We start from the raw sequence: 1,149,023 nt of genomic DNA, 5'->3' as shown, positions 1-1,149,023 counted from the left end.
ACCTGGCTGTGTGAACCCTGTGGGGCTCCCGTCCCTTGGCAGGTGCCCCTTTGTTTCTCTAGAGGCTTTGTGCCTTGTCCAGCTCAGTGAGGAGACAGGGACATCTGGGTCACAGCTGCAGCCCAACAGGCTGGAGGCAGAAGTGAAACCCACACCGATGTCCTCAGTTCCCCATGCAGCACCAGGGCAGGCACCGGAGCCTGTGCAAGGCTGCTGGGGCTGGTGGCCAGGAAGACATCTGAGCAGACACAGAGATCCTCCTGGTGTCTAGGAGGACAGCAAGGACTCAACACCTTCCCTTGTCCCCTCGCCCTGCAGACTGCTGATGGTCCAGCTTTGCCTTGGTGTCAGCTTCAATTTGCAGGCTGTCACGCCTGACCCGTGAAGGGTGCAGCCACAACCCCACCAGCATCATCGACCCAACTCCATGGAATGTCCAAGCTGAAGAAGCAGCCCATTTGCCATAGACGTTCTTCATGGGAGAACCAGCACCAAACTGCCCTGTGAATTTATCTAGGTCAGCTCCTGGAGAGGGGTCCCTGATGGTGATTCAGCCAGCCAAAACTCTCTCCTTCCCTGTTCCTTGACTCCCAAGTGCCCCAAAAGTGATGAGGCATCCTGAGAAGCCCCTGCCCAGCCTCTCAGCTAGGCAAAGGGGACCCTGGTCCAGCCAACCCCGCAGGCATCCAGGACATTTACGGCATCTCTGCTCCTTTCTCACCAAGAGAAAGGATGGGTGTTGGGTGAGAAGTTCTCCGGGGACCTTTCAATTAGGCTGAGGAATGAAGGTTGCCCTTCCTGTTTTGGCGACCAACTGTTCTGAGCCCAAAGATGACTCCAGGCAAACTTTTCTCTCTGGCTGTTCCGTGGGCTGGGCTGTTTTTCCCAGAGGTGGCTGCATGTCACCTCAGCTGCCTTAATTTCTCTTGTGAAACACATGAACAGCAGCAACTCCCCAGCTGTGGCTCCTGCTCCTTTGGCTGGGAGCAACCAGCTCACACAGGCACGGCTCCTCCTGGGGAGGCAGAGGCTGGATCTATTAACTTGTTCCCACCCCTGAAAGCACTTGTCACACAGATGCCTCCGAAGCATTGCTGTTAGGCAGATTTTAAAGGATGGATGCCCCTTCCTGTGTTATTGTGTTGCTGTTCCTGCTCCCTGCATCCCGTGCTTCCCATGCCGAGCAGGACCAGCTGTGTCCCTGACTCCACCGGTCACCTCCAGCCAGGGGAGCAAGCCAGATCTCTCAGGCAGGGTCCAGCCTGAGAAAGACAAGCAAGGGGATTTATCCCAGCCGGGGCAGTTTGCTCCACCACAGCCAACTTTGACAAACACTCTGGCTTCGCAGTGGTGACCCCAAGTTCCAGAGATGTCCTGCTGCTGCCCTGGGATGCTGCGGGACTCGCGCAGCACTACAGAGGGGGTCAGCCCTCAGCATCCCATCCTGGCTTTACTGACCTGTCTCCCATCTCCCTCAGCAGCACGCAGGTTTGGAAGCATCCAAGTGTCGTTGGCCAGATTTTCTTATTTCTACCCGCTTTGAGCTCTTCGTCACCTCCCAGCTACTTCATTCATGCCTGCTGGTGTGGACTCACAGGAAGTCTGTGTGGGTGATGTACAAACTACCGGGGGAGGAGAGACAGAGGAGCTGGGTCAGGCAGAGAAGGGGCTTGTAATAGAAAACAGCAGCCCTAAAACCTCTTGGGCGTGGGTGGGGGGATCCCGAGCCAGTGCCGCCCCGGTGCCCCCCCGGCTGCCCAGCTCCTGGTCCCGCAGAGGCGCTGCCTGGGCTGCAGGCTCCTGGGCGCTGTAGTCCTTGGTGGGGATGCTGCTCACCCGCTGGCTCTGGAGGATCCAGCGTTTGGTGGCTGGGGGTCGTCTTAGGGAAAGAGTGCCCAGGCTGCAGCAGGCTGGAAATAACTTTTGATTTACATTAGCTCTCTTTTTTAATTGCTGTTTTTCAGGCAGCTGAACTGAATTGCTTTGCATTAGAAGTCCCCATTACATACCTCCGAGCTGTCTCTGTTCCCGTGGCTGACCCCCCTCAGAGCTGTGGAAGCAAGGAAAGCTGTCCTACAGACCTTTATCTCTGGGGACCTCAAAACACTTTGCGAATGGGAAATACAATGAGGTGACTTGGAGGAGGACATTTGGTGGGACAGTGGCAGCGCCCACGTCTGCATCCTCTACTGGATGTGGCAGAGGGGGTCTCCACACAGTGAGTCCGAGAAAACTGTTTCCTTCACGTGGCTGTGAAGCTCCTTGTGAGTCTCCAGCTCCCAGGGGAGGCTGGATTGCCTGCTCCTGGGTGCTCTGTAGCAGTTAGCAGGCTGCCTAGTTGAAGCTGTGGCTATAACCAGCAGCACTGATGCTTACAGAAATCCACAGTAAATCCATGGTCCTGCTAGTGTGGGTCACACAGCCGGTCCTGCAGCATTTGGAGGCTGCTGAATGATGGGTGATGAAAAACCCAAGCCATGTCTCTGAAATAAATGGTGATGTTCCTGGACACCAGAGCACAATTTTCTCAGCGCTCATGTCTTTACCTGAAACTTTTAGCCTGAGTCAGAGCTGAAGCCAGGGATGAGCCCCAGGGGAAAGCTGAATGTTGCCAGGCTGAATGGAGTTTAGTTGTATGGATGCAAGCCAGCTGGATGCCCTCAGGGCTGGAGAAGTGTCCTTGGCTCAGCTTAATTACTCATACAAACACAGCCACTTTGCCTAGCTATTTATCACTAGCACCTTTGCAGACATCAGCTCGGGTAGTACAGGTTAAAGTGTTTGGAGGACACACTCTCAGCCTTAAAAAAAAAATTAAAAAATTATGAAAATAATTGTACTTTAAATAGGAGTTCAGCCTGGGTTGGTCGTTGCATATTTTGTGCTCCCTGGAGTTACTTAGGATCTAAACGAATGTCTCCTGATGTCACTATTTAGATGAAATTAGTTTCCAACTGTTTCAAAGCATGACATGGGGGAACAGAAAAGAAGGGTGAGGATGTGCATCTGACGTAGGTTGCTTGTGAGCTTTTGTGGAGATTCAAAGTTTCCTCATCTCTAAAATTGGGCTGAAATACTGTAACTACTCTTTCTGTCTTTTACAGGAATTTAGTATTCTCAAGGGAAAAAGTTATATCCCAGTTTTGAAACCTTGGAAAACGACAGCTGCAGTTTTCCTTGATCTTTTGGGTGGCAAACTGTGCTCCCTGGGTCTCCCCTCGCCACCGTCCTGGCTTACAGGTGGCTTGTGAAATGACCACAGAAAGGAGTGACATTGACATCCTCTTTGATTCTATTTTCCCAGTTACAAAATAAAGAAGGACAAAACCCAGGAGAAAGTGGAAATTTCCAAGTTCTCTTTTAGTTTTGTTTTGTTTGGTGGTGGTTTTGTTTTGGTTTTTTTTAGCTAAGGAATCGAGGTGACACAGGCAGATTCAGCCCTTGCACACAGATGCAGGCAGAGGCTTACAGGTGCTTCTGAGAACAGTGTATCTGTGTGCCCAACAGCCCCTCTCCCCCTCCTGCTGCCCCCCCCTCCCCCCCGCCAGCCCCATGCACCCTGTGTCTGGGGGCAGTGAGGGCTGGCTGCTCCCCGAGGGGTGAGTGGCCATGGGGGACCCTGTGCTGCAGTCTCGCAGGGTCTGGACACAGCAGACAGAGGCACCAGCTGGGGCTGGTCAGGGCCATCAAGGCACCCTCAGGACCCTGATGCTCAGCCCAGGAAAACAAGGGCAGATGATGCTTTGAAGAGAGGAACAAGAGCCCAGGAAGGTGCAGAAACACCCACAGACTCATTCCTTCCTTACTCTGCCGCGTGCAGCAAATGGAGTCATCAGCTGCATCCCCCAATGAGGGGCTGTAATGTAGCCTGAAGTAACTGATAAAAAAATTAATACAAACAGGCAAAGCTGTAAGGAAAGTCTGATCTGGATCTAACACCTAAAGGCCAATGCTTTGAGCAGTGACTGTAATTAGTTTTCAGGAGCTGCTTAGCTTGTCATTTGCAAGTTCTGCATTTAGTTTCCCCTTTTAAGTCCTTTCTCCCCAAAGTGAGCTCAGATCGGTGCTGTTCCCAGCTTTCCTGCAGGGACTGCCTTTCTGCTCTGCAGATGAGTGAACTTCAGCACAGGGTACAATGATGGCTCGTTCTTGCATGACTTCAAAACCCTGTTATTCTCCTGGCAGAAGCTGTCCTCTGCATTCAGACCCTCACTGTTCAGTCTGTTTTGCTTGTTTCTTGGAGCTTTGTTCCTCGCATTCAAGGCAGGGACTGTGCTCTGGGTCAGCAGATGGAAGCAATGGCTCCAGGTGTGCCACGGCTACAGGCAGTTCAGCTTGATGACCTGGTCCCATGTGGTGCTATCTGGTTGCATCACTTTGGCCCTGGACGGGATGAGAGGCAGCTACGGTTGTGGTGATGAGTAAATACTGATTCCCCATGAAGGCTGCTGGTCGAAAGTGAACAGATAAAGTGTGTGTGGAAGTACGTGCTACTGACTGTCCTGTTGCTCACTCAGTTTTCACCCTGGTCTTTTTCCTCCCCTCACTCCCCATCTGTGGGGACACCAGGCTCCTTGCAGCCTAGGATTCTCAAATAAGTTCTCATGGGAACCATCATGTTCTCAAAAGGCAAGTAAACATCCCAGCGTACTTATGTCCAAGCAGATATTTCCTCTGGCCCCAAAGACCCTCTCATTCCCACCATACCAAGACATGCTGAGCACCAATCAGCTCCACACATCCCATCAAAACACATAATACACACTCTCGTGCAAGAGGTCCTCAACACAGCCTGTCTCCATCTCTCCAGACAGTCATGCCAAATGCTAGAGGGAGAACTGATGCTGAGATGATACACACAGATAGTCAATGAGTCATCAAGGTGATCAAAAAAAGTCCCACAGCTGAATTTCTCCTGAAAGCCACAGACACAATGTGTGTGGCTGGAAACGGGACAGTAATTGTCTCAAGACGAGCCCCACCTGACCCACTGCGCAAGACCAGAAGACTTCTTTTTAAGTCATCAGAGCTTGGATCTCTCTTCGTTAACATAACTTTTACTTTGATTTAACTCCACTAGTTTCAGGATGACCACACTGAATTTACTGTATAGACCTGAAAGCAAAATCAGAGCTTGTGGGCATCCTTCCCACTTGGCAACTGAGACTGCTCAGTGAAGGCTCACAGAAGTGGTTTTCTGCATAAAATTCATGCAGTGGAGAAGGGGGCAATTACTTGGATTTTAAGCATTTTACTATTATCTGGGAGCCCTTTTAATGGGTTTAGGAAGAAAAAGATGAAGGCTTTTTTGCAACTGAGGGCTGTGGGTTTGGCTTTGTTCAATCCCCAGATAAATCCGTTTTTTTCTCATGGCACTGGGATTATTCTATGGTCCTGATCCAAGCCCAACACAACCATCAGCAGCAGACACCATAGCTGGCAGCGCAAACTATTTGCAAAGCATCTCTTTGGAGGTGTCCTGGAGAAGGTCACAGTGTAATGTCCCAGGCAGATCTTGGTGGTACCCAAGGCAGACTCCTTTTGCGCTTCAAGCATTGTGCTCTCAAAGTGGGACACTGAGAGCAGAGTTGAGCTCATGGATGAAAACACCCATATTTAGGGCATTGCTTCAGTTCCTCACACCATGGTGTTGGATGTAATTTGTGACACCCTTCCTGGCCTCCAGTTGCTCATCTACAAAGGTCAAGGCATCCCAGAAAGTCTGTGTCCTTCTAGCCCTATGCAGAGACCTTAGGGGATTTCATGTGATGCCAATGTGTGGGTCACTGGCTGGAGTTCTGAGGTCAGTATGTGGAGCTCTGCACTCTTGAGCCAGTCAAGAAGGCTCTTCACCAACAACGTCCCTTTCATTACCACTGGTATGAATCCTGCTCTGGCATTGCCCACCTGCTGCATCATGGGCAGAATGTACTGCAGGTCTCTCAGTGACAGCTTATGAAAAAAAAAACCCTGAAAAAAACCCAACAGAAAAGAGGCTCACTTCATTTCATTTTTTCTTTAAATATTTACTTTATTGAGGAGATATCACAAACTATCAGCCGTGACTTTCCCCAGAGGCTGGGACACCCACACTGGCCATAGCCAGTGGTAGAAGATCCAGTGACATGTGGGAAAGGTCCTGACATTGGCTCATTGCCCTCCGCGTGTGCAGGGACACACCACAACTGGCAACCCTCCCACACCAGATCCTCTTGCTGGTAAAAATCTCTATGGCCTTACGCTAGGCTAATGAAAAGGAAATAAACGCCAGCCATCTGGGGATTATTTTCTCCTCACTGAGAGGGCTCTGCTGGACCTCTGCCCCTCAGCAAGCCTAAAAGAGGCTGGTTTGCTTTGCTAGCTTGGCTCAGCCATATTCTTCCCAAGGAACATAGTTTTCCAGTCCTACAGTGAAGCATCTACTCACCACACGGCCCAGATCCATTTTTCTAACAAAGATGTCCCTTAGGTGCCCCTAGAACATCTCAAGCTCTGTGCCTGCCTTTTCTGTCCCAGAAACAAACTTCTGCCAGGTCAGAGGGATCTGAGGGACAGCTTCATACCAACCAGTCTGGCTGTGGTCTACAGGTGAGGGGAAGGGGTAAGCTCCTTCAGAGGCTGTCACAGCTTGCCTGGCTGTTTGAAATCATGTCCTGGGCCTGACTATATCAAAGGCTGAGGGAATCTAAACGCCAAAATTACTCTGTGCTTTTGGGGCTTGGCAGCTGCACTCAGCATTGTGCTTGAGTCACCACAACAAAGCACCTCAACACAACGGTGTCCACGTAGCTGGTAAAGACAAAGCTCCAGAGCAGTTTGTCCTGTTCCTTTCCTTCTCTCCATGCCTCAGTTTCCCTGCCTAGAGAGGCAGCTGCTCCAGAGTATGCAGTGCAGACAACCAGCAGCGTTGCAGCAGGTAGTTGCCCAAAGTCATGCTGCATGACTTTCAGATGCCTCCAAGAGGATGCCACCTGCAACACGTCCCAGGAGAAGGAAGTGCTGTGTGCCTTGTGGGTGGGGAGGTATAGGGGAATGAAGCTGGGTTAATTATCATGGATAATATACAACTGTGGGCTGGGTTCAGGGGCGGTGGGTTGGCTGATGTAGATAAGGTGCAGCTGTGGCTGGTTCTGTTAAGGGGTTGGGAGCCAAAGAAGAGAGAGAAGCTGAGGAAGAGGCAAGAGAAGAGAGCAGGCCCTGGATGAGGTGAGACAAAGAGGAGGCAGCAGAGGGACTGGCATGAAGACTGTGTTGGTATGTGATGGTAAAAGACTTTGTTGCAGCTGGATAGTTTGGAGAGTGCAGCATCAGGGAGGGGGCTTCTTTTCCTGCACAAAACCAGAGAGGCAGAGCTACTAGTTCACCATGGAACGTTTTTCCACTTGCCTCTCAGACTCTAAACAGCAACACAATGAACTCTAATATGCATCTGTTCTGCAGTGCCCAGGTGGTCATGTAGCAGTGCTGTGGAGAAATACTGGGGTGTGGCTCAGGGGACTGTGGATTCCCTCCACATCTCCGCTTCGCCAGGGACTTTCAAGACACAAAGATCCACCTGAATAGGGAACACTCAAACAAAATCATCAGCAGTGAGCAATAAAGACTGCTGAATTATCCATGCTTTTGAGTGGCTGCACAATCTCCTTTACACCAGGGAGAAGAAGGGGAAAGATCCAAACAGGGAAATAGTTTCCAGTCCTCTAGTCCATAAAGTCTGAAGACTGTTTCATCTATTCCTGCTGCTTCGTTTGAATTCCCTAGATCATGCCCAATAAAGTCAACATCCTAGCAAAAGCTTCACAGTAACAAGTAGGGAAGCAGGTGGCTGATAACCAGCACCAGTGTCGCTTGAGCTGATGAAATCACTGATGCCTCTGGGACTTGTGGCAAAACCACCTGCTCATCATAGATGTAAAGCTCGGTGCTAAGAAAAGCCATTCTCATTTACATCCCCACAGCGGGGCTGTGGGGACACAAAGCAGAATACAATCTGCTGGCCTCTGAGTTTTTTTGGAAAAGCAGTCACTGATTTTGCGTGACTTATTTTTAGGGACCTGCCTTAAGCCTATCTGTGAGCCTGGTCTGAGGGATTCAAGGTGTGAAACTCTCATCTGGCTGGCAGCAGATTCTCCCAAATCTGTACCATCCACTTGGCTAGGGTCTATCAGGATCAAGGTGTGGATCAGAGCTACATGAGGCAGAAGAAGAGAGTTGGCCCTTGCTTTAAACCCTTGCCTGGATGGGAGAGGTTTCCTTCGGCTTTCTCAGAAACACAGTAATGTCATGAAAATAAATCCTGCCTGGTCCTCCTGGCTATATATTGCCCACACAAGACAATTTTGGCATCCTCAACTTTGGCAAGCTGTAGAGGCGCCAGCATACCATTACGAAGGATGCCAACTCTTACCCTCCATCTCCACATGCTCTGAGGGGGCTTGGCTCTCCATCCCCATCTCACAGCTGTGAGCAGGTGACACCCTGAGTGTCATACTCCAAAAACAGCAGCAGAGGACCAGTTTCCAGCAGTGCTCTGCCCCCTCCACCTCACTGTCCCCACGGGTTGACCTCCCCACCCCCAGATACTGCACACATAAGGCCGGTAGTTTCTCTCCATCCCTCCCCTTTCCCTAAGGATTTTGTCCCAGGAGCAGGCACCAGGCCTGCTCAGCTCTCCTCTTCGCTCTTTGTGGGGGCCGGAGATGTCTGCTCAGTGTGGTGGGGTCCACCACCAGTCCTTGTGGCCTCCCCCTGTTTCATGCAGGGAGCAGTTCCTTCCCGCGCATGGATTTTCTGGTGTCTCCTCAGATACTTCTTCAGCCGGTAGCGCTTCCCACAGACCCCACACTTATAGGCTCCACCTCGGGAATGGAGCAGCTGGTGTTTAATAAGATGCCGCTTCTGAGGGAAGCATTTCCCACACTTGGTGCACTTGCAAGGTCCCATGCGGACGTGGATTGTTTGGTGCCGGAAAAGGTTGGCCTTCTGGTTGAAGGTCTTCTCGCACTCCGGGCACTGGTAGGGCTCCTCCTTGGTGTGAATCCTCTGATGCCGAACCAGATTTGATCGCTGGGTGAAGCTCTTCCCACACTCAGTGCATTTGAAGGGCTCACTCATGTGGACTCGCTGGTGGCGGATCAGCTTGCGGTTCATGCGGAAGCTCTCCCCGCACTCACTGCACTTGTACGGCCCCTCACTCGTGTGAATCTTCTTGTGCCTGGTCAGGTTTGATTTCTGATTGAAACTCTTTCCGCACTCGGGACAGGGGAATATCCGTTCACCCTTGGGAGCTCCTTTTGCTGAGGGATCTTTCTTGGATATGGGTTTCTCACGGTTCTCCAGCATTCCCTCTTTGGTGTGCTGATAGCATTTCTTCTCCTTCCTCTTTAGGCTCTGGCTTTCCTGGTGGCTGGCCTCTACACCAGGTTCCTCTTTGATTTGGATCCTCTGGATAGCACAGAGGTTGCGTTTCTGCCCATAGTACATCCCAAACTCAGTGCTTTCCTGTGGTTCTTCCTTCACATGGAGCACCCGGGTACAGGCTACGGGGACTTCCCATTCACACTGCCCATCAGCATCCTCTTCCTTTGTAAGCTGTCTCCCCTGTAAAGCCGTCAGTGGGATCTTTGGATCAAAGAGCTTTCCATAGTCTGGGGTTTCTGGTGGCTCTTCCTTGATGTAAAGTTTCTGGCAGGCTATTGTAGTAATGTTTGCTGTGTCATCAGTGGGTGGGTCTGCTTCCTCCTTCCTCTGGATTTTCCAAGGAGGGCTTTTTGGGTTACACAGGTTTCTAGGTATGCCACACTCCTGGGCTACGTATCCTTCATGGGATATATTCTCCCACGAATTCTCCTCTGATCTGAAGGCAAAATCAGGCTCCTCTTTAATCTGGATGACCTGGAGAGACACACCATTTATGTGTCCCTCAAGCAGCTTTTGCTTAGTGTGGTTCCTCTGGTGCACGTTGAAATACCGCTTGGTACTCAAGCTCTTCCCACACTCTGTACAAATGAAAGGCCCCCCGCGGAGATGTATCTTCTGGTGGGCCAGCAGTGTGGCACTTTGCCCAAAGCACCTACTGCAGTCAGGGCACTTGAAGGGCTTCTCTCGCTTGTGGATCTCCTTGTGGGCAGTGAGGGTCCCCTTCTTCACAAAGCTCTTCCCACACTCGGTGCAGGCAAATGGCCTCTTCTCTGTGTGGGTACGCATGTGGATGTTGAAGTAGATTTTTGTGCTCAGGCTCTTGCCGCAGCGAGCACAGAGGTAGGGACCACCCTTGGTATGTGTCTTCTGGTGGGCGGCCAGGCATATCTCCAGGCGGAAGCAACGGCCACAGTCCCCACAGCAGAAGGGCCTCTCTCCTGTGTGGATGCTCTGGTGGGTTGTGAGGTGGCCCCGGGTGGTGAAGCGCCTTCCACACTCCCCGCAAGTGAAGAGCTCCTCCGCCGTGTGGATCCGCTGGTGTCTCTTCAGGTTTCCCTTCTTGCTGAAGGATTTGCCACATTCCTGACACGGGTGGGTCTTTAGCACCACGCGCTTAAACAAGTCCTTCATGGCAGCAGTGCCCTGCACCCAGTGGTGTCTGGTGGGGCTGCCAAGCAGCTGGCAGGTACAAAAAAGCCACAGTGTTATGGGGATGGACTAGCTGGGAGGATACAAAAACCATCAGGACATATACATCGAAGTGTACATTAATGGATGTACTTTATTCCCTGTAGGGGAAAGTGTGCTGCTGCTGTACACCAACTCTGGGCCAACGAGGAACGTGTGGTCTTCCTCTTTTTCTCCACCTCCTTCCACCTTAGCTTGCAGATACAGAATTTGCAACTCCATCTCTGATCCCCTGGAGAGGCTTTCCTGGCATTCCTGGAGGCTTGGATTGCCAGCTGAAAAAAAAAAGGGACATTTATTAGGTCATTATTTCTTTTCCACCTTCTGTGTTCGCTATGTAAATGCAACGGGTGGCACCTTGGCTGCTCCGTGGGGGACTGAGCCTGAGACCTTTGAAGCCACAGGCTCAGCTGGACTCCAACAGGGACAGCAGGGACAAGCGATGGGAGACATTTGTGATGCTCTCGCTGCTGTCATCACACAAAGGTTTTGGCTCTTACTATTGCTGCAGTAGTGATTTACCCTCAGAATAGTCCTCTGTCCTTTGACCAACAAGGTTTATAAGTAAATAAGTTAATTAACTAATGCACTTTGCAGTAATTGTTGTAATTAAACCCATTTTTATAAGTGACTGTGTAGCAAACAAAATCTCCCAAACCTAGAAGAAAACCAGACTTGGCACCACTTGCAAAACTGGAGCATTCTGCTTCGTATTGACAGTGCTCCGTGCACAGGGGAAGGCGGGTCAGTGGTGTCCTCGGTGGGCAGCTGGAGAAATGAGACACAGAAAGCTAAAGGAACTTTGTCCTCCTTGAGAGGGTTCACTTGGCAGCAGGTTCTGGGTCCTATGTATTTCCATTAGAAAAAAAAAATAATATCAGGGCCAACAGGGATGTGAGCAACACCTATCAAGACTGTGAATTGCAGCAGGGCAAAGAGCCAGAAGGACTGAGGGGAGGAGGACAGTGATGCTGGAGATGACTGTCAACAAGAGTATATGTGGCTGGGCAGGCTTCTACTGATGGTGCTGATGGCTGAAGGTGAGGCTGCCAGAATCCTCAGTTATGGGGCAGGCTGCCAGCGAGGACACCTGCCATCAGTGAAATTTGTCCCTGGGGGACTGCGCTGCCAAGAAGGCTGTGGCTGAGAAGATGAGTCCCTGGGGAGGCTGCCACTGAGGTGTAGGAGGCTGGGGTAGGGGGGATACCATGGATCAGGGGACAAGTAATGGGACATGTGAAGTGTAACCATCCAAGCACAGCTAGGATGCAGAGTTCACAGCTACATGCCCTTGGAGGAGGGAGGTCACAGTGGTAGAAAAAGTGGGCGGCTGTCTCAGATTTCAGAGGACAGTTATAAAAGGGAAATTTACTTCAGATTTAGTCACACCACTGGCGTTTCCCCTTCAGCTAACCCATCTAGATCCCCACTGATGCTGGTAAGAGTGACCACCGAAGCACAATGGTGCTCCTGTCCAAGCTGAATTCTCCATGCTGGCAGAGGAACCACAGGAAAACAAAAACAACAATACAAAAAACCCCCCTCAAAAAACCCCAACCAAAACCAACCCGCAAAGTTAAACTGAGCCAGGAGAAGCAAAACAAACCGGCTTGGAGCAGGAACTGGGTTTAGTGTTTGCTAGCGGAGACTCGGAGGGAGACCAGGGCTCCTCCCTAGGTGGGGGAGCAGCTGGACGACACCTACGACAGGTTTTAATTCAGCAGATAAAGCCTCAGCAGCAGCCAGGCTGGAAAGAGAATGCAACGGTGTATTTTTTTTGGAGGAAGGTCTTTAACCCCCCGAGCGGGTAGCAGATTTAGCCTCCTGCCACCAAGGTCCCTGCGGCGGGTCTGGCTGATGCCGTGGGGATGCTCTAAGCCCGCGGGCGCGGGGTCGCTGCGGGGACCACGGCCTCGCTCCTCGCTGGGGATGCTCACGCCGGTCCCTTAGAGGAAACATCTCACCGGCAGCAGTGTTTCAATTGCCTCTAAATTTTGGCAAAAAACCAACACATTCCTGAATTCAAATCAGGGTAAAAGAAGAAATTCCTGTCTACTTTCTTCCTTTTACTTTTTTTCTTCTTTTTTTTTTTTTTTTTTTTTTTTTTTTTTTTTTTTAATAGCCAGATCCTACAGATCCAAATCCTGCCTTTACCTCCAGCTCTGCAATCCCCCAGGCTCAGGGTTTGAATCAAGGGCAGAACCTGATCCCAGGGAGTTGATTCGTCTTTTATTGGGGCTACCCGGACAAATGAAGGGCGGTTGGCCAAAAGCATCTTACCTGAGCGGGCCATCACCCTCTGGCTGGCATTTCTGTCCTCCGGGGCAGCCTCAGTGGCACAACAGCGTGTGCCACTTGGCTGCAAGTTGTGTTGCAGCAGCAGCTGGGCTGACCTAAAGGAAGTCTGTGGCCAGTGCAGTGAGAGCTACCGGAGGAAGGGTGAAGCGAAACAAAGACAAAGAGCGAAGGTTGAAGGAGCAGAGGGAGGACAGGGGAGATGCTCTTGATTCGTCCCGCCGGGAGGGATTTTCACGCCGCTGCCAAGGTGTCAGCGGGAGAGGAGGGGATTTCTCCCTGGTGTGCCTTTCTTCTGCATCGCTGTGTCGGTGGGAAGCTGGAAGGGTCTCCAGCTCGCGCTGCCTTCTGGGAATTGTAGTTCTGCCCAGCAGCCCTGGTCCCCCACCCTGCGCTGGCAGCCGGTGGGTCAGGATGAGGCCATTCCTCTCCTGCCCCAGCTGAGAGCACTTGCTTTTTTTGTTGGGGGAAGAGAAAACATCCCGCAGTGCTGCAAGCATCCTTCTTCCCTCCCAGGCTGATTGTCTGGGACTTGCTCCGGGAAGTGTCAGAAGAGGAAAGATGCATCTCAGGGAGTATTTCTGTGTCCGTAACAGCTTGCAATCCCCCTGGGGAGAGGTGGGAACTGAGACTGGTCCCTAGTTACCAGCAAAAGATCCCTTTTAATGCTCAGGTAAAGCATGAAAGGACATGCAGATTTGACAAGGGTGGACGCTGAGGCATATGGACTTGATTTAACAGAGTGATCAGCACCAACTGGGAGAGGCTGAGCCTCAGCAGGACCTCACAGAAAGTGCCCAGACCTTCCTGGATCTGCACTGCATAATGAGGCTTAAAGACTCAGCAGGGAGCTCTAGCCCAGGATGCTGCGCCGGGAGGGTTTTAGGAGCATGTGCATGGTGAAAAGCTGCTTCAGCATGACTTTTCCCTGGGGCAGTGATTAGGGGCTGTCCGATTGCTTGGAGGTTGGACAATAGCACTCATTCCTGCATAAACCAGGACTTGCAATCCTATCCTTAATATGACACAAGGCTGCAAACATGCTATTCTCCTCCTTTTTCATTCAGGGAAACTGAGGCAGGAGACGGTGAAGTGCTTGGCTCAGATTGTACAAAGAAGTTCAAGGTTACAGGATCCCTGGAGTTCAGATCTAGTCTACACACACTGCATGTGCCTTGGATAAAGTCTGATGATGTATTTCCTACCTCAGTACAAACCAGTACTATGAGACAGCAGTACCAGCATGAAGCTGTGTCTACATTCCAGTTTGTATCTCAGTCCAGAGAAGGAAGAAATCATACAAATCTAACCATCTTTATACCAGAACATGCACAGCTAAAGATACACGAGCCTCATTCAGTTTGCCTTACTGAAGGTCTTCTGCTTTCATGCATGAAAATGCCACAGCAGGTCCCAGACAGACAGGAGGGACCATGGTGTTAGGCCACTATTAGACCCAGGTATGCTGAAGTGAGATTCCCCATGTGCAGAACTCCTTAGGCAACATGCCCCACCTCTCTCATCCTTCCTATTTGCACAATACCTTCCCACAAATCCTACCTACAACACTTTGGATGGTGCCAGTCAGCAGCTCCATTATCTGGCTCCGTCTTGGTGTGTGGAACCATGCAGGGAGAGAGGCTGAGACATGACATGGATGAGGGGCTCACCGGGAGCAGCTGAGGGAACCATTTGTGTGACTCCTTTGCTGCCAGAGACATCCAAAGGAAGGGGCCAGGACTGTGCCGTTTAGGCTGTGCCAGTGTCCTTTCACCCTTCCAGGCACAATTTACCTTATTCTAAGGTGGATGACTCTAGTAGGGCAGGTGACTTGTGCCCTCAGAGCTCCTGTTTCTCTCCATTGATGTCTGCATGTTCCCAGATGAGTCCCTTCCATTGCTCATCTTCTCCTTCAAACAAAGCAGATCTGCCTGCTGTCCCTGCTGGTTCATACAAAGCCCCAGAGTCCAAGATCAAGTACGTCTTGCTATGACCCTAAAGTTTTGCTCATGTGGTCAAAAATAGACTCAAAGCACCTCGTGCTCATCCCCAAAAGGATTCATCGACAAAGTTTTCAGGGCAGGGTTAAGCTATGTCCAAAAATGCCTCTTCCTAAGCACAATTGGGAAGTGGTGACCTCCTAGTCTGAGCAGTCTCTCCACTATCCTGGGGACACCCACTCTGGAAGTGAAGCTGTGCCATCAGCTGCAGTGACTCTGCCTCTGCAACGTACCACTAGATGCCAGTGGAAGCTCTTTCCCGCCTGCTTTCAGCTAGAAAATCCCACACATTTGACATTTTGATATGTTTTATTGTATTTTTTAAAAGATAATTCTTCACTTTTGATCTAATAAGGCGCCCATGCATTTGAGTAGTATGTATAAATATATGTATGAATGTGTGTTGTGTAACCTCTCTCTCTGTTTCTCTGTTTCTCAAATATATATATTTGCCTTTGTTGTTATTTAGAGGAGAATTTCCCCCCAGTGTCTCCCCAGACTAAGATATCACTCCAAGCTCCTTTCGTCATCCCCCTTCCCATCAAACACCCCAACTCCCCAAACCCGTCACCTGCTAAACTGTCTAACCACTGTGTCATGACTTGGTGTCCTGACATGGACAGTTGGTCCAAGAAACATACAGGTGCTGGCATGGCATGTCCAAGCCCTGTCCTGCTCTGGGAGTTGATTCCTCATATAAGGTCACCAAGAGGCAAGACACAGGTCCAGCTTATCCAGCCAAGGGAGTTATAACCTGGAGGAGCAGACCTGCACGGAGCTGGGGAGGGGATTACAGAGTAGAACTGAGTTAGTGCTGCAGTAGTGCTGGTAACCAGCTTGCATATGTTTGGTGTTTCGTGGGAAGGTGGAATGAATGAAACTCGTAACCACTGCAGTGCCAGGAAAGAAACCTTACATGGGGAAAGGGTAAAAATAAATAAAACTCACAATTCTGTACACTAGTAAGCTCTATGCTGCACTTCCCTGATGTAGAGGACTGAAATGATCTCACATTTTATCTTTCAGTGCCTGGAGTTCTGCACTGTGCAGAACATAATCTGGCCCGTGTTCCCCACTGATGTTTCTGCAAGGTCTAAGCCTTTGAGCAGCCTCCAGACTTTGCATACACCATTTTTTTCCCCTGGCTGGTCAAGGTCCAGGTAGATTGAACTAGCCCATGGGCACTCAGAGTGAACACAAAGCTCAGCAGCTACCCAGGCTGCAGGAGGGGTGTGTGTGTGTGTGTCCGTCCATCTGTCCGTCTGTCCGTCCACCCATCCTTCATGTCCTGGGCACAGCAGCCCTCTCATGGAAGAGGACCACCAGGGTTAGGAACATCTCCTTTGGGCAAGTTGTGCTTTGGTGCAGTGCTCTCCTCCAGAGCCTGGTGCACCTCTCGCTCTCTGAAGTGCCTGATGCTGGTTGCCATAGGAGACAAGATGTTAGAGTGGATGGAGTAAAGGTTTGATCCAGATTGGTGATTTCTGTGTTGCTTTTTCAGACAAATCCAACTCTTTTTTTTGTTTGACCAGCCAACTGTTTCCGACAAGGCTGCGTAGAAGAAGTGAGAACAAAATTTAAGCTGAGCTGTCATATGCTCCAGTGCCTGATTAATTATACAACGAAATAAAAATGGAATTTGGCAAAATAAAGGAGAAGGGTAAACGAAATCTTCGCTTTGCTTTGGAAGGAAATACTGCCTCAGGTTTTATTAAAAATGTCACAGTTAATCACATCAGGAGGCTTGAGGGTGCGTGGTGGCCTGTTGTGCTCGGTACACACAATGCAGGAGAGCTGGACAATGCGACACAGAGAGATAAGGGAGCAGGAAGCCCAGTTATTTGTTCAGGTGAGTCCGTGATTATTCCTGAGATTTGCAAACACGATAGGTGCCAGTGGAGGCTGAGAGCTCCTAGCTTCCTTGCTACACTATAGATTATTTTTTCTTTAATTCAGGAAACAACTCTTACAGTAAGGCAAATCGTGATGAAAAGAATAGAGCGTTTAAATGACAAGTAATTTTCTATGCTATTCCACCCCCCTTGCTTTCTTTAATTGCTTTTGACATCTGATTAGGAAGGAAAGCTTTTCCTTTTTCGGCCCACATCTCCTACAGCTTCATTGTGCAGCCCAAGCCCACGTTTTCTTGTACTGCTGCCATGAAAATAATTGCAGTGTCTGTGGCTGCTTCCAAATCCACCATACTCAACTGATAAGAGCTTTAAATGAAAAACTGGTTTAAGCACAAATGGGCCCAACACTGACTTCAAGCCTGGCTGGATCAGAGTGACCCATCTGCCTTTCTGCCCCACAAGCAATGGGCTTCTCATACATGAAGACTCAGTTGTTGTTTGGTTTTGTTTTCCTGGGGAGAGCTGCAGGCAGGGCTGGTGACTGCAGGACTTCTGTTGGGAGGGAAAAGGAAGGACTACAGCTGTAACACCCCCAAAACAGAAAGCCCTCTTTGCCCTGCTCACTCTGCCCCAAGTGCTGTCAGCATTGTGGGAGGGATCAAACATCTCCAGGTCTTCTGCATGGTGAGCAGGGAGCTGGGATGCTACAAGGACCTTGGGACCTAGCCCCTCACCAGTCACCCTTTCATGCCCTAAGTCCCACTCTCTTCCCCCTGGTTGCAACTGTCTTTCCTAAAATGACAACCCCATCGTAAGATAACCAAAAAAACCCCAGTAAAGGTCTAAGTGACATGCCCAAGGTTGAACAGCACATCGGTAGCAGGTCAGAGAAGCATCTCAGAAGCTGCTGCGAGGCAGCACAGCTCTGCTGCTTAACAGAGCAGCCTCCCCAGCTTAACAGAGCAGCTGTGTGCCTAACACAACAGCTCTACACAATGCCCTTCTCCTGGCCTTGTCCTTCTTCCACAGGCACCGCCACAGGTCCTCCCTGCCCATAACCATGTGCAATAAGGTTGTAGCTACTTGAGAGTGAGTGCTATGTGCCCTCTAATTCATTTCATTTTTCTTTATTCCCCACATGCCACTGAGAGGGAACCAAGCATTTATCCCTAGGACTGGTAGGTGTCTTGGAAGTCCAAATGATGAAAGGGGAGTCTGGACACGAGCCTGGCCTGTGCTGGTGCCTCAGTTTCCCTGCCTGGTGGGCAGTGTGGACAAACCCAGCTGTTGGGCATTGCTGAGAAGGCAAAGCCTTTGCTTTCAAATACTTGCAGCAGCTAGGCTCTCTGGTAGTCAGAAGAGCTTATATTCAGTGGAGGAACTTCAAGGGCATGATTCATCTGCTCTAATCTAGGCACCTGCCTTAGGCCAAGATGAATCCCATCCCAGCCCCCTGACTTGGTTTCTGCATGCTACCTAAGAAGCCTGGCTCAGGTACAGATGTGCACATACTGCCGTGTAAATCCTGCTGTGAGCTGCCTGCCTGAGGAACTGAACCCCAGCGTGCTGGCTCCTCTCTTCTCCCAACTCTTGCCCACTCCATGCCTCTCTGGGATTTGTCAGTGAAGACTAAAGGAAAGAGACAGGTGTGAATTCACCCATCAGGAGGCCAAGGAAGGTGCTATGCCTCCTCTGATCTGCCCATGTCACAAGATGTAGGGCTTGGGGGAACTCCCAGGCACCCTGCTGCATACAGCCCCCAGAGCTGTGAACAGCTGTGGGAAAGCTGTTACTAGATGTCTGACTAAATACCCTAGGCTGCCCTGCTGCGCTGATCTTTTTGTTTGCCTTCTAGAGTAGAGCCTATTTCTTTTCTCCTTGCATTGCTTCCTAGGTACATCCTAAGAGGGGAGCATCACCCAGTCCCCTGAACCAAGGGAAATAGTAATTCCATCCTGAAATGCTCAGTCAATGCTTAGAGGGTGGGCTTCCTTTGGCGTGGGGTAGATATTTCTTCTTCCAGCTGCACTTTGATTTCATATCTCTGATCCCCTCTACCACCCTCCTCAGACTCATTTACTCTCCTTCACTTGAGAAAGGATAGTTAGCATTTCTATATATAAAGTCTACAATACTTAATAAGGATAATAAAGTCATTTTTAGAGGATAGAAATACTCACAGGTTCGAAGTGTTTTTACCTACAGAGGACCAACTAGCTGGTGAAGAGGACAATCCAAGCAAGACCATTCATCATCTTTTGTGACTCCCTTAAAGGCCCAGACAGTACTTCACAAATTTATCTCTTTTAAATGGTGCAGAAGGCCAGTGGAGTTAAAATCTTAATTTTCATCCTTCAGAGGCTAACTGCTCTCATGCTTATGGTGTGCTTTTAGCCAACACAGCCAGAAAACTCTTCAGATTCAAGCCAAGCAGCCTTAAAAACCACACAGATCAAGAAATGGGGTCTGGTGGAGCTACAGCAGGACATGGAAGACAATGCTGTAAGAAAAAGGTCTGAGAGCCCTCCTGCTCAAGGCCATTTAACACCAACAACACTTATGCCACCTCCGTGAGACACCCAGAGCATTGTTTGTACTTCTGTGTCCCCAGTGCTCCGTTGTCACTGCTGGTTAGCCATCGTGAGAGACCCAGCAAGGAAGGCTCTTGACAGCTGTTTATCAATATTTAGCATCTTGCCCAGTAAGAAGCCCTGGTAAAGTGCCCACGTTTCCAGAGCTTGCAGCGTGAGCTTAAAGTAGTTACAAGGATTTGTTTGATGCCTGCTAGTAGGAGAAGAGATTTTTGACATTTGAGGGTTTGTTGTCTTGTTTTCTTACACTTCTTTTAGAGGTGAAGAAAATGAGTGACATCCTGGTTCTTGTATCCTACATGCTACTTCAAAGGAGAGGATGCTTTAAAGGTCAGAAAACAGGGCTGGGAATGAAAAAAACCCTGTTTCCTTGTTAGCCTCTCAGTCAGCGTGGGCTATGACAGGCTGTCAGGCAGCTCTTGCTCTGTGTAGCATTAGAAACACCTTCACTCACCTCTCATGCTCTCCCCATTCTCTTTGGAGCAAGCCAAATCCTTTAACTGAAGCAAAACCTTGAGCAGTCGCTGGATTTCAAAACTAACAAAATGCTGACATTCAACACAGATTCTTTGCAAGAGCAGAGTGGATGGGAAAACAACCAGAGTCTGTTTTTGCTCTTTAAATGTGTGATTTCCTTCCCTATGTAATTAATTTGAAGCTCTTGGAATCAGCTTGTTTGCAAGCATTAGAGTAGGGCAAGAGACTTGTTATCATCTAGCAACAGCAAGAGAAAGAAATGTGGCTTTTCGTACCCATCAGCAGTGTGAGGCCATACATCAGAAGCCATGTCCAACCAGCAGCTTGTGATAAGCAGAGTGCACCAAGGGTCACCACTAAGTCCCATACTGTCCAGCATGCTCATGATGCTCAGTTAAGAGGAGCAGGCTGCCCAGTGAGGTAGTGCAGTGTCCATGCCTGCAGATTTCCAAGACCCAGCTTGATAAAGCCCTGAGCAACCTGCTCTGCCCTCACAGCTGAGCCTGCTGTGAGCAGGAGGCTGGGCTGTAGATCTCCTAAGATCCCTTCCAGCATGAACTGTCTTGTGATCCTGAGATCCTATGACCTAGCTAACACAGAAGGGTGATTCTGCAGTGGTGCGTGGTCATCTCTGCATGATGGCAAGTATCAAGGATATTTCTTCCCCGTCACTGGAGAGAAGCCCTGTAAAGCAGTGGTGCATCTGAGCACATCATTGGTACCTGGCTCTGTGTCGCATCCCTGGGAATCTGGTATTGCTCTAGGCTGAGATGGGAATGCAGAGCAAGAGTTGTTTTTCTACCTCTTCCTTTCTTTCTTTAATAGGTCATTTGTAGATTTACTTTGTGTGTGTACATGTATAAAACCCTGGGGTGTCCATGGTGATATCAAATTTGTTCTGCAATAAAACTGACTGAAGTTCAACAGATAGTTTATTTTGGTACTTAAAGGGATTTCACAGAATCACAGGATGGCTGGGGTTGGAAGGGACCTCTAGATGTCATCTGGTCCACACCCCCATCAAGCAGGTCCATGACCATGTCCAGACGACTTTTGAATACCTCCAATTTCCACAATTTTAAGTAAAAAAAAAAAAATTGCTATTGAACTCTGAGTTCTCTGAGCTTTGAAAATGGTGATAATGGATGTTTTTCAGCCACTCTGTTCTGGGCTCTACAGAGGAATCCTCCCCCTAACTGATGCAAATGCTAATTGTGTGATAATAAGTCTCATTTAATGTGAACCTAAGCAGTCACCTCCTGCTCTGTGGACTGGGATGAGTTACCGGTTTGTGCTGCAGAACTGAAAACACGAGGGCTTTCAACACAAGCACAACGCTTTTGTTGGAAGCTAAATCCCCTGTTGTTTCTCCAGGGCTCCTTCTGTGCAGTGGGAAGCTGTCAGTCCCCTCTCCGCCTGTGTAGGCGAACTGCCATGATCATACAAACATGGGCTATGTCCCTGGAGAGCAAAGTGCTGTTAGCAAATCACTGGATGGCTCTTCTGATGAAAGGAATGGATGGTGCTTATTAACTGGATAAGCACCATAAAAGAAACCTTTGAAGTGCCAAAGCTTTGTTGTTCTGCTGTTGAAGTCAATGAGAACTTTAATACTGGCTCCTGCTGGAGTGCAGCTAGGCTCTTTCCATAGACCTGGAAGCATATACTTAGTCAAAAGGCAGACTATGAACTTCCAGTCCCCCCAGTCTGCTTAGGTCAGAGCTCTTCTGCCATGGTAACTTGTGTGGGTGTCTGTGCTGTGCTTCAGGCAGCCTCCATCAGTGCCTGCCCTGCAAAGTGCCAACCGCGTGCTGAGTCCTGCACCCAGCATGGTGCCAGATGCTGAACTGGTTTATGGGGCATCCTCCTTGGGTAGGAGTCTGCTCAGCCTCCAGACCCACAAATACAGATGTTTCTCTTCCTACCCAACCACGGACTAGTCCCTGGAGTCAGCACAGCACAAGCTGAACCTGCTTGTTGTTGTGCCACCTTTGCAACTCAAGTTGGTTCAGTACCCCCATCTCATCTGCTTGTACAGGACAGTAGCCCGGGAGGGTAAGATCATACTGTCATACCAACCTGCTGCTGCAAATGGAGGAACCCTCGGGCATCCCAGTGCTGCAGATCACTGGAGCCTGGGAAAACATCCCTGCATGCTTGCCCTCTTCTCAGTCTTGCTTTGGAGCTCTATAGGCAGTACTGTAGTGGTGTTACTGCAAACCACCACAGTCCTCAGTCAGCACCGAGTCCTCTTCGAAGCCCTTGCAGGGATGCCCCACTCTTGCTGCTCCCTGGCAGAGGGTTGGGAAGTGAAGGTCAGTGCCAGTATCTCCAGTTTCACCAGTGGGGAAATCAAGGCTCAGAGAATTTTTTCTCCATGTTACAAAGCACTAATGCACTGCTGGAAATTAAACTGCACTTTAAATTTCTTAAATTTTCTTAAAACTTAAAGTTTCCATCCACTTCCCTAGGTGTGTGTAGCAGGGAGGACAGGACACCTAGGCTATAGTGTTTTAATCCACTCTAACAATGACTTTAAAAGACATTTTATTATATATTCATTAATATAAATGTATGCACTTGTTATATTTTATGATATATATATTATATTGTTGTTAGTGACCAGTTCTTTCTGAAAAGCTAACTAGAAATCAGTCACTCCTCCTGGCTAGGAGCACCCCTCTCTTTTGTGTTACTTTGACATGATCCTGCACAAGAAGCAGTGCCACTTCATTTCTTTGGCCTCCAGATTTTTGCATGAAGATGGCTTTAAACAAATGAGCTTATCTTTAAATCTTTCTTGCATGAAATGAATTGGTCACATTATTCTGGTCTAACATCTGCTTTAAAATCTCCAGTGATGGAGAAGCTCCAGCCTCCCCAGTCAATAAATCCCAGTGTTTCTTTCAGGAGAGAGCAGAATGTGTCACACTCTTCCTGATGACAGCTCAGCCTGTCCACTGGAGAGGCTTCTTTCATAATCAACACTGTCCTTCTGATCCTACACTGTGGTTAGTCATGCAGTATAGCCCTTTTTCTGTTGTTGCTCCCGATGAATACAACCTCACCAGTCTCTACAGCATCTCCCAGTGTGTGATTTTATTTGTGAGTGGCTGGTACAATGACAGTGAGCAATGCTTTCCAGCTGGCTGCAGGGGTTTCAGGGGCTGGGCAATGAAAGTTAATTGCAAAGCAAACAGGCTGGCAATCAGGTGCTAGAGGCTTTGCTCAGTAACAAGCTCCTAAAGTTTCTCTTTTTGAGGGATGCTGGGTTGTGTCTATTTAGTAGAGTGTGTTCTAGCATACTTTTGCAAAGTGAAAACACGGTGTTCCTGAAACAGATGGGGCTGTTTATCTAACAACAATCCACAGAAGTGGTACAATCCCAGCCATGTGCTTATAGACTATTTCCAAGTTTTGCCTCAATGTTTCTCCTTGCTGCCTTAGCTCTTCCTTTCAGGTCTGCTGCATCTCACTGCTCAGCAGATCCTGATAACTTTGCTTATACTAAGCAGCACATTGGGATACAGACCATCTCAGCTAACTTCAGGCTTTTGGGGCAGTCCAGCTTTAAGTAGTCATTAGGATCCCTCTGTTGCCCATAAAAGGTGTAATGACTTACCCCACCCTAAGATGATGTGCTGGAGATAAGTGGGCTGAGATGTCTTCTAGAGCAGCCTTCTTCTCTCCTTTGACTACACAGGGACCCTAGACACCTGGCTTAGATACCTAGACCACTGAAGGGAGGTAAGGTGCAGTCCTAGCCTTGGTCTGCAAATGGTTTTGTTGATGTCTGTGTGGCTGGTGTGGAAATATGGTGTGGTCTTGACTCAGTGAGTTAAATGTAAAAGTCTAACATCTTCTGAGATGCTCTGCCTTAGAAGCTTCAAACTTTTGTTCCAGGGAAGCACAAGTCTCTAAAGGCTCTGTTTCATACCTCTCCCTGCTGTGGGTACCTTGAACACCTCAAGGCTGCACACCTCAAGGTTGCACAAAAAGCAATAGACATCTACATTTAGGCATCTAATTTGATGCTTCTTTGATATGAGTAAAAATGTATGTGTTGATCTGGTGTGCACATACAAAAATAGGCCAATTCTGCACAATCCAAATGTCCTCACAGATGGTTATTTTCACAGGGGCACCCAGGGGGCCTCTTTTCTCACTGGCGGAGGTGCAGGAGACAGCATCTTCCTGGGGAACCACTGGAGAGCCCAAGTGAGGATGTTGGTTCTGACAAGTTGTTTATTTTAGTAACTTGTAGACTTTGACCTCTTTTTGAGAAAAACATCAGTCAGGAGTGAAAAGACTTGTCAGGGTTTAGAGTTTCTCAGTATATTTTTATCAGTACATGGGAACTTGTTTTCTCCCCCCCCCCCCCCCCCCCAAAGCAAAGATGGCACCTGTGAAATCCGTCAGACTTGAGCTCATGTCAGCTGATCCTTAGAGATGCTGGTTGAATGAGCTGAAGTTTAAAAGCTTGAGTTAAACCTCTTCCTAAAATATTGGAATCTGTTAAAAAAAGACTAAAAGGTTATCCGTTATTTATATTTTTCTTTCAAAGAAACTTGAGATTCCCCATAATAGCATGATTTTGAGTGGTGTAGCGGTGGGTGAAACAGAATAACTGAGGTTCTCAGAAACATCAGAAGTGTTTAGTCACGCTGCAGAGAGGAATCAAGTGGTCAGGATAGTGAGAAAAATCAAGACTAGTAAAATAAAGCCAATATATAGGAAGCAACCATCCATCCTAACAAAGCATACAGATGATATAATCACTGTAGATTCCTTTGTCATCAGAAGAGAAAATAGTCATTTTCACATCATGATTCATCTGGCTTATTAAGGTTCATGTCTGAACTGTGCCTCAGGGCCCTCAGACCCAATTGGCTAGATCTCTGCTGACTTCAGGTGTGAAGGTGACTAACTCGGGTGGAGACAGCTGCTTGCCAGATATTTACTTTTGACTGAATATTCCTCCCTCTAGCTGCCCCAGCGCTGTGCATTAGGTATTTTGCAGAAAAGCCCCACAAGTCTCCGTTTCTGCATTTGCAGGTCGCATTTAACCATGTTTGCAACAACTGCCTCCTATTTCTTTATCTGACCCACAGTTACTGCGGGTGTGTGGGAGGGCAGCATGGTCTTGCCAGCCCCACTTCTCCTGCATTGCCTTGGGCTGCATTCGCGTGCTAACACTGTGCAACAAAAGCTAGGTCCCGTGGTAAGCAATGTTGCTCTAAGCTGACGGAGAAAAATGCTGATAATTAGTAGGGTAAAAATACAGGGAGGAGTGTGCAGTGCTAATCTTCTCAGAGGAGCGATTCTGGTTATCTGTGGTTGGTTGGTGATGACCAAGACATGTGAAGCTTTTTCCTATTTTTTTTTCCCCATCTGCTGGGAAGATGTGTGATCAACAAGGAGATTTTAGTAGCAGAAAGCCTTGTGAAACACATTTCCATGGTATTAAAAAAATAAATTAAGAAGCTCCCAAGTATGTGACATCTCAACTCTTGTGTTATTTCATTTCACCTGGCCCCATTTATATACCTAAGGTGCGCTCTCTGAAAGACATCCTCGTGCAGCTCTGTCCTCATTCCAAATGGCACGTGCCGGCCAGTTTGCATGGGAAATGACTGTTTGTTAAACCTTGTGGTTCATGATCCATGATCCAAAAAGGTGATGATCATAACTGACATGCTCAACATAACATGACCTATCGGGAACAATTACTTCCTCATTAGTGCTAGACAGCACGCACACTGACATTTTCTCTGATCCTATTGGGAACAGCAATTTATTTTCCCTAGAAGCTGATAAGACATCTGATAACCGATTCTGGAGCAAGCTGGCTCCTGAAACGGTGGCACAGCTGGGCAGGTGGCACAGCTGGCCCCCCCCCAGAGCCACAGCCAGAGCAAGATGATGCTGTATGATTCTCTGCCCTGGTGAGCCAAGCCTGGGCAGTCAGAGCTGACAGTGCAGTCAGTTTTGTTTATAGGCTGCCTGAGCTCACAGCCAACAGATCTTCAGAGGTTTCCCTAGAAACCTCCAAGGAAATTTCTTAGCACTAGTGACATCATTTCTGTGGAGAGGGGAGTTTTTAGGGAAAACATGCCAGACTCTTGTCTCCTCCCATCTTAAAGGCCAGACAGTGTGAGAGCTAATGCCTGTTCATGGAAAGCTTTGCCCATAGGAACTCCAGTTGAGGAGAGAAGCTTCTGGAAGACTCAGTCTTTGCCCTTGCACTGCGTATAGGAGACTAGATATTGGAGTCTCCGGCCATTGTCCAGCTTTAGGGTCTGTTGGGAGTCTCTGGGACCACCTCTGAAGCACCCTAGCCGTACCAGCCCTGTGTGACTGGTGCCAAGTAGGCAACGGTGGTGTGGTCCCCTTCTCAGAAGGGTCCTGCCATTGCCTGCCCCAAGGGCAGGTAGCATTGCTTCCTTGCAACTGTGTCTGTCTTTCAGAAGGGGTGAAGAGGAGCATGAAACAGCTGAATCCCTGTTCCTTGGTCCACTAAAGCACTGTTCTGCCCTGCCAGAGCCAGCCTCCTGGAAGGTGTTTGGATTTAGTTGTCCTGTGAGTGTCTGATGGGCATCTGAGAGGTGCTAAGAAAAGTAGTAGCTTAGTTCAAGGGGTAATCTGAAGTCCAGCAAGCCAGGAGATGACAGTGTCATAGCCAGCTCTATATTACGTGCTGCAGGGAAGAAGGTATTGCCAAGGTATTTTTTTTCATGGTCACCAGTGATGTGGGATGCTGGGTCCCAGTTGCTGGAGGGTGAGCAAGCAGTGGGATCAGGTACAGACAGTGTCTCATGGTAAATACAAACAGGATGCTCCGGATTCAGCAGCCTTGGCTCTGAATTATGCTCTGGTACTCTGCGCTCTTTGCTTTATTCAGGATTGCAGAGAAGAAAGTAATTTTATCTGCCTAGACAGCACAGTGTAGCCAGCAGGAATCCATTATTTTCTTTGCCGCTCATTAGGGATTAGCGTTAATTGACAGTCATTAGCTGAGAAGTGCCTCTAATCAGTTAGCTCTTTAGCAAGTTTTACACCCATCCATTCGAGAAATTAGTCATCCCGCCTGCCTTTACCATCACCCATGGCAGTTGCATAAACCAGAGAAAGACGTAACCTTCAACCCCTCTCTCCAAACAATCACAGGCACTGCATTATCCATCCTTTTCTCCTAGCCATCCATTGGACTGCATGGGCTCAGACTCAAGATTTTATGTAATGATTTAACAAAATCCCGCTCTAGAATTGTCCCCTTTGAATGCCTGAGAGCGATGCTCAAATTTAACAATTTAAGCTGCAAATTTAACACATGCATTTCTAATTAACATCAGGAAGTACCAGTATGACTTCCACAAACACCTGAAAAAATCCACATTCCAACTGTCCTTTGGAGAAAGCAGTTAAGCATCATGGCCTTGACATCAGCCAAGATGTGTAGCCTGCGATACACCATTTATTGGATTTTCATCAAAGTTCAAAAATTACCAGAGGAGGAGCTGAGTTCCCAAAATATGTAGTTATACCACGTCATACAGGAGTGGGGGGGAAGCATGGAAGGGAAAGCTTGGCTCTCACAAAACCTTGTGGGATTTTGGCATGATAATAAGACAGAAAACTCTTAATTTTGGTGGGTTTTGTCTGCAAGACCCCCAGACAGCGAAGACAACAGGAGCCAACGGACAGGTTGGGTAGGTGGCCAGGCTGTGTCTATCCCAGCAGTGATGTCTGCAGAGGGTCAATCGTTCCAGCTCACAAACGTACAGAAGGAGTTGAAAGAGCGAATGCATCTGAATTATGGGGAGATTTACTATTGTATGCAGGTTGTAAGACTCTCCAGTTAAAAGCATATGTGCTATTCTCCTCAGCAAACAGCCCAATTTATAATTAATATTAGAAGATGTTACTTAATGTGGTGATTTGTTAGGGATCTATTTCATTTGTGAAACAATTTTCTCTGATTCAGAGAAAAAAAGACATAGTAAGAATAGTTTTAGAACTAGCTTCTTAAAGGGAAAGTCGAGATAACACTCAGTTAGGAGGACAGCAGAACATTAAAATTTTCTCTGAAAGCAGCTGGTTAATATTTTACCTTTAAAAGACCATTCACATTTCAAGGGATGGATGACAGAATAAATTTTGGCAGGACTTAGGTGCTTAATTTAGAGGCAAGGGACAGTGTTTCAGACACGCTTTGCCTGTCGTTCCTGGTGAGCAGTGACTCCCGGACCAGCACAGGGGTCTTGAGACACCCTTCTCCATCTCACAGTGGTCCCTGGTGTTTCCTTATCTGTGGCCTCTATTCCTTTGCTCCCTTGGTATTACTGAGCACTGCGATGCTCAGGCTTTCTGCACAGAGAGCAGTGACCTTATTTATGCCTCTGAAACACTTTTTGTTGGTAGTGACCTCTCCAAATGGAGAAGGACCTCACAGCGTGTGCCCACCTTATCTGGCTAGGCCAGCATCTCTTGGGGGGGAGGGGGGGTATGGAGCTGCTTGCGGTAGGTGCCTAAATGAGATGTTGGGGTGGGGATGAAATATTTACAGAGCACACGTGTGAATGCCCTTTCAGCGCCTCCCCTCTGATGTTTATAGGACACTGTTCATTTCACCTGAATGTAGACAGAAAAAGACCACATGCCATACAAATGGCCACTTACCTCTGTGGTACTGCAAAGGAGAGACGAGGCAAGTCACTCAGTGCTCAGACACATACCACAAACATCCAAAATTAGATGAGTTTACTTTCTTTTGGTGTCTGACTCTGAAAAAGCCTGTTTCTGTGCTGGCCAGCTGCTCTCCCACACCAGGGGAGAGTAGCTATGGTGTTCCACCAAACACTGTAGAGCAGGGGCTTGGCACTGTGTGAGAAACCATTGGGTTTGTGGTGGATTTAACAGGAGGAAAACACTGAGTTTTTCTTTTTGGCAGGGTGCTGTTTCACAGGCTTTCTTCCATTTATCGTTACTACTTATTCTTCCATGAAACAACTGTGACAATAATAGCTGCCTGACAGTAGGAGGAAAAAATTGTTAGGATGAAAACAGAGGAAGCTTCTTTAAAAACATTGGTACATCATGTGATACATTTTTACATACAAATGAGATCCACTGCTGTATAATTAACCCAGATGTGGGATCTGTGGTTTTAGGCAAATGGAAGGTTTTGATGAAAAATGGAGATACCAATAAGTGGTAGAGATGAGGAACGGGAGTGGGATTACTTGGGGAAGGTTTCTGTATCATCTTTTGAGGAGTCTGTCTGCTCAGGTGACGTGTTAGACTTCTGTGCCTTTCTGTGTTTTTATTATTTGTTATAACATTTAAAGACTCCAGCTGTGGGCTGGGAGTACCACAGTGGGGGATGCAGACCTCATTGAGAGACCATTGCTCTCCTCCCAGGTGGCACAACTCACCTGGGAAGGGAGGGAAGCAAACAAACAGCCAAGGACCCACTAACATAATGTTGAAGGCCAGCAAGAGCCAGGAGGGGACCTCTAGCCTCTGGCTGATGTGCTCTTCTTCCCTCACACCTCCATGAGATGATGGGGAGCTCCAAATGCTTTCTAAAACATCCTGTTGAAACCTTCTTCCAGTACCTGGACCTGGTGCTGACATGCAGCTTACCTATGAGGCACCTCCTGCCTGCAGGAGCAGGATGGGTTGGAGGAAACCCCGGCTTGTGACTTAGGGGTCTTCTGAGCCAAGAAATACTGAGTCCTGGATAAAAGACATCAATGAACCCCTCCACTGGGAAGAGAAATCTCAGAAGGGTTTGCCTAAGTCATTCACAATGGCTGGGAAGGGGAAAAGAATATGCAGTTTTCACATAGCTAGAGACAATCACTTGTAAGTTTATAATTTCTGGCTTAGGCATTCAGAAGAAGATCTCTCTCACTCAAAAGCAGGCTAGATAATTAATGTTCTAGAAGAACCTGTTGTTCTCTGATGGCTGGGGCCTGGAGGTGTCTGACTCAGCTGAAGCTGTCTGTGCTCCACACATGGCAGCTTGTGGGAAAGATGAAGAAATTTCAGAGGCAAAATGCAATTTATTAATGAACTAGGCGTCCAAGTGCCCGTGTTTGTCCCTGGAGTCCAAGGGCTTGCTTCAGTCACCCTAATGAAGGAATTTGGTGCTGCTGGAGATTGCGAAGGCTGTCTGAAACCTTCATACGAGGCTGGCAGAGATGACACCTGCCCCTGGGAGATCTATGACCTGGATCAGCAGCTAGGCAGGATGCTCTAAGTCAACTCAAATGACACCTAAACCCTGTGTTTAGGGAGATGGTCCCGAGGCCTCCGTGGGCTAGGAAGGTGAGCCATGGATGATCGGTCCACTGCACTCAGGTGAGATGCATCCCTCTAAGGCAATGCTGGTTATCAGCCACTCTGTTACTTTACTCTGTAGGCAGCCACAGTTGTCAACTTAGGTCTTCCAGAAGAAGGTATTATAAATGCTCCAGTGTGCTGGAGGTCTGCTGTTCAGTCTTTGCTGTGCTGATTGACATAGCGGTCACCAAAAGTAAGCGTTAAAGGCAAAATTCACCAGGTTTCACACTCTCTTCTGCAGCGAGCAAGGGCAGAATGCCCCCCAGCATACCATTTCATCTGAAGAAATGGCACCTGAGTGTTTCTTCTTTCTCTCCCCAGCACCCTGCCTTTGGAATCGCACTGTCTTGTCAGGCTGCTCCTCTCCTGGGCTTCCAAGCAGCTGGTCATGTTGGAGGAGTGAAGTTTAATTGCTTTGACCTTGGCAAAAGTATAAATGCTCAGGAAGAAAGAGGGGTGGTGGTGGGAAGGAGCCATGTTTTTTGGTTGTTAATGTCATTTCATAACAGCTAAAATGAAGTGAGTAATATGATTACATTTAAAAAGAGATTTTTAAAAATAATCTTTCTCAATGTAAGCCTAAATGGATTTTTTTTTCCTTTTTTTTTCCACAGGTGGCATAGCAAAGAATCATTATTTTCCTCTGCACAAAAAGCCTTATTGTGCCAAATCCTGACTAGTGGAAAACATCTATTGTTCTATTTCATTGCAGGTATTATTTATGAATTTTTTTTTTATATAAAATATATAGATGAATTGAAAAGGTGTCAAGCTCCTAACTTAACTCTTTGCTGAAACAAAGGTCTTCCATGTCTCTGATAAAAGGGATGAACATTATCTTCTTGATGCAGACTGTTCACATGCATGGTGTGGATGGATTTTTTTGTTCTGTTGGTTTCCAGCCTGAGGTTTGCTTTCTCAAGCACTAATTTGGACTTCTGTGATAGCAGGGCATTTTCAAGAAAATACAACATTTGAATTACTTCTCATGGTTTAGCACTGCTGGGAATACACAAGGATTGCTTTTCATCTGCTGCTGTCCCCTGTAGCACTACATATACTTAATGGCAAACCTTTACTCTTGGTTGAAGTTCCTGTTGACAATGTCCTCAGGAGCTGGATTGTCAAAGAATAAAGTCCACTAAGTGCTGAGAAAGTTGTCCCATTAGCTATTTAATTTTCTAGTTCCTTAACTAACCAGCAATTCAGGGTCCGCTGTTTCCTTACATCCACTCCCAAAGCCTTCTCACTAGCTTCTTAAAATTACCCTTTGTGGGAAGACATTGATCTGCTCTAATCTGGCAAATGCAGAGTGCGTTGTGCCCTTGGGAGAGGTGAGCTACCCCTTCTCATGGAGCTGGACAATAACGCTGCAGGGTTGGTGTCCCCCAAGGCTGGGCTAGCAAATAACATGGGCTAGTGGCTGCTTTCTAGCTCTGGCACACACCCTCTGGCATGTTCCGATACTTGCACGTATCGTTAAACTTTTTTTTTTTCTCCTTTCCTGAAGAGGATGGCTGTGTCCAACTTACCTCCTGGGGATGTGTCCCACCTTGTGTGAACCTCCAAATGGTGTCTGGGAGTAGGGTGGGAAAGAGCAAGCTGACCTGACCTATGCCTGCTGTGAAGTTTGGGGAGGTAGAAGCTGAAGTTTGGGGGTGTTTTACCCAGACTTCATTCCTCTGATATGTTTCCAGCTGGTGCTGCTTCTCAGTAAAGACTCACATGAGTTATCTGTGGTTTGGTAGAGCTGACTGAGATTTACCCAGATGTGGTTGGCTATTTTTACAGAGAATATTTCTACTGAAATATGTCCATCTATAATATCACACTCTTGGCAGTTTACTTCAGCCTGTAATTTCCTTAAAATTGCCTTTCCACATAGATTTAATTGTGATAGCAGGAAGGGAATCCTGGAGCTGGCATGTCTTCTCTTCCCATCAGACCCAGGCAATTTTATCCTAAATAGTGACATTGTTAAGGTTCACCCTGCTTTTGGCATGGACAGCCTATGGAAAGCATTTTGAAGAGTAAGATGTGTGCCAGTGACATTGTACAAGATGACTCAGAGGAGTAAATGACTTAGCACAGAGCTGGAAAGTGCAATTGCCAAGCAAGGTGCCTGCCACCTCTGCCAGTGCCAGTAGTGGCACCCAGGGGTCCTTGGATTAGAATTTATTTGGCCTGTGCTGATATTTAGGTGTTCTGAGTGTATGTAATATAAAAAATTATATAATATTGCATGTTCAGAACATATGTCTATGCATATGTGGCACGTAAAAGCTAGAAAGCCAAACTGCCACTGACTAACCCATAAAGCAACCAGTAATGATGAACATTCCATCATATCCCTCCTCTTGGATGAGATACGCTACAGTGCGTGCAGGATCTGCTGCCTTCTGAGTCACCTGCCCTTTGGTGTCAGGCTCTGGCCCAGGCGGCTTCCCAGCAGCTCCAGTCCCCTGATCTCTGTGCTCCCAAGAGGTGAATAGTTTGTGCAAGGTGCATCCCTCACCTGCTGTGTTCTCCTTTTGGGCATGTCCTACCAATACAAGGAGGTGGATACCAGGCAAACCTCCTGCCACAGGAGCCAAGAAGTTTCCCTGTGAAGAGGGTGAAATTCTCTCCAGTTCTCTAAAGCTGTTCTGGAAATGTGGAAAGGTCAGCTCTGCAGGGAGTCGACCAGAAACTTTCCTAAGAGGTACTGATCCCAGCCCCAAAACCCTGATGGTGTGATTATCTGAGATGGCAGAGATAATTTTGCTATATTTTGATAATTTCTCTTTGCTGAGAGGCGGCGGTTCCACTCCTGACCCAAAACTTTTTTCCCCTGGAGAAGCTTTATATGCCCAAGCCTTGGGTCTTTATAATTTTCCCATCCCACCTCACTTACCCACCTGTTGCACCTTACCAGATCCTGCCTTGTGATCACTCTGCTCTGGGCTCTCCTTGTTCTGCTCTACTGCGTGATGCTGAGCACAGCACAGCTCTGACCCCAGCACCCTCTGAAGGCACAGCAGAAATAATCAAATGAGGGGCATCATTCGGAGCCCTCCCTTGTCCTGCGATGCTGTGGCTATGTGCGTTGTTCTCACATGCTTTCACACCTGAGATAAGCGCAGCGTAAAGGGGCAGATAAGCGAGCTTCATGCACCGTCACAGCTCTGAAAAATCATCAGGCAAACTAATGAACACATTGGGTTGTGTTGGGTTCAGTGGAATTGAAGCAATAAGCCTGAGAGGAAGCACAAATATATTTTTAATGCAGATATTGCTAATTACCATATAGAAATGAGTTCCATCCACTGGAGACTAACCCTTATCACTCTCTGTATCTGATTAAGATGAAGCCTGGTAGGTGGAAGTGGAACTGGGAGGTCTGACCCAGATAGCTGATAAGCTTGCTTTAGCCTAATTGCAGATGAAGTGATTAATTGAAGAATTACATTAGGGATTAAATTTCATCCTCGGACATTTGCTTGCCTGCCAAGGAGATGTCTCCAGGCCTTGTGCAGGCAGGCGAACATGGATTTTTTTTTCCCTGGGGCCTCCTGGGAGGGGAAATCTGTTGCGGTCTGGAAGATGGCAAAACAGCCCTGAAAACTTTGTCTTTCCAGAGGAGAAAAGAGAGACCAGCCAGGTCTGAATGAGCAAGCTGGGCTTTCAGGGCCATCACGGACTCAGCGCTTCCCAGGCTGATTTATCCTCCTTCATGGTTCTTTCTGCCTGGGTCTGAAGCTGGGGGCACAGGTGGTTTGGAGCAAAGGGTTGTGTCCATTTGCATGGATCTTAAAGTAATGAATGTAGAGTCTTCTCAGGGCTCTAAGCGGGGTCCCCTAGGGATCAATATTGGGCCCAACATTGTTCAATATCTTTGTAAGTGATCTGGATGATGGGATCAAGTGTACTCTGACGAAGTTTGCTGATGATACCAAACTGCCTGGGGAAGCGGAAACTTCAGAAGTGAGGCCCACTTTGCAGGAAGACCTGGATAGGCTGGAAGAGCGGGCTAACAAGAGCCTAAAGAAGTTTAGCAAAGACAAATGTAAGGTCTTGCATCTGGGAAAACTAATCCAGCAGTGCAGCACAGACTGGGACCTACCTGGCTGGGGAGCAGCTCTGTGGAAAGGGACCTGGGGGTCCTGATGGACAAGCTCAATATGAGTGAACAGTGTGCTGCTGTGGCAAAAATAGCCAACGGGATGCTGGGCTGCATCACCAAGGGCATCACCAGAAAAAGTCATCATCCCACTCTACTCGGTGCTTGTCAGGCCACACTTGGAATACTGTGTTCAGTTTTGGTTCCTGCTATAGAAAAAGGATGTGGACAGGCTGGAAAAGTCCAGAGAAGGGCCACAAAGATGATCAAAGGGTTGGGAAGCCTGCCAGGTGAGGAAGGGCTGATAGAACTGGGCTTGTTCAGCCTTAAGAAAAGAAGGCTTAGGGGAGAGCTTATCACTGTGTTCCAGTATTTAAAGGGTGGCTACAAAAATGGAGACTCCCTTTTTACAAGGAGTCACATTGAAAAGATGAGAGGAAATGGGTACAAGTTACTCCTGGGGAGATTCTAATTGGGCACAAGAGGAAAACTTTTCACGATGAGAACAATCAGCCATTGCAATAAGCTTCCCAGGGAAGTTGTAGATTCCCCAACACTGGATGCATTTGAACCAGATGATCCTTGAGGTCCCTTCCAACCTGGTGTTCTATGATATGTTTCCTGGGATAAGCTGCCCAGTTGTAGGCTTTTTTGGTTTTTCATCATTGTTCTGGGTATGTTTAAGCAGTTCAGCCTGGTGCAGAACTCTATAGACATTGCTTTAAAGACCCTGTAGGGAGGGATTTTTTTTTTGTCTTTTCTGCTTTGGTGGCTTCAAAGCTCATGGAAGATCCTTTAAGGCAACCATTCCAGCCAAGAGACTGTGGGAGAATTTACAGTGAAACAAAAAGTTCAGTCTAAAAATGTCTTCAGTCTAAACCTGTGGTATTTAATCTAGGTTTCAATGAACTTTCCCTAGGGTTTTAACTTCAAGCCTTAGATGCTGGAAGCTGTGAGTTTTCCAGCCCCATGCTGGTTTGCAGATAAGGGGTCAAGGGCCTTGGGGCCTCACAACCTCTAGATGACTGTGACCAATGAGCATGCCAGCTTCCTCTAACATCTATAGACACGGGCAATTCCAGGCCACCAGAAACCCCGATTACTTTTTTGTTTGTTTGTCTAAGGTTCTGTTGACTTCCTTCTGAGTCAACACTGACCCCAGATAAAAATAAACACGAAACATTTTTGCTTTCTCCCTGTCACTCCAGCACACTCACAGACATACATACTCCCTTCCCTGGCAAGCATCTTGAATTTCACATGAACTTGTAGAAAACAAGGAAGCTCTGTTTTTCTGCCAGATTTAGCAATTGGTTACAATCTGTGCGATTGCTCAAAATCATGTTCCGTTTTGGAGGTTGAACAGCAGGTTGAAGGCATCTGCTTCAGGAAGAAGCAGCCTATGTACCCAACAGCTTGTCTGCTTTCCCTAGATGCACCAGTTAGTTTAATAAAAGATATTGTTTCTACTTCTATCTCTTCTCTGGCCTATGAATGTTATTCATGACAGTCCTTCTGTGGTTCCCAGTGCTAATATTAGACAATGTTTGTCTATGAAGTACTAGCTGTCCCAGCAGAGGTTCAGCCTAGTTCAGGGACCCCCTTGCAGTATCTTAAGGCCAATCTAGGACCTGTGTGAAGTTTATTACCTGTACTAATAAGACATGCAAAGCCACAGCTTGCAGTCCAGGCAATGTCACTTACTTTTTAGCTCAGCACGTGTTGGAAAGTGTTTTTGGCCAGGGAGATTTGTGCCTTTATATTCTCACTGGCTGAAGAGTACCTGTGGTTCCTGCATTTGCACTAGGGATCAAAAAAAATACGGGGTGGACAGACATTTGGCTTCACCTCATGGATTTTGCTTAGGCTTTGTGCCTTGATCCCAAGAACCAGCTCTGAACCTGTTGCTGGAGCATGTTTCTGTGATGTAATGGATACAGGGGAAGGAAAAGCAGAGGCATGTGGGAGTGGAAGAGGGAGGACTTTTATACGATTTATTACCTGATATGGTAGCAAGATGGCAATGGCTTCAGGAAGGTACTTGGGGTCTGGTAAAGGGAAAATCCTTGGGGTTTCTTATAGACTCCAGTATTCTCAGCAATGCAGATAGGATGCTAAGAGGCTGCTCAGAAGCAGGGACACTGTGCAGGAACAACAGAGGCAGAGGGGCAATAGAGCAGATGGTGACACCCAGCTGTGCAGCTCAAGCAAGGGAAAGCAAAGTTACTGCCCTAAGTGACTGGGGCATGGGCAGCACAGATGGTGATGGAGACATTCTCCAGGGAAGCCATCACAGATGCACCAACTTCTGCCTCACCATAAGGATTTTGGGGTGGGATTATCTCACTGAAAGCTATGAGTCTCTTCTGCACAGCTGAATGACATGAGTTTCTTCCAGACACCAAGCAGGGAATTCTGGGGACAGCTTCTATCATTATAGGTGAGTGGGGTTTTGCCTTTCCCCTGGACACTTGGCATTTGGGAGAGGCTGGGGACCTGGGTGACAAACCAGTCATTTTCTAACATCCCATCTCAAGCCTAAGTATGTTTTTCCAGGATGAAAATACAGATGGACTTCTGCATTAAGCATCTTATTGTGCTGGCGTTGTGCTAAAATTCGAGATATATTTAGAGAATGGAAGGATGAATACAAAGACACTGCTGAGATTTCTGAGAATTACACTTGAGAGTGCTACCTCCAGGCTGCGGGATGTTGGTTTTTCAGTAGGTTACTCTGTTATCAGAGCAACTCCAACACACATATCTCCTTGGATTGCACTTCTTGAGGACATTTTATTGCTGTCTGTGGAGTCAGCACGGATCTCACACAACCAAGGACTGCCAGTGCAAGGATGTGCCCTCTAGGTCTTGTTCAGAAATGTGACAACACAGAGCATCTTGGATAGGAACCAGGTTTGCTAACGAGTCAGAAATGTGCTGGCAGCCACAGAGGTGAGACATACGGTCCCCCTTTCTCCTTGCCTTCTGCAGCATTGATAGGCTTCTCTGCATATTACGAAAGACTCGTTGCAATTACAATGAGTAATTGGTCAGAGATGGACTTATCAGCCTCCCTTCCTCTCCTGATGCCACTTTTTTATTCAAGGCACTCTGTGCTGAAAAGTCCAGGGAAGGACAGATACAGTTCTCAGTGGCATTTATTTTGTTGTGGTTACCCAGCAGTACTGCTGCTGGAACAGTGTGCTGGGTGAGAAAGCGATAGCCTAGCTGGAGATTCTCTCAGCTGTGTAGGTACGAGGTATCACTTTATTACCAACAGATATCAGGCCCTGGAGACTGGGAAGACAACTTAGAAATGTTGCTTCGATACTGCTGACTACTCAACTGATCATTTAGTTTTGTAAGGCAAGCTGAACTGTCAATACGCTGAAACAACCTAAAAAAAAAATAATGCTGAAAAGAGTTACGAATAACATAAGATTCTGTAAAGCAACGAGATATTTTTAAACATCCTTTCCTGAGGTGGTTTGACAATTTCAGTGGGGAAACTGGCTTCTGATCGGACAAGATGTGGGTGTAAGCTACTGCAGGGATGAAATAATACATTGCACAGCTTGTCAAATTCCCTGTTGATGCCTGCTTTGAGTCAGGATGGGGGGAGCATGGGGCTTAGTGTTTGGCTGGGCTTGCTTGCAGACACCTACTTGCACACTCTGTAATGCAATGAGAAAGAGCTGAAGGACTTTTTGGGGGCTGACAATCCACTGAGCAGCTTCGTGTCTCTTAAACGGAACGGTGGGAAATTACTCAGAGGGACATGGCGGCGCCTGTGTGCTCATTCTTGGGAAAGCTGCAGATAACTGATTTACAAGTGTGTTTTGACATTGCAGACTCCTTGGAGAGCTCCTCAGGAGGCCTTAGAGGATGTGAAGAAGGAAATAGTTCACTAGAAAGGGGAAAAGCTGGAGCCAGCTTGACCTGCAGGGGGCTCCTAGGTTAAGAGGAGGGATTGCAAATGCAGTGGGAGATGTCAGGGTTCAGGGGTCCTGGAGCAGGGGCAGCCAACATTGCAAACACGCTGGAAGTGGGTCAGGGATAACACATTGAGCTCGGGCAGAGGCAGGCTGTCCCTCCCCATAGCCAGCAGTAGCAGTTTCTAAGGCACACAGCAAATTTCTCACTGGTGCATGGTTAGTGATACTCCCTCAGGGAGGGAGTGCAGCAGATGGCTTATGCAGCTATGTGCTGAAAGGAGAACTGTCCTGGGAGCTGTGAAGTTTTTCCTTTGTTGCTTTCTTAGTGGTCTGGATCCTTGGGTCCCTTCAAGAGCTTTTCAAGGTGTTTTGAGAAGATGCCAACTAAGGTTATCCTTAAGGAGGCCTTGCAGCTGTCCTTTTGGACAGGCTAAAAGCGGATGTGTAGAATGGGTCGGGAACAGGAAGACCAGTGCCCATTTGAACTTGTTGGAAGAACTTCAGCTTCCATGCCTGCAAGCAAATGCAGAGAGAACAGAAGACTCCAATCCCCACCAGTCCACTGCAGCTGACAGCTGAGCACAGATCCTGCAGCTCGTAAAGTTCTGCAAATCCTGGAAGGATTTCAAACTCAGTGGTAGAATGGGAGTGGCTTCTCAAAGCTTTCATGGTGTGAACCGACCTTAGGTAGGACAGACCTTTTCTCAGCTTTGCATTTCCTAGCTTCTCATAGCAGGCTACTGTTTCCCAGAAGGCAGACGTGGAGGATCAGGAGGAGACAAAACTAGCATTCTGGAATGAAACCAGGCTGACCGTGGAATCCGTGATTGCCCTGCTTCGCTCTGGGGCCTTCACACTGACAATAAACAGCTCCTGGATGGCAAGGAGTCAAGAGTGTGACAAGTCAAGCTTGAGAAAGGGATGTTTACAGAGAATGTCCTACAGTCACTGAGGCATTTCTAGTGGGACGGAGGACTGTAGAGGAATGGCTGATTTCTGTAGGTGTCTGCAACTTGTGCATTGCATTTTGCGGTTTTCATTTGGTGCTTAACAGTTCAATGCAATCATTTTTGTCCTTTAACCTTGATTTCTTTTAGACACTCACCAGACTAATTTATGTTCCATTCTGATGTTTTAGTACTTGCTCCAGACAGTTAAATGGGTGATGTGTCATTTGTCAGCGGTATAAATCGAAGAGGAGCCAGTAAGCCTTTCCCTCTTAAACTTCTGCTCCCTTTTAGTAATTAAGCATCAAGAAAAAATCAGTAGTTTTTAGCCTTAATAGGTGACTTTTTAATTTCCCTGGTTTCTATGTGCTTTCCTTGGGGTGAGCTCCTGGACATCTCTGAGGAAGCCGAGTGTAAATATATGTGAATATCCCTGCAAGGGGAATCTTGACTCATCCTTCCCTTGTAGTTTCCAGGAACCATACATGTTCTTGCTGTGGTTTCACAGGCAGGCTAGCTAGTGTCCCAACCAAGGCTGTTCAAAGGACTAAATGACAAAATCACAGAATGGTCGGGGTTGGAAGGGACCTCTGGAGATCATCTAGTCCAACGCCCTGCTCAAGCAGGTTCTCCAGAGCAGGTTGCACAGAGCCATGTCCAGGCAGGTTTTGAATGTCTCCAGAGAAGGAGACCCCACAGCCTCTCTGGGCAGCCTGTGCCAGGGCTCCATCACCCTCACAATGAAGTTCTTCCTCATATTCAGATGGAACTTCTCATGTTGCAGGTTGTGCCTGTTGCCCCTTGTCCTGTCACTGGGCACCACTGAAAAGAGCCTGGTCCCATGCAGTGGGCACTCACCCCTAAGATACTTGTAGATGTTGATAAGATCCCCTCTCAGTCTCCTCTTCTCCAGGCTGAACAGGCCCAGCTCTCTCAGCCTTTCCTCATCAGGGAGATGCTCCAGTCCCTTCAACATCTTTGCAGCCTCTGCTGGACCCTGTCCAGTAGTTCCCTGTCTCTTTTGAACTGGGGAACCCAGCACTGGACACAGCACTCCAGAGGCAGAGCAGAGGAGGAGGATCCCCTCCCTCGACCTGCTGGCCACGCTCCTCCTAATGCCCCCCAGGATCCCAGTGGCCCCTTGGCCACGAGGACACACTGCTGGCTGGATCATGGTCATTCCTCCATAACCGCCATGCATGGTTCCTATTTCCTATACTGTTCCCATTCACACGGAAAGATAACAAAGAGTTACACAATGTATATTTATACATCAGAACAAGGTGTTAGAATAAGCAGGGTTTTTTCCGTGCTGTGTTGGAGCTAGTTGCAAGCTACTCAAATGTTACTTTACTTCAAAAATGCACTCACAGCTTGGGCAGTGATGGACCAGTGGGAGTGGGGAGTGAGTTTTGTGATTTTGTCAAGGTCCAGTTAGAATGTCTTGTTGAAACCAAAATGTTTCTGCTGGGATTGCCAAGGGCTTGCCCTGCAAACTGTAGGGCTGTTTGGTCTCAGGACTCATGTGCGTGTGAGTACATTGAGTTACATTCAGGCACAAAGCTAGTTCTGGGCTCCTGATTCCTCCTCCACAGGGAAGAAGTCATGGAAAATGCAAACATCAAGCATTGTGATGCTGCTGGTGTCAGAAGGTGCAATGCTACCACTATGCTGTAGATCTCCCGGTACTGGAGGTTGATGGCAAATAGCTTATTTCAGACATGTTGGCTCTGCTTCATCAGCTACTGGAGAAACAGTGCCTTCAACTGTGTTGAATAGGATTGTCAAAGCTGTTTATTTCTTATTTTTTTAAAAAATAAGTGAGTCAGGGAACAGTCTTAGAGGATGGAGGTGGAGGTGGTCTTATGTTTTGGGTTTACTTTTTTGTCTGAAACACAAAGATTAGGACAGTGTCTATCACAGAGCACAGGAATATGGATCCAAGAATAGACTTCCGTGTGACTATTCCCCTGTTTTTCCATCTGTAGATGGCTAGCAGACAGAAAGGTTGTTAAACACTGGAGTTAGGGAAATTTCTCTCACTTTGACTCAGCTAACAATTTCATATTAAAATCAGAATGGCAATTTGAACGTGGATCAAAGCATTATGACAGCTGCCAGCCTTTGATATACACTTTTTGTTGGAAAAAGTGGTGGAAGAAGCACAGCTTCTGTATTGGTGGATAATGGATTTTAAATTGCACATACTGTCACACCTAAAGAGGTTGGGATTTTTGCTGAAAACTATTGCTCTCTCTCTTTAGACCATAGTATGCTGATGCCCCAGGGAAAAAGGGGTCTTCAGGACCAGTTTCCTGGCTGCATTGAAGCCTGTTGAACTGAAAATATTTAACGAGACCTTGAACTGACAAAAAAGAAGCCTTCAGTACTATTTCCCTCCTTTACTATAGCCTGAAGTCAGCAAAGGATTCCAATACAAGCAAATCGCTGCTACTTACAGTTTCCTGGCATGCACTGCTTGTGTGTTACAGCTATACAGCTATAGATTAGGGCTGTGTTGTGGTGGTGGTTGCTGCTGTCATCGCAGATTTGCTCTCAGTAAGTGTCTTGGATCCTCAGCTGTGTGTGGAGGAGGTCTCATGCGAGCTGTGCACAACCACATAAAAAAGACAGATCGGGCATGATTTATCTGACAGCCCCAGTTAGATGGCTAAAGCTGGATCAGCCCCCCTTAGCTTCCTTTCGTGCCAATGGAGAGTAACAAACATTTACCGAGCCTAAAAATCTCAGATGGCTTTCTTAAGATGAGATAAGTCACGCTCTGGACTCCTGATGACGTTAACTAGCTCTCTGTTTACCACAGAAGGAGTATAAGGTGATTAACTAAAAGAGACTCTTCTACCCAAGGTAAGTGCCATGAGCTGGGTCCTGTGGATGCTCCGGCAGTATTTCATTGCCAAAGGTAACTGGTGTCCAGAGTGGTAGAAATGACTGACTTTCAGCAGAAGCAGGCTTTCCAGTTAAACCATTCAGGCAACATGTGATGATAAAAGAGCCTTGTTGCTGGTGCTTCAGTCAGCTATAGCTGTTCCACATGCGGTTGCAGAGCAGGCAGAGCGCCGCTGGCTGCTGGCTGTGGTTAGAGGGCTGAGCGTGGTGATCCAGCAGCAGGGTTCAGCTGGTGGATGGTAACCGTGTGCTCTTACTCTTAACCCACCTGACCTGCAAGTGAAAACCTCGTTTGACCAGGCTAACACTTCATGGGAAAGAGAGGGGAGGCCAGCAGTGACAGCTCTGCTGATTTGTGAGTGACCAGAGTGTAGGAAAGCTGTGGTCCCATTCTCTGCTCACCATGGTTTGGTCTGTCTTGTCCTCAGGACTTTCTTATCTCAGTGGTTTTGCGTTATTTTTTTGGTTATTTTTTTTCCTCCTTTTTTTTTTTTTTTCCCTCCTCCCCCTGCCTGGGTTGCTACCAGTTAGGACTTCCATGCTTTCTCCAGGTAATGAGCAATTTAGTGTCACCTTGCCTCTCCTACATACTTCTCACACAGACAAATAATTTCTCTTATAGAGAGCAGCGACCGGTAAGCGTAGTAGTTCCAGCGTAGCAGACACTCCTAAGTTGCTAACCCAGTTTTAAATTGCCTGGGCAAAAATACAGTAGCGTAAGTGGGGAAAAGTGACTCTGCAGAAGATCAGCGTTGCTCAATTTTGTATTTCAGTGTTTCCAGACCAAATGCCCTCCATCCTCACGGAATGCAGTTCTTTCCTAACTGGGATGGTCATGCTCTTCATGATGTATGCATTATCTCTGGTACTGGAGAAGAATCCTTTCAGCTAGGACGGGGTGGATCCAGTCATAGCCAGAGCAGTTCTGGCACCCTGGGTTGGATCTCTGGCATCTCCCAAAGGGATTCAAAGGGGTATTACAGTGGCTGTGCACAATATCTTGAGCAGGGTCTCTTGCACACATTTCTGCAGGGCCAGCTCAGCACAGTGTCTCCTAGGACTGGCGTCTCATGCAGGGTGCCTGCACAGTGCCTGTACACTGACCAGCTTCTCTGCCATGAAGCCACGATGGTGAGGGCAGTCTCACAACCACGTGTGAGAAGGGGGCTTCCATTGCCTTGGTGCAGGGAGGTCATCTGAAGTGGGCCTGGGTCATTCATGCTGCTGAGAGACTCCCTGAGGTTACAAGAGGGAAACTTCCATCACGTGGCTTGTGGTGCTGCTCATCTGTCCCCGTGCAGGGGAAAAGGGACTCACCCTAACGCAGGTGTTCCTGTTCTAAGTCAAGCCATGAGCCATAGCGCTGTTCTCCATTGCCTAGCCAGCGAAGGAGGGGGTAACTCTGATTAGGATTTGGAAGATGTAGCTTCAGTTTGTTTCCTTGTCACAGACTTCTTGCGTGGTTTGCAGTAAGTGACTGTGATATTCAAAGGTACTATGGTGCCTAATTCAGGCATAATTAGGTACCTGAAATGCTCTGAACCCTTCTGTTTCTCCATTTCATCTACAGCACGTAACAAATAGCACAACTCTGTTTCCTGGGAGAAACACGTTAAAGGTGGTGAGGTGCTTGGGGATGATGCTGATTTGTGACTCTAACAGATCTTGGCTCTACAGGGCTCACAGAAAGAGAAAAATGCCATGTGGAGGAGACTAAGAAGGCAGTACACTACACAGACCCGGGAGTCTTGATTCAGACATAGCATCTCCTGCTATTGAAGATGCCCTAGGGTGTCCCCCCTGGGTTATCTTAGCTGGCTGTTATCTATCATACCCCCTAGCTGCATGTGGAGGTCTCTGGTACTCTGGGGTATTTCAAAAGGCAATGGGTCCCCAGTTCCAGGCACATGAATTAAGCTCAGGATAAGACACAGTAATCTACAATACAGACGTCTCTGTGCATCTTTTACAGTCAGAGGAGATGGAGACAATGCATAGGATAGGATCTAGGCTGCAACTCATCCTAAAGCAGATGTCTAAACCAGGGCAGATCACATGTGTCTATAAGCATCTATTTCTGCTCAGAGCACTTGCAGGTAACCCCTTCTGCCGTGCACAGGACAACGGCTGCTGTGAGCCCTCGTTGCAGAAGACTCCTTCACAAAGATGTTATTCATACAAGCACCTTAGTCCTGCTGGGATCCAGGTACCAAGCCTACACTCTGATTTCTTGGATCTGGGTATTTTACCAAGTAGCTGGTGAGACTTCAAGTTTATTCATCAAAAAAGGATGTCTTCTCAGATCTCACCACAGAGATTGCTTCCCTCCAGCGAAACAGCAGTGATCTCGGTATCCTGGGATGGGGTAGGAAACACCTCTAAAATCTCAATATACTTTCTCTTCCATGACCTCTATTCCAGTGAAAGTCACTCTGAGATTAATCTGTCCAAGACATGACTATCAGCAAATTTTATTTCTACATTGTGAAACATTTTTTTTAAAGAGCCTTGAATACTGCCTATTTATAGACAAAATAATACCTTAAACACAAAGCAGTCTTTGCTGGTTTTACTCGATAATACATAACCTGCATGAATCAGGGATGAAATACAAGGTCACTTCTTTGTTCTGATTAACCTTTCTTCTTTAATTTGGCTTCACTCCACATGCTGTTGCTTCTTTCTTGAAAAAGAAAAAAAAAAATCTGCTTGAGTTGCTATGGTGCTCACTTGTGTTATGCTTTGTCTCCAAGTCCAGAAGAAGGTATTGTGCAGAGCGGAATTTCTGCAGTGGGACCATTTTGTGTTTAGTTTCAACAGTATTGCTGCACTGTTCAGAGCAGGATTACATGAGGGTAGTGTGTGACTTGGGTATCGCGATCATGCTTTGCACTGGCAAAGCTAGTGCCACCATCTCCATAGCTTCCCTATATCCATACACAAGTGTATGCTTGCACAGGTTGCCAGCTAGTCAGGCCACCAGGAAAATTTACATTTTCTTATGGTAAACTCTCTCTGTCCATCCCCTATACAGGATGCCTATGTGTGCTATGTTTCTTTGGTGCCTCAGGTAGGTGGATATGTAGACGTGTAGATAGGGAGGATGCACCTCATCAAAAAAGTACAATATTGTTTTGTATTATGGAAGCAGGGGGTTGAAATACAGAAAAAGGGCAGATCAAACATTATTTGTGTTAGATTTTATTCTAATCCCACATCTTCTTTAAATTAGGGCTAATTCCACAACTAAATTCACCTATGATTCACACCAGTATGATCTGGAAATAATTCTATGGGTGTTCAGGTAATATTTTGAGTGTACACTGATATAAATCAGAGCAGGATGATTGGTTGACTTTATAATGGAGTGAAACTCTACAAAAGAAGAGTGGAATATGACACTGACACTTGTCTCTAGCGGGAACTTCCAGCTTCCATTATAGTCTGTGCAGATCTGTGTCACTGTGAATAGTACCAAGAACAGCTGAAATGGACAGGCTTCGGTCACTGACCAGTACGTAGGCATCCCCTGCCATTTAAGACCCCCTAAAGTATTCCTTGTGGCTCTGGCTGCTTCCCTTCAAAGTCCACATAAAAATCTCACACCAGGAGTATGTCTCTGACGCTCTGAGGTATCTCTTATGGCAGGAGACAGCCATATTTTGGCAAGAAGAGACAGAGGGAACTGTGTATTTCTAGGAAAGAGCACTCCTGCTGTCAGCTTTTGTAAAAATTGAGTGAAAAAAACACAGTAAATAATGATGGGTTTGGGTATCTAGGATTTATTTTTGAGGGATTTTTTCAGGTAGATGTTGTTTTACTCCTACTCTTTCATTGAGGATAGTTTTTTTTAATGTTTTGTTTTCTGTGTACCTTTATCTGTGTAAAATTTCAGTAATACAGTTGGTAGCATAAAATAAATATTTCAGTGTTCAACTTTGCAAAATAAATTTGTAGTGACAGTCTGATTCAGGAGATGTTTTCCTCTAGAAGGCTAATGATATCATCAGTAGTTTTCTCCTCCCACTTATGCCACTCTGGATCAAAAGGAGCTCCATAAAAAACAATAGCTGTGATTCATCATTACATTACAGTAATGTAAAAGCAAAGTGATACACCAGTGAAGCAATCCCAGGGGACCTGAGCAGGTTCAGAATGTGGCATTTCTGCACTGAGCCATAAAGGGTGGATTCATCTCACTAGTCACTGAGACTCCCTTTATAGTAAACAGAGAAGTCGATGGTATAGTAAATGGAGTCGGCTATGCCTAGGGAAGGTGCCTGTGAAAGGATGGGCAAGTCATGGCCTCAGAGTGCCCACTCCTCCCCACTGCACTGAGCGATCAGCTCCAAGATAGATTTCTACAGCGCAAACATCCCGCATGAGCCAAGATGAATCCTTCTATCCAACACCTTTGCCTCCAGTATCTGTAGGATATGTGTCTTCATCATACCTGCAGTAACTGTTGCGAGTTTGTCATCCACAGGATGCAACCACATCCTAAAACAAAATTGTGCAAAAGTTACCGATTTTAATTTATTCTATCTATAAAGGAAAAAAAAAAAAAAAAAAAAAAAAAAAAGGAAGTCAAGGCACTAAGGCACTGGGCCCTTGGTGGGCACTAAGACTTTTTGCATGAAGACTGCAAGATCTGCAGCATTACTTCCAGGTTTCTCCCTGCCTTCCTGGGCTAGGAGAAGATGTCACTGTGCTTTGTTTAAGTGTTGTCCATTCACCTTGAAACTCACAACTCATCCTCAGAAAGCACAAGATATTTTCTGCCTGCCAAATCTTTACAAAAGCATTTTGAGAGACAGCAGCATTTGCTGGAGGAATATTTGAGGGTGGTTGAATGCAGGCGAACTTACCATACAGCCTTTGCTTTAGCTGAGATACAAGTACGGGTGCACTCCTCCCTGCTTGGACAGCCACCTAAATGCGCACACCCCAGAACAGGTCTTTCCACTGAAAACCAACCAACCAACCAACTAAATTTAAAAAAGACACGCATCCACACCAAGAAAACCCGAGCTGTTGTGGGATTGTTGACATTAAATCTTAAGGAGCCCAGCAACTTGGTGAGAGCAGAACACAGAGACTGAACTGAGTGAGGTTAGGGAAAGCCTGTTTTTTACATTATTTCAGCCCCAATACTAGTGTGCGTTAGTTGCCATTTCTTATCCCAGAACAATATTAAGAGATGAATATTTAAAGCATCTGATATGCAATGGGAAAGATGTTCCCACAAGGCCAAGAATGTTTGGTCATCCTCAGGAAAGCACTTGTTGCCATCTTCCACTCCATCCTTGCTTTCTTATTGCTGTCTGTGGAAAAAGAAGGAAGGTGGCAAGAAGAATCAAGGGCTCAGGAAAGATGAACTGAGGGCTCAGGAAAAAATGAATTGAGAGGAGTGTTATGGGTGCACATATTGCCCTAGACAGGGTTAGGACCACAGATGAGAGCATTTGTAGGAGCCACGTGCTCACCCCTATACAGCTCTGAGAGACCCCAGAGACAGTGCCCTGCCTCTGTGTAGAGACAGAGCAGATTGCTCAAGCATCCAGTGGTGTCTATAGGTGGAAACAGACCATCCTGGGTCAGATGGACCATTGTTTGACCCAACATGGCACTCACATTTTCTTGTCCTCTATTTACTTACAGCCATGGGGTCCTGTGACACTAGAAAATTATTTTAGTGTGTGCACGTACAAATGTACTGCGGTCACATCCCTGCTTCTGGCTTCCCAGACCCCTCCTGCTCCCTGAAGCCTTCCCCACAAAAAAATCTGAGAGCACCAAAGATGTGTTTCTGCTGCGGATTGTCCCCTGAAATAGCCACCTTTGCTATCAACTACCTAAGGATCATAAGAAATACCCATGTGTCTCGGGTTGAGTGAGTAATATAAATATATTTAAGGTTTTATTTCAGTGTTAACCAGATTCTTCTGACAAAAGCTTAAATTAAGAAACGGCTAAATCAGACAGTAACCATGGATTAAAAAGAACACCTTGAATTTTTTGATTAAACTATTGGTTTCTACAAAGTAACAAGTGATTGAAAGAAGAGCTGATTGTTGGAAGTCATTATTTTTGAAGATTCTCAAGGGATAAAAGCTATTAATAGCAAAAGATAATTTGTTATGACATTCCTGACATTGCCCATTTTTGCATGATTTTTTTTTCCTCTTGAAAATCATTCTTAGTTCAGAAGTCTGAATTAATATTCATTAAAAACGATAGTTTTAGAAGGCTAACATCAAAATGAAATTTCTGTTTCTAGTAAGATCATGAGCATTTTGCAAAATCTATGTTTTCTTCCACTTTTTTCTCCCTTTGAGGTGGTCCCAGTCAGGTTCATTTGCATAACGAAATAATGAAAGATTTCCTGTGAAGTCTTGATAGATGTGCTGCAGTCATGGGGAGTGAAAGGATTTTATTTTCTCCTTTCTCCCTACTGAAGTGGTTGGGAGTGAAAATCTATCCTATGTGCTACCATGAATGATTGTGCCATCAACCTGGTAAAGGCTTATGGCTTCCCAAGAGCCATAACAGAAAATAGCCAATGTCACCTTTGTGTTAGATATTTCTCTTAGGCTGGGTTTTCATGGGGTTTTATTGTAGAGCTCAGAGAATTATGAAATAAAATTTTATCCTGTGGCTCTTCAGTCTCAGAAAGGGTCAGATTGATTGTCTACCGAGGGCATGATGCTTGCCAGCCTTTAACCTAAAATCAAATGTAAAATTTGCCCTGGCTTGGTTTGTCTTGCTGCTGCTACAGACTATGGTTAGGAAAATAGTGGAATAAGCTCATGATCTGATAACCGAAACCAGTAAATACTTTCCTAAGGGTTATTTCCTAGTTGTTACTTGTTCAAGATGCAGCTTACACCAAATCTTGTTTGATATTCAGTACTGAAACTTGACAGCTCTGCCAGGAAGAACAAGAAGAAAATCGATGTGAAAGATGTTAGTCCAATTAATGCCTGTTTCATTACTAGTTATTATAGTCATAGTCAAGAATGAAGTTGAAAAGAAATAGTGAATGCGAAGCAAACATCACTCTGTCCTTGGACGTTGGTGGGCATTTCCCATACCAATAAGCCAGAATTTGTAGGTCTGATCTCATGAAAGTTTTCTTTTTTTCACTTCAGAGATTGAAATCTTTCTGTGTCATTGTGAGAGCTGTCCTTCCAGAATATGGACAGCTGAGGCATGGAGTCTCTGTATCAATCCCTTGCTCTGATCCTCTTCACCAAAGCAGACAAAGACATGTTTTAGGTCTGAAGAATGTTCTTGAAACCATGACTAGACAAAAACACAGCGGTGGAAAAGTATACTTACTGCCACCTGCCACTACCTACAAAACCTGGTGGTGAATCAATTATGTATAGATATATAATATGTTCCTGGTCGGAAGAGAAGGGGAAAAAATTCTGGAAAAAGCTGAGTGCTGAGACATGAGGCCCCTGGGTCTTTTCCATCTGATAGCTAGGCACTTGCTGAAAGCTCCTGACTGCATTATTATGAAATTAGACAAGTAGTTTCCAGCAAGATGGTATGGCCAAGAGTCAGTTAAATCCACCGATTTCTCCAAAAAGCTACAGATGAAAGGCACATATGTGAAAAAGGCAGAAGAGGATTTTTTAAGTTTTCTGTGTCTGACTCTGAAATGCCACTGTCTGTGCATTTACTAATTCACCTCAAACCTTGAATAATTCCTTTTCAATTTTCACCCAATTTTTCTTTACTTACAGTGAGTTTGTGCTGGAATTACATGAGCCCACAATGATTCTTGATCCAGGCTGTGTTTGAGTTAGCTAATAAACCTGTAAGAGAAAACTGCAGATAAGTCCTATGTTAGGCATAATGCGAAGCCCTGCTTTAATTACCTTCTTGTAGATGAAAGAGGCAGAGAAATTCATTGAAAACCCAAGTCAGATGGAGATTGCTGTGGCCAGTGTCTTGAGACAGCTGTGAGTTCTGCGCTGTAATGAGGCAAGCTGGCTTGAGCATCACCTCACAGGCTGGCAGTGTAAGGAGAGGCGGCAGCGGCAGAACAGAATAATTGCAAAGTAATGAAGGGATAGACAAGGGGCAGCTTGCTGTCTTCAGATGAGACCTGACTTCTACATTTTCTGCACAAGCAGAGCCTATTAGTTACTTATTTCTGCAGCCTGGACCCCACGGACTGTACAGACCAGAGTCTGCCCTAGCTAGCTCAAATGCAGCAGCCAGGCTGCAAGCATTTACATTCACGAAAGTCCCCCAGTTTATTTAGGGGGGGACTTGCTGCACTAGAGGTTTCTGTAACTTAGCTGAGATGAGCAATTTTATTTTTTCACTAAAGGAGCTAAGTGTTGAAATCTATTACCTGAGCACAAGGAAGATTCTAGCAGTATCCAAAACCATAGGTGGAGAGGTAGCAAATCTGCAAAACCTATTTTCTGCAACACATGGAAAAATGGCAAGTATTCATATGTAAAAGGTATTATGTGTGTACAGCCTCTATGCAAGTAAATAAGTATTATATTATATTCAAAGTGCTTGCAGCATGGTCTGGAATTTTAATTTAGAGAATGGGAGATAATGGACAAGAGGTCTGATGGGAAGATCGTTGCCTCCAAGTGGCAGTGAGTTGCTGTTCACTTTTTTCTTCACTCTGAACTGTAAATGAGGGATAGTAATGATGCCACTAATAAAATATTCCTTTCTGGCTCCTGAGACTGTCCTGCACATTGGAGAATGGATTTCAGGCTAATAACAGGTGACATGTAGGGAATGGGAAACCCAGGGAATGTATATTTCTAGGGGAATTGGAAATATCACAAAGCATATATCTAGGATTATAAATTGCACAGTGAGACACATAAGACTCCTTCCCCCCCCCCCCCCCCCCCCCGCCCCCCCCCCGAGAATGGTGGGATCTAGAACAAAGGCTCACCCATGAAGAAATGTCTGTGATGCCCTTGCTGATTTCTCCAAATCAGGCTTTATGCAAGCTCTGCCAGTTTCCCAGGCTGGGCAGATGAGAGCCATGTCCCACCTACATGCTGCTTGAATCCATGGGGTGACATAGCCTATGACAATGTGCGCTCGCAGCCCAGAAAGCCAACGGCATCCTGGGCTGCATCACAAGAAGTGTGGCCAGCAGGTCAAGGGGGGGAATTCTCTCCCTCTGCTCTGCTTCCGTGAGACCCCACCTGCAGTGCTGTGTCCACCTCTGGAGCCCCCAACATAAGAAGGACATAGATGTGTTGAAGCAGGTCCAGAGGAGGCCACAAAGGTGCTCAGAGGGCTGGAGCCCCTCTGCTGTGCAGACAGGCTGGGAGAGCTGGGGCTGTTCAGCTTGGAGAAGAGATGGTCCAGGGAGATGTTAGAGCAACTCCCAGTACCTAAAGGGGTTGACAAGAAAGCTGGAGAGGGGCTTTTTACAAGGACCTGTAGTGATAGGACAAGGGGGAATGGCTTTACACTGAAAGAGGGGAGGTTTAGATGAGATATTAGGAAGAAATTCTCTACTGTGAGGGTGTGAGGAGCTGGCACGGGCTGCCCGGAGCAGCTGTGGGTGCCCCAGCCCTGGCAGTGCCCAAGGCCAGGCTGGACGGGGCTGGGAGCAACCTGGTGTAGTGGCAGGTGTCCCGGCCCATGGCAGGTTTCCCTGACCATGGCAGGGGGCTGGAACTAGGCGATCTTTAAGGTCCTTCCACCATGAACCACTCTAGGATTCTATGATTCTATGACAGCTGGAGATGAGACCATTGGCTTCTCTCATCTCCATCTTCACAGGAGACACCACCTTCTAACTTGCCAACCAGGCATGTATCTGCTCCAGAGGTTATGACACATGCCGGCCTGAAAGCTGAGTCAGAAAAGACTCAAGGTTGCTTTTGATGAAGTTTTCTTCCTTCATCTCTCCAGCCAAAGCCAGTGGTTTTACAATGAAACCTGCAATGTAACTGTGGAATGTTTTCCTTGGTGTTATGTATGAGTGATAACCATTTTATAGTTTTTATTTTATAGAAAGCAAACAGCAAAAAATCCCCACGCTCAAGTCCTCAGCAGCCTCTGTCTCTGTCTAAAGAAACATGCATTATTTTCCATTCCTGAGAAGTAATTTGATGACAGTGAACACCAGACGGTTTTCTGTTATCCTTGCAATCACGCCTTAGGGCTGGGATCCCAGCACATGACACCTGCTTGTACCACAGGAACCGTAACAGCGAGCTCCTCTTTGCCCACCCCTTCATTACCTCACACTCATCGCTCTTCGCTGCTGTCTCCTCTCCTCACACCCCAGCCTGTGAGATGAAGCTCAAGCCAGCTTGTCTTGTTAGAGCACCCAGCCTACATCTGTCTTGCTTTGCAAGTGTGCTGGTCCCTGCTGGCTGCACTGTGCCCGTTCAGTCATCTCAGCAGAGAGAGACGTAACCTCGCAGGCTTTCTCTCTTCTCCTAGTACTGGCCCATGCTGTGATAAAGAACAAAATTAAAAAAAACAACAACCCATGGGAGACTAATGTAGGATAATGAGAGTATTTTGACTGCAAATGAAGAGCAGGAGGTATAGGAGAGGTTAAGCGAATGCAAAGTAGTTTTCTTTGGCTTGATATAAAATGATGATGCAATGTGGTACTTGTGACACTGAAGAGCCCCACACAAGTGATTGACTGATGGGTGTCTAGCACCTTTGGAGCCCTGCCTGGTTTGGTTTCTCACCCTGCCACCCCACGCGGATGGTTCAAGCACCCTAAGCCATCTCAGGTGGCACTTAGCAGGTATATTTAGACAAGTCAGTCAACCAAGTTCTGAGGTTTAGCTCAGGAGATACCTCTTTGTAACTCACTGGTGTCTGAGACAGCCTCCAAACTCCTCTCATAGCCAGTACGAAAACAGTACAGCCCACGGGAGCTGCTGGGGTCACCCAAAGGCAGACATCTGAGTGTGGACAGGATAAACACCTCTCTGGGCTGTATTCACTGCATGGGTGAGACCTCTGCTGCCCACCATGACGGTGAAGACACCAGCTCCTTGGACACGCCTGCATACTGACGCCTCAAGTTAGGTGTCCTTCTCAACGAGGTGCATCCTGATGGAGAGGTGTGAGCTTGACCTGACCTGGAGCGGGGCAGGAACCAGGGTGCTTGGTGCACTGCTCCTGCCACGGATTTGAGATATCGCCTTAGGCTGGGGCACAGGTGAGCCAGGAAGGCTGCTGTGCTGTCATACAACAAAAAGATCCTTGGGAAACTGCCACCCTTTTGAAAGCCCATTTTGAACCCCATGCAGCAAATGGCTTCTGTATAACATCTACACACATTCGGCATGATCTCTGCAGAATTTAAAGTGAGTTTTTCGTGTGATTCAGGATACAGATGTTAATCTGGCCCTGGTAAACAAAAGATTCTCATTTCAATATGGGCACAAATGGAATATGTATAGCATACTCGAGAGGTATACAGACACTGTCATGCCAACAAAATCATCTGTAAACAGTAAAATAACTGAATTGAGACAGTTTGATTATTTGGGTTGTTGATTCAGATAGGAACAACTAATAAATAACACCATTCAAAATGATGCTGATGAGTAATTGATAGGGAAAAGGATGTGATGCTTCCTTGCTGAAACAGGGACCAGGAGGTCCGATGTATTTGTTTTTTAATTGACTTTGACTGCACAGTCTTTTGGTTTTATGCTGCAGATGGGACTACTTGTAATCATTTCACAAGGAGCCTGTCCCATATGAATCATAAATGTCTTGTGGCTAGAAGCTAATATCATTTCAGAACATGTGGGAAGGGCTGATTTATTGAAGAAGTCATATGACGAGTTTCAGGTCTGCACAAGCTTGAGGCTTTCCTTTCAATCCTTAGGAACACAGCAAGTTGGAGTGGGTGGCAGATTGGATCTGTTTCATTTTACATCTCTGCCTTTATGAGTTCAGCAGGAGAGGGAACTACGTGCTTCCTAGAAGATTTATGATGTTGGCAACTTTGATAAAAGGTTTTTATGCAACTTTTTCTCTGTATTGCTTTGCAGGCAACTTCTCAATATTTGTCACTGCTGACCAAAGCAAAAATGCTTTGAAAAGCTGTGTACATCAAGTAGGGGAGAACAATGAGGATGAGCAAACAAGGTGAAAGTTAGCCTGGAGAACAGCACAAATGTGGAGACATATTTCTAGTTATGGATTTTTATCAGTAAGCATGTAAAACATGCAGAGTGAGTAACTAATAAAATGAGAAAATGCAAATCAGCAAAGCTGAAACAAAACCTTCAAGCAATCTAATTGATTACAGCATTGGAAGCTTGTGTTGTTGTTGTGTGCTACTTCTCCCATGCAATGCACTTTGCATGCACAGGACGGAGCTCAGGACCAGTGCAAGAGCATCACTTCCCTGCTCCAACCCCAGGACTGACTATTTTCCATGCAGACTCCTATGCCTTCAAACCATTTAGTCTTTGCAGCATGCTACCTAGACTGTTTCTACAGCCAGGCCTTGTTCTGGTCTCAACAAGCCTTTCCTCAGCTCAATGATCTCTCCCATCCTCTGGGCAGGTTGTTCACCAAATCATCTTGCCCAGTAGGTTGGTCCTTACTGCTCCAGCCTGTGAATTGACTGCTCCTTGGGAACTCTGCAAGTTCAATCACTATTTCTTTGCATATCCCTCTCTCTGGCACTCAGTTTCTTCACATCCCTTGTCCTGGTTTCAGCTGGGATGGAGCTAATTTTCTTCTTAGTAGCTAGTACAGTGCTGTGTTTTGGCTCTTATGTGAGAACAACGTTGATAACACATTGATGTTTTCAGTTGTTGCTGGGTAATGTTTATACTAAGTCAAGAACTTTTTGATTTCTCAGGCCTTGCCACCATGAAGGCTGGAGGGGCACAAGAATTTGGGAGGGGACACAGCCAGGTTGACCTGAACCAGCCAAAGAGGTATTCCACACCATAGGACCTCATGCTTAGTATATAAACTGGTTAGCTGGGACCTGGGAGTCGTTGCTTGGGGACTGGCTGGGCATCAGGCAGCGAGTGGTGAGCAGTTGTACTGTGCATCACCTGTTTTCCTTTCTCCCTTTTCCTTTGGATTTTATCCTTTTCCCCACCTTTCCATTATAACTGTTGTTATTATTATTACTGTTGTTATTGCTGTTATTATTGTTGTTGTTCTTACCTTTCTATTCTGTTTAAATTATTAAATTGTTCTTATCTCAACCCTCGAGTTTTACATTCCTTTCCGATTCTCCTCCCACCCCTCTGGGCAGGGACTAAGCAGGCAGCTGCATGGTACTTGGTTGGCAGCTGGGGTTAAAACACAACATCCCTGAAGAACATCCCGATGGCAGGATCACACCCAGCTGGGTTCACATTCTTTGCACTCCCGATAAAAGTTCATGCCCTTGCGATGGGCTCATTCCTGTGACCAGCTGGAGGAGGCATCTCAGAGCTGCAGTAGACTTGGCTGTCTCTGTTCTGGAACTAGACACATGAGAAATGAAGAGTACAATGCCAAGCAAGGATCAACAAATTAAGCATAAAGTTTCTGGAGAAATAGAAATGGAGGATACAGTGAGTGGGTGCTGAACTGGCTGGAATTCAGACTCCTGGCAGAACTGACGGCAGGATTATTAACACATACAGGAGCGTAAATTTATGCAGGTTTCTCCCAAGGACTCACCCATAATCTCAAGTCAAACTGAGGCGAAAAGCAGCCACCAAAACACATGGAAATAGCTTGCAGGTTAAAGCACCAAAGGGAATTAGGGTTGTGAGGCCTCTAAAGAAGAAAGAGGTTTTAGAGCAGTTAATGGAATGGGCAGCTGCTAAATGGACACACTGCATTTAGCCAGTCCTTCTAGTTCTCTGGACATTCCCTTGCCTTTGATAGTCGTATTTGCTTTCAGACTTCCAGTGAACACCAGTGTGATGTGGCCTGGGGAAGACATGCTCTTAGCAAGTTCCTCATTTTCTGAGGGGAGAAGTTCTTCAGATAACAGGTGACTGCAAAACCCAGGAGAAAATACCTTGAATGTTTTAAAGGGAAAGCATGCTACATACAGCCTGGCAGGACAAAGGAGGAGAAGAAAGGTTTTTAAAAAAGCTAAGTTACATTTTTTCTAAAGAAATTTACTTGTAAGACAAATTAAATTTTGCTTTATTGCATGTGACAAAGAGGGACTCAGGTGCCCAAAGCTCATTTACCTTTTCTAGTGGCATGAATGGATCTAATAAAAGATCCTGTCCTTAGTAGGAAGCTGTACAAGCCAGGAAAGCATCTTTATGCCAATATGTCCACATTTGATGCAGATTTAAGAGTTTGAAATAAGTCTGTGTTTTGTTACATGCTAGCTGGGTGTCATGGCACTCTCCCGACTATCAAGCTACAACAAGGTCTTTTACTATCTCATACCAGCATACTCTTCATACAGTCCCTCTGCTGCCTTCTCCTAGTCTCACCTCCTCCAGAGCGTGTGCTCTCTCTTCTCTTGCTTCTTCATCTCTCTCTTCTTCCTCAGCTGCTCTCTCTTCATTTGCTGCCCAACCCCTTAACAGAACCAGCCACAGCTGCACCTTATCAACATCGGCCAACCCACCACCCCTGAAGCCAACCCACAGTTGTATATTATCCATGCTAATTAACCCAGCTTCATTCCTCTACAGCTGGGCAAGTTGGAGGGGAAACATAGGAACCATGGTCACTGAAGTGATAGGGAATTTGCTTCATGGGTTGCCAGTCTTGCATAAGGAAAGCCATCGAGAAGTGTCCTGTTGGGAACTGGCAGTGTGTGGCAGTCAGATTGACCAGGACATGTGTTAAGCAGCTTTCATCTGTGGTGTCCAAGGGAGAAAAGAAGAACCAGTAAGTATTTCCCATTTTTACAAGCCCATCTTTACAAGGTGTTTGTGGTAGGACTAGAGTCTGTGGTCATTCAGAGAAGTAATCTCAGCCTCCTCTGCTAACTCACAAATGCCAAAGAAATTGGAAAAAACAGAAGGAAATTCCAGGTAGAATTTTCTGTGATCTGACGTAGGAGTTATTTTTAAAATCCCTTTTATTTTAAAATATTTGGTCAATTTTAAAATGAAAAAGATAATTTTTTAAAATGTGAAACACAGTCCTTGATCATCAGTAACAGCATTTTGAACAATGTTTTCCTTCGGTCAAAATTGTTGCCTCATTTAACCCAGTTTTGCAAATAGCTTCAGGTCCTGTGAAATTCCCTTCTGGGGATCCCTTTAGAATAGAGACATGAATTTGCTACTATTGGAAAAATGTCATGTTGTTCAGCTACCTAAACTGATCCGGTGATGGAATTGGATATATAAATGGTACCACTTGCACATATTCACCCCTGCAAAGTGGAAACTGTCTATCTGAAGAAAGAATGAAAAAAAAAAAAAAAAAGCCCACTCAAATTAAAAAGTGTAAGTGGAAAATAACAGATTTTTTTTCCTCTTTGTATTTTCATATACACCACCATCAAAGAAATCCGAAATGGCTTCAGGAAAAAGAGCAATGCTGTTCCTCCCACTTGCTCTTTTCCCAAGGTATATGATATTGGGTTCAAAAACTTGATCTGTGTCTTCAGTGGGTCAGATTTAGATTATCAAAACAGAAAAGTAACCGGTCGGTGGCTGTGATTAAGTCTTTTGCATCAATGAAGCCATGGATTTTTCTTCTGTGTGTGGGGACTTGGCACCAGTGGTAGCACTCAGAAGCTGGGCACTGCTGGCTGTCATGGCTGGTTTTGTCCGCCGGGACACAGATGTGTCCAGCCAAAGCCTGCTGAGGTCCAGGAGAACCTTCCCATCCAGTTCAAGGGGTATTTGCAGAAGACCTGTCAGACGTGTTTCAAAAACACATGTATACACTGAAAAATACATGAGCATCTCTAAGTGTATGCAGTCAGCTCCACCAGAAATCGATGGGAATTAAGTACTCTGCCTATATGGGAATGGTTGAAAATCCCATTAGTTTCCTGTGTGATTGCTTAGAACTCAATACACATTTGGCCAATAGCATGGAAAAACATACATTATTTTTGGATGACAGTGTGTTTGTTAGCCAGCCACCTCTCACAGGGGCTTGTTGTTAGCACAGTGTATACAACTCACACTGCTGATGCCTGTGCTAAATCACAGATGGGCAGTATCAACCCAGTATTGTACGCTAGGTTTCAGATGTGGATTGAACTGTACACACACTTTTCAGATAATTTTGGGTTTTTTTGTATTTTGGTTTTACACATTGACAAAAGAGCCCACACTCTGTTAGTTGCCAGATGCTATATGGACAGCCACTGCGATAACTCTCTACCCCAAAGGGCTTCCAGTCTAAGTGCTCAAACTAGACAAATGCAAGGAGAAACTAATACAAGCAGGTAAGGAGAGAAACTTCCTTGAAGTGACATGAGAAGTCTACAGGAGACCTGGGAATGGTGTGTAGCGGTCCTGTTCCCAATCCAGCATTTGATTTGATTGCCAAGTGTTTCTTGGTCTGTGAGTCACTCTTTAGCCATAAGACATCTTCTTAAGTAAGCAGAAGGATCAAGAAGCCATGAGTACTCATATACATACAACCAAGTTGAAGGCTAATAAAAACCATCACTAGATATTCAAAGTGATCTCCAGCTCCACTTGAGTGTTGTTATTGTGGCAAACCAGCACAGAATTATATTTCTGTTGGTTTGGGTTTCTTTTTTTTGGCTTTTTTTTTTCCCCAAAAAAGGTTACACAATCCTTTTAAAAGAAAGGATGTTCTAGACTTGATGAGTTATCTGAAATACCTGCACACAGGTACCTGCTTGGGGCTCTGAGCAACCTGATCTAGCTGAAGATGTCCCTGCACATTGCAGGGTGGTTGGACTAGATGACCTTTAAAGGTCCCTTCCAACATAAACCATTCCATGATTCTATGACTTACAGAATTGAGGCCAATCCACATCTGTTTGCTGGGCGCAGAGACTTGCAGGGATCCCTGAGATGGATGAAACCATGGCAATCACCAGACCTCACAAACAAGCAGCTGGACTGACTCTGTGGCCTGCATTACTTTGGTTGCATACTGCTCCTGAGTCAGCATACCTGTTGCCTCACCCTTGCACCAGGAAGAAGCAATCTGTTTCAGACGTCAGAGGTGATCAGTTAATGTGTCAGGACCTACCAGCTGACACGGCAGCTGATTGAACTGCTGAGCTGTATAGTCAGCAATCGGTGAGCATCCCTAAGGTCAACATGAATCAGCTACTAAATCACAGGCAAGGTAGCGGAAGGACATTCAGAATTGCTGCTGTCTAAATGTGCTTTCAGGCTGGATGTGGCTGGCCGGTATGGGATGACCCAAGTTAACCACTATTCCCTGCGCAGCCTGGATGAGGCAGCTCATTAGCCACCAGGCCAATGATCAACACGATATTGCTGGACCCCAAGGAACGCATGCCTGAAGAGTGCTGGTCCTGTTTCTTCTGACCTTGCCAACAACTTTATAATTTGTCATTTTTCTACCTCAGAGGACTGAATCACTTTGACATATGCCAATACCCAGAGTGCAATCAATTGGTTCAGCCTTTGACACGACCCCTTGCAGCCTGGAAGCACAGAGGAAAGACGTGTCAAAAGGGTCGGAGGGTTCGTTTCACAGCCTGTGGAGACTGCTGAACACAGATAGCCTTCATGGAAGCTGGCTTGCTCGTTAGCATCTGGGAAACTCATTAAACTTTTATGAGTTCTTTTTTAAAGCTTTGGCTTCTCATAGCTTAAGGTCACTATAGCAGTGCTCTATGGCAATGATAATAATCAAAAATATTTTCTTTCTGCTACACTAATTAGCAAGTGGAGAAACTTAAGAAACCAGTGTAGAATCCAACAGGACCATCCAGACAATACATGGTTTTGTTTTAACTACGTATTTTGCCATCACTCCACAATTTATAGGTATGCTATTTCTCTTCCAGAAGTTTCTCCTGAGGTGCTTGTTATCTTCCAGCTCTATGGCATTAAATGAGAAAGGGAATAAAGTGAATTAATCTATGAAAATGTGAAGAATTTACATGAAACCGTCACACTTATGAACCCTTCCACATAGGGAAATACTAGGTTTTGGGTGGCAAACTCAGAGAACCGCAACCCCAAAAGTACTTTGTTTCTCTTTACAGACTAAAAGGAAAGCCTTGTGGTGGCTGTCTGCAGAAGCAGGTACCACCACAGAAACAGTGAGGCTGCCCAAAGACCAGGGTGGTCAGAAGCTGGTTACAGACCTTCACAGCTCCTCTCTGCCCAGCCTCCTGCTCCACGCTGTCCTGACTGACTCAGCCCAGTACCAAAATACATTATCTACCCAAAAGCCATGCGCTTGAGCTCATCACCTTATCCCATTGCAGAGCACATTACCAACGGTGTGATATGTAGCCAAGGTGATGAGCACGGCTGGAAGTTGTACCTATGCACCATATACCATGGGTTCAGGGATGTGCCATTCCTGCCCCCCCGCCAGCTCAGAGCTCATGCCATGCAAACTCCTGTGCCCTTCAAAGTACCATGAACATACCCGTCTTTGTGCATGCTGCAGCCAAATGCTCAGTGTTGGAGATGGCAAAGTTGTCTTAACACTCTGGAAGGAAATATTTTTTCATGTCAAGAGGCAGTGACAGGAACAGCACCATTTGCCTCAATCAAAACCAACTGATGGCCCATCCCCAAAAGAACCTGCTGCAAGATTTCTTTATCTATTAAATGGAAAACACTTAGAAATTCACCCAAGGCTGGGTGTTAGTCAGGGCTAACATGTTCATAGCAGAAAAGGGATTAAGAAGGACTTGCTTCCACCACCTCCTTCCAGCAGGAAAGGAGATCTTATGGAGAGGTGTGGGACCTTCAATGAGCTGAACTTCTGTTCAGGTGTAAGGCTTTAAAAGGATGTCCAAAATCTTCTTTCTCATACTTGCTCATCTCAGAACGCTGCATTGAAAAGTTAAAAGGAAGTGACTTTATTTTGAGGACAAGCCTTGGCATAGTCTCTCCTTGGACTCCCCTGAGCTTTTTCCCACACTGAGAAGAGCTCTCCAGTGGACACTGGCTATTTACTGTGTTCATCCTTGTGACCCTCACCTCAAATTGGACCTCCATCTAACCACAGAGTCAGGTTCCCCTTCTCTCTCTCTGGTCCTTAAGCCATACTGACCTCTATGCCCTGGAGGCACATCCTCCCTTCCTCCCCGGTACAGGTGCTCTGGGTCTTGTGCCTCTCTCTTTTCCTTACCCTCCAACAGACTGATGCCAGGTTTGCCGGGTGACCGTTAAGAATGGCAAATCTTCACTGTGCCCTTTTCTTCTGCCATTTTAGCTTTGCAAACTGTGCTACTGTGGTCTGGTGGCCAGCACTGTCCCCACATGCACCACTGGAATAGTTGATACTGATACTTAATGTGTCAGATGCACTGGTGTCTCCTGGGGGTTGGAGCTCTGCTTGTAAGCAAAAGATGACAGAGGTGGCTATGAAAACATGCATTTAAAATGGAATTTGCCACCTGATACAAATCCCTATAGTGATTTCTCAGTATCATAGAATCAAAGAATCATTTAAGTCATCCAGCCAGGTTTTTACCCTGTGAAGCATAAGCCTGTCCAATCCATGAGCAGCCAGTTTCTCCAGGAGAATGCTGTGGGAAATGGTGTTGAAGGCTTTACTAAGGTCCAGGTAGACGACATCCACAGCCTTTCCCTCATCCACTAAGTGGGTTCCCTTGGCGTAGAAGGAGATCAGGCTAGTCAAGCAGGACCTGCCTTTCAGAAACACATGCTGCCTGGGCCTGATCACCTGGTTGTCCTCTACCTGCTGCATGATGGCACTCAAACCCAGTCCCTTAGCTGATATCCCCACAACCAAGGAACTGCAGTGCAGCGTTGCTGTCTGCCACAGAGAATGGTCAGGAGGAGGCAATGTGTTGTCTGCACAGCAAGCTGGGACTGGGGACTTATTGCAAAGGAGGAGGGTGAAAAGATTTCAAAAATGTCAGAAGTAAGCAATTAGTCCAGATCCAAAATAAGCTTACACTTGCTCTCAGCTGCCAGTTGGCACATGCATTATCTGCAACACTCAGCACTGCAAACATTTTCCTGGAAGAGCTTTTATGAGTTCTGTTTCAAGTACTTAAGTGTTCATGGATGTTCATTTCCATAATGATTCACTGAACACAAGCAGCCTTGTTTTCTTTCTACATATTATGCTATAAAACAAAAGTAACTTGACCAGTTTTCTTCTCAGACATACACACACAATCAGGCCTGTACGTACATGTGCATACACTGGTACATAAACACACACACATACACACACACAGAGGTCATCAATCCACCATATCCATAATCATTTTCCTGGCATAGCTGAGACATTTCCTGCTGATCCAGAAGCTACATGTGAATCATCCCAGATCTGTGCTGTGAATTATTATTTTGATGAAAGGCACATAGGGCTTTAATAGGTATCACAAAGTAAGGGAGATAGTTTTCTCTAAAGAGATGTCACTTTATTCATCTTTGCAGCCCTGTCAGGAGAAGGCAAAGGAAGAAGCTTCTTTTGAGGACAGGGGTCATGAGCATATTTCCAACACCCCTGAGGTACACCTGAAAAAAATACAGCAGCCAAAACTTGCTCATGTTCACTCTTTTCTAGTGTTAGTGGAATGACTGACAGTATTACTACTAGGATGATAGGATCAATCGGGTTGTAAGGGACCTCAGGAGGTCTCTGGTCCAAATCCCTCTGGTCCAAACTCACAGCAGGCTCAGCTATGATCACAGACCAAGTTGCTCAGGACTTTATTCAGTTGGGTCTTGAAAAAATCTCAGGAGATGGCGATTGCACACCCTCACTTGTCCCATTGTTTGACTGTCCTCCTGAGGAAAAACTTTCTCCTTATAGCTGATCTGGCCCTTTCTTTGTTGTTTCTTGTCCTCCTGCCATGCATCACTGTGAAAGGCCTGGGTCTGTCATGACAGTAACCCCCTTGTAGGTACTGGCATGCTGTTAGTTAGTCCACCTAAAGTTCCTTCTTCACCATGCTGAGGCAGCTCTTCTAGCCTCTCTGCACATGGCAGTTGCTCCAGATCTGAGCATCTTGTTGGCCTGTGTCTGACTTTGCTCTAGTTTATCAATGTCTTCTTGTACTGGGGGCCCCCAGAGTGGGCACAGCATCCAGATGCGGTCTAATGAGAGCAAAGTAGTTGGCAATAATCACTTCCCTCAAAACAGCCCAGACTGAGGTTAGCCATCCTTGCTGCCAGACCACATGGCTGGCTTGGGTTCATTTCAGCATCCACCAAGGTCCCTGGGTGCTTTTCCACACGGCTGCTCCTCAGCCAGTTGGTCTCCACCTTCATGAGAGGGCATGTGTGGCTAAGGGACTCCCCTTGGCTGTCCAAGACATCTATGGATCATCTCAGTAGCTCTGCTCACAGGTATCCTGAATAATCAGACCATTGAATCATTAAAAAAAGACAGCATAAAAACCTCACAGCCCCAGGGACCTTGGTGCACTGAGCAGTTCTCCAATGATTACAGAAGGAACTAGCTCCAGCTGAGACTGGTGAAGAACTATATAAAGTCAAGTGAGTTCCACTAGAATGGTCTTTGGAAGAATAGTATCCTGTGCCTGGATTGTACTTGTGCTCCATTTACAGGACAAGTCCCTGCTTCCAGTGACACTCACCCGAGTTATTTACATTGCCCCTGAGACTCCAGTTGTGGCTGAGAACTATATGGTGCTAGATGTCATGGAGACACACGACTAAGATGGTCCCTTTGCTACAATACTAGTGAAGCCCCTTGTCTGGCAAAGGGCAGGCTTCACAGCACAAGGATCATAGTGACTCACTCTGGCTAGGCACTCCAAGGGCAGCTGCAGCTATGCCCACATAGTTGTATTTTGTGTCTATTAAGAAAAAGAATATATCCCACTCCAGGGGAAAGAAGCCAGTCCGGTGAAAGTGTTACTGTGTTGTGCGTTGCACTTGTACTTCAGAGCTCGGTGTACGTCCACAGCAGTGAGAAAAACTCAGGATGAGTCCTAGCTCTTCAACCTCAGAAGGTGAAGGGCAGGTTGGTTTCACAGCTAACATGGGCTATACTGACTCCTAGTTATGGTACTGAGCAGGATCTTACTGCACCTACTAAAACCAAACGAAGGACACAGGCAGACAGGTGAGCTTAAGGGAGCAGTAAGTTGGTATTGATCAGCTGACAGATTGGGGGAAGAAGAAACAGCCTTCAAAACACTATTTCCATGGAGATTACTTTTCACTCCGTTTCTATGGCAGCTTTCATCAGAAGATCTTGATTGCCCTATGGTCTGCCCGGTCCTTGATGTGGAGAAGAGAAAGCAAAGGTAAGAATTGCCTCTTTATTGGGAACTGAAAAGGGATACTGAGAGGGCAAAAGTGAGCCCGACACCAATTCCACTGATACCAGTAAAAGTACCTCCAGAGACTGGAAATGTAAGCCTGAAAAACAGATTGGTGGTAGCCACCATGCAAATGCAGACAGCCCACATATCATGTGCCTCAGCTTGTGGCTCCAGAGGAACCAGAACATCAGATCCAAGTTGTCTATATTCCACTTCTTGTTGCTGACTGGGAGGGTTTGGTGCTCACTGAGAGGCTAGGCAGCCTACAAACCAGTCATAGGTTGTCTACAGGGTAGCCACGTGCAGGAAAGCTAAAGCACACTATATATAATGTGAAGAGCTTCAGACTGAGCCCCATGTATCCCATCTCAGATAGGAAACTCTCAGCTGGTGTAAATGACATTCCTTGCACCAGCTGCCACAAAGCAGTCACCCCCTAGGCCTTTGCCTGATATAACCTACAGTCTGCCTTTTTCCCTCAAATCCTGGCCTTTATGCCATGCACCACCCCCAAGATACGCTGTGTTTAGAGTTCCATACCTACCTATCTCCATCACTCTCCCCTGCTCTGTGCTCTCTGAGAAGACCAAAAAAAAAAAAGTCACCCTCAAAATATTTTTTTATTGCTCTTCCTGGGAAGGTCTGAAATCCTGCTCTTACAAGGCCCACAGTAGAATTTCAAGCTTGTTTCTCATCACAAGGCTTTAGAGAAAATGGGCCATGGCTGTCAGTACCTCAGGAATGACAGACTTCAGAAAGCTTCCACAGCAAAACAAGTAGAGGTATTGTATGTGTTAGCATAGCAATCACTTCAAAATTAACATAAGCAATATCCCATTAATGCTATATGTCCACCATGCAGCTTGAAACAGGGTCTAACGCTGGAAGGTCTGAAAATCTGCTTTGGACAAATACTAACCCGAAAAAGGATATTATTTTTTGTGAAATGAAAATACACACCTGGTAGCAACAACCTGCAATTTCTGACAGTACCTGATGCATTGCAAACCCCTTTTTCATCCCAAACTGGCCTAGAGACAGCAAACACAGAGGTACTCAATCCACACATTTCCAACCTGTAGGTATATCTGTCCCTTCAAACACAAAATTCCAGGAGACTGCGCATTGCTACTGTGACGCAATGGATAAAAGCACTGACACAGTCCTCTCCCATCAGAGGCTTTTGTCTCCCAGCTACCACAAAGATTGTTTGTATCACTTTGCAGAACCCAGGGCACTGACAGCAGTGAGTGGCATAGGCAGGCACATTTCCAGTCGTATTTGGATCTCTGTCACACTGGGATCTATCATGCTAGTTGGCACGCCACATGGAAGGCTATGTGTGAAGGCTCTTTCCTGCTCCTCCTCTTTGGCAGACACAATAGGTCTAACTAGATAGATATCTCCCTTCTCCCTCCTTCCTTCGTTATCTTATTGAGGCACATGAATCCAAAAGAGAGTTAAGAGGTGGAAAAATTACAAAATTTTAATTTGTTAATTTAATTTGCTATGCATTGCTAATTAGATCAAAGTTGAGTGTGCTCGAGCTGTTAGGACAGGATGCCTCCAAAAGCAGGGGATTAACATCAGTGTCTTCCAAGATATTTTCCAGCCCTATGTAGTTCTGAAAACTAGAGAAAGACCTATTTAAATCTGGAGATTTAAATCCAGCTTCTGCTTGGAAGTACTCTAAAACATGTGAATGAAAAATAAACATGCTAAAGTGGTAAGAACAAATTACTCCAGCACTGGTCAGATACAGGTGATGGAGAATATATTACACAACTTGCTTTTTTCTTTCTGCTGTTGCAAAGCCCAGTAGAGGGAAGGGGAGTGCAGAAGGATAAGGATCCAGTGTAACACCATGAGTTCAGAAGGGAGACAATTCACCTTGCATTTAGATGCCCTCTTGATCAGATTTTATCATTACGTTGTTCTTATTGGCTCATTATCAATCAGGATTCCTTTCCCTGATCTTAGATATAAAAACACTCAAGATAGGTGTCTTCTTCCTTTCCAGAGTAAAGAAAACAATGCCTGGTTTTACTGAAACCAACCCAGAGTAGTGTTTATTATTGAAAATATACAGTATTTTTGAACATCACATAAAAAGCCTAGTAGATACATCTGCTCTAGTTCAAAATGCTCAATAGATAATTGTGCAGCATGTAGCACTATCCTCATAATGCAAACAACCTCTTTTCATCATTATTTCTACAGTGCTTCCCTTTTATATTTTTTCAACCCAGAAAACATGTTTTGTGTTCTTAGCCATCCCAATCCTCTTAGCTGAAAAAACCCCAAAGACTTTCCAAAAGCTACTTACATTGTGTCGAAAGTGTGAGGCTAAGAGGAATAAGGATACTTTACAGAGCTATCTAGAGATATTGTTGTCCTTTCCAAAAATTTGTGTATGACCAGGGCATGGTTCTTGCAAGGCAATGTGCCCTGCATTAAACAGTCCAGCGATGCCATAGCCAACTCCCAGTCTATCAAAGGGAGAAATGGGGAAGGACAGATAAATCAGGATTTTTCACACCACCCTTCAGACGCTCTTTTTCTTGCTGCTACGTGTTCTCAAATGACAGTTTTGCAGAGAAGAAATTTTTACAAAGAAACAAGAAAGAGGTGGGCTATCTATACACCAAACTGTTGAAATCATTGGGAATCAATATACAAGGCAAGTTGGGAAGTATGTTAAAAATAGTCTTTGTTCACCACAATACAGAAGGGGAAAACAGAAAAACAAAACAAAAGAAAAGAAAGGAGAAAAAAATTGTTCCTGCCAGTGTGCTGTTTTAGACTTTGTATTGTAGTGAACTTCCACAAGACACAGTCAGCATTGAATCTCTTTCTTCTTTGAATCTGTTTTGCCACTGCCTACTCCAAGAGGCTTTTGCCTGGTTGCCTTTAAGCAGCATCATGAATATGGGAGATGAGAGTCCACAAAAACATGATGGTACTTCTTTGCGAAAGAGATCAGTGCAGAATAAAGCAACAAAGTCTGAAGAAAGGGGCCTGGGGAGAGTGAAGAAAGAAGAACCCTGAAGGCCACCAGGTAGTGCACGTGTTTTGCGGGGCATATCACACGGCTGCGGTCTGTTTGATGCTATGGAAGCTGATCCGTGTCGGAGAGGTGGGGATAGACATGGCGCGTGCCACACGCACTCGGAGGGAGTGATGGTCTTGCCAGCGATGCCATCTTTTCCTGGCAGCAGAACGGACCTGGTGAAAAGAAAAAAGAACACTTAGAATACTCGGGTATCTGTAGAGGGACACTAGACAGCACTCAGACAAATGATGATATGTGTCAAGCCACTGAAACATACAGGGCTTGATTCAGCTGCCTAAACATGAGCATCTAGTTCACTTGACATTGTTTTGGGTGCTGCACTCTGGGAAAAGCATGCCTCGGCTTGTGCAGCTGAGTCAAGCCCTCAAGATGAGCGCACCTGACAGAGGTCTTAGACCTATCACAGGAGCTATAGTTGCCCCTGCTTCCCTTGTATATGGAGAAACACAGATCATCTAACTAAGCATTGGTGTCTACTACAAAGACACACCTGACCTAATCCCTGGAAGCATCTTTCACAGGCACTGTTGAGTTGCTCTGCAGTCAACAGAAGGTCATCCTTAAGCAGATGCTTGCAAATAGGTCGGATGAATTTTGAACTTAAGGTGCATATTTTTTTGCATGGATCACAGAGTGATCCCAGGTACTGTAGCTCAGATATATGTGCATATAAGCAAGAGAAAGAGGTGACAGGAATCCTAGCCTCACACAGAATGGGAGGGAAGGGCTGAGATACTCCTAACGTAAAGTGAAACCAGTTCCTGCCAAATCACTGGCAGAGAAGTCTCCAAGTCAGAACCTGGAATGAAACATTAAGACCAATTTTTGGATACTCTTATTGATCTCTGCTTACCATAGAGATGAGGGCCATTCAGATCCCTAACCTAGGCGGCCAGGTAAATCTACAAAATTAGATTAGGTGAATCTGGGACCAGCTTCTTGGACAGCCAACAGGTAATTGTACTCACGGCACTCAGAAAAGTTGTTGATATTCTGCTGCCAACCTAAAATTCAGCCAGCTTTGTAAAAAGAGCATTTTTACATACAACCTCTATATGAAGCCAGGGCATCCTTTACCAGAAACACAACTGTTTAGAGGATGAGGTTATAAATAATATAATGTAGACACTACATCTCAGCCACTGACCCACAGCTCTCTTCCTGACCAAGAGAGAATCAGTAGCATGGGTAAAGGGTATGATTCATCTCCTCCGAAAGCAGATGTCCAAAGCAGGGTAGATACTGTGGTCAGATGAAAAATACCTAATTCCTTTCATCAGTTAGAAATGAGTCTGGGCAACCAGCTCTGTTTTAGATGTCTGGATTATAAATTTAGCTAAATTTAGACGATATTGATATCTTACCCTGAATGTTTTGCAGTCTTCATGTACTTATCTTCACTGCATCCCTCAAAAGTAAGGGAGTGCTTTTATCCTCATTTTGCTATCAGCAGGCTAAAGCTTGGGTATTAATAGCAGCGATGTTGTTGCAGAGTCGCCCTCAACATGGGCCAGCTACCATGGCAACTGTGCAAGGCCTGGGATGAGCTTGCACAGCCCATGTGAAACCCATGCTGACACAGCTTCTCAGCTATCAGCACCTGAGTGAGGTAGATCAAAGCCATCCTGGGTGTACCTATAGTCCCCACTGGGACTGCAGGGAAGATGGTGATGAAACAAATTGTCCAAAGCTACACAGCTACTGCTTTTCTTTTTCTTTTATAGCTTGTGGCTTGCCTTCAGGTGCAGTGTGAAGTCTACTCAAAACATGAGGAACACACACTCCCCAACCCCACTTCAGACCAGTTCCAACATGCTGTCTGATGGATGCTCAGAAGGGTTGGTGAGCTCTAATAGCAGAGGTATTTCCCACCCAAACCACACACTGTCAGTATTAGTTGTCCTAGATGAACAGGAATGATGGCCTGATAAGTTAAAACACAGTATCATAGAATCACTTAGGTTGGAAAAGACCTTTGAGATCATCAAGTCCAACTGTTAACCCACCACTGACAAGTCCATCACTAAACCATGTCGCTAAGCACTGCATCTACAGGCCTTTTAAATACCTCCAGGGATGATGATTCCACCACCTTCCTGGGCAGCCTGTTCCAATGCTTGACAACCCTTTTGGTAAAGAAATTTTTCCTAATATGCAATCTAAACCTCCTCTGGGGCAACCTGAAACCATTTCCTTTTGTTCTATTGCTTGTCATCTGGGAGAAGAGACCAACCCCCCCACCACCTTGATATAACCTCCTTTCAGGTAGTTGTAGAGAGCGGTAAGGTTCCCCTGGAGCCTCCTTTGCTCCAGGCTAAGCAATCCCCCCAGTTCTCTCAGCCGCTCCTCATAAGACTTGTGATCCAGACCTTTCACCAACCTTGTTGCCCATCTCTGGACACGCTCCAGCCCCTCTATGTCCTTCTTGCAGTGAGGGGTCCAAAACTGAACACAGCATTTGAGGTGCAGCCTCACCAGTGCCGAGCACAGGGGGACAATTACTGTCCCCATCCTGCTGGCCACACTGTTTCTGGTACAGGCCAGGATGCTGTTGGCCTTCTGGGCTACCTGGGCACACTGCTGGCTCATGTTCAGCTGGCCATCAGCCAGCTCCCCCAGCCCCTTCCCCGCCGGGCAGTGCCCAGCCCCCTGCCCCCAGCCCGCAGCTCCTGGGGCTAGTGTGACCCCCGGGCAGGGCCCGGCACGGGGCCGGGGTGACCCTCACACAGCTCGCTCGGCCCCTCGGCCCAGCCTGCCCAGACCCTGCAGAGCCCCCTGCCCCCCGGCAGGGCAGTGCTCCCACCCAGCGCGGTGCCATCTGCAAACTGACCGCGGGTGCCCTCGATCCCCCTGTCCAGGTCATCGATAAAGAGATTAAACGGGACTGGCCCCAGCACGGAGCGCTGGGGAACACCACTCGTGACTGGTGCCGGCTGGGTGGCACTCCAGTCACCACCGCTCTTTGGGGCCGGCCGTGCAGCCAGTTTGTTACCCTGTGAAGCATAAGCCTGTCCAACCAATGACCGGCCAGTTTCCCCAGGAGAATGCTGTGGGAAATGGTGTTAAAGGTTTTACTAAGGTCCAGGTATACAACATCCACAGCTTTCCCTCATCCACTGGGCACGTCATCTTGTTCTAGATGGAGATCAGGTTAGTCAAGCACGACCTGCCTTTCATAAACCCATTCTAGCTGGTCCTGAAACCCCAGTTGTCCTGCACATGCTGCGTGATGGTGCCAGGATGATCTGCTCCATAACCTTCTCTGGCACCGAGGTCAGGCAGACAGGTCTATAGTTTCCTGGATCCTTCTTGCTGGCCTTCTTGTAGATGGGTGCCACATTGGCTAACCACCAGTCTTCTGAGACCTTTCCAGTTTGCCAGAACTGTTGATAAATGAAGAAGAGTGGCTTGGCAAGCTCCTCTGCCAGCTGCCTCCTCTGAGGTGAGAGTTCATAGAAGGACATGTGAAGTGAGGATCTGCACGCCTTCGCTCAGATGATTTCAATCCTCCTATTTCTTGGTGGGCCTTCAGGGGCATAGACACATCCATAGTCTGTAGCGCTGTGCGTAGAAACTCTGTAGTGCTGTGGTCTGGCACCAAACAATCCCCTCTCAACCCCAGCTTTACACTCCATTTCAGGTTTGTATCAGCCTGGAAGAGTTTTGCAGTTTCCCTCTTTGGTGCCTCGTTAGGGGAATTCTGAACCTGGGACTGTGGCTTTTCAGTCAGAGCCCTCCTAGAAGGCACAGCTTGGGCAAATCGGACCCGAGGATCTTTCTTTCATTGTTCTCAACTATGTGGGATCTGTGCTGCTTGATCCACCATTCCAGACAAGTAGGTGCAGATGTTTATAGTAAGGTGAGTGCCACACTCAATTTCTTTCTTTTGATTTTGGATCAATTATTTGTTTCAATATAAAAAAATGGATTTTACACTTAATAGGGGTGGGACAGACCCTAGAAAAATAAAGGCTGTGAAGGAATAGGACTGCTTGCATGGAGAAGGGGAAGAGTGAACATCCAATGAAAGAAGAATTAAAATTAAAAGACAGCATTGCCAGGAGGAGCATGATCATCATGAATGAATTTGAGACAAAAATGAGAATAACATGATTAAACAACAGTGCAGGGGATTTCTGGAAGAGCCTCTCATTATGAAGTAGTAGGTACAACTTGCCTCTGCTAGTTTCAAGATGGCATTTGGTCAGTTTAAAAAATGAGTTATATGAGATAGCCAGAGTCAGGACGGGCTGACTCAGTCATACACTACAGTAGGAGCCAGCCTGGACCGCTGACTTTCACTGTCTTATCAAACTGACCTCAATGACTCACTGAACCCTCCTGCTGCAACACCAGAAACAGTGGAAAGACACATCATGGTGTTGTATTTTCCTGGATGCCCACTACTTGCAAATCTATCACGGTTCTACTTGGAGCAGCAAAGGGATACTTATTTCGGATTCTGGATGTAAGTAGGATATAAAATACATCCAAAGGGAAATACATGTCTCAGAGTACATACAAGGAGGGGATGCATATCACCTGACAGCTTGACACCTAGTATTGGACACTTATTTATGCTTTCAATATAGACAATAGAGAAAGAGAGACAATCTCCCTAAGGAGTGACTTAGATATGTGGAATGAATAAGCTCTTGCTCAACAAAATCAGCTTAGCTGAATATTGGGCACCTAAGGCAAATGGTGTAAGTAACATGTAAAGTGCCAGAGGGGTAACCACTGTCATGGGAAATTATCCTATGAAGAACATGGGACTTGACCTACAGGAGGATGTTGCTTCTGGAATGCTCATTTCTCCCCAGATGTCACCAAATGCTAAAATATTGTTAGAAGAAATTTCTCTCCTTTCTGCCAGAGTGAAATACACCCTTATGCAGGGAGTCTGGAATCAACTGAAGTCCTTCAAAGAGGTGAATTTCTTAATCTTTGGTGCAAAAGCAGAGAGCAAATCTCTGTGTAAAGCACAGTCTTTTTTATTTATATAAATATATATATTTATATAACGTCTATCACAGACGTTAATAGCAGCCTGGCAGTCCTGTGAGTTTATGTGTCACAGGTGCACCTGCAGCAGCATTTGAAAAGGGGAATCATCTGGTGGGCTTTTTGTGTTACTGATCAACTTGTGTGAACAGATACTTACTCAGCCAGTGAAGCCAGATTAGATTTATCATTTGTGCTTCAAACCAATCAAGTCAAAAAGAGTCACCTGGAGATAAAGATGGGAGTCTAAACAAGCAGTTGTTAAAATGGCTTTTATGATACTGTTTACAAGCTTTGAGAAAGAATAAAAAGTAGTAACAAAAATGCTGTCTTGTACAGCTGGAGCCATTCCTAATGGATTGGACACATGGAAGCAGATTCCGCACTTACAGAGGTGAGTGCAAAGCATTTCTTAATGACAGAATAATTCACTGCAATTAGGATGCAACCAGAGAACAAGAAGAAAAGGTTAAACTCAAATTTATCTCTTGGAATCAAACTCAGAAACAAAATGCTAGCTTAGCTTTAGGTCAGCAAATAGAAAAGAAAACCAGTTGCGATTGCTACAATAACATGTTAAAAAAGACACCCAAAAAGCTATTACACAGCCAAAGAGCAACAGAAAAAGATAAAGCAAAATAGCAACTTCTAACCTGGTTGTTAGTCACCATGAGAGCAACTACCTCCATCCATTAAGCATTTGTAGAGTCAGTACCATGTCCTAGAGCCAGTACCATGTCCTAGAGTCAGTATTGCACATCTATGACCTGAAATTAACCGCACTTGCCTGTAACAGCCCAAAGATATCATCAGCAGTTAAAGCTTAACAAAGAATCTTTGGAAAACAAATTATCAGCTATACCTCTCTGTAACTTTAGTTGCTGGAGATGACAAAATTTATCCATGCTGCTGAGCGGAGAGCTCAGTTCTCTGTGATGACCCTTGGTCTGTCTTTCTCTTGCAGTTACTCAGAATTACCCTTTTCAGCTCTTTGCACTTTGCGTGCTGTGAATAATCACAGTTCCTGAACAGGTGGTCAAATCAGATTTACCAACAGATTTGTGCCTAGAGAGTGTGGGCACTGCTCTCAGCTGGATTGCTTTAGAACAGTCAGGAGAAAGAATTCAGGTGATGGGATGGAAAGACATCAGTGGGCGTTAGTTTTTCTTTCCTGATTGGATCACCTGATGGAGGAGTTCTCAAACCTTCAGATCACATCTGAAAATCACATCTGATCATAAAAGTTGTTATAAACCTCTCCTCCTCCCCCTCCTCTGAACAAAACAAATGAGAGATGTAGACAAGGATGAAAACATGCAGAGAAGGTTTGCTTTTGATAAAACAGACACTAGTTTTGTATTGTTATTGTCTTATTAGCAAAGGAAGAAAGCTTAATGCATTTACACAGTGCTTAGAACAAAGGGGCCCACTCACCTGGGGCTTCTTGATGTAATACTAAAATATAATAGCAGTAATGTAGGTAAAAAAGAAGGGTCTGATAAGAAGAGTAAGATTAAATGAGCTGTGATGGCAATGGAAGCTGGAAGTAATATTATTGGGATGCCGCCATACTCTGTCCCAGAGAAAAACTCTTACGTGAAAGTGTTAACAAGTGAGGGGCAGAGGGATAACAGGTACTGAGTATAGAATCGTCAGGGTGTTCAGCAGTCTGTGACTACATAACCCTAATTAAGTTCTTGCTTTGCTAATAAGCAACTTTTTACTCCCAGAAAATCTAATCCAAAGGCAAATTAAAAAGGTTTATATAGATCTCAGTGGCCTTTGTAACAGACCTATTTTTGCTCTACAAAAATAGGTTTCAGTGACGAATTCATCAAGTTCCGCCTACACTTAAGCACCTTCGTGCCATGTTTCAGATCCTTGTGCTGCAGTTGGAGGTAACTGGAGAATAACTTTGGATTTTAAACATCTTTGGTTATTAATGGAGGTGCAAATTTTGGAAAAGTTGATGAAGAGTTATTCAGTCTTATTGTAAGCTACAGATGAGGAAGGGGAACTTTCAAGCAATGCCCAGATCAGCAAAAGGGAACTGGCTATGCAGACTTTAAATTTCAAGATAGTTGTCTCACTGTGTCTCACTCTGCAGTGTACTCCACTTCCATGAAGTTTCTGAAGCCCTGGCCTCTCTCTGTATCCAGCCATGAAGTTTCTGAAGCCCTGGCCTCTCTCTGTATCCAGCAGACATAGGAAAGGCCGTAATGTATTGGCAACAGTTCATCAAAAAGAGTCACCTAAAATAGGTCAGTTGAAATCTACCCTCATTTGGGGGAAGCACTGCTTATAAATGAAGTTGAGGGTGATCAGCTCAACTGCATATGTGTATGTATTAGATGTCTAATGTTAGGGGGATAAATACCATCCATTACATAAGAGAACTTAAACCACTGTAAGGTGATGCCTTACATGGTACCTTGAAAGTTTTCAAAAGAGTTAGGGTGTCCCCAAAGGGAGAAGGGACGGTAAATGCTGGATTTAATAGTAAATGCTGTGAAGAAGCTTATGGGTCAAGCCTCTCTAGATCCTTGGAAGGATTAAGTGGAGTCCTGAATGGAAGCAAAGAAACAGAACTGCCTAAGCACAGAGACCACTGGCCTGACAGACCCAGGCATCTGCAGATGAGGAACGCTAACACTCTCAGAGAGGTCGGAGTGAGTCCTTATCTATTTACTGTAAATAATGTACATTGCTGAGCAACTATATATATATGTCCTATAGCCACCTCTTACCCTGTTCGTATGGCTTTAAAAGGCTCCCGGTCCCTCAGGCCACAGACAGTCATGTTACCATTAGAGAAAAAAAGGAACCAAACATCTCTATAAAGAGGCCATTATCAGTGTTTAATCCTCCTAAAGTAGGGATGTACTCAAAACAATCTGCAAGGCTCAAACGAAATCAAAACAATGCTCAGATGGAACTCTTTTTTGTTTCTCTTTTTTTCCCCCCAAATAGCCTACATCACACCAGTATTTTATGTAACATTGCTAAGTTTATTTTTCTCCCTAAAATAATTAGCCTGCTTAACTGATCTGCAATTCATTTCTAGTTGGAGTCTTTGGCAGCAATTCCATACAACCTGGTAACAGACGGATAGTTTTGCAGCACCTGCCAGACTGGGATGTTGAAGTTTTATTTCTAAGATCACAACAGCGCAATTTTGTTATTGTATGTAATTGAGAAGTTAGACCAGTTCTGACTAATTATAAAGATTTTCCACACATTTTGGGGTGGAAGCAAATGCTGCTTCTTTCTTCTGGGCCACAAAGGACCAGGACTAACCACCAGAGAGGGGGGCTGTGAATGCCATCAGCCCACCTCAAGCTTCTGTGATTTTTTTGTGGAGTGCTCTGCAGTCCCGTTTACAACAGCAGTGTAGTGAAAAGGAAGATGGGATGGGGAAGGACCTTCAGAGCAGTTGCTACCTTTTCCCTGTGCCTGGACTTCTCATTTTTCTCTCTCTGGCGGGACCCCAGCCTGAAGAGCACCTACTGGAGTCACAGCAGTGAAGGTGACTACCAGAGTGCAGCTGGGTGTGGGAGGTGGGTACCGAGAGGAGACTGCAGTCCTGTAATGGACTGCTGCCTGGTGGTCCCAAAGGGAAGGCTTGATCTCTTCAGTTGAGACCATAGTGACCAGGCATCCTCTGGGGCATTGAGGAGTGGTGCTCATACACTGTTGGGCATTTTTGCTCATGTGCTGGTTTTGGCTGGGATAAGAGTTAATTTTCTTCACAGTAGCTGGTGTGGTGCTATGTTTTGGATTTGGGCTGGAAACAATGTTGATAACTGAGGGATGTTTTTGTTATTGCTGAGGCCTCACACAGAGCCGAGGGCTTCTCTGCTCCTCACTCCACCCCACCAGCGCTGGCTGGGGGGCACAAGGAGCTGGGAGGGGACATGGCCGGGACAGCTGCCCCCCACTGACCAAGGGGTCATACCATACCACGTCATGCTCAGCACATAAAGCTGGGGAAGAAGAAGAGGGGGACATTCACAGTGATGGCGTTTGTCTTCCCCAGTCCCCGTTACTGGTGCTGCAGCCCTGCGCACCTCCCTGCAATGGGAAGTGATGAATTAATTCCTTGTTTTGCTTTGCTTGCATGGCTTTTGCTTTACTTATTAAACAGTTTTTATCTCAACCCACGAGTTTTCTCAGTTTTGCTCTTCCAGTTCTCTCCCCCATCCCACTGTGGGGGAGTGAGCAAGTGGCTGCGTGGGGCTTAGGTGCTGGCTGGGGTTAAACCACGACAGTGCAGAAAGCAATCATTGTGGGCAGTGGAATTAAACTTTAGCCCTCTAGTCCACACCCATATTCATATTTATTCAGTGATTTGAAGGAACGCTTAATGCATGTCCTTTGGGTTCAGAATGATTAATGTGAAGTCTGCTTAGATTGATGGGCAGGTGGATGACTAACCATTTAGGTGGTGATTCATAGCTGGCAATTATAATGAATACCCTCCCAAGATGATCAGATCAAAGTAAGCCACTTTGAGCTTAATAGATTTTGAGAGACAGATGGTGCCTGGATAAAGGGTCAACACAAAAAAAATTAAACATATTTATCCTTGCCTTGCACCTTGTTGTGAGAATAAATTACAGTTCTGTCTAATGAAGTAACCTGTTCTGTTCCTCTCTGGTTAAGGTTTCTTTCTAAGTCAGCTAATTGCTTTGCATTTTAAATGTTAATTCCTAGGTGATTATTGATATTGACCAGATAATACTAGAATCTGAGGCCTGCTTGAGCTAAGAATTCATGCTCTGCAGGATGGTTTCAGACACAGGCCTTGCTAGTTATGTATCCCTCTAGGACATGGTTAGAAACGAAGGACAGCCACCTTATTATGGACATAGGATTAATGCATTATAGAATAATTAAGGTTGGAAGGGACCTTAGAAATCCTTTGGTCCAATGCCATGATGAAAGCAAGTCCAGTATAGAAATTTTATCCAGTTTTGAAATTATGTCAGGGCCTTATCCAGTCATTTTGAGTACATCCAATGGCAAAGACCTCAAAACACCTCTGCGCCTCTCCTTTAGTGCTTAAAAATCCTCACTATGATTTTTTTTCTCCATGTTTAATCTGGATTTCCCTTTTTTCCTTCATTCTGTTTGATAGTGGAGACTGCTTTTCTCTGCCTAGCCCTTCATCAGGCACCATCACTTTATAAAATCAGGTCATTCTCACACACAATCACCTTCATTCAGAAGCATCCTGTTATGGTACAGCTATGCTATTACCTCTCATTAGGGTTGATAAGGTTTTCAAGGATCACAGAACTCTCTGATGGATCAGCATCAGTGGTCATTAGAAATGACCTGAAGCACCCAATAACAAGGACAGGTGTTTTCTGGAGACAGGGATCTTTCCTCCATTATCCTGTTGTTCCCATCATGTCTTTGTTGAGGTAGCAGGAGTGGAGCCAACCCTATCAGTCAGGTTGTCATTCCTCTGGAGGTTTACCAGCGGCTCCTGGAAATATTTTATTTCCTTTTCTAGGAGATGCTGCAGCATCTCAGATCTGACCTCTCCCCCTCCAGACTCCAACAAGCAGCAGCCATAAAACCAAAGCTAATACAAGTGTACAGAAGGATATCTGGAATATGAAACACTGTAAATGCACTTTCTTTCTCTCTGAAATACTTTATTTTTTCTCAGGAGAAAACCACCACCAGCAAGGAGGTCTGACTGAGAAGGTAGATACCACACTACAAAGGGAAATGGAGGGAAGATCCATCTCCCTTTAAAGATGTTTTTTTTCTGGAATGAGTCAAAGAGAGAATAGAAGTGCTGGGAGTGCTGTACCCATCTGCCTGTGAGCAGAAGGTGCATACTAAAGAACCGAAAAATGACCCTGGAGACGAAAGTATGAAGAACGCGTAAGTGAGCTGTGAGCCTAGAGATCAACAACGAGTGTTTATAGTGTAGTGAGTGTCACTGCTGCCTTCTGTTGTCTTCCCTTGATGCTCTCCTATGAAAAGCCAAAGGTGACAACTGTCTTCATTGGCCTAATAACAGTGAGCCTCTTTTTGTACTGGAAGTTTAATGAATATTTTTCCTGGGTTTCATATCATGCAAACAATTATAAGGCTACTCTACATATGCCTAAAGACTACAGACTTCACTGAGCCTTTTTTCAGTTTCGGGCCTGGCTGTGACCTGGATGGGATAGTGATGTTTTTATCCAACATTCAGTTCTTCAGATCATTGTCAAAAAAATCCAAAGTACCACGTGAGATGAATCCCACACCAGATACCCTTTTGAAAGACAGGCTTTAATTAAACACATGCTATCAAGCCTGTTACTGGATTGAATTCATCAGCTTGTACTACAGAGGCTGAAGAGATGATTTAGTGGTTTCTATGAAAGGATGAGGTACCATGAAAGCATATCCCTGATTACACACTATTATCTTGTTGTAAGCAAACTGATCTAGGTAGAATAAATTTAATCAGCTAAAAAACCCTAAAGACTATTTAGTGGGCTGCAATACAAGTTGTCTAACAGGAGTTTTGTGGAAATGCATTCTCTTCAGCACAGTTTCAAACCATTTTATCTATCTTCATTCAAAAAAACCTCCATCTGAAATGTCTTTTTTTATTTTAATCCAGTGTTATATGAAATTGAATTCAGTCTTGTGATCTGTGAGTTGACAGAAAAAAATTTGAGGATCATCTTGATTTTTGCGGTCATTGAAAAAGAAGTTCACAACCTACATTCATTCTTTTAAGTGGCTTTAATGTAAATGCATACGTATTTTTCATTATGCCATTTTTCATAACATCTTAAATTGTCAGAAACCTCTCATCCTCAATTTTCTTGGAAGTCCAGAGATGATCTTCACTACTCAGATTAAATTAAATGTGCGTATTTTTGCCTTCTAGTGCTAGCAGATTTTCTGTGTCCAAAAAAATACAACTTTTTTTCCATAAAGTCTCTACACAAATTAATATGTCAAGTGCCAATGGCCTCTTATGCCCATACATGGTGTACACAGTCTGTTCAAAACAGCTTCAGAGCTGTTTGGAAGTAATAAAACCTAACAACCTGCCAACTTTGTATCTAAACGGCTGCTTCTCCTTAGGTTCACTGGAATAACCTGTGTATAATGTGTTGGCTTGGAAAGACATTCATATTCAATAACTGAAGGAAAATATCTTCAGTAGAGGGGCACAAATGATACACACTCTTTCAAGACCTGTCCCATCAGCTAAACTGTCACAGCATCCAATAATCCAAGACCTGTGTGAAACACTGTGTGCTGTGGAAATGAGGGAAAGGGAGAGGTTTGTGTTCCCAGGTTAAATATCCACTCCAAAGCATAAAGAAATAAACTCTTCCCATCTGAAATTCTTTCCATGGACTGTAATTTAATGGCTTCACTTTTCCCCTTCAGTGATCCCACTGCTGCACTGTCAGACCAAATCACTGCGGTATCAGGACCAAGACCTTTTTGTGGCGGTATCTTGTATCACCAAAGTGCCATCATCAGAGTGCTGGAGGCACTGCCTTCTCCACTAGAACATCAGATCTATTCAAGCAGCACAGCTGTGTAACAACTCTGATCCGGAGCAAAAGACCTCATAGGAAGAAAAACCCTAAGTCATAAGGACATGTTTGTTTAAATCAAGGGAGGCTATAAGAGGTTACAGAGAAAAAACTGTTCTGTTTCATTTGCTAAACTTCACAGATAGAACACTGACAAAAAGACAGAAACTGATAACTTTCAACTATGATCACAGAATAAAATCGTAGAATCATAGAATATCTGGAGTTGGTAGGGACCCATAAGCATCACTGAGTCCAACTCACTGCTCCCTTATGTGGGCAAACTCTCCTTAGGAACAGACTGTCACATTCTGAGTGTTTTTTAAGAAGCTGATTTTGATCTTTAAACCCAATTGTAGTTGTACAGAAGTTTTGAAGCTACACAGATGTTCAGATACTGTAGTAACTGGACTGACTGGTACAATATATAGCTGTCAGAAGTCATTGAATTTTCCCCTTTATTTCCAGGTCACAGGTTGGTTGTGACATATGGCTCCATTTCCCATGACTGTCACAACCCAGCCTTAAGTAAACTTTCTGCCATTTTCTCAAATTCCAGCAACTGGTATTAATGCTACTCTTGTACCCAAACACAGTAATTCTCACATCAAAGAGATTGAGAAATACTCTCTTAACAATTATCAAATCTCACTGCAACGTGTAAGTGCACTTCAACAACACAGGTAGTAAATCCACTGCAAAACTCCCTTTCCTCAAAAATGACTGGGATTAATTGTAGCTTCTTATTCTGAGAACATTAAATTCTAGAACAAAGGCTGCATCTAATTCCAGTCCTGACAGGGAAGGAATTTTGCATGGCTCCCTCAATGGTTAATGAGAACAATGTCATCTCTGTTCCTATAGGAGATCCTTTATTTCCTATTATTCTCCTTTTCCGAAAGTACTTCCAGCACTTCACCATGGTTTCTAGACACAAAACCCAAACGTGGTATCTGGCTGGCTTGTAAAAGCCAGAGCCAGCCAAGTGCTTCTTGCTAAGAAAACTCAGTACAATGACACACCAAGCCTTAGAAAAAACCCAAACCAGTAGTCTAACTAGATTAGCTAGGATTTTTTATGTGGCTGCATGGTGAGTAGAACATCTCTACAGCCATTTCTTCTCACTTGAAGGACCCACAAAGGTGTTTTCTCTGTCTTCCACTAAAAGCAGTAGCTATAGTCCCATAACAAATGGAAATACAAAAATCGTGAAGAGACAAGTCTGCCTTTAAGAAAAGCTGAAGTACTTCATTCTCCCAGACATGAAGCACTCGTTGAAGACCGTGTGAAGACCATGGTTTTTTTGGAAGGCTATCCGTATTTTTGAGCTCTGCTACAGACAGTTACTGGAAGCTTGTAAGTACCTAGTGGCATCTGTATCAAATATGAAATGGTAGAGATGCAGCTGAGATCACAGCATCATTAAAGCTTTAAATTAATGGCTTTTTTAGCCTTTTTGCTTGTCTCTTCATTCAGTGCAGGCCCGGCACTGTGTGGGATGAATAACCTACTAAAGCCTATTACATGCATTTAAAGAACACAACTCTGTCCTAACTGGAAACCCTGGATTACTTAAAACCTTCTGAGATAGCAAGTCATCACTCTATCACAGAGACAGGAATATCAGACTCACTGAAGAGATAATTCAACAAAGTTTCAGTGCTATTTATAAGGATTTCAAGCTACTGAAAGGCTACTACTGACAGGCTATTTTCCTCCTTTAGAGCAAAATCTGCTGTGGATCTCACTAAGACTGGTGGTACCTCCTGTGGATTGAGTGGCATTACCTTCATCACCACTTCTAGTAGGGATGTCCCTCTGAGAGCAACTGATGTCAGGAGAATCCAAATGATATTTCAGCACTACTGTACTTCTGAGGTGATGCTGTTTGCATGCACTAAAAAAACAGGCTTTGTCATAGCAAATAACTGCGAAAACAATGTACTGAAAATCTAACTGAGCAGAAAATCAGCCTGGCTTTCACTGCTTTGACATGGAGGGTTACAGTAAGAAAACACACTTTTGCTAAGCTTACAACCAAGGCCTTCATCTATGCCTCAGCTGGCAGCGTGGCCTGTACAGGTCTCTCACTTCACAGACAGGCAAAACACAGCATTATTGCAAGCTGTTGCAATGTGATGTGACGTAGCCTTCAGGATGTGATCTGGGAAACATAAACTCTTTTTAGAATGCTTGATGAGTATGTGAAGATCTGGGGAAGACAGACATTACCACAAGGGAGAGCTTTTACAATAGTATACTATAAGATGCAAATTTTTTTCCAGACAATATGATTACAAACCCAGAAAGCTCTGAAAATTTACTGAATTTGCTACTTGTTCCTAAGCTGTGTGAAGCTGGAACTAGAACAGAGCAGGAATCGTCACCCTTTAAAACTGTTATACTTCAAAAACATTCCCACAGTACATTAAGATTAGTCCAAAGTCTTGCACAGTTTTGAAATAGACAATGCTGCAATATTTGGGGGGGGTTAGACTTCTTTTATGCCTTAAAGAAGTAGTTAGGGGATTGCCATGGTTCAGCTAGCCAAGTGGAAGTTGTAAATATATGGCTACAGGGAAGATTTTGCTCATAAATTCAGCTATTTGTAGGTGTCTACATGTGAACAGAATGTCTAGGCATGCATAATAGTGGAGAGCTAGTCCACACTGTCAGTGAAGAGTAATGTTGTTCAGGTGAGCAAATAAAGATGTCTATTGTAGGCTAAGCTAATGAGAAGAAGATTGTATTGACTGGCTTGACTTAATGGCATAGAGAGCCAATTGAGAAGCCCCACCATATCCCACTTGGCTTCTCACTTTCCAGCCAGAGGGTGTGAATCTTATACAGGTCTTGTATAACATCTGGTGGATCCACGCGGATGCCTTAGATACTCTAGCTGATCAAGCGGCACTAATATCTATGTTTAGGGAAATGAATCAAGATCACCTACATCACCTGAGTTGGGTGGCTTAACCTTGATCTGACTCCCACAGAAACATCCATTCCAACTGTAATATTAGTGTGATATAGCTGGGAGAATCAGTTATGGAAATCATTCCAGATCTGCTAGTAGATCGTTATCAAGGCATAGAAGTACATGAGGTGAATCATCTTGCCTTTCAATGAGCTTGATTATGTCTGAACTCATTGAAGTTACAGGGTATGGGAAGTTGGGTCATGGCTTTGGACAAAGAACTTCAGACTGCTGTTAGTGAAGGGGATATTTCTTCCACTACAAGACAGCTGAAAGAATCCCAGAACAGCCAAAAGAGTGAAAGCCTGGTGTGAACAGCCAGCTGGTCCCAGCCTACGTGCACAAATGGAAGCGCATTAGGGTGATACAAACTCTTGACTGACTATGAAATTATGTGGCTGGGGTTCTAGCCCGTGATGTTCACTGTGACACCAGTGGGGAAAAAAAAAAACAAAAAAAAAAAGAAGGAAAAAAAAAACCCCACATAAAAAAAGCCTGCTGTCTACATGGGAGATTCTCCTGCATTAACAGTATAAACCTGCTGAATATGACAAGGAGTACTGGTGGGACACGCCAGACTTCTGGTACCTTTAACCTCATCAGATTTTGCAGCACAGTGGCTCAGAAAAACAAAGTGCGATCATGAGCGACTCAGATATATGGCAAGGTTTTGATGTAACTGTAGTCCCACAGTTAAACTGCCTGTACTTTTGGGGGGAGGTTTCACCTCCCTGTTTACTAAGAGGCAAATGGAGTAGTCAGAATTTATTGAAGTTGGAAAGAGAACCGAGAACACTCTGCTGCCAGTATATAAAAGTGGCATGTGCTTAATCTGAGAAAACAGGGTTGCTTCTTGTTAACATCACCTCAGAATTCTTGAGGAAGAGGGGAAATGAAGAAAACAAAACAAAATAATACTGGTGCTTCACTGGCCAAAGTATAGAAAATATCACAAAGCAGCTGAGTAAGAAGACATGCCCATTCATAGCCTACAATGAAATTAAGAAGCAGCACAAACAAAATGTATCCCAATACAGCAGGAATAATTAAGACATGGAATTAATTTTTACAGAGACACAATTGTTTTACTGGAAAAATACGACACACTTAAATGTAGGTAAATGAGACACTGGCAGTGTAAACAGGGGAAAAAAGATAAATCTCTCACACTGTGGGGTGTAAGTCAAACACTGAGGATATCAGTGAACCATTTCTTGCTTGAGTAGCAGTACCTAAAATTAATTATGAGGAACACCACCCTGTCCCCAACCCTCTCTTCTGAATGCAACAGGCATTGATCACTCCGATATCCACACAGAAAAAAACCACCTTGCTCAACTCAGCATGGCAATTATAAAAATGAGTCACCTGCAGCATAACCTTAACAACAGCCCAGCTCAGAAGTAATGCTCATATATGCACAGAAATCGTATTTGCAATGAATAAGAAACTTCAAAGAAGTCTTAATATGAAGAATAAATATTTTATAATCTAAGAAGACTACTTTTCCTCTGCCCTGACCTTCCAGGCTAGAACCTGAATTTGATAAATCTTTGTGAATAAAGGACATGGACAAAAAGGGCTGGGAAATTCAGATGCACACTACCAGAAACTTCTCCAAGAGCAACAGACTGATGGGACTATGACCCCATGTAAAAAAACCTCACGTTTAGCAGGCATTCAAGTAAGTTCCACCTCCCAAGAATGAATTACACTGACAGAAGGGGACACTACTTACCTCACCATTCAAGAAGCAGTAAAATACGGACACAAAGAAACCCTGGAAAGAATAGAAAGCAGTTAATTATTAGACATGTATTTTAAGATGCAGAATCAGGGACTGAGCTTTATCCTGGGATCATCCCAAGCAAAACTATAATATTGTTGAGATCATCCACTTCTAGTCAGATGAAATCTTTGCCCAAAAACTTCATGAGAAAATACTAAGTGACTTGCAGCTCACAGGTGAGACATGAGAGCTAGAATCTAGACAGCTGGCCACGGATAACGGGGCTTGCCACTTCAGCTATGCTAAAGCGTATCTACAGCTGCCAGCTGCCACCCCAGAATAGTACAGACCCCTCACAGGTGCTATGTCATGCCTGCCAGCTCTACGTGATGTCTCAGACACAGGGGATGTCAAACGGCCTTAGACGGTCTTGTGTGAGCAAGTGTATCATCAGGGTGCTTGCATTCTTCTGATCTGAATTGCTGTGTGGACTCTGCGGACAGCAGTGTCTAGACCCCTGTAATGACTGCAAAGATTGTAATGACTAAACTGGAAGCTCAGATGACAACATGATGACAGTTTCATCTCTACACCTGTGAGCAGAATCCTACCCATTTTACTTTAAGCAATGGGCTGTAATTATTGTCACCATAAAGGAGGGAATATCTGTGCTTTCTTTCTTACTTATGTCTTCGTAACGTGATAAAATAACCAGTGCAGCATTTTTTGAGACAGTGAGCATCAGCAGATATAAAATACAATTAATCTTAGAGAATGAAAAATGTGGATTAGTTCACTGATAAAGGCTAAAGTTCCTTTTTTCTCATAGATTGAAAGGGTAATTTTTCATTTTGGATATTCAGTTGTGGTTTCTGGTGGGATGCTCTGTGTTTCAAAGCTAAACATGCAATCAGTAAAAACAGTAATCAAAAGATCAAAACTTTTGTAATCCATAACCACAGAATTGGCTTGACAGAATGTGTGCTCTATATTTGTATTGATATCCTGGGTAACAGAGTGCTTGTTCCTCCACATATCAGAGGGAAAACATTAATGTCAAACCCAGTTCCACCCTAGTTCAAGAAGGTCTTTAAGCAGAGGTAAAGCTGCAGGACACACCTAAGCAGACTAAACACCATTCAGGGTCTTCAGCCAGTTTTGGTTTTGTACCAAATCCAGAAACCTGGGGCAATTACTTACTTTCCACTGCCTTTTACATCCTGGCAGAACTCCTGTTGAATTCAGGGGAGGGAGGAGACAGGGTATGAGTTCTCAGTTGGTATGGTCTCATGGCTGAGTGTATGCACCATTGCAGGAGTGAAAGGCTGGGCAATACAGCTTATGTCTCAATCAAGCAAGTCCAATAGGTAGGAGTTGTTTCCCTTTGTTTTAGCAACATCTAGTCTAAGTCTCGGAGGGCTCACTGTGTGCTCTGTGAAGAGAGAGGTACCTTGGGAGGGTGATTCATCATCCTCTCTCAGGCAGTTTAGGATAGAATTAAACATCATCTCTCTCCATAGACTTTAGATGGAGCCCAGGTGAGAAGCTGTAGCTATAGACTGAACATAGTACTGATGTTAAGGGAGATTAATCCCTCCACTACACGTCTGAGAGGAGATCTCCACTCCATATGACATACTTATATATCTATTATGCACGCGTGAACAAAGCTGAGCTATTTTCAACTAATATTTCTGTCATTGACTTCATTGCCGTAAGTTTCATGGCTGAAAAGCACTGATGATCCTTTCAGCAGTAGCTGATTCTAGCTGTAAACTTGTCTTACCTGAAAAGACTGCAGGAAGGAATTGAAATAGATGAAAACAATCTGGGAAATGTCATCTTCACCAGGGTTGACAAAGAAAAGCATGTAGGTGATGCCCAGCAAGGGCAGAAGAACTAACGTTGCCTTGACTGCCTTCCTGGGGACAAGAAACAGAAAACACAAGTGAACACACCAAAGAACAACTGTGTTATCTGAACCACTGTAGATTGACCCAAACCAAATAAATCACTTCGTCAGTGGAGAGAGGGATGAGTCTCAGAGCAATTGAAAGGGAAGTGAAGTACCTACATCAGCTAGAGAGGGAACTTAGATGCCTCCTTAAGACAGTTCAGCACCTGCACATGTCAAACAGGGTGAGAAGAAAACAAAAGGATGGCCTAAGAGTTGTCTCCTCAGGGCTGTCCAATACGTACAGTCAACTGGAGGAAGGAAGTATTTTAAGAAAGAAATTCACATCTGTCTAGTGTCTAACATAGCGAATGGAGTTAGGGAACACAAGTACTCCCTGCAGGTACTTCCATCTTTTGAGGCATGCTGCTAGAGCATTTGAGGGTAGCAGTGCGAGGTTATATTTGCACAATGGCCAAATAATTTGAGATTTTTCCCAGGAGGACATCCAAGTTTTAGACACTTCTCAGCCTGCCTGTACAGGAACAGTCCCAAGATTTGTGGCCAGCTTATTGTGTAACTCAGGATGGAGGCTCCTAGTGTCCTCATGCAATGAAGAACAAAAGCTTCTTAGTGCTGAGGAGAGGATATTTAGGAGGGAGCCCATGGGAACCCACATCAGAAAGGCTGGGTAGAATTTAGCAGAGGAGCACAGAAAGAGTGACAGCTGCAGGGGTGGGCTGTGAAGCCACAGGTGAGTTTGATAGTTCACACCCAGTACCTGACCACTTGGAGAAATGTGTTCTGGGAAAGCCTTTGCCTTTGAATCCTGCTTTTTGTCCCCACTTTGAATTCCAGGGGAAAAATGGGAACCTTTTTTATACCATTCCCTTTCTCTCTCTTATTCCTCCAGACAGTTTCTGTCCTATCAATGAGGCTTGCATTAGGCTGAAGTCTTGAGATTCTCTGCAGGTTTGGTGAGTGATTTCTTAATAGCTCAGGGTGATGTGATAAGTGCACAGTTTAGCTGCTGACCAGGGCAGGACTGCTGTGCCCCTGAGACCTGCTCCATGCCCATCTTTTGATTCTGCCTGGAGTGGAAATGCTTTCTTTCCCTCTGCAAAAAGTGCACACTCAGTTGCTTAGGGCTGTCTTATAAATAAACAAGCAGGTGGTGCACAATAAAGTGTTAAGTGATTATTAACAGAACTATTAGGGGCTAATCTTTATTATTGGTACTATAATAACGCCTTGGGATGTCAGCTGCAGAACAGCACCTCATTGTGCTAGATACCGTACAAACACAGAAGACTGTAATTTTGTTAAGCCTGTTTAAACCTTTGTGTAATGCCAAAACAGGTAGATAAAGACAGGTAGGTACACAGGCAGGGGAGCACAAAAACATTGCCAGCATCAGGGTAAAATGAGTGTCTTAACAAAGTAGCTGTCACATCATTTAACACTTGCTTAACTCAGTTTGGACTATTCAGCTTTAGAACAGCGAGGCTTGCCACAGGCTTTCCTGGAATTACAAGCTTTCCTATTTAGGCTGTGAAAAAGAGGGTTCCTTTTCAGAGCCTGCAGTGAGGATAAGATCACCATCCTCTGTTCAAGGATGGAGGCAGTTACTTTAGATTGCCTCAGAGTAGTATCTCTAGTGTTCCCTGCAAACTGTGGAAGGTATAAAAACCTACTGAGATTTGAATCAAGACCTTTTCATGCTAGTTTATAGTTTTATGGCACAAAGTTTGAGCACGAAAAAGGGGTATTTTCCCCATGCATTTCTCAGGAAATGTGCAGAGAAGAGCCTGAACAAGAAAATCAGACTACTGCATTAACTTCACATTTGTCCCCAAACCACAGACAGGAGTAAAGGAAGGAATTGGGCAAAACAACAAAACCATATTACTGCAACAAAACTGTTTTGTGAAACAGCCTTGACTCCAGAGTCAGGAGGAGGTTGATTTGAGGATGTCAAGATTCAAGCCTTAGCTTGATACACTGATATTTTATCTAGAAATTATTTAGAGAATTGTGACCAATCTTACTCCACAAAACCTGCATTTTTTCCCAGTGTAAGGACCTGTCTGTCCACGTATGCTCCAACCATTTTGCATGACACTGGTCAATGGTAAGAGAGGAAGGGCACTCAGCATCTCCTGATCTCTAAGAATTTGCTTTTAGGCTGTTTAGGTTGCTCTAAGTCCACAGTGCTGCCAGAAGGAGCCAGGCCACCTTCCTTCTGCTGTCCTGTGCTAAACGTTCCTGTCCTCTCCTTTCTGCCATGCTGGTCCTTGTGAGGTTGTACAACCGGGGAACTGATCTACCTGAGAACCCACCCCATATAAAGATGATGATTACTTGAGCATCAGTTCTGTGACACAACCCACTCAGTGGTTACACTGATGCTGGTGCCAGCTTAAGGGGCACAATCACCCTTCATTCCCATATTCTATACTTTAAAAAAAAAAATTAAACCTTACCGTAAATACCTGTATGCACACAGTAATAATCAGTAACAATACTGATATTGACTATAGATATGATATGATTGTTTTGGCCCAGACTCTGTTCTTCTTTTACTTCTGGCTCTGCTAGGATATTAATATGAACAAGGATCTTAATATACATACGCACATGATTTACTGAGAAGTCTTGATATTGTATTGTTCTGCACCTATGAAGCTAAAGACTGGAACAGAGAAGCAACCTAGTAGGGACTGAACAGTTTTTCACTAATTCTCCAGATTAGCTGAATGAATGGTCTAGTCATCATTGAAATAATTTATGATATATTAATATAATACAGATGGTTGTGTACGAATAGAAATTAATAAAATACCTATCCTCACTTGAAATCAAATCTTTCAGATTTCATTGGAAGGGGGAAATTTCACGTGTGTTGGAGCATACGCAAACCTGAAGGAGGTGAAGGGGCTGGTGGCAATGGCAGTGTGCACGTCTGTGCCTGTAAGCCTAGGCTGTGTCAGTTGTTTGGACATTGAAATGGAGAGGAGAGAAAAAATGCAGGCACACTTTTATGGATAGCCTGTAAAAATAAATACTGTGTACATAACCGTCTGAACTCAAGGGGCAAGGAAGACACTCTCAGAGATCAACAGTAGCATCTGGAAAGACAAAGATGGGACAAAGGCAGGGCAGGCAAGGCAGGTCTTTGTTAACACCAGAAAACAGCAAGAAGCACCAGCTGACTTACCTGTACTGTATTGTTTCTGAAGTGGTTGAAGCTCTCAGTTTTGTCATTAAAATCCTAACTATGTTAAATAGAAATACAAAATTTATCTGGAAAAGAAGGGAGAGGAAAAAATAAGACCAGTGAGTCGAATAATGGCTTAAAGGATGTAGTATGTTTTAAAAGGCACATTTTGCAGTTCCAACCTGATTGAAAACAGCCTCTTGGTTTTACCATTGATTGCAACAGACTCAGAAGTTTACTACAAATATCAGATTACACAGCAAATATGCAACTGCTATTAAAGTTTTCAAATGTTTTCAAACAGCAGTGAAAATGGAATACAAAATTAATGGTCCCAGCAAGGAACTTCTTTTTATTCCCTTTTACTCCTTGCCTGCGTGCCACAAGGAGCTAAGCGTGGGATTTGTTTGGCTGTTTGAATCTGTCAGTGGCTGAGCTCACCCTAGGCTCCCTGCACAGAGCATTTGGCAGCACTCAGCACTGTGCTGCCTTGCTAGGGCAGGAGTTTTGGACCATCCTCCCATCCCACAGCAGGCTGTGATGGTTGGGGAGGGCTCCCCAGACCCAAAGTATGAGGCTGCACTGCAGAGATCTGAATGTGAGTTTGTCACACGGGACTCCCTTTGTATTCAGTGGAGGCTACACATTACAGTCCACAAGAGGCATTTAAAACAGAGCAGATGAATCATACCTGAAAAAAACATTTTTTTTTGCACTGTCTTTAAAGGTGAGATGATGGATTTATCACTTCCCTTTATAATCTGCTGAGCTAGGTAATTATTATTTCTGCTACAATCTCACCACTGAGAATTAAGATTTGCTCTAATTACTGTTGTAGCATCTGCTAGTGAGTTTCTTATATAAGTGTAAACAGGAAAGAAAAACAACCCCAAACAACTGAAAAGGAGATTCTGATTTGTAGACTGTGATCAGCAGAAGGATTTGGCACCTAGAAGCAAGTTTTATGTTGTTTTCAACACATAAAGTAGGGTAGCTTACAACATACTGTTCTGTCTCAAAATTGTTGATGATCTACACTGTCACAACTACGGAACTGTTACCTCAGGGTGCTGGGGTCACAGCCTAGGCTTCTGAGAAATATTTATCTCACATGAGTTTCCAGAGTCCCAAGGCTCCTGGCATTTCGCGTTCTATGAATGGAACAATTTTGTGATAGACTTCCAACAATTTATGAACACTGCAGCAGAGCTGCAAATTTAAACGTGTTCTCAAAATATGCTCCTTTCTTTTCCATGCAATGTGGTATATTTTAATGATCTAATATCTTGGCATCCATCATATCATTCCCTGTGGTTACTGTAACTTTGTTTATAACAGATGGTGCAATAAGCACCTGAATAGACACTGGGAGACTGGCAACGTTGGAAATTGTGTACATTAAACACTTATTACGTGAGATATAAAAATGCTGCTCTAGGAGTTAACAAGTGACATTTTTTGAAATTGTTTCCTTAGCAGAGCAGGGCCTTTGGGACTATAAGAAATGAAACAGCACAGTTTGTATATTTGTTTGTGCTAGAGTTGTCTTTGTCATATTTAAGAGCTTGAAGTCAACCGGTTCTCACTTTATTTATCAGAGGCAAAACCAGCTTCATATCACTGGCTCAACTTAAATCTTAAACTCCTCACAGTGGTGACTGCACCATTCCTCAATACCAGAAAGAGGAATGTCCCGGCAGTCTCTGGCGAGGGGGAGGTGGGTGAGGGTGTCCTTCACCCACAGGGAGAAAAGTTTTGCCTCTGAAATTCTGCTACCAAATCTTGAGGTTCTTCATCAGCTCAGAGCCAGCTTTGGGTTACTTCTATTGAGGATGCAAAAAAGGCACCAGACCAAAACTTGCCACTTCTGCAATCGTCATGGAAGGTGCCAGATGGAATTACAGACTCTTAGGCAATGGCAAGTTCCAGATATAAGTAGGACTAATCACATAAGATTAACATGATGAACTGGAATGGAGAAAGCATTTCAAGTTTCATGAGTCCTACTCTGATGTGAAAGCAGGGAACTGGAAATTCAAGTCACCACAGGCTGCATTAGAAAAATTAGGGATTTTGATCCCTGAAATTAAATTGCAAAAGTGTGATTCATCAGTCCAGAAGGAGAATTGCTAGCTGAAAAGTTTGGGGTTACTTCACTAGAATACTCTTATCCTATATAAATAATTTTTTAATTCTCCCAGTCTTTTCCCTAAGCTCTCCCTACCCAAGGGCTGCAGAAAGAAAACAATGATAACATACAGAAAGGATGCAGCAATACTTCTCACGTAGATTTTCCTGTATGTTTGCACTGATCCCTGGTGACAACTGCTTTGCTCATCTGGTTGGCAGCAGTAATACTGACTCAGTCAAAGCTCACTGCGTACTGTGTGCCAGCAAAAGCTGAGCATCCCAAAGGTGGCCACATTCAGGGAGAGAATTCAACTACCCTTCAAGCACAGACACCAGCACAGCTAAGGGCTGTGGGTGGCACTGGTATATGTGACACAGGGCTGGTAAGGGACCACAGCTGCCTACAGCAGCAACAGGAAGGCAGATACACCGGTGCTTACTTGTAATAAGCTGCCCAGTTGTTATGTGCAAGCCTGCTAGGGACATTATTTCTATAACACTTTCTAGGAGAGAGGAACACTGAGGCCAGAAGAGGGTCAGTGGCCACTCACCCAGAGACCTATTCCTGGTTCTTGCATTGAATACATTGTGTATCCTTAGTTGTTGTAGTCTGAGCCCAACTCAGCCTCACATGAGGCACCAATTGCTGCAGCACAATCAAACTAGTAAACTGCAACAAGGCTTTACCATTGATCAGATTCTACTGTCTGTGCTGTATCACCTTCCTCCAAAGGTCACCCCAACACTGCCCCTCCCCCACCCAACCCCCACTCCTACCATCCTCAGGGCTATTTAATCACTTAGCAGGAAGGAGCTACACCTGCACATCATCCGTGTCAATCAACCCACTGTCACTGAGGCCAGGCCACAGCTGCATGTTATCAATGCTGATCAACCCACTGCCTTCATCCCTCTACACTTAGTCACTTGGGCAGTGTTCAAGCCTGTGGGCCTGACAACAGACACTAAAATCCACCTGAGGGTGCACTGGATAATCTCTAGTCTGCATTTCAGAGTGCCTGTCACCCTGCCTCTCCGTTAATGTTTGTAGTCATGTACTTGTCAACAAGGTGGAGGGTCTCGCAAAATTCTTACTGCTATACTGTTTTCCTTCTATCTTTCTCCCAAAGTTCTCATTTGCTGTGCAATCCTTCACATGCTGGAGAGGAGGCTTTAGGTCTTATGCCTGCAATAAAATGGAATAGTCTTGTAGACAGCCCCAATATAGATACCTATATCTACCCTTGAGCTAGTTACCACCAGCTCCTTTAATAATCACTGGAGAAAAAAGGCTACTTTTTTTTTTTTTACATTATAGTTCCTCCTGTCTACTTGAGATGTTAACTTCAGCATGAGATGACTCCCCATTCTGAAGTGCTTCTTTATGTGACTTGCATAGACAGACCTGTTGGGAGGGCTTATATTATCAGGCTGTATTACAGGATTGCATTTAGTCACCTAAACAATGACAGTCATTTTGATGCCATGGTGTATCCTGCTGGACTTTAAACTGCTGCTTCAGAACAGCATGGGCTTTCTAGAGGATCTGTATCATCTCTGACAGACTCATGTGGGGCTTTCATCTGAAAAAGTACTATTCACCTATGCTTAGGCAAAAAGATCCCTCCTCTGAGTTAGATTAAATAAGCCCTATCTTGATAGTATTAACGTTTCCTAATGAAACAATTGTGAATACCAAGTCACAGTGATTTTTCAAAAAGCATGAAGGAACAGAACTTCTATGGCTAATGGTTGGCTGCCTTAACCCATGTGCCACTTTGGTGCTATAGCAATAACTGTCATTTACAGAAAATCTGTCCCACTGCTCACCTAAGGCTCCAGAAACACTGATCCCAAATTCCACTTTACCTAACCGCAGAAACAAACTCAGACCTGGGAATTATATTTCCTATTCTGATCCTCATAAATGGCTGCTCTGTAAATAACAAACATGGATCCAAATTTCTCTGGATTCTTAGGGAGGGTCCCAAGTTTAAACTGGCCCAACTGCAGACCTGATGCTTATGCACACAATTACACTTTGCTAGCATTTAATAAATTAAAGTGTCCATCAAAGCCCTGGTAAGGGCTTGTCACCTAAGGAGAAAAGCAAAACCTGACACCCAGTCACCATCCGGTCTCCATGCGTACCCTGATGTGTAAAGAAAGAGTGTGAGGACAAATACCCCATGACACTGCCCAAGTACAGCATCCTAGCTTTCAGCAACAGGCAATGGAGGACTTTTTGAGACAGGCATTAGAGACTCATCTCCGTGCCTCACTGAGCTTTTCCTTCCTGAATGGGTCTAATCCATTAACTCAACTTCCTATTGGTTTCATCTTTACAACACCCAGTGTCAGTGAGTACTGCCCTTTAGCAGTTCATGAAGGAGAGGGAGGAAAATTTGAAAAGAAAATAAATTTGCCTGAAAAGCAAAGAGAAACCTGTTCCAAGAGAAGGTTGGAAGGAGGTTTCTTGGAGAAACCTCCAAGAGAAGGAGGGCAGAAAAAAGTAACATCCAAATTTGGTCTGTCTTTCCCGGCAAACCAGAGTCTTGCTTTTTCAAAAAGGCTGGTAAATGGGACAGGGGGAAGCAGAGCATCTTGGGCTGGCTGGAAGATACTGGAAAAACAAGTCATATATATCAGCCCAAGAGGCGGCGGTAGGGATGCAAGTCAGGAGAATTCTATGGCCTTTTTATGCATAAAGTAAGATCAGAAAAATCATTCATATCTCCTTCTGGCTTTCGAATCTATGAATAATGTATGCAGCTCTTTGGAGGCTTGGTTTTCCACTTTCTCACAGGGCTGCTTTCCACAGCTGTTGCTGCACCAGGACAAGACCGGAGCACAACCTTTGGCTTGTTGCATACAAAGCTCCTGTTACTGGCTTCATCCCACAGGCCCCTCCAGGAAAAAGAGTAACTAATTCTTCCCCATTCTAGATTAGTTACCTAAGTGAGAAAACTGAAGTGACTTGGCCTTTCCTGTAAAGCGATTCCATCACACGAGGATAAGAAGAATAAAAGCATAAGGAGCTGAGCTGAATTGACATAATTTCATTTTAGATTACTTCCAGGCAGCTGGTTATCCCAGGCTCTATTTATATTCAGTGGAGAGAAACAAGGACTTTTCAACATTGGTTCGTTTGACATATTTGAAATGAGTTTCAGGATAAATAGTGCTTGGACTTAACTGCCCACACAAATCATCCAGTGATTTTCAGATCACCCAGGGGTATCTCACCTGAGCTTCAACTGAATGAATGTGGCTGTATCTACCAGGGATCTGTGACATTATATTGTATGAAAGCTTAAAAAACACATTTTGGGGCACCAACACCAAGGGTTCCCTTTTGTCTCTATCAAGGTTTCTCTAGGAGAACTTTAAGACTTGAACAGGAAACCTTGCAAAGGCAGAGCTTAGCAAGCGAAAAATTCCAAGGCAAAAGATGCAAATGCGGTAACATCATAATATCTATTTCTGGGTTTGCCTACTAGAAACAAATTTCAGTGTGTTCAGTTTTAACGCATTCTTTTAAAAGAACACTCCTTCACTTCAGAAAGACATTTGGCTCAGTACAACCTTTTAGTAGCCCTCAAAGAGGTCTAAGCTGAAGATCAGCTCTCACTGCATAATGAGATAGATTTTTATTGTCCATTTGTCCACACTGGTCCTGATACCACAGCTCATAGGGATGATAGCCTGGGTTTGTTCAGGACAGAAGGCACAATCTGGGAATCAAAGAGGGAACAGGCTGCTGCACACAGCCTGCAAAAGCTGAAGTTTTTGAAATGAAAACGGAGCTATTTTCTCATCTGGAGAGAATTCAAACAGTTCTAGTGGCTACCAGATTGTTTCTGATTCACAATCAAAGCAAATGAAGCTTCTGGTGTTTATTCCTTATATATATGTAGTAGAGTTTCAATGGAAGAAAGTTCTTACTACTGCAAAGTGAGTTTTCCTAGAAAACTGCCTCTGTATCTAGCACAGTACACAATAATTTGTTAAGGACTTTCTCGTCATTATTGGAGCTCTGTGCCAACAAATCAATTTATCTCAGAACTTGACAGCTCTAACAAAATGCACACATCAGTTCCATACAGGGAGACTGATGAATGGACATTCAAGAGAAGTACAGATGACAGGCAGTGCATCCTTTTTATTTATCTTTAATCTCACTTGATACTTTTAATAATTTCTGTTTATAGATTTTTTCTGCTTCATAATGGAAAATAGAACTAAGGATTTTTCCTTGATACATGTTGATCGAGAAAATTAATCTAAAGGTGAGGTCTTGAAGACAGAATAAAACAGCTTACTTGTTAGTCTTTTATATATGATGAGAGTGCTGAGAATATCCTTATTGCTGGAATAAGGCCCTTTCCAACTGCAGATGGGAAAGAAGTAGCTTTCGTATCTTGCCAGGGCTTTGGAAGTTTAGTGTTTCCATCTCTAAATTGAGATGAAAATTCAGAGCCCCAAAATGGAGTTATAAGCCAGTGATTTAAAAGCATTTGGACCATCTGTTTTGGCACTGATCAGTTATAATCTGAACATACAAACCCAGAAGCTCTTTTGAACCAAAATAAACCTTTCAGTGAAAGATTTTGGTCACAAGAACTTTCTGTCATAAAACCCAAACTCCAATTGAGAGGAAATTTATCTCCCTCAGTGAGATGAAATAGCCAGAATATTCCCAGATGCACAAAAGAGGGAATGCTGACAAAGAAGTGAAAGTTTCTTTGCAGTTTTCCTTGAGTTCAGGAGTTTAAATGGGAAGTCATTAAGCTCTTACCCTTCTCTTTTGAGAGTTTAATGGGCAACTAGCATTTATTTTGCTCATTCCTGTTGGGCTTTCTATTTTATGCTTCACAGAAAGCTTGTAATTCTGTGATTCCTAGAATGTTTGCTTCTCTTCACTACCAGGAAACATAAATATTATTCTATTTAGACTTTGCATTTTTATGCAGTTTGGTATAAACAATCCCAAGATTAAATAACTCAAATTGGCATCAGAGCAGTCATTTTTGCTGGAGCATTATATACTGTCATCCTGACCTCAACTGAATAGTCTCCCAGTTTATTAGTGCCTTGTTTTAATTGTGCTATCCTACTGTCCTGACATGATACTCAGTCAGGGAATTTTATTACACAAGTTTCCCTTTCAAAAGTCACAGGCATGACAATGACTCCCTTTGGCATACAGGGAAGTGCTGGAAAATCAGGAATAATGAGATGTGATTAAGAAGAGCAAGGCATAATGTGGTGGATGGTCATGATCAGCAAGACTGTGTAAGAGACTTCCTAGAGCAGCAGTGAAAGACCAGCCCTCCCGGCAAGCAGAGCAGGACTATACACATCCTGAAGATTATACAGGATGGAGTCATGTTTTGGTGGGGAAGGGAGAGAGTGGTAAATGAGCAGACAGCTTCCTTAACTGGTGTCTGTGTTAAACATCAGCACACAGACCCTTGCCTTTGCCCACACTGTCACCTAAACCAAAGTTCAAACGCAACTCCAGTCCTAGCTGGGATCATGCCATTTCCTCACTAGAGCCCTGTATCACGCATGAACATGTTCACAGCCTCTTTTCCAATCTTATAAGCCCATCTGTGATCCTCTTAACACTTTGCTGGTTCTTCTGTCTCTCCTGAATCACCTTGTATTGAAAAAGCTTTGTTAAAAAACTGCAGGTCACTGCCCAGCCAAGTCAGCTACCATGGGGTCTGCAGTCACATGTGACCCAACAGAGCTCTTCTCCAACTATCTCACTTGACAAGCCAGGAACACTCTGAATGTTGCGACACCAGTAAACACATACACTTGCAAAAATAACAACGGCACGCAGGGAGTTCCTGCCTGGGCTGAGTGATAGCCCCTTGACAACGAACTAATCACACCAGCACACTGAAAATCACTGAGATGACACGACAGCCTAAACCATGGGCATACTACCGTGACTAGTCCACCTGGCAGCAATCCAGGCTGGGCAGGTTTAAGTTGCCTTGTGTTGACAGTACAAATCATAAGAGAAGACTCAAGAGAGAGTCTCCCTCCAAAGAGGAACCATCCAGCAACTCACTGATGAAATGTGATTTCCTATCTGGAAAGTACTCTGAATATGACTTGACAGAATGAATTTTGGACAAAGTTTTCTGGGCAACCGCTGCTGGTCACATGAGTTTCTTATTGGAATATCTCTGTGGAATATCTCACAAACTGAATTAGAAATGATAGAAAGAAAGAGACATTGTAGGAGTGTACACGGTATTGAACACCTTGTTTGACACTACTGAATCCACAGCTATAAAATGTAAACAAAAAGATAATAATAGCAATGATGGCAGAATTGGAGATAAATTCTGGATGGACCGTAATCAAATTAGCATATTATCTTTATCCTATGTGTAGCTATGACAGCACGCTTGCAAACCAGTGGAAATTATGATAAATGTTTTGTAAGAAATACTCAGGGATGTAAACAGTTTGCAGGTCATGAGCTACAACCTTGGTAGCAGTGGAAGAACTGGGAATCTGTAGAGAGAATTAGATTGAAACAGCACAATAGGAAAACTATTGGCTACCCTGTGGCCCAGGAAAAAAAAAAAAAAGCCAGTCATATAGGAAGGAGAAGGGAAAAGGAAAAAGATATATTAATAATAATAACAACAACAACCACCACCAATACTACTACTACTACTACTAGTTCTCAGTCTCTGAACAGAACAATGCAGAAGTGGAAGCATAAGTGTGAAGAGAGTCAGCACAGACTAACAAAATACGCAGAGAAGCAGTTATATCAGCAAGGAAGATGGTTGCACAGAACTAGGGAATGTTTTTCAGAAAAAACTAAAAATGAAATGCATACAGATTTATACATAGGTACAATGCTTCCAAATATAAAATGGCAAGTGAAAAAACCTTTATGACTTTTTTAAAAGATCAAAAGGAAGGAACTTTAGCAATGTGGACTGCAATATTTTGAGTGGAGCATTACTGTCAAGTGTACTAGTTTTGACTGAGATAGTTAATTTTCTTCCTAGTCGCTGGTACAGTGCTTTGGTTTTGGACTTAGTAGGAGAATAAAGTTGATAACACACTGATGTTTCAGTTGTCACTAAGCAGCACTTACTCTAAGTCAAGGGCTTTTCAGTTTCCCGTGCTCTGCCAGTGAGGAGGTGCACAAGAAGCTGGGAGGGAGCAGAGTCAGGACAACTGATCCAGGGGAGCCAAAGCATCAAGCAAAAGGAAGCGAAGATCAAGATTAAGATGCACTACAGATTTTATCTATTGGAATATATCAGAAAAGGATGGATTCTATAAATATTAAGTTGCTTAATAAACCTGTTTCCTCTACCTGCAATACTCCTAAAGGTATATTGGAAAAAGATGTCTGTAGCAGGATAGCAGAAAGATGGCTCTGCTCTTCAGAGGTGTAAATGCCTTTGTGGTGTTAGGATAATCATGGAAAAGCAGGCAGCAGCACATTTCAAGAAAAAAATATATGTGTGAACACTACAGTATTGTTACACTGATAAACTAGGACATGAGATGGGAAGAATTACTGAGTCAACTCCTATAGCTATTGTAAATAGTTGGATTGAAACATCCTTTGCACAAGTGGGCAATATCACATAAATTTTTACTATGCCCTCACTTTTATTGGAAAATAGTTAATGAAGCATACTTCGGTGAGTGCTAGAAGTCTTGTTAGCTTATGTCATTTATGACAATTTCCTTTTTGTCAATAACACTAATAAGCTTAAGTACCTCCACTCTCCTCTGTGATATAAAAAACACCATACCTTTCCACAGTATTGGCTTTGAAAAACTAAACAAACTCAAATATTTACTGAAACTCTCTTTACGACATGGTCTTCCAGAACATCAGCCAGTGACTGCTACATACAAGATATTGCTCTATCCCATAACCTGAAGCTGAGTTGGAGCTGGACAAATTCTTTGCAAGCACTGTAAAGAAAATAATTGATAGAAATAAGGTGTAAGGAGGAAGAATTACATGGTTTGTGAAGTCCTCTGAAAGTCAGCATGGGGACAAGAGAGATCCGGCAGTCCACTCAGGTTTCTCAAAGCAATTAAAATTTGTTTCTCTAAAGGCTCCTATAGAAATGTGGTTGTTAGAAGTTTGGAGGGAAGAGCATTATGATAGAAACACAAGAAAGAAAGGGTAGCAATATAGATTTATATAGTCTGTTTTCTCAATGGAGAGAGGCTACTGATAGATCTGTGCTGTTTTACAGAGACCTGAGTGATCTATAAAAGGGAATGAAGGGCAGGCTACAAGGTTTTTAGTTACACTTAGCTATTCAGGATAGCATAAATAAAGGCTGATTGCAAATTGCTGTACAGGGACTCACAAAACTAAGTGACCAGGCAATAAAATGGCACATGAAACCACATGATATAAAGGTAACACAATGTGGAAGTAAAGCAATCTTTGCATGAAGAGTTATGAGCTCTGGGTATTTTCATTTACAAAAGAAATGTTGGAATTACACCATCTGGCTCCCTGAAAACTTCACCTCAGTTCCCAGCGGTACTCAAGAAAGGAAACAAAAAATGTTTGGAATTTCCAAAGAAAAAGAAAATAAAACAGACCACAGGATGCTGCTACAAAAATCCATTTGTGTTGTCACACCTTGAGTACTGGGGCAAGCTTTGATCTTGCCATCACAAAAATGCTGTCATTAATGATTAGCACATCACAAAGACCACTTCAGTACATGTGGCAGCTGTCTCCTGAACAAAATTCTACAATGCAATAAGGACAAGCCCATCTTCTTAAGGGCACTTAACTCTTCTACAGCACTTGTCATCCAGGAATCTCAAAGCATTTTACGAAGGAAGGTAAGTATCATTAAGCCTGCTTTATAGTTGGGGAAACTGAGACCCAAAGCAGCAATCTAACTTGTTGAAAAGTGAATAGCTGATGAAGGCAGAGACAGAAAAATGAACTCCACCTCTTCCTATCAGCTCATATACCCACTTATACCAGCAGTTAATTGAATGTGGTGAATTATTTTCAGAGACCAAAAAAGCAGAGGTTAGAAAACTGTTCAGTTTTCAAGCACAAGAGAAAAAAAAAATCTATTAAAGCTGAATGGAAGGTTTGAGAAAACCTAAATATTTGATCTGCCTGTTCAAAAAACTGAAAATGTAATACATTTTAGCTCTGACAAATATTGCAGAGCAGTTCATATCTGGGGTCAATTCACAACAGTATTTATTGACAAAAAAAGCAGCCCAGTTAACTGCCTCCAGTGCCTATCTGCTGAGGTTCGTTCTCTGATCTTGCTGTGTTTTCATGGTTCACCGGTTCTTTGACAGAGATTACATTTAAAATTGCACATAAGAAAGGTATTTTTCTTAACAAAATCAGGCTGAAATTCAGTTCCCTGGCATGTATTTCCAACTCTTTGTCCTTTATTTACCTTCAGAGAGGGATGTATGATCAAAACTTGGTTATGCCAGTCTGAGGAAAGATACCAGAATTTTAAAAAACACTAATTTGAAAAATTAGTGAAATGTTGTGAATATACTTATTAGTAAATATACTTAGTGAAAATACTTAACACAGTGTGTTTTTCTAGTGCTATCAGAAACTGAATTTCAAAGCATCCAATATACTGAATGGTTAGATCTCTCCTGGGATATGTTGAAGTCAAAATCCATTCAGGAATGAAACAAAGGATGATTACCTACATTTTCTCCCTCACATTTTTGTCAATAAAAGTACAGGTTTCTCACCCAATATTCAGGATCAGCATTTATACCCGGTTTCCTTTGCCTCTGAAATTGCATCTGAAATTGTCTCTGAAATTGTTTCCCCATTTTCAGCCCAAGACAATGTTCAAGTTTCTTCGGAAGTAGGAAAGCAATCAAACAAATCTATTGCACTATTCAAGGTTTTTGTACCCTGAGATATAACAGAGAATGATATGGTTTAAAGATGGACTTGAGTATTGCTACTGTGACAAATGGACTTTATTTCTGGCCAGTCTTTATTTCTTAGTGAGGATTAGAATTCCTGCATGACGTGTTTCTTGGTGTTATACTACCTTGGGCTGCAGCAGTTAAATGCATGGAGGCAAGAAAATGCGACAAAAAAACCCGGCGGAAAGAATTTTTGACAGATGAAATTCTCCTCTCTTTTAAAAAGACTCAACATCTTTAGAAGCATGTTTGATCCCTCTGGAACTAAGAATATTTACCAACAAAAGCACTCTAATCATATCACCACTTGCTGGTATAATGATGCTTCTTGAATACGTAATGATGCTGCCTGTGTCTAACAGGTAACCAAAACTTTACACTGGGCACTTGGCTCTTAACTAAAGTGGGTGACACCAACTTTAACTGCCACAGCCTGAGTGCTCACATGTTGACATTTGATGGAATTTTTGGACTTTTAGTTTTTAGTGTGAACTCTCTTTTGGAAATAACATTAATTTCTCCTAGTAACATTCATGTCTCTAACTTTCCAGCAGTACACAGGGACAGTTCTCTCGCAGAATTGTCCTGAATGTGATTTCATAAAACATGAACTTCAGCTGAACATTTCAATTCTTTGTTAGTTGAAATCCAACTCATTAGCTGTGACTGAAGGAGGTCACAGGTTTGTATGGTTTTTTAATTCTTTGTATCTTCCATTTCTGGCGACCATTGTTCACTGGAGGGAAGAGCAGTACTTTGTCCCCACCTGTGTTAAGGCAGAGACATACTGATGTGCTGGGGTGTGTGTAACTTTTGACTGCATCCCCCTGGGTACTTGGCAGACGCCACACTTCAGTGCTCTTTACCCAGCATTTCCTCACATCACCCTCGAAAGGGTCAGCAACTCCAATAATAATAAGTGATGCTTGAGTCATTACTTACGATTTGATTTTCACATAAAGATCAAAAAATGAGGCTGACAGCTTGCTTTAACACACTGCAGAGTTGTGTATCTTAATTAGAAACACAAGACTCAACTGTCAGTTTAAAAGAAAAAAAGGGTGAGGCGGGGTGGGGGGTGGGGGGCAACACATTTTAGCTATCAGGAGTGTACTTAACAGGGCTTTTCAGGTTTGCCTTTTAGATTATATTTCCAGAGAGCTCTTTTCCTCACCCAGCAGTGCTTTCTGATGGGAGTAACCCCAAGGAGAAGTAAGGGCTTGCCCTTATGTTATTCCTCTAAATCATATCAGCTGCTTTCCACCCCACAGTGCAATTACTGTTGTTATCTCATTAGAGTTTTAATTAGAGCTCAAGTTCAGGCTAACGTAGAAAGGTTTAACACACAGTGTCAGTTCAGGGCAGTATAGTTATTGGCTCAGTTTAGAGGGGTCTCAAGGCTGCTCTAAATTAGAGGTAGATATAATGACGTGTATATAAAGAGCCAGCCTCCAACTGCACCCCCATTCTCTGTGCCTCTTTGGGGTCTTTAAATAGAAAGTGCTGTTCTGGGGAGAACAAAGCTGTTTTCGTGACTCTAAGCCACCTATGGTATCTGCCAGAGATGCTACGCAAGGATTTTCCACATCTTGTTGATTAAAGGTGTTATGGATTCACAGCCTTCTGGGCAATGATGTGAAAAGTAAATGCTCTGAGAATTGGAAACCTGCTACCTTGTGTTGTCTGTATAGGATTTGTTTGTGAGTTAAGTCTCTGTGTCCATGAGCCCATTTACTATGAGGCTCTGTGGTTTTGGGATGGCTCCCCTGCTGACACGCAGTTATATTGCGGGTATCATACCACTTGTATTTCTTGCCTTAGAACATAAATAAAAGATTTTTTTACATTTAAACATACTCCTACTATGTTTTTCTCTTTTCAGCTACGCACAATACAATTTGGTTGCTGCATCTTAACAATTAACCCAGAAATTAACTCTCCTGACTTCAGCTTAGGAAACATTCAGATGAGTAGCTGGCTTCCTATGCAACGGAGAAGCTTTTTTTAATGCTGAATCACATGAAAGGCACAGCACTGACAAGGTGAGACCACAAGACTTTTTAGCTTTGAAAAAGCTGGCAGTGGCTGCCTATTCTGGAGCACTTACACATTTCTTCATGGGTCCTGGAGTGGCATAAGGGACAGATATATTAAGTCTTGGTTCCCTAAGAGAGGGGACTCCACTGAGCCCTGTAGATTCTCTGTTTGGACATCTGCCTTCCTCCTAGTTGGCTTTTACCACAAAGGAATGGAACAAAAGAATCAGGTTTTTCAGTGTTGTCCTTTCTAATAGCACTGATCTTTTCTATCCATACCCAATATTTTCTGGGAAAAGATCACTGCGCTTTAGTTGAAGGTTTGAAATTGTTTATGAATGAGCTTCCTTCTTCCTCTGCCTACTGTTCATTGGCGCAGGAGACTGTGTTGGGTAAACAGATAAACAGCCTCTGACTGTAGGCGGCACTGAAAAGGAAACAACAGGAAAGCTGGCAAACACACAGCAATAGTAGGAGTGTAGAAGATGTAGATGACCCTACAAGCAGAGGCAATTCCCTACCATACTTACTTCATTTTTCTAATCAATGTGCATGATTGAATTGCCCTAGTTCTCAAGAACCTCAAGTGGATGATCAGATATGGTAAGGTACCTCCCGTTTTTAAACATTTTTTCTTCCCATATCTCAAAACATTGTACAAAGGGCAGGCAAACTGTGTTACAGAGGGAAGATAAAAGAATGGGCTAAGGTCAAGGAAACAGCCAAAACCAGATCACTGCACTTCTGACTTGCAGTATTAGCTACTGTGGCAACTTCAGAGAACAGCTGAAGATGTTTGACCTTGTTTGTGTCTTATTTTACATAAAAGTAGATGTGGAACATCACAGATGTCTATCAAATTATCCCTCAGTGGGAGATGGCAGTGTCCTTCCACCCACATACACGCTTACCAGAAGAACAAGAATCACTGGCCCTTGATATATGTAGTCGATATATTTTCCTGGCTCTTTTCCAAACCAGCATCTGTAAGAAATAAAACAAGTAAGAAAATCACTTATAATGGGGAATATACTTTTAGATTATAATATCAAGGACACCATAGAGAGATGTTCCCTTATTCCGTGAGTCGGTTAATCATACATGTAATCAGCAAGTGATTGAGTTTTCTGCTGCAAAGCCACCTTTTCTTTGGACACAGATCTGAGCTCCATTTTGCCCTCCCATTAGACCATTCATATTTCCACTACGTTTTTGGCTATTGCCCATGTAAATATTTCCAAGAAATGTGAGAATCTACTATAAGGAGGATGCAAAAATGCATCCTGCTGCATCTGAAAAACAGATGAAAGAAATATTTGATGTAAGGAAAAAAAATCTGTTATCTATTGCAGAGCCTGAAGACACTTAAACTCCATAAAGTAAAGGCTGTTACAGCAAATACGTCTCAAGTTGCATGGAAATGCTGTCTAAATACGGTACTGGATGAATAAGGAGTTCACCTCATTGGCTTTGAACCACGCTGGTGACCACCAAATCCAGCATACAGTACAGACATCACTTGAAGCTAGCAAATACCTGATCAAACATCACCAAAGGGAAAACAACTCAGGTTAAGTGAAACGACAGGTAAACTGAAGGGCCTCAAACTAGCAGGGAGCCCGGATGTGTCATGTGTCACTGAGTGCTGGCTTGACTTTCACTTCTGCTAATTACAAGTATTTTCTCCCTGTTGTGTTATACAATAGACTAAACCTGTGATTTCACAGAAACCCATATTGATGTTCATTTCATTCTCTTAACTGAGAGTAATAAATCAGTTATATTTATGTCAGTAAGTGAATCATAAACTGGGCTTAAGTCTGGACTCAATAATTTATACCATTACGTTTTCCTCGGTGTAGTTTTGGCCCAGGACAAACAATAGCCAACTCCAAAACTATTCCTGGGGAATAAATCTGGAGCTAGCATGAGCCAGAGGACATTCCCAGTAGTCTACAAACTGCAGCTACCTTGATTTCGAGGCCAAGAGGGTTTAATAATATGGATGTGAACTACTCCATGCTATTTGGAACCAGTCCCAGGAACGATTCCAGGCCCAGAAAATTTAATATTACAGATACAGCCACATGGTCTGGATCCTGGTTCCACCATGTGGAGACAACTTTGCGATCATAATGCCTAAAGGTTTAGTTCACTGGAGCTCCAGTTCCCTTAGGAAGTAGGTTTTGGAGTTCAAGGGTCTGAGAGTTTTCTTCCTTTTTGTTGATACCGTATAACAAGTCTACACAGCAAAAATTACGCAAAAGATAATCCTAGTGCCACTGGAGACATGGAGTCAGGTGCAGATTTGCAATTTTTCAAGCATGCAAGAATTAACACTTGTTACCTTAAAGGGGTTGCAGTCTGTAAGAAACAACTGCAGAAGTTCAAGGCAAATAAACTGAGATAAGGAAAGCTATGGTTTGGATGGAATTGTTTTGAATCATATAATGCCCCCAAAGCCTTTCTCCAAGATGTGTTGTTTGCTAAAACAGAAGGAGCTGTTTCTCCACTGCAAAATGCTCTTACTGAACTGACTGTTCAGAAATGCTGAGATATGCAGCAAGTATCTAGGATACAGTATCACACAATTGTTTGCCTTTTCTTGACTCGATTTCTACATCTTTTAAGTTCCAAATGAATGAGAGAGCTCTGAATATTTTATAAATATAAAACATGTCTGTTATTCCCTGGTGCACTGACTGCAGATTACTGTAAATAGATAATTTTGCAACTGATCTTCCAAAATCTGGTGATGATAGCAAGACTTGGAATAAGGTACTTCCTCCAGCTAAGTTATCATCCAAGAAGAATCCCCAGGGCAGCCTTAAATGCATTAAACTGATATTATTCTTTTTTGTTAGGGATATGGAAAGATATGAAGAAAAATGAATTACAAGATATGTCAAGGCAGGAAACACAACTCTCTAGAACTTGCAAAACCTACTTTCGAGAGGTTTTTGAAGGGCATTTTAGGAGAATTGTTATCTGTTGCCTGAAACTCAGAGAATCAAGAGGTATTAGAAGAGGAGTTTCTGGGAAGCTGGCTGTTCTAGCAGAGGAATCTAGCAAAGGGACTAATAAGAAGCAGACCGAGGCATGTGGCAGAACTTAGTGGGTTAGAAAAAGTCAGAAAAGAATTTGGAACAGAGCTGGTAAACCACAGAAGACGTGACAGGGCAAAGGCTGCTCATTGCTCTTTGGTATTTAAATATTGATTAACTGTAAGACCATACTGAAGAGCAAAATGCTAATATTTATTAACTGAAGCCCTGTATTAGACCAAGGTTGCATTGAGTGAAGCATCATGTGTATATACACCCTTTCACACAATTTGAGGAACCATGGTTGTGGCCAAAGGTAGACTTCTACAACACAGGCACCTATAGAGGAGCTTGATGCTCCAGATTCCTTCTGTAGTTAGTGGAGAAAAAGCAAGCAGCTTTTCTGGGATGGTGTTCATCTCATTAGGCTATGAAACACACCTGTTACATAGTAATTTAAACATTTCTAATACACCCATTAAATCAGATGAGTACCGGTGAGAGGCCAAGTATTTGCTAGTGACATTACATAAGTCTGCATTTCTCTACTGTATTTCATATTTACAGTCTAACTGTTCAAACTGGGTCCATAGCAGAAATATTGCAACGTTTCTGCCTGTCATCTTAACTCTTACTTTAAATCCAACATAAGCCATTATTTCTGCAATAAAATCAGCAATGGACTTTTTTTTTAAAACCAAAAAGAGAAACCTAAACCACTGAAAATTACTTGGTGCATCAGAATTTTAATTCCATCTGTGTGAAACAAAAGCCATTTTCTATTTTTTTTCACTTTTTTTTTTTTTTTTACCTCTGAAAAAATAAACAAATACCCCCTGAATATTGAAGAGGACAAATTAGGAAGACAGTTCTGATTATATTCAGATATGTAAACACACTTCTATTGAAAAGCACATTAATATTCTTCATAGTCCTCTGATAGTTCTTTATATAACAAAATCCACCACTGGTTTTATAGTAATTGTTAATTAGACCTTATTAATGTTATTCCCATTACCAACTGTCCATCAATAAAATTACTGCAATAATTCATAATCATTTGTGTGGGTTTTTTTATTGAGACTTAACAGCACATTTTTTCAGAGTTGTCAGATGTTGCTAAAGAACTGCTAAACCCCAGACAGGGTATTTGCCACAGTACCAATTATATTTGCCTTACTCTGCAGAACATGGTCTCTGTAAGTACAAATATGAAAAAAGTTATGAAGTTGACTGAAGCATTTTCTTAACATTCTTCCTGTTGTTATTCTGAGCTTTCAAAGTGTTATGAGCTACAAAACTTGAACACCAGTTCAACCTTCAAATAACTCAAGTTACAATTCAAATGCATACTTGGATGAAGAAGTCTGCTATTTTGTTGGGAATTTTGGCTTGTTCACTGGGATATGCAAACACTCTTGGAAGCTGCAGGAGAGCATGTCTTCTGCATGCGACCTGTTTACTAGGTCTGACCTCATGGGGGAATAGCACATGATTTTGCCAGTGCTCAAGATACACGGAGCTTTGCTGACTGGGGAGAGCAGCCTGTTTTCACAGAGTAGCTGAGGTTGGCAGGAACCTCTGGAGATTGTCTAGTCCACTCCCATGCTCAAAGCAGAGTCAGCAGAAGCAGGTTGCTCAGAGCTGTGCTCAGCTGGCTTTTGAGTAGCTCCAAAGATAAAAGACTTCACAACTTCCTTGGGCAACCTCTTCCAGTGTTCTACCACACTCACAACAAAAAGGCATTTTCTGATGTTCAGATGGAACTGTGCCACTGCCTCTTGTCCTGTCACTGGGCACCACTGAGAAGTGTCTGGCTCTGCCTTCTTCATATTCTCCTATAAGTTGTTTATAAACATTGATAAGATCCCCCTGACCCTTCTCTCCAGGCTAAACACTCCTAACCCTATCAGGTTCTCCTCATATGAGAGATGCTCCAGTATCCTGACTGCAATTATTTATCAAAGCCAGGGCTTAGTTTTTTCTCTTTTGTCTATAATTGCACATACAGAATTCAAATTAAAAGCATGGTTTCTATATCATCCTAGCACAGAGAAAGGATTTTGAAATGCCACTAAGTTTAAACTGTCCCAATGACTGATGGACTGGAGAGAAGAGATGATGAGTTAAATACACACATGTGCACATCTCACACACGTGTACCAGAGGTGCATTCCTACATGTGCTTCAGTTCAACCATTTAGCAGAATCTGCTCCTTTCCTCGACCCATGAGGCAGTGAGCAGGGGCGATCTGAGGTATCACGTGCTTTAATGCTTGAGAAAATGACTGAATATTTATGACAATTGACAGGCCCTCAACAAGTTATTAATCTCTTGTTTTGCTTTGGTTCATTTACTTTACTGAGTCTTCCCTGCCTATGACATTACTACAAATGTGAAAAGCAGATTTCATTTAATAGCCTTTGCCTTACAGCTTAATGCCCTTATTAGCTCTTCATTTACGAGTGCTCTGCCCATCTGCCTGGATGCACATGCTAAATGAAAGAAATGGCACTACTGAAGCATCCAGTCTTGATTTCTCAGAGTAAAGTACACGAACCTCAGCCCCACTGCTGACAATAAGCGAGCACAACACTGAGGCTCCAGGCCATTACTCCTCACCTTATGGTGCACAGAAGCCAAAAGGACTTTCTCAATGCACAATACCTTGGGAGCAGCTATGATATGCAGTGAAGATGTGTGCAAAGGTTTCACTCCAAGACAAACACCAGCATTAAAGACAGGAAGGTGAAAACATCCCAAGATACTACGTTTAATTGTCTGGGTCTGCCAAGAGTAACCTGGCACCTCTCTCATCAGTAAGCATGCGAGGCAAATGATGTACATGAGTTAGAGCATATGGGTTTGTCCACGACATGGGTTTAAAAGCACAAGCTCCATTTGAAAATCCACCCAAGGCAGGAAGCTTGAGCCTAGAAACTCAACAGGAACACCCTGGATATTCTGCATACCAATATAAGATAATTTTGTCTTTCTTGCCCTGCTGACTGTATTTTGTATCCTCCTTTCATTTGTTGTGCAGGATCTGGGCCAGTTACACCTTTGCTGGTGAAAGGTAGCACACATACCTAGACAAACATATCATGTCTTTTTTCATATCTGTGATACATCAAGATGAGATTCCTTCACGTTCCCTTCGCAGGTATACAATGACGGCGAAAGAAGGCACTGGCACAGACTTCTCCATCCAGACATCTTGTGTGCAGTGTGATCACAGATGTTGTGGCATGTTTCTGTCAGGGGTCCTACTTTCTATTATTACTTTTGGGAGTGATGTGCCATCTTCCAAAATTACGTGTTCAAACCTTGGTGTTGAACTCACTCACAACAGGAATGTTTAATGTGCATCATCATTATTAAAGCACATGGTTTTGCCTCTCCAGATTTCAAGGCTGAAGGTTTTTTTGGTTATTTTGTTTTGTGCTGTTTAAGCGGACTAGTTCCTTTGGCTCTAGTTCTAGTGCTGAAAGTCCTGCTTCAGCACAATGAGACAGCTGCTATGCTGCCATAGCTTGTGAAAGGTAAAAAATTCAAGGAACCTGACCATGAAGCAGACCCAGAGCGTTCTGATCCTTTACCCATCCAGAAACAAGGTCTGTGATCACAGAAATTAGGGAAATCTGGTGATATGAGGCTATCTGCCAGGCCAGACTGACTTGGACACTCAAGGAGCAGGTTCCAACTGAAGTTTTTCTGGCCATTTTGAGGCTGCAGTATGAGTTCTCCTGTACGATTACTGTAAGCAGGGATGGAATCGCACAAAACTTTTCCCTCAGTGAAGGGGTGTCTGTCTGATTGCCAGTATGTGTAATCCTGGGAGTTAGATTATCATCTTCAAAGCCAACATTTGCCCTGGTTTCAGGTGAGATAGAGTTAATTTTCTGCCTAGTAGCTGGTACAGTGGGTTTTGGATTTAGTATGAGAATAATGTTGATAACACATTGATATTTTAGTTGCTGCTGAGCTGTGCTTACTCTAAATCAAGGGCTTTTCAGTGTTCCGTGCTCTGCCAGTGAGCAGGGGCACAAGGAGATGGGAAGGAGCAGAGCCAGGAGAGCTGACCTGAAGTGGCCAGAGGGATATCCCATACCATAGAGGATCATGGCCAGTATATAAACTCAAGGGAGTTGGCCAGGGGGGAGATTGCTGCCTTGGGACTGGCTGGGTATTGGTCAGCAGGTGGTGAGCAATTGTATTGTGCATCATTTGGGATTTTTTCCCTTCCTTTTGGATTTTATTCCTCTCCCCTTTTCTCCCCTTTTCATTACAATTGTTATAGTTGTTATTGTAATTATCATATTAATATTATTACTGTTATTATTACTATTGTTATTATTATGTTTCAATTATTAAATTGTTCTTCTCTCAACTCTCAAGTTTTACCTTTTTCCCAATTTTTTCCTTCCCATCCCACTGCAGGGAGGGGAAAGTGAGTGAGTGACTGCGTGGTACTTAGTTGCCAGCTGAAGTTAAACCACAAAATTGTTAAAGCTACAGAAGACAGATTGGTCAAGGGTTCAAAAGTTTGTGTGGAGTAAAGGGGAACTCAGTAGTGCATAATGGAATTCTTCCCATGCCTAATTTATTTAAGTCTAATTCATCCAACCTACTTTGGACATCCTTCCAGATGCAATGAAATGCACCCAGCTACTGTTTTGACTAATCACCACTAATCATAAAAGACCACATATTGGTGCAAACACATACACCTACAAGGCAGACAATTTAATCAGATGTGCTATAGACAGACAAACACCATGGTCATATGAAAAACAGATTCATGGAGAAAGTATTTTTTTGAAGGCTAGGGAAGGGAGCTGTAACAGACAATAGACATTGATCCAAACACTGGTTGAAAACTACAAGCTGAGCTATATCTGATCAGTATTGAAGTTTGGGGGGAAAAGTCCCAAAGCACAGATGCCTCTTTATCTCCCATATTTTTCAATTTCATCCACTAACTGTTTCCAACTGGAAAAGCCAGAAACAGAAATACAAAATTTCCAGCCACAAGATTATTCTTGGCAGACTGTCAACTGAATTCTGCACACCCAGAAGGCTAAATCCTTAAGCACTCAAATGTAGCTTTTACCAAAGTCTTACTGAAGCAAAACTCCCATTGAAGGAGATTACCTTGACTAAATCACGTACAAAGCTATCAAATGAGAGCTTCAGGACTTGGACAAGGATTTTGGGAAAGGTATTTTCAGCAGTTGACCCAAGTAGTGTTCTGAAATCTCAGATGGTCTGAACTTGGAAGGAGGTGATTTGAACTTTCCTCTTTCCTATCAATCAGCCTCATTTCTAAATTACCAGTTCAGCCTGTAGGCATTTCTTAATTTATTTACAGAGCCACATAAACACAAATGTAAATGTCACTTACTGTTCATTTTCATAATATAGCTTGCCAATGGCCCAGGCAATGATGATTGGGCATGGAATACCTGCAGGAGCAAAAAATCAGGAGTTAATCTTGTATGCATGGATGGATGGATGGATGGATGCATGGATGATACGAAAGCAGATTCAGACTTGTGTAAGGAGAGTCTTCATTAGTTAACTGGAAGACCTTAAATACAAGCGGTCCTGTCTTGGTATCCTTGAAACACAACAATTGCTAACACCTCCTTATGTATACATAAAAAAGATCATCTCAACAAGAGAAAACACTAGAACCAGTCAGAAAAGTTACTAAAAATATTAAAAACCACACATATATACCTATATTTCTATATAAGTAATCAGAACAATTTTGGCTGACTTAAAGGCAATTTTGGTCCCTTTTCATTTTCCTGCAGCTGATATGGCAAAATCTTAGACAGTATTTGGAGGTAGGTGTTCAGTTTTTCATTTCTTAGGCTGCAAGAAGCTTTTACACTTATTGGGATCTTAGCATGAAGTACATTTTAAAACTTTTCAACAGCTTTTTTAGTTGAGTCTTCCCTATGAAATAGGATTATGAGACAGAATCTCTTGATATCTCACAATACCAGAATTCATTCACTTTTTGCCCTTTCTAAAAGATCCCGCTCCTCTTAATTTTATATATATCACTCTACTCCCTGCGCTGTGCAGTGCGCTCCATGTGTGCACATGAGTTCTCATCAACACCGTGCATTTGCTTCACAGGGCTTGCTTTCTCTGTTGTAGCCAGGAGGTGCTACAGTAGTGTTCCTTGTGGGTGCAGCTTCAGTGCAGTAGATGAGGTGTCTTTGTACACTTACTGTCCCAGCAGTGCCATATCCTCTGCCTTCCAATTCCATTGTTATACCAGGCTAATGGCCAGAGCCTTGCCCTCATGCTTGTTTTGTGTTAGCCCTTCAGAGTCTAGCTGGTTTGAAGGAGATTTGCTGGAGAAGGAAACTGGAAGTGAGGAAGGGTGAGTGGAGCTGGCCTTTTGATGCAGACCTCCAGGGGAAAACAGGAATTTTTTCACCCAGGCATTCCCCATGCAAAGACTGGATGGATGTCAAAACTGGAGGAGGAGAGTTTCCCCTCTCCAGTTCCACTTTACCTTTAATCTGTCACCTGAGGCAAAACCAAAGCACAGAACAAGCCTCTCCAGCTCCATACTTCATTCCAACCTCCGGGTTCACATCCCTCTGAAATCACTGCTATTCAAAGCTGAACGCATGCCCAAAGGCCCAGATTTAGTGACCTGCACTAGTATCTGCTTCTTTCCCACTGGAAGCAACATGACTTAAACCCTGACGTAGGAGTTAGCATGGTCTTGTATCTAACGCTGCCTTTTAACCTCTCATTTGTTGCTTCTTCTGTGGGAAATGGAGGCTTTAAAGAGATGAAGCAGCACAGAAAGAGGATCACAACACAGTAGGAATGGAACTGAATTGCTAAGTGGTCATCTTTAACCTCATCAAGAAGTATAGCATAGCTCTGATCTCCTTTTGCACCACCTCTGGTGGCTTTTGTGCCCTGCAAGTGCTTGTCTTGTCTTCCACTTTGTTCACCATCGACTCACAGGGTTTGGTGCGTTTGTTTCCCTCATGTTCTTGCTAGGCATCAACAGACAAAATGTAGCCATGTCCTTTCTCCTGGAGGAAAACATTTTATTTTTCCTTCTGGACAGGGATTTAAGAATGAGTCTGGTAAAAGACTGTGTACAGGAAAGCAAAGCAGGGCCAGAAAGCACACAAAAAGGTGACAGGAAAGGTATATTCAGTTCACACCACCCTTACATTAGTAATGGGAGACCCAGAGGGCTCTGAGAGAGGTAGGAAGGGAAAATACTAGGGACCAAATGAGTCAGGGGGTCTGTGTGAGAGAGAGAGCTGAGTGAGCCACTGATTTCCCAGTTTTGTGAGAGAATTGAAAAATGAAAAAAACTATTTGAATCAATTCCCCACATAAACATTTTATTTCTACTACAACTCCTATTTCCTCCCATTTGATTTTGAATTGAATGACATATTTTGTTTTCAAGGCTGTTTCTGCCTTCAGAACTGCAATTCAATTACTTCTGCTGAATTCTGAGAGGGAGAGGCATTTCAGAACAAAATGTCATTGTACTTTCAGAAAAGAAAATATTTGCGACTTTTTCCCACCTTTCTTCTTTCAACAAAAAGGAACTGCCAAATTCACTAGTTCTGTTTGACCTCAGTTTTTACATTCAAGTGAAGAAACTGCCCGCATGGGGCTTGTCTTGCTAAACTTCTGGCCACATTCAAAAAATGCATACGTTGGTTGGAAAGGACCTCTGAAGGTGCCCAGTCCAATCTCCTGCTCAAAGCAGAACTATCAACACTAGCCTACCTCAGGCAGGGCTTAGCCTTCCTGAATTTTCAATACCTCCAAGGTCAGAGATGCCACAGCTTCTAAGTTATCTGTTCCTGTATTGCGCTTCCTTTTGGTAAATTTTCTGTTTTCTTAATGACCAACTGGAACCTCTTAGTCTGCAATTTGTGGCCACTGTCCCTTCTTATAACATTGGCTATTGCCAAGAAGATTTTGGCTCCATCATCTTTGTAATTATCTTTCAAATAGACCCTTGGTACCTAACAGATCTCTCCTTAGCTTCCTCTTTGCCAGATTAAAACACATTTAGCTCCTTCAGCCTCACTTCACAGGTACTGTCCTCTAGATCCCTGATCATACTGACAGCTCTCCACTGGATAATACCTGTTTTTTGCACATCCCTTTTGAGTTAAGAGACCTCAAACTGACCACAATATTCCAAAGGCAGCCTTACCAAAGCTGAGTAGAAAGTATTAGAAACTTCCCTCAATCTTCTGGCCACATTCCTAGTGCAGCCCAGTGTCTTTTACCTTATTCATGAGGAGAAGGCACTGATGGCTTATAGTCAAGTCTGCATCCACTGCAAGCCCTACATCCTTTTCAGCAGGACGGCCACTCTGAAAGTTGGTTCCCAACCTGTACTGGTGGGCCAGCTTATGTTGATGCAGCTACAGGAAAGGAGCAGCTTTTGCTCTGGCCCAGGCTGACACAGAAGTGAGGTAACAGGGCATACAGTGAACTATTTTTCTGTCTCTGAGTAGCCACAAGAACAGTACAAAGATGACAAGTGACTCTTTGTTAAAGGCTTTTTTCTAGGAGCATATCACTCAGCCATCCAAAAGACAGCTGTAAAGCAGATAACTGGGCTTCTCTTCTAGTCAACTTTTCACTTAGAAGTGTCTCTTCAGACCGAGTGGCTCACAGGGCACGGACAGTGCCTTTGCTGTTTCATGCCATGCTGAGCAGCAGTGTATAAGGGGTGTGACCACAGCCTTGCTGATCAAAGTGAAAGGAATGTGGTATGAACTGCTGCATTCCCAAAATGCTGAACCTGGGAATTCTCTTTCTTTCCTTAGCACCGGGTGCCTGAGGTTCTAAATGAAGAAGATAAATCCAGCAATAACCTGTTAGCTTTATGTCATCGCCACAGTGGAGAACTAAGCCTGATCTCACGTTGTTCTGGCAAATTTAGGCTTGAATGAATGACAGATTTCACCACAGTGGGATTTTTACAAATTTATTCTTGCTTCTCTTGCCTTTATAACTGTGTAACACCATTTTAAACATACAAGTCACTTACACCATCCTATGAAGAGAAAGACCCATTTCCGCAGCTTATCTGTGGAATAAGTCATCACTATGGCGGTGTGTAAGTAGCAGCCTTCCACAAACATCCAGAAGAAGTTGGTCACCACAAAGTAATTGTAGACGGTGGTAATACATCGACACCAAGGCTGGAAAGCAAACATAAAATAATATTTTAAAATCATGGTGAGAACATTTACAAGAGTCTGTATGTTGTTATTCCCTTAAAAATCAATGATAGAATTCATTCATGGGGTGCAGACCTGTGCCTTGGAATCACAGTACCTTAGGTGCTGTCGGGAACTCACAGCTGTATCTGTGACATTCTGCTGAGGCTTGGCTTTGACCACACCGTGCAAGATCTCCCGTACCTAAGCATGCCTGGAAAGTTCATATGCCATAAGGCACACCCACACCAGCAGTCTGCAAGCAGGTTAAGAAATCGCCGTGTGGAAAGCAGACAAGAGGAGGCAGGCCATCTGACTACAGACGGTCCTTCAGAGAGGTACAGCCATAGCCTAGGATCATATCCAAAGATGATGTAAGAGCCTAAGCATATCTTAGGCAGTACAACCAACCTGCTGAGCCATTCAAAGAAAATATAAGATAGAAGGTAATGTCACACAGTCTTGCTTCATTTCCTCTGAAGGGAAGGAGCACCCTTCCTAACCTGACATTTAGCAAATATATATTTTACTTTCAAGATATGCTTTTATCAGCTACTTCATCCTTTTTATTCCTGCCATGAGTGTTTCAGTTTGTAAGTCATGTCACTACACACATCACCTCTGAATTTTGCTGTAACTTCAACAGGAATTTTTGGTCAGGCTCAATGTATCAGTAAAGACATCTTCTCCTAATAGCTGTGCAGTGAGTGCACAGCTGTGAAACACAAAATTAGTCATAGAGAGGCAGATGGTAACATCACATCAATAAATCACAAGTAACTGCTGATTGTAATTTCCACAGTGCTACACACAGAAATTGGGGAATAATTCTTTCTGACCAAAACAGGTATTCAGCATATTCCCTGAAGCATGGCATTAATTACCTCTGTTAGCTGGTACCCTTGATATCATTTTGGTCTTGGCATTCTCTAGCCTTTTAATTAACTCTACTAAAGTATTTGAAACTTTTGACCCTCAGTCACTTTTATTTCAGACTTCATATGCATGATGTATTGATGATCTCTAGGCAGTCAACACAGTAGCAGATACACTATCAAACTCAGCAAAATTCTGTGGACTAAGAATTTATTGGACAAGACTTTAGTAGTAGGACAAGTTAGTAGTAAGACTAGGTTTCCAAAGACTGTAAATCTCACATTTGATTTTTCAAAGGTAGGAGCATGAATTCAATCTTTCCCTGTGGCCTCAGTCTCATGTAAATTCTCTGATATAACATCCAGATTCTTGTTCCCCTTTCTCCCACAGCTGCAACACTTACACAGTTTTTGTCCTCTCCCCAGCTGCCCATTTTCAGAAGGATTGTAAAACATAATTATATCTGAGCCTGTTGTTCCTGTGTCAGAACTGAGTGGAATTTGCCAGTGGATTGGGTAGATACTGGGACAGATACAGACAAATACACATAGTAGTGGTGAGATCCCCCTCTGCATCATTTCCACAGGAAACCAGAATAAAATGAATTTTGAGCAATTTATTTTGGAATTATGGATTTATTATTATTGGTTAATAAAGCCAATTAGCAGAACTTATTAATTCATGTATTTTCATTTATATGACCAAGGATTCTTGATCCCCCCACACGTGTCCACCAATAGGCTCCAGATAACCAGCAATTCCCTTTCTTTCTTTATTAACATAAGCACTATAACTTCATGCAAAATATTTCCACATTGAGTCCTTGATGCTTCTGTAACTGCATTATTTAATCTTCACTGATCCGCACAGAAGAGATCCCATTTTTAGCTAGCACGAGTGATGTTGCTCCCGTTGCTTTTGGTGGTGTTATTTTGACTCTGCCTTATACCACAATAAGAACAACAGTTATCACTGAGCTTGTATAAAGCACCTTCCAAAAAGACTGCAGTGTTCTGCAGAGAAAAGATGTGTTAATGAAAACTGAGGCATGTGAGGATCTGTCCTTATATCTGCAGGTTAATATTTTCCTTAGCACTTTGTAGTCACACTTTAAGAGGCATTTGAGTGCCAGACTCTAACTGATTTTTTCCTAAATAACTGTAAAAATCTGTATTATGATTTGTAGTGTATTTATTTATATTTACTCATGAAAGTAAATCACAAAGCATAAAACTGTCAACAATAAAGCTCTTATACCACCATCTTCTGTACTCTGAAAATGTCAGAAACACAGACAAAGTAAACAATGAATTAATAGAAGCTACATCTTCTCAAAGGAGCATCTGATTGAATAATAATAATAAAGAGTTATGCACAGAGTCCTTCTTTCTCTAGGTACTAATGACTTTTCTGTTTTCCCAAAGTATGGGATTAAAGTTCAGATGTCAAACCTTACATTTGAAAAGTTAACCAAGGATAATGAGTGCCCAGCTAACATCAAAATGAGTGGATATCCAGGCTCCTGGGGTGGTTTTCAGTTTCTGCAGGACCAGTTCCTACATGAGTGGAGCCACATTGACTGACGCCAGCCATGGATCCAGCTCATAATCTGTAAACACTTTAGTCCACCTACTTTCCAAAGAGAGAGAGTACGAAGGATGGGTGTGAGCACATCCATTTGCATCCATGGTTTGGCACATATTTTCTTGATTATGGAGGTAAATGTCAGGGGACATCCCTAAAAGGAGAATACTCCACTATAAGAATATTACAAGGGAAAGAAAACAGTAAAAAAAGTGCCAAGGGACTATCAAAAAGGACTACCCAGAAAGGAAATGTAGAATATTTCCCCAAGAAAATAGAGAAAAATGCTTTTTCTTTTGGAGTGAATGCTTTCAATTCACTCTGAAATCCTCATATTACTGGGGCTGCTGGGTGACTAAACAGGGGGAGGCACTAGAGCACTTACATAGGGACTGATTCAACATCCTCACTCAGACAAGTATTTACAGTTGGGACTTACTTGAGTGAGCAAGAAATAACACGGAGCGTAAGACAAACGGGAGCATGGTGACATGCTGTATTTCTCAAGAGTGCTCAATGCCATGCAAGAAGATGCTTCTCGCCCCCTTCAGTCATCCCATTTTTTATTGTCTGGATCTGCCTGGTCCCCTGAACTGTCTCTGACTCTCGATCACCCATCAGAAAGCTGACTTTAGATAGCTAAGCCAGCAGGAAACTCCTCCTTGCTTTTTTCTTGGCTAAGTTATCCCTCCACCAGTTTAGTGAGTTCAGTCTCCAAGGTTTCGGTCCTCCCCAAGGGACCAAGAAGAGAAGGAGCTGGAATGAAGCATTTGGTTCCCTGCAGGAAAGAGCCATCCCTTTCAGGTGACAGGGAGTCACTGCTGGATGCAGCCCATATTGCAGAAATTCATCCTCAAGGCCAGCACAGCAAAGAAGAGGTTAGTAGAAAAATGGAATTTTGTAGAAAAACCCACAAAGATATCAACAAACAAAAATTGTGCTGTTTCAGGCCCTATTTCTTATTTTCTTGGGAGTCCCACTGACTATAGGCAGCAAGATGCTCACTGTCATCAGCCAAAGTAGCTGACTCAGAGCTTCAACAGACAAACCAATTATTTCTGTACCCTGTCATGGAGATGTTGCCCTCTGGAAGAATGCTTTCTCGACACAGGTGCACATCACTGCAAGATGCTCTGACAAAAACGTTCTAGAACCACCAAATTTAGTGTTTTGCACAATCCTGTGTCTGACAGTTTACAAATTTGGAAAGTATCTATGGCCAATGAAGATAGAAGCTTTGGGGCGGGATTTTTACTGTAAAAAAACCCTTGCGATATTCAATAATGAGGAAATCAATGAAAATTTAGCAAATTAAGCTCGTTTGCTTCATCTTTTTGAAATTACATGAAAGTCACTCTGAGGATGTGGACAGGTGTCCTTCGTATTATTTCTATCTGTTGAACCAATTCAGCATCCCTGACTGCTCCCAGATTACATGGCAGAAACATGCTACCTCCAAGCACTTACCTCATTGCTTTCATGTATGTTGTGATCTATCATTTGAAGCAGAAACCACATCACATTCCTCAGGATGAATGTGGTGATCAGGTTCCAGTGGATAATATTCCGCAGGCATCTGATACTCCTAAACAGGGAAATACATTCAAATCATCATATATAGTGAACATATACACATTAATGACTATATAAAATAAACAAGCTAATTCTGTTCACTTGCAAAACTTCTCCATTACCTCTCTTACACTCTGAAACAGGAGATTTGCCTGTCCAAAGGGTCAGCAATAACAGTCTATGAGGCTATCTGTAGCTTGTATTTACCAGCAAGCATATCTTGGTCTGGTCTCGTTCTCTGGCTCTCAGGGTAAATTGCACAGCCAAAACTTGGATTTTGCAGTGTAGTTACAACTACACAAATAAATGACATAAATACAAAACAGCAACAGGAGGACAGCAAAATCTGTGCTGCTTTTCCTTCCTATAGACCTTTCTTCCAGAAACCACAGCCAACTTTTGCAGAGCCATGTACAACAATTTGTCTTGATACCATGAGGAGCTCCCTTTGACAAGACTGAATTCAAGCAAGTGAAACAGGATCTCCTGGAAAGATTCAAATACTCAAATGGTCATTTCATCCTTGGTTATCATTTTTGGTCCCCTTCATCCCATCCTTAGAACAACTAGAACTGGTAAGCCCCTAAACAACCAGGCTGCACTGGAGTTTGTTGCATTGTTCACAGAAGGAGATTTGGTGACAAATATTTGCACTGGAGTTGCAAAACTGGAATAGTTTATATTTGGTTAGTCTCTTGAACAGGCTTACCTATGTGAAGTTCAAAGTTTTCCAACCCATTAATACAATAGGAGAGTATGGATTGCCTGATTTTCAGTCCTGGTCTGTACCAAGCTTTCTTAAGCAATGCAGCGCTGCATATCCTCCTTCACCAGAAAATATTTCTGTCTGGTTTTAGTCCTTCCCCAGCCTCCATTCAGATGCAATATAAAATATGAGCACAGTGTAAAATATGAGCTATAATAACTTGGGACACAGTGCCATAAAACAAAAAAGGGGACATCTTAAATGCTGCTTGCTGCTGAAAATGGCTTCAGGAGGCAGCCAGTGCACAATGCTGATGCCAGCAACCAAAGTATCACTGAAGCCAAAAAAAAAGTTACTCGTCACAGATTCAGTCATTTAAGACAAGATCATTTGTCTTCTCATTCTTTGTGAAACAGTAAAGGAAGGCAAGTGCCAAGTTACAGTTTTGCAGTTACAGGGCCTTCAATTACACGATCTTTTCAAACTGTAGAGTTACTGACATGAAATTAATTGCCTTTGAGAGCTCTAGCAACAAAACAGATCCAGCACACTTGCCACCTGAATGTATTCCTTGACAAAGAGAAGATAAACGAGTGAGGGAAAAAAAAATCCTTGCTGCATGCCTCCATTTAAATGTAGTTTAATCATCCTGTATGCTAGAACACCAGCTAAATCTGGCTGGAGGAAACCTTATTCCCACAAGATTTACAGCAGGATGTTGCAGTGGGTGCAGAGGCAAATAGGATCAAACAAATAGTTGTAGATTGTTTGGTTCAGTTCATAAAAACAGCTTTTCCCCTCAGTAGGATCCTAGTCATCAAATGCACATTCTCTTCTGTGTCTTGGAATATAAAGACAAACTCGGCATCTAGTGGCTGTATGATCTTTGCCCTCTTCACTGCTTCTTGGTTCATACTGTTTTGTCTTCTCTGCCTGTCAGTCTGAACCTAGCCATTGGCTTTTGTTTGGATTGAAGGATGCTTAGGACAGAGGTAAACTTTTAGTGCTGTCTGTTCAGGACTCAGAGCAAGAGGGTCTGGCCTCTGTTGGGAACTCCCAGGCTCTACAGATAATTATGATCAAAACTCTCCTAGTTTTCAAAAAGCCACATGTGCTGAGGGAAGATGTGTTTGTGGTGTAAAATTAAGTATAAATGTGGCCAGCAGCTGGAATTTACCAAAATGATGCCTGAAGCCTTGTCAAATAATGCTTTGGACATGAACCAGGGACAGTTGGCTCCCATGTCCCACTACCTTTAGCAAATGCCATACTTTGGGTATGAGCAGCCTGGTACCATGGCCTCATTCCATGTCTGGGACACTCTCTGTGTGGCATGGATGGTAAGTAGACGCTTTCACCTACTAAAAAGGCTTTACGTCTTTGGGGCTAACAGAGCAATGAAGAATTTGCTTTTACAGTTGCAGTCTCTCCCCCGTCACATTCCCCACCGCACTGCTGCCTTGGCACAGCAGCACAAACAGGCGAGGGGCAGGATTTGCTTTCGTGATGTCTGGGCCACTGCTCCGCTGGTGCTAATAGCAGTTAGGGTTTTAATGGCAACACCAGTATATTCAGACTGAGAAACACATGTCTGAAAGTGCCACCGAGTTTCTCAATGGCTCAGGCAGTGATGTGACCCCAGGCACAGAATGGTTTTAACCTTTCCCCTTTTTTTTCCCCTTTTATTTTAGTAGGAGTCCCACCTGGAGACTCAAAGTTTGTTTTTGTTTGTAGAGAGCCCAGAGCACACGGTTTCTGTTTGTTTCTATCTCCTAACTACTACTAGCACAGAAATCACAGTGGCAGTAATGCAATTCATAGCCAAGGGCAGGAAAAGCTTGAGAAATAACTGTGTCAGGTTCATAGCAGGGAGGTGGAAACAGCAGGGTTGATGTAGCATGTGGAGGCTGCAGGGCACAGCAGTGGAGGGCTGCAGCTAAGTCAATTGATGTAACAAGGGAAAGATTTCTTGCCAGCCACCTGAGAAAGCCGCTCTCATTTACAGGCACTGCTGGTGAATGTTATTATTGTAATTTAGTATGGATAAAGCATCTAGAGGGATACTGACTGAGATGAGGGTCCCCTCATTTCAAGCACTATTCACATGAGACTGTTCTGCTGGGCCCAGGAGCTTACCCTGTGCATAAGGTTTGCCTGTGTAGCCAGACTGGAGTCCACTGAGGTGGACAGTGAACGAAGGACATGTCCCAAACTGGGCAAAGCTAGTGGCTAATAGGACACCTGCAGTGCAGCTAATGTTTGGGGAAAGGACAAAGCCAACCTTGTTATACTCACTCATCTGAAAGCCTGAGGAAGAAACTCATAATTCCCATAGGGGTAATTTGTCCTGCACAGATCTTTTACTGGCTCTTGGTAGGTGGAAGCTAGCTTAAATTTATAAGCCTTAATTTAAATTTAAATATGCCTGTTATTCATGAAAATGACCTGTCCCTTTTTGAACACTTGTTAAACAGCCATAGCAGTCTTCTACAGCAATGAAATTCACAGTTTCCTTTCTCCTTTATTAATTATTGCCTTTGCTCTGTGGAGTGAAAAAGTGAGCAAGCCTGCTCTCCAGAAACAGCAGTAACTGCCCTCACAGGCAGCACTGAGAAGGAATTCACATCACATGGTAAATCGCAGGAGGTAGACAATGAAACACAGTGAGCTGTATTCTGAGTTAATTGAGCTTTCCTAGAGTCACAGTGATCGGCATGAGTGTATTCACTCACAACTCAGAAACTAAGAAATTTGGGGTTGTTCTTACCTCAGTAGGGAGCTCTCACAGTTTGGAGAGCGTAGCAGTGACACTAGGGAGATGTGCGCACAGACAACAGAGAGCTACTTTCTCAAGAAGGCAGTCACACAAGAGGGGAGAAATGGGAGGTGAGGGGTCTTTGTGCTGATCTGCTGCTTCAGACACAATTACAGCATTGCTAGGAAAAAACTGAGTTACAGAGCCATTTGAAGTCCCCTAGACTGAAAGATCAGATGACAGAAGGTTTCATATTCATCTTTGTGTCAGGTAACAGTGTTTATGCCATTTCTACTTGTTTTACAACCCTTGATGTGGATTGAAGGGTGCAAGTGTAGTCCAGTTTCCAAGAACAGCAGCACAAGTCACCATCCCAGAGAGCCTGAAGGCTGGTACCTCACAAGACATCAAGGGCTGAGGCTATGGGCTTCCATTAAAGAGCTTTTTCCAGTATTTGCTTCCTGCTCCGATCCTTTTCAGACAAAAAGTGTTGGTCAAGGCCTTGACTGGACTCTTCTACTAACTCTTCCCTGGTGCACGGGTCCAAGAATGGAAGGAATAAGTAAAGAGGTTGTAGTAATTTATTCAGAACAGACTTAAAACATTGATTCCACAACATAAAGGCATAAGAACTTGCAGATTTAGTCAGACCAACGAGTCAGGCTGTGACTTAGTTCCCAGTGGTGATCATTAAAAGACAGTTTGGCAAATGGTATGGGAAAAAGGGGAGGCAGGCTGTTGTTCTTTGCTCTTACCTCCTTGCTGCTGGCAGTCAGAAGTTTTAAGATATTCCTGATTCAGAAACCACATTTAATCACATTGAATCACCCTGTTGGTGGCCCCAGCTCCTCACAGGAGTCACTGAAATTCTTTTGTGGTTTATGTTCAGTGGGGTCAGGCCATGGCTTATTCTACTAACATAAAGAAATGAAGAGCTCATAAGCTGTTATTCATAGTAAAATACATTTGTCTGTCTTGGTTTCTCTTCTCTGCTTGCCTGTCCCCTCCTAAGGGCTGGATGAAGAGGCATTTCCTCACAACTGCATTCTCCTCTGTCCTTTGGGAGTTGCAGGGAGGAGGGATAGAAAGAGCCTGGAACTGGACAGCAGGTAGCTGCTAGTCCGGTGGGCTGCGGGAGCAAGCTGGGAGGTGCGGTTGGTAGTGCATCTCCAACATGTGCTTCCGAGTAGCACAGTTGATGCAGCAATTTTACTTCTGGCTGTGCCTGACAGCAGATTTCAGGCATGAAATATTCCCTGGAAATACAGCAAGTAGTGTCAGACAGGCACATGCAAGCGGTGTTTGTCACATTGAGCGAAGGAGCTGGCAGAAGGAAAACAATTTCCTTGAAAAGGAGAGAAAAGAAGGACTTACAGTTTCTGACTTGGAGGGAGAAAAGATACTGCCACTGGAAGCACCTTGGTTCTGCAAGTGAAAGGGTTTTTTGGCTCCTTATGATTTCTTAATCAGAGTGATTTGTTTGCTGTTGAGTGATCTCCAGACAACCACTCCTGACAAGGCAAGAGTTTTGTTGAAGGGATATAGAGGGGCTGTTGCACAGAAGTCCTGCTGCTGTGCCACTCCTGCTGCTGATTTGGGCAGGGGTGTCCTCATGGCAGGCAGGCAGGACCTTTTGCCAGGAGTCATTGTTCAGAATACAGCCGCTTGTCTCAAGGCTAATGATGTGAGGCTTTGGATAGAAGAGTGTAGAAAGCAACAGCATATTTTCACAGGATACTGAGTTATGAAGTACCTTGCTATATATTCATTTATATATTTAAATATCTATTTATTTATTATAGGGCTTGGGGGTACTGGTGGATGAAAAGCTGGACATGAGCTGGCAATGTGCGCTTGCAGCCCAGAAAGCCAACCATATTCTCAGCTGCATCACAAGAAGCGTGGCCAGCAGGTTGAGGGAGGGGATTCTCCCCCTCTACGTCATTCTCGTGAGACCCCACCTGCAGTGCTGTGTCCAGCTCTGGAGCCCCCAGCATAAGAAAGAAGGACATGAACCTGTTGGAGTGAGTCCAGAGGAGGCCACGAAGGTGATCAGTGGGCTGGAGCCCCTCTGTTGTGCAGGCAGGCTGGGAGAGCTGGGGCTGTTCAGCCCGGAGAAGACAAGGCTCAGGAAGATCTTATTGCAGCCTTTCAATACTTAAAGGGGGTTTAAAGATGGGGACAGACTTTTGAGCAGAACCATTGTGACAGGACAAGGGGTAATGGTTTTAAACTAAAGGAGAGTAGATTCAGACCAGATATAAGGAAGAAATATTTTACAATGAAGGTGGTGAGACACTGGCAGAGGTTGCCCAGAGAGGTGGTAGATGCCCCATCCCTGGAAACATTCAAGGCGAGGTTGGACGGGGCTCTGAGCAACCTGGTCTAGTTGAAGATGCTCCTGCTCATTGCTGGGGGGTTGGATTAGACAGCCTTTAAAGGTCCCTTCCAACCCAAACCATTCTCTGTTTGTCTGATTCTATATTTACAGGAATCTAGGGGCAATGGTACAGGAAAATATGTGTTCCAGTGAGTTGAGAGTTTTGGAGTATGTCGCTGGTTGTGCTGGCCAAAACCAGATAAGATGATCTGGGAGTTTATGCCTCCCACTCACTGCACACACAGAGACCCCCATAAAAGCATTAGCTCCAGCTCTGCAGCAGGGGGTTAGACACAAAGAAGCAATTAAGGTGAAAGCAAGCATACCTCTCTTTGGCCTTCCTAATGAGTAAATCAAAAGCCAGGTGTATGGTGGGAAATTACACATAATGACCTCTTTATCTGATTTGAGAACAGACCATGTTTCAAGCCCAAATGTCATTCCCTGACTGTATCGCACCACCAGCATCCTGAACTGCTTGGTGTACAGGGTGTCATAACTGGACTTCCACAGTTGGAACAACAGCAGCAAATGAAAAATAAATAAAAAGCAAAATTCCTCAGCTGTTGACTGCAGCTTGTGTCCGAGAGGGGCAGAAAGAGTTTCTGATTGTTGGTAAAGAAATGACACTCTGCTAATTATTTCCATCAGATGACCTTAACTGTATGGTTGAATACAGAAAGCAGAAAATTTGAAAAGCCATTCTTACAATTTGAGAAATGCTGAGATCTGAAAAGGCAGAAAAATCTTACCAACTGTTTCTGTACAGGTGGCCTCACTGAGTCAGAAATGGAGCTCTATAAAAGGGTTTCTAAAATAGCACTGGTAAAACTCAAAGTAGCCTTTCTGTCAATTTACATTTTTTATTCTCGCTCTATCCATACAGCAGTATTTTTCCCCTGGGATGTGCAGAGCTACTATCTTCTGATTCAAAGCATGAGACAAACAATTAACATTAACAATCATCATAATGTGCCAGCATGGTTGAAAGCTAGCTAAACTAGTTAAATCATCTGCATGGAAATAATTGCAAATGATAAGTTTATTAAAGAAGCTTGGGAACCTTCTATTAATTCATGTAGTATTCCATTAATAATGATGTTCAATTAGGACTGCTGTCCCAAAGTCTGTCTGAAAATAGTTGGCAGGAGAAATCTGAGCTCACTTTGCTGGAGCCCGTCCCATTCCATGACTGCTAAACAAGCAGGGAGGAGAATCACGGACAATACTGAAAAAAATATTTTGCCCCCTTTAGTCTTTTCCAGGACAGGCAAAGCCCATGGACAAGCCATAAATGGCATGGAGTGGGAAGAATACCTAACAGCAAGTTATTTCCCAGGCTCCGTGCCTATCATGGTTTACTTGCTCTTATCCACATGGAGGTGTCCCCTGAGGTCCTTATGTCTTCCCCTGTGTGCTCATGTTCAATCAGTGCATATATTCTGGTACTGCTCATGCTTACAGATGGGAAAAGCAGCTGGAGAGATTGGCAGGGAAAATGAGCTTCTTGGGGGCAGTTGCCTGGGGGAATATAAATATTCCCACAGGAAATGCAAGGGGCAGTTACACGGGAAGAACAAAAGTCTGGAAGAAAATAACAGCTTTATTACGAGGACAGGGGTGAAATGCTCAGGTGAAGATGAGAAGCAGCAGCTTCCATTACTGTTTAGGATGTGTATAGACCCTAAAAATAAACCCATTGTAGAACCATCTGTGCTTCATTAAGCGTTTTCCAAAGCTTCTTTCTCCTGCCTTCAAGCCAATTTTTAAGCACAGTATGCAGGGCACTGCCTGCTTTAGACATAAAGGCTTAAAGCACTGATGTTCCTAGGGTTGGAAGGGTGCAGCCAACACAACACAGAAGAGGACCACAGGCAGGACAGCCCCAGAGCAGGACCACTGTGCTCACTGTCCGTGTTTCTGCCCAGCACTGTCCGGCTGTGTAGCATGGTGAACAGGGCTCAAAAACGGCCCTCTGCAAACTACCCATGAGCACACTAACAATTGATATATATTTGTATGTGGATGGATGGCTATAGGACACTACATCAGCCTGTCCTAGTCAATGTACAAAGAGAAATATTGTCCCACAAGAGAACTTGTGGTTAAATACAGGCTAATTGAAACCCAGTCACTGGATACTCCAGTCTAAGAATGTGGCTCCTATCCCAGCTGTGCAATCAGGTCTTCCACGGGAGAAAATTTCTCAGTTACTTTCACAGGAATAACAAAGTCAGATACAGATGACTTCATTTAGTACAGCATGTGATCATGGTTTAGCTGGTTGAAAAAAGACTTGGAAATCTGCTCTAATTTGCTTTGCTAAATGGAGGTCAGATGTCAGTCATTTTTGAACCAAACAGGAACTGGGGCTATAAAGTATATTTTAGCAGAAGCTACCTTGCAGCTCAGGTTTTAGTACTTTAGTACCCCATAACAATCTAGCTTTAGAATAGCAGGGACACAGTACAGGCGCTACAGCCCTCTGGGGTTTATCTAAGACGTTGCCCTGTTGATGCAGGTTGCAGTTATCTGTCCAGAGTGTGGAACAGTGAATGTTTCCAGCAGAGTGACCATTGCAGCTGGACTGCACAAATCAAGAGGCAGGACTTCAGAAACCAGACACTGGGAGCTGGTAGTGGTTGATCTGGCTTACAGCTACTGCTCGGGAAATACAAGAGTGCACATTTTGTCCTCATTCATAATCCCCTAGTGGGATTATAAAAAAAAAACAACAACAAACCAACCCCCCCCAAAAAAAAAAACCAACCCAACCCTGAAGGAAAATTAATTTAAATGACCAGCTGGGGAATTCACAGGTTATGTTTTTTTGCTCTTAATACAATTATACAATTAGCAATGTTTACTAAATTATCTAACTTTGCAGATACTGTGTAGATAAACTAAAGAGCAAAGTTTGAGGCACTGAAGGTGCTGTTCATGCTCTCCTTGGCCTCATTTCCACCAAACATGGTGTAAAATATTTCATTATTTTCGAGTATTTGGCCAGGAATTCAGGAAAGACCATATAGGATCATTCACAGCCTGCTTCTTCCAAATATTCATTCCTGTGCTTGGTCCAAATTTGTTAGCCTTATCATGCTCACTGTGCGTGCAGAAATGTTTCCAGTTCAACCTGGGCATGTCCCCAAGGAAGCTGCTGTTTCCATAACACGCAGAGGCAGTCCACATGCTAGCAGGAGTGTACAAGCCCCATTTAGGGGCGACACAAATCAAGGATTTTCCACCTCTCTTGTGTTTTACTTGACAGAATAATGTGAAGCAGCAGTATTCATCTTTTCAATTAGACAGAAGAGAAGGTGGCTGGGTGCTGACCAACTACAGTGGAGTTAGCGAGGCATGTAGATTCCTTGGATGAAAACCATTTATAGTGAGTAACTCTAAACATTTAGGCTTGAAAAGATCTTCTCTGATACTCCTTCCCAGAGATGACTCAAGACTCCTGAGCATGATTCATATCTAAAATGTAAAGCCCAAACTTTGCTTTCTTCTTTCCTCTGAAATCTTGGAAAAGTTGCAAGTCTTGCTCCACTGTTCCCAAAACCATTCTGTCATCAAAAGGAGAACAGAGCACAGACGTGTTTTCGCTGATCACTCAATATACATCTAATATGGCACAGAGCAAGTTAGCATCCATCTCCAAAAATAATATCTCATGGCTAAGATCTTGGCAATGACTGAAATATACCACTAGGAACATACTTCAAGCACAGGATATGAAGTGGCCTCCTGATCCTCCAAACCTCAGGTCAAGAAAGCAATTGAGCAGAAATCCTTCATATATTCCTGAAACTCTAGTTTAACTCCAGGTTAAGTTTTTCCTCTATTACATTGCTCCTGGACCCACTGCTCTGTGGGTTGGAAATCATCCTCTAATATCCATGTAGAAATCTATCTGTAGAGTATCTATACCCATCTCTTCTTGCACTGACATTGCCCTTGATTGTAAGAAGCTCTTCAGTTTCTAATGTTTATCCAACAGTCATGTATTTATAGGCAGCAATAATAACTCCTTGCCAGCCTTCATATTTCTAGGCTACAATATCACTATTTCAGACACACCTTCTGAAAACTTCCACATTTTAAGAATATAGCCTGTGGGCACACTCTTAATTGCTGATATTATTCCAGGACTTCATGAGGACTCTGCTTTCCTCTGTGGTTTTAGCACTAGGTAGGGTCTATACAAAGAGCCTAAAGAACAAGTCATAGATGTGAGATGGGTGAGTAAAGGCAGTGGGAAGCAAAGACACCAGCCTAAGGATAATCAGTAGGAGATGTGTTTCTGTCCTTTACCTGAGTTTGCAAGAGGAGACACTTCACACGGTTTCAGGCAGTACAGGCACTTCAGATGTTTTATATTCAGAGAATACCACCTCATTGCATGTATGCTTATTTACAGAGCTACATCACTTTCCTTCCTGCCTTGCTTTGAGAACTTTACTATGAACTGTTACAGGGTGGGACAGAGTGCTGTCTCCAAACCTACAGCCATTGTCTCCACCGAACACATGCTCTGCAATTTTTTATGATTTACAATGAAGTTTAAAAAATACCATGTGTCTGAATCATTATTTAAGGCTCTGCTGTTCTAAATGACAGATGGAATAGACTTAACTAGGCTAGGTGGAAAGACAGGAGATGAAGGGGAAAATGGGGCACTGACATAAACTCATGAGTTCAGTTAGCTGGTGCCCTGTCCGGGAACTGGTTCTTTTTCCCGGACGACAGAAAGGCATGAATGGGAGGACTGTGCCTTACACGTGGAGTCTGCTTTTCTCTAGTCACATTAGATACCACATGACTTTTAAGTGCAAACCACTACTAATTGCCCAGATCACCTAACTACTTGATATATCCTCAGTATCTAGGCTCTGATAGGTGTCAGGTCACTTTGCTCTATGAAACCTGCTCTGTATGGATGCTCTATATTTCTTCTGACAAGTTTCTACAAATGGTTTAATCAAACTCTTCCATTATGACTAACAGAGACCTGCAGCAGCAGTCTCACCAACAGTGTGCCAGACTGCAGATGGACAGGCAGTTCAAAGGAGCTTGGAACAGGGGAGGATAAAGGAAAGTAGATCTTTCTCTCCTGAACCTGCAAGATGGCTAAAGGAAAAAAAAAGGAAAACAGAAGAAAAAAAAAAAAAGTTACTATGTTGTTTCAAGAAAAAAATGTTTCAGTCTTCTGGGGGAAAAGAAATGTGAGATTTAGGTAATCTGGCTGTAATCACGAGAATGAAAGGAGGCACTGCCTCAGGCCTATGAGAAAAAAACCCAGATGTTTTAAAGGGGAAATAGAAAGAGGTAAATTTGGAGGCAACAGGAAAGCGAAGTTTCCCTCAAAACCTTGATTTGCTTTCATTGCCACCACACCAAGTGACAAAAGATATTATGCCAATGCTTGTGGGTTTGGTTTTTTTAGAGCTGCCTTTACTGAGCCACCTGTGCAGAAAGACATGTCATTTTTAGTCTTCAGTCTATCTCCCTTTCAGCACCATCCTTTATTGGACTAAAACCTCAACAGGGACTTAGATGTTTCCCAGAAAAAATACCTGTCTTGCCATATTTCTTCTTTGGTCACTACTGCTCAAATAAAACATCTCCTGATTGAATCTAGTCAGGCCAATGCTGGCTGTTGCCAGCACATTGTTTAATAAAAAGTCAGGAGTGTCACAAGGGACTCTTATTCCACATCAGAAGCTGATATAACAGCACACTAACAAGGAAAAAGCCAGGACAAAGCAATTTGAGTTTCTGCTTTATCAGCAACAGTAAAGGAAAAATATGATTCAAAAGAAAAAAAGAAGTGTTTTAATCCTTCTGCCTTTTTTCTTCTTTTCTTTCCCTTCAGATTGAATGGTATTGCTGATAGCAGGATTCCTCCTATGGAAAATTTCTGCTTTACTAGTGTGAGAGTGTGATTATGTGGGATGATGAGAGGCATGTCAGCAGGAACTGCCTGTGTGCACCTGAGGGATGGATCAAACCTTCACTATTAATGAGAACATACAGACTGTGAGATTCACAGTAGTGCAGATATATTTAACAACGAATGCCCTGTGATGTGCCCTGAGCAAATCTCTCCAGATCCGGCACTGGAGATCAATACAGATCTACAGCACTTTTGTTTTATGTACAAATTCCTCATTTTTCCTTCTTAGCATAATTCTTTTTGTTAGTGTTAGTGTGCTTGTTTTGTTTTGCATTGTAAAGGCAGCACAACTGTCATACTTTTAAGACCATCTACATTCAGACCTTGAGGAACTATCCTTGACTTAGATCTTTAGGAGCTATCTCAAATAACTCATGGCTGTTCAGTCAGCATGACAACAAAAATCAAGCCCTCTCCCATAAGCTGGGCTTCGCTTTTTATTATTTAGGTGCTAAATGAAATGTTTACTGGCTTATTTTTCATTGCATACCCAAGAAAGGGTTGGTTGGTATGTGACAGAACTAGAGAAAACAAGGCTTCACAGTAAAAGGGAGTCCGTGGCTAAGTTCTCCTCCCTTTGCCATTGTATTGGGGTCTTCTGGCAGCACAAAGACAGATGGCAGATGATTTCACTGGTTGCTGCTACATCTGAGATTTCTGACCCTCAAAATGTCTTTTGGTTCCTTAGAGTTTAGGACAGTAGAACATTTCTACTGGTGTGGAGGGTGGGCTGTGAACAAAGGACACAGGGCTGCATAAGGAAACGAGGAAGACAGGAACTGGGGACAAGATGACATAGGATAGATTTGGATGAAAAGGTACTAGATCCGGTTCTTTCCCCTTCCCAATTCCACACAGCTGAGGACTAAGCTTCCCATCAATGCAGCAGGCTACCTGGGCTGGGGCAGCAATGGAAATGGTGAAGCTCATCTTCAAAAGCAGAACACCCATCTCACTAGTTGATCACCAAAGCAATACTCTTTGCCATGCCAACCAGATATTTAACCTGCTCTCAAAACCTCCAGTGTGAGACATCCCACAGACTTCCTAGGCGTTATGTTCCAACATAGCTGGTGTGCTCCAGTCTCTTCCTTCAGCTAAGACTGCCTTTGGGACTCCATCTGCACTGACAGAGTAAAGGAAAATTAAGCAGGTGAAGGGTGAGAGCATAAAAATATGGAGCAGTTGTAGAACTTGAGCCTTCATAGAGGTCTCCTCTATTCTCACCCTCAGTGGATACTCATGCAGTGAGGTATATGGGTGGAGTGGGGCAAGAATAAGGAACTGATAGATTTCTACTTTGGGCCAAGATGTGGGACTATCAGATCTAGCCTTCAGGGTCTTCTATTGTTTTTTTTAAGGCAGGAATTATCTAAATTCTCTCCTTTCTCCCAATTAGTAGATGCTTTATTCCATCCAGACTAAAACACGAAAAAAAGCGCCAGATAATAGGACTCAATTATCAGAACTGATTTGTTCTTGGGACACTTTGAAGAGGTAAGTGTGAAAAAGATGTGCATAACCCAGAATTTGTATAGGGGAAATCTGTAATGCACCATGAATCTGGACTGCCTTCACTGGAGCATCTTTAGAATTTTGGAAAAGTGAAGTAACTCTACAGACACTGAGGTAGCTCATGCTGTTTAATGCTGGCTGGACACTAGATATTTTTTGCATGGTACAGTGGGAATTTGAAAAGATGCTATCTTAATTCACAGCATGTACAGGGAAATACTTAACTGCTGCAGTCATTTTTAATGCTGAAGCTGACTGCAAAATTAAGATTTTAAAGTCAAAGTTTGGATACCAGAAGCACAATTTAAAAGAGATCAGATAGGCCGTCTCTGTGGATGAAGCTGGATACATTTATACCATATTATCTAATTATTTTTGCATTATTTACTTAAGGATTTATAAAAGATTCAGCGTCAAAGCAGGGAATATAGTTACAATGAATAATTTGCATTCTTTATTCCATGTAAATTATTTCAGGTCTCTAAGCACTAGGGAATTGACATTATATGCACTGTAAAAATGTTGAAATGGAAGTTTAAACTGATGCACCATAAATGTTCCCATTTAATGTTTTAAGCTTTTTTTCCTTCCCATTAGCATAGATTCTTCTGTTTATAGATGCTGGGGCGAAAGAAGATTCCTGTCGTTAATAAGAAAGACCCTCTTAGGAATGCTCAAGAGGAAGACTTAGCATAAAACTTTGTAGGGATGGTCCACTCTAGGAAAGCAATAATTCTTTCACTCAGGGCACTGTTAATCATCACTTTGCAATCCCGGGAGGGGGTCCTCTACCTGTTTCTCCTCTCCTACTATTGTAAGATTTTTCTCAAGGATTATCATTGCACAGCACTTAGTGCAGTCCATTCTAAGTTCAGGTGGAACACTCCTAGGAAAGACAGCACAAATAGTACAGAAATACTACTCAGATAATCCAACAAATAATACAGACATATCCAACCAGGCCACTCCTATTAAACTATATTCCTGGAACTCAGGCTGTTTACATACAATAGATATGATGATTGATGCACGTCTACCCATTACTTTCCACTAAGTTTCCTTCCCTGCTGTGCTTTCTCTTCTCCCTGTAGCCCGAATTCTTCTTCACAGACTTTCTTTCACTGACATATCCATTTGACCTGACAAACTCCCTTCTGTAGCACTGAACCAGGGAAGTGTTTCTATGCAGTTTCATTGATTTGCATTCATCATTTCATGGGCACTGGTGAAGGTAAAGCACCTCTAAAGATGCTTCTCTTGTTATCTAAGAAATCTTCCAAGTTCTTCAATGAAGAAAAATTGACACTGACCCAAAGCAAAATGGGAAAATTTCATTCTGTCTCCTTGGGTCCAGATCAGGGCATTACCTGTCAGGGAATGCAATATGCCTTATGTTATCACGCACTGCCTTACAAAAAGAGAAAACTTGCCCCCAGAACCTGCAACCTGAAACACTCAAATCCTGGTTTCCCTTAATGAAGCATTCTGTGCTCACTGAATTTTTCGCTGCATCAATAAATCATGTACAGTCCTCTTCCTGAATACAAATAGGCTTTTGTTCCTATGGACAGAAGCCACCAGACAGCTCATCCAATGCATGAGTCAATGAAACCACATACATGCTTGAGAGTGTAAAAGCCATGACCATTTTTCAAGACTGTACACAACCTGGACAGTGTTATTAGAGGGCTTGAGTAAACGGTAAGTGTCACACCCCCAACCAAGTTAGAAGCATGCAAACAGATTACTCACCTCAAGCACAAGAAAAGCATAAAGGCAACTATAAGGGCCCCTACTGATATACAGTGCCCCAGGTAGTTTATGATGAGAGCAATCTTGTAATGGAGCGCATACTTCCTCTGGAGGTAAAGAGATAACATGATTAAATCAGCATGACTCTCTAAGCACTGACATTAAAGAACAGTTAATCAGTTTAGGAAACAGTAATTACTTTTCTCGACTTAAAATGATGCAGTAGCCCCAGGGCTGATGCTTATGTATAAACCAAACATGCTGCCCAAGCACAGAAGTACAGGCTTGGTTTCACTTCACTTTGGGATTTGTCCACAGTTTCTTACAAATTTTAGCAAAAAAGTTATTTTTCCCCTCCCCCTTTTTTCCTGCAATTTCCTTGGGATTTCTTATTTCCATTATTATGCTATTTTAAAACTTCGTCATTTTATGGTGAGAAAGCTATCAAATCCACATCATTTCACAGTCTCAAAAGTTATAAAACATTACTTATTAGGAAACTGCATGGTCTTAATGAACCAGGTTATACTACTTTCCTACTCAAATGGTTTGGCTTTCATACAAAAATGAACCAGCTGTCAGTCAGAATAATAAGCCCTTTCCAGACAGGTAGATTTTTCTCTGAGGTACATTCCTTACAAGCTACGATCCTTATCTTTCAAATTGAGGGCAGAACCAGTACAGATTGGAAGACCTGGAATCGGGTGGTGTTCTTTCAGTTTTGAGAGTGTGACAAACCAGAGATCCTATTGTTTTTAGCAGCAATCCAAGTATGTGGTGAAACTTAATGTATTCATATCTATTTCCTAGGATGCTGGGGAGATTATGGTAGGTTCTTGATCCTATAAACAAAAAATTAAGTGCAAAAGTGCTCCCACATAAATCAGTGAATTTAGTGATGTGACCAAAATTTGACCTTGAAGTAACTGAAACATTCTTTATTGGTGGGCTGCTGCTGGCTTCAGAGAAAAGAGAAGCATCTCCTCATTTTGCCTGATGGATAGGAAGAATCTATTCATAATTACTATTATAGAATACTATTCAGATAAATACTCAGGCTGGTTAAAAATCAACAGATGTTTGTTTCTTAAAGAATACTCACCCACCCCACCCACCCTGAAAAAAAGATATTTATTTATTTGTTTTGGCATTTGTTTCTTTTCAGGTTAAGCAGATCTTTCCCTACTTTGGGATGTTGTCCTCCTTCAGAAGAACAAGACCTTTGAAAACTGACCACCTAAATTTCCTCCTTTGTGTTAAAAATATAAAAGTAAAATCCTACAAATGCCATCAGTTTTCTAAATTTGGTTGAACTTCCTTTCTTTTATTTTTTTCTAACAATTTCCCTTAACATTGTATTCCAGTCAAAGGAATTTGTCAGTGAATGAATGTTTGGATGAAGCTATAAGCAGCAGCTGTAGTCAATCTGTTCCATTGTTCTGTGGAGATAGCATCTTCCAGCACTTTGCCAGAAAGCAAGCAAGCCCTCTTGGAATCAGTTTTGTGATGAAACCTGCCTATATCTTCAGCACACGGAGTAATGTGCTGTTTCTGGAAAGAACTCAACCATGTAAGGTATTTTTAAGTCTATTATAAAATCCCCTGAAATAAACTTCCCCATGTGCAAGCCCATTTTCTGAACAGCCTTGAGGAGAAAAAAAAAAACCCAACAAACAAACCTACAAAATCTGAATTCCATAGTGAAGGTTATTTACTGTTGTCACAAAGACACCTAAAGGGGAAGAAAACACACTTGACCTGATGTACCTACCTGAAATGCATTGTACTGTTCAGCTAGTGCACTGGCAAACTGCCTTGCTTATTTATGTTCCCCGCTTAATTCACAGAATCACAGACTATCTCAAATTGGAAGGGACCTATAAGGACCATCAAGTCCAAGTCCCTACGTCTCGCAGGACAGCCTAAAGCTAAACCATATGACTATGAACGTCATCCAGAATTGCTCATGTAATGGTAGAAATCTGGAAGATGACAGTGCTTCTCCTAGGCCAAGGATCTTGCTTTTTTAATCTGACCCTTCAGCTCCCTCCTTTGGCTCCTAATCACTGTTCCAACTTCACTCAAGATTTAAGAAGGCATGGTTCAAAACATGAGAAAATTCAGAGGGAAAAAATATAATTAAGCTCCTCTTTGACACACTGATGCTGAAGAAAAAACAGTCACAACTTCTATTTTTCCTGTTGCTGACACTAGCAAGGTTTCCTGAAGGCAAATTCATATATCATAGAAACAAGAACTGCCTCGTTGCCTATGAAAAAATAAGCTGACAGGGTGGCAAGATCACTTTCCACCAGCCTACATGCAATCTGCATCCCTAGTAGAATTGGAGACAACACCTTCGGGGCTGAAAAACACGTGCCCAGAATCAGTCATGTGTTGGCCAAAGCTCAGTTCATGTAAAATGCTTGCATAACCCTTTTTTGTCTCACCCTCTTGAAGACATACATTTAAAATGGTAACAACCTTCTACTGTTATTCAATATTACTCTGCTTCCAGGATGATGTTTCACTTTGCTAAAATGCAGATTTAAATCCTATTTAGGCTTAGGAGAAGGATCATTATATTACAAAGGAGACAGAAAGGAAGATGGTCTGGACACTATTAGCCTTGCTTTCCAGACCACAGCAGGTCACATCACCTCCTGCATGCCGTACCTTATGCATGACAATCATGTTACATCAGGCAGTGCAGAGTTGTCTTCCAACAAGCTTCTACCAGGGAAGCTGAGGAAGCACAGCTTATGTCTTTACCTGCACCAGCTTTACAAATCTAAGGCACACTGGGATCCCTGCAACCAGATATCAGGCTAATGACAGAGTCATTCTCTCCCGAGGACTTTTTCCTTTCCTTTAGCTAGGACATGACTGCTAACCTGTCCAAACCAAACCAGCTAATGATTTGAACTAATAACTACCTAATGACAGCTCTCTTAGCTCTCCAGATGACAAGGATCTTTCTCCCTCTAACAGAACTTCTAACAGGACCTACAGTGCTCACAGCTCAGATTGCCCTGTGAGGCTCTACACTCCATTCCCAGTTCAGCCACTCTAGATTTCTCCCTGTTGCCAGGATGACCTCATCAGCAGTACAGTTGAAAGACACCATATCTCCTCTCCAAAGACTTTCAGAAGCAACTGGGAAGTATCTTTGTCATCCAAGATGCCTCTGAATTCACCGCGTTCCTGGTCGGGGACAGCTGGGAGCTGGGTAGCTGTGGCTAACGTGGCTGTGCTTCTAAAGCAGGATACACTAACTTAAGCCCAGCATGGTGCTAACTCAGCTACACAGCTTGAAGCCACCTCAAAACATTAGCAGAACCAAATGTATATCCAGCTGCCATAGGCCACATAGAGAAGACCAATGTTCCTAATTTATAGCTCTTCTTGGAGGTTGAGATTTATTATTTTTTTTGCTGCTTGAGACTCTCATTTGTTTTGTAACAGCACAGATTTGTGACAGGTGCAGCAAAGGTCCCTTTGACACAGGAGCTTGTAGGCTGAGTAGAAGCTTCCCATTGTTTGCACGTTATGCCATCAAACAGCCAGTTGGATCAAAATTATTTCTGTACCTGATTCCTGTGCCTGGAGAAGGAGCTAACTGGTTGCTCAGAGGATGGGATGCAGTCTGACGTTAGGATACCTACATCTGGGTTTCTACCTAACATCTGAACCAGTATCTGAAGCAAGGGCTCCAACCAGTTACAGAGGCAACTAGTGCCCCTTGAGATCCACTCGGGAGACTCTGTGCTTCCTAGTTGGTCCTGGTGACTGGCTTCCTGTTGCTGTGCTAAAGGACACAGGTATTGCAGAAGGCCTGTGTCACACCTGCCAGATGCACAGACATACACTGGGACATTTTAAACTACACTGTGTAACTACATGCAGGCAACTAGATCCCAGCCAAAGCGGGAATCTAGGAGAAAAGTAGTCCCAGAGCAGTTTTACCAACTACAGCCACAGGTCTTGACCACAAGTAAAGCAATGATAGTCCAGTGAATGTGTGTTACACGAGTTTATGCCCTCTAAGACTGACCCACAGCTGAAAACCCCTAAAATTTCCCTTGCGACGTTACTGACACTCTTATAAAGCATGTAGCACTGGGGTTGATCTTGAAAAGTCCTGTTCCTGTCCCATGCATCAATCACTGCATTTGAAGTCAAACCATGTAATTCTTTAGCACTCTGGCTGTGAGTGGCCAAGCTGGAAAGTAGTGTTGTTTTCTGTATTAACAATAAACACAAAACACAGGGCATACCTCCTGGCTGATGCTTAGCATCTGCTAGGATCAGCCATTAAATAACAATAGACCCACATGTATGCTTGCATCTTACCTTTAATCAAAATGGAGGATTAGGGAAATCCATGAGGATTATTCTTTTTTTCTTTTCTTTTTTTTTTTTTTTTTTTTTTTTTTTTTGAGATCATGAAGCAACCCAAGTATTCATCTGTAACACTGAGCATTATTAGAGATTTCAAAAATATTCTCAAATATTAATATTTGCAAAGCTTGTCACAAATCTTTAAAGATCTAATAAATGAGTTTTTAAGCTTCTGCAAACAAGGGTGGGGGAACATCTGCACTTTCATCTGTTTAAGGAACATGCTATTTAAGAGGTTTTAAGCTATCGCCATAGCTGCAAAGTTTTTAGAAGCAAAAACAGAGTAAAGGAAATAATCCTGTCCTCTAGTCACAACACTTCTCCAGCCTCTTCAAATAAAACTCCTCTGTATTTGCTTGTGCAGAGACAGCAACTGTTCAAGTCATGCAGACAAACACGTAGTGGCATTAAAATGCAGCAGCATTTTCCTGAGCTGGTACAGCAAACTGCTACTATCAGCCCCAGTTTCCCATGCCAGCTAAATCACACCAAAGATTTTGAGTCTTCACCTGGTTCTGTTCCCCATTCTCTAAACCAGCACTGGCTGCTATACACCCCATCTCTTGCTCATTTTTAAGAGGGTGGCTTCACAGAAGTGCAAATCCCTTTCAGTCGGAGCTGGTCTGCTGCCAAGGTCTGCTGTTCCCTCAGCCGCAGCCACACTTTCACCCCCTTTGCTTGCGCTGGCCCCAGCGCTCCTCCAACAGTGCAACAAAATAGTTTAGGGAACTGATTCATCCGAAAAATGACCTAGCAAAAATATAGTTTTTCATTTTAAGTGGGAAAGAAACATAAGGAGGGGCTGCACTGGGTTGGTCCCAACTTAGGTCAGCTTAAATCGCCATGGGAGCCTCTCCACTATGCTAGACCACCACAAACACGTATCAGACCCTCTGGATGGCAGTCATGTTATGGTGCACCTGTTTCTTACTTTCTAGAAGCCTCTAAAAAATGTAGGGGGGTGTGTGTGTGTGTGGTGGGGGAAGGTGGGCTAGTGCTCTAGCCAGTGAGTAAGAGCAGGCCTTCCTCAGCAGCTGGTATGTAGTTATCTGTTCTCTGATTCACTTGTCAAAGCCCACATTCAGCAGCTACATGGATCTCACAGGATGGATGCTGGGCCACAGCCAAAGCACATCATGACTGTTTTGGGTACAGCACTAGTCCAGACAGTTTCCGAGTACTAAATTTGGATGAGCTCTGCAAGCAGCCTTCAGCAGGTGAGAGCTTGTCTTCCTCCTCTCTCTTTGCAACTGGCATGGCACAACTCCAGTGACAGAATGAGTGGAATGAACCCCAAAACTTAAACAGGCCTGAGCTGCTGGGCTCCACCTTGGTTCTTAGAGGGGAAAGTCCCCCCAGCAGAGAGACAGCACAAAGTCTGTGTGTGCTTGTGTCCCACCATAGCGCTCAGAACAGGAGGAAGAGAAAGAGAACATGGCATGAAAGGCTTAAGGGTTTAAACCGTGTGAGGGTGAATGTCTACAATTGCCTCCAAGGAAAGTTTGACAAGAAAAGGACTTTGCATAATGACTTGCAGCCTTTCTGAAGGAGCTTAACCCTCTATGCTAATTTAATTATGTAAACTCCTCTATAATGCAAGACTGGCTCAATCTTTTAAAGACAGCTGGGACCTGACTCTGCTTTTATGTATTTTTCTGTTGCTGCCCTCTAACATATTTACTGAAGGTGAAATGACATTGGGATCTGGAAAAGCCAGTTGCTGATGAGAACGCAGAACTGATAGGTACAGGGTAGAATTAGCTGGTGAAAGCTTATTTTTCAGTGCCAAAGAAGCTTTTGGTCTTATTGTTATTATTACTAACATTTAATGTAGCATCTGTAGGCTTTGAACAAAGCTAGGAATGATCTGCATAAGCATACATCATCAGCAACGGAGTGCAATAAAGCATCCTTTTTAAAAAAACATATGATTAGGGGATATGGAGAGAAGGTAAGTGATTTGCCTGAATTCACAAGGACCATTTGTTGCAGAGACAGAAATGGAACCTGTCTCAGAAGTCCCAAATTAGTATGTTAACCTTAAACTTCACTTTGCATTCATGTACGCTGAGAAATGTCATTGAGAAGAATGCAGGGAAAAATACAAACCTTGTCATCCAGAATAGGCTCACACTGGGAGTAGTTTATCTTGGAAGCCCATGTCCCATTGCCCAGGCATTCTCTGTAGGCATTTCCTGGCATGGACCAAAAGAAAAGACAGCTGAACACTCTATGCTGGACTTTAAACATCCTAGCAATTTCACAGATTTCAGAAAAGGTTAAAAGAACAGATTCTTCACAAGGCAAATCAACTTATCCCACCTCTGTGATGACTAGAACAGCCTGTTGAGGAGAGAAGAGAAGAAATAAAGCACATAAACACATCTAAAGTATTTAAAGATACGATTGATAATGTTTTCTTACAGCATATTGGTTCAGAGGACGGCAAAGGTATGAGAACAATGTTGCAAGAGAAAGCTTAATATTAGTATAGCCATCTAAAAAGATGTTAAATGATGTATTAAAAAGCGGGCAGAAAGGTTTAGGTCTTTCGTGCTCCATCTAGGAGAACAGTATGTGTATGGTAAACTTATTGCTCTACTTCCCTCCCATTCATTCCACTGTAAACTAGGGGAAACATTCCCAGAGATACTGATTTTCTAGTCTACCTATGCAACAACTTTATTGGTAAAACTTTTTCAAGAACCTGAAGGAGCAAGATAACCACATCTCCCAACCCTGGGGCAGGCAGGCTGGGGAGGGCACACAAGAACGTCTCTGAAAAAGATTTCAGAAATGGGTACACCCAGGTTACGATGTGTTCACCCACTGTCTGTAAAAAAGAAACCACTTCTGATGTTTTTCCAAGGTGCCAGTTCTCCCAGAACATTAAGTGAAAATCATAGATTACTTTATAGAAGCAGAGAGATTTCATGTTCAATTGCAATGTCACCCTTAGGAGCTCTGCAGACTGTGTTAGTAACATTGGGGGTGAGGAGGGGAGTTCAGTTTCTGGCAAGCACTCCTCTTCATCCCAAGAACTCAGAGAGAAAATGATGCAGTTGTGCTGTACAAACTACCTTCCTCCACTCGTCAAAAGTACATCCAATCCCAAGCAACAGAGTTTTTTCCATGCTTATTTTGAACTGTGTCTTAGAAACAACAGAATTAAAATAAAACAGGAAATTCAGAAAGATGCCCAAAGGACACATACAGACAACTTCCTAATGAACTCATCACAATGTTCTTGCTGCCTTTTACCCAATTTCTTCTTGGGCCTTTGCCATGGTCATTTAGTGCTAGTTCAGCATCCAACCGTCATGAAAATATGTCACACAAAAGCATCATATTCAATATTTCTAAAAGTACTGTTGACAGTGGCCTTTGAAAAAGGTAAAAAGACTTCAGAAGGTGTTTGTTGTTACAGAGGAGGAAAATCCACATAGAAAGCAACAAGTAACAGTTCACCTAGATGCTCCAGATTATACCATAACCATACAGATCACTGAATTTCATCTTACTACTGTCTATTGGCACTTTTTCACTGTTCTGTTTTGGAGTGACAGGGCCAAACAAAATAAAATAAAACAACTGGTAACATTTGGATCAACTACAGAAACTTGTGCTAAGGATTAAGGACCTCAGTTTCCATTTCTGTCACTAGGTTACAGGCAAATTTGCACATTTCCCCCTCTTTCTTACTGGAAAATCAGGTATAGACTGCCAATTTCTGTGCACTGTTTTTGTGCAATTTTCCCTTGAAGGGCAAGCAGGTGATAAGACTTCTTTCATCACTGTTCTATTTATTATTATTCAATATCTCAAGCTAAATGTCTCTTGGGTCATCTATTACCCCCTTCCTCTGAGACCAGGTCTGAGTGGAATTCAGGTGGTTGGATCACGGTTATATCCCTAAAAGCCCTTGTGTTTGCCCCCCTCTTCAGCCAGCGCTGAGGCTCTCTGTGCAGAACAGTTGCTGATTTTGAGTCTGTGTAGCAAACATCTGACTCTCCAGACACTGAGTGGGAAACTGGTGCTTACTCAGATGTTGAATCCCACTTCAGGGATAGCTCATATGAAACCCTTGTTTTAGTCATTCTGGCTCATCCTTTCCCTCGCTGTGTATTTCCAGCTCAGGTGTAGAGAGCACAGACACAATCAACACAGTGAGACTCTTAGAATGTACAACTGGGGCTACAGAAGTACCTGAGAGGGAAAGGTGCATTTGAATTAAGTAGGTATTTATCCATGCAAAAGGAAAAAAGACTCTTCCTCTTCTGATTTCTCTCCAGATGAGAAATTGACAGAAAACAAAAATAGCTTGAAGTTGGGTGAAAGAGAGGGAAAGTATCAAAACTAGGGAAAGAAGACCCATTTCACCCCAAAACTCCCTTCAAGGATTTCTCTTAGCTGAAAAAGAAAGCTAGTATTAGGAGTGCTCCCCCATCCATGCTAATTTCTTCCTCTACTCTTCTCTTTGCTATTTCCATTTAGTACAGAAACAGAAGTAAAAGGTGTGTACATGACTTCCTGAAAATGACCTGGCAGGACTGCAGCAGGGCTGTGAAAAATCACAAACCACTTCTACTTTATCAGGCCACAATGCCTCTGTCCCCTGCACTACATCTTCCTTGCTCATTATAATAATCCTTTCAGAAGAATGTGTGCCTCATGTTTATTGTCCAAATGAAATATTAGAGAACAGATCACGGCCAGCAAAGCAAGGTCCAGCGTACCGAATGCCATTCGGTTCCACCCCAATTTTGATGTGTAACTGCTACACTTAGAATATGAGGAGCCATGAAATGTGCCTCTGAGCAATCTTTCAGTGCAAATTCAGGAATCCTGTAAATCACTCACATCAAAGCAGTTCTCTGAGAAACAGTGATCTGGGTTTATGAGCTGTCACCTCAGTTCTCTTACATGGTGAATATCTGAACAAGAGGAGAATAAAATCAAACTCTGAATTTCTCTAGTCCAGAATCTCCTCCAGTATCAGCCACTTCTCGGAAACAAAAGCAGCAAGTAGATCTGACTTCTGGGAACGTCTCATTCTAAACTCTTAGCAGTCATAAGTAATTTATATCCCAAAGCAAACATCTTTTTTCTTTCTTCCAAATGCTTTACAGCATTAGATCTAATAGCCACGTGGAAACAAGTTCCCATCATCCTGAATGTATTTTCATGTATCTATTTTAGTAATATAATACAGGTCTTTTACCTGGTGCTTTAAAGGAGAAATACCTGATTTAGCAAGGGAGGTAATACAAGAAAGTAAGAGCCTCACTGCAGGCACCTGGAAGAAGCAGCTCTTGTTCATGCACTGATGAACCCCCTGGCACATAGCGAGCCTAGCATTTCTTGAGGACATCGGATGAATTGCATATGCCCTGGACAGAAGCTCACTCCGTCCACAGCCAGTCACATCTGCCATGCGCTGAACTTCCAGCATGCGCTTGTACATCTCTGCACAGAAGGCCCTGGATAAAATAATCACAACTTCAAATAATCACCGTAGTCTTCTTCATAGCAGCAAGCAGCTGCTTCATTTCTACACTTCAGACTATGGCCTCTTCTTTGACTTTAAAATGTCGGTTTCCTGTTGTTGTAGATTTTTAGCAACATTTGTGGCACCTGATTGCTTCTGCTTAACCATCAGTCCAGGGGATAGGCAAGGAGGTAAAAGGGAACTCCCTGAACAGAAAGCAATATCTGGCAGGGCTGAGACTGTCCCTCAGGTCACTAGCTTCCAGAAAATGTATTTCAACCCCTCCAGGCCAGCCAGCATAACATATGCATTTTCATATTTCCTCTAAGGGCTGATTCAGTCATGCTGGTCATATCATATTGTATCAAAAAAGCCGATGACAGAAATGGCTGTATTCCCGGAGTCGAATGCAGCAGTTAGAGCCCCTCAGACAGCAGACTGCAATACCTTCCACTGCTGCTCCTGCTCTGTAGTGGTGGCTGCTGTTTTGACAGCCTAACGCCAAACCTTGATTCTACACACCAGCCAACATTTCAGCTCCATCCACAGGGACAGTAAAAGTACCAACATCTGCAGTTCTCATGGGCTCTAAGGTGATGTAAAATGGATCTCCACTTATGAAAAACTTTGTATCACGTCATAAAAAGGTAGGTAAAAGATCTGAGCATGACTATAACAAAGCATTGTCAGGAATAGAACAGTGAAACCCTCCCTGTTCCTTACAACCAGCCACCCACAGCATGACCAGGGACTCTTTGAAGCTATTGTAAAAGCAATGCCTGCTGAAGTGTCCTAGTGGACAAAACTGTTCCAGCCCACTTCATACAGTCTTTGTTAGCAATGTCTCACTGTTCACTCTTAGCTTAAATAGGCCCAAGGAGTCTCTTCAGTGAGCAGGGAACTATCACTGCGGATTTCACAGGGTCCTCAGAAGCGACCTGCTGTGGGAAGCATCCCAGAACAAGCAGTGTGGTGAGGATACTGCAGCTAGCCATACGGTGCCAAATCTCCCCGACTCCAGCTTTTGGGAAAGGTAAGCCCAGCTCAGTGTATTTTTTTATGGTACTTCTCTGAATAAAGTCAGGGAACAACCAAATAACTAAAGGAACGCCTCACTCGTGTATGTTTGTATATACATACACACACATATTACTATCTAGAACTTGATCTTTTCTTAGCTGAGTATAATCATTTAAGAGCAAGTGAGACATTCCAGATGGAGAGCAAAAGCTCCTTGGAGAGAGAAGAAAAATAGTGTTGCATTTATCCAAAACCTGGCATCTAACCAAAAACTGAGCATGATAATCACAACTCTGGTTTTGGGGCTAAAAAGATCTTTAAGGAACCCCAGCATATCTGTTATTTAAATAAAGAGAAGCTGGTCAACCCAGATTTCAGCAATCTATCTCCAAACAGCCCATACACCAAAAATAATGGATAAAGATATTGACCTGACATGGAAGGACACAAGAGAAGCTTACAGAGTTATTTGTTCATTTTGAAGGACTCCTCACACTCAGGTAGCTGGTGTTTCATAAGGGGGCACACATCCAAACTCTGTTTACAACTTTGCCCATAACCCTCTTCAACATCCCTACTACTCAGTACTGGGATCACAAGACTGGTTCTGGGAAAACTTGCATGGGATGCAGCAGTTTTTCACAAAAGCTCAGGGACCTTTATCCCAGAACAGTAGTGTGACTTTTAGCCATCTAAACTCATGCAAAACTAATTTCTTCTCACTATGTTACACTTTATTAACAACACTGCTACTGCTTCATCTAAAAAGACCTCAGTGCTGTGTCTAAACAGCAAATGGAGCAGCAACAGTCAATATTTGTCATCCCAGCTGTGATTTTTCTGCTACTTAGAAACCAATGGATTTGGATGACTGTGATAAGTCTTAGCATTCAGTGTAACCGACTGCTTCAAAACTGCAAGTGCTTACATGAAGATTATATTCAAAATACTGACAACCAATAACACTAGATGACAGAGGTATAAACAAATGCAAAGTAGCTACAAAAACTGCACTTTTGTAAAAAAAGCTGAATAATAGGTGGATTGAAAGCTTCTGAATGGCCAGGCCCAGAGGGCGGTGGTCAGTGGCACAAAGTCTAGTTGGAGGCCAGTGACTAGCAGTGCATCCCAAAGATCAATACTGGATCTGGTCCTGCTTAACACCTTTATTAACAATTTGGATGACGGGGAAGTGTGTACTTTCAAGGAAGTCTGCAAACAATACTGAACTGGGCAGAGCAGCTGATAATGCCAGAGGGTCATGCTGCCATCCAGAGGGACCTTGACAGGCTGAAGAAATGGACTGACAAGAACCTCGTGAAGTTCAGCAAGAGGAATTTCAAAGTCCTGCACATGAGAAAGAACAACACCATGCACTGGTATACGGTGGGGCCACCCAGCTGGAAAGAAGGCAGATGGTATCCAGGTCTGCATTAGGTAAAGCATTGCCAGCAGGTCAAGGGACGTGATCCTTCTCCTCTACTCAGTGCTGATGAAGCCACCTCTGGAGTACTGTGTCCGGATCTGAATATCAGGGAGCACTTTTCTATTGTGGGGGTGACTGAGCACTGGCACAGGTTGCCCAGGGAAGTTGTGGTGTCTCCCTCTTTGGAGATGTTTAAAAGCTGTCTGGACATGGTCCTGTGCAGTCAGCTCTAGCTGGCCTTGCTTGAGCAGGGGGGTTGGACCAGACAGTCTCCAGAGGTCCCTTCCAACCATAATCATCTTGTGATGCTGTGATTAACAGAACACTATTATCCCCTGGAACAACTTTAAAAACAGCTTAAGTTCCATGTTTTACATCAGTTTGAGAGGTAAAACGTTGACCGTAATTTCATTTCTAACAGCAGATGATGTTGCATTTCCGAATGGAATATGCAAAGAGGAGCATTTGATGAGTGACTTTTCTATTTATTTATTTTATTTTATTGACCCTGTTAAAGAACATATAGCCTTTTAGGTAGCGGTAACGCAATCTGTATAGATTAGCCTGGTGGCAGGCTTGTATTTAGTCAGTAGAAGTCCATTAAAAGCACAAAGCAAACAAGAGACAGAAGCACAGGGTAAACGTAAGTGGATGTAATTCCCAGCAGGAAGTTAACCACATCCTTCCAGTCATTACTGGGTGAAAGACAATTCCAGACGCTGTGTGCAAGCACTACTCTAATGGATCTTGTCCTTGACAACTGGAACTAAGCTGGTTTTGAAACATATTTTAATCATTTTGCTGTGTCTCATGTAGATGACTTTGCAAAAAGGTTTACATTTTTGGTCATCATTAAAATGGAAATCTGCCTTCTCAAACTATTTACGCCTTTTGTCCTGGATCCCACGCACACATAGTGGCCCTATAATCTTGAGACAAATTCATCTGGTACTGGAATGAAGGGAATAAATAGGCAAATGAATAAATAAAACACAGTCTGTGTAAGTTCTGAGCTCTGCACAGCTAAGGGTATCTGACTGCTTTGACAGCTTGCTGACCTGGTAGCTGTCAGCCAGGCTGAAATGAAGGGTCCATCAACCAGAAAACCAAGATCCCCCACTGAACAAACTCCCTGGAAAGTACAAAGAATTGGAAAGTGGAGTTAGCAGTGACTGTGGCAATCTTGGAGAATCACAGATGCAGCAAACGACTGAAAGAGCACAGTGGGTCATGTCCATCTCCCTACCAACAGGATTTGTTCAGTTCAGCTTAAAAAGTGTAAGCCGCAAGAACTTCTAGTAATTGCTTTGTAAATCTATTTCAGACAGTCTGTTAAATCTCTCCACCGGGAATTTTTTTGCTGATATCCTAAATCATCCCCTCCATCCATCCTTTTTAAGACAACTATTAAACTCTTTTTGCCTCTTCGCCCTCTGACCAAGTTGAGTAACTTGCCTTCCTTTTCAGGGCAGGTTAGGCCTGCATATTTACCACAGGCAGAGTTCAGTCTTGTAATTTTAGAATATCAACATGCAACGAGCCTTGTTCTGCACATCGTACCAGTCCCTTCCTACAACGGCTTCAGGACACAGCAGAGCCAGGCAATGGTCCCCCCAGCACCATTTTGCTAAGTTGGTTAATGGAAAGCAAGCACAAATAAGTGAGGGTTTTTTCCTTAGGTGTGCAATATTAAAGTAGGTTCTGTGAAATGCTGGCCTTTAAAATCAGAAGAGACAGTGGAGAAAACCTGTCTTGCCTCAGTCCCAGGCTTAAAGCTGGATGACATTTTCTGAACTGAATAAATAATTTTTGAAACACACAGTTTTGAGGCATCAAGAATAACTTGTTAAGTTTGGTAAAACTGGTTCAGATTTTACCACCCCAAAAGGAAAAAAAAAAAAAAAAAAAAAAAATTCAAACAACACAGGAGTAAAACAAAACAAAATACAATATTCCAGTGTTTAACATTATAGCTCATAAGTTACTCACAACATGGAGTACTTCAACTCTGGTCCTTCCACTGTTGGACTTCAAGAGCAACTTGAACCCAGTTCAATTGATTCCTTTCTTTCAGAATGTCCTAATCACTGGGATATTGCGAGATTTTCCCAGTGTTTCCTCCAAATAATTTTTAGGCATTTAATGTTCAAAATAAGACATTTTGCTTGGTATTAAGCAAAAATTTTTCTCTTGGGTACTTATCCACCATGATCCCCAGTAAATCCAACAGGAATTGCATGATATAAATTCCTTAGATTGGCTGCTGAGATTTCACAGGATTCATATCAAATGAGACAGAAAAAAAACCTTCATAAAGAATACATCACTTCATGTGTATACGATTCTTAGCCCTTTTTCAAAGTCTCAGAAAAAGAGCAAGCCTCTAAAAATAGGGGCTGAATCATGCAGCTATAAATTATTTATTCATGTGCCATCCTTCCCATTTGGTGGGTCTCCAGAATGTTGCAGCGACAAGCTACAGCCAGGTAGGATTCACAATGCACCAGTACACTGCTTGTATTTCTAGAAATTGTAAGTGACAGTGGTATAATTGTAACAGCAGTCAGGCATCCATGCAATTGAAAAGAAAAAATCTCTCTTCACATACTTTATTTGTGAATGAGGGATATTCAAACAAAAATAAGGAGAGGAAAGAACAGTTATCCAACAATGCTTATTACTTTGTATATCAGCCAACATCATCCTGAAAGCCAAGCTTTGTGCAAAGATAGATTCTTAGAGCTCATGGTTTGGTTGGGGTTTTTGTGACATTCATGTAGGGTTATAATGCATTTATAGGAGAGTCCTGGAAGGCAGACAAATAATACTTTAGGCAAGAAATGTTCCTTTAGAAAAATATTCCTTACCTCAGCTCTGTCTAGCTCACCAATTTGATGTTTCTTCAGGCTTTCAAGCATGTAACAAACTTTGCTCAGCTTTCTACTGTTTTCCTTGGCCAAGGAGTCCTAAAACACTTTATGAGAAGCTCAAGCAGTCCAATTACACTCATTTTCTGTATTGATTTCCTATCTGCTAAAAAGCTCAAGTGAATCACTCAGGTCATATAGCATGTCAAAAGGAAAGGCAGGAACATAACCTTTCCGAAGTTTAGAAGTCCTCCGGGCTTCTTCAGTTTAGAAAAACATTTCTCTGGATTTCTAGCCCAAGGCATAATCCATTAAGCATATTGATAAAGATTATAGTCTTGCCCACACCTCTGTGTCCAGTCTTACACAGACCATCTAATTTATGTACACAGCACTTCTGAATGTAACTTTCCTTAGACAAGCTGAAGCTATACACTACAGGAGTATAAAAGGACATCTGAGGTATACAGTTCTGTTTGTCTGTACCTCTTTCTCCATCTCTTATCTTTCACCTAAGTGCTGAAGTCCAAGAATTAATTTTATTAAATCTTTTCCAGGCAGCCTCTGGCTTCCTCCTAGACAGATCAGCTAGGAACCTACTTGGTGTTATGCCTGGCTCACTGCAAATACTGCTGAAATCTGGATCCCATATGCATCTCCTTCCTGGACCAGCCAGCTGTTCTCTTGCTTCTCATTTCTGAGATGGACCTCACTGCTGAGCTGTGGCTAGATTTTGGGCTATGCTTTCACCTTCTTAACAACAGCTGATTCCAGGACCCACAGCCTGGCCTCTGTGCCCCTACCTTTCTCCACACTCCTATGACTGACTTAAGTAGGTCCCAATCCACAGTTTCTGCTTCTGATGTATCTCCACTGTGCTCAGCAGGTCACCCTTGCCCTAGGCAGGGGCTGCCTGGCATCCAGCATTGCCAATTCAGCACCTTAAGAAAGATCCCAGACTCATTTGTTCAAAACTGTCAGAAAAATGGCTCTTTTTAACTTTCAATGAATTATTTGCTAATATAAAACTATACACAAAACTATATATTCTGTTTGACTTTCTAATCCCTTTCACGTCAACCCCACACAGTTTACCTCAGGAAATAAAACCACAAATTCTTGCAAGATTTTTCACTCTTTTAATTCTTCCAGGGTTATCAAAAACTATTCCATAACATGCATCTCTTTTAGAGTGAATATTCTGTTTTTTCACAGCTTTGTTTTCAATTGTTTCAGGATTGAGGTGTAGTCAGTAGCAGGAAATCCCCAGATGGCTGCCCTTTCCCAAAACGATTGCTCTTCAGAAGGATGATTGGGGAATTATCCTGGAAGCTGCTTTCTTTGTCACATGTCCTTACAGCTCCAGTTATAACCCTTCTATTAATCATTCAGAAAAGCAATGTTACTATTAATTTCTGTAATTATTATCTCTATTTACTATTAATTTCCTTAGGAAATTATTTCATGGCTTGTGATTAAGAAAACTCTTGTTCTGAAATGTCAGGACAGTGCTGATACAGAAACAGCTCAGGGAACACCAAGAAACATGGAGAGAGAAAGACAACTGGACTGGATCACGAGCATTGGACAAATGGTCAGTTAATCCCACTTTCATAAACATGCAAGTGCACAGTTTTTCCCTCATACCGATTGACATGACAAGAGTTTGGCCCATGTGTCAGAAGCACCAAAGAAAGGTAAAAAGGGAAATAATCCCTTCTTTTCAGTGTCTGTCAAAAAGTGCTGCAGCTCCTAAAATTAGAAGTATACTCTGTAATGGCTTGCAAAGTTAATAATTCTGAAACAAATGGAGGTTACTTTCCTCTGTATTGTGTTACTGTGCTGAACTTGAGATGAAGACGCAAGACGAGTCTGCAACCTCCCAAGGTTATTTGCATTTTGCAGCTAATTCCCTAAGACAGCACATACACAAATGTGAATGTACATAGAATCCAATGGTTTTCAACTCAGACCTGAATTTATTTTTAAGCAGAAAGAAAAAAGAGGGACATTATGAAGCAATTGGTATTGAACTATTCCTCAGGTTATAACCTTTTCCCTTCACCTGGTTTTCAGGACATTAAAAAAAAGGGGGGAGGGGAGCAAAAAACCCACAAACCTCTTCATTCTAGCTGAACAGAAACCAGAATTTCACTCCCAAAAAAACTGTTGGAAAACATAAGTCTAAATTCATGCTGTGCTTAACATTTCCATACACACCTATTCAAACTAATACTTGCTGAACAGCCAAGTATCACACACAAGAAAGATGAAACATTTGTCTGTCATTTCACATGCGCAGAGATTGCTTCTAGTTCAGCAAGCCCCAGAAACTTGGATTGCTGGAAACTAAAGCAGCACACGAGAGCAGTCTTTGGTCATGCTTGTCTTACTCTTATGTCCCTCTCTACAGATGAAACTGAGCTTAAGATATAGAAATTCTGATGTCATGATACAGATGCTTGTTAAAGAAAATGTATTTTGAATTAAGAAATTTAAAGTGCTGAAGCTGCTAAGTGGCAGAACCAGGCCTCATCCCTTGTATAGCCCTAATCCAAGACTGGCTTAACGCTTAGACAAGTTAATCAGTAGGAGAATAGAAAAACAATAGATGATCAATTGTATACACAAGTGCTCTCAGAAACACACGTCTTTTTAGAATAAAATAGTGTATGTGAATAGGAATTGCTTGTTCAAAGACTAAGTGTGCTTGAAGGATGGTGTGAGTTAAAGCAGGTACAAAGAAGATCATGATCCAAGGAGGAGCTTGGAACAGAGGCAGAGACTGGAACTGAAAAGATGAATCAGCTGGAAGTCAGGTGATGGATTTGCAGAACTGGCAAGACCAAACAAAACTTCTAAAAACTTCAGACATTGACTAATGATTTGCTAAGTGTATGTAAACTGTGCTCTACAACCCTTTGTTCTCTGCTACTCACTGAGGTGGTGGCCCAGCTCTGAGTTGTGATTACAGCAACCCTAGTGGTACCCATGGCTGCGTGAATTTTTCCTTTAACAATGCTCATATGTAACTGAAGGTTGTAATGTACATGCTGCTAGACAGACAGCTAGTACTACTGGAGATGGCCCATGGTGTCCATGGCATCCACTCAGTCCAGGCCACCCAAATAGTGCCAGGTTCTCAAGTTTAAGCAAGTGAATTGACCGCTAGTTATAGCAGCTAGCACAGTCTAGACAGATTCAGCTGTTCAGTGGCCATTCACTTTATGGAGCTGAGCTGCTCTTCCATTGACTACACGCCTATTGGTCAGTCACAAGTGGCGTTCCCCAGGGCTTAGTGCTGGGGCCAGTCCTGTTTAATACCTTTGTCAATGATGTGGACAAGGGGAATCGAGTACGCCCTCAGTAAGTTTGCAGATGACACAAAGTTGGGTGGGAGTGTTGATTTGCTTGAGGGTAGGAAGGCTCTGCAGAGGGATCTGGGCAGGCTGGGCTGATGGGCCAAGGCCAATTGTATGAGTTTCAACAAGTCTCAGTGCTGGGTCCTGCACCTGGGTCACAATAACCCCACACAATGCAACAGGCATGGGGAAGAGTGGCCGGAAAGCTGCCTGGCAGAAAAGGACCTGGGGGTGCTGGTCAGCACCCAGCTGAACATGAGCCAGCAGTGTGCCCAGGCGGCCAAGAAGGCCAATAGCATCCTGGCCTGTACCAGAAATGGTGTGGCCAGCAGGACCAGGGAAGTGATCATCCCCTTGTAATCGGTACTGGCGAGGTTGCACCTCAAACCCTGTGTTCAGTTTTGGGCCCCTCACTACAACAGACTGAGGTGCCGGAGCGTGTCCAGAGAAGGGCAACAGAGCTGGGGAAGGGGCTGGAGCACAAGGCTGATGAGGAGCCGCTGAGGGAACTGGGGTGGTTTAGCCTGGAGCAAAGGAGGCTCCAGGGAGACCCTATAGCTCTCTACAGCTGCCTGAAAGGAGGGTGTAGTGAGGTGGCAATCAGTCCCTTCTCCCAAGTAGCAAGTGATAGGACAAGAGGAAATGGTCTCAAGTTGCCCCAGGGAAGGTTTAGATTCGATATAAGGAAAATTTCTTCACTGAAAGTGTGGTGAAGCTTTGGAACAGGCTACTCAGGGAAGTGGTTGAGTCACCATCCCTGGGGGTATTTAAATGACACCTAGATGTGGCTTAAGGACAGTTTTTAGTGGTGGCCTTGGCAGTGTTAGATTAATGGTTGGACTCTTATGATCTTAAAGGTCTTTTCCAATCTAAGCAATTCTAGGATTCTATAATTCCATTGACAATAGGAGTGAACTTAATCACCTAAACCACATAAAAGCACCTTCATACAGACAACTAAATTTAGGTGTCTGGGCTAAACAAAATATTGGCCTAGATGGGCGTGTAATTTGATGTGGAACAATTACTCCTACGTAGTTTTAAAGAATTCACTCACTTGAGTCTGTACGATGCAATTGTTTTAAGAAACATAGGCAATCATCCAACTGGTGTTTGTATGGATCATGAACAAATTACTAGGATTTTTTATTATTTTATATATAATATAGGAATTAGTTGTTTTATATAATTACTATGGCCCAGAACATGTGGGAACTTCCACCTACATAGGTACCTAAGAAACACATGAGTGAGAAAGGTGTAGCCTAAGGAAAGGGTCTCACTTGTGGTTAGTCCTACAGATCATTAATTTTCCCATTGTTTTGAAGTGGTAGAGGGTTTCTGCAATGCACTAAAATTGGAGGAGGTAAGTCATTAACCAGGGCTGCAGCACAATTTGTTTCTCAGCCTGATAACTAGGAGAGCACAGAGCTATAAAACTCCCCGCCTAACCCCCTTCCGGAGGGCTGTCAGGGCACAGGCTGATAATGATGTTTGATCTTTATAGTAATTGCCTCTTAGTTGAAATTCAGAATTCAATTAGTCACTTGCCATAATTACTGAACACACAGAGAGATGGCAATGACAATGAGAGGTGTAACTGTACTTTATTACCTGTAGGAAAGCACTGTGGAATTGAGAAGCACTATGATCTGATTAACACAATAGTGGGAGAGAGGGGGAAGGAGCCTGAGGCTCGAGTTCTCCTAGGACAGATGACTGGAAGACAATTTGTACAGCCTGTTGAGGTAAATGAGTCCCTGTGTGCAGCTTCCCTCTGGTTTAATTTCTGCTGAGCTAAGTGGGAACATGGGGAGCAATGTTCTTCTCACAGAGCCTGGAATTTATTCAGGAAATTGGTGACCTTATGAAATGTGAGTTGCAATCACATAAGCAAAGTACAGCAGCTGTATGAATGGTTCATGATAGAGCATAGAGACAATATTCATTGGGAATCCCGACCTGGTCTCAGAGCTCTGCAAAAAACTAATGAGAAAGGTGGTTGAGAAAAAGAGGATGTGGTGGCTAGAGATGGCACTGGATTTCAAGATGTGCCCGCTCATGTGATATTTGGTAAGGTTCAAATACCTTTTGACATGGAATTCAGATGAAACCTCCAGTACAACAGCAGAGGCTGCAAGAGGAAAGCAGCACACAGGAGAGACAAGGGCTTTCAGAAAATAAAAGCAACCCAGGTACACACGGAAAGATAACACACACGACAGGGAATGAATGAGTCTTGCTAAAACATCACGAGGATCTACAAAACCCGATTATCACAGTCAGCACTAGGTTGTTGGTTTTTTTTTTTTCCTACCACAGTAATGTCCACCAGGAACCTGAATGGTTGTTCAGATTTACAGGCGGGTTTTTTTGTTGGCTGTTTTTTTCATGTCAAACTCTTGTCCAGATCATAGATCCAGCATTTTATAAGAATCACTGCCTTTTAGAAAATTACAGTCTTACAGGATGATTCAGACAAACCCTGTCACACTAGCATGCCTTAAGAAGTCTGGACAAAACCACAACATACACTACTGTCAGCTTATGCTGTGTTTGGTTGCCAGAAAGCACCATGTCTTCCTCAAGCCTAAACATCTAGCAGGGGAGTGCAGAGAAGAAACAGACTGTCTGCAAGACAAAAAAAAAGACTGCAAGCATAAGACAGATGACCATTGCCAAAGTCATGCCTGCCAGCTTTCATAACTAAACCTGATGCAAGAGCATCAAAATTCCAGATGCTTCTTGGCAGATATAAAGCCCATTTTGCCGAGCCACAATTCCTCTAAAAATACAACTTCAAAAAGGGGAGAAGAATGGGCAAGTTCTCACAATTTCTGTGAAGTCAACTTGATTCTTCTTAATACAAATTCACCCCTAATCATACTACTTTGTAGGATAAGCAAAATATTCAGCAACACCAAAAGCCTGAATTTTGATTGGGGAGATGACTGCTGATGTGACAGGTTATATATAGCTTCTTTAGGCCATCACAGATTAGGTTTGTTGGAGATCAGAAAGAAAAGTCCCTGCAGACACAGGGAAATACAATTATAATTCTAAATCCTAAAGTCCTATTACAGCTAATAATAGCATTTCTGTTGATTGCCTCCCTCTCTCTAAACACACTCCTCTTCCAACTGAGGAGCAGAATAAGGTTTATAAACAACTGCCTGAAAACACTTGACAGGAGAAAAGCAACACTCAGCTCAGATCTTCTTTCTTAAATGGTCACAAAGAGGAAGAGGAAACTTCCATTAAAGAAATTACCTTAAAGAGCACTGGGCTTGAGCTCCAGTCTTGCCTCCCTGTCTATTAGTTTTCCTCATTCTATCTTTGAAACTAGTGCTGAAAGTTTTTTATTGAATAAGTAACATAGACCGAGCACAGCACTGCTATGGACACTGTATCCAAAGATGGTTTATCTGGTGAGAAGGCCGGCAGGCATTAGCTAACTTTGTAGATATGCTATGTGCTACATTGCTAATGTATCTACTTGTTAGAGCCTGAATCTGAAAGTCCACCAACTGCTTGAACCACCCAGGGCTCCCCTTCCTACACTTTATGTTACTGCTTCCATTGCTGTAAACACTGCTGTATTTGCATGCTTTCACAAAATGTAGCATGAAATGTGAAACATGTACCGATCCTTTCCTCCAGGACAGCATGTGTCAAAACCTAAAGTGAGTTCAGAAACATGAGAGAAATAATATTTCATCTAATGTATGCTAGTATTGGACAGATACCAGGAAATTTGGTTTGCAAGTGATATCAAAAAGGAAGTGAAAAAGTATGAGATTAATTTTCAGAGTGAACTGTGAAGGACCGTATTGTTCTGTAACGGTTGCTTTCATGCACACATCACCTTATGAATCAGAAAAGGCAGATCAAAGATAGCATCTGGCACTCTGAGAGCAAGATGGAACTGTCTGCAGTGCTCCTTGGTCTCTGTTTCAGTCCAGCTTCCTAAGACATCTCCCAGCCCACACAGAAGTGACCTTTTTCCTTGCAAGAAACCCCCCTGTGCACAAGGAGCCGAGTGATCACATACTGGCCAGGAAGACCATGAATAGCCAGCAGAAGCTCAGGCAGGTGGAAAAGAGGCTGTTCCCCTGACATAACCTTATTAATACAACACATTGCTCATTTGGAAAACCTGCTGTTATGTGGGAAGGTGCTTTCTTATCACCTGATAATTATTGTCTCTTTGGGGGTTTGAAATGGCATGGGAGGGAGAAAAGGGATTTTAAAATCTCTTCTAATTTTATAACACATAATGGGTGCTGTCAGCACATGCTGTGACAGTCTAAGAAAAGCATTTTACCAGCTTCATTTCTTGGCTAAGCTCTCTGATAAGTCTTCAGAGCCTGAGCTCATTGCAACTAGAAACGATCAGCAGGCCATCTCTGATCCATTCTGCGTGGTTTGGGGTTCACCGTAGCCTGGCAGATACAGTATGGCAACGCACCTTTTTAACTGTAACACTTCATAAAGCCCGACCATTAAAAGGATCAGGATTTCAAACCAGGTCAAGAGCCATCCTTATAACGGTGTAGTGCATTCAATCCCCTGAATGCAAACTACCTATGGGTGGAAGCCTGCCTCGGGGAAAGACTATGGCTACTCTGTGGAGAAGATGTCCTCATATTTCTCTCCCAGCACCAGTCAAGGTAATAACAAAAGGCATCTGGGCAGCCTTTTAGTACCAAAAGACAACAGACACTCCATGGCAAGGGAAGTTTTGGGAACTTGTAGTAAACAGGGGTATGAATTTGCATACAGTGAGAATGGAAATTGTGCTCCCAAACCTGTGATGGAAGATAAGACACTCTAAACAGGCACTGATATGGGTCCTTGCTCACCACTGGAATTAGCTCAATCACCCAGCAGAAAAGAACGTGTAATAGGTAACACTATGCAAACTTCCCAGAGTCAGTTGTGCGTCACCTGCAGGTACTGAAGTGTCTAGTGAAGGTTGGTAATACTCTGTGTCCAACACTGGTAACACCAAAGGCAAAGAACACTATTCCCTTTGATTAATTCACCACACAGTTCCATGACTACAAGGAACTAGATAGAAATTGAAAACAAACACATTTCCTAAGCTTCTATGAGCTAAGGTTATGAAGAAACAGTATAATAAGAAGAAACTGGAGGTAGGGTGCAGGGTCCAAGCCAGACAGTGAGAAGACTGCAAAAAGCATAATTAAAAGATACAGTCACAGATCACAACTAATGACAAACACAGTGGTTCCAGGACTGAGTTGCCGTTAGCCTCCATCAAACACACACATGGAGCAAACCTGCATTCCCAAAGAAGGATGATCACAGCAAGCACACCAAGGGAAGGATGGCTTTTGCATAGGTGCTCCTTACGCTCATGTAAAAGCCAGGCTTAACCCTTTCATAACAGAAATGTAGATTAGGGAGTTTCACAGCTGAACCCTCATTTCACCTGCCGTAAGTTAGAAAGGGAGATTTGCTGCATAACACTTCTCAAATGAAACACAAGTGAGGAAAAGACAACTTTACCATCACACAGTTAAAACATCCTGGAATAGTTCCCATTAAAGATTTTTTTAAAGGAAATCATTACCAAGAACTTTTTTCATCTCAACTGTCTGGCCTTAATTATATCATGTAAAATGAGATCATTCGATGCACTACCCTTTAACTCTTCTCCTCCTAGAATAGAATCTAAATCTATATAAATAGAAGACTCTTTTTGTAATTACATATGAAGTGTTTAGGGTAAAATGTCTTTTCCTTTCCTGTGCACACCGATTTATCTTTGGATCAATCAATAGAAGGTTAGCAGACTTTCTAATGAGAGTGCAATGTTAACCAAAATTTGTTCTCATTATTTTTGAAACATGAAAGAGATACAATATACATCATGTAACAGTTTCTTCTGGTCATCATCTGTGAAATTCAGTTAATCGTTATAATTAGCTGTTACATGATCGTACATCCATAATATGATAGGAAGAAACGTTTAGCTTCAGGGAATTACTCAGGATTTAGTTCAGTCTAAGAGAAGAATATAGCTCATTATCTCTGTTTAAATAGATTTACAGTGCAGTACACATATACCAATTACTTCAAGGGCCTCTGTTACCTTAGTATTGAAAATAATTTATGAAAACTATTCACAGAGTGCCTCAGACTGCAGAGAATGCTACTTGATTGTATGTGACCATGGTCAGTTTACAAATCCTCCTTCAAATCTTTCTACGTTCTCCCTTTTTACCACTTACTTACACTTACAGGATTCTTCTATCCTGAAATATACTGTCGTTCATGATCTGTCAAAATAAACGATCTCAGAACTTAAACACTGATTTACAGATAATACATTTGTAGAAGGACTGTGTGAGCCACACAGTACACTAACACATCCTTAACTGTTGCAGATTTCTAAACATTTCTTCATTCTCTAACCAGATGAAACATCTGGATCAACAGAAGTGAGCAGTTCATGCAGTTACATGTCAGTGGTAGTTCCTGCAGTGACATTCAGAGTGCCTTTAGGAGAATCCTACTTAGTTAAAGGGGAAATAAATGCTAACAAGCAAGGGCTTCACCACCTGCCCTTTACCAACACCTTGTGAAACAGCAGCATAAAGAGACAACCTCCCTTGTTATAACTGTGAGGGAAGTATCTTCAAAAATGCTGCTGAAATACTGAAGACTGAAGTTTCTCAAGATCTGTTGAATGGAGAGCAGTATGCGAAGGAAAGCTTGTCAAGGGACTGTACCATGACACCTCCAGTCATCTGATGGCACCAGACTATCTGAAAACTGAAAGCCTCATCTTTGGAGCTAAGTCAGAGAAGGCAGAAACATACATAAAGTTTTCACAGCACTGTGGAACTTTAAGGACCATGTTAGAAAGCACATGATATCAGAAACTCCATGAAAGTTTAAAAATATTTGTGGGGAATGAAGATAATTACTACAGATCAGTGAGCTTGTTTCAATGAAGGAGGATCAACTTTGAAATCTTTTGAAGACAGACAACCAAGACAGAATTTCAGGTAAAAAACCCAAGTCATTTTAGTCTTGTGTCTCTATTTTGGGAAAGGATATGTTTTGCAGGCAGAGACAATTTCTCCATATGACATCACAAAGCTGTTAAGAGATAAAAATGTCTTTGAGTCAGCACACCAAACCCCGATTGTTTTCTGAGACTGAAAACCAGTTAGGGTATTGTGCTATGGACCACGTGTTGATTTAAAAACATTTACACATGGTTTAAAACACAGTCAGAGATCACTACTGAAACAGCTATTTGAGAATCATGACTGTAGGGAACATTTACAGAGAAGGGACGGGAACATAACCAAGGCGAACCGGGCAGTGGGATGGCAGTAGGGTACCCAAGCACTGACATCTCTGCCTCTTAGTCTTGGCTGGAGTAGGGCAGCAGAAACTGATGGTTCTGCTCTTACACCTTTGATGTCATTAGTACTAAACTGAGCTACACTAGGCACATCTGTAACAGTCAACAACTTAAATCACACCTCTGACAGCAGAGTAGACTTCTCCCTTTGCACAAGGGAAAATTTCTTCACCAAAGAAATAACTGATCTCCTTCCATATTCAAAGTTGGATGTACCACTAAAAATTAAGTCAACTTGGGTAGACTGTACAGAAATTTCAATCTGCAAAATCCATTCAAATACTCCAGTTTAGCTTTCTGGAAGCCTTTCCCTGGGACACCAGCCTGTGCTCTGTAGCATTCGGTCCCCATAACCATATTTCCAAGCTCTAGGAATTTTGATAAAATGTATCAGAATTAATTTTGCTGTATTTATTTTATATCCTCCTGTGGCGGGTTGACCTTAGTTGGCTGCCAGGTGTCCATCAGACCTCTTGCTCTGCCTCTCCTCATCAGGACATGAGGATAAAATAAGATGAAAAGCTTCTGGGTTGAAATGAAGACAGTTTAATTAAAAAAAGAGCTGAAACTGGCTCTGTCCAACATGGGGGCAGCCCCTGGCCTCTTCTCACATAAGCCACTTCTGCAGCCACTCTGCTATCAAAATCTTGCCATGTAAACCCAGTACACCTCCTCTCTTTCCACTCTCTCACTGTCTGGCATTCTAGAGCCTCCTAGTACTTGCCTGGGGCAGCACTTATTTTCCAGAGTTTGTTTAGAGCCTACCAACAAAAAAACCAAAAACAAAGATCTGGTCTTTAGGCATCACAACAATGCAAGCAAAAGGAAGATAACTATTACTATCAGTAATCATCAATGATCTGGTCCATACACGAAGAGGCAAACAAGAAACTACTGCTACAAGCACCACCATGACAACAAACCACAATATCACAACAAACAAACAAAATCTCTTGCCTGACCTTGCAAAAAAAAATGAAATAAATTCTTCTAAAACTGCAAAGTATAATTTACATTTGCATACATTTGTGAGATTCATTCAAGCATTCAGGACATTGCTAATACCGGAGTTGAAACATAATTATTAAAAAACATTTTGGGGGATATATTAGCACTTCCAAAAGAACATAGAAATTTATGGAGATAATTTTTCCTTTCAATGATATGACTCTTATTTAACTCTTTTATGCAAAGTTTCTCTTGCAAAGCTTCCTGCCAGGCCCTTGTAGTCAAAGGCAGGTTGATGTGAACTGTTATTACATAGCATTACTCCTTCATTACAAAATTATACGTTTTATGTACAGCAAAATTGCATAATCTGTGTAATTAGCTCATCTCACTTACTGCTGGCAATGCAAATATCTGTGAAGGTTGAACAGAGGGGAAAGTTGACATCCATTCATAAGGATCCCAACTGTAAACCAGACTAGCTATACTGTCTGCCTTGTCCCAGGGCACAGAAGGCTGAGATGACCATTACCTAGAGGCACCCAAGACACTGATTTATAGTAAATACCTGCTGTAAAATGCAGCAGACCAGAAGCCAACCTGTAAACAGATCAGTGCCTGTGAGCTGGGGCATGGGATGAACAGTTAGAGACAGCTTAACACTGAGAATAGAGAAGTTGAGGATGCTATGTCAGACCCACTGACGCATTAAAGCCCCACAATGCACAGTAAAAAACCTAATCCTTCCCCATTCCTAGATTTCCTTACTTTTCTCTTCTTTTCCCCCTTGTCCTGACAATAGCTTTGTTTCTTGTTCTTACTCAGTATGATTCTTCACTTTCTTTAACCTAGATTTAAGCTGCTTGTTTCACTACCACTTCATTTCAGATGCTTGTGGGCTGCCCAGACCCTAGTGACCCTCTCACACACCTTCACTACTCACAGACAAGTTGCAACTGCATTCAAGGGGCTGATATCAAACAGGAATTAAGCCTTCAGAGGATCAACACACAGCTACTTTAGATTTAGCATGAAAAGGCACTGCAGAGCCTTATCAAAGGCTTTCCCCCCCACCCCCCCCAACACATGGTCTTTCTCACTTTGTAGCCCGAGTGTATGAATTCCTCTTCATTTGTGCTACAATGTTGCATGATGTATTTGAAGTGTATTCCCCCCACCAAAAAACCCCAAAAAATAAATTTTGAAAAACTTAAAATCAGCTTATGGAAAATGAAGACAATCTCCACTGATAAAGCAGGACAGGATAGTTAATTTATCTTCACTGGATCGAGGAATGAGGCAAAATCAACTGGATGCAATATGTGAGAATAGGTTATGTATTGTACTGGCAAATGTAGCCTAGGAAACATCTCTGCATTGCAGAGAAGAGTACTAAATAGCTGAATAAATGTGATTTTGACAACTAAGCATTTCTTTTGGCACACAGAAAAATTGCAGGTGCTACAGACCAGCAGACCTGCACCAAGACAATAAGGAATGAAAATAAAGAGATACTGATGAGCTGTGAAAACATATGGTTAAACACAGAAATACATTGGTAACTGTAGTGATTAATTACACAGATTAAATATCCAAGCTCATGGATTTTTTGCAAGTCTGAAGATGTTAATTACAATAAGTTCAGTTTTCCCAGAACACACAAAGGGATGTTTTCCATTCAGTTCATATCTTCTTGTTGAAAATAGAAGATTTTTATTGCTGAGAGTCCTGGAGACAACGGTATTAAGACATTGAAATCCAGCTGCCTGCTTAGCACTTTGTACATCTGAAAGTCTTCATATGAAAACTCTTATAAAGGACTGCAAAACACAGATTCTGTCCTCAAAATTGTTCTGCTCAGCCCCAAAGAAATCAATGATACTGAGGAATAGAGGCGACATATTACCAGGGAACTCCTTGCATTCTAAACCAAAGAAACAGGAGAGAAGTTACAGAGTTGGAAGGCTTCAGAGTTCCTGATTTATTTGAGTTACTTTACAAAGGGCAAGGCTGAAGGACAGGAGACTGAAGCAGCTTGCCTGAGGTCAATTGCAGGGTATGAAATAGGCATTTACTGTCTGTTCTGACAGTTACAAGCTGCATTCAGCATGACACTACACTAGTCCTACCCCTTTCAAACTGGTACAACCACAAACACTGTCTCTTGACTGCAGAAGGGTACCAGAACAACCCCACAGTTAGTGATGTCCCAAACGGACCAATGCAAACTGTGGTCAGGTAAGTCTTTGCACTCATGTTGAAACCTGCTCTTTTAAGGAAGCATAGTCAGAACCAAAGTGGTTCTGTATTGTGAGGTTGTGGTCCTGTCACATGCCTGCCCACCAACTCAGGGGACAAGAAAGCCACAGGAGGGAAAAGAGCAAGAAATGATCAGGAAGGGAACTAGTCTATGAACATCTTCTCCCACAGAAGCATGGAAAGAGGGAAAGTACTTAGGCTAAATACTAAAAATCAAGCTGCACGTAACTTTTTCATTTACAAGACAGATACGTTGGCTCTGACATTTTCTTCTGTTGAGTTTTAATTTGCTCAGAGACTCTGGTGGCACTGCTGTTGGTAATTGCGTCTGTTACTCTAAGCTGCCTGCCTTGGATGCAGTACAGCATGTATCACCTGTTCTTTATACTTGGTATTTAACCAATTCCCTTCTCTCACCTGCTGTTCTTTGAGATCAGATCTCAAGAGTTTTGTTTGTTGTCTCACAGCTGGCAGCCAGCATGCACAGCACTCCAGTTCCTTACAAATGCTTTCTGCATGTCTCCTAACATTTGCCCCATCTACCCGTCAAGGTTCATGTAGGGCATTCTTTGACAGCACTAATATGTAGCCATTCCTCACCCGTGTTCTGTCATGCCATCTTCCCATCTAACCTCACAACACTTTGTCCTTAATTATCTAGAAGCTGGTGGCTGCTTCTCACCTCTGCACACCTGCCATGTTACACTGCCAGCGCTTACTCCTGCATAATGGCATTTCTACATTTTAAATCGCTTAACTAAAGTCTTCCGCAGGAACTCTCACCTCACTCATTCCTACAGCAACTCTTAACTCAAGTTCTTCTCCAGACACAAGGTCTCTGACCCTGTGCTCACTGTCACCTCAACCAGTAACCTCTCTTTCCATAGTCAAGGTACTTGGTTGACACTCTGCTCTTCCTCTATCCTTTTTTCTCCCTTATACTTCCATTCTTCCTGCAACATTTTGTAATTGCAGAGGAGAAATAAATTAGCAGTGGAAGCCAGTCACTCCCAGTGAGATGAAAAAAATCTTTTAACTCTGAGCACTGTTACGTGTATTTCGCAAAAGTGTCATTCAGATGTGGCAGGGCTCCTCATCAGACATTTACCTCATTACTTGGATGAAGCTCCAGGCTCGTTGGAGGGACATCCAAACCAAGTCACTGGTGCTCTCTTCTGACAGTTGAACAGAAGGTTTATTCCTCTTACCCCAAGGTAAGAGGAGAATGTGGATGCCAAAGTCAGAGTTCAAGTTTCCAGCAAGCAGTATGCAAGACCCAGATATTTGAACCTTCCAGCACTCAAACTGCTTAACTTCATCTCAAGAAAGCTATTTTTATCTGGTTCTTCTACCTTGAGCTCATAGCTTTTTTGAATGAGCCATCAATGAGTCATCCACGTTTCAGGATTAAATCAAAGCAATTAGCCCTGCCTTTTCCAGCTGATTTTCATTAAGGTAACATGGCAACTAGACAAAGGTCAGTGCCCTGTGAGTTTCACTCGATTCCCCTAAAGACAAGTGAAGGATGAGCTAAAACAAGTAAAATGGTGCACAAAAATTACACATGAATAAGTATATGAAATCAAAACGAGACCAAGACTACTCTCACTCTGTTGCACATCATGTAATACAAAATCTTCATATTCTCCTTATAGCTCAAGTGTACTAGAAATGAAAAAACACCACCACTAAATGTGATGTCACAGGCGTCCATGAAGAACAAAAGCCTGATGATAGAGACCACTGAAGGATTCATTTGAAATCTGCGTGGCTATTCATGGTACTTTCTGTGCCTAGTCAGGTTACTGTGGGGAATGGGAAAATGGGACTGGGGTTTTGATACAGAGCCTAGAAGAGGTAACACACTGAAGGCAAACAGGAGGCTTACAGTTACCTAACCAGTTGAAAAAGTGATGAAAAAATAACAACACAGATTCTCTCAAGGCCCTGTAACTGGAACAAGCATGGTGAGGTGTTCCACCTCTCCTTGTCCATGTGCTGATGTAATCATAGTAATGCAGTCATCGATCCACAGCTGAGATCTAACAGAGAATCAGTAAAATAGGGATCTCTAGGAAATGCTTTACACCCATTTGCTGAAAAATCCAACTATTATTTATCATACTTCTAGTTACAGGAGAGCATTTTACATACTCCCAAGACATTATAAACTGAAACACACTACTATGATGCCTGTGCTCTTCCAACACACTTGTGCCTCTCGTTCAGCTCAGAGACCCTTTTATTTCCCTCAGCATCCACTGAAGGAATAAAACAAAGTGCTTGTGTGTGAATAAAACTGCTATTATTGTTGCCGGAATTTATTTTACAGGAGAAATGTGCAGTGAATATAAGAGAAATGAAGGGGTTAAGAACAGGTTAGGATGAAAAACACAAGGCCAGGCTGAGAATGGGTTTGTCGGTGGATAAGGATGACTTAACTACAAGATAAGACCTCTGTGGTGATCTTTTATCTCTCCCCTGAGAAAGAATAAGAACAGAAGCAGAACTCAGTACTCATACTACTACAGCCTCCCTCCCTGGGACTGGGAAATGCAATGCACCATCATAGCTGCATCCCTGTCCTTTTTGGGACTTAGGCTTTGAAACAGAAAGCAGATCCAAATAGAACTTTGTCCTCTCATTTCTCAAACAAAACAAACCAAAAGCCATCTTATCTTAGTGCTATAAAGATTTGTTAGTCAGCTTTGGCACAGTGCTGCCAGCCGACAGGTGGAAATGTCCATTTTTAGAGACGCCTAACAAAAGGGAGACATTTGTTAAATATTGGCACAGTAATGGGACAAGTGAGTGAGTTTATACATGAGGTTTATGGGAAGTGGGAAATTCAGAAGATCAGATTAGATGGCTAAAATGAACCAAAAATGCATTTATGGGATCCTGGGTTTCTTTAGTACAAAGTATTGGCAAGGAAGAATGAAAGAAGTTCACTCTACAGAGGTCTTGTGAGCTGGTGGCACCGGTAGCTGGCTCAACACAGCCCCACACCACTCAGAGGACAAGTATACAACTGTGCAAATCCCTGCAGCTTCCCACCCAAGATGTCACTATCCACATCCTGAGGCAAGGAGCTCTCAGAACATAAGCCCTTGAAGAAAAGGCCTTCTTACATCAGGGGTCTCTCTCCACCCCCCCACCCCCCCCCCCCACCCCCCCCCCAGCTCCTGGGACAGAAGAAACTCTTACCCAGCATCCTACCCAGCAGCAACCTGCCAGGTGCTTTCTCTATGAAAGCCTAACACTCTCTCTGAAATGCCCCCTGCTTCGCATCAGCCCATCATTCCCTGCCTTTTACTCTATTGTCCTGAAAATAATAGGGTGTCCCCAGTTTATGATACCTAGAAAACCATTTCCAGCAACCAAACATCTACTGTTTGCACTGGTTTCCAAGCAGAGCTCAGAGGATTCAGTTGGTCAAGTGTATTAAGATCAGCACAGAAACTAAGATTCTTGAAAATACCCTCTGCTTCCGAAGTCTGCATTAGCTACTCTAGTTGAAAAACAGCAATCTCTGTAGCAAACAAACAAACAAACGTGGCAAGCCTGGAGATTCTGCAAGTAGTAATGACTACTCAACATGTACTTTGAAATACACAAATGCTGATGTTTCAGGGATTACTGGCATAATTCAGCAATAATTAAGCTAAAATTCTTAGCATAAAAGAATCACTAGGAATTCACATCTAAGTTTAGTTAAAAAGGTGAAGATGCACTAGCAAAGTAATTTCCTAACTTCCTTCTCTGTCTCATTTCAATAACACATTTTCTGTTTTCCAAACCTCCATTGGCTCCCTGGCTGACTCAAGATGGTAAGGAACTGCATTAATTCTTGTGTCACTGTATGGTCGGTGCTTTCCAACCCCCAGGGGTTTTGGATAATTCAACTGCATTGGGAAGGTGTCTTTCTTCTTCTGTTTTCCTAGGGAAAACTCTTCATGAGGTCTGGAGGGTTTTTTTCTGTTGTTTTTGTTTTTAAAAACTGAGTTTCTGTTCCTATCATTTGCTTCAATGTATTGCTTCTCACTGCACAAGTCTCATACAGAGCAGCATCTGGCCCTCTGTTATTCCTAGAATTGCAAAGAAGCCAGCATAAAGCAATCTGAGTTTTACTGATTTTATGAATTTGTCTGTCCCAAGACCTACCAATTACAGACACTATGAATAACATCTGAGGGGAATGAAACTGCACTGAAAAAGGAAAATTTCTACTAAAAATCTATTCCACTCCAATTTCCATGGGAAACCATATTTTTCATTGGCTTCTCAAGCTAATAAGAATGGCTATTCTAATCAGGATGTTAAGTTATAAGCAATATTGGGGTCCAAAACTGAGTAACAGATTCCCTTTCACTGGATGGCAGACCATGAGCAAAGACTTGTGTGACTTTCGGAGCCTGAGAACTTTACTTGGACGAGAACACATCATTGTTTTTCCAAGCCATAGAAATTGCAAAGATTCATCATTACATGAACTGCAAAGATGGTTCCATGTCACTGAAGAACAGAGAGGAAAATACAAAGAATCTAAATCCAGTCAACAGATTCACTGACCTGCAGAACACCCTTCCCATGAGCAACACGCAAGTTCAGCAGTCACTGCTGAGAAGGGTATCATCCCACTGTTAATATACCTATTTGTTAGTTTCGTTAAATGGGAGCACCTTGAGCATCTGCCAAGTACCTGAGGGTCAACAGGGAGAATCTAATAGGGGACAGCACTGAGGCAGGAGAGATGAGGTCGATGCAATAGGAAGCAGTACAGCAATGATCATGGTGTGTACAGCAAGGAGGAATCCCTGCATCATTCGAATGCAGTTTCTTGTTGACTGCTTAAGCTTCTTTGATAGACTCGCTTCACACCTGAATGGCTACATTACGTTTTGCATAGCTCCACGTCTTCTAACTTAACACATACCTGCCTGGGAACAAAGCTTAGCACTTCACTTTCTTTAGCCTTCCAGAGCAGCGCTGGTGAAACCACCAACAACCACCTACCTTCAGCCAGTGACCTGCTCTCATCAAATGCTCCACAAAGGCAGTGACAGCAGGGTTCCTTCCAGAACATCCTCCACCTCCTCTTCCTCTATGTCCTTGTCCCCAGTTCATTTCACTGAGTCTCTTTTACCACCCAGCAGGATGGGGAAGCTGCAGAGGCAGCACTGTCGGTACTTAGAGCAGGACAAAGGCCAGGACCACTACTGACATCAGTTTTCCTTTACCCCATCCATTATTTCCATACCCAAGCGACCCAGTGCAGATGCTTGTGGACACTTTACCTGCACTTTAAGTGACACCCTGTGGCTGAGAGGAGGAATTACGGGTGACCCTTCCTTCAGTGACACTCTCCCTAAGGTTTTCTGACAATAAACACAGAGGCTGAAAGCCAGTGAGTCGCTGGCAGTCTCAGGTGTTCAGCGACTGGAGAGAACAGCCTGCTTCCACCTTCCTTGACCTCGTCCTCCCACAGCTTGGCTGGATGGAAAATGGGCCATAAGGCAGAACAAAACAAGAAATTCCACATCCACAAGAGTGTCCACACTAGGTGTAGCTGGGTGGGATTTCCTCTCATTTTGACATTGTGAGATGAGGATTTCCTGCTTTGTCTCCCTTCGTAATGTATGTAATTCTTTTCCGTTCCCATATGTTCCTGAGCTATTCACTCTTCCACTCCTCCCCTGGCCCCTGAAGCACATGATTTTGCAAGCATCGTCTAATTCCTAACTTGTGAGAAGAAACTGAACCTCAATCCATCTGTTTGCCAGCTGGTAGTTGCTGTCAGCTTAGACAACAGCTCGCTATCTCATGCAAGTTGGAGAGGTGGATGGGGCAGCTTCCTTAGAGAGAGGGTCACAGAAGCTTCCAAGAATAATGTGGGCAATGCTGTGTTTGCTGACCCTCCTGAAAGCAACAAGGTTAAGAGCACTTTCAGAGACTCGTCACTGCTCTCCCTCTGTGACAAGCCACTTTCTCCAGCAATCCTGGGGATTTACCTGAAGGGTAAAGCAAAAGATTGGGCCTCTTGCTGCTGCTGTCAGCTCTGATTGACTCCGGCAGAGGATCAGATGGGCTTGGTGCAGAAAGGCAGCAGCTATTCCTGGCTCTGGGAAATGTGTAAACTCTGCTTCAAAAGTCAAGCCTAAACTTAAGAGACTCCCAATCAGATAAAATAAGATCATAGCAAAGCCACTTCATAACTTACTAGTGGAGAACAAAAATACTAATCAGTGTTTAACTGCTGGAGAAAAGGTCCCTGAACATGACTGAAGTAACATTAACAATCTTCTTATTTTACTACATGCAATTAACTTGTATTCTGTGCTCAATGAAGAAATCACATGTTTCACAGGATAATAGTAGCAGGAGCAAGAAAAGACACGTTCTTTTCATTCCTCATTTTAAATATTGTTTTCATCAATCTTCTTCCAAATGCAAAATCAGAGCCATCTCTTACTCCAAATTATGCTTCACAATGGAAAGAAAAAAAGAAGGAAAACTTGAGGGGGAAAAAAGTAAAGCTTCTCCCATCTGCGCACGCACTCAAATCAAGTGCCTCCCACTGCTGTATTTGTGGAAGAAGTCAGCCTAAACCAACGACAGGGAATGAATAAAGATGGTTGAAATCTTAATCTGGATACAGTGCTATTGGAGCCAGGCTGACCTAATCAACTGCAGATTTGGTCTCCTCAGAGAGAAGCTTTACAAGCTTAAAAATTATTTTTTATTTCCTCCCCCAGAATTCCAGTTCTGGCCTTCTTCCTCTGCCATGTTTGTTTAGTTCCTTATCTCTCTCCTTTCTTTAACTTCCATGTATTCCTGACTCCTTAGCTGAAAATACAATGTTGGTCACCCCAGGATAGCTAAAACATGAATTCTGTGAGATTGCAAACTTTTTTTTTTTTTTGTTACAGCCTTTTCCTAGCGAGTTCATACTTAAAGTTGGCTACAAAACATTTCTTCTTACCCCAGATTTCCTTCTGTCATTAAACAGTGCAGCAAGAGGTATGAGGTGGGAGTAGTTTTAGGGCTTCACAGTACTTTTCTGAGTCTGAAAATGCTCATGCATTGCCTACCGAAAACAGAAGGTTGTATATTTGATCTTGGAAACTCTTATTTCAGAAATGTCTTTTAAATATCTAGAGACCTTCAATCTAAATGGCAGCACATCAGCACTGCTTAGCACCTGCTGCCTTTCAGGCTGGGATACTTTCTCTCACCTTGTCCTTTTCCCCAGCCCACACCACAGCTGCATCTCCTCCCTGCATCCAGCTGTGCCTCCACTCATGCTTACAAGGCTGTGTTGATGGGTATTTTATTTCTGTCGCTCCAATAAAGACGAAAGGCCACAGGGCATAAAGGATCTCTGTCTCTTACAAAGGGATTTAGCTTTCAAAAATGCACCCTTTAGAATAACCAGAATAACTGACAAAGTAAATCATGTGAATGTGATCAACAAGTGCTCAAGACACTAAAATACACAAGCAAAAATGTTAATTGATCCTCTAGGCTAGCCACTTACACAAGTGCATATTCTCATAATTATCAGGACAGGTCTTACCCATATAGTATGAACACGACTCTGTGGCCAATGATTTCCAAGCAAGGCTCATGTTTTATATGCAAGCTGAATTCACCACTCCAGAAGAACTTTGAACAATAACTAATCAGAAAGAAAAGCAGCAGAGGTTAGATCTTGATGAAAGAATGGCTGTTTAACCTATGAAAATTAGCTTTTAAAAAAAAATAAATCATCTCTTTAACCCCTTTCAAAAAAAGGGGGATGCAAAACAGAAGAGCAATTAATTCACTTCTTCACCCTTCCTTCAGCACACAAAAGATTATTTGCCTCTGCTCAAGATGAGACCACAAAGAACTGCAGGAATTTTTCTTTCACTGCCGAGTAAGACATGTCAATAGGTACAAGTGTGATACTTGTGCCAATGGCTCTTTCTTCCATGTCCATCCGTGTGAACAACAGACCAGCTGCTAAGTCACCAACCCTTTCCAAATCATTCTCAACAAGGCAGCTGCTTATAGGGGCCATCAAGGAACAGACGGTGTTCACACCCTCAGAACAAGGAGTAGGCAAGGAGGGACCAAATCCCCACCAGTGTAAGACTAGCAGTACCTATCTGCCCATTTTCAGCAGCATACTCCCTGGAGAAGACAAAGGTGCTTTTTGCAGTTCTCAAAACAGTCATATGAAGTGCCTATCTTAGTCAAAGAACTTCCCTGTACTGAGAGAGAAAGAGAGGGGGGTTTGCAGAGAGAGACTTGGAGCTATAGAGACCTTTTATTCCTGTCAATCACAAAAGCAGTTTGAGCTCAGTCCCCAGGGGTGGGTCCAGCTCAGCTCAACAGACACCCAGGGATGAATTCAGGGGCTTAAACACAGGCATCAGATCATTCACCTTAGAGTATCTGCAACAGCTACGTAGCCTTGAGGATAAACCACAAACCTACACAAGACCTGGGTCCTCTGCAACAGGAACTAGACACCAGACAAAATACCCCTGGACATACCAAATGGCACTAACATATCTGCATGGTCTACTGAACTGATCTACACGTTTAGGCTGAGCTGAGTAACTCTCTAGGCTTCATCCCCTGTATCAATTAGAGCTCCATTAACTTGTATTACAGCTTAGATACTTAAATTAGCTGTTGATACCTACTTGGAAATACCTAGATTTGTGTGTCTTAATCTGAAAGACGGAAGCCTTTAAATGCTTCCACCTCCTGCCTGCAACCAGCACAAACCAAGCAGAGCAGCGACCGATGGACAGGTCTCACCATGGAATACCCCTCTGCTGCACCAGCTGTGTAGACAAACTCAAATCAGACAGCTAAGGCTCCAAGAGTCAACACTTACTGTCCATCAGATGAACATATAATTCTGGATATCCCCATTGCACAGCGCAGTTTGTAGGCAAAGGAAAGAGCTAAAGTAGATATACTTTAGCCTGTAACATGCTGTAAGCATTCACATGTACAACCATTTTTTTACAAGCAGGAAAATAAGTCTCATTACTTCCCATTTGCTGAATTAGTCAAGCTTCAGGAAATCCTAATAAGTGACTTACTCTGTTTTTTAAACAAGGATAAAAGCTTCACACTGTCAAAGCATAAACACATCTAGAGGGCAGCAATATTGTCATTTTTAGCTAAATATAGAACCTGAGCAGAGACAAGTGCACAGCCACACACTGCACCAACACATACATTCCGCTCCCACCCCCACGCCACCACCCCACACACCCCCACCACTTAAGAATAATACATATAGCTTTGCTGCAAAATTGCAAAGCTATAAGTGTATGGCATCATTTTGAGATCCTTGGTCAAAAAACATTTTGCTTATATTCACAAACCATACGGCAAGGTAACCAGATCTTAATTTGTCAGTGTGACTTTATTTCCCAAATAAAAAGGGAGGGAAAAAAATCACCAAAATAACCAAGTGTTACAGATGAAAAATACTCACAGACTGACAAACTTCGTTTTACAAATCCAGCTGAAACTTATCTGAGTCACTCAGCAGTTCCCAAGAGACACACAGGAACACACGCACAAAATCACCATGGGAATTTTTTGCAGCTAGAATGGAAATATTTTATGCAAACAGTTTATTCTATAGCAGCAAACAGGAGGGGGAATTTTTATGTAGTAGTTCCTGAGTTTTTTGACTCAAATACTCTTTCATTAAATTTTGCTGGCATATTGCAGGGTTTGATAGCATTCCCCATCTGAGCACTCAGGGATTCTGAGTTAGAACGAACATCAAAAAATGATCGTTGACAAGATGGATACCAAGCCAGGCAGTTCCATCCAAAGCATTTGATGAGCTGATCTGTGGAGCAATCTATATATCGCATTTTGTCTTGAATTCCATACACTACATGCACAGAGACTATAATAAGGCGCAGAAATAGCCCCATGACTACCAGAACTTGGGCAGTCTGGTTTGCCACGGATCAGTGTCTTGACTGAGTCTGGTTTAAGTTTTTCATACAGTTCGGGCACTTCCCAACCTGGATTTTCTAGTATCTGCAATGTAAAAGTTTTCGTTTCTGGGAAATGCTACTGGGTTCGTTCCCTCCAGCTGATGAATTACTTTTATGAAACTGGTAGGAACTTGGAATCTTTGAGAGCTTCATTTCTAAAAACAAAACACAAAAAAAAACCCAACTGAAATTGATGCAAAATTTCTATACACATTAGAATGGGAAATATAGCCGCAGCCATACAAAACCAAACTAAAGATATGCTATAGTTCCTAAAACATGGCAGCTTGCAAACACAGGAAGCATGACAGTATAATAAATAGCTGAGTTACGACCTAGAACTGGATAAGCCCTTATGGAAGAAGGACATTGCACAGTACTTTTTCTAAACTTGCCTGTTTTCACTCTCGAAACCAATTCAGTACAATGTTACACGCCATCATTTCTCACTTTGCCTCATCAAAATGCAAAACAAAACAGGACAAAACTACACGACATGTCCTAGGCAGAAATCTTACGTTGATCTAAGTCATCTCCTGATCAAAACTTCACTTTGCAGCTGTATTATTCACTTCTGAAATTTGCAAGATCTATTTCCCATTTTTTATCAGTTGTCTGTACTTATTTTATTATCTGCATGAGGTATACAGCCTAGGTTTTAAGCACATTGAGTCTTATTACAAATGGTCCTCCGGTCAGCCCACAAATGAACTTGGTGAAATGCAAGTAAAAGTAGTCAGACCGCAACAGTATTTGGCCTTCCCCAACTTTGAACATGTTCTGTGTGTACTAATTTCCACAACTTTCAAATCACAAAAGAGATCGCACCTCGGTATTTACATCTTACCCTGCTGTCCTACCGTTTTCCCAAGCCTTGATCACCAACTACTATCTCCCAAGAAGCTACTGATTTTACAAGTTGACTCAAATCTTGGTATATTCTTTCCAGTCCTTTTCTGCACCACAACTTGGAAGAGCTACACACATGGAGGCATATAAGATCAACTGAAAGCCACCTACAGTGGCTTCAGTGTACTTTGGTTCTCTATTGCAAGCTACATATGCTACCACATCTGGGTACCAGTATGCACTACCAATCAGTCCTGCAGACATATGTTTTCTTAATGTGTCTACTCACACTTTACGTTGAAAGGAGAAAAATGTTCATTTCCCTAGACTATGACAAAATAATGCTTCAGCATTCCAGTAATCTATTTTCATCAGTCTTTAGTTAGCATGCCATTGTTTTAAGAGCAATGAATGTAAGAAAATTTATTAGCACTGTAATACAAGCAGTAGCCACCATTGAGAAGGAGAGAAGCAGGGAAGAACTTTAAATCAGGTCATTGATGAACTACTGAAAGCACAAACAGAGTTTATAAAAATAAAATGGGGCATTCAAGGTTTTATTTCTTCTATATACAGGAAACACATTTAAATTCTCTCAAATGTGTTTACGATATAAATATGGAATCATTCATAATGCATTTCTTTCTTTCTTTTTATTTCTTTCCTTCCCTCTATCCTTTTAGAGAAACAAAAATGAGGCAATGGAAATACTGACATCCCTCACCGAAAAAAGGAAACAGGGGAAAAAGAAGCCATACTGCTTTGAGGTATCTTTTCCATGGCTGTTCCTTAAGGGTCCATTCTGATACACTTGCTCTTGTCTGAGCTGTCCTTAATTCCCAGAAATTTTCTTCTAACCTCAAATGAGACTGTAAAGGTAGTGGACTACCTGCAATAATCAAAGACAGCACAACCCAGCCCTCTGCATGTTCCTGCCTATTTCATTGCAGAGAGCACAGGTCAGAGAATATAGGGTTTGAGGATGATCTTGCAGTTGTCTGAGGTAATCTCCTTACTCTGCTCAAAGTCAAGGATGACAGAAGCTGGTCCCTAAGAACAAATCTGGAAGAGGGCTTTGTTTTGCATAGCAAACCCACAGAACTTTTGTCTAGTTATCTGACCCTTGACACCTAGAGCTGGGGAAAGAATAAACTCCCTTTCAACAAGTTAAAAAATAAGGCCTAAGATGACAGGGTCATTCTTTTACAGGACTTACTGAGAATGCTAGTCCCACAAAATTAGCACTACCTGAAAATTAGATTACTAACACCTGAGCAACAATTCAGAGTGAAACGCGGAATTAAATGTCACCATGGTCAAAAGCACACTGAGCAGTCTGAAAAAAATGAGTGACAAACAAGTGGGTACACATATTTGGAACTAATATGTTAAAACTTCTTAACGAAAGGTCCGAACAATATTAACAGATAAGGAAAAGGAAATGAGTGCCTGGGTCCGACAGCCTGAGTAATAAATTTTTAGTGAGTCATCATGATTGTTTACTTCTAAGACTAAAGCATCAGTTTCAAGAGATTTCTAAGGAGCCCCCATGCTCCCTCGTTTTGAATATTATTTGCCTCATAATATCCTCTACTGTTTCCCTTGCAGTAATGATGCAGCCACTCCAGCCTCATAAGCCAACCGCTGAAGTTACTAAACAGATTCCAGACCACAGCCTTCTGTTTGCTAGATACAACTTCCAACCCAGTTTGTCCCCCTGTTCACACAGACAGCTTCTGAAAGGGAGTGTCCTTTCAAAATACAGTTCTTAGGCATTAAGACTAAATACTTCACAAGCCAAAGGTTCTTTAATTCTCCTGGCTGAAGCACTGCTACAAATATATTCAGCTATACATATCTACACATGAACAAACACACAAAGCATGGTATACCAGCCTTAGATGGCAGAGGAAATTTTTGCCCTGATCTACCTAATACACTTAAGTAAAGAGGAATTGGTGTCCAAAAGTCTGTGCTTTTGAGAAATCTGCATCATTCCAGACAGGAATTTTGAATACAGGCTGGAATGTGGAGGAAATGTTGATTCCCAGGGAAACACTTTTTTACTTTTTTTTAAATGGAAAATATATTCTGGGTCTCCCCAGGCGCCTTCTCAACACCAGATCCGTGGGAGAGGGAAAGGAGTTTGTACTTACTTGTGGTGTTGTATTTGATCCCATTGAAGAACTCCGGGCAGGGTCTCTCTACTAGTTCCCCTGCAGAGGTTCTGGGCCAGCAGGTCCCGATCTGATCAGTGGTGGCATTGCAGTACGGACCTTTTGCATTAAAAAAGGAGACAGAAAGGGAAAAAGAAGCAGCTGAGAAAGCACAAAAGTGACACACCTTGTATCACAAAGTAAACGGAATCTTAGCACTTATAAAGCTTTTGCCAGCCTTGTGCTAAGTAATGTTTCCTACCATCAAAGCCCAGGAAAGGGATAGAGGAACTCTCTAAAAAAGCCTCTTGTAAACGATCCAGGAGGCTGCAGTTGACATCAAATTCTTCTAAGATGAACTGAGATATGGTCACATCCATTATTCCCCCCGGGACTGCTGGACTGGATCAGGCTCCTTCCCCCTTTTCTGGTTTTGGGGTGGTTTTTTTGTCCCCTCTCCTTTCTTCCTTTCTGGAAACCAACGCACATCAAGCTGCGGACACCCTGCAATCTCGTGTGTGTGTGTGTGTGTGTGTGAGCCTCTCCTCCGCCCAGCCTGCTGACAACTTGGCTGAGAGTCTGCGTCTGGCTGCGCGGTTCAATCCTGCGAGCTCCTCTCCGCTGTAAGACAGCCGCTGAGGGACCAATGGGATCGCGCTGAGCGCGGGGGAAGGGGCTCGCGTCTCCCAGCCAGCTCCCCCGGGCTAGCGGCGCTCCGTGCCGCCTCACGCTGCCAGGCTGGTGCGCTGCTCTCTCTCCATCCCTCTTCTCACTCTCTCCCTCTCTCTCTCTCTCTCACACGCGCACACGCTCACCGACACACACCGAGACGGGTTTATTGTTGGCTTCGGGGATGAGCACTTTTGCGAAAATAGTCACTGCAAATTAGAGCCAGGGAGAAAAAGAAAAGCCGCCAGATGAATGTAACTCCTCCAGCTTTTTGTGAAGCAAAGCCATTCCTGCCTTTACTGGGTGGAAGTGAGGATGAGCACAGATGCTTGGACAGGGAGAGAAAAGAAGGGACCCAGTTCAGTAGCTGCAGTACTGGATCCTAGGCATGCCTTGAGAAAGAAGAGAAATAATAAAAGCTGGGATGAGGGAGGTGGTCTGATAGAAGGGAGGCATCAGAACAAAGGAATATGGAGTCATGATCCCCAGGAGAGGCAAAGTGGGGAGAGTGAGAGAAGGGTTGGGAGCCTAGCCTGGGAGAAGCAAGGCACAGAGGCAACACATCTTTCAGCCACTCATGCAGATGGGATGGGGTGGACAGTAGAGTAGAGCAAGGCACAGAGAGCAGAGGAGAGCTTTTGAGCCAAGGATGGACCATTCAGGGGACAAGGAATAAAAGAAAAGCCACTCTCTCATCTTCCAATGGTAGGAGGGAGCAAGCATTTCAGAAAGGATGAGCACCCACACTGATCCAGGAAGCAAGAGGAAGAGGCTCTAAGCAAGGAGACCAGGATGTGGGGAGAGAGGGAAGAGTAAAGGGCTTGACAAGCTGAGGTCATTATGGAACAGGATAAGAAGGCTCTGGGGAAGGGGAAAGACGAGAAGAAGTTTGGAGGGACCTGCCCAGATGGTTGGTCAACTTCTGGGAAATCAAAGCTCATTACAATGGGAACTGGGTGAAGTTCTGCACTCTGCGACATGCTGGAGAGCAGCCCTTCTGACTTGCTACATCAGGATATAAGGAAATCTTCACAAAAAAGCATCAAAAACTTGTTAAGGAGGGTCACCTAGGATCAAGGACTCAGAAAGATCATAGGAAGCAAATAGAAAATTGACTTGTCAGGGAGAAAAGCAAGATAAGTGTATATGCTAGTAGTAGAGATGAATGCAGAAACAGAAGGTAAGGACAGTAAAGAAGTTTTGACAGAAAGAAAGGGATCCAGAAATGAACTGCTATTTACAGTCTCTGTTCACAGGTTTAGATTGGACACAATGCTTACACCAAGTTCAAAGCAGTGGTATAGGACTTCCTATGGCATCTATCTCCCATCCTGCAATGACCTGGATTTTCCCTTTACTCATATTTAAGAATGAAGGGCTTTATTCTTTACTCTCCAAGGACCAAAATAATCGTGTTATCCAAAGAAAGGAAAAAGAAAAAAAAAATCACTGGTTAAAACAGCAAATAAATTAACAACATGTACTGATGAAAGAACTAGATGCTCTTTTGCCATCTGGGAATCTGGAGATTTTTTAACATTTCAGATTGCAAGGGAGAGAGGGGAGGAGTGCTGTTGTGGTTTTGGGATGAATGTTTTTGTTTTAAATATGTACCACTCCACAAAAATAACAAGTGTCCTAACAGCAGCATGATATTCTGAGGCAAGAAACTCTGTTTCTCTCTCTGGAACCATGATCTCCTTTCCAAGTGAATGTTCCCAAAATCGCAACCCTTCTTGAGAAATCCGCATTTCAACAAATTGACCATTGTAAACACCACCATATCTCTTTTTCTCATGCATCTCTAATGCCAAAATACAGAAGAGAAAATTTCTTTAGCATTATTCACACAACATGACCACAACATCACGCTGGTTGTCTTTAAACAAGGCTTTGAGGAGAAAACCTAATTACTTGAACTTTCAAGTGAGGGGGATACAGGGTCCTCTAAATCTCTAAGCAATTCACAGACATCTAACCCTCAAAGTATCTTCAGCTCTACAGTTTAAGTTTCTTCACCTTTTCCTGACAGTGCAGTTGAGTTCAGAAAACTTATTTTTGTTCTTCAAGTACAGCCTTTCAGTGCTGTCTATGAGATCTTCTCAGAAGACAGCATTTGAAGTGCAGAACAGCATCACTGAGCCCCGTGGCCATTTCAATCAAGGAAGAACCGATCGGTGACTAGGGCACTTGTCCAGGATGCCTAGAAGATATTTTTTTTCTGTTTCTGCTGCCTCTCTGAAGGGTAAAAATCATACAGCCTGGCCAAAAGTCTTTATTTCTCACCTACTGTCTGCCTTGTGTTTTCTCACACTATTTCTGCAACACCTACCAAACTGGAATCAAAAACTTTGCTGGAGGCTTTGGGCACTAGAGTTTCCTGAATTTTCAGAGGTATGAATCACTTAATAAGGTAAAAAACAAAACAAAACAAAAACAGTTTCAAAAAATTAATTACTTTCAAATTCAGTAAACATTTCACATTCCTAAATGCTGCCCTGTATTGTCCAGCATAAACACTTGAAGATTTTTCAAATGGTTCAAATATTACAGAGTCAAGCACTAAGCTGGATTTCATTTCAAAACTCTTCTTTATTGTGGTTAACACCCAAAACAACAGCCCAGAATTAAACTAAATATTTTTTCAGGATTAAAAGAATGATTTTTTCATTTACATGAGAAAAGCTAGAACATCTTCAATTTAAACTGATACATCCCTCCATCTTTTTAGTTCAGCTAACTTCAGAAAATCAGAAGCAGTACATACCGCACAGAAAATGCTATTATATCCCATATATTTAACAACCGGGAAAAAAACCAAACCACTCCAAAAAATCAGAGGTGACGAACAAATTTGTCTAGGAATAAGTCTGAATGAAGAAAAGAATGATTTGTTGTTCTTCAGTCCACAAAGTAGCACCATTCTATAATAATCCCTTCCCAATTCTCCTGTAGATTCTTGATGAAAAACTACTTTTGCAAGTCTCTCTGGTACAATTAACTACTTAGTGAAAGTTTGCTTCTGGCTGGATCCAGTCACATCCTGACCATGTCACTTTGATTCATTTGATGTGACAACATTGCTCTGTATAAAAGAAGCAAATGCAAGTAAACGAAAGATTGACAGAAATATTGTAGCTGCTGACGCAGTACCCCTCCATGATGCATTTGATACAAATGGCTACCAGATCTTGCAAGCCTATCAGTAGCAGAGGTTTGCCTTAAAAATCACTGAGCAACCCAAGAAACCTAGCAATTGCATTTGGCAGGCAGAAAAAAACTTTGTCAACTTAAAAGTAGGCTTGTTCCTATGTGTTGGTATTCACTGATTTGTGTGGGGACATATGCAAGACATATGCACAACCAATCTGTATAAGAACATCTGAATATGCAAGGTTATGGAAGTGCACAAGACAGAAATAAACATGAAAACACATACACAGCTCAGTAAACCTCTTTTACTGAAGATATATTGGAAAGTGACCTACAGGTCTTCTAGTAAAGGGATGAGCCCTGCTCATAAATAAGATAGAGTATTCCCTGGTAATGGAAATCTTGCACCACTGTTACACAGCTGGTTTCTCAATCCCCAACCCAACCCACAGTTGGCAGAATTAGCCAGAGGGTAGCTTTTACTTTGCCCCACTAACAGTGACTAACAAGGATGACATTGTGCTGTTTAACCAGCAACACCAAAGCTCAGCTCTGTGCAGACTCAGGGAGCCAACATATGTGTTTGTGTGAGGTGGCAGTACCTTCAGAACCAGCTGACTGCCCCTTGTTCACGTCTGCTCAGACACTCAACCTCCAGAAAAACAAGAGACCACTATATATTTCAATACCCAAGATGGTTATTGGGGGTGGTGGTGGTGGGAAGTAAAAGGAAAAAAAGAAAACCAAGCACCAGTTGTCTCCTCATTTCCATTCCTCAGAGAAGGAAAAGCCCACTCTATCTCATCTAGCCTTCTTTTCCCACTACAGTGACAGACAGTCTTATCACCCAGGCTCCCTATCCATCGAAGTGAAGAGCTCATGCTTTCCAGGGACAACAGTCACTCATCTCTTCTGGTATAGAACACAATGTTTAGGACAAGAAATGCACATCATTAATCAAACCACCTGGTTACACCAATACCCTTCTTACTTCAGTTCCATTGGCTTCCAGAAATTCACCTCACCAATATGGAAGTATCACTTGGAGTCACGGTCTGAGTCCTGGCTCTTTAGGTCCCTTTTAACCCAAGTAAATGCACGTTCAGAGTCATCGTCTAATATTATCTGTCAACTCAGTCATGGATCTGTGTTTGCAGTGTGAGATAAACAAGACAGCTACATACCCAAATAACTGATTCAGAAGGGCGCTATGGTCTGCAGGCCAAGTACAATGCCATCTGCTTGAATCTCACTTCTGTCTGGCCCTTATGGAGTTAATTCAGGTTCATGTGAAATGCCATGAACACTTTGTGGTGTTCATCACATCCTCAGTGAGGTTAAGATTCTGGTAAATCTCAAAGAAAGGATTTCCTACCCTGGTTTTGAATGGCAGACAAAGGTGAAGGAGAAGGAGAAGCAGGCTAAAGAAAGATCTTTCTTATTTGCAGAAATGAAATCTTTCAATTCCTAGAGGACAATCAAGAGGCAGAATTAAGCTTGATGGCAGTAATACGTGGTCATCAACTAATTGCTCATACAGCCCAGCTGCTTTAGTTTGGAATTTAGTGTCTACCTCTGCATTTGTCTACCTCTAAATTTTTGTTAGCTTTAAATATGAGACAGGAAGGTTTCAAATGGTACAACAAGTTATTTCTCATCTCCTTTTCCTGTTTGAAAAATGCCTCCCAGTAATCCCTAATTATCACAATGACCTTTCAGCACCTGTTTACAAAGTTAGCAGGACTGTTCACCTAGGTAAGGAATGCAAGACCGTACACTTTAAGAATGATACTGATTTACCAGAATGGCTTCTGAACCATAAACCTGAAAGCCTTCCTTCACAACATGCACTGCGAAACGGATCTAACTGCACTTTCAGACGCTGTGACAACATGACCATTACCTGGTTAAATATTTGGCTTTTCTTCTCATGCCAGGTATGCTGGCTATGAATGTAAATGCAGTTTTCAGGGTGGGAATGGGACAGCCCCACACCATATGGAGCAAGACAATACAAGCAGCAAGAGACTGACAAGAGCTTAAAGATCTTCACAAGACAGTACATCTCTAGAACTACCATAGGAATGTCATATATGGCTGTCTTCTCTGCCATACCACACTACAGCTCGTCACAATGAATTACACTCTGCTACATGAGTAGACTGTTAGATAAAAACACTTCTCAAACTGAGTACTACAGTTCTAATCAAAATCTGGTCCTTACTGCATGTACTTGATGTTTACACAGAATGTGCAGAGTTGCAAACTGTTGTATGTGGAGAGGAGTATCAGGCATAGATAAATACAGATCTTTGTTTCAGTTGATTGAATAATTTGTTAGAAACAGGAGACATCCTTTATCTCTATAAATGAAGTATGACTGTAGTGTGCAAAGACAAAATTCAAAAATGCAGGTCTGTGGTGATGAATCTTTGCAGCTTCATTGATGTTAGAAAATATTTACTGTGGGTGTAAAAAGATTTAACAGCATAAATAATAAATGGCTTGTAGCTACACATTAATATATTTCTTTCAGCACATTAATACACTTGTCATTCTCTACAGCTATAAAATTTGTACAAGTGAATCATGTTACATGAAACAAATTATGAGACATTGCAGGGAGATCATAAGAACACGGAAAAGAACGAACCCTGACAAACTCATAAACTGCCAATGTTAATTTTTTTTGAGTGAGGTGTTTTGGATGAATGTGCAGAACACCATCTAACATATGAGAGAGAGCACTGAAACATTCATTCCATAACAACTGATTTTACACATGGTCAAATTCAGGGTCAGTGGTTTACAGGCATAGAACACCACAAAGGACCTAATTTTTATACATATTTTTTTATGCCTGGCAATTGCCTGGCCCTGTGTTTACAGCACAAACAAATAAAATAAAAAAATGGGGGTAGGTCACAACTGAACAAATTATGACCATGACGATGTGTCTCAGTCCCACTTTCTTTCTGTTACATACAAAGGAACCATTGCCAAATAAGATGTATAGAATCAGGTGTCTTGCCCTGCTCTCCTCCTTATGACACATTAGGCAACAATATTTCTTGTGGCTTAATTCAGAACATGTCAGTCAAGCTTTTGCTTTCCCTGCCTCTCACTCTGCTTTGCTGTGCTGGCTTTCAGTGTATGCTGGGAAGAGTAGTCATCCCATGTGGTTTTAAGCTGGGAGGAAGCACAGAAAGAAAATGTAGAGGGTAACAAAATGTTGAGAAGTCAATCCTCATTCCCTTTGAAAACACACAAATGCTCTGCATAATAAGTGACTTTGAAACATCATATAGCTCAGAAAGCAGAGAAGATAGATATAATGTAGGATCACGTTGCCCAGTATCCCATCTCTGACAATGACCAAAATCAGATGCTTCAGAAAATCACTTACCCCAACAACAAAACCACCCTGCTCCAAATTACCATGAGCTAATTACTAGGGCATTCTAAGGATGCAGTAAGAGAATTATTCTTTGTGTTATGGGTCTTGCTTTCATTGCTCATCATACAGCTTTGTAGCTACAGTACTGTAGCATAGTTTTAAACCATTCAACTCATAGCTGCTTGGTTTTTTGAGAGGCATCAGCAGTCTGCCTTTGAGACCCTGAGCTAGTGGCTTATGTACTCCTTTGGGCATCTTTGCCCAACCCAGATGTAAAATCTGGGACTTGTAACAGAATTAAATACTGCAGAGTCGCCAGCACTCAGATTCAGTTCGCTTTGACTCTCTGCTTTTCATGAGGTATCTAAGCCACCATTATAGCCAAGAAGGATCTATATTTTTATTTAACTGCCCTAAAGCACATGTCCAGCACCATCTGCGGTACTCTAGCATATATGAGATAGCCACATGAGGCTGGCAGATAAAAATAGGACCTAGGGAAGACCCATCCCTTCTGAAGCAGCAGCTGAAGGACAGACATTTTGTCCTCAAGCATCCCAGATATTCCGGGACACCTGTATCTAAGAAACCAAACAGAGCCTCAGACATCCATTGATTATAAGAGCCTATCAGATCTCACTTGAAGATATGCATGGGCACATAATCTTGAAGACTTAACCTGAATTCCAGTTAGCAGGACCATATCAGTGCATGCTGCTCTCTAAACCCCCACAAGTGCCTCACCATTATCAAACTCAACAAGAAGCAACAATAGCAAAATTTCTTATAAGCTTGGTCTTCTAGTATGTATCTCCACTCAGGGTACTGGATATCAGACTGATCAAAAACTGGACTGTTCACAAAAGGGAAGAAGCCCACCATCAACATGTCACTAGGGAGAGTCTTCCACTATTACTACTTAGGCTTTATCTATGTAATAGGTTTCTATTCCTTGCGTTACCTAACTTGAATCTTTCTAAATGTGGGAAACCTCCTAAAACACAAAGAAAGAGTAACACAAGTAGTAGCTTTGTAAAGCAAATGAAGTTTTCCTGACGTATTTTTCTCTTGGATGAACTGTCATGCTTTTAACATTCTCTCAGAAAGGAAACAAATTCTGGACATGTCACACCTCTTACAGCATCTCCATTGCGGGTATCTCCAGAGGTACTAATCAACCTAGGTTTTTTCTGCACCCAATGGAAAGAAATAGGAACTTTTGTAATGCAGTTCACCATCATAATCACCTATGTTAGGATGAGATTGATTTTGCCCTCAGCTCCATCCAATACCCTTAGTAGATCTCTGCTCTCTGAAAGAGGAACATATAACAACTTAGACTCATGTAAATGTCTGCATTTAGTCAAGTGAATCCCATTCCAGATGCCTAGAAAAAGGACAGAATTGTTTACTGAGCTCTCCCCTACTGGCTTGCAGCACCTTGTCTCCCTAGAGTGTTTGGCAACCGTAATCTCATTAATTTGGGCCTATTATTTCATGAGAGATCAAACAAATATATTTTAAATTAAACACATCAAGAATAAAGATAAGAATAAAAATGTCCTGTTATGATAGGACTATCACAATCCTAGCAACATAGAATTATGTTTAGAGATTCCATGTCCCAAATTTAATGTCATTATTTGCAAAAGGAAGCCAATACAATACAAACACTGTATAATAGATTTGCACCTCTCTGCTAGCTAGGTGATTATTATAAGGACTCCAGAACAGTCAGTAATCACCAGAGAAAAAGCCTGGAAATTAAATGGAAGAAATCATGAGTAGTTGTGCCAACTTCAAGAAGTGAGATGGTAGTTCCCAAGAGCATCACTCTGTTACAGGCAGTGAAGTAGTGTCCAGTCACACTAGACAGAAACTGGAATGATTAGGCATGAAAATGGATTATCATAATATTAGTAGGGCCATGATAACTGAGGAAAAATAATCTAACGATCCCCAGATTTGTGATTTGCAAAGCGTTTTTGAACTGTTACCATCTGAGATTGCAAGCCCAGAAGAACAGAATGGATGGAAGGACAGTACCTCACTAGCATTAGTCTGTGCCTGTGTTTGGAGTCAGTAACCCTTGCTATCTATGTAATTTTGGATACCTCCTAGGATAACAAATCCATCTACCTCCCTTCAGATCTCTTCCCTAGCTTGACTCACTACCCTTTGACCTTTATATTACAAGGACCAATATTTCTGATTCTGTACCATCAGGTACATCAGGTCTTGCATAGGTATAGGCTGGATATTTGAGAGGTCCATAGCAGCAAAGAGATTCATCTGACCTAATTACAACCATCTAAAATTTAGGTGTCTAGACTAAGCCATATATCCAGGCTTTCTAACAGTCTCCAGGGAAGTGGGCATTTTTCAGAGAAAGATGATTCATTTAATTTGGAGACAAATACCTTCTTCAAATTCCTAACTTAGATATTCTGCTTAGTAGGATGCAATTCAGTCCAAGACATGGTTAGATACATTTGTATTTTAGATAGATCTGTCTTCTGCAGACACATCACATATCTGAGGTGAATATTGGAGCTGTAGGTATATGTTAGGTATAAACTGAAGAGGACAAATCATGCAGTGCAGCCCAGTTTCAAAGCAGAAACAATAATGCCTACATTAAGCAATCTTTGCAAGATATATTATAATAACTACTGTTCATAGAGGTAGATTGATGGGGAAGAATTCTGCTGAAGGTAGAGAAACACCTCCATTTCATTGAGCCTTGTGCACCATGAATTATGTTGGGGAACTCTACTGTACACACACACACACACACACTCATGCTCACACACAGCAGTTTCTGAAAGAAGTAGTCAGTGTGATCATACTTACTTTTTGCACTCACTATGTAACAGGAAAAGGTTTTAAGTTCATTCAGGTCACACAGCTTAAAATCACATATAAGCTGACATTATAGTGGTAAACTATAAAATACTGGAAAACATGCATTAGGCTTATCATTAGTGTTGTTGGGTTTTTTTCTAAGCCTGTCCACCTCTGGGACTTACACTCTTTGGTGAAGGCTGTTTCCTTATTCAAAGTCAGTTTCATTGATGGGTTCTGGTGCTTAAACTTTGTTAATTTTAAACCCACACTTAACTTTCACTGACTTCAGAAATTGAGGAGTTTGAGTGACTTGATAAATAGAGGTAATTTGTGGAACTGGGACTTAAATGCTGCTTTGGTTGAAATACATACATTTGTTCAAATATTATGTTTTCCCTTGGATTTTATTGGTCTTCTATAAAGCTTACAGAATCTTGTTCTGAAACATACATTGTGAGCCACCTGTAAACTGACTGCATCCATTTTACGGCAGAGAACTTTGACAGTAAGAATAAACCTTGGAAAACAGTTTAAAGCCTTAAAACCAATGTTTTTCTGTTCTTATCGAGTGTTTAGATAGGGAGAGCTCAATCTATAACTGGTTCCATCAGCACTGGTTACAATGGATTTTTATAAAAGCCAAGGATCAGTCCTCAAGAATTCAATACAATAGAAAGACTGAATTACGCACCAAAATTAAAATATTTATTTCAGCATAGATGTAGAGTACATGTAACTGTCATCAAATAAAATAAAATAGCTGATATTATGATAGATATCTTAATAACAGGTGTAGTAAAAATTAATCCTGGGAAGTCTGGCACTTCCAATCTGCTTGACAGCACAGCTGGGTTCCTTTTCTGTGATGTGTTAATCTGTTTTGTATTTGGTAAGCTGCACATCTAACCCCAATGAACATTAAAGAAGGAGTTTTGTGAAAACATGTAACATTCTGATTAAACACTTTGTCATTCATATGCTCTCCAGTCAGTTGCAAACAGAAGATAACTTATTGCTAAGCAAGTGCTGCTTCTCTTACAGACAAACCAAATCTCCCCATTAACCTTTGAAAATCTCCCACCCATTCATGGTGTTGCTAACCGGCAGTTATCATAAGTAGATGTCAAACTCTGCAGATGCTGGGAAAAAAATATTCTTTTTCAGCACTTCTTCCCTTCCCCAGCTAATAAAATTATCAGAATCATCATTTAGAGCAATATTGCATGCAACAAGCACCTGGTCATCACAACGTTGCTTTTGGGGGCTATTTAATGAAGAAACAATTCTTTTTTTTTAATAGATTTTTCTGCAATTATTGCAGTCTGAATACTAAAAATTACTTCAGTGAGGAGCAAGTTCTCTTCATTTTCATTTCCTGTAAAGTTATTAACTACAAAACCTATTAGTTTATCCCCAAAGTATTTTCCCCTTCATGGAAATAGCCCTTCCTGGACAGGAGTGAGAAATGAATATATACTAAATACATACAATTTTGTTCAGGGATAGACAGGGAGTTTGTCAAGTGCTATGGAATTCTTCTGGATCTAAAGACCAATGTAAGCAGGGTATAACTCATCCCTAACAGGACTGGAAGTTACTACCTCTGAAATATGCAGCACAGATTTCCCCCCCTCATTTCTAGACTTGTTTGGCTCACTGCCAGAGCAATGCTGATTCCTTTTGCTTGGCCACTGGAGGGCTCTCCTAATTCTCTATTACTGCAAAAGAAGCATTTGATTGAGTTTAAAAACATTACAAAAGAAAACCTGTTTATAATTACCTGAATACAAAACCAATAACAAAAACAAACAAACAAACAAACAAACAAGAGAGTTCACTAGTTCATACAAAGATCTGCATGTGCACAAAGTGCATTTTACTGCTCCTTCTTTAACAGCAAAAATGTCACTACAATAAGAGATTAATCTCACTGAACAGAAAATTTCCTTTTACACACAAGATTATCAACTGCACAAGAGATTGTGGGTTTGAGATGGACAGCAAAGTCTGTCCTCATCACCCATTGCTCCCTGTACCACATGGTTTCACTCTGAAATCACTGCACAACTCAATCCATTTTCCAAATAAGTGCTTTCAGACCTCTGTCATCTGATTTCCAACTTACTTCCACACCTTGAGACCAATTTCCCTGGCTGGTTCAATTTGCTCTTGATGGAAACACTGATGGATCAATCATCCTTTTCAGAAAGAGGAAATAATGTAAGATTTTCCATTTCCCTGTGGGAAGGGGCACGCTATGTCCACACTGCTGTGAGTATTGCCAACTGAGAATTTCTGACAGTGGTTTTTTTTCCTGTTTTGTTTTTGATTTTGTTGTTTGCTTTTTTTTTTTTAATCAAAAGGACTGAGTTAGTTACAGCTAAATCACAGAACCATAGAATTATAGAATCATAGAATAATAAACTCTTGGAATGGTTTGGGTGGGAAGGAACCTTAGAGATCATCTAGTTCCAACCCCCCTGGCACAGGCAGGGACACCTTCCACTACACCAGGTTGTCCAAAGCCCCATCCAGCCTGGCCTTGGGCACTGCCAGGGCTGGGGCACCCACAGCTGCTCTGGGCAGCCTGTGCCGCACTTACAGTAAAGAATTTCTTCCTTATATCCAGTCCAAATCTACCTTCTTCAGTTTAAATTGCCTTGTGGAAACACAACAGTTTGTTATTTCTTTTCTTAGGGCAGCATTTCCAGTGCCAAAATAAGAGACAAATAGCTTTGACCACCCCAGAATAATCATTTGGGATGAACTTTCGCTTGCAATGAAGGAAAACCAGCTACAGAGCCCTGTTTCACTCAGTTTTGCCACATATCTTTTTCACTCACGGCTCAACCAAACTCCTGAATCAAAATCTCTTTTCCCTGATCCCACTAAAGTGAACTTTATTTACATGCAGAGAGCACAGCAGCTTTCACAGGTCTCACGGGAAGATGTCTGCCTCCAGAAGGACACCAGTTTGGTGAGTCCTCACCTTTCTGAGGAGTGGGAGATGAATCTGCTCAGATGAGACAGATGACAAAATATAATCTCTCAGCTGAATTTCATAGCCGCAGGACTACCCACTATTCACCCAAATACACCGTATGTGGCTTAAGTAAAAAAGACCAAATTTAGAAAGACTGGAGTCTGCTGTAGGCCCTGAGAGTTCAAAAAAGGATCAAACACCCTTCAGCCACCTCCTACAGTTTTGTCACCACCAGCTGGGGAAGGATGTGGATTTTGCCATTATCCTGGTATTGCTTCTCTGAGTTAGTTTCAATGTATTTAACTGCAGGTGTGATACAAGCCAGCCAGCCTATCACACATGGCAGAAAATATTTTCTTTTCCACAGAGAAGTAGCTTTGAATAAACAGTCCTGACTGTGACCATTTTATCCTAGATCCTTTGAGATACTCCAACACTGATAGAAAACCTACCTACAATCATGGACAAATCGATTTTCTTAGCCTCTGTGATTCTGCTTCTGTCTTTGAATATGAGATTAGCTTGAGTTGGGCTGGAACATCCTAGGGATCATTTAAATTACACTTTAATTATTTAGTCTGAATTGCATGGGAGTTTTCGTTTGCCAAGTGACAGAAAATGTAGACAGAAGAACAAAGGTGTAAAATCTGGACCAGGATTTTACATCAGTTTCCTAGACTTCTTTGAAATCTACAGTTTACTGAATACTATAAATGGTTGGGATCCTTAAATTTTAGATGTTGATTAGCTTGTCCTAAAGGCCTTTATGATACCATCGCTGTATTACAGTTAGTAATAATAGTTCTGTGCTTGGACCTGCTGTAGGTCATCCACAAACAGACTGGAAGCTCTGGGTGAGAACACTGACCATGTTGATGTGCAGTAGTCTCTGCCTGCAAGCAAACCACCTGGAGTCCCTTAACAGCCCATGGAAGAAACAGACACACCTTATTACAAAGTGTACATTTAAATCAGATGAATGTATAAATGCTACAGCACTAGCAATTGCCTATAAGAGGAGCCTGAGGTGTCTGACTTAATTACAGTTGTCTACACTATGTATATCTAATGTTAGATGAGCTGAATTCTTTTCCCACCTCTGATTATGAGCAATATACAGTCCTGTGATTTTAACGTTAAAATTCCAGTCTCCACTGAAATCAATAGCTGAGTGTTCCTTCACACCAAGAAAGCCATGGCTTCATTTGAAATAACTGATTATTTTATGGAAATGAAAGAAGGGCCCATTTTAACCTCTTCAGATAAAACCTAATAACCTTATGAGAAACTTCTGAGAATAAGAAGCATTTGTATTTTTTAGAAGAAAACACCACTCTTCAGAAGAATTATAGTAGTTTTTTATGGATTATGTTTCACAAAAATCTTTGCTGGAGGCAAAATCTGTAGAAAATATAAACCAAATAGTCCATAAAAGAATTGATAGATGGACATTTCTCAGGCCAGTTCCCCTGTGAGTTGCACGTGATTCGGATGGGATCATTTGTCTCAGTTTAACAGTCTATGGAGTAGCTGTCAGTGGCAGAGGAATGTCTAGGCTCCCCTAAAAGTCAACAGGGATCTAGTCAGTGCAGTCAGTAGACTCTATGAGATGATTTCTTTCACCATAAAGAAGATACTTAAATTGGGTCAGATAAATTGTCTTCTAAAAGTCTCTCTTTCTTACCAGTAAAGATAACGGCAACCTGGGCTGACCTGCTCACAGGGACATGTCTGTACTACAAATGTCTAAGCTTAGGGAAGGAATCCCATCTGTTAGGAATATAAAAGGAAAATCAGGTGTAGAGAAACTTTCCTGTAAAAGTAGTCTCAATTTATGGAAAGCTGAATGCTTCCACTGGGGCTTTGCTTTTGCTTTCATTTTTGCACGATTTTCCATTTTGCTCTTTATTATGGCTACATAGGAATTCCATTTCTAATCACAGTGTATTTAATGAATAAATAAGGTTCACCAACCAATAGCACCAACTAAGAGAAAAGTGAACAATGAATTGGAAATAATTCCTACAGTTTCACTTAGACCTAATTCAAACAGCACATGACTTTGGATTTTTGATGTCTAAAACTAGCCATCATTAAATCTGGTGCTTCCTGATGGACAGACCTTTGCAAACCAGACAACAGAACCAGCATCATTCCGAGAGATCAAGTGCACTTTTTCATTTTATTGGTACACGTAACTGTATCCTGCTCCCTAAAATAACTACCAGGGTCTTTGAAGTAGGAAGTCTTTATGCAGATAATTATCTATATTGCAAAAAAATCAGTGTTCTTCACAGGAATTTGCAGATACCAAACTAAAATAACTTAACCCAGCTGACAACTGCTCATTGCCATGTCTGGGCACTGGCAGAATGAAAAGGTGTCTTGAGTGGACCTGTAACATGCCTAGTACCTGTAGCACCGAGTTAAAGGCTCTACACCTTTCATCTGAGACTTTCTGTGATTTCCTTTAAGCCTAAGATTAATTGAATGTGGAAACAAAGCTGTCTCATGCTGCAAGACAGCCCAGTAAAACACACCATGGGAAAGCTGAAGCAATAGTTTCTTCTCCATACAGGGGTAAACCTGAGGCAGCTGGACCTATACCGAATGTTTCTGTGCTGTGAGCTAAATGGCCGTAACCGCACTTGCTGACTTCACAAATTGATGGTCAGTGATCCAGCATGTAGGTGGCCCTAACAAACTGATCAGCTAAACAACAGCACTAAACCAATCCATTTTACCCCGTTTTCTGGACCCAGTAGGAGTCAAACTGCTCAGGACTAAGAACTCAGCACTGCTGGAGAAAACGCCAGATTTGTACAAGGCACTCAAAAAATATTCAGCTGCTGCAAATTGCTGAGCTTGGGGAATTTTTGCCGAATAGATTTCACTTGCATAGAAAACAGATTTTCATTTTTCAGAGTTTACACTTCTACTGTTAATACATCCCATCAGTTTGGGACCGATGTAATTTTAAGAGCATTAGTTAAGAGTAGAAAATCTCATTGAAGCCCATGCTTTCCAAAATAAATACAAAGGGCGGGAAGGAGGCAAACAAGCAACTATAAATTCTTGCTGTTTAAAGGATAAAAACTCTTCCTTTCTGAGCATGTTCAGATCTGCACAGTGTTTATCCCAAGAGACATGCTGATCTGATTTAGCTTCTAGATACTATCATAATAAGAAAATGAATAATAACAATAACAATATGATTTATAACCACAAGACAGGCTTTGAGTTCTCATTTCTGAGATTAGAAGAGACCCAGAAAATGAGAATTCATTGGTGTCCTAAAAGCTTCCATTAATGGACTTAAACAGTAAAAATAAAGGAAAAGCTATTATTCTAGAATGCAGCTGGGAATCTACATCCACAGAATGTACACGGATTTGTACAGAGCAAGGTGTAGAAAATTAAGGTTTCCAAGACAGAGCTGGTACCTTTCCATTTATGTCCAGCAGAGGAATACAAATGCCTCCACGGATCAATTAATTTTGTCCTGTGATATGCTCATAATGGCAAGTATCCCTCTGGAAGTGCCTGTTTCTGAACACCTACTCACTGTACCACTGGTCAGTGAAGACTAGTGACTAGTTCAGAGGTAGACAGACACTTGGGTGAACTGTACCTACATGTTTTCAGCAAGACTCCAACCAGCCAGAAATAGACCCTGCATCTTTCCTGTCCTTGTTCACTTACATGCCTTCAGATATCACATGGCCTCCTCTCCCAGCTGCAGCAAACATAACCAGTCGTCCTTGTGTTTATGTGACTCAAATTGTCCTTTTCACTACTGATAAAAGAGCGATTTTGTAATGTTTTCAAAGAAGCCTACCTGCACTTTAACAACCATTTCAATTCTCAGAAGCCAAAAGTATGAATATCCCCTAACTTCGTGACCCCAGGAGGAAGTAAATGTTTCTGAACTACATAATTGACACTACAGTGCACTGATGATAAAAAATTGGTATCTTTTCAGCATTAGATTCCGTCATTATGAATCACTGAAAATGATCTTCAGTGGTACAGAAATTGTGGATAGATACCCAGAGCAATGGAAAAAAAAATGTCACATACAAAGTAGCAAGTGATAGGATGAGAGGAAATAGCCTCAAGTTGTGCCAGGGAAGTTTAGTTAGGATATTAGAAAAAATTTCTTCACCAAAAAGGTTGGTAAGCATTGGAAGAGGCTGCCCAGTGAAGTGGTGGAGTCACCACCCCTGGAGGTATGTAAAAGACCTGTAAATGTAGCACTTAGGGACCTGGTTTTGTGGTGGACTTGACAGTCCTGGGTTAACAGTCGGACTCGATGATCTTAATGGTCTTTTCCAATGTAAATGATCTGATGATTCTATGTTCATTCTTAGAACTGCATTTGCTGCTTTCCCTAACTGAACCCCATAGTTCTTCAGAACAGCATTTTCCTTGGATAATTACTATTCAGCTTATGAGAGAAGCACAAAAATATGCAGGCCAAAGGCTACAAAAAGAAAATGTTTATGATACCCTAATAACACTAGAATCAGTGTAAGCAGAGAAAACACTTGATTGTTCAAACAAGTGGGGTAGAATTAATTTCACCTAATTTCAGGCGTCCACAGTGAAGGTGAGTTTTATCCTAGTTATTTTACTGTGTGAATGTCTGAATTTACTCAGACAAGACTCTCCCTTTATTTTCTGATCGGGCACAACTTAAAGAAATTTATTTGAAGGAGATTTGTTTCATTATGGATTTAATATGGATTTTTTTTAATACATGTATTTTCCAAAATTTTTGGAAAAATTTTCTGGCAGTAGTTGCTGAAAATTAGACACATTCCTAAACTCCAAATCTGTATGATTTGGAGTTGAAAGGAATATTGAAGGAAAACATTCACCCTTTTCTAAATGGCATCAGGAGTCAGCTGGTTTCTCCTCTGGGATGTGTCTAGAACAGAACCGGTGAGCTCCAGAGGGAGTACCACTACCACCAATGCCCAATGGATGCCTGTAGATGAAGAGCCCATCAGACTCGCAGCTGAAGGTTATTTATCTTCACTCCATATATTTTATACTCTCACTGGACTCAGCTGTCAACAGATGAGTCAACTACTGAAAAATATATGTGGTCAATCATGATAAGATTAGCACAGACTAAGAAATCTCCATCTCTTCTGAGACAAAGGACCATCAGCTAGAATGAAAAGCAAACTGTCTTTTCTTAAATCACTTTCAGCATGTAAGAAAGGAGGAGAGGGAAGAAATGCCTTCTTAAAAATGGGCTGTGATAACAAGTACTTATCTGACAGTACTCTAAGTAAAGCATCCTGCTGCTTTTCCTCCAGGCTAATGTTCTTTTTTTTTTTTTTTTTTTTAACTAAAAATATTAGCCAGTAAAGTGAGATGTGTTTTATCTTTCCTGAAGGTTTTAATACACTTGAAAGTAGTTTCCAAAATATTTTCAAAATCTTATAATGTAAAAATCTTCCTAAAGGTAAAATTTGTTTTATTCTCACATAGACATCTACTAGCAATCAGAAGTATTAGGATTTTAACTGTTGCGGGTTTTTTTAAGTTTCCTTTTGGCTATGGGAAAATTTATATTATCATTGCTTTAAGAATTTGTGTTGGAAATTCCTAAACAGACAGGGATGGCAAATACTCTGTAATTATATTTAGTGTTTGGGAACCCCTCAGTATGCTAGGGGAACTGAAAGAAAAGGCACTGAATCTAGGTGTATATTCACATTGCTAGCTTTATGTTGCTTTTGTGCTACCACATGTTCTTTTTAATTGAGGTCATATTTAGAAATTAATTTACTAACAAGATCATGTTTAAGTGCTTGCTGACACTTTTGAAGAGTGTCTGTCGTTAAATACCCTGCCACACTAACAATTACTGGAAATATTGCTTTTCTAGATGTACCAAAACATTTCAGATTTCAACTGTGACCTTGACATGGCATCCAATAAACACAAATATAAGTTTTAAAAGCACTTTAAAAAAAAATCTTAGTTGGAATATCCCATGACAGTTGTTTCTTCACTAAGTCTTAAACCAATGATCTTGTGCAGAAATGGCAGCAGAAGAAAACCTTAACATCTTCCCAGTATCCATCCCAGTCCTGATCTTAAGAGCAAAGCCCAGCTCCGGATCCTGCTCTCTCTCACCTCCATCTCCCCCATCTTCATAACAGGCTTAGTAAGATGAATAAGGACTGGTGGTGACTTCTAGACACCTGCAACAAGGAAGAAGTATCTGTGGGTCCAAAGGGAGGACGGAGTGCGAGATAGGATGTCCTATATCTTAGGAGTCTGTGAAGGAGCAGGAAGAAGGAGAGTGAGTAGAGGAAAAGCCTAGAGAAGAGGGGAAAGATATACAATCTGTCTGTTCCCCAACTTTGCAGCCCTATGCAGTGAAATTTCCAAATTAGCACTGACTCTTTACCCTCTCTATCAGGAACCAGCTCAGCTGAATCTCTTCATTTGCAAGGAGCTGCAAATTTATTTCACAACAGGCAATCACAATCACACAATCTAGAGTAATAAAATAAAGTACAGCTATACAACACATGAAGCAGCTGAAAAGTCGTGAGGGACAAGGACTTCTACCTGCAAGTAGACACTGTCTCACAACTACTCGTGACTTTGAAAAATAAATAAAGAGGAAAGCACTGAGAAGAAGGAAGTGAAAAGTGAAAACACTGACTTGAAATTACCCAACATGATAATACAGCCTGGGAAAGGAAAACATTGCTTCCCTACACAAAGTCTTTGCAAACACTTAGCTAATGGGGCCACGTCTCCTCCACCCCCTGGTAACTCAGCTGGAGAATTACAAAACAGAACTATTATTTGCAAGGTGTAATGCCATCATGGGCCAAATGTCAAAAATATAACAACAGAAATCAAGAAATGTTTTACATTTGGCCTTGAAAATAGTAAAGCAAGCACAGGAGAATAAAAGCATGTGGAGGGTTATTCCACTACCTGAAGCCAGAGATGATGGCACTCCGAGTGGAGTCTGCTGGCAGCCACAGGCATACAAGAAACACTAATGAGAAGAGAGTGTTTGGCCCACACGGTTACCTATGAGAGAGCAGAACTGAGTCCCTGTTTGCACAGAGCACTTGGCCCAACAAGAAGTGAGTTACCAAGAACAGAGTGCTAAAGGTGAAGGAAACCACTGATTCAGACTGTATTGACATGGAGAAAAAAAAAAAAAATATATATATATATAAAAGATTAGGAACGTAGCACTTATGATTCTTATTAACAGACACTGAGAGATTCCAGGAAGAAAAGTGCTCTATATACCAAAGGCTGCCATGGTAACAAGGCTAGCAGTATTTTTGTCTGATCTTAAACTCTGTAATTGCATGTGCTGAGGTGTTTGACTACGTATCTCTCTGAGGTAAATCCTATAGCTGACCGCCTCTTAGGCTTCAGCCAGAGTATCATGAAACAGTCCGCTGGGGTCCTTCAGGACCAGAGTGGCTCAACAGCTTTCTTTAACCCAGGTCACTTGGCCTGTGTTTCAGTTTATTCCTCTCAGGGGTTTTTCATGTGTTTGAGTATTTCCAGCTACTGTTCAAAGCCAACTTGTAGATCAGATGAAGGCTGGACATGGTCGCTTCTGTAGTTGTTGGCTTGCCCACATCATTATTCTCCTCCATGACAGTCCTGACTACATTGACATTACTTATTTAAGCTAATATATTTATCCAGTAAACACACCAACAGCCATGACAATCCTGACTACATTGACATTACTTATTTTAGCTAATATATTTATACAGTAAACACACCAACAGCCATGACAATTCAGAGCATCCATTAGAAGCATTTATGTATCAGTCACGAGCTAGATACATGGAACAGGTAAAGAGGATAGGCATTTTTATTGTGCTGATCACATTACCCTTGCTATATACAACTATAAACCTTTTAGATACCATCAGGTATTTTGCAGGCTAATATGGCATAAAAGTGTTTCTACAGCATATAACATGCCAGCCACTGTCATTGTCATGCTAACATGTATATACCTGCTTTCTCTACATCAAAATATGCAAGTGCCCCATTTCATAAGGGAAGAGAGTAGCTATTAGAGCATGGGGCAGAGAGACAGGAATTTCAAATCTACTTCTAGCTAATGCTGTGGTCTTGGGCAACTTACCTCCCTTGTCCCTACTTGTGCTTCTAACAGGCATTGTGAACACCTCAGCCCTCCCTTCCTCAAATCATTACTTCTGTTCCCTGGAACTTCACACCAGCCACCAAAATCCATATTTAATCCCTTATTTTTTCATGGAATTTCACCTTCGGGCTTCCAAGATTTCTGAAGAAGATAAAGTTAAAATATCAACACATAAAAGCCCCAGCTAAAAGCAAAAGTGATTACATCAATCAATTAGAAAGTTTCCATGTTGCATGTGGGCTTGCAAGACTACCATGGAATATTTAAAACCTTTTCAATGCAAAAATGTCAGATGCTTACTTCTAATTGCTATGTTTTTAGTACCAAAAAGTACCAGTCAGGCTGCGGAGCGAGAATGTTTCAAGTTCTAATATTCCTCCAGTCACTTTGAATTCTTGGCAAATCATTAACTTTTCACTGTATATAAAACAGAGATAAAAATATCCAATCCCCAATTTCCATAGATTCTGTAAGAATGTCTTTCCTATTAATTTTTTAAATTTTAAACTATAGAAAGCTAACCAGAACAAAATATTCCTATTTCTTGTGACACTGGAAAAAAGAAGTAACCGGAAATGGTTGATTTACAATAACCTATAATAGCCAGGCCTCCTGAAATGACATAAAGAGTTAAAAAGTGCTCCAAAATCTGCAATGCAGATCAAAAATCAAGTATTCTTTCCTTGTTTCATCTGTGGATGATGGGACTGCAGAAAAACTAAGTAATAGATAGTGTGTAATGCTACATACATTTTCCAACTGTTTCCTCAAATAAAATTGACACATTTATTTCATTTTCTTGTGGATGTTGATTAAATTCTAATAATTATGATACAAAATAGAAGGCATAACATTTCTACTGTGTGTTTCCACTGATGCCCCTGAGCTCTCTGTCTCCTTGTGGAAAATTGTCTTATCCAGGTTAGGGAAACATTAGCCAAAAGTTTAATAACATATATAGCTGTATTAATTTTGATTGTAATCTGATTAAAAAATAATTGATTTTTTAAAAAGTACTTATAGAGGGTGAATTTCTGTATCACACCTCAGAGATCTGTATCCTAACTAGCATAAGAAGCTATTTTATAGCAGCCCAGAAAACTGTATCTTTTCTGCTAATAAGAGTTTTACATTTGGATCTGAGAAGACTTCATAAGAAATTAAGTAAAAGAAGAATAGTAATCAACCAGAACGACATGACAGAACACCAGCCTGGTCTGAGTGAACTGGGGAGTCTCTCCCAAGCAGAAATGACAGGCACTTTAGGTGGGAACAAGCATTTCCCCCCTCTGAAACTCAAGACTTTGAAAACTTCTAGGAGAAAGAGGGGGGTGGGGGTTGGGGGAAATTGGTGAGCATAAATCCTGCATGAATCATTAAGTTTATTTATCTATGAAGAAAATGGAGATTTGTGCAGTTTTAAATTAACTCAGACAAGAGAACAGGATATATTTTTCTTTGGAGATCACAGCAAAAAACAGCCATCATACTCCAAAATCCTAGAACTCAAAGGTTTCAGAGTTCACCCAATGGCTACTGGAAGAAGTAAAATTTCAGCATAACGACACTTCATTCTTAAAATAATCAGATATTCATATATATTTGTACATATATATGTATATATTTTATACATGTACATATATGTATATTAAAAACCCACAAAAAGTTGCTTAGATAAGAAGCCACCCATTTTAGCCAGAAACCTTGGGTTTAGCTTGCTAATACAAACTTCCAAGACCTGATGCCCACTGAAGTGTAGCTACACATTGAGGATTCATCTAAAGATTTCATACCCATGTTCAGTGATGAACTCATAAGCAGTCTTCTTGAGCAGATTAATAATGAAATTGCAACTATATCTCCCTTCTGATATTAACTCTTTCCCCTTTATTTACACAGAAGGGAGAAAGTAATAGTCTGCCACATACTGCTAAATTACCTCAGGGATATTTCCAAAGAAAGAGAAGGTTCTTAGGAGCATGATTAATTTCCTGTAGCTCTTGATATTGCAAACCAGACATCTGCAGCTCAGTGGACCTTAGGCTGCCTCTATACCCAAAAAATAGGTGTATTTAAAAATACCAGATTATCCCTATTGCTTCTGACTACAGGTGTACCTGCTACATCTTCGTGTCTCCAACAGTAGCCATAAGTGGATGCTTAGGGAAGAACACAGGAAGAGGAGACACATAAGCACTCTCCCAGCCTCCATATTCATCTCAGAGGATTTCCTGAACAAGACAAGGTTTCTTTGCTGTGGTAAACTTCTGTGCATTTAACAGTGTTAGCAGTCAAGGGATCAGCTTCTAAATTCTTGGAGGTATGTACTAGGGACATATGCACAAGACCAAGACGGAGTTTCAGGAGGGTGAAGACAGCACCATGCAATGTTACAATTCCCTACGGTGTTCTTTAGAGGGTTTTAGGGAGGACAAACAAATCCAGAGCTAGGCTAGCAGTGCTATTTAGAGTCATAAAATCCAATTCCTCTAATACATTAATGGAGTTGAGATATCACATGGCATTTACACCTTTAGGACTCTGTTTCTCGTTTGTCTCTTTCTCTTAGCTATGGGTATGTGCACTGAAATATTTGCATCCATAAACAATCTTTTTGCCTAACATGTTTACACACATGAGGAACATTACTCAGTGGAGTGTATCACGGTAGTGAATGAGCCTTCTCATACAAGTAAAGATATACACAGGGGGAAGTAATTGAACAGTTCAGGTCCTAGTGGCTTACATGAACTGTGTTAACATCTTCCATTTTCTTTTTCTTATGCAGCCAGCTTCCACCATTTGACAGTTTAACGAGTAAGATGAATGCCTGGATGAAAAAAAAAATCACATAGTTCTTATTTTGTAATGGAATAAGAAAGCTGAAGAATATAGACCTGGAGCTTTACAGGTCAGCTTTGCATTTTGACTTTACTGTTTAAGTATTTTTTCATGTATGGGACAAAACCCCCACACAATGCAACAGGCATGGGGAAGAGTGGCCGGAAAGCTGCCTGGCAGAAAAGGACCTGGGGGTGCTGGTCAGCACCCAGCTGAACATGAGCCAGCAGTGTGCCCAGGCGGCCAAGAAGGCCAATAGCATCCTGGCCTGTACCAGAAATGGTGTGGCCAGCAGGACCAGGGAAGTGATCATCCCCTTGTAATCGGTACTGGCGAGGTTGCACCTCAAACCCTGTGTTCAGTTTTGGGCCCCTCACTACAACAGACTGAGGTGCCGGAGCGTGTCCAGAGAAGGGCAACAGAGCTGGGGAAGGGGCTGGAGCACAAGGCTGATGAGGAGCCACTGAGGGAACTGGGGTGGTTTAGCCTGGAGCAAAGGAGGCTCCAGGGAGACCCTATAGCTCTCTACAGCTGCCTGAAAGGAGGGTGTAGTGAGGTGGCAATCAGTCCCTTCTCCCAAGTAGCAAGTGATAGGACAAGAGGAAATGGTCTCAAGTTGCCCCAGGGAAGGTTTAGATTCGACATAAGGAAAAATTTCTTCACTGAAAGTGCGGTGAAGCTTTGGAACAGGCTGCCCAGGGAAGTGGTTGAGTCACCGTCCCTGGAGGTATTTAAAAGATGTGTAGATGTGGTACTTAGGGATGTGGTCTAGTGACGGACTTGGCAGTGCTGGGACGACAGTTGGACTCGATGATCTTAAAGGTCTTTTCCAACCTAGGCAATTCTATGATTCTGTGATTATACAATAAGATGTTCCCACCTCAGGGTTGGAGGCCAGGGAAAATCAATTTAATGCATAACAGAGTTTATTCAGAAAAGGTCAACCAAGTGATGCAGTTGAGAGCTAAACAAGGAGGGATGAGTTGGCAGCTGCAATTTTACAGCAGGTGATTTATGCAAGTCGAACCTCCAGCCCATTGTCTGTGTTCACATTCTAACCCACAGTAGGCCACGACACCACCTGTAATTATGAAACATCCTACCACCTTCTCCTCAGACCATCCACTGGATTCTCAAACATCTTTGAGCACATCTTGCAACAAACGTACTAATAACAGATGGTAGAATTTCACACTCTTTATTTCAGTACATGCTAGTGAAGTAAGGCAGTGCTGGCAGGTGTGATTTTATTCACAAGGGTCTAAGTCACACAGAGTTTATGATTATACCTTCACAAAGGAATGGATGGAGCCCAGTCAAACCTTTGTCTATATGGTGAATCTGGCTCTCAGCGTGGCTCAGGGACACTCCTCCAAAAGAAGCATGGAGACACCCATTTTGTCGAAAGCAGGGAGACAAAGTCAAGACAACTACTGCATGTCAATGGGCACACCTAGAGGCTCATTCCTAAACAGGAGAGCCAACTCAGTCACGGGGTCATAACGTCTTGAGCATTTTACTGATATCAGAAACCACAAAAAGAAATATTTCCTATTCTAGCCCATCCCTCCCATTTCCTAATGATAGTTATCCTCCAGCAATACATGCTTTAGACATCCTCTTGAAACAGCCATCGTTCCAAATAGTGCAGTTTGTAGTATCACTATTGTTTTGTGGATTTATTTACTCTCCAGATTGGCCACAGTGTTATTTCACTGCTTGAAGGGCTCATCAACCCACAAACCTAGAGAAAAATGTTGATTTAAAGGACAGGAGGTGTTTTCATTTAAGACCAGATTCACTGACGTGATTTCATGTGAACAGAAAAGGCACTCCATCTGTTTAGTAGAACTTGACAAAATGAGAGGTTCTACAGAGTATATTTTTATCTGCTAAGTGTACAAAAAATGGTATCTAATTTAGAAACTACATTCAGCAAATGGTATTTATTGTACCAACTGTACAAATTCAAAGATTTAAGTATATTTTATGAAGTGTGGCGTTGTAACACTCATTACATATAGTCTGCTAAGAACCCATCGTGCAGATGTGAGAGATCCAGGACTGAGGTGTGCCACTCTTCTGAAATATGAAACAAAACTCAATGGCATGTTCCCACTGCAACATGTTTCTTTTTATGAGCTATGCCTGTCTTATTTGCATTCCTATAAAATTTTACACTGTTCAATTTTCCCTTTCCTTATTCTTTGCAGCATTCCAGGCTGGGAGCATGAACCACCATGGCAATGCCATCAGGTTGATCACTGCAAATGCTTCTAGTATGTAACAAGATCATGGAATCTGCCCTGACCTCATACCATCAGCAACCCTGTTGTCCAGTCCTCCCTCAGACCCACATACTCAACATTTTAGTGACTACAGACAGACACACTACAGATCTTCAGTTAGTTCAGAGCCGATGCCATTGAAAAACCGTTTTGATGAAGATTGTTACCTTCCTAATAATGTAAAGTCCAAGGAAAGTGATTACTGATGTCAGGGAAGTTGATATTTCATCCTAAATCATTAGCACCACTTACGGTGTAGTTGATCCCTCTTCTAAGCCAAGATTACTTTATTTGGTAGTTTTCTGAGGTTCTGCAAAATTACCTGTTCATGGAATCAGGGCACCAGAGCAACTTCTTACTGAAATATGTTTCGCATGCAGATTCACAACACATAGGCAGACCAGAAACAATAGCTAATCATGCGAGGGAAAAAAAACAAAAAACCAAATCATCACTCCCCTCAAAATCCCCAAAACTCTCTGGGTGGCTGTCATCACTATAACAGCTGAGCACTCCACAACCTTGTTTACACAGCTTAGAGATTTTTTGCTGTAAATTTTGGAAGAACTTGTCAGCCTCTGGACACCTAGGGTAAATGTGGGACTTGTAGATAGATTTATATATCTCAGCCATAAACAATTTACATAAAAACAAACAAACAAACAAAACCCCCAAAATTCCCAAATCACCCCCCCCCAAAAAAAAAAAAAATTATCATAAATATTTTCTTTGCTCAGGAGACATATGAAGTAGATGTGATGCTTAGGGACATGGTGTAGTGGTGGACTTGGCAGTATTACGTTAGTATTGGACTCAATGTTCTTAATGGTCTTTTCCAACCTAAATGACTTTATTATTCTAAATAATCCTCTCTAGTGGACCTCAGAACTTGTTGGACTGTCTACATAGTTTCTTTATACATGAAGAGTCCTTCTATATCCTCAGCTTGGAACTGCTGCAGACTTCTGAAATGCAACTTTTTAATTTATAAGGACCAGCGGCAGTAATACAAATTGTTTAACAACATACAACACGGCTAGCTTTATTTTGGGAAGTACAAGTAAGCAGTGCTACACTGCCTGGTATGTCATTTGAGGCAGCGGGAAAGTAAACCAACATCATCACCTCTATTTAAATAGCGTTATTGCAACATCTGAAAATAGGAAGCGCTAGGAAGATTGCTTGTGTCTAGCTCAAGCTTCGATCATGAAAATGCTGATGCTCAAAGTTAACTTTATGCCTGTGAGCAGTAACTGGATTGTATGGATGTGATGAAAGTAAATTCCTAAGTGCCCCACAAGCAGCTGTAGGAGCAGCATATGTAGCTTCAGCCAGCAGGCTGACGCCAAAAGAGTGCAAGGCATATGTTAAAATGAATAGCTCATCCAAGTATCATTATAAATGGAAGTGTTCATTGATGTGACCTGCTGGGAAAATCAGAAGGGATACAGTGAGAATTGCTGCCACGCCATTACTGTGGAGGGATATTCAGAGATGCAATGAGGCTAAATCTTCTGTTTCCAAGAAACAGAATAGTGCAATGTACAGAAATAAATAATGCCTGGAGCAGTTAGTGCCTCATCTTTGCAGTTCTGGATAGAAAGCAAGTTATCAGATAAGCTTGTCTGACAGGAAACTTTCATCTACTAAATGAACGATTGATTGAAATTGACCACTAAAAATTAACAACAGTCAGTCAAACAAAATCTACAGCCTGTGTGCACTCAGCAGCATGGGGAGCAAGCTAAAGTCTAGACTTTGTTTTAGTGGCCGAAGCATCTGTGATTAAATCACCTTGTCAGAGATTTTGTATATGCATTTCAGCTATAAATGTGAATTTAACTCCCATCTTGCAGACTACATGCGGTGTTCAATTTGCAGATATCTATGAAACACCTGGGTAGAAGTGCCTATATAGTGATGTCTAGATTGAGCTGAACATCTAGTTTAACTTATCTAGTTCATCTAGTGCAGTCATTGAAGATCTAAGGAAGGTTTCAGATGGCCACACATAGGCACCAAGTGCCACTAGTGCCCTAAGATATCCCTCTAGCCAGCATCAGCTATTCTAGAGGGCACAAGATTCTTGTAGATTATGTGTCATATCTGTCAGCCCTGCACATCTTGGTTACCTTAAAGCATCTTAAAGGGCACTGGGCACTGATGTGAGGGCAACTAAAACCTGTTCCACTGACAATAATTGGAGCTCAGACTTACATGTAAACACAAATACTCACATGTGTAATCTGTGAGATGAATCTCACCCTGTGAATCCATGAGGCCATGAAAGTAACAGTGCAATGGCTCTTAAGAGCAATTAGAATGACTTCTAATTTCAGCTATTAGCTTTTGCTCTGAACCCCCAGGTTCAGTCCCACCTGCCTGGTTCACAGAGATGACCTCCATACATGCATAAGCAGAAATGACCCAATCAATGAAGCATGTATTAATAGCAAATCAGGATGGTAGTATTATGACCAGCACACAAAGCCATACTGAAACACCTGCAACTGCAAGATGGTCACACCTGTCTGATCTGCAGAGATTCATTATCAGTAGAAGTCCCAATCAGATATTAAGAGTGAACCAAGGGAAAAATCTAACCTGGTAGTCAAGTTAACTCCTGTTTTCTAAGTCTTGAACTGAACAACTTAACAAGGAATACCTTTCCCACAGATAAACAGGCCATACACAGGATCACTACCCTTACAACAGGCATGGAGATTGCCTTGAGAAAAGGCCTGTATTGCTTCTAAGTTAGAAATGAACACAGGGCAAGTAATCTGGATGAAAAAGAAAGTCTTCTAGCCACAGACGGGAAAACCCCTTCCAGTAAAGTAGCACAGATAAATCATCCATAATCAAACCTGGAAAGGTCAGATTTTGTTTGATTAAAGCTCCAAGAAGCCAGGAATCATTTAAAAATGAAATTGTTCAAAGAATCTGCAAGGTCCATTATCTCACAATAGCCAAAAAACCCTGTTTAGAGACATTTGCTCTTGCACCACATACACACAGGTGGATCTGTATGAGGACAACATAAAAAAAAAAAATGGAAATTAAAAGGATTGTAATGAATGGTCAGCTTCAAGGTGACAGAAACACTGCACAAACATAGCACCAAGCCTTCAAAGTCTTTCTTGTCAAAATGATGGTGTGTAATTTTCTGAAAAATTAACTTAAGTTTTTAATATTTGAAAGGAAGGCTTACGTTCTTTTCCTTTGTGTGTGTGTATGTATGAGTATTACAAATTAAAGTTAAGATAAATGTAATCTATAAAAGAGTGATAAAAGCATTTCAGTGGTTCTCCAAAGAAATGTTTCAAATTTTCACTTCAACAAGAAATCCACAGTTTAGGATGCTAGTTTTCCCCAATTTACATTGTTTTGTCACCATTATACAAAAACACAAACACATCCATATAGTTTCCCCAAGACACCAGCACACGCACATATTTGCTTTGTACATATGTACTTTTCATAGCTGGAAAGAGAACCAGATCCATAATACTGAAGCACTGTTCAGAGGTCTGAAATAACCCTTACATACATTTTGTTTATTGTTTTTTTTTGTCATGGAGGGAAAACTTTTGCATCTTAATCTCATTAATTTAGGCTTGAATGACAAATATGCAGTAAACACACAGCTATCAGCTACTATCTTTCAATATACAATTAAAAACTAACCTGCAAAGACATGTGAGTACACATGCTCTCCCTCCCTCTCCTACATTCCTTTTATGGTTGTCTAGCACACTTGTGAACAGTTTCTTCTGAAAAGTGATAATAACTTATTCCACAGCAGCTGAGAATAAGGCTCTCTGTAGCTGGCTTACATGAGACCTCTAGGCAAGATGTCTTTAATAGCTCAACACTGATAGCCATATTAAGAATTTATCAGAAGTGTGACAGTGGCCAGAGAGGAAGTTTGATTCAAAATGGCATGAGATTTCATAAATCCTTCTCTTGAATGAACCTTGCTTTGCCCAGTTGTGACTGACCAAGAAACCCCTGCAATGGAAGAAAGCTCAGAGGAGTTCGGGCTGGTGGGCCTGTAAAGCTCAGGGAATAATGTAGGGCGTGACTGACCACAGCTATTGCAAAGAACCTGACTTTATTTCAATGCAAAGGGGATAGAGGGTGGATTTTGGTTTATATAAACACCTACCAACAGTTCAGTGGATAAACTGGTGGTGTAAGTGTTCCTCCTTGAGTTCTTCAAAAGAGTGTGAGTCTCTCCCTTAGTTAGCCAGACCAGCTGGGGTGTGTGTATATATGGCTCAGCCCAAAACAGAGTATAAAACCTAAAACTACTACCAAAATAATTTTGAAGAACGTAAAGGGCTTGAACTGGCTTCAACCTACATGTTCGTCCCCAGTGACTGGGGATACCCAGTGTCATGATGGTGAGCATATTACAGAGACCAGTAATGAGGATCATACTGATATTGTGATTGAACTGTGTATTGCAATTCCTATGTTTTCCTAAGTGTAACTTACATTTGTGTTGTCTTTTCAGCATATTTTGTACCACTCTTCTGAACCAGAACATCAAATATCTTCACATAAGTAAATTTGTCATTAAACACCATACCCTCCACACATGGAACATCTAAAAGAACCTGGTCAGAAGGTATTGGACTCTGACACCAACCAATGCCTGTCTAGGAGAAACAGCGTAAATTTATGTCAGATAAGGTGGATAAGATTTGGCATGGGGCCTACAAGATCTTGACAGGGGTAGAGTTACGTTTCTTCATAGTAGCTAGTATGGCGCTATGTCTTGGATTTGTGATGAAAACAGTGTTGATAATTCAGGGATGTTTTGGTTTTTGCCCAGCAGCCTCACACAGAGCCGAGGGCTTTTCTGCTCCTCACCCCACCCCACCAGCACATGGGCTGGGGGTGCACAAGGAGCTGGGAGGGGACACGTCTGGGACAGCTGGCCCCCACTGACCAAAGGGATATGCCATACCATACAACATCATACTCAGCATATAAAGCTGGGGAAGAAGGAGGAAGCAGGGGATGTTTGGACACTCCAAACATGGCGCTTATCCTGCTGAGTAACCGTTATGTGTGATGGAGCCCTGCTTTCCTAGAGATGGGGAGTGGTGAATTAATCCCTTATTTTGCTTTGTTTGTGCATGCAGCTTTTGCTTTACCTATTGAACAGTTTTCATCTCAACTCACAAGTTTTTTTACTTCTAGCCTTCTGATTCTTTCCCCCATCCTACTGGGGGGGAGTGAGTGAGTTGCTGTGTGGTGCTTAGCTGCCTACTGGGGTTATACCACAACAACGAGGTTCAACGAAGAATAAGAAGACTACTTTTCATACCTTCCCAGTTTTGTGCTATTGTAAGTGCTGGAGAAGCTTTTAGTATAAAACACTGTCTCAGCAACAGGGGAAACTAGGGCAACCACCAAATTATGTCAGGTTAGTTGGAGACTTGATGAGCATCTTTGAGGAGTTGTGCATTGAAATCCACCCCGGATACATTCCTCTCACACCAACCATATTCCTTGAACCAGAACCTCCCCAGAGACTTGAGAAAATAACATCAGTGTAGTATGAGTCAGAATGTAGAGGTGAAATCCTGCACCACTCAGAATCAGAAGGTTTACACCATTTCTGTGAGACAACAGTCTTTCACTGTGCTACACAGTGACCAGAATGAAGGCAAGGAACCAACTCCCACCTCAGGAGGGTCCAGTCACCAGGGAGAAGAAATAATTTTTCTTTTCAATGTATCTCAGGATTTCATAAAATAAAATGCATGACATCTAATCTACCTATCTCTCCTTTATTGGGTCGTCTGAATAGCCTTAAACATCATAAATGCAAATCACAACCTTCAAAGTGACTGAAGGGTAAGAAAGAGAAGGAAAACAGAGAATGTAATTCTTATGCAGATACAATCAGCACGGTAGCACTGGCCATCAACCTTCTGGTTTATTTTTTGGACAAAATTCCAGTTTTGAGGTTAATCACCTTTTGACAAGTCCTTAAAGACTGTGTGGCCAAACATGTCAACGGACCAAAAAGTGGGATCAAAAGATTTTCATGGAGACTAAAACTGAGTAGGATCAGATGTAAGCCAAGACTTGCAGTCTCTAGTGGAAACATATAAGATAGGAAAGTCAAAGGATGTGAAGAGAAGCCTGAGAAAACCCATGTATTGGTGTGAACTGAGGACCCATTTCCACTAAGTTCCTATAAAAATTCAAGCTATAATTCAGTGCATGTATCATACGGATATATGGGATTACAGTCATCTGGTCAGTCTGGATATTACTGTAATTCTAGCCAAACCATATCAGGAGATTACATCAGAAACATCTTCAGCTGAGTCACTGTAGAAAAATCCTGCCATTTCAACCAATTCCTCTTACATATGAAAGCGAAGTAATAATTAAATGAATTTCTTCTTCCAGTCCACATACAAACATGCATTCCCATCAAGGTCAAAAGCTGCACCCAAGCAATCATGAAGCTGTCAACCAGAGATTTTTCAAGGAAACAATGCCGAAAAGAGAGAGAGTTATATTGCCTTCCAACTCTGAAAAAGTATTGCTTGGTTGATATCACTTCAGACTGAATTTACAATGTCATTCACTCACCAATTCAGTGAAATTATACATACATGAAATTCTCAAAAGCATTTTATGCCATCTGTTTAAGATACTTAGTATGAACATATTTGAGGGGTGAATTTAGTAATTATAGGGGGAGGAAATTAACATATTGGACTAATTAACAGCATCTTCTGGAAAAGAGACGGGGAAGATAACCAATTACAGAACTTTAATGTTTACTGTTCTCCCAGCTATAAATAAAGATTGTTCAATATGTCTCCCCTTGGGTTTTTTTTTGTGGCTTTTTTCCCCTTCTAAAATATGATACCTAGACTGTGTCAAAGAATGTGAGCCAGAGAAAGGACTCAGACATTGCAGACTCTGTTGTGTTCTGGTTCTATACATCCATGCTGCTGAATGGACCACACCAATGTTTCAATGTCATACATCCTTATTGCTATGAGGGTTCAAAATGAAGGATGCACACAGCTCACATGATTTTAGACATCAAAAAACTAGAGTAGACTTAGTCGCAGGAGCTTTCTTGGATTCCTTTTAAGAAAAAATACTTTCTGCTCCATTTTAGATCCCTGTTTAGGATGAAATCATGCTTTGAACTTTAACTGTACCAACAGAAATTTACTGACTATGAAGAGGAGATGGCTATATTGCAGACCCTCATTTTTAATAAGAAGACTCATAGCTTAATAGTCCAGACTGTTTTGCAGATCCTGAAATTGTCACAGGAGAAAAAAGAACATGTAATGCTTAGAAGCACCAAGCTGATATTGGGAAAAGTCTATCAGCCCAAGCTAAGCAAAAAAGTGATTTTTTGTCCCTAGTATGTCTCAAAGTTCACTTCACGCTTATGCCTGAGACTGGACTTATGTCAGCTGGTCTGAACATGAAGCAGATCTGGGTTTTACTGCATATATAAGCCCATGCTCAAAGCAGAGTGCAGGTCCATAGCATTCTGAAGCATGCTGCAGTCACAAGCACCATGGGAAGGTATATTCTAGAAAAGGTGCATGTAGGATTGTCTCTATATAACAATCAAGTTTCATTAATTTCAGAGCAGTGCTTTACCTTTTTGATCCGTGACACCTCACAATGACAGTGCAATAGGAGAGAGGCTTCTGTGACTTCTCTCTTCCCTCTTCACATTAAAATGCTATTACAGCAGTTGCACTCAGCCTAAGAACATGCCCTATGTTCATGCATCATGTAAATAGCCCAGAAAATTATTTTTTTATCAATTTTAGAAGTAAATTGCCAAATTCTAAGACAGCCTGGTGTGAAATTAAGGTTTTTTGCAATAGAAACTCTGGACAAGGAAAAATAAATGATGAATTAATGGCAATTTTTACAATAATACTTTACAAAAATATTCAACAGGCAAAGAACACCTGAAAGATTCAAAATCATGGAAGCTTTCACAGAACTTCATCTATCTTTCCTTTGTTTCCAGCTACAGAATGGAATAGATGGCCATTAAAATTTATACAAGATATGCCACATGAGACAGTGAGGCTTCCTGGAACAAAATGGTGCAAGTTGCAGAGCTCAGGCTAGATTCATGACACAGGTCAACACACCCATTTATATGCAAATTGAGGCAGTTAGCGCAACACAGCTTTCAGACTTCAGTCTGATCAGCTTATCTAGATCAGCTTACCGTCCTTAAGGAATTGATAGTCAGAGTAAAACAAAACTGATCTGATAAATTATACAGAAAGGTGTTTTTTTTTCTTCCATGAGCCACATTTCCTTTGTCATTTCTTAGGGCTGAAGAGCTGGCTGAATGAGAACATTTACGTTATTACAAGACATTTTAAACTCCCACCTCCATGAAGATTTACCAGGGGGAAAGAGAAGTGAAGGGGAAAGAAACAAACTCACTTTTTCCCCCAGTAGCATCACTTATTGCAGCATACACACACCAGTCACGCTGCAGAGGAGTGGCTTGAGTGTGCTTCTCCCACTTCTGAAGCAAAGCTGGATCCAGTCTAACATCTCTTACAGTATCATTTTTGTGCTGGCATATTTTAGCTAAGATTCAAGGAAAAGAGTGCTTTGCCGTGCTTTCAAAAATGGGTGTGAGAAAGCAAAGGCGCCACATTCCCTGCACTCCTTCCTGCTGTCTGCCCTTAGCCTTTCAGAAAGACTGTGATATTCCTTTACTCCAGTGTCAGTGCCCCTGCCCTAACTGTCAGAAAAGCCTTCTGTCCTAGCCTGAAAAGTTAGAGTCAGGTTTTGGAGACTTGATGGTGGGACCAGGAAACAGAAATGGTAAAGTTTTGTGATTAAATGCATGCACTGTGTTCTGATTTGAAGAACTAGTGTTTTTCACAGTAAATACTCCAGTGATCCAGCTGAAATGATCCAAGGTTCATCCCCAGTTTATATGAGCTGTCAGTCTGGTCAGCACACGCCAGTTTCTGCAGTGATTATAACACAAGGGCTGGATTTTAATAGCACATCCACCTGTCTTCACCTACCCAGTCTGGATGTCTCATGCTGCGCTTGGAGAAATGCAGACAGCCTTTGGCAACCAGTCTGGACCAATCTGGATACAGACACTTTAACTGTACTAACCTTCAACTATTATATCAGTCAGTGAGTATAGCAAATTTAACAGATTAAATTATGAAAAAGGGCATTTATTATTAGTTCACCTGAAGTTCTTTCCAGGTGTGCAAAATTCAAAATTTTCTTTCCATGTCACACCACTGTACCAATGAAAACCCAAGACTGGAGGCACTATGTTTATCTCGGCAGGAAAGGTGCTTCTGGAATAAGGACACTTTGAAAACAGATCCTACAGTAACAAGAAGCAAACAAGAAATAGAGAAATAAATACCTGTGACATTGGTGCGGGCTGACAAAGCTTCACAGTATTTTTCCAGCAGAACAGACAAGGGCAGGTTCACAGAAGAATCACAGCGGAGAACTATCTAGATGAACAGACAGAAACAAAAACCAAACAGTAAAGCAGCAGCACAAAATAGATTTTCTCATTCATGAGTACAATAATCCCCAGCACTTTCATAGCCGTTCCCATTCATAATTGGTTGAGGTCCAGATGTCTTCTCATGACAGAGAAGATTTACGGTTATGTTTGCTTAGCTCCATGACATCAGGTGGCATTCATCTAATGAAATATAGGCATCTACAAATGAAACTCCTATTCTGGACCTCTTCTTGTGGGAGCTAGTCAACAACATTAACAAAGCTCAGGACACAATTTATCTCACCTAAAAGTAGATGCCAAAAATAAAGAAGATGAATCACATCCCATTAAACTTCATGTGTGGGATTTTTTCAACTAACTTTTTTTTTAATGGGAGTGCTAAAGATCCTTACACATTCACGAGAGATAGCAAATGGCAAAAGGCAATTCAGAAAGTTTGAGGAAAGTGCTTCCAATGACTGTATAGGGAAAGTAGGCATCCCTGTAAGGTGATCCTTGGCTCTTTTAGCCAGTAAATAAGACACGAGTTTTTGATTCTCAGAACTCAAGAGTGCCAAGCTCTCCACTGAGAGCAAATACTAGTGAGAAAGAGAGCAATAATATCAACATGGGCACTTCAAGAAATCTGCAGGTTCAGCACAGGACAGTAGTACACCCCCAAGTAAATGTTAGGAAAGGTGTATTTAGAGTTGAATCCAAGGAATATGTTTTCATTTTCAGACTCAAATATGAAATTACTGAAGTGCCAACTGCAGACAGAGGAGAGATGCCCACAGAACTGTACAACTTGGTGTACAGCCGAGTTGGGATACTGCTTGGAGCAAGAGAAGCTCTTGAAAAGCCTTTTATGAAAGGCAGAACTAAATGTGGGGAGAAAATTCAGGAGTGACACCTCAATGACAGAAACCTCAATTTTCAAACTATGAAATAAAATCTTTCTATTTCTGAGGGGATATAAAGCCATGCTAACACAAAATGCCTTTGCTTTTCTGTTTACGCAGAATGACTAAGGTAATACAGGCAGCTTTTACTCATAGAAGCAGACATATTCCTTGACTGCTGATGTTACATTTCAGTGCTTAAGATGTGTTAAGTGATTGTTAAGTGATTGACGAACTCTTTCTATGTCACTGAATTCCTTGTGCTTAATAAGAAGTGGAGTAAATGATCATGACAATAGAATTCATCAGCAATGAACTCTTATTTGTGCAATATCATTTCTCTCTATTTCTCACTTTGCTGTTGTTTTACAAAATAGGAAGTCTTGTAATACAAGGAAAGAGCCTTTCTCAGACTTAATTATTTTCAAATAAACACCATGAAGCTGCTGTTTTGCCTCCAGGGAGACTCAAACTCCTGCCTCCCATAGCAAAGCCTTCCAGGGTACTGACCATGCGTGGTCAGGTCAAGGAGCTAGAGAAAAGCAACGGCTCTGTTCTGCAGCCAGGGTAGATGCCGTCTTACAAGGTATAGAAGTCCAGCCAAGTCTGCCAGAGAGCAGACTCTGTAGTGGTCATGTCTCATGTCAGACCCAATCACGTGAGTTGACATAGAAATAGCATTTCTTCCCCTCGATCCCTCTGCTGCTCTGCTACCTCACAGGCCAAAGCACTGTCTCACTTCAAAGAAGTAACTTGAGACATCTCCATGTACTGTAAATACACTGCATGTTCAGCTGTCTGCTTCATAAGGTGATGGGAAAGAACAGACAGAGGTCAAGCTTAGCACAGCATGTGTAGGAACAAGAAAGGTTAAATGTCACATTTGGTTTAGGGTCAACCTAGGTTCGTTTGGCTAGAGAGGAAAGCGCCTTCCACATATTATGTTACTTTTGCTTTCATTTTCTCTCCATGAGCCACAGTGAACAGCTTTCTGATGTGTGATAATTTAAAAAATTGTATTTAAAGCAGACAAACCCAAAAAGTCTAAAAAACCCTCTTAAAAATAACTGCAAAAAAAGAAACATTTAAGTAATGTAGTGTCTTAAAGATAAATAATCGGGCTTATGACTGTGTATATATTTTGAAGCATTAGTTGAATTCTCTTAGGACAGTTACTATTCCATGACTTCTTCCCAAGAAATCAGTTCTATATTGTCTTGCACATTTACCTGAAACATGCACAGAAATATCTATCTTAATTTCTCTGAGCTACTGTGGACATTAATGAACAAACAAAAATAATGTACTCAGCCAGAAAGTAAGGTGAAAAGAAGTCCTTTACTTGCTAAAGCAGGAACACCAATTAATAGTCTGCAGGCCAGTTCTCACTCTTCAGAACAAAATATGCAGCCTTTGGTCAACTCCTGTTTGCATCTGAGAGGACTTTCAGGAAAGGAGTGGATGAATTGTTTTAGTGTGTTACTGTTTGTGTTGCTCTTGGTCATTTCGTTAGACCTTTCCCCCTGGCCATGGTCAAAGCTCTTCATTAATCCATGAAAGGTCTTCATCTCTGTCAGAGGGCATGCAACTATGACACACAGAGGAACTCACCATAAGATCACCTCTAGATATAGGAAGGGAAGATGAAAAGGGCAACAACCTAAGAGAAGTAACATATTGCTATGTTACATTGTTCGAAGTTGCAAGACACTAGCAGTGTCTGCTCCTCTGTAAATGGACGGGCTCTAATCTTAAAAACATTTATTTGTGCAGAAATTGTTCTTTGTCACATGAGTACTCTCATAAATTACTAACATGAAGTCATAAAAACACATATGCAACATTATATGATATATGTAACATACTTCAATGGATCCATGCGGAAAGCTCTGGGGATAAACATCTTACGGATCATAGTGTTGCCTCCTGTCCGTTCCTATCAGACTTTGTGGTTACTTCATGTAGTTTAGAGAGGACTTGTAACTTAATTTTAAAAATAATTAATATAGTATCCTGGTTTTAAAGATAATTATTGTGTTCCGCTAAGTAGTGAGATAGATAGATAAAATGAACACTGGTACTGCAATTCATCTGCATTGGAGGGTTTATTTTCTTCTCTCAAACATGTAAGAAATGGCTACAGTAATGTAAACAAGCCCCCAGAGCTGTGAACAGAACCCAAAACTGTCAATATAAGCAATTATCTGGAATACTACTGTTTTCTTTCTTTTACTGAGCAAGATGAAATGACCTTCCAACACCAAACAATTTTGTAATTATCATCCACAAAAGCTGTGCTCAGTCTACGGCTGACAAGAGAAGGATCCATCTCATGTCTCAATTGCCACATAAAAAAGAAGTCTCAGTCCAAACCAGCCACCTCTGCTCCTTACAAAGTCAAAGCACCTTCCCCCCCCTGAGCAGACATCTATGGTAATGGCATGGATTGTGTTAGGATGCTTATTCCCACTCTTCGTTTCTGTGAAGCAGCGCTGCTGTTAAGACTCACACTGCACCGCCTCCCAAGGGTTTCTGTAAAACATCTGGGAGCACTGAGGCCTTAAATTCTACGTTGTTTCAACATCAGCAGTGCAATGAAACTGCCTTCAGCACACAGAAAGCTGCTACTTATTAGTTTTGCCCTTGAACTAAAAAAACCCCACAAACCAAAAAAAAAACCCCAAAAATAAAAAACAACCCCAAACCAAACCAAAACCCCAAACCAAACCCAAACAAAAGCAAGAAAAAAGGAAATCCTTTATTTAATTTTTAGTTCTTCAAGCAGACAATGCAAATAAATTAATCTGAGAGATACTTCTAGCTCAAAAGTAACCTTATTAAGTTAAGCTCTCAAATCACACCATTTCTACAATAAGACTGAGTGTTCACCTGAACGTTTGGGATGGGCTTTCTCAAAGCAGTGATCCAATTACATGCAAAAACTGTCAGTTTGTGTCCACAGAAGCCCAGTTTAGAGAAATGCATGTAACTTCACCATGAGAATATAATTAGTGAAAGAACTTGATGCAGCAAAACCAAAGCAAATCCCACTCTTCCTTGAAAAAACCCATACTCTGTTTGAATACAGCTAGGGAGTTTCCAGGGCAGGTGGGCATCCAGCAAGTTTTACAGGGGTTCCTGCCATCATCAGTACTTGGGTGTGAAAACAAATGCTTTGGGAAAAAACACCAGGTATTCCATGGAATGCACTCATAACAAATGCCAGCATTCATCTGAGCCACTCTTTCTCTCTAATAAGAGATAGCAATATGTGGGAGAGGATTACGAGAGCCAGAATATTTGCTGACTACTAATCACCTGAAGGAATATGCACAACCAGGAGCGTGAAGAATGCTACTTAAGGAGGAAAACAGAGAACAGCCTAGGAGAGGAGGAGAAGGTAGTCTTTTCTGTGGCCAAGGTGGATTTATAGTCACTGTTGTGTGGTTACTTCATACACAAGATGTATGCAAAAGAGACACTTATTAAAGGACGGTGCTAAGAGGGCCAGCATGGTGGAAATACTTTGCTTTGCTTGTTGAAGAACCAAAAAGCTCAGTCCTCTGCTTCAAGGTATCTTTGGCCTTTCTCATCTCAGTAACTTAACTTTGCTAGTGCACTGGCATTTGGCAGTATACAACCGTTTGGCTCTGCTTCACCAGCAAAATAATGTCTATTTGTGATAGAAGGTCTAAATACAAGTTTTCACAGGAATCTGCAACCTGAAACCTGAGCCAGCTAAAGTTACAGTAAAAGGAAAGACTGCTAGCACAGTTCAAGAAAATTAGTCTCTTTTTCGAGTCATCCTTCAGCTCTTTCAACTCCCTGTCATTACCTGTCTCTAAATTAATCCAAGTAGCTAGATAAAATAGTGCTACTAACTAGTGAACCCCAAATGATCCAGGAGATACTGCTCTATGATCTTTGAGGCCCGCATGTTCTCTGCAGCTCTTCCAGGAAGTCTGGAGAAAGAGGATATAAGTCTGTGTGGAATGGTAAGTAGAACCTCAGTTCAAAAAATCAACTATACACATGCTCTGTTTTAAGTATGAAATTAAATTAGTCTTTATTCAGAAATAAAAAAAAAAAAAAAAAAACAAAAACAAACCTCAAGCATCTGCTACACTGAGCCCACCAGTGAACTTCACTGTTGTCTTTGAAACTTGGAGATCTGCCTTCATCAAGCATCTGCCTACGTGCCCTGCTGAATAAGGGTATATAGGAGAGGTTCTTCATCCACTGAAAACGATGCATGTGCTAAGTGCTTTTCTGAGTCATAGCATACAAAGCAAAACTGCTTAAGGCCACCCATGAGCTGGAATTGTCCAATCAAGTCTTCATGCCCTTTCAAAGCAACATGAGACATTAAAAAGGAGCAAAATAGCATTTGAAACACAGGTTGCAACTGTCTTCATATAAAATTGTTCAATGGAAATACTTCAATTTCACATCCTTGAATAGTTTTGTTCTTCATTCGTCATATATGTGGATATCATATTCAGAATCTGGAAAGGGAGAAAGCCCTTCGCAGCACTCCTGCCTGCATGTCTGCCCTTTTCCTAGGTCTTCACACCAAACTCATGACTAATTCTTCCTCACTCTTTACACACAATTCACATACCCTCAGCCCCCTCAGCAACTCCAATGTGATTCACCTCACCCACCTATTTCAGAAGGCATTGCTTTAGGCTCCCTAATAGTGGAAGAAGGAAACGCTATCAAAGAACAATCCATCACTTCTGCTTCAAACATGTACTTTAGGATGAGATGACTTGCTTGTTGGAGAAAAAACACACAGGGAAGCCAGAGTAGCTCAGGTTTAAAAGCCACATTTACCCAAACAAAAGCCAGTATCTCAGCTACTTCTCCCAGGAAAACTCCTACCTGCCTGAATAGTCTCTGCAAAGATCATTCACCCATTGTTATCACACTGACACTACACTTTAAGGTCTCCCTTCATAGGCTCTCCCAATTCTAGCTCATCAAATGTGAGCTCCTAATATTTGTTTTTCAAGTCTGTCAGCATGTTCCCACCTAAAAGAAGGTAAAATCTCCCTTTCTGGATCAAGACTTTAATTGGCTAGTGATATCTGCTCTCACTGTCCATGGAATGTCAACAATGACACCTCTATATCCTCCATAAAATGTTCCTTTGACCCAAGACTTCATGACAGTTCATTGCTGATGACCACTGTCACCTTACTGGCTCATTTTTAGTTCTCTCTCTCTCCATCCATTTCTTCTTCCTTAGACTTCTAAGTCTTGGGCTGCAGCCCACTGTTTGTATTCGAAAAGCACATATCACGGTGAAATTAAACTCCAGGACTGGAACAAGAGAAGGTCTAACAACAGTCTTTCACTACCTGAAGGGGAAAGCAAAGACAAGCAGTAGGCCTCATTCACAAGGTGCAGCATGGGAAAATCTCACAGAACATGAAGAAAAAACTATGTACCATGACAACAACTGAGCATTCGAAAAGAGGTTTAGGGATGTTGTGAAATTTCCATCTTTGCAAATTTTCACAACTGAACTGGGTGAGGCCCCGAGCAACATTATCTGGTTGTGGAATTAGCCCTGCTTTGGGAAGGAGACTGGATAAGAGACCTCTAGCAGTCCCTTCCAGCATAAATTATTTTTTCATTCCTTGATTTTAGGACATGCAGCCCCTATAGTAAAAAGAATAATAGAGAATAGTTACTCCCAAACTCTTTCTATTGGCAATGTGTAATTAACAGTTTACAGACTGTGTCTTGAACAATAATCAGCAACCTAGAGGCTTTGAGGTTTCTTTCACTCATGTTTCCAATGTTTTGGACTCTGCATAATCATAATTAAAATATTATGCTAAATCCTATGAAAAGGTATTTTAAAACTATTGTCATATTTAAAGATAGAATTGTCCTTTAACCTTTTTTTCCTGTCTAAAATTCCAAAATTTTGACAAGACTTGGAAATATTAATGTAAATACTTGTTTTGAGAAAGTAGGGGTTTTTTACAGCTAAGAAGGTCTCTCAAGTTCAAGATGGACTAAATAGCTGATCTCCCAGCAGTTAGGACATGTGGCAGGATGACTAAAGATCCTCACTCCATCTGATTTGGAGCTTGCCTAGTCAAAATCTTGTCATGTGCTCTGAGGCATCATTCTTGTCAGCCAGAGGGATAACCCTGGCCTTCCTCTGCATTGAAAGAGTCAATCAGTAACAGAAGAGGCAGCCTGGTCCCTGGGTGTCCTCGTCCCCAAAACAAGGAAACAGCATAAATCCTGTGCTCCTTTAAGTAGCCCTGGGGACTGGAACTGAGAAAGCAGAAAGGTTACACCTGTGATGGCCACACTACAAAGTACAGCCACTGGTGCTGGCTCGCAGGCCATCTCTCTGCTTCTGCTGGCATGGGCCTCCTGAAACCCAAGCTATGCCTGGGCTGTGGGAGTCTGCTACTGCCACTCAAAGGGAATTGATACTTTAGTCCATGCACCGAGATGCCTGCTCGCAGAGCCTGGCTGGCAGCCCCGCAGGCAACCTGTTCAGACTCATCAGCACACTTCCTTTTATTCACTTTTGCCTTCTTTCCTCCCTCCTTTCTACTGGAGAAGCCACCCCTGCTAGAGGACAGCACTCCCAAAACTAAGGCAGCGCAGAGGTAAGAGCACTCAGAAAGCCTCCTATGTCCCAGGAACCTGGGTAACAGCAACAGAAGTTATACCATAGCCCTCAGAGGCAAGTGGCTCCTTTCCAGTTCTCTGGCACTTCAGCTACTATTACCAGGGCAAGGGTTTAGCATTGCATTGAGGACAGCTAATGTATTTTAATCTCCATCTGCATTGCTTACTATTTACTTTCCCGGCATACACAACCCGGAGTGGATAGTTATTCAGCCTGGATTACGCAAAAGTTTATAGAGCTTTAATTAGTTTCACTTTCTTAATGCTCTGTTGAAGAAGTACTTTTCAGCTCTCGAAATACCAAATGGATTTTCTTTCTTATTTAGTGAAAACAAGCCACGTTTCTGTACAAACATATGCCGTTTAATTGATCATTCCCGGAGAAGGACAGCTTCCAAGTTCTCCACCCATTTAGCTCCACAATAGAGCTGTCAATCTGGGGAACAAGACGTGCACCACCAGGAGCAGCACTCCCAGCACCTGACTCTCCGCCTGGGCTCACTTGCACAGTGATGAGGTACTTGTGAGCCAGAGGTCAGGGCAGGGTGTTGAAACCCATCTCTGTGAACTGGCTTTCTCAGAACACCTCTGTTCCTGCCACAGCACTTCCCAAATGGCACAGCCTTTGTCAGGATCAGAACATCTGCTTGTGAGAGCCAATCCAAATGATCCCAGACCCAGAGAACTGATCGGTATTAGGAAAGCATGACAGAGAATTTTGCAGGAAGCATCTAACAATTGTCCCCACACCTGAACCCAGAAACTGGAAATAAAATGTATGAACATTTGGACATGATTGATGAAATTCAAGCAGCCCTTCATCTGAAGGACAGTACTTGTTAACTGACTGATCGCAGTGGTAAACAACTAGTTTCTATTTGTCTTCTCTTGTAACAAGGGCCACAGCAAAATTTATCCAACTCTTCAGAGTAAGAAATAAAACATATAAAGTTCTTTAGTCAACACTCACCAGCTCAAATAAAATATAGCTATTTTCAAAGCTATTAAGATTTTTTAAAAAGGATTTAGCAGTAAAAGAAATTAATTCTTTATAACAAAATAATTTGATAAAGCAAACCAGCAGGAGCTATTTAGTTGTCAATACTGGTTGTTATGAATAGAAAGATAAGGAGGCAAAGACAATGTTTATGCAGTGCTTTAATGCATATCATGTATCTACAGAAGGCAAGGAGGTGTCATGTAAATCGCTGGACAGCTCCAGCTTTACATCCAAGAACTAATGCTTGCACTTTAAGGAAGAACAGACTACCATTTGGGATTAAAACTAGTATAGGTTAAAAAAAAAAAAAAAAAAAAAAAAAAAAAAAAAAAAAAAAAAAAAAAAAAAAAAAAGGACATGTATATAATCAAAATTTGATCTACCAGTTTCAATTTATAAACACAGTGGAAAAGTAAATTCCTGCAGAATTGTCATTTACTGGATAAAATGTTAATCTAAAGTAAACCAGCTTTTCCATAAAGCAACCTTCTTGGGTTTGCAGTGCTGCAAACCTGAAAGTGACATAAACTGAAAAGATCAAAGTCAGCAGTGTGTGTGTAGCCTGTTTTTACCTCCCACATTTCCTCACCTTTCCCCCTCCCCCAAAAATAAAACCTGCAGAACTATTAAAAAAATCTAGAAATGTGCAAATGTTTGTTCTAATAGAGTATTTAAAAATATTTGGTTAACTAATATACAGGGCAAATAAAAATAAAAAGAAAACAGAAACACACTTCCTTTAAAAGTTGATGCTATCCACTAACTTGGCTTTTGTCATTGTGAATCTTTCGGATCATCACATCACCAGCAGGATCCCACAGTAATCTCTAACACAAAGAAAGCTGATCACTGAATTCGAAGCAATGAACAGTTTGCTTTAGAGGAAAATGCTTCCCTCAGGCACTCATTGAGAGCCCCGAGCAATGGTAGTACGGCATACTCCATCTAAACGAATAAATCACACAGTGCAAATACCTGTTTTAATTACTTAATCATTTATACTGTTAAATTTTTAGAATGGTTCCTTGCCACATTTTTGCCCCAAGCAATCTAGCAGTATCTCAGACAGTTCCCAGGAATGCTCTAGGAGTTAGGCTGCACCACGGACCATTCCCGATGGGCACTTTGCACACCATCTCCCCATTTTAGAAGCTGAAGGAGTTTAATAGTATGGGCACAAACCACTCTCTGGCATTTGGCCTGAAGGCTGAAGAGCTGTCCTAACAATCTTAAGGTACTAGTGGAGATAGAAACTAATCGACGGAAACTAAACAAGTATGCACCTTATAGCGCACGCTGCAATGAGATCCCTGCACCGTCTTCCTCCACCAGGTTCAGCAGAGGCGTGCGAGCGGCAGGGCAGGCACAACAACGCTCTGGTTTGCAGCATGAAAGCCACAGAGTTTATGGGACTTAATTTCTCCACTTTTGACAGCATAGCAATATGTAAGCAGATGCCTCATATGAACAAAAGCTAAAGGCTGCTTGCTTTCTAGCTAAGGGCAGCTATGAATACCACTGAAATGTTTCATGGCAAAGCTATCAGCCAGCCAACATCAGCCGTTCTTCTTTGCGTACAGCTACCTGCTTCAGACATTCAGTAATTACCACAATATGGCTACAGATCTAAACCTTGCCAAAATCCACCACCAGGAAAGGCTTCTCATGATGAGATGTTTATGCTGCATTAATTCACAGCAGGACTGAATTTTGGCAGTCTCAGTCCAGGAATATTATTTAACTTGTCACCACTGGCTGATACACTCAAACTGCTCTGGCTGTTTTAACAGCCTCGGGAGCACATATGAATTATGGCAAACTTTGCTTTTGTTTTTGATTAATATCCCCCCTCCTCCAAATTACGTGAACTCAGCAAGGACTCTATATCAAAATGTCAAAAGATTCATTTGCCTTTGTTTTATGATTTGTTTGGTTTTCACATTCAAATAAATGCATTTTCCAGTGTATCATATGTACAGAAACCCTTTAAGAACATAAATCTCAGAGCCTGCTGTGCAAGTCTTCACCCTTTTGCTGACCAGCCCTGTGAAATCTGACAAGTCATTTGCAACACCATTTTCATGTGACAGATGTAAATCTGTATTAGAAAGTTGCCTCATTTCATAAGTGTTGCAAACCTACAGTTCCCATAAAATACAATTGCTCAGCTACTGCAAAAACTTAAGCATCCTTAATCACATAAGGGTCTGCTCCCACAAGCAGCTATGTCTTTTCTCAAATCCACAAATGCGAATAGAGCTGTTGACTTCAAGTCAACTTTCAAGTGTTTTCAAGTTAAACAGGAACTTAAGAGCTTTGGATTTGAGCCAAAGTTTTAAAACATTGCTCTTAAGCTTCTGGGTGCAAAGTTTCCTCCAGATGTGAAGCAGAGATACAGACCTACGAGCAGCAGTCACGAATGAAAACACACCCCAAAAGAACAGTAAAAGCTCTGCTTTTGCTACCACTGGAGCAACAAGAGCTGTTCTATACACAAGGCTGAAGATCGTCTTCCAACACATTATTTCCACATACTGCACAGCCATACACACGACTATCAGACACAAGTATGCTGCATCCAAACAAGTTCCTCTGTGTAAGTGCACTCGGAATACACTCAAAGTACACATTTATCTCAGACTAAAGGCATTTTATGGAAACTTGACATTTTGATTCTTAATCTGCGCTACTTTTTTTTTCTCTTTTCCTTCTTTGAAGGCAGCTGTTTTCTTTTTAAAGCAGCAATGTAACTACCCAAATTTACAGAAATAATGCAAAGTTACAGAGGAACTAGAAAACTCTCCATAGATTACATCTACAGAGGAAGCACATGACATTTTTTGTTCATTGAAAAAGAATTAGTCTGGGCAGCTCTCGGTACCTGGGTACTTCTGATAACCTCACTGGCAAGAAGTCCCCCTCTAAACACAAACTGAAATATTTTTATAGGCCAAAGGAAACAAATAAGGGAAAACACCGCCTGGAAGAAGGACTAAGAAAAAAAGGTTAGGAAGAACTGGTTTGGGATTGAAAACAGCAAGTGTGTAGACCCATGCCACTGATCCCATGTGCACTGATACCTGACTGGGGAAAAAAGCCATTGGCGGAGTTGAGAAAATATTCTGTCTTCTAAGAAAGCTACTGCAAAGCTTTTTAGATTAAATTGTCACTTGCCTTTGGAGCCTGTTGCTTTTCCTGACCTGGCTTCCCTCTATCTTTGTAAATCGGGGGGGGGGGGTGGGGGGTGGAGGCAGAACATAAGGATATAGAACAGATTTTCTTTATCTAAGGAAATGTTAAAGATAGGGCAATTACACGACAGTCAAGAAGAATCACTGATCACTGCCACTTTTTTAATGCTGTGGAAACAGCCTTTACAAATTCTGTGCAAGATCAATGTACCTCATGCTTAATCTCTCACATCTGTTCTGCAGGTGTGACCTACCACACTTAAAACTATCACTTAAGCCATCAAAGTCAGTCTGACTTAGGAGTGTGGGCTGGGAAAGCTGTTTTAAGTCCAGTCTGGCACAGGCCAATCTTATCTCCACCTCATCGCAGCATCACACATGGGGAAGCTGGTGAGGAAGGACCCCGAGAAAAAGGCTCCTTCACGTTTCACTCAACAACAGAAACGCAGAGCAAACACCTGGATGGATGCACGGGCTGAGCGCTGCCCTTTGCCAGGGCTGTTTGCTGATCCCTGAGGTGAAAGAGCGACCGATGCCGAGCGCATGCTGTGAGGAGAGGCACCAGGACAAGGGGCTGGGGACAACGGGCACCAGCCAGGGCCACCCACTGCCCCACTGAATTGGGCTGTGGCAGAAGAACCCCTTCTTCTGGGGCAGGGAGGAAAACCCCAGTGGGGTCCCTCTGCTGGACCTTTCCTGGCAAGGAAAGGGGACAGGGAGGTGGCTATTTCACAGGGAAGGGGACACCAAGATGGGCCACGGTTCAGCCCAGGGGCTCTGAGGGGACCCAGAGGGGAGAGGGTGTTCCAGCAGCTGGAGTCAGGCGCGACCTTTGAGGGAGCGGGCAGCAGCCGCCGGGAGGGATCCCTCAGCGCCCGGGGGCGGGCAGGACCTGTGGGGGAGCCGGGATCGGCAGCCCGGACGGCGTCCCTCAGAGCCCGGGGACAGAAGCACCTGTGAGCAGGTAACGGTCTCCAGGCGGGGCCTCTCAGAGCCGGGGACCGACAGCAACTCCGAGCAGAAAGCCGTCTCCGGACGGGTCTCTCAGAGCCGGGGGCCCGAAGCACCTGTGAGGGAGCCGGTAACGGCTGCCCGGACGGGGTCCCTCAGCGCCCGTGCGCGGGCGGGACCTGTGAGGGAGCAGGTCTACCGGGACGGATCCCTCAGCGCCCGTGGGCGGGCGGGACCTGTGAGGGACGGGGCACAGCCCCTCGCTCCCTCGCAGCCCGAGCGGGTTCCCTGCGGTCGTGAGGTGTCCCCCGCCCTCCCTGCCTCCCTCCCTGCCTCCCTCCCTGCCTCCCTCCCTGCCTCCCTCCCTGCCTGCCCCCGCGCCACCCCTTCCCCGGCCTCGGCACTTACGGGCAGGAGCAGGAGCGCGGCGGCCGCTGCCGCCGGGAGGCTGCGCTGCGGCGCCCGCCCCGCCATGGGGCCGGCGGGGCTGGTGGGGGGGTCTCCCCGGGGCTGGCTCTTCCCGCTCAGCCGGAGCCTCGGCGCTGCCCCGGCGCTGGCATCTCCCCCCTGCTGCTGCCCTTGACCCCTGCCTGCCGCGAGGAGCCAGCCCCAGCGCCGCCGGCGCGTCCCAGGGCAAACCCCCGGGAGGGAGGGAGGGAGCCGGGCGGGGGAGCCAGCCCGCCCTCCGCCCAGGATGCCTCGGGGATGGAGGAGGCGGGGGGCGCCCCGGGAGAGCGCGACCCTCCAAGCCTCCAGGAGCAAGGGGACCTTCCTCCCCCCCTACGCTGAATGCAGGCGGGACTCCCCCCGTCCGCCAGGCACTGGGTGCAATGGGGACTGCACTGCCCACAATCCTCCAGAAGCAATGGGGTAACCCCCTCCCCAATCTACCAGTGCAATGGAGATCCCTCTCCCTAAGCACTGGATGCGACTGGGACTCTTTTCACACAAACCTCCAGAAATAACGGAGATCCTCCTCCACCCCCCACATGTCGGGGGTGTTACTGTCTCAAAGTTTCTGGGAACAAGAGGACTCCCCCTGCCCAGGCTCTAGGTGCAATGGGTACCCCTGCCCCAAATTAGGTGCAGAGCAGACACTCCCTGCAATCCCCCAGAAGCAGTAAGAATTCCTTCACCACCGTCCCCTCCTGCCAGGCATTAGGTGCAACGTTAAGTCCATTGCCCATAAACTTTCAGGAGCAACAGGTTTCCTCTACTGCCCAGGCACAAAGTGCATTGTGGACCCCCTCTAAGCCTTGAGAAGGAAGGGGGAATCCTCCCTGACATTGCAAGGTGAACCACCTGCCAATCCACCAGGAGTAAGGGGACACACACACACCCCTCAGTCCTAGATGCAATGTTATGAGGCGCAACGAGGACCTCTGCTTCCAAGATAATGAGGAACAAGTCTCCAGGCTTCCTGGGTACCCCAGGGCAAAACGGTTCTAGCCTGTTGGTCATCAAATTAACCAGCACACCTTCTCCAAAATCTCCAAGCCTGTGTGGCATCCCCTTTGCTCTTCTCCACCTGCAATGGGAAGCCCTTTCTTCCCCAGCACTAAGCCTTGTAAGACTTCCCAACAGCATGTCTAGCTGGGAATGTACATCCTCCTAGTCAAGCAACCCGAAAGCAGCCTGTGTGGCTGTTCCTTGTACACTTGGTCTCTGAAACAAGAGACATTTGTCCTACTCATCTCATCTATGGATACTTGTCAGGGTAGACCTCTATGCAAGCACAGGCAAAACAAGGTCACACCATATCTTCACGCCATATGCACACTGACACACTTGCCCAAGGGACTTCTGGCCTCTTCTCTATTGCCCTAGGTAGTTGTTGTTGCTAAGGGAATTGGAGTCTTACAGATGTGGATGCCCAGCTCTGTTGCAGCCCATAAGCTCCTGGGCATAACATAGACTAATTACTCCCTGTCTTCTGCATCCAGCTAGGCCTCTCCATACAATGGATGTGCTTGTGGTATTGTTCAGCTGTGGGCATGAGGCCAAACCCTGGTCTACCCAGTGCCAGCAATGAGCCTAATAAGATTTTTTTTCTCCTCTGCTTCATCCCATCTGCCCAGAAGACATCCAGCTGTGTTGTGAACCACAGTCAGTACCTGCCCACAGCTGCAGCTGGGACGGTCCCCAAAAGTCCAGCTGTGTCCTGAGGCACACAAGCCTCAGTCACAATTCTGGAGCAGGAGCAGACATGACCTACTCCTTCCCAGACCAGCTGATGGATTTCCATAGGGAGCAGTGTCATACACTTCCCGTCACCTCTGATGGGCAAAGCCAAAGGTCTCCTTTCAGGGAGGTGTTGCCTTTTCCTCCCTGAGATACTGCCTTTCCACCACCCTCCCTGTTTTTTTTTTTTAAATCAAAATTGATTGGCATAAAGGTCATGGTGGCACAGAGGAAAGAGTTCCAACAAAAATTGTAAAAGTTTATCAAGCCTTACTTAGCAGCAGAAGTAAATGGACATCTTTCTTTGGGGCCTTGCTGGATTAATTTGGGCTTTGTCATTTGCTCAGAAAGGCATAAAACAACAGTTTCCCACCTTGTCTAAAACACCTACAAGGAGGTTTAAATCCCTAGTCCCATGCGGGAGTCCCACTTAATACGGCGTGAATTTCACAGCAAGGAGATGGGCATTTATATACACTAGAAGACGTGGAATTCTCCTAACACACTGGCAAAAGTTTTCACAAAGCAGCATTATTTTCTCTTTTCCTCTGGTTACTCAACAGTTTGAATGCATTTAAATATTTAAGCTTGCCTAGTTTTTCCTCCCCTGTCAGTTGCACACCAACATTTGTTTCCTTTCATTATTAAAAGAAAACAAAACCATAACCCAAAGTTGCATGCTTCCAATTAATATGAATGCTTTCATGAAAAGGCAAAAGGAGGAATAAACCCAGCACAATTTTTTATTGCATTTAAACATCCACCTCCAGGACTGGAAACTTACACGCAACAGGATTATGTGAACCCATGAGAACTGGTAAAGGAAGCCTGAAGCTGCATGTGCACAGGCATAGGTCAGCTGCCTAAAACCAGAAAGGTTTTCCAGCATGCTGCTCCACGGCTTTCTGTTATGATTTATCTGTGTTTATTGTGCTGTCCAGAACCAGAGCCTTATAATGTTAAAAGCTGTATTGAAAAAGAACACAACAATCCCAAATTGTGACTATCTAAGGATTAAACAAATCATTCCCTCAGTCTCATTTCCAGGGTTTTTCCTCTTATAGCTGAGTACAAAGTCTAACTAAAGCTTTTCGTTGGCTGGGTTACTTATAAGGTCACTCCCCTTCAGATTGCCCTGGGTTCTTTAAGGGCTGAGCTTATGTTGCAGCTTTTTCTTTGGTCATGGTGGGTCTGGGGACTCTTCTCCCAGCCACCTCCTTTTATAAAACTTGTAAGATGTTCAACATACTTTGTGGCTTTATGGGTGAAATTGGTCAAAGATTTAAAATGGAGACAGAGAGACATACACAGACATAAATATACACACAGTCATGCATGTGGATATGGCATAATGAAACATAAGCCTTGTTCTTTTAGGAAACAGGCTTAAGACCCATGAGATCAATACACAGGGATTCAGGAATGCAGAAGAATGTGACAATACTGATCAGCTGGATGGAGCGAGTCTCCATATGGGACCATGGCATAGATCCAATTGTTCAGTTCTTGCCCAAATGACTTTCAGATACTGCTTGCAACCATGCCCTTACAAGGATGATTCCCCCTTGCTTGTTTAGTGGTGGGTTTTTTTCTTTTTAAAGCGCCTGAAAGGAGTTGGACATATCTTCAACTCTAAGCCTGCAAGTATTCCCACTGCTTTCAGTGGTGAAACTGTACAGAGAGCATCCTCACTGGAGGAAGGGCATGGCCACCTCTTGATGTAACATCTAACACAGTAAGGTCCTTGCCATGTTTGGACACCTGAATAATTTCTACTATACAACTAAGTAACTTGATAAAGAGATTTAATAATAGCCACAAACATCACACGAAACCTAAGTATCCAAAAGGTCGAATTGGACTGAATCAGGTGCCGACTTTGTCTCTCTGAACTACTGGATAGCCTGTCGGAGAGATGAGATGTCTTCAAGTTAAAGGGAACCAACAGAAAATACTAAATATGTCCCTTCAAGTGAGATCCAGATCCCTTTTCTATGGATGTGTTACGAGTAGAGCAATGGCAGGGATGACATCATTGGACTGCTCATCTGTGATGTGGGACACCAAGAGTCTTAAGCAACAGGTCAGTTTACTGGGGCTGAGCTCCAGTATGCATCTGTCCCATGAGTATCTTGAATAAGTACACTGTATGGGTTTGCCAGGGGTAAGTACGCCCTTTGAAGTTGAGCTTCAACTGAAAATCTCTGGGACCAAGAAGAGATGAGTATATGGTGGTCACAGACATACGGTTGGATGCAGGGTAGTGCTTGCACTTTTTGCTAGATGTTCAGTGGATCAAAATATCCAAAGAGCCCGGGTTCAGTTTCTTACCCTAGGCTCTCTCTATACTCAGTGCAAAATGCAGGTTTCGCTCTTATTGCCAGAAATTAAATGATGCAGGCTTTTGGGGAAGGTAAGCAGACTGAGTCTCCACTTGGGACCTCAGAATAGGTTTTAAGTCTCTTGTGCAAGATCTGAGTGGATCCGATTTTAAGTATGTATCAGATGTTTTATTTATCACCTAAGCTAATAAACCCCTTCCAGAGATGTTTGTGACAGCTCAGAACAGTTACAAACCTCTGAAAGTGTTGTACTGCCCTGTCCCCTTTTGAATGCATCAGTGTCAGCTCCGTTTCAAAGAGGCAGGTGAATTGATCTAGGTATGCTAGGTATGCCAGGTCTGAAAAAGGTCAGGCTGGGAAAAAGTATGGGAGAAGTCCCCCATACTTCTTGCAGTGTGAGTGAATGCCATGATGACATTTGAAACCAGAATAATGTCTGCAAGGGAGGAAAGTTAGCTGGAGGGTTCTTATTAATAATGAATGTAATGGTTTCCTGAAATAATGGTGGGTCAGTGTTGGTAACGAGCACAGCTCAAGATAACAGAAATCACTCTGACAAAGTAAAGGCACATAGTTTCTTCCTCTTCATTAAGCTAGTACTTGTAACTACACTTGAATGAGGAATGTAAGTAGGATGGAGGAGAAAATGGTGATATTTAAAGAAAGTTCCATTGTTTGAAATGGGTCCTAACAGTGATGTCTCTGGGGTGTAGTATAAACCTTGGGATTGTGGGGAGAGAAGGAAAATGAGGTGGAAGGATCATCCCTTAGGCATAAAATAGATTTTCTGGCTTTCTTTACCGTGGAACTTATATGGACACTGTATTCTCATGGAATAACAGAGGGCTTTTCCTTGCAACAGCTCAGTGTTTTGCACATCCTATTGCCAAGGCAATGTGGTCAGCTCATCGCTTCCCAAGAGCCCCACAAACCTAAGCTAGTACCAAGCCTATATGGTCTGGGTGAATTGTTCTGGTGGCTGCAGGCACTGCCAGATGCTCCTCTGTCTCTAGCCAGCTGGGGGACAGCCAAGCTGCCACATCAGGGGATGCCTGTTTGTGTGCCTTGCAGTGAGACTTTCAGGTGCCTTGCTCCAGCTGACAGGCAGGCTGCAAAGGACAACTGCCAGCCTGGACACCATTGCTCTGAGGGCATCTCAAAGTTCCTCGGCAAAGCAGTTTCAGAGACAAGTTCCTTGTCCAAATGAGCAGGGTGGAGCCTCCTCTCAGCCCAGGACCCTCCTGGAGGGAACGCAAAGGCAATACATCCCAGCAAGTTATTAAGATCAGGTATCCCACCCTGGGGAGAGGGGAGCAAGAAGATCTTGTCACAGACCACAACTGTCATTAAATCTGCACTGTTAACTAGCACTGTTCTGTCCTGTGGAAGGGACTTAGACATCAGTGCCTGGCAGACATCTCAGGCTAAAATCTGGGGGTATTGGCTGCAGGGTACCACTTTTTCCTTCAGCTTTCTCTAGGTGAAAATGTCCCCAGTTCAATGCACTCCCAGCTGGTTCACACCGTATGTGATGGGAAGGTAGTTGGACTTGTCAGGAAAAGGCTCAAAAAGTTATTAGACCATTATCTACTGCAGAAAGATGAACACAAGGACAAGGCAAACATGGAGTGATACTTCCATCATCCAGAGTTCTGAGGCACATACTTATTGATACTGCCGCCTTTGTATTTCATGTCTCAGGGTGTCTTCCTCTCATGGTTTCCTTGGTTATCCAAAAAATTATTCCTGTGCCTCACTGGAAGGATAAGCTGCTCCTTTTTGCACAGATAACATGAAGGAGGAGGAACTACTGACAACACAGATCCCAACTCAGGAAATCCTTAGTTGCACTTGCTTTGGCCCATCCATACTTATCTAAGCACTGAAACCTGTATAAATCTGTGCCAGGGTTGCAATTACTTCAGTGGGACTTTAAAATATGGTTAAATGTATTATCAGGAAATGTTTCCCTTTACAGTGGGGGAGGAGGAAAATGCGTCATGAGAGCAACTGCCTCATTTGGCTTCAGAACTCAAAGCCACACTGATACCCTTTGAGTAGATCTGACATTTGGTGGATCCTTGGTATGACTTCATTATTTCCAAATAACTTTCAAGTTACTTCTGTGGAACTAAATCTTGGTTATTCAAATAGCAGAAAGAAATATCCAATTTAGCCTCTCTCTTTCACTCTTTTATCAGAAATATATTCTGCATTTTGCATTTAGATTGCAGTGTCAACCTGTATTTTACCATACTGATGCCAAAAGGTATCTGGCACTAGACAAATTAAGATTGAGACCCCCACTTTCTGCATCTGACTTTAATCCATTGATTACACTTAAATCTGACTCATGTTTTTTCTCTAGTAGTGCTTTCTGCAGGATGTAGTTTTCAGTGCTGTGTCCTAAATTTTATGGTGGTTTTCCAACTTCACAGGCAATGCCTTCAAACAACGTTCACTCTCCAAGGGCTGATTTTTTTTTTTAATATCAGAAATCTTGAATAAAAATTATTAACACAGCTTGAGGGCCAACTCCCCAATCCTTTTAACTTGAAATAATTTTATAGGTAACTGTTAAGGCTTCAAATTGAAGAACTCTTATTACAATACTTTTGGGAACATAGTGTACAAATGAGAGACTCAGTGGTTTGCGAAGAGATTCTTATGACCCTTATTCCTCTCTTCCATTTGCCTTTCTCTTTGGATCTTTCTGACTCAACTGATCTGTCTAGATTTTTGCATTTTCTGTAAGATATGTGTTTGGCTCAAGAAACTTGTTAATCTAGCTTTCAATGTCACCTTTTATGCCATAGTAGCTTTCATTCTGAATGAAGTCCTGCAGTTTAAATGGGTTACTATGGACAAGTCTTCTCTTATGAACTGAGAAAATTAAATGTAGGTGTCTACATATTTTAATGCTGAGCTAGTATCATAGTCAGTGGAGATCTAGTGAACCAAATGAAACCTAGGAAGTACTTTTCTGTCTAATCGAGATACCTCTTTGGGGTTCATTCTCTGTGTTCCACTGGCTGTATGGAGTAGATCTCCTTCAACCAGAGTGAGGCATCTAGCTCACCTGGAGGCATCCAAATACAGTGTGTCTTAATAGTTGTACTGAATCATGTACTGCATGTCAGCCGAACCATGGTTTCACAGTTTACATATTCCCAGCCCATCACAAGGCTCAGGGAACCAGACAAGATAAGGTGTTTAGCCTCTGTGTGCTGCAGATTGAGCGTATGCACGTGGCAGGTGACTGCAGCCAGAACACGGTAATTCAATTAGGTCTTCACTGATTTCCTTACATTTCAGTCTGTTATTTCTGCCAATCTTCATCATTGCCTTTGAAAGCTTTCCTGCTGAAGTGCAGCTTCACCAAATTAAATTTTGAGAAGAACCTTCCCTTGAGCAGGCTGCTCTGAATTCTTTGAGGTTTCCATTATTTTAGTAGCTGAGCTGTCAGCAATTTCTGGCCCAAAACTGTCAAGTCACTTTAGGATTTCCTTATAGAGGGCTATCAGAGCACCACATCATGCAACAGTATGTCAGGAATTTCCATGGAAAAACTTTTTGCCAGTGCAAAGTTTGTTTTATTTCTTGCCATCATTTGACAGCACTGCTTTTTAGCTTTTGTAATGAAATATTTGAAAATCACTTCTTTTTTTCCTTTTCCCCAATAACTCTTTGCAAGCTTTCTGGGAGCTCACAGAACGGCAAACAAACAAACACGCAAAAAATGTTCATGTTTCTTCACATAATTGCCTGAGACTGTCAGCTTAGTGGAGAAGCCTCTAAAATTTGCCTCAACAGTTGGCAGGTAAATGAATCAGACGCAGTTTTGCAAATAATCGTTGTCAGTCACAGCAATAATACTCCAATTTTACACTTTGTAGCCATGTGGATTTTGGTGAACCAATACTGGAGGTACACACCAGAGAACCAGGCTTAGAGAGTGGAAGAATGTGTAAAATGAGGATTTTCTGCATCCATTTCCCTGGACTTCAGCTGCCAACATAATCTACCTCTTTTCATCTCTAGTCTGATAGTGCTGTGTCATTCCTGAAGAAAAGCATCTCTCTTTTCCCAGGAATAACTGCCTTCTATTTTGGATTGCGATTGCTGCATTTTTCCATTCTGGGTGCCTAAAGTTAGCCACTTGAACCCATATTGGGCATGAAAGCATATGCATTTGTGTATAAGTACCAGCTTTACTTCAGTAAGCTCAGTATCCATGCAAATTTTAAATTAGAATTAGCTATCCCTGTGAGTTAGGACTCTTGGATTGGACACATAGTTATAAAATTTATCCTGAAGTTACTGATTGTGACCATAGAGTTTGCTTTTGCCATGTTTGAATTGGTATTTAAATTGCTGCAAAAATTGCTGCTGAGAGCCAAAAAACAACTTATTTATCTTCTGTTAGGAAAGAGAAACAATGGACTTGCTCATAATATTTTTTTCCATTTTATTTTATGCCCTTCAGTCATCTCAGTTTTGCTAGTTACTAGAGTCAGCAGCAGTACAATACTTCATTTGGTAAACAATAGGTCCAGAAATTATGCTGATAAATAGAAATAAATGCAAGCAGACAGACTGCATACTAAGCAGAGGTTCCTGTTAATATTTCAGTCTCTAAGACATTCATAACATGTCCAGTATAAGACACTGAACTTTTAAGAAAGGATGTAGGAAATGAGGCATGGTTCCTAGGAAATATTCTGGCTCAACAAACTGGCATCATAGGTAGGGCTGGGCTGAATAAAAGTCATTATTTATAATGTATCTACAGATCTGATTTCTCCACTCTCCTTTTATAGTCAGTGGACATCAATCAATACAATCAGAGAAATTCAGCTTCACAACACCCAAAACTCAACGTCTACAGGCAGCAGTCAGTCCGTTGACTCCAATCCCAGTTCTGTCTGCTCCTTCCATTGACTGTCAGGAGCTGAGAGTAGTGAGTTCAGATGGGAACAGTTACACCATAGGTAACTGAAGTTAGATGAGATGAATCCTATCCAGTCTCTCATGAGAGAAGAAATTACACTGCAAGTTTTTTTTACTTGCCATATACTTAGCTGTTCTTCATTGCCACAGTATTATGACAGTTTACAGTCACTGAAGATCTGGTCCAACACACTTAAATCCTTACCGAGAGGCACCACCTTTAGGCATGAGAGCATTTGATTTCTGACACTCATCTTGTTCACAGCAATTAATTAGTGTCACCTTTGGCAATACTTCCCTATGATGAACATCTGTCTCCTAGAATCTGAATCAAAGCTGCATGTGTTGCCTTATTGTATAGGAGAGCTCCTACAGGCAAAAGAGCTGTAGGACCTTCTATAATTCATATTAATTTGCTCCTAAATATTGCAGCAATCAGCTACAGCAGTTTCAAACTTGATAGCTTTAGGTATGAAATTTTACAGAGTAATGCTTCATGCACTCAGTCAGTATCTAATTAAAATACATGCTGGCGGGCTTACTGTGGCTCAGCCAAGATTGCTTGTGTTCATTTCCTTTATCCCTTCTGACGATCAGTCATAATCCCTTTCCACAGGAGTTCTTTGCATCAGATGTCCTTAGCTCCAACAGCCTCCATTTCCACTAAGAGTCATTTTCGGGGGCTCACAACTTATTTCTCAAAGAAATAATGGCCTTACTGATGCTTCCTTAGATTAGGATGGTCCAACCTTTTCCAGGCTATCCATGATCCATATCCATGATATCATATGTAAGCACTGAAATCTCACACCAGATGAAGTTAGCAGTGGATCCTATGAAGTCCTCCAAGGGATAAGGCAGTTCACATTATCAGTAAAAAAAGATTTGGCTTTTGGAGTCCACACGCTTCATTACTAGTCTACTCTGATGTTTCCATGGACACTGCAGAAAAGGTGGCAAAGTGGGTGGACTCAGCCTCTAGATTACCAAGGGAAACATCTCATAAAAATGTAAAGGAGTTCCTGTAATATTCCAACACTTGATTCATCTTAGCAGAGATGAAGTTATCCAAGCACTTACAAAAATTTCCTTCCAGATATTTAAAGAAAAGAAATTATTTTTATACTGGTTGCTCACGACTCTGCATTTCTTAACCACCTTTTCATCCATATACTCTCTTAAATCTCTAATCCAGCCAGTACTGAGCTGCTGTCTCAGCTAAAAACTATCCTTTGCTCAGGAGTGTTTTTATTCTAGACAATTTGTAGGGAGAAACTGACCCACCCAAGCCTGTCTTCCTCTAGCATTCTCTACCACAGAGACTGCACTGTAAGAAAGACAGCGATCTCCTCAAAGTGGAGTACTGAGTTTTAACATGTTCCTATCAATCCTTTATCCATCCCATTTTTCAAAAAAAACTCCACCTTGCAGAATGTAATGTACCACACTACCTGGCAATGGAAGGGGAACCATGGCCTTGTTTATTCTAAGTGGAGGATTAAATGTATTCAGGTTTTGATCTTCCCACTGTAAACTATGGGTCAGGGTGAAGAACCAGTTCTACTGGCAAAACTTCATGAAAGGAAGATTTTTATTAGAAGTCATGCTGAAGTATCTGTGAAAGGAGCTAATTCTATTACTAATAGATGAAAGAATGAGTTCTGACAGCAGAAAAGGTGTGTATCATTTCATGCTTATTTATCAGATAATTGGTAATGAAGAATTTCTTTTTGCTCAGAAATTGAGTTCCCTGGGTATTGACTGTTTGTCAATAAATGCTGCATTACACATGGAGGTATGAAAAGGAAAGGAAAAGATTGTGCTAATGCAATTTACACTCTAATGAAAACAGAGGTAGAGAGATTGAGCTGAAGGCACCTGCAGTTGAAATGCTTAAGGGTGTGTAATTTCTGTCTTGTTTATCTTCTTTTTTTAGGTGGAAAGCAAGCAAGACACTCCTTTCTCAGATAAACTGATGAGAGCAATTGACTGAATCTTGAGCTTCGTCCCAGAAAAAACAAGTTTATTCTGTTAAAGACTGAAATTTTATGGATAAAATGGTTCAGCTTCTCTTTGACTTCAAGAACAGATACAGAAGTTGTTCGATGGACTTAAAGGCTTCATCCATTCTCATTTGAAATCTTTGAAACAGCTGGGTGAAGCATGTAAAGATGGACAGAATAATATTCCTGAAGCACCTGCAGCTGCCAGTAATACTGGCTGAATGGCAGATAGACCCCATAGGCCTTTCTTTCAATTGACATGAAAAAAATTCAGGATGCTGGTGAACCATACAGATCCAAATGTGTCCTGAAAACAATGGTTCCTGCATGATAGCCTGTGAATCAGTGATAGGTTATGATGATAAAATGCAGCTGCACTGCAAAATCACATCATCCTTACAAGACTTGAATTAAAATTCAGATATGAGTCCAGCTGTTCCACAAGAATTCTAGGGTTTGCAGTATTTCAAAAAAGTTAAAAATCTAGAAATTTCCCTATATGGAGGCAGAAAGCAAGCAGCAGTAATGGATGAAACCAACATTGTCTTGTACCATGTTAGCACACATCTTCTGATCCAAATTGGAAAGTCTCCAATGTATTCTACATTATTTAAGGAAAAGAGATTCAAAGAGTTCCTATCAGGGCTGCAGGAAACTAATCTATTTAAAAAATAAGCTTGGGGATTTTCCATACCTCACCGGACAAGTCCCTGAGCCTGACTTTGAAGTCAGCCCTGCTTTGAGCAGCAGTTAGACTAGACTTCTCCAGAGGTTTCTTCCAACCCATATTTTTTCTATGATTCTCTATGTTATTGCTGTTTATTTCACATGTAAAGAGAGAATTTTTCCTTTGGGAATAATTGTTGTAGAACTCCTGAGGGGACAAAAGGTGGAGTCTAGCTATCATCAGTAGATGTGGTCATTGTCAGGTTACGCTCTACCTGTGTGATTTACACCAGGAGCCAGATGCGGCATAGACTGGCTTCAGATCCTGCTATCTCCAATACCTTGTCTGGCTTCCCACACACCTCCCTGCCAAGGGTGGTACCAACCAAAGGGAATCAGGAGAAAGCTGAGTGAGTTGACAGTCTGATCTGGCTCATGTGGAGAAGATAAGCAGAGCTCACAGGACCCCAGAGTGAAACACAGACAAAAATACTTTTACTGAAAGAAAGGAAAAGGCATTTATAGCACAGGGAGTTTCCCACAGGTAATTCTTCACAAAGCACTGCCTATTTTAGAGGTTTTCTCCTCTTTTCTGGCATGGGACCATACCTGCTATCTAAATAACTCCTTCAGCAGAGGGAAACGAAAAAACAACTAATCCTTTGACCTCTCTATCCAGAGGAATTGCATTTGTCTACTTTATGCGGCAATCAGGATTAAAACAAAGACAGCAGGCTTTAGTCTAGTGAGCCCAGTGGGGAAGTCCTTTACAGAATAAGACTCTATTTCAGAAGCAAAGCCTAAAACCAAGAAAAGGCAACCTTAAGTACACCTGCCACCTACCTTGTTGATCTTTGCTGAGGTGGCAAGTGCAGCAGATGAACCATCTCAGCAGTACCTCTCTGCTGTGGTGCTGTCTTCAGAAGGGCTCATTTTTGACAGCATGTCTCCCCACTGACATCCAAGGGGACTCAGAACAATGTTTGGGAATGCCCGCTGTTCAGTAAAGGAGGCTCACCATGCTAAGCCTGTGATGGGTGACTGTCAGAATGCGAATGGTAGATTATCTCAAAATTGCCAAGCATTAGGATATAATACTCTGCATTCTCACACTATGCCAGTCTTTCTGTGTAGGAAGCTCATTGATTTTCAGCCTCCTCTAACCTCTCTCTTTCCATTCAGCAAGAATTACACTATGAGGCTTTCCAGGATGTGTAATTCCCAGAATAATCAGAAACTAAACAAGTATAAAATATCTTGATTCTTGAATTCAGAAAACAAAACAAAACACGAAATGGAGGAAAGACCACTTTGGTTTACTGGCTTGGGCAAGGGCATGAGAGGCAGGAATTCAAACCTCAGACATTGCACTGCTGTCTTCTTTGTTTTCTCTATCTGTAAAACTGGAAAGACCCAGCATGTTTTTGTGGTTACCATAAAATGAAGCATTAGTATGCAAATCATGGAGCATGTGGTATTTATATCAACAAGATATATTTTGATGCTTGCATGGCTGGCAGAAAGCTCCCCTCCACTGCATGGTGGGTGCACTGGTTATTGAGTTTCTTTACTTTGAGGGTGACAGAGCACTGGAACAGGCTGCCCAGAGAGGTTGTGGAGTCTCCCCTGGAGACATTCAAAACCTGCCTGCATGTGATTCTGTGCAACCTGCTCTAGGTGAACCTGCTTTAGCAGAGGGCTGGACTGGATGCTCTCCAGAGGTCCCTTCCAACCCCAACTATTCTGTGATTCTGTGAAATTAAGGCAACTTTTTGAGTCTCAACTACATAATAATTTAATGCTGAAAGCACAGGATGCTGGCTCCTACCTTCATCTGACCTGTGGACAATACTGTGAAACAGGAAGAGCCATTGGGGACAGCTTCTTGCTTTTCTCTTTCTTTCAGCCTCAGTTTTGAATTTGACATTTCCTGTGTTCTTATGGCCAATATGTTACAATAACCAGTATGAGTCAGGGCCACTGGCAAAAGGCTGCCAGGATTAATATAACCAAGTAATCCAATCTTAATGAGGTTTAAAAAGGAGCTTGACAGTAGTTCAAAAGCACTTATTAGATGTATGGCTTGTCTGTGATTACTGAAGCATGCAAAGAATGTTATTAATAGGTCTGCAGTGAGGTGAATAGGTCTGCAGTCTTGGGATTAATTTCATGTAGCAACAGGCAGCCGTGTTTTAAGTTAGTGGAAACTTCAATGGCAAACATGTTGATAAACTTTCCAAGAGCTTGAGGAAACACAGCAATGGAAAATGGATAAGGATAAATTTGTTGAGTAAACATTTGTATCTCACATTCATCCTTCAAGCACATCTGCTCCATTCACCTCAACTTCACAAACCTCCACAGGTAAACGCATACTCTCGTTCCAGAGCTGAAGTCTGAAACTATGTATCTGGCTTCCCAACTGTGAGAAGGTATAAATGATTATGAAAAAAAATTGACTGCTATGAATAGAAAATGCAGATGCCACTAACTCCTGGACAGGTCTGTGTGAGCACAGCAGTGACTCCCAGGTTAAAGGAGGAGTAACCTCCTTGAAATTGCAATGTAAAGGCATCTATAGGCTATATAGCTGCATTATGATAGCTGTGCCTACTCAAAACAAAGGACCACCTAGCTCCGTTTCATGGGCTAGGACTGTATGACTACCGTGAAAATGGCACAGGCATGTAGTACTGTCCTGGACTATTTACCCAGGCTGTGACAATTTTTATCCCAGCAATTTCCTAGGTCAGATGGTATGTCTTTGCATTTAAAAGCTATTAATCTATTAATAACTTTTTTAAAAACAACTTTTCTATAAATTTGTCTATTCCACATACATTCCATATTCATTTCTATATATACCTATTATTTTACACACATGTAAAGTCCTACCTTTACAACATGCTACGTCAAGGAATTTCACAGTTCATGCAGTGTGAAAAATAATTTTCTACCATTGTTTTTAAAATTCACACTTGGTAATTTTCTTTTACAACTCTTAGTTCTTGAAATGAAAGAAACAGTAAACAAACGTTCTTTGACCACCTCTCTGCAAGCTCCAAATCTTTCAGACACTGTGGTGCTTGCAATATTGTCCATTTTAAATTCACAGATTATTATTGTGAAATAAAGATAGGGTAACGTAGCAAATAACCACTTTTTTGTTGTTGTTTTGCCATCCACATTTCTAGTCCACTGGCTAACAATCTCTCCTGTCCTTCTCTGTTAGTTCAAGGTCTAAGATCAATAATTATAGTAGTCTCAGAATTGAGGACATAATGATTCCCAGGTTCACACATTTAAGCAAAAAGTTCAATGTCTAAAGACTGGTTGTCAGCACAAGCAATAGCACAAACAAGCAGTCATTTTGTAGAGGACAAAAAAAGTACACAAGTTGTTGTTTGTTGGTTGTTTTTTTTTTTTAAATAATGAAAAAATACAGACCTTTGTGAGAAGATCATCTGAAGCAGAAAAGAGATAATGTGCTATTGCTGGAGCAAGTCAGCTTTACTGAAATTATTCTGGTTTCATACTAGTGCCAGTGAGAATACAGATTCATAGTTTTAAAATGGTCTAGCTACTGAGACAGATCTTGCCATTGCTACATGCAAAAGGCAGTAATTTTCATCAGTCTCAGTGGAGATCTCTGCTTAAAAGCTGAGTCCCAGTCCTGCTCATTTGTTTTCAGGAAATAAATGCCTTTCAGTAAGTGTACTTTTCAGTAGCAGTAAATTCAGTCTACTGAGCTTCTGAACAGCTGTTTAAATCTGGAGATTTAAGAGATTAGTAGGGGAATGCTTATTAAGAGTCAAGACATTAAGTCTCAATTGTCTACAGTGGCTGTGTTCTTATGATGAAGAGGCATCAGGTCACCTGCTTCATTAAGACCTAGTATTTGTTTATGGGATTCATTAAGGCAGAACACAAAATTCAGTGATCTGTCTGCTTCCCACCCTGCCATGGAATTATTATAACTCTCTTCAGCATCCCACAAGTTATGCCTTTACATTAAGAACTGCAGATCATCTGAAACAACCCATCAGAAACATTCCTAAGGAATGTTTTCCCACTGGGAAATGTCAACCTGTCAAAAGAAAAATGTATCATGGAAATACATCAAGTCTGATAAAACACTGCATTGAAAAATCAGAACAGAATGCATCCACAGAAATATTCTCTTGTCAGTCTTTCAGGAGCAGCAGGGTTTGTTTTCCATCTTAAACCAGCTTTTTGTTTTACTTTATTTCCCTTAAAAGAAAGAGAGCAGAAATCATAATGAAATATTTTTAATGCCCCCAAACAAACAGCATTTGGTATTATTGTTGATTTTTTTTCATGGGGAAATTTGTTCCTCTGTTATCCATTTAAAATTGAATATTTTTTTTTTTTCATTTGTCAGAATTTCAAGTGAAAAAGAAAATCTATTTCCTCCTCCAGTTTTAAATTGAGCCATGTGTTTCTGGAAGATTTAATCAGAAGTGGAACGGTTAAAGTCCTGCGAGCATTATCAGATTGGGTAGAAACAGGTGCTATGAAGCTGTTGTAGGAGTATAGGGCCAGAAAGAAGGAGGAAAACATGGAAGAAGAAAAACTGTGTAAATGGGGATGACAATATTGCCTCCATAAACTGTGCCTTTGAGTTCACATCCCTCCAAATCAGTTTCCCACGTGGATTTTATTCATAAGCGCACCACTGTCTAATTGTCACAGGTTTCCATGTTTACTGTGCATCTCTGCCTGGCTCTGTAGTCTATTGAAGCCAGGAACTGCGTATGCTATGCTGAGTTCCCTGGACACAACAACTCTTTACCTGCTACTAAACAGCTGCAGTTAAGGTCAAAAATAAGACTGACTTAGAAGTAGAATGCTTGTAGTCAGGAACAGCATGGCATTGCCATGGCCAAAAATTCCAGATCTTTTCCTGCTCCCACTCAGGGAGCTGTTGAGGACTCAGTGTGCAGATGTGACAAGAGACTTATTTAAGGAAAGAGACAGACAAGTCACATTTTCCTTCCCCCTTAAATTTTGAGGAACATATAGAAGTATATTTTCCCTATAATTATACACTCCCAGAAAGAGAAGGGAAAATGTAGGAAACACAGAAACAGGCAATTAATAAGGAATACTGAAATATTTATTGAAATAGAAGGGCCAAATTCATAGCAGAAAAAAGTTATTAAGGGTTTTTAAATACAAAGACATACCGTCTGACTGTGGGAATCTGTCTGACTGCACAAAAATCTTCATAGACATGAACACCTTAACCTTAGCTGCTAACTGCTATCAGGGCTTACTCCAGTACAATAATCAGCATAAATGTAGATTGATTCTCACAATGAAGCAAGAAGTCACAACTAATTTCTGTGCAATGTGGTATATTTTGCTTCTACTGAGACTAATAGTTTGTTTTACCCATGGGTCTGCTGTTGTTGTCTCCTAAAGTAATGTGTGCTCTCCTTTCTGTGGGAAGCTCTGGATGACAGTCATGGGAACTCATTGTGTCGCAGGCCACGTCCCTCTCAAAATGGAGCTACGATGGGTCAACTAGAAAGGCTAATTTATCTGAGTGGAACATCCTAATAACACAACTATATTGTTTCTATGTCCAGAATTAGCTTGGTTGAGACTAGACTGAATATCGCAGCCTTGGAGGACATTGCAGAATGTAGATATTTTCCAGGAGGCATATCCATAATCTATCTGCTTTGGAGACAGATGCCTTCGGCTATCACAATAATATGTTATTGCTTTCCATATACGATCAAGAGCAACAGCGGCATTGTACAGATTTTCTGGCATTTCTCGTTCTTAGTTTCAAAATGTATTTAAGGCTACAGTGTTTTTTGGGTCAGTTATTTTGTTTGGTGGTGGTGAGAGAAAGTGTGGGAGAATTTCAAAATGGAAGTGATCTTCTCCAAGATTGAGGTGTTGAAATCTTTCCTGAAGAAAACCAGGAAATGGACCTGCTTGGACTTCTTGAGCAGATTGTCCCATAGACAGATATCAGTGGCACGCAGGAGTTTGTCCTAGGCTTTTACATACCTTGGTTTGAGAACCACTGGATTGACAGAGTCATGGTGATACAAATCATCATGTCCTGCACTAGCTGGTGTCCAGGTACCAATAAGCGAATCACTGTACCGTAGCCTGAAGGTGATAAACGCAGGGATTACTCAGGATTACTAGGAGAAAAAGACGGCAATCATCCGTAAGAATGAAGTATCACAACAAGGAAATTTGGATCATCTAAGACTGCGGAAAAAACTATGCTGGAATGCTTCATACCACCTTCATAAAAAAGTCTTGCTATGCTTTTCAGGGAGACAGTTTCTTGTTTGACTCTTTGGTTCCACCATTTCAGCAGCATCAAGTTGGATTTCCTGGACCTCAAGCTGCTTCCTGCCCTTCAGGCAACAGCAAACTGATCTTAAAGAGATCTTAAGGAGGGATTACCTAATTCAGTTACTCTCTTCTGCATATAGAAACCAGTATATTTCTCCTATGTAAACTAAATAGTACTCAATAATTTAAATTCGTGTTCAAAAGTGCCCTGCTTCTAACTGTGATGAAAAGTTTCCTTTGAAGCAGAGCTTCGTTTTAGGCTATGCTCCACCAGAAATCAATACAGACTCAGGAAAACGCTGATGTTAAATCTGATGTGAGATTCATCTGATCAGCTGTGGGTGTCTGAGCTTGTTGTCTCTGTTCTTTTTTTAATCAGTGGAAAGAAACAGGCTGTCAGGGTTCTGAGAGCACTAATGGGCCTTGTCCACCCTGACCACCCACTCCTGAGGCTTTTGTGCACACCCCTGCTGATGGGCTCCATTTAAGATCAGTCCTGGTCCTTCAGCCTTGGCCTGAGTTATGTTCTATGAATATTGGTCTTGTGGTCAGTCATAGCTGCCCTTGGACATGGATACCATTGATCTAGACTGACACACCACCTGACTTCATAGCTTGAACCACCTTGTCACCATGCACCTGCATGGCAATCACAGGGCTATGTCTGTCTCTGGTAATTATTGCTAGACCTGATCCTAACCTTGACTTCCCGGCTTACACTTGGACTTGTCTCATCAGCACTAACTTGTGTGATGATTTGGACTTTTGGCTAAGCCTTGGTGCCATCTCTGGGTTTGCCTCATTTTGGGGTCCTGTGAGGCAAGATCTCAGCCAGTGAGGTCCTAGCCTTACTGACTGGTGTATCACTCTTAGTTCCTGCACCTCAGGGAGCAGCTGGCCACTGTCGCTCCCTGACAAAGGCATTTTATAGCTCGTGCTGTTGCATGACAGCTGTCTACTACAACCTGAAACAGCACCAGCTCTTTACAAAGACTGCCAAAATCCCACAAGGTATGGAGCAAATTTTCATTACTTGAGATGTGGTTTAATGAGGAGCCATGCTGAACAGCTAATAGCACCAAAATCCTGAGATGACCAATCCCACTGCGGACAAAACCTCATCTCTGAGGAGAGAGAGAAAGAGACCTTTATAAATGAAGGAAACAAAATTTTCTTGTGCATCTGGATAGCAGTAAGAATAAAATTGTGGAACAGGTTGAAGAGAAGCATATATTCAAATGAGTAATTAGAACCTCCCTTGTGAAGTAATTATGCCTATATATTTAGAAGGGATACTGATAAGCTTTTGCTGTTTAAGCCAAGCGTTAATCTACCAGTAAGTTAAAATAGAAGTTCAATATGTAGCTATTCATGAACAGGTATTATTTTCCCCTCTCTTGCTTCAGCCAGGAGACATTAACTGAATGAACCCAGGCTGATCAGGTTTGGATATCCTTATATATTCAGCAAATGCAAGAAGTGAGTTTGACAGGGGACTGTAATTCCTTTCTTCCAATAAGCAGCTGTTTAGTTCTATAACAAGATGGATGGAGCTTGGATTGCTAAGCATTTATTGGAAGAAGAGCTTATGGTCTCTAACTTTATGGCTTTTTCCTTCAAAGGCTGAGCTGATGATGGAGCTGAAGAATGTTTGCTAAGTCAGCCTGAACCCTGATAATAGTATTTTCCAGACTAAATCCCAAAGCATTTAGAGTTTATGGTCAAAAAAGACATTCCTATCATCCTCCTGAAAGACAGTGGACCTGAGGAACTTTCAGGTGGTATTTTTGAAATGCAAAGTGGTAGAAATCGTCAGTAAAAGGGTTTACCTGTATTTGGTGCTTTTTTCTCACCCAACTGATTTAGTGATCTGGCTTGCAGCTTGGCTCACAAAGAGTTATAACAGCTCAATGAGGATGCAAGTCAACTGATGTAAAGATGGAAGTGAAAAGTGAGGGAGCATGAACCATCTTTGCTGCTACAGAAAATGCGATATGGAACCACGATTTCTGCTTAGATATAACTATCGTGCTTCTGAAATACTGGTCACAGTGAAGGTTGCTGGATACCCAGCAGGTAATGAATCAACTCCAAAAAAGAAAAGATAGGTTGTCTTTTTTTCCTCTTTCTTCCATTGTGCATCATAAATCAGGGTTTTCATTCACTGCTGAAGAGCTTTGGAAAAACTTATTCTTTTAAAAACAGAAAAACAACACCCCCCCAGCCAAACAAAAAACTCCACTGCCAAGTCTTAATTATTAGCGTTAGCTAGTCTTGACTGTAATTACTAAGTTATGATGAAAAGTTATCCAAGGGCTATTATTGTTAAAAACATCAAGATAAGGCATCACTGTGATTTAGTACACTCTCATCTGGCTTGTCGGGCAGTTTCTGGTAAGTCTGCAGATCCGAAGGGATTTTTAAAATCAGTTTTGTCAATGCTAAATCTTTAGAAATTGTAAGTTCTCCAAAAAGCAGTTTTTGAAGATGCTTATTTACAAGTCTTTCCCTGTATTTATAGGGATTATCTGGTTTCTTTGCATCAGGTGTTCAGTACTCTCTCCATAACCAGTCACAGCAGAAAAAATTTGGAGGGCTTTGTGGGTTTTCTTCGCTAAGTTCCTTTCCAATGGCATTTCTGCAGAAGCTGGAGAAATAAGTGAAGTGTGAACTAGTAGGATATTCACAGTGAAGGGTGTGAGTTGGCAGCACTGAATTGTGGAGTGGCATGAAATTAATATGCTCTTCCATATTGGCAGGTAGCACAGAGTTACCAAAGAATTTATGTAACAAACCATGAGTCACTGATGGCTTTCTGTAGGGAGAGCCACAAAGCTTATTTGATCAGATTTTCAGAGTTTGCAGTGGAAATCTAATAGCCATGAAAACTTGACAAGACTTGGGGACATTTTTCCATCCAGGATATTAATGCACTGACTTGATGTTGCTTGATGTCTCAGCGACCCTTTCTAGCCAGGTGTTCTGTGTCCACTCCACTGTCTCTCCATTTCAAACATTTACAAATATTTAATTTGTAATTAATTAGCACAATCTTTCTACTTACCCAGTTAACAGAACACACATGCATGCTGCTTGTTTCAAGCTGCCGCACTAAGTCACATGGTTCATAAGACAACTCTCCTTTAAAAATAGCAGGGTGCGTTTGGGAACACTGCCTGCCGGTCCCTGCCATAGGATCCTCGCCATTGCATTTCCCTATTGTGTCCATATCAGCCTTTTGACTCCGAAGGTGGAGCCAGACTTTCAAATTCTTCACTGAAATCCCAGCAGCTGCAGGACCCTCATCGGGACTGCTTTAGTCAATTTATTTTTAGAAAGACTGCTTTAAAGAGTCTAAGTCTGTCCTCCTTTGCCCAGAAGTAACTCGAGGTAAATTCTGCTAAGTAAAGGAAGATGAAGATACTAAACTATCCTGTGCAACTGCAGATCCAGACATCAGAATTCCTTTCCAGCTCAAGTCAAAGTCATGTTTTATCACTGTTGATTTTACACAGAGGATGTTTCACTGCTGTGGTGACAAGTAGGAGCACAAAATAAAACTAGGCAGACAAATTATACCCCATTGAAAATGAAGGTCACTTGGACAGAAAATTTGGGAAAAAGAGAAGGACTGGATTCCTTTAATCATGTGGGTGCTCGAAAGCAAGTTGCCTAACACATCAGGATAGTCTAAAACAATGATGGTGCGTAATGACCTCCAGGGAGTGCTAAACAAGGCTGTTGACTCAATAGAGTGTGCCATGGCAGGTAAGAAGCAGCTCTGTGCCACTCCTCTGGTGCCTTTTGTTTTGGGATACCTGTGGTCATGGTTTCAAAACTGCATTGCATCAGCACAATGGAGTCCGAGCGGGCATCTCTATTCATAAGTTAAATGCGTTCCCTGGCCCTGGGGAACCACCAGCATAGAACATGCCACATCTATTGTATTAAACAAAGGGCTCACAAGCCACGAGCCTGCTGGGAACAGATGCTGGCCTGTTAATTCCTGACCTGTCCAGGAGGTGCTTGCTGGCTCAGGCCTCAGCTGTGCTCCATTGACAGACCAGTATACTTCAGAAACTGTTCCTGGCATGCTTCATTTCTCAGCGCAGGAGAAAACTAAAGGGGGTAAGGATGCAGCACCGAAGGTCAGACCCTTTGCATTGGCTTCACCAAAACCAAAGTCATGTTTTTTTCATCTGAACATCAAAGAGCCCAAAGTCAAGGGACGAGCTGTCAGAGAAACTGAAGCAAAGCAAGGAGCAGTCAGGATGGTTCAGGCATGCAGGTCTGCCCCAGATGTTGCTTAAATTGCCTTACAAGCCAGACACTGTGCTGTGCTTGGGGTGGAAACCTTGATATACCTTGAAGTCAGTGGTTTTTTCCCCCTTGATATTTAATGCAACTCCTCAAAATAATCCAAAAGAAATATTCCTCTGTCTCTTCTTGCCTCATGAGATTCAGATGTCTGTCCCCCAGGATCCTCTGTGCTCTGAACCCTATTTCTGTGGCAGTACTTAACTACAGCCAGAAGTGCTTGAAACAAGAGAAGAAAGTGTTTGTGATGTGTTCTCTTCATTTCCTACCAGTCAGCAGCCGGTACCCACATCAGCATGGGATATTTGAATAATCTCAATGTCCCAACTCTTGTCCCAACCTTGGATATGTTCCTTTGTCACTAAATTATGCTGTCTACCAGAAGACTGATCTTTTTAGCTAAGTAATCTTCCCAGTCCTATGGATTAAAACCCATGTGATATCTTCCTAGTTTCTTTCATAGTTTCCTAACACTCCTTCAGCTCTAAATCAAGGCAGATTAAATCAGCATATTTGTTTATACTTGCTAAACCACAACTCTTACTGTCAGTTCTGAATGCTCAGTTTCAAAGTCTAATCAAGCCTGACATTTTCACAAGACACTTCACACAAGATTCTTGGAAAGGTGCTCCTCGATCCGGTGGCTTATTGAATTAATTGTCAGCAGTAATGCCATTGCTGTGCATAGATGGGAAAAGGAAAGCAAAAGAGCTCACTGACTTGGAATCGAGACAGTCCCCTGAGGATATTAATGTCACCAAGTCCATAAAGGGATTATATAGTTTAATAAAAATAGAAACAAAGTCAATGCCTTGTTTAAAAAGACAAAGAAGGTCAATCTTAACTTGATCAGGGCAATGCAGGGGAAGAGAGCACAAAGGGAATTGTAATACATTCATCAAGAATGAACAAATAACCTTAAATGAGTGATTTATTCTTCTCTTTCTGTTTGCAAATTGCCTTGGTCCATCAGTTTATTACTCCGTTCCCTTCCCCTCCTTCCCCCTCCCCCAAACGATCAAAACACTTCAAAAAGTAACTGAAGCTCTCTAGCCTGCTCACAAGCAGTTTATTGCCAGAATGCAATATATGACATGGAAAAATTAGCTTGTTTGGACAGGTTGTGGTAGGTTTCTGTGTCCCCCTTGGAAGAGGATGAGGCTTCAGATGAGTTATCCTTGTATTGCAAAGAGCCATGTTTACAAATCTGAAAGAAGCAATTAGCAGTAAATAGTCTCTTCTGGGTAATGAGCTTTTATGCTCCTAAGAACTAGACTTAATTGAAGAACAAGCAGTTGTTTTTTCCTCCAAGCCACTGGAGCCTGCTGAAGAGGGTGGAGGTTTTTCGTGTGATGTTTTAAGTCAGTTCTTGTGTGAGGTCTGCTGTCAGCTGTTTACGTGGCTAATACTAATCACAGGGTTTAGGTTTGGGTTTTTCTTTTTTGGTGGGATTGTTTTGCAATATTCATTAAAAATAAGCTGTTCCAGCCCTTCCTATAGTTACTAACACTGCCATGGGTATCAGTGGGGGAAAAAATAGACCTCTTCAGGCACCTATAGGTATCTCCTCTGTCTGCCACAGCACCGGGTTAGAAGGACCCAGAGATGTCAGCAGAGTGATGTGTCTATGGTGGCCTCCACACTTGCCCTAGCATCCAGAGGGTAACCAGCAACTACAGGGGGAACCCCATGAGGGCTGAGATGGGATGTGAAACAGCGTGACCACAAGCTGTCGACACCAGATGCGGGATTTTGCTCTGCTGTAGCCAATCCTTCTGCCGCACATTTTTTTGCGGAGGGTAAATAGTAGCTCACAGCACTCCCCTGAGCAGGTGCAGCTGCCCGACTGCTGTGGTTTTCCTTACATTCAGAAAGGCAGGAATGCTATGCAATTTACAGAGCTGGCAATTTTTGGCCTTGTTGGACAGGCCAGAGTGACTAGTAATCAAACCTAACCATTATTCAAGCAGTATTATTGCCAAATTTCCCTTCAGGGTACTGACAGTGATAATACTAAGAGCAGCAGCTATCTCATATGTAACTGCCTGTGGCAGTCTGATTCTGCTTCCTCCCAGAGAGCTTTTTTTATATTGTGCGTATGTGTTTATGAAACTAGGATGTTGTTTTCTATGTATTTTTGTATTTCTAAGAACTGGGACTGACTGGGAGAAGAGCTGTCATTTCTCTATTACTGCAAGCCTGTTCAGACACACACATAGCCACACAATGCTCTCTCCTGGGCAGTGCTACAGCTGTTCTTTTATTTCCAATAATTGTTTTATTGTTATTCAGCTAAAATCAAAACTGGGTGGTTGAAAACAAGCAGAAAACTAAAGAAGATAGTGTCTAGAGAATGGTGAATGGATTGTAGAAAAAAAGAATTATTATGCTAAAGTGCTCTTACATGGTATTGACTGATTAAAGACTAAATCTTATACTCAGCATCAGCACTCCTCTCTGATACAGGAGGCTGAGTGCAAGTCCCTGGTCTAAATCTGAAAGGAAAGAAATTTGAATTGCAACCCCAAAGCTTCTGGAATAGAGAGTGAACTATTGTTCCTTTAGTCAGACCCTTCCTTGACCAGACACTACAGTTGTGTCGAAATCATAGAATCAAAGAATGGAAAGTTGCAAGGGATCTTAAAGATCATCTAGTTCCAACCCCCCTGCCATAAGCAGGGCACCTTCCCCCAGCCCCGGTGGCTCCCAGCCCCGTCCAGCCTGGCCTTGGGCACTGCCAGGGCTGGGGCACCCACAGCTGCTCTGGGCAGCCTGTGCCGGCGCCTCGCCACACATCACAGTAAGGAATTCCTTCCTTACATCTAATTTAAATCTCCTCTCTTTCAATTTAAAGCCATTTCCCCTTGTTCTATCGCTACATGCGATAAAAAAATGCAGGTAAAAAGCCCCTCTCCAGCTTTCTTGTCTGCCCCTTTACATACTGGGAGGTGCTATAAGATCTCCCTGGACCATCTCTTCTCCACACTGAACAACCCCAGCTCTCTCAGCCTGTCCTCACAGGAGAGGTTCTCCAGCCCTCTGAGCATCTTTGTGGCCTCCTCTGAACGTGCTCCAACAGGTCCATGTCCTTCTTATGTTGGGTGCCCCAGAGCTGGATGCAGCACTGCAGGTTGTGTCTTGTGACAGCAGAGCAGAGGGGGAGGATCCCCTCGCTCAACCTGCTGGCCACGCTTCTTGTGATGCAGCCCCAGATTTGGCTGGCTTTCTGGGTTGCAAGCGCACATTCCTGGGTCATGTTGAGTTTCTCATCAACCAGCACTCCCAAGTCTTCTCAGGGCTGCTCTCAATCCATTCTCTGCCCAGACTGTATTTGTTCTTGGGATAGCCCTGACCCCCACGCAGGACCTTGCACTTGGCCTCGTTGAACTTCATGAGGTTGGCAGGGACCCACCTTTCAAGCTGTCAAGGTCCCTCTGGATGGCATCCCTGCCCTCCAGAGTGTCAATCACACTACACAAGTTTGTGTCATTGGCAGATTTGCTGAGGGTGCACTCAATCCCACTGTCCATGTTGCTGACAAAGACTTTAAACAGCGCTGGTCCTAGTATGGAACCCTGAAGAATGCCATTCATCACTAGCCTCCACCTGAACATCGGGCCATTGACCACAACTTTTTGAGTGTGACTATCCAGCCAAATACTATGCTCATTTCCCTAAAAAGCTGATACTTTTGCAGGGGAAAAAAAAATAAATTGCCAGGAATTTCTTGATCAAATCTTCTTAGGATCCCATTAGACTCTATCAGAGTAATGTCTTCTGTAGGCCCTTTCTTGATCTAATTTATTTGCTGGTGTTAGTTAATAAATGAGAAGGGCGCTGATATGATTTGGTTCCATATGTAAGCATTAGCAAAACTACAGCACAAACTAGAGTTCTGCAAATAGGTATGTGAATGTACTAGAAATTGCTTATTTCCTGCAGTCAAGAAGTAATTTACATACACAACCCATCACTCTCTCCTCACTGAACTTTCTACTGACAGTTTAACGAAACTTCTGGGACACAATGAAATCCAGGATGAAGACAGTAATATGTATTCATGAGGCTGCCAGTGTCTGGGATGGCACTACTGCAGGGAGGTATGTGATGTGATGCCAGGGTACTGGGCACTACCAAAGAACCCAAAGGCATTTATTCACCTGTAACAAAAATACACAAGAGGACAAATGAAAAAAATCTAATTGAAGAGAAGTTACAGTTCTTGGTCATCTAACTGTTGTGTACGCAGCCAATAGCCTATAGCATGAAAGGATATAATCTTGTACTTAAATCTGGGAGATCTTATGTTTATCCAATTGCATGGTTTCTGGCAGTGCTCAAAGGTAAGGATGCTTATAATTCCCTCTCGTAATGAAGTGCTGACATCTGAAAACAAGGCTTGCAGCAAAGCCCCCACATCAATACAGCTCAGCATCCTGCATACTCATTCTCCAGGTGCAGAGCTGCAGGAAGGGTCCACCTCACATGCTCCAACTCCTGCTAAGCAGGAGTGATTGTATGGAATTGTAGGTTCCCCGACCCTGTTTGTGGTGTTGTCTTCCCTCTTCATCATTTTAAAAAGTGGATGTGGGAGAGAGCTGGCTCAAATTCCACACCCACCCACAACAGTAGCATTTTCCTGCCTCAGTGTCAACAGCTGACAAGCCTAAATTGTGAAGTGCTTCAGGAATAGTGAAAAAGTTGAGACTGCTATGCTGGGAAAGCCTTTATTCCCCTGCAGGAATGATGTATAAGCCAAAGGTGACAATTCTTTTATTTCAGGGTGTGTATAGCTATGGATGCGACTGACCGTAATGTAAATCAAGGTTTTTAAGCAATACCAAAAATGCAGTAGATTTGTTAATATGAAGAATCTTTAAACAGCAGAGCAGACTGAGTATGTATACTTTTTATTTTTGGTCATTTAAACTACGAATATTTAAGAGATTTTCAGCAAATATTTGATCCTGGTTTTAAATAAACCTTGACTTATCCTGATACTTCTACCATGTTTGCTTTGTGCAACAGTGCAGAGAAAGAATGTATCTGTTAGGTCACATCTGTGAGTGATACTTGGTCTCTACTTTCTTTACAGGCATTCATCACATAGGTTTGAACACAGGGATTCAAAGTTCAGGATGTGCTGGGTAGATGCTGTGCGTTTTGCTTCTTTGCATAGGGAACAGAGCTATTAGAATTGCATTTCCTCAGGGGATAATTCTGTTTACAAATTTCAAATATGCTCTCTGCATATATGCTTGAGTACTAACCTAAATTGTTTTGTTCCCACAAGCACCGCAGATGGTTTTATCTTCCTCTTTGACACTGGACTGCCCAGTTAGCCCCTCCTTTTTCACAGCTACACTACATTACTTCACCACCTCCTTGCAGGAGCCAGTTACAGAAGCCAGAAATAGTTTATAACCTGGCATCTTCCCTAAGAGACAGAGTATAGAAAATATTTCATGCCAGTAATTCACTGTTCAGCTAGAGGTCAATCAAATTCCAATTTATCACACAAGGAAGAATTGCCACAAACTTCAGTGCAAGCTAGATTTCTGCTCCCCAGGCACTCCATGCTTCAAACAAGGCTTCATCACAGCTTTTTCCCTTGGTACACCAGTGCCACTATGGCCAATTGGACATTTAAAACAGCTTCACTTAGCAAAAATAACTAGAACTGGAGTGAAAAAAGAGTTGCCTGCTAGAAGGCATTGGGAGACTACTCACTGGTAGAAAGATCAGCAAGACCCTTCCGAAAATTTCAGTTTGCTAAGGGTACTAGGGCAGGCATAGAACAAATTTTGAAGAACTGACTTAAATCTCAGGTTTTTATAAGGTTCCTATCAGGCAATAGGATGGTCTAGGTAAGAAGGTCCTTCAAGTAGATACCAGAGAGAAGATAATATATTTTGGGTGTTAAAATTTATTCATCAACATTTATTACCAAAGAAACAGTTTAATGGAACACTGAATTGACCATGATCTTTCCTTGAGCAGAAGAGTGGAGAAAGCCTCAAATGTATTTTCTGCCCATGATGCAAAATTGTCCCTTGTCACAGCAGCCCTGCCAAGAAACCAGTGCTGCTGGACCAGGTATGGGCTGTTCCCATCAGGGAAGCCAGCCTGCACTCCATGCTGCTTTGCTTGGACTGCATGTATGGGATACGCTTTTGTGGAAGGCTGAAGAAAGTGAGCCAACTAGCCCATTTGCCCACTTCAGATGAATGGAGCTGTGGTACGTGGCCAATATGCCTGAGATTTGATGGTAGAGCACAGGCCCAGGGCTGGAAAGGAAGATGTCCTTCTGTAACAAGCATCAAAAGGACAAGTCTGGGTACTGTTGTCCTGGCTTCACCTTTTCCTTATTGTCAGACATCATTTTGTCTACATCCAGAAAATGGCAGGAAATCTTCAACAGCATCAGGACTAACACAAATTCCTGAAAAAAAATCTACAAATATTCTATAAATAATACTGATTTTTTTTACTGACAGACACTTCCAAGTTCTGACATTTAACTTGTTTTTCATTTATGAGATGTGTCCTCTGGGTACTGTTCAGTGCTGTTTTGTTCAATCAGAATGTCATGTAGCATCAAAGCAGCACCCCGAAAGATATGTCAATTATAATATATAGCTGTATTTATAAGACAAACTTAGAATGAACACTGGATAATGAAACCACTCAGATTGTGTACCTGGCCCTTGCTGGGGTATTAACTCCTTAGCACAGTCAGTGTACAGATGTGTTACCTCTTTTTTCCTCTTTCTTCCCAAGCCTGGATGCCAGACACACAATTAAGATGACTTAAAAAGTGATGGCGAGTGGGATTCACAGAGCCAGATATAGATGACCACAGTGCCACATATGAGCTTTTGCCTGGATCCTCTGTGTAGATAATAGGAAGGAATAAGTTCTTGCTGCGTGTTATTTGTCTTACCCTAAAAAAGACTGTTGAAGCATGACATGCACCCTAAAATTTCCCATTTCTCTGCATTGAAAAATGAAGCATCAGGTAACGGGTATCTACAACCTTGCCCATTTGAGCTGTGTGGTGATGGTCATGCTTGCAGCCTGTGGGAAGCAGGAAGTCATTTATTTTGGTGCACAGCTGTCAATGAAGGGAGTCTGGAATAATTTGTATTGCCTGCAACTTGTCCTGGGGTAAGAACAAGTGCACTGACAAGTCAGCTGGGTTTGATAAGTTATTAGGCCTTGGTAACTTGATTGCATTTTTAAGTCCCCAGTATAGTCATAAGAAAGGAATATGATCAAAGATGATGTGTTCTGTATTCTCTTCAGCAAGACTCACACCTTTATACAAGCTGTGTGGAGGGAAAGACAACAGAAGTACAGTGTCAGCCAGCAAGATAAAAGAACGCGTTTGCAGCTAGTTTTTCTTGTCCAAAACCACACAAACTGAAGAACACATTTGGCCTTTCTCCAGAAAAAAAAATTAATATCCCTCCCCAATAATTCATGACTAAGGAGATGCGTTAATGTGTTAACTGGAGATTAAAAATATTTGTAGCAACAGCTCAGTGGGCTGTAATGGTGCCATGTGAGATTTCATGAGCTGAGAGTTGGGCTCCATCACTGAAGTTGTTGCTTTTGCAGAAGGCATGTGGCAGGCAGTGAGGAATCTGTTAATGTCTCTGTTCTGTTCTCCAGGTTGCCAGGAAACTATGTTTGCAAGGTTTTCTGGGAGTTTCTTGCAAGAAATCTTGATGTGCTGAACACTGCTTTTCCAAGAATATCTTACCATGTATCATCTACAAACAAAAAGATAAGCAATAAACAAGAGGAGAAGAGATTTGGAGAAATTTGTAGAGTGTGAAGATGGAACTATGGCCAGAGACATTTATAGCATGGAGATCTGTTGCCTTAAGTCTCTCCTTGGCTGGAAAGAGGCTCCGGATGCCTCCAGCCGGACCTCCTGCTTGAAGCAGGACTGTCACAAGCACTAGATTAACTCAGATGCGGTTTTGCCTAGGTGAGTCTTGGATGGTGAGTCAAGGATGAAAATCTGACAACTCTAAGCAACCTATTTCACTGTTACACTTCCCTACTAATAGTAACGTCATACTCGGTGTCCACCATGAACTTCCCAAGCTGCAACTTGTTGTTGTTCACCTTCATTTTCTCCACTGCCAGTGCTGAGAAGAGTTAGACTCCCATACAGCCATATCTCACTTTCAGTGTCAGATCTCTCCTCCCTTTTTTTTTTTTTTTTTTCCCTGCCAGCCACAGTATCTCAAGTTCCTTCCATACTCTTCCATCAAGGATATCTGGCAGACTGTGATGCTACTGAAGAGGGTGATCCTGTGCTGAAAGTAAACCTACATATGGGGATAAAGCTAATGAATCTCATCACACACCCCACACTCCATCTCTAGGACTGGTGTTTAGCGAACTGCTGCATGTGAAGGGAAGAAAAGAGACATTTTTTAACGACCCTCTGAATGCTGGCATCCTTGCTGCAGTCACTTTTCACTTTTCTGCTAAATGTGAGGCTTGGCACAGAGAATACATTAAACAGAAAGAACTTCTGCATAAGTTTTAACATACATTAACACGATCTTCTCTTTCTGGTCAACCAGGTCTTCCACGTTTCAGCTCAATCTGGCCTTGGTGTTCCAATAAAAGGACCCATTTTTATTGCCAGACCATCTCACCTGCAGTGACCACAGACTTTAAGTGCATACTTCCCGGGCCTCACAGCCACTGACAGCAGGACTGGTAGATAGGTTTCACCTGAAACCCATAGCACTATTTAATCTGGCTCTGGTCAGTAAGTTTACAGAATGATTCCATGATCCAGATGTTCCTGCTCCTTCTTCCCAGGTGTCACTGAGCAGGATCTGCAAATGCCATTGCAGTGGTTTGTTTTACTCTGCTAGTCACAGCTGCCATCTGACCCCAGCATGAAGGTTAGAGGCTTGTTTGCCAGGTTAAACAGCAATGACATTCCATTTCCCTGACTGACCCTGACCTTGATGTTAATCAGCTCTGTGTACTCCTGCCACAGTTCCATATAAACGCTGACCTTTCTGTACACGTCTTGAATGGCATCAGTTTTGTGTTTGTGGAGGCCTTTCTCCCCGAAGACCCAAGTGTCACTTAGCTGCAAGCCAGGCTGCAGGACCTGCAGGTTTGCTGATCAGCTGGGGACTGCACCAACGCTCTCTGTCCCGTGTTGGTCAGGAACACCTTTGGCAGCTTGGCTGTAACTATTCCCAAAGAATCACAACACAATCGACCTGACAGTCACTGGGTTCCAACCACTGATGCCATTTAGCTGCTCTGGGTTCACACTGTCCTGGCTTTAGACGGAACTGCTTTCCACCAGCCACAGTCTGAACAGTGGTGCTAACAATGTGCCACCAGAGAGACATGGTCAGGGTGAAGCAGATCTTTCAAGGTGACTCTGTTGGACCTATTTGGAGTTTTCAATTTCTATCATGTCTTTATACACCCTGTTTGCTGAGATCAGTATTTCAAAGGTCTACCCCAGCCAAGCCCAGAAAATGGCATCATGTTTCTCTTCTTCTCCATGTGTGCTTGACAAGCCTCCACTGACAGCAGCTTGTACTGGAGTGACTTGTCAAGTCTGAGAGTTACAATTTTTTTCTCTGTCTCCTTTGAAGAAGGACCGATGATGAACAAACACATCTTTTCCTGCCTGCTTGCCAAGCCAGGACTAAGTTTTTCTGAGTGAGTTCTTGTGCCATGTCAAAGATATTTCTGCTTCTTTTGAGAGGTGACCTCTTGATGGATACCTTCCTTATCCTGTATACAGAATTTCTGAGCAAGCTTTAAAGCAGCTTTTAATACCGGATATATTTCTGAAGTAAGCATATCTTTTTAAATGCTGGCATCTACACATGGCTGAGATTATGGAGCGTGTAACATTACACTCAAAATGGAATAGACTTAATTGAATTATCCACACTCTTATAAAGCCACTTATCACCACAGGCTGTATGACATACAAACACAAGTGTATGACTTCTCAGAATTCCTCCTGCAACATGGAAAATGATTATCGTCTGTAGCTGCAGATGAAGAGATAGAAGACAGCCTTTTCTGAAGGGTCTAAGTGAGTTTCAGGATCCACTTAGAAAACTTCCTGTGATTTATCTGGGATATTAAAGGAAAAGATCTTAAAGCCACTGGCTTAGCCAACAGCTTATCCCAGACCTTCTATGTACGTCCAACAGCAGGTGCAGAGGTAACCCTTAGCTAAAGGGAGAGCTGCTAGGCAGCACGAGGCAGTGCTGGGGTAGGAACTGCTGCAGGGGGCCTCAAGATCACCATTAAATACATACCCAAATCCCTTGAAACGTCTGGGGTTTTCATGCAAATTGCAGAAAAGATCACCAGCTACTCAGGCAAAAAATTCCTGTTCCATTTTTAAAAGGCTTTATGAAAGCCTTGAGAGAAAAACCCAACAAGCTATTATTTTAGAATCACAGAATAATTTATGTTGGAAAAGACATCTAGACCTCTGTGAACTGGCTGCTCAGAGAAGTTATGGCAGGTTGCCCATGGCTTTGTCCAGTCAAGCTCTGAAAACTTGCAAGAAACTTGTTCCAACGTCTGTCCACATGACTGTGAAAAAACGTTTTCTGTTCCTATAATAATCTGACTTGAGGTAGTCAAATCCCTTTTTATGGGTAATTCTTGGAGCCATTCTAGGTAGAACAGGAGGTTTTAAACCCACACATCATTCCAGTACATATGGGCAAGGATTCTTTCTGATGCCTCAAAAAGTGTGTAAATACAACCATTGTTCACCCACCCATTATGATACCTCCCCCCGCCCCCCCCATTCAGAACACGCACCTAGGACAGAGATACGCATGTGTTAAAATACATGGTAATTTTAACCCAGTGTAAATCCATTTTGTCTTTCCTGTTTGTTTATGTTAATTTTCTGCCCATCAGCTCATGGATCGTTTTCCATGTTCCAGTGTGCCTTATTCAGAGCAGGAAATCAACCCCAGCTCTCCTGTCCTGGGATGTATGGTATGGCAGAGTCTCTGACAAGACTCCTTCATCCCTGCCATCCCTCCTCTGAAGACTGAGTTCACTCTGATGTATAATGTAACTACCACTGAAATGTCAATAATACTCACAAAACACAACATCTGCACAAATATATTCAGACAGATATGTCTTGCATCAACCTTTCCTTATTACTTAGTTCTCTTTCAGATGTTTGGTGTCCATTCTCCACTTTGCATCTTGTGTAGAAGCCTCTCTGCTATGCCTGATGTCACCACTGATCTCCAAGAGTCAAGATCCCTGTGCATACAGCCACGGGAGTGACCTGGTGCATTCCACAAAGGCTTTATTCTTGATCAAGAACCAGCTCTGCTCCAGACACCAGACGTAATCTGGTGCCTTTATGGCGTCTGCAGTACACGTACATCCTTGCTTCAAATTGTCTGAAGGATTTCACAGCCTATTTGTTCCTTCCCTTACAAAATAAAAAAGCTAAATAAACACTAGGGAATTCACTTACAGTTCACCTCCAGCCACTGAAATCCATATTAACAGGTCCAACAAAAGTTCAGCCTCTCATTAGGTATGACCAGACAAGACAATCTTCATATATCTTACATATAGCAGAAATAAAAATGGAAGATAAATAAATATTGAAGAAAACTGGTCTGCAACAAAGGAAGGAAACAGACCCAAAATATTCCTTACCATTACAGAGATTTACATGGATGGGCAGTGAAGAGCTGACTGCTAATGGTAAAATAAAAATAGTAAACCAAAATTCTCTAAACTTGGACTAGAGCAGTTATTGTTTGCTTCTGTGTAGTTCTCTGGGACAGGCTGAATTTCCTGAAAAGGAGACTGTTCAGTCCCTGAGAACAACCAGACCTTCCCAGGTAGTTCTGGGAGGGTTAACTGCTGTAGGCAGAAGGCAGTGAGAGCCCAGGAAGCCAGTTGCCTGCAGCTGGACCATGACTGGAAGAGCTGGGAGCAGACACACAGCCAGGTCGTGGCAATGTCAGGACTTTTTGCTGCAACCCAGAAATGCTGCCCGAGGAAGAGTATGAATGACAGATACCACCCCGAAGCATACAATGGAGTAAGAAAGAAGGTTTTTTCACTTTGTTTTATTGTCTCATCTCAGATCTTTGTTTTCTCTATTTAAAAGGATGCTTTTTCCAGTTTCTGTTTTATTATATAAATATTAAAAAAGGAGAACTCAAAATGTTTTTGCTGTTAGCATTTTGCTCTCTTTAGGGGAAAAGTGCAGGCAAGACTACCTAAAAATACAATGAAAATACATCAAAGAGAAAATAACCTCTTTTTTTTTAAGTGTTCTTAGTTTGGTCAAATGAGATGACAAAGCCAAACCCAATGTTTTTCTATACTATTTTTCTGCTAATGATATCTTAGTAAAAAAAAAATCTGTGGAAATAGTTTTAAATAATTCATTATTTGTTTTCTCTCTCATGTTCACCTTAGGTTATATTTGCAGTGGTGTCAGAGATGTCTTAGAAGAGAGTTATCTTAAAAACGTGGTAATTTGGGTCCTTGAAAGAGCCTTTCTGCAGTGAAGTGTTAGGTTGTTTTAGCTGCTTCTCAGCAGGTACAAATGCAAACAATATTCCTCAAATTTGAGCAGTGCCTGCCCATTTGGTGCCTCAGGTTTCTTTCAAGTTCTGGAGAATAACAAATCTATAAACTATTAAAAATAATTAAGTTGCCATTGAGCTTGACAAAACCCTGTTGTCTGAGAAATTCTGCATTGTGAAGATGACTTGGATATGTTATACAGGAGCTGGAATAACCCTTCAGCAAGACAACATGATCAAGTTCTAAATGGAAGTTTATGAGAGACCCATTCCCACTGGCTTAAGTACCAGACTTTTCTGAAAACTATGCTGGTGTTGTTCTCTCTGTACTTTTGCAACTGTAAATAACCTTTACTGAAAGCCACGTCAGGTGTGAGAGCTAGTATATCTCAGTCTCCAGATTCTACCCTGTTCTTGTAGGAATATCTCAACCAAGACTTCATTTCCTTGTACTTGTACCATGTGTACTGTACATTCCATCAACAAAAAATTATCTCTGTCTGCATGTGTTAGGCTCAGTTTCTGTCTCAGATGAGAGCACACCTACTATATTTTTGAGTCTCCTGGCGGAATCTCTACTCTTGTACATCCTCCTCTCAGCATTTACTCTGTTAAAATGAAGCCTAATGGGTCCGAAGGTAATTGGATTCCATGTGATGATCGTAACCACCTAGCTGAAGTCCCTGCTGTTCTACTTTGCAGGATTTATGTCCCTCTCTGCTTCTTATCACTTAATTTCATTTTAAGACAGGGACACCTGCCAGGAACAAGGAGGTGATATGCCATTAGATTCCCCAAATGCCCTCTGCTGATAAAATAGGTTACTTAGTAATTATTACCCTAGCTGAAATTTCCACAAAGCAAGCCACAGGGACATGCTAGTGTTTTTTTGTGTAGGTTTGATTTTTATTTTTTTTTGTTGTTGTTGTTTCCCCTCACCCCCCCAATTATACCAATATACTTGCAGAAACCTTCTTGACAAATAGGTTTTTCAATCCAGCAACTATTAAGTATTCAACACCACACTCAGGAGTGGGAAACAGAACCCACTCACAGAAACTACTTTCCGTCTGCACACTTTCACAGCAACATTTCTGTGCAAAGTGGGCTCTGTCTGCCTCAGCAAAAGCTAGGAAGGACAACTTCCCTGCTCATGAATAACATCTGGTTTAAGATCCATAGGTGGGAAAAGATGCTCAGAGACAGCTGTTGACTTTGGCATGGTTTGCTTGGAGCAATTAATGTTACACTTACCTGAGCCCTGCAGCCAACAACAGCCTACTTGACTCCAGCATCTGTATCCAGCTCAGGGCCTGGACCTGTTTGGACTGCACAGCATGTTACGAGTCAGTCCTGATTAACCATTTTTAGGGACAGGAATGGTCCTTGGGGGCTGTGGGAGAAAAATCAAGTACTTGCTCTAAGCAAGCAAAATGAAACAGTCTCTGTTTCCCCAAGACTGATGTACCAAGCAGCTACTTGCTAAGTTTTTCATTCTCCAGTGGACTGTCCCTTCTGCTGCAGGAGCAAAACCCATCGGTCTCTCCTAGACTACACAGATTTGCTCTCCATGAGCACCAGACAGTCTCTCAAAGAAAAACTTTGCCAAGTTCCATTCCCTGGCACACTGCACTGCTTTTCTCCAGACCTCCACACCTTGTAAAAACCAGCTGGTCAGTCACCTTTCATGCACAACAGAGTATTTCAGAGAATGTCTCCATTTAATCCCCAAAGTCAGGGCAACCTGATAACATAACGCACTGGTTTGACGCAGGGCTAGGGAGGAATCATCTGCCCTCGACAGATACTCTAGGAATGATCAAGAGGCACAAAGTGTTCTCTGGAGCTGAGCAATAAACAGAGACTGATGAAGACAAGAGAGTTAGCTGGAAGATTACGGTGTCTGTGTAACATAAATACTGCTGGGTGGAATACTTCCTCTCAGAGCAAATACAGGGCTGTGGGCATAAGTCTTTTCTGCTCCTCCCCTATGAGGACAGGAGGTTACTGGATGCTAAACACTCATACGCAATTTAATGCTGATAGGCACAGTGATGCTGCTTGCTTGAAAACCCAGGTCTTTTCATTGAACATGTGAGGTGACATCATTGCTTGCTGTACAGTGATTACTAGGGATATAAACCACTTTTCTCATTAAAGCTCAATTTGCAGGTATATTTATCTTCTGGCTTCTGACTCCAGAGTTTCGTTTCTCCTTTGAAGCACTGACACTGTCACCATGACAAACTAGGGAGCTGGGATCCTTTTGTTCTTGGTTTTGCTGCCTAATGAGAGATCATCTACAAAATGCACTTAACACTGAACATCAGTGAAAGAGGAATAGCCCTTTAAAATCTCAGATATTTGCTTGTGACTGAGAAGCACACTAATACCAATTAAACGAGTAGTATGAAAGAAGGAAGAAACCCCCCTGTTGTCGCTGTTTTGTATCTGCATCTCAACTGCGCTTTGCAGGCTTCAGGGATGTTTTCTTCTAGCAAGTAAGTTAAGAGACCAGGAAGCCTGGTCCTTTTTTAACTCTCCTCTGTATTCAAAAAGGCATCACCCACATACACAGCATTCCCCTCTACCACTGTCATGAGGCGAGAGCCCAGCCCAGAACTCACCATCTGCAACAGTTTGCTCAAATATTACCTGGCCCAAGCCCTTAAATACCTACCTGCAGTCTTTAAACAAAATCCTCTCAGACCTTTAAACCACAGCAGATACTTCCACCGCATTAAGAAACAAAATCCAAGGATAAAAGTGCATTATAGTGAAAAATTGCTTCCTGGATTCTGGCATTCCTTACCTCATTGCTATTCATACTTCAGGAGGGCTGAAGGGCTGTGATGAGGCACCGACGCCTTTCTCAAGAGCACTGCATTAAACTTTAGAAAGAGCCATCACATGCTTACAGTTCTGACAGAAGACAGGCAAGGCATAGAGCAAAGCAGGGATGAGGAAGCATTCCTAGTAAATAAGAGATTTCCTTCAGCTCCTGCACTGAGGACGGAAGTGTCTGAGTCTCTTAGGTTTCTAAAGGAGTTTTCCTCCAGCACCGCTGCTTCCCATGGACCTATGGCTCCCTCCTCATTCCAAGTGTTTTCATGTTTATCTGTAGGCAGGAGCAGATATTTATAAAGGGAAAGGAGAAGAAAAGAAATTATTTCTGGAGAGGTGTATACGTTCACACAGACTTTTGTAGACCAGCGTGAAAGAATTTTAACAGCACATACTGTGCATGTAGCTGGGGATCCAGAGCGCAGTGACAGATTATATGTTCTCATGAGGACTGAGCTCAAACTTCTCCACGAGTGCAGGACTGACTTAATTTTTTCCTAGTTGTGACACCAATTTGAAAATAACTGCATGAAACAACAGACATTTTTCAGGAAGGTTCTTATGTGTTCTGAGCTCTTAAAAATTTGGGATTTGCAGGCAGCTGATCTTGGTTTCAATTATACACGGGGGAAAAACCACTTTGAATCTGAGCCTTCACCATTACATGGTTTACCAGAGAACTGGGGCGAAGATCACAAAGGTTTGTGGCAGGGGAACAATTTATTCTACTCAGTTTGGGTTCTTGGAAGACAGCTGGGCCCATCACACTTATTAAGGCACCACTGGCAGATCAGATCTTTTTTAAACAGTTGAATGTTCCACGAAAATACACTGTTAGAAAAAACCCCAAACCTTCCTGAGAAGCTAGGTTGATTTACCAAGAATCTTACTTTTTTCAGAGGAAAACAGAGAGAAGGTGCTTTAAAACCGTGGAAATATCCTGCTCTAGCATTTTTTGAATGAAATGTTTTGCTGAATTTGGATTGGATTTATTTACATTCTCATGTATATAGTTTTTACCAAAACCAACTTATATCATTTCAAAGCACTCATCCACATTTCCATCGAGAAAACTGGAAAAAAATCTGTAAACTGCCACAATGTTGCTCAGTGACTGACACTTCTTTGTTTATTAAAGCAATGATTTAAATAGCTTCAGAAAATAGTACTTTATGAAGGAAGAAGAGAAAATGAGCAGATAAAATAAATTAAATGAAATATGTCCCCTCTTTCCAAATTATTGGGTCTGGCTGAGGTGGAGCTAACTCTCTCCATAGCAGCCCGTACAGCACGGTGCTTTGTGTTTGTAGCTAGGATGGTGCTGGTAGCCCACCAGTGTTTTGGCTATAGTAGGCAATGCTTGCACAGCGTCAGAGCTCTCTCACCACGCAGACCCCCGAAGGCCAGTAGGCTGGGAGTAGGCAACAGGCTGGGAGGGGACATAGCTGATCCAAACTGACCAAAAGGATGTCCCATACCATATGGCATCACGCTCAGCAATGCAAGCTAAGAGAAAGGAGGAGGGGACGCCATTCGTTATCAAGGTGTTTGTCTTCTGAAGCAATTGATACGCATACTGAGGATCTGCTTACCAGAAAGTGGCTAGGTACTACCTGATAATGGGAAGAAGAGAATAAATCTTTTTTCTTTTGCTTTGCTTCTGCATGCCCTCCTGTCTTTTTCTTTTTCTTTTTTTTTCTCTTTTATTTTCTCCTTTCATTAACTGCCTTTGTCTTGACCCATGAGTTTTTCGTCTAATTTTCTCCCTCCGTTCTACTGAGGAGGGGGAGTGAGAGAACAGCATGGTAGGCACCTAGCAGCTAGCCAAGGTCAACCCACCACACCAGAATACTTCTACCACAGTCTGCAAGCCTGCTTCTTGATTTCTAGATTGGAACAGATATCTGCTTCATCTCATCTGTTGCACCTTTATACTCATAATTTTCTGTATCAAGTTTTGGGCCTGTGTTATCCCTTACAGCTAGCAGGTAAGCTTCATCCAAAATATCATTTGATTCAACAATATCAGTGTTTTCACTCTCCAGACCTAGCAGGCACTCGTCTTCCTCAGAGATTTGTTCTCCCCTGAGAAGGCACCACAATTTCCAAGACCACATGCAGACTTTGCTGCCCAAGAGAGGCATCTTAGAGAGAAGCTCTTCTTTTCCATCTAGATCTTTTTGTACCCAGGGCTATAGGCTATGGCATTAGATTACTCATCACAAATACACATTGATGTTGCGGGTGTGCTCCAATTTAACAGATCATGAAAGTTATACAATTCCCTACATTTCATTATTGGACTTAAGAACAACATTAGACTTGTCACAAAACATAATAAAAGATAAATTGCCTAGGGAGTTATAATAATTTTGAATAATTTAGGTTGGAAAGGACCTCTGGAGGCCTCTAGTGCAAACTCCTGCTGAAAGCAGACTTAGGTTCAAAGTTAGGTCAGGTTGCCCAGAACATTATCTAGCTGAGTTTTTAATATCTCCAAGGACGGTGATTTTCATGTTTCAGGCCACATTAGTGATCATTTCCACTTGGCTCCCTTTCTCCCCAGCAGATGCCTGACAGTCCTGCCTTGCAAGCTGGGAATTTTTTAATGTCCTGTTTGAACCAGGCAATAGAAACATCGAGCGCTCAGGTTTAGACAAACCTTTGTCTCAGAACTGGAACATTGCACACACCCTGAATGCTATTGAACTTCTGTTACATGTTTTTCACCAAAGGCATCCACACCCTCAGCTAATGTAGGCTGTAAACACAAATAGCTGTCTAACCAGCCATGGCTTTCCTTGGGAAGCATTTCCATTTTCGTCCCTGTTTCCAAAGCAGGAATCAAGAAAGGAAGACACAACTGATCTACAGCAATTTACCAGATCTTACCCAGAACCTCGGATGACCCATCTAGCAATTTTGACTCTCAGGTTGCTGTCCCAATCTCCAGACAGCATTTTCCATATAAAAGATGCATTACCATCATAAATCAAATACAGTGAAGCGCTTAAAGAAATTCTCAAAACCTTTGTTGAATCAGAAATAACAATCTGAAACTATATGTGTAATAGTCTGCCTACACTGTTGTACTGAAGAAATGGATCCTGCCTCATTGTATGGAATTTGGACTTACCACCAGCCAGTTATGCTTCATTTAAGATAAGAAACTAAAAAGTATGTTAGAAAAACTCAGTAATGTACTGTGAAATAATAACTGGTTTGAATTTAAAAAAAAAGAAAAGAAAAGAAAAAACCACAGCAATATTAAATCCTTAATTTAGAAGACCCATACCCAGACAAAAAAAAGAGAATTAGCTTTCAGGAATGAAATCAGAGAGAGACAGCCAGATAAGTATCTGTCTGTCTAATTCCTACTTAAACTGTGCCTGCCTCCAAATCTCAAAACAATCCTTAAAAATTGCAAATGGATATTCAGAGTTCAGAAACAGTAATTTTACTTTTAGATGGATGGCTGTGGGGAGTTATTTCTAGTTTGTTGTTTATAACTTCCTTTGGATCAAACAAGCTGTGGCAGTTTTTGGAGAATCTGGTTAAGCCAACAACTAGGGAATAATCCAGTAATACCTGACGTCACTGGTGTGATATTTCTGAATGGACTGTCACTATGGGGTGGGGGCCAGCAGCAGAAGAAAGGCATTAGTTGTTAAGATAGTTCTAGAAAACTGAAAGATGATTGGGTTTAGCCTGAAAGGGGACTGTCGGGTGATGGCAATTGGAAAATGTGATAGTAGAGAAGAAAACTGGGAATAGAGCAGTCACTCTGGTACGTGAAACAGATTTCCAAGAGCAAGATGATGCCTATAGCCATACATATATACAATAGAGATCCTCCAGTAACTGTCCACCACTGCCCACCCAGTAGGTGGCCCTTGGATCTTCTCATCTCCTGTTGCCTCAGGCACAGACAAATAAGCAGACAGGTCTCTCAGCTGACCCCCAGACCTCATGGTCCCTCCAGTAGCTGGCTTGGACCCCTTTGTCCCTCCAGCACACAACTCACCTCCAGTATCTGGCCCAGACTTATGGCCACCCCTATACCTGGCTCCCAAGCCTCGTACCCCCTCCCCAGCTGGTCCTTGCACACCAACATGCATGCTCACACAACATGCACACTCTCTGGTCTCTCTGGTTGCTGGTACCACAGACACATGGGTTGTCCAGCCTGTGGTTTGACTCCAGTGACTCCAGACCCCCATGCACACATATGTACACAGAACAGGGAGCCCCTCACCCAGGGCAGTAGTTAGAAATGCAGTTTAATGAGGAGACAGGGCAGTCTGCACTGACCTGGAGCAGGGTTGGTCAGACAAGCATGGCCAGCAAACTGTTTACATGTGATCTGCTGCATTATCCCAGTATTTTATCCTGCTTGTTCCTCCCCAAACCAGCCAGATTCTACACTTTCCCCTCCCTTAACTCCTCTCCTAAACATCCCATAAAAAGCCTCTTGTCCTTACCAGCATGTGCGTGTGTGCATGCGTGTGCGTGTGTGCGTGTGTGTGTGTGTGTGTGTGTAGGGATGAGGCTCTCCTGGGGCATCCCTGGGAGTAGCAGGATGCAGGGATTGTTTCTTTGCATAGGTTTTTGGGGTCTGTCACCCACAATGTTTCTCTGTGCTCCTTTGTGTGCAGGGTAAAAGCCATTAATCACATAACCTAACAAGGTTCCTCAAAACTGACGGTCCCCTTATCTGCCTTCAGTTACTTAAAATGACAGTCCTGGATCTTTAGCTTTTGAGGCTTTTCAAAATCAGAATTTCTGTCTCTCCCTCCCATTTTACTGGTTGCCAGAGAAACACATTAAACCCAGTTTAATTCCACATGGAGACTTATATTCTTGAGAGATCTGTACTGCGGACTTCTCTGAATGAATGGCCTGAAAGCTGCTTCAAAAAACAAAAACAAACCTAAAGAAAACCCCAAATTACCAAACCCCTCAGACCTCCTGCTCTCAGAAACAATATATTTCTTTCCACATATTCTCCTTGGTCTGCAGACAAACACCACAGAGCTTTTAAATTCCTTCATGTTGTCCTCCATGCTTACAGAAAGTTTAATTTCTGACTGAGGCTTGAAATTACTTTTCAGCACATGCATATTTGTTGACTTGTCTTTTCCATGCATCAGAAATTCCCCTGGTCACCCCCTGCCCCAGCTGTCATTGTAGCAATTCCTTCTTAGGTTGCAACAGCCCCAAGCTTGCATCCCCCATGGCCCCAAATAACCACTTGTTCTTGCACGTGGTGTTGCCAGTGGGAAGAGGCTGGGAAACATATAATTAATGCAACTATCTCACTTCCCACATAGAAAGCCAAGATGGTGTTGTCGCTTCCTACAATCCTTTCTAAGAGACTCTGGGACTGTGGGAACAAGGAAATAAAGTGGCTGGCCAAGGCCACATTCAGAAGTGGCTGGGGGTGACCATGGCAGGGTACCTAAGCTGTGATGGTCAGACATAATCAAGGCCAGATTTCCAAGGAAATCCTTCATGTTTCCTTCCTGAAAGAATGTAGCTCTTGATATGATCTTGGAAAAAAAGACAACCTCCAGGATTTGGAGCCGAGTATAAGTTTTGGGTAAAATCACTTCCAATCAAGCTTTACTAGCTTTATTTTTTATTTTTATTTTTTACCCCTTCACCTACTGTCTAGCAACCTGGTGGCGTATTTTTAAAAGTTCTGCTAGTGTAGCTGGCTGTAACTTATGGCATTTCAAGAACAAAAGAGACCCAGCCACATAAGCATCCCTTTAGCTAAATCCTCGTTAGATGCTTTCTGCCCCTGAGCCTCAAAGCGATTCTAAAATAACCCAAGCAGGAATCAGTGGATCAGGGAACAAAAAACCAATTCTATTTTTAAATTGATAATTGAAATGAGACACCTCAGGTCGTTTGAAGTGGTTTGACAAGGTTTGGTATAAAACCCTTCCTCATGCTGCTTACCCACAGCTCTGTAGTCCCACCAGCTACCAGAGAGATGAACTTCAGGCAACACAGTGTAATCTCTGGGTTGCCTTTGTATCAAAGAGCTGGACTGTTCAGGGGAGTTATAAATAAAAATAAACTGACTGCTGGGATTTATGGTGATCCTGCTTAAGCTTTTAAACCTTTTCTCACCTGGTTCCTCCCAAATTCTTTGTCAAAAATTGGGACTCAGCACCTGCCACCAAAGACCAGCTATTTAGTGTAGCTGGAGGAAAGCTGCAGTGAGGCAGGGGGAGGGGAGGGGGAGGGTGCGTATCCCCTCTCTGTTAGCCTGCTTGCTGGTGGACAAGTACTGTGTCTATGTTAAACTGGAATGTCCCAACGGAGGCCCAGCTACCGAGGCTAACCAAGGGATAGAGCTGTCTCCCCCGACAGTCACCCACACTACCAGAATTTGCAGCAGGACAAAATGCTGACACAGCGTTCTGGTTTTGCTCTTTTCAAGACTGAAGTAAAAATAGCTACTTACTGCCCATCAAATACAGCCAAACCCAAATATCTCTGATTCCAGAGGATGCAAATAGCCCGGATTTACTGGGTTTGCATCACGTAGCCTGCAGATTCCCAGTGCCTTTGATTTGCCCTCCTTTCTGTACTTCTCCCCTTGTGCACTCTGCTGTTGGCCCTATGCTATGTTAATGCAAATATGATTTGAATTTATTACTTCTCAAAAGTACCAGACCAGCCTGACTCAGCACTGAAACCCTTCTGGGCCCAGTTCATGGCTCTGCTCCTGACTTGCTGTGCAGGCTTGGCAGTTCTCTCTGCTTTTCTGTGACACTTTTCCTTTCTGAGCTCCGATGGCTTTGGTGACAAACCCTGCCAGACAGGCATCATCTCTCACTGTTTCAGCAGCACATGGGACCATGACCCCTGAAAAGAAATTTGACCAGCTCCTGTAGTGCACAAAACAAATTTTCTACACCAGTGAGAGCTGGTGACTGGTAGCTTGAGGGTGCAAATGGTCTCCTCAGGTTGTAACTCAAGCCATTTTCTTCGAGTCATTTGTGTCTTTTGGAGAGAACATTAAACAGGTCAGGAAGTGAAAAGCCATTTTGGATTCCCATTGAGGAAAGAATTTGGAAGGGATAATGGGCCTTTTTCCTAACACTCCTTCAGAGGGAAATATGAGGGCGGTCCATTTTCCATGGGACCACAGATCCCTGAGATTAGGATTGTCAGGAGAGTCTGTAGATGTTATGTGATCACTGAATTTCTACTGTTACTAGCTCTTTTCTCTTTTGATGTTAGGGAAGTGACTCAATTGGGTTTGAAAGACCTTAGTTTGAAAGTGAAAGCTGACATGGTTCACAAGGAATGCCTCAGCCTCCCTCCCCCGCTCCCCATCCCCCCCCCCCCCCCCCAAGTCTGAAGTCTTTAGGTTTTGTTGGCTAGACCACTGAGTTTATGTAGAAACTGATTTTAGGTTCCGTAATACATGAGATCTCCTTCGATTAGTGACACAAGAAAGGATGAAGTCTGCATGAAATCATGAATCAGAGGAGTGTAATCTAGGAAACAGCAGTGCCTTTTTTACTATGGCTGCAGCAAAGCCAAAGATAAATCATAATGTACAAATAATAAGTCAATACAAAATTGCAGATCTCAGCAAGTACGCACATTTTTACAGCTTCATTGAGCTACAGATGGACACTAGCCTAAGGTGAGTTGCTCTTCTCCGTTAAAATACCACGTCTGTACTTTTTGTTCCTCTATTTTGCCTTCCTCTCTTTGTTTCAAAATCAAATTAGCATTTTCTTTAACATTCTTTGTTACATTCACCACTGCACATTCAAGATATATGGGATCACTGTGCCTTGAGTATGTGTCTGTGCATATAGATATATATTATTATGGTTGATTTGTATCTTTGAGCTTTATTACTTTGCAAGCATTAAAATCAGACGTACATTCCTCATTCCTTAATTTGCATGATTACTTGCATTCTTACATTTTTTATTAAAATTTACTTCCAGATCATAGAACATTAGCTAATCACCAAGTTTCTTGTACTTTATAAATCACCTCAACCTATAACTGGAGACGTGGCTTTTAAAATAGGCTTCAGCCTGAATACTGGTGAGCCTAATTAGCTAAGCTCCTGTGTTTGTTAAGAGGAACAGAATGATGAGGTTTTAAGTTTTCACCCATCCTAGGCAAAGGAAATTTTCCAAAACTCAAGATATCCCATGTGCCTGGACACAGGAAGGTTGGTGTGGCCATCAGGGCCACCCAGACAAGCTCTGTACAACACTTTGCAAGGCAACTCTCAAGGAAAGTCGGGGTCGGGCAGACCTGACCACGGTTATTCCAGAGAATGCTTTTTAGCAGTGGCACTGAGATTACCAAAGACAAAACCTTTCCTCTTCCCATAAGTGCATGTGAAGCCTGATCCTACGTACAGGTAAACTGTTTGCTGTGACTCTGGCAGGCTGAGCAAGCAATTTTTCAGGGATCTGCAAATGCCCTCCTGTAAAGAGCTGCTGGGGATTAATAGGTTTATTGTAAATCTTCCCTGCCTTCTCCTCCAGCAGTTAATAATCTTCTTTCACTATGGAAGGAAGCTTGACATTAGGGGGCTATAAAAGATTAATTTTAATTTTTAAAAGTAATCCACCGCTGATCTGGTGTGAGGCTGGCATATGCCTTATACTGTTGGTGTCGAAGTTACCATTTGGACCACTGCCCTGAAGCTCCCTCATATTTAGACTTGCTTTCACCCCTGTAATTTTTTAGCATGCCTGTTCTGTCTTGCAGTCTCAGGACACATGCTGACCTGAGAAGACAATGCAAGCAAGAAAACAGTCATTTAAGAGAATACCATATTCCAGAGCTTGCATGAAAGAACACCCTTCTGCAGAAATAATTTTGTGCTAAGCAGATGCAGTTTAGGAATATAGCCTTATAAGGGCTAACAGTTATTACTTGCACAGTTTAACAGCCGTGTTTGTCTTGACCCTATATTTTGCATTTAATCCACACAGTGCTGGGAATTTACAAAAAGAGTAAGAGAGGGGGAGAAATCCCTGTATGTGTTCACAGTTCATTATACATTCAAACTTCCTTTTAAAGTCTCTTTCACTGAATAATAAGTTGCCAAGCTTTCCCAGTGTTCCCTGTCTCTGAGGCCAGAGTACAGATTTTCCCAGTAATTATGTAAAAAAAAAAAAAGAAAAGAAAGAAATCATGCAACTTGAAAATACCAGAATGACCTTGGAAAAAAACTCAAAGGTCACCCAGGATGGTCTTCTTGTTGTCCTAGACTACATCCCAGCCTTGTTATCCCTAGCAGGAATAGCCCAGCCTCTTCCTGGTTATTTCTTAGGTAGATGGAGCTGAAGCAGCTAGTTATTTGGATTCAGCTCACAATAAACAGAATTTGCAGCCTCTAATGTGAGCATCAGGCCTCTGATTAGATCCTTTACTGTTCATCTTATCTAAGTGTCAAACAGAAATGTAGGCAACTCTTCTTTAGGGGCACAGTCACAGAGCAGTAAAAAAATAAAAAAAAGGGAGAGAAGAAAAAGAAAGAAAAGGGTTAGTTAGACTGGGCATATTCATTACACATCACCTGCTGTTTTTTATTTTTTGGTCATAGGGTTTTTGTCATTTGGTCAAAAAGCAGGTACAATGTGGTAAAATTAAGGCATAAATTACTGTCTGACTTTTTGGTGTTGGTTACTAATTTTATCAGACCACAGGCACCTGGTGTTACAGAGAACTTGCTTACAGAGGTGAGATGTCAATGCAACTCCAGCATCCCCAGCTGGGTTAGACAGGGTGGGTCTGGCTCTAGCACGGCTCTGAGTAGGGGGGGCTGCCCAGGGGGCTGCTTAAGAAGCACCTGCCACATGGATGGGCCCCCTCTCTGTTCCTGACCTACTCGCTTCCATCCACCCATTGCTGCCTTCACAGCTATGTCATATGCCCAATGCCAGCAGAACCCAAGAGCCTAAGCTGTTTTCCAGACAAATCACTAACATCGCGCGCTTCTGTGTCAGATGCAAGTGGCGGGCAGCTGTCTCAATCCAGGCGTAGCTGGCCTTGTTCCATGAGGAACATGCATCCAAGAGCCAGTTTTCAGGATTTCCACTTGCCCCATTCAGGCAGAGCAATAGAATCCTCCTCTGGTTCTGGGGCTCTACAACAGAGGAGGAGTTGAATTCATCTACAAACACCCAAAAAATTGCTCACATAATTTTAAAAAAGAAGTATTACTTTCTTTCCTGGGTGTTATTCAAGGCAGCAGGACTCTTTGCTCCAGCCACAGAAATGGACACATGGTGTTTTCACACAAAAGGGGTCACGTCCCTTAATGATCCCTAGCGATTTCAGTAGATCTTCATTGCCAGTCATGAGCTGTCAAATGTAAAATATAAATACTGGCCAGCATGAAACTGTTTTTACCCAGAAAGAAAGGAAATATATCTCAGTCGTGTCACTTCTTTCCTGTTGTGGAGTAGTGGAGAAGACCTGTACTAAAAATAGCCAAAATACCAAATTCAGAAATGAGAGAAAGGAACAATTCTCCATTTGATGAACACATAGCAGCAGGAGACCAGTTGCAACAGGATATATGCAGGCCAGGAATAAAAAAAGATTCAAGGAGGTAAAAATTGAACACGGACATCCTGGTACTATAGCTATTGCAGTCTTTTTTTAAGCTGATATAGCAAATTTGAGGCAAGGGGTACTGAAGATACGGGTAAATTGCCTGGCATCTGCTTACCCCAGGGCCACTTTTGGGCCCTACTCATAAAATAACTGGTGACAGTCTTTGATAGAGTCTTCTGGAGCTGGGGGGACCAGCTCACAGCCCAGCCTACTCAGTTCCCCCGTGTTCTCTTACCCGTAAGCGTGCAGCAGCCAAGGCAGAGCTTGCTCCCTCCCTCCCATGCCCTCACACAGCTGGGTAGAAGCAGAAAAGTCTTCACAAGTGCCCTGTATCTGAGTGGGCTCTCCGAATCCCACAGCAGTTCTGGGTTTATCTGCTAGGGCTGCAGCAGTGTCTAACTGAATCCTAAGGATTCCCTTGGATGCTAGAGTCATTTAGCGCACAGGATCGTATCTCAGCAAGAACCTGAAATTGCTCATTTAGGTTCACAATTAAACTGTCAGGCACAGAAGACGATTCAGAGGGAGGAAAATACAAACCTGCAAACCGTAGGCACCACCTCCTGGGCACCAGGAGCCTTGCAGAGCATCTTGTCAGAGCAGGAGATCCTGAGAGAGTATCTGGGGCAAGGCAGCGAACCTGTGGTGGCAGGAGGTGCTGAGTCTGACAGTGCCACAGCAGAAATCCCTACACCAGCCTGGAATTCATCAATAAGGCTTGGTGGTCCCTCTGCCCATCGTGCCCACTGTTGCATAGAGGTAGAGCACAAAACTCAAGGCAGAAGCTGTGTCAAACCACAAGCTAACAGACAGCAAAGCGAGCATCCACCATGCAGCAAGGCATAGCAGCATGACTCAGTACCCTCCTGTTTTTCCAGGCAAATTGCACACTAATATTCCACCTTCTCGGTTTCCCCCATCATTTCATTTTGAGCTTTTATGTATGACATCCTTCCTGATGATTGATTTGAGCTATTCTTCCTTTATCAAATTAAAGAAGACAGAAAATACAACAAGAATTAGCCATCGCTCTTTGTGGAAAGCTAAAAGAAACTTCCTCTTGAAACCTGTGAAAAATAAGTGTATTAAGTCGCTGAGATGGGGCATCCAGGCATAAGACGTGCTGATTGACAAAGGGTTTTGGTTTCTTTAGTATAACAAAGTACTTAAGTTTTTGAGCGTAGAATAGTCAAATATCACACAAAGGTCAGCAATGCTAAATTATTCTTTTGTTGTTTCCTTTCTTTTTGTAACTGATGCTTCTCAGGTAATGTCCTGGACATGTATTTTCAGCTACCCAGAGACACCGTTCTGTCAGGAGCTAAGGAACAAACAGAGATGGTCCAAGGCTGTCAAAGTCAATCAAATTGCACGGATGACTAAAATGCCCTTCACCAAAAAAATTCTGGAAGACCCACAACCCCTAAAATCAAACAGGATACGGGGTATTTGGTGAAGAGGGATTTCTCATCCCATTAAACAGGGCACTGTACATCAACAGGTGCAAAAATGTAAATTAAAGACTCAGGCAAACAAAGCCACAAATTGTCATCTATGGAGGAAGACCCTGAGCCACAGGAAGATGAATCGATGCATCTGTGTTCAGTGTTGGGCAGTCAGTGATTTATAAAAGCCAGCAGCACTATGGGCCGAGTCAAAGAGCCCCTGGTAAGGGCACTCTTCGAGGGAATCAGACTTTCCTCCATTCCTAACAGCAGGATGATAAGCACAGACAGCTCTTCCTTTTCCCAGCTTTTAGAGAGAACAGGTTAAAAATCAATATGGATGAGGCCACCATATTTTGGAGAGAAGGAGCAGGGCAGAGCTTATTTTAAAGAGGAAAACTTGTCCTCAAGGAGAAACAACAGTCCTTGGCTCTGTTTAACTTCCTGACAAGGCACAAGATGTAGTTTGACCGGGCACCCCAGCTGCAGCCAGGTGGGAAATGGTCCTTAGAGCTTCCCATGGCCAAGCTCATGGTAGCCTCTGGGATGGGTTTCTCTAATGACTGCAAGGAAACTCACATTTTTCATTTTGACAATCAATTTTCAAGCCTTGCAAAACCTTTCAAGGACCTAAAGGTGAAAGTTTTGAACGTTTCAACATTTTCTTACATCAGGGTTGTGAGGTGGAGGGGGACGAGGTGTTGCTATGTGGCAGGAGAACAACTCATGACCTTCATACTCATTTGACAGCACCAATTACATTTCCCCTTTGGAATAGTCCTATATTATACAGCAATTTTTTTTCAGAATACCTGGCTAATACATATCTTCTGGAAATCTTGTGAGTAAGTCTCATTTTTTAAAAGTCAGACAGGCATTTACAAATGTGAGTTCCACTGAATATCAAAAAGCTATGAGACTCCTGAACCACTTCAGCATACTTTAATGCTTAAGTTTAAAGCCATACTTTATGGCTTTAATTCTACCACTTACATTCTTGGAGTTACTTCTTACTCTGGGAGCATTCACAGCAAAACCCAGTTGTTACAGAGGAGGTGAAGAATTGCTCTGTATGGATAAATGCTACAGAATTGGGCTACATGTGTTCAGATTCATGTGCTTTTTTAAAAATATGAGTTGATTACCAACATCAAAGTATTACAATAATGATCAAGCATAGCAGGAAATATAAAACTCACAGCTTGAGTACAAAGAATTCATAAACAGCAAACTATGTACTACTAATATTATGACACTATTTGAACAGTGTAATACCAGAGTGAAAAATTATAGCGACTGCGTTTTGGCCCTCGTCATATACTGCTCAGTGCAAAAGGAAATGTCTCAGTAGGGGTTTGTGTGGTGAATTTCACTTCCCCCTGGGAGGGAAATCAAACCGCCATCCAATAACTCAATAAACTGTACTTCCAGAGAGATGTTCTAATAGAATAGATTGTTAATTTTTTAAAGTAAAAGGAACTTCAGCTGTAAGAAAACCATCTGTATTAGTTCTTATCTACTGATGAACTGGCTGTTTGCTTTGCTGTCACATTGCATCCCCAAGGCACTGAGTTGCCAATCAACAGCACTTAACACTTATCTAAATTTTAGCCTAAATCTGACTCAAGAAAAATAAATCAGATAACCAGTAATGATAAGCTGACAGGTAAGACCTAAGCAGAGCTAACAGTAACTCTGGAAAGACCTACATTTTCTAAGTTTAAGATTCAGGGAGTTGACTGAGGCTGTGGACAAGCATAAAGCAACCATAAAGGATGAGCTCCTCCTATAGGTACCATGAGCCATCTAACTTACTCATGCAGGTACTCATCCCCTCTGCAGCCATCTTACCCCCAGTGAGGAGTAAGCCAGGTGAGATGCCTTCAGAAGGTGCATCTGTCTTTCTCTGGCTGGCCACAGAGAGCCTAGGCAGGCAGATCAGGCCACGGTCCTGGAATTACAGGACATTAGTCCAGTTTATATCCACAATATCCTACTGTAAATTCCTAATTGTTTCTACTGTTGCAATTGTCAACCTTTTCCACTGATGCTATGGCCAGATCCTGTAGTGCCGTTCATACCATCCCAGGGCAACCTGACTGATTACATGGGGAACACTCTAATTTACACAGGGGTTTACACCCAGCTGGTGGGAGTATGGATGTTTCAGCTCAGGGCCTGAGCACAGAGAGAGAGGACTTTTTAAAATATTTTTTTTCCAACCAGCTGAAATGAAGAGGAAATGGACAGGAAGAAAGGATCATTTGAGCTCATTTAGAATAATTTTATTTGAACTGAAATTAAATGTTCCGTGAATTTAAAGGGATTAAAAATATTATTTTTAAGGTCAGTTTTCAATTCAAAACACCATCCTCAAAATGAAATAGCAAAATGTTTTGTTTAGGAAATCTGTGTGCAGCACTTTGCCGTTTATAGTTTTTTTCAACATTTTTCAAGCCAAAGGTATTTGCCAAATTTGGCCAAGAGCCAGAACTAGCTTTAGTCTTTCTAAACTTTTTTTTCTCCCAATAAATTTACTGCATAGTTTATTGAAATTTTGCAAGACCTAAAGTCACGGGTCTCTTTCCTGATGCTTGCAATAATTATAGTTTGTATACAGGGTTACAAAAGCACTAAAAGTTGTTTGTGAAAACAAATCAGCTATAAATTCACTGAAGCCAATGGCTTGGGATAAGTGAAAGAAAAAAACAAAATAGCTCTACATTAATCCTCAGCATTCACTGATGAATGTCAAGTTACAGTTTGCTGTATCTCAGTGTTTCCTCAGGTGGAAAGTGTGAGCAGACCTTTTTGTTCCTACCCTTTGTTTTCTTGAGGGCTATAAAATTGCAGTTTATCTCCAGAATAAACCTAACCTCAGAACAAAATAATTTCTTATTCACTTCTTTATACAAGGTATTAATACTTCTTACTTGCTGTCACCTTCAGCCTGCTGAGCAATCAACAATTACGTTTCCTTTTACACATTCAACAATATGTATCTATAATGACTGGCAGTAGCAAAGGTTGCTATCATTTGAATATTCCCCATAGAATTGGTTTTAAATATCATAATTCCATCTGCTTGCTGTCCTTTTTATGCATTGCAAAGGACCGTTTCTGCAGCTCACGGTGACATGCTGGAATCCAAGCAATGTCTTTCATGTTATTGATGAGAACAATCATAGAGTGGCAAAATATATTTCAATTCCTTTCTGGAACATTTTAATAAACACCAGTACAGGCAATAGGAAGAGGTTGCCCCAGTGTTTTCATAAAGGCATGAAAGGAAATAGAAATGGTGTCTAAATTAGATAATTGCCCATGGAGGTTTTCCTAATTAGTATCAGTGGTTTGTTCCGAATCAGCTAACGCAGTAATTGCTACAAAGTCTCTAAAGCCAAAGGGATTACTGATGGCTGAGCAACACAGAGATGACTTTAAAACCTCAGTGAGATTTGAGCCGTTCCTCCTTTCACTCAAATCAAATATTTCCAAGAAAGAAGAGTGCCCATTTAAAGTTCAGGGGGTGGGGAAGACACCGGGATGCCTGGATTAATGACATCCACCCATTCAGCTTCTCAGAGAGGACTGACTGCACGGACTGGCTCTCAGGACAAGATCTGACAGTGAACAGCATGTAATGGCATCACAGATGTCCTGATGCCAGCAAGTGAAAACAGACACGTTCAATCATTAAATACAAAATTGGTTCACAACTACAGAGTAATTAATAGTGCTGCCTGAAGTCACATTGTAATGGTTTTTCCTAACTGGGAAATGTGTTTTACAAAAACACGTTGTTCTCAGTGACACTTGCACTAATTATTTTTCAGGAAAAAAGTGCATCTCACTTTATTTTCTACTTCGTTCAGTACCACTTTTTTCCTACTTTGCTTCAAGGAAGACCCTCGGACATCCATCTCACACTTCCTCATGTGGGTTTGACCAACCAAAAGCATACAGGGCTTCCTCCAAACCATATGGGAAAAGTTTGTGCGTTTGCCTGAAAAGCACTGTGTATCCCTATTTTTCATGTCAGATGGAGCCGATTCTAAATTAAACTTCTGAAGCTTTCTGTTCTGAGAGAGAGGAGGAAGAAAGCTTGGCTGTGTCATCAGAGAGCAGCGCAGACAAATATAGCTGTCTGCTTTGGCCTTGGACGTGGTGAAGCTGTATTGAAATTCTCATGCTCCTACCCAAATGCTAACTGGGATGAAACCATGCCTACCTGCGGTGAGACCATGGTCTTGGGGGAGGCGCAATAAAAGAAGCAACGTGCTTTGCAGACAAGCCCTAGGTAAAGCATTAAAAAATTCATCAAAGCCATCTAGCAAAAGGTGTAATGCTGGAAACAGGCATTTTCTCTCTGAACCATGCAACTTTTCTATGGGTAATGACTTTCTCATACATTTGAAGCATGCGTGTAGAGTGATGCACCTGGCAGGTAAGGGCCTCGTTATGATCTATTAAGGTAACACATCAAGATAATAAAATGAAGCAAAAGAGCAACAGGATGAGTATCAAAATAAGAGCTCTTCCAAAGAGCTTTTCCACCTGAGTCACTGGCACATTACTTGGCACTTCAAATAGCGTCATTGCCATGGAGTCAGTAGTAGTGCCTTGAGGCTAACACAAGCATAGAACCAGGGGACAGAACAATTGGCTGGCACAAAGATGACTACATGAGGTCCTGTGGGTCAGCCAAGCCTCAGCCAAAATGATTTAAAAAGAGATGAAACCCTCAGTATTGTCTTCTTGTAACAACCAACAACCCTATATTCAGAAGCGCCTACCACTTTTAACTGTGGCTGCAATAAAATAAGACAGAGTAAGAAATTTAAAAGACATATTTTGCTCACAGAGTTGAAGTTGAATACATTTACACTTTCAAAATTAAACACTTCTCATTTCTCGCCTAAGTTTTAGCATGCTTTCTGTAGTGAATTTATGGCTGTGAGATTGCCTTAGCTAAGAATTACTGGGAATGAAAAGTAAAGCTTTCTATCCAGCTAGTGCCATCAATAATGTGTGCATGTACTCTCACATATACCCATGTGTGCTGTTGTCATTTTTGGACATGTTGAGACTTATGAAATGTAAAACGCAATCCCCAAATGCTGGCAATTCTCACTAAGAATAAAATTCAAGAGTGAAAAATGTATGTGAATGTCAAAGAACAGAAAGATCTTTATCAGGGAACACGTTCAGGAAACTTAAGTCATTCACCTCAGCCCACTTTAGGAACCGAGCGTCTTTGCTCATCTCACATCCTTACAAGTTGCCCATTTTTTCCTGGTAAGAGTGGAGAACACATACAATCACAAGACTTCTGTAAAGGAGAATTTCTAAAAGGCACCATAAAATAAGATTTTCCCAACATCTGTAGTATGCAGTAACTACCCACTAATCCATAATCCTTTTGGGGAGCTGAAGTGTTATCATGTATCTAATTATGCATGCTGCAAACATTCTGAATATAAATATTGTATAACTACAAATAACAGGTATATTAGAATGAAAGATAGATTTAGTGGGAGCGAAGATGCAGTATTCGTAGAAAGCTGGTTAACAAAAGCAGCTCAAAAGCTTCCTTGGGAGAAGGAAGTACAGAACAGAGAGAGACATTCAACTTACAAGTTGGCATCAGAGTCAATTCAAAGTATGGCTCTTCCACAGACATAATCTGGAACCTCAGACAAATATTTTCATTTCTATGTATGTAACATCTCGATCATTTTTTTAATCCAACTGCTGTCTGTCTAGACATCTATGAACACACTAGTTTTCAAACTGTGAAACACAGGGAGGGACCACTCCTATCTTCCAGCCCGTCTGTTTTGGACACACAAAAAAAATCTGCAAAAAAAGCATTTGGGGCCTCAGTTCCTGGTTAGGACTTCGATTTAAGTATCTGCAAGGCTGAGGTTTGAGGCTTCGGTCATCTAAGGCGCAATGTGGCTGTCATTTCATCAATATACACTTAGGATCCAGCTCCTGGCCAAGGACGCTACCAGAATATGAACAAACCAAAAAAGGAAGGGATTTGCCTCTTTTCTAGATTTCATCTGTCTTTGCTAATATGTAAGATCATTGTGTAAAGAGAACATGACTCATTCTGTAAAGGCTGGATTCTATGGGAAGCTCAGATGGGAAATACCCAGGATGGTATTGAAGGGGAAGACATTCTGGGCTAAATCAAAGTTACACATCTCAGCTGTTCTTGGCCAAATCACAGTGTCTGGCAGGAGAGATGCAATATAATCATTTTTGTCTCTTTAAACAGCAACTTCCAAAGTTCTTTTTACATGAGCTTTCAAATTTCCTTTGAGAAACAACCAAGAGCTGTTAACGTGATACATTTTCAGCAATTTTGGGGAAGGACAGCAATTAAGACAGACCAGTGTTATTGTAACATTTAACTACAAAGCCTAACAGAAACATAATCCCAGTCAGTCACCGTTTACTTTCAAATACATATAATTTCTAGTAAATACATATCTGTTTTCTTCGAAAGATCTATCTCCTGTATGTCCCATGCATAGCACCAGGTATTAGGCTGAACTTCAGGCTGAACGTTCAGTCTTTGGCTTCCTAAAGTTAAATGGATGAAGTAAAAAGTAAATATTTGAGTGGCCACTTAAGCCCATGGGTGCTTGAGGCACCCAGTCTTTCATATTGAGCAGAAGCTGGAGCATGGCAGCTTTTGCAGGTGGGAGAAAGTTAAATATCAAAACTAAAACAAATGTTTTAAGTGATGCTCATCCTCCCATCTCCTATTTTTCAGCCCTCCATTCTGAGTACAACCTCAGATACTCCAGCAACAGCCTCTCCTCACCTCCTCCTCAAATCCCTAATCCTACAATATCATGGATTCCCCGTCTAGCCGACATTTTTAATCATCCCTCTGAAATTGCTATAACAACTTTGCCTAGAATAGGAAGATGTTAAATGTTAGTATGTAATACTAGGTATCTTGTTCTCGATAGGTCAAGGTTTCCTGAAATAGCTGCACCCTCCCAGGAAAGCAAGCGATCGGTTAGGTAGCCATAAACAGGATCTCACACTCCAGCTCCAGCTCCTGGTCTGCGAGCTCTCTAAATCAATGATGTTTGCTAATCTGGCCATATCAATGTTTCATATGCCTAGGAGAAAGTACCACCTTTTCAGCCTCAAAGTAGCTTGACCCAGTTAAGTGGAACAATTCTAAAGAGGATTTCCATGTTTCTTTAAATTTGTTAGATTTTTTTTTTCCTGTATCTGGTCCAGTATTTTATGGGAGAGGGGCGGAATACTTGTTTATTACCAATTAAGAGTCCCATGTTAGTTTCTTCTTGTGAATTTTGAGCTATTCATATCTTGTATTTGCCTAGACACACTTTCCACTGTGCTGAATAAAACCTTTGAGAAGAATATGGCATGTTTTTTTTAAAAAAAAGTTATTTCAAAAGTATATATATACTCTGCAGATTCTTTTGTGAGCTGCTAATGTGTATTTAAATTGTACTTTTCATAATGGACTAGAACCTCTTGCGGCAGATAAATTGTGAACTGCTTCAGGTGTGAGACATCCTTTATATTTACCAATTTGAAGCACTACTATTTTAATTTCTTCAAAAGAAGAAAAATAGTTAGAAACACTCCAAACTAAAAATGAAAAGATTGTTTTACTACCAGACCCTCAAGGGCAGTATAAGAGATCCTAATACTATAGGTGACTGGAGGACAGGTTTGAGCTTTGGCACTTGGAGATTGCTTCCTCAATCAAAAAAAAAAAAAAAAACCCCACATAAAATAAAATTAATTCCTAGTTCATACTTAGGGATGAGTGGGCAGCAGGTCTGGTCCTGCACTGAGACCTCCTGAGCAGAGCCCCAGAGGAACAGCTAACACGAGCTCCAGGGTCAAGCACTGGGCAAGCGTTGGGCTTGAACCAAAAAAAGAAATGTTTACTAAAAACTGGGATAAGAGAGCACTCAGGGGCTGTGTGGGGCCTCAATCCTGAAACAGCTGGCAAAAGGAGGGCAGCACACCATAGAGCTGAGCCCAGCCCAGCAGCATCCTCTGCCACAATGCAATCATGGGGAGGAGAATGAAATACCCATGCTTTTTAAAGTATTGTCCAAAAGTCATGTTGTTGTGCCAGCAAACTTTCCAACCAGCCTTAGGCAAGTTGTAGAGGAAGATTTAGAGCCTTTTATTTATTATTATATAATATTTATATATATTTATATATATATAAATATATTTATATAAATTTAGCAGAGAGGTAACCTTTAATCATTTGAGTGGTGGTGATGGGGAACACTGGTGAGAAAGGCTTGCTTGGAAAGGCACCGGTTTCACACTGGTGTGTGTGAACAAATCTACATGTCCAATTAATTTAGCGCCAGCCCTGCCTGCATGCACAGTTCAGAATTTTTACCTGAGGTGAAAATAAATGATTCCACACTCCCTGTTTAACACTAATGCTCAATTTCTTGTGCTGCCAGTGTACTTGATTTGTAAGAACACAAGGTCAAAATGAAGGGTGTGGGTGTATTGCTCCAAGCAAGCATCAAACACTAATCTCCAGAGCATAAAAATGAGAAGCCTTGACAAAAGACATTGAATAGAAAGAAATTTCACTACTGTCGATATAAAACAAAGAAAATAATACCCAATTGAGGATCTACATATTTCTTACTTAAGAGGAAATTTTTTACTCTTAATAGTCCCCTTGAGCCCAACCTTAATTAACAAAATACTATGCAGGCAGATGTAGGTGGACAGCAAAAAGGACCTGGGTTCAATTGTCAGGTGTCACACAACCTTGGGGTCCCACCCTGAGCCATCTGGATGCTGGCTGACGTGCAGTTCCTACTTGCAAACAGTACCTCAAATGAACAAACCAACGCTGGACTGAGGGAAGGGAAGGCCAACAGGAAGACAAGCCTATAGTGACACCTACCAAGCACTTTCTGGTGTATAGTGGCACTTCTCTGAAGCCCTCCTCTCATATTTTGGTGAGGCAACTGCCAGCCCTCTGGCCACTGCCTTGCTCTTGTAGTAACAGCATTCCCAGTTGGCAAGTCCCCATCTCTGATCCAATCAATCCTGCTTCAGTGAAGATACAGCTGATAATAGCATGAGCTCGCCATGGTCGATACCATCGAGACCCTCTGCTCATTCTACTGTTTCCTGGCTTCTGGGCTAAAAATGCCACATAGAAAGAAGACACAGCTTGTGCTGCCTGGCGAGGACCATGTTTTTCAAGTCCTGTTTACCCTAAAGCAGCAAACTACAGCCTTAGCCAGGTTGTCCACAGCCTGATCGTGCTTCTGCTTAGTCAGTTCTCCAAACTTCTACATGTTGCTTTACTACATCTGTCTTTTGTGATTCAGCTTGTCTCCTTTTCTAAGAAGGAATGTTTCCCACCTATGATAAAACATAACCTGCAAACTGAGTATGTCTTGGGGTCTTCCCCTCAGGTCCTTCTCTCTCACAATTCAACACCCTCCTGCTTGGGATTCCCACCCACCTGCAGCTCTCTCTTCGGGTATGGTCTCACCGCTCAGGAGTACATTGTCCCACTGCGCTCTGGTTCAGGGATGCTGCACAGTGCAGCAGCGTGCTCTAACAACTCCCCTTCCCCTCTCTTACAACTATAGCTTCTCATCTATAGCTTCTCGGCATTGCAGAACTGACTTTCAATTACTGATCTAAATGCTCTTCATAATTTGCTGGCCTTTGCCAGCTCCTCCCTTAAAAAAAATCCTTGAAATCTTGTTTTCTGTCTCCTGAGAGCCACTTTCATGGTGCTTAACATGAAACCATCTTCCAGTCAGACCACATGGACTCTGCTACTTGTCAAAATCAATGAAGAGACTCCAAACCTGAAACTTTTTCCATTTTCCCCCAAAAAGTCCAGTAAAAGATAGCTTCTTTCCCTTGCTTACATCAGACTAGTCTGGCCAAACAGTGACATGTATAATCCAGGCAATGCTGTGGCTTTGAGGTCACCTGCAGAGGTGGCTGTCTGGGCGGAGAAACATTTGTAGGGTCCTTTTTAGTCTCCAACACAAGCCAGGATGGCTTCATTACACTCCTCCACCCACGAGGCTCTCCTGCCCTTTAGAAAATACTCCAGATGCCTTTTGTCTCTTGGATTAATCAGTTGTATTATTAAGGCATACTAGTCAATGATTTAGAAATGCACCAATTTCTTTTCAAGACCACCCCCAAAATGACCTTTACTTTTAATGTTTTATTGTATCATGTGCATTAGCAGCAAATTATTTCCCCTCAGCACACAACAGTCCTTCACTCTCTTAACTGTCCTTTATGCCTTCTTTTACCTCACTCTGGCATTGCAGACGGAAGTGCTGATACAAGACAGACTGACAAGCTGTCAGATTTTTAATTCATGCTTAACAGTGGTAAGTGGAGGCTGGAAGCATTATTTCCACAGGCTGAAAGAATGGAACAGCAATAAACTCTCCACCAGAAATGATCCAAAAAGGCATTGTTTTCAACCAAATATCAAGCCTGACCTTCAGCTTGGCAAACTGCACAAGCCTTTCCCCTCCAGCATCAGTTTCTCTGTATCACTTACCCAGGGACGTGTGTTCCACAGTGTTCGAAGTATCCTGACATCACTGTCGGGGGAGCCTGCCAAACCTCTGCCCACTGTCTTCTCAGAAACATGAGTAGTCCCAGGGTGTGAAGGAGCTGGTTTTGCCTCCTGGAATCTGCAGAATTCTTTTCCAAATGTTGCCACGCTGTTCTCCTGCTTTTCAAAGCAGATTTATCCCTCCAGCAGCCACATACCTCTCTGATGGGCAGATGTCCTGAGAATGAAAATCAAGAAGTGGTATGTGTGAAACTCAACTTCCTCCAGATTTGCAGCCTGTTTCTCTTACACCATCCCACCACAACCCACCATAATCCAGCCAGATGCCCCAGTCCTCCCCACCAGCCCCAAGGCTGCAAGCACTCTGATTAATTTGGAGTTACATGCATGAAAACCGGAAAGCCACAGTTGCTGAAAATTAAGTACAAAGCTGAGCTCTTCCTGCTTTTTTCTTAGTGACCATTAATTTGGGTTTCTCACCCTCAGCCAGGTGGTGATTTTCACAACACTTGAAAGAAATTATCTGTTAAACTCCACAATGCTCTCTCAAACTTGTTCTCTTTATATTAAAAAATTATTGGAAGTCCGACAGACATGTGGACAGATGGACATGAGGCTGTTTGCTTACAGACTCAGCTGAAATACCACTTTCCCTCTCACTTTCACATCCCCCAAATCTGTTGAATTGACCTGGGTTTAGATGATGACAAAGTCTGAAATGTCAACATAGTTCAACAAGTCTGAAGTGGAATGCAACCATTTCCAATACATTTCAGCTTGTGTGTTTGGCATTTTTCTGATCCATGCGTCAATGTGAAACCCTTTGCTACAGTAAAGAGAGGGAAGGTGCGGCGAATGAAGAGACGGGACGCAGCTTGATGCAAGCAAATGTCAATTTATTGTACAGAAGCACGAGGTTTTATACACTTTCAGAAGCTGCGCGTTTTAAACAGGTTGGCTCTTGAAGCTAAGCCTTGCATACTAGGCAATCCCCGATTGGTGGTTAACTGCCAGCAATTAACCGCAAGGTGTTACCTTTCCTTGGCGCCATCCGTCTCCCACTCCCCTGTGCTCTGCAAACATGCCTCATCATGTTAATTGTTGTCTAGACAAGCTCGAGCACATTCCCCTCAGCTAACTGATTGCCATGCATGGTTCTAGTTTGCAGACCGCTCCTGCATCTCCCCCTTCCTGTTGCACAAAAAGAACCTTTGAAACCGAACGAGTAAAAACAAGGTATAAGTAATAGAACAAATAAAAAACCAACTGAGACATATTATCAATGTCAAAATAACCCACTGTCTTTGTTCCGTACAATTTTACAATTTCCCCTTTTTGTTTTTGAACAGCTAGTAGCAGGTTTGCCATGTTCTGCAGGGCCCTTGCAAACATGACAGCAACCAAGGTAATAGGAAACAAAAATACTGCCAATTGATTGAATGAATGCCAAGAAAGACTGAAATTTTCTCAGATTTTGATAACATGTTGCTGCAATGGGGCGCCTAAAATCCACGCAGCACATACCATCAGAATCCTCACAGCCATGTCCTTGAACCAACAACAAAAAGCAGTGGCAATTTTGACTCACATTCTTAACTGCCTACCAAACAAGGTGATTTAACTCTTTAATGCTTTCCCTGCTGTTACTCTGGATAAGAGAAGAACTGCTGCGACACGTTCCCATCATAGCCTCCTACTACATTAACATCTACAGAAAGACAATTATCGACATTCAAAGTGTAAACAATATCATCTTCTTTTGGATTAACATTATACATAGGTGGAAGGGCACACCAAACAAGAACTGGTTCAGTCAAAAAGTTCGAAACATAGCATGCCTTCTCTGAACATACCTCTGGGGTCATTCCCTTCATTCCCTCTCTTTTTTATGCAAAGAGAAACACTTTACCATAACAGAGAAGCCCCTATTTACATCTCTGAGCCCGGACACAAACCGCAGCTGTATGCGCCACCAGGCTCAGGGCAGGAATCATTCATGCAGTTACATAGCTATATATCTCTACAAGCGTACAGACACCTATTAAACACTAGATAACCATGTTTATCTTTCCTATTCTCCTTCACAATACCTAGCTGTTCTCTCATCTCTTGTTAGGTCAAATATTCTCCAGTTTCCTCTCCTGTATATCTCTTCAGACATTCTCTATCCTCCCCTTTTTTGCTTAATTGCGAGGAGGCAAAGGGTGTGTGTAGCTGGGTGACCATGACCTGCTTTATGTTACAATCAAATAAACACTGAATACAGAAAAAAAAAGCATGGGAGACATAAGGCAAACATCAATAAGGTGGTTAAAGATAATTATAATAAATCCTGTAATACTTTTGAGTCATGGCCCAAAGTTTCCCAGCCGTGAGAAGAGACCAAAGGCATCCCGCCCCTGGCTCTGTTGCAGATCTTTGTTTTAAGGCTTTTGAGTTTTGTATACTTTTGTAAATTAATTCACAGTGGTCACTCAGATTCACGTAACACATCCTATCAAAGTCTTCACACTTGTGTCACTGTGCTAATAATAAAAATCAATAGCAACTCGGTTCTGTAGCAACATATGATGGACAGAATTGACATCTGTTAATAAACCAGAAAAAACAGTATTTGTAGTATTATTTTGTTTAGCAAGCTAGCAGCCTAATTTACTAAGCAAGTTAAAAGCGTGTACTATTCTTACAGAAGAGATTAGAGAAGCAAAAATCTGTTATGCTGCATTCCAGAACTCAGCCTGAGAATTACAGTCTGCTGTGAGTTCTGCGTTACAATCATTTGACACATGTTGGGGTTGCGATTGTGAAAGTTGCCCATTTACAATTTTCATTGGCATTATCACAGCTAGTTGTTTTAAAAGCAACCCTTGAGCTTCCTGATGTTCGACTTGTTGCAAAATATTCTGAAGCCAATCAATCAAGTTAGTATTAAAGTTAGTGACTCTCTAGGACCCTGCAAGACTGTGGCAAGACTCCGGCATCCCGACTGCCTTAATAGCCATTCCTTCATTTGCAAACAGTTGTCCCTGGGATACCTTGCCTGAGTCACAGAATCGGCACAACTAATTTTCTCCAGCCAACTGCTCATAGTTAACAGCAATTCCCCGATTAAGGTTTTCAATCAAGGCCACTATACATAGCTCACAAAAATCAGATAACCACATCATATACTGTATCAGTTAGTACCATACAAAGCAATAACTTCCAATCATGCAGTGTGAGCGTATAAGGCTCTGCCATCACTTCAAGAAGGAACATAGCAAATGTATTATGAATCCTCCCTTCCCGCACTGCTTTGCTTAACTCTTTAACAGCCTCGTATTGCACAGGCTGCCACTCTGCAGGTTGATTTGTCTGACAAAATACTGAACATGCCATAGCGACTCCCAAAACCCATCACTGAAGTGTTTCCCACTTGCATTCCTGTCACCAATCCCTCAGACCCCCTTTCACCCTCCCCAAAAATGCAATCAATGCATCAGGAGAGACAAGGGGGTGGGGGAAAGGTCTAGCTCCTTTTCCAGATCTATAGGACCTGGATCAAAAGGTTTATCAGTGTCAATAAAATTATTGTCCGAGTTGTCCTGTTCCCGTGCTTGGCCCTGTGTTGTGAGGGTCACTGCAATCAGTGACAGAAGCTTTGGGGGCAGAGGAGGTGTGGACAGAATCGCCATCACTGACGGTGTCTTGAGAAGAGTCGCGCTGTCGGTGGAATTTACAGCTTCCTCTGGTTTAGCACCGTTAGTAGAATTAGTCCACACTTGGCAAAGAGTAGTCAGAATTTGCCACCAAGATGCTAAATGCATTCCCGACACGGAGTTCCCCTCCGCGGCAGCATCATACAATTGGCTGCTGTATGAAAGAATGAAAGTGTGTACAAAGTCTCTAAAGTTTCTTGGCTGCTCACCTGTCTCGATGCATACAGGTGTTATCCTCGGGGTTTAGGTTGTCCGCCTGGTCCAGACAGCAAGTTCAGCCAAGCCGTCTCCTCCGGAACGCAGCCCTCTTCCACGAGCTGTCTTTTTTCCGTCCTTATTCTTCCAAGGCTTCGGAACACCACCATAGAGGTCACCATTAGAGGAAACTGAGGCACGGACTCCCTGATCTGACTAGAAGACCCTTCATGAGTCCATACACGTCTCTTTCTGGGGACGAAGCCTGATTCCCCATTACGGATTTCCCACAGCTCACCTCTCAGCTCCGGAGGGATTTCTGGCCGGCTCCTGCTTCCTTTCAGCAGATCATTCAAAGTTCTGTGGGATTCGCTGCATGTCGCTCAGATAGGCGATTCGAGAGCCCTTCACGTCAGATCCTTAAACGCATCACATCGGGGTCACCAATTTGCGGCGAATGAAGAGACGGGACGCAGCTTGATGCAAGCAAATGTCAATTTATTGTACAGAAGCACGAGGTTTTATACACTTTCAGAAGCTGCGCGTTTTAAACAGGTTGGCTCTTGAAGCTAAGCATTGCATACTAGGCCATCCCCGATTGGTGGTTAACTACCAGCAATTAACCGCAAGGTGTTACCTTTCCTTGGCGCCATCCGTCTCCCACTCCCCTGTGCTCTGCAAACATGCCTCATCATGTTAATTGTTGTCTAGACAAGCTCGAGCACATTCCCCTCAGCTAACTGATTGCCATGCATGGTCCTAGTTTGCAGACCGCTCCTGCAGGAAGGCAAATTCACTGAGCTAAAAAATGGAAGGGAAATGCCATGTGAACATTTAGATTGGACCCAGAGGACAGATTTCAAGTGATAAATAGCAGTAAGAAGCTTGGAGTGAAGAAACCTCCTTCACAGTTGGGCAAATGTATCAGGGATTCTCTTGATGTATTTGGCCCTGCCTCTGCATGTGGGGGTGGATGACGGAAGAGTGGTCACTGCCATCCCTATGTTTCACTGCCTCCAGATTTCAAATGCTGCTGCTAAGCTTCTCTTTCTTTCCTCAGTCTTGTGTTTCTATCATCATCTATCTTCTCTGTTAGGCTTTTCTCTGTTGCTGTATCTGTGTCATCCTTGGATAGCAAAACTCATGCCCTGTCCTCATTTTCATGCTTCTCTGTTGCATATTCTTAATCTGCTCAGATTGTTTTCTGCTGTGCCCTGATACTGGAAACAACCACTCCTCTTCCCCATAAAACACAGCTTCTCCTTTCGTGTGTTTTTCTCCATGTCTATTATCAAAAGATTGCTCACCTGGTGGGATAACCTCAGCCTGTCATTTAATCTCTCCTCTTCAGACCTGGCTGGACTGAAGTCTTTCCTCTTGTCATACACTACACAAATAATGTCTGTCTGCTGGGGATTGAAATGTTTCAGTTTTACCCTTGGTGCTGGGCTTGAAGGACACGCAACGTGACATTCAGTAGAACCTTCTGTATGACCTAGTCCAGCCGTCCTTAGCAATCCAGGAAATCAGAAGCATTAACATTCTCATGCAGAGCCTAAAGCATCTTTTGCCTTAAACATTGTGGGAAGCCATTGTTAAGTTTATGCCCCAAGTAAGAGGCTGCTTCTTGAAGTATAACATCTCTGATGTAATTAAAGTGATCATAGTGTGAACGTAATCACAGAAAGATTGTTCTCACTGAAGGAAAACTGGGAAAGTGTCTTCAGCCTCAGCAGAAGCAGGACCGAACTCTACCTGCACAGCAGTCAGCAGCAAATGTTAGCTCATGTCCTGCAAAAAAGACTCACTACTAAATCTTATATCACCTTCATTTGTGGACCACTGGAGTAACTGTATGTGGAAAATATGTCAAATCCAAGAGAAAAGAAGCCACGCTGTGAAATGGTCTCTGAACTGAGCACCAGTAATGTGCGTGCAGAAATGCAAGGCAAAGCAGAGATCGTCATGTTGCAGCCAGACTGGTCACTTCATTCTTGCCCTGGAGAAGTTAAGTCTGCACTGACCATCTTTGCCTTCAAACACTAGTTCAGAAAACACCCTTCCAAAGCCAGACAAATCCATAAAGTGTGTGCTATTCTGCCTCAGCCACTGGTTTGTACTACTTGGACCGAACAAAGAGGACTGATGCGGCTTCTCATTCCTACTTTGGTTTAGTTCTCAGTTTTCCCCATTTTAGCTCCGCTAAGCACTTTCAGCTGGGAAGAGCTAATGTTGCTACAGAAGTGCCTAACACCTAGGAGTGCCCGAGCTGCAATGGTAATTACTTCTTCTGGCATTGTTGTCTTGAATACAGCTTAGCTTTTTTTTTTTTTTTTTCTTTTTTCTCCCCCTGGTGTTTTATTGTATTCTGCGTACTGCTGCAATTACTGAGCTGTTCAGCCTTGAATGGTAGACTATTAGATTCAAATCCTACTTACAGATGATCTAAATCACAGGGTTTTAAAGCTGCAGTTTGTTCTTATGATTAAGTTGTCATCATAACTTGTAAGTCAGTTTGGTTTTGACTTTATGTAATTTGGTATAAGTAGTATGTGCAAGTGAGGACAGGCTGCCCACCTTTATATCAAAAGTAGTAGTTGTCGGTGCTAACTTAGATCTCTCAAACACTGGTTGGCAGAAAATACTATGGGAAAAGACCCTGTGAATTCAGTTTCCCTGTGTAACGGCCCAGTGGGATTTGTCTGGAAGAATAAGAAAGGAACTGGGTCTAACCATCCCTCATGCACAGAGTGACACTGCAAGGCAAACACCACGGGCAAGGAAGAAAGCCAGACAGAAAAGAGTTATGCAGACAGAAAAGAGTTATCTAAATAAAAAGATAATAAGCAAACAAAATATGATTCTGCAGAGACCAGACTGTATGTGCGGTTTTCAGGAAGACATGAATTGCTGTGCTCATTGCTGAGAGCTGCCAAATCCAGCAGCGTGGCACAGGCGAGGGCCGAGGCTTCATGTCCCAGGTCCAGCCAGTAGTGAGGCTGAACATGCATCCCCCACTGGTACACACACAAACACACGGATACTACATGTATATGTACATGTATATACACACAGCTGGTCACACAGGTCAGTGCAAGCAGCAAACAGCACTCACACAAACACCAAGAGCACCAGCGGTCTCACCTTGTTCCTCCTTTTTCTAATCAGGATAGAAATGTGTTAGTACAATACGTGTGCACAAATACATATATAACCCCAGTGCAATATATATATCTATATATCTATCTCCACAGATATATTTAGTTAGTGGAGTGCATACATAATGTGGATTCTTCCAGTAACTGGGCTTAGACACTGAGTCCATCCAGTGGTCCCTGGATCCCAGTCTCCCCTGTTGCTGGCACCTGGACCTCTGAGCCCTGGAAGTCTGCAGCCCCCCCGCCAGCTGCTGGTACTCAGACCTGTACAGCCACACACGCAAACAATCTCTCCAGTAGCCAGCTCAGACCTACAGTCCCTCCAGCAGCCAACTAGTGGTAGGCTCTGATGCCTCCAGTATCTGGCCCCTGGGCCATGGTCTCTCCCATACACAGCTCCTAGACCTCTTATCCTGCTCACCAGATAGTCTGGCTCCTTATCAGGCCTTTGCTTTTGTGGTGAGTAACTCTTGATCACATGACCTAACACTAAAGCTCTGCTGTGGCCCAACACAAAATGGTTTGGCTGTATGGCTTCCAGCCCACCGCCAGGAGAAGGCTGGTTAACTCAGGTTCAACACCAAGGTCCTGACTGTGTCTGCACTGTTCACTCCTGCTGCAACATGCTATGGAGTCCCAGAACATGCCTAGCTGCTCCTCAAGGAGACAGACATACATCAGCCTACAGTCTTTGAAGGAGAGCTCCTTTGCTTTGTCTTTACACAGGATTGGACAGTCTTGATCTGAACATGACTAATAAAGTGTTATGATTGTGACTATAAGATCACGCTCGTACTAGCATGTTGCCAAACCAGAAAGCTGCTTCTTTTTCTTTTCCTAGGACATCCTTCTCCTTTGAAACACGCTGATGGAAAAGTATCCCAAGGCAGCAATTTGTACAACATGGAAGCAGGAATTTTATCCTCAATCCTCCCAAAGCTGGCTGTCGGCATGCATGACTTTTTCTTTGCAATCAGTGCATGCCTCAGCTTTAGCAATGCCATGATGGAATGGGAGAATCAAAGAGGTTTTGATTCGTTCGTGTCCCCAAAACTTTACTATAGGGACAGGGCCTGCTTAGGCACCTGCTGATGGTTAGCTGTGCATGCTGCCGCATCCTGAGGCAATTAAATTAGGTGGGTTTTTGGCTAGTCCGTTGGTATGTCGAGCAGGTGGTAGGCAGCTGAGATCTAAGCCAGTGGAGTATGGTGTTGCTTCTGCTCGAGGTGGTAGGCTCAGCTTGGAATTGGTGCTTCCACCTGCCCAACAGCTGGCTGCACAGCTGGTGATGTCATCACCAGGACTGGCTTTGGAGACAGTGCGGGATAGAGTTGCCTACCTGGTTGTTTTGAAGGGCCAAATCTTTTTATGCAACCTTGAGTAAGTCCCATCAGTAATTTATGGATTTTTCTGCTGTCTTGCAAATTAGGCAGTTATTAATCCCTAGGAATGTCCTGAGGTAAGGTTGTTGTTGCTCTAAAAAGGTGAAGGGGAATGTTTGGCATTTATCTGGATGACACAACGTCACAGACACAGCGGACTCCCCAGGGGCACTGGAACAACTTTCTTGACATGAGTCTGAAAAGCCAGTACAAACCGTGCAGACACCAGCTATGTCACCAGTCTGCTGTCTGTCCTAGGCATACAACAAGACCATACTACTGCCACTCTTCATGCTGGCAGGGCTTTGAGCAGCTTGCAGGATGGAGACCCTGAATTTGCAGTCCTGCATATATTGCTGCAGACAGGCTCTGCAGAGCAGTGTTTATGCAACAAGACAGAGTGTCATTTGCCCACTATTTTCTTCCATGAAAGGGGAAGAAGAATTACCATAAGGGCCAGCAGCAAGGTACTGTATATATTCTCCAGGCACTTGTCAGTTGTAAGGTTGCCAGAAACACCTCCACTACTCCATCTGCCACTGACAGCATTTTAAGGATGCGGCTGTATCCCTTATCCCAAGAGGGATATCGGAGGGGAAATGGCCTCTGAGGTAGAAAGGTTTTAATAGCTGTGGCTTAAACAAGCACAGAATTTACAGCCAGCTCAGTATTTCATGCTTGGCTTTGTGCTTGAAAGCAGCCCACCCTGGTAGTGAATCTATTCCTTATTGCCTATTCCTGATTGACGTTCAGCAGAGTTCTTCGAATCAGCCTGTGCACTAGGTTTTTATTAATCCTCGATTTGCTTGCAGTACCAAATGCTGACAGTTCATTAAAAATAACTGGCCCATGGAGAGGACAGGGCATTTCAAAAAGCCATGAAGGTAACTTTTGTAATAAACCTGCAGCACAGGAGATGCAAATTTCTTGCCCAGACAGCACGTGTTTGTAAAGTCCCTACCACTGTGCTGTATTAAGAGTTCCTCAACATCTTCTGCATGTCTCATCTTGCAACATAACTTGGGAACAGTGAAAAAGTGCTTAAATTATGTGTCAGCAGTCCCACAGATGGTCTCTGTCAGACCACAAGCTGCCCGCAGTGTGTTTCCCTCTCACCTGCTACATGGCAGCGAGACAGCACTGATACAGCTATAAGGAGGCTCTTGTAATTCAGGGTAACATATGAGCTCAGCCTCCTCACTGAACACAGTACAGATGGAAAAGGTTGTACAGCAGTCCTGCTCAAAAGGGTGTTTCCAGCCTAAGGACAACATCCTAAACACAAATAACTCAATACAAATCTCCTGTGAGAAATACAAAGATTTTATAAAGTCAACGAAGAAAAAAGAAGTGGCATGCCAAGAAGAGTGGCCCAGCTCATGTAAAATATCTCCATCAAAGACCCAGGGACCCTCCTGTCACTGCTCAGTACATGTGGAAACAGTTTAGGTGCAAGCAGCAACAGGGTGAACAGGTCTAAGCCAGAGACTGAGGGATGTGAGCTACATTTCCAGCACATAGACAGGACACTGATCTGTCTGCTGGGGTTCCCAGACAAAAACCACCTCTCATGGTTGTGTCCATCCAGGTCATAACAACCCAGCAGAATGTTTTTTTTTCCAGTGTTTCCTCTTGCCACATGGTTTGCCGCCGGTCACAGCAAATATTATCCACTACCTGCCTACTTTAACACTTCCAGCCAGTCTGCAGAGGCTGAGCAAACCAGGGATGGCCAAAGTCAAGATATGCTGTGCATGGGTCAGGAACCCAGGACAGCACATTTGACTATGGCCCTGCTGCTGTCACAGCTCAACCCTTTCCCCTCTACAAATATAGGTCTCAATATGGCAATAATCAGGTTAACTGCACATCTTTTTTGCAATTCTTTTGATTTTAGAGGACTTGAGTGTGTGTCCCCACACCTGTTTCACTATGCCTCTTCCCCATGATAATGTCAGCTCTGGAGCCTCCCTATTCTCCGCTCATGCCAGGTCATGTATGATGAATAATGTACACTTTATATACAATAGACATGTGTGCAGATACATATATCAAAGCCTGATCACAAAGATGCCAAGATTTTTTGTGCAAGGGGAACTGAACCAATGTAAATTCAGAGCTTGCAGTCCAATCACTCCACAGGCTGGGGTCCTTAAATCACTAGATGTTTTTATATCAAGGATAAGTTAGGAAAAAACCCCAAAACACTGAGTGTGGATGGGAGAATGCAGAAGACACATGGGCTATAGGCACATAAGCTGAAAGGCAAAGCATGAGCCATGGGATATCTGGAGGGAAGCACAAAGCGGTGCTCAGAGCCCTAAACTCCAGGGTTTGAGCTCTGAGACACCACATCATCAATAAACCCAAGAGGGAAAGGGGCAAAGAGCTCCAGAAAGAGTGAGCAGAGCAGACAGATTGGGAAGAGAAAGGGTCTGTCTGGGTTTTGTGCAAAAGTAGGGGCTGAGTAAGGGATGACACACTGACTGCTAACTTCAGGGAAGCACACAAATCAATCTAGATCTGACTCTGGCATTAGCACCAGCCCTATACAAATGAGCAACGTCAGCATGCTGCTGAAAGCACAGCAGTCTATAGTATTTTATTCCTTGCCTTTTCCAACAGCCAGTCTTGCCTCTGGTTATAAATGCGTAAGACTCCAGGGACCAGGTAACACAGGCAAAATAAACTGTTCCAGTACTGAAATGCAGGTAGCAGTCATTGCTGTTTTCACCACTCTTTGGTGTTAAGTGGTCCCCAAGGAGCTCACGCTCCTTGCACGAGTCCCTCCAGTCCCACTGAAACAGGCAGCTCCTGGGAGGAAGAGCACCGGGGATTTCACAGACCTCAGCACACATGAAGCAGGGAATAAGCTGCCTTCGTGGGGAACAGTATGTCACAACAGTGCGATGTCAGTCTTGACAGTCATTTCTCTGCCCGCATCACTGGTGTGTGACATTCCAGGCCCCACCGCCGCTGCAATGGTGTGCTGGAAAGATTCATTTCTCTGCCTTGGCTCTGGCAGAGGGAGAAGGAAAAAGCCAGGAGGGAGGCGGGCACGCTGCAGATGTATGAGTGAGCTGGGACAGCAATTAGCTCTACTTTGACATCAACACCCCGCTGCTCAGTGGCAACACATTTTGCTGAGGTAATTTTCCATTGCCATGCAGATGCACACCCCATCCAAAGGCAGATCCACAGTCTAGTCTCCTTCAGAGCTTCTTGAATTTGCAATTATGGTGAACTTAAAATGACCTCAAGAAAACACCAGCGTCCTTAAGAATATAATCCAATCTAACCCGTTCAAAGTGATGCATCATGCTGTCTCCCTTTCTCACCTCTTAGACATGTGTGCACTCTCATAATTTCACTTTTATTACCTTTCCAAGAAAAGAAGTGCCTACTGAGAAGGCTGGACCTAAAACCAGCAAGCTACAGGAAAACCACATCGGCTGTGCTGTTGGCACCTGAAATAGATCTTATGTAATGGCATCCAGTTAAAAATGTGTATGTCTAGTCACACACGTCATATACACATTCACTGCACGGAACATGGCAGCTTGAGGTTACATCTGTATTTATAAAGCATTCAGAAAGCCTGTTCAGTTTTGGTTTTCTCCCAGTGGGAAGCTGCGTCCTTCTAGAAGTTGAGAAGATGCACATCAGCTCCAGATGTGGAAATCCGTTATATAACCTGGACATATAGGTTACCCTGCAATTCCGAAATAAGTAGTAGGGAACAGAATTGCAAACTAGACCCTGCATCACATGGTGTCATGGGTTTAATGAGGTAGATCCATCAGCGGATAACATGGTAGGCAAGGACTCCCAGGCTCAGAGTCCACTCCTAGCTCAGCTGGGTGCTCTGTACAATCCCCGATCCACACTGAAACCTATGAACGGCAACTGTCCTATGAGTGGGGTTTCTTGGAGTGGCTTGGGAACCATTGCACCTGCTCCATCAATTAATTTTTTTCTTCATTCAGATTTGGGGAGTAAAATTGAAGCTTTCTCTCCAAAATGAAACAGTGATTCTAACAAGATGTACCTTGTACAACTGCCATTGAAATGCACTTTATTGCACCACTTCCATCATGCTAAATCCCTAGTCTGTGTTTGGTATTTGATGTGTAAGACCTCAGACTCCTCTCCCCAGAACCCCTTCAAGCACCAAGGAAGGAATAGGAGTTCCCCCAACAAGCAGCTCAGAGCTGGCCCTGAATAAGCCACCTCCTGTTCCGCTTACTGCAGAGGCTGGTTACGGAGATGGACTTCCCAGACTACGTGATCAGCTGCCGCCTACCCATCACATGTTACTATCTCACACTGCCATATTCTCATCAGAATATCACACGTGGAGTTTAACAGTTCAGCTCTATTGCTGCAGCACATCTGAATTTAAAGGCAGATGTATTTTTTGCCAGAAAACTCTTTTTTGGAACAGGCATGTTCCAATTATTTTTTATTTCATCATATCTCACTGAGCTTTAGTATAATTGCCTTTTGGGACTGATACTTCACAAAGACATTTTTAAAGTAGATAAATCTGTTGCAGTTGGTTCTCAGACTGGAAGAAACAAGCAATTACTTCAAGTCAACTTGCGATTTGGACAACTTTAAAAATGAGTGATCTACAGATAAGACTTCTATTGTGAAGAACAGGATTTGTGAACTCGGAAGGTACTTACTGTTTCTTCCTTGAATTTATATATATATAGCTTTCAATGACATTTTTATGACTTGATATTTGCTGAAAGACACTCAACTGACACAGTTACATGTATTCCAAAGGGTCTTGTTAGAACTTACTCATTCTCTATGCAATTTTAATAATGTTATATCCATGGTATCTCTCTCCTATATACATGCAATTGGGATTAGTAACAGTATTTTCTGACATAAGCAAGTTCATAGGGGACTTTCTGTTGAAATCATACCTGCTTAATGGGATGGGCAGCAAGATACAGCTGACACAGAGATACTGGAAGCAACCAAACTTTTGAGAGAAGCTATCAATGTTGGATCCAGGGTAGGGTATCGGTTGTCTCCATCCCCTCCTAACAAGATGACTGCCCATGGCTGACCCCACAGCCATTCTCGGTGCTGTGAAATGGGAGTTCATCATGACAAGAAATTTTCTTGCAAAAACTCTGCTCATATTACACTAAATAGACAAACGCTGACAAAACAGGAGAGGGGAAAAAGCCCTGAGCACACACAACACACTTGTATCATCTCACTGAAGTATATTAATACTACAGGTTCCCTGTCTATAGTACAGGGAAGATGTAATGACATGCCCTCAAGCACTCAGGTCCAGTGTCAACCACAAGCAACTTCTTTCTGCACACAGACATGACAGAGCCACAGCTCTGAGTATGACCGACTTCTAGCAAATCTAACATTTAATGTATGAGTTTTTCAAGGAGACTATAGGGTCTATATAAAAACCTGTCTCTTCCTTGGGTGAAGACACAAGATATACCAACAGATAGAATCTAAGGTAGCTTCCACCAGTTCTCCAAGAGACAAAAAATTGCACTGACTCTTACTTTCTGTTGTAATGGTTTATATAAGGGCACTCGTTGGTGTAAGGGAGATGTAGCCACTACTGTTCATATTATTGGCAACTGTTTGAGACATCGCTGCGACTGAAATACAAGACTCTCAAGCTAAAATTCACCTTTGGGTAATCAAAATACTCCTCTGCTCCTGTCATACACCCGCGTGTTAAAATGGAAACAGTTGATGTGGAAATAGCTTGCACAGGGTCTGCTTCTCCCTGGACTGAGAATGGAAGAGGCATATGGGCACTCTGCCAGCTGTCCACGTGGGCAGGTGTCCCCTCCAGAGCTCTGCCCACATTACACACAAGCACTCTGCCTTTTTCTTCCACGATATATGGGAATCCATGCCAGATACCCAGGAGCAAGACTTAACACATCGCTCCTATGAGGTGGGATGGGGACAGCTGTCTGGGCTGTTGTGATCACCGCCACAGCCTGACACTTCACTGAAGTGCCAGGAGCAGGCGCATTACCCAAAACATTACTAATTTTACAGCCAATCAGTTTTTCAATATAATTCTTTCCTGCTGAACTGTAATTTATTTGTGATAACAACTACTTCATTTCACTGAATGGCTTTTTAATATCCCTAACTATAAAAAAAATAATAAAATTATACCACGTCACCCCTCATTGTCAGCTCAGCAGTGGATGATCCTAACTTGGGTTTAAGCCTCCAGGGCTTCAGTGTGGACATGTGATAATGACCAGCTGGTTTACCTGAACAATAGAGGTTTACTAGAATAAAGGAAGAGAATTACATTTCTGTATGCTTGCAGTTATCTGCAGGATTGAGGACTTCTTTGTCACAGCATCCATCACCGACAAGCACTAGAGAGCTGGAAATTAAGCATACAGTAATAATAATCACAGCCTAATGGCCCTCTGGCTGGGCTGAACATCTGTTTTGCTTTCAGCTCAGCTAGCGACAACTCTCTGCTCTTAAACAGAAATTAATCTGACTAAATATAGGCATCTCTAAGGGAGCAGTGCCTTTGAGCTAGTCCTCCTGGGCTTCCCAAACAGCAGTGTCTAGGGGCTTGTCATGGCTTTGCGTGTCCAGGGACTCTTGCTGCCTCCTCTGGCATTTTCCCAGGTCTCCCAGAGCTCCCCTTCAGTGAGGAAGCTCCTGCCCTGGCCCCAAGCAGCATAAGCAGGGGATTCCCTGGACTCCCATCCTGATCCAGATGTTGCAGTGATGTGACTGTGCTCTCTGGTGTCACTTGTGTGCCCGTGGGCAAATCTTTCTCGATATCAGAACCCATGCTGTGGTGGGATAAACCCAGAACAGGCAAATTATATCTGGAAACTGCAGGTAAGAGGACAAACCCCAAAGCCCTAGGAAGCCATGATCAGCCCTGCTGCAGCTAGCTGCTCTTGCCCTGACCAACCCATGTTGTAGATATTCTGCTCTTTCCCCGACCAACCCATCCCAGTTCCTCTCTCAAAATTTCTCTTTTTTCATTGCAGTCTCCATGTCAGGTAGATGATGTCCCAGAAGCAGACTTCCCTTGGTTCCTAGTCCCAGTCATGGAGAAAATGTCCACTTCTTCTCACCCACTCCCAGCTGACAGTGGAGTACTCATGTTTGAGGGACCTCAAGCCTGGGCTGGACCAGCCTCCCCAGCAGCCTTCTGTGTGATGAGATGGCTCACTCGATGGCTGATGGAAAATTGCAACGAGCATAAACACAGTGACATGGTCTCCCCTTGGCCACAAGCATAGCTCAACTTGAAGTAGATGCCTACATTGGGTCAGTTTAATATTGCTCTAAAGATTTCTTCTGAAAGAAGCCTAAGGAGATTGGTTTAGATGCCTAAGGTTACTTGGAACTTTTTTTTCCCAAAGGGACAGTGGTTTTCCTGCAGACCTCAACACCACAGAGAGCCCTTGGCTCGTGTCCGTGCTTGGTCAGCTCACAAGCACGTGCAGGTTGCTCACAAGGCTGGCGCGAGTCCTGCTTGTGGGGATCACTGCTCCTCTCTCTGGGAAAGGCTGGATGTGGGAACAAGCTCTCACCAAAACAAAACATCTAAACATCTGTTTTGCATGGGGCCAGGAGATTAAATGCAACAGCAATCCACCACAGCAAGTCTGGGCTCAATTTTGAATATTGTTAGTTAAATTGTTCAGCACACCAGGCCATTTCTTCTGGGAGCTTTTTGACTCAAATATACGCCATGAATAAAGACTGCAAAAAGTAAAAGAACGTTTACAATCAACTTATAAGTAGCAACTTCTTGAAGTAAACTTGTTGCCATTGTGAAAAATGTTTCATTATTTTCAGGAGAGTTTTTATACATTTTACCTTTTTGATTACACTGAAATGCCGTGCATGCAGGGTATGCCGAGACACATAATGAAGGCGAATAAAGGCTGTCAGGCAGGTTTCTAAAATGCAGACCCATTTAAAAATGTGATTACCTTTCAATATAGCACAATAAGATGAATACTTGAAGAGATTGAAGCAGGTCTAATGTACAAGCACTTCAGCAGAGCATTTGTGATCCGCATAATGGAGTCCTGCACACAACTTGTTTTCAAATTGGCCTAATCTCCGTCTCACGTTGTGGTCTAAAAAACCTGGCTGAAGGCTTGTATGTAAAGCACTGGCAACAGGTTGAGATTTATACTTTAATTGATATTCAGATTTATATTGAATACTATATAACCACTGCAGAATCATTAGATGTCTCTGCCAGGTGCAAGGTGATGGGCAAAATTAAAAAGAACATCAGCTGTAACTGGGACTTACCACCACATGGGCAGATTACACCCCAAATGCACAAGGTGCTCCTAAAGGACTGTTTACTAAAAAGCCTTCAATGTGCCACAAAGCCAGTGGCTGTTCCACCAGGGTGGCAGAAAAAGCGAAGAACAGCCTTGTGTAACCCTTGCTTGGCACATGTGTTGATGCTCCCGTGAGACCCCATGGCACATTAATGGAGGTCACAGCCTGAGAGGATGGAAGGTTTTGGCCATTAGGCTGAATTAACAAGTTGAGGTCCAACAATTTAGGAAGTTCAAGGACATCTGAAATGCTCCTCCAAGGAGGCAGAAGAAGACTGTAGTGGCAGTAGCCTCTGGATCTCTAGCACAAGCTGTCACAGAGGAGTCTGCAGAGAGGGAAGCAACAGCACCAGTACAACCCACCATAACCTGCATGGGTTTAAGAAGTGTAGGTAATAAAACCTTGTGCATTCACTTCCCCTCACTTTAGCAATTGTCTTCCATTGTTTTATACCTCAGATCAATTAAATTAACTCTTGGTCTTGGAGAAGCTGCTTTTGGGTTGCATCAGCATGTTGGCAAACAGGATCCCACAGCAGAAAAGTCCAACTGATGAGCTGCATAAGGCGACTACTGTGAGATGGATGGAGGTGGTTTCTGAGTGCAGATCTAGCAGTGTCTGGACTCCAGGGTTCCTCCCTAGAAGATGTGCAAAAAGTCATCAGACCGGTCTGTGAGAGAGTTTGCTCCTTGTGACAGTCACCTTCCCCCTGTCCCAGATTCTGACTGCTGGGTTAGGCTGGGACTCATGGTATCCCCTGCCATGACAGCCTCTGACGGATGGGAGGAAACTGGGGAAGGTAATGTAAATGGGACACAATAAAGGCAGTGTGAGGGTAGCTACAGCTACCATCTGATAATGATGGCCACTGTTGGAACACTTAGAGTCATTTTGGGTAGATGCATCACTAAAGTGAGGAAAATGGGATTTTCCTTAGGGAAACCCAAATGGATGTCTGCAAAAAAAGTAGATCTGAAGGGAGATGAAGGCAAGGGAAAACAAAAAGAGATCTCAGATTTGGTGATGCTAGAAGAGAACTGGAAATGTAGGTGGGAGCAGAACAGATGGTTACAAAACCCACCATGAACACAGATGTCTCAATACATGAAGACAGCACCGGTTCTCTGTCTGACTCTAATACCACGCTTCGTGCTAAGCACTCAGCTCCATGCATGGGGGGATGCCCGAGATGAGAGCACCAGAGAAAGTCAGAAACTCACATCACAGGCAAAAAAGACCTAAATATTTACAGCTTGGCTGTGCCACTGCTGCTGTTGAAGTATGACATTAGATTGGACACAGAAGGAGTTTTTAACCCAAAGGGGGGGGGGGGGGGGGGGAGGAATTAGTCTGAGGGTCTCAAGTCATAGAATAAAACTCAGAAAGGGAATTCAGTGCTGAATATCAACAAACACGGTACAGGACTTTATTGCAGCTGCAATGTTTAAACCTGATGGACAAGACTAAAATGAGTGGGAAGCCCCCAAGCTGCAGCTCCAAAACCAGGAAAGCAGAGACCCCTTTTGATGTCTGATGGAGCAAAGGTGAACTAGATGGATGGAATTAATGGTCAGGTCCAAAACTTGGGGTGTTTTGTGTGTATTGTGTGAAAAGCAATTCTGTTAAAAATGGAGAAAAGTTTGAATGATGGCAGATACAGCAACTGAGTCCTAACCACAGGCGGTGACTTCCTACATTGGAATGTCAAATTAAAGGCATGAGAGAGAAAAGGAAAAGAAAACCAAAAGATTTCAAACTGGAATTTGAAAAGGTACTGTGAGAACTGGGTGAAGGTATTGGGAGATACTCTGTGAGTTAAAAAGAAGGTCCCTGGAAGACAGGAGTATCACAAGAGTTGTGCCTAGGTGGTTTGAACAGAGCACCATCATGGTTCAGGCAGGAGGAGATGCCCATGTTGCTGTGTGAATGTAGGCAGACATAGAGCCTGTGCAGGTCCCTCAGGGTAGGATCTCATCTTCATTTATCACTGTGTCATTTGTTAAAGGAAGCGTCCAGTTTCCTAAAACACAGGAAAGACTCTGGCTAGGAGGTTTATTGGCACGATAAGCCCTGACCCTGTTTCTAGCTGTATCATTCTTGTGTGGGCATACCTATGGGCAAGACATAAGGCAAAGAAAAGTAGCCCTCCCCTGAGCTGGCTCCCCAAAGAGGTTATGAATACTATTTTCATGGGGACAGAGAAGTGCCTAACAACCCATGTGAGCTTGAGTTTGAAAATACTTTGGATGGCAACAAAGCAGCTGTCAGAAAAAAAATTATGCTTCTTAGACTATGAGGGGGGACCCAATTTGGACATAATTTCATTGTGAAACTGAACAACTTGGAGATGAGTGTGAGCAGAAGGTAGTGAGGACTCTGACTTCAGAGTCTTCTACCAGCCTGCAGGGAGGAGGAAAATTTTCTGCCTAGACTCAAATGCCAAAAAAGCCATTACAGAAAGGTGTAGGTAGAAGAGGAGCAGATGCCTATGGGCTATGTGCAACCAGCACAAACCTGAAGAGGATTTCTCCACAGTGGAGCAGTGAGCTAAGTAAAGGCATTGGGGAAGAAAGATGAGGGATGTTAGACAAAACTTCAACAGCTTGTTGACAAAAACTTACACAGCTTCTGCTAGAGAGGACCATGTACACTCAGGCGATCTCAGCCACTGCAGATCTACCCCAGGAAGCCCATTTCTTCTTCTAATGAGAAGGCTACTCTGTCTCACATGCTTTTTCCAGACACCCTCATTTGAGACACGCATACAATTAAACCATGGCCATGAACAAAAACATCTGCTTCAGTATTGCCCTTCATAGCAAAGCATTATGTGTAATTATAAATTAATTCTTTTCTTATCTATTCCTTTCTATAAAAAATAATTTACTTAACAGGAAGATTATAAGCTTCAATAGAGAACAGGTTGTTATTAGTCCTGATTCCTGTCTTTCCCTTATCTTCTCTTTACACAGCAGATGAAAATGGCTGAAAATTAACTTTGCAAGGCTTGTCTGGTCCTTCCCAGCCCAACAGATAGCCTTTTGTTTTGGTTCCAGGCATGAAGCCAGAGTATGAACATTTCTGAAGACTGTTTGGCTGAGAGAAGTCATGCTTCCAAGTGGCAACATTTTCAAAAAAAAGTTATGTTTTGTAAGAGCTTAAACCACATTTTCACTTGTGACCTACAAACATGAGTCTGGAACATCGATCACTAAATGTCCCAGGCCCCCAAAACCCAGTGTTCTCAGTAGGAGTCATTTCCCTTTGAAAGTACCAACATTTCAGGGCTTTTACCCACCAGCAAGATACTGCACATCAGCTGCTCTGTGGTAGCTGCTTATGTTCTTGGGCACGGCATCGGCTGGTAAACAGAAGGCAGGTTATCCCTTGGGAAAAGAGACATTAAAATTACCTCCTATTTACTACTACTACTTTCTGAAAGGTAAAAACAAACACACAGACAACTATGAGCAGCTGATGAAGTGCATTTACATAGGAGCCTTCAGGCTCCTAAGTGACAGTGTCATAATTAAAAACAAGAAGCTTGCTGTTCCTCAGAATTATTTATCCAAGGTTTAAATGCATTTATCATACTGATTTAGTGTGAATGGTCTTCAAATGCTTCACAAACACTAGTTGTTAACTGTGGACCAGATTAATTTCTGTGCTATGGCAATTTCTGCTGGGGAAACTTCCTCAGCAAACTTTGCCGCGTCACCTTTTGTTTCACTACTGTTTCTTTTTTGCCTGTTTGATGAAATTCAATCACATCTTTAAAAAATTGTAGGTGAGAAATGTGTGGCATGATTTGTTTGAGGAGACAAATACGTTCATTTAAATATTTGTGGTCAGTTTGAGGGTCCAGAGGTATAGTTCTGGGTCTGACAGAGAAAGAGAACAGACCTAAGACTTGGCTCATAATCTCAGGCCTGAGCAGAGAATTGTAAATCCTGGGCAGGTGACAAGCACCCAGGTGGTGTGACTACAGCATGGAAGTACAACATCACCAAGAAAAGGACACAGCCGTAGGATTTATCTCTGAGGACTTGGAGAAAAAGTATCAACTTCAAGGAGTTTTTTCAGTAGTTTGCCATTTTGATTATTCCTGGGTGGAAAATCCCCTGCTCTGGATTGAGCTGCCTTCAGCTAGAAATAGCTACTCAGTTTTTGTGGTGAGCAAAAGCTGGCTTCCTTCTCTTAGCTCACACCCCAGGAATGGTGTCTTTTGACTGCATGAGGCCAGTGGGCTTGGGTAATTCTTCAGGTTCCTTGGGAATAAATCACTGCTGAATCTCTGTGGTGATCTGTGCGCATTGTGACTTCTAGAGCTGTAGGCACAGACACTTGGACACAAGTTGGAGTCACCAATCAGCAAGAATTTGGATCTATCACTCCTTAAGACATTCAGTGAGTTGGGAAGGAGGAGGTAATTCACCTCTGTGGCCCAGGTCTTCCATGATGGGGTCTAAACATTATTGCTGCGCTGTGCACTCTGTCCCCTTTTGCCTTTATTTAGATGGCAGAATTTGGATTATGATATCACAAATTGCTCCTGCAGATGCGAGTAAGTCAGTCCCATCATACATATTAATTAAAATGCAGTAGTTCAGTGCTTCACATTCTTGTTTTAACTCCAGAAATATGAGGTAAAATGAGTTCCAACTTATTAACCTGTGGAGATGTTGGAAGGAACACATGTTTAGTAGGGAATGAGCTTGTATAATACAGTAGCAGAAGGCTCAGCAGCAGCCCTTCATCTTACTGCTAAGGATGCAAAGCCCTTGCATTGCACAACTGAGCACAAAGGCCCACTATGATTCAGTTGTTTTAGGTATTAACCTGCAGAGTCCTATGTAGCAGCATAATTCTGTTGCTTGACCAGCCACTTAGTGCCATCAGAGATTATGGGGTACCCTGCAACAGTGATTACAGAAGGGCTCAAGTCTCCTACAGGTCCTGTTTCACATCTGCTAGCTCAATGCAAATGTTTCAGATATCTCAAATATAAGGTGTCTTTTCAGATTTTCATCTAGAACCCTGGTGTAATGTCCATCAAAAACAATGACAGAAGGCTTTTGATTTCATTTCTGAAAAAAAATTTAACATACATGTTAAAGATGTGGGACACTCCGACACATTACTGATGTAAGCCTTGGAGGCAATAACAAGGAGACAGACCATGAGAACAGTGTGTACCGCCTTTCTCCAGAGAACAGGAAAAATCCAGATTCCCTTTTATACCTTTCTTGAATAGTTGGGATTTATTTTTATAAACTAAAACACAGCCTTTAAAAAGTTTCTCTGTTGTCATGCCAGTATTTGCAAAACAGAAATCAATTCTACACTAGGAATTGCAATTTTGGTCCTATTGGATGACAAAGACGTGTCCCTCTGTACACTTTCTTTCACATATCTGTCAGATATACTGGCTGAAAGATTAGCATTTTTTAATTTATTTTTTTTTTTTTCTTGCCTCAAATCAGAAGCACTGTGGGAGAAGCAAATGAAACTAACTTTTCAGAGCAGGGACAAGAAAAAGCCCAGAACATACCCATTCCTCTTCAAAACCACAGAGAAATGAGGCAAAGTGGAATATTTTGTTTGTTTGTTTGTTTTTACCTAAAAAGGGAAAGCCAGAGTGTCTCTGAGGTCCACTAAGGACTTCTATAAAGAGCAGATGAGAGCTGGAGTGTGGTGATGCAATGGAAGCTGGAAAGATTAGATCAGCAGCTGGTAGCACGCTAACACCTCTGGTGACAGGCAAGAAAAATACAAATCCGATTGCTCTGACCCTTGACTTTCTGAGAGACAACCAGGTGGTGTAACCCAGGGGACTTTCTGTTTTAACTAGAAAACTCAGAGACTTGCTCTTTTCTAGATTATCACAGTTAAATGCAGTGCTCCCAAGGCAGTACTCACAGGCATACTGGCTTTGTGATTCCTACTTGAGACAACTCTTGCCAGCTTGGGTAAAATTTTTTTTCCAAATCTCTGTGTGACTCCTGGTTTTATAGAGCTGAAGGGAAGTTGCTCCAGCTCCAGTTGTTTTGTGTTTTAGTTATCATTGGAGTTTATGACTGCAGAATATTTTCCTGTTTATTAGGTGCTTCTCCCGGAACGCAGTGTTTGGTGATGTATCACAGGCACAACACACCGCAACTGGTGATGTGGTATTTGTCCAGCGATGGAGAATTTTGAGTGGGCTGAATGGGGTCCCGCTGCGTCCCTTGATCCAAGCCAGCTCCAATCTTGGGAGGGGTAATTCTCTTTCCTGGAGTATGCAGAACTACAGCAATTTCTGTCAGAGCTGACCTCTATGATACTTCTTCTCAGATCTGAATTAAGTGCCCATTTGGTTGTTCCAGTCCTGGAAGACAGCTATCAGGGTGACAGCTGAACCACTTGCCATATAGTATTAAACTCTCTGATGTCAAATCAGAAGATTCAGCTTGCTTTTCCAACTCCATTGTGCAATCCACATCTTTAATGGTCTGTGTCACGAGCCTCTCATAGAAACATTTTGGCGTTACTTCCAGAATCCAATTAACTCAGCCCGGTCCTGGGGTACATTACCCATATGATCAAGGGATGTCTCTTCCCCAGCTGTACCTGGAGTTGACACTGACTGGCATCAGGATCTCCAGCTGATGGATGAAACTTGGCTGGGAGCAAGGCAGAACGATTCCCCCGTCACTTCCTCATGCTGGTGTACGTAAGCTGTAATTCTGGTGAGACCAGATTTTCCTTTCAAGAAAAGGGCATTGTTCTGAGCCAGTCCCACTGCACCTATTAATTTCTAAAAATTAGATGGCACTGAACTCCTTTTTCAAGCAACACTTTTCCAGCTATAACAGTGTACGCACAGCCTGTGCTGCTGAGTTGGGGTTTTTGACTCTTTAGTCGGCCTACCTAGGGGTTGAGTAATATGTCATTTTATATTTCCTGTGTTCAAATTCTGCTGGGGGTGGCAGGCAACCATTCTGTCTCACTGCTGGAATGGCTGGGAAGATTTTGAAGATTCTCAAGCACACTGGGGAGCCAGTTCACCTTGCACTACAGCAAAGAAATGGCAATTATCTCCAATTCAAGCTGTGAGCAGAGATGATAAATAAATGCAGAAAATGGAAAACATGCAAAAGACTCCTCATGGCAAACTCTTTTTTAAAAGTAGTAGATTGGTTAAAGAGTACCATCTTGCTTCAGTACTAAAGAGAGATTGCACAGCTTAGGGTTTGTCACTCCTTCGGGGCAAAAACCACCTCATAATCGGGATAATATAGCGTGTCACACAATGGGCTTCTGGTCTGTGAGTGCCATATGAAAAATGATTAACAAGTCACTTCCATGACCGAACCCAGCATGCCCCCTCCTCACACAGATGATGTGAAGGAATGGAAAAGACATATTGCCTTCTTATGGGATGGAAACCTGCCCAAGCACCACTGGGAAATGTCTGATCCTGATGCCATTTTACCGACCACAGCTTCAGAGGTGCAGGAGCAATCTGGGCTTTTCATAACTACCAATTCACCTACTGGAAAATGAGGGCATTACCTAAGCATAAGGACTTTTGTTCTGGTATAGCTAAACACAGCTCCTAGGATGGAGGTTGTTGGGTTTTTTCATGGTTTTTTTCCATTGCTGTAAGATACCAGCAACAGTCTGCCAGTGCAAAAATTCCCCAGAGTCCCTAAAGAGCAGAAGTCTGACAGTCTCATTTCTTGGCATAGTTGTGCTTCTGCTGGCAGCTCTGTTGGGACCATGCTCCATTCTGGGGTGAACTGGCTGCCACTGGCCCTTCAAACATGAGGGCAGAAGTAAAGGCCACAGCTCTAAAGAAGCTGACTGTGGTATTAATACTCCTTTAGGAGGAAATTAGAACTGTTATTAGCCTTGGAAATTAGATGTGCCTACAAGCATCCCCTAAGATTTTGAGGGCACGTATCCAGCACATCTGAGTGCTAGTATATAGCTAGGACATCAGAAACACATGGTCATACAAATAAATTGCAATGATGCCAACACAGTCTATGGAACATTTGCTGGGAGGTTTCGAACCTCTCTGTCCAGGTGTTGGCTACTTGGACGACATCTCTAGTAAGCAAAATTTAAATGGATGATATGGACAGACTCTGGACTCCATACACTGCAAACTTGACCTGTCTTTCATACACCAATATCTAATATAGAATTAAACCTACTGAAATGCAACATTTGCTCACTGTCCCCAGCAGCAGGTCTGAAAAATCAGCAGGGCTGACTACATTTTCATGGCCATTTGCCACGCAGGTGAGCTCAAAGAAATATCTCTTAGCCTCTACCTCTCTCATCATATACAGGTTAAACAGAATGGATTCTGTTAAACATACATGGAAAATTTATGCAAGGTCCCACAGACTAATTTTGATACAGGTGTTGCTGCATCTGCAGTCTCAAGGCATGCTCCGAGAGTAGCATGTAAGAGCAACAGATGAAAAATCAGGCTGACTTGGTGTCACAAGGCAACACAGGGAAAATGATTGCCTTAAAGCAGTGTGAAATCACGCTTCCCAAATTAAGTGTCGTACCCAGTGAAATCCACCATACATGGTGGGTCTGCAGCTCTCAAGGCCCATATAAACGATGACCTCTTGCCGCATTAAGATAGCTGGGTAATTCTGCTGCCCTCTTAATATATGCCAAGGGAAACTGAAAGTTAGGGATACATCACGCTTACCCTTTCTGTAATTGCTGATCAATAAATATTTTATCTCATAGAAGGGAAAAAAAAAACAAAACCAAAAACACTTAGGAGGAAATGTGTGGAATTCCCCTATTTTCACAAGTTAGAGCTCAGGCTTCTCACGTTCCTTGAAAGATTTCTGGATACTTACTTTGAACACACTCTCTTCATGAGCTTGGGTACAGAAAACAGAGGGGGATCAATTTGCAGGTATTTCTTATTTGACAGATGCAAAATTTCTTACACACCACCTCTGGGCAAGGTTCCCAGATAACATCAACCAGTCTAACTGGGTGCCATGAAAGGAAATTAAACCTCTTAATTCACTCTGTGCTCTGAAGCAGACGCCGGCAAAAAAAAATATACAGGTATGTACATTGCTTCATAGTTATTCTGATTTAGTATCTGTAGGTTCACGGTAATGGAGCAGTGAAGTGATCAGCTCTCAAATATGTAAATTTTTCATACACTGAAGAAATTTAGAAGCCTTTTGCTGAAGAGAGAAATTTAATCATGGGCTAATTCTTTCCAGCAGCTTGAGGACCAAGTGGAAAGAGTTCCCATTGGTAAGAAGTCATGAAAGTTCACCGGCATTAAAGGAGTCCACTGGCGGGACAGAGGATGTGGGTCCCCTATAAATAGTACAGGCCATAGGACTGAACTTGCCATTTCCTGCAGTGGAAAGAATTGCTCTTTCTCAACACACCACTGAGAACAGTTCAGCCCATTAACTTAATCAGAAGGGAAATTACAGGCAATATTAGGTCTAACATGAAATCCTGGCCCCATTCAAGTCAGTGGGAATTTTGCCACTAATTGCACAGCAATTTTACTCCATGCTTTTGTTAAAGAGATGCTGGGAAAGTGAAAAGCAGCGGAGAAACTTAGTGGAGTCTTGTTGAGCTTTATGTGAATTTAGCCTGAGTGAGAAGGATTTGGGGACTGCTCTCAAACCAGGAAGATGAGGTCCCACACCCCAGGGACTTCTTGGCCCTTCTGCTCAGGGATGCTCTGTCTCAACTAAACCTAATTCTGAATCCCCTTCTAAACAAGCAGATAGCAACAGGGACGGACAAATGATAAGACTGAATTCTTCAGTTCTTCCTGCAATCAAGCCCCTAGATATGTCTGGGCCAACAGCAGCCTCAACACACTCCTTTGTTCCCTGAAAAATAAAGCATTTGTTTTTATCTGCAAGAAAAACCTTCTTAGCACACAAGCAGGAGAGGGATTCACCCAAGTGTGGCTGTCCATCTTGGAAGGGGACGCCTCCTTTGTAAGAGTCCCACTCCTGTAATCCTAAAACAGATGCCTAAATCAGACCAAATTCTTCTTTCTCTCTGTAAGTTATAGAGGCATTTAGTGTAGCTGTGCATTTTGCAAATGACTGAAATCAAGTGTCATGAACCCCCACCAAGCACCCTCTTTGTGCTTGGCCTTGCGTAGGACTGTGAGAGCCACCGTCTTCACGGTGGGACATCACTCCCAGCCTGCCTGAGCCCACTGGGCTGCTTCCCACAAGAAAACCTCCCAGAAAACCTCTGCTCCGGCAGCTGCTCTGCTGGGCAGCGTAGATCCCCTTCCCTCTCCAACAGTGTCCCAAGAGCTGCCCCCTTGGCAGCATCAAACAGCCATCAGGAACAACAATTTACAAGCAGGAATTCGAGGTGGCTGTGGGATCTGATCTCTACCCAGCTTAAAACACAGGTACTTTAGGTGAGTCAGTTCCTTTTGCCAGAACATGGATAAAAGGCAGGCAGTATTTTGGAACCATACAAGGCTCATATCCAGCCCCAGTCAAGCAAATAATAGCTTCTGCTTTGAGATCTTCATGACCGCATGCCCTGTTACCTCCCCACCAGCAGATGATCAAGGAAGACTGAAAGAACAGGCAAACATATGGACAAATACTCTCCTTCATTTTGCAGCTTAAGGGTTTTCTGCATTAGGGATGTTGTCTTAAAATTGAATAGGCCTTGATGGATTTCATTTTTTCCCCCACCACATACTTTTCAGTCCCGTTTTGAATCTATGAATTTTTACCATCCATCATACCTTGCAGGAAAGGTGTTCCACAGCTGAAGTACACAGAGTGCACCACTCTGCAAAGAGACCTTGCTTAGCACTGCGCTAAGCAGCTCTGCACGGAATTAGTGCAGCATCTCAAGTCCAAGGAACTGCACAACCTTTTCAGTATGGTGTCCAGCCTAGGGCTGTCTGCAGGTAAGGATCCATGCTATGGCTACAGCTCATCCCAGTTAAAAAGGGTCCCTATCCAAAGAGTATCACCACAGAGCTGGAGCAAATACGCACCTCCAGGAGAGGCACAGATCTGTCTAAGCCATAGCTCACCCTTGGGAGTTGTTTTTCTTCTAAGGGTGAACTGGGTCCTACATATCTTAGGAAATCAAGAGCCCATGCAGCACTCCCTTGGCAGAAATTGGTCTCACTGGAGAAAGGAAAAGCTAAAAGGTCCCTAAGCCCTCTGCCTGCTCCTCACCATTCCTCCCAAGAGAAAGGAATGTCATACACTGGAATAGCCTTTGTTAATATTGACATCCAGGGAAAATGCTTCTAAATCCAAGTTATAGCTCCACTGATCAAACAGTCTTAATGTGTGGCAATTTCAGTAGTGCTCCGAGGGGCACAGAAAGTTCCACGCTGCCAGTGATGTCTCTAAGGAGACAGGGAACAAGACTTTTTTTGCAAACTGTGTTCTTGTAGCACAGTAGAAATGATGATTTTATTTTTACTTCCCTGCAGGGAAGCTCTGATCTAAATAAATTACAGGTGTACGTTAAAAGAAAGAACACCCCCTCCCCTCCTGCACCTACATAAAATTTGCTTAAAGAACAAATCTGCATAGAAATAGGAGATGCTCTCATGCCTGATAGATGGTCATGTAACAAGCTAATTGCATTACCAGGAAGAGAGAAAACATTTTTGGTCTCCTTTTTAAAGTAAATTATACCCTGTTAATACATGCTTTGCTGCCATAATAAGGCCAAAAATGAAATTACTCGTCCTGCATCAAAAACATCAAAGGTAAACATGCTAATTTCCTGTTGCATCTGTTCGATGCACCCAGTTATTCAAAGACCATTTCATGAGACTTCTTGAGTATCTCTTCACAGTGAGTCAGCAAGTGTAATCTCGCTTGAGATGACTGCTAGAAAGCAGAATTTTGGGGAATCTACTGAGCTCAGGAAAGTTTTCACGGGCTTCCTTATAGGCCTACCGCTGTTATTCCCTCCAAGCTTCAAAGCAAAGGTGCACCACAAAGACCATGAGAAGGTGCAGCCAGCCAAACTGCTCTGTGGCCTCTACACGCTGAGGATTACTAGAAGTCCTGGACAGTAAAGTAATTGAGTAGTTACAAATTTTAAAGATGCCTTACGTAACAAGTTGTATGCCCTGAATTTTTCTGTGTGCAGCCCAACAGCTTGAGGCTGAAGGGGAGCTTGGTGTGTGGAGCCCCTTGCAGCGGAAAAACCCAACAGAAGCTCTTCATGTACCTGCTGCATCTGGTGACCAAGGAGCGGTTCTGAGGCTATAAAGACCAATCCATTTCACCACTCTTTTAAGGCCAGTGAACAACAATTCTACAGACCCAAAAGCATACAGAGAGATGAGCCTCTGGGACATTTGAACATCAATGCTTGTCATCAGGCAATGCTACCGGAGAGAGTCAAGGTTGGATTGAAGGTATCTAGAGTGGCCAGAAGAAATTTGTGCAACAACAGGTAACGGGTCACGTCATCAATTTTAGTTCCCTTCTCATGGCAGCAGCATGGCAGCTCAAAAATACAAGCCAGACTTTAGGGATGTAAAACACAGCATAATAAAAATATCTTGGAGTTAAAAAATGAACTAAGGACTTTTGTGGAAGAGGCATAAGGTTGAAAAACTGGAGCTGACATCTTTATGGTTGCCCTGGTCTTTTCTCTTTCCAGAGGGAGAGCATGCAAAAGAGAAGCATCAAAGGTGGCTTCTGTGACTGAATTCATCTCTGGAAAACTGGGAAGGGTTTGAAGATATTTAACAAAATCACAACCTTTGCAAGCCACGACTCATTATCTGCAGTATTTGATCACAAAGATTGCAAAGGCCCACAAACAACAACAGTCCTACGCAACCAAAGTAAAACTAAATCAACCCTTAAGCAACCCAAAACGTATTTCTATGATACAGTAAAGGCCTTGGATGCTCACACTAGGGATAAATAAATAAATAAAAATTTAGATCTCCAGTCATTCTCTTCTGGCCCGCTTTGAATGTGCATTACTAACAGAGGGAGTGGGGCTGACAGAGGAGAAGGGAGAGGGAATAATTTTATAACCTGTTCTCAATTCTCTGAGCCACTCCACTACAGTGAAAAAATGGAATTGCTGGTGAAGTTAAATCAGAAACCATTTGGATAACCATGCTGTGTTGCTACGTGGCACCTCTTCATTATTATGGTCGCAGTGGTACATTAATTGTGATGGGTCACCAGGTAGCATTTTACTCCTTTCAGACACCTTCAATTGCATATTACTCCAGCATTTCCCAATCAATAGGAAATAGGATTACAAAATGCCTGGTTCCTTGCCCATGCAACATTTGATTTATTTTCAAATACATTGTCAAAGTAGGTAAGAAGCTATGCACAATGCAGTCCCAGAGCAGAAGTAAGGAGAAAATGTATTGCAAGGTCATTGCAAAATTGAAGGAGCAATTTCAGGTGCAGAAAGCAGTTATTTCAGTTTTTAGCTGCCCCTACGAGTTAATACTTGAAAACTATTATGGTTCCATGTGTTAGCATTTTTGCATGCAATGGCATGCTTTACTGATCTAGTTAATTAAGTTGAAACCAATAACATAATCGGAAATTAAGACAGAGTTATATCTCACATTCAATGGGCGTTACAGTCAGTAGCTCAGATTTGCCATATGCAGGAGGTGAAGCAGTTCTGAGCTACAGATACTGGCAGTGGACAATTTCTGGATCTTTTTACGTAGGTTGATTCATGATAGTGAAAAAATGAGGTTAATGGGAAGATACCACAAGGTCAAGGGCTGTGGATACAAAGAGGTCTTCTGTTATTTCTGATTTAGCATATTCCAACATAAAAAAAAAAAAAAAAATCCCCAGGGAACCATTGGCTGGATTGTAACATCACCTCACAGGGGACGCACATCTGTCCAGGTGTCCCACTTCATGCAGAGCACGCAGGGGTGGTGCAGCTCATTTCCTTCCCACTGAATCCTTCTGGCTGCATTTTATTGCTGTCCCTCCACCTGAAGCATTTGCAAATGCATGGTTTAGGAAGCTGCCTGCCCTAAGGCAGGTGAACCCATTTCACCCAGACATCAGGAAGCAATAAGGATGGTTATCTCCAAAGTGCCTTGTGACCTTGTGAGATGTGCACAGGAACATATTTCTTTCAGCAAAAAGACATAATCTCTCTAGAGAGAGGTGCTTTCATTAGCTGGGTTTACTCTGCTTGACACTCAAACTCAGCTAATAGCCCAGAAAAAGCAAGCAGAACATGGAGCTTTCAAGCTACAGGGACAGGTTTTCAGCTGGTATTTGACACTAAAAGCATGTAGGTAATAATCAAGCTGTGCTAATTTCCAGCAGCTAGAGATTTGACCTTAACAAGGTCTTTTTAGATCTTTGTTCTGTTTCTCATATGGACAGGACTTCTTACCTGATGGTGCACAAACTGCAATTAGGTTCTTGCTTAGAGCTGGTGGGAATTTGGACTGGACATGATTTAGGTCTTGTTTTCAGACTGCACAAAGCCACTTCAGAGCTTCAAGTCAGATAAAGACAGTTTGGAAAGATCCCAGCAGGCACCTATAGAAGTTCAGGGCTACATCTCATAAGCAACTTCAAGACTGGTTCACAGTCTTCCTCTGATGGACCCTGCAGCACTCTCCTTGGCACTGTAACTCTGTAGGCCTGGGGATATATTGCAATATATCCTTAAACCTGCAGTAATATACACGAAACAGAGCCCCTCTTCCTCAAGAGTACTTCTTACACTGGCTCACCTCACAGTATGAATCCCCACACTAGTCAGTGAAGAAGAAAGGTCAGTGTACTGATCAGTTGAAAACCCACTGGGTATCAGAGGTTGGTTTCCTATAGCAGCGCTACAGCTAGAGAAATTCAGTGTGGCCCTGTGGAGTGATGGGTCTTGGCTGCACAGTGACACAACTACAAGCAGAGGCAGAAGCGCTGCACCAGACACGGCCATGTGGTTTAGCTTGTCCTACTGTGACATGCGATGGGCTATAGGTTCAAACATTCTTCCCTCGGGAGGGATTTTGACCCAGTTCCTGCACTTCTGAAACCTGGGACGGCTCTGAGAATGGTCAGGAGCAGAGGTGTGAGCATCTGGAGGCAAGCCAGGGATGACCCTACCACCAGTACAGGTACAGAGCGATGCTGACAGCTGCTGAGCAGTTTTTGAATTTAACCCTTCATGGGGCTGCAACCAATTTCACTGGGAGCAAGTCACATAGCCTGCCTGCACACCCTGCAAGGGTCCCAGGCATGTAAATCACTTTGGAAATTGAGCCTAGAGTTTTACAAGTCAAAAGGGACATCACTGGTCCCAGTATCCCAAACTTGACAAGATCTGTCCATTAAAGTTGATCTGGGCTGTAGTGCCAGCCTGGGAAAAGTGCTGCAAGTAATAAAGATAATCACTTTTCCTACCTTATAACTTTGATGAATGTAGCCTCTTGCTTAAACAGACATAATTAAGAATGGTGTGAATGTTACCTTTGAGGAATGAGGTGATAACTCAGTGTGTTTAAATTGAAAGAGTCAGCACAGTAATGAGTCTGCATGCACATATGTATGTGTTAATCACGTTATCCACAGTGTCTGACTACGATGTGTGCTTTCTGAATTAGTTACGTGTTTCAGATTAACAACAGGATCCTTTACTCAATTACAGCAACAGTCCTGATGAGTTTGTTTTCATATTTATTAATTTTCCCATGATAGTGTGTTTTGGAGAGCACACATACATTTTTAATGAACTGAAATTGCTTTGTATCCGATAAGTGATTCTTTCCCCAGATGCTGATATTACATAGAATGAGATTCCATTCCCTGAATTAAATTCAGCCTCCCTCAGTGTTTTGCCACTGACCTGTTTCCATTATATGATCCTGACAAATTAAAAAAGACCCCTCCTCTCCGATTTTCACTCTCCAGATAAGAATTGCCATGGGAAAAGTATTTCTAAGAAAGAGGCTTGTTCATGCTGTACATAAAAGTTAGGCTGCTTTAATGCAAAGTGGATGGTAAAGCGCATTGGATTGCAGGGGGGACAGGTTTTCATTCCTTCCTCTGCCACTGACCCTCTGGGAAACCCTGGTCAAGTCACTTTAGAGGACATTTGTCTACCCTAAGTTTAGATTCTGGCCTAAATGTATTTCCCAGGTAATGGAAAGAGACAGCTGTCTCCAGAGAGTGATTCAGTTGATGTTAAAATGGGAGGGGGAGGAATTAATCACCCACTGGAAGAGTCTCTCTGCCTCTGAAAACAAATAAAAGAAACTAGCTGGGTGAGCTAGAATAGGTGGTTGAGCTACCATCTCACTTGCTCTTAACTTCAGGAGAATTACATATGAGTTACACAGTTATGAGCAAAAAACAGATTTGGTCAAGTTTTAACCAAGATATACCCTTATTCTGGGGTTTGGTTTGATTCTACTGATAATTTAATTAAAACAAACCTAAAAACAAACAAACACAAAAACCCTGCAGTGTAAACTTGCTCTCAAACATCTTTGTTTCCAGTCAGATCTAGTTACAGGCTATGAAAATAAATCTCATTGTTACAGGATGCATAAAGTAAAATTTGGCTGCACCAGCTCTGCCTAATTACAGCATGAACAAATTAAGCAAAACAAAGAGATGGGAGGGAAAAGACCTTTTCAAAACCATTTACAACTAACAAATGTGGCAAGAACTGAAAAAAATGTACAGCCCTATTCAACTCCCAGTTCAGCTGCCTAAATGTCTTAGCACCTATTGTAATCTCAGGCTCTGTGGGTGTATCCTGCCAAGTCTCTATAGCCTCTGCTGCTTCTCATTAATCCTGTACCATCTCTGGCAGCCACCCACAGATACCCACGTAGGGTAGTGCCACCAGATGCCTGTGTTCAGGCAACTGAATCCTGCCCTAGAGTCCCCTGGAGCTCATGGAAATCTGATCTTTGAGTTAAATGGGGGCTATTTAAGGACTATCTGAGCATTCTGGGATACTCAGATTTCTACAAACTTTTAGCAAGTTGCAAGTATCTGTGGGAACATAGTAAGTATTTTAAGCAGTAGAAGAAATTCACAGTGCCAAAGGGAAAGGGAAGCATCTGGGCCCTGCAGCAGATTGTGAAATTTTGCTCGGAGCTGAATTAAGCCTAGTATTGAGGTTGAAAGTTGTGCAGATCTCACAACGTTTTGGGCTGAAATGATGGAGATAGGTGTTGCAAAACTATCTCTAATTGACACTGATAAACTGTTACATCTCTCCCTAAACTCAAACACATATAGTTCAGTCCAGGTGGAATGCGCCAAATTAGGTCAAAGCTGTTAATTCCATGCATCTCCCTAGCACATTTAAGACACTGATCAACCTAAGCATAGATAAGCTTATCAGTACTAACAGAAGTTGGCTAGACTTCAGCATTTATCATATTCTCTACAGAGTGACTAATAAAGCCAAATTCCATTATGGGATTCAACTATGTTTATATTCACCAGGTAAACAGATTTTGCATGTAGGGCTTGTTGCAACATTCTAATTTTCATTCAAGCTATCATTAAAAAATATGAATGAGGTTGCTGAAAATTTAAATTTTCATCCTAAGAAAAACACTTTCAAATTTCTTTTCAGGCTGTAATGGTGCCACATATTTCACTCTGACAACATTGAATGTTATTGTTTTGATTTTGCTATTAGGGAGCAAGAAATGTCAATATGAGAGTCAAAGGAAAGCTGTTAATTTATTTTCAAAGTGCTCCATCAAATAGATGCATTTCTGCTGGATATCAAATTCCACTGAATCAACACGTTTAACTTCACAATACTGTGTCAGGTTTAAGACATATATATTATTGGGTAACAAGCCACCTTCATAACAGCAGGCACATTCATCATCACCCCTAGACATCACCCATTTATTGTGGGCTTGTAAACAGTTAGGGTGCCTCTACATTGGTGATTTAAATTGCAGCAGGCATTCTCTTAGGTGTCACTGCCTTGTTATCCACATTTAGAGCTGGGCAGCAAACATTTACACCTGACATGGGTAAAATTAAGTCCTTTTCTCTAAGCGGAACCAAGGCCAAAGTTGCATGGCATGGCACTGGGTAGAGCGGCCCTCTTGCAGTTACCGGTTTGTGGTACCTCCTTTAGGAGAAAACATGAGGTCTTCCTCCTAACAACCTTATTACAGAGAGGGGTGCACATTTCTGGAAAGACCATGCAGGAAGATGGCAATATACAGAGCCCACCTGTTAGCTGGCTGATGCCAGGTTCCCAAGAAGAAGCAATCAGTGCTATGCAAAATATCAAAAATTACTCTCTTTAAGACAGTGATGTTCATCATCTTGTAATGGGCAGAAACTGGGTTGCAGAAGCTGCCCATCTGCCCACCACTACCCTTCTTTTATCCAGCTGGCTGAATTTGTTGGATCAGAGGACATACCATGATGTGTACCTTGCCTTGACCTCTTTGTTTTGGACACAGGTTTGAGACAGCTCTGAAGCACCCGTGCCCACTGCCAGAACAGATGGCCATGACAAGATCTCTGTATCACAGACAACATAATTCCAAAATAATTTAGAATTCTGTGTTTATGTCAGTATCCATGGTAAATTCATAATTCCAACAAAACCAGATGTTGATTTCTTGACCCTTCTTTCCCACTGTAACACATTTGCATTCCTAAAACAGGTGACATGGTAGACAGAGAAGAAGGAAACTAGCCTCAAATACTACTGAAAACAGCACTTGCAAACATATTCCAACATTAACAACAGCAATTCCAGTTTTGATGGACCTCTAATTTCCAGTTCTGTTCAAGCTCCATCATTATGTATTTGTTGAGTGATTTAGTCCCTTGCAATACTTTTGGGATGGTACTCACCCACGTCTTTTTGTAATATATTTGGAGCTTCTCCATTACCAGAATCAACACAAGCCATTTTGTTCAAGCACTTTGATCTCCTGTTGGGTTTTACATTTATAAAATATGATTGTAATAAAATGACAGAAAGATACATGTGCAAAGCATATAACTTTGCAGAAGTCAGAAAGTCACAGGGATCCATATGTCTTCTTTCTATGCCTATACAAAGCATAGATTTCAGGCATAATGGGTGAGGGATTACACCAGTACTTATCTCTTTGTCAGATCAGTGGAATAATAAGAGGAAAAATAGCAAACAGGATCGAGTTTTATTGTGTTAATGCCAGAAAGCCATAGTGGGAGGATCAGGGTGCCTTCAGCCTCAGCTTGGATGTACTAATCCCTCAAGATGATGCATTTAAGAGCAAACCTGTTGTTTCTCTGGCATGCAACACACAATTAGTTATGTTTACCCAGATGGGAAATTTGCTTGCCATAGGTTCCTGAAAACAACCTGCCCTTTTACTCCCAAGTGTGTCTTGCAGGCAAATAACACTTGTACTTAAAGATTTGTCTTCATGAAACTCAAAAAAAGTCCTTGTCAGGCCAAAAGTACGAGGCTGACTTACTTCCTGCATGTTCTTTTTTTGGCAGGACACCAGCATTACACAGCTCTCTTGAAAATTAAGAATGCTATAAAACCAGGATGTTTGTTGTGAAGTTACAAGTGTCCCAGCTCAAGTAGTCTTTTCTTACTCCCCCCTGAAATACCCTCCATCCCAAAGGTGTGTTACACCATTGTTCAGACACTGAGATTTCTTAAAGTCTGTCTGATCTAACCCCTCCTGGGATTAATAGAAATACCACCCGATGGTGTATTAGACTCTCTCTCTCCATTAGCATTGCATCCATAGTTGAAAAACTTGCAGTCTCTCTTTTCAAGGACAACAGATGTCCTCCTGGTCCTGTACACATACCTCTCCTACAGTCTCAGTTCATCAAAATCTCTGGGTATAATGGTGACTTTGCATTTTACCTTATCATCCTTACAAGGTGCACTGTCAAGTGCAATGAGAAACTGAAACCAGCCAATGTGATTACATGCCGCTATTATCATACACAAGGATACTGTAAGTTATTAAATGCCACAGGAAAACATACAGTGAGTAAAAGCCACAGGGCAAGCCCTTGCAACGGACACACATGTGACAGCAAAATGCATCTCTTTCTCTTGGGAAGCTCAAAAGTGACCTACAGATTTCAGGACTGCACTTCCAAGAACTCACCTCTCCCAATTCTGCCTCAGCTATGAGGTATTAAAAATCACATTCCAATAACATCACTACTGCTGTTGAAAAGGCAAGAAACCAACTCAACAGTGCAAACGGAAAAGTATCTGAGAGAGAAAGACCTTTCAGAGCACGAACAAAACACCACACAGCCCCATCGCAGCACAGCCTAGGGAAAAAAATTAGCATTATAACAAACAACCATTAAACATCACTATAAAGAATGCTATAGGGCATTGTTTATCTCCTTTCTACATTCAGTGCACAGTTTTGGCACAGGTGCTAAGGAAAAGCAGAGCATCAATTTTGGTGTGTAGTAAGAGAGTGCAGGGAATGTGGGAGCAGAGGTACTGAGGTGTGCAAAAAATAATTCCAAGAACTGAATGCAATTCAGTTGGCTGTCACTGTTCAGATGCTTAAGTTTTCACCTGAGTATGCAGAGCTGCCTCACTCGCATCCTCCTTTTCCCCCTTTAAGTGGAAGGTGGTGCTGTGTGAATGGCCACTTGTATGACAGCTGGCCCAGAAACACTTGAGCAAGTTCAGACTGGTAAATTTAACATATGTTGACCACACAACTGCTAAAAGGCATTCCTGACCCCCAAGTGGTCCTTATTCAGTCCTTTTAAATCCCAATTTAAGGGGATTTTGAGCATCAGAATTAGAGAGAGGTGTTTGACCCATTTCCTCTTTGTTACCACTTCACTCCTAAAGATCTTACAGTGCAAATGAGGTTGCACTAACTCATATTTGGGCTCCGGTTGTTTTGACCGTAATGGAACTGCACTCACTGAAATCTACAGACCTGTTCAGCTCACTCTAAATTACGTCCTTAAATCTACTTGGCTGAACTGCTGTCTAGGCTTCATGGACTGCATTGACTAGACTTCCCTTAACCACAAAAGGAGCTCAGAGAGCCAGATGTCCAAATCTCAAACTGAGCCTCACCTACTACTCAAGTAGTACAGATCTGGAGCTCAGATTTGCTTTGGTCCCCAAGCAGAAAGACATATGCTGAAGAGCTGAACTAAGCAACTATTTCTCTAATGTTCATTGGGCTGTGGATACAGGCAATGATCCTGCATTGCTCATGGAGGCAGAGGGGAAGTGAGATGGATGGATTAGGTATCCCCAGCGTACATTTAACTCACCTGAGTTGTCCCAAATTCAATACAAAGAAAGGGTAAGATTTGCCTAATTATACCAACAGTCCCCATTTCCATCTTCCTAGGTCAAGATTTAAATCAGTTATACAAAAAGTACATGCATGTCTTCTTCTCATAAGCGTTTACACCTTGGTACAGCTCTACTCATTTCAGGTCCAGCTCTTTGCATATGCAGGACTGATGGCATCCAGAGATGCAGAACCTCCAGGATTAAAATGCAGCTCCATAAGACTTTAGGGCTGCAACTGCAAACACTGGCATGAGTGGTTCCATTCTCTTGTCCCCATCTAGGTGTTTTGTGCTATTTTTCATGCTCTACAGCATCTCTCCCAACTTCTAGAACAGGACAGACCTACCTAGCACATCTGTCAACCCAGGAGGAAAGTAATGAGTACCTAAGGCTCATTAAGTGGCATCAAATGCCTAAACAGTATCTAATAGCATGGAACAGCTCTAAGTCTCTGTCCAAAGTCTGTGGTAGGCACCTGTACCCTTTTCTAGCTCTGTCCCTCAGTGTTCATCTTAGGGAGTCTGTAATTGAGTTAGGAAGGAAAGTGAAATGCACTGCCGGCCCTAGCTATAAGGGTGTTCGCTCCTCATGGCAGTTAACAGCATCTGGGCACTTCAGTCCCTCCTTCCTACAGAGCCGCTGCCTTATTTCACAAGCTGTGCAGAAATGAGCCAGGGACCTCATCAAGAGGGGAAATGTGCTAAGCATGAGATGATCACTACAAAAGCAGGTTCCTTCAGAGGTAAATTCTCTCCCTGTGCCACATCCCCAAAACTAGACCCAACCATGGCACCCAGGTGACTGTCCTTGGTGATAACAGGAATGGGGGACCAGCAGAGGGTCCCTTGACAGACCTCTGTGATGGTGCAATTTGCATCATGCTGCTGTTCAAAATTGCCCTGAGACTGGTGTTTTCTCAGTTGCCTCACAAAAAATAACCATTTACACTATTGGGTAGGGGTTGATGGGAAATACAAAGGCTTGAATAGCAGATTTGTCACAGGGACCAGGGTATATGCTGGTCCGATTTGTCTGAATGGTGCCACACTTATCAATAATTAGCAAAAAAAGAAAAAGTACTTAGTGTCTTTCTTACAAGCATTCATGTTATTATTTGATTTCTTGGAAGTCTGTGAGGTTCTTGGCAGAAAAAAACAGGACAGCTTCAGGTTGTAACTTTTCTTGATATTCCTGGTCAGGTTGTAACTTTTCTTGATATTCCTGGGGGATGCAAGCGGAGTGACATATGAGTTGGCAACGTGTGCTGACAGCCCAGAAAGCCAACCGCATCCTGGGCTGCACCACAAGAAGCGTGGCCAAGGTCGAGGGAGGGGATTCTCCCCCTCTGCTCTGCTTTTGTGAGATCCAACCTGAAGTACTGTGTTCAGCTCTGAGCCTCCCAACATAACAAGGACATGGATGTGTTGGAGCGAGTCCAGAGGAGGACACAAAGATGCTCAGAGGCTGGAACCCCTCTTCTGTGCAGACAGGCTGGGAGAGCTGGGGCTGTTCAGCCTGGGGAGACCTTATAGCAGCCTTCCAGTGCCTAAAGGGGCCAACAAGAAAGATGGGGAGGGACTCTTTATCAGGAGCTGTAGTGATAGGATGAAAGCTAATGGTTTTTAACTGAAATTTGGATTAAAGATTTTCTTCCTTATCTCTACCATGAGGTTGGTGAGACACTGGAACAGGCTGCCCAGAGAAGCTGTGGATGTCCCATCCCTGGAAGTGTTCAAGGCCAGGGTGGATGGCGCTTTGAGCAACCTGATCTAGTGATGTCCCTGCCCATGGTACGGAGGTTGGAACTAGATGATCTTTAAGGTCCTTTCCAACCCAAACCATTCTATGATTCTCTGTCATCCTTCCCAGAGTTACTATGGACTCTGGGGCTTGAGCTGAACCCTGCCGCACTGCGATGGGGAAAGGCTCTGCTCCAGCAACCAGGCTGACTGGATCACAGCGCAGCAGTCCTGGAAGGGCCAGGAGCAGAACAAAGCCATCAGAGTCTGCTTGCTTTGCTCATGCAAAGTCAAGCCCTGTGCTTTTGTTGCAGCCTGCCAATCTCTAAAATTGGCTAGTGACGTGACAGAGCGCTGTGTGAGGAAGAGGACAAGGCTGCAGTCTTTGCCTGCGAGAGCTGAACTTCCTGGTGGTGTTCCCTCCGAGGTGGATCAGGCAAAGCACTGTTCAAAAACGCAGTACAAAACCAATTAAAGGGAAGAGTTCAAAACAATCAGTCCTTGAAGTACCTCGGCACCATGAGTGCTCTGACAGCTTCAAGCACTTGCAGTTGCAGCATCCAGAAGCCAGGAACAATCACAGATAAGATGCCTGAAGGTGGCTAACATTGCCTCAGCAGTGATCCTGCACAACACCTTGCTGCCTTCGCTTTAGCAAGCAATGGCAGTCTAGGTTTGATGGGGCCATCATAAAGCCTGGGTTTCACTGCAGATGCCCTGCTTTTCTTCCTGGACTTTTTAACTGAGTGGAATTTGAGGTTTTATTACACCTGTGGATTTACTGAGGCTGCTGTACATCCAGAAATGTTGGATTTATCTATACCAGGTGAGAATTAAGCCCAATACTTTCTGAAAAAGTTCAGACTTCCTACATTATACACAGTGACAACAGACCCATACATTGGCCTGCCTAGAAACACTCAAGCTAACAACAACCCAGTGGATTTAACATACCAGACTAGCAGTTAACTCCCGGATCTAATGCAGAATTTTCTGTCAGACCCTGTGAGACTTTACTTCATCTTTGTGTGTCCTGTATCCTGACAGATGTAACACCGTATCTGTTGCCTGAACCATGTGGAAATAGTTGTCAACTCTGTGTATTTTCTGGAATATAATTTTCTTGAACTGTTAAACATATTACTGTAGTGGATTAATAAGCAATAATATAAAATATTTACATTTCACTGCACCCCAGAGTTAAAAGCAGGAAGCCTGGAACATATAAGTTATATTCACCTGATTCTGGTGTTGCTTTGATTGCTGGTGTTCCTTTGATTTTTAGCACACAAAAAAAAATTACTGGAATTTCATTTAGAGATAAGCTTCCAAAAAGCCGTGTTAATAAGAATCATGAACTTTCTGTTGAGCTTAATTCCAGTTTCTTGCAAACCTGTTGAATGGTCCAGGATTGCTTCAAATTGGATGCAGATTTCTTACGAAAGGTCATGAACTTTGATAATACCTTTATAACCATCCCAGATTTAGAAAGATTTCTGGGGAAAATTAAGTGCCTAAAGGCTAAACTGCATCCTGTGTTAGAGCTCCCATGTTTGGGTCATATTTATAGAGTATAAATTAGCTTTGTCTGTTAGTAGCTCTCTGACCTTTAAGCCTTCAATGTAAAATCTTGTAGTTTTTGGCTTAAAGTAAATTAAAAAAACACAACCCAGGTAGTTAAAGGGATAAAATGATATAGCAGCAATGGCACACAGATGTTCTTATGTTCCTGGGAGGACTGTCCTTTGTAACCTTCAAGCTGTCGATTCTACTCAATCTCCAAAAACTGCATTATATTTAATACTAAAATGAGAGCTTGTAGTGACGGGCATCTTTGCCCATCTGTTTTTCCTCCGAAGTGCTCAGTATTTTAGGAAACAATAAAAATAACAAAGTGCTAAGAGCCAAGTTTTTTCAGGAGGGACTAGTTATTTTGGATTTGTTCTAGGAGAACTGGCCTCTTCCCAACAAGGTGAGCATAAAAGTCTGCCATGTGTTGGCTTATGACAATATACAGCCTTGCCTGTGAGTCTATAGAGTCAATAAAGCTGCTGGAACATACTGCAAAGAGCTTGGGGCCAAAGCTGTGCTTAATGCGCACCTCCTAAATGCTCCTCTTTGAAGTCCTGCGTTTGATGGTTCTCTAAAACTGCCTTTGGGCCTGATTCACTGAAATCACTCAAAGCTTTTTCCATTTCCTCCATCCTCTTTTTAAGCTGTAAACACATACCCCAGAATTTCCTTGGGGGATGGAGGGAATGATTTGGCCTTTTCTGAACTTTTACTGTCCTCTTACCTCCACACTTGAAGGTGCCTGTGACAGAGTTCCACTGCTAACTGAAGCTCTTGAGTGTTTCTGCTCCAGGTTGCAACCTTGAATACTCCCAGCTGTAGTCCTCTCTGGCTCCTCCTTAACCTCCTGATCCCCTACCCTCTCCATTTACCTTCTCTGCACCCAAGGTCCCACCCAAGGCTGTGGTATCACCTTACTGACTTCTTCCTAACCCTGGCTAAACTTGTCCTCTAAGCATCAAGAGGAGGAAAGCTCATGGAGAAGATGGAGGTGATGACAGGGCCTGTTTCTATATACTAACCTCTCAGGTATCCAAGCACAGCACCTGTGGGTAGCATCAGCTGGCTCCCTGGATGCCTCTAGGGAGCAACAGACATCATCAAGGATGCCCTGCTTACTGTCCTCCTGCAATTCTCTCCAAACCCATGTTTGAGCCTTTGACCCTCACATCCCTTCCCTTTCCCCTTTGGTTGTGCCCGTAATAACTTTTTTTTCTTCTGTCCCTTCTTCCCAGCACCAAAGTACTTGACAACTAGGTGTCCCCTGACAGGAGAATGACAAAAGAATAAAATTTAGCTCTTTCAGTGAGAGGGAAAGAGCAGCTGGTTCAGGTGAAGTGCAGTTCTTTGTGCAAGATTAATGTGTACCTAGTGATTTACTAAAGTGTAACCACTTTATTGGCGAATTAATTAAAACAGTGTGAAAATGATGGCTGAACAAGACATCCTTTCCTGTATCTGCCACCCTTCGGTGGTGACTGTAACCAGTTTAGTCTTCTGAAGGAAGGGAAGGCAAAAGGGAAGAGAAAAGGGAAGGGAAAAGGAAAGGGAAAAGTAAAAAGTAAAGTAATTAGGAAACTCTTAAAAAAAATTCTGAACTTCATTACAGGAAAATTGAAGATCCAGTCTCATCTTACTTCTTAACACCCCTCATACTTCCAAAAGCTATGTCATGTATCACGAGGCTTTTTTCAGGGTGTTATTTGAGACCAGAAAGATGTTTTAAAACAGGTATTCTTGGGTTTTTTTCTGATTAAGAGTGCCTTAGTGATCTCCCAGAGGAGATGCCATTGGAAATCCAGGACTAAAACACAAACACAGCCTAAAACCATGCAATTTCAATGCAGAGAAAATACTGGAGTGCCAGACAGAGTAGCAAACATGTGTGGGCAACCACTCTTTCCAAGAAAGAGTAACCAGATACATGAAATAGCTTTCAGTGGGACGTACCCCTCTGTTTCTTCTCCACAGGTTACTCGGGCCTTTCTCTGAACAAGCCCCTGTGGCAGTAAAGGGTTGTGTGCTAGGTCTCACCAACCATTCAAACACCTGGAACTTGTTGTAGCCAGTTGAACCTTCACATTGAGGTTCCAACAAACACTGTGGTACCTATTCCAGTGTAAAGGGAACTTGCTTTTTCCAGCACAAAAGAGCAGACACTTTAGGCTCTGTGACCTGAAGGGGGTTACATTGACAGCGGGAGTCATTCCCAGTTCAGCTTCAGGGGAGCAGAAGTGTGCCTGAGTGGATGAGTTCAAATATGTGATTTACCTACAGGAATTCAGGACTTAACCTCAGTACAAAAAGCCTTACCCAAACAAAGGTCACTGGTGTCACTGAAAAGACTGACCTGAACCTCAGCTGTCAGAGGTTATGCAAAAGACAGAGTGCTGCAGCACTAAAGGTTGATTATTCTCATTTCTGACATGTTCCCATCTTGTTGCTTCCATTAACACTACTTTCTCCCATCCTTTCCCCACTCTTTCCTGTCTTCTTTTAGCATAAAAATGAGTCTGCTAGACAATGCATTCACAAGTTAACGCAGCGCAACAGCCTGCGACTACATTAAGAGCAACTAACAGGAAGGTTTTATATCTAAGCTCTAGGGAAAGAGTAATGAAATAGAAGGATAGAGCTCAGCACTGCTGTGAAGCTGAGCAGCTTCAGCTATAAAAAGAATCCTTTTACACAGATATATAAAATAAAATACAGCCTGAAAGCTTCTCTGCTTTGAGAGAAGCATTAAGCAGCACATAAGCCCCGAGCTGATGAGAAAACACCTGGATTGGACGTGTACAGAAGAAAGGTGCTTAAAAGCTAGGTCTGCAGCGTACCTCCTAAAACCAGCCCCGCAGAGGATGCGTGCAGGCATGATGGAGCCAAGGTGGCTTTTCTGGGCAGGTGGGGTCCCAGGTCTGGCTCGCTCCACGTGGCCAGGTGCTTCACACATGGCTTTCCCCATGTGTAACTCTGGGATATCACAGGATGAAATGTGAATATATAACTGTTACCGCACTCCTCTAAGCAATTTTAATGAACTGTGGAAATGCTTTGTACAGGCTGCAGCTACAGCAGTGGTGACATTGCCCAAAACACCCATGTTGCCTCGGGATCCTGGGCCAGGACTTAAAGTAGGGCTCAAAGTGCAAAGGCTCTATAAGTGTGAATTCCAAAAAGGATTTGTCACCTATCACTTCTGAGCATTTGTTATTTCACTGCTACACTAGGTCAAAGCCCAGGCAACTTCTGGTAACAGCATTTCTCACAGAGAGTATCTGGTGTTTGTTTTGAGACATCAAGAGTTCAGTCCTTCATCTCCTTGGCTGCGATGATAATTCTGTCAAAAACAGGGGTCTTGTCTGAATTTTCCTTTGCTATCCAACACTGGTTCTTGCTGTGTTGCTGTTAGTTTAAATAGCTTCTTAACTACTTTGCCATCTCTTGTGAAGAACATGCTTCTGGGGTGCAATCAAGTCACCTCTCAATCATCTGTCTGACAAACTGAAGAGACCAAGCTCATTAAATCACTTATCAAAAGTGTCTTCCACAGCCCTCAAATCATTTTATGTGTTGCTTCTCCTCCCTGATTAGTTTATCCATGTCCTGACGCCAACAGATACCACTGTGAATTTGTCCATTGCTCCCAGTTAAGGTGACTTTTTTAACCAGCTGTTCCTCTCCCAACACCTAAAAGGTTGATCAGACACACACACACCCCCACACACACCCAAAACACACACAGAAATCCCAGTCTGTGACTGCCAGGGCAGACTGAACTGCTCAGAATTACACTTACAAGATCATCTTTGGAGTCAGTGTTTTCAAAACACTATAATCTATTCTTCAAGAATTACCTGCATTCCTAGAGGCAGCAAGTTGCATTTGTCTGCAATAAAAAGACCATTTACACAGGCCTAGCTGACAAGTAGTCAAAATTGCCCTCTCTAAATGTCTTCTCTTCATTATTATTTACAGGTGCTTCATCATTTTGACACCCACAAATTTTATCAGCTGTGATTGCATATTTACTTTTGGATCATTAATGACACTGTTGACTAGTGCTGGGCTTGGTGCCAATCTTGTAAAATGCCAGTAAAGCATCTCAAAAAGCCATTTCATTAGCTACAGGAATGCTGTTTGCCTTGTTCTTAATAACCTGGAAGTGTTTCTACAGATAAGAATACCTACTCTCATGAACTGATGAACATTGCTCATTAGTGTCCATACTATTGCTCAATACCAATTAAAAGCATTTGAAAGATGCTTTGGCATATTGGTGCACAAAGCTTCACAGTTTCCCTTGATCAAGTGTCTGACAAGACCTATGTTCAATAAAGCCATGCTGACAAACATTGTAATTGCATTGCCATCCTCTGTGTCTTCGCTAATCAAATCCTGTATCAGCTTTTCCATAATTCTGCCCAGGGCTGGAAATCCAATAAACTGGCATGTAGTTAACTGGATTACCCGATACTTAAACATCTAAAATTAGTTCCTTGCTGAATTCTCAAAAACACTATGACACATCCGATTGAATCCAGAAAAGATGAAATGCCTACACACTTCCAATTGTTCATGTTAATCCACTTTCAAAAATGCAATGTAGGGCTCCAGCACCAGGGCTCTTGCAGATTTTGCCACAGTGAAGCTGGTGAGACTGAAGAAAAGGTGCTCTCAGCTCCTCAGCCACTTAAGCATCTTAACACAAACCTAACTTTGTTTAGCTACCTATAGAGTTATACAGCCTGCTCATCTCCATAGTGACCAAAACACTGTACTCTAAGATTATGACTTTAGTAACTGCATTTGGAATGAATCTTTCATCTATAAATATCTCTGTTTAGCTCTGCATTAATCCCCACAGCTACTGACTTCACACTAAAGTTGCAAGCTCAAGCAAGCACAAATGTGTGAACTCATAATCATGAAGGAGATTTCAAGAAATATCTGAAGCTTAGCACTTGAATTTATGGATGAGTTAGCCTGCTTCTTCCACTGTGAACAGTTTTGTCTCACAGCTTTAGGGAGCTCTGCTCACAACTCAAAACTTAAACACCTCCCTCATGAGAGCAGAAACACTTCTTGGGAAAATAAAAGTATTTGTGACCTCCTTTCTCTGGGTTTGGGGTTTTGGTCTTTTTTTTTGGTCTTCTTTTTTTTTGTTTGTTTTTTGTTTAGTTTTGTTTAATTTTTGGTTTTACATAAAAAGTTTCAGATCTGTAGATAAGACCCAGATCTAGAGACAGTCAAAACCAGAGTTATACCACTAAAACTGAATTCTGCTCTCCTTAAATCCAGGGTTTGTGTTGTGTTCCTCTTTGGGTCTTGAACTCTACTATTTCATGGTCACTGCTGCCAAGGGTGTCATAGATTGTCATAGCCCCGAGTATTCATGACTCAAAACTTCAGCACTGCATATCTTCACAAGACATTCTCCCCAAAACCCACATGAAAACAAAGAGTGGCTAAAATCCAACCATAAGGCTTAAGAAAAAGCAGGGGAAAAAAGTTGTGGAATATATTGTTTCTAAACTCCCTAATTCAAATTGAAGCCAGTGGAGCTTTTAATGTGCCCACTGGCTAATTAGAGAGGGAAGTGCAAAAATCGGTAGATAACTTTTTCAGTAACTCTAAAGAAAAGGCAAACGGCACACACATCAGTGCAGTCACAGCAAGGATGAGAATCCAGGAAAGGTTCAGAGATTACATGCATTTTGGGTACTACACTCCTCTCGTGTCAAACACTAAGGAACACACTTGCTGCTACATAAACAGGCAAAACCAAAAGTCATCCTCACAGCTATCCTCCAGTCTAGACACAGACAGCCTGCCCACATCCAGCAGGAAAAGAAGCCAAATCCTTAGCTGAGCCAAGACAACACTGTACTGCGAGTCCTCAGTCAAGGTACTTCATGGTAGGGAGAAAGTATTTGAAACTCAATTTCTGATATCTATAAAATGTGAATAAAGAGACTTACAAATCTCAGAAGGTTAGGCAAGCTTTGTGCCATGCCCTGAAGACACTATCCTCTATTGTCTTAAAGCTTATTATACATAGGCTTTGATCCTGTTTTTAGCACCATTTCAGCTAGCAGCTATATGTCAAGCTACATAACTGTATAATTATATAGAGGAGGAAGAAGACACAAAAGCCTTTAGTAAAAGGAACAGACACTTCACATAAAGTTGTATTAGCTTGAGTGCAGTGAAACGTTAAGCCAAAAGAAAAGGCCTTCAGAAGTAGTAATGTGCCCCGGCAAAATCTGTGAGAAGTGTTGCACTCGGTGCATAAGTAGGACCACGAGAAAGCTGATACATGCTCTGAAGTGGAAATGGCTAGAAGGCACATAGGCATAACATGCTTTCCTTAGAGAAAGGGCTTCAGAAGAATCAAGGTCAGGGCATATAGTGACATCCCTAAAGATGAGAGATCAAGTTATTTCTTTGTATCAGTCCCTGTGGGTATGGACACAGTGTACCTTGGTCTGGGTTTTGCCTTCTGGGCAAATTGCTGGTTCTACAACCTGGCCCAGCCCAGTGACCTTCTCACAAAGGTGGTCTGGGAAAACCAGCAAGTCCTGGAGACAGCAAGTCCTAGAAAATAGCCTGCAGTTTAGAAAGCCAGATTAACATCTAGCTTCAAGGCCCAGCTGTTATGCTCTGAACCACTGTGACTATGAGCTATAGTTATGAACGCTGTAACTATAGCCAAAATGAGACATCCAGAAACACTACTTTGCCCAGGACAGATAGATAGTCCAGGTCCTTATTCTTGAGCCTGGAAAGAAAGTTCCACTATAGCTATATTATGACCCCATTTCTTCCAGTACATGTTGCTCCTCAACAGCTTCTACAGTCATTGTTACAATAAGCTATTCCACTAAAAAGAGCACTACAAAAGGCCATAATGGTGTGGAGAAATGGGAAAATAAGAGACTTCTAGGGAATAAACTTATAGGAAATAAAAGATGGAGGCATATTGCAAGAACAAGTCCAGATGAAAAACCCACAGAAAAGAGAGGGACAAGATGAAGTCAGGAAGTCAGAGGGGCTTAGGAGACCAGCTGAAGCCATGCCACAAGACTGACCACTGACATGTGTCAGCATTAAAAACCACTTTCTAGCACAAACAAAAAAAAGGGCATCTATTGGGTTTTGATCTGTTCCAAGCAGCAGGACACTTTTCATGTCAATGTTTCTTTCTATAATGGAAAAAAACTTCTGCTTAATGAGCAACACGCACCAACACCATGGACAGAGCCAGCTTCCCACCCCCTGCCAGACCCAGCTGGAATTAGAGCTCATGTCACTGGGAGCATATTTCAATACCAACACCGACACTCTCCTCACAACATCATTTACATCCCCATCCAGAGACTGTCGGCTTCCTCCTGCCAGCGGTAATTTTCGGATCCATCACCACCACCAACCACAGGCAAAATCCTCCCAACAGCTGACAGCTCATTTCAGTCCCTTCTGACAGATAGTTAATATCGGAGTAGCCATCAAATAAAAAATAGCACATAGCCCATTGATGACAACGCGATAATGCTGGCACGGGAGACAGTTCATGGCTGTCCTTCGAAGCTGTCCACTCCCACAAACCTTGCTCCTCCAGACAGACACCCTGCTTCAAAATATTGCCCAGGCATCTCGAATGCTGTCACCAACACCGCTGTTGCATCATGCGTATTTAGGATAGTTGAGCACCTCTTCCCCCTGTAGCAACAGCACGGTCTATTTTGTGTTTATTTCTGGCTCAAGTCTTTCCATTTGTTACATTTGGCTGTATTCCATGCACAGCTGAAGAGCCAAATAGCCAAGGGCAGAGGGCTGCTATTCCATCTTTGATAGATGGGAACTAAAGTTACTCTTGGCAGCTAACTTGAAGCTTCTATAAAGAAAAAAATGGGGCTCAGTCACAAAAGGGCCATGCTCTGCAGGCTCTGATAACAGGTTTAGTTAGGATTACCTGAGCCTGGTTTTAAATCAGCATGGGGAACATATTGTTTTCAGGATTATTTTGCTGAAGTGCATTTAGAAATGTCATGGTGTGTTTAAATAGATTATGGTAAGAGCAGCTACAGGCTCCATAAACAAACACACATACCCAAACAACAGAAAAAACAGACCCCCATTTGATCACTTAAATATCATCTCAAGTTTGCACCGTCAGGAACTAGAGAAACACACAAAATACAGTCAGTCTGATGTGAGAAGACAGTCTGATGAATTCAGAGATTTCAAATCTCTTGGAGTTTCTTAATTATGAGAGCTCTAATCCCTAAAATTGTTCAGTCTTTTCCCACCTTTATTATAAATTTTAGAAAAACAGCAAGCATTTATGGTACACATAATATTTACAAAATGAGGAACATAAAGTTTTGTAGAAGTGCACATGATATGGGAAATAGGTTATAATGTCACTCAGCTTTTATATGCAATCTTTTTATCAGGAAAGCTCAAAGAGAACTCTCAAGCAAACTGCATCATCTCTTGATTTACACAGGTAAGAAACTACAGCACAATTGCTTTGCACAGGATACCCCACTTTGTTCTTAGTAGAGCCATGAGCAGAATGGGTGATTGCAGAGTTAATTCTTCTGACTTAACCATCAACCAATGTTGTCTCTCACACACATACTGGCTACAAAAACTGTATCCCAGCCTTTGTCAACCCTGATTTGGCTCTTAGTTGATGGAAGTGAATGCAGCTACCTAAAACCCCAAGGAGCTGCATCTAGGTTTGTCAGCTGAAGATTGGGTCCACTATATTTCATATTAATGTATCCCTGGAATATACTATGTCTATTCAAAGTGTTTCTTAATCTTTTATTACTTCTACATCAAACACTGCAGAATGTGCTAGCTTTATACAATTTAGACATCTGAGAATACCATAACATTCCATTTTAATTCCTCTTTCTGATGGATAAGTATATAAAACCATTCCTAATCAGTTAGTCTGACTTTCAGAGACAATCTCTGAGTAAGTAAACTGTGACTAAAAGGAGCTCTGCAACACTAAGTGCCATAGATGGATCTGGCATGATCTAGGCTAATGACAGATGAATCCAGCTCCAGCCAAATCCATGGCAGCCTGTTTTCATGTTAGTAGTCAGCAAGAATGAAATCCCATTGGAATCTGGGGGTGTCTGAAACTGGATTTTTTTCAGTCTTGAAGCACAAAGCAGTGAAAACTCTAGAATACGGAAGTGATTTGGAAGCTGAGATCTACCCTCAGCCAAGTGTCTTTGATGATCTTTCTCTCACAAGCTCTAGGTCTAAACCTGATGTGTGGAGGTAGCAGGTCCTGAAACGAGTGTTAGGAACTTGCGTGAGGATGCAGTGTAGGTGTTGAGGGAAAATAACTGCATTTTTAGTCCTCTAGACACCTCCTTAGGTCTGAACTTCAGTTTTGATTATATAAATGTTGGAAATAGGTCAGTGACCCCAGCAGGTCCTTATGTGTTAGAAAGTCCTCGTGTGACCCCAAGAGTCCGAACCACACTGGAGCCCTTATAGGAACCTGTTTCCCCAGAGGTCAAGACTGTCTATAACTCAGGGGGTTTGTTTTACAAGTTACCTTCTACAACAGTATTCTAGTACATTGGCCCAGTGAGCTAGTCTAACACCTCCTCCACAGCTAGCCAGACAGAAGCACAGTCCTGAGGGAACAGGCACAGAAAAAAAAGGCTTATAATTGTAATTTCCTTTGTTCCTTTGCCTTGGGATCTTCCCAACAAGCATGTGGTCCCCATTACTACTGCATATGGTAAGTAATGCAATACTGAACGCATTTTTTTTGAAATTTTGAATTATTTTTTAAATAGTAGACCTTCTCCTCATTGCTTTGATTTCAGGAAGAAAATCACAAAATTAATTTCATTCTCCATTCACAACTCTGGATGAGGACAACCAACTTCTCTGTCCGAGCAATGGAACTAGTGAGCCTGCAGCCTCACACACCACCTGCAGATAAAGCCCCCAAGGTACAGAGCAGTCTTCCTAGATGGTGGGAAGACACAAAACCCCACCCCAGCTAAGGGAAGTGCACCATGATCTGCTGGCACCATGATCTCTTTAGCATTCTGACTTTTCTTCAGGTTGCTGCTGATCACTCAAGACTCTATGTTTAGTCAATGCACTGTGTAGCAAATAGCTGAAGGAAGCCTGTGCTTGATAACTCACGCCTGCAGGAGTTCTGCAGCTATTCTTTCCAGCTGGAAAAATCTAAATTGTTTCCAAACATTTTCCCTCCTGAAATGCCAGAACTGATATAAAGAGCTTACTTTGTCTGGCAAGCTTGGCTTTCTCAAATCTAGTTATTTCCCCTCTGCAGGTCTTCCCACTCCCTCTCACCCCCCACCCCCTGCTTTTGTAGCAGGACAAGAAAGCTTAACCCAGAAAGCAGATGCACGCTAGGCAAAGTGGGCTGTATGAACAGGCATGAGCTGTAGTTAAAGAACAGAGCGGTTTGTGTGCAGAGTATAAATGAACACAGTGACAGAGTTAAGTAATAATAAATAAATAAATGACTCTTCTCCTCCAGATGTTTTACAAGTGACCTTCCCTGTAACTGGAAGCAATTTCCCTCTATCTGCTAGTCCCTTTTCGTTTCTTATGCAGACATTATATCCAAATTTTCCGGATATATCATATATTTCACCAGCTGTCACAGGGCAGCAGCTGGATTTTGCTTTCAGCTGCACATGTGTGCGTGTTAGTTAAACAATGCACATCCAGAAAGATGCCAAAGTCATTAAGGAGAAACTGGACCCAGCACAGCATCAATTATTCCTTCTGAGATGTAGATGGACATTAATTTCACCTCACTTCAACTGCCTTTGAATTTGCATCTTAGAATACTGGCCAAAATTTGACAGGTATGCTGACAGCAAAATGATGTTCAGGTAAAATCTGGCTGCTTTCCAAGGCTGTGGAAAGTTATTATTCCTCTCCACGTGGCACTTGTGAGGACATATTTGCAACACTGTGTCTGGTTCGGAGTCTCCTGTACAAGCGAGATGTCGACAAAATTGAAGGGAGGCCAGTGGAGGATCATGAAGGTGATTTGAGGTCTACCAAGCCAGGGAATATGATGCATCAGGGGAGCCCGAGAGAGCTTGTTCAGCCTAGAGAAGGCTAGGGGGGATCTGATTTCTTCCAACTATCAAATAGGAGGCAACGGAGACGAGGAGCCAGGCTGTTGAGGAGTGCATAGCAGAAGGACAAGAAACAGCAGTTACAAGCTGAAGCAAGGGAAATTCCCACCTGAAAAATGAAAACTGTTTTCGCTATGGCAGTGGTGAAGCATGGGCACAGAGGATCTGAGAGACTGTACACTCTCAGAATGATTGAGGTTGGCAGAGACTTCTTAATATCTTCTAGACCCACCTGCCTTGCTTAAGCAGGGTTAGCGACAGCAGGTTGCCCAGGACCATGTCCAGCTGGGTTTTGAGTATTTCCGAGGATACAGACTCCACAACCTCTTGTGCCAACCTGTTTCAATGCTCAATCACATTGTTGACCAACATACATCCACTTGTTTTAATGTTCAACCTCACAGTCAAAACAGTTTTTTTATGCTCAGATGGAATTTCATGCGCTCCCATTTGTGCCCATTGCTTCTTGCTTTGTTAGTGGCCAACACTAATAAGAGCCTGACTGTCTTCTGTAGACTTTCCAATCAGTTAATTATAAACACTGATAAAAGCACCCCCCTGCCTTCTCCAGACTAAACACTCCCAGCTCTCTCAGCCTCTTCTCACATACCAGATGTTACAATGCCTTTATCAACCTGTGACCCTTTGCTGGATTTGGTCTTGTCTTGGTAAGTCTGTATCTTTCTTGTACTTGGAAGCCCAGAACTGGACACAGCACTCGAGATGTGGTCTCATCCATTGCAGGAGCGGGCTGGAAATTAGGACTGTGCGTGGCAATCAGTTAGCTGAGGGGAATGTGCTCGAGCTTGTGTATAGACACAACAATTAACGGGATGAGTCATGCTGAGAGAGCATAGGGGAGTGGGGGACGGATGGCGCCAAGGAAAGGTAACACCTTGCTGTTAATTGATGGTAGTTAACCACCAATCGGGGATGGCTTAGTATGCAATGCTTAGCTTCAAGAACCAATCTGTTTAAAACGCGCAGCTTCTGAAATTATATATAAACTCGTGTTTCTGTACAATAAGTTGACATTTGCTTTCATCAAGCTGCGTCTTGTCTCTCCATCGCAGCAATCCATGCTAAATAGAGAAGAAAGATCACCTCTCTCAACTTGCTGGCAATGGTCTTGCTAATACAGCCTAGGAAACTTGGTCGTCTTTGTTGTGAAGTCACATTGCTGGCTCTTATTGAATCCATCGTCCATCAGGACCTCCAAATCCTTCTCTGCAAAACTGCTTTTCAGGTGGTCATTCCCAGCACATACTGATGCATGGGGTTGTTCCTCCCCAGGTGCAAGCCTTTGCATTTGCCTTTGTTGAGCTTCGTAAGGATCCATCATTGGAGATTTTCAGAACTCCACTAAAACCTTGAGCAGCCTGGTCTGAGACAGAAGCTAGTACCTCTCAGAGCAATATTTGGGAACAAAGACTCTAGGGGGCAATTCCAACCTAAATAGTTTTGTGATTTTACAAATAATCATCACAGATGTTTCATGGCTCCAGCATACTGGGAAGCTCCAGCTTTATGAACATGAATCATTACATAAGACAGACCCCAGCTAAAACACACAAAATGCAGAGTTAGGGGGTTTCTCTACATTCATTCCTGGCAGCCACAGATCAAGAATTAGCTTATTTTCCCAAATTTCACTTGAGCAACTTCCCCATCATTATCCAGATTCTTAAATTTCCTTCCAACGTTTTTTATCAGTTCAAGTTCATGAACTCCAACTTCACATATGCTTTCAGCTGTGAGTGCACACTATTATTTTTTTAAAAGCAGAAATGGATGAGAGAAACATGCAAAGTAAAAGAACAATGCACAATAGACATCTGAGTTCCCATATCTGACATAAATGTTGCACTGCGAGGAATGACCGGAGGTGTATATGGGCTTAAATGTGTGCACATAATTAAAGTGAACGACTGGATATAGATTCAAGATGACCCCAAAACAGCAACAACCACAGCTATGACATGTAAATGCACTCAAATACTTATAAAAAGCAGGCTGGTTCCTTCCCCTATCAAAGAAGAAGCAGAAGCCAGGAGGATGACAAATCCCCAAAGTATAAGCAAGCTGAGCTGTTCCAGGCAGATGTCTATCAGTACTACTCAGTCCAAAAGAAAAAAAAAAAAAAAAGTATTTTGGAGACATTGCTAAATATCACCAGCCAGCCATCAGCACTGTACAATGGGATTGCTATGAAAGACTGTGACAAGTCTTAACCACAAGGAAGCTGAACTTCTGGTTTCTAATCATAAGCTGCTACTTTGGTACCTGCAGCTGACTGCTCTTAGGAGAATGGCCCAGGTATCCCACATCTGTCTGTCTGCTTCAGTACCAGTGCACTTCCCTAGGAACTCTGGTAAAACCAATCTGGTTTGGCTTTTTAATTATTGACTGTTTCCCTGCTTTTTTTTTTTTTTTTTTTTTTCTGGTAGGGAGTTAATTTTCCTCTGAGTAATTCTGAAATAGAGACAAAAAATTATACTGTGCCCACATGTGAACGTTAAAGCAATGCATGTGTTCATGGCCAGAGAATAAGCAATTTTGTTGCTATATATTCAGGTACCTACTTGGAAGAGCACAGGAATGAAATTCAGAGGAACACAGTATCATCAAGTATTCTTGCCACTAATGCAAAACTACACACATCTATTGAAGACAAAGTCAGTGCACTGATTCTTGTCCCAGTTTCTAGGTATTTAGCAGCTATTTAACCTTCCTTGTTGAGATGATGCTACTTGAAATTTGTGTTACTTCTTCTGTGGCTGTCCAGTACAGCTCTTGGTAAGAGGACTGATTTATGAGCATCAAGAGCACAGAGGTAACATCAGTCCTTCAAAGAGTGCTCCAACAAGTGCTATTAGAGCTCCTTAGACATTTCTATGCAATAAATAGCACATTTTCCCTAAGAGCCAAAGGTTTCTGATTTCTGTGCTCATTCAACAAAAACCTGAAGGTTTTTCACCCAAGCAGTACTGCACCCCCAAGTTACATGGCTTGGCAAAACATTTTCAAGCAAAAAATTTGCTCACAACTAAAACAGCTAATAAAAAGATATGGAAAAGGAATCACATCTGCCATGGCTGCTGTCTGAAGGTCCCTTCCAAAGTGCCTTGAAAAATTAAACATTTCCAGGGAAGGCTGTGATGATTCTTCATCATAGTAATTATTTCTATTAATTATATCAGCGTCAGGGGTCTCAGCAAGATGCTATGCTAGTTGCTCTAGCATCCTTTGAAGAACAATCTGGTGACAAAAGCTGGCAAGCTAAGTAGAACAGAGTCAAGGAGAGTGAGATAGGGTCAGGTATTCTTGTTTTATACTGGAAGAATCGAGGGGCAAAATGATTAAAGGCCTTTGACAAAGGGTCACAAAAAATCCTATCTTCAAGCTGAGAAGAGACTGCAGATGTCTTTGATCATTTTGGAGCACAGCTGCAGACTATTGACTCTTGATATCAATCTGGTAAAGGTTTTTAGAGTATTTTTGCTCAAGTCAGACAGAAATTTCCCTCTCATTTCCACACTACAGTCTGAAGCCTTCATATAATATGTGAAAGTGTCTGACAACAGGGCTTCAGCCACAACATACTAACTGCTCACCATCACAGTCACAGCAACATTATTACACCAGCCCTACTTACACACCAGCCACAGCCTCACCTAAAAGCCTTCTGCAGAAAGGAATGGCTACCCACCCACCAAGTGACCGTCTAAGTGTTTAGGAGGACTGGAGTAGCAAAGGAAGCGCTTCTAATCTATTTGGTAATAATCCTGCCAGTAAACGCAAACTGCAATAGAATTAGTACCAGTAATTCTGTCTTCTCTTTATAGTCATTGTTCTCTGGACAGCCTGAAATTTGATCTTCCAAATTTGACGATAAATTGGCCACCAATTCATCCTTTCAAGAATTACTGACTTTTTTCCCCCCATTTTTTTTCATTTAATACAACCTGGGATTTATCACATTTCACAGCTGCCAAATTTTACTGAAATTTGAATTATAACTACTTATTTACACAGAACCATATTAAATGACTCTTTTCTCCCTTATCAGGATGGTTTAAGCACCTATACTCAGTGCCTCTATAGGACAGTAATTAATTTGTCCCTTGATGCAAATCCAGTAATTCATTTTCTATATTTTTTACATGTACTCAAAAGTGACATACTAGCCCTATAGCAAATAAAGGTCCACATGGTATCAAGAGGACTGTGCTTGGCCAAGCATTAACATATCACTTGACCAAATCCTAACATAAACATAATTGAAGTGTTCTTTTGTTTTAAACTAATACCACAAGTAGTTCATATGCATTGTAACCCTCTCTACTCACATCAAATCAAGATACAAAATATGCAGGAAACATGTATTTCACGAACAGAAATGTCACACTTGGCGATGAAACAATTTATTGCTGGCAGCTAAAGAGTGTCAGTTCTCTCCCTGATGTCATTAAGTCTCCTCTGCTAATGCTGCCATAACTGAATCTTGAAGATGTGCTTTGCTTTACAAGAGTCATACCCTTGGTAACAGAGAGGCACGCTCTGGGCTTTTAAAAACTTTTGTTGTTTTTTTTTTAAAGAATTATACCCTAGTTTTGAGCCGCAAATCCCTCCCTTACTGAAGTACATTAGGAATAAATCACTAAAGTTAATGGGGTCAAACCAGTGACCAGGTGACAAGGCAACGGAAGAGCAGAAATGGTCAGTGTTATTTATACCGCAAAACTGTTATGAGCCTGTCCCTGGCCTGGAGTAGGCATGGGACATGATAGAAGGCATTTCCCCAAAAGTTTACATTTCAAGTGGGGGAGATGACATATAGATGAATGATAAAATGGAAACCCAGAGAGAGAACAAGCTAGACTGACCCAATATGACATCAGACACTTAACGAGGAACATCATCTTCTAAGCAACGTTGTGATGCACAGGGAATGATTTAGTGAACTTGGCAGTCCTGGGTTAATCGTTGGACTTGATCTTAAAGGTCTCTTCCAATCTAAATGATTGTATGAATCTATGCAGAGACACTAGCACCTCCTGAGGGATAGTGTATCCTTTTGCTGACCACACAGACCCAATTTAGGTCTCCAACTCAGGTGCCTCTCAACTTCCTCAGGCTTCTTAGGTGCCTTTCTCAACTACCAGGAAAATCAGGCCAAATAACTTCCCCATACACATAAAAAGAAGTCACTAGTGAAATGATAGCAACCTCAGCCCAGTGGACTGAAAACTGGAGTGCTAAACTCAAAGGGTTGTGATCAGTGGCACGAGGACCACGTGGAGGCCAGTCACTGGTGCTCTGTCCCAGGGGGTTCATACTGGGGCCAATACTGTTTAATCTGTTAGTTAGTGACTTGCATGTTGAGAGAGAGTACACCTGCAGCAGAGTCACCGACAATAAAGAACTAGGAGCAGCGACTGATAACACCAGATGGTTGGTTGTGCTGCCATTCAGAAGACCCTTCCCAGGCTGGAGAAATGGAGAGGGACAAGACTCAACTACAGCAGATGCAACGTCCTGCAGCTGGGGAGGAACAACTCCATGTACTGGGATGGGCTGGGGACTGACCAGCTAGAAAGCAGCTTTGCAGAAAATGCCCTGAGGATCCTGGGACACACCAACCTCAACATGTGCCAGCAATGTGCCCTTGCTGGAAAGAAGGCTACCAGCATGATGGGCTGCATTAGGAGAAGCATCACCAGCAGGTCAAAGGTTATCCTTCTGCCTTATTCCATATCACTGAGGGACACCTGGAGTGCTGTGTCCAGCTCTCCTGTGTTCCCCAGTGTCAACCCAGCTCCCACAGCTCTCCACTGACAGTTGCCCTGGGTAGTTTTTTAGTTATTTATACCTATAGTCAATTAGATTTTCACGAACACTCTCGTTCACTGTGGTGATGGGTTATGTTAAGAAGCCTATACCCAAAAAACACCTGCCTTAACCAAAAAGGCCTTTCTCCCTCAGAAAAGTGCATACGCTGGTGCGTGTAAATGGTATCGACAGAAAAACTTTACAGCTAAAGAAAATTGCTACAACTATGATGAAGCCAAATGTTTTGGAGCATTAAAAATAAAATTTCAGTATTTCATAAATTCCAAGGAAGAACAAACAAGAAACAAGTTTCTACGTTTATGACAAAATTGGTGGTAGTTATGCCTCACAAAAGAAATAATTGATAGGATGAAACGTTTTTACTCCAAGTCATTGCTTTGAGTGGAGTGCTTGAAAATGAGATCCATCAAGACAAAAAAGTAGAATCATTACACAGCAATAAAAGTGTACCTAAGTGGTTATTTACTATTAAAAACTACAATACTGATGGAAGAATGAAAAAAATCAAATTCAGAGTGAGAGGCTTGCTATACTCTACAACAGCATCCCACCTCCAAAGCTCCCTTTCTGAGTGCACAGGTTAACGTGCTGCTTTTTTGACATGTTAGTAGGCTGGGATATGCAACAGGTTTCTACAAGGAGAACATCACTGAACGGGGATGCCGAGCCCAAAAGGACAGCTACAAACTTCAAAACTCTCCAAGGTCAGTGTGGGAGACAACCACCTACAGCAGAGATCACCTGCCCTCTCCAAGGGCACAGCTAAGTCTTGGCACCATGTTCAGCATGTCACAGCCGTCCCAAGCATACCCTTGTGGTAAGTACACCCTAAAGAAGAGCACAACCCAGGGAGAAAACTACTGCAGCCACAAAACTTTCGAGGCCCCACACTCTCCCCATAACCGCTTGAGTGACAAGCGCAGTATGAAGATTGCTTATTTTGAACACAAGGCACATAGAGGCTGGCTGAGGTGACTGATTCTTCTCCCCCATTTCCCCTGCATATGAATGCATTCACACTCCAGTCAGTGTGAAAAACAACAAGCTTGCTCACCCTCGCACTGTCACTTGGGGTGAACAGTTATATTTCTGAAGCCTCCCGTGGCCTGCACAGCCTCCCAGAGACTCTGCGTGGTGCAGAACACTGATGGGTTCGAGGGAAATGGAGGCACACATCACCCAAGTGACAAAACCATCCTCAGCTTGGCTAGGACAAGAGCAGCAGGGAAGAGGGCAGAACAGAAAGAGACCAATGGACTGTATTTGATAGCCCGTGCTCCTCGCAGCTCCTTAACAGGGCTGAAGAGCATCTTTCCATATCCTGGCCAAGCTCCAGGGAAAGCAACAGTGCAGCACCCATTCCGCTCTGCTCCAGCAAGCTGCATGTCAGCAGAAACTTCATTTAATAGATTTTTCTTTCTGCACCTGCCTTCTTTCTGTTCCCACTGAAATGAAAAATCACAGGAAAGGAAAGGGAGTAAAATCCACAGTGCACCTTTCTCATGCAAGCCTGAGAACTGTTCCACCAGTGAAACCTAATCTTGCAATTTCTAGTCCTCTGTGCCATATCACAGTTTGAGTGATAAAGAAGTGCAGGTCAGGGAGACAGACTTTGTATTTAAGTTAGTGTATCTGAGGCTGGTCTGATTTCGCTTTTATTTATTCTTTTCAATTCACTTGCTTCCATCTCCTCCAGCTCTCATTGCAATCGCCATGCTCAGCTGTCAGCTCCATGGGGCAGGCAGTCCTGAGTCTAGGCAGTTTTCACACCAAAGAACACATCAAGAATGAGCACATGGTTCCTGAGGCAGCAACTGTTTTCTGTGTCAGGCCCTCCTGGAGCTTCTCACCAGGGCAGAGATTGGAAATTCTCTACCATCCCAGTCCCAATTATAAAAAAGCGGCAGACAGAGGAAGGTCAATTCTGATAACTGAGTCAGTCGACCAGAAAAATTAGCACCTCTTAGTGATTTAGCATCTCAGACCACTGATGTAATCCTTTCAAAATTCAATTACAGCTAATTAAAAGTAATTCTCTCCTCTGAGTTGATCACTTAAAGTTCCAAATTACAGTTAAATCGTGCTGTAACAATGACCATAAAAGCTAATGCTCTAAGGAAAGCTGCAATGTTTGCTATTGATGTAACATACCGTAATATACTTAGTTGGCAGCCCTCTGGCACACTGGTTTCACATAAAGCAAGACTAGATTACAGTCCTGAGTATCCTGATCTCCCTCCTTTTGTTTTACCTGCCACCCCCCCCCAGTTGACATCAGATTGCCTGGGAGAAGCAGTGCTTGAGAAACTGCTGTTGTGCTTCACACACAGCTTCACCTGGAATTACAGTATCTTGTTTGTAAAGAAGTGGTGTGCTGGCTTCCATCTACTTTTTAGTCTAGCACCAGCAAACAAATGAATACATTATTATTAGCACACACTTAATGCAAGGTCAAGTTCTGGTGACCCACTCCAGCATTTGGTCTGGATTAAAATGCTCTGTACAGTCAGTAATCTTCCTCTGACATCTGGGATGCATATAAAGCTGCTTGTTAGAATAATAAAAGTAAAAAGAGAGGTAGTAACTTTGAGCCATAGGCTTAATTCTGGAATGGGTTTTAAAAGCCAGGCATCACTCTTCCTTGCAGACCATTCAGCAGGATTATATCTCATTCAGGAGTTTGATGTTCCTGTTCTTCTATCACTTCACTGTAAAACAGGGGCTGGGGAAGCAGCTATAAGACACAAAGTACCTTCCCCTGCTTACTGCTCCATTGCACTAAGTGCTTAACTCCGGGGACTCTCTATTAGCAATTTCTTTATCATGTCATCTGGATAATAAACCATCTACTTACACCACTTTTATTGACAAGATCAACTATGGGATTTGCAGGAGCAGAATGAAGTTCCTGTTTTCTTTCAAACTGCCAAGGTCAACACAAGCCAGAACACCAGTCACAGCAAATATATTGCAGGAAGGACATGGTTCAGGTGGGAAAACATTTCTGGTGTTTTTACCCTCAACAAAGCAAGCCTTGCCAATGATTGACCCTATTACAGTATTTGAAAATGAACATTTCATCACACAAGCTTCAGAACAGAGGCTGGTGATCGTTTTCAGAGTGTATCACACCCTCCATATTCATCAGGGCACAGAAATGCACATAAAAAATACGATTTGCCTAGGAAAATTCATTGCTTTCTGACACATCACCTCTTGCAGGGACCAGAATATGCTACTTTGAAGAAAAACAGATTATCCGACTAGACCACCAATCCAGGAAAATAACACTTCCCAAAGGAAGAAATTTTCTCTGGCTCTTGCAGAGAACAGTTAAGCCATGTTGTATATGACACAATTATCCACATTTTTATTACCTTTTGTGTCTTAATTACTATTACAGTATGCTTGGCAAACTGTCACTCAACAGCTTACAATCACAGTCTTTGACTACATTATTTCATTCATTAGATTACACAAGCAGCCAAAGAAAGTTGCAACACAGATGCTGGTTTCTGTCCAGCTGCAGTCCTCCCAGCTCACACAGCTGGCTGTATGGGCAGCCCTAGCTACTCATTTTCAACGAACTGCCCTTCAATTAGCTGCACTGCATCTTTTTGGCACATTTCTACAACAGCTGAGAAACTGCAGGTATTAGTCCCTGGGTGGATGCTGCTTTATTAATTTTTATTATTATTATTTTTCTGTGTGTGTGTGTTTTGAGGATGGGAAGAGAACATTACTGCACAACCCCAACATGCTGTGTCTTCAGAGCAAACTTCATCCCCAAAGAGAAACAGTAGGAAGCCTTATTCAGTAGGGTTTTTATGTCTTCTGTCCAGGTTGCCCTGCTCCAAGCAAGGCTCAGCTCTGACCAAAGATTTTCAGTTATCAGGGCATTTGTAGCATCCCTCTCTCTCACAGGCTCTCTAGAAGCTAGAAATGGAGCTCATCTCCCACACCAGCATTGAGGGTAGCAATTGAAAAAAATTATTTTTTTTTTCACAATTCACAAAAAAAGTGGGCTAGGTCCTTGCCACTGATTTACATAGAACCCATAGGAATGCCAAGATCTCTTTCCTGCATCATGTTCCAAAACATGTAATCCTATTAAGGATATTCAGGATTAACAGATAGGAAATTAAAAAAACCAAAACCCAAACAAAAAAAACACCACCAAAGCATTAACAAAAAATTACCTTTCCCAAATTACATATAAGAAATTGCTGCATAAATTATAGACCAGACTAGATTAGGCTAGACTATATTTCAGTTGGAAGGGACCTACAACGATCATCTACTCCAACTGCCTGATCACTTCAGGGCTGACTGAGAACTAAAGCGTGTTATTCAGGCATTGTCCAAATGCCTTTTAAATGCTGGCAGGCTTGGGGCATTAGTCACCTCCCTAGAAAGCCTGTTTCAGTGTTCGACCACCTTCTCAGGAAATAAATGCTTCCTAATGTCCAGTCTAAACCTCCCCTGGTGCAGCTTTGAACCGTAAATTACTACTTTATCACTAAAGGAAACATAATTCTCTCAAACACCTGACAGTCTCTGGCACATATAGTCAGATGAGCTCTTCTCCTGGAAGGATATTCATTCATCCATCCTCCAATTATTGTCAGTTTATTATGGCGATGAAAAAGCAATGGAAAGACCATTGCAACATAAAAAGCACAAAAAATGAGCCCGAGCCAGAAATACTATGCTTCTGGAGTACAATGAAAGAGAAGATGGTACCTAGCTGCATCTTGCCTACAAAGTAGATATAAATATCTTATTGAGAGCCTTAGCAGGGGTGAGGTTAGAGAAGGAGACAGGACCAGAACTTTGCAACATATTAAGCTCACATGGCTAAACCTTTCATCAGGCTGGTTACATTACAAAATATTTTCATGTCTCAGAGGGCAATCTCAGCTAACACCTGATACGCAACCTAGGAAGCAGAAAGAAAGAAAAAATGCCCACACTTCGTCATAGTTTTTTACACCTCTCTACTGTCTTTATTCCAGAAACTGGTCACTTGATAGTATTACCTTTCCTCTTTTAGCACCATTCAACCAGGCAAAAGAAGGAAAGTGCAGAATAAAGCCTGCCAGTTATGCTGAGGCAATGTAGTTAGGGACAGATGAGACCGGGAAGTTCGCACAGCCCGTGGCTATGACACAGCTATCATATATATAGATGGTTCAAGGGCCTGCAGGACACAAGCATCCAAGCTCACCTACCTATGGGTAGTTCAGAAGGCAAGAAGCCAACAGAACAATTCACAGTTGTTGTCTGTTATTATCTGATTATTATATGTTGACATCTTTCAAAGGAGGTGAGCCCAGAACAATGGTCAGTGAACAGACTGACATCTCCAAATAGTTCACCCTGGTCCAGTAATGCTGGAGACAGACAGGTGGGATATCTGTTGCCATAAATACGTCATTGATTTTTATTTGATTATTTTCCATTGCTGGATGTAGCAACGTTCTTTCAGTGGACTACTTATCAGCAACCTACCAGTAAGATGAAGCAGCAAGCAGCACTCACTCACAACACTCCATTGAGGAAGCTATTGAAATTGGACTCCTATAAATGTTCTTTTGTAGTAATTATCTCATTAAAAAGTCTTTCTGTTCTGATGGACAGAGCTTTACTACCAGCACAGTGGCATGCATATGATGTTTCTATTTCGATTCACAACACTCCTTAATGGGTGTATCTAATTTTGGATGGAGGGGTCATTTAATTTTATATTGCACCTCAGAAAGAGCTGCTTCCTGCACTCCACCCATCTTCAAAGCATCACAGAAAGCTTCCTCCTTTCCTCCCATAAGATATTTCCATAGCAGAAAACCAAATCACAAAATTATTCCATTCTTTGTTCCAAACTGTGTTTTAAGTATGGAATAAATTCACTTTCAGTAAACATATGGGCTACCATCACTGTTCTGCTGACTGGGCTGTGAACTACAAGAGTTTAGACTCAGATTAATTTCTGAGATGCATTGTCAGAACAAAGATTCACTTTTAAATAGGGAAATTAAAAAAAATATTTCTTAGTAAATAGTTTGGGGGAAAAAAAATCTGCAATTACTGGTCTGTTTACATGTTACAGGTGATAGATTACAGACAATGATAATGGTAGTTCACCTTAAGAGTTTCCACAGGGACACAAAGCAGCTTTAATTAAAAGATGATATGAAAAATCACTTGTTGAGACACAAGTTTGTTAATAAAACAGTGATAAATTACATGGTGGATTTAATTGGAGAGAAGGCAGTCCAGCACACTTAATGCAGTTCTTTTATTTATTTCCACACAGAATATGCTTAAAGCATTTTAAGTATACCTCTGTTTAAATGATTTAGGGAAAGAGAAGCCTCAGCCTGTGATTCAGTAGAGGCATTCAGACAATATGGGGTGATTTAAAGGACTTAAAAGTAACACTGAGGAAGCACATCTGAAATATAGCAGCTATTTTAAAGGACTATCATTTTACCAGTAGCACAGAATATATACAAAGCAAGTCTTCTGTTTAACATTTGCACTGTAAGAGGTTTGAATACACCAAAAGGTGCTTTGGGTAGGTTTTTTTTTTTGTTGTTTGCTTTGGGTTTTTTTCCTTTGTTGCTACTTCTATATTTCTAAATGCACATAACCAGGGAGCAACCCCAGGCTCTCAGAGAACCTCCTGCCATTCACTTAAGGGGCATTTGACTCAACTGTGTGGTACTACTGAGGCTGACAGACAATTCCTGTTGTAGTGGGCATCTTTCCACCACTCGAAGTATTGATGGTGACAACGTAGCAGCTGACCAGATGTTTTTAAGATGTAAATTGGAAGAACCTGATACAAAGTTGGGAATGCAGAGCTTGCTGGGAGAGCACTGGAGGGCAGGAGGAGCTCAGGCTCATCTCTACTGATCATGGAAATACTGGAATTAATCAAACCCAAGCTTCACTCCAGAAGGGGCTCATTTTCTGACACCTATAAAGGGCCTGGGAATTAACACGGTCAATCACAGACCCTAGAAAAGCAGGGAGCCAGGTTAATTGACAGTGTAGACATGTCCTGTCCTAGTACAGCAGACTCTGGAGTGATCTGTTTTCCAAGAAAGTAAATTGGCCCATCAGGGGCAGAGTACCCTGCTGTCACTGGAATATTCTTGGTTTCTGAAAGATGTAAATACCTACTTTCTGCAAGTCAATCCTCCCAGGATAACTGGGCATCTAGGATCTGTCATTTTGTCATCCATGTTTTTCATATTAAATGCAATTTTTTCAGTTCATTTTGTTCTGAGACTGATACCCTAAAAATATTAATCAGAAAGTATGCAGTTGAATTAATGTGGGTAAATAAACCTTTACATGTTTGGGAAGGATTGTTTCTGTGCTTGATTTCTATTGCCATAGCAGTTTGCAGTGAGATGGCTGGTACTGAAAAAACACTTGTTCAGTAGAGGAACTGCAATAGTAAGAAGTATTAAAAGAGCAGCAATATCAGTATTTTAATGTCTAGACATACCAGCACCCTGTATCAGAGCAGTATCATGAAGACATATGAGTTAGTAAATTGGAATGGTTAGATCAAAGCTGTTAATTTCTGCTTGTCTCCATGCCTTTCCCCACAAAGAGGGGGCTCTGCCAACATTCCTCAGCTGTCCTCATCTTCCAGAGCCAGGACTGATCAGAGCTCAGGTTCTCTCACTTCCACAGTCTCTTGAAAACTGCAGGAGGAGTTAGATCTCCTACTTGGCGGCAACAGACAAAAGACCTGTATTAAGAGAGCTGCAGTAGGGGAAAAAACCCCTACCTACCATACGATTCTTTTATGGGAGGCTGTCGCTTTGAATTCACTGTTCATGTCGTATTTTTTGTTGTTTACCAGATACTGCAGACCTTAGTATATCAGAGTTTTGTCACTAAGTGCTACTAATCACTATTCCAACATAAAGACCATATCTTTGAATAAGACAGGAGATCAGTTGTTACTCTTACTTCTGCAACAAGCTTACATTCTTCCTTTAACCTTCAGTGGAATATCCTGTTTAATTGTTTGATCTGACCAAAGTTTGCCAAGTAAACTACAGTGATACCTAAGAAGCAGTAATTTCACTGAATTTCACTCCTCTTAATGAGGACAGTAAGCTTCAGCTGCTCAGTTGGTATGGTGAACCTGGCTACCGGGTCCTAGCTATTCTTCTAGTCTTCCATTATCAGTAAATGGAGAGATGGGCACCTCCAGGAGGTGACTTATTCCACCTATTTGAGATACCATCTATTTCAGAGTAGTACAAATTACTCACTAAATGCCACCTTCCTAATGCACTGGCAAGGCAACCTAGCTCAGCCACCCAGAAGTTCAGCACCTAGTTCAAAGTCAGATGATCCCTGCAAGAAGAAATCCATCCAGCTCCTTAAGTTATCATCTGATGTATGGTGGTGTCCTCAATCCTTTGCAGTCACTTTGCAGAGAAACTGCAGCACTAGCACAGTTACATGATCTTCTCTTCAGAGTAGAAGCTCTTAGTATAAAAGCCCTCTTATTCTGAAGGCACATTATTTGGTGCAGATTTAGGGGATGTGCAGAAGAGCCCATTATTAGTTTTCCCAGCATCTCCATTCTACAAACAACATGAAAAAGCGTTTCTGAATTGATTAAATACAATAAAATTATAACAGCACTGACTCAAAGCTAAAACCGCCTGGCTCCAGAATTCATTTTGATGTGTTGAAAGCAGTACTGAAGACAGTAAGAAATTTAGCTGGGTGCTATTCTAGCTTGGTGTCGTTGCAAAGGGAGAAAATGCCACATGTAGGGAGCAACTGGGACTTCTCACTTGTGCATCAGGTTTCCCAGGAAGGGCCAGAAAGGCTAAAACCTTGCCCTTTGATGTACAGCTGCCATTGTGACATTGTACAGTTGGGAGGAGAGACGATGGCAAGAGACAATTCTGTATTCCCGCCCCCAAATGGGCACTTCTAGAGTACCCTAGCACTTTAACGGTCCAAAAGCTCTCTGAGAGAGGACAAAGTGCCTTGGACTAGCTACAGCAGATCAAATTCATCTCAGGGTTGATACTGCTGGAATGAGTTTTCAATGACTGGAAGTGAAAAAAAAAAAAAAAAAAAAGTCTGACATGAATTGAACTCTGCTTGCTGACTGGTATGAAGGCTTCATCACGGCCTTTAAATGATTCCTCTGGATCCCCTTGCTTGTGCCCCCCCTGCAGTCACTCACTTCCCTCATTTCTTTCTCTATGTACCAAGGGGCCTCCTGTTTCATCCATCTCCAGCTCCTTTGTGCTAATCCCCAGGAACTGGCTTGGCCAGACGCTAAACTGGTTCTTCCCTAGTGACTGGCTGGACTTTAGACAGTGTATTTCCCAGCTGTTATTCAAACACATTCAGCAAGACTTTCCTTTTCAAGACATGATTTAGATCAAGTAATCTTTGTTTTCAGTAGTGCTGCATCATAAAATTAGGTAATTACTCTTACAAATCTGTCAGGGCTCTAAGTAATTAGATAATTTAGAACATTTAAACTAGAAGGCAGGAAAACTCCACATTCTCTTCTATGTGTGGCTTAGAGGAATTAGCCTGGGGGATACAGGCATGCCGATAGTCTATTCTATTGGGCGAGCTGGTCAGCAGTCAGAGATGTCCATGAGTGTACAGCCATCTTAAAACTGGTTTTTCCTTTGGCTGCATTCCTCTTCCTTTTCTATTCCATTTGCACCAAAAAAAGAAAGGTTCTTGCAAGGAATCAAATTTCTGCCTTCAGCTGTCTAGTGGAAAGTTAGAGGGAAGACAAAGCCAAATTATCCTCAGAGGTGCACAATGAAAAGACAAGAGGCAACGGACACAAACTGCAGCAACAGGAATTTTGGAAGGACATGAAGGAACAGCTTTTTTCAACATGAGACTGGTGCAGCACAGAGACAGGTGCCTGGAATCTCTGTCCTTGGGGATTTTCAGCACTCAGCTGATGAAAACCTCAAGCCACATGATCTGACTTTGAAGTGAATCCCTCAGGGCAGAGGCTGCACTACGGACCTCCAGAGATCCCTTCCAACCTACATGGTTCTATAATTCTATCAATCATGAGCACAAATCTATAATTCTGTATTTCAACAACCTTGGCATGTAGGGGCAAGGCTGACTCAAGCAAGATCACCTTGTTAAGCTGAAACCACATGAACAGGGTCTCTAGTGCTGGGATCATAGAGGCCCCTTCAACATCAAGCCATGTAACTGAGGTGAAGGTAATGTTGAATCAGAATTTATTGAAAACCTGAGTACAACAGTTACCCAGTGACATTTTAGGCTTAAAATCACTGTCCTCTTAAATTACTAGAAAGTGAGGAAGAATGACTAAAAAAACCTTTAAAACAAATTATGCATGCAAAAACGCTTCTCCTTACCCTCCCCCTTCTCCCCCCCCCCCCCCCCCCCCCCCAAGTGTTATATCACTCAGAGGACAACACCTGGGCTCAAATCTCACTGTGCACACAGCATCTGACATCACCATCACCGAGAGCTTGTCTTCAGCAGTGAAGCCTGCTGTTGCAGGAAGGCTGCTTTCTCTCCCAATCTATCACAGAAGTGCCATGCCTAGCTCCACACTAGCATCCACACATATTTCAAAATGTCCCTATTTTCACAAAGCAGATGTACTGTTTCCCAGCCAGTTCTACTTGAGAGAGTCCCTATACCTCCCTCCATCTGCTCCCCAGGCCTACACAGGCAACAAACTGTGCAACCTTGTAATGATGATCTTGGCTCTATGCCTCCACGAAAAAAAAAAGAAAAAAAGAAAAAAAAGGAAAAAAGTCCTCTGCTTCAGCTAGTTTTAGTATCTATAATTAGCTTCTACCAAAAAACATGAACATAAAAGCATAGATTTTTTTTATAATCTTTGAATGATGATCCTAAAGACAGCACAGGAATATTTCAGAGCCACAAATGTTTCAAAGCTACCTTATGGGTGTTTGTAATTTCTAACAAGCTTCTGATATTGAAGGCATGCTTTCAGTAAGAACAGAAACAGAATCATAAATGCTTGCTTGGACTGCTGGAAAGGCAGGATACAATTTCCATTGGAATTTTACCTTTCCTTTCCCCCAGTGAAAAACTCAAATGTTTCTCCAGAAGAGCAAATTCCAATACCTTTGATGGTTGGACAGACCTCAAGGTCTTCATTCAAATTAGATGAACATGTGAAGTAGGAACAGCCCTCAGGCATAAAACATTTTAAATCCAAATTTTAAATACCTCTGAATTTTGAAAGAGATTCAAGGTTCGGGAACTGTCTGTTACAGGAGGGAAGAACAAAACTGACATTGGAGTCAAAATACATGTTTGATATTATAGAAGATGAACACTCTTAACATCTGAAAGTTTTAATTGTAGGTTAACTGTAAATTACAGATTGTTTGAAGTGGAAAGTTTTAGCCTTTTTCTACAGAATCTCTATTAAAAATTATTTTTACTTCCCCTACATTCTCCTGAATTTTACTGCCTATTTTCAATTGCATGTTCTTGCTGTAATCAATTATTTAATCCCTACACCACTTTCTGATCCAATGCCACTTCTATGAAGGTTTTCACTAAACAATCTGTAACACAAACAAAACCTCCCCACACATCTGGATGAATGCTGAGGGAAGCAGAGGCTCCAACAATTAGACGCTATTGTTGAACTACATAACACTAATGAGGACAGTTTTTCAAAAAAAGAACAGCATTGTTAGATGAAAACAAATGGCCCATAAAAACAGAGCAATCAAAAGAACTGACATTCAAAGATATGTAAGCAGCAACTGTAACCTTATAGCCTCTTATCCATGCTGGAGTAAACAGATAATTGCTGATGCATAAACATAAGAAGGCCTTAGGTCTCAATAAACAAAAGGATTAAACTCTGAGAACATTCACAAACAGGAGAAAATGAAAAGTCCATAGACTCCTCTTGAGAGGCAACTATGCAGCATTGTGCTATGACCTCCTGCACTTACAGCCCAGTTCTGTGAAGCCTTTATCACTGAAAGCTAACGATCCACTAGGCTTTCTCCCTCCATCTGATTTAAAACATGGGGAAAGCAATGGGTAAAATGGTAACATCCCAACTAATCATCTCCTCTTGAGGCTCCCTTGTGCAGCAAAACCTGTGTGACACAGGCTGATGCACGTGAGATGTTAACTTACCTCCCTCAATCAAAACGCTTGCTATCCTGGACTTCACTAAACTCACTCAATTTCTGTGAATCTTCGTTTTTAAACCCTTTTATGCATGGAAAGATTTCCCCATCATCAGGTCTGTTCTTAATATGAGAATCCAATCAAAGTGACCTTGGTGCCATTCTATATAAAATAGATATACAATGCCACACCAAAGGGTGTCATTAAAAGTGTATTTGAGAACAGAAATAAGGTTTTGCCAGACCTGTCCACTGCAGATTTTCTTGCACCTGCCAGTGTGACCTGGAGAGATCTAGCCTAAAAACCATCATGATTTCATCCTGTTGCGACTCCAGCTTGCAGAATTACCTCCAAAACTTGGACTCTAAACTCTGTAGTAGGGTCTGGATCAGTTAACCTGAGTTCAGGAGCTTGCCATAACCCGGGGTTGTGGTGCAAATATACAGTACAGTTGTCTTGTATTTAAGGTAGCAATGCTGAGGACTGAATAAATGACCAAGACAGCAGCCACAGAAACCATATGACTTATTAACATATGCACATACACAGAAGTGTGTGCCTGCAAACCTACAGATAACTTCAGCCTTATTTTTCAATCCAAACATTAAGCGTTTGCAGTTCCTGTGTAGTTTCTGCAGATCTCATTTTTTCACGCAGTCTAGGTACAAAACCCAAACAAGTTTGTAAGCTGCTGGACTGGAAATGATTTAAATTACAGTGTAACAAATGCAACTAGGCTTGAATTCCTGCAGGACCTTGGGACAGACATCCTTTTACATTGTCTCTCAGCAAATACCCAGGCATTCCTTTTTTAGCAGAAATACTCATAAGAAATTAGTTTCAAGATCTCATGGGTGCATATTTGAGGCTCCAAAGACTATCTGTACACACACAAGTATGTTATTCATGCCAGAACTGCTCATCCAATCAAGGAACGGAAATGCTACTACTGTTTGTGGTTCATTTACCCAAATGCTCCCAAATACTGCAACGGAAATTTAGAATAGTTGGGACCACTACGACAGTAAAAATATTCAAAAAATGCATGACAAAAATTCTAACATTACACTAAAAATCCTGTGCTTCTCTCAGAAGGGGAAAAAAAAAGAAAAAAACTTATGCTAAATGGGTTCCAAAACACCTGGAACTGCTACTGGCCAAAAAAAAATCATATGTTTTTGGATAAGCAGTGGATAAGGATCTGTAAATAATATTTTCCTAATTAATTATTGAGAATATTATTTATGTTTTTTATTAAATTACATTTCAACTTCAATTAGGCAAAAAAATATATTGCTACAACATGGAGTAAAAGGCAGTATTTTGTTTAAAGTTTCTTTTTTTTATGGTTAGGAGAACATGAGGAGGCTCAGCTCCCCAAGCAAGCATCTGGAAAAAAACTAGAAACCATGAATCACGAGCTCACCCTAGTGTTTTAAAGTAAGACTGCAGTAAGGAACTAAAAAATCCTTCACGTTAGATTTAGCATCTTCATAAATCATTTCATTTGTCTAACTTTTCCACATTAAAGCCACATTACTTGCCTGAACTCTGATTTCTTTTGTTGGTATTTATCAAATGGTTACTGATCTGGATCCCCCATTTTACAACAAACTGAATATATTAAAATGTTTTGATGTAGATTTTTACATCAGTTAATCAATTAAGGCCAAAGCAGTAAATTCCTGTTTAGTTTGCAGACTACAAGCATTGCAGAATTTATTATGGAGAATCCCTAGTAAATTATTAGTGAAGATTTCACTCTGTATCTTCAGCATAAGACACAAGACGGGAAAGAGGAGAGGGGGAAAAAAGCAATAGCTAAAAATCTGAAGCATTTCATGTGGGATTTATAAGAAATTCCCAATTCATTCATGACCTGGTTTTCAGAAACTAGTCCATTTACATAAGTACAGTCTACATGCAGCTACACGCTGTCTTTCTAATTTTTCCTCCTTTTCCCTGCCTATTTTTAATTCCCAATAAAACAATACATTTCAAGCATACAGTTTGATGCCATTAATGATGACACACTCCAGGGAGGAGGGGAAAAAAAAAAAAAAAAAAAAGACACAGGTTTTTTGCAAAGCAATACCTATCAGCTGTTAATTGGCACAGCAACCCTTTTCAGTCTGCCTACAAACAGGAGGACAGAAAGTATCAGGAGGAGTGGGATGGCAGACACTTCAATTTCAACAGAAGCTTGCAGTAGGCTGCAAATTGTGGGAGAAAAGGAAAGGAAGGAGATGTAAAGCCTTTGAAAACTACAGTAGGAAAAGCTTTTCAAGGCCAGATGCAAAAACTTCTGCAGATTGCTCAGTACTGAGAAAAAACCCCCACAGCTAGCATGTTGTCCACAGCAGGTGAATTTCTTAATAGAAGCTGGCTGCACATTTTAGGGGAAGAAAAGAGTGTTTTGCAGCACGCAGAGCATTGTTCTCAGTCAGTTAGCCTGCAGAGTTGGGGGGGGGGGGGGGGGGGCGGCATTGTAAATTTGCTGAGCCAGAACTGTGCTCCAAAGACATGCCATTATTCATGCATTTTCCAGTAGAAAAAGGGACAATAGGATGACACCAAGAAGAAAACTGCTTGACCATCCCAATGTGTCACTGTAACTGTGTATAAAAGAAACAAAATAGCAATGATCTGGTATGAGATGAGGGTTCTCAATTCATACCAGAAGTCAAAAACCACTGCAAACACACAGCAGGTGCAAAAGCTTGAGATGGACTGACAAATTTGAGGGCAAAACTAAAGGAAGTGGAGCACTTCTGTTTATTCTTAACAGCTTTAAAGGTGTTTGAAAGGATGCTAAGGCAGTGCCTTCTGGCTGCTCCATCTTCTTAACTGCTTCTTAAAATCCTCCCCCAAAGAAACAACAAAAAAGGGATCTCAATCTATTTCTATTTCAATCAGAACAATTAGATTCTGCAAGAAGTTACTGCTTGAAGGTAAAGGTTTTAAAGACAAGATATGAAAGCAAGGCTAGTCTGGAAAGGAAGCCCTACCGAATCCATAAAAGCAAGCAAAATCTTGGAAAGAGTCAAGGCAACAATTTATTTTGTTGACAATGATATGCACAGAAAAATGAAACATCTCATCTATTCTTTTGATTCATACCCTTGTATTAAACATATGTTTTATCAGAAGGGGAAAAAATCCTAAAAGAAAAAGGATGTTTGAAAACTGACTTGACTGTCAGAGCATGTATTTTGTACCTGCAATTTTATTCTGCACTTTGTTTATTTCCCAGTCTATCTGCCAAAGCATTTTATTGTTCACTACTGGTTAATTATTTTCCTGACAACAGTGCCAATTTCTACTTAAATAACAGAATATACTCTTGATTTTCCACACAGTCATACAGCTGTTACTAGAAATCATTCTGAACCAGTGAAATCTTTCCTCAAAGTTTATCAGTTTTTCTGGATCTTTGAGATGCAGATCATTGCAGAAAAAAAATAATGTGAGCCACTGAACTTAAACTGCTTCTGTTAAGGTTGGCAAGTAGACTGGGCACTGCCTTGAGATTTAGTTAACTGAACAGACCATGAAAAACTACTGGACACAACTTGGAAACTCCTGCCCCTTAACTCCTGTCCAGAAATAGGTATCAAAAGCTTACTGCACTGCGTGAACTGCTAGGAGAGGTATCTGTTCTTTCTGAACACAGAGTAGCCCTATTCTGATTATTTGACTTTTGGGATGGTGGCAGGTGGACTCAGCAAAGGTAGAGCGGTCATTATCAAAGCATTTCCATGCAGGAAACTAGCAACAGTTCCTATGAAGGGTAGAGAGACCACTGAGAGACTTCCAAAGGGGTGGGAAAGATGCATTTACTGAGAGTGCAGCAGCCACCTAGATGAATATCCCCTCATACGGACCAGAGGAATTCCTATCTTTATATTTGTGATTTACATAGGCAAGAAAAATGGGCAACGTTTTTACATACTGCACTTTGTAATGGGCACTTGCAAACACTACACAAGAGCTTCTTCATACTTTCAGGATCCTAAGCAAGCCATCTAAGTCACCAGTCACCAGAGTATCAAGCCAATGGAGCTTGTTCCCATGGTAGTATGGGCTCAGAATTACTTCTATGCCCACACAACTGCTCCAGCAAACAAAGGATGCATATCATAACAAGGAGAAAAAAAAAAAAAAAAAAAAAAAAAAAAAAAAAAAAAAAAGTAAGTTTGGTTGAAGTACAGTCATCTAAAATAGACTGTAGTGAAGAGAGGTTGGTCGATAAGAAACGTCCATCCATGGCCTCTGTGTTCTCTGTCTTCTCCTGCTTTACAAATTGCAGGACAACAAAGTTCTGCAAGAACCTCAGCAGACATCAGGACAGTTAACTCATTAAGACAGGATGAAATAAAAAAGGGGAAAAGTTCAAGAAATTTAGGCTATCAGCAACTATGCAAGAGCTGCACAAAGAATGAGCAGAAAAGCCTACTGTTATCAGATGCTGCATGAATGCTACAAAACAGACCCCAAGTTGTATTGTTTCCATATTTCCAACAGAATAATGATGAACATTTGTTTATAACTATTATCCCAGTATTAAGACAAGACTAGTTTCTCTGACTCCTGCTGCTTAACATCTTGTATTAGCAAACAGTCCCAGAGATTTTGACTAAATTAGTTTTTAACTATTTAAAATGCAATATTCGCACAATTATGACAACCTGGTGTTGGGAAACTAATAGCACCATTGTACCCAAGATACACATCATTACACACAGGATATCCAGTACTCTCTTAAGAACAGGGCTGATGAAGAACAAAGCATCCATCACATTTCTAGATGAAATATTACAATATTAAAAATTACACAGCTGCTTACTTTCAAGGCCTCAGATGCAATTATAAAACTCAGTGGTGGAAAAGTACATATTGTTTGCTTTCATTAGTGTGCTTCTAAGAAATTTGTACCTTTGTTTTGTACTTCTTCTGTAACAGAAGGCTGTTCCCATTAATCCAGTACTCATTTTTCAGAGAAGCAAGACAAAAAGATAGATGAAGTTTCAGACTGAAACAATGCCATAACTCACACTTCATGAGTTATACAAGGGATTACATTACTGTATTTCAAACTGCGTCTGGCATCTCTGTGATTACTTGCTCTATGTTTGTAATTCTCAAATACGCAGAACTGCACAGACCTTTAGAGAAACAGCCAATGCTACCATGCAATACAGAATAAAGGCTTTTTTGAAGCATTTTCCTTTGTTCCCAGTCCCCCTTAGATTGACGAGGAGTAAGGAATGCTGAAAAAAAGCATGGTGCCATGCCTTTTATTTTTACAAAATGAAACAGCTTTTCAATCGCACATCAATAAAGTTCTTAAGAAAACACTAGCCAAACATTCCTCCTGAGTCCAGGGCTGGGACTGCAGCAACCTCAATAAAGCAGGTGTGCTCTGGTCAGATTACTGAATCCAGACCTGGTAGGAGGCCAAATGAAATGCTTGACATCTAATGACTGCCCCAATAGCAACAGACATCCCAAGGATCCAGGGAAAACAAGGTCCTTCAACAATGGGATGACAAATGCCAAGTAATCAACCTTGCAAAAGTAACAGAGCCAGGTGTATTCCAATATTGTTTAAATAATTATACATGTTTGTAGTGTAACAGCATGAAGATGTTATAAGAAGAGAGAAGCGTGGCAGAATCCTTGAGGTTAGGAGTCCCACAACCTAATTCCAGTTTAGCACTGGAACTGGACACTACTGATCCCCATAAGGGTAATGACAGTGATCATGAAATGCTGAACACAGAAACTGTACATTTTGGACTGGTAATAAGAGGAGTTAAAATACCAAAACACAGAATGGGTCAGCAATTTACCAGGATGATATGCAGAAACAAATCTCCTAGAAGAACCTGCATAGGAATGCACATAAGAGATGCTATTTTGGATTTAGATTCAAGTGGTGCTCGGGAACCAGTTCAAGTGGAATCACTGGAAGAGCTGTTCTTTAGCAGTGATCATAACACAATTAGGTTACTATAGAAAAGAGTGGGTGAGTGAAGAAAGCACTAGATAAAAAGTGTGAAGAAATGGAACAATGTAAAAACAAGGCTATTAGTCAAGAAAAAGATGAAAAGAACAGCCCCAAAAGCAGGAATAATCAAATCTACAATCAATCTAAAAACTGTACAGGATACTGGATTAGAAGCCCAGATAAAACATGGACCAAAAGGAAAAAAAGGAGGACCCTCCCCCCTCCCCCCCCCTTAATTCTTGCTTGGCTCAAGAGGGAGTTAAGAAGGCTGTCAGAAGGAAAAGGTCAGAATTTAAAGAAATGGAAAGCTTGTGCACATGCAGAGAACAGAAAACCCATACAACATGCCAGGTGAAATGTAAACAAGAAATTAAGATGGAAATTAATTCAAACAGCACCTTTCAATAGATACTCAACTTCATAGTAAAAAGTTCTTTAAAACCACTAAAAGCAGGAGGCAAGCTAAGAAATCAACAGGACTGCTTGATGAAGAAAGCATAATAGAAGCACTCGAGGGTAGAAAAAAAACACTCAGTGAATTTCTTGCACTGGTCTTGTCTGATGAAGGCCATGGGAAGATTCCCACATCTCGGACATTCTCTATAGTGAATCAGCTTCAACACACAAGTACTGGACCAAACCAATAATGCTACTGAAATACCCGAACGGGGCAGCATTCTTTCAAATGCGAATCTGCAGAACTGCTGGCAAAGGCCTGCTGCCCAGCCTTACAGCTGCTCTGCCAGAAGCCTGCAGCACTGCTGACACAGTTCCCATCCATAAGGGCTTCAGTAGGTACCTTAGAATTATGGGCTCATTAATGTCCTCCCTGGCAGTGACAGTTCAAAATAAAGATAAATTTTGAGCACACACACAAATACAACTCTGTTTGGAATGATTTGGTACAGATTCGCAATGAGAAATCCAGCCTGACTAGGCTGCTGGATTTGTATGGCTGTTATCAGTCAGTATTTGGGTAAAGGGAATCCCATGGACATGATATATTTGTATTTTCAACTAACTTCTCATTAATAAGCTATGTTGCCTCAGGGTTGGAAAGAAGATACCACACCCAGGACATGACCAAAGAGCATCCATGCCCAGAAACATGCTAATACCACCACCAGGTGATGAAGAAAGTGCAATACCTGCTTCCTAGAGCAACTACTCTGGGGACATTTAAAAGCCTTTCAAGTTCCCTTGTGCAATACTGTTTTTTTATATATATTTTAATACTTCTGCAGCTTATCAGCTGTAATTTCCTATATTCCTATTCACAGCAGCTCTAGAAGAGAATACAGTCAACACAAACTACTTTACTTTTAAATAAAATGTACAACTGCAGAACTGAAATGGAATTATTTCTAATGAATATCTGCATTAATGAGCCAAGCTCCAGCTAAACACACCATTTTTCTCAAAACCAAATTCTATAATTTGAAGTGGGTGTCATAGCCTTCAAGAGCTTAAGCACTGCTTTAAAAGAATCTGTCAATTATTTAATAGAAATCCTTTCCTAGTACAATGTTGCTGATCTATGTCTCACATCCAAGGTTAATTTAATGCTTAAAATGTAGCATTTCAAGTACTGTTGCATGAAATAATTTATCTTGGAAAAAATGTAGAGAACAAGGCAACACAATTATTCATGTGAATAAGAGAACATGAATCACAAAGGAGAGAAAATTGTATCTCTAAAATGCAGACATGCAAAGATCAATCCATTATACCAGGAGAAACAAAGCAAGGAGTTTTAAATTGTAGGGTAAAATTATAGCTACATACAGTACATTTTTCTTAAAAAAATACTAAGAATCTGGTTCACCATCTGGTCAAGTCAGTCAAGGCGCTACCATGCCACCCAGAAAATCTCTTTAAACTCACTCAGGTACATCTGTACTGTCAATACACACTCTTCCTTCCAAAGGTCTCAAACAATCAAGAACACACACGAGCACTTGGTAGTTCCACAGAGGAACCCACACAAAGGTTAGCCCCAAGGAAAAACCAAGGAGGGTAAGTACCAGGAACAGGACCTGCCTTTTCAGCAGAAAGAGGATCAGACACCTAAATTTTAATTTATCAGTGAGCCTAGATGATGATTAAAAAAAGAAAAAAGAATAAAACCCCCACAACCCTCAGACCTCCCATGAAGTCTCAAAGGCCAGCTTCATCCATTTTCCAAGGTCATTTCAGTAAGTGGCCAAGAATCAAACCACTGCTCTAGAGCAGGCTGGTATAGCTGCCCACATTGTTTGTGACCAGGACTCCAAATCATTTCAAAGCCCCTACCTTGGGGTTTGGCCCCTTAATGGGGAGAACCCCAGAGCCAGATGACAAGGCAAAGAACCAACTTCCTGTCCAGAGAGATTTGGTACTTCCCCTGGGCTTGGATCAGGGATGCCAAGGAGAGACTGCCAAGGCTCATCAAGCCCTTGGGCACTTGCTGCTCATTCACATGGGCAGCAATGATACAGTCAAGGGAGACCATGAGCATATCAAAACAAAAGATATTTTGATAATATGAATGATTAGAGCTCTGTGATAGACAGATTACAGGTTATAATGGAGGAATTCAGAAACACTGCAAAGGCATATGGAGATGGTGTTAGAAAAGCCAGAGCTCATCCACAGTTCATGCTTGTAGGACACTTCAAGAGCTAAAAAAGGAGCTGCTTCTCTCACATTAGTAATGAAAGGCTGACCAAAGAAAACAAGGGCCTGTTGCTCTACAATGCAGGTGACTTTATAATGGCAAAGAAACATAAGCTTAACCTAGACAACTTCTTCTTTGCCTCACTTGCCACTGACAAGGTCTCTCAGGCCTCTAAGATTCTCTCCAAGATGATGAACTACTGGCAGCAGATATGACTGAAGTCAAGGATTACCTGTGACAGCCTGACTTCACCAGTTCCATAGAACCAGATGGGCTTCACCCATGGGTGCTAAGAACTGACTGATATCATACCAAGGCTGCTCTCTGTCATCTCTGATAAGCTGTGGAGATCCAGGGAGGTCCTCAGCCATTGATGAAAGACAAACATAGCAGCTGTCCTAAAAAAAGAAGCCAAAAGTTCTACCCAGGGACCTGTGAGCTAGTCAGTTTTCCTTCTGTCAGTGTGGAAATGATGGAGTCCTCCTGGAACACAGGTCTGAGTGTGTGAAGGAGATGGTGGTTATTTGGAATAGTCTGTGGAAAAGGACATGGAGGTCTTGTTAGTCAGCAGTCTGCACACCAGCCAACAGTGTGCCATGGCAGAAAAAGCAGCTGACAGCATCCTGCACTGTATTAAAAGGAGCATGACCTGCTAATCAAGGAAAAATGACTGAGGGAAATTATTATCCCCCATGGCTCACTAGATAATATCTACATGATCTGTAGATGTGAAACATCACATACATTTTTGGGACCCCTGGTATGAGGGAGACATTGAACAACTGGATTCAGTTCAGCACAGGGTCACCAAGATGGTCAGGGGCTGGAGCACATGCCCTGTAAGAAGCAGCTGAGGAACAGGCCTTATTCAGTCTGGAGAAAAGCCGCAGGGTGGAAGAGATCTGTTAGGTTGTGTGAGAAAAAATTCATCTTCACAAACACAAAGAAGCACAGACAGTGGTAAATGGGAGAACCTGAATATTATCTTGCCCTGACTATTCTGAGATACAACAGGAGTCATCAGCTTTAAGGAGCACAGATGAACAACAGGTAAGTGAACCCCAATAACTCACCCAGAGAAAAAGAGCCCCTGCCACAGCTCCTCCTAGGGTTATCACAGGAGAGCCATCAATGACACAAGATGAAGCTCTCCTGTGCATCTTTTCAGACAGTGCAGGAAGAAAACCAGGATTGTTCAGAACTTACTGGGGACATGGAGGAATGAAAGCTTTATTTCTAACTACTGTCCTGGGCAAGTGTCTCTCTATTCTGCAGCTACGTGTGTACACAGAGGTCAGAGTCATCTGTTTCTCTCTTATGCTTTGAACTTTTTTTTTCCCCACACCTCTGACTGAGCTAAGGGCCAAAAAAAAAAAAAATAAAAAAAAAATACAGGCAACAGAAAACCCCAAAACAGTGGACCTAAATAATGCTTTGGCAACAAGGAGCTCAACCAGCTTTCTTGTTTAGCAACCCATATACCAGTGAAGTCCTTTCCTGTATAAATCAGTCACTCTCCAAAACTCTTATTTACAGAAATTTCTTCTGTTCACAAAACGTTTATGCATTTCATATTTAGAAAATCTTTACAGAACTTCACTTTCTCCTTTAACATATAATGAAATGTTCTGCACTTTCAGAAAAAAAACAAACCCCAAACACCCAGGAACACTGCCTAGCCAAATAAAGGTAATCTCAAAAAGCATCTAAATCATCAGGCTTAAGTGCAATTATGTTCTCCACAGCACAAAGCTGAGAACAATGGGAGTCAACAAATTGCAGCACATACACAATTTTGTGCAATTATACCAGCAATATATAACTTGTTCTAATTACTTTGCATTGATATCAGACTCTATTGTATTCAAAATTCTGTATCAAAAAGATGTCAGCTAACTCCAGGTGCCTTTTAAAAGCCAGATCTATTCTACTCCTTGTGCATTACTCAGGAAATATTCGTATTTACAGACACCGCAATGTTCAAAGAGTATTTTAAGAAGTCTTTCCAGACCTCCCATTTGCTGGATTGCTGGAACTGTCACTCACATTACTGACAGTATTTCCCTTAGCCCCTAACCAGAAGAATGTTTCTGGATCGCACATATTTAGTAGCTAGTGGTGCTGAACTAGTCAAATTAAACTACACACTGTGCTACCCCAGCTGCTATGTGAACAGGCTGTGAGCTCAAAGTGTCTACCATGACTGTCACCAACTGGGATCCTGAAGCTTGGACAGTGATACTTGTGGGGTTGATGACTAATTAGAAACAGAAGCCTATAAAGCAGCCCCAGTTACTGTTGATTAATAGACCCACACAGAGAGGAGTGCCATTTCCCCAGAGTGTGACCATTCAACAGCCCTTTGCTCAGACAGAGATGAAGGATACATGGGAAATTTGCAGTTAACAGCCTCAGAAATGCCTCTGCAGCAGCTGTGGAGATGCTGGAAAACCAGAGCAGATGGGATGCAGCTGCACTGGGGGAAAGGTCAGAGCACAGTTAAACCATTGGAAGCTGGTGCCCCATCTATGAGTTACACAGCATCCTGCTGCCAAACTGGGCTTGCTGCATTAGGGGCTGGCTGCTACTGACCCGGCAGCTGATTAGGAGAATCAAGTTTAAGGGACTATACAGATAAGGCAGCTGAGCACCCTTATGCCTCAACAGCATCGCATCTTGGCAGACCCTGTCACTGAATGCAACCAAAAATCATTCTGGAGACCTTGGAGAAAGGGAATCTCAAGGAGTGTAAATCTCAGCTCCAACAAGCTATGCAGTTAGTTAACACAGTCTGTAATCTACCATAACAGCTCTGCAGAAAATCAAACACCCCAGACTCAGGTAGGTCATATACTACCAGCCAGTCCCAGACATGCTTGGACCAAGAGCTGAGGCTGCATCTCTCCACCTGCAGCAGTAGAATTCCCTAAGGATGGAGACCCTACAATCTGAGGACCAAGATTTACCTACTGGGTGGAACCTGAAGGCAATGAAATCAGTACCTTTACATATAACAAATATGATGAAGTACCAATAAAGTTACATTGATACAGAAGGGAAACCACCAGTGGTGAAATGCCTACACTGTAATGAATTGACATTGCTTAGTAGCCACTCTGGTTTCACATGTAGCCTCAGAGTTGCTAGGCCCATTAGCCTAGGGATATATCCCATAACAGTGGTGCCTGTATGTTGCTTACTTTGCTGTACATTACTACTATAGCCCTTTGTTTGCATAAGTTACAGCAAATGGCTCAAACTGTTAGGATCTAGACAATCTAGTCTTCAGTATGCATCTGACAGGGGGGATGGAGTTTGCAATGTTGTAGGCTGTAAGCAGTGGGCCATAATAGTGACCTCTGGGGAAGGAGACCACAAACCACCCTGTGTCAGGCAAAATCACTTCCAGTCTACCCCAAGACAAATGAAACAACAGTGGAAAGACCCATGTGTGCCAAAACTTAATCAGATCAGAGTATCTGAGCTTAAATATATTTAACAAAACATCAGGAACTGTTTAGGGAACTCTCAAGGGGAAAGAACACAGCATGTCAGGTCAGGTATGTTATATATATATATCAGGTCAGGTATCTCCTATATATATATGAGAGAGTTCCAGCCTGTAGCCGACACCATGCTGGAGCAGGAACCACCACAGTTATTGCCTCAAACTCCCAGATTGCCCATCTATTCATCAGAGGGATTTTGATGACTCCATCAGCTGGTGAAAATAAGGGAATATAAAACAGTGAAATGGGAAGATGGAAGTGTTTATCTGTTTTATCCCCTGCACACACACCACACAACCAACCCACCCCCCCCAACCCACCCCCCCACCCCCCGACCCAGTACTCAAATCATGGTTCAAGAGTGGTGGACAACAAAGTAGCTCAAGTAAAACAGGGCAACTATAAACTGCTTCTCCTGCAATGCTGTTTCTGAAACTCAAGGAGCACTGGCCATGTAGTGCTCCAAATACTGTTATATGATCATACTGGACTGTAGAGCACATATGACACAAGATACTACACCGGTAACACTAGAGATGACTGAAGTTGGATTGCTGTTGCAGAGAAGCATCTTAGCATTATCGCTACTAACTCCCATAATCAGCATATGCAGTCATGGAGATCTAGAAGGCTGTGGCTACCGTGCTCCAGACTTGGCAATAAGTTTGGAGAAACACAGTAAAAACAGCATGGCCAATGCTTTTAAGTAATTGCTTTTCATTAATATAGTCTGGAGTATCTGTCTATAAATACTGCATTTTCCAGATAGATCTGCCATGCTTGGGAAATGTGGGACTGCACCCTTGCCGATGTCACCACCCCCAACCATGATGTGGTAACCCTTGACATCTCGCCCACCTTCCTCTGCAAAGCAGATCTGCTCTTGCTGTTCTCGGACACTGGAAAAATGGATATCATCAGCAGAGACTTCTGATTAAATGTTCTCCCAACAGTGCTCATGCTGAGCATGGTACACATTCCCAGCAGGTGCCCTCAAACTCACATTGCCGCTGATCAACAGGAACCCAAAAGGCAGAGTGAGGGCTTGACAGCCAGCGTCCCTTATCCCTCTGTCTGCATAGAAGTGATCCTGCCCAGATCACTTGAACATACAGGTTTTTGGAGTATGTTGTAACAAGGTTACTGGCAGAAAAACTATATAAAGCAATAAATATACTACATAGTAAAAAAAAATCCCCTTCCATGGGATTACACATTGAATTTTCTTAAGTTAATTTTCTACAGAAATAGCACATCCCCTTTCCCACTGCCTGACACAACCTTACTCAGCTGAGGAACCCCATGATCCCAGGGGTGCCTGCCTTGGGCTGCAGGGAAGTGGAGCATGCCATTGACACCTGATTTTGCAGCGGGGCTAGGTTAGGAGATTTGCCACATGCCAATGCAGCAAATGCTTTAGACCTCCACCGCTCTGTACTGCTCTGTTGGTAACTGCATGACAAGAGCTTTTCTCAGTGCTGCAATAGCGACCTACAGGAGCCAGAGGGCATTCCTGGCACTTTCAGCTCGGGAAAATTAACTTCTAAGAGCCATTACCTCTTTTAGAAGGAATCAGAGGTATCAAAAGCTGGCAATAGGCAAACGGTCCTGTACTTTTTGTAAACACGTAACAGCATCCGTTTTTTCTAAAAGAAACACTGTAAGAGATTCAGAAGTAAAAGCTCTGAAGACCTTAGCTTTGTCATTCTATATTACATTATCTTTGTAGTTCACTATCTGCACCTAGATTTTTTCCCCTCACATGCTAACCCAGACTCTTGATATAGCTTTCTCCACAGGCCTCATGTGGCTTCCCACTGCACGAGCACCTGCAGGACTTCCCTCTGCCATCTAGTACTCTCATCTGATAATACTGGTTTCCCACCCTTCTCCCCACAAAGAATTAGGGAGTTCTTCCTACTCTACAAAAGTAGGTCGACGTGGAATCAACTTGTGAGCATGTCCTGGTTTCAGATGTCAAGACATGTTCAGTATATAAGATGTGGGAAGAAGGAAGAGGTGGTGGTGTGTCACAGCACAAGCAAACAGCAAAAAGGCTTTACCATTGGCCAAACTCTACTGTCCATGCTGTTTCTCCATCCTCCAGAGGCCAGACCACACTCCTTACCTCAGCTACACTGAGGTTTTCCTTCATCCAGCATCCTCCTTCATCCATATCCTCTTTCTCTCTGCTTCATCCACCACGATGATGATGATGATGACAACAACCACCCCCTACAGCTGCACATCATCCATGTCAATCAACCCACTACCCTCAAAGCAGGGCCACAGCTGCATATTATCAGCATCAACCAATCCACTACCTTTATTCCCCTTCTGGGGAGATATTCACAGCGATGGCATTTGTTTTCCCCAGTAGCCATTAATGTGGGATGGAGCCTGGCTGTCCTGGGGATGGTTGAATGCCTGCCAGTAGGAAGTAGTGACTGAATTCTTTGTTTTGCTTTGCTTGCAGGTGTGGCTTTTGCTTTACTTGTTAAACTATCTTTCTCTCACCTCATGAGTTTTCTCACTTTTAAGCTTTGGATTCTCTCCTTCATCCTACCAGGGGGAAAGTGAGTGAGTGGCTGTGTGAAGCTTAGCTGCTGGCTGGCTGGGGTTAAACCACAACAGAGCAGAGATTCTTCCATTTTTGCAGACAACATTTAATTCTAAGTAGCTGAAAATACTGTGTGCAATGTCTTTAAATAGTGCTACAAACGCCACAGCCAGAGCTGTGCTGCAATCACTGAGCAGTCATCACATTACACTATCCCTGTTCCTTCAGGCATTTTGGTGATCAGTGTATTGGGTTTATGTTGCAGCAGAAGGGGGGAAAATGAATGCAGGGGTGGCCTCTGAGATCAGGGGCTGCCCCCATGCTGGACAGTGCTGGTTCCAAACAGCTCCGCAACGGGGTGACTGCAGGACGCTCTGAGCCTATCAGCAAAGCCAGCAGTGCCTCTGTGAAAGTGTATTTAAATAAGGGAAAAATGTGCTGCAGAATGTGAGGGGTAAGGAAAAAAAGCGTGAGAAACAACCCTCCAGACACCAAGGCCAGTGAAAAAGAAGGGGTAGGAGGTGCTCCTGGCACCCGAGCAGAGGTTCCTCTGCAGCCCATGGAGGAGACCACACCAGAACAGATACCCACAGTGAAGCCTACGGAGGACCTCATGCTGGAGCAAGGGCAAAGTGCAAAGATGAAGGAGCAGCAGAGAGAAGCTATTACGGACTGACTGCAATCCTCATTTATCATCCCCCATGTCACTCAGTAAAGAGACCTTAGAACTGCGTCAGGGAAGACTGAGTGAAGTTGAGCCTGAGGAGGAGGATTGTGTGTTGCAGTATTCAGAACTGACAGTTGTAACATTCTCAAGAGTGCCGTAAACATCCACCTTGCTCGAGCACACTATGTATTGAAAGGTACAGAGAGGTACGCTCTGCACAGGTGGGGTGGCACTTTTCTGTGCCTACAACCTAGCCTAGGAGTCACACAGGCCAAGAGGCAAAGCACCCGCACACTGAAGGCAAGGTCAATCGAAGGTGATTCTGGCAGGGGTCTGGAGACATCCCACACCCTGATACCATCTCCTGACTAATTTCAAGAACTTACCAGAAGGCTAATGCAGATGTGCATCGATACCCAAATGCCCACTTCAGGGAAGGAGCTGGGCAGCGACTGAGGATTTAAAAATGCTCCGCACATAGGCACATGTGTGTGCCCTCACCACCTGAAGACTACCTGCGATCCACAGAAGACTGCAGATCAAGACAAAGGGGTATCTGAGGGTGATGAGATCCTCTCCCTTCCTTCTTTCCTTCTCTATTTTCTTGTACAATAGATATAAGATTTAAAGTTTACAGATACCTATGTCTGAAGTTTGAGAATTCAAGTTTATCAATTACTTTGTTTTCTTATACCATATGTTTAAGAAGTTCACAAATCTCTATTTTTTGCCACGTATCAATTACAATAAGCAAATCAACCAGTAAGAGTCATTGCATTACACGAAGTCTCTGCATAACTGTAGTTATTCCTAGATGCCACATGGAGGTGTAAAAACAACCCTCCCCCCCTCCCATCAAGCAGGATGGGTCACGTTTAATATCAAATTTACTTCTCTGAAGATATTTCATGTTACATGGGATTTCTGATTTAGGAAAGTGATATAAAATATACCAACACCACAATACGACTGTAAGTTACACTTAGCAAAATTTAGCAATTGCAGTACGTAGTTCAATCACAATACAGTATGATCCCCATTACTGGTCTCTATAGTATGCTTATCGCTATGACACTGGGCATCCCTGGTAACTGGGAAGAAATACATGGGATGAAGAAAGGTCAAGTCTGTTGCTCTCAGAATGCTTTTACTGGTTGTTTAGTTTTTATATTCTGGTGGGGTAAGCCATGCATACAATCCCCACACACTGGCCTGGCTAACTGATGGGGACTGGCCTGGTTTTGGCTGGGATAATTTTCTCCTTAGTAGCTGGTTCAGTGCTTTATTTTTGATTTTGTATGAGATAATGTTGATAACACACTGACGTTTTAGTTGTTGCTAAGTAATGCTTATTCTAAATAAAGGACCTTTCCACTTCCCATGCTCTGCCAGTGAGGAGGTACATTAAGAGGCTGGCAGGAAGCAGAGCCAGGACAGCTGATCCAATTAGCTAAAGGGATATTCCATACCATAGAGTGTCATGTTCAGTATATAAACTGCGGGGAATTGGCTGGGGCCTGCCAATCGCTGCCTGGGGACTGGCTGGGCATCAGTCAGTGGGTGGTGAGCATCACTTGGTTTTTTTGGGTTTTTTTCCTTTGGGTTGTATTCCTCTTTCCTTCTCTCTCCTTTTCATTACAATTGTTGTTGTTAGTATTATTATCATTAATAATTCTGATTTGTTTCAATTATTAAATTGTTCTTATGTCAACCCACGAGACTTTAGCTTTTTCCCCCAACTCTCCTCCCCATCCCTCTGGGGAAAGGGTTGGGGGAGAAGGCAGTGAGTGAGCAGCTGCATGGTACTTAGCTGCTGTTTGGGGTTAAACCAGGACACACTCTTTTAATGAACTCAGGGAGAAATATTTACACCACCAGCTGATCTACTCAAGTGCTGACAGTCATTTACCTAAAACAAAGTCCACCCTCCCAGGTCCCTTCTGAAATAAAATCTGCTTTTTTGCATTGTTCACTAAGCTTCACAGGCACATCACCCTTGCTGTCTCCACTGGCTGTTCTTCCATTGTAGGGGTCCTGTGAGTCGTGTTCCACCCTCTGTCAGTCACAGAGCTGACATGCACATGTGGCAGAATAAAGGCTGGTATTTCAGCCGTACCAAGTAAAATTATAGAAAACCCAGCCAGTTTTTTCTTGCAGGTATACCATTTGTTACTTCTGGATGCAAAGTTAACTCATAAGTAAGCAAGACACCAGGTCTGAAGTTGCTAAAAATGGCTCACCTGACAGGATGGCTACAGGATTTCAAGAGAAGAGAAAAGAAGCAAAGAAAAGGGGACAGGAGAACTGTGCTGTATGCAAAGCAGCAGTCCAAATGCAGAGACCTGCTATGCAACAAGTGATGAGCCAGGCAAGAGCTTATGGGTCAGGACCAAAACAAGGGCCAAGAAAAGAGCTATTGCTGTGGGGATCTGACACAGTCTGCTCCATCGAGAGCGAAGGACTTCAGAGAACTGGAAAAAGATTCACCGTTACCAGGTCTTGCTTCTCATGCAGGATATCAAGCATCTCAGCATCTCCTGGGAGAGAAACGTGGCCTGACACAACCAACCCAAGAGACTTCTGGAGTGTGTTGACAATGTTTTGATGTTGTGCTGGATAGAGTAGCTGCTGAAGAGGGGTGCTCTGCTTGATCTGCTACGCATGCATATGTGAATATGGGTGAAGGTGAAATGCAAAGCCCTGCAATAAGAGGTGTTTCAAAGAACGTCTTCAGAATTTCTTAGTGATTAAGTATTCTTTATTGTCGGCGCCGGGCGTACGGGGGATCCTTCCACCAATCGTACACACCCAGAGGGGCAGGTTATCTTATATTTATATAATGAAACAATGAATATTCCATTAACGCCTATACATATTCATTACCTGAACCCGCCTACCCTCGCTTCATATGTTAATTAGCTTATCAGTCTTTCGTGCTTGCGCAGATTCTTCCAAAAATTGTGGGCCGGGGTCTTTAGAATGTGGGCAGTGGTCTATGGGAGGAAGGCTGTAGGTCTTCCTCATGGTGTACTTTTCACCTTTTGCTCATTATGTGATGTCTTGCACATTTGCAGTGTTCTTATCAGTCTGAGGTAATTTATGCCCTTGCTGGCCATCTGCTTTTCTTGCTTAATTATTTCTTTTACCCTTATCTGTCCTCTCCTGCTGAAGTGTTCCGCTAAAGTTTTAACACAGAAGGTCAGCAGATAGGCGGATGTCTAACAAAGGATAACAGAACAGACACCACAGGTAGATGAGTAACATGTGGCGGTACATGATATCTACAATTGTTACAGTGGCTAACAAACATAATGTTTATTCTTTAATTCTATTCTAAAGTTCGTTCACACTACATCACTTTGAAGCATATGCTTTAGTTATTCTAAACCTATGCAGTAGGTTTCCCTCCAGGTCTTGGCCCTTCTCTTTGCTTTCACTGCTGTGTTTCAAAAGGGATGAGTTGGCAGACTTGTAGAAATCTTTCCCAGGGTTTTTTACAATACCCCTTGTAGTTTTACTCAAAGACATCCAGCTGTCCCGTTATCTCCTTGGTAGGGCAACTTGCTTTGCAGATAAGGACGACAGCTCCCCTTGCAGAGATTTGCAACTTTCTTGTCCGAACAGTCTATATGATCTTTCAGACATTTTAACCCCTTTGTCGCTATACAATTACAAGCCTGTTTATGCATTACAATGAATATTGGTTTATGAATACAAACTTGACCATATTATTTACAGCTTGTTCACATCATTCCCCCCTTTTCTTGATACAAGCAAATTCTTTTGCTATTTTATTTTTCAAAAGTACAATAGAATAAGCATTTGAACAGAACACACACAAGTATTATTAAAACAGTCAACAAAACTATGGCAACTAACACCTGTTTTAACCATTGTACATTAGGTAACCAGGAAGTTAGAGTTGTCCAAACATTTCCAAAATCCCAAGACACATCATCCTCACTTACTTCATGTAATACCTTGGTTTGTTTCCATATTTCCTCTAAGTCAGTGGAAACTCTTCCACTTTGGTCCACGTATACGCAACAACTAGTATTTATAACTGTACATACTCCCCCTCGATCAGCTAACAGCAAATCCAAAGTTATTCTATTTTGTAACACCACTTGTAAGAGGCTAGATATTTCCTCTTGTTGGGCTTTCAGTGCATCAATTGTTATTGTTCTGTTTTCTAATTTCTCTACTCACTCTTAACCAAGGGACAAACCATCAAGCAAAACTATGGAATGCAGTAGGCCTCTCTATTATAGGATTTGTGTTTAAGTATCCTTGTGAGAACGAATCATGTACTGTCATATTAGGCACTACTGCTCCCAAGGTGCAGGTTCCCTTCCAATTTTTAGGTAAAACCTTTTGAGCTGTATCATTGCACAGCCAGTACCATCCTTTCCCTTCGGGCACTGGCCAAGCAGTAGAGCTAACAGACAGTGAAGTACCGATGTCTAAAGCGTTATTACAAAAGGACTGAGTTCCTACATACATTACGGGATTACAATCCACAATTCCCATTCTTTTAGGTGGATTACATCTCTGAACACACATATAGTATGACTCTTGCACCTTAGGACTATTTATCTCTAATTTTAAAATTTCATCATTTTCAATACTCCAAGAGGTATTTTCCTACAGTCTTTCCTAAGATTTATTCCTAGGTAATGGAAATCCAATCAATGATATACCCTTTCCTCCATATTCAGGCATATGTGTACATATCCAACAATCAGTTTTATTCAGAGCCTGAGATATGCCTTGTACCAGGGATAAATGTACATTCTTATTCCACAGAGTTAAGTACAAATTTGGCAAACATCCGACTATAATTATGACCTGAAGAATCGTAGTCCTGTGGGTCCTGCCGGAGTGACAGCCCATGATTTCTCAGGAGTTTTCTTTATTCTTGAATAGTGGATACAAGCGGCTCGTTCTTTTCTGTTCATCTTCGTCACTTCCTGAAGAGAAATACTGGATTCACGAGTGAAGAAGTCTGTTTTCACGTTACATGAAACTTTGCTGGACTGTTATTCTGCTATTCAATTTCTAGTTCATGTTTGTACTTTGCATCAAACACACAGTTTTCAAAATAACTCCAAAGAGTTGGGTAATTCGTATAATAATAACCTACAAAACCAAAACCTAAAAATAACACTTTTTCTTAACACATTCCTTTTTTTTTTTTTTTTTTTTTTTTTACATGCGTCACTATCATGGCTAGACTATAGGGATTTCGCATGCGCGGTCTTTCCAGATTTTTCCAACACATTCCGTGGGGCTTTAAAATCGCGCATGCTCAAAGGTATACACGGACCATTCGCGTGACAAACAATGGCTACTGCGCACCCAGATGAAGTCCCAAACCCATTTCCCGAGCTTACCACTCCGGTAAGTCTGTTAATGGTAACATTTATGGCACTATGGCCAAATGACAGGTCCCAGTTTTCAATGTAAGGTTTTCTCACCACCAGACCACCACGTCACCTTCCAGGGAAGAAGGGTCTAGAGTGGACATTTCCCCCTCCGAACATTCTGTAAGGTGAGTGTTCTCAAAACGTTTAACCTATACGGTTCATTAGAAAGAAGATCAAAAACTTTTTCTTCCTGTTGCTGTTTAGGCAGAGGGTGCGTTTTTCTGTTATCTCACGTCAAGAACTTATGGCGGAGGTGGAAAAGTATAAAACACGTTACCATATCCTCGTCTTTGCATTCCTGGCGCTTGTTTTTGTTGCTATTCTATTTTTTTTCTTACTCAGCCTACATTGTTATCTGAATTGTTAAGAGTCAATTGTTTCCAAATTCTTGTTGGCTATTAAAATGTTATTTTGTGTGTACATTTTGTCATACTACTTGCATTTGTTTAACGCCATCGGGTGAAACCATAATAGCAAATTGAACGTGTTGAATTAATCTTATAAAACATTTAACAGCACATGGCAAAAACAATAAGGTGGCTAATCCACATAACAAATAAAATAGGAATCGTTTTACCCAGGGGCTCCCGAGAAGCCAGGAAAACAAGTCAATATTCGTCTTTCCAAGTTCGGACGGGAACACGGGCTAACTTCCCTATCTCTGATGTGATTTGTTTAACTACCTCACCATTGTCATCAATTTTCAAACAACAATTGGAAACATTTACTTTACCACAAACACCTCCTTCTTCGGCTAGCAGGTAATCGAGAACCATCCTGTGTTGATAAATTGCATTTCACATAGCTGTTTGATTAGTAATAATTTTAGACGAATGATACGATTCAGATTGTTGATAGGTTCTCGAGCACCGTTAATGAGTTCATTAGGATTCCAAGTTGCAGGTCCATAATACTGTATGATACGTTGGGGTGTCCATTCATTTAATAAATATCGGTACCCCCAAATTCTTGGGAGTCTGGAAAAATCAACTTGCCACTGTTGCCCTGGCTAATTTTCAAACACATTTCACGTTGCTGAGTCACCTGTTTTATTACAGTATACAAGTTCTGCCCTATCAATTTCTGATTTAGACTTTTATATAAATTATCAGCTCCCCAATGCATCTTATTATGTTCTATTACGGCTGTGGTCCATATTAAATTGGATGGTACCACTATATGACCATCCCTCAAATAAGTCCACTTATTTATTTTATCATTCATATCCTGAATTACCTTTAAGTTTTCTTTAGAATAATTTGGCTCCTGATCTGTACTTACAGTTTGGATTTTTACCGTCTGGTATTAAGGATAATTCATGGTCGGTCAGGCGGTTTCCAATTTCTAAATCAGTGCCTCAATGGGCCATCTTATGTTCTTCCTTCCTGGACGACCCTCTTATAACAGAGGGGGCCATTCCTCACATCAAGGTCTGGCATGGCATATGTCCCCACCGCTCAACGCCTACTGGGTTGCAGCCAGCAGCAGAGCTCAAGATCCTTCTTGGTGGCAAACACCGAGGCCAACCCAGTCTTGCCCTTGATTGTGGTAGGAGGCACCTGACCAACCTTATTCCTTGTACTTCGTTGTCAATGCAGTTTCATCTGCACATCCCATAACAAGTCACAGTCATGGTAAAACACAGATTTACATTAGTAGAACTACTACAGAGTGTATTTTATTTTATTTTTTTATGCAATATCCCCCACAGCCTTGCTGACCAAGGGATATTGTTTTACCTGAATTAGGCAGGCCTCCCGTTTATCATTTTTACTGTAACAGGGAAAGCATTTTTCCTTTTACCTGGGATTTACTTCCAGATATACCAGTTAAAGATTTCTTTTACTTCAGAGAGGTCTTCTCTTCCACTTAAAGGTTTCAGGATATTTTCCTGGTGGCCAGCAGGTCCCACAACTGTAACAAATTCTTTTCACTGAAGTTTAACACCAAATAAGTTAGTTTTGTATTCACCTACTTTTCTACATTACAATTACCTAGTAACAAACAACTCGAACCTTTATCCAGTCCTATTCACAACCAACTTTTCCAACATCTAAATTTCCCATCAGAGATTCACCTTTACTCTCCTCAGACCCCCTGCCTGCCCTAGAGGGGCCGTTACCGGTCCTGTTGTGCTGCAAATGCTGCAGCAATTGGGCTGACATTGTCAGGTCCTTCTGCTCAATTGTCAGCAACAGCAACCCCCTCCTCCTCACCAGCAGAAGGATTGGAGCAGGAGATGCTCTTCCTGCTCTGCAGGTTACACAAGCCTGCCGCTGCTGCAGCAGCACTTCTGTTTTAACTCTTTCTTACCCTGAATGCAAATCTGCTACTTGTTGCTTTAAGTTTGTGTTATTACATATCAGCCTTTGCAGGCAAACAGCAAACACCCTGCCATGCGTCCAGCAGGACTCAGCCGCACCTTCGAGGGGGTACGGGGTTTGTACAAACTCACCCCAATACTTTAACACTTTCACAGGGTCTTTGACTCTCCACCCCCCCACCCCCCCCCACCCCCCCCCCCGGCTTCAGATCTTACATACATTATCACAAGTTTTTATCTTACAACATGTTTCATTCTGGTTGCTGCACAGAAAGAACCACAACCTCAGCGCTCTCTATTTTTATTTTTTTTTTACACAAATATTTCAACAAGAACTTCCTTAAAGCTATTAAACAGGTACACCAAAAACCTAAAATTTTAACCAGAGGACTAACGGTGCCCCAAAGAGAATGTGGATCAAGGCCTTGCTCATTAGCCTCTCCATTTTGTACCTCCGTAACACTAAAACCTTTAAGACCGCCATATAAGTATTACTCTGACAACTGTGTTTGCCTGTTTATCTTAGAAAATTTCAGTATTTCTTTACAATCCATTAAGCACAGGCATAATTACACACATTTATTTTAGGATACTTCTGTGCCTCCCACAATTTAAGCCTATAAGAAGACGCTGTTTAAGCATCATATTAACTCAGGTTAACCAGCAGCAGCTTCAGTATTCGAATGGAAAGCCACAGACGTGTTCACAGTCACCAAAAAAATATCCCTGCAAATAAATCTACAAATCAGTTACTGAACTTGGCTTTGTATTGTGGAGCTGAATTGGAGCAACGCCACTGTCAGCTGAAATTAAGCAAAGTGCTCCATCCCCCCCGCAGGCAGAGTAGAGCTAGTTTTGCATACAACGTGGACATCCTGTCCACAGCACAGGTGTTTAATCTTACAAATCTCCTTCTGCTGCATCACCCTACCTGCACAACACTGACACAGCCTCAGATCCTCATGTAAATATACTATAGTAATGCAATTTACATAAAGCAAGACACTGAGTACAGTTTTGTTTGGTTTTTTTTTTTTTTTTTTTATCCTTTTCTAGAGCCATAATCAAAGATCAGGTGGTGTTAATCCCACACTCCTCCTGTCACACAAACATATCAGCACACATTACTTCATCCCATTTTCCTTCTCTCCATACTGCAGCAAAGTATTTTCTTATTCACATTTCCACCAGCAGACCCTCCAATATCCCTCAAAACACATCCTAATGGGCTTTTTTTTAAAATCCCACCACTCTGTTTTCCTCCCATTTTTCCAGCTTACACTCACAGAACACACTTATCACTTACAGAATTACTACTTACAAAACGCAACACACAGGTATCTTTCTACAGCAACACCAAGAGCTCACTATTATTATTAAAAATATAGCCGAAATCACAGTAACAATTATCAAAGTCAAATTCCACATTCCATAAATCCGGTAACCAAAATAAGCAACACTGCAGCAAATAAGCTTTATAAGCAAACTTGCCAGATTCCAGATGGCAATTAAATGCCGGTAAAACCCAAACAGAACCAGAAGTATACTTAGGGTGTCAGCCACAGAAGTATACCTAAGTTTTCCAGACCAGACGTATACTTGAGAAACTAGTCCCCAAGCACACCCAGACGTATACTTGAGAAACTAGTTCCAAAGCACACCCAGACGTATACCCGAGAAACTAGTTCCCAAGCATACCCAGACGTATACCCGAGAAACTAGTTCCCAAGCATACCCAGACGTATACCTGAGAAACTAGTTCCCAAGCATACCCAGATGTATACCTGAGAAACTAGTTCCCAAGCATACCCAGATGTTACCCTGCGGAAATCAATTTTCTCGTCTTATGGGTAACCCCAGATTACCGGTAATACCAGAATACAGCAATAAAGAATACTATCACTTACATGAGATGGGATTCTTGTCTGCCTCCGCAGTGATCCGATGAGTTGGGGAGTCCCTCCGGAAAAATCCCGGGGGTACCCAAGGGAGTCCACTTCCCAGCGGGTCCTACGGTCAGGCAGAGAGCCGTCCCATCTGGGGTGCCAGATTGTTTCAAAGAACGTCTTCAGAATTTCTTAGTGATTAAGTATTCTTTATTGTCGGCACTGGGCGTACGGGGGGGGGGGGATCCTTCCACCAATCGTACACACCCAGAGGGGCAGGTTATCTTATATTTATATAATGAAACAATGAATATTCCATTAACACCTATACATATTCATTACCTGAACCCGCCTACCCTCGCTTCATATGTTAATTAGCTTATCAGTCTTTCGTGCTTGCGCAGATTCTTCCAAAAATTGTGGGCCGGGGTCTTTAGAATGTGGGCAGTGGTCTATGGGAGGAAGGCTGTAGGTCTTCCTCATGGTGTACTTTTCACCTTTTGCTCATTATGTGATGTCTTGCACATTTGCAGTGTTCTTATCAGTCTGAGGTAATTTATGCCCTTGCTGGCCATCTGCTTTTCTTGCTTAATTATTTCTTTTACCCTTATCTGTCCTCTCCTGCTGAAGTGTTCCGCTAAAGTTTTAACACAGAAGGTCAGCAGATAGGCGGATGTCTAACAAAGGATAACAGAACAGACACCACAGGTAGATGAGTAACATGTGGCGGTACATGATATCTACAATTGTTACAGTGGCTAACAAACATAATGTTTATTCTTTAATTCTATTCTAAAGTTCGTTCACACTACATCACTTTGAAGCATATGCTTTAGTTATTCTAAACCTATGCAGTAGGTTTCCCTCCAGGTCTTGGCCCTTCTCTTTGCTTTCACTGCTGTGTTTCAAAAGGGATGAGTTGGCAGACTTGTAGAAATCTTTCCCAGGGTTTTTTACAATACCCCTTGTAGTTTTACTCAAAGACATCCAGCTGTCCCGTTATCTCCTTGGTAGGGCAACTTGCTTTGCAGATAAGGACGACAGCTCCCCTTGCAGAGATTTGCAACTTTCTTGTCCGAACAGTCTATATGATCTTTCAGACATTTTAACCCCTTTGTCGCTATACAATTACAAGCCTGTTTATGCATTACAATGAATATTGGTTTATGAATACAAACTTGACCATATTATTTACAGCTTGTTCACATCATTCCCCCCTTTTCTTGATACAAGCAAATTCTTTTGCTATTTTATTTTTCAAAAGTACAATAGAATAAGCATTTGAACAGAACACACACAAGTATTATTAAAACAGTCAACAAAACTATGGCAACTAACACCTGTTTTAACCATTGTACATTAGGTAACCAGGAAGTTAGAGTTGTCCAAACATTTCCAAAATCCCAAGACACATCATCCTCACTTACTTCATGTAATACCTTGGTTTGTTTCCATATTTCCTCTAAGTCAGTGGAAACTCTTCCACTTTGGTCCACGTATACGCAACAACTAGTATTTATAACTGTACATACTCCCCCTCGATCAGCTAACAGCAAATCCAAAGTTATTCTATTTTGTAACACCACTTGTAAGAGGCTAGATATTTCCTCTTGTTGGGCTTTCAGTGCATCAATTGTTATTGTTCTGTTTTCTAATTTCTCTACTCACTCTTAACCAAGGGACAAACCATCAAGCAAAACTATGGAATGCAGTAGGCCTCTCTATTATAGGATTTGTGTTTAAGTATCCTTGTGAGAACGAATCATGTACTGTCATATTAGGCACTACTGCTCCCAAGGTGCAGGTTCCCTTCCAATTTTTAGGTAAAACCTTTTGAGCTGTATCATTGCACAGCCAGTACCATCCTTTCCCTTCGGGCACTGGCCAAGCAGTAGAGCTAACAGACAGTGAAGTACCGATGTCTAAAGCGTTATTACAAAAGGACTGAGTTCCTACATACATTACGGGATTACAATCCACAATTCCCATTCTTTTAGGTGGATTACATCTCTGAACACACATATAGTATGACTCTTGCACCTTAGGACTATTTATCTCTAATTTTAAAATTTCATCATTTTCAATACTCCAAGAGGTATTTTCCTACAGTCTTTCCTAAGATTTATTCCTAGGTAATGGAAATCCAATCAATGATATACCCTTTCCTCCATATTCAGGCATATGTGTACATATCCAACAATCAGTTTTATTCAGAGCCTGAGATATGCCTTGTACCAGGGATAAATGTACATTCTTATTCCACAGAGTTAAGTACAAATTTGGCAAACATCCGACTATAATTATGACCTGAAGAATCGTAGTCCTGTGGGTCCTGCCGGAGTGACAGCCCATGATTTCTCAGGAGTTTTCTTTATTCTTGAATAGTGGATACAAGCGGCTCGTTCTTTTCTGTTCATCTTCGTCACTTCCTGAAGAGAAATACTGGATTCACGAGTGAAGAAGTCTGTTTTCACGTTACATGAAACTTTGCTGGACTGTTATTCTGCTATTCAATTTCTAGTTCATGTTTGTACTTTGCATCAAACACACAGTTTTCAAAATAACTCCAAAGAGTTGGGTAATTCGTATAATAATAACCTACAAAACCAAAACCTAAAAATAACACTTTTTCTTAACACATTCCTTTTTTTTTTTTTTTTTTTTTTTTTACATGCGTCACTATCATGGCTAGACTATAGGGATTTCGCATGCGCGGTCTTTCCAGATTTTTCCAACACATTCCGTGGGGCTTTAAAATCGCGCATGCTCAAAGGTATACACGGACCATTCGCGTGACAAACAATGGCTACTGCGCACCCAGATGAAGTCCCAAACCCATTTCCCGAGCTTACCACTCCGGTAAGTCTGTTAATGGTAACATTTATGGCACTATGGCCAAATGACAGGTCCCAGTTTTCAATGTAAGGTTTTCTCACCACCAGACCACCACGTCACCTTCCAGGGAAGAAGGGTCTAGAGTGGACATTTCCCCCTCCGAACATTCTGTAAGGTGAGTGTTCTCAAAACGTTTAACCTATACGGTTCATTAGAAAGAAGATCAAAAACTTTTTCTTCCTGTTGCTGTTTAGGCAGAGGGTGCGTTTTTCTGTTATCTCACGTCAAGAACTTATGGCGGAGGTGGAAAAGTATAAAACACGTTACCATATCCTCGTCTTTGCATTCCTGGCGCTTGTTTTTGTTGCTATTCTATTTTTTTTCTTACTCAGCCTACATTGTTATCTGAATTGTTAAGAGTCAATTGTTTCCAAATTCTTGTTGGCTATTAAAATGTTATTTTGTGTGTACATTTTGTCATACTACTTGCATTTGTTTAACGCCATCGGGTGAAACCATAATAGCAAATTGAACGTGTTGAATTAATCTTATAAAACATTTAACAGCACATGGCAAAAACAATAAGGTGGCTAATCCACATAACAAATAAAATAGGAATCGTTTTACCCAGGGGCTCCCGAGAAGCCAGGAAAACAAGTCAATATTCGTCTTTCCAAGTTCGGACGGGAACACGGGCTAACTTCCCTATCTCTGATGTGATTTGTTTAACTACCTCACCATTGTCATCAATTTTCAAACAACAATTGGAAACATTTACTTTACCACAAACACCTCCTTCTTCGGCTAGCAGGTAATCGAGAACCATCCTGTGTTGATAAATTGCATTTCACATAGCTGTTTGATTAGTAATAATTTTAGACGAATGATACGATTCAGATTGTTGATAGGTTCTCGAGCACCGTTAATGAGTTCATTAGGATTCCAAGTTGCAGGTCCATAATACTGTATGATACGTTGGGGTGTCCATTCATTTAATAAATATCGGTACCCCCAAATTCTTGGGAGTCTGGAAAAATCAACTTGCCACTGTTGCCCTGGCTAATTTTCAAACACATTTCACGTTGCTGAGTCACCTGTTTTATTACAGTATACAAGTTCTGCCCTATCAATTTCTGATTTAGACTTTTATATAAATTATCAGCTCCCCAATGCATCTTATTATGTTCTATTACGGCTGTGGTCCATATTAAATTGGATGGTACCACTATATGACCATCCCTCAAATAAGTCCACTTATTTATTTTATCATTCATATCCTGAATTACCTTTAAGTTTTCTTTAGAATAATTTGGCTCCTGATCTGTACTTACAGTTTGGATTTTTACCGTCTGGTATTAAGGATAATTCATGGTCGGTCAGGCGGTTTCCAATTTCTAAATCAGTGCCTCAATGGGCCATCTTATGTTCTTCCTTCCTGGACGACCCTCTTATAACAGAGGGGGCCATTCCTCACATCAAGGTCTGGCATGGCATATGTCCCCACCGCTCAACGCCTACTGGGTTGCAGCCAGCAGCAGAGCTCAAGATCCTTCTTGGTGGCAAACACCGAGGCCAACCCAGTCTTGCCCTTGATTGTGGTAGGAGGCACCTGACCAACCTTATTCCTTGTACTTCGTTGTCAATGCAGTTTCATCTGCACATCCCATAACAAGTCACAGTCATGGTAAAACACAGATTTACATTAGTAGAACTACTACAGAGTGTATTTTATTTTATTTTTTTATGCAATATCCCCCACAGCCTTGCTGACCAAGGGATATTGTTTTACCTGAATTAGGCAGGCCTCCCGTTTATCATTTTTACTGTAACAGGGAAAGCATTTTTCCTTTTACCTGGGATTTACTTCCAGATATACCAGTTAAAGATTTCTTTTACTTCAGAGAGGTCTTCTCTTCCACTTAAAGGTTTCAGGATATTTTCCTGGTGGCCAGCAGGTCCCACAACTGTAACAAATTCTTTTCACTGAAGTTTAACACCAAATAAGTTAGTTTTGTATTCACCTACTTTTCTACATTACAATTACCTAGTAACAAACAACTCGAACCTTTATCCAGTCCTATTCACAACCAACTTTTCCAACATCTAAATTTCCCATCAGAGATTCACCTTTACTCTCCTCAGACCCCCTGCCTGCCCTAGAGGGGCCGTTACCGGTCCTGTTGTGCTGCAAATGCTGCAGCAATTGGGCTGACATTGTCAGGTCCTTCTGCTCAATTGTCAGCAACAGCAACCCCCTCCTCCTCACCAGCAGAAGGATTGGAGCAGGAGATGCTCTTCCTGCTCTGCAGGTTACACAAGCCTGCCGCTGCTGCAGCAGCACTTCTGTTTTAACTCTTTCTTACCCTGAATGCAAATCTGCTACTTGTTGCTTTAAGTTTGTGTTATTACATATCAGCCTTTGCAGGCAAACAGCAAACACCCTGCCATGCGTCCAGCAGGACTCAGCCGCACCTTCGAGGGGGTACGGGGTTTGTACAAACTCACCCCAATACTTTAACACTTTCACAGGGTCTTTGACTCTCCACCCCCCCACCCCCCCCCACCCCCCCCCCCGGCTTCAGATCTTACATACATTATCACAAGTTTTTATCTTACAACATGTTTCATTCTGGTTGCTGCACAGAAAGAACCACAACCTCAGCGCTCTCTATTTTTATTTTTTTTTTACACAAATATTTCAACAAGAACTTCCTTAAAGCTATTAAACAGGTACACCAAAAACCTAAAATTTTAACCAGAGGACTAACGGTGCCCCAAAGAGAATGTGGATCAAGGCCTTGCTCATTAGCCTCTCCATTTTGTACCTCCGTAACACTAAAACCTTTAAGACCGCCATATAAGTATTACTCTGACAACTGTGTTTGCCTGTTTATCTTAGAAAATTTCAGTATTTCTTTACAATCCATTAAGCACAGGCATAATTACACACATTTATTTTAGGATACTTCTGTGCCTCCCACAATTTAAGCCTATAAGAAGACGCTGTTTAAGCATCATATTAACTCAGGTTAACCAGCAGCAGCTTCAGTATTCGAATGGAAAGCCACAGACGTGTTCACAGTCACCAAAAAAATATCCCTGCAAATAAATCTACAAATCAGTTACTGAACTTGGCTTTGTATTGTGGAGCTGAATTGGAGCAACGCCACTGTCAGCTGAAATTAAGCAAAGTGCTCCATCCCCCCCGCAGGCAGAGTAGAGCTAGTTTTGCATACAACGTGGACATCCTGTCCACAGCACAGGTGTTTAATCTTACAAATCTCCTTCTGCTGCATCACCCTACCTGCACAACACTGACACAGCCTCAGATCCTCATGTAAATATACTATAGTAATGCAATTTACATAAAGCAAGACACTGAGTACAGTTTTGTTTGGTTTTTTTTTTTTTTTTTTTATCCTTTTCTAGAGCCATAATCAAAGATCAGGTGGTGTTAATCCCACACTCCTCCTGTCACACAAACATATCAGCACACATTACTTCATCCCATTTTCCTTCTCTCCATACTGCAGCAAAGTATTTTCTTATTCACATTTCCACCAGCAGACCCTCCAATATCCCTCAAAACACATCCTAATGGGCTTTTTTTTAAAATCCCACCACTCTGTTTTCCTCCCATTTTTCCAGCTTACACTCACAGAACACACTTATCACTTACAGAATTACTACTTACAAAACGCAACACACAGGTATCTTTCTACAGCAACACCAAGAGCTCACTATTATTATTAAAAATATAGCCGAAATCACAGTAACAATTATCAAAGTCAAATTCCACATTCCATAAATCCGGTAACCAAAATAAGCAACACTGCAGCAAATAAGCTTTATAAGCAAACTTGCCAGATTCCAGATGGCAATTAAATGCCGGTAAAACCCAAACAGAACCAGAAGTATACTTAGGGTGTCAGCCACAGAAGTATACCTAAGTTTTCCAGACCAGACGTATACTTGAGAAACTAGTCCCCAAGCACACCCAGACGTATACTTGAGAAACTAGTTCCAAAGCACACCCAGACGTATACCCGAGAAACTAGTTCCCAAGCATACCCAGACGTATACCCGAGAAACTAGTTCCCAAGCATACCCAGACGTATACCTGAGAAACTAGTTCCCAAGCATACCCAGATGTATACCTGAGAAACTAGTTCCCAAGCATACCCAGATGTTACCCTGCGGAAATCAATTTTCTCGTCTTATGGGTAACCCCAGATTACCGGTAATACCAGAATACAGCAATAAAGAATACTATCACTTACATGAGATGGGATTCTTGTCTGCCTCCGCAGTGATCCGATGAGTTGGGGAGTCCCTCCGGAAAAATCCCGGGGGTACCCAAGGGAGTCCACTTCCCAGCGGGTCCTACGGTCAGGCAGAGAGCCATCCCATCTGGGGTGCCAGATTGTTTCAAAGAACGTCTTCAGAATTTCTTAGTGATTAAGTATTCTTTATTGTCGGCACTGGGCGTACGGGGGGGGGGGGATCCTTCCACCAATCGTACACACCCAGAGGGGCAGGTTATCTTATATTTATATAATGAAACAATGAATATTCCATTAACACCTATACATATTCATTACCTGAACCCGCCTACCCTCGCTTCATATGTTAATTAGCTTATCAGTCTTTCGTGCTTGCGCAGATTCTTCCAAAAATTGTGGGCCGGGGTCTTTAGAATGTGGGCAGTGGTCTATGGGAGGAAGGCTGTAGGTCTTCCTCATGGTGTACTTTTCACCTTTTGCTCATTATGTGATGTCTTGCACATTTGCAGTGTTCTTATCAGTCTGAGGTAATTTATGCCCTTGCTGGCCATCTGCTTTTCTTGCTTAATTATTTCTTTTACCCTTATCTGTCCTCTCCTGCTGAAGTGTTCCGCTAAAGTTTTAACACAGAAGGTCAGCAGATAGGCGGATGTCTAACAAAGGATAACAGAACAGACACCACAGGTAGATGAGTAACATGTGGCGGTACATGATATCTACAATTGTTACAGTGGCTAACAAACATAATGTTTATTCTTTAATTCTATTCTAAAGTTCGTTCACACTACATCACTTTGAAGCATATGCTTTAGTTATTCTAAACCTATGCAGTAGGTTTCCCTCCAGGTCTTGGCCCTTCTCTTTGCTTTCACTGCTGTGTTTCAAAAGGGATGAGTTGGCAGACTTGTAGAAATCTTTCCCAGGGTTTTTTACAATACCCCTTGTAGTTTTACTCAAAGACATCCAGCTGTCCCGTTATCTCCTTGGTAGGGCAACTTGCTTTGCAGATAAGGACGACAGCTCCCCTTGCAGAGATTTGCAACTTTCTTGTCCGAACAGTCTATATGATCTTTCAGACATTTTAACCCCTTTGTCGCTATACAATTACAAGCCTGTTTATGCATTACAATGAATATTGGTTTATGAATACAAACTTGACCATATTATTTACAGCTTGTTCACATCATTCCCCCCTTTTCTTGATACAAGCAAATTCTTTTGCTATTTTATTTTTCAAAAGTACAATAGAATAAGCATTTGAACAGAACACACACAAGTATTATTAAAACAGTCAACAAAACTATGGCAACTAACACCTGTTTTAACCATTGTACATTAGGTAACCAGGAAGTTAGAGTTGTCCAAACATTTCCAAAATCCCAAGACACATCATCCTCACTTACTTCATGTAATACCTTGGTTTGTTTCCATATTTCCTCTAAGTCAGTGGAAACTCTTCCACTTTGGTCCACGTATACGCAACAACTAGTATTTATAACTGTACATACTCCCCCTCGATCAGCTAACAGCAAATCCAAAGTTATTCTATTTTGTAACACCACTTGTAAGAGGCTAGATATTTCCTCTTGTTGGGCTTTCAGTGCATCAATTGTTATTGTTCTGTTTTCTAATTTCTCTACTCACTCTTAACCAAGGGACAAACCATCAAGCAAAACTATGGAATGCAGTAGGCCTCTCTATTATAGGATTTGTGTTTAAGTATCCTTGTGAGAACGAATCATGTACTGTCATATTAGGCACTACTGCTCCCAAGGTGCAGGTTCCCTTCCAATTTTTAGGTAAAACCTTTTGAGCTGTATCATTGCACAGCCAGTACCATCCTTTCCCTTCGGGCACTGGCCAAGCAGTAGAGCTAACAGACAGTGAAGTACCGATGTCTAAAGCGTTATTACAAAAGGACTGAGTTCCTACATACATTACGGGATTACAATCCACAATTCCCATTCTTTTAGGTGGATTACATCTCTGAACACACATATAGTATGACTCTTGCACCTTAGGACTATTTATCTCTAATTTTAAAATTTCATCATTTTCAATACTCCAAGAGGTATTTTCCTACAGTCTTTCCTAAGATTTATTCCTAGGTAATGGAAATCCAATCAATGATATACCCTTTCCTCCATATTCAGGCATATGTGTACATATCCAACAATCAGTTTTATTCAGAGCCTGAGATATGCCTTGTACCAGGGATAAATGTACATTCTTATTCCACAGAGTTAAGTACAAATTTGGCAAACATCCGACTATAATTATGACCTGAAGAATCGTAGTCCTGTGGGTCCTGCCGGAGTGACAGCCCATGATTTCTCAGGAGTTTTCTTTATTCTTGAATAGTGGATACAAGCGGCTCGTTCTTTTCTGTTCATCTTCGTCACTTCCTGAAGAGAAATACTGGATTCACGAGTGAAGAAGTCTGTTTTCACGTTACATGAAACTTTGCTGGACTGTTATTCTGCTATTCAATTTCTAGTTCATGTTTGTACTTTGCATCAAACACACAGTTTTCAAAATAACTCCAAAGAGTTGGGTAATTCGTATAATAATAACCTACAAAACCAAAACCTAAAAATAACACTTTTTCTTAACACATTCCTTTTTTTTTTTTTTTTTTTTTTTTACATGCGTCACTATCATGGCTAGACTATAGGGATTTCGCATGCGCGGTCTTTCCAGATTTTTCCAACACATTCCGTGGGGCTTTAAAATCGCGCATGCTCAAAGGTATACACGGACCATTCGCGTGACAAACAATGGCTACTGCGCACCCAGATGAAGTCCCAAACCCATTTCCCGAGCTTACCACTCCGGTAAGTCTGTTAATGGTAACATTTATGGCACTATGGCCAAATGACAGGTCCCAGTTTTCAATGTAAGGTTTTCTCACCACCAGACCACCACGTCACCTTCCAGGGAAGAAGGGTCTAGAGTGGACATTTCCCCCTCCGAACATTCTGTAAGGTGAGTGTTCTCAAAACGTTTAACCTATACGGTTCATTAGAAAGAAGATCAAAAACTTTTTCTTCCTGTTGCTGTTTAGGCAGAGGGTGCGTTTTTCTGTTATCTCACGTCAAGAACTTATGGCGGAGGTGGAAAAGTATAAAACACGTTACCATATCCTCGTCTTTGCATTCCTGGCGCTTGTTTTTGTTGCTATTCTATTTTTTTTCTTACTCAGCCTACATTGTTATCTGAATTGTTAAGAGTCAATTGTTTCCAAATTCTTGTTGGCTATTAAAATGTTATTTTGTGTGTACATTTTGTCATACTACTTGCATTTGTTTAACGCCATCGGGTGAAACCATAATAGCAAATTGAACGTGTTGAATTAATCTTATAAAACATTTAACAGCACATGGCAAAAACAATAAGGTGGCTAATCCACATAACAAATAAAATAGGAATCGTTTTACCCAGGGGCTCCCGAGAAGCCAGGAAAACAAGTCAATATTCGTCTTTCCAAGTTCGGACGGGAACACGGGCTAACTTCCCTATCTCTGATGTGATTTGTTTAACTACCTCACCATTGTCATCAATTTTCAAACAACAATTGGAAACATTTACTTTACCACAAACACCTCCTTCTTCGGCTAGCAGGTAATCGAGAACCATCCTGTGTTGATAAATTGCATTTCACATAGCTGTTTGATTAGTAATAATTTTAGACGAATGATACGATTCAGATTGTTGATAGGTTCTCGAGCACCGTTAATGAGTTCATTAGGATTCCAAGTTGCAGGTCCATAATACTGTATGATACGTTGGGGTGTCCATTCATTTAATAAATATCGGTACCCCCAAATTCTTGGGAGTCTGGAAAAATCAACTTGCCACTGTTGCCCTGGCTAATTTTCAAACACATTTCACGTTGCTGAGTCACCTGTTTTATTACAGTATACAAGTTCTGCCCTATCAATTTCTGATTTAGACTTTTATATAAATTATCAGCTCCCCAATGCATCTTATTATGTTCTATTACGGCTGTGGTCCATATTAAATTGGATGGTACCACTATATGACCATCCCTCAAATAAGTCCACTTATTTATTTTATCATTCATATCCTGAATTACCTTTAAGTTTTCTTTAGAATAATTTGGCTCCTGATCTGTACTTACAGTTTGGATTTTTACCGTCTGGTATTAAGGATAATTCATGGTCGGTCAGGCGGTTTCCAATTTCTAAATCAGTGCCTCAATGGGCCATCTTATGTTCTTCCTTCCTGGACGACCCTCTTATAACAGAGGGGGCCATTCCTCACATCAAGGTCTGGCATGGCATATGTCCCCACCGCTCAACGCCTACTGGGTTGCAGCCAGCAGCAGAGCTCAAGATCCTTCTTGGTGGCAAACACCGAGGCCAACCCAGTCTTGCCCTTGATTGTGGTAGGAGGCACCTGACCAACCTTATTCCTTGTACTTCGTTGTCAATGCAGTTTCATCTGCACATCCCATAACAAGTCACAGTCATGGTAAAACACAGATTTACATTAGTAGAACTACTACAGAGTGTATTTTATTTTATTTTTTTATGCAATATCCCCCACAGCCTTGCTGACCAAGGGATATTGTTTTACCTGAATTAGGCAGGCCTCCCGTTTATCATTTTTACTGTAACAGGGAAAGCATTTTTCCTTTTACCTGGGATTTACTTCCAGATATACCAGTTAAAGATTTCTTTTACTTCAGAGAGGTCTTCTCTTCCACTTAAAGGTTTCAGGATATTTTCCTGGTGGCCAGCAGGTCCCACAACTGTAACAAATTCTTTTCACTGAAGTTTAACACCAAATAAGTTAGTTTTGTATTCACCTACTTTTCTACATTACAATTACCTAGTAACAAACAACTCGAACCTTTATCCAGTCCTATTCACAACCAACTTTTCCAACATCTAAATTTCCCATCAGAGATTCACCTTTACTCTCCTCAGACCCCCTGCCTGCCCTAGAGGGGCCGTTACCGGTCCTGTTGTGCTGCAAATGCTGCAGCAATTGGGCTGACATTGTCAGGTCCTTCTGCTCAATTGTCAGCAACAGCAACCCCCTCCTCCTCACCAGCAGAAGGATTGGAGCAGGAGATGCTCTTCCTGCTCTGCAGGTTACACAAGCCTGCCGCTGCTGCAGCAGCACTTCTGTTTTAACTCTTTCTTACCCTGAATGCAAATCTGCTACTTGTTGCTTTAAGTTTGTGTTATTACATATCAGCCTTTGCAGGCAAACAGCAAACACCCTGCCATGCGTCCAGCAGGACTCAGCCGCACCTTCGAGGGGGTACGGGGTTTGTACAAACTCACCCCAATACTTTAACACTTTCACAGGGTCTTTGACTCTCCACCCCCCCACCCCCCCCCACCCCCCCCCCCCCCGGCTTCAGATCTTACATACATTATCACAAGTTTTTATCTTACAACATGTTTCATTCTGGTTGCTGCACAGAAAGAACCACAACCTCAGCGCTCTCTATTTTTATTTTTTTTTTACACAAATATTTCAACAAGAACTTCCTTAAAGCTATTAAACAGGTACACCAAAAACCTAAAATTTTAACCAGAGGACTAACGGTGCCCCAAAGAGAATGTGGATCAAGGCCTTGCTCATTAGCCTCTCCATTTTGTACCTCCGTAACACTAAAACCTTTAAGACCGCCATATAAGTATTACTCTGACAACTGTGTTTGCCTATTTATCTTAGAAAATTTCAGTATTTCTTTACAATCCATTAAGCACAGGCATAATTACACACATTTATTTTAGGATACTTCTGTGCCTCCCACAATTTAAGCCTATAAGAAGACGCTGTTTAAGCATCATATTAACTCAGGTTAACCAGCAGCAGCTTCAGTATTCGAATGGAAAGCCACAGACGTGTTCACAGTCACCAAAAAAATATCCCTGCAAATAAATCTACAAATCAGTTACTGAACTTGGCTTTGTATTGTGGAGCTGAATTGGAGCAACGCCACTGTCAGCTGAAATTAAGCAAAGTGCTCCATCCCCCCCGCAGGCAGAGTAGAGCTAGTTTTGCATACAACGTGGAGATCCTGTCCACAGCACAGGTGTTTAATCTTACAAATCTCCTTCTGCTGCATCACCCTACCTGCACAACACTGACACAGCCTCAGATCCTCATGTAAATATACTATAGTAATGCAATTTACATAAAGCAAGACACTGAGTACAGTTTTGTTTGGTTTTTTTTTTTTTTTTTTATCCTTTTCTAGAGCCATAATCAAAGATCAGGTGGTGTTAATCCCACACTCCTCCTGTCACACAAACATATCAGCACACATTACTTCATCCCATTTTCCTTCTCTCCATACTGCAGCAAAGTATTTTCTTATTCACATTTCCACCAGCAGACCCTCCAATATCCCTCAAAACACATCCTAATGGGCTTTTTTTTTAAAATCCCACCACTCTGTTTTCCTCCCATTTTTCCAGCTTACACTCACAGAACACACTTATCACTTACAGAATTACTACTTACAAAACGCAACACACAGGTATCTTTCTACAGCAACACCAAGAGCTCACTATTATTATTAAAAATATAGCCGAAATCACAGTAACAATTATCAAAGTCAAATTCCACATTCCATAAATCCGGTAACCAAAATAAGCAACACTGCAGCAAATAAGCTTTATAAGCAAACTTGCCAGATTCCAGATGGCAATTAAATGCCGGTAAAACCCAAACAGAACCAGAAGTATACTTAGGGTGTCAGCCACAGAAGTATACCTAAGTTTTCCAGACCAGACGTATACTTGAGAAACTAGTCCCCAAGCACACCCAGACGTATACTTGAGAAACTAGTTCCAAAGCACACCCAGACGTATACCCGAGAAACTAGTTCCCAAGCATACCCAGACGTATACCCGAGAAACTAGTTCCCAAGCATACCCAGACGTATACCTGAGAAACTAGTTCCCAAGCATACCCAGATGTATACCTGAGAAACTAGTTCCCAAGCATACCCAGATGTTACCCTGCGGAAATCAATTTTCTCGTCTTATGGGTAACCCCAGATTACCGGTAATACCAGAATACAGCAATAAAGAATACTATCACTTACATGAGATGGGATTCTTGTCTGCCTCCGCAGTGATCCGATGAGTTGGGGAGTCCCTCCGGAAAAATCCCGGGGGTACCCAAGGGAGTCCACTTCCCAGCGGGTCCTACGGTCAGGCAGAGAGCCGTCCCATCTGGGGTGCCAGATTGTTTCAAAGAACGTCTTCAGAATTTCTTAGTGATTAAGTATTCTTTATTGTCGGCACTGGGCGTACGGGGGGGGGGGGGGGGGGATCCTTCCACCAATCGTACACACCCAGAGGGGCAGGTTATCTTATATTTATATAATGAAACAATGAATATTCCATTAACACCTATACATATTCATTACCTGAACCCGCCTACCCTCGCTTCATATGTTAATTAGCTTATCAGTCTTTCGCGCTTGCGCAGATTCTTCCAAAAATTGTGGGCCGGGGTCTTTAGAATGTGGGCAGTGGTCTATGGGAGGAAGGCTGTAGGTCTTCCTCATGGTGTACTTTTCACCTTTTGCTCATTATGTGATGTCTTGCACATTTGCAGTGTTCTTATCAGTCTGAGGTAATTTATGCCCTTGCTGGCCATCTGCTTTTCTTGCTTAATTATTTCTTTTACCCTTATCTGTCCTCTCCTGCTGAAGTGTTCCGCTAAAGTTTTAACACAGAAGGTCAGCAGATAGGCGGATGTCTAACAAAGGATAACAGAACAGACACCACAGGTAGATGAGTAACATGTGGCGGTACATGATATCTACAATTGTTACAGTGGCTAACAAACATAATGTTTATTCTTTAATTCTATTCTAAAGTTCGTTCACACTACATCACTTTGAAGCATATGCTTTAGTTATTCTAAACCTATGCAGTAGGTTTCCCTCCAGGTCTTGGCCCTTCTCTTTGCTTTCACTGCTGTGTTTCAAAAGGGATGAGTTGGCAGACTTGTAGAAATCTTTCCCAGGGTTTTTTACAATACCCCTTGTAGTTTTACTCAAAGACATCCAGCTGTCCCGTTATCTCCTTGGTAGGGCAACTTGCTTTGCAGATAAGGACGACAGCTCCCCTTGCAGAGATTTGCAACTTTCTTGTCCGAACAGTCTATATGATCTTTCAGACATTTTAACCCCTTTGTCGCTATACAATTACAAGCCTGTTTATGCATTACAATGAATATTGGTTTATGAATACAAACTTGACCATATTATTTACAGCTTATTCACATCATTGGTAATATACCCACTCAAAAACACAGCCTGTGACTTGGTTACGCAAGAAAGCAACTTTGCAGAAAAGGCTCTCGGAGAGCAGGTAGACAAGCTGAAATTTAGTCAGTAGGATACACTTGCAGTAAAGGCACCTAGCCACATACTGGAATGCACTAGTAAAAGCACAAATGCCCCTCTGTGAAGCACTCCTGAGGTCACACAGGGAATACTATGTTTTATTTTCCTTCCTCCACTGTTCAGTTTAAGACAGAGATGAAGTGGATCACATACAGCAAGGCACCAGTAAGGCAATTAAGGGGCTGAAGCACACAAGACACAAGAAGCAACTGAGAGGGCAGCATATGCTCAGCCTAAACATAAAAAGAACAGGTAAGGCTCTAGATGTTATATGCAGCTATTGAATGTTGGTTAAAACAAAGATAGAGCCAGACTTGCCTCAGAAGGCACAGTTAAAGGGGTGAGACAAAACAGTCAGTAACTGTAGCAAGTGAAATTTTAACTAGATAAGGAAAATAGCTTTCCCACCCAAGAGTGGTCAACTATTGGAAAAGGTTGCCCAGGCTGAGCAATCTCTATTCTGGGACAATACCTTTCAGTAGAGTACCCTTCTATATGACCTCTGCAACCTAAATCAGATCCCCAAGCCCAAAGTGTTATCCACCACAATCTCAATTTAGCATATTGTATTACTGGCCAACAGGTGTAGGCTGAAAGGAAAGACTTAATTGATGAGTGCTCCCACACTAGATGTTGCCAGTATGACAGATTAGGATTAATTTAGCAGCTGGATTGATTGTTTGTTTTACACCTGAGTGTAATTTTCCTAAAGAAACATACATAGTTAAAAGCTGCATTAGCACAGGAGTAATAGGTTGCAAATAACTATGTATGCCTCTTTAAAAAAAAATACATATATGTATCAGGAAACTGTCTCCTCTCAGATTTGAACATTCCTTTCTCTAATTTTATTTAAAACAATTACTGAGATGCTTGCCGTAGTGTTATACCACGAGCTCTTTCAATTTTAAGTCTATCATCGGCTTCCTTCCCAGGGGGTGGAGTTCTCTCTGCTTCCGATGACATGGTCTCCACAGCAACGTACCTCCAGCAACTGGACTGCACACAGCCCTGCCGCTGCCAGCCAGCCCGCCGCCGCCCCAGGACTGCAGGGGCTGAAAGCCGCGCCGAAGAGCTGCAATGCTGGCAGACTTGCTGCAATGCTGGCAGACTTGAGTGATTTGTTAGACGAAGTAAAGAATACGCCCCCTAAGCACACTTCGGGCTAAACATGGACAACTCCTTTGTGGAAGAAGTGGCTGCATCACTGGTGAGAGAATTTCTCAGTAGAAAGGTAACTTGTCTTGATTTTCTCCAGCTAGTACAAATGAGAATGACACATGAAAAATATTACGTACTAAAAATTGAGGAATGCTGGGAGGGGGGACTTATTCCTGCCTTAAAGCAGCTCGACTTTAACAGTAACAAGCCTGTCGGGTAAGTATCTGCACTACATTTCCCACAATGCCTTTTTATTGCGGAATATGGAAGCCAGCTTCCTCCCTGTTAGAGAAAGCCCGATTCTTACCCACACACGCCTGCAAAACCCAAGATTAAATCAAGTATCAGTTTCAGGGTTTCTTTCTCATCAATTCCCTGTCTTGCTATTGTCCTTGTGTTTACAAGAGGCATACAACACTTCCCAGGACAAATATATGTATAAAGTCAAAAGGTACCGGTTTTAGACAAACTGGTAACAGGGTTTTTTTGGTTTGGTTTTTTTTTTTTTTTTTTTTTTTTTTTTGGTTTGGTTTTTTTGTTGGGTTTTTTTTTTGGGGGGGATGTTTTTTTTTTTTTTCAGATTTCAGTCACAGTTTGGCAGGCAGCAGATTTATCTGGGGGGAAGGGGATAGGCAGAAGGGGAGCAAAAAGGCCATTGTACTTTTCACAAACTTAGTGTTATAAAGGAAACTTTGTACTGTACATAGGTGTGGGGAATGTGTGACTGAGCAGAAGAAAGGGCACCTTCACATTTCCAGGTGAAAGTACCTACCACCTTGTATTACATTTAATCCTAAGGAAATATTGCTGATGTCCAGCCCAGTCAGTGCCCCAGTGTCAGGAACGCATTAGCCTGTATCAGAAATTAAACAGCCACCGTTTTATTAAGTGCTACATAAACCTCCATTTCCTTCATCTGCTTTGCATCCAGTCTCCAAATGCACATTTTCAATGTTTGCAAACAAAGCTGAAACATTTGCCAACAATTTCAGATGAAGAATTCATTATTTGTCATTTACTACTAGAAGTATGAGGCTCAAGTCTCTCAGTTCAACTGACTGCAAAGATCTTTCAAATTAAAGACATTTACGTTTCTGAGTTAGATACCTTTAAAGGTAAAACTGGGGGGTGGCAGGGAGGGAAAAGAAAGGGAATGACCTGCTGGTAATGCTGGTAAAGGAGACCATGCAGCTTACAACAGGAACTTATACTTGAATTGCCACATCTGTTTCCTATGATACCCTCTGGAGTCAAAAGAAGGCACCACTAATAATCCTTCAAGCTTCTGGACAAGTGTTCCCCTGCTTCCCCCACATACTTACTATGTATCAGTGCCAACTGTGGTAACAGTCCTTTATTCACCACAACTTGTCCATAGCTCCCTAAATCTGAGCCAGACAACCCATTCACAGAAAAGGAAATCCTTTAACACTAACCCTTTCATGGAAGGAATCGGGACTTTTTCTATCAAAAAGGTGGTCTGGTGTTATACCACTTGAATTAGTTTGGGATCTGTCTCTGCCATTTCACAATAGATCAGTCTCTCCCTCCAGAAAGTGAGATGCCAATACATTTAGTTTCTGAAGTACCGATGTATGCTGACTACAGATTAAAAGTACCGGAGGAAGTTTGAAGACCCCAAATCAGATGATTGCATGGAGATCTGACTGATTTCCAACCAGAGACTGATCAGAATAACTTCAGCTCATGATAAAGGTTCTGAACCCACTGAGAGCTAGATGTTCAGACTTTGTAATTTCCCAAGTCAGAAGCACATTTATGAAAAGCTTTATCACATCTTCATTGAAAAAGCAAACACAGTATTTATGCAACTATTTGTACCAGAAGACCAGGTATTAGCAGGGGCCTTCCTGCAGACCAGTCACTCTTACGAGGCTATTTAGCAGCTGAAGTCACCTGCATAGAGATTTTTTCTTTTTTTTTTTTATTTATTTTTAATTATGATTTTCTTTTTATTCTTCATTCTTCCATGTTTGGTAATTTCCATCTCACAAACAATATAGCTACCTTAATTATTTTCAGATCTGTGGGTAATAATGCAAGATTGTACCATTTAAGTATAGGTTATAAGGGTTCACTTGTTACTAATTACTGCCATCCAGAAGTTTCACATTACATCCAACAAAGTCAAGAATAAAATACTCTGTAAACTGTACTGTCTCACGTACTCCAAAATCTGACAATTTTCCTTCTCAGGGTTTGAAGAAAACCATCACTACCATGGACCGAGAGCTTCCACGTTCTGCACTTAGCATCAGTAACAGGAATGAACTTCGAAATGTCCTACATCTGCACTCCTTGTACAAACAGAACAAGGTGAGCAAACAGATTATGTTCCCCAAAATGTGGTATCAGATATCATGAAACTAGGCCAACCAGATCAAGACTAGTGTATGTCCAAACTTCAGAGAACTCAAGCTTGTGTCTAGTGCAGCATTGCTGTGGGAACACTGACAGTTCTCTGAGGAATGGAGAGCTTAACATTTAGGTGAGACTGCAGCTTGTGGGATGAAGCTGAGAACTTGGTGGTTCATGAACCCTTGTTACAAGATGCAACCTCCAACAAACCAGGAGCAGTCACTTTAACACCATTATGGCTAGATTATTCAAGTTTGGAAGTACCCTTCAATGCCCATTTCAACTTAGAACATTGTATGTTGTAACATGGCAGGTAAAATTACACTTCTAGCACTTATTATTCTTTGAAATGTAATACAGACAGCAGTATTTGATGACAGGGACATTGATGGACAATTTCCATTTTCAGTTCACTCATGACTTAAGGCACCATGATGCTTTTGGTAAGCATCATGACACTATCCTGTAGTAAGTCAGTTCAAAAAAATCTGCCAGTGTAGTTGCATGACTATAGCAGACATTGTAACATTTTTTACATAAGCCCTAAACTTCTGTCTCATTTTTTTTTGTGTGTGTCTGTGTTTTGTTTGTTTGTTTGTTTGTTTGTTTGTTTTTTTTTAAATGACATTCTCATGTACACAGCACACATTTTCAAGAGCACTGTTGAGAAACAATATCGTAAGTGAGGTGGAGTGTTGTCCTGTACTTAGAGCTATCTCATGCACATGAACAGAGTTCTAGAGTCCATGCTTCACACCGAGTTGTCATAAAATAAACCATGGGTATTAAAAATACTTGCAGTTCATTCTATGTTTTTCTCAGCTTGACCAGGTAACATTAAAAACAGTGTATTCCAGCAGTTACCAAAATGTGCAGTGTTTAGCTGAAATCTCATATATTTTCGAGCCACTATGCAGCTTATCGGCTGTATGGTACCATCACGTTCCCAATCCTGCAGGGAGTACAGCAGAGCCTGGCCGCGGTGTCTCCACTCCGCTCCACCCTCCACTGCTCCTCTAGGACAGCAGGGTGTGTGGTTTAGGGAACTGTGGTGATGTAGATTCTGTGTATGCCAACTGTCCGAAAGCCGATAGCTGTATTTTACTCCCAAAAGCCTTCTATAATACTACACTTCTATTAGGACCCAGTTTTTCTCTAATTCCGCCCCTCTCAAAGTGATTTTCTCACAAATGGGGATAAGGAATGATTGTAACAGGTCATTCATGTATCATGCTTACTTCCTCTAATGCAGCAACACCTTTGAGCTCTTGACATTGTCCAACTGACATCTTCCAGTTATCTGGAAGGTTTGTACAGTTACAACTGGATACACCCAGAGGCAGCTAACTCTGTAACGTAGTTAATACGTTCCAACTACTGTATGGTGTGAAAACCACCCTATCTTAGGCTGCAGGTAAGACTGACAAAGAGTTTCAAAGTCATCAAGAACATTCATTTTTCTTTTTGGATAGGCAAAGGAGAACCCACTGAAAACACTTCTTGAAATAATTACTAATTACTTCCTTGAGCACCGTGGGACTTCCAGAAGCATTGGTTCAAGTTCCACTCTATCAACTCCTCAAAGTAAGAGCTCAACATCTCATCCACCCGACTACTTGGATGAAGATCATGTACGTGGGAGTGCCACTATACTCGATGAAAGCGGAACTCAAACCTACAGGTACAGTCTTACTTATTTTTGCTTCGTCTAATGACTTTTTTCTTTTAATTAAATAAGGGAAATGGTGTTAAAAGTTTTATCATTTATACCTTCAGCTATACTATCTTTTATTAATTATCCTAGTAACACAAAGCTTAAATTTCCAGATTGAACTCTCCTATGCAAACCACCCCTCAAAAATGCTTTTATGTTCCCTACCAATTACAAAGCTTGATAATCCAAATGACATTTTTCAGTCACTGAAGCAAACAGAAATCTGAGCTTGTATGCCTTGAAAATTGGAAAGACTCAAATTGAAGCATGTTGTAATGTGAAAAACTATAGGCATATTCATGCCTTACATAGTCAAAAGCAAGACCCATTATCTTAAATTCAGTATTGTTACAGTATAGGTTCAGTTATTTCCATCTTACAAAACACCTGAAACCAGCATGTAACTGAATCTTTCAATTACATTTATTATTGCCTCAAGGTGGAGGAACAGCCCTAACCGTGCTTCAACAGAGAGCTTTTACAATGGGCACGAAAGAGTAATTCACCATCGCAGCCTTGACTCTCGGGGAATAAATCCAATTTTATTCCTCATCCTACACACAGCATGCTCCAAGTAGCTATATCTGAGTGTCAGTACTTTGAAACCCCCAGAAAGTCCTTTCTTATAGGGTAAGAGAGACAAGATTTTGGAAGTTGATGCTAGCAGCTGAGAAGGAACATTTGAAAAGGAGGCAGTGCAAAGACTTAGTTGCTTCTTGTTCAGGTACAGGATCTTTTATCATGTTGTTAGTGATGTTCCCTCTCCCTGTCTGATCCTATTCCTCCTCACACTGCCTCAGAGCTTATACCTGCCTCACTTCCCTAAACCCTGAAGTTGTCCCATTCCCCCAGCGAACCTCCCCAGCACCTGCTGAGCTTTTTTTTTTTTTTTTTTCAACAGCAAAGCTTTCTCCTACAGAGGAATGCACTAACACCCCACAGCGACAGCTATCAGCGGACTCTCACAGCTATTCATTAAGCCCCGATACCCCCAACAAAATGGCGCCTCTCCCCTCAGCCCGCAGTACTTATAGCCCGCCAGGCGCACGCGCACTGGCAGTCAGCGCGTCCCGCCACGGCCCGCCGAGCTAGGGGGGGGCGGGGGGTGACGGCAAAGCGAGTGCTGGGCTGCTGGCCCGGAGCGGCCGTCATCGCGCAGGAAGTGCTGCGTTATGGGGCCGCTCTGCTTTTCGCTGGAGGGTACTCTATGGTTTTAATCCGTCACGGGCCGGAAAGACGTGTAGTGCGAATGAGTTGCACAGCCTCCATCACCACAGGTGTACCCGCACACACGTACACACTCACTATATACACATCTCTGCACACACACACGCGAGAAGAGTTAAAAGTAAAGCCCCACGTGCAGAAGCAACATGTGTGGGTGGTGGGAGGGAATGGGGATGGCACCAGTGCTATGACGAAGGGCCAGCATGGCACAGGTGTTGGCCCTCAAGGATTGAAGAATTTCTTCACTGAAAGGGTGGTCAAGCATTGGAACAGACTGCCCAGGGAGGTGGTAGGATCACAGTCCCTGGAGGTGTTTTAAAAACTGTAGGTGCAGTGCTTAGGGACATGGTGGCCTTTGCAGTGTGGGTTAACGGTTGGACTTGATGGTCTTAAAGGTCTTTTTCAACCTAAATGATTCATTGAGTCTAAGTGTTCCCCACCCCTGGCCAACAACAGGGTGGGGGCCAAAAATGTCCAAGTAAAGGAAAAGTGGAAAGCAAAAACCGAAATGCCCAACCCTTCATATGTATGAGCTTGGAAACATTACCCAGCCACACACTGAAAGCTGCCAGCTCTGAAGAGGGCAAAATCCTGTATTGACTTGCAGGCTTCCATCTAAATCCTGTGTGATTTTGTGTGTATTTTCTTCCCTTTGTGAGCACCCACCTCGCCGGCCGTGCCCTCCCGAGGCGGGGGAGGCCCAAGCTGGCTGGTGGCACAAGGGAGGAGAAACGGCCGAGCGGGTGTGCCAGGGGAACATGGCTTTTGGCGCCTGTCCTGATGCACATCAGTATTTGTAACTGATTTTTCTTTCAAAACCAGCCAAGTATCTGGCCCTTGGGCACAGGTAGGCGCTCCTAGGCAGGTAGCTGCATTTTTCCCTTGGATCAGGACCTGTCCCAGCCGTGCCGTGGGGCAGCATTTCTGTGACATGGCAGTGAGCAGAGGCTGCAAAGTTGCCGTAACAAGGATTGTCGCGTCGGCAAGTTGGTGGGTTGGCTCAACCACATCCTATTTCACCCCACAAAGTGAACCGGTGAGAGAAACACCATGGCAAAGCACAGCTCTGTGATCCTCCCAGCCATTTCCATCCCCTCCAGCAAGGAAAAGTCAGGCATTACCAGGTCAACCAGCCAGTGCCTGAAATTAGTTTTAATTTAAACTACCTGGATAATTTTTAACAATGCTTTCAGGAGTGGAGAGTTTAATTAGACAGGCACTTTGCACTGGTTCCTTGTTAAAGAGTCTTCAGCTTACCTTTTGAAGTGTTTTTGAATGTCTGTAACAGTTAAAACAGCGTGTAAGCTGTCATGCTGTGCTCTTTGGCACTGAGGGGTTACATGGTCCTAGGTCAGGAGTAACAGTCCTCAGAGTTTCTAATGTTCCCAGAGACTGATCATGCTCCCTTCAGTTTACATCTGCAGCGTGCCTTCACAACATGAGACATAACAGTTCAAAAAACAGTTTTTAACGGAACGTTTTTGTGGTACAACTCATGGAATTGCTTTACTATGAAAAAGGTTGAAGGAAAACATCCTAGAGTGAAAAACAAGTTAAAAGACAGTTATTGTAAAGAAAGCTAGCATTTTCACATTACACTAAATATAAATTTATCAGCTCACACAAAAGAGGTCTCAGTGAAGTGGGAACTACTCAATAAAAGAAATTTCATTTAACAGTGATCTAATATTATGCAGAGAGTGAAACAGATCCTGATGAAGAAAATCAGACTCATCATGGTTTCTTACGGGCTCAAATGATAACTTTTTTTTAGTAAGAAAATGATTTGTTAAAAGATATTCTAAAGAAAGAAATGCATATAGTGTTGTACAAATGGTGTCACAGACCCAGGTGAATCTCACTTGCTTTTCAGAAAAGTTTGTTTATAGTATCAAATATGTGTAGGAAAAGAGATGCAAATGGTGAACCGCACCTTGTGTTGCTACATGGAGGACCAGGCTGCAGAAATCGGAAAAGGTCAAATGAGAGCACTGTAGCAACCTATTATCAATGAAAAGCCCAAATATAAGAACAGCTTTCTTTTTGAACTAAAATAAGTGTTCTACATTTGAACAGTGAAAGGGGTCGGTAGGGTCAATCTAAATTATAACAGAGGATGTTAGCAAAAGCGTTAACACATTTTCAAACTACCAACCAAGCAGATGGAGAAGGAACAGGAACTGCTGGTGGTAGCTAAGGACCTGTCTGGGATGATATATATAGTTCGCTTTCTGTTATGATACGGTACCTGTCAAAATACGTAAGCATAATATTAAAGTGTTACACATATTATAACCAATAGTGATGCATAATAATGATATTGAAATAATGTCCTGAAGACATAGATATAGATGTTTAAGTGAAAAGTGATCGTATTTAAGTACCATTGCTAGATAATAACTTGACAGCAGTGCTTTAATTGGCCAGACAGATATTTTCCCTGATTTCTTTGTGCATTATTTTGCTATTTGAAGTTTTGCCTTTTTCTTCCTTGTAGATACGATGTTGAGAATCCACTTGATAAAATCCTTCCATCCAGAAAACATCAGCACAAAAGTGAAAAATGCCACACAGGGACAATACACAACATCCACTTACCCTCTGATGGGGATAAAAAGTTAAAAGATAGTCGAGAAGATTTAAAAGCAGCAACGATTTCTGAGGAGCTGAAATCCACAGTGAAGGAGAAGCCAAGGCCCAGATCTGGTCTCTTTGTCAGAGGAATGATGGCTGGACCAGTAGCAAGTTCACCAGAGGTGATTTCCAACACTTACAAAGTATTTGGCTTGGCCATGGATTTTATATCTAACCTTCTGTGATAAAGTTGTTTACAAGTAATATTAAACTGACTTCTGCATGCTAATCCATTAATTCTGCAATCTGAAAATATGTGGTAAGTTAGGGAAGAGGTTCTGCTTAACAAACTGTTTCAGATATAATCACTACATGCAACTACCCCCTGCATATTTCTGATCTTAGGTTACAGAATTTCTTTATAAATCATTTCTATTCTTGATGTCTCTTGAGAGATGGGATTTTCCATTTTCCTAGGAAAATTGTTTTTTTACTTTAGCAGTATCTATAGCTTTCAAAGTTTTCGTAGCTATGGGTATCTGTTTTACTGTTTTTTTTTTTTTTGGTTTTGTTTTTTTTTTTTTTTTCCCTAAAGCCCCACATTTAATCAGTAGCAGTTTGGAGTTGAAAATTACTTTCAGTTAGAAATATGTTTTTTAATTGGTCCAATCAGATCATATTCCATCCATAAGTTTTCAAACACAGTTCTGCAATCCTTGCCTCTTTTTTTTTCCACCTTCATGCTGCTTTTATATACCCAGGAATGTTCCCTGTGTAAAATAAGGCTTGTAATAATGAGAAAATGAAATATTTTAAACATATCATTTAGATAATACTGAAGAGAATGTGGAAGTTAAATGAATTACTTGGATTTTTCTAAATATCTCTGATTTGAAAATATAGACTAGGTACCTGTGGTGGGTGTTTCTTGTACAGTCTTTCCTGTAAAATGTCTTATATGATTTTGTTTCCTGACTTGGGTACAACCCCAAAATTAAGCTTTTAGGAGGTATTTCTTTGACGTTCTTGGGTAGAAGAAAGCAATTTTTAGCAGTATACAGCATCTTCAGTACTGTTCAAATTTTAAGTAAAAGTGCGTGTCTGTCTTATTACTGATTTTTAAAAAAACTGATTTACTATATAACCAATCACTAATAATAAATTGCCTAACTTTGCTTTTCATGTTTATTTAAAGATGCTCAAAGTTTAATCTAGGGTTTTAATGGCACTTATTTCTAGGATCTGCAAAAAAGGAGGCTTTCAAAACGATCCACTAGCATAAGCAGCACAGCACGGTTCAAGGGTGAAGAACATGTAGAAGATGACCCAAGTGTCCCAAGTACTGATTTTCAAGAAACCAAAGGATCTTCAACACAAGTAAATATGGAGTTTGCATCAAAGACTATATCAAGCTCATACACAAGTGCAGCCTCAGAAAAACTAAGACATATCCCCAAAGATACAGATGACTCTTTTGCCAGACTGCTGTCTGAAAGAGAGAGGACCAAGACAGAAGAAAGAAAACCGGTTCCAAGCTTTGGTACAGACAGCAGCGAAAAAAGCCTTAAAGTGAGTGCAGCTCACAGACATTCAGGGACTGGAAAGGAGAAAAGAGACAGATCCCTCAAGAAAAGTGAGAGTCGATTGTCAGGCCATAGGTAAGAATATTTATAAGAATATTATACTAAAATATTGAGGATATCTTATGGAGGACTAGGAGCGACTGAGATACACCTCCTGGTTTCATTGAGAGGAAGCAGCTGGAAGAGGTGAAGATACTGAAAGGCAGAGAAGTTGATTTAACTTACTATCTTTTGACATCCCAAACCACTCAAGACTCCTATCTTGGTCAGTGGAGAGACCCTAGAGGTGCTGGTTTCTCTTTTACTGCAAAAGGGAGCTAGTTAGTATTTCAGACTTAGACTGCTTGGACATCTAAGCAGTACAGGTGAACACCCACCTGTGGAGGTTATCTGCAGTTTTCCATGGAGACATTGCTTGCTCCTTAGGAAACAGTGTTGATTATATTTAAATATTGCAGTAGTACATCCAGAAAACCTCAGAGGATAATATTAAGGAGTACCAACCAAGTGCATACATATGTCCACATGGTTCAGTGCAGTGCTGTGTTGAGATATCCAAGCCATGCCCAAACAGGCTGGTTTAGCTACCAGCACAGTGCTGTACCACGTGGAGACACTGCGGGGTGTCTTTAAAGCAGAAGAGCCTGTGTCACTGCAGTATTTAGCCAAATTAACGTCCTCATGTACCATAATGCTGCAGCCACACAGTCTCAAAGTATTTTACTCAAAAGTTAGTTTAGGTTTGTTTTACTGTGCTGCATTGCTTCACATTGATATAAAAGGTTTAGAAAAGCCTGCTTCTGTTAGCTCCAAATATGTATTTTTGGCTTTTCTCTGTCTTATACTCTTCATTTTTTTTCCTGTGCAAAATTTGAGTGGGAGGCATGGGATTTTGTTTATTTGGGAGTTGTCAAAGCATTAGGGCCCAGACTGCCACATGTGAAAGCTAGCTTTGTAGTCGGGCTGTGACTTGATTTGGATTTGCAAATGCTTCAGGTTCAGTTACCCATCAGTTTAACCAGTATGGAATTCTGAACCACTGAGGGTGCTCTAGGTCTGAGGAGTGCAGAGCATCTCTTCCCTGTCTGTGCACGTATAAAGTCTGCATAATAAAACCTGCTGTCTCATTATCTAGCACCTCTCCTCAGCAGCTCTCAAACAACTTCAAGCAGGAGGTATCACTCTGCCCATACTATGGATGGGAAAACTGAAGCAAGCAGAGAGCAACCTGCATGCAACAGGCCACCGAGCATGTCAGCAGTAAAATAATGTATAGGGCTCAGGCACCCTGAGAGTTGGTCTTGTGCAATCTCCAGTGCTAGAGGTGAGCATGTGTTATAATGGGTAGAAATGTTTTCAAGTTTATATCACCTGCTGCTCCATAAACTAAGGCACATGCCACTTCTTTGATCACTACTCCTTTGAGGAGAACCTGAAGCAGGTAAAAGCAGTGGTTATGTGCCTTAGTTTATGGAGCAGCATTCCCTTCTGTGGGCTGTAAAGTAGTATTTCTGTTTTACTAAATATAACAGCAGCCAGGTTTGCTGCTATTTTTTAAGTGCTGAAAAGGCCCATTAATATGCTAAAACTACAACCTCAGATTTTAAAAAATTATTATTACTATTTTGTTTCCCTGTTTAATTACCTATAAACCTTGAGACACAGTATGTGGAGGGCCTGTTGAGATCATGAGGAAGCAGTGATGTATTAGATCTTTCCACACTTATGTTAGGGGTACTGGGAGCTAACAAACTGAGGATCTAATGGGGTTGCAGATGGGCCAGGAGTGGCACTCACTTCCTATCTGGAACCAAAAAGCAACTGAAAATAGCCACCAGCATTTAGTTAGCTAACTTCATTTATAAAAGATTATTGAGTAACAGACCAAAGTACTACAGTCTTATGTTTTAAAATCCGAAAGAGGTCAGTTCTCCATTATGTACTGTACTGGAAAGCTGAGCTATGTCAGGTAATGGCTGAACTCAGGCATTACATGTCCAGATGTTGCTGGACTGGAAGTGGTGCCTGCAGATCCACCTTTGATGTTCTGCTTCCAGAAGGATTTATTAAGTCTTGCATGTCTCTGTGTGAATGCAGAAAGCCAGATCCTAAGTCGCTGGGGAAGCAGAAGCAATGGAATCTGACTCCATTAAACTCTTGTTTCATATGACTTGAGAAGAATGTATACGGCAGTGCTTGACCCATCACTTAACCCTTTCCAGTTTCAGGGTGGTTTCTTACCTCATTTTCAGAATGCATTGAGGTACAGAACACAGCTTCAGTGGGCTTTTGACAGCTCTCCAACAAAGCTGAGAGGAGCAAGTGTATTCCTGGTATTTGATAATCCATGAATATATAGTACCTTATTTATGAGTGTCAGAGGCATATTGGACTGGATAAAATTCTTTGGGAAGGCACTGTCTGATCAGGAAATCTCTTGTACTAACTTCACTCGGCTGTAGTTGGACGTGCTGACACTTCCTAACCTTATGCAGTAATTGTGGAGTGGGCAGAAAAGGAGAAGCTGCTGAAAGGGGACTAGCACCTGTGTACCATTTTCTGCAACGTGCTGCAGTACTGTGCTCCTTTGCTGTAGTAAGTGGTTTGAAATAGTTTTGGTTTGGTTTTTTTTTTCCTTCAGAGGGCTGGTTTGGTTTCAGCAATAACTGAAGAGGGAGCTATTTCCTAAGCAAAGTACATGTAATCTGTTTCCAAAGCAAAACGGGGACATTCCTGCCAGACAGTTTGACTTAAGGCCAGTAGTAGAGCATTTGAATTCATGCTGAGCTCTGAGCTCCTGAAAACTCTCACTAAAATCAGCAGGACTGCTGATACTCCTGAAGTTAAGTGGAAGTAACAGAGAGTTGAAGTGAGACTCCAAATAAACATCAACCATTGCAATATGAGGCCTGGCTCTTGCAAGACTTCTGTATCCGTTTGGCCAAATCCTGCAGTGTTTGAAAGCCTTTCAGGATTTGGCCAGAGTGCTTGAGCATTTTGATGCATGAAAAATTACAATGTAGGAGTGGATATTTGTCCAGACCCTCCATTCTCTGTTACTGCTACCTAATGCCTCTGACATAAATGCTAAACTAAGTATTTAGATGAGCAGCTAAAAAATCTATATAGGATTAACCACAGCTGGCTCATCCACAGACACTGCAATTCAGTTTTTGTTTCCCATACAAAACTAAAGATATAAAAATCTTATTTTTCCTTCCATTTGCTGTAGTTTTTCATTCTGTTTTCTCATATGCAAAAAATGCTATTGTTGCATATAGGCTGCAGGCATCCATTGCTACATATGAGAAAAAAAAATGAAGCAAAATGATTGCCATGCTTCAAAAGACAAGCTGAATGTTATCGAATACATGCTTGCAAACTGAGCGGACAGAAATACCTAGCTATAAAAATATCCTGTGGTAATACAGATCCACAGTATTTTGACTCACGTGTTTTAATGAAAGAAATGATCGTGCTTTTTTTCCAACTGCACTTGGACTTGCTGAACTTCATGAGGTTGGCAGGGGCCACCTCTGAAGCCTGTCAGGGTCCCTCTGGATGGCATCCCTTCCCTCCAGCATGTTGACTGCACCACACAATTTGGTGTCATTGGCAAATTTGCTAAGGGTCCACTCAATCCCACTGTCCATGTCACCAATAAAGATGTTGAATACCACTGGTTCCATTACGGACCCCTGAGGAACACCACTCATCACTGGTCTCCACTTGGACATCAAGCCATTGACCACGACTCTTTGAGTGTGACCATCAGCCAATTCCTTATCCACTGAGTGGTCCATCCATTGAATGTATGTCTCTCCAGTTTAGAGACTTAATGTTGATCCCCTTGCAGACATATTGTCATTACATAATGAGTGCACTACATTCCTTTAATCACAGAAAGATAGAGGTGAAAAGCAATTTGTTCACCTGCATCTTCATTTACCGACATAGTACCTAGCATATGATGCCTGAATTCTTCCCCAGAAAAGGAAGAATAGTGGTTGCAAATAAGTAGAAAAAAGGGATTATTTTCTTCCTTGTATTACAAGGGGAACAGAAATTTTTGTTCTGTTGGGTCAGTGATAGCTCTCTATGTCCTGATTGTGTTGTTTTCCCTGTCACTAGGAGTTATTCCATAAAGAAAGTATAATATGCTCTAGAGTTTGCCTACCTACTCAGATGTCATTGTGAATGCAATCTATATTACTTTTTTGTTAAGAATTCCTTTATTGTTAATTAAACCAGAAAAAAGCAATATATAGGTAACAGCAAATCGTCATGTATCCTTAGCTATAAACAAACAGGAGCTAATTTCTTGATTCATAGAATCATAGAACACCAGGTTGGAAGAGACCACAAGGATCATCTGGTCCAATCTTTCTTGGTGAAAGTATGGTCTAGACAAGATGGCCCAGCACCCTGTCCAGCCAGATCTTGAAAGTGTCCAGTGCTGGGGAATCTGCAACTTCCCTGGGAAGATTATTGCAATGGCTGATTGTTCTCATCGTGAAAAAGTTTTCCTCTTGTGCCCAATCAGAATCTCCCCAGGTGTAACTTGTACCCACTACCCCTCATCTTTTCAATGTGACTCCTTGTAAAAAGGGAGTCTCCATCTTATTTGTAGCCAAATACTGGAACACAGTGATAAGCTCTCCCCTAAGCCTTCTTTTCTCAAGGCTGAACAAACCCCGTTGTCTCAGCCTTTCCTCACCTGGCAGGCTTCCCAGCCCTTTGATCATCTTTGTGGCCCTTCTCTGGAAGTTTCCAGCCTGTCCACATCCTTTTTCTATAGCAGGAACCAAAACTGAACACAGTATTCCAAGTGTGGCCTGACAAGTGCTGAGTAGAGTGGGATGATGACTTCTTTATCTCTGCTGGTGATGCCCTTGGTGATGCAGCCCAGCATCCCGTTGGCTATTTTTGCCACAGCAGCACACTGTTCACTCATATTGAGCTTGTCCACCAGGACCCCCAGGTCCCTTTCCACAGAGCTGCTCCCCAGCCAGGTAGGTCCCAGTCTGTGCTGCACTGCTGGATTATGTTTTGCCAGACACAAGACCTTGCATTTGTCTTTGCTGAACTTCAGGTCCTTGTTAGCCCGCGGTGCGGCATTGTGTTGTGGTTATTGTACTGTGTATATTGTGGTGTTGGTAATGGTAACTGGTCCTTGGAAGCTGTAGGTCCAGGAGGTTATTGTAAGGACAGTGTTTCAGTCTGAGTTTTAAACTTTTCTCGGGAGTTGGTTATCTGAGTTTTCCTATTCCATGACTTTAGATATAATGCTTCAGTGGCTGCAGTATATTTCTTCCTTTTTGCCTATATTCTGTAATAGTAGTACAGTCATGAATATATGAAGTAAATAAGGAAAAGTAAAAGTTTGCTTTGACAGAGAAATCATGCAGCAGAAGTAATTAACAGTGAATCAGTTTGTAATACTTCCCTATGTGACTTTATCATGCGAAGGTAGATTGTTGATGAGTTTCCTTGTTGTATAAGCTAATACAATGTATACAGCACTCCTATTATTTTACTGTAGAACTGTCCGTTTTAAGGAAAAGAATGATGTTTCTCCAAGACCATAGGGAGACAAACACAAAACCAAGTATTTGTATGTTGATACCAAATTGCACGCACACACACATCTATACAGAATTATATCAGTAATTCCTTCATGCTCTTTCGTAGCAATTTTATTTAACTTAAATTAAAAATCACATTTTTGTCTCAGTGCCACTTCAGTGGAGAATTTGAAACCCCATCCATCCTTCCATGTTATTTTGATGCTGCTGTTTATAGTTAATTCTCAAAGGAGTACTTCTTACTGTTCTTTTTGTTGAGTCCATGTTCCTCCCAGTAGCGTTAGTTGTGTGAGAGGCACAATCAAAATGTGGATGACTCACTACTTTCTGTTGTGGTTTTTTTTTTTTTTTTATTTTGAGATTTTCAAGGGAATAAAACATTATGTTTAAAAATACACAGTCAATATGAATGATCCAAGATTCCAACTAGAAAGTTGCTGTATCTATACTTACGATTATGTTAAAATGCTTCAAGTTCTGCAGGAATTTGGGAGACATGATGTTGAAGGAACATATTCAGGTCAAAGGTGCCAAACTATGAAAGACTTTCCTGAGTCTTTGTACCTGTGCAGAGCCTTGATTGACAGTGAGAAAAGGTTCTTTGCCACCTTTAATACCTTGAGGTGGGGTCAGCTCTCCTTTGAGCAGGGGGGTTGCACCAGATGACCTTGAGAGGTCCCTTCCAACCTCAACCATTCTGTGATTCTGCTTAATGCTGAATTCCCTACAAGAAGGAAGTATTCATCACTAAACTGAACACACAGAATGAAGAATGAGGGTCTGTAGTGGAATGGAATTAATGATCTTTAGGAAGTATAAAAAAATAAATAACTGTTAAAGTTGGTGCCTGACCTTGGATTAAAAGTTTTCTATTGCTTTTCTGGAAAAAACATGGTGAATATGAATAATGAGTTATTTGGGAAGGCTAAATGGTGTTAGAAGGTCAAGATTTCCCCATGTTTCGTGGCTTTAGCAAGCAAAATGGAGAAAGGCAAGCAAACCCACTTCACAGCAGTTGAGAAACTGTTCTTTTGTCTCAGCTACAGAGAAATACTACAGCTGTTGATACAGCCTCTGAAGTTGAAGTGCTCTCCTGATTTTCCATGCCCCTTAATTCTATCAATGCAAGGTGTGTTGCTGATGTGGAAACCCTCCAGTTCTCAGCCAAATGGTTTCTAAATGAGTAAATGTGAGCTGCCCAGCTGTGTTCTGACTGGGCAGTTCTGCAGTGTAGTGGAACCACATTATGCTGAGTTAGATGGGCAGATATTATCTGTAGACCTCAGTTTCACTTCTGGTAGTTAAGAAGAAGAACATATTGCAATGTTTGAACTGCTAATTTTCATGCATAATGTCAACACCCTCCCTTCCCCAATTTTAAGAAAAATAGCATAGAAACTAGAATCAGAGTAATGAAGGAAGAAAAAAGTGTAAAACTGGAATCAGAGACTAAAGGGAATAAAACAACTTAGCAATTGACTCGAAGTTAAGGATATCTTGCCAATTTCATAGAAACTGAAAGGGAATGGCTATCAGAAGGGCAAAAAGAAATTTGAGTATCTTTACATCAGAACAAAAATTTCCTTCTGCCATTAGCAAAAGGATACAGCAATAGATCCCATTGTCCAAAGGCAGAGATCTATAATACAGTTTCAGGAGTAAGGAAGATAATTGATTCTCCACTCATCCTTTGATTGTGAACAAGCAGCCTACTTATCCGGTTCTTCTAATTGCTTCTGCCATACCCTCCTTTGCCTTGCCATTAGTCTTGGCTGCAAACTGAATGTGAGCTAGTGGTTTCCTTTCAGAAGTCTGCCAGTACAGATGACTATTTCAGACAGTAGGGACAGTTTTATGACTGTGTAGTTTGGCTTCAGATGCCTTTTCCAACCAAAACCTAAGTATCTTTGATGCACTTCATCTCCACCACCAGGAAAGCAAGTGCCAGTGAGTTCAGAGCCAGGGTTTCTCTTACTGCCATTGCCTCTCAACTGAGTTCACCTTACATGAGGACTTTTCAGTGGTTCCCAAAATATCACTCGTTATTTGGTAATAAGCGTTTTTCTACCAGTGCTCTGCATTCAAACACAAATAGGGTAGGGTTAGTGAATTGTCATAGATACCAAGTTCCTTAGTGGAATATTACTCATATTTCATAGAATCTTAGAAATTACAGATGGAGAAGACCTTTTAAGGTCATTTGTTTCTATGACAGATTATTCATTACTATATATATCTATTTACTGTAATACTTTTTCCAGAGTTTTGTCCAGTCCAGTCTTAAATGACTCAAGTGACACCTCTCTCCTAAGAATATGTTCCAGTGTCTAGCAGTCTTTTGTTTTAGGATGGTTTCCCTTATATTCACCTTACATCAGCTTTTTTTCTGGTGTGTTATACATAGCTGAAGTTGATTTTTGACTGATCTTTGTGTTCCTTGCTACATGTTCGCCTCTTTTGAAATACTTACAAATATTTTTCATGTTCCTTTAGGCATTTTTTGTTTTGTTCAAAGCTTGTACTGTCTGCTTGTATTTTTATCTTTCCTGCTCTGAAATTTTGCTGTTGTTTTTCTGTTAGGTTTTGTTGATTTGTTTATATTACTTCCATGTATTTAAGGACTGCTCTAACTTTGTCACACTGTGACTCTCACTGATAAAGGGTAACAACAGTCACCTGCTCATAGCATGATTCTCAGCATTAGAAAATTACATTAGCACATTTGTCGCTGCAGTTTATCACAGGCATATGCCTTCTTACTTCCAGTTTCAAGCACACTGAATGCACAATTTCTTCTCAATGTTTTAGTGTGCTTTCCTCCAAAATGGCCTTTATACTATAATTATGAACTCAGTCTAATCTTCTGTGGTAAGGCAATATGTGTTCATAGAGCAAAGGTACCTGCCTTCAACTCCCTGCATTTCTGTGTAAGACTGACAAGGAGGGAATGGCTTGGCTTTGCTTTGCTTTCTGAACTACCTATGGCTTTCTTCATCCTGAATGGAGACCAGTACAGGTGAACCCATGGTGGTACTGAAAATTCCTGCCAGTTCCCTTTCATATGTTCCAACAAAAATTCCCTGAAAATTCACTTTTATGGAGCTGGGAGATCCTTAAAGGAAAACAAAATACTAATCTTCTCAAAAAAATCCTCAAAAAAAGGGTTTTTGTATTCTTTCAGATATCTGAGAATTTCACAATAGTATTTTGAAAGTGTTATGGTCCTTAAAGGGCAAATATTCACACTTTCTGTTATTAACAAGAATAAATGAGCTTATTTTCTATGTGAGGACCAAGCCTATATACCTGTCAGTTATACATGACTGAATGCCAAAAACTGCCAAGATCCTCTCACACATTTTTATCCTGGACACAAGCTGTGCTGATTTACGTTGGAACATTGGCAGAGAATGTTGGCTGTGAATTTCTCAGCAAGTCCAGTGCAGGATTTGACTTCATCAGCATAAGCAGAACACAAGCAATCCAGGAGATCTCTGGACTGCACTGATGATAGTTTCATGATACAGGTGATTGGGGAATATTTTCCTGTGGGAGTGGAAACAATGGAACAGGTTGCTTAGGGAAGCTTTGGTGACTCCATCCTTGGAGATACTCAAAACATGACTGGACATGGCCTTGAGCAACTTGCTCTACTTGAAGCTTCTCTGAGCAGAAGGTTGGACTAGGTGAGCTCCAGAGGTCCCTTCCGACCTCAGCTATTCTGTGATTCTGAACTCATGACAGAAATAAGAGAGCTGAAGGAGCTGACCTCTTAAATATGGGCTTTCACTGAAACAGGAAAATACAGTGCCTAATTATAGTTAATATATGAATGTCAGATTTCATAAAGAATACTAATCAACATTTTGGTTTTAATTGTATTTTTTAAATAAAATTGAATTTCCAACTCAAAGGAAAAATAGTTCCAGCAAAGTTATGTAATGTATATTATTTACCCAACAGATATGATCGGCTCCAGTCTTTTCTACTATGCATTTTGTTGTAAAAATAGGTTTTCTAGGAGTCATGAATTCTGTACTGTTTGCCCAGTGGGCTGTAATATTTCACTATTATATACAAAATCAATCTGTCACATGAGATTGCTTTGTCTAAAATAATATCTGGCATTTTAGTAAGTAATAAAGTTTTGATCCTGTGAGATGATGAACAGTTCCTAAAAGTACTCATCACCTTGATAGCGTGTTCTGCAAAATGTGGTCTGAGCTCAGATGGCCATATTGTTATAAACTGTTATAAACAGTCAGAAAACCCCAACTGATTCAGTATATGCCAGCATACTCATTCACATGCAGTATGCATGAGCAATGTCTGAGGAATTCATTAATTTTTTCCCACTGTGAGAGGAAGAGGACGTATGGGGCAATAGTGGCATTTCTAGGAAATAGTTTAGTCAGAGTGCAACATTTCAGATAAAAACAGAAAAGAATGCAGAGTTGGAGCAGCCTAATAGTAAATTACCTTTGCATGTTTCCTTCCATCTTTCTTTGTGATCTGTGTGTAGCATCAGGCGTTGTCCCCAAGCCACATGAAGAAGCACATGGCGTCATCTCAAGTGTTCGTCAATGCTTCGGTGTGGCTTTGTCGGCAGGAAGCACAGTAAGAATAGTGCAGTTGGCACCTTCCCTGAGAGACTAACCAAACCCTCCCGGAGTGTGCTTAGCGCCAGCCGGGGAATAAGTCTTTATTTGGCTCTTGCAATTGGCAATCAGAATGGCTGTCAAACAAAATGGGGTCACTGTTGGGCAACATGGATTTAACTAGCCCATATATAGAAAAAGAGAGAGAGAGAGATTGTAGGTGCCAAATCACTCAGTAGTGAAAACCTTCAAGTTACATAACACCTTTTATAACATAATGCTTGGGCTGGAAAAAAGAACCTAAAATAAAAGTAATAAACTATTGTGACTTTTTGTTTTGTGCCAATGGATTTATGGCATCAGAGCCTTCGACATAACATCTGTGTGTGCTGGCATTTGCCCTTTTAGTATTTTTCCAGCACTCTATAGGAAGAAGCACTTTGCAATTACTGGAAATGACAAATGGCTTCTGTATAATTTCTTTATTTTTGGAAAGGATGTAAAGTGGGAAGGGTCCAGCCCATTGCCTAAAATGCGTTCAGTCAGTTGAGAACTTGCCTTGTTCATGCAGACATAGAGGGAATCTAGATCTTCTCAAATGGAAAGCAAGAACAGACAATATACATCGTATATCACTGATAAAGCTTCACACCATTTCCTTTCACTGTGTCTACATATGAGCATCAAGGAAAGCATGGTAGGAAGCAGCATAAGAAATCACCTGCTCCTTAAAAACAATTAGTTGTTTGCAGGTAGTACAGGGAATTTTTGTTTCCTTATGTGTTACTCTCCCTAAGATTAGATTACTTTACCAGGCATTAAAATCTTCTCTGCAATATGGGTGCTCATCACTAGGCGGTTGTATGTATTTACCTTTTTTAATAATAAAATAAGAGAACTACACTACTCCTCAGTGTAAGCTTTTGTCTTCTTCCAATTTAACACTTGATATTAGCTTTCAGGAAGATAATTTATTTTGCTAAAGTCTGTCAAGTTACAGGGGGTTGGATTGTTAAAAATCTGAGGTTTCTGACAAGAAGTGTAAGGCCCTGAAAATTCCACATCCTTAAAAATAAATGGTCTAAAAGTTGATGGCCAAAACCAGGCAGAGTGGGTGCATATGCCTGAAAAACAGAATGGAGGGTTGTATTCACCTCCACTGATGTGAATTGATTGAGCGTTGAAGTCTGGGAACTCTTCTTAATGTTTTATACAGTGTCTCTTAACTGGTATCTTGTAAGCATCTATCTTTAGTGGAATTTTAGCCCTCAGTTTTAATTTACTGATACTTGTTTATTTTGCTGGCAACTGTTTTGAGTTGCTAAATGTAATGGTCAGTTCACACAAGTGGTTGGTACTGTGCTCCTTGAAAACTCCATGGTAGGAATGCTGCACAGAAAATTTTTTGATAAAGTACAGTATGAATATATGAGCTACACTTTTATTATAGTAGGTCTGGGTTTACAGCTGGAGATAAATATTTGTTTCTTGCCTGTGAGAGAGCATTCTATTCATGTGAGCCCAACTCATCATGCAGTTCAAACCATCTTGTAGCTCAACTCGTGATTATCATCATTATTTTTTCCATACACAAACCTTCTCAGCAAAGGTGTTTTTTTCTCCTGAATTGTCACTACAGTTAAAATGCAGCAGGACAGATGCAGATTTGTGTGTGAGCTTATTAGAAATGACTCTTTCAATGACAAAGTTTTTTTAATTTACCTTGTTCATGTCTGTCAATGAGCCATCTGTTCATGAATTATCTTTCATACTGCTAATGTGCCAATCAAATCAGGTGCAGGCCTTAACTAAAAAAGAAGTTTGGAGAAATTAAGTGTATGAGCTCTGTTGCCCTTACCAACCAGGCTTGCAAGCATGTCAGAATTTATATTAAATCTTCTTGACAAGGCCTTTTTCCTATGGAAATATATTACCTGCTATTCATTATGATTATTTCCTTTGCATCTTTACAATTGCTTTTAATAATTCTGTTGTTATAATTTTGCCCTAAAGCAGTGGCAAGCTGCATTGCATACAATGGCCTTGTTTACCCTTTTGCAGACATTAGCAGTCTAAATTTTCTTATCTACTCCCCAGATCTTACTGTACCAAGAATGACATATGTGTCTGTATATGGTGTAACAGCACAAGGCTGGAGGATTGCAACTTCTAGGCAACCTTCTGACACTATATTATGATGCAGAAAATATGTATGTCCTGTAGAAAAGCTGTTGTAATCAGGCAGTGAAAATAAGTTTTACCAACACAGTCATCTTAAAGCCAGTGATGGTCAGTGTTTATTTTTTAAGCTCCTTTGTTTATTTGACCTTTTGTGTATTGTAGTATAAATAGGAAATAGTGGAATGTGCATGCACTATTGTGCCAAGAAGTGATTTCTCTGCAAGTTCAGCTATTCTTCGTAAATTCAGTTTTCTGCAATGCGTGAAGATCAAATAGGACTGTTCAAATATTTAGAGAAAGTACTGTATACTATGTTTATAATGAAGCATATTTTCTTCCTGTCCCATTTTTCTGCCATGACGGATGACTTCCCCCTTCCTCAGTTTTCTAACTGTATGGTTTTATGTGTACAATAAATTTTCCTGAACAGTAACCATCTGCTGAAATGGAAATTGCAATAAATGTCCTGACAGCGTTTTGAGAAACACAAGTTACCCTTGAAGGAACATACACCTGCAAAAATACCCCACTTAACCGAAAAATACCCTACATCAATCTTTGATGTCCGTACTTTCCTCAGCTTGATGGGAATTCCTAGCCTTGAGAATTCAAAGCACTTTGCGTCCTGGGCTTGGTTCTTCCTGGAATGGGTGTAGAACCAAAATCTTCTAGACTTTACAGAAAGCAATGATGTTACAAACCCTGGTGCCACGTGAGCTATATATCAATTATACCACAATTGACTTGACTTTCTTTTACAGATTTTTTCAGATGAAACACTGCTGAGGAGAAGTGTTTGGGACAAAAATGAATCAAGGCTACTAATTTGATGTAGGGAGTGATCTATGTGCCTAAACAAAGGCGCATAGTGCTATTTGACACTCTAAGGTATCCAAGACATCTAATGAAGCTAGGAGATATGATACAGTACCTATAGGAGACCAAGCCCTGAAGCAGCAGTTGAGGCTGGATAGTATGCTGTAACCTGTAGTGCTGCATTCTTAAGTACTAAGAGCTCTGCTTTTTGCAAAACTAGATTGAATTGGATTGACCTGGGGAGAAACACATTATTCTGTAGGAAACAAGAAGCAATAGTGTACAATTTCAGGCAGAACAAAATTGTGGATTGTAGCTATGTTTAGGTGTAGTTGTGACATGAGTACCTGGCTAAAAAATATTTTATTGGCAAATATAGTGTCATTGCAACCCTTTCCCTGACCCGGAAAGATGAAAATACTAGCAGGTAGCTAGCAGAAAGAAATCTCCACTGAAATTCAGTATTAGAGAAAGCAAGAGGAAATCTGATTGTATTTTAGAATATACCACACTCAGCTATTTGAAACTCTATATCACATTTAAAGTACTGCCATATTCAGCAAGAGCTCAATACTATTTATGCCACTACACAGATTTGCTCTCAGCCAGCCCTTTTATATTGACCTGCTGGGCATCCTATTTATTTTTACCTCAAATCCCTACTAACAAAGTGATTCATTTCTATTTTATCTTTTTTAAATTGTGGCCATCCACATTTCATTGCATAAATCCTTTACCTTGTTTATAGAGAAAAAAATGTTTCTGTTCTTATAGTATCAAAGACTGCCAGTGAGAAAGGTGCCAAAATGCTTTTAAATGGGAAAAGTCCTGAATGTGATAGGTCTGTGTTCTGCTTTTGTTCATCTTTCACACACTGAAAAAGGAAATTAAGTTAGTGGAAAGTATGTGATATGACAGCAGTTGTTGCTATAATAATATCATGCATACAAAGAATATTGCTGAGGAAATTATTCCATACTATTTTTGAAAGAACTGTCAATGCAATACCTTTTTTCCAAAGCAAAGGCCAATGATGCAGTATTGCTCTTTTGAAAAAAAAAGAAAAAAAAGAAACCGAACCAAAAAAACCCCACAACCAAAATCCCCCATGTTTTTACAGTAGTTATTTGAAACTTTTCCTTGGTTCTGAATTCATTTTGGTATCAATTCAACAGGAAAAATAAACCCATCTAATCTCTGAAAATCTAACATTCTATTTAAGTTCTGACTTTTCAAACAAGTTTAAATGCTTAGTCCTTTTAGTAGTTGTTTATATGCATTTTCTACCTGTTATTTATTTAATATACAATTAAACCACAAGGGCAGTTGGACAACTGCTACCTATTAGTGCATTAAAAAAATTACCCTGGTAAAGGAAGCTAGTCTAACACCTAATCCCACTTATATTATTTGGATATTTCAAGTAGTTTAAGGACTAACTTATATCTCATCGTGATCCTGATCAGAGATGTAAATTTTATTTTAGGTCCAGATCCTTTGAACTCAGAGGCAGTCACATATCCATTAATTTCCTCACTTGAAATTCAGGGCAGTATAAAATATGCCCCTGTACATGAGCTTGCAGGACCTGACATATACTGAAATTACAGAAATTAAATGAAACTGATGTTGAAAGAAGACTGAAATTCTGAATTAATTGCAGCATACTGCCCTGTGCTGGCAGTTTTTACTGATGAGCTCTTGAAGTTCAGCTTTCTTCCACTGAAAAAGTTTTTTTGCTCTAACATCATTTATTTCCTTATTAAAAAAATGTTAGTGAGACTGAGCTTCTTTGTATGGAACATTTTAAAAGCTAAAGGTGAAAACCAATTAATATGGTTTTTAGCTATGTGCCTCTTTTATTATCTTTCTCTACTCACCTACACACCTTTCTGTGTGTGTGTATACATATATATACACACATAAAAATTATATGTTTGTGTGGGCACACTCAATATTTCTCTTTGTTTCTTTGAACAACTCTTCTCATTAGAAGTGAACATTTAGTCATTCATGTTTTGTTTAATTTTAATGTAGGAAGTCTCCAACATCCACTTGCTATAAAGAAGACCAGATAAAAGATGTCCTAGAATTAGGTAAGTTATGTCAAGCTTCAGTTTGGCTTTTGCCACTGTATTCTTCAGAGCAGCTGTAACCAAATGTGTATGAGTCGCTTCTTTGTAACTCTTCATTGATTCAGAATAATTGCATTTGATATTAACTTCTTAGGTAAGACTGTGTAAAGAAGTCATTAAGAAGTAATTAAACAAAGGCTGGCTCTTGTGTTTTTTATCTGTCTTTCCTGGCTAAAATTGTGTTTTCTTTTTTATAAAGACACACGAGAAGAAAGTGTTAATTGTCATATTGATGAACCCGTGTCACTGAGCCTGCTGGGGGAAGCAATTTTTTTAATCCAACACATTATATGATTTATTTTTTTTCAGTTGATGTTGAGGATGAAGGATCAACTGGAGAAGTTAGTAAGAACCCGGATCTTTCAACACTGTATATGCTTCAAGTAGTATCAAAGGCAATTGATATTTCTCTTGCAAAAGTAAGATGATAGTGGATACGAATAGATGTGTGAGAATGTTATTTTACTTCAAGTTAGCCAAAGCTGTGATGGAATGCTCTGTGTTGCATGTTTGTGTGGGATTTAACGTGCTCTATTCATTCCCGAGTATATTCCTTACTTAGTATTCAAGTGGAAAAGTAATATAGGGATGCCTGTCCAAAATTCAGAAAAATACCAGAAGGGCATGCCACTTGAAACACAGATAACAGCTTTAATTAATGAAGCTTGTATTATTTTATTAATGCCTCTAATGAGTTATTCACATGCTTATTCTCCAGTCCTTAAATTGACAGTGGTTCAGAACAAGTTTATTATTACCCTGTGTGTATCTGTCCCCATATCTATGTTTCTCCCTTGCTTATCGTCCTTATTTTAAGCGGAGATGGAACCATTAAATACCTTTAATATTTTCCATCCCATTCAAACAGAGGGAATAAAAAACAGAGAAAAGATGGCGAGTGTGCCTTCCAATTTCATTTCTAGATCAAAGAGCTCCGAGTAACAATACGAACACCAAGCAGTCTGTTCTTACTTACTCAGCTTTACTTTAGCATGAATGCAATTTCTTCAGTTTAGCTATTCCTGAGTAGTAGTGGTCTGCAGTTGTTCAGGGCCAAGATCTGAATTTGGCTTATGCTGATATGCAATCTGACATACGGTAGTCAAACTTTTGAGAAACATTTATCTTGTATCAGCAATTTTGACAGGCAAAACTGCCTTTTCTCAGTCCTGCATCCAGCAACAGTGCTTTTCTCTTCAATGTAACCATTAGTAGGCATTGCTCTTCTAGCTGTTACATTTAAGGCAACATTCTGTAATGCTTTCATGGGAAACTGTGCCCCAGACAATCTGCATAAACAGTTTCCGATGCTGAGCAGCACACGGCATTATGAGTTGAAGGAATATTGCAGGAAAAGGAAAAAATTGCTCCTTTTCATTTGGGTGTTGCTATTTACAGTATGTATAAAACAGAAAAGGGTGGGTATAGTGAGTTAGTCATTACCCTTCCACACTCCTCCTTTCTTTTCTACAAATTACTGTAAGAAAATGTACCCGTGTTTTGGATTTGTTTTTAAAATGAGAATTTTTTTTCTTTTTCTTTTTTTTTTTATTAGGAATTAAAAAATCTTTTGTTTGGCTCTAGTCTTTCTTGCTTCAGTGAAGAATGGAAAATACAGAGTTTTACATTTAATAATATACCACAGTTAAAATACGGCATTGTGCAAAAAAAGGTACTGTAAATTACTTCCTTAAAGTCATCTTTGCTTTTTACATTGAGTTTACAAAGGCTGTGTTTCAGCAGTAAAAAAAAAAAAAAGTCTTCTAAAGACTCTTCTCTTTCTTCAACTTCTCTGGTTATCTCTGGTTGATGTCAACTTGTCAATCTTATTAGAAGACTTGAGATGGGTGGAATATTTCTGAAAGAACTTAAAGTAGCTACAGAAAGTGTGTAAATGTGTGTGTGGCAGGGAGTTATTTGTAGGGAGGAAGACAAGCCATCTCAGCTGAAAGCTAGTGGTGGTAAAAGAATAAAAGCACATAAATCAAGGATGGAGTTTAAGAGAAAAAAGATATGTGGGCGCAATGTTTTATAAGCTTAAGGTGGAACTTGATCTGTCTCAAAATGAGGGGATGTAGCAAGAATTGCCTGCAGTGCCTGGGAAATCACAAGGAGATTTTTGCCTCTTAAAGACATGGGTGTCACATGATAAGGCTCATTTCTAAAATAAAAAGGGAACAAATTCCCCTGCAGTGTTACTGGGACTGGGGACTGGAACTGCTGGTGGGACCACCTCTTTTGCAGCCATGTTTCTATAATTGTGGACTGCAGCCATGAGATGCAAGCTCCTCCCTAAAACAAGGTTTTCATCAGTTCCTAGGCATCATCTACCAGATGGCCCTTTCTAAAATCCCCAGCAGGTCCCTGTGGTGACCAGCTCTGGTAAAACCACCATACCATGACCAGGGTCAGCCTGGAAAGCATGTTTCCAATCCATAGAAATTTTTGGTGCTAACAAAGGTCTCTTTGGTCTAGGGCATTGAGTGGGAGACTCACTCATCTGGTGTTTATCTTGTCAACCTTGCCTGAGCACCTGACTCTTACGGACTGAGACTGCAGTGCTTCAGACTGTCCTTCTACTTTGTATGCAGGATGCAGTTGGTCAGTGTGGTTTCTCAGCTGGTCAGTGCATAGACCCAGACCAGGGACCACACATAGGGCACAGGATATGTAGCTGACTCCAAAGTCAAACAGATCCATCGTAAAAATGCATCCTCCTCAGCTGCAGCTTAATGCTTTCGTCTCTGTGGCTCCATACATATGCTTCTGGGATATCCATGCATCAGGTCTCTTCTCTTAAGAGCAAAGATCTGAGGACTTCAGTAAAGACTAGGAAAGGAGCAGACTGCTCGTTACAAAACACTCATCAAGCTTCTGTGCTGATGCAGAAAATCTTTATCTGGCCTGAGAGAAGTAGACCGTTATGTACTATACAGAAGTGAGAGGAAGAGAAGCTTTGGGGCAAGGAAAATGGCTAACAAATTATGTCATTAAGATTTTTAATTAACTTACCTTGTCTAGTTAAATATTTCATTAGGCTGATTATCTCAGAAGAAAGCTGCCTATGTTTAAGCAAAACCTAGCAGGAAAAAATATATTAAATGTTAATTTAAACTCCAAAAGGAATCATGGCAGTAATGTTTACTGGTGCACAGTAAATTTTTGGTGTTTCCAGACCCTGCTGCTAGAGAAAGGATGTCTTGTCACTTTTAGCAACTCACTGGCCATTAGATTTCCTACTGCAAGTTCCACAACAGGAAGGGTAAACCAGAGTGTTTTGCTTAGATGCTTTTATTTCACATAGTTAATATATGCCTCCTCACTTCCAAAATTCATTTCAGCTGAACATTTGTTTGATTCTTTCCTACGTTAAGTTTCTGTGGTGCTATAAGAAGATATTCAAAGTGGTTCCTATAGTTTTTTTGACTGGGAGAATTTCCCTGGTGGACTGAAATAAACCTTGTTTTTTTTCCTTAATATGTTTCAGATTATTCACTCATTAGTTGTGTGTGTAATTCCAGAGAGGTAGCATGCATGTATTACAAATGAGAAAATGGAAGTTATCAGTATCTAAGCTATTTTCTGGCTACAGGACCTTTATTTTCCAGGTTGCATACTGTGCATAACTGCATGTGCCTGCAGGTCTCATCCCTTTAGACAATGCTATACTTGAGACAACTAGAGAATTAAACTGATAATCTTGATCACATTGCTATCAAATCTATCAAATGCAGCGCTGCTGGCTGCACTTTTAATTCTTCTCCAGGGTTTTGAGAAGAGTTTGACAGATCTTAAACTGATTCATCACAGCCTGGTTGTGATCTACAGAGGAAATCAGAGGTGCAGCTGTAGCATATGGCAGGAGTGTAATCTTGGGTTAATCTCATGCTATGGAGAGTAGCAACAGCATAGACTTTGTCATGGGTTAAAATCAGAAAACAGACTCTCCAGAAAACTTTCTTACCCTTATTGTTGTTTTTATTTTTTATTTTACCTGGCTAGACAAAGCTAGCACTGATACGTCGGCCAGTATGAGATGCTGGTTTAGGAGGGACCTGTGTTAAAGTAATGGACTTCCTAATGTTAAGAATGAGCCCATTTCTGAGAATGGCAGCATGTGCTGACAGACACATGGGAAAGCATCTGCGGGATTTAATATACTGAATCCTCTGTTAAGTTGCAGTAATTCCGAGTACTGACAATGTGACGTGTGGTATTGTGGTATCTGTGATAGTCCTGTGTCCTGCACAGCCTGCTCCGTTCATGCATAGGTGTTGCAGACAAATGATGGCTTTTCTGTGTCTCCTCAGAAAACTACTTGAGTAAATAATATGATATGAGCCATCTGGGAGAGAACTGAATGATAAAGGAGGGAGACTTGTGCTGGAGGAAGTTTTCTAGGCAACAAGAGGGCATACCTTTTACTTCTCAGGACAGCTTGTGCAGCTGTCTGGCATATAGTTAACCCATAGGAACAGGTCTTGGGCATGCCATATGGTGGGCTAGGTGGCAGGGAATAAGCAAGGAGAATGAAATACATTGCTACCCCTTCTCATAGTCTTTCAAAACAGCTATAAATCTATTTTCCATAAAGTTTAAAGTTAATATGGTATTTACTGGTATTGTGATTTTTTCCTAACATTAATAATTTGAAAGGTTCAAACTTCCTTTGTTTTCTTTCTCTTCGCCAGTGAGATAGCTGCCTTGTACAGAGGGCTAGACATAAAACTAAAATCTGTATTAAGTAATGTAAATGGGTTCTAGAAGGGAGGCATCATGCTCAGAGGAGGTAAAAGAGCAAGGCTTATTTTCACTCTTTGGAAAACAGTCAGATTTGATTTCTCTTTGGAAGTTAAAGTAGACTGTGGGTCAATAGGTCCACATAATTGCATAATTGCAGATCTGATTTTTAAAAACTTTCCTTTGATGCTATATGTCAATATGTCACGACAGATGTCTAGGCATTTTCAGGAAAAATAAGTGGAAAACACAATACCAACTAGTAACAATGATTTTCATTGGCTTGCAAAAAAACCCCATCAGCAAGAGGGTAGTACAAAGTCATGGATGGAAAGAGAGAGATGAAAGAATGACTTAAGCCTCAGTGGAAGCATATGGCTCGCAAAAGTTTTCATCAGCACCAAACAGTGCAAATTGTTTTGCTCATAGAGTGTCCCATTATTCCCCTCAGGGTGGCCCATGTGGAGTACTGGCTGCAGTTCAAGCTTGTGTCCTACAACAGCTTATCTTTGCAGACAGTAACAGGAATAAAGACGCTCGGTAAGTCAGCAGTTGACATCAGAAATATTTTCCATATAAAAGTAATTTTTTTTTTCTCTGCTGCAGCCACTCAGGAGCCTTTTGAGTTTGAACTTATTGAACTTCTCTTTGTGTCTGAGAAAGAAATAAAGCAGCATATGATTTGCTTGTATTTACTTCCCTTTCAACTGTAGGAATTTAAAGTTGGTGTTTTATTTGTATAATTACTTGCTTGTCATTAACCCAAGAATCTCTAAAAAAATTGAACAGCTTGAATTGAGGCCAATGAAAATTATTTAACTTTGAGATCCCATGGAGATATGATTTCAAATAAAATGTAATCAAGGTTTGAAAGACCATGAATTTCATGCAGTTTTTGACACTAAGAATCTCAGGGAGGGTGAAAAATTAAAGTAACATCTATAATTATTTTTTATTGCTACTGTCTTTGATCTTTCACGGTTAAACTCCTTAACAGAATTTTAATTTAAATTCTGTATGTACTTAATTTAAAAGAATATTACTAAGTATTGCTAGTGTCAAGGAAAATTACTTGCTATAATACTAATGTACTTGTTACTTTGCTAAAGGAACAGGGTTATTCAGTGAAATGCTAGAAAATAATGTCTAAAAAACTACTTTATCACCAGACTGCTTGTATTTGCCTTTTGTTTTCAATAAGAAATTAAATGCAATACAAAAGAAAAAATTCACAAAGTTTTCCTGTGTTTTATAGGTACAGTTTGTTGAATAGGGATAACAGTAGTTTACTGGTTTAAGCTGCTATCACCTTGTGTTATTTGTGGGTGATACACTGAACACAATTCAGCCAGAAGAAAAGATTTCATGCTGAGATTTTTCTTAAATTTCATTACCTTACAATGTAAACATGTTCATCGTGTACAAATTTGGCCTTAAATATACCCTTATCTGCTTGCAACTGTTTAGGAAAGGACGGTCTCTTTTGATTTGTCTTAGTTTTGTCTGTCTGGCAATTAATGTAAATTCGTTGTTTGGGCTATTTTAATCAATAATTGAAAGAATCGCGCACCTGTAGAACATCATTATTTGTCTTCAGCACCCAGGATGGGAGGTGACAGTTAATCAAAGGATTACCAAGTCCTAGGGGTAATCCAAGTCCACACAAGTGCACAGGTCCAGCAGTTCTAGCAGATAGGCAGTCCTAATGTGAGACACCTAGTAAGCCATTAGAAATGTTGAAAACCAGGCTTAGAGTCTGAACACAATACTGAAAGTTGTACCATTACTACTATTGCTGTGGCTAGTTATTATTGGCACTGATTGCTTGCGGACCCCAGAACAAGGGCCAAATAAGTTGCTATGAATTCATCACTTGAAAATTGCCTGTTCCTTGAAGTCACTTAAAAGCAATTAGCATGGGCTGATAAAGAGACAGGGTCAGTGATATAAGATATGTGCAGAGTGTAATGTCAAGTTAATTCTAAAATGTTACGCAGTTTAGGTTTTTTCTTCTTCAGTTCTTCAATATATCTCATTGTTAATTCATACCAAGAGCCTGCTGTACAAAGTACACTTTTTAAAAGTGCAAAAATTAGCTAGCAAAACTTTATTATTCTAATTCAGATGATAATGAGAGGCACATTAAAACTCTTGTCCACATAACAGAGAAAAGTCAGAAACTTCCATGCAAGAAAATCAGTACATATTTAGATTTTATGACCAGGAATCTCCACAGAACTCACTGAAGAATTATTTCTGGTTATGAAAACCAAGAATTTGTTTCAGCTTGGAGGACAGCCTTTGATCATCTGCTCCTTGGTCCCTTTGAGTCTCAGGTCATCCTTAGTGAAAATAGAGATGTTAAGCTTTTCTTCTTTCAACACAGTTCAATGATTGTAAATGATATAAAAATAATGTGGCACCCAAATAACAGGATTGAGGCCAGATTTTTTATACTATAAATGTCCGAACGCATGCCAGCTACAATGTATCCTGTTTACTTGGCAATATTTGCCTCTCCTATTTTTCCTTTCCTATTATCCACATGGTTTTAAAAGATTTTGTTTTATTCATGAGGTATAAACATATTTTTCTTATGATGTGTTTGCCATGGGCAGAAACTCTTAGTCAAGCAGAAAGAAAGGGAAATCTCAGAGCTTGAAATGAGAGGATTAATATTCCTTTCTAATTCTAACCTGAATTTTCAAATTATTAGGCACTTCACAGTAAGTGTTTGACTTCAGGCTTCTTCAACATTCAAGAAACAATTATCATGTCTCCTTCTTACTCTGCTACCTCTCTCAGAAACAAAAAATAGTTGCTATGCTTACCATAAATTTCTGAGTGCCTGTATTAGAACACAGGCAGAGATAAGAGAAAATTATGATTATATATTTTTTACTTGAAAACTCTTACCAATTATTTCCCATATCTCACATCCTTCAGAGAAGGAAATATTCTCTAAATGAACATTATGTTCAAGGCAGACATTGTACTTGAAAGTCTGTTTAATTTTTTGATGTTTGGTGTTTCTTGTTTAGTCTTTTGAATTATTAGATCTTTTACTGTAATGCTGGGAACAGGTTTTGACATCATCTCTCATACTGGTAACACTCTTAAGACTGATAATATCTGAATTTCAAAGACTGCCATTCTTGAAGCCACTAGAGAAAATTCCAGTTCTATACTTCCCAGGGGTATGGATCTGTTGTCCATTTCTTTAGGCTCATGAATGTTGGATTTTATTCTTAAATCTGCATTTTCCATTTTCTGACTTTTGGCCTCCTTGTCCTAATTTCTCTATTCATATCTTGGAAGTTAGAATAACAGGAGATATTAGAAGACTTCATAAAACACAGTTTGTAGGAAATGTGTTGACAGCATTGCTTCCATGTTTGGGATCAATAGACTACTGTAAACATTCCTTAGTTTTGCTCATCATTGCATAAGTTCCAAACCAAACATCTAAGTAAAAAAAAATATCCAGAAATAGTGGGGCTCCACAGACCAATATTGGGTCAATTACTGTAATGTTTTAGGTCACCACTTTGAGCATACCTTATTTAAAAAACGCAAACATAGTGTTGATTGCAGGTAGTACTTTAGATAGTTCAGTAGTAGGTAAGAACATGATGGTGTATATTTGTTGAAAAGAGTTAAGAAATAAAAACTTAGAAAGAAATTAAGTGTGAGGGCCTTTATAAACTAAAAAACATATTTAATATATAAAACAACCCTGTTACAGAATAGTGAAACAAGTTAATTACAGATTTAAAGTTTAATTAGCTTCTCTTGTCCATTATTTACCAATACATTATTGATTTCCTAAAGTATATTTACCTGTTTTATTTTGTCCAGCCATTTATAAATATGTATTCTGAAAGAGCATCCACTATTTCTTTTAGAAGATTAGTTTTCAGGGTATGCTTATAGATCTATGTATAATCAGTTCTTGTTGTTGATCATACCTTATTTACTATTCTCTTGATTTTGGTCCATTGGTCTTAATAATATTTTTGTTATAATCGTTCCTTATAAACTAGACACCATCTTTAGTATTAATCTCCTAGAAACAGAGATTTTGTATTTCATCTCTTAGATTCACCTGTATTACAAGGGTATTGTCATAGAACATATAGACATAGGCTAGCAAGCTTAAAATTTCATAGCTTAAATACTCATAACAGTCTAACCATCATTACAAGCAGCAAAAGCTCATTGAGATCCCCCAGACGCAACACACTGCTGTTAGCACTTGACCTAGGTGAATTAATTTCCCTTAAATTTCTCTTTTGCTTCTGTCTTCAGAAGAGACCTACCCACTGTGGCCAGTTTGTTTTATTAGCAAGCTAAAAAGGAAGTTGTTTTAGATACAACTCTATTCACCAGATCTGATCGTCTTCAGTAAGATCCAAGGTACCTTCTTAAATGCCTAAAATGAGATTTAAGGTGGTTCACCTCAAAGAATGGTTCCAGAAAGCCCATACATACTCTAGTGGCAACTTCAGTTGCATCGCCCTCTGTAGAGCTGTTTAGGTGCTGAACATCAGCGCCACATTCTCCTATCAACTTTTCAGCCCATTGCTGAGAAGTCTTCATACTGCGTGCACAGCGAGTGCTCTCATGGCATTTCATTCAGATGCTTTATTCTTAGAGAAAGGTCAAATTCAACTGTACCTTTATATTGGCATGTCTTCTCAGTAACAATAATAGCTCCCTGTTTAAATCAGGATTTTTTTGCTTTGGCCATCCAAGTTGTCTATTTCTTGACTACAGAAGGAACTGAGATACCTAAATGATCATTTTCTGAGGCAACTTGACAGAGCCTCATTATTAGGCACTACAACACCTATGTAGTCTTTAAAAAAAAAAAAAAAAGAAAAAAGCTTTGTTCTTTTGGCTGCAAACCTGCTATGAATTTGTGTATATTGTATTTGGGGCATTTTGCCCTCTGATGAGTGAGCTTCCCAATACACATTTTGGTATTTCTCTGTTTCCTGCATCTCCTGGACTGCAGTTGTCTTCAGCCTTCAGAAGTTCACAGGACCAAATGCCTTACCATGGCTATTGCAGACATACTGTGGCGTGCAGGAGGCAATGAAAAAGCAATCGTGGCACTGTAAGTAGGAGAAGCAGTTTTAGTTCTTGTACAATGCTCCTGTGCTTGTGCCTGTTATATATGTACATGGTTTACCAAATGAAAGTTTTGTAAGATGTATTTATGCAGGCTAAAATGGCTTAGGGAGAAATGCAAAATGTCATTCCTGCTGTCCCAGTAGCTGGGACAGGATAGTCAAATTCTTTGAAATTGCTGTGAAAGATACTGTAGATATCATTGAGGCTAGGGTTCCTCTAAAATCTTTACAACAGTTATTTTTCCAGACACAGCATTTTCCTCCAACAATTTTATATTGCAGGATATTTTGTTATGGCTGGGATTATTTTCCTTGTGCTGTAGCTGCCTATGTTACTTAGATTATACTATGCAGTTAGGCTGCTTGTACACAAGTCATCTAACTTTAAGATTGCTAGCTTTGGCTGTACTGGATCCTACATGATATTTTTAATCATGTAAAGTGAACCAGGTTTTGTGAGAATATGTCATATCTTTTATTAGATCAACTAAGATAGCTGAAAAATAACAGAGAAGCACATAAGTCCTTCTTCAAACCTGAGATAGAAGCAGCAAATTCAAAGACATTTCAAGTGATATTTTGCATATTTTACATCTATAAAATGCTTCCTTTGTGATGATATTGTAGATATGTTCTTCTGCTTGTTTTAAAGTCTTTTTAAAATATTCTTTTCCAATAAAAATGTTACTAACAGCTTAAAACTATATTTATCCTCTTTTGTATAGAGAAACTCGTAATTCATATTAAATTGACTGGGAGAGCACAGCACAGCTAAATTATGTGCTTCATTGATAAGTTTGTTTAATATGTAAAATGAACTTATTATACAAGAAGTCCTTTTTGAAAAAAGTAGTTAAAAATATTAATACAAAATCTTTGGCTCATCATTCAGTTCATATAACATGTTGATTTCTCTTCTCACTTTGTTCCTTTTAACATGAGCTTTGGTTTTGTCTGAGTATCTTCTTCAGGCCATCAGGAAGACAGCAGTTCATTCCCATAGGAAAATACAAGGCAGATGGAATCTTAGAAACTGTAAGGCTCTGTGTAACTCACAGTAACATTCTCCATATAGCCTCTTTCTAGCTATTCTCATTTTAGTACAATGAATCTGATTTCCATTGCTCTTTTAGTGTTATAACATCTTTTATGTCAAATTAGTTAGTTGTGATTCAAAACCCAATAGGAAATAACAAAATCCTGTAGCCTCTCTGGCTCTGAAGTGTCCCAGTATCTGTGGGCGATTGGTCTCTCTGAAGTCCTTTTTGTTCTGTCTACCTTTCAAGCTTATAAAGTGTGCCTTTTATTAATACGTGATAAAAGTGAACTGGGTCCTTTCAAGTTGACCAGCATGGCTGTGAGCATGTGAGCATTAAAAGGCAGTATTTTCTTCTTGTCTTACATAGAATGCTTTGCTTTTTTTTTTTTTTTTTTTTTTTTTTCCTTCAGAAGTTCCAAATGGCAAAGTGCTTTCCAGTTATGTCTTGTTTCCATCTGAAGATCTCAAGTAGTTTTGCAAACAGCGATGCCATAAGCCAGGCTTCAGTGGTTTGAGGAATTACTGGCCTCCTAAATGGAGGAACGGATGATCTTTTAAGAACCAGCCAGTTTTGGAAGAACTGGAAGTGAAAATCTGTATAAATAGGGTGAATGCAACAGAAGATCTTGGCTATAATATGCTCTTCCAAGAGACAGGATAGATTATTTAATTGATATGTTATCATAATTCTGATCTGCTGGCTATTTCAGAGTGCAATGAACACCATTGTGCTGCCTCTAATATTGCTTAATAAAGGTCATGTGGGCATAACCACAGAGAAAATGTGATGGAAAAGAATATAATCCAGACTGCTTGATCTTTCCACACACAGTATCCACAATACCATCGTTTCTGTCAAAATCTGAAGATGGAAAAATAGACAAAGAACGTTGAAATAAGGGCCTGGATCTGTGAACTTCATGTTAAATAAGAGTAGTCATGGCAGTATTCTCTTGAGTATGATCAGAAATGCTCTGATATATGCCTGCTATAGATGGCCCAGCACATACATAAAAACTCCTGAGCTACTTTCCATTCCATGTTTTCTAAAGCTGCAGTATTCCTGTGTTTGTTGTAGGAATTGTTTTTCATTGCATAAACAATGCTTAAAATTGACTCAACCTGTCTGTTTAATTAATTTAAAAACAAGAAGCAGTATTACAAAATTCAGAATATATGAAGTGCTGAGATACAATATTATACCAAGAAACAACAGTAATAGGTAGAGTTCATTAGATCTTTATTCTATTTTGTTAGTTCAAATCTTTCCAGTCAGATTTAAAGTTTTCACTACTTTAGCTCAGCTTTCAGGTTATAAAAATGCATTGCTATTGTTTCAGTTACTTTTTTTTCTTTTTGCATTTCTTCCCAGCTAATACTACATAGTGCCACAAGATACGAAGATTTGGTTGTATTTCTTCAGCAGAATATTCACCAGGTACTCTGTATAGAGAAGATAATAAACCTGTTATAGTTCAGCTGCCATCTTTCTGCATTTATCAGTCTCACGTGATAACATCTGAACATTGTTTCAAACACTATATGGGTATGTCTTGCTTTTTAAGAACCAGAGCAAGAAATTAAATTTTGGCATAAATGAGAACAATTCTGCTTTCTGTTTGATTTGCATTTCTTTAGAATTGGGCAAAAAATGTACGTAACAAAATAAAATGTGTCCTTTTCTTTTTCAGTTTGAAATTGGTCCCTGCGGGTGCATCCTTCTGACTGTGTCTGTCATCTTATCAAGATCTATCAATCTGTGAGTGTCTTTGTATCTGTGTTTCATAAACTGCAAAGCAAGCAAGCTGTACAAAGTGAGGAAATAACTGTGATGTAGTTAGCTCTCTGGCCTTTTAATCTATCTTGATGTTTACTCTGAAAAATATAGGGAAGTTATGCAGATTTACTCAATCTTGGCTTCATTGTATACACGCACACACACTTGTGTATATATATATATATTTATATTTGCTGTTAAAGTGGCAGTGATCAGCCCACCACATCTGATACAAATGACTCCATCTAAACATTAAGCAACATGTTTAAGGTAGTTGCCTATGCTCCCTGTCTTGACAGCTGAAAGCAAGACTCATTTAGAGAGTTATTTACGTCACATACTTTAGGTATCTGTCTTAGGTAAGCATGAATAACTTGTTTGTGGTGCCACAATCTCTCCATCAATGATGATAAAGAAAGGCTAGTATACAGTGGATTAGCAGCTCACTTTTAGGTGGCTATAAATAAGGTATGACATATCTGGTCTCAGTTTATTGGTTGGATAAATATACTGAGTTCTAACCAACAGGTAGTTGTTATAGCCACTTTTTAAAACTCATTGAGGCTTGCCCAAGCACATTTGCAGTTAATTGTGCTTTTATACAGATTAAATGTATTTCTGTGTTACTGTGAATATCGGAGTGGATCACAATATAAAAGCTTTCTTCATTTTTTCAAATTCCACTTCTGTAAAAATCTCCTAGCATTATCTGCAAGTGAAAAGAACTGTTCCCTGACAACTTGAAATAACAACTGACATGAAGAGAGCAGTTGTTCTTGAAAAAAGCATGGGTTTATGTAAGCTTTTATTTCTTACTTCACTACATTGTCTTGAAAATAAATAACAACTTGGTCCAAATTTGTGGTAAACCTTCAACTTCTCACCTACTGAGATTCCTACAAGCATTTACAGATTTTGTTTTTGGTTTTGTCATTTCTTCCTTCCTTCTACAGGCCATTGGCTTAACTCCACTTTTGCACTCTTAACACAAATGATGTGATAATTTTATAGCATAAGTAATTTATTCTCATTTTTCTGAGCTAGTTACCACAGAGAGGTCCAGATTAGTAAAGGTATTTGAACAAGTAATGGTATATTTTGCATTTGGTAGGATCATCAAAAGCACCAATGTTGCTAATTGCTATTGACTGCATTGCTTTACTTGCTATAAAATGGTAAACATTCTTTAATAATATAAGCAAGGAGCTTATTTTCCCCATCACCTCTCAGTTCTTAACAGATGGATTATGACAAGGCCAGTCAATCATCTGGGTTTGTATTTGGGGGAGCTAAGTGTCTATAGTGAGCATGAAAATTCCTTATGGTACCTATTTGCATTTTTAGGTATCTAAATATTTTTAGAGTTCTGGTCCACAGTGTCAAAATTGTTTATACAATGAATCAAGTAGGATTCATGACTTTCTCACAGAACTTCATTTTAAAGTACCTTTACTCTTCTAGCCTGGTACTGTGTAATACATTGCTTTGCTACCTATCCTTTGTTTATAAGAATCAGGAAATTTTCTCTGTCACTAGATACAGTGGAATGTGTTTTCAGACCTTTGCGTATTTTTTTTTAGAAGTGCAAACTGAATTTTGTTTATGTAGTTTTCAGTAATAAATTTTAATGGCTATGTCATAGTACTTCCCTTAGGGTATTGCAGATATCAAGACAAATAACTGACTGCTCATATCATCAAGAAACATGTACCATTTAGTGAGTGTTACAAGCATTGTAAGTAATTATTTACATAACGGGCATATTTCTGGATGAATAATTGAAGACAAATAAGAGTTGTTTTAGGTAATGGAATTTTCATCCAGTAAGAGATCTCCCTTGGATTTTTGTCACAGTATTTTAAAAGAAAATCAGTGGTTTGGTTGTTTTGTTTTGTTTTTTTTTAAAGAAAACTCCATGGAAGTTTCAATTATTCTGATTTTTGTGTGCATATTCTATTGAAACAGCTAGATTAATTGATTAATTAATTAAATAATTTTAGTGGAGAAGCTGACATATTTTAGTTTCTCAAATCACGTTGAAATGCTTCTGTTTGGGTCAGTTCTTCACCGTGTGCTCATAATGCTGACTCTCCCTCCTTGGTAAATATCTCTTCTATAAATAACTGGCATTTCCTGTAAGCAAGTTGAAGGCTGAGAATGGAATAACTTGAACCGTGGTTACCATAAAGATGCAGAGGTATGTCCAATGAAACCAAACCAGAGCATTTACATTTTGTACGACAAAGAGAAGACAGGTATTTTGATTAATGAATACTGAAATGTTTCTTTCAATCAAAAATATCTCTCCCAATGTTTTCTGTTCCATGAATAAGATCCACTGTTCATTAAAGCTTGCATGTTAGGATATGATTAGAAGAAAATAATAATACTTTATTTTATATGGAAGCATTAATTACAAGTTAAAAGGCAGATCACTGAATGTGGACTAAATGGTGAGGTTGTTTTATTGAAGGGTAAGTACCACTTTAGCAAGACCTGTGCAGTTCAACCAATCCAGAACTGATCTAGGAGTGACAGATAATGACACCACAAAGCTTACAGACTCCTTAGAGCAGTCCCATCTGCTTCCTGTCTCTGTAGAGATGCAAGATGGCTTGCAATTGTGACATGCCACGTAACTTGGGAATGAAAACTGCAGTGGTTAGTATGGTTAAGAATGATCAAGACCTGTTAGCACCTTCTTAAATCTGTGACTAAGTTTTAGCAGTTCAGAAAGATCTCATAGTGCCAGCAATGGAGTAATCTCATATGAATTTAACCTTCTAACAAGTATGCCAAGTCTCAGTCCTCCCAGCTCCCTCTGTAATCAATGAAGAGAGAAGCTTTTCCAAGAGTCATCCCATTCAAAAATAAGTGTCAAGAAAGGTGAAGAGAATTGCTGTGGACAGTGCCTATATTTTTTCTTTGATTTTGGAGGAAGAACTACTAGCTAAGACTCCTATTTTTTTAGGTGTTTACTGTTTTGAGGGTAAAGATCTACCTTACTTATCTTTATTTACTTTCTATGGAAATATGTACATCTAGGCTTTCTTTATGCCCCAAAAAAGGAAAAAAATGTCACTGTTGATTTGACTTATTTTGAATGACTAGCTTAGAAAGAGATAAAACGCCTCCTGAAATGCTTACTTATCTCCCCTACATAAAAAGAAAATCTAAATGACCTACTCATAGAGGCTTTACGCTGTAAACATCAAGTAGTGAAATGAATTCTGTCTTACAGTGACTGGTCAATAAAATGGGAGATGAAATTCGGTGTTAATGCAAAGCATTACACATGGTGAAACCACAGTCTGAACTATACTTACCTAGTGATGGATAGTCTTTTATAAAAAGGAGAGAAATTCTGTTACTACTAATAATAATTTAATTATCTGAACATATCAATTCAATTTTCTGTGATAGACAAAGAAGAAATTATGTGTTGGGAGTTACAGTGATAAGAAATGAGAACAGAATAAAAACATGGTAATACAGTTGTGTAATATATGATCTTCTCATGTTTTTATCTTGCATGTAGTCTTGTCTCGCAAGGTCAGTAAAGACACATTAGAACTAGAACACACTGGAAGACAAAACCAAAGCTTCTCTAGTGTGGACCAGCTTCTGCATGAGGACAGATAAAATCTTTCCTCTTTGGCATTGATGGATGTGATAAAAGTTTAGACATCTTTGATAGGATTGAACAAGGAGTGATTATACTTTATTTCTCAGAGTCCAAAAGCTTGGGCGCTGTCATGGAAATGCTCAGGCTTCAGTTTTAAAACAAACCATAGTACTTTTTTTCCACAGCATAAGTAACTTTCAGTACTAGAAGATGAGGGCAAAAGTATGAAGAGGTTCAGATAAATTTAGACAAATTACTGGAACACACATTCTTCAGTACCTTTAAATACACCTGTCTAGATGTAATCTCTATGTGCCCTGTTTTTGTGTTCTGCCTTGATGTTTGCTACTGCTGCTGCTGACTGGATGCTGGGATAGGCTGACTTTTGGTCTGGCTCCATAATTTTTACATTGTTACTGAATTTTCTTGTAAATGGAAATTCCAGATTTCAGCCAGGTCTATTGGGCAGTTGTTCTAAATCGCTGAGCATATAAATATTTCTATTTAGCACTGCTTTGTAGATTTTCATAATGAGTTTATCATACTCCATGCACTAATGATCATCACTGGTAGAACTGATAACAAATGGCCAAAGAGGAGTGAGAATTTTTGAGGAAGTTGCTGAGAACGTGTTGTTGCTTCCGGTACAGGAAGGAATGCTAGTCAGTAACAATTGTAACCTCTTAACAATTGTAAGCTGTTTTTTAATTTTTTTTACAACCAGTGAAAAATTAAAAAATAGTAAGCATATTGTACTAGCTCAGGGGACTAATCTTCCTGAATGTGCAAAATGTGTACTAAAATCTTCATGTTGTTAAAAGCTACAAAATAATTTTCATGGACCTGGGAGACACTGAGCGTAAAGGTGGGCTGTAAGCCCCAGTGTGGGCCTCACCATTGCATCCAAGACTGGCACATCACATGTAGGAAAGTTATGAATACTCAGGAGTGATTTATGCTGACCCCCATAACGGCAGCTTCAGTAAACCCAGGTTTAACTGAAGTTGCAACGTGTACTGGAACTGCAGTGCAAGTTTTCTCTGCTAGATGCTGCCTCATCACCTCTAACACTTGGCACCTTCCTCATTGTCCTTACGCATGCAAAACCATCGCTGCATTGGGATGTGGCTGATTCTGATCCACTCATTGAGAAGCCTTCGTTAAGTTTCAGCTTCTTACCAACCAGTCACACTGTTTTCATTGCCATATTTTTCTTGATCAGTGCAATAACTTTATTGCATAAACCCATCATTATTAGAACCTGCTATAGCAAAGAACATATTGAATGAGGAAATTCCTTAGGTCACATTCCTTTGTGGAAAAGCAGTTTATTGCCATTTTCAAACTACCTGGAGAAAATAAACACAGACTTGTGTTACTCATAAATTTGCTGACCAATAGAATCAAACCTCCAGTGTTTGCAATCTCTTTTGTCAGCTTAGGGATGTTATCATTTACTGATAGCAGATCACAAATGTAATTCTGCAGTCAGCATTGGTCATTTGGGTATGTTTTCAATTTTTTCTCTGAAGTGTTTTTGTGAGAATAAAGAAAACAATGGTTTTATCTGTGGAGGAAAAAAAGCAGAGTGATTTCTCAATTCAAGAGGAAGCTGTGTACTTCATTAAGGTTGGCCATTTATAAACCTAAGAAAATGCACAACACCGTTTTCCTTATTGTGATCCCACAACTCTAATAACTATCTTTCTGTAGTCTTTACTGCTCCAGAAATGTGTACACCCTGTTTCAAAATTCTTCGTGCTGTTTCCATTTCTGAGTTTGGGAGTTTTGATTGTTTGAGGGTTGGTTTGGTTTGGGTTTTTCTGCTTTTCTTTTCTTTTTTTTTTTTTCTTCTTTTTTTTTTTTCCCCCAAAAAAAGCCAATGCTGTACTATTAAATTATTAAATGTAATAAATCACATCTTGATTCCTTAGCAGTCAAGGACTTCTCAAAGCAAATAAGTCTGCCCTTAGTTATCTGCAATTTATCTAGTTTTCTGAAATCATCTGTCATTTAACAGATTTTTACTAAGGGGAATCATGTGATTAAAAATATGTTGTTCTTTTCCCTTGAGCGCTTATTCTTCATTCCTTTGCTACCATTTTACTGAATGAGGGAAGTTAAATTTCCTTCACCTGTCATTCTAATCCATCCTTGAAATGAACACACAAACATCAAATCATGTTAATCGCTATCTGGTAAACCTGTTCCATCTCAAAAAAAATCCTTCCCATAATAAATGAAGCTGAGCTGCACTTGACATATTATAGGACAGAGAAGTTTTTTCTTCTTTGAACTTCATGTGAGAGGAAAGCCTAATCAGAAGGGCTAACGAACCAGTGGCTACAATCCCTCTCTGGCTGTGCAGAGCATCTAGCCTCAGCATGTACAGAACTAGTATACCTTTGAATTAATAACTTGCTCATCTGAGGAATCTGATTTTTAAATGCTCTGAAGATTTTGGATGAACTATGCATTGTTATCATTATTATGGATGTATGCAAATACATCCATTTGTCAACTTGGTTTTACTCATGTAATTATTTGTCCAGTTTCAAGCCATATTCCAAGAATCTTCCTGCTTTAGTCCATTGGCAAACTATTTTATCGATTAAAAAAATTACTCAACACTTCTGTCCTTACTTGCCTGTGTAGAACAGCATTTCACAGTGAGACATACTGTCATGTACGTACTTTATATATTTATAGTACAGTGATATTTATGGGCTGTAATGAAGATCAGAAGCTCTCCTTGCCAAGGAGTAAGAAAGAGTAAAACCACATCCAGAGTCACCTCAGCATACCACTTACTACTCCCCAATCGCCCTGACCATATATGCCCCAATTTATGGGGCAAACAGATGTGTTCATCCTTATTTCACACAGGAGAAAGTTATCTCAGATTTGCTGCACGGTAAGAGCATGTATATATATAATTCCTATGGGTCATACTCTACCTGGCATCAAGATCAGTTGTTTGCCCCTAGCCACACAATTCCTGCTCTACAGAGTTTTCATAGAACAGGAGAGATGTGACAAATGGGAAGCAGAAGCCTGTAGGGATTTGTCAAAGAGCTTCCAGATGTGTATAATTTGTTGGGCATGTGCTATAAGCATGTGAGCACATTGGTTTTCTGTGGCCAGAATGAAGTGCCACAAATCAGAGAAGAAACCATAAACTGACTACTGAACCTTGACATCTCTGGCTATGCTGTTACCTGCCTTTCAGACATGATTTGCTGCTCCATTTTCATCTGGATTATTTCATATTGATGCAAGAACCAAAGAAGGTGCAGAATAAGCACTCTTAATTAACCATAAACATCATTATGATTAACAATTTTAAATAATCTCAGGTAACCTTATTAACATTATAAAATATTAGTGCAATGAAAACATATTTAAAGCCAAGCATTGGGAAGACTACCTTTACTCAATAAGACAAGTTTTTATAGAGTTCTGTAACCAAAAATAATCATCACTGTGGTAATCTGTATCAAGCCATTTTCTTCTGTATCTTTTCCTATATCCTTTCTGTATCCTTTTTGATATCTTTTACTGTGAAATAACCCTGATTCTGACGTATTACTTGACTTTGAAATCCTTCAGTCACTTAGGACACTGAAAAAGAAAGTGATGCTCTGTTGGCACATGAAATGCGGATGGAACAATGGGTCCTCCACCCTCAGTCCACTTTCCTTAACTGATACCTTTTCCTGTCTCAGATCCAATCTTTAATTTAGAGTTCCCCTAAAATGCACCTACTTTCCTCACGCTATTTGGCTCGTGAAGAAAGGCTTTCTGTAAAATGACCATTTGGCTTTTCCAATGGTAAAAGCAATTAGAACTTTACATAAAAGATCCAGTCACATGGGGAATACTCAGTTCTTGATGGAGATAGATTTTTCTGTGAGCCAGTTTTCTGGGAAAACTTTTTCAGAGGTAGTTCCCACCCCACTTGAGAATGCCTGGGAGACCAACAGCAAGGGGAAATTACGTGTGTGAGCAGTTTTCACTCTGTCTAGAATTATGTAATAAAAATACACATATTTTATGGCTTAGTCTTTTGGTGTTTGAAAAAGATAGGGAAGCAGCTATTTTTAAGGGGAAACAGCTGTCAATTACGTTACAGTGCTAAAAACAAGTAGCTTGACCTAACTGAAAAATCCATATTTGAGAGTCTCAGACCTCTCCAAGACCCATTTGTGACTTTACAACATGGAGGAAACATGAGATTAGATTTATCAAGAACAGTGGGAGGAGAGCAAATGGGAGAGTTTGTGTGGGATCCAGTCCTTGGTAGGGAAGAACTGAGTCCTTGTTTGTTTGGGTAAGTGAACTTCTGTGCTTCCTGCTTGATAGGTTGCATGCAATTCATAATCTTCAGGATCTTCCTTGTCTTTGAGGCTCTCATGTGTGAATTAGACAGAGGCCTGTCTAGCTGAAGTATTCTGTGGGCAAGAATTGCTTTCCACATTAATAAATATATTAATAAGTGTAGAACTTTAATGAAGGACAGATTTGCAGCTTCAGCTGCTAAGAGGTGATAAAGAAGGGAGTTTGCTTGGAAGAAGTTTATGTTTTTCCTTCAAAGAAAGACAAGACATGGGCAATAAGTGAGGCAGCCTTAGCAATATTTGAAGGTGGATGTGAGACCAAGATCTGATGCTATGAGATTTATATTCTTTCATAAATGGATATGCAGTGGCATATATTGATGTATGAAATGTCATCTTATAAAACTTGAGGAAGATGGGACTGAAGAACAAAAGAGTAAAGCTAGAAATTATGATAGAAGGGGATATTGAAGACAAGATACAGAAAGGGAGAGTAGGGTCTGACACAACACAAATATGTAGCATCTGTGAAATCAAATCTGAAGATAAGGAATCTATACAGATGAGGAATATGACCCAGGTGGAAACACAACCACAAAGGCAAAGAAGAGGAAAAGTTGAATTAGGTTTGAAGAAGTTTGCTGCACTGAAGAACAAGCAATAAGGTTTAGTGGTAAAGGAGACAAAAAAAAAAAAAAAAAAAAAAAAGAAACCAAATTCAGAAAAAAGGGAAGAATCAAGAAAACAAAGAGGTTTTTGTCCTGACTCTGACATATTGCTAGGTAAGGGAATGATATATTGGTACATGATGGGGGTGTGTTTGTGTGTGAAGACAAAAAACGTGGGATTTGAGCAAATAATAGAGAGAGACATGTGACTCTAGTCTCCCTGTTAAGAAAACTGAGGAAGCCTGTCACCAACATGGGTCCACAGAACAGAGTAGTGGACTGTATACTGGCTGATAGCAAATTTGGTGTGGAAATGCAACAGAAAGATTTCTTATGGCAACAGGGGAAAAAAATCCAGATACATCCCCCAACACATCCAGTTCCTTCTAGAACAGACAGAATAAATCATAAAATTGAGGAACATGCCCAAAGAGAAGGAACCTTATTAGCTCGTCCTCTGAAGAATTTTCTGATTTCTAAAGAAAGAGTGCGATAGAATGAAAACAGAGTGGTGCACAACAAATAGCTCTAGCACTAGCGGTCTGAGTCCTGGTGTTGGAAAATACAAAAATTATGTGATGCAGATGAGGTCAGACCCAGACCTTGACTCACAGAAATTTAAAGCTAAGCAATTTCCTTATTGTACCAATAAAACAATATCAGGAAAATATGTGAAGTTTCTGTGTAGAGTGGATGTGGCTGGTACTAACAATAAAGTAAAGAATGCTCCAAATCTAAATTAATATTCTGCCTTAAATTTCAGTAAGGAGGTCAAGATTTTCAGTGGTGCAAAGTCAGTGTGGGTAACTGGAATCCATGCATAGAAATTGAATTAAATTTGTAGGAGGTAAAACTGAACCTGAAAATGTGATGGCTACACAACATAAAGAAAAAAATAAACTAGGTATCTTTTTGCCTGTATCTTATTCCTAAACTTAGGTAAGATTTTCTGAGCTCTCTTTTGCTTTGTCAGACTTTATGAATGGACTTGATGCTGAAAGCTTACATACTTTGTCATATTAAACCACTTGCCCCATTAAAACATACAGTAACCTTGTGTCTGTGGTGCAGTAAGTCTGGAGAAGTTGGTGTTCTCCATCTCCAAATACTGAAATAGCTAGCACCTAAAATCAAAGATACAATGACAATAATGCTTAATACCTTTTCACAATACAGGTCACCATATAAATGTGTAACAGCAAACAATGCTTCCATTTAAGAAAGATGGAAAGGCAGACCAAGCAACTTGGCCTTTATCTCAGCAAGTTGAAAAGCTCTAGGCAAAATTCTGAACAAAATGTAACTAAATACAGAAATAAATGGAAAATGTCAGGGAATGCAGTCTGATTTTACAGAAGAAAACTTATACAAGACTGAACTGATATTCTACTTTGATAAAAGAGCTGACTTTTTAAAGTGGGAAATGAGATAGGTGAATTCTATCTGAACTTCAAGAAAGCACATGCAATTATTCTACTAAATGGAGAATTTTTAGTTAAACTGAAAAAAAATATTGGAATGAAATAAGTTAATGGAGAGGTAATAAAATGCTTTTGTATTTGATATTATGCCAAATGAGAAGTCATTTGCTAATGTGAAAATAAGAGATCTTTTAAGAATTGTAAAGGTGATAAAGGTGCTCAGAAGAGTTATTACTGTGGGGGAGGTTACTGATAGAGTTCCTCAATGATCAATCTGGGATTAAACTGAGGTTTTGTTCCTTACAGTAATGTTGGAAAAAGGGAGCAGTGTGCTCATGAAATGTACTGATGACTCCAAAGTTGAAAGGTACTGTCAATACATAGAACAAATTGTGTGGCACAAAAAGAGTTGGCTCAGCTTCATGAGGGAGGGTAATAAAAGAAAAATTTCTTTTAACTGCAGAATCGACAAGTTCATGCAAACAGAGACTACTCACTACTGTACTGTGGGGATTCATAAATTGTAAATGGCAGGATGAGCAGTTGAGAAAAGGAGTGGAGCACACAGTGACTTTGAGCCAGTGTAATAAAATAGCATTGAATCTACTCTTTAGGGTGTATCAGCATAAACAGTTTTAGGAGGTGAAGAAATATTAATAGATTGTGCAAGGCACTCGTGTGTCCTCATTGAAATACCATCTCAAATTGGGATCACCCTTAAAACTGGGAGAAGTGTAGGGAAAGGGAAGATGAGGGGAATGAGAAACTGTCTCATAAAAGAAAACCAAAAGTTTTTATCTTATCTAACCTCAAAGTCAAATTTTGAAAGGGAACATAACTATTTTCTGAAAAATGAGAGGGTAGCAGTTGTAAGTAAACAAGATGGACTGAGAAGAGTTATTTAAAAGAACAATGTTGGTACCAAATGAAAGTGTATCAGTACATTTAGCCTGTCATTCAATAAACCTAGTCAAAATGTGACCAGATTTCAGGTTCCTAAGCTACCACTGAGAAAAGTATGGAAAGCCAAGAAAGCATCTAAGAAATGTGGTTTTCTATGAAACAGAGTAACCGGGATGGCTGGATTTTACCTGCCAGATGCAGAGAACATGGTCTTCCTTTCCTCCTCTCTGCAGCTCTGCTTTATCCCAGTATGGGATGTGGCTGTATTCCACACCATGGCTAATATAAGCTCAGAGTATTTGTTCTGAGAAGTATTTGAGATGTGAATTTTGTCGCCCCTCAGTTCCATGAGACTGTCCATACAGGGTCCAAGGAAAGGTTCATCTAGCCTATTAGCCTGTCGTTGATAGTGGAAAGCTGCGGCTGCTGAAGGAAACTGCGTGAGAAATGGGGTGAATATGGAGCAATTATTCTGCTGTTATATTCTCCATATTTCCGATAATAATTCAGAGACTTCCTAAGCTGGCAGTTGTATCCGGACCATTAAGTTTATTAGCCCTTGATGGATCTATCCTCCATGATTTTTTCTAAAACCTTTTTGAACCCTTTAATTGTTTTGGCCTTTGCACATCCTGGGGCAATGAGTTCCCCAGCATAGTTATGTGCTTTGTCAAAGATTTTTTTCCCTTTGGTTTGCTTGAACCAGTTGCCCAGTAAGTCTACAGAGTGTTGCCTAGTTCTTGTTATGAAAAGTAGTGAGAACATGTTCCTTAATCATCTCCTGACCATTGAGAAGGTTTTGAACTTCTGTTGCAGTCCATTAGTTGTGTCCTGCAGTGAAATGGTTCTCATCTATCTAGTCTCTTCTCATAGGAGAGCTGCTCCATATCTTGACAGTAATTTCTTCTGGCCATCTGAACTTCCTCTGCTTCTACTGTCTAAATCCTCAAATTCTGTTACTGTTGAGCTAAAATCTATAACAAAGTGGCTATTTGAAACCGAGTGTTCATGCGTTGGTTTTAATTGACTTGTCCAATTGAGGAGTCTTTTTTTCCAGGCTGGCTACCCAGTGTTGTCATTTCTATAGCAACCTTATTTCTTAGTTGTATTCTAAAAAAAATATGCTCATCCTGTCTGCAGTGCCAGCGTATTTGTGAGTATGATTTATCTGTCCAGCCCCTTGTATATCACAATTAGATGGCAATGCCTAAGTCATGGAAGGTTCCCTTTACTTTATGTTAGTCAGATGGAGAAAAGGAGTTTTCCAGTATTTTCTTTTTCTACTCTGCAAATTATGCAAGGTCACATAAATTACCTTCAGAATGTACCAATTTCTCTCCATGTACAAAAATGTAAAGAAGACCAGAGTAATTAACTGATGTTTATGTGTCCATCTTTAGATATAGGAGAATTAGTGATATGAAGCCCATCTTTAAGTGATTGATTAGCTTTGTCATTTTCCCAGTCTTGTTTTTTTTCCCTTTCAGGAAATCAAAGCAGTTCACAAATGAACTCTCTTGATTTTAGGGACATAAAATATGTTTATTTAAAAAAACCTCCTAAGATGTGAAAGAATAAGTGTGGTAATACTACAAAATAGAGAACTAACAAAAACTTTCATATTTTTGCCAAATATCAGCCAGTGTACTGTCATACTGTGCGCTGTTCAGCTGTTTGATAAACATAAGGGCAATATGGTTAAGCAGATCTGGGTTTAGGATCTTTGCTTAATGTGTTGCAGTCAGGAAGACATATTGCATTCAACAAGAAAGATAATTTATTTTTTTAAAAAAGTAGTGGATTGAATGTGCCAATAGATTAATCATTTCTCACATCAGATCTATCCCTCAGAAATATAAATACTTCCTTTAGCATGTTAGCACCCTGTAGCAACAAAGCTGATGAATTAGATGTGCATGATTGCCTCAATACATTTAAGAACTTTGTGAAAATAGCAGGTACATGAAAAAAGTGATAAAGAATGAAGCCATTTCTTGCTTTCACTGCTTTGAATCCCAAGCAGCAGTCTTTTTTTGTCTTTTTTTTTTCTTCTCCCCAGAGGAGCCTTTCCCTTCTTTTTTGAACATTCATTTGAAATCTTTGCAGTGTGCCTGTATATATATAAAAAAATAATAAAAATGGAACATTTACACAATACGCCAGTCACCCATCCTGTCATTTTCCATATCCCCATTGTAATTATTTGAAATCCTTATGCTTGAAGATGATTTTTTCTCCCTCCCAACCCAAATTCTATTTTCAGAGTAGACTTGTAATTGTGTGTTTGTTAATATAGCTGTCTGTTGCCATGAACAAAGTGAGGTCACTTTTATTACAGCTTTGCCACATGGCTGAGGACTATAAAACATCTAGCACTTACTTGAATGCATGTTTTTTTTCGTTTATATTGTTTTATTTTGTTCTACTGTCAATCCAAATGATATCAAGGGTAAATAACTGACATGAACTAACTCATATTTTGATAGTCTGGAATTATTCCTAGTGTTACAGTTTGTATGTGACTTTTGTATTTAATATTCAATGCTCAGATGTTCTCTGTTTTAGACTTGGCAATAGTTTTCCTGGAAGTAAATTGAGATTTAAGGTGTATGAAGCATTTTAAAAATATCTTATTTATCTGACTAAATGTTATTTGCTAAGAAAAATTTAATCTGACTACAGATTATTATAGCATTGTATTGTATTATTGTAGTATCCAGTGCTCAAAATATTTATATTTATGCACTTCTAAAACTTCAGTAGAGCCCATACAGATCACTGTAATTTGTTTAATCAATGCACCATCACTGCTAAGGTTTATACTGCCATTACAGTTTCTTCTAACTCTGGTGGTTTTGTCTGTCTGTCTTAAACTCTTAGAATATTTTTTTAGAGTTTTCATGTCCCGGAATGGATGAGCAAATTGAAAACATGAGGCAGATTCCTAATCAGAACTGTCATGGCTACGCTGAAGTCAGCAAGTTATGTCGGTGTGGCTGTAACAATTCAGAGCAGTCGAAGGTTCAGCTAAGAACATCTATATATCTTCAGTGCTTTACATCCTTAATAAACACATTATTTACAACTCGAAACTAACAGTTTCAACAAGGCTGAAGATAAACAGAGAATCACCAACAGGAGCGTGGAGAGAATAGGAGATTTATAATACTAATGGTAATTTTTGGAAAAGCTATTTCAGGCATTCCAGCCCCAAAACCAGCAGCATTAGAAAACATGAAAAAATACATATAATTCACACCAGATGTATTTAGTTGATTTCTGTCATGACAGGATTTCTCCAGTTGCTATAAAGTAGATATTTTCTCTGAAGCCATCTTACACCTGTTTTGGTTTTGCCCCGTAATAACATTCCTTTTATGTGATAATAATGTGAGAAAAAAATATTTGGTTGCATGCTGAATAAAAAGACAGTGAAGACCCAGGATATAGGTGCCTTACCCTGATCATCCTGTTATGGAAAAAAAAATATTTAAATAGAAATATATTTTAAAAGAACAGCACAGAATTAATAAGCCATGTGGAGATAAGTTTTGCTATGTTATGTAGGTTTTGTGAGTGTATAAACTACATTCACATTTTGTCAAGGTACCAGAAAAGCTGGACTAAGCGATTCCAGATGAATGGAGAATTCAGCAGTTCAAGGGTTCCAGGGCAAAAACTGAAACAGCAAAAGGTGAAACTATGCCTAGCATTTAGGGAGTACGTTAATCTGGGTGTATTTGCTGCAGTCTCTCTCTCCTCTCAACAGGCTGCTTCTGCCTTAGCAGAAGTCACAGCTTCACTGGCTCCATAGAGAGTTCAAATTCCCTTCTCCTTGGTTTCAGCGCAGACGTAAGACACGTTACGCACATTACAACTGCTCATAAAAATCAAGCTGGGAGATCTTACAGAGTGATCTGAAATCTAGCAGATGACATTGTCAGCTTTTTGTGTATCAACTCAGGAAATAAATCCTTCTGAAGATTGCACTTAAGCATAATTGAACACATGCTTAATTTTAAATATTTGTCCAGGAGATTTTAAAAATCAGTATCTTACTTTCTGAGAATTTTTTTCCACAGATTTTACAGGATTACCAGGCGAGGCAAACACCACCAGTCTGCCAGCAGTTAACATCATCCTAGCTCACTCTGCAGTTAGAATTAGGTTTACTACCATGACACTGGAAAATACTGACAATATAACACAAGGAAGAAATATTTACTATTAATGCTGTTCTGTTTGGTGTCTTTTTACTGACTGTTTACTTTATAATTCTGTCGAAGCAGCATGCAGAGCACTGGGCTGTAAATTAAGGAGGGATTCAGTAGAGTCCAGGCCTTTAACTCATTGTCTGATGATGACCGGCATACTTAAAAAGTCTGCTGGCTTAAAATTAATGGGGTTTTCTGTTTTAAAGTGTTTTAAAAATTATAAATGGAAAATTCCATGCAGGGACAGGCTAGTATTAGCAGTAATGATTTATCCATTATGTCTATTTTGACATCTGATAGCCAAAACACCACAATGAACAGATGGTTCAGATTTGCCTGTCATCAAGGAATGTCTTCACAGCCTGGCAGAGAACAAAATGCATTGTTATCATTATCTGATATTTTTACAATGCATAGAGTGTACTTGCAAGTAAAAGCTGAACACTTTTCATTCTAACACAATAAATACACCTGCACAGAAACTGTTAAGTCTTTGGCAGGTATGAATAATAATCTTAAAACCATTTAGAATAGGTGTAAATCTCATAGCTATATGCCTGATGTTTGTTTCCTCATTAGCAAAAATGATTTGAAAGGCAGATGTTCTTGAAAATCTGAGCTACACCTCTAAACTCCCATATTGTTTGTACCTACAGATGAAATTAGAACTTCCTCCTATTGTCTTTGTCGTACGTCCCATCGTCCCTAACTGACGCATATTGTATAGTCTACTCATTTCAAACAAGGCTATAGCATTTTCAAGATGAAACTGTTTCTAAAACTAAAAAATGGCCAAAATCCAAAGATTATTATCGCCTCATCCAATGCTTGCAATGTTGCATGAGAGAATTTTCCATATTAGAGGCATACTTTCTGTGGTCTTTTCTTTGATTTCACACTAATAAGAGATGTTATTGTGGCATGTTATCATTGAGACTGACTTGTAAATGATCTTTAAATTAAATTCTTTTAAGAAGGGCATTGTGATTTAATGGCTATGACTTGATTGGAATGTTTTTAAGCATCATTATGGCTCAAGATCTTGTATATTATATATCACATTCTGATCTTGGCATTCAAAGAAATCTCATGAGAAAATAATTATGTAAAGTTTGGGATGAAGTCAGTGAATGTCCCAGCTTTTTACTTAAGGTATCAATTTTTTAACAGAGCATGTGTAGCAATATTGAAATTTCTAGCTAGCTCTACTCTAACCATGTAAATTCAACTCTTACTTTGTCATAAACAAAATATTTTCTTTTTTTTTTAAATAATCATGCTAATTGCCAGGAAACAGGAATACTTGGGTGTATGGAAATTTTACAAATCAAATAAGAGTGAGAAGGCCAGATGTATGTAGAATAACTAAGTTTTAATTGAGGATTGTTCAAGCATTCTCTCTACCTTTGTAATACCAAAATAAGGAAGTAGCCAAAACAATTGAGATTGACATATTTTATACTAAAGGGAAATTGCTTTTTTATGAACCATAGAATTAATCTGTGGAGTTTATTGCCATAGCTGTGTCAGAATATAGTACATTCTTTTTTCTCAAAACTAGATTAGACATTTATGTATGTACAAAATAATATTTGCAATTACATTTTATATGCAGGATAAAAATGATCACAGTTACAACCTTTCTTTTATAGGTTATCAAGCAATCACTAATTCAATAATTCCAAGAGTTATGGGAGAGGGAACTTAGTTCTTGGAGATCTTACTCCATAATTATCAATACTGCAATTTCATGGACTTTTCTCTTTGATGTTATAAAATAGAAGAAGGAGTCACACAGTGGTATTATAAATGTGTACACCTAGAGATTTGAGTATTTTCTTTTTTTTTTCTTCATTTCATGAACAATGTACAGATTATATGATCAGTTTGTGGTTATATTCCAAGTATTGATGATAGGAATAACAAATACATGCCTTTGTGAGAACAGCTTATCTAAGTCCTGGAATAAATTGCCCAGGTAGGTTGTAGAGCCTAACTCCTTAGAGATAATCAAAAACCATCTAGACAAGGTCCTGGGCAACTGGCTCTATATGGCCCTACGTCAGTGGAGGGTTGAACAGGGTCACCTCCAGAGGTCCCTTCCAACCACAACCTTCCTGTGATTCTGCAATTCTGTAAGACAAGTAGTCCAGCAGTTCTAATTTCTAAAGTTCTATCTAGCAGTAACAATGGCTTCTTTTCTCCTCTACAGCTATTTTCTTTAGTCTACTTCTAATAAACTTTTGCTTGTCACAGGTTTTGTTGATATAGACACTTTTTTTTTTCTGCCATGCAAAAAATCATCTTGAAAGGATTCTGAAATGTAGAACTATATGGTTGAGAATCAGTTTGGTGGTTTTTTCCCCAGGATTTAGACATGTTAAGTCTAATGAAAAGAAGCAATTGTATTTAATTTTAATTGTATTCTCCATTCCTTTTCAGGGTGCGCAATGATTTTGATGTGCTTACAAACCGTTTGATTGGCAGCCATGGCTACTGTACTCAGGTAAGTTAAGCATCTGGTCTTTGGGGTGTCATATGGCTCTGCATGCAGAGCTGTGAAGTGACCTTTGGGAAGAGATGGTATTTTTTATTTTAAGTTCCTTGTGCTTTTCCTTTTTCCCCATAATGCCAAGCACCTTCACCCTTTATTTTTCTTTCCATGTGTTTTCTTGTCTTAGCTTTCAGACCCTCTGCTTTTTTGCCTGATCTTATGGTCCACGTGTGTCTGTATCTGTGTATGCATGTTCTCATACTCTTCTCATCTGCTTCTTTTGAACTCCTTACTTGATCTTAGTGCTGGGATAGCGCTGAGACTGCAAATTCTGTTTCCTCCCTGCTGTTTCAGAAAGGTGGCTGAGGTTGCATGTCTGATCATACAGCTGCTCCATACACGGTTACTGCCCAGCTGACTGATCTGATGCTGACAGAAGCTAACTGGTACCTCAAACTGGAGACACTGACTTATAGGTGTGTCTCAAAGACATGGTGCTTGAAAATAAGCAGTCTGAATTGCTGTTTGACACTTAGGACCACAACTTCATGTAGTCTAAATTCCAGATTGTGTCCTGGGCCAAATGTGTCCCACTGGCTCTAGGCCTGTGGAGGCACCCACAGAGTTGGAAATACTTTGCCTTGGACACATAAGTGGAATATAGATCCCAAAATTCTGGGACATGGGTTCCCCCAAAGCTGTGACATGGACAATAGTGTAGTCTGAATCTGGTCCACAGATATTAAATGTATTTTATTAAATTGTATTTAATTTTAATTGTATTGCCATTTTGGCTGAAAAAGGCAAACTTCATGTTCTTCTCTTATATTGTGGTTACACAGTGATTTCTCAAGAAAGTGGTGGAACAGCACTGGTGGATTAGAAGTCCTAAAACCATCCGTGAAAACCTGTAAATTTTTGGGAGTCTTTCAGAAGAAACATAGGGCTTTAAATGTGTGTGGTATTTTTTAAAATCATACAAGTCCAAACTGGCAATACCAATGTTATTCATGTCTTTGGGCATGGGCATTTGGACTATTTTCTCTGGAAACTTCCTTCTTGTTATTTCCCCTCATGTTTCTTGACATATGTTATTTATTAATAGTTAGCTGGTTGATTGCTGTAGTGCACAGTCTGCTGCGAGATATTGTTACATGCTGATTCAACGTAGCTGGCCCTTGTGGGATCTTATGCTAAGCAAAATGTCTGGTGTCTCTGTTGCTTGAACATTACATGCACTCGCATGTGTACATGCACACACGCACCTCCTTTCACACATATTTAGCTTCTGACACACCCATACTCCTAGTTCAATTGGAGAAGAAATAATCAACAACCTGCTACAGTAAGTATACTAGTGATATGAACCAGATGTGATGCTATATGGGTGACTGTCTTACTGAATGAGATTAAATGCATCCAGAAAAAAAAATATTAACAAATCTTGTCCAACATGCAAAATACATCACTGAGCACATGCAGAAATATCAGATAGTACTGTACCGACTTTTAATTGACATAATTCATGTAGTTGTTTTCATTGTATAAAAAAAAGGAAAAAAATTATTTAATTTAAAAAAACCTCAATCTTAATATGAGAAGGTTGAGAGTTGGATGTAAGAGTAAATTGATTATCAGCAGTTTGCCTCTGGAAAGATGAACATTGAAAACTCTGCTAATATTTCCTCATTTTACTTTGGGAGTAGACTTTAACCAAAATATCTTGAAAAAAAATTATTAACAATCTTAATCCTAACCCTAAACTTAAACCCACCACATAAGTCAAGGTTCTGGTACATGTGTAACTTTATCAGTCCTGAATCAATCTTGTATTGATGTCTGGTAACGACAAGACGTTTAACTGCTGTTTGTTTTTGCTTTGGATTTTTTAAACATGTCACAAACAGGAATTGGTGAACTTGCTTTTGACTGGCAAAGCTGTGTCCAATGTTTTCAATGACGTGATAGAGCTGGACTCTGGAAATGGCAATATCACAATTTTGAAAGGTATCACAAGCCGCAGTGATATTGGTTTGCTGTCTCTCTTCGAGCACTATGATGTTTGTCAGGTATGCTTTCCATTCTTCTGATTTTAATTAAAAAGGACGCAAATTTAAAATTGGCTTGGGGCGAGTGTAGCAGCTTAGAAATTGTGGGCTTGATTCAGTAGCTCACTCAGAGGCATCTAGTGCTGGTTTAAATGCCCCAAGGCAGAGCATGGTCTCCCTTCCGGATGCAGGTTCTGTGTCACGACTGCCACCCCTTGGTAAATGACTTGGTTAGTCTACAGCATCTGAAATCTTACATGCCTGGGTGGTTTTCTAACGGATCTCCTGAAGTGGGAGTCATTTTACAGACTAACACACTTCTATTTAAGGGGCTATTGTATAGATCTGTATGCGTGAACTAGGACCTGCTCAGTGCAGTCTGTGGAGGTGAAAGCTGTTCAGCTGACTAAACATAATTATGTAGTCTAGGCTGAGCTGAACAAGTTCCCCTGACTGTATTCACTAGATCTCCACTTACTATAGTGGAGTTGAGACACCCAGCTCATACGTGGAAACCTATGTGTTAGTCATGTGTATGTAAGCAACTGAATCTGGAGTTGAAACTCACTCTAAGTATTTGGTTTTCCATGAGTTCCTGTGTGATGGGAAGCTAGACTGAATACTCCGTGCTGTAAGGGTGATCATATTGTATTAGCAGTAAAAAAAAAAACACCAATAGATAATTAAAATAGTTGTCAATATAATGGGACCATTCCCTTTAACATGTCTTTGAAAATAGTACTTTAACTGCAGTCATCACGAAAATTAAGAGATAGATTAAAAGTTTCGAAGAACATTTGTTTTATGTTAAACAGACAATCTTGTGTTTGACGCAAGGATGCATTTTGAGATTCTCTTGCTTGTGTTAGGTGCTGGATTAGATAATTGTAACAGTCCCATCTGGATTTGCAGTCAGTGCCTCTATAAAAATTAAAAATATAAAAGTGATGAGCAAAGAATTTGTTTGTACTGATGTAATATAAATGTGCGACTGAAAACAAAGCTTGATTTTAACTGTTACTCAGCTAAAGTCAGTTACATTTTCCTAGTACTGACAAATTATATTTTTTTGTTATTTTAATTAACACAATCCTTTACATTATTCACAAGATTATAATGAGGCTTAAATTCAGGCAAAACAGCATATCAGTGTATCCAAATCAGATTACTTCAGAACAAACTGGACTAAAAATAAATTAGCTTCTGTGTCTAGTTCAAGCTCCTTGCCCTTTTCATTAAACACTGTAACATTTAAAACCTAAAAAAAAAAAAATATTTTTAAAAAAAAAAAGGTTAGGCACCACTGTAGCATTTTTTCCATTTTCTAGTGAGGAAAATGACTTCTAAGTAGCAAAATGGTGAGGTCAGTGCAGGTAAGAGCTATTTCTTTCCCATCTGCCCTCTAAAAATAAAATAAAAGTTACCCAGCGAATCAGACACTGTCTTCCACTTGCTCTGCAAATTACATGGTGAAGGGGGGCTGTTTCTGCTACTGCTGTGCTCTTCACTGGGAGCTGGACTCATGACCAGTGATCTGTTTTCCAAGCCAGTGACTCTTAATCAGTTACAGAAACTCTAGTAGATGTAGTTTCCGTTTTCTCCAGTCTACACTAGTTAGGCATCTGATGCAAATTGTCTTGCTTTTTATTAAGAACATCTGCAAGCGCTCTCCATTTTGGTTTGTCTCAGCACACGCTGCAATGCCTGCCTTAGGACTAGGACGAAAGTCAGATTCTGGCCTCAAGTCTGCGGAGTCTCCACTGTGGCTTCAGGATGAGGGGCCAGATTCTGCTTTCGGTTAAAAAGACATAAGTTTAGAACAGTTTAGAAAAAAATAAATGTCACTGATAGTTTGCAGTAGTGGAACTGAGAATAGCATTTGGCTCTAACGCTTTCAAACTGACTCTTTCCTTCCTCTCAGTGTTTCAGTAAGTGGATTCAGCATCCAATTACATTGTGGCTATGAGGATGGTAACTGAAACCAGTCATGGAAAAGGACTGTCATTTTTGGTTGTTTGGGGTTTGGTGGGGGTTTTTTGTTGGTTTTTTGTTTTGTTTTCAGGAGTAAGAAAATCCTGAGCATGATATACGTATGGTGAATCATAGACATTAGAGATGGAAAACTCCCTTTGGGTCATATCCAGCCAATCTCTCAGAGGATAATTCAGGGCATTTTTATGTCCTCTTATATAGTAGGCTTTCTTTTAAAATCTGTGTCTGTGAAGTTCCTGCCTTTTTGTTCAGATAGCCATTTTTTAGGATCGTAGTGTGTATAACTGTGGTCTTACCTTTTTTCTCGGGTCTTTTTTTTTTTTTTTTTTTTCTCTCATGCTTTAAAACATGAGAAAGTGCAAATACAGATTTACAAATACAGGTACTTGTGAATGTGGAGATTTTAATATCTACTACACAGCTTGTGCTTTGGATATACTAATATTAAATCTGACTGTTCATTTACTTAGTTTCCTCTGATTATCATTTTTACTTGTAATCTAACCTGCCCCCTAAACAATTAATCCCCATCCGCTAGACATTTGCAAGCTGATGTAACAGTTCCTCCCTTTTTCATCAGTACATCCTGTCCAAAGCTTATTTTTACTGCTCTCTACTAGACTTCTTCCAACTTACCAACACATTTAGGAAGGATATGCAAGATTCCAGGCTAGATGCAGTAAATCTGCATGGAGAAAGATTTCTATACCATTTTATCTCCCTTATCTAATATATGGAATATTTGTATATAATTCACAATTTCCTTGCCATGTCTTCTGAGCTGAAAATATCATGAGGGCATGAGGATGGAATTAATCCTTTTGCCAAACTTCAGCAGTAGCAAAGCAAAACAAAATGATCAGTCGGTTTTTCTCCAGAGATTGCCTGAAGAATCCATCTGTTGCTGATCCATTAATCTCTTTCAGTGGATCATGCTGGATGTGTTATCTCTGCTGATTAGAAAAATGTGTGCTTCATGTAATTTGTCTGGAATTGTTAATGTCTAATCATCACTCTTAGTCCTAACGTATCACCAGACTCCGTATATTTTTGTAATGTAATTACTTGTTGCAAATTGTTTCACAGTGACAGATGGATTCATTCAATCTATTTCATATGTAAACATTTAGTTTTGTAATGAGATTCTGTATTTTATTGCAAAAAAACCTAAAAGCCCAATTCTGTTACTTTTTGGTAAGCAAGTTACACATCTTTGGATTTCTTTTCTTTGTGCTAAGCCCATATTTAAGCTATATTGATTCCATCTCATCTTACACATTTAACTAAGAAGCCTAACTTCAGATTTTAGGTTTCCTGGGATTTCTTTAGATCTCTTAAAGCAATAGGAACATTTTCAAAAGCTGGTCAGTCCACATACAATTGGTGCCAGCTTTCCTCTGTTTGCTGGGCTGCAGCACGCAGCAGTTCAGCAGTAGTGTCTTTTCTGCATCAGGGACAAGACCTCAGAGAAAGGGGTGAGGCACAGAAGTGGGCAAGGCCAAATACAGAAGTCATTAGTGAAAAAGTCCCTGCATTTGGGTCGGAGTCTTTGGCCTAAATGTCATGTTAAGATTGCAGGTGAAAAAACCTTGAGTGATAAAATGCTCTTTTAAAACTAATTGTGACATTAAAAGTAGAAACAGATGCTCATCATATTTATACCAGCTCATTTAAGAGACTAACAGCAAAAACAGGGAAAACTAATCTGCATTCTCATCTGAAAAATTTAAAATACACTACTACTAATGGTAATAATTATCATTATTATGATTAATAATGTTAACAATAATAATATCTAGCATTTGTGTGTCATTTCCTATGGATAGATTTGTGCTTTGCAAAAGAGGCAAGTATAATTTCCATTTTACAGGGCAGGAGTAACAGAGAAACAAATGTCAAAGTGCTTATCCCAGTAAGTTATCCACTAAGCTAGTGGCTGAATTGGGAGGAGAGTACAGGTCTTCTGAATCTCTCATTCTAAAGCTAGTATGGTATTGGCTGATGGAACTGGCTGTCCTTCTGAAATGCTTTTTGAAACCACTTTAGTAATGTGCTACTGTACATGAAGTGTTGGAAGTATTCAACGTTACTTGCCTCTTTTGAACCTTGACTCTGATTCCTCTTTGTCTTCAACTGATTCTCTCCTGCTTTTAACCTGTCCTGCTATAGCAGTTAAACCTCCTGTTAGCTGACCTTCCAAACTCACCCTACTCTGACTCTTGACAATGTCCAAGCCTGCTTGAGCTGTCAGCATTTCAAAAGACTGATGCTTTTTAGTTTTTGCATTTCTGAAAATGATGAGAGAATGTGGCATTGACAAAGATGTTATGCTCATTTTTGCTGTTTCTTTTCAAAAGGAGAAAGAAACATAAATAAACAATTTTTTTCATTAAAATTCCACAGATGGGAAATATTATCTTTGGTCCTTTTGATGAAACCAGCACACCCTGTGCTATAACAAGACCTACTTGAATTATTAAATTCAGCACACATGCTCTGTCTTCTGGCACCTCACCTGTTTATTTGTCCTGTGGAATGTCCTTCCTATAACCTTCTTTGCTGGGAAATATGTCTGCTAAACAGGCGCCTTTCTCAGTCAGATGGACTGGATTCAAGCCAGGTCATCGGTGGGGCTGTGGAGGGGGCGAGTTAGAAAGAGGTTTTTAGCCATCTTGTTTAAGAAACCAACAACAAAAATATACATGTGCAAAACAGAAACTGATGGTTAATTTTTCACTTATTTTTCAGTAATGGGTATACGGTAGATATTGTGCCCTGTAGATGCGTTCGGCAAGGGGCCCTGCTATTTCTCTAAGACATTTATGAGCGCCAATGTGGGCAAAACCATGTGATACATATAAGTTTGACTGAAACAAAGCTGACAAAGCATTGGCCATTTAAAAAGTCTGTTCTTCATTCCTCATTTTTACATCTTCCTTTCTAGCCTGGAACTGAAATTTTCCTTAATGAAGTCCTATTGTCCTCCTACTTATCCATGGACAGTTATTTTCCCGGAGGCCAGCCACTGTTACTGGGATATTGGCATTGATTTCTTGTCAATGTCCTTCCAAATAAAATAAAATAAAATCACAGAGTATTTATTTAAGACAGTAAGAATAACAAACCCCACATGTTTAAAAGAGTTCTGAATGTTTTGCATACAGACAAAACAGAAAATGATAAGTCAAATACTTTCCACATGTCTCTCTAGATTGTAAATAGCTGCATTTGGATCTGGATTTATCTCATCTACCTTTGGGTCCTTTATAGTCTGAAATTGCTTCAGGTAAGAGGCTAGCCAACTCCTTTTATAGCTGGTGAACAGGCACATCTAAATTTCTGACAATACCCATTTCTTCCTTGTTCAATTTTACAGATAGCCAAAGCCTAGGGGCCAACTGAGGTTAGAGGGCTTAGAAATAAATGCTGAAGAATTAAGTGGACTGAATCTTAACCTATCTTTGTCATTGCAATGAAGTAACTTACTGAAGTGAATTATAAACTCCTTCATGTGTATTAAAGGAATGGCAAAATACTGAAGCCTGAGTGAGGGTCTGAATCTCCCTCAGCATTTATTCACTTGATGGGACATACCAGAAAAGCAGCAGAATGGGACAAGGATAAAGAAAAGTTCCTGAGGCTACCTGGCACCCTGACATCTATTTCCCTTGCCACAACTGTTATGTTCTTTTGTGTTGTGGCAGAAAAAGAGAACTTTAGTCAAAAGCCAGTGCTTTCCAGGAGTCTTTGGTAGTCCTGGGATTGAACACATCACTTTCTATTCTTCTTCATTAATGTTGTCCTTTCTCCCCCCCAAATTCTTTATCAGAAAGATTTCCTCTTCTACAACGAAAAGGATTCAAAGCTGCAGAGAAATTATGTAGGGCTTGCACGTAGCAGTACTGGGTTTTACTACAATTTATAAATATCTAGCTAAAAACTCTTCAATTTCTGTCTAACCTGGCATACTCATGAAGTTATGCATACTCTGAACGTCAGATCTTGTGAACATTAGTTTTGTTTTTCTTAATCTGATAGAAAGCAAGTACATATCAATGGCAATAACATTTTCCTCACAATGTCCTTTCACTATATGCAAATGTAATAGCAGTGTGGCTGACCTGGTGTTCTAACACTGCTGGTCAAGTAAGTGAACTGAGTCAGTGGTGTTCTTGATCACCCAAGACCTTTTGCAAGGGTATCTGTTTTTACAGAATTGACACTTTGGTCTTAACACTGTTGGAACATCGTTTAATATTAATTCAGCAAAGGTCATTGTAATTTTGGGGAAAAAATGTTGACAGAAGAAATACGCTGTGGACTGTAACCATGAAAGCTTTGTCTAATTATCCTTTTGCCTATCAATTCTATTGCATTCAGTACAGCTAGCAATTACACAATTTGACAGAACGCAGACCTTTGTGGAATTGTGTGTGGGTCTCAGTACTGCACTGTATGATTACTTTGGAATATAAGCATCTATAACTATTGTATTCAGGCAAATAAATATAAAGCAAGAAATGACTGAATATTATCTCAATTTTTTTTTAAAAAAAAGTCCCACAAGCAAAGAAGTGAAATTATATTCAGTGATAACAACACTAGAGAAAAATACCATCACATTAGCCATATCCAGTGACCCTCCTTGGTTTTGATATCATCTTCTCTTCTTCTTTGAATCATAGCCACTGTGTAGGAGTGATAACCTCATGTTTGTTTCTGTTCAAGGTAAATTGTGTAATGGAGTCACAGAAACACATAATCTAGGTTATATTTCTTGTTTGTTTCTTTTGTTGTACACATGGCAAAAGATAGCCTGGTTCAATAAGCAAATAAAAACTGAATGGTGAAGTATCATACACTCATTCCAGCAGATATACTGGAATAATTCTCCAGTAATAAGTGTTTGTCTGTAGATAATTTCACCATTGTGTGAATACACATTAAAGTCAGATGTGGAAAAAGATAGTTCATAGTGTTGAAAATGAGCCCTTTAAAGGTGCTTGCTTTTGAGAAGTTGACATTTTCCAAAGATGAAAATTGTGTTCCTGAAAGTTATGAGCGTTCTTGCAGGATTTGTAAGGGAGAGGATTAGGGTTAGTGAAGTCTCCATAGGAACTGAAAACATACAGCACGAAAAGACACCTAATTCATTCCTCCCCTCCCACCGTTTTGTTGGGGGTTTTTTTGGTTTTTTTTTGGCTATACAGGATTCATGAGCATCTTTGAAAACAAATATTTTGAATAGTAATGCATTGCTACTCTTCAATGCATTATGATACTGCAAGCAGGAAAAAAAAAAGATTCTTTTTATGTTTTGCAAAGTAGAAATACAGCCATTGAGCCCTTAATAAAAATAATAATATTTAATAACATAGATTGAAGTCACATATTCCTGATTAGCCTTTGGAAGTCAGAGCCAGCATTACAGTCGTAGAGCTGCATACAACAGCTGGAAAGAAAAGCCCCATTCTCTGGCAAGCACTTGCTGGATGACACACACTCTGACTGAGTTTAAGGGGTTTCCTAAGGATTCTGTACACTGAGTATTCATGCGTGTTCTTCCCTGTCCTGCTTCAAGGCCCTGTTATATTCCAGGCCAGGAGTATCGTTCCCTATAATATTCCAGCCTGGCCATGCAATTGAAGAAGCACTTACCACTCACCAGATGGACCAGTTAAATGAGGGCATACTTTTAGTCCACTCAATAAATAATGCTTGAAGAGGCAGGCAAAGGAATCCTCACAATAAGAATTGTCCTTACTTTGTCAGTAGCATGGTTTCATATAATAAGTTGTAGGAAAAAATCTAGACATGTTTTGGGGAATGACATGGAAGAGGATAGTTCCTTATATGAAGTCTAGACAAAGTAACATGTTTGGGGAGAGGAAGAAATTTTCACCTTATGGATAAAACCCATTCCATGCTGCTTGACCTTAAAGCTGGAGTGTAGGAGTAACGTGAGGTATCTGGAGAGCCAGAAGTCCCTGGAAGGTTGATGGTAGTGGGACAGAGTGGCCAGTTTTGGGGAGAAGTAAACCTGCAGTCCTGCAGTGACCAGCCAACAGCTGGAACACAACTAGATGTTAAAGGCAGCAGCTAATCCTCAACTACTGTAACTGATGTAACTGAAGTGAAGACTTCTCCCTTTGTAGGGGAGATGAGGATTTGACCTGCAATGTTTTTGAGTTCTCCTTATTGTCTTAAAGTTCATGACCTTGTCTTCTTGTGCAAGCATTGTACTTGAAAACTGTACATATTTGGAAAATGTTCCTATGGACCTTACTCATCTGAAGGGTTTGTCCTGAGTTCAATAGGACTGTTCATGTGAGTAAGAGCTGGGGTGAATGTGCACTTTGAAGCAGTTCTGTATCTCTCTAATCTTGTTTTGTCAAATGTTGTTTGATGAAACTTAGAAGTTACTTCAGCAGACGTATGTAGGAAGACATATTTTTAGGAGAAGACTGGTTGTTCCTTTTAGGCTTTGATCTATCTGCATATTAAAATATGCATGTTTGTGAGAGTGAATCTTTTCATCCATATCCCTCTAATTTGCCATCTTTTGTTACATCTGTGTATTTCCCTTCTTGATAAGTCCTGTTATGAGTATTTTTGTAAACCTGTAAAAAAATGTCTTTACTTTTAAGCCAAGAGTTTACATAAAAAACAAAAGCTGTTGTATAAAAGGCTGTTTTAAATAGATATTAGCAAAGTAATGAGTCAGGGAACAGTTACTTAATTAGCTGGAGACTTGTTATCTAACATCAGAAGACATTCTTATTGGGAAAGAAAATTGATTTTGTGCTCATATAAAACTTCAGATATAAATTCTAAATCTCAATAATAAAAAACCACACACACTCCTTATCACTTAGGATGCTGTTTAGATTTTTAATTACAACAGCATATATGTTGGCTTCTGCCTTAGCAGTATATTCAATGACGTTTGCACCTGTGTGCTCAAGGTGAAGAACTGTAGAAGCTGTATCTGCAAATCTGTATCTAGAAAACATATAAGAATTATTCTTTTTAAAGTTCCAGTTTCCACTATCACCCACTGCTTATGCTGAAGCATAATTTAAATCCCATAGTGGTAAAGTTAAAGGTAGCAACAAGCAGAAATGGTTTCTGTAGATTGTATCACTTACCATATTACTGTGCAAACCTCTTCAAAACTACCTTAGCCTCTAAACTAGCAATGTGTCTTTGATCCATGTGTCTGTATTAAACAGATAGAAACTGATTTTGTATTTCTATGCAAATATATTTGCAGACTTGTGTGCCATTCCTTGTTTTGCATAGCCATAGTATACCAGCTACGCAACATCTGTTTAGCAAAGATACATAAAATCAGGGGTAAAATAAAGATGGTTATACACAGTGTCCTGCACAGTAGTGATTCTGTCTACTGTAATAGTAATAAACAGAGCTGTCGTCAGAAGCATTCCACTCAAAGCAAAAGTTTTATGTTATTTTTTAGTTTGTCTGAGCAATTTATTGATGATACAACCCCCAACAATACAATGAGGGGAAAACCAGCATTATTTGGAACTTAGAATACAGCTTTCAATGACAGGACTATAGCTAATAATACATATTTGTTGTAGCTGAATATTAAAATCCTAGCTAGAAAAAATAAGGTTTCTTTGCTACATTAAGCAATCTAATCACCATTTTTACTCTTATTTACTACTGAAGGGACTAATATCATTAACTGATACTGCAGCTTTACAGCAGCAGCATGCGATAGGGGTATGGTGTCTGTCTCAGAACACATTAGTATGAGGTGACAAAAATACTGTAAGATACTCACTGACTTCATGAGATGCAGGAAATTTCCATGACTCATTTTATGTCAGTATATATTAAGTTTGAAAAACATGGATAACAACCCCCCAAGCATTAAAGCATATTATATATATATCTGCCTTAAAACATGAATTCCATGAGAAATTATAAATATGAGCCTAAATATATATAAAACTAGCCTCAATCCTTTGCTGGACTTGAACCTTAAAGACTATGGTGTGACACATCAGAAAAAAATGTTTAAACTGATAAGTGGATACGTGTATGGATAAAAGCAATTACTCACAAATCCAAAGAATTGCTGCAGTATACCTCATTTTAAATAGCTGGTAGATTTAAGGATAATATTTTCAATTAATTATTTTCAGTTGAACAGAATAGAGCAGACTATTTCAGTTGCAAGGGATCTACAAAAATCATCTAGTCCAAGTGCCAGATCCATTCAGTGCTCACCAAAAGATAAAGCATGTTGTTAAAGGCATTTTCCAAATGCTTTTTAAATGCTAACAGGCTTGGGGCATTGACCACCTCTGCAGAAAGCCTGTTCCAGTGTTTGACAACCCTGTCAATAAAGAAATGCTTCCTGATGTCCAGTCTAAACCTCCCCTGGTGCAGCTTTGAAGTATTCCCATGCATCCTATGGCTCTCCTCGGGAAGCTGTAGAGAGTAATGAGGTTGCCCCTCAGCCTCCTTTTCTCCAAATGAGACAAGTCCAACATCCTTCTCATAGAATGTTCCCCCATTGATCCTAGATTAAAGCTCTTGAGTATTCCAGTTTAAAGCATCTTACGTATGAAAATACTTTATATTCAATTTCATACAGAATACTTATGGTATTTAGAAATAAGTATTCTGTCAAACTTTCAAAAGGAAGGCAAAGGCTTAGAAAAGACAACTGTTACAGAAATCATTGGGTTTTTTCAGATGAGAATATTTCATCTTTAAGAATAATGAATTGAAAGAAGTGCTTCTGTTATTGCTTCCTTCTAGTAGCTGAAAATATTTTACATACCTGGACTGTGAAGCTAGAAGAAGGAGCTAAACTGTATTTAATTTTTAATCCAGGAGAAGATTTTAGGCTCAGTTTAGCTGCCCACACAAGGTTGTTTTCATGTCATCTGAGATCCTATGAAATCTCTTGCCTGGCTTCCAGGTACTGTTGCATAAAAGCACGGTCTCCCATTGATCTCGTGTAGTGTTCCTGACCTAAACTCACTTTAGTTTTATAGCTGTTGCAAAGCTCAGGGTTTCTTTTGGTTCTGATCATCTGGGATATGATCTTTTTGATATAAAGATACTACAGCTGGGTTTCATTACCTGTCTATAACTCAAGGACAGATACTTGTTTTATATATTCCATGATTTACCAGAGCTATCCTGGTCTGCTTCACCAGAAGTACATAATAAGCCTTTATTAATATTTTCAGACTATAATAAATAGGTAATCTTCAACATCTCATGTTTTCCACAGAGAATTGTTTCTCCCCCTGCCCCCGGTGATGTTCTAATTTTTTATATCTTTCTTTTAGGTTGGTTGTTACTTGAAGACCCCTAAGTACCCAATTTGGTTGGTATGCAGTGAAAGCCACTTCAGTGTGCTTTTCTGTTTGGAAAAGGATTTACTAGGTGACTGGAAAACAGAGCAGAGATTTGATCTATATTATTATGATGGCTTGGCCAACCAGGATGAAGAAATACGGTTAACAGTTGGTATGTACAACTCAGTGACTCTGTTTCATCTCTGGTGGTGATATCATCACATCAAAAAGAATCATCCAAAAATACGGACAAAGATGGTTTCAGGCATTAAAGATCATTTGTATGTCTATTCCCTAGTTTCTGTGATTAGTTTTGGTGATTAATTGGAAATTAGATTTCGCAGGGGAATTTTGAGGATAAGCTCTTGAAAGGGTTAAGCGTGAGCATGTGCTACTTTATACAGACTAGTAAATCAGTGACACTGATTTCCAAGGAACAGATCGTGATCTGGCCTATTCATGCTCCCAGGACTATAAACCATATTTAACTATTCCCATTCTCCATCACTTCTTCTCACATCATTTCTACAGGCAGAAGGTGCAAGTCTCCTGTTCCTCAACCCTACATACCTGGACTAAAATGAGCAGAGAGGGTGAGGAAGCATGAAATCTTTGTCTCCAAACCCAGCTACTTCAGAAAACGGCAGTGATCTGCTAACAAAATCTAGTCTCGTAACTGCTTGTAAGCATACCTGGAAACACAAGCATGCAAAAGATCTTGCCAAATTATGCAGCTGTTTTTACAGCAGTTATCTATTTCTCCAACTGGAAGGCATTCAGATGAGAAGTTTTCTGATGCTTAGAAAGCTCCTACTTATTGCCATATTAAGATATTCTTGACCGCTAAATTCCTATTTGCTAATAATATTCTAATCTTTTGTTATCTTTCCTTCAATATGTTTCTACAATCTAATCAAATTCCTTCTCAATCTTAAGAAGCCACTCTATTGTCGTCCAGTCTTTAAAAATCAGCTGTCTGTATTCCTTGTTTGCATCTATATTCTGGCTCTTGGACAGGATGAGTTATACATGAGTGTTGTATGTTCTAATTGAGCCCATGTGGCAAAGCTGTTTGTATGGTGGGAGTGCTGGGCGCTTTGGCATCTCACAAGATTTGGTAATGAATTCAATAGTCTTTCTGCCTGTTATTTATCCTCTTGTTTTAATTAAAATCCCTGTCATTCTATTGTAGTGATCACATTATATACTATCTCAAAAAAATGTCTAACCTTTACAGGACTATAGTTGCCAACTATTCCCACATGGGCTGTCCCAGCTAAAAGATTCTTTGTAAGTGATACCGTTGATATAGTTCAGCATAGGAGCATAGGAGAGACTGAGACACAATTTTTCCTGTTATGTTGTGTCTTGTAACATACAGTCCAAAACAAGTGTCTTTCTCTGTCTTTTCATCATTAATAAATCAGGAACATTTGCAAAATCTATAGCTACCAAGCACTCTGAGATCCTTGGATGAGAAAGTGCTCAGAGTATGTATGAATTTTTCACTTTACTGTTCAACCTGTCACGGAATATCTGCATAATTCTCCTCAAAGCCTAAACAATGATAGGTAGATATCTTCTTCTTGTAGCTATAGCCTCTTCCAGCAGTGTGTCCTAGTAAATCTTTTGTTATCTGTGAAATACTGCAAAACGATGTAAATTGCAAATAATTTCATCATTCCAGGGAAATGCTGTCCCAGTTCTGGCTGTACAGTAGTAATCTTTTGTTAGGTCTGGAGAAAAACTGAAATAACATCCAAAAGGAAACTGATCATACATCTAAACCTTGCGTGCAGTACCAGATGGAAATATCAAAATGCCAAGTGTTACTGGTATTTCCATCGTGGAAATATCAACAAGCTATGATGGTTAGGCGTGTTACTTAGAGATATGACGTAAAGTCCTGGGTGCTGCACAGCCATATCTCACTGGTGCTGCATAGCAAAATTGTTTGCTTTTGACTAGCAGGAAAGTGAATTCCTTGAAATAGGAATCTTGTTTATAATCAGGAAAATCACAATCAGAGTCACATTTCAGGAAATCTTGACATTACGGTGGGCAAGAAAGGTGAAAAAAGCCAGAAAGTAAGAGTAGAATTACATTTTGGGGGTAATAACAATTGCTACTTTATATTGAGAATTTGCCCTGCTTCTCAAGCTCATAACCATTTGCCAAAATGTACACAAGAAATATGGAGTTCCTTCCTAAAAGCAGGCAATTCCTGCTGGTGAATTCAACATACTATCCTACACAGATAAAGTCTCTTTAATCCTTTCCATTGGGGCAGAAATTTCTGACAGACAAAGCAAGCAAACCAGTGTATCTAAATTAATAACCCTCTGCATTTTGCTCATCTTTTTTTTGTCAGATTTTTAGGGACTGGGTGGAGATTCCATGGTTTTTGTTATATGTCACAGAGAGTACTTGCATGAAAGAGTGCATTGCACAGTTCATAGAGATACCACTCATCCTTTCTAATATGTGCTATATTAACATTTACAATATGATGTCTCCAAGTGAACATTCAGGGAACTTTTGTACAATCTGTTTTAATAAATCCTTCTTATATCTCATTGGTGCATACCTTCAAGTCAGTACCCTGTTAAAGATGTTTTCAAAAAGCAGCTGAATAATTGCTAGGAAGAATGTAACTGAATTTCTCAGAATATTCTTCCAGAGTCATAGACACTATCCTCAGCCCCTTTGCAGATCCCACAGAAGGTAGCACTAGCAATGAAATTAGCAGAGGTTCAAACACTGGAGGCGGCTTCTAGGGAAGGGTGGTATGTTGATTACAGCTCTCTTCCAGAACAGTTTTATCGCAGTTAAGATGAGATTGTTCAATGTGCAAAAGTCTTCTGGAAAGGTGAGTAATACACCATGGCTTCTGGTGACTAATACATCCTAAGGTTGCCATTTAAATTATGAGCAGTATTTCTTCTCTCAGTGATTGTTCAGATTCCACTCTTTTGAATCCGTGCTCATCATATCTCCTGAATGGCAAGTTTGTCTGTAACTGCTGGCACTCAGATTCTCACTACAATTAGCTTAGAATTTAAGTGAAGATACAAGAGATCGTATCCATATCCTTCTTGCTGTTGGTGACTCCAAGATGGAAGAGCATAACTTCAATATCGCTTATGCCAAATGAGTTGTATAAAACACTTTAATGCACTTTGTTAATGAATTAACTTGGCTAAATGTTCCTTGCCTGCCCATGAAAGATACACCTTAGTGATACTTTTTTTCCTATTCCTTTGTATGAAAAGCCTCCATTCAAACCTCTGGGTTGGAAGAATTCAAGTCTAAAAATGACAAAATTCAGCAAGTTGGCAATGAAGGGGAAAGGCAGCCATCCCATATGCTGTCCTGCTACCAGTAGTATGGTCAGGACAGTGGCTGTTGCTTCTCACTCTGTGAGAAGACCCAGAACATCAGTATCAAGAATACCTAGAGGGGTCCAAATACTCTTGGAAGCTTCTAACAAACCATTATAAACTCTTCAGTATTAGGATAAAAGAGGCCCTTTGAAACTTAAAATATTCCGGTGTACCTCTAGGTTCCTGAGGATCTAGGAGAAAACTGCCAGTACTTTATGTACTTTTAAATACTGTCTTTTTCCTACTGCTGCAGCCCTTACAGCCATTCAGTTTTCTGCATGTTTTTGTACTGACAAGATCAAGAAGCAAGGGAGAGCCAGGTTCTCTCTATGACATGAGAAAGCCAGATATAACTGAGATTAGCAGCTGTGAATGTAAGAGCAATTGCCTCCCATCCTGTCTACATCAGTCTCACTGAAGCAGACCCATATCCTACACCCTGTCTTGGCATCGTTTGTTGCTTGCAACCTACCCATTGGCTGGATGACAGACAGAAAAGAAGAAAAAGAAAAAACCCTAGTCTGCTGCAGTTTAAAATGTTTCACTCCAAAACAGGAAACAGCTGAGCAGACTGACATCCAAGCTGGTTGCAGGATGTTTTCTCCCTGGGAAGTTCAGCGACTACTTTCACTGTTGACAGATCCAGTGTCTGAGACACTGACCTCTCTGTTTTCCCTGGAACAGTGCAATTGCCTCTCCGTCCCAAAGGAATGCTCGCAGCCTGTGGTAGCTCTCTTATAGCCAACACAACATTGTCTTCTCCCATCTCCGTGTTACTTGCTCAACAGTCAAGGGACAATCTTCTTTTCCAGGGTGAAAGAAAACCCAGTTTGGACTGGATTTGGAGTTTCCTATTCAAGTGTAAGACTACTGCCATCCTTAGTAGTTGAGTAATGAAAATTGCTTTCTTAGTAATTACAACATCAATTGCAAAATAAAAACCTCATGACAGCCCTCCATAATATTCTTTCATCTAATCCATGTTTTTTCCTGAAACCATCTCTATATTAATAACCTAACCTCGGTCAGGGCGTGAGTCTGAACACTGTTCATCCTTACTGTTAAGTAGTCAGTACAATTCTGGACAAATTTCTGGCCCAGAATAACTAACACTGGGCACAGTCTGGGGCTCATTCGCCACAGCATTTGCATTCAGACATGCCCTTTCAGCCTTTAGCCTGCCATCACACGACGAGGCAGCAGACTGATAGCTGAAAGAGTTCGAGAGATGACAAAGCAGTGAGTGCCACTGCCCACTCTAAGGTCAGCTATACAGTCCATGCTGTTTGCAAAGAGCCATGGCCGTGGGGTCTGCTCTGGGCATTCCTGGCCCTGTCTGGGGCCACTCTGTTCAGATAGTGTAAACGAGGGCATGAAATGGCATTCAAATGCCAGCAGGGCTCACCTTCCAGGGTGTATCCAAAGTAGATACGTGCCTATTGTGGGCTAAGAGGTTTATGGTATGAGTGGAAGTCCTTCACTTCCATGGGTGGAGTTTCTAGAAGCTACTGCAGTATTCTATATGAATAGAAAAATGATGCAGCCGCTAATAATGTCTAATATGTCTCTGCAGACACAACTCAGATGTGCGCTGAAGATAAAGAAAACGATCTTACTCCTCCGCTTGAGCACTGTATTAGGACAAAGTAAGTGAAACTACAGTTTTTCATACAGATATATTCAGTTTTTTGCATAAATAATACATGTAAGGCTGGAGTGCGGTAAAAAAATATTGCGGCAAGTAACCTTGCAAAATTACTGCTTAAAAATCAGAAAGAATCTGAATAGGCCAAGCTGTGATAATATGTAGTATACATTTAACTGTGTGTTATTGTAGTTAACGTCAAACTGGCTAAGATGTTCACTTCATTCTGAGAGGAAATCTTATTACATCACAAGAATTGACTGAGCCTAATTCAGTTTGAGATCACAACTTGATTTCAATAGATCTAAATTTAGATTCCCAAGGGTGATTGATTCCTCTTGTAGGGGTATAATGAGAAAAGGAGAAAATTTCTTCCAATTTAATCAGTCTTTTCTGAAAAATATAATTGCACTGGGTTACTTGGGTACCACTTTTGATGCGTGAAGCCCTGTGCTCAATGGTCTTAGCTTTCTCAAACTTTCCATGTGTCTATGGGCAGCACAGAGTTCCTCAAGATCACAAAACACTGTTTCTTGTGAAGTCATTCTTGACAGTTCTCAGGTCATATTCTCTGCTTAAATACAAGGCTAGTTCCTGTCATGTTAGGATTTTCATGGCCATTTTGAGGTCTATATGTTATTAAATGATGGACTTATAAGCAATTTATCCAAGTCATACTGAAGTTAACGAGAACATTTTCAGTTTAGTTAGACATTAAAGAAGCAAAATGAAGAAATTTAACTGGGTAGAAAAATCAGCTTTATATCAACTCCATCAGCATGACTTTGAAAGCTGCTATCTGAATATCTTTGGAGCAAGAAGTAAAAGCCTCATTGTCAAAGACCGTAACATTTGTTAAATCAGCAAGCCAAGCAGCTTCATATTTCTCTTGTAATTTCCCTCCTCTCCTTGCCACAGTTTATCCTGTAATAAAACAGAAAGAAAAAGAAAAAGAAAAAAAAAGACAATGGCTGCCAAACAGTGTGTTCATGTAGGGCTGCCATTATAAAGTTACAGAAAAGTAGAAGAGGCATCCTGTGACATGACAGCAGTGACATTAGTTGGGCTTCCTGCACATACAGATTGTATTGATTCCTTGGATCCAGTGACACATAAGCATGACTACAAACCAAAATAAATAATATATAGCCTCAGAAACCCACACGGTGGGGGTGAATAATGCATGCAACGACTTAAAGTTATCTTAGAACATCTTCCATTGCTGGCATTGTATCAAAGTTATACAGTTTTCACAATGGTGATGTTTGTTTATTTTAAATTCCCTGCTTTAATCTACTGGAGAAGTAAATTACCAGAAAATTCCAGTGTCAATTTATTTTGTTTGTACCATTCTCAGGACTGTCTGATTTACCCTGATCAGTCTGGCTCCTTGTTTTCAGTACTATCCATTTGCTTTGAGGGTATTTATTTTAGCATGGCCTTGCTGCTAAAGGTTTTTCATGTTATATTTTTCCTTTTTGTTCTAAGAACTTTTTCTTCCAATTATGAAGCAGCATATAAGGAAAAGTAAAAACAAACCAAACTAACCAATATTTTAACAAATTGGGAGATAAGAAAGAAATGTTTTCTATCATACAATTATGGAAAACACTCCTCAACTTAATTTTAAGTACAGCAAGCAAAGATCCATTACTTATTTTGACCAAGCATTCATGTTGAATCTTCTTATCAATGAACTTATTTTGATGATTTCTTATCAAAAAATGCAGGAAAATTTCTCAGGCAGTATCGATAATTTCCTAGTCTGAACAATCGAAACTGAGAAGACTTACTGTTGTTTCCAAATGTTTACTGGGGTTTTTCCTTCTCATTCACATGACCCAGTTCTGTTTTAATCCATGAAAAGCCTTAGCCATTGTTTACCCCAATACCTGAACACCATCATCCTGTAATGCATTGAGTTATATGCCTAACATCTGTCTACTGTTTGTTCTCTTATCCCTCCCAAAGGGAAAACTGCATATTTAATAGACTGTTTCTGTATTTAGTTTTTTTCATTGTTATTATTATTATCAGGGAAGGGTTGTTTTCCTTCTGCAGGAGGAGGAGGCTCATGTTTTTAGTTCTTATTCTATAAAATGTTAGATAAGCAAGATGTGAGTTTAAAACAGGTAACATTTCAGATGGCTGGCATGGCTAGTCACCCACAGGTATCACTTTAACCTGCCGGCTCCCAGCACAAGAGTCAGTACAAGTACATGCGCTTTTATTCTGGCTTTCAGCCCTAGACATCTGTAGAAGCAGTGAGATTCTGACCAAGGGATGTCTGGAATGTACATCCCTGGGTTGTTTGGGAGATGCCATGCAGACATCTTATCCCATTCTTCTATGAATATTCTTCTATCACAATCACGATCCTTGGCATCTCCCTGCACTGGCGGAAATAACATCTGTTAGCCCTGCCTGAGGGGAATAAACCTTTGATCTGATATTATAATCTGAATTCAGTGGTATATTTTCTTAACCCTCTAGCATCAGCTTTCCTCTGTGGTGGTGAGGCTGCATGATATATTAGTTTATCTGTTTGGCTTTGAAGTGACACATCCGGTGGAAATTTAGTGGATAAGAGGAGAGCATGGGCATTTCGTCCCAAATTGTTGGTGTCCTCTAAAACAATACCAAATTATTAATACAAGAGAGAGTCTCTAAATGTTATTCCAGACTGATCATTCTTCAGTGCCTGAACCAGTTCCTCTTGGGTTCCCATTAACTCCAGGACCCTTGTGTAAGGTTGTAGTTGAACCAGATGGGTCAAATGTAGTTTTCATTTTGCTAATCTGATAAATTATAACTGAATCAGCAGTTATTTTTTGAAATATGAAATATTTCAAATATGAAATTGAAATATGAAAAAAAAATTGAAATTTTTTGAAATAAATGAAAAATCAGCTTCCATTTGAATTACATTGTGGCAGGATAGTTTGAGGAAATGATCATGCTGCATTGCCTGGATGGTTTTCTTTTGGTCTGTAAATAAAAGACATGTTCAGCACCTGTGAGTGATGCTCCTCACTATTTGACACCTTTTCTTGTGAAGATTCAGTAAGTGAAAAAAGTTATGAACTTTTTTTAAAAAAAACAAACAAACTTTTTTTGCTCCATAGGAGCAAACATCCAAAGACTGCTTTTTGGTCTACAAATGGCTCAGCAGATATGGTTTGAAAATAAACAAAGACAGTAAGGCTTGTTATGAAAGTTACCCTGAGTCCTGCTTCAATATATCGTTTTCTGCTTAAGATCTTTAATTACCCTTATAAGATGGAAGGTGGTGCCTTGGAAAGGTTGTACACAAGATAAGGGATGATTTGATGCCATTACCTGAAAAATCCAATGGGGACAGAAAGTGTTGTTCTACTCCCCACTTACATTTGGTTCTTCTGGGGGTGGAAAACTGGCAGGGACAGTTCTCACCACAGGCAAATGCCAGACTAAGTCGAATATACCCAACTAGAACATATTCTGCTTTTAGCTTCAGATGTGGTGCATCACTGCTATGTATTCTTACCAAGTCCTGGGATGAGGACTTAGTCTGTCTGAATTTTTTTAATTTTTATTTTCTCAGCAAAATAAAAAAAAAAAAGGAAAGAAAAAATTCACAACAGCCCTCAGATGGTCACTTCCTTTGATACTTTGCAGTGAATACAGCATAAATTCAGCCTTTGGTTTAGTTTTACACTTAACTGATTTTAGTCAGGGAAGGGACTGAGCTGCCATACCCTTGCTGACACATTCTTTCTCCAGTGACAGAAAGAATGTGGCAGTCTGGCAACTCACTGTTGTCTCTCCCCCCCCCCCCCCCCCCCCCCAGTGTCTTACTACTGTTGCACATGTACTCTGAGACAGATTTTCAAAACAGATATAAATACTTGATGCTGGGAATGCACCAGTTTAGTTCTCAGAAGATGTAGCCCATGAACTTGCGAACATGAGAAATGCCACAGACAAGGGTGCAATTCATGCAGCGAATGACTGGCTGTACAGTAAGTTGACTCAGTTCAGCACAGTGAGGTCACTGGAGAGCATCACCCTGCTTTCACCAAGTCTTTGTTCAGATCTTTGTCTTCTGCCATGATTTGAAGACACATTTGGCAACAAATGCAGGACTGATAGCTTCTTTGTATTCAGTGTTGGTCACATTCCTGGAGTAGCAGCCAGTACAGAGACAAGAACTAAAAACGTGGGGCTTGTGCACACGTGTGTGGAACATTGTTCGCGGTATATATCTTTAGTGTTTTTCTAAAGAAGGCATGAGGGCAGAAAAAAAGCAAAGCCTCAGCATAGGAAAAGCAAAACATTGCCATTAAAATGAGCCAATACCTCAAAGAAATCAGTCAGTAGCAAAGATAGCTGCTAAATGAAATGATCTGGTCTCAGGGTCTGAGAGACACAGAGTTCCTAATCGGAAGCCTGCCTGTATAGGAGTGTGCAAATTGCCTAGTAACAGCTGAGACTGAGCATTCTGGTTATATAGGGTTAATTCTTGTACCCATCTTGGGGATTCCCTACGGTCTCTGCAACACATAAGTACTTGTTCTGAATCAGCTGCTGCTGGGGACTCTCTCTTGCCTAGAAGAGAGTAGAGGAAGGGTAAGGAGGCTGACCTCCAAACGTGGCACCTAAAATTAGGGAGCACAAGTACCTCACTTCTGTTATTTCCCTTTGAGAAGATGTGATTAATTATCCCAAATGAGTCCATCCTAATCTCTTTAAGGTTCATTGGATGGTTGAGGGGTGTTGGGTTGCCTCTCCAATGACCTGGTTAACTGATGGATGTGAAACGATTGCTTTCATTTCTAGGTGGCAAGGAGCTGTTATTGACTGGAATGGCACAGAACCGATCTTGTGACCGAGCTGACCTGCATTTTATTTGTAAAGACAAAAAGGAAATGACTGAATTAGCACATTCCTATTCCCACCAATACAGGAAATAGAACAAGAATTGTGAAGTTTACGATGAGGAAGAATGACATGGTTTACAGGCTGGAAGAGTTTCACCTCAATCACCTCATGCTTCAGATATTTTGCTTATAATATAAACAACACTTACGTAAATTCCTTGTCACTGCCTTTAACATACAGCTTCTGAGAGCAGACTGATTTTCCACCACCAAATCAAGGTTACAGATGAAGCAGTGAAGTCGTCAATGTCCCCTTGAGGTCTCTTTCTGGATCCACTCTGTATCCTGCAATTGTTTGAAAGCATCTGATGAAAGATGGTGAACAGATGATTTCTGTCACTGTACATGCCTTCTCTGTACTGACTATTCTTCCCCTACAAAACTCCAGTGCAAGTAAAAAATATCATCCAAGAAATACATATTCACTTCTTTACCTGATATTAGTAAGTCTTGTTTTGCACTAAACAGATTGGTAACCATATGGAATTTTCAGAGAGCCTGACCTAGATGAAGTTATTGCTGTGTCACAAAATTTACAGCAAGCATTGTGGTTTTGTGTTACCAGAATAATAACACTAGTATGTTCCTTATACTGGGTGCAATTGCTGTGTAACCGTGCCTCACACTGATGTTCATTTTCCTTTCTGGATGAGAGGTAGCTCTATCAGTATCTTTGCACTTATGCCATTGTAACTACTTACACACTAGGGTTTATTTACACCAAAATGATAGATCAGATCTGTGGTTTACTTCTTCATAATTTCAAGAAAGCAGAAAAGCTGTTAGGTTTAAAATTTAAATGATCCCTATCTGTGATAGATACTGATTTTCATGATGAAATAAAATATATGTACTGAAATAATGTACTGTGGAGATGTATCATGAAGTACTGAAACAGCAGTTTGTATTCTGAAATGAATTCTTTAACTGACATATTTTGGCAACACTTAACCAAAATTGGAACAAGTTACTGAAGGTTTGAAAAAATGCCTTTGAAAAAAGGCAGATAAATGGTGTTTCTAGAAGTATTCCTCTCTCTTGAGAGTGAATATTTCATGAAAGTTTAATAAAGAACTTTTACTTGCTGATATTTATCTTAACACCTTCTTCCTAGTCAGTATGCAAAATCCTCTGAGTCCTGATAAACTAGTTGCTCTTTCTAAAATCAGTTTCCAAGAAAAAAATCAGTGTCCTGTGGTGTGTAGTGTGGAGATACCAAAGTGGCTATGCAAATATAGATCTCTGGGAATTAGCATTTGAGCTAGATTTGTAAACCAACCTGAATTTAAGCCATAATGGAGTACCAGAAAGGTTTAGATAGTCTCTGATGAACATGTCTCCTCCCCCTTTGCTTCCCACATCAAACTATCTATATACAGTAAAGCACCTCAGAGTTTCAGTCATTTTAATTTTATTTAATTCAGTGTAATGTAATTTGTTTGGTTTACATCAGATAGGCAAACTTCTTTAAACTTTGTGAGATTCAGATCTCCCATTCAGCCTCTGAGGCACAGAATCTGAGCTCATTCCTGGCTCTACTACAGGAATGTTACATGGCTTTTGGCAAACCCTTGCACCTTTGTGTATCTAGGGATATGTTTGTACTGTCAGCTATAGGTGGACTCAACACTGCCTTTAGGATACACTTATCATCCATACTTCAGGCACTCCGGCTTCCCAGGAAGAGCTTGCCTCAGTGGGAGCTGCAGTGTTTCTGGGAGTGGGACATCCCAAACAGTCAAAGATCCCAGATACCAGACCCCAGACTTTGTTCCTCTTGACATTTCTATGAACTATAGTTGACACTTTGTTTCATGAAGCAGATACAGTTTGATTTTCCCACCTGCCTCACAGGGCATCTGTAACGTAAAATAAGATTTTTTACAGAATCATTTGGACAGAAAATAGTGTAGAGATGAAAAATGATGGAAGATTTTTGGAACCAAGTTTAACAAAAAATTCCTTTCTGGATTTTCCAGTCTAGTAAACCTACATCATTTACTCTAAAGCAGTGCTTTAAAGTATGACAGTTTGGAGATTGTAACTTCCACCCCCTGATAGAAGAGCAGCAGAGATAAGTGTTTATCTGGGGAAGGAGGGAGCTGCCTTGTGACAGGCCAGATTTCATCTGACTGAAGTATGGATGTTGACAGTGCAGATGTGCTCAGAGGAGCTGTTCTCTGTTCAGAGGAGGGGAGGTACCATGGTGTGATGTATCTTTAGGATGAGAAGAACTGTGCTCCAGATTGTGGGGTGATGAGTACAAAGAGAGACCAAGAGGACTACCTCAAGTGGATTTCACCCATGGGGATGCCAGGATTTTTCAGGGTATAAGAGTATAGATTAGTGATCAGGGCTAGGAAATAGATTGTATTTTATGGTTTATCTTGGAAGTTAAATGAAGATGAGGAGAGGCCCTGAAGTCTGACCCTTTTTCTGAAGATTTTTTTTGGCTGCAAATAACTTTGAGGCTCCGTCATCACTGGTTATGGAGAATATTTTTGTTCAAACTTAATTTCTATGACAGCAGAACCTCAGTGAGACAGATTTTTCTCACCTGTTATCTGTCATTTTGTCCACCTATCTTTGTTGTGCAAAGTCCACCTGTCATCTGTTTAAGATGAACTAACTGTACATTCACCTGTGCTCTTGCTCACAACAGCAGAAATAAAGCATTTGGACAACTTCACCAAGCCACCACCTGTATAGGGTATTTCCACCAAGCTGGAGCACTGAGAACCTCAGCATTGCTAAGCCCCTTCCACCATCCTTACTCCTGGAGCCTAAAAGCAGTACCTTCCTTCACCAGGGTTCAGTGCCAGTGTCCTTACTAGGTGAGAGAGGTGGCTTTTGAGATTTGCTAGGGCATCCTTCCGTAAGGAAGAAAAATGTTCCTGAAGAAACTAAAACATTAATTTAGATCTAGTTCTTCTCTAGAAAAATGCCAGAGCAATACCTCAATCCCTATCTGCATCAAGAAGAAGACTTGCATATTTTTATTCAATATAAAGTGCCAGAAGTTATTTCCCTTAAGACTTTACAGGACTTTTTGAGTCAATCAGACAGGGCAATGCAAAATGTTATATGGCAATGCAAAAACCTTTGCACAAATCTGTGTAGAATTATATCCTGTTCGAGCGGCATGCGTCTTTTTTTTTTTTTTTTTAAATTATGTTTTCCTCTTCATTGTTTCTTGTATTTTTTTTCATTGCTCAATGAATGTGACTTCCTGAAATGAACAAAACCGCAACCATTTGATAATTGAGCATTAAAAGACGCTGGTGACATTGGCACTTAGTCTGCATGATGTCTTAATTTCACTCTCTTTTCTTCTGTGGCATTAAAAAATATACCTTCTGCTGATAACTGATCCCTTAGCTAACAACAGACATGGCATGTTGTGTACGTAGATGAATATGTAAGTAGAGGAACTATTTTGGTAAGGTGTCGTACGTATCACCTTTGTACAAAATGTATATTTAACTTTGTCTTGTACAGAATGTCCCATACCAATAAAACATTTAAAGCAATGGTAATAGTAAAAGCCCAGATTTCCTTCTCATTTTTTTTAATAATTCATTTGCTAATGGGGTTTAATCTGGGAGACTAGATTATAAATGTTTCATGGGCCTCATCAAGTCATTGGAATAATAATGAGAATTTAGGCCACCTCTTTAGTGAGAGGAACCATGGCACAGTCGGAGTGGGATAAAGTTGCCCACGCTGACCTCAGTGGTGTTGCACCTAGGCAGCTGCAGATGCTTAAACCAACGAGTCTGAAGCTAGTTTAAAGCATGAGGTACTCTCTGACTCCATGTACACACGTCCGCCATGCTCTGTTTGAAACCCACCCAAATGGCAGTAAAAACTGCAAAGATCTCTGTTACTTGTCCTTGTTTAGTCTGATGAGAGTCGCATCACCCTGATCAAAACCAGAGCAGAAGCAGTCACGGTGCGGTTTTGTTGGGAGTCTGGGTGGGATGGGTGTGTGCCTACACTGAGTAGGTTTTTGGGGCATCCACAGGCCTACCGTAAGGCAGAAAAAGTGTTTTATTATTATAGCAGCAAACACTTGTGAAAAAGTTATCATTGTGGGTAAAATTCAGACTTAATCTGATGAACCTGCTGGTGTTTTTTTTTCCTATGTAACTGCCCTCACGCTGGTCAAATCTGGGAAAACTGAGATATGACTGACTATCATGAATGAATCTCTGCTGTCGCTATGTGCTTTGTTCCCAGATAAAGCAAAAATGCCAGCTTAAATCTGTTGTTTTCAAGCCTTCGCTTTTCTGAGGCAGATTTACTTCTGGTTTTATCCCAAACGTATCTAATGGGCTAATCTGAAATGACAGGAAATGGTCACTTCAGCAATCAGAGGAAAGCTGAAGAGCTTGGAAAAATGACACAGCCACCAGCCAAGTTCTGCAGGAGTGAAAAGTGGCTTAGGGGCTCGAAAGATCGCATTGCTGAAACAGGACCTAATCTTCTGGTGGTGGTTGGGAGCTCCATTAAATGGGGAGGACCTCAAATCACTGTGGTGTTTTTGAAAATGCAGGTACCAATTTTTTGAAGGTGTAAAATAGTTCTTTAAAGTGCCTACACAATTTAGGGTATGATTATAAAAACGTAATATGATAGAAAATACGGGTTTACATCATTTCAGTAACTATCATTTTCCTGTCCCGGGATAAGTTTACTATGGAAACTGCCCTGAATTATTTCCCACTGACCATACCTGCTACGTGGGCAGTTATTATTGAGGAGATGCTAAAAAGTTAACCCGCACCAAATTTTGTCCTGTAATAACTTGCCTCTTCAGTTCATATTTGTAGAAACATAAAACTGAAGAATCAAGCACCAAAGCCTTTATGACCGATGTGCATTATTTTATTTTTCTTTCATCAGTAAGTTCCTGTAGGAAACATAGAAGTTTCTTCATGGAAAGGAAATGATTGCTCCTGGATGTCCATACGATCCACAGCCGTCTGCTGCACAACCCAAGGAAAATTCTTCCCATTAAGAACACTTTATATACTAGCATTCTTCATTTATTTGTTTTCATTGGCTAAAAGATAATAAATCCAACTTTAGCTCTGAAATAAGGAAGCAGTTTCTCCTTAGCAGCTTTGTTTATAAAACTAGAGAAGGAAAAAGGGCATTTTCAATCAGGTATTTTATTTGTCATTTTAACCAGGGTGGGGAGGAATTGTTGTTACAGTGGAAAGCAATCTATTTTTGTGATGCCCCTCATTAGCAATAGTTTCTGACTGTATCAATTTGGAAATGAGCTCAGATTTTTAAAAGAAACCCCCCCTCAAGTATGCAAAATGACTTTTTTTTTCTAAGACAAATATTTATCAGTAGTCTAAGATTTCATGTTTCATCTGCTGTTGTGTGTTTGGTTTTTTTCTTTTGCTTGAAGGAATTATGCTAAACTGTAACAGATGACACTTCATGGAAGTTATGTTCAAAGGCACAACTCTTAGCTATTCATAAGAAAGATAGCATTGAGACGTTTGCAAGACCCTCAACCTAGAGCCTTATTTCTTTGATCTCTGGCTCTCAGCTTCAAGGTGAGTTTCAGCGAGTGTGTGGTTTCCATGGAGCTGTACACATTATAGGCTATTCACAGCATGCTTTTCATAGCACATCTGTGGTTTGCACAGATTAAAATGTCTTACAGGAACTCATGTATCTGGGTGCTTCAATTTTCAAGGGCCATTTGAGAAACCTGAGACCATTTATGAAAAAAATCAAATATAATGAGTTGGCTGTAGACAGATAGAGATGAGGTGGTCCTGTGCAAAGACTAGATTCAGATGCTTGGGGATAATAAATCTGAAAGCAGCAGTGTGACATGAATACGGCTCTGAAGCTGAACTTATGAACCCTCATTCTTTTATGGAGACTAATTGCCTGAGTTGCAACAAGGCTAATGGGTTCAGATGCAACACATTTCATTTTTGCAGCTGGTGCATGTGTTGCTTACTGAGAGATGTTTGTAACACAATCTGTTTACTTGATGTACCAATGCCTATGAAGGCACTGGACAGTAGTGAGCATCCACAATCTCTGACTAAAGGTCTTTCACATGTCTAATAAGTGGTCATCCAAAATCAAAACCTTCTAACATTGTCAACTAGCTTTGGCAACAGCAGTTCTGCTCAGGTGGCTTCCTGCTGTAGGAAGCTTGGTTTCTTCTGTGAATCTCAGGCAGGATCCATCTAATCTAGTCAGAGTTATCTATGGGGTAGGTATCGTGATGTAAACCAGTGACCCCCAGGACTATCTCCAAAAGCACTGGTGAGAAATAGGCACAATATGGGCATGAGCCACCTGACCTGTTTTAGATGCCTACTGAGCTGCAGTTTTCATTTCCCTGCCTGCTGCTGTCTGGATCTCTGCTGATTGTACTGTCGGGAGGCTAGGGTGACTGATTCGGGTGAATCCCACTCTGTGTGAATGATTAAACTAGAAGAGAAGAAAAATGTGTTTATAGATCCATATACTTGACAAAACAAGTGAATGAGATGATGGGTTAAGACATTCCTCCTGGCTCCCGCACCTTTCTTACCTCTGTCTTCCACTTCACAGCTTTTAGCTGTGAGACAGAGAAACGTCTCTTTGTGACAGAAATCACAGGGTTGAGCCACAGGAATTTGCCAGCATTTTGAGAAGGAGCTGCTGATACAGTTTGGTTACTCACGTGGACACACGGGAGGCATATCAGAGTTGAGACCTGGACGTGAGATATGTTGTATAACAGCACTAGGACTGTGTCACAAACCAAAATCCTGATAAAACACCCAAGATATCTGTACCTTGGGTGGGTGTTCTGCTTGTTTTCTTATCATTATCTTATCATTTGGCAAGGACTTCCAAAATAATCTAAGAAATATTCTGGGCATTTGTAAAAATACTCTGCACACTGGAATTCAGCAAATATTTATTAACTGACCAAACACTAGCAAAGAATGCGTAACCAAAAAAAGAATAAAACTGTTCAGCTCCTCTCCGTACAATACACAAAGAGTACGAGGTTAAAAGTTACATTCTGCAAACATACCTTTTGCTGAGATGTACTTGGTTTGCTAAGCACTGTGGATATGAGCCAAGGTCTCTAGACCTTGAATTCTCAATCCTTGCTGCAGGGAGAATGGAAAAATATAGCTTCTGGCTAAGGGAAGGGAGCAGTCCATGATCTCCACCTGTGCAGATCTGTGTGGCACAGTTCCTCTGAGGACGTACGGGTTTCTGCAAGGTTATTTCCACAGACAAGTTAAAACCCCAACTGAAGGTCACAGTTACTGAGTCGCCACACAGTCAGCTGTGTGTGTGACATGGGTCACGATGGTAGGGATTAAATCCTAAATGTGAAAAAGGCATCATCGTAAGTGGGGTGGAAGGTGCAGCAGTAAATAAATTTTAGTAACCCAAGTAAAAAGAAAAAATCCCCCTTAAACATTGGACATAGAAAAGGCTACAAATCATTTTACTCTAAAAGTGCAGGACATCACAAATCACTGATTTTTGTGTTACTGAGATTTTTTTCTTTGTGATGCAGTTTTAGGCCTACACTTCAGTTACTTTGTTGACCATAAATTCAGGAGAAAAACATACTGAGGGCCAAACTCATGCCATGTGCAAACCAGCTAAATACTGTTTTCAATATGCTCCATATTTTTAATCTCACGTGGAAAAAAAACATCTTGCAAGCCTTCACATTTTGGCTGAGAAAAAGGTTCACATTTTGTGTCTTCATGTCTTATTGCCTATGATACATCTCCGTATTCCTGTTTTTTAAGAGGCTGTGATACGTTGTTCATAGGATTTCAAATCTGCTGTCACATGTTGTTTGTGTTTGGTTAACAGAAGTAAAAGGGGAAAATATCACAATAGCAACTTGTGGCTGGTAAATGTCAGTCCTAGATGCTGTGACATATGAGTAATGCTTTGCAATGGCGTGTGAAGAAAGCCGGTCTTTTACGAGCACTTCAATACAAAACAGTTTTATTATGACTGACATCCTTCTCAGGGCTGAATTCCTATCATGCACAATATCCTTCCTGACTCGCTCTTGCTCAAGTCAGTTCTGTAAGAAAAGATCCAGTTTTATTCAAGTTGTGATTCCACTTTGCAAAGCTGATAAATGCAACGCACATGTTAGAATCTGCTCTGCCTTTTTGGTGTTATTTTTCAAGAGATTTCCATGTCAGTAGCAGATGAACATAATAGGTGAAAATCTGAAAATCAGGCGGTTTTTTATATATATATATATTATGAAACAGCTATGGATACGCAGCTGTTTAGTCATCTAAGAGAGAAAATAGGCATCTAATGTCTGCATGCCATATGCTTTGAGAAATAAATGTGTGTTTCAATAGCAGAGGGCACAGGAAGAGGAATTAGAATTAGAATTATTACATTTCTTTTAATTATTGGGTGGAATTTGTTAGGTTTTATGCAGGTGTTGAGGCACCCATGAATTTTTAAACAGAAGAATGAGATAAAAATGCAGAGAAGCATCCTGAAGAGTGAGAGACTAAAGGGCCATGAGGCCATGCTGGGAGCCGTTAAAAGTCTCCTCCGATTGCACTAGCCTAGACTTAAATTCTTCTGGCAACTTGTACTCTCCAAATAGGCATTGCTCCTGTGCATCCTCCTTTTGAGTTTTCTCTACTGCCAAGAACAATGACAGGCACTCCGTAACTTACGGTATAAAGACAGCATTCATTTTTACTCTATCCTTGCTCGTTTTGTCCTCTTGCCTATCATCTATACCTCACCTGTAACCAAACTTGGAAGCCTCTGTCTTTTGTGATTTCTGACAGCAAAATGTCAGCATGGTCTGAGAGGCGAAGGGTGATTTATGAGCTTTGCAGGATGCAGGGAACAGGTGACTTTTGCTTAAAGGAAAAATTACGTTCCTTGCTTAAAAAAATAATCAAGTACAAGTAAAGCCATAAGGAGAATATATGTTATCGACAATTGTTCCAGGAAGAGTTTCCTACAGAACAACAATTACAAGTCATTGTAAGTCTCTTGGGAACAGCAGTCAAAAACATCAGCAGTTAATTACTAGAACTTCCTAAATCAACCTTCTTTGGCATGACATGAAGTGAATGAAAGCAATAAAAGTAAGGAAGTGCATTGTGCTTTGTCCTGTCCAACTCCTGTTCGGACAAGCGTAGGTCACAAGCACAAATGTAACCAGGCATGAATTGTTGTTTTTTATTTTAATTCCTGGCCTTGGGTTAAATTAAATCAGCACACTGGAAAGGCCAAGGTGAAACGTAGGGCCATGTCTTCAGACTGCGTAAATCCTCTGACTTCAGTTGAGTTGTACACTGCCACACCTTCAGAATATAGTCCCTGCTCTAGTAAAGCATCGGAGTACGGAAAAAGTACACCCTACAGTGGCTGGTAAAATAGAGAGAAACCGAACAATCTGCTCTTGTTGGGGTCTTCAAAGTATTAGCTTTGGATAATGTATGTTGGGGTGCTTCCAGATTTTACTTTCATACATATATATAAAGTTTTATATATCTATAAAAATTGTATTTTATTCACAGCTGTGGGAGGTGGAGCTCGCTCTTTGCCTTGCCCTGATTGTGGTCGGTCCTGGGGGCGGCAGAAGGGTTGTGCAGACTCTGTGGCTGCTGGAATGAGTCTGGAAAGAAGAGGTTATACACCCTCAATTCTGTTGCCGGGTTTGGGAAAGGGAAAATATTTCCTATGTACCCTGCTTCAAAATCAATGGCTTTAAAACCCATCTGCAAAACCTTGACTGTCTGCTTGATAGAGCAGTTACTGTGTTTTTTCACCGAGATCTTCACTCTTGCCCTTATATTTCACAGTGGGATGAAGAAGGAGTTTCACCAGCTGATTTGGTGCGTTTTCCAGGGAAAGGGATTTCTGAGTAGGGATGTGAATGGTGCAGAGTTGCAGCCATCACACATCTTTGACTCAAAGTGAATGAGAAGGAAATCCCAGGTAAAGGCTAGTGTCTTAGGAGGGAAGGAGCTGAGGGGAAAGGCGCACAATAATGAATGAGACAAAAGTTGCATGTCAGGAAAAGTTTTATAGAATGTCAAAACCTTCCCAGATGTGGGTGAGAGAAGCTGGTGATGGATATAGGGTGGCTGAAAGGAAGAGACCGCAGTGAGGTGTTGGCCAGACAGGGTTCCTCAGACCTTGGGAGCTTAATGCAGCCTGGGCAGTGGGAAGCAGCAGAGCGTGTTTTGGGATCAGCAGGTGGGGAAATCATGCCAGGTGCCATGCAAGGGCTGGCCAGAAAAGCAATACGCTAGGCAGCAGGCAGGATGTGTCCCTCATCCGTTATCATACGCGCTTAAGAGCTAATCACCGCAAACACAAAGGCTTGTCAAGAGGCTGAGGAACTACAGTAGGTGGGGGAAGCCCAGTAACGTAATTAGTGCCAGGGGTGTTCTCTGAGCCAGCCACTCCTGGGGCTACCCAGGGAGGGTGGTCAGCCCATGGTCAGGGCTGAGATCCACCAAAATGGGTTGGTGTGGCCAAGGAAATGCTTCCCAGGTGGCCTTGAAAGCTGCAGGATTTACTGCCTTCACCGGAACAGGACTCAGTGGGATGCAAGGGAGGAGCATTTGAGGATTGTGTGAAACATGTTGTGGGATGTTTTCACAGGAATTGTGAGAGTGTGTGAGGCTTATTTTAGGATGTTTGGGGAAAGGACCAATCAATGTGGCTTGGGGAGGAGCAAGTGTGGGAAAACAGAGAGAGAAGGGGACAAAAGCAGTTGAACAGAGACAAACCAGGGCTGGCCATGCTCTTCGTTTCCTCAGCTCAGTCTGTCCTGTCTCCCTGTTAAACTCCATTTCCAAATATTTCCCTGGGCAAGGGGCTCCCTGTGCTGTGTGCGCGTGTGTGCATGGGGTCTGAGCGCCAGCAGCTGGAGAAGTGGCCGTGGCTCACAGGGCTTGTGTGTCTGTGGAGCCAGGACCTGAAGAGACCAGGGGGTGTGAGTGTTTCCCTACGGAACTGCAGTCCTCGGGGTGCATGCACGTGGGTATACCTAACTTGGTAGCGAACTTCAAACCAGCCTGGCTGGTGGCAAGGGTAAGAGGTCTGGGAGCCAGGCATGGGAGAGACCATGGCCCTGGGGCCAAATACTGGCAGAACCAGAGGGTTGGCGTGTTGGCTACTGGAGGGTCTGGAGGTCTGGAGCAGCTACTGGGGAGACTGTGAACCTGCTGGGAATCTGCATTGCGCCTCACAGCTGGCCGACCATGGGGACATGGAGCTGTGGGAGCCTCCCATCCACCGGGCTCTTGCATCCAGCTGCCTCTGACACCCACCGTCCTGACCTGTTGTCTCCTGTCGTTGTCTGCCTGATCCCCGCTGGATCTTGGTGCCTGTGGTGATCAGCTTGTGATCACAAGGTATCACATAAGCCACTAAGAAAGAAACCAAGCTTTTGGATACATGTCTTAAACTATTTAAAAAGGGAAATAAATTTGATGTTGATACTTTTAGGGGCTTTTAACAGCACCACTGGACAACAGCAACCCCCTGACACTTTTCTGTGCTTTGAATCTCTGGGATGGGAACTTGCTCCTCCATCAATAAAATTTCCTGGAAAGGGTTGTAGGACATAGTGTGTTGAGTCCAGCAACTTCAGGAAATCTCTAGTCCTTCAGTCCACTGTAGACATATATGAAAGTCATGTCACCAACTGCTTTTGGTCTGGGGAAGTTTCAAATTTCCCCCTCCGTGAAGTCAGCTCTCTGATTTCTTGCTTACTAAGCAATTCAGATGGTTTTTTTTCACCGTGTCTCTGAAGATCTGACTTCTGTGAAATGGACTAATAGGTTTCTGATTTAATATGTCCTAGCATCTTTTCTAAAATAAAGGTGAGCAAGTATGAAATGCCATACGAGTCTATTGTGCCTCACATCCAGTATTAATCACAAATCCAAAATTAAATGTCAGGTGCCTGAACTAGAATTGTATTATTGAATCTTAACTCCATGGCACCTCAGTGAAACTCTAACAAATACCAGGTTCTGCTTTGGTGTGCTTTTTAACGATATGTAATATGAAAAGACTCTCCTTACGAGAAAACATTCAAGGCCTAGATAGATTCAAGCAAAGAGAACTGATACGATGTTTAACTTTAGTCTGAGACCAAATTCAAAGTGAAGCCACTGCCCATGGTCTTGCAGTAAATGCAGATCTACTCTCTTCTGTTCTTCGTGTTCAGAAATATTTTATGCTTGGATGTGCTTACCTGCTGCTTACCAGTGCATGACCTTTATTTTCATCTGTGGTTTGTGCTTTTCAGTTTATTGCTAAGGATTTTGAAAATAAAGGACTTTTTTTTTTTTTGAACAAGCAAGCTAATAAACACATCTCGAACATGGTTTCTGAGGAAAGCTGTTATACTCATGGCCAGTTGTGCTGTATGAGTCTGCAAATCATACAAAGAATTCAAGTGTGAAAACAGAAAACAACTGAAGAAAGAAATCATGCAGGCAGGGGAAGCGATAGTTATCCAGAAGATTTTATCAGTTTCTGTGCCAAAATCATGGCTATCATGTTTCATGTAATCACTGCCACATTTAAAAACAAGTGTGCCTTCAGGTGACAGTAAAATAGCATTTCTTTTACGGCAGCACTAATCTGTTTTCTGTTGTATACCAAAACTGGAACAAAATGAGGGAAAGAGCTTTGCTTTTTCATCCCCCTATGAAAGATGAACGGGTACCTTGGGCTGTCAGTGTGTGTGTGAAGTGATGGGCTGGGCTGGAGCACTCCTAACACACCCATACCTGAATAACATAATTCTGTTAAATGCTTTTTTCCTCTTGAGGTGGAAACTGTCGTTTTTAATTTTATTCTTGTAATGTTATGTCTGAACTGTAGGGTCAGACCAGCAGATGTCTAGTGCCCTACCTTTTACAGCTACTTTAGGAAAATATACTTCTGAAATTGGAGCACAGCATACAAGAGGTATCGTGATACAGCTACAAGAGGTATCATGACTGAAGAGGATGCTTCCAGGGCCCCTCTGCTTGCAACTGTAATAGTATAGAGTATTTTTCCAGTCCCTCTGATTTCTATACATAGACCATAGCCAGTGGCATCTATGTGCAGACCGTAAATTGGTGGGGGGAAAAAAAAAAAATTATAAAATCAAGTGTAATTTTCTGGGCTTTTTCTCCATTCTCTGTCTGAGCTTGCAGGGGTTTAGCTGCTTGTTCCAGCATCAGGATCAGTGTCATTTACGCAAGAGAAGCCCTTTATGATCTCAGGCCTCAGCAAGCTATTTTCCAGCTGAGATTTTTGAGCAATTCCAGTGCAAGTGTAGGAAACGGCCTCTGGTGACTTTATTCTGCTTTCAGTGCCAGTGCCAGCATCTGCCAAAATGATTGCTGCTGTAACAAATAAATGAAGGCCATGCTGCAGTTGCCCTTTGTGTAAATTAGGAGTGAGAGCTGTGAATGCCCCTAACATTCTCCAGGGGCTGCACTATAAGCCTGCTCCTTTATCCAAAATGAACAGCATGTGGCATCCCCACTGAAGGTTGTGTGTGTGTTTCTGAATGCACCCGTGTTTTAAATGGCACTACAATTTATTACTAACTTGTTAATTATTGATTAAAAGGCCCAGTTTATTAATCTTGGGGAAGCAAGCAAGATTTATGGAGTGCCAATATAAAGATTTAAGTAGATAACTGCCAGCAGTTGTGCTAGGATAGTCACAGCACGCAAGAGTAATCATTTTGTTCATCAGACCCTCTGTACCTGAGAAGTTTAGGGAGGACCCATTCTTTTGATAATCCCTGAGCACAGCAAGTTACAAAGCAGAACGACTCTGAGCAAATTTCATTTAGTTAGAGCACTGGAGCTCTAAGCTGATGGTGACAAAAAGAATAAATCTCACAAATTTTTAAGCAGTTCCATACTACTGATCCAGGACGCCATTTAATATAAACAGATGAACAAATTGTGATGTTCTAATTGTTCTCACTCTGAAACTCACAGTAAATATGCAAAAGAAGAGTCAAGTCCATGTTGAATATTTCAGAAAATACTGCTATACATCAAAATAAAAAAGAGAAACTGAAAATGAATAACCAAAACTTCCTGGTTCCACTCCTGCAATTTAAAAATGAAAGAAAAACAATAATAACAACAGCAATACACATGATTGCAGTAAAGTGAAGGGAAATTCAGAGAGAAAGAACGTAACTCAAATCAGGGGCATCTGGAGTACCACTGCCCAATTATCTTAGGTTTATTTCTGTCTTGATATACTTATCTGATATTTGGGGAAATGCTTGTTGACTAAAGTCTATTTTTCCTTTCTTATTTCTTAACAACATGGAGTTTGAGAATAAAACTGACACCTTTGTACTCTTAACATGAAGGATCTCATTGCAAAATCAAAAATTTCCCACATGAATCTGAGCGGATATTTTAAAATTAGAAACAGAAAATTTCTATGAGAATTAGAGAACTTCTGACTTGACTTAAAATATTCTCAGTATTCATCAGTATCATGATGTCTTAAATACTTCCTGTAAATGTTGGCATAAGATGTGTAGAGTAATTCAGAGCAGAGCCTTACAGGCCTACACATTGCTAATACCCAGCTGATGAGGTTGACTGCACCTCCACCCACGGGCTTCTTTGAGAAATCAGCAGTTATGACAAGGAAGGAGGGAAACTAACTATGTTTAAAAGATCAGCATCCCATTAAAAGGCTTTTATGGTGAAATTCCATCCCTGTTGAAATCAAGATGATTTGGTTCTAATATGAATAGCATTTCACTTTAAAAGAAAATCAGCTTTGGGGTATATGGAACCAAATATAAGGCAATAATTGAGAATGGGTTCTTAATTTAGTAGCTTCCAAAGCATAAAATAAATAAAATAGTGCGTTAGCCGACTGAAGGCAGAGATCTGTGTTTCAGTCCCGTGGGCTGGGCTAGTTCAGCTGCATTCGGTTTTACAGCTGTGGTGCACTGTCAGTGCTGAGTTGAGGATGATATGTATGTCAGTGATGTATGGCTCCCCATCCACAAATGATCATATGGCTGCTTTCAGATGGATTAATCGGGTGAGCAGTTACATAGTCCTAGGCAAAATACAGCCTCAATTTAAACAGAAAAATTCTGTTCATTTGACGTAAAAAACCTACAGTCATTTGACTAATGAATAAGCTACAGTAAGATATTATTTTTATCAGTTCATTGGAGTGAAAACTTTTGCAACAGGGAATAAATTGCTACGGCCATACGGTTTTTACCAAAGAAGGAAAAATGTGGTGTCATCAGCCAGGTGAAAATAATCAGAACCTGACAAATGAAGAACTGCTTACGGAGAAAAAAACCTAAGAAACCTTGGAATTGAAGCAACCAAATCACTGATTCAACAGAAAATAGGATACGAAAAGCCCCAGTGCTGTTACCAAGTCAAATGTGCCGAAAAATTAGTCTGTGGCAGAGCAAATGGGATGTTTCCCCGCCCAAGGAGGCACGAGACCTTCGTTGCTGCCTAAGCACTCGCTTCACATCCCCTGGGAGGCGATCCACAGAGCGCACCGCATGCTCTCCTCTCCTTTTAGGGAAGCTGTGTGGAGTGGATAATCCTGGAGCCTTCTCATGCCAAGGAGCAAAAAGAATCATTACTCTCGATCTGCTATATTTAATCAGCCTCTCCCGAGGCTTATTCTGTAACAAGAACAGAAACCTGCCACACACCGTTCACTCTAATACTATAATCCCCAAGGCATCACAGCTCCCCACTTTTTAAAGACTTTTCTGGAAAAATAATGAAATTTCTAAATGTTTTTCACAATTTTAGAGCTGTCAAGGTAATGAGAGCTATAGGGACTGTTGTTGCAGTGACAGGACTCCCTTGCTTTCTACCTTCATGCTTAGCAACAAAGGACCAGATCAATACCATTTCCACTTAAACATCTAATTGAAACATTGAAGTTATAATATAGTTGCCTTACATTTCCAATAATACTCAGAAAGACGTTATTAAAAAAATAATAATTCAGATTTCATGTTCTTCTCTAATGACTGGGTCATGTAAGCAATAAGAGCTTGTCGCCAGACAACAGAGTCCAAATGATTGGCTTCATGCTTTGAATCCCAGCGTCCCAGGTTTTCCCCTACTACCCACCTAGGTGAGAAAAATATTTCTCTTAATATTTCACTTAATTCTCCCACCTACAGCAAATTGTGCCAGTGCTATCTGAACAATTTTCTTAAAGCATACTAATATTTGAGGGAATCCTGCAAGTTACATTGTAAGCGCTCAGTTGCATATGGTAAGGGAAAGCGTGTTTCTGCTGCATGACAAATACGAGAGAAGAGTCCAGGCCAGTGTTAAACCACCATCAAGAAAGAAAACCCCAAACCACCACCAAACCTGGACTTATGTTTGATGGTTTATTCCAAACTCAAATATCTCACGGAATGTGATCTGATTTTCAGAAGTGCTTTTCTTCCTGAACCTTTCCTTACTCATATGTACAAGCATCTCACTTGAAATAGATGATAATGAAAATATGGAACCCTGCTTTGTAATTTTGAAACATCAAGAGTTAGTAGGTAAATAATGGTTAAATTCATAATGGATACAAAAAATCTTCTGGAAACAGGGTACAGCCCAGGAGATGCCTTGTAATTATTCCCTTTCCATGCTTTTCTGCTGATATTATACAATAACCAATACTCAGTAAGCACAGCCTCAGTTGTACATCATAGTATCTGGCACAAATCATTCTTATCCCTTACTGGCTCCACAACACTATGGAAATGAAATAAAAATAATATTCTCCTTTCTCTTCTCGTAAATCTATGGTAACTTCTCATTCGGTTTTATTTTACATGTCGGGATAAAACATGAATGGGACTCTAGGGTACACGTAGTCCCAGGCAATGGTTTAGTTTTATTAAAATTATTTGCATCTATTAAGACACATCTGAAGCTTACTTGATTTTAATTTTCTTTTTCTTTCCAAAATCCCTGGCACTACACCAATTTGTTGTAATTTAGAGTTCTGACCCTTAAGACTCCTGTCAGCAAACTGAGGATGTAATTTGCCTGGGAGTTATTATAGCTCCAAAAAGACTGGGTTAGATTTAACCTGATATTGTTTGAATGAGTTTACAGTTGAATAGAAAACCAAAGGCAGAGCAATGGCTCATATTTTTTAATATAGACATCTGAGATTATTTTTTTTTAAATCAGCATAGATCGGTACTGTTGACACATCGGAGGGTTTTTTAGAGTATTTCATTTTTCATTTGCCTAACCAACTTGGTCACACTGGAAGATTTTTGCTCTATTTTTCTCACAGAGAGACTAGGTACTGCTGAAAATATTGATTTTTCAGTGGCAGCAGATCTTACAGGGATGCCTGAAGCTAAACAGAACTCTGCGGAGAACATCTGCCTATTCTCAACAGGTAAGTCTTGTCAAGGACTGAGGTTCAGCTCAGATGATGCCTCAGAAGTTCTTATTTGGGTCTGAAACTTAAACGTTCTGGAAATCAGCCTGGAACTTGCACGGTTTAAGAACAAAACAAAATTGTCTGGAAGTTACTCCTAAAGGTGATTAGCGTGTTCTGTGAATTTAAAATAGAACAAAGCTTGCTTAATTGTCCTGACTGGGTCTGAAATACCACGAATCCTACATCTTCCGCATAGTTCTGGCAGATAGTTGTTCTGTCCTAGCCAAATCTCAGTTGTACCAAAGAAAGAAAACATGTACGAGAAAACATTATTTCACAGAGTTAAGTCAATTTTTCACTTGTCAGGAAAGGTACAGATGAAAACTTTAGTGGGTTTTAATTTGTTCAAAACTAGTTCATTATGGAAAGGATAAAGAAAGGAAAGTCTCTTTTTCACTGGGACTAGATCTATACCCTGTGAATAAACCTTTGACAACGTTCCAGTTTATGTTAAGTGATTCAAATTCCACACTCCAATTCTGTACAATATTTGGCTTCCAGAGAGAGAGAGAGTGAAAGTGGGAGATACATTGACAGACAAACCACAGACTGTACATGTTGTGGTTTCTGTCAAAGGAGTTCGTGAAATTCCTGCTATCAAGACCATGTTACCTGTGTGTAATTGCAAGAATTTGCTGCTGAATGACTAAATTAAGAGTTTTGAAAATTTTGCCTGGGTTTGGGGAAGAGAACTCTTTTAGACAGATTAGAAATAATAATTAAAGAAAACAAAACGGCAAGAGTGGAGCAGATGGTAGATGAGATATGTAGCCCAACAGAACTCTAGCAAACAGTGTTACAAGGAAGCCTTCAGCCAGGCTGTCTCTGACAAAACGCTTTCCCAACTGTTCAGCAGCTATGGGCTTTTCTGCCAAGGCACATGAAATCGTTCACTGTAAATAAATGCCTTTATCTATTGGCAAAGCTATTGAGAATGTAGGTGGGGTTATGGCACTACATCCTACAAGTCAGAAGGGTCCAAGCCCCCATGAGAGGTGAGGCTGAGTTTGGGTGGATGCCCCTTCTTGTTCCTTGGCTAGCCCTCCATCTGCAAACCTACCACCTTGACCTCTCCTAGCCCTTTCCCCTTTGGAAGTCACCTCCAGCTACATCTCTCCTGTAACCTAATCTGCTTTTCTGGTTACATGCCTCACACTACATAACAACATTTCATCAAAACACAGTTCTAATTAACATGTTCTGGATTTGATCCCACCTTAGAGAAAAATTCCAGCTGATTCAAGTGGGAGGAGGATCAATCTTTGTTGTGTTCTTTTCCATTAAGAATGTATCAAGATCTTGTGAAGCATAACCAAATAAAGCAATTCTTCTCTGACAGTCTCTCTGTCTCTCACGAGCATTTAAGAGGCTGTTCAGTTCATTAAAAGCACCTTGGAAAATGTTGCTCTTGGAGACAATGAAAGGCGCAAACATGATTAGCTGCAGATGAGCAATTTCTTGTTAAAAATCAGGAAATTAGAATTAAGCCTTGGAAATCTCTTTTTTTTTTTTTTTTTTTTTTCTCTGTGGCACCAGCAGTTCCTTCTCATTGCACTTGGGAAGGATTATCTCAGTGATGTTGCTTTCACTGTTGCGTGTTTCAGATGCCAACAGACTGCACCGCAGCCAAGCCAAGCAACCCACACCTCCACCACCCTGTCAAGCCAGTCATGTTCTTTAACAGCATGCTGCCTTTGAGTCAGTATTTTCCTTCAGAAAGGTGCTCATAACTAGTGATTTGAATTAATAGAAGCCAAAACAAAATGTGAGTTGGAAAAAATACAGGCTTTTTTGTTTTATGGTAATACCGACAAGTCCCAATCAAACTTACGGACCTTTGCCTTAGGCATTGTACACTTCAGCTGGCTCTATGCACTTAAATTAAAGGTGACCAAGACTGGACCTGCAGTCTTGTATAGTGATCAGCTGTTGGCACCCTCCCTGAAACAGTTTTGCTCCATGTCGCTTTTTCCCAGTCAATGCTCAGAGATGGTTCAAGTAATAGCACAGGTCAGAGACTGTTCCCAGTAGGTGGTATGGGTGAGGCCATCCTTTTTTTCACATGGAAGAAAGTTTAGCCGTATGACCATGAAATGAATTACACCACTTGCCTTCAGGGCCAAGGAACAGGTCCTGGCCTGTTTGTCATATTTGTGTTGATGTATTCTTTTGCAATAAGAGAAAGGGCTTGCCCTTTAATACTTGTAATCTCAAAAGAAAAGAAAATCAAAAGGGAAAAAATCAAAGAAATATTATTTTCCAGATGGTGCAGAGAGATTAAAGATGTGTTTACTTAGTGCAACAAATCATTACGCAGACATCCTCAAGCTGGTGCTGATCGGTGGTTGATACATGTTCACCACAATAATGGACAGAATATCCCTGTTGGCCCATCAAACTTCAGAGGTTAGCTCATATTCCATATAACCCAAAGACCACTGAGAAAACAGTATATAAGAACAGCAAAAAGACAGCTGACGAGACATAAAAGGTTTTACTATAAGCCTTGTATTAAATCTGGAGTGTGACTATATTAGGTTTGGTTCCATGCAAAACCTCTGCTTCTACTGAGTAGCTGCCAGTGTCATTCTCTGATGGCATCTCCCTACCTCGAGCTACAAGTCTCTTCAGTTTTTGACAGAAGGATCATTAGACTGTAGCAGTACCTCAAGGTTCATTCATCACCTTCAGTTTTTATTGCTGTGAATTGTGAATTTCTTCACCCTTTTAGAGATTTGAAAGAGTTTGAATCTTGATAGAACTGGAACATGAACTGTTTAACATGACAGAGGACATCTCCTAGGCTTTCTGAAGGTTACACATTTATGCCATGTCATGCACTGGCCCAACACTTCTACAGAAGGATGCCTCCAGTCAAAGTATATGGAGGCATCCCAATCCAGCTTCCCTTCTGCGTGGGTGGATGAATTGGCTTCCAGCTTTCCAGGAGACACACAATGAAAATATGCTGTTGGCTTCATATGCTCAGGAAGCAAATCTCATCATCAACAGGACCAGTCTGCAGGGCTCACATGTTTTACTCTATCAATTAGAAACTTGGACCATGAGTTAAAAAGCAACAGGACCAACTGAGCTCCTCCATGAAAACCTCCAGCCTTGTTTTTTGCAGGGTTCGGTAGGTGTCTTTAGAGCTGAATGCAACTTCTCATTAATAAAATGATAATTTCAGCGAAGTTTATAGCTGTTTGTACACTGGCTCTAAACATCTTCATGTCAGTATTATTATGTTATGAGTGGAGACCTGAGACATAGAAAAACTACAGTGACTCTTGAGTTAGAGAGGAAGCCTAGGCTGGACCAGGAGTCCTGAGTGGAATGCACAAATGAAAGTCCATTGTGGTAACCACTGGACCATCCTTTGTCTAAAGAGGTTTATGACCTGGTCCTATAGGAGTTTTAATACAAACAATATGTTCTTCATTTTTGCCCCGTTGCCTTGACCACTGGTAATTTTTCCTAAAAACCTTCGGGCTGAAGACTTGTTCTGTATCTCGATTGTCCACCCAGCAGAATACTTGTGACTAAATTTATCTGCCTTTTAAGTTGTTTTTAAATGGCCTTTAGCGTGTGATGTTTCCTTATCTTGGACAAGAGAAAGGAAAAAGGAAGGAGTCTATTTCTGCCATCTCTTTCCTCCTGCAAGAAACCTCCCTCCCCCTTCCCTTCTCCCTGCCTTCCAAAGCTTTTGTTAATTTAAAATTAGCCCTTTGAGATGTTCTTGGGAAAGTCAGGCTCCACACTGTGAGCAAGTCCCTGTGGAGAGTGCTGTTGCAGTAAACATGGGGCAGAACCTCAGTGAGTCACCTGGCTGGCGTTCCCCCACTGCAGGAGGGCGAGCATCATAGGAAGCCCATAAAGAAACATGCCACCACCACCAGGGAATCCACATGGGATACTTCAGCAAAATCATTTCCCATCCTACCAGCAATTCACTGCAAGCGTCAGTCCAGATAGTAATTAGCGGGCACTAGGTGCCTGGCTCTGATCTCGCTGCCATTGTTTGACCAAAGGAAGGATTCAAAACAAGGCTTGGGGCCAAAAATAAGTTCTGAAATGCTTTTTTAATATTCAGGTTTTCTTGCTCCCCTGCTTTTTTGTTTTCTTTTTTATTATTATTATTATTTTATTTCCCTTAAAACTAATTTTTAGTGACACCCACTGGCCAAGGCTCAGTTGTACTAAATCCCTGGTAGCTCTGGTTGGCTTGTAGAGCAGGTGTGGGGGTGTTGGCTTGCAGTGCACCAGAACAGACTGTCTAGCTGCATGCAACACACATGCTATTGATGTAGCCACCCAGAAATGCTTAGAAGCACCTTTACTTCCAAAAATGCCTCTGTCTCAACCTGTCCCACAAAAGACATTGCAAGAGGGCTGCAACAGTCAAGCCATTCTTTGTCAGCCTTTTGATGGGAAAAAAAAAAAAAAAAAAGCAAGCATGTAGGATGTTTTATTCAAATCACCTGTCATGTTTTTTTCATGGAAGCTCTGTGAAACAGGAAGAAAGAAATTACAGAAAATAACCTTTCGTGGAATCTTTTTTATCTGTTTTGTTGAACTGCAGTGGAACACACAGATGGAGGGTTTTTTTTGCAGGAGGAGGATGACAAATGATAGCAGCCTGTTTCAGGGGCTTTGCTAGGTGGAAGGTGTATAGAAGATTCTGACATCTCTTTGAGGACAGAGGGAAAAGGCTATGCACCCTTGAACAGGGAGGACAAATATGTTTAAGTCAGGGGTGATATGCGGGCAGCTTGGAAGAAAAACTCCCCCATTTTCTTTCTTTTCCCACTTTTCACTAAACATAGATCAGACTTCAGATTTTAGGAATCCCAAACCTCAGCTTTCTAATGCTGCAGTCATGTAGACCTTCAGTGCTTGCTGTGAAACGCTGCTTGCTTACATCTTCTTCCAAACAGTTTCCTTACATTAATAAACCCCTGTTTGCAATGAGTAAGTGTGAATTTAGCTCTGAAGTCTTGCTGGGCACTGTAAACGAGACACATCTGGTGCCATGGCACGTAAGCGTAGCTTGTACCTTCAACCAAGCTAGCTCTCTTTCTGGAGTTGAAGCAGCCATGGTAGCACAGTTCTCAGCGCAGGGTAATTATTCTGCCAAGGGATTTTTTGGTCTGGTACGTCAGACACCAACACTATTGTGCTGGCATTCACTGCTCACAGCACACAAGGGATGGGAACAGGACATTGCTTTTATAGGCTGTAATAAATGCGTGGACTGTTTCTGAGCAAGTGGCCATTACTGCAACACTTGAAGGATACAGCTCATGGTGGTAATAGATATATGTTTTCTGCTCCCTTCCTGCTCTACCAAACAGAAAACTTTTCTTCAGCTCAGGTTGAATATTTTCTTGATGATTTAGAATTGTGTGGTTTGATGTCCTGGACACAGTTAGAGTTATCATGAAGTAAAAGAAACAAAAAAAATCAATGGTAGGTCTGATATTTCCTCCAGAATAGGACAATGGCACAGAACCAGAACATTTCATATTACATTTTCATCTTAGGTTTTCATAGACATTTTTTACATTTATGTTTTTAAAGCATCCATAAGTTCATTTTCAAAAAAATACCCCAAAACAAAAACAAAGCCAGATGTCACCTGTCAGAACTATGATAAAGAGCCTTTTCAAATCAAAGATTTTATCAACATGAATAAATAACAGTGCTCAGAAATAGAGCATATGTACACCACCAGGAAAATATTTTCTGATTTTTTTTTTTAGTTCCTTCATTTCTAAGGAATTTTGCATTAAAAAATGAATTTTTCAATTTAGCATTTCAGAACAGCTATCAAAGAAGAGAAATGGATAGAAAACCATGCCTGAAATAAAACAGTAATGAAGAAATTAAAGGCAGTGAATGCAGCAACCAAACAGGTGAATGAACATGAAGAAAACCAGAAGACTTCATAGACTGAGATCTTGCGGTGATGAAGATACTGATGTGTTACTCTTGCTTGGATTTGAGTGGCCTTTATAAACTTCTAACCAAGGACTCAAATTCAGGCAGAGTAAAGAAATGCAGAACCCAGCTGACTATGGCTGATTTACACCATATTTCCATTGTGATGACTAACAGTATGTGGACTTTTATCCAAAAGAAAAATTTAACTCTACCCTAAAATAATCCTCCTCCTTCCCGTATCTGGTGCAAAGAGAACAAGTAATATCTCGGTGTTTCTGTTGCCTCAAATGATTTTACATGGAAAAGCAGTTTGCAGTTATTACTCTGATGATCTTGATATTGTGTATGTTAAATGTAAAGACTATTTAGGAATTTTAAAGGGAAGTTTTCTCAGATTTCTAAAGATACGTTTTCCTGAGCACTGAAATTCAGTATCACTAGTTTTTGCTGTCAAGAACTGTACAGCCCTATGTAAGGCAACAGGGAATTCCCTTGATTCTATATTTGGAAATAAATAAATAAACAAGCGAAACATAGAACAACTCCCTCCTTTCACATTTTGCTTAGGGTTTCCATAACGTTTTCCTTTCGGGATGCCGAGGCCCCATAGAGACCAGTAGGTAATATTTTTTCCTTAGAAGCTGGATACTGGTCTCTCTCAGACTCATGACCTTGTACTGGGTAACTCAACGTGATGAATTTTGTGCTTTTGAGGTTCAAGACAAAACACAGACAGGTTGCTGTTGTTAAGTACATAAGAAAGATGAAGTTGTGAGCCATGATGGGATTCCCAATGGCATCACCAAATGTTACCAGTTCTTGGAGGCTTTTAAAGTTGCTGTTCGTAGTTGGTCTCTGGCCCTAGCTCATTGATCTCAATGTAAGCACCTTTCCCAGGTCACTCTCTGGCCTTTGACCAGACCATGCCTGGATATTTACAGCAATGTAGGCAGTCCCACTGAGCTCTCTGACACCTTGCTCAGTCCTGCCCTGCTGGTTTGTATCTCTTGGAAATCTTTCCAGGCTATGGGAGCAGTCAATGTGTGAGAGTTCAATGAACTGTAAGCCACCCACTGAGACTACCTTCATTATGCTCTGAAATGTATTCAGGACTTGTCTTTAACAACTTTATTTCAGTGTTTTTCTAAAGACAATAAAGAGTTGAACCAGCTTTTAGAGGATAACACCTTATCCAGCAATGTCCAGCACAGACTTAATTTTGAAGTTAAGCAAACACAGGTGCATGCTGGAAGCTGGTTGCAACGATGCATCATCTTGGTCTCCTTCCAGAAACACTTAGTTAAGAGGAACTCCGCGTTTTAGAGGCACCCAAGATATACCATCCCCATGCATGCCTCTGGTGTTATGTGTAACATGCTGTGAGCACACTGTTAAAGTGAACAAGCAGGTGACAACTCCATTCCCTGTCATGATTCCTCAGGATGCTTTGCTATACGTGAAGGAAGGGGTGGAGGGGTGGGGAAAAAAGAAAAAAACCCAGGGCATTCCTAGGAGCATCTTGAGGACTGCCGAAAAATCAGATGGGACATGAAATCAAGCCCTCTAGCTACAAACAATAGTTATTGCTTTCTGTTTGGAAAATCATTACAGATGTTCAACCAAATTGAAGAAACCTCAGCAACAGCTTGTGGAATGAAACCATGTATTCCATTATTGAAGCTTGTTTGGTTTTGGTTGTTTATTTTTTTTTATTTGAGTCCCAGAGAGCATTTTAAAATGCTTTAAATTGTTTACCTTGACTTAAGTCAAGATTAATTAAGTTTTCCTTGGCTGCAACTGGGCATGACCCAAAACTATGGGATGATCATGAAATAAAAGCTGCATGGTAGGTAAGTAGGCTGACTTTTCATATAACTAATAAATCCTGAGGCAGATCCCTCCAGATTGCAATATTTACTTGGAAATTATTAAAGGAAAGGGAATCTTTTGTTCTCTTGATGCTTTTAAGCTTTTCTTTGCAAAAAGATTTCTGAAAAGATGGTATAAAATGATATTGCCACATGAATTCCAGAGAAGGAGTTAGCAAGTTCAATAGTTGCAAGGATCTGTGGATTTTAAAGCTAAAAGAGACTGCTTTAATCATGTGGCTTGAATGCTTCCTAACACAGGCCAGCGTATCTAAGCCAGTAATTCCTGTGGTGAGTTTAATAACATCTGGTTGAGATAACCCAAGTGTTTCTTAACTGGGTTTCATAAGAGGCCTCTTCATCTCAGCCTTCAGGCCTTATCGGTATATGTTATTATATGAAATATTCCTGGTTTATCAATAGAATAACGGAAGGAATTTTCAAGGATGTCTCAGCGAGGAAAGCCCCTGCATTTCAGCATATAGACTGATCTCAGACTTGAGCATCGTGAAGAGCTCTAATGTATGTATATGAAAGGATGTCTCCTTAAGCATAGAATGAGGAGATGGATAACGAGGAAGATCTCCTCTCAAGCCTTTCAAACTTGCTCAAGGTACTAGTTTTCCATCCCTTGGAAAACCTAATGCGTGGTGAGACTATCAGCCTGGCTTGCAAAGGGGAACAGTTCATTCCGAGCTGTTCAACACGCTGCTCCCTCTGTTTGCTTCACGTTATCAGCACACTGGCTCAAAATTAATCACTTTGCAGGCAAGCAGGCTGGCTGTGGAGGTTTGCAGTGTTTTTTTCAGAGGGTGGGTTTGCTTTGGAGGCCAAGTAAAGAGTTGCCAAGCAGCTGCCAGAGCTGATGGATAGAAGGCAATTGCAGGAATGTCCAAAAATGTTTCATTGTTCTTTAGTTGTTTAAACAAATGGATACAGGATGAACTCCAGGTTGTGCTGGGTGTGGTCATTGGCCAAAAGGAGGGGAGACTGCAAATGTATGTGCTTTTTTAAAAGTAATTTTGTTATTATTTCCTGTGTTTCTGCATTACTGATTGTTGGAGAATCCCAAGAATATAATAACTTCACTTTTTTTGTTGTCGTTGTTGTTGAAAGAAATGATTCAATGCACTGGTGAGGCTGCACCTTGAATGCTGTGTACAGTTTTGGGCCACTCACTGCAAGAGGGATGCTGAGGGGCTGGAGCGTGTCCAGAGATGGGCAGGGGGCTGGGGAACCAGTCTGATGAGAAGAGGCTGAGGGAACTGGTGTGTGTGTGTGTGTGTGTGAGTCTGGAGAAGAGGAGGGTCAGGGGAGACACTGTCACTCTCTACAGCTACCTGACAGGGGCTGTAGGCAGGTGGGGTTGGTCTCTTCTCTCAAGCAACAGGACAAGGGGAAACAGCCCAAGTTTGTGCCAGCGGAGGTTTAGGTTGGATATTAGGGAAAATATCTTCACTGAAAGGGTGATGAGGCACTGGAACAGGCTGCCCAGGGAGGTGGTGGAATATCCATCCCTGGAAGTATTTAGAAGATGCATAGTGTGGCGCTTAGGGACATGGTTCAGTGATGGGCTTGGCAGCGCTGGGTGAATGGCTGGACTTGATGATCTCAAAGGTCTTTTCCAACCTAAATGATTCTGTGAATCTATATATGAAATTGAGACCTAGTGGGCATAAATGACTTTGCTCTGTCATAGTGATTGCTGAAAGTACTTCTGATACCACCCCAAAAAAAAAAAAAAAAAAAAAAAAAAAGAGAGAGAGAAAGAAAAAAAAGAGAGGTTTAGTTTATCACAAAACAGTAATAACATAGGTAGTGGTGCCTTTTTGGTGTCTTTTATATTTGAAGATTAAATGGGCCAACACATAAGGGCACACCATGTACTTTGGTTAGAAACCAGCATTTTCCATTCACAGCCTACGAGTTGAATAATTTCTGTATCGGACTGAATCCTGGAACAAATGTCCCTTCCAGTAGACTGACTGAACTGGAAAAGAAGTGGAAGGGGAAACTTGTAAACACAGAGTTTCTCACATACATAAACTGCACGTGAAACACAAGTATTGTATCCCTCCATTGTGCCCCAGGAATTTATTTATTTCACAAATATTCATTTACAGAATGAAGAAAAATAATGACAACCAAGGATCATTGGAGTGCCAGGTATTTAGACATTACAGCTATTACAAGAAAATGTTGTCAGCTTAGAAATTAGGCTTCTAAATATGCCTCGTAACCAGCTAGCTGGCTGTGCTGTTGAAACAAATGGTGCTGCACACCTGGAAAATCGGACAGTGTCCAAGTGCCTGAAAATGGGAATTGTGTCATGTTTTAGCTCTAAATAAATGGCAAAACATTCCTTTACCCCACTGAGGCAGCACCAGGCATTTAGGCAGATTAATTCAATGTTGGCAGCATTACTGGCAGATGAAGGGATAGCTTGCCTATAGAGTATTTGTTACTAGTGGTGATAGCTGGTACCGGTTGCTACAATTTTAGCTAGGCTGAGTATTACATAAAGAGGCCAGTGAGGTCCTATCTAAAGTGACTCATTCCCTGCTATCTTAAACGGTATTTGCAGACTTTCTCATGTGGTTCTGGTGTTGCTGAAAAGGAATGCAATGACTCCACAACCTTCAGTATGAAATATTGTTCTTCATTCTGACCTTTTGAGAAGGTTTTGGTTTTTAGGACGTTGGTTGGTTGGGTTTTTTTGGTTGGTTTTTTTTTTTGGTCTGGCTTATTCTGTGAGAAAAAAAAAAAGAGATTAAAAAATTCAGATAAGGAAACAGTGAGTTTGAAAAATGAGGTTCCCTGAAGTATTTGCTGTGTTAGAAACCAGAGTCCCTTCTTCACCTCACATTTTGTGCTTCTGGACCAGCTTGTTTTCTTGCATTGTCTTGTTGTGAAGATGTTTTGGTTACATTAAGCAGACACTGAAAAATCACCCAAATAAGGAAGAATCAAGTCTTGCCATGGGGAAAATGTTTCTCTGAGTGTCTTGCCTTTCTGTCATCACTTTTTGTAGAACAATGTGCATTCCTCAGTAGCCTGCATATAATACAGGGGAAGAGAATTTGTACTCCTTGAAGTCTGGGTTGGATATTTCTATTTTCTGTTGGTATTAGAACATGCTGCCAATGTTTCAAGTATTCCGTACAGCTATGTCACCTGGACCACCATTTTCTTGATGAAAACACACTCTTCCACCTCTGTGGCTAAGGACCTCAACTTTCCTGGATCCTTATGAAAGTTGATTGTAGCAGAGACTTTGTGGGGAGGGAGATATTCATGTCAGCTAATTTCAAGCATCAAAGTTTGACACAAAATTCAGTAGTTCAGGCTCCATGTACTTCTCCCTGTTCAAAGGAGGGGGATGAGTGCTTGGTGACAGCCTCTGGAGGTGCCTCTCTTTGCACTACCATCTAGGAGACAAATCACGTAATTATCATCCTTTTCCCATAATAATCAGTCCCTGGGGAACACAGTATACAGATTTGCAGCCCAGCAAAAGCAAATCCTGAGGAACAGATTTCGTTTTTGCAAAGATGGTAACTTCCCAGAGAGGACCATTTATCCTGCTGGCATTGGATTGGAGCCAGCCTGGCTGAATCAAGCATTTGATAGATTTGAAAGATGCTTTTGAACAGGTTTTCTGCTACATTACTGGAGCAGAGGGAATCAGTACAGTCTTATGGAGAATTTCTGACCTGAGGCAAGGGTGTTACCTCCTACAAGGGCTGAGTAAAGCAATGCCATACGTCCCTGTGTCTGGAATACATCCCTGTGGTTGATACACGAGGGATGGTTATTCGGGTTGTGACTAGCTTGTTTGCACTGTGAAACCTGGGTATTTTGTATAGAGTGAAAGAATGTTTAGTAAGCAAAATCTTTACTTCCTCTGGCCTGTGCTTAATGCAGCTGGGCCTGTGCCTATGATGATGTCCTAAGAGGCTCAAATATTTTTCCTTCTTTCTGACAAAAATATTTTGTCTCTCAAGTAACTCATCTGTCTTTAGTTATGCGGTAGGAGTGGCTTCCTTTGAGATTTATCCCCTCCACATCTGCCTCAGTGAGCGTTGCAGTCCCACCTGGCCAGGACACTTGTCCAACTTCCAGTGAAGCCAGCAGGATCCTTTTCATGGTCATCAGTGGGCAACTTTGATTAGCTTCTGAAGACCAAAAGACAAACATGAATAAAAATGCTAAGCTACCACCCCATTAACAACACAGAGTGAAGCATCAGGAAGGCATTTATTTCACATTAAGGATAAAACTGTCAGAGAAGTCAGAATCATTAAATCTGACAGGACATTAACAGCTAGAAATGATTTGGAGGAGGTTGTCAGGGAAATCCCAAGGCTGAAATATAAATTATGCTGAAATAGTTTCTATTCAGTGATAAGTTAATGCTTAGACATACAACATCTGTGCAGTTTTCTCAGAGTGATAAATCCTGAAGCGATTCCATATGAAATTACAGCTTTTTCTACTGAGCCATCTTTCATCTGATGACCGTCTCACTCTTGGAATGGTTTTAAATAAATGCACAGAAAAGAACAGAAACAACATAAATAATGGATTCATAGGCAAAACTGACAAGCAGTGGATACACAAGGTTGTTTGTTGGGCAAAGCCACTGCCCTTGGCTATCTGGTTGCAGCCTAGGGCCTGGAGATAGATGGGTTAACAGGGGCGCACTGGAAAGAAAGCTTGGAAAAAAAGAAAAATGCTTTTCCTCTGCCACAGTAATTCCAACTGTCTTCATTCTTGTTTTCTGAAATTTCCTCATAAAATTACTAAAGAATTAATGAACAATGTATTTGCTAATGACAGGGCACAGGTCTTTACAGCAAACCAGTATGGGTCGCATAGTCAGATGTTACATGGTATTATTCACATGATCCAGTTCCTTGCCAGAAGTTTTCTCTCCAGTGTACACTTGTTGGTTTTGGAAAAGCTCATGTTTAGTATCTCAAGAAATTATGCGCTCATCACTTCTCCAGAGGGGGCTATTATATACTAGGTCTTTTGGCAAGGTTTCCCCTCCACTTTGATAATTTTTCCTACATTTTCTCTTCTTAAGGGTAGACATATATATATTTGCACACACACATGTATATATACATTTTGCTAGTTCTGTTGCTGTGTTTGCTGGTGTTTTTTGTTGTTGTTTTTTTTTTTTTTTTTAAGTGCAGGTCTATGTTTTAGAGCACTATAAATAGACAATCCCCAAGATGGATAAATGCAATACTGTTTTCCAGTTTCTAAGTTTGAATAGTAGAAAGCTGGCAGCAAATAAATTCTTTGACATGATGGTGATAGCAGAAAAGGAGGTCTAAACCACCCTGAATGCTAATGACACAGTTTACTTCTCATGTATGTAATGCAGTTAGCAACTGGCATCATATTCCTCCCAGATTTCACTTCAATATAAATGTCAGAAATGTTGTCATGTCTGGGAATCTTAGATTAATGTACTTTCCTGTGTAATGATTTGCATGAAATACCAAAGGGCTAAAGATGCAATGAGGTTTAAATGTAAAGCAAAAATGTACTTGTTCTATGAGCAATGGAATAAATGAAGACTGGTTTGCACCAGTCATATTTGTGTTTATTTTCTCTCTCTTTTTATTTAGTTATTTTCCCCAATGAGTAGGTTTTGTGATGTCTGTGAAGGTAGTTAAAGTTTGCTAAGAGGACTTTTCTACTCAGCCATCTATTTTAATAAGTGTTTTAGAAATTTACCATCTGAGTTTTCCACCCTTCTTTTAAATGTGGTTGAAATCAGCCAAGGTCTTTTTCCATGAACAAACACTCATGTACAGAAAACTATACACATCCTCACATGGCATCAAAACCACTCAAAGAAGACATGAGTGAAATGGGCTTAAAAGCTCCATGTTGTCTGTCTGCAGGCACAGCATAGTGCACAGAGCTGAAAAACAAGATTAACTGAAAGAGTGGTTTCAAAGAGTAGTCTTATACAGCTTGTGATTAATCTTGTCTCATAGCAGTGGTGAAGGCCATGAAAAAACCCAAATGCGGTACGTGTCTCACAAGTAAATGTTCAAGCTTGTACATCTTCCAACATGCTCTGTTCTCTCGGTGGGTGTGCCCCTCACGCCTTGTTCGACAGAAGATATGCCCATATGGACTAATGTTGCTTATGATGACTTATCTGAGTGTCACCTTTATCCATGTTTATGCCGGTGCCCTTTGGTTTGGCACAGCTGGATGTGTGCCCCGTAAGCTACACCTACACCATTAAGGTGCAGATGGCCAGGAGAAGGACTCAATAACCTGCTCAGCTGTCCACACTGTGTCATTTTACAGCACAATCCCTAATTGTTTTTTGGTCTGGGATGAGCAGCACCTTCCCAGAAAGGTCCTGGGTATTCTTTGGGTGGGTAAGACAGACCAGGTTCACAACAGGTATGGATAAGGCCATCTGGGGAGCAGAAGGGCAGTGTAGGTTTTAGTTGGGTGGCTTTAAGGGTTTGGCCATATTTTTATATAGTCTCTAACCTCTGTTATTCACTGATGTGGATGTGGCGAATGAAGACCTTCAGGATACTGTGCTCCAGATAAATTCATAGGCTGAATACATGTTTGTGAATTAGAGAGGGGCATACTGAGAAAGGTTTAAAATTATGTGAAGGATTCAAATAAGTTCCTGATTGTGTTTTTTAACACATCATTAAGAGATGTAATACCCCAAAGCCCCGCATAGCATACAGCCTGGATAAAAAGAATTACTTTTATGAGTCCCTTATTAATATTCATAAATTTCTACAGCTTGCTTCTAGTAAGTCATCACAGCCCATACAGTAATAACCAGGACTAGGAAGACCTAAATTCAGTTTCTTGCTCTGCCATATTCTTTCCATCATTTCCATCTTTCCATCTGACTATTCACCTCTAGCTCCTTTTGTTCCTTGTTAGTGTAAATGTTCTGGATACTTTTCCCCCCCCTAGCTGTCTCAGCTTTACCAAGATTTAATCTCACTGCTGTTTTCCCGTTTCTTTTCGTGTCCTGTTTAGAGTAGGTCCTTCTTGAATTTGCTCTTTTTTGTGTTGGTTGCTTTTCCCAGATTAGTCTCCCCCATACCTACAACTGCATTTAAAGCTCCCATTTATTTTTGCATCACTGACTTTCCAGGCTGACATTTTTGCTCAGCAAACATTGACATTTCTGGCCAATAAGTGCTCCTCTAGAGGGGAGCAAAACTTTCTTGTCTTCATTTATAGTGTGGTTTTGGTACAGGAAATAACCCACTCCCTTGCTCCTGATCCAATTCATCCAGTGGTTTCAAAGAAAATAACAGACAATAATTTGAAAGGAATTATGGCAATTCTTGCCTGGTGTGCTTGAGAAATTTTGCAGTACCTTTCTTGCACTTTTCATAAAAACTCTGAAGGTTTCTGTCTGCAGAGAGATCAGCAGGTTGTTTTTGTTGCTAAGGTGAGATAGCAGTGTGTGGGAGGAAAAAGATTTTATTTGATTCAGTGCTGGGAGATGGGAGGACTTAATCTTGACTCCAATATCCTGCTTCTCTGCTCACTGAAGAATACTTACTCTAAGTTAACAGCTAAAAGTCTCTGAGAACAGCAAAGTTCTTGACAGCGTTGGTTAGCATCCAACGACAGTGCCCAGAGGTATATAAAAAATTATATTCTACATCTGAAAGCCAAAGGGAAAAAAGGTCTGAAGGCTGTAGTTGCAGAAGTAAGATTTGCATGCTATTGTTAAGTAATATAAACCACATGGAGATATTTTAACCAGGGGAGCATTAGTGGGTCATCACCTCCCACTTTACCCTTCCCAGTATCCTTAAACTGTGCAGGTCCCAAATCCAGCCGCTGGCTCCAACCAGCCAGGGTGAATCTGCTGCTGTGTCCCCCTGTCTCACACACAGGGAAGTAAATTGAATTCTTCATCTCAATAAGCAGTACAAGGACAGGCCTGATACAGGTCACCTAGTTTTCTTAGTTTGTGGCCATAAAAGACATTGGTGATAATTTAGTTCAACTGTCTAAAAACGTAGAGAAATATGTCTTTATTGTGCCAGCAAAGAAGGGCTTGTCTGGACCTTCTTATATTGCCCATAACATAACATGGAATACGAACAGTAGAAGGAAAAAATGAAGAAGGTGCTTCCTGGTAAGCATATTAACCAAGGAAATACATTTTTCTTCCCCAAGCATAATTTTATTTCACATGAAATGTAATCCAGACTGCATAAGGATGTTGTCAGGCTCTGCACATGATGCCAAAAGATGCCCCATATGGAAGCAATCTAGATTAGAAACCAGGATGGCTGCTTGAGTTCAGTTCTGGAATATTTGATAACCATAGGGCTTCCAGAAATTATAGACCGTTTGAATGGATATGTGAGAAGACAAGATGAACTTTAACAGAAATACGATTTAATTTGATTCAAAGCTCACCTTTATAAACTTCTTAAATCTTGCCAATTTAGAACACTGAAGTGTTTCTATGTCTATTTTAATTTGGTCATCCTGGCTTCAGAACAGGGAGTATAAGAACTTGACTAAAAGCAATGGCTGAGACAGGCTTTGGCTGTTCATTGTAACTACGTTGAGAGAAGATGAAGGAGAGAAAGAGAAGAATCGATTGAGGTAAAGCATGGCACAGGAATAGTGGGGATTATCTGAAAAGTAATATGTATATATTTTGACATTAGACTTTCCTAACCATGCTTCCACTGAAGCATGTGATACACCAGGAGGCTGCAGTGCCTTTCAGCAGGAGCTGGGCAGGCTGGACAGTTGGGCAGAGACAAAACTTATGAAGTTCAGCAAAGGCAAGTGCAGGGTCCTGCACCTGGGGAGGAACCACCCCATTCACCAGCACAGGCTGGGGCTGACCTACTGGGAGGCAGCTCTGTGGAGAAGGACCTGGGAGTGCTGGTGGACAGCAAATTGCCCATGGGCCAGCAGTGTGCCCTTGTGGCCAAGGGGGCAATGGTGCCCTGAGGCGCATTAGGAGGACTGTGGCCAGCAGGTCAAGTGAGGTAATCCTCCCCCTCTGCCCTGGTGAAACCATCTGGAGTGCTGTGTCCAGTGCTGGGCTCCCCAGTTCAAGATGGACAAGGAACTACTGGAGAGGGTCCAGCGGAGGCTACCAAGGTGATGATGGGACTGGAGCATCTCCCTGATGAGGAAAGGCTGAGAGAGCTGGGCCTGTTCATCCTGAAGAAGACTGTGAGGGGATCTTATCAACCTCTATAAGTATCTTAGGGGTGAGTGTCAAGAGGATGGTGCCAGGCCCAGCGACAGGACAAGGGGCAACAGGCACAACCTGCAACACAAGAAGTTCCATATGAATATGAGGAAGAACTTCACTGTGAAGGTGATGGAGCCCTGGCACAGGCTGTCTAGAGAGACTGTGGGGTCTCTGGAGACATTCAAAACCTGCCTGGACATGGCTCTGTGCAACCTGCTCTGGGAGAACCTGCTTTAGCAGGGCGTTGGATTAGATGATCTCCAGAGATCCCTTCCAACCCCGACCATTCTGTGGTTCTGTGAAGTTTGGGAACAGCATTGTAATGGGAGAAGCAGAAGAAGAGGAGAAAGAACTAACTGCTTGTAAGATGGAGCTTTATGTGTTTACTGAAGCAAGAATACAGTACTGGTTCTTTTTTAACAGTGGTGAATTTAATTTGATGGTGGAAGAGGTCATGCAGCTCACTTCCAAGAAACAGATGTTGCCAAACCCACGTGTCCTCTTTGTGCATGGGCTAGCTAAGATATTCTGAACGCCATTCACATCCAAGCAGAGGAAACACATGAGATGAAAATGTATCTCCATGTTTTTCTCTCATATTTGTGCTTCAGGGCTGAGATGGCTTAGGAGATTAGGGACAGGATATAGAAGATGTCAGCAAAGGACAGCTTTTGAAATCAGGCTGTAGTTCTCAGCAGCTGAAGAGACTGTTTTATGTGCAATAAAATTGTGTTGTTATCTCAGTCAAATTTATGGGGATGCATACCTAAGACTACTCTTTCATGGCACCATTTATCGCATTCAGCAATATCAGAGCCCTTTTTTTTTTTTTTTCTCAATCAGCTCATGAATTTGAAGTAGTCAAATCAAAACTGGAAGCAGGTTATAATTTATCCCATTTGAAAATCACACTGCTTGTCTCTGTACTAGGCACTACTGGCCGGTGCCAAGGATGATGGCTTTTAAGTCTAATTTAATTCAGCTGTCCTCTTAGGGTCTTTCTTTAATATGCCTAAGGGATTTCAAGCTGCATTAGACTTTGTTGGTTTTCAAGGTCAGAAAAGACTCTAAGGCCATTTATTCCTACCTTTTGTACTGCACAAACCCTTTGCTGTCATCATGGGAATTTTTCTAGTGCTTGCCAATTATATTTCTACTGTTTACTGGTAGGCTACTACTAGTATACTGCTAGTATACTACTACTGCCATATTAATCCAGAGAAGACAAAAGTCTAGAGTAGAGAAATTTTGTCTGCATTTTTCAGTGTGGAGACTGGCATTCGTTGGTTCTGAACACTGACCACAACAGGAAGATAAAGAATCTGGAAATAATATCTCATGCCCATCCCATCTCCTGTCTACCCATCTCCATCTAAGGCTCCACAGTGACTAACTTAGTTAATAAACCTAAGTGATGAATCAGCCAGGCATCAAGATGCTTGATCTTACTACCTGATATTCTTGTTGCATAACATTAAAGGAAAAAAATTCAGAAGGCCTTTGGCCAAGCCAATGGAAATGGAAAAACACGGCAGCCTGCTAGGAAAGATGAGAGATTATTGCAGTGCAGTATAGCATAGTGTCTCCCCTAGTATAGTTAGGAGCAAGCCTTTGGGGCAGGAACTGTATAATCACACCACCTCATCTCCTGTAGCAGTATGTTGTGGATGCAGGTGACTGAAATTGTCTGTGTTTGCACTACCAAACTCAGTGGGTCCAGGAGATAACCATTTACACCATTAAGTTGCTACTGTCAACTCTAGCATGTTGTGGCTGCCTTCCCAGACCTTCCTCTGGGAGAGGTAGGATAACAACTCTTCAGAAACACCAGGGAATGATTTCAACCTGCCAAACTTCTTGGCTGAAACACTGAAGCTGGATGAAACTCCACTGTTGCAGGCCCTATCCATAGTTGTGGGAATGGGATGCTGTAGCTCACTGGTTTCTCACCTGTGCTGGTGGAAGTCATGTAGCCAAATTTCTAATCACAACTGTCTTGGTTTCCCTGCTGAGTGTACAGAGAAATTTAGCCAATGTGGTTTTGGTCCATGTATGATTCTCTGGAACAGCACGTGCTGTTCAAGTGCTGTAGACACTTGTATAGACATTTGATTTTAGTGTGGCCCTACACCCTCATTGTTGCTTTTGAATATGGAGGAGAATGCAAGAAAGTAGGGAGCAGAAAGTTAAAAACATACTTTTGGTCATTGTGTAGGGTCATACTCAGTTGAACACTCACTACTACTGATGTATAGTACAGTCCTAATAATATGTTTCCTGGCAGCACTGAATGAAAATAGTAGAAAATAACAATAGATTACATATCATGATTTTCTTTTCATGTTGACAAATAGTATACTAAAAGCTGATCTGTATGACTATTAGCATGCATCAGTGCATGCCATCTGTCCCTTGGCACTGAGAACTCAACCAAGATCAATATCTGCATCATCTACCTCCGTGCTTTTTTTTTTTTTTTTTTTTTTTTTAAATTGCTTCAAGTGATTTTCTTAAGAACAATTTTCAGGCTTTAATTCTGCATACTGAATCAATGTATTTATAAATCCTAGAAAACATCATTTGAATAATTATTCATTTAAGCACACCTGTCTTGTCCATGTTGCTTAGGAAGCTCAAAATGTAAACCACATTTCTGAATGTTTTGCAGAAGAGGGTGAGCAGAGCAGCAAATGCTGAGCCCCTGGCTATTGGATCACCCGGGAAATACTCCAAGAGCTCTGTAGCCCCTATGTCCTTTACATCCCCAGACTTGCTTTTACCAGATATCCTTGACACAAGATAAGGACTGGTGCACTCCAGGATCCCATCCAGACGAGAGTTAGGAATGTGTCTCTGCCCGCCCCCCTCTTCTTTCCTTGGCTACACAAATTCCCAGTGGTTTGTCAAGCCATTTTTATTTTATTTTAAAGCACAAGGCTCAGTCAGTGACCACTGGAAGTTTTCCAAATACCAGTTAAACCCCAGCCTGAAATATGTTGGTTTTTCCTCCTTTGAAACTTTCAAAAAAATGCAAGAAATCTGCTTTCACTCTGTATCCTCAACAAGGCCATGTATCACTGATTAATTTCTGTTTCTCATTTTCTAGGACCTTTTTTCTGCCTCTTTTCTCATATTCTATTTCCATCCATTGTCACCATAAAGTTGCTATTGAAACTCTTTTGCTATAACTTAACTTTTTATGGGTACTTTGTAAGAAGTGCAGCAGGATCAAAGAGTGTTTTCCAACCTGTCTCGGTGTTTATAGTAATTTTAAAAAATGTTGTGGCCCCTGAAAATCAAAGTTTGTCTTCCTAAGCCCATCTTCTCATGACCCTACACAAAAGGAGTTCCACTGTGTTAGGAGACATAAAGCATAGGGTGGATGTGCCACATAGCAAGGGAAGCCTTAGTATATTATTTACATAGTGTGGTGTTGCCTTAAAGAGGGTTTATATGTTACTTAATCTCTCTGAATATAGGCTTTGCTGTAGACCATGGCCTGCTGCGGTCAGCGACAGAATAACTAACCATGAAATGGCAATTCATAGCATATGGGAAAATTGCGCTGGGATGGAGCCTCTTTGAGGAGCACTTTTAGACTTGAATCAAAGGCCCAGGGCCAGCGTATTCACACCACAGACAGGGTGAAGCTGACAATCACCTGGAAAAGAACCAGGCCTTGGAGTAAGTTGCTGTATAATAGCCTATTCATTAATGCTCTGCTTTTTAGAGAATTGATTACAGCATCACAAACACATTGCAAGAAAGGTACCTTTACAACTCCAGCTGCTTTTTCCGACAACAATGCTTTTTCTCTGTTATTCTTTCACGGTACACCACCATAGATAACTTCATTGTTTTCTTCTCTTGGATCATTTCCATTTATTGTACTGGGAAACTCTGTGCTAGCAAATAATATCGCCTAGGGGTCCCAACATACTATTCTTACATTCTATATGTTCTCAGTTTCAATTGCTTATTTACATTTGGGTAAACAGGTTCAAAATTGGACCCAGGTCAGTTAGCTTCACATTTTCAGGTGGTAAACGAAAAAATGCAGCTGGAAACTGTAAGTTCACCAAGTTTATATCTAGCCGATTATTTTATTCTAATTTTAACCTGTGGTAAGAAAAAAAAATATAGACTGGATATTTTGAGTTCACTGTGTTTTTGTTCTTGTGAATAACTGGCATATTACTTTGCCAAACGGCACTATAAATCCATGATGGAAAACGTTATGCAGAACCTCTCATTTCTCTTCAGAATAGATACAGCTCCTTACAGAAGTCAACACTTGATTTAGAACTGATGCAACACAGAATTTAGGCATTCAGACTTATGTTTGTCAATTAATGAAAGGTGCTAAGTGTGCAAGAAATGGCAACATCATAATCCTAGAATACAGATGGACAATCCACAGAAATACTTTTTTTTTTTAATGCTTAATATTTACATGTGACATATTGTGGCTGGAAAAAACTATTGTGAACTACATTATTCTACATGTAAAATATGTAAATGGAGAGAGACTGGAATGAATTCAGAGAAACAGCAAAGGCTATGAAAGAGCTAATATTTCTGGGGAAAAAAAAGTTTTATAAATAACCCAATCCAACAATGGTTCAGGGGCCTAAAAGCAATCCTAGAGTAATGGGAGGGTAAGTGCAACAAAGAAAAAAAGGACTTGGCACTATTAATGTCATGGAATATAACCAGGAATATGGCATAAAATGGAAGCAAAAGGTAATTTAAATGTAATGCAATAAACAACTTCATAACAGTGAGTTCTGTCAGGTACTGGAACAGTTTTCCAAGTAATAAATAGGTCTTCACAGTTAAAGAGATCTAAATTCAGGTTGGATAGAGAAGTATAAAAATATTTTGGTAAGCAAGTGTACAATCAATATGTTAACATTACAATTTAAAAACACTCCTAATGGTCTGAAGTGAATGCATTTACTTTATCAATGTTTGCATCTAGGTATCATTTTTTGAGAAGTATCTTGGAACAAGAAATAAACTGATCCTTTCAATATGACTCTTTCAGTTTCATATATAATCGTCCATAACATTTGGCTGTTGAACAAAACCTAGTATATGCCGATCACACTTTCCTTGGAAGGCCGCCAAACCTTCTGCTTCCAGAAAAAAAAAAAATAAATAAAAGCCCTCAAAAGTAATATCCAACAAATAGAGAAATATATGGTATTTTTTTCTACAGGTGTTTTTTCCAGCTGTTACTTGAAATTGTGCCATCTCAAGAAACATAATGGGATGCAGGCAGCATCCTATGAAGCAGGTTGTCTAGGAATATGTGCTGGGTTTTACCTCAGAGATGAAGACATTTATATTTAGGTGTACACATCTAGATGTCTACATGGAACTGGGTCCCATCTCCCACTGCAGTTTGTGGATGTCCAATCAATATAATCAGTGGAGTCTAGAGAATAATTAAACCGGTCAAATGTATGCATTTTCTACAATATAAGCTTCAAAAGTCCCTAAGGTCTATCGGTTTTACTAATTGATTCAGTTGCCTAAAGATAGAGTCTAGTGCCATTTGGAATGAATCAACGTGGAAATGGTGGCCAATACAGAGGATCTACCAATATCTCTGAATTTCTCTGATTCTCTGAAAAGGCAAGTAAAGAACAATAAACATGTTCTGAACATACATACAAATAATTTTTGGGTGTGAAAAACTTAACCTGGGAAAAAAAAATCTAAGGTGAGATCGCTTGAAAATGAAACAGATAGGGAGGTTTGTCCTCCCTACCTGCTTAGAGATTTGTATCAGCTTGTTAATACTGGATAAAAAGAAGATAAATATGTTCCATGAAAGCTTCTGAGATTGAAAACAAGCAGTTTGGTTCATATGATAGAAAAGCAGTGAGGCCAGGAATCAGAGGAGAAAGATGACATAGCAATAACTCCCAGTTAGGCAAAGGTGGATGAGAATTCAGGATGTGTAGTAGCCAGGTAAGGTTGTGTAAGTTAAGATCTGAAACAAAAGATACAAGATGGTAAGAGCCCAAATGAGATCTGCCTTTCTGTGGATGGACAGAAAGAGTAATTTCCAATAATATATTAATTGCAGCAAAGTGGGAAGGCTAATGGCATGACAGTCTTTCCCAATAACATGGAAACTTTGAAAATGATGAAACTTTACAGCTTATCTCTAGTTCCTCAAAGAGAGGTGAAGAGAAGAAGCCACACTGAGCAAGATGAAAATTCAGAGTGGACAGGTCTGTATGCCACCTGCACAGCGGTGGCAGCTGGAAAATAAGACTATGCAGAGTTAAGATGTAGAAGGGGAAACATGAGGTAAGTGGTGATGTGAGTCATTCTGACACATCATTAATTATGTTTCCAGCCCCGGAATGAGGTCGTGTCAGTCCTGTGTGTTTGTGAAGGTGGAAAGTGCTAGCACAAGCCTGTGTGTGTGTCAGAGAGGCTTCCGAGGGCAAGTAGGTGAGGCTGAAGTGATTCCTTACGGCTGAGTTACAGGTCATCCTCTCCTGGTAAGAGAAACAGTATTGGATGAATGTGCACTGAGTGTGATCTAAAGCCTGGGGTCCACCTCACCTCTAGTCCTCTGAAAATGAAGGGGCAGGTTCCTCTCTCGGGAGCAGCTGGTATTTCCAGGGAATGGTTTGCATCATCTCTTTTGTACGCTGTGCTGCGAGAGGGTGCGTTACCATCCGACCACGTTGATCTTTATCTATTGTCAATATAAGGAGCCCCACACAACTGTCATACACCTGGACACTGATTTTAAATTCCCACCCACCATTTAAGCTAGGAATCTCTTTACCATTGGGAAGCTGAGATATCCACATAGGGCTGGCAGATACAACAGAGAGACGGCACAAGGAGAGCCCTCATTTCTGCTGTGGCTGCCAGAGGACAGGCAAGAGACTGTAATCCATAAAATAGTGCCAGATACTGATGTTTAGACAGAAAAATTGCACCATGCCCTGGTCTGCTGACTGACTCCCCAGAGTCCACTGACTGTGCTATCTGGATTCATTGGGCAATATGAAGTTTCCATGCAATGTGTTCCTGATATAAACTTGTTAATCCATCATCATTTTTCTACCCCCACATCCACTTAAAATGGGATTACCTCACAGTGCCTAATGTAGAGGGGCTTTTTTGTTTTATTTTATAAAAATATTGAAATGATAGTTGGTTTTAATATTTGGCTTCACTCCTAACCTGAAGAGTTACCTAATTCTCAGAGATCACAACTGTGGGAAGTGGTCCTAAAGCATCAAAAGTCTTGCACAAGCTTCATGTCCTTTAACACATACACAACTGTAAAGAAGCATAAGGCAGACCAGAAAGTTTTCAAACCAGAATCAGTGTTAGAAATCTTTCAGGTTCCTTCTTTTCACCTCTGTAAACTGGATATACAAGTGCTCTTGGGTAAGACTTCCCCATCTGCTACTAATAGGAAACATATGTGCAGAAAATACACTGGAGAAGCCATTCAAGAACATGTTATTCCAGAAGAAACATTATTTATGCAATCCTGCCAAAGATATCAAGACTTTAGGTAGTTGGCAGTGTATGTGCTCTCTGGGCAATTCAGTACCCACCACTGTGCAAGCAAAAGTTCCTGTAAGTATGAAAGATCTTCATCATTTAGGACTCTGCATTATGTATTATTCTCCCCTTCTTTCATAGATTTTATGGTTAGAGTGAGCCACACTGAGCATTTATCCTGGAAAAGTCAATGCAAACAAACATTTAGAAGAGTGATGGTTTCAGCTGGGCCTCAAGTACATTGTGAGACCCTAAGCCCTCACCTCTCAAATGTCCTGATTCCCATCCTTGAGTGAAACCCATAACACTGGAATCACTGGAGAGTTTTGGAGTTTTATGAGCACAAGGAAGGACAGGAGTGTAAGCCCTGAACCCCAGCCATTCCTCACCTATTTTCCAGACCATGTGGGCACAGTACAGAGAGAAGTAATTTCACCAGCTGCTTGTTCTGCAAGTCTGGTTTGTGACTATAGATTTTGACATAAAGATTCATACTGAACATTTTGGAAACTTCTGTGTGACTCAAAATGTTTCTCTTCATGTTGATAATCCTGAAGGAACCAAAGAGTCCAGGTGTCCATGAACTGCTGGCCACATTGCCAAGAGTATGAAGGGGTGATGTGGAGTTTTTTTGATTTTCCCAATACTGCTGCACCTTGCAGGTAAGTGTGGAAGAGTCAAGAAATAAGGGGAGACTAGGGAACATACAAACATCAGGAACCTGAGAGCTGGAAAACCCAGAGTGTATCTTCAAAACCGAAAAGCAACAAATAAAATGTTTGAAGAGAACAGTCTGCAGGAACCTGCCACAGGTGAAGTTACTGAAATAGGTACAAAGTAGAGAACTGAGAAATTTTTTAGCTTAAACTCAGTAGACATCAGACAGAACTAAGAAGGCTTCCAGAACTGGGTAGGAAAGACAGATTATCCTTGTACCAAAATAATAAAGATTATATATTTAAAATATTTTCTAGATATATATTAAAAAATATAATAAAGACTAGACAGAATGTTGCTCAATGAGACAACAGTAGTACAGTTATTTGTTCCCCTGACAAGAAAATGAAGGACCCTACATCAAGAATAAGTAAGATCATGAGGTCAGCAGAAAAGACCCTTTTGGAAGTGATTTATTATGTCAGCCAATGACTCTGTATCATCCACTTTTCCAGAGATCTTCCAAGTTCTCAGGCTTCAGTAAAGCACCTAAGACAGAAAAAGCTAAAGATAATCTTGGTCCAACGCTATCTAATGCTTAGGAACCACCTCACTAGAATACAATATCTTTGTGCATTCAGTTTTCTGCCATCACCACAAAGGCAGATTAGTAAATAATCAATAGGACAGGAACAACTAAACATTCACTGTCCAATGAAATCTATTTTAATAATGTCAAACTGAGGGTAAAGTGTCTGGGACACAGGACTTCAGGTTCTGTGTGTGGGAGGGGAGAACTTTGACAGATGGCAAATGAAGCATCGATAGCTGTCTCAGTGTGAACTATTACAAAAAGAAAAGGCCAGTGCAATTTTTGGATGTACATGGAGAACATTCAGTAGAAGATGGGAACTGACCTTGCCTTTATAAACTACACCATTTAAAATATTTGTTAAATGATGTGTCCAGCTCTGGAGTACACATTTCAGAAGAGATATCTAAACAATGGAGAAAGTTCAAAGGAGAACTGCAAATGCAATCCAGGGCAGGAAAAGAAATCTTTAATTATGAAGCCTAAGAAGCTTAATTTTTTCAGCTTGTTGCAAGGAAGGCTAAGGCACAATGCCATCTGATGAAAACAACTCCATGTTCACAAACTTAAGCTGTCCTAATGGCTCTACCTGGAACTATCATCCCCTTCTCTCTGAGACAGCTGGAGAAACCTTGAAGCAGGTTTCATATGTGTCTCTCCGGTAGACGAAAACAGAGAAATAAAATAAAGACTAGCATGCTACCAACTTGAAGTATTTGAGTTCAACTATGTTTTGGGATAGGATAAGACACCAGAAATTTCTATCCAAATCTTACCTTATTGGATGTTCATGCTGTCCAGATGGCAGGAGATATTTTAAAGATAACCACCTACTTTAATTCTTTCTGTGTCCACAATACATCCCTAATATATCTTGATTTTTAGGAGTAGAAGACACTAAATGTAAACAAAATAATGTAAACTGCCAATCCTTTGGAAAACTTAGTATCTGAAATTTTATTGAAGACCATGCATTTAAGTGGTGTGAAGTTGTTCAATCTACATGTTTACTGCCCATCTCAGTCCCATTTCAGGCTCCTTACATTGCACAGATTGAGAGGAAGGAGGAGTGAGGGCTACATTTGGTATGACTATTATTTTAATTAACTTGCATCACAGTCTGTGCCAGTCCCAGTCCCTGTCACGGTGTGCCAGCTGGGCGAGGGGGAACTGCTCTTTGAAGCCATTGCAATTCCTTGTCTATAGAAGCCAAAATGATTGTAAGAATTTGGTGACCTCTGCAGGATTACAGAATGATGGAGGCTCAAACTGTGGTTGGTCTTATATCTATATGGCACTCAGAGGACTCTAGTCTGGAAGGCATGCTTGGTATTCCCAGAGGGCCAGTGTGCTTTTGATTTTGGAGCAGCTATTTAGCAAGACCTGCTGAGCTTCAGCTAATGTTTGCATCTCAATTTGTGCAACATTACCAGCCAAAACTGCTTGCATATGCAAGCAACAAAGTTCAGCTGTTCCTTTTTAATTTCCCTTGGCAGTCCCTCTTTCAGATAAACTGACATTTTTCCTTCCGCCATATTCAATCCAAACATAATTCTAATATGAAACACACAGTTGAGCCCAACTTCTCAAGGGCCATTTGCTTCACTATTAGCTTTCCCACCCTGGCTGTACGCTTCTGTGGCTCTGCAGTGGTGGATAGCCAAAGGCAACAGGATCACAACCTAATCCAGATCTGCAGCTGCTTTGCTAACAGAAACGCCACTGCTCTGTGACAGTGGCAGTTGTCCCTGACTTTTAAGTAGTCTAGATGTGCCTTAAGAAGCTTGGGAGGGTTGGAATTCCAGAACATTCAATAGAAAAACCTCTCATAACTACCGTTTATATTCATGCTGCTGACCCACTAGCCCAAGCTACGTGCTTACTCCAACCTGCCAAATTCTATTTGTGTCATCTTTCAGAACACAGAATATCATCCATCATCATTCTTCTTTTCCTCCCAGTCATGATGAGAAAATGAATTTATCACTGGGGCAGACTTAATTTATGGAACACTGTTCAGTTTCTGTTGCTCACCTGTGTTGCAAATGACCAGCTGAGCAGAGACACATCCTTCCAGGACACGCATCTTTCTCAGTGCAAATTCTGAAATCCTCGGTCATTATACATATTTCCATCCCAGATGGCTCCTTCTTCCACAGGCTGGAGCAGATTAGGGGGCATGGAGCTAAATGTTTGCCTCAGAAATCTCTTGGGAAGCTGAGAGTCAAACCCTGAGTAGTTCTGTTGGATGCCACCAGACTAGGGGGCTTCTCCCCTTTCTTTCAGGCCAACCAAAGGGACTCTGTAGGAGATTCCCATCTCCCCTCCTGCCCAGCAAAGGCAAAAAAGGAGATGCAGAACCACTGCATGTGAAGAAAATCAGCCTCCATCCAGTTTCATGATGGTTTGATCCAATGCTCATGCAAATCAACTTTCCTTTCTTACATCAATGAGAGATGAGTGTTGACACAACCTTCCTTTTCTCCTTGACCTGGAGCTAGTGGATCCACTATCCCACTTTATGGCAGAAATTTTGTTGGAGTGAGATTTGTTGTGTGAGGGAAAGGACTGCTATTTCAAAAGAACCAGACATGTGTCTGGCTTTCCCTGTTTCTTCCTTGTTTGGAAAGTCTTGGCCACTGAGTGTCATCCTTCCTCCCACTGTTCCACTCTCTCTGAAGACACACAGGTCTTCCTGCCATGTGACAAAGTGGGAATGCAGAGCAGGGATTAATCTCTAAAGCCTACAGACTCCTATAATTCAGTCAAAAGAGGTTCATTTAAGCCAGTTTCCCCATTAACAGGTATTAAGGTTTTCAATTTGCATGCCTGCCTCTGACTTGGTTTTACTTAGGTTTTGCCTTACAAGCCTTGTTTCTTGGAATCCCTTCTTTCCCTTAAAGCACCCTTGTGGCACGTGGCAATGTTTTTCTTTTTAATTCACTTCCTGGGAATTTAACAAGTCAGTGCAATATGTAGCTACAGGCTGTAATTAACAATTACAAAGATAACATTTGAACCAGTCACAGGTATTCCGATAGTCCCACTGGAAGAAAAAGCTTGGAAAACCGTGTGATATAAAAACACGCACACACACATGTTTTTACAGCAGAATATAAATACTTAGTCTGGAATTACTGAGAGCTCTGCAAACACTGTCTCTGTGTGTGTGTGCGTGTGTGTGTGTAATTATCCCAACCTTCACTGAATGAAGGGAATGAATGCACAAACGAAGGGTGTGGCCTAGCTCTCTGCCACATTAGCTGTAGTGGGCTCATCTCTGGCTGGCTTTTACCACCCATTACAGGAAAGTTTCTACCCAGCTAGCTGTGACACACCACCACACGGTGGGCACATTCATCATCTATTTCTGTCCAAGTCACTGCTTTGTGAGCGTGTTTGAGTCTCCTCTGAACACAGACCCTGCCCCCAGTTTACCTGTGGGATGGGGACTGTCCAGTGCAGGGATGGCACTAGACACAGGAGCTATGAAGGCCTACAGAAAGCTCATTCTAAGCCAGGATCTCTGTTCTATGTTGTGATGCAGCATCGATGAATCAGTGTGAACACACTCGGTGTCAAACAGTGAGGTGCTGGTGTGCCCTTACAGAGTACAAATCTGCCTGCACTTACCATTTGAGTCTTATTTCCTTATAACATCAGGAAGAGATGGAAAAACAGGAGGAAATATGATAGGGACCATTCATGACCGGTGAGATGAAAACAGACTCATACAACCACAAAACCGGGATATGACTTTTGGAAAGGCCAAACCTTTTAATGGTTCCTAGATCTCTGAAGGAAAGCTAGGACCAAATATAAGTTATAAACTTTTTTGTTGTTGTTTGATTGTTTTTTTTCTCCCTCCCCAGTTACGCATCTCAGACTACTTTTTCAGCAACTTAGCTCATTGAGTTCTGGCAAACTTTCTAGATTGACTCCATGCTTCCTCATATTGATGTTTTCCTACAGGGAAGGAAAATTATGGCCCCTATAAACATGTATACCACAAGTGTGAATTTATTTGGAATTACTACTGCAAAGAATAATTAATCTCTCCCAATCTGTTTTTATTTAATTGTATATTTTTACATTCAGATGGGATCTCAAGTTGTAAAGCTTGTAAGATGTTTGCAATGATCATTATCATGTAGGGAGAGAACGGAAAGTTACAGTATTTATTTCATTTTTAATTAATTGGCTGCAATGTTGATGTCTTTGCTGGTGTCCTCCATGTCCTTGTTTAGGGATAAAACAAGCCACAATGAAGGGCGACTCTCATGTGTAATGTTGGCTTCTAATGAACAGGATTTTCAAACCTGGAAAGAAAAAGAGGATCCGTTTGATAAAAATGAGAAAGAAAGAAAAGGACAAAATGCGTAAGAGAAAGGGAGATGTACTCAACCAGAGAAATGGCCACATAAGGACTCACATTGCAAACTGCTGGTGAACCCAAGGAAGACAAAGTGCTCAGAAAAAGGCTGAACTATGTTTACAGCAAATTACAGTTCCCATTGAAGCACAGGGATGAAACTGTGGCTTCAATGACACACAAATACCCATGGTTATTATTCCTGAATATTCAGAAATGGGAAAAGAGGTAGTACTTTCAATAAAAAGAGAGAAAAGGCAGTTGATAGGAGAGCTTTATCACCAAAGATGCTTTAGGTGTCACTGAAGATGGCTGTGTCAGTGAAAATAGAGAAGTAGTAGTGTGTGTGGTGCTGTGTTTTGGCCATGCTAAAGACAACCCCATCTTCACTCACTTGAGTATAAAGAAATGCTTGAGCTTAAGAATATGGAAAATTCCAGAGGTCAATGAAGTTTTGAGATCCTCACTGAGAACAAGATTAATTTCACCTAGCTTAAGCCATCTAGAAGTTGAGTACTGAGTTTAAGCGCATCATCTGAGGTCCCTCTATAGCTATTGGAGAAAGACAGACACTTTCTGAAGTTGATTCATGTCATCTTGATGTATGGCAGAGGAAAAGTAGATCTTCCTCAGGGTGAAGGTCATTGCATTTCCTTTAAACCCACCCTCCTGATGAAAAGTATCATTTAGAAAGTTCAGTATTTTCACATGCAGATCACAAGGGGATTTGCAGGATGCCAGATATGTGCTAAACAGCCATGTCCTCTTCTGCTATGGCTGTGCAAGACCAAATGCGACTGAATGCAATCAGTATGAGATTCAGTGTGAAAAAGGAGAAAACTTATCTAAAGGCCTTGCGGGTATGTTGCCTACATGTGCCTGTATACCTGGGCCCCACAGATCTTCAATCTGTAAAGTAACTGCTGAACAAGGTTCCTGAAGTTCAGCAGATTTACTGGTGTGTGTGCTGGTTAATCATGGCTAAATATAGTCTTTCCTGCTGAAATACAATCACCAGGAAACTGATTCAGTCTGTAATAGTTCATGCCTACAGGACTATTATTAATTCCCGGTTGTAACTTACGTTTTTGTTACAACCAGCATAGGCAATGTGACACATCTTCCTACTTCCCCAGTGCCAACCTGCTCTACATTTGTTCCTGGAGAAATATGGTAGGTCTTGCTAATAATTTGTGTCACAAACAAACAGAGTAGGTTTATGTATCAAAGTTTACTTTGAAGTGATGATCTGGTAAACATGGGCAATGGTGTCTCTGGTGTCATGCGTCCAAAGTGGATGCATAGAGAGATGCAGTGAGACAAGGGCTAAAAGTGCTTGTTCCTTTCCACTGACTGTAAGGGAAACAAGTGCAGCTAACATAAGGTGGCTCCCTGAAGTCAGATGAGATTAATGCCACTATTGCTAAGGATTTTCTTTTGTTTTAAGAGTTACATGTAGATGAATTGCAATAGATGTGTTATCTCTTGACCTTAGTCAAACTTTGGTTTTCTGTCCCTGTAAGCAAGTGAGGACGATACCACCCAGGATTATGAAACTACAGTAAGTGCATAGGTGTTGAAAAACTACACCTGAGAGGTAGTTACCAATGGTTCATTGTGAAAAATGAAGATGTTATTGAGATAGTGTCTCTGATAGGATCTTGTTCTGGTGTGTTATTTTCAATTATTTTATCTCTTGAGTGGTAGAGTAGTGAACAGGTGTTAAAGTTGCAAACATTGCTGAGTTACAAGGGGCAGCAGTACTCTGGAGGTGCAAGATTAGGCTTCATGATGAACCTTGTGAGTGTAAAACTGGTACTGAAGTACAAAAGAGGTTATCATGTAGAGAAAATTCACAATGTTATAATCATGCAAACACCAGACGAACTACATTTATATAGGTCCAGAAAACCAAGAGGAAACTTGTAAGAAAATGAGTTGATGAATCTAGAAAAAAAAAATCTTTACAAATCTCACACATTTTTGAGAGCAAGGGTATAAATTGTTTTCTAAGATGCATGTTGTTGGGCTTTAATTGCAGCAAGGGAGGTTTGGGAAGTTTGGATGTTAGGAAACCTTTCTGATGGTAAGTACTGGAATAGATCATCTAAAGGGGTACAAGAATCACCGTTCTTGAGGACGGTCTCCAAGACAACCTAGATAAACTGTTTTCAGGAGGATTACAAGTATAGTTGGGGATGCAGGAAAGACTAAGTAACCTCCCAAGATGATCTGTTTACTATGAAGTTCTGGCACAGCATTCTATGCGGCATACATGTGCTCTGCCTGTGCTTACTTTGTTTTATTGCTTTATTTCTTCAGCCTGTATTAAGATTTTTAAGCTACTTTGCTGCTGCAATGTGATCTCATAGATTTGACAAGGCCAGCTGACACTTCACAGGCTGTGTGATAAACCTGACAAAGTTCACCTCAGGGCTCTTTTCTGCTTGGGAAATAGGTCACAAGTTTCACCTCAAGGTCTCCCTTTTATTTTTATATCAGCCTAACATCCAGTGCCCTATAACACTTGGCAGTTAAAAGAAATTCACTATTACAAAGAAATCTCTGATGTTGAATCAGCACCTCGGACTGTGCCAAAGCCAAGCTGTGAGCCTGAGCAGCTGAGCCGTGGTGAAACAGCATTGCGCATAGAGCAGTGATGAAGTCTGGGTGACAAAACTCATGAAGATTACATAAAAAAAGCCTTCATCAAAACAAGCCAATAATCAGCATTGCTCCAGTGGAGCTCTGTAATTTATGACAGTAGAAGATTGGACCTGATTTCTCCTGCACATTAAAAAAACAACCAAACTGTGATCTATGCTGAAAACTTTCCTATAGCAATAACAATGGTTTATTCACCTCCTGTGCTTGCAATGAACCACCAAGGCTTTCATTAGCACAGTCACTGATGTGTCATGCCCAGTATTCCTGGCAGACTTGTTATTTTATGTAACACAATGTGCAGGGCAAAAAGGAAAAAAAAGAAAAAAAAAAATTGGTCAACCTCCCAGTGATGCACTGGGCACAGGAAACTCAAAAGGACAATTGTTGCTAAATATGTTCACTGAGGGAAAAAAATAAAAAAGGAATTTAACCCTCAGTGTGGTGACATTTTCTAGGATTGCCAGAGAAACCAACCATTTCACAAGACAACTGTGTTTAACTAACACATCTAGGAGAATCTTTGTTTGGGGAAAGACGTAAGATTTTCTCCCATTTTATGGTAAGGGATTCATACGTCCTTTCTCACAAAAATGGCTTGCTCCTAAAGTGTGTTGATATTTGTTTGGTTAACATCCATTGCTGCTAGAAGATGGACATTACTCGGTATATTAACGCTGCTGCAAGTTGCCTGCTTCTAAGCAGCGGAGTGTGTGGTTGCTCTCTCCAGCATAAGTCTGGGGAGAAGAAACGCCTATTTTTGAAGATGCCTTCAGACAAAGGTGATCCTGATGAAAGCTAACTTTTCTGTACCGTTTCCTCTAGCACTACATGCTGTGTGTCAGGAGAGCAGGCAGCAGGAAAAACTTCATGGTCCATAATTCTGCTTCCTTTGGAGAGATGTTGCTGCCGATGTGACCATACAAGAGAATCAGGGTGAAAGAAAAATCTGGTTCCTGATGCAGGCTGATTTAGTAGCTGTCTGGGAAATTCCCCTTTGTGTTCCAGTTGGAAGACAGTAATCTTTATTTTTTCATGTCCCAGAAGTGTTTAAAAAATGGTAGTAATAGTCCTTTCACTGGCATGGTTGGCAGCTGCACAGCTCTCATGGCCACAGAATTGGAATTTCCAGAGAAAGGTAAGTGCTGACTCTGGATCTAGGCAGCCTAAACAGTTGTGTCAATGGAGCCAATGGAGTGTAGATGTCTAAAACTGGGGGGGGGGCTGTGACCACATTCGGAAAATGCACCCACTGTGCATTCACTAGAACGCAAAGGACATCAGCTCAGTTGGAGTCATTTTCATAGTAGATACCAACAGTTAGGGGAGACAAATGCCACCCACATAGCTTTGTTGTGGTGAAAAATCATGCTGTACTAACACTTTTGTCACTGTATTATGTACGTTTTCAGGAGCTGTGGTAGTTTCTTTTGCTCTTGGAAGAGAGAACAACTTTGAATGAAATTTGAAGCAAACTCTCCAATGACATTCATGAGTGATTTTCTTTTTGGATGCCTACAATACTTTCTTCAAGAGAAAACATTTTTTTAATTATCTTGTCTATCTGGACTAATTTGGTTCTTGATGTAAATAGGTTTGCCTCTGCTGATACTGAACTTTATTCACTTAAATGTGCAACCAGAGATTTTGTGTCATCGTATACTCACTGACAAAATTTTCTCTTCTGTTGTCTAATTATGGCCTGAAAGGAAAGAATAAAAGAAAAAGGAAAATAAAGAGTAGAAACAGGAAAGTGCTGTAGTAAGAATGCTCACATCCATATATAGTGAAAATTAAAATAATATAAAAAAGGATATCAGTCAAAAGAGAATTATGATAACTTGGCGAATATGGAGGAACATACAGATATTTTTGTTCCTAAGAAAAGGAAAAACCTGGTCAGTCTTTAGAACCTGCTTTGATTTCACTAAGTAATGAAATATCCAAATGAAAATTAATCATGTGAACTTTATGCCTTTGAATCCTGCTCATTAGAGGGTGGCACACTGTCTCGGCTCCTGGCACAGCAGGTGATTCATGTGGCTGATAAATCACTGCTGATCCTCTCAGATGAGTTTCTGAGAATTCTGGTTCAGCTTCAGAAAGCAATTTGAGTCTCTGGCTCTGTAAGAGGACATTACAGGCTCCGAGTTGACCATGCAGGGAACAAAGTCAGCCAGGTAGCTAAGGAGGGAATTTTCAGCTGTCAGCATATGGAGCAAGTGGGAGCTTAGATGGGCTGATAGCAAATGCTGAAGAGGGGGCTGTGTCTGAATTATCCCATCTTTCCTGGATTTAGGAGCATTAAGTCAGGGATTCAGTCTAAACCCCCTCCCAGTTCTTGGACACCTTGCTCATGCTGTCAGGTGTCAGCTGTGCTCAGGCACTTCTCTTGGAGAAATATACCTAAGTGTCTTTACATTGACTCAGCTGCCACCTCGTACTTGGTACATTAGTGAAGTGGGATGAGTTCCCCTCCTGGTCAGAAGGTGGACTGAGCCCAGGAAATGTTTCCTGAATATTGGTGTAAATCTGTTTAATCAGTGGTTATTCTTCCAGGAAACCCTACCTCTGACCTCCAACTTTCCGTATGGACTGCACGGAATGGAGTACATAGGAAAACATTTTCATTCCAGCCAGCAGTGCTCAGTCCCTTCCGTTTCTGAGATGTTGGGGCAAGACTAGATGGATCCTTTAGCTCTTCCCTGCTTCATGGCTTTGCTCTTCTCCACAGTGTTGAGAGTCAGTGACACCCCAGAGGGGTGAAAGTTTATGGGCAGAATTGTCTCTCAGACTGTGAGTGATGTAGTTTTCCTAGCCATTGCTGCTTGCCTGCTAAAAGGTTTGGCTGACTGGGTCACAGGATAACTAATTCTTCTCAAGAGAATTATTGTATTGCTGAAGTTCCGCTGGTTCTTCCAATCATTTGGCCGCTGCTCTGACATACATTCCCTCCGCCCTTCAACTTTGACTGTTCCTTCACTGAAGTGGAAAATTCCCAGAGAAGTCAGGTTAGCCACGACCAAATTTGCAGTCGCTGACACTTGTTTCTTGTTCAAATAGTAGAGAGATCCTGAGCAATTTGACATGTGGGAGCACAGAACAAAGCCTACCACTTAAACAAGTACATTTGCTTTCTGCCTGAAATGTTAAGGGAGGATTGTGCTACAGCCCTTCCAAACCTGATTTGTTTCAGACAAAACCTGAGGTCGTCCTGGAATCTTGGCAATTTAATATCTAGTACTGTAAGCTTGAGTTTTCACTCAACTGTCTCTAGCGTAACTAAATTAGAGTTGCTGAGAGTACACTGGTTTAAATCACCCGTGAAGAATCATCCCTCAGCTACAAAGCTACTTTCCCCTTCTTGCTCCCCTCATATACATTCTTCATTGCCTGTCCTAAACAATTACATAAGGTTGGCAGGCATCTCTATTGGTAGGTAAATATTCCAGAAAAAAACCCAAACCCCACCTTCAAGTGTGATTTGGCACATAAGATAAAACCATACCTTGAAAAGCTGTCTGTCTGCCCAGGCCCCCGTTCCTCTGAGATGCAGGACACTGGATTTTGCCCTAGTTTGGTTCCTGCTGGTTTATGGTGATGGGGGTATACAGGTCTCTGATTATTTAGCCAAGTTCTGGGGTCTTTGCCATCAGCCCAAGCAAGATGGAGCTCATTTTGTGGGAAAGTGACATAACGAGTTGGGAACCAATTAGATCTGCATTGTGGTGGGCATTTCTGAAGAGGTTTGACTGACCTGTTGCTGTTCTAGTCACATCTTCTGTCTCCTCTTTTCTCATTACGCTTATACTGTTGATTTAATTTGTCCTCTCTGCCAAGTCCCTCTACTTTTGGTGCAGAATATTTGTTCTTTTGTTGCCATCTCCTTCTGTTTCCCCACTCGGTCACTCTTTTACACACAGGACAAGGCTGTCTCTGCTGTCTCTCTTTGCACAGCACTGAAGGCAGAGGGCCCCTGGGGATCATCATCATGGAAGCAATTAATAACAACACAGCAATGATGATCACAGTTTTGTTCACATCAGAGCATAGATGGGTAAGATGGGCTCCTAGCTCCACACATCTCTTCTAGCTGTGTATTTTCCCTGTTTGGGTGTAACAGTTTAGGTCTTTATTTCAGAAATTTTTTTGTTTCTTTTCTGGCTGAATGACAATTTTATTGAGTTATTGTGGCATCAAGTTCCAAAGCAGGAAATGAGAGATGAGTAATAGTTATGAAGGGACCAGTAGAGAGTCCCAGGATGAAAATCTAAGTGTTTTAACTGACTCCCAACTGAATCCCAGGTGATCAACCTGCTGATTTTAAGGCAAATTTAATTTGTGCGTTGTTCACATATGCCAGTGGTCAGACTAAAGGTCTTCCCTGCCTGGTACCCTGTCTCTGGAACAGGCCACTCAGGGATACCCAGAGGACACTGCAGAAATCAGCATTTTGCAATATTTCTGCAGCCTGTTTTCCTGGCTTCTAGAAGTTTTCCTTTGAGAGATTCCTTCTCACCTTATCGGTACTGGTACAGGGGTTGTTTGGTCACCCAGACCCTAACTGTAGCAAGAAGGGTGTAAAGAGGGGATGTCCTGTGGGCACAGCTGAATATCCAGGCAGCTCTCTCCCACAGGTGCTAGTCTGGGATGTGTGGAAACTCGTGTAAACTATTCATAGAGCTCTGCTTTCCCTGGTCCCCTGAAGGTATGTGATGTATGTCCTGTGTCTTGGGCATCTGCTTGATAGGACCAGAGAACTTGGTCACTGAAGTTCTTCAAATCTCAGAGACTGTTTGCGGCAAATAAAATTTTCACTGAACAGAATACAGCTAACATCAATTGTATCTTCTGTTAAAATCCCACCATGTACCATGTTTGGCAAAATTTGATTTTTGATTTGTCTGTCAAATGGTTGCTCACTGAAGTCCCATGGTAATTAGAAGGGTGAACAAATAATTTGTCCCCATTTCTTTGCTTTTTCCTTTTTTTCACTGGTACAGTTCTGTTGTGTAAGTGTATTATAAAACAGAAGGAAATAAAAATGGTTATATGGAAAATCAAGAACATCTGATGTCTAGAAAAAGTAAGAACTTAGGGATGACAGGCTGCAGACATCTGGATTTTTATTTAAATAGTCTTCAGCTTTGTATATGAATCATCTTTTGAAAGACGAATATATTTCAAAGATCCTTATTGACTGTCTAATAATATCCAGGTGTGTATTTGATTTTATCTTCATACTGACATATTGTCCTAATGAGAAAGCCTTGAAATAATTTAAGTACAATTTAGAAGTTGACACTAGTGCATTAAAGTAAGAGGGAGAAAGAAGAAGAGGCAGAGAAATAAGCTGATTTCAAACATCCATCTTTCAAGACTTGAGCCCGCAGAGTTAGTTTCTGAGTCTGGATCAGATTTTTGCATAGTTTGGAGTCGGAGCAGCCCCCCTGATTCACAGATGAAGGTACCACCAGCTGTTAAAGCAGGCAGAGATCTGATAACACAGGGTTAATCTGAGGAATGTATACAAGTCCTGCTGTGATAAAACCAGAGGCGGTTAGACCTTTTGCTCTGAAAGACACCCTGGCACTGTTGGGAGATTCATTTTGTCTGCAAAATCAGGCATGTAATTTCCCTTCTCCCTTGCTCTCCCCTTCTGTCCCGCCTGCAGCCAGTGCTGTGGCTCAGCGGCAGCCAGTCTCCCTGGTGACAACCAGGACAGCTGACCTTCGCAGGGTGGCCAGAGGGACATTTGCACTGCGGGACGTGGGCTAGGAAGCCCCCAGGTTGGGTTTTCTCCTCCTGGTCTGAAGGAGTACGGGAGAGCAAGCTGCGGAAACCCTGAAACACCTCTGTGCTTGAAAGAAAGTGATGCAATCCTGCACGTTAAAAAAAAAAAAAAAAACCACAACAAAAAAACAAAACCAAAAACAAACCAAACCAAAAGACCCCCCCCGAAATCATCTGTCCCTCAGGATCCAAATTGCATCTAGAAAGCCTCCCGCTAACTCGCAGTGTTATGTCAGTTGTACGCGGCGGGCACCGATTCAGACTGGTCCCCAGCGCTGACCAGTTAACAGCGGCTTGTGCGAGCCCGTGTGAATACGTGTTTGCCCGTCCAGCCGGCAGGCTTGGCATCAGGAACAAGTCCAAGCCTCCACCGACCCAGCAGAAGAGACATTACTACCTGTTTTCAAATGAAACAGCGGTACTGAAGTCTCTGGAGTGTGGATTTAGTTGTCAGGTTTATTTCCTACTTTCAGATGTTATCTGCCGCCGGTGAAGCTGAGCAGGAATAACTTCCCAGGCTGCACAGATAACTTTGCTTTTCGTTTCAGTCCAGCTCGAGACAGAAATCCTGTAAACGCTTTCATTCCAATCCGTGTGATGAATGATGATACAGGAGTTAAAGAAGTGAGGGTAAAATTCCTGAGGCACTCCTAAAGACTTTTCCAAGAAATTAAAAAAGCCTCTTAAAAACGGCAGCAGAGATCGAACGCTGTTAAGGGGGGGGGGGGGGGGGGGGGGAGGGGGAGGGGGAGGAAAAAAAAAGGAAGAAAAAAACTTTGGCAGGCATACAGTGTCTTACATCAATCTAGCAGTCAGCATCTATGTAGATGTTCTTTCCTCCTTTTGTGCAACACCCCTTCCCTCCTACAGACCACCCAAAGCCCTATAAATAATCCAAGGACTGTATTTTTTCTCCAGATTTCTTTTCAGACCTCAAAGGAAAAATATCAGGCAAAGGAAGGGAGAGAGGGAGAAGGGAAAGTGAGGAGGGGAGAGAGAGAAAGAGGAAAGATGGCTAGTGAATTCAAAAAGAAAGTGTTCTGGAGGGCAGTGGTGGCTGAGTTCCTTGCCATGAGCCTTTTTATTTTTATTAGCATTGGCTCAGCTCTGGGTTTTAACTTCCCAGTGGTGGGCAACAAAACATCCACAAGGTCTCAGGACAACGTGAAGGTTTCGTTGGCTTTTGGGTTATCCATCGCTACCATGGCACAGAGCGTGGGCCACATCAGCGGTGCACACCTGAACCCAGCTGTCACCCTGGGCCTCCTGCTGAGCTGCCAGATCAGCATCTTCAAGGCGCTCATGTACATCATTGCCCAGTGTCTCGGGGCAGTGGTGGCCACAGCTATTCTGTCTGGAGTCACCTCCTCTCTCCCAGACAATGCCCTGGGGCTCAACGCGGTAAGTAGAAACTTTTAATTCCTCCTTCCCTTTTTGTTTTGGAGTAGAAATGTAACACCTGTCATCTGCTAAAGATGTGTGCGTGGGGGGTGCAGTGGTGATGGTGACCTCAGGCAGCCAGTTGCTCGTTGTAGCAGGGGATCTGGTGCTGGCTGTGATCAGCATCGATCTTTGTCACAGAGATGGTCCTTCCTCCCCACCCCCTCCTCAGATCTTTAGGACATTATGGCCGTGATCACTTTTGCTCATGTTCAATTGTGTATATCCAAGTGGCTGAAAGGTGCCTTTTGACACCAATTTAGCATGAAAATCACTGGCAGTTGCATGACAGAGTCCCTTTTGTGGCTCTGAAGGTCTCAGGTAACAGACTGATGAATGTGCATATACCAATGTTGTTTTTTGCTTCTGTGAACGTGGGTCTTTTTCAATACCTAATTAATGGTTTGTGTAACCTGATGATGATTGCAATGAAAACCTATGAGAACAGTGAAAGAGCTGTAGCAAGAGAACCCCTGTCAGCACAGGTGTGAGCACTACCTGTTGCATTAGGCAGAGTGCTCAGACCCTGCCTGACACACAGTCCCAGCTGCACTTTTGGTGGGTTTCTCCTTTTGCTGTGAAAAATGGGTAAAACCCTGAATTCTCAGGTGTAGCCTGGAGAAAGATGTGAGGCAGCTACATTTAACAGGGGTCTAGTTTCAGCCCTCTCTCAGCCAGGTGCTCACAGCATGCTGCAAAAAATCTGCCTGGCCACCACTCCTCCTCCTCAAAATGTTGCTTTTACTGTTGTCATTGTACCAGAACAAGAAAAAAAAAAAAAGGATAGATACACTTTTAAACTTGAAATCATCCCACTGTCAGAGGCAGTGCTACAGGCACTGCAGTACACGGGGTACTATAAATGGAAATTGCCTTATACTCACTTATTTCACCTGATTCAGTGAAGAGCAAGTATTTCACATCTTTCCTATTGCCCCTTCCTTGCAGAATACTCCTGACTGCGGTTTGAGACTTGAGTAATTTGAAATCTTACGCCCATTTGAAGCCACAAGGATATTTGAGACATAAAAGCTGCAAATACAATGTCTTTTCAGAAATCATTTAGACAAAAGGGAAAGAAAGGATTAAAAAAATAAATTAATAAATAAAGCAATATTTGCATGCTGTGGCATTACAGTTAATTCAGAAAATGGGGTGGTTTTTGAAAACATGATAAAATCTGATATTAAGAAGGTGTTTCCTGAGCAGCTTAGCATCATCCATCCACCCTTGTGTCGCTCTGCGAGTTGGCTGCTTGCCTCCCTCAAGCCTGGTGCCTGCAGGTATTCCATCGTACCACTGTTTTGGAAATTTTGATCAGTTAATCCAAAACATTCTGGGGAAGAGGAGCAAAACATTTTATTAACTCCAGAAGTCTCTGACTGTCTGTGTGATACGTGATCTTTTCCTCTGAAACCACTGGCAGAGGGAACTGCTCAACCGCATGGGACGGGGTATCCGCCCCAGTGGTTTCCTCGAGAGGTCCAACTGCCATTAAACACGGGAGGTCTGGTTTCAGTAGCACTTGCATTTGGTCTTCCCCTTTTACGTGCCACAAAACGCTGACAGCTGTCTCCTTTCTCTACCCAAAAGCCCTGTAACTGGCCATTTGTAAAGGGGGTGTAGATGGTAAGCCCAAACTCTTCTCGCCTCTCAGTCAGTAAGTCTCCAAGCTGCAAAGATATAGTTCAGAGCTCTGCACAAGGGCATCCCAGAAGAGCAGAGCCTATGGGGACAGATGGAAAGGTCAGGATAGATCAGTGCACTCACTGATTGTAGTAAGCTTAGGAGACTACTTCATGAAGCTCAAAACCAGCATGTTAGGGAAGAAGCCTTTATTCTGCGTCCCTCCCACCCCTCCCACCCCCCACCCCCGCCAAGCACCTCTGGAATACAATCAAATGCATTGTTTCCAAGGCCATAAAATGCACTTTAGGCAAAACCAAATCATCTAAGTCTCCATCATACCAAATTTATAAATCTGGCAATGATTTCTGTGCATGAACTGATGGATAAAATAGTTCCTAAAAAATAGTTCCCTGGTTCCAGTGCTTGCCATTGTCAAACATTCAGAATTTTGGTTTTTTTAATTTTCTTTTTCACATTCAGTTATAAATGTTGTGGCTAGAGGAACTGTGGGAAGACCTCCCCTGGAGATGGGGACGGGGACGGCAGCAGTTCTTCTCCCTTGCAAGAAAGAACTAGAGAGGAAAGCAGAGCTATTCGTTTCCCACTGACAAGGTCGGACTGTGTGGGGAGAGGAGGGCTGAGGGGGAGTTGGGTCTGAGCCCCACATGGAGGAGAAGGGCAGAACGGCTGTCCTTCCTTCTGCAGGGTCCTTCTGCTTGGCCTGGAACCACAGCCCAGCATGGAGAGCACACCGCCTCCCTCAGCAAACAGATGATAAGGAGATGCCTCAGAGATTTGCTTTTATGTCATGCTCTTCAACCTGAGGACAAGGAAGGGAGGGACAGAGCTGGCATTCCTGCCAGCTGCTTTGTCTTCCTGCCCTTCCTGTGGAAAAGGAGGTGTAGATTCACTACTGGGAGAAAGAATAGAAAGGGAGTGCTGTTTGTTTGGCAAGGTTGGGAATAGGGCTGGGATGTGCCTGTGTCCCCTGTTCTGACCCTACCATGCTCGTGGAGGGGTGTTCTTTACAGGAAAAATGTGGGGTCAGTGGCCATCCAGTGTCCCCAGTGGATACTGGGTGGGATTGTGTGCCCGAACTTATATTTATCCTGCCCAGCTGTAGGTCCTGCACTGAGGGGCCAAGTGAGGAACCCATTTCCATAGGGTCCTCTCTAGTTCACAGAGAAGGAGAAACAAAGAGAGGTACTTTATATCTGTTGAGTTGTCCTCCAAAGACAGCCAGCTCTGAGGTTCCAGGCTTGGGAGCCTCTGTTAAGTATCCAGAATGAAGTGGGATCAATCTGTCCCTTTCTCATTGCCCAAAGGGAAAAAGGGAAAAAGGGGAACAGAAGCAAATGAAGCACAAAAAACCAACCACGGAAGGTGTAAGGTTTAAGAGAAGGAAGGGAGGATGGAAAAGCAGGATGCTCCTTTAACATGTTCAATAGTAAGGTCTGCCTTAAACTAGGACAAGCAAAACAGTCACATAGGAAGAGTTTGTTCCAAACTTTACTAAAGTCAATGGGAAGATTTTTAGTTATGTTGATTGTTTCCAAATAAGACATTCTAGGCAATATTCAGGGAGGTATTTAGATTACTGAATCTTTTAAAGACACTTAAACTCCCATATATTTTAGTAGTGATGTGGGTGCCAAAGTAAAATCTTCAAAAATTGGAAAAGCTGAAAGAGGACCATGGAGTGTGCTTGTTGTTCTAAAAATTTAAATATTTTTCTTAGAGTATCTTGTATCTTTTTTTTGGCAATTGGATTACTACATGTTACAAATTTCCATTAGGTAAAACTGTAAGAACAGAAAATACCTAATCCAAAATGCACTCATCTGCCAGCATAGTTGGCTATTGTCTAGTGAGGACAGATCTGTAGTTTGGATAATGGAAGAAACTATTCATCACAGTCAGTTAATGACCAACAAAGAGCTCAAGCAGGAAAGGCGGGTGAGAGGAGACTTCTGTTTCTGTACTGTAAGGTAACACAATATTTGTGGTTCAGCAATGATTATCTTGAGAACTTTTATCAAGCTTTTAAAAACATGCTAAGCAAAAAAAAAAACAACAAAAAAACCAAAAAAAACCCCAAAACTTAGCTCAGTTTCTTTTTTAATTTTTTTGTGAAAATTATCAGAGTTTGTGAAAAATGCAGGCACTGTTTTACAATTTCATAATTTCTGTATTTTGGCATACTGATTAGAGTGCCAGGAAATGTGCCCCCTAAGTCTTGGGGCTATAATTTGGAAAGTATTTGAAAACTCTGCCTTGAAGTTTATGATGAAAGATATTATTTTAAAAGTTATAAGTGGATCAAAAATTGTAGGCAAGAAAAACAGACCTGAAGGTAGTGTTGCTCGGGGTAGATAAAGAGAAAAGAAAACCAACCAAGAATAACAAATAGAAGGACTTAGTTTTAAAAAACACTCAGTGGACTGATAAATGTTGTTTGTGTAACTGAGGAACTTTCTGGAAAAGCCAGAATTGATCTGTGGGCAGTTGATTCAGAGGTCTGGAACGTTTTCTGAAGACAGGTGAGTAGTCATATAGATACTGCTCCCAGAGCACGAAAAGTCACTTGTTGCTGGAACACCCTTTGGCATTCCAGTGTCTCTGCCACCAGTGCCCAGCAGTGTCCCCAGAGCTGGATCAGCCGTGGCAGCAGAATTGGTGCACAAAGGGGTGCAATGCCCTTTGGTGATAAAACACACAGTGGCCAACTCCAAATCCTTTGTCAAAGACAGGGAGGAAGGACCTCTTTGCTGTCCTTGATTCTTCATACCAGGGCAGTATCTGCTATTTTGAGATACATTCCACCCTCATCAAAGTCACACTACAGAATGAGTCCCCTTTCCATAGGTAATCCCAATGAGCTGGATTGTGGTACAGCAGCAGCAGCAGAGCAGCTTTGAACCCCTCTGCTGGAGATGGCATTTTTCTGTGCTGTCTGTGTCCCCCAGCTTCAGCCTCATTCTGCTACTTGTGAAAGCTGAAGGTTGGACAATCTCTTGTCTGCAGATCCTTACCTTCCACAGATGTACCATCTCATCTCTAGGACATCAGTGGTGGTGATTTTTCTGCCAAGAAATTGCCAAGACAGAGACCTCTAGTGCAAACGTAAAATTGCTCCTGCACTGGGAGTTCCCTTTCATGAAGTTGTGGCCTGCCACACCTTTTAATGGCTTGTGTGGGTCAGGACTGATGTTTTTATCTTGATATACCTCACTGAATCTTTCCCATCCTTTAGAAAGTTGCTTCCAAGGGGATCATGGAGAGGAATCACCAAACTCCCCACATTTGGTCCAAACCAGTGCACCAGTGGTGGCCCTCTGACCATGGGCAGTGGGACTTGCATGGTTGGACTCGATGACTCAGTGTTTACCTTGTGATTTCCCTCTCTCATTGTGCCCTCGCCCTATGAGTCTGTTCTCCTCCAACCTCAAATTAAACAAAGTCAGGTTGACTTGGAAGCACTTCCAAAATAAACTGAGAGCTTGACAGTGTGAGTGGACAATTGAGTAAGTGATGCTGCTTTTCCTCTGAGTCAGTATGGAAAACTGCAGTTCCAGAGGTGCCGCTGGATGGATGAAACATGCAGCTGAGTTCCTGACCTCCAGCGCTTATTAAAAATCCCTGGATGCGTTTTCTCAATGCAGATTATATACTACGCCTTTCTCAAGTTTTGATACAGTGAGCTTCATTCTCCTTGTCCTTGTCTTCTGCCCTCCCTCTTTTCAGTTCAGCCTAGGCTTCTCCTGCCAGCCTTGCCTGTGCTGGCATCTGGGGGCTTAAGCACTTGAACTTCTACAAGGGAGCAGAAGTTGCTGCATTTTCAGAGTGAGCAAAAAGGTTCCTGTACATGAGATTAGTCTGGGATTTTATTTTCTTAACAAAGGGCGCCACAACAATAGTTCATTACTCAATTTCAGTTTTACAACAGCAGTCTTTTATGGCATGCCAGCATTGTACTGACTTGTACCAGGCTGGGCAGGTGGAACACAGGAAAGGCACCTGCTCAAAACTGGCCGTAGTCTTGGCTGCTTTCTAGTGTGTTCACACAATGACAGCAGAAACATTTGGGCTGAGATGTAAACCTGATGGTTATCACCCATCCTCCAGATTTTTTCAGGATAACAGGGGTTATAGCTTTAATCCTTAGATGTCACAAGTTATTTCATATTTCCATTTCTCCAAAGATTTGCTTAGTGTTGCTATAATAGTACAGCCATATCCTGAGCTTTTGTCAGAGAGCATGCAGGGATGCAACAGCATGGCTGTTTCTGGTACAGGACATAGTCCTTAGTGATCGTCCACCTGTGGGACAGTCCTCTGATGACAGAAGAGACTGGTCCAGAGCAGGTTTTGTGCCATAAACTGGGTCCATGTCCAGAGGATCCAAGGATGACAGGTTCATTGCTTGAAAAATGCTCTGCAAGCCTCAGATGAAAGGTCATCTTTATTTATTTCTACTTAGAAACTATAGAAATTTATGAAAGGGATGCACAGAGGGTTGTAAATAATGAGTTGCATTAGATATAAACCCACTATTAATTTGGTAGATTGGTTCTGTAATTCAAATGGAGTCATGCTGGGATTTTTTGAGAACAATTTTTTTTTCTGTGTTTGACCAGCTGCCAAACTAAGTAAGATTAACTATGAAATACAAGGAAACTGATCCTGCCACCACCCTTCTTGACTGGTGAATAAACAGTTAAAATGCTTTTCCTTTCCTTAGCATTCTATCTATTATGCCATGCATACACGGATATTTTGTGTGTATGTGTATACACACCTCCACACATACTCACATACCAGAGACAGATCAATAGATAGAAAGTTTCTTCAGATGAGGTAAACCCAAAGTTCATTTCATAATTTAAATTAACTAGAATTTTTTAAGAAAGTATCTGTTAGTGTATGTTGATTCTGAATCAAGATCTGACATGTCAAGAACCACAATCTGAGGACAAATGGAAATTTCCATAGCAAACATGAGAATGAATATCATGGAGCTCTTCTGGTTAAATTGATGCAATGGTAAAAACAACTTCTAAGTCATTGTATCAGGGCTCACATACTTCAGCAGATAATGTGAACCTTCAGGTGAGTTGAGAACAGCATCTCTTTAATCAGAGAATCCTAAAAAATGTTACTATCTTGTCTGTATATAGCTACCTTTAAGGGAAACATTTTTAAAGCAAGGATGCTAAACCACATCACAAGTACTAAAGGAAGAAAAAATCGCCCTTGAAAAATTTCCTGTTTGTCTCAAGAGGAAATTGCCTGTTTTCTTTAGAGCAGTAGTACATTTTTGCTTATTTGTCCATTCTTTAGCTTAATTGAGAGAATTCAATAACAGAGTGATCTTTACCTAGTATCACAACTGAAAATGTCAAAGAAATGTTCATTCTTAGAAAAATCTCCATTCGAGAGTTAGGGAAACCAGTCTAAACTATTGTGCTTGTGCTCAACTTCATAAATAGCAAACTATCTGTATGTTATGCCTCTGCATTTCTCAGTTTCTGTGCTTCCCTGTCTTTAAACTGTTGTCTCTATTACCAATGCGCAGAGGCACCCTTTCCACTGGGGCTGACAGGGTACCTGGCACAATAGGACATCATGGTCTGTGGCTGTGTTCCTCAGTACGTCCAGAATAATATAAATACCAGTGTCGTGGAGCAAGTGAATGTCTTCTGGAGGTTTTTCTGACCTGGCTGGGAGCAGTATTTGGTCCTGTGTATTTATTACTGTGCAACCTGATGGGAAAGTACTGATCTTTCTGGCACCCAGAGCCAAAGCTAGTGCTGGTGTTTAACTGCTGCAGCTCCACTGAAGTCAAAGAGATCTGAGGCTAAGTCACAACATTAACCTGTTAAATCAAATATACAGGGCCCGACAGGCATCCTGGAGGAAACTCTATAAACAGCAGGAGAGCAAAAACATGTCCTGAAATCTCTGCACAGGGTTTCTCTTTTGGCACCTGTGGAGCGGAAAGGAGCAAAGAAATCCTCTGTGTACTTTCCTGGTGGAGCCTCGTGCATCCTCACTCCAGGAACCGCTGAGAGGTACCACAGACAGCCAAATTTTTCCAGGCCCTTGACACTTAATTTGGTGCCAAGCGAAGTCAATGAATGCTTTCAAAGCAGAACTGTGGCACATGTTTCCTTACACATATATGCACAACTTCTCCTGAAGTTGATGATGGCTGTATTTGGACTGAGGAATGAATAAAGTCAGGTTTGGCCCCTTTTCCTTTTTTTGATACAACGTCTTGCTTGATGAACAAGGTGGAGAAATGAAGGAGCTGGAATTGTTCCCCTAATTCCTGAAATCCATTGCACATATTCAGAGCTGGTTTTTAATTCCATGGAAAAGCCAAATCTTCAGTGCACTGCACAAGACTGACTGTACGAACTACCTCAGTCTTGGGAAGCCTGAAAACTTCACAGGTTTGCTGGAGTGTTTGTCTAGAAGTATAAAGTGAATATCGCTTTGGTGCAACTGCCAACAGCCATACTGTGAGGTTTGTGCAAATCCAGCTAGTTATTCCAGGAACAACATAGAAAGGAAAATTCTATTAGGCTCAAAATTCAGATATGCCCAAAATTCTCCTTTGAAAAACCACCTCCTTCTGGGCTGACAATACAGGAGATCGTAAATAGCTCCATGGTATAAATGAGTGCTTCAAAAGTGTTACGGAAAATGAACTATTTGCTTGGGTTTTGCTGGGTAAAGAAAAGAAAAGAAAAAAAACCAAAACCCTCACCATTCCTCATCCTCTGAATAGAAGTTGTTTATTTCTCAGCAGCATGACTTATAAAAAAAAAATTCCCCAAAGCAATGTTCCCAGAGGCACATCAAAAAGTAAAAGCGTAAATGAAACAAATGCTCTATTTATGAAAGTGCTGTAAAGGAATTGACTTTTACTGTCTGTCACTGGCCTCACGTGTAAACTTTATGTGCTCTGGTTTAATATAAATGAAACCGTCCTTCTTCTCTTTATAGCATAGCAGGCTGCTGCCATGAAGAGCCCTGGCTAGTTTCTCATCAGCCTGAAGACAGGGTGGGAGAAGGGAGGTTAGGCTTGTTCCTGGAGGGTGTCTGCTGTCCAAAGAATGGAAAATATGAATTCTGCTTTGGGAATTGAATGAGTCCCCTTTAGAGCTCTTAAGGCTGTATTTATAGGAAGGATAATCTAGCAGAGGACAATATGTTTTGTCCCTAGGTTCTGCTGAATGCTTCTATTGTTGATTTAGGATACGATCCAAAGCTAATTATTTGCCTCATAAGCAGCTTCTTCTGAGTGCTGCTGTTGTATAATTTTAAGTGAAACTCTTTAGATCTTTGCCTGTCTCAGCTTACTAAAGATATTAGATTTCTGTACTCTCTGAATCCCTAACGCTCAAATATCAGGTATAGAAACATCCATTTCAGAGTGAGACTGGTCAATAGCAAGGAGAGAAGAGAATAACTGCAGTTATATATATATGGGGATAAAGTCTCTGAGTACATTTTGACTGTGAGTTAAAGGAAGAAACTTCCAGTGGAAGAAAGGTATATAATCAGGATGGAAATTATCAAGTTATTTTCAAGACAGAGTTGGAGCTGAATGCATGAGAAGAGTCAGAGAAAGTGACAGGCCAGGCAGTAGAAGATGGTTTTGAGGGAAACAGGGAGATTAATTTCTGAGATTACATTTGAAGAACATTGCATTAAAGAATTTGCCCAGCTAAACTTAAGTGATAGTTCATATAAAGCAGCATAATTAATAATTCCAGTGTGGGGATAAAGAAGAGAGCATGAACCACTTAAACTGATGTGAAGAGTTTTCCTTATTAAGAAAAATAAAGAAAATCAAAGGGAATTTTTAAGCTACAGGAAGAAAACACAGTAAGACAGAGAGAATTTCCTTGAATAAAATGTTAGAAGTCTTCCTTTAAGAAAACAGTCTGCTGTGGCTGAGCTAATCTAATAATTTGGAATGCTGAAAACAGCAGGCCTGGTGAATGTTGTTAGCTTTGTATTTGAATTCAACACAAGGAAAGAGTTCTGTCTGATATAAAGATATTATTTATTGCAGCAGAGGTCCTTAAAATGCTAGATTTTGTGTGGACAGGAAAACCTAGTTCTCCCAACATGAAGATTAAAACCACTTTATTAAAAGTTAATACATTTTTAGTCAGTCCACAACATGCTTTTTATTATGTGCTAGCCATGCTATTGCTGGGGCTTTGCAAAAGCTGCCCTCCCTAGGGGATGGCTGGGATATGCAAAGAAGTCTCAGCCATCAAGGATGTTGTATGTGTCACTAAATTGCTGTGGCTTAACTTACCTCTCCCAAAAAACACCAGACAGCATGGCACGCAGTGAAGTGTTTCATAAGAATGTAGAAAGTTGACATTCCCCTACTGAAAAATAGACTTTTACATTTCCAGAGGCCTCTCATTTTTCAGGAACAATGAGAAACTAATCCCTGTTATATGAAAGTAAGCTGGACCCTAGAGATACAATCCATGGCTAAGGTTTTGTTGGATGAGACGGAGCATAGCACCACGTGGTGAAACCACCTTGCATAACAAACTGTCTTATCCATATAACGGGAAACAGGTTTGAACTTGATATACTTTTACTCCTAATGAGAAAAATATGAAGCTGCTAGAGAAGTACACAACTGAGTTTACCTTGGGCCAGTTTAATTTCCTGTCCCCAGTTCTTGTCTGAAGGCAGGCAACTAATAAATATCCTGCTCTAAAAAAAAAAAAAAAAAAAAAAAAAAAAAGGAAAGAAAACATCCCATTAATTTGCCCAAATTATTGCTTGAAGCTGTGGAAGTCAGTCAGCTAAACATGGCTGTTAAGGGTACTTCTGAGAAATGGGTGTCCCTAGTTCCCATCTCCTGTCTGATGTTGTGGAGAAATGGAAGCAATGCGACCACTGCCCACTTCCCAAGACAAAAAAAAAAAAAAAAAAAAAAAAAAAAAAAGCAGGTGTTGGCTTCAGCTAGTTACTAGTCTTACAGTAATGACTAGATAATGCTTTTTCATGACGTTTGCCCTCGAGTTTAACACTCCTCATTTGACTGTATTACAAGTGTCTTGACTCACTCACCAATACAGATTCCATCTCTGCAGAGCCTTCCCAGTGACGGACCCACCGACCGTGGCTCCACTATCTGCACATGTCACCAGCTGTTTCTGGACATTAACTTGGCAAAACTCAAAGAGCAGCACTGAGGCAACTCTGTCCCCAACCTTCCCACAGGGAGAAGCTTTCCAAAAAAAAAAAGGTCTCTTAGGTAATTCAGCTTAGACGAGACCTCAGGAGGTCTCTAGCCCAATCTCTTGCTCAAAGCAGAGTCAGCACTGAATTCAAGCTAGGTCACAGGAGCGGCATTAGCATTATCAAATAAAGAAAAATTTTTAATGGGGAACCAGTATTGTACCTCATCCCATGTCCAGTAACGCAAATCAGAGGGCTTCAGCATGCCCTAAATGCTTCTTTAGGCTCCAACTGTCTGCAGCTCAAGAGCTTTCTGAATGAGATGTGGTTTCTATAAATTTACTGAATTCCAGTGGATTTTTCTTCTGCGAACTTGTTCAGATTTAATGGTGGACTTCAGCTCACAGGGTATACCTCACTTGGAGTGCCTGCAGGTAGGCTTCTGCTTCTCGTCGGGGTGCCACTGCAGCCAAGGCAGAATTATTCAGTGCGAGCTGATGCAGCCAAGATTCATTCAGCTGATCAGTTATATGTGTCTATATTTAACACCCAGGTCTTGCCAATGATGTCATCCACTTCTTGCTGTGTTTCTGGTGCTTCTCCTGTCAAAATAGTGACTTAGAGATGAAGTTTCATGGAACAATTCCTGTGAACAAAAATGGAGGATAAGTCTAGATAGGTTCCTGTGGTGTGGGAAACTGTTTGGGAGATTAATGTGGGCTTGTGTGTTTCATTTTAATCCCTCAGAGCATATTTGGCTCCTTAAAGCACCAAATCCACTCTTCAAGCTTCACAAGTCTATAGCATGAAAAGCTGAGGGAGTGGCTATGCTGTTCCCTGCCCTCTGACAGTTTTTCTGTTGCCTTGATGAGCATCACCTAAAATGCAGATCTTGTGAGAGTTACTGGACAGAGATGAGAATAGGTCAGGGATTTCTCAGCAAACACATCAAGGGCAAATGCAGTGTCAGCCCACACACACTGCCCACATCCCTTGTTGTGACCGTTGATGAGTAGTTGACCAAGGCAGGGGAGAAAGTCATTGCAGTGTGCATATGGGTTGCTGGAAAGGGACCTCTTCACCCCAACACTACAGCAGAGGTGACTGTGTCTTATGTTTCAAGGCATTATTCTATCTATTTGAGAACCAGAGATACGGTCACTTTAGATTCTGGATACTCCCAGTAGCAGAATGCTAGATATTAAGACCAGTGGTTAATTTTTGCCTTTATTTTAATGACAGCCTTTGCTAGTCAGGTCTCTGTAATGTATAGTACTACTTCCTACTAGGTTCAGAGTAAGATTTAGACAGCCCTGAAGCTTCTTAAGTCAGGTATTCTACAAAAATTCAAGCTTTCCTTAAAAAAACTGCATAGCGTATGGAAAATACAATGAAAAAAAACAATGAAACAGAAACTCATGTTGGTTATGCCTACCTCGTTCTGTCAAGAATTTAAAAAAGCAGATTCAAAAGGTGCAAAATGTTCCATATTGCATTGTTAGCTGAGTAACACTTGCAAATCCACTGTGACTAAGGATTATATAAGCAAATACACACACATACATATGTACATTTTAACTTGATACTTGGAAATGCACCTTCCTACTATCCATGTTATGCTTTGGGTGGGATATGGTTAGGGTGGTCAAGACTCGTACTCTTCCATGTGTTGCTGTACCCTGGATGGTCCAGGCTGCTGCCACAGTGACACTATAGCTGTGACAGGGAAGCAGGTAACAAATGTCTATGATTGTACACTTACACGCTGCAGATCCACAGACCACAGCAAAGCAGAACATCCAAGGTTTGCCTCGGTTTGCCTCATTTTGGAACATGGCCCAGAGTCCTTGCTTTCACAGTGGAATCTTACATCCCTGGCAGGCTGTGTAAAATTACATGCTAGAGGAAAGCAGAAGGTTTCCTATGATATTTCCAGGTTTTCTTTGATCCCACACAGACCATCAATAAGTGTTGATTAGGAGGGAGAATGACCTCAAGTCACGTCAGCCGTAGGATGTGTTTTCCTGGAGGGAAAGGAAGAATATGATTTCCTCCTCCCAAAGATAAGGGTTATCACAGGTTTTAAAAACACAATTTTGCTCTTATTGTCTTTTTTCTTTTATAGAAGCCCTTCAAACGAAGGGAAAGACTAATGGTAGGTCAGTGTTTAATAATTTGAAATGCCAAGGCTTTGTCAAATACTAACTTCAGTGCATCAGACCTCAGATCTAGACTCTCTGGGGCTTAACTGTTGCATTATGATTGAAGATCTTTTAGTTTCTTATCCACTTTTGGGCATCTGTATATCACTCATTTGCCAATACACCTGCCTTTATAAGTTTGACCATTTGCACTTCCAAATGTGAGATAGGATTGACCGGACAGTCTATAGTCCAGATTCTTAAAGAGCTACTTTTAGTACCAATGAGATGCATTTGTCACCTAATTTGTTGACAGCAACAAATCCCACTGACTCTGCAGCAAAAAAAAAAAAAAAAAAAAAAGTGATTATTTATAAAAGGGGATGACAAAAGTAACAGAATGGTAATTTAAGTCATATCAGGCATTCAGCATGATTGTCTGGATCACATAATTTTCACTGCCAGCTCATCTATATATATTTATGTCAGACTCATATTTCTCACTATTTAAGTCCTATTAACACTGAAGGTTTCATTGATGATATTAATTTATACTGTATGGATGCCAAAGGAAGCAAAATGCCCACAATTTCAACCAGAATTCACTTCTATCTGATGATAAACTGCTTCTAACTCAAAGTATATCAGTCTTGCATATTAAAGAACAAGACATAGAAATATATTATTAATGCTTCAGATTGGCAGGTCTAAGAAAACAATATAATTTCACTGGTTTTAATGTAGCTAATGAGATTTATGCTGGCTGAATATTCAGATGATTTTTTTTTTCAGTGCTTAGGAATTTGAAATTATGCTGCATTGTTACAGAGAAGAAACAAGACAAGTGAATAGCAAAGGTGGAAAGTGAAAGAGTTCAGCTAAACATCTGCACTTTTTAAAGTTATACAAATATTAGTTTTAGGGAAAATAGGGTGTAAAACTACAAAAGCAGATTTAAATTATGTTTTCCCATAGTTTCATTGTTGTGACAGTGTGACAGGTCACAATAACATTATGTTTTTGCCATGTATGACCCAGCAATTTTTAATGCAGTGGCTATGACAGATGGGGTACCCTACCGATAGCACTATTCTTGAGCAGAAGTTTTGCAGAGTTTGCTTCCTACTCTGAGTCATTCACATTCTCAGTTTCTCTGGCTTGTGTCCAAGCTCATATTTCAGCCTGTCTGTGCAATGTAGTTATTTCTGCTTAACATCAAGTTATTCAACTCAGATATAGGCTTCTCTTGTCTTAACTGACATACCACTGAATATAGCGATTACAAGCAGAATTCAAACCTTCTTATGTCATTGAATGGTTTAGCTCCATGTTTTTTTGTTAAGCACAAGTTTCTAACAGTACTCCTGAAACATAACAGCATTTCTATTGTATAATCTTCATTTATGTGAATTACTGTGGCTTCAATATGTTCTACAGCATTTACATAAATAAGAAGCTCCACTGATTTAATGATTAATAATACATTTGGAATATCTACATCTGCCAGTGTGAGTTTTTCTAGACAATTTGCTTTACTTCAGTAGGAAACCGAAATAATTCCCCCATCAGCCATGAATTTCTGTTCACTTTTTCTTTTTCTTCTTTTATCTTTTTCCCTGTTAAGCAAAAGCAACCCAAGGAGAGAAATGTCTGCTCAGGTCTGCATTCTCCTTTTGAGACAGTAGATCCTGCAAAACTTCGTCATACTGGTTGAAGTCAGGTAGGAGCATCAAGTGACATTTTCCTTCTTATCTCTGTGCAGCTTTCAGAGGGAATCAATGCAGGACAAGGACTAGGTATTGAAATCATTGCTACCTTCCAGCTGGTGTTGTGTGTCCTTGCCACCACAGACCGGAGAAGGAATGACGTCTCAGGATCAGCACCTTTGGCCATTGGTCTCTCCGTTGCCTTGGGACATCTTCTTGCTGTAAGTTTTAGCTCTCACAGTTGATAGCTGCAATGTCCCACCCCAGGATGGGCCAGTGAAGGCAGGAAGATGATGGGAAGATGATAGTTTTTTCCTTCTCCTTCCACTTCAGATACTGACCTTGTTTCTGCCACACGCATGGCCCTTCTTTCTTGAACTCTGTGGCTGTGGCACTAAGTGATGAGGTTGGAGGAGCCACTGCAGTAGGAACTGTTTCCCTGGTGGGAAAGGACAGGCACTTGGCAAAGAGTCTTCCCCCTTTTTTCTGAGGAAGAGTGGGTGGGATGAATGAAACTGTTGTGAGCATCCAAACCATACTGCCAGCTGTCACATACCCTCCTGTGTAATGAAACTGCCACACGTGCATCAGTGCCTCACCACTGGTTCTCTTTCCACCTTCTAGATTGATTACACCGGTTGTGGAATTAACCCAGCCAGATCTTTTGGCTCAGCGCTGATTGCCAACAACTTTGAAAATCACTGGGTAAGTTGAATCAGTTTGTTTAGCTTACAAGAGGCTATGCATATACACAATCTACAAAATCAGGAATATATAAACACATATCATTAGCACCAAGTCAGTGAGTTTCCATTTCCATTTCATTTAACAAAGAATAATCTCCTTTTATTTCCAATCAGCCTCTGGAGATCACAAAGTCCTCTAATTGAGTGTGTATATTCAAAGTAATACAGTCAATTATTTTTTTTTTATTTCCCTTAAATTTTATTTATTTCAAATATTTTAAATGTGAAAGCATCATACACAGAATCCTGTATTGAGTATTTATTGTTTAAACTGGGTTTGTAACGTGCTACTGCTTTATCTGGTAAAACCTAATTTAGGAAGGTTCTTAAGCAGGTCTATAAACTGAAATGGATCATCTAATATTTGGAAGCTAATAAAATATTAATCTTCTTAAAGCTAAGTGTCTGCTTATGTGCTTTCATGGATAAGTGCTCTGGAAACATTATAATTTTTAGATTATTCCCTGTGGTTAAATGTGTTTAACATGAGGAACTTCACAAAAATTAACATTTCACTAAAGCTCAATAAAGGCGGCTGTTATAAAAGCCCTAAACGACCATGTGTTTTTGAATATTTTAAATATAGCTTGTTCCAACACTACAACTCATGATTTCAACAGCCAGTTGTATAGACATCCATGGAAATTTAGTGGTAGTACAATGGATTGTGAAAATTTTGGATACAGATGCTATTTTAATCCAAAGAATAAAACACAAAAGGTGAACGCTGGGGAAATCTTGCTATTAATTAATGGCACTTAAATCTCACTGAAATACTTCTATTGGGTTACTAAGGTAATGTGACTAAGCTAGTAGCTACTATTTTCAGAATTTAATAAAATATTTTCCTTTGTACAGAGAGAAGGAGATAGAGGTAATAATTCATATTAAACCACCGACACTGCTGAAAAAAACAACCCAACATTTTTAGCCTCAGAAAGTCTTTGGCCATGCAAATCCCTCGAAATCAACTGTTATTTTTAATAAAAACAACCTGCCTAAAAAAATACTTTTATTACCTCTCCCTCCAAACTTTACTTACCTTAAGTGAGTAGACAGTACAATTACAGTACTCTCACTAGCTAAATAGCAGCTAGCAGCAAATTAGGCACCTGATTAGGTTCTCACTGAGTGTTACTTTCGAAGTACCAATCGCTGATAGTGGGAGAATGGAATCCAATGCCCTTGTTGCTTTTAGAATTTGTGCTCCCCTGCCAAATCTATCTGGAGAAACTGAGATGTTTTACCAGTGGATACCTGATTTTAAATATCAGAACTTGATAAGTCACTTGATAGTCACAGCTATTAATCTCTTGGGTCTATTGCCTATTCATGGTGAGACATTCCCAGTTTCTTGCCTTGCAGTTGAGTGAACATTCTGGTGATAGATTGTAATTTTAATGTTTGCATTGTAAATCTTGTGGTGAAAAATCCTCAGAGGACATTTTCAGAACAGCTTGAAATGGTGTAATACCTGAGGCATTAACTGGGCTTGGAACTGTGTTTCAGATCTTCTGGGTTGGCCCAATCATTGGAGGAGCAAGCGCTGCCCTGATTTATGACTTCGTCCTGGCTCCCAGAAGCAGTGACCTGACCGACCGCGTGAAGGTGTGGACCAGTGGCCAAGTAGAAGAGTATGATCTGGAAGGAGATGATATGAACTCCCGGGTTGAAATGAAGCCAAAATAAAGAAGGACAAGGGAAAAAAAAAAAAAAAGCAAAAAAAAAAAGCACATTGGTTTCCGAAGATTTTATCAGTGTTATAGACTCTTTGTAAACCAGCAAGCAGTACTTTGTTTTTTAATTCAATATGTTTTTCCATTTTTTGTCCCCAATCTTAATAACATTTTTATATCTGGGGTTTTTCAATTAAAAAGTCTTCAGACCAAGAAGTCATTAGACACTTTTGTGTGAGCTAAATAAATTGGGCTGAAAATTAACCCCTTTCTTACCACCACCAAATTTTCTGGTGTATTTAGCATGAGTGGTTCTCCCAGCACATCACTCAGTAATGATAAGTAGTCCAAATGACCAGTGTGTTTACTGAAAGAATAGATACTGGGGACAGAAAACCTTCTGTACCAATAACAGGGGCCTTATACTGGAAAAAGTATTTATACAAATATGTGAGGCTGGTATCCAATGCCAGCAGCGCATGTGAAAAACGATGTCAAACCATTGCCCGAATGCATCTTTGGAAGCAAACGCCACTAACAATGACTTGTTATGTAGACTCAGCCATGATTTTCTAAATGTTTGATAAACTCTGAGAAAGAGCACCAGAAAGGTTAAGCAGGGCAAGATCCTCCAGTCCCAGGACCCGTTTAGATTTTCCCGTGCTTCATTCTCCCTGAGCTTCCAGCTCATTGTGCTGGGAGAGAATGTATGACAAAAAATGTATAGATACGTTATTACCAGGAAGTAATAACTAGAGGTCAAATTGAAGAGTAGTAATAACAATGGCAAGAAGAACAACACAGTGCCAATACCTAAACAGGATCTGATTGTTCCTGTGACTACTCTGCTTTTGTTCATCTTATAAATTGAACCGTACGTTTTAAAGCAAACCAAGGGGGGGGGGGAAGGTTCCTTTCTTCCTGACCCCATTCTAATAGCCAGTGCTGTGACATTCAGGGACAATGAGTAGATATACACACAGTATATTTTCTAATGAGGGACAAATGCATAACTGTCTGTAAGTCCATTTTGGGGGTCATTGCTTTGTTTTTATATATATATATATATATATAAATGTTTATATATATGTTTTATACAGAAAGCCTAGTATACTGTTTTGTAAGAAAATAAGACAAATGGAAAGAATTGCAGCAGTGTTTAGCAAATAAATGACACTGGAAACGTAAAGAAAATTAACACTCTAAATGATGTGGAAGAATATTTTCTGTTTTCGTTTTTGTGTGTGTGCTACTTATGATTTCCTGAGTAACCCAAAGCATTAGCTGGTCTTACCTACTAACTATAGAATATAGTTAAAGCAGATACATGCTGATATACTTGTTCTGCACTAAACAGTTTTACATAAGAAATGAGGCCCAGAGGAACCTACACAAAAAGCTGTGCACTTTACCATTCAAACACCCCAGGGGTAATATGATGGATATCTCCCCTTGGAGAGACAGTGTGGACATGGAAGTTGAGAGAGGGCTGATATGGGAATCCGCATAGGTTGGATCATTTCATCAAGCTGAGCAGATGCACAATGAAAAAAAAAAAATATGGAAATTCACCAGCAAAATAAAACAGAATACATTTTATCTTTCTTGTCTACATTTGGTGTGCTATCACATGTATTGTCTATGTACATACAGCATGATTGAAATTTGGGGTGGTTTAAAAATAAAATCAGTTGTGCTAACACATGAAATGTTCATGATTCTTGATTTTTAATTTGCCTTGTAACACAATGCTATTTCATTTTCTATACCACTCTTCAGGTGCCCACCTGTAACACTGAGACCATTTCTGCTTTTCCACTCCTTTGATTTGATGCTAGTCTTTGAGGAAAGGGAGATTCTTCCTTCCTATGGCAGGGGAAGCAGGCCCTCACCCGGAAGAAAGCTCTATCTAAATTATACTTAGAAGTAAAGCAAGGTACCATAACCTTGTGCCCACTTTCCAGAATCTTTTCTCAACTTCATTTGTTGGTATCCTAGTGCATCCACTGACCCCAAATTAACCCTTTTTTTGCCTTGCAGAATCTATGGCCAGAACAGTTGCAGAATCACCCGCAGCATATAGGGTTTTTTTACAAGCTTGAGGTAACTTAACACATATAGTGATGGAGAAAATGTGAGATTCACAATTTGTTCCTTAGTCTATACCCTGTGAAGAGCAATAACTTGTCCTATTTTCTATGCCTCAAAGCCCAAAACTCTGAAGACAAGCAATACTGCCTTTCCATTTGGTGTGCAATAGGACTAGTCACGTTAGCTGCTCTAGCTGCTGCTTATGATCGCCATGATAATAAACAGATGAAAGATGCACAACAACTGTTTCACTGGAGAAATAAAAAAAAAGAACAGGTGAAAGTAAATTAAGTGCTATTTCTTAGTGTATTTATTCACAGTAATAATGTTTAAACAATTTAGAGTAAAGCTCTTGGAAATCAAGTGAAAATGTATTTCAACAGAATTCCAGGCTTAAACTCCTCTCTTCTTAAAGCAGGAAAAGATTAGTGGTGCATTTAAAGTGCTTTTGTAAGCACTTTACCGGAGATTATGAACTGAGATCAGCATTTTCTAAACAATTTAAGGCCATAGCTGTTAAGTTTCCCCACCCCTGGCACAAATGGTTTTGCTTTGTGCTAGACAAGCACACTTAAGAGTTATCATAATCTTATTAAAATATTTGGAAGATACCCAGCAAAGGAATTAAAAGCTGAAGCAGCAAGTATCGAAACCCAGTAACAAATGTCAAGTGGGCAAATGTATTTACATGTGATCACCCAGAAACTCAACAAAATCTCCCTGACACTGAGAGGAAGCCTGGAACGGTTATTTGAAACAGCTCCCATTATGTATGTAGTTTCTGACCTATGGAAAAACAGACCATGTCTGTGCCCTGGTGATTCCCAGGGACAAACCTCTGCATTTATCGTACATTCTAACATGAAAAGATGACAAAGGGTAGGTGCTTTCATAGATTAGCTAGTGACCACCTGCCATGGTCTCAGTAGCCACCCTGCTGGGTAGCCCACAGCGTACCAAATATCCACAGAGGGTGGCCACACAGGTGCTAGCAAATGAAAAAGCACAAGGGAATATTCCCAAGCACAGGGACACTGCTGCTAGTGCCTGTATGGGGCATCCCAAATAACGTTCTCCCAAATTTTTCCTGGGAAAAGTTGACCAATATAATGACCCACTTTGTTTTGTCTGAGGGCCAGTTGTTATCCCAGGGCAGACACACTCGTTCTGGTTTAGACAGCTGACAGTACCACCTGGTTTTTTGCACGCACCAGCACAAGAAGACTTGGAAGAAGCCTGACAAGGTGTTTTGAATTCATCCCTGGAGAAGCCCCTGTTATCCCATTGATTCTATAGACAATCTAAAGAGATATAGGTCCTAACTTTGGTCATCTATCTTTAGAAGTAAATACATGCTCTGCCTCCCCATTGTAACCGTGGCAATTTAATTTTAGGTTTCATTTTGCTCAACTCTACATAGATTTTTAACACGTGCAAGGAAAGAAAGGTGATTGAAACATAACATAATGACAGCCAATAAGCCAGGAAGCTTCCATTGTCTTTCCATATCCACCAGCTGCAGCAGTCACAATTCAGAGCTTAATGTTTTTAAAAATTAAAATAACACAATAATACCAATAAAGAGTTTCTCATAGTATTTCGGTGTTTTCCCTCCTTTTACCCAGCTGAACTTTGAACGTGCCAAGAGTCACACAATAAAATTATATTAAGAATATGACTGTTATGATTCCGCTGAAGCCTGGGCTCTAGTAAACATCTCTGTCAAGAATAGTTCTGTGTTTCATTTTACCCAAGCCTGATGTCCTTGAAAGTACCTTATTTTTTGTATATAAGTTGCCTGATATTACAGAAATTACACCAGAATTCCTTCTGGGGGACAAGTGCATCATTTTATAGACTTTCCAAAGCTGGGAAATCAAGCCTCTGTTTAAATAGGTTCATTGATAATAAGACATTGGTCATCTATGAGATCACATCGCTTTAGGTTCTTGAAATCATGTGCCACATAGAGCTATGAATGATGTTCCTGAGAAGGCACAACTCCTGTTGACTTCAAGATTCCCTTGTGCTGTTGGACAAATTCAATATGTTCAGATCTACAAAGGGAATTAACACACTAAATTCTGATTTGACAGTAGTGGGACTTTGCTTAAACAGCCTCAGGGGAATTTTATTCTTGCTGAAGCCACAGTCATCATCTGTTATTTATTTTGAGAAGGCAAAATTTGACTGCAACTATTTATCACCAGATAGAAACCAAATTTGCCTCTAGATTGGGTTATTTGTTGCTGTGAGTCTTTGCTTCTGAGTAAAATTTTCTACTGACCTGTGCTCCTGACCACTTCTATGTAAGTATGGATGTCTGCCCATGGCCATTCCTGTTCTTCTACACCCTGTCTAATCCCATAGTAAGAGATGGGCAGGTAACAGCAACTGGCAGAACGGGTTAGCTGCTTCAGCTGTAATAGTATTCAGATGTGGATGTCATCCCTATTGCCCACAATACTGTGATAAATTCCTGTATACTTCAACATTTGGTAAAGAGGTTGAGCACACACACACAAAAAAAACCAAAACCAAAAACAAAACAAAAAACCCAACAAAAAAAAACCCCAAACAAATCCAGGAGTGAAGAATGCATGGAGGGAAGTGACACATCACATACAAGGCAATAGATATATGGATTTCATTAACATTCAAAAGGATTCACTCCCTTTTCACCTTGCTTAAACTATATACCCTACTGCTCTTGAGCCACGGCTGTTTGAACAAAAGGTCTTCAACTTCTTCAAGCACTGTTACGAGATTTATAGATTTTGATAAAAAAGAACCTCAGAAACTCAATGCACTCGCCTTTTCATGATCTCCTGAACTTTGTGATCTGTTATACTCTAACATTTGCCATGAGCTGCCCTCATTGTGCCCTTTCCTGTTTTGTTTCTATTCTTGTATCAGAGTAAGAATTAAGAAGCTTGTGGAAAATGATCAATGCAGTGAAACTATTTGCCCATTTTTGTAGCATATCTAGAAAAGTCTTTCCTCTTTCTCTTCTTTTCATTTGTACTTCATCTTCATGGTCTTGAGCAGGACAAACAGTTAAAGGTGATCCCTCCATTTAACCTCTTCTCCCTTTAGCTTGTGGTCACTTCCCTTTTCTAAAGGGTGTATTCTTACTCCTAGAAAAACCCTGGAGGGACCGTCTATTAATTTTTTTTTTCTTTTGTGCCATTGAAAACAAACAAAACAATGTTCCCTGGAAGCATGGGAGCCAAATAGCAACTCTTGGCAAAAAAGCGGCAGTTCAGTGCAATTGCTGGAAACAGTCTTACTTTTTTTTTTTTTTTCCTGAAAAGTAAATTGAGCACTTGTCGGTAGCAACCTATTCAAGACAGATGTGACCACGAAAACGACAAGCCGCAGAACACTTTTAGTTTCCCTTGAACATCTCCATTTTTTTCTTGTTTCACCATTTCACATTATTACTTAATCAAGAAGAATCCAGCATGAATTAAAGGGGATAGGGGGAAATGATGGGCCTGCCCAATTTTATATCCTATCAGTGCTGTGTGGGAAGAGAGGTCACTTGTATGGTGACTGTATCTTCTGTCTTGAAGCCAGATCTGATTTCATCAAAAGTGTTTTAGCATTGCTTAAGGAATGAAAGAAGAGCTGGATTGTATTCCTATCTGGCTTTAAAGCGTGTTGCGTTGTCATGGTAGTGTAAAATGTTTTTTGAGATATGAGGGAGTGGACAGCAGCACTTTCATGTGTGCTATAAGAGATCTGATCTCAGCTCTGGCTGGTAATTAGCCAGGCATGGGAATGAATCTCAAACACTTATTTCAAACTGTGAGAGCCAGAAAGACCTATGATGTGCCTTTGGCACATTACCTTTGTGTCTAAGCAGCACTAACCTGGATGCTGCTGGTGGAGAAGCCTGGAAAGCCCTGCCAGCAGTGTGCAGTATGCAGGGAGGCTCTGGGTTTGTAGTCTTACTCCTTGTTAATCCATGTTTGTCCATTTCAGTTAATCATCAAAGTGTCCTTCAATGAATCTTTCTTTGTAGAGGTTATTGATAAAGGAGACATGAAGTGACAGACTGAGATTTATTTGCCACAGGTGGGTATTTTGGCTTTAGGGTAAATTTTGGGTTTGTTCTTGTCATTGCTGGTGCTGATAGATTTACATCTTTTGGCATTAGCTTCTGTCTATTGAATGCAGAGAAAATGCTTTATGAATCTAAATTCCCATTTCCATTACACATCTTGGTAAAAGACTGGAAGGAATGTGAAAGTTGTATTTCCTTACTGGGAAAAAAAAAAAAAAAAAAAAAAAAAAAGAAGAAGAAAACACCTGCTTTGTGATTGTCAAGAAAACTGTTGCCATATGCTGCTGGGGGTGTTAGTCAAAGATGACCATAGTGCATCGTGCTTGGAAGAAAAACTTTTTATTTAAACTATTCCTTAAAACAAAACAAAACAAACTCAAAACACACTACTCCAGATGTGACTTTTGTAGCCCTAATTTAGTCCCTTCTCCTTCACCAGGCTGACTAAGTATGCCAGAACTCAAGCTGGAACCACCTGCATCACAAGCAGCTTTCTAGACCCAGACAGCCCTTGAACCGCTGCACATCACCAGTGCATCGTTACCCAGGACTGCCCAGATGCTCCCTTCCTCCTAGAGGTCTACACTTGTTCTTTTAGACTGCATCTACACTAACAAGACCAATGCATGCTTTCATGCTGTCCTGCTACTGCCCAGGCTTTTAATTACTAGCAGGCGTAACTTGGCTCTGCTCTGTACAGTACAGTAGGGTGTGCCTAGGTTGTTCCAAACATGCAGTTTGGATGATGCCGCCTTGGACTGGGAGGAAGAGAATTTAGCTGTATCGTTGCAAATCACATTACTGCTTGCTCTCAGACCTAGCAGACAGGCACTGGACAATTTTATTTACTAATACAAATATATCCTGAAATAACTGAATATGTTTTGGTGACATTTTTAGGATGAAGTTACTTAGTCTCAGTTGTCACCTATTTCTGTTCAGTAGAAACATGGAAATGAGCTTTTAGAAAACTAAAATCAAACAAGGTGCATGACACCTTTGGCAAGTGTCTTAGTCCTCTTGATATGCACCAAGTGCAACCTGGAATGCCTGCTTTCAGAGAGATTAGAGAAATTTCTGATTTCTGAAATTATTTTTGACTTCTGGCTGAGCTTTGGCAGGAGTGAAGGTGTGGATCTGTTCAGAACTTGAGCTTTAGGCTCTGAGGGACCTTGAAGACAGCCTAGGCTCAGTGTAGACAAGTAAGTGATTTAGGCACTTCATATTTACATGTTTGTAGTCAGTTTATGTCCTCTTTAAAGTACTTTGGATTGTCAGATGCAGTCTTTTCACATGACTTTTCAAACACTTAGAGCTTCTATTGGGTCTGACCTTTTGTCAAAACATTTAGAGTGGTTAATTATTATGCTAGGGTTTTCACTGTGTGAACAATGACCTCTTTCTTTCCTTGAAGGATTGTTTGTCTGATTAGTTGGTTTTGTCCAATATTGTTAAGAAGCCTTGACTCTGGCTTCTTGATAAATAAAAGCTGTTTCCTGATCCCATTCAAACATTGAAATCATTGTTAAATTTTAATAATGGCCTAAGAAAAATTGTGGAGTTTACCAGTACACATTTATTCCAAATATAAATCAGCATAAATGGTTTAAATGGTGACTAGTCCTATGAGCTTAGTTTAGTAAATTCACTTGAATGTTTTGCATGCGTAAAGAAAATAGAATAGAAAAGGAAGAGCTGCAAGGTCTGCAGGTTTAATTAATTGGCAATGTATGGGATTTAGTGATATCTGCAGTATGGAAAGGAGTGGGCTCACACACCCTGTTGTGGTAGGTGCACTGTGCCAAGCTTGGTTCTCAGACTAGTGTATGACTTTCATGTGACTCAGTAAAAAGTGTGCATGTGTAGGTGTATAAACTTCTATGCATGTGGTCTTATATATGGAAAAGCATGTATATGGGCCAGACTTAGATAAAAATACTAATGAGCCTGGGTGGAACATACTTTTCCAACTCCTGTTATCCCAGACAAGATGTAACACAGTTCTTGGGTGAGTTTTGATGAAAACTCACATTAGAGTTATAGGCATGATTTGGACAGCTCTATTTCACTCCTTTGTTCCGGGGTTTCTTTTGTGTTTGGTTTTGTTGGTTTTTTTTAAAAATTTTTGTGGGGGCAGGAAACGTTACCTTTTCATACTGTATTCTGCAAATGTTTTAAATCAAATTATTATTTTTAATAATATTGAGATGCAGTGTAATTCTGATATTCCAGAGAAGATGTGCTTTGACTTGCAAGCCAAAGCATCTAAATTTAAGTGTTGGCAAGGTTGGAGTTCACATGAGAGGTTATTTTCTAGGCGCCTATCACTGCAGATCTACTGAATTCAGTTAGTAAAACATGAAAAGCTATTCAGATGACATAATTAGGGTTAGCTGAATAACTGGAAACTTCCTTGACAATATTGATGAGGCCTCGACTGACTCGGTTAGAGACCTGTCTCCCTTGTATATGCTGATACATACATACGCAAACAGAACATAAAGGCAGGACTAGTAATTTAGAATAAAATACTAAAAATATCATAAAAATTTCAAGAAAAATAAAAGCATTTTCAATACCTGACATTAATCTTTACACTTTTTGGTTTTGAACTTACAGCTCGGTTTAGCACCAAAAGGGCAAATTATGCATTATCAAAAATAAAATGTAATTCCTTGCCAGCATGAATGTCAGGGACCAGAGAAGATATTCAATGTAGCCCTGTCAAGAAAGCCTGTCTGGTGAGAAAGAAGGATTTTTACCTTCAAAGGAATCAACTGTGTCCCAATGACATCTAAATTTGGATAGAAATTATTTGCCTATACTGTAATAGAGATCCAGAAGACCACTAACATTTTAGTACATAGCTGTCTGATAAATCTGTCCCTTAGTCTCATGGAAGCAGTTTGACTGCAAAGATTTTCAAAAGCTCAGTCTTTCATGAGACATGGGACAGGACAGCCAAGGTAAATCTGGGCATTCCCTGGGAGTAATGCTCAGAGCCAAAACCCGCTTTAATGGAGATGTGAGTAGGAAGGGCAGTCTGTGGGCTGCGAGGCTATAGGAGAAACCGTGGACTTGGGTACATAAAGTAATGTTTCTAACAGCTGGGCAAGTGAACTTTCTGAGTAAATGAATTTCTCTGTTCCTGTCTATGGTCTTCAACATAAACCTCAAGCCAAGAGTTGTTTCTCTGAAGGTGATGCAGTTTCCATATTATTATTTTTTTTTTCACATCTTCCTTACCCAAATTCATCTGGTAGCTCGCTCAGCTGGCCTAAATGCTGCCTGATGGCTAAGTATTGAACAGCCAAGCCTTCCGGCCTCTCTGGAGCTGAGATTTCATAGGAATGGATCTTCCATTAAACATCCTTATTAGAACAAGATCAGTCCTGCCTCCTTTTCTGCTGCACTTCAATCCCTCAGGATCCCAGGGATGCTAACAGGGGGCCTTGCTGCTTTGTGCAGTTCTGTTTAAGGCAATCCCCAGAGGAGTGGTAGCTAAAGAAAACTGTCTGCAACCTGGGGTTTTAAAAATAGAAGCAGATGGCTGGAACGCTGCAGCCAGCTGGGCTGCAGTTAGCAAAAGCTCATGAAAGATTTTAAGGTCAGCCCTGCACTGTGGGAACGAACAGGCTGTGGTGTGTTTGAACTGGAGGCTGAAAAAAGAGCCACAGCGGGAACCGTTCTCTGATTCGTTTCAGACACTTTTAGGAAGGTTGTTCTGCTTTTTTCCCTTCAGCCAAGCAGACTGGAGACGCGACTGAGTTTGCTGCACTATGAAGAACTTCCCTGTCAAAATGCTGCATCCCTTTTGCATGTGTTTCTCCGCACCTCATAATATTTCCATACTTTTTTATTTCAGATCTTCTTCATTAACATTTACCCTAATATGATTTACCTTTCCTCTGCTTCATACTGGAGCATGTAATCAGACCAGTCCTATTTTTGCATAGATACCTAGCCCTGATGACGATGTATTTCATACCTTCGTCACTACCTTAACAGAAATTTCTTCTCCCAGCTCAGTACCATCTTTCCTCATTGACCTTCAGAGCAGATGTTCTTCACCCATCAGCACACCATACAATCAGGAACTGGGCTGCTCAGCTCCCATCCTTCTTGCAGAGCTTCTGGTACCTCCTGTATTTCAGGACATAGCATCTCCCTTGCACACTCTATATACTCTGGGCTTACTCCATCCTGCATCAAACACCCTTTAGGAATGAAACTATCTTCACCCTTCTGTTCCTATTTTTTTGACCCCAATCAAAATCTAAAACCAAATCTTAGATCATCACCGAGACCGGTAATTCCAGCATACTCCTACCTGGAGAGGCACTTAAGCATAGAGTTGGGTTTAAACCTGGACTGCTGAAAGGAGACATTTGTGAGAAGGGAAAATTAGAAGTCAAACACTGGTATAGAAACCAAAAGGAAGGATAAGGATAATTAGCTCTTCAGGAGACTTGGCCTGAAGTGCAGCCAGACTCCATGGAACAGCCTGGTTAGCACAGGCAGTTGTTGAACAACCTGACTTTGAGAGACATATACAGTATTTTCGTCCTTCTCCCAAGCTCTTTCCTATAATGTTTTATCATTTGCTGGATGCAATGCACACCCAGGTTCCTGACTCCAAGTTCTCACTAATCACCTCCACAAGGGATACAAGAAGTATTATCAGGGTCTGAGGAGACATGGGGAATGAAAGGTTGAACTCAACAGGGAAGGCAAGCAGCAGATGGAAAAGACAGTCTAAATCTGAATTCTGTTGAGATGTGAAAGAGCAGCACCTCAGACTAGCTGGTGTGTAAAGCAGCACAAATAGTTGTCTTGAATTCAGTCCGCTCCCCTTAGGCTAACTTATGCTTTGATACAAATAATGCACGCTGTCCTTTGAGGAACACCAGTTATTACCATATAAATGGAAGATGATTACACCTTATGTTTTCCCTTGCTTATTTCTTAGGAGCATGGTATAACCGTATGCTATAATATGGATATCTCAGTAAGAAAATTTCCTCCCTTCTTCCTGAAAACAAAACAAAACAAAACAAAATCTATCTAATTGAAAAGCTATCTAATTATTAAAAGTACAAAATGCAGGGGATATGGGTGAGAAGAGGTCACTAAGAGGAGGAAAGTAGCAGAGAAGCCACTTCAGAGGCAGGAGGCAAATAACCAAGAGCTTAAATTTATGCAGTTGATCTGTTGTTTCCTAAAGTGTTCCAGAGAACACATGATACATGGGAATATACATATCTACTGTCTGGGTTCTGCTTTGCTGTAGACTTTTTTTGACTATTCTATGCATTTATTTATCATGGATCAGCCTCCTCTCTCATCTTCTCTTCTAAAAAATCTAGTAGCATTCTGAGGTGTACAACTTTGACTGGGACCATAAATGATGGAGCCTTTCTTTTGTTTCTATTATGCTCTTTATCTTGATTTTCTTTATTTTTTCCTTTACCACAGAAAAAAGGCATTTTCCTTGAATATATGAGGTTTGAAAAAGATGGCCTAAAGCATTTTATATACCTGGTTCTCCTTCTTAGTTTTTATCTAGGACAATTCCATAGCACACTGTAGAAGTTATTAGCTGCCTCACAACTGGCTGAAAATATTTGGATATCCTGCTTTGTTTCTTGCTTTGATGCAGCCATCTCATTAGAAATTGAATTGCCTACAAAAATTAAGCTTATACACAAACAGGGATTTAGCACAAACTTAGCTACCTGAAGGCAAAGTGTACATTTTGTCCAGCAAGTGATAAACATTCAATGAAATTGCAGTGGTGAAGGACGTGCGAGTGATCCTTTTGATGATGGAGAACTGCAGAAGATGTGTGTTTCACAAGCACAAAGAGAAAACCACGTCCCACACCCCCAATCTGTCAGGGCAGGACTGTGAGCCTTTTGCAGATTGTTACCGATGCAATCTGTGAGCAGCAGAAAGGCACACCATACGGTGGGTACATTACTCAGTCTGTTGCTTGCTGGCGTTATGTCACTAGGGAACACACCTCCTCGTGTGAGCTAAAAGAGGAGCAGGAAAACCAGTATTTACTCCAGCAAATGTAATCTGCAAACATTTTCTCCTTGGATTAAGTCATTCCATGGCATTGTGAACATGGTATGGCTCTGTCAGATAGCTTAGAAACAGCCTTTGTCTGAAACAGGGCCAAAAGAAATGACGACGGCTAGACTAGGTTGGAGCTGTGACTGAAAGGTTGACAATAGTTGAGGTGGGAGAGGGAGGCTGGAAGAATGAGACCAACAGGGAAGTATTGCTGCCCCCACAGATAAGTCATTTGATGGAAAAGCTTTGCCAAGCAAAGGTTTACTGTACTGGAAAGTGCATTGTATTCAGACCTCACAGCTGCTGTGTGTCAGAGCCCTGTGAGACAATTGCTCTCCTGCATCATGGGGATTTATTACATCTAGTTCCTTTGGGTCCTTCTTGCAAAGCATCCTTTTTACTGTCTGGGAAAGGGAGATGAACAGAACATACTGTGATTCAGCAGAGGAAAAATGTGCTTTGAAGACGATCAAAAAGCAGCCTGAAGATACTGGGGGAGGGGGGATAAGATCAGTAAGGCTTGCCAAGGTAAATTGCCATGATGTTGGCCTCGGTGTGTTTGACACAGTGAAGTTTCTCCCAGGAGTCTTCTCTCCCCTCCCTGATTTTACCAAGGGCAAACACTAATTCTTAATCTCCCAGTGTGACAAAGACAGTCTTGGGATGGAGATTTCCCTTCTCCCTTTCCCAAGGCCGGCTCCGAAGAGGTGCAGAGACCCTTTGACGACTTGACAAACCGCTTTCAGCACCATCCAAGTGCATTTCTCGCTTAGCCCCTTCTCCCTCCGAGCGGGGAGGACAGCCAATCTACTTCTTTACAAAGTGGCTCTGTGTTGTCCCTTTGGCATCCGGAGACACAGCTTGTTACTAACCAGTGTGAAGGGCTCTGTTCTTTAAAATAAAATAGGTCCTGCAAACAAGCAGAATAAGGAGACAGTGAGGCACAAGTGACTTGCCAGGATGGGATGCCCAATGTGTTTTCTCCATCCCTGCACTGAAAAGCTTGGGAAGTGTGCCCTGCCTTTAATAAAAATAGCCAGCAAAGAAAAGAGCTGGGTAAGGAAGGGGTACCACCATGGCTGTGGTCAAATACAAGGAAAAATAATGATTTGGTAAATTTTATTTAATGATTTGGAACAACTCTTTTATATGGACTCAGTGCTGGTCTCTGAAAGGCTTCCGTTTCCTCACAGCCACTAAAAGTGGGGACTGGCGTTTCAAACTGGATCAAAGTGGGTTTTTACATTTCAAATAATCTGCAGGTTCCATATGTCTTCCAGAGATATTCTAGCATCCTCTGTCACCGTCGTCATAACTTGGTGCTTGAAATAGCATGCGGATGTGCGTGTGCGAGGGTGTGCGTGCATGTGTATATAGGAGTGTTTGCATGTGTACATATCTACAGATGTAATTTCCTAGCCAAGGTCTAGGGTGCAGAGTGCCAGCTTGGTGTTGAGCCAATATTGTTGTGTTCTGGGAAAATACACAACGAGAACTTGTATTTGAGTTATGATAAGGGTTCAATTTAATCGTAACAGAAGCCAAGTCATCCCAAATTAAAACTTAACGAAGACTGTGATAGCAATGAGGTTGCAGCATGTAGTTCTCAAAGAACATGAGCTAATGTCTAGAGAATGAGAGTGAAGGAATGGCCCTGGATTTTGCTTCTGGCCCAGTCACCAATTCCATTTCTGGCCTCAGACAAATCATGTTAGGTAATATTTGTTATCCTGGAGGAAAAGGAAGCAATGTCCAAGTAAGAGTTGGTTGAAAAAAAAACCAAACTAGAGGATGGTTGCAGAACTTCAGAGTACTTTAGTCTTAAAGCATAACATGCACCTAAATGTGGATGTAGAAGAAAAACAGCCAAGTTTGATCCTTCTTCCCTTGAGGTGAGATTTTCAAAGACATTGGACTAAATTAAAAACTCAAATTTCAACATTAATTTCTGGGAACTTTGCTCCTGTTTCACTCATATTTCTGAAAACCTTGCCTGTGATATGTCATTGCCTCAGTTTCCCTCCCTCTGACTTGGGAGAACTTCTATGCCAAAGCAGAGATATGTGTGTAGAAATTATTTATACAACCATTATGACACTAGCACTCTCTAAAAATTTTAATATTAAAACTAGAAAGTAACTTTATATTATCAGACAAAGGTGCTATGAAGTTTAATTACTGACTTGCAAATACTCTGAGATATAATTTTCAGATCATGTTTATTACTGTTATTTTATTGACATAATTACACAGGTTGAAGTTATAGCCAGTATTTCTAGCTTAATATCAGCCTCTGGTTTTGAAAGTTGAAATATGGTCCTTGTTGCACTGTAGTCCTGAGGGTGTTTTTAGTGTTATAAAAAGGTATGGCAAAATTCAGGGCAATACCTCAGCAAGATCTACATCATACAATGTAATGCATAACTCATTAAAAGGATACTCTGGTGTCCCACTTGATCTGAGATTTCTTCTTCCCTCTTCACATTGTACAGAACTTTTTATTGTTTTAATTTCAGTTATCCTATCTATATTTTTCTTTTTCATTACTCAAAAGCATTCTGTGTAGTGGCTGTAGACAAAAGACTGCAACATGTTAGTTGCTGAATGTTGTATCAACTCTTCTCTTGAGAGCTGTTATCAAGGAAGAAAAAAGAAGAAATGCTAAAATGTTGCTGTATGAAGTATGTAGTTGGTCTAATTTCCTTCTCTGAGCTGGAAGAATAGAAAAGAAATAGACACCAATAATCATATATTTGAGTATTTAAGATGCCTGACTGATAGCACTGTGATCAGGTACTTCTGCCCTATTTGAGGTTTTTGAAGATTTTTAAAATATGTCTCTTACTTTCATAATGTTACAAGTGCTTCAGAGCAGATGAATATACTACTTATGTTGTTTTGCTCTTTTAAATGCAGTCTTCAACTCACTCGTGTCCTTTTACAGCTGCGCTGGCACTGCTCTGATCTCATGGATGGCTTACAATAAACCATGTTGTATAACAGCTCACTCTCTTCCTTCATAGTTGTTCCTACTCACCCTCTCGAGAATTATTGCTCAAACTCTCATCTTTGGTCACGAGTCTGCCCTTTTGCCTGAGCCAAACAGAATGAACTTCTGACCTTTTCAAATGCCTAGAAGACAGATCCAGTAGTTAGGGACTTGTGCACAGACACGTTCTTGTGAAACTGGGAGGGCTGCAAACTTGTCACCCAACAACAGAAATTGCCCATGTATGCACTGTTAATGTGAGTAAGACGAACACATCAAGAGGTAAGTTGCCTTGTACTCATGGCTGGTGAGAACACATCTACCAGACTGGATCCTGACAAAAGTCAATGAGCACAAGAACTAGAGCTTGATATGACAACTGAAGTTTGAGAATATTTTGTGCTTGAAAACTATGGACTGCAGTTGATTAGTCCGTTTTCACAGAACACTATCAGGGTGTTCTGAGATATTCTCACTCAAGGATTAAGAAATGCCTTATGACAGAGCTGGGGGTCAGCAATATGGCCTAAGAGTAAATTTCCACCCTTTTCTATCAATGAAGTGATGTGAAAGCAAGAGGTATAGAGCTGAAAGGTCAGTTGTTGCTTTTGGGGTGGGTCGGGGGGGTGAGGGGGAAGAGATTCCAAAAGAGAGGGGGAAAAAAGAACATAAAACCCACCTGTTTATTCTATAGCAAGTGGAACATAGACTTAAAAAAACCCCAAGCAATACTAGTCACATAGTCTTTCAAAAAGGGTTTATACAAGGAGTATGGCCAATGCATACTATGGTAACAGCCAAAGATAAAAAATACTACTAATCTTTTAAAGAACCCAAAGTCAAAGAACCCAAACAACCCCCTCTAAGTTAAAAGTTATTGTATGTGTATTGCAGGGTGGAAGCAAACCAACACTAAAATCAAACCCCAAAGCCATCATCTAGAAGGTTGCCAAAATTTATATTGCACATTTTACCATCTGGAGACAACTTCTTTCTCTGCTGATACTCACTCAGACTTTCAGTAACACCATGTGAATGTGTGTGATCACAGGCAAGCAGCGATCTAATAAACATGATGAGATGCCAGCTGTCAACACTGGAGTCTACAGTTCTGCAGACACTCATTCCGGTTGAGACATTCAAGCATCTTGTGTCACACAAATCAAGCTGTTCCTGACACTTCATCCTCTTACCCTGATCCAAACTTCAGATCACATAGTCACTTTAGTGTGAAAATTGCACGTAGTTCATGTGTAGGGCCAAGGTGTCAGGGATGATTTCACTACTTGGAACTTCCCGGGAAATGAGGTATGCACAGTGTTGTTAACAGAAATGGTGAATCAGTCTGGAAAGCAGATTTCTGCTTTTTTCCTTACTATGCACCTAAGGGGGAAATGTGTGTTTCTTTTCCCTCGTCAGAGCAAAGTAGTACATCTCACTGTAACTGCCAACCATTCAGAATGCTGCTCGTTATTACATAATGAATGATGAATCTTAAATTACTGCAAGTTCACACTGATTACTGCTCCTCATTGCTATGTGTTATGCAATACACAGATAAATAAGGAAATTTTTGAGCCTTCTTGCTCATTCTCCAAGGTCATTCCAGAGGAGAATAGCTGTTGCTGCAAAATTCTGCCATCCCTATATCCTACTGCACCAGCTTCCCAGAAGTGGAATAGATTTATAAATGGTTTCCTGCTTCTGACAAGACTTCTTCGATAAGTTTACAACTCTGCTTTGTTTGCAGTTTATTTCTTCCTGTACAAGTCTCTGCTCCCACCCTGGTATGGAAGTGGTGTTTTGCTAGCATGTGGGTATCCTGACAGAGGGAGAGGGGAATGAAAGAGGGAAATCACTGCACTTCCCTTTTCTGATCAGGGAACAAACTGGAAGTTTGATGGCTTTTGTTATTTCAGAGGTGAATTGGTCATGCTGCCCATTCCCAGCACTACGGCTCAGTCATTCTCTACCCTTTCCTCTACAAAGCTCAAAACCCCACAAAATCAAGATAATGCCTGTGGGTTGACTTCCCGCAGGCTTTTGATCAGATAGGAGAAAATAATGGTAGAATCCCTTTCTTTACAACACTAGACAACTCATTGACCTGGAAATCCCATAGTTCTGCAAAAACTGATCATTTCAGTGAGCAGGAGGGACCAAGGAGCTGCAGAAAATCAACAGGCTCAAGTCAGCTGATGGCCACAGTGCTGCAGGTATGGCCAACTAATCTGCAGATGGCTGCAAACCTCAGATGTCTTAGGGAATGAAATGAGATAAATTTGAGACAAATTCTTGTAGGTGGAAGATAGAAGCTGATTGATTCTTTACAGGCAAGGTCTTCTCATCCATGCCTTGCCTGGAGAAGTTAAAATGCAATTCAAGTCCTTGCTGGCATAGCTACTGCAGAGAGCAGAACATTACAAGAAATAATAATAATAAAAAAACCCCTAACAACAGAGGCTGTATCTCACTTCCTCTTTTTCAAGCATATCTTTCTCTGCCAGCTTTTGAGACATTTCAGCTGCTACAGATTCAAGTTCACTGACCTTGCATGCCTACATTCATGTGCAGAGCACCTTGAACCCTTGCGTGAACTGCTCTGTGTCTGCTGGGCCAAGGTGTAGCTGCAGTTTGCATTCTGAAATAATGTGTAAAATTCTCCAGGTTGTTTCTTACTCTCTAGCCTACCTTTGGATGAAGCGTCATGGTCATTTTGGTCACGTTTAGGTCTTAATGGGAGAGAAGCCTTTGACATAGCATTGGCTTTTACATGGCATTCAAAACAGGTTTTTAAAATTCTAATATTTTTGTCATGATATGCTTATAAACACTGCAAGTTTGCTGTTAAGTAAGACAGAGGGACTAGAGGGAGCTCAGAGAAAGCTGCAAGAATGAAGAAGCTGGGCAAGTAAGGTCTCAGATAGAAACCTTAAAGAACTGGGTTGTGATTCCAGAGAGAAAGGGAGATTGGTGATTAACTGAGGATGGCTAAAAAAGAAGTTACATAAGAGACAAGCATCAGTTATTCCTTCTCATCATTATGGGCAGAAGAAATGGGTTTACAAGACAGCAGGGAGGAATTAGATCAAATATTAGGAAAAACTTCATAACTACCAGAAAAACTAAGCTGTGGAGCTGGTTGCCAGGGGAGGATGTGAATCACTATCAGTACCGATCTTTGTAGTTCAACAGCCATCTGTCACAGAATTAAATCCTCATTGCCGTGGTGTTAGATTAGGGTTAACATACTTAGTTGCCTCAGTTATTGTAGCTAGAGCGAGTCTTGCATAACTGGTATTCATAATTATGAATAATCCAAGAGAAACCTGCTCTTTTTCTGTTTGTTTGAAGGTTTTTTTTAATGTTTCCTGGGGGTTTTGTTTGTTTTTCTTTTAATGTCCTGTGTCCATGAGGGACCGTGTAATAGAACAACTTTTTTTCCCCTCCTATTTATACATTGTTGAAAGCCATCAAAATATGGCAAATATAATGGAGTAGGAGGAGAATATGCCTCATGGTAATTTCAGTAAACCTCCAAGATCTGTGTACCCCAGTACGCTAAGTAAGCTGATACTCCCTTGTAAGAAAAGAGGTGCAGATATGCCTTGTCAGTCTAAATGACAACAGAAAGAAATGTCATGGTGAGGTGTCCCTTCTCTATTTATCAGTGCTTACCATTCAGTATTATCCAAACTGTTACATTTCAGCACCACCTTAAAAGATGATAAAAAAGTGAGGATCTGTAAGGATGATATAGCAACGTGCTAAGAGATACTTCGAAAACATTCATCAGGTGTGGGAGAACTTTTTGAAGAAATTTTCTTACATGTGACAGTCCAATTCTATGAGAAAGACACAAGGCGCAAAACTTGTCCATGGGTAAATTTCTTGAACTAGTTTCACAAGTATCACTATTTGGACAGATATCTCTTCCTTTCTTCTCTGTTGCAAATGTGGATTATTTTTTTTCCCTTATTCAGGGCTTTAGTCCAGAAAGATACATATTTCTGAAAGGTACCAGAAGCTTTGTGGAGTAATCAAAAAGAACAAAGTTGACCAATTCTGATTTTTAAAGATGGTGCTAAAGAGTGGGAAAATAGAGAATTTGTAGGGAAAAAAAATATTTTCTTTACAGAGAAAACCCTTGAGTCTGTGTGAAGTCCTGGTTAAATGATGGAGCTAGACAGGTGTCAGACTCAGTATAACTAATAGACCATAGATATCCTGAACTCTCTGAGGAGGCTGGAATGGCTTTTTGTTTTATTGAGTTAATCTCAACTTTGGTCTTTCTACTAAGATCTGAAGACAGTTTCAGGATTTTAAATATGTAGTCTAAATTTAAAATAAAATCCTGAGCTTTCTAGAAAGACAGTTCAAACCTGTACTTGAAAATACATTGAATCTGATGGCTGGTTGGAAAGCAGCTAGGCAGAATTTATTCTCCCACAAAATCAGAAAATGTATCATAATTATCATGGTTTACCCATTTACATACTCATGTTTACTTTCATATGTATAAATGTCATGTTGTTTTCCTTCAAAAGTTATTATGCCAGTACCTCCCTAAGGTGAAAAAATTGTCTGAGCTGAGAACTATTTCTATAGTACTTAGGTTTGTAAGGAGAGATTGCTTCCATGTTATTATGTCATTTCCTCAAATAAGGCTCTATGTTGCAAGATGGGGTAGTTAATTATGGTTGCCTTTATTCTTCAGTCGTTCCTGAATTACCACGTTGTGTAATTACTCAGTTACTACTGTGTAATCAAAATAATAATATGTTTCTTACTTTTCTCATTACTACTGTAACCAATGCCACCAGAACCCCTACTTTTTGGTTCAGCATTTTACAGTGTTGAACCATCTGCAGAAAAACCACAGGCACAGGCTTATCCATGGGCCATGGGCCACCAGGAGTGAACACTTGACTTAACTCATTTTGTGCTGCTGCTCACACAGCGTGGTCAACATCATGACAACCACCTGGGTATCACTGACTTAACTATTTGACTGTGCTCAGGGATAGGTCTTCTTCCAGTTCAAGCTTGGAACTGTGTAAGTATGACAACTAATTTCTAAGTCTCTAGAGATTAAAATCTTGGAGCAAGCAGAATAGGTCATTGAACTCACACAAGTTTTGACCCTTTTTCCAGTGGTTAATAGCTTTCCACTTATTCCAGAAGCAGCATATTGTTAATCTTTTAAGTTGGTGTGGTGGGTTGACCTGGGCTGGATGCCAGATGCCCACCAAAGCCCCTGTGTCACAATTACAACAACAGAAATTCCTCATCATCATTCTACATTTCTCTCCCTAGCTATGTTCAGTCCATGTTTTCCTGTTACCTCTCCCAGTTACTATCCCTATCCCAAATTCCTCATGGCCAACACTGGGCACCAGAAGGGGCTGCAGTGGGTTGACCTTGGCTGGACACCAGGTGCTCACCAAGCTGACCTATCACTCCTCTCCTTGGCAGGAAAGGGCAAGAGAAAATAAGATGGAAAAAACTCAAGGGTCAAAATATAGGCAGTTTAATAAAGCAAAAGCAAAGGCTGCATGGAAGCAAAGGAAAATGGAAGATGTTGCTCTCTACTTCCCATCAGCAGGCACGGTCCAGCCACTTTCTGAGAAGCAGGGCTTCCGTACGTGTAGCAGTTACTCCAGAAGACAAACATAACAATAAATGCCCCCTCCCTTCTTCAATCTTTTATATCTGAGCAGATGCCATATGATATGGAATATCCCTTTGGTCAGTCTGGGTCAGCTGTCCTGGCTGTGTGTTCCCCCCCAGGATCTTGCCCACCCCCAGCCTACTGGTGAGGGGGGAGTGTTGGAGAGGCAGCCTGGATGCTGGGCCAGCTGCTCCACAGTAGCCAAACCCTGGTGTGTTGTCACCACCTTTCCAGACACCAATATAAAGCACAGCACCACGAGGGCTGCTGAGAGGAAAGTTAATTCCATCTCAGCCAGACCCAATACAGTTAAGAACAAGATCTAGACTGAGATCTGAACACCTTATTTTCAGCATCTAAATATTATGTATGCAGAGGAAGAAATTTCTGGGATAGGTGCTTAATTCACTTGTCCTAACATCATGCCCACTGACATTTGAGAAACCTCAGGGTACAGAGGACACCCGTGCTGATGGAGCTAGGGAACACCGGTACTATTCCTGACCAGCTGGAAGTTAAGTAGGATGAACCAGAACTTATCACATATCAATAGTCACATATGGTCCGGTACCAACATCCAAACTCACGTTAAAGTCCATGGAGACCTCTTCAATGTGTCAGGAGGCAATTTTCCATCAGGAAGAAAAAAAAAAAAAAAAAAAAAAAGGCGCTGCCAAAAGAGAGATATTCAGCTAACAAGCAAGAGTCCAATCACACTGCAGTTCATTGCAGATCATGAGACAGCAGAACTCTGTGCATTCACAATAAGATTTGTTAATGGGCAACACACAGAGTAAAACAGAACCATAGCATCATGCCTTTCCTAGCAGCCATGGTTAACTAAATCCCTTTTTGTATGCATAGTACTCAGGTTCTCCACCTGTCAAGGGGGTAAATATATAAGACCAAAAAAAAAGCCTCCCAGATGTTGGTATTTGGTCTGCTTTTTGTTCAGCTTCTCCCATGATTAGGCTGATCAGGGCTTTACTTATTGTCTCCACCTGTGGTCAACAATACAATCAAAAGAACAGTTCGTGACCTTCCCAAGGTAAAAATAGGCTATGCAATGGCTTGAAAGAAATAAACATAATTTTGCAAAAGAGTGGGTTATACTTTAGGTTATACATTTCAATGTGGCTTTAATTGCCCAAGCTTCTTCCTGGACAAGAGTAATAACTAACTTTAATAGCGATTAGTGTCGGCTAATGAAATAACTATCCACATGCTTAATGAAATGCAAATTTTTCTTCATCAGTGACTTTTGCTTAGTGTCTGATGAGGAAAGCAGCAGTTTATTAGAGCATAGTTAGGAAAATAATACCTTACTGCTAACATATATTTTCATTTCTTCAATGAAAATATAAAGGTAACTAATAACTGTTATTGCTGGGCTTTTTAGTTTATTAACATTCTGTTGCTGTATGTGATTATCTGTATTATATGTAATTGTACTAATAATTGTCTTATTCTTTATTAGGGTTTAGCATTCAATACCCAGGACATCTTTTGTTGCATGCTTTTCTGCCATTATTTGATATTAACATTAGACCAAAAAGCCTAATGTAATTGCATTTTTCCTAAATCTACCTCAAATCTATGGGAAATTGTCTTCTTATTTTCCATATTTTCTATTAATAATGTATATAAAGAATCAATAAACCACATACATTAACACAAAAATATCTTCGTCACAGTGTAAAATTATGTCTCCTCTACACGTTTCATGTTCATTGTTATTCTCACCATTAAAAGGGAGAACAGAGGCACAGATGTTTTTGATAGCCACCTGAGTCCACTGTGTAAGGGTTTAGGAGCAAGCTCAGTCAGTACATCAACCTGAGCATCCACAAGAATTATTTAGGTTGGAAAAGACCTTTGAGATCATCAGGTCCAACCATTCACCCAGCACTGCCAAGCCCACCACTAAACCATGTCCATAAGCACCGCATCTACACCTGTTTTTTGAACACTTCCAGGAATGGAGATTTCGCCGCCTCCCTGGGCAGCCTGTTCCAGTGCTTGACCACCTTTTCAGTGAAGAAGTTTTTCCTAACATCCAATCTAAACCTTGCCTGGTGGAACTTGAGGCTGTTTCTTCTTGTCCTGCTGCTTGTTATCTGGAGGAAGAGACCAACTCCCACCTGCCTACAACCTCCTTTCAGGCAGTTGCGGAGGGTGATAAGGTCCTCCCTAAGCCTCATTTACTCCAGACTAAGCAACCTCAGCTCCTTCAGCTGCTCCTCATAAGTCATGTTATCGTGGCTAAAATCAGAATTCCCCCAAGGACATCACCATCTTCTGTGTCCATGAGCAATATTGTGCCACTGAACCTTTCCAACCAATGTTCTCTTATCCACGTTCACTAAACCAGAGATTAGATGAATCCATATGAGAGAACAACTCTGGGAGAGGGAACAGTTAAGGACAGGATGCTGCTTTTCAGATTATTCTGTATCAAGTACCCATGGATTTGCTCCTTACCAAGAGCATAATTGAGATTCTTGTTCCCCCTGACTACCACTTTTTTGTGCCAGGAACTATTCCATTGATTTAGAAGAGTAGTACCATGTTTATACCTTATTCTTATTCCTCTCTTCAGTGAAGACAGGTTGTAATTTTACAAGGTTTGTAACATTTGCACAGTGAAGATCATACTGAAGTTCATTGCAAAGGCATGGGAGGTAGTGGCAGCTTTTAATCTGTTTTCTAGAAGAAAAATATAGGAAGAAAATTTGCTCTTTTCTGCCATTAGCTTTTGAACTTCTCAAAAAATAATAAAAGGGGGCAGGAAGTAGAAGAATTAAACCCATTGTTCTTCCCAGTGTGACCAGAAAATTAATTAGTGGTATGGAAAAGAAAATAGCACATTTTTATAAACTTTGCTTTTCCCCTCAAATTCTCATTTGTTTCAAAGGCCATTTACTTTGCCCACCCTTGAAGACAGCTCTGTTGGCAGTGCACTTCAAGGATCAATCTCCTGTGACTGCTGGAAATCCACCAAAGTACAGGGGAACAGGACTTGAAGAGACTTCAAGACATCAACTAATCCACTGTCCAGCCCCAAGGCAGTCTCAGTCATCACTCCCATGGATATTTGTCTGATCTTTTTCAGAAACCCTCCAAAGATGGAGAATCCACATTTTCTTCATTTGATTTATCAAAGGCTTTTCCAGTCTTAACTGCCAGAAAGATTTTCCCTGACATCCCATGGACAATTTCCCTCTAGCATCTTCAGCCAGAGTCTTTTTGTCCTCTCTGACATGGGAAAAATTATTCCTGACTCTTTTCCAAAGGTCTTTTTATAATATAAGACATGTCATGTACCCCCTTCACCTCTTCTGGCAAAACCATTGCTTTCCTTCTGACCATTCCCCTTACAGTGCTGTTTCCTGGCCTCTCCAAAGCCCCTCTGCTTTCCTTTAGAGTATTTCCAGCAGATCTAAAGCTTTCTTGAAAAACACTTCAAAAATAGTCTTCATCATAGACCAGTCAAATTGCTCTGGCAATTTGACTGCTTACCATCATGAAGTATTGCTTCAAGTAAGAAATAAGTAATACCTTTGTTTATACACCAAATAATTTTGCCTTTCTGCAGTACTGTAACATCACTGACATAATTTATCCACCTTGTTAACCACCTTGACCCTAAGATGCTTTCCTGAAGGCCTCCTCTTTAAACAGCAGCCTCATAGTTTGTATTTGTGTGCTTGAGTTTTTCCAGCCCAGTATTGCTTTTTGTAGCTGTTTCTGTTATACTATATCCTAAAATTATTAATGTAGGAAGTGGATTACATTCCTTCTCTGATGTAAGGCACTGGTGGAGTACGACTAGCAGATAATGACAGATGATGAATGTAAAGACCATTTTTAGATCTTGCAAGGTCTTGATGACCAACTGATTAAATGAGAACCCAAAGAGAGTGCTGTTTGGACCACACAGTAATCACATTTCTGTAGAGCTGGGAAAAGTAATCAATATATTTTGTGTTAGAAACTGATGTTCTATCTGGCTGAGACAACATTTCACTTAAAAGGGAAATAAAATTTCCTCAACTGAAAAGTTTCAGAACCCTTTATACTGCTTCCAGATGACAACTAGCCTTGGAAATGAGTGTTTGTTATATTCATCTACTGGTGTCAAGCCCAAATAACAGAAATGAAGAGAAACTGGTAAACAATTCAATATATTCATGGCCTGTACCAGAAATCTGGAAATTCTCTTCTGTTCTTCTGCAGAAATTATAAGATACATGGATATGCTTCAAAGCACATTTTTATTGGCTTTCTTATTTAAAATTAATTTTTATTTAAATTTAAATTAAATTTTTTGGTATTTTTTGTGATATGATGGACCACCAATAGTGAACATTAGACAATAGTTAACCAATGGACTGGTAAATCAAATGATCATTCAAAGCTGTTTCAGAGGAGAACAGTGTTCCTACCTTGAAATCCAAAATAAGCCTATTAAAGCTGAACAACGTGTTAATTTTCTAACATCATTAAAAGAAGATCCAAAGGTTCAGTTTATGTTTATGTTTTTTTCTATTATTTTAAAAAAAGTATTTTCATTTTATGTTCAACTGGGTTTTTGTTTGTTCTTTTGGTGTGGTTTGGGGGTGTTTGGTGGTGGGTTGGGTTTTTTTTGTTGTTATTGTTGTTTTTCTTTCCATTTTGCTTTTTCTCTGAAATAGAAAACCACCACCCTCCACAATTTCTGTTGGCCTATTAAAAGATACAGAATTGGTTTTTTCCAGCTCTGGGTGATTGTAGAAATGTCTGATACATAACTTCTATGAAATGTGTATCAATAAGGACTTTTGGTGACTAGGTGGCAGAATAAAAAAGTTCTTGTTACATTACTCTATGTATACTAACAGCCCTACTACTGAATTGCAGCCTCAGCTTCTAACAAGCAAATGGAAGGGAAGCCTTTTTACCTGTAAATAAGAAAATCAAGTCAAATATCACTGATTAAACCTTTGACCATACCAAAGTTGAAAGCAATAAGTGTGCATGAGAATCCACTTCAATCTATAGTTTTTCAGTAACATGCTGCCATTAAAAAAAAAAAAATGCTAAGCAACCCATTTCCATAATCTGTAGTGATTGCATGTATGGATTTATGTCTTCCTACTTCTCCATGCAAAAACTTTCGTTTTTTTTCCTCTTAAGCAAAGTTTTAAATACAGCACTCAAATGACAAGATGTGTGTCTGAAAACATCACCTGATGTTCCCTAGGTAGCCGCAAGACATGGTTTCAGGTTTGTTTCAGTGGCGCCTGCCCTCTCCTAAAACTGGCCCCGGCTCCTCTACCAGGGGCTGCCTTCTCCATTTCACTGACAGCATTTACGAGACACGGTGAGGTGGACTGGGAAACTGATTCTTCTGGGGGGGGGGGATGTTTATTTCTAGTCTGGATGAGCTCCCTGCTCCAGTTCCCTGCTATGCCCACAAATAGCTCTGGCAGGGAGTAGGCAGCCCAAAGAAAGTTGAAAGGGGAAAGGAAAGAAGTGCTGAAGCTAGCACTGTGGTCAAGTAACTGTGCCATAACCCTACTGCCAAGCTGGAAAATTTATCCCAGTGGAAAAAAAATCAATCAGGCACACTGGTGCAAAACCCTAGTATGCAAGTGCTTAAACAGATTCTATTTAATTTAATGTGATCAAGAGTTAATGCTCTATGTTTTGCGCTATGTTTAAACAGCTTTAATTAAAATCCGTCTGCTCGTTTCATACACGGTGTGAGTGAAATGATCACCCTTTTATACTGCTTTGCAAAGAAAAATTAATTCCACTACATAATTATGACTCTGCATATTTTTGATCTTCAATATTTAAATGCTAATTCAAGGCCCCATTTATAAAACTTTTTGAAGCTCTGGATTGTCTAAAGTTGCCCTGTTTCAAACATTCCCTTTTTCCTCAGAAACTAAACATTTATCTGTCACGTCTGCACAACAAAATTGCCTATTCTTGGAGCTGTGGTTAAACGACTTAGACCCAGCCTTCCTCCCCCCATCCCCTCCCACACCTTTCCTCTAAATTTCAATAGTTTTAAAGAATTATCATGGCAATAAAAGTCTCTGGTAGACAATGCTAGAGGCTGAAATTTCCCTTTATTCCACAGCAGGTTTGCCTTCAGTATTACAAACTCTATCATGGTGTGCTCGTGGGTCTGACCTTGGCAGACCACAGAAGCAGTCCTGACTCAGTTTTCCATTTTGACCCTGCTGATGGGATTAACAAGTTCAAGACAAAATGCTGACTCTAGCCCTTTTCTCAATGCTGAACACTAATACCTTTTTCTGGGCATGATCTTTGGGAAATATGAAGCTGTAGCAATGTCATCTCAGAAACCTTGACTTTTTAACTCAATTGTTTACTTTTAACTTTGGAAGCTCCACATGGTTTGGTTTTATTTATTCTTTATTTTAATATCACTATAATAAGTTATTGTTACTTTTTTAGGTAAATGGTAAAATTGTGAAATATTCATGTATAGTATTAAGGTTTCGTCCAGCTTTCCACCATCATTAGATATTGTTAATTGCCGTGGAAATGTTCTTCATAAATTTCAGATAATATTGTGCTGGTTACTGGTTTATACCATGGGTGCAATCTAGCCTTACTACCACCACCCGGCACCTTGTGCTCAAGGAGTCAGTGTCCAGCTGTGCACATTGGTGGGAGAGGGAATTTACTCTCACCTGTTGACATGTAAGTGCAGTGGCATGGTGGGGAAGGTAAAAGGAGATATGAAGCTGAGTCTTGCTTAAGGCAAATCAGGTGTATATGAGCCCTTGTATTCTCAAGGCTATGAAGAGAAGACAAAGGTGGTCTAAAAATAACTACACACTTGTTCTTATTGCCTGGGGAAATCCAACTACTCTGTTCAGTGAGGCCATCAAACTTTGATAGTTTATTTGGGTTTTATTCAGTTTATCATAACCTCCAGCAACCAAATTGGATTAACTAGGTCAAAACAATGCAATTTACCGCAGACATTTTCAAAAATGGTTTAAATAAAATAAAATAAATAGCCACATTTCAACTGTGCGAGATTAATCTCTGAGTAAACATCCTTGTAGCTGCAATAATGGAGGGGATCTTGCAGAAAGAGAGAAACTGGCAGAAAAACCCGAAGAGTTTTAAATAAGTTTGGGATGCTGTTCTGTGTGTAGGGAGAAGAGTGCAGAAACAGCGGTGGCAGGGCTGGGAGGAGGCAACAAGCTGTTGTGAAATCAGCCGGTTTCTTACAAACTACATGAGTTAGTAGCACAAGCTAAAACCGTTCCACAAAAAGCAGCAAAAGAATCCTTGAGAGAGTTGTGAAGATGTCAGACTTTCTCCTTTGGGGAGAGCATGTCTCCCCTGCTGCATATTCAATATCTCCCCTGCAGGACTGCAGTCCTAAAGGCAAGCTGCCAGCACTAGCAACCTGACAAAGGAGCTGCATGCAATAGGGAATGCATTGGTCATGGAAGTGATGAGTGGAGAGATGCAGTAATTACTGATCTATCAAATGTTTGTCTCTGCTCAGGAGAAGTGTGGGAAGGGGGCTTGCAGGGGTGGTGGTACTCAAAACTTGGGTACAACTGGTGGGAAGTGATAACTTTGTGCCTGTGGAATACTGATCCTTCAGATGTGCTTTTATGGTAAAACTAAGGAGCTCAAAGTTCTGTACGTTATTGAGAAAGCTTTTTTTAAATGGAAAAAAAAAAATCATTTTTAAGGGAAAATAAGGCCCATAAGATCATTACTTTCTTTTAGACATGTCCTTCTCCTTAACCACAAACAGCTGGAAATTTGCACAGAACAGCGACAGTAGGAAGGAACTCATTTTAATGGAATGTCTGTGCTACAGATCGGCAGAATTAGGCTGAAAATACAGAAAAGCCAGGTTTTCCAAAATGACCCACGGTCATCAGAATCCTTGCGTGGTGGATTTCAGCATGAGATCCCTCCGTACGAATGCTCACTCTCCCTGAAAAATGAAAGCCTTTTCAAATGTCTTACATAGGGGTCTGTGCTCTGGTACATTGAAAAGTGGTAAGTAAAGCCTTCTGTGGTTTTTATAGGCATGACTTCAACAACACTGAATAAAAACATATAATGGTTAAGATGTGGTGGCTGAAATGGAAAATTCTAATGTGCACACCAAAAGTTTACTCACAGGCAACATATTTTTCTAATATATGGACCAAAAAAGTGCATCTCCATGAAATGTGAGGTGTTGCTCATTTGAAACAGGACTGCTTATGATCCTTTTTCAAACACTGCTTGAAACGGCTGGAGGGTGCATGATTTGTAGAGCATTTGTAGGATAGCCTAAAGACTTTTAACTTCAATAGCACTGATACATTACAGGAAACCTGATGGATGCTCAGCCAAATATTTTTCTTTAATCTGGAATCTCTTTGAGAGGGAAAGGAGAGGGGATGTGTCTGAGTACAGTAACACAGCCTCTGCTGGCATGAGCTTGTGATGACAGCACCAGTCATTATGGTTTTATAAGATTTTTCAAGTAATATAAAAATATTAAGTATTTGTAAGGCAGCTGAAACTCCCTGTTGTAGTCTCACTATTGAAAGCACTTTGAGTACTGTAAATATTCAGGTTGTCTACCTCCTGAAACGGTAATAGGAGCTAATCAACAGAACACTGGTAAGGACTGAATACTGTTGCCAGCCATTATTTTGAAGGTATGTGGCATGGTGAATTAAGACTGTGTAGGTTCAAATTCTCTTATCAGCTTTTTTATAACTTTATGAACTGAAAAAGTAAATTTAATACTATGGGATGAAAATTTTCTATGCTATACTTCTGCAGGGAAATCTTTCAATTTTCAAGATTCAGTGGCTTCTGAAATGAGATTAGGGAAAATATCAGAATTTGCCCATGATAAATAGACTTATAAGTGTTGATTTGCAAGGTCTAGAGCTTCATCCTCTGAAAGCAGATGATGAAAATTGGCAGGAGGACAGCTCCAGTTTTATTTTAGACATCCCTGTGAAAGCTTGCCTGATTTAGGCAAGGTATAAGGCTTTGGGGGAAAATGAAATAAATCTTTATGCACACACTGAAAGGAAAGCTTGCCAATCTCAGCTCTCCAAAGACACCTTCTTGCATTGCACATATTCAGCTCTCTTGCAAGATTCAAGCTACAACCAAGCGCCCTGTAGACTTCATCCCCACAGATGTTTCCAAATGTAGTCAAGTTCTGCTTAAGTACAACTTTAGTTCCTCAAAGCTGTGGTGACCCTAGGAGCTGGAAGGCTCCTTTTCAAGGTCTCAGCATTCCCCTACCCAACCTGTGTAGATAAGCAGTAAGGTCATTTGAAATTAACTGCAGAAAGATGAGCATGGAAGAGAGACAAAGCTGTGTCAGAGGTGCAAACAGGGTTGTAGAATTGATCCTTGTGGGAAGATGGGAGCTGGGGTTACAAACTCATTTTGAGGAATGGCATGATATGAGAACAGAAGAGTGGAGAACAATTTTTTAAAGGTATTTCATGTCTTGTGTCTCTGATTTTGCAATGTTAACATCTGCTTAATGTTGTTATGGAATTTGAAGTCCTTCAAGATAGTATAAATTGATAGACAAGCTTTCATATCCAGACAGCATGGCTGGAGTTCAGCCAGCCTTACGACATCTAAACATTGCACATTTAGCTCTGAGTGAGGCTGGGTACTTCCAGAGTGGGATTCATCTGTCCTGTCTTAAACCTTAGGATGAGGGGAATAAACTGCGCGTACATATTTTTATACTTCTGACTAAAGAAGTTTTGTAGTTCAGATTCAGACACTGAACTTTCAGAAGTATTAAGATAATTGAGAAAAATCCCTTTTGAATTTTGCCTTAAAATCAATGTGCAACAGGTTCCCAGCAGAATTTGTGTTCACATGCCTGTGAGTATTTTTTGATCCTATATTTTAAAATATAGGATCACGGTCATTATATGCCATGAAAACACTCACACACAGATACCCAGAAGTCACACTATGAAATGTGTTTTATTAGAATAAATTGACACTAACATTAGCTGTCAGGAGATGGTTTCTCTTATGCCAGACGTATTGTTTTAATACAGGATTAGCATCATTTAGATGTGTTCATCCATACTAAAATAATTTTGCATAAGAAAGAAAAAAACAAGGGTCTTGCCAGGAGGTACATGATTCCCATAATCTTGGGATCAATCACTCAATTCATCCAGTCCAGTCTCTGAGCATGCAGCAAAGTCCAAAATGTAGAAAGCAGGTTACATACAGCTTAGAGAATTATTAATATTTATTTCCCACTTCTCTGCAGTGTTACGTCAATTCTGTGTAAAAAGATAAATGCTTCAAATCAGCAATGGACAGGAGGAAGGGAAGTCAAAAAGCAAGTGAAAGATACTAAGAAAGGCTAAAGAAGTGAAATTTTACTTGTTTTGAAACATGAACTCTAGTGCTTTATACCACTGTGCTCTCTACACCCTGAGTCTGGCACTGCTTGTAAGTAATTGCATGGAAAAAAGCTTTTACTTCTTTGTTTTTCGATATTTGTTCATTTTATTCTTGGAACAGATGGTCAGATACAGTTTTACTTTTTGCATGAGTCTCTCTTTATTTGCTTTGGATTCCAGTTAAACAAGGCAAGACGCTATGAAAAGTGTGAACAGCAGCAGAAGGGGCACACGTTGTAGGATCAATGCATTTCACTGTTTTCTTACTACACGCTCACTAAGGAGAAACAACATAACTGGCAGGACCCCCTTTTTTTGTGTGTGTAGGCTTTAGAAGACAGTGATGAAAAAACTGGAGAAGAGCTGTTACATCAGAGCAGCTGAGTTTTGATAGAGTTTTTTTTAAAATTTCAGATTATGCATTCTTATTAGTTACAGTTTTATCTGCCTTGTTGGTAGCATTGATGTTATTAAATATGTGAGCAGCTGAGGTGCTACAGGTAACAAATGAGTCAAACTAGCTGGGATGCTTATAGCAGAATTAGAAATATCCAAGTGCATTAAAAAGCCTAGAGGTCTCACTGATATTTTCCTTTGGACAAAGATTAGTAGATCACAATTCAGGATTGCACAGATGTCAGGAAAGGTCTGTGAAAAGTGAAGCAGACATATTTTCTTTGCTTTTAAGAGTAATTACATTTTCAGCATCTTCCATTTGTGATTCTTCTGCTATATCCTTTCCTCTTCCCTTGGAATCTCTTCTCTGAAGGAGCATTTCATGAGAGGTGCTACAGCAGCTGGGATTTTGTGGGTCAAGAGAAATAAAATAGTGTGAAATGAGAGAAAAAACTTTTTACTGATGTGAAGCTATGGTTTCCTTTGTATCATCTGTGTGACAAACTCCACTTCCCTGTAGGGGGAGTAGATAAATATGATTGCTCATAAGTAGAATATCAAGATCCAGTTTAAAATATCACTGAAGTTCTCTGTTAGAACATGTCCCATTTACCCTAAAGAAATAGCATTTTCTTCTATAAAGCTGGATTGGTATTGCACTTTCTAATATAAAGCTGGATTGGTTATAATACAATTATGCACTGATCAAAGCCAAGTTTATGTGTTAAGTGTATAATAAAAATCTCCTAGTGTCTATTGCATATTTTATTATAATAGAGGATAGGTAAACATTCTTATTTGAGTAGAAACTGGTGGAAGAACAGCTATCTGTTTTCATTGTTGGTAGTAGCTTGATACTGTGCTTTCCCTGGAAGAGTTTAGCTCAGCTTTTAGAGAGGTTTTAAATGCTTAAGAGGCTGACTCTCAGCTTCCATAAACTGAGATTTTTGTTTTCATTTCTTGTGGTACCTACTGTAATGTGAAAACAATTAAAATATTGATCCATTCTGATGTATATGAGAGAAAACAGGAAAAGCATCGTTCAAGCAGCAAATTTTGCATGGTTACAAAACCATGTAAAACCATGCAAAAAGAGAAGTTTACTTTCCTATGTGTGCATTTCACATCCCTTTTTAGAGACTCATCTGGAAGAGGGTTTCCTTTTGTTGTTGCTGTTTTATTGTTTTGTCAGATGAACAAGACTTGCAACAGAGGCCCTCCGACAAGGGTAAAGATTTGCTTGATTTCTGGTGGTTGTGTCAACCCACAGTTCCATTTAATACATTATCTGATGGATACGGCAACTGCAAATTCGTATTCTATTTGGAACATATCAGGGTTTATTTCATTTGTAGTTTAGCTTTCCTTATCAGCAAGAAGAGTTTTGTATAAAGTTATTCAGGAAGACAAGCTGAAATATTAGCTAAGGTCCTTTCAAAAGATTTTCTATTTTGCCTCCTGTTGCACAATTCCTATCATTTTTGCCCTTATAAAAAGAATATTGGGGAAATACCTGTTTCTTATTTTAACCACAAATGGGGTGCAAATATAACCACAAGGAAAACACTTTCTAAGTTACATTTGTTCTATAAGTGGTAGCCTGACTGGCAGAGCAGGACTTTGCCAGCCAGAGCCCATCCCACCATCACCAGTGAAGGGGCAGGGCAGCCTCAGGGGCATATCAGCCGGTCAGGATTGGGCCTGGTGAGGGGACTCAGGGTCAGACATAGCCCAGGGCCATGGGGACAAGGATGGGCTGAGGCCAGGCTGAGACATCAGCAGGGCCCATGGCTGGGCAGGGCAGGGCAGGGCAGTGGTGGAGCTTGCAGCCACCATCCTACAGCATTGTTAGGCCAGCAACTGAGCTCCTGGGTCCATGGGAAGAGTAGGGGGAGGCCTAGGGCAGGCTGAGCAGGACCACTAAGGCCCGTAAGGGCCCTGACAGCAACTCAGTCCAGACTTAAGTCATTATTCATTTATTTTGTCTCACAGTAGTGGTAGCACCACAAAGGTGTAGCTGACTTCCACATGTTGAAGTCCTTTTGAGTATATCTAGTGCCCAGTGAGTTTGCTGTCCAATTTGCTCTGCCTTAGTGAATTGTTATGGATGTTCTGGGAAGGCAAAGATGTTGGAAAATCAAGGCCCACTAACAGGTCCTGTGTTTGCCTATCAGTAACATCAAAGAGTACTTATCACTGAATCAGTTAAAAGACTGATCCAAAATTAATATCTTCAGGTTGGCATGGACTTGGGAAGATGCATTCCAAAATTGTCATCCATCTGTTCTTTTCTCCTTCCACTTCCTTTTTTTTTCAAATTCTGCTATCAGTCACCAAAATTCATCAGGCACATCCCATTTTTTTCTGAAAAGTTTCATGTGCAGATGCAGAATGTTTTCAAGCTGTGTGATTAGGAAGCATCTCCCTAAAAAAGCCTTACTGGGATACTGGTTCCCTCAAAAAATGGCAATCAAAAACTTGAAACTTCTCAGGTTTGGCAGGGAATTGAATCTAGGTTTGCTGCACTCCACATGAACATTTTAACTAATAGAGTCTCAAAAATGTGAGCAATTCAACTAGTGATAACACAGTTTTAAAAGGAGATATGTATGTACTGCTCAGCTTTGTGAAACAGTTGTAGCTACTCAGCAAAGTCTACGGAACAGGCACGCCTGCAGATCTCACCTGCTGTACATTAAGTGGTTCTCAGGGAAGTGGTGCTTTACATCTGTCTGTCTTCATGGATGTAAATGACCATGAAAAGTGCTAGAACCTCTGCTTCATGTCTCCTCTACTAATTACCAGAATTCAGAAAAAGAAACAAGCTGAGTTTGGATTCCTGTTTTGCCTCATCTACCCAACACAAGAAGCTGTCTGTCATCCACCATAATAGTAAACATTTTGTTGAAGACCCTAAAGTAAGATGGCAGTTAGCTAGACCTTCTAGTCCATTGAAAGAGGCATTTCTCCTGAGTGCAGCTTAGCTCCTAGGCAATCTGAATGGTCCTCTGGTAGTGGTATGCAAGGAAAAGACAAGAAGCAGTGAGTACAAAATGAAATACAGAAAATTCCATTTAAACACAAGAAACCACTTTTTATTGTGAGGGTAGCCCAACACTGGAAGAATCTGCCCAGAGAGGCTTTGGTGTTCCCATCCTTGCTGAAATCCAAAATCCAACTGGATGCAGCCCTGAGCAAACTACTCTACTTGACCCTGTGTTGAGCAGGGAAGTTGCATTAGATGATCCCCAGAGGTTCCTGCTAGACTCAATCATTCCATGATCTGTGATATGTGAGCTGCAGAGGGAGTTTCTGTAGGGACAATTCTAAGACCAGTGAATTACCAAAGTGGCAAACTAAAATATTTTATGGAGCTTCATTTCTTTAGGATCCCACAAACCAAAAACTCTTGTCTTATTATCAGCTTAGCTACAAGGCAAAATAGCTCTACTATAATGATGTGTGCACAAGCCTGCATAATGTCAGTAGCTGTACTCACTGGCATTCATCTAACCCAGAGCTGAAACCCAAATTCAGAGTAACCATGAATTTAACAGTGAGGGGAATGTGAGTAAATTGAGTCTAAACCATAGCTCATTCCATCCAAAAGTAAATATATAAAATAATTCAACTGATCCATGCACAAAAATGCTAGCTTCTCTCTGTTATCCTCATAAAAGGAATCTAAGAAGACTAGATCAGATAATGATGCCTCTGTAGATGCAGAGACCAAAGGGAACTGAATCACATTCACAGACTTTTATTCTTGTGCTAAAGAATGGCTCATACCTCTTTCGTGTTACTTGATGCTTCCAGAAGTGGGCAGAAGGGAAGAAGGTAGAAAATTATTAAACCAGTAAGTCTATAGATGGTTTCAGGGTAGTTTGGAACCTGATTCTACACCTTGGTTGGGAACAGTATTCAGAGCTGTTTGGAAAGTATAAGGGTCTGCTAGCTGTAGTCAAGTGTTCTATGGGGTTGAATATATCTAGAACACAGCCTAGGAGTGGAATCAATCTTTTTAGTTTATTTTAGCTGAGTTTTTGTCATAGCAGAACTTGCACTCAGTGTTTATTCAAGCAGTAACTACTGACTTGAATATAAACTGTAAGAGCACCTCTTAAGGTCAGGTCTTCTGGAAGGAATAGGTAATAACTGACATATGTGGCACTTGATCAGCCTCACCTTTTTATTTGAGATGCGTATGGTAAAGTGTTCTCATGAGTCTGGAGACATAGAAAGAAAAAGAAAAAAAAGATTTCCTGAACTGGTCAATAAGCCAAACAAGCTTTGTTCTTGCCATGAACAATGAGCTAAGAGAGTTTTCACAGGCAAAATCTAGTCATCTTTTTGCCAGGAGACATAATTTAGGACCATGCAAATGGGTACATTTCCTGCCTACTGAGGTTTTTCTGGACACAGTTCACCAAACCAATAGAATGTTGTGAAATAGTTTTTCAGTAAATGGGTTGACTGCTTTTTCTACTGACTAATAAAACTACGTTTTGCAACAGCTGCTGTCCATAATGGGTAGTGAGCTTTTCAGCATAGATTGCTTTCATTGTTCAGGGTGAGCATAAGGGGAGAAGAATATATGTTGGCATGAGACACCAAGTGAGCAAAGATGTTCAAGACAGATCCCAATTTTCTGTCGTCCTGCCTACCATCGCATATCTTAGTGAAGTGGAGCTGAGGGGCTCCCTAAACCACCTGTTTTTGCTGATCGGGGCTGACATCACTGAGACATCCTACACACCAGATCTCCACCTCCTGGGGCTAAGGCAATGGCTGGCCTCTGTTCCACCCATTCATAGCCATCTTCCTCTCACATATGCCAAACTTCAGTCAGCCTTGAGTACGGGGCCCTCCTTTTCACTGCTGCATTAATCTGATCCATAGCACTGCTGTCGGTCAGTATGGCAGGAAAACCACATCCTCCTAAAAGTGCTGTAAATGGGAAGCAGACTATCTCCTTGAAGCCATACATGTGGATACATGCCATTTTCCACTGCCAAGGTCCAAACCCAAGAAGAGCAAAGGCTGTGCAATTAAACCAGTGTTTTCCAGCAGCCTGAGAGCCTCAAGTTCTTAGTCAATATGCAGTTCAAATGCTCTGCAGACCAACATGAGATACGGACATTAACATGGAGGGGAAACACCAGCTTATTGGAATGGATACGATCTGCCCTCCAAATGAACCGAAAGCCAGCTATTTGTTTTCCAAATTCCCTGAATATTAATCTTCCCTGGGTGGAACACAAGTGATCCATATGCCAGCCACCTGTTCACCATGCAAGTCTCATCCTGAGTTAATTTTCTGTTGTGTGTATCTATGTCTTTATATCTATATTCACACATACAGAGCATACTGGCACCAGTGGCCAGTGTGTAGAGCCAAGATAAGAGTCTGTGATGATAACTGGCCTTCTGGGACTGGGGACAATAGTTGTGGTTGGACAAGGCACATATTGCTTTCTTCGTGAAAAATACATGTAGGTATTTCTGCACAGTGACTACATCCACAGAAGTCATGCTGCAGTCTTTGTCCTTCAGTGGCCAAGGTACTCTGGATGCCTTCTAATTCTTTTGCCGCGTCCATGTAAGCATAAGTCTAAATAAGGACTAAAGCAACTAAAAGGTTCCTGCTCTTAAAACACCAGGAGCCATTTTTTTTCCTTTACACCAGCATACCAAACAAACAAATGTTTTGGTGCAGAGTTGTGGGGTTTTTTTTCCAAAGAAAGGAGTTTTGCCTCCCACCCTGTGTAACGAAAGGCAGATGGCAGAAGAGAGAGAACAGATTTGTTCCTTTTGGAGCAAAAAGCACATTCAGAAGACAGCTTTGCAGTAATTGTATGTGGTTTCAAAAGATTTCTTTGGAGGTCGGCAGAGGCATCTCTGTGCTGAGGAGCAGGTGGGCTCTGCAGCATGGTCTGCAGTGCTGAGCCCTTCACTGTTAAGAGAATGAGCCTGTCCAAGTGCCCTCTGTCTCCCTGGGTCCAGATTTAGCAGGGACTAAAGTCAGGGTGCAAATGAGTCCTGCACTCAAACCCAGGCCATAGCAAAGAGGTCTTTCATTATGAACATAGCCAGACAAATCTCATAAGCTTTCCAGTACAGAGCTGTAGCTACCAGCTTTGGATAGCTATACTGCCTAACGATTTGTTCTGATGTAAAGTAACGCAGCTCAACTGCCTTTGACAGAGCTCAGCTGAGTTCGCCTGCCGAAAGCATTGCAGTTTCTGCAGAGGCAGTGGCACACTTTGACTCTTAAACCCTAAGATAATGTCCCAGGTTCTTAACACAGGTTTGTTAGTTCCAAAAGCAGGTCTGGACTTAATGGCTCATGAGATCCTACCCGACCCCTTCTTACTAATCAGATGAAACTCCTCCCCCTGCAGGTCTCTGGAAATGTCCACCCGGAATGTGATTTTATGACAGAGCTGAAGAAAAAGGAGGCTGAATGTCTGGATGACCCAGAAAAGCATGGAAATTTAACGCCAGCAGGTATCCATATGTGAGAGATGAAAGGAGTGAGAGAGAAGCAACACCCTACCAGAGTCAAGACACAGCCATGCTGCCAATGTGCATGTTTGAGTGTTTTACTTATTGTCCCAAATCTCTGTTCTCTGGTCGGCTCTTCTTTCATCTACTCCCAGTCCTTTAAGTTCTTATTTTCAACACCATTTTCACATTAAAATATGGATGGTCAATCTATCTGAGTGAATCCTTGTGTCCTTGTCCTATTTCTTCCCCTACTGGATGTTATCATGGCATCATGCTTGCTCTGTGAGGGTGTGTCGACCTTTAAAAATAGGCTAATCTGTTAACCAGTACTGTAATCTGGTCTTTCTTCCAGCATCACTCTCCCTCCTATTCCACAATACATTTTCATTTATTGAATTATGTCTGAAAACCTACCCCAGTCTAACACAGGGGGTATAACTAAAGCAGATTAAATAGTTCTCTGGAGGTGTTTATTTTTCACTATAGAATAAAAATTGTGGGTAAACTATTTTTATAAGATATGTAAGGGGTGGAGTGGCAAAGTTGAAAAAGGTTTGGCTTTTTTATTTTGCTCAATTATCATTATGCCTAAAAATATATTTCACTTTCTGTCTGAGGTTGCAAGGGAATGTGGGACAAATTACTGTGCTGGCCGGAGGCAGATGCTGGAGAGACTGTTGCCTTACCATGCCCAAATATCCTCTTTCACTTCATGAAGGAGCCAGGTGATGTACTATCCATCAGAGTTGTACTATTGTTGTGTTGCATGCCTGGCAAGCACATTTCTAAAAATGAGGGATGAAGACAGAACATTGCAAGTTCCTGCTCTCTAGTTGGATCAGAGTATTACTGCAAAGATTGCAATAGGATCTAAGGGAGCCTAGCAGTTCTTCTCATATTTTAAGCAATAATCATAACTGGATATGATCCTGTAGCCTGTGATGAGGTCCTGATCCAAAGAACACTGAAATCAATAGTGATTTCTATTGGTTTTCATAGGCTTTGGGATCAGCTTGTGCATTAGTTTTCTAAAGAACTCATGTGGTGCTTTCTATGTCAGAACTTAAGCATGGGGCTTGATGAGATTTGTGTTCTGATGAGCTTGGGATGAAAAAAAAGGCAAAGGAATGAATAAGGTGATCATTCTTTAAGACCAGGGTTGGAGATACAAAACAGAATTTTGTCATGGAATTAGCATATGTGTTGGGTCAAATGCAAGACTGTGCAAACTAATGTCTTTGTGCTGCTTACTTGCTGCGTGAGTATAGCTAGGAACGAACTGCAAGACCATAAGGAGGAAACGATCTTCCAGGAAAGATCTAGATTTGGCAGTTCCACAAGAAAAAAAGACATTGCAAAGCCCAACCTCTACCTCCCCCAACACATGCTAGTTATAAATGAGGGATAAGGAAAATCCCTTTCATCTGTGCAGATTCATTTCCTGCCCTGGGACTCTCTTACTTATCATTCATCTGACTCATAAATCTTTTTTTTATGGAAACATGCTATCCTCATAGAACAAACTGCTTATTCCAGCCTCTGATCTGCAAAGAGTGAGCCCCAAGGAAGGTGGGAGTGAGAAGGGAGTAGAACAGTGAGTGTTGAACAAGGCAGAAGTCTGATGGAGCAGTGCTTCCCAGTCTTCTTAAATGGAATTCCATCCCTGGAAGTGTCCAAGGCCAGGCTCGATGGGGCTTTGAGGAACTTGGTCTAGTGGAAGGTGTCCCCGGGAGGGTTGGAACTAGATGAGCTTTAAGGTCCTTTCCAACCCAAACCATTCTGTGATTCTGTGACTTCCTCATCTCTGGTATGATTTCTTCCTTTTTCCTTCCCACCTCTCCCACCGTCACCTCAGTTCTCTCACTTCTTCCCATTGTTTGTCTCCAGATAATGTAAAAAGTTTTGTATCCGACTACCTGAATGTACACATCCAAAATGTCCTCTCAGCTCTGTGAGATGCTAATGGAGATGATCCTCTCCTCCTGGTATAACCTTTGTACCAGCAAGAGGTCTTCTGGTTTTTATTTTCCGTGTTATGTGGCTCTTCATTAGAAAAAAATAAGTGCTTCTCTTTCAGCTGGGATAGTAAAAAGGAACTGCACAAGGAAAGGCTGGTCTGACCCATTCCCTCCCTACCATATTGCTTGTCCAGTAGAAGATGAGATTCCACTTGAAGAAGTAAGTTTAATTAAACAAATATGTGAGTGGCATGCTGACGTTATAGGATTCCTTTCTATTTCTGAAGACCACTGCAGAGGGCCACTCAGCTGAAGCTGAAATTTCTTACCAAGTAGGGAATACAATTCACTTTTATTCTAGTCACGTATTTTAGAGAATTAGTAAGTATGTTTTATTATTCAGGTGTAAAAGTGTAATAAAAATAGTCAGCTGCAAATTACATACAATCATACAGTTCTGTTGAACTAGCTCACAATATAACAGTTAGATATATATCACAAATTGTTCACAAAATATAACTTAAGACATTTCAATAATATCAGTCAGAGAGATAGTTTTGTGGCATCACAGCATCAGTACAGCAAATGTGCTGTTATAACACCGCTATTCCAAACTCAGCAATTTCTAAGGACAAGAGGGGTTTCTGGTTTCTTATCTTGCCTAGCACAAAATATCTAGTTCAACAAGGAACAAAAAAAGTTTCAAAATCTACATCTCTGTAATGCAGATCAGAATTTTATGTATACCTTCAGCTAGATTTGCACAGTTGGTGATATTTAGAGATTATATGTACAGGGAAAATAGAGTTCTTTATCTCTAACTGATAAGGATAGAAATTGTATAGATGTGCTTCTTATAACTCCTCGTCCAGAGAAAAGAAGCAAGCCAAAATTCTATATAATATTTTAATGAAAAATACTACAATCCTGAAGATTATTATGGTTACATAAAATCTCTTTTGTGTCCAGGTTTTGCTGTCCTTTTAGCTACTGCAAACAAAATTAGGAGTAACTCAGTGGAAAGACTCTGAAGAAATCCCCACTAAGTTTAAACTGATATAAAGGAGGTAGAAATCACTTTAAGTGATTAAAAATGAATTGTCTAGTCTAAGTCTAGATCTCTACCCTTCCTCTGTACAGGCTAACACTGCACTTTTGTCTTTATTTGTACAAGTCAGGTGAATACTATCCTTTTTTGTTCACTATAGAGAGAATGAAAATAACATTTATACCCTAGTTGATTAAGTCCATTCAACTTGCTGGAAAGAATTTAGTTTGTTTCATCATGGGGAGGTTTCTTTTGTCTTCCCATTACTTTTTTAGCTGACTATTCTCGCGCTGTTTAACTCAAACTTCCTTTACAACCTCTAAGCCACAGTACCTGCTGCTCTGTATAAATAAACAATTACACTGAAATGGAACTCTTTCTTTCCTTCTTTCATTGTTTCCTTACATTCCTGTTATAAAAACAATCTTAAATGAGTCTATGGATTCTTTTAGTAGTAACCCACATTCTACCTCAAGGTAAACTCCTCAGTTGTAGGTTTGTCCACTGAAGGATTTGATTATTTTCCGTGGTTTTCATCTCTGATTTGTAAGTGGAGGTTGCCAGCTACTGTCAGCCTGGCATGGCTTCGATAGGTTTCTTACGGAGTGGTGCCTTCCAGACTTAGGGTCTAGCTTTGGAGCTCTGAGGGACTTTTATGAGCTCCTGCTGGAATTGTCTATAGTCAGGTACGTGGGTAATCGGTGCAATTCACATTCATCCACCAGACAGGAAAGGCCACTCTCCATGGTTTTCATGTCATTTAACTTTGTCAGTCTCAAAAAATGATTGTGTAAGTCTAAGTTACTCATTACACAGTGGAGCTATATTAGTGCTTTGGTCAGGATCAGGTGTGAGGCTTGCAAGGAAATCTCTTGGTTATGCCCACTTACTGCATTTACACTGAGAGGTGCTCCCAGAAGGCATAATCTGGCTTCCTAGGGATGAAACTAACCTGCAAGGCAAATGCCAGGTTCACCTAGTGTGCTCTGACCATTAATAAAAGTTCAGCCCATGGGACTAGACTATGACTAGTCAGAAATGCACCCAGCATGGGTGTAGGGTCCTCAACACCAAAGGTTTTGCTCCACCCAATCAGCCCTATCAACCCGCACTTGTTAAGGCAGGTGTAGCGATAGATTCGTTTTTTTGCTGGCAGAAAGTGATATGGTCTCATCTAACAATGAGTTGAATTGTCTTCTGGGGGTGCTTGTTTCCCCTCATTAACTAGAAAAGAAACAGAATAAGAAGAAACAGGACTGTGTTAACAATTAAACAGTACAGTCCTGTGGCCATGTGCTGACACTGCTCCTTTTACTATAGACTTGGCTGCTCTTACCTTGGCAGCGAATTTTTAAGCACCTAAAATAAATTAAATAAATCCTACTCAGTGTCAGCTTTATATTGCCTTAAATTATACATAAGAATAAAAAAAAAAAGTATCTTTCCTTCCCCACAGTGAACTGTAGCAGCACAATGTATAGCTGCATAGATTTTAGGATATAGAAACATTGAAATGGAACCCAAGAGACAGACCACGTTATATTGAAGGGAAAGATTTGCAGCCTAGAGCTTATTCATTCTGTTTTCTGCTTCAATGTGTGATAGTTGAAGTCAGCTTACCCTTACTCAGAGATCATATCTGATAGAGGTGCCATTTAGATTGAAATGGTTTTGATTGACGTTCTGACTGAGTAACAATTAAGTTTAGCAGCAAGAAAAAAAGGGGAATAAAAATCAACCCCAGAAAAAAAACCAATCCTGCAACACAATAAAAATGGAAAGGAAGAATGGACGGCAAAACTGTAAGGAAGCAGAGCAAAGGAAAGTGGAGAAACATAAGGAAGGGCTGACAGAATTCTGTATTTATCATGCAGCTAGCTGCCAGCAGGATTGCCCTGCTGCTGCTGCAGAGAAAAAATGGTATAAAATACAGTGCTTATTAAAATGATAAGAGTTTTTAAAATGCTTTCATGGAAGACTGGCTTGGTTCTTTATGGTTTCATGAATGCACTTGAAACCATCCTGATCAATACGTTTCTTTATCAGGCTGGTCTGTATCCATGTAGCTATGGAATAGGTCTTCGCAAAAGAAGCATAGTGAGTGTTTTCAGTTGACTTTTGCTGTGGGATTAAAAGGGGAAAAAAAGGCAGGCGAGGATGTGAACAGATTGGAAGCACCAAACAAAGCAAAGCTTCCAGAATCAGTAAAACAGCTGTCATTTGGCTGCAAATTATGTGACAAATAATTCTATTCTTTTATAGAAATCCTATTTTTCTACTATAAAGATCATCTACACTGTAGGATACAGTGTATCAATCACCTCACTCATTATTGCTGTGACAGTTCTTATTGCATTCAGGTATGTAAAGTTATTGTCTAACCTTAATTTTTTCAACAGTTTTTAGTATCTTAGGCTGTATATGACAACATTAGAGATCACAAAGTAATATAGATAGAAATCCAGAAGAATAAAATTTCCAGCCATATGGGTTTAATAATATTAAACTGAGGCTAGAAATGAAAAGTAATCAGAGCAAGGCAGGCATAAGAAGAATCAGAACTGGGAAACAAATCCTGGCTGTCTATTGGCAACACTCAGCAACTCACTTTGATCCTAAATAACCAATAGATATATTTGCTTCTTTTAGCTGGAATGAAGATAATTTCTGATAAACGATGTGTGCTTGCCTTTCATGGGTTCAATGAATTTTATATTAATAAGAAGAATATACACAAAGAACTTGATTCTGAATCAATGTTCCTATGGCACTTTATATTTTACTATTGAAAAATTTACGACTAAAACATGTTTTGAAAGTTAGGCTCTGAATTTGGCTACACTTGGTAAGATTTCTTTCCTACTGAACTATGCAGCTATTAGGCATTTTCAGGTATAATTTAGAGTATCCAGAGTAAACCTGATTGTTTATTTTCTAATTTACTGTATATTTGATGTTTGCTACCACGTAAAATTTATTTTATTAATCTTTGTTTATTTCTTGTATTTCTGCAAGACAAAAAAGAATAGAGTTTTATTGTTATGCTGTGAGAATTGAGTTTCCCTGTGGAAAGTTTCTTGACCTCTCTTGGTTCCTACATCACGTCTGGAAATGAAGAGATATGTTTATTGACATCCACTCTGACCTCAGGAAAACAAACCAGCCCAAATAAAGGGAAAGAAAGAAACAATGGACATAAAGAGACTTAGCAATAGGGAGGAAAAAGTTGTAGTTAACAATGGGGTTGGCATTTGAGTTCAGGAATAAAATTCTGCACACCCTAAGTGAGCTTTAAGATTAGGTGACCCTGAGATTACTGGATCTGGATGGAATTCAGCTTTTAATGTAACTCTTTGTTTAATAGCTAAAATCTTCAGCTCCAATGACAACATAAAATTGAAGCTGTATAACTTTTCCAAAACCCTGTATTTAATAATGGTCAAAAATTAATGTGAATTAACTGAGAATTTAAAGTAGATGTACCAAATTGTTTTGAAGCTCTTATCTGCATTCATTTAATTCTTAAAAATAACTTTGGTAAACTAAGGAAGAGTTCTTTTGCTCTGTATAAGGCTGTCCACACAGGGGTTTAATGCAATTTAACTCACCAATGGCATATGGTATAGAAAATATTGCTAAGCAAACATTACCCTGATCATTAACAAAAATGTCCGGTTAGTCCAGGATATCTCCGCATGCTTGTTCTTAGGAGTGGTTTAGCCATAGCCAGGACTGTTTCAGTAGAATTCACTCCTCAAACACAAGTTTCTCTTCACCCAAAAATAATGCCAGCTGCCAAAATCCTGGCGTAGGTACCCCGAACACAAACTAAAACTGAGTTTCCTGAAATCTGGCAGACCAGAAACATCATCAGGGCACCACCTAACAAGGCAGGAGGCTAAGATGTAGTCTGTGGGTGGATCGCCTTGTATGAGGAAGGCTTCTGTCTCTGCCTCTCTGCAGAGAGAGCTCGCTGAACGAAAGCGTTCTTTCTATATGCACCTTCAAGTACCTCAGATGAAACAAGGGCTTATTGCATATTTTAACTACTGCCAGTGCAAGTCAGTTAACTACCTCAGAAGGACCTCTCTTCTTTTCTTCCAGGAGGCTTCGCTGCCCCAGAAATTATATCCACATACAGCTCTTTTTTACTTTTATCTTAAAAGCTATTGCCGTTTTCGTTAAGGATGCTGTCCTTTTCCAAGAGGAAGACATTGATCATTGCACCTTCTCTACAGTAAGCACACAAAAAGCAGGATACTGTGGTACTCGATGTTTTGCATACCATCTACATATCGTTTCATATTTTGTGGCTTTTTTTTACTCCTTTCTTTATTTCCCTTCTAACCTGGTAATAAAAATTATATATATTCTTTTATTCAGTATGTTTTACCTCCTTAAGTGTGTACTTCATGCACTTCTACTTTCTGATTGCAGCAGTTTGTGATCCTGTAGTACTCTAAATCAGATATAGACTTTGCCATAGAAAAAAAGTGTTATCATTATACTGTTACACTTCTGTAATCTGAAGCCTAAAATTGAAGATCTCTGACTACCTTATAACACAAGTTTTAAAAGATGTTTCTTCTGGAAATGTTGGATTTCATGCTTTGACTGGAAGCTCTGCATTGTAAACCACGAGACACACAAGGTACTAGGCAATCGGCTTTGATCCAGCCACAAATATTGGCATCATGGCAGTGGTTTTCAAACAGAGATTTATGGGATGGTTATTCTGCATTGCTTGTAGCTACACAAGAGTTTAGAACTGAGCATAAGTAGGAAAGTGGATCCTTGATCATTTGCCTAAGGGCTATAGAGCACTTGATTCTACTTGTATAAAGTACACTGAAGGCAATGCATTTGTGGGAGAAATCACATGCTTGGGAGACCAGGCTCTATTTCTAACATAGAGATATAAAGCAAAATACAGCGAAGATTCCAAGGTATCGTGGTGGAAGCCTTACTATTCAGAAAGCCATTTTACAATTGAAGCTCCCCTTTCAAACATGCGTGTAATTGTGAGATCTTGTTCTTTGTATATCTTAGCCACAATTACAGATGCCTACTACATCTGGAAATCAAACACATGTATCCACAAGTAATGCCTAAACTATGACTTTCTTGTTCCCTAGACGGAATGCAAGATCTCAGTTGTTTTCTGTCACTACTTCATGATGACCAATTTCATGTGGCTGCTAGTAGAGGCTCTTTACCTAAACTGTCTACTACTCTCATCCCTTTCTCATGGAAGAAGATATTTTTGGTGGCTTGTTCTCTTTGGCTGGGGTAAGTAAGGTTCTTACAGGAAATTAATAAAAGGGAAGATGTTAAACAAGGCTTTATCCATCCCATTAAAAATACTGGATGTGGAATCCAATCTGCTTAACTGAAGAGCCTAACTTGAGCATTACTTTGATTTTAGTTTTACATGCATACTAGTGAGGAGCAATGAAGGTTTTTTAAAAGTCCAGCATTAAAGTCACTACGAAATAAATGGAAAATTAGGTAAATTTGCCAACCCACAGAGAGAGATCCAGATCCAGTCCACTTAACCTTCTTTTTCCCATTGAAAACACAGATACTTTTAAGGAGTTACCACAAACACCAAAGTTAGATGCACCTTGCTCCTGTTTGTGCAGAGTATGAGAATGGGTCCATCTGGAGTCAAGCAGACATTTCTGTAGCCCTGGTATTGCTATTGCCCATGTTTTACATGGGGCAATTGTATGAATAAAGGACCTCTGTCTGCTACATAACGGTGCAAGCATGAGGCAGCAACATTCCCACACCTTTTGGTGGTAGTCTGCAATAAATGTAATTGTTCAGACCTTTGTGGTGACTTAGAAATCAGAAACTAAGTGACTACCCCCATAAAGTGGCTGTGTAAAGGGAAAACCGGAGGACTCCTGTACGGCAGGTGAATGCACATGCCCAGGGGAAGTTTTGGCATTCCATGCATGTTGTCACCCAAGGTTAAGGTAGCCCTGAAAATTAAGTAAACTGAATTACTTTTGGTGTTTTAGGGAGACTTCAGGTGCCTTTTTAGGAAGGTTTAAGGTAGACTGCATCACGTTCTGTGTTTTTAGATTGCTAATATTACCATTATTTTAAGATTTGGTAAATGTTATTCCCTAATATTTTGTCATGCAAAAAGCACCCTTAGTACTTTACACCTGGGTTTAATGTACTATTTGCATGCAGGTGCTAGCTTCGGGTGAGATCACACAGCAGAATTGTGGTCATGTTAGTAAGGGGCTGCAGGTTCAGACCTCTGTGGCAGAACTATATCATGTGCCAAGTAGCTTCTGTGTCCCTTTGTTTCTTCACAGCAGTGAACGGTCACCAAACAGTCAATGCTGTAACTTGTTGCGTTCTATCATGGGTATTAGGGGAGTTCTTTCAGGTTTATGCTGTGAGTTTGAAGTGATTCCTGTTCCGTGAACAGGCCATGAAAGGTAATTCCACTTCTGAAAATGAGTGATATGTATTATCACAGCAGAGTTTCAGTGGGCAAGATTTGGATTAATTGATGAATCTTGACAACCACAGTTTTTGTTTAAATGTCTGACAGGTTTTCCAACAGTTTTCACCCTTGTATGGATATTAGCAAAATTCTACTTTGAAGACACAGCGTAAGTCATTGTTTCCTGCATTATTTTATATTCTTGGGATATTTTTTTCATCGATTGTGGTGATTACATACACATCTTTTTCTAAACTACTGTTATTTCCTCAGATGCTGGGATATTAATCAAGGCTCTCCTTACTGGTGGCTAATCAAAGGACCTATTATAATTTCTGTTGGGGTAGGTATTTCTGAGTTTGCCGACACTAATTAGAAGAAAAAAGGCTTTTAAATTAAAATCTGGTTATTGTTTGCTGAATTACTCTTTGAAGTAAGGAAAAGGAATGGTATAATTTCTACTGTAAACTTGCTTATGTCCAATCTAAACTAAGAAGAGGTAGAAAACTGCCACCTTACCAAAAGCAAACATCCTTCAAACAACTTAAAAATTTCATAGAATTGTCAGTTTGGTTGAAATTAATAGCAAGTAAGTAGCTAAACCATCCTTATAATATTTAAAAACAAGGTTTTAGCCTAAGAGTCCAGAATCACCCAGAAATTTTAATAAAAACTTTCAAGGGCAATAGGTTTTTGTTTGTAGGTGATAACAATGATAATAGCTCTTGAACCTGACATTTATTGAATAAACTGATGGGCCTTAAATGGTTATCATGGATGATTACTCCCACATGCCATTAAACCCAAGCTGTGTTTGAGAAAGTGGATGAACTTAAGGGCACCTAGTAAAAGCTTCATTTGATTGGAGGACAAATGCATACAAATAATATGAAAACAGTGTGAATGAATAATCTCAGTTCTGGTCATAGTTCATCGTATTTCAATACAATATCACATTTCCTTTTACCTCCATTATTTTCCCCCTTACTAGTCTAGTGCTCACCTATCATCTACTTCTGAAGTTAAGAGATTTAAGGGGTGATGTGAAAAATCAGTGATGATTTTTCTGCTGGAATGTACTTAAGGCATCACTGATGGATAAAATGAGATTGGAGTTTCTGGTAAAATATGGATATTCTTAGGCAATATTAAGCATTCAGCTTCACCTAAAGAAGAGCTGGTGTGTAGAGACACATAAAAACGCACAGGGAGAAACCCTCTGATTGTGGAAAACTGAGCAGCTTCACAGGCTTTGGAAAAGCTGTGCCAAATTGCAACTGTAGAAAATTTGATTTGCAAGTTAGGGTGGACCCTAGCTAGCTTTGGAGCTGAGCTAATGCTCCTCAGTTCTCTCCAGAGTAAACAAAGAGAAATAATGCATTTTTGATTTATGATTCATTTGACTTATAATAGATGTCTACCTTTGGAGGAGATGACTCATGCCCAACTCCACCTGAGGCTCTACTGACTCTACTGGCTGGCTCCCCATTGACTACAAAGGGAGAACAGCTCAGATGAAAGCATCTCATTGTAGATACCTATATTTAGTCAGATTAATTCTACTAATGTCTAAAGATATTATCCAGAACTTAATGCAATAGTCATCTTAAAAGAGATTAAAAATTATATGAACTACAAAAAATGAAAAGAATTACACAATCTATTGATATAAATAGTTTGCTTTACAAATTCAAATTCTCAAGTTTTCATCTTCAGCTATTTCTTTAAGGAGTGCGATCTGTTTAGATGCTTGAATGCTGCCAACAGAAATTACATCAATAATTTTACAATTGTCTCATTGAAACTGCACAAATCACATAATAATTGAATTTTAAACCCAGATTTTTCATTGCAAAGTTCTACATTAGAACATAACCTTTTATTTTTTTCCACCCCCTCGAATATTGTGAACAGGTCAATTTTGTCCTATTTATCAACATCATCAGAATTTTGCTGAAAAAACTAGACCCTAGACAAATCAACTTCAATAACTCTTCTCAATACAGGTAGTGTATGACATAATAATAATAACTTATTTTTAAAAAAATAATAAAATCTTATATCATCTTTTCTAAACAGAGAAGCACTTGTCTGGTTTCAGAGGCAGGCTTGGTTTGACTGGCATTAAGTTTTAGAAATCCCCAACCTTATCCCATTCTCAAGGAAACTAGTCAAAGGAGGAGACTCAATTCAGCTAATCTTGGCCATCTAAACATGAGGTGTTCAGATCAGTTCAGATGTCTACCGTGCAATTACAGTCAGTGGGGAGACTAGGAAACAATTCATTGAATCCACATTCAATCTCTGATTTAGGGCAGAATAAATTACCCTCTATAGATGACTTTTCCTGTACATGGACAGTGAAGTGAACCTGAATATTACTTTCTTTGTAGCTAGTTACAAAAAAATGTCAAATTTTCAATGGCTCTGATGGGACAAAATATGTTCTACTCCTTTCTGTTTTCCTGAATTGTAATCTCATTCAGAAAGACAGAACAACGAAAGACCACAGAAAAGCTATGAATATGGTGTTGCCAATAAAGCAATAAGCATCAGAAATCTTCTTACAGCTAGTATCTCATTATGCTTTCTGACCAGCACTGTAGTCCCAAGAGATGTGACCTTTACATGTAGATGTTTAAATCCTTTTTTTTAACTTCTGTTCGTTACTGTGGCATACTGCATGCATTAGTCTTTACTCAGGGAACTATTACCTTACTTCTCATGTCCTGTGCTAGACGTCTCTCAAGGTCAACTCTACTTCTAATTCCGTTATTTGGAACCCATTATATGGTCTTCAACTTTCTCCCGGAATATACCAGCTTGGATGTTCGGCTTTACTTGGAGCTCTGCATTGGATCTTTTCAGGTAAAATGACCACGGAGGCTTCAGGTCCTTCTTTTCTAATTTAGTGTCCATGTGGCAACTAGTATTGTACAAAACATGACTGGATCCTGAAGCCAGTGTCTCTTTACAGAGTCCATGGTTCTTTGCTGAGTTACAGTATCTGAAGATGTGACCTACATCCTACTTGGCAGTAGGCTAGAGTGTACATTTGCAGATTCTGCAAATACAAAACTAGTAAAAAACAGTAGTACTACCACTAGTCTTCCAGATGCATGTGTAAATTGGATGGTGGGTCAAAGTCATGGAAAACCTTCTTTGCGACAAGTGGTAATCCACATACCTTCCCTGACCTCACTAAGAAGACCAAGCTGATTTGGGCTGATGTTTTTACATCAAATTACATAATAATTTTTATTATTATTTATTATTTACATCAAATTAGATAATAATAATACACATTTACATAAATTATCCAGGGGCAGTAGAAGCTGTAGTTCCAACCCCTTTGTTAATCCTTTGGCAAAGAATAAATTGATTAGTAAACATATAAACATCGAATAGTGCCTGGTGCTCGTCAGCCCCATACAAACTACTGCCCTGAGGAACATTACATCAGTTTCCCTCCTGGGTAAGCAAAATGTTTGGTGTACTTTGGATGCCCCCAGCTGCTCTGAATTGGCACACAGGGAGGGCATGGACAGCTTGAGGAGCTTGGTTCCAACTAGAATGCTCTTACATACCCTCCAGCTGAGTTATGAGCAAGACAGCACCCAGCTACCCTTTGCTTTCCTCCCTTTCCCTGCACTGCACCTCAGAGTCTACAGGAAGCAGCTGTGGACAATCCCACCAAACTTCACGAGGGAGCTTATCTCACTTCAAATGGTTGTGTGGCATCATTTGTCAGGGAGCATCACCAAAAATCCAGCGGTTGTGCTGGTCAGTCCTCTTAAGGATTTAATTCATTGTGTCAGTCCTGTCCAATAAACCTTGCACATCTTAGTCCTGACCTGCTGCACTTGGACCTGGCCTTCATTTAGTTAATCAACAATGTGAGGAATAAGTTAACTAAACAAAAGGGTGAGGTGTTTAGCTGGTGTCTGATCATATAGGTCCATTGACCTCCTAGGATTTTCCTAGCTTTATCTCAGTTCAGAACCTTAACAAAAGTATTCAGTAGGCCAAAACCTGATCTCATCTGATAGAGTGCAAAGATAGAGAAAGTGACTGGAAAGCTCTGTGAGCTCTGTACATGGATCTCCTCACAAAGTCTGTCTTTCCTCAATGATTTACACTGTGTAAAGAATTAGCTCACTGTCTGGCTACAGAATGGACCATATCTTTGTAAGCATCACGCAGGAGAAATTCAATTGCCATATAATCTATTCTTGTGAATTCATATTGCATTCCTGACTTTGGTGAAATGCCAACAACTAGTTGATTATCTGGCTGATCAGCTTTGTAGAAGATAGGTAATTTTTTTCCAATTTATAACAATCCTGCAATCTATAATGATATTAATTCACATACACAGTACCATTATGAAGTCAGATAGTGCAAATGGCTTTTTCAAACTGTGCTGACACTCCACACATACCTTTTTTTTTTTTTTTTGGTCTTTTTCAGGGGTTTCTTGTAGCAGTTCTTTACTGTTTCCTGAACCAAGAGGTAAGGAAACTATATCCTTTACAATATTGCTTCCACTGGCAGATATACAGTGTTAATAATAAGTTTCACACAAACAGATAATCAAATCTTTTAGTTTCTTAGGATTGTCTGTTAATATGGGAATCAACGAAGTTTAATGTAATTTCAATTATCTTAATGGGAATGAAGCCATCTAGTGGAGAAATGAACTTTTACTACTTTGCTATTCCATCTAGCATTTTTTATCCTTTGTGCACATTTGTTCTCTAGTGGGACTTGAAAAACCCATGCTAGGTCCAGACAGTGATGCAAAGACATCTTCATTTACTAAAAGTCTATGGTTAAATTAGAAATAATTTAAATGTATGCTGATTTCTCAATAGTGAAATATTATTTTGTAATATTTTCAATATGCTCATGAAGCTTCCCGGTATTTCTTCATGTTGATAAATTTGTTTTTCCATTTGAGACATATAAGTAAGGATTTTGATAGGACAGGAATCATTCCATTTAGCTTAGTATCCAGGTCCGTTTATATAGTCTAGAGTTTGTGATAAGAATGCATCTTAAATGACTTATATAGGAATCAATATTTTATACTCCGCATTTTAGAATGGGTTGAAACCCTGGAATTTCCCTCTCTTTTCTGACTGCAGGGCAGCTGGGACAGCTGTTTTAGAGTATGACTGGGATTCAGCTTCAGAGTACACTAAGAGTCTGCTGGTGTCTAACTGCAGCTCCTAAAAAGGGAGAGCCCTGATTCTTATGTACCACCCTCCAGGGCATTCCCCAGAGTGTCAAAGATGTGTTTAGGAGGTGAACCCTGCCCCTAATCATCACGGTCAGTGAAATATTCAAATTATGAAGTACAGTTGTCTGTGTTAGAGATAGCTGACCCACTCTAGACTCCCTGGGCTGTACTGACTAAATATCCATTTTCCAAGTTTAAATCCTAGGGCTGAATAGACTTTCAAACAGTATTTCATTTTCTACTTGTGCCACGATCCACATTGACTTAATTTATCAGAAATTTCTGAAATATTAAATAAATATCTTCGAATATATTAACATTTCATAACCTTTTGGTTGAGTTTATGGCTACGAACTGTCGATTGCTCTAATGATGCTTGTGATCAGTTAACACTCCTATTCACTAGTCTAAATTTTCTGATGGTAGACCGTAGTTTTACATTCAGCTTGACATCCCAGACACACAGCATTTCAATATAGAAATTTCCTTCCTGTTAAACATCTGGAAAGGCACATTTCTAGTAAGAATCAGATGTGGCTGGTTTGGACCCACTGTGTGTTTCTGTGAACATGCCAATGCATGGTACACACAGTTGTCAACCACAGAAAGTAAACGTCTTCTGAATGCTGATGGCTTTCCCCTCATCATCTTAAAGAGCAGAGCAGTATTATTTCTCAGCCACAAACTGGTGAATGTTGATCATGATTATTTTGCTGCACATTATAATTTTGTAGAATCAGATGGAAACAAGACAACATGCTTTAGCAACTGAGGAAGAGCAAGCAATGTGAAGCAAATGTGTTGAATTGTGTAGGCAACATCGGCGAGACCATTACTGGAATAAATTTTCAAAGGGATATTAAAAAAAAAAAAAAAAAGGAGAAGATATAAAAAAAAAAAAAGCTGAGAAAATGTTCTAATGGTGGAGAAAATATTTTACAGTGTTATAGTTAGAGACCTCAAGCTCTTTCATTTCTCAGAAGATAATATATATCAAGATGTAACTACTTTGAAGGGACAAAATTACTTAGTGTTGATAGACTTTTCAGTTCAGAAAAGGAAGGTGGACTGAGGACCATCAGGTAGAAATTGAAATCAGGTAAGTTAAAAATGAAGTGTGACTATTTCATTAATTAACTGTGTGACAGCTCTAATAATAAATTTTGATTGTTGGGCCCATAGGAACACAGGACTGGGTGGACTCACAGAAAGAATGTCCTTACTTCTTGAAAGAAAGAGTGGGGTTCCTTTACGCTTTTCAACATGGCAGGCCAGCTCTGAGCTAGCCACACTGGATGCTTCCATCAGTGCAAAGGGATGGGCATGCTGAGGCAGGGCAGATGAAACATTCTCTGGAGGATCTTACTTTTCTCTATCAGCTAGAAAGGGAGCCCAGAGGAACTAACTTGGACTGAGATTCTAAATGTTACCCTTCTCTAGCCACTATTTCTGTCTTTCCTCTTTCTCATCACTCTACTCCCAAGCAGTATTTCACCATAAATTAGCATTCTCCTTTCCTTTCGAGGTGCAAACGGAAATTGGCCGAAGGTGGCATGGTAAGAAATATGGACTTATGCCAGTGTGGAGAAGGACAAGATGGACTGTGCCATCTAGTTCTGGTGTAAAAATGACCACATCTGTGTGCTAAAGATGACCTCAGGATCTAGAGTAGTAACATATAAAAACCTGATTAGGAAAAAAACCCAAAAAACACAAAACACAACAAAAAAATAATAAAAAAAAAACCACCAAACATAATGGTTGCAGTTTATCCTGAGCAAATTGGAGGAAGATCCACTTCTACAGCAGTTCTGTCCACTGGACATCTTCTGCAGGAAAAGCATTAAAGCATTGCAGTAGCAAACAGACTGGCCTTCTAAATACAAAATAACCCTCTGACTGATATACTGTGCATCACAGCAAACAAAAATCACCTCTTCTTGGTTTGCTTCCCATATGCTTTCACTGATGAACCATATAGCATCACGTGCCTGGGGAGTGGACACCAGTAGTACTATTACAGGACACCACAGATGACCAGCTCTGGAAAGTGGAGTTCAGGCCTCGTGCAATGGGAGCTAGAGTCTATCCAGCTTGTTCAAGCTTTGTTCATTGTTTTGATTCAGTAGACAAACAATTAAGAAGCTAAATGTCTTACCGAACTGGAACACCATGACTAAGAAGTTCTATTATCTTTTTCGAAGCAAAAAGATTCAAAGTTCACAATAAACCCTGATATGCCTCATGTTCTGATGTTATTTCAGTAGCTACAGGTTAGCAAATTTCTCATAGCCAAGCAGCAGGAAGCAGAGGTGTTGGAAAGGACAATGCTCCAGAAGATAATCATTAAGGAATAACTGCTCTTTGCAAGCAAGTTTTTTTTTGGTTTTTTTTTTTTTTTTTTTTTTTGGGTGTTTTTTTTTTTTTAAAAAAAAAAACCAATAACGTTTTCCACAGAAAGAGAGACCTAGGAGACTGCTAGGAATACTCAAGTATTTTCTTGTGGGACTGTTTTTGCTTTCCAGTGTTGTAAAACATGCAGAAGCTTGAAAATAAACTTGCATTCCCAAGTTTTGTGTGAGGGGTTTTGTGTTTGGTTTTGTTGGTTTTGTGGTTTTTTTCCCCCCAATGGTTGTTGTCCTGTAGATTAATGGATTGATTAGCCTCTTTGATGGGAACATCAGAGCTTGGAAAGGAGTGGAAAAACCAAACTGTACCAAACAGTGAGGACTATTACACCGATTCACTTTCACCCTGCTCTTCTGGACACTTCAGTGTGCTGCCAAGTCCAATTAAACAACAGAAATTATAACAGAGGAAAGTGGGCTTGCCTTCTTTTTTCCTTTGCTGTATCCAGGTAATTAAAGCTAAGTCGAAGATGTGGAATGTTCTGTCATCTAGTTTTCATGCAAAAGCAGATGGCCAAGGAGGCGTCTTTCAATTAAAATAAAAGTGCTTTTCTCCTTGTTTTTCTTTTGTCTGTGAAAAAAAATACCTCAATAGCTGAAATCAGATTTAAGGGTGGGAGAAGAGTCTGAGGGAGCAGCAGGAGGAAGGTGTTTATTTCTATTTCTGCAGTGGCTCTTTGGAACACCTATCACAATGTGGTGCCCAAGATATTTTTTATGTTGGTTTCCTTCCTTTATCCAGAAGGATTCAGGGTGAGCTGGATGGAAGCACATGTTGAATGGCTGGTGATTTATTGAAAGTAAGAGACTAACAGACAGATGAGTTTATAGGGCTTTCAGTGTCATATAGCATCCGGCTAATGGGCAAAAAATGGCATAACCTGTAAGCGTGAGTGTCAAGGCAGTTGAATGCATCTTCTTTCCGGGAGATAGATGTTTTTCAGCCTCCAAAAGATCACAGTCTCTATCAGGTAGAACAGAGTCTGGGGTAACAGATCATCTAAGACATCTAAATTTTACCCATCTCCACCCATAAATACTTAGATAGAAAATTCCCTACAGCTGCTGCATTTCTGTTGTATAATTAACCATGAAGTGGCAAATTTACTCTGAAGGTCATCATGCTCTGTAACTGGAAGATTAAAAAAGAGGCAATAAAAATCAAATAAAATTCTTTCTTATGCTGGACCTGTGTCTGCCTCAGCTGATTTTTGAATGTGTGATGGGACTTTCTTACCTCCATGTCTTGAGCAGTGATATAACATGTCAAATAAGACTCTTGTTAAGTCTTGACTGTATCAAACGGATTATCTGGCTTGTAATTAAGTTCTGTGATTCTAAAATGGTGTTACCATGATGACTCTGACATTAAATGGACATGTAACAGACATGAAGGCACATGTATACATGGACTTCTCAGGGCCCTTGCTCTTTGTTTTATAGAAGCCTGCACTAAGGGCTTGGCCCCAGATCCATCTGTATGAAAAATACCAGCAGTCTGTCCAAATAATTACCATTGGCTTTGTGTCTTATATAACAGGGGCAATTATTTGGCTGGATTAAAGTATCTGTGGCATCCATCCTTACCTGAATAGGGGTAACAAATGCTAGGTCTTTGTCCTTTTCTAGTCATCTCAGCTTTTTCTAGCATGAACAGGGAGTATTTCATTCCTTCCTGAAATAAATAGCTACTATAGGGAGAATACTTTCCTGTGGAATAGCTGAAACTGGAAACAAGTGGCTGAAACCAGAAGACATGACTGTAACTATTTAATTACAACATTAATATCAGTTATGAGTGAGTTATGGCATGGTTATTAAGGTTACATTATCTTTTTAGCAAATTCAAACTTGAATATAAAGTGTTAAGCAGAATCTAAAAACTTAGGCAATTCAGCTTTTCAGGAAGGGAATTGCATTGAATTTAGATATATTTTATTGAGCATAATAGTAGCTTAGGAGCATGTGCACACTTATGGCGTGAGATTATGTTTCTGCAAGTCCTTGTCTGTCACATGCAAACTCTGATAAAACAAGTATGAAAAGCGTGAGTAGCAGAAACTCCTTAACCTTTGAAGAATAAATTTTGCTAAGTATGATTTACTTTCATTTGGAGTAGGGCCAGAGCAATGGAAAATTGACCTGAAGACAGAGAGGCATTCGCAGGGTGTGTAAATTGCTACAGAGTTTACACTGCAATGAGTAAAGACAGAAATAAAACAAAGCTCCCAGGTGTGACGGCTGAGCTGATCTCACCACAGGCTGCAGAATAAAAAAGATCAGCAGTTTTAGGTGCAACTGTCAGGTTTCTGCCAGCTTAGGTGCAAGTTAAGTCACTTAGACTTGGCTTTTATGTTTTATCACAATCAATTGTATGACATTCTTTAACTCTTCTTCTTCTACACTCAAAGACAGCTGCCAGATTCCTAAAAATAAGTAATATTTTTGACAGCACGGCATCGCTAAAGACCTCATCTTCCTTTTTTTTTTATATTTTTTTAAATAAAAATATCTCACTGTAGAGTATTTAATTAGTTTCTTCTACATTACACATTCAGGCAGTATTTTCTGTTAGGCTCTTATCCATAGTTTTGTTCTCAATTTTTTCTCTTTTCTGTCAGACAATCACCCTTTTTATCCTGTTTTTTTCTGTCTAGCTTAGTGCCTTACATTGCTTCCAAACACATTATAACTATTAATAACTTCAATGGCAATCAATAGCAATTTCTCCGATCCCCAATGACAATCAAAATCTCTCCTTACTAACATTATACATTTTATATTTTATATTGACAAAATGAAGTGGTACATCATATAATGACTAACAGTTAACATTTGTGGTTCTTCTGTGTTTATCTAACATCAAGGCAAGGTTATTATTATTGGCTTTACATCATGAAAAAATTTCAGATTTGAGTGAAGCAAGGGCAGCTTTTCAGTGTTTCGCTTTATTTGAATTATAATTTAGGCTGTATTCAGGTTGTAATACAGTGAACACTTGGTACCTCTGTCAAGGGTTGTCCTACAGTGATGATGACATTGACCTTACTGTAGGACACTGTAGGGAAGAGAAAACATACAGCTATTAGAAGTGGCCCAAAGTGTTCAGTGATCTTTAGACTGATTATTCTAATAAGAAATCTACTGGCAAAATCTGTTATCTAAACCAATTTGTACCTAATAGCCTTCCATGTATTAAGATCTCAGACCTTCTGTGTTGCCTGTACGTATCTGTTGGAAAATGGAGATGTCCCTGTATGTCTATAATAGATTGAGAACAAGCATGAAACATCTTTTAATTATAATGGTACTGTTCCCTGATGAACAAGGAGAGGTCTGGAAATTGAAACTGAGATCAGACATGCGTAATCCACATCAGCTTTGATTGCAAGAGAGACAATTAAATCTACACAATCTCTGTCTTGCTTGAATTGTACTCTCAGTTTATCAAATTAAGATATTGATATGGTATCCTTAAGGTGAATGTCTTGCAGTAATCCATAAAGAATAAGGCTTTTAATCAGATCTTGCCTACTGCAAAATACATCAGAATAATGGTGAAGTTTTTGGTTAGTGAAAATGATTTTCTAAGATACGATGAAAATCTTGTAACTAAAGAGCTTAAAAACAGAATTGTAGTTTCTATGAATATTTCATGATTTTTATGCTTGCAGAACACCAACGTTGTTTAGTCACAAATAAAAAAAAATCACGTTCATATTTCCTGACATAATATTAATTGACTGGAAATGCTCATTTCTACTATGTTTTTCTTCAAATGCTATCAAATTTTAGTATATATTAACCTTTTACAATACAAGAAAAGAAAGGTAAAAAATATTTGTAATATATGTAATTTTATGTATAAGATTTTCCTGTCATTTTGTATATGATTGAACAAAACTGCTATATCAAGTGGACAATAAATACCTTTCTTAAAGCAACAGGAGCACCTACAATAAATCCTTAATATTGCAGTCTACACACAAACGTCTGCAATAAATTCATGTTTCTTTATTTCTATTATTATGCTCACTTAACTTGACAGAACATTTTATCTGTACCAAAGTCAGCCATGTGCAGAGCTGTCTAGATGATGATGACATTCCTTGCTCCAAGCTGAGTTTATACAGTCCTTTCTTCTGGTCAATTCACTTCCAGATCGGAGGGCTATAGGTATCCATTTCCTTTTCCCAGGTTTGACTCGAGTCAGACCGATCTCTCACCACCTTTTGCATATTTAAAATATGAGAAAAAAGTATTTCTTTCTTGTAGCAGCTATCTGTTACAGCATAGATGGAAAACTGAGACAAGTTTCACCTTGATGTTTGATAGAGCAGTGGTAGGGAGGTAGGACGAAGCACCTTTTTCCCATTTTTCAATAACAATGGATGAAGCAGAAATGACTAAGCTGGATTCCTCGGGATCAGGACAAACAGCTAGAATGACAACATTACATTAGGAATGGAATTCACCTCTAGCTGTTGCAGCTTAACCAAGGTTAAGAAATGATGTGTGATTTAGTGCTTCCCTTGCTCTGCCCAAACACAAGCTTTATTTGAACAACTCAGACTGGTTTCTAGCCAGATAAAGTTCTTTGATCCAATGGACTATGTCTGCATGAGTGCTGATACCAGCACACAGGCAGTTGTAGGAACACCTTTTTTGGTAACAGCAATTATTTCTGATGATTTGAAGTGATTTTAGAGGCTAGAGAACTATCCACAGCCAACCCACACCGAGTGCATTAAGAGGTTAAGGATTTTGTCTCTCCTTATTGAACCAATAATAATGTGTAAAGCAGATCACTGAGTCCAGATCAGCTTGATGGGAAAAAGCACATGACATTCTGTTTATGTTGTGTAAACTGTGCTTTTGTATCCAGTGGGGTCTACAGAAACAAAGTAAAATTTCATAAGGGAACATGAAAGCTTGTTAGAGGAAAACAGTGTCAGTGTGCAGGTGAGAGTTTTTTTTCCCTGAAAAGTTCCCTCGCTCCCTGCACAACACTGAAAGCCTTGCCAGGCATGCAAAGTTCATGCGAGTTCAAGACAAGGTTGGAGAAAAGAATAGAAAATTTGGGAAATGCCAAGGCAGCAAGGAGTCTGGGAGGTTCTCGGGGAAGCAGAGCATACACCTGCCCTACACTTGCTCTCCTCCCTAGGTGTGAGTCCTGGCCACCATCAGTGACGAGGTGCAGGCCAGACCTGCTAATGTTCTGACCTGCTAGGAGGGCGAACAAACAGTGCTGGTCAGAGAGTTGTAAAGCCAACTTTCAATGAAAATATCTGCCACTTTTTCTGGCAAAAAAAGGTACAGTTGAGTTGCACAGTGCAGGTGCTAGAAAACAAGCTGGGGTGGGGGAATTAAAATACTGTATTATTACTCTGAAAACAGCTCAAATTTTCTTTAGTTAGGAATGAAAACCCTTGTGTGGCTTTCCACTGAGCAGAGAGAGGTGACACAAACTGTTTTGAAAAGGGTGGGCAAGACAACCTCAGCGTTCCTTGATCCCCTATTTTGTGTGGGCATGATGTGGTTCTGCCCTCACTTTCGTTGGTGTCTAAGCTACTCTAGTTTTGTATGACTTTTTCTCAAGCCATGAGGCTGTTTAACCTACAGGTTACAGGTTAGCTTTCTGTTATTCCCATGTGTACTATTAATATATTTATTTTAATTTAAAGACACATCACGGCTCCACTAGATGGCAGCCAGGACCTTCATAGACCTCAACCCACTGAAACCAGATTATGCTTCTGATGGATTCCCTTGACACATAGCAATTAAGATGTTCTATACAATGGATGAATTATTTCACCATCTTTCCATTGAGACTTTCAGCATTCAGTACAGCAAGAAGGGACTCCACTATGCATCCTACAGCCAGGACATGGCATCTTTCTTTCATAAAGGCACATGGAGGCCATGTGTTTATATGGGATGTCCCTTGGAAAAGCAAGCCCAAGGCACCCCTGAAGCCAGCCTGTCAAGGTTTGTATAGGTTGTGAGATTCTAAGTGTGAATTCACACACAGATGATGCTCATATTCATCCCTGAGCATGGTCTGCAGGCTCCCGGACCACCAAACCCAGCAGGAGAGCAGCGGGCAAGCTGCTTGCAAGGCCAGCGTTGACTAACAGCGAAGTGGAATATGTATCACTTCATTTTCACAGCCGCCCTGGTGGGAGCATCTGGGAGGAGAGGGGCTATCCCCTCCCATTTGGACAGATGATGGAGAAGCAGGCAGACTGCAAAGTTGACAAAGCAAAGGCTGAATCATTTGGATTTACTCATTAGTGCCTGGGAACCAGTGTTTAAGTGAAAACAACTCCTGCCAAAAGCAGGGCTCTCGGGCTATACCCCATCAGGCAGCAAACATTGATTTGCTGAAAAGCCTGCACCTCAGGCACAGGCAGAAGTATTGCTGGGGTTGTACAGAGCTCAATTTAGGCTTTAAAAAACACCTTGAGATGCCAAGGAAAATATGATGAATTAACAGCTGGCATGGGTTTAGTGCCACAGCTGCTTGGCTGTTCGCAGTTGTAGGAAACTTGTTTATGGGTGTCCCCATGGTGGCTTGGTCACTTGGTTGTGACAGTAGTGGATGCATTTGCAAAGTCAGCTCTAAATATTGTGTAAGGTTCCTTTTTCTAATATTGTGACAAAACCTTTGTAGTTCCCTATCTTAATTTTATTTTACTAGTGCATTTATGGTGTTTTAATAATTCATCATGGATTTTAGAGAGAAAACCTTGTAGGCTTGTAGCAACCTCTGTGAGGATCAGTTTGGGTAAAAGAGCTAGACCTGAAATGAGATGGATTCTGATTCTGGTAGGTGGTCGTATAACTGTAGGGTTCATTTAAAAAAATAATAATTTTTTTGAGTGTTTGTGGATAGGTAAAGGAGAAAGAATGAATAAAAAGAAAATTTAATGACTAGATGGATGTTAATAGAATTATTTTCTACATGGCACCATCGCAGATTACAAAGCCGTCACATTTTATGCAGGGGATTAAAAATACCATTCCATTTCTGACTGAAAACAGCTTTCTCACTTTCCTTCTGATAAAGAAAAGGCTGCAACAGTGAAGGTATTGGAAACATTAACTTACTATTCATGTCATAAAACAGGGCTAGATGGAATATTTTGAAAACATAAATGTTCTGTTGAAAAGGGAACATTTTTATAGATTTTACAGTCTCTGTAATGCTTCTGAAAAGTTGTTGCATCCTTTGATGAAAGTCCGCACCAGCTGTGGAAACCAACTCGACCTACTCACACAGTTAATTCTGCACAGATACTTCAGTATCTTTCTGAAATGGACTATATTAGTTCAAAGCATGGGGGGTTTTGTATCTTTGTTGATATAAAATTTACTCTAGTATCTTTGAGCAGGAAATGCAGAAAACTACCAGAAATAAAATCAGAATACCTTACGTATGGATGTAAGAAATATATCATGGGATTTCCTTTCGTTGACCATCTTTTATTTTCTTTTTTTCTTTCTTTCTTTTTTTTTCTTCTTGCTGAAGAGGTGTCTGCTGTAGAAGCTGTGTGTCTTACAGTCTTTGTAATAGAAGAATAAAGCTTTTACCATTAGAGAAGCAGTCCCAGTGGAATCATCTGGTCAGCAGCAAACAGATGGCATTCATCTAACATTATATCATTGTCTAAGAGGTAGGTGCCTAAATTCTCGTCAGGCGACCCAAGCTCCTTTATAGTCAGAGAGGAAGAGACAATTTTGAGAGGTGATTTACCTGATCTGTTTTACATACTCTGTATCGAAATTAATGGCCCTGCAGACTCCTCTCGCTAGCTGTCCATAGCTTATAAAGGAAGCCCACCTATATCAGCTGTAGATGTACTTTTAGCCTAATGATCCCTCCCCGCATGCTCTTCTGCATACAGACAGGCAGCTGAAACTTGTGAGAGTTGCCTGCACTCACTGTGCTGACACTGTACAAAATTACAGTGTTCAGGACCACTCTGGAAACTCCTCAAAGCTGGTTCTCATCAGGTGTGACCGGTTTTACTATTGTTTTAACCAGACAGCTGTTTTGTTTGGCATCCACGAGGTACCTCATGCTTTCACAAGCCCTTTTGCTGTCCTGCACTAGGACGTGTCAAGACCTTGCAGGATATTTCAGGGCTTGTATCCAGAAGCCCTGTGAGACCCACACCCAGAGACCTGTGTGGCTATGCAGACCCCTGGACACATGTTAATATATCTGCCCTAGTCCAATTTCTCTGGCTTTTCCAACAGATATGCCTGTGTGTGCTGGATCCATTGCTGCTCAAAAGTCATCACTTGTGGCAACTACATTTGCCACAGATCAGCAAATTTGCTACAGCCCAGCTCTCTGTAGTCTGCTCCTGGTGCTGGAGGTCTTCGGGCCGTGTTAAACATTAAGTTGTAGCCCAAACTCAGTGCAATTGTAGGCATATTAGCAGAGTAAATACACCCAATGCCTTTTTATACCCTGATTTCTCTCACTGAACAGTCCAGAAAACCCCAAATTTTTTGCAGTACTTAAGCAGGTGCTTACTTAATTTGCTGGGATGTGACATTTGCTCTGCTGTTTCTGGTATTTGCATGGGCATAGGACAAAATACACTAAAGCAACAGGGTGCAAGTGCTGTCTACCCTCATCCCTCAGCTTTTAATGCATCTGTTTTCCTCAGTGCCCTTTCAGAAGCTCAGTAACAAAAGGAAAGTAGCTTTTAACTACTGGTTGGATTCTCGGTCTGTCTCTGCTTTAAAAGCTTTGGGGAAAAAAATAGAGTGGCTTTTAATAAACCAGCAACTATTGAAACACCAGTCATTTTCTTTCCTCCCAGAGACACAGTGGAGAATATATTTTAATTTGATTAATACACAGCTCATATTTAAAATGTTAGGTTCTTTCTTGTTTCTCTATATTTTCCCCCTTTTTCTTTTCCCCCTACTTTCCTTTAGGAACTTGCATTTATCAGCTATTTGAAAATAATTCAGATGCTTTTAGCAGGAAGTGGTTACCTCTGTACCCAGCAAGTAAACTGCCAGAACATTGGTACCTCGACTTCTGATGTGTGGTGGAGAGAAACATTTGGTGAGTCATACAATGACATACTGAGACAAAAGGAATCTAAATTCCTTTGATTTTTCTGCTCTTTCACTTCACAGGTGATTGTTCAGTATTTGGTCAGGTACTACATTTATATTAGTACTTCACTTGTCTTTCTTTATAGCCACATATTTGAGCAATGAAATATTAAAGTTACAGAAAGAAAAATGAAGAATAATTCCATTATGGCTGTCTGGAACATTCTTTTTAATGATGTCTTGGTTGGCTTTGGAGGCCAGTATGTCTGTCAAAAAAATTCTCCCTCAAGGAAAAAAAGATGTTTTGCATAGATTATTGATTTTGAAGAAGGTTCTGATTGAAATGTTTGCTCTATCTGATAAAGCAAAAGGCAAGCCCAAATATCAGACCTGATCATTTCAATACAATTTAATTCCATGAAATAATTGTGAATGTTTAACTTTTGCATTTTCCTTCAGGTTCCAATGAGCCATTGGAATATACATTTGTTTAATACTGCTTTTGCTTATGACATGATGGCAATTCATAAAGGAGGCTGTTCATAAACTACTGAAACTATTTGAAAACATTGATCTACAGTGTAATATCAGGGAGAAGACTTTTGGAGAAATATTAAACTCCTGATTTCCTTTTCCTCAAGAGAAAAAATGGGGCTTTTTTTTTTTTAAACAGTATGTCAAAATATTATAGAACTCACATCAACACACATGGACACGCAAACATACAGACACAGACACACTTTCCAGAACCATCTTGCGTAGTACTTGTGCTGTTTTTCCCTAGAGATCTTCCCCCCCCCCCCCCATGTATTCCTACAGCTCCACCTCTTCCAAATTACTGTTCCCCTGAATGTCTGTTTACCTCAGCATTTATAAAATAGCTCCAGGATTTGTAACCACTGGAAATATCTCGGCAAAGAGATTGTAATCCAAGTCTGTGCCAGGGTGTGGCATCAGCAAGAGGGGATACAGGCAATGCTGGAATATAGTCTGATAACAAATTCTCATAAAAAAACGTGTCTCCTCCAACAGGCTTTTGAGATCTGGAGTGCTGAAAAGCTTTTTTGATGTGAAAAACAAGGCTTTTAGCAGCAAAATTGGACCAACACCAAGTAGCTGATTTCACATTGGGTAAACATGTGCAGTGGAAAAGGCAGCAGGGGAGTGCATGGCATTTGTGCTTGGTCTGTATTTACCCTGTAAGTGAAGGAGTTGCAGGAATTGACATGTGCCAGCTGAAAACAAAATGTGAGAGCCTATTGCTAGGGGTGTGTGCAATAGGGCAGCCCAAATAAGCAAACACACTGAGTAGTCACAGACTGCTTTTCTGTAAATGCTCAGCTGGAGAGCAGGTACCGGGCTTCCACAGCAGTAGAGCAAGAGGGATTTTGGCAGGGGAAGCACATGGGCTAAACTCAGCCGATGGGAAATAGTGCTGGTGAGGAGCTCCCTTCTTCATGGGGTGCTTATATCAAGTTGACTTCTGTCTGAGATATAAGTCAACAAAGCCTCTAGGAAAAAAAGTCCAAGTCTAAAGAGAACTGCCTTTGCATTTTTGGTACAGGTGCATCGGAAATCACACAAATGAAGCTCTAAGGTTCAGGTTTAAGCTTTGAGCCCATGTATGAAATATAAATGAGATCAAGCCTAAGAAGCAGGGTGCAAATTGACGACTTCTTGGTAAAAGTTAGCCTGATAAGGTAGCTGAAAAATACATGCTATTCCTCCTTTCGTAGGGGTGTGATGTTTAAAAGTTATCATCTAAGACCTCCTGACTCATGCATTCCTTTTTCTGATTCTCCTGTCAATATTTTGGCAAAACTAAACAAAAATGGATAAACTTTGATAACCTTAATAATAATTGTTCTGTTGTGTTTTGGTTTTTGTTTTTTTTTAATTGTCTTGGATCAGAAATAGCGTTCCATATTGTTGAGTTTCATCTGATCCAAACTAAGGTGTGTGCCACAGGCTTCCTATACAGTCACCAGGCTATACTGGCACCTCCAGGGGCTGGTTATTTTTTCCTGAATAGAGTATATATAAAACAGAGAGAACTGCACTGCAGATGTGGTATCACCCACCAGTAGCTTTAAGAGGGTTCTATGTCTAAATTAGGAGATTAATTTTTAGGTATCTAACTTTGTCTCTAAATTACAGCATATGAATCCCAATTCAAGAATCAAACTTGAATTCTGTCTCTACTGCATGTATTTGTAAGCATGCCATGCTATTTATCTTTTTTTTAAATTGAATTTCAGCTGGAAGCAGGCTGAATTTTTCTCCGTATCACATTGCTTTCCAAGAAACAAGGCATGTAGGATACCAAAAGTGAGAAGGAAATTTAAAGGAGAAACAGAATGAAAAGCAGCAGTGCTCTGCGAGACACTGCAGATGCAGAAGCTGAAAAAGATGGCAAGCGGGGCTACCCACAAAAGAAAACCAGAAAGGCCAGATCCTACATGTTAGACAGAAAGTCAGGGCCATAGCTCTGCAGCAGGTGAAGCAAAGTGAACTTGCTGAAGAGTGTCAAAGCTGGTTCGATTGCTGCTCTTGCTTGCTATGCTGCATTCCTCACAGTTCTCTGTAGTAGACACAGGAGACGCCCTTGGACACATTCAATGGGTGAAATGTTTTATTTATTCCCCTTGCTTCTCAGATGTTAGGGCTTTGAAGAGGAGAATCCTGCTGCTGTATGTTCTGATTTTTTCCAGAAAGCAAACTAAAAATACCAAATAGTTATGTGATATGGCCCTTAGAACTGTTTTTTTTCTATCTGCTTTTCTATTCAGTTCTGCTTGGTCAGTGTTCATAAAATGAAGTCTTACATAAAAAACAAAGTCACACAAAACCTTATCATCTGCTCTATTATTTCTTCAGGCGTTCAGTTTCAAAGAAGGACATGAAATAGTGTCAGATTTGCAGCTCTGTGGCTTCTGTTATGCTCTACACTGAACTTGCCTTGTGGCAAGCTTGTTTCATACCAGCTTTCATATTTATCTCAAGTACAAACTGTAGTGACCAACAGTCTAGCAATTTCCATGAGCAAATACATCGGGTTTCCATGGCAAGGTGTTGGCAGTGGGCTGCAGGGCAGTGTCTGTGAGAAGGTGCCAGAACCTTCCCCCGTGCCCGAGGAGCCGATGCCATCCGGCCCCCAGGCGGCCCAGGCCCAGCCCAGCCGCCACAGTGGCAGCGCCATGGGGAGAAGAGATTTCAGGGGGGAACCTGTGCGATTGCAGCCAGGGCAGCAGCGAGACTGTGTGGGAGCAGCGGCCCTGCAGCCCCCCAGGCCAGGGCAGGGGTAGGCAGGGACTCCCCCAGTGCTGCTGGGGCCAGGCTGCTGGCAGGGTTGGGGACCCCACGGGGACATCGCTGAGGCAAGTTGGGCTTGAGGGACGGCACTTATGGGGGGGACCCCCACAGGGGCAGAGCAGGGGGTGAGGAGCCCTGTCCCTGCAGAAGAAGGGGTGGCAGCGACAGCACGTGATGGACGGACCCCAGCCCCATTCCCCATCCCCAGTGCTGCTGGTGGGGAGCAGGGAGAGAGATGGGGAGCAAAGTTGAGCCCGGGAAGAAGAGAGGGGAGGGGGGGAAGTGTTTTCAAGATTTGGTTTCATTCCTCATTATCCAGCTGTGACTTGATGGGTAATGAATGAAACCAGTTTCCCCACACTGAGCCTGTTTTGCCCACGACAGCCATTGCTGAGGGATGTCCCTGCCCATACCCTGGCCCAGCAGCCTGGGGTGCAGTTCCTCTGCCCTGCCCAGCTGAGGAGGGCAGTGATGAGGCAGCTCTGGTTGGTGTCTGGCGGCCCACTACAACAATTCAAATACTTTTGGTAGGATTTACTTAATACTAGAGTTTTAAAGCTCCACTAATTAAACAAGGCTCCCAGGATATGTGATGGAAAGCAGAAGGCATCTTTCAGAGAGCAGTAGTCACAACCTGAGGTGCACTGTCCTGAAATTAAATAAACTGTTGGCACCTCTCTCTCTAAATCCATGAAGGCAGCCAAGAGGACACCTCTATCAGACTGAGACAGCAGCCTTTCAATATTATATTAAAGCAGACAAATTCTGTTCTGTGTTCTAGAGCTGCAGAGACTTTTCTTTTTATTATTATTAATAATATGTTGTTATTAACACTTATATCTAGCTTCACAAAAGAGAGATGGGAGTGGTACCATCTAAACCTAACCTTGTAAAAACCAGCTATATTCAATAGTTGACAAATGCTTACTGCTGTTTGAGGTGTCCTGAAATACCTTGTACACTTACATGTTGCTGACAAATATAATGTAGGAGCTGCATGAGACCTATGACCTCCTGACAAAAACAGCAAGTGGAAGAGGGAGCTAATCAGGTGGTGTCTTTAAGGTGACGTTCAGTTGCCCATAACCACCTGTTATGATGAACACTATATGAGATGTTCATCATATGAGTTACTTTAGGGTTTCCAGAACAGTTATATGGAACTGACAGACAGGATCCAGGTCAGACAACTGACATCTTAAAACAGATCTAAAAAAAGTCTTTACTTCTACAGGCAGCTGACTTAAGCATTTACAACTGACATATGCCTTAGACACATATTTAAGTGCCTGTATTTAAAGCTAAATCCCACCACTAAGAGTAGGAACATTAATATCAAGGACTTGATCCAATTGTTCATACACAGGACTTCTGTGTTGTTTGAGATGCCTTGGATTGCTCAAAGTGACGGATATGTCTGAGGTCCTACAGAAGACCTGCGTCCTTCTGAACCATCTGCTAAAGGCATAGTGAGGTAAGAATGACAGATGAAGGACCAATTTCCTGAGCTGCTGGATTGTGTGATAATTTATTCTGTGGATCACACTGACTACAGCTGAAGCTTCAGTATAATTATTGCTATTGTTTCATAATTTAAGTGTTAGGCTTTACTTTGTGTCCTGTTTATTTTTGAAAGCCGTACCCTGGGAGAGACTGAGTTTACTGACTGGGACTACTGACCTTTGATGTATGACATAATCCCAAACACAGGTGTCAGTGCTCAGACAGTGAAGGCAAATTGTTTAATTAGGTATGCAAACTGCAGAAGAATTAACCAAAATTCATGGCCTCATAAAGCATCACTGTAGTGCTTAGTCCTCTTGATAGAAGGCCTGAAAGCAGAAGGTAGTCTTTGTGTAACTGTATAGGTGGAGGGAGAGATTTTTCACAAGCGTGTAACAGATTTTGATGCATCAATCTGACTACATTTTTTTTACAATTACTACAATGACTAATTGCTGTGGGCAAGCTTAAAATCCTCAATTTAGGTTGCATTGTAACTTCTAGATATTGCCTCAGAGGAGGCTGTGGGAAATGGGGGCAGGAGAAGTATGAATGTGCAGGAAGCCTTCATAGAGATAAAAGACTTAGTAAGTTATGAAAAAAAATAATCCGAACAAGTAAGCAGGTGAAGTTTTTACCTTCTATTACCTGTCCAGAAGTTAGAAATCAAATCTAAGCTGTTTGTGTAGACCACCTCTTTAGTCAATAACATGAACTTCAATGAAATGAAATCCAGAATTTCCCACATCTAATTCATCTGACTTCTGTTAATCATACCTTAAGGGTGTTTGAATTGACATTTGGAAGTGTCTATGTGTCTCCATTGACCATCTAAAAATTTAGCTTGAACAATGTAATAGAATATTTCCCATTGGAAGGGAACTACAATAATCATCTAGTCCAACTGCCTGATCACTTCAGGGTGAAAGACCTTTGCTTTTAGATAAGATGAATCCAGCTTCATCTGTCTGCCCAAAACAAGGTGTTTATTCCAAAAATTTTTGTTCATCCACATGTGCAGTTTGTAGTGCATGAGAGTGGCACACAGAGAATCTGATTCCTTCTAGGTACCAGAAAGTATGAATGCAGAGATGAACAGGTGACTTCAAGTTCAATAATTGTTTTCACCTTCAGTTTGACATTTTGCCTCTGAGCTTTCACAGACCTTAAATTTCTATTTTTTCTTAATAAAGAAACCCTTACTCTGTATCTAGATTGAGAGTGCTTTAGAAGCCAGGAATTTTTGCCTGCAAAGGACAACCAAAGGAAGATATGTACATAATTTATTTTCCCCTGGGTAAGGGTATGAATCAGATTAATTACTTTTCATGAGCCAGTGCTGGCAGATTGACCCCAGCTATTATAACTGTTAAGTATCTAGGAGGAATATAATCAATCAGTCAATCTGTTAGATTTGCAATCTTGGCATCTGAAACAATCAAGGACCAACATATCTATTCCTCTGCCTGCCTGTCTATTTTTCCATTTTATTCATATCTTCTAAAAAGTATTATCTATTTATCTATCATCCAGTAGTCACTACTTTGTAAGACACATTCTTAGCTGGTAGCAACATGGAATGTTCAAACCAGTTGAGCACCATCAATTTCCTTTGCCTGTGGGGTCAGCCCAGTGCCATTTCCTTTCTGTAGAGTGAAAGGTGGATAACAACGAAAGCAATTAGCATTCAAATGAGCTGAATCAGGGATAGTGGAATCAAAGAAGCACAACACAATCCCAGAATAGGAGGTGCTCTCTCTCCATTCCCAGAAGATTTTACACATTAAAGCACTTTATTTTTCATTGTGATCAGGACTTAATTACAGATGCAGTCACTAATAAATATCATTGCCAACAGCTGCTTCTCTTAATATATTGCATAAATCATCTCTACCCATTAATCAAGTGGATGGAGATGTGCTCAGAAGGGATCCTTTCTACCATTTTTCTTCTGCCACTCCTGTTAGACCCATTGTCTACAAGAATGCCTTTTGTGGAATAAGGCAGTCCTCAGTGTAAGGGTGGCCAAAAAGCAGAGAGAAAAACCTCAATAATTATTCACATTCTGGAGCGCCAGCAAAGCTTTTTCCTGAGCTATTAATTCATGAAAGAAAGGAAACACTTACATGCATGTTTATCTATAGCATGTACTGCTCCTGTAAATCAAGCATTTCTCTGTCAAGCATCTTCCAAGTAGTCTAAAAAGAGCCAATTTATTTGTTCTGTACTGTTAAATAATTGGAGACACTAACAGAGGAATAATAACATGAGTTTGGTAACTCATATAGACATGAAATTTCAAGCTGTAATGATCCTCCAGAATTATTATTGTGCATTTTTAGTCATGTATCAATAACAAGTAATTCAGCTGGCTCTGCTTTGAAGCTTTCTGTGCAGCCTATGTCTTTATTTTCTTCAATTTTCTCTCAATGAAATCTATGTCCTGATAGACATGCTCTCTAATTTTTCATTGCAGCTAAGCCCAAACCCAAAAGATCATTGGAAAAACCTCAAGAGGTTGCCTTGCCAATAGTCTTTCTCCAAGGAAGATCCTGCTTACCTAAAGAACTATTTTATATATTTTTACAGTCTGTTTCTAATGAAATAAAAAAATGAGAACATTGCAATCTGTCTGGAGATAGTTCTTACTAGAATGCTTTATAACTAATTCCTTTATAATTACCTGAGACACCTCTTGCTGAGATTTAACGTTGTTTTTGTTTTAGCCACAGTAGACACAAACATGAATGTACAACTTTCTCTTTGACAAATGTATTTTATATCTTTAATAGACTTATGTGGGGATTGAGATTGCAAGGGAGTAAATTTTTTACAGGCTTCCTACTCAGAATATAGCAGATGATAGATTTAGGAAATCCTACAGATTAAGACTGCAAATGCCAGAGAGAAACCCAGCTCTCACACACACAAACACCACCAAAAAAAACCCCAAACCCAAATAAAAATACATCTGTCTTATGCTGTTCTTTTTAATTGACCACATAAATGATAAAAAATAAAATTGACAAAACTCAAAAGTTTCACATTTGTATTCTTTTCTGTTCTCAGTTATGCCGCTAGATACAAACCACAGTTTATTATGCTTCCTCAAGCTTTACAGAATTATTTGATATGTTAATTGATCACAATTTTATCATAAGAGCTCTCCATTCAGGCCACTTAAATAAACAAAGTGTTTAAAGTATTTTTGCCTGAGGTCCTAACTATAAAACATGCAATTCACCTCACCTAATTATAAATATTTAAAAGTTACATCTTTCAGTTTATGATAGTTTCCATTTTTTTATAGGCAATGGAGTGAAATAGGCACCTAAGGAGGTAATTTTTCTCAGAATTGGACAAATCATCCTATTGCAGTTTTTATTTCTCTCCAGTGAATACAAGGATGACTAGTTACGGCTTTGACAGGTAACCTGCCTACCTTATATAAATAAATCTCACCTAAAATTAAAAAGAGAAACATGGACACAAAGTAAATTAAATTTAATGAGAATTTTTTGCCAACCAAGATGGACTTAAAAGGAAATTTACCCCCAAACATGCTACAGTTCAATGTCAGACGCAAGAATTAAACCTGGTTCTACAGAGAGTCATCCTGTTGTAATACAGAGACATAACGAATTATAAAACCTAGGCAGCGTCATTAGCTATTTCTCCAGCATAAAAAAAAAGGAGGGAGGATGAAGTGAGAGTGCTAAGCATAAAATTTCAAGAGCAGCTGCCAAAAAGAAAACCACCAAACCCAGAAAGTGACTGGAGGAGTAGGAGAAATGCTCTCTAAACATCTTATTTGTCTCAAATATTTTTCCGTCATGACATTACCTTCCTTCCTTCACTATTCATTAGAGAAGAGAAATCTTGTAGCCCTCACTGTAATAGATTCTCAGAATAATATACAGTCTGAAAGTTACGGTCTGGAATATGTGAAGCAAAGACCTTCAATGTCACATCCTACCCCTCTTCTAGATAACAGCAGCCATTATCTCGAAATCAGAATGACCTTTTCTTTGTGTACTGTTGGAGAAGGAAATGTTCATTTCAACTCCAAAAAGGCTAATGGTCTGCAAATATTCTCCCAGCTGAGAGCAGACAGGCTGTATTTCTGGACTTCCTATGTATACACAGCATCTTATCTACATGTGTAATCTGTGCCCAGGCCCCCATTACTGATTCAGTTTTGATAACAGGTGTCAAGTGATACTGGAGATGCCCTAGGATGTCTGAGTCATCTGTGTTGTGACTCACCGGTAGCCTCAAGGAACCAACAGAAAACCAAAACTAACCTGGTATGGTAAGTGCTAGAAAGTATATCCTAATGTACCGTCCTTCATCTGGTGAGTGAAACAGCTCCTTAGGCTCCGCAGTGCTGATCAGTCCTTCACTGACCATAATGACCACTTACATATTCTCCATACATGTAGATATCTATATTTAGCTAATTAAATTGGTGGGTTTTAATCTACCAAATGAGGTCCATCTCTAAGAAGGCATAACTCAGCTCATTTGTATGCAGGAAGTGCCTAGGATGCCTAACATGCAGAGGATGAACAGATATACATGTTTGTAACAGGAACATTCCCAACTGTTTGAAAGGAAGAGACAGATCTCTACTTGGCCAAGAAAAGGCTTTTTTTTTTTTTTTTTTTTTTTAAACAAGTCTCACTGTGAATACTATTCACATAATCTCTTGGCAGCTGGACTACAGTCAGTCACTGGCCAGGTTATTTAACTGCTACCCAGACTTAGATCATTCCTCTGTAAAGCAGTTCTTCAAATATCTAAGAAGTTGCTGAGATAATCCACACTAACATTCCACCAATGGTTCCTCACTTCAGTAGAAAAGGGGGTATAAGAAAAGGCATGCATAAATTTTACTTCTTGAAATTTCTTTCCTGCTCCTTCTGCAATCGATCCATTTGCTTTTTGTCTGTTTCCAAATGAGCATGCCAGAATCTAATATTTTCATCTGCAAAAGAACAGGTGTATTTAATGAAATTATTTGGAGATTTAATCCTGTGGATAGAGAGAGTTCTAGCAAGCTTCCTCCAACTAGTTAATGACTTCTTGAGAGTCGGGGTTCTTAAGATAATTATAGGTAACTATAAGTAACTTAGACTTCTATCACAGGTAACTTTTACTGTACATTAGTCAAAGCAGATTCTGATTTCAATTAACATTTTTTTTATTTCTACATACACTCCAAATTCAGGGAAATATGAACAGAAAGTTACTTAAAATGAATTGGTGATGGTATCATTTCATTGTAGCATTTAATATGTAAGTTGACAAATGGTGTCCATATGCATAAAACTAAAACCTCAGCAAGAACTTCAGATTTGTGACTGTTGTGACCATGCTGCAGTCCTGGCAGAGTGAGGGGAGCAAAGAGCTTTCATACATGGGATGGCTCATTGGGACAGGTCACTGTACCCAACAGCATCACTGCAACATGTATTTCTGCCTTATCAGATCCTAAAAAGTTAAGTAGTCTTCCACCCCCCCACCCTCCACATTAGCAAATTTCTTCCTGCATTCCTACAGGTAAAAACCTATAGACTATAATTATTATTACTGTGAGGACTGCATAAAGGAAACTGAAAGCCTGCCTGCTGTTCTTCTTAAAATAGGTACCGAATCACTGTCATTTGCATCCCTTTTGTTTGTGCAGTAGCTACAGGGTTGTAATATTCTCCTCTTGTTGGCAGATCTTAAGCAGTACATAAAGAGCAAGATCTCAGCTTACACAGAGAATAGCATAAACATCTGCTGACAGTCTGATAGATATAGGAGGAATAATGGAGACAAAGGAAAGATTTAGCTTGCTTTAAGAACAGCAAAAACTGATTTTATTTTCTGAAAAATTAGGGCTCATTAGGAATTCAACTGCTACTTTTTGCATATTGAGTAAGAGGACAGCTCAATTAAAAAAGTCCTTCAAACTTATCCTGAGGCTGGTTTTTATTCCAAAATAAATGTTTATACTTTCTTGCAGATGTTACTGTTGAGTCAGGTTTGCATTGGTGCTTGATGCTCGAGATGGAAATTGCACCTATTAGGATTTGTGAAAGTGACTGCGTGTGGTCCTAAAGAGGTGTTAGTGCAGGAAAGCCTAGTGTTGGCCAACAGTAGGAAGACAAAGATAAAATCAAATAAAGTTAAGTTTTAATAACAAGGGCAAATAATCTGTGATTTAACTATCGTCTTCCCTCACCACACGCCGTTGGTCTCTCCGGGTTTTGTAAAGAGGCTCTTCAAAGCAGAGCCCATTCCAAGATACAAAGATCTCTTCAGCCCCTTGGAAAAGTGATTGAATGAAATTATGAGGCTGAATGGAAGTGGACAAATGACACCAATTTATGATCTTTCCTACCCTTAAGCTTCTGGAAATCTTGAGTTCCAATTTAGGCGTGAACAGACTCTCCTTCTGTAAGTCCTTCATTTTTATTTGGCAGCTGCATGACTGGAGTCATCTTCCAGGGGCTTGAGACCTGCCCAGAAATCTGGGAGCTAAATCCAATTCCTTGAGTACTTAAAAAGCTCTGCTCCCAAATTAGGAATCAACTGTCTTGACAGAGCAACACTTTTTTTTGAGAGAGATGCCAAAAGACAGACAAAAGAGGAAAAAAAGAGCATACAGGAAGGAACTACCCCTTTCCCAGAATAGAGTAGCAATAATTTAAAACTCTTTAATTTATGATGAGGTGACAAGAAGAGGAATGGACTAACCTCTGCCTCCTTTGTAATAACTTCTGCAGGTTGTTGTGCCAAATTCTGGGGGTCTCTCACTGGTCTGCAGATAAGCACAACATTACAGAGCTGTACCTGACCCTTAGGTAGAGCTGCCTGCTGACCCAGGACAGCCATCCATCCCTTTTTGTAAACTTTCTTAATAGCTACCAATTGCCGTCACCTGCCTCTCTAATCACCTTGGCTGCTTAGCAGAATTACAACAGACTATGCACCTCAGAAAAGTATCTCCCTCTCCCCTGCCTCTCATTTAGGGTTTTGGTACTTTAAGGTTACCAGCTATGTAATTCAGCCAGTTTGACTAGATCCGTGCAGGGCTGCTTGGTTTGTTCAGACTTATGATAATCATGCTATTTTCTCAAGTGTAGAGTGTCCCTGAGATGTGAGGACTAAACTCTTCCACATAAAATAAAATATAAAATGCAAATAAACTATTTTTTTAGGCATTCCAAATAGTCCTGCTCAGCTACCTTTATTTTCATTGGGGGCCAATAAGCACTACTACTATTCAAACTTACTTTATCTTAACCCTGTGGGAGGTACTGATCCTCTCTTTCAAGCTTCAGCAACCAGAATGACACTTCCCTTGCATGTTATGTTGAAATAACAAGAAAAAGAAGTGGGGAAAAAAAAAAGAAAGAAATAATTCCATTTTACTGCATATGAAAAATAATAATCTTTTCAAGTCAAAATAGAAAGAAACCATCAGTACACCAAGCAGGACAGTTTAGTTACATTTCACATAACAAAATGCCTGCCCATGAAACATAAAATGAAAAGTCTTTGATTTTTTTTTTTTTTATTGTCTTTGATCCCAGAAATCAGCATTTGACCTGGGCAATATGTGCATGACTGGATCCTGAGACATTAAAATGTAACTGAAGAGCATCTGATTGGCCAGATTTTCAGAAGTTAAACCTTCATACAAAGAATAATCCAGTAGAGATAAGGTATTACATTAGGATTCAGAGGACAAGTTCAGCCCTGCTGTCCACTGCATGCTTCTTGTGTGAGACTTAATAAATCACTTTAGGTCGAATCTGTGAAGGTGGATAATGTGTCGTAGAGCTACTTGTTACAGTGCCTTCAGGTGCCAACCTGCTGAGTGGAATTCACTGGCATCCAAGATGGAGCTGCAGAGGGAAGAGAGCTGAAACAACCAGTTCTGTCCAAAGGAAACTGCAGGCTGGGCAATAAGTAATGCAAAAGAGAGGGTTGTGTCTGGAATTCTGCAGCTCTGGAAGATTTCAGTATTTTATTTGGAACTGTAGCGAGCTGCCTTCATAGGGAATTTATAGCTTTATGCACACTCCTGGAATTAAATAACTTTGTCTCCTGTTTACATTAAAAAAAACCCACAAAAAACAAAACCCAAAAAAACAAAAACAGCACACCACCCCTCAAAATACACAGGAGTCTTTTATTCCATGGAGCAAGTGCTGCCACCCTTTACCTGGCAGGATGCTCAGCAGAACCTCCCCTTCAACGCTGAGAAACCTTGATGTGCTTCCAGAGGTTAAACCTACACACTTGCACAGGGTACTCCAGGCAAAAGGCTATCAGCTGCTGTGGACTTGTCAAGCGCAGGAGAAGCAGATGTTTTCACTCTCTCCTTAAGCTGCTCCACTTTGCATGAAATAATTCAGTATGAATTGGACCACTGAGAGAGAGATTAGTAAATGTAATTTTGAACCCCAGAGGCTAGTCACTTACTGGAAGGAAGGGAGCTAGACTTCAGTACCACTTCCAATTAATATAAGTAATGTATTCATTCATCAGAGCATGGTGTAAATGCAGTTCCCTGTCTCCTGGGTGCATCAGCTAACCACAAGTCTTATTCCTTTCTCAAGCTCAGGTAACTGATAATTAGCATGTATAACAGAAAAAAAAAAAAAGGCAAAAGGATTATAGAACTCTACCAGACTGCAGCCTAATGGTTAGGACAAATTTATGTGGGTTTAGGTCTCCTTGGATGAGAGACAGACTTAAAATCTCTGAACAGGAGTTACTTGATAAAAATTAAAAAAGGAAAAAAAAATGCTTTAATTTGCTGAGCCTGCAGTTGGTGCAAAAGTTTTCTGTGTGTCTCTTAACTGGATTCAGAGAAATGACTGGGTTTTAAATCCTGACAGTGCATAAATATGAATTACATGCTTAGCTGCTCAGTGCCATCAAAATGTACATGGTTCTGGGCATGCCCCAAAGGAAACATTTATCTGTTCATGGAAGTTGACTGGTGGAAGTGCAATCACTTAAGGAACCTTTTCTGTTAATGTGCAGGCTGCCACTGATCGCTGCCTGTGCCTGCCTTCCTGCTGTAAAGCCTGATGGGGAGCCAGATAACTGGCTGATTTTGAGTGTGAAGTGCTGGGTTTATATGACAAAGTGTAGATGTTTATAACATAGAAATCTTTAGGTAACCCAGTATCTTTGACTGACTCTCTATAGAGTAGAGATTTAGTCAATATAGTCAGTGGATTGTACAACCAACTCACTCCTTGCCAAATAAACATCTCAAATAGGTTATTTTTGTGTATATATATATGTATACACATATGTAAAGATATATATCTCATTCCATTAATTGTTAAGGAAGCCAAATAGATCTTTTAAAAAAAGAAAAAAATCTTCACATGAGTTCTAGCCATCAGTTCCCATCAGGTCTTGCTCCATATATTGACTGTCATTCACATCTCAGCACAGAAGTTGCTTAACATTGTGGTTCAGACTTCCCGGTATATTATAGAGCCAGGTGGCTGCCACTAAAAGTTTGGATATTATGAAGAGTTACCACCAATTGGTAGGGTGCTGCTGCTTCTCACAGGAAAACTGCAAGGGATTCTGAAACTTTATTAACTCATCTGTTTCACTTCACAGCACAACTGATAAGCAGCTTATGCGTGGTCAGCCAGCACTTCTTGACTAAAGGGCAATACTGTATGCTTGCTCATCTTCATGTTCCAGTAAGGAAAAAAAATCTTCCAAAAGATTCAGGGGAATAGAATCTAAACTTCTGTCCTAAAAATTAGGAACATTAAATTGGCTAAGTCTATTTCTTCTTTGTTACACGGTCCTGTAGCATATCAAAGGTGTTTTAGAAGAGAGTCTAATGAGTATTAAGTCATCGTGTGATGGTCCAATGCTTTCAGGTGTCAGGAAAATTAATATGGCTTTGTGGTTACTGTCAGACAGCTCTTTAAAATAGCCCAGCTACTACTGCCAAAGAGCTATTACATGTTATTCATTTTAAGAGTGATGGAGCTCAATTAAAGACCTTGATATATTCCTGGTCCTTTTCACACAGTCTGTCACCAGCATGTTCCTCCACATCTATTTGCCTATTTTTTATTTTTTTTTTATAAGAGAGACCTTAGCTTTCTGATTCTGGGTGAATATTAAAATATTCTGCTGTCTGGTTTCAGGCAATCTTCACAGACAATAACTGTATCAGAAGATGCTGTGTCACTGAAAAATCCACAGCATTTTATTAAATGAACACAATATGCAGTGTAGGTTTGACCATTTGTTTGCAGCAACTGTTCATTTAAATTATTATTCTTCAGATGTTAACGAATTTATTAAACTTTTAGAGGAAATCCCCCAATCCATACTCTTATCTTTCTTCCTTTAGCCTTTAAAATCTATGATTGAATTGTCCAGTCTCTAAGATTTTAAGATCTTTAACTGAGACTGAAAGGAAATGTCTTCCTGGGAAAAAAGGGACAGATCACTTATTACAGGAGCTATGGTGTATATTTTTAGGTACGCAGTTCATGTCCTCTAGCTTAAGGCTCCAGACTCAGACACCTAAATTTAGGTGTTGCAGTCTAGACCTCCACACGAGTTAGGTGCCTGAGCTCCTTTCCAGGTACTCATATAGAGACGATTATTGCAATATAAGTTGTCACAGGGTATCCAAAACACCTATGGAGTTGGCAGATATAACACAGAAACAGTGTGCAACCTATTGTCTTCTGGAATGCCAGGCAAGACCCTTTAGGGAGTCTTTGATGACACTAGGCAGTTCTGTGTCAGCAACTGAGGTGTCTAGGGAGGGATTGTCCCCCTGTACTCAACACTGATGAGGCTGCACCCCAAATCCTGTGTTCAGTTTTGGGCCACTCATTTCAAGGCAGACGTAGAGCTGCTGGAGCTTGTCCAGAGAAGGGAAGAGAGGCTGGTGAAGGGTCTGGAGCACAAGTTTTGTGAGGAGCAGCTGGGGGAACTGGGGGGCTTTAGCCTGGAGAAAAGGAGGCTCAGGGGGGACCGTATTGCTCTCTACAGGTGCCTGAAAGGAGGTTGTGGTGGGGTGGGTGTGGGTCTGCTCCCAAGTAACAAGCAATAGGACTAGAAGGAAACATCATCAAGTTGACCCAGGTGAGGTTTAGATTGGATATTAGGAAAAATACCTTCATTGAAAGGGCTGTCAAGCACTGGAACAGGCTGCTCAGGGAAGTGGTACCTGGAGGTGTTTGAAAGACATGTGGATGTGGCACTTAGGGACATGGTTTAGTGGTGGGCTTGGCAGTGTTAGGTTAACAGTTGGACCTAAGGATTTTAGAGGTCTTTTCCAACCTAAATGCTTTGATGTTTCTATGAAACACCAATGTGGGTGGGATGAGCCATCCTCTGGAGATCCCCCTCCCTTTGCAGTTACTTTTACTGAGACAGCTTAGATGCTATGAGTAGATAACATGAATCTCTAAATAAATTTCCATAAACCCATATCTCAGATAGTTTACACCTACTGTGCAAGGAAGCAAAGTTTAAAAAAATTATGTATAGAGAACTTGGATACCTACATCTTTTTAAGATCAAAAAATAGGATTTCTATACTGGACATACATCAACACTTTCTAAGACTTTATTTTCAATTTCTAACAAGATTGGATATTCCAGAAATTCTCTACTCTGTTCTTTAGAAATCTTCTAAATTTCAAATTAATGTGGGAAACTATGAAAGAGACTATCTATAGATAAGTCCTTGAACTAGGAGTTCTAGAGAATGCAGAGGAAGCCTTTGCATATTCTTTGGATACAGTTTTGTCTTCTTAATTGTTTTAAAATATTCAGAGTTTTCACCTGAAGTAAATTTGAATAGCTAGCTCTATCCTTCAGTAGAAAAAAAAAAGATAGTGATGTCCAGCTAAGGGTCTGTCCCTCCTATAAAATTAAGGCAATATAAATATATAAGTATTTTCAAGATCACCTTGAAAAGAAAGCCAAGCAAAATCAGACTTATTAATAGTCACCATTTCAGTAAAATACTGAAGAAACAGCATAAGCTCATTGCATTAAACAACAAAGTAGTATACAGTTAAATAATTTTGTTTTTATCATCCAGCACTACTTTATGGGGAACTGTATACCACTTGGATTTTGAAAGACATGATAAAATGCTTCTAGGTAATCTAATTAATTTCCTTACTAAAACTACTGCTCCTAACTTATGCATATTTATTAGCCTCCCTTGAGTATTAAACTATGTTCATGAAATCTTAATTCCATCTCTCACATTACACAAACAGAGTAATGATCCTCAGTATCCAAAGCAACTGTCAAGGAGTAATAGCTAGCATACAGCTTATTTTTAACTCACTGTACTGCATACACTAAAAGTCCTTTTCCTTTCCTCTCAGTTGAAGGATGCAATATGGATATTTTCTCTCTCTCTCTCTCTGTTTCTCCAACAGGATTATTCAGTTTACTAAAGAATTTACAGTTACCCATGTAAAACTAATTAAAATTAAAGGAGCAGCTCGTCTGAGTGGTTCACACTTGTGAATTTGTTTCTGTACCTAATCAGTTCATATTTAATGTAATTATACAGGAAAAAATGTATGTCCTTGCTTTTGGAAGACTATCTTCCAAAATTCACCTAAAGGAACATTTTTCATGAGCTTTACTTAGCTTTCAGTTGTGCCTTCTTGTACAAAACTGTCTGAAATTTTGCAATTAATTTAAGAAAGTATATGAAATCCTGGTGAAAATAACTTTTTCTTTTGGAAGTATAGAACAGACATTAAACTAATTCCTCTGTGTCTTCTTTGTCAAGCACATAGAGTCCAAAGGAGTAGATGTCTGCCTCCAAGACAGCTGGTTACCTTCTGCTTTCCTCTGTCACTGGAAGCAGTTTCCTCCAGAGCCTGCTCAGATGATTAATTTTTGTATGATACTCTGGAAGTGTTTATTTACTTCCAGGGATGTCAAAGGCAACAACTGTTTTAGAGTTAGACATCTACCTTTTAAAGGATTAAATTAGGACACATGCGTCATATCTGAGCTATTCCTCTCGTGCTTTGTTAAGAGGAGCAGAACCCTGCCCAGAACACTCATTAAACTGCACTTTCATTGTGCTTTTGCACATGCAAGCCAATGCTTTTTGCCTTTTTTTAATGGCTATGCTTGGTGGTAAAAACCCACAAATACTGTGTCCCATGTCCCGCCCCCCCCCCCCCCCCCCAAATCACCAAAACCCAAAGCAACAACAAACAAACAAACCAAAACTAAACCAAAACTTTTAAAAATAGAGATTTTATTTTCCCCATTTGCTAAACAAAGGCTTGATTTTACCTCATCTCCTTATCTCCTTAAGTATTTGGGGCCTTATCCATATCAATGGTAGAATCCTATAGTCCTCAAGTATAGCGTATACTACATTACAATCTTACAGTATAGCACAGCTCGAGGTGGCAACAGATACTGGTTCCTCATAGCTGTCTTGTGTATCAGTTTCAGAGTGGGCCAAAGTGATGTCTCTAGGCATGTACATTATTCTGCTTACTATAACCACAATCCAAGCATCTAGATTATACAGCAGGAGGTCATTAAAAGTCAGGTTTTGGGTAACTTCCTTAACCCATTGGCACTGGGAAGGCTGAAAACTGGAGAAAACGGTGAGGAGGTTTATTTTCTGGATCCAAGACAACAGAATCTCTGATCTTCTTCTCCATGACATGATGCCTTTACATGTATAGGAGATTGCCAGAGGGTATTGCCATTCTGTTTGGTGGAGTATCGGTTTATATATTGCTCAGCACGAAGTAATAGGACCTCTGCCCTTTCATGCAGACATTATTTCTCCTAGTTTTTCACTTGATCTCTTGTGAGTTCATTTGAAAAGTACTGTGGCTATTAGTATGGAAATCGTAACATAAATCACCCTTGAAAGTGTGAAAAGGAAAACTAAAAAAGAAAAAAAAAAAAAAAGAAAAAAGCTTCATCAATCCCACAGATTGTTTTTATCATTGAACAGATGCAGTGCATTCAAATTAGTTTACTCAAGTTGTATGTGATTTCTGCTTTCCTGACTCTCTTGATGTCAGCCATAATAGGCTGTAGAAAAAAAAAATAGTCATGTTTGGTTTGAGCATTCTATTATCAAGTGTATAATGACTTGGGAGGAGGTGGATACTGTGAATGGATTACACGAGAGAGTAAGTGACAGAGTTTCTGCTAAAAATTTTTGCTGTGTGCATGTTATGCTGCTTTAAGGGTAACTGAATAACACTTTGGTTTCAGCAGACATAATAGCACCTCTAGGCAAGTCAGTTCTTTTTTCTATCAAAAATACTATCTTCTCAAGTAAAACATAATTCATTTCCTGCTTTACATTCCCAGAATAACAGTATCTTACATTATACTGAAGTGAAAAATAACATATAAAATAGCTTTCAGATTTGAAAAGTCTGAAAAGTACAGATTCTCCAAAAGAGATTTGAGCTTTAGTAGGGGAAAAATAGTCTCTGTGCTTTAAAATAAGGGTGGAAGTGGCTGTATTTTGACCAAGATCTTTGTAGATGTAAAAAGTGAATTTTGCCTGAAAATGGGTGTAAACAGGAAATAATAAAAGATGCACTCGATTGACAGTTTGAAGAGGCACAGAATCTGCAACCTGGTACACAGAGCAACTAGCAGAAAAATCTGCTTTCCTTTATTTTGATTGCTTTCTCTGCAGTTTTCACTAGTGTTGATGACAGCCAGCTCATGCATGGTTAGGAATCCCCTCAGAGTTAAACTGGGTCCACAGACTGCTGAAACCTTTTGTGCCACAATGTCAGTCCCTTAGAGCAGCTAAATCAAGAACCTGTCTATGCTTCTGAAGTTCTGATACAGTCTCTGAAAAGAAGTATACACAAATAAAAAGCAGGAGGAATCAGTCTCTGGGCATTTCGCTGGGTTCTGTAACTACAGGAGGCGTTTGGACCACAGGTACTGACACAGAGAAATCAGTATCGTCTGGCAGCGATGGCAATTTGGACAGAAATAAGATTTGCTGTTGCTGCCCTGCTTGGCAAATATAAATTAGGTGCCAGGCTATTTGAACTCAGGATGTCCAAATTAGCCAGCACAAGCCTGATCTCTCAACGATTTTGAAAGCACAGGAGAATAAATATTCAAACGGAATTTGTTCTATATAGGGTTAAAAATAGTATGTAGCAAAAACTTGATAAATCCACTTTTTTTAACCCCAAATCATTGCATAGTAACAGCAATGAGAAAATTTTTGGATCTTTATATGTGGAGTTTGGAGAGACAACAAATGTAAATGGCAACTTGAATTTTAGAGCTACTGGTGTTTCAACAAATGTAAGATAAAATAAAATAAATCAAAATAAAGAACAGTGGAAAAAAGGCATTGACGCTGTGAAAGTAGTGATTGCTCTGAAAACCTAATTTATCACAAAATACTGAAGTACTAAGTTTTTTTGAAACATCCATACTGGGTGGCAAAACTAGAATAAATAAAAGTTAAAGAAAGAAGAAAATTTATTTTTTCTTCCATCAGGTCTTGCTGAGTTTGAAAAATAAAATGGCTTCAGTTTTGTATAGCAACAGCAGAGAACTAAATGTTCCTTCTTTGACAATTTTTTAAGTAGAAAGATTCATATCTTACTGAATATTTCACCAATCTGCTTTTTCCTCTCATTCTCAGACTGCAATCAAGCAAATTAGAGAGCTGTATGTTGTTACTATAGTAATAAATGTTGCAGTGCATAAAAAGAAATTGGGCAGTCTAAGATACATATCTCCCAGGGAAAATGGATACAATTTTTCATAATTTTGACCACTCGGTGTTTTTGTAGCTGTGGGTTCTAAGAAACGAATGTCCCTATGTTAGTGCAAATGTTTTCCTACTCCTTTGTCATTCTCAAAATGAGCACGTATTTGAATCAAAGCTAAAAGTATATTCCAGGTTGCTGGTGTAAGCAAGGTGACGGGGCTTATGCTACAATTTACGCTGACATGTTGCTAGGCATAACTCATTAGATTTGATGTCTTTGGTACCAGCTTAATTTTCAGGTTTTGAACTGAAGAAATTCATAAAGACATGGAAATAAATTTACAGTTTACTTTAATCTACATTTCGTTACATATACCCAAATAGATTTTGTATACATTTATACATAGAATAGATTTGTGCTTCTGAATATTCGTGCATGTGTGTGTGTGTATTTAGATAGGTGTGTACACATACATAGCAGTGTGATTATAAGGACAGATTAATCTGGAACTAATTAAAATTAAAAATTACTACCATGCCAAATAGAACTAAAATATAATACAGCAACCCTTATTAAAACAAACAAACAAAAAAAAAAAAACACCACAACCAAACACACAAATAAATTAGGATAATTTAAAAATAAAATGTAATACATAATTCAAACTACAACTAAGTGATTAATTGCAAGTAAAACACAAGAAGACCTGGAGGTGACAGTGAATTCCAGTCTGCATGTGAATTCAAAACATGATGCTTTTACTGTTAAAATAAATCCTCATTTTGTGATATATTTAGGTAAGTATTAGCCCACCAGTACCATGAACCCCTCTGGATCAAAGTGTCTGGTTTTAGGAGATGTAGGATAGGTGCTGAGAAAAGCTATTTAGCTATGTGGATGATGAAGGTGGCAGTCAATTAACATAGAGTTGTCCACATTTTAGCTGGTCATCAAGTAACACCTTCTATTCAACAGGGACATGCAGAAAGAGTAGGATTAGTCTCATGCCAGATCAGACGTCTGAAGCAAGTGAGATGAATCATGCCCTCCACATCTCTGTTCTTCTCGTTGACTGTAAAAGGAACCCAGAAGGACTGCCAGAGCTGTCAATGCCTATGCCATGCATGCATAAAGTTATGTGAAATGAGTCTAATCCTTAATTCTTGGAACAGCTACCTAAAATGATGGAGGAAAGCCTAATTATGGAAACTTTTAAGAATATGCCAGGCATACATCTGTCAAGAAGAATGTCAGGATGTGTGATGCCATTCGGCAATTGGAGATGGACTAGATGGTCCTCCCAGCTCTACATGTGATTGATTATTGAACACTGGTAGAAGTCCTTGCTTGGGATGTATATGGTGCCAGAGGCTTTAAACACAAGAAAAAGACACCAAGCAGCTATCATTTCAGTATCCTAAAGTGTGGGATACTGAGCTCATCTTACACGTGATTTGTTCATCACGCTTGTGAAAAGCAGATGTTTGTTTCTGCATTTACTTTTGGTTTACTGTGCAGAGAGTGACTTGACCAGTATGTTGAAATCATTAATGTGAGAATCCACACACATGAACCAGCTGTCCCTCTCTCTGACCCCTTTCCAATGTTTTAGAGCAACAGTTCCGGCTTCCATAGCAGAGCTAATGCAGATCACAGAATAAAAATTGCAATTTGCTTAAATGACTGTTGCAGTGCTCTTTTCCTAGCTTTGTTCCACATAACTGAAGAGACCCATGGTTTAACTAGACGGATATATATGTTGCTACAAATTCCCCATCCGTGCCAACGTCATGCCTGTTACACCTCCCTCCATTCTTATTCAGAGGCTTGAGGAGCACCCTGTGGCATCATCCCTACAGCACTCTTCCACACTGCCTCCAGCTGGGTAATCTCCCTTGGTCAGATATATCTCCCCCCGCAGAAGTCTTACCTTTAAATCCCAAACTGAATGTCAAAGCAAGGAGGAGATTCATAACGTTGTCTTTCTTCTCCACCCTGTTAAAGCAAAAGACACAAAAGGCTGCTCTCCAATCCTTCATCTATGTTGTGTATGGATAAGAGAATGCAGGATCTGAACAGACTGAGCAGTAAAAAATGTGCCCTAAAATATTTATTAGGGAAGTTATTTGCAGTCACCAGAACCCCCTTTATAAGAAGATATCTTTATACAGAATTTATATCATCTCACACACTGCTTCTGGTAAAAGGGGCTATCTGTCTGCCAAATTGCATGCGTGAAGCAGCATATTGCTGTCAGAGAAACTGTCAGTTACATAAAGCTGTCAGCAAAAAAATGTGCCCGCATGTGTACGAAGCTAGTGAAAACATGGCATACGACTTATGAGTGATTACATCGGTTGTGCTGGCTCTCCAAAATGACTGTTCACTTTGAGATACTCAGCTCTGAAGCAGGGTAAAATGAGATGCTGGTGTTTTTCCTTTAGCTACTGGAGAGAAATGTTCCTCACAACTCAGGCCCTTGATATAAAAAAAAAAATAAAAATACAGAGGTTGTATCTTTTTTTTCTTTTTGGTTGCGTTGGTTGGTGGGTTTTTTTCATTTCTCCGGTGGGAGTTGGCTGGTATTTTGAAAAATTGTGTTAGCCTGGATGTCAAGGGACCTTCATTAATTCTCTAATCTGCCACAGGCTTCTTGTATGATCTTGGTTACGGCATGACTTGTTTGCCTTCTATTTGTCTGTCTTTGCAGTAGGGAAAATTGTTTTAAAATCTTGAATAAATAGCAGTTATAGGGGGCTTAGAAACTGAAGTAAAAGTGTGCAGATCAATTACTTAGAGAGATCTTTTCTACTTCAGGTGAATGGGATTTTGTCTTGGCTATCCTTATTTTTATTTTCCAGTGACTGGAGGGAGAGTATCTGTTGTCAGCCTTTCCTAAGTTTTATTTCTTGCTAGTCTGCAGAAATTTCTGAGCTTTGCTGATGACATACTTTAGCAAAAAATTGTTTTCCTTACTCCCTCTATTTCTTTACACATTCTGTCAGTCTGACTGCTTGTCAAGGCATCTTTATGCTAAGAGGGTGACTAATATGCAAGTTTCAAAGCACAGCCGTACTAGAAGAAGAACAGAAAAATGATCCGTTCGCTGCTGGACTGGACTGTAAAGCCAATGGCCAAACTCCTGCTCCTGTGATGGGTTATACAAGGACTGTGTGAAATCAGTGACTGTGTCACTGAACTTCTTCCATTATGTCAGTAATTGAACATAACTAGGCCTCAGGCAATAATGTAAACACATTTTCACTTAGTGACAAAGCTACTGTCTTTGTACATTAGCAGTAACAATTTGTATCAGCTAACATCACTTATGAGGGCAATAATATCAGTCACATCTTTTGCAGAAAAAAATTTAAGATATACACATTAAGGAATATAAACCTCTTCTGTTTCCTACTTTAAACATGGCTTACGTTAACTTCAGCATTGTGTTGAATCAAAACTTTTAAACATAGCTTGGGCGTATGCATATTTGATGGCAAACTTGTTTGGTTTATAAATACTTAGCCAAGTTTTATGAAAAGGGCTGGAAGAAGTATGCTGATCTCTAAGGTCAGCTTCCCACAGCTGAAAGCAACCATGGAATCGGTATGGAAAATAGGATTCATCCCACTTGATTTTAGCCATTGAAAATTAGGCCAGTCATGTAAATTCCCTTTGAAGTCCAAGGGAGAGACGGATTTCTTCAGAGTCAGTCCATAATAAAATAACTGCCTAAAGGGCAATGAGTCATCTTTAAAAGATGCCTGTGCCTTTCCACTGATTATGAAGGAGATTGATGACTAGGATGGACTAGATGACTAACTTTTAAGTGATTGAAGTTATAGAGTCATAGAATGGTTTGAGTTGGAAGGGACCTTAAAGACCATCTAGTTCCAACCCACGTGCCATGAGCAGGGCACCTTCCCCCAGCCCAGGCTGCTCCCAGCCCCGTCCAGCCTGGCCTTGGGCACTGCCAGGGCTGGGGCACCCACAGCTGCTCTGGGCAGCCTGTGCCGGCGCCTTGCTGCCCTCACGGTGAAGGATTTATTCAATTCTGACCTGCTAACAGAAGAGTTCACAAAGCTTCCAATCCACCTACCCCAAGCTACAGAACACTTCTCAAATACAACTAACATTAGCTTTAGAAAAAGGTCTTAAGTATTTAACTGACGTAAGTGGTTTTGAAAATCCTAGGAAGGCATCTGTTTCCATCTTGATTTCTAAAGTTTTTGAAAACCTGAACTATACTCCTAAACCATGGAATTGCCATTAACTCTACCTGTATTTTCCATGTCATCTTCCTAATTTTTTTGTCTCCCTTTCTGCCATGACCTCTTCTACAAAAATGCGTATGAACAGAGAAGACAACATATCATGGAGCAGGTAATGATCTGGAGCCCATGAAGGAATAAGGATCTTAGATTAGAGGCATTGAAAGTGAACAGAAAATGGGATTCACTGGGGCAAAAGGTGTCTGGGGGTCAGGATCATGTGCATTCGCTTTGTTTGCAGAGGGATTACTGTGAAAAAGAACCATTAATTCTGCCATCAGAACAAGTCCTTAGAGCAGAAATCTGCCAATGGCAAAGGTGCAGTGTGTGGCTCAAAAGCATCTGATCAGAATGAAAAAAACCTTAAGGGTGATCTTTCATATTACGAAAAATGTCATGGGCAGATCCTCAGGGAGACAGCTCGGGAAGAGCTGTTTCTTGGGTAGATTACAGACAGTTGATGAAGAAAGTAATGGGGTGATTCTAATTGGTTATTCTGAAAGGAGTATTAGCAAAAAAGAGTCATGTTAGTAGCTTACCAGCCTTGGAGCAATCAGTAATTAAGCTTTTAACTAAATATTTTGCCATACAAAGTAGATGTGCAGTAAGGACAGAAGACACATTTTTTCAGAAGCGTGCTCAATGTGGTATGGAACTGGAGAGTCACCCTAGGTGGCTTGAGTACCCTGAAGAAAGGTTAATAGATAGTGGAATAACAATGAATGGTACCAAAGACAAAGATCATGGACTTGGGGACTAGCACAAAAATTTTGCTTTAAGTAGAAATTTGTCATATGAAAAACTACAAAGGGAAATTACAGAGAATAAACATTACAGGTACAGCTATGTTAGCAAATTAAAGATGCCAGGGCAAGGGTCCAAGCACTGCAGCCCAGGATGGAACTGATAAATGGCTATAAATGTCTTTGGTATGATTTTGGTCAGGGTCATTTGGGACTCCCTGGCACAGTTCAGTCATTAGGCTAGACCAGGGACTCTACCCAACATATGGTTTGAGTAGAATCACTCTACCTGAAGGCCTAGAGAATTTAATGGTATAGTCATGGTGAGAGCATATCATTTACCTTGAGGTCAGATGTACAATGTATTAGTACAGACATAGCTGGTAAGTACTGCCTAAGTTAATATGAACACGGAGCATGCAAAACTTACTCTTCCAGTAAATATACATCATATAATAACTTGTTGACACTCCACCCCACCCTAGATATGATGTGCTTTTCCCTGGCTGGTCACAGACAACTTGGTGGCCAAGATGAGTGTGTTTTAAAGTAGGTCCAACACTGTGACAGACAATTTTATGTCTCCATGTGCTCAACTTGTTGATGCAGAAGACCCTGATTTTTCAGAAGGCAGACTACCTTGGCACAGCTCCAGCAGTCTCATCCCTTATACTTCAAGATTTGTGTGCTGACAAAGCTTTTTGACTATTGAGCTATGACTGAATATAGTAAAAAGCAGATGGTAGTTCCTCACTCTCCATTAGAAACAAACAGCAACACAGGCACATTCTGGCAGTTTTCACTTTTTGCTTAAGTACTGGCATGACTGATGAAAATCTGCCTGAGCCTGCTTAGTATTTTCACAGAACCACAGAATGGTTAGGGTGGGAAGGGACCTCTGGAGATCATCTAATCCAATGCTCTGCTCAAGCAGGTTCTCCCAGAGCAGGTTGCACAGAGCCATGTCCAGGCAGGTTTTGAATGTCTCCAGAGAAGGAGACCCCACACCCCCTCTGGGCAGCCTGTGCCAGGGCTCATCACCCTCACAGTGAAGTTCTTCCTCATATTCAGATGGAAATTCTCGTGTTGCAGGTTGTGCCTGTTGCCCCTTGTCCTGTTGCTGGGCACCACTGAAAAGACCTTGGCGCCATCCTCTTGACACTCACTCTGAAGATATTTGCAGGCATTGGTAAGATCCCCTCTCAGTCTCCTCTTCCTCAGGCTGAACAGGCCCAGCTCTCTCAGCCTTTCCTCATCAGGGAGATGCTCCAGTCCCATCATCATCTTGGTAGCCTCAGCTGTACCCTCTCCAGTAGTTCCCTGTCCCTCTTGAACTGGGGAGCCCAGCACTGGACACAGCACTCCAGAGCAGAGCAGAGGAGGAGGATCCCCTCCCTCGACTTGCTGGCCATGCTCCTCCCAATGCCCCCCAGGATCCCAGTGGCCCCTTGACCACCAGGGCACACTGCTGGCCCATGAGCAACTTGCTGTCCACCAGCACTCCTAGGTACTGCTCTGCAGAGCTGCCTTCCAGCAGGTCAGCCCTCAACCTATACTGGTGCATGGTATGGTTCCTCCCCAGGTGCACGACCCTGCACTTGCCTTTGTTGAACTTCATGAGGTTCCTCTCCACCCAAGTCTCCAGCCTGCCCAGCTCCCGCTGAATGGTGCTGCAGCCTCCTGGTATATGAGCCACTCCTTCCAGTTTTGTATCATCAGTAAACCTGCCAAGGGTACACTCAGTCCCTTCATCCAGGTCATTGATGTTTAGGTTGAACAGGATTGGACTCAGCCGTGACCCCTGGGGAACACCACTGGCTACAGGGCTCCAGCTGGACTCTGTGCTGTGGATCACAACGCCCTGAGCTCTTCCTTTTGGCCAGTTCTCAGTCCACCTCACTGTCCACCCATCTAGTCCACACTTCCTGAGTTTACATATGAGGATGTTATGGGAGACAGTGGTAAAAGCTCTGCTGAGGTCAAGGTGAATTTAATGCGAGTAAACTTGAAATTAAACCAGATTTCACAGAAGGTCATCTATCTCACCAAGAGGGAAGGCATCTAGTTAAACACACACACACAACCCCTCCAGTTTGTTTTCTTTTCCATTTCCCTTTCTAGAGATGCTGACACTATGTTGACTTTATTGCAAAAATGTGTAAGGCTAGATCCAAAGATTAATTAAATGGCAAAGGTCTCCTTCACTTTAAACATGCCCTCTGCAGCAGGTGCAGCACTGCCCATGTCCCATGCTGCTTCCCCTCCACACAGCTCCCTCCTGGGTAGCACGTTCATGGCAACACACCAGTGTCCTGAGCAATCCCATGTCCCGTCCTATGGATGTACTCTGATTCCTCTCCAGCACAACATCTCCAAGTCTATGCCCTGCCAAGAAGCCAGGAGCAGGTGAAATCTTCACCATCAAGAGTTGCAAGGCTGAAATGAAAAGGAAAGGAAAAAAATTTCCTTTTGTCATTTTAATCGAGACTGAGACAACTTTTATTTCTAATAAAATTAGTTTTGTGCATTATAAATATTATCCATCATTCCTCCAAATGTCATTAATTATCCATCCCTACTCCCCTTTTTTCTTTCTTTTTTTTTTTTTTTTTTTTTAATTTAATGCCCCTCAGACATTGTCATTTCTCTTTTATTTATTTGAAAGGATTATTTCTGGCTTTTATGAGACAGTTTTATGAGACATGACCAGAATTATGGAACAGTTCTCAAAAATGCTACATTATCCCTGATGTGCTGTAATTAGATGACAACAAATGCACTTTTAATATGTGTTAGCTAGCTTGTGAAGGAAAAAAACAGCAGCCTATTTATAAAGGTTTTTAATGTTTTTTTTTTCCTGAAGCAAAACTAATACATAGCTTGAAACCCTTTGATTTATTTCAGTAGGCTTCAGACTAGCATAAAAATGCTCAATGCAATGAACATACTTCCATTTAACAGACTGTGACATTGTGTACTTTCAGCAACTCATTTGCCATGTATTTAAATCTACTCACAAACAAACAAAAGGTAAATCAAGCCCTGCCTAGATGAAACCTGTATGAATAATTCTTGCAAACAGTATGTTACCAGCTCAGGGTTTAGTCTTCATCTGGGGAAATATATATTTAAAAATCTGGTGGTGCACAGTTCATGGACAAGAGCTGGAAATAGAGATTACCTTTAAAAACACAAAATGACCTACGGTGACCTTTTTTTCTTTCTGAGTTTGGAAAAAAAGTAGTGAGAGATGGTGGAAGAAATCCATTTACAGTAAGACAAGAGGATACACACACTTTTAGACCAAAACTAAAAAAAAAATAAAATTGGATTAAATCTTTCTGGATTGGATGAGTTGTTCCCTGGGGGGGGGGGGCGGAGGCGGGGGGGGGGGGGGGGGGGGGGCGGGCAGGTGCAGAATCTAATTTCTTAATCAGTAGTGACTTTTGTCTGTAGTGATATTTGCCTGTGAAGTTAGACATGAGTGTATAGGTCCCAAGCATGAAGAAATGGTTGGAGTATGGTGGCCAGGCTGTGCAGCTCCTGGAAAAGGGACAACAGTGGAGACTTTGATCAAAGAGTGGCTGTGCTTCCAACAGCTGTCTTAGTAGAGCCTTGAGATTCCTTAATTTTCTTTTCCTGTGGAAAGAGAACTCCTGAATAATGCAAAAAGTTTATGAAGTGCTAAAGCTGGGGCTGTCAACTGAGGAATGTTTGTCTTCCCTTTGGGCTGAAAGTGTTTCACTGCCTTTTTTTTATGAGTAATGACTTCTCCTAGATTTAAGCAATCCCCACCATGATCCCTGGGCATTTTGCAACACCCTCCATGTTATGTCTCATGGTTAATGAGCTTAGTGTCATCTGCTCAGATGCATTCTGAGTCTACCTGCACTGACAAGCTTCTTTTTCAGCCCTTGCTTGCCATTATGCCTTGACTGTTAATTTTGTAGGGGCTCAGAAGTCAGGCTACCTTGGTACAGTTCTGCTGCCTCCAGTTCTTTAGTGAAGTCAGTTTATTCATCTCCTTGGCACATTCAGTTTTAAATTGGTATCTGTCCATTAAGGGTAGGGTTTAGCTGATTTCACGTTATTCCTCTATTACAGAATCACAGACTGGTTGAAGTTGGAAGGGACCTCTGGAGGCCATCTGGTCCAACCCCCTGCTCAAGCAGGGCCACCTAGAGCCAGTTGCCTAAGGGTGTGTCCAGATGGCTTTTGTCTACCTCAAAGGGTGAGACCTCACAACCTCCCTGGGCAACCTGTGCCAGGGCTTAGTCACCCCCAGTGTGAAAAAATGTTGCCTGATGTTCAGATGGAACCTCCTGTGCCTCAGTTTGTGCTGACTGCCTCTGGTTCTGTTACTGGGCACCACTAAAAAGAGCCTGGTTCCATCTTCTTTATACCCTCCCTTTGGCTATTTATATACATTAATAAATCCCCACTGAACCTTCTTTTCTCTTGGCTGAACAGTCCCAGATCTCATTCTTTCCTCATAGGAGAGATACTCCAGGCCCTCAATCACCTTCATGACCCCTCACTGGACTCTTCCAGTATGTCCATGTGTCTCTTGTTCTGGGAAGTGAATATAAGACTCCAGAGGTGGCTTCATCCATGGTGGGCTGAGGGCAAAGATCACATCCCTCAACCTGCTGGCAATGCTTTACCTAATGCAGCCCAGGATACCATTTGCCTTCTTTGCCAAAAGGGCACATTTCTGGCTTATGTTCATCTTGTTGCTCACATACCAAAAGAACAAGGCATTGCAGCAACTGGTCTGTCTTTCGATGTCATTTCCTCAAAAATAACTAGAAAGAGATTCCTTATGGAGTTAGGGAGGGAATTTCCAAGGCACAAGCATGAATACATATTCAGCAAATAATCCTTAGCTGACAATCATGTTTTAAACCCTTAGGATGGACAGTTGATTTAACTACACATGCCAGCATCTGAGTTATTCAGCACAAGCTCTCTTTGCAGACCTCATCAACAGTCACTGAAACTCATGGCGTGATTCATCTTGTGCGAAGGTAGATATTTAAATGTGCTAGATGTGTCAGAAGTTAAGGTACATATTTCCATGTAAGACAGTCTAGACTCTGCCACAGACCCCTAAAGTTAAGGGAAATGTATTCTACCGTATACAGAGAAGGCTGAATTCATTTAGATGGTGGTATAAACATTTAGGGCTACATTAAGAGTAGTAATTTTGTCCTAACACTCAGACCGAGCTATACCTCACCTTCATCTCTTGATTGTTCTTGATGTAAGATATTCATAATGAATTATTCTCTTTTTGATTGTTTTGATTAAATCAATTTCTGAGGAATAAAACTGACACCACCACCCCCACCATCTCCAATAAAACAAACCCTGTTTGAATGCAGAATGGAACTGTCTGAGTTTGAGCTTTTGTAATCTTCAGGCTGAAACATCCTATTATTAGTTCCTTACACTGTTCCAGGTAGGAAAATGCAACCTACTGTCTCTACATATTTAAGGCAATGAGATTTTGGTTTTGATTTTTTTTTTCCAGATAATTTGCCTCATGGAAGAATAAGAAGCAGTAAAAAGGAGAGTGCTCCTTTAGTTATTTATCCAGGTTTTAATAGCTTAGTGTCTTTTGTATTTAAAATAAAAAGCAACCCATAATTATTTCCTATTACTTTCAACTTTCTGTGCCTAATTCTCTCTTTTCTCTACGGGCACTTATACTCCAAAGCCAATATCCATTATCCCAGTAAGTGCATATATTTATTTTCAAGATGTCCTTGTATGTTTTCATGCTCTTTATGGCACATGAAAACTAATTTGCTTCTTTTCTCCTAGATGCTAACAGACCCTTCCCATCTGCCCCTATAAGTGATGATAAAAAAAAAAAAAAGTTAGGCCAGCAGTCCAGTATTTTATATATATATAATTTTTAACCATAAATGAATATGTTGCTTCTGAAAATAGGATGGCTAATAGCCATGACTGTAGCTGAAGGAAATCTCTGGCAGTACTGTGCTTTCCTTGCACAGCTCAGTCAGATGTCTTCCATGGGAATGGGCATTTGAATTCTATAGGTAGACATCGTACTATTGTTTTTTCCTTTCCTTTTTTTTTTTTTCCCTTTGGTTTCCTCTTTGCCTAACAGGAGATCTAGCAGGTAACATGCACCAAGCATTGACATTTTCCACAGCAGAGGAATCTCAGGACTCGTCCAGGAGATTTGGAAGCACTTGGTAATTCATACAGGCTGTAGGATTTCGTCCTCTGGGTCCCTTTCCACAGATGATTTATGTATATGCCCCCAGATGAGATCATTTTTATCATAGCAGCAGGACAAACTACTAAAATCAGACCTACCAAAATTACATCTAGACTTTTGGCAACCTTAATTTTGTGAAGATGTTAAAAGGGTGAATAACAAGTTCTGATTTTTCTGCTAACTACCATTTACTGAACTAACAGGAGCAACAGAAATGCAGGCTTCTGAAAACCACTTTTTGCTGCTTTTCTTCAAAGGCAACAGGAAAACATGCCCAAACAGAATTTCTTCGAATAATTAAAGCTTAGCTTTGATCTGCTTTTCCTACCTCATCCCATCGCCTCAGCAGGCAGTACCCACTTCATGGTGAAATTCTAGTAGTCACTGTTTGGATACAATCTTGAATCACTAAAATAACTTCAAAGTTGTCTTATCAACATCAACTTCTTTATGAGACACACAAATGAGAATTGGGATTTTGAGGAGCTGAGAGGAAAAAAGTAAAAAATTCACCTTCTCCTGAAATGAAATTAATTTGGAGTTGTATCTCTAGAAATAAGTGACTTCTGCATTCTTCTGCATTTATTTCATAGACTATTTTGTTGCCATGTGAATAAGCTATGCATGTGTAGCTGTGCATTATAGGAGAGAGAAAAAGTTACCTTCTTTTTCTATTATGATCTATCTTTTTAGACTATATTGATATTTGTATGTCATGGCCAAATCACAGCCCCATTATGCAAAATGTTATCCAACCATATTTAAACAAGTTTTTGAGCTTCAGATCTTAAATTCAAGAATATTTTTATAGTGGCATAGAGATTAACAAGAAAAAAATCCAATGAAGGTTGGAGCTTTTTTCTTCACTGAGTTAATTGCAAATTATTCAGTTACTTCATACTAGTGAATAAAGATGAAAAAGCAGAACCTTAGTTGTGAGGGGTGTGTGTGTTGTGCTGATATTGTTGATTTCTCAGTCTTTAAAGACCTAGTGTGAGCTTATGCTTTCTTAGATTTCAGATTTAAGTATGCTTTGTCCAAATCTCTGTTAAAGTAATTCCACCCAAGTCAGAGCCCCTTCCCTATATCAAAGTACAGCCATGCCCCAGAAGTCTGGGGGCATCAAGGACGAGTTTGGAAGATGCAATGAGACTTTCTCTTCCCATTACCTTTCCACACTGCCACCCATGAGCAATGACACTAGCAGAAGATGTGATCAAGGGCTGTTGTGTCTTACAGGCTTGTAGGTCACGAAACCTAGATAGGCAGAATGAAATCAATTTGTGGGACTACCAGCACTGACTAAGCCATTTGGGAGGAGCGCAAGCTCAGTGAAAATTAATCACTTCCCTCTTTGAAATTTCCATATTGTTTGAGGAAAAGATATTTTTAGGATCAGAAATAATTGTTTTGAGATTAAGGATTTCTTAGGAATTTCTCAGAGGCTGCCATCCCTGCCCTTTCTACTGAGACATGGATCAACAACTTGTGAGTACTCACAGAGGAATCCTCTAAAAGCAAGATTTTGATACTGAGCCCATGTAAAAAAAAATTTGCCCCCTTTTCACTATGAGATCTACATGTTCATGGGTAAAATACTCTATTTCCTCACTAGATCTGGTAGTCAGCTGAAAAGGAAAGAGGGATTTCAGGCCAGTATTACTACCAGGTGGGAAGTAGGGAGTAAATCACTACATTTCACAGAAAGACTCATTGACTGACACAATTCTGTAAATAAGTACATTTTTATAGAATGGAATTAAAACTGCTCTTTGTCATATATTTTACATTTGTCATCTGTCCAAGTAGATTTAGAAGCATAGTTAATTTACATCTTTTCTCTTGTTATTGTTAGCTCTGAAAGCTTATATTGCCCCTGGGAACAAAGCACAAAGTTTTCCTGTTTTGCAGATGTGAATAGTTCCACTAAATAAACCTGCTTTTTTTGTTTGGCTTTAAACTCCTGCATAGCAATGATATTCGGGATGAGCAGCTCATAAAAGCTAAGATTAAAATAAACAGCAGCAAAGAGGAATTTCAAGAAAACAAATGGAATGTGGAGAGTAAACCCATACTGTTTAAAACTTCAATAAGACAAAAAGATAAAATAACCAGCATTTAAAAGTGTCTCTATGAAATATCTGAAGGGTAAGCAGCCAACAGCAATACCACTGTCATTGTGCAGATTGAGCAAAGTGATGGTTCACCACCTGGTGACCACAAATTGATGGGAAATGAAACTTTTGTGTTCCAGAGCTAATATTTGCAATACGTTGACACAGAGTTTCCTCCAGCCCCTTGCTGTTGCTAGCAGGGTATGCATTACTTGGCTAGCACAGACTTGCATTGAATAATCAAACAGCCAGCTTTGCACGGGCAAGAGGCTCGTGTCAAAACACATTCGGTGCCACCAAGGAGAAACAGGCGGTAGCAATGCAGCATGACTTCCCACCGACAGCTGCATTAGATGGTGACCTGAAGGTTTTTTCATGCAGCACTGATGCTCTGTAACTGAGTAGATTCCTAACAATTATTGCTGCTTAGAAGTAATTGAGTAAAGAAAATTAGTTTCTATTCCTGCATCATCTGACTCACAGTACCAGATCCAGTTTTATTCAGCATCTCTGCATGTTTGCCTTTCTGTTTTTAGCACATTGATTATAGAATAAGTTTAGCCAATACTGAAAGAAGGGCTTGATCCAAAACCAACTGTAGTATTTATGCTGATTTAAATCAGCTTTGGGTCAATATTTTCACAAGTACATTAAATTATTTCAATAGTATTAAGTGAGGAAGTGTTTGTGGGGAGTGGTAAATACCTTTCATTAAAGAATTCTTAAGAATAAGAAAAAAGATATATTTTCAAGCACAGTATTCATATCACCTTTGTCACAGAGTTGCAACTGGTCTTTTAGATTTGCAGACTGATCCAGACAGATTTTCAAAGGTGGCTAACATCAGAGGTAATATGTAAAATTCTGTGCTACTAATATACTGATGTCACAAAATTGCACTTGAACTCAATGACTTCCAAATGTCTGACAATAAGAAAACTTTTAGTGATTGCAATAAAGTGTCACAAATGTTAATGCTTTTGATAAACACCTGTGATCTAAGGGTTCTGCTATCTAGGGTTTTCTATACCCAAAAAAAGGATGCAGACTATAAAACCTTAGATAGCTATAACTCAGCAGATATGTCTTTTGGCATTAGATGAAGGAAGCAAAAAGAAATATCTATAATATCAGTTCTTGGACAAAGGCAAGGAAACAAGTATGCAGATAAAAGGAGGTTCCAGTGGGCATCTAAGCTATTTTTGGCTATTCTGCAATGGACTACTTGAGCAATCAGGAGGTGTCTGGGAAGCATTATCGATACATCTGTATAGGGTGAACAGCCATTTAGTAGCTGAACAGCCTCATTAGTAATGTTGTAGCTACAAAGAAGCCATGACATTTCTAATGAGCCACAATAAAAAGAAAAGGTTAAAAATGCATAGTAATTTCAGGAGAAATTATGGATCTGACACCTGATTCTGTTCTGGAAGATCCAGAATCACTGAACAGCTCCAAGGGTAGAGTTATTTCTTCCTTCTTCTTTGGCAACCCAGTTAATGTATGAAAAATTAAGTAACATTTTCCTCTGAAAGACAGATCTTGAAGGTGAAATGATAAAATGGGTTGGCATGAGTTGGCATGGCCTTCTCTGTTCATGTCCCTAGGCATACCTTCACTCCTGAGTAGTGCAGCAAGGATTTCTATATAAATTACTGAGAGTAAAACTGAGAAGTGAAATGAAAGGAAAGAGGTAAAGCTTCATTTCTAAAGTCCATCAAAAGAACAATCTCATCTTACTCTGGAAGTATTCATAAAGACCCATTATTTTCTAAAACCTGCAGAAAATTAATTACTCTTTTTAAATTTTTTTTTTTTTTTTTTTTTTTATTAATGGAAAACAAAAAGTTTTTATTTACTTGTGTTTCATTCTGTACAAGAAGCAAAAGCTCCATTATCCATATGATTTTTGCTGAATCCTGTCACCTATTGGAGGAACACAGGGAACTTTAAAGTGGAAAATATAGGACAAAATATCTCTTGCTGAAGAAATCTTCAATAAAATGTAAGACATGAAAATGAAGCTGGATGTAGATGGATAAATGGTGAGTAGAAGGAATCAATGATATAACATTGGTCACCACAATGGACATTGTTCTAAGCACAGAACCCACTGCCTGGTTCAGGTGTGTGGTAAAGAAAAGATGCAAAAAGAAATGTAAAGGGACCGAGATAGCTTTGCCATTATTAGTGGGAAGCCCATCTCAGGTGATACAGGCAGAACAGGCAAATTAAATAAGCCTTTGGCAATAAATAATAACAAGGTCATTGAGGGTGACCTAGCTAATTTAGGTTATTAACAGCTTGTTAGTAAATGGAAGAGGATGGGTGAGCTTGATAAAAGCATTGGAAACAAACTTTAAGTGAGAGGAAATGGGAGGTGGTGGGATGATGCAGCAGAGTGAGAGAGAAGGCAGCCTTTGCTGGGGTTTAAAGCAATATCAACAGCAAAGAAATGCAGTGGAAATTGGGCTGTGAGAGGCTGAGAACCTGAGTGAGAATTTCTTGTATGCACAGAAGATAACACCTTCAAAAATGATCAGGAGGTTTTAGATATGAAGGAAGTATCCTTATGTTGAAGGAGACTCCTAGTTCAATAGATGGATGGATCAATATGGTAGTTATATTTATTCAGTGTGTGGCAAAGGAAACAGCGTGAAGAATTAGTGAAAAAATTAAGAACTCTGCTACAGCCCTTTTGGGTTTGAAGCATCAGGAAAGATTTCCTTGGAAAACAGAAAGCATAGAAAGGATTTGATTAATCTGACTGCTTTGACATCTAGAATGCTGGTATCCAGACTGTAGTGTTCAGGAACCTACCTGATCACCCTGGGTGACCTGGTAAAACCAAGGGTATAACCACCATGAAAGGGTGGAGAAGGAGTGAATGAAGATTCTTTGAAAGATATGAGAATTGCCTCAAGAAATTAGAGGAGGACAGAAAAACTCATGGATCTTAGGGAGGAAAAACTTGAAGAAAAAGCAGCTGAGCAGGTCTGGAGCAGATGGGTAGGAGGACAAGAGAGAGGGGAGAGTATGCATATTCTGATTTTTGGTCAGGGAGAAATAAGAGATGGTGGTGAGACTGGTGTAAGATGTGAGAATGGAATTAAAACCAGAGGTCAGAGAGGTGAAAATGGAATTATAAGAGAACTCCAGATAGCAGCTGCAGACAATGAAATGGTGGGGGACAACAGCAGCTGGGAATGAAACTGGATACTATGGGTTGTTTTTTAAATCACTTTTTAATTTAAAAAAATTAATAAGAGAAAATTATTGCACTGCTGAGTAGAAAACATAAGTGCAATTGAAAGTCAAAGCTGGGATCATAGAATAAACACAGGAAAAAAAATAGTAAGAAGAATGTGATTGACCAGTTTGGTGGGTTTGGATGAAGAAAGAAGGAAGTAAAAGTTTTGATGGGAGGGAGTTTAAAAATTGTGAGATGGTAAATTAAAAACTTGTTTTCAAGAAAAATATGGAAGCAGGGAAAAGGAGGGGTTGAAGCACACAGGTAAAACCTATGCAAAATCAATTCAGCACAAAAAAAAATCTACATTTTTTTGTGTGTTTTTGTTTTGTTGTTTGTTTTTTGGGGGTTTATTGTTTGGTTTTTTTGTTTGGGTGTTTGTTTTTTTTTTTTTTTTTTTTTTTTTTACTTGGAATAGATTAATCACTTCTGTAATGATCCTCATCATACTGAATGAAATTTTCTAGATCATAAGTGACAAGATCACTGACATTAAGGAGACTATATTAAGCGATTGACAGCTACTGTAGACTTCATCACCTATGAAAACACTGAACCTCCTGTTGTGTGTGCTGCTGGAAGTACACCGAGCACAGGGCAGGGCACTGTCTTGAAGATTTCAGGTCAGAGGTAAATATGTATACATCTTATGGGACTACCATATAATATATATAATGTATATATAAACAAGAGAAAGAAAAGAAGCCAAAAATGAGTAGTCATTTTAAAAATAATTTGTTCTTCTGCAACACCTACCATTTAATATCCTGTGCAGCTATTAAACCATAAGATGTAACAATATTTCTCCAAAACAGACAAATACAATTCTCCAGCTGTAGGTGTACAGCCACTTCAATCCAGCCCAAGCTGATGCCCTCCATGGTGCCTTTGTGCTGTGCTAGTGTTCATGTGGCTGCACAGGGAAACAGATTAGAAATTTTATCAGCTGGAAACTGATTAACTTTGTGTGTTTCTTTCAGCTGAGCCAATTCTCTCTGGCTGCAGAAACACAAGTGCTAGTGAAGGGGAGGGGAGGAAATAATCATAGACAGCTTTCTCCTAACAGGCCATTACCATATGCCAAAGTGATGTCCAAGTTTGAGGCAAACATGGGATTTGAGTTTATTATTCTTGAATTTATCTAGTTGCAAGGGAGCTGTAATATGTGTGGAGATGGAAGAGAAAGGAAGGTTTGGGAGTAAGTTTTCTCTTGAATACTACAAGAGCCCTTGAGTGCTCACCTGCTTTTTCTTTGGCTAATGACAAAACCTTCACTTTATTCTTGTTTTGCATCAGGTTCTTATTCAAATGTTTTTGGTTTGGTTTTGTTTCACTACCCGTGTTAATGCTTCTTTTTGTCTTCAGATTTTTGCTTCCCCTTCCTGTTTTAAACTGAAAATGCAATTGAAAAAGGCTAAATTAACAAAAAGATATAAAGTGAGAACAGGTAGGTCTATTTCTTTTGTTTTCAATCCTTGAATAAAGAGATACTGTAACGAAGAATGAAGCAATCAATGTGTCCAGGCTGAAGAAAAAAAATCTTCACTGAATTCTTTGCTCTGAGGGTGATGGAGCCCTGGCACAGGCTGTCCAGGGAAGTTGTGGGGTCTCCTTCCCTGGAGACCTTCAAAACCCACTCAGACACAATCCTGTGCAACCTGCTCCAGGAGAACCTGCTTTAGCAGGGATTTGGAGTAGATGATCTCCAGAGGTCCCTTCTAACCCTGACCATTTTGTGATTCTGTGAATTTACGAATAAGGTCAAATACTGGTACAAAGAATAATTCTGGAAATGGGATAGATTTTTTTTTCCTTTTTTTCCCGTTGTGAGTAATAGCTATTCTAAAATGTTTTGCATCTATCACTCTTATCCCAAGAAAACTGGAGCCAAGAGGAGAAGCACTGAACTGGTATGGGCTGTTTTAGGTCCTCTCCCTCCAATTTCTCCAACAGGGAACACATAATAGTTTTTCTGTTGGTGTGAGGGACATGAGCAATAGTGAATCAAAGTATGCTGAATTTCAAAATCACTGAATAAGGGGCTTCACTTTTGCATAAGTTAGCAGCAGGAATTTGTACTTAAAGATGATTTCAAGTATAGTAGATGTATGAAGAGAATTTTGTGTGGATCTCATGTTGGTTTTTAAGGAATACAAATGCAAAAAAAAACCAACCCAACTTTATTGAAGATTGTAAAGTGGGAAAGAGGAAATAATCTGTAGGCAGCAAACCAAAATTGCTGGTTTATTTTTTCTTTCCACATAGTAAGTAAGGCTAGGAGGACCACAAGAAGTTGCCTTCTTTGTCCCTTCTCATCAGGCAAGAACAGTTACTGAAGTTATCCCTGGTGAGTTTGCATAACCTGCTCTTAAAATCCGAAAATCACTAGCTGGGTTAACTCACTGCAGTGTTGCAAACTGGTGGATGACCCAGGCTCTGAATCCCAAACCATGGTTTGTCAATAAAATACTACAGAAGTATTGACAAAAGCTTAAGTGAATGTCTGTCTACATGATCATGCTTCTAAAATCTTGTAGAGTGAAAGGCATTAAATGCTGATAAGCTGGAGAGACTTCACAGAAGGTCAGCAGCTAAAGACAGCATTCAGAGATGGAATGGTCTATCAGGATATATGTATCCATGCCCCTGACAATACAGTACTTTTTTCTTTACTCAGACACAATTTGCTGTCTAATTCTAAAATCTTCAAATATTAAACTGTTATCTCACATTCCCTTGCGTTTGTTGTTTAGATGAGGACGTTTTACTTTGTCAGTCACTCCTTTCTATATGTTTATTTTTCCGTTCATCTATTCCTTACTATATTTTCTATATTTTGTCAATGTCATTCAGTAAAACACTTCAGATGCTTCATTGGTAATGATAAATTCAGTTGTACCTTTTAATCTTGTCCATGTAATAGGACCAATATATATATAATTCATGTTGCCTGTTCCAGAGAAAATTGTTTCATCATTTCCATTTTTATACTGGGAAGGGTCATTCATGCTGTCAGGCTTGGAGAACATTTAGATAATGCTGTAAACACAGAAATAATCCAGCAATGTTTTAAGGATGCTGGTGACAAGGACATGAATTAGTGCTGTCATTATCATTGGGTTCTTTATAATCAGATCTAAAAACCTGCTATGAAGATGATCTCCAAGTACTAGATCCCACACATACACAAAATAGAAATCAGTGCATGTCCTGAAGAGCTTCTGTGGTATTGTTAAGAGAGATCTGGAGTGATGCTGTTTACTTGTCTTTCCCAGAACCTCAGGAAGTTTCTGAATTCACAGGTTTGGGCCTGGGAAAGTATGTTACTCTTTAGGTTCCACTTGGTTAAGTTGATTAAATCTCTTTTGAATAAACAACTAATGTACAGAGAGGCACGTTGGTCAGGTTCATTAATCTGCAGTCTTAAATTTAGGCATCTTGGCCATCAAGGGGGATTCTACCTTGAATTACCAGTTGCTTCCCTGTCTATAAAAGTATTTTAACACTTTAAACTGAATGATGGAGACAGTCTCTTCCTGGTTGGGTTTGGTGGCTGTTGTTTTTGTTTTTTTTTACACACTGCTATTAAGTTCCCAGCCATGAACAGAAAAGATGCACTGTTCTAAGAAGATATTCAAAATTTGAAGCTAGTTTTGAGGAACTAGGGATACTTACTAGAAATGCTTGAATTACAGCTGCTTACTGGAAGTTCACCTGTGCCTGAATATACTGAAAAATTCCTCTACCCTTCTCTTTTCTAGGTGGGATCCTGGGCTGACTGACAACTCTGAAGTGTTGATGCTGTCAACTGTAAAGGTGACTGCAGTGCATCAAGCACAATCAAAAAGTAGAAACTCCCATTAATGTGTGTTCTTAGTGGAACTGGAACCCATGCGTTCAGCACTACTTTCTGCCTTCAGGAATTAAACCTATGCCAGTCAGTACTGGGGGATTTTGTGCCAACGTTCCATTCAGCTATCATGGATTTTCAAAACCCAAAAAGTTAAATTCACAGGAGAATTTTGTCCGTTGGGTTTTTGTTGTTGGGGTTTTGTTTGTTTGGTTGGTTGGTTTTTTTAGTCTTCAGTTGTGGGTGAGATTATTCCTCTGTGAAATACATTTTGAAAAAGTCTACATAAAAGGTTAAAACTCTTCTCCATATTCAGCATTCCAAATTTCCTTAAGGAGCAAGGGTGAAAGGATTTGCAAGCATATCAAGGTCTCAGCAGCTTTTGTACCTTTTCTCCAGAGGAAATTTAAGAGGGTGGCAGGAAGAAACAATACACTGACTTCTCTGTTTTCACCTTTCTGCCTGTGGACTTCCATCCCCAGGGCTGAGGGTTAGTGGGAAAAGGAGAAACAATGCGACTAGTTCATAATGTTTGGTTGGATAGCTGACCTTGTGGTAGGTTTTACCCAGGCAAAAGAGGGACCAGATTCTTTTCTGTGGACCTCACCTTGTTTTCAGCAGAAGCTGCAAGCATTCAGCTCTTCACGTATTTCTTTATATATGCTGTGGATACTTATGTATTTACTGGTAAAATAGATTCAGACTTCTAGTGAATTACTTAGAAATTGTCCTTTAGTAGAAAGATAAAGTGCCTAACCCTGTGAGATACACCGAGCTGGCAGAATGTGGGGGAGGTTTTGATGCAACACTTATTGCCTGAAGATCTTAAGCTTTTGACAGACATCTCACTCTTTATTCATCTGACTAGGTGGGGTTTGCCAAAAGTGTAACTGGACAGGTAACCTTAGATAGCTGTTTACTTCTAGAGTAGGAGATTAAAGCAGACCCACAGCTGTACAAATCTGGATGTCAATGTGTCTCCTGTTCTGCAGGGAATGTCTTGCTCCACAGGAGGATAAGGTTAAGTTCCCTCCAGAAACAATGTCTTATAGCTCAGAGTGTGTGTTACAGTTTCAAGAGTGTACCTCATCACTGCAAACCTCAGGATCCATTTCTGAAATTATTTCAACTGATTTGAATTACGTAATGACTTCACTTTCTTATATAGTTTACGTCATCTTCTACATCTCCTGAGGTGTTTAGCATGCTTGGAGAGTGAGTAGGCAATTTTCTGCAAATATATTTTAAGTCCTGTATTACCCCATTCTGATCATGTTCAAAGCTGCTTCCATAGCAACACCTAAAAATATTATTCATTTCTAAAAATAAAGAAGTCCTTTAGTCGCTTAATACATGTAATTCTCCTTTTGTGACAAACAATGCAGTCACCTCTGTTATAAGAGCTATACTTTGGAAATGTTGTCATCAGTTTTGAAGAGATTTTAAGTAACTTCCCAGATAGTTTCGCTGACAAAACTGTCCTTGAGCAGTGACAAGAATCTTTTAATTCTGGCAAAATATCCCCCTTCTAGTAACAGAAGCAACCCTGTAAGTTATTGCAGATGACTTCATCTAAATTAGGAGAGAAATGCTCTTCCTATTGAAGTCAGTAATAGGTCTCCACAAAACCAAATGGAGCAGGCAGAAGAGGTCGGGCATGAAGTGCATGCATGTAACAGTCCAGTTGTTTACAGTGGAAGGTAGTATGGACCAGAACAATGGGATTAAAAGTTTTAATGGTTTTACAAAAAACACAGAGGACTAGAAGACCTGTGGGTTGGAAACAGAGAAGCATGGTCCATGCAAGTATTGGCTATAGGATCTCAGCTCAGGGATTTCTGTCAGTGTTTTCTGTTCTATTTCTGAACTACGTTGTCTCTCCAGCATGCGTATTTTGGAGTTAAGATGCAATCCTGCAACAGGTCACTGGGAGAAGATCATTGCACTTTAAGTTTTGCTTTCACTTCAAAGCTTCAACCCCCTTGGAGCAGGAGGTTGGACCAGGTGACATCCAGAGGGACTGTTCAACTTAAAACTATTCCTTTACTTTATTACTTCTCCAAAGCCCAGGGGTGAATGGGATTGCTGGGGAAATAAGTGTTACAGTTTGAAGGTTTTCAGGAAGGAGCTTCTGAAATGGAATCCACTGAAGTCCTGTGTTTCTTAAAGGCTGATGGATCCTCCAGTGGTTTTGGAAGGGGAAAGAATATGGGCATGCTCTCGGTAACTCAAAAGGGACCAGTCTTTGAATGCACCTAAGTTATCATGTGAATGTGATAAATGTTTTCCAGTTTTGCCATCCTCAGTCCAGAGATATCCAACTCCCCATTTACATTACAGCTGGTCTTGGACACCTCTGTAGAGTTATCTGCAGGTTGGTTCTTGTTTACTCATAAAGAATTTTAGTTTAATGGTCTTGATTTGGGGGGGTGGGGGGTGTATGTGGATCAGGTGATCTCTGAAATTTCCTATTTCTCCTAAGTAGAGAAGTTCTTAAAGGAAATTAAGCACATTAATGACAATCAAATATTTCACAGCTGCCTTCTCTCCTGACTGCTAGGACAATTCAGTCATGTAAAAGGGCAAGCTGCTAGAATGAATATAAAAATGTAATATAAGGTCAATAAATGCTTCCTGAAAGCAAGATCTGTTATACTACTCAACAGTCTTTAAGAAGAAATTTATAAGCCTCATGGATTTGAGAAGCTAAGGCCTGCTAACCTTGGAAAATTGCTCTTAGAACTTGTGGTGTTGACATAATGGCCTGATAACATTTTCTGTTGAGATACGTATTTTATGCTGTGGCAGAGTAATAGGAATGCTTTTTCTGAACATGAGAGGCTGATGTATGGTGGTCCTCAGTGACCAGATATGACAGGACATTGGAATAAATAGGATTTAGGACAGCAACAGTGTGTTTGATTATTCTCTTTTTTCAAGAAAAAAGAATGATGTTTTTCAAAGTAACTCAGACTTGAAGCATAGACTGATCCACTTTCTATTAGGATTTTAAAAAGGTAGAAAATCTTAATTTGTCATTGAAACCAAGAAGTGTGAGAGGTTTGGTCTCCCATGGCAATGCGCGTTGAAAAGTAGCAACCTCAGATTCCCTGCAATTCACTCCAAATTGATCAATATAATATTACCAAATTCTTCTTCAGAGTCCTCTCTACCCTTTCCCACCTATTGTAATCCCCTATCTTTCACATCCCTCATCTCAAGAACAACACCCTTCCATGTCTTCTGTCTTTCCAAGCTCCCTCCATGACCTCATTGACTCTCCAACATCAACTACTGACCGTTCTGAGAAGCAGGGCAAGAGACAGCAGTGCCAGCTAGCCAGCTGGCCAGAGACCGACAGAGATTGTGTTAGTGGAGAGGAGTTGAGACAAAAGAAATTACACTGGTGCTACCTGCAATTCCCCCACTGCACGTCATGCTGAAGTTTTTTGTGTTGGAATGTAATGTCTTTGTGATTCTGATGCTTTATGGAATTTGTCTGAAATTGGCCATTATTAGGTGAAAATGGATTAAAATATACACAAACAAAACGACATAAGTGCATATGCCATATTCATAAAACTAAGCCACCCCCCACCCACCCACAAATAGGCACACAGAGATTTATTTTTCAGTAAGATTTCTCCATCGCACAGCTGTCTAGTAATAAGTGGGTTAATAGTAAGTTGTGATTACTTTTTCAAGCTGGTTTAAAAAATGTTCGTCTTTCCCTTCAGGGCTAAAGTATCCCATTAATTTTGTAATCTTACTCTCTCTACTCATTTCTCTCAGTACCATCTCCAGCTTCCTTTTATTTCATCCATCTGTTACGTCTTTAAAAAGTTTTTATGGTAAGGACAATTATTCTTTACATCTCTGTACAGCACCTGTCACAGCAGGTCCCCAAAGAGGAAAATGCCTCAGGCTGATACCTCAGTATTGCAAGATACCGAGTATAATTTTTAAGAGTACAAGACTTCTTAAAGTTTATATCAGAACCCTGAGAATTTGTCAGTGATGGTTCATGAAGCAATTCATGTATAGCTGTGATGGTTGTTTTCTCCTTATTTTTTTTTTTCTTTTTTTTTTTTCCACCAAAACCAAATAAACCTATCCTGCCACCTCTGAGTGTAAGGCAGTTTTACTTGAAGGAATGGAGCAATGTGCTACTGCACTTCACAGGCACTCTTGTCATATTCCTTACATTGATTGTGAGTCAGGCTAGGAAGCAAAGAGTAAACATTTCCACCATGCCTGGAGACATGATGGTCAGAAAGCTTTGTTTGGCATGTTTCTATAGATTTCTGGAACAGTCAATCCTACTGCAGTGCTGTTGTCAGTTATTGATATTACCATTTAATACACTTTACTAATGAGTGGAACTGCAACCTTAATCACCACTAGACAAACAAGCGGCCAAAAAAAAAAAAAAAAAAAAAGAAAAAAGAAAACAGCTGACTGGAATGTGAATCCTCTTAACTGACCTCACCATTCATCTCATGGGGTAACTAGCATTCAAAGGTCTATAATGGCACGTAAACAGAATTATCATATTAGAAAGGTGAGCAGATGAATCAATGTTAGCTAGCTAGAGCAGAACGTAAATATATATATGTTATACGTAGAAGGTTTGTGGAGATTATTAAATAGCAGATTTGATAGGTGAACCATTAACACCGTTGCATGGAAAGAAAGGAGGATTATTAGTTTATAAGACTGAGAATTTATAAACATAAACCTATTTTTGCAGTTGCAATGTATTTTCTACGTGTTGGTGCACTCATGTAATGTGATGTTCAACTGTGTGTGGCTGCATCTCATCACAGGATGAAGTGGTGCTCATTTGCTAGATGGATTACTCTGGTTTGTGTTAACAACAGTGCAGTGGATGGGGCTTGCCAGACATTTTCAGCTGGAACCACTCTCGATAAGGACTGCTTTCTGCAGAAAATGGTGATTTTTTTTATCACCTAACCAAGTAGCTGTCAATCAAAGTAATTTATCTAAGTGTTCTTGATTGGTTCTGGATATTATATTTCAACTTTACTCACATCTGATTTTCTCTATAGAAAATTCTTGTGTGACAAACTGCATACATCAAGGTATAAGTCACAAAAAGAGACTCCTTGGAACCGTATTCCCCCTTATCATGAGTCAGAAAGCAAATTTTGGTCAAAAAAGATTTATGATTCATTAAGTTCCAGGTTCAGTAACTCCTGTTTTTTTTAGAAATCACAGTCTCAGATAAGATGTCAGTGTATATTTCGTGGGAGTTAGAGTGCAGTGGATGACCCATTGGACAGGACTTTGCATCCATGTTTTTCACACAATGAAGACTGGCTCTTGGTCTATGCAGGGAAACTCCAGAGAAATGATAGCTCAGGGAGTCAAGTCCAGAAAAATCCTTAATGAATACCATAACCATGGCCACATATTTCAGTGTATTACAGTGAAATGCTGGCTAGCTCATGACAGAAGGGCTGGTCCTTGGTAGGGTGGCTGATAACACCAAGATGATCTGAGGACCAGTTCCAGTTTCTTCCATGGACTTCATCTACAACCATGAGAATGAGAACTGACCTAGGAGGAATGACTGACTTTTGGAAGATCCTTGTCTTACCTCCTAAAGACTCTTCAATGCTTCTATGGAAGGGTCATACCCACTACACTACTGGCTTTTCTCAGGCAGATCTTTTCCTTTTGGCTTTCAATGAAAAACTTTGGAAAAGTCTCAGTTTTACCCAGATGCAGAGTGGAATTTTTTTCATAATCCTGAAATGTTTCCTGGGATGTTGACTGTCATTATTTTCCATCCTGTAGTCAAGGCTTCTTGATGATATATGCACTCATAAAAGAAAAGGTGATAGGTTGGATAAATAACACTGAATCTGAAGGAATTGCAGCAGTTTCACATGAGAATAATTGTAAATAAAATATGCTGCCAGTAAATTTCCAAGCTATTTTTCATTCATAAAAAAAAAAAATTAAAATAATTGATAAGTAGATCACCATAACTATGTTGTTCTTAGACTAGTTTCCCTCCAGATTAAGGATGGCTGCTTCAAGAGGGATCATAGTGCTTGGGAATACAGTGGAAACCTTGCCAGCCAGTTATATTGACTTTGAATCATCAGGCTGGCATTTTGAGCTGCCAGCTCAACAGGAATGGAGGATTAGAATGACAAATGGGCTCACATCTGGGAAGGATGGAAACTACTCACATGCTTACTTCTGGAGATGACCCTGGCTCTGGTAAACTGTTAATGACTCACTCTAAATGTACCTACCTTTAATTTGGGATAAATAGATAGATCTGTATTTGAAAATTTATTTCGAAATGAAACCAAGAGGGAAAGTGCTACAGTATAGATATATAAAACATTGTTTGTTATTCATGCTACAAACCTGCTAGTCATTCCTTTCCATTGTGAAGAGATGACAATTGCATAAAAATCCTGAACAATACATCCAGGGGGTTCCAAAATGAGTGCCTGTTTTTCAAAACCCTGTCCAAATGGAAGGTGGTGGAAGTCAAGGAAGCACCCCAAGGTACAGCTTCATATCATCTCTCATTTCTCTCTCTCATGTAGTTAACCCTAATCATATGAAAAAAAATTATGGAAACATTATTGATGGATCATTGTTCCAATATGACAATGTGCAACTGTTTGTGTGTGGGCTTTTCTTGGCATGTTTAACATGTCACTACAATAATTCCATAAAATCTTGCAGTAATTTTGCAGCACATCATTCCCCATCCATATCTGACACTTAAAACACTCTGGTACTGTAAAATATTGTAATTTGTTTAATGCAGTGCATTATGAAATATTGCTTATATTAGCAGCATTTCAATGGTGATTTGGGTTCTTTGTGGTGGTTTTTTTTTTGCTGTTGCTGGGGGTTTTTGCTTTTTTCTTTTTTAAATGCCGTTCCTTTCTGCAAATAAGCTTTTAAAGAAAACAAAAAAGACAGCTACAAATTCAGGAGATCAACAGCAATTGTATTTGTTGTCATAGTGGAACTAATATAATTTTTGACATTTCAAAGCATTTTCATTTTTCAGGAAATTTCCATACTGTTGGATAGTGATGGGTTAATAGAAAGACTCTTTTTCCAAAGAAGAGAAATGGATTAGTATTTGTTTTGATTCAGAAGGGCTACAGGGTAATGCTCAAAAAAAGATGAAGATAAAAGTTCATTTCTGGAAGCAATCACTTACACCATACAGCAAAAATCCTGTCTGTGCTTGTAAATCTGTTGCAAGTCAACTAGCACTGCTGTGGAATAGAGTGGCTTCTGTCCATAAACAATGTTGCTATTAATGGCAGGTTTTCCTGTGCATTTCTGGAACCAATTTTCAGATAGCTTTATCAAGACATGGAACGTGTCAGAATGAAACATAGCAGCTGTGAGGACAACTTTATAGTTAAAAATGAGTTGTGCAGCCTTCTAATCTTCTTGCTTTTGAAACACACCATTTTGATGCCTTTAAGATTCCATTAATATACTTGTTGGCCTTCTGTGGCTCCAGATTTATCTTTATTAAATATAACTGAATCACACGATAGCTGAGGTTGGAAAGGACCTCTGGAGGCCTCTAATCCAACCACACCAATCAAAGCAGAATCAACTAGGTCAGGTTTCCCAGGGCTGTTTCCAACACGATTTTGCATATCTCTAAGGATGGAAGCTCCACAATCTCCCTGGGCAACCTGTTCCAGTGTTTGATCATCCTCACGGTGAAGAAGGGGGTTTTAAGCTTAAGTTGATTTTTCTGTAATTCAGTTTGTGCTCATGGCTTCACATCCTGAAATATCTCCTGCCCACTTTAGATCAAATGCTCAGACAGAATCTGTTCTTTACACTTCTATTTCACAATGTGTTGTTCATAGTCATGTCATACTTCTGTCATGTCATAACTCAGCAGTAAGATGTTGTGCTTTGGTGGTGTCTTATATGGCATTCCTGGATCGGCCACTGAGGACAAGTGTCGTAAGAAAAGTAATTTTGTTAAAGAAAGATTTAAAATTACCAGTAGGAATTATATCCCTGAGAAGCCAGGCAGGTAAATGCAGTTCTACGGTAGCTACAGTAGCATTATTCATTTTTGTTGATTCATAAATGTTAAAGCTCCCCCAAACTTCCCATTTTAAGCCAGATGCCATGTGGAAGTTGCCAACTTTCTCAGCCCTGCTGTCCTAGCTTGCAGTTCATTTGCCTTCCTGCTCAGGGCACGGAATGACAGCATACCTTTCCAGTTTGTCCACCACCTTTCTGAAGAAAGGGTTTTTCAGCCATGCCCAGGGGTAGCACTGCATTCACTAGCCTGTGGTGCTCACCAGCGAGCCCCTGGGGCTGCCACCTGCAGTCCTGCTCCCAGGTATTAAATCTTCCCTTCAAAGGAACAGAAGGCATCTTGTTTGCAAGTTCACCCAAACCTGGGAGCAATTTCTGCTCTTACACTGAAGGAAAAGTAACATGTTATCCCTATTTGCATGGAGATGACAGTTTACTGGGGTTTTTCCATTCTTCTGTTGTTTTTTTTTTCCCCCACGAAACAGCTGAGAAAGATCACAACCACCACAGACTGGAATGCTTCCACTGACCAGTTGGCCAAGCCTTATTACAGGAAAAAGAGATGAAATGACAACACTTTCAAAGCCAAACTTTTTTATGTCCCTGAAAAAGGAAACAATTATTTAAGAAAAGAAACAAGGACTTTGAAGCATGAAAAAAAGGAGAAGAGAATAAGATAAATGGCTGGGACCTGGGAGGTATAGCTCGTGGGGATGACAGAGGAAGGAAGAAAATATCTGGACAAGACAGTGACCTGAGCACTGACAGCTTGCACTGGGTAAATATATTCAGTTTCTTTTCAAAAACAGTCGTTTTCCTGCCTTCCATTTTCTAACCCTGCTGGGAGGGTTTCTTCTCGGACCATGGGAACCAGTTTCCTTCTTGGGCCATGCCCCCTGTCTTGGGGAAATAAAACCACTTCAGATGAAAGTTTTATTTGGTTTAAATAAAAACAGTGCTTGCCTGACATCCTGGGGTACACCACAACAGCTCCATTGCAGTTTTCCTTCTATCAAGAAGACATGGAATTTTTTTCCATCCCTTTGCTTTTTCATGTTGACTTGGAGTGGGTGGGTGGATGCTCACAATGCCCTTAAATTTAACCTGTTATTAAGTTCATTGAAATGCTTTTAGGTTCATGGTTTTCTGACTTAAGCAACTGTAGTGTATTCCTACCCTGTTGTAAAATCCAAATCTAAACCTGAGTTATTTATAAACACTTGCTTAAACTGCACACAGAAATTCTTGCAAAGAATACTAAAATCTCTGCATGCAACATAAGGAAATTATTGACTCACTATCCCATATAATTTTATATTAAACTCAGTAATCACAAACCAGGCTTTGCATGTGTTCTGTTACCATGTTCACAAGTGAAACCTATTTCTTTACCGGAGCATAATGCATTCCTGGGTAGTTGCAGGTTTTTAGCAGAGGCCATTTTTATAGCTTCACAAAATATTCAACAAGTCTGCCCACATCCACCTCCAGCATCCACCTCTTTTCCATCTGGAAGACTTTCTCCCTTTCTCTCCAGATGATCATGTAAAGCAACAGTAATGGGAAATGCTGGAAGCACTCTTTCTCAGCAGCCTCCACCCTTGACATTGAAGTCCTCAATCTACTCTTCAGACGTCTGCAGTCTTATGCTGCTGTCGTTATTTGGCAACTCAGGGGACAGCCAAGCAGTTAATGTCATCTCTCCAAAAGCAGTACTGACTAAATGTAGACATTTGCATTACCCAGCCAGCCTACACTCCCTTATAGTCAATGCACATCAAGTCCACAGAGTCAATATTCAGGGCATGATTAATTTTCTTCCAAAGTAAACCTGTTGTAATAGCTATGTGCCGTAGCAAAAGGATGTGCCTAGCTGCGATGCTGAGCAGGTACTTGGAAACATGGCACTGATGCAGGGCTGTGAAGCGACCTTACCTCTAACGCAACAGCATAGTTGGTGCACGCTCCTCAAGTTGCAAGCTTTACAATTGACTTAATGTGAGTAAAAAGAACACAAACATTTAAAGTGCAGACCTTGCAAAGAAACCTGGGGTTTCTCTTTATTTAGTCTCTGTCACAGCATTTCCCTCACTGGCTCAGAGCAGGGTAGGGCAGATGTAAAACACTTCCCTTATGGAGCAGCTGCTTTACGTTTTCAGGGAATTTTAACCTGCTGGCAGAGTGATATCTGCCAAGATGTGTTTGTGGGCTGTTGTTATTTCAACAGCTTGCTGGAATGAAATCAGATGCTGCATATTGATGTGCTGTATCTGGGGATGGTCATTCATCCAGGTCCAGCTGCAATTTTTCTAATCACTGCTGTATATTTCTCTGTTTCACACAGGAAACAACCCAAGGACAGAAACTTTTGGACTCTAAACACTGGCTCCTACAAAGACTCTTACTATACTTAAGGTAGTCTGATGACCATTTGCTTTATCTTCCTTGAGGACCAAAGAAGGGCCTGTGGAAGTCTTCTGTTCATTTACTCAAAAAAGTCTAAAAAACCCTAACCACAGTTAAACTGCATTTGCAAGAATTAGTATTCTTTTTCTGCTAAGAATTTATTTACAATACAATAATTTAAGTCTGTGCCATTGTGCCATTTAAATTTATCATGAAAAAAAAGTCATAAGTATATTTCTCCAAGAACAAAAATGGCCTGAGAGCCAATGTTCTGACAAACTTCAGCTGGAGTCAGTGGCCTGAAATCAGCAGCTGACTTGGCGGCCAAGCTAACCATGAGCTTTAGCAACTTTTATTCTTTATTTGCCCGTTTTCTGACTATAAAAGTGTGGTGAAGTTTGTAAGGAAAGGTCTTGGGTTTTTGTGATACCAGCTGATATAAGAAACAGATAAGCTTTCAGAATTAAATGTGTCTTTTCATTTCTTCTGAAATCTTTTGGAGGTGTGAGCATTCAACATCTATGAGAAAAAGGTCTGTCCTCAACTATAAATCATAGAAAATTTTTCTTACCTGCTTCAAATGATAAAGGCAAATAAAGTAGTTAATTGCTAGTTATAGTTAAAGCACTGGACTGGAGTTTAGAGTTTAGAGCCATGTAGTCTTAGAGTGTGTAATGCACTCAGAGAAGCACTCCAATTTTAATATTGCAATTTTAGTTTTATTTTTTAATTTTAATTTTTATTTTTTTAAAAAATTAAATTTACTAAAATGCATCTTCATTTTAGTAGCCTGTGGAGGATGTGACCACCTTGGTCCACATCACAACGTTTTTCCATGACTTAGGGTTGCCAAAGCAGATCTGTGCTTCAATTTGAACCATTTTAGATTTTTTCCCTTCTCTTTCAGGCAAGTGAGAAGATGTAGAAAGGAACAGTAGCTGGGCCACCATGTTTGTACATGGAGGTGACACACTTGGAGGGTGCTTACATCAATCATCTCCCTGCACGTACATCTACAGACATTCTGAAAAAGCATGATATGAGCAACACTATGACCTGAATTTCTGCCCTGTAGATGTTTTTAGTAATACTCTAAATCATTGCAGTTGTTCTACATTTTTGTTTGCTTGTTTCTTCCTTGTTTATTTTCTGGCTCTTAAATTTCAAAATCAGAAATTTTCTGAAGAGTTTACAAGGGCAGGGATAGGAAAGCCTAAGAAAAGGAAAGAGAAAAATAAAACAAAACAACTGAACAAAGAAAACCCCACATAGTCATGTTAGAAAATATTAGACTTGCTGATCCCACACCTACACAGAGGCAAGTCTGGCAAATGCCATTGAATCCAAGTGAAATGTTTGGAGACATTTATACCAGTGGCGGATCTCACCCACAGACTCTAGCAGCAAATTTTAGTCTCTTGAGATTTAAAATAACCTCCACTTTTCTGAACAGTATAAAAAATTAGATCATATATTTTAGTAGAAGTTACTCTGGGTTTGACATTATTAGTGAAAAAAACATCCATGCCAAGTAATTCTGAGGATATGAGTAAGTCTATGTGTCAAGATAGATTTAAAAATAAAAGTGATTATAACAGATAAATATTCCAAGGTATAACTCTACAGGCACAAAAGGAAAGACTAAATCTGTTTTTATTAGTAATCATGCATCAACAATGGTAGTAACAATTATTATTTTTATATATAATCTGTTAAATCTGCCAGCTATCTGATCTTAACATTTGGGTAAACGGTAAACCTGGATTTTGAGGCTACACAGAACCACTATGACTGACCAATCCATACAGGAATACTGATTCTTGCATTTATGACCAATCTGCAATCCAACTTTTAGACATCCAGTGCGAGGTTCAGTTGCCAAATGCTGTGCCCAGTGTCACAGCCCACACATGTGTGCTGAGCTTGGTGGTGTGGCACAGGACCTACAGCAGACCCGAGCCTTGCTGGTGAGACAACTGGAAGTCCAGGTGAGATCACCTGGGGCATTTCTTAACGCCACTGGCACCTCTGTTTAGATAACAGGGTTTCCACTCCTTGTGTTTTAAATAATCCTAGAAGTGGAAAATTTCACTATCTTGCTGTAATCTCCTCCTCTGGTTTTTCTTCTGTTAAGGTTAGGTTGATAGGGATAATAATAAATGATCAACTGTCTGGTTTTGTGTTTTGTTTTGTTTTTTTTTTACTGTGACTAAGGTCAGTCTTAAATATTATGTGTATAGCAGAAAAGAAAGAAAATTATGTGTCATTGTCCTGGACCGGGATTTTCTTGTTTCAGCTGGACCGTAATATGATCTTGCCACATAAATAATATACACTGAAGTCCCAAATACCGAGGTTAGCTGTTTGCTGTCTCATTATTAGATAATGGGGCAAGAAGCGTCATGACTTGATATTACAACAAAGACATCAGTAGCAAACCTGATACTCTGACAGCATGGATAATGCAATTAGAAGGGAGAAGCATTTACCAGTGCAGGAAACAAAGCTGTGAATTGTGTTTCAGTCTATTCTCGATTCTCCTTTGGTCACTTGCTGTGAGCAAAGCAAAACTTCAATACAAAAAGGAAGGCATTGGGAATATGGGGTACAGCAGCAGCTCCAGAGACAGCAAGGACTCAGCAAGAGCAAAGATTACTCTTGTTCTGTGTGCTACGTCTCTCTCCAAACTGCCTCTGTTAATGACTATTTTCAAGTGCTATGTCTTGTCAAACAGAAATGCATTTAGTGGCAGCTCACATCTTTTTTTGCTTACATTTATCACACTCTTCCCTTTTCCCTCCCACAAACCCTTTCCCTGCCTCATTTGCAAAAACAACTGTGCTAGGGGTCAATTATCATAAACCATTAAATCATCAGCAGTATTCACAGCTGTAAAAACATCTGCATTATAGGATCTGTTTCTTCCTGAGAGACAGAGATGTAATTGGTTCTCTCATTCTGGCACGATTGTATAGCTTCTGGTTTGTGTTATGTTGGGGAAGTGGGCAGGGGAGGTAGGAGGGAGGCATCTTGCCTCGCTTTAAACTGATTCATGTTCATCTAGTCATGAAACACATGCCTAGACTGATAGACAGAGCACAGCCCCTACTGCAGCAAGCAGCTTCACTTCTTTTCTATCCTGCAGTCCTTGTCTTTTAATATTGCAGAGCTAAATAATTTCATATGCAGTAAACCAGATATTTGTGTGCTCCAAGAAGAGGATTTGTGTTTTAAAACAGCTGCTGCATTGCTGCCATAGGAGAATTGCTCTGGAAAACCCTTTTTTTCTCCCTCCCTGCCAGTAGTTGCCTTAGTGACAAAATTAATCACCACTGGTGCCCCTGCTACAGTGCATAGGTGAAAAACAAAGCCATTTGTATTGTCATTCTAGCAATCTTCTCCAGAAGTATCTTCAAGATTAAATGTGCTGATTGAAAAGATTTATGAGCTGCAGTCTCTACAGGGGTATACCTGCTGCGGCATAGACACAGTCGCTTTGAGGGACACCTCTTCCAGCGTGGTCTTATCCATGGGCTGCAATGCCTTCAGAGATGGACCTGCTCCAGTGTGAACTTACCCACAACCACAGATGCTTTGAGGTGTACCTCCTCTGGCATGAACTTATCCTTGGGCCACAGTCCCTCCAGAGGCACATCTGCTGTGGCACAGACATAACCATGGCCGCAGATGCTTTGAGATGTACCTGCTCTGGCATGGGCTTATCCACGGCCACAGAGGCTTCAGGGTGTCCTGCTCCCATGTGGGCTCAGCCACAGGTGACCGTCCCTTTGACTTGAGTTCACACTGGAGTTCCAGCCTGTCCAGCACAGCAGCACAGAAGCAGCAGCAATGCCCTGGCCACCTGCTAGCCCAGGCACATTGCCGTTGCCATTATCGAAATGTTCCCCGGCATGGCAGGGTCAGATGAGAAGCTCTGCAGTGGTACCGCAAGTGACACAAGCAAAAAGCAGCCACTAATGAGCTCTGGACTCTAATACAGAGTGAGGCAAGCAAGCCCCATGGCAAGCGCAGGAGCCTGCTGACTGACAGCTAAACAATGATAACAGCTATACATTCAATCCAGCACATTCCAATTACATCTGTCGTCATCTCAAACCCTTCAAGCCCCTCATTGGGCACCAAAAAGGACTGTCAGGGTTTAACCCCAGCTGGCAGCTCAGCCCCACGCAGCCACTCGCCCGCTCCCCCGCTGTGGGATGGGAGAGAGAATTGGAAGGGGAAACGTGAGAAAACTCCTGGCTGAGATAAAGACAGTTTAACAGGTAAAGCAAAGGCTACACACACAAGCAAAACAAAACAAGGAATTCATTCATCACTTCCCACCGCAGGCAGGTGCGCAGCCACCCCCAGGACAGCCAGGCTCCAGCACCAGTAACGGGGACTGGGGAAGACAAACACCATCACTGTGAATGTCCCCCTCTTCTTCTTCCCCAGCTTTATGTGCTGAGCATGACGTGGTACGGTATGGAATGTCCCCTTGGTCAGTGGGGGGCAGCTGTCCCCTCCCAGCTCCTTGTGCCCCCCAGCCAGCGCTGGTGGGGTGGGGGGAGGAGCAGAGAAGCCCTCGGCTCTGTGTGAGGCTGCTGGGCAATAACCAAAATCCCTGTTATCAACGCTGTTTTCAGCACAAATTCAAACCACAGCCCCATATTAGCTACTGTGAGGAAAATTAACTCTACCCCAGCCCAAACCAGCACAAGGCACTAGAGTAATACAACGAAAAGGCAGGGTGAGGTACGTGAGTCTCCTCTCTCAGCTCAGTGGGTAAAGTCCTTATAAGCCCACACAGCACAAAATTAGGAACATCTCTCTTTTATAGCAAAAGTATAAAGACTGTTAGGTTTGAAGTCTGGGGTTTTTTATCATCTTCACTTACATCTAAGAGGTATTTTCTGCATATAAATTACTTTTTATTTTTTTCCTTTAGGATGTCTACGGACTGTAGACTGCTTGGTAAGAACAAAGATGATCAGAAGTATTTCCTTTCATGGTAGACTTCACTGTACAACTTGGTGGTGTGCAATTACTTACCCTATTTTTCTCCCACTTTGGAGATTCTTTGTTTGAAGAAGTAATTTCCAGGAAGAAGAAAGGTCCCTCAAGCTGGTTTAATTTACCTGAGGAAAGCATGCCTGTGAAGATACACAGTGGTATCACTTAGATCAGGGGTCTGATTTAGAAAACTCTTTTTAATGGATTTTATATTAAGGACAAAATTGTCCTGCAGAGTCACTGGTATCAGAATACCAACCCTAGCCCTGACGTAGGGCCATCACACATACGTATAGTATACAGATGTTAAGTGGGAGACACAGAAAACAAAACATCTGGGGAACCTTAAATGTAAATATGGAACATGTTTCTGTACTAATTAAGACTATCTAAAGAAAAATACCTGAAGAAGCCCTTATAAAAACGTTTTTCCAAATATATATTTTTTTTAAAATATTCTTGTGGACTAGGTTATTTCATGGACTTAGGGTGCGGCTATGGAAGCAATGATGTAGGGTGTCATACATCTTTTTCACTGGGAGGAAAGAATTTTAGAGTTGTTATTTTAAAAAGCTCTGTTTTCTGTGTCAGGAATGCTAACATCTGCGTTCTCTCCTACAGTGAAGTTATGAAACAGAAGATAATGTAATGTAATCAGGAGGAACTCTCATAAAAGTCATCCCAAAGCCAGGTAAAGATTTGACTGCATTGAATTTGCCTCACAAAGCAAGTAAAATATTGTCATAGCACTTTTTAAATAATAATAAAAAAAGAAAAAATAAGTAAAAAATGAAATATGCATATTTTATTAATGAGATTAAAACTTAGACTATTTGAGATTCTGCCTCACATGGTTAGTTAAAAGTTCCAGCCCCAAACAAGAGCTTTATTTCAATAGTACAGGGGTCATCCCAGAAGAATTTTTTAATTATCTTTTAAAATCTTAGCAGGAATAGTTTAAAACCTCAGCATTGTGGTGGCTAAGAGGTTGCATTACCAAGAGCTGGGGGTTTTAATCTCTCCTAAGAGGCAAGAGTGCATGCAGAAACAAGAACTTTTTCCACCCTAATTTCTCTGCACCTTTTTAATGAAACATTCTCTTGGGAAATTATTTGGATACATTGATTTTTCTCCTTCACTTAGTTACCCTCAGATGACAATTATCCTTCCTCCTAGCAATGGCTGGATGTGCCTTTCAGGCTCTATCAGCATTAACAGCTGCCTGTCCCAGACTCACAATGTTATTCTTCCTTGGTCTTCCTGGTTGAGATATTCGAAGACACTAAATTTTACCCAAACATAGTTGGGAGAAGGGGAATCATCAAAAGACAGATAAGTTTAAAATTTCTCAGTTATGTTACTGTGATGAAAAAGCAAAGCAAATCAATGGCATTCCACATTAGGTGGAAATTACTTTGAGAGAATTTGCCAGCCTCTGTCTTTAAAGTATTTGCCTTTTATTCCATCCTTCCCATCTGATACAGCGGTGAATTTACACTTGGATGAATAAGAGGGAAGAAGGAAGCCATCAAGCGTGTTTTTCACCTGGGATCACAGCCCCACTTGCTCAGAGAGTGTAGTTTGGCTCCGACAAGATCAATGGACTAGAGTATCTGCTGAGGGTTTGAATCCTAAATTACACATTGAACACAGATCTCCAGGGTGGAAAAGCTAATGCACTAATTGCTCTGTGTCAGCCACTTCTGCCAGAGGACAGTGAGGTACCTTACACTGTTGATCATCACTCAGTCAAGACTCTCATCCAGCCATACGGACATGAATGATTCAGCTGAGACAAACCAAAACCATTTCAGAGTTATAATTCATGCTGTGGCTACATAGTTGTTTGCCTCTGGCAAGCAGTACAGAAATCCTATTTAATATTTCATAGAATCATAGAACCATAGAATCGTTTAGGTTGGAAAAGACCCTTAAAATCATTGAGTCCAGTTGTTAACCCAGCACTACCAAGCCCACCACTAAACCATGTCCCTGAGTGCCACATCCACACGTCTTTTAAACACCCCCAGCGATGGAGACTCCACCACCTCCCTGGGCAGCCCGTTCCTGTGCTTGACAACTCTTTTTGTGAAGAAATTTTTGCTAATATCCAGTCTAAACCTCCTCTGGGGCAACTTGAAGCTGTTTCCTCTCATCCTATTGCTTGTTACTTGGGAAAAGAGCCTGACACCCTGGCCTGATTTCAGATGGGTTAATTTTCTTCTCAGTAGCTGGTGCAGTGCTGTGTTTTGGATTTACGATAAGAATAATGTTGGTAACACACTGATGTTTTAGTTGTTGCTAAGTAATGTTTACAGTAAGTCAAGGGCTTTTTAGTTTCCCAGGCCTTGCCAGAGAGAGGGCTGGGGGGCACAAGGGGCTGGGAGGGAGCGCATTCCACACCATACAGCATCATGCTAAATGTATACACTGGGGGACTTGGTTGGGAGTCACCGATCACTGCTTGGGGACTGCCTGGGCATCATTCAGTGGGTGTTGAGCAATTATCATTATTATGACTAGTATTACTATTACTATTATTATTATTACTATTATTATTGATATTATTATTGATATTATAATTGTTTGTGTTATTATTGATATTATTATTTTTATTATTGTTGTTGTTATCATTGTTATAATTATTATACTGTATTTTGGAAAGCTCACAGCCTGGTGAGCATACGTACAGTTCATTTCTGCTCTGTGCTGTCCCCTTAATTTCAGTTTGGCTGCCAGCATCCACTGGTGGGAAACGGACCCCTATGGACCCCTGCAGCAAAGGACTTAGGCAAAGCACAAGTGAAAGTGAATAAAATCAGACTATTCAGATTCCTCATCTAAGCACATACATAAAATCATTATTCAAGGAATAAGACTTCAGATGGTAAAATTTTGATAAGTTGATAGATTTTTATTTGTACAGTAGCCAATACAATAGTGTTAAACCAACAAATGCTGTACAGTCACGATGGCTAGACTAACAGAAAGATGAAAATTCCTAGGGAGAAAGGTGTTTCTTCATAATCAAAATAATCAAAATCTTCATAATCAAAAATTATTAATCTTCACATATACTAATCTTATCCTAAACACCTTATCCATTTCACAAAAAAAGTAAATATAAAAAGATATAAAAAGATATAATAATAATAATAATAATAATAATAATAGAATTAGAATTAGAATTAGAATTAGAATTAGAATTAGAATTTTCCTGAAGTCTATTAAAGCAATTTTGCAGCAACCAATAAAGTAAGATAATATGTGCCTATGGGAGTCTTCGTTCAGAAGGGACTCAAGCCACTGTGCAAACAATTTATACAGTCAGGACTATTCTAGAATTGTACATGTACATAATTTTACTATGTAAGTGCTGCTGACTAGTGGTAAGGGCAGGTAATTTTTTTGAAACAAAACCAGATTTTGATAAAATCATGATGCTAAACTCCTTAATTGTGTAATAACTGTGCTAAACACATGATCTAAAAAATAACCCCTAATGAAAATATACTGATTTATTACATTATATGAGGGCCAAGGGATTTTTAGTTAGTGCTAATCTTCAAGTCCAGACAAGAAATATAAATGCTAAGTATAAGCAAAAGCTAAATTTCTTATTCATGGGTCAAGCAAATGTACCAAACAAAACTCTTACCAAAGCTGAATTATAATGTAATGCAGACATGCAATTGGAAGACATCCAACAAGCAACAGGTAAATTAACATAATATATCGGGGGCTTAGATGACCTCCACTGACCTCCTCTGTAATCCAGTTTCCACTTGCCATCTTTGAACAATGCAGGAAAAGAATGTATTATGAAGAAGTTTAGCACCAATGTTTGGAAATGTATTAATGAACTAAATTATTTCACTTAAAGAATGTAGAAGCAAATAAATAGCTATTGTATTTTTATTATGCCTATTGTTATTGTTTCATACATTAAATGACAGTACTTCTGACAGCTCCCAAGCTAGAAATCTCTTTTGTTGAAAAAAAAAAAACACCACCACCCCAAAAAAAAGCAAGCCAGAATTTAAATATTGAAAATCAGTGAGCTGAAAGTGAAGGAAAAAAAAACTCTTCTGTAATTTTTCTTTTTCTTCATCTCATATTCCAGTCACCTTTTATACCTATAACATAAGGACTATCTGTAAATTGAATATATTGCCAGAAATTCTATTCTCACAATTTGAGAGAATATAATATTTTAAACTGTTTTTTACACCCTTAAGCTTTTCAATTTATGTTTAAAACAACAACCAAAAAAAAAAACCCAAAAAAACCAACAACCCTGGAGACCTAGAATGAGAAGGAGGGAAATGAAGAGGGGTGGTTTATATCCAAGAAGTGATTGGATATGCAGTCTTCAATGTTTTGCACTAGAGCAAACAGCATTTCATGCTATATGTTCTCTGAGGAAAGTTTCAGGATTTAGGGATTTATTTGTTTTTTAATAGAGACTTCAGTGGCATCTGCAAGTCAAATACTGAACAATTCCTTGGTGGGATGTATAAGACAAATTTGCAGTGAGCACAAAATAGTTCAGAAATAATTTATAACCTTATGTAAATATTAAATATTAGATTTTCTGGTGATTTAAAAGGAAAACTTGTTTACAATGTTAAGATAAAAATAATGAACAAAAGATAAAATTAAATGAAAATGTCTCAAAAATAGGACTAATTTTATGGTTTGCGTGCCAGGGACACAACTGCGCTGACTGTAAGGTGCACCAAGAGGCTGCTGTTGGGCCACTGAAGCAAGCCCCAGTGTGGTATTCAGCTCCAATTTAATTAAATTTGTGTGTCTAACTTAAGTGTCTAGATACAATCCAGGTGGTTAGACTGTTGCTGTAGGCAGTGGAGATGTAGCCAGCACCACCAGGAAAGCTGACAGCATGGTCACACCTATCAGCCAACGGACTCATGTTTAGCCAGGCATCTGTGCTAAGCCTCTGGTCTTTGTTGACTGCCCTGAAAATTTATTCTCACAGATGACAACAGATCAACACTTTTAGATAAAGCTGAATCCTACCATCAGGGAAACAGAACCAAAAAATATATTTTCATCTGATTTCCAAGAGGTTTCCACTGCCTAACTATTTAAAAACAAAATGTGAGAAATTAACCATAAATAATAGTCCTATTGTGGTACCTACATGAAGGATACTGTTACAGAATGTTCATTAAGTTTTGAATAAAAATCTGTTGGAGAACCAGTTAGAGAAATCTCTGGACTACATTCTGTGGGAAATAAAACTAGATTAATCTAAAAAGCCTTCTGGTCTTTAGATTGGTGAGTGGGAAGTTAGCAAGGACACCAGTGACTTCAGTGGTAACATAATTAGGAAAATAATGAGAACTCCGGTAAATCACCATCTAGGAATACATAAACCCTTCACTTTTGAACACACCAATGCATCACCCGGTTGCTCTGGAGGTATTGTGCTACTGAAAAGGCACCTCTTTTTAGATGTGATACATGACAAATTGTGGACATTTATTCTTATTAACAATTCTGGGGCTTCTTTTTCTTGTGTGATGGTTACAACAGTGGCTGATACATCAGCTCACCAGAACTGCCACTGTCTCCTAGAGTTGGATTAAATAGTCACATTTTGTGAGTGATGCCTGGGAGATGCCCCTGTTGACTGTGGCAGAGCATCAGGGCACCTTGTGACTTCTGAGAGCTAGAGAGAGAGGATCGTTCATCCCAAAGCTGCTACAATTCCCAAAGTTATCTGGCTAGGATCATGTCTACTCTAAGTATCCAAAACCATGGCTTTTCTGTAAGTCTTCTTACGCTCATGTGAGGCATGATTTTTAGTATACCTTTTATCATATATTGTTTTCCAATCAAAACCTGATCCTCATCAGCCTACAAGAGATACAGCATCCACGTGGGTACGTGATTTCTACAGCTAAAGCCAAAACTCTGCCAAATTGCTGTGCTTGGCAGTAGCAACCTTTGTTTACTGCCTCCCTGTTTGATGGCTCCAGCCAGACCACTGATAAGGCATCAGCATTTCTCAGGCTCCACAGTAGGGCTAAAGCTATATTAATAATTGAAATAGGCCAGAGAGCATTTGCTGGCTCTGGCTCTCGCTGGCATGGCAGGCACAACTCCTGTCCGTGCTGTGAAAGTCTCTGAGCTTTCGAAGTGGGATCAAGTACCTCTGCTGCTTACTGGGAATGCTCCCTTGCTTGTGCTAACATCTCTGTCACGCCTGGGAATTGTCTGGGGGTATATGTGTCCATTCGGGCCAAAACTATGCCAGGGACAGGGGTTCCACTCGGCACACAGAGAGCTGCCACGTGGCGCCTTGGTCGCTGCCCTCGCCGCTTGATTTACTGTTGCAGGTAGGGTCTAGCAGCCTGTAGTCCCACTCAGAGATGGTTAAAGAATTATAAGCAGAATAAATCTAGGATATTTGCTGCAAGTTTGCAATATGACCAAGGATTCTGGCGATATTGGATGTTTATATGAAGGGACACATGAAGACAGCTGTGTCCTCATGGGGCAGTTCATGATTTAGTCAATGGAGGCAGTAGCTAGAATAAGGGTATAGCTCAAAGACTGGAAGTCAATTAGGAGAGCTGAATAAACTTTCTGACAGCCTTTTTCTCTTCTGGATTAAAAAAGAGACTGATCCTCTGGGATAAAAGCAAGCCCATTGTTTAGTTTATGAATTTTTATCTATGCTGGGTTTTATGTTTTAATAATCTTTTATTTATGCTCCTCTGCCTCTAAATTGCTTCTTGAAGCTTTGCATTCAGAATTGAAATAATCTCATTTTTCTCTGCCTAAAAGGCTGTTGTCTTAAGAATGGCTTCAGGGTACCTGGAGAGGCATGAGCATTTCACTCTCAAGACGATAATAAGACTGGAACAACTGCACTGTGACAGTGTGCAGCACCCCAGTAATGACCAGGTTAGCGAAAGTCTGTTGGGTGCTCCTTTATACTGAGCTTCAGGGGCTGCCTGGGTAGCTGGTGATGTGGCCTGCTGCCCGAAGGGGAAAAGAGTCCTAACTAACTTCATCAGTGTATTCTTGGTGTGCAAGTTTGTAACAGGGAGAGTATCTGAACCCTGAAGTCTTCTGGAAATTGTACTATCTGGGTCCTGATCCTGAGCAAGGGCCAAGGGATTTAGCAAGTGGAGGTGTGCAACAAGGTGCATATCAGGTTTTTAAAACGAAACAATAAGCCTTCTAGCTAATGGTTCAGTTGGAGTAATACACTGTATCTGAATTATAGGAAGTTTGCTAAAACAAACATTTCCGGGTTTTGGTAGCCTCTGTTCTCATTTCGTAACTGCCGACTTACAACACACTTAGGAGATGTTCATCTTTAACAGATGTTTACAACCTGTCTGTAAATATTTTCAGTGTTCTATGGCCCTTAAATATCAACATATCTTTAATCTCGGTGATCTGTTCTGATAACTGGCCACCTTGTCAAATTCCAGCAATTGTCTTTTTTCAACCGTGATAAAAGCCTTGTCGTGCCATCATCTATCTTCAATTTCTTCTGTTTGGTGGGATGCTTGCTAAATTGACAGGGTCAGCCATCCTCCTTGTATTTTATTCCATATTGCCTGTTTATGCATCTGTTATATAGAAGGTCTGTTTGTGAATTTCCATTTTCCTGTAACATGACAAAATAATTTGTAGCTCTCCCTTGAGTCATTGATTATAATTTTTAACACCATCTGCACTTCTTCACTGAAGTTGCTAACAAGAGTTATTACAGTTAAGAGAAAAACTTTCCCTTTTGAAATATATCATTGGTTTTGTAAAAGCTATTGCTCTGAGATATATTCATGTACCTGCACTTGTGCTAAACAGCTAGTGATCTTCTGGGAAGAAAAAAAAAATGGAAGAAAGATTCAAAACAAACAATATTTTTTCTTTTACATTTGTCAACATTTCAGTTTCAGGAAAGAGGAAAACCTTTTTTACCTTGTCTTTAAGTACAGGTAGGTATTACAAAATAATTTAATTTAAGCACAGTCAAAGCATTGTCTTCTGAAAAGTGAACTACTTTTTGTCGTCATAATCCTTAGAGTGTAACAGTTTCCAAACCCATTGCTGGTGACACTGCAGAGCCTTCTAACAGTGTTGCTTCTTTAAAGCAGTAAGAATGGTCTCTTACAATCACATGGTTTCCTATTTTCAGCATACACAGATCAGCTCCAGTTTCCAGGATATTGCAGTTCTTCTCTGGTAATTTCAGAAATCCCTTCTCCTTTTAAATTAATGTATAAAGCTACATGGGGGAAAAGTGAGCAAGTAAAATAAATAACATTTATTTACAACTTCAGAATTGCCTTTTTTTTTTTTTTTCCTTTCAGCTGGAGCAGTATGCATGGGAGGCTGGAAGTAGTGGGCACCACTTTAAACTTCCAAGCCCATCGATCACTTCCTTAAATATCTTCTCCACTGCTACTCAAGATTTGTGGCAGCTTAAAAATGCCTGCTGATGGGTATAGACCTGATTATAAAGACAACTGGGCAGTGAAATGCACATTTCTTAGACTCAGCTCATTAATCATCATGACACCACTCTTTTCTGCATGGAAGAGTGTTCCTGAGCCTTTAAGTGATCTGAATTAGTACAGCTTTTAGTACTTGCTCTTCTTACTTAAAAAAGTACAGCGGCATATTATGGAGGCCTTCCTTCCCAGTTAAGTTTCCCAATTACTGTACAATAGAATTGGGTTTTAATTTAACTCTTTTACTTATGTATCTAAATGCTTTACAGGAAGCTCATGAAGCTGTGGGATTTGCTGTATACCTAAATTTTAAGAACTGTGACATGCCAAAATAAGATTTTGTGGTTTTCTCTCTCCATAATTCCAGAATGTCATTTTTTTCCTTTCTTTTCTGTAGAAAATGTGTGTTCTGAGCTGTAGTAATATTCACCAAGTTCTAGGAGTACAGTGTGCATTAGGAAACAATAGGTAATAAACAATACTTGTCGTATTTTTTCACTTACTGAGCTCATCTCTACTTGTTGGCCAACAGACAGGAAAAATTGTTTTCTCTATTTTTTTGCTTACTGCTTTTATCCTTCCTTGTTGTCTTTTCGCTTTAGCTCTCCAGGGCGTCCTAGTGAGCCTGCATGCTGCTCTGACCATGTTCACATGCAGCGCTGGTTTGTTCAGCGGTTTGCTTTCGGGCAGGGCACGCACTGATGGCAGCACGCTCTCAGTCACTGCAGGAGGACTTCACTAAAATCCAGGGATCGGATACTTTCATGTTTTCAGAAACATTATCTCTAAATTTTAGAGGACCCACTTAAATCTTGTCACGTATACAGCATCCAGCAAATGGTGGTGCATGGACAACCAGAGACAAAGACTGCATAATTCCTTATATTGCTGTACATATGCTCAGGTATCAAGATAACTATGCAACTACACCTTCCAGACCAGAACTGGCCTGTACCTGGCCAGTGATGTGCTCAGTAGCATGAGCCCACGCCTGCCCTGATAAATACTCCCACTGTTGTTCTTGCTGAGTTCACAGTCTCATTGGGTTCTAATTTCTAGCATCAACATTAAATATTTTGCCATTATTTCTGAAATTTATTTCTGAAGCTGCCCTAGACCACAGGCTGTAAGTATAAATGTACCTTCCCTCCTGCAGGTTTGCCAGGATGATGTGCAAAGAGATACTTCTGAAGCAGAATACAAGCTAAAAGGTAATATGCAAGAGCAGTATAGAAAAGAGAAAGGAAAGCAAGGCAAGGCAAGGGGAAGGCAGAGGGAAAGGGCAAGACAGACTATGTATATGGATCTTGGAGTCGTCCATGGCCAAAAGGAATCTGCTTAAAGGATGTCAACATGCCTAACAGCCTGCTGAATTTGGTGCTTGTCCCTCTGCCTAGACACTAATCCCTACTACAGGAATATTATCACAGACTACGAGAAAGCAGATCTTTGTGGGGAAGTGTGGAAGCCTGTCCAAAATAACACCAGTTTTTTAGACCTGGGTCTTTTCACAAACCTTTTCCGTGACAATAAAAAGAATCAAAAAGGTTTAGATACAATGATAGTGAACGTGAATGTGAACGATAGTAGCACCACACAAGGAAAGATTCTGGTAAGTGCTTTCATACTTTTTATTTATTCCAAGGAATGAGAAAAGAAAATTAAAACAATCACAGAAAGTATTGCTTCCTTTTCCAACTCACTTTTCTCTTGAAAATGGGAAGAAAGGGCAATGAGAATATTGAGCACAATGTGGGATGGGAACACTTTCAGAAAGTAGGGAGATTCTGTGAACGATATGTCTCTTTTTTAAAGGTAGAACAAAATATTTTGTTACATAAATTACTGTGTGTTTTAGTACCACAAAACTTATTTTAACAGGAAGTAGCATTTTCTTTCCAGGCACAACCCTTTATTTTCAGAGATTTGAAAAACAATCTTGCAGGTTCATATATATATGTATATATATATATGTTTTGGAGAGATGATGTGGATGCTCTGGTCCTTTATTTCCTCAACAAGTGAAAATACCAGTGATGTAGGAAGCAAGATTCATCCCTGTCAAGTTGCACCAAAGCAGACTGGGTAGGTGTCAGTGCACCCTGCAATACCTAACTTTTCCCATTAAGGTTTTTAGTTTTCCCTGATTTGTGTGTGGCAGAATTTGGCCAGAAGCAAGGTGAAAAAAACCCCACAAATCACCCAAAACTTTTCTACCTAAGAACATTTTATTAAAGCTGCAAGAAAATGCACTCCTTTTTGGGTGTGGGTGGGTGTACTCCTCATTTGTCAGTCCAAGGCTGTCAGGGGGGCTGAACAGACTCTTTTCATCTTTTCACTTGTTTTCCTTCTGAGGTCTCACCAGTTATTGCATCTGGTTTGAGCTGGAAGACAAATGCTTAGCTTCCAAAATCAGTCATAGTTATCTAGCTGAGGTGAAGAACTGTTATAATATCATTATAAAATATTAATAAAAATAAATTGTTTCCCCATCAGGAAGGGAAAGCTCACAATGGAGCTGGAACGCAATGATCTTCAAAAGGTTGTGAACCCAGGACCTGACCACTAAACCCCGATGAACTTTTCACGAGACTTTTATTCTGTTAGCTCTCTTTTATTTAGCATTTCTTTGCATTTTTAGCCTCTGTGGTATCTTAAAATAGGGTAATTAATCTGATTTTCTAGCTAAACTCAGTAACGGTAATTACATTTTGCATATCCAAATTTTCTCCATCCCATTAATTACAAGGCAGTTTCGCATTCGTTGCCTGTGCTACTGCTGGAGCGTAACGAGTATGTTGTAAAAGCCTTGTGGTGGTTTACCATTGAAGTATTGTTTTAATACAGCTTCTGAACAAACTGAGTTCAGCTAATCTATATCAGCTGATGTTCTCACATTAACCTTATGAAGCAATAAAGATGCACTGAATAATTTATACACAGATGGAGATTGCACAGCTCTCTTTGAGCCAAGTGTGATGAACATGGGAATAACTATAGCTAGGTCATTTGATGATGCTCAAAGGAATTCTGAAAAACCAATAACATCTCTCTTAGGGGCTGGCATAGTTCCTCAGATAAAATACTGAAATAATGGGGGAAGGGGGGGGGGGGGGGAGGAGAACCATTTATGCATACACAGCAGTTTTCTAAAAAGTGGTTGTGAGTAGCTGAGCATACACTGAGCCAGAAATACAAAAGGAGCTTCTTAGTTAAAGAAATTTGCTGACAAATATCAATCATCATTCTTTAAGGAGATTCTTTTGTGTAAATCTCATTTTAGAGTAACTTGCCACTAACAAACTAAGAATATGGATATTAACATGGAATTACTGTAACTTTCAAAAAGTAGTGGAAGAGTTTAATTTAAGGAGTTTTTGTTATAGTGGAGAGCATCAGGGTATCATGACATTGGTTTAGTGTCTGATAAAGAGAAAAATATACTATTCAATGTTCTTCATCACCCTATGAATTGAACAGATTTTTCCTTTCTTTGCAGATTCCCTTGGCCTGCTCAGAGGTGGTGAATATAAAATCTGGAAGAAAAGAATGTTCCGCTCCAAAAAAATATTATCTACAGAAAGAAATACCTAAGTAGTGAATTAAAAAAAAAAAAAAAAAAAAAGTTTAGAATAATGTCTGTGGATCTCTGGGATAATAGGTCAGTTCTAGCATTTTGGTCTTGTTTGATGGTGTTCAGAGAGCTCCTTAAAGGCTTTTCATTGCTTTGTTTTTCTTGTTCATTTGTAAAAGCAGGAATGCTAAAATTGTTAATTCTGTTCAGCCCCAGCTGAAAAATAAATAAAAAAGGGCTAAAAAGACCATCTGCTAAAAATGAATGAAAGAAATAAAATTTTATTGAGCCTCATCATTAATTATTTCAAATTAGATAACATCATCTGCACATAAGGGCACATCCTTTGTGTCACTTCAGTGAAATCATGCAAGGAGTCAATAAAGTCCACTCAATAAAAGATGGGTATCTCAAACTGTGCCATATGCCTATGCTTGTGCCACTGGACGAAGTCCTAAACTCCAAACTTTTAGAAATATTTAGATCCTTAACCCTTAGATGCCAAGTCAAGATATCATTTAGATGCTTAAACATAATTAGTGTAATTTTAAATGTGCTTTTTGTCAATTAATCCTTGTCTTTACCAGTTGCTTAAATACATAAAAGTTTTAATGGAGAAGCTGCGATGTCAGGCCTAAAGACATCCTCCTAAATTCATTTCACTCCCTTTTTTTACTGAACTTGGCAAAATAAGACTTGTTTAAAGAATCTGTTTTCCAGCATTTTCAGAAGTGGCCTGAAAGAAGTCCTACTTTCTCTTCTCCCCTATTTATTCTACATTTAGATTAAGTTATTAGCTATGGCTAATACTACATTAAAGATATAATATTAGAGCAAAAATTGGGAGTACTATTATGTGCTATCTATGCCATGCTATCCTTTATGCAGCCATATGATGATGTAAAATATGGATTCCCCCCTCCCCTCCATCGCATTAACAGATTCTTACATCTTTTCTGGCTTGCATCAGCTGGTAAACAACAGCCATCCTCAAATAAGCTATTTAAAATGCTTTTACGAGAAATGTTTGAAGCTTGTTCATCTCTGCAATAAACATACACTACACACGGCTGAAGAAATATATCTATTCTTTTGACAACTGTTTGATAAAAATAGCCTTTTCTCTTAAATTGTTCAGGCAGATAATGCTGTAAAATTGCAGACTGCAAAAGGGTAAACACTTAGGCCTCCTTACAGAGCCTGCAAAGATTAAAAGTAAATTTTAAAAAAATAAGTTGGTTTTGTTTCCAAAATCACACAAAAGTTCCTTCATGGATATTCTATTAGAAAACTGTGAAGATGCTTTTTTTGAGCCCAGTGTTCTCCAAAATCTTTAGCCCCATAATATCTTTCTGTAGTATGATTAGTTTTAGGCTACTGTGCTTGTTTTTATGGACTAGAGGATACCAAGAAATCAGTTCAAAGTGCGAAGCATTTGGTGTCTGTCTCCTCTGCATCTTCCTTGCTTGGGGTGGGGGAGTTGCACTTCTAAGCTCCCAGGAGGATCTCAGACTCCTAAAAGAAATTGAGGTGCTTCATCAGGGGTGTTTTGAGAGTTTAAACCACAGTTTGTAAAGCAGGTGCCCCGGGATGCAGGAAGCTGTAACAAGAACAAAGATGTGAGTGTTGTTTCCCCAACGTGCTTTCCCCCACCACCCACCCCCTTTTATTAAAACTATGGATCATATTGCCTGTGGTTTAAGAAAGTTCTTACTGTTGTAGCACTGGTCAAAAGTTCCTGAGGCATAGATCTCTGATGCTGCACTGCCCTGAGGAGCAGAAAGGACAGTACACTGTGCTGTACTGTCAACTCCCACACCGAACCCAGAGTAGGTGCAGGCAGAGGATGGGAGACATCTCACACGGCTTTACATGTCTGCTGTGTGGCACAGTGCTTCTGGGGACTGATCCATCTGTGTCAGCTTGATCACAGTTACACCGTACACACTCATATTGATTTACTCACTCTCAATCAGCCTGGGCTGACTGGTTTAGATATACATTTAAACAATGAAATCCCACTCATAGAAGAATCCATAGGGGTTTATTCAGTCCAGAAAGGAGACAGAAATACAGACAGTGAGTGGTTGTGTTAGAGCAATGACATCGAAGCACCACAAGCCAGAGGGACTCAGATATTAGGCTACAAAGAAGCTAAAGAGGAACTCTCATACCTGACTGGAGGAAATTCCTGTTTGGTTCCTTGCATCAGGGTCCAGGCTGATATTGTTACACCTTGGAAAGAAAGCATATATGATGCCGCAGTATGAATGTATAGAGGCAACAGGCCAAGTTACAGCCAAACCCTGTGGTCTTCTCCCCAGGAAAAATATTTTAAACTGTGTCTCAAGATTAGACTAAAATTATGTATTCTGTATTTATATAGTGTCCTTGTAAAATTACTTATTTTGTGAGCCACTTTCATTATTATGCACCAGAATTTTCTGAAGATGAAAAGAAAAACACTTGGAAAATTTTCAACCTGCTTTAATTAAATACTTTTCACTAGAACAACTTGAAATATGTCTGAGCCCTTGAATCACAGCCCTGCTCAGGCTCGAAGATAAACTCCAAAACACCATTTAAAATCTAATGATAGCTCTTCAGAATTTAAGTCTCTAATCTAACGATAGCTCTTCAGAATTAAGTCAGAATTTAAGAATTTCAGAATGTAGTCTCATTTAGTTGATAAGGTTCCTTTTACAGTCAATGGAGAGAAAAAGGTACTTCTAGGTACCCTTAGAAGGCAAATTTTTGCAGATACCTTAAACAACTATTTTAAGATGGGACGATTCACCCTCTGTAAGTATCTGCCTATCTTCACAGATGACTGAGGGCACCTAAGAGCCTAATTTAGGCTAGTCAGCTAAGATTTGGATAGTTAAAGGCAGCAAAATTACATATTGTCTATTGTCTATTATTTGTTTTGTATCTCCTTCTGTTTTTACCAGGTCCTATTAAAGCCTCTATTAAATGTAACCGCCAGCATCGTGTAATGCCTGAAATCCCTGCTGTTGGTGGCAGTGCATGACACTCTTTCACCAGGAAGCATGAGTTAATTACCTGAGATAACAGGTGGCTTATTTTTTCGTTGTCTGTTAAGAACTTAATGCAAGAGCCTTACTTAAAATATTACCACACTTCTACAATTCTTCTATTGCTGTTTCACTGCAGACTGCCTTAAATTTGTCCCCCAATTCAGACCTTCTGAAAGGTCCAGCTGAAAGTGCAGTCCTCATTTATCAGTTCACTTTTCTTCTGAATCATTAGTGTAATTGGGGACTGCTTGGTAAGTACTTTTTAAGAATTTCCTACATATGTCTTGCTGCCAGTTTTACATATATCAAGTACACAGGTATCCAGCATACATCAACAGACTGTGTATCAAGCCAGAAATGCAAAGCGCTCACAAAAATTATTAAATTACAGGTATTTATCTGCTAATGTTTCTTATTATTTCTCTTTTTCTCTACTGAATTGTTCTGCTTAGTAGGAAACTGTTTTTCAAACAAAACACACCATGATTATTAAAATATACCACGAGTCGTTCAGATACCTCTAACATTTTCCAGACATATTTTTCAACAGGTGTGGCAAACAAATGAATAAGATGTGATTCAAGTTACCTGGTTATGCAGAAATACAGATCTTTCTTTTATCCCCACTCAAGTAATCCATAATTTATAGTGGAATCCAGACAGAATTCAGAGGAACACAAATATGATTTAGTTAATATAATGTAGGTTGGTGGGGGTTTTTCCAGCAAAAGTAGTTCCTGTCCATTCATGGTCACGGAGCTGAGATCTAGTTTCTAATTACTGATATAAACTCAAAGAAGATATACAACATGTGTCGCATGAATCATATTCTATATCTTTTTTTATTGACTATCTAAGTAATAGGTAGTGTGAGTCCTACCCTCCTTAATCAGGGAGAAGACTGCATAGTCAAAGGGCAAAGATGAATGGAGTTGTGTTTTAGCCTAGAGGAAATAAAACCAAAGCAAAAGCTGATAGTAGTCTTGTGGTGGGTTGACCTTGGCTGGACACCAGGTGTCCACTAATTCACTCTATCACTCCCCTCCTCAGCAGAATAATGTGGGAGGGGAGAAAGAAAGAATAAAAAAAATATGGGGGTCAAGATAAAGGCAATTTAATAGCAGAAGCAAGGGCTGCACAGAAACAAAGGAAAACAAAATATTATTCTCTACTTCCCATCAGCAGGCACGGTCTGGCCACTTTTTGAGAAGCAGGGCTTCAGTACATGTAGCAGTTACTCTAGAAAATAAACATAATAATAAATGCTCCTTCCTGCAGGGGAATGAAGAGAGTGGGTTGACTGACATTGATAATATGCAGCTGTGGCCTTGCTTTGATGATGTGCAGCTGAGCTCCTACAGCAAAGTGGTTAAATAGTGCTGAGGAGTGGGGGAGAAAAGCCTGGATGAAGCAGAGACAAGGAGCAGTGTGGTTTAGCCTCTGGAGGATGGAGAAGCAGCATGGAGGGTAGAGTCTGACCAATGGTAAAGCTTTTTACTGCTTATTATTTTATTTGTGTTATTTCCTGACTGCCATAACTCAAATTGCAACACCTTCCCTTCTTTTATATCTGAGCAGATGTCATATGGTATGGAATGGAATATCCCTTTGGTCAGTCTGGGTCGGTTGTCCTGGCTGTGTCCCCCTTCCTCCTGGATCTTGCCCCCCCAGCCTACTGGTGAGGGGGGAGTGTTGGAGAGGCAGCCTGGATGCTGGGCCAGCTGCTCAGCAGTGGCCAAGCCCTGGTGTGCTGTCACCACCTTTCCAGCCACCAATACAGAGCACAGCACTGGGGGGGCTGCTATGGGGCTCAGCCCGATCCAATACAATCTCCACCTCCAGGTGGAAAAAAAACCTCCTAGGGTATTTTCATCTTATTTTCTCCCCTCCCTATCCTACTGGGGGGGGAGGGGGGGGAGAGTGACAGAGCAGCCTGGTGGGCACCTGGCATCCAACTAGGGCCAGCTCACCACAAGTCTTCATCTATGTGAAAGGTAGGGAACTAAATAAAAGGACTCCTGGGATTCTTTCTTTCACAGGGTGGTCATGGAGCTGGGCTCTTCCTAGCCCTTAGTAGCTAAGGTAGCTAAGCATAGTATCTTGTCTTCCTTTCACCTCTCAAGCACAAGTCATATTACTACTAACACTTCATAGAGCACTAGCCACTCAAAATAAGCAAAAGGGGCAACTGACTAATTCCTTCCACCGCTACCAGAATGTGCCAGGTGTAGAGGAAGACTGGGTTGCTTAGAGTTGAGATTCGTTTAAGAATTACTCTCCAGCTTTTCTGCCTAGAGAAGGGGATGTTGCCTGAAAGTTTGTGTTGTCCTAATTCTTCTCTGCCCTTCATGGTAAACTGGTTGCAAAAACCTGTGTTTTGTTACACTTCATAAGTGCAGGTAAAAGCGTGACTTTTATAATGAGCTTTTAGTATGTTGCCTCCCACAGTCTCTTCTGAGTGTATTACTGCTTTGTTTCCTGTTGGATGTGAGTCACTCCAACAAGTCATTGAGCAAATCATTCTGGATTCCCCTCCAAAAATCAATTAAATGTTTCCTTGCCATCAGAATCTACCCCAAAATGCATCCACTAAGAAACAAACTTGTACAGACCTGGCAACTCCAACTAGTTCAAGGATTTTGCACTTCATGGCAGTTGTGGTTTTTAATCCAAGTGTAAAGTGCTCCAAGGAAACGATGACCTTGTGAATCTAAGCCTTATCAGGGGACTTCTTTAACTGTAGGGTCAGTATGACATTGATAGCTTCTCAAAACCAAATGTGTTTGTGACAGATCATTGCCATTTGCCAAATAAACACTTCAGCAGAATCCTGAACCTTGAAAGCAGCTGAAAAGCATGTAGCACTGGAGGTGTGAAACTGAATTTGTGTAGCTATCAAAGATGCTGGCACTTCTGAGTGATTGGTGAATGTCAGTGGGTTGCAAGGCTTCTTTGGACAAATACATCATCCCTTTACATCACCTGAAGCTTTGAAGCTTGCAATGCCAGTTGCTTAGTACCTTCTGCTGCTCTCCATAAATATGGTACATATGCACAAGGCTCTCCCCTTACATATAAAATCAATGGGCAATTTGCATAACTGATTTCAGAGCAAGCCCAACAGTCTAGCTAGTCAGGATGCCAAATAAAACAGAGTGGGCTGGTGGTATTAATTCATGGGGGTTCTGAATTAACTGAAAGATTTTTGTAGCTCATTATAGCATAAAATGATAATGAAAAGAAGCAGCAATCTACACTATAAATTTTTATACATAAATAATTTTTTAAACACTAAAAGGAAAGTAACTAAATAATGAACCATGTTTATCCCTTTATGTCCGATATCTAAGTACCTATAGAAGACATAATTTCTGATTTTGGCACCCTTGCAATTTGGCAGTGAATGGGAAAACAGAGGCGTGAAAAGGAAATTAAATCTAGACAAATCAAACCAGAAATAAGACATTGCAAAGCAGGGTGACAGTGATCATTAGTAAAATCTTCATTGTGGGCATCTTTGAATCAAGATCGGTTTGAAATAAGTTACTGGGTGGGTAAAATGAGTTGCTGGGTGGAATGCTGTGCTGTTACAGAGGTTGGCCTGGAAGAGCAGCATGTATCTTTTTGGCTCACAAAGTAGAGACAGTGGTGGTAGCTGCTTGTAATCAAGAGTGTGACATGAGCTGAAGGAGGCAGTACTTGGGTGCCTAGAGAAGAGAAGCTCCTGTTTCGCACTGAATTAACCAAAGGAGAACTTTTCCCTCCTGTGCTGGTAAGAATTGTTGCTTCCCATTTGGTAAGGCTGCACACCTGAGCCACACAAGGAAAATCTGACTTACAATGTACCATGCCAGGTTCAAATTAATGGCCCAATTAAAATTATTCTATCATCAGCTGAGCAATGGTTACTGATCAGCTGCACTGTCAGCCGCATGGCATATGTAATGAATTGAATTCTTAATCATAACTTAAACTCACTGAAACAATTTTAAGTTAAATCCTTTACTTAGCACTTATGAAAAGGCCAAACATCCATATAAAAGAGCTCAGTTATCATGTGTTACTGTTTCCTACAGGCTTATGTTGTGCATATGGGCCATTACAACAACTTAGTTGACTTGCCAAATCGTGACAATTAGAACATGAAACTAAATGCTTGAACGAAAATGACTTCGCTCTTTAGCAGTTCATTTTATAATGGAGGCCTCTGCACAGAGTGTTTTGTGCTTCATAGCTGGGCTGAGCAAGAGAGGAGAACTTTGCTTCTTCCTATAACGTACAGGTGCATAAGTGAGAATAACTGGCATGCACCCGGTCATTTGTCTTTCCCTGAAACACCATGCTCTGCTTTGCATCTCTGTCCCAAGCATGTTCCTCTTTCCGATGAATCATGTTTAAAAATTAACTGAAAGACTGCAAAAAGGAATTGAGTTCACAATTTAGTCCATCATAATGATAATTTTCTTTGATGTACATCTGTTTCTACAAAGGCTAGACACAGGACCAGCCCTCACGTAACATTTAACAATAATGCTGGGGGGGGGGGGGGGGGGGGTAGGAAATAAAAACATAATGGGTAAAGTTCCCACCAGGAGAAAATTAGTTCAATGCCACTGATTCGGTGGAGTAATGCCATTTCATACCAGTTGAGGATCTGCTGCTTTTCACAGGGCTAATTTTAATGATTAATAAGATACCAGATTGGTATTTGTTGTTGTTTGAAGTGATCGGTGCCCGATATACCCACATTATTATTTGATTCCAGTATCAACAAGATTATCACTTAATTTGGACGAGTGTATGTGCATAAAAATGATGCCTCACAGAGCTTATTTACGATAATCCTATCAGCTGGCAGCCAAGAATTGACTGAGCTATTTGTCACCCACTATGAAGCTGGAATTATTGAGGAACTGAAATCCTCCCTCTCTCTCACACTTTCCCTGCCTGCTGTTGGGGGGGCATGCTGCATTATTACAGCCAGCTCTTCTGTTCTCTGGCGGAATCAATCAGTATCTCAGAAAAGATAAATAACTACACATAATGACCAGGGTTAGGGAAGGATGAAGGAAGGGGCTGGAGGAAAGGCCAGGCGGTGTGTCATCTTCCCTGTCAAGTGCACAGAACAGACAGCTGCCAAGTGTGTCAGCCTCCTGTCACTGCTCAGAGGAGCTCTTTGGGGCAGCAGGGCATGGGGAAAGAGCTGGTTTCTATGAAGGTTTGGAAGGTGTTGCTGCAGTTTTAGCAAATTGGCTTTAGATGCTCAAGAAATATTCTCAGGATTGAGTCCTCCAGCTTCTTTTTCGACCCTTTTTGTAAGAAATGAAAAAGATGCTGCCAGGCTGTATGTGGGGAAAGAGATGCTGATACTGGTCTTCACTAGTTTTGCCCCTTGAACCTGAAACTCAATATAATCCAGCAGCCAGAAAGAAAAGAGAGAACAACCACTGCATCTGAGTGCAAAGTGTCTTCTGGTGTGCCAAGCTGTTTCACACTGCTTCCCTTGATCTCGCTGCTTTTACGCCACCTTCCAAGGCAGGAATGTATGCGCTATCATGCTCTGGTCAACCCCAAGGGAAAGTCTGGTATCTAACACTGCTCCTGCAGCTTTCTCTTCCAAAGCAAAAGCAGGCACATGCTTTTTACCAGTGGAATGAGGGCTGTAGTAGGGTCAAAAGCCATGGGGTGGATGATGGAGCAATGCACACTGTGTAGCAGGTCACGTAAGTCTTTCTAGAAGTACTTTGTGGATAGGAAGTAGTGAGTGTGAAATATTAAAGCATACGGAGTGTGGAGAGGGATATTCAGCAGGAAAAGTGCTATTCCTGTCAACTCCTGTTCTCTCTACTATGCGTCCTGCTTACTCCTCGAGTCTTACAGAGGCAATCAGACAAAGTTGTCCACACAAAAGATTGCCTTTAATTACTGCTGGGCAGATCTGCAGGTCTGTGCTAACAGCTATAAAGAAAAAGGAAAAAAGAAAAAACAAACAAAACCCACAACAAAAAAACCCACCATAGTTTGCTACTTTTATCACTCCATCATATAAAATGTCTGAAACCTAAGGATAAATCCTTCCTGAAAAATACTCCAAGAATCTGGTCTTTTATTATTATTTTAACCAACTTCTTTCTTGCAATAAGGAATCTCAAAGATACAATGATTTTTGAGAGTGTGCTTGAAGTTTAAGTGCTGTGTGCTCCTCTGTGTAGTCAAGAGTAGCGTGAAAGGCAGGGATCTCCAGTGATCACATGAACAAGAAGGGAAGAAAACATAATTTGCACTCATCTTGATTTTCAACACCTAACAGAGACAAAAGTCATGGTAACCATCAGGAACCATGGAAAACATTGAACGTGGAGATTTCTAATGGGATTTGGATGCCAGAATATAGTTATAAGTAAACTGTATATAAGCTGTATGCAGTTCAAAGTGAATTCTACACAATTCGTTCCTTTTCAGGCAGCCTCCATAACTGTAGAAATCCAGTGAAACTGCAATGCTGTCCCACAAAGAGATGAAGATGTCTTCAGACATCAGAACTACTGTTCACTGGGACAGCAGTAATGTCTAGGGTGATTTTCATAAAAGAGATGACTGAAACTCAGACTTAGCAAACAGTTTTCTGACTCACTCTCATTGTGTGTTTGACCACTATGTCCATTCCCATCACCCCATAAAAGCTTGCAGGATGAGGGAATAATGCTAGTGAACAGCAACACAGCACACGCAAATACCTGCATTTAAAGGGTAGAAATCTTAACTCAGCTGTAGCAGATCTGTAGCTGAAACTCCTGCTATGGGCAGCAGAGAGAAACGGACTATTCAGCGTATGATTCCTGTCACTTGTTCCAGACACTTATTCCAACACGAGATTAATCACACTCAGTAAGTTCTTACTTCTCTCCAGTGATTCTGAAAGTTGAGAGAAACAACCAAGGTGTACATGTCTATGCTGTACTTATGTTCAGATAAATTTTATCCTTTCAGACAGTTCTAAAATCAGTTGATATTCTCAATCATAATAATTATTATTTTCCAAAATGTAAATGAAGAAATAATGTAATACCTAATAAATTTCCATATGTCTATGTGTAAGTCCCCATAGGACTTATTAGACCCATACTTTTAAGTCAAAGAAAACCTGTATTATTGTCATGGTTTCTTGAAATCCCTTTCTTTATCTCTTAAGATGTTTGGTGCTATTGTACAGTTCTTGTGTCAAAGGGAACTTGTATAGCTTTTTCCCCCCTCGCCAAGGTAACTTAGGGTTGGGGAGATTTTATTATGCTGATTTACCCTTCTGTAACTGGAAGCAGAATTAGGTCCACAGCAGGTGATCCATCTAAGGCATGAGATGGTAAATTGAATTAAAAGAACACAGTAATATTTTAAACCCTATATCTTCTGTGGCTGGAAAAAAGTCAACATAAACTAGATGATATGAAGACTGCTGAGAATGATGGATCCCCACTGCTTGAAAGCACATGTACTACTTACACCGATTGTGAAGTTCCTATAAAAGCACAGCTTTTTTGTACAAATAACAGGCCTTCATGCTTGGCACCTGAATGATTCTTTGTTTCCAGCAGAGAAACTGTGGGTTTATGGCCTGAGAATGACAATAGGAATGTGTTTATTGCTAGGGTCACAGCTGGAGATGATTATTACTTTTTTCTTTGTCAAAAGGAAATGCTGCAGGCAGCGAAACTTGCTTTCAGGCTAATTTAAGGGAATATTCCTGGGAAAAAGTCCCCTCTCTGATTCAGTTTTCTCAGAGCTAGGTTTACTTTACCACCGGAAGGTTGGAGATACATATTATTCTTGTTCTGACAGGAAATCACGCAAAATTTACAAGATTTGCTTTATTGAGGAGACTGGTGAGAAATCAGTTAAGGATTCTTAGGATTCCTCTGCAAAATTGCCCCAATTTCCATGTACAGCAAAGGGGAGGCAGAGGGCCTGTTCTGCACATCACAGCTTTGCTCTCAGTAGTCTGCAAAGTCTAGAAAATGCTGGAAAGGTCTGTTAGCACTCAGATCCTGTGCTAGCTCGTGTAAAGCCAGCTTGGCACCGTGTTGACACACTCTAAAAGCCCAGTCCAAACCTTGCTGTAGCAAATGAGTTGAAGGTGCTCTAAAGATGACATTCTAATATAGAAATACTGTGGCAGCAGTTTCTCTTTGCAAATCATGTTCAAAGTACAGCATTTTAGCCTTTCAAAGCTATTCCTTGCCTTCTCAGTAGTTGGCTCAGTTAATGGTAACTTCAGCAAACAGCTGGTATCAATCAGCCTTTTTATAGACATTAATGCATGTCCAAACATCATCATTTGTAATTAATACAGTCCATTCCTCTGTTCTTCCATTGACTTTGGTATCTGAGATGCAATCTGATTTAATTTATGTAACATAATCTTGTTTGGGTTTATGGTACTTCCCCCTGCTAATATTAAAATCCTATTCATTTGGTTGTATGCAACATTAGATAGAGTGCATCTGTGGGTGGATTGTAAACATGGAAGAGCTGATATGTGAAGAAATGCTTTTAGTGGGCTGAAATTACTTAGGGCTGAAAAAAATATCCAGAAAGTTAGGTGTCTGATAATCCTTTCCCTTTCAAAAAAATAGTCACAATATTCGTAAGACAAAGGTGGCAGTGGTCCCCCAGAAGCACTTTATTTTGTTCAAAACCTTTGCAAACTGAAAGAGTATCTTCAAGAACTTCCTTTGCCCGACTAGAAACAACAGTTTACATCGTATTCTAATTTCATAGCATGAACTTTAAGAATCAGGAAGTCTCATGTTTCAGACTGAATCAGCTGGTGAACATTCAAATCGTAAATATAGACTGGCGCCTGAGCGAGTATAGACATCTGCAATGTAGACATCTTCAGCTGAGATTCCACTTAGTGTCAGAAGAGAGAAATTAGATTTTGAGGGGAGCCGATCATCTTCTTAGAAAAATAGACATTGCAAATACATCAGAGGAACCATGCTTAAAAGGGTCTATTTCTTTCCAATTGCAAATGGTTTGTAGGTATCTGCATTGCAGATGCTGGTAGCTGCTGAAATCAGTTGCTGAGAACACCCCATGGATGGTAAAGGTGGATTTTGATGCCCAGTAGGACTTCAAATGGTTTCAATCTGGAGCTTCGCCAGCACTGAGAGAGAAGCTGTTATGCTTCACCATTGGTCACATAGGGAGGTACAGTCTGCAAACCTTAGACATTGTTGGAGAGCAAATGCACCTGAAGTGTCCCAGAAGAACCTCAATTAAACCTTAATTTCCTAAAACAGTGAGCTGCTTTTTGAAATTAATGAATCCTAGGTACTCATATGGGAAGCTCATATCTAAATACCCATGAGAACAAGACAATTATGTGTAAAGACCCCTATTATGGTATGCAATCATAACCTGGTATTTATGTATCAGTATCATATAGTTATTCCAACTCAGATGGGGAAATACATCATTTTAAGTAGTATATACAAATACAGTGAAAGACAGGTCTTGTGTTAGCACTAAAATATCTGAAATGAGAAGGCAAGATAAGGGATGTCAGCTGTGAAAGGAGCAGCCTTACATTGTGAAGACAGCTAGGGGCAAAACCAGCCCAGACATCAGATTTCTGGAGCTTTTCTCTTCCGTGAGGTCATATTGCCTTCCTATTTTGTGTGTGCTCTAAGTAAATAAAGTCCAGCTATGGATAATGAACTCCATTACTCTAATTAAAAACAGAGCTTGCTCCAACTGCTTGCCCCTTGAGGAAATGCCTGGACTTTAGTCTCATGAAATTCTTTGGATGTATTAAAATAGTGTGGCATATATGCTATTAAACTGATTAACCAAGAGACAGAGGCAGGGACAGAGATACACACAGAGGTTAGGGATGTTGTACTGTGTCTGAGCAGAGCCACAGATAGATTCAGGTCATGGTACATCCCCTGCTTTCAGTGTGAAGGCCTTAAATCTGGGGTTGTACGCAGATTATTTCAGGTCCTGAAACATGCTGATGCTTTGAAAGTCCACAGGATGAGGGCAGTTCTGCCTTGGGACTGTATGCAGTGTAAACACAGGTATAGAAATGATCCAGTCATTAGTCCATAGCCAATGTCATAGTTCTTGCCTTCTTAAGGCTAGGCAAATGATAACAAGAACTAATATTTGTTTTGTTATTAAAGACAGACTGAAATGGGTGGTAACTCCTCACCTTCCCTCCCTATAAGCATGCTCCAACTGAAGTCACTTACTTTGGGTTAATCACTTTCCTCTGGGTTATTTTAATCAAGAAAGAAATGAAAATAAAAAAAAAAAAAACACCAACAACCCTACTGATTAAGTACATACATACATAAGAGATGCTGCCTATACTGCCTGATTTCCAATGAGCGTTTCGTCTTATATGGGATTCTTTAAGCTAAAATAATGAATAAAACTTTTTTCCCCTGAACTAAGATCAGTTTTCTTTACTACTGCACTGAACAGTAAGCATAAATGGAGCTGTTAAATCAGTTGCACATCAGCCTGGCAGGCCTAAGTATAGCTAATTCTGCTTGTCTCGCGATTAGTGTCAAGTAAGAGTAGGTGACAGTAATTGGTGTTGTTGGGAAGGAAATGGGTTCTCCTGAGAAGAGAACAGTTCTATGAATACAGAGAAACATGGCGTCGTGTGGATTGAGAGCTTTCTGTGTCGATGTGAAATTCCAAATTCAGAACTAGGGAGTGAAATTATGCAGCTGATGAAACATACATCTGAGGAATCCCTTTAAAATATTCAGCTTGAGTCATCCCTAGCTTATATTTGGGAAGGCAAAGAATTGCACCTGGTAGTAAGCATGTTATGTCTATGGGTGGCATTCCATATTTCTAATGTGATTTTATCTGGAATTAAGACTCAGTAAAATGAGACCATCATTGAAAATGGTCCAGATAAATAACTTCTGCTGAACTTAATGACATAACCTTAAAGTTCTGAGGCATACTCGTTGCCTCTTGCCTTTGTCTCTCTGGGTGAAAGTCAATTTGCAGAGTAAGATGTTAATATGTGGGCATCCTCATGCAGGTCTGTAAACAAGCCAGGCTGCTTATGTTTCTTTAGAGTTAATAGAGAAACACTCTGCTCTCTGTGGAATTCAGAGAGTGATTCAGTCCATCACATATAGGTGTATTAAGCTGAGCACTGGAATTTCCTACAAGAGACTTGATTCAGTTGTCCTCAGACAGTCCTCTAATGCCATTTGAGGTGCTCGGAGGTATCCAGATATCCATGTAGGGCTAATGGATGACATAATGATTAAAAGTGATCCATGCATTTCTGGAGAGAAAGTGGAGGCCAAACAATACTCTCAAAATGGCAACAGAGAAATACATATTACACAGTACATGAAGTATGTATAGTATCAATGTACATACTATGTAGAGTATATCTGTGCTATGTACTGTAGAAAACTGAACTGAGTCTTCAACACTCAGCTCACATGTGCCCACCTACATATAGATACCCAGCAAGCGATCCAGCTGCCCCTGTGCCTCTCTGAGATGATCTGGAATACTGTGCCATGTCTGCCAGGCTTCGCTACTGCCTCTGATGCTGCAGGGGATCCCAAAAAGCTGTGGGTGCCAATGGTCAGGAGGTGGGAATGTGTGATAGGAGGGTGAGAAAAATATGTCACTGGAATCTTAGTCTGGGGACCCTGAGGTCCCATCTGGGAAATGGGAGTGGGGGGGAGTGCAAGTGGTAAAAGGCTGCTCAACAGGGCTACGGGTTATATCCTTGGAAGCGAAACAGCTGATGTGGTGTTTCAGAGTAACTCAGGGCTGTGCTTCAAAATTTTTTTGGGAGGAGGATGTGTGGCCCACCCTTGTCCTCTGAAAAATAAAAGATCCATACGGTATAAATTAATGCATAATAGGTGAGCTGTAACCGTTTTATAGTTCTGGTCCATTTCCTTTGCCTCATTCAAGGCTGAAGATGCATAACATAGTGGTGGCTGTAGTCTGGCAACTTTTTCAAAGCACAAAAAACCAAAAAGGAGGACCATTTGCTGCCCATAGTGCTTCTAAAACCCACAGTAGGAGACATCGAAAACTCTTTTTTGAGAATAGAAATAAAATCTAATGTTAATGGGTCTGGTAGGTCATCTGCCATTACTTGGGACATAGCATGACACAGGGGCAGAGCTGCAGAGGAGGAGTCCTGCTCAGGTAAGGTATCTCACGGTGGGAGCCTCAGGTTTGTGCTACAGCTTACCGTTGGGTAAGGGGTGGCCAGGGGCATGAAAAGCACACATCTGTGGAAGAAATCATAGGACTTTGCTATAAACACGTGAGATGCTGGAGAGGCTGGGAGGACCTCTGTTAGAGTGGGCTATATTGAAAATACTTCTGTATTTTTAAAGGTTTTAAGGTCGTTATGTTCATAACAAATTCCCAGACAGTGGCGTTTAATAGAAATGAACTGATAATTAGTGGAAGAAAATATCACTGATGTGTTCTGAAGTATGTGAAAACTAATACGTAAATGAGACGACCTGGTTTAAAAGGACAATGTTTGAATAATGTTTCTGTAGGAATTTTTTTTTTATTATTTGAGAAGACAACTTTCACATCTGTTGGTCATATTTCCTGTCAGGCCAAAGAAAGTGTGTATAAAAAAAGGGAGACAAATTTCTAAACATTTATTTTCTTTTCTTTCTAAAAATACTTTGACTTTTTAGTCATAAAGACTGTAACTGCTACTTCTTGATTTCTGCCAAAATAAGGCTGTGGCTTTGTGCAATAATTTTAGTGTGACAGCTGAGATTTGGAGGTGGAAGCATTAACATATGTTAACTGAGACTTCTCTGATTTTAAACTAAACATACATTGAATGTATTTCATAGGACTGAATGAAGTGAGATATTGTTTGAACTTTATAAATACACTCTATTAATAGAAAACACCACTTCTATCCAATGTACTGGTTTTCAAAATAGATTTGAAAACAGCACACAAGCGTTTATAGATGGGTACAGATGGTGTATGAAGCAATTCTAAGTGCATCAATCATTTCAAGTATATGTAATACAGAAGGAAATACATATTGCTAAGAATGTCTTGCTTTGGGTTTTTTTTTTAATTTTTATTTTTTTTTATTTTGCCACAATTAAACACAGACATGCCAGATTCCCAGTACGGCTCCTGGTGTGCACGGCTTAAGTCAATCAGGCACTGTTGTTTCCTGTGTCATTTAAGATTGCTCTGAAATTCTCCATCTGGATCAGAGTAAAAAGTCAAACAGGAAAAAACGATGACATGCCCTTGCCTCCCCAAATGCTTCTCTTCTATCTTGGAGTGGAACAGAAAAACGAAAGGTAAAATGTCTACTTATGAAGTAAGGAAAAAGTGACAATAAAGCTACAATTAGAAATGCAAGGAGAAAATGAAAATTAATAATGAAGGTCAGAAATCTCTCTGTAGTCATCCCGAAATTTCACATATTTTTAGGCAAGGCATTCATCATAGTAGTAGTAGTAGCAGCATAGGTATATAAGAGCATAGTACTACTCATAATTTTCCCATTCTCTACCATGTATTTCAGGACATGAAGAACATTCCGATGTGACAGAGCTCCATGCAGAACCCACCTATGTTTGCGGTTCTGCCGGAATTACCCTGAAGAATTTCTAAGAGGGATGATGATATAAACTGTACATCCACATGAGAATGCAAGCGAAAGCAATGTTCTTACAGACACAGCTATTCAGTATTTTCTCGCTGCTTGCATTTGGGATAAATACTGCACCCCTGAGGAGGCAACAGCCCGCTCAGCCTTACTACACAAATGAATTACGCTCTTTCCAGGGAGATACACACATAATGGGTATTAGTAATTCAGGAAGAGTTGTTACTACTAACATCTCCAGCACTACACCTGAAGTGGATGTATCATCCTGCAGGGCATCTTCCTCAGAGCAGACTGCTCTCTCAGGAGAAGAGGAGCCTGTATCTCAGAAGCAATAACTTGATCTCTTTTTCATGCTGCCGTTTACTCACAAGAAGCTTAGCTCAGGAACTGCAAAGACAGAGATCCTCAGTGTCAGGAAAAAAATTAAAGTGCAAGAAGGGACCTAAAAAGCTGGCTGTGGAAGTAAATGTAAAACCTGAAAGGAAACAGATGCGTTTAGATGTTGAGACAAAGACAAGGAAAATATGTTAGACTTGAAAGAGACATAGGGTAGAATTAGATTTGTAAATGAAGTGTAGTGAAAGCCAGCACTAAAATAACAAATTTCAGAAACAAACACAATATAGCCATACCATCATTGCAGCTGAACTGTGGTGTAGTTTTCAGTATGGATGTTCACTTTTGCCTGAAGTTTATCCAAACTTGCTAATCTGTGAATTCAACTTCTGCTTGTCAGCTTGAAAATTGGTTAGCCCTTGAGTCTCCTAGTGAGTGTTTAGAAGGCGTCTGTACTTTGCTAAAAGCTTTTTTTAGATCTGGACAACTTTTTGATCACCTTTACATTTCCAAAATGAAACCCAACATTAGTTGAAAACCAAGTCTCTCTCTCCTTCTGTTTTTCCAAAGAGATTTAGCTCTAAGGGTTTTGTTTTATATCACTGACTTTATGTACTAACAGGTGGTCTTTTTTCCTTCTGAAACTCTGCTTGAGGCTAGCAGAACATCCAGGAGGTTGTTATCTGAGAGTCTTGAAAGAATAATAAAAAACTAGCAAGGGAGAGAAGTGGAAGATGATGAAGCAACATTGCAGGGAATTGCATTTATGGGAGGACAAATATATATGAACTTCCCATAAGAATTCCTGATGCACTGAAAAACAATATTCAGATTTCAGCAAATATTTCAGCAAACTACACTAAGTTCCTGGGACTCACAAGTGACACAAGTTTCCAAATTTGCCTCCAGGACATTGTTCTAGCTATTCTAGGAATATTTAGATTAGGCAAGATATTGCCATGGAAGATCATAAACTCTGACAAGCACCTTCCCAAATTTCTCATTTTCTCTAGGAAATAGGGTAAATTCTGGCCTTCTTGGAGACAGGTTTGAGTTAAATGGCACATTATGATAACCATGCAGATTCTCTGTGCATGTGTTTTTAAGACTGCTAGCACCAAAGCAGAAGGATCTTGAGGCAAAGCACATTTTTCTATGTTGGATGCTCCACAGGAAGCCAGAGGAGGGAATGAGATGATCACTGGGGAAGAACGTTTTCTGAGATCAGGTGACCACAAGAAAGACTGTGTCTTTGATATGGATTCACCTGTGAACTCCATACTTGGAACCCAGGCATCTATGTGAAGAGGTTAGGGTTACATCTAGATTAATAAGTAAAATGCAGCAGGCATTCTTTTCTCTCTCTCAGACGCACGTCATTTGTGTCCATACTCCAAAACTCTCCAGACTGCCTAACAAGAAGTCCCCACCGGCAACAGGAACGTTTCGGGTTTTGCCTGGGTTTGTTTAACTGTTACTTCTGAGAGAACAATGAAAACCCCTAACCATAGATTACTGTTATATCTTTGTAGCTAACAGCACAGCTTGAGCAGGAATGTTGTTGTCACTGATGCACAAAGCTTCTATTTATCAACTGAGTACACAAGTATCAGGGGACCGTGCATCAAACATCGGGGAACTGTGTACATCCAGCTCTGAGCGTGCCTCTTCATCGGGGCAACCACTTCAGATTCATTAATCTCCTGAAAGCCTGGGAAAACCACTTGGCTGTCCAGAATTGTAAGCCCCATCATGTTGTGCTACTCGATCAGGACATTAAGGCCGAGATTTATCTCCCTTTAGATAACCACAGCCTGGAGGTTCCCAACTGCAGTGTAACCACCCAGGCTTCCATTATTCCCTTTAGCAGAACAGCCACTCCAGGTTATGGATAACCTGATACTAGATGCTCACAGTAAAATGTGATGACCAGTATCACAAACATCACAGACTAGATCACCACTGACTGTAAATACTTGCCCAGGTGAAAAGGCCATGTGGAGACCTCTCCAGCATAATATGGCTGCATTTATTCAAATAAATCCCACATCTTTTCATTTGCTGCTTTCCCATTGTTGAGTTGGTTTAAAAGACTAAGTGGTCACTCCCATCTTTTCCTGGTGGCTCCTGCTACGGTAGCACGCTCATCAGAAGGACAGCGTCCTGCTCTAGGCCAAGAGTTGGTCAGCCATGAATAAATTCCTGATGAGGCAGGTTTGAGCTAAGAGATCTAAATCTGCACTGGAGCAACTGGGAAGCTGTTATCTCTGCCAGTTCTGATAAGGATAAGTAACTTCTGGCAGAGAAATTATAACAACTGGCTGCGGGGTGGCAGCTTTTTCTGCAGTGCTGCCTGCAGGAAGGAGCATGAGGCTGAGCTCCCTGCAACGTCCAGCCAGGGGAGCCACAGGGGTTTAAACCAACTGAGAATAGGATCTTTTCTTTTCATCTTTTTAAAAATGTTTTTTTTTTTGTTTAGTTCTCCATAATTTCTCTCATATTTTACTTTTTTTACAGATAAATAGGATTCCTCTCCAGCCATTAGTTAAAAAAAATAATACCCAAGTGCACTGAGGCACTCCATGTTGGCATGGAATATTTGGTGTGATGCACTACTTGTTTAAAAAAGAAAAAAAAAAAAGAAAAAAAATGTGTATTAAACACGCAAAAAATAGGAGAATGAATGGTATGCTTCATAAGGGTCCCTAAACACAGGGAGACATATTTATCTTTTAACAGCATTCATTTAGTACTTGCAATCCTTGCTTTTGAAAATTCTCAGACATTCTTTTTTTGGTTTTGCTCATTTTTTAGGGAGTTTCATCTGGAGTCTGATTTTTTGGTGAGTAAAATTTTACATCAGCATACATGGACTTAAGTACTAAAATGCCTTCTTTTTAACACATTATTGAAGTTATCAAAAGTTGCCATGCAAGAAAAGACAGAATATGGATGACAAATATTTCAGGTTTTATAAGTTTATTTATATCTTTCAAAGTCTACCCAACTTATTTAATCCCTCCCATTGGGCAAATCATTCTATGTGACTGAATTCCTAGTTGAGACATAATTATTAACATAACTTTTATATTATTTTTATGACCTCTGCAATCTAGATCACTATTTTGCAGTTAATGACTATGCATATTGTATCAAACTAAATGTAATGAAAGTTATTTCAAAGCCTACCCCAAATCAATTCTACAAAATGCCGTAGTGGAACCTGTTCTTTCTATCTGTAAATCAGAGACGAAGAGTCAGAGTTGGCAAAGCCTGATACTTTGAAGAGTTATCTACGGAAAACTGCTCTTCTGGATTTCTAGATGTCAGAAGAGACAAATAGCTGTGCAGTTGGAGTCAGGCTGCCACCGAAAAGCTTGTTCCGCTTACTCTGATAAACAGATCAGATAGCTCTGCCTCTGCATTCACACACTCGGCGCATTGCATGGAGCTTTCCGTCCTATCTGTTTTTGTGCTAGTTTCCTCACAATTTATTCTGCTGTCTGACAGCATTTCATTTTTATTTTTTATGAGCTGTAGAGTAGACAAAAATGAGTTCTTTGTTTCTTGCTTTGATCCAATTAATTTATTGCAAATTTTTTTCCCGTGCTCCAGTCTGTTATGGATTTTGCTTTCCCCAATTCAGCATCTGTAGCTAAAAGAAATAGCAATTTCCAGGCAGAATGTGCTTTATTGTGTGGGGGTTTAACCCTCCAGTCAGAGTTTTAGGCGTAGGATCTTCATTTCTGATAGACAAGTAGATACATTACCGCAAAACTGTGTTATTCTTTCATCTCTGGAAGGCCTATTGAGAATAGTCAGTGAGACTCACTGGTACTTTAACGACAAGAAGAAAAATGGATGTACAGAAATGAAGGAGAAGACTGCTTTTGCGATGTCAGACAGGGGATCAAAGAGATCTGAGCTCAGATGTTAAAATGCTGGTGTCTCTATGCAACACACGGTGATTTTTGAGCCAGAGAGCTCTGAAATCAGAAGCAGCCTGGACACGCCAACTTGGTGCTGGGGTAACTGGCCCACCTATTAGCCTGAGATAATTAGTCTGGTGAGCTGTTGCACAAAGGTGTGTGTACGCTTTCCTCCCTCTGTTCCTGTTCCAGAAGGTTCAAGTTCTGTGAGCTGTCCTCAACTCGCAGGGGGAGTTTTGTGTTTGAATTGTTTCAAGGCTGAAAGTGGCTCCTGCCCATCCCACTGATACACCAATCTTCACTCTAAAATCAGTCCACTCTTGTCTGTAAGGGGTTTCTTCTGTTCCTCACTTACTGCACTGAATAGTTCACACTGAGATGTCAGAGGCTCTACATATTTTATGCCCAGGATTGGGTGCTAACAATCCTTTTTTAGACACCCATAAGAGATTTATGCTACCAATGCTACATTTATTTGTGAGCACTTTCATGTTAGAAATGATCAGATGTTATTAACTGCCTAACTAGCACATTGTACTGGGCTACTCTGCATTTAATTGTATTGATGTAAGTTTTCAGATTGAGTGGAAAACCAACTGGCCTGTTGAGAATTACTAATACCCCCTTCTTCTTGATCTACATAGTTTTTGGTTGTTTTATTTTGGTTTGTAGTTCTTGGAAGATAATCAAGATTCCTTCTTTGAATTCTTCTGATGAACTGTTTATTCATGACTAGCATTAATCTTCTGAAGTCCATTTCATGTAGCTTCTGATAATCTAAAAACTGTGGGGCTTGATTAAAAACAGCCAGCATCTACCTCCTTATAGCACATAGCAAATACTGAAACTTGATTTCTCAGTGGAAGAGAGATCAGCTGTGTCAAGTCTAAGATATACTCCCCACATCACTTCTCCTCCAGAAGCCTTGTAAACAACAGCCCATGGTTTCATCTGTGTGATCCCAGGCCCAGTCTGGTGCAGCCCAGCTGTGGGATCTTGACTCAGTTGTGCTGGGAAAACAATTTTCAGCTGTGAGGAAGACTGTGTGCTAAAGCCATGTGATAAAAGTAAAAATGCAGGCAGTGTTGTAATTACGGAGGCAGTGATAAGTAAGCATTCAAGGACTGTAAAATACTGACATGAGAAGATACTAAAACCCTTAGGAAAAAAACCCAGAACTGAACAATGGCAACTCAACAGGACAGAGAAGCAGCCCACATGAAGGAGCAAAGCAGGCTTGTCCAGTGGACATGTTCTGCATGTCACGTTTAGGGTCATGCCCATATTAATCTTTCACTTAGTAATGTATGGATCCTTGCCCTCCACAGCGTGTCAGCCAATAAATATTTGCTGTGTACTTTTAACTTCTTGATGTTCTGCTTGCACAGTGTATTTGTGCATGGTAGAAAATACCTAAGCAAACGTGATCTTCTGAGCTAGGATTTGGGGGGATGACTGCAGCCTCATGCCAAGCATCGGTGTCAGGTACATCAATTGAGTTGGAAAGGTTTGAGCAAAGAATGAGTTCTTTTGCTCTTTGCAATAACTCTGCTTGTCCTTCAGCCCAGGTGCCTCTAAACCAGTGATTACACAGCATTTCCTCCCTGCTGTACCATTCTGACAAGCAGAGAAACAAGCCATGCACTGTTACCTGCTGGAACGCTACCAGATGACTTCTGCTGTAGACCTGGTGGTGCACAGCCAGTTAAGAAAATGTCCTTTTAGCCTCAAATCAGCATTTTACACAGTTCTTTGAAAGTGATTCACACATTTTCTCCCAGCCCATCATTTACCATGATTTTGTTGTTATTGTTGCACTGAATGCATAGCTCTTATGGGAATATTTTCATAAACTTTTCAGACCCTGTATCTGGAAGCAGCTTGAACACTGATGAAGATATACAGCAGCAATCCAGGCAGACTAACTGAAGAGGAAAGTCTGGCAGAAAGGAAAATCAAGCAACTTGATACCTTTTCCCAAATGCGAAAAGATCTGTGCCATTCTGTCTAAAACTAGAAATAACCCAAACCCCTTGATATTCGACTTTATATATCGATCTTGCCTTTTCTTTTTTTTTTTTAAATAATATTTACAGGAATGAACTGAATCAGTCAGATATTTTTCTTTTGCATGGAAGTTCCTTTAAGGGAAAAGTTTGATTGACACTTCATAATCTTCAATAGTATGCATTAAATCTGTGCCTTTCTTGAAAAAGACGAAGTTCATTTTGAAGAACAGCTCACATTCTTCATGTATATGGCAAGTCACGTGTGCAGTCCAAAGAAAGCGATATTTTGCTTTGTGCTTCTGATCAAAAAGTCTTGCCATACTGCAGCTTTTTAGAGCACACCTGATAAATCCATTATACATTTTTTCTGCTTCAGCGGTGATAAAAAGCCTCTGACAATTGACAATAGCAAGGCCATCTGTGACTTTGAAAACCTGTATTTTTGATGAAAGACATAGAATCAACCTCTTTTACCCCAGTAAGGAAGAAAAAACCCAGACAACTCTTCCCATACATAAAACATAAAGTATATAAATACCACATAGGGATTCCATCACACTTCTCCTCGGGAGATCCCAAAGCACAGTAGATACTCTTTATTATTCATGTTGTTACAACCAGGAGACTGAAGTGCACAGAAGTGAAGTAACTGATGAGCATCAAGCAACAACCTTTGACCTGAGCCAGGGAAAGAGCCTCTGTCTCCTAACATCAGTCTGTTGTGCCAGTGACAAGGGTTCACATCATTATAAGTAACTGATCTAAGTGATTCAAGCTTCTTTTGCTTTTCTGGAAGGAAGCTGTTCATCAGGTTTCTAGCTCGCATTTAGCTTTCATTATTAGAACTAAAAAAAATGGGACTGAATCAGGGCTGGAACTTCAAACACTCAAATTGCTGAAAACTTTGGAAACCAATTCCTGTCCATTACAGGAAAGAAAAATAGAAACAATTAATAAAAAAACATATTTTACAATCAGTCTTAAAGGTCTCTGGACTTTCCACTGAACTACTCATATTTGATCTGGTGCATCTGGCTAAATGCCGGATCTTAATTTAAGATAATCACTCTGTGAAGAACTATGAAGATTTAGTCATAGTCATAAAATAAACCAAGTCTGAAGAACAATTCAAATCACCCCAAAGTCCACATCTGAAATACAGCAGATTGTCAAATCCCAAAATTGTTGACTGTAAAGGGAGGCCAACATGACTAGCTCAGCTGCAGGCATCCACTGCGGATGTCCAAAACCAGATAAAAGCATCCCCTCACTTACCAATTCAAATACAACATTGACGTAATAAAGGACCAGGGCACTAGCAAAGGCAGTCCGACTAATGCTCCTCTTAATGTTGATAGGCAGTAAAAATGCCAATGATAAATTAGATTGCACATGGAACAATAAGAAAAGAATATGTCGGAGTATATTGCCTTTACGTGAATCAACAGAGCAGCTTCAATGGGAACGTGTGTTCAATTCTGACGGTTCAAAGAAAAACATGTACTGCCAGAACTGAAGAATTTCCATAAAAAAGCCAGGAGATAAGGGAAGGCACAGAAAGTCTATCATATAAAGAGTTTAAAAGACTGGGATTGTTCACCTCTGCAAGAAGATGAAAGAAGGTAATAATAAAAGCCATGTTCACTGTGGTTGTGTCCTTGTTTTGTCACACATATTCAGGGTGCAAACTGCCCACACCTGGGCATCTCTAGGTGGCTGGATCCGACATAGTCACCCTGGGATTCATTTGGATTTGATGAATAGACACAGAAAACTCTGGAGAGTCACTCATTCAATTTCTTAAAGGTATTTAGAAGGCGGCAAACCATACCCTGATATGATACTGTCTTTCTCTTCATTGATGACAAATGCTAGATAAATAAAATGTGGGTGTCTGTCTCTCAGTTGTTTAAAACAAGGGGAGATACATCCTTTCTTCTTCTTTAAAAAAAATAAAATTATAAAATGAAAAGTGGTACATGGACCTGCTTCTCCTCTGATTGCAAAACTGAACTGTGAATCTTACTGCTGCATGAAGTGGTCAGCACCACTAAAAGCTGAGTAAGATTCCAGGAGAAACATGATCACTAGATGGTTAGAAAGAATATCTGGATATAAAACAAATTATACACTTATACAGAAAGGCTATAAAAGCCTCAGATTCAAAAAGATTAAGCTAACCTTTCACTTCTATTGCTCAAAATAAATCATTTGGGTTACAGACTGTAACATCTGCTTAATATCAAGAGTTTTACACTTTTCTTCAGCCAATGCTCACACGTAGGGAAAAAAAAAGAAATCATTAGGTTCTATGATCCATTATGTACATTTTTATGCTGATAGAGAAGATGGGAGTTCCCATTTCTAACACAGGATTTCTTCTAGCTGGAAATTACCCAGTCTCATTGATCAAATGCAGTTTCCATAAACTTCACTACAGCTCTGCAGGACTTAATGACTGCACCCTGCCTAGCAATATTGTCTGCATTTGATTTACCGTGCATATTGGTTTAGAGCCTGTCTCAACAAACTTTCATTGATCTCTTCATCAGAGACACAAGTCTAACTGTCACCTCACATGTCCCGATGGCTGGTTGACTAAAATGCAGTGCCATGGTACAGTAAAACTGAGATCAAGACAGACTGATGTGGCTGAATAGAATGCAAAGGCCAAAGAAAATTTCTCAGCCTGCATTGATGTGTTTGAAAAGAAAGCTGATGGGAACACTGAACAAAGCAAGACCTGCAAAATACTTTGGAAAGTGATTTACCTTCACCTTCCAAAAAAGCTTCTAAGTGGCATGTCAGGGATGATCTGATTGTAACCTGAAAAGTCCCTAGAATGAGGGAATTTTTATAGCCTGTGAATACAATGTAATTTGATTTAAGAGAAAATCCATGGCTGTGGCAATGTAGCTATGGATTGCTGACCTCAGGCACTGGGAAGAGCAAAAAAGGCCATTGCTGTGTGGTTTAAAGCAACATCTGAGAGTGTGGATCTTAAGCTAGCTGGAAAGCAAGTGTTCAGAAAATACTTTGAGATTTCATGTAATTTCCCTGTAGTAGAACACTGTGTGGCATCATCAGCTTCAAGTTCAGTTGTGAAATTCAAAGCAGAAGATTTAAATACAATCTCTGCAACCTTTCTCCCAAAATGTACATGCTTAATGGTCATTTTCATTAAATGCTGAATTCCAGGAAATCTAAATAATCACAATAATTTGAGGTTTGAGGTTGTTTTGTGGTTGGATGTTTTCCTTTTTTTAATAATACTTACATCTCTGAACACTTATTTTTGCCGTCCTGCACCTCCTACCAAGCATGCTTTTATTCCTGTGCTTAATGGATACGTGTTTTTAAAGGAGCACTTCTCTTCTCAGCACTTTGGAAAGATCATACATCAATGAGAACTAGGTCAAAGAAAAAAATTGTCTCCTGCTGCAGGGCTTCAAGATGCTCTGATGTACCTTGTGAGGTGGTGGTGGGTGGGGGTTATGGGGAGCACAAGCTTACCCAACAGGTCCAGGCTGGCAGAAAAGAGGTCAGTGCCGTACCACAGTAATACTCCCTGTTGGAGAAGAAGCTTTTCCTTGGTCAGGTATACTGAGAAAGTTCAGCTGCTTGCAGATCATGGGTGTCTCTGCACCGTGCTTTCAGTGCCAATGTGGCTTGTGAAGGAGCAGGCTGGAGTGCTGAGTTCTACAACATAAATATACCTTGACAGTGTATCAAGGTGCCTAGCACAGCTGCAGATTCAGCACCTTTGCTGGGCAAACGCTTGTTGAACTAAAGATTTCAGACTAGTACATATGAAATCCAGCACATTTCAGGTTGGACTGAAGACCTTCTATTAAATATCTATGAGTAGCTTCATGTCTCCCGATCACTTCAGATACTGATGCTGAACTCCGGAGTATCAGATTGAACTGAGCAAAACAGATTAAATCCTGATGTCGTGTGAACACTAAGATCTTCAGGGCTAAAACACACAACTAGATCTAATGCTCCAAAGCATCTGGCAGACATTGTGTGATAGATTAATATCCTTTACTGTAGCCCACACAGTACTGCCATCTCCTTATTTATTTATTTCAAGGTAGAATTTATGCACATACTTGTACTGGGGAGAGGTAAATTTAGCTCTAGAAATAGCTACACTGAGATACAGATGAGTAACATCGTAAGCCAGTTAAAGTACCGTGATCTTTTCTCTTTAGCAACTCATGGGAAGTCCTGCACTTCACTGATGGCTTTAAGCATTTTTACTGAGCAGTGTAAACTGAAATTTATGCAATAAATTAAGAAAGTCAGAGTAACCTTTTAAGGAAAATAATTATTCCAACTCATCATTTCTTGTTATTTCATTTCTAGCAAAATTCATTTGTCAGTGCACTTAAGGTTGCAAGAGAGATGTCAGAAGCAGTAGAACTGATTGTGAGATTTACCACCTCCAGGAATTACAGAGATTGGCACCCATGCTTCACAGTTTATAAATGTCCTTTTAGTTAAGCATCCAGTTCTGGATGCCTAACTGGATGCTAAGTACTACATCCAGTGCTGGGGTCCCTGGTACACAAGAGACATGGAGCTGTTGGAGCAGGTCCAGAGGAGGCCATGAAGATGCTCAGTGGGCTGGAGCACCTCTCCTGTAAGGACAGGCTGAGAGAGCTGGGGTTGCTTGTAGAGGATTTATAGAGGACTGTATGAAAAATTTATTTGTAAAAAGGTTATAATGATTGTTAAAAACATAAAAAAGAGAAAAAAAGGGGGGGGGGGGGTGTCCGGGTGTCTGTGTCTCTGTGTGTGTGAAGTGTAGCAGAATTAAGCTGGGTTAATTAACATTGATAATATACAGCTGTGGGCTGGCTTCAGGGGCGGTGTGTTGGCTGATGTAGATAAGGTGCAGCTGTGGCTGGTTAAGTGGTTGGGAGCCAATCAAGAGAGAGCAGCAAGAGAAGAGAAAGCAAGAGAACAGAAAGCAGGCCCGGGATGAGGTGAGACTAGGAGAAGGCAGCAGAGGGACTGGCATGAAGACTGTGTTGGTATGTGATGGTAAAAGACTTTGTTGCATCTGGATAGTTTGGAGGGTGTAGCGACAGTTGCTCAGCCTGGAGAAGAGAAGGCTCCAGGAGACATTTTAGCAACTTTTCAAAATATTGAGGGGGTTTATAAGAAAGACAGAGACTTTTTACCAAGGCCTGTAGTGACAGGGCAAAGAAAAAGTTTTAAACTGGAAGAAAGTAGGTTTGGATTTGACACGATGAAGAAATTTTTTGCAATGAGGGTGGTGAGGCACTGGCACAGGCACAGGCTGTCCAGAGAAGCTGTGGATGTCCCATCCCTGGAAGTATCCAAGACCCAGTTGGATGGGGCTTGGGGCAACCTGGTCTACTGGAAGGTGTCCCTGCTCCCAGCATAAAGTTTGGGTTAGATAATCTTTGAAGATCCCTTCCAACCCAAACCATTCTGTGATTCTATGAAGGTGTCCTTATTTACTCATTCACAGACTTATGAGTATAAGAACATGAGGATGGTCAAAAGTCAAAGGAAAGGTTCACCTAGTTCAGTGCAACCACAACCACTTGCACTGATGCCTGCTCATGGAAGAGTTTAGAAGGTCAGTCATGTAGCAATATTACCCTGCCGTATTATCCCAGTCTCCATGATTTGTAGTTTAAAGGTTTCCTGAAATAAAATGTCTTTATATTATTAACCTTTTTGTCACCCTAAATTCCTTCAGAGCTTTCTGTACCTGAAAATATTTAGCCTCTGGAGCATCCCTTGGTGAAGAGTAATAACAGTTTAAACAAGTTGTAAAAAGGAATATATCCTTTTTGCTGTTCTGTATGGATCACAAAAAGCCATCACTTCTCTTATCACCTGGAAGAACTAATAGTCTTTCAGAATCTCTCTATTATTGTCACAGCTCAGGTCAGTTTCCTACCATCCTACCTGCACAAACCTGCGTACGTTTTCTAATATGAAATCTCTTTATAGAGTGGTGAACCTTTTTTTTCATTTCCAAATTGGGATGAATTTCAAAAAGTTTTGCAAAGTCTGGTAAACACACCATGCTGGGGTGGGGTTGTTTTTTTTTTTTGTTTGATTTTGCTTTTAAATCTTCCTCTCCTCCTCTAACCTTCTTTGCCATCCCTACACTTTCCTGTACATTGTTTTTCATTGTTTAAATGCTAAACTGGGCTGTAAATAAGTGGCAGTGGGGATTTTTCACCCCTAGCAATGCACATCGAACCAGGGAAAGGTGGGTTTGCCCTAGTGCCCAATTAGGATTCAAGAGACTTTACTGCCCTTAATGGACCTACCTCCATTTATATCAGCCAAGAAGCTCAGCTACCAAGTATAATGAGGGCATTGAGTGAATCACTTCTTGATGTGAAGTATTCTTTAAACTGGGAAAGCCCATTTCGTGTTGTTCCTAACAGCTTCTCTCTGATGCAGCTGACACAGTTCTCAGCTTCCTCACAAGCGACAAGCAAAGAGGCTCCTGGAGAACAAAGTCTGAGCTGAATAAAATAGAAGTTATGGCTGTGACGTTACCATAGCAATCAAAGTTCATGCCTGATGCCAAAATGGTACAACTATAATCACTGATCAAAGCAAAGTGTCCAGTTGTCATGGCAACTCTGAAAGTCTCGTACCTCAATTTCAGTATCTCCACAACTCTAAATAAATAAATAAATAAATAGGGCTGCTAGTGATCTAAATCATTAGACCTTGTGTCTTTTCAATATTATCATATGATCATGACATGTTGAAGCCAAACAACTTGCTAAACCCTCTCAATAAATCTTTGTCAGCAGCCACTGCATACACTATAGCCACATTGGATGCTGTTAATTTCTTTTTTCCTGACATGTGAAAGTGTTCCATGGCCTGATGCCTGCTGGAACGTGTGTTAAGGCATCCTGCTACGTGGTGTGGGGATGGCTTTGATGTTAGATGGCAGAGTCTGAGAATATGCTGACCAAGGACTTGTTCATCCAAAGGTTCAATAATGGTGAAAAGAATAGAGTTAAAAAAGCCTTTGTAACACAAGCAAGTCTTAGAATTTGTAGAATTCACTCCAAAACTACTGTCCTATTTTTCTTAATGTAGAAATATGACTTCTGCACATATTGTGTATATGCAGGAGTGAAATGATGCCTGAATGATTGTTAACTAGGAGTTAAAAATATCTCAAGTCCACTGAAGAGAAGAGCAAAATCTTTCAATATAAAGTACACATAATTGGCAGAACGCTATCAGGGAGCTGGATTCTTGCCTAGATGTAAGTCAATCTATACTATATCATATACCCCAGTGATTATGTTTCTGCTGTTAGCATTTCAAGGAGTGAGAGCAGAAAACAAAAGCTAAAAAAGTTATCATTCCTATTACTTTGTGGGTAGAAGAAAAATAAATCTCTTAATCTCTTCTCTTTTTCTCCTTTGCTTCTGTACTAGGAAAAAAAGAAGTGGCTCTGTTCATTTTGGCTTCTACCAATCCAAATTGGAATTCAATAACACATATCATGATGTATTTTCAAACAACTTCAAAAGGTTTTGCCTGCACACTTTCCCCCTTAATGGCAAGCTGTTAAGGTATGTCTAGGGATGTGACTTTTTTGATGTGTCTTGCAAATATTAAATAATGTAGAAACCACACACACTCTAATGAACTAGGGCACAGAAAATACTGGTAAATAGCTTATGTTTCTCCTTTTTCTTCCTGTCTGGAGCAGGATGCACTTGTGTTTTCAATGCAAGATGCTCAGTGTTTGAATCACCCATAATAAGCTTGCTTAGATTTAATTCTACTTTTAGTACTGATGAACCACTTAGCATAGGCAATAGGTCATAAAGGGAGAGCACATGGTTGGAGAATTCTGCATTCTCCACCTATAGCAGCAGCTACTTGTTCACCATTGCCTAGTATTTTTCACAGCCTTTCTAACACCAGATTTTTATTTTTTTTTTTACTTGTTGGCTAAAGCAGTTGAGTTTATTGCTAATGAGAAAAAGCTTGGTAGAGCTCCAGGCAATAATTTTTGGATATTATATTCAGGTACTTCTAATCCTCTATTTCTTGCTGGGAATGTTGCCAAAAATGCAACAGATAGCAATGTTTGGAAAAGGTATTTTGGGCGTTAGGCTTTTTTCTCTGTAAGTAGGTTACAGTTAAGTACAAGATGACGTGTGCAATATTTTTTATGCAATTGTAGTGATAAAATTACTTGTAAACTTTTCATTATCAGTGCCGAAGGAAATGGCAAGTTATTTAATAAACACACATTGATTAAAATTTTACCTTTTTCACACTATTATGCATTGTAATAGAAATATGTAATTTTGCATGTTTTATCTGTTCCAAGAAAGCAAACTGTAAAACATTCTCATTTTTTGCAAAGTTAATCAAGCATTTCCTTATTATGATGATAACCTGTGTGCTTTCTTTTTGTAAACCATGAACCATTATGAAGCACAATGACCATTTTTTTCAGGTTTTTTCTGTTAAAATGCTAACATACTCATCTGTTAAGAAAATGAAATCTTTTATTAATTAGTTTTTCATCCTGGCTGGGGCTGAAAAAATTTAGGAAAAAAAAAAAAAGCAGACACAGTGGGTGGCACCAGAGAGTCAGTCCAGCCTGGTAACCTCTCCAATGATGACCAAAAGTGGATGTCTGCACAAGAGTACTAGAAAAGAACTAGCATATGGGCATTGTCTATCTTGGTTGCCCTACTCCTACAGACTCCTACTATTTCAGGACCAGGAATGGTTGGTGTGGAATATGCCCTCTGGTTTTATCTTCTGTGAACGTCGCAGTTTGCCCTTGCACCCATGAAAACTTTTAGTACCTGAAGTACACTTTGGTGAGGAGTTCTGTAGCGAGTTATAATTTGGACGAAGAATTGTCTTGGGGTTTGGTGGTTTTGTCTGTTTGGGTTTTGTTGGTTTTGGTTGTTGGTTTTTTTTTTAAATCTGTTTGGAAGATATTTCCACCTATCTTCAGTTAATGTCAACCCATCTCTGTAAGCTTCTCACGACTTCATGGACTTCTATCACACCCTTCATCAGCCGTCTTATTTTTTGAACTTAAGAATCCTAACATACCTAGTCATTGCTTACACAAATGCAGTTCAGCATCTTTGGATATCCTTTCCTTCTCCATACCTGTTCTTGCTCCTTGTACATTTTGGAGGTGGACAATCAGAATGTAACATTGAGAATTCCATGGATTTATACAGTACTATGCTGATACTTCCTTTTTTCTCTCTATTTTTTTCCTAATATTTCTCAAGATTAGATTTGTAGGTTATCATCTGTGGTATATTTTTTGTCATCTCCTACTTGATCAAAAGCTAACCGGTATAAAAATAATGCCTCATAGTAGTCTTTTTTGCTCACTATTTTAAATGCTGTAATCAGCAAAATGTCATGTCACCATTCACTCTTTTCTTTTCTAAATCATTTACAAATATTTTGACCTTACTTCAATATTTAAAATATTATACTATAAGCTTAAGTTTTGTAATTTAAATGATACTATATCATTTACACCCTTATACCATGGTCCCATTTAAGAAGAAGTCTGATGAGAGGCAACTTAGTAGTAGATCAAAACAGCCATAACTTCACAGAGCAAAAAACTCAACTCATACAGACCCACTTCAAATTTGCCCCCAAACCAGAACAATGTCCTGACAATCTCGAGGTCAAAACAAGCATCATTTGTATCTTCAGCAGATATAATTTTGTTTTTAAGACAGTAGTTGCTAAAAATGCAAAATCATGGGAGGTTTTATTTTTTATTAATTGGAAAGAAATGTGTGTACCTGCACTCAGATCATGTTAAATGGGTTGTGATGGGCAATCTGGCAGCACATAGATCTCCCATGGAAAACAGCATAACCACAGCCTGGCTTACAGAGTACTTTACTCCAAAAGGAGCCTCCTTGTCTTCAGCCTCGTTGTAGTTAAGCCAAGGATTCTCTGTGTTCAGCACTCATTTACACCTCATTTTCATTTGGGAGACAAAGAGTACTTGTCTCAGAGTCCTAAGAAATGGTTTATTTTATCATGGTAGTTGCAGAAGTGATAACTGTCACCTTCTGGTGCTGGTGTCCTGCCCTCCAAAGCAGAGTGGCATCGCTAGTCCTTACCACATACAGCGGAGAACAGGCATGAATCTGTTCCTTCGCCAAAGCAATACTTTTTGCCCCATTTTCCATTTCACTGGTCCTGATGACACCTACACTGAGTCATATGCTGAAGTAGCACAAGAGATGAGTAATTAAAGCTTTGTTGAGTGCTGAAAGAGTTTCTACAGTGGAAACAAGATGTCTTTGCATATCTGTAACGGCTCAAATGCATCATTCATCAAAGGGTATAGCTTTCATTCAGAAATAACAGCTTTGAAAAAAGATTTCAGCTGGCATTGCATTTTAGTAGAGCTGTGTATGTGATTCATGTAAGAGTCAAATGTGCACACACATATATTTATATATATATATATATGTGGATATATGGCAGATGATTCAGCCTTCTATTTCCCAGATGGCTGCTGCAACCGAAGTTTTCTGAAGCAATGATAAGATTGGTTATATAATTTGTTACACAAGAAGTTTTTCCTGCAACTACCTCATTAAAACATTTGTTAAGTCAGTGAGAATGAGCCAAACTGGGCAAATCAAACCTTAGGGTGAGCACTTGCAAAAGGACAACTTTGTAATTCTGCAGTTTCAGGGTCAAATCTCCCACAGTGAAGTAACTGCATCTGGTCATTTAAAGGTTGACCAAAAAAATCCATGAACCCTGAGCTCTGAAATAGAAAGGAAGGCAAAACGACAGAAGCAAAAATTGAAGGAACAGTTCAGCAGATGAGTGAATCTCTTGCAACTTTCTGAATTCCTGTTGTCTCCCCAGTATCTTGTGTCTGCCCTTTATGTCCCTTTTATAAACTTACTACAATAGAAACCTTCAATTAAAGTACAAACAATTAAAATGCTAAGTGCTTTAGGCAGCATTTAGCAATTTAGAAAGTAATTTCAGAGGGCTAGGAGTGCATATCTCACTCCTATCTCTGTCTTGGTGAATACTGTGCTTACAAAAATGTGGTCCTGGATGGGCTGAGTCCTCTAGGTGGCATGGATGATGGCAGCAATGTCCAAGTTAGAGAGTAAGGAAAGGACATCACAATGAGACCCGCTGCCACATCACCTTCCCTCCTCCAGCTACAAAAGTACAAGGCAAAAAGAAAATGCAAGGATAAACAAGATTTTGTAAGTCTTTCTAAGTGACAAATAGAATGGACTGGAGAAGGAATCATGGAGGCACATAGAACAAGTTTTATCAGGAAAGAGAGGAAGCGTTTTGATAAACTCCCATTTCTTTTTTCTCCCTGCAGTCTAATAAAAAAACACCACAATTTATTTAAAGGAAGAGGGCTGTAGGCAACTTCTGATATAAGTGTTCTAGGCCTGGTATTTATGTGTAGATCCGCATACGTCCAGCTTATTTATTGCACTGTGGTATTTATACGTCAGATGCAAACAGACAATAATGTTCTTACAGCCTTCGCCATTGAGCCACAGCACGCGTTGTCATAAGCAGCTGAGCAGGAGTGGCAGGTAGGTTCTTATGTATAAAAATCTTTACTTAATTTGAGAGGCAGATTGATATTCAGTCCTTGACAAAAGTATGTGGAGATTCAGAAAGGGCAAGGAGTAGGAAAAATGATAGGAAGGTAAAAGCAGAAGCACTCAAAAGAAACAGAAAATGCAGGTGCCCCCACCCCACCTGTCCCTTGCCTGCAGGAGCTGCCTGCCCCCGGCTGCTGAGCTGAGCCGAGCGGAGGGAGACGGCCCAGGAAAGGGGGGACCCCCATGAAGTCAGGAGCAATTACTCATCTCCGCTGAAAACATCCATAGCCATGTGTTAGAATGGAATCCCAGAGCTGTGGATAATAGAAAATAGGTGCCCTTCGGCTGAGTGCTGAATTGAAGGTCTGTTGCGAGATTGCTGCTGCAGTGTGGCTGGGGCTGGTGTCGGCTTTTCGCTGGGAAGGCAACACCTGCATGAAAGGAAATGTTGTAAAGCATCTGTCAAAGTGGATTTCAGCAAAAGCAAGTATTATTCTGATAGCTTGCCAGTAATTTGACTTTTTTATTAAACATTGCCTAAGCTCCAACTTATACTATATATAACTGGAGTATTTGAAAAGATTATTGCTGAAAGTGAAAGCTTCCCTCTGAGGCAGTGTTTACCCAGGGGAATTAAAATGAGAAGATAGTCCTCATTACATTGATCAATATGGAGAGAAAATCTGCAACAGAAACCCAAGGCTGGGGAGAATTATGGCTCAAATTAATACCCAGTGTAGATGTAAGACCTTAAGGTAAACTGAAGCAGTTCTGCACATGTCTTTGCTCTCTCTGTGGACTGCAACACTACGAGCATCCTATAAACCACTGCTCCAGCTGGGTGTCTACTCAGTTACTAGGTGACCTCATGGCTTTTGACCACTTACAGTGCTATGTAAAATTGACATAGATATCACTAACTAATTAATAATCATAATAATCAATGATGGACAATTTGAATCCCTCCAATCCAAAGTAGCCAGGTCTTACCTTCCTACGCACTCAATGATGCTTTGGATCATCTGGACAGAAGGTGGTTGATCTACTCAGTTGTGCTGGATGCAGATGTTGTCTCAGATGTTCTGGCCACCCTGGCCCTTAGCTGGGAGTCAGAATATAGCAGTGCTGTATATGTATACATCTGTGAAGTGGGGACGATGCAAAGTCATGTGAGGTGTATAGGAGCTCTTGGAAGGGCTACTTCAGCAATGTCACGTTTCACCAGATGACTTCACCAGTCACCAGCAGTAACATTCCCTTGCTAAAGCCATGCAAACAACGAGGTGCCTTGCTGGGAAGGAACTCTGCGTAAGGTTTAGCCCAAGGGTGTGCTTTGACTGGGGAGGAAAGTTTCACAACCTCATTCCCATTTTATTTCATTTCTGTGCTTCTCCATATAATGATGTTTTGGGAGAGGTGCTAAACTCCCTTTGGTGCCCCTCTTCATAAGTACCTACCTGTAGAAGTCTGCTGGGCGGGTTATTTTGGCATGTGCTAGCTATGGCTTGGGGCAACTTAGTCTGAAATTTCCAGGTACTCAGCACCTTTTCTTCTCAAAGTATATATTACAGTAGAGAAAATTAATGCTTTTATTCTTCAGAGCTGATTCAGGGTTGGATAGGGCAGCAACATCAGGTGTTTGGTAATCAGAAAGCAACCTCTGATACATGGCCCCAGCACCTCCTGGCTTAAAGGGTTTAGGATTGCCTATTGCTGTTTCTGCTGGAATATACATTTCCTGATTTCTCAGGACTGCTATTCTTATCCATCCTCCTTTTCTGGGAGAAAAGGAGCAGCTGCTATTACTGATGAGCACTAAGAAATGGGCTGTTACATCTGTTCAGGTGGTGGTGATTTGTATTGAAAAAAAAGAGTCCTTTAGATTAAGTGTCTGAGTGCATTTTCTACCATGGTGCAAAAGTATAAAGTGAATCCAACAGAAATAAACAGAAAGAATATGGGGCCTCTTAGTAGCCTGTAAAAGCTCTGACTTACAATAGCAGTTCAAGATACCTCCCTTTTTGGTTTTTACAGTCTAATAATTGAGTTGCCTGGTCAATTTTAAATTTTAAACTACTATATAGATTTAGGCTGTTAAATAAAACTCTCTACTCCTTTTTCTTTTCAGTTTGTTTCCTTTCTCTTTCCCTTTGCAGTATGTCTTGAATAAACATTTTTTTTTTGAGCAAGCAAGTACCTATTTTGCCTACTATCATCTGCTTACTGGTGTTACTGATGCTACTCCATACTTTTCTGTTTATCTCAGACTGGGTTTAAAAGAAAATGCTGCACTGAAATCCTGTGCAATAAGCTGTTACTACTCTATTTTTGGTTGAAAATCCAAATGGAATGTGTGGATACATTTAGACAAGAAAACTTTGCTTTCAGAAATATGGCTGGGTTTGAGCTTCCAAAATGATGAGGAAATGTGAAGGATTTTTTCAGTTAGATCAATGTCTAAAAGTTGTAGTTAGGCTTAGAGCTTCACAGAAAAAGTTATGACCTAGACATACATGGTGCAGCAACGTATCCTTAATGAAACATACCCATGTTTTACTGGGAAATGAAAGATGTGAGCTCTTACCTTGACTTAGGAAAGCAGAGTCAAGAGAGTATATAAGGCTTAAAATCAACAATGTCTTAGTGGATAAGTAAGAAGCAAAATAGCCTGTACATATCTAAGCATTTTAGGGAAGTGATTTAATAGAAATCATTCAACTCTGATTTAGAGGAGTTGAGATATAGACGTGCATGAACGTAATGCATTGCAAGACTTGTGTGCACCTCACAAAAACCTAAAATGTGTCTTAAAACGGTGAAACAGTTCTTACTTTTCTGCATCACTAATAGCTGGTGCATCAAAGTGGTTACCTGTGACTATTGCACCACTCACTGGGAGGTTTCACTCCAGCATCCTTGTTCCCTGGTTGCTCTCGCTACCTGTGTAGTGATGTATACCTGCCTCCCGCATCTACTGGTTATATTAATGTTAAAAAAATCTCTGCAAGGCTGTGGGGTTGCTGTGTACCGAAGTGGCATAACAGCTATTAAGGGAAGTTGAGTCAGGTGGTCTTTAAGATGCAGGATGATACAGAGGTGCAGAGAAAACACAGTTTAATAAGACAGGATGGCTTGTGATGGTCAGGTACAGGTCACGGCCAGAGAAGTGTACTGACCAGCGGCTTGTTTGCATGCAACTGACTCCCTATATCCACCCACACCCATTTTCCCATTCTCATTGCTCCATGATCCAGCTGGACTCCCTTCCTTTCCCAGCCTCTGGCCTGCCCCTGAATATGACATAATTTTTGTGCATGTTTGCACAGTAAGTTTTACACAATCCCACAAACTCCCTCAAATATCTCTTAGTAGTTTTGCTCTTTTCCATGAAACCCATGATAATCTTGTTTCCCTGGTCTTATCAGTTACTAAGTTCTGGCTGAAATACTCCAAAGCTGTGTATAAGTGGTTCCTTCCATGACTCATCAATCAGCAAATCATCATTCTGGTCTTTATTATTGTCTCAGCTGTCTCCTCATTAAAGTTTATGTGCCTGTGTGCTTAGTTTACTGCTTTTCCTGTCTCTTCCCTTTGCCTCTTACGCTCAATAGCCATTAACCAGATCTCTTTTACAAATTAGCTCCCCTTACACTAAATGCAACAGGAATATGACGATGGATGAATGAAACTTTCACAATATGCATATGATAGAACACAGCAAACCAGGCTGAGTGTGCTACCAAGGTGGGCTCATTAGATGCTGTTATTAATGTAGGGGATATCGGGCAGTGCTATATTACCTGTGCTAGACCAAAGGTGTGTTCAAAATGAGTCTTCACAAAATCACAGAATAGTTTGAGTTGGAAGGGACCTTTAAAGCTCATCTAGTCCACCCACTCCTACAGTGAGCATGGACATCTTCAACTCGATCAGGCTGTTCAGAGCCTGGTCCAACCTGACCTTCAGTGTTTCCAGGGATGTGTGCATATTATGTCAGTGTTCAGTACCTCCTAAAAATGATATTTTAGTGCATTTTAGAACAGCTCCAAACACTGAGCCTCAGATACCTCCTAACAAAATCTTGTTCTCAAAGAACATCTCAAACCTTTGAAATGTCTACCAACAATGCATGTATGGTCAGCTACTGAAAGTTTGTCCTTGCATGTCTTTTTAAACAATGACAAAATTAAAAAGAAGCCATATTAACATGTTTTCACTTCTGAGAGCTCATAATCACTGATCTTCTGCATTTTATTTCCCTTAGCATTTTCAACAGGAGGACATTCTCCATGCAAGCACTATGTGATCCTTGCTGTGTCTGCCTCTCATCTCATTTTCAGCTCTGTGCAGTCTCACACATAGTCACTTACACATGCCTGAAATTCTCTGTGTGGACATTTTCGTCCCTTCTTAAAATATGCTTCTCCCATGAAGCACGACACAAATGTCTTGCCAAAACAGCCACTCATTTCGTTCTCCATCTGCTGTGTCTTTTTCCCCATTTGGACATAAATACCTAATTTTAGATATATCCTATCAAACTCCAGGCATTCAGCTGAAGCTCAAGTTAGAATCCTCGTCATCAAATTGTCCTTCTATTATAGACAAAAGGGAAAGAAAACATGCCTATCTCTCTCTGTCTTTCCTACTTTCTCCTTTACACTGGCTTCAGAAGGGATCTGCAATGCTTGCCTGGTTACCATCTTTAGGAGAGATGAGATGGATACGAGCTCAGTTTTACTTTTCAATTTGCTTTACTTAGTGTATTTAAAAGCAAACAGGAAAGTATTTGTATTTGTATCAGTATTAAATAATAGTGAAATCTGTAGATTTTAAAAAAATCTGGAAAAAGTGATTGCTGTCAGAGTCTGGATTTCAGAGCTTGTGTTTTAAGTGAAGTTGTATACACATTATACATGAAATAAATTTCTTATTAAATAGAAAATAATTCAAGAACTCTATTTATGTCATAGCTTGATATAATGAAAAATTCCAGGATGTTTGTTTTTTCCCTTGGTCAACTTTTAGCTTATCTTACAGTTTTGTGCAAAACCACAAAATTATTTTTCTGCTCCACGACCAACCCACTTTGAATTTCTTTTTCTCAAATCACCCATAATTCCACGCTCTTGTCACTTTCCAAGAAAAGAACAGTGTGGGGTGTCTCTGCTTCCTACGTGAAGCTGTAATATACAATTTCTTTAGCTTCTCAGTTTAAAGAGTCTTTCCTACTTTGGTTAAAACTGCTATCATCTAAGCAAGTATTTGTAGTTAAGGCTTTCTCTTGGATAAATCGTAGCATTAACTAGAAGTTATACATGTATTAACTGGTATATGACAGAAACAAACTCCTACTACCTCGCTTCCCTCTGCTCCAGAAATGACTATTTATATAGATTTTCACATGACCAATTCCAGTGCTTTTATCTCAGATTTTATCTTAATTCTAGTACTTCTGTTCTGTTAAGGTATGGATCGATTTGAGCTTGCAATCAGATGAAATCAAGGTAGAACTACTTCGGTTAACAAGAGTAGTGTAACTGAAAATCATCCCTTTTGTGGGTTGATTGGGGTTTGCTGTTTTGTTTGTTGTTTTTGTTTTTTGTTTTGTTGGGGGGGTTGTTTGTTTTGTTGTTTTGGTTTTTTGTTTGTTTTGTTGCTTTTTTTTTTTTTTTTGTGGGGCTTTGTGTTTTTGTTGTTTATTATTCTTTCTTTAATCACCATGGATATAATTTTTTGCTGTGTGCTACAAAAGCCCTCTGCTAAAGCATCCCTTGTGTCAAAGGTGCTGTCTGCATGTGAGCAACGCCGGAGCTTAAGGGAAAATGTCTTAAAGCTGTCAGGAATCTGTTGTTTTCCAGATGGTTAGTCAAATGGAGGACACAGACACAGGGGCACTGTCTCCGACGAGATGTATTAATAATGGATGTTACTCACTTCTGGTAGAATGGGCCAGAGACAAAGCAAAGGGAATAAAGCTGATGCTGAGCACACATGTCATCAAGAATTTTAAAGCTCTTTTTTCCTTTTTTAAAAGCCCATTGTTCACTCTAGATGTGCAAATGCTGTCATAGATTATTTAAGGGATACTTGCTTAGAACAGCAAATGAAATCGCTACCAGGTTCTGAAGTCATGGATTTAAAAAAAAATCTGAAAAGCTGGGCTTGAATAGGGAGTCACATTGCTATAAGAGAAAATTCATAAAATAAGGATTCTTCTCTGCTCATTTTCCCCCCGCTGAGCTCTGTAAAACCTTCCTAATGAAACATCCATTGGAAGAAGATTCCCTTTCTATCTGCCTGGTTCAAATGCTGGGTGTTTCTGGATAGCTTGGGAACACAGGGCTTCAAAGCACCGCATAAGGATACAGAGCTTCTTGCCAGATGCTTGGGAAGCACCAGAGGCCTCCTGGCCGTGAAGTCCCACTGAAGCCATTCTCACATCAAACGTCACAAGGCTCCTGGAAAATGGGGAGGTGTAATAACCCTCAGGGTAGGGTTGGATGATCTAAAGTGCTGGCTGAAGCATGTTGTAGGCTTAGCTGCAACAGGTGATCTGAGTTGTCCTCAGGTATCTACTCTGTCCTTCTGGATATGACCATCCCCTCCACAAAAACACCAGATGGGCATCCACGCTTGCATTTCTGTCAGCCGTCATGTTATCATATTATAGTTCAAAGCATCAAAAAAAGATGGTATAGTGCTTACACACCAGCGAGTAAAGTAGTGGTACCTGTCTGCTTTCTCCTCTATAGGCTTGGTAAACTGGCGCACAGCTATAAAAAACAGCGGTTATATAGTACAGTTTAGGAAGCAGAGCTCTAAAGTGTGAAGTTTCCAATATACATCCAAAAATCCATGGCAGCAGCGGAGATAGATCCCCTTAGGCATACTATGAAGTTTATATGTGTGACATTTTGTAAATGGAAGATGCAAAGCCATATCTTTGCTAGCTTTAATCTGGCTATCTCAACTACCAAGCCTGGCAACGTAAGTGTGAATTGAACTGTGTAAGCTCAGTGGGGAACTTGATAATAATTTGGATTTCTACCTTATATGCTGCATTTTCCCTGCTATTACTACCTTTCATATCTGTGACCTTCACATGTCTCAGTCACACTTATTGATAACCTCAGAGGCAGAATCTTAGCTACAGGCTTTCTTTCCTCACTTGAAATTAGAAATTGAGATTCAGCATAAAGTTTGCTGCTCACTTATGATTAAGTTTTGAAGTGCCCTGGCTTGTTGTATGTTTTTTTCACTTGACACAGACAAACTTATCTTCAGTGCAGCTCTGGCTTGAGCGTGTGTTCTTTGACACCAGAAATTCTCAGTGAAATACAGAAGGATGCAGAAACAAATATTAAGAATAAGAACAGTGGTGCTGGTTGGAGGGTGAATGAAAACTGATGAGTTAAAGAAAAAAGGGTTCTGACTGCATATAAAGAGAACATTTTTTTGATGAGGACACTCAGTCAAAAAGGCTGCCCAGAGAGGCTGTGCAGTCTCCATCCTTGGAGGTTTTCAATACCCAACCGGATGAAAACTTGAGCAAATCGTTCTGATCTCAGGGCTGACCTTGCCTTGAGCAAGAGGTTGAAATGGAGCCCTCCTGCTATCCCTTCCAGCCTGAACTATCCTGTGATCTTATAATAATAACAGTAAGCAAACTGGGCACCATCAAAAATTTTCTGGAGGTGTTTGAGAAAGGGCACCTGGGTGTTATGTCTGTTCTGTTGGGTTGTTCAGATACAAACTACCTCCAGACTATGAGTAAGCCTAGAACATCAGATCCTGATGTTTCCATTCAGCACAGGTACAAAGCTCTCTTTAACCTGTTCTCTGATTTGCATGGGAGCAGACTAAAGACCTTAAACAGAGAGAAAAAGAGAGAATGTCTCAGGAAAAGAGAAATGGGAGAAGAGAAAGGAATTTCCTGTACGTTTTTTCAGATGCTAGGCAATGTGTTGTTCTGTGTAGTTTGGGGAGTTACACGGACGTGACACTATCGTAAATGAGATTCCCATAAAATCCGTGGAACATTGAGAAGTTTAGTATGAGATTCGTGGTAACGACTGTTGATCATGTGAAAATGAAATGTCTGATTTAAGCCAGCTTTGCAGGCATCCCATAATGTACAGTGAGAGGTGTGCTTTTAGATCAGGCTCGTATCTTAAAACATCTGTCTTAAACAGGCTGGCTAAATCACACCAGTCTTTCCCCAGTGAATACACAGAGCACCCCCCGACTACCTTAGAACAGAATCCTAACCATCACAAGGCCAAACTTAGGTTAGATAAATCCATCTTTCTATACAAGGTGATTTCATTGAATATTGCAGTAATATTTCTTTTTCATTGGCTGCAGTAGACATTTAATGAAATTCTGATTTTAAATTCTTTTTTAAGGCCTTCTCTCTGCTGTAAATTGCCAGTAAGTTAGTGGATATGCAGGGTCAGTCTCCCTGGTAGAAGCACATGACCCCCACGTGTTTCTACTTTGGTTATTTTTTGCCTTCAGCTCCCAGTCAAGCAAGAAAACCTGTAATCCACCCTAGTTTCACAGAACTGTTTGCATTGAACCTGAAGTCTCATGACTCAAACTACAAAGATATTAAAATATTTTAATCAAAATATTTGGATTGAACAAATACTTTGTTATTTTTCTTGTATTGTTTAAAGACCTTAAAAGAACTGACAGGGCTTGAAACCAAAATGATATGTTGCACTGAACTTAATTTCAGAGTAGGGTTTTTTCCCCCCTTTACTTTTTTGAATTAGCCAAACTGGGGTAAAAATTTAGGTTTGTGTTTGGGATTTTACAAAGCTGTGTGCACATTAACAGATTTAATATTTTTTTTTCTACTTCTTTTCACAGGAATCTCTTGGTAAGCACTGAGTTCCCCACCAAACCTGTGTAGGTCTGTGGGTTTTATCTCCCTTGCTTAGTTACCCATTTTCCTGTTAAGCACCTTCCCCACTATCTGGCACACAAGGAGAGGGGAATGCATCATGGCATCATGACCAGGGGCCGGAGGCTGGTGTTGCCTTGGCAAAGGGGGGAGTGGAAGGCAGTGGCGTCACTTTGGTTGTCTGTGCTTTCTCTTGTGGTGCTGATCATGTTTGATCAGCCTGGTTAATTAAGAACATCTTGTTAAAATTAAAGTTCTGTAGTATTTAGCATATTCTTGCCAATTGTTAATTGACATATTGACAGGAGAACGTTTTGGATTTCATTTTTAAACAGCATCCCCTTCCACAGACAACCCCCCCACCCCCCCCACCCCCCATCCCCCACCCCCACTCAGGTCCATCCTGCCAAAATAAAGATTTTTTCAGTCACAACATGTTTGAGAGCCATATGACATATCTGTGAAGGCTGCCTTGGAGCACTGGTGCACAGGAAAGATACATATATTATTAACCGAAGCCAATGTTAAACCTGAAAGCACAGGAGATGCAGGGCTAGGGAATCCTTTGTGTTACTGATTTATCATGTAGGTACAGATTTCACGTCCTTTACTGCTGCTTTTCCTGTTTTGGGCTGGTTCTGATACTCACTCCTGTTTCTTAGCCTATTTGAGCCTGTTGGCACATAAACTGCATGTAAAATCTCTATTTCAGGAGCAAGCATTTTGTCTGCCCTCTTTATTCTGACTGATGTACTTCTAATCTTTAGTGTCCCCTGGGGCATTTTGGGGATTTTTATGGGGTTTCAGACTTTCTGGCATGTCATACATAGCAGCGGTGCTTTGCAGTGGAGAGAAAGAGATGGCATTCATAGCAGCTTTGACCTAAATTGCTGAGAGCTGTAGACTACACCACTGTCACAGGGTGCATGGGTCAGAGGGTGTTAGAGCCCTCCTAAGTCCTCTGCAACCACCAGTAGCTCTGTTCTGGATTCAGACAGCACGGTGCAGCTAGCATAACAGCGCAGAACCAACGGACAGGAAAGTCTTTCCAACCACACCAGCCCTCCTACTCCCACGCTTAATCTTCTGCTACCTCTAGTGCAACTCATCCATTAGATTGTTTAACCCTGAGTTGTCAGAAAATTACTTCTGGGATGAAATAATTTAATTTTTATTAATATTTGTTGTAATACCAGTACAAATTATACTGAGAGTCTGGGTTTCATTTCAACACAGCAAGGAGTGTGACCAGTGATAAAGCTGGTACCAAGGAGGAACCTAGATCCCCTGTTTGGGAGGAATAGGGGAGTGGGGTGTCTTTTGATGGTAATTAATTATAAAGTAAGGTTAGGTCATGGTTGCTGTCATGTTATGTAAATTAGGCAGTGGCAATGCTTTGCATTTGTCTTTGGAGACGGCTACCTCATTCCCTGGACGATGCAAGGTGCTTAGGTCTTTAATGCAAGCACCAAAGTGCCTGAAATTAAACAGCTGATTAGGTCTTCTATCGACTACCTTTCTTTCTAGGGTTTGTAATGTACAAGCTTGTTCTTAAATTTGCTTGCAAAGCAGTCTGATCTCAAACCACTTAGAAAGTAATTTTATAAATAAACGCATTAAAAAGAAAGAATCTTGTTACGTTATATTTTTTTGTCTTTGTCCAGGATACAGCTAAAATACCACGGTCACAACTTTTGATAGTTCTATCAATGTTAAATTAGACCCTGGCTCATTAATTCCTGCTCAACAGTTGGGATTCTAATAGCTCAATAACTGACATTTTAAAGCCATTAACTTCCATTCAGTCTGATCATCTACAGGCAGGAGCCTGCAGTCAGCTTCTCAGTTTGTTTCTGACAGGCTCTAATGGCTTAGCGTGTGCTCCCCAGTATGACATGTGGAAACCAAGCCTTCATCCACAGGGTGGATGTTTACAGGAATTTTACTAAACTGGCATGGGGGGTGGGGGTGGGGGGCGTGGGGAAGAAAGAAAAAAGGACACAGTGAAACTTCAAGGTGAAAAGTTTATCTTCTGGAGATAGGAGATTTTGGAGGACATCTGAGGTCTGGAAAGCCAAGCTGTTGACCATTGGGGTTTTGTGGGTGTTCACTGCTGGACTGAGTAGCAAGTAGCTAGGTATATAAGGCAGATTATTTAGATAACATTACATTTCTGAGTGGTTCAAGACATGATAAGGGATCAGGACTTCTACAAAGAGTGATTTCACACAGCCATGCTCAGTGTATCCTGGGCCATCTAGAACTGGTTCCATTTATAAGCAAATTCTTCTTTCATTCTTCTTCTGTCCTCTCTTTCTCCAAAGCTGCAAGTTCCTAAGCAGGTAACACCTAGATATAGAAGTGTCTGGTTCTTATTAAAGTCAGAGTGTGCTCCCTCATCTTCCATCTCCCTGGGGCCTGAGGTAAAATTATCCTATGGAGTGTGCAGGAATTAAAAATCAAGTGCAAACCTGCTCCTGGTGCCTCTGTTTCCATGTGGCAATATGACTTCTGGGTTGCCAAGAAAATTACTAATGGATCCCATGGGAAAATTTGCTGTGATTCCTCATGAATTAAATGAGGAGACATGGTGGCCTTTATGCCATGTTCATCGCACATGTGAAAAGCAAAAATAAAAGCAGAGATGTTATCCCTACATGAAAAAATCTTGAAAAATTCAGAGTGAGTAAGAGAAAATAAGCTGGCAGTAATCACTATGAAAAATAAAACCAATCACTGAACAAAACTGAGAAATCAACCTCCTGTATAGCTAAATGATTTTCTTTGCAGGCTTTGGTATAGTTCTGCAGTAAGAATGTAATTCTGTATGAACTTTAATAAGAGGATTTAAAGCAAGAAAACTGAACCAGCCAAACCAATTTTGGAAAGGCTTTTGTTTTCTGCACTGCACAGGGCTCGGCAAAAAGCCAGTAAACGTGTACATGATGTGCATTCTGTTCTCTCAAAAATTAGTGTTGGACAGGAGCTGTTAAGCACTGTGGCCTGATCCGTGATTGCATCCAAAAATATCACAACATCTGGTTCTTGCAATCTTTCCTTTTAACTCCATTGATGTGTGGACATTTCTGGCTCTCTGAGCAGCAACAGAAACCAGGGGGGAATCTTCGGTCACCCTTCTGGTCCTGGTTCCAAGCAAATGAAAATCTTTTGCTCTAGATTCACGCAACTTTTATTGATGAGCTTGACTGATGCTTTGACTTGCTTAATTGCCTCGCCTTCCTGCTCTCATCCCTGCGCTGGAGTCATGCAGGTGATATGGAGAGGCAGGAGGGGACATGGAAAGGCAGCTAAGGACAAGTCTGTCCAGCTTGGACTGGAGCAGAAGAGCAGGTGACGGGAGTGGAGCATTTCTTTCTGGACCCCACTCGGTGCTCCTCTGTGAAAACCTTTGCCGTCAGTACTTGTTTATAACCCAGGCGCATGGCAAACTGCCTTGGGCAGATGCACAGGGTGCCTGGGAGCGAGGGAAGAGAGGATTTTGAAGCTCTGTTGGTAATGCTTGATATTTGCTCTGGGCCTGTCATCTACTTTCTTGAGGTGGCTTGTTTTTATCCTCTTAGGAGGAAAAAATAAATCTTTTATCTTCTCTGCTGTTATAATTCTGCCTTCAGAACTTGAACTTTCTTGGTTTTGTCAGGCTGAATGGAGGGGTTTTGGCATTATTTCATCCCTTTGAAGATGTATTCATCGCTATAGTGGGAATCCAGAGATCAAATTATGTCTGTAACATTTGTGTGAGCCTGTGTCTTCTTCCTCCATATTATTGACGTCCTTAGCATATAATATAAATTCCCATTTGTTAAAAGGGGTGTTCAGGCATGAAGCTGCTGTTATCAGATCTGAGAGCTGAGTGTTTTTAACTACACTCCTAAATCTGGCAACGTTGGAAATGGAGTAGGAAAATGAGACCTTAGAGTGAGAGTGGGAAGGAAAGGGTTCCTGACTGGAAGTTAAGGCACCTGAAAATGGTGATTTCTCATCTCATAGTCTGAGCAGCCTCTGAAATGTTTTAGGAAAGAATGAATCACCTGACAATTTTGTACCTCAGTTTGCCACTCTCTGCTTTGTTTACAAATGTTTTTGACACCTGTAAAAAAATGCTTTAGATAAACCTAGGGGTGAGAGGTCTGAAGAAGAGGAAAGAGGAAAAAAGGGTGCAGGGAATCCTTTATGTCAGTGTTCTGAGCTTAATGCTTTAAATTGCTTCTGCAAGCCATTAGCCATGACACATAGTACTCATTATATATAACAACACAGCACTGTGTTTGCATGAAGCCTGTCTCAAAAGAAACAGCTGCTACCTGTAGATTTACAGGTTTATTCTTTACCAGTAGATTACTCATTGACCTCAGGGACTGTGTAGGGCAAGGTAAATACATGGCCTCTGCAACAGCCATGAAACTTCCTCCTCTGCTAGCATGTATAATAGAGTGATTCTTCTGTGAAAGGGTTAAAAGTTTTGTGTTGATTAGGGAGCCAGCTCTCTCCATCCCCTGGATACAAAGCAAGTGGAAATTTTCTGTGTTGAAGTTTGCGGTGAGCATGTCTAGCATCAGATTTTCTAAGGACATACAGAGTGTGGGGGAAAGACATCAGCTGGATTTTGTTATAGATGCATAATATTTTGAACAAAGAGTAAAGAATAGGCCATTTAGTCTGCTTCCTAACACAAGCTTGCCATAAAAATTGTTTATTCTGGCTGCAGTTTACTGTCCGGCTCTTGTTAACAAATTCCAGGCTTGGAGTTGAGATTTAATGCTCTAAAAGGCATGTCATTTGCAAGAGGAGGATCTGAAAAACACCTGCTTGCAGTGGATGTTGTAAACTGGTTCAAGTCCTAGAGTTTCCCCTTTCTCTAAAATACTTTTCCTGCATTTGTATAAATGGATCACAGTCTACAGATGAAAAGCACAAATTGCCCAAAGAAAAAGATCACACAGCTTATTTTGTGAAACCAAACAAAGAGGTTCTTGGTATTTAAGGTCTTATCCAAATTGCTGTAAGTGGAAGGACACAGTCTACATCATTCCCTGGGCTTTACAAACACTATAAATGCCATGTCTCATTGATATTTGTGAGTAACATGCTGAGAGCTGATGGAGGCTTTTTTTTTTTTTTTCTTTTTTTGTAGTTTAGCAACAACCGGTGTCTGGCAAATTCCTCTGCTCTTCAAAATCAATGCCACTTTTCTGGATCATTTCCTCATCTTCACGATCATCTGTCAGAACAGTAAATTGACAATGTGTTCCCAGGGACAGTGTGGGGTCTGCTGCAAGCTTTAGAGGATGAACTTAACCTTTTCAAAGTCAAACTTATTACGATTTTGGATGCCATATAAGCATTAGCTTGCTTTTGACAGTGTTAATCTGGATGTCTTTGTACTCCAATAAGCTTTTCACTTTGCATGCAAGATATCACTGTGAGAAGACACACCGTTTGATTCACACAAAGTAATACATGGGGTTTATTATTGCTATCTATTATTAGAACACTTGTGAAACTTAAGTATGGATTGTGATCCTGTTGTGTGAGCCCAGAACAAAAAAAAAAAATGGATTCTGTCCTTGGGAAGTATGCGTGATGATAAAAAGACAGAATGGACCCTGGTGAGTGTGTGAGCACAGGGGAAATGAAGAAACAACTGGTTTTCATTGCAAGTAGGATACTGTTGAAAATAGCTACCTAAGAATAGCCTTTTGGGTGTTTTTAGTGGGAACTAGAACAAAAGACCTATGTCTACAGGTGTGAGCAGCTTCTGGAGAGCCAAACTGCCAGGGCACTTGCTTGGGACCACCCCAGGCAATGGGGATGCAGAAATTTATTGGAAGTTAAATATAAACTTTGAAAAATCTGTTTCCCAGTTAAAGGTGTCAGGTGATACTTATCCATTTACCAGATTCATCAAGCACAATCAGAGGAAGGATGCTCAGTTAGGGCCACCTTGCTGCAGAGGAGTCAGATGCAAGGCAAACCCAGAGGCTGTATCTCAAGACAGCTACCTGCTCCTATAGCAGAGAGAAAAACCACATCAACTACATCAGCTTTTCTTCTGAGCTTTCACAACTCAAGTCCCTTGCTTTTTTTTGGATGCCTCTGAGGTACGAGTCCAGACTTTTCATCTGCTGGGGTTTTGGGGTTGTTGGTTTTTTTAACAATCTATTCCTGCTAACCTCTACAGAAAACCTCCCACTTAACACTACTTTTATCTGTTCCACGTGCTTGCCCCTTGATACTGTAGGAGACAAGATAAATGACTGGTACTTGGTAGAACGTGAAGGATCCTGCCAAAAGACATGAAGGTAGTAGCAGTCTGCTTTGTGTAGTAGGACAACAAGAGAAGATAGTGGTGTTTCTGATTGCTGCAACCAAAGGAAGGTTTGGCTTAGCTAGGGAGGATGCTTTTGGAGTTACTGAGATATAAGAAGGAAGCTGAATTACAGCCTTTGCTCTGTGCCAATTAAAAAGAAGGTGTATGTGTTAGAAATGTTATGCAGAAAAAGAAAAAGCTAAAACAGGTTGGAAGTGAAAAAGAGGTCATGTTTGAGGTGGAGGAGTAGTACTATCCAAAGTGACCGAGAAAAAGGAGTTCCAAGGGGTGAACTAAAGGAGTTTTAGGCTTATTAGGCTTCACATAAAGACCAGGCAACCTTGTAGAGAAGACAAGAGGTATAAAGATACTTCATAGGCTGTTTCTTGAGCAGGTCTCAGTGAATTTAACAAGCCAGTAAAGTATCCTCTGGGTGGAAAGGTGGGACATACAGAAAGACTCAGTTTTGGGTTTGGGTCAGACATATGAATTCCCTGTGTTTGGGTTTAGATCCTGTTCACCCCACAAAACAGTAATGGTTTGCTTCTGGAATTGTGAAGCTTTTTTCCATTTCAAGTATCTATATTGCTGCTGCTTAGGAGGTTTTCAGCACTCACTGCTGAGTCTGGTTACTGTGTTATCTGCTGCTAAAGGCTTTTGGGAATCGTGGTTGATACTTCTCTGTCCCACTGGGTGGGCTTGTCACCAGCCTTACTGCCAATCGTGCCTTCTGACTGTCTGCTGCTTTGCTTTAGTCTGACTCTTTTTCTAGTCTGCCTCTGCTTTGAGTGGATGTGCCCCTTTCTACAGAACGGCTTGACAAAAAAACAAAATACTGCTGAACAAGTACAAAGTCCTTAACGGAAAAGGAAGGCTTCCTAACAAAAGCTATTCCTTTTCCAGAAAACTGCCCCAGAACCATGTTTGATCAAAATTTTCTTGTTGTTTAGGCTGGAGGCTGTAACATTTGGGTAGTGTGACTTTCTTAGGATAGACACAGGTGAGTTTAGCCACTACAACAATTTGACCTGTATTCACATTATTGCAATAAGACTCTCTGTGCTCTCAAGTGTTTCAAAAAGGACATGTACATTTTTAGTTCTGCAGGCAGAATTTCAAGGAGGCTGGGGAGAAAGTCTGCTGCCTTAAACTGTCTAGATGTTGACTGTCTGAGCTTCTGCAGCACCTGAGTTTGACCTTCTTTCATATAGATGCTATAATCAATGAGGCCATCAGTGGGCATTCAGGTACTCCGTGTTGCTGGGAACCTCATAACCTGGTCACATCTCCTGGCTCTTGAATGACTCGAGGTTGGGGATCCAAAGACAAACTCACCCATCCAAGGGAAGAAGAGGGACAATTTAAAATGTTGATGAGGCTGTGCTATTACTCTCAAGGGAAGCACTCAAGAGAAATTGGTAGAGGCCATATTAGCTCTTAGAAGTTCAGTTGATAATCAGAGCAGACTGGTTCTTTTCTTTTTTTTAATACGCAAAGCATATTTCATAAATGCAGTTTTACAAATTAAATGTGTCATTTGTATAGATATGAGCAGTCAGGCTTTGTGCTTGTAATAGTGGAAGATATCTCAGGAAGTATAATCATTGTACTATTTAACTGCAGGGACAAAAAAAAAGACCCCATAGTTCAGTCACTGAAAAGCAGCAGTTTCATAAAATTCCATGAGAAAATTCTGACCTTCACTTGGAAGGCGTGCTGATTTCCTTGAGCTGAGATACACAACAATAATAGATTGAGAACTTTAATCTCATACCAGGTTTCAAAAAAAATAGCAACCATACTGTCACTTTTTGCCTTTTTTTTTTTTTTTTTTTCTTGATGAACTGTAATTGAGGTAGAACAGTGTTCTCTGCTTGTTTTCAGATTGAGTTTATCTTCTGTTGAATAACAGAAAGCTGTTGGAATGAATTGCCCTTTTGATGGCAAGCTGGTCATGACAATCTTGTATCATGTGGATCTGAATACTTATGGGGAAAACAATTTCATTTTGAAAACTGACAAATTTTTGCTGCCTGCATCTACATGAGCTTTTTGGTACAGTCTAAATGCACTCCCAAAGTGAATCTCCCAGTTCTCTACAGTTGCCATGCTGTGCTTCACATCCTGGAGCAATGACAAAGTAAATCAGCTGAATTCCTTTTAGGTGCAAATTAACTGAAAGACACACTTCTGAAGAGCATCTAAAACTCCAGTGGGTGATAGGCTAGGCTATTTCAAAATAAAATTTCCTGAAAAGTGTGTAGTGTAGACACTGCCTCTTCAACACGAACTATTACTATCTACAAAGTTTGTCCCTATTGGGCTGCAGAATTTGTTAAAATAGACATAAGCTAGAGAGAAAACATGTGAAGAGAAATACTGTCAATTAAATTAGAAACAAAGCAGTAAAGTGCAGTAATATGATTATAAAGGAAGACCTGGGTTAAAACCTCTCTGGCTCTGCAGAAAGTGAATATGGGATTGACCTCTGCTACAATCACTGGAACAGATTATCAGTTTTTCACTGAACTTCTCATGCTGCCTTTGAAAACCTGGACTGGGGTATTCTACTGATCCATGTTACTCGTCTGGGGTGGTGGTGGGGGAAAAAGTACTTCAAGCTATAACTGAAGATGAAAGCACCTAGAAGTATCTCTACTATTCTGTTTTTAAAATGAATATTTCAGAAGAATTGGGCTGATTTCTTGCTTTGGGTATCACGGGTAAGTGAGCACATCTCAGTAATGAATAGGGAGTGCTTTGTGTGGAGGTCATGAGCTACTCCTGAGTAAATAAAGTAAATTACACAGCTCCCACTTCTTACACTTTTTAAGCCTGATAGTGGCTCTCATGCCTATTGTGGCACCTGACAGTACAAGTCCACTGACCTCCTCAATGAAAAAAAACCAAACAAACAGAAACTCTGTGGGGTTTTTTTATCATGTGACCTACCCCCTTGGAAGCCACAAGGACTGAGTGCCACTTGTAGGTGAGGATACTTCAAATAGTGCAGGCACCTAACATTCCCTTTCATGTTAAGAAGTGGGACAAAGCTTGCTCAGACAGGTTCAGCTATACGAGCACCTTTCTGTGGTTCTCATCTGCCATATGGTTGATGAATCTGAGGTGTGCCTTTTGATAGTCTGGAAACAGCCTTGAGAACCGAAGTAGAGATCCTTGGCATACCCAGCATAAAAGCATCTTTGCAAGAAATTCCACAGCTCTTAACAGCCTGAAAAACTAAAACTGTGCTGTGGATTGTCTCCTTAAGAAAGCAAGTACCGATTCGAGGTGGCCTTACTAGTTAGTTTGTTTCTTACCAGAGTTCATTAGATGGCTTAAATGACCTTTTCCACCTGTATCATTTACATCATTGATAAAAATCATAAGGTTGTGTTTTCCAATATGCTTTTAGCTCAAATTTCTTTCATTTCCATGAAAGTCGGGCAAAATTACCCAGAAACCAACAGCTATGGGACATGGTGTATGTAATTCATTTCATAGGAGAGTCACATTCAAATGGATTGTGAGTCCAGCAGCTCGGTGTTTGCAACTTATTTCACTCCAGCCCTATCCATGGTCCTCTTAATCTTTTTATGTCATTACTGAAATCTGCAAGTTGAACCAACTTTTGAACAGCCAAAACCCTGATCTAGCTGTACTTACCGCTTGAGTTTCAAGCTAAGGACTAAACTAAGAAAAAAAGTCTGCTTTAGAAAAATTAAAGCTTTCAGATTTTAACAGTTTTAGTACCAAACAGAAATAAAAATGTTGTGAACTACTGAGATCTGGCAGAACTTCAATGAGGAATTGAGTGGGAGCTCAGAGGTCTTAATGTTTCTTGGCTGCATGTGGAGGGTATTCACTGTCGTGGCTTCTGTGGTATGGGGCACTGGGTGGGCAAGAGTCCTGCTAAGCAGGTAACTGTGATGTGTTGTATATTTTTCAATGCTTGTAATTATTCAAATTATATGTCAATTCAAATGTGAGTTTAAAAAACTGATTTAATCTGACTTAGTGAATAGTACTTTCTCAGAAGAGGGAGAAGAGGAGGAATGGGAAAGGAACAAAATAATATTTAAGTCTGTAACAATTCCCAATACAAAAAAGGAAAAAAGGGGGTGGGGGTGGGGGAAGGGGAAGCTATTTTTCAAATAAATGGGCCTTTTTTCCTGCTCAGACAGTTATTATAGTCCTAGATTTAAGTCCATCAGTCTAAAAGTATATTGGCTTTCTTGATGTGAATCTACCTGTGAATATTTTCACCAGTATTTTCAAAGCTTTTGCTCTCCAGTTAAGAGATTTGAATTGCAAAGACTCGTTGGATTTTCAGTGTATTTTGAATATCCATCATGTGTTTGTGAGCTCATCCTTTTCTCCCATAAATGTTGCAATGGATTCCAAAGTCATTGTGGCATTGTTTAGGATCAGTAGAGATAATTCTGTCTGTGCTTAGAATCTTGTGTTGAACACAACCTGGGACACTGACTTTGTTGAACACAAGAAAGGGTGTTAAACTTAAAGAGCCTCCTTCAAGCTCCTAGCTTTCTTTTGCTTGATTCCATCCATAATTGGAATCCTACTCAGTAAATACTGAGTGGTTGTTTTTGTTTCTGTCAGCCTAAGTAGGAACAGTGAGTTGAGGTGGACATGTCTGTCGTTATCTGTAGGTTCTTAATTCGTTCTTAATTGGTTACTTTTTTTTAAATTAGTTTTAACCCTCTGGCTTCTGAAGCTCATGTACCTGCTCAGATACCCTTTTTGTCTGCAGGACTTGTTTTGTTGGTTATTTTTCTTCCAGGCCAGGTTTTTCTGAATCTATATTAATATGGGTGGGAAGATGTGCTGCGCTCAGTAAGCTCCGGCTAATGGCAGTCAGGATCATCAAAGAGCACTAAAGCCTGTTGCTGCCAGGCACTTATCTCACACCCTCTTTGACAAGTATAGCTGCCCAAGAGGAAAAACTCTGTCCCTGAGCTGACAGCCCTGTCCTTTCCTCTGTTGGAGGGCACGGAGGACAATACCTCTTCTCCAGAGACACTAGAGCCATTACCTCAAGACAACCTGGTGCTCGTGTATTCTTCCTTCACAGAAAGCCTGGTGGGACTCACAACAAACCACATGCAGCCTAGAAGTTTTGTTTTTAATGGGGGGGATTTAACACAATCTTTTATTATTCGCTGCCTTGACTTCTGGCTTTTTTGAAAAAGATCATGAGAGATGTTTTAAGGATTCTGATCTGTAAATATACTACAAATAAATCATTCTGGGCTGCTAGTAGATGGGGAAGTGCTTGACAAAGATGATAGTGGAGAAAGAGGGAACCTGAGCTTTAGGGAGGATGCCTATCAATGAGCCACGTCTAGTAATGTGGTGATCAGTAGATGTAGGGCTTGAACTAGACCTTGGCTCTGTTCACATTTGGTAACTTGTTCAGAATGAATTTTCATTCCAACTAGAGAGAAAAGCTTCAATTCTTCCACTTTTAACCTGCAGGGAAGCCAAACAAGAATGATTTCTTCTGAATGTGTGTGTATGTGTATATATCTCTATAGATATGTACATTCTGTGTGTCTGTACAGATATATAAAAACGAAGGTGTTCTACTTACCGCTGTCTTTTCAGTAGACTTCCAATGACCTTAAGGCTTCTGTTTCCAAAACAGCAGAAAATGTAAATCTTTCTCTTCTCTGTCCCACAGGATGTTTAAAGGTAGCTTTGGGGACAAAAAAACCCCAGACATACTGTTTTTGAGACATGGTCCATGGTTGTCTGAGTTTTATTTATTATCCAGAGGTTATAAAATGCTGAAATTTGTGGCTTGAGTCAAAATACTGAAATATTTCATGACAGATATTTTAAGGCAAGTCTTAATTACAGTGAAAGTATTTTCCCCAAATTCCAGTCGCTTTAATTTCCTTGTTGGCAATTTTTAACTATGCTTAACTGTCCTATGTAATGTAAGAACCTGTAATAGTGTGTGTTAACATACATGTGAGCAGCTGGCGCGTTGTTCCTCTCCATGTCGGTAAAGCAGACTGCTCTTGGGCCTTGTGCTATCGCTGTGTGAGGGTGTTCGTGCACAGTATTCTCTTTGTGTTTTGAGGAGAGTCTTAGACACTCTGGAGATGGCTGAGCCTATGGTACACCCTGGAAGGGGTTCATTTGGAGGCAGATACATAGACTCAGGCTACCATGAGAAGCGTTGTTTTATCTGAAGTGTAAAGCTGCTGTTTGCTCTTGCAAGGATAGCAGAGTTCAGCATCATCTTCAATGCAAATATATGGCCCAAGGGCTGTTCTGCTGCTGCTTTGAGGCTACAGGAAGATGATTCTGCATCCATTCCCCAAACTCTGAAGGGCACTGCTGAGCACTGTGTCTGCTGGGTATTTGAGAATAAGCAGAAGAATTATCTTTCTAATTCCTTAGATGATTGCAGTAGCAGATGCAGCATTTGAGGTGTAACAGCAAATTTGTGTGATGCAAGCTCCTCTGATCTGGTCTGACAGCATGAAAAGTATGCTGGCAGTCTGGATGGTATCTTACATTTCCTGCTCTGGAGTAAAACAGCAGCCAATCTGAGTAGAAGTATTGGAGCAAACAAACATTTTCAAACACATGACTTCATATTTTCAAGAAAGTGAGTGTCAAAAAGTTTGGGTGTGTTACATATTTGGGGTTTTGTTTTGGGTTTTTGTTTGTGGGTTCTTTTTTAAAAATTGAAAAGGAGAAGGTGAAATAGCTTCAGGTAAAATTGCCTGTATTTGTTATCATTGTTAACCTTTGGAAAGCAAAGCAAGCAGTATTCTCTTTCCATGTAGTATAACACTGCATTGCACAGGCACAGAAACACTAAGGAGGAGCTTGTGTTCCACATGAACTACAAACTTAGCTCAGATGGAGCAAATCTTCAAATGTTTTATCATATTCCTTTTGTCCTATGATCTCTTCTGCCATTTGTTTTCTGCAGTGACATGGGGACAGGCAGCTAAGCCTAACTAAATATGCAACATGTCGTTGCAGTGTTCTGTGTCTTTCTAGTCTTCCAGAAAAACAATGTGAAGAAGTTGCAACCACTGTAGCTGTTTCGGAATAAAGAAAGGCTTGTGAGGGCTGCATTTTGTAGAAAAGGAAACATCCTTTGCTTTTCAAGACATGTGCACATCTTCTGTACCTTGGTACCTTCTCTGAAACTGGCAGAAGGGCTGCCTCTGTGTGGCGTAACTGGGTTTGCAAACCTCAGTGTTGAGAGTAGGCCAGACTGGCTGGTGTGAGTACTTTGGGTATTGTCACTGCCATGTAGGAAGCCTTAATTCCAAATACATCTTGGACCCAGAGCACTGGACAGGAAGATTACTTTCTTCTCCTTAACTTTAGCAAGACTTTTGAAGGGTCTAGAGACAAGACCCGTTACATTTCTGAACAGAGATACAAACTAGGTACAAGCACCTTGGGTCACTGATCAGTTCTGAAACCAACATCCAACTTCCCTTGTTTGCATGAAGGGATAATCCAGTGTTAAAAACTGAGCTTCTGGACACTGGTGTGAACTTTCCAGTCATGGTGTAAGTGAAAGAAGTGGCCTAGGTCATGCTTTGAAGTACATAGAGTGGCTAGAAAATGAAGAGTGAGTGTGGTAGATATGGTGTCTGAACCGATAATTTCCAGTTCCTTATGGTGAGAATGCTTTATCTACCTATATACCTTGCTCATCTTGTGAAAACGAATAGAGACAAGATAACATTATTAAACTGAAATCAATCTAACAAAATGTTATCTTTCTCCTGAGCACTGGAGAAATGTGACATAGTGCAGTTTGAGTATGTTACAACGTCTGTCTTCCTAATGTCTCTGTTTTATTTTTTTTTTCCACACAGAAAGGTAATTGAAACAAAATTGACATGAATATGATAATGAACATGTACTGGAAAGACATTCTTAGTCCTTGGTGTGGGAGGTCTGTGTTTGCTCTTTTCCTTCAACATGACTTGGATGCATCCCTTAGCAACCTTTTAAGCATCCAGCAGATGTGAGGGAAACAAAAGATAGGTCCTGATAAATTCATGGATGGGATCCCTTTACAGCAGTGCTGAGACAGTGTTGGGCTGACGTAACAAACCCTGCACAATACGGAGTTCTCCTTTTCATTTTCTGTGACTTCATCACAGGAGATACTCTGCTTTTGACCCACTCCTAACAGGAGGGACAAGTAGGTGAACACCTTATTTTGGTGTAATGTCCTGAGGCGGTTGCAGCTGTCTGGCAATTCTGGTGATTTTAGTGATGGAACTCTAAAAATTGCTAGTGAATTCTGTCATGATTGACCATGTCAGTCACTGTATCTTGAAACAAGTGACCACTTTCTCTTTAGGTGGTCAGAGACCAGGAGTGATGCTGTTTTATTCTTTCCAGTGTTAACAAGCCCTGATTTATTAACTTCCATCTTTCTGTTATCCTTCTTTGCTTAATGGGTATATGCACTATATTGTTGGGAGTAATTCTTCAGGATGCTACAACATCTGAGCTGCCCTAATACTTCCCTTGTTCACCCTATGATCAACCCTATGTTGTTCATAGCCACAGCTAAACCAGTTTGATCCCTGAGCTTACTCCACTGTTCTGGTTTGTACTTACTCAACTGTTTCTGCTCTGACAGTTTTTGCACCTGAAGGCTGTTTATGCACAAAGTGGTCACTGTTAGGTTTAGACGCTGCCTGTCTTGCTCAGGTTAGAGTGGTAAACACACACTTCTGCACGTTTGTAGTTTCCCTTTCACATTCTTAGAAGATGCTTGCAGAAACCACTTCAAAATTTTGTTCAAGCTTGGTCTACAATGTCTGCATGTTCAGTTCCTCAAGGTCCAGCCCATAATGGGATGGAGGTACGTTTGTTTTATGTTCAGAAATAATATAGAAATGATGGTCTTGTACCTTCCCTACTATTCCCTACTTTTTCCTACTGGAGAAAAAACAAAATTTCCAGTTTTGGAGATGTGACACCTCTACAGATAAACACCCAAAGCAAAATGCAATATGACAAGAGGGTGTGTGTAGATTGAATCTCTTTTCAGAATATTTCTGTCTAATTCCTAATCTCTGAAAAGGATCATAAACCTTTTAGATTAAAAAAAAAAAATTAAAAGTCTTTATACTTGTGTTCCATTTTGTTAACATTCGGTTGCTAATATTGCAGTCAAACAATTAAAAATAATCAAAATCCCTCTATATTGTGAAATACACAAGAACCGTGTGAGGTAGATGTTATTATGGCTTTCCAAGGCATCGATATTCAGTGGGTTGTTGTCAGCCAGTCCGGGCAAAATGAAGCTTTACACCTCAGCCTCTGAACAGGTCATGCTAAGGGAAAGACTCGAGACAGGGTGAATTGAATGTTTAATGAGAGAACAGAATTGGAGGGCCATTTAGGAGAAATCTGGGGTCACAAGAGGGTGAGAATTTGGAAGACAGTATCTGAAACATTAGGGATTGCAGATCTTGGAAATGCCACAGCCAGCCTTTACAAGACCATTTATTTTGGTCATCTCATCTGAGAGTATTTCAACATTTTTGTGTAACCGCTGCTTATGGAAAATGAAGTCCTTGCCTCCACTGCTTCTCCAGTACAATGCATGCCTTGTAACCCACTTAAATTGCATATGCACATAAAACCTACTTAACCTTCTCAGAATTGCTAACACTTATTTTTTGTGAAATGATTTTATATCTGGAGGTGGAACATTATCTACATATCTAGAAACAGTGCTTTCAAGCAGGGTGTAGTACAAAAGCAGCCTAGCCATCTGAATGAATGCTTGCTTAACGAATTTGCAAATGAAAATGGCCAGGGGGTTCGTGGTGGGGACAGTCATCAGCATCCACAGTGACCACTAACACTTGGTTTATATGCTAATCTGAGGGAGTTCCTTTAACGAGTATGGAAACTCAAGGATTTTAATGGAAAACAAACTTTTACATCCTGAACTCAACACCAAAGCAGATTTTGCTCCCAAAATGGCATCGTAGAAATTCGTGTTTTTTTTTTTTTTTTTTTTTTTTTAGACAAGTAAATTCCTTTTTCTCCAAAGGATGTAATAACTTATGCCTAGAGCTTTTACAGATGGGAAAACATTGTGTGTGTACAAATTGATTAAATGTTATAAAATCAGTCCCTACCTTCCTCCCACATTATTTCTAGTTTTCGGGGGGGGGGGGGGGGGGGGGGGGGTTGGGGTGCGGAGTGGAAACAAACACTCACTGATCTATGGTTATATAACCTCTAAGTATCCATCTAACCAAACTGCAATTGTTTTTGCTAAAATCTTTAATTAATAGACTCACATGCAGTACATTGCTTGGTGACTCTCTTCCATGAGTATTATTATAATCATCATTGTTTCCTTTCTAGAGGAAGGAATATGTTTGCCTACCATAATGAAGTTGATAAATCTGAGGGTACAAAATTTCACATTTCTTTGAACAGCTTCATAAAATTAGATCATAAACCTTTCTGTGCTTTATCATTAGATTCTTAAATACAGTCTCTTTACAAAGAGAAAATGGGCACAACGCAGGTAAATTTTAATTTTCTAATTGAGGCAAGAGTAGTTATTTATGACCTGATTAATTTCTTTCACTATTTGCATTAAAGGTAGAAAAATCAGTCATATGTCCAAAAACTTTTGTCTCTTTTGAGACGGCTGCTACATGTTCCTTGTAATCCTATAATATTGATATTGCTATTCTAATCTTTTTTTTCTTACAATATTGGAAGATGTTGCCCATCCATTTTAGTCTCATTTTTAACATATTTTGTAACTGTCCTTTACTGACTTCTATGCCACTTACCAATCTTCTGTTCAACCCAGTAAGTGTAACTATTATACTGTTGCCTTACTTTTTCTGTAAATACAGACATCTACTGCTGATTGTTAAACATTCCTGCCCTCACTGAATTGTGAGTTCTGTAAAACTATGGTGATATATCATATTCTAGATATAGTAGAACGGAAATGCAGGTATTTCAGGTTTCAATCTGTCACTTCCTGAATCAGGACAATATGCCTCCATCAGATGTCTCAATTTCCTCCTACCATTTTCTGCTGGTCTTGATTTTTACATTTTCCATTTTCCTCTTCATTCATTTCCCACTATTACTGTTCTTTCCTGCAATACTTTTTTCCATCCTTCCTCTCCTTTTGTTTTTATTTTCCTGAAGCAAGTTTTAATCCATGTTTGTTCTCATAGAAGTATCTTTAGATGTCTCTAGAGCAGTTAAACATCATTCCCACCCAAAGGCAGGAAAAAGCTGATGTGAGTTTAATGTGCCATGTTCCTTTGGTGGTATTGTATATACTTGGGTTACTTCCTTGCAGTAATTTTTTCCGAGGACTGTGTGCTATTTTGAACTGTTCTCTTATAATTCTTCAGCTCATGGTTGTGGCATTTTGGACTAGAGACGCTGTCTGATTCAAAATTCACTTTAAACAATCACTCTAAAGCCCATCTTTGTAGCCAGCCTTCCTGATAATCTTCTGAAGGATGAAGGAATTTTCTTGCTTATTTTTCTGCTACTGTTTGAAACAAGAATTTCCCTTCCGTGAAATTATTAATTTGGATTCCCTAGTTAATTAACTCATGTGTACTTTTCAGTAAAATATTTTATTGCGGTCCCAGCCAGTTTCTATTTTAATTATTTTCTTTATAAATTATCTACATAATATGTAAAAATGATATTTTTTTTCAGTTAGTAATTTTTAATGAGAAGTAAAGAAAGAAGAAATCTGTTTGAAACACAGAAACTGTTTGAAAGTCAAGGATAACTCAAAATGAAGGCTCCTTAGAAAGCAGCCAGGAGTTCAGACACAAGCACATAGAAGTTTTGAAGAAGACATGCTGGGAAGAAGGAAATGTGAAAGGAAGAAAGGAAGTAACAAACATAGTTATTGTGCTCTTGAGTTTGAGCCTGAACATCCTGGCCACAAGGAAAATGCTAGTTTAGTGTTTAAAATACTTATAATTTTCTTCAACATAGCAAGCATTAAACATCAACAGCTTTTTGTTGCCATTTCAGTCTTCACATTGAATTCAGAGTATCTTTCTTGATGTTCATAATGTACCCTGGAGGACATGTATAATCTCTGGAATCACCAGATGTTACATGCTTCCTGATTCAAAGTGCCATTTAGGAATACTATCACAACTTTGGTAATTTCAGTCAAGTAGATTCTGACATTACCCATAGCGTATTGTCTTGTTGAGTACGCGGAGTTCCCTCTGTTCTTTGTCAGTGTGAAAGCTCCTTTATTCCAACAATAAACATGCTCATTTCTGATGAAAACATTCACTTTTTTTCTCCTTGATTAAGTCTCTTACTGCATTTTTGGGCCCTATTATCATGTTCTTTTCTCCTCTATTCCTTTTTCTCCCCCTACCTGTGCGTTTGAAGGGCTCAGGATGAAGAGGCTTTCCATCTTGTGCCTCCCCAAGCAGAGGCTCTGTCATTCATTTTGTTGAAAAATGATCTTGGAAGTCGTGAGGTTACTTCCTTTCATTTGCAATAAATGATCCTTATTAAGATCCTTCTTTTTCTGCTGCTCACAGAAACATTCTCAACAAGGGTACACATTGTACAGAACGTGGAAAACAGGAAGGCTTTGCCTTGTTCTCTGCATGTATAGAGTTTGTTTCACAGAGATTTGCTGAATGTGGTGGTGGTGGTGGCAGGGGGAACGTTTCTTTGATGTTGTGGTACCCATTAAAAGCAATTAATCTTCCTGGTCATGGTTATATTGCTGTCTCTGAGGGATTAAAATAGATTTTTCAGTTTGAGGGAAAAACCTGAGGGAGGCAGAAGCTGTGGATGGAGAGTGCGTGGGCATGTCTAAAGATAAAGTACCACATGAAAGGTCAAGTAAAAGCAAATCAAAAGAAAGAGTCAAGGAGGCCTCTGAGTCCAGCCTGGACAAACAACATTATTTCAGTTACCTCTACAGGTGTGTTTGAATGAACAAACACTTTAAAAGAGATCACACGACTTCAGTCAACACTGAAATATCAGCCAAATCTGTGAGCATTAGGCTTTGCACCAGAATGCTCAGGCTAATACAGGATATCCAAGGAGGACTCCTGGGCATGAGTTTTCCTTCCCTGAAGTATTGATGCACCTTCACCTTGTTACCTGTGAAGCCATCAAGACAGTGTTCGCTGCTGTGTAGCCCCTGTGCCTTTCCACTGCCTTGCCTTGGGGATCCCGTGTTTTCAGAATAAGCCCTTCTTAACACCGTTGCTTTCCCATAGGCAGCTGACACGTTGCAAGCACAGCAACCTGACATGTCCATGGAAGCAGGTCAGAGATTCCTTCTCCCAGCACATGGGAAGGAGGTTAGGCCACAGCTTGTGGAGGCTTCCCCACAGCCTTTCCAGACTATAGGTGGAGGAAGGCAGACACGCAGTCTCAAAGCACCATTTCACTACAGCTAAAGCCGAGGTTTAAGCAGCTGGAGTGGGCTCCTGCAGAAATGTGTAAACTCTCCTGTGCGGCTTGATCAGGAGCATTCACCAGTGACCCCATCCACTGCTTATCTGCTGGGGTGGTACAATTTACAGTGGGGATACAGCTTCCCATGTTCTACCACCCTTTTTGTCACTTCCAAATTCAGTGTTCATTTTAGCACTGTCAAATTCAGTGTCAAACTTTTCCCAGGGGAAGATCAAAAAAGTCAGATGTTTTCACATGTGACACGTTCATTGTCATCTTTATGCACATATAGAAAAAATATACATATGTACTAGAGGTTAGGGTGTCTCATGCTGTACTTACCGTTCCTCAATATTCTGCTAAACTCATTAAATTACAGGACAGTTTTCAGTGTTGGACTCATTCCTTTTGTTCCTTCAGTCAGGGCAGGCTGCTGCCTACAGAATTTTTAAGCAATTTAAGAAATAATAAGCATAAGACTGAGCACTGATCACATTTATCCATTTTGATTTGGTCTAAAATTTTTATCATTTTTTTCTTTCATTATTTCTAAGGTTTATTAATGTCAATGTTTATTTTCAAAGCATATCGAATGCACAGAATATGGTCTTGATTTTTCTTTTAATTTCAGTTACATGTTGTTTGCTTGCATGGCCTAGAAAATATTGTTTCACTTAATTTTCCTTCATCCTACTCTTAATATGCATTCTGACCAGTTAGTGTGACAAAAGGATTCTCAGGCTGTCTTTGGCGTAACTAAATCCCTCAGACTAAAATTCCTAAAAGGGAATGGTTTTTATTGGTATTTCTTTTGGCATTGCATCTTTCAAAAGCTCTTCTCGGATTAGCAAAAGAGAGATTTGCATTGGTCCTCATTGTTTTCTAGTGCTGAGAAGCTAATGAAGAGGAAGCAGGAGTAGCCCATGATCTGATGAGTAGTTGCCAATGTTTCAACTGTCAGTTTACTCACTGACCTTTTTATGTTCTTAGAAAGTGACAATGGTAACAGAATGTATCTGGTGTGAAACAGGTCCATTTGAGTACAAATGGCTGAAAGACAGATGCTTCTTAAATAAAACGATCATGTACATGAAAATGCATTTTGAATTCTCAACAGTGTTAAGGATAAAACCTGGCAGACTGAATCTTGATTATGTTTTGTGCAATACATAAATGCTTCATGTCAGCTTTTATTGTTAACATATGTCTACGTCTGGGTCTTGTTTTTTTCTTAAATTGTTGTAGTAATTACATGGAACTGCCGTTGTCCGTCTCAGGGTAGTTCTCTTTGTAGTTCTTAATGCTGTTTCTGAACACATGGCAGCAGATATTCATGTGCACAGTTGCCCACTTTTCCTGTGATAATTGCTTTGTGGTGAGTGGTATTAAATCAGCCTAATACAGAGGTGGTTTATATTGCTCGTGGAATAAGAGTTCATTTACAGGGGTGACACAATCCCATCTTCCCTTGGGATGTCTTATCATTTAAACAGCTGCAGGTAACACTGAAGCCATGATGCCATATCTAGAACAGAGAAGATACCTGTTGGAAAAACAATTAGCAACTACCAACCACAGACAGAAGTTTCCTGATCTGTTAATTTATGTGATGGCTAGTGGGGTTCTACTGGTGAGACAGGTTCTGCAGAGCTGAGATGGAAAAGACAGGGCAGTGACTTCTCTGTTTCCACCATATGGTGGGGTGGCTCTGAGCTGGACTACATGAGACACCACTATGCTTTTGTGAATCAAGAGTAATGGCTGCTTATATTGACATACTACCTGCATCAGTTGTCAAAAAAACCTGTTTAAGAACCTGTGGTCTCCTCTAGTACACTTGCTGAGGAAACTAGTAGGTTACTCTCCACAGGTCTTTTTTTTTCCCCCTCATCAAAGGCAGATTGTACTGGTGAGAAAGTACCAATATATTTATTCAGTCTCCCTTACAATTTAACCAATTGAAATTTTAAAAAGTACTTGTTTTGCTTGCTTACTAGTTTCAGTTTCTGGTGTCTACTCACAAAGTGCTCTTAGGCAAGACATGGACCAGCTGCTTGTGTTGGGCTGCAATAAATGGGCCAAACATGCTCTAAAACTTTGATCGTCAAAGTACTGAATGGTGTAGGTTCTCAATTCCTGTGCTGTGCCTCTTGGGCCTAACCCTTCTGCTGTCTCTTCACAGAAATGGGATCTTCTTATCCTGTTTTTTTCGTTTCTGAGAGAGAAAGCCTCCTTAGAGTCACGGTTTGTTAAAACCAGGTGATTCCAAAGCTCCAACTATTCTGGAGTCTGTCTAGTTACAATTTGACTCATGAGACATGTCATGCCTGAGGAACACTGCTCATAACCAGTTACCAGTTAGACTTTGAACTGTTGACAGCTGCCTTTTCAGCCTGCTCATCTGGTCACTTTTTCAGCCAACTGTAATTCCATCCAGTCCGTAACCCAGTTTGGTTATAGGGACACTGTGGAAGGAGGGGGGGAAGACAAAACACAAACAAACCCCAAAGAAGAGATCACTTATCTAACACATGCAAGTAGATCTTCTCTCTGTTGTCACTTGTTTAGGCTAATAGTTGTTTCCCATGTACTTTAATCTGGAAGACTCCAAAAAAGAAAGTGACTAATTCTCTTCAGCCTTGTGCACTTTATTCTTAGAAGCCAATGTTCTACTACCAGAAATTCCCTACCAAAAATTTTAGGAAGTTTCTCTCTAACTGGTGTTTCCAGCAATAAAGATTCTGCTCTAAGGGCAAGGAGTTGTCAGCAAAAAGGTCACTCTCCATGGCCTTATGCCAGCAGTATAGTTGTAAATCATAAACCACCTTCCAGCTTTGTGCCAGGCCATTCTCCTACTTCATGGACTTAGGCTATAAAAGGTGTTATCAAAACCAATTTACAGGAAAATGTAGCTGACACCAGCTGCACGCTTTCTCCCAGTGCATGGCTTAGTGTATTAACCAGCACACTGGATAAAAGTCTTTTCAGTGTTGGCTCGCTGCTGTTGCTAGGTTACTGACTGGATGCAGAAGTTTGCATGATATACACATTATTGCCTCAATTGCTGCCCCCCCCCCCCCCCCCCCCAAAAAAAAAAAAAAAAAAAAAAGGTCCTATAATACATAAAGTTCTTCAGGCATCACCAGTGTTATTTCTTTTGGTTTTGAAGGGAATTATGCCATGAAAATCAGACAGCATATTCTACAACGTGTCTGAGCTGTTCTCATTCACTCCAGCAGTGACACAGGCTGCAATGTCTTGTGTCCAAAAAACATGCCTTACACAACTGCCTCATGCAGCAGCCAGGCTGTTTGTGGGCAGCAATCACAAAAGATGGCAGCTCTCCTATGTTATCATCAGCCAGGAAGACAACCCTGGAAAAGAAAAAAAATTTCTATTTGTAACTTGTCATCCCAGGGCTACATGTGTATTATTAAAACTAAACAGTGGTAGGAAACAGGCAATGTGGGCACTGCCCCATACTACTGAATGTTTAACATGGCTTTAGCCATGCTGACTAGCTCTGCTGACAGTGACTAGGCACAATTTGGTGCCAGCCCATGCAACTTCTCAACAGGCAGCCTGCACATATGGCCACCTAGCTCCCGGGCTAGGAAATGAGTTTTACACTGTGGAGCTGAGCTGTGCTGTTCCACTTGGCCAGAAAATAGTCCTCGAGGGAGTACAGGCACAGTAAAAGACTGTGCATCACAGCTGTTGACTGACTGGTATTTATGTACCTCTCTGTCTCTTTAAATGTTTTTACTACTTCACTCAAAACATTTCTGTATATATGGTTAACAAATGTTATGGGGTTTTAGGACTTCACAGAAAATTAACACATTCCCAATAAAAATGCAATTCTTCATAATGGTCCTGAGACACTGAGGATCATCTTCTCCTCATAATGATGAACCTTTGGGAGTCAAGTCATGTTCAGAGTTGTTCCTTCAGCAAAGGAGGATGCAGAGGCATTGCTGCAAGGCATGACAGCTTGTGCACCCAGCAATTATATTTCTGAAGCTTGGAGAGGGATGTGGCCTGATAATTGTTCTGGGGCACATTATTCGGACTCAAAGAACTTCATACTTTGACTCTGAGAGCGTTCTGGCTTTCCTTGGCAATCTGCTATCAGATTGGCCCATCAGAGACTTCAGTGGCTTTGTCCTTTCCTCATTAGGCACAGACTCACCGTTTGTTTAGGGCAGTAGCAACGAGTCAGAGAAATTAAGGAAATCTCTCTTCAGTTTGAAAAGGCACGTCTTCTTTGCCACCATGCATATTCATGTAACGATCAGCACCTTTGATGATAATTCACATTTGCTACTGGACACCTTATGCTATGTATGTTGTATATTGGTATTTGGTTTATATTGTTCGCAAACCTGGTATATTAGGCTCTGTATTTTTCACACCTGCTTGTATACGACCTGTGGTTTAACTACAGCTGTCATGTCAATTATAATTTACAGTGACATTTTCACTTTCTGGCCTGCAGGGAATGGCACTGTGGTCCGCATACAAAAGCTTTTCCATCCAAGCACACAACAAAAGGCATTTTATGTCTTTGTCATGTCTGGCTATTGTTGTACATAGCTGTCACTTCCTTCCTAATAATGCTTTTAAGTATCATCAGTTTTCTCCCACGTGCCAGACTTTCCTAACAGGATGACATCTTCTGAGGTGAAGTAAATAGTACATCATAGAAACAAGGAAACTTTCACACAGAAGGCTAGTTTGCTTATGAAATGCTGAGCGTGGCCATTAATATGTCACGGTCTGCAACAGAAGTATCAAAATCACATTATATAGTTTGCTAAATCAGATTTGTTGGCCCACTCTAAATGGGTCAGGCTTAGCTAGAGGTACATTTTAAAAAAAAATTATATAAAGATTAAGTAATATTTGTACAGAGATGGGTTATTGCCTGCTGTATGCTGCCATGACCACTAATAATTTGTCTTAATGCACTAATATTTATATTTATAAATATTATATATATAGCTTATATAGTTATATATTTAACTTATATATTTAACAAAAAGTTGCACTTGTTCATGTGATTTTGAATATTGAGTTCAGGTCTGAATTAATTAGGCCAGCAGCAAATCTGTAAAGTATGTAATGGCTGCTGTCTTTAAACTTATGCAGTCTTTTCTCATTCTCAGCATTCATCTTTTCCCCTGTTATTCGATGGCCTTACTAGCAATATGCTACCAGTCATCCATCAGGAGTATGTTGCACAGAATCAGAGAGATGCCTAGATCCATCCCCTCAGCAGCAGGACCAATTAGTAGGGCAAAATATTTTGTGCAGTATCTGACTGTGCTCCTCCAGCACTGATAAGGCAATTATGTAGAGAAACAGCACCCGTAGGTAAACAGAAGAGTGTAGTTTATTCACAACTATTAATGTGTTGTCTTCTGTCAAGATTGAGTCCTGCTTTTTTTCTTCACTCAGCATGATTTCTCCAGAGGTCATTGTTCAGCTATTTTACCTGCTGCAGGAGACATTTACAGAAGCTGAAATGCTTAACAGCCAGTCTCCATCAGCAACGTTTGGTACCTGCACATGCAAGCTTGCATTTATGATTCTGTAATATTGCCCACCTGGTGATCAAGGTCCCAGTGCAAATAAATTCAGTGAGAGTCAGAAGATGGCATTAGAAAGGCTAATTTATTTACTTACTTTTTAATTTTCCTCTGCTACAGAGGACAGCTAATAAGTAAAATAATGTAAGATGGAGACACTTTCCATAGAAAGTGTAGCTATCATGTAAGAAAATTGTGTCCTGAATATCGCGTTGTGTTGAATAAAAAATGAAAGGTAGTCAAATGTACGTTAACTGACATTTATGGCAATGGGGAAGTCTAGAGAGGGATATTCAGGTGTGAATATCCTATTCTTCGAAAAGATGCAAAAGAAAGAATATTTTCCTTATTAAGTGAAACAATGTTTGCTGTTTTTGTGGAAAAGGTAAAACGTTGGAGTTGTGGTTTCCTCCTATCACGTCAGACACTTTCTGCAGGTGCTTCTGTATTTATCTAGTCTCACTTTCTTCCTTTTGCAAGCCAAGACAGAAAAAAAAGCCAATGAATGGTTGCTCAGATCTTGTAGTTGGGTCTAACCTGCATAGGGTGACACCTGCAGAAAGCATCAGCATTGCAGCTAGCAACGAGAACTAAGGGAGTGACTCTGCCCGATGAGTTACAGATGGCTGCAGGTGCTGGGATGGGGCTTTGCTTTACGTTCCTCCTTCAGAGGAGATGTCAGCTGCTCTGAAAGTCTTTCATTCTGTGTGGAAATCCCTGTCTTCACGGTGGCAGCTCCCACAGAAGGCAAAGATGCTCCTTCCCTATGTCAGAACAACACAGTCTAAAAATCAGGACATTTCCCCCTGTGCATTGTGCACACTGGTATGGATGTGCAGCCTCACTAGTGGTAGTGGTAATGGTAATAACTAGCCACTGATTTCCTTTCTCATGCTTTAATGACTTCCTTTCTTGCCTCCACATCACTCATAATCCTTCTTCGTATTTCTGTTTTTATGAGGTGGCTGCTGGGACTGAAAATAAATATGTAAACCAAAATGGAAAATACCACAAAATGAAGCCATCCAAGCCTCACTGCTTTCACGAGCTCAGTCTTGCTTTCAGTGTCTTTCTGCCCCAGGATATGGGGAGATTTTTCCACTGACAACCCACCTCGCAGAAAAAGTGGATCCTCTGTGGTGATTTAACTTCAGCTGGCAACTAAGCACCACACAGCCACTCGCTCACTGCCCCCCCCCCCCCCCCCCCCCCAGCAGGTTGGAGGGAAGAGAATCGGAAGGATAAAAGTTAGGAAACTCATGGATCAAGATAAGAACAGTTTAATGATTGAAACAATAATAATATAATAATAATAATGCAATAATAATATTGACAAGTTACAAATAGATTTTTTTTTCTTTTCCAGGTCAAAAAAAAAAAAAAAAAAAAAAGGGAGAAAAATAAAAGACAAGTGATATAAATGTAAACAATTGCTCACCACCCAACAACCAATGCCCAGCCAGTCCTTCAGCAGCAGCCCCCCAGCCAGCCTTTCCCCCAGCTTTATATGCTGAGCATGACATGGTATGGTACGGGACACCCCTGTGGTCAGTGGGGGGCAGCTGTCCCAGCCGTGCCCCCTCCCAGCTCCTTGTGCCCCCCAGCCAGTGCTGGTGGGGTGGGGTGAGGAGCAGAAAAGCCCTCGGCTCTGTGTGAGGCTGCTGGGCAATAACAAAAACATCACCGAATTATCAATGCTGTTTCCAGCACAAATCCAAAACATAGCCCTATACTAGCTACTATTAAGAAAATTAACTCTACTCCAACCAAAACCAGCACATTCTCCAATGTTTTTCAGGCTGAGGCACTGATGTGCCTTCTCTAGAGGGGACATTGCTGAAGAGACATGCATGATCCTGGGGAGAAAGTCATGTCATCCCTTGTCTTTGAAGTATCAGCAAGGAGCCTTTCACCAAGGAAAGATAATAGGCTTTTGTTCTACCTTAGATCTAGCTTGCCACTGGCTCTGGTTACCAGCCTGATAGTAGGAAGCTTTTGCATTTCTTTGAGAAACTGTATTTTTCATTTTTCCTGCTGAGAGCAGCTTCGTTATTAGCCCATAGGTACTTCAAAGGCAGAAATACAGCCCTAAGAGTCAAAGTTCAAAGCTGTCTCTCAACATACGCTTTCCATTTGATACTAGCTTTTTGTTTCCAGAGTGATTTGATTTGATTTGATTTTTTTAAGAAAAATGTATTTTATTTATTTGTTGTCTTTCAGAAATCAGCTTTTACAAATAGTCTTTTTCTTTTTGCCTTTTCTTGCTTTGACTCATTGAACCAGTAGTTCAGTGTTACAGCCAGTACATTACAAATGCCACTCTCCCCCCTCAGCCTCGGTGGAGTGTAGATTATTCCTGTGGCGACAAGGAATGGGTGTTTTGGGCAAGGCTGAAGCTACGTGGGAGAAAGAATGAGGCAGAACTGAGGGGGTGAGAAAAAGGTGGGCAGTCACATTAGTTCTAACTTTGGCAACGGCCATTTCTGTGCCCTGAGGAATTTTCCAAAATTTTCCGCAGTTTCTTTCTTTGCCTTTAAAGTGAGGGCAGAAGAGAAAGCTCCATCCCACAAACCTCCTCTTGAGCTGGCAGCCTCAGCCACCAAAAAGCAGCATACGCAGAGGAAAATCTGGCAGCAGTGTCTGCAAGACTTGCTCTTTTCGGAGGTTTGTATCTAGCAAGAACCACCTCAGATGTTTGCTATTGATCAGTCTCTGCAAAGTCCAAACTCCACTTCTTGGTGTCAGAGCTCACATTTTTTGGCCAGGGACTAAATGAGACTCTTTGCAATGTTTATTCCATTTCTCCTTCTCTCTACAACTCATTTTAAATCTTTCCCGTTTTCTTTTCATTCAACTTCTTGGTCATTTTTCACTGTTCTCATCTTGGACTACTCCTGTTCAGCTCTTGTTTCATTGTCACTGAGCTTCTCTTCCTCATCAGTGTATTTTTCTTCCTATTTCCCAGCTGGCAGTCTCTAACCTTCCCTGTTACAGAGGGATGACAGAACTTGTGCTAAGCTTAACCACTGAGCAATGACAAGGTTAACTTTTTCCCAAAGGCGATTCAGTCTCTCAGAACACCAGTGGGCTGTTGAATCGATATGTGCAGTTAGATATTTTCAGTTTTAAAGTGTGATTCCCAACAGAGGTGTGCTAACAGGGTCAGTAATCTTCAGGTGCCTTGAATTCACAGGGGGAAGGGAGGGTGTACAGGAGGAAAACTGAGCAAGGAGTAAAACCATGCTGCTTTTACTTTTTTTTTTTTTTTTTTTTTTTGTGAGAATCTTTACTGCTGAGGAATATTATTAATTATTAATCTGAAAAAGCTATCAAACTTTACAGGGAGAATAAATAAAATTTTAAGTGTTTTGAGTTGTTATTACTGAATTCAGTGTGCTGTACAACTGGATTGAACAACAAACCATGAAAGCCACGGCAGCACGTTGGAATGTTTCAAATGCAGCTGACGAAAAATAAAAGTACTGAAAGAAAATCTGCAGTGCAATTTTACAAGAGATGATATCTGGCTGTCTGCAAGGTTTTCCTTGAGGCTTTCTAACAGGTTGAGAAGAGGATTCCATGAAGGAGACAAAGCCTTTTCTAGATCTGCAGCCAAGTCTAAACAGGGTGTGGTGAGCAGAGAACATGAAATGAAGGTTTACGGGAGAATCATCCTCCTGCTTTTAAGAACCCAGCCTCTTTGTTTCACTGTCTCCTATGTATGCATTTATGTATATATAGTACCTTGGGAAAAAATACATTTTTCTTTTGCTGGTTACTTTGCTGGGAAGAGTAGATCCAGGCAGGTGTAGTAATGCTTGCTTTATTACATGTACCTGCCATACATACTATATTATATGTAGTAATAGCTGCTCTATTACCATGTGGAAGCTGATATTCCTTGTCGACAGAGATGTGAACTCCCACAGTTGAAGGCTGTGGACCACTAAACATATCAAGGTACTTTCCTAACAAATCTGAGAGAACAGCAGCTTATAACATGGTTTCAGTGTCTTCTGAGGGATGTGGAGAGTGTGACCCATCATTCTCGTAAGTGGCCTCTGAAACAAGAATTTTAGTGAGAGTCCAGAGAAACCACTGCTTCATTCACAGAGGAGAACAGGTTGCACTTATAACTGAACAGTGTGTAACGTGTAACCGAACTGTGTACTTATCTGTATATTCTGGCTCTGGAAAAGGGTTACAGGAGCGAACAAAGTGTATCTTGGAGGCAAATTGTTGAATGAGAAAGGGAATCTGGGAGATAAATTTTGCACCATTATTTACTGCCTTTTTGCAGGACCCATGATATTACATTCACATTGGTATGGATAGACAAAGCTCTTGGTAGTAAGAATTTGGTGACCATGTGCTGTGGAAAGAGTGTGCGTTACCCCAATATTTGAAGATGACCTTTTGGAAAATACCTGTGGGAGGTCAACGATGGAGAAAATTACTTTGGAAGAGTGTTACTGCTTTCTTGTGCTGAATGAGGATGAGATCGAGCACCCTGTATCCACAAGTTGTGTGAATGATCTAGGTACCATGGGAGAGCTCTAAGGTAGGGATGCATATGAGGAAATGAGGCATATAACATATCACTTATTCTTGATACAAAAAGGAGGGAACCTGCTATATTGACATGGTTATCCAAAGCGCTTGTGCACAGGGACAACTGCTGGAAGAACAGTGGCAGGTACAGTAAGCAAAGAAACCAAACTACAGCAGGAACCAGCATGATGGTGTGTGTCCAGAGGGGCCTTTACTCCTACAGTTCTTATTTACCAAGAACATAATATAGTTCAAACCGCAGTAGTTTGTTACAAAAATGTTTGTGCAGTCTATTCGTTTCCCTTCCAGATAGTGGAGATGCCCTTGCTCTTCTGCCTCCCGGTGCCATAGAGTAGACCTGGTGTACACTCAAGCTTCAATACATGAACCACTCCTCAAAAAGCCTAAGGTGAAATCATTATCCCACTTCTGAGGCAGAGTTTGAGAGGTTGCTCATGACATTCAATGGTTTTAAGGCCTGACAGGGGGTGTTGAGAACTTCCAGTCTGTCCCCTTGTATAAAGTGGGTCACATCATTTTACTCCGTGCTAGGAATTGTTACAAGGCTTTAAAAAATGAAACTCAGATTTCAAAATTACAAGGGGAAAATGCTTGTAAAAGCATCTATGATATTTCTGCCTTTTACTTAAAGAAAATGGAAGTCTGCAAATGGACTGAATAGAGCAGGGAGGTTCTGGAGAAGGGAACTGGCAGGTTTGGAAATGGAGCCTTTGGCTTTGAAAGACAAGAGAGTGGGCTTGGGGGACTTCATTGTGTCAGACTCCCACTCTAATGACAGACCAGTTAGCCACAGAGGTAGGTGGAACATACTTTTTTGCAAAGGGCACTGCTGTTACAGCATGTACTATACTTTTTCTTCTTTCCTTCTCAGCAATGCAATGGAAATGGATGAAGTAAGAGGTGCATTTCACGTAAATAACCTAGAATACTTGGTGTTATTAACTAAGAGGATCTGGATCCTTCTTTTGAAATGCAATTCTTGGTGTGATGCGAAGGCAGGGATGGCAGGTTCACCACCAAAGGGACCACAAATGGGAATGTGCTGTTAACCCTTGGTTGGGTCAAGGTGCAAAGGTCAAAAGGAGGAGGAAGGAAGGAAGAAAAGGGAGGAAGGAAGAGATGTATTGCTGGTGACAGTACTGTTCAGTAGTGTGTTTGTGGTCTGAGCACAAGAATACAGTTTCTGTAGGTGAAGGAGAAGGTAACATGAGTTCACTTGGTAAAGCATCTGATTTCTGAGCTGGTGGCACTTGTCTGCACCCAGCTGCAGGAAGGTGTGGGGCAGGGCTAGCTGAGGAGGACTATGGAAATGGGTTTTGCCTCAGGTACAAGCTGTGCTGTGCTTGCCAAGCTGTGCTTGCCAAGAAGAGGCAAGATTCACAGGCTCTCTGTACTGTGCTTAGCAATGAAGTTGTCACAGGGTAATTCCTACAGCACGCTGACCTCCCCTTCTCCCTCCCCCCTTCCAGCCCTCTTTCTCCTTAAAGCACAAACAGAGAAGATTGCATAGGGGAAAGCTTTAGATCCTGCATTATAACAGAACCATGATTCTTAGGCAGATGCAAACATAATATAAACCCCACTTCATAAGCAATAGAAATAATCCGGGCTGAATGGCCTTTAGGAGAAGCTAGGCACAGGGTGCTGGTCCTGAGCCTGGCCTAGAAAGGAGACAGTGATACCTGCCGAGGCTTGGTGTGACCTGTGCACTTGCCCAGATCCCCTGTAGGTGGTAGGAGCTAGCTCGTGCATCACATAATACCAAGCTTTTTAACTCATTCTGTGCAAATTTATAGCTCTTTCTTGATTTATCTGTTCTCTCTCTCCTTTCACCCCTCTTCACACAGCTTGTCAGATCTTCACATCCCCAGTCACTTCAGTTCTGCAGGGGTAGCGTCTCAGTGGTTTGTTCATGTTATGGTTGTATTCCTCTTCTATAGAGTGTTTTCCCCAGGTCCAGCTGGATCCTGCCGTGACCCACAGGTTGGCTCCCCATTCTCGGAAAAGTCTGAGTTTGTAAAAAGCAGATAGGTATTTTTCTGCAATAAGACAAAATTGGATTATATGGAAGCTGCGACATCCAAGTATTGCCAGTACAATCTGCAGAGCAGTACACTGAAAGGCTGATAGGGTTTTTTTTCTCTTCTAAATTAGAGGTGTTGAGGATGGGATGATAGGAATTGCGTAATCCCTGATTGAAAGATAAATGCCTTTGAAAGAAATAAATGAAATAATCCTGTACTCACTGAACAGTGATGCTGTGTTTGCTCTCCTAGTTTATTTTTTTATGATCTTCTGTGTTTGGCAGAAACATTAAGTGAATGTTTCAATTTTTTTCACCTTTTGTCACATTTATATGCAGATTCACCCCTCTGAGATGCTGGACTTTCAGATCATTAACCCAGACTCCCCAGCCCAGCAGAAATCTTGGTGCACTCAGGTGGACCAGTAGGATGAAATGCAATCTAATTCCAGTTTTTGCAATGGTCTTTGTACTATGGCAAGTCAGTGCTGATGTGTCAAAACAGCACAGCTGAAGAGGTGAGTCAAGGGAACATAATCTACCAAAAAAATGCAATCCTGAGAGTTTGCCTCACCTACCATGTTACATAGAGGTGGACTGCCTTGTGGGAAAGAAGCGTCTGATCAGACCACAGCTCCATATATATATATATGTGTGTGTGTGTACGCACACACTTGAATACATTGGTGTACAATATATGGATAAAATGCTATTAGAAAGAGTGGGAAAATGACTTTTCTAAACCAAGGGGTGCTTTCTGCATCTGTCCTGCGGGCATTGATGAGGTGGGTAAGGATACATATTCAGAGCATTAAGCACTGGATAAGTGCAAGCTGGATAGGAAGTTCTTGGTCTGGTAATAGAGGCATATTGAGCCTTGTGGGAAAATCTGACTAGAACGAGTCAGTGATATTTATTAGGGTTACGAGGTAAAGGCAGCTAGAAAGGAGATTGGGTCATATAGACTGAAAGAGCCACTCCTTTGTCATGATGCACCTTCCCAAGAGCTCCTCGCACTGGTAGTGCTGTGATCATGGACTCTGCTGAGAGGAGGAGCGTCAGCCATTGCTGATGGATCAGTCAATGGCAGTAGCAAAGAGATAGGAGGAACCTACAGGGAACATGCAAATCCCAGTGGATATTTGGGCAGTAAACTTTGTGGCACAAACTCTCACTGCAAATATAGCAAATAGAATGGAGTCTAGCAAAAAGATGGAATTAGATGGTAAAATATCCAATTCCTTCCCCTTCTTCTGCTTAAGTTACTGGTGCCTGGACAGAGTGAAGGAAGCTTGTGGTGATCCTCAAATGGATCATAACCCTGCAGGTCAAGTTTTCCTAGCTTTCACTGCATTCTGCAGGACTTTAGCTACATGGGTATTCGCCCATGGTTTTGGATGTTACCCTTGGTATGAACTACTACCTGCATATCTTTTCCAAATAGTTGAAGTTATTGAAAGAGGGTCTCTGTTTTCTTTGCAGTGTTATTAAAATTCTGTCATTTCACTACACAGCATCATGGTCAATAATAAGCTGTGCATCCTCTAGCATGCAGAGCTCAGTTACTTGCAGAATTAACGGGCTGGCAATTCTTTCACCTCTGATTTGATAATGGCTGTACTGTTCTGTAGCTGAATACTCTGCCATTAAGAAAATTATACTGGACATGAGGTCCTCAGTTGTTTTCTCTTTGTGATCCAAAAAAACCATTGGTTTGTTCAAGTTTAGGCAGGAGTCTTGCACAGACACAGCCTTACTTAGTACTGGGTTTAGCAACTAAAGGAGCTTATGTTCCATCTTCTTCCAAGATACTTGCTCTTCTGTGACAATGAACTCAGTGAATGGCAGTTCCCAGATTGCCTGGACATACATGTATAGGAGTTTTCTAATAGCACCAAGCCTTTGGTTAGCCTGGTAAGTCTGGAGGTATATTTCTTGCAGCTCTACCTGAATCTGCCTAGCTACAGAATTATATTAACCTTATCTTGATGCATTGATGTCCATTATTATTATTATTATTATTATTATTATTATTATTATTATTATTATTACTATTATTATTTAGTCTTTTGAGCAAGAGTGTTGACCACTATTCTCCTAAGGATTTATACAGCAGCATGAGAAATGAGGTGCCATAGCAGTTATCACAGTATGAGCTGTCACCTTTCTGTTCATGGAAGTCGATGATGTTTGCAATCCTGGGGTGCCTGACCAATGATCTTGTTATCTCATCTGATGGTAAGCAACTGCGCCACTTCTCTGTAAAACTAGACAGGTTGTATGTGTTAGCAGGGTGCTGGTGACTCCTGCTCCTTCACCCTCTGACACTGATAGTTCAGCATTTCTGCTGCAATTGTGGTTGTTGCCAGCTGCTTCTGGCTGGAAAACTGTGATGTTTCAATCAGTGCAGCAGTAGAAAGAGCAGGAAGAGACACTAACCACCTTCCAAAATACCTGCAGAAGGATTACGTCCATTTAACAACTTCCCTCCGTTTGTCTCTCTTCACTCAAAAGCAGGAAAGGCTTTAGGGCTGTTTTAATAAGTTGGGGGTTTTAACCTCAGATTTTCCTGCTGAGTTCGAAGGCATCCACAAATTCTCATGGTGCATCCAAAATAATGTGGTCCCTCTGTGGAACCACAGCCCTGTTTCTGTGCTCAGCTGACAGCCTGTATGAATGGTGTTTCTTTTAAATTAGGAAAGCAGAAGAAATACTGAGAACTAAGATGAAGCACAGAGATAGCTACTGGACATGAATGCACGTGCTTATAGCCATACATTAAAGTGATTTGCTATGAAAGACTATGTTATAGATCTTGGGAATGAGCTGGAAAACACCTAAAAATCAGAGAGGAGATGTTAATGAATAGCTAATAGGAAGTTTTTCAAATGGCCTGTCATCTGCTTGGCATATAAATGCATAATAAGTTTTGGGATTAGCATCTGACCTACTCCATGGGCTATACACCTTTCCCTTTTCTCAACATGAACTAGAGTTTGTCCTGAACATCAGTGGAGTGCCTGACAAGTGCAAGTTGAGGATGTCTAGACATGGTTAAGGCTGTGTAAAACTGACAGGATACATGGACACCTGTGTTTTGAAAAATCTATAGCTGAGGTATGTTGCATATAGATGCCTTATATTTTTGGGGTACTTTGCAAAGAAGGGTGTAAGGTAATTATTGTTTGAATGTTTTCCAGATTTATGAGGTTGTATTTGCTTTTACACTGAGTGAAAGGAAACAGCGTTTTATCTATGACTTCTATACATGTGGCTCGCTTGCTTATGGAATTACCCTGTGAGCGGATGCGTAAGTCCTCAAATGCCCTTGAAAGGTGCTTGCTCAGAACAGGAATTTTGCATACAAATAGCTATACAAAAGGATCCTGAAATCTTTCAGCCAGTTTACAATGAAGCTCACTGCCTGGGATATTTCACAGCTGGTGGTTTTATAGGCCCACCAGAGAGCTGAAGAGCAAGAACCCAGGTTCTCAGTGTCTTCAGAAGAAGCTTTGTTCCTGGTCAGAGCCACTTTCTCACCTAGTGCAAACAGAGCTTCTAACACGGTGTGCACAGGAGGCAACATTTGCCACTAGAGCTGATACTACTGTTCAATAGATGACAGTGGGATAAGGAGCAGTGGGGGATTCTTTGGAGGAGGTATTGATGTTTCCTAGGTGATGCTGACAAAAGCATGCTGCCTCTAATTGGCTCCACTACAAATATTTACAGCTGTGAAAAGAAGTTTGCTGATCCCATGACGGTAGCCATGGTTGCCTATCTTTTTAGCTGCTGTTGTGTTGGTGAGAAACATGAATAGGCTGCAAGAATCCTTCACTGGCTTTGTATCAGGAACATTTGCTGACCTAAATGTAGAAGCCAAACAAGCTCTAAAGCTTCTGTGCGTTTTTTTCTGGTAAACCTTGCCATTTGTCCTGTTCATTAGCAAAAAAAAAACCCAAAAAAACCAACCAACCAAACAAACAAAACAACAAAAAAACCCAACCATCAAAGCCATGGTGGGAGGCTATAACAAATCCAGCGCTTGTTACCATTTATATTGATTGTATGTGCATAAATAATATATTATTTTTCAATTTAATATCAATGTATTACTCTACAAATTCGAATTCCCATGCTGGCAGTGTCTGTTTGCAGGCCTGTGTACTCAATCAACCTCTTGAAGTAGAAATATTGGTGCAGTATGTTTTAATATTTGTTCTGAAATTGCCTATCAGTTTGTGTGTGTACTCACTCCTGATGGAGGAAGGGGAGAAGAAGGAGCCAGGCTCTTCTCAGTGGTGTCCAGTGGCAGGACAAGATGTAATGGGCACAAACAGAAATACTGGAAATGTCTTCTAAATGTAAGAAAAACTTTCTTACTGTGAGTTAAATTTACTAAGACCATAACAGGTTGCCCAGACATGGAGTCTCCATCCTTGGAGATATTCAAAACCTTGCTGGACACAGTGCTGGGACACCTGCTGTAGCTAACCCTGCTTGAGCAGGGCGGTTGGACTAGATGATTATCAGGGGATCCTGGCAGCCTCAACTATTCTGAGATTCTCTGAACATGCCATACATTCTGCACTTTCTAGTTTAACGTTGGTGTGCATTTTGTACAATGTGTATCCCATTTTAAATAATGGATCTCAAGTACCACAGAATGAAGCTGCAGGCACAGAAGGTACATGGACTGCACGGTATCACACACTGACATCTTGCACAGATAATGGACTTTACAATCCCCAAGTCTGCACGCCCTGGTGCACCAGACTGCACCCTTATTTTAATAGCTGAATGAGAGTTAGAATATGCCCGGCAGATTCTGGTTTTCAGGAGGTGAAGATGATGACCCATGAAAATTTTCATCAGAAAACTGCCTGTTGGTAGTGTGCTCTAATGGAAGAAGGTATGAAAATTACTTGATCTACTTTCAAGACTCCGAAATAATGCCACATTTTTCAGTTGGCAAATGTCCCCAGAGGTTGCTATTCCTTCCATGCTTCAGGCTTCAGCAAAATGCTGTTTCTTTTGAGTGAAAATTCAGGCTGCAGACTTGCTTAGCAAACTTAACAGCTTGCTTGCTAGTCAAGGACCATTAGCCTGAATGTTTGCATGAGCTTGTCATAGGCACTGCAATAGGCAAGACTTCACACTGACATTTAGTGCTGAATGTATTTCTTTTCAATCAGATAAAATGTGAGATGCTGCATTGTGCTGATAGTTGTTCTCCATTTTCCAGCCAGTTCTTGGAAGTGGCTCATGAATGCACAGTGAATTATTAACATCTGTTTACTTTCAATTTAGCTCAAGAAATTTCTCATGAGGTTTGTACCTGCTTGCTTAATGCAGTGCTTGGGTGGGCTTTACTTCTCATGGTTCCTGCTGTCAGTGCAGCGTCTTGAGCTGAGACTGATGCTGCCGACAACTTGATATGTAGCATCATGTGGCCACTCATGTGAGAGCTTTCTGTAAATATGCACTGCAGTCTCAGACAGTAAATTAAAGATTAATCTTTCATGTTGGTTTTGTATGTCAGCAATTTGTCAAGAGAGAATTCCATAGTGATTTAGGATGCATGTACTTTTGGAAATTGTGAATTAGGCTTTAAGTAGTGATGAATTATCCAAAAGGTGCGTATGTAAGCAAGTAGGATTTCGGTGGTGACTCAGAGCACAGAAAAATGAGATCATAAAGACAGGTATCTCATTGACAAATTAACAAGTTTGTACTCGTTTTTTCTCTAAAGTTCTATTAACTTATTAGCATGTCTAATAGCATTGGAAGGCTTGTTCATTTTCTCACAAAACTGTGATTTTACGTCAACTAGGAAGCATTGCGCTTAGTTGCAAGAGTTGATTCTTTCCTTTGTCTCTTGGCCTGTATACTCTGCAGACAGCAAGCAGGGAACTTCAGGAACATAAAGAAACATTAGTTTCTTAGATTATTTCTTCCATTTTCTTTGTGATCTTTTTTCCTGATTCTGTGCTGTGTTCTAGACTCATTGCTTCTCTGCCTTGAATTTGTTCCATTCCATATCAAATCAGGGGTTACATGACATTTTTAACTGAAGGATCTTCAAATTACTCTCTCTGCTGGAAGCACTAACCCTTCCTGTGTGTTGTAAATGGAAATAGAAACCAGTTTCACTCAAGGGAGGACACGTCTTGATATAATCGTTGTTTGTCTTTAGTTGGTGGTTGTACTTCCTGGTGCCAGGAGAATGACTTCAGCTTCCTCAGGCACATTTGGCTGCATGTTCTTTGTCTGCAGAGAACTGAAGACCATCCCACCTGCCTGCTGAAGGTGATCACCTTTCTGTCCTGTTTTATTTGCTCTGGCTGTGGTATTTAATTGCTATTCAGTAGTTCCCAGTTTTGCTGAAATATCTGCCAATATGTTCAACAGATGCCCTGACTTGATGGTTACAAGAAGATGCATATGTTTATACCAGCAGAATATATAAGCAAACAGTCATCTATCACTAACTTATTTTTTCCTTTCTTCTGACATTTGTGACAACTGCCCTTTGGTACTGAGCTGGGCTCTACAACCTGCTGCCTTTGTATGGTAATATCCATTTTACAGACACACATGAGAGGTTCTAGCTGTAGTAGCATTGCCTTAGGCTGCCTTTCCACCAGACCAAGTCATTATTATTCACCTATTCCTTGAAGTGCCCCTCTGTCAAGTTTTGGTGCCATTAGCTCATGTCCCACACACAGAGACATGCTGTATCAGCTCCAATCCTTTGTTACTTTTTTTTCTAATTAGTTAACTGCACTGCTCCCTACATAGTAAGTTCTGAGATCTTTTCCAGTTCTCCACCAAGTTCTTACGAATACATCTGCCCACATTCTGTGTGTTGTGTGGTGTTTCACTGATCTCACTCTTAAATTTTTAATACATAGTTAACACTGCTTCTTTTTGCCAGTTAGCACTCTTTTCCAAGGGGCAGTCAATTTTCTGGGTTTGAATTTTTGACTCCACTCTTCTGTTTGGCTAATTTTATTTTTCTTAGCCTGTGGCTGCATTAGTGTCATACCACAGCAACATGCTGTTTGAGGTTTTTCCCCATCCATGACTACCATGTTTGTATTTTCAATGTATTTTTCAATTTTTCTGTCTGGAAAACCCAAAGAGACTCCAAGTGAAAAGTAATGCTGTGGGTGATGATAATTTCTTACAGCTCTATGGCCACAGCTGACAATCCTGCAGCTCTGCAATTCTCTGTATCTGCAGATCTGCAATTCTCACTGTGCTGAATGAGCATGATACAGGCCTGATGGGTTTCTCTAACAGGTATAGTCAGAAGGCAAGACCAATGTTAGGTTCCCTTTAATACACTGTAACAAGACGTTAATAAGTCCAACCTGATATGCTTTAGCATGCAATTTCCTTTCTCTTACGGCACTTTCTCTATAAAGGTGAGATTCCCCCTTTACAAAGAGGCAGCCGTGGGGTTACCAGAAAACAAGATATATGCTTATAAGAAACCTCCCTGGGGATGTGTAGGAACTGAATTTGAGGTCAGGCCCTTGTCCCATGTCATTGCCCAAGATAAATAAACTTGTGCCTAGTACTGTGCCCTGCTGATCCTGACCTTGCTTTGCTGACACCTTGGCTTGACCTTGGCTATGTCACATCATCATGGATTTCCTTGGTCATCTAGGTTCTTGGATGATGATGGCTGTTGTTACTGGACCTGCTTTGCTCTCCTTGCTCACACAAGGAATGACCGTGCCGTTGTTGGTGAGGGCAATGCCTTACCTGTCTTTCTGTCACCCTCTGCTCCTGACTCACATTCCTTTGTAGGATTCCCCTGCTACTGTTACTCCCTGACAGTGGGATAGTGGATGGACCGTTTTTCCTTTCTGCTTGCAAATCAGTAATCATTAGAGGTAGATGCTGTATTGCAAAATAATTCTACATGTGCTACTGTAATTTTTTTCCTGATAGGAGGCTCCTTACTGTAGAAACAGTTCATACTGCCACTTTGCAAAGTACTGTGAGACAGACTACTAATGGCCAGTTTCATGATACGAGTGTTTCCTATACCAGCTGTATAAATGACTAATGTTTTTTCTACCCATTATCCTGCATTGCTATTGCTCCCAGACCTGTTTCTATATCAAAAACTTCTACCATAGCAGTTTTGCTTTGACTTGGACTCTAAATAAGAAGTTAAGAGTGTTTGGGAGTAGAGGTCTCTAGCTCCATTACCGTCTGTGACTTATAGGAGAAATGACTTTTTGTATTCTGAGGATCATTTTCAGCAGTGTCTAGAACATCCTGAGATGTATTTCAGGGTACTGACACCACAAAGGAGGGAAAGCTGAGTAAGCAACTACAGCCCTGATTTTTAGGCATTTCATTCTTCTTTATAGAGTGATTTCCAAGCAGTTCAAACATGGTCTCAGCAAAATGAGTCATTTGTTTAGTTTGGGGGTTTTATATGATTATATGAGAGAACACAATCCACACCGACTGTCTCACCCTTTCGGTGGATCAGATCTAGTATTTTGGGCACATCCAAATGGGAAAAAACAGAGACGTTTAAGAACTGAATGTTAGCCAGCAGTCATGATGCAGAGCTATTGTCTCAAATAAGCTTGAAATACTTAGAATGGAGATGGCTTCATCTCACAATTACAGCTGTCATATAGTGTTCAAAGACTATTCTGAGTGCTGTCTTAGGAATGACCTTACTCAATGCCAGTTAATTAAGGGCTGGCTGGCATACAACATCTGACTCCTATGCTGTCAAACTAAGAGATCTGTGTGTAGGATATATTCCAACTAAAATTCCTCGTTGTCCTACAGAGTTAATTGTAAGAGTAAAGCTCGTCTTGGGATAGTACTTCCCTGAAGATAAAAATGACTAAGTATCCAGTCTTCTGAATGCTCAGTCATGGACTTTCTGTATTTTAAGTGCCAAAGTATGCATGATGATATTCTCTCTAAAATTGCCTCTTTCTTTTTATTACTTTTTTATTATTAATTACTAATTTTTATTATTTATTAAAACAAGTACAGAGAATTAGCTCAAACTGGACTTCAAAATGGCTAAAAAATTAGGAGGTGAACCCTCCTTTATATGCACCCAAACACCTATAATGGCAATGGACACCCATAAACTTTGATTCAGGCAGATAGAGAAGATATCTTGATCGTGGAAGGTATGGAGTACTCAGCCTCTGTCGTCCAGGCTCCGATGGGTGCGTGGCCCTTTTGTTCTCATCCAGGTCATATTTACTACCTGCTACATGATCTATTGTCATTGACACTTTTCCTGTGGCATGGCCCTCTGTTCCCCAGTGGTCTTGAAGAAGAATGAGATGGCAAAAAAAACACTATAGGAGTTTGTCATTGCCTTTTTTATTCTTCTGGCACATATTTTAAAATGGAGAGTTGTGTCAGCATCTATCCAAATGACTGATACACATGGATACGTGGCCCTTGATAGATCCACAGCTTTTTTGTAGTACCAGTGATGGATGGGAGAAGGAAAGCAGTATAGCCATAACAGATTTAAACTTGTTGCAACTTGATACTTCTGCTGTGGCTGAATCGTGATTTTTGTCTTGAATTTAGATGTGCTAGAAACCTCTAAAACTCACTGAGGTAGGACTATGTGAAGGGTAGTAGAATTCAATAGCACATAAAGGAATTTAATAGCCTCTGATGGCAATTCTGAATGATTCTGAGTTTGATGAATATCACCTCATCTTCCAACACCAGGGCTTCTCTGCCTTTATTTATGAGGCAGCCAAATAATACACTTCAGTGCACACTTGGCTCTTACTAGCTTTTCAAGCAAGGTGATCTTGATCTTGTAAAATCATTTTTTTCCTTTTTCTTTTTTTTTTTTTTTTCTGTAAGAGAACTTTGTGTGTAATTGAAATTAATACTTGTTATGGAAATTCAGAAAGTGGAGACAAAAGATGTTGAAAAGGCAATGCCAAGCGGAGGCACTCTACAGCAGCACAGGGAGGCCTTTGCCATAGGGCATTGCTTCTTGCAGGGAGGTAACCCTGGGGACCAGTGACAAGGAGCGTGTTTTACAAACCACAGGAAAGAAATCAATACAGCAAGAGTCACTGTGCGAAACCAACACCATTTTTTTTCTGACTCAGCTATCTAAGCAAGGCCAACAACAATATTATTTGAAAGGTAGGATGCTGTACGAGCAGTGCGTGATGAGGTTGGATTTTCCACCTGAGGAAACCAAATTGCACTGTTGCTGCCTGCAGGTGAATTTCTTCAAACACACATGAAAAAAGACATGCTGGTAGAAGAATGCAGAAGTAAGGCCTAAGATTTCTAGAAGACACCAGGCTTTGGATCACATCCTTAAAAACAGTAACCATGGAGTATGAACAGCTTCTTTAGCATGCTAGGAACAGTGATGTAAAACAGGTCTTGATCTTGTCCTCAGTCCTTCCCCTTCTGTGCCCAGCAAGCAGAGTGACTAGTGTTATGCTCTGCACAGATGCAGTGTAATTATTTCATTTGTGAATCATTTAGTCTCATCGTTCAGACTATTCATCTTTCCAGCTATTTATAGGTTGCAGCTGACAACTGGAAACCAGCAAACATGGGAACAGTGGAGAAAAAAACAGTTTCTTAAGTGCCTGTAGGCTGCAACTGAATGTTTTAACTGATCTTGAGGCAGAGGTAGTTGCTGCTCTGAAGCACAGATTCCTTGCTAAACAAGAGGTTGTGGTAGCACCACAAGAATACCCACCTCAAAGTACAGTTTTTAAGATATTGTTCTCTTCCTACTGTATATTTCCTCACATTTTTCATGTGAATCTTCATTTAAGGGGAGTCTTTACTGATCTGAAAAGAATCACACAGAGGAGCAGTAATTAAAGAGTTTTCCTCCATCAGTGTAGCTGATGGGGAAATGCAAACACAAAGATGGTGGGGTTTTTTCCCAACTGTTTTGACTACTCATTGTGTTCACCAGGAAGGTAATGGGATATATAGAGAAGTACTACATCAAAATGCCTTGTAGGATCCCACATCCTCCTAAAGAAATACAAAGATAATGTTTCTGCTTTTAGCTGTAGGAATGTAATTTCAGGACCAGGGCTTGAAAATTACAGATTGCTGATTTTGAAAGTTACCTTTTTTGTTTTCTGAAGGATGATGGTGCTGCACTGCTAGTTTCTGTGTCAATCTTCTTTGGCAATTCTTAGAAACTCTGCCCTTTACACTAAAGGAGCACTGGACCTTCTTCTTTTTAACCTTTGCTTCCACAGCTGGGAGAGACAGTCATTGACGTTATTTCTATTGCTTGCGTTAGTGTTTGAACAACTAGTGAAGAAATCTGATTCAGTCCCCTTCCTTTGTCCAATTTTTCCATTCTTTTCATTGCTGTGTGACAAGACAAGAGATAACCAAATCTGCATGTACTTGCAGTTAGTAAACCAGGCCAAGGTTGGTTTGGGATCTGCTAGAAACTTATTTTTCTTACTGGCACAAGTGCTTGGCACCAGGGTTTAGATCCCTATTTGTTTGCCAGAGGAGGTGGATAAGACTGAGACTGACTCTGGGACAGGGATTTCTGTGAAAAAACCTTTGTTAAGTAGTTCCAGAGAGGAGATATACCTGCAAGAAATCCACTTTTTTTTTTTTTTTTTTTTTTTTTTGAGGTGATGCTCTAATTAAAGCAAAATTAAGGTTTCAGGCATCTGATGGATGCCTGAACATGGAGAGCTATCCTCTGCTTCTCCCAAAGGATTTGTCATGGTAGGAGGCAAGACTTATTTATCATCAGTCAACGTGGGCAGCTTCCGGTCTCTGGTGACATCACCACCATTTCTATTTTTACCTTGGGCCACTACCACCAGGCTGATGCGTCAAACCAACAGGGCAATGAACCTTTCTCATCTGAAACCCTGTGAAAGGGAAGCTCTTGAATTCAGCCTCATAAGCTCAAACTCTTGAACTCAGCCTCACAAGCTGGCCCTTCTTGCTGCTATGTGCACTTCTGCTTCTGCAAGGTGCCTGTTGGTGTTGGGCTGAATCAGTTGATGGCTTTCTAGGCACTGACTAATGACTTGCTGCCTGCCTGCCAGGCGGAGGGAAGTCAGTTACTTGCTAACTGAAAATTTAAGGCTGTGTTACAACACCTACCATGTTCTTTCACTTAGAAGCTGTCTGGAAGGGGTCACAGCTCTTGAGCTCAGTGTCCTGAATATGGGCATGTAGGGTGGAATCCATGTATCCTGAATTTAGGAACTTAAAAGGTGAATGTCAATTTTTAAGCTCACTTTACAGTCAGGGAAGAAATATTATTTTTTTTTTTTTTTTAGAAGGCAGTTTCTCTTATTCTAAGACAGATAGTATTGGAAAAATCCAACCAGCTCTAGGGGTAACTATTTTTTCCAATGACTGTAAAAGAAGTCTGTAGTGAACAATTTAATAAACATTAATAAATCAGCTATGCTGTTATTTTCCCCCGCTGGTCATGTCTGAGTCCTTCAGGAAAGGCACATGGAAAAAGATCAGCCTGTGGATGAATAGCCTTTTTGTTTAAACCCTACTTGGTAGGCAATGGAGATACGCATGCCTTTTGTTCATCCCTTTTTCCCAGGCCAAAGGCAGCCATAGTTTTACCTACTCCTTCTGCAGATCAAGACCCTGACTTACCATCTGTATAGGGAATAGCATAGTAGGGGAAGCTGGTAGATTTGATCAAGATGCCTTTCCATCGTGCGCATGAATATAGATCTACAAGCTTTAATGATGCTTTCAAACTTTTTCCACCAGTAGTGATGCTCAGTAGCTTGCTGCTTCATTGCCTATTCATGGCAAGGAGTTGTTCAAGAGAAAGACAAAAATACATCAACAAAATTACAAAATTTTATTATAAATTAAAAATAAATAAAATTTACCAAATAAATCAATAAATTTAAATAGAAATTTAACTATTAAAAAAACAGTTGCAAGATGTATATTTATTTTTAAAGGTACTGCAAATCAATAGTTTTCACATAGTCGTGTTGCTGTGCCAGCTTATCAGGCTGTTGAAGATGCTGCTATGTATGCTTTAAATATTAGTTCTGAGTCACTATTAATAATGGTACTCATCAGAGGTAAATGACACAAGCAAGTGTTGGTTAGTTGTACAATCAGACATGGGAATGAGCCTTCCACAGACATGCTTCCTAAGTTTCTTAGGCAAAAAAGGCTTGTCTCTTTGTATGTGACAGAAAAAAAGATGCTCTCTAAATAAATGAAACATCTGATCGAGATTGCCTGTTGAACATTTGACAAAACACTGCCATGCTCTTAAAGCTAGCAGCCATGCCCAAAGGATGTGCAAGCAAGATCAGGGAAATGTAGGACATCAGACTTGAGAATACAGCTACCCATAACCATTTTATTGAGCCTGTAGAAGGTTGCTTTTATTTTGCCTGTCTACTGAGAACACTGTTGCTCTTCACATCTTCACAAGGCTGAATACCACTGACAGTATTCTGATCCATGTACCAGCTTTCTACCATGTGTCTGCTGAAAGCCTGCTCCAGGTGCCTGTACCAGTGCTTACTGCTGAAGATCTAGCTTATTCATTGCTGCTACGGGACCACATCAAGACTGGGTTCCCCTGGCAATGTAGATATCCTTATGTCAGGTATCTATACAGTAGGTTCCTTAACCATCAGTAAAGGACTGATGAGCATCATCAGAGATTTCTAGAGTGTGATTGTTGTCATCTCGGTATAGATGTAGAGAACTGATCAACAAGATCACTCTTTACACGTCTCACTGTGAGCTCACTAGCTGCCCAGTTAGCCACCCAGTGTGCTGTGAAAGAAGTGCTGGCAGCACACATGTTTATTGCAGAGGAGTTGGGATAACTGGACGCATACATGTGTCCCTCAGCTAGACAGCAAGCCAAAGACTGATTATGATCCAGCCAAAGAAAGGTGAAGTAGGTTAGAGATTAATTATGCTTGAGGACAAAGGTTAATGTATGAAAAATTGGGAAAATTACGATTTAGCTCCTAATTTGGGTAATCAGTCCACCTGCTCTGTGGTTGATGTTGTTTGCTGTTGTGTTGGCTCTTCAGCATAATCACTAGTTAACGGTCTTCCTGTTGGCTTTCCAAATCTGATTCTTACTAACATAATTGTCAAGGGGTTCTGTGGCATTTTCTTGCTCATATCTTCTCCCTTCAGTTTGGTCTCTTTAACAGCCAGCTGTATCCCTGCCTCCAGAGATGCTGAGAAAGACAGTGGGAAAGAGCTGTACTGCCAAAAACTTTCTGAGGAATCAGATGCCAGGGTAGATTCTCGTCTGTGCAGAGCAAGCGGGAAGGTTTACAAACAGAAAGCAGGGAGGGAGAACCTTAGCAGAACTCCTGTGAGTTACTCATGTGTCCATGCCCCATTTTCTGCAACTACAATCTGCTGTTATGCACCTCATTGGACACATTTGCTTCTGTTTGCTGTTACACTCTGAGTTCACAGATATTTGTAATGTTGCCAGCACCACTGGTAGCATGTGTCAGTACCAATCCCCTTCAGCTTTGGGGTATTTTCATTGTAAATTCACAAAATCTGTTTCTTTCTGGAAAAATCACAGTGGTGCTTCTTCCACAAAGTGATGAAGATGTGGTGGCATGCTCCAGCCAGCTGTAGGCTCATATCTCTCACATATATCTTACAAAGGATGAGAAAAATCCTGGCCAACACCAGGCACCCAACTCTGAGCCACTCACCCCAAACTCCTTTCATCACAAACAAAAACCTCAACCAACAGCCCTAAAGACGAAACAATACTCCTGCCCTTTCATCCTGCTTTATCTCCTTGCCTTGCACCTGAACAGACAAAGCATCTTGAAGTATGTCCTTCACTGATGCAGCAGAGATGAGGCTGGAGAATGAGATGAGAAGAGACATGTTTGGAGAAGACTTAAACGTTCCTTGCAACTGTACACACAGTGCCTGGCATCATGCTATATAGTTGCATAAATTTGTCTTATTTTGAAGTTAAATGGCAACTCATGCTCTTTAGGAACAGAATATTTATCTTCTCAGGGCACAACTGTTGTTCACGTCATTATTGTGACAAGTGACTACAAACCACATCACTTCATGAGAGGTTTTTGTCAAGTTTTCAAATTTTGCTTTTTTCTGAGTAGCAGACTGTGAGCTAAATCAAAGCATAATCCAGAGAAATGTACAGCATGAATGTTCCGGTCCTCTGTCCTCTGATATTATTAATTTTGTGTCCCATTTCTTTCCAAGCTTTTCATTTGGCAATGCCAGTAAGGTGAACTAAGCAATTCAAACACGCAAAAGAAATTAATGCTTTACATAAAAATAACTATGAATCATACAGCAGGGATAAAGCAGAATTAAAAATTTTAACATGAAGGCAGCAATAGGTGAAGGACTGAGATCTGTAGTTGCTCTTTGCTGATTATTAGCTTTTGCTAATGATCACTGGTAAAAAATTGCTTAGGAAAACTGATTAACTTGATAGACACTTCAGATTTTTATCTCCTGAATAGGTTAATTGAAAACTTGAGTGTTTTTTTTAAGGTGGCAGTCACCTTTACTGTACTGATAAATGAGATGAAGAATAAATGTTTCAGCGCTGTGCATTCACATAGCTTCACCCAGATACTCAACATATTTCCACTACACTTGAAGCCCATGTAAAAATTTGCCTTGCTTGGAGGGCTTCCTGAATACTTGAAATTTACTGCAATTTAGTTACAGTTCAGAAATATTTATAAACATTGAAGGACACCTGAGCTTATTTACATAAGACTCATGCCCTGCACTTCTTGCATTCCACCTGAAGCGCTCTCAGACTACTCGACAAGCCGACAAGCTGTTGTGTACTAAACATCCTGGTGTTTGACGTTAATGTTCTGGGCTAGGTAGACACTTTGGGTCTGATCTTACTCAGCAGGAGTAAAATGGCTTTTTTTCTGTCAAAAAAAAGACATGCTGATTTTTGCACGCTGATGATCTGATCTCAGTGGAGGAGTTACAACATGGAACACTCAACTTTTTTTACAGAAAGGTCTTGTGCAAGGTCAGAACCTCAGTTGGGCTGTATGACAAGAGTTTGAAAGCAGAGACGGGGGTGGTAAGAAAGTCCAGACAAAAATAGTTTTGGCTTACTGCCTAGAGGATGCAAGAGCATGTCAGGGGTACAACCCTGAACTACTGAACTAACCAACAACCTGATCTGGTGTAGGATGTCCCTGACTGTGGCAGGGCTGTTGGCTAGGTGATCTTTAAAGGTCTCTTATGACCCAAACAATTTTAATTCTAGGATTCTGTGCTTGGGATAGGACTAAGAAAGATTTTATTTTGCCTTAACTACCTTAATGGTTGGTAGATTCTGGGTTTAGGCAATTATTAGACATATCCTGCAGTCAGTGAAGAAAGTCACAAGTCTGTCCTCAGTTGTGTATGGAAAGTGGGTCTTCGGGCATGAAAGAGAAGTTTCTGGCTCATGCACATACCTCCTGCTGTAAGTGGTGACAGTACAACCACTCTGCCTCCGGGTCCTCTCTCAGTCCTTGCAGTGCTGCCATTTTGGACAGGTTTATATTTGTAGCTGAACCCTTCCTCAGCAGAATTCTTCCTGTTTCAGAGGGAAGTTACAATGATAATCAGCTGCTCTGAGTCTGTGAGATCCCATGTAGATCTGTTAGGATGAGAATATCTTACTTATCTCTAGACACCTGCATTTACATTTCCATATTAACTACCCCCAGATTATTTTGGTTCATACCAAAAAATAGACATCTGTGGTTGTTCACTCATCTAAAATGATTTAGTTAATTAGGCATTTAGCTTAGCAAAGCATGAAGTGGATTATATTCTGTAATGTTCTGTAGGTACTTTGTTTTGGTTTGGGGTTGGTTTTGTTTTTATGAATGAATGTGCAGGGAATCTGTGTAACTAAGGAAAACAGCTACTCTTTATATTTATATATATTTTTATATATATTTATATTTATATATTTATATTACACAGTTCTGCTTTACAACTCATTAAACACCAGTTTAAGTCAAGCTACTGAAGTGTCGTTTAGCCCAAACTTACAAATTTTAAACAGAAGCAAATCAGTTTGAGTTAGTGACTGAACTATGCCTTTCAATGGAAAAAATGCAGAAGGCAACTGGAGGTTTGGGTTTCTACTGTATTTAAAGAATAAATGAAAATTGGTACATATTTGAGTATAATCAATCTTAATGTATATATATGTTCATGTGACCAGGTAAGAATAACCCACTTGACAAGAAGCAGCTATTAGTGTTGCTGTTTATTTTCATGCCAATATGACTTTAAAAGCACATTAGGGTCCCGTTCACTGATGAGTTGTTGTATCATATGGTTTTGTGTGGTCATCGATAGCACAAAAGTGTTTCTTTCACTTCCCAGATCTCATGTGACATGGCTTTTAATGCGTATTTGTCCACCATTTGAAGTGCTCACTGAAACTGGCATATTCCAAAGGGTTTTTACTAGAGATTTTCTTCTCATTTAAAAAGTCAAAAAATGGTCATAAATGTAGCCCTAAGGCCTATTTTCTGCACTACTGAATTTAACTGAATTGCTCTAGAAATTGAGTTAATCTCATTTAAGATGTCCAAAAATTGCTCATCTGTTTCTGAACTGGTTGGTCCATCATTTACAGGCAGTAGGAGAAACAGGTACCTCCAGGTGGCTGGTCAGCTCATCTCAGAGCAGGCATCTAAGCCAGATTGGATGAGCTGCTCTCCCCAAATGTGTGTTTCACTCTGACCCCTAACAACGTGGGGCTTGCACAGCCTGTCACAGATACCTAAATGTCTAGTTCAGCACAATGGTATAGCTCTATAAACTCTGCTGTCCCTGTATCGTGGACAGCTCACAGGCAGACATGTACATAGAGACAAAAAAATAAATTGAAGTGTCCTAATCTGTAGCTGAATCCCACTGCTGAAATGTGAGATGACTTCTACCTTAAAAATCCCGGCTTCTCTCCTGTTTTTGTAACAGAGTACTAAATGCGAGTATGTGCATGTAGGCAAGATGCAACCTCCTCAGTTTGTTCAGGACAGATTAACTAGGTGGAGTACAGCTACCTAAACAGAAGTACCCCTGGTCATTTGAAATACCTTGGGATATACGAGGCACTTTACCTGCTGCCAGTATATATGCTAGAGGATTTAGAGGATGACTACAAACTTCTGCAGTAACAGCGAGATGTCAGGCAAGTACAGTACACAGCACCTGAACTGGCACCTGAACTACTGTGTAACTACCAGCTCGTCCATCGATTCTGACTCATAAAACTAAGAACAAGCCCAGAACATCTTCTCTTGGTCAGTTGGAACAGTTAGATTTTCCCTGCAGTCATAGCAAAGTATAGGGCAATGATGCCAGTGCTAGAAGTATAAATATTGCTAAATGTTTTTAAATCACTGTTGATTTCTTATTTATGCTTTGACCACTGATGGTTTTGCATAAGCAACAAAGTTTAGACTGATGACCAGTTTACAGGTGAATGAGGTTTGAAGTGAGCAATACTGCTTCTGGAACAGTTTTGATGTATTCATTCATATTTTTTACAGGGATCTTTGGAACTTTTTCTCCCTTTAAACAACTAAAGGAGCTCTTAAGCAAGTCAGGAGAGGTTTCCTTCACACTGTTTATAGCAGTTGTTTTTCATGTGAAACTGTGAAGTAGGGTTTAAATACTCACTGTAGATGGTGCCAAAGGAAGAAGGATTATCACTAATGTCTATGTTAGTTTGGCTAGGTGAGACAGTTTCAAATATGAAAACAATGGGATTATATTACAGTTTCAGACAGAATTATTATCACTTCAAAACATAACTTTTCCTTGACCCTTCAAAACCTGGGTAATAAGTAGGGGAGTTTTAAGTTATTTGGCACATCCACCCAGTACCCGTAAAGAAGGACTAATCAAGATCAACAGAACTGGTTTATGAACATCACATTTTCCTCACCAATAGTGAGCAGGAAGGTTCCTCAGCAAAGACAACCACTTTGTCCCCCCAGCAGCAATCAGCTGCTTCTAGAGTTTCCCAGAGTAAACTGAAGCCTAGAGGAAGGCAAGCTGGGGGGGACGTACTGCTTTCTGCAGCTGCCTGATGAGACTGCAGAGAAGGCAGATCCAGGCTGTTCATGGAGGCAAATGGCAAAAAGAAAAGAGCCAGTGGATAGATGCTGGAGCGTGGGGAATTCCAACTGGATATTAGGGTGGTAGGTGGAGGGGTTAGGTTTAGATTTTTCTTTTTGTTGTTGGGCTTTTTTAGTTTTTTGTTTGGTTGTTGTTGTTTTATTTTTTACAATAGGAGTTGTCAAACACAGGCTCCATAGAGAGACTGTGGAATCCACATCCTTAGAGGTGTTAAAGACTACTCAGCTGGGTATGTCTGGGAGTAACCCGGTCTGATTAGTTCTCCTCTGAGCAGAGGGTTGTACTAGTTGACCTCCAGATATCTTAACTGACCTAAATCATTCTGTGATCCTAAGATGATGAACTATTGTTTTGCACATATGTTCTAGCATCACAAAGAACTGTTGAGACATTCTCCTATATGAAGGCAAAACAAGAATAACGCATGGAGCGTTACTTTGTCTGTGCCTCTGTGCTCTGGGCAGTTAAGGCTGTGATAAGCAGAAAACAAAAGGAAAACAATGAAGACCAGTGTTTAAACTTGCATAGACTTCAGTGGAAACAGGACTTTTTGTGGGCATGTAAAATTGGCAGCATTTTTGGTGCCATTTTCTAGTATGCTTTCCACTGAATTTAAGGCCTATTGAGTTTTTAAGTCCATTTACCGAAGCATACCACAAATATACTTGCTCTCCTTTCCCACCTCTCTGATTTAAAGTAATTTAAAATAATTTTGAAAACTGAAGGTTCTGTGTCTGAAACCCACTTTCCAGAATGTCATGGGACTGAAATAATAGGTTTGTTTGCAATCACAAATCTTTCTGTGATTGATGCATCAAACCATTGCTGAAAATTGCCTTAATACCATTTAAGTACTCTTCAAAGCAAAGACATGTAGACTGAAAGTTAAGAGGCTTCTCTCTCTTTGGGTATGTATTTATCTAATTTCAATGAAAAAGCCTTAGTGGATTTGCTCTTCTCATCCAAGCATGCATTGTCAGCTAAAGAAAAATTCCTCTGGGGAAACGTCTTTTTATAATTGTGGAAGATAAGTTTGTCTTGTGAAGATAGTAGCATTGTAAACAAGGTTATAAATGTTTGCTATGTGATACTATTAAAGTACTGTAATCTTTACCAAAATCACTACAGAACTCTTAATCTGGCTGCAGGCTGTGTAGGAAATGTGCAGAACAAGGGCTTGAAAAAGTCTACATGAGTTATCACTGAGAAGTACTACCCAGGGTTTGGGAATGACTTCTACAAACAAGTGTGTGAAGAAATGCTTTAAGTCCAGCAGGAAACCAAATCACAGAATCACTGGATAAGTCACCCATTTGCTGAAGTGTATTCAGGGGAGACCAGCAAGAGGCATCTCCATCTGACTGCAGGGATCTGAAAGGGAGGGAGACAACCAGGTCCCCGATCGCCCTTTTCGAGGAGATCACTGAAGCTGACTCAGGTGGTCTGGAAGAAGGTAGAAGCCGCTGAACTTTGGCAGCCTGCTTGACCCACAGCCCACGTGGCCCACACTTACAATGAACCTCAGAACAAGTGAAGCTGTCAGACCCTGTCCCTGCCACTTTTCCACTTTTTCCAAAAATGCAAACAAAAAATGTGAGCCTGACTCTCCCCTCCCTGGAAAAAGACAACAACAAACAAACAAACAAAAAACCCCAAACAAACAACAACAACAAAAACAAAACACACACACACACACCCCCAAAAAAAAAAAAAAAAAAAAAGCCAAACAACTTCCCAGAAACTCAACACTTTTTATCTCAAGAGAGTTAAAAGTTTGAAATGTTATAACTTTCTGTACTATGAAAACTCATTTTCTTACCAGCTCTGGGGCTATATACACCTAATACACCCATCAGACAAGACCCAACAGTAAGAACACTATGAAGGCTTAACAAGATTTTACAGTGATTCCAAATTCCCTCCTTTCACAAACTACCACTGTAGGTATAAATCTTCTGAGGACTGAACCAGAGTCATTTCAGGCATTGTGGGGTATCGTTTCTAATTTCCAGGTGCTATTCCAAAACACACTGTGTCTTCCAAAAGTTCTCAGTCATATCCACCAGTGCTGCAAGGAAGTCTTTGACACAAGGCATCTCCAATGGTGGAAGGAACCCCACATTCAGGCAAATTAATCCTGCCCCCTTTATCTCTCCTCTCCTTGTGAAGGAAGCCTAAGTTACTGCTTTAGACTTACAGATCTGATTTTTAAGCATTTGAGGTTTCCCACCTGAATGCACATTAGTGAGGATGTATTTTTTATCTATTAAACCATTGTAGGAAACCCAGCACCTCTGGGTGAAAACATTATAGTTACCACTCTGAAACGCTTTACAAACTGGAAGGTGACGGTTCCAATAGGAAATACGCAATGTAAACTGAAAACTCTTCAGGACAGGCATGGTATCTTACTATACATCTGTATGGTATTATTATTTTATTAAATTTTTTTTGCCAATCAGTAACTCTAGTACAAATGAAAGAAAGCCTGGTTAGCCATGCAGTTATGTTGTGGTAGTGAAAATTATGGATGATACTTGTGATCAGAGAAAACAGGGCCATGAGGGCCTGTAGGAATCATGAAGTACTGGGATTATGGGATGTGACCACTACTGCTTCAACAAAGTCCTTTGGTTCAGCTAAATCTTTCAAGACTACGGGTCTGGAAGAAAAGATGGAAGCTTTAAGGACAACTCTTTTGGTCTCTTGCTCTGTAGCTTTATCCCTGCCTTCTTCTCTGGCTCAGTGGCTTTTGGATCCAATAGCAGATCCTAACATGTAATTTTTTGTTTCCAGACTTTCTTATTATCTGCGTGAAGGCTGGTCTTACTGTGGGTGATGGAAGACAAGATTGACGGACACCTTAAAACAATACCAAACATCTCTTCAGAGCATGCTAGTACATCAAGTGTGTCTTCTCCTAGTCTATTTTTTATTTGTCTATTTCTAATTTCTATTTCAGTCTAGGGATTTTTAATCCCTTAGTTAAAGTTCTTTATAATGCCTGACCATAGTAGCTGCAGTAGGAGATTTTATTGTTATTATTGTCATTGTTGCACTGAAGTTAAAGAAGTAAACAAATACATCATACCAAGACTAAGATACTAGCTAAAAAAGGAATGAATCCCTTGTTCACTTTGGACATTACAAAGACAGGTTGCGGATCTGGGAACAAACCTAAAAGGCCTTATTTTGGAGAGTGAAAACAAAGTCGATGGAAAGAATCTGCTCACATAGTAATCATGGCATGGACCACATTTCAGATATCAGCCTCAATGTCAGTGTCTGATTACTTGTCTGCTAACACAGCATGGACATGCAAGAAGATTTAGATTTTATTTACCTGCAATCCTAAGGCAGCCTGCTTGTGCTGTTTATACAGAAACTGAACTTACATTCACTTCCTTCTGTGGATATCCTCCGCGTGCTCTTTCAACACCACAAATGCCTGTTAGTGTTAAAGCAGGAGAATGCAGCCTGTTTCATTGCAAGGAACTAGCAGAACAGGCAGTGCAAGAAAACAGCAGCATGGGAAGAGCAAATCAGCCTGGGCACACTGACCGCAGCTTACTCACTCCATGCCTCTCCAAAGAGTACTTCTTTCTTCTCAATTCACCATAGGGACAAGCAGAAAAAAAAAAAAAAAAGAAAAAAAAAAAAGGAACAAAAAAAAATTACTGCCTGAGGACTATAGAAGTCAAGTTGTTCCCATCTTCTGCTTCTTCCCTTGCACACTGCTTGGAAGAGAAAAAGAGCTGGAATATTGCCAGGTGTCACTGCACAGAGGAGTCCTCAGCTGGCACAGAGCCTGCATAATGTTTCCTACAACCTGGTTTTTTTCTATGGGATTCATCTTCCCTAACCTTCACCATCTAATAATTAGGCATCTAATCTGAGCCATTCATTATGTTCTCTCTGGAGTCGATGCGAAGAGAGAGGTTGGATGAATTGCCCTCTGGGGGTACTTGTCTCTGTGTGTTGACAACAGAGTCAGCCTAAAAGACTGTCTTAGAATAGACAGCTAACTTTTTGGCAGCTAAAATTAAATTAGATGAATCCTAGCATCAGCTGCACTACTGTGACTGGCAGGCTGACTCAGAGTAAGTCACAGCTAGCTACGGTACCTTAAATACTCAACAGGAGCCAGTATATTTCTGGCCCTGGGATCACTGTGTACATCTTTAGCCCTTCAAAGTCTGGATTAACATATTTTCTCTATATGTAACTGTTGGGGCAGCTAAGCAGGTCCACAAGCAAATCAGGAAACAATGATACATGGAGCATGATCATATGAATGTATAAGGTAAATATACAGTGAGGTGGATTGAAAACTGGCCAAATTGCTGAGATCAAAGGATTGTGATCAGCAGCATGATGTTCAGCAGGAGGCAAGTCAATAATGCTGTATGACAGGTGCCGATACCGGGACCAATACCGTGCAGTATTTTTATTACTGACAGATGATGGGAGCAAGTGCACCATCCACAAGTTTGGAGAAGGTAAAACGTCAGGAGGAGTGGTTGACCAGATGGTTGTTCTGCCAGTCAGAGGGACCCTAATGGTCTGGGAAAATTGACAGAGATGAATCTCACGAAGACCAACAAAAGGAAATGCCAATCCTACACCTGAGGAGAAATAAGCCAGTGCACCAGTACAGTCTGGGGACTGGTGGTCTAGTGGACCCCTAGTGGACACCAAGTTGACATGAAACAGCAGTGTGTCTTCAGAGCAAAGAAAATTAAAAGCATCTTGGCCTGCATTATGAATGGCATCAGCAGCAGATTAAGGGAGGTGATTCTTTCCCTCTGCTCGGCCCAAGTGAGAAAGATCTGGAGGGATTTATCCAGTTCTGGGCTACTAGGTGCAAGAGAGGAATGGACTTACTAGAGGGAGCCCACTGCAGTTCCACTGAGGTGATTAAAGCATCTGTCTCATGAGGAGAGACAGAGAGCTGGAATAGTTCAGCATGGAGAAGGCTGGGGTGAGATCTTATCCATGCGTATACATACCTGATTGGAAGGGAGTAAAGAAAACATATCCAGTGTACTCTCAGTAGCACCAAGTGAAAGGACAAGAGGTAGCAGGTGCAGTCTGAAGCAGAGGAAATCCCACCTGAACTTTTTTTCCATAATATGCTTACTCTCATAGGGTTCAAGCACTGGAAAAGGTTGCCCAGAGAAGTTGTGTAATCTCCATCCCTGGAGATATTAAAAATCCAGCTGGACACAATCCTGGGCAACCTGTTGTAGTTGTTCTTTCTCTGAGGAGACAGGTTGGACTGGATGTTCTCCAGAAATCCCTGACAACTTCAACCATTCTGTGTCAATCTCTGTATATCTCATTGCTACATGGAGAATCATCCAAATCTGCTGTATTTCACATATGGGTTTGATATGAGTTTTATAGAGTGGACAAAAAGATACTCATATTCACGGATTCCTTTAAAATACCTCCTGATAATTTCTAATTGTTCAAAACTAGTGTAGAACTGAAGCATGAAATCCTGACACATAAGGCAATAAAACTCATGAATCACAGCTAGAACATAACGCAAGAGATCACAGGTATTTGTTAGAAATAACATATTTTGTCAGAAAAAAAACCAAAACCCAAAAACCAGAATGCATGCTGGCAGGTCCTTGTGTGTATCTGAAATGTTTTTCCATTCAGATCTAGAGTTTATGACCTAAAAAATCCTTTCTGAATTCAGTCATGCTTCTAGAATACAATTCAAACATATTAAGCCTCTCCAGAATTAAAATGTTCATCTCAGCCAATCAGATATTTGCATTCAGTACTTTTAAGTGTTGCTTCCTTTAATATTTGCAGTTAGTAGATGGTCAGTTAGGCCTACAGATACTCCAATCAATACTGGGCATTGAAAAGAGTTGTTGACATTAATTGTTTGTATTCTCCCCAAGCCCTTTTTTACTCTACGGTATGGGTTAGGTACCTGGACAGGTACATTAAATCACTTAAGGAGACATATTTCTCCTTCTCTTGGGTGTAGAGGGTACCCCAAGACAGTAGGGATGTAGATGTCTGCTATTCACTTAACTCAGTGATTCATTTAAGACTTTAAAATCTGGCCTGAGAGAGTTTTCCCCAATACATTTTCCGTCAAGACTCAGAAATATTTGCTTTTCTCATTCAGTGTCTAAGCATTGACTTAAGTCCATTAAAGTCTGCAGAAATTAATATATAAAACAGGTTAGTGGTGAATCATTTTTATCTAAGGATAGCTGTGGCTCTCGTGTTTGAATTCCTATTTTTATACTGCAAGGGTAGTTTTAATTGCATATTGCTGCATGTATAAATTTAAGATAATTATATAGCAACTAGATTAAGCTCTTATTTACTTATCATGCCTGAAGATCTCATTTAGCAATTACTTAATATTCACCTAATATAAAACTGTCTTATTAAAGCTATGCTGAAGAGCAAAAACCTTTTTTTTTTTTTTTTTTTAATGTTCACAACTTTCTAAGGGACGAATAGAATTGTCAGACATGTATAAAGCGCCCAAGCTTTAGCTAATATTATTATTATTGGTTTTTCTTAAGAAAATGCATGTGACATGCGTTTATTGATGCTGAGGCTGACTAAAGTGATGTCGGTAGCTCTCCCTGCCCAACTACATGGTGCATGTGGTGTGTGAGCTTCCAGCCATAGGATGGAAACTCACCCACAGTCACTTAAAGACAAGGAGCTGATCAACTCTTTGCCCTTAGAATCATTCAAAAATTCCTCTCTGAAAGGTTTTTCCACTGATATAAGGAATATAGAGAGTAAACAATAGTCTTCCTAGTAATTACCTGAACAGGACAAGCCATCTCACATTGAATTCACGTTTGGTGAGACAAACTCTAAATACAGGAGGTAATGTAGTGGATCAGTCAAAAATAAAGCTGACCACCATTTCTCCTCTGCTGGTCCACAGATCAATATCTGATGTCTTTGCACCTTCAAATCATCCTGCAGGCTGTGCCTGAAAGATGCCTTTAAGTCTCCGCAGGACTGGAGGGGAATGTAGTAAAGCAGCTAAGCAATATGTATGTTCAGCCATTTGGATTGGTGCCTACTATGAAAAGTAAAAGACATGGAAGCCCCTAAGTATCTTTGGGGTATCAGATGCTCAAGTGATGACCAGAATTCATTATCATCCATTTTGGAGGCTTTAGGCCAGATGATCTATAGGCAAACAGAAGCACACTGTGACTGAGTGTTTATATCTCATATCTTCTCCTCCTGTTTTAGGTTTCTAGGTTTCCTGGCAGTAGCCACTGTGTTCTACTTTAACAAGTACATCTGCACTTGGTTGAAAATCTAAAATTGTCTGTTCTATAAATCAGGATTAACACACTTGCTTATGGCTAAGCATTTGTGTCTGTTGCATATAGGTTAAGCCATAGACTACCTCTTTATCACCTAAGAGCATGTATAACATTTATACAACTATAGATATGTGAGCAAAGTCTTTGATGTGAGTGTTCCAGAATTTCATCAACGTCAATTAAGCAACCTAAGATCTATATGAAACAGGTAGATGTATTCTTTTTTACAGTCATAGAGTCATAGAAGCAATTAATCATTTAGGCAGGAAAAGACCTTTAAGATCATCAAGTCCAACAGTTAACCCAGCACTGCCAAGGCCACCTAAGCATCGCATCTATACATTTTTTAAACACTTCCAAGGATGTTGACTCCACCACCTCCTGGGCAGCCTGTTCCAGTGCTTGATCATCCTTTCAGTGAAGAAATTTTTCCTAATATCCAATCTACACCTCCCCTGGTACAACTTGAGGTCGTTTCCTCTTTTCCTATTAACCCAGCCTGCCCAGACCTCTCTGCCGAGAGAGCCTACTGCCCTCCAGCACATCAGCATTCCCCCTATGACTTCGTGTCATCAGCAAACTCACTGAAGGTGCACTTGATCCCCTTGTCATCAAATCATTGATAAAGGTATTAAACAGGACTGGCCCCAATACCGAGCCCTGGGGAACACCACTTGTGATGGGCTGCCAACTGGATGTAAGTCAGCTACATATGTTAGGCAGGTCAAGTAAATATACTTTAATAAGAAAAAAAAAGTCAAATGTAATCATTGGCACAATTAGGATGCAGACTTTGCACCTTAAATGTTTTTTGACTCTAGCCAGCCCCAGATGTGATAATCTACTCTCACTTGTTTTTAAGGTTTATTTGCTTTTGCTATGAGTTAGGTAGTTGGAGTAATCTTTTAACCAGATGATATGTAGGAGTAAGATCTATGAGCACCAAGAACTATTTTCTTATTAGACTGGAGTCTGTGGTTCTGATGTATGTTTTACATATAGCTAACGTACTAAGCCATGATTCACTGACAGATGATAAAAAGGAACACCTTAATCAACCAATTAACTCAAGGTTTATCTTTTCAAAGAGGAATTTCGATTCCAGTGATCTATGGCCATACCTTTAAACCTTGAATAAATAGCCATGAATCAGTGCAAACCAAAGCTGTCTTGTTTCTTTCCTGCAGCCACAGGACTTGTTGACTCAGTTGTTTGTGCAGGCTAAGCTTCCCAAATCATGTTTTCTAGAAACAAAGGGGGTAGCCCAAGCATTCAGAGCAGGAAGCACAAGCTAATTTATAATAGGATTAACTTTGCTCCACCACCCTCCCTGTGGCTTTGCCGGGTTTTCTGTGGTAAGATCTCTACTACAGCTGCTGTTTGATTGCAATTCTGTCCATGTCACCTCTCTTCTACAAGGCAGGGACTGTTTTTGTGTTTGTTTGAGTTGTTTTGTTTACCCCAGTCACCATACATAGGCACCTCCACAATAGATGAATGTCTTTTAGCAGTGCTGTAGAAAATGGGTGATATTCACACAGGCTTCTTTGGGAGGTACAAGTATTGTCTTTCTTATTTGCCATGCATGTCACTGAAATAACAAAGTGGCTTTATGCAAAAAAAAAAAAAAAAAAAAATTAAAAAAAAATTAATGTCCAGCCTTGGGAGCTATAGAGTGTGTTATGCTTGGATCTGCCTGCCTATGGGCTCAACAGGTGGAGTGCGATTTAGCCAAAGATTAAAGCAGCTGAATTTAACTAAATATGTGAGGTATGTGTTTCAGTTCTCTTCATGCTCAGTAGCCATCTAGAGCTGGTTTAGCTGCCCACGCCTTTGTGTCAGTTTGCAATACCATAGGGTATCATGCCTGAACTTCACTTGAGTTTCAAGAAGACACGGATCTTCCATAGCTGCGGTGCCACATCTGCCAGCAATGTGTGGATATCTCAGCTATCCTAGCCCCGAAAGCCATTGCCCGACTGCATGGGTAAATAAACCTACACCCTGATTGGGGAGTCTAGAGCGTGGTCCAGCTGACCAAATGTCACTGCCTGCTTCAGGACTGCTGTTCCTTCTTAGCACCTGTCATTCTTGCGGTGATGATTGATGGAGATTCATATTCTGAAAAACATTTAGGTGTCTGCAACCTGTCAAGTCCCTGACAGATGCTTTTTACCGTTTGAACATCTGGTGTTGAAAGCTTTTTATTTTTTATTTTTTTTTACTTTGCTTTTGTGCAATTCTGAAAAAAACTGCACAAGAAAAATTGGAATCCCACTGTACTTCACAGAACATTTACTGCCAGCAGAATCTCACCACAGGTGAAAATAAAAAACAGTCTGCTTGGTTAAAAAACAGTAAAATGTTTGGTAAAATTTTGAAACACTGGAAAAGAATGACATGGTATGGTCTTACTCCAGACCTTTATCCATTTTTTCTATTAAATCATAAAGAGTTATGACAAGGGATGTATATTGTTACTTTGCTACTAACTAAAGACATTAATTTTCAGTTCTCCAAACCTAAATACCTATGATTTTTTAAATTATATTATAGTATGTGATATGTGATATTTATTGATGCCATAACATTGTTGTCAGCCCCTTATGTATACCCTTAACTCTTAGCAACATTTATCTGTAATGTTCTTAGAAGAGGGGAGTGAAAATTCTGTTAGTAGACAATATATAAGTGAAGACTGTCAGAGTTTTTGACCACTGCATTAGTCATATCTCATCCTCACCCCATGACCGTCACAAAATGACTACAGATTTTTGATGGCATTTTGTTACTTACACCTGTGTTTAATGGCTTATTTGAGGCACTGTAAGGCTATTTGCTCTGGTCAGATGGAAGTTCTGCCTAACTCAGCATTATCTCTAACAAAGTTTCAAAGAAACATGACAGAAATAACCTTGCCCTTGTCTTGATGTGTTCTTTCAGCTTCTGACAATCAGACGTTTAGGGAAGTCGGTATGTCTTTTTACACAAGGAAAGCAATCATGTATTTTTTGAATTCTGCAGTTCAGAGGCTAAGTGACTCGCCCAAGTCTATACTCTGAAAATGTATTTCCAGAGGCGAACATAATTTCCCTTTGGCTGTGTCTCAAAACTGCCAGGAAGCCAAAGAATCAAAGAAAACTCTAATATCAAGTGTTTACTGACTATTTTTTTCCCTGCAAAGTAACAAGTGAGCCTGCCAGCAGTCGGTTATCATAGAAACATAGTTATTTTCATTATACATGTATTAGCATTATCATTGTGATTCAACAGACACTTTGTTCTTTCAGAATTTCTAATTAAAGTGTACTGTGAATGAATCTTTAGTAACCCTTCCATATAATTTTTTTTCCTGATACCGGTGCTAGAAACTATAATCAAAATCATTGCGCTGAAAGACCTGGAACAGGACATGGGCTCATCTCCTGGAGATACATTCCCCCAACTCTGAGTCATAATACTGGGGAAGGATTATTATAACCTTGTATAAAAACTAGACATACAAGTTAGTATCATAGGCTCATCTTGCAGTTAAATAATCATCAACAAAGAATAATTCAGGTCATGCTAACCTAAGTATCCAAGATAGACACCACTAGACTTTTAGATACCTTACGCACCTCCTTTCGTTGATTAAAAGGGTGACAAGAATGATCAGCTCCAAATTAGATATCTGCCGTTTTAGGAGCCCACATTACAATAGCTAGATCTCACCTTTGGTAACTTAGCAACACATAATTAAAAGGCTACTTTGAGCACCTAAGGTGGCTAATCAGGGAGTCACCCGAGTGTATGACTGGAGATTATAAAAGGAAAAGTTTCTTGTCAGTCACTTTGCAGCAACCACTCAGCAGAAAAGAGCCTTAAATGAGAACTTTTTTAAGAGAAGCAGAGCAAAAACCCCAAAATTTACTTGAAACAGGGAAAAAGAAGGAGGAGTGTGTAAGAGGAAGGTTGGTTCGGAGAAGAAAGATTGAAAATTGCCTGAAAAACTGCCCATACTGGTGAAGAATGTAAGGCAGGACGTGTTTCTGGGATAAATTAACGTATGTATTATGCTACTTAAATGAAAGTAGTTAGGCTTGGAATGAAGTCTGAAGTCCTCTGAATGCACATCCTTAATGTATCTCCCACTAAACTTCTTGGGATGGAGCTCAGAGATAAGGTGAAACTTCACGGGCCCTTGGCAGAAAGACAGCTTTGAAGGAGAGGAGCCGTTCCATGGGGAAGCAGGAGTGGGGAGCTGGCCCCCAGGAAGGGTGCATCATTGCTGTCCTACAGCCTGGCTGGACCCAAGAGGGATGCAGGGGAGGAAAAAGAATCCTGTTCATCAGGAACCAGGCTAATAGTTGGTAGCTGATCTAGGGAAGCTCTGTTAGGGTCATGCCTTCTGTATGGGCAACTTCAGAACAGGATGATGCATGGCCTTCCTCTGAGCCCACAGCTAACCTTCGCTGGTGGCAGTGTGTTTGTAAAATTACTCTTGTTATTTTGAAGAAAGAGAGCTTACAAAACTCACTCCCTCCAGCCCAGTGAGAAGAGTTTCTTCCTTAATATTCTCTAACCACAACTTGTGGAATCTTGTTCTCCTTACAAACTGGTGATCATAGCAGCTACCTGACCAATGGCTCCTCCAACTGTCATTTGTAAGGTTGAAAAGCAGCAGATGCTACCAGGAGATGACATCCGATCTACTGAAACCACAGCTACAGATCCATCTTCTGACCATCTGTTTGGGGTGGTGCTCCTCTTGGAGAATCACTGTCTCGGTGATAGGCTGGGCCTTCTCCAGTTTCAGCAGAACAGATCCCTGACATGTTTGAAAAGCACATATGTGAACTTTGCTAAACTTCCCAACCTGGGATGACTGGGAGATTCCTGAAATTTGTTGGTACAGTCTCTACACCAAGAAGGATCACATTGGAAACAGCTGATCTCTGTCCAGCTGAGAGACTGCTTCATAAACGTAAACGTGAACATATTCTTTGATGTGTTTCTAGGGCAACATACCTGACGCTGAGGCAAGACATGAAGCACACACCCCTGCCTGTTCCACAAAATTTTCCCTTTAAGAAGGTTTGCGCCCCAGGGGCAATCTCAGTCGTCTAAAGGAAGTTATATGTAAAAAAAAAAAAAAAAAAAAAGTATTTTAATTGTGTCTTATGCATTGTTTTTGTCCAATAAACTTAGCAAACTCTCTAGATTCAGCCTACCTACAGTGTCAGGGCTGCAGCTGACAAAAGCCGAAGATCAGACTGAACACAGCCTAGTGCTCATTGGTTTGCAAGTGTGATAATGATAGCAAAGCAAACACTGCTTTGTCGTACAGCTACAATAATTCTCTGGGGTAACCTAAATAACCTGTTAGGAGAAATTATCATATTCAGTGGACCACTTTTTCCAGCATTGCTTCAAGCTATTCTTCTTCAGCTCAGCCTTGTGTTATATAGTTTTGTACTCATATGGATAATCAAATTAATTTTAAATACCCTTTTAGTCCTAATAGCTGGTGTCGTGGTTTTTTTACAACATGGTTTGTTGTGGAATAATTAACCTGTCAACTTAAAAACTACAGCAGAAAGCATATCTTTTCCTCATTAAGGAATGGTGCTTTGAAACAAAGTTGCCTGGCTGTGCCTAGAGCACAGAACTAAGACTTGAAAGATGTACTTCTGGGTTTATTCCTGTATTATTTTGAGTAAGTCACTTTACTTTCCCATCTGTAAAAAGGGGGTGATAATATATGTATCTTCATCTGCAGCTCTCAAGACCTTTTGCAAGTATGAAGTATTCTAATTTAATTTGGTGCTATCTATGAGACTAATTATCATAATGGATCAAGAGAATCTTTTGATCATTGAAGGTGAGAAGGGACACCAGGTTCTTTTGAATTTGAAGGCAAGAAAGCACAACCAGCCTTCCTCAGAATCAGACCCTTCAAATTACAAGACTGTTGAAGACCGATGTGCTGAAGCTCATTTGCTTCATAGCAATTTTCATGTTGTTTTTTTTTTATTTGGAAAATACTTAGAATCCTGAGATGAGAGAACTTAAAGACATTTAACACTTTTCCTATTTCTCCTTTCTCTTCTTTTGGTTAATCAAATGGACATTTGAACTCATTTCCAAGAACAAAGAGACACAGGGAGTGTCATTAAAAATCTTGGTATTTGCTGTTCCCAGTAATTACATTTAGCAGAGTATTCAAAGCAATGCTGCTTCCAAACACAGGTAATGCAGTGGGTCACATAAATGTTATGATTCAGTAAATACTGAGGGTTTCATGGTACCTATGGTAACATAAGGAGCACATGAGGAGACAGGCACCAAAGAACTCAGTTTTTACCCAGTACGTAAATAAGGGCTTATTTTTCATTTTCAGCTCAGATCCCCTTATGTCCCCTACCAACAGTGTTTAAGAAAAGGCAGAATTTTAATCCCAAGGTTTTCTCAGAAACAGTTGTTTACCAACAGAACTCAGCTTGAGAAAGTAGTCTGAGCAAGAAAGTTCTGGTTAGAATGATTGATGGATTGAAAAAATTATAAGCATCTGGCAAGGTCTCATAGTAGGATCTGTTTGACAAGACCAGTTTAATACTTATCTTCCAAGCACTGAAGGAAGATTATCCCTTTGCCATCTTACCAAGAGTTCTTGATCTCTTTGCTTTACAGTTAATCACAACAGTGTGGAGAGGGCAAAATCCTAAGGCAAAAAAAAATCAAAAAACTCCTACAACTGAGGCTGATATATGGAGAGAGATTTTTTTACAGATTCAAAGTTATTGGGGTCCTACAGCTCACCCCTGGGCTGGGAGTTTGCAGACTGGCAAGTTTCTTAGCTTTGATGCTGAGCATATGCGAAGAACCTTTAATGGCAGTTTACTTATCTGGCAAATGGATTTAATAATACTTTTCTTCTTTCTCTTCTTTCAGCTATGATAATGAAATGGTTATATAATGGTGAATATTATATCATGGATATAGGATCAGGCCTCTTGACAGGCAAATAATAAGTCTTATGTATTTACTAAGTGACTATGTCAGAGTGTTATCTTCCCTCCTGAATGATCTTCTAATTATTATTTTTTAAAACACACTTAATGGAAAAAGGGAACAAATGTTTCAGCCTTGGGACCTCATTTCAAGGTTGCGCATTGTACCAAAGTGCATTATGAAAACTCTTTTGTACCAGCTGTAATTAGAGATAATTGCCAGCAGTCTAGCTGTTCATTTTCAGGAACTAGGCACAGGAGGTTATCTCTGCTTAAAATGACCATCACATCGGTGTCTGCTTGCATATTTTTATAGCAAGGACCTCTACAATTTTACTTAAGGATGTGAAAGGATAATTTACAACCTGGCTGAGTACTGTGTGCCTCCAAATACCCAGTGTGGATAGCCCACTTTAGTTCTGGTGCTTGGAACGTAAGAGTGCTCTTGTTGCATAAAATTAGATTGTGCCTGATCAAAGGAATTCAGCTATTGGTTCTACTTTATGGGATCATAGGAAAGTAACTTTGCTCTCTGTAGAACTTGAATAAAGCTACTTAATTTTTACATTATCAGTTTGCACTGAATGTCAGACTGTACATCCTGGACAGCTTTGTGAACATAACACGTGATCGAGGATTTTGAGTCTGATGATGCTTAGAAGATAATTTTAGCTCTCACATGCATGTACAATCTACAATAAATACTAGCTGTATTTCCTGCCAGTCTCTCAGGTACTAGATCTGATATGTAAACAAAACCTTTAACATACCCTGAAGGTGTATATATAAGATATACTTCTACATATATGGACATAAATTTATGTGTTCTGCATCTATTTGAGTATGTGTGCATATTTATTTATAAACACATAAATACACTTTGTATTTTTGCTTTCACTCATGAAAGTGGATACATGCCAAATCAGTCTCCTACAGTTATGAAAGTAAAAAATGTTTATTAGCTTAAATGAGATCCGGTCACACAGCTTTTGATACCTGACATGTAGACATTCAGATCTGCACCCATCATCCCAGGCTCTCCTTCTAACCAACAGATGTGCTTTGGGGGAATAGTTCTTGTGCCCTATTATAGAATCCATGTGTCCCCAGAGTGCCTTTTCAACTATAAAGGCACCCAAGAGTCACTAGACCAAAGGTAGACACCTGCATTGCATGCCTGGATTTAGCCAGATGAGTCCCACCTCTCCTTATTCTAACCTGTGGGTGGTGCCGGGTCTGAGGCACAAGAGCAGGCGAGCAGGTACACAGGATGCAAATTAAGGGATGTGAAGTGTTAGCCACTTTGCTCCTTAAATGTGGGACATGGGGAGGTCAGGTGAAATGATGCACATAACATGGGAAGTGAAAGGCAGAACCAAAAGCAGATTCTACATTTTTTCTGAATCACCCTACAGGGTCTCATTTACAAACTACACTCACTTGTCAGTGTAATTAAAGCAGCAATTAACACCAAAGTAGCAACCTTAAATGACTTGACCTAGGCAAATCATTGAGTCATTATTCTGTTTCGATATTTGTCCTGTTTACTTTGGAGGAGGAATTAGATACCATCTGTTTCCTGTTAGCTGTATTTTAAGATGAAAAAAAAAATTAAAATTATCTTGAGAAAATCTATTACAAATGAGTGTTCAGGAAATATGGGCAAGATGCAGCAAGAAAGATGGAGCTACAGGCTGTGACTTACAAGGTATTGGCAACAGTAAGGTGAGATTTCCCATATCTTTATTTGTATCCTTTTATCTTTGCCCTTAGGAAAGATCAAAGGAAGTTCATATTATTTCTATTTCTGTTCAGTGCTTTGTAAGTTGTACAAATATTTTGCCTAATGCAATGTTACAGTCCTTTGGGAACTGGACCGAATCCACTGAACACACTGCTCATGATCATTTTGCCCATGCTTTTTAATCTCTTTGTGAAACAGTTCTTGGTCCTCAGGACAAATTCTTTAACTTATTATTGTACAGAGCCAGAAACCAAAAAAGCAGTTATTAAACAGGAAATGAGTGCACTTACTTAGCATGCTTTTATCCAAGAGCCTTTAAGAAATAAGAGCCTAAAAATTAAGCCCAGAGATTCAAGTCTTGAGTATTGTAACAGCTCTTGCTATCGGGCCTTCTAGAGACCCAGAATATGACACTCCTGGAAATTTGTAAGACAGACAGGTGCTTGTTCCTACCTTTAATTAAACCCCCTTAAACTGCTTCTGCTAGGAATGTCATCGTTATTCCTGCCTTTTTAATGCTGACAATGGATGTCTTCAATCCTTACAAGGTGTAGCACAGCAAGGGGAGAAACTCAACCTGGACACCGTAGTCCTTGCAGTCAAAGAGAATAAGTAACATTTGTGCAAAGAATCTGAAGAATTGCATGCATCTAACGTGACGGTTTATGGTAAATATGAACAGAGCATTGCTATCTGTACCTGTCTCCCTGTTCCTTGGCATGGTGAACTTATTTTAATCAGAGAGTGAGCAAATTGCTGCTTCACTGATTTATTATGCAACCCATCTAGCACAGCTATTAATTTGAGTTTGGAAACGATTATTTTTGTCCATTAACCTCCTGTATTTCCATGTGAAATCTTGAAATCCTACCCGCCATTCATATATAAAAGGTTTCTTACTGAAAGCCTATAAGACACTAATTATCTAGTCAGATTTCTAAGTGGGAACTGTGTTGTGCTTCAAGCTCAGCTGCTAGGAGGGGCTGAAAATGGTGCAGAACATAATATGTGACTCTAGCTCAAAAAAATCTATTGAGCATATGGTTAATGTCTAGTTATGCACATGCTGAAGCTGCACACAGGTTGTGGTTGTCTGCTGGATCATGGGTAGAAGGCCTTTATCACTTCATTTCTTCATTCAGTCAAGTGAAGTGTTTGCTGCATTCTTGTCACTGGAAAGAGCAGTTTAAAAAACAGTACTATCATCTCCTCTCTCTTTAAATGAAGAAATCCTTTTACAACAGATAGTTTTCTATTATGTTAAGCAATGCAGTTCATTAAATTTATGATAATTTTTACTTACATGACCATGCTATTATCTTTCAAACTAAAACATAAATTCAGGGAAGAAATGGAGTTAATGAATTTTCTGAAAATGGCTTTCTTAATGATTTTTCATTCTAAATGTTTTCAAAAACAAGCTTGACAGCTTTTTGAATTGGGTTTTAATTATTCCATAACAATAATAGAAGATTTTTTCCTACATTGTAAAGAAAGGGAAGATTACATAGTGATGGAAAGAGGGAGAGCTCTTCAGGTAATTCTGATTTCTGTGACTATGCTGAATAATTTTACCCCAGCTGAAGATCAAGACCTGAATGGGAACATTGCAAGCATTAAGTAACTGCTTCAATTTAATGAAATGCAGAATGTAATATACTGAGAAATGAAAAGTATCTTGATGTAGTTTTAACAACTGGAGGGAGTAGAGTAATTAAACAAATAATCTTTGTACTTATGCAGCATGAACACTACCACTAAGGTTGACTATACAAATGTTCACCAGACTGTGATAGTTGCCAAAGGGATTTAGAAAAGAAAGCATGAAGATTTTCATTAGCAGGAGGCTTTGCAAAATCTGGTTTCTTTTCCATTCTGCAGATTCTCTTGTGTCAAATACTATGATTGAAATCCTGAACATCCCATTCTTATGGTTCCAACACCAGCTGTAGTCCATCTCCTCTTTCTTCCTAACTATCATTAGCAGACTTAATATCCTTGAAACATATACTTCTCGTCTAATGAGGGGTGAAACTGGCCAACATATTTAATGAATAATGGGGACTGGCAGACATACAGCAGGATTGCAGAAGCTTCCTTTCTTAGGAAACCAATTAAAAAATGATGGTAGTTTCTTTTGCATCTTGCATTTTGTAAGTTAGTGATGTTGGCCAGATCAAAACTGAACTGAAACTGTATTTTGTCACAGCAATTAAGAGAGAAGAGGTATGTAATTAAGCTAATATTGTATGGCTGTACTTGTAAGCAAATATATATGTAGAAGTCCAGGGACTTGCTAGAGTATATGTGTGTGTGTCTGCAAGAATATCTCACCTGAGCAAGAACTGTTTTCTAAAGGCCAACTGAGGGGATGGATGAGAAACAAGACAGATTTTGGAAGTCTCTGCCAACTCCTTCCAGCCATGTAAGCTTTGCAAAAACAGCTGCTGTTTTTGAAACCTGCCATTTCAGAACCCCACACAGCCTCTGTGCTGGTCGATCTTAGAGCAACTGCTCTGCCCAGCCTCCCCAGGGGCAGGAACACCAGCAGAAGGTACGGTTTAATTGGCATAAAAACAATAGTGGAGAATCAAAAGCTGTCAGCATCATCTGCTGCTCTGGCTTCCTCCTCAGCTACTTGTCACTTCTGCGAAGTTTTCTCTCAGTGCAACAACTGTGCCAGCCTAAGTATGCCAGCTTAAGAGGGGAAGAACAGTTTAAGGTATCATCTGATACTCCTTTTAGCAGGTAAAGACGTATCCTGGGATATTTGTGGAACACTGTTTCCTGGTGCTGCAATGGCACGAGGAAACTTTTGTCTGGAAGTGGCTATATGGCACCGATCAACATCACACTGATTTTTACCTTTTTTTAAACTTAATTTGGTGTCTTAAATTGCAGGCTGGATTCTGTGGAGTTTCACATTACTGTACTATCTGAAGGTAGCACAGAAGCTTCCAGAAGAATAAAGGAAAAAGATAAAGTTTCTCCTTTTATATTTTATCTTTCTAATTGGTCCAGCTGATCTTAAGAGGAATGGAGTAAAAACCACAATTTACAGCTGTCTCTGCTACCTTAAGCTGATGATCGAGGAGCAGGAAGAAAAACTGCGTTAAGTCAAAGCACACAAAATACCACTTCATCTCAGATATTTTAACTCATCTGAGTTGTGATGATGGTTTGACTTGTGGTGATGGCATCCAAATGCTGTGGCTGGCTTGTATTTTTAAGAGCAGAAAGGGATATTTTATCTTTAACATGCATGTCTATGATACAACATTACTGGATCAAAAAGCTTTTACCCTACTCTCACTGTGGCCATTCCAAAAGCTCTCAGGATTCTTGATTTAGTCTTAAGAAACTCCCAATTTGTTATATACTAAAGGGGTACAATGAGTTTAAGAGGATCAGGTACCGAAGGAATATAATTCTGTTCAAAACCAAATTATCTTTGAAAGTTGGCACTTCACTGCAGATTATACGCCTGGATTAACAGCCAACAAGAACAGAGATTTCTGTTCCACAGAGGCTGTTTTGCCTGCCTGCTGCATCATCTCTTGTTTGCTAAGAAAAAAAATCCAAGTTTTTGTCTTTCATGTCTAGCTAAGTCTGGCTGGTGATCTTTGTAAAACTTTAAGCTTTTCGCGGGGCGGGGGTGGGGGGGTGGGGGGGCAGGCTACACTCTCCTCAAACAGGAATATTGAGTTTACTCTAGTTGATTTGGCTTCTGTATTTCATGAAGAGTGAAAGCTTTATCCAGAATGTTCCTTTTAATCTTAGACACATCTTCAGTGAGAAAAATTCTCTCTGGAGATACCACTGTGTCTCTACAGTCTACTAAACTGGAAAGCTGTTGAAAGCATCTTCCTTTTGACCTCCCCTCCCCTCCCATCCTCTCCCCTTCCCTTCGGAACAAGGAAAATTACCCTTTGCTATGAGGGGCTACCTAAGGAATCAGAAACACATGACAAAAATGAGGAATTAGATGCTGCTCCAGGCACTTGTGGCCTGTGACTGGAGCTAAGAGGAGATTTGGGAAGGTGGGTATATTTGCTCAAGCTTATTTCATTGAAAGCCTTTTAACTTTTTCTGAATCCTCCTGACTTGTTAAGGTAGTCTTATGATTGCCAGATGCATGGCTGGAATATGCACCTCTGTACACAGTGGGCAAGCACCTTCAAGGAATTATGGAAAATAGGGGTTGTTGTTCATTCTGGTGCAAACTAGGGGCACAGCTTAGTGTCTCCAGTCTTTGCTGTGGTCCATCTTCTTTCCATTGCAACACTGCCATTGCCAATTGCATTAAATCCAAATGGGTTTGTAACTCCTGGAGGTGGGTTCTGACATTTGCTTTCCTTCCCATCCACAAGTCTCACCATCCTAGCCATGCTCCATCCTGAACTTCAAACCCATTTATTTTTCATTTATGGGGAAAAAATCATGACCTGAAGAAATAGATCAGCAGACAATTAACCCACTGTGAGCTGTGTGAAGGAAACATAAAATGAAACTTTGTGTTTTCCATAATGAATGACGGTAATGGTACCTCTGGCCTTGGGTTCAACACGTGCGTTACTACCACAGCTACAGAAAATCGAACATTTTTCCTAGCATTCTTCCATTAACATTTCTATATTACTGTTTTAAACTTCTTGGAGAAAAACAATTGTGTTCCCCTATTTCGTCCATTTCTCAGGTATGGATACTGTTTCCATGCTCCAAAAAATAAAAAATCCCCCAAGTACAGAGAGTTTGGTTCCTGCTGCAGCCAGGGATAAAGATTTCGAGCTGTTTGAGACTCTTTTTGCTACCTGCATGTAAACAACTGTAATGATCTTGAAGGGTTGATAGCTTAATCTCTAGGGAATAGTAAAGGTGAAAGGAAAATGTCATACTCTGACAGTAATTGCGTAAGTATGATTAAGCTAAACTACTGAATGGATGCCTACAAACTTTGATTGTGGTACAGCTAAGGAAAAAGAAAATTATTTCCTGCTTCAGAGGAGGACACAGGAAAAATATATTCTAATTTTTGATATATCAAATGACAGAAGAATGATACCTCAGTAATTTATTTATATGAATACATTTGGGGATTTAGAATCATAGCTCAAAGAGAGTATTTTCATTGTGCATTATCCAGAGTCATCAAGGCTATAATTTAATTTGTGATAATGGAAAGAAAAGAAAACTGTGGATGAAAACGGTGCTTTGTGTATGCGTGTGTAAATACAGCAGTATACCACACTAAAATACAGCAGTCTGCTTTAGAAGTAAACCATGATTATTTTGAAAGCTGTGGAAATACAGCAGAGATGTGACCTGGTTTTCCCTTTCCTCTTTATTCTGAAGGGAGATGAGAATACCTGGTTCTGCTTAGCAGTGTTTTATCTCTCTTTGATTTGGTAGTGCCATGATTTCCTTCTTGGATCCAGATCCACAGCTATTATAATTTGATCCAGCATCATCGATTTTACTGGAATCACACCAATTTACTATATTTGAGAATTGGGCCTGCACTGATTTCTTCTTACTGTCACAGCTTGTAGTCTCTGTGGCCCTGACTTTTTTTTTTTTTTTTTTTTAATTAAATATGTTCTTTCACAGCTTATTAAACCCTGTTGTTTGCAGACAGTCAACGCACCAAAGGTTAATGTGTCAGGGTTTGCTTCCTGATATAAGCGTTTGGTCTTGACGAAGGCCACCGGGGAATGACTTTACAGAGCTACAAATTGCTCACTGGAATCTGTGAAAAAACTAATGACTTCAGAACTCAACTAATACGTATCCACTGAATTCCCAACGGCTGCTGAAAACCAGAACACACTCTCTACAATTGAAAGGTTATAACAGTCTACAGTTGCAGCCTGTCTGATCAGCTTGGTATGTGCTGTGATGCTTAGAATCAAGTATTTCATACAAAAATGCAGGAAAATCTGAGGCTGACAAATGCAGCACAATTTCCACTGTCCAGGGAGGTCTTGACCTTTTTTTCCTGGAACACACTTATCTATAAATTGTCCTTACCCTCCACAGCTCCCACTTCACCTACAAAGAGCAGCTAGGCTGATAAAGTGTTGGGAATGTTCACAACCAATTGCCAATCTATGTATAATCTACCCCAATTACTCTTTTTAATTTTGTTTTTACAAGAAAGAGAAATTTCCAGGGGGTGAGCTGGTAAAATGTAAAAATAAATCCAAGACGGATCTATTACAAAGTCTGACTCAAAAACATCAAAGGATCTTTTCTGAAGGATAGGGGAAGGAGATAGTCCTGTCCTGGGATGGAATAGTCTCCCTTTCCTTTCCTAGACCTGAGGATTGCTCTGGATTTCAGCCACCGACAGCCCAAAGGCCCTGGTACAAAAAAATTATTTCCTTGGGCCAACTTTGGTGTGTAGAAGCAATATTCAAAATTAGTCAATTGTATAACAACATATTTTCCTGGTCATTCTCCAATCCTTGGGTAGCTGTGCAGGAGCAATATTTTCCTTCATCTAAGCTATATCTCAAGGTGTATTTCTATATATAAGCTACACCCCAAGATGTGAATTCCAGCATGCTTTTTTTTTTTTTTTTTTTTGGCCAGGGACTATGTTTCTGTTACGTAGACATGACCAAAGATATAATACATTTTCATCTGTTCTTTATAAGACATGTAGATACAAGTCATCAGTCTCTTTCTGGTCAGTTTAGAGATAAGAGTTGTTTGGCTTTTTTGCTAGAAGAATTTGATTTGGAAGGTCAAGGTCTATTATTGTTTGTGGTTTTAGGCTGCACTCGTCAGCTCAGTTCCTCGATTGTTGGTCATGCTGAGGGCCCTTCTCCAACCTTTGATCGTGCTGCCCAGTTCCTACCCAAATGAATGCATGACCAGGATGATGTGAAGGTGTAATGCTGCTGTGCTTTCTAGATGGCTTCTGTAAGCACAGAGCCCTGCAAAGTAGCGTCTGTTTCATGGCTGCTACGTAGTGCCATCCCACTGCCTTTGCAGGGATCTTTTATATCTCTATCAAAGCTACTTTTCTACTGGGAGCTTTGCAGCTGGGCCTGCCACGTAGCAGATGCAGGAGAAATACTTCCCTGATTCATGACCAACGTGTCCATTGCAATCAGCAAGACACACGGTGAGGGAACACCAGTCACAAGGAGAAGGGGCACCAGCTAAACCCTGTGTATGAACTGTTGGGATGGCTGGTTCTGTTGGCTGTCCCCCGGATGGGCTTCCCTGCCCGTCTCGTCAGATGCTTGCAATGCAGACATGGATGTGAGCTGCTTTCCCCGAGGCTTCCCTGACCACCAATGGACAGAAACAGGCAGCGTGCAGCATGGCTCACCTCACCTACATTAGGTGTCTAGTTGAGGATGACATGAATTGAAGCCTAGTGTCCATTGGCAGAATCGATCAGATCCTCTGAAGGAGCCCTGGGGAACTACCTCAGGCAGAAATGCCTACTTTGCAGGTGCTTATAAATAGTAAAGGTAAATCCTTTCTTTTGTGATATATCTTGCCTCTTTTTCTTTCACACAGATGCCTAGAGTTAGTTATTTAGCCCAGAGCCTTCTGTTTGCTGTTTTAAATTATTTTTTAATAATAATAATAATAATAATAATAGTAATAATAATAATAATAATAGTAAAAAAAAAATCTACACAGAAGATCTCTTTTTCTCCAGGAATTTCTTTCTTCTTCATTTTATATTCTCAGCTAGAATTGCCATATTTTGACCCTGGACTCATAATTATCTCCACAACAACTAATGGAGATTCTCAAACATAGGGTTGTTATTTCAGTTGAAAAATGAGCAGCAGAAGAAGATACATGACTGCAGCACCAGTTACTATCTGGTCTGCTGCTCAGAGATTTTGAGCATGCCCTGCCCTGTGTTATTGAAAGATATGACTCCAATGTCAGCTTGAGTGCATAGCCCTTTTCTTACATATTCTTGCTACTAAAAATCATTAATTCAGTATACACTGAAAAAAAGCACTTGAATTCCAAAATATTAACTTCAAATTTAAATCTGAACTTCTTGTTCAAATGAGAAAAAAACCCTAAAGATAATTCACCATGGATATGGAATTGTTTAAAAATTGTTTATTTTCTGGTATGGTCAGGAAGGAGTAAGTTTTGAAGCTGATGCCTAACCTTTACTAGCCAGGAAAGGGGAAAATATCATTCTAATATTTCACCAAAATGGCAATGAAGGAAAAAGTAATACTTGCCATGTATAAAGGAACATGTGTTCCCAGTCGTCATGATATTTATTGTAAGTTTTACAAAGGAGGGTGAAATTCATTTCTCCTAACTATATAACAGCATCCAAACTACCTGTCTAAGCTCCTTCTATGGTCAGTGAAAAGCAAATGGAACCTCTAGTGTGTGGTTTTGCCTGGGTACCTTGTATCTGATATAAACATTCCCTGTAAGATGAAAGACTAAGTTTAAATAAAACCCCAATTATTTTTTTTTTTCTTAAAGCCCCAGTTCCTGTGTCAATAGGAATAGTGAAAACAGTTATAATTGAAGGGAAGAAGAAAAGTATCCACCTTTCCTGATTGGCACAGAAAGGCTTTAAAATATATCATGATGTCTCCATTGAAATCAAGAAACAAAATAAAAGGAACTATGGTATTTATTACTTCAGAAGTATTACTAGGTATTTCAGTGGTGCCTTTGAGTGGGGGTGTCCCTATAAAAGGCCGCTGTCATTTCAAGATCTTTGGGTGCAACTGCTAAGTAAGCATTCCTTCCGTGGAAAATTGTGACTTTCCATCCAGATCACATTTGACAGTGAAACCCTGCAGGACTGTAAGGTGGAGTGTTGACACATTGACTGGCAGTTCTTTGGATCCAGCCATCCAGTCAATCTTTGAGACCCAGGTGACCAAAAGGGACCACTGACTGCCTGTCAGGCACTTTATGTTTAGGCATTGCGTTGTTAGAAAGAAAGCTTTGACTGTGTTCAGACTCCAAATGCTTAACTAAAGTGCCCCTGTTACAGCAAGTCGGAGTGACCAGCTCTACATAGTACAGGGAATTGGTGGTGCAGCTGGATGGACACCTCCAACATCCATGCTGGCTGATGGACCTTACCCTTGATGTCACTGGAGGAAACCCTACTTTTGACCCAGACACTCTTTCAACTGCAGTTTATCAGGCTTCTCACAGGGGGGTCAGAAAGTTTGCCAGGGTGATTTCTTATTCAGCAGACAGCTTGGTGACCTGGCTGAAGAAACAAATGATGTATCAGGTAAAGGTCATAGCGGTTACCTATTTTGCCAGGAAAAGCAATTACCTGTTCTTGTATAGATGTGGTCTTTGGCAAATTGGCAAATTAAATGATCAGCTACTGAGATGGAGTTTTCCTAGAGAACGGTTCAAGATGAAATTGTGCGTGCAGTGATCTTGTATGATCTCTGATGTTGTAAAAGCAAAGAGCAGTCTAACAAGCTGGAAGTCCTTTGGTGAAATGATTGCTTTATGGCACAGCCAAAGGATCACGAGTGACTGCATTTAGAGAAGCGACTATGTTTTTTGCCGCAGTACCACAGCTATGTGTTTACTGTTAGCTCCATTGGCCTGCAGTCAAAATCAGTCATGTCAGGACTGAAGAGCTCCCAGTTTATTTTGAATTGCCAGAAACTAGAGGTGTACGCATTGCTTAAAGTCGTATCTCAGCTGTTAAGAATAGCTCATCAGCCGAGATTTTGTGTGGGTCCCTGCCCAGCAACTACACCTCAGACACTCCTCAGAGAACGGCTTGTGCTCATCTCTCAGCTCCCACAGTTTCCATCCATGCTATTGCCAAGACAGCTTGACTGAGAGGACAAAAGACCTTTGGGAACCCTACACCCCTCCTGAGTTGCTTTAGAAAATCTGGCAGAATGAAGGCAAGGTGGAGGAAAGACACAAACCACTTAAAAGCTTCAATATAGTGAAATCAAGGAAAAGGAAATCAAGAACACTGAGAAACAGAACCAGGTCCAGTCAGTGGTGGGACTGTCCAGTGCAAAAAGGCATAGATCAGGTGGGCAGGCTGCATCTTCTTCGACCACCAAGGATTTGGGCTTTGTAGTCTGTGCGTATTTCAAGACAACAAACTCACAGAAACAACCATTTCTCAGGAGCAAAAGGGTAAACTTGGCTGGGCACAGACCTCGTTGGAGTGACAGATTTGGAGATTTCAGAGCAGCAAGTCTGCCTGATGCTGGTAACTTCTGCTGGGTTTAGAGAAACGGGACTGGATGAAAACTCTATGCAAATACTTGGTGTTTGTTCACCATAAGGAAATAGTGAATGGAATGAAGTTCTGTGCCTTTTGCTGTGGTTCATCCAGAGAAATACCCTTAATCCAAAACTGTGCTTACTTCTGCACCAAGAATCTATGAATAATTGTTCTGTACATTTGCATAGGCAACAACAGCATTTCTGAGATTCTAAAACTCCTGGAAATGGAAAGAGTCCTTTCTTTTGCAGTCTTAGAAAAAGAAAGATTTGGTGAAAAAATATTCAGATCCAGATACAGTAAGAATTTAAAATTTTCAACCAAGGACAAGATTAAGCATTTAATTTACTTACTGTAAGAGGGAGTGCTGCTATTTCTCATTTCCTTGCTTCCCTGCTCCTACTAATAAACTATGCTAAAGGGTCTTCTGGAAAAAGAATACTAGGCAGAACAGAAATGTGTTGGCTGTGGAGCAGAGAGGTTATTCAAAGTATGAATCTCATCTTGGATCTCTCTATACCTGTTGTTAGGATTCGTATAAAATAACATAGAATCCAGTTCATGGAGGAGACCCCTACCTTTATTATAAGTATTTACAAGAGAGCTTGAGAAAATAGTTTTCAGGATGGATAGACACCTAAATGACATATCAATTTGTCTTCTGATTTTTTATCTCTGTGGGGGTTAGGAGTATGACCTTGTTGCATCGTGACTTTGGAAGTTTGTAATTTAGGGGTATAATCATATTGGTTCCCTGCAGTGTGAAAAGAAACAACCTTTGCACGGAAGTTAAGCCTCCCTCTGTGCCCAGTCACATTTCTCCATTGCACTTATAGGTCACTCTTTAAGATCCTTTTACTAGAGGTCGCAGTTAGTAACTACTCAGAGACCATCTCAGATGCCATACTCTAAGACTGAATATACTCAAAAGTGGCAAGTGGTGTTTTTTAAATGCATATATGTTGACTTATTTGTGCATAATGCATAATGTCTCAGAAGTATCTTGAAAAATACAGCTTTCAGTCCTTTGTGCTGGGTATCAGATCTTGCATTCTGCACAAAGTACACTTCACCGTCCTTTGCAATCAGAGCTGCACTAAAAGCAGGATGACAACAAATCACCCATGCCGAACAATGCTGAGGAATCCAGGTTCCCCAATACCTGTCCTGGGGACCAGATCTTCATTCCTGTTAGTCATATAGTTAAAACATACTTTTTCTCTTTTCAAGATCCCTTTTCCCCCTGGACTAACAAAGAATGATCATTTGCATTATGATAGCCCATTCAGAATTCAACTGAGCTTCTCCTTCATGTGCCTTTAAAATGCCTTGTATGGGGGTTTGCTTCATTCCCAGCAACCAAGGTAAAGTAATTGGCACTTAGCTTTCTGTACCCTCCTCCTTGTCTTTTTGTAAGGAGTAACACAGGGGGGATTTATTTTATTTTTTTACATTGGGGACCCTCTTAATCACTGCAAACTTTCAAAGAAGATGGAGAGTGGCAGCATTTTGTCAGTCAGTTCCCTGCTGGATACATCCCATCTGGCTCCAGGACTTGTACATGTCCAATTTACCAGGTTCAGGAGTTTACCAGACTCCCAAATCCCTAACCCAGTCCTTGAATTTATTTTTTTCTCTGAGAAGAGAGATTTTTTTTTTTTTTTGCTTCTCTCTGAATCCGTCAACCTAATTATTATGAACAGCCACAGCTGAGGCAAACAATATCTACAACATTTCAATTAATGCTCTATTGAAAACACTTCGGGCTGCAAGTATTCACTCCACCCCTTCCACTCCTTCTCCTTTCCACCCTCCCAATCTTAAAACAAGCCAGATGGAAGTAAAATTGTGTGCAGTAAACCATACATTTCTTTCAGGTCACCACTGTAAGGCATGTAAAATGGATTGACATTGCACATAGCACAACAGAAGCTGATTTTACTGGTCTGTTTAGTCCCTACTGAGCAGCTGAATCTGTGCTTGACAGAACATGGCTTATGGTGAGAAGTGGCTTTGTCTGTCAATGTGGCACTTTGTTTAGCCCACCTTCCACTGTCCAAATATTTGCCTGAAACCAGCATGGGTTGTAGGTGCAGTTGTCAATGAAGATTAGAACATATCCTGGCATGTTCTGTCTTTGCCCAAGTGTCATATGGCCCTCAAAGGCCGTTGGAGACCCAAGTAAAGTCATAAAGTGCAGCTTGGGCTGAAAACACCCCCTTTCTGGTTGGGACACCTGGGAGAAAGTAAAAATTTTTACCTCAGATAGAGGGAGATAGAGGCAGAAGAGCACAGCACATTTATTTTACACCAGACAAGTGCTCCCTGCAGTGAAGAATTCACAGGTAAACTGGCCTTCTTCAGTTTGGGCCTTTTTGGGCCAATGCTACAGACTGAAAGGGCCAAAGCAAAAAAGGCGTCTGGTCTGTTACCTTCAACTGATGTTATACACTGGATGTATAGAGGATGAGCAGAATCTGGCTCACTAAAGTAACCACCAACATTACAGACATTTAACTCTGAGGCTGAGGCCATTGACTGCTCCCTTTGTAGTCAAAGGAGATGTAGGGTAGGGTTCTGATTCCTAAACAAAATTGCTTGCTGATGTCCTGCCAGCTTCACAGCTGTTCTCCAGAAGGGCACAAAACACCTACACATCCTGCTGTGTTTGCCAGGCCTCGGGGGTGTCTGGTACCCTCAACATGAGAGCATCCCTAATGCCAGTAGGCACTTCCACGTAGGTAAATGGATCTCTCCCCTGAAGTCTGGTGTGGTAAATCCTACCCACATGGGCCAATTTATTCCCATTCCTGGCTGTGTCTTTCATTGGTCCCCACATGGTTAGAATAAGATTTCTGTTTTGTCAGAGGGGGAAAAAAATAATTGCTCCTTGATTAAGATGTTATTTTATTCCATTCTCAAAGGGTTCCCTAAATGACATGGGAAACAAGCTGAAATTTTAACAATGACAAATGTGATTAATATGTTGGAAGAGCTAGTAATTTTACTTTTCTAATGAAAAGGCTTTCTCATCCAAACACTGGAATGCATTTAAAAATATATTTCTGGTGAAAAAATAGTCAAAGCTTCCTTTTTCTTCCTGGAAACACTTTTTTTCCAAAAAAAACTGGGGAAACAGAGGGATTACTTGTTGGTTTGCCTTTCTAGCTCTTTGCTTCATATGGTTAAATCACCCCTATAATGCTGAATTATGTCCCTATGGAAATGGGCTATTCAGTGTATTTCATGAAACAACCCAGCAAACCACATCTTAAGATACAGAAACTACGTACTTTAGTGAGCCCCTTAGGATAATCTCACAAGAATATTAAATTAAACGAGTAATTAATAACTCCTGTGTAGAAAGAGTAGAACCTATGCAGTATTTTACTTGAGAATCACTACACACAGTGTAGTGGATTTATCTGTATTAGCTTTGCTCCTGTGGGTCTCACTTTGCGACTAGAGCCTGTCCACCAACCTGGATGTGCCAGAAGATGCTGATGTGATGCAGAGATTCATGTTAATGCCCCCCAACTACATATCAAAGCAAAACTATCCTGTTATGCTCCTTGACTTCTTTTGGCTGGAAGACCAGGCGTGCACATAGTAAAGAAAGAGGATCTTAAGGTACTGCAGGAATTCAGGATGGTCAGGATGACTGATCCAGGTTGACTGACTGATCTGTCCTGATCACTCCAGGATGGCCAGGATGATGACCTTCCTAGCAATTTAGACAAAGCTTTCCCTGATAGGCAGCAAAGCAAACACAGACTAGAGTGATATTCACTGTTCACTTGAGAATCCTCTAGATTTTACCAAACAATGGCCAGATTATGACTCTTTTTTCCTGCAATTATTTCAAAAGAAGTCATGACCTTTTATTTTATTTTATTTTTATTTATCTTTCCATTTATCTTATCTTTCTTAAGGTACACCACTAATAGTGCTGAAAAGGACCTGAAAAGCATGGCTAGGCAATCTTTGAAGACACGGCTATGTAAGAAGTTACCTCTTTTCCCATCTCAGTTTGCAGTTGCAGCTCCCAACAAAGTTACAGTTTGACAGTCAGATTATGTTGGTTTAGCAAGGAAACCTGTACCTTTATGTTCTGGTAGGTGAGGGCCAAGCAGGAGACCATAAATGTAATTTTTTAGGTAACTAATGCTCCCCTTAATGTCTTCTGGTGTCCTAAAGGGTATTCTAACATCCTCCAGCTTCTGATCTAGAAGGCATTGGTCCTCTGTAGGTGCTGTGTAGTATCTACCTGTCCCATGTGGATGTCTCATATAATCTAGGGTGGCTGAAAAAGCATTAGAAGCTTGCATTAGGAACAAAGTTCTCAGAAATGAATAACATGGATTAAACTTTTAGCAAAGATCGTTCATCTAGTTGTGAGCCCAACTGGAAGGGATTAAGAAAAAGGTCAGTAAAAACTAAAATTATGAAAAACTTAAAAATCAAAATTAAGGAGGACTGGATACCTAAAATCAAAGAGGATGTGACTAAGGTCTCTGTGTATTACCCAGACCTTCTGAAAATCTTATTTTCCTCCAGAACAGGACTTCAGATTGAAAATAAGAGAGAAATAAGGGAAAGTTCTTCCAGGGAAGGCAATAAAAATGACAACCTGCCAGAAAGTAGAGGTGACACACAAGGGAATCATGATGATGATAATAAAAAACTTTCTCTGCATGTGAAAAATTTGGCAATATAAATGTTATTTACAGAGCACAGAGATGTCTAGAGTACTGACTATAACTAAGTACCTTGCTGTCAAATTATTGGCATTTTATAGAACAAAGGAGGTATGAAAACCACAGAAGAAGCCATTTCCTTTCAGCTAAGGTTACAGCTCATTTGTTTCGGTGTATATCTCTGGACTTCTTTCTTTCTTATTGCTATTCTGTCTCCCTGTCAGATGTTTTGCTTCCAGGGGCAGAAAGGCAGTTACAAATGCATGGCAAAGTCCCTGCCTGCCGAAGCTTGGGACCTATTGCTGCCAGAAGATCAGCCCTCAGGTCAGTCTCAGCACTCATTCATTTGAAGTATTGACTGCATAGAAGTAGAAAACAAGACTATTTCCAAGCAAAAGCAAGTGTTTGACATGACATTAGCGGTGTTAATGGGCCGCTAAATTCAAGGTGAGCCCTGGAACATCTAGTTCCCCTTAAGGCTGTATACAAGCACCTTTTGGAGTGCGGCAAATTCTTCCCTTGTACCTGTGTTTCCTAAGGGGCTTAAAAGTTCAAAGGTTGCTTAAATCAAAGATATTTTCTGCATGGCAACATCTTTTGGTACCCTATTCTGCATCCACGTGTTCCGAATAAAAATCTTATGCCCAGCATGGGCTGAATAAAATCACTTGACTTCTGGATGAGGTTTACAACCTTCTGTGGTTGAAAACTCACCACTTTTTGAGGAGAGAAGCTTAAACACCAGAAAGTAATTCGGGGTAATTTTTCATTTCAGAGGGGAATGGAGTTGACAGCCACAATCTGATGTTTTCATGAAAGCAAAATATATGAAAAATTAAAAACGCTCCATAAATGTATGACCAAAAAATTTTTTTTTCTGGACCAGGGAAAACAGGGGAAGAAAGGGAGAGGAGGAATAGGAGAAAGAATGTGAGCAGAATCTCTTATTATATGGTCACAATTACAAATTAAAACTCTAGGACTCTAAGGTCATAAGATCTGTCAATTTGTTCTGCAAAAGGAGTCAAAAGTCTGGTTTTTGCAGAAAAAGAGTAATCCTAATCTCCACAATCCACAGATGGAGACTGCCACCCAGGAGTAATGAACATTCACAAAGTTTTACAGTGATCTTCCCCTGAGATCCTTTGCTTGAGCTCTCCCTTGTGCCTGGAAAGAAGTTCCCATAAGGATCCCCAGTATCTCCTGAACTTTCTGTAAATGTTCTTTTCATACATACCTGCAAATACATCGTTAATCTAGACAGCTGGAGATCGTGACCTACCTATGCTACTGATGGGTAACACTGACCAATAGCTTCTGCAGAAATTTCTTTAGAAATTAAATAATCTACAAACAAGGTTTTCTCTGTGTTTCACTGTTTGTTGTGATATAATGCTGTAGTTACTTCATAAACCTTTGTTCAGTGTATAAAAAATCCTAACTTTTAGTTGATGGTCAATGACGTCCTTGGGGGACGTCCTTGGGGTCAGCTTTGTAGTTCTTGTCATGGAACAAGTTAAGTGATGAGGGAGGGTTTGCAGCAGAAAAAGCAGGTTCTGGGCTTTGTGAAGGAGTGCTAAGTAGGGGCTAAGTGCAAGAAATTAGGTGGAGTCCTGGGGCAAACAAAGGGGTGAAGAGGAGAAAACGACCAGACCATAGGTGACATTTGCACCATGTGGTCGCTCTCCACAGGTAGACTAATTTTAGGCGCATAAAATAAAAGCTTATGTTGTTCAGAATAACATTTCAGTCAACAGACAGATGATTAAAAAAAAAAAGGAGTTAATATAATCTAAAGTAGTTTCTTGTTAGTCCATCCCCAGCCAGCACCAACTGATCCTGCTCTGCAGACAGGTTGGGTTTTGAGTGACCTAAGGGACCTGAAACAGCAGTGTCATGGGAGTAGAGAGGACCAGGCAGAGAGCCAAAATCTGCACTGCTATTTTTTGTAACACTTTTAAGAAAGACTCAGTGATCATCAGTGAAAAAATAAAAATAATAAAAAAGTAAAATATTCCTGCAGGCAAAAGACAGATAACTTTTTTATACTGATGATGCAGTTGTTTAGTGGATAGTGGAATAATACAAGCACATACCTATAAAAAGGTTAATGTGTTTGACAAAATGGCAAAAACAGTCTTGTCAAACATGAGGTTGTTTTCCTAATTAATGACTTATAACATAATTATAATCCCATGTTTAGATCACAGTCAAGGTCCTTTGTTATAAATAATTCATTAGCCAGTGACCAAAATTCAGATGTAGCAGGTTATAGGATATTTAGTAACACTAGGTAGTGACAGAAGGTAGAAGCCAGGCTATAGGCAGCTAGATGTTTTGCTGAAACGTTGAGACATAAGCAAGAAGGTATATGACCCAAATAGGATGATTTAATTAGTCTAAAATACTTTGTGAATCCTTTTACTCAGTCTCCAAGGATAAACGGGCATTTTGAACGATGTGCAGTATCTGCTTTCCTTTCCTTAAGCTCCGGGAAGACACTGAATGTGAGCTGCTTCTTCAGACCTGGAAAACTTCTGAGGGAAAATGTCAAATTAAGCAGAGCTCCTCTACTGTCTTCCTTCTTTTCATATAGTGGCTATGTGATCATACTACCCCCACTAGCAAGGAAGAATTTGGTTCTTTGCTCTCTTGGATGGGGAGGACTTGGATCCACCAGCCCTGGGAAGATTTTTTAACCAGTAGCCCATGAGTTATGTCATGAGGGCTATGATGGACCTGTCTGCTTTGACTTTATTATGTTGCTCGAGTATCCTGAATGTAAAAGCCACAGACTTAGGTACCAGACCTTACCTTAACATATAAGCAGATCTGGGTGGGATCTTGTGTAGTTTGAGAGAAAAGGGACGTGGCTGTTCTGTGCAGTCTAGACTGCACTGGGCAATGTCCAGTGAAGGCACTGGTCCTCATCAGAGCAACAGTCTCTAAAGTTTTGCCAGAATTTGTGGCAATCACCACATCTTCCAAATATATGATATATTAAGTTCATGTTGTGTATCGTCCTTTCAAAGTGTTTGAGTCTCTGAATCATACGGAGAATAAGAGCCTGCTGAAGTGAGCAGCTTGAGTTCTCTCTAAACCTACACTAGAAAATCTTTTAGTTGGTTTTAATTACTTCTGAGCCTTGGTATACGTCAGAGTTTAACACATATATTTAAAACAAAACAAAACAAAAACAAAAACAAAACCGAAACAACTATTCAGGACAACTTCTTGTAAATCAGGAAAAAATATTGTTGATGAACAAGCAAAATGAATGAGCCTCCTTCTGTTACACAGTCTGTTAAGAAAGGAAAAAAGACAGAAACAGAAAGAAAGAAGGAAGGAAAAAAAAGAAAAAAGAAAGAAAGTAGAAAAGAAAGAATCAATTGTCTTTATTTCAGATAACAGTATTTGATAGAGATTAATTAAACAGGAAATATAACATGATTTTTAACCTTGCATACAGGACAGCAATGATGAGAGCAGATCACAAGAACTGTGCTGCTGCTCTATCAGAATGTGCATCCCATTACAGATGGGGTAGGGCAATACAGGGCTTTCAGGAGTGCTTAAACTCAAGGGTTTAGGGTCAAAAATCATAACGTAACATGATTTGTCATGATTTAATATCATCCCCTGAATGCCCAAGTCCACCTTAGTACTACTGGCATTCATCCATGGTTGACAGGCCAGGTAAGTTGTGTCTTAATAATATTATAAGAAAAGCTGAGAAGGATCATAGTTGCTTCTTAGGACTCCATTTGGCATCCAGAGATGGGCAGCAAAGCTGGGAAAGGGTCTGGAGCACAAGTCCTTCGAGGAGCGGCTGAGAGCACTGCAGGGGGGGGGGTCAGCCTGGAGAGAAGGGGGCTTAGGGGAGACCCTATTGCTCTCTGCAGCTGCCTGACAGGGGGGTGTAGGTGGCGGGGGGGGTTCAGTCTCTTTTCCCAGGTAACAAGTGGCAAGCCAAAGGGAAATGGCCTCAGGTTGTGCCAGGTGAGGTTTAGGTTGGATATTGGGAAAAATGTCTTTACTGAAAGTGTTTTCAAGCATTGGATCGAGTTGCTCAGGGAAGTCACTGTTGCTCAGGCTGAGTCACTGTCCCTGGAGGTATTTAAAAGACACATAGATGTGGCATTTAGGGACATGGTTTAGTGGTGGACATGGCAATGGGAGGGGTACAGCTGGACTTGATGATCTTAAGGGTCTTTTCCAAGCTAAATCACTCTGTGATCCCATGATTCTATGAAACTCAACCTGTGCTGAGCCTGTGCTCCATGATTTGTGTCTGGCTAAATCATCTCCTCCAGAAAGATATTAATTTTTATTTGAAGACATCAGAAAGGAAGAATTTATGGCTTGGCTAAGAGTTGTTTAACATTTTGAGTACTAAAAACATGCTTTATTTCTAAAATTAAGTAATCTGACATGAACTTCCAGTCACTCCTCCCATGCTTTTACCATTAGGTTAAAGAGCTTATGAGAGGCCTGATTTCCTTCCAGTAGGGTATAATCATATTAGACCATTATCAGTCGTCTCTAAGTCATCTTTATGATAACCAAAACAGACTTTTTGTTGTCTTTCAGTCTGTGATTTATGCAGATTTATTTGTAAATAATCTTTTATAAGACATGTATAGGATTATATAATATTATAAATAATGCAATCTTTATAATTTAGTAATCTAAATAATAAATATTGTAAATAAGAATAAACTAATTTTTGCAATAGAAATATCTCGGCTGGTGTTATTCCCTCTTGCTTCTTGGCAGTAACTGGAGAGCCAGTGAAAACCGTCAGTGGAGTCCAGGACACAATTTATCTCACCCTAAAATAAATATCTGAAATATGCTATATGGCTTCACCTGAAAAGTGTCTATTTCTTCCCACTGACTATAAAATGAGCCTGGTATGACCTGCTCATGTTTTGCAGATAAGTAATGTCAAACATTTTCTGTGAGCTTTAGTAATTTTTTTTTTTCCAGTGGCAGTGCACAAAGGCATGCAGTTTTCCTGGATGAATTCCATAGAAACAATATAGAGAGGAAAAATGATGGATTATTCTCCTCTTCATACATACAATAACTGCTTCTACCCTTTTTTGCATAGGCAGACAAAAAGGATCACAGTGAATCTTACCTTCTTTCCCTCTGAAACCTTTTTGAAATAACTGCTTCTCAAAACACACACCCTGCTGTGCCTTTCATTCCTAATTGTCCAGTGTATAACTCTCCACAGAATTAATTGCACCGGTCCTTTTGTATTTAAGTGCCTCATTGGCTGTCATTAGATTATTTGCTGGGAAATAAACCCCATCTAGAAGTAAGTTTTTTTTCTTTCCATGAAAGCACAGATTAATAATGGTCAGCATCCTTGTTAATGCTGGTCATTACAGCTATCTTGCTCTATCTATCTACATTTAATCTTCCATCTAGGCATTATCAGGATGCTGCATTTGTCAGTTTGCCTCATTATCTGCAAGGAAAAATAGAGCCAGAACTGCTGGTTCATGTGATACCTTTAGTGCTGATTAAAAAAAAGATTTGGCCATCTGAAAACAATTCTATTTACAAGTGAAGAATTTGCATTTTTTTTGTTACAGTCCTGAGTCCTTACCTGATCAATCCCTTTGTGTGAGCCTGGAAAGATTGCCTATACACTGTATGAAATCGTATTTACATTTATCATCAGTGAGCTGGATAGACAGTTAGCTTCTAACCTTCCCTCTTAAAACTCTTGTATTTGCTGGCTTATGAACTGAAATGCTTTCCACATCTTTAATCTCCTTTAATAGATTTTTAGACTGTCTGCTGCCAGTTAGGATAGACAGTTGCAATATTTTAATATTACCTTTTATTCTATTTAGAAAAACTTCCCAGGTTTGCTTTAATGGGAATGACATCTTTGATTCCTTCCAGACCTCACTTTACATCATTGAACAAATGTACACAGCAAGGAAATGCTGCTACTGTTCATGAGTGATGTGAAAAAACCCCAACCAACCACACCACAAAAAATAAAACCACAATAATAATATAAAATAAAATACTATTAAAAAAATCCAAAAACAACCACCACAAAACCAAAGCTGTTTTGGAGCTTGGAGATCCCAGACAGCTCTTCTGTGCCATCATTGCTCTGCTCTTCCCCATGTTGCTCTGCACAGGCACACGATATGCAGCTCAGGGACACAGCAAGGCGGAAGTAACAAGCCCAGCTATAAACCTGCCAAAAACTGCACAAGCAAAACCCTCTGTAAGAGATCCAAGGCTCTCAAGGGCAGTCCGGCTTCGATCTGCTGTGTGTCATAATTAGTATTCCAGAGCGATAATTCCCTGGCTTTAAGGAATATGTGAGGGTGGTGAGACACCGGCAGAGGTTGCTCAGGGAGGCTGTAGATTCCCCATCCCTGGAAATATTCAGGTCAGGTTGCACAGTGCTCTGAGCAACCTGGTCTAGCTAAGGATGTCCCTTCTTGTGGCAGGGGGTTGGACTAGATGGCCTTTAGAGGTCCCTTCAAACCCAAACCGTTCTATGACTCTTTCTCCAGCCATCCACTGCCATAGATAGAAAAGACTTCCATGATATGGGGCATGTTACTAGGCTCGTGGAGGGCAACTAGATATTTTTTATTTTCTCTTGAAGCAGATGCAGGCACACATGTATGTCCTTGGTGTACAGTCTCACCACTACCCACCTCATGATGGGTTTATTTGTGGATGAGGAATTATAGCCTAGCAAGGTATTGCTGGATGTAATGAGTGATTTGTAAAATGAAATGTTACTGGGAGAAGGGGGAGATTTTCAGGCCGTGACTGAAGACACTGGTTATGAACCAAGCACCTACTCCTTGAAAAGGCCCTTGCCAGAATGAAATGAAATTTATTTACATGCTAGGAAACTAAGCCTATTTGATTGACATTTCTTTGAGATCAGAGGTGTTCTAGACACACTGGAAGTGTTTAACCTGACCTCAGAAAGAAGAAGCTGTAACAAAATGTGGTTGGAAGTAACTGTTTCACTGACAAAAAGAGGACGAAGAGATAAAGTTGGGTCCCTAAGCTACACCACTGAGCAAATCTTGCATGATAAGACATTTGTTCCCCAGAGAAAGAAAGTCTGTTATGTTCAACATCTCTCTCAAACTTTATGTCAGATCCCTTCAATGGCATGGGCTATGGCATTTTCTTCCTACCCCTTTTAATTAGCTAATATTCAGATTATGCTACTCCTCCTTCTCAGTCTGAGTGTGTTTTATTTGGGATTGTGGCTTATTTGGTCCTTGGACACCATGGCTGTAGACATCGTGTTGTACAGAGTCTATTTGAGCCCAGTGGATTTGTTAGCATAGACCCAGCATGAATGTCGTGACATTGCCTTCAGGGTCACCTCTGCTCCCAGAAGAGATTATTGGCATTCACACAGCATGGAGCCCAAGTGTATACATTCTGAGAATCAAAGCTGGCTATACGCTGAGCACTACAAGCCTGATACCAAGACCCCCTTTTCCCAGCAGCTCTGCAAGTGGCCACTTGGGCATTGCTGCGATTGCTAACCCCGGTTCAGTGCTGTAAACCATGTCTGATTCCTGAAAACCAGCTGGGGTGACTCTACACCGAGTCTCTTGGTAAATACTATAATTTTGTTATGTAGAGGGAAAAAAAAAACCAAAACAAACAACAAAACAACAACAAAAATAACCCCAGCAGTCTTCCTCCTTTCTTGTAATTTTCTCTCCTCTTCTCCCCGGAAAAAAACTGTGGTCAACTGTGTAAGATTAAGGGACAACAGCACTGTGCTGAGAAAATAAGAGCAAAGTAACATTGTGCACGGCCCTGTACAAACCTCTAAAGGTGAAAGTCCCAAGAGCATCACAAGAACCAAAGGTGACTTTTTTCACGGCCACCCTGCAGCAGGTGCCTCTCTGTGTCAGGCAGAGCTAACCACAGCTCTCCCGCTGACGGCGTGACCCCACGGCCTGACCCTGACCCAGCTTCCAAGGGGCTGCCTCAGGGGCTGGCAGCATAATTTCCTAGTCCAGTCCTCATCTCTTCCAAATTTTCCACTTCTTAAATTACTGCTTCTTTCACACTCTGTGCTGTCGTATCACACAGCTATGAATACACAGTTAACGATTTCTATGCACAATATGACTTTATTTTTGAAATGGGTTAAATCCATCTCTGTCCCATTGGCATCCAGAGCCTTCCTGGCCCGAAGGTGGGGCTGGTGTCATTGCACTCCTCCTTCCCTGACCATTCAGATTTTCAGTGCTCTGCAAAGTAATAATTTTGGATTATTCTAGAACAACTTTTGACCCATTTTCCTTGATGGCTGGTGGTAACTAATACAGCTGAGATGGTTTTCATTTAAAATTTGGTGCGTAGCACTGGAGGGAGAAAAAAACCCAGGGGTTCACAGATGAGAAGGTATTAAAAAATCATTGCTTTAGGTTTATACTGGAGGAAACAAAAAAATTGGCGAACTGCTTACTATGGTTTTCTGGACTCATTCATGATGAAAAGGCAACACTACTTCATGTTTCCAAGGCAAAGCTATTTAGGTAGCTCCCTGTAGGAACTGCTAGGCACCTACATGCCTTTAAAAATCCTTGCAATCTACAATCTGTCCTGCTAATTTATTTTTTTTTTCTCTGCCATGTCGACATTTATACTCACCTGTGCAGGAAAAGTACTTTTATGTTTGGAAAGAATCTAAATGCAAAGGGAAGAGTGCATGAGGCTATCTAAGCATGACTGTGAACATCTATCCCTCCTGTAACACTAAATTATCCAGGGGGTGATGTGCTGTTAGCAGGTACTGTGCTTCTCTTCAGAGACACGACTTTTTGGAGATGCAGGATATGAACCCTGTGCTGCCTGCCTGAGTGCATTGCAGGGCTGGGTGATGAACCGTGTTGCAAGCACAGGGGATAATTATTATATCACCAACACTTTGTTTGCTGTTCAGCAATCCCCAGGGTGTTTGGTTCCCCATGGAGCTAATTCCGATTCATGTCGCAAATTTCTCCTGTGATTTCTTCATAGATGCTATGAAGCACTTCAAATGAGAAACGATCACTGGCAATTTTACTTGGAGACAATTCTGTGCAGTGTGAAATGATTGTGTTAAGTCAGTCTGCTTGCCTGTCATGATGTGAGGAGCTCTTTGGGGAAAAAAAAACCCACAAAAACACAAAAAACCCCAAGCAAACCACAAAACTGAAAGAGATGTCCACAAAAATTGCAGCTCTACAGCTGATAAAGTCTTTATTGCTAGTGATGACATTTTGGGATTTTTTTTTCTAGATTTCCAATCCATGTTCATTCAGAGCATTTCATTACAGTCCTAAGCGTAAAAGAGCAGAATTGATAGAATGATGTGCTTTGTTGCTCATAAAAAAGAACTAGGAATAAATAAAGGGAACATTTAGTGTTCAGAGGCACTGCAGCTGGAGTGTGTTTTCATGCTTATTGCAGAAAACTGCATAATGCTACAGCGTTATTGCCTCCATTGCTCATTGAAATATGTCTCTGCAAAACTGATGCTTCAAAATTATCTCTGATAGTCACAAATATATAGAGAACCAACTTGCATTTTGGCCTTTCCATGCTGATGGCAAATTCTTCATGGAATGTGGGTTAGCCTGGGCTGAAGTGCCGGTTTCTAGTCCCTGGGAGAAGAGCCGTGTCCAGGGGTTGTGCAGTTACAACTGGTGTGTGTGTGGTCACATGCTGCCATGGGACAGAGCGAAAATGCTCAGATTTCATAGCTCTTTTGTTGGTGTTCACCAGCACCATAATTGCCATTTTTTAATGGGGAAACTGAGGAAAAGAAGGAGAAATAAGAATACAGTCCCTCAGCCCACTGTCACAACTTCTGCTCAGGTCTTTGACACATCAAGTGTATCCATCACTTCAGAAAAAGAACAACCTTGGCTTGATTCTTCATGTAATTGCAGGATGTATATTTTTATTTAAAATATATTTATATATTTTAATTCTATAAATATTTATAAGTTTTTATATATTTACAAATATAAAAGGTATTTTTCTATATAATTATAAATATATATACATCCATTAAAAATACATGGAGAAATTGTTTTGGAAGATTAAATGGCACTATAGCAAATTTGTAGTACATAGACATATACCGTATTAGATCTAAGAGTATGAAGTGTGCATGTACTTGGTGAAAAGCCAAGGATATTGTGGGAGACATCTGAGGGATGTATTTTAACTCTGGCTGTTAAATGCACTTATAAGCAGCATGAGCAATGTGTATTATAACAGAAATTATTGACCTTAGTTGTACTGAGTATGTGTACATATGGAAGAGGAGGCTGTAGTGATAGTCCCTCCACATTTATACATGTAAACATTTATACTGTAGACATCTTCACTTAGTGAAACAAACACATCTTATATTTTCACTTTCAGCGGAAACAAACTATTTAAAGAATCCTTTCACTGAGAGGAAATGGGTTGAATCCTAGATTTTTACCTCTTCCAGTGTTTCTGAAAGCTTTCATTCAACGCTTCTTGTAAGGATGTTGGTGAACTTGCTCCTGCAGGTGGTAAGACACTCAGCTGTGGCACTGCAGAGGGCTGCAGAGGTAACGTGAGTGAATCGGGGGGACATCTGACTGAGCCTCTTCTTTGGGAAGGTCCACAGGAGAATGAGAAGATGACAGAAAGGGCTGAAAGACAATACACAGGCAGATGAAACCAGCATCTTTAACGCAGCAGAACAGATGGGCAGAAGGTAAAGGAATGTAAAATACCAGAGGAATGCAAACAGCTACAGTTGGGCAAAGTACAAAGATCAGAACTGACTGGAGAGAGGATGCTGTAGCCTTTATACAAGGTTTAAGACTAAAATGAGTAAGAAAGGAATTAGGCTGTAAGGCAGATGTTTGGTGAATTAATGATATGTTGCTGGAAAAAGAATAAAATTGTTTGCCCTGCACATAGGTAGTATTTGACTTTTGCTAATCTTGCTATTGCAGGGAAAAAAAACCCTCATAACCCACTAATTTTTTAGGATGATAATGTGTTATGTCTACCTTATGTCATGTCAACCTGCTAGGATCAGACTGTGTTTTGATTGAACAGAGAGCAGAAACAAAGCTGGTCTTTAAAACAAGCACCATGTGAGGAACTCTTTATTTCAAATGTAGAATATGTGTAGAGTTAAGCTAAATTCTGAGATGTTATTGCTGTGACAAAAATACAAAAGAAGTTATATTAAACCTACCAATTTTATGTAGCTTATTGTAAGGTTATGTAAAAGAAGTTGAAGTGATTAATTAAAATGGAAGTTAGACAGTTCAAAGATAAAAGAGAAGGCTAAGGAATCATTTTTGGGAGCTTTTCTGAGACATTGCACCTTGTCTTGTTTCTGCCATGCTAGGGTGTGAAGTATGAGGTCTTTTGTTCTGCATGACTTTGATTTTAGTAATTAAGTAACTCACTTTCTGTTTTGCTTCCGCAACATGTATTTCTCTGTGTGACTCTAATAACAACCCTTGTCACTGTTCAAAGAGAAGTTTGAATTCCAGAAACCCATAACCTGTTTAAAGAAATCATAAGAACTTCAAAGAGCAAAGCGGTAAATCCCAGTATAGAACAGAAATCCAGATACAAATAAGAACGGAGGGTGGTTTGGGTTTTTTTGTTGATTTGTTTGCTTTGTTGGTTATTATAATTTACATGATAAAATAAGATGAATGGGTTTTATTTTTCGGGAAGTCTGGAGAATATAGGGACCTCCTGATTATGTCAGACCCTTCACCTGTCTATCCAAGTCTTCATTTCACCTAAGACAAGGTATATTAGAGGAAAGTGTAAGAATCTAATGCCGAGGGTAATATGTTTTGCATTTTATTTTTGCCCTGGCCTTTAGTAATTAGGGACTGATTAAACCTTTCAAGCTGTAACATATCCTACTAGATTTATTTCATCATTATTATTGTTTCCTCTGGATAATCTCGGTATTTTTCTTATTTTCCAATTCCTTCCATTCTGATTTGTACTCTTGGTTGCTTTAATTTTTTTTAGGGAAATGTGTTCCACCACTGAAAACTTATCTTACAAAGTATTACCTTTGTCAGGGTTGAGTTCCTCACCTTTTCATTCGTCTGGCCATCATAAGCCACTAAATTTTGTTCAGTTATTGAAGTCAACGATGTGTGTTTGGATAAAGCATCTTCTGAAGGTGACAAATGTACCTGTCTTGAAGAAATCTAGAGTGGGATTCAGCTCATCCATCTTTAGATGTTGACAGCATAGGTACCTTTTTCTGACCCAAGGCTCCTTTAAAGCTAGTGGAGAGAAACACTTTCAGGATATGATCTTTCTCATTTATTTTATATGCCTCCCTTAGGTTGTGGTGATTCATGGATTGACTTCTGGTGACTGTATGAACTAGATTTCTTCTGACTAGAAAGGGAAACAAGCATTAGTTCAGCCACAGGTATCTACATTGCAGGTACATCTAACCTTTGATCAGATGAATCCCTTAGAGATGAAGAACCTTCCCTTTCCTCTGGTACATTATTCCAGTGGTTGCTTTTCCTACTTATTTAAGAAAGCATTTTTTATTTCCAAAATGCATTTGTCTGGCTTTTGCTTCCAGTCACTAGTGTTTCTTTTTCTCTTCTCTGCTAGGTTTGACAGACCCCAAGAAGCAAGCGTACTCTTGTTGTGAATATTTCATCTAATGTAATGTTTTCATACATTCATGTTCCTGGAGATGAAGACAGAAATTTTGTATGAACCTGCTTTTGTTTGCTTGCATAGAATTTCATGGTCAGAGCAGGGAAGCGGATTGTCAGGGAGGCTACAGTCCCATGTAGGAGACCGCATTTGATGCCAGCATACACTAGACTGCAAGGAGCGTCATGAAGCATGGAAACAGCAGAAGAGATACCTACTAGAATTCAAAGGAAAAAAAAATAGCTTTGTCATATTTGATTTAAGACAGCTGGCTTTCAGCCAAAAGCAGAGGAAGACAATTTAAATGGAAAAGAAAAAATACATATACAGGGAAAAAGCAGAGGAAAAAAGAACGTATCTGAATGTAATTACCAGTGTTGTTATGTTCAAGTGAAAAAGCATATTCATTTTTACAGTCTGGCTTACTAAATGATGACAAACTACTACTAGTAACAGCCACAGCTATTCCTTTGGTGCAAGTGTGAGCAGGAGATATTTTGTAATGGCTAAAGTCACATCTTTGTTCACTGCTAATGACTTCGACTGGAAGGTACTATTTCACATGATAAATGCAATGTAGCACCTAGGACCCAAGACAGTGTATTAAGAAAAACAAATATATGTAATAAAAAGAGTAAGAAATTGTTGTGGTGAAAAAGTCCTGGAAAAAATATAAAACAAACAAATTTCATTCTCTAGATAAAAGATGATTTCTTCATTCCACATCAAGAATTGCATCAGGTAAAACAGCCAGCAGGCATCAGTCCCACATGAGAAAGCTCCATGAGTGGCATGATGTAGCAATAAGCTCCTTCCATTAAAACCTTTTAATTATGGCTTGGCTTACACAGATCTGACACTCAGGCTAATCATACAACTTCTGCAGCTCACACTAGAGTGTTATTTCCTTCCACCTTCATCTCTTTTGAAGGAAAAGTGATTTCCTGGTTGTCTTCTGTAGCTGATTTTTTTTCCAGCCATCCTTCTTCAGCAGTAGAGAATCTCCCTCCAAAAGTATTTCATGCAAGACCACCAGATACTAGACTTAAGTAATTTTGAGTGCCGGAATTAATGCAATAGCCAGAGCTGGACAATCCTCACCTCACAAAGAGGAGAACAGCAGGGACTTCAACTCAAGACATCCTGTCAGAGAAATTAGAAGAAAAAACATTTGGCTGTAGGGTTAGGGGAGCCATATGTCTATGCCTGGAGATAAAGGAAGGCAGAATCATCCAAAGTGACAAAAACAGCTTATAAATCAAGATAGTTCAGATGGGAAGTGTGACCTTTGAATTTAGCCACAAGTTGGTCATTAATAACTCTAGTAAGAACTGTCTAGGGAGGATGTAATGCATCTTTCAGCTTCTGCAAAAGGAGACTGCCTGAAAGATGAAGGATGGTGTGTGTCTGTTGGAGATGGAAGCTGCATAGGTCAGTGACTTCTTCCTCAAATCTGCTTCACTAGTGTCTTTACTATGCTTTAATTAAGGAGAAGTTGTCTGGGTCAGGGCTTAGGCCACAAATTCTGGAGCCATCAACCTGCAGCACAAGAATTTTCATGTGGACTCACTTTCAACCACCTTCTAGGTCTGACGGTCAAAGTGAAAATTTTCTTGGGTGGCTTTGGTTTTAAGAAAAGATTTAATAAATTCTGATGGCTATCCACATTCTTTGGATAGCATAAGCACCCTGAAAGGAGACTTCTGCTGATCAGTCACATTCTGATAAACGTCCATGAAGGTTTATGTGCTTGTGGAAGGTTCTTTCCATACTTGTTGGCAAGCAGTGTTATCGATTTGTTAATAAGTTAAGATTGATTGATTATATTAGATTGATTGATTGATTTTATAAAATCATTTAATAGAATTAAAAGATAGAGGAATAAGAAAATTTTTATGGAAAATTTACAGCTATATAGTAGAAGTAGTTATGACATCTTTTGTACGTCCTGTACCAAGGCTAGAAGAAGGGCCTGGAACTATTGTGGAAAAACTTAGGTAATAACTTTAGGGTTGAAAGGTTCCTTTGTACTTAACCAGTCTTCTTTACGTAGAGGTGCATTGAAATGTCAGAGGATGAGATTAATGGAAACTGGGGAGAGTCGACTGGAACAGCTTGTAGGTGCCTGCCAAGAAACTGTGAACTTTAGTAAAAGGTAATTCCGGCAGGGGGAGATCGCGACCACCGACTCATATACCACCTACCCAAATCGTACCCTAGACCCATTTCTAGACCTTTCTAAGCTTTACTGCGCAGAATCGGATATAGGAGGAGAGTATGTAAATGATTTATGGGAAATGTTATGAATATACATGAATATTTAATGAATATGTATGAATAAGTTCTATATATGGAATCTGAGTTTGGGACCTGGTGTGCGTTGATCGTGAGAGGACTCGCTCACGCACCCGGCCGTCAATAAAGAAGTGTCTGCTTATCTACATCACATTGGTGTCGATAAGTTCTTCATTCCGAGATTTCGGTAACAGCAGGAACTACAGGCAACTTTCAGCTTTCAGAGGACACCTATTTCTTCTAACATTTTTGGCTTAGGCTTTTGATCTCACTACAATATTCACTATTCTAAGATAAATACTGTTAAGGTTTACTCCTTACAACTGTATTTATATAAGGCTGTATGATATTTTTTTTTATCACAAATGCTTATTAATACACTATTCATAAAAGCTTTGTGTATATTGAGCTTCTTTATATTTGTAGGTAAAAATTCAGAGAGAGTTATTTATTAATCTTTTTGCAGACCATAGCTACTGATTACTGGATTACAAGAAGGCACAGATGTATGTCTTGCTATATTAGTGCGCTTTTTCTGATTATTTTTACAGATACTAAAAATCTTTGGCTGAGAAATAAATCTTTTGCAGTAACTCTTTTGGTGAGATATGGGTTTGAATTTCTGTTTTGAGAAATAACAAATACATTGTTACATTTTTTCTTATATCTGTTTTGGAAATTGAAAAAAAACCCTGACTGAATTGTTGACTTCTGGTACTACTTAAAGATGACCCTCTCATCCTACTGTCCTGCCACTCCCCTCAACAAACATGACAAGCCAAGAAGACAACAAGAATATTTCACTGAAAGTTGCAATTTTCTCTTCTAAACCTCCTGCTGACATGTATTGTGCCTAGCTCTGAGCAAACTCACTAAATCAGTGGGAAGGCTCATGATAGCAAAGTGAAGGACATGAGGAAACATTCTCAAGACTGTGACCCTAACAAGAGCCTTGATAGACATGGTGAGCCCTTCCCTGTCTCCACACAGAACATATTGTGATGCACCTGTGCCTGCTGGCCTTATTTTCTCTGCGATGTGCTTGAGCAGGCCATAAGTCGCAGCTCAGAGGCTGGCCCTCAGAGCTTCTCAGCACTTCATTGCTGTTTCCATTTCTGACCAGAGCTAGGAAAACCCAGTGCATCTTCTTCTCCACCTCCCTACCAGGCATACCATGAATTTGTCTGTCATTATTTGTCCTTGGACACAAATGGTCTGAAAGCCAGACTTCCAGCCACAAAGTAAATTAAGAGAAATCGGTAGACTGGCTCTTATCTCAGCTGAGTAGAGGTAGCATCAGCTGCTGTCTTCTATGTGAAACTTGAGTATAACTTTGGGTATGACAACAGCAGGTTCATAGGCTCATCGTGACAAAACCCAGAGTCCCAGCCTGGGCTTCAAGTGCAGTTTGAACAACAGACTCTTTCTACACTCCTGTTGTATTGTAGGTTCTTTTCATCAGCTTTGTTTTCTGGAAGAAGTACTGCATACTGCATCATTTTGTGCCCTGTGCTCTTTGAAGCATTGTATATCTATTCCTCCTGCCCTCTAATAAAGAAAATAGTGCTGTCAGAAGATAATACAAGTTTCCTTCAGTGAGTGCTGAGTATGGAGGCACACAGTGTAACCATTGTTGATCTCTTTTCCAATTCCAGTTTTATCCAGGTTTGGGAAAGAGAGAAACTCCCAGATGCTTTATCAAGGATATGGGAAAACTTCCCCTTGGACAGCAGCATAGAGCTGAGTGGTAGAAGGTGGACATTATCTCCTGAGATTGTTCGTTTTGACATTTGTCTCCCTTCCCCTTTAGCACTACCTGATGCCGTGCTCCTTCTCACATCAACATACTATGGTTACATCTGCATGACTAGACAGCTCTTTACTGTCTAAAACAAAGATGCATCCACATCTGGTTATTTTTATTTATGCTACTCATGTTCCTCATAACTTCATTCCTCATGCAAAAATCAGAAAAAAAAAAATAAAAATCCCAGTCTCATTAAGGAAGGGGATGAAGTGGATTTGAAATGAAGGAATACTCACTATAATCATTAACAACTGATTTATTTACACAGCTTGCATTTTGTTTATTAGAAGCTCAAAACTGAAACAATTTTCATTGGTTTTGCCAGAGTTCCTGCAGAACTTTCGGTGGGTCAGACTGAAAGGCTGTATTGCAGTTTAGCAGGGCTAGTGAACCTTAAACCCACACACAGGTGTTTGTTTGTACAATCAAGAAACAGAACTGTTGCAAAAATCAACTAACAATCAAACTAAGTTTTCTTAAGATTGCTATTGACTGAACATAAACATCTGAGTGCCTTTCACTCCAAAAATGCTTTAGATATTGTAATTACAAAAGTGGAGAGAGCAACAGACTACATTCAAGTAATTGAAACACTTAAGAGACAGTAATCTGTCTGAGAAGGTGATAGCTCAGCTACCAGAAACCCCACCGCTAAAAGTATTACTTGCAAGTTATTTGTCATGCCTAATCACAAATGAGACCTTATTTTACAGATGGTACCTCTACAAATAATTTTCTCCTCAACAGTGATACCTATATCTTTTACCTGCAAGTGCAACTTGGGCTGTATATGTGACCACCATATGACACATTTGTCCCATATAACCCAAATTACTTCAATGCGATTTAGATACTGTGAGCTCTTTCTAACAGTCAGCGAGCAGGCAGGGATGTTTCAGAAGTACCTGGACAGTCACAGGAGGGATCCATCTCTAGAAACAGACTGTAGAGCATGGGAAGTCCTAGAAAACTCATTCATCTAAGTGCCTAAAATCGTGGCCCTGTAGCGATAGGGAGCTTATAAGTAGAACTGTAGGAATGCTGGAGCTTCAGCTCAGATTGAAATAGTAATTTACATAATACATTACATAACATACATTTATAGATCTATTTGTAAAGTAAATTTTTATAATATATAAATTGTATATTTATATCGGAGTCAGATGAAGTCCCTGGTGACCGGAAAAAGGGAAATTTGCACCCATTTTAAAAGCAGTAGAAAGGAGAACCCTGGGAACTACTGACCTGAACCCCACCTCTGTGCCTGGGAAGACCAGGGAACAGATCCTCCTAGAAGCTCTGCTGAGGCACACGGAGGACAGGGAGGTGACTCAAGGCAGCCAGCACAGCTTCACCAAGGGCAAGTCCTGCCTCACCAGCCTACTGGCCTTCTGTGGTGGAGTGAGTACACCAGTGGACAAGGGAAGAGCTATGGATGCCATCTATCTGGGCTTCTGCAAGGCCTTTGACACAGTCCCACACACCATCCTTCTCTCTAAATCAGAGAAATAGGGATTGGAGGGGTGGGCTGTTCAGTGGATGAGGAACTGGTTGGATGGTTGCATTGAGAGACAAGTGGTCAAGAGCTCAATGTCCAGATGCAGATTGGTGAAAGTGGTGTCTCTTGGGGGTCCATATTGGGCCCAGACTGTTTAATGTCTTCATCAGTGGCATGGCCAGTGGGATTGAGTGCACCCTCAGCAAGTTTGTAGGTGACACCAAGCTCTGTGGTGCAGTTGACATGCCTGAGGGATGGGATGCCGCCTGAGGGACCTGGACAAGAACAGGTTAGCCTTGCCTGCACTGTAAACCAATTTTAATGTGTGTTCTCCCCTCATTTTTCTTAGTTAACTACAGCATCTTTGCAGAAGAACATGTGTGAGCGAAGTGAGGGGAGTTGGTGAGGGAAGGTTGCAGTTGTTCTCCAATAAACCTCATTACAGTGCTGGGGGAGGCAAAGAAAGGCTGCATACGGGAATCAAGGAGGTTGATTCAATTAAATTCCCTTTGAGGAATTTGATCAACAGCCTCCTGTCCAGTCAGCTGGGAGTGAATTTACAGCACTTCAGCTTCTCACTAGTGGCTGCTATGCCACCTTTCAGCAGCCTGAGGTATACATCTCTGTGGGCTATGCTGCCTTACATTAACTAAAAGGTAAGAGTAAGAATACAACAGGATACCTGCTGCTCTTTAAGTTCACACTTGAAGATACTGCCTTCTAACACAGTGATGTAGACCTTTGCCTACACACCAAGTATGTCCCAGTTAATCATAGCAAGTGGGGTATTTAGCATTCTGCATTCTTCCCATCTGTGGACACAGTTCCACTCATAGAAATGTCTTAAAACAGTACAGCTCGTTTTAACAGCTAGCAAGGGAACACATTACTGTCATTGTCTGCATAAATAGCTGTTTTCTCCTACTCTCTGCCTCCACCAGATCTTGTCCTCAGGAACCAGGAGATGTCTCTTTCTCACTGTTAGAAATCTACTGGTTGGTAGGAAGTGACTGAGGAATATGCAGAGCAGAGGGCTTCATCTGGCATGAGGGATTTCTCAACCTCACACCTCAGCACAGGAGATCTTTCTTTTCTTCTGGGCCTTTTTTTGATCCCCAGTACAGCTGATCATCACATCAGGGGATCTGCAGGCCAATAGGGTATGGCAGGTGGGATCTCAGGGTAGGTGGGAGGCTGTGGCACTATCCAGGGGTAGTTCTTGTCCTGGCAGAGGAGAAGCTGCCAGATGGGTGAGTCTCAGTATTTCAGGCTTGTCAGCTTGATAGTGAAAGAGGAATTAATCTCATTAAACCTTAGACGTCTACTTTGTGGGTGTTGCCAAGCTGGGCTAGTGCTCCCCTTGTGTCTGATGTCTGTGGAGAGAAACAGGTACATTTAGGACACAGTTCCTCCAAGCTTTCAATATCTCCTTGGGATGAGATGGATCTTGCCTTATATTCCTGTGACTGCACTGATCAGATCTGACCTTACTATGAAGGGAGAGATGGTTAGCCCATGCAGACCTAGCTATTCGGTTAACTAAGTCACACCTGAGGTGTCAAAATAAAAGACAACGACAAGGACCTTCCAGCAAAATACCTTTAACCCAGTCTCAATACACACTCCAGCAGCCAGCTTGCCGATGTCTTGCCCCTGTGCAGGATGGCAGATGGATGGCTCTCTAGGTCATTCAGCAGTAGCTCACATTTTTCTCTCAGGAAGCCGTCTCCTGCCCCTGTCAGTCTCTCAGGCCAGCCAGGGTAATGGCTATGATGCTTTACACACACTTAAATGATGAAAATCTATTTAATAGATGGCTCGTGAGGATAATAGTAAAGCCTTGTTTGCCTGAAAATGGTTTAATTGTTTTCTCCTAAAGAAAAGTGTCTTCTTCAGAGAACAAAGTTCTTAGATAGACTCTCCTGATTACTTCAGCAGGAAACCTGATATGAATATCAGCTGAGATCATCTAGGGCAGTCCAACTGCAGCTGGATACGGGCCACTAGATGATTCTTTTGGCCCATTGCCCTTCTCCGGGGAAAGAGAGGGAGCAGATGTTGGAGCAGCACATAATATATGAACAGCTGGGAGCCTTATTCCATGCTTAGTAACCCAAGACAACATTTCACAGGGGGGCTTCTGGTTTTTGAGGTAGGACTGCCATAAATTCTGGAAGTTTTGAGGTGACACAGCTGGGGTTTTGTTGTGGGTTTGTTTTTTTTTGCAGGGGGAAGAGATTCTTTAGGTCTGTAGAGCAAACATAGATGTTTTTTCATGAGTAGAACAAACAATTTGCTGTAGAGGTTTCTTTGTCCCACACCTTACCATGTAGGATGCAGAAAAATAAGGCTTGCTGAGATATACTTGACTAACAACTCGGTGTCTGATTTAATTAATCTTGACTCCCTCAACATTTCATGAAAATATAGTCAGGTGTTTTTATACTATGGAGACAGACAAAGTAGGTACAATAGATGACATCCTAGTAGTGCCTCTCTCATTCATGACTGTATAGAGTACACAGGCTGAATATCTCAGCTATACAATGTAAATATCTACATCTTTTGTCTGTTTTCTTTTGTTCCTGTCGTATTTAGTGAGGTTACTGAAAGCTGTGAGATGTGGCTAGAGAAGATGGCATAACTGGCAGAAAATGTGAAAAGGGAAGCTTTGAAAAGTCTAGCTGATTCTTTTTACTGCCCCATGGTGCTGGAATAAAACCAGAGCTGAATGCATTCACAATGTGTCTGTGCATGCTTTTCTGAAGAGAAGGCATCTCTGCAGCCAGGGGGCTGTTACGGTGCCAAGGGGCTGGGAGCAAGGCTGTCTGGTCTAGTGCTGCTCTTGTGGAGCTATGCCCCTCAGGCTCCTGCACCTGGACTGAGAGCCACAGGGACTGTAAAGTACAAGTAAGTAATTGGGTCAGGGATTTTTACACTGGACAGGTAATGGATTTAGATGTATTTATGACCAAATTGCTTTTTTTCTCTCCTTTGTTTAATCTAGGAGCAGGGTAAAGGCATGGAGGATTTTAAATTAATATACACGCAAAGGAAAATGGAAGATGGGTGATGCAGAAAATGAAGGGCAATGGGTAAAAGATAAGCAGAGGAAAGGGCTTCTACAAGAGGAAGAGCAACAGTGTCACTATCCCAGGTGCTGTGAAATTTCAGGGTAATTTGAAAAGCCTCATCATCAGGCAGCCGCTCTTACAGTGTGGGTGTCTGAGAATTTGGGGAAGGACAGGGGCATTCAGCATGTCAAGTGCTTGACATGGGTCTGTGGGGCCTGAGAGCAGCATGGCTGGCAACAGCAAAAGCAGTGTGGTGCCAAGTGTCTCCACGGGATGCCCTGGCAGAGGGCTCCTCCAGGCCTGCTGTAGATGTTTACTGAGCATTTCCCAGGTCTGGGGAGCTTCCCCTTGAGTGCTACCCTCTCCAGCCAGGAGCAGCGACTGAATACTTTTGTGTGCTTACCTTGCAGGAGTCATGTGCCACCCCATTCTTTTCCAGATACAAGTCCCAGGAACGAACTGGACATCCCTTAGGCTCTTGCTAATCGTCTCGGCACTCTCTACAGCTCCACTTCACTGGTTTTCTTGCAACAGGTACCACTCCTGCACTGCCTTTGCAGGAATGCTGTTGCTGTGTAGCTCTGAGGCAATGCAGGACAGTGCAGATGCTGCTGTTCCTGTGCAGTCACTTCCCTTCCTGGGTGTGTGTCTGCTGTGGGAGGGGAGGAGATGCTTTCCACAAGCTCAGAGGGCTCATCCTGGATACGGGCCACCTGCCTATCCGCAAATACCATCAGCAAAATGATGCTTCCAGGTGAAATTCCTGCTCCGCTTCCCCTCCGTTCCCCTCCCTGACAACTCCAGCTACTTTATAATTTTTTCTTTTTGCAATCAACTATTCTGCAGCTCAGGGAGAAATTGCCTCCCTTCTCCCTCGCTCCCACAGCCCCCTCTCCCTTCCAGCAGCGATGCCGTCCTCCTTCCTATCACCGCGTTTTGCTGACCTTGTCACACTAATTAAAAAAAAAAAATCTCTAGGACGGCAGAAACGGTGCTTAGGTGACAAGGAGAAGGAGAATTTGGGGGAGGTAGGAGGAGGAAAGGGAACGGGGGTGGGGGGGTGTTTGATTTAAGAAATTTAATTTGAATAAACCCCTCCTCCTGCTCCTCCTCATTGGTTTCCTTTTCTTCCTCCATAGTAATGAGACCAGGCAAGGACAAGCTATTGGTTCCATATCCCCGTTCCTTTCCTCAGGCACTTGGGGGAGGAGGTGTTTGCATTTCTCCGCAGGACCAGCTCCTTTGCAGAGCATTGTCTGGCTGTGAGAATCACACACACACACAGAAACACAGGGGCGAGCACACCGTAGCCTTGACTCGCAGGCAGAGCATCTGATCCAGTTTGGAGACCATCCTCCTCGCCCATCCCACCCCCTACTTCCCGAGCACATATAATCTCCACTAAAAAAAAAAAAAAAAAAAAAAAAGGGGGGGGGGGCGGAAAGTCAGGGGGGGAAAAAGAAAAGTTTGCAGATCTCCTCTCTCCCTTCTTGATTTGTTTGCTTTTGGGTGGGGGTGTTGGCTTTTGGTGGTTTGGTTGGGGTGTTTGGTTTGGTTTTGGGTTTTTTTTTGGCTTTTTTTTTTTTTTTTTTTGGTGGTTTGGGTTGTTTGGTGGGGTTTTTTTTGGGTTTTTTTGTTTTTGTTTTTAATTTAGCGATGGCAAATTCCTTCACGGCCAGGAGCTGGCCCATCCCCTGAGCAAAGGCAGCCTGGACATGACCGGCAGGCGAGGGAGGAGGAATTTGGATTCCCTTCGGAGGCGCCGACCCCTCCTCCGCCCGGTGCGAGCGAGGCGGGGGGAGCCCGGCCGCGGCCGCTCACTTCCAGCGCGGGCAGCCGGCGCTGGCCAGCTCCTGCCGGGGACCCGGCCAGTGTCCCCCGCGGCTGGCTCCCACGCCGCCCGGGCACCGAGGGGATGCAGCATCTCCAGCGCCGGGACGGATCCCTGCTGCAATGGTAAGTCCTTTTCCCCGGCCTCTCCCCCTCCTCCAGCAGGGGTAGCATCGCGCCGGCTCCGGGTACCGGGGTGGCAGCGGCTGCCCGGCTCTGCCCCGCTCAGGCCGGGTACCGGGGGGCAGTGGGTACCGGGGGGCAGCGGGTACCTGGGGGCAGCGGCAGCCCGGCTCTGCCCCGCTCGGGCCGATCCTGAGATGCCCAAGCGCCGGCTCCCACAGCCGGCTAGGGAAAAGGAACCGCCGGCTTGTCTTAGAGTGACATTGATTTATCGGCTGTTCCCTCATCTTCCCCAGGACCTGGGAATACTTCTTTTGGAGGGGACTAGCATGCAGGCTTTCTGTCTTCAGCCAGAACTGCAGGCTTTGAGGATGCGTCCGCGAGATATATTTGGTTCTTTTCAAACACATAAATCTCCTTTCGCAAGTGGTGACAGGTTAACGTGCTCGGTATGGGGATCACGTCTGTTTTTAACACAATATGGCTGGTAAATAAAACCTGATTGCTAACAGACCCGGTGCTGCTGTTGGCATTTTCGAGCTCAAGGCTCCCTTTGCAGTTCTGCATCTTCACCTGCCGCAGAAACTCTGATTCACCCTTCAAGCAGCGCACCAGGACTTCGCCGTTTTTACTGTGGGGCAGTAGTAAAAATTGCCTGAATTTGCCTTTGACCTCTGCTTGCATGCCTCTGTGCATTTCTCCTTATCAGTATTTGAACAGCTGGTTCTAGTAATATCTTTATGTAAAGCACATCTTAAGTCAGAGAGACAGCATACAGGACAGTGCTTACCGCTGGGCTGTGGATTGAACACGGGCACAGTTCAGGTGTGTATTGGAATCTGAAGAGTTTAGGGCTACGGAAAGAAATGCAGCATGCTGTTCAGACTGGCAAATGCATGGAAAAAAGAAAAGAGAGGTGGTTTTGTTTAGTGTCATGCCGGTGTTTATGGCTAGACGAGCATCCCACTTACACAGAAGCAGGTTTGGATGAACTCCCTGGAAGTCAGTGGCTTTCCTCTGCATCTAATCGGCTGGTAAACAGAAGCCTTTAGCTTGAAGAATATATTGCAGTAGCACTAGAGGTAATTATAATTATAATAACAATAATAAATTTTCGACAAAGTGAAAAAGGCAGCAAAGTGACCTGATTCTTTCCTAGGGTATTATGGATTACTGTCTGTCTTGTGTATTTTAATTACATTGCAAGTTTTGGACTGGTATGGCAATATGCAGTGTAACTGAAGCAGCTTTTTGGGTGGTGTTTGGGTTTTTTGTTTGTGGGGTTAGGTGGGTTTTTTTGTTTGGGTTTGGTTTTTTTTTTTTTGGTTTTGTTTTTTTTTTCATCTGTTGGAGTCAACAAACAGCAAATGGATTTTCCTTTGCTGCTGTTTGGGTACACAGCCATCTCACTTCTCCATTCAACCTATGCAACACTGGTCAGGTGTGGGGGGGAAATGTTTCCTTGGCTAGCATACAGTAATCGAAAGGCATGTATGGTTACTTAGGGTTACTGTCAGTGACAGCATGAAGGCAAACTCCTTACAGTGAGAGTCATACAGTTACAGAGAAAGAATGCATTATACAGGCACCTATACTTGGCTAAAACATAACACCCTGGAGCTGCCTTGAAAGAAGTTGTCCTATGGGTTGAGACAATACTGCTCCAGAGTTTGATGAATAATTAAGGAAAGCTATTCAGTGCAGTAATGGGAGTTGGATTAAAGTTGACCTATCTGCTTGCATGTCGGTTACAGTTCTGGGTTATGGTCTCCTACCTTCCCCCCCCTTCTATGTGCTGAGGGCAATGTTTGCTGCTTTGTTGTTCATTCAGGGCAGCTACAATACACATATTTGTCTTTAAACAGGGAACTAGCTTTGTGATAGCTTCTTGGCTTCAGCCTTCCATTATTTGTTGGGGTCTCTGAAAGAAAAAAGGAGGGGGTCCTTCTTCCCCATAGATTTAAGATGTCTGCTGTTTGCATGCTGGTGCCACAGCCGCATGTAGGTCTCTAGATCTTCTGTTGTCAGTGTATGTGTGAAGCTTGTAAACACGAAGGCAGAAGCTTTGTTGTGGGATGCTACCAGGGAGAGAAAACCCGAGATTTCTGAGACTGTGGGCTGCACTGTTGATCACGTTCAGACCTTTGTTCATCACATCTCTCTTCATTTGGCTGACTGAGCCAGCATCCTGGAGATATTTTTTCTGGGGTTGAGTTCCATATGTGCCTACGCCTTTGTTAAGTTGAGACCCATGTCCCCAAGCTGATTCATTTCAATGTAGCAGATTTTGTTTTCCTTTCCTTCCTTCTGAGCACACTTAGTACAAACAGTCTAATTCCTAAATTAGCTCAGATTATCTTTTAATGAAACCAGAGTATTTGAGTTAAGAAGCACTGAGAAAAAGTAAACTCAGGACAGGATCATGCTTTAAATCATATCTGGCATTAAGACGGGCAGAAATGTCACGTCTTACAGTTAATCCTGATTTAACAGAAGTGTTATTTATTTGCCACAGTTCTCAGGAGAGGTAAACTGATATCAGCTTATAGAAGTCAGTGGAGGTACTGAATTTTATTTCACCCACCCCACTACTTGGCCCAGAGAGTGCAGCCTCAACCTTTAAGTCGGCAAAGTGTATTTTTGTGTTGGCTTATGTTTCTTTGTTTCCATCCCCTTTCTTTCCACATGCAGCCATCCCATATCACTTGTGAAGACAGTGGGGGTGGGATTCAGTACATGCTGCAGTCAACAGGATTTTGGAGTGAGTTTTCCACACCAGTGCAGAAGTGGAACAACTCTACTGAAAGGGATGCAAATGCACCAGTGAGGAACTTCCTCTTTTTTCCTATCTAGAACTTTAAAGTCATCTTTGTTCGTAATGTATCATCAAGGACAGTAACACCACTCTGTTTCGGAGTATCCTGCTACCCAATATATACAGCATCCTTTGATGGGATACTTTTCCAGTTCCCTCAGTGCTGGATTTGTTTGTTCTTAAAAATGCTCTGCATACAGAAAGGTATTTGGTAGTCTTCCACAATGCTAACAAGTACTAGAATTCATGTGTCTGTGGTAGCTGTTGAAACGCTGTTTGGATTGTAACTGAGTGGACACAAATATATGGGAAGAAAGCCAGGCTTTTTTGCAGAGTACTTCACGGCAGAATGTCAAGCCCTCACCCCATTGCTTTGCTTGTGCTTTATTCTCTGACCACCTTTGCTCTCTCAATTTATTGATCTGTCTTCTTAGGCTTGAACTTTTATCTCCACAAGGCAAACTAGGAACTTTTTGTTGTTTAAACCTTGTTTACGTAACTCATTGCTGTTCATTGATTGTATCTCCATGCAAGCTAATGGGCTGATCTGTAGAGTAGCAGGACTAATAATTTCAGGGTAGAACTTCTCAGGAGGCACTAAATCATTCCATCTCCTGAAGAAAAGGTAGAAGCCTCGTCACACAGAGCATTTAAAGCTAACATGGCTGTTGTGCTGAGGAGTATTCCCTTGGAAAGGGATTCCTTGGAAAGGAAATATTCCCTGCAGAAATACACAGACGCAGTTACAGTGACTCTTGTTTGCTACTCTGGTTCTTTCTACAGTTGAATCCAAATTTTTCTGAGATAATCATCCCATAGAATGAGCTCCTTTGCATTTGCCATTAGAATTTATCTGCTCTGGAGACATCCTGACAGTCTCATTCCTGCTCATTCAGGTGTTACATTTTACTCTTGGATGGTTTAAGGTAGGACTATATTCTGAAACTGCTCTGATCTGTTTAATAGACAGACTGTTTCAGAAATAAAGTTTTAAAAGGTGTTTAAAACTCTGCTTAATACCACTGTTCAAAAAAAGGCAAAAAACCCCCACAAAAAAAAACCAACCCAAAACTCCAAACCCAACAAAATAATTCTAGTTTTTCTTAGCATAACTCATAATTCACTCTAGTGCTAAAGGGACAAATATTTATCTGGTCTAACTCTTCTTCACAATAGTTATGACAATAGCAATAATAATAATAATTTATTTTCTTATATTTTGGGAATATTGAAGTCTAAGTACTCCTTACTGAATATACAACATTAAACTTCTGCCACATACCTTTGCAGGTTTGTCCATCCCATGTTGATGCATTTCACAAAGAAGCCTCAATCACAGTGGCTTTTGCACTCCATTAGAGATGATTGGGTCATGATTGCTCAGGAGCTGCAAATGGAAGGATAATTATAGTCCCTTATCTGTGATTTGTTGGGCCTGCTAAATGGAGTTGAGGATTAGGGCAGGAAAAGCCCTTTTAATCTGCATGGTGGGTTAATAGGCTAGATATTTTTATTCTTTAGTTCTGCAGAATGAGGCAAGTTTTGCTACTTTCATTTCCTGCAGGGGACAGTATATTGTCCTAGCTGATTGGGTGGGGATTCTTAAGGAAAAATGCCCTACTGAAGGGAAATGTGGCAGAATCAAGTTCTTTCATAGGGAGTAGATGTATCCTTAGGTCCATCTCTGAGGAGTGAAGGAGGTATAAATTTCCATATTCTCAAGGGGAAAACTTGGCCCCAAAGGATGCCCTGGCAAAATTACCATTCATTTCATGTGGAGGAAGGCTTTCTCGCTCAGAAGTGTTAAGCAGCCTGGGTGATGTTCATCTACTCTCACTTAAGCATCTGAAAACTAGGTGGTCATATCCATGCTAATCACCCCAATCCACTATATGTGGGGAGGGTGGTTCATCTCATCCTGAAGTCAGCTGAATCACCCCATGGAGGCTCTTGCAGCAGCATCCACATCCAAAGTCAGTGCGATTAATCTTTCTGTAGTATCTCAGAGTGTAATTCCTCTCTTGCTCTCATCTGTGCTCAGGCGAAGACTGGTAATTTTTTGCTAGCTCATAGCAATAGCAAATTGTGATAGATGTTAATCTTTCTAAAAAGCCCAAGCTCTCTGTGGTAGCCCCCACACCTTCCTCACCATATCTTCCCTTTATTCAACGAATGGCAGTCTCAGGCTGTCCGTTGCAGGGAGAATTCATGCCATGTGTCCCAGGCAACATCCTATCTATTTGTCTTTTTTTCTTTTAATTATTATTCATTGCTTATTTTAAATCTCAGTGGGTTCCTTCTGCGTGTATCAACACTTTCTGTCTTTAGAGCATCTCCAATTACAAAGACAGATTTGCCAACTGAAGCTTGTATATAATTTTATGAACAGGGGGAATACATCAACACAGGCACACATCTAGGATGGCAACATGATTTTCTGCAGGCAGATGCAAGCTTGTTTTGCTTGTTCTCTGAGCTAGCCAGAAGCTGTGCAATGCTCCAAGCTTCATCTAATACACCCTACTTGTGAATAGCTACACTGTAAGTTGCAAGAAGATGGAGATGAATGCTGACTGGACCTTATTAGCTTAGGGTTGGCACCTTGTGAAGTACATTTTGACCAGCTTGGAGCACTTGACATGCTTAGGATTACATGATCTAAAAGCCGGCTTTTTGCCATAAATCAATAGCTCGATGCTTTTTTTTAATAATACATCTACCCTCTGTCCTAAGCTAACAAAATCCCCCAGTCAGTTGAAAAATTGATTTAACTAGCACCTTCCTCCTTAACTATGACATTTAAAAATATTTACTGAAATCCACATAATGAAAAAAAATATATCTGAACCTCCCAGAACACATTGATCAGTAGACTGGAATTAACGTTGCAGTAGTAAGAGATACCCTTCTCCACTGCAGAAAGAAACTATATTTATTTAGAAAGGCAGTTTAAAAAAGCTAAGATATCCTTAACTATTAATTCTTTTTCCTGGAAAGGTAAGACTTTATTAAGTCACAGCATTTCTGTTTCTACTCTTACTGTCACATTTTTGAAGTAGGTTTATAGAAGCTTTTTTCATTTCTAGCAAAACCATAAAATGGAACATTATGGTCATAAGTAAAAAGCATTTCCTTTTAAAAAGCAATTTTTTTTTTTGTAATAAGGACATTTATATGTGTATCTAAAACCTTAAAATAATGTAACTAGTACCAAAAGTCAAATATGAGCTTGGGCTTAGTACATTTCTGAGATGTTGGACACACAACAGAACTTCCTCTCTTAAGAGCTGGCCTAGAAACAAATTATATAAAAAAGCCAGCACAAGTGCATTATGTAAAAGCCCAAGTTAAAGTTAGTAAAGTTACTCATTTCCTGTGTTTTAGAGAGCTGGATCTTTGGATTCCTTCCAGGAGTTTTGTGCTCTAACTTAAGATGCAAAGGAGATGAGAGAGCATCAGAAATACCGCAGATGCTTAAGCTCTTCATGACTAAGGCTGTGAATGTGTCACAGCTGTCACTGGAGCCTTGGATTCCACAATCCACACTCATTCATTCGAGTTGCGTGGAGTTTGACATCTTGGGTGGTTTTGTGCTAGTGAATGGGTTAGTTAGCCAAGATGATTATGTACAGTGGGCGAACAGCTGGAACAAACTTCATCAGAGAATAGTACTCGGTGATTGCAGAGGAGAGAGCAGCATGAAAAGCCATCATGAGCCATGTTGAAGTTGTTTCTCTGCAGCAGTCAAGTCTCTGGACACTGCTCTGCATTCTCTTGCTTTTTGTTCTCCAACTTGCTTTTTGTACCACAGCTGGGTGTAGCACTGATGGTCATGGAAAAGAGCCTTCAAAGACTACAAAAGTCTGCATGTTATTCAGAAAAGGAGAAGAAATGAATGTCACCAATGTTTTGGTTCCCCCAGCAAGTGTACCCCTGACAGATTTTTACCTCTGGCATTCAGCTTACTCCCTTTCCTCTGTTTGGAAGACTTGCGTGTCTTTTTTTGCTAGGATTGTTTCTACCATGCTGACCAGAAATGGGATTCAAGTCATAGATTAAGACACCTAAAGATAGGTGTGTGTTTTGAAATGGTTACCCGTACCTAAGGACAAAAGCCTCTGCTATAGTCAAAGGAGATTTAGGACATTGTTCAGCCCCCTGAACATAGGTGTTAGGTGCCATCTGAGGTTCCCTGGGGTATCTAAGGTCTACCAGGGATCTGTAGGTACGATGCTTATGTACACCACATCTTTTACCCTCCGTATAAGGGCAGGTAAAATACCCTGGGGCATTGGTGACACCAAACACCAGTGTTCAGGCTACTGATTCTGGCCCCAGGCCAATGCCTGATGTTGAGACAGACATAGGTATCTACTATAGAGTGAGCTCTGTAACTCATTAGCTTGGAAAGTCTTCAATAAATGCCACAGAGACAGTTTAATCTGCAGTCTAAATCCTGTCCTGGGTTTCTGATCCCTCCTGGTGATTTCAAATGAGACTGCTCAAATCTTGGCCTCAGTGCTCTTACCCCACACAGAAGGAGTTCAGCTGATTTTCATATACTCTGATGCAGGACTTGGAAATGCCCTTTGGTATTGCTGTCTTGGGACATCACAGTTAAGATACTGAACCACAAAAGAATTACTACATTGCAGGTGTATTTGTATAGCTCCACATTGTTCCTGGAATTATTTTCCCTGAGGTACCTTGAGACTGCATTCACCTTTCTCCAGATTCAACTACCACGAGCAGCTCCTGTGACAGAATAATCTAGAACATGTTTTTCTTCCTACATAATTTCATAAATACATAGAATGGTTTGGGTCAGAAGGGACCTTAAAGATCACCTAGTTCCAGCCCCCTGCCACGCGCAGGACCAACCCCCCCCGCCCCCAGCCCCGGTGGCTCCCAGCCCCGTCCAGCCTGGCCTTGGGCACTGCCAGGGCTGGGGCACCCACAGCTGCTCTGGGCAGCCCGTGCTGGTGCCTCGCCGCCCACACAGGGAAGGATTTCTTGCTAATGTCTCATCTAAATCTACCTCCTCTTAGTTTAAAACCATTACCTGTTGTCCTGTTGCAAAATGCCCTGCTAAAAACTCTGTCCCCATCTTTCTTATAAGCCCTCTTTAAGTACTGAACGGCAGCTATAAGGTCTCTCTAGAGCCTTCTCTTCTCCAGGTTGAACAACCTCAACTCTCTCAGCCGTTTCTCACAGGGAAGGGTTTCCATCCTTTTGATCATATTTGTGGCCCCCCTCTGGCCCCCCTCCAGCAGGTCCGTGTCTTTCCTGTGCTGAGAACTCCAGAGCTGGACACAGCACTGCAGAGGGGTTCTCACCGGAGCGGAGCAGAGCGGGAGAATCCCTTCCCTCGACCTGCTGGCCATGCTGCTCGTGATGCAGCCCAGGATTTGCTTGGCCCCCTGGGCTGTGAGTGCACATTGTCAGGCCATGTTGAACTTTTTGCCCACCAGCACCCCCAAGTCCTTCTCCTCAGGGCAGCCTCAATCCATTCTCTGCCCAGCCTGTACTGATACTGGGGGTTGCCCCATCCCAGGCGCAGGACTTCGCACCTTTATGGCTGAAATATTCTCAGCCTATGCTTCATCTTTTATTATGCTGCCTTGTACAGCTCACTAGTCCATGCTGGCTCTGTCCTGTTACCTTAGGCATTGTCCCTCCATCCATACATCATCACTGTCCTAATCTCAAGCAGGGGAAAAGGTCAATCCATGGCAGCTGTGCCATGATCTGATCTCAGTTTACATTCCTTATGACAGCCTGACTGAATATTCTCATTTTATCTTGGCACTTCTGGGTGTCCAAGACACAGATCTTTTGCTGTCCAACTTTCTTTCCCCTGTTACTTCTGACTAAAAGACTGTATATTATATGCTGCCTTTATAGGCAGTGGAGTCCAGATCTCAATTTTTTTGATCCCAAGTAGGTTTCTAAAATAATTCATGTAAATTGGACGTCCTTTTTACCTCCATTAACTATGTGGGAATACTGGACAGTGAGTGCTGTAGAAGAGCCAGGTAAGCTAGACAAGATGATCTAAAAAATTTAAATGAGATCTACTGACTTAATCTGAATTGGCCAGATTGAAAAGACTATGCAGGCATGTCTGACTGCATGTCCAAGCTAATCCATATCACTCTCTTTAGCAACATGTACAAACTTGCATTTTGTAAATCAGCTTTGAGAGCTTTAACCCAAAATGTTAGAGCTTGTGAATCATGGTCTGGTTCCAACCTGTAAAATTTTTCTATGCTTTCTGCTGTGTCCTTGCCATTTCCAAAATGCATCACCCTAGTGTGCTACTACTTCTGTGTGACCTGAAAAATCACCATCTTTAATGCTTCAGTATTTACGTTTAGCCTGGAACAGGTGAAAGGTCAGCCTGGAGATATAACCCGTACAACAGAAAACAATGTGCCTTTGTATCAGGAATGACAAAGATGAAGATGACAGACTTGAAGATGGCTGAACCTATCTTGCTGTTTCACATCTCTGCAACTGCTCTCAACATAAAATAATCTCCATCTTTCCTCAAAATGCATCTCAAGACTTAGCTTCCTTGGCTGGTGGAGCAACTTAGATCAGAATGTTGTCCATCATCCTGCTGCCTTGACTTTCAGCACTTCTAAACATTGTATTAACCTTTGTAGCAGTTTTTTCTCCTCTAAGATCAAGAAGGCTCAGAAAAATGACTGATGTAAGGGAACACAAAGAAAAAAAAAATCTAACAACATGCTCTAAATTGAACTGGTAGTAGTGACATCATCTGAGGCTGACCTTAGCCTTCCACAAAGACCTAGTCCCTAAAAAGATATAAATTCCTCTGTGCTCAGCGAAATGAACCATACTGATTTGCCATCCCATTTAATAATCACATGAGCAAAAAAGCAAACAAATGCACATTTCTCCAAGTACTTTCTGCTCCCTAAAGTGCCAAGTTTGTCCAGTACCCTTTTTGCTGTGTGCCCTCTTTGTTCAACTGGGATTCAAGCTTTTCTTACCAATGTTGTGACTTCAGCCAACATTAAAATGAGATCCATGGCTGGCAGCTCTGTATTATCGTGCCTGGCTTTACGAAATGTTCTGTACAATTCCACACCTTATTCTTTATCATCTATATCTGTAGACTACTGTCTTTAGCGACCCCATAAGTAACAACAGAAAGCAGGCAAAGTTCAGTGTGACTTACGCATTGCTCCACCTGTTATTTTGCATTTTAGCTTCCCATGAGCAGTTTTGGAAGAGCTCCTACACAATGTTTTGCAATGAGCTAAGGGAAGGAACCATTGTTATTAATGTCAGCAATGTTGAAATGTTTGTCAAGTATATTCTTCTTGCTTGTTGCAACTTGGCCTTACTATAATACCATTGAATCAGCAAGATGACCCTGATTTCTTAATATGTCTGTCAGTAGACAGTCTACTAATGTTCTTTTAATTATTTTAAAGTAAATAATTTAAATAAATCAGTCTATATATTGAAACTTGTTTGTTCATTTGGTGATTTCTCCAACATGTTGCTCCAATAATAATGAAGCTCCATTGCAAAAGTGCAACACCTTATGCAAGACTCCTGGAGAGCTTACAGTTTAAATAAATTACTACAATATATCTACCTGAGATACATCGAAGAAGCATAAGAATAGGGTTCAATTAAACCTGAAGCAGTAATTTAAAATAAATCAGATGATGCCCCCAAATGATGTTTTTTCTCCACTGTCAATTAAGGGAGTCTGCGATCACTTGGTTATCTACAAACATCCACAATGTATATGTTTGAAGTTACTGGAGGGAAATCCGCTTTGGTTTGCATAAAGACATAGGGAAAATTTGAATAAAAGCTGACAGCTGAGTACAATTTCTCTGAGTTTTTGTGTACTGTTGCTATCAAAACAATCTCTTAACCCTCCTTACAAAACAAAGGCCTTCCATGTAAAGGATGAGGCACTAGGGTTAATAGATTTAAAGTAAAAAAAGGTAAATATATATATATATATATATATATATATATGTATGTATGTATTTCCTTCATAGATTTAGAGAATTTAAATATGGATACTTACTCTTCTTCTCCCAAAGGATTTCTTGAAAGTATCACTGTCATTATCCTAAATTGGTAGTTAACGAGGAATAAGCTGTGGAAAACTCACAACCTCAGAGCTCTTATGTGCTCAGAGAAGCACAGATCCATTGCCAAACATTTATCAATTGCTTAGGTATTGCAATGTGCCTTTTTATTTTTATTATAGGGAAAGTCAGAAATTTCTGTTGTCTTTTCAAGATAAAACACAACTCCCTCTACGTGGAATAAACAGTTTTCAGTAAGATCTGTTCAGCAATGGTGCATTTGCTAGACTTAGCACTGGCATGAATACCAATTAGACTGAAAATGGTTAGGAAAACAGATAATCATTTACAATGCTGTAGTATGGGAGGGAAACAGGAAGAATCTGCAGTAACTGGGAGAATCTGATTTCCAAATGAATTTCTCTCTATGCAGTGTTTAATAAATAGGATATATAAGAAATAAAGGCAAACACCACAATTACAAACAATGCTCAGGGAAAATCATGGCCCAGAGGGTGTTCTCATAGGCAGTTTGGATGAGGCCAGTTTAATTTGTGGTAAAGCAGTTTAACAGGATGGGTAAAAATGATTACATGTTACTTGACCTCAAGGTCAAGGAATGGTCCCAGACCCTATGTATTTAGCAGTGTAGCTGTAACATTAAAATCTGTTTTTTTTTCCTCTTCTGCTATGAAACCAGCATTGGTGGCTGTTGGCTACTCAGTTTGCTTCTGTGAGCTCCTTATACACAAGCAAGGAGCTGACAAAACACTTTGATACAAAGATAGATGATGAATTCAACATAAAAGCAAAGGCTCCTGGCTGGCTGGGCACGTAGATTTTTACCTTGGTAAAGGGTTGCTCTGTGGTTATTGAATTGTTGCCATTGACAGATGGATTCATTGTAGTCCAGCTGTTTACTTGGACATAACAGTTTTGCTTTTAGACCTTTTAAGCACTTTTGGTCTAGAGGCCATAGAAAGGAGCGTTACAGAGAGCGAGGTTACACTTTTTACACAAGAGGAAGTGGAAGAGAAGACTAGAGACTGCAAGGAGCTAGGGGCCACACCAGAAGTAAACTTATCTACTGGGAGATGTTCTGGTTCCTGGGGAAACATAACTGTACATGAGACCTCCTTGACACTGCCAAGGAACCTTAGGAAGTGGGATCTGACATGGACTCCCGTCAGTGGTAATGAGAAAGTATTTTCAAAGCTCAAATGCTCTGAAATGTTTTTATATTGGTGAAGTCTTGCCATGTATTCTATTTGGACCATTGTCTGTAAGTCTTGGCTGAGTCCCTGGAAATTAGAGCAAATGATTCTGTTCCATAGTTGCTGCCTGTTATAAGCTATGTCTCTTTTCAATGGATTAAACTGCTATTTCATTTGCAGTCTGCAGGAGAACTGGTGACAGGGGATATCTGTGTGCATGCTCCTGTTTGAATGTCTTTCAGCAGAATATGTTGTTCATCAAGTTCTTCGGGATACAAGGGGCTCTAGGACTATGGAATACATTGGCTGTGCCAATGCTGAGAAATTAAAAACCACTAGGGAACATCCTGGACCTCTCAAAAACTCTCTAAACTGTTATTAGATTATTATTAAATTAATGTTAAATTATTTGCATGGCATGTTGAAAAGGTTTGCAGACAGGTCAGCTAAGATTCTTCTTTATAATGCCTGCTCATGGTTCAGAGATTATCAAATTCCATATATCATTTCCAACAGGCAGTTTGTGGATGGCTACTCTATTTGAAGGGATGAAAAGGTTAAATAACCTATACATACCCTCTTGACCTCAATGCAAAAAAAAGCATGCTTCTAAATTATTGGAGGGGCAGGGGAAGAGGGGGTGAAGTATGGCTGAAAACACCACCACAAGTGAACAGACAGAAAAAATTCTGCCTTGTGCCTCCCACATTCCCTAGCTCCTGTGCTGCTCTAGGTCTCCTAACAGTGCTGTTGGACTGTAGTGGGGAGTATCTTAAGGCAAAATCCCTTGGCTTAGTCATGGCTTTGTTTTGATATCTCATGTTGTGGCAAATCTGGACTATGGCTTTTCTGGAGCATTAGAGTTCAATCTGCTTGTGAAGTAAGGACTCAGCTGAGACAGAGCAGGAGAGAGCTCCCTTGGTGGGCAGAACTGATTCTCCAGAAAGCTGGGAAGCATGTTGAAAGAGAGAGCTGGCTGCACATCAAAGCGTCTGTATACTCAACTTGCAGATTCCTAGGAAGTTGTTTCCTTAGTGACAATAACAACAAGAACAATTTTAGAGTATTTTCTTCATGCCTGTTTTAGTGTTTGAGATATGTTCAGATGTCAAAGATTACAAATGGCACTTCTCTGCAGAAAGGATTTTTTTTTTTTTGGTTGTTTTTCTTTTTTCTAGCTTACACATAGGAATTCTTGTTTAGAATAGGGATCTGTCTGTCTTAATACTGTTAGTATTTTTAAATCCACAGACACCGTGGGAGCTAAAGGAACAGATCTTGCAGGATTCTTAATATGCCTAGTAAATGGTAGCAAGTTGGGAGGTTATCTCTGTAATGTGAGTGCTATGGGCCTTGTAGCCTAGACATGAAGCTTACCCAACTCCAATGACAAGGTGCTCACCCACTCTCAAAACCAGGCTTCTAACAGGAAAGAGTAGGAAAGTGAGTGACATAGTAAAACACAACATTGTGTTTAAGAAACAAATCTTGACATAAGCCAGCAACCTCTGTATTTGCCACTATACACAGTAGATTTTGAAAACAAATTTTGGAACCTGTTTTTTGGGGAAAAAAAGAGAAATTAACTGCAGAATGGGACTGCTCTGCCAATGAGACTAATTTCTTGGTTTAGTGTATGCTGAAAAAAACTGGTAGGATGAACACCCAAGACCCTGAGCATGAGCACAATCAGAGGAATTTAGTGTTGATTTCCAAGAAAAACAAGACTGACTGAAACTGGCACCAAAAAATGCAGTTTGGAACCTGGGAGAACTTTTAGAGGTCGCGAGGTGCCAGTGAAACAGAGGCATAACAAGGAAAAAAGTAAAAGGATTTGCAAGCTATGCCAGAAGGAAATCCTAAGGAGTGAAACCATGAAGATGGTACTAAAGAGCAAATTCTATTATCATGTCTGAATTAGGAGTGCAGTCAGTATAGGATTCCTCTTTAACCAAAGAAGAGAGCTAGGCATCTGCAAAGAGTGACTGAAGTCAGAATATGGTTCATGCAATGGAGGTGTCTGACTTTTTATTAACAATGGAATTTAAAATATCTCTGCCTATAATTTAAATGCTAATAATTAACTGGAGCAAGCTCCAGTCCTGGTGACCAGAAGCAGTACAGTCAGTTCACTCACACCACATGATACTTTCTTTGTTCAGGACATTACAAAACTATAAATAATATTCAGTGTCATGATAAGCTTTAGTTTTCCTTCCTCCGTCAAGGTAGTGGGCCTTAACACTGTGTGTGTGTGCATTTCCAAATGTGTTTTTAACTTCTGTTCAATTCTGACACAGTAAATCATGATTAAATTATCAATTGTATAAACTAGTTCAGAATGCATCATATGGCATGGTCTAATATAGCAAAATGAATTTTAAAATATTAATTAAAATATAGATCCATTTAAAATCTTCCTGAAATACCTTCCCCAGTTACCAAAAAGAATTTCCAAACTGTATGTCCCAAATCAGTTATCATCAACCTTTCTTTTGGGGAAAAAAAAGCTAAAAATATAAATGACAAATGGAAATAGTACTTACGATTAAAATATAGATTGACTATTTGCTATTTTAACACTTTGATTTGAACCATTAATTTCAATGGAAATCCCTGATAACTAAGCGGCAAGGTTAATTAAACTCAAAGTCCTGTTTTGGAGTACTTCTGCTGATATTCACATTTCACACCAGTGGTTTGGAGCCAAATTTCAGTCTCTCTAGTGAACTGTTCATTGCTCTTATGCAACTACTTTTTTCAGTAACTCACCATTGTTCAGTGGTTCCAGCCTAGACTTAAATTTTTATCCTTTCATCAAAAATCTGATCAGGTTTGACTTGGCTCTGAAAGACACGGATGATAAAATCTGAGATTACGAACTGTGCACTGCATGTGTATTTTACATTAAACCACTCAGTGGTATCTAAGAAAATGAAAGTGATTTTTCTTAGCTTCAGCCTTCCGGGCTCTTTCATGGGTGAATGTATTAGAGCAGAATACCAAATTAGGAATTAAAAGCTTTACTAGGTTAAATCACAGAAAACCCACATGGGATGCAAAATGATACGTTAGTTATGTATTGAGGAAAGGGGAAGTAAGGGGGATGAAAAAAAGAACCACAATAAGAGTTTAACAAATTAAACTGAAAATGGACCATTTAATGTACAGGATAAGAACACATTGATTAAATGGCAAATGAAATAGCAGGAGAATATGGTGCATATTTCTTACTGAAAAATGTTTCTCATCACAATATTAGAATATATGCATGAAGAAGACCTTTTTTCACCTGCTCTATCAGTAGTGGCAGAAGGAATCTACTAGTTGATAGTCAAAGTTATGAGCATCAGGAGTAAGGAATAATACATACATGAAAAAGGAAAAAAACACCACCCAAGCAGTGTGTATGGGAAGACCTTGGGTTTGAGTTCTGTTGTCTGAAGTCTACGCTACGACTGTGACGTCCTGTAGCTGTCCGAAGACATGACCACCTTGAGCCAACTCCACCATCTTGTCACCACCTCTTGAATCTGCCAGCTGAGTGCCTGGTATGAGTGCTTCCTAACCTGATTGTATCACATTGACCTTGGTTAGAAAAGCCTTATTATTTAAGCTAACCCAATTTATTTGGAGGAAATTGGGTTAGGCAACGCTCCTAGGATCAGCTCGGCAGGCAGATTGGAGGCAGTGCAGCACGGATTAGTGTCTCTAAGCTAACTGGGAGTAATGTTCTTTTCAGCATGGCTACAGCTGGAGAGAGATGTCCACACCCTAATGCAAGTGTCAAGAGCTGGCAGTTGTTCGAAGCACTCCTTGGGGATTTATACACGTTGGTTGGCATCTCATTTCTACAGAGGATCAGCAGAAGGAAAGAATTCATGTTTTCATGGAGAAATCAACTACCTTTCAGCTAATGCAAAGGAGTTCTATTAGCTTGCTGGAAAATAATCAAAAAGGAAAACATCTTGAAAGAATAATAAAGAGAATTTTGTGTTATTGCCTATATTGGTGATCAGAGGAGATACAGCTGGTATTCAGAGCTAAATTAATCCTGTGTGTATTGGTGATACTGGAGCTATCTAGACATGAAGTACAGGATGCCCTCAGTTCTCACTCATGTCACTTAGCAGAAGTTGCTACTTTTGTTGTCAGAAATGTGGGTCTTTCATTTGCTTTATAGCTTTGTTGACATGCAAAATAGGAGTGGTAAGCCTGGGGCAAATATGCACTATATTTTAGTTGAAGATATATTCTTCAACTATTCAACAACTTCAGTCTATTGATTTGTTGATAAAATAATCTTAAAAGACTGCCTTCAGGATGACTACACGTGTAAGCAAACTGGGGAGGGTTTTTTTGCTTTGGGAAACAAATTAAAAGGTCAGAGGAAAAAAAACCCACGTTCATTTCCATTTTAGAGACATGTTGATCTGTTTTAGAAGGCAAAAAAGGTGCTGGCCTTTTGAACTGGAGCTGGATGACTGGCACCAAATAACATATTACTGTACTTGGGATTTATTCACCTACATGTTTATGACCTGGAAGTCCTACTGTTATGGTCTGGTTTAGAGGTTTTTTTTGGCAGAATCATTTCAATTTAATTCTGCATTATTTTGATTTAAAATTATGATTATTTTCATTACTGGCTTGAAGACAATACAGAATACCACCAGTCCTTTGCAGATCATAACCCAGAATTATTTCCATAAAACCTGTGCTGCTGCCCATCAAGGAAGATTTTGTGACCAATTAGAGCCAAGCAATGCTGGATGAAATTAAACAGTCTAAAGGACATCTAAATCCATGCCACAAAAGTTTGGTTTCAGCTAAGTGGGAGACATGCACACACCCAAAATGTGCAAAATATTATTGGAAAAAATATTCTCTGCCTCACACAGTGTTTTCATTTCATGGTTGTTTCTGAATAAAGCAGCCCTCAATAAAACATCCAGTTCTTTGGCCATGTCTAATGGCAGCCAAGCTGTGCCCTGGAAAGTCCTCTAGTTCATTGTGCAGTGACTGGTACCAGCCTATCCTGACTCCCTCACAAAATTCATTCTGCTTGTCCAAAACAAACTCACACTGTGCCGACTTCAGGTTATCAGACATTTCATTTTATTTGCCAAGAAAGGATCGTTCTCTTCCTTTATGTGTCCCTGCCCTGGTCTCCTCAGCGAGTTACACATTTCAGAGCAACATACAAACTCATCCCATGCTTCATTTAGTCCCGCTGACAACAAACTCTAGGGACAGAAGTGAACTCTAGGACATGGTGAAAAAAATACCAAAAAATGTGAACTCACTTTTCTCTTTTCTACTGCATGTGAAAGATTATTTTTCTTTGTGTGTGATTTTTTTTGTTGTTTTGGGGGATTTATGTTTGTGCCTTTTTTTTTTTTTTTTTTTTTTTTTTTTTCTTCTTCCCTGGTGCCTCAAATGAAATGCTGGTCTTTGCTGCAGATACCCTCACAGGGAACAGCAACAAGAGACCCTAAGATGCCAGTTCACCTGTCTGGGCTGAGCCAGAAAATAAATGTAAAGGTAATTCATAGTTATTCAGAGCTACCACTGCCTAGTTCCTAAGGTTGCTTCCATGTTTAAAAGCAAGGATGCCTCAGAGGTTCTCTGGCTATTAACCACTGCACAGATGAACCGTTCAGCTCTGGTATATGTTTTCTAGCTGGCTCTCATATGCCACTGGTGGTCTTTCCTTTACTTTTGTTGTCCTGGTCCATCTTTAATTCCCTACCTTACTGGCAATGAGAAAACCCAAGAAGACTACTTGCATGCAGCTCTCTGCCATCTGCAGGCATGAGGGTCATTAATAATGCAGCCTGCAGAAATGAGGGCTTTGGGACATCTTTATTTCTCATCTTAATAAATTGCATCCTTCGGAGTCTGCTGAAGTGGATCTCCCAGTGCTAGAGATCAATATAGCTTTCTCCTTCCAAGGCTGCTTTTCTTTTTAAAATGTTTTTGTCAAGTGCTGACTAGGATGGGCAGGTACTCTGTTTTTGTGAGAAACCAACCTGTGAAACTGTGCCTGCCCACAGTGATGTTATTGTGGTTATTTTAAGAGCTTAGAAGAAATCCTCTCCACAGAGCATAAAGGGAAATAGGAGAATAATGGAGAACTGCTGTATTATACACTACAGTGAAGTTGTGAAATCTTTGGCCAAATCTTTTGACCTAATAAGTTTCCAAAGGGTCAAAGTTTAATCCCTGAAGTCCTTGAAAGGCACATGATGATCATCACCATGATTGAGCCATACCAGCACTTTAAGGCACAGATTTTAGTTAGTTTTTCTCAGCAGCTAACATAAATATCTTTGCATGACTGCATCACCTGCTTCTCAAGCCGCTGTTCCTTCCGTGTCATTTCTGCTGAGCTTTAATTACAAATTTAACTCAAGATGGGTGCAGAGGGAGACCTGAACAGAATTTAGACTTGGTCTAATGTGTGGAAAGTGAAGGGAGGAGGTTAAACAACAAGAAAAAAACTTCTGTTACTGAATACTTAATGTTATTTGACCTTAATTTGCTGCCCAATATAAGATGCCACTAATCAGCTGAGTGTAGCTTTGGCAAACTTTTACTGTTTGGGCTGAAATGTTTTATGCTGTGTGTCTGTCTTAAGTCTCTCTCTTCCTTTCCCTTGCTTCCTCTCTCTCTCCTTCCTGAAAGAAAACATAGAGATATAGGGCACAATTCATCTGATGCTTTGAGATACGTAATTTAGGATGATCTAACTTGTGCTCTGAGCTCTACTGGATGTGCTGGCTATGTCTCAGTGACTATACAAGGAATCTGTGGAAAGTAGCTCATTTTCAGAGGGATACATTTTAATGAAATAACTCTCATCCAAGGCTCTGAAAGAGCACCCATGGGGAAGAGGCATTTTCACTGTGCCTTTGAAACATGAGTCAACCTATTTAAAACTGAGCAGTGGGCACTTTGGAGAAGGCAAGGATTTCAGCCTGATTGAATTTACATCCTTGTATCCTAGGTTTTACTGGTGTGCATGACAATAAAATGTCAAAGCTAGCCAATGGAAAGCAATAACATTTTGGTTGTCTTCTGGGCCACATGGAATATTCCAGTTCCACATGATTTTTGAAGGAAAATGTGAATCATACCAAGTTAGTTGCATCTGATCTGATGACCATCCTGTCAACTTTATCACCACACATCTTACTATCTACAGTCAGGGTTTTCAGCTTTTACCTCAACAGCCAAGTTCAATATGACAAAATAACTCACTTTTTTAATGGAGCCCATTGACTTCTGTTCACACAGCCTCTGTATATAAGAAGAAACCTGCTGTAGTAGATTGGAATTCCACAGAAGTAACAACAGTGCTATAATGGATACAACTGATCTCTTCTAGTTGTGTTTTTGTGCATTTCTTTTGTTTGTTTTTTGATATCTCTTGAATTAATAGAAAAGGATAACATATACCTTGGCTAAAAAAATTTTGCATGTAATTGTATGTTTATGTGTGTATGTGTGTTTATATTGAACTGTTTTGATCCTGAATTGTTCAAATCCTCCCAGGTATTCACTTAGGGCCATATTATGCCACCTTATAGGGCACCATAGGGCCAACTTATCATGGAAATCCATGAGCAGATCACGAAGATGAATACAGAAATCATCAGTTTAATCACATCTGAGAAGGTGATTAAAGGGAAATGAACAATTTCCATTTATTTGTATTTACTTTTTTCCTAGGGGTGGCAGTGCTGTATTTTTTCTAGAAGCAGTTTAATTCAGAATAATAGTGAAGCAGTGGTGTATGAATTAAGCTGAATGTTTACATTATCCAGATTTTAGTTTTTAAAAAGTAATGTCCCTAAGAAGCTTCACTGCTGTAAGTCATGGGTATTCATACCTTTTTAAGGCACTGGGCACCCTGAAATGTGACCTTGACTAAGATATCTTAACTACTGTGAACCACGGCTTGGGAAATCAGTTTTACAGTGTGGAATAATTGTGCAATGCTACCCAGGTTATTAGGTTTTCTTTTTCAAAAGGCAAACTATCTAGAGACAAGGTAAGAGAGAGGGCTGAAAGGGTTGGAGTTACCTGCAACATCCTCACTGTCACCTGAGTGTCCTTGCTTCATGAGACAGGATGCAAAGGTCTTTGTGACCTGCTGAAACAAAGAAAAAAAAATAGAAAAAAAACTCCATAACATTTTCTCTAGACTCATTTCTTTCTATGTCAGACCAAAGGACCGTGTGTGTACTTACTCCTTGCGTGTAAGTAGGAGCTTTCCTAGGAAGGACTGAACTCCCTTGCCTGTCCATATGTCTAAGCTACCATCAGCCTCAGCACCCACTACCAAAAAAGCTCTGCAGCCTTCACTACCTCCAGACTACAGGGAGCAGGAAAGACCAAGAACACATTGCAGTCTCCTCCTGAGACACGAGTTCACTCTGTGCTTTAAGGTGGCTGGATGGGAGCCAGCTGTGAGTCAGAGGCCATGTGACCGGGAACCTATGTCTATTAGCACTGCAATAATCTACATATCAGTCGATTTACAAAATATTCACGTTACATAAAGTCCTCCTTTTTTGATTATCCTCCTACTTCTGGAAAGTACTTCCAGGGCCTCTTTCTGCTGATGGTCCAAAGCTTTCTTCTAATTCCCAGCTTAACATCTTCTTGTCCCAACAGACTTTCATTTCAATTGCTTTTCTTCCTCTTTTGTTTATACTTCTGCTATGCTTTTGGCTGTCCCTACTCGACAGAGTCTTCTGAGCTAATCAGACTGGTTTTCTGCTTTATTAGCTCTTTCTTTGCAGCACAGTGTCCCAGAGCAAGGCAAACCCATGTGCTGCTGAGGTGAATTGCTCATCTTTTGTTCACTGCAGAGGGAGCTAGGGGAAACTAGCTTGGATATAGATGTTTCACTTTTAGACAGCCAAATTTATGTGACATGAATTCCATCTCTGGTGTTGCAAGAACACGTGCTGTGGAAGGTCCTAATATTGTCCAAATGTAGTGAGTCCATTAACCAGAAGATGGGATACAGCTAGGCAAACTTAGGCTGTTTGAGGTGCAACAAAAAAGAGGACAATAGGATATGTGGGTGGAAAAAAAAGGAATTATGCAACTTGCTAATGCTTATGCAGTGACTTAACCTTATCCTTCAGTGTAGGAATGAAACTGTTGGGGGGGTGGGGGGGGCAAATATTTTCATGTTCCTAAGGAGAGAAGAGGCAGAGTTGTATTCTCAGGCTTGTTCTGGGACACATTTCCCTGAGAATTGGACATTATGAGCTTGAAGAATCACAGTTGTAAGGGGATCATTTTCTCTATCCAGCAATAAATCAGGAAACATATTATAGCTGAGGTTTTGGGTTTTGTTGTTTGTTTTTTTTTCAAGATGGGCTGAACCTTGGCCCATGAAAGCTTTCTATGTTGTTGTTTAGAAATGTAGAGGAGGCCTATGGATATTCATCTGGGACATCACCATAGGTCGCCAGGTCAGAATGCTCAAAGAAGTACATGCTGTTGTATGCAGAATGGCTCTACTGTTTGCATTGAAAAATGAGAAGTTCATATAAGGCAAAGAAAGATCATTTGGTCATCCTCTCTGAACACCCTGGCAATCTTTCCATACTTCCAAGCATCAGTCTTTCAATGCCAAGGTTATATCAGACTGTTTTCTGCACACCACCACATATTTATTCCTTTGGCATCAGGCAATTGCTCGTTGTATTTACCACCTTTCAAAGTAACAGGTAACTCCCTTTCATTGCTTATTTTACTACTATGGCTCTGCTTTCAGATGAGCAGGGTAGACTTGTTTCCCAGAGACAATACGATGTTGGTGTGCTGTTGCTGCAGTTCAGAGACTGTGTCTTGCCCATGGGTCCATCACCAGCTATAGGGCCTGGAGTCTGCCTGTACTAAATAATGGAATGCCTTGTTAAAGATACCCCTGATATTTCCTCACAGTTGAGAGCACGTAGTACCTTGCACAGCGACTACCTTGGGTCTGGGGAGAAATGATAGTTTCATAATGGCAGCTTTATCTCAAGATAATCAGTTCAGCACATCAACAAAGCTAATTAAGGGTGTTAAGAGTGGCATCGCACTCCAGTAAATATATTATTTTGAGTTGAGTTTGAAGGTGCTATAGAAGTACTGCACTTAGGATGCTTTTCAGACACAATGGGAGTAAAGGGCTTTGGTCCAGAGGTGCATTTTTCTGCTTTTACTCTTTCCTCTGGCTGTGACAGATGTCTGCTCAACAGTGACGCTGTTGAGCAGACATATATCCAGCCATATATGTTCAAAGCAGAGAGTGATGGCGATGTTGATGGATGGTTAAAAAAGAGTTCTTACAAGTTCCTATGTAATACTGAAAAACAATAGTGAAAGCTATAGCCAGGGCAGAAAATGCAGATCACCACTCGAGGAAAGCAAATGAATCAAGTAGCTCTTGCAAAACTTTGATATGCCAGATAAAGAACACATTTTACCGGTAGCAGAGTAATGATTTTGAAGGACTTTGCCAAGCAGCACTTAAGCTCTGCTGGAATGGAGCAGCACGTAGTTACCTCTATGATTCCATGTTAGTTGTATATTAGCTATGAAGTTCCACATACACCACAGATGCTTCAAAAGAGTAATTGGCCTGCCTATGAAGATGAAAATTTCTCATATAATTTTTTACTTTACCTACTAATGCTTCTTAAATGCATGGTAGTTTATAAATATTTCCCTGCGACTGAATATCTGTGGTCTTTAGTTAAAAAAGTCATGCCATTTCACCAGGTCTCTGGGGATGTCAACAACATAAGGCCACAATAAATCTGATAGATAATACAATAGAGAAAAGAATTCCAATCAAGGCAAGAATTGCTGCATGAATTTTATGGGTGATGTTACATGGGAAATCTGCCAAGAATAGCAATCGTATGCACAGGGAGGGATGAATTGTGTTCCATAGTCTCTGCTTTCATAAGTCTATAGCTGCTCTAGTTGCAAAGACAAGCTAGAAAATCCTGATCTGTAGATGAATGATCCATTCATGTATGCCTGAATTTTCAGAAAGCCTGAAGCAACAGTTCCAACAGACGTTCAAAGTCATTATAATGTCAAAATATTCAGATAGCTAGAAGAATTCTTTAGATGTCAATGACCTTCAAAGTTTTATCATACCCGTATGGGTGAAGCAGCATAATATGAAGGAGAAGAATTGTTATATCATTATTTTTTTTTTTACTTATAAAAGCCAGGCATTTTAACTGAGTTTGTTTAAAAACCTCAAGTGCTGCTTAGTTTTACACACTATGTCCAGAAAGGCATAAAATTTCAAAGTTTAAGAAAGGCTGGGCTTTATGGTCACACATATGAACGGATGAGATACAGTGAATTTGGATTTTCAAAAAATTTTTGATAATATTCTTACTGAAGAAAGCAGGCGTCAGCTGGGATCAGAAGAGCCGAGTGGCTCACATGACTGATTTACTTTGATTTAACACATTTCCAAACATATGCTTACCTATGGTAACTTCTTATGTGAGTTCTTTGCCTATGGTGAATGCAGAAGAATGAAACTTAGCTTACCAACAAAACAACCAAAACTAAATGATCCTGCCTTGAATTTGATGTAAACCAAGAGCTACATACATATTTACTGTGCATCATCTCTGGCATAATAAGTTTGCAAGCTGTAAAAGTTTTGCTATGTGTCTGACCCCTAAATAAAGGGAAAACAAAGCAGCAAGAGTGTACAACTCTTTCTCGAAAGTAATACTGAATGCCATAAGGACCTATGCTAGCCTAATCTGGTGTAAGGTCTGAAAGTGAACAATGTGATAGCAAAATTTGCAAATGATCAAGAAATGTATCCAATCTTCAGAAAGTGTAAATTGGGATATCTTTCTTAAATTAGCTGAGTGACGCTCGTTAAATCTGTTCTAGAATAGTTTTGAGAGGTTTTTTTAAATGTTAGGAAAATTCTATAAAGCTAGAGGACTAGGAAATTCAAGAGCTGTCAGGTTATACAGAAATGATAAGGAGCTACTTTGTAAGGACAAATTATAATACTCTTACATCTTCAGGGAATATCAATTTAATTGAAACCATTCAAAGGAAAAGAAAAAAAAAGCACTCCACCAAAATTATAATCAGGGACAGCTGAAATAAAACATACATGGAAGTTATTAGGTTGTGTTAATAAAAGGAATAAAGATAGTACTGAAAATAACAAAAGGCCATGACATAGATGGAAGTCAGTGATCTGTTTTGCTTACCATTAGTGCCTTGGTGTCTGAAATGTTGGATATGGAATTTTCTTTGTTTGCCCTCATCGGCCTTAGTAAGCAGAGGAATGAAAAATAGACTCTTTCCAGGCAGTAACTCTTTTTGTCCAAAATTAGTTATCTAGCATTAGGGTATAGAATTGCTCCCTGAGAATACTTACCATATTTACCTCTTCTCCACTGACTGTAAAGAGAGCCTGGGTAGACTGGGCTGAACTATAATGTCTAACTTTTGAATGTGACCAATGCTGTTTAATGTTTTCATTAATGATGGGATGATGGAGCAGGGTGCACATTCAGAAAGTTTGGGAGGAGTGGTTGGTCATACTGTTATTCAGAGGGAACTAGACAGGCTGAAGAAATAGGCAGAGAGGAATTCAAGAAAGATAAATGTGAAGTCCTGCACCTGGAGAGCAAAAATTCTATGCACATGGACAAGCTGGGGATCAGCTGGCTGGAAAGCAGTTTTGCAGAGAAGGACCTAAGGCTCTTGGTGAACATGAAGCAGACCCTGAGCCAGTAATGTGCCCTTGTGGCAAAGAAGGCCAAATGCATCATGAGCTGCATGAGAAAAAGTATAGGCAGCATGCCAGGGGAGTTGATCCTTCTCTCTTTCAGCCCAGTGAGACACATCTGGAATGCTGGGTCGAGTGCCAGACTGTGAGTACGAGAGGGACTTGAACACACTGCAGTGAGTCCTGCGCAGAGCCACAAAGATGATTAAGGAATCAGGAGGAGAGTCTGAAAGAGCTGGGCTAGCTGTTCAGCCTAGAGAAGACTCAGGGGGATTTTATTAATGTGTAAAAAGACCCAGGCTCTCCTCAGTGGTGGCCAGCAGCAGGACAAGAGGTAACAAGCACAAATATACAGGAAATACAACTGCAAGATAACAAAACACTTTTCTATTGTTAGAACGGTCAAGTACTAGAACAGGTTGTGCAGGGAGCTTATGGAATCTCAACATTTGGAGATAATCAGAACCTGATTGGAAATGGGTTTTGGATGACCTAAGCTACCTGCTCTAGCTGACCCTGCTTTGAGCAGGGATGTTGGACTAAACAATCTCCAGGGTTCCTTGCCAACCCCCAGTTCTGTGAATCCCCTGATCTGTTATTCTTCTTGCAAAACTGCATTGCTCTGATTTCTTTCCTACACAAGTCCTCACAGAAGACAATGAAATTGATAATCCTACTTCAAGTAGAAATATTCAACCACCTGGACTCTCATATACATACAGGAGTCACAGCACCTGCAGTTTACCATTTCCTATTTTTGTAATCACATCTTTATCTTCATTTTTAGAAAGGGAGGACTAGAAAAATTCATAGGTGTTTTCTGCATGCTGTGCAAGAAAAAACAGAATTAAACCCCCGCATATTCCTCCAGATAGAAAAAAGACTATTGCTGAGCATTACTGACAGACTTGGTTATTCTTTAACACTGTAGTGTCTAAGCCAGGTAGCAGGTTCAATATGTTTCTTTCAACTATTTCCATGCAAAATTACTGCTAGCACTGTATCAGCTCTTTTTAAAAAATTTTGTTTCCTGAAGTCAAAAGCAACAATTTTCTTGAGCAGTGAAAACACTGGATATTAGAAGAGACTACCTGTTTGCATCTGTCATTAACGGACAGTTTGCAGCACTTGACTCCACATCAGTTTGTCTTAAAATGATGACTAGATATCCTACAGTCTCCATTCCTCCTTGTGGACAATCCTGTGACAAAATCCAGGTTCCTGGTTATAGCTCTTTCAGGTGAAAGGGTGGCATTTCTGCCTAAGAGCCCCAGGATATTCACGTGGACCTGAGAAATGCTCACTCGTTCCTTTCTGTAGAGGGATGAAGGCAGTGGGTTGATCAGCATTGATAACATGCAGCTGTGGCCTGGCCTCGAAGGCAGTGGGTTGATTGACATGGATAATGTGCAGGTGTAGGTCGTTCCCCCTAAGTAGTTAAATAGCTCTGAGGAGTGGGGGAGAGGGAGTTGGATGGAGGAGATGAGGCAGCATGGTCTGACCTGTAGAGGAAGGAGAAACAGTGTGGACAGTAGATGCTGGCTGATGGTAAAGTCTTGTTGCAGCCTGATAGCTTGCTTGTGCTGCAACACCTTTCTGTAAATCCACATCTTAGACCTCCTGATGTAGCTGGCCTTCAAATCCTGTTTTGTGATTGACAACAGACATGGTGAGTGGAAACAAGGAGACTAGGGACTCTTCCAGTGAAGCATACAAAGGGATAAAAGTGAATAAATGACTCTTTGATTCTTAAAAGAAAGATAGAGTTAGATTCTCAGCTGCTGTGATCCATGCAGATACTTTAATTTCAGTGAATTTATGAAGATTAATGAAAGTAAATGAAAACAACCCAAAATAATTTAACTCCAAGAAATGAAAAGTGGTATATTAAAGATACTAGAAAGGCCACAATGTTAATCTTTTTGTTTGCTATGATAGGATTGCTTTTTACAGGCTATTTTCTAAAGGAAACTTTAGAGCTCTTGCAGTCTGATATTCAGTTAAATTTTCTTTTAGTTTTTCTGTTATCTTAAAGATTTTGGTATCAATGTTTTGACACCCTAAACAGTCTAATTCCTTCTCAAGCCTTTATGGTAGGTCAAACTTTGCTATGTTGGGTTTCATATTGCTGAATTGTATACTTGAGAAAAGACTGGAAGTTGGGTTATTCTGTACAAATTTAGATATCCACAATGTATATGTCAACATATGAGGTAGCTGTTAAGAATTCCTTCACACCTAGGGAAGAGAAGTAGAAAGTATAAAGTACATACCTAAAATAGGTCAGACGATTTGCTTCCTTCATATATCTACTTTCCTCTGTTGACTACATAAAAAAAGACTTGACAATGAGCTCATATGTGAGTATGTGTCTTCTAGGTTTCTAAAATTAGGTGGTGTCCCAAGTCTCTGATGGGCTATTTCCCCAACCTGCTTATTTCTTGCTAGCAACTGTCTCAGTTGGCATGAGGAAGGTTCACCATGCCATTTAACATAAATTATGAAGCTGATATGCTACATTTGGGAAGTTTTAGGAGGGAAATAATAAAATGCACTGGATTTCACACTTTGTATTGAAAGATTGTAGAAGATAGAGGATCAATTATATAATTACTTGTTCATATATAAGCCAAAGATGTCCATCTGGCTAACTTTGTGCCATAAACAACTGTGGAGTTCCCTTCCTTGGGAAGAACTTTGAAATGCCAAGGGAGCGGTCTGTGAGCCAGACTGACTGGTGAGGTCTGGAGTATTCTCCTCAGCACCTTTTTTCCTTTGCACCCCAGTGTTCTCTACCCATGTGTGTTCTGCATAGGGAAATATTCCTCATGTCACTAGGAAGTACTGGGGTAACTGTGGAATGAGTGACTTTGTGCAACATAGAGTATTCAATGTGCAGAAGCTCAGTTGATCCTGCATGTTGTCAGAAGCTTTCAGATTTCCACACTTGTGTAGTGGCTTGGTGTGCAGGAGAAGGATGTGGGCAGCCTTGACTAGACACAAAATTAAGATTAAGTAATGAACTTGCATTTGATAACTGCTGGTCTAAGCCATTGTGGGTCAGCTTTGAAATTTATTGCCTTCCTTCCAAACCACTGGCATGCATCCCAGAGGACCATACCAAGGAGCCTAGCAGATCAGCTTGTTTCTTTCTTTTGGGTGAGAATGCAGTTAACAGCTCATAACTGCCTTATAAAGTCACTAAAAAATCATCGTTCATTCATCCTACATGGGTATGTGCTGTCTAAGATGCTGCATAACAGTTCCACCCATTACCTGAGATGGTGAGGTTTTGTTAAGAGGGAACCCACAAGGCGCTGCAGTTACTGGGGGTATCCCTGCTTTTGACAGGGAGAGCCTGCAGAACTGTCTGGTAACAGTTCCTGCACTTCCTACTACTAAAAATAGTCATGTGGTAGCTTTCCCAAAGGGTATCTTGGGAAAGAAGAAGTCTTCTCAAGAAGTCAACATGTAGAGCTAGTCTTGGTTAGCTCACTTCTGACAGCGGGAGCCCTGACTTCAGAACAAGGCAGTATTTGCAAAACAACTGAAAAGAATAACTGATATGACAGGTAGTGATGTATGGCCCCCTGGGAGTGGGCACATCCTACTTGGGAAGGACTCGCTCTCTGGTTTTGTTGGTTACTGACATAATGTTTTGTACTTGACACTTGAGAGCTTCTGACTGTGTAATTCTCCTCATCAGCCTTTAGGCTTCCGTAAATTAGTCCCCATATGAGCTAAGCACTCCAGAGCTCCTTTTTAGATAGGGGAAAAACGGGCACTTGTAGCAGAATGGGTTTTGTCAAAGTTTTTCCAACCTGCCCTTGGAGTACCTCACCACTGAATAATACAAAGAATCTGCTGTGGCACTGAAAGTGTCTACAGTGGACAAATCAATCCACCTCTGTAGATGATGAATTTTTTTCCTTAAGTCATTATGTGACCAAAACAAGTCCTTTTTTTGGCTGAGTGTTTTTTTCCTTCTTCGTATGTTTCAGCCATGCTTGAAATAGCTCCCTGAAGCCCAGTGCCTCTTAGTAACAATCAACTGATTTTCATTGTCAGAGACTTCAACAGCTCTTCTGTTTCATCAGAGATAATTGAAGTTGTTTTTTTTTTTAATATTGGGGAACTGTTTGCATAACTGAAATGTGCAGCCCCCATGCTATTTGCTGTTCTGACTTCTCCGATTTTAATTACAGTAGCAGATGCAGGTAAAACAACAACCTGGAGCACTAGTAGCTCTAATTTTCTAATGAAATTACAGGACTTGGCTACCAGTGACATCAGAAAACAATATGATAATTCAAGCATTCCTTCCAAATCCTATATTCATATCTTTATTTCTTTTTCCCAGTACTGAATGGAAATGCTTTAAGAGCATTGCCTGTATTTTTAAAAAGTTTATTTTTCTAGTATATGATTGTGAGATAACAAGCCTTTTATTGTTAGTATGTGGACTCTGCGCCTATGTTTATCATACATGCTAGGAGCTGCTAAACAATATATACAAGTTCACTTCAGGTCTAGGGCATAAGTTCACAGAACTGGCAGTTGTTATTACCTAATAAACACTTAAGTCTCTATGGACGATATGAAGGCCTCAGCCCAGTTTTTGATGCAGGTTTCCATGACTACCTTGAAGGCAAAAATGAAGTCAATTCTTTTACTTTTTCGGCAAAATGTGAAAGAAAGTCAATGAGATGGTTTGCAGATGTTCTTGTCTTCTCTTTAGAAGTTTTTAAAAAACTAAGATAAAACAGAGAGCATCCACTCCACATCTCCAACCTAGTGAATGTCAGGGAAAAGTAAAACAGGATCTTCAAATATTGGAAACAATGTATTCTAGCAGTTACCACTTCCTCATGGGGTATCTGTCCACCTCTTTAGTTAGGCATCTCCTACCCCTCCACTGTGTTTAAATCTTATTTTTTCTGATGCATTACAGTAGCAGAACCCAAGGATAGAATTCAATCTCCACATCACTCCCGCCTTTCTGGACTGGCCTGCACACAAGAGTGCAAATGATCAAGAAATAATTTCAAATCCAATGTCTGCTAATGCATCTTTTGTTTTTCTGTTGCTTCTCTTAATGGAGTAACTTTCTTTTTCCATCTCCTCACTGCTGAATGTCACCATGGATGTTTGCTGTCCTCCTCAGCTGAGATCTTATCAGTCCCTCATTATTTGATAAACCATCAGAAATACAGTTAAGTAATTAAATTCTGTACCAGAGCAGAGCAAAAGTGACTGAGTGAGTGAGGATGGAAGAAAGCAGATCAGTTTAGAGGGAATTTTATAAATCATTGTTCTCCATTTAGTCAGGGTCTTGATAGAGAAGGCAAAAATTTAAAGAGCTTAATTTTCCTTCTTTTATTTTTTAATTGAAAGACTCCCTCCTTTCGAAATGCTAGTGTCTTGGCAGTATGTTGCAGTCAGTAAAAAAATTGAGTGTCCTGTGATCATAAAAGTTCTTTTACATTTGCCTTTGTCATTTTTTTGTTTACTTTCTGTTTTCTTCTCAGTCTTTTCTGTTTTATTTCCTCGCATTCCCTCTGATATTTTAAATGTCTTTCCAATGTACCCTTGTTTTATTCTTTCTCTAATTGTTTGTGTCCCTGGTTTGTTATTATCTATGATCCCTTTTCTTTTCTCAAATATTTACTTACTTTGTTTAAACATTTCTTTAGCTGTGAAGATGTATGTCAGTTGTGTTTATGCCCGTGGAGGTCATAGGTGATGGTATGTAGGAAACCTACATCAAACAAGAAGATTTTACAAGGGGCTTCAGCATTCAAAAGCTTCATTTGCACTTTGAAATAAAACAGATGAGAGACCATTCTCTGGCTCCAAGACAAACTGGTGTGGCACAGCTCATGCCAATGGGGCTAAACTCTCATACCTTCCTGAAGCAGAGAGCTTGCACCTAAACTGCTGTAGACATTGCCAAAGGACTGCTGCCTGAGCTTATCTTGGAGGAATTAAGTCTATAGGGTAGAGATGCACTGAAGGGGTGTGGTGGGTTGACTTTGGCTGGACACCAGATGCCCCCCAAGCCGCTGTGTCACTGCCCTCCTCAGCTGGGCAGGGCAGAGGATCTGCACCCCAGGCTGCTGGGCTGGGGTATGGGCAGGGACATCCCTCAGCAATGGCTGTCGTGGGGAAACTGGTTTCATTTATTACCCATCAAGTCACAGCTGGATAATGAGGAATGAAACCAAATCTTGAAAACGCTTCCCCCCCTCCCCTCTCTTCTTCCCGGGCTCAACTTTGCTCCCCATCTCTCTCCCTGCTCCCCACCAGCAGCACTGGGGATGGGGAATGGGGCTGGGGTCCGTCCATCACGTGCTGTCGCTGCCACCCCTTCTTCTGCAGGGACAGGGCTCCTCACCCCCTGCTCTGCCCCAGTGGGGGTCCCCCCCATGAGTGCCGTCCCTCAAGCCCAGCTTGCCTCAGCGGTGTCCCCATGGGGTCCCCAACCCTGCCAGCAGCCTGGGGGAGTCCCTGCCTACCCCTGCCCTGGCCTGGGGGGCTGCAGGGCCGCTGCTCCCACACAGTCTCGCTGCTGCCCTGGCTGCAATTGCACAGGTTCCCCCCTGAAATCTGTTCTCCCCATGGTGCTGCCACTGTGGCGGTTGGGCTGGGCCTGGGCCAGCTGGGGGCCGGCTGGCATCGGCTCCTCGGGCACGGGGGAAGGTTCTGGCACCTTCTCACAGATGCTGCCCTGCAGCCCCCACTGCCAACACCTTGCCATGGAAACCTGATACAAGGTGATCCATCTCAGGCAAGGGAGAACCGGGGAAACACAACTAGTGAATATGAAAGTATAACTCCATGTTAAAAACTAAAAACCTGGCTGTAGGTAGGGCACCAAAGGAGATCACTGTGTCACCAGGATACCAAGACCTGAAGCAGGATGGTGTTTTACGCTGTTATGAGGATTGCATCCAGCCAGAGATTAAGACAGAAAGGTTCTCTTAAAGGAAAAAATGTTCGAGGAACCATCATGATTTGGAATGAGTGGGAATGTTTAAACACTGTTTTATGGTGGGAGGTGCTAGGACAAAGCTAATGTCAGGTGCAGAATTGTGTTATATCCTGGCCACCTGTCTAGCTTCTTGGCAGAGACCAAGCAATGGAAGTCACAGACATGCATGACCTTGTCATCCATATAAGTCAGTCCTGTCTAATGTCACGGATGAATCTTTAGCCCGGCTGTGCAATTCATTCTTTTGCACCTCTGTTGCTGAGTTCTCAAAAAGCTATCAGGCTGTTAACAGCTCTGGTCACGGATTTTGTTATCTGAACAAGAGATCTCTGGGAGTAAATTATCATGTCATGCAGTCTCCTAAAAAAGCCCCCAGACAGTTGTGCTTTTGAGACACTACTGAAAATCATGACGGGCAAAATCATGACTTCAGAAATGAAGCAGACAATTAGGTCCTTTTTCTGGTTAAAAATAATCCATCCTATCTTTTCCTTGGGGTACAATCTAGGTCTTCCCAGCTACGGAACCTTTTTCAGTAGTTTCTATGATACAAGTTACTCATCATACAGACATGTCCTTTGGCTTTGAATTAAGTATCCAAGGCCATCTATAGCACCTATCATAGCAGCAATCCAGACAAGTATGGTTGATCTCTAATGTACAGCTCACAGTTCAAGTGCTGGGTTCTCTGTTTTCTGTTCATTTCTTTTTCATTCTCTTCATGTTTTCCGTATTTGTAATAATGTTCCTCTTTCACTGCAGAGATCTGAGCCTTGACGTGAAGACCTTAACAAAAAGATCTTCAGAGAGTGTGTGCTTCAGCCCTAACAATAGTATTAACAAGCAAAACGTGACCAAAGCTGAACATTAAGAGAGACGATGGCTGTCAATTGGAAGATCTGCTTCTTCATTCTCATATTGCTTCCAGTGGTAAGGAAAGATTTTTTTGATTTCCATTGTACTGATATACTGGTCTGAAGGCCAGCACTTGCTAAGAGTGAAGGATCTGTTGCTGACACCGATTCTGGCTTTTCTGTGTGACCGCATAGCCTACATGAAGACTTTCCCTACTTTATGGATGCTCATCCTGTAGAAGGGCAAGTCAGTTCCTTGACGGGATTTGTTCACTGTTTGTACTTGAGATTAAGAATAAAATAAGGTAATAATTTTTTTAAAAAAGTGGGGTTTCTGTTTCAAATCTGTTGGTTTAAGATATTTTTTTTTTTCAGGCAAAGGGAATAAAGTTAGAGCTTCCCATCAGCCTGGTGAAACCTAAGCCTTGAGATATTTCAGCCAGTGCTTTTGGGTGCTTTTATTTTCAGAAGACCAATTTCAAGTAACCATAACCTTTAAAGATACAGGCACTCAAATTCTTCGGTCACATTCTTGAAGATCTTCAACTCTTTATGAAGATTATAGGGATTTATTTTCATCGTAACTCTTTACTTACTATGTAACATGTTATCCCACGAATCACTCAGTCTGAACACATCTGGGGACTGTAACACTGTTCCTGCCCGTTATCCCCCTACACATTGTGGCTGTATCTAGCCTCACATGACAGCCATAAGATCCCTGAATAAAGCATGCTTTTGCATTTGCAGCTGTGAGGTATGGTACACAACCCCTATAATAAACTCATCTTGCATTTCAATCCAGTTCTTTGCTGGACTATTGATCATAACTGTGCCCTTCATCACTTCTCAAGAAGCATTGCACAGTGAGATGCTATGACACTAGTATTTAAATCCTTTATCTTGTTCTCATTAATAACCTTCCATAACTTCCATGCAGATGCTTTACAATTGCTTAATATACAGATACTCTCATGTTACTGCACTTTAAAAGCCAGGTATTTCTAAGAATTCTTGATACGGATTTTGTTTTTATTTTTAAATGAGGACTATTTAATATGGTAGTCATGTGACCCCAGTTATCTTTCAGCAGATTTTACAGTTTCTTGCTCATGTGTATTGATTGTGTGACCTGTCTTTTACAGTCCATATTGGTCAGCATACAGGACTTATTTTTATTTTGGCACACAAAAATACACATTCTTTCCTCTTAGGTCTTACTTAGAAGCAACTTTAATTAACTGCTTATCAGAAATGTAGCCTTATTCAGCTAAATTCTGCAGAATTGGATTGGAACTGCTAGTATACTTCTGTTCATCCAAATAATACAGTCCCTTACTATACAAATACCTAGTCTTTGAATTTCTTTCTGGTACATGACTCTTGTGAGTATTGCCTAGTTTTCCTGGTGAGGTAGAAAGCATTACTTATTAACAAAGTGAATGTGTTTAATTTTTACACTGTATCTCTGAAGTAGTTACACTAGATTTCCCTAAGCTAATGCAGAGGGGAAACACCTCTCTCCACCACCACCCCCACCCCACCCCCCTTTGACCTGTTTTAGATGCTTATGTTAGCATGAGATTCCTGTATTCTTGACTATAGAAGGAGGTTAGCTCAAATTCACATGCTGGGTTTTTGGCCATACATTAGATTATATAAACACACCTTGTTGCTTCTGGTTTGAGACCCAGAAATGACAATTGTCATGTCACGGTCTCTTAGGAGCTCCCATCTTACAGCTAAGCCTTTCTCATCAATATGTGTTGGTCAGACACATCCTACACCAGATAAAATTGCAAAGTAGATTGGTAAATGGCCATATGAATGGAAAGGCAAAAGCCTTTCTTTTTAAATGACCAGTGATCTTCATAGTTTCAAGATTTTTAGTGTTCGGCTTGAGACAGCTAAAAGGTGTCATTGTATTCAGAGGTGAACAATTTTTAATTAAGGGAATAGATGTGCCTGAACATACCTTTTGGGCTTTCAGATGGACGACCTTCCTGGCAAATGTGGAAGGACAGCAAGTTTCCAATTCCTAGCATTTCAGGACATAACTGTGATCACTGAGCTGGATAATTAGTGATCAGCTTTAGCTTTTGGAAAGAACAGCTCTCTAATGAAATACTAGGAAGCAAAACAGAGCTAATAAGAACAAGTATGCCTTTATATATGCTGTTTCTGCAATGTTTGAGTGCAAGGTTTTATTATGATCTCTTGCAGGAATCCAGGTACTAAAGTTAACGATTTTACACACATGAACTTGTACACACATTTCTTTGGTCTGTGAAGAGCTTTATGCCTATGATGGATTGTACCATAATTTGTATATAGTACTCATTCCTTGTTACATACCTAAGTTTCTTTTCACTGTTCAGGAATGATATGTTATTTATACTTCTTCCCTCACTGGGACTCTTTTATAACACTTGTGTTAACACATTTTCTCTCCATTGGGACACACACTTCCTCTTCAAATCACCTTTAATGTGCTGTGCTGATGTTCTCAAATTGGTACTTTTCTGTCATTCAGATTTTCAGGTTTTCTACAAAGAGAATCTGCACACCTGCTTGGATGCCCAGGGTTTGGCTTCACCAACAGAGGCCCATTTTACCCACAGAAACCCAAAGCACTGGGACTAAGGGCTGCATTCATAAACAGATCAAGAAAAGGCAAAAAAAGGACAAACTGCATTAACAGAAAATTATTGGTGGCTTCAAGTATAGACTCAGAGCAGACAACAAGAAAATAATATGCTAAGATATATTTAGAAAAGGGCATGTCAAGCCAGTTCTAATTGTCAGAGACTAAGGCTGGTTAGATTTTTTCACGTGTTTAGCAGGCTGTTCTGTATTTGCTGACCACAAAGGTATTCCACCTTATTATTCATTTGGGACTGAAGGCAGGAACTAGAAGCATGATACCTGCTAGGCTTTTTAGAGGAATTCTTGAGCTTTCTTTCTTTCCCCATTTCCTAGGTATAAATGCCTATGTTGCTATTTCATCTCTTTTTAATCCATTTTTTGTTAGCTAGCCTGCTTCTTTTCAATCACTCTCTTTTCTTTGTTTTCTCTGGACATCTCCTTTTTTTCATTTGCACATCAGTTTTCTTCATCGTACCTATTTTTTGCTTCTGAATTCACTTTCACTGCCATTTTGATTGATTTCTCATTCTATTCATCTATGATAACAGTGGGCTTGGGGTTTTTTTTGGAAATATTAACAAAATTCATCATAAAATTGTTGAGGAGATAGTATCCTATACCATCGTTCCTTTGTCTGGTTCCAAATGTACTTGAGAAACAATGAAATTCATGACTCACAAAGTTGGCTTAGTATATGAACTGAATTTTAAATGTAACTGCAATGCAGGTGTTCTAACTGTCTGTAATAATTCAATCAGATGTATTTCTTCAGCTAAAACTTGGAGTTTCTTGTGGATGCATTTTTAATATTAATAAGCTTAAATGTTTCAAGTGATAAGACAGTCTTTGTAGGGTTTCATTAGCTGGCAAACATATGTTCACTGACTTCCTTAAAAATATATATTTATAAAAGAGAGAGATGAAAAAGAACAGTGCAAGTGATGTCTGTTGTATATCAACATTGAGTTGCGATCACTGTATGAGGGTCAGCTGGGCAAATACAGATTTGGATACACAGACAGCATCTCACAGAACAGAGTATGAAACCTCGATCTGATTATGTTTAAGCAATATATGAAGAGAAAAAAACTAGATCTGTTTGCTCAGACCCTGTTTACTGAAGGGGGTATATTTCTCAGTCTTTTAAGGATGTGTATAATTTACAGAGCAGAGGGCTGTCTGGATCCTCCATTATTCATCTGTAGCTGTCACTTTCAGTGCCAGGCTGTGTTCAAATAGGATCATCTACATTTCAGTCTCTGTCATTTTTTTAAAGATGAGAGACAGTGTATTCAGACACACTATTCCATTAGTTTCTCTCCAACCCTACTATGCTTGTTAGAGCATCCATTTTCTGCTGCAGCTCAAATGTGAGGTTCCTCAGGCATAGATGTAGATGGTTGTGTTGGTCCCGGCTCTTTAAGCAAACTATTTTTTTTCCATGCAGCACTTAATGAGACAGCTTTTAATGAGTTTATCTGCCTTATGATTTGTAACATCTCATAACCCTATTAAAGAAGTCAAGTTCTCTGTAGGATTGCAACTGCCTCTAACATAATGCATAGTTACATGGGACTTCCCTGTTACTTATGTAATGCAAACATAATTATGTACAAATATAGCTAGGGAACTGCTGGGAATGTTCTCCAGAGGAGGAAAAAAAACTCAGCTAGCCAAGACATTACTGCTGCTATAGCTTTTCCTTTTTAATATAAGGATATGGTGCTGGGGCAATCAGAGAATATAACAACCTCTTAAAAGCTTATGCCTGGTTTAAAAAAAAAAAAAAAAGAAAAAAGAAAAAAATGTCTCAGGGTATGTAATATTGGGTAAGGTAGTTTTAAAGAGAAGGTTCAGAATTTCTGGTAAGTTGTATCACAGAAAGTATCTGAGAAAATTGGTGTTACAAAATGATGACAGTGCCCTTGATACCAACCAAGTTCAAGTACCTTTCAGAGGTGCAAAATTAGGATTCTAGGTTCCAGGTGGTCCTTAGCCTGTAAGCTAGGTGGGATAAGTACTTACAGGGACTGACAGAGTGATAGGTATCTCAGGGTGCTATCTTCCTGGGCTTTCCTGAGAAAGCCTTACATGTTGACACTCCTGTCTAAGATGCTTGAAGCTGCTGTGAGACCTTGATGTTGTGTTGGTGCTCAGTCTAGTACACTGGCACTTGTAATCTCACACTGGGCACATCAGGTGTCAGTTATGGTTACTGCAGAAGCTGAAGCTAGACACACTTTGTTAAAATGTTTGTAAAGTTATTAAGTTTATTTGCACAAAACATGAATGACAACCAAAAAAGGGAAAGTCTAGAAATACACATATTCTACCAACATGTGGTTCACAACGCTATGCACAGGTATCTACAAGCAACTTTCTTTAAGCAGGCAAGATATCTAGATCTTAGAAATGCATGGCAGCAGGTTACAAAGCAGAGAAAATGGTTGTTCTACATTAATGTGTTGACTTTTTTGCCCTCTGGTACTAGTAATAATTTCCGTGACAGGCAAATAATATGATGACAACATTGATTTAAGGACATTAATATGATTCTTGTCCTTGCTGGTTTCGTATTCATGAGTTTGGAGGACAGTTGGATAAGCAGTCAAATAACAAATTGGGAAATAAAAAAAAAGATTTCTTAGAAAAGGAGCCTGTAAAAAAAATAAATCAGAATCAGTGATTTTTCATGTTGCTCATCTATTAATATCCAGCACCTGGAGGGATATTATTTAAGTCTCTAGCAAGTGTGCTGCTGGTCTGCTCTTCCTTCAGTTTGCTGAGTCAGCAGCCTAAGAAGATTTACTGTGGAGTCAGCTTGAAGAGATAGCTGTGATGCAGAACCCAAGCTGTCTTAAAAGGATGGTGGAAATGGAAGCAAAGGAGCAGGAAGAGAGGAAAAGAATATTAAAAAAAAAAAAAAAAAAGACAACCACATTTGTATCACTGCACTGTTAGGGATTTGGTCTTTTGTATGCCCTCCTGCCCCTCTCACCATGGCTTGAAACAAATACTTTCTTCCCAATCTGTGAAATAAACTCTGCTGCTTCTCAGAGTGAATGTATGTCCTACGGCAAGAACTGGGGCCGCCTGGAGGATCAAGTAGCTCTGCTGTAAGCCTGCCTGGGGGAGCATACAGGATCAGTGCTTGCCCCAGGGTTACACACCACAGGGCCCTCCAGATGAACTGTCCAGACATTGTCTATACAATAACCGTGGGGTTAGGAAGTAGATGCAAGCCGGAGTGTACAGTGCTTAAGGCTGCTTCCAGGGCTGCTTTTTCAAAGCAGTTGCTATTTAATCAAAAACTATGAGGCCTGTTACAAAGCACTGCCAACCATAAAAGACTAAGTGTTGCTATCCTTGCAGTCCCCAAGGGCATGGAACCCAACTCAATAAACCCCTCTTTGTTTCTCTGGGCAAGGGGTGAATAGCTCACTCCAGGCTAACTTGTGCTCATGCTCCTGAAAAGAAAATCAGGTTTCCCTCAGATTTCTTTTTTTTTTTTCCCCATGTGGAAATCACTTGGAAGTGAGGAATTTGGAGATATGGGTCCGGTTCTGTACAAAAATACAGTAATTCCTGTGATATGCTTATTCCATGCAATATAATGCTAGTGGTGCCCAAAATGGATGGGACCTGCCTCTGCACTTTCCTGTGCATGTTAGAGGTGAATTGTGTCCCTAACTGATATCAGAAAATATACTTAGACCAATTTTTAGCCGGCTGAATGTCTAGATTATTTACTTATATTAATATATACTAATAATGTTTCTATACTCAGTGGCAAGGGCCAGAGATCTCTAGATATTGGTATAACCCATTCTGAAGTCCCCTAGTGCTCTCCATGCTGCAAGTTCATCCAAAATTAGCTTTGACTAGACTTTGGTTTATTTAATATTTAGAAACCTCATCTTCATTGAGTAGTATGCTACATTTCATGAATGTCATGTGGATGATGAATAGATGACAGTAAGTCACTGTTGCCCAATTGATTGTCTTGCATTATCAACATCTTGTGACTCATCTTTGTAGGGCAGTTTGCAAGGTTATCACAAATCCTGTTTATTACCTTTCCTGGAATACATTTTTAAAATCAAGTATTGAATGTTTGTGCTTGTATGGGTGAGGGCAGATACCAATGGATCACTGTGTCTGTACTGAAAAATAGAAAATATATACCATTAAATACTTCAGGATTTTTAAAAAATGGAATAGGAACCATTTTAGAGAGAACAGGAAAAATACTTTCCCCACATTTTAGAAATATGCTGTACTAGTTTGATAGAATTATTCTTTCTAGTAAAGTTTAAAGAATTTAATCTCAATTTCAGCCACTGCCTCCCCCTTTTTTGTTCAAAATAAAATTTCTAAATAAATATTGTCTTCAAACAAGACACTATGGAAAGGGAGCACTTTATAATTCTCCTCCCTCTTTCTAAAAAGGAACAAATAACATTTCCACCACCACCACCACTATCAGTACGGTTTAGACTGTAAACTTAATCAACATGCTGTCTCCTGAGGGAAAATACTCTCAATGAACAACATCTTTCAGCCAGACTGCATTTGTGTCACTTGGTGGGTTTAATGGTTTCCCAACCTTTGTACACACTCATTGGCTGTGGTCATTGTTCATATACTTTATATATGTACACTTATGCTGAAAAATTCTGTTGAGGATTGCAAAGTGATAAAGGTTTTTTACTGTTCCTGGCCTTCCCTACAACACATTTATGAAATATCCTTTTCTGTCAAACGTTACTCAGCAGACTTATTTTGGAGCATAAAATTCTTATCAATTTTCTAAGAGCTTTAGACAGAAAAAGAAAACACTTTAGCTTCTGTGTACACTTCTCAAAAATGCTTTTGCTCCTACAGTCTCTCTCTGACTCAGCATCTGTGGCCAAAGTGCGTTATTCAGGGCTTATTTAGACTAAATACAGAGTGATAATTTGGTGGTTTGAAGACTCCTGAAACAGTTTCTCAATAATTTGAACTACAAGTATTTGCAGGTTTGGGAAGGGAAAGTACAGAGATATTTTGTTTTAATTATTCTTACTTGATAGCCACTTCTGAGCATGTTATATATTTTGGCATAAAACTATTTGGGACCTTTATTATTTGCTAAGGGCTTGCAGATAACTGATAATGCAAAATGCGTGTTGGATAAAATTAGAGGTATGATAAAGCTTAGGGGTATAAATTTGTGTTTACTTCCTCACAAATATTAAAATGTTCTTTCCTGTTGCTGCCCTCTGGCTGAGCAGTTTTTAGTTATTATATCTGTTAGCCAGCTTTATGGTAATTTGCTCCATTACTTAAAAAACATAACAAAATACATGACATGTTTGCATTGCAATAGAAACTAAATTCTCTTGCAATTTCAGGCTAAGCTGCTCCATTTTAGTACCTCTTCCAGCAATGCAGATGTACAAAACCTAAACCTTTTTGGCCATCATGTGTTGTCTCCTACGTCTGAGCTAATGCAGGAACACCAGGTGAACAAACCGTATGCTAGTTTAAAATAACTGTTGAATCTCACTGCATATTTTTAGTCTAAAAGCTTTGACATCAAAAGTGATGAAGCTACTATTATCCTGTAACTGCCTGTAGCTGTAGGCATTCCCTTGCACACTCCCATTTGCAGAGCAGCTGTGGGAGCATCAGGAATTTTTACAGGCAGGCAATATCGGTGGGAATGGACTGTGAGATGCTGAAGGGCCTTTGATACCCAGAGGAAAGCAGACTAATGTGATCACATCTATGCTTATGTATTTATTTTGCTAATCCTTCAGGTCATCTATTTACTCCTAAATCCTGAATGTGATGGGTGGTTTCAACTAAATTTGACAGGAGGACTATATTCTCAGACAAACTGATTTTCTAAGAGTTTCATATGATCATTTAAGCAAAGACAGAGGTTTTGTTAATTCCCTGCAGAAAAATGAACTTCAGCGTAAGCTCAAGCCTTATTGGACAGCAGAGTATCCAAAGAAGAGCCCATCTAGAAGTCACTACTCCATGCAATCAATGGCTAAAGTCCTGTGCTACCACTCACAGAACTCATCAGCTTTGGGGTTTTTTTTGTTTGTTTTTTAAATCTATCAACTAATTCAGGTTCCTAGCAATTCAGGATTACTGGCAATTAGGGTATTAACCTAAGGCATGAGAGCTTGGAGATCAAATGTTCTTATTGCCCCAGGTTAGTGCCTGACTTGAGCAATGCTGCAGCTTCTTGTTTCTCACTTCTCTGTGTCAAACAAGACCAGCTGCACTGCCCTGTCTCTAAAAGGTGTAGAAAAGATAAATCCACTTTATGCTAAACTATGCTCAGGTATTAGAGCAATGATGCCAAAGACAGATGTATGACATATGAGAAGTTTGGTTTATCTTAGTGATGCATTATGGTGAAGTATGTGCTGGTGAGCTGCCTGGAGATCTGTCCGGGGTTAAGGAGCTCCGTGAGACACTTGGCTTCCAGAACATTCTGAGATTCATATCTTCAGTTAATCTGAAAAAAAAAATAAAAAATGTTGGGTTCTGTATTCCATGCATTTTGCAGCTCAAACCATAAACAAAATCATCAGTCATATCTGAGTGAATCATGACATTATTTCAACAGTTCACTATACTGAACTGATGATATCAAGGATCCCTATTTTTCTTCCTTTTCTTTCATATTTCTTTGTACATGAACTGGTATCTAACTTATTCTCGCCCGTAAGATCCATGTTCATGTATAGTACATGTCATAGCAGCAGGGAGGCATCCCTGGGTGCTCTGGAAAAAGCACAGATGGGGATGCCCAGGGCAGGGCACAGTGCCTCTTGATTTTCTAATACTGGTGTGAAGTCCCATGTAAATTTTCATCTGATGAATGTCATAGAATCATTTAGGCTGGAAAAGACCTTTGAGATCATAGAGTCCAACCATTAACCCAGCACAGCCAATTTTACCACTAAACCATGTCCCTAATTGCAACATCTACACGGTTTTTAAACACTTCCAGGAATGGTGACTCCACCACCTCCCTGGGCAGCCTGTTCCAGTGCTCGACCACCCTTTCAGTGAAGAAGTTTTTCTTAATATCCAGTCTAAACCTTCCCTGGCACAAGTTGAGGCTGTTTCCTCTCATCCTGTTGCTTGTTATCTGGAGGAAGAGACCAACCCCCACCTGCCTACACCCTCCTTTCAAGCAGTTGCAGAGAGCGATAGGGTCTCCCCTGAGCCTCCTCTTCTCCAGGTAAAACACCCCCAGTGCCCTCAGTTGCTCCTCATAAGACTTGTACTGATGGAAATTATATTTTTCACTTTTGTGTTCATGAATTTTTTCCTATATCTCTGTTAATAATAGCACCTTGAGGGTGACAGTTAAAATTCAGGGGGCAGGTCATCTTGTACTGAGGTCAGCTCCCCCTACATGGCCCTGCTTACGAAGGGAGGTTTTGGGATGCTGAGCAATGTGAAGTGGCAATCTTCTAGCTGTGTTCATGGTTTTGGGAAAAACCAAACATCTGCAGAAGCCATTGTAAAATAACACCGTTAAAACTGTGGAAGAATGAGATCCTGTTCAATGTATTATAACAACAAATAAAGGGAAAGTGACAGGGATGTGTATGAGCAACATTTGTCTAGAGAAAATTCTGTTTTCAGTACTTGTGGTTTGCATTTGGAGGCAGTGGCTTTTATTGAGGTTGGTTTTTGGTTTTTGTGTGTGTGTGTGTGTGGTTTTTTTTTAGTATGTAAAAATGTGAAATATCTGTATCTGTTGTCAAAAGTGTAATGCAGAAATTCAGAACACAAGTAACCTTGAAACTCAAATGAATCACAGTTAACATACACTGGAGTCACCCAGAATAACACGAGGGACAATATAAAATAGGTTTCACCAATTTTACTTTCAAATCTCTGTTTACCTGAAGTATGACAGCAATGTGCTCTTGTGGCAAGGGAATTGCTTCTGTTTCTCATTGTCAGTATGTATTAGACATACAGTATTTACATGTGTTAATTTTTTCTGCTGACAGCAGGAAAACCCAAGCTGTCCAAAATATCTGCTCCCATGTCTGACCCTACCTTTCTCCATCGAAAATGAAACCACCTTTCTTCTAACTTCAATCTGAACCAAATTAAAAGATTACTGCAATTTAATGTTGCCATATCAAGGGTTTCAGAGCTATATTTCCTTTTTTGACATACTACAATTCAGAAATAATTGGAGAGAAAATGCTTTACACGTCTTTATTCCGTTGTGCATTTATGGCTGTAGGATGGTTGACAAGGGTCTCAGCTCTGTGGCAAGTAAAAATAGTGAAAATTTATATGAGTAGAGAGCTGAAAATGAAGCTGTTACAGTTAATAACTGAGAAATTCTGGCCACTTCAGGTCCTGGCCAGGCATTTATGTGGGAAAATTCATCTGAACCTGAGCAACAAGCTTTTCTGAGGCTTTTGGCTTGCTAAGAGCAACAATGGAGGGAAAGACACAGGCATGAACTCGTGGCTCTCACGCAAAGCAAGGCGTGTTTTCTGAGGTCGTGTTGCAGGTATTGTGTGGCTTTCACCCGCCACCACTGCTAACTATGGAGCCAAAATGTGACTTGTACTGCTGGGATGCATACTATGTCAAGACACATCAAGATGTGAGGTAATCTAGCAAGGCTGAAGGTTTCCGAACCAGTTATCAGTGAGGCTATGGTGTGGTTATTGTCACAAATGAAGTAGGATCCAACAGTTTCAAGCCCAAATACATAACATTAGGCTCTCTTAGTCAACATACAAGGATGCTATTAAATATGACATGTATAAATACTCCAGCAGAACCCGTATGTCTTTCTCTAGGATGCCAATTTAATGATTCTTCCACCCATTTAGCAAATTAAATTTGGGAAGAGAGGCTTGAATGTATTGGCCAGCACTTACTATCTTCAGTGTAGGGTAGCAACCATATATGCTTGGGCTTTAAAGGCCCCTTTTTTTTTTTTTTTTTTTTTTTTTTTGACGCTGAAAAATTGTCTCTTGTTTAAATATGCAAAAGATTCTGAGTCTTAAATGTCTGCGCATTGCAGTCAGCTGCAAACAGCACAGCTGAAGCATCTGTTAACCTCAGAGAGAGCCCCTGTGCCACCAGTTCTGCATCAAGAATGCCCTTGTACCTGCCAACCGAGGTGACTGGCTTAACACTTCAGAAGCCTGCTGCATTTTGCTGGAGCTGAAAACAACAGGAGGTGTACCATGTTAATAAAATGCATCCTGAATCTGTCTTTATTCAGTAAGATATTCCTTATCTGTGCAAATTTCTGTATAGCAGCAGAGCAGAAAATGCTGGAGCAGAATCTGGGTCATGACAAGACTCTGAAAGTGAGACCTGTGTCTTATCTGTCAGGGTTTGAAATGCATCCAAGTCCTGCTGGTTTATTTGGAATGAAGTCACCCTTTAAGGGGGAGATCTGTTCTTAGAAGAAGACCATCTCTATCACTGCACGTTGTCCCTCCTTAAATCAAATCCTACCCTGCAGTGATATAAGTGTAAAACAGGAATTTGAGATAGGGTAGGCAACCTGGCACTGTGTTTTGTTGTTTTGTTTTGTTTTCTAGTAATTTTACGATGTTATTTTTGAAACACATTGTGTTTCTGAGTTACCTGCAACCTGCCTGAGGTTCAGCTCATGAAATATATTCTGGTCACTGGTAGGATTATCTAAGGGCACCTCATGAGCAGCACATATATTGCTGCATGCATTTTATGCTGCTAACAGAGCACTTAGCAGAGCAGAAGCTGGGTCCCACCTATTTCCTACCCACATGATCATCTCATGGGCAGTCGCTGTGCAGCTTATCTATCCTCATGTGATGTGAAGCAAAGCTTTTGGATAAGGAGTCATGCAGGGATATAAATGACACTTTTTGGAGGAGATGGCAGCATTCTTACATCACGGTTCATAAGAACTTTGAGTTAGAGTTTATAATGGCAGAGTATTATTGATACAAGTAGTAAATAATAATAATATTAGCAAATAAAATCTTGGGGTGGGTGGGGAAGAGGAGACTTTGGGAAGGAGAAAGAGGGAACTGTGTGCCTAACACATCTGCATCTAGAAATGGTTTTAAACACACCATTCCACACCAGCTCAAACCTTTTATATAGTGTATTACCCTTCCAAAACACCATCTTTGCTTTTGGGGATCCTATCCCACAGCAACATGAACAAAAAACCCAAAACAAAACAAAAATTAAAAAGCAGGAGTGTTCAGGGTTGGTTTCGAACAGGGAAGATGTACTGGGGTGTAAGAAGGCTATAGCTGGCCCCCTGTCAGGGTGTGGTATTGCTGAATATTCTGCCCAGTGCGTGATGTGGACTGGAGATTTCATCACACGTTGCTGGTTCTTATCCCTGCTTTCCTTCCATATAGCTACTGCTCTCAACTTCTCCGAAAATGGATTTAGGTTGGTGGATCTGGATTTTTTATAGTGTGTAAAAAGAAAATCCCGCATGTCACACCTAATCTAAGATGTTCTAGAGTTCTGCTCTTGTGATTAAAGAAAGGAATCGGGTGTGATTGTATTTCTGCATCTCTCAAGGTCCTGTGAAAACGTCAGTTATTGCTGTCTGCCTATTGTGGTTTTATTGTGGCTAACATATGGATCCCTGCTGATAGTCTGGGCATGTGCTTGTCTTTTATGGCATATATAAAAGCCGTATGTTTTTATTGTTCCTTTGAAATATCAGGAATAGGGAACTGAGATCCAAAATTGTACTCCATCACTCATTCACTGCATATTCTTGAGTGGGGCACATTTGAACTGCATTAAAATCGCAAGGCATGATCCTAGTTCAGAGGCGCATGTTCTCAGGTTTCGAAAATCTTGTTCATAGGATTAAAGGCAGAGGCTAAATCTCCCATTGTGTAAGTCCTTATTTGTCAATATACAGTAGCTGAGAAGTTGACTCCTTTAAGGAGACAACTACTATACAGCAGGTAATGTGGCTCCTTACCTTCAGTGACGCCCAGGGCATCTTTAAACACGTATCATTTTTGAGCTTACAAATGCCCAAGGCAGAAATGTTGCATGTGGCTAAATTGCTACAAATGACGAATGTGCCAAATGCCGTCTGCTGCCTCAGGGGAGGAAATTGTGTTGGTGGAAATGATCACCCCCTTAGCAATCACTTGTCTACCCAGAACGAAGCTACTCACTGTCACGATATAACTGCATATCACCAGAGATTATGTTTTCTAAGGATTACATTTAAATGTTAAAGAGCTCTTGCCAGATATTTAAATACTGGTGAACAGCTGTGATTAAATTGTGTGCCCAATGACAGTGCAATATTTTTGCTGGCCTATAAAATGTGGGGTGCTTAAAGAGGAAAAACAATGCAAACACAACAGATTCCAAGCAGGATGGGGATGAGATTCATCAGTGCAACATCTATAGCTGCACAAGTCACCTTGGGCTCTTGTTTTTGTTACTAGCAAGAAACAAACACTGACACTGCAAGTCTTTCTCCATACCATGTCTTTCACCCAGGTAACTCAGACCATAAATATTGATCAACATAGAGTGTCCAAAACATTAACTGGCTGTGAGAGGAGTATCTGCTGATGCTTCTCAGCAGCACGGCATCGATGCAGGACTGAATACACACAGATAAGGTACTCATCATCAGGCAGACAACCTATTTTATTAAATCACCTAATAAAGGTAGCATTAGCATCATTCTCTGTGGTATAAACCCACACCAAAGGATTACAGTGGTTAATAACTTTATACAAGAAAATTTTTGAATCTTCTATCATGTGGAAAACTCAGTTGTTTCAATATCTGTTGTCATCCTGCAGGAATATGTTCACATATCTAGACCTTTTTTTTTCCTCTTTTTTTTTTTTTCTTTTTTTTTTCTTTCTTCCCCTCCAGAGCAGATTGCATCACCTTTTAAAATTTTTATTCCAAAATAATAAGATATTTCAGTGACACCTTTAAGCAGAGCAAAAACTTTCCATACCCCTGACCTGGATTACTTGAATGACATCTCAGTTCCTCGACTGATCAGTGCAACATTTTATATCGTATTTTGTGTTTGTATCAATGATATATGGCTGTGAATGTGGCCAGCGCACGGGAAAGCACAGCTTCATCATATTTTTGACAGTCTTAAATTGGGAGGTCAGAGAACAAGGCACTTTACAGCCATTACTGTACTTTCTTCCCAGCCAATGTCCATAGCCCAAGGACAACCAAAGCTGGTCATAAATGCTCTTAAGGTGACTTTTCTCTTTCTCCAGTAATTTGTTGGTGTTCTTTTTCCTGTGTATGGCCTCACCAGTCATCATTAGGAAGTTTTCCTACATTGCCTCTCTTCCTTTCTAATCCCCTCTGCTGAGTTCCAACGCTGGCTCGTCTCACCCTGTTGCTGCTCTGACACACCATTCAGTCTGCTCCCTTCTTTCCTTCATGAATATGTACTTTATTCCCCTCCTTGAGTTTTTACAGCTAAATAGTGGTGAAACCCTCCAGAGACAGGAAGGAGAAAGAAGAGTTTGTTGAGAAAGCTACTCTAGGCACAGTCTTTTTTGCGAAGATTTGATTCCTTGTGGGATTTGAGTGGTTTTTTTCTGGTTTGGGTTGTGGGGTTTTTTTTCCCCTCCACTTTGGCACAATATGTGAACCAGCGTCGCTTAGCACTGAAAGGAGGAGGGAAATTGAGAATGAGCTTGCTCACTTCCCATTACCACTGCTGTAATGAGCTCTTTGCCTCCCTTCTTCAGAATTATCCCCAGTCCTAAAGCCTCTCTGGGGAATATCAGAGTGACAGCTGTAGCACGACTTGCTGGAGCCGCCTGCGGGGAGAAGTGAAAGGGAGGAACGTGTGTGATAGTTGAGGGCAAATAGCTTTAATTTAATTAGTAGATTAATTAAAGCTTTCTCCCTTGGGTAGGGTATATGTGTGTGTGTGGTGAAAGTGTTTCTACACCCTCCTGTAGCTGTTCATCACACGTTTCTGTTCCAAGTGTGACTCAGATGGGGTTTCTATTGAACTTGCTTGGAGCCTGCACAAAACAAATTTCCTGTCTAAGATCTTTTCTCTTCAGGGTTTTGTTTAAATGTAATGAGGTATAAATGGGCAAATAATCACGAGTAATAACAAGAACTTGCCTTGCAAATGAATGTGGCAACACGGCAAATGTAGAACTCCTAAAAGCTTCTCTGTTTCGCTAGGTCCCCACAGTGAGAGAAGTCTTACGTTAGCACAGATTCCTTCAGCCTTCAATGAATGAAAATCACCAAAAGTTTTTTTCGATGTGATAAACCATTCGAGACTACTTCTTACCCTTGCCTCTGCACGGTTTACATGGGTCCTGAGGAAAGGTTAAGGACAACAGTGTCCTGGGCTGTATTAACAAGACAATAGCCAGTAGATACAGGGAAGTGGTTAATCCCCCTCTACGAAGCACTTGCTGGACCACTTCTAGAGTATTGCATCCTGTTCTAGGCTCCTCAGTGTATTAAAGATATCAATCAACTGTAGCAAGTTCAGAGGAGGGGACACCAAGGAGGCCTGTAAGGAGTGGAAAATGGGCTTGTGTAGCTGGTGGAAGGAGAAAAACTTTTGGGACAACCTAGTAGCAGCCTTACAGTGTCTATGAGACATCGTCAAGAGGGAAGAACAATGCTTTTTGTCATGGTGTATGGCAGGAGACAAATGGACTATGGTCATAGGTTGAAACAAGGGAGGTTTGTACTAAAGAGAGGCCTTTTTACCCAGATGATAAAGATTCTGGGAACCCTCAAACAAAAGGAAGCTTACAGATGTGGAAAAAGGGACAGGCGAGTTGGGAGGAATATAGGGATGTGGTCAGAACATGCAGAGATGCGACGAGGAAGGCTAATGTCCATTTGGGATTTATCCTTTGAGGAAAGAAGAAGGAAGACATGTAGCATGTTTTATTTGGAGTTGTACTTCTAGAGTTTTATCTTTGGAGAAGAAAGTCTCAGGAACAATAGGAGAAAGCCATTTTACATAATATAATCAGCAATCAGAAAAGGCTGCTGAGCCTTTAGTTTCACCTCAAGCACATTATGTCTAGCAAGATTTAAAAAAAACCTTTTCCAATTAGTGGTTGCATCCTACCAGTGCAAGGCTTTGAGAAACATTGCTTGGTATTGCCTGCTAATAGAGATAATAGGCTAAAGGTACACACTCGTTTAACAAAAGATGTCAGTTCCTGTGGAAGTTATCAACTATACTGAGAATGCCTTACCATACTCGGAAAGAGGTTTTTCAACTGATCTTCAAGATAAGAAGCTAGTTAAGGCAAACCTCGTGGTTTAACACCAGCCAGCAACTAAGTACCATGCTGCCACTTGCCCACTCCTCCTGCTGGTGGGGTGGGGAGGAGAGCTGGAAAAAGGTAAAACTTGTGGGTTGAGATAAGAACAGTTTAATAATTGACGTAAAATAATAATAGACTAATAACAATAATAATAATGGAGAAAACAAAAAAAAAAAAGAGAGGAGTAAACCCCAAGAAATCCAACTGATGCACAGTACAGTTGCTCACCACCCACTGACCGATGCCCAGCTGGTCCCCAGGCAGCAATCAGACCCCCCAAAACAACTCCCCCCAGTTTACATACTGGGCATGACACTCTATGGTATGGAATGTCCCTCCTGCCAGTCAGGCTCAGCTGTCCTGGCTCTGCTCCCTCCCGGCTCCTTGTGCCCCTGCTCACTGGCAGAGCACGGGACACTGAAAAGTCCTCGGTTTAGAGTAAGCACAGCTCAGCAGCAACTAAACCATCAGCATGTTATCAACATTATTCTCATCCTAAACCCCAACCGCAGCAGTGTGCCAGTTACTAGGAACAAATTTAACTCTATCCCAGCTGAAACCAGGACAGCAAGCTCAAAAATAGATTTACCCTATGTTGCATAACACATCTTTTGTCCAGAGTTACCACTTGAGAAGGTATCCATTGAGTGAACTGTTGATTATGCTGCTGTTATTTTCTAATCTGCAGTGAGACATGCATCTCTCTAGGAGCCATCAGTGTAGAAAAGTTACCATAACTTAAATTCATGTAAGACAGTTTGAAAGGGATCAGTGCCTTTTTTGGCAGTGTGCTCTGTTTGTGGGTTTTTTTCTGCACAATTTTCTTAAAACATAGTGTCAAAACTATGCTGCAGATTGTACAACTGTGCCTTGGTTTGAATAAGTTCCTAATCGTTTTACCCTTTCACTTAGTCTGAAGTGTTTTGAAATTACAGTAGTTTGGGTGCTATTTACACAGGCAGATAAAAACGCAATCAAGCAATAACGTAAGGCCTTCCTGGAGACAATTTGTTCCACCGCCAAGCCAGTGTTGAGGGTACCAGTAATGATGTAAATCAGTTCTGAAAAAATCCAGATAATCAGAGCTCTTTCCCAAACACCTCTATTTTTAACACAACATTGTGCAAGTCTTGGCCCTGGTTTGACCAGTTGAATCATTGCTTGATAAGGGATTAAATCTAGTAATGTTTCCATGACAAAATAAGCTTCTTTGGGGAATGCTCACATAATAATGTATCAGTTTTTAAGCTAACTTTTTAAAACTGAAAGTCATGTACCAAAGTTTGTACGATGCTGTGCCTAATGTGAGGCACAGCCTGCACTACACGCTGGGAAGAGGTGCAGAGCCACCACTGTGCTCTGTAGATCTTCGTGCACCGAAGCAGACAGCTAGGCATGCTGCCTTTCCAGTGGAGGAGGAATCTTGGGGAAAGGAAAAATTGCTGTCCAAGTTACCTTCACTTGCCTTGCTCCCACTGTTTGATATACTTCAACCAAAACAAGAAGAAAAAAGTTTATTTACATTTCCTGATGGAATAAACTGGCAACATGTGTTTACTTCCATGAGCAGGGAAGTGTATGATGCCCTTCTGATCCGCACAGCTCCTCCCATGGGGTTCTCTCCCTGGACCATCTGTATATTTGAGCAATTCCTTGCTTAAACATGACTCTAAAATTTGCTGATCTGATTTACCTAGCTGGGGCAGGTCTGGAAGCAGCAGAGATGTGTTCACCTGGTTCTCTGCTTAGGTGTATGTACCATCAATAGCTTTCCCAATGGAACAGTTCACAGTAAAGCAGTACCTTGAGGGTATGTGTCAGAGAATAAAGTAGGTTGTTACCTAATGACATCATTGTTATTAACTTTACCGTAATGCCAAGGGAGCAACAAAGAGTTAAGTACTATAAGTTACATGCAGCACATGCTGGGTTATTTTTGTGGTGGCCACCTTAATAAAAACAAATGAAGAAAAATGAAAGTTTTTAATTTGTTGTACAGCTGTAGTGCGGTAGCTTGCTGCTGTTGTCTTTTTCTGTTCCCTCACAACTAAACAGACGTCAATTCTATTTACTGTATTTGTATCTAGGCAAACATATGCCTTTTCAAAACAGGTGTGAGTCAAACTCCTTCACTCCACTGAGAGTAATTTTTTTTTTTTTATAGAAGAGTGAACTTCATGCACTATCTTCTTAGTTTCTTGATTTTTCTAGTATGTGTCAGAACATTCTTTAACTGCACATATCACTGATATCTTCTGGGAAACTGAAACCAGCCTGTCTCTGCTGAACTCAGGAAATTGCAAATGTCCTTGAGGCAAAAGAAATGAAATCAGGAGGCCATGAAGTTCAATCTCACACTTCCATTTGAATTGTGCTCTGCAGGGCAGTTGTTGAAGACTGACTTGACAGATTAAAGGCTCTACCAGTACGTAGTTAATGAAGAAACACAAAACATGTGGATCCTTTCAGGAAAACGTGAAAACATTAAAGGATCTCTGCATTCAACAGCGAAACCTTTTGCTATTAGGAATCCAAAGCATTCAACAGCGAAACCTTTTGCTATTAGGAATCCAAACCTTTTTTTTTTTTTTTTTTTTTTTTTTTTTTAGCAAAGATGACAAGCAGCTTCTCTGGCACGAAGGTTAATGTTTCCTCCCTTTCTCTGCTTTTTTGGGGTTTTTTTTGTTTGCTTTATTTTTTTCTCCCCATGCCCCCCCTTTTCCCCTCGTTGATGAAGAGTGCCACAAAATGGCATAAAAATGATTATGGGAAGTCACATCAAAATAGTCTGCCAATAGTGAAAGCTTAGCTACAGGGGCAGGTGAAGCCCATCGCTCTAGTGCCGTCTGTGCCCAGCTGTCTACATTTCAAATACCTCCTGAGCCAGACTTACTCAGATACAATTGACTAAATTTAGTCAGTTCAGTCAGAGACATCTGACCAGATGTGCCCGTCTGCGAGGAAAACAATAAAATCTGAGCTCTTATCCTTAGGCTTTCTTTATAATCAATCAAGTCCTGGCTTTGACTTACCTCTACTAAAGCAGACACCAAATACAGGAAGGATAAATAACTCTTTTGTCTTTTCACTATAGATTGAATTGAAACCTTCTCAAAGGTCTATGAGTGCCCCGCAGGACATCAAAATCTGGGCATGGTGGGTTTCTTAGTGTTTAGTATCCTTTGATGAACTTTGCATAAATACATACATGCATATATATATATATATGTTTTGAACTCCTGTAACATTGAACATTCACAATATCAAGGTGAAAGGAGCTCTTCAGGTTAAAAATAAGTGTGTGAAGAAACATTTCCTTTTGTTTATTTGTATCCTGCTTGCGTAGACAATATATATTGTAATATTACTATTACAATTTTTATTATTATGACTACTATTACTACATGAGAACTTTTCTAACCTGTACAGAAACTTCCATATTCATGTACTGAGACAACCCTTGGATGCTCCTTTCAGACCTGAGTGAACCAGCACCAGAATCCTGATTTACTTGCTATTTCTCTCTTATCTTTTTTAACAGACATTCTAAGAACTTGAATGTCAGTCAATGCAATTTTCCCAATCTTCTCTGAGGTTTAGGGGATGATGTAGCAAAAGCCCTTATGTTCTTGGGAGATCCTAGAGATCTGTGACAATATATATTTTCCAGGCCCATGGGAGCCCTTAAAACAGAACAGTGTTTGTTTTGAAGATAAACAAATATAATATGGTTATGCCTGGTGCATCCCACGAGGAAAACAGCTGAAATTTATTACTGAGATCTTGGAGATGAGACTATGTAGCATTATCAGTTCTAACAAATGGTGAGGAAAACTTCCCAACAGAGGTTCCTAAGGAAACCCTCGCTGTCTTTGAAATAAGGCTGGTGGCTTATAACTGTTATAAGGCCAAAAGTGTGCAAATGGCTCCACACCTCCTAGCACACACAAAAGCACAACGCAAGCACCACCAAACTAGGATTACTTGTGCCTTGGCATTTACTGTAAGTGTGTATTGAGTGTATTGTGGCGTTTCAAACTGTTCACTCCATTCTGTCTATTGGGAGGCGGGGGAAGTGAAGTTGAATTGTGTAGACGGGGCTCCAAAATAAATTGAAGAAGATTGAATTCGGGTATTGCTTTCCCTGTTTGTTTGTTCCTACATAGCAGGCAAGGCAAAACAGGCCACTTGGCAGGTCAGGTACGCTCTGCTTCCTCTGTAGTTCTCTATCATCAAGAGTGAAGGAAATGGGATGGGAAATATGAAACAGCAAAATTGTTTCAGTGAACCAGGGTGACCTACCCCATCTTCAACCAGTGCACTGATTTTCACGGTGCTTTCCGCGGTGTGATTTCAACCTTAACAGTGCCCCTGTAAAATGATCTAATGAAACCTGAGATTGTATTGCCCTTTAATTGATACACTCTGGCCACTGTCTGCGATAGGAATGAAATCTTGTATTGATTTCTGGGAATGGGTCACATTTTGTTGCTGCTTTGGGATTGCCTGCATTCTTTTGGCTGCAATGTTCCTCTTATAAACTAATTTCTTTTTGTTTTCATTTGCTTTCCCCCCATTTTTTTTCTTGCAGTGGACTGCCTTAGAGCCCTAAAGATGGCAGGGGGTGGGGACATGGGGGGGAGAAAAAGAAGAGATTTGGATAAAGTCACCTGACTTTAATTGGCATTGCATTCTTTTTTTGGCAAGAAAATTGCCTTGTGTTCACTAGGAATAAAGGAAGAAGGAAACATTAAGGAATGGACAGGGTGAAAGATGAAGAGAAAGAGCTTTTAATTTAGTTCTGAGTCCTGAGTGATGTTAATGGATTGTGCAAGACTCATAAGAAACTGGTGTAAGATCAAACTGAGCCTCAATTGATTTCTGATTCTTCTTTAAATTATTTCTCCATTTAGAGGTACCTTTGCTTCAGCCTTATATGAGGAAGGAATAAAATAAAATAAAGCAAACACATTAGAAATTATAGTTTGGCAGGGAGAACAACATAAACCCCCCCAAACAATTTATAAAAATTGTAATTCCATACTTTGGCCTTAAGCCTCCTGGAAGAGGAATTGAAATAAAGGAAAAAAAAAAAAAAGAAAAAAAGGTTTGTTGAAAGGTTTTCTGCACTTTTCTTTCTTATAAGGATGCTTTTATTTCTTATGCATTTTAGAACAGGACCTCAAAACTTACTGATGTTTCCTGATAAACTCACTAGCTATTTTTAGTTTGTAATTATCCTTTCTCCACATTTTTTCCCCTCCTTTCAGGTTACAGCAACCCATTCCAATTGCATCATTAAAAAGGAGCAAGAGACCTGTCTAGAGAAGATACGGAGGGCAGCTGCCCTGAACCCTTTCAATGACTCTTCTCCAGGTGAGTTGCAGCTGGGGACAGACCATGTACGTTGAAGTGATGGGTTCAAAACATTCCTGTCATGTCTGCAGGGGGTTTCAGCAGTGTCCATGCAAACATCTTACGGTAATAGGTGCAGTCACTGCAGCTGAATGAGCTTAGAGAGACATTATAAGGACAAAAAAATCAATCAATGGGGATGTACCAGAACAATTGCTGGTTATTATCAGAGGTCAGGAACTTGCTTCTGTACTTTAGGTGATGCAGTGACATATGACTGCAAAATTAATTCAGAAAGAAAAAAAAAAAAAAACAAAGAAAAGGAAAAAGAAACAGTATGCCTGGAGAGGCCTTGGTAGTGTTTGTGTCCTCTGCTTGTGCAGGTGGCAAAAGTTATTGGGAACTGGACATAAGACTAAGTGCATCGTTGGTCTGTTCTGTGACAACTTGTTCCCCCTCATCAGCTCAGTGATAACTTGTGCCTGACTCTCTCATGATCTGAAGACCTTTACAGGGATTAACATTGTGATGACCATAATCTTGATGAAGAATACTTGTGCTATTGCTGAGCTAAGAAACTGAGGCAGCAAGCAAAGAAGAAATTAATAGTTTAATATCCTGTCTCATTTCCCACCGACTGCAGCAGCAGCTGCCTATGGCCAGTGCCAATGAGAGAAGGGCAAAGAATGACAGAGAAACTAATTGGAAATCAGGGTCCATTTTCTGAGTCCTGTCCAAACAGCTTCTACTGTGACTAGAATTGGTAAAGCTGCAGAGGAAAGCAGATAAAACACATAGTGTGTGATAAGAAGGGAGATTTCTCTCCCCTTTTCCTCACCATGTATTTTAGCCCAGAAGCAAGGGAAGGCAGGATGCAGATATCTGTGTTATCAGAGCATCCTCTGAAGCAAGCTATTCCTGCATTTTAGCTGCTAGTATTTCCATCAGAGTCCTCCTATTATTCAGCTCATACATAAGGTCATTTTTGTTCTGCTTCCCAGCTTCAGGGAAACGAACTGTGTGGTTTGGCGAAATTGAGGAAAGCATGTACTGCAGGCAGTTCATTTCAGCCCCAGTGATGTGGGTTTAGGATCCTCTTTGTTCATTACAGAAGATCTTCCCAATTCTGCTGAGGTCCAGAAGTGGCTTATGCAAGGACAAAAGGGAAAAAAAAAAATGTGTTCCTCCTCCTGTACCCCCAAAATAATGTCAGAAGCTGACCATGAGCCCTGCTTCTTATGATTATGCAATGACTAAGATTCAAGAATTCATAGATTTTCTCAGTTCAAGAGAGACCATTTTACCAGCTAGTTGGTACTTTATCACTCAAACCCAGAATAACCCTGGCAGTTACGCCTGTTCCAAATTAAAGTCCATTTCTACTGTTGCCTACTAGAATGCCTGTTCCAAATCCAAAGCACACAGCTCAGAGATAGAGGAGGTCTGGAGCCATCGGAAAGGCTTTTGCATCTCCATGTGATTAAAATGTATCACCTACTCAGGCAGGCAGGGACTGAATCCTTTCAAGTAGTAGCTCAGCAGCAGAATCCAGATGCTCTTTATTCTGTGCCCCTAGTAGTTTTAGATTGAATTACTGTACAGAAGATTTTCCCAGGCTTATTGTGCATCTTTCAGTTGTTCACCACATCCTGTGGCAATGAGTTCCACAGTTTATGTGGCTTTGGGTAAAGAAACCACATCACCTCCAAGGCATTTATTTTCCAGTGAAGAATTCTAACATGTTTCTTGTTTGAAAGACATTTCATTCCATGGATCCTGTTTGTTGCTTTTTCTCTCTACCTTTTTAAAATTAGTGTAGATGTGTTTTACAGGTATTTCATTTCACCTCTGGGACTATAGCATTCCACTTTATCCCCTTTAAGTCCTGACCTTCCAGACTCACCTTTCATTACATGATACTTATTTCAAACCAGATCTAGCCACCATCACTCCCAACAAAGCCTTATCTCCATAGTTAAACGATGGGACATCAGCAGAGCTCTACCATCCTCACTGTTTGCTCAACATCCTTGAGATACTACTTACTGTATTTGGAATGACACCTTGTTGCTGCCTGCTAACACGGGGTGTATCAACATGGGATACTCCATACATGATGGATTCATATACCACAGGATTTAAGAAAATACCACAGTTATCTGTTTACTCCAAAAGCACTTTTGCTCCTGGTCTATTACTGGAATGGAGCACTATTCACCAGAGCTGATCCTGGCTTTTAGGTTAAGTTATCAAGCATTGGTTGGAGAAGTTTTGTTATGAAACTCCCCGAAGACGTAGTAACTGCCCATAAATTAAGCAGCCTTGTGCAGTGTGTTGATTCCTCTCTCTTTTCACTTGCTGCAGACAGCCTATTTTTCACCTGGGAGAAGTGAAAATTGCCCAACATTTGTTTTTTGTCATTCATCTGTAGCAGTAAGACATGTTAATGATGGCGGGTAGGGGAGAAATATGATATTAACTTGTTTCCTTCAAAGAAAGAGAAACATAAAAAATAACTCCCTTGCTTGTTAGAAACAGCTGAAAGAAAGAAGAAATCCCTCCTGGCTGATGAGTAAACTTCTGTTTATTTAAGAGCATGGAGAAGCACAAAACTGCCTCATCTCCCTTTGGACTATTTCTGCATGCAAATTTCCATAGAACATTTCAATATATATGTTTTTTCTGAGGATTTATTTCTCCTCAAAGGGGCTGCAGGGTATAAAATGGTATTGTGAGTTTTTAGGGAGTCTGTAGAGGTTTGGGCACGTGTTCAAGTTCCTGCAGCTTAAAAAAACCACCCACCAAATCAGCTGAACTACAGTAACCTATGCAAGCAAGGTAGCTACAGTCTTCTGTTGCATGTGAAACAAAGTCAAATGATCATGTATAACATTTGGGTCTGGGACATGAACAGTCCTTGTGATCTGTATTTCTAGTGTCTAGAACAATAATATTGCACATCATGAAAATTATCCCAAGGTGCCCACGTGGTGCAAAAAATAATAACAATTATAGTAGGTTTTCTGCTCCTGTTTGGGGACCTTGTTTTCTGCACTAATATTTTTCCTGTTTAAAAGTACTGCATGGAAAGCAATGCACTTTGATGTCAAAAGAGAAGAACATCTTATGGCTTCCTACATTTTTGCAGTAATTCAACTCTCCTGCCTTTGCTTTGGCCCCTTGCTGTGCTCAGCATCTGTGAACACAGACATAAACTAAATGGTTCCCCAGAGTTCCTCTGGGTGAGGTCCAACCCAAGCACAATGTTGATGCTGCAACTGCAACCACAAGTCTTGAAGAGCAAGGCTGGCACCGTATTATGGAAGGCATCCAGCCCTGACTTGTCAGGGCTCTGATGTTTTCCCCTTTCCCTCCTGCTGTACCTCACATACCCAGATGTTATGCTCATTACTGTTTTATTCTTCACAGCACTGTTTTCTCTCCTTCTGCTGCTGTGTAATGCCTATAATGCTTCAGAGACAATGATTGCCTTGAGATTTCTATTTGGTTTTTTCCATGAGTTTTATGACATCTTCTTCCTCTGAAATGCTTTAAATTCTTTAGGAGCCTTCATATGAAAAGAAATAAGGGGTATGTGCTGACCCTAGGTGTCCCTCCCTGCTCAGCCATCACCTACAGCCTGAATGAAAAAAAGAATTTGAAGAAAACGAAATCTCAGCAGGACCCAGAATCGGAGTCTTTTGTTCTGGAAAGGGAGTTAAAGAGATAAAGGGGAATAATGAATGAAAGCCAAAGGCCGAAAAGAAAGGAAGGAGGGTAATGGTTACTTCATACTCAACTTCGCCAGGCAGTGGAGCCAGGCTATTTCTTACATCAGTGTTTCCGATGTCCTTTGTTTGAATTTTTGTCCTTGTTCTAGTGTAGAGCTGCCCCAGCTCCTGCTGGACCCTCTTGTAGCTGTCAGCAGTCCTCAAAGGACATTCTGCCAGATAATAATTGATAAAGCTCACTGACAAATCATATGCATCCTTTTTCGTTTTTATTTTTTCCCATCCAGACTCTACTGACCTGTTCCCTGCCCCGGGGCTAGGAAAGAATGGCACAGGAGTTACTCAGATACTTAATGACAGTTTCCTGGGTTGTGTACACTTAGCATGGGATTCATCTAATTAAATGTTGATACCTGCAAATGCATCTGCACTGTGAATGATGAAGTCACCTTGCTCATTTTGTAGCTCTGGATATCTAATAAGTAGAGCCTGAGACATAATTCATTTCATCCTCAAAGTAGATTAGATGATGCCCTTTTTTTCTCTACAGACATATGTGGAAGTAAAGGTGGCTATCTCAGCTGTAAATATTTACATTGTTGATGTCTACATTTTATCAAACAAATCCTGCCTTTAGCATCTGGGTCTGCTATACTGAGTAGGTCACACCAGAGGTCTGGATTACTCTATATTTACCATGGGATGTTTTGATGTGTAGGTGTCTTCTTTATGACATCCATGTACTAAACTGTAGTGGATCTACTTAGACTTGTGTAAACAAGTTTTGCAATCAATGCTTCCTTGAGTGGTGACCTCCAAAGACAGGCAGAGGTGTTCAGCAGCCTGCACATTCACACTTGCCACACACATGCACTGACAAAGTCAAGATCCCAGCTGTCTTCCGCTTCCAGGTGGGTTTGTATCTTACCTAGCTGTAATTCCAAGGACCATACAGATTTGTCTGGCTTGATCTGGGATCTGCTGAGCAGTTTAATCTGATACTGTCCATGGGGGCACAGGATCACAGCCAGGACACATGCCACTCAGAGAAATCCCATAATGGTAAGAGCCCTGTTGATGAATTGTAGATTTCTCCAGCAGTAGTTTGGCATAACAGACTTTTCCCAGCCTGTCACCTGTTTGTCTTTGCACTGTTGGAACTTGATTTTCCAGACTTGTCCCCTGAATGTGGTGCTGTCTCAAATTGTGGGGGAGTTCCTTGAGTGATCTGCAGATTCGGGCCTCTGATTTAGTGTTTATAGTGCCTAAAATGCACTAATCTGGAATGAGCCAAGCTATGATAACAGTGAACATAGTGCAAGAATTTGAATAGAAATGGAAGTGACGAGGACTCATTGGTGATTATGTGGTTCATGACTCACTGTCAAATTAAATTTTAACTTGTAACCCTTGGTAAGCTAGTCCAACTTCTGTCCTTCCTCTGAAAAATATTGAAGGGCAGTTGCACTGCCAGGCAAGCCAAGAAATTCAAATGAAGTACTTGCAGGGATGTGATGTCTACAATGATCTTGGTTAAGAAGAATCCTATCAGCAAGTTATCCCATAAATCAACAGGAGGGAAACTGGTAGGGACACCAAGGGGGTAGGAGGCTGTAATTAGAAGATAATGGTGGTAATGCAGGGAGAGTAGATTCTGAAAAGTGTTTCTATGTTCATCTAAAGATGGAGCAGGTTTCTTTAGTCTTAGATTTTTATTGGGTGTCTTGTCAGCCTCCTGTTCTTTCAGAGCCTTTTAATTATCTGCTCTGATTTCCCTTGGTGCCACCAGGAAGACATTACTTTGTCGTGTGCCTGCCTATGTGTGGATGTATCTCCCTTATTGATGCAGCTGCACACAAGAACAATAGAACTAGGATTGTTCGTCTCACACTCAGCTTTTAAAAACTATTGAAATCCTGGAGCTGGGAGGGTATAGCTAAGAATATGTCTCTATACTTAATTGTTTTCTACTTGGCTCCTATTTGAGCCAGGATGCTGACCGAGATAGCTTTGATCTGCCTGGATACATCTGTCTTTGGTCAAAGTGGCTTTTTCGTGCTGATGGATTTAGCCATGTGACACTGCATAAAGTGTCTTCTACTAACCTCATGTTAGAGATGGTAGAAACAAGCAAAAAGTTCAAGGTAGATGTTAGGGACCATGTGGCACCAGGGTTAGGATTTGTGCTCATTTCAGACATCTATACAGTAGAGATCTGTATCTGAACAGGGCACCCATGCAACCATCTGTACCCAAGCTGTGATCAAGCTTTACTCTTTCTCAGGCAAATGCAAGAAAAAGAGCTTCACTGACCTCTGTTTTCCAAGCATTGCCAAAGATTAGCTCTTTGCCGAATGTCTCTGAGTTTATCAACACAACACTGTTTGTTCATCAGCTGCAATGGATTAATTAATGTTCCCTAAGTATGGGTTTATAAAGTAGAAAGGCCTTTATCAATGCTAGTTATTTAAACTGTACTTACGTGACTTAAATTTGCCTTATTTTAGACATCCATCTTACATTAAGTCTATGACGAGTGTCCATTTGTCTCCATTGCCTCTTAATGCAATCATTATGGAGATCTGAAGTTGGGTGGTATGAATTCTATGGATAATAATGTAACAGTACTGGAACGAACAAAATCTTCACAATCCAGGCAGAAACCAAGCTGCAGGCTCTATAAAGAATCTTGTTCTCAAATGGACCAGCAGAAGCTAAAAAGGATGTTATGAGCCTACTATGAATTTGGTCACATTAGTGAAGCTGAAAGCCTGGAAGGGCACTGTCATTGAAAAAGTTCAGGATCAGCTTTGGTAGGGGAAATAAAGGGTGCTATGTCACAGCCAAACTGCTTTGGAAAGATCTATGAAACTTTTTCTTGCTAGTCATGGCTGGAGAAAAGAGAAATCTCCAGTGGGTGAACCACTGGCATGTTCCTATTTCTTGGGAAAGCCTCTAGCCTACTTCTCATCCCTCTATAATATACAGCCAAGCTATACTTCTATGTGTGGTCTGACGGGGAAGACAAATAGTGTAAAAACAATAATTTTACTGGTGAAGAATTCCTAGTAACAGGGATTAAAACCCCATCCATGTACCCTAGATATAATGTGAAGCTGCACGTATTAATGCCAGTTGAGCTGGGGTGTTTATTTGGCGTTGTAACTCTCAGCTGGGGTCCTGGTCCTGGTTGCAGGAATAGTTTGCTGCAGGGCAGTGCTGTGCTTGTGCAGTCCTACAGCTTTTGCTTCCAGAGCTAGCTGGGTTGCCATTAGACTGGGGATCTCTGTACCTAATTCTTCATTAGTGATTACAGCGTCTTTGGTAATCTTACATGTCTCAGTGTCAAGAAAATCTTTCCTTAATGTACTATCCCTTTCTTTTCAATGCCATGTGCTACCCACAGTATAATGCTAACCCATGGCAAATTGGTGGAGTGTGTAGGGCCATAGGTGCATCGTGCAGAACCAGAAGAGAATTCTGCCATGGATTTTTTTATAGCACATATGATAGGTATAGATACTTTAGTCTCTGTCCTGAGAGTATTAACCCCAAATCCTACTAGTTCTTACTCTCTGCTTTGTCTCCAGGGATGTGTTTTCTCTTGATTTTAGTAACTAGCACCTCAATTATCTAGTCTAAACTAAGTCTAAGTAGCCACTGAAGAGTTGTGGGTCATTCCTTAGCGTTATTCCTTTCAAACTTCTATGAGTTCCTGCCATTTGTGGGATAAATTGTTCTCTGGAATGACCTTTATCTTTTTACTGACTCCAGAGGAAAGCCAGAGGACAAGTTCAGCTAGATGGACTCTAAGAAAGTTAAAACTTAGGCGAGGTGATCATCAGCCTGGGAACTGTCAGTTAAGGTGACTCAGAAAAGATGCAAAAATTGCTGTAATGGAGCAGAAATCTCTATTATCTCCTTGGGCAGCATGAACACATTCTGCCAACAGATTCAGCAGCATTTTGGTGGTTTAAATGAGGACTGCCTTCTTTGCAAGCCCTGCTAATAAATCTAAGTTTAGTCATCTTCTGAGCTTTGCTGGACTTCCATTCAGATGGGAAACGAAGGGAAGGAAAAGTACTGGAATTTAATGTCTACAGCTCTGAAAGCCATTAACTGCAAAACATGTGTATAAGCTACTATTCCCATCCCATAGTATATTCATTGGAATAATTCCTACTTGGTTCTTTCAAAGCTATTACTTTTGTAATCTCCAGAATTGCCAGGAAGTCCTTCTTTAATAACTGAGGAACATAAGTTAAAAGAAAATAAAAAGCGGAATGGAATTTGTCTAGGCAACTGGGTAAGATATTGACTTAGATAAAATTAGTTTCTGGGAGCACGGCTGTATAAAAATATTTTTCTGCAAGCAGTTTAGTCATTGAAAAATGCAAGTTCAGGTTAAATTCTTAAATAATTTACACCGAAAAAATAATAATAACCATTAAGAAATTTGGAAAATAAAAATCTATTGACATTTCATGACAGAACATTGTTTCAGAAGTATTGCTGGTTTAGGTAGGGTTAAAAAATCAATAAATGTTAAAATTAAAAATAAAAAGCTAAAAATAACATTTCTTATCTGCCTATCCAACTCTGTATTTCACATCAGCCAAAAAGGAAGAAAAAAAATGTCACTTAATTGAATAGAATGAAGGTTTTATTCTTCTTTTTTGTTTAACCATTGAAACAAAATATCAATTTACACAATTCCACTTGTGAATTGTGTAATTTGAACAGTAGTTCATTGTTTCTATGGTGACAGCTAGTTCATTAAAACACACCACCTCTCTTTTTTTGTCCAGAGTTTAATAACATCACAAAGCCTAGTCTTACCTTCTGCTACATGGCACACACCATGTGTAATGAGAAGCTGATCTGGAGTAAGCAGGGGCAGCTTCTTTACAGAATATGCAGAGGCTATCAGTAAGTGAGGGTTTGCTCCATATACTTGTTTACTTAGTTTTGGGATTTTTTTTTTATTTGTTTGGGATTTTTTCTTTGTATTTTTTTTTTTTTTTTTTTTAATGAACATTTTCAAATGCAAAGTGTAGTAGATACATTTGCAGCAGATTTCACCTGTGGGGCAGGGGAATTGTTTTAATTCATGTTGCCCCAAACTGCAATTGTGAGCATTACATGTAAACTGCAAGCATGATATAACCAGGTCACTTTGGTTAAAAAATGAGCCATGAATAGCAGTAAAAGTTATGCAGTGAAATGAGTGATGCTCTTTTTTGTGCTGCTGTGACCTGTTGGTATCTTCAGTCATGGACAGCTGGCAGCTGTGAGAACCTACAAACATTTAACTTTTTAATGTCTACAGTACCATGGCAGAAAAAAATACCCAAAAGTCTATTAACATGTCACCTGAATTATAACTGAGTGACCGTCTATGATTTTAGTATGATTTTCCTTGGATTTTTATAGCTCTTTTTAAATTATGTGCTCGTGCTATATCCTGTCAGGCAGCTGCTGCAGTATTCTGCAGAACCAAATATGTTTCAGAGCTGAATTAGTTTCCTTGCATGCAAACTGTGTTTTCAGGAAGATCCTAAAAACATGTTATATTTCTCTAAAAATGAGTGTCAAGTGTCAGACCACTGGATATTCTTTTAAAAGGTAATTCTGTGAAAATACTCCTTTGTTCCTATTCCCATGGCATATCCTGTGGCTGGCTGCTGTATTTTCTGACAAAAGCGAGTCTTTATTGCTTCAGTAGATTGTCAGTCTCATCGAAAAAAACACAGCAGCAAGAGTGAATTTGATTCTTGCTGGAATCAATGGCACAGTTGACTGGTTTCAAGGATCTTTATTTCTAGTGATGGAACATGGATTAAGACAGCACCGACTATCTTTGAATTTCTCTGCACTGGCAGAGACTACATTTCAGAGAGCTCCTAAATGAACCCTAGGCTTTGCCTGTAAATTTTAGTGTCCAGAAAGTTCCTGAAGCAAGAGAATTAGGGAAATATGTTGGAGATTTTTAGGACCAGCTTCAGGTACACATAAACAGCAAGTGTCTCTACATTCCTCAGTGTATCAAGACATTGTGACATGGGGCCTACAGATCTGTGTCTATTGGGACTGGCAATTCAATCTCCTGAAGCATCTCAAATTGCAGTAAAGCCCTATCTTTGTGAAAATAAATCCTTTACAGTGGAAATACTTGATGTAGCTACGTAAAAATTCCATGTTCAGTCTAAGTTTGTCACCCCGTCTTCATCAATAATCAGTGATGAAAAACAGAAGACTTCAAAGTGCAAATCATTACCCGCAGACACCTTCATTTTATCACTGGAATTACTTTCAGGGCTTCAGTAAATACATCAGCTTGGTGGGCTATAGTGGAACCTGAGACACTGGGGAAAGTGTTTTAATATATAGAGTCAGATATTCAGTGCCGTCTGAGATACCCACACAGTGCTGGAGGAAGTGGCACAGGCATACTAGAGTAACAATATTGCAGTAGAAGCAGGAGGTCACCTCAGGTGGCACTGAGGCAGCTGAAGCCCACCTCAGTCTGCATACAGACATCTGTATTTAGGTTTCTTAGTCTGAACATGAAAAGCTATAGGATTCACTGAATCAGGGTGATGAAACATTGGAACTAGTTGCCCAGAGAGACTGTTGATACTCCATCCCTGGAAACATTCAAGGTCAGGCTGGATGGGGCTCTGAGCAACCTTATCTGGTTGAAGATGTCCCTGCTCGTTGCAGTGGGGTTGGACTAGATGACTTTTAAAGGTCCCTCCCAATCAAACCATTCTAGGATTCTATGAACTTGATGGAAAGAAATAGGCATCTCCAGAGAACCAGTCATGCTTCCTAAGAGAGCCCTCTCAAAAAATGAAGGAAGGTTTGTTTGCTGAAGGATGTTAATCAACCTATGCAAAAATGCCTATCTTTTTGCATTGATTGCAGAGACAAAGAAATAATAAAAAATTACTGAAGTATTCTGAGCACTGACTAACAGAGATATGTTTGGTTTTAAACAAAGAAACCACAGGATTAATGTACATACAAACCCACAAAAGTTTGGCTGTATTAGTCTTACCTAAAGAAAGGAAAGGACAGTACAGCAATTATTCATGATCTCTGCTTGAGTTTCTAAAAGCCTAGAACGATGTGAAAGATACTGGTACATATGGTGATAGCTAATAAAGAGAAAATACAAATGTTGATGCTTTCTATAATTCCTTAGTTTTGGGCTTCTGCTGGTAACGATTTCATAAAGTATGGCCATGGAATATAATCGGATCTACACATACAGACTGAGAGTTGGATTCTTGGCTGTGCTAAGGGTATGATTTATCACCCTTGTATGATGAAGGATCTGTAATATACCTACTGATTCCCATTCTATCCGACAATAGCTCCTCAAGATAATGTTTCCTGTTGCTGGTAATGATAATCAGGATCCTTGTTCCTTCTTCTGGTTCTGTGATGGAAGAAGCACAAAAAGGGAATAAAGACACAGTGTATGACACTGGTTTTTCATCAGCTGACAGGGCTATGAACTTGTGGAATGCACAAAGCTTTTCCAAGAAAAGTGTGTGTGGGAAGCAGTGCTCCAGCCTGGGGTATCTTGCAGAGAAGCTTGACCAGAATCCCCCTTTTACTTATACATGGTGACTGTGGTCATTTGCATAAGATGACAATGAGGGTCGTCAAGCAGCATGGATTGTCCTCTTTCTGCCTTGTTTCTCACCAATCCTTCATTTAGTCTCTCAACAGAGGTAGATTTAATAGGCTTAGCAGTGGCACAGCCCAAGAAGCAAACTGGTTGGACCTGATTTTCTGGGATATAATGGGACTTTTGTGAGCTTGCTATGAAGGTGGTGTTGCTTGAAGGTCCTTTGTTATTCTTCTGTACCTTGATATGAAGATGAGAACAATATCAGAGTTTTCTTTCTACAGTGAGACAGCATGGAGTTTTTCTCACGGAACCTGAGATTTCTGTGCTATAGGTATTTTTATCTCAGCTGTTGTCCCAAAGCTGCCTTCATGGTCAGTGGACAAAAGTCGGCTTTTTGAGGGAATGACTCTTCAGACCTGTTTCAAATGTCTGCTTTCAGATGAGAGACATTGTTCTCTAGGATTGCCTGTTTCTATCTATTCCTACAAAAATACTGAGGGCTATTCAAATGTGGAATTGGCAACTGGTCATTTGTATCTCACTCTGGAAAGCACACTTGCCAATTACTGCTTGCTGTGTTAATGAGAGCGGTTGCCTGCACTTAGACCATTAGTGGGAGAACAGTAAATGTGATGGGAGCAAGAAGGGGTTAGAAAAAACTCCAATGGCTTTCTGTTAATAACTGTAAATGGAAGAACTTCTGTACACTCCTAAGAATCACTCCCTTTTCGCCAGTGTATGGGCTTCTGCAGGAACATTCTGATATACCATATTTTCTATATTTAAATTTCTATATTTAAAATCACTCTGTTTGGTATCTGTGTGGATTGCAGGATCACTTGGAAAGCTCCGGTCATGGATCAAGTGTTGTTAGACCAAAGACTCCAGAGAGTCATTTTAGCTGGTTCTTTACCATGAAATGTATTTTTTCTTATAGGGCTTCAGCAAGTACTGATAGTCTCACATAGGTGGCCAATGACTAAAATTGCCCAACTGTACAATTTAATTTCTTTTTTCAGCTTATTCTGAGCTTCATCCACTACTTCTTAATATACCTTACAAACTTAAGCCAAGAACTTTATTACAGGAAACTGCCTACTCAATAATACATGCAATTGAATAAATGTAATAATTTGGACTCCTGACAGGTTTTGCATATTGATTTTTCCTCAGCAAAACAAAACCAAAGAACAGTAAGTTAAATCATCTTCAGACAGATAAGCAAGTTACAGTACTATAACAAGTTATTAAATACTCCATCTGCTAAGTGGTAGAAAAATACTTGTACGTACTCCTCTCACCATGGCAAAGAGGACATAATTCAGATTTACTTACCCTCAAAAGCAGAAGTAAGGAATAGCTCACATGAATAACAACACCTTAAATATCAACTCCTGAGCTGGCCCTTACTAAGCTCCATTTTTTCCACAAAGTTCTTCATATTTCTACTTCATTAGACACTTAAGCTATGCCATTTCTTTGGTTTGAAATTAGAGTGAATCAGATCTTGATCTCCTCTGCAGGATGCTGAAGAGATTTAGAAAGTGGAGACAGCCCTGCAGTATCTGCTGAACTTTATAGCCTCTTCCATCACTGGAAGAGTAAAGCAGCAGGAACTGCATGTCCAATATTAATTTTATTTATCTATCTATCTATCTATCTATCTATCTATCTATTTATTTATTTTAGTTTCTTTGGCAAGGGAGGGCGGGGGTGGGAAAGGGGGATCCTTGGCTTTGTCCATGAGCTGCTAGCCAGCACTGCTGACTCAGAATGTGCATGGTAATTTGCTCCTGGCAAAAGGGAGGAAAAGAAAATGTGCAATTCTTTCCCCAAATTCCTCTCATGAAATAGGAGCAGGAAAGGAAAAAGAGAAATACCTCTCAATCTCATGCAGTTTTCCAGCCTTTTGTAAAAGAAATTAATAAAGAAGAGCTCTTCTTACATGTTTTGTTTTGGGGGACATAAAGCTTAATGTGCTGAAATATTTAATTCTAGGGAGAAGGATTTTGTGTGCTATACTAGAAAAAAATTAACTTGGCCCGTGCTGCTGTTATGCTTCCCAGCTTGAGATTTCATTTTCCACATATGTATTCCACCATAGAAATAAGTTATTCTGTGGTGCAGGAACACTTTAGCAGTACCACGCTGAAGTCTGAAGGTGAAATTAATCACACATTAGCTGGCTGAAAGCAGAATGTTTGCTTAAAGTGGACATGTAGGGTCCTCCATTGGGGGGGGGAAAAAAAAAAAGAAAAAAAAAAAAAGAGGGGGTTTGACCAGCTTGTCTTTGATATATATTTTAAGATAATTTGCTGATTTTAGATGCTTCAGAAGTAGGATATTATACCTTCTCTTGTCAGTACGTGATCTGTTTTTTCTTCATTTCATATCTAAGGGAACATTGAATGCTAGAGTCCAATCCTAAGTCAACTTTTGGTTTCGTTTATTTTTGCAAACATATGCATCATTCCAACAACATAGTTGGAAAGGAATAGAATTTAGAAAATTTGCCAAGCAGAATTCAGAATACTGTCAGTTAAAATAGATGTTCTTTCTTCCTAATGTTATTTCTGAATTTTGCTCCTGGGTGCCATGAAGACTCATGATTTTGACAGCTTGATGAATACATAGCATTTTATAAATTATTTACAGATGAATCAAAGTAATTACCTGCCTCTTTCACCATACTGTAAACAGGTAGTTTAGAGGCACTTTTGCTTCTAACATGGGTAGGTTTGAGCCTCAAGCCATCAGGAAATCTCCAAACAGACTCGCCTCCCAGCTAATAATATATTTATGACTACAATCGGCTAATTTTCTGAAAAGATCACTAACAAACTACACTTTTAAGACTTTGATAATTCTTAAACTAAGCTCACTACCAAAATAAGAGCAGCAAATACCCAGCCAGTGTGGGAGGGTTCTGCTAACAGCTCTTACCCTTCTCCCGGTGTAATTCTGCTGCTGTCAGTCTGCAGCCTCAACCCCCACTGAATTCAACAGGCGTTTTCAATACATGTTTCAGCAAAGAGAACTGTACCAAGCTCTGTATTTAGGGGAAAAAGGCCTCCTTGGGGAACAATTGCATCACTGGATGTTAGACATCTAATTTATTGGCTAAATTAGCTGGCTAGTCTCCTAAGACTCCTTGTAGAGTTGATAGATACTGAGATTTACATTCAGTTTACATATTAAAATATCTAAATTAAGGTGTCTTAATATGCAAGCTGAGTCCCACTCAAAGTGTACCCATAATCTCAAAGAGTTTAGCTGCCTATTTCATTTCCACAATTCACTATTTTATTTTCTGTCGCCTTTTTTTTTTTTTTTCAGTAGACTAAATGGGATCCCTACTCAACTAGTTTTGCCAGGTAAGGCGTGTTCCTGAAGCTAGATGATGCAGTGTTCACCCTTCAAAAGCAGATAGATGAGTCTTGTGGACAAGCACCTGGAGGTGCTCTTCTTATTGATCCTTTTCTTTGCCTTTCTGATTACGCTAAAAGCTGTTTCAAAGCTGTTTCAGGCTTCCTGAATGCCTGCCTTCCCAAATCGCTTGCACTTTTGATAATCAAGCCATACATTTCATGCTTACACAGTTGCTAGAATTGATTGGTTTGCCTCCCTTTCAGAAAAACAAATCAAAGGAAGAACAATGAAACAAGGCTACCAGAAATCACAACCAAAAGACAAGGCAAGGTTAGAATAATCCATTATTGAGTGACTAACCAGGACCTGTGTGAAAAATAATACCAGACATAGAAGTCAACGCACAATTAAATGCTTTAGAAGAGAAAAACAATTATTAAAGTGTGCAAGAAGAGTATGCCCAAACCATGTGGCAAGAGCAAAGCCAAACTGAAATAATGACCACAAACAATTAATTAAAATGCACTGAAGGACAGTTGTATTTGAGAAATTGAGTTTGTATTTGAGAACATGCCTCACCTTTTTTCCCCAAGATGTGACAGTACTTGAATCTTCTCCAGGTTTTTGGTCATACAGCTAAATGACTAATATAATCCTACCCCTCCTCTGCTACCCTGCAAACTACTTAAAACAGGACCCATTGTTAGCATAATTGAATAAGCTAGAACAAAATTAAATACAGAACTACCAGTCAGTAGAACTATTTCAGAATTGTCTTCATACAGGATATACCAAAATCACCAATTTGTTTCCATTATTCTTCTGGATCGAGAACTGATAAAGAAAACTTCAAATGGTATGATAGCAGCAGCTGATCATTCCTGTCCACATGAATAAGATTTCTCATTTGGGTTACAAAGGAGCGTTTTTTTCTGCACTTTCTAATTTTTCTTCTACATGTAACCTAAGCAGTATCTGAGGATATATGTAAATATATAACTCTATTCTATACCTGTATGAATACATACTTGTACCTCTAAATAACTTCTACATCTAACTGAGTTTTACAGTAGGGGTAAATTTTATATCTGCTAAGTAATGTGACCTCTGTTCACTCTCAGTATATCATGAAGAAATTTGTTACCATGTTTATATATGACACTGATGCTATCAGAGTCCCTGCAAGTCAAAAATTATCAAATGATACAAACATAAAGAAACTTCTGGACCTTTAGTCTGTAATTCAAGCATTCAGAATTGTGCCCTGTAATGTACTTTTCTCATCCTTTGTCCAGCTAATGAATGTCAAAGACAGCGAGAACTCCCAGACTTCCTTTTAGATATTTTAGTTATGGTTTATTTTTTCTGGGTGCAAGGAATAATCTCTATGAACTCCACAGGTCCCTTTAGGCTTATTTTCTGTTTTTCTATAATTATTCTACATTACAATAAATACCATAGTGAAAGAATATTGATTATATGTATTCAAATTTTCATAGTTATTTATTACTTCAGAAGGGAGTGTAATTACCTGCTCACATGTATTTGTGAGTAATACCACAAAATAATTTCTCTCCCTAATAGGTCTTTAACTTTTTGTAGTAAGAAGAGAGGGATAAAGAATAATATACTTAATGAATTTTTGTATTTCTTTTTTAACCCATCTCTAAATTCTCTACACCAATCAGTCTCTGACTTATAGCAGCTTACGGATGTTACATAGGTATGTCTCTGACTTACAAGACTTATAGACTTATAGATGGTGTTGAAGAAAATCATTGACCATTGGAATTAACTCCTGTCCTCATTTCAGCTGGGATAGAGTTAACTTTGTTCCTAGTAACTGGCACACTGCTGGGTTTGGGGTTTAGTAATATAACGTTGATAACACGCTGATGGTTTAGTTGCTGCTGAGCTGTGCTTACTCTAAACCGAGGACTTTTCAGTGTCCCGTGCTCTGCCAGTGAGCAGGGGCACAAGGAGCCGGGAGGGAGCAGAGCCAGGACAGCTGAGCCTGACTGGCAGGAGGGACATTCTATACCACAGAGTGTCATGCCCAGTATGTAAACTGGGGGGAGTTGTTTTGGGGGGTCTGATTGCTGCCTGGGGACCGGCTGGGCATCGGTCAGTGGGTGGTGAGCAACTGTACTGTGCATCAGTTGGATTTCTTGGGGTTTACTCCTCTCTCTTGTTGTTTTTCCTTTTCCATTACTATTATTGTTGTTGTTATTATTACCATTTCTATTTTATGTCGATTATTAAACTGTTCTTGTCTCAACCCATAAGTTTTATCTTTTTCCGACTCTCCTCCCCATCCCACCAGCAGGAGGGAGGAGTGAGCGAGCACTGCTGGTGCTTCGCTGCCAGCTGGGGTTAAACCACAACTCCTCATTTACAGGAGTAAGCACAAGGAAAATGAGGGTCTGCAGACACTTTTTCCCCAGATGTGGTTAAAATCCACATTATTCCCAAAATACCACTTCCTGCGATGACTACTGTAATGGCTTTTATGGAGGTGGTGACTAAACCAGCAGTGCTGGGGGTTTGAAGCATATCTCTATATGTTACTGATGTTACTGGTCATCTACCATAAATTGTTAAGTAGCGATGGCAGCCTCAGTACTCTCTGATGACTATCCCCTGTTTCTTCCTGTATCCTTCCAGCCTTTAGACAGAGAGACAGATCCACCACGCTTGTTCTGATCTAAGGGCAAGCAAAGGGAAATTATCTTGTCTGTAGTGATTCAGATTTTGCATTGCCACCACTGTAATTTTGGGCCTTTCCGTGTCCACTTTCTATGGCTTTCTGGGCATTTTCAGTTTCATCTAATGTTTCATGTGTCTAAACATCAGAAATGTTTCTGACCTCTTCCTGTGTCTCATGATATTTATGGGGTTTTGTTTTTCTTGTTCTTTACTACAAGCTCTTGGCAGATTTTGTATTTTGTACCCTACACAGTAGAATTGTGAGCAGTCTGTACACGTTTACTTTTTCTGGATTAAATTTATATGGCCTCTGCTTGCTGGTGATAGTGCTGGTCTGGATGTGATGGCACCTCTCTTTTCATGTATTGATACTCCTCACATTGCCTTTTCACTGATTTAGGATCGTAACCTGTCCAGAACAAGGTGTATCTCTTTATATACATTTACTTTTGACAAGAAGGCATCTAGAAGTTGGGAACTTACTGAATATTAATATAATTTCCTTTAGTTTCTTTCATAGTGACGAAAATTTCCCAGACGTATGCAAATCCTTGCGAGGCTGGGTTGCATTTAATTTTCAGTGTTATTTTTTTCTACTCTCTGAATACATTGCGGGCAGTCAGAGAAGTTTGATATGAAACAAAAGACGGGCTTTGTTAAATTCTGACATTGTTATTGAATCACACCTTCGCTTCAAGATTTCTTACTCAGTTACTCCAAATGCTTGAACAAAATACGGCTTCTGTCTTCCTGTTCAGGAGTATGAAATGTGATATGTTAACATGCCTCTTAACAGAGTATGAACTGGCTTTTTATAATGTATTTATTTCCTTTGTTTCCTCCACTAGATCATAAGGTCCCATGGGCTCTAATAAGGAATTTTTTGACTCACCAGTAGAACAATTTCCAGGAGAGATTATGGAATTTACACACTGGAAAAAATTAAGTTAATTCAGTCATTGCTCATTCTCAGAAGATTTGAAGGAATAAACAAGGAATAAATGCCTCTCAGGAGTATCAATGTTGGCGTCACTCTGGTTACATCAGGAACGAATTTGGCCCAAGATCAGTTATAAGTTATCTGCTACTACAGAAGTGCCTTTTCCATAGATATAATTTTATTTATAAACAATAGAAAAGCAAGAAAGTTGGGATGACAGGAGTCTGACTGTGAAGGGGCAGCTTGCTTCTGAGCTCGGTTACAGCTCTTCTTCTAGAGATTGTTTAGCTTTCAGTGCACCATTTATTTTGTTTTCCAGTTGTAAAAAGAGCAGAAAATCTTCTTACCTCCAGAGCTACCATGAAACCTTAATAATGATACTGTGTAAATTCCTTTGAGGTAACTTTGTATATGTATAACAGACTTTAATATAAGATTTTAAATTATCTGTGATACAGACTTGAGGTCAGTTGTTATTTTCAGTTCTTTCATGTCTGTCTACCTTCTTTGGTCTAATTAGCCTTTAAGAAACAAGTCATAAGTCCTGATAGATGTTATTGATTAGGCAACTGTTGATCTCAGCCTGTGCCTGAATAAGTCCTCTTGAAAATCCTGTTCTACTACATTGGGATTTTTCTAAGACTGAAGGGAAACCCCATGCCCAGAGACTGTTTCAAGATTTGTGTCCCATTTTAGTCCCACTTCAGTGCTGCTGTGAGATTAGTTGGAAACTAACGAATCAAAAAGCTGTGTTATCATTTTTTTCATTTGTGACAGAACAGATTTGAATCCCTGAATTTGTTACTGGGAAACCTCAACGCTCAGCAGACCTGCTAGTAAATCGTCCCATCTTCTCCCATGCAACCAAATGGTCTCTCCATTTTCAAAGGCAGGCATACTCCAAAACACCAAAAAGATGCTGCAAAAAAGCTCTGCTTCCTCTATATCCATAGAAACTAGTTATCCTAGTGATCTTTACAGATGTTTTCTTCACAGGTCCATAAATCTCATAATGGGCCAAGTATCACGACTCAGTGGGTGGTGCAAGTGGCAATGAACTGTTCAGCTGTACAGCTTGGAAAGATTCCTTACCTACAGCCCGAGTTGAAAGCCAGGGTTCACTGTGAGGTACTTCAATACTTGTGGGGAAATAGGTAAAAAAAAAGGGTTTAAAATACATATATATTATATATAAAATTTATATATAATATAAATATAATATATACATATATTTATATATATTAATTTCTATCCAGCTGCTCCATCACCACAACCAATTCTAGGCTTAGTTAATATTGTTAATTGAAACTATTCAAAAAGGTAAGATGCAGCTGATGGCACTACAACCTGTTGTCCTTAGTTAATCGCTTTTTATGGGGCAGGTTGTGCCTGTGAAGGGATGGATCTATTCGGGTAGGATCCGACAGAGGAAGATAAGGCTTTGTGGAGGAGGAATACATCTTTCTAGTTCTTACTCCATTGCTTTCTTCTAAACTGTGTCTTAAATTTGCAGACTTCAGCCAGTATTTTTACTGTGCTCTTCCCAGAAATTACTGTGAGCCCAGTCACTCCAGGACTAAAATTTGTAGCATTGTGGTGTCTTGCGAGGCACTGGTGGAATCACCTCCTCTTGTCTCAGCTTGGAGAATTAATGAAAGACAGATTTGATAAAGAAAATTCTTTGATCTCCTCTTCTCCTAGGAAGGGAAGGAAGTGAGTCAGAATGGCGTGGTGCTGGGGTAGAATGACAGTGGTTCCAGCTGCCACCAGCAATTAAAGAAGTGAGGGGTACCAGCTGCTGCCAGGCAAGGCTGCCTCCAGCAGTACCCCATGATCTCACATAACCCGTGGCCTGAGTGATGCCAGATCACCTGCAGCTGGTGAGCTTGGCACCAGCTCAGGTTCTGGCAGCTTGTAAGTGTCATTCTGTCCTCCAGCAGTGTTGGAATAAAATCTCCCAGGTTTTTGGAGTAATTTCACAGTCTCTCTACCTCTAGAGCAGCAAAGTGGTAACATTCTTGTAAGTGAATAACCAGTCTTTTTTATTGTATTTAAAGAAGGTTTGTTTTGTTGGTGGTGGGATTTTGTGTGTGTGTGTGTGTTTTGTGTTTTTTTTTTTGTTTTGTTTTGGGGTTTTGTTTGTTTGTTTGTTTGTTTGTTTTAAATACCTCTCAATTTCCCAGATTATTGGCTTTTCAATCTTCTGTATAATTAGACAAATAAATGTTCCAAGGATTTTGCCCAACTGAAGTTTCCCTTTAAAACTCTCCAAAGCTCACCTAAGGCCAATTGGTTGGCAGCACTTAAAGCATTCTGGAGATTTTCTTGGCAAGTAACAATGCAAGAACAGCAATAAGCATGAGCTTAGAATAAATATCCTGTGATTGTAAAGAATTAAACAGCTTTAGAAGAAGGAAGAAGGTTTATACCTCTCTAATTACAGATAACAGCTCCTGTCATTTAAAGGCTGATCTTTTTCATCTATAAAATGTTCAAGGGGAAAAAAACCCACCACCTTGGTGTTAACATTTCCTTTTGAGGTGTGAATGTTTCATGTGGGACATAGACAAAATGTTTCATCCTTTCGAGGGAGGTAGTTCTAATAGTTCAATTTTTATATGAATGAGGTCTTCATTCTCTTTTTGCCTCTGTAGATCGTGGTCAAACGGTGACTTGTGTGTGTATTTGTAACTACTTTTCCCCCCACTAAAATAGTAGGAATAAAGATAGAGTTCTAATTTATAACGTGGTGTGTGGCTCAGTCCCAAAGTGGTCAGAAGGTGAACCAAGGTCCCCGAGTGATGCAAAATATCCAAACCAGGTGACATTATCTCTCGAACTCTGGTAAAAATTACTAGATTTCAGTTCTAAAATACGCAATTTATGCTTGGCAAATGCAAAGCACTGTTTGGGAGCTGAAGCCTGCTATCTTCAGCTCATCTTTTTTAACTGTTATACTATGAAACCCACCATTCCAATCAAAGAAAAGCCATGTTTCTATTTCTTTCACTTTTAGTTTTTATATAATCTAGGATTAACTTGGTACATAAGAAGAGAAATATGTCAAATAATTTTGTCCAATGTTCTCCTTCGTAAATTAAGCTGATATTTTAAATAGTTCTTTGAAAACAGTGCTGCATTTGATGTCTTAGATCTCTGAAAATGTCATCCCATAAAACAACTCACTTTACTGATAATAATGTACCAGTACAAAATGCGATCATAGTTTATATAATTATCATTATGTACGCAGTTGCTTCTAAATAGATATCATATATATGGTTGCATAACTTTATACCAGTGGCAGCAGCTGTCTAAAGAAAGGTAATGGAAAATATTAAGGTGAGACGACTGCTGGTAAGTTTTACCACAGTTTATTTTTTTTTCATGTATGGCCCTAGCTGAATCGCACTATATATGTTGAATTCCACAGATCTAATTACAGCTGTTTTAAGCCTAAGATTAAGCTTTCTCTTTATGCCTCTTCTAATCAATGGAAGAAAATACGTATTGCCATAAGATAATTTATCCTAGAAACCCTCTAGCAGTGCCCTCCAGAGATGTCTGTTTTTCTTCATGCGCTGTAAAAACAATGTAGAAGAACTCGGCTCAGGCTTACATATGTATTTTTTTATATCATTAAGGTGAATGAGTACAATTAGACCAAGTAAGGTGCATCTTGGTACAACAGTAACAAAATTTGGACAGATGAATAAATTCTTAGTGCAATAGCTGGTCCAGATGACATATATGCTGAGAGAATCAATAGGCTTTGTTCACATAATTCCAAAATCTCCAATCAGGAGCAGAACTGGGAAGGAAAAAACTTGTCCTTTTTCGCTGCTCAGCTTCCCCTTGTACTCAGTTTTTCATGCCAGCTTTTTATATAAGACATTTTAAGGAAGGAATAACTTTTCTTTTTCCCTGTGCATGATCAAGTATTCTCTTTTCCAACATGAAATGTCTTCCTTTAGTGGTTTTTCCCACTTTGTGTGTGGGATTATTTTTTTTTTCCCCTCCCCTTTTATAACTTGGTCTAGAACTTCAGTTGATGTTTCTTTTCTACTCTCTTATGGCCTGGACTTTCAAAAGAGATTATTGAATCTGAAAGTGTTATAAACTTGCTGCCTGACTCAAGACACTTATAGAACCACCATCTCTGTAATAGAGGCTCCTATAAGATACCTTTACTTTGAAATGTCAATTACTTTTGAAAATCTAGGCCCCATATCCAGGCCACACTTAAACCTTTATTTATTTTGGTATTTACCTAGATTTATGAAAGAACAGAGAACACCCAACCCATATTCCCCCTCTCTGAAAGGCTTGATATGTAGTATGCCCTTTAAAAGTTACTGTGCATCGCATAATTCAGTTTAATATGCTGGCTTGTAACATTACGTTTCCTTTGATATGACTCTCCTGAAGGCAATATGACCTTGAACGTAATATTTTAAAATAATAAATGAGGAGAGGAACTGAAAATCAAACCAAATGCTGTAAGCCAAAGGGATGGATTTTCATCTCTAGGCTTTTTTTCCATACACGAAAAATACAGACGCCTAACATTTATGTGTTTAATTTTTTTCTTGATTTTCCAAGGAGAGATGTTTTATGCAAATTCTTGTCTATTCCCTTTTGTCTGTGTATGAATCTAGAAAACCCTTTGGCCATTGTCCTGCCATCCCTTTTTTCATTTCCCCCTTCCACCCAATAATTTTGAGTCCACTGAATAAAGCCAGCAACATCTGACAGAGGTGAACTACTCTCAAAGCTACAAATTCCTATATAATTTGTGAAAATGGTGTACTGAGTGCAAGAAAGATGTCAAAATAATTATTTTCATGGAGAGGGAGACAGGCAGGACTTTTACCTGCTTTATTAAGAGGAGTGAATGGGTGAATAGTGAATTACTACATAGGGTCTTGCCATCCAAAAAATACATCACTCTTTTTGCACGTTCTCTTGCCAAAAAGCAGAGGCGAGAAGGAGGCGTTTTGCACTAGGGCAGGATAAAGACATGGGAGGATGTCATGGATACTGTAAAGAGGGTGGAGTGTAAATGATGGTATTGCGGTAGAGGCACCATGAGAAAACATGACACAAATCTATAGAAAAATAAAGGTTTGTACATAGTCCTGGTGGCATAGTGACTCTATGCTGGGGGAAGAAAACAGGCTTTATTATCAGGGGCTTTAAAGTGAGGTCCATTCCTTGAACTCAGTGAACTTCAGCTATGGGGCTGCCTAAAACCTGGTTTTAAAGCTAGCCACTCTCAAGGCAGCCCTAGACAGAGGAAAAAAAGAAGGTAAGGGACCATAAGCAATTTCAGAAGAGCTCTTTATTACTGCTATTCTGCCAGCATGGCTTGTTTTGCGTTTTAATTTTTTTTTCCTCTTGGTGCTTGTCCAGATCTTTCAGGTAAGAAGGGAGCATTTCAGCTACTAGAAATAGCACGTTAAAGAGAAAGTGTTTTGCTCAGAGGTGCCTAATTTGAAGGACAGGATGGGATCAAGGTTTGTGTAAACCTTCATGGAGAGGAGATGACTAGAATGGTTTTAGTGCTAGGTGTAACTTTAAAAAAGCATAAGATGATCCTGAAAACAATAAATAACATAGTTTCCTCCTTGTTATGAAATTTGGCCTTTCTGTGAAAGAGTTGTTCTATTTCAGTGGCTGCCAAGTCAGGTCCATCCTTAGGTATATAAGGCAACCCCTCAGCTTCAACAGTATTGAATTTAAACTTAGGTGTCATGGGCTTCATGTGAAATCTATATTAAATCCATGTTGTGCTTCAGCTGAAATCAGGACTCTGTTTTTTGCAGTACATTTCTCAAGAACAGTAAAAAGTGCATCCAGCCACAGGGGCTGTGCAGTCTAAACACAAGTTTTATCTTGCGTTTACAAGAAGAAGCTTGAGACAGAGATGTAGGGTTTATCATGTGGCTTTTTGTAAGCAGACGCTATGGTTTGCCTGTGGTTTCGATAATTGCTCAGGAGCTGTATAGCTATGCTGGCACCATTTACGGCCTGCAGCAACGTGTCTCAGCCCTCACCTGGACTCCTTTGCTCAGAATCAGAAGGTGGCTAAGGGAGGCTGCACAGCCACTGGCCAGCCCTCTGCCCAGAGGGCACACTGGTTCCTGTCTCCTCCAAAAAAACGCATAGATCCTATAGGGAATACAAACTATATATAGGGAATACACACTCCAGCCATTTAATAGGCAGCTGTCTAGACCGAGCTATTCCCTAACCTTATTCTACCAAGTGTAGTCAGTGGAGAGATGGAATTAGACTTTACAGGGTGGTTCACCACCACTGCCACCTTGAAAATGGGGTTATATCTATCTGGAGTTTCTCTCTCCATGAACAACAGAGGAAACCTTGTTTAGCTGAATAGGGTAAGTCTTAGCCATCCAAAGTTAAACCAATCCTGTGTAAACCTATAGTAGAATCATCATTTTGTGTTTTCTCAAAAGTCAGTGACAAGGAATACGGACTCACAAAGAATAATCCAGCCCATGGAAGAAGAGGTAACTAGCTAAATAAGATGAAGCATTCTTCTATCCATGCTACAAAGAGGGCATAAGTACTTACTCAAGACCAGATGCCAAGCTTTACACCACCTATGTTAGCTGAGATGAATCACACAGCATTTACCAAACGAGAATTTCAGTCTGCAGGTTGCAGTGCAGACATGGGAAAGGAAGCACAAATTCTGCCTTCCTGCACAGTAACTTGTTTTCAAGACCATCCTATAGTAAGGTCACCATTTTTAATTTCTTTTTTTCACGCTGGTCCACATGAAATCTTAATCTTTAGAACTATTTCTTGTTACTGATTTCTAACATGCTAAGAACAAGGAAAATTTGCCCACTTGAGCCAGCACCTTGCTGCTTGCAGTATCTGAGCTACCTCTTTCAAAGCTAGCTTGGGCATCCCTCCGTCACACGGCAATGGAGACATACTGTCAGTGCCAGAGGAGAGCCCCGCTGTGCAGTTTCACACTCAAGTCACATTGATTTCCGTGGGCAGATTTCACCCAGCAGGAGTTGCTGGCTGTATCATGGTTTACAAATGTAAGGGGATTGTGCACGCTGACCTTTATTCCATGTAAATTTTTTGTCATCTTCTTGCTTTTCAGAATTGTTTGTTTCAAATATACTTTTCCAGCCAGGACCAGGCAACATTCTCACTGATAGTGAATTCTTTCTGATCTCCATCACTCACGTATTATAGTAACAAAGACAAATTACTTGACTCTCTGCTTCTCTCTCTCTTCCAGTGTCAGCACATCAGTGCTTTCTAGCACAATGAACTTATAATGTCTTTTTAAATGGGGTTATTTCTTAGCTCTGCATGATATTACCACAAAAGCAGCCACCTGGCATAGCTGAATTTGATACACAGTGCTATAAAATATGTATTCCACGTCTACACTATCCTTTTTGCAGTATGAGGATTTCTTTGCGTTTCTCTAGGATGATTTGCAATATCTATTAGTATCACAGTGTTTGGAAGACAACTGATGTCAAAGTAATAATAAGAAAGCTTTCCCTATTCCTATCAAGCCCATTTAATTTGAGCAAGCAAGGCTAGCAGGTGTTTCTCAGAAGATCTCATTAGCCACTTTGATTGTCTCTAACACCTCTTGTAAGCAAATGTCTCATTACCATGGATATTTACATATCCTCTACTTTTGTACAGATTGCCATACATCAGTAAACTATAAACCTATTACTGCATGTCTTCAGATTTACATGGTAAATACAGTTCCTACTGTGTGGACAGACACTAGCTATCAAACCCAATAAAATCTAACAGCACTCAATGTGATCTTGATTTCCATCTTTAGTATATTAGCTGTATCATGAAACTTTTCAAATGCCAGTGTCTGAGCCTTTTGGAGATGTTCTAGTGAATCATAACATTTACACAATGAGATCCTCAACTGGCAAAGGAAACAACCTGGGGTAGGAGTAGAAAAAAGGGAGGAGGAGGAGGGGGAAATGTAAAGGATTCCTTTTTGCCAGCTCCTGCGAGGATTTAATGAATATTTTTTCAGTAATATTTTATTTTGGTGGGTCTGGCAAGGCTCAGGGATTTTTATCAAATAGGGCCAGGATTTTATATGGTTATTAATTTATACTATGTAATCTGACGCTGCATCCTTTACTTGGAAAGCGTGATTATCAGCTGCTTAGCATATGCCATCATTGTGACATCCTAACAGTGTTGTTTGACCCTGACATAATTCTTAAACACTGTAACTGCCCTATCTACCACACATGGTAGTATCTGGCTTATGTTTTTGTGAGAAAACACAGGGCTTGATTCCCTGCCACTGAAGGTGATGGAAAAAATACAATTCCAGCTCTGTCAGCATACATTCTCCACTGACAGAAATCTGCTACTATCACCTAAGTTGAGAAAGCCCACACTGTTTTTATAAGTTTATCACCCATACCTCATTATGCTGTACTTGTGCCAGTCTGAAAGTATGACACTTTGAAGTAGTATCCACTTTTACCAAAGATCTTATTTTTCTTGGCACGTAGCCAAAGAGAGAGCATATTAACAGAAAAACACTTAGAAAATCCTGGAGCTCGCAGCTTTTAACAGTTGATAAGATGATGTACTCTATCTTAACCTCAAATGCAAATAAGCAGTGGAGATATTCAGATGCAGTTTTTCTTTCTTTTCCTGCTGAGGTAGAAGATGATTCTCATTTGAGATTCCTGTACTAAGTCATTTTTTTAAACATAAATAGGAAATCTGAGAGATTGTGCTGATTTTTTTCTGTGCAATTCATCTGTCTTCTGGGTTTGTCAGCTAGGAAGATGGAGGTTTACAAAATTACTGGAGGGCTTTTGCTTCCTGAAAGCTAGTGGTGGTTTGTCACTCTGACACAGTGATCAGAAAGAAGCAGGAGCTGGGCTTTTTAATTCTATTTACAATAGCACATGGGACCTGAATTTTTCCTGTATACTAAACTCCCATCCACAATGGTATCACCTCCTTTTTCTGCATGCATGTATCAGGAGGCTGGTTCTTTATCCCTCAGTTTTTAGTTCAAAACTTGTTACCTGAAGCCTAATCCCTGAACAGTTGTTAAAGGCATGACTCTGGTTTTAGCTTGTGCAAGAAACCATTAGAAGTCAAAATCATCCTTTTGACATCGTGAGTTTATATTCTCTAGAGCAAAGACCACAGTAAAGAGAGTGAATGATATTATAACAGTTCTTTACTGAGGAAGGATGTTCCTATTCCCAGTATTTTTTTTAAAGAAAATAGAAAGCATGAAAGAGGTGATCTTCTCTCACATATCCACAAAACTGGCTGCAGGATGAAGCAGAATCAGTTTTTCAGTTTCCAGTCATCTCCCTAGGTCAAATTCCAAAATGTGCCAGTACCCAACTTTTGACGAGGATTAGGGCCAACAGAAATTCATAGAATTTAAAGCAAAGGTGTGATCCATAAATAAAGACACCTTAACCCAGCACTATTGAAAAATAGTTAAATGGCAGCAGATTTTATGCTCAAGGGAAATTTTTTTCCTAGTATATGTTAGAGTGATTTAACTGGGACTAAGAAATGTCATATGTGAGGGCAGAGCCTGGCCATTAGTGTTCCATGCATCTACATATTTTATGCTATTTATTCCAGGGATAGCTTATTAGAAAATTATTATTCTAAACAAGAGCATTTTAATATATAGAAGAAAGAACCAAGTATAAAACACAACTATGTGAAGGAGTGAATTTCCATCACTAATGTATATTATTTCTCCTTCACTTCTATAGGATGCCCAGGAATGTGGGACAATATTACATGTTGGAAACCTGCAAGTGTGGGTGAAATCGTCTTTGTCAAGTGTCCTGCACTGTTCAGGTTTATCATCTCTGAAGATGGTAAGGTGCTTTCTCTTTGTTCTTTGCCTCTGCGTGGTAAAGCTGCATGACCAACATGAGTGTAAAAACCTTACTTAGATACTTGCTATAAAGGAAATCCAAGAATACCACAGTGGCCTGGATCTGGGATTCAGTTAAAAAATACTGTAGAAACCCAGGATGTTTGTGTGTAGAGATGTGTGTGTGTGTGCAAGGGTGGGAGGGAATGTGTGAAAAAAGTCTTCACAGGCTATACAACATGAAAATACCTCCAACTCCGGTTGCTACAGGGGGTGTTCTGTCCTCGAGTCTCCAATGAAATCAATGAGACCTGAAACCGTGTTTGGGTGTTGGATAACTAATCACATTCAAACCTATTTTAGAAAATAACTAAAACTCAGAGTGGGTTCTGCTCATGCTTAAGGAGAGCATAAGCATGAGATGATCGATGTGAGGAGCTCCCATGTTGGGAGTCCAGGGAAGAGTCAGTGGGAGTTAAAGATTCCTGGAGAGATGCAGAAGGTCCATCGTGCCTTTCTGTGGTCTGTAGAAAGTAGACTTCAGTGTCCTTCTGTCCCTTGCAGCTGGCATCAGCAACTAAGCAAGCAAATGAAAGATCAGAAATTTGGGCTGTTCCTGCTTCCAGAATGCATCGCTGTCTAACAAAGTTGTCCCTTGTCTTGCAAAAAATACTGCAGATGGTCAGCGAGGCTGGTGCATTTTCTTCTGCTACCACTTCAGGCCTGGAGCAAAAGTCCCATGCATTCACCATGCTTATTAACCAAACTCTATTAGACCCCAGCTTCAATCCATGTATAACCAGTCACTGTTCCCAAACGAGCTGGTATTAAAAGGAGAACATATCTTAGCAGTAAGACTATTTGACCTAGTTAATAATATTATGTAGTGCTTTTTAATGGGAAGCATCTCTGTGCAAACTACTGATTGCATGATACAAAAACCCCCTTGTCCTTTCTCGATTGTTTTCTAATTTTGTATTTTTATTTTTTTTACCTTTGAAATGCATGAAAAATTGCCAGGGAAAAATGCGGATATGTGGACAGGAGGCAATAACTATTAAGTTGTTCACAGCAGATATATAGATTGATTAGATGTTCTTTTGAAATTCTTTCTTTTTTTTGTTTTTGTGTGTGTGTGATTTCATGACATCTGCTTCCCAGCTGAATGACTGAGAGAGGCTGTCCTCCCATCAATGTATCTAACAACAAGCTTTTCTTTGCAATTAACACAATTTTGTCCATCACCTCCCAGAACCCATCTCTGCTACTGCAGATCACTTTATTGTCCATTGAGAAACAAGTTCATCATTGTCCCCAAGGATCCTTTTCCCTAAAGATTATTTTCCCAATTAATTATTTATAGTTTTGAGTCCAAAATTTGCCTTTTCTGCATTGCCACACACAGAACGCTATTTGTGGGAGATGGTGTTTCATAGACAGCTCCAGGAATGCTGAAATCCTCACCTTTACATACATCCATTTGAACTCATCTAGACACTGAAGCAAGTAGAAATGATCTTGTGAAATGGAAAGGAATTTGATGGTGATCATTATCTCATCTAAATTTAACCATATGAAACTTGAGGGGTTTCGCTATATGAGTCCTCTAGACTCCATCTGCAGTCAGTGGAGAGAAAGAGACCCACAGAGGGCAATTTCTGTTATTCCAAGAGACACAAGGCAAATCATGCCTTGGAGATACTTCTTTATCCAGCAAGTACTAAGGGCAATTTGCTTAAAATAGGCACCTAACTTTTGAATGGGCAAAGATTAGTTTCTCTTTAAATGATCAGGTATAAAAACATACTTTATACTGCAATTCTGTGTGTTTTAGTTATAGCCAGTATAATTAAACACAATCTTTACCGCTGTAATACTGGTTTAGTATTGACTTGGTGGGTACAATAGCACTTACTGAGCTATCCGTGTTTAGCGATAATAGAAAAAAAACATCATGCCAGCATTCATTAGGGTTTATATCTAGTGTGGGTAAGGAAACGTCCATCCCTCTTTCAGGCTGGTTGCTTTTTGGTGGGTTTGGGTTTTCTCAGTTTCAGTTCTCTGTGATTTTGTAATCAATTTTTGTTGACTACTTGTCATTCAGCCTGATGGTCAAACCAATTCTGGTCATCCTTAATGCAGGATACACACCCAACCAAAAGTTTTCACTATCTGGTTAACAGCAATGCTTGCAGCCTGCAGGCAAAATACTTTAATGTTATTTATTGCACATCAGCAGATGGCTGATACATTGTCATCTTCTGATATAACTGCAGGAGGCCTGTTGCTCTAGACAGTCCATCTGAATTTCCATTAGGACCTCTCCTTTTCAGTGGTTTGTAATCTAAATCCCCTACATACCCTCAAGCTACAGTGTGCTAACACATGGTAACATCTCTTTTCTCTCTCTCCCTGCCTGTTTTGGATGCAATGCTTAGCAATATTGCTAATTTAATACTATGGAGAGTAGTGCCATGTACATCTACGGCACAAAAAATCTCCCCTGCTGCCAACCAGTCCACACAACTCTGCCATGGACCTTTTAACTATTCTTTATTTCAACAGATGTCTCTGACACTTTTATTTATATTCCACACAAATATGTTACCTTTTCATTTTTACTGAAGACATTTCTTTTCCATGGTGCTATCATTTCTAAAATAGTTAAGGCTATGAGGACTCCTGAGAAATGAAAAAAAAAATAGAATATTTTGGGTTGGAAGGAACCTTTAAAGGTTATCTAGTCCAACCTCCCTGCAACGAGCAAGGATATCTTTAGCTAGACTGGGTTTCTCGGACCCTGTCTAGAGCACCTCAGCCTTCTCCTCATCCACTGTTACCAGTTTGCCAGTCTTGCTCATCACGGGGGATACACTTTCTTTGACCTTCCTTTTCTCACTGACATACCTATAGAAACCCTTCTCATTATTCTTTGCATCCCTTACCAAGTTCAGCTCCAGCTGTGCCTTGCTCTTCCTGACTTCATCCCTACACAACCAGGCAGTGCCCCATACTCTTCCCAAGATACCTGTCCCTACTTCCACTGCCTGTGCATTTCCCTCTTGCCCTTGAGTTTGGCCAGCAGGACCTAACTGAGCCATGCCAGCCTCTTGCCTTCCTTTCCTGTTCTTTTACACCTGGTGATCAAGAGCTCTTGCACCCTATGGAAAGCATCCTTAAAGATCTGCCAGCTCTGTTCTGCCCCCTTGCACCTGAGGAGCGTCTCCCAGGGGTTCCTATTAATTCCTTGAACAGCTGGAAGGTTGCTTTCCTGAAATTCAGGGTTCTGACTTTACTCTTTGCCTGACCCATATCCCTCAGGACTGCAGACTCCACCAATGCATGATCACTGCAGCCCAGGCTGCCCCTAATCCCAACATCACCAATGTCACCTAAGTCATCTCCCTCCTCAAGGACAAGCTTAGTTCACTATGATCTGTTCCAGAGCTTAACTAACCTGTTAACTGTTAATGGGACTTTTTTTTTTTTTTTAAAAAAAAGTAATATATGCTTAAAAATATATATATAAATATATATATATGAAAAGCTCTTCATAACTAGAGCTATGTAAAGTAACAGGCTGAAGTAATATTTTTAAACTATTTGCCTAGGATTTACAGACTTGTTCACATACTGTACTTCCCATTTGACCTGTAGCAGGGTGATAGTATGACCCTAAGGGAGGAGTAGTCAGTCCAGTGTAAACATATGTCCAGATTTTTTTCATCTCCTTACAGGATCATGATCAAAAGCGACAGCTGTTACCTCTTATAGTGCTGGGTTTGAGGGGGTTTTGGACATCTGTTCAGTAGGAACAAACCCAAGATTCATAATTCATTAGATAAACAAATAAACATTTAATCTGGAGTAGTTTGAAATCTCTACCGATCCAGCTGGGTTTGCACTAGTGACCCCAAGGTGGAAATATCTACATCCATAATCACTCTTGTGAGTGAATCTGCATGAATTTTTACTATCATTGTTGCTAATTATAATTACCCGAGTATATTTGTTTCAATGAGGGCTTAATGAAAAAAGTCACATTTTATGACGGTTCCTTAAATAAAGGGTTATTAGATAACTAAAATGTTTCAAAGACACAGCTAATCACATTTTATAGATTGTTATAGTATCCTCTGGCTGCTGCTATGTTTCTAGAATATGTAACTAGGCTAGGCACTGACACTAATATTTAATAATAGTGCCTTCATTTTTTTTAATACAGCAAAATTTTTATATGACCATAAATCATTTTTACAAATAGTAGCAATAACTTTAAATTATACTTTTTAAAAGTTTGTCCTATGAAGCACTGAAGCACCAGCTGCTTGTATAGGCAAACCATAAGATATGTCAATCTTAAAGAGGGAGTAGGACTTATGTCACTTGGTTTTGGATATCTCTAGGTTATATTTGTAAGTCTGAACGGATCACCTGAATTTCTGGTTTGGTAAATGGAAAGCAATGGGTACTTTTAGAAGATGTTTCCTCTGACCTATCTCAAATGTTTATCTTAAGATGAAGGAAATCGCTGGAAGGGGCTGTCTGTTTTATGAATTTCAGAAAGGAATTTGGCTGCCTCAGCTCAGATGTCTGAGTTCCATATGCAGTAAAATGGGAAGGAAAAAAAAAAAGACTACAAAATAAAAATTAACCAACTGAACTGTCATCTGGAGAGGTGTTTTGTTGAAAAAATATCTATGGATTTGGCTAAAACTACCAGCTGTTACTGCTTTTAATTTTAATTAATAATAATTATTTTTAATGAACAAAATAAAATGAAATAAAAAATAATTATTATTATTAATAAAAAAATCCTGCTCTAGCATTCACTGCAAGTGAACTGCGGAGCAGCATTGGAGCTGCCGTCAACATCATACAGTAAGCCTAATGTTAATTCCCATGTGGTGTGGTTGGTGAGCCTTACTTGAAAAATTTCATTTCACCTCTCTACTCCTCCAAAATCCCAGAAATTTTAATTTCTTTTCAGATGCAGAATGTGAACAAAAAGATCGTTCTCAAAATATCTCCCCATGAAAAAAACATGGGTCCTGAGAGTTTTCTCATCTAGTAGGTTAAGGATTTACAGTGGCATTCCTTCTAAAGGGTTCCTAAATATTAGTATATTTTCCACTTCAGCACTGATTCCTTTGACTGATATACATGAACTCAGTTTTATTCTCACTGGGAGCTACAACCTCCATGGTGTTGCTGTTGTATATCACGCTTTCTCTATGCCTTCCCGGTACTGACTCCGGAGATGACCACTCTAGAACTGGGTATATTTAAAGTATTCTAAGGCATCTTTGCAATGGAAGGGAAAAAAAATAATTGTGTAAAGATGTGATGTTGCATTTCAGTATGACATAGCAAGACCTAGAGATGGTCCCAGCATAATGATCTGTGCTCCCAGCTGCAAGTTTTTCTTTGTTTTGTTCTTTTTCCCTTTTTCTTACAGACAGAGGTGATACTGCATGGCAGTGGAAATCTACAGAACAAGTCTGTGCTTATCTTTCTTTGTCCTGCACAGCTGAGACATTCTGGAATATATAAAGCCACATGACTCATATGGACCAATGGAAGAAACCCAATAGCCAGATCAGAAATGAACATATTTTTAGATCTTTGATTTGTAGTAAAAATTAATACAAATTATAATAGGCAATTGCTGAACTCCACCCTGAGAAAATACTTTCACTCACAAATTCAAATAATATGATTAGCTGTTACTGAACCTTCCAGCAATTCAGAATATTTATCTAGTGCTCAGTTTAGGACGCTACCTGCTGCACCCAAAACAGTATTGCTACAACACCTGGTGTATTATGTAAATATACATAATTTTTACCAAAGACATAAACCACATCTTATCTTGATACCAGGATTAAGGGGTCCTAATTAAAATCCAGTAGAATGAAGAATGTAACCAAGTATTATAGAATTTCAGAGGGAATTATATCCTGTGCTCACCTTTTAGAACCAAAGCAATTGGCTCGCTGCTATTCTGGAAGGTGTATGGCTTCCGTGCTCAGCCAACAAGATTTATTGTCCCTGTGAACAAGGAACTGAAAACAAACTGTTACTGATCCCATCAAAACCACTGGGAGACACTCAAGTACTTTGTCATAAGAACATCAAGCCTCGTACTCTGCACTAGAGATACCATGGGTGGACCATGGGATTTATGAATGCAGGGTTAATTGGATTTGGGAAGCTATCTGTGGGCTTGTTTTGTTTTGGGTTTTTTTCTCTCCTGTCTGAGTTTAAGTGTTATCCCTAATCAAACAGAATAAGATGACAAGAGAAGAGTTAATGAGAAGGGAAGTGATATTGCATGTTCATATGTGAAAAGCCTTTCTGTATCATTTCTGGAGAAATAGTTCTGGTAAAGTCTGTCACTGCTGTCTATATACCACTATGAAAATAGTACCTAACTCCCAAACTGGGTGAAAAGACAAAAGTCGTTTTCTTCCCAAGGTGAAAGCTGCTGAAAATATTTGCAAGTCACAGTTTCTATTAGTTTGGGTTATGTATTGATATTTTTTGATACAGAGAGAAAGAAAAGGTGACTGTTAAAGGTCAGGGGCCTTCTAAACAACAAACTGTATCTGGAAGATTGTGCATTTATTTTCTACTGAAGTAGAAGATGTAGGTTCTCTTTGCTACTAGCTGTAGCATTGCAGCAGACTGAAATTGGAAATTGCATTTGCCTATCAAGTAGGCAAGGCAAAAGATCAATGCAAAGGTCTAGATTTCTATTCAAGTGTATCTTACCCCTGGTGGGTATTTCAACATCCTGCATGAAAACCGAGGGAAGGAAAACATTGGAACCAAGCAGCAGTCTCTGAAAAACAGATATGACCCATTCCCTAGCGTTTTCATCATGGGAATAATAATGAGCCATCAGAGCTTTGTTAGTCTTTGAAGCAACCAGGACTCTGTGCATACCTTAGTTTTATCCTTGGCTTTGTAGAAGATCCTATGAAGCATTCAGAAGCAAGTTCAATACAAAAGTATCTGGGTTTATATATATATATATGCACACACGTATATATCCACACAACAGCTAAAGGTTTTCGGCAGCTTTCAAAGCTGTCTGCAGATTGCATATGTGTTATTGTTGCTTAGTGTTCAGCAAGTCCTAGAAAGAATTGTGTGACGAACAGGTACAAGAGACCTACCAAGTGTGGATGTAAAAATAATGCCTTGCCAATAACCAAGATAATAGTGCTTGCTAGATAACAAGTCCTTTCCTGCTGGTTTTCACCCCTAGGCTTTTCACAGGCAGTAAAGCCATGGGATTATTTCAGCTTTTCCAAGGCAAGGAAGACAACCTGTAATTAAGCATACCGCCTCAGTCACAGCACCAAAGTCTATCTGCAATGCAGAGGGAAAGGGGAGGAAAACATTACCATCAAAGAAGAGTAAAACTTTACCTACATGTCCAATCAAGTAGTTAAGGCCTTGCAGATGCTTTTTACAGGAAAAGGACATTTTATGGCCTTTCCAAACAACTTATGGGAACATAAGACTGTGCCTCTGATATTCAAACATACAATGTGACCAAGAGCATTTCAGCTAAAGGTCAAGTCTTTGGTCTTGGCAAGAGGACATCCTGCAGTGGCCAGGTGAAAGCTGTAATGGAACTCAAGACCTTTGTCAATATGATTTGAAAGCTATTTTGACCCTGAAAAATAAAAAAATCATGCTCCTCTGGGAAGCATGCAAGGGTAGAATGTGCTGAGAACCGCTGAGTAGTTTGTGGAACACCTGGACAGCAAAAGGCAATACACTGAAGTATCACTGTACGTGCAACATGGGCAAATGCTTCAACCTTCACTAGCAGTCTTTGCTCTATCCTTGTTTCTCCTCTTTATTCAAATAAATGAGAAAAGAGTTCCAGTTGATTGCAGGATTTTAGGTATGGTGGGCACACATTCTTTCTTGCCGTTAAGCACATGATATAATATGCTTTCTTCTCTAGGGCTTATTTCATAACTGATAATCTTTGTTGGACACATTTCTTATTTTCTGTGTTTCTTGCTTGAAAAACATTTGCTTTTCTCTGAAATATGACCCCTGCCCTCTTCAGAGCTAGAAGACCCTTCAATAGTATTTGTGTTGATCTTGTACAATGACAGACGCTCCTGTGACAGCCAGCCTCATAGGCAGGATACAGATAATGTTTAGATGATGCCTAGCAGTTGCTATGGTGACCTCAGGCCACTGCTAGTTTCATAGCTTTTGATAGGAGAGAGGAAGAAAAGAAAGTCATAATTTCCCTGACCTGTTATTGATCATAGCTGTATGCCAATCCTGCCTCAGCTAGCGCTATGTGCTATGGCCTGTATGTTCTCCATATGGGACTTCCCGGGTATTCTTCTGTGATCTCCAGGCATGATTCACTGGGTCTTCTTGTCCCTATGTCATGAAACCATGTGCCCTGAAATTTGTATGACGTATAGGAAGAAAGGGCTTGTATATCAGTTCCATCACTGCCTTTACTGCAGTGTTTTGCACAAACCGCTGAAGTAACAAAGTTGCGGAAACTAGTTCATCTCATACTATGGTAGATGTCTAAAGCAAACCACTTAAAAACAAACTTCTGGAAGTACCAGTCTCTTAGCCCTTTATGGGAGGAGACATAAAAAACCAGATAAACTTACCTTCAGCTGAACAAGTTGGATGGAATGAATTTGCCCCATGGGACAAGTTCCTCAGACGTTCTTAGGCACCTGTTACTATTCAAACATACAAACATGAACCAGGCTTCCTAATCTTACCCTTAATTTCCCTCTGCCTCAGTTTTCTTGTTTTCTAAATACATTTAGCAATTCTACATACTATTTAATAATAGTATTTAGTATTAAATACAATAAAATAATAGTATTTAACAATACTATTTCATTTCATGATGTCTCTGTGTGAGGACTATGTTCACAAATCCCTTTGACAAGGCAAATGGCAGTATACGGTAAATGCTAAGTGACGATAATGACTTGCAACCTGTAGTTTAAAGTATTATCTATAAGGCTGGAGAGACCAAACCCCCTGGAAATAGTGGAGGGAAGCACATAACATAAGGAAAGGTGTGGGAACCTCTAAGGCCATGTACTCTGTAACCTTGCCTGGCTGCCACTTTCCGCGGATCCAGTTAATGAGATTAGAAAGACCTAGCAGCTGATCCTGGATCACTTTCCCCCCAAAAAAGAGTTGTAATGAAGGGACTGGGATGGTTGGATAGTGTGCATGTGGGATCATCTGTGCTCACATCCAGGACTGGGCAGAGGGCATTAGGAGCAGCGGGCAGAGTATGCAAGGCGGTATCTGTGTGAGGAGCTCAGAAAGCCCCAGAAAAGCTGCTAAGTAGACTGCTGTTCCCAACTGCGGCTTTGCCAGCCGGCTGAACAGATTGCTGGTGCATAAGAGCAGCATGCAGCAATGAGGAAGGGAGTGAAATGGCGCAGTGTGGTGGATGCTGTGGAGTCGGGTGTGAGAGCTCGCCGATTTATTTCATCATTATAAATTAAATGTTAAGCTTCTAATCAGTGCTATATAAAACAGGAAAAAAATAGAATTCCTGCCTAACCAGCTCATTATCCACATAGCTGAGCAGCACGATAACAAGCGATTGTAAGAAATGTTTTCCGTAACCTCTCTCTGCCCCACTCTCTGCGCTTTCTGAAGGGACAGAATTAACATGCAGTAAAAACAGTGTGAGCTTTGCCCATTGATCTCAGTGCTGTCAAAATCCAACCTTTTGGAGTCTAACCTATGTGGACCAGTCCTCCAGCTGATAATACTGAGACGGGAACAACAGGATCAAGAGAAAAGTGTGGGCAGGCTGTTTCAGGCCAGAATAGTTCTGGAAGCCCTTCTTTCCCCAACCTGCCACTAATAAGGGACAAATGCTGGAACAAAAGGGTTAAATGCAAGTTGTGTTCAGATAAACAAACTATGGGAGATAAAGCAGTTGCCATGCCAGCTGACACCAAAAGCAGCCAGCACAAATTTGGCACAAAGAAGATCTAAAAGGCAGCACTGAGCTCCGAGGCTCATCGCGCACAGGCTGTTTCTTGGCTTTAAGCTTTGCCAGTCCTGTTCAGTTTAAATCAGAAGCAACAATTGCTTGCATCAAATTTCTTATCAATTGGAGGATAGTGAGGAGGTAGTTATGTTTTCTGGGACTCAGCAAATGGAAACCAAGAAAGTAAGTCCCACAAACATGCAAGAAAAGGGCATGAAAGATCTGGGTCTCTGCCACTAACTCTATGGGAAGCCTTTGGCAAGTCCTTTGACTGGGTTGTTGGTTTTTTTTTTCCTTCTTTCATCTCTTCATGTAGAAAATAGAAATGAGCAATATTGTATGTATTTTAATTCTGTTTGGTCTCTGGAACTGAAAATTCAGCATTCTGATGGATCTTCTTTAGGTCTCTAAGCAGTACTGCAAATAACATCTAATTAATCATGGCAGTTTAAACACTAAAGGGAGATTTGCCTTACTCCCCCAAAAGTGACACTTGCCTGTTCAGACTGGTCAAACAGTAAATTACACTATCTGTCAACACACTGGATAAACCATCCTTTCTCAAGGATAACATTAGCTTCCTCAGGAGTTTATTGACTAATGTGAGCAAGTATTGATTTAATAAATGGTGTTCTAAGATACCGTTTAATGTCCTTCCTTCTGTAGTTTGGGCTGTGCCGTTATTTAACCACATGTGAGGAGCACAGGTGTCATTCACAGAAGCCAGGAATGTAATCCCTGAAAAATGGATTTGCAGTGAAAATGCAGATGAAAAGCACATTTTAGTTATTCTTCATTTCTGGGAGAGTAACATATTCCATCTAGCCTGTTGTATAATCATCTTGACGGGCTTTCTCTGCGTCATCAGTGAAGTGTAATGCACCAGTTTCTCATTGTTTATGTCCTGAGTAAGGTAGTGAGAGGACTTGTGTGAAAGCCCATGCAGCGAGGTGCCCTACGGTTTTGCCCATGACATCACTGACACCAGAGTAAATTTGCTGAGGTCTTTCTAGACTCAGAAAGGCACTCAGGTGAAAAAAACCCAACCCAAGCTCAAAACCACAAAAACTGAGTTTTTAATAGGAGAAATGAGAGGAACTGCCCTATGTCTGGACTTCCTACAACCCCAGCTCAAATGCAAGCTCAAGCCTTCTCATATATGTAGACATCTTAAATATTAAGCACAGAAATAATGCAAATTAACTCCCTTTGCACTGTCATGCATGTGAGCAAACATAGCCATTGGCACAGTTATCTGTCATGTAAACATCTGTATTCTGGTGCAGGGGACATGAATATGTGGTGTCAGAGAGAAGGGCAGTGGCAGCACACAAGAATTTTAAGTCAGAAGGTGGCTGCATGTTCCCTTGTGTACCTATATGTATATATGTGCATACACACACAAATATGATTGTGTATGTGTGTATGTTATCCCAACACTCATTAGACAGACTTTGGCTTTTAGTTGTAATTCAGGGCATAATGTTCAGTGTAAATCTAATTGACTTTCCAGTAGCTTAATTTATTATTGAAAATTAGGGTGATGGATCAAGCCTAAAAGCCTGTATAGCAAAAGGTTGTACTGGAACTTTCTTCAGTATGTTAACAAGGACTCAGATGTAGAAAAATATGGTTAAAAAAGGCCAGTTTGCTCCTACAGCAATCAGAAAATTAACATTGTCAAATATATGAACCTCTTCCTAATGCGCAGAGTTAAAATGCAATCATTATTTAAGTATATATTAAAAAAAAATAAAGCCTCTTCATTTCACAAAACTAATATGATATTTTGACTGTTATCACAGATGTAATTAAATTCAAAATGAACTAAAATCTAATATTTTAACATCAGTGTGACTACCACCGATTATTTAGAATGAAATCATGGAAATTTTTATTTCCTTCTTTTTAGATTATAGGGGGAAAAAAGCTCAATTTAAAACATTTAAATTTCAAAAAAGTTTTTTTTCTCAGTCATCAGTGTAATATGCCAGGATGCGAGGAACATCAAGCTTCAAAGTACTTTAACATTGCCTGGTCTTTCTCCAACAAGAATTATGCAAAGTTTATAGTATCACGTCTCAGGATGTAAGCCACACTGTACAATTGATAAACTGAAACTGGAGTTTTATGAGTCCAGGAGGTTTTGCAGCTTTTCTTGCAGCTTCTTCTTACCCTGCTTCTGTGGGTCATTGTAAGATACAGGCTAGTGAGTGAGGTGACATCACATAGGAGCCAGTGCTATTATAAGCTACTTGATTTGAGTGGCAGCAGGCTATGAAGAACATTATGAAAGGCAGTGATAAAGGAACAGCAGCTTACTCTTTGATACTCTAATTGCATAATAAAACCACAGATAAAATTTCCCACAGGATATCCTAAACTTGCTATTCTGATTTCAGATTTTAGCAATATAAGCATCTATATCTGAGCTAGATCACTGTTAATAAACCTGGGGTTTGGTAGACTTGGGAGGGAAACTGATCTGTCCACAATACCCTGCAGAGGCATCCCTGTTATTCTGCCAAGAATCTGGAGCACAGCCTTAGTGCTTCTGCAGCATCTGGTAATTTAGACTGATGCAGCAGGTTGAACAATCTTTGCTGGAAAATGTTTGCTCAGAGCATTGGTGACTTCTCTTCAGAATTAGTGGACTTACCCAATATTTGCAAACATCCAAGAATTCTCAGATATGAAATCTCGAAAGCAGCTGGAGTTGGGTGGAGAAGCCAGGAGACCAAGGGTGTTCTCACCATGGTTTTCAGTATTAACCCTCTAAAGTAACTGCTGGGTTGAGTGTGTAGGTTTGATGTTGAATACATCCACTCAAAGACACGCTACAGTCTGCCTGATGCTGCAGCTTAGTTTTCTAGACTCCCTCCATGATCTTCACACTAAATCCTCTGCTTTCTGTCTCAGAAAATCAAAGAGCATATCTGATTTATTTTAGAGGAGAGAGAGAAATCAATGAATTTAAAATTCTTACATGATAAGGATTTTGAAAAAAAGTATAATAAAATAGGAAATGCATTTTATGCTGTACTGAGAAGACTGCCTTTACTGTTTTGTTTCCTTAGATGCTGTCTCTCTCCTTGCCCATAGGACCAAAATCAATCTTTGTTTGTATTTTACTTTAAATACAAACCCTCTCATGCAAATTGGTGAATGGCTCTTCCAATCCCTAGTTAAGACCTGACCGTATGTTCAGAGTTAAAGAACAACCTGAAGCCCTGTGGTTACTCCAGAGGATACAGAACTAAAGCTAATCTAAACCTTTAACCTGCAGTACTGGTCAATGAAATGTTGGAAACAGTTTTGTGCTGGTGGGAGGGCCACTGGCAGAGCTATTTGCAGGCAGCTCAGTGTCTCTGTGCACGATGCAGCAGCACCACTCGCTGGCATAAGGCAGCTCCTCTTGGTGCATCTCCCTACACCCAGCCTGAGCCAAAACCCACTGAGGTGTTGGGAAAGTCTGACTTTGGTGCCATTTGTGTGAAGTATTTACTTGGGTGTGGGGGAAATTGGTTTGAGAAAATCCCCAAAATATATTTTGGAAGGACGAAAGAAAGGAAAAGGGAATTTTTTAATGCGAACTTAAACTTTTTTATCATTACCATTGTAATATTTTTATTTTTAGTACACAAATCAGCATGGATTTCAACACAATATTTTCAATATTGGTAGGTCTTTCTTATTTCAGAACCTCCCCCCTCCTTTAAAAAAAAAAAAAAAAAAAAAAGAAAAAAAACCCAAACACAAAAATGCTCCCTCATCTCTTTTTCATATCTTTCCTAGAGTCTGATGAAAGTCCGTGATAACCGGAGATTTAACAACACAAAGCAATCGACCATCTTCCGAAAACTGTTTTCCAGCCATAAAGATACAGCACTGATTTTGAAAAATGGATTTAAACAAAATTTTTTTGCAGTTCTTCTCTGGCCTCTGCTATAGCCATTCCTCATATGGAAAGCAAACTGTTATCAAAATCAAATTGCAAAGCATTATCAAGATCAAATTAATTATTTTTATTCTTCTAATTTCAGGTTGGGAAGTAGACAATTTGGGCCAAACCCATGCAGGTAAGAACCAGTTGTGCTGACTACCTCCTAAGTACCTCTGTTCTCAAAAATTGTATGCAGTACATAATTTCAGATTATTGAAAAGTTGTGTATCAACCATGATGATGATGAATACATGTAGCTGGTTATAACACCGATAAAAAGTGAAAATAAGTATCTAATAAGTTTCTAGAAATCATTGTGCTCTAACCTAAAACCATAGAAGTATACTATCTCACTTAATATCAATTAATTATTGCTTTTTGTCATTGATGGATGGAAATATTTTTTCATTAATTCTGTGAAAATTGACCATACTTAAACATCCATGGATTATAGATGTAAATTTCTAAAGATACAATATTTGACTTGTATATTTTTACAATAAAATTGGTCCTGGTTTGATTGTATGTGTTTTTAGCTATGTGCTCACTGCTTGTCATAGCAATTTTCTAATTTCATAGGTTCAGCTTTGATTTAAACTCACAAGTAAAACTGTGTTTACCTCCAGAAAAGACAGTATCAAGTATTTATTGCCCTTGGGCCTGATCCAAATAAATAAAAATCAATTGGATTCTATTCACTGATTTCCGCAGAGACCAGTTTGGGTCCTAATAGAAAACACAATCAAAACAATTTCATACCAAATTTCCACTTTTATAGGTGATTATGACCTGCTGGAAAGCACAGCCCAGTCTCCCCTAGGTAAGAAACAGAACCGCGGAATGTTTCTCTTTTTCTTTTAACACTGTTAAAAAGGAAGCTCCAAGATATTTCTCCTACCATTTAGGTATTATTTTCTAATCAGTTCTAATTACAGTGACACATTTTCTGGTATGTTACTTTTAGCAGTATTATGAAAATTTATTCCTCCACTATTAAGCCTTGCAATCTAGCAAGTATGATGTTATAAATTATATCTACCTGTTTAACAGTAATTACTAAATGGTGTTAAAGAAAGTCAACACCATGATTCAGTGGTTATTTTCCACAGGAAAGCTGGGGATGAATGTGCAAGAGCAATTTATCAAAATTTGCCAAGTAATGCAATGTTCTTAAATGAATGCTGTGATTAGATAGATATATTCTGCCGCATGGATGGCAAACAGATTCTCTAAAAATAAGGTCACTGCTAGTGTTATGAGCTACTTGACTAAACTGCTCTAAGAATGTGAAGCAGTATAATATTAATAAATAAATAATAATAATAATAATAATAAAAAAAACCCCAACAAAAAAAAAACCCAACAAACAAAAAAAGTCCTTACAACTTGGAAATTTCCATCCGTTTGGTCAAGGTACAGTTCATACTCCAGAAACTGTAATAGTTCGATAAATGGAAAGTGTTCTATCACACTGGAGAGCAATAACTGCAGCCAGCAGCCCAGCTCTAATTTTTCAACCAGGTCACTGAGCTCTGGCAAGAATAATGGTGCTTAAAGAGGGCACCACGGGGGCCATCCCACCTCGGGCAGCCTCAGCAGCAGTGTCAGTGCCAAGAGACACTTTCCTCTTCTACCCCCAGCTCTTTCTTCTCCTTACAGTTATAAGCCTTTTCACGGTTGTAGCGAAAGCCATTTAGGAGCCAGCCCTCATAGGAGATTAGCCAAAGAGAGGAAAAACAGAGAAAAAGAGGACGATGTTTTCCCTGAGCCAGTTTTGAGCCTCCTTGCAAACACTTGCTTTAGAGTAAGGTTGTAAACTGGGATTGGAACGGATAATAGGCAGAAGAGTGTGAGAAGCTCTGAAACATTTTTGAATTGTCAGCTGAAGCCACACTGGGCGTCTGGAGATGTAAATGAACATATTGCTGTGAAAACAGAGACGGGAAAGAGATACCCACTCCATCTTTCCTTTGTTTTCCTACAGACCCTTCTCACAAAGTCACTCTCAGATAAGAGCCTAGGCTTGAAGATAACTGAGTGGGATACATCTCATCTGGCTATAGGAGAACAATCCAGCTGCCTCACCATAGATGTATAATAGCTATTTCAGATATCCTACAGTGTCCTGCCTGGCTTCCAGCAGCCATTCCAAAAAATCACATTGGTCTTGTGGTTTTTGCCAGTCCCACACACATGCCTCAGATACAGATCATCTTAAATACCGCAAAGTGCCTGTATTTAAGCACTGGACTTACCTTTTAGCCATCTGAACCACAGATGTCTAAGTCAAATCTGTATTCCCTATTTCAGAGTCGATACAGGGAGATGGACTGACCCCTGTTTTAGGTACCCACTTGACAATGAGAACCTTGGTGGCCTGGAGGCACTGACTATACTGCTTAAATCACTTTTGCTCTCTGGTGACCAGCTTTAGCAGTCAGTAGACATCAGTAGGTGCCTGTTGTAAAACTGGGACATTAAAGATGGCATTAAACTTTCAAGATGCCATTAAGGTCTTCTATGGACAGGCAGATAAATAGCACCCCCAGTAGTACTGTGGGGTTTTCTTTGGTCATGTACCAAAGGGGGGTGTCCTGGGGTTTGCTTCAATGATATCACATTCACAACTGTATTTGGCATAGGGGACATCAGCAGAAATTGCACTGAAGATGGCTGGTCTGAACCTTTTCCTCATTATTATGATGCCTGTGGCTTTGATGAAAATGAAACAGAGTCCGATAACCAGGTAGGAATTAATCTTATAACTAAAGACAAATGAAGGGGGGGGGGGGGGGGGGGGGAGCAGCAGGCTGCTTTTTATCCAGCCTCTAGACATGTTCTGATTTGTTGGTGATGAGAATGAAACAAACAGGTATTTATGGGCATAAAAATTTGAGAAACAAGATTTAAATCCTTCCTAGCCCTGTACTGAATATTGCATCCACAACATGAGTGTTTACTGTTGATACAGCTTGTAACTTCTAGAAGCATAGGTTAGCCCCCAATTCTTCCCCTGTTGACTGAAGAAGCCCTTAGCCAACCACTTTTTTTCTACAGATACATGCACAGTGGTCAAAGAAATATAGACAGCCTTTGCTAGCTCACTGACAAATAAGCTTCACGGTATGCAGACCCAAGGGCATGCCAGGCACAGAGGAAGGCTCTAATATATGGTGAGATCCCAGGGGAGCCAAGAGGAGAAAACAACAGGCTGCCCAAGAAACAAATCCTGCCTGTGGTTGCGCCTGCACGTTGAAAGGGTAAAGAAGATGTGGCCGTAGACAAACGGTTTAACGTGTGTTGTTTGCCTCCCAAGGATTACTACTACCTATCTGTGAAGGCTCTGTACACGGTGGGATACAGCACTTCTCTTGTTTCCCTCACCACCGCCATGGTGATCCTGTGCCGTTTCAGGTGAGTCAGGACATGAGCAGTGAGCTGTTCAGCCACTGGAGGAAAAAAAAATTGGAGCTCATCTGCCCAAAACCATGTTTAAGCTTTTAACTCACCAGATGTAAAATAAGAGAGAGACAACCCCTTAGCAACTTTGTTCCCCCTGCTTGGACACACTCCAGCAGTCACATTTCAATAGACTGTAAATGCAGCTGCAGAAGCTGCGGGTCTCTTTTATGCAACTGCAGAAGCTGCATCAGACTGGGTCTATTTTATATACCTTTTATATATATGTGTGTGTATGTGTATGTATATATATATATATATATATATACATATACACCCTATATGCTTTTGCAGGAAAATCACCAAATCCTCCTCTTAGCCAGGTTTAGTGTCAACACTATCCACAGTCCTGGCTTTCAGACACTGCTGTTCTTAGCACCAAGGTGCTCTGGCCATGTGTGTTATTTCCACAAAAGAAAAGTATTGCCTTTTTTCCCCTCCCCCTCTTCTTTTCCACTCCCTTGCTCTCTCCTCTCTAGGAAGCTTCACTGCACTCGAAATTTCATCCACATGAACCTCTTTGTTTCATTCATCCTACGTGCAATATCTGTATTCATTAAAGATGGGGTTCTTTACGCTGAACAGGATGGCAACCACTGTTTTATCTCAACGGTAAGTAAAACCAAAGCCAAAACCTTTTCCTTTAATTTTTCCAGCATGAGATAACAAAAAACAGTGAGGCAGGCAGCAGTCTGTTGAGTATCATAAGCTGAGAAGTTATTGGGGGAGAAGGTTATCGGTGGTAAAATTCCCTCCTGGTTCACAGCAAAACTGTGAATGTATCATCCTGTGAAGTCCTCAATGTGCAGCCGTCTGTCCTTCAGGACAAACCTACGGGTTTTGGTTTCTGTCTCCAGTCAGGTTGTTTCTCCCTTTCACAGATCTGCACAGTGACAGGTGGGACGAGAACAGGCACAAGCAATTTCCTTCATCTGAAGGTCTGGTTTTTCTCCAGAGCCTAATTTTTTCTGGATGTCAGGCAAAGTCATGTGTAAACAGGGTGACCATTCGGACATAGAAAATACTCCTGACAGTCACACTCTCAAAAAATCATTAGTATTAGCCAAGTGTTTGCCTCTGAAGTGTGGTTTCATGGAAAGCAGTCTCCCACACAGATGCACTTGGGTATATATTACATGTAAATCCCCATTCCTTTCACATTTAAGGCTAGTGTTTGATTTGATAAATCAGCTTACTGAGTGTAATTATGGTGGAATTACAGTGAGTTCCCAAACTGAGATCTCCTTTATCCATCTAGTTATGAGCTAAATTCCCTGTGAGTCACTTCCACAAGGAAAGTGCAGCTGTGTAATTTCTTCGTCAGCCTTTTCTTTGTCATTTAAAATAGTTTTTGCTTTTAATTCTTCTCCATAATAATGGTGAAGCCATGTTAGATCTGTAGTTCATTTATACCACTTTTCTGATAGTGGCATCACCCCTTTTTTAAAAAACACTTGAAGGATAAACCACATTAAAATCAGCCATCTTGTGTCTAGATCTTCATCCGTGGTACAGCTTCTATGAAGAAACTCAAGATCTGATATCTTAAACATACTGGTTGTAGATTTGGCCCAGAGGACGGAGTGCAAGTAGGAACTAGTCAAAATTATCAGCCTTCCACTGCCCCAAGCAGGACTTTCCAGTTTACACACTGATTCTTCTCTGATCTGTTGAAAAGTCCTACTTTTGTAGGACTAGCGATGTCTCACTGGGATGTAACACTGGAAAAGCAAGTGTGTCCTACCTTACAAAGTCAGGGTAGAGCTCCGTTTCCACCTAAGACTTTCCATCACAGAAACACAGAATTGTTTAGGCTGGAAAAGACCTTTAAGACTATCTGGGTCCAGCTGTAAACCTAACACTGTCAAGTTCAGCACTAAGCCATGCCCCTCAGTGCCACATCTACTTGTATTATAAATACCTTCAGGGTGGTGACTCAACCACCTTCCTGGGCAGCTTGTTCCAGTGCTTGACAGCCCTTTCAGTAAAGAATTTTTCCCTCATAATCTATATCTCTCCTGGTGCCACTTGAGACCGTTTCCTCTCGTCCTATCGCTTGTTACTTGGGAAAGAGACCCCCACCCGCGTGCCGCAGTCTCCTTCCAGGCAGCTGCAGAGCGATAAGGTTGCCGCTGAACCTCCTCTCCTCCAGGCTGCACAATCCCCATTTCTCTTCCCCACCCCCCTCTTTTTTCCTTTTGTCCGCTGCTTTTCCTCCCCAGCAAATGAATGAAAGCTGCTATCAGTTTTTTACAGTAAATCACTCTGCTTTCTTTACACTTCAGCTTACTTTCATTTTCTGTCCCTGAGTGACAATACCCACAAATAGCAAGGCAGTGCAGTTCTAAACCTCGCACAGGAGGGAGCATCCTTTCTGATCCCACTCCCAGGGCTCACCACAATCATCCTGCCATTTCACATCCTTCCTCAGGTTTCTCAATACACAACTGGATTCTTTTCTTCTCTGCACTTAATCCTTGGAAGGGGCCTTAAATCTAGCAATTAGTGTTCATTGACGATGTGAACTCCCACTAACGCATGATGTTCTCAAGCTGTCTGCAGACGCTCATCGACCACCTCCCACGGGTAAAATTGGCTACCTGCCCTTTCAAGCTTTGCTCCCTAAGTGGCACCTCACATTCTTCTCATGCTTTTAAAACTTTACTGTTAAAAGTCTATAATACTAGTCCCAGCTGTGTTCCATTCCACTAAGAGATTTGGAGAGGCTGAAAGCATTTTCTCTATCTGTTAGGAGGAAACAACATGGAAATAACTTTGTTTTTCTTGATTCTCTGCAGGTGGAATGCAAAGCAGTGATGGTGTTTTTTCATTACTGTGTCATGTCCAACTACTTCTGGCTTTTTATTGAGGGATTGTACCTTTTCACTTTACTGGTAGAAACCTTTTTCCCAGAGAGGAGATATTTCTACTGGTACACTATTATCGGCTGGGGTATGTGCCATTTCTTCTCTAAAATGTGTCTCAGTGTGCAAGAGATCTCCAACAAACTACCTAATATTTCCACATAGATTTTCAAAGTATAGTTTTAGTCTTCGTACAGAAGTACCACTGCAGACCGAACCGTGTTTTGCTTTTTTTGTCTGAATAGAGTTGAACTGCAATCTGGACAACTCTGCATCTTTTGCAGAGATGTAGTCCACAACTGAAAATTGCCTTCTCCAAGATATGATTTTAATGCCAAGTTCTTCAGCTTAATCAAATCTGAAATGCTAAGTCTGGTCCATTTTCCAAGACTTTATTTGTGCCTTTCTTCCAGCTAATAGCTAAACTGTAAATGTTCCCAAAGGGTAACGACATATGCTCATCCTACCTGGATGGGAAATGGAAACTTGCAGTGGAAAGAAACAAGATTTGTTTCAGAAAGGCCAGCTGTATGATGACAACAGATGTAATTATTTTTCGTTCTGGCCTTCTGGAGATAAACTAATTCCTGCAATATGTTATATCAAGCAGTTCTTTGCTGATGTTTCTGTGCAGCAGTCAGATGGTGAAAGCAGAAGAATACATTCATTTTCAATGTACCCTAAGAAGGTTAAGCTCAATTTTATAGTTAAACAAACATATTTTTTAAATAATCTGGAAATAATCCTGTGTATTTACGTGTAAAGTCTACAAACAAACCACATGCCTTCAACTATTGTCCTTTGAAAAAAAACCATCTGCATGTAACCTGAACCTTCAAGTAATCCACAGCTGGTTTTGGGTTTTTCCCTCCTGAAGCAGCTGTATATACACAAAAATTCTCATATCCTGGCAAAGTCTTCCTACAATACGAGCAAAGGTATAGAGAAGAAATAAGAGGGTAAGTGATCAGAAATAACCTATGGCACAAAAAAGCTGTTGGGAAATGATGGCTGTTGGAAAAGAAAATATTGGAAAAGGATGTTCAAAGTTCCCTTCGTACTATCCACACATGTATAATCACATTACAGCTGAGATATAAGGCTGTTTTCAAAGACAGCTTGGGGATTATGTACATGAAAATGTAACAATTACAAAAGAAAGCAAAGTGTAAATCTTTGCAATATGAACATAAATCAGAGGTTGAGTTCCTTTAATTAAGTTTGCACAAATTTCATATCTGTAGTTTTGTCTGAATGTCAGAATATTGCAATATAGCATATTAAGTGAATTTTTTTTTAAAAAAAATCAGTCTCTGTAAAGAAAAAACTACACAGATTAATTCATTTGGTAATGCAACCTTAAGATATTTGATCTTGAGTTGAATATCATAAATAATATCTAGCTGTTCAGTTTATAGATATCACATCATATTCAAAGCAGCATCAGTAACATCCTTTAGTGACATTAAGAGAATCTCCAGATGTGGATCGTTTGGTTTGGTTTGGTTTGGTTTTGGTTTTTAAACCACATTTTCTCAGCTCCTGCGTATTTCACCTTGAATAGCAGTTCCCCTGACCTGACAGGAGCAATTGGCACTTGGCAAGAGCAGAAGCACTTCCAGACTCTGGATGCGAGCAGCCCCTCAGCTCAGAGCTGGTGTGGAGGGGGTTGCACTGAAGCAGCAGTAAGCAAGAGCTCGGCATTTTGCAGCATCTGGGTGTTTATCTGTTTCTTAAAATGTGCTGAGCACATCAGCATCCTCATTTGATTAATGAGAACTGCATATGGCTGTGTTGATCCAGACAATTTTTTCCTTTTAAATATCCAATATGCTAGGAAGTTCTCCGGATAGACTGCTGTCGTTCTGGGATCTCTCCTAATGCCCTCTCCTTACTCAGGGCAGAGGCAGAGTCAGCAAGAGTAGCTCTCTTCTCAGCCTTTGGGGCTTCTCTGTTTTCTAATGGTACTTAAGAAGCTAAAAAGAGTGTGATAAAGTTACATATCTGTCTTTGGATGGAGAGAAAAGTAATGTGAGTATATGCATATTCATAGAGCAGATGGTTCAGAACTCCAATCTGATCTAAAATGTGCTTTTTGAACTATATTTTTATGAAACATTTAGGATAAATCTGTCTTCCTGACCATGTTTCAGACTTGGAACGCTATTCATACCATCCAAATTTCAGTAGTGCAAATCAGTGCAAATTCTAGATAGCACATAAGACTCAAGTTTTATTTTTATTATTTTTATTATTGTGTATCTGTTAAGTGTGCAAAGATCTCTATGTTTTCTAGCTAGTCTCATGTGAGAAAATCAGCCTTCCATTAAAATTAAATATGCATGATTTCTTATCCCCAAAACCTATCATTTTTTTATTCTTATCATTTTCCTTTCAAATATTTCTCTGTGAGCTTTTTTAAAGTAGGAGGGCTTCATCAGTCACCTAGGTCTAACAGGGATATTTTTATTTCTGATAGAAGGAATATTGGATTTGACAGAGACTCACTTAAGTAGATTCAGTCAAATGACTAATTAATGTGACATCAACACAGCCTCGCAAAATGTATGAAACATAATTGTTCCTGTCAACTGACGACAGTCTCGCTCACAGCCGCACGCTGGGGTTATCAAGGGCCTTGTTCTGTTTGCTTTTTAGCACTTTGTCATTCCAGTGGTGCCTGAATAGATGTAGGCAGCCTCCTAGTCAAAAATTTTATTTGCCATAAAATGTAGATCCAACTTACCCAGAGTTGTCATGCAATATTGCACTAATTTATAAAAATATTTCCAATGAAAAGCCACACTTTAAATGTTTTCAGAAAGAAAAATAAATCCAGATTTTTCAGTGGTTTCTATTGTTTTGATTTAATTTGTATTTTACATGCATTTTTTAAGGAGTAAAGAATTGTCTGAAATAGAAATTAAATTCTTGCCCTCAATATTCTCCTTTGGGGATTTTGGTTTGTTTGTTTTGTTTTTTTTTTTTTCAGGGAAAAAAAATGAAATATTCCTGTGAGTAAAGGAAAACTATCCTCTATAGATTTGGTTTGGTTGAATAAGTAAAGAAAAATCAGTTTTTCACACAGTAACAGAGAAAATGCAATATATGCAAATCATTTACAACAAAACCACATAAGAACACAAAGAATATAATAATGTCATTACAGCTCAACATCTGCCACTCCGCAATTATTGCATAATTACAGTAGCTCTAGACACGGGAGCTGATGTCACTGCTTTTATTTTGTACAGACTATGTTTTACTGTTCGTGCAACAAGATGCGGTACAAAAACTTCAAGCACTAATGACCTGAAACATCATTCTTCCCCCGTGACCAGTTTTGCTTCTTCAATCCCACCAAGACTAACCTATCCTCTGGCTGAGATAGATGTTTCTAGAATCCTGAATTAATGCAATGCATTGTTTTCATGCACAAGTGCTATTAGGAAATAAAACCTCAGCGGAGAGGATGCAAAAAGTGCTGATTGCTAAGTATCATATGTGTCTAGACTGCTAATGATATCACCATCTTACCCCTGCCAGGTACCCCAACGATTTGTGTCACTGTCTGGGCAGTGCTGAGACTTCACTTTGATGATACTGGGTAAGTATCGCTGCATGGGACATCAAGTGCATTCAGCATGGTGGCAAGGATGAAACAGAAATATAGTGATCGAAAGACATGACTAATTTCTCCTTCCGTTTCTGACATTGATTTGTGTAGTTTAGGTCCAGTGTTCAACCTATTTTCCTATTCATCTGCATAAATAGCCATAGTTTGGGGTTTATGGCCCTATTGCACCAAGGAATTCATAAAAGAAGATGTAGGCATCTACCCTGTAACACACAGCTGAGCCAGTGGCCCTTCGTTCCCTGCTCAGTTAAATTAGTGCAGCCCAGGATACGGTTTATCTCATCTTAACAGATCTTTCAGGTGAACCACACCTGTGATATCTGCTCCTTTCCAACTGATTATGAAGGAAACTGAAGGTGGTGAGCTCCGCTGTAGAAATTACTGCAAGTATCTCTGATGTGAAAAGTGAAATCTGCACAAGGTGGTACTGAGCTTTGATTTACAAAGGCAATTAGGAGTTTAGCTTCCTCTGGAAGAGTTCTTTTCCCACAAATCTAGTTCTGGAGATGAGTAGGGGTGAAACAGAAATTCACACCTTGTCTTCTGTGCGAAAAAAAGAAACAGTGAGGGAATGGAATAATTTCAGAAAGAAATCAAAAGGGTAGAGTTCACCCAAATGGTCTCTTTCTGTAGGGAAAGGTCCTGCAAATGTCCTGTATCCTTTTCTAAAGGACCAGCAGGAAGGGCTGCTCCCAGAGCTGGTCCCACACCTCCCAGTAGTCAGTAGATTGCCTGGTCTGGTAGAGCAGCAGACATAGCTGGTAGCAAAGAACGTGTATGTACACTCTGAAAATACAAACTTAGCAATGTTTTTTTCCATGGCAGCTATGTTTGAACTTGGTGAAATATTAGAAAAATGCTGGAAATGAGGGAAGCTGAACAAAACTTCAAAAATCCAGCAACGGTTCTTTGAAAACCCTGATCTGAGTGGAAGACATCATTATGTACCCCATTTCCGAGAGATTTAGGTTTATGTTTTAATTTTGCCTTATACTAGAGATACCTGGATCCAAAATTTGCACAAGACTCACTGTTCTGACAGGTTTTCTTCAGGTTTTCTTCATCCTTCTTCTTTCATGCTCTTTTTGGAAAGCACATAAAGCCCTTCCTCCAGTGGGGATGCTAGTGCTTTGACCCAATGTTCTATTTTGACTTTAAGACAAATTAAATTATTTCTTTCCATGCACAACAAGCCAGAAACCCCTGTTGTGTCATTATTATGATCACAACACTGGTCCTAAGTGCATTAATTTCTCTTAGGAGCCCAAACAGTCCTTGCATTTTGCGGGTAGGGGGAATGTCTCACAGAAGAAAAAAGGAAGGAAAAAAAACAACCAAACAAAAAAAAAACCAAAACCACTTTTCTTTCTTTTAGCCAGAGAAGCTATTTAGCATGCAACACATTTAGACAGATTCTAGCTGAGCGTCTCAGTGGTTACTTTTTAAAAATCAGGAAGCATTGTTTTGGGGGTGGGGGAGAAGCCAGCATGAGCCTGAAAACATTGCAGAAATTACTGAACCGGGAAACCACAGTCGCAAAGGCATGGACTAAAATACAGACTCTGAATCTGAGTCTGCTCCTGATTGTTCCTTATAAACCTGGCAGAGCTCCCTCGACTTCAGCTTCTGATTCACATCACTGTAAGTGACACTTCTGTGGAGATAAATGCAACTGTCTGTTTATCCAGAGCTGTGCTAGTGAATTCAATGAAGTTATTCCAGATGTACACCAGAGATGTAACAGAGATCAGACTCTGGCTTTTTAAATGAAAATCGCATCCCTCCCCCAGCCTTCTGGCTCCCTTCATCCACTCTGAAAGAGCCCTGTGTGTCTGACCTCTGCTGTAGCAATGCATTTGAAAGAAATTAAGGAACCTGTTTACGTAGTACAGCTTGCTGGCTGATGCTACAGACTGATCCGTTGTGCATTGCTTGTTTTTCCTTCCGGTCATGTTCCATCTGAGGAGAAGATGGTGTTTCTTCTAGCACATCTATCCTATAGGTGTCACAGGGACTGGATGGAAAAAACCTTTGTGTGAGCTTGATCTGATTCATTCTTGACATCTACAAGGTAGAAATTGGCAGCTGAATTTTCTGGGGACATATCCTGTAAAAGGAAAGGAATAGGTCTAAAAAGATCAAGCATTTGTAGAGGATGATATATTGCCCCAGCACACACATTTAAAATACATCAGTGTGGAAAAAAACCCACCCAGCCTCCAAGTGTCTCTTTTTCTTTCAGGGTAGGTATAATGTGCACCTTAGAGAGGTTGAGCTCTGCAAATAGTGGGTAATTTTCAGAAGAAGCTATTTTATAAACACATACAAATGATTTAAAAGATAATTGGTGATTTTAGATGCTTTTGTTTTGTGGCACACAATTGTTGATGACTTGAAAGAGCCTGCTTTCCAGACTGTGGGTGACTGTGGATCACTTTTCCAATATTTTAACTTGAGCATCCATAGTAAGATCACTCAGAAATGTTACGTTGCATTTGAAAATCTCAGCCATCAATCCTATAGATTTTGGGAGATTTTAAGTTTCTAGGCTTTGCAGACAGAAGCAGAAATATGTAATTTTTTGCAAATTTGACACCCTATCTCCAAATTTTCATTCCTCACCAGCTCTACCACACACATCCCTCTTGTTAGTTTTATGGGAATCCAGTAAAATATTGTTCAACTGAAATATAATATTGTTCAGCTGAAAATATATGTTCCACTGAAGTTTCTAAACCAGACATCACCCAGAGAAATGTGGGACTTATCTCACATGCACTTTGATGATGGAATTTTAGCTCTGCCTTCTCACACTTACAGATGTATATAGTTTTGTTTGAAGTAAGGATTTCCACTTTTCCCCCAGATGCTACCAGACTACCATTTAAATGACACAGAAGTTGCATTAAGCTCTTATAAGATCAGCAGTGGTTTATTCCTCTATGTTCTTTCAAAATTGTTTCTTGGCATCTGACAAATGCACCATGACAACCACTGCTGGGACTTTTGGCTGTTGTCCCAGTGGGAGGGAAACCCTCCTTCTCAGAACTGCAGGTACAAAGCAGATACTTGTCTGTGATTTTATGGGGTTTTTTAGAGGGAAGCATGAGGGGAAGAAAGAGAAGACAAATAAAAGAAAATTTTTAACTGACAAATTCTTAATGACTTAAAATAGTGTAGCGGGGGTGGCACAGTGTGACAGGGGAAATAAGATTTTTTTCATTATTCTTGTTTTTCTAGCTTTAAAAATATTTGTTAACTTTAAAGCCCTTTATGTATATGGGTCCTGTAATTCGCTTTCTTTACACATGACTGTCCAAATGCACCTATATGGAATAAACTTCTGAAGAATCCTTTGGTGAACACAGACAAAGATTTTAAATGCTGAGGTAGAAATGTCAGTTTACTTATGATCACTCACTCCCAACAGCTTAAAAAAGCAGCTGATATTCAACTGTTGCCCAGTACTTGAGCCTTCTCAGATGAATCCTGGCTCCTTGGTAGGACTTGAACCCAATGACTGGAAAATCATTCCTATATGTGAATACAACCAGTATCTAGTACACCCTGGTGTACTAGATGTGTGTAAGAAGACTCATGTCAGGATCAGGAAACAATATTCATATCTGTTAATCCTGGAAAAGCAACTGAGACATCAAACTTTGGAATAACCTTCTCTTACCCTTCGAGGTATCCCTGTCTTTCCCTGCCCCCCCACTCCCCACCCCTGCCTTCCCCTTCTACAGAGAAGTTAGCTTAAAGGGAAAATGCTACAGTTGCACTGTAGACACAGAAACACACATAAAGGCTTTTTCCAAAATGTCTAAAATATTTAGTAAAACGTACCATGGACACTGCCACAAAAATATTCATTTTACTTTCAGATAAGTTGGGTTAAGGCTGCAAATGAAAGCTACAACATGGATAAGCTAAAGAACCTTTGAACTCAAAATAATGTAGCTACAAGACCAATCGTCTTCTATGCTCTGCTCCCTTAAAAATTGTTGTAAGTTTATTAACTCCTTTGTTATATCTCTATCTTATCTTTCTTTCTCTTTCCCCACCCCATCCTTTCATTAATGACTGCAGCTGCTGGGACATGAATGACAACACTGCCTTGTGGTGGGTGATCAAGGGTCCTGTGGTTGGATCAATTATGGTAAGTAGCACTTGGAGGTGTTTCCTCAACACTTCTGAGGGCAAATAACCAATGCAAATAGCTCCAGATGGCTTTACAAACTATGCTGCACGAGCTGGGCTGGACTACTGGCCAGCTTGTCTGAGTGTCCATCATTTGCCATCCACAATGCCAAGTAACTCCCTTGTTGCAAAGGTTTAGCACAAGTTAAATGATGGTGCACTGCTTACTGCCTACAAGCAAAGACTATGTAGACAGGGAGTATTTCAGCTTCTTAAACATAGATACCAAATGCCATAAGTAAGACCCTAAAGTATATGGAGCATTTGCCTGGGGCTGGCAGATATGACATAGGATGTATGGGGATCCTGTGCTATTTGGGGTGGCAGCCAAAGGCCAAGTGGGACAACCCAGGGCATCTAAAATAATACTAGATACCAGTGACTAGGAAACTGGACTGGGAGTGTTCAAAGGAATTAATTTCTTAGCTACATTTATTTATCTAATATTAGCTTTATAATACTCTCTTGAACATAGTGCAAGATGCTCAATTGTCCACAAGGTGTCTAGGCCCTCTTTAGTTGACGGAGGTCTTGGATTTGACTCAAATGATGCTGGATACCTGTGTATGGATGACTGAGAGGTTCTGAAGTACCCTGTTCAGGCTCCAGCTGCTGCCACAAAAGAATATAGGAGTTTTTAAATGGTGTCAGGCTCCTCCAGTTAGGAAGTTGAATTGAGCCCCTAAACAATGTGGTTAGTGGCACCTGAAAAGCTGTTTGGCTTACCACATGTAGGTGTCTACTGTGGGCATGCTAAGCTGCTCTTATGCCAGTGGCAGCATTGACAAAGTCTTCATTGACTGTTGTAAAAATCCAGACATGCAGCTCACAGGTAGCTGGCTGCAGGTAGGGGGGGGTTTGTCAGGTCAGGTTCCTTGTAAGTATTTGGACAGTTTTTAAAGTACAGTAACCTTCAGACACATTAAAGGCAATTCAGCCAATAACACTGAAGAGCATCAAGACGGAGAGGGTCCACTGGCCTGGTTTTTTTGTGAAACTGATGTATGTGAATTTCCATGCTTTACAGACATATTCTATGAAGGATCACATTCTAGCTTAGGGAAATCAGTTATACCTGCTTCTGTTGAAGGCATTAAAGATTAAAGCAACTAGCAAGGAATGACTGGGTGTCTCCATTTTTCTGCAGTTCTCAGATTAGATAGAAAATTCTGTAAGAGATGCTCACATCTATTTTCAATTCTTGGTCTTCTTACAGGAGCAAAAGGTTGTAAGAGACCAACTTAAAGACCAAATTTCCCACTGTTTTTTTCTTGCATTAAGAAACTATGGAGTTGGTGACAGCCAAATCTGAAGCCAAAGTATCAAAATAAACTGATATTATTAATCTCCAGATTTCTAAATCTATACCTGTAATTACATGAGTCTATGAAAGAGAAGATGCCCAGGATGACATAAAACTAAAAGACAAAAGGATGAACATTAACACCCATGCCCCCCCCCCATCTCCCCTCTCAAAAATATGAGAGGCCATGCCATCTTGGGACAGATTCAGCATGCAGAGGGAAATTGGCACAGCTTGGGACTTTCAGGAAAGGGGAGACACTAAACTGTGGCAGATAAATACTGCTAAACTGAGAAGGACCTGAGTTCGGAGAATGGGAGTTAAAGATGCTTTTACTATTGAGATCTTTGCTATCTGGTTTTGATATTCAGGGATCTTTCTTTTTATTCTTTGCACTGGCTGATAATGAAAAACGTTGGAATCTTTTTGTTTATGCTTGTCTTATCTGGTGCTTGGGACTGAAGAAATTCTGTCTTGCTTTAGCTGCTGCAAGGGAGATATTTTTGCCTGGAAAAGGGGCAACAACACCCTCGTAAACTTACCCCATTACTCTTGACCCTGTAAAACTTCTAGTCTACAGTTTGGAGAAGAATAAGGCAATGGAGCCAGCAAGTCACTGAGAATGTCTCATTCTCATACTTTAAAATAAAAATATTACTGTCATCATTTTTTCCTTTCTTTTTCCCCTAGATAAATTTTGTGCTTTTTATTGGCATAATTGTGATACTTGTGCAGAAACTCCAGTCACCTGATATCGGGGGCAATGAATCCAGCATTTACTTGTAAGTACAAATAAAGCACTAATCAATTTAGATTTCTAATATACACATAGGAAAAAAGAAAAAGTAAAAAAGACACCTCAGCTGAATCAATCTGATTTTCAAAAAGAGTCACGGGATCTATTAAATTGCTTTGGTTGATTTTTCTTTCTTTCTTTTTTTTTTTTTTTTTTAATCCAAAGGCCATTAAAGTACATTTTAAAGTACAACTTTCACCATTATTTAAAAGGCCTAAAAAATAAGCATAAACACAAGATTAAAAAAAAACAAACAACAAAAAAAAAACCCACCCACCCAAACCTGAAAATTCTTTACAGGTCAGTTATCTGGAAATTAAAATGCTGACCAGGCATAAATATTATACTCATGGGACAGTCTGCTGTGCTTCATACTTTTCAGGGACATTGTCCAAAATTCATTGAAAGCAATAAGATTTGGTGAAAAGATTTCATTAACTTTGGACTGAATTCTACTTGGGGAAGATCTCCCGAAGTTGCCTATGTTCATGTTTATTGCAGCCTTGTATGCATTCCACTTAAACCAAACAATTCCCCCAGACACCCAGAATTGCTTAAAAAATGCACATCAAATCCTAAAATCTTCCTTTAGAACGTTTAAAACTTTGTTTGTGATTTACATTTTTTTTAAAGCCAGCATAATTTTTATTAGTTTCCACGTCATTAGAGGACAGAGGCTGGCCAGTTGAGATGGCTGTCATTCCCATTGGCAGTCATTCTCCATATACAATTATATAATAATTTTGAATAACAAGGATATGTGGCAGCATATTTGGTGTTTCTTGGCTTTTCAGCCTAAACATCACATACATTCACTTTGCAATTTTTTGTGAGCCCTAGTGATTTCTAGTGCTCATAAACATAGGTAAGGCTATTTGATTTAACACTGATTTCCTAGTGAAAAAAGGCAAGTCATGCAGACCTTAAATAAAAATATCAGCTGCCTGGGTAAAGTAGGAGATGTTTATTTTGTAATTTACTTTTTTTGTAAATTACCCGGTGATCAGTTTCACCCCAAGTAACCAAACTCATAGTAAAATGATGTCATTCATGTAAATGACAATTTTCAGGGAAAAATATGTCCTCCAGCTGCCTATTTTTCCCCCTTTCTTTCATGTTGTCTTGTTTGCATTTACATGAAATGATAATACTTTATACATCATGTCCGTAGTCAGACATCCACTTACTTACCGGAGTGCCCTTGAAGCTTGCTCTAAACTGTGTTTCCACAGACAAAAATAATGCTTTAAATTCATTCTGCAGGTGGATATATCTCTAGAATTCCAAGTCAGGAGAAAGCGTAGCAAATAGGTTAACTGTATGCATGGTTTGCCTAGGGCTTGCGTGGGGACTTCCCATGTCTCCCACCTATTCTTAGGTTGTTACTAGCACCCAAGATGTGCAGAGCTAGTTCTGGTTACAACTCAGTGAGTGCATGTTTGGTGCCTGCTGCACACCTCTCACATATGAAGCAAAGCATGCCACAGACTCCAGTGATTTACCTAGATAATAAAACATCCTTGTCATTTTTGATCAATATGGTGACTGAGTTTTACTGATGTTTTTCCTATGTGTATAGTTAGCCACCAAAACCAAAAGAAAACATCATATTTTCTGTTTCATTCGCTGCCATTATTTTTCATATTTTTTTGCAACTTTATAAATGGGTGTGTATAAATTGATCTTGCATTTATGTATGTGTTATGAAGTGGAGTGTTGTTTATCCAAACAGATTCAACAACAGAAAAGTCACACAAAAATGATAAAAAAGAAATGCAAACAATAAGTCTGTGCAGATATACAGCAGACATACTCAGTATTTGTGCACACATCTCCTGTAAAAAGAAGGCTGTTGTAATGAAGGAAAAAGACAGATCATAGTATGGTTATGTCACCATATTGAAATCTCTGTGGCATTTAGACTGTGGCCCATATTAAGCATTTTCCATGCCCTACTTTCAGTCTATTAAACATCATGCCATTAGAGCAAATTCTCCATCTGGATCTTTATTCCACACCATATTTAAGTACTTTGCCTTTAGCATGTGAGACAGCCCTGTTGTGGTTGAGGAAGGATGTTCAGCCTGTTTCTGAAGGTTATATCATGTGGTATCTGCAGCAGTTATTGAGATTTACTCTACTATGAGTCTTCCACTTTCTGGAATAAGGCTTTATCTAGGACTTCCAGCATCAAAAAAGAAAAGACCCCACAAAAGCTTGAATGACTTTGCGTAGGATTTATTTTCTTATATGTGTGGTATATGTTTATGTTCAGGCGCTTTTAATGATCATTTTTCTTAGGAAAATCTACTCCAGTTCTATTTCATAGACACTGTAGTCATGGTTCTGCAAATCACTTAAGCCTGCATTTGACTTTAAAAAGCCTGGGGGATGTGTTTCAATTCAAAGATTAATTATATATTGTTACCACTGTGCATTCCTACTAGCGATGTTAGCTGCAAGCTAGGACAGGCACGCAACAGAGGAGTGCACTATTGGGGAACTAATGCTTAATTAGTACAGTGTAGCCAATACAGAACATAAGACTTGCTTTAAAAAAATCGAACAATAAATTGTATAATTTGCAGCACAATAATGCGTGCTTTACTCCCCTAAACAATCAGACTTTAAATAACCTGATGGTCATTATATGCAATAGCCTTTACCCTTAGGTTGACAAAAACTTGGGAACATGTAGCTAATTCCTAACAATTTTCTGCAGCTGTCAGGTGCTTTAGGGATTATAAACTTCCATTTTATCAACTTGTATGTTCAGTCATTCATTACCAGTCTCATGCCCAAGCGACCTTTCTTCACACATTTAGCTCCCCCTCAGAGCTGCCTGCATGCTGCTGATCCCATTTCAGACGGAACGGCTCAAAACCTGCCAGATGCCGAGAGAACAATGACCCCATCTTTCTTTTACTGATGTTTTCGATAGAAACTCCTCCCTCTTGCTGAAATGACTGGGGGCTAGGCATCAAAAATATCTAAGCAGCTGAGGTAGGAATTAAAAAGGAAATAGAAACCACCCTTTTTAATATTAATTTTAATTTTATGATAATTTTTGTGTGTTTGTTTTCTCCCCCCCGAGAATCTTAAGCTACTTTCATACTTCCTCCCAGTAGTCATCATAATCATTATTTACTTGTTAGTGTCAGGAGTGAAGTGCCAAAGGCATAACACCCCACCCCACCCCGCCCATGATTCTATTTCTTGAACTATGTTCTGCTTTCAGTTAATCTTGTGTCAGTGCTAAATAATTCCACCAAATTAAGCATCAAACCGAAGCAGGACCAGTCATACAAATGCAATAGATCTTTATCTGAGTGAGAAGTTCTGAGATCCTCAGGTGCTGACGAGGCATAAATTGATATTGATTGTATTCCTAGTGTAATTAAGACAGCTACCCGTACAGTTCAGTCAGGTTTCTTGCCCCATCTGGTGAATGAATTGTAAAACAATTGTAATGTGCCATGTTTGTACACATGACACACTTAACCTTGTAGTAGAAATGACAATGTCTTGTATTTGTACCTGTATATTCCATCCAGTTAGATTTTATTTAACGGGCTTCCAAACAGAAAGCACTGCCTGATTATTAGCAATCTCTAATTGCACAATTTGTAAATATTTTGAAAAAGTGTAGATTATTTAGGGACACTGGTCCACCATACGCCGCAAGCCAAGTAGCACCACGACAGAAGCCCACGAACCCAACGTGCACTCGCAGCTCTGGGGACTGGGAACACGTATTGACAACCCTGCTACAGCTGGTTCAGCATGCAGGGTGTCACATCAGACCCACATCCTCTGCATGGATTTTCATACATCAGTTCCTTGTCTGGAATTTTAGGAAACTGATAATAAATTGGCAAGGTTTCACTGGTTTTTCCATAAGAAATCCAGCCACTAGTGTGTAACGTGGTATGTCAGAATCTGCTTTCAGGCATCCTGGTTTTAGTCAAGTTGTTGTAGAGAGAGTACATTCACCACCACCCCTCCACAAAAGCCATATCCTTCTAGAAATGCCTACACAAAGCTTAAATCCATGCTATTATTTTCATGAGCATTTTTGCACTGTTGAAAGACTCATTATAGGTAGAAAATCATCTAACACTATCACTACCATAAACTGCCACAGTGTTTAAGTAGGTATGCATGATGTAGGTGCATGCTGGGATAACCCTTAAGGTTAAAAAGGCCCACACATTTCCATCAAGTCTTTGCTTATTCATTCGTTTTCAAGGATCAAACACATTTAAATGAAAAAAATCTATTTTTTTTTTAATTTTATTATTTCCACTTTGTCATGAATAGTATAATTTGGGAGGGGGAAGCTTGTTTCTGCTTTTGCTTTAACAGATTCTTCATAAATTTTGTATCACATGTTGAAAACTCAATGAAAAGAAAATAAACCCCACATATATCTAGCTAATTCAGGTCTACGTCATTCCTCCACTCAGCATCTTGCTGGAAAGAAAGGAGAAACATGGCATTTATCATAGGTAGGTATGATTTTACATATGGTGCAACCTAGAGGGTTAGGGCAGGAAAAGCAATGTTGTAACACAAATGTTTTGGTAAACAACACTCCTCTACAGCTCACCTACGGAGTCACTGGACACTCAATGATTCATTCTGCTACCGCTTTGTCTTGCTGCAAGTGCTCAGACTGCCAGCATAAATAATTATTGACAGGGTCTTGATGCCAAAAATCTCATTTTTGATGAAAAAAATGGCAGATGTATGATGGACAGTATATTCGTTAGTATGGCACTTTAATTTCTCAACCCCAGCTACTACCAGTTGAGTGCTGGAATGCCCACTCACCCAGCAATGACAGGAGCTCGTGTCCCTGGGCTGATCCTTTTCTGTCACAAGAAAACACAACAGAAAATATAGACGATGGTCATTTGGTATCAGTGCATGATCAGCAAGGACCTAGTTCTCATTTCTAAGAAATACTAGGAGAGCAGGTGTTTGCTACTGAGAGTAACACGAATTCTACTGTAGAGAAAATGCTCTTGTTCACAACTACTATACTTTTCATTTCCATTTCCCAAGACAAATTATTATTTTGGGTCTTGGTTTGAGGGGATTTTAATTTCTGTTTTGGATTGAGTGGTAGAGGTGGTATTAATTTGTGCCAAATCTTTTCGGATAGTGATTGGAAAAAACCTGAGTGTACTTATTAGGAATGTAAATTCATATAGGCTATGTACCATAATTGGCAAGAGTATAATTATACAGGGATTTGTTTATTCTCAGATAAAGTAACTGAAAACCCTATTCTGCTTTGATTATCTGTCTATAGATTTGCTGTGTTCTCAACTACTATAAAACCAAACAGCACAGAATATTTAGTGTGTTTATAACATTCCTGTAAGCTGCTATTCCTGCTGAACAGCTGATACACAAAGGGGGCTACCCAAAATCCCCACCCCACACCTGTGGCAAGTAAAGAAACATGAACATACATTTTCAGTTGTCAAATCTAGCTTCCTAACCAAAATGCTGGCCTCTCAACCAGTATGCATCTTCAACATTCTTATGGTGGTCATGGGATCAGATCTAAAACTATGTCCACCTTGAAAGTGTTTTTGTTATTTCGTGGGTCACTTGCCAAAGAGATGTTCCAGAAGAGCAAATCAATATTTTTAAAGGAAATTCCATCCCTTTCCAGTGACATACAAGCACTTAACTGAAGCTTTGACAGGATCTGATTTGGAAATCATTGATCGCAAAACTTATTTCTTGTGGTTACAAGATCATATGTGAAAAGTGTAGTGTTAAAAACTCCTCTGCTTCTGTTATTTGGAGATCCTCAGAAGGTGGTTAGAGTGCAAGTCCATTGCGCCTTGGCCTGCACAGGTGATGTCTGCATGACGGACGCTGACTCCTGTTATTTTCTATTTTGAAGTAGTAACGAAAAATAGGATAACTTTGTCTTTAAACACTATTTGTGCACGTTGCTGTAGGGCATTTTGATGGGCAATTTTATGGTTTCAGTGAATACACGGACAGAGGAAAGGGTACAACACTGATTCATGTAGCTGATGAACTAGCTGACTTTTTTGAAATCTGCCTGAGTTTCATGCTTAACAATTCTCTAATGGTGACTTAACATTTCCACTTGACTCCCTGCTCTGGGGCAGCCTTAGAGAGCAAAGCTCTTTGTCCACAGATTGTGTGTAAATGAGCAAAGCACAGACTTTTTTCCCCATCTATTACAAGAACAAGCCACAAACTGGAAAAGAGAAGCCACTAACAGATGGTCCTTCTCTAGAAAGATCAAGGAGGTGCGCAGGTTAGTGAGGGAGAAAACAATGCCATGTTATATTTAACAGCATGGTTATCTTGACAGAAATGTTCCTTCCATTGTGTAAGAAGACACAGTAATGCAAAGCTCGATGCACCCTCAACAGTTCTATTAAGGATCGGATTAGCTCTAACAGGCTTGGTTTTAAGGAGGTTTAGGCCCCAAAAAAGGCTAAATAGTGTCTTATGAATTCCCTTTGAAATATTAGTATCATGTATCTGGATATTTCAGACCTAAATGTCTATCAAAGCCAGTACCTAAAACATTGTGGCTTGATTGCTGTAACTGGTTCAGAACAAGACTCATCTGAAGGATCAAGCCAGCGTGATTTATATGTAAGTGTTTGTGTCTGTTGAGTACCTGTGCAAATACAGGCCTTTGCCTACACATGTACTGTCTGAAATGCTATATCTCTCTTTCTCTCTAAAATTGTTCCAGCACTGCTTTTTAAAAGTTCACAAACACTTTAGCAAAGTGCACAAAATAAACTGACTACACTTAACCCAATTCTCTGCAACATTATAACTTTTGCCACATATTTAAGTTTACTGATTAGCAAAAATAAAGTAGCCTTCCTAAAGAAAATGGGGTAGAGACATCCAATGTGTTTCTAAAGTCACTGCACTTCATCAAAGTGAATAACCTAATTTTGATCTGTATTGATAAACTTCAGCTGTCACGGAGCCCAGCAGACTAGAGAACATCCAGTGCCCAAGGCCAAGGATCTTTATGAATTACCCGTGGATTTGGGTGCAGTGTTGTATCCTTTGTCAGGGTAGCTTACTTACTGGGAAAGACAAAGGTTTGGGAGATACAGATAGTTTTTCAGAAACCTCAAATCAAGAGCTAACTTGGGAGTATCCAAATTGGGCCCTTCTGGCTGCTTTCCCTTTCCGTCCCATGTTGCTCATAGCTAGGTTTGCTGTCTTGACTGCATAGTTAGGCTGAAAGGGATAGATCTGGAATTTTATTTGTCCCAAAATCAGTTTGTAGCTTTGCTTCTTTGAATTGGTTACTTAGAGATAAATGCAGAGTCGAAGCAACTTATATGGAACTATGCTTATTATTATTATTATGCATAATAATAATAATAAAAAAAGATCTCACATGCAGCAGTTGTTGCGAGACTGCAGACAACGGGGAATAATTCTGACATCTCTGATTCTGAATGTGCTTTCAATCCATACCAAAGCTTGATGCACACCAGCATCCATGGTCTTCCATTGACTTTTTTGCTACTATTCACATTTTTGCCTCTGCCATATGAGAACCCAATAATTTTCCCTCAGTCTCTCTGCTTCTCCATGCCATTGATTTCTTGTGTCTCACTTCAGCAACTAGCATGCTTCACATCCAGTGGTTTTAGTTTTACGTCTGAAGAATTATCAGGATGTACTCCAATCAGGTACATAGCCTTTAGAGCCTGCAGTGTGGACAAGAAAGACGGTGCAGTCACAGTGCAGAAGGTTTTTTGATCTGGAAGGGTGAACTTCTCATAGGGCTCTTGTAACTAACACTGTGCATAAAAGGGACTGTGTGGTGTAAACGAGGAAATTGGTTAATTGCTCAGGAACAAATTCTCCCTGCCTTGGAGAGTACACACTCAAAGGCTACCAGGTGGCAATGGCTTAATATTGAATTAAGACTCAATGAAGGTGGTTTAAATAAATGTATACTATCCAGATTGGACATATCCAAAGTTGTGCATATGGTTCATATCATAGTCTTAGTGCCTCATTTGCTGTGCACCTGTACCATTACTGAGACATTTCCAAACTCCAATTCCTGTTGTATATTTTCAATGGAAACACTGGAGATGTTCAGCTGATTACATGTCTGCAAGCCCAAGCCTTTTCAATAAAGGCAGCGTTCTTTTTTTTCGTTAAGGAGGGTTATAGAGATGGGTTGAAACTTGGATCGTTGTCTGCGGCGATATCGTGTAACATGTAAGGCAGGTGAGGCAAAGCAGTCTGACTGAAGCTTCAGAGCTGCAAATTATCTGCAGTCAGTGTAGCTATACTCATGCTGAGCTCTGCGGGCTGACAGGACCAAGACCTGTCTGTAATGCTTGAAAATCCACTTCTTGTGGCAGACTGTGACAACAAATACTCTGTGGGTTTTGCTCATTTGTTCAAGGACAATGAGCTAATCACATTCTCAGATAACTTATGACTGGATTTGGCCGGGCATATTGTTAATTCAAAAGAGTAAACCTATATTCAGAACCATTTAAGAATTTTCATTTGGTGTAGTACATTTTTCTCACTAAACATGCTGTTGCCTCCTACGCTACTGTTATGTTACTGCACCTCCATCAGAATTATTCCGTAATGCATGGCATCAGCCTGTGCTCTGGAGTCAGTGAGAATAATCTAGCTTGTTAAAGCAGGATCTCCAGAGTTAATACAGAGGAACGATCAGGACACATAACCTTGAAGTTACAGTCCACTGAAAGACTGCTTCTGATGGAAGTATTCTGCCCTCTACTTTCTTCTCTAGAGCACAGCTAAATATTAAGCTTTATCTCTTCATTATTTGATCTCTCGGTAATAGCAATGGCTTTCTCCATCCTTGTATGTCCACCCTATAGAAGTTAGCAAAGCCAAGAACGAACAGTGTCGAGATGATTTTTGGCTCTCTTTGAGCATACCATTTCATCTTCAAAGCTCAGATCTGCACAAAGGTCAGAATTACTGGACAAAAAGTTCCAGTTCAGATTCACAGTTGTTAGACATTCGTTTCCAGCCACAGCTACAGTCTGCAAGCAGTAATCCATCCTCAGCCTCTGGAGAGGTGACAGTGGTTTCCTCACAGACACACTGTTCCTTTGTCAGATGATTGTTGTAATGACCACACTAGATTTCAGTTACAATAGATTACATCTAACTTTGCTGGAATTAAAAGTACACTCATGTAAAGTGTATAGAGAATATTGAATGTTCTCTGTAATGTGGGAGCTTTGAAATCCATAAAAGACCCTTGGAGGCTTCCTACATACACCCAAGGTTTTAGCTTGAAGTTTATTGACTTTACAAGTACATAGACACAAAAGATCCAAATCTTCTTTGTGTTCATCCAAATCGCTGAAGGGAAAAAAAAAAAAAGAAATCCACTGGGCTGTGTAAGACGTGCCTACTCAAAAGTGAAGAGCTACTCAAAAGTGAAGAGAAGCAAAGCTGACCTCTTACATGTTAAACTAATGCCAGAGCCTTAAAAAGTAGCCACTAAAACATCAGAAGAAAGAAAATTACAGTCAACTGATTTGAATGCGTTTTGGATAAGGACAGTAAAGGAGACTTCACACTTTCTCTTTTTTTTTTTTTTTTTTTCCATCTTGTTTTCACATTATTGCCAAGTGTCAGAAGATGATCCTGGAATACCTCAAACCTTTTAGAGAGGTCAGGGGAAAGGTGTTGGTTTTTGTTTGTTGGTTTTTTTTTTAATTTGGTGGTGTTAGCAGTAAAAAGTAGAGTTATAGGTAACAAGACTAAGACTTTTGGATTTGTTTTCAATTGAGGAGTGGAGAAAAAAAAAAAGAGCTGCTTTTTTTTCCTGAAAAGCCTAATAATGGTTGTACTTTTAGCAAGGCAGCATGGGACCCACCTGATTTAATAAAATAATCATACAGGGCTCCTTCCACAGTCAGTAGAGATCTACTCAGTCCAGAGAATACGAACATTAGTACAATTTATTTTGTTCTGAACAAGATGTTTAAAATAGGTCAGATAAATCTCACTGTACAGTGTATTTCTCACCACCGACTGCAAAGCTAGTGTGTGGTGACAAGGTAAAAGACTATAACGTTAACTTCAAAAATTAGATGAGATGGAACTAGATAACAACTCTACTGGGAAGCATCCATGTTTATTCTGTGTCTGGGTGAGAGAGGTGATACGAGTCCACTTGCACAGAGCAGACTAGGGGCCATGGTCACCACTGCAGGACGGAATTGTATAGTCTGTTTTCTGCTCACAGAACCCATTCAGTTTTCCAAACTGCTTCCATCTGATCTGCAAGTCCAGGGTTTTCAAAAATGTAGTTGGTGTTCTGGCTAGGAAACAAGTTTGGCTTCAGGGAATCCTTGCGTATTGAGCAGCAAAGAAAAAAAGTCCCCCAGCCTAGAGCAGTATCAGCTGTATGCAAGTAGGTATGTAGAGTAACTGATAGGCTATATGGATCCACTTTTCAATTGTTTTCTCTCTCTTCCATATAATCTTTCTACTTTCACTTTGGTTAACTTTCTACTGTATTTTCAGTACTTTATTTCACTGATTTTTTCCCCACATTCCTTCTCCTACTACTACATGGTTGCCTGTGCTACTTGTAGTGAGGTTACATGAACTACTTGAGCAGGGTGCCCAAAGACTCTTCACGAGGCACAGTTTTAATTTGCGTGAATCAAATTCTACCTTTGCTGTGTCTCCTAAAGGATTCCCCTTCGGCATATTCAGAGACAACCCACAAGCTCTGCAATTCCCTGTGTGTTATTAGTGACCTAAACTCACGTCACTAGTTCATTTCATTTTCATGATGGACCTACATGGCCTTGGTAAGAGAGCATAACGTTGTTCCCCTGAATCAGCATGCTCATTTTAATTCTCTTAAGCACCTCTTAAAAAATTTTACAAAGTCTTTTGAATTGAATCGCAACTACTTTTGCCTCAAATTTGTGTACTCTTTCATTTGCATTAACTTGCCAGACGTTAACATGCTCAGTCTGACAAGATGGTTATCAGCCACATCATACATCACTCCTTTGACCCTGGGAATGTGTAACTGTTTTCTTTCCCCTTCCACCCTAGCACTCTCCCTCTTCCTCCCCGAGGCAGCTGCACTCCATGCACAGGACACATGCGGTGAGACTCAGCTTGTTTGCCTTTAGCTGTCTAAAGTCTCGTATTTAATCTAAGCAGTCTAGTCGTCATCTGTGGCGGAGCTGAGAGACCCGGGCACCTCTGTCAGACAGTGCATCCATGTGTCTGAGGTGCCTCTGTTACACAGGTCAGCTCAGCCTCTGGAAGTGCCTGTTTCTTTCCATGAGTGAGTGAATTAAAGGTGACAGTTTGGTTTAAATTCGTCTTAGGTACATATAGTTCAATGTGACCGACTCCATTCTGTGTGTGCCTACAGAGATCTGGGGATCCTACCCTAATTCATGTAGTGTTTTGATATTTATAATCGCATTTATATTAATTTTCTCTTATTTGGCTATTTTTTCATCCTTCCTATTTCTTTCTGGTTTCTGCATTTTCTGCCTCTTCTCTCTTTCTCCCTTTCCTTCCACCAATGTTTCTGCTTTCATAATAAATAAATAAATAAACAAACAAACGAATTAATAAAATAAAGAGGGTTTTTGAAAAAGGGAGGGGTGTGTGGAAGGAAGGAAAACTTCAATCTGTATTCAAAAGATTTTGAGTCGCTGTACAATACCTAACATCAGACAGATGATTCTACCTAAATTAGATGAGTGGCAGAAAAAATGCTAACAGCACTAAAATATGAATGTTTTCCTGAGAAGTGCTAGGAAAGTTTTCCATCACAAACCCATGGGTAAATGTCCTTTCATTGGATAAGGAGCAACATTAATTCTTAGATAATATTTTCAAAATCCTTTTTTTTAATAATTCTTGCAAATATCAAGTGCAATATCATGTTAGGTTCACTCACTAGAAAAACCTGTAATGAAAATTAATCCCTGCCAAGTAAAACAAGACATAAGCAGTAAGGGAATCGTGGGTGGGGATTCTTTTTTTTTTCCAGATCACCACAGCAATATTAAGCATGTAATTGAAGAACACAATCACTTACAACAATCCACAGCTAAGATTTTTCAAAGTGATTATTGATTTTTAGATGTTTCATCTTCAGGTTATGTACATTAAAATGCCTTCATAAGCACTGCTTTTCAGCACATGCTAAGCACCCCTCTTGTGGTAAAAATCGGTCAGATAAAATATAATTCAGATCAGGTGATCCAAAAAAGAGTGAGACACTCAAAATCCATAGTCACTTCTGAAAGTCTCAGTCACAGTAAAAAGCAACTCTCTCTAAAACTTCCCTCCTTCTTTTTGATTAGTCTTAGCTGACAATTAATTCGTGACTCAGCTCTCTGAAAAACAGAGGCAGTGCAAAATTTTACCACAGAAGTGAGACTGTAAAAGGAACAGTCATTTTCAGATGTACTTCCTTAGCATCATCCAAGAATTGAGATTAATTTTGTAAATTGGAACATAATTACCTTTTCTATTTGCTGGATGTGTGCATGCCACAATAGTCTGCTTTCTGGCTCTTAGGCTACAATCTTTAATAACAACACAGTTTTCAGGTTTTGATTACCCAAAAGGAAACAAAACAAAACTAAACAAAACTCTAGTAAATGGGATTAGCCTAAAGGAGTTAAGTTAATCTGTTTTCAATTCAGTCTATTTTACTATTCAGTTTATAAGCTGTATCTTCCCCTTATTTAGGTTAGGTGAACAAATCTTGGACCAAGCATATTAGCAGAGCAACAGAAACAGAGTTTGATTTGTTTGAATAAAGTTAGCTTTGCCTTGTAGGCAAATGCTTTTAAAAATCATCTTTTTTTCCTGTATAGTCAATGGTGATTTAGTCAGGATAAGCAGTGGTGTTTGGGATGCCGTTCATCCCATCCTAAAGTGTCAGCTGAAGGAGGTCAGTTATAGCCTGAACAATAGCTGTGTATTTCTCTCTTAACTACTTATTCTCTCTGATGATTCTCAAGGGACTAAGGATGTCCAGTTTACTTAGACATCGACACTGTAAATATCCAGTCTTCTCTGAGCTGAATCCCACCAAAACAACCATGTGTTGAAAACAAAACAAAAGAGAAAAAAAAATCCTCCCCTTAAAAGCTGACAAGAAATTAATGTTTTCAATTCTCATGTTTTTCAGCCCATTGTAACAGCTATAAAATCTGTTACAAGATCCCTCACAACGCCTTCCCATATTGTTTCAGATCACCCTTCTTGACAGCTGATGTAAATTAGCCTCTCTCAGGCTGGTTGTAAATGTTTCTCCATAGCAGCTCTTTCTAGAATACAACGTGTAGAAATGCTGGTCCTGGTTCCTAGTAGATGTGCCTGCTGCTTTTATGACCACACCAGTCTTAGTGTGTGTGACAAAAAATGAGCGGTCCCTCTGAATTACCAGTCAGACATGCAGTTTCCATCCTGAACTTCCCTCCCCCTGCATCACAGAAACTGGGCAAAAAAGTGCTTTGGTGTCCTTACTAGTACTCTTCAGTAAAAAAGGGATCCACACTGTCCTGGGTACTTCCACCTGAAAATGAGGAACAGTAGATCCAACTTCATCTTAGATTAATCTTCATCCTACAATTCTATGTTACTATCTGACTGTCCTGCAGAAGCGTGCAGCCAACTTTCCTTGTCCTGTCACCCTCCGCACGATACCAGACTGCCAAGGTCACGTATATTTTGGATGCGTAACGCTGCCCGCCTGCCTCCGGGCTGTTCAATCTTTGCTTTGTCTGTGAATCAACACATCACAACCGCCAGCAGCAGCCAGAGTATTTTAATTTTTTTGTTTCTTTTTGCTTCGGTCAAGCAGCTGGTTTGTGCTGTGATTTCGTTCTGTCGTGTCCGCTTTCCATCTTTGTGATGTGTCTCATGAAATGTGTTGAAAGTGACCTACCTTGGCCTGTTCACAATATGCTGAAAAAAATGCTAATCTTGTCATATTTAGCAGCTGCGTTCAGAAATGCTACTGTAAACCTAAGAGGGCTAACCAGCACTCTTGCAAGATGTCAGAACTATCCACCATTACCCTGTAAGTGTATGCAAACCTGTGACATTACTGTGTGTGTATGACGCATGTTGCAAGTAAATGACTGGATAATTAGCAGAGGGGCAATAACCAGAGAGCAAGCCTTCCCTTATTTCTTGTTGCATGTAGAATTTTTTATTGTTCTGTGCTTTTGCTGATGCATCACGGTCAAGGTTTTTTAAGGTTGGTTTGGTTTTGGTTCGTTGTGTTTGGGTTTTTTTGTTTTTTTGTTTTTTATAATTTTGTACTTATGGCTGATGCTATTTATAGTTCTGGGTAGTGTCTGTATAGAAACTCTTAATAGTTGTTCTTTATTATACAGCAAAGAGGTGAGCACTGGTCAAACTGAGAGTAAATGTTTCACCTGAAAGTTTGCTAGAACAACCAGGGCAGGGCAAGGCTGGTTGACTCAGCTGGTGTAAAGCATCTTATGTCCATTTGACTGAGTGAAGTTGTGTTAGTATACACACAAGGGTGAGGAAAGGTTAAGGTAAACCAAATACTAAAATATTATGTGTCTAGTCAGAAGGTGTTGTCAAAGCTACACCTATGGAGAGTGAGACATCTAGAAAAGTGAATAAATGCCATTTAGTCTAGTGACATGTGGATTAATCACTCTCTCGTAGTGCACCTCACTCTCTGTGGCTTGTGTAAGAAGCCCACAGATGTGTTTAGCTGAGGTGTACCTTTCAGAAAGATGTTTTCTGATGAACTTTCCCCTGAATTTCACAGCAGCCTTATAAGTGCAAATCAGCACTTTCAGAGATCTCCTGCCACACAGATCCAACAGCCCAGCATTTTGCTGAAGAATACTTAGCTGTTATCTTTGACGCCATTAAGGAAAAAAAGGCTGTTTTGTAACACTACAGCTGCATATGTTGTTTTCAGGTAGAAAAAAAAGTTAAACATGAAAATAGATTTCCTCTGTGATTTTGCATCTCCTCAAGGTTTTTAAGGAATAGACCAATGAAGATGCTTAAAAGATTCAGTCAACAGACTAACACTGTGCAAAAGCAGATGGAAGAAACAGAGCACAGGACAGTCAGCGGGTCCGTGTTCTACACTGAGAGAAGCTTGAAGTCTAAGAGCAGTTACGTAAAACTAGGACCTGCATTTAGGAGGAGACAGTTTGAAATATGAACTTTACTACTTAACCTACAACCTGATGCAGCACAGACTTCACACTGGGCCTTTGCAGAGAAACAAATTTCTCTAGTGCAGTGTTTCAGAGGGATGGCAGACTGACAGCTCTGTAAGGTGAAATCCTCTACCCAGTCAATGGGAAGTATTCAGCCTAAACAGGAACCCAGGAAAAATCTGTACATTTCCAATAAACATAATTAAACCTTATTTTTTTGTTAAAATAGGGAAATCTCAGTAAGCTTCCCCTGCTTTTCAAGTCTTTAGTCTGCAGATGTGATTTATGCGTTGGACAATTCAAAAGCCATAACCAATTACTGTATTTAGGTGTTACCTCAGGTCTTTGATCCACCGAACTAATGAAGCATTTGGAAAAGACATGTATCTGTAAGGGAGATTACTGAGGTTCCTGAAAGTCCTGTTAACCATGCTTAGCATCTCTGTGATAAAATAGCTACTTTGGTTTATTAAACACGCACTACTTTAAGCATTTCATCACTAATGGCATCCTGTGTCTTCATGGTTTGCTCTTTATCCTTCTATTTGAGATATAATCATGATTATTTTTTTTTACATATTCATCACTGAGTTACAGCCAAAGAGATGGGATTCCTCTAATCTAAAGTTTACAAGCCTACAGTGCAGCAATTTATATGACAAACTCACTCCAGATTTCCTCTGTAGTCAGTGGAGAGACCTGGGATGCGATCAGGCCTTCCTTAGGGACAGATGAGGGGCAGCTGATTCGTCCCTGCGCCTAAGCGCCTGTTACTCTTCACAGAAAATAAAGGGAATGTAGGTGTGGAATTAATTTAACTAAAATAGATATCATTGCAAGTATCTAACAACTTTAAGCTAGTAAATATACACAGAATAGATGCATTCAGTACGTACCCATGGGGTTTACAACAGGAGTCAACTCTTCTTTAAAAGCCATATATAGCAGGCAAGAAATATGCCTTGAAAGTGCTTCTTTTTTATTATTATTATTATTATTATTATTAGCTTTAGAGACACTAAGTTAATAATTTTACCATAGATTATTGACATACATATCTACATGATGTATGTCCAAATCTTGGTGCATGAATGCTGTTCTGCATGTCTACCACAGACCTTGACGTCTTAGCTGCAAAAGTTTATTTGATCAAATTAATTTCACTTAAGACTTAGCAGACTACTACACAGTCTTCTACAAAGGCTGTGGTTCAAAGATCTTTTGCTTCCTTTGACAGTCTGTGATATTTTGTCTCAAAAAAGTTGGATGGTGAGAACCCCTAAGACCAAGGCAACAAACTCTTTGCCAGAGCAAAAGTTATGCTGTATTTTATCATTAGCTTAATAGCACTGTGTCATCTGTCAAACCTTATGCAAGTTACAAGGGCTTTTTCGAGCTACACAACTTTGCAATTAGTCCAACAGAAACAGCTGCAGTCTGAGCAGAAATGGCACAAGACACATCTTCAGCGCAGTGGAGATACCTGGAACTGATGGAAGAGTAAGCTCAAAGCTACAATTTTCACCTCTCTCTCAGAAAAGAATGACAACCACAAATTTCCTTACACAATTACTTCTGGAGCTTCAGGTCTCCTGATGTAGGGACCCATGTTTTCTGATGGCCTCCATTCATTCCAAATGGCATCAGCACGTACCCAGCTCAGCAGTTCATACTGTTGTATCTGCAGGTTCTGAAGCTAGAGGCAGATCTTTGTTCCATTCCATCCACAGGAACTGGAAGAATCTATTTAGACCATTTAGAATCCATTGTTCCTTGTTCCCTATTGCACAGTTGCTCAAAATATAGTTGTTGGGTGGGGATTTTTCTATCTGTTATACAGTTACTATGTTTGCCTAAATCACAGCATTATTTTTTCTTCTAGAAGCCTGTTTTTAATTGCAGAATAGGAAAAAACTGGAATATTCGGTAGAAATCACTGGAAATTTTACTCAGCAATGCTGTGTGATTTCCAGTTCGTGCCCAGTTTCATCCTATGTAATATCCATAGACACTTCAGCAGTCTCCTTAATAACCATGGATGTGCAATGGAAAAATGAAGACATGGTTCCTTCAGATACTCATCAAAGTTCAACAGCCATCCTACTTTCTATCCCTTTTACTATAAAGATGTCTTTTGATAATTCTATAGAGGAGTGAGACAAAACAGATGACACCATTATCTGTGTCTTTTTGTACTAACACTTTATGGAAAGGCCACATTCATAACCATGCCATTGGAGAAAATCTTACATTTAAATTGTTTTTAAGGAAAATAACAGCTGAAAAATGTCAGCCTCAACAAAAGTTGAAATACAACCTACTTTTTTTAAAAGTAACCTTAAGACATTCCTCTACCTGTTATAATGTGATCAAGGCTTTTGCTAGTCGTTTTGGAAAACATACTGCTTCTAAACTGCCAGTTGGAGCCCACCTGAGTAATTATTGCCCTCAAAATTTTTTGATCTATCCCCTGAGTTTCTTGCTTGTCTGAAAGAGTGTAGAAAAAAAAGACAATTAATATCTTTGACTATTACAATCCTGAGAATTTTGCTCTATCCTTTAACATTTCATCATTGCACATAAATTTACATTTCTCACGGGTGCTGCTTTAAGTCTTCTTTCTTCCTAATGCAACTGAAAAAACACAATTTGTCATCATCCACACAGTTATTAGTATCTCCCAAGATTTTCTTACCATTACAATCTTCTCCTCCACTTTATAGATCTTAATGATCTATAAACTTCATGTGTTATTTCTTACAGTTCATGTATTGTCTTCCTGACTTTTATGACAGTATTGAAGGCAGCATCTCAAATCAGTTGATGACATTATATTTCATGATTCTACAAACAAATTGCCTGATTAATCAGATATAATTAATGCCAGAAAACTGACAATAGAAAAAGTCTTCCTCCACACTTTTCCCAAAGTTACTCTCCTACGACTGCGGTGAGATACAACATACTAACAAAAAATTCTACTCTGACTTTTAAATCAAAATAACATTTATCCTTTTGTTATTGTTGTAATTAATTCTGAATATAAAATTTAACAGATTTTGAGAGACAATACTTCTTTGTCCAGTTTACTACCTCTTTTTTTTTAATTCCATAGCTAGTTTAAGACACTTAAGTTTTTTACATCCTTTTTTTTTTTTTATGGAGATAGCTGTAGTCTATAATCTTTTCCACAATGCTTCTGTTCCTTTTTAATTATCTGATTACATGTCCATGGAGAAAAAGCACTAGAAGGGACCCTGAATGTTTTTTTAGTCCATTACACTGTCCATTATACAGGTCCCTCCTGTATAGCTTGAATCTTCTAGAGATTACCAAAACTGGAGACTCTGCATGATCTTCATCAGCCTCTTCCAGGGTTGTTCCTTTCTTATGAAAAAAAAACAAAACACTTTCAGTCAATGTCTAACTTGTTAATTCACAAGAACTGTGTTCTCTGGTTTGTTGGGTTGTTCACCAAGACCTGAGATTTGGTGCACATCAGATTAATGACTCATGTTTCATAGAACCTCAGGGCAAGGGCTGTGATGTGTTTATCACCATTAGTGCAAAAAGTATGACTGAGGGACACCAGCAACGAACAATGTCCCATTTCCAGTTTAGTGTTGGGTGTAATATGTTCACAGAGTTCTTGGAGATGTATTATCTCCACTTTCAGTAAGACAAATACCTTGTTTGGGGGAAATTGTTGAGCATGTATTAACAAATTCAAACATGTCTGCAATATACAATATAGATATAATCAGTGTGAACATTTGAATTTTAAAAAGTATGCTGCTCTTGCAAAAATCTTTATGGCTTTTTAGCTCTCTTTGTCCTACATCCATCTCCTTAACTTACTTGAAGGAAATCAGTCATGTTTTTCCCCCGTTGAAAATGTCCTGGCAGTTATTTCAGGCCACTTTGTTTATAATAAAACACTTGCTTTATGTTCAAATCAACACTTGCCTTCTTTTGGGTCTTTTTTGCTGTTCAATCAGCAAAAGACACAGTCTAAAACATGTATGTCTTGGCTGGACCCCTGTTTTGGGGAATTTCATCCATACTGAGTTAAGTACTTACAGGTACATACCTTCGCTTCCAGCCCTTTTGTTTATACCTGCTGAATTTGATTTCCCCCTAAAATATCTTTATTTTGATGCAATGGAAATTAGTTACACAGTGGAATTACACTTAGGTTTCCAACAGTATAAATGACACCAAAATCAAGACCTTGAGAAGTAGTCATGAATATGAGAATATAGAGGGGGGGGGGGGTGTTTAGCTTTTTATATTGTATTGATGTTCTGGAATTTTTTGCTATGCAGAAATAAATTCACACACACACACAAAATGATTTAAAACACTTCACTGGGATTAAGCAATTGGGTGAGAGGTTTATTATTGTGTTATGGTAGCAGTCTGAATCCCTTAGCAAGATTACCCTTCTCATGTTTGGCACAGTAGAAAAAAATCCTGCTTATAATAATGCAAATTAAAATAAAAGCACAGAATATTAAGCATTACTAACATGCTATTATTGTATCAGTGTGAAGAAGTGGGAGCAAACTACAGTGTGTGTGAAATCACTGTTTGGGAACAAATGGGAATGTTGTATATTTGTTTGAATAATTATACAGTGTATGTATTTCCCAATAGGCAGGCAACAAAATATTTTCTGTTTTCTTCTTTAATTAACGTGCAAGTTATTTATTACAAGGCTGCATTAAAGTTCTTTCACTCTATTATAACAGGAGGCTGGCTCGCTCTACACTACTGCTTATCCCCTTGTTTGGAATTCACTACACGGTGTTTGCTTTTTCTCCTGAAAATGTCAGTAAGCGGGAGAGACTAGTGTTTGAATTGGGACTGGGATCTTTCCAGGTGATTATACAGTGAATTCTGCTTTTGTTAAAAAGAAATCTCTGTTCATTATAACTGCTCTGCATGCACAGTTCTCAGACTGTGTGTTTATTAATTTATGTAAATGTTTAATATACAAGGATTTTGGTTTTGTTTTTTGTTTCTTTGCTTTAACTCCAGCTATTTTCTGGCATTTACTGAAGCATTTGAATTACATTATTTTTTTCTCTCCCATTTACCTAGGGGTTTGTTGTTGCTGTTCTCTATTGTTTCTTGAATGGGGAGGTAAGACTTTTAATATTTAACCTCACCCACCCACCATCTCCATCCCATTTCCTTGCGGGAGTAACTGCTGTTCTAAACCTTCACTGTAACTCATCATCTGCCATATTCCCTTATGCCTTAGGCTGGATCTCACAATGTCTCAGCAAAAGAAAGAGGATGTATGATGTCTTTATTAAACCAAAAAGTTGGCCCTGCCAGAGGTGACGGCTCAGATTAATGCTCCATGAAAGCAGTAGGGACTGTACTGGTCTCTTTGGTTATGTCATCCCAAGTGCAGAACTTTGCACTTGTCTTTGCTAAACTTCATACAGTTCTTGCTAGCCCACTCTTCCAGCCTCTTCAGTTGTCTCTGTAAAGTGGCTCTCCCTTCTGACATGTCCACCTTGACATCCAGATTGGTGTCATCAGCCAGCTTGGCAAGGGTGCTTTCAATCCTGTCATCCAGAGCATTTATGAAGATGTTGAAGAGTTTGGAGTCCAGCATCAATCCCTGGAGGACCCCACTAGTGACAGGCTGCCAGCCTGACTAAAAAGCATTGTTCACCACCCTCGGAGTGTGTCCTGTCAGCCAATTTCCTACACGTCTTCCAGACCACACACCCAATCTGTATCTTGCCTGCTTGCTTAGGAGAAGGTTCTGGGAAACAGTGTCAAACACTTTGCTGAAGTCCAGGTAAACATCATCTCTCCATGCCGACATAAAACATTATTTTGCTGCAGAAGATGGTCAGGTTAGCCTGGTATGATTTGTCTTTGGTAAATCCTGGCTGGCTTTTCCCAATCACATGCTTCATTTGGTCTGTGGTAATTTCTGGGAGGTTTTGTTCCATTATTTTCCCAAAGACTGAATTAAGACTAGTAGGCCTTTAGTTTTCAGTTCTAGCTGAACCTTAGCCTTCCTGACTGCATCTTTACATGCCCTAGCAAGGTTCTTGTAGTCCTTGATGGGTACTTGGCTGCCTTTCCATGGCTGGTATGCTTCTTTTTTTGTTTTTAAGCAAAAGCTTATTATTAAGACAGTTGGTCTCTTGTTCTGCCTATTTCCTTTCCCTTTGTAGGGAATGAACTCTTCTTGTGCTTCCAGCTTCTTTGCCGTCCATGGATACTTCCCATGGAATCCCTTGCAGTTAGGCCCTGAGCATATTGAAATTGGCTTTTCTAAAATACAGGGTCTTTGACCTTCTACTGGTCTTTAGTGGGCTCAGCAGCACCTTAAACTCCACAAAGTTATAATCACTCTCTCCAAGGCTAGCTTTGGTAGTCAGTTGTGCTGTGAAGTAAGACTCAATTTGTGAGCAGTAAATCTAGCAATCAAAGAATCGTTTAGGTCAGAAAAGACCTTTAAGGTCATTGAGTCCAACCATTAACCCAGCACTGACAAGTCCACCACTAAACCCTGTCCCTAAGTGCCACATCTACACATCTTTTAAATACCTCCAGGGATGGTGACTCAACCACCTCCCTGGGCAGCCTGTTCCAGTGCTTGACAACCCTTTCAGTAAAGAAATATTTCCTAATATCCAATCTATACCTCCCCTGGTAGAACCTGAGGCCATTTCCTATTGCCCTACTGCTTGCTACTTGGGAGAACAGGTCAACACCTAGCTACAACCTCTTTTCAGGTGAACAGCAATGTGCTGTTCTAGTGGGTATATCCAGCATCTGTAAGTGGAAGAAATCCTCAGTACACTCCAGGAACCTGCTGGCACTATGTTGTTTTCCCCACAAATGTCTGGGTTATTTAAGTTACCCATGAGAAAGAGGTTCTGATGGCCTGAGACTTCTTTAAGCACCTGTTGTAAGGTTTTATCAGCCTTGTCATTCTGCCTGGGAGGTCAGTAACAGATACTTAACAAAAGATCCCCCTTGGTGACAATTCCTCTGATCTTGATCCAAAGGCATTTCATAGAACTTTCATGGTCTCCATAATTCACCTCCAAACACTCAAATTTCTATTTTACATAAAGTGCAACTCCGCCTTTTCTTCTTCCTTTCCTATCTTCCCAGAATAGTTTGTAGCTCTCCGTTGTGGTCTTCCAGTCATGTGAGTTTTCCCACCAAGTTTCTGTGTTTTCTATAATATCATAACTCTGTGACTGGGCACGGACCTCCAGTTTCTCCTGTTTGCTGCCCAGACTACACACATTAGTATACACAAACTGGAGGTGATTGGACTTAGGGATCTTGCCTTAGAGAGGGCTGGGGGACCATTCTTCACTACTCTGATAGTAGCTGAACTCATCCAACCCGCTGCTTATGACTAGGCAGATGTCACAGCTTTGGACACTGTTCTGCAAGTTCATTAGTCTAAAGCACAATTCACTGAGTCAGCCAATCTGCTAGTGAAGAGTGTCCTCTTCTAGGTGGGTGTATCCCATTCCTCCCCAACAGGCTGTATTCTTTGAAGAATGTCCTATGATTGTAAAAAACAAACCCCTGGCAATGACACCAGCCACAAAGCCAGGTATAGATCTGCACGATACGTTGACTCCTGCCTGCATCCCTAGCATCTCTGGCAAGACAGAGGAGATCACTCGGTCATCGGTCCCTTTCACTGGCAGCTCCAGGGCTCTGAAGTCCTGCTTGACCTTTACCCAGGCTTTGTCTACTGTGTCATTGGTGCCTACATGGAAAAGAAGTAGGGGGTATTAGTCTGTGCTCTTAACGACTTGTGGCAATCTTTCTGTGACATCCTGCATCTTGGCTCCTGGCAGGCAGCAAAGTTCACCTGACTGTATGTCAAGCAGGAGCTGAATGCCTCAGTGCCTCTCAGCAGACAGTGACTCACCACTAGCACTGGCCACTACCTTTCACAGCTTTCAGAATGTGCTGCTGGTGCAGTTCCTCCCTGTGAATATTGCTTATTGGTTTTGTCTGCTGACAAGGTTTAATATCTCTTGCTGGTTGGTACATAAGAAGAAGGAAAGTGAAGTGATAACCTGCTCCCACGGGTCACCAGGGACCATGGCACCTCATTCTCCAAGGTGCTGTCTGTTTGCTATTAAAGCTCTTTGTCCAGTAGTCCTTGGAGGTCAGTGCCGCAGGGCCCTAATATGTCTTTTTGCAAATTCTCAAATAATTATCTATTTCTTATTTACCCTCTTTAATATAGCATAGCCTGCTAACTTCCTCCTACAGCTCTTCCACCTGCTGCTGGAATGACTGGCTCCATGAGAGCCCACCTTGAGCAGGTGCAGCTTCCACCCTCCTCCCCAGGAGGTGGGGTTGAAGTCTTTGCATCCCTCCACCTGAACAGCATCTTTCCTGATAGGAAGCTCTGGGTGGCTGCCTCCACTCTTCCCAGGCTAGCCTTGCTAGATAGCTGACTCCTGTCTGCTGCAGAGCTCAGCCCTTGCCTGGTCACTACCACCATGCTTCCAACAACCTCAGAGCACTGCCTAATAAACCCTTTTAATTCCCTGGTGACCTCAAGCTGCTTGATGGGCTTTCAGAGTCACAAGCTAGCTTGGGTGACCATCAGGGCTGCAGCCTAAGCCTGCAGGCAAGTAGAGCAGGCAGCAGCCCAACAACTGGCAGAGTGCACAAACTTTCCTGCATGAACTGCTGCACAAACTGCTGATGCCACTCCCAACAGGTGCCATGTCCTGTTGCTGATGCTGCACCCAGCAGACACCATGTCTTGCTTGCACTCCTGGTTGCTGGTGTTCCCCAGGAGCCAGTCATATGCGGCTTTTGCATGGTTTGACTTGGCTGTGGGGACAGCGGGCACCACCCAACTGATCTTGTAAGACCTGCCACCTACCAGCTGGTCCCTCCACACACACAGCCCAAGGGTGTCAGATGCCCAGAAACCCCCTCAGGCACCCCCTGGATCCCTTGCAAACCTCACGCTCCTCTCAGCACATGGCAACTGCTGCTGCTGCTGTTAGTGTCAGCTTCCCACATTTGGGTTTTTTCTGATTGACCCATTTTGATCTGCAAATTGAAATTCCCCTGCCTTTGCTTATCAGACTGAGTACCTGAGATAACCATTTTCTGAATTATTGAAAAAAGGCTCCCTCCTCAAGGCTGCCTTAAGAAGAATATCTACAGTTCATCCGTTCCCTCCTCCACTGATACACATCTATTGTGCAATTCAACAGGAGAAGATTTGTCCTAAAGTCACCTTCTTTTTTTCTTTTCAAGGAGGCTGAAATCATCTATTTCTACCAGGTTTAGTGCAGTAGGTGTTCTCTGCTTGTACACATATACCATGCCATAGCTGGTCTCTAGTACAAAAGGTCTGCAACTCCTTGATCTAAGTGATCCCTTCTCAGATAAGCATAACAATCTCTAAGGTCATCAAACAAACTTATTGGTCATCTTTCCTCATGGGCTTAATCAAGGTGACTGTTAAAGGACTCGCAGGTCTGTTAAAGCACTATTCATAGCTCTGTCCTAAGCAGCTCAGAAGGTGAGTTCTGGATCGTGTCTTGCTGGAATTAGTGGCTGCGTTCATACTTCACCAGCTGGTGTTACTGGATATCCGCCTCTCCCACCTACAACTGTTGTTTCATCTATTATCTTCCGTGAGTGCTAAAAGCATAGCCAGAAGGTCTTGTCTAAAACCAGCGTGGAGATAAACACCTTCCAAGGTAACATGCAAAGTGTGTCAGCTATCCTGTAACCCCTTGCAGGGGGTGTGATGGTGGTTCTTAGCCAAACGAACACAACCAGATTAATTAAAACCATTTTAATTCTCAAGACATTAGAGAATGTCTTGTGCCTCTGCTGAATTGCTTAGGGTAATAAAGAGTTTACCTTTGGTATATTATGCTCTTACACATGCAAACACTTTTCTTTATACAAGAGTAATATAACTCCATACTTTACCTGATTTATACCAATCTATACTTTAACCAAAATAGGAATTTAGAGCTACTAGAAGGAAAATGTAAGTTTTCCTTGGACTTTTACTCCCTGTTGTTCGTGTCCATGAAGTTCAAACGCTAGTTTAGCATTTTGGCATATGCTGATCCATTTTGACAATTGTATTAATCTAGGAAAATTTGGCAATGACTGTTAACAAGAACATCTTTGACACAGCAGCTTGTTGGAGACTGGAAGAATATATTGGGAAAATATCTCCACATCCTTACTCGTTCTTCATTCAGAAATATGCTACAGGGTCCTGTCAGGAATGAGTAATAGACCAAGTAAATGTTGGTCTGAGCTAGTATGATCTTACTGATATTAATAACTTTTATAACTTACGTATAGACATACACACCTAGCAGGATTGCCAGGAAATTGGTGATGAATGAAAAGCAGAAAAGCTGCAGATTTATGTGCTTTTTTTCCCAATTGAGCTTTCAACCGTGGATTGTTTTAGTCTTGGTGATTCTGTGGGTGCCCATGAAAAAATCTCAAAGGAAAGGAGGTCACAGGTGTCTATTAACCCAAAAGCTGTTGTCTGCTTAGACATTTCATTCCTGTCTAGTACCTTTTTGTTGCTGGTTTCTTTGGCTTCTTGTTATGTATTTGGTACTGGCCATTGATGAAAACAGGATCTAGCTCAAGAACGATGTTGGAGTTTGTGTAGAACAGGTCTTCTACGCACCTCTGGGCCAATCTTAAATTATCTAAAGTCAGAGACACAGAGCCTGGGTTGTTCCCCCTGCATGCCTGGATCTCTTTCAGACATGGAGAGGTCACTTCAGATTTTGCTGAAGTGAGGAGTTTGATAATAGTCTTAAAAATAGTTCTGCAATTCGTGGTTCTTTTTTTTTTCTTCTAATCTTGATAATTTGTCAGCATGTCCTCGAGCAGCTAAGTACATAAAAAATGACCTTTTGAAGTTTCTCCCTAAAGGTGCAATCAGAAATAAAGAGAAAATGGAGGAGCTGGAAAGTCAACCGGTATTTTGCTGTGGATTTCAAACATCGTCATCCTTCTCTAGCGAGCAGCGGAGTGAACGGGGGGACACAACTCTCCATTCTGAGCAAGAGCAGCTCTCAGATTCGGATGTCCAGCATAAATGCGGAGAACCTAGCGACATGAGCAGCTAAGGAAAGCAAATCAATCAACAAGCAAACCAAAAACCATCCCTCTAAAATGAAAAGAAAAAAAAATCATAGTTTTGGTGGTGGTGTAGGTCTCCTTTCCCTTTCCCTTTCCCTTTCCCTTTCCCTTTCCCTTTCCCTTTCCCTTTCCCTTTCCCTTTCCCTTTCCCTCTCCCTTTCCCTCTCCGTCTCCCTTCCCTTCCCTTCCCTGATGTTTGAGGAGGTGAAAAAGCAAAAGAAACGTGTGTATATATCTCTTTTTAACAATCACTGTAAATACCCAGCCGTACTCGAGGCCATTAATGGAAAAATGTTTCAAAGACAACCAACAGGCCAAGCCCACCCGCTCAATGATTTACATTTCAGAGCATCTGCGAGTAGTCCGTTGTCAGTCAAAAGTAACAAGTGATCGCTGTGCAGTTGTGATCCTCGGTTGCCAAACTGATACTAATCTGTGAATGGACATGACCATTGTTATTTTTCCAATTGGTTTCCATTATGGTTTGGATTTGCCTTTTTTTTCCCCCTAGTCAAACGTATCTCAGCCTGTCCCTGTCTTTTGGCATGTGAATTTCTGCAGTGTTTCTCTTTTGAGTCTTAGGATGGAGCTAACATGCTTGGGTTAACCAAACCAGCCAATTTGGGAAGAACATCAGAAAATTAAGTTCAGGGCTGGATTTAATCACATGTTCCCAGTGGACTTAAAGAAACTGCTGTGCCAATGTGAAGCTGCATAGCTTCCTATCATCAGTCAGTGTGGGGGCTCCAGGCAAAAAATGGGATCAGCTGGCTTTTTCCATACCCAGGGATGCTTCTGAGAATGCTTTATGTTCTAGCTAAGCTGTGAATTTTCTAAAAGGGCCATGCAGTTGAGATATATCTATATTTTTGGCATTGACTGGCTGATTGATTGATTGATTGGATTCTTTGAATAATAAAAATAACTGTCCCCTCCCTCCCACCTTAAAAGCAAAAGTCAGTTCCAGGATGGCCTTTCCCCCCAAGTAACCTTGAAACCTCTGCATCTGTGTCCAAACATGGCACGGTTTTGGGTAGTGCTGTCACAGAGTGGGGTGCCTTTGTAACCTGGTTGACTTCTGTGTGTTGACTCTTCCCTGCCAGAACAAGAGGTACAAGGAGGACCTGGCATGATCGTCTCGGAAGGTAAAAGTCATCTGCACTTGGTGAGCAACTAAACTGAACAATAAGATGGTATGGAAGGAAAAGATAGACATTGGATGACTTCCCACACCTGGCAGCTTTCCCAGTCTGTGGCTATTCTGTTTGTTTAACCACCAATGGTCTTGCTGCTTTTCTTTGAGAGGAACTAAAATGTTCGTTCAACCTTTGCCTTGTAGTTAAAGCCATGACTGGTACATATCTACTTCAATCAAATGTTGATGATGTCAATTCTTAAAAGTCTTTATACAGTGCATAAAGGCTTTGAGGACCGTCCTAGAGCTCAATTCATTTTGGATTTATGAGCCGATATATATATATATATGCGTGTATGTGTATGCATATATAAAAAACAAAAATTAAAATGACGTTTTAAATGTGAAATTTTGAACTGAAGCTAATAACAACCAGAAATTCAAAACTGAGGTTTGTCCTTTCTTGTTACTTGACATGATCATGAACTTAAAAAAAAAAGAGAAAGACTTGGAATTTTAGTGTCAGCTGAGTGTGAGCTCTTAATTTCACTGGGTTTTGTTAGTTTAGGTAAAAAAAGTTTTAATGTCATTTTAAGCATAGTTTTTTTTAAAAAAAATAATGCTAGTTTCCTTATTTTTAAAAGGAGAAAAAAAAAAGGTCTCAAAGGTGTGAAAGAAATGTTAATTATAGTTATACTTAACACATATAATGCTCTATGGGACATAATCTGCTCTCACCTGTAGCAGTGTAAATGAATGTAAAAATAATTCAAAACAGACAGAAGAGTTGACTGGCAGCATATTGGTACAGGAGCATGCACTTAAGAGATGCTTACAGCCCTGTCAGGTGAAATTACCCTTGAACAGAGGACCAGCAAAAGTTTAAACCACTTACATTATACTCCAGTATCTTAAGTGGGAGTTGTATGATCCAGACAGTCTTTTTTTTCAAGTCTTCAGCACTGGTTTGCTGCTCTGAGAGCAGGATTTGTCCTCCTCTTCCAGACGCTCTGCAAAAGTCACTGAAGTATTTTTAACGGATAGATCAGAACTGCCTCTCTCATGAGCTGCTGCTAAAAGATATTTTAGAAAGTTTCCCAAGGAACCATGCACTTCGCAGTCCAGAAAGATGCTCCCAGAAAATGGGAGATGGGGACAGTCAGATCTATCAGGTAAAGGCATACGTAGACATTTTTTCAATGAAACTGTCATGTTAGATGAACAGATAACATTTAGTTTTGTATTTTCTGCAGAATGAGCTTTCACAAGGTATTATATTGACAATACTGTAAGTGTATTATTATTTATAAAAAATCAAAAAGTGTATTTTGCATGAATGGCTAGTAGCCAAATTTCAAGCATTAATAAATTACAGCTTTTGAGAAAAAGGTGTTGAATAACTGCCTCTAACAGGAGACTTTTTGTCATGCTTCAGTCCAGAGCCAGAAGGTATTTGGATATATTATTTTTTTTTCCTGTGGAGGCTTTTTCTGAGCTTACTTTTAGATTCTGTTGTTTTCCTGCCTATTGTTCAGTGCTCTGCAATTTGAGTTGGTGGATCTCAGTCCAGTGCCTCGTGGGCAAATGTCCACATCGCCAAAACCACCCTCCAGACGTGCACACTGGAGACCAGGTCCTCAGCTAAATTAAAATCAATACAGATAACCATTATCATTAGAGCAAAATCACCTCACTTTGGCTTGGGATTTGACCTTAGCACATTATTATTACTATTATTTTTTGATGGTCTCAGCAAACTTGGACTTGCCTCTTAAATTCCTAGAGCCAAAGCTCAGGAGCAAGACAAGTTGGAGGGCAGCGGAGGGGAAATTTCTGCTGTTGCAAGTCCCTGTGTTTCTTGTTCAGGGGACAAACTGAAGTCTTTGGTACCTTTCACCAGCACTGAATTTACTAGAAGAAATGGTATCTCTCAACATATTTAACATACGCAACATTATACAAGTAACCCCTTTCGGTTAGGATTTTTTTTGTTGGAAGTGTTGATGCACTTGCAACTGTGTCTTTCCTTGGTCACTCGAACTTTCTTAGTGCTACTGGAAAGATCATACTTCAGGTTTATAGAGTTATTTAAACCAGACTGTGATGCCATCATACAAATTAGCTCTCAAGAAATTCATGCTGAATGTAAGCTGAAGGTGCTGGACACGCCTGGCCACCATTCACAGTGGCTGTCAGTTCTATTTGTTTCAGGATGGAGGAAATCAATGGATGGTTTGCTTCTAAGTGTGTGTAAATATCAATTAAGTGTAACAGTGCTTTGTTTGATTTTTCACTGTGAAATATATTTTGGAGCTAGAAAGACTGTGTTATTAAAAATAATACACAATTAAAAGAGAAGCAAGTGTGTAGTGCTCCTTGAGCCATTTTTTCTACCATGTCCATAATGTATTTCTTGTCTAATTTTCTTATTTTGCTTTTGTAAATGTACAAAAACTTTCTGTGCTGCAGCTTTTGTGACTATTTACTGTATCTAATCGCTGTTTGATTATTGACTTTTTGATGCGGAGTGCTGGTACTACAGGACAATTAACATCCCAAAATGAAACCTACCACCTATATTTCAAAGGTCAAGGCTTGTTTCATTGCTTCATGGTGACCTCACCTTTTACCTTCACTCACATTTATTATATCTAGAACTCAGAGCCCAGATAATGAAACTTAAATGCTTAGTTGTGGGAATTTTTATTTCAGAGACAAAAAATACCCAAGTTCCTCTGTCTTATTTAAGTATTTGTATTTGAAAACCAGGTGTTAAAACAGGTGGTGGGAGAAGGGAGAGAGATGAAGGCAGGTGAGTCCAGAGTGAAATGCTAAAAGTGCAGTTCGGAAGTTAAATTCAGACACTGTATTTGCTGTCTAGCTCCTCCTTTTTAGCAGCTGTCCATCATTGCAACTAAAGAACTGTGTCTTGCAACTACAAGGCTAAATAACAACCAGAAGTGGGCAGGAACTGACTGTGCTGAAAATTTTAAACTACATTTGCAAAGATGACTGTCCCTAGACTCTCCATCATCAATGGCAAGTGAGAGACCTTCCAGAAGGGAATGCAGAACAATTCACAGAATCATAGAATCAACAGCCCAGGCTGGAAGGGACCTTGAACAACTGCCTGGTCCAACCTTTCATAAGAAAGGGAGCCTAGATGACGTTATGTAGCACATCTTGAAAACCTCCAGTGATGGGGACTCTACCACGTCCCTGGGGAGGTTGTTCCAGTGAATGGTTGTACTCACTGTGAAAAATTTCTTTCTTAAGAAACCACTCCTGGTGCACCTTGTACCTGTTCCCCTTGTCTTCTCCTTGTGAAGAGGTAGCCTCCATCATCTTTGTAGACACCCTTTTAGTATGGGAATACTGTGATGAGGCCCTCCCTGAGCCTTCTCTTCTCCAGGGAGAAAAGTCCTAACCCTTCAGTTATTCCTCATCGACCAGGTTGTCTATCTCTTTGATCATCTTCATGGTCTTTCTTTTGACCTTCTCCAGCCTCACTGTGTTTTTTTTTGATTTATGGGGACCATAACTGGCCACCATGTAGTGTTTGTTAGACTCTTGTTCAAAACCTGACCTGGGAGAATCTGATCCTTTTCAGCAGTGATGAAAGGATTAGTTGACATAATGTGCCTTGTCCATGTCATTTTGTAAAACTGCGGCTTTTCATAATGTTCTCATATCAATGATGGATAAAATTCTGCTTCTGCATTGCATATGTTCTGTGCTTGCATATGAAGGGCTATGCAGGACCTCTGGTTATCTCAAAGATTCAGTTTGTTGATTTTTTTTTTTAATAAATCCCTTGGAGAAAATAAATCAGTAACTAAAAATATGCAAAACCAAAATGATCAAAAACTAAACATATTTAGCAGAGTTAGAGCTGTTGGACTCTGATCCTCCGGCGTTCCAGAGCAGCACAGTGCCATAAGGACCCTTAATCTGAAGGAAACTCTGTAACTGCCGTTATTTTCACAGTTTATTATTCTCATTCCTAAACTGATCAACTCCCCTTTTAAAATTTACCAAGCTTTTCTTATTCTCACCTTCTCCTTCCACTGGAAAGATATTATAGAACTTCACTCTTCTGGCAGTTAGAAACCTTTTTTCTGAATGCTAAATTAAAATAATTCCTGGCTCGCTTAAACTCCCTGTCATACTAATCTCACCTCCAGTTCCTTTCTCCCTTCCTGAAATACAAACAGCTTTATTTCAGATAAAGTTTATAGTTTATCTTTGATTATGCAGCTGGAAGATAATCATGCTAAAAATAATCATGCTATTAAGATGCATTTGTTTCAGCTGTAATCTCAACTTGGGCGGCAAAAACAATGCAAAGAAGCAAATACAGACATATGCAAACCCATTGAGAACAGCAGGAAAATTATCTGGAAGCAGCATGTGAAGCACCCTGGAAAAATAAAGGGGAACAATAAAAACTAAGAGAGATATTTCCAGTTCTTGAATGTATATAAATGAGATTTGGGTTTTGAGCAGCTTTCATTCAGTCAGATCTAAAGGGAAATGATCCCAATCTTCTCCTTTTCTGGTTTCAGTTATAATCTTGCAAATGAAGCTGTATTGCTGCTGTTTCCAGTCAAAGTGAGAGGACACTCATGCAGTCTGCATACTCACACTGCAGGAAATCAACATTCAAGTGGGAAAAAATACACTGTGTCAGTGTGTCAGCTTGCGAGGTTTTAGTGCTCATGTGTCTGACACCGCTACTAAATCCCTACTACAGCTGGCCTGTGAACCATGCAGATATCTAATTTCACATTACTTTTCCAGCCCAACCCTGCCAGAAATTAGATATAAAATTTTCAGAGCGTATAACAAAAAAAATATGTCCAAAGTGACTTTAGTAAACACTGGCAATAAAAGAAATGCAAACCCCATTCATTTAATTGGCTTTATCTTGTTAATTACTTTTTTTTAAAAATAGTTTCAGAAACAATTGCTTATGGCAGAGGTTTTCGACCTGTGGTCTGTGGAGACTTCACAGCCCAAAGACTATTTCTGAAGTACCCACAGAAGATAATTAAGGAAAGTAAGCTCATTCTTTGTATGTAGCAATATATGCTTGTTAAGGCTCCTGAAGGGCTTTTTTCTTACTTGCAGTTATGTGAATGCTCCTACAGATAAAAAAAGGTTGAAAAGTACAGCTGCAGACAGTTGAGGATGAGTTACAACAAGCTATTTTGGCAGGAGAAGCTAGATGATGGTTTTTCAGATTGTGCACATAGTGTCATCCAGTCTGGTGAGCCTCTCAGTGCCTCCCATCCAACATCCACTTCGACAAGTAATGTCAGAGAGGAAGTGGCGAGGAAAGCATGACCCCTGATAGCCAGCTATAATCACAAGGAGTATCTACATCACAACATTACCGAAGGGCCGGGATGAAAGAGCAGTGTAACCAGGTCCCTTCGTAGCCTTTTCACAGGGAGTGGCTGGTTTGAGAAGACACAGGTAGGACAGGTGCTGCACCCTGGATGAAGCTACTGTACTCACACTTCTGTGCCCTCAGCATCAACAGAAACATGCAAGCTGTGATTACACAGCTGCCGTGAAGTCCTATGGAGCCTTTACAGGATCCAAACGCCAAAGGTGATCCTCAGTTTCCACAGAGTGGATGTACCTAGAAAGTTCAACAAGTTAAGTTTTTCCTCCTCAGTTTGATTATCTGATTTCATTACATTAAGGCGCTTCCCCCCCCCCCCCCCCCCCCCCCCTCCCCGAGATTTTCTTATGTGGGCAAGGCTTCCAGAGAAATGTAGGATGCTTCAAACCATCTGCTACTTGACACTGCAGAGCAATAAATATGACCTCAGCAGAGCTATTATAGTGTGGAAGGTCTAAAGTGAAGCAAGACAAGGTAGTAAGAACAGATAGAGCAGGATATATGGGACACCTTATGGGATCCTGCTTGGCTTCCAGCTGCCAGACAATAGTGGCTCCTATAGTTCCTATTTCGTATCTATGAGCTCTGTGTGGATATCTAGGAAACTCAGACAAACCCATGGAGTGGGATTCAGCTTCAAACTCTTATAGCTAGACCTATGTGAAGGTAGTGTCTCTTGGACTCCTGAGTCTACAACTGTAGAAATGTACATAATGCAAAGATACAACCAAATATCTGGTTTAACCTGATTTTCTTTCTTAGAGGGTTAAATATCAAGGGCTATATTAAATATGTGTCCCTTTCAACATCCAGCACTTTCAGCATTAGGCATTCTGGCTCATAGGCAAAGTCCTGGAAAAGATCCTGTGTCTGACTGAGCAGACAGCTAAGGAGATATCCACAACACTCCACTTCAGACATGGGTAGTGAAGATCTCTTCCTTTGATCTAGTTTATCTACTTTGCCTTTGTAGTCCCAAGAGAGAAATGAGCAATTTTATAGTACAAGCACCAAACGGATTTTTGAAATCTTCTCAAGGCTGATGTGATTCATACTTTGCAAGTATCTGTTCCTTTCCACCAGGAAGTCTTGCTGACCAGATCGGAGACAGATGTTGACACTGTGGAAGTCTACAAGTAGATGACTCTTCCCCTGGCAATTTTGCCTGGTCACCGTTGTTCTGTTTCATGCATGCTGAGAAATAATGGTCTTGAAAAGCTTGGGGGTGGCTTCTGCTGGGTATTACCAACCAGATTTGGTGGAGGTGCATGCCTGATACAGTCTTGGTAGCTCTCACCAAGAGGAGTTTTCAGGAAGTCTTGTTCTCTTAGTCAGATTGTGTCCATATGACCAGCTCTGTGTCCAGAAACAATCTATGGTATATAGTGCACATGCAGTGAAAAAAGTGAGGATTTCACCTTCTGCTTTTAGCAGTCAGGCACATGCAACCGGTTCAGAATTGCATTTAAGAGTAACATTAGGAAGATCTGGAGTATGCAGTAGTAGTTAATGATGCTCTGATGTTAAGCTCCGTGTATATCTGTACTAAAAAAGCTAACTTCAGCTAAATACACATTGTACTTTGTGTATGAAAACACACCAGCAGAGCTTGAACTATGTTTTGATCCTTGTGGTCTTACACCTTCTTATGATTAAAATTGTAATTTCCCATTGGCTTTCTTTTGGGGAATTCATCCATATCAAGAATTACTGTGTGATATGACACTGTGTGATATGACACTCTTCGGTGTCTAAAATGACTTAGGCTTCTGGACATGCCTTTCCCAACAGACTTTGTGTTTGCAGAGAAGTCTCAAGAGGCCTTTGTGTACCGGTATAATCTGTAAAAACAACTGTTTGGTGTGTTCATTCTCTTTCCCTTCTTCTTGTCAATTTAGTGGCGACGCAACAAGCTATAGCTCTAAGAGAAGTACCAAGTTATGGGATGGAAAGCTGTATTTTGGCTTTTGACTGTGTCAAGGTAAAAACTTACTGGCCTGTTGGGTCTAATACTGACCTTTTTTGGTCAAAACTGGTTTAATTGCTAATGGGATCTGAGGTTATTCAGCTTTGTTATGAGGTGGAAAGACAGATATCAATTGCTGCTTTCTAACTTTTTTGTGTTTTGAGAAATTGTTTTTAACATGTATACTGCTGTAGATGACACAATAAATGTATTGCCATTTTGTATAAGTCTGTTCTGATATAAAATTGCACCAAAGAGAATTTTTCTTTTTTGTCTGTGAAGTTACAGGGTAGCTTATTTCTTCCTGAAGCAGCAGGGTGGAGCTTTGGGGGGCTAAAAGGGTTAGCTTCCTTCCTCATGGGAAAGACTTTCTGGATTCTGCTGGGCAAAGTCAATCCTGGACCAACCAGGTGTGAAATCTTTGCCATTAGTGGGCCATGCACAATCCTCCTTCATCATCATTCAGAGCAGTTACACGACAAATGCATTCAGCACACTGCATCAGTATCAAGCATGGCTGTGGTCTAATATTGCTGATACAGATGCAGGACACTCTCCATCGCAATTAATAGCCCCTGTGGCTCTGAGCTTTTGATCCACAAGTCCTTTGGGGCCTGCATATTATTCCTAAGAGGCCTAACAGGAAAAGAAAGTCCGTTGGCCTCAAACAAAGGCACTGCCAGTTGGTAAAGGTGGGAAAAGATTGGTTTCTATAACATCTGATATGCTTCAAGACTTAATTTCTTTTATAGTCAAACCTCAAGAGTTTTATGATCAGGTTCATTTTCAAGAGATCAGGTACATCCACCCTACTGGAACAGAGGACTCCATGTTAGGTGACCTGTTTCTGTTTCTTCTCCCATCTTCTTCCTTAGCTTCAGCTACAGTAAGACTTTGTCTGACCCTCATGGATCTCTGAACCCTCCACAAAGGCCACATCTTTCCACGGCTCTTCTCCCTCATCGTTTACCCACAGTACAGGGATTTGGAACCTTGACCTTTCACAGGAAAGTGGACATATATCTATTGAAACAGGGGTAGAGATGTGTCAGGGAGCAGCCAGGGCCTAAGGGACGGGAGCTGGGAGACAAGGGGCATGGCATGGGCCAGTCACAGCCCCTGTGAGGAACCAAGAAGGGCTTGGAGATAAAGAGCGGGTTCAGCCAAGAGTCCCAGCAGGCAAGTTCGTGGTGTCAGTGCCAGGCCAGGCCAGGCCATCAGCCTATGGATCTGTCCCAAATCTGTGGAGCCCTTGGTGGGGCAGGGCTGTTGCAAAGCTGGAGATCAGCATCCTACAGCATCACTGAGGCAGGGCCTGGGCTGAAACAGGGTCTTGGGCCCATGGGCAGGTTGAGAGCTGAGGGGACAGGGCAGATGTATGGATTTTAATTTTTGCTATATTTTAAATCACTGTAAATACTGTATCATAATCCATTTATATGGATTTACCAGGTGATCCGAAGCAGCCTCAGCCACTTCTTTGAGTGCTAGAGGACAGGACACAGGATGTGTCTCCCCTTTCCACCATGTGCAGAAGGGCTGTATCAGTCATTCCCTTACAAACCATGGTGACCAGCAAATGTAGATTAGGGACTCTGTTAAAGGCCTTATTTTTAAAAGTTACATCTAGTCTAAGTGATTTTTTTTAGGATCATTTTATACTTAAGAGGCACAGAAAGAAAAGGCATCTCCAAAAGCATTTCAGGCCACTCTAAAAGTCCTATGGTAAGTATCCACAATTCTGAAGAAACAATAGCACACTATAGCACATTTACTCCAAGAACGAGACACTGGGAAAAACTCATTTACTGGGTCTGTCAACACACTGAGAAGAGTACTGCCTCAAATCCAGCTGTATTTTCTGAAATAGAGAAAATCTCATTCAGATACTCAAAAATTTCTTTTACATATATATATAAATATATATATATGTAGAGGAATTGTAGAGGAATGAAGGCAGGTTAATTAACATTGATAATACACAGCTGTGGGCTGGCTTCAGGGGCGGTGGGCTGGCTGACGTAGATAAGATGCAGCTGTGGCTGGTTCTGTTAAGTAGTTAAATAGCTCTAAGTGGGATGGAAGGGGAGCACTGGGTGAAGGAAGACCTGGAAGAAGCAGAGGGAGGAGAGAGAGTGTGCCCTGGATGTGGGTGAGACAAGGAGAAGGATGCAGCAGAGGTAAGCAGGGTGGATTGGCCTGAAGAGTATGAAGAAACAGCTCAGTCAGTAGATGAACTTTAGAAACCTTGTGGGGGTTTGAGGGGTGTGCTAACTACTTATTGAAGTAACCTGGTATGGGGTGATAAAAGCCTTGTTGCAGCTTGATAGTTTTGATAGTGCTGTGACAGATACATATATCATGTAATTTTCTCCCTATCTCTAGTATAAGTTTATTTTAAAGCACTCTTTAACCCTATGTTGTCAAAACAAATTAGGTTTCTGACTTTACCAAAGGACTGTCTGGCAACCTCTAGCTAGCAAAGCACAGCCATCAAACTTTATCTGGCAGTTTCTGTCACATGTTTCAGCAGCTGAGCTATCAGTGACAACTGGATTTCCAAAAAATGTTGGACCCATGTGCTTCATGATTTAGTCACTTATCCATCATTGGACTAAGCTCCCCTAAAGTCTGTTTGTAATCCTGGATGTGGACTCAATCAGCTTTGCCTGCTCAACACGACTTGAGATGGAGTGTGTTAGGGAGGAGTTATTTTTGCACAGCAGTTTAGGAGAGGACAAGAAAGTCATAAGGTGCTTGTGATGCAACCGCACAGGTAGCCTGAATACACAGAAATCAAGCTGTAATGTTTCTTTAATGTGCTTTAGCGTAGGGTGGGGTTTGTCTCGCGAAGTAGGACCAAGGGAATAGGAAGGCACATGCACACAGAGTAGGTGCCCAAGCTTTTGTTACAGTTGATAGGCACCAAAAGCAGGAAGTGGCTGCTTAAATGCAAGTAGCTAGCTGATTCTGGGAGCTGTGTGGTGTCCTGCCTGGCCTCCAGCTCCTCTTCCAGAAAATGTGTCCAAAAATCTGATCATACCTTGAGGACAGCACAGATGTCTTGGATTTCCCAAGATATCTCAAATGGCTTTTGGTAGTTATGTTTATGCAACAGAATCTAACTCCAGATCAATAACCAATGATGTCTAGCCAGTTCAACAGCTGGCCAAAAGCAGGTGCTTACTTTAGGGAGAGCTGAGTGGCTCATGGATTTCACTGACCGGATTGCTAATACTGCCACCAGCTTAGACATCCGAACCATACACAGGCTGCCACACAGAGATGCCTAAATTTAGCTGTCATATCCTGGGAGCTGAACACCACCTTTGCTTTGCAGAAATAGAACGACAGTGGATATTTCTCATCACCACATTTCAGTTTTCTTCTGTCATGCCATGTGTACTTTTAAACTGACTAATTATTTTATCATTTACTTTGAGATGCACTGAAACATTTTGTGGTTTTCAGGCCTTTGGTTTTTTTTCCAGTAGCTTCTACCATCCCCCTGTACTGCTCTGAAAATCCAGGTCTAGGCGGGTTAGACAACCTTGGGGAAGCTCAGCATTGGCAAAGTGGGTAAAGCTGCTTGCTGGAAGGATTACTTTGAAACTGGAGCCCGCACAATCAAGCTTTCTGAAAAAAATGCTGACACTGTAAGGGTTAAAAATGTACCCTTGGTGAGAAATTTCATTTGTAACAACCTGTCTTAGTTGCAACACCAAGAAAAGGAGCTGGAACAGTTGTTTCTGATCTTTCCAGGTCTTCATGTAGTCTGTAGATGGATTTAAAAAATAATACTTGAAGAGCTAAACTGTGTAAAAGATGGCAGGGGATGAGAGAAAGAGCAAGCGGCTTTTCCTAGCTGATATAACTTAATGATATCGCAGCTGTCATCTGATCATCATCCCAATCTCATTCATGAGAGGGAGTATCCGCAGCTCGCATGGGGCGCCCTGGCTGTGAGTGGGGGGCAATGTCTGGGGGCGCTGCCTGGGCTTCTGCTCTCCCCCCCGCCCCCGGCCGGGCCAGCACACAAGGTACCCCACGAGATGGCAGTGCCTCCACGCAGACCGCACAGCGCTTCCATGCAGCCTGCAGGAACCCTTGGCTGCCTTCCCAATATATCCCTGAAGTGTTCCCTGCTCCTACGCGTGCCAGTGTCCTCAGATATGCCATCCAGCAGGGATCAGCAGCCTCTTCACAGCCCAAACATGAAACTTCTGCACCCTCCAGGATTACTAACTTCATCATCAGGTTGTCCCAAAGTGTGCCCTTTATAAAAATTATGTAAATAGTGGCTATATATATATATGCACAATATCTTCCTATAGCCCTTGATTCCAGCTTATGGCTTACACATCCTGATCCAAATTTTTTGGAAAGTAAAAGGCTTGGCAAAGTCAGCAGCACTGGGAGGGATGCAGGGACAGTTTAGACAGAGGACAGGTAGAGCAGGTGGTCATTGTATTGCTGAGGTTGCTGGAAAACATTTGAGGCATTGGATGGATCTCTGCGAGATGAGTTGTGAGGGCAACTGGAAAGAGCCTGAGGCAAAAGAGGTTATCTGAGGAGTTAATGCAAGCTGAATGCACATGGTGGTGGTATACGGGTACGGACTAGCTGGTAGGGTCTAGTAGGAATGGTGGGGTTGCTCAAGCTTCTGAATTTTTATGAAGAGATTGAGCACTGAATGGCTGATGGAAAAATCCTTCATGGTGCACTGGGACCTGTCGCTTTTCTTTGCCATTGTTTTTCCTTACTCTGGTTCCTTGGTCCAGTAAAGACTTTTCCTAGTAATAAATGGTGTATCGTGAGATAGTTGGCCTTAAAGTCACATGCAGGCCATCCTGGCAGCCCAGCTGGGAAGCAGGATTGCTGTGTGACACAAGATGGCTGATACATGCACCAAATAAATGATGAAGCTAGGTGGGAGAAAAAGTAAAGGGGAAATTGTTAGGGAGACGACTTCTCCCAGTACATAAAGCCTTAGCCCAGGTTTGGGGTTTTTTGTTTTTTTTTTTTCAGAAGAAATGTTCCCAGGTCAGCTAAAAGCAGAAACATAATTCACTCTAACTTTGTTCCTCCCCAAAGGCAGATGAAGAGATGTGGGTCAATTTCTTTTTCTAGAGAACTCAGTAATGTTTACCACAACTATTTCCTCAATAAAATATTCAGAAGTAGTCAGATACCTGAACTAATGGTCTTATCTCAGAAATGGATAGAAGCAGGGCACTGCAGGCATGTCTTAGTGACAGTGTCTTTGATGGGGAGTGGAGCATTAACTTGGGCTGCAGGATCATGTAATATTTATCTTTTCTTGGATGGAAATGTCAAAACTGTACATATTAATTGGCTACAAAACTATATCCATACTAAACACAATTATAAGATGGTCCTTTTTTATAAAGTCTCAAAAGAAGTATCCAAAGTGACATAATTAAAAATTACAAACTCACAACAGCTGTAATTATCACTTACATTTTATAGATACACATCATACAAAAGTGTTCACATCACTATGCTAGGCAACAAATTCAACACAAGAGCAAAGGTCATTTCTACAGGAAAAATTATAAGGAGGTCAGAATAGACAAAGTAATGCCTTATAGAGGGCATCTAATTTATTGGGACAGATGGTTAAATGCCTAATTAATAAAGGACTAATCTGAATTGTATAGAAATCTGGACAATTAGTCTCTGCTCTAGTAATGGAACTAGAGATGAAGCACCTAAAATCAACAAAGAGGTTTCTGTGAAGTGTCTCCTCACCTAAATTAACCAAGAGCAGAGTAAAATGAGGGGCTGGAGCCCTAGTTTTTGAAGCCAAACTCAAACTGCAGTTCACAGAAAGCCAACATGTACTTCAGTGGCCACAGTCTCTAGCAGCGCTTTCAAGCCTGAATGCTGGTTGTCCTGGGAATGGTCCTATCTTGAAAGGAACCGTAGCTATGTCTAGTGTACCTTGTGTGCCCTTTCTATACTTTTGGAGGGTTTGAGGTAGAGTCCAGCTCGGTCCTGAATAAAGAAGGCAGCCACCCAAAGAAGCAATGCAAGCACAACATCGGTTCACTCTGGTTTACTAGACCATACTTTGCGTCACTAGACCACCCTGCTGTGTTGGTAATTCTGACCCCAGGAACATCACTGAGTAGTGTGATAATGAGCTGAGAGAAGGTGGGCAGGACTGAGACAATCACAGCAGGTTAGTCCTCAAAGGGAAGTCTCCAAAAAAGCACAATTTAATTGTGTATTTTGTTGATGGATCCAGCCAGTCTTCAAGATTAGGGTGGCAGAAAGTCTATTCCAGCTAGGCAAGGGCCAGCATCTGGGCACTGAGATAAATTATTTTTTATTTCAATTAAAAAAATATTTGAATTTTGAGTAATTTAGAATAAATTCTGAGCTCAAGTTAGCCCAGCTGGCACACTGTATTGGGTTTGCTCTAATTTCTTCCTCCATATGCACATAATCTGCCTAATGTTCAGCTATTCCATGTTTTCCCACAGGGAAGAAAAGGTTTGTGGTCCTCTGGCCTAATTTAATCTCTATGTTCAACAGGCATGGAAGAAAAAAATCCTAGCAGATAACGTAATTTGTTCTCTTCTTGTGTCACCCTTGAGACACCTCGAGATTCCTGTTGAAGGAGGTTGCTGCTCCATAGTTAGGTGCTTAGCAAGTTTCTGTGTGTAATTCCCACCAAACTGGCTCATGTTTTCTCAAAACAGGTAGTAAAATGTCACCAATCACTATAGAAAAGTAATGGTATCGCCACTGTTTCAAATGAAGATTAGGAATAATGCTCTTGAAAATTGGAAATTTTGGGAAACACAAACATGCTGGGCCTGGAGAAGTTAATGTAGTTCCTTTCTTTTGGGTGCTAACCTGTTGATCCACACTAGCTTAGAGTCTGGCTCTTTACCACAAAATAAATGGATTTTATATGCTTAAGGGGAGAGAGAGAGACAGGGTTGTGACACTGATCTGGACCTGGTGAGAATAGCAGTTCAGACAAGAAATTCACAGAAAGCTCTTGACACCATGGAAAGCTGTAAAGGATCCAAGTTGCCCATCTTTTAGGTAGTATGTTACAATGTCACAACAACTCATCCTGCTAGAAAGTCTCAGACAGAAGTTACACCATTCTGGCACACAGATGTTTTCCTTTTTGGACTAAGTTTTTCAAGCAGTGACAACTGGGTGACATAGTTGACTGGACTGTTTTCTCTGGACAAAGTCCCATGTTTGTGTGTGAAGTTCAGGTATTCTTGATACTGCCATCTGCACAGCTGTTTCTGCAGTTCACTTTGAACCTATGGAAAAGGAATTTAAAAACAATCAGAAAATGAAGTCCTGGTGGACATTGAAGGTAATATTTGCCAAAATGTCTGCCTGACTACTTTGCCCAGATGCACAAAGGCACCCAAATCAGTCAGGATTAAGCCTTAACACATTTTTAGAACTTAAACTATGACCCTATTCACTTTTGAAAACAAATAGGCTTAATTTCCAAAATTCAGAGGGTGAGTAGCTTTTGACTGCAGTTTCTTTGTTTATAGTTGTAGGTCTGCTTCATAAATACTTTTATTTTTCCATATAACTTCTATTTTTTCCTCATACTGAATCTTTTGTGCATCCTGGCTATGCCCATGTATGGGTCCCCCTCCAGGCTGTCAGTTTATCCAGATTGAAATCCCTCTTAAAGATCCCTTACTGACTCTGAAGGATGCTGAATCAACCACAATACATATTACACTTGAAAGAAATCTCAGGGATGCTCAAAAGCCTAGGAAAACTGACTGTTTTACCACCTGACAAACAACTGACCCATAGGTTGACCAACCTGAAGGTCCATGGCTTGCTGTTGACATTACCAAGACTGCAATGAGGGGGCAGGGGGGAAGGTATGTCCTGCTGCCCTCCACTGAGCAGCTCACACTCAAAGCTGTAGCAGAAGGAGCACAAGCAGCTGCAGGAGACATCCAGCCCTTGCAACCATTCACACAAGCAGCCAGCTCCTGTGAATTAATTGTTTGTCATGCCCTGTTACCACTGCTCATGTTCAACTTCATTTCTATTTGCTTCTCCTGCAAGGGGGGTGGCCCTGCTGAATGTCCAACAAAGTGACTTACAAACCCCATCCTAAACTGAGATGGGTCAAATGCTGATAACACAGCTGCCATCTTCTCTGACTGTCATTAGTGCTGAAAATCCTATGATTGTCACAGCTGTAGCACCATTAGCACAAACACACTCCAAATTAAATGCAGAACTAAACTATTAAGTGAAACTGAATTGTTATAGGGGACATATGTAAGGAAAAATGTGATTTAAGTACCTTGAGCTTAGGAACTAATCTAGTAATTCTGTTACATAACCCTCTGTTAGGTATGGTCTTGACATACAGAAAAGAGGGTGGGACATGCAGAAGTACATCTTGGATGTCAGGGCTCCCTTGAAGTCACTGGCAATATTTGTCATTGAGATGGCCCCTGTCCTGCCTTTATTCTCCCTGTTCACCACATAGAACATACTCTGTCCTCTGAAGCTTTCAAGACTCTAAAAATTAAAAGAGGGGCTTCCCCCACCAACCCAGTACTCCAGTAGCATCCCAGTAAGCTCAAGGCCCTTCAGCACTCCTGCGTACAACACCCGCCTTCGGTTTAAGCCCATACCACCCTGCTTGGCTGCAGCAGTCTCTCACGTTGTTGCAGATACTTTAAACCAAAGGAATACACACAGAGAGAAAATACTAATTAATTTTTTTATGATTGTAGGAAGCTGTAACAAATGCACTGCCAAGCTGTAATGAGTGGCCAATGTTCCAGAAGCAGTTATCCCTAAGCAGCATGGATGCAAGCCAACCCACACCACTTAATCCTAGGGCCAGAGATCACTCTCTGCCTGTCCTTTTTTAACACCTAGTAGGTCTGGGTGTTGTGTGGTCTAATACACAAGCTATTCAAAGGCTGTTGGCAAGGAGTCTATGTAGACAGAAGGTAGGTGGGGAGTAGAGCATTCTGTATTTACAGTAATCTTGAAGGTACTTTCTCTGAACAGCACTAGAACAGCCATTATAAATTGATTTCCTAAACAGCAAACATTTTAGGCGTTATTCATCCTTAGGTAGGATTAATTTCAATTAGCTATCCCTATGAGAGGTGTCCAGTCTAAGCTAGTAGGGAAACTGAGGCATTATTAGTGGGTCACTCTTCTCATTCAACCTACACACTTTTCTGAGGATGTGTTCCACGTTTTCTCTTGGCTTTTGATTCATTTTGCTTTTGGGGGGAAAGTGCAAACAATTTTTTTTAGGTTTTATAATGATTGGTTTTCTAAAATGTACTGCAGGGAATTTATCCGAACTCTAACGTTACAGAACCAGGAGAGAAAATGTTTGATCAAAACTACTGAAAATGCACAGGCTACCCAAGGAAAGGGAAAGGAAAAGACACTAAGAGAAAATAAACCTAGAGAAAGGAAGGAGTGTTACAAGCTTTCCATTGAGATACCATCATGATAGCTATCAGACATAAAGCAGAAAAAAGTCCCCGACAGAAAAGTCACCAACTGTTTGTAAAGGGTCATTGCTTCAAAGATTATTTTGTGTCCTTCTGTCAGAACTGTAGGAATACAAATAAAGTCAACAAAGGTACCAAGGGAAAAAAAAGATATGGGTGTATTTCATGCTTTCAGGAGCAGATCAAAGCACTGTTCTGTTCTGGAAATGGGGGGGGGGAGATGCAAAACAAGAAAGGCCCATGAGTTTAAAAGGTTTTGATAATCTAATGTACTTGCTACTCACCTCTGCATTTGAGAAGCAATATAGAAGAGCGACAACAAAACCCTAGGAGAGGTAGGGCAGGGGAAAAAAAGCCAGTCATCAGGATTTATAGCACAGAACCAGAGAAAGAAATCAGGTTTCATTCAAAATTTAAGTAAAACAGCAAAAAATACCTTTTTCTGTTTTTTATTGTTCCATTGGAATTCAGGTGATGTGGCACTATTTATTGGGTTTTCATAATAGTATTAAATTCCTTAATGGACTGGCAACACTGTATGTACATTATTGCTCTTGTGTGGAGACGCTAAGGACTAACTTACTGTTTACTGTATCTTACAAACAAGTTCTCCCTCAAATGAGGTAGTAGGAACCTCTGCCTTGTTCTAGTCTACACTTACAGTAGTGAATAAAGTGGGTGAGGACCTGCTCTTGGTTTGCATCTTTAGCGCTAAGCTATATTCTTTCATTCACAAGAGGTTGGTTGGGTTCAGCCAACAACCTATTGGGAAAAGTCTTGGGTTCATGTTCACCCAGAACTGCAGTCAGGCACTGCCTGGGGCAGCGGGAGCCAAGCCGTGTCACAGGCTGTGTTAACACCGGCAAGTACTGCATGGGGTTACACTACATCTGTGATAGTAAACTGGGCAAGGCGCAGCCCTGGATACTGGCCTTTGCTTCTCTGTGTCATTAAAATGTCAGTACGGCCCATGACACAGCTCTGGCTTGGGCCAGCAAGTATTTTCCCTAACAGTCTGGCCATAGCTGAGAGGTAAGTATGGAAGAGGGATGATTTTTCAATATGTATCAATGTGGACAAGCTATTTGGGGGTAGAGGGGGAAAAGGGAATTTAAAAGACCTCAGCTATTTATTACAAAATGTACCATGCCCAGGCCCTGGCTCTCTTACATCCAAGATACTGTTCTGAACAGTGGTATAGCAAGATAAACAAACAAACAAAAAAAATATCAATGTGGTGGATTCACTACTGCTAAAAGGGTAAGGGTAGAACAGGTTGTTACATATTATCCTTATTTTTTCCTTCCTCTTATCACCTTTACTATATGTGGCATTAGTTTCAATCAGTTCACCTTAGTCCATAGACTGGTCTTTAGGGCACTCTGTCATTATTATTCAATAAAGGTAGATATTGTATTGTTTCTGTGATTATTAATATGAAGTCTGAGTCGGAACTCTAAAGCAGTGTGATATTTCAAATAATAAGATAAGGGAACAAACAAGAAAAAGAGTTTGCAAAGGAATAAGATGGAATGTGTGTGTTGAATTTAGATGCGTTATTAATACTACTCTAATAATCAACCTAAAAATGTAAGACTCCTGAGAGTCTGGTATTTTCAGACCAAACCTCTTAGGACTGATAAACATTTTGTCCATCTTACCTGAAAAGAACCCAAGCCCAGCTCAATATAAAGGCGAGCTTCCAGGCCGGTGCTTTCTGGGAAAAATGCAAATATGATGTAGTGCACTCCAAAGAGGGGAATTAAGAGTAATGTGGATTTAGCAAGTCTCCTGGCAAACCAAGAATTGAAGAACAATGCACTGTTAGAAACAGGGAATTATTGACAGCAATTATATGTTGGAACAAATGTTGATACAGAAGAAAGCTCCATAATGGAAACTACTACATCCAGCAAAGTTATGGAAAAATTATTTTCTGCCACTCCCACCATCGACACCTGGTGAACAAAGCTGAACAAAGCGGTATGCAAGCTTTCTGGATTGAATTTTAAAGGTTCTTCTCCATACTATACATGCAAAACCAGAGGCACCACACTAAGTACTCTGATCTGCTCTCCTGAGACTAAATTCCAGCAGGTGTAGGTAACCTGTGTCATAAGACAGCCGTATCTTATGATGAGTTAAATAGCTCACTAGAGTTCTCTGACTGCAGAGATGAGATCCCCATTGATTGCCAAGGGGCTCATACACAGGAAGGTCTAGGTTCAGTCATCAGAACATCAGCATCATGTTACTGCTATGAATTTTAAGGAAATTATCTACAACTTTCTCTTGTGGCCATTTGTGTGGAAACGACTGGAAGCAAGATGGATGGATTACCTGACATTTAGCGTTTATGCTTTCAAGCTGAGTCCTTTCAGAGTTGTAACACTTTATATTTTACTTTTCTCATTGTTCCCAGCACATCCACCCCACCCTTCTTCCCCTGAAGAAAAAGAGAGATCTGATATTTGGGATGAAAAGGCAAGTTTACGTTGTTATTTCTTCTGGGGATTTCTCTTTCTATTAGTAAGGAGTAAAACATTCTGTGCTGCTGCCCATAAAACATTTCTTAGAGCAGCTAGAATGGGTCAGTATCAAGGGACCCAGAAATACTCACACAAAGTGGCTTGAATGGCTCCCTCCTCCCTCTTGAGATTTCAATTTATGGACTAGAATTCTGATCACATTAATAAAGATAATAAAATTAATCTGAAAAGACAAGAGAAAACCTGTAAACTTACTACAAATCAGGACATATCTTCAGTTGATACTAATTAACTAAAAATCCCCAGGCATAGGAATTGCACCGCTATAAACCGGTGCAGATCTGCTCTCAAATCAAAGGCATTAGAAACAGTACTCATTTTCCCCACCAATATATAGTTATAAATAAAGATATGCTGAAAGTAATGTTCCATTAATATAGATCTACCTATCTCAATATTGGGTTACATCTGATATTAACCCCTTGTACTTGTTGTCAGGACCTAAGCAGATCTTATAGAGCCCCAATAGTCCTCCCTGTTCCCTTCATTGTTTGTAACAGAAATTATAACAGATACAGACCTAAATAACATACTCTTTCCTCCCTGAGTTTAGATGGAATAAATGTGTGCTTGGTGTGTGGGTATGTATGGTTGTCTTAAGGTTACATCCAAAGAACTCATTTTAAAAATATACTAGATAAAATTATGTATGTGTTTCTTGTATTAAATCAGTTTCCTGTTATCTAAGAATCTTGCCAATATGGATTGCTTTTCTTCAGAAATTACTTTAAAAGACACAGACATGACTGTAGTATGTGGAATGCAGCTGTCAAGATGATTCCATTATGTCCTAGCATGATTCTAGAAAATGTAGGATTTACTTTTTAGTTTGTGATTTATGGTGGGTTTTTTGGGGGAAAACCCAACAAAAACAACAACAACAAAACCACATGTTATACAATAAAGTCCCGCTATTTGAAATTCCATACTATAGCATGTGCTATTGCTTTTCTACCAGCTTACTGAAAGGAGATGCTAACTTAGCTTTCCCATTTTAAAAGAAACTCAAGACAAAATGAAAAAAACATACTAATACGGTCAGCAGGATGGGGCCTTTGATGATCCATAGCACCACTCCATGTTCATCATCATCCCAACATCTGAAACAAGGAAAGCAGTCATGTTATCTGTCCCATGTGAGATTTCCACAACACATGGCAGTCACAGAATAGGAAAGTGATGGACACTAAGTTTTTAATCACTATGTCAAAGCCCCTGCCAGTACTGGTATCCTGATAACTCTCTAAAAGTCCCTGTGCAGCCTGATCTAAAGGGAGTTTATTCAGTAAGAGGCAAGGGTTGAAGAACCAAAGCAAAGTTAAGGAACGCACATTTGTATTTTCAGGCATCTTTCTTATAAGCCTTTTTTTCCTCCCTGTTGAAAAAGTTACTGTTTTACAGAGTACAGATTGGAGACTAAGCCACTGTGCACCCACAAATGTAATGACTTTGGGGTCTTGAGGAAATAGGCAAGAAAAATCCAGAGTCCTAGTAAAGGTGCCCTGAAAGGACAGAGCAGAATGGGCATTTAGTCTCTGTTTTGAAACTATTCATGTATTTAACATCAATAACAATGCAATTTAACTCCCTCCAGCCAAGTGCCATACCTGCTAGGTTATATTGTGCTCCCTCTTCCTGTATCTTCCCTTCCAGTTCTGTGACACCGAATATTTGGCTGCGTAACAAGAAACTTTACGGATGGTAGCTTATCTCAGCATGTCTGCATGTAAGGTATCTTTGCAAAGTGAGTTCAGAACAGCTGTGTCTGAAGAACTTGGGTTTCCCATTTACTAGGTGATTAGGTAAAAGATGAGTGGTTCTGGTACTATAGGGGTTTTATACATTTAATATTATAAGACCAAGCAAATGAATGGAGGATCTGCAATGAAATTCCTCTGACTGTAGATGTCTTCGTTGGACGTGTTCAACTGTTTTTCCTTTGCAGTCAAAGATCAATACAACAGGACAAAATTCAACTCATCCAAAATACTTCAGAGAAGTAAACTGAGCAGGTCAGTGCTTTGCTGGAAGAGTAGCCGAAGTTCAGCCACTTTTCAGCCCCCTCTAAGCCTGTGAGAGCTTCTCAGAGCTGTTGTTCCTGCTCTCCACCTCCCTCTGAACTATATAACTGGAGTATCTTGTGCCAGATTCTTCTGCTACAGATCCAACAGATGAACCCAGCAATTCTTTGGAAAAAATGCCGTGGGAAAGAAGGAAAAATGAAATCTTCCTTGCACCTCTCCTGGCTACAAAAAGGAAGCATGTGGTGTGGAAATATAAAACACTTCCACTTATGAAACATTACAGTAGAGAACTTCTACAGATGTTCTCCAGTAATATCAAGAAAGGAAAAAAGGATGTGTCAAGTGTAGTGGACCATAGAACTTACTGCTTCTACATCATTAATCTGAGTCCTGAGGTGTAAAATAATATCTTTTTGAACTGACCATTGATGTGAAATGACCTGAAGGCCTTCAGGGCATGTTTTAGTAAACAGTCAGCTGCTTTGTGCCTGGCTGTCATATAAAAGATAGAAATAATAAAAAAAAAAACCCACCACCAAAACAAACCAACAAAGAACTGAATGGAAATGAAAGAAGAAACTGCTTATCAGGACATAACGTGTTTGTTTTGGGAAGTACTTATTTGAAGAGATTAGGGTTAGCAATTTATGGCTGATTTTTAACAGAAGCAGAAACTTTCTTAAAACATAATTATTTCAAGGACTAGGAATTAGGAAACGAAATGATAGTTCAATATTCACTATGATGTTTCCAGGTTTTATTACTCCATATATGCACATCAAAACCAGAAGGACTGAAATTATTTTCTCTCTCACTTGCCTACGAAGTGTAAAGATTAGAGGCACAACTTTGGAACAATTTCTTTTGCCTGTTTTTTATATATACACTCTTTCCCCACCAGAAAATCAAAATACAATACAAAATAGGACATCCTTGACTTCCTTATTCAAGCTTTAACTTACCCAGTATTTTGTTGATGAATTCTTGTGAGGACCCAAGCAAACATCATTAACTTACCCAGTATTTTGTTGATGGATTCTTGTGAGGACCCAAGCAAACATCATTAACTTACCCAGTATTTTGTTGATGGATTCTTGTGAGGACCCAAGCAAACATCACAGCAGTGGGAGCTCCTGGACAAATCAACATGGGACATAATATAACTGTTTTGAATACAATGTCCCATGGAAACTTTATTTCATGAAGTTTCACAGTGCAGCAGATTGGATATACATTAAAGGTCAAACAGTGGGTCAGGCAATTTTAAGTAACATTACAACAGAACTGAACTTGCAGTTCAGGGAAAGAAAAAAACCAACCAAACAAAAAAGCAGGAGAATGATATCAAAACGAAGGCAAATAGGGGATGCTGTGAAACCATGATGTCAAAAATATCAGCTGATTACTTGAAGGTTTGGCCATGAATTACAGGCATTTGTGAAGCTGGAAGAATCACTTATTTAGCTAGAGCTCTTTTATCTTGTGAATTGCAAGCATGCAACTCTTTGTACATTAGCTGGAAGAGTTCACAGTTTTGTCCGGAGGACCCTCTATTAATCATTCTAGACCCATCAGCCTGTGAGCATTCCATAAGAATTTAGCTAAATCCAGGATCTGGTGATTTCTAGCCTCACTTTATCACTGCTTACCCTTCTACATTTATGACTGAAGAGCTATTAGCTTTTTTTTTTTTTCTCTCCTCTTTTTTTTTTTTTTTTTTTTTTTTTTAACAGGCCTATAAAATAGCAATTGCTTCTGGTCTTCTCCTGTGGAATTGAATTCCCAAGGACTAAGTGACTTTCAAAGCTGCCACAAAAGGGACTCCAGTTTGAAGCAGGTGACATTTTCACTGATAAATCTATAGAAATATAGGTTATATCTTTCTAAGTATCATTTGAGATCTGTAGGAAAGGCCCAGAAGTTGTCCTTCCTAATTTTATACTTTTCTTCAAGGCCTTTAAGCTGGGACCACATTCAGTTCAAGTTACCTTTCTAATTAAGGAAGAGAAATATTTACATCCTTATCACCCAAAAGCTGAGTTGCCCCTGAGATGTAATAATCCTTATCTCCTTCTATAATCAATGGAAAATGAGAGACGTTATTAATTGAGATGTTTCCTTTGTTATCTCAAGTTAGCTGTGATTAGTCAAGGTCTAAGCATCTAATTTCAGGCAATCATAATTAAAATAGCTCAAAAAATTGAATTAAATAAAAAAAGTCTGATAATCTGAAGATTAAGGATAAATAACTATTTATTTCAGAAGAATTTGGATTCCACTTCTAATCCAAAAATCTCAAAGTCACCACTGAATTTGAGTGCCTCTACTTCAGAAAGCCAAAGTGAAGTGAGGTACAAGAACATCTGATCAGTGAAAGAAATGTAATGTATTATATGCATATATTTTGACCATCAGAGACAATATCAGTTTCTGCAGAAACTTAAAAGCTAAAAACTTAAAGCCAAGAGGTCTCTGAAAAAAACCCAAAAGAAAGTATCATTTGATTACTAGGCCTGAACTCACATGGTTTAAGATTAATCTATCTAATTCTGCTTACTCAAAGCAAATTGTCAACTTGAAGTTACTCATTGAAATGTTTTTCGTCAGTGGAGAAAGGCAACATATTTCCAGGGTGTTACACAGCCACATTACTCATCTTGTTGGGAACTGGACTAATCACCACCACGGCATGCATGCCTCAACTGACTGCAGGAGAAACCTGGAGAGATCATTTGGATTAGATGGTTAACATTAAAATTACTGTAGTTGCAAGAAATTACATCCAATGATAAAGATGAGTGCTGCAGTCTTTTGAGCAGGCATATCGTAGTGCTTCTAGTAACACGTCCATCCTATCCCCTCCTTCAGATATTTGAAGGGTATAAGTATCTAACAAGGTAAGAAGAAAGACAGTACAATAGTATGGTTTTGGTGTAGTAGTACTGGATGAAGAGCCAACTTTTATCAGAAAGGTGGCACCTTTGATAGGCACTTTCTTACCTCAGAACAAATATTTTATCTAGTTCTGAAAGTAGATGACAATACTAAATAGCACAAAGCAGAAAAGAGTACTAACCCCAGCCAGTAAATATGAACCAGCATACATACTGCTTGTCCGAAACAAAGGTCAGCAGAAGCAATGTTTGCAGGTATATCCCTTCTATAAGAAGCCAGAAGAAATTGGCTAAAATGCTAAACTGGAAGAATGCCACAGCAGCTTTACAAGCAACCTGGAAGTGCAGAGCAAGAAAAAAAACACCAACCTATTAGATCTGTTCACCATTGTGTCTGGATTTTCTACAAGTAAGGACAAAATTCAAAGTTACCACACAAGAGTGAAGAAATCATTACAAGATTATAGTACGTTTGGGATTCTATAGTTTCAATGGACTTCACTTTAGGTTTTTTGGAAGGGAACCACTGGCCCTTTCTTATAGATTAATTTCGTTACTGATAGAAATTGTTACAGCTTCATTAGAGTCAACAGACCTGTACCTTACATATCAAGACTGAGTGTAGCCATAGCACTTGGTCTTTGGGTTTGTGTAGTATTATTTGTTTTAAGATTTCACTTCTAGCAAAGTAAAGAGAAATAGGCTTAAGAAATCTCCATGTTCTCTTCAGGTAAAGAATTAAATGTCAAATCAAGGATAAGAGAGAGGCGAAATTTAGTACCGTTGACATTAGGCAGTGGTCCATAGTTTCATCTGCAAACAAAACAGCATCTTTGGTGAAAACAGCAATTGCTTTCAAGATAAAGGAGACAAATAGGTGCATATGGATGTAATTCCGTGTACAGTGGAATTTTCTGACATGGAAAGAGAAAATAAGAATTATTCTTCGAGAGAAATTTCTCACGGTCTTATCAAAACTGAAACAGGAATACACATGACTGCAGACACCTTCCAGAGAAAATAAATGATCTTTCACTATTTGAGAGGGAGCTAGACATAGGGGAGCAGAGCAGTTATTATCTGTTTAAGCTAATAAAAGTGCTAGTATAATTGTCCTTGAATCACCACATATTTAAAGGAGATGTCAGAAGAAGAGAGTAACTCTGGGACTCTTGAACTACATTACAACAATGCCTTTTAATTATTCTAAATAATTTTTTTTGTTGTTGAAGAAGCTCGCAACAGGCTCTTCAACCCTTTTCTGGCCAGAGAAGAGTACTGAATGGGTGTCAGCTGCGTGTTGTGGGATGGCTGAGAGGGATGTAGCTGTCTTTAGTCTAATGCATTAGTCTAATGAGGAGCACCTGAGAGCACTGGGGGGGGGGGGGGGGGTCAGCCTAGAGAAAAGAAGGCTCAGGGGAGACCTTCTCACTCTCTGCAGCTGCCTGAAAGGGGGTGTAGGACAAGAGGAAACAGCCTCAAGTTGCACCAGGTCAGGTTTAGACTGGATATTAGGAAAAAAATCTTCACTGAAAGGATGGGTAAGTACTGGAACAGGCTGCCCAGGGAGGTGGTGGAGTCACCACCCCCAGAGGCGTTCAAAAGACATGTAGATGTGGCACTTAGGGCCATGGTTCAGCAGTGGATTTGGCAGCACTAGGTTAATGGTTGGGGTTGATCTTAATGGTCTTTCCAACCTAAATGATTCTGATTCTATTTCCCTAGATTGCCCTGTCCACAGTTTTACCTTGAGCTGAAGGAATCTCCTTCAGGGTTTGAACATATCACCTTCTTGGTCCTGGGTCTCTCTGTAAGTGATATGACCTTTGGGACTGCCAGTCCACACCAGTTAGGAAGCTGATTCTGTGCTCAGCACTCCTGTCTGCAGAGTAAGCTTAAGGCTTTTGTCCAAGTGCATTGGAACTGATCAAACCAGCATCCATTTCCTAATATCCATCATCAAACACAACACTTAAATTTCTTTAAATCTCTTTCTAGAGCTCCCAGTTATGGAAGCAATGGTCTTTCACAGAGAGAATGGACAGTTTAGAATTACTGCTGGTTCAGGGGCATGAGACATTGTTTCTGCAGGGTATGTCCAGCTATGCACTAGAGGAACAGTTCTCTTATGTTAACAGTGATAACAGGTTGGAGCATTTCCACTGTAAGCTGTCATTAAAGAGACTTAGGCAGACTGCCCAGCCAGCTTTATTGTTCTAACAGCTGCAGGGAAATGCTACAACATGAATAGAGAAGGACCCATTGCCATAACATCAACAGTGTTATGTCTGAGAAGGGTTTGAAAAAAAATAAAAATAATTCCCACAAAACAAAAACACAGAGGGTTTGAGGGGAATTAGGATGAGGGTCTCTTAAGACATCCTGGAAAAGAGACCATTTGTTTTTTACCTGAAGGCAGCAAAGACAATTAGAGCTGTAGTGAGTGAGGTCACTGATGCTGCATAGCCAGCAGTGTAGACACGCCAAAATGCAGAATAATATGATTTCTATGAGAAAAAGAGAACACGGACCGATGCTGGTGGTTGTGCAGCATGCATGCTGGTGTGTTTATTTCACTAGGATACATTTTCCCCTGCTAGTCAGTCCCATCACCTATATGCTGCTTTGCACGCTTGAGATCTGCTTCAGGTTTTTCCCTCTGTTGCTAACACAACTTTTTTTCCTGTTGAATCCTACCTAACCTTACACGAGACCGGTTTCACAACCCAGGTTCATCTGCAATAGTGACCCCTCTGAGCACGTTCAAAAGGAAAATGTTAACTTTAAGCAATCACATTTTCTCCTATAGGTATGTAAAGACTCTAGGGTGCTGAAACCTGCTGATGGGTGATTGGTGAATCCATCACTTTAGACCTGGGCCAGATTCAATAAGTATTGGTTCTCATTAACAGCTATAGATAAAAGAAACACAAAATTTACATTTTTCAGGTGAGGAAACTGAAACACTGTGAAACAGTAGAAGCAAGAATTTTAAAGCCAAGAAAACGACCTCACAGTCTTTAATTCTTTGGACAAACAGTTCATTCAGTTGTTATACACTATAACACTCTAAATTCTTTATAGTTAATTTGTTTGCTTCTTTTGTATTTAAACAACCAATATCCTAAGAAAAATGAAGCATGTTTACATTGCTTTATCTATGAAAATTTTATTTTGATCCACTACAAGATTAACTGATTATTTAAAATCCCAAGAAACTAAATTCTCTGAATCCAGGCAAATTATCTCCTTGCAAATGCAACGGACACTTTGTTCTCTGATTAAGCCAAACTGTGTTTATCCAAAAGATAAACAATTAGCAATTTTAAATAGATCCATAAATAAGTCATGCAACCCTGGCAACCTGGGAATCATCCTGATGTTTCTGAAATAGTCCTAATCTTTTATACAGTATTTTCAAAACCCAGGTGAAAATTAGAAAATGGGTTTCTCAATTAAACAATTAAGTATTTCAAAGCATTTTATCTGGTTTTGTATGGTAGCTAAAAAAGCCCACTACTATGTGCAGAAGACCTCATAAGTCCTCACTGCAGATACAAAATGCAAAACAAGTGGTTCTCTTAGAATATAAGTGGGATTCTTCTTACTTGCTTCCCTATGTCTACAATGCAGCAGAGCTTACTGATCTTATCTTCTGTTTGCAGATCTTGTGGGTTTGACTGGAATAACAAACTAAACACAGCTGCAGCACAGGCATGAGCTCTGCCCTGAAATCTTCCATAAAGTTAAAATGTAAATATAGTCCTTTGCTTGATTTCAGCCTAGGCCAGCTACAAACTGCCTGGCTTAGCACAAGCCAGGGACAGCCTGGAGTAAGCCACCCTGGAGAGTAAGAGTTTAGTGGGCGAGAGCCATGCCATGGCAGCTGGCCCCAGGGCTGGAGAACTGTGCTCCAGAATACAGGCCACCTTAGGAGTCCTGCAACCTTTCTGAACTGTTTTGCATGGTTTCCAGCACCTTGCCAGAAGTTCTTTAAGCATCTATCTTTCTAGCTTCCCTGAAGTGTAAAGGAGTACAAATATTCTTAGCTCACAGGTGCAGAATTGAGCTCCAGCTGTCTATACTGTCTGTTACAGCTGTGCCTGAGTTTCTGAGCCCATCGAGCCAAATGGCTGAAGCCAACTGTGTCTACACTTCCTAAGGATTCAGATACCTGAACTAGTACTTCTGTGCTTGAACTCACATGCTGGGAGAACTGAACAGTTTATTCCAGATAACACCCAGATTGTTAGTGATGACAGCCCTTGCCACCTTACTGTGTCTTGCTTTGACCTGTGACAAATGGCCTTTTTCCAGTGTTGGGTCATGACTGCACACTGGCAACGAGCTATGTGACTTTTTTCTTTCCTACATTGGAAGGAGTCCATCACTTCTATCAAAATACCGCAATAGGAGGAGGAGGCAGTGAGGTACCCCATATGGCACTTACACAAGCTGTATGAGCTTTGCCCAATACAGACTGGAGATGAGGGGATGGAGACACCCCTATTCTCTCTTGCTGGAACTGCCCCATTTAGCAGAGGCCAGAACACAAAGGCAGAGGTGGTAAACGTGTCTTTGTTAATCAGCAACCCTCAGCCATGAGACAAAGTTCACCACTGAGGCACTACCACCACCACCAACGATGTGTGAGATGTTCCCATCCTCAGGCCCAGTACAATGACGAGGAACATGGGAATTTAAATCATACGAAGTTGTGGGTGAAAGAAATGCTGCTGGAGTCTAACTGACATCAGATAGGAAAACCAGAGGTTCACTTCCTACTCCACTGAAACCAAAGATGAAGTGTGGCAATACTCAATGGCAGCCAAGAATAGCCTCCTAAAGATGTGCATCGACCACCATGCCATAAAGTTATGGAATCTTTTTCTCTGGCTCAAAGAAAATCTGGGGAAAAAATCAGCAGGAGGGATCTAAAGGAATTTTCCCTGAAAAAATTTGCCCCAGACAGGTTGGTAAGATTTCCTTGGGAGATGGGTGTGTGAGGAGGATTCAAACCACCTCTGTCAGAGAACCCAAGTCCCTGTTAGGCAGGACAAGTAAATTAATCATTACTCTACACATTAGGTGGGGACAACTGTATGGAGATGAAAGTGCTACCTGCTACCCCTTTGCTTTCTATTAAGCCTAATTTGTTAAACGATATACCTAAATGGTTTGAGCTTACCACTGAAGATGGGTCATTACTAGATTCTGACAGGGCTCAGGTGTGTGGGAGCATCCAGCTACTCAGCCCACTCAGAAGAGGGTGCTCTGGAGATGTCCACAAGCAGCAAATAAACTCACCTGTTCCTCAGGCCCTTTGCTGGAACCTTCATCAAATCCACAGGCAACAGTGTACGGTGGGAACGGTTCTGACCAATATGCCTCCTGTGTACAGTTTCTCTGAAGGAAGCCTTTAATGGTAAAATATATCAGAGAACAAATTATGGGAGAGTGTTCTTTAAGTTTTGGTGAGAAACAACACATTTTTATTCCTACTTCAGTTCTTAAGTTAAGCACTTACAGGTCTAGTCATGTTCAGCAAGATTAGCTACAGTTATAATATTCTATATATCTATCACTTGAGAAGTTGAGACAGATGTTCCCATTCATTTCAAGATGCAACGCAACTTACACATTTCACATAGGAAATTCATTCTGCAGATTCTTATACAGAAGAAATCAAATTATGCGGTCTGTCCTGCATTTCCAACATAATTTGTGCTTGTGGACAAAGGCCTGATCCACCTGATCTAGCTTTGAAGTTAGATACAATTTTTGAACTTGGTCTGGCTGTGACTGGAGGATTGGACTAGATGACCTCAAGAGGCCCTTTCTAACATTAATTACTCGATGACTTTATAAATCAGCAATTCTATGACAGATTCCTTTATAACCTTAGCAATGTAGTGCAATTCCCCATAATTTTTAGGCCAAAGAGACTAGACAATTCAGTACAGCATAACGCAAAAGTGTGTCAGTTATTGATCACAAACCAAAATGTGTATATGGATAATCACTTTGTGTCGACTGACATAAGACAGTATTGTGAACCAGGAAAATATGCAAGTTACTGAATCTTTAACTATTAGAATTTGGTTTTAAAAATAGGTAGGGATAAAAAGAACATGAAAAAAAGCCTTGCCGTGGATATTGGTGATTTCTTCAAAAAATCTTGGACAGGGCACTTTAACCACTTCCCCAAAAGTGGCTCTGGGCCAGCAGGTTAGCCCATCCCAGTCTCTGGCGCATCCTGAAAAAAAAAACCGCCTTTAAATAAACAAACACACACATACAGAACATCATACAGTCAATCTTCCACAGTGAGATTGTGGTTCCCCCACTAATTCACAAGCAAGAAGAGCAACAACAGAACATGCAGCTTTGCAAATGAAGGATTGGATTATTTTCCTCTTCTTGAATGCCTTTCTCACATATGCCTTTGGCATTCCATCTGGACCTTCCCCCACCTTATCTCATGGCAGAATGTACCTGCAATTCAAGCAGGCACAATCTGAAAGTCAAATCAAGTGGAACTCCTTTTATTGTCAAAACAAAAGTCACCAAAATCAAAATACTGAATAATTATTAGCACTTGAGATTTCTCTTTATTGGTTTCAGATTCTAACTGAAAATCATCAGACTTAAAAATTAATCCTCAGTCTCTTGATTCCATGCTTAAAGTCTACCAATTTCACCCAACTTAAAGGAAATAAGGGCTGAAGTCCTGGTCTTAGGCAATCAATGGCATTTTTACAATGGACTTCAACAGGGATTAGATTCTTCCCAAACGAAGAACATATCCCAGCATCCTATAAAATAACCATCATCAGGAGTAGGTCTGACTGGTTGGCATTCACAAGGCTCCCTAAACTAGACACTGCCAGCTGATGTTGCAGGGCATGCTTCTAGCTACGAGTCCAATAAAAAGAGTTTTCAGAAGTTATAGTTGATCACAGCCTTGTGGCAGATGCATCACATTGAGACTCCAGGTGTGGTCATGCAGTGTCTGCTGGCAAGTAGGTGTAGGTGCAGGACAGAAAAATGATCAGCGCGTAAAGGTGCCTGAACCAATAAAAAAAAGCACCGTGTTGTAACCGAAACTAATCTCTAGGGGTCCTAAGGTGGGTATAAAGCAGTGCACGAGTTTCGTTTGGGAGGCGTTATTTTCTTTCACTGATTCTTTTCTGTTTCATCCGTGACTGATGACAAGGCAAATCTAAAATTGTTGAGAGCTGAAACGTGGAAGCAATATTACTTGCCTGTAGCTGAGCAAAGTTACTCTCTGGCTTCCAAAAGGATAGTCCTGAGAATCTCCCACAGCGTTATCCTCACATCACCCTTAGGAGGATGAAATTCCTGGTATCCCAAATTTGCCAGATGGGAAAATCGAACCCCTGCTTCATTATCTCTAATTTTAATTGTTTAAAATATGTCAGCTAATCTTAGCTATGTTCCCTCTGCAATCAGTAGAAAGAGACAGGGACTTCCAGCGCATGATTCATCCCATACATTAGCGGCTCCTTTCTGAGAACAGGATGAATCACCTACTGCAAATACCTAGGTCTCTCTGATGATTATAGCCTAAACTAGGCTGTTAATTTTCAAATTAATAAAGTCAGGTATTATGAGTCCCACTTAGACACGCAGTGGCACACACACTTCGACTTAGGGACTTAAAGGGTCTGTCTCAGAGGAACTATAATACCTTTGAGGATCTGTGTCTAAAAGTCTATCACATTTGGCAATGTGGGGTTAAAAACAAGAATCAGGTGACCTTATGTGGGAATGGAACTTGTATGTGTTAAGTCTTAGTTTCCAGTGACTTCTACAGTTTACATCAAAGAAACCACTGAGCACAAAAGCAGCAGGAGCATTTTGCATGCTGAGGTTCTCAAAAGACTAGCGATTGTCCGGGTCACCCGAGACTCCATAAAGACAACTGCAGCAGGAATTGTATGAAGTAATGTTGACTTCATAGTTATTTAAGTCTTTTTTTTTTTTCGGTAACCCAGGGCTTTCTTTTTCAGACAATGGAGAAAAAGAAGCATTTTTAGAGCTTGATTCATTTGACCTATTTTACACATCTACTTCAAGATGACAGGAATTGCACCCTGGACTCTAACGATGACACTCATTAGACACTGCTCTGTACAAGAAGAATAATGTGGAACTGCTTTACATTAAAAAGCCTGCAACAGACTAATTCCAGCATGGATACTCTGTGGCTACTGAGAAGTAACTCTGTACAAATTGTGATCCTTCAGTTTGTCTCATTGCATTCCTGAAAACTGAAATGCAACCTAGGGACTTCTACCAATTTTAGTCTAGTTTTAAAATACCCCAGATGAAATACTGGCGATGAATTGTTCTTTAGGATCTAGTGTTTCATTTTAAAATATATTGAGAAAGTCTGTAAATATCAGAACAAATTTTCATTAAAGTCTTTCCATCTCTAGAGAAAAAAAGTCAGAAAGGAGAGCTTTGAGAAGATCAGAATTGTCAAGGTTGAAGAGTTATAAATAGTTTAAAGAATTTTGAGGGATTTTTATTTCTTTGAATAACCTTTGCTACCAAGAGGATTTCAAGATCATGTAATTATTTTTCCAGTAAAGAGAAAAATACTCAGAATGTCATCCTGTAATGCATGTAATAAATCATTATTGAAAACACCTGATTTTTGCCAGAACATTTTTGGGTGGGTTACTGGGTATTCCAAGTGACAAATGTGTCCAGGAGGTATTCTCAGCTTGATTAAAGGGGAAGGCAAATACTACTAACATAGAGTAGGCAAGTACAAGAAGAATATCAGACACAGAGGGATTGGAAAGGCTCTAGGAAAATAAATATGAAGGTAAAGGAAATATCCTAGGGGTTAGTCTCTAAATTTCATCTAAATTTCGATGGGCTGCTAAAGGCAAACTGCCAGGTGGTTGCAATACGTCTGTTCATATCAAGTGCATGAGGCATCTTTGTCTCGTAACTCCTCTGCAGAAAATGAATATTCAATACTTCATGTAAATGAAAAGTCTCACTGAGGTGGATTCATACTTTTCTAAGCAAAATTGGCCAGAAAGAATATGACTGAACTTTTGAAAGAGTTTGAACATTTTGAAATATCACTTGGAATCAATTCAAAACATATCTCCAGAATGCCAAAACCCCAGCAAAGAGAACCCCCTCAAACAGCACTTTAAAAATATTTTACAGGCTTTCTGAACTGTTCATTTTCAAAAATTATGTTTGAGCATGTAACAGATTTCAAACCACCACCACAATAAATCTTTTTTTATAAAAAGGAAACAAAGAACCTCTAAAAATATAGACACAGGATATTTTGAAGTTGGGATGATGTTTTTCTTTTGGTTTTCCACAAAGAACACTTTCACTGGATTGGAATGATTTGCAGCAGGAATAATTTCAGTGTTTTCTGTGGAGGCTTCTTGAGAGTTTTGGATAGAAGTAAAGAACACATCAAATACTTTAGGAATGTAAGACATGCCAAGTAGGGTTTTCCTGCCCTAACTAAGCATCTAAACTTGTCAGAATCTGAACTAATCACTTTAGTCTCATTCTTTAGTTAGTAAAGAGAAATACTATTCCAGAGAATGATTCATCTCATTCTAAAGTAAGCATCTAAACCAAAGGTCATGAAACATGTTCTAGGGACACCCATCTTCCTCCATTTACTTTAAGGGAATCTAAGACGATAATTAGATTGACTGACTTAGACATTGAGCTTTTAAAGATGTCTAAAATGAGGTAAAATCCCAGCCTATAGAAGGAACACTTCAAACTATGAAGAAACCAAATAAAATAAGAACAAAACCTTGACTCAAACGAACAAATGGCATCTTTATGTTGTGCCCCTGAAATGATATACAAGGGATATTCACATCAGAGCTCAACGATCAGGACTGTTACCTTTCAGATCAGGTGAAACAGATTCATTCTTTTCTAAGCACAAAGCCTCCTCTTTGACCACCTGCTGGAATATCTTGCATTCTGGATGGATTCCTGCAACCTTGGTGAGAGAAAGGCAAAACAAACGAAGTTCTGTGACTAGCAGAGTAAGAGGAGCCAGGTTTCTTTCTGTTTTGTACCTTATGGCTGGTGCTTTGAGGTCTTAGAATGTGAAAAACCCAGATGAAGATTTTTCTGCAAATGGGACATGCAAACAGCAGGAGGAGGCTGTGTTCTCATCCATTTATCTTTTTGTATATGTGCCTGGATATGCCTACTCATATGGATTCTTCAGTGTATCGTAAAAGTTAAGCTCATGTAGCACCTCTTCTCCAACCTGGACATACACACCACCTCTCCTTTACACCTATGTTTTTCACAAAAGTCCAATAGATTTCACAGTCTTTGGATCTCTACCTCTTTGTCAACTGGCAAAATTGGATGAATCAATCAGCTACAGGAATATTCACACTGAGTGCCCCAAACATACATGCAGTCAGACCATATACATGTTTCTTCCCTGTAAAACAGAACCAAAACATAATTTATTTAAATAGGCATGCTGTGGTGGCGGGGTTTTTTGGTTTCTTTAGTAAGTTTTTCTGGTGTTCAGAACTACCTATTGGCATAATATTACTATTTCAATTCTTGGGAGCTCTCTTTATTGGAGAAATTAGCCCCCAAGTGTGATAATGAAGTCTTACCCATACTTCAGGAGGGTGAGCCTCCTCTGCTTTGATGGTGATACTAATAAAATGGGCTCCTGGTCATCTTTGAAACATTGAGATTATGGCACCATAGAAATCACTCCACTGGGAGACCATGGTGTAAGCTCTTCCTTTGTGAATGCAGCTGGTATAATTATAAAAATAGAAGCAATAAATACAAGCTGATGTTTCCAGGTCCATTGGGGCTTAAATAAGAAATACTGAAGTCCAAGAATTTAAAGAAAATAGAAAAATTGAAGTCTTGGCCATAATTTAATCTGAGTGATTACAAAATTTTATCACCATGCTATCTGAAGATGCTACACGCTCCTTAGAGGCACTCTTTCCATTTTACCAGATGAAGAAATGAAAAAAAAATCATTACTTGTTTGGGAAGCTTAAGGAATTTTATTTATCCCACAGATTAAGACACGTACATTTAAACAGCTAAAGGGATTTCTAGACATCAGTTGTTGAATGGGGTCTAGATTCATCTTCTTAAATACAGATATTTAGTGTCATTTAGGTGCTGTCATGTATTTTGCTCGGCCTCCATCTCACACTCCATAAAGTTTCATGTCCCCTGTAGTCCTGCATCATATCTGCTGCGACCGTGAAGATGTTCTTAATACCCTAGAACACCCCCAAATTTCCTCTAGGAAGGCAATTAAATTCTGAGAAAGAATCTACAATGTCAGTGTCTATATGTGATCTTCTTACCTGAGCTTCTTTTGCAGTCCATGGAAATTCAAAGGATGTTTCACTCATGCAGGAACAGTTAGTGCTGTCTGGGCTGCTATAAGATATCTCAACCCTCTTGTGCAGATAGATTCTGCATTAATTTTGCCAGCCCCATACAGAAGCGTCAAATGCATTATTTGATGTCTGAGCTATTTCTACACACCCATGTTTAAGGAACTGAACTAAACCCAGAGACAATAGAGTCAATTGAGTCTAGAAAGCAGCAGAACTTTATTCAGACAACTGAATACTGCACCGAAGCCTCCTTTGGGATATTGGGATCTTCAAGACATAGGGAATCTTACATGGAGTAGAGCAGATGGTTTGCTCCTTTGCAAGATATGCTATTCAAGGCAGAGCCAGGTGCTCAGGGGGTGGTGGGTTTAATGGGAATGATGGATTGAAGGCTTTCTAAGACATTTCTGAGGAAGACTGTAGGCGATTCTAAACCTCTAATGACTTTGAAAACACAGTACAGATGAAAACATCACTGCTATATTGCCTGTTCAGTCTCAGGAAATTGAGTTATTGGCCTTCAGCATGTTTTGTGAGCAATGCTACCAGTACTTCTTTTAGCCTCCACAGAAACATTACTGGAAGTCATGTGGACTGTTACATCTTAGCAATAACATCTGCCTAGGGGAAAAAAATCAGACCACAACTTTATCCTTAAAAACCTTTAAAAACTCTGCCTGCAGTTGGGTTTTAAAGTAGCATAGGCAGACTGCTTTTAATTATGAGGCTCTAGAGATTTTTCATACATCCTAATATTAGAACAGAAAGAGGATTAAGGACACTGTTTGAAAAGAAAATTAAGACACGGCTTTTCTCATGCATTGTATTCCTCCAGTGGGTAATTCAAAATACATTTTATAAGTCAGCATGAGTGACTCTTAAAATAGTACTTCTTGCTGTTCAACTACAGTAATACAATTCCAAAATTTTTTTTTTTCAGGTATTAATAGGATCCTTGCTCATCACTTTACATTTTATCATACATTTCACTTTGCATTCACCCTACATAACAAACAAATTAGTAGTAGCAACAAAATGATTGCTACATAAATCTCTCACTATTTCAGTTTATGAAGGTGGATTCAGCTGGACAGGAAAGAAGCAATTTCTGTGCTTTCTGGAATATCTGGACTCTGTTATTGCTGAAAAACTTTGTATTGGGAATATTCTTAGGCTTGATGTTTAAAAGTCATGACAACTTGATGTGCTGCTATACAATTTACCATCTACACTGAGTCCTCTGGTAAAAGGCTTGAGAGCAATGCCATTCATAACCCAAAATGAAATCCAAATCATGAAAAGGAGATCTGAAATGCCTTTGACAAACTAACACATGGGAAACATGGGTTAATTTGACTCCCACCTCATGCCTGAGGTGCTGGAAATGGTGGAAACAGACACATAATTAGTTATTAAAAGGTTCAGAGGAGGAAGGGTTATCTTTCTCCAAATGTCAACTTAAGCAACACATGCAGCTGATGCAGGTGGAACATAAAGGAGGGACTAAGCAGCTGAGGTCTCCCAAATGGTACATCAGACACTGAATATGTACGCCAGACTGCCTGCTGCTCAAAGTAGGCTGCATCTCCTTTTTGCTCTCCTTTGGTAAACCTCCACACGCTGAACCAGACCCTCAGTCACCATAATTCAGCAGAGCTGTACTGAAATCAATGGAGGTCTTCATTTACTGTGGCTGGGGAAGCCCATACCCTACCCGTAGGGAAGTTGTACTACAATGTTTTTTACACATGACAGAAGAATTGTTGTAACAGCTCAGATCCCTAGTCCATGTAGTCCAGGCCCCTGCCTCTGAAAGCAGTGATGAATCACCAGAAAACACGATTTAATGATTTCTTCTAGAAATCCTAACTGACTGCTGGTGATACCAATGGTGAGCCTGTAGTCAATCCCACTGCCACAGATAGGTAAGCAATTAATCAGCATGTTCTGTTTGCTTCTGGGTTGCTGGATTTAGGGTGGGGGTGGCTATACCCACCAGAGCCCAGATTTTTTGTTATATGCCAGTGCACAGGTTGAATATTACTGACACTTCAGTGTTAGAAAAGCAAGTGCAGATGTAACCTACAAACTATCCTGTAAGAAGCAAAAATGAAGCTGGTGTTGTTACATTACAATCATGTAGACTTACTGGCAGTAATCCCACTGTTACAAAAAAAAAAAAAAAAAAAAAGAAAAAAGGAAAAATGACACATACACTAGAAATTGAGAACAGTGATGATGCTTCAGTTTGTTGGTTTTCCTCAGGCTTTAAGAAGAAGAAAGGTGTTAAGCTATTTTACAGTTAAAGAAAAGCCTTCTGGGTGGAACTTTATTTGTGATTTGTTGTCTATGGCTTACTTATTTTTTGTTCTTCATCTCACATGCCCTGAAAGAAAAGTGCATGCTGTTGCCCTAATTTGCATACAAATGTTAGGTGATGGGGTTTTCTAGAAAACTGGGGCTCTGCATTTGTTACAGAGACATAGCATTGTGATTTGGGAGGCATCTGCTGTGATGTCTCAGCTCTTACAGGAAAAGAACAGCTCATGTTCCCCTTAGAAAAGGATAATTTAGGAACCAAAACAAAGCAGAGCTTTCTCAGGCAGGGATGTCCAATCTGGCAGAATCTTCCCTGCCACAGTAATAAGTATAAGAGGCTGATTTAAAATGCTGCTTCTTGGATCAACATTTCCTAGTAGCTAGGTGGTAACCTGGCATGAATCTTACTGAAATCCACAGTGGGGTGCCTTCACCCCAAGGCTTATACAGAAAACTTAGAGGTTTCATGCAGTGTTGTAGGCAGCACTCAAGGAATAGAGCTTTGCATTGCTGAGATCGTAACACAAAGATCTTTTTGCTGGCTTGAACATTGGTGACCAGCCAAAATTCACAGGGGCGTTTTGATTCTAAGTCCTAACCACACAAAATCTTGCCTGGAACAAACCAATCACATAGTGAACATCAAAATGTTACCTGTGATGGGCATGCTAAAAACCTGAGACAGTTTAGAGAACCTTGTTTTTAATTTTAGACATTTTTTAAAAATATCTGTAAGGTTACTGCATTGAAACCTTAAGTGGTATACTCACTGATATTAAGTATAACATCATTTCATATTTCCTCTGTTACACGATAGTTTCTTTGCCCAAATCTGAACAGAAAAATCACAGAACGATCAGGGTTGGAAGGGACCTCTGGAGATCATCTAGTCCAACCTCCTGCTCAAGCAGGTTCTCCTGGAGCAGATTGCACAGAATCATGTTCAGGTGGGTTTTGAATGTCTCCAGGGAAGGAGACCCCACAGCCTCTCTGGGCAGCCTGTGCCAGGTCTCTGTCACCCTGGAACTTCTTGTGTCGCGGTTTGTGTCTGTTGCCCCTTGTCCTGCCACTGGGCACCACTGAAAAGTCTGGCCAAATCAAGCTAATGCTACTTTGGGCTTTGATCTGCTCTTGTTGGACATCAGACTTAGCAAGGCAGTGCTAGCAACTTGCTCCTGCTATACTTAATGCAACTTAGTTAAAAGCAATCTTTCCTGAGAGCCCATCCAAAGATGGTGCCCCTAGGCTGTTGCGGTAGTAGATAATCTTTAATTTAGATGTCACACAAAAGACAGATTTTCACTCATTAAGAAATCCATTAGCACACTAGGGGAAAGATAGGGACATTTTCTGTGCTCTCTGAAAACAAAGGAAGTGTTTCAAAGCTGAGCACCAAATAGATCAGTCACTTTTGAAAAAGCAGCTCAATGGGATCAAAAAGCCAGAAGTAAACTGATAACAGTCTTTTTGAAAATTAATCAAAAATTGAAGAAGTAGCTGAATTCATTGGCAAGATGGGAAGGTTTCAAGAACTTGAAGGGTGCTTCCAGTGGTCCAGTTTGGTTGCTGTGCAATCCTAAAACCTCACAGGTTTTGCGTCAAGTGCATAAATAATTTACCAAGAATATTCATCACTGTTCTATTTGCCTCTGTCTCTACAGCTTGCATTTGTGTCTCAGATCTCAGATCTGCTCTGAAATCATCTCTGTACTCCCTGTTCTCCCTGTCTGTGCTTCCCCTGTTCAATTTTTCTGATGTGACTCTGATGCCTGGATATTTTAGCTCTCCCTTATACAAAACCAGAGTTTTCTGCCACTCACATCACATGCTGATTCCCAGCTTGGAGGATTAAAACTCAGCTGGTATTTTAGGATACGGAAAGGCACAGCAAAGACATTTAAAACTCATGCATCCCTTGCCGATTTATAACTGTGGATAGAGTGTTCAGTCAGTCCTGAATGTTGGCCAGTCATGCCAAAGATACCTTGCAGAGGACTAGGATATGCTCTGGAACACATATATTTTTTTCAACTGAAATTTTGATAAACAGGAAAGGCTTATAGGATGGAAGGAAGAAAAATGTCAGAGACAGTTTACACAGTTTGAACAACTGAAGAAGGCAAAGAAAACTTCAGCTTTTTTCCTAGACTTCTCAGTCTGCTGAATATATCTCATCAAAATTTTCCACAATGCCTGTCTCCTACTATCTGCTTAACTCCTTTCTCAAAAAGCCAAGTGCTAATTAGAAAGCTGTGAGAGTAGCAAGCACAGGTCACCAAAGTCAGGGCCAATTTTCACACGTGCTTTGAAGGGAGCTGGGACCAACCTCCAGCTCCATAAGCCCTTGTCCATTTCAGTACAGCTACATCCACCATCATCGCAATAAGGATCTGCCTATCCACTGTGCCCTGTAAGTAGTTCTGGGGTATTTATAATGTAATATATGTAGTATTATGTTCCGTCAGAAAACTACAAGAAACCACCAAAAATAACCAAAGATTGACTATGCAGCAAAAAACTCCACCACTCAAACGCACTTGTAAAAATAGACGAGCATCCAGTTTGTTTCTACCATATCCAAGCCACGTTTACTGCTCTGGATTTTGCCTGACTGTAAAGCATGAGGTCATCACAGCAGTGACATGACCCCAGCCACCAGCTACATATTTAGCTGTCTTGGAAAGTCCTGCCCTCTGGCACAGTCTTTATCCCAGAAGCTTTCAACCCCAAAGGCAAAGACCTATTTACAGTCTTTCTCTTCAGCCAGTTAAACAGATTATTTTAGGAGTCTTTTTGGCTGAAAACGACTACCTAGAGGACGTTTTCAGTGCTTGTTTTCTCTTTCTAACTCGATTACCTATGGAAAAAGAGAAGCTGAGACACTGATTGCCTTACAGTCATTTAAAGGAATATCTTTTCAAGATTGTTTTTAAGACATTTGAGTAATGCTTGAATGCTCTTCTGTGTATTGGATTGTATTTATCTGACTGTATTTAACTGCATGGCCTTATACAGAATAGTATCTGTTATACATACAAATCCATGTATATCATTATATATATTTACTTGTAGGTATTTTGTATGTGACAGTACAGCCATACTAATTTATTTTGTGTATAAACCCTATGTAATTAGTACTATCTTGAGAAAAATGAAACTGAATTTATTAGCTCCATACTAAATTTGGTAGAGCGTTTAATTATCACTAAGACTTAAAAAAATAACAGAACTCTAATAACTGAGGATCCTCATTTTCTGCTATTGCAAATATTCCTCCAAATTAAAGAGAATTTTTTCCCTTTCTGAATGTGTAGCACGTTGGCCTAAAGGTGGTGCTCCTGTCACCTGATCCCAAAGAACTGAAACCTAGATGTCAAAGTCTACCAGCAAGTTCCTCAACTGAAGCCATAGCCATTGTTCTTGGAGTGTTTCCACCTCTTCCCAGCAGTAATGAAGGAGGCTAAATGAGTGGCCTTAGACAAGATTCTTAATTTTAGATGATTAATCTGAATTCCCCCATCGAGCCTCCCTTAACAATCAATGAAGGCAGACAAGCAGTTGCAGGGAAGGATTCCTCCTGCCTCTCTCAGACACCTATTTGAGGACAGTGACTCACTGTACAGGAGCCGTCTCCTTCCATTAACTCCCTCCAGGCTAATGAAACGCCTAAACAGACTGATTCTTCCACACCTCCAGTTGCTTATGGAGGGCAATTTAAGGTCTGTGGGGAATGGATCCCTAGAAGAAGCATGTACATCACTCCAACACAAATTAAACAGTCCTGGCTCTTGGGCACCCAGCTCTGTTTTATTGGGAGCTCAGCATCTTGCCATGCAATTGGATCCATATGCCTGTTACCACAAGAAACGCTTTGTTAAAGCAAATGTATAGCTCAGCAATAACCCATCTATATTTCCATTTGTACCTCCATTAGATCAGGCTGGACCCCTTCCCCAGAAATGTGAAAAGCTGTTATGTGTTTGAAGAAGAGAGCAGTTTAGCTCAGCAGGAAGGACAGGGAATGCAGAGTTCCCCATTCTCTGTTTCCTGAGACTCTGAACTCTTTAAGACAGAAAAAGGTATTTTTATACATTTCAGCACTCACCACTGCTTTCAGTACCTTGTCACTTACAAGTGAATGGTAATTTTTAATGTCAAGGACTCTATTCTGCCAGGCACGAAGTATATCCTGTGCCATATATCCTGTGCTCCCTGTGGAGCTGGTAGGAGGTAAAAGTACCCAGTTTCACCAAGGAAGTTTTCAAGATCACCCTTCTGCTTTATTTTCATATTGGAAGAACGAATTATTTGCAGAATCCACACTAGAATTATTTGTCTGCTCTGACATGATCCTTTGAAATATGAAAGGGCTGTTTACTCAATACATCCTGTGGATCTCTAGCTTTCACTGTCTAACTTAGGGTGCAAAACTTCCCACAAGACTAGTCTGAGACACAAAAAGCACTGACATTTAGAGCACTGGCTCTTACCAGACATGCGGTTGGAGTTCATATATGAGCAACAGTTTGAGGCCGAAAGCTACGCAGAGCATGCAGTTTGTAGAATTTCTTTTATTATGGGCACAGTCTGCTGCAATATGCTAAAATGTTAAGATGACGTGTGGCAGCCCACAGATGTGCATGATACATCACTTCAGGTTAGCTCCACTCTGCTGACAGCTGCAAGAATAAGTTCTGCCTTTATTATGGATGGAAAGGCTAGTCCAGATGCCAAGTCACTCTACTTGTAGCACTGTAACACTTTAGGCTGACTAGATTTCCCTGAAAGAAGGGTGATACACATGATAATAACCATATGTGACAAGATTTACATAGCAAGGACCTATATCCTATCACTTGTACATAATGCTGTGTAAAAACAGAGGAAAAAACAAATCCCAGAGGATGTGAGCTGCAGGTGTGAAAATTTCCATCCCATCATCCACCTTTTAAAACCAAAGGGTCAAGACCAGTCTGTAACCATCTAGGCTCTCTCTATTACCAGTGGAAGAAATCAGGCCCTAGAGAAACATTCACCCATCTGTCTTCCTCAGGGCAAGATGAAATGCCTTGACTAGAGCCAGAGCCTGAATCCCAGCCTACACTAAACATTTAGCTGTGAAATGGCTAAAGTTAGAATTAATGAGTCCCTGGGAATCACACCCATAGGAACGTTTTCAAACAATTCTCTGAGGCTGAAGATTGAGGGGAAAGTATATAGGTATATAGTCTTATATATGTATATACTTGTACTTACACTAGCTTTTGCCAACCAGCCCAGGCAATGCCAGCAGTAGAGCATGGGGCTTAGGGAGGGATATACATGCTGGAACAGTGTCTCTGTGCTCAGTTCAATCTGTTACAATTTCACCTACTGCCTCCAGTGCATAGCAGACATAAGACAGTTTCTGCTCCTGCTCAATGGTATTATAAGCAGATGCCTTTAGCAGTAAAAACATCAGTGCTCTCTCAAAGAGGTAAATGTCCCAAATCCATCAGGCAGAAATATTTGCGTTTAGGTATCTTCTTCAAAGTTGCCTTTCTCAGGGCAAGTGGTACAGCAAGCTGTCCCCTTCTGTCCCTCTAAAGCCACGCTACAGCTATTCTGACCTAGGGATGCTTTTCTGTCCTTTGGAAACTGCAATTCTAGTGAATGGAATCAAAAGACATGTGTTAATAGCATCTTAAGGCTGGGAAATTTTAAGGAAAAGAGCTGTGCCAAGCCTCTAACTCAGCAATATTTTTTCTTACCTCCCCTCCTACATCCCTGTTGTCCTTTTTTAATCCTTTCTTTATTTTGCTTTCTTTCTACCTGCTCCCTATTAGGAGAAAAGTTACCCTGCCTCTGCAGACACCCCCACCACCAGATCCTGCAGGGCAGCTGCGGAGCACATCCAGTTGTGGTCAACAGTGTCAGAAGCCAGATGTGCAGTGCCCCACCCCTCTCTCCCCAGCCCCGGACCCAGAGGGACCACTGCCAGGCACTCACCAGCGGCAGCAGCAGACAGCACAAACTTAGCATCCTCCGCAGCAGCAGCCAGGTCCTCCCTGCTCCTTATGCCTGTTGTGAAGCTGCCAAAAGCCGATGCTCAGCCCGCCTCCACCTGCCCAAGACCCGCCCCGGAGAGCCTTGCACCTCCCTTGCCCAACACCCGAGTCCCTCCTGGGGGACTCCAGCACCCCCCCCACAGGACCAGGCTTGGGGCAGAGGGAAGGGCATCCTCCAACATCCCTCAGGGATTTTGGACCTAGCTCTATGAACCTGTACTCTGGTCACCTGCCTGCAAAACTGTGGGCAGCTGGGGCACCGACTGGTCTTTTTAGGGTGGATTTGGAAGCACATGTTTTCTGTGCAAGAAGAGATGCTGGATTCACCCCACCATCTGCTAACGAGACTATGCATCTGGCTGGGGGTAGCAGGTTTTCAAGTGTTCTGGGTTTTCAGGGTCTGACAGTGTGGTAGTCCCTGGGGACTCTTGGAGATGGAGTTTCCAGGGTTTGGCATCCCCTTCCTCTCAGATGGAAAATTTTGAGCAGTGACAGAATTTCCTCCACAACTTACATAAGGTCTTTCTGGCCTTTGTGTTACAAAGGTGCCTCGGATGTAGCTTTATGTCTTGGTGCAACAGGTAAAAGCTAAAGTTCTTCTTGCCTACAGCTTGGATTTTGTGGGGTAAAAAACAAAGGCAAAACCATGATTTTTTTTTTTTTAAATGTCAGGGTTCATAGGACCTAGGCACCAGTTCTGGGGTTTTGCCACAGGAAAAATTGCACCAAGCTATTTTCAGGGCCTGGGAGAACAGGAATTGTGGACATGACAAAACCATCTTTTTTCTTGATAAGATTTAAGTGGTATTTCATATCTTGTTTATCATCCATTACTTCCCAGAGGTGTTAAACACAAAAGTCCTGTATAGTCAGAAACTCAGGGCTCACCTAAGTTACCCCAAAGTAGGCATCTAATACCATTAGAAGAAATATATATTCCTGAAGCTTTTTGCTTAAGCGTATAGCTCTCCTATAAGTCCTGCATGTTGTTTTCCAGCTCCATCTAGATATTTCAGACATACAAGGTCACCTTGAGTGGCATTCCTTACTTATGTCTAAGAAACTGAGTCATGTCAGTGGTATCTATTAATTTCTCGCTTTGCACCTTGATAGTCCTGACCAAATCACTCTGTCGTGATGGGAATCTAGACAACTTGTCTATGTGTGGACAGCTGTATTTAAATGCTGAATTATGAGTGCTTTGTATCAGCACGTACCCTACCTCAGTCTTGCAAATCAAAGGAATTTGGGTCTAAAAATCAAATATTATCCCTAGGTTCATGCTAGAGAGACATCCAGTTCTACAATCTTTGCAGAATAAAGAGGGACAAAGGGATAGGTTTGTGGGACAACATCTGTAACCAAACTCTCATTTGCCTCCTCTTCTCTGTTTGTTTTTCATTAGTGCATAATGGAATCTGATCGCTTACAGATAAGCCTCAAATGCTACTCCAAAAATCAAGTTTGTTATAAACCAAAGAGATTAAAAGCTCAAAAAATAATTTGAAGTCTGATTTTGACTGGTTTTCCCTATCTGTAGTGAATGAGTTAAAGCTGCGGCCAACTTTTCAGTAAGGTGGTTCTCATCATAGTGGAGTAATTTTTAGGTTCCCACTACAAGGCACGCACCACATGGTATCAGGCAGTTCCTAACTCTAATGCAAAGAAAAATGCAAAGTAGAGGCCTACCAAATACCCCCAGGATAGGAACAAATTATAATTCCTGCTGAACAGTATTCAACCAACTTGGGTCTACAAGATCACAGAATAAAAGAACAATTTAGGTCCGAAGAGACCTATGGAGATCTGCTCCCCAACCACCTCCTTCCCTCGAAACAGCTCATGACATGGGTCAAGTTGCTCAGGGATTTCGTTGCTGTGTTTCAAAAAAAAAAAAAAAAAAAAAAAAAAAAAGATTGCCTTTACAGTGCAGCTTCAAAGAGCAAAGATACAATTAAATGAATATCAGCATGACATTCCAGTTTACAATATTTCAGATGGATTCCATCATTTAAAGCCTTTCATGTCACGCTGATGAAGTCTTTTAGATCATCATAACCAATCTCCCTGTTTGGAGCAAAACCAAGTGAGAGCCATTTCTATCGGTAGTTTTTTGTGTAGTTTCTTGATATGGGTGTTCATAAGCTCTCATTAGAAGCAGACATTGCTTCTTTGACTAGGCATGATTTCTCAGTGCTTGCTTCCTTATGTATTTTTTCTACTCTGTCTGCTTTTCCTAGCTGATCTCCGGCTGATGCAAAAACCAGGCCACATTCCAGCCTTTGAGGTTTAAATTAATTAGCTGGAAACTCCTCTTGTGTTTTTGTCCATGCTAATAAAGAAAACGAAGTCTGCTCTTGGGTTTTTGTAACATCTCACTGTAGTTAATGTTATAAACCTTGCCTACATTAATGTCTCTGAGTTCCTTAGTCTAATCCCTTCATTACTTTCAACAGATCCTTTTGTAGGTTAAAACCTTATTTAGGCTAAACCCTATTTTTTGTTTATCATGTTCATTTGCTTTATTCATTCTACTCTAATTTCTCTGCATGTACCCAAAGAAGATCCAATCATGAAATAATTCAGGAAAGCAACCATACTTCTCATAATGTCTTGTATACCCCAATGCATTTTGCTACTTTTTATCACACAGGAGTTCCTTGCCTGATAAGCTGGCTATAACCAAGCTTTTTTTTTTCTTCTTTTCTTCACCAATTATAGGATAACTAATCTAAGATAAGAACCAGCCTTGTCTTCCTCCTGCTCCACAGCACCAACCTGGGCTCAGAATATAACTCTGATGTGCATAAAAATGCCTTTTTGTTTGCATCAACAAGCAAGCTAGCCATCATGATGGTATGAAAATTAATCAATAAAGCAATAGACTTGAGATTCTTCCTAATCCCCATCATGGATATTGTGAATCAATTGATGCCATTTAATGAAAATGACTTGACATTTACTGAGCTGCTTAGAACCTTTGTAGAAGCTGGAGAATGTTTTTTCGATACCATATGCTACCTGAATAAGGCTTTTCCATAACAGAAATATTTCAGAAATGCAACTGCATTTCCTCCGTGTGCATACACAAGCACCTCCTTAGACAACAAAAGTATAGAGGACCAGCACCACGCCACAATACCAGCCATCAGCCAGAGAACAAAGGTGACTATATTGACATTTCTAAACAACCTTCTGATAAATCTGACTAAAGATGCAAAACAAAAAGCCCCGGGAGGGTGGGAAGAAGGCTGCAATTACTAAAAGCATGTATGGTTAGGTAGAACATGACATTACTGAGAAACATATTGCAACTATAATGACAAGCAAAACTCCGCTGTATCTAAAAAACCGAGGGTATATAAAAAGACTAGCTTTATTCCTGAGGCTGATCTCTGTGTGATGTTTGAGAGGGTGGGGTGAAAGCAGGAACTGAAGGAATTGGTTTTGAGATACTAAAGAGGTAAGGCACCAAGTTTCAGAAAACAAGTTCTTAGAGCTGCATGAAGATGGTTGGTCCAATTAATTTTCTTCGCATATGTTAGCTGTGTTATCTGCTTACTATTTTTCTTGAGTAAAACTGACTCCTGTCATGTCCTAGGCATCAGACTCCGTATGCACCCATACTCTGTTACTGCTCCCTGGCCTGACTCCAGGGACACCACAGAAATACAGGCAGGGTTTTGTCAGGCAGTCATGGACACCTGGCTCATGTGGATTCTGTCCCACATGTTTTAATCTGTAAACTCAGTTCTGCCCGAGCATCTAAGATGTTTTCTGAAATTGAAAAATGTATCTTATCTGTACTTATCTACTCATCAGATTTTTTAAAAAAAAAAAATCAATTACTTTAATCTTTTCAGGTTTTCCACTTAAAAATAAATATAAAAATCTGTCAGCAATCCCTTCTCTACTTCTACTTTACTTATCTGTTGAATAAGAAAGTAATTTTTTCAAACCTAAGGGAAGGTACTTTTCCTAGTGACACACAATGCAATCTTCATTCCTATTAATAGTCTCTGAAGAGTTGACAAACCAGCTGTTCCTATCCTCAGAAATAGTTCTATGCATTACATTATTCATTTTTTTTTTTCTTGTGTTCCTCTGGCTGTTTCAACTCAAATTCATTTCTGTTTGTTTTTCAAGATGAGTAGAACACTGATTTTAATTCACTAAAACGTATTAAGACTAAGCTTGCTCCTCTTATAGAGGCCAAGAAAAGATCTGTGTTTCTTCTATATATAGGTTGAGCTTACAAAATAGAGGATAGGTAAACATGAGTATCCAGATGCAGACTGGATGTTTAAGCTTCCATTGGGGTCAATAATAATCTAAAATGGCACCTTCATGTAGTCTGTTGAATGTTTTTTTTAGACTCCATTGACTAAGATCCTGTATAATTCCGCCTTGAAGTTTACAAAGTTAAGTTGCCTAGTAATAGGTGACTAGTGCCAACTGAGATGCCTTAGTATACTAAGCATCCACAGGAGGCTGGTAGGTATGAAACGTGGGCACTGAAGCCATGGCAGGTTGAGACTACCTGGTGTAAATGGAACTAGATTCCTTTGTGTAGGAAAATAAATTAAGTCCTGAAATCAAATAAGATAAATCCCAACCAGGTTGACTTTTAACATTCATCTTCAGTAAGATGAATCCAATGCTATGTGTTTCTTAAAGATGATTTGAATTCCATCAAGGCCTGGCTGCACTCCTTTACCTAAAGCCGGTTTTCACACCATCACAACTGTTTATCCTTAGGATGCTAAGCTTTGTGCATGGTTGTATCATCTGGTTATCCTAACTTCACCAACAATTTCACCTCCTGTATTTAAAGCAATCTCTTCTATGTCACTAAAAATACACACACACACATATATATAGTCTTTTGCTGTGGGGACATTATAATTAGATTTTAGTTTCTTGCTTATTGTATTTCTGCATATTGCAAGAAGCCACTTAAGTAAATTTTGTATTACTCACAGTTGGACTCCCAGTAAGAAAGGGATGGTGTCCATGACTTTACGAGCACACTGTTAGCCCCTTCATATATACTAAAGAGCTGAGAACATGTGAAGGGCCCCAAAGTGTATTTTCTTCTTCAGCTTCCTAGGTGTGGCAAAATACCCACTCATAACAGAATGTAGTTTCTGTGATGACTGTAAGGATGCATGGATGTTAACACAAACACTTGCAGTTGAGTAAGTATCGTTGATGTCACTCATTTCTGTTCTTTCATTGGAAGATATTACTGCATACTTCTAACGATCCCAGTGTGAGCACAAAGCACAAAAACAAGGCTTGCAAGGGTAGATAAGAAAAGCAGACCTGTCACAAGAGCTGTATCAGGAGATCAGCGGGATCTACAGAACTTTTCTGGCAGTGGCAAGCCAGAGTGCTCTGCTGTCAAAACTGAGGGTAGAGCCGTTGTTGCTGTGGCTCCCTGTGTTACTGTTCCCATTAATCAAGGAGACATGGTCAGCTCTGTCACGCATGTACACCAAGAGACAAACCCTTCTCTGAACAATGAATAGGATACTGGCTTTCCACCACTGATTTTTCTAAACAACAACAAATGCACTCCTGAACATCATTCAGGAGATAAGGGCGCGAATATATTTGCAGAAGGTTTTAATGTCTACAAGAAGCATTACTTGAGGGAGGAACAGTGTAAAGAAAGTGATATATGGGTGTGATGCAAACACCTTATGCACAAGTTAGATGAGTTGGCCAATTTCTTAATAGTCATAGGACACTGTAAAGAAAAGCCATCTAGGAGAATGATTAGCTAAGAATTACACACAGAACAAGATGGCAGTATGTAAACACATTGATTCTTTTTTAAAGGACCAGTTACTAGAAAAATAATGCAAAATATCTAAACAACAATAAATTTGGACACCATTCCCAGGCGATCAATTCATCCTTGATCCCAGAAATATGAGTTAATTTTTTATGTTTTAGATATGTACATCTGAGCTTCTTGTGCCATAGCTTTATTTGTAATCAAAGAAGAAAAGCAGACATGCTTAACTGTCTTTTTTTCTGATATTTTTATTTTAGCATTAGACCAATTGGATCCTGTATGCCACTGGCTATACTGATTAAATTAATCCAATACATAAATCCTTTATGTGATCTGCCTCTTGCAGACTCACTATACTGAGTGCTGGCATTTTGGAAAATAATTAAAGAAAAATGAAATCATAAGAGGTACCAAAAGCTTTCCTGTGAGGGAAATTTTGTGTGCGCAAGCTAGGCGTAGGGGGAAATTAGTTTACAGTTTCTGGGAGTGCAAAATACTGTGAAGATTTCCGAGTCACAATCCTCAAATGGGACAGAATCTTGTAGGGATGAAATTTTCTTGCAGCTCTTCCAGCTAAAGTTGTAGTAATCAGAGCACTAGGTATTTGCCCTAAAAAGTAACTACTTTGGGAAATCAGGAGGGCCATCATTCTCCAGGATTAAACAGAGAATTATTTTGGTATCTATGTAAAACACATTCACATCAGCCTACTCCCTTCAACATAAATATTTGGCCTATGGAAAGAGAACTGTGAATTACATCCATTTACATTTAATCTTGGATGAAAGTCATAAATTAGTTTCCTCTACAAAGGCCCAGTCCCCAGGAATGCCAAAGTTAGGCTTCTGCTCTGAACTTTGTGGAAAGGCATCTCTCTCCTTTTCTACTGACTGTGGGGTACCAAGGGAGACCCTCCCCTTCTGTAACACACCTCCAGTTTGACAAAGTGGATGCTACAAAGTGTATTCCCTAAATGCTACTCCAAGGAGCACATGTGAGTAACTGCACAATCCAAGCCACCACACATCTCCGGAATAGCAGTTCCTCCAGCCTCTGAGGAGCTGAAGTGTTTTCTCTTTCACAAACAGTATCTGACAGGCTAATAATGAAAAAGGATCAAATATAAAACATTAAAAAACCCCACCATCAACTTTGGCTATGATAACTACTATAGGGAGACCTTTTTTCTCTTTTATTCTCATCCTTATTCCCCCCTCCCTCCATTTCTTTCTCTTTCATTTGCTCGTATAAGAGTTTTCCCCCAACCAGGGGAGATTAAATACATTAAAAAATATATCTTATGGCTGTCAAAGGGTTTTCAAATAACTGCTTTTAGATTTGATGAAAACCGTATTTCAAATAACACATCTAGCTAAAACCACAATCCAAACCAATAAGTAATGAGCAGGTCTATTTGTTAGTGGCAGAACAACTTCATGAAAAATCCATGACAAAAGCAATATGGAATCCCTTTTCTGCCCCCCCCCCCCCCCCTTTTTTTTTTTTGAGCTAGGCTTTTGTTTCATGTTAACACAAGTATGGTGGGGCCAGATAATTATCACCTTACCCCTGATACATAAGTGCAGGAGGAAAAAAATCTATGAACATCCTCCAGGAATAGACCAATGAAACAAAAGAGTTTTTATCCTTCAAAAAATTTTGAACTTCCAACAGTTCCTGATCTGCAGGAAAACTGTAAAAAATTTTATTTGTCACTATTGCGGGGTTCATGAGGAAATTAAAAAGAAATCTTGATTTGAATCAAAGTGAGAATATTGTTTAAACTTCTGGCAAATCAGTAAGTCAAAATACCCTCTGAGGTAAAAATTAAGGTTGTAATTGCTTAATTCAGATTCTGTTTTGAGCAAACAGTATTTCAGAAATATAGATTGAATACTTTACTGCTGTATCTGCTACATTTTTTTTGCCATTAAAAATTTTCTGTAGTAACTGAACAGTATGAGGTATTAAGGGTAAGTGGATGCAATTTTGAATGCTACTTGGAAACCCTTATTTTAAGAAAACAGTAGTAGCAGAAGTAGAATGCCACGTGAGGTAATTCCGCAACTCAAGTGACATTATTTGAATCCTATCTAACAAATTGACCATTGCTTGATTTAATAATTCTCAGTGATCAAAATCTAACTGTACTGGTTTTTGTCATGGCTATGTGGGGTAGATGCTCTTCTCTAGTTATAGAGCTTCCCCCTTGTTACCTTTTCTCACACACTTTTATGTCTGTTATTTATAATGGCCCCTAGAAAAATAAAAGTATCAAAGCCATTTTCTTGCCGTTAAAAAAATCATGTAATTCAACCATAAGGTGGTTAGGGTTTTTTTTTTTTTCTCCTTTTTTTTTTTTTTTTTTTTTTGCAAGAACTGTGCAATAGTGACAGTACTGCACAATTATATTCAGAGAATTAAACTATTTCCTACAGCATTAGTTGAATAATATGAGAAAATTCTTATTGTAAATACCAATGAAAAATAGTTGCATGAAAACCAAGCCAGCATTAGGATTGATCTACATCCAGAAACTAATGAATAGAAACTACATAAAAACTAACTCAGCATTATAATAGGTTTACATCCAGAAGAGCAGGGCTAAGAAGCAGCATAAGTGTACCACAAAGCACAAAAAGCAGACAAACAGACTTACCCTCTGGGATTGTGAGGTTTCATCTTTTCAGAGATCCTATCATACAAACTTGGTTATTTGTCAAAAATTCACTTTCTTTTAAAGGCAACTGTGATTGCCTTCCTCTACTTCCTCCAAAAATATTTCCAAACTAGAAAAAAACCCATCTGACTTATGATAGTCAAGCCAAAGCACATACAACTTTAAAGATCCTCTTACATAGAAGTAATTCCATTTATACCTATAATAGCTAGTTTTCCATGCTGAACAGTTCATCATTTATACATATTTACTGAACCCCTTTTCCTGTTACTTTTTTCTTTATAAATGGGGTTTAATTCTCCTACATTAATTATCTGAAATGCCAGAAGAAGAGAAGGAGGATGAAAACTGAGATCACACACCACCCTTAACAAATACCTGGTTTTAATAGCAGTTAATTGTCAATTTATAGGGCCAAATGGATCAACAGGTGTTCAGATGTGACCAGCTGAGCCTAATATATTGTGTTTAAGGTGATTGCCTTGTGTAATAAATTTGGCCCAGAACATTTTCAGAACTTGCTGAGCTGTAGATTGCTGGAAGTCAGCCAGATATTCTTGGAAGAATCACTGCATAGCTGTTGTGCTCTTATACTCTACTGAGTTTTCTGCTACAGCCACTGTCAGGGAAAATAATCAGCCATTAATGCCTTTGCACTGAACTGTACCACTGTTTTTCATGCTCTTCAGCTTTAAAAAGGAACAAAAAACCCCAACCCCAACAAGCCAATGTCTTTTCTCATTTTAAATATGCCAGGATTGGCAGGTTGATTCCACTATTTAAATAAAAGCTATTTAAGCAATAATATTTTTAATATTATTAAATAACAAAATAAACAAAATAATGTTTGCTGTTAAGAGATCCTGAATTTTTCTTTGAGATATTATTTAAGGAAACAATAAAACAACATTCCTATTTACACTCAGTAGTAGGTCTTCCACTCTTGATGCAAACATTAACCATCAAATTAAATAGAAGCAGAATGTAGGAAATGGTGAATGCACAGGCCAACACAGGCTGTTCTGCATTGTTTATTCTTAGAATTGCTTTTCAAGCAGGCATATGAATCTTGAAAAGATACGTGATTACATCCTTGAATACAGGTCGGGCCTGGGTACACATCTTCAGATCTTTTCTTGGAAACATCACCACCTTAATTCAGGTTGAAACAATCCAGTGATTAGTAGGTTATTTCTGTAGCTTCCTATTACAAAGGATATAACTATCAGTTGCAAATACAATTCTCTTCTCAGAAGGACCAAAACAGCTCCTGTGGCCTCCGTTAATTAATAGATGGCAATGAGCGTTGTATCAAGGACTTAAATGTTTCTTCCTAATGCAGGGTTTGTTGTTATTATTGTTTCTCCTCCTGACAGTGGAGAGCTTATTATAGTGGAAAAGCTACCGAGGTAGAATCACCGTAATTAAAAAGACATTTCATGAAACACCAAGCAACAACAGGAAGACTGTCCTCTTTTGTGTTCATTAAACGTAAAACTCCCTAGTGGCCTGAAGAGGGGCTGGTGGTATGTGCCCAAGTGCTGTTTGCGGTGGTGTACTAGCTGTGATGATGAATTAAACAAAAAGAGATTTACACAGCAGAGAATTCAAGGATCTAGTAAGAAAAAGAAGGCAGAGCTGGTGACCTTTAAAGAGGCTGATAACGCAGGCAACCCATACAGATCCCCTTGCTGCTGCTTAGGGCATGTTCTCCCCTGTACGTTGCCTTCTGCAGCGAGCCCTGACAGGCAGGTGGGTTGGCATCACCTCTCATTAACAGCTTTGTGCTGCTTTGCTCTCAACTGCCTGTGTAGAGACAAAGGTCTTACATCTGACAGGGAGCTGACACCTCAGTCGTGTACTACCAGAGAGCAAGTGCTGTTGGTTAGGAAGGAAAAGAAAAAGAGTATGCCAGTTAGGGCACTACTGAACTGAGATTTTTGAACTGGAGGAGCAGGAATAATTTATTTTACAGCTTGCTGTCAATTCTTATAAATGGAGAAGGTGTTCAGGCCAACCTGGCTGGTTTTCCCCCTTCAAGTATACCAGTGAACCAAAAAAAAAAAAAAAAGTCCAAGAAAATTATAGGTCAGAACAAGTAGGAATAGTTTGCTTAGATTGTATTAATTCTCTGTTTCTTAAGTAAAGTTCATGGAAAAATCACAACATGTTTTCACATGTTGCACGATAAGTATCAACATACTGTAAACTGAAAACCATACATAAATCCTCTCTGATATATTTATCACCTTAGTTTATCTCCTAATACCTTTGCAAAGCTAAAACAAGAAACTAGGAGCCAAATACTGCAAAGTGTTAGAATATAAATGCTATATGTATGTGCAAAACTGAGATGGGTCAAGCACTTGGAAAGGTCTTACGAGCTCAGAAAGATGCAAGAAAAAAGATGGTTTATTAGCATGCAGTTGCTAACAGGAATCACATGGACTAATTTTAAAACTGATAAGTGATCATCTTTATTGTGGAACCCATTACAGAAATTTGGGTACGTAATGCACATTTATAAATATTTACTGAACCCCTTTCCCCGTTACTTTTTTCTTTATAAATAGGTTTTAATTCTCCCAGATTAATTATCTGAAATACCAGAAGAAGAGGAGGATGAAAACTGAGATCACAGTTTGTACGAGACCAACTCTTTAAAGATCTGCTCTACATAAATGCTAAAGACAAAGGAAAAAACTACAGACAAAATTAAGTCATAGATAAAAGAATCGTAAATAACTGAGTTTTTTTGAGAAGAACCAATTAGCCTGATAACAAAAAATAATCATCAGATTTTATTGTTGTCTGGGCTTTTCAGAAAGGGTGTAGGTATCCCATCCACGGAAAGCATTCATTCACACTTTGAATCCTACATGTGCAACCAGACCAACAAGGTGATATTTGGGGACACACCCTATGGACTATGTCTTGCTCATCACTGTACCTTAAAGTATGATTTTTCTTCTGATGCAGTATCCAAAGCTAGATCTGAAGGCAGTGGAAGTTGGTTATTTTTTCACTGGATCCAGCAGAACACCACCAAAGGAAGGCTGACTATAATCTAAATGAAGTGTCATTTTATCTTCACCCCACTTCCAAAACAACCCTAATCCAAGCACTGTGCTTTAAAATTAGATTATAAATTTTCCAACTAGATAGAACTTTTTTTTTTTCCTCTCCCAAATACTGTAACTTATTTGTCCATGTGTTTTTTGTGAGTGCTTTTTTTCCTTAGGAAAGAGTTCAAATGCGTCACTGAAACCCCCCAAGTCAAAACAAAAAGGCAACATTCTCACCGCAGATCTGAAAAAATAATCTTTTTTTGGTTTTCTCAGGAAACTGCTTAAAGAGTAATTCAAGTGCCTAAGGATGGACATCTGGCCCCATTTGAAATACATGAGGACATTCTGCCTGGCCTCCAGCTGGGGCTCCAGAAGGACATACAAAATCTCTGTTGAGATTCTGTGGCAGGATGGGGGAAGAGAATTGGAAGGGTAAAAATCCAGAAACTCGTGGGTTGAAATAAAGACAGTTTAATATGGAAAGCAAAAGCAAGCAAAGGAAAACAAGGGGCTCACTCACTACTTCCCATTGAAAGGCAAATGTTTAGCCGTTTCCAGGAAAGCAGGGCTCCATCAACATAATGGTGATTTACGAAGATAAATGCTTGTAGAGGAATTGGAGAGGAATTGTAGAAGAATGAAGGCAGGTTAATTAACATTGATAATACACAGCTGTGGGCTGGCTTCAGGGGTGGTGGGTTGGCTGATGTGGATAATGTGCAGCTGTGGCTTATTACTGCTAAGTAGTTAAATAGCACTGAGGACAGAAGGAAGGGGTGAAAGAAGCAGGGAAGAGAGCCCCTAGATGTAGGAGAAAAGGGGGGGGGGGGGGCTGGCTGGCTGGAGGAGGAGGAGGAGGAGGAGGAGGAGGAGGAGCTGTATGGTCTGGCTTCTGGAGAAACAGCATAGACAGTAGGTGAACCTTTGAAACCTTGTGGGGGGTTGGTAGCCGTGCTGGGGCAAGGCACGGTTTCCATTTATTGAAGTTAACCTAGTATAGGGTGGTAAAAGCTTTGTAGCTGGCTAGTTTTGATAGTGTGGTAACAAATGCCTGAACATCCCCCCATTCTCCTTCTTCCCTTGTACAATTTTCTAACTGTGGTGCTGTATCTATTTTCCTTGTGGAAGCCTCTGAGATGTCCCTGGACATCAGCAATGTGATAAGATACTCAATTTTTCATGTCTGAACTGCTTCTGTACTGTGAAATGGATCATCAATAAAAATGGTTTTGATTAGAAATAACTGAGAAAAAAATAAAACTATATTTGCAGAAGTAGAAATCAGGCCTTCTAATAAGTTCCAAGTACTAGAACAAAATCTATGAGATGACAGCAAAATGCAGGCTGAAATTGGTATGGAGCATCTTAAAATGAAAATGCTCTGTGATCTTTTTGGTGGTCTCATGGCAGATGGAATGCATGATCCCTGTCTACTTGTCTGCCCTCATCTGTTCTCTCTGAAAAATTTTAAAATCCAATGTCCCGTTCCAGCCATTTCTCACAATGTAACAGAGGCTGAACAGCATTAGGTTTTGCCCCTTTTAATAACAAAAAACCAACATATAGGGGAGCATGACTTTAGCACTCTTTATTGAGAGAAAGAACAGTGCATGAGACCAAAACTTAGAAATCACAGAAATCAAATAAGAGTTCAAATTTTCAGGCTCGTTTTCATTAAACACCAACATGTCCTTCACTGTTTCCACCAGTCACAGAACTACTTAGGTTATTTAGGATCTAACCATTGAGTATAAGGTGATTTTTTTTTTTTTTTATTAGGAAGTACTACTGGCATAGAAAAAGATCACACAGCAGTATCATACATGTCAGCAAATAAATCTTTGTCTGCAAAGACACCCTTGTTATTCATGAAATATCTGGTTACTTGAAAATGGCAGAAACTTTTTATTTATGTTTGCATTGAGGCACTGTTCACTGTTGTTTCCTCTACCCAGTTTTTCTGGGGGAAAATACAGAAATAGACTATAAAAATAATTAAGCCATTAATGGGGGGGGAAAGAAGGTAAGCCTGTCATTATGCCAATTCATTTTGAGATGAATTGTCCTTCTGACAATCTGAAACTTCAGTTTGATTGACAGAACACTTGTGAAATAATGGTAACATCACCATTTTCTTTCAGCTGAATAAACACAGAAATCAGAAGAAATATTGAGGGGTCCCACACTGTAAAATCTTTTTTTTTCTAAGTCAGAATAAGCAACTGCTCAAAATTTTCTGCTTTGCTTTCTCTTCTGTAATCTTTGGGGAATTTCAAACCTTGAGTTTGAAGAGACCAAAAAGAGCTTCAAATCAAAATGGTACAACCTTTCAAACATGGAAAAAAACCATCAGGTATGTTCACGTTTGACTTTGACTTTAAACCCAATGCTTTTCCTAATTTCTTAGTAATGAAAACTAAACACAAAGTCAGTTATTTACATGGCTGTATTTGCACACACTGAACAAATACCACTGGGTGTAAAATCAATTTTGCTTCAAGTTCTAAGTCCGGTACATCTGACCTCTGCCTGCCTGTATGTATCTTACACAGGATTGCTTGTACATCTTCATGGTCATAGGAAGCAACCACAGATTTGGGAATAATTTGGCTCACACTGAGCTCAGTGGCTTGTTCTTCTCTGCATAATGTCATTGCTTCAGAGGAGAATGGAGGGGAGGTGCCCCTAGCAAAGGGCAGCTCACTGCCAGCAGCAAACCTGCCTCACTGGGAAAGGCCAATTTGAGTCCACACAGACTGAGGTGATGGCTGCTCTGGGCTATCTCCCAGCACGTGTGTGTGCTCTAAATAAATACCTATTTCTTTGAAGGGAGAACTGCTCCTCCACAAGCGTTCTGTACCCTGCATCATTAAGTGACCTCAGAACATCTGCAAGCTCACTAGAAGCCTCTGAGAAGGATGTCAAAGAAATTCCAGTGTCAAAGAGCTGTCGGTTTGGGGGTCTGAATTGGACATGATGATGAAGGCTAAAACTCCCTCAACACAGGAAGACTGAGTGCTTCTAGGAATGAAAAGAATAATTAAAATCATGGTAATTTTTTAAAAATCATGTGTTTATGGAGTTCTGGCCTATTCTGTACAGGGATTTTTTTGGAACTGTAATTTGGACATTGGTACTTAAATTTTTGTAGTTTTTCTTTGAAATGGAACTATGGAACATATCTGAGATTCTCAACCCTGGAGAGGGGAGCCAAGTACTCAGCCTTGCTCCCACTGAATTCTCATGCTGTGCTTTCCACTAAAGGCCCAACATGCTGTCCCTGGCTAGGAAAGCTCACCCCAACGGTACTGCACTCCTGTGAGCCACTCTGTATCTCCAGTTCTTGTAGACATCAATTATCCCTTGCAAAGATAACGGGGGGGGGGGGGGGGGGGGTGCGGGGCAGGACGACACCTGTAGTTGCAAGATCTTAGTAAGATAACCCTTTCCGAAATTCTGTTCTGGTTACGGTCCCTCGCTCCGTGTCTGGGTGACACTAGATGGCGCTGCGGCCCCGCTGAAGGCGCCGGGCTCCACCGCTCCCGCCGCCCGGAGAGGGCACCCGAGCTCTTCCCACCGCGGGACCGAGAAACAGTCCTGTGACCGAGTCAGCGGTGTGGAGAGGGGGGGACCGGCAACAAGTTTGATTCGGTCCCTCTGAACGGTGATGGTCCCGAGGGGAATTTTTCAAACTGGGTCTTGAGCAATCCGGATTTTTGGAAAGCGACGGGGACGGTCAACAAGCACAAAGCCTTTGCTGTGCAAATGTAATGTATTTGGGGTAAGCACGGCTTTGGGATGCTTTCCCAAGCTGAAGAATGCAAGATGGGAAAGCAAAGTACAGGATGGCTAAAAGCAGGGTGTTTCAGCAGCTGCATCTTTGCAGAAGTGTGAGAGGCAGATGGATTCCTCCCTGCTTCCCCCCACCAGCATGGCTGGGGGGACAGCCCTGAATTGCCATCCCAATGCCTCTGTTATTCCATCATCTCTCTTTCCTTTGCCACTTTCCACCAAACTACAGAGCCAGCTCATGCAATTCTGTGGTCTCAAGTTTATCCACAGCTCCTTCACCTGTGTGCAAGGTCTCCAGAGACCCAAGATACTGGTCCATCTCAGCACTGCCCCATTTCAAAAGGAAATGTGTGCAGCTGCTCATCACTCAGGTCCATTTCTAGTCTTCCTACCATCTGGTTATGTCTATCGGGTTTGCGTGGCAAGGTGTTGGCAGTGGGGGCTGCAGGGTGGTGTCTGTGAGAAGGTGCCAGAACCTTCCCCCGTGCCTGAGGAGCTGATGCCAGCTGGTCCTGCTGCTGGCCCAGCTCAGCAGCCACAGTGGCAGCGCCGAGGGGAGAAGAGATTTCAGAGGGGGGGGAAATAGCAGGGGAGCGGTGAGACTGTGTGGGGGCAGGGGGCCCCAGGCACTGCAGCAGAGGCTGCCCCCAGCCCGTGGGGAGCCCCCGGCCAGGCAGGCTGTGCCCCCAGCCCGTGGAGCCCCCGGAGAGAAGCTTCCCCCCCCGCAGCCCAGGCAGGGACCCCCGGGGCAGGGGGTGCCCGAGGGAGGCCGTGACCCGCGGGCGGTGGCGCTGGGGCAGCTGCGGGCAGGGCCTGTGGCCCCGCAGGGAGAGGGGCCCGGGCTGGGGCCTCATTATCCAGCTGTGATTTGATGGGTAATGAATGAAACCAGTTTCCTCACGCTGAGCCTGTTTTGCCCACGACAGCCATTGCTGAGGGATGTCCCTGCCCATACCCCGGCCCAGCAGCCTGGGGTGCAGTTCCTCTGCCCTGCCCAGCTGAGGAGGGCAGTGACACAGCGGCTTGGGGGGCATCTGGTGTCCAGCCAACGACAACACACCACTCAGTAAAAGTGGTGGAACTTGATAAAGAATGGACCAGCTTCAATAAGAGGGCTATAAGGTGATCAAAGCTTCCAGGTCCGAATAACATGATGCATGATGATAATAAGATACAAAATGGCAATTCTACAGCAATGTTTAAAGTTTATTTCCCATTTCCAAAGTAAATCAGGCAGATGCACTTTGTCCTTATCAGATGATAAAAGCACTGTGAAAAGATTTAATGGCAGATGGCCCTGGTAAACCATACACTTTGTGTAGTTAACTAGTATACAAGCTATACAAATTGTATAGGTCTCTGTGTGCTTTTATCCATGTATATACACATTTGTACATATTTACCTTCCATTGAAGATAAACTTTGCCATGCTTACTGCTTATCCAGCTTAGAAACAGCAGTCACTAATTAGAGGATATGTTTGTGGAAGAAAATTAATTGACTCTATTGCTCTGTGTATCGTGATAAGAAAGTTAAGCAAACTTGGCAGCTGTTGGGGAAGACTTTTGCTTTTTCTTTTGCTGCATGATTCTGATGTAATTTTTTGGAATAATGTATAGGAATTCTCATTTTGTAGCCCTCAGGACATTTTTTTCCACTGACTTCATACGCAACAGGTCTCTGCCTTAATGACATCCAATAGGCCTCACTTTGAAAAGGGCATATTTGTGAGTAGTTTGACTCACACGTCCATTATCTGTTTTGTGCATGATGTTCAACAGCAAGACTGCTTCCAGCTTTAATGAAGCAAAGCCTGGAAACACAGGTGAAATCTTTCATTAGAGTGGCAGGCACAACAGGAAAAGCAAAGATTTTGAGCACTCTCTTTTCTTCAAGTCTGAAACAGCAGTAGCAACAATGTTCAACCTAAGGAGAGCTTGTGGACAATTCTTCCATGTTCAGCTTAGTTGTGCTAATCAGCCTTAACATAAGCAGAAGCAGGCCCTGGAAAAAGGGAGAAGTCATGTTTCTCTCGGTATTTCTTTACTCGCTTGCTGGTAAATTAGATGCCTGGAATGGTTTTTTTCCTTAAGTGTGTTCATTTTTTGGTTTTTATTTGGAAAAGATGATGTCATTAATCAACCCACATTTGGTCTGCAGGCCAAGTCAGGTGGTTTGTACCAATCCAAGCTGTATTTACCTTTCCATTATGTAAAGTCCTTTGGACAAGGAAATAATGAGTCATAGAAACAAAGTTCCTGTAGAAAAAGGAGAAAAAAAGAAAAGAGGGAAATGCCTTTTAGCAGGAACTCTAACAAGTTACCAGGCTGGTTTACTGCCTTTAACTTCTGTACTGCTCCAGTGCATCATAAAAAAAGGCATGTGTTGCTGAAGGCACCCTCAGCAGCACAACCAAAATCAAGTGGTTTGTCCCATTCCTTAAGTGCTAAAGCCCGATAGCTCCTTCAAAAGGAACGTAACACTAAAGACCAAAGAAACAAAACGGGGGAGATTCAGAAAACCAGGTTTCTGCATTCCTGTTGCTCCTGGAGAATAGGAAAGGCGCTTCTGAGGCCATGGAGCAAGGGCTACTGAAATGTGTTGTCTCCCCACAGCAGGGCGGCTCCTGTGCCTCCAGCTTCTGCCCTTCTGGGGCTAAGCAGGTAGCAGAGCCTTAGGTTCTATTTCTCTCTGTGTGTATTGGAATGTTGTTTGTCTTTGGGACACTTCACTTACGCCTTTAATTGGCTAATATTTGGAGACTGATCTTTCTTAAACACCAGGGAAGTTTTTTCCCCAGCGAGCCCTTTTTTTTCTTGTAACTGAACATTAAACAACAAAATACAATTCCAACCAGTAAGTCCAACTATGATTTCATGCCATCAAGTTAATTAGAGGAACAATTTAATAAGCTTACTCAGGATATGCTCAAAATACGGGGATGCTAGAGACTTCGGAGAGAAGAGTCAATCAAACAAGTTATGGATCAGGGAACATGTCTTGGTTTGTTTTAACTCTAATGGGTACATTTTTGTGCTGAGTGCTGTGTGAACTGACTCTTTTTATTTAAGCCTTCTGCCTGATTGCTTTGAATATCTTTTATATACCTGCTCATTGGTGAAGCAGGAAAATATTTCGTTTTAAGAGTCTTTCCTTGCATTAAAAAAACCATTTATGCTTTAATCTAGGATGACCACTGATGGCAGTAGTGGAATTAAGACCCTAATTATAAGAAACCCATGCTGAGTGAGGCACTGATTTCTCTTGCTAGCAAGACTCTCAGAGATCATTCATGTTTCCAGTTTGCCTGCTGATGATTAAGGGCAGGTTGGCAGAAGAAGGGACCAAGAAAGAGATCAAGCTACATCCATAAACTAGCACAGTTGATTAAAGCAAGGCATTTGAGACCTTGATATTTTTAAATAAATTTTTTAGAACTTGCTATGTTTCTATTCATTCATTATTATTTTTATGATTTTAATTAAGTGCAAGCAATTTTGCAATCTTGCTGATTTTTTTTTTCCTTTCACATCTGCCTTGTGTTTTCAGGAAGTTGATATTTTTATAGAGACGTAACGGTTTTTACTGTATATGTTGACATATAAGGAAAAAAGCTGTTCTGTCAAACCCCAACACCATCATAGCTACAGCATTACACTGCAAAAATAGATTGTCACAGTGTATTTCCTTCCTTAGCGAAGCCCACTTCAAGGTGTTGCCTATATATTGCCAGACCTTAAGTTCCCTTTGACATTGAAGGGATAGTCCCAAGTCCAGACTTCTCTTCCACATCTTTATTTCTCACTGAACTGAAGCCAAAGAAACCTAAATCTATCCAACCAGCCCATAATTGGGGATTTTTTTTTCCCAAAAAAACAAGCCTATGTATTTGTGGATTTTGAGTAGCAGAATGGAAAAGCAGGATTAATGTATATGACTGCCTTTACTGACAGGCATGGAAGTTCATGACTTCCTTAGCCCCAGGCAGTGTATTTGTCTTTCTCAGTGCTTTGATGCTGCCTTCATACATGCTGTCCCTGTTGTTGACAGTTATTGTATCTGCAGCCTAACACAATTCAGATGTTAGCAGACCTTGAGTCCACCATGTGAAGTTACCACCAAGCAGCTGTTGGCTGCTGTTCCAAAATAAAATATGAATTCTTTCAGTCCTGGAGAGTCACCGTCAAAGACAGACAGAAAGCTACATCAATTTGTTATTAAAATAACATGGACACCTCCCACACCAGTAGAACTGGACAGAGACAAGGGAAGTCAAGTCCAGTCAATGTCTTCTTATTGATATTTTTGGGAGATTTTGGTATGTTTTTATTTTTGTTATGTATATTCTTTATTTTTGAAAAATAGAACTGGGGGGGAAATAGACATTTCCCATCCAAAAATCACCAGGGGTAAATGTCATCCTCTCACACAAATGGAGTGAATGAGGAATATTGAAGGACATGTTTCAGCTCTTTGTTTTAAACAATAATAACAGATTTGTAACAAGGATAATATCTGGATGCAAGGTCTTTAGGGGAAAAGTAGTAGTATTTATTTTTCCAGCTGTGATGAAGATAAATGAAAGCTTGTCCATTTTTTCCAGCTGTATCAGCTGCAGATACTGAATGCTGAAAGGAATCTCGTCTAATTCTTGTATCTTTTCCCCTATGTACTGGAAACAGACTGGTGTGATAAATGAACTCTTGGTCTTGAATTTTATGTTCTTATAGTCTTTCTTGCACTGCTTACTTTATATATGCAGATGAACAAATCCATGCATCCTTGAAAGCATGCATATGTCTAAGACAACTGGTTAGACTAGTGTGTTTCCAATAAACTCCAATATTACATTATGCTAAACACATTTGCATATCTCCATTGCTAAACCCACGTATTGGGATTCTTCCCATTGCTGTGTCAAATCCAAACACAAGTGTCTGGAAAGGGCTGAGACAGCAGTCATTTTGTCTTTGCTGGAGGGTGGTGAGGTCCAGCTCTATCAAATCCATATAACCACTTGGTAAAACTTTTTCTGAGTGCCAATTTCCTCTTGCACTAGTCCAGACAGCATACTTCCTCCAGCCAAGCCCAGTAACTCCACACACCAGAACTGGATGTATCCTGTGACTTCTTGGTAGCCATCACAGAGGGGTTTTCCTGGCTATCCCCAAAATCTCCAAGAGAGGCTTCCAACAGCTCAGACTAAGCATGAAATTTGAAGCACCTTAGGAGGAAGTCAGAAGGTCTCAAGCCCCATCACCCGTTCATGAGATGAGAGCAGAATTTATCGTTTAAATATGTGTCTTCAACCCTTATTTTGAAAACAAAGTCAAGTAAGAACTTGTGGGGCTGAAAAAGATGTTCAGCAGATTCATTAGAGTCCTCAAGTTGTGTGCAGGCACAGAAGTCCACAGTGGGGATTTTGCTGGCAACCTCCAAAGTTGCAGAGATGGACATATGTCAGCTTGACCTGAGTGCCAAAAGGCACATGCAGGAGAAAATCACAAGATCCTTTAAAAAGTAGAGGCTGTTCTTTCTGGCTTACAACTTTTAGTAACTAAATATTCCCATCTTTTTACTATTGCCTTGATAATAAATAGCCTACACTGTTTCTGTTTTGTGCAATTTTGTTCTCTTAATCATCTGTTAGTTTATAAGCACACACAAGTCTGATACAGATTTTTCTGTTGCCATCCCCACTTGTTAAAAAAACATTAGAGCTACTGATAATGGGTACGTCCTTTTGTTTTACTCTAATTTAGATAGTTGCTGCTACTGTGCCTTTTGCTTTATAGCATCCCATCTGGTGACCCAGATTAGTTGGCTTTTTCCCAGACTTATCTCACTTCTGCCTCATTTGCCTAAAATATCTGGTTTATACTAAGCACATTCTCTCTTCTACCAAACACCAAGACTAGGCTGTTGCTGAGGGCTGCAGTAACTTTCAGAATTAGCCACATTTTTTCCCCCCAGATGAAATCCAAAAGCCCTCTTCAGAATAATCCCCTCTATCTAACCATGGGCAGTAAAAATGAGGAATAACCATCAGGGATGCAACTGATGGAAAAGACTCCACATTTACGTGCACCGCTTAAATTCAGTTCTGGTGTAAAAAAAAATAAATACATGGACCTGTCTCAGCTGGGTCACTGGCTGAATCTGTTGGAAAAGCTAAATGCCTCCCTCAAGATCAAACATACCAGCATGAAAAAAAAAACGTTAATGGGCTGTTAATGATCTGTTAACATTGTAGCACTGTAAGAGGATGCCCATGGGACACTGAATCCCTGGGTCCAGGGATAGGTTAGCACAGCCAGCCCTCTAGCACAGCTTGCTTGGGAGCTGTCAGAGACACACAAGAAAAGAAACAGCATGGTCAGCTTATGACTACATTTAAAACTTTATGGCCTCCAAGACAAAATCAACAAGAAATCCTGTAGAGAAGCCTCTACAGGGAGAAATACAGGTTTACCAGGACTGGTCCAGGCTCCTTGCAGTATGTCAGTGCAGGAAAAGTGTTTGGCATTATTGTCCACGGTGTTTCAGAATATAAATAATGATATTAAGGAATGATTAGGCTTGATAGTTTGTGCCTGTCTCCTAGTGAGGCTGAAGGAGGGACAGTAACGATTAATAACCTATCACTGCAGCATGGACACTCTCTCTTTAATTCAGTAGATGGCATCAAAACAAGCAGCCTTAAGCAGACATCCACTACTTCATTGCATGCTGAAGTTCAGCCCCCCACATCCATCTCTAGCTTTTAGATACCAGCCTGTTCCTGCTGTGGGCTGCCATTAATGTTTCTCTAACCCCACTGATCTTCTTGCCACCTCCTCGCCATCCACTTGCAGATTCTAATGGGAGTTTTGGCTATGGAGGGAGAGAGGGGCTAATTTATCAGGTCATTAGGCTTCTACTGGGGAAGCCTCCTCAGCTGTAGTATCTATTTAGTGAACTGTCTCCAAGCCACTGGTCATACTGGTTTAAGGCAGTTAATATTTTAAGGAGAGGAGGCACGTGCTGAGCTAGGAGACAGCTCTAATTATGGCTGCTGACATACAGAATCTTGCCTGAGGGTTTAAAGGTGGGGAGGAGAAGAGGAGGACCATCAGATAAATACTGTCATAATCATGATTTCCTTAGCTAGCTCATTTAGTCAATGAAGTGGTCTTTGCTGTCCAGGGGACCTTAATAACATTATCTGATTCTTTCTTTCTCCGTTAAATTGCTCCATTTCTAGCTTTTTACAATTTTTTCCCCGCTCAGTTACAAGTTGTATTTGCACCTCTCCTTTCCGATTTCAAAAGTTTATATTCTGCCCTAGCCAGAGGTTGAGCTAATTGCCTTCCAGATTTGGATATATTTCATAGCTGCTTAGCACACTCCAGACACAATAATGAATTAATATTTTCCTATTTACTTCTTGAAGAATAGTAGAAAGATATGAAGTGCTTCTTTATGGGCAAACATTTGCTGCAGTCAGGCTTTTTGGTGTTTGCTTCCTTTTTTTTTTTTTTTTTTTTTCCCTCCCCCCTCTCCTTCCCACCCTCTGCATAACTACTGTTATGATACTGAATATGAGAGCAAAAGCCCATATGAGTCTCAGGAAGATCCCTAAGGATACAGATTCCAACTTTGGCCAGGTAAGAGGAACCACTCTGAATTAACTTTCGTGTCCCTCTTTGGCATGCTTTGGCATCAAGGCGCCTGATAAGTTCACAGCACACTGTTAAGTTGCCTCATCCAAGATATTTTTGTCCTTTTGGAGAAGAGCACTTATTTTTCTGGAATAAAAGTGATAGTAAATGCAGGACCTAAATGTTGATAATGAAAGCTACTCCAGATGAAGTGTTCTAGCAAGTGTCATAGGGCACACAGAAGAAAGACTGAGCAATGTGCTATTTTCAGCAAATGGTGTTGTCCTGTCAGCTTCTGTAGAGAAAAACAAGCCTGAAGCAAGCTTTTCTGACGCTGCGACCAATTAATAAGGGATATAGAGCTAGCGTTAAAGCCGCTGGAATGATAGGCACATTCCCCTGCCCACTCGCACATTAAGTGACTTTCCTTGCACTCTAATGGGACTCACTTGGCCTGCTAATCTTTGTGGCTTGCTTCTGAAACAGCTCCTCTGAATTTTATTTATTTTGTGTCTTTATATTTCTGTTATTTTTTATTTTATTTATCTGAGTTTTATTCAACACTTGTTTCCTCTGCTGAGATAGGGACCTGCTTGGGAAAGGGCTCACAAGCCTCTGTTCAGCTTTTTTTTGTTTGATTGTTTGGGTTTTTTTGCTTCTGATTTGCTGTCCCTTAACATTCATTTTAATTACTGAATTTGAAGTAGCTTGCAGTGTACTTGGCTTCTTGTGCAGCCTTTACGATTAGTTAAAGATTTTCACAGAGGTGGACCACTGGTTGAAAACCATTGTTGCATGTGCTTACAGCTTGATGGACTGTTTCCTTACACTGGAATGTGCAAATGTTGTCAGATAATCCGCTAATTTCATTGAATATGGCAATAAAATTGAGCACCTACTATTCTGTGATAAAGTCCTAGCAGACTGCTTTCACACTTGTCCAAACACAGAGAAGATGCAAACAATTTCTAAGCAAGAGGAAGAACAGAGTTCTCCATCTGTGGCATGTTGCACGGAAGGAGGGAGAAAGAAGATAAGAGTTCAGTGGAGTGCTGTACAATAGGCTTAAAAAACAATTACAGGACATGCTTACTCATTCTTTGTCCTTCTCCCCTGGTTTCCACTTGAGGAAGTTAAAGCAATTACTCCCTATATTTCATTAATGGTGAAATCTACAGAATTTTAACGTTTTAATAATCAGACATTGAGGTTTTTTGTTTTGTTTAGAAACATTGATCTGTCTCAAGTGATCCACACAAGACTGCAAAAATGGATAGTGACAATGCCAATATTTACCTGCTGATCTGCACAGAATCACATTTCAAATCTGATACACATCTAAAAATGCAAGATACTTCCACAAAACCTAAATAATTATATCTTGGGATAAATCAATGGGAGCCAAACATTAGGTGTGTCTGTATGCTGCGATGGAGAGACGGGATGCAGCTTGATGCAAGCAAATGTCAATTTATTGTACAGAAGCATGAGTTTATATACACTTTCAGAAGCTGCGCATTTTAAACAGATTGGTTCTTGAAGCTAAGCATTGCATACTAGGCCATCCCCGATTGGTGGTTAACTACCATCAATTAACAGCAAGGTGTTACCTTTCCTTGGCGCCATCCGTCCCCCACTCCCCTATGCTCTCTCAGCATGACTCATCCCGTTAATTGTTGTGTCTATTCACCCTCCTTGTCCTCCCAGGGTTCCATACCTACAAGCTCGAGCACATTCCCCTCAGCTAACTGATTGACACACATGGTCCTAATTTCCAGCCCGCTTCTGCATCTCTAAGTCTGAGATCTACCTAATGACGACCTCACTACATCTTACATGCATAATGTGCAAGCATGTCGACTTTTTAAAATCCGTTTTTCAGCAAGCAGCTTCAAAGTCTCATTATTAATGAACAGAAAAGATGGAAAACATGTTTAGCAGTAATAGTGGCAACATCTTATAGTTATGGTGTTCTACAGAGAGAAGCAATAGCAGGTTTGCAGGCAGAGGCTTTATTAGCAGTAAAATTTTATTGGACTGGATAGTATAATAAAGAAAAAGTAAGAAGCTCTTCAGGACTTCAGTATGCTCTGCTCTAATGAAAAAAATCAGCTTAATTGATAAACTCTTCTTACATTAGAAGTCATTGTTTCTGCCTTCTTGTCTTAATCATGAAAAGATTTTCATTATTCTATTCTGTTCTGTTCTATTCTATTCTGTTCTTATTATCCAATGTCGAACTGTGGTATGCCATTAAAGAAAGAATGGAAGAAGACATCTTCTGCATAGTTACGGGTGTGAAAGCATTTTATGAATCAGCTTAGGAACAGGGACATAAGGCTTCATTTTTTTCCCCTACACTGACATGTTATGACCCAGAAGACTTCTTGAGTCTCCACATGCTCAGGAATTTTGTGTGAGGTCTCTCACTGATTCCAAGTAGGAAGGAGTATAAGGGTTATGTAGCAAGAACACTAGCTCTAAATTTGATCCAAGTTCCCAAGTCTGATTGATTTGAATAGGTTCAGAAATATTTATTAAACATCTTATTTCTTGAGTTGGCAAAGGCACAAAGATGCAATTTAAACCAAGCATAATAAAGCTGTCAGCAAACTGGGCCTGAAAGGTAAGGTAAGAAAAAAAGAAACCTTATTGTGTGAAAGAATCTATGGTATGAACAATTAACATGCCTTTTGATTTGTTTGCCTCTAAGCAGCCATCAGAATCTGTAAGACAATTATATTCCTTCCCGCTGGTGGTTTATATCTAGTCAACCATCCCTAATCAGTATTTCCTGGAAAACACCAGTAGCCTTCTGCATATATAGTTTTCCTGCTCCTGTCAGAAGGAGCATAGCAAAAAACCAAACATCTCTGCAAGGAAGCCAGTTCAGCCCCTGACTGACATAAATTAAAGACAACAGGATTGATTGTGCTCCTAGACATAACTGTAAAGATCAAAGGACCTTTCAGAAACTTGTGCTGCCTGCCTTGAAAAAATCCAGTACTCTCATTCCGGCCACATTCCCAGGGGAAACATTACCCTATTTTATGCAAGGAAAGGTTTGGACGGAGAGGTATTAGTTTTTTATGAGGCCATCCAAGACAGCTGGAGAGTACAGGCGAGGTGTTTGACACTCCTGCCTTTCTCTGGGTCCGAGGAGCAGCAAACTTCAAACAAAGAGCAATTGATCCAAGTTTAAATCAAGCAGATTGGGCAATGAGACATTTTGAAAGGAGAAAGTGGGAGATATCTGAGGGACAGAGGGATGTCAGCCAAGGGGGACTGAGAGACAGGAGACAGAGACAGCTAAAGAATTGTCATCTCCATGAAAAAGTTGCTATGTACTTTCTTCTATGAAAGGTAAGAAAGGGCTCTTCAGTCCTGACAGAAATCAAGTGGAATAAAATTGTTTGTGGTCCTGTGGGTCGTAACCATGATTAATTTCAGGGATGTGATCTGTGAAGACTACTAATGTGCTTTAGCCCTTTGGCAAAGTTAAGACCCAAGGGACAACTCTGAAATGGCACCTGAGCAGTATCTGGGTGCCTATGTTTAAAACTGCCACCCTGAAAACACCTGCACATCTGCCACTTAACCTTCTCTACCTTTCCATGCTGAAATGCCTCAGGCACCTACACTTATGGGCTGCCTGTCTCTCAGCATCTAGGTCTTGACAGTGCTAAGGAGAACAGTGACTGTCTTACAGCTCTCTTTTCCTCCTGACAGGCTTCATCTGATAAGACCTTGCTGGAACTACAGATTATTCGTCATGTGAAATGGTGTCCCAGTTTCCCGTTCCTCTAAAACAGGGCTATAACCACACTAATGACCCTTTTTCTCTCCTCAATATGAAATAATTCATAGGGGCACAGTGTGGTTGGTTCCCTACTGGTGCCTCAGTGAATCTGTTCTCGCATTTCTGTGGAAAATGCTGCAGCCATGAGGATCTGAGCTGAAGAAGCCTGTATTGCTTTCCTATGCAAATCCCTTTCATGTTTTTCTCTGGTACTAAGTACACTGGCATATTGCTCTGTGACTCTGCTACTCTACATGAACCTGGAGTGAAGCTTTCAAAGTGCCTTACTATAAGCCAAAAGTTTCAGGCCTGAAATACCTTGGGCTCTGTCCCTGTAATTTGTGTTCCCTCTGCTTTTTAGTTTAAGGGGCACCCCTGGTTTTGTCATGAGGCTAAATCCTGAATAAGAAATCAATTTCTTCTTTTAACAAACTTTTTGACTCAGTTTATCTTTGAAGCACTCTCAGTTTGCCTAAAGTAATCTTCTCCCTAAACAATGGAGTTAATGAAATAATGGAACTAATTATCATAATTCTGCCTCAACCCTAATTATCTACAGCTGCAATAATACCTACTTCTCCTCATTGTAATCCTCTATCCATGCCTCCCAGCCACTACTTCCTAAATACTAGGAAAGCACAATCTGTATGATGATTAATTCCAAGTTACATATGTATTGATTGGATTGCTAGCACTTGCAAATTAGATCAAGTGAAATAACAGCTGATCTCACAGGGAAGGTCTTCTTGTGATGTGAGGGGTGAGTTTGGGTCTTTCTTCATTGCTCAGATTTTAGTCTTCTAAGACTACAATAAGATAAGATTTGTGAGCGTTCACTAAGCGGATTTAGTGGTTCTTGGGAAGTGGTAGTGCATTAATATAGGTTTCTGAGTGCGGTTTGTAATAATTGTTGGTCTAAAAGATGTACTCAGACATTTATATTGTCTGTATAACTTAACCTGTATATTGCCTTTTTGGGCATCGGTTGAGGTGTGAAGAGGCTGACATTATCTAAAAGTTTTTGGGAAAGGCGTTACTCGTTTCCATTACCACTTTGTATGGGATTCTGGGGTTTCAGTTTAGCTGATAAACTGAAGCTCTTCCATCCAGCTGGTTCAGCTATTAGTATTACCACAGACCGGTTCTTCTCTTTTTTTTTTTGCTTTCCCCCTCCTCTTCCCACCTTTCCCCCTCCTCTTCCCACCTTTCCCCCTCCTCTTCCCACCTTTCCCATTTTTTTTTCCCTTTTTTCGCCTTCCTTTTCCCCTTTTCTTTTTTCCCCCTCCTGCCCCCTCCCTCCTGCCCCCCCCCCCCCCCTTTTTTTTTTTCCTTTCTTTTCCTGGAAGTTGACAGAAATATTTAGATTGCTGAATGTTTTTAGCACTGTAAGTGAAAATACTGACTGTCCCAGGTGAGGCTGCTGTCGGTGAAGAATTGAATGAACTTGACAGTACAAAAGGCTCAGAAAACCTGAGTGCTGTTCTTGTGGGCCATAGTTTATTGCTATCACCATACTGTTCCCTGCTCCCTCCGCCAGAGCTGACAGCCTCAAGAGTTTCTTATGTTACTACATCTCCACAGGTGTCAAATGCTTTTTCTTTTGAAGCACCTAGCTAGCATAGGTCAATGGCACATAGACTGTACGATTGCACTCTTCTCAGCATCTATTAGGCTTGAAATGTGCTACTTCTGTTTCAGATCCACTTTGTTTTGCAAAAAGTAAGGAAATGTGAGTTGTCAGGCCTTCAGGCCTGGCTTTCTTAACAGGGTTTAGTTGTTTGTTCCTTCCATGAACTTTTTAATGTTACAAAGCAGAAGTTGCACGTCCTTTGCTCATTCTGTTTTGTCTTTGATTTTAATATCACTACTGATATTGACATTTATCCAAGTAATCTAAACTCAGTTTGATCTTGCTAGATTGACTTTTGTATTTATTGAGAGTAACACTAGGAAAATATTTGTATAGCTTAAATGGATCTGTAGAGACATGCTGGACTCTCCATACAGTTTTTATACAGTTTATCAACATTGTCAGTTCTTATGTAATTCTGACACTTACATGGTCCCATTATTGGCAGATCTGAGCATTTGTTTTTTTATCTTGACAGCTCTTTTAAGAGAGAGGGGCATAACATAGTCTCTCTTTTACAGTTGGCTGAAACACATTAAGATAAAGCCCAGATTTATTAACTTATTTTAAGCAATGATCAAGTTACTGTGTTTCTCTGACTCAGCTATTCATTCATTTAGGGACCACAGTCCAATTAAGAAGCAGATTCTGAAAGGTAGGTAGCTTTGCAAAAGATACAACAGTGTGAAATATTTACATGGAATTTATCTGAAATGTCTCTAAATCCTGTTTTGTTTTGTTTTTTTTTTTTAAAGGGATTTAAGAAAATATACAGTGCTTCATCATGCAGTATTGTAAGACCTGAGAAATCAGATTTTTTAAAAACCTGGTCCCAAGTGGCTTGCACAGAATAATTTGGTAATTCCGTTATAAGTAACTGGATCTGAACTTTTGGATTAACCACTGTTCCAGTCTCTGTTCACATGTTTTAATGTTCCGGTCTGGGGCTGTGTATCTATAGACAGGGTGCCAAATGTCCAATTCCTCCCCTTATCATCAGTCTACATCTTACCTTTCAGAACATCGAGTCCTAAAAGGTTAAGCAGAAATGGCCCCACAACCATCGTTACCAGAGTGGCTGTACCCTCCCCGGGTAATTACCAACTGACAGTAGCTGATGTTTGTGCTTCAACATGATCAAAAGCATCTGCAACAAGCATATGTTGCTTAGACAAAGTTATGTCGCCTTGTGCTGCACCTTCAGTTTTAATAGCGGAAGCCTGAGCTCCAGTATCTACCAGGAATGTTACTGGTACCAACTTAGGTTCCACAAAACAAGTAATTAATAGATCACCTCGGTGGTTTTCAGTGAGCTGCCTAGTATGTACCCACCCTTCACTGCCCCGCTCACTACAAGGGGCAAAGGTGTTGGTTTCCCATCGGCCCGGGGGATGCGGTTGGCTTTGGTAAGGGAGCACTGGGAACTGGGCTCTCGTTCTTAACCGCTGGGCTTTCAGGCCATCCTAACACCAGCTTCTCCAGTTTGTCAGTCAGCAACCTGTTTGTAAGATCTCGGGGAATACCTTTCTGCCACACCATGGCCCACAGAGCCTTATGTCTGTGTCCTATCTCTCTCCCACTCGTGATGCTATGGGAGGCATCCTTTTACTGTTAGTTATGTGTGGGGAAGGCTTTAATTCTGTGAGCCTTAAACCTTCTGGGTCCATTTTGGTGCATGGAGCACTGACAGGGCTGTACTTTCATCCAAAAAATATTAAATCTTGAGCACCTTCTCCCCAAGTCCACATTTTCTTTTCCCGGGGTTTGTGATTAGGGGTCACTACCCCTTCTAATGTGGTGACAGCCCCTTTGCCCGGGGATACCACCTGTATTTTCCCCTGTAATTGAATACCAGTCGCTTTGGAGAGGTCACGGAGGCCCCTTATGAGAGGAGTCATTTATTCTGGGTTGACCGGTATCATCACTGGGGATTTCTGTTTAGGCCTAAGCTCCCAGTCATACATCATTTGCAGACATGCTGCCTTCTGTCTGTTTTCTACCAGTGGGTCAGCTGTCCCCACAACAGCAAGCGGATCCCCCTTTCCAAAGGGCAAAGACCCCCAGCCCAGCAGGCTGCTCTTTGGGTCAGGGACCAGAGTGCTCGGTAGTTCCCAGTGGCTAGGAATCCCCTGGCCCCCAGTAGCCCTCGGCTTCCTTTTTCGCTTAACAGTATCTGATACCCCCCGATAGTGACACTCCCCCAAACATATTCTGTGTCTGACTCCTTATGAGTCTGGCTAAACTCTTTCTTCAATTTAGCCAATTCACTAGCAGAACATGGAACTTTTTTACTAGTAATTCGAGGATATTCATCCTCACCACCCTCATGTTTAAGCTCAGCCTTCACCAACGGTTGCAGAGCACAGTTGGGGACCTCCATTTTGTCCCATTTTGACTTTGCTTCCTCCAGTTCATTACTGGGATAGTATTTTTTTCAGGGAGCAGAGAACTGTCTTCGCCCATGAGGAGCTGCTCTTTCAAAGCGGATTGTATATAATCTGCCTGGGCTACTTGCTCTTTCAGCTGTCCCTTGCAAGGGCTGGCGCAGGCCTTGTGAATATTCTGTGGGTGGGGATCCTGCCTCCAGCCTCCACAGCACTGACTGGGTGCCAGTGTGGCACAAGCTGCAGCTTTCCCTTTCCCAGCTCGAAGCCCAGTGCTACAGTCCTGCCCACTTGGTCACACTGTGCAGCTGTGCCCTTGTCCCTGCGCCCAGGATGGGGGTGTCCCCCGGGTGCTGCATTGCCCCGGTGCGGGGCCGGGGCCCTGAATGGTGCGCACCTGGGTCAAAGCAAGCGACAGTGCGCGCTCGCACCTCAGGGCGGCCGCCTCTGGGGAGCAACTCCTCAACCACCCCCGGCCCCGGCCGCCACACTCGGGACCCCGAGCGGCTCATCCCCCAGCGGGCGCCAGGCCCGCGCTGCCCATGTAGCGTTCCGGTCCGAGCCGGGGGCTCGGTGTGACACCCCGAGCGGAATGCGGCCGCAAGCGGGGCCAAACGCCGCCAGTCGGGAACGTTTCCCGGCGCAGAGCGGCGGTGGGAGAGCGCGGGAAGGGCTGAGGCGGTGGGAGAGAGCGGGAAGGGCTGAGGGGGCGGGAAGGGCTGAGGGGGCGGTGGTCTCCGGATCGCCCCGCCCTGCCCCGCCCTGTGGCGCGGCCCGCGGGGGGGGGGGGGGGGGGGGGGGGCAGCCCGTTGCCCTGACAACGGCACGTGCCGCCGCGGGCGCGCGGGTTCTGAGGGGGCGCGCGGCGCTGCCTCGGCGGGCTGAGGCGGGCGGTCGTGCCCGGACGCGGCCCCCGAAACAACATGGCGGTGCCCGGGCCCGGCCGGCCGCTGCTGTGGGGCGGCTGTTTGCTCCCGGGCCGGCCTGTGGCTGCCGAGCCTGGTAGCAGCACCGGGAGCCCCGCACCGATCCTGATGGGTGTGTGAGCCAGCTGTAGGATGGTCTGCTCACAGCATGGACACATTGAATTGCCCTTGGTGATGAATCTGAGACACTGCACCAATGTGGTACAGCTGTCCCATTTCACAAACAGGGAACATAGAGAAACATCTTAAGCTCTCCTGTTTCCCAGTTTGTGTCCTCAGGAGGAGTTCTCATCACAGCTGCTTCCTTCTTCAGAAAGTTGTATGGGCTGGAGAAACTCACTCCTGTCCTTTTGCCCCCGGGGCTGGGCTCTCAGTTGAAGGAGTGATGCAGTTTGGCAACATAGACCATTTCCAGTCATTTTTGCCCTTCAACTTGTAGGTTTTCTAACACTCTCCACACAGAAGGCAAGAGCCAGTCTGTCACGAGGGTGCTGTTGGGGAGTTGGTACCACAGGCTTTTGAAGACTGTGACCCTCCTCTGCAATCTGTGGGGCTGTAGAGACAGAAATACAAGGGCATTCCTGAAAAGAACCCTGTAACTAAGCTAAATATCTTTTGAATTTAATGTTGGGTTAGGATCAATGAAGAAGGTAGCTTGTATCTCATATAGTCACTTGGAACCTAGATTTCTAATCTAAGATGGATATTGAGATTCCCTCCCATTTTGATGGAGAACTCTAGAGGGTGACTGATCCCAAGTATGTAGACTTACAAAGAGAGAGCTGTATGTCTCCCTACACTGTTTTTCTAGGCAATTGGTTTGGCTGTATCTTCTAGGTGTCATCCTAAATCCTGCCCTAAGAAAAAAGTGAGACAAATAGTGTACACAGACTTCCACAGTAATTACAATAATCCATACTGGTAAAAGTTTCTGTCTGAATTTCTGCTGAAACATCATTTTTTTGTTCCACAAAGGTCAAGCAAAATGATCAGAACATGTGAAATACAGTGATTGGGCTCCTTCTACTGAATAAACAAACTATTTTAAAAGAGGTTTGGGGTTTTTTTTTAAGAGGTTTGGTTTGTTGTTTTTTTTTTTAATCTGCTTTGACTTGTTCTCTGAAGCTGTGTAATTTTGCAGAAAGCAGCAATGAAGAGAGTGAGAAATATGGCTCAGGAGGAAGCCTTCATTACTATTTCTCTTTTGAGATATAGACATCAAGCCATCTCTGTGCTGTGTTACGCTCATGTGCAACCACGTATGCTCAGTCCCTTGATAAGAACAGTGTTTATGACTACATAGAATGGTTTGGGTTGGAAAGAACCTTAAAGATCATCTAATTCCAGCCCCCTACCATGGGCAGGGACACCTGCCAGTAGACCAGGTGGCTCCCAGCCCCGTCCAGCCTGGCCTTGGGCACTGCCAGGGATGGGGCAGACACAGCTTCTCTGGCCAACCTGTGCCAGTGCCTCGCCACCCCCGCAATGAAGACTTTCTTCCTAATACTTAATCTAAATCTATGTTCTTTCAGCTTAAAACCTGACTGTCTCACTGAAAGAGCAGTTATTAATTATTTGAAGTGGTGTACTGTTGACCTGACCATGGTCGGTATGCTTTTTATATCTAATAGCTTGCCTCAACTGGTGTCTTTAGGCTGCAAACTTCTGCTGCAAGAAACAAAAACTGCGTGTTTGTAGTAATTGCACAGTGGCATTCAAATAAAGTTTAGCGTTCTCCTGCAAATCATCATCATTGTGGGGTTAACAGTGGAGGTTTGATTGGATCGTTTATTCCCAATAAGAAACTTTGTTTTCTGCATGTTACTTTTTTCAATCTGTTACAAAAAGTACTTAAACTAAACCTTATAATTTTGAGAAAATTGAGACTATGCAGCTGCTGGAGCTGACAGTGTCTGACAAATACTTCTCCTTCGGGGTTATGTCAATTATGTTGTTACAGAACATGCTGAGCCTGGATCCATCCTGTCTTTTTTTTTTTTTTTTTTTTTTTTTTTTTTTTTTTTTTTTTTTTGTGACATGTCGCTAGAACTTGTCATTTGAAATGATGGATGAAACGGTTACATTCAGGCAGCACTTGCTCCAGAAAGGAAAACTTTCTTTAGAAAAATCGGTGTTTAATTGCAGGTTGGAACCATTGTAGGGTTTTTTTCATTACACAATCTGGTAATTGAACAAGCGCGGCTCTTAAAATCTATGACTGTTTGGATAGCTGCACTAAATATTCAGAAAGCTGCAGTGTCCTTTTTCCACTCTGAAGCTCTTCAGAATTTCTTTTGTTCTTGTTTTTGTTTTGTTTTGTGGTGGGTGTGGATTTTTGTTTGGCTTTTTTTGGGGGGTGGTGGTGCGTGTTTGTTGATTTGGGGTTTTGTTTTTTTTCAGGCTTTGGTGATTTTTTTTTCCCCCCCACTCTGGATTTCTGTAACCGATAGCATTCGGAGATGAAGGCATAGGACTTGATCCAATGCCTTATAATTTCATTGAGCTTCCATTTTTTTTATTGGGTCTAGGATCAGAAATGTCCAATAGTTTGGGGTTTTTTTAAATCAGATGTCATAATTTCTGCTTAGCCAGTTACCCAGGGCCAGGGTAGAGCCCAAGCATTGACAGGTTTGATTACCCATGCAGCTGAATTATTATGATTTCTGGCATTGCTTTGGCCATGCATTTGAAACAATTCCTAGATTTGTTCACTTTAATTAGCACAAGCCATTGGTTATTTTCAAGAAGCAGTTTGGATGAGCCCATGTGCCCTGAGGGAAAGGATTTAGGATGGGAGAAACATTAGAATGGGAAAACAGTACCTGCCCTATTTTTAGGTATGCTACAGATGGAGCCCCATAGTCTAAACCACAGTAGCTCATAAGATTCTCAACAGATCTCAATGAAAGATAAGAAATTTTAGGACTGAGGTGCTTAAGGGGCAGGATACCTTTCTCTTGCCTTTAGACAATCACAGGTATCTCCACCAAGGCCAGTCATGTTGAGTCCTTAGGCAATAGAGAGAAATGGGCATTTTTAGGCCATGATTTGCTTGATTTAATTTAGTCTTGTACACTAGGATGAGAGAAACCACACATGCAAAGTTTTATGAACAGACATGAGAGCTGGAAAGGACCCACCAGAGGTAGATGCTGTAGTAGTGTATCTAACTCCCTGCTGAGGAACTGTAGTTGTCTGGATGACACAAATGGCACCCAAAAAGTTTGTTTCTCAACACTATTGGGGAAGTAAGTGGGGTGACTGTCCTGGATGCTACTTTCTCTTTGGAACTAGAGCCATAGACTTTTAGGAAGGTGTTTATTTTAAAGGTAATGTGTTAGCTGCTTCATTCAAAAAAATCCCTCAGTCTGGATTTGGAAAAAGTAAGGATGCCTACATTTGTTAAAAGGAATCTGTGCGACTGTGCAGTTAGTTTAGAGACAAGATTAAATATTTCATTCCTTCTGGATGTCTAATATCATTGTTATAAAACATAGACAACACTGTATCCCAGACCACCAGAGTGAAGGCAATTCATCAACAAATTGAATGAAAGGAAGAGAAAAATTCCTGCAAAGTGTACTGTTACTGTAACCAACCTCACACTGCAGTTATCTCTATGTAACAGCTTTTCCTGTGCCCTCTTCAGATGTTTGCCACCTGTTTAAAATTTCCTTAGGTTGCTCCCTTTGAAATTCCTACTAAGTGCCAAAGCAGTGAATCCAAAAACCAATGTGGTATCAATCAATTTCTTGGCATCTTCTTTCTAACCACAAGATATGAGAGTTCCGCAACTCCTCGTGACACATCCTGTCTTGCCTTTTGTTGTCTCTGTCTGATCTCTTGTGTTTGCTTTCTCACTTACTTTGTGACTACATGATGACATTTAACCCTCCTTGAAACATTAATGGTATAAAAGAAGAATAGCTCTGCTCTGATTTTTGATTTGGTAGCATTACACTGGTTCCTGATGTAAACAAATCTCATAATAATTTGATATGTAGAATTTTTCCCTTCTTGGTCCAAGAAAAAAATATGAAAATATAATGCTCCTGCTTACAGTTAATACTTGGAATGATATAGCATGACAAATCTGTGAGAAAATTCTGAATCTCACATTCATCTCCAATGCAGTCAACTGGACAAACCCCCAGATGCTTCTAAAAAGCAAAATTTGTGGGCTCTGTTTCTGTGGAGAAAGGAACTTCTATCTTTAAAGTAATAGTCCAGGACTTGTAATTAGTTTCATATCAATTTTTTTCTACTTACAGTAGTTCGTCCTGTGACACTTCACATATTACTGATATTGTAAGCCTGACTCACTGTTTTCCTTCTATTTTCATACCTTCTTCATCAGGAAAGCCTTTTACCACAAAGACCCCTGCAGTTTCTCCACACTACCTTAGCAAGGTTACTAGCTTCGCAATAAATGCACCCAGAAATTTCATACAGGTCTCCATCCCACTGTAGAACAGATAAACAGTTGGAAAAGTTTAAGGCAGAAGAACATGTGTCTCTAGTCAATATGCATATACACCTCTGATCTCACAGATAAAGGCAAGATACTCAGGCTGGATTATTTACTATTGTAAGCAGTGATGTGTATAATCTCTCCTGTTGCTCTTGCATAGGTACCTGTTGGAGCCCTGAAACACAAGCTATTATTGCAAGTAGGGAATAAGAAAAGTGATTCTTATTGGAGCAGATTTTTCTATAAAGTGGAACCAAGCAAGATCTTGGTTCATGGCTGACCAGCTCAGAAGCGTGAGCAAAGAAGCTCACCAACCCTCTGCTTCTGCCTGTTAAAGCCTACCCAAAGCCTAGCCTGGGAGCATTACAGTTCTTAGAAAGAAAGTGCAAGTGCAACTTAAAACAACAAAGCTTAATCAAGATACCTGACACAGCTGACAGCCTGATTAACATAAAGATAAAACTGGAATATTAAGGTAGTAACAAAGGATTATTTTTTTAACAGTCATTTTTATGACACAGTAGGTAAACAGATATGAGGTATCCAATAATTGCCACCTATTTGTAATCATAAGTAACTGGCCCCGCAGAGAAATCATTTCATTATACCTATTTATCTGACAGTCTTTGTAGGTTACAAATTTAAGATTCAAATAGTGTATTCACTATTATGAGACAGCAAACTGCATATGACTTGAATGGGCCACTTCAAGAAAAACTATAGAGCATGCAGGTGTCCTCAAATGGACTATAAGCTTACAAATCTGTATTGGGAACTGGCTCACGGTAATGCCCTGTTTGCTTCCTAGGATCCATGTCAGTGCAAGCTAATTCCAGGCCTGAGTGAGGAAAGCTCTACCTTTCTCTAAGCTTACCCTGAGTTCAGCCAGAATTAAGGTGGTCGCTTCTTCTTGAGGCATGTTGTCCTCAGTAAATCCCAGAAAACATTCATGAACTGCTCCTGCTGGCAACCTTTTTCTTGTTCCATTTTTAGGCATTTTAGGGGATGTGGTAGTTGGAGACTGTAATTGCTACATAAATGCCCATCATGTATAGGTCTAGTGAGGAAAGCTCTTTGATAAAGTAAATGTTGTTGGGTAAGTTTCATCTCATTTAGCTTTAGATGCCTGCAGTTGATAGCTCAGCTGTTCCCCCTGGGAAACTCACAGTCAGCAGAAAGAAATGAGTATTTCCAGAGTGATTCATCACGTCTTTTTAGATGTGTACGGCAAAGTGAATTGTACCATAGACTTCACTGATGGTGTTGATTAGATCTCCCATGAAGAGAGTGCTGGGTCAAAAAATAACTTTCTATCTACATGGGCATTTGCGTTTAGTCAAATGCTTTTACTTTTTAATTCTTCATATCTAATAACAAGTAGAACATACATAGAATTCATGGAATCATTTAGGTTGGAAAAGACCTTTAAGATCATCAGGGCCTACTGTTAACCCAGCACTGCCAAGGCCACCACTAAACCATGTAACTGAGGACCACATAAATGCATATTTTTTAAACACCCCCAGGGATGGTGACTCAGCCACCTCCCTGGGCAGCCTGTTCCAGTGCTTGACCACCCTTTCAGGGAAGAAGTTTTTCCTCATACCCATTCTAAACCTCCCCTGGGGCAACTTGAGGCTGTTTCCTCTTGTCCTGTCACTTGTTATCTGGGAGAAGAGACTGAACCATGTGGGAAAGGAAGATGTTACTGTTTCAGTGTTTATGGGCATATTGGTTCAATCACATCTGAATTCAGCGAACACAGTTTTAACTTGTTTCACTCAGAATTTTTCTTTAGTTTTGCCTCGTGGTTAAATGCTATGATTACTAGGCTGTAGGCTATCCTTGAGAGTAAGATTTTGAAGAGAAAAATCTAGCCTGCATCTCAAACTATCCTTATGAAAACATTTTTTTGATGTTGAAGTAGTTCCATATAAGTTTGCCTTTACAAAAATACATGTCTGTGAGGGGTATGGGTGTGGACCCTAGCTGTTTTGCTCAGTAGTCACTTTTATACAGCTATTAGCACTAGTATGTATTTGGGAACAAGAGGCAAAAGAGAAAAAAAAATCCTGGACTTGATCCATTCAAGACTTTTATTTTACTTCAGTCTTGGAAGTGACTCAGACCATAGGCTACTGGAGAGCTTGATATTCATGGAGAACTTGATATTCACTGTTTTATAGCACAGAAATAAAGAATGCTTGTGAAGGGTAAATATGCTCATCTAAGCCTACCAGTTTTAACTATCCTGCTTGCAGCTTTCTTTTGGAAGATTATGCAACATCTTATTCTAGTTCGCCTAAGGAAAATTCCAATGAAGTCTAAATGACCAGTAGAAGCCCCCAGTTACAACTGTTTACATTTGTTTAGCTGATATTTGCTCTGCAGGGAACTTAGACCCAGACCTTTAAGTACAAATCAGCATATCTCCATTTCATTATTTCTCTTTGCAAATTGATATGATGACTGAGTCTGGTCTAGTGTTAATCGATTCTTACATAAGTTACTGCTTAAACCAATGTTTTCTTAGCATCACTGAGGCAACCAGGCTTCATTTATATCTGGAATGTTTGCTTAACAGAAATTACTCTGTTTTTTCATAGTGATATTTTACATATTTAAAGAAATAGAAACAGCCCTGTGTGGTCTCTTCTCCGTCACATACTTCATCCACCTAACCTGCCTTAGAAAAATATGTCACAGAAAAGATGTCTCTGTGTTTCCTTGGAAAGCTGAATTCATTCCTACAAATGTTATAGCCAGTGATACAAAAATCCGTTTATTCCTTAAGAACCTTTGAAAACGTTGCTTTCCTAGATCTCAGGCAATGACTACCCAATTAATTAACTGAAACCCCAAATTAATCCCTACAAGTTATTTAATCATAGCAAGTAGACTTTTTCAGATGATCCAAACAAGCCTGATTACTAATAATTCAGTGGTTTAGAACAGAAAGACAATGGACCAGAGGATATAAGTCATTTGTTATTCCTTATCAAGCTTACAGCCCAATTTTACTGATCAAGGAAAGATGTGGCAATCCATCCATTTCCATTTTCTGCTCTTAAGTGAGCACTAGATATTAGAAAATTAAGAATGGCCCTAGAAAGTTTTCCCAGAAGTTACAATGACAGTAATCTTAGAGAAAATATGCATGGCTCCATGGTTTTCTGCCTCATTGCTGATATCAAGAATAAGAGGTTTTGGAAAACTTGATAAAAAAATTAACACAACTGCTTATAAAGTATATCTGTGCTCTGTGCTCTAATTGTATGTAATGAGCCATGATCTGTACGGTCAGCATGTTTATGAATCTTACAGGATGTGTCATAATGAATAAGCACTGGTACTGTTACTTTTGCATGCTGAATATATACACATACTGGAGTGAAAAAGGCTTTAGTGCATTTTCCTCATGCTCATCCTCACGGGCAGCTGACTATAACCGTTGCCACTGTACTGGCCAGAGCAGAAAGGGAATGGGATGTCCTGAGACAGCCCAAGGGGTCCACAGTTCTGCCTAAGCCAAAACGGCCAAATGGCTGTAAGCTGTAATTAACTGTCTCCCAGGAGTCCTCAGAGTCTGAGGCAATAATGTGTCCCATACCGGGGAATCCCAACCAGTGGTCATTTTTCTTTGTAATTGAAGGTTCGCTTCAATAGCTATTCAACTCACCTGCCCATTTGAGGGAGAGTGGTTTAAAAACACATTAGAGAGGATGTCAGGACTCTGGGCTCTTTTGACCATGTGTCAAATGAACCATTTCCATTCTGCTGTACATTCAACCTGGAGAGAAAGAAGTCCATTAGGGATAAGCTACCTCCTGATTTCCCCCAGCTTCCCCATGATAGAAACAAACTTGAAAATTGCTTTGCTTTAAAGCCAGATTTCTAGAGTCTGTGCTGTCAGGGGAAAGACAGCATCATTTTCTAAACAATGAAACAGCCTCACTTATGGGATGTGGGAATGAAGCTGTGTAGCCAATTTAATCCTTGCAGAGCTCTTACTTTATCAGCCTACACACTATTATCCCTTTCACCACTGGCTAGAGCCTGCATTATAGACTTGTCACTCCAGCGAGGACCTGGAGGGATTATATTAACTCTTGGGCTGTTGCCAGGATTCCCAATGACCTAGCAAAACACAACCAGGTTGGGTTTTCAGCTTCCTTCTGCAGTTGTAAAGGCAGGTTCTGCTGTAGTTCAAGACATTGTCCTTGTGCGATCATCCTGTATGTGACATTTCTGTTAGGAAAGCAGCAGCAGGGTTGGATTCCAATTTAAAATGTAGGTTCTAGCCCTTGCACTCTGAACTCAGAAGATTATTTTCTACTTCTTGCAGCAACCCGACCTCCCAGTTTAGAAACTTATGACTTGCTGAATGGTAAGAGCTTAAGTTGTAAAGTTCTGTTGATATTATTTGTTTCCATAAGCTTTTCACACTTCTCCAGCTGTGGCTGTTCACCATGCCTCACATTGCTTCTTGTTCCCATTTACTTCCATTTCATGCCACTTTGTTCTGCTCAACACCTCTTAGATGGACCTGTGGTTGTGGTAGCTACTGTAAATTCAGAAACTTTGCTAACCATTATTATTTCAGGTAATAGAAGAAGAATTAAACCATCTCTCAGGTCACAAGAAAATCTAAACCACTTTTTCCTGTCCATCTGCTTACCCTGAGAAAGCTTCTCACACAAATACGTCTGTTTTCATTCTATATTTTATGAACTTTGAATCTAAACTTTATATCTCTGTGCCTTACAAGGCATGACTAACTTGTCATTTCATGGACATGTAGATGTTGATAACTGCTCTAAACTTCTAAATGTTGTTGTAATTGTGTAATGATTAGATCATTTTAACAGAAATACCTTTCAAAACAGTGAATGTGTAGACAAACACATTTTAGTTCTGGCCATTGTTTTTCCTCCCACTTCTCACATTGATTGCACCAGGCAACAGAATGCCACTCTTTGTAAGCTTCCCACTTGTAGCTATTAAGGTTTGTTTTGCCTTTAGGCATTGGACTTGCAGATGGCTATCTGCTCCAAATAATACCTGTGCATTAGATCTATTGTTGAGTCAGCCTCCACCACAGGAAAATCTGACTTCTCCTTTTTATGCCTGATCTGCAAAACTGCCTTGGCAGTAACACTTGGCCCCCAAAACTGGTGAAAGGCTTGGAGAACAGGGGATGGAGGAAGAAGCATGGTTGGGAGCACATTAGGAGTTAGCAAGGGTTGTATGCAGGAAAAAGGGGAGTAATATTTATTAGTACTGGTCTGTGAAGGATGGGAAGGGGCTTATGTGACCAATGTCCCCAGTGTGATGTTATTATTTTAAAACAGCTTGTTAGGACTCTATTGTGGAGCAAAAATTATTACAGATAGACTATTACTTTAATAAATGTTGGATTTAGTAGTCTGATTAAAGGTTTAAAAACTTTAAATTAAACTTCTAGTATACTTGATCCAACAACTTCAGTTTGATTCTGCAGGGATGCTATAGATAGTCCAGAGCGTATAATTCAATTTTATGTAGAGCACAGGTTAAGCCAACTAGTTCAGGTGAAGATTCCAGGTCTAATGACCCCAGCCTAGACAAGTGTTTAATTTTGCCTGTAACTGACCCATATTCTTTTTATTTGTACACCGCAAAAAAAATCCCACAAACCTGCAGATGTTTTTTGCATCTCTAGATGGGCAGAATGTAGCCCCCTTCCTGGGATAGCATTTTATTTGTATTTGGTCATATTTCCAAACTGGAATTGCAGTTTCCTACTCATGAAAATCATTACAGAGTCACTCCAGTAAGCTCCATATTTGTGTCAGTTAAGGATATGACTATTTTTCATCTGAGCCATTATATTTCTGTCCTCCTCATCATGCCAATTTAAACCAGTGCCAATCTATCAGTGTTAATGGGGTTATGCCTGATTTATAAAGTTGTGCCACAAAATCAAACTGAAAACCCATAAAACTTAATTAATCATTTTAACATGCAGTAATCAATGTAACCTACTTTCATGTGAATTATTTTACTTAGAGAAATAGATCATCATGAATTAATTCTGTATTTCTTCAAGACAGAAATGACTGCAAGCTCTTTGCTTGTGCTCAGGGTGCTGAAGGACTCTGCAACACTTCTGCATATTCCTTATCTGCTACAAGTGATTTTATTCAGATTTTTATACTTTCTGCAATCTACAATGATTTCTTAAAAATGTCATCAACCTGAATAATTCAAACAACATGTTTCATCTTCTTTAGCATTAACCTTTCAGCCTCACTTTCCCATTTTTGGCATCCACTTTAAGACAATAGAGATATCCAATTGACTGAAAATACTTGAAGAGAATAATAAGCTTTTGAGATCAAATACAGCGAGGCAAGAAATTGTGTTTGAACTTTGTTCTTTGCCCTTGATAGCTTTCTAATCTTTTGTCAGGCAAGCTCCATCCATCCAAGTCATAGAAATCAATAAGGAATGCTGGCAGACTCTGTCTCTAACTGGTCCCAAAAAGATGATTATGTACCCTGAAGTTCAGCTGGTTCAGGGTACACTACTACAAGGCAGTTGTGAAGCTTCAGCACCATGTAAGATGGTGGTTGCCATCATCCGGGCTTCCCAGATATGCCATGTGGTGTGGCATTGCACTGCAAGTGTGTCTGACCTCCACTGTTCCTCAGCTTCTGACATGGATTCTTAAGTCCAAGAATAAAGCAGATTAATTCAGCTAGTTGGTAAATATTACTCTGAAAGTCAATTCTTTTTCAGTGTTTAATTTCACACGCACATATGTAATGAATCACTTTTCCTCACTGAGACCCCAATGTTGTTTCATCTTAGCTAGTGAAACAGAAACATTCACAGTGAGCAACTAAAAATATCCTAATAGTGAAGCTGAGAAAAATGTGCATTAGTAAATTACAACCAGACATGCTCTCCAACTCCCAGTAAAAGCATGAATCCCTATCTCTTCTTCACAGTTGCTGTTACACTGGATGCTTTATTTTCTTTTCTCAAAGGACAGAAGCTTCCAAGTCACCTTGTCTTTTCTTAATTGTTGCTGTTAGAATGACCACTGCAGCTTCGCTCTGTTAATTCTACTTCCTGATTCCCAGCTGTAATTTTAGTTACTGCTGTAATCCTTTTCACCATTAGACAATGTACTTTTATTTATCCCTTGCCCTGCTTGCATGGACCGTGGGGAAATGCCAACAGTTGTTCTGGAGAGTCTTCTCAGGCCACAGCACTTCATAAACATCATTAAATAATGTCAGTTTTCTAATGCTTCTGCAAAAGTTACTGGTCTACCATAGTAAAAGAAGCAGAAGATACCAAGGCAGTAGTCCAAAAGGAACACTGCTTATCACACTAGACAGTTTTAAACCTACCAGATACCTTGACTCTAAAATTTTGTATGCATTTAGAACTCTGCTTCTAGATGAACCTCCCAGTGCTTGCGCCATCCCTGTCTGAGTACAAGGGAGTCCTGAAGCTACTTGTCCCTGTGCCTCAACTGCAGCAAAAGCCTAATTTCCTCATTATGCATAAAGCATAAAGTCTTTCAAAATGGGACTGCCTGCAAGCTAATTTATGGCCATTTTATTTTAAAATGCACTCAGGCTAGCATATATCCTTACAGCTTAATGACTGGCAAAAATTATTATGAATGGGGAAGGTAAAAGCTCAAGTCTCCCTCTTTGCTTTGACAGACTTAACCTACGTCTGAATGTCTAAGGCCAGTTATAGTCTATGTAAATACGTATTTCCACTAACCAACCTTCCCTGTGATCAGCCAGCGAGTGGAACAGGATGAGACTCTTGGTGCTGTCTGTGCTTGCACAAGTGCTGTGTTTTCTCTCCGTGATGATCTGTATGGATTCCACATGGTTTATACATGCGTGTGCCTATTGGAAATACACGCCCAGCCTTGCTACTGACCAGACCTGGGGACATGGGTCTGCAGCAGCTTCACCTCCATGAGCTACCAGATTTAGCAGCTCCCTTGCCGGCAATGCAGTTGCAGTTAACTATATTTCCAGAGTGGTCCACAGGAGTATGTTACATATAATAGCGGAACATATTATATGTATAGGCAGAAGAAAATTTTAAGCTGGACCAGAATATTAAATTTTAAGAATATGAATACTGAAAAAGGTAGAAATGTAAACAAATTCTTAATACATTCTTTTACCCTTCTTCTGTGCCACCTAGTACTTTTTTTTCTTCTGGAAACATTAATAAAATCCATGTTCCAATAAATAGCAAAAGGTCATTTCATAATTATTATGATCATTTTCATTAAACTGCCCTCATCTAAACAACCCTGGTGTGACTGCTGCAAAATGAATTACCTTTTCTAAATTAGTTCTACCAAAAGCTAAATAGACTTATATAAAACCAGAATGAAAATTAATATTAGAAGAGATTTTGTATGCTTTAAATACTGTTGTGATCAGCAGTTTTAGGACAATGTGTGCCATTTGGGTCTGCAATATAATTATAAATGCAAGTTGTACTAACAAACTGTAAACAACTGGCAGTCCAAGGAAGTAGTTCTCAATCATCTTCTCAAATCCACCCCTTTACAGCATGTAGTGCGGGTCTGCATTAATTTGCACTTTACTGGGAAAGGAGGAAGAAAAGCCGCACAAGTGGCAAACTCCTGGATGAGAGTATTCATGCCCAATGCAACAAAATTCAGATGCTGCAGAAAGCAAGAGGCAATAAATCTATGAACCATATGGGAACTAGGGACCAGGAACCATGATGAAAGCCCTGTATTATTATTACTTTTTTTAGCAGAAGAGATCACAGGCATTTACAATTTGAGCTAGAGGAAAAATTTACGGGCTTATGCACAGCAAGTGTAGTTTATTCCCTGTGTTTCAGAAGTAATTTTCCTTCACACAAGCACTCCTTGAAAGTACTTATATTGCTATAGGTGAATAATGCAGTTATAAGCTGGTGAACTGAGACACACAAACCTAGTCTACAGTTTCCAAAACAGTATTTCTGCTAGTGAATTCAGCAAATGTTTTAAAACAAATTCTGCTTAATCCAGTCTATTCAGTAGGGGGTTCCCATGTAAATACTGGGATTTAGTAACACTCATGGGAAGTATCAACAAAGTTTAAGCCCCATCTTACTCAGGTTGGTTGACAATAGTCTTCATCAAGCTTCCTTGTTCAGACTTTAAGGACTGTAGCAGTAATTATCAATTATCAAAGCCAATTATTCCTTTGCCTCCTAAAGTAGGTGAAAACCACCATATTTTCAGAGCTTCTGTGCTTTTTTCAGTCCTTGGCAAGCTGTTGGCCAGGACAGCATCACTGGAGTTGGTGACATAAAGCCGGGTTGTCCTGCCTCTGTTCACTACTGGTCACCTTCTGCCATACCTGTTTTTTTGATTCTCTTCCAGGTTCAGGCCAGGTTGTATGAGGCTATGAACAACCTGATCTGGGACATGTCCGTGCACATGGGCATTGGAACTAAATGGTCTTTAAAGGTACTTTCCAACCCAAACCTTTCTATGATTCCTTAGGAAGAATGCAGAAACAGGGGGATTCATATGGAGATCTGTCTGTGGTGGAAAACTCCCTGAGCAGAATCTGTCCTTTAAAAATAAATTAATAAAAATAAAACCCTCCAAACTTACTTTCCCTACAACTTTTCACCCCAAAAGCAGAATCTGCAACTTTAAATGGTGATTGCTTTCTTATGCAAGACTGAGATGTTTTCTCTACCTAAGTGTGACTGTAATTGTTAGGGTTTCCTCATCTTTGTACATATGTTCCTTATAGCAATATTGGAAAGTACTGAAAAAACAAGGATTAATGTGTTTTAGTTTGGGTCCATTCCTGTGAACTTTCCATCTTAGTCTTCAAAATGTCAACGGCAAGGATTTCCTCCTGCGTAGGGAGGTGAAGTTGCTTTTTTTTCTGTTTCATAACATTAGGCTTCTATCAGTTCATTATTCTTTCTGCACTGCACCTGTTTCCAAGCCTTTTTTTCTTCCCAGTTGTTATCATACAGTATAGCTCATACTTTTTAGCCCACAGAAGTTTTTAGTCCCAGTAGTATTTTCTTAACAGACACTGTCATGTACCTAATCCTTGACTGCTGTATTTTTTTTTTTCTTCTGAGGAGATATGGCCAAGTTATTAATTTCTGTACAAGGATGATGCTTTCTGTTACATTCCTGTTCTGCCAGAAGGCAAACCCATTGCCATGCATTGGATTCAAACATTTGCACTGGATGTATAAAATTGATGTGCTGGACCATGAAAGATATTAATTATCTCCAAGGACTTGTTGCTACTTATTGCTGATGACTGATTGTCACATAGGCTAAGAGCATTACACACCCCTGCAACTTCTTTTGCAAGAGAAATTGTCCCCACCAGTCTGACTCCCTCCTAATGAGTATCTGAGGACTCAGACAGAAGTCAACGACACTTGAGCAGCCTTTTGCTGAGAAACCCTGTTGTATAAATAACTGGAGAAGCAGAGAAACTTCAAAGGTCCTCACTTTATACCTGCATGGTACAAAATCAACTTGAGGTCTCTTACAATACTCTGTCACTAGATATTGGTTTGTTGTAACTATGAGTTACTTGTAGGAAGAAGAAAATAAAATTTAAATTAAAAAGAAGATTCTCTATAGTGAGAAAACCAATACATTGCACTAGCAGTGCCAAGATCCCTGGGGAAGATCAAGATAAGCTGTATGAGGCAATCCTTTGCTTAAACCTTTGATGCCTCTGCTCTAGTCAGGAGACCAAAGACATCGCATTGACACTTACAGGCTTTTTGTATGTAAGAAGAGAAGAATGAAATGAGTCTGAAGGATGTCCAAAAGGGATCTTGGGAGGCAGACCTCTCTGCTGAAGATAGGCATTAAAAAAGAACAAAATGTTTGTGTCAAAACAACCTTTTTTACTTAGTAATGAAGTGATAAGAGTACTCCCCTAGCAATTAGTATGTCCAGGTCATAGTCAGTACTGTTACCTATACCCAAACTGAGTTAGATGAGCCCTTCTGTTCCAGCTTTTCAGTTTTATCAAAATTATCTTGAAAGCACAACAGCAGAGAGTAGCAGATTTTGGACCCATGATGGTGGTATATACTGATCACAGAAGTTGGGTATATTTAATATAGTCAAGCTTTGCTGCTTAGCACAGTTACTATTTGAAAATTAGTCTGGGTTTCTGCTGAGCTGGTACTTCAGTCTACATCCTTCAGTAATTCAGTAGAAAGGACCAAAGCAAATACATGCTGCTTTCTCCTTCTGCAAGGCACTACCAAGCCATTTTATTAATTTCTGTGATCCTATCATGCACTTTAGAAGGACAACAGTTAAGACATCAAGCAAATTTGAATCAATGAGATTCAGAATCATGTCTGAGTTGACTAAGTCTGGGACTTTCAGAGGACTCTAAATAAACAAAGAATAGAACTTTCTTGGTATTTCAGTGGGACTTTGAGAGTCTGATACTATAAATGATGGTCCCTCATACCTTCTATGCTTCATCCAACATTGGAATCATCTGTTGTATTATTTAATGTTGAGAAATGTGATAACAGTATTTGCCATCACCATATAGTTTTGCAGTACCAAAACTATTCACTATACTATGCTTATTTTTGTTGAGGAAATTGTCTCACTGTTTTTTTGTTGGTTTTTTTTTTTTTTTTTTTTTTTTTTTTTTAATCTGTAGATGAGGATGCTGTTTAAACCCTAAAGGAAAGGAAGGTAAACTGGCTGGTAGTTCAATTCTATTAGATGTTATTGAAGGCAGTTAAATCCCTAGTCTTGGGAGTCTTCAGCTTTTGAAACAGGTTTTCCAGCTCTGGGGATGAAAAAGAATGAAGCCTGTTAAAATGATGCATGTTTAATAACAATGTTTAATTACCAAGAAGATGCACACGTTGTATTCTACAGTTTCATGCATGTTAGTTTCTTGTTCACTTTGATTGATTCCATATCATACACAGGTTAGAATATCAAATTTTAATGACTAAAATATTATATGTAGTACTTACATGTCTGTGTTGTCAAACCTCTTTCTTCTCAAAGACCTCTTTTCAAAACTGTTTTCAGCTGAACTGCTTGATTGCAGGAGGATTAATTTCTCCCCAAGGCTAAGCAGTTTGTAACAAATCTTATAAAAATATTAAGGGATGCATGCACTTTTAGTGGGATTTTTTGTTTAGAAACACACAGGGGCAGAAAGGTTTCATTTGACTCCTACAACACAGCAAAGAATTGAAATACTAAGAAGACATGGAATTTATATTACACTATTCATTTTCAAAGCACTTGGAAAATATTGCAGGTAATTAAATTCATAACACTGCTGTGGAGTTAGAGAGTAAAATATTATTGTGCTGAGGACGTGAGGGTATATGAAGGCAAGATTAGGGAAATGCTACTGGATGAGGCAGAACCCCAAGCCTGCACTTGTAGCACTAACGTCTCTTTTTGTCCCAGAAGACAATCAGGAATAAAAGTCAGGAAAATTATTTCACAGTTCAGTGTATAGTACCTAGTTAGCTTAGATAATAAGAACACTTCATCAGAGGTATGTACTAGCAATCAAAAAGACCCCTGTAGACAATAAAAACTGAAGTACTTCAGAGTTCAGACACCACTTGGAGCGAGCTCCTTTGAGGTTGGCTGAAGAAGCCAAAGACCTCAAGGTGGTGTTAGGCTTTTATAGGTACGTTGGTGATAAAAGGAAGAGTAGGGAAAATATGGGCCTTTTCCAGAAGGAAACGGGAGACCTGGTTACCTGGGACATGGAGAAGGCTGAGGTACTCAATGTCTTCTTTGCCTCAGTGTTCACCGGCAAGCGCTCCAGCCACGCTGCCTGAGTCACAGTAGTCAAAGGCAGGGACTGGAATAATGAAGAACCACACACAGGGGGAAGGTCAGGTTAGAGGTCATCTAAGGAACCTGAAGGTGCACAAGTCCATGGAACCTGATGAGATGCATCTGCAGGTCCTGAAGGAAGTGGTGAATGAAGTGGCTAAAGCCACTGTCCATCATATTTGAGAAGTTGTGGCAGAATGGTGAAGTTCCCACTGACAGGAAAAGGGGAAACATAATCCCCATTTTTAAAAAGGGAAAAAGGAAGACCTAGAAAACTACAGGCCAGTCAGTCTTACCTCAGTGAATGACAAGATCATGGAGCAGATCCTCTTGGAAACTATGCTAAGGCATCTGGAAAATAAGGAAGTGATTGGTGACAGTCAACACGTTTCACTAAAGGCAAATTGTGCCTGACACAATTGGTGGTCTTCTATGATGGGGTTACAGTGTTGGTGGATGAGGGAAGAGCGACTGACAGCACCTAGCTGGACTTGTACAGAGCATTTGACACTGTCTCGCACAACTAACTTGTCTCCAAAATGGAGAGACATGGATTCAGTGGGTTGACCACTCAGTGGATAAGGAATTGGCTGGATGGTGACGCTCAAAAGAGTTGTGGTCAAAGGCTCAATGTCCAAGTGGAGACCAGTGACAAGTGGTGTTCCTCAGGGGTCCATACTGGGACCAGTGGTTTTCAACACCTTTATCAGTGACATGGACAGTGGGATTGAGTGCACTCTCAGCAAGTTTGCCAGCAACACCAAGCTGTGTGGTGTTGTTGATGCTCTGGAGGGCAGGGATGCCATCCTGAGGGACCTTGACAAGCTGGAGAGGTGGGCCCATGCCAACCTCATGAAGTTCAACAAGGTCAAGTGCCAGGTCCTGCACCTGGGTCGGGGCAACCCCCGGTATCAATACAGGCTGGGTGGAGGATGGATTGAGAGCAGCCCTGAGGAGAAGGACTTGGGGGTGTTGGTGGATGAGAAACTCACCATGACCCAGCAATGTGCACTTGCAGCCCAGAAAGCCAACCAAATCCAGGGCTGCATCACCAGAAATGTGGCCAGCAGGTGGAGGGAGGGGATTCTCCCTCTACTCCACTCTCATGAGACACAACCCGCAGTGCTGCATTCAGCTCTGGGTCTCCCAAAATAAGAAGGACATGGACCTGTTGGAGTGGGTCCAGAGGAGGCCACAAAGATGCTCAGAGGGCTGGAGCACCTCTCCTGTGCAGACAGGCTGGGAGAGCTGGGGCTGTTCAGCCTGGAGAAGAGAAGGCTCCAGGGAGACCTTGGAGCAGCCTTCTAGTACCTAAAGGGGCTGACAAGAAAGCTGGAGAGGGACCTTTTACAAGGGCCTGTAGTGATAAAACAAGGGGCAATGGTTTTAACCTAGAAGAGGGTAGATTTAGATTAGGTAATAGGAAGAAATTCTCTACTGTGAGGGTGATGAGGCACTGGCACAGGTTGGCCAGAGAAACTGTGTCTGCCCCATCCCTGGCAGTGCCCAAGGCCAGGCTGGATGTGGCTTGAAGCAACCTGGTCGGGTGGAAGGTGTCCATGGCCATGGCAGGGGGTTGGAACTAGATGGTCTTTATGGTCTCTTCCAACCCAAACCATTCTTGGATGCTCTGATTCTATCTTTGAATCCTAAGTATAGTTCTGGGGACACCTGAATCTGGGGAGGTATCTAGTGAGTGAACAACCTCCTGATCTCGTGGAATGTGTCCCTGCCAATGGCAGGGAGGTTGGAACAAGATGATCTTTATGGTCACTTCCAATCCAAACCGTTCTGTGACTCTGTGATTATGGTCTGGACCTGTATTTGGAATTTACAATCTGGGATGTCCTTTGGAATTTACAATCTGGGATGTCCTATTTTGCCATAGCTCATGCAAGCATAAAAATCTGCACAGAGTACGGGAGGAGGAGGTGCAATGAAAGCCTAAATCTTCCTGTGGAGAGTTTGAAGATTCTTTCATGTGAATTAAAAGATAATGGGCTACTTAATCTATTAATGGACCAATAATGGATTAATTAATGGATAGCCATTAGTACATAATGGATCTATCTCACAACCAAAGAAAGGACCATACTGCTACGGTAGCTGAAGATCTCATGTCTGCTACTGTATACATCAACACTCCCATTAGGCAGGGGACACACAGGCACAGGGAGATTACGAGAGACTTCCATATAGGGCTTTAGATGGAATCGGGGCACCAAGCCACCCCACCCCTGAACTTACAGTATTTGAAGCATTTGAACTCATATCATCCCTGTAAAAGTCCAGAAGCACTCTTGTGTTCATGGCCTCGAGCAAACCAGTACCTTGCTTGCACTGTGGTGGCAGGTTTTGTCTTTTGCTTACATGAAACAACCTAATAGTCCCTCCTGGCAAGCAAAAGCTGGGCTCTTTCTGTAAGTATTAAATATTTGTTTGTATGATACACACAGGAGTCACATCCTGGTTGATGTGCTCTACTTCAGAAGCTGGTGCATCTTAGGAAGAGATTTACAAACCCACTGTGCACACAAGCCACAGATCCTTTTGCTGCCACCGGGAAGCCTGGAGTCTACTGATGTAAGATGGGACAGAGGACTCCTTTCCCTCTATTTTGCTGCTGGTTTGTTGGACAGTTTGAATAGGATGTGGTGTATGTTTCTCTCTGTCCACCTTGCATACCTTCCACACTTCATCTGTAAGAGCATACAAAGGTGTTCCTTGGTTGTCTGCGGGGGGGAAAAGAGAAAAAATATAAATCATACAAAAGAAAGCAAGAAAAAAACCAAATTAAAAAAAAAATAACCTAAGCCAATTTATGCTAAGTGTAGTTATTTGGGGTGGAAACCTGGGACCTTCTTTGGATACTAAGACATGACCTTCTGTCCTCAGATACCTGCAGCAAGTGGGATATAATTATTTTATGAGAATCAGTAACTGGATTGACATAATTTATTGGAGTGGCTCTAGAAAACTGGGGAATGTACTCAAATTCTTTAATAGTGTATGAATCCTGTGACAGCTGCTTTACCAAAATGCTTCCCTGACTCATCCATTGTAGTCTTCTGTTTTTGAATCTGAAAGATAAACAAAAAAAAAGAGAAATTTTAGAAACTTACAGATTGTGATCTTGGGCTCTTTGGATTTTTGGAGAAGGATTTTTTATTGCTGAATTTTTTTTCCCTCTTTCTGTTGCAAATCAGTGAATAACGTAGATACTGAAAGAAGCTACCTTAAAATAAATAGTCTGTAATCAAAGCTAAAAGCAGAGGGTTGTAAAGGTTGCATCTGCTTACATTCTACTTTGAAGTCTGTTACCCTGTTTTTTGTATTCAAGCCAAACCTATTAGGCTGAATAATTTGAGCTTTTTGATTGACAGGCTTCTCAGCATTAGGTTTTATTTCTGTTCATATTTTCATATTACGAGTATTATCATGCCACCAGAATAGAAAGAATTTCACTTTTAGCTGTGCTTCAATGCTGCTGAATCATAACAGCAGAATACTACCTTCAAGCCCATCTGTCCAAGGAGAAAAAGAATCAATTTGAAGTTTATCTGTGCACAAACTGTTCATAAATCACTGAGTTATGGAAGCACCCTATCAGCTTCAGAAACTACTTCATTATCAGCGGCTTCCATTTTGTCAGTCACAACTATTAAAAATATATTTATATTTAAAGAACAATGGTTTTGGGGGAGATTTTTTAAATAAATCTTGGGATTTTTCTGCTTAATACTCCCTTCTTAAAACTTGAGGCTTTTATTACACCATAATACTTACCAAGCTTGTCTCTGCAATAGTAACAGTTAAAAATTTTGGTGGTTGTTGGTGGCTTTTTATTTTCTATGGTAAAGTTACTGTTTCACGTTATTTCATGATTTCAGACAGTGATGTTTCTAGAAACATAACAACTGTTAAGCCTTGAGGAAATCTTGTGATTTTATCACAAAACCAGAAGTGTGTCTTGCTCTGCTTTACTTGATCTCTTGTGGTGCCTTCAGTTTCACGGTTCCAGGATTGCAGACGTTTCTTTGCAACAACCAGAAAAACAGCAAAAACCCCTAATGAAGGGAGAGATAGATGTAAGCGATGCAAAGCCTAATCCAGTAGTTCACAGGAGAGGTTTGCAGCAGAGAAGTGATTCAGAGGTGTCCTGTGGACTTCCCTTGATCCTTGGCTTCAGTGGACTCCCCATGGTGTCAGTTGGTGTTCACACAGCACAACGGTCCCTTCCCAACTTACTTCATCTTCCAGTAAGGAACCACACAGCGAATCCAGTTCTGCAGCTTCTTTCCCAGTTCAACTTAAACTAGCGTTAATCACTGTGCTAAAGCATGATGCTGTGGAAATTTTAGTTCACTCCACGGCAAGGAAAACTCTTAGCCCTCTGCATAATACTTTTCCAGTATCACAGGATATCCCACTAAAAGCATAGGGAATTAAATGATGCAAACCCAGCAACCTGACGTGGATGTATTTTAATGAGAGCTTCTTTACTAAATAAAGTTCAAAAGCCTTCAAAAACCCCAGGTTTGTAATAATACATTTCAGGGAAATTACACTGTCTTAAATTTAAAGCACGTTATTCCCAAGATCTACCTGACTTGGAGACTGATCTTTATGGCTTCAATGAGTATGTGGAGGGGAAAGCTGCAGACAGGGAATCTTCTTACATGTTTAAGAAATATAACTGCTGGTACATTAGGCCTTCAAACAGTTCAGGGCTGATTTTCCAACCATTCAGTATCTTCCTTTATCAGATATTGATGTAGGCTGGAGAAGCAATCTAAATTTTCAGACCTGGGATGCTGTGAAATGTATTTATGCTCATTTACTGTTGCTAAATATCATTGGAAAAAGGACAGAAAAACATTGACTGAAAGATCTGCATCACCAGAAGAACCTTGGTATATACTAATTAGACTATATTTTAGATACAGAGGACAAGAAACTTCAGAAGTGAGGACATGACTGTATATTGTTTTTACAATTGAATTTAATCCTACTTTACTGAAATCCGTAACTGAATAAAGGATGCAGTGAGCCTAAAATATTAAAATAGACTGCTTGGTGTTTGAAAAATTGCAGTGTACCTCTACTTTATCATTTGCTAAGATCAGTTAATCAACATGACCAAGACCATCAAGTACATATGCAATAGCTGTATGAAAATATCTCAGTATTAAATAGTACTGAACGCAGTGTGATATTTCAGCTTGCATACTGACGTTAATAGAACTCCTCCAGGCCATGCTAAATTATGTTTTATATGCTCTCGTATGAGGAACCAAAAATAGCTCTGATAAGCAAATAGCACAAGTGAAATATAGCATACTGAAAAGATAAAGAAAAACTTCTTGCACTTTGTATCCTACACAGCCATGGAGCCCACATAGATTACTCCATCAGCTCTTTCACCACTTCTTGAAATCATGATTTAAAAAAAATACTCAGATATATGGAATTCATCTGCCCACATGTGGCTGGTACTGTGTCTTGGTGTAGTAGTAGTAGTGTTTGCCACCCACTTCTCCCTTTGTGGTCAACAGAGATCTAACCACTGTAATGAATGGAGACTTCAGTGAAACTCCATGCTAAAGTAGATATTTTGCTCAGAAGCTCAAAGGCAGAATAATTGTTAAAATATTGTTGTGGGGTTTTTTTTGTTTTTTTTTTTTTTTTTTTTAAAAAAAAGTTAGGATATCCTCATAGGACAATGTTTACATGTGAAATCAAATCACTCAAACTGGACTACTGTTTGCTGTCATATGGTCACAGGGGTCTCTCTTGTAAGAGACCTTGCAGCAGCACCTTCAGCTGCATCTTGTGAGGCTTCCCAAATCACTTCTCTGTCCGCTTACAATCTAGCTGGCCTGTGGTCCTGTGTGGCCACCCCATCTCACCTACAATCCATCTTTATCAATAATATTAACCACCTACAAAGTGTGTAAAACTCTTAGCCATATAAAAGACTGTCCTACATGATTATTTCTACATCCACTGGAAAGTTTGTGTTGCTTGTTTACAAGTATCCGTACACTTCAATAACATTGGCAGCAAGGAACTGCCTGGAAATCAATGAATCGCTTTACGCAGGTTGTTAATCAACACATTGAAGCATAGAAATTGGATGGGGCTGAGTAGGGTGTGCCTGGTGGAATCTCCAGAACTGTATGAAATTCCTACCTGGAGGGCTCCCATAACTCCCAGTTAGATGATTCATCATTCAATTGGTCCCCTAGCTTCAGTTCTGTCCAATGCCTCAAATCAGTCCGTTATCTCACCTGTGCAGGCAACTGGCTGGGAAGCCCCTGAAACAGCCGGGGAATTAATGGCTTAAATGCACAGTGCAAGAGCAGGCACAATCCCGATACGCAGCTACGCCATGAGTGTAACTAAAGAACAAATTTTAATTTTGTGCCTGCAAGTAATTTATCACTCAAGTCCCATAGCTCTTGCCACACCACCAAAACCTGGGCAGAGGAATTGCATACAGAAAGTGCTTCTTTCTCACTTTCTCACTTTCTCTAGGGAGTCCAGAATAACTACTTAGCTGCAGATACTTCCACTGTGTATGTCTCCACTTAGTCTGAGTCCCAGACACTGTGACTTTCAGGCATGACTCACTGTTATTTTATGACAACTCTGAACCATATGCTAACGTCAACTGGAAATTAAGATGGAAGTGTGAAAGTTTTGAACAAACACAGAAGGAAATTGCTGGAACAGCTTTCTGATCAGAGCAGTGCAAGCTAAAAAGCTGACAGAATTGTCATTCTGTGATGAACTTCTATTCATTTTTGAGGCATAGTTGCCTATGTAGTAGGAATCAGAGTATGATAAGCGCATCACTCCAAGTAGCAGTGTTTTGTGGTGCTGGGACACGGTTATCAGTGTTGCTACACTGCTGGAATGGTTCTTGACATGTCTTCCTCCTGGACCAAATAGCAGTCTCTCAAACAATTCCCAGGCACAGGAATCAATGTCTATATCTATATTAGCAAGGTGCTCAAGTCAGTGGGAGGAGTTACGTAAACAGAAATAGTTGTGATGAGAATTCAACAACTAAAGTCTACACCAGCGGGGCTGCATCAGTCTAGTCTGGTCCCATGGATGGGGCTGCCTGTTTAGTGATGAGACCACATTCGTTACACTCTTGGGAGTCTTCAGATTTAGCTTCATCTGCAAGGACCACAGCTCACGCTTTTCAAGACCCCTCTACAAGGTGAAACAAAGCACAGGCATGGGTCTGATCAAGGGAATCTCAAGTAAATGCCTGAGCCAACTGTAGAGTTCCAGTGACTATTGCCAAAAAGCAGTTTGGAAGAAATCATTCTGGTTTGGAAGCTCCAGGAATCAGTCAGCGTAGACGCACACACTGCTGTTGTGCCAAGTGACCTTGATTCCCAAGGACTTTTGTCAGGCACATGCAGCATACTGGCATAGACTCCAACCACCGCTGACAGTCCTTTCCAGTTTTCTATTGATATAAGCTGAAAACCTGTTATTTAACTTCATTATTTCTGTTACAGAAATTGAAAGTATCAGTTAAAATCTGGGCTTCTGAAGGGTCTCAGAGTGATCCAGGGTGGACTTCTGGTTTAAATACATGCTTAATTTTGGCTTAATTTGCTCATTTAGTTCTCTGATGGGGAAAGAAAATAATAAGTTTTCGTATATCTCCATACCTCAGGGAGTACCATACTGGTGAAGTCTTGGTAAAAGAGAAAGGAGAAAAAGGGAAGCAAAGTCTCTAATAGTCTTATTTGTTGTTCAGAAGTTCGCTACAAGAAGCAGAGTTACAAAGGCATTTGAAATACTTGGAGATGAAACAGGTAGCAAGAGACAAGGCAGAGACATGACTGACGGTTTATGATTCAGTGTTTAGAACAGCTTTAGTGGTCCAAGACTGATAAACGCACAAGAGCTATCCCCTCAAATTCTCTGTTGCGCAAGTAATGTTTTATCAGAAGTCTTCAGAGGGTTCTGATATATATGTTCTCAGTTATTAGAAAACGGATTTAACATGATGGATGTTTGCTGCCTCTGATTCTGTCCAGGCATCGCTCCACCCCCCGCCCCCACCCCACCCCCACCCCGAGAGATCAATGATAAACAATTTTCTACAATATACTGGAAAGAAGGCACTTTCTTACGCTCCAGTTTTCCTCTCCCTTGTCACTCATGTATTGCATGACATCTAAGGAAAGATCTAGTGTGTTATTGTTTTTTGCTTCCTTTTTAATAATTTTCTTTTATTGTTTTGCCCTAAGGTTTCAACAGGAAAATAGAAGTATAGAAGAAGACTAAAGAGCATCAAAAGCCTGACAAAGACAAAGCACATAGAAAAGCACCGATCAAAGAAAGTCCAATCTTCGTCTTTGATGATGGCAATGAAATACTAAGATCTCGTTCTCTCTGGGGTTACATTTATCATTTTAATTCATGTCAAGGGAAGAAGTGTGAAGATGTATTATGTCTGGATTTGCCAATTCAGATCCCTGACTGGCTAAGCCACAATGCCAACACCTTCCTGAGACTAACAGAGTCAATGCTTCTTGGTTTCAGCCAGGAGGCATTAGAGGAATATTTGAGTCACATTATGTGCAAGTATTTAATATCCACTAGATTTGCATGTCCTGGTTTTAAGTATGACACCGAAACTCAAAGCAAACTCCAGCTGAAACTACCAAAGCATACCTTGTTTCTAGTTCAAACAGTAAGGAACTCTTGGGGTTCTTGCTGTATCTTTAAAGAAAAATCAATTTTTCTTCCTACTAAGATTAATTTTATAAGTCCTTTATAAGGCATGAGTACATTTCAGTATACAATTTAGCCTCTGTAATACATAGCTGGCCAAAAGCTACTGAGAAAGAATAACTGGAAGCTCTCCAAGGATCCAAAAATAATGACAGGTGCAGAGCACTTAAAATGGACAGCTCGCTACCTGGAAAATGTCACAAGTTCTCTAACCTCAAGAGCTTCTCCAAGTGTACCAGAGAAGAATTTGTACCTATCAATAACACAACTATGGTAACAGTCACTTACCTCAAAAGCAATTTAGGCAATTTAGGAGCAACACAATGAAAATGTGAAATGCAAGATCAAGTCTATGTTATAAAGGACAGACAGCCAAATCTGCTGTGTTCAGGTGTGGATTTTCAGTATGTCACAGTCTGCAGGCTGATTGTCAGAGCACATGGTCTTTACCCAACATTAAATGTGAAGCTTTTTTCCTTTTGTCAAAGAGAGAAAAGCTACTTTCCACCCAAATAAAATTAAAAGTAAACAGATCCCTGTTGCTGAGTAGTTAATGAGCTCTAAACCTGCATCTGAAATGGTTTTGTGTGCAAATCACTGGGGGTCCAGGCTTCTATATTATTGATAAGTTTTCAGACATCACTGAGGTATCCTTCACTGACTTCTGGCTTTGTTTATTTTTAATAGGGTATGAATAAAGCTTGATAATTAGGAAGACAGTTTTTTCCAGACAACTGCCCCTTACAGAAAGCCATGGAAAATGCTTCTGAGGGTGACTGTCATCACTGCAGTCACTTCAGTCTGTCCAGACACTAACCTTCATGGTAACTCTACTCCTGGATTTCCTTTCTTGTTTTTAACAAAAATGTTACTCAGATATGAATGAGGTGACCTCCGTTTGTGTGTTTGGGTTGTTCTTTGCTTTTCATATTTCTTCTTTAGTTTGTTCCATCCATAAACTAGCATCATCAAACAAGATTCGAATCAGAAGTAAGAAATGCAAAAGAGGTATTTTGTATCTATGAATCACCAGAAAAATTTCGGAACCTTCTAGGAAAAGTGGCATCTGCAGGAAATGTAGGCCAGGTATCTCATGTGCTCTTACCATTTTGACTCAGAGCAACTGCAGGGTTTGTTTTGAAAAAGGGAAGAAAAAAGAGAAAGACTTGAGAGCATTGCATTTCACTGGATAATGATTTCTACAGAATCATGAGTAATGCTTATGACAAAAAGGATGTCAACATATTTAAGGCCAGCATCATGGTAAGCGTTATCACGGGATGTTTTTTCTGCTTCTGTAGCAATATTTTTTTACTCTGACATGATGCCATGCCAGCTGAGGTGGAGAGGTATTTCCATGGTATTACTTCTGGTTCTGTACTACGTTATACATACTTGGGAAAACTTATGTTTTAAGCAGACAGCATGAGGTGAGCGATGTCTGTGAAGTGAATGACGTTAAGACTTACTCCTTCATAAGGCACGACTTAGCCTTTGCATGGAAAGATGACGTACGTTGTGTCAAGTGTGTTCTCACTTGGCAGTCCATGGGGTGACAAAGCTCGTGTACTTGGTGTCTCATGCACAATTTGTCTTCCAGTGCAAACACAAAGAAGATGTAATAAAGATAAGTCATATTGTAGGAAAATAGTATCTTCTAAGTGTTTGATGAAACTACTTCTGATCATGCTTAATCCTTCTTTATGGAGATTGTGCTTACCCAGTCATGGAACAGAGATACCAAGTGACTGGAGCTGGCTGAAAATCTGTCATTGAAATTGCACTATTGAAAGTTCTTTTTTTTTTTCCCAGTGATACAGCATCACTCAAAAGAAAAGGAATGTATGTCTGCCTTCAATAATAACACTTCACACTTCATCCAAGAAGAAAAAAAAAAGGAATACTACACTATTTCTCTTCTGGTTTTTTTTGTAGTTTCTGGGCACAGCAAAACAGCGAGGAGAAATTAGTTTCACTGTGCGGGAGCCTGAACAGATTCAGCTTTGGTCCTAAAGCCAAGCAGCCTTGTTAGCTGGGCTTCAGCTGAGTGATATTTGCTGTCTCTCACCAGCGTGTATAATATCATTATAGTGACACTCCTGAGTCCTTTGACTTATGGTCAGAGACATTTTTTTTGCACGCCCACTGTGTCGGAAGGCAGAATCATGGAAGGTATAGCAGACAGAAACTTTTTCTTGCAGTATGCTAGAAGTGCTACTTTAGATGCTGGTTTGGCTCTTGGAAAATATTTTCATTCAGTATTTGGTTAAGAATCAATGGTTTCTTACCAGCTATTTCCATGACAAAGACAACCACATGCAGAGTCACTGATGACAAAGGGGTGGGTACATTTAGCCAGCTCACTCCATCTTTTGAGCAAGATGCCTTTTGAAAGGTGTTTTCTTTAACTGTGTATCAGAACTTTTTGAAGACGAATCAAATTATTCTCAAATTGATCAAATGAGTCTGCACTATGTCCAGAAAAAAAAGGGGAAAGAAAAAAAAAACAAGGAGACAAGAAGGTAAAGGCCATGCCATTTTCTCATCTTCAGTGGTTCCTAGATTCTAAGCAGAAGAAAAGTATTGACAATTTTTGATCAATTCCTTATTTCACAAAACAGCAACCAATTTATGTCCAAGATATGTAGAATAATTATGAGATTAATTTTAAACTAGATTTTTTCCTGGTTATCATAATTTGATTCTAATAGAATTACTATCCTTTCCTCCCTGCCTCCCTGCCTCCCTGCCTTTTTTTTTTTTTCCTTCTGGTCATCCACTGGCAGTCCTCAGGTTTTGTTTCATTACCAGATTGCCATCAAACTTCACAGCCATCCCGCTGCATATATTATTCCTTCAGCATATGTTATTCTTTTTTGCAGATGTCAAGGTGTGCTCTCATCTTTGCCACAACTCTTACACTAGCATTAAATTTGTATATGCCATATTTCAGCAATTCAAAAAGTTTTTACTGCTTTTTGTTATACCTCAAAAAATCTTGTCTTCCTGGGCTCTTTATTGTTCATTTTATTTATTCAGAACTGCATTTCAAATTAGTTTATTTTTATCACACCAAAGTATGTATGCATTCAAACTTTAAAAAGGAGCAATTACAGCTCAAGGTCAAGTCTCAGAAAAGTTTTGATTCAGACATTGCGCAGTTCTGAAAGATTAGTTTTCTCTTTGCAAAATGCCATTCGCATTAACTGTTGATTTTGCTCATTTTTCTTTCTTTAATACATTTGTCATTCTTGTAAAGAAATCTCTGTTCCCTTTCATTAGAGATGAGCCATCAAATGTACTGGTAATTCAGCTAATGTTTACATCGGTAATCTGTTGACTAGAAAAAGCTGATCTTTTAGTGAATGCATTAGCAAGATGAGAACATAAAGCCATAAAGCCACTAAAAAATATTGGTATTACTTAGTGTGACACAACTGGATTTACTAATATTCTTTGTTTAGGGGGGAAAAAAAAAAAAAGAAAAAAAAAAAACAAACCAACACCCAGAAGGAAAGGAGGGGGAAATTCCCTGAGGTATGTTGTAGTGGAAAAGAGACAATCTTTTTTTTTTTCTGCATGCCTATGGTTTCTGTCCTGCAGACCTTCAAAATCCAAGTTGGACCACATCCCTAACATTTTATGGTGTCATAAATTGAAGCAGTATGCAGTGTCCTGTAACATGGGAAAACATCCTTACATACATCTTAGAAATCTGCGCAATTATATGATTTGTACTGTGCTGTACATAACACATTTTTTCATTCTCCTTTCCTAATCTACGCCCCAGCAAATCTCAACATCTCGAATGCTACAGATACAGAACTAGGAATCCTGTCATGGAATTGACAAATGTCAATTAAGGAAGTTAAATGAATGTAAAAATTTAATTTTGCTTTATCATTGGAATTCAGTTCCAGAAGAAAAATGAAAAGTCTGTATTATGTGAATGAAAGTGCTTGGTCTTGGTCCCTGTTACCATGTGTCAATAGTGAAGCATATGGACCCGTTCATCTTGTCCTAAAACAGTCCTGAAACCATCATGAAAAAGATTGGTTTGGTCCATTAATTGCAAAGGGACACCTGAGCAACCAGGTGTGCAGGCTGGGATTGTCTAGCACTGGAAAAAAATGTCACATCCAAATTAATAATGTAATTATTCAATATCCAACCCCACCTGTGTTCTAACTGTGCCCAGACTGGCTTGCTAGATAGTGATTTTGGGAGCCACAACTGTCACATATAAAATTAAACATCTGGACACTTATTTTCTAAGGATTCATTGCCTGCTCAGTACTAGCACTCTCCACTTCTGGATGCCAGATAGCGACAGAGACAAGAAGAGAATTAAAAAAAAAAAAAAATGTATGTTATACCTTTTATATTTATATACAGTGGTGGACTTGGCAGTGTTACGTTCACAGTTGGACTCAGTGATCTGAAGGGTCTTTTCCAATCTAAATGATTCTATGATTATTTGCCTGTGGTTTACAAATCCTGTAATTTTTACGTCTTCAGCACAGGCAGAAAATTATTTACTGACCATCAGCTGAACCCTAACAATTTGGCTTGAAATAATAACTTTTTCCCAGCACCCTGGTTATTGTTTCAGTTCATGAGAGATATGTGGAGCTTTTCTGTCTGTCTTTCTCTGTCTTTTTCTCTGCCTTCTTTAGTCCATGATCTCTGAATTACAAACCATGTGGCTTATGCAGGCCTAAATTGGTTGGGAGGAAGAAATCATTCCATCAGTATGGTAGGTGTTGTGGTTTTGCCGGGTTTTTTGGTTTTTTTTTGGATTTGCTTCGTTTTAAGATGAGTGATTTGCAGGTGCTATGTGCAGTTCTACAGGCCAACAACAAAATATTTCCCCAATATCGTCTTAATAGAAAGATTCTTTTGTATAAAACAAACAGATCAAATGGCTAACTAAAAAAAGTCTTTTAGCACATGCCAGTATCATATTCGCAATAAGTAAACATGTCTCTTGGAAATAACTGTGGCTATTACACAGGTGTCCAGAAGGCAAGCAGGACAGATTTGAGTGCTTCCACAACTGAGAATGCCAGTTCATTTTCCTGGATCTAAGATCTGAACAAATTATGGTGAAATATCTTTGATTTTGTAAGCATTTACTGTCTTCTCCCTCATTAAAACCCTTCCATATGGAGAATGGGCTTGCGTAACTTAAACAAATAATTTCATGAAAATAACAAAACGTTGGTAAATGCCTTTTTTTAGTAATTGTTAATCGTCATCACTCATCAGCTGTCAGTTCAGACCCAATCCCTAAATCTAGCCCAGCATTCCTAGCCCAGTATTCCCATGATAATGAAAAGTAAATTCACCACTTGGAGCTAAAAGCACACTGAAATATTGCCATGAAATTCCAGTAATCAGGCATATTTATCTGCTCTTCTGGACTTTTCAGCTGAAGTTGCAGGCCAGGCTGGAGGAACTGTTAGCAGAGATATCCAGGTCGGTCAGGGGAATGGGCGGCTCTTCAGGAGTGAGAGCACATTGCACCGCGTGTGCTCAGCCCTGCAAAGCGAGGGCTGGGAGGAAGCACGCTGGGTGAAAGCAGGAGGTGCACCGTTTAACTGAAAAGCCAGGTAGGGTCAAGGTAAAATGGGTAGAAATGGAATATGAACGCATGTAAGATGGAAATGACAGGGTTTTTGGTTTTCAGGGCAATCAGGTTTTGTAACAGCCTCTCAAGGAGAGAAGGAGGGATGAAGGCCAACTACATTCAAAGCAGAGCACAACAAGTTTTTGAAGGTAATGATATTGTATCAAGGCTCTGGCAAACAGAGCTTGAAGAGGATTTTTGAGAAGTCTCCTATTCTTCCTTCCATGTCCTCAAATCAGAGCACTCCAGAATTATTTAACTGGGAATAAACCACTGGACTTTGGGTATAAACGAGTATATATATTAGAACAGGCTGCCCAGGGAGGTGGTGGAGTCACCATCCCTGGTGGTGTTCAAAAAACATGTAGACACAGTGCTCAGGGACATGGTTTAGTGGTGGGCCTGGCAGTGCTGGGTTAACGGTTGGACTTGATGATCTCAAAGGTCTTTTCCAACCTAGGTGATTCTAGGGTTCTGTATGGAGTGTGTGTACCTTACGCCTTTTTTAAAAAACCCAGCCATGGGAAATGTCCTAACTGCAACGGGAATGCAAGCTGCTACCCCACTAACACCAGGGCATGATGTGTACTTCCCACTGAATGCCAGTATACAGTTAATATTCAGAGTATATCAAGATATGATATATCAAGGATGTCAGAGAGCAAAGGGCCTCTAAATCAGTGAGATTTCTTCAAAATTTCCTCAGAAGCAGAGGACTGATAATGGCCACATTTGCACCCTATTACAGTTAGGGAGATTTTAAAGGACCCATTATTCAGTTTTAAAGCAAAACACTGGGACTTCTAATAATATTCTAATAACTGTGAAAATACAGAATCAGAAATGAATTAAAGACAAAAAAGCTGATTTTAAGGCAAGAAATGTCCTAAACACAGCCCTCAAGAAATCTTTGGATGTATATATTTTAACAATCCTTTGGCACATTCCAGTCTGAAATTTCTAGTGAAATATTGGCTGCCTGCGGCATAATATTGTTTGACAACAGTGATACAGTATTTTGATGTAACACCTCTCACCTAACTACTGATGAACATTTATAAACAATTAATTGGGACTGACCATATGTCTTAGGTGGAGAAATATTTTTGTCCCATTTTTAAACTATGAGATTTCACCTGTACATCCATACTGGTTAAATATGAACTGAGTCACGGAAGTAGTGAGACAGGACCAAGCACAGGACCGAGTCCAGCTTTAACCTCCGTGTAGCTAAAATCTGACTGATGCAAAATCCAGCAGGAATATGTGCCCAGCAGAACATTCCACAAGGTTCCTAATTCACACTTCACAAACGAGCAACAGGTGAAACAGAGGGAGCTGGCTTCCCAATGCCAAATTGCCGTAAAAATACAGTTAGCAGCAGCATCCTGCTGTTTATAGGAAATGGGAATATTTTAGTTTAGAATAGTGTCTGCCAGGGATTGCCATGTCCCAATTCTTCCTGATAGCCCAAACTGCACCTTCCCTGACCTACTGAAGTCCTTAGTCCTGGAGAAGCTATAATCCAGGAGAAATCTTGGCAGCCAAGGTGCATTAAGGGAAGGAAAAGGTAAGGAAAATTATAAGCTTTAGTGGAGAATGGGATCTTGAGGTGGTGGATCTAGACCTTCCAAATTTGTTGAGTGTGAAGGAATGATTTAAAAAAAACCTAGATATTGATTTTATTTTATTTTTTTAATTATAAGTCCTTGATTTGTTTATAGCGCACAATTTCAACAGAAGATTCTGGTTTTTATGGTCCTACAAATGAGTAGTTTTTAGTTTTAGGTGGAAGGCTCTCCTAAACACAAGGGAAAGAAGCTTAAATACTATAAATGCTTCCAGCACTACTTCTTGTTACATTTTCATCTTTCCCAATATAAATTAAGGGTTGTCACAGTAAATGTACTCGATCTGAAAACAGCTCAGAGCAAATCTGGGTCACTGATTTGTGGAAAGATCTGTTCTCTGTCTGCAGGTTTTTGATATTTTTATAAATAACTATGACTCCAGTATTGAAAATTGTATATTTCAAGCTAATAGATGAAAGCTTCAGAAATTAGGAGTAGCAAGATAAAGAAAAGCAGGAACAATTTAAATACAAGATCAATGCTATAGGTAGAAATGGGCTCTAATTCAGATAAAGGTAAAATATTCCCCTGTGGATCAAACACTGACAAAGAGCATGTATTATATGAAAGAAGATGCTAAAAAAATTTGGAGAGCACTACAGAAAGAAAATAAAATAGCACAAAACAAAAGGAGTTGCTGCATGGATGACAGAAGAAAGAAAGGAAGAGCTAAATAAACTTTTGTATAGAAAGAAATTAATTGGAAAATTCCAAAATTTGTTAGCACTAAATCCTTCTTGCTTCAAAGTCAAAGTCAAACCTGCTGTTGGTCAGGCCAAGAATGAAATTTTAAAACTTCTGGCTATTTATAAAGAATAAATATATAGTAATTTCAAGAGGAGATTTGATGGGAGATGACGGAGTTTTGCGGGAGTATCTATTTTAATTAAAGACAGTAGCAAACCCTACTATATCAATCACTTTTGCAAGAAAATGTTCTGCTGCCAGCTCTGACTTCCAGCTATTTTAGTTTAGACTAAAAATATCACTGTAAAACAATGTTCATTATTGCTCTGATCCGCAGAGTTTGAAGTTGTCAAACATTTGTTTTCTGTATATTAAACATCTGCAGTTATGATGAACTCTGGAGAGCGAGGTGCTATTTTACTTTGAGGCTGCTGCAGCCTGTTATGAGAGCAGACACATGCATACACACATGCTGGCTTGTTTTTTCTCATTTTCCCCTCTTCAACCTTAAATACCTCATTTAAAATTTGAAATTCATGATCTTCTGTCGCACTGTGCCAGACCGAGGACATTCAAAGGCACGTTTTTATTTGGAGGGTCATCACCCACACCTCTTGCTCACGCATTTTTATGACTGCACTGCAAATAAAGGTCATGATTCAAGTGAGTTTACCGTGTAACATACAGAGAGATAAAAAGGAGGATGTGAGAAGTAGCCCTTTATGAGCATAAATAGTATCTTGGTGTTCAGCACCTTTTTGTAACTCGAGGGTGGATTTTTTTCCCCAGTTTGAATCAGGGCCTCACACTCCTGAGAAATTAATATTCCACTCTCCAATTTGCATGTGGGTAAAGTGAGGCAGAGTGAGATTAGACAATTTGTCTTGCTTTGCAGAGGCGGTACCTAAAGCTGAGGAACTAAAAAATGGTTCCTATGTCTTGGGTTTGCGTGCATTCCCCGGCTGCATCCTTTCTTCCAGTTTTGGTCCTGATGCTCACCAGCCTTGCCTCCAGCCCCACTTCCTTCTGATAAGAAGATAAATAGATACAAAGACCAGAGAAAATCATGGGATGCAAGAATTACGGTCACAGAAGAGCAGATATTGTTCTTTGAGGTTTTCCCTTTTGATTTCAGACTTCTTCCACTATATCCCCTGCCTTTCGTAGTAGGCATTTAGGAACTGGTACAGACAGAAGACTGAATTTGTGGTAGCATGATTTTGATTCCTACCTGAGATCTGAACAGTGCAAATTTGCCAGTTTTGTACAGTTCACCACTTTAAATGCAGCATAACTGCACAGAAATCAGAGTTACTTTAGATTTGCAGAGTTTAAGGGGGTCAGGAACTGACAAGAAATCTGTCAAAGTAAATCAAGCTGTTCTTTTCTGTGCATAAGAACTGAAGAGTCTGCCTAAAGCAATATTGTGTTCTGACATGAAGTAGGGCAGCTTGGATCAAAATATATTTGAGAGCGGAAGCAACAAGGTGTTTTCTCTTCTGCATTTATTCGCTTCATCTCCTGTGAAAGAAAACTTTCCTCTTTCTCTTCTGTGCACGAGTGTCAGTACGTGCACAAATGCTGACATACAGGCATTGGTGCCAGCTGATGTATTTCAAACTGCTAAGGAGAATAAGCAGGAATACAGAACATATTCTGGTATTGTCAACAGTATATTGTGGAGGCATTTGGTTGGTGATTGCTAACAAGGCCTTAAAAAGTGAGTTTGTTTCAGTATTTACTGCTATTTTGATGGTAGGCCTGCTACAGTCATCTAAATCTCTTTCAGCTTGGATCGTCCATGAGAAGAAATCACGCTGGGTTTAATACTGAAAGGCTTACTGGAATAACAGGCTGTAAGTGCAAAAAGGTAAACGAGGCTAAACCATCTGTGTTGCCTTGATGGTGATCAAAACCATGGTGAAGCACACATGTGGTCAAGAAGTAAGCAGCAAGCACTAGCTCTAGGCTCCAGCCTCACAGAAATGAACTTATCTGAGAGATGATTTACTAGGGGAGGTAAGAAAACTTGCATCCAGAGATTATTCCACTCTCCTCTTTTCCCCTTCCCCTCCTATCATCTCTGCCCAGTTAAGTGCAGTGATGTCCTACATGTTGGGGGATACACACATTACTCTGGTCTAAATATCACAACCTAAGCATCCACACAGCACCATCCTAGGAATGCCTGGTACAAATTACTGCCTTGGTTTACATCTTTTATGTTCCTGGCTTGGCTTCAAGCCATAAACATAGACTGATTTAGTTTTAAAGGGACCTCTCAGGATCATTTGGTCCAGCAGCATGCTACAGCTAAAGGCCACTGAATGGGAATACACGGAAACTGGCAAAGAAGAAAACTAGTCCCAGTGGCACTTGAAGGATCTGTCCCTCAGTCTCCCACGAGCTTCTTAAGCCACCTCTCTGACCCAGTCTGCCCAGCAGGATACGCTCTTGCACTGTCGCACAGGTCGAAATAGCTTTGCCTCTGCTCTCGGAGCAGAACCTCTTTCACAGGCAGCTCTTCTGGTTTCTGTGGGGTCACTCAAAGAGTAAGTTGTCACTTAGTTTGCCAAAGGTGTCACATGCTGGCTTAGACTCTACAAAGAAAACACCTGAAAACAAGGAGAACCATTATCTGGCAGTCTCCATCCCCGTCTTGTGCAATACCTTCACTTTTATGCAACACTGGTGCACTCTGTGTTGTTAGGAACAGTGCTCTGCTTTTCTTTGAATCAATTGAGAGAAGATAGGAAAGTTCACACTGAAGGTGAAACTCATTCAAGCATAAAGAATAAAATAAAGGTGTGTTTCTGCACTTTGAAAAGCAAAATGGCTTAAGCACACACACGCTCATATGGAATGAATCATTCAGATCAAAAACTACCCTAGAAACAGAATAGCTCCTTCTGCTCAGCACACCGAGGAGCCTTGTATTCCTTGTAAGTTTAAGTCACTTTTTAAATGTTGCATTACATAATGAAAACAGTGGGAGGGGGAGCCAGTGCCCCAGCACTTCATGTCCCTCCTTACATATCAGTTCCGTGATGATCCATTCCATTTGAAACTGGAACAGCCTTCCTGAAAGATTAGAAGAGCTTGAAGCAAATGGTAGCATCAAAAGTGACTGTGGCGTTACATAGAATGGACTGGATCAGGATGCTCTTAAGATACAGCTAATTCTGAGAAACAGAAAAGGGGTAATGTAGTTGCTGTGGGGCAGATAGGTGATCATTTCTTTCCCTTCATGCATATTGTCTATGATTTCTAGCAGACCACCCAGCTCCTGAGAGGTGTGTAAGCACTCGCTTCCTGTTGGAACATGTTAAAGCCAAGAGGAACTAGATGCAGAAATAATCTTGAAGACCTGGGTCATTTCTGTCCCTGACTAGAAGGATGATAACTCCTAGCCCCACTGAGGCATGCCAGAAACTACGATACCCCAGGGTCTTGTGGGGAGCCAGGATTTTGCAGAACACCAGGTCACTGGGCAGATGACGTGCAGAAAGGTGCATGGATTGGACAAAACAAAATTCAAGCAATAAAAGGATGCCCATCAGGGTACGGGTGTGATCAGTATTTTCTGTTTCAAGATTTTGCCTGGAGACAACAGGGAGGACCTATCCTTTTCCAAGGGGGTTACCTTCCTCTTCAGTAAGTCACAGTTGGGTAAAAGCACCCTTATTTGAACAAAAGTCCTTATGTAGCACTCCTCTTCAGAGACACAGTGCCCTGAGGCGGTCACCTGCAAAATGAATGTAGAGATGGGGCCAAACAGAAACAGCTGTTGGAAGAGACAGGTCAAGCTTTGAGGAAATAGGTGTAGGTTGCCAAGGAAAAACAGGTCAATAAATTCACATATATGTATGTCTGTGTGTATAACTTTACAAGTATGTGTCTATGTTTGTGTTTGTATATATGAATGCAGTTACAGATATATAAATCACATTGCTGCTGAATTAAAGGTTTTCTTACAGATGACTTTTGGGTTATACACACTTAAAATATTGTAATTCCACCATGAAGAATTGCAGGAATGTCAATGTTTAGAACCATAAAATAATTCATGGGACTTGACCTCTGGAAGTCTGTAGTCCAGCCTCCTGCTCGAGGTGGCATTGACTACAGGGTCAGTTGAAGGCTGCTGGGGGCTTTATTCAGTCCAGTCCTGAAAACCTTCAAGGCTGGAGACGGCAAAACCTCCCTAGGCAACTTGTTCCCCTTCTTGACTGTCCTCATGGGGAAAAGGTTCCTTCCTATACCCCACTGGGACTTGTCCTGTTTTAATGTATGGATTTTTGAATGCATTTTGGCCTCCTAAATTTCAGGAGGTTCCTGTTGATCAGTTCCTCTAGCTTGTCCATAGCCCTTTGAAGGAAAACCTTGCCCTTAAGCATCCTGACTGCACCCATTTGTGTCATCCACAAACTTGATTTCAGGAATTCAGTCTTAAAAGCAATGTCTATAGCAGGCCTGGGTCATGCAACCTGCATAAACATAGCCTTGAATAATCCTTCCATTCTACGGATTTTCTTCAGAGGAATTGGTTAAACTCTAAACACAGAGGAATATGTTTGTGTTTGTGCCTCGGGCAAGCCTGCGTTTGCAACATCCCATTTCTCTGAAGTTTAGAGAACCTGTTGGTTTGGGGGTTTGTTTTTTAGGGAGTTTGCTTGCTTTTGTGTTATTTTTGACTAGGTTTCACCCCACTCCTCACCTCTAATTTTCTTAGGAAATATAATCAGCATATGCTCCTACTGGCTAATTTATAGCTTGATAATTAAATCCCTGGCATACCCACAAGAGAGTAGAGGGAAGAACATTTCAGATATTTTACCATTTGATACCATTTGCTTGGGTGAGGATGAGCCATATTTTAAGGAATACAGGTGTTACAGAGACACTCTACATGGCTCAGAGTCAAAATGAGTTGTGGAGGGCACAAAATAATAGATGCTGTTTCTCCGCAACTTAATTTTGCCTACAAATTTGAACATGCTATTTTCCTGAGGGGGGAAAAAAAAAAAAAAAAAAAAGAAAATAAAAGAAAAGATGGAAGAGCAAGGCCTTTTGGAGACAATTCAATCTCTGTCAACACCTTGTCCCGAATATTTAGCCGTGTCAGTAAGGGCACCATTGTTAAGTTGTTATTAAGTTGTTATGCAGGTACATTGCCATGAGAATGATCCACCTAACTGTTTTAAAATTTCAATGTTAAATCTGAGTAAGCTTTCTGTACTTCCTTTTGATCCTTGAAGAGAAATAGCTCCACACAGAAGGATGGGTCAAGGGCCAACAAATTGGAAAGCAGCTTGTCAGAAAAGTCCCTCCGAGTCCCGGCGGATGAAGAGTTGACCGTGACCCTGCAATGTGCCCTCGTGGCAAGACAAGGCCAACAGCATCTTGGGCAACACTAGGAGAAATGTGGCCAGCAGGTCAAGGCAGGTGATCCTTCCCCTCTGCTCAGCTCTGGTGAGATACATCTGGAGTGCTGGGTCCAGTGCTGGGCACCCAGTATGAGAGAGACAGGGACATACTGGAGTGAGTTCAGTGAAGAATTGCAAAGATGATAAAGGGATGGGAACATCTGACCTACAGGGACAGGCTGCGAGAGCTGGAACAGTTCAGCCTGGAGAAGAGAAGGCTCAGGGGGATCTATCAGCATGTATAAATACCTGACGGGGGGAGTAAAGACAGACAAAGCATCTTCTCAGTGATGCCCAGTGACAGGACAAGAGCTAACGGGCAGAAACTGAAATACAGGAAAATCAGTTTAAGCCTGAGAAAAACCTTGTGCAGTGTGAGAGTGGCTGAACAGTGGAATAGATTGCCCAAGGGTGTTGTGGAGCCTCCATTCTTGGAGATATTCAGAACTGAACAGGACATGGTTCTGCCCAAGTTGACTTTGCCCAAAGGAGGCCAGTACGCTGGAACCAAACCTTCTCCAGGGGTCTCTGCCAAACTCAGCAGTTCTGCGTGATTCTGTTTGAAAATATACTTGAATAACCACGCTGGAAAAGCCCAACTTCCCAACACCCATAGACTTTTGGGTCTCTGTAGCCGAGTGAGATGAATCCCACTCAACAATAATGAGAAGAATCGCCCCCAATGGGACTTGCTTTCTAAACAAAGGCTAAGTACAGTGGGGGCACACTTACAAACAAAATGAATAGTGAAAAGGACGTGCAATTTGGAAAGCACTGCTTATCATACACCAATTTTTAAAGTATTTTATACATTTTTTGGTCACCTGTGATTGTGTTCAAACAATGAATATGAGCTTTCTTTAAAAAAGAAAGGCCTAAGCAAATACTTACTTTTATTCTATTACAGCAAGAATGTATCATCATCTTCCTGAGGAAAAAGGTTCAAACTGTGTTTGATTATTCACTTTCATATTTTCAGCCAATAAAGTAATTGAAAGTAAACCAAAATGACTGAGACTAGCTTAAAATGCAACAAAGTCTCTTGCAAACTTATTGAATTTGTTCTCCAATAGGGCAAATTCCTGTTGACAGAGCTGACTTCTTTAGATTTATATTCTAATTTTGCAAACTGTATATGATTATTAAAAATGCAAACTGTTGGGGTACTTTTGATCCCTTTCCACTCAATTAAACAGGAGAGAATGAAACAAAGTTTATTTAATATATTTAAAAATCTTACAGATTTTCTGACCCAAAGTTGCTGTAGACCCACAGATCTGCCATAATCTGGCTCCATGTGATGACTCTCTCTGGTCCTCAGCATCCCCCGCTGCAGACACCCCACATAGGTGTAGGTATATGCCACCTTATGTCCTCACTCCCCAGGAGCAGCACCACGGCTGCTGACATAACCGCTATTATTTCTCAGGCTGTCAGAAAAAGAATGTCAGAAAGAGAGATTCTAGAGGAAAACATATAAAGCAGCTGAATGGACAAATTTTAAAGAATTCTTAGAAAGCTCAGCAGACATGTTGTTCTTGGTCACTTATGTTCTTCAGATCAAATCAAGGGATTGTTCCCCATCTGCTGAAACCGGCTTTCACTGTTTGGTGTAGGATGAAAGCCATTTGCTTTCTTTCCTTTTCTCTCAACAGCTCACAATATATTCTTTCAGTGTAGGAAATACAAGGAAATACTAAAATAAGTCATACTAATCACTTCAACAATCCAACATAAAACTGGAAAGTGAAGAAATAAAATACTCTTCTCTGCATTCCCCTTGGCTGTCTGTCACCACCACCACACCATTTTTCATGCAATATATTGGTTCATGAAGTTTTACATTCCAGAAAAAGATGAATAAGTGAAGAAAAATTGTATCTATCTCACCTTAAAACAAACAAACAAACAAAAAACCTTAATAGAACCCAAAAGAAACACCAAAACAAAACAAAACAAAAAATTTTCTCCCTTCCTTAAAAAAGCCCACAACCAATATTGAAATCAGCATCCTTGCAACCAAGGAAATACTTAAAAACTGAACTGTAAGGATGAAATTGATTTCACCTTACTTCAGTCATCTGCAAATTACATGCTTTGGCCTTTTTAAATCATCTACTCTTTTTTTGTAGACAGGGAAAAGAAAGAAACCCCTTGCAAAGATAACATCATCCATTTTCAGGGACAAACCATTTGCTGTTAGTTTTTTACTCATTTTAGTTGTTATAAAAAATGTCTAATCATTAACTCAGAAAATTGGACTTCATAAGGATTTGGGTAAGTATAAAAAAAGCCCTGGATCTCTGATTTTCTAACTTAGCCTGGAAAATTGTGATCTGCTGTACAGACCATCTACAGGGCAGTATCTTATGTGAGAGAAGAGGGAGCAGATGGTGGGAGAGGCACAAAGGACACCAGGATCTCGGAGCAGGGACCAGGTGGAACTTGCTGCAGATACAGACCTGAATAAATAAATATTAAACTAATGGACAATCCTTAATCTTTCAGTTGAAAGGGGATGCTGACATCCCTGGAAAGCATCCAGTAAAACACTTTTCATCAAAAGAGAAAACTTGAATCCGGTCCAAAACACTTTATGGAACTACACAGACTTGTCAAAAAGTGAAATGCAAGAAGAAAATGGTAAAAGGAATGATTTTGGATCCACTTTTTCTATAATGTCAAAATATTTATGTTTCATTTTAACTGTTAGCTTTTGGTTGTTTTTTTTTAATATAAACTTATATGCTGTATACAATTTATACACATTGTGTATTATTTTATGTCTTATACTAATATTATGTTTTGAACATTGCAACAGTTCTGGATGAAAATGTTATAAAATTTTTGTTCTATTTTAAATATAAAATAGTTTTCTTTTTCTTGTTCAAAACAACATTTGGCTTATAGTAATCCCTAGGAAAAGAGGTTTCTGTTTCCACCTAGTTTTTATGTAAAAATTCAACTACAACTGAAGGGTGCCAAGTACAGAGCACTTTAAAACACCAGACAAAAATGGATTACGTGGCATTTCATTCGGTTACTGCTGCAGCAGGCAGTATTTTTAGCAGCTGCAGAGACATTTCCACAACCCTGACAAGCACTAAAAGCAGCTGTGATAGAAGACAGGCTGATGATGGTTTAACCTAAATATACATGTAGCTACTTCACAGTCTTACCTTTGTGTCTCTAAGTTATTTATTTGCTTTCTTCTGGTTCCTAAAAAAAGAAGGGACTCACTACAGAGCTGAACAAAGTGTAGAAACTTCTGTTTGAAAAAAAAAATATACCCGTTTTTTACTCCTGTTGTTATCTGCTCTTGTTCAGTTGCTTATTTTGTGTCCCTTCGGTTCTGGCAAGGAGAGCATTGGGTAGTCGGTGATGACCCTGGGTGACAGGCTGCATCAGCCAGGGGACAGCTCACGTGCTCGGGCTGGTGCAGGTGACAAGGCAGACTCGTGCAGTGTTAGATGGAGGTATCAGCACTCATAAAGCATAGCACTCCAAGTGGAGAGATTTATGCTTATTTAACACCCTAAAAGCCATTTTTTGCTTTCTTTTTAGAAATTAAATTGGTTTATTAAAAGAAAAATCTCAAATGTTTCTTCTGTTATTTCATCGCCTAACTTTTCCCTTTCCTTTAGTACTACCTACCACTTCGGCAGCTGAAACTCTAGTTTCCATTCCAGAATGCAGCAATAATAATAAATAAACAAACAAACAAATAAATAAATAAATGAATAAATAAATAAATGAATAAACGAACAAACAAATAAATAAATAAATAAAAGTAATATGAACCACAAAACCAACAACAAAACCAAATCAGCTCTACCCACGCTTCCACAACAATTGATGAAAACCAAAGAAAAAAAGTCTCTAAACCCCCACAGCTTGCATTTAGATCGACATAGTCGATCTAGTTTCTAGATAGAAATGATTATGTCTTCCAGGGTACGTAAATCAAGTTCTCTTTATTTCTATAGCTGCCACAAAGCAGGGGATTGGTCTCAGGCAAATTGTTCGTCACTTTTGGTTTTCAACTCCAAAGTTTTGAATTTTGTGGTAGCAGTCAGGAATTTATTGATTCCAAACTTATATATGTGGAGAAGAAATGGTATCCTTAGGATAAATGTTTTCCACTTGCTTGTTAGTGACTGACAAGCTGTTGATATGGTCCTCAAATTTAATTTTGCTATCAGAGCTCGTGCTATTAGGCTGTGGGATGAAAAGCTCATCCCCATGATCACAGAGGAGCACAGAGGCAAATGGCAAGCAGAGGAGCATCAATCACCCAGCCAGAGCCAAGGGACCCCCTGCCCTGGCTCTTCCCCGGGCTGTTGGATGCAAGACAGTCTGCGGTCCAGGGTGATGCCCATCGCCATGAGCCATCCAAGAGGCTTCCTGGAGCACCCCACAGACTGAGAGGGGGTTCCTGGGGGGTGCATATGGGGCTTGTTATGGGATTCAGGGAAAGAGCATCTTGGATTTGTGCAAGGCATTATCAGATGTTTAGGGGAGGAACAAAGGTGGGGAGAGGCAGGGGTAGAGATGGTTTGGAGAAGCACTGAAATGGAATTACTGGATTCTTTTGCAGGTGTTTCCTTCATATCAGAGCACGGTGTTGTAATTCACCAGGGCTCTGTGCTTACAGCGGGACAATGAGGGCATATTTCACTCCTTGACTCATGGCAGGCATATCTGTGAGTGGGATAAGTATTTGAATGTAGAGACCTTGCTGGGATGGCGCTGAAGGACTGCTTCAGATGAAGGGGAGCAAAATTAGACACGGTTCACATCCATAACTATTTGGAGCTAATTGCCTGGAGTCAGGTTCATCTTGCCAGCAGCTTCGGGATGTTTCCTGGAGGGAACTTGCTGGCTTGTTCAGGCAGGAGGCCTGGAAGCCGGTGTGCAGTGTGGATGAGGCTGTGACTCCAACCAGGCAAAAAGAGAGTGGTGGCTGTAGGTCCCCTAAAACCAGTTCTGAAAACGGAATGGAATGGGAAGGCTGCAGGATGTATATCAACATAATAACCACTGAAAAGCCTTATTATTTACTGTAGATGTCTGAAATTATTCTAAATTGCAGTTCTATTTTGCACATATAAATGGTTTACTGCATTGTGACAGTGTTCTATATTAAGTCATGACAAGAGGATCATTATTTCTCTTTGAGTATTTACAAGGCACAGAAGTGAAGAGCTAAAGACTTATTAGCAACTTATGCACAACTTTCCTGTTTACTGGCTTTCCTGGAAATTCAGAGCCCTGAACAGTCTCAGGAGATGCCTTTGGGGCTGTACTGGAGATGCTGGATTTTTGGAAGGAAAGCCCTGGCAGTTTTTGTGTGGAAAACGAATGTTCCTCTGAATGACTGTGCCTCCCTGGGAACTTGTAAGGAATTAAGTTCTAGGAAGTAATTCAAATCTGACCTAATGTTGTGCATAATATATTTCCGTAGCTGAGATTTAGTTTGGTGGATTCTATGAAAAGAACAGATGAGGTCAGTGTAGACCTCTTCAGTGACACACTGGAAAAACACCTACGAAATGGAAGAGTCCATGTTAATTTTACCCCATGACGATGGTAGCTAACGTCTACTTTTATCTCTTTTATCATCGAGTGGAGTTGTTAAGGAACTAAGACTCCTAGGGAGCAAGATACCTTTTCTCTTCCCTTCACAGTGAAAACCCCAAAACCTCATGTGCTGGTTTTGGAAGAGGTAGTGTGAATTTTCTTCATAGTAGCTAGAAGGGCCATGGTTGGGATTTCTGCTGGAAACAGTGTTGATAACTGAGGGATGTTTTTGTTATTGCTGTGCAGTGCTCACACAGAGCCAAGGGCTTCTCTGCTCCTCATCCCACCCCACCAGCGCTGGCTGGGGGGCACAAGGAGCTGGGAGGGGACACGGGTGGGACAGCTGCCCCCCGCTGACCAAGGGGACATTCCATACCGTACCACGTCATGCTCAGCACATAAAGATGGGGGAAGTTCTGCCAGAGGGGCCCTGCTCAAGGACTGGCTGTCAGGTGGGCTGAGCAGCTGTTTGCATTTCCTTCACTTGCCTTTCTTGGGTTTTATTTATTTCTCTCTCTATTTTATTGTTATTTTCCTTTTGATTTCAATTTATTACTATGATTACATTTCAATTATTAAACCTTTCTTATCTCAACCCACAAGTTATCTCACTTTTACCCTTCCAGTTCTCTTCCCTCCATCCTGCTGGGGGGGAGCGGGCGAGCGGCTGCGCGGTGCCTACTTGCCAGCTGGGGTTAAACCACAACACCCCAGTGCAGGTGAATCTAGATATTTTCAGGGAACTGAAATCCCCATAAATGAGAAGTCCAAGCAGAAATGCTCAAGCAATTCCTTGAGGTAAAAATACAGTAATCTTAGGAGTGAAAAGCGAGCTAAACCCATAAATTTCCAGTTGATTACTGGATAAGACTCCCACATGGTGTTGACAGTGCTGCAGAACCAACTGAGGAGAATGGATGGAAAGGGGCGGTGGAAGCTAATGAGGAAGAAAAGAAGAACTTTGCTGGAGTTTCTGGGACTGGACTCTGCAGGCTTTGAGAGAAGACATGTGAGGAGGCAAACACATCACCGTAAGAAGCTCTGGAGACATGGAAGAAACAGGGGCAAGAGACAGGCTCCGCTTTCCTTCCGTAGAAGGCAAGGCTTGAGTGCGTCATCAAGTCTGCCTGAAGAGCACTTATAACACATGCTGAAATTCTGGACTTGTGAAACCATCAGTAAAATTTTGTTTTACTTTAATAAAAGAGGGTACTCTCCCAGCATTTATGTTTTTTTGAGGGCTTGTTCAAGGACTTTAAGTGCCAGGAGTCATCAATCTGCCAACACGATAATCAAATCATATTAAAAAACCCCTAGGTGTCGTAATTTTGTTCTCTCTGTGCAAACAAAGACAATAAAGAAACGGAATGTTAAAACATCAATAGATGCTTGGCTCTTGACTTCTGATTTCTGTTTTTTCTATTAAATATGTGAAAAAATATTGTTGTATCTGAAAAATAAGAATACTCAAGAGGCTTCCTGGAAGAGTTAGTACCTTCCCAGAGCAAGGACTGTTATTTGTTCCTTTCCTTAAAGATAAGTGAACAAAACAAAAAAGCAAGCAAGCACACAAACAAAAACTTGGGTTCTTGTGGAAAAAAAAAAAAAAAAAGATGATGCAGTGTATAAGAAGTCACAAAGAAAACTCACTGTGATTTACCTGTTTCACCATGGGTGGTAAACCTCGTGGTCATAAATTAAAATGTGTTTCAGGAAAACAAAGTGAGCATAGCGAGCTTCTAATTAAAGCTTCTGAGTATAAAGTTTATTTCATGCCTTTGGATGTCACAATATCTATTTCTTATTATCAATTCAGGATAGAGTATAGTGTTGCTAGAGATGTTGGTGGGGATTTGTAAAGCTTTGTATGGCTTTTTGGTGTTTATTGGATCAGAACCCCAGGAAAGAAAAAAAGTTGGGGGGATGGGATGCAGAGGAAATGAAGTTGCGTGGAAATAGGTCAGGGCAGGCTTAGTGAAGTGATCTGAGAAATCAGTGGAGTTGAGGGGAGAGAGAGGAAAAAGTATTTGAGTTACTGAAAGAGAATACATTATCTTTAGGATTTTGAGGTGAGGGAAATGAGGATACAAATAGAAAGGAAAAAGGAAAGGAAGCCTTAGGAAACAGTGTTGAAAACCTGGGTAAGGTAAGATAGATCTGCTGAGGGAAGGATGTCTCCCTAAAGACCAGTCTCATCTGATATGGTGAGTTTGGATTTTAAGATGGAGAAAAGCACATGGAGGTAGAGATGGTTAAACCTCCCCAGTCTTTGGTTGCTCCTGCAGTCAGTGGTCTGTCTGCTCCATCTGGGTTTGAGCCAGCTGTGAAGCACCGAACTACTTATTACAACATCTAATCCATGGTTTGATCACATCCTTTGTATCAATCAACCTTTGTCAAGTCCGAGGACTCTTCCAGCCCTGTTTGGAGAGGAATTCCTGAGCACGTTTGTCAGCCTGGGGCTTGTTGTCATCTCCCCCGGGGAGGACCCTGAGCAGGGTTAGGTCATCTCCAGCGATCACTGCTCTCTGCCAGCTGGGGCTCTGTAATGGTCACCCCGTGGCAGCCACACTAGTTTCAGTCCAAACCATATTTGCTGATGTCCTGGTAGAGCTATAATGCTTTAACCTGGTGAGATAGAACCAGGCGTGTGCAGCAGCATTATTATAGGTGCCTAAGGGCCACTCTGCATAGATACATTTGCCATTTGTATCCTTCCTAATCAGCAGGTCATATATGCCTTGTTATATCTGCAGAGCTTCAAACAAGTCAGAAGAAATGGGGAATGGCAGGAAGCTTTGGCAAACTTATAACAGCCTATGAAAGGCAACTAATTTGTTTCTAGCATGGAGGCATCCAGACAATTTCACCATAACTTGATCTAATTATGAAAGCAAAATGAGAACTTAAGCCACATTTTCTCAGAACTGGAGATGTGTGCTCTAATCCTGGCTAATTCTGTGAAGTGTCTTTTGACATCTAGAGAAATTATGGCAGTTTGTTCACTTTTACGCTGGATGACACCCAGTTATCTAGAAAAATGTTGTTGTAGTTTTTACATGGATAAAATTCTGAAGTTCTTAGGAAATGGAATCATTCCTGGTTATTCAAACCGGGCCATGGCACGGGATCAAGACCTACTGCGTGATTCTACCTACACCCTTCACATGTTACCGTGCTTCTGGGTGTGATTTCTCTTCTGTGTCCACCAACATCCCAGACCAAATAGTGTTTGGGTATCACCACCCTGTTCATAGGGAGGTGGAGGGTAGTGGGATATTTAGTAAAAAAGAAATATGCCTAGGTGTCCGCACATAGTTGATTATATTCAACAGAAAAATTGCTTTTTTCTCCTCACAGATTTCCCAGACACTTGAACCCGTTTCCTTGTAAAGCCAAACTGGTTTTTCCTCTGACTCTAGTAGCAACTGAAGAACTTATTTTCTCTCTGAGATCAAGAGATAGGGAGTAGGATACTGGTCTAGTGTATTTTGACTGTGTTTAATAGAAAAATGAAAGATTTAGTATGCAAATGTCATTGTTTGACCTTCCTTAATAGCAAAGTAGCAGATGCATTTTGCACACTAATGTGTTTACTTTTCTAAATTAATGTCACTTCCCTGTCTCAGAAGAGTATTTGTTTGTTGCTTATTGTTTCAAACCCCAGAATTCATTCTACCTTTTTTTTGTTTTGTCAAGAATACCACATTTCCTAAAATTACTGTTGCTTCCATTATTCACACTATTTTGGATGATAAATAAACATGAACAATAAATAAATGGTGTGTTAGACTGAGAGAAGTACTACGGAAGTTCTTGAGCAGGTTTCTGTCACATTAAGCCACCAGCTGGATAACTAACTGGATAACTGGATAACCCACAGGTAAAGAGAAATGACTGTAGAATAGTTGTTAGAGATTGAAGGGCTTGTAATAATAAACTTCTATGAGTTTGCCTCTAAGCAAGGGCATGGTGTTCTTTATACAAAGAAGGAATAAAACAAAATTATCATCTAGTCACCTTGACAAAATGGTATTAATATTAGTAATTCCTAGTCTTCTTTTCAGTGTTTGGGTGGGCCTTTGGGGCAGAGACAGGCTCAAACTTAAAATAGGTTACGAAGTGAAAAGGCAAGTTGCTAGTTTGTGTAGGAGTCAGGGAAATGTCTTTGAAGAAGAGTTTGTAACTCAGAGTGTTAACTGGACTTAGTTGAACCCACCAATATTGCAATCTTTATCCAAGGAAAAAAAAAAAAAAAAAAAAAAGAACTGATCAGTGCTCTTAACAAGTGCTTTGTTTTGTTTGGAAGTGACAACATTCATTACTGCTTCTCTTGTAAATCACTTTACACATTAGCGTAGCACGATAAATTGCTTCTTGTTCTCTCTGAGAATCATTAGTAACTCTTCCCAATCTAAGATAATTATATCTTAGTTTTTTTAAACAACACCTGTGTCACTTTTAAAGCTTTCTAGAATAATTTTTTTGGGAAAAAAAAAAAAAAAAAGAAAGAGGACAACTTTTCAAGTCTCATTTGCATATGATTCCCATCAGCTTGTTCTCCAAGAATTCAATTGAAATACAGCAAGAAAATGCCTTAACTCACAAAGCCTTATTGGAACTCTCCTTCCAACTGTCAGAGTAATAACACTACCTATAGTGTTATACGCTCCGGAATACTAAACACTGCCTTCAGCCTCCCTGCATTTGGTTTTGTTTTGTTTGAAGTTTTGCAGTGGAAAGAAATCTTTCTGCTTTAAAGCTCTCTTGGCTTTTATACTGCTCTCCTTAAATCTAGCTTCTGCTTCTGAAACCTTGGAAAAATCCCTTTGGCTACTGAGTTCATATAACAAAATATAAATCTATAGCTAATTACAGGGATATGCAAATGGCATTAGGTCATCTAAATTTCTTTTTGGCTTTGATTGACTGAATTGCAAACATACCTACATTCTACTCCTAGTTTCCTCTGGAGAGTACTGTACCTACACACCCATCAGTGTAACTACTTGTATAATCATGTTTAGCCCTCCACAGTCAGAAGGAATCGGGTTGGAAAAGACATCTTACAGAACACATTAATGCTAATGGCATCAATTTGAAAGAAACTGGTTAAGGAACAATTTGCACAAGCAGTGGAAATGGCAAAAACTTTTGGCCACAGGGGCTGAGTAGCAGCTGATATCAGGATGGAGAAAGAACATGAATGAGCTTCAGCATATCAGATTTCAGCATCATTTAATCTTCTGTTAATCTAAGGGCCTATAAAATAGACTTTCAATTAATATGACTGAAACGCTAACAATCTTATTTCAAAGGCATGACATAAAAAGTGTTAATTCTAATTCCAGAAACGCTTTCTTTAGGTATCTCTAAGCAAATATCCCCGTGAACACAGATATAAACATAAAAGAACACAGTATTTTTAAAAATACTTAATTAAATTGCTTTAGTTTGATTTCTCTTTTTCAGCAGTTAGAAACAAAATGCAGAAAACATTCTTTCCAATGCAGCTGCTTTTCACCACTTACATTATGATGGGAAAATTTTACTGACATGCTCTATCTATAAAAAATATCTTAGAAAGCCTTGATCAGTATCTATAAGATGTTTTGAAACGCTTGGATGAAAGGTACTATAAAACTGAAAAGTATCATCCTTTTGCTCTGACACTAATATTTACCTTTAAGCTTGGACTTTGGCAGAGTTTTCAATCTCAGTTCCCATTTCAGGAAAGCAATTATGCACAGCTTTCTGGTGGGGGAGAAACAGAGGGAATATTCTCCATTGACTGTTTTTGTCAGTTATACATTGTTCCCTGTTAACATCCTGACCTTCTCAAGAGTGCCGCAGAGACATAATGCATCAGAATACTATTTGATATGCTATCATATAATTAATCTCATTGGAAAGGGGAATAAAGAATACTTTCGCAAGAGAAAAAGCAGGTGCTTAAATGGCCTGAAAGAACGTATCACGAAACATCTTCTTGTCCCTTCCAACCCAACCGCAATGAAAAAAAAAAAAAAAAAAAAGGGCGTTTTATATACAGACATGATGTACAAAGTAACAGTAAACCCAGGGACACTTTACAATCTCAGCTCACTCATGAGAGTAAGGAAGAAACGTGTGTAGCTGCAAGAATAAATGGTTCAGCTAGGGTTTCTGATTTCTGCCAGTGTTCTTTTACAGAATTATTTGACTTCTTTGTGCTCTAGCTTTCCTATCTGAACAACAGAGAAATCAGTCTTCACCCTCCTGGCAACAGTTGTATGAGGCTGATTTGGCATTTGCAATATGCCCATCTATGGGAGGCTTTTAAAATGCAAAATACATCTTCTCTTGTGTCTGACTCATTTTGTTAATGCATTAGTGTATCGCTTCTGAATTCTGTGGTTTAACTGGAATAACCTTGCATCAATTTGCAATCCAATATGGTTTTAGTTACGCTAGTTTTCAATCTGCTTGAAGTATGCACATGGGTTTATCAGGATTCACAATTCATCTAACAGAGACAAGCTGAACTCCTTCATGGTTTAGGATGACTGTCACAGTTAAATATAATCTTGTCTAAGCCCTCCTGGTTTTGTCCTTGACTTTGTAACGCAGACTTTGTTAAGATCAACCTCTCTTCCATTAATCTAGTGTTTCCCAGGGACACTTGCTAAATCCAGTTGCTTTTACTCACCTCAAAGCTTTCTAAATTCCATCCATCTCCACAGCTCCACTCAGCCCAGATGTAGATGTTTGATGTCCCTCATCACTGCTGTTTCATGCTTTAATGCTCTTTAATTTAATTAGCTCTCATAGCATGTTCAGAGAATTTCTAATAAAACATTGCAGTATCTTTTCTCACCCTCTGGCTTGATGAGCCACCCATGGAGGTGATCAGACACCACTCTGATGGGTTTGATTTCATTCCAGTGTCTATCTTTTACTTTTTGTTTCAAATGCAAAGCACACACACACACACACACACACACACACACACGCACCCCCTTGCCTTGCAACCCTTCTCCGACTCCATTCTCAGCATTTCTCCTCTTTCTCCTTCTCTGTGCCCACAGATCTCTCAAGGCATGGAGTGACACGGGGCTGGAAAGGAGGAGTGGGGAGGAAAGGGATGAAGCAGTCAACTACAACTCAAGGCTACAGGTGTGCTGCGCAGTGGGTCATGCCAACGCTCTCAAATCCTCCATTGGAAAATTGAATCATGATTTTTCCCAGGTGACTGCCTTCTCTTCATTAAAGCTGTGACTAAAAGACAAGAAAAGTAATCAAATCCCTATATTTCTCCATGTTTATCAGCAGGACTTGTTGCTAGCCCCAATAAACACTGCCTGGATTGGAATCACTTTATCTTCTCTACCCAGAGAGGGAAAGGAAATGCAGTTTTACATGCAGCAAAGGAAGGCAGAGAGGGGTAGTTTGAATCTGGGCTGCAAGGGACTGATAAAGCATTCATTAAAAAAAAATTGTATTCTAACTCCATATATATAACATATACCAAAGAAATGAGGCTGATGCGGCTCATGGTAAGCAGGTCGGACAAGCTGAACGTAATGCTTCTTGGATGGCTCCCACCATGGTAAGAGTTTCTCAAACTTTAAAGTGTCTAAGCAAATGTGACTTCTTCCTGATGTTAAAGAAAGTGTGTTTCAAATTAAGAAATTTAAAGTGCTGAAGCAGCTAAATGGCAGAGCCAGGCCTTGTCCCTTGTATAGCCCTAAACCAAGGCTGGTTTAAAATCCAGTCAAGTTAATTAGTAGGAGAATAGATAAACAATAGATGATCAATTTGTGTACACAGTGCTCTCAGAAACACAGGTGTTTTTAGAAAAAATAGTGTATGTGAATAGGAATTGCTTGTTCAAAGACTAAGTGTGCTTGAAGGATGGTGTGAGTTAAAGCAGGTACAAAGAAGATCATGATCCAAGGAGGAGCTTGGAACCGAGGCAGAGACTGGAACTGAAAAGATGAATCAGCTGGACAGTCAGGTGATGGAGTTGCAGAACTGACAAGACCAAAGGAAACTTCTAAAGATTTCAGACATTGACTAATGACTTGATAAGTATATGTAAACTGTGCTACAACCCTTTGTTCTCTGCTACTCAATGAGGTGGTGGCCCAGCTCTGAGTTGTGATTCACAAGCCAAACGGCTGTGTGAATTTTTCCTTTAACACCCTAACTGGCACCTTCCAGCCAGAGATGCAGCTGTGGGGGTGATCAGCACAGCTGCTGCTCTGGGAAACTCCTGTGGGGTGGTGAGCACATTTTTAGGTATTTAAAATACATAAGAATGAAGAGGGAGCGTCGCTTTAAGCAGGGCTTCTGGCAGGCATTTTGCTGGGTAGAGCTTTTGAGGAAGAGCTGGCGTTCTCTGAGGAACACAAAATGACAAAACCAAAGCCGCTCCCACTCTCGTTGCCAACTATTTCATCCCGCCACACTTCTTTTACAGATTATATGGGATTCTCTTCATGATACTGTCAAAAACAACAGACCACGGCTGTGGACACTGTGGGAGATTATATATTTTTTGCTTCTGTTTGTGGTTTCATACGCCTGCAGCAAATAAGCTGTTCCACTCTTCCCTGTCACACAAATCCACGTCTTTGGTCCATGTATCACAACAGGACCAGGCTGCTGGAACACATGCCTCTTGGACAGCCTGGAGACATAACAAATAGCCAGAATCCCTGCAAAGTCATAAATGCCGCACACCCCAGAGCTTGAACTGAAGTTAATACTTTTAGAAGAAATGGTAGAAATAGCACAACTAAAATTTTGTGAGATTGAGCTAGCAACGCCACGCCACTGACCTTGCGATAACTTGCCAAATCACTCCTAACTGGATGCGAGAGAAGGATCCATAGACTGTAACTATTGACGTAAATAATAAAATATGAAAATGAATAACATATCATGGCTCACATATAGATGACTGAGTTCAGTTCTCGCCCCCCAAATGTGGTCACATCATGCATCCTGCCCGCTGGGAACAGCTCCAGGACAGTGCTGCTCCTTAGAGCCTGACTGGGGATAGCCTGGGAATAAGCTGGTTTGTAAGGGACAGAGCCAGGCCTGGAAGAAGGATAAGAAATTAATAGCATTGGCTATCATATGGCCATGCTCAAGCCTAACCATGAAGCCTAACCCTAAAACCTTGTCCTATTTATTTTGCTAGTTTAGCATTAATGCAATAAATAATTAAATACATTTCCATCAATATTCACCCTTCTGCCCATATGTAAATAAGATCAGACCAATCTTTCCCAGCATGTCATACAGCCATTTCTGGTTTGCCTACATCAATCATGTTACTTGTAATTGATTTCATAATTAGTCTATGCCAGCTCACAAATGGGTTTGTGCTGAATTTTTCAGTCATACTTGTTTTTCACACGACAGCAGAGAAGACTAATTCTGCCCACCCCAGGAGTTACTACATTAAATGATTCAGTTTGAGCTCAGTCAGTATTTACATGGTTAAAATGGCCCCTTGTGGGCTTGCAAGTACAAAAAATGGTCTTGAAATATCTCTTGAAACAACCCAGAGGGGTTTTTTTTATAATTATTATTTTTTAGGATAAGTTTCCTTTATAATGCTATATTTACAATATAGTATTTATGAAGAAAATCAGTAAAAATGTCCTTGAGTTAAATGGATACTTGTTTATAATTGCCCAGTATGTTTTCTTTTAACATATTAGGATGTAGAGCAGAATGATTTATAGCACATCAGTAAATACAGTAGATTATCTCAGCTTGGAATAATAATAATAAAATATGAATAAATGCATGCAATATTTTGCAGTATAATAAGAACTACTATTTAAATAGCTTGATTTAATGAGGCACAGGCTATCCTGGTTTCAGATGAATACTATGTTCTTTCCTGAGGCATGTAAAAAAAACACCCTGTAATGTAAAAAAATGAAGCAGTAAAAGCAAATCTCTCCTTAAGCAAGCACTTTCAAGGTTTCTCGACTATTTATGGTCAGCTTTATATTTAGAACTACACTGAGCTATTTTATTTAAAAAAAAAAAAAAAAAAAAAAACAAAAAAAACCCCAACAAAACCACAACAAAAAACCAACCAACCAAAAAAACCAAACAAACCAAAATGAAGTTGAAGCGCAACACTGAAATTTTCAAAGACAAATACTTAGGTTAATACAAACACTTTTTTTGAGATTTCACAAATGAAAATCAGGAAAATGCCACCTTTTGAATCAGATTTGGGCTGAGAAATGTCTTTGTGTCTAAAACTTAGAATTTTTATACAGAAGGAAAGCTAATTGCCGTAGAATTAAGTTTAAGAATGTTCCATTTTATAGATGCAATAGACACAGCACATTACCTATAGAACTAGTCATCTCCAGAAGGTTTTCCACTCAACCTGTCTTGGATGCCCCTTCTAGGGTAATATCAATTACTCCCTGGAGGTGCCTTATCCTCTCCTTCAACATTAAAGATGGCTGGGGTGATGACAGGTGTTGGAGAACTAATTTCACACACCTGTGTTATGAATCCAGTCCCTAAGTAAGAAATAGTAACCTATATATGCACAAAGCTCTGAATTTAATTTCTCTTCAAGTTGTACAGGATATTTCACACAAATATAACTGGAGATGTGGAAGGCAAATAATGTGTGGGGGGAAAGTCTTTAATTCTAACATTTTTCTGCTATTAAGATGCATCCGTGGGGTGAATACTCACCTGGAGGAAGCAGGATTGCAGTTTTCCCTTTGCACACTTAAAACTGGACTGCAAGTAAACACTATATCTTTCTGGAAGCAACAGTTGAGGATCTGTGGCGTATGCTGTTAGCAGATTATTTGGAGGTCAAAAGCAATCAATGTCAAAGTCAGCAGCAGGACAGCTACGTTACGTAAGATGCGAAATGCCTGAAATAGCACTACCACAAGGGCTCTGTGAAACTGTTGTATAGAAAAAGCTATATAAAGATGAATCATTATTTATTTACTATGTTGATTCCACTTGATTTTGCCTCAATTTCTTCTCAAAATTAGGACAAGCAGGTAAGTGCAAGAAAAAAACAAACCAAGCCATCTATTCTGAAGTTCTTTAGGGGAAGCTGTTTCTCTCCCTTGTGATTTGTGTTCATTACTCATTACATGGACCATTTTAAGGAGACAGGACCTAGCCCAGAGCTGTTACAATATAGTGCTGAAATGGGTGTAGGTGTGCCTGAATGCCCCTGAAAACGGTACAGCTTTCACTAAAAAGCAGTAGACGGTCTGCTTATAGCAAGCTGCAGATAAGCTCCAATATCAAACCTAATAAAGGTCTAATAAAACTGTACCCCAGGTGGGTCTGCTCTGCGATGCAAGGCCAGGACACCCGCACAGGGCACAGCCAGCAGGACAGCTGGGCACGAGCATCACAACCAGCCATACCACAGCAATCTGCTATGCCCAGTGACATTAACCAACATTTCTGCTGGGAAGTGAGCCCCTTCTCCTCCTCACTAAGAATAACCTATTTAAATAGCTTTATACTCTGCTTTTGTCCTCCATTTTATTTTATTTTAGCCTCCCTAACAGCATTCTCACAAATTCCAATTCATGATTGGTATACCAATAAAACCCTCATATCTTTAAGAACTAGGTCAAGACAGTCTAAAGTAAAAGACATGGCAATCACAGCAGCATGTTTCATACCTAGAAAGAAAAAGGGAGCTGCATTTGCCTTCTGAATTATGAACACCCTAATTAGGTCTGATTGAGATCCCTGCTTCCTCAGTCTTCTCTGCCTCAGCCACATGGAACCCATGAGAAACTCAGCTCAAACACACAGAAGTGTGTTTTAGTTCAGGGACTCCAGAATCTGTGTTGTCATTGAGGAAAGCAATTTCAAGGGTTCATTTCTGCACAGCTGCTGGAGTGATCAATGAAAGATAGAAACTGATGTGGGTAAATTGTGCTTAGTTAGTATCTTTACAGTGCTCCCAGCAGAGTCTAAGAGAAATAGCACAAAAGCAAGGTCAGTGCCTGTGACTCACAAGATTCAATTTTCTTCAAAACAAGGAAAGAGCAGAAAATAAAATAAAGAAAAAGAAGAAGAAGAAATTGTACTTTTCCTATTAAGTCATGGAAAGAAACGAAGACCGTGATTTTTTTTTTTTTTTAAATGTTCAGAAAAAAGTCATTCTAAGATGCTGAAGAGTTGGAGTTGTCTCATCTCCTTGTAGATGTACACAGCAGAGATACTTTCTGTAACCAAAACCGCCAGGTTATCAGCCTTTCTGGAATCAGTAGGAAGGAATAGGCACCTTAAAGATGCACTTCACTGAACGTGTGTTGGATTTCTACCTTAGGACCAGCTAAATCTTCCTACATGTCACCAGATGAACTCCAAACTGAAATCTTTCATGAATGTTACAACAAAAAATATGGAATGATAAAATGTATTGGGAGAATAGCCTTCCCCACAAAATCCTCTTGTTTTCTTTGTGTTGATTCCATAAACAAACAAGCATGAAGAAAAAAGTAATGGACTGAATCGTTGCATCACCAAGGCAAACGGCTCCAGTGCTGGCATGATCCTGATCCAGGGAACCTTAGGGGAGCTGAGACAGCTGCCAGGAGCCCACATCTTGCACAACAGGAGCTGACAGGACATGGTGGGGCCAGCAGCAATGGTTGCCAAGCCTCTCCCTCATAAAAGAAGCCCCTGGGGAGCATGAGCAACCAGGAGAGCTGTCACCAGGGTGGGCAAATAAGGTCTGGCACGGCAGCAAGGGCATGGTGCGTCAGTTTGCATGGCACTTAGCATGGAAGGGTGTACAGGAAGGGCACTGAAGCTCTGCCAGCTCGCCACTGGCACCGGGTGGGAATTCCATTGGGAATGGAATTTCTGTGGCACATCACCCAAAGCTGGGGTTATACTCACTATTTTCTTGTTTAGCTCATATTTAGCTCTCAGCTGTTGCCCTTTTGTTGCCATCATTTTGCTGAGCTGAAGACCTGCCATGTCTATTCAACATATTTTGCTGCTGCACCAGTTTGGCAGCATAGGAATTCATGAGGATGGACAATTACTTTGACCTTATTGTGGTAATGGAAAATATGTCAAATGTATCGATTTGACTGCTCTCCTCTTATAGTGCAAGGGAACGAGCCCACTACGGCAAGTGTTTTCCACTGCACTAACAGACAGTACAATGTGTTCTAGTACTAGATAAGAGCTTTACCTGTAATACTGAGTGCCCATCCTGTTAGATGCAATCAATAGTAGACTTGTTTTCATTTTAACAGAATGCACGAAGACCGTAGCACATTCTGAGTGGATTAAAACCATTAGCTAATTGAAGCCACAAAGCAGCCCAAGGAGGAACTTTGTTATAGAAATGCACCTAGGAAAACTCAGAGACAAGGATTGCTGTGAGCATTGACTCCAACAGCGCAGGGGTAAGGGCAGATCACAAGAGGGGCTGGTACCTACGTCGGGATGCAGACCAGTATTCTGAACCAGGCTGCTTAGCCCGGGTTACTGGGAAGGTGACGTGGCCATCCATGAAGTTTCAGAGGCTCAGCTACCATAGTACTAGAATTCCTCCTGACACATACTGCCCAAAAGTCTGTTAGGTGCTGATAGGAACAAGCTGGAAGATGCTCTAAGGCATGCATTAGCATCTTAATGCACTGCCTTGACTAGCTTTGTCCTGTGTAGCCTGGCTATATCCACCCCAGAATTCGACTGGCAGTTCTCAGCTGCAGAAGTCTGGTCAAGGTGATGATGAGGTCCATATAAAATAAGATGAAGATTTCTGCTCAGTTACTGGTGGAGGTGGAGGAAAACGGACAATGAACTCTAGCTGGTATTTAGCCTTTTAAAATCCTAATCCTAAAATTCAAACAAAATGTTATTCAAAACCCATCAGAAAGTTCATTAACATTTAGATACCAGAATGGAAAGGAGAGGATTTTGGAAGAATTAAAGATAGAAACATTTTGTTAAGCTGCAGCAGAGTCAGAAAAGAATGAAATTTCAGAAGGAACATAGTGGTGAAACAGACTGCTTAACCTGGGAGAGACTATCATCTCAATAAAATATTCTATATTCTCCTTCAATTGACTTCAATTAATGGGATTTTAGGGGTACCATTAAAACCAATTTTATAGTAACAGTTCTGGCATTCTGAAGTACTGTAAAGTAAAATCTAAAACAGAAAAAAGCGAAGACGTAGAAATATATATTGTTCTGCTGTTAAGAGTTAAGGGCTGTGCCAGACCATCTGTCAAGAAATAAAACCCGAGCAGACATAGGTAAGGCCTAAAGTATTATTATGTGAGAAAAATAGCATATCAAAAGGTCAAAAGTCCTCCTCCGCACTGTTTGTTCAGGAGAAGACATGGCGTGTCAGCAGCCAGCAGCACTAACGGAGCAAGGCGGCTGGCGTTACATTCGGCCACCTTTGCCCAGTGCCTCGCTTCAAGCGAGCAGCTGCCCACTGATGGTTCGGCTGACTGAAGTAGTCTTTGCCATAAATCAGTGATGTAAACTCGGCTCCCACTGGCATTTTTTTGCATGGTCAGAAAGTTTAATCACCAGTCCCTCACCTTCCAGCAAGATTCTGAAAGGCAGGAATGTTTGTGTTATACCGTAACGAAGCCGATAGCAGATCTCATCGCCCCAGGAAACTGGGAAGTGGAAGTTTCAAAGAATCAAAAATTTATTGGAAGTATACATGTATTTCAGAAATATTCAGGGTTCTCATCATGTATGGTTAATAACAATGTATTAATAATGAAGAATAGATTAAAGGATAATTATAAACTATATACTTTGAGGCTCAGGCTTGTACAGAGGCACCAAAAAGACCTGTTTGTACAGGTCTCCAAAATAGCTTATGCCAGGGGTTTAACATACCCAAGATGCCTGCCAAAGGGAGGCATTGTGCCTTGTGCCCGAATGAGCCAAGGTGTACATGCTGTGGGAAGCACTAGCAAGGTCTCAAGCACAACGTCTCTTCCCTGCAGCAGTTCAAGACATTACCTGCAGTAAGGGTAGCAGGGCAAGGCTAGGAAGTCACCTCTTCCACTTGCACCTCTTTTGGCCAGGTTCATATCTGCAAGAAGGAAACTGATTTCAGCTCTTAGAAGGTGAATGTAGGTTCACATCCTTTTCAGCATGAACTAAGCGCATTTCCACAGAATTCCTGATGCTCCTAACAGCACTCTTCACAAAGAGCTACTTGGAGAAGCTAGAGGACAATGAGGTTATTCAAGCAGCATTCAAAATCAGAAGACCATCACACACTGATTTAAAAATCAGAATGTCAGTCATGATCTGATCTATGTCAGCTCTAAACAAGATGCTTATTCTGGGGGAAAAAACACCTCAAAACCCCTATCCCAAAAGTCAGAACTTACTGTGTGTCAGCACAAATCTGGTGAGAGGTGGGAGAGGACTGCAAGGTCTGACACCACTGTCTCCCATCTTCAGTAGCTTGAAAAACAGTAGTTTTTCCTGACACTGATAGAAACAGCTGAACGGGGAGTCATTGAGACTGAATTTCATGGCATAAGTAGCAGGGAACATGTTATATTCAGAGCTCTCTCCCCTTCACAGTAAGTAAATAAATAAATAAATAGAGTCATAAATGAATAAATAAAAGTCTTGGAAGTTATTTCACATCTCATTTGAGGGGACAGTACTTGATACCGCTCTGGCAAGGTGAACGGAGCTTGAGAAAACATGAATTGCTTCCACAGCAAACTTAAGTCCTCTTTAGTTACAAGAGTGTCATCCCAGAGCCTCTTTGTGCCTGAGAATCACGTTCTGTGGCTGAAAACCATCCATCTCCTCCCCACCCTGGGACTTTAATCAAGAGATCTCTTAGCCCAGCAGTGATGGGAAAGCATAGAGAAGCCCAGTTCCTTCAAAGGTGGGATAAAGTCATGGTCAGCAGCATGATGAGGACCAACTGGTAAGCAAAAACAAGATACTTCATTGTGGAAACTTAAGTAGGAAGGTTTGACCTAAAGCCTCCAAAAATAAATGCCAATCAAGAGACTGGGGGCATACAGGGCCACTCAGAGAAGAGGTGCAAAGTATTTTGTCCTACACTTCTGGTTTAAAGAACTTAGGAAAACCCTATCAAAATATTCTGAATCGTCCATAGAATCCATCCCCATTCACTCTAAAGTTGTTACTTAGTTGCCTATAACAGGTATTAAAGTGCTACTGAAAATCTCCATGGATAAATTCATCACCTGTGTGGGGCTGACAAGCAGGAGAACAGACCTACAGGAGATCCAGAACCTTCTGGCAAGCAAATGGAGGCCCAGAGGGGCATACTATGTTATCTCATATGGAACAAGATGCCCATTTGAAGCAAATGAATCCATCCATAGGTGCATGCAGTATAGGCACACATCTCTGAATTAGCCCGCCTACCTTGCTGTTATGATCAAGACAATGAACAACATGCTTCATGTTTTAACAAATGAAATGTTTGCGTTGTGCTTCACCTGCCATGCTTCAGATGTCTACTTCAGCATGAGGTCAATCATGCGATAAACTCACGCTGCCTCTGCGCAGACTGAATCTGGACATCTTTGGGTATGTGGCAGATATATTGAACCAGACACAGGAAAATTGCTGGCATATTTTTTGTGAACTAAACACAATAGAGCTCTTACCAAGCCATCCTGTGGTTAATTTTCTCTGCTCTTCTTTTGCTAGATGATATTCATGTCTGTCCAAACAATACCTAGTAAATCCTTTCTGCCAACATCTATCAAATTTCTGAGTAACAGAAGGTGACCTTTTGTTTTGGATGAAAAATGATATTTGCATTAGTTCAGAGACTGATATTTCAAAATGGAACTTAAATCTTTATTAAAAACACCTTAAGTAAATAAATTCTACCAACAGTAACAAAATAAAGATATTTTGCTCATTGTTTCACTGCTAAGATACTGCTTAAGAGTTTATTACTATTAAGACAGGTTTTCAGTGCTGGCACAAAGATCCCAAGGCCTTCACATGCATTTTAAATAATAAGAATGGGTTACATTTAAAGTCCACCAAAATCAGTGAAAGGTTCTTGGCTTTTAATGAAACTGCATGGCCAGCAGGGCCGGGGCAGTGCCCGTCCCCCTGCGCTGGGCACTGGGGGGGCCGCCCCTCGGATGCTGGGCTCAGTTTGGGCCCCTCAGCACCAGCCAGACCCTGAGGGGCTGGAGCGTGTCCAGAGCCGGGCAGGGGGCTGGGGAAGGGGCTGGGGCACCAGCCTGGGGGGAGGGGGGGGCTCAGGGGGGAGCTGGGGGTTCAGCCTGGAGAGAAGGGGGCTCAGGGGGGACCTTCTCGCTCCCTGCAGCTGCCTGACAGAGGGGTGCAGCTAGGGGGGGTCGTCTCTGCTCCCAGGAACAAGCAATAGGATGAGAGGGAATAGTCTCAGGTTGTGCCAGGGGAGGTTTAGATTGTGTATTAGGAAAAAGTTTTCCACTGAAAGGGTGGTCAAGTGCTGGAACAGGCTGCCCGGGATGGTGGTGGAGTCGCCATCCCTGGGGGTATTTAGAAGAGCTGTAGATGTGGCGCTTAGGGACATGGTGTGAATGGTGGACTGGGCAGTGTTAGATTAATGGTTGGACTTGATGACCTAACCTTAGATCATCTTTCTAAGGTCTTTTCTAACCTAAACAATTCTATGAGTCTATGAATGAGGTATGCAGCACACCACGAGCAGGGAAGCAGATGTGTTCAGGCAGCAAGAGGGACAATGCACAGCTGTTGATGCACACAGCTCTTTTGACAAAGCCCTCTTATGTGCTGGTAGGTTTGTATGGAAGGTGGGAGATGGGATGCTACTTCTCCCGTTGTCTAAGGAGATAAATGTGACTCTAGAGGAACAATATTTTTGAAGTGATTTAGGAACTTTGAGGAGGTAGGTGCCCTACTCTGTGGTGCTGTCTCTGATCTAAGCCCGCGCTTTTCCAGATTTCTCCACAAAAATCTGAATCACTACCCAAGTAGGACCCTTTATCCACCATCATATCCATCATACTCTTCACCCTTGGGCTTAGGAGTTATATATAAGAAAGAAAGGTTCTTACTTTCCCTGCTTCAAGAGCTACATATAAGCCGAGTATGAAACAATAGTTTGAAAGGCTGCAAAGCAGCCATGAGAGAGCTGGAAGACGTGATTCACCTGCCAGATCAGTTTCCATATCCTCAGGCCAGAGAAAAAGTTGTTGGATGTTTTACAGTTTGCAAATCCCTAAAAAACATCCTTGTGGAAGAATAAAGCTGTGCCTGGGGAATTTAAGTAAGCTTGGATTTCTTGGTGGGCTTTTTCAGATCCCTGGGATACAGTAGCTGGATCCTCTAGTAGACCGCAAGCTGAAAATTATTGACCTAGAGAAGAGTCTTCACTCTCACTTGCTCATTCACCAAATGAATCTGTCAAGACTTTCCACAGGAAGGAATGATATCACTATCAAGAAAACTTGAGTGCTACCTCTCTTCCTAGGTTAGCAAGTGTTAGGAATATTTATATGGAAGATGGGGGTTCATAAACCTACAGGCAAAGGAAAGAAACCATCTCCCACTTCCTGGGACTAATGAAAGCCACACCAGAACCTTATGCCAGTTGTCTAGCCAAAATTATTCCTTTCTTCTCAGACTGAGGTCTGTTATTGAAATTTAGCATTAACAGAGCTCTTCTCATTGAATTATCAAATAGAAGAGGAAGATTGTTTTGCTGTATTTTCTGCTGAGTTCCTCGCAGAACACATAATGGATGGATCACTGGAGAGAGGTGTTTGGAGGCAAGCCCATCCTGCTGCTCTGCACTGGTGATGGGACGGAGAAACCCAAATCTGCTTGGGTCTCACAAGAGTAGGACACTTGTAAGCCCACTAAGTAGACAAGATTAGGCATCTGTGAAAAAGAAATGCTAAAAAGCTTGGCTCCTTTGGACTTCAACACTTAGGTGGGATGGTAAGAGCTTGACTGGGCATTTTCAAGGATTATTTATACTTTGACAAATATACTTACACTTACATGCCATTTTGTGAATTCAGAGAGATTTGAAAATTTCTCTCCATTTGTATCCTTAAACTTTTATAGGTTTACAAATCTTGTCCGAAGACCTACTCTATTCCTCTGGATGCATGCAATCTCTTTAATAATAATAATAAAAAATAATTAAGTTTCCATTGGTCAAGAAGGGAATAACTTGTGCTTTTAGCAAGCTAAGGATCAGTAACAGTAGCCTGCAATGCAGCAATGTAATCTGGGGTGAGTAACCCTGCCATGAAGATACAGTCAGTAAAATAACCAACATAATACAATCTGATCAAATATTTATAATAATATTGAAAAGCTACAAAGTAAAAAACAAACCCCCAAGAGTAGTTAAAAAATTAAAACAATTTTAAAATTACATTTTATTTGTGTTTTTTGTTTCTTAATAATCAATTATTAAAGTGACATTAAAAACATTTTTAAAGTGTGTTTATTCAAAAGCAAAAAGTTGTCAAATCACCAATCCCTCTTCTTTCATGGTCATGCAAAAAGTACTTTTATGGACAGTCATTTTATCAGAATGAATCTGGAGGAGGGAAAAGGCTGTAACTAACGAAGTTATAAAGGTAAAAGCAACAACAGAATGGAAATTTGTTCTAAAATGACTTCCTGAAGCCTGCCCTTTCGGATGAAATTTGTTTTTCTGCACACGGTGGATTTGGATACCAATTGGAACAAACTGCTTTGGAGATATAAAGGACTTCAGACGTGCAAAACAGGATCTTTTTTTTCTTTTTTTTTTTTTTTTTGTCATTAATTTGTTTTTTCCTCCATCATAAATAAGAACTAATTGAACAGGAGTTAATTTAGGAAACACCAATGATAAAAGCTATGCAGAAAATTAGCCTAGATGACTTCCATGGTTTTTTGGATGTGATAATCTGTGAAAAGATTGTGCTACATACACAGAGTGTTTGAAATAGCCCAGCATATGAGATAAGAGCAATTCAAAGAAATGTTCCAGCACTTCCTGAGGCTGGGAAACGAGAGCTCATAATAGCATATGTTATCTGTCACACTATCTGGCACATCATATTTCTACACCCATCACATGAGGCCATATGTGTGTGTTTGGGAGCAGAGGAAAAAACTCTGATGTGTCAGAGATTTACAAGCTGCTTCGCTTCCTCGGAGGCATACGTGGTAATAAGGAGTGTGTGTGTTGTGGAGGTAGGGGGAAACAGCTGGAGCTCTGCTGAGATTGCCACTGAGAGGAGTATTCAGATGCAGTAAAAAGAGAGAGGTGACCCATCCTGCAGACCAGACCCTACAATAAAATAAAAAATAAAAGGTTAAAAAGGCCTGGGTTGCACTGGTCATGCCTTCCCTAGAAAGCAGCTGAGCACATCTCTCACCTGTTTTCTCCCACTGCAGAAGAGAGGCCCTCCAGATTTACACAGCACCTACACACACTGCCAAAATATTCTGTGGAATTAGTCATGATACCTGCTTCTTGCCCATGGCTGGAGAAGACGCTCACCTCCTTGCCCCTACTGTACTCAATCATCTACCAGGTATTTTCTGTAGAAGGTGATAGAGAAACTCTCTGTAGTGCCCATGTTTGTCTGAATTTCTGTGTGAACACCCCCACATCCTGGCCCTGAGGCGTTAATAGCTTCTGCTTGGTGAGAATTGGTTCTGCTGGGACTGAGTGCAGGTGAAGCTCTGGTAGCATTCCCACGACATCTTTGCCAAGTGACAGTACCTTGTTCCCCCTGGTTTACAATTACACCAGATCCTGACCAAGCCTGTCTGTCTCGGGGCTTTACCCCCTTGTTCTGCAGCATCAGCTGAAGCTCTCCTGAAACTCAGACCTCTTCTGCTCCTACTCTGCACCCTGAGCAACCTTCCCATGCACAGACAAATACTGCTGTTGGCAAATCGTTCCTGGCATACTCTATGAGTAGGAAAAAATCACAGATACCTGCAGCCTTTCCTAGTTACACTGCTGTAGGCCTCCTCACCCAGTCCTCCTTATCACTTCTGATTTAAAGCCAGTTTAGATACTAGTTTAAGAGACTTCAGAATAGACATGTAATGTCCAAACTGAAACTATTCAGGTATGTTTTCCTGGACTTTCAGTCACTGTTTGCTCAGTATGAGGCAATATGGGGGTATTTAATTCTCTGATAAAAAGCCTACCCCGTGTAGTAACAATTAGGGTGGAGGCATAGCGTGGGTCATAGCAAGTTCCTACCTGTATGTTCTCTGTCAATATTTGTCCATCTGTAGAGTCAAAGAATTCATTACTATACACTGTTAGCCTGGTTCTGGTACAGTTTTAAGGTCATTAGGGTGATTGTAAGAAAAATAACATCATTTAGAGGCTGAGAGAAAGGGAAAAGGAAATGGGACATTTAATGGAAATTGGAAATCTCATGCCTCCCAGCTGCTGCTCAAGAGAAATATTTTTTTTCTTTTGTGTCCCTGGTGGCTCCCTTGTGTCCAGGGACAAATGCTATCAAGATGGGGAATGCTGACACCACCAATTCCAGCACCCATTTTAATGTCAGTTATTAGTTAATCCTGCACATCAGCTCTTCCTCTTTGTGCTCCATGGTGTTCAGCCCTTGACCTTTTTGTACTAGCCAAATTAGGACTATTAATTTTAAATTTATCAGTGTTGCTATGGCTACCAAATTATGTATGCCAACTAATACTTTGAAGATATGAATACCAAAGATATATTATATACTTTACAGCACTTGTCATAATCATGACAATAAATTCACACACCATAGCAAATAGTCATACAGCAATCTGTAGATAGGAATTATTTAAATTAATGGTGCTTATTTAATCCTTTTGGGTGGGGAACAGCACTGAACGGCTTTGTAGGTGCTTCATGTAGTCTAGGGTGAGAGATGATCATCTTGAGAAAGTGGTTCACAGAACCTGAACTGCTGACTGAGTAGAGCGAGCCAGGGAGGATGGATTGTACTAAATGAAGTGTGAAATGAGAGTAAAGTTAGGTGGTATGAATAGTTCCCATCCCCAAGTGTTAGACATGCAGATATCATGGACTGGAGACCTCAGGGAAACTGCCTGAGACACCTCAGTGGACATTAAGTAGTTACACAAGAGGTCATCTGAGAAACCCAAATGGGCAAAGGAAGATATTTTCTTTACAGTGAAAGCACAGACCTCATAAAAGCTCTCAGATGGTTGGGAACATGGGGATTTTCCCGTTCTTCTGGACTGTGTTACAGCTCATTTTTCATAGTAGATGCCCACATCCATGTCCCTTTTCTTTATACATCTATGTAACATACTCACCTCTTACATACATTGAAATAAATAAATGCCTTTGCTGGCACAGACCATCATATTGCACCTGTTGTTTTCTGATGGAATTCTTTAGAAACCAAACATTCTAGCAAGCTGGTTTCTGCATACTCCAGTGACTATATGTTACCTGCTTTAATTTTGATTTAGAAGAGTCATTTTAACTATTAGGATCCGTGGCTTCCCTCACAGCATTCTGTCGCAGACATTTCCACTTCTCACAGGTAGTGTATTAAGTAATAATAACACTCCGTCCACACACCAGTTGTTAAAACATTGCTAATTTGTTTGAAATGCTGACAAAGAGATCTCTATAGACTTTAGCTTGATAATTTCATCATTTTCCAAGAGTTCAACAGAGTAGCTATTTATTGTGTTGGTTTTCTATAATAGCACTTATGACTTCTGCAAACTTTATAGAGCAAATTGTACATTAGCCCTTTAGCAGCAGGGGCAAGGTAAGGTAAAGCTCAATCCTTTTGCTAGCCAGAGGTGTTCTTTTTACACAAAATGGTTTTTGGAATTGAGGGGACTAAGAGATAACTTTTGATTAAATAAAAATCCAATTATTGTGTGTGCATGTACAGAATTTTAATTGCATAACATTTGTATATATACTATTGCTTTCTGATTCTGACAAGTTTTTTAATGGCATTTTAACTAGAGGATAATGGCTAATATTCCTCTATTAGGGATTGAAATGACATCAGAGCAGTTTTCCTCAGAAAGTTTTCAATGTCACTAGAGGAAATGGGAAGTCTGGCAGGATTTCCATATTTCATTTCTGTGCCATATACCCAAATCTTTGACACTTACCTGTTCATTCACTAAAGAGAAAAGGTGCAGTCTGCTACACAAAACAGGCAGCATGCAGTTGCACAGCCACCAAGCTGAAAAATGTCTCGTTGCCTGCAGAAAGTCCATTGGCACCTTGCTTCCATCCAAGACATCACGGGCTAACAGGTGGCCCATGGGCTGCTGCTACCCAAGTTATGCTTTTTTTCCTCCCCTTCCCCTTTTTTTCTTTTTTTCTTTTTTTTTTCTTTTTTTCTTCTTTTTTCTTTTTTCATTTTTATTTTTTTTTCTTTTTTCTTTTTTTCTTTTTTTTTCCCTCCCATTTTTTTCTGCAGAACATGGGAAACAACTTTCAGTGAAGGAAAAACAGTTCAGAAAGCTGAATTTCTCTTCTCACACCTGGCACAGAGGCATATTGCAGCTGCCAGTAGCACCACTCCCATGTCAGGTGATTTTGGAAGGACCAGAGGCATGCTTCACCATGAACGTGATAGTCAAGGGCAGAAGGGAGATACATTTCAAACCCGCTCGCACAGGTACCATAACCAGACCAGACCAGCAGAGGAAGAAGTTATTTAATTTGTAAATAGAAAATACTCAGAGCTTCCCCAATTAGGGCAAGGTCAATTCAGTCCTGCATACCCTGTAGGAAGCCCACAGCAGTCTGGATCCAGGGGCTGGATGAAGAAAAGGTGAAAGGGCATCTCAGTAAAATAAAGGATTCAAAGATACTCTTTAAAAGATGCTGCACCATGATTTTAGAAGTTGCACTTTATTGATTAGCAGTCAGGAATTTGCTTGTTTGTTACTCCCACATCTCACAGAGCTTCCGCACAGATAATCATTAAATGTGGTGTTTAATAGAATTAAAAGCCAAACCAATGCCTCCATGGACAGCTAGTCATCTTGGGTTGTTATTCACCTAGAGCATAAGTACTCTAAGCAGATCAAGGATAGCATCGCAGTGAAATATGGGCAGAGGGACTGGCTGCAGAGAAAACTTAATTTATGTGTTTAGTTCTTAAAATGGGTTTAGATTTAAATTTGAAGAAATGGGATATGTTTCCTAAGGGTTAAAGAAGACATTTACAACCTCAATGCTTTTCTGGTTCTCAGATAGTTTTGCTATTTGGCTTCAGATAAATTGCAAAAGGTGGGATTAATCATAACTGACTTCAGGTATCTCCAGTGATGACATTTACAGCTGAACTATTCACACTGAGTTCCCCTTACAGGCTTATCATGAAGGTGCATATCAGCTAATGTACGTTGGCCATCTGCCTTGCTGTGAGATGAACTCTGCTCTTCAAGTTCCTCTTGCTCTCTGCCCACAATAAGGAGATCCAAGTCACAGTCCCGTGAGAGTTGTTTATGTTGCAGACATCTGGTCAGATGAATTTAGTCCTTGTCTCTTTAAATTATGTCTCTTCAAAGGAGGTTTAATCCATATAACTGCAATTAATTGATGACAGATTCTCCCCATGCTCCTTTTTTTTTTTTTCTGTCATGTCTTGCCTTACTTTTTCTTGCTTTTTCTTCGATATCTCTGTTTAAGCAAGGAACAGCCTCTCTGAATTAATTTAAAAGGTCGCAGGCATTTCCCTTTCAGTAGTTCTTCCTGGTATTTTGCTCTCAGGATATCAAAAAAAAAAAAAAAAGATATTCTAAGTGTGCAAAGTATTTTTAACATAAACGTTATACAAATTCCCACCTTCTAGGGGGACCATCAAGGTTTATCACAGATGTCTGTAACTGAATCTTGAGGATATTATATTCATATTCATTACCCAGAATGTGAGATTTATTTTCTGTATGTTGTTCTGATATGGAGAAATAGTGTGAAATGGGGACGCTTAACACCGACTGTGATTGTATATGTCTACTCAGGAATGTGGGTATGGTGACTAGTCATGGGTGCGGTGTCTGGTCACACAGGCACACAGCTCTGAGGAGACAACTACAGTTTTTGAGGAGACGCCTGCCCCTCTTCCTCTAACAAAGGGGAGACGGGGAGACGCCTGCCCTTCTTTCTCTAACAAAGGGGGCTATTTAAAAGAGAATGAGAAAAGATGAGAGACATTCAAATGCTATCTAGAGGGAGGGAGTGCTAAGTCTCCTTGCTGGAGAAGATCACATGGTCACAAGGACATGAATCACCTTTCCTTGCTGAAGAAGATCAGATGGTCACAAGAACATGAATCACCTACAAACCTGCAAGACCACCACATTCCAGGCAAAGGACTGATAAGCTAATTAACATACGAAGCGGGGTTTAGGTAACGAATATGTATAGGCGTTAATTGAATATTCATTTGTTTCATTGTATAAATGTGGGATGGTTCGTCACTTCGGGTATGCACGCTTGTGGAGGAGCGATCCCCCGCGCATCTGCGCGCAATAAACATACCTACTTTATAACTTTCGAGTTATAGAGTCTAATTCCGCACGTCAGTTCCAGGGAAAGTCCTGATCCTTGTACCCATTACACTTGTGTTTGGCTGTGCATAGCTGTGCAGTCCAACAACCTCCAACAGTCTGGTTCACATGTTGTGCTGCTTCTTCCCTCTTCTAGTACATAGAACACAATTTTACTCTCCATTTTTACAGTGGCAAGTGTTTCCCATTACTATTAAGGACAAAATGTATTGTACAGTGTCGTGCTGAATGCACATGCAGAATTTCTGAGCACCCCACAACCGACTCAGGATGGGGCTGCTGATTGTTCAGGAAACCAGAACAGTTGAACAGACCCTTCAGATTTCTCCCAGACAAGATACTGAGATGGGAAAAACAGTGACAATACAAATTTCTCAAGAAATAATGTCACATGAGATACAATTCATGTGCCCCTACTTATTTAATGAGGTTTTATCATGAACTCACTGCTGTGCCACCACCTTTCACATAATTTACAGCAGATAATCAGCCTTGTAATACACCAGGCATGTGCATCACCTCTACGCTGGGCTGCCCTTGGGACCAAAGGCAGCTGAGTATTTCAGAGGGTGCCTCAACAATAGCTTTCTGCCCTCTAGACTTCATCTCACCCAAATTTAGATGTCTATGGTTTAGTTGTCAACAGCTGAGCAAATGACCTTATGCAATCTTCCCAGACATTGAGGAGACATCAGATATTTTAAAATGTGAGTCATCTGCCCTGTTCCAGAGATCTGCTTAAGGACGAAAGGATTTGCATCTTGGACTGTATCGAATATATTAAGCAGACCTTCAGGAAAGAGACATTAATATTGCAGTAACGAGCTCAGGTGTAGCTCAGGTGGGCAGGAGATGCCCCCTACACACAGAATCTTTCCTCTGAGACACAATTCAGCTCTCTCTTCCCACTTTATACTTCCTTGTGCTGAAGTAGTAGAAAAATGAGAGGTGTGGGAATGATGGTACATAAAGGCAGCATGCTGCTTTTAAATAACTACATAGATAATATAAGTGTGTAGAGTAACACATAATCCTCTCAGCTAAATAGAGATGAATGGATCGTTAGAACTTCATTAAATGCAACTGCTTGTAGCAAAGAGAGGGTCAATGACTGATCTGCTGTGACACAGATCCTTTATCTCCCTCTTGAGGTACACATGCGGCTCCACTAAATCTAGACAAGCAGACATTCTTCTTTTTTTTTTTCCTTTTATTCTTTTTGTGGTCTTTGTGTTGACTATTGCTTCCAGTCAGAATAATTGTATTGCCTCTGTTTGCAACTGAAATAGCTTTTCAAGGCTGAAAGTTGGGAAAAATGCAGTTTATTCAATTTTGCTTACTTGCTTAAAAAGGATGCTTACCCTAGAAATACAGACTTGCAAGAGGGCAACGATAATGATAGTAAACCCTTATATACTCATTTTATCAGGATGTTTACAACAGAATGTAGGGGTGAAATGATTAGCACAAGTTCATTCTCTGGGCTGTCAGAGGAACTAAAGATAGAGAACAGTTCTCCTGAGCCCTTGGCCTGCAATTCTTCATCTACTAAATCATTCTATACCTATACGCTTTTAAGTAACGTATAGCACCTCTGGATATGTTTAAGTTCCCTTGCACTTGTCATATTGAGCTATTGCTTTCAGCTAGCATTCACTCATATCCCACCACAGAGCCACAAGTTATTGTACAACAATCTTCAGCCAGCTTCCTATCAATTCTGCAAATGGTGCAGCCCTGATCAGGCAGGAGCTGAAATACAGGGAAGACAGGTTATACCAGCTATAGAAACTTCAGAACCACGAAGGGGTAGGAACTTGCATGTAGGATCCCAGGGAGGAGTTGTGGGAGCACACAGGGGCTAATGAAAACGTTGAGTACACTTCACTGAAATTTGCCCAATAGCTTAAACATCTTCAGCACTCAAATTTCTACCTTCCTCCTAATGGACTATCCAGCCTGAGGACAAAGCTCAGCTCACCTCAGGTTGGCTGTTTGGGGGTACAGATGGCACCCAGCTAAGGGGTAACAGCGATGTTATATGTGGAGTTGCCTTGGTCCTGCTGGGAAAGGCATCAGGCTGCTGAGGGCGGAATCCTCTGGATGAACCAGAATAGTAAGGCACTCAGCATCCTAAAGTCTCCACAGAGGTTCCTTTACTATTAGAATAACCTGGTCAAGCCCCTGGGGAGGTTCTTCAGCTTGAATTCAATTTTGCCACTGCAAGATGTAAAGATGAGGAAAAGAAATGGAGAACTTGAAGTGCTCAACCACTCCGAAGAAAATTTTGACCGGTGTTTAGCCTAAGTAAAGGACAAGAGATCGTATTTTCTTAGTATAAGTAGCATTAAAAGAATAGTGGCTATTTTCCATTAGACCATCCATCAACCTAGGCATTATACAGACTTCCCTTTATAACCCAGACTGGAAGATAATTTGTCTTCAAAGACAGTATGAATTGCAATGTCTAACAGAAACAGTCCTTTATCTAAGGATCGTGCTTTTAAACTACTTCAAAAGATCACGTAGCACAAGTTCAGCAATAGACATACCGCTCATCATATCCCTGTTCATCAAATCTTTTCTACTTCTGTCTCGTTAACCATACAGCCATGCATGGAATAGTTTTAATCTGCTTGGACTTTATGGATAAGGACCTAGTTCATACCCTTCTGGCTCACCAGCAAGGGCATTGCCTGTGTACAAGGATCTTTTTAAAATACATGGGAGCTTCAGTAAGGCAAGGAATGTTTAAAAAAAAAGCATCCTTGTATCCATTGGTAATTCTTTGCATGAAGGAAGGAATAAGGTGAATACAGCAAAGAGCACTTGGCAGTGTAGCAGTTAAAAAACAAAACCAAAACCAAAAACAATAGCTACTTGTAAGAGGACTGGAATTGAGATCAACTGGGGCTTTGCTGTTGTTTGGGTTGTTTTTTTTGTTTTGGTTTGGTTTTTTTGGTTAGTTTTTTTTTTTTTGTTTTTTTTTTTTTGGGGGGGGGGGGGGCGGTGGTTTTTTCAAGTCAGTTTTAAAAGATTCCAGATCTTGAAATCCTGTGGGCTGTAAGCAACGGAGAAGTATGTGTACGGGAAAGTAAATGACTAATCTTCTAACAACCTCAAGACCAATTGAAATGAGGAATTTTAAGAGACACATTCCTGTAGCAGAACATTTAATGATGTATTTAAACATGCTTTTACTAATGAAAGACATTTATTAGTCCTGAACCTTATCATCACAGCGCTCTAGCCATTGAGAATGGAACATCAGCATGGATTCTCCAAGCAGAAAGGCTGCCATTCTGCTATGGTTTTGAAAACCTGCAGCCAGATTCTCCACTAATTTTAAAGAACACTAGTCCATGTGCAGAAGTGGTAGTTCTAAGGGTATATTAGAGCTTTTATTATTTTTTCCACTGACATTTTTTCCTTTCCCTTTTTTTTCTGTGGCAATGCTGCAGGTCTGTCCTGTTCAGGCACTCTGATTTTGGTGCTTCAGACCTATAAATGCTCCACATGTTTTCTGTTTTAAGATCATTCAGTGTTGTATTTAAATCAAGGAGCAGGGTAACCTGAACCAGTTTCTGTAGTTATAAAGATCTGTAGTTTGCAAACAGCCACGCTGACAGCAGTGTTTGCCGCTGCTCTGACCCTGCTGCTGCCTCGAGTCTGCCAGGGGAGCTCTGTGTACCACTACTGCCTGATGCTCTTCAGCAAGAATGAGAAGAGCGAAATGCTGGTCTTTTCTGAATCATCTCTTCTTGATTGAAACAGGTTAAGGAGCGCTCAAGAGTACTAGGCCCGCTAACAGGTCTGAGGGTAAGAAAACCTCTGGAAAAGAAGGTGCCTGACCATGCATCCACTGCTGCTAGAGCAATCATAGAGATCCTAATTCAGCCATGTAAAATTGGAGGTGTGGAGAAGAAAGGAGAAAAGAAAGGACATCGATCCCTGACACATATATCACTACTGTATTTCCAAGCACACATCTCACACTATTTTGTACATAAAGTATAGGGCGGTATTCCTAAATGCAGAGTGCTGCGCTTCTTTCCTTTACTTCCTTCCAAGTCTTGAGCTATAGTATACATTTTATTACATTTTCCAGTTTCTTGACCCTTTTATCCAGAAATGTCTCCAGAAAACTTACTCCAAGAGCTTGTGTTCTGAAGAAAAATGCCAAACAGGGACTGTTGTAGTTCCCTGGCATTTTGTGTCTCTTGGCTTGTAATTATTTTTAGCATACAGTTCTTCCCTACTCATAGATTATAGTCATCGACATTGTTGGTGTATGTGTCCGTGACACAGCTTTTATTGCTAACACACTATTTTTGCTTTCATGCAGCCTGTAGGAACAGAGGATGGGGATTTCCCTACACAGATACTGGATAATTAAATAGATGGTTAAACAGCTAGGAATTACTGTAGAAGTATTTAGAATGCTTCTACTGTGTTCTTCGTGGTTTGGGACCACAGTGCTCCTAGTGATGTTGCATTGAAACCTCATTTTCTTAAACAACTGCTTGCTTTTGCCTCCATACTCTGTAACTTCTGTTTGCGTAGAGCATGGGATACTTACCAGTCTCAGTCCTGCTAACCATCCAACTTGTCCTCATTAAACCATCTGGTTTTAGTTAGCCTACATCAATCTTTTGTTCCCTAGACCTAGGAATCTGTATCTGTATGCCATTGCTGTCAGCACGGCTTTGATACTCTAATTTGTCTTCTTTAGCATCAGCTGTTTTCTGTAATTTGGAAACTTATTGGGCAATGTAGAGAAGGATGAACGCTTCTAGACACATCCAGCAGCATGCTCGATTTGCAGGCTGTCCTAGGTCCTCATTCCCAGCAATCAGATGAGATCTCTGGCCAATGCAGAAAGCAAGGCAGCAATACGGCCTGAACCCCTATCGGTTACCATTTTGATAGCCAAAAATAGACAAAGGATTTTTCAGATCTGATAAAGATTCTAAGAAAGATTTTAGGGCTCTTCCTTATTACTGAGAATTGCTTGTCTCATGTTGATGGTCTACAGACATCCTCTTCTATCTGATTTGTGTTACAGCTAGAAATGGGAAAGATTTTTTTTTTTTTTTTTTGGCAGAGAGTAAAATGACTGAAAAATGAAGTTGGGAGAAGAGGAATGAGACTCAGGCAATTTCCTTAATTGTCTAAAAAAGGAAATGTCTAAATGAAGGAAATGCGAAACATTTGTTAAAAGTCAAATATTGTATTTTGACATTTTGAGAGCAGAACAATGCTCTTTGATTTTAAAGACATTATTTGTTTAAAAAAAGGGTTAAATGGTGCCTTTTTAGCATTCCATTTTAAGCTGAGTATTTCATTTTGGATGAACTCCAACTGCAGTTTCATGGCTTTATATGTATTTTATTTGTTTCACAACAAAGCATAAAATAAGACTGTTCCTCTGCAGACAAGACAGATTAAGGGCTGGGGGGAAAAAAAAACAACCACCAAACCAACCAACAAAAACCTGCAACAATTTTGATGAGACATAGGAGCAAGAGCAGTGAACTAAAGAAACTGAGATATGTCTGACTATATCTAACAGTGTGAATGTTTACTGAAATAGTCATCCTGGTGTCCCTTTACAGTCAACAGAGGTCAAATCATTAGAAATAGTGCTTTCTGGAGAGCGGTGTGTCTCTTCATCAGACCTCTCACACAGGATGATTAGACCATCATCTCCCTTTTCTCTCCAGTGAATACAAAGGGACAAGAAGAAGCTGCTTCGGCTGTAGAAGGGGGTATTACCAAAGTCCAAAGGTAAGATGTTGCTTCCACACTCCCTCCAGCTGCCAAACAAGCAGTGAGCAGTATAACCAGGCATGAGCAACTGACAAGGAATAGTGAGATAAATCCCAGTCAGCAGGAGCAGGGTAGTTACTTTTTGTAAGGATACAGAAACAAGTATAGAAATAAGACACAAGCTAAAAAGCATGCATTGTGTCAGAACATGTTAAGCAGAAGGGTAACCAGCCATTGGAAGCTCCAAAGCAGTGCTGAGAAACAGATTTTTGTCTTTTCTATGCTTTGCTATCTGATTCCCTCAACTGGATCAGATGTGCCTTACAAAATTATCTTCTCCAATCTGGCTCCATGGAGTAGAAATTACTCATTTTGGAAAAGAAAAATCCCCATTATTAATGGCAAAATAAATAATTTTTGCAAGAAATCTTCCATTTCTCCTGTGAAGGACTGTATAATGGTCAACTGAACTGGTTTTATAAGATAAGTGTTATGGTTCATTGTGAGTTTAAAGACAAAACTTTGATATTCTGTAATATAAATGTATTTTCAGGAACTGTTTGCATCCTGGTATTTTATGTGCTAAATATGTTGGAATGACATGCTGATGATATTAGTTTGGGTAGACAGTAACTTTTAGAAACATTTAGTAATTCTTAAGTCTGTAGTGAAAGTTGGCCCTTAAATGCCTCAGATGTGGAAATGGATTCATGCTTAATAATTTATGGTAAGTTCTAATAATAAAATATTAATTACCTTCTCATTCTGAGCAGTGTGTGTATTATTGGACATTATATATATTTTTGTTAAAGTTTTAAAAAGTATTAGCTTTCATTTTTTTAGACTACTTCAATGTATTGCTACAGGTTTTTTTTTAATACTGTAATAGCACAACAAATCAATGTATTTCTGTGATAATGTGTATTTCATATGAGAAACTATTCAAAAGAAAAGAAGTTAGTTACTTCTAAAAAAGAAACAAGATCTAAAAGAAGCAAGTTACTTCATCACATCTAGATACATTTATTTTTTCCAACATGGCTAGTATTTCAAAGTTCTCTGGCCCAATCAGGAATTATCTCCCTCTCAAAATCAATAGAGACGATATCACCCCCACCTTTATCTGAAAACTGCATTTCTATTTAACCTTAAGCCTGGTATTCTTCCGATTTTACATCTCTCTACTTAAATAAGAATTTATTTCATTTTCATCTTTACACCAAAATCTGTATATACCTATTTTGCAGGTAATGCTATTCCACAAGAAATTCCCCTGGATTTCCACTGGATACTTAATAAAGTTAATTTCTTAATAAAGTTTGTGCATACACATTCACAGGAGGAACAAGGGTGTGGGGGTGTGTGTGTGAGTGCTGTATGGGTCAGCAAATCTTCATTTGCTTCCATTCAAGAAAATGCCTGCAGTATTTTGGATATTTTCATAAAATGTACCCGATTGCCTTTTCCCAGAAGAATTCCGTATATTCAGTGTGGGTTTGCTATTTTTGACATTAGCACTGAAATGCCTCCAGAGAAGAAACCTGCATTTAGTTGAAATGCCAGAATGTCAGTTTGTTTTCTGTGTGTGCAGAGGTGCATTTTGGACAGCCTGTGCCTCTTGCCAAGCAATACAGGCTTCCAGAGGCAGTCCTGGGCAATTGCCAGTCTCAGGTCTTCAAAATATTCCTCGACATGCCCAATATGCCACCTTTTCTCTTTTGGCCCACACTAGCAAGAAGCTTCTCATGTGCATCTTTTCCCCCCACCATGGTCTACCATGGCTAGATACTGGGACCAGACCCAACAGCCCATGTGCTGTGGACAGTGGGTTACAGACACCCTCTCCTTCTTCTCAGTTCCAATGACACTGTGTCTACATACATCCTGATGTTGACATCAGCCAAACAAAACGCAGGATGTGAGGCACTGGAGAAAATCACACCTCAGTCATCCCTTCATCACCCCTTTACAGCCAATGTACATGTAGCCAACATAGTCAATCTTGCCAATGAGCAAAGATTAGCACTAACGTTCACCCTTTCCAAAAAGGGCCACTTTGCCCCAAATAATTTCTTGACTTAATTCTTACAATTTCTGAAAAAAAGCTGGGTAGTGTGTGTGTGTCTGTGTATTAGTATTTAATTTAGTACTGTCACCTATGTCAAATACAGTATGTAATGGAACCTAAAATCCTGATAGAGCAATGCTCTGAAGAACAGCTGAGTTTTGAGCCTTTTATGTTAGTAAAACTCTCTATTGTACTCGTTGAATACTGTGGATAAGAAACAATGGAAAATGGAGACTCAGCAATGTGAACAGAATATTTAATATATAGGAGAGCAGAGTAACCTGTCCCAAAGAATTCAGGTTTTTGCCCCTCACTATTCTCGCCACTATTTGCATTTCTGTCTCACCTATTATTCAAACATGTTATATTGCTAGATGAAGGGGGTTTAGTGAATAATAGTTGCCCAGTTAAACTTCTTGACAGCTCTGTGTATTTTGCATGAATAAAAGGAATATTGTGCAAAGGTATAGGGAAATATTCTTCTAGGTACATATACCATCTCTCATGATGGTATATGCCATTCATTATGAACTGTGAAGCTGTTCCTGTTCTCTGTTGCTTTAAAACTAATTAGAATGTTATGACTCAGTGGCTCAGCAGCTCCCATCTTAATTCTGGGTGGGAAAAGTAGTTTTAAAAATGAGTTTAACAGCTGCACAAAGCTGGGGAAGGTCACAAGTTACTCTGTAACATTTGACATTCAATTGAATTCACACATGAGGTCTTTCAGATTTCAGTGGAGCCAAAAAAACAGCATGAAACTCTACTGCAGGTATAACTGGTGTGGCATTAATTAGTTCTGTTTTAAGAAAAAGGTATCTGTGACCCTGTGTGCCCTCACTTCCATTAGCATTGTGGGGCATTTTCACAAGGACAGGCAAGCATCCCACCTGAGACTGGGCAAGCAGCCTATTAGGTTTCATACTGGTCTCTTAGGATACCCATTTATTGTCATTAAAACCAGAAACAAAGACGCTCCTGTCATGATAATGAGAGATGAAAATGTTCTGTATTATGCTTAAGTGATTATCTCCTTTTAGTTTTTTTTTTTATTTTGTACCCCAATCACTAGTTTTCAGCCACTGAGAATTACTGTATAATTAAAGAAAGTACTATACCATATGATAAAAAAGGGTTCTTTTCTCAAAAACATTTGAAACACTTTAGCTGAGATGTCTTTTTTGATATTTTCAAGTCATTCCGTTATATGGTGTTTCAAAGACAAGTAGCCAGAAAATAATGATTCTAACAAAACCTGAAACCAGCAGATGGGTATTTGGTTTGGTGGGTCTTAGCATTCTTTGACATATTAAGGAAAACGTAAATCACTGAGCAAGAGTTTTCTTATTTAGCCAACAGAAGCCAGCTTCCACCAAATCCTACTTTAAGCTTTCTCAGGTTCTTAGATTTCCTAACGCAGGTTGCGCTGCCAGCATCTCTGCTTACACTTGTGATGCAGGCAAGAACTTGTGCATGTCACAGCAGCAGGCTTTTGTATGCAAACAGCAATTGAGTAAATGCTGGGTGTCAGCGCCAACAGCTCCCCTCCAGCAGCCAAGGGAAGACCCTACCAACATGCCCTAAGTGATGGGAGTTTGTCTCTCTACCTTTGTCAGGCAGAAAACTCTGATGGGAGCCGTTCAGGAAGAGGTACATGATTTAGATCACTCAACAAATTTGTTTCAGTATTTGAGAGCATATGGTATTTCAATGATCAGAGCCCAGCAATATGCCAGCAGAAATTGCCAGTGGCACTAGAGTGGACTCATCCTAATGTCGAGCAAGCCCAGGTTCAGACAGTTCACCAGCTCACTTGCAACAGTTGGTTTCCAAGATGAGGAAGGTGCCCGGTTTGCTAAAGATATGTTAAAAGTGGATTGTTATTTCCACAATACAACTCCTTTATCCAGTAACAGTCACACACTTCCAGTTCTGAAGTAATTTACCTAATCTTTCTACTCATGGCAAATAAAAATAGTCTGAAGTGTTTTACCACTGCATGTGGTACCTGTAGATAAGAGGGATATTAGAAAAAAAGAACTATCTGCATGAGTGACTGTACCTCTTTGAGAAGTAAAAAAATAAATAAATCATACTGAACAGAAATAGAACTCAACAGTTTGCCAGATTAAGATACCGAGCCTCGGAATTCTCCAAATATCATAAATTACCCTTAAAGACACCCATCAGGATTTTTTATTTTAAACCCAAAAATACATCCCCTGACTCATATATCCAAAAGCTAAGCAGTTGTTCAGATCTGCTTTTCTAATTTCCCTGTATAATCAATAGAACATTACTAACATTTTCAGACAGAAATGGAACTCCTCCTAACATGGCATCCAGAACAGCCAAAAATCATCTTCTAGAGATGCCTCATTCGCTTATCTATGCAGGCGACCTGGACAGAAACTACCTGGCTTTTATATGACTTTCTTCTGTTGTGCTGATACATTAATACAAATCTTAGTCAAAACATTTCCACTTTCTCATGGGAAATCTGTTTTGCAGCATTTTCTAGATCTCCTGACATGTTGCATTGTCAACCGCTATCCACAGTTTATATGATAACTATTGAAAACATTTTATAAAACACTGTAACAATTATTACCAAGTAGTCTGGTTATTATTTTACTTGGAAGCTTATCCGGATAGACAAATCCATATAGAATTAAAATGAAATATGAGAGAATAGTTAGTAAGACTACTTAGTCACTTGAATGAGTTACCAAGTGGTGGATTTTTTTTCTTTTAGAGATTTATTCCCTCACTGGAAATTTTACAACTGTAGAAATTACATTGTAGCTACACTCGTGTCAGCTGGCCAAATATGAGGAATGTGTGGAATTCCCTTGCCTGTATTATCAAAAGGACTAGACAAGACATTTCAGTGTCTTTCTCTAATTTCACATGGGGTGACACTATGAACAATTTACAGATGAAGATGCTGCTGTGTCTAATGCAAAAGCTATAGCAGAATTGTGTAACAAGCACACTCAATCTGGCATAATGTCTCTACCAGACAACAGATAAAACCACCACTAGAAACTACAGGAATAACTTCAGATAGTAAAATTTTAGAAAAACTGATTAGTTCAAAAACTTTACTGAATTTAAAGACAGCTAAAGGTGATTAGCTTCAGCTATGTGGGGGAGGTGAATTCATGCATTACTTTTGAACACAGTCCTATACTTCATTCACTAGATACCTCCCCAGATTCAGGTGTCCCCAAACTATACTTAGGATCCAAAGACAGAATCAGAGAATGCTAGAATCGTTTGGGTTGGAAGGGACCCTAAAGACCCCCCAGTCCCACCCCACTGCCCCGGACAGGGCCCCCTTCCCCCAGCCCCGGTGGCTCCCAGCCCCGTCCAGCCTGGCCTTGGGCACTGCCAGGGCTGGGGCATCCACAGCTGCTCTGGGCAGCCCGTGCCGGCACCTCGCCGCCCTCACAGGGAAGGATTTCTTCATAATATCTCATCTAAATCTCCCCTCTTTCAGTTTAAAGCCATTCCCCCTTGTCCTGTTGCTACATGCCCTTGTAAAAAGCCCCTCTCCAGCTTTCTTGTCGGCCCCTTTAGGTACTGGGAGGCTGCACTAAGGTCTCCCCAGAGCCTTCCCTTCTCCGGGCTGAACAGCCCCAGCTCTCCCAGCCTGTCTGCACAGCAGAGGGGCTCCAGCCCTCTGAGCATCTCCGTGGCCTCCTCTGGACTCCAACAGCTCCATGTCCTTCTGTTGAGGACTCTAGAGCTGGACACAGCACTGCAGGTGGGGTATCACGAGAGTGGGGTAGAGGGGGAGAATGCCCTCCCTTGACCAAGACTAGCAGCAAGATATGTGCTTTCTGTTTGAAAGTGCTACAGAAAGATTTTGGATGAGAAAGTAAGGAGCCCAAACTAATAAGTTCATTTTTTCACTTGAGTGTTGACTTAAATTTAACATTAGACTGGTCAGATCAGAGACTTTCCAGAGCATGTCCAAGCTATTCTTGGTTTTGTTCTCAGGAATCAAGAAGCAATGGAAGTAAGAACATTGATGTTTGCCCCTGTAATACCAAAATATGAGGAGTCAGTTCATTAAATCAGGCAAAGCTAAACCAAATCCAAATGTTAAATACTTGGAATCTGTTCTTCCAACAATTCTGCAATTTTGTTTTGCTCATAGCAGGACTGCCTTTCCATTTTTTTTGGTTCAAGCCTTGTTTCCCACTGTTGACTGTTCTATCTCTGTAGCTATTAGTTAATTTCATATATTTCATGGCAATACTAGCTTGACTTTCATTAACAGTGATAAGTTAAACTCTCACAGATATGTGTGAAGTAAAAAAAAAATAATAAAATTTTAAAATCACAAAACATTTAGATTGATATACAAAAGGTTGCGGAAGTACATTTGGAAATCCAAATGTGTAGCACCAAAGAAAATTAGGACAAAGGCTGAGAGGAATTTCTGAATGAAAACTCCACTGCTTCATTAGCTGTATAGAAGTATTGAAACAGGGCAGATTAAAAGCAGTCTGAGGGGAGGGAGGGATTGCCTGAGGAATCTAGAAGAGAAGAGAACTTGTTGGGGGACACTGGGAGGGACAATTAGAAGTTGTGAGTTTGAAAGGAAAGTATCCAGCCTGGAGTGTGTCAGAGCCTAGGTATGTTTATGTACAAAACAGTGCAGGAATGTGGTCTGTATGTGCAGGCAGCAGCAGAGCCAGTAAATGTGATGTTCCAGGAAGCATCTGAAACCAAGCACATGGGCTTGGTACCAAATTTTCATACCCGTGTAGTGACTCCAATCCTTTTTCCAATTCTTTAAACAAGCAGCATTTTTAGCAGGTTTCACAATACTTGCAGATCATGTATAGGGGATAGATGGAGTTCAAGTCCCAGATTATGACATCTTTTTGTAGACTCAACATGTGAACTGTCTAAACTGCTGTTAATCAATGGAGATTTAAGGTTTAAGTTCTTTGCACAAACAAGGGCACCAATAGAGACAAGACTGTTAAAAGCATCTGCAGGGGGCTGGCAGATGAGGCCAGGTATTTGCAAGACCTTTGTTCTTTGAATGCTGCAGCTGAGGACACCTACCTTTAAGGCATTTCAGGTGACATTAGACACCTTTATGTCTGCAGCCAAAGCAGGACGTTTACTGTCAGGTAGTATACTGGGTGCTCAGTCACCTAACATCTAGACATTGAACTCCAGGCAAATTATTCTATAGGCAAAATCCCTTGCTGACCATTTTATAACTCAATTTGGCCTATGGCAAGAAAAAATACATCCCAAGAGTCTGAGCATAAGGAACTGGGTTTGATATCTTTGATTTCGATATCTCTCACCACTGCCAAAAGTTCTGCTGATCTCCTACAAAGAAAAAAATCAAGGTTTTAGTAAGCAGTAGCTCTTTGGCGGAGTGGTGGACAACTAAGACTGGCAGAGCAGGTTGCATGATTATTCTCATCCCAACAGAGACTTGTTTTGCTGTATAAATATGCTCACAGCACAGAGACACACAATCATTTGTGCTGCAAAACTGAGATCTCAAGTGTCATCACATTAGTTGTCAGGAGAAGATGTCTCTTGGCACCTGAGTTGGGCCATCAGTCACTTTGACTGACACAATTTTATGCATGTTCAGCAGTCCAGGTGAAGACTGAACAAAGTCATTTTTCATTTCTACTCCATCCGTATGGAAAGATAGCCTTAGGCTAAAGAGTGCAACCTTGCCCCTGAATGTTACACTATAAAGGCATTGCTCACCACTTCCAGCCCTTCCTTTCCCACATGCACTACAATCAATAGGATTGATTCTCATGCCTGAGCTCTCTGTGCCTGCATTATAGATTTTTAAGTCATGTTTATTATGCTGCTCACTGTCTTCAAAGCCTTTGTGTGGTATCTCAGAGATAGACATCTCCGGGAATGCTTTTGAATTCTGTGAGATAAGCCCATGTACATTCTTGGACAGTAACTGAGAAAGCAGACTATTTTTTCCCAGATTTCTTATATTTACCATCTTAGCCTAGATATTTCTCATTCTTTCCATGCACACTTAGTATGATACTCAGAACTGACAATGCTATAAAGACTCCTTAGACCATTATCTTGCAATCTTGGAAACTACCTATCATTTTTGGAACTTGGTTTGGGTTGTTTGGTCTCAAGGACAGGGATTGCTATTGCAGTTCCTGTATTTGGCTGAGCGTTCAAATGCTAGCACCACTGACTTAAGACACTATTGCTGCTGCTTTAGTATTTTCAACCATGAAAACTCTGAAAAGACAATTCCAAATTGTGACATCAGGCTGGCCACAGAAATGGAACAAAACTTTATCTAAAATGCTAACAAATATTTTAATATGACTAGAACACTACTGACAAAAATTATATATCTCCTGACAGATCAAGGTGCAGTGTCAGGTAAAAAACACCAAAGAAGAAAAAAAATAGTTCAATTTCAGTGCCACAGCCTGTTCCTTCCTTGCCCTGCCCTGTCCAAGTGCAATGCAATGTGTGAGAACCCTGGAAGTTTGTTCCTGTATGTTTAATGATGTGGACAAGAGAAGGAAATTATATGGCTTTGAGCAACCTCCTGTCCCACCAGTGCTTTGCCCTGCCACAACCAGCACAGGTCAGAAGCAAAGCACAGGCCAGGCTGAGGAGCAAGCATGCTCCAACCACCATTCCCAAGAAGCTGTTGTGGAGGAGGATGGGCAAAAGGATTGGAGGCACAGTGATGCCACCTTTCCTGTGTTACTTCGCCTTAGGGCACAGAGCAACAGGCAAGCCAGGGGCTGGAGCACAGTAAGCCCTTCCCATGAGCACTGCTGGTTGTGCTCACAGCCAGCTCTCCTGGGGGAGAGGGCTGTTTGACAAACCTTGGCCAGCACCGCAGCTATTAGAGAAAAAGCTTAATATTGGCTCCCATGAAAAGCTCTGTGAAGAAAAGCAGCTTTTAAGCTGCTGTGTAGTGAGACACAGATGGAGAAAGCAAAGTTCATGCCCAGTCCGGCACTTGGGATTAGCCTTTAAAGACCAGCCAAGGCAGGGTGAGGCAAGTCTCTTACTCAAGAGTGCACAAACCATCCGGTAACACCTGGTGGGACCTAGGGCCTCATTTAATTACAGAAAGAAAAGTAAAAGATATCATATGTCATTCATACAGTTTTATTCAAGCCAAAATGTAGTTCACTTCAGCTATCTAATGATTAGCTTTTTCTTATATGCTCAAGTATTTAGGCGGACCCTGTGCTCACTGTGGAAATATAAGCATCTCCTGAAAGGGAATCATTGCAACATAGACTGGAAACGCACAGATTGTCTGTCACAGCTGGTGCTAAAGATTGGAAAGTCTCAGTTAGATGTGATGAATTTCACCTTTATGGTTTCATCCTTTTCTATTGCAGCCAAAGGGCCATTTGCTGTGAGAGCAAAACTTTCTGTGTTAAAAATGTTAGCCCTTTTTTGCTTTATGACTCTACTAGAGCCTTTGGGGTTTGTTCTGTTTGTCTTTCTAGGTTTTAAATTGCTTTTCATTTGCTTGCTTCTTTGCTTTCTGTGAGTAAAATAACAGGCTTCTTCCTTACATGGAAAATAACTGCTGAAAAAGCAGAAGAAAATGCCAGCTGCAAACCCCTAGATCTCCAACAGCCATGAAGCCTGTGCTCTTGTTACTCCTCAAGCAAAAGGAGATAACATATTGGAAAAGAAACAGTATAGTGCCTGCTGGCAGGCTTCTTTAGCTAGGACCCAAGAAAGCATTTTAGAAAGTGAAGTGACAGAAAAGAAGCCTTTTTGAAAAAATATTTTTATTAACACTGATAAATATTGCCTTTGTCCAACTTGGAACCCGTAGGGCTTAATCCAAACAATCACTGTCAACATAAGCCCAACTAAGCAAATGACATTATAGCAGTGGTTTTCTTTCTCTTTTCTTTTCTTTTTTTTTTTTTTTTAATTCAAAGAAATGGTTGTACATATGTGAGTCTGTGCATGTGCAAGAGACTTTTCCCTTGTCTTACAGCCTTATCTGTTCCAGCCGTTAAAACAACTTACAGGAACTGTGCTATTTTTAGTTCAGTATTTTGAAACATTTAACAGTTTGAGGATTAACGCGCAGCGGAGCTGAAGAGGAGAATTCTTTTTTCATTTGTATTATCATCATAGGTGGGGTTGGTCACAGTGTTCATGGTTAAAACTGTTTAACAATTCCATTTATAGAGGCCCAGATTTTTTAATTTACAGCTTTGTAAGACTGGCTATTGTGGGCTGAAACAGTCCAGTCCAGGCTTCTGCCTCATGAAGATTTCTCTCTTTTAAATGATTTTTTTCAAAAATGAAAATTAATCCATCTCTATGAACAAGAGTAAGAGACAATTAGTGGCTTTGTCCATGTTAAAAAACTTAATCCTTCACCTTTGTTCTCCTGCTTCTCTGCTGCAAAAGATGGTATTGAAAACTGGAGGCCATGAAAGGGCAGAAAGACTAACTTTTCTACCAGAGATTACTTTTTGTCTTTCTTCTGAATAATGTCCCAGTTTGAGTAAGATAAAAAGCTCTGAAATGTCACTGTCCGCACTTAGAAGCAAGCATTCAGCAGTGTGCTTGGCCACCTTAAATGCTACAGCAAGTGATCTAAGGACCCTACATTCAGGCCGCCAGTTCAATGAATGCTCACCCAAACTGATCTAGCATCCAAGGCACTCCAGACACCAAAGGAGGAGGCAGCTCTTCTCCAACTTCATCTGTCTTGAGCTTTTTGTGTCCTAGACTGTGAGTTAGACCTCACTAAGAGACCAAACTCAGCATGCAGCATTTGCGGGCACATCCCAGGAGCAGACTGGGGACAGCAGTAGGGGAGTGCATGCCCCAGCCCCCTTGAGTAGCCACAAGCAAATCAAGGGTGTGAAGAGAGTAGGCAGGAGTGAACTTATGTCCATGTCCTGTTGACTATGTTCCTCAGCTAGGAGACAGTCATGGGGCAGCAGTCCCTGCTGTCTTTACTACTTCACCATCATTTGCAAAATTTATAAGCAATCCTTACAGAAAACAGTGCCCCCCATCTCCTCAGTGCAGGAAACACTTCCATTCTCTGAAAACCATTTTCCAAGGGGCACCAACAGAAGCCCTGGAAAAGAGACTGAAGCTCAGGAGACACAGGATGAGGCCATTAAGGCAGAAACCTGGACTCCCTGCACGGGATCTGAAAAAAGTTCCAGACTTTATGACACTGATTTAGGGCAAAAAAACACTGTCAGGTTTTGCAGACTGTCTTCTGGATGAGCCTATAATGCCTCTTTAATTAATGAGAGGTCCCTGTCTGTTGGTTGCCCAAATTTAGACAACGTGAACATCCTTCAGAGCTTCAGCTTCCCTCCACCTTCTGGCCATGGCCCTGGGGTGGCTTAGGCCCATCCTAAACTCAGCTGAGATGCTGACAATTCTCCATGCTCGGCGTAGGGTGTTTGACTGCACTCTTAGACAGTGCTACACAGTGGACAATCCTCTTTTGTCTTGTTAGATCTGAAGTCCTTTGAGCAGCACGTTGTCAACATCCTTTTCCAACACAGGTGAGTTTCTTTTCCATTATCTCTGCCAGGTCCTGACCTGACCTGAGTTAGCTTACGAAAGCTGAAAACTGTCTCCTTTTGTATGTCTTCTCAAAGGGAGAATGTATGTGTCTTGGAAGCAGACCATATTTTTCTCTCAGTTTTGGGCACAGATCCACCACTGACACTGAACTATCAGTAACCTAGAAGCTACCTGACATGGCAGAGTTCATGTGCTGCAACTCGGAAATATTTTACTGCAGCTGTGTTAATGAGAAAATAATCAGGAGTTTAGTATAGCTGGCTGCCAGAACAAAATACATGCACTTGAATTTAGACTTTACTGAAAAACTTTCTTTTTCGCAATTAAACTTACTATATCTCTAGCTGAAAGTTTAAGGAAGAGCTATTATATATGTTATTGGAAACAAAACATCAGCCTTCACACTTATCAAGGTTCTTTTAAGAAGCCCTGTTTTATTATTATAATGATATTTATGTATAACAAGAAGTATTTTCATAAAAACACAGAATGGTTTGGGTTGGAAGGGACCTTAAAGACCTTCTAGTTCCATTCCCCGCCACAGGCAGGGCCCCCTTCCCCCAGCCCCGGTGGCTCCCAGCCCCGTCCAGCCTGGCCTTGGGCACTGCCAGGGCTGGGGCACCCACAGCTGCTCTGGGCAGCCCGTGCCGGCACCTCACTGCCCTCACAGGGAAGGATTTCTTGCTAATGTCTCATCTAAATCTCCTCTCTTCTAGTTTAAAACCAGTGTCCCTCATCCTGTCACTACATGCCCTTGTAAAAAGCCCCTCTCCAGCTTTCTTGTCGGCCCCTTTTGATACTGGGGGGTGCTCTAAGGTCTCCCTGGAGCCTTCCCTTCTCCAGGCTCCAGCCCTCTGAGCATCTTCATGGCCCTCCTTCAGACTTGCTGAAACAACTTTACATCCTTTTTATGTGCAATACTTTTCAATATAAGCTCAAAAGAAGGCAATGACAAAAAAAAAAAATCAGCACAAGCTTAAATTTTTACACATGTTCTTTATAAAAAAAAAAAAAGGACAGTCTTATGGTTGATTTGTGACATTGGATTAAATAATTAAAATATATTTATACAGTTTTCTAATACAACAAAATTAATCTGCATTTCAGCACTTTTCACAGTCCTAAACGTTAGGCTTTAAGCATAGATTTTTTTCCTGGTCTCTCTAGTCAACAGAGACACAGACTCCTCCAGGTAAGCAAGAGAGATTAGGTGTCCCTTCTCATCTGATCTCTGAGGGAGCTTCTCTTTTTCTGCACAGACCAGGCAGTTTAGCCATCTGCCTCAGGCTGCAAAGATAGCTGGGATGAATATTCCCAGCTGCCACTCCATAGGAGGACTAGATTATTGTATAGGAAATATTAAAACATCATTAAATGCTGAGAGCATGCAAGGGGATGGAATACAAACTGCAAACTCATGCACACTGGATAGGATTCAAGTAGCAAAATTGGAGACATTTAAAATTATCATGTTTAATGTAAGCTGGATGTGTAGGTGCAGCTTACAGTCAGCACAGACAGATGGCAGCTCCAAAGGAGGAATCATCTCCCCACTTACAGGCACTTATATTAGAACAGAGTAAATGCTCTTGGTTTCACCAGCTCCAGAAAACACCAAGGATCAGTACTCAGACCTGAATAGTGACCCCAAATTGCCTGTGTCACTGATGTGTTGGAAAGGCTTTGGTACAGATTTGATACTTGCTTTCTCTCCTGCTCTTACATGCTACCCACATAGTTCAGAGCCAACAGGTAGTAGGAACAAGGAGGGCAGATACAGGGGAAAGCTATGGGGGTGTAAACTGTACCATCGCAGCTCCCCACAGGTATGCAGAAAGGACACTGGTTCATTTCATATGCTTCAATAGAGCAGCTGTTGTGAATATGGCAGTAAAAGAACAATTAAAATCTAAATTTATATGAGAACCAGGACTAATCATTAACCCACATTGCAGATTCTTGTCTGTTTCCCTAAAGCGACTGTGCCTTGATTTGGTTTTCGAACTGCTGCTGCAGTACACATAAAGAAGCAATACTAACGATGGTGTTTGTAGAGGTGATAGCCCCTGCAAAACGGGATTACATAATTTCCAGATGGGGCAGATCTATTCCATCTGTGTAACTGATTTGTTAAGCCTTGTGCCAGGTATGCAAATAATAAGAATCTTATTTATGATTTAGCAGAACACAGAGAAGTCTTTACCAAAGTACACATTTAAGAAGACCCCTGCCAGGCAATTTGTTCCTTAAATACATTCTGGTTGCACAATTGCTCAAAACCCCAGAAAGCAGTGCTACCTGGTTACATCTCTTCTACTGTATTATGTCTTATATGTACCCTATTTATATGTCCTACTATATATCTGTCCTAGTAAATCAAGCAGGACCAGAGCCCATTTACTGGTTCTTAGGCCAAGTATCATGGAGAAGCCCTTGTCTTTACACCTGAACTCTTCCAATGATCAAAACGATGCCAAATGCAAACTGCCTGTTGGGAACGACCCCTGTAGTGCTGTAGCTTCTGAAGCAAGGCCAGGAGCTGTTCTGCGGAGTGCTGCTGGTGGCTGCTGGCCTAGAAGGGCTGTTGCTCATGCTGGGGACAAACTTAAAAGTTTACAAATATAACCATAAAGTTGCAGTTCCTTGCAATATTCCTTGCCTTTGCTTAATTCACTAGCATAGACATAACTCCAAGAGAGGGCATTTCTTGCTATAGAGTGAGCAAAACTGTGTTACTCAATACATGGGATAAGTATTGCAGATCCCAGGTGTTTTGATCCATTAATATGTAATTCATAGAGTTCTTGGTTTTTTATCAGAAAAATCAAGATTAAATTAATGGCAAATGTTTTGCAGGCATATGCTAGTTTACATACACAAGTATTAAGCCACAGCAGCTGATGACTTTGATGAACAGAATTCTCAGCAGCACTAGACAGATGCTAGATTTTATGCCATGCAAAGGCAAAACTGAAAAGCTTGCACTTCACAAAGTTTGAAAGAGTATGTAGCACATAAACTTAGAGGCAGAAATTCCAAGAAAAGAGTAAAATGGAGGATTCCTGCCATATTTCAAATAGGCTTAGACTTCTCTTTGAAAAGATAAATTCCACTTCAGCCCTAAGTGAGTGAATGAAGTCTGCTCTAGATCAAAATGGAGGATTGTGATGATCTTCTCTGGCCTTAACATCAACAAATCCTTTAAATAAATACAGATTTCCACGCAGAGATTTTGCAGCTCTCTATTTCTCTCTGTATATATAATGGCTGGTTATAGGTCTAGCCATTGAATGGCTACTCCACAGAATTAATTTCCTACAGTGGTGTTTAAAATCCTAGAATTTAAACATACTGCATTATGGCACTTCTTCACACTTCCTGAAAGAGACTGAAAAAGTCATCCTGTGAAGAGATTGCTGGGTTTTCCTTCTTTTTTTTTTTTTTTTTTTCCCCCTTATAGTCACTCTGTTTTTCCCCTCACTACAATTCCTCAGGTGTATTGGGTTGAAAGTACCTGCTCTTGCCTAATTTTGAAAGTTAAGCCATTCTGGATGTGCCTTGTTCCTGCACGAAAGTCTACAGGGGAAGGCAGGACTAAAGGAGTAGAGCTGTGTCTGAACAGCGGGGGTGGATTTCGTCTCACCTAACCTTAAATATCTAAACTTAAGATAGCTACAGGTTTTCTCTTCATGGTCTGTCACCTCATAAGGACATTCAACCCATTTTGCCTGTTATATGATTTCTAAGAGGGCACCTTTGGTGACAAATTGCATTTATATATTTAGTTTTTAGATGCCTATGTTAGAGCAAATAAATCCCATCTACAGCGAACCAGAAACCTCAGAAACTGACCGAGTTTGAAGAGTGCATTTTATAATGCTAAACCGAGAGAAAATGAGGAGAGGTAGGAAAGAAGAGAACTGCTCTCTGACTGCCTTTATATAAAAACCTTCTTCCCTCTTGCCTGGCTTTACCTCTTATTCTTAATGTTTCTATTTTCCAAATGATTTCAAACCTTTTGACGGCTTCTGTTCTCATTCAAACCAATCATGACTGTGCTACTTGAGCAAAGGGGCAGAAACACAAATGTCTGAATTTCCAAGATACATATTTTTTTCCGAAGAACCTAAATTCAGAACTGCAGATGTAGCTCAAAATATTTCTGTGGTTTTGCCTTTTCTCATATATTTTATATGCCCACCATTTTAATACAAGCTCCTCTAGACAAGAACAGCTCTTCTACAGGCTTCTTTGAAGACCATACACTATCCAAGAAGATGACCAGGTCTTTCATAGGATCACAGCTGGTAGAAGATTGTGAAGGAAAATGAAGGCAGTAAATCCACCTTGCCAGGTTTCTGGGAAACAAACGCAAGGGATTATTTTTTTTCTTCCTACTAAAGAGTAAATGATCAGGAAAGCCTAGAACTGTTGAAGATGTGAAAGCAGCAGACAACTAAGTTATTCAGTGCTGGTTTTTCTATTGATTTAATTTATACAAGATTGTAATCCTAGGAGAGAGGGGAAAGGATGTAGGAGAGTCAGAAGACACCCAGGAGCTTTTACAATGAGCTACAAATCCTTGACTTGAGATAATTTGCAATTGGATGTTGACCCAAGACAGACAAGCCACATCATTTTTCCTGAATTTTGCTTGGAGACTAAGGAGATTATGCAAACCCAAATGCTCAGAGGTATATTACAGACAAAAAGATGAACTTTGGTGGCAAAACCAAATATTCTGCATTTCATGCAGAAGCGGTTGTCAGGTTTGAGAATCACTGCAGCCCAGAAGCATACATCCAAGAAACGTTAATGGAATAAAAGCACCAGAGGTGTCAACGTTAAAATATTTTATTGCACATAAATTAGCAGGTGGGGGAGAACAAAGGCAGGCGTGATATCTGTGCTTTCTTTCCAGCATAAATGTGAAACTGTCCCCCAAAGGGAGAATTTAATAGGCTCAATTAGATCCTAATCCTTTTTATGACTTTTAAAGAAATAAAACTTTTGCCAGTTGCCCACAGAATACTCATGGACCACAAACAGCTGATGCTGTCATTACAATGTGGTGAGAGGCATCTGCTTTCTCTGGGTGGCATTTTTATTGTTTTACATGCTATTAAGCATACAAAGGACTGCGTAGTTAAAATGATTAAGAAATGATATTTAGAAGTTAGCACATTTATTTTTAAAATAGAAGTGAGATCTTTACGCGTCAACTTGTCGGCAGGCCTACTACCTCAATCACTCATGGGAGAGTATTCTTACCCTATACTAGCTTCTAATTAAATTTCTTTTTAATGTGAAACTCTTCAAACCATGCTTGTGCTTAATCATGTCAAGCCTGTCAAAATACATGAAGGTTTGATGGGATTAAATCCAAGGCAGCATTGCACAGAAGGATGTGTCACAGCTAGAAATTTATTTCTCCCTTGTAATATGGACAGAAACAAAAAATTATTTTTATGGTGGCACGCTGCATGGCCCAAAGCTCACTCCAAACACTGCTATGTCCAGCAACGTTCATAATGCTAATGATTTTTTGACCAAGTAATCATTTCCTTAATATTGTTATAGACACCTCCCATTATTCTGCTGTGTTCTGTTTGTGATGCCATGCAAGTTACTCTGAAACTAAAATTAAATGAAAAATTCTGTTAACAGGAAGAAATTGAAGACTGAGAATTCCGGAAGACGGAAGCAAAGCACATTCCTAGGTCTGAAGCAGAGAGGTGGAAAAGGCTCACTGAATTATCCATTTCACCTCTCTACAAAGCATAGACATACTAATGCAAAGGTGGAGGGATGGGGTGGTTTAACTCAAAGGCTGCAAAAGGAAAGTGAAGATGCTTTATAAAAAGCAGGTTGATCAAGTGGAGTATTTTCTAGATCAGGAAGCTTCATATATGCTTACAGCTGGCTCTGAGATGGAGCCGTTGAAGGAATTCAGATTCAGGTATTTAACTGCAAGTGTCTGCATGTGGGGTTTTTCAGGTGAGCCTGGTCAGTAACCTCCCATTGCAGACAGCGGAGATCTAACTGATGCCATCAGTGGTATCTAAAGAACCACTCAGTTCAGTCTAAAGCAAACAACATTTGTCAGTCATTAATTCTGTCCATTGACTGTGTGGCCTTGACCTTCACCGACAACAGTCAAACACAGAGACTTGGCAGAACCACATCTTTAAATATCAGTGGCCGAGTCTGGACCCAGGTGACCTTGCTACACCTTTCCTTTCAACCTCATCTTGTTTTGCCTTACCGCTTGCACCAAAAGGTCCTGAAGACAGGCTTGTCCTTGCTGTGTTTGTTGAAGGTCTTGTTAAGGGCCAAGCTCACCAGCTCTGACCAGGCTCTTCAGGTGCTACCAAACTAAAAATTCATGTAGCCTAGTTTTGGAGAAAATAAGTACCTAGTGATACTTTTCTCAAAAATAAAAGTCATGAAATGTGGGATTGCCTATAAATTGAACCCAGATTAGGAAAATGAAAATTTCTTGCAAAGGTGGGTCGCACTGTAATGGGGAGTAGCTTGTTGCACCTGTTAGAAATGAAGAAGCTTGTGGGATTATTTGCAAGAACTTCTCAGCTCATTTTTTGACAGTGGATGCTTTATTGATAAAATTAGCATGTGGTGCTCCTTCACCTCTTCATCACATGGAGAACCTAAGGACAGGGACAGAAAATAAGTCAAGCATGACTTGCAGTGCACATGCCTTGAGCAGCTGCTTACAGCGTGCTCCAAGTCAGAGAGTCCCCTCTTCCATCAAAGCTTTGGTTGGCATTGACAGCATGTATTTATTTTGAAGCTAACGTGAAGGGCAGAACCTGCATGACTGTTCCAAACTGTTTATGGGAGCAGCCCAAAAATATAAAAGCTGATCGACACCCGAATTAGAAACCTGGGAACAATTCTCTTTTTTCATTCACACACAGTCACCCTGGAGCCAAGATACATTTCCCTACACTGAGACTGTGTCCCATTATTATTTATTAGCTGCACTGCAGAAACACCTTGAAGCTCCAGACTGAAGTCACTTGTGCTAAGTGCTGTATAACCATAATTTAAGAGACAGTTCTTGTCTCAAAGAACAAATTATCTAAAAATCAGGTGTTCTGAGAAAAAAAAAAAGAAGTGAAGATGAAGGGCCACAGGGGAACTAAGTCTTTTCCTCAAGGTGACCCAACAGGTGAAAAGCAAAGCCAGGGACAGAACCAAAGTGTCTCCATCCCTGAGATGGTTCTGCACCTCTTTCTAACACAATATTTATCATTTTCCATTCCTGTGGGTCAAATCACTTGAGATTTTCATGGCTTCTGTGTATAACTAATAAAATAAAATTAATAAAATGCTAGCATTTTTCTTTTCTTCTGTAACATCAGACGAAACAGTCCTCACACCAAAAAAACCCACCCCACTTGGCTCAGACATATTTCATGAAGTTAAATAACATGAGATAATTTAATAACAAATATTTTGATTAATAATGTTAATAAATAACATCAAAATAAACATCGAAATTGCGTTTAGTTTATGGATTACATTCTCCCTTTATTTCTGTGGCATAACGGAAAAATTTGAAAAACAGGAACATATTTGTTTGAAGAACAAATTATTGATAATTATATGTAATTACATGAATAGCTGATATATACTGAGAGAAATATTTATCAATATATCATTATATACAGAAAAGATATATTACAAAATTAAATGCATGCAAATATATAAAGAGAGAAAAGACAAACCTCAAACATAAGGTTTTCTCTTTTTTTCTTGCAAAGGTTATATATTTTTCTTACAGTTTTATAGGTTTTTATTTTTCATTTTAGAAGAATATGTCAAAACTTTTTTTTCATTCCATTTAGCTTTTTTCCCCAGCTTTTTTTTATAAAGAAAAAGAAAGAGAAGCCTCCTTAATCATGGATTTACAGTTGTAATTTTAACTTCAAATCTGTAGCAACAGGCTTTATTTGGATTTGGCTGATGGCACTTTTTACAAGCTCACTGAATGTTTTCAATCAGATAATGTCATTGCTATGATAACACGGACTCAAAGAGGCATGAAATGGCCTTTGGGGATTTAAAAACAGCATCAGTGCTCTTGTTTTCTAGTTTCACGAATTTACTATCAAAACCAGTCAATTCTCAAATGTAAACAATGCTACAAAAGCCTAACATTCATAAAGCATTTTAGAAGTGGAAATAAGAATGTTAGCTATCATTCTTTGTGAGCCTTGTTTAAAATGATCTGAGTTTGCCCCTGTATTTTCAATGCTGTGTAAGTATTTGTAATTAGGCTATGATATTTAATCACTCACTGGAACAGCACAGATGTCAGGACATAACGAAACTCAGGGTTATGTCCCACAAGCCTTTAAACCAATTTCCTTTTTATTGGTGCAAACTAAAAAATCAAGACTTTCTTCACTGGGTCAGGGAGTTACAATGGCGTTGAACTGATTGGAAGCAAAATATAATCAGGTACATAAAATCAATCAAGCAGAATAAAAATCCAACCTCTGGCTAAAGTTACTCCTTTGTATCGAGTTCATTTAGAATGGGACAACAATGATAAAATAAGGTTAGAAGAAATATGATCATCAGGGTAAGGAAAACAATGACTGTTCTTAAATGTTCTCTTCCTAGTTGGAAAGAAGGCAATTTAGATGTAATTATGAAAATTAACTACTGCAGCCTCAAATGTTTCATAGTGTAATGACAACACATTTTTGAAGTGTAAAAAATTGTTGTACGTTATATTTGCTTTTTGCAGTAAAAATGGTATATCAGAAAGGTTGACTTTATTGTAGAAAAAAAAAACAAAAAAACAAGCAGAAGCCTAATCAGGCAGGCATGTGAAGAGCACGCTGGTCCTATACCTTCTAGGCTACCCTCATATTTCTGAAGAAAGAAACAAAAACTTTGCACATCTGGCACAGGAAATTG

The 1,149,023-nt window shown here is 40.8% G+C and overlaps 7 protein-coding genes across 16 annotated transcripts; 4 read left to right on the top strand and 3 right to left on the bottom strand.

Moving 5' to 3' along the window:
• Nucleotides 1-4,236: 4,236 nt before the first annotated feature.
• LOC308062403 (uncharacterized protein) lies at nucleotides 4,237-10,552 on the bottom strand. Its single transcript, XM_080383847.1, has one exon. The coding sequence runs from the start codon at nucleotides 10,549-10,551 to the stop codon at nucleotides 8,665-8,667; it is 1,887 nt and encodes a 628-aa protein (XP_080239973.1). The 5' UTR covers nucleotide 10,552; the 3' UTR covers nucleotides 4,237-8,664.
• A 40,418-nt stretch (nucleotides 10,553-50,970) lies between these two features.
• On the bottom strand, nucleotides 50,971-232,766 carry CRHR2 (corticotropin releasing hormone receptor 2). Of its 4 annotated transcripts, XM_080387707.1 has the most exons (13): nucleotides 226,640-232,766; nucleotides 213,435-213,528; nucleotides 177,639-177,758; nucleotides 141,949-142,034; nucleotides 135,439-135,545; nucleotides 120,267-120,384; nucleotides 116,168-116,321; nucleotides 112,499-112,559; nucleotides 104,961-105,033; nucleotides 89,927-90,012; nucleotides 86,602-86,737; nucleotides 84,825-84,866; nucleotides 50,971-67,689 (listed from the first exon to the last, which is right to left on the bottom strand). In XM_080387707.1, the coding sequence occupies exons 1-13, from the start codon at nucleotides 226,703-226,705 to the stop codon at nucleotides 67,549-67,551; spliced, it is 1,284 nt and encodes a 427-aa protein (XP_080243833.1). In that variant the 5' UTR covers nucleotides 226,706-232,766; the 3' UTR covers nucleotides 50,971-67,548. The 4 variants fall into 4 exon arrangements, with proteins under 4 accessions (XP_080243833.1, XP_080243834.1, XP_080243835.1 ...); XM_080387708.1 differs by lacking the exons at nucleotides 213,435-213,528; nucleotides 226,640-232,766 and adding an exon at nucleotides 177,901-182,094; XM_080387709.1 differs by lacking the exons at nucleotides 141,949-142,034; nucleotides 177,639-177,758; nucleotides 213,435-213,528; nucleotides 226,640-232,766 and adding an exon at nucleotides 139,792-141,891.
• Nucleotides 232,767-398,248: 165,482 nt separating this feature from the next.
• Nucleotides 398,249-481,155, top strand: MINDY4 (MINDY lysine 48 deubiquitinase 4). The gene is made up of 18 exons (XM_080387689.1): nucleotides 398,249-399,593; nucleotides 401,738-401,857; nucleotides 403,372-403,580; nucleotides 407,338-407,596; nucleotides 408,654-409,072; nucleotides 424,215-424,273; nucleotides 424,622-424,731; nucleotides 425,868-425,984; nucleotides 429,504-429,592; nucleotides 434,070-434,171; nucleotides 435,159-435,222; nucleotides 436,599-436,664; nucleotides 436,918-436,985; nucleotides 454,614-454,677; nucleotides 456,573-456,734; nucleotides 468,044-468,224; nucleotides 473,009-473,081; nucleotides 477,899-481,155. Exons 1-18 carry the CDS (start codon nucleotides 399,531-399,533, stop codon nucleotides 477,945-477,947), a joined length of 2,274 nt encoding a protein of 757 aa, XP_080243815.1. The 5' UTR covers nucleotides 398,249-399,530; the 3' UTR covers nucleotides 477,948-481,155.
• A 53,873-nt stretch (nucleotides 481,156-535,028) lies between these two features.
• AQP1 (aquaporin 1 (Colton blood group)) lies at nucleotides 535,029-554,472 on the top strand. The gene is made up of 4 exons (XM_080387718.1): nucleotides 535,029-535,601; nucleotides 550,398-550,562; nucleotides 550,966-551,046; nucleotides 552,597-554,472. The coding sequence occupies exons 1-4, from the start codon at nucleotides 535,212-535,214 to the stop codon at nucleotides 552,774-552,776; spliced, it is 816 nt and encodes a 271-aa protein (XP_080243844.1). The 5' UTR covers nucleotides 535,029-535,211; the 3' UTR covers nucleotides 552,777-554,472.
• Nucleotides 554,473-554,600: 128 nt separating this feature from the next.
• LOC308063974 (growth hormone-releasing hormone receptor-like) lies at nucleotides 554,601-1,049,430 on the top strand. The gene is made up of 14 exons (XM_080387720.1): nucleotides 554,601-584,161; nucleotides 590,910-591,015; nucleotides 591,633-591,740; nucleotides 593,093-593,193; nucleotides 596,284-596,381; nucleotides 598,126-598,258; nucleotides 599,157-599,310; nucleotides 600,596-600,656; nucleotides 600,761-600,830; nucleotides 602,402-602,493; nucleotides 603,226-603,355; nucleotides 604,958-604,999; nucleotides 607,255-620,290; nucleotides 1,036,043-1,049,430. The coding sequence occupies exons 1-13, from the start codon at nucleotides 584,105-584,107 to the stop codon at nucleotides 607,375-607,377; spliced, it is 1,275 nt and encodes a 424-aa protein (XP_080243846.1). The 5' UTR covers nucleotides 554,601-584,104; the 3' UTR covers nucleotides 607,378-620,290; nucleotides 1,036,043-1,049,430.
• Nucleotides 826,790-981,825, top strand: ADCYAP1R1 (ADCYAP receptor type I). Of its 7 annotated transcripts, XM_080387701.1 has the most exons (18): nucleotides 826,790-834,926; nucleotides 850,779-852,580; nucleotides 867,589-867,756; nucleotides 889,939-890,044; nucleotides 918,215-918,322; nucleotides 932,392-932,427; nucleotides 933,070-933,111; nucleotides 934,934-935,037; nucleotides 935,608-935,705; nucleotides 936,230-936,362; nucleotides 938,549-938,702; nucleotides 942,161-942,221; nucleotides 946,341-946,410; nucleotides 948,445-948,536; nucleotides 962,595-962,678; nucleotides 968,565-968,694; nucleotides 968,917-968,958; nucleotides 974,757-981,825. In XM_080387701.1, exons 3-18 carry the CDS (start codon nucleotides 867,706-867,708, stop codon nucleotides 974,964-974,966), a joined length of 1,521 nt encoding a protein of 506 aa, XP_080243827.1. In that variant the 5' UTR covers nucleotides 826,790-834,926; nucleotides 850,779-852,580; nucleotides 867,589-867,705; the 3' UTR covers nucleotides 974,967-981,825. The 7 variants fall into 7 exon arrangements, with proteins under 7 accessions (XP_080243827.1, XP_080243826.1, XP_080243828.1 ...); XM_080387700.1 differs by lacking the exon at nucleotides 850,779-852,580; XM_080387702.1 differs by lacking the exon at nucleotides 826,790-834,926 and having other exon boundaries at nucleotides 845,756-852,580; nucleotides 974,770-981,825.
• Nucleotides 985,761-1,022,158, bottom strand: LOC308063973 (vasoactive intestinal polypeptide receptor-like). The gene is made up of 13 exons (XM_080387719.1): nucleotides 1,020,215-1,022,158; nucleotides 1,010,406-1,010,505; nucleotides 1,006,627-1,006,734; nucleotides 1,005,786-1,005,895; nucleotides 1,002,888-1,002,985; nucleotides 1,001,260-1,001,392; nucleotides 1,000,661-1,000,814; nucleotides 998,657-998,717; nucleotides 996,591-996,660; nucleotides 995,632-995,723; nucleotides 994,673-994,802; nucleotides 993,296-993,337; nucleotides 985,761-990,803 (listed from the first exon to the last, which is right to left on the bottom strand). Exons 1-13 carry the CDS (start codon nucleotides 1,020,245-1,020,247, stop codon nucleotides 990,615-990,617), a joined length of 1,320 nt encoding a protein of 439 aa, XP_080243845.1. The 5' UTR covers nucleotides 1,020,248-1,022,158; the 3' UTR covers nucleotides 985,761-990,614.
• Nucleotides 1,049,431-1,149,023: the final 99,593 nt, after the last annotated feature.

This window comes from Falco punctatus (assembly GCF_963210335.1).
Source record: "Falco punctatus genome assembly, chromosome: 4".
NCBI classification, from domain to species: Eukaryota; Metazoa; Chordata; class Aves; order Falconiformes; family Falconidae; genus Falco; species Falco punctatus.
The sequence above is the reverse complement of the archived record's forward strand: the minus strand, read 5'-3'. Positions and strand labels throughout refer to the sequence as shown.

Bases quoted from the DNA above. Each gene is read 5' to 3' on its own strand.
- LOC308062403 (XM_080383847.1), bottom strand. From the start codon at position 10,551: ATGAAGGACTTGTTTAAGCGCGTGGTGCTAAAGACCCACCCGTGTCAG.
- CRHR2 (XM_080387707.1), bottom strand. From the start codon at position 226,705: ATGGCGGGGCGGGCGCCGCAGCGCAGCCTCCCGGCGGCAGCGGCCGCC. The intron at 120,385-135,438 runs GTGAGTAATCTG...TTCCCTGTTTAG, and splicing joins ATGCTTTTCTTGTGCTTGAG to GAGTATCAGATGCCTGCGGA. The intron at 86,738-89,926 runs GTAAGTCAGCTG...TCTTGTCCCCAG, and splicing joins TCAGAAACAATACAGTACAG to GAAGGCAGTCAAGGCAACGT.
- MINDY4 (XM_080387689.1), top strand. From the start codon at position 399,531: ATGGACAACTCCTTTGTGGAAGAAGTGGCTGCATCACTGGTGAGAGAA. The intron at 399,594-401,737 runs GTAACTTGTCTT...TTTCCTTCTCAG, and splicing joins GAGAATTTCTCAGTAGAAAG to GGTTTGAAGAAAACCATCAC. The intron at 454,678-456,572 runs GTAAGTTAAGCA...TGTCACAAACAG, and splicing joins GCCATGGCTACTGTACTCAG to GAATTGGTGAACTTGCTTTT.
- AQP1 (XM_080387718.1), top strand. From the start codon at position 535,212: ATGGCTAGTGAATTCAAAAAGAAAGTGTTCTGGAGGGCAGTGGTGGCT. The intron at 535,602-550,397 runs GTAAGTAGAAAC...ATCTCTGTGCAG, and splicing joins ATGCCCTGGGGCTCAACGCG to CTTTCAGAGGGAATCAATGC. The intron at 551,047-552,596 runs GTAAGTTGAATC...ACTGTGTTTCAG, and splicing joins ACAACTTTGAAAATCACTGG to ATCTTCTGGGTTGGCCCAAT.
- LOC308063974 (XM_080387720.1), top strand. From the start codon at position 584,105: ATGAACTCTAGTGCTTTATACCACTGTGCTCTCTACACCCTGAGTCTG. The intron at 584,162-590,909 runs GTAAGTAATTGC...CTCCCCCTGCAG, and splicing joins CCCTGAGTCTGGCACTGCTT to GTCTCTGGAAATGTCCACCC. The intron at 591,741-593,092 runs GTGATGTACTAT...CTTCTCTTTCAG, and splicing joins TCACTTCATGAAGGAGCCAG to CTGGGATAGTAAAAAGGAAC.
- ADCYAP1R1 (XM_080387700.1), top strand. From the start codon at position 867,706: ATGGCTGTCAATTGGAAGATCTGCTTCTTCATTCTCATATTGCTTCCA. The intron at 935,038-935,607 runs GTAGGAATTAAT...TTGCCTCCCAAG, and splicing joins AAACAGAGTCCGATAACCAG to GATTACTACTACCTATCTGT. The intron at 938,703-942,160 runs GTATGTGCCATT...TACCCCTGCCAG, and splicing joins GTACACTATTATCGGCTGGG to GTACCCCAACGATTTGTGTC.
- LOC308063973 (XM_080387719.1), bottom strand. From the start codon at position 1,020,247: ATGCTAAGTTTGTGCTGTCTGCTGCTGCCGCTG. The intron at 1,001,393-1,002,887 runs GTAAAAAACAAA...TTTCCATGTCAG, and splicing joins ATTGTCTTTGCTGCCTTCAG to AAAATTCCACTGTACACGGA. The intron at 990,804-993,295 runs GTGAGTAGCAAG...CCTTTTCCATAG, and splicing joins ATTGCTTCTCAAATGCAGAG to GTTCAAAGTGAACTGCAGAA.